Source organism: Homo sapiens, chromosome 12, assembly GCF_000001405.40.
Source record: "Homo sapiens chromosome 12, GRCh38.p14 Primary Assembly".
Classification (NCBI taxonomy): Eukaryota; Metazoa; Chordata; class Mammalia; order Primates; family Hominidae; genus Homo; species Homo sapiens.
The window spans coordinates 734,562-1,563,354 of record NC_000012.12 but is presented as its reverse complement, the minus strand read 5'-3'; the positions used below and the strand labels follow the sequence as shown (position 1 = coordinate 1,563,354).

The 828,793-nt window shown below is 40.6% G+C and overlaps 3 protein-coding genes, 7 long non-coding RNA genes and 2 pseudogenes across 136 annotated transcripts, besides 57 other annotated features; 4 read left to right on the top strand and 8 right to left on the bottom strand.

Annotated features, from left to right (window-relative positions):
• Positions 8,518 to 8,617: an enhancer, noted in NCBI's record as "active region_5802". NCBI's record gives its function as "activates an Ori minimal core promoter by ATAC-STARR-seq in GM12878 lymphoblastoid cells {active_cell/tissue: GM12878}" and the evidence as "EXISTENCE:reporter gene assay evidence [ECO:0000049][PMID:35858748]".
• Positions 8,898 to 8,957: an enhancer, noted in NCBI's record as "active region_5801". NCBI's record gives its function as "activates an Ori minimal core promoter by ATAC-STARR-seq in GM12878 lymphoblastoid cells {active_cell/tissue: GM12878}" and the evidence as "EXISTENCE:reporter gene assay evidence [ECO:0000049][PMID:35858748]".
• Positions 9,018 to 9,087: an enhancer, noted in NCBI's record as "active region_5800". NCBI's record gives its function as "activates an Ori minimal core promoter by ATAC-STARR-seq in GM12878 lymphoblastoid cells {active_cell/tissue: GM12878}" and the evidence as "EXISTENCE:reporter gene assay evidence [ECO:0000049][PMID:35858748]".
• Positions 29,298 to 29,447: an enhancer, noted in NCBI's record as "active region_5799". NCBI's record gives its function as "activates an Ori minimal core promoter by ATAC-STARR-seq in GM12878 lymphoblastoid cells {active_cell/tissue: GM12878}" and the evidence as "EXISTENCE:reporter gene assay evidence [ECO:0000049][PMID:35858748]".
• Positions 29,598 to 29,797: an enhancer, noted in NCBI's record as "active region_5798". NCBI's record gives its function as "activates an Ori minimal core promoter by ATAC-STARR-seq in GM12878 lymphoblastoid cells {active_cell/tissue: GM12878}" and the evidence as "EXISTENCE:reporter gene assay evidence [ECO:0000049][PMID:35858748]".
• LOC107984507 (uncharacterized) lies at positions 31,163 to 35,632 on the top strand. The gene is made up of 2 exons (NR_160736.1): positions 31,163 to 31,249; positions 31,584 to 35,632. It is a non-coding gene; the product is annotated as an uncharacterized LOC107984507 (long non-coding RNA).
• Positions 32,811 to 32,920: a silencer, noted in NCBI's record as "silent region_4113". NCBI's record gives its function as "represses an Ori minimal core promoter by ATAC-STARR-seq in GM12878 lymphoblastoid cells {active_cell/tissue: GM12878}" and the evidence as "EXISTENCE:reporter gene assay evidence [ECO:0000049][PMID:35858748]".
• Positions 33,011 to 33,260: a silencer, noted in NCBI's record as "silent region_4112". NCBI's record gives its function as "represses an Ori minimal core promoter by ATAC-STARR-seq in GM12878 lymphoblastoid cells {active_cell/tissue: GM12878}" and the evidence as "EXISTENCE:reporter gene assay evidence [ECO:0000049][PMID:35858748]".
• Positions 35,633 to 58,930: 23,298 nt separating the features above from the next.
• Positions 58,931 to 62,864, bottom strand: LINC00942 (long intergenic non-protein coding RNA 942). Its single transcript, NR_028415.1, has 2 exons — positions 62,579 to 62,864; positions 58,931 to 60,888 (listed from the first exon to the last, which is right to left on the bottom strand). It is a non-coding gene; the product is annotated as a long intergenic non-protein coding RNA 942 (long non-coding RNA).
• Positions 60,409 to 60,607: a silencer, noted in NCBI's record as "fragment chr12:1611914-1612112 (GRCh37/hg19 assembly coordinates)". NCBI's record gives its function as "represses an EF-1alpha promoter that drives an FKBP-Casp9 reporter gene in an ReSE screen in HepG2 liver carcinoma cells {active_cell/tissue: HepG2}" and the evidence as "EXISTENCE:reporter gene assay evidence [ECO:0000049][PMID:32094911]".
• Positions 62,160 to 62,871: an enhancer, noted in NCBI's record as "H3K27ac-H3K4me1 hESC enhancer chr12:1609650-1610361 (GRCh37/hg19 assembly coordinates)". NCBI's record gives its function as "activates a minimal SCP1, AML or CMV promoter by ChIP-STARR-seq in primed H9 embryonic stem cells {active_cell/tissue: H9 hESC(primed)}" and the evidence as "EXISTENCE:reporter gene assay evidence [ECO:0000049][PMID:30033119]".
• Positions 62,160 to 63,567: a biological region, named in NCBI's record as "MED14-independent group 3 enhancer GRCh37_chr12:1608954-1610153".
• Positions 62,368 to 63,567: an enhancer, noted in NCBI's record as "MED14-independent group 3 enhancer chr12:1608954-1610153 (GRCh37/hg19 assembly coordinates)". NCBI's record gives its function as "activates an origin of replication core promoter dependent on BRD2, BRD4, P300/CBP and CDK7 cofactors, and independent of MED14, by STARR-seq in HCT116 cells {active_cell/tissue: HCT116}" and the evidence as "EXISTENCE:reporter gene assay evidence [ECO:0000049][PMID:35650434]".
• On the bottom strand, positions 67,422 to 573,396 carry ERC1 (ELKS/RAB6-interacting/CAST family member 1). Of its 54 annotated transcripts, XR_001748631.3 has the most exons (22): positions 571,868 to 572,132; positions 534,783 to 535,607; positions 479,775 to 480,191; positions 458,531 to 458,605; positions 453,008 to 453,163; positions 451,048 to 451,140; positions 447,322 to 447,489; positions 421,568 to 421,735; positions 382,678 to 382,815; positions 381,290 to 381,430; positions 379,934 to 380,074; positions 373,303 to 373,496; positions 358,843 to 358,854; positions 326,451 to 326,586; positions 300,190 to 300,321; positions 297,068 to 297,121; positions 273,343 to 273,503; positions 191,378 to 191,522; positions 155,108 to 155,206; positions 152,902 to 152,966; positions 150,817 to 151,027; positions 118,735 to 118,793 (listed from the first exon to the last, which is right to left on the bottom strand). XR_001748631.3 is itself a non-coding variant. In XM_017019055.3 (21 exons), exons 2-21 carry the CDS (start codon positions 535,449 to 535,451, stop codon positions 73,125 to 73,127), a joined length of 3,426 nt encoding a protein of 1,141 aa, XP_016874544.1. In that variant the 5' UTR covers positions 535,452 to 535,607; positions 573,265 to 573,338; the 3' UTR covers positions 67,424 to 73,124. The 54 variants fall into 54 exon arrangements, 50 of the variants coding, with proteins under 50 accessions (NP_001288177.1, XP_016874544.1, XP_047284514.1 ...); XM_017019055.3 differs by lacking the exons at positions 150,817 to 151,027; positions 152,902 to 152,966; positions 571,868 to 572,132 and adding exons at positions 67,424 to 73,262; positions 573,265 to 573,338 and having other exon boundaries at positions 118,605 to 118,793; XM_047428558.1 differs by lacking the exons at positions 150,817 to 151,027; positions 152,902 to 152,966; positions 571,868 to 572,132 and adding exons at positions 67,424 to 73,262; positions 573,265 to 573,338 and having other exon boundaries at positions 118,605 to 118,793; positions 451,057 to 451,140.
• Positions 73,396 to 74,595: an enhancer, noted in NCBI's record as "BRD4-independent group 4 enhancer chr12:1597926-1599125 (GRCh37/hg19 assembly coordinates)". NCBI's record gives its function as "activates an origin of replication core promoter dependent on BRD2, P300/CBP, MED14 and CDK7 cofactors, and independent of BRD4, by STARR-seq in HCT116 cells {active_cell/tissue: HCT116}" and the evidence as "EXISTENCE:reporter gene assay evidence [ECO:0000049][PMID:35650434]".
• Positions 89,844 to 89,913: an enhancer, noted in NCBI's record as "active region_5797". NCBI's record gives its function as "activates an Ori minimal core promoter by ATAC-STARR-seq in GM12878 lymphoblastoid cells {active_cell/tissue: GM12878}" and the evidence as "EXISTENCE:reporter gene assay evidence [ECO:0000049][PMID:35858748]".
• On the bottom strand, positions 96,615 to 118,152 carry LOC124902856 (uncharacterized). The gene is made up of 2 exons (XR_007063156.1): positions 116,689 to 118,152; positions 96,615 to 115,063 (listed from the first exon to the last, which is right to left on the bottom strand). It is a non-coding gene; the product is annotated as an uncharacterized LOC124902856 (long non-coding RNA).
• Positions 117,124 to 117,625: an enhancer, noted in NCBI's record as "OCT4-NANOG hESC enhancer chr12:1554896-1555397 (GRCh37/hg19 assembly coordinates)". NCBI's record gives its function as "activates a minimal SCP1, AML or CMV promoter by ChIP-STARR-seq in naive and primed H9 embryonic stem cells {active_cell/tissue: H9 hESC(naive and primed)}" and the evidence as "EXISTENCE:reporter gene assay evidence [ECO:0000049][PMID:30033119]".
• Positions 120,765 to 121,264: an enhancer, noted in NCBI's record as "H3K4me1 hESC enhancer chr12:1551257-1551756 (GRCh37/hg19 assembly coordinates)". NCBI's record gives its function as "activates a minimal SCP1, AML or CMV promoter by ChIP-STARR-seq in naive H9 embryonic stem cells {active_cell/tissue: H9 hESC(naive)}" and the evidence as "EXISTENCE:reporter gene assay evidence [ECO:0000049][PMID:30033119]".
• Positions 140,109 to 140,158: an enhancer, noted in NCBI's record as "active region_5796". NCBI's record gives its function as "activates an Ori minimal core promoter by ATAC-STARR-seq in GM12878 lymphoblastoid cells {active_cell/tissue: GM12878}" and the evidence as "EXISTENCE:reporter gene assay evidence [ECO:0000049][PMID:35858748]".
• LOC107987182 (uncharacterized) lies at positions 223,372 to 226,003 on the bottom strand. Its single transcript, XR_001749430.1, has 2 exons — positions 223,845 to 226,003; positions 223,372 to 223,760 (listed from the first exon to the last, which is right to left on the bottom strand). It is a non-coding gene; the product is annotated as an uncharacterized LOC107987182 (long non-coding RNA).
• Positions 259,242 to 259,784: an enhancer, noted in NCBI's record as "H3K4me1 hESC enhancer chr12:1412737-1413279 (GRCh37/hg19 assembly coordinates)". NCBI's record gives its function as "activates a minimal SCP1, AML or CMV promoter by ChIP-STARR-seq in naive H9 embryonic stem cells {active_cell/tissue: H9 hESC(naive)}" and the evidence as "EXISTENCE:reporter gene assay evidence [ECO:0000049][PMID:30033119]".
• Positions 294,085 to 294,285: a silencer, noted in NCBI's record as "peak1534 fragment used in MPRA reporter construct". NCBI's record gives its function as "represses an SCP1 promoter by STARR-seq MPRAs in K562 erythroleukemia cells {active_cell/tissue: K562}" and the evidence as "EXISTENCE:reporter gene assay evidence [ECO:0000049][PMID:32103011]".
• Positions 312,198 to 312,797: an enhancer, noted in NCBI's record as "NANOG hESC enhancer chr12:1359724-1360323 (GRCh37/hg19 assembly coordinates)". NCBI's record gives its function as "activates a minimal SCP1, AML or CMV promoter by ChIP-STARR-seq in primed H9 embryonic stem cells {active_cell/tissue: H9 hESC(primed)}" and the evidence as "EXISTENCE:reporter gene assay evidence [ECO:0000049][PMID:30033119]".
• Positions 317,985 to 326,444, bottom strand: LOC124902854 (uncharacterized). The gene is made up of 2 exons (XR_007063154.1): positions 319,992 to 326,444; positions 317,985 to 319,951 (listed from the first exon to the last, which is right to left on the bottom strand). It is a non-coding gene; the product is annotated as an uncharacterized LOC124902854 (long non-coding RNA).
• On the top strand, positions 410,318 to 411,098 carry HTR1DP1 (5-hydroxytryptamine receptor 1D pseudogene 1; annotated as a pseudogene).
• Positions 433,880 to 447,941, top strand: LOC124902857 (uncharacterized). The gene is made up of 3 exons (XR_007063157.1): positions 433,880 to 433,975; positions 445,733 to 445,789; positions 447,856 to 447,941. It is a non-coding gene; the product is annotated as an uncharacterized LOC124902857 (long non-coding RNA).
• Positions 446,756 to 447,955: an enhancer, noted in NCBI's record as "CDK7 strongly-dependent group 2 enhancer chr12:1224566-1225765 (GRCh37/hg19 assembly coordinates)". NCBI's record gives its function as "activates an origin of replication core promoter dependent on BRD2, BRD4, P300/CBP, MED14 and CDK7 cofactors, with strong dependence on CDK7, by STARR-seq in HCT116 cells {active_cell/tissue: HCT116}" and the evidence as "EXISTENCE:reporter gene assay evidence [ECO:0000049][PMID:35650434]".
• Positions 468,260 to 468,409: an enhancer, noted in NCBI's record as "active region_5795". NCBI's record gives its function as "activates an Ori minimal core promoter by ATAC-STARR-seq in GM12878 lymphoblastoid cells {active_cell/tissue: GM12878}" and the evidence as "EXISTENCE:reporter gene assay evidence [ECO:0000049][PMID:35858748]".
• Positions 490,954 to 491,454: an enhancer, noted in NCBI's record as "H3K4me1 hESC enhancer chr12:1181067-1181567 (GRCh37/hg19 assembly coordinates)". NCBI's record gives its function as "activates a minimal SCP1, AML or CMV promoter by ChIP-STARR-seq in primed H9 embryonic stem cells {active_cell/tissue: H9 hESC(primed)}" and the evidence as "EXISTENCE:reporter gene assay evidence [ECO:0000049][PMID:30033119]".
• Positions 556,304 to 556,804: an enhancer, noted in NCBI's record as "H3K4me1 hESC enhancer chr12:1115717-1116217 (GRCh37/hg19 assembly coordinates)". NCBI's record gives its function as "activates a minimal SCP1, AML or CMV promoter by ChIP-STARR-seq in primed H9 embryonic stem cells {active_cell/tissue: H9 hESC(primed)}" and the evidence as "EXISTENCE:reporter gene assay evidence [ECO:0000049][PMID:30033119]".
• Positions 556,805 to 557,305: an enhancer, noted in NCBI's record as "H3K4me1 hESC enhancer chr12:1115216-1115716 (GRCh37/hg19 assembly coordinates)". NCBI's record gives its function as "activates a minimal SCP1, AML or CMV promoter by ChIP-STARR-seq in primed H9 embryonic stem cells {active_cell/tissue: H9 hESC(primed)}" and the evidence as "EXISTENCE:reporter gene assay evidence [ECO:0000049][PMID:30033119]".
• Positions 571,318 to 571,612: a silencer, noted in NCBI's record as "tiled region #6010; HepG2 Repressive non-DNase unmatched - State 1:Tss". NCBI's record gives its function as "represses a minimal TATA promoter and a strong SV40 promoter by Sharpr-MPRA in HepG2 cells {active_cell/tissue: HepG2}" and the evidence as "EXISTENCE:reporter gene assay evidence [ECO:0000049][PMID:27701403]".
• Positions 571,616 to 572,177: an enhancer, noted in NCBI's record as "H3K27ac hESC enhancer chr12:1100344-1100905 (GRCh37/hg19 assembly coordinates)". NCBI's record gives its function as "activates a minimal SCP1, AML or CMV promoter by ChIP-STARR-seq in primed H9 embryonic stem cells {active_cell/tissue: H9 hESC(primed)}" and the evidence as "EXISTENCE:reporter gene assay evidence [ECO:0000049][PMID:30033119]".
• Positions 571,616 to 572,327: a biological region, named in NCBI's record as "H3K27ac hESC enhancer GRCh37_chr12:1100344-1100905".
• Positions 571,818 to 572,327: a silencer, noted in NCBI's record as "silent region_4111". NCBI's record gives its function as "represses an Ori minimal core promoter by ATAC-STARR-seq in GM12878 lymphoblastoid cells {active_cell/tissue: GM12878}" and the evidence as "EXISTENCE:reporter gene assay evidence [ECO:0000049][PMID:35858748]".
• On the top strand, positions 572,233 to 651,619 carry RAD52 (RAD52 DNA repair protein). Of its 24 annotated transcripts, NR_123713.2 has the most exons (14): positions 613,661 to 613,753; positions 626,473 to 626,548; positions 630,279 to 630,380; positions 632,034 to 632,135; positions 633,211 to 633,304; positions 633,469 to 633,591; positions 636,092 to 636,210; positions 636,409 to 636,559; positions 637,830 to 637,905; positions 646,535 to 646,716; positions 646,872 to 647,011; positions 648,823 to 648,924; positions 649,234 to 649,461; positions 649,903 to 651,619. NR_123713.2 is itself a non-coding variant. In XM_017019769.2 (13 exons), the coding sequence occupies exons 3-13, from the start codon at positions 630,297 to 630,299 to the stop codon at positions 649,962 to 649,964; spliced, it is 1,257 nt and encodes a 418-aa protein (XP_016875258.1). In that variant the 5' UTR covers positions 572,233 to 572,304; positions 573,314 to 573,546; positions 630,279 to 630,296; the 3' UTR covers positions 649,965 to 651,619. The 24 variants fall into 24 exon arrangements, 23 of the variants coding, with proteins under 23 accessions (XP_016875258.1, XP_005253777.1, NP_001284348.1 ...); XM_017019769.2 differs by lacking the exons at positions 613,661 to 613,753; positions 626,473 to 626,548; positions 636,409 to 636,559 and adding exons at positions 572,233 to 572,304; positions 573,314 to 573,546 and having other exon boundaries at positions 633,469 to 633,536; XM_005253720.6 differs by lacking the exons at positions 613,661 to 613,753; positions 626,473 to 626,548; positions 636,409 to 636,559 and adding exons at positions 572,233 to 573,068; positions 573,314 to 573,546 and having other exon boundaries at positions 633,469 to 633,536.
• Positions 572,348 to 572,457: a silencer, noted in NCBI's record as "silent region_4110". NCBI's record gives its function as "represses an Ori minimal core promoter by ATAC-STARR-seq in GM12878 lymphoblastoid cells {active_cell/tissue: GM12878}" and the evidence as "EXISTENCE:reporter gene assay evidence [ECO:0000049][PMID:35858748]".
• Positions 572,739 to 573,301: an enhancer, noted in NCBI's record as "H3K27ac hESC enhancer chr12:1099220-1099782 (GRCh37/hg19 assembly coordinates)". NCBI's record gives its function as "activates a minimal SCP1, AML or CMV promoter by ChIP-STARR-seq in primed H9 embryonic stem cells {active_cell/tissue: H9 hESC(primed)}" and the evidence as "EXISTENCE:reporter gene assay evidence [ECO:0000049][PMID:30033119]".
• Positions 572,868 to 572,917: a silencer, noted in NCBI's record as "silent region_4109". NCBI's record gives its function as "represses an Ori minimal core promoter by ATAC-STARR-seq in GM12878 lymphoblastoid cells {active_cell/tissue: GM12878}" and the evidence as "EXISTENCE:reporter gene assay evidence [ECO:0000049][PMID:35858748]".
• Positions 579,702 to 579,903: a silencer, noted in NCBI's record as "fragment chr12:1092618-1092819 (GRCh37/hg19 assembly coordinates)". NCBI's record gives its function as "represses an EF-1alpha promoter that drives an FKBP-Casp9 reporter gene in an ReSE screen in K562 erythroleukemia cells {active_cell/tissue: K562}" and the evidence as "EXISTENCE:reporter gene assay evidence [ECO:0000049][PMID:32094911]".
• Positions 588,643 to 589,190: an enhancer, noted in NCBI's record as "NANOG-H3K4me1 hESC enhancer chr12:1083331-1083878 (GRCh37/hg19 assembly coordinates)". NCBI's record gives its function as "activates a minimal SCP1, AML or CMV promoter by ChIP-STARR-seq in primed H9 embryonic stem cells {active_cell/tissue: H9 hESC(primed)}" and the evidence as "EXISTENCE:reporter gene assay evidence [ECO:0000049][PMID:30033119]".
• Positions 604,091 to 604,590: an enhancer, noted in NCBI's record as "H3K4me1 hESC enhancer chr12:1067931-1068430 (GRCh37/hg19 assembly coordinates)". NCBI's record gives its function as "activates a minimal SCP1, AML or CMV promoter by ChIP-STARR-seq in naive H9 embryonic stem cells {active_cell/tissue: H9 hESC(naive)}" and the evidence as "EXISTENCE:reporter gene assay evidence [ECO:0000049][PMID:30033119]".
• Positions 604,591 to 605,092: an enhancer, noted in NCBI's record as "H3K4me1 hESC enhancer chr12:1067429-1067930 (GRCh37/hg19 assembly coordinates)". NCBI's record gives its function as "activates a minimal SCP1, AML or CMV promoter by ChIP-STARR-seq in naive H9 embryonic stem cells {active_cell/tissue: H9 hESC(naive)}" and the evidence as "EXISTENCE:reporter gene assay evidence [ECO:0000049][PMID:30033119]".
• Positions 604,650 to 604,849: a silencer, noted in NCBI's record as "fragment chr12:1067672-1067871 (GRCh37/hg19 assembly coordinates)". NCBI's record gives its function as "represses an EF-1alpha promoter that drives an FKBP-Casp9 reporter gene in an ReSE screen in phorbol 12-myristate 13-acetate-treated (for megakaryocytic differentiation) K562 erythroleukemia cells {active_cell/tissue: K562(+PMA)}" and the evidence as "EXISTENCE:reporter gene assay evidence [ECO:0000049][PMID:32094911]".
• Positions 613,172 to 613,830: an enhancer, noted in NCBI's record as "NANOG-H3K27ac-H3K4me1 hESC enhancer chr12:1058691-1059349 (GRCh37/hg19 assembly coordinates)". NCBI's record gives its function as "activates a minimal SCP1, AML or CMV promoter by ChIP-STARR-seq in naive H9 embryonic stem cells {active_cell/tissue: H9 hESC(naive)}" and the evidence as "EXISTENCE:reporter gene assay evidence [ECO:0000049][PMID:30033119]".
• Positions 613,439 to 613,708: an enhancer, noted in NCBI's record as "active region_5794". NCBI's record gives its function as "activates an Ori minimal core promoter by ATAC-STARR-seq in GM12878 lymphoblastoid cells {active_cell/tissue: GM12878}" and the evidence as "EXISTENCE:reporter gene assay evidence [ECO:0000049][PMID:35858748]".
• Positions 613,831 to 614,489: an enhancer, noted in NCBI's record as "NANOG-H3K27ac-H3K4me1 hESC enhancer chr12:1058032-1058690 (GRCh37/hg19 assembly coordinates)". NCBI's record gives its function as "activates a minimal SCP1, AML or CMV promoter by ChIP-STARR-seq in naive H9 embryonic stem cells {active_cell/tissue: H9 hESC(naive)}" and the evidence as "EXISTENCE:reporter gene assay evidence [ECO:0000049][PMID:30033119]".
• Positions 614,259 to 614,338: an enhancer, noted in NCBI's record as "active region_5793". NCBI's record gives its function as "activates an Ori minimal core promoter by ATAC-STARR-seq in GM12878 lymphoblastoid cells {active_cell/tissue: GM12878}" and the evidence as "EXISTENCE:reporter gene assay evidence [ECO:0000049][PMID:35858748]".
• Positions 627,487 to 632,042, bottom strand: LOC124902855 (uncharacterized). Its single transcript, XR_007063155.1, has 2 exons — positions 630,550 to 632,042; positions 627,487 to 630,514 (listed from the first exon to the last, which is right to left on the bottom strand). It is a non-coding gene; the product is annotated as an uncharacterized LOC124902855 (long non-coding RNA).
• Positions 647,902 to 648,402: an enhancer, noted in NCBI's record as "H3K27ac hESC enhancer chr12:1024119-1024619 (GRCh37/hg19 assembly coordinates)". NCBI's record gives its function as "activates a minimal SCP1, AML or CMV promoter by ChIP-STARR-seq in primed H9 embryonic stem cells {active_cell/tissue: H9 hESC(primed)}" and the evidence as "EXISTENCE:reporter gene assay evidence [ECO:0000049][PMID:30033119]".
• Positions 647,902 to 649,509: a biological region, named in NCBI's record as "P300/CBP strongly-dependent group 1 enhancer GRCh37_chr12:1023012-1024211".
• Positions 648,310 to 649,509: an enhancer, noted in NCBI's record as "P300/CBP strongly-dependent group 1 enhancer chr12:1023012-1024211 (GRCh37/hg19 assembly coordinates)". NCBI's record gives its function as "activates an origin of replication core promoter dependent on BRD2, BRD4, P300/CBP, MED14 and CDK7 cofactors, with strong dependence on P300/CBP, by STARR-seq in HCT116 cells {active_cell/tissue: HCT116}" and the evidence as "EXISTENCE:reporter gene assay evidence [ECO:0000049][PMID:35650434]".
• Positions 648,403 to 648,903: an enhancer, noted in NCBI's record as "H3K27ac hESC enhancer chr12:1023618-1024118 (GRCh37/hg19 assembly coordinates)". NCBI's record gives its function as "activates a minimal SCP1, AML or CMV promoter by ChIP-STARR-seq in primed H9 embryonic stem cells {active_cell/tissue: H9 hESC(primed)}" and the evidence as "EXISTENCE:reporter gene assay evidence [ECO:0000049][PMID:30033119]".
• On the bottom strand, positions 651,903 to 810,776 carry WNK1 (WNK lysine deficient protein kinase 1). 51 transcript variants are annotated; one of them, XM_011520997.4, is made up of 29 exons: positions 809,031 to 810,776; positions 749,541 to 749,713; positions 736,093 to 736,313; positions 733,195 to 733,352; positions 706,106 to 706,194; positions 703,891 to 704,110; positions 702,012 to 702,342; positions 701,085 to 701,272; positions 694,251 to 695,489; positions 692,007 to 692,090; positions 684,994 to 685,143; positions 683,324 to 683,782; positions 682,356 to 682,634; positions 681,566 to 681,663; positions 681,282 to 681,444; positions 680,296 to 680,412; positions 679,787 to 679,960; positions 679,524 to 679,581; positions 679,112 to 679,234; positions 677,271 to 678,706; positions 676,051 to 676,134; positions 674,132 to 674,215; positions 672,842 to 672,902; positions 668,720 to 668,793; positions 666,623 to 667,284; positions 665,674 to 665,876; positions 662,685 to 662,879; positions 655,321 to 655,508; positions 651,903 to 654,880 (listed from the first exon to the last, which is right to left on the bottom strand). In XM_011520997.4, the coding sequence occupies exons 1-29, from the start codon at positions 809,787 to 809,789 to the stop codon at positions 654,563 to 654,565; spliced, it is 8,388 nt and encodes a 2,795-aa protein (XP_011519299.1). In that variant the 5' UTR covers positions 809,790 to 810,776; the 3' UTR covers positions 651,903 to 654,562. The 51 variants fall into 51 exon arrangements, with proteins under 51 accessions (XP_011519299.1, XP_011519301.1, XP_011519300.1 ...); XM_011520999.3 differs by having other exon boundaries at positions 672,845 to 672,902; XM_011520998.3 differs by having other exon boundaries at positions 684,994 to 685,140.
• Positions 657,592 to 657,691: an enhancer, noted in NCBI's record as "active region_5792". NCBI's record gives its function as "activates an Ori minimal core promoter by ATAC-STARR-seq in GM12878 lymphoblastoid cells {active_cell/tissue: GM12878}" and the evidence as "EXISTENCE:reporter gene assay evidence [ECO:0000049][PMID:35858748]".
• Positions 753,874 to 754,374: an enhancer, noted in NCBI's record as "OCT4-H3K27ac hESC enhancer chr12:918147-918647 (GRCh37/hg19 assembly coordinates)". NCBI's record gives its function as "activates a minimal SCP1, AML or CMV promoter by ChIP-STARR-seq in naive H9 embryonic stem cells {active_cell/tissue: H9 hESC(naive)}" and the evidence as "EXISTENCE:reporter gene assay evidence [ECO:0000049][PMID:30033119]".
• Positions 754,375 to 754,875: an enhancer, noted in NCBI's record as "OCT4-H3K27ac hESC enhancer chr12:917646-918146 (GRCh37/hg19 assembly coordinates)". NCBI's record gives its function as "activates a minimal SCP1, AML or CMV promoter by ChIP-STARR-seq in naive H9 embryonic stem cells {active_cell/tissue: H9 hESC(naive)}" and the evidence as "EXISTENCE:reporter gene assay evidence [ECO:0000049][PMID:30033119]".
• Positions 761,698 to 761,747: an enhancer, noted in NCBI's record as "active region_5791". NCBI's record gives its function as "activates an Ori minimal core promoter by ATAC-STARR-seq in GM12878 lymphoblastoid cells {active_cell/tissue: GM12878}" and the evidence as "EXISTENCE:reporter gene assay evidence [ECO:0000049][PMID:35858748]".
• On the bottom strand, positions 782,099 to 782,223 carry RNU4ATAC16P (RNA, U4atac small nuclear 16, pseudogene; annotated as a pseudogene).
• Positions 809,326 to 810,044: an enhancer, noted in NCBI's record as "H3K27ac hESC enhancer chr12:862477-863195 (GRCh37/hg19 assembly coordinates)". NCBI's record gives its function as "activates a minimal SCP1, AML or CMV promoter by ChIP-STARR-seq in primed H9 embryonic stem cells {active_cell/tissue: H9 hESC(primed)}" and the evidence as "EXISTENCE:reporter gene assay evidence [ECO:0000049][PMID:30033119]".
• Positions 809,326 to 810,880: a biological region, named in NCBI's record as "H3K27ac hESC enhancers GRCh37_chr12:861758-862476 and GRCh37_chr12:862477-863195".
• Positions 809,881 to 810,260: a silencer, noted in NCBI's record as "silent region_4108". NCBI's record gives its function as "represses an Ori minimal core promoter by ATAC-STARR-seq in GM12878 lymphoblastoid cells {active_cell/tissue: GM12878}" and the evidence as "EXISTENCE:reporter gene assay evidence [ECO:0000049][PMID:35858748]".
• Positions 810,045 to 810,763: an enhancer, noted in NCBI's record as "H3K27ac hESC enhancer chr12:861758-862476 (GRCh37/hg19 assembly coordinates)". NCBI's record gives its function as "activates a minimal SCP1, AML or CMV promoter by ChIP-STARR-seq in primed H9 embryonic stem cells {active_cell/tissue: H9 hESC(primed)}" and the evidence as "EXISTENCE:reporter gene assay evidence [ECO:0000049][PMID:30033119]".
• Positions 810,271 to 810,650: a silencer, noted in NCBI's record as "silent region_4107". NCBI's record gives its function as "represses an Ori minimal core promoter by ATAC-STARR-seq in GM12878 lymphoblastoid cells {active_cell/tissue: GM12878}" and the evidence as "EXISTENCE:reporter gene assay evidence [ECO:0000049][PMID:35858748]".
• Positions 810,731 to 810,880: a silencer, noted in NCBI's record as "silent region_4106". NCBI's record gives its function as "represses an Ori minimal core promoter by ATAC-STARR-seq in GM12878 lymphoblastoid cells {active_cell/tissue: GM12878}" and the evidence as "EXISTENCE:reporter gene assay evidence [ECO:0000049][PMID:35858748]".
• Positions 811,521 to 811,570: an enhancer, noted in NCBI's record as "active region_5790". NCBI's record gives its function as "activates an Ori minimal core promoter by ATAC-STARR-seq in GM12878 lymphoblastoid cells {active_cell/tissue: GM12878}" and the evidence as "EXISTENCE:reporter gene assay evidence [ECO:0000049][PMID:35858748]".
• Positions 811,621 to 811,720: an enhancer, noted in NCBI's record as "active region_5789". NCBI's record gives its function as "activates an Ori minimal core promoter by ATAC-STARR-seq in GM12878 lymphoblastoid cells {active_cell/tissue: GM12878}" and the evidence as "EXISTENCE:reporter gene assay evidence [ECO:0000049][PMID:35858748]".
• Positions 819,880 to 819,999: an enhancer, noted in NCBI's record as "active region_5788". NCBI's record gives its function as "activates an Ori minimal core promoter by ATAC-STARR-seq in GM12878 lymphoblastoid cells {active_cell/tissue: GM12878}" and the evidence as "EXISTENCE:reporter gene assay evidence [ECO:0000049][PMID:35858748]".

The window sequence follows — 828,793 nt, the reverse complement described above, 5'->3', positions numbered from 1 at the left end:
TCAGCTTGTGGGGCCGGAAGTTCCGTGCGAGCACCTAGAGCGAGGTCTCTCATACTCGTTCCCACACCACTGAGATTGGCGTTTCACTAAGGACCGATTGAGGAAGCAACAGCAATGAAAAGGAGGCCACGAGGAATGAGGAAACTGTCTACATGGAGTATAAACTCAAGGCCAGCATCCAAGGAAAACATCAAATTGGAAAGAAAAAAACAGAAACATTTCAGATGGCGGAGCTGAAACTCAGTCTCTGGGATGTGGCGACTTCGGTCTCCCTCTCATGCCTGACAGTGGAGTCAGAACCCTGTCATTTTTAGAGGCTGGGTCCCTGGCACGCGATTCCTCTGGTACAAAAGAACCCACTCACTGCGCAAGTGGTCTGGGCAGGGGACTAGGTGTGTGGGGCCAACTCACATCCCTGACTCCTGTTTCTCAGCCATTAGCTCATATCTGAAACCTGGTATTAGAATAGTTCATGCCGGGACACTCTTTGAACTCTGTTTGCCCTAGTCCTGGCACTGCTGCCCTACAAAGGGAGGAGAATTTTAATAGCATTAAACACACACACACACACACACACACACACACACACACACACACACACACACACAAGGGAAAGAGGATGAAATACTTGTAAAGCTTTTGATAGTATCGAGTCATACACATATAAGCATGCAAGTGGTAGGAGTACTGAATGTTCTAGAACATACACAATACAAGTTGCAGTAGAACTACCTTTTACATTACCTCATGGAGCAGCAAGGCTATGTTAGAGCTGAGAACAAAACTGAGGCTTCTAAACATTTGGGGCTTTTGAATACCTCTCCCCATATATTGTTTTGGAATGACCCCCAGCTTTCTGAAGAGCACGGAGGGTGGAGCATGGCCATCCTGCAGCACTGTAGAAAGAGCAATGGGCTTTAGAGCTCAGTTATGCTGATTGTTTCCTGCGTGACATAGAGCAGACGACCTAGCCTCTGGTCCTGTTTCCTCATCTTTATTTATTTATTTATTTATTTATTTATTTATATTTTTTTGAGACAGAGTCTCACTCTGTCGCCTAGGCTGGAGTGCAGTGGCGTAATCTCGGCTCACTGCAACCTGCACCTACCAGGTTCAAGCAATTCTCCTGCCTCAGCCTCCTGAGTAGCTGGAATTACAGGTGCATGCTACCGCGCCTGGCTAATTTTTCTATTTTTAGGAGAGATGGGGTTTCACCACGTTGGCCAGGCTGGTCTCGAACTCCTGACCTCAGGTGATCCACCCACCTTGGCCTGCCAAAGTGCTGGGATTACAGGTGTGACCGTGCCCGGCCCTGTTTCTTCGTCTTTAAAATGAGAATATGAAAGCCTTCTTCACAGGGTTGTAGTTGGAATACACGAAATGAGATGATGTATGTAAAGCTTCTACTATAGTGCCTGGCGTATAGCAGATGCTTTGTTCATTTGATCAATATTAATTAAGCACCTTACTACATGTCAGGCACTGTGTGAGGTGCTGGAAATAAACGTTAGTAGGAACAGACCTGGCATCTGTCTCCTTGGAGCGTGCAGTGTAGCCACCTATTGTGTCACTAATAGTGGCACTTACTGTGAATGGCCTGTCTTGACTGAGGTGCACAGGTGGTACTTACACAGGTCACAAAGATGAGCAAAGTACAGGCACTGCTTCTGAACTGCTTAAATCTGATTAAAAAGCTAGGACAACCATAACCACATAATTGGATGCCTCTGCCACTAATTAAGTGATCTTGGGGAAATAATTTAACAATTTTGGACCTCAGTTTCCCCATAAATAAAATGAGGAGGTTGGACTGGATTAATGGTTCCCAAACGTGGCTGAGTATCACAATTGCCTGGGGAAGCTTTTAGAAGTACATATTCCAGGGACCCACCCCAGACTTGCTCATCGGAATCTTAAGTGTGGGGTTCAGGGATCTGTAGTAATTTTAAAAATGTCCCCAAGTGATCCAACACAGATATTTTGGTCTTAGTCCATATGTCAGATCCCTTTTAACGAAAGAGTTCTGGGATAAATTACTATAATCCAAAGCCGAAGCAAAGAGTGCCACAGAAAAGGCACCAATACAATATTGTGAGAGTTAGGAAAAGGCAAACATCTCAGGGGAGGCAGCAGCACTGAAGCGGAACTTGAGCTGGGCCTTGGATGAGGGCTGGAACCTGAACTTGAGGGGAGAAAGAAAGGGAAGAGTATGGAGAACTGAACCCAAACATTTGGTGAAGGACAGACTGCTTGAATGGGAATGATGGGATCTAAGGTTGGCAAGGTAAATCAAGACAAACTCCCTTAGTTATTCCATCCATCCATCCATCTGTCCATCCATCCGCCCATCCATTCATTCATTTCAATGACCGTCCATCCAGGCATTCAGGAATGCCTGGCAGTGTGAAATATGTACTATTCTAGGCCCTGAGGGTGGAAAGATAAAGACATAGTTCTGGCTGACCTAGCACGGCTACAGACACCCAGTGACAGAAGCTAATGGTGCTAAAAGAAGTGCAGGGCAGGCTGGGCACGGTGGCTCACGCCTTTAATCCCAGCACTTTGGGAGGCTGAGGCAGGCAGATCATGAGGTCAGGAGTTCAAGCCCAGCCTGGCCAACATGGTGAAACGCTGTCTCTACTAAAAATACAAAAACCCGCTGTGTGTGGTGGTGCCCGCCTGTAATCCTAGCTACTCTGGAGGCTGAGGCAGGAGCATTACTTAAATGCAGGAGGCGGAGGTTGCAGTGAGCCAAGATCACCCCACTGTACTCCAGCCTGGGTGATAAGAGTGAAACTCCGTCTTGGGGGAAAAAAAAAAGTGCAGGGCAAAGGCAGCCCAGAGGACTAACTGTGCCCAGAAAAGACAGACATCTGAAAGTAAAGGAGAGATAACTGGGTGTTACAGGTTCAACTGTGTCTCCCCAAAATGATATGTTGATGTCCTAACTTCCGGTTCCTCTGAAAATGACCTTAGGGGATATCTGAACACAGAGACAGACATGCACTGTCTTTCTGAAGACAGTGCGAAAACAGAGAGAGAAGGCCCCAGGAAGGTTGGGGACTGAGTGATGTTCTGCAGTCTAGGAATGCCAAAGACGGTCAGCAAATCACCACATGTGGGGAGAGAGGCCTGGAGCAGCTTCTCTTCACAGCCTCAGAAGGAACCAATCCTGCCAACACCTTGATCTTGGACTTTGGGCCCCCAGAACTGTGAGAAAGTAAATTTCTGTTGTTTGAAGCTCCCCAGCTTGGTGGTACTTTGTTCCCGCAGCTCTGGGAAACCATACATAAAGTAGACGCAAAAGGAGAGCCGTTAAAGACTGCATATTGTAGGCTTGGCAGCTGATTTTTGAATTGTTGGGTTAGCCAGCTAATTAAGCAGCTAGAGTGGTGCCTAGCACACAGCGAGAGCTCAGTAAACACTTGTGAGTAACCAATGGGAGGCTGGGGAGAAGGAGTAAAAATGGGTTCCCAGGGAGAATGCTGAGATGTGGAGGAAATGCAGTCCCAGTCTCAGGCACGTTGAACCTCTCCAGAGAGAGAGATCCAGAGGCAGCTGGAGCACAGCCGTGAAGCTTGGGAGCCAGAGATTAAGTTTTGGAAATCATCCATATAGAGACAATAGCTTAGATGCAGTTAAACATTATATAGAAAAAAGAAAAGAACACTACAGGCAGACATACTGTAATTTAGGGTCTCAGAAAAGGACGGAGAAAAAGTAGAGGAAAGACACAAGTCCGGCATCAGAGAAGACAGGAGTGGAGGCTTCAGGGAGGAGGACCCGGCTACAAGAAAACAGAAAAGGAAGACCTGTTTCAAGTGATCTGCTTTCCATGGCACAACTGCTGTGTTGTTTTGTTTTGTTTTGTTTTGTTTTTAACCTAAACCCATGACAATTCCTGAATGGTTTCCAATGGAGCAGCTTTCGAATTTCGTAAATTCAAGAAAGATTCTGGAGGAAAACATGAAGATGTTAGTATTTTAATCCTGAGTGTTTCAATAGCAGTCTCAGCCTGAGGAGCTCAAAGACTGTGGGATCAGGCAAAAAATCTAGGAGTGAATATTATGTCCCTAATAAAAAGGCTCGGCCGGACGCGGTGGCTCACGCCTGTAATCCCAGCACTTTGGGAGGCCGAGGCAGGTGGATCGCAAGGTCAGGAGATCGAGACCATCCTGGCTAACACGGTGAAACCCTGTCTCTACTAAAAATACAAAAAATTAGCCAGGCGTGGTGGCGGGCGCCTGTAGTCCCAGCTACTTGGGAGGCTGAGGCAGGAGAATGGCATGAACCCGGGAGGCGGAGCTTGCAGTGAGCCAAGAACGTGCCACTGCACTCCAGCCTGGGTGACAGAGCAAGACTCCATCTCAAAAAAAAAAGTGGGGGTGGGGCCAGAGAAGTAAAAATTCGTGACTTGGTTTTAGGTAGAAGATCAGGTTCCAGTGAAGAGCTCGGTTCTGATTCTTGGGCAAATATTCAAATCAGAGCACCAGCCATTTATTCATTTAACACACATTATTGACCACCTGGCACTGAGCTAGAGGCACAAAGGTGAATAAACTCATCAAGGAGCTTACAGTTTAATGGGGAAGACAGAGACATTATCAGGTACTTAAAAAATATGCTGAAGACCTTAGCTAAAGAAACTTTAGAAATCAATAATATGGAGTTTTCCCCAAAACTAAAAATACTCTGCCCCCACTGTGTTCACAAGATCAGCATCAAGCAAAGATTAATCTCAAGACTTGTTGTTTTTCTTGTTGGGTTTTGGACTTACTTGCAACCCCTTTCTTCTTATTTCTCCCTTTTGGAATGGGAACATCTATCCTATACATGTCCCACCATTGTATTTTGGAAGCACATTAACTTGTTTGATTTCATGGGTTCACAGCTGGAGAGCAGTTTGCCTCAGGATGAAACAAACCTTTGAGTCTCATCTGTGTCTGGTTTAGATGAGATTCTGGTTTTTGGACTTTTGAGTTGGTGCTGGAAGAAGTTAAGACTCTTGGAGGGGCGCGGTGGCTCAGGCCGGGCGTAGTGGCTCACGCCTGTAATCCCGGCACTTTGGGAGGCTGAGGCGGGCGGATCACCTGAGGTCGGGAGTTCGAAACCAGCCTGACCAACCTGGAGAAACCCCGTCTCTACTAAATATACAAAATTAGCCGGGCGTGGTGGCACATGCATGTAATCCCCGCTTGGGAGGCTGAGCCAGGAGAATTGCTTGAACCCAGGAGGCGGAGTTTGCAGTGAGCTGAGATCACACCATCGCACTCCAGCCTAGGCAACAAGAGCAAAACTCTGTCTCAAAAAAAAAAAAAAAAAAAAAAAAAGGCCAGGCGTGGTGGCTCATGACTGTAATCCCAGCACTTTGGGAGGCCGAGGTGGGCAGATCACCTGAGGTCGGGAGTTTGAGACCAGTCTGACCAACATGGAGAAACCCCATCTCTACTAAAAATACAAAATTAGCCAGGCATGGTGGCACATGCCTGTAATCCCAGCTACTCGGGAGGCTGAGGAGGGAGAATCGGTTGAACCTGGGAGGTGGAGGTTGAGGTGAGCTCAGATTGCACCATTGCACTCCAGCCTGCGCAACAAGAGCGAAACTTCGTCAAAAAAAAAAAAAAAAAAAAAAAACTCTTAAGGCTACTGAGATAGAACGAAGAACGAATGTATTTTTTGTGTAAGAAGGACATGAGTTTAAGGGGGCCACAGCTGGAATGCTATGGTCTGAATGTATGTCTATACCCCCCAAATTAATATGTTGGAGCTTAACCCCCAAGGTGATAGTACTAAGAGGTAGGGCCTTTTGGGAAGTGATTCAGCCCCTTATAAGAATGGCTGAGAGGAGTGCTCTTGCTCCTTCCCTCTTCCACCCCTTCTGCCATGTGAGGACACAGCAAGAAGGCACCATCTTGGAAGTGGAGAACAAGCCGTCACCAGAGGCCAAACCTGCTGGTGCCTGTCTTTTGAACTTCCCAGCCTCCAGAACTGAGAAATGAATTTCTGTTGTTCATAAATTTTTTAAAGCCTAAAAATGGAATTACCATATGATCTAGTGATCCCACTTATGGATATAGATCCAAAATCATTGGAATCAGTATGTTGACTAGGTATCTGCACTCCCATGTTCATTTCAGCATTATTCATAATAACCAAGATATGGAATCAACCTAAGTGTCCATCAATGGATGAATGGATAAAGAAAATGTGGCATATATACAATGGATTACTAACAGCCTTTAAAAAGGAGGAAATCCTGTCATTTCTGACAACATGAATGAACCTGGAGGATACTATGCTGAGTGAAATAAGCCAGGCAAGAGAGATAAATACCATATAATATCACTTATGTGTGGTATCTTAAAAAGTCAAACTTATAGAATTACAGTGTAGAATGGTGGTTACCAGATACTGGGGGTGAGGGGTGGGGAATGCACAGATGTTGACCAAAGGGTAGAAAGTTCCAGTTAGACAGGAGGAATAATTCTTCAAGATCTATTACCCAGCATGGCAACCACAGTTAATAATAATGTATTATATATCTCAAAATTGCTAAAACAATAGATTTTAAATGCACTCACTACAAAAAAGGATAAGTATGTGAGGTGATAGATGTGTCAGCTTGATATAATCATTCCACAAGGTATACATATATCGAAACATCACATTGTACCCTGTAAATTTACAATTGTTATTTGTCAACTACAAATAAAAATTGAAGTTAAAAAATAAAAAAGTAATATTCTATTGGGGGATAAACAAAATGTTGTATACACATGCAATGGAATATTATTCAGCCTTAAAAAAGGAAGGAAATTCTGATGCATGCTACGACATGGATGAAATATTGCTAAGTTTCATCCATGGGCCAGGCGAGGTGGCTCACGCCTGTAATCCCAGCACTTTGGGAGGCTGAGGCGGGTGGATCACAAGGTCAGGAGATCGAGACCATCCTGACTAACACGGTGAAACCCCGTCTCTACTAAAAATACAAAAAATTAGCCAGGCGTGGGGGCAGGCACCTGTAGTCCCAGCTACTTGGGAGGCTGAGGCAGGAGAATGACGTGAACCCGGGAAGCAGAGCTTGCAGTGAGCCGAGATTGCGCCACTGGACTCCAGCCTGGGCGACAGAGCAAGATTCCGTCTCAAAAAAAAAAAAGTTTCATCCATGGATGAAACATAGATGCTAAGCAAAATAAGCCAGACACAAAAGGACATATTTTATAATTCCACTTCTAAGAGGTATTTATAATAGATAAACTCATAGATAGAAAGTAGGTCCCGATGTGGTGGCTCGCGCCTGTAATCCAGCACTTCGGGAGGCTGAGGTGGGAGGATCACTTGAGCCCAGGAGTTTGAGACCAGCCTGGTCAACATGGTGAGACCCTGTCTATACAAAAAATAAAAACTAAAAAATTAGCAGAGTGTGGTGGCACACACCTGTAGTCCCAGCTACTTAGGAGGCTGAGGTGGGAGGACTGCTTAAGCCCAGAAGTTTGAGCCTGCAGTGAGCTGTGGTTGCACCACTGCACTCCAACTTGGGTAACAGAGCAAGACCCTGTCTCAAAAATAAATACATACATACATACGCAGGAAAGTAGAAGCAGACAGAAAGAAGTGGTTGTCAGGGGCTGGAAGGCAGGAAGGATGGGAAGTTATTGTTTTATGTTAATTAAACAATAGTGTTAATTCTGAACAGAATTTCAGTTGGGGAAGATGGAAAAGTTTTGGAGATGGACGTGGTGATGATTACACAGCAGTGTGAATGTGCCCAATGCCACAGAACTGTACACTTAAAAATGGTTGAAATGGAAAATTTTGTTAAGTACATTTTACCATAAATTTTTAAAAAACAATAATGTTTGTGAACCTATCTGATAATTGAAAAAACTGGTCTTTGTCCGTGAGTCCCTGTTGGAGCATAAAGCTTCTTCTGCTCAGTGAATGAGCAGATACGAGGCAGCATTGAAAGGAATGCATCCCACATTTGACTGCCCAGTTTGATAGCTAGCAGCACCCCAGGGGTCAAAAGACATATGAGGCCGGGTGTGGTGGCTCATGCCTGTAATCCCAGCACTTTGGGAGGCCAAGGCAGGTGGATCACCTGAGGTCAGAAGTTCAAGACCAGCCTGGCCAGCATGGTGAAACCCCATATCTAGTAAAAATACAAAACTTAGCCAGGCGTGATGGTAGGTGCCTGTAATCCCAGCTACTCAGGAGTCTGAAGCAGGAGAATCGCTTGAACCAGAGAGGCGGAGGTTGCAGTGAGCTGAGATCGCACCACTGCATTCCAGCCTGGGTGACAAGAGAGAGACTCCGTCTCAAAAAAAAAAAAAAAAAAAGACATGGGTCCTTTTTGGACTGTGACCTTGTGTAGCAGGTTTTACCCTGAACCATTAGGGATCAATGAAGCTGATAAATTGTTCCCGTGGGTTAAGAACCAATGCCCATCATCAAGGAGAAATAAGGATTCTCCCAACCGGCCCCTTCCCTCCCATTGCCACATAAGGGAAACTTCTACCATTGCCCCCTCAGAAAGAGACCAAACTCAGACTGCAACCCCTGCCCCCCCACCACTCAGGCAGGTGATCTGGAAGGATCGAGGGGCTTTCCCAGCATCTCAGCCTGTCAGAGGCAAGTCAGAATGAGAATCCAACGCCTACTCAGACACCAGAGCCTCCCTGCCACTCTAGTAGCCAGGACGACTGGAACTATTGCCTACCACAGCCCCTGGCTAAAAATACAACCTCCTCTGAGATGGTTTCAGTTATTCAAATGTTTGAGAGCCAGGCAGCACCTGGCCTGGGTACTATACAAACATCTGGCTGAGGGACTGCCAGAAAACCACTGGGCAGCTGGAGGTCGTATGGGAACTGTGCCCCTGCAGCTGCATGGCCCTGTCCACCTCCTGGCACTTCTCCTTCAAGACCTTCCTTCCACTCTTTCTCCTGCCCGATCGCTGGTCTCCTTCGCTCCTCTGCCCCACCTGGCTTCTCTGCTCTGCCCAGGATGGAATCTCTCCTACCATCTCTGTTCCTTTATTCCCTGCCACACCTCTATCTACCTTTCCACTCGACCTTCACCTGGAAGGGTTTTTCCCTCTCTCGCTTGCCAGTTCAGGGGTTTCCTCCAAGTCCTTCTCAAATGCCATTTGTCTCTGAAAGGCTTCCAGGAACCTCCCACATGGGTAGCTCTCCTGCAGCATCTGCTGGCCAGTCAGCCTCACCAGGGAGGACTCATTCATCGCACAAAATTTGCCCACACCTGCTCCAGGCCGAGCCCTTCATGAGGGCAGGGCCACGGGCACAGTGGTGTATGGAAGGGGGTTTCTGCCCTCAAAGATGGGGGTCCACTGAGGAGGACAAACTAAAACCAAATAGTTAAAGGAACGCACTAGGTTTTAAATCGGAATTTTTGTGTAGAGGTGTCTTTGGGAGCTCTGAGGAGAAAGCAGCCTGCTTGGAGAGGCTGGGAGGTGTGAATCTTGAGTAAACGTGGTCGTCCCCCAGGCTTGTAGCTGCAAAAGGGCACTGCCAACAGCAGCAAGGCATCACGAGGACCACAAGTGTGGCTCTTCGGACGTCATGCTCAGGAAAACAGCAGGCGGCTCTGACCGGCCGTGATGCCGGGCTCATCCAGGAGAGATGTGGGAAATGGAATTGAATCGGAAGGGCTTGGAACTCCCGGCTCAGGAGTGAGAGTCCAGCTTCCTCCTGGGGCCACAGTGCGCTGCTCGGTGTTCCTTAGTAAAAGGCGTGTCACTGGCTATGGTCTCACCAGATTGCCTGTCTAATTCTTATTTTTCATTTGGGAAAGTTCAGAGCAGTTTTCCCTTGGCACCAGTTCACAGCAGAGCCAAAACTTTTGCTAAACGCATGGTTAAAGATTCACAAACATCACAGCAACTGGCACTGTCACAATGGCTCCTGCTGGAGCTACAAAACAGTCCCCAGAGCCTATCTAAGATGAGCAACCTCAGTGACTGACATCAGACGCTCAGGGTGTGCGAGTGTGCTCGTCCACTAAACGTGGCAGAGGACAGATCGATGGTGCCCTCTGACGAAGGGTTCCACAAATAAGCATGGGATACACTCCCTCCTGCTCCTGAGGGAGTCACACGGCATATGAACACATTAAACCTCTGTGGTTTTAAAAAAATGTGTTTAATTTGGTGGAAACCAGCATTTCTCAAACTTACTTGATCACACAACCTTTTTTTCCTCCAAGTGCCTATTAACCTCTCAGGAAGAACAGATGTTGGGAAGCGCAGGATTAGATGATTTCCAGCTGACCTTTCAGCCATTAAAATCCACTGCTTTATGGCTTGAGTATAAGTCACTGGGCTGGAACGTGAGTAACCAAAACATAATTGAGTTTTAGATATACTAACATTTATTCCGAGAAGTCCTCAAAACTGGAAATGGGCATGACTTTACGAAGGGATGTGATGATGACGAAGGGTCCACAGGGGGCCGGAGGGCCACGAATGGGAGAAGAACACAGAAAGCAGGAGAAAGAAAAGGCCTGAGAGGAAGGCAGACTGGTTGAAAGATTCTGATTGGAAGAAGAAAAGGATCTAGTTAAGTTAAGAAAGTTTGGAAAGCATGAGACAGCTTCACAGAAATTCTTTGGGCACCGAGAAAGGCTGAGACAGGGATCAGGAGGCCGTAAGGAGAATGGCCTCTGCTTCACGGCAGAGGAAACCGTTCCCTTGGGGGACACTGGAATGGAGAGGAGGAACCATGGCAGAGCACGATGTGCAAGCCAGGATGGCCTAGCAGGAAAGCACACTCAGATGCAAGGAGAGAGGGACCAGACAACTGGGGGGTGAAAAGGACGGAGAATGGAAGGGCTAATGAGCACCTCAGCCTACATGAAGAGCAAGGGGCTGGCTACCTGTCATCTACCCACATAGCATGAGTAATTCCAGGCTAACTCTGTCACCTTACTCTCAATCCCTTCCCCTCTTGCAACTGCTGGGATCTTGCCCCATGAATCACCCTCCTCTCTCGCACATCTTAGGCCCTTGCCAACCTGTCTCCATGTTTCCTTTGACACTGCTGCTCCCTCCAATTACTGCCCAATTTCTATTCTTTGCCAAACTTCTTGAAAGAAGTTCCAGTGCCACATTTATAACTGCTTGGATAGACTAGCCACCTCAAAGTCAGCAGGTCCAAAAATGGCTCCATCCACCCTCCCCTCCATCCAGCCCCTAACTTAGTTGTTTACACAACTGCTACAGCTATGTGCTGCCAGTCAGCCAGACTCAAAGCCACAGTCACCTCCCAGGTCTAATTCAGTGACAAGTCTTACATCTTCCTCTGCAATAATCTTTTACATCCGTGACACTCTGCCGTCTCACTGCACCGCCCTGACCTCAATTACAGTGGCCTTCTGAATGTTCTCTAAGGCTGGGAGGGCAAATCCTCATCCTCACACACATGCCCCACCTCTTCCTCACCTGGAGACCAACTGGAGGACATGAGTGATGAGGCAATGGAGCTCTTTCCCATGGATGGTCTCACAATCCTCTCAAACGAAGTGTACGGTCCTGGGAGGCCACCACCAGTCAGCTAAAGTGGGCATTCAAGATGACACAAGCACACATCTCATCCCAGCTAATGACTCCAAAATCCAAATAGGAATCTCAATGCTGGCAGCCAAACCACAGTCACGATACAGTTGTTACAGTCTCCAAATGGCAGAACTTCGTCCTAGTTGTCCTGTTCTTGTCACTCCAACTGAGTAATGTGCTTTGGTGGTATATACACGCTGAGTTTAACTGCCATGTCACCAAAAAGATGACAGCACGATTCAGCATTGAAACACAGTTTCAACTGTACACAGAAAGGCATGAATCTACATTTTACATTACTGAATCAAATGTTTTGATTGAAGAAGTGACCAAAATTCCATTATTTCACTTCAAATCAGCAACAAAAAGCTTCTTGAGACATAAGAAAGGAGGATACCCATGGGTAGAGAAGCCTGGTTACCTCTCACCAAGATCTGCTTATCACAGGCTGTGGCTCATGGTTCTGCGGGCTGCCCAGGCTTCTGCTTCTGGGAAGGCCTCAGGAAACCTACAATCATGGCGGAAGGTGAAGAGGAAGAAGGCTCATCTTCACATGGCCAGCAGGAGAGTGGGGGAAGAGGAAGGTGCTACACACTTTCAAATAACCAGATCTCAAGAGAACTCTATCACAAGACAGCACTAGGGGGATGGTGCCAAACCATGAGAAACCACCCTCATTGATCCAATCACCTCACACCAGGAACCACCTCCAACATTGGGAATTACTATTCAATGTGAGATTTTGGTGGGGACACAGAGCCAAACCATATAATTCTGTCCCTGGCCCCTCCCAAATCTCACGTCATTTTCACATTCTAAAACGCAATCATGACTAACAGTCCCCCAAAGTCATTCCAGCATTAACTCAAAAGTGCAAGTCCAGAGTCTCAACCAAGACAAGGCAAGTCCCTTTCACCTATGAGCCTGTAAAATCAAAAGCAAGTTAGTTACTTCCAAGATACAATGGGGGTACAGGCATTGGGTAAATGCTCACATTCCAAAAGGGAGAAACTGGCCAAAACAAAGGGGCTATGGGCCCCACGGAAGTCTGAAACCCAGTAGGTCAGTCATTAAATCTTAAAGCTCCAAAATAATCTCCTTTGACTCCATGTCTCACATCCAGGCCACATTGATGCAAGCAGTGGGCTCCCAAGGCCTTGGGCAGCTCTACCCTTGTAACACTCTGCAGGGTACAGCCCCCATGGCTGCTTTCATGGGCTGGTGTTGAGTACCTGCAGCTTTTCCAGGCACACAGTACAAGCTGTCAATGGATCTACCATTCTGGGGTCTGGAGGATGGTGGCTCTCCCCTCAGAGCTCTACTAGGCAGTACCCAGTGGGGACTCTGTGTGGGGTCTCCAACCCCGCATTTTCCCATCACACTGCCTCAGTAGAGGTTCTCCATGAGGGCACTGCCCCTGCAGCAGACTTCTGCCTGGACATCCAGGTGTTTCCATACATCCTCTGAAATCTAAGCTGAGACTCCCAAGCCTCAACTCTTGCCCTTTCCACACCTGCAGGCCTAACACCACATAGAAGCTGCCAAGGCTTGTGGCTTGCACCCTCTGGAGCAGCAGCCTGAGACATATCTGGGGCCCTTTGAGCCACAGCTGGAGCTGGAGCAGCCACAATGCAGGGTGCCATGTCCTCAGGCTGCACAGAGCAGCAAGGCCCTGGGTCTGGTCCGTGAAGCCATTTTTTTCCTCCTAGGCCTCCAGGTCTGTGATGGGAGGGGCTGCCACAAAGGACTCTGAAATGCCTTAGAGCCATTTTCCCCATTGTCTTGACTATTAGCATTTGGCTCCTCTTTACTTATGAAAATTTCTGCCGCTGGGTAGGCTGCAAATTTTCCAAACTTTTATGCTATGCTTTCTTTTTTTTTTTTTTTTTTTTTTTTGAGACAGAGTCTCACTCTGTCACCCAGGCTGGAGTGCAATGGTGTGATCTTGGCTCACTGGAACCTCTGCCTCCTGGGTTCAAGCAGTTATTGTGCCTCAGCCTCCCAAGTAACTGGAATTATAGTCATGCACCACCAGGCCTAGCTAACTTTTTGTGTTTTTGGTAGAGACAGGGTTTCACCATATTGGCCAGCTGGTCTCAAACTCCTGACCTCAAGTGATCCACCCGCCTCAGCCTACCAAAGTGCTGGGATTACAGGTGTGAACCACTGCGCCTGGCCTGCTTCCCTTTTAAATTTAAGCTCCAGTTTCAGATAATGTCTTTGCTCATGAATAAGAGCATATGCTGGTAGAAGCCAGGTCACATCTTGAATGCTTCGCTGCTTAGAAATTTCTTCTGCCAGATACCCTAAATCATCTCTCTCAAGTTCAAAGTTCTGCAGATCCCCAGAGAAGGGGCACAATGCTGCCAGTCTCTTTGCTAAAGCGTAGCAAGAGTGACCTTTACTCCAGTGCCCAATGAATTCCTAATCTCCATCTGAGACCACCTCAGCCTGGACTTCACTGTCCATATCACTATCAGCATTTTGGTCACAACCATTCAACAAGTCTCTAGGAAGTTCCAAACTTTCCCTCATCTTCCTATCTTCTTCTGAGCCCTCCAAACTATTCCAGCCTCTACCCGTTACCCCGTTACCCAGTTCCAAAGTTGCTTCCACATTTTCAGGTAACTTTATAGCAATACCCCATTCCTGGTACCAATTTTCTGTATTAGTCTGTTCTCACACTGGTATAAAGATACACCTGAGACTGGGTAATTTATTTATTTATTTATTTTTAAATTTTTATTATTATTTTTTGAGACGGAGTCTTGCTGTGTCACCCAGGCTGGATGCAGTGGTGTGATCTCCGCTCACGCAAGCTCCGCCTCCTGGGTTCACGCCATTCTCCTGCCTCAGCCTCCCGAGTAGCTGGGACTACAGGCACCCACACCATGCCTGGCTAATTTTTTGTATTTTTAGTAGAGATGGGGTTTCACCATGTTAGGCAGGATGGTCTCAATCTCCTGACCTCGTGATCCGCCCACCTCAGCCTCTCAAAGTGCTGGGATTACAGGCGTGAGCCACCATGCCCGGCTGAGACTGGGTAATTTATAAAGAAAAGAGGTTTAACTGGCTCACAGTTCTGCGGGCTGTACAGGCTTATGCTTCTGGGAAGGCCTCAGGAAACTTACAATCATGGCAGAAGGCAAAGGGGAAGCGAGCACATCTTCACATGGCAAGCAGGAGAGGGGGTGGAGAGGTGACACGCACTTCCAAACAATCAGATCTTGTGAGAACTCTATCACGAGACAGCACTAGAGGGATGGTGCCAAACCATTAGAAACCACCCCTATTGATCTAATCACCTCCCACCAGGTCCCACCTCCAACATTGGGAATTACAATTCAGTGTGAGTTATGGGTGGGGATGCAGAGCCAAACCATATCACAGGCCAAACAATATGTCTGGAGGCAAGAGAAATGGACAAGTCCTCCAGCACAGACGAAAGAAAGTGCAGACCAGGAGAGGCTGGCATGGCTAACTCACATGTTTGAAAGTACTCTCTTAAAGGCATTAATTTATAGGGAATTGGCACTGTTATTCTTTCTTCGTGATATAGAAAATAAAAGTAAAGTATAGACTAAAGGCATCTTACAGTCAATGAACTTGGTTCATGTTGTCTTTAGCATTGTGGTAACTTTCACATAGTCTCTAGGCCAAAAGAAATACCTAGTAGTCTCATTTATTAAGCAGTGAAATACAAACAACTTAATAAGTACTTATGTCCCAATAACATAGTGGCCATCTGAAAAGACGATACACATCAGTTGAAAGAAAAACATTCTTATTCCATCTTAAGCAACTTCATAATAATGCTTTGAGGTGAATTTTCATGGCCCCTTTAAGGATGAGGAAGTTGAAACTCAGAGAAGTTCAGCAACTTTCCCAGGGTCTTAGAGTTCCAAAATGGTTCTGCCTTGTAATATAGTACTGTGTGTAATTTTAAACTTTCCTCTTAGAATATAAACTCCTGAAAGGCAAAGACCGTGCCTCAGTCATGTTTTAGAATCTTGCCACAGAATAAAGAGTAAGAAAATCTTTCTTGGATTAAATCCTCTCTACCAAAAGCGCCCTTCTTCTTACGGCACCTTTTGCATTTTTAGTAGCTAACTTTGTGCCTGCCACATTGAAGAGGATAGACAAAAAGGTAAAAGGAAGTGGAAAGAAGAATGACTGCAGTACCCTGGATAGAGGTGGCTAACAGTCACCCCAGTGGGTGGCCCCTCATTGCTAGCAGCAAGCACACCTGGGAAGCCTTAAACTCACGAGCCACCCCTGGGCTGCACGGCCTCCTCACATCCCCACCCGTGGTGCCTCAGCCAGCTCTGCAGCACCAACATGAACAGAAGGACATGAGTCTTCAGCCCCCCACGCATGAACACCCTCACGGTAAAACCACATCGGTGTGACCGCCAAGGAGTTAACCACATGGATGCTTAAAGCAAGGTGCACCAGAGGACAGAGGGCGGACGGCAGAGGCTCAGATCCAGTGTCGGACACCCGAGTCTCCTCTCCACCGCAGTGTTCAGGGTCTCTGTGAGGGAGACTGGAGAATTTACTGGTTTGTGGAAACAAAAGCTTCCATCACGACTGTAACAGGTAAGCACCGTTGCTGCAGGACCCTGACAAGGCGATGCATTGCTGAGCGGCACCAGCTGCATTTCAGGAGACCGATTTGACTTCTGCTGTAACAAGCAAACACAGTACAAGCTCAATCTTACACACTAAGCTGTGGCATGGGTGTGAGCCACATTGCCCAGTTATCTGTCCTAAAAAGGGCTTTTCTTTCTCCCCTGAAGAAAGATCGCCTCTGAAGAAAGTGCAGAGTACGTTGGAGGGCAAACAGCTCTCCACAGGAATTCGTTTAATTCACTTCACCTCACGTACCCTCCTACATCCTGAACCTGAGGTCTGTATGCATGTTTAATACAGGGTGGCTGACAGAAAATCTGTCCCCAGGGACACAGCCAAGGAGAAACTCCGTGAGGATTAAATGGATCCACCATGCCGAAACACTGACAAGCCCCCGCAGTTCTGAAATGACAGCAAGTTAAGAACACGGGATTCATAGAGCTCCTGAGGCCACGGAAGCCATCCAGTGGAAGCTGCATGTGAGGCAGAATGCTCAGTCAACAGCACTGGACAGAAACAAGCTGGGGGCTACACAGCCCATCAGTTTGGAGACCTTGCGAACGTCCCGAAGTGGGACGCTCCCTTGTCCTTCTCTCAGGCCTCCCGCTTCTCCAGCTGCCCGTCCCAGTAGGGGCAGTCAGGGCGGGTGACCCGGTGGAAAATAAACCTAGCAGCATGTCCGTGACGCTTCAGGTTTGTGGGAATGGGTGCAGCGTTCAAGACACTCTCACGCGTATCCCTTCGTTTGATCCTCACAGCGCCTCAGTGAGACGGCAGAGCACACATTAGCCCCCAAAGAAACTGCTACTCACAAAAGCCAAGTGTGAACCTCAGGTCAGACCACTGGATCTCAAATCCACATCTTCTCAAGTCAAGACCTGTCTACCTCATCTTAAATCCAAGCTCAAAGCATTCTTACCGCCACGCCAGCGGGCAAATGGCAGGAGAAAGCGATTTGCTCGAGTCATGCACACACACAAAGCATTATCATCTTATTACCTGCTCTTGCAAAATTCTTCCCATAGACTCCAAGGTTGCTGGCTGATTGAAAGGGCAGCCAGGGCCAAGTGCAGTGGCTCATGCCTGTAATCCCAGCACTTTGGGAGGCCGAGTCGGGCGGATCATGAGGTCAGGAGATCAAGACCATCCTGGCTAACAAGATGAAACCCCGTCTCTACTAAAAATACAAAAAATTAGTCGGGCGTGGTGGCGTGCGCCTGTAGTCCCAGCTACTTGGGAGGCTGAGGCAGGAGAATTCCTTGAATCTGGGAGGCAGAGGTTGCAGTGAGCCAAGATTGCGCCACTGCACTCCAGCCTGGAGGACAGGGCGAGAATCCGTCTCAAAAAAAAAAAAAAAAAAAAGGGCAGCCATGCATGGAGATGGAGCCCTCAACAGGTGTGCCGTTGACATGTGACTCCTAGAAATGCGTTTCAGGTTGTTTAACAAAATAGTAATGTTCAATTAGAAGTTTGTATTATTCCTGATTAGCTCCAATTATTTTATGAGGTATCATGAAATACAAAACTAAATTAATTTCCATTCTTCTCTATTTATTTATAAGATGGTCTTGCTCTGTCACGTAGGCTGGAGTGCAGTGGCACAATCATAGCTCCCTGCAGCCTCGACCTCCTGGCTTCAAGCCATCCTCTTGCCTCAGCCTCTGAAAGTGCTGGAATTACATGTGTGAGCCACTGCACCCGGTTAATTTTTTTTTAACTTTCTTGTGGAGATGGGGTCTTGCTAATCACATTTCCTTAAAAGACACACACCATGCAGTATTTTGGGAGGACAGCAGAGCTGTCACAACGTATAATGATAAATATTTCCTTCCATTCCAAAAAGTTTGCTTTTATTTTTGGAGGACTTTCACTTCCCCCTAAACTTCTAAAATTGTGAAACGATACTATGGGCATAAACTCAAATTACCATGGAATTTGAATATCCCTAAAATCCCTGAGGTCTAACCAGTAGGTGTCTCACTTAGCCAGTGCTCAGATTCAACAAGCCAATTGTCAGACGGGGCTTTGATACACAAGTCATCTGTCCCAAAGGAAAGTCCTCAGGTTTGTGAGCTCCTGAAACCCCAGTGATATCAGTTAGTGATGATTTATAGTATTTTCTACCTTTTTCTTTTTTGAGATGGAGTTTCGCTTTGTCGCCCAGGCTGGAGTGCAGTGGCGACATCTCAGCTCACTGCAAGCTCCACCTCCTGGGTTCACGCCATTCTCCTGCCTCAGCCTCCCAAGTAGCTGGGACTACAGGCGCCCGCCACCGCGCCCGGCTAATTTTTTGCATTTTTAGTAGAGACGAGGTTTCACCATAGCCAGGATGTTCTTGATCTCTTGACCTCGTAATCCGCCCGCCTCAGCCTCCCAAAGTGCTGGGATTACAGGCGTGAGCCACTGTGCCCAGCCTAATTTTTTTTTTTTTTAAATAGAGATGAGATTTCACCATGTTACCCAGGCTGATCTCAAACTCCTGGGCTCACACGAGCCACCCACCTCAGCTTCCCAAAGTGCTGGGATTACAGGCATGAGCCACCGTGCCCAGCCCAAAAACTAGAGTTTTGAAATAACACTTTTAAAGTGCTGAAAGAAAAAAGAAAGTTTATATCCTGCAAAAATAGCTTTCAAAAACAAGGAGGAAATAAAGACGTTCTCAGATAAATGAAAGTTGAGATAATTAGTTATCAGCAGATGTGCACTACCAGAAATGCTACATATAGAATCCCCATCAGGCTGGAAACTTGGATCCACAGAAGAGAATAACAAGCACCTGAAATGGCAAATAAGCAGGTAAATATAAAATACTTTCCAGTCCTTTCATAATTTACTAAGAGACAACAGACTAAAGCAAAAGTAAGCATTTGGTAGATTGTCAGACATATCTTTTAAAATATGACAATCAGCTAAGTGGGGGGAGGTAAACGGAATATACTAAGTTTATTACATCAGTGACGTGTGGCCTGGGAAAAGGTACAATGTTGATTCTAAATAAACGCTGAAAGTTAAGGATGCATGTAGTTAGCCCTGGAACCACCACCATAAAAAAGGTGTGGTGGGGAGGGGCATGAATGGAAATCAAACAGCCACATGGTAGACAAAACCATATCAAAAATTACATTAAATGATCAAAAGTTAATATCACCAGTAATCTCAACATCACGCACTCCTTGATATGATGCACTGAGAAGGATACAATATCCACTCATGTGAGATTCTTGCCAGAACTGTATAAATACATTCTAATCATGAAAAAACATCAGACAAGCCCAAATTGAGGGAGGAACATCTTATAAATGTATCTGCAAAAATGTCAGCTGGGCACGGTAGATCACCCGAGGTCAGGAGCTCAAGGCCAGCCTGGCCAACATGGTGAAACCCAGTCTCTACTAAAAATAACAAAAATTAGCTTGGTGTGGTGGCGCACACCTGTAGTCCCAGCTACTCGGGAGGCCGAGGCAGGAGAATCGCTTGAATCCGGGAGGCGGAGGTTGCAGTGAGCCAAGATCACGCCACTGCACTTCTGCCTGGGCGACAGAGGGAGACTCTGTCTTGAAAAAAAAAAAAACAGTCAAGGTAATAAAAGACAAAAGTAACACTAAGGCATTGTCACACTGGAGGAGATTAAGAAGACATGATGATTAAATTTAATGTGAGATACTGGATTGAATTTGGGGCCAGAAAAAGACATTAGGGAAAAACTGATGAAATTGGATGAAGGTCTGTAAATTAATTAACAATACTGTAACAATGTTAATTTCCTGTTGTTGATCATTGTACTATGGTTATGTAAAATGTTAGCATAAGAAAAAACTAAGTTGGAGCGAGACTCCAACTCAAAATAATAATAATAATAATAATAAAGAAATAAAAATTAGCCAGGCATGGTGGCGTACACCTATAGTCCCAGCTGCTCAGAAGGCTGAGAGCAGAGGATCGCTTGAGGTCCAGAGTTTTGAGGCTGCAGTGAGCCATGACTGCACCAATGCACTATGGCCTGGGTGACAGAGCAAGATCCTGTCTCAAAAAAAAAAAAAAAAAAAAAAGAATGAACTACTGATACCTGCAACAACCTAGATAAATCCCACAGATATTATGCTGAGCAAAAGAAGCCAAATACCAAAAAGCTGAAAAATAAACCATAATTCTGGTATAAATCTATTCGTGTGAAATTCTAGAACAGACTAAAGTGATCTCGAATGACACAAATCAGGTCAGTGGGTGCCTGAGTTGGGGTGGTGGTGGGGTGTGGCTACAGGGAAGGGAGACAAGGAGATTTCTGCAAAAGCAGAAGTATCTTGATTGGGGTGGTGTTGCATGGGTGTGTATATTCGTCCAAATTTATTGACCTGTACACGTACAACGTGCGAATTTTACTGTATGTAAGTTATACTTCAATAAAGTTGATGAAGAAGAAAAAGTCAATAGTACCTCCACCATTCAGCTGTGGCAACACAGGGTGGGGAGTGGAGAAAGAAATACAGAGAGGGCAGAGTGTGTGAAGCTAATGAATTTCACACAGCGCATGAGGCTAATGAATTTCACACTATAAGACTTTCCCTAGCCCTCAACTGTGAAAGTAGGTTCATGGTAACTTCTCAGAAGTCTGTATGCCATATTGAATGAGAGAGATCAGCAGGACACCATCTCCCCACAGCATATTTTTTGAGGGCAGGTCTCCTAGGCTATTTTTTTTTTTTTTTTGAGACATACTCTTGCTCTGTCGTCCAGGCTGGAGTGCAATGGTGCGATCTCTGCTCACTGCAACCTCCACCTCCTGGGTTCGAATGATTCTCCTGCCTCAGTCTCCCAAGTAGCTGGGATTGCAGGCACCCGCCACCATGCCCGGCTAGGCTAATTTTTGTATTTTTAGTAGAGACAGGGTTTCACTATGTTGGCCAGGCTGGTCTCGAACTCCTGACCCCAGGTGATCCACCCACCTTGGCCTCTCAAAGTGCTAGGATTGCAAGTGTGAGCCACCATGCCCGGCCATGTCTCCTAGGCTTTTAAGCATAAAAGTAGGATGCTGCTTAAGACTTCAGCACATGGAGTGGGTAACAGTGAACTTCAAGAATCTCATTTGAAAGGAAATATTTTAAAGCTGTTTGGTAAGGTTTCGACCAGGATTCTTGATTTGGTTACTGTATAACATGCTGTATGTGTCGAAAATGCAATATTATTTAGGTCAGACTACTGTTAAATTGACATGTGTGTGTAGCTTATTAACGCCAGCATTAAGTATGAAAATAACACCACTTCATTCCTTCCTCCCAGACACAACCAAGCTTTTGATTCTGTCGGCAGAACCAGTCACTGGCAATTGCACAATAGCGCGTTTTGTGGTTGTTCAGAAGCATAATTAGAGCCAACATTTTCTGGTGCTTTCTAAGTGCAAGGCTCTGCATGCATTTATAACGTAAGTGCTTTCTATTCATTTCATGTCATCCTCACAACAGCTTTTTAAGATTTTAGCAGGTGAGGAAACTGAGGTCAAGCAAGTTTGGCTGACTTGCCTCAAGGTCACCTGTGTGTGCTGGTCACACTGCCATGAGGTTTTGGGGCGAGGGTTGAGCCAGCACCTGTTGCACTGCAGAACTTAATTTTTTGTTTTTTTTTTTTGAGACGGAGTCTCGCTCTGTCGCTAGGCCGGAGTGCACTGGCGCGATCTTGGCTCACTGCAACCTCCGCCTCCCGGGTTTCAGCGATTCTTCTGCCTCAGCCTCACAAGTAGCTGGGACTACAGGCACGCGCCACCACACCCAGCTAATTTTGTATTTTTAGTAGAGACGGGGTTTCACCATGTTAGCCAGAATGGTCTCGATCTCTTGACCTCCTGATCCGCCCACCTCGGCCTCCCAAAGTGCTGGGATTACAGGCGTGAAACACTGCGCCTGGCCAGAACTTGATTTTTTTAAAACACTGTACATAAGAGATTAGATTTACTCTTCATGATAAATATATTTGTGTTAATGTTAACAACATTTTACCCCATATTTTCCAGTGCCAAGGCAGTGAAACAGGAAAGCATAAAATGAAAAAAGAAAAAAAAAAGCTTGCATTCTACTTCTAGGATGTAACTTCTTTTTGATCCTTTGGGATACTATTTCATCTCACCAGACAAGTTTCTATAATTTCAAAGTCTCTCTCCTAGAAATAGACAAATAAGAAGACAAGTGCCAGGTATGAATCAACACTGAGTCACCTGGAGCTGTGCTTTGTCAGTGAATTTAAACAAGTCTTTGGGTCACAGTTCCCTTCTGCGTATCAGGTAGGAACAGCACTTCGTTGTTCTTACCGTTGGGTATAAAGCACTTCCCTACACGCCATGTCGCTTGACCCTAGCGGTTCTATGAGATAGGAAGGGGTTACACTGTGACTCCATGTACCAATGAGAAGAGGGAGACTGGCAGTGATGAGCACATTTGCTCAAGATTCTCAGCAATGCAAGGGCAGAAATCCTGGACTGCTGATTCCCAGGTGGCCACGAGCAGCCCAGCAGGCTCAAGCATCAGGGTCCAGGGTCCATGGGACGTCCAGTTTTTGCCTAGAATTTCCTCTCTCAATTTTAACATGGTTAATAGATGTTCAACTTGAAGGTGACAGGAAACAAATATTCTGTTTGGCAAAATACAAAAGTGCATTTCCAAGTGAACACCAAGTTAGGCACCAGGAAATGACAACAGGTCCCCTTAGTAAACAGTGATCAATTACCTTATTTCACCAAACCTAAGATGCTACTGATTCTAGAATGCACCATTATTTTGTACCACCAAGAAAGAAAAGTACTTGTCATCAAACTGTCATACAATATTGATTCTGAGATGCATTCTGACCTCAGATATGTTGAAATGCATCTTAATATCGATGAAACATGGTAATTATGGCTGGATTTCTTGAACCGGGGAGGATAACCTGTTTAGAAGTCACTAGCTCATTAACGTGTCAATATGGCTGAGCAGCAGCAACGCCGAGTGGTGGGATTATCAGTGAGGAGAGAGGAGCCCAGACAAGGAGGACATCACTCCTGCCATCCAGGAACCCACCTCTTGGTTGGGAGGACTGTCCAGGAAAAGTCCAAGAGCCTGGAGCTGCAGACCTCTCAACAGGTCTTCGGTAAAAGCAGCTGTCATGGAAGTGAATTCTCAGGTCTCCTTTGTCTCCTCAATCATCAAAATAAACCAAATTATAAAACACTCTGATCTTCTGCCTAAATTCCGACAAGGTATTTCAGAATCTAGGTGTCAATTTCTTGACACTTTTACTTTTTTTCAATGAAGTGTTAAAGTGGGACCTAACATTGACTAAGTACATGATACATGTTAGGCATTGCCCTAATTCACAAAATTATCACATTTCATTCTCAAAAATGACCTTAGGAGTTGGGCATTATTATCCCTGTTTAAACAGTGAAGAAACTGGAGTTCAGAAAACCTAAATGGGCAAGGCAAGCCAATTAGGCTTGAACAGCTGAGTTAGTTTAAACCGAAGTCCCCCTGAGCCTCAAGGCCATGCGCTTTCCACCGGACAGGACGGAAAGCACGGGCTCGCAAAGACTTGTAAAAGCTTGAAAATCACCGCCAGACTAGCCAAGGAAGGCTGATACCCCAACTACACAGTAAATACCAAAACCTCTTCTGCTACAGGACACCTCGTTCAACTTGAGGACCTGTTTAATCAGCAGGGTGGCCGTTCATGGGTGAAGAGGGTAGCGGCATGGTCCACCTGGGAGCAGCGGGAGAGATGGCCTTGTGAGGGTGGGCCCAGGGACAAACAGCTAGTGAGAAAGCTGCTGCCATAATTCACATCAGCTCCCCAACGGCCTGCCCTCGGCAGTAGCATGGAAATAGGATGTAAAACGGATAATAAATCCACAGGATTTAGGAGAAACAAAAACAAGGGAAGACTGTCAGGAAAAAAACAGAGGCATTTTGGAACAGCGGTCGTCTCCCAGGGTGACTCTGCTCCCTCCCGCTCTCCCCACGGGACATTTGGCAATGTCCAGAGACATTTTTGGTTGTCATCCTTCGGAGTGGGGTGCTACTGGCATCGTGTGGGTAGGGGCCAGGTGTGTTCTCAGACATCCTACAATACATGGAGCAGCCCTCTTCAACAAAGAATTATTGGGTCCAAAATATCCATGGTGTCGGGGCTGAGAAACCTGACTCTTGAACAACCTTAAGGAAACAAAAGTGGTGAAGACATTGCCCTTACCCAGCAGCTCATCAACCAAAAAGGCAAAGAAATCACAGGGACTGGCTCTGCATGGACTCCAGGTGCTCACCAGGAAACAGATCACGCACTTGTCCAGCCATCCCTGTGATCTACCACTGTGTGCACCCGATCCACGCCAGGCTCAAGAGAGGAGCTGGAGAGGAGGAGAACAGGCACGGTGCTGGCCCTCAAGGTGTCACCACCTGTCCGGAGGAGACGCGCATGTGTGGAAACACACACCTGAGCCTGTAAATACATGTGTGCTTGTACACACAGGCAGAAAAAACCGAAAAGGAATGCACCAAAATCCTACCAATGATAACTCAAAATCATCATTTTCTTCATATTTTCAATGAAAATATGAATGAATTAAAAAATGAAAAAAAGTCAATGTTTTTCAGTGAACATGTTATACTTTCATCAGTTCTGATAAAACAGGCATATCCCAGGGCCACATGTTCTCGCCAGCTGCCCCACCTCTATGGTATGGCAAAGGAGGCCAAGATGGGGAGGGAGCAACGGAGCAGAGGAAGAACCTACGATTTTGTTTGCTTGTTTTCAGACAAGGTCTCCCTCTGTCACCCAGGCTGGAGTGCAGCAGCACAGTCATAGCTCACTGCAGCCTCAACCTCCCAGGGTCAAGGGATGCTCCCACCTCAGCCTCCCAAGTAGCTGGGACTACAGGTGTTCACCACCACACCCAGATACTTTTTAAAATTTTTTGTAGAGATGGGTGTCTTGTTATGTTGCTCAGGCTGGTCTAGAACTCCTGGCCTCAAGCCATCCCTCCCAAAGCACTGAGATTACAGGAATGAGCCACCACGCTCAGCCTGTTCCCACTGTTAACACTCTTCCCTGCCAACAGGTGAAACCGCTGTCTTTCATCCACTTAAGTCCTTCAGCAAATGTTCACTGAACACCCACTGCGTGTCAGGCACTGTCCCATGTACTCTTTAAGATACAACAGTGGACAAAACAGACAACAACCCCTGCCCTTGTGGTGTTTCTGTTTTAGCAAGGGGAAGCAGACAGAGGACCAATAAGGGAAATATAAAATACCTGTATGTTCCATGGGTATAACAGAGAGAAATAAAGCAGAGAAGAGGGCTAGAGAATGATGAAAGGGTTATGATCTATATAGGAAAGTCACAGAAGTCCTCGCTAGGGTGAGGTCGCAGAGGTAAGTGGGGGCTGCCCACCAAGGGCTTGCAAGCCAGTGTGAGAACTTGGCTTTCTCCTGCATGAGATGGAAGGCCACTGGAAGGTTTTGAAGAGAAAAGTGACAAGATCTGACATATCACACAGGATTGCTGCCCTAACTAACTCAGAAAGACCAATTAGGAGGTGCCTCCTAATGAGCCGGGATGAGAAGGGTAGAGGAGGTGAGAAGTCATCAGGGTGCTGAGAACGTTCTGAATTTGGATTTGGCAAGAATCACTGATGGATTCGATGTCAGAAGGGAGAGAAGGGAAAAGTCAAGACTGACTCCAGGGTTTACAGCATGAGCAACAAGGAGGATGAGATGGAGAGGGCTATGGGAAGGCAGGGACGAGCTCAGAGGCATGTAATTCTGTAGAGGAGGTGCTGCTTCAGCAACACCGGTCTGGAGTTCAAGAGAGAGGAGCAGGCAAGACACAAAACCATGAGGTTCCTAAGGGTAGAGACAGTACTTACAACCATCAGAGTGTACAGTACAGTCACACGTCGCCTAACAACAGGGATACATCCTGAGAAACGTGTCATTAGGCAATGTCATTACTGTGTGAGTGTCACAGAGTGAACTTACACAAACCTAGATGGTAGAGCCTACTATACACCCAAGTGAGATGCTCTAGCTGATTGCTCCTGGGCTGCAAACCTGCACAGCATGTGACTGTACTGGATACTCTAGGCAGCTGGAACACAGTGGTAAGTATTTGTGTATCTAAACAAATCTAAACATAGAAAAGGCACAGTGAAATATCTTATGCAACCACTGTGGTCTATGCAGTCCATCATTAACCGAAACATCTTTATGCAGCGTATAACTGTACATAGAGAAGACAAGAGGTCCAAAGAGATAACCAGGTGAGCTGCTGCCGATGAGCAAGAAGAGAAACTGGAAGAGTGAGATGCTCTGGAAGCCAAGTGAAGGTCGTACAGCAAAGGGGAGGCAATGGGCCAGCAGTGGTGGCTCACACCTGCAATCCCAGAGCTTTGAGAGGCCAAGGTGGGAGGATCACTTGAAGTGGAGTTCAAGACCAGCCTGGACAACATAATGAGACCCTATCTCTACAAAAAATTTAAAAATTAGTCGGACACGGTCGTGCGTGCCTGTAGTCTCAGCTACTCACGAGGCTGAGGCAGGAGGATCACCCGAGCTTAGGATGAGCTTTGGTCAGGCTGGTCTCGAACTCCTGACCTCAAATGATCCTCGGCCTCCCAAAGTGCTGGGATTACAGGCGTGAGCCACCTTGCCCAGCCTAAAGCTGATTTTAGATATGACTTCACAGAGGTTACCTTTTTAAGAATAACAAAATGCAACAAGTTAAGATTTTGGGTGACTTCCAAATCCAGGGAACATATCAGCATTTGCTTAGTTAAAACGACAGATGCCTCTGAGATGGGGTCAGCAGGACCCCCTCCTTTTCAGCCAGGGACTCGCCGGATTCTCAACTGCGCAGGACCACGTCAGCATTGAGCTCTCCTCTCCCATCGACCTGCCTCCCTCTTCCTTCCCTTCATCAATATCACCACAAAAGCTGTCGCATCTAGAGCCCCACAAGGCTCCAGGCATGGTCCAGATGCTTTATGTACACTAGTCCTAACCACCACATACCACATAGAGATAGGTATAAAGTTACGGTTTCCAGTACACAAGTAAGAAAACAGAGACACAGAGAAGTCAGGTAACCTGCCCTACCTCAGGTGACGCAGCTGTGCTGGGGTTTGCACCCAGAAGTCTGCCTCAAAAGCCCTCCTCGTCCCAGCATATACCCTATCAATGCAACTGAAAATGCCCCCTCTTCCTTCACTCACCAGCCCCCGCTCCCAAGGGTGATATTCTAGTTCTCAATTTATATACACAATCTCTTTAAAAGTTTAATTGCTTTGATTGCAGGTCTCATACCCCCAAACAAGATTTCTAAGAAAATTCAGTAATTCTTTACTCAAAATTTCTCAGGAGAAACTTCTCAACAAATACTGGTGAAATCTATAACCTTAGGGAGGAGTCTATGACAGGCACTCAACTTTGCCCCAACCTCCCAGAGCAAGACAAGCCTCCTGTCATCTGGGGGATATTCACCGGTAAGAAAAATGGGTGCGGGGCCACTGGCCTCTTGCCCATGTCCATCCACTGGTTAAGTTCAGGAAGTGTCACCAGTGAAGGCACGACACCAGCAAGAGCCCAGGAGCTCAGGGCTGCTCTGTGGCTGCGCACCTTCGGTTCTGGGCTTGACCTCTTTAAGAGGAGCCACACTGAGAGCAGCAAACAGGATGACCACGAGCTGGCCTCAGAAAAGCTTTGTTACTTTAGATTTTTCATAACATTATATTTTTATGTTACAGTTTTTGCTTCCACAACAGGACTCAGAGCAAATCCAACAATTAATCATTTGCAGATAACTCTAAAGTGACTTTTGGGGGCTAAAGTGTGTAAACCAAGAACTTTTGAGTTCACTGCCTTTTCTAAGCCAAGGCCAGCTATCGTTTCCCAGGCCTCAGTAAATCCACTGTATAAATCAGACAGGAGTAACCTTTTAGGAGTTAGCATTTCTGGGGCTCTAGGAGGCTACAGAGGAGACTGTATACCCCTTTAAGAAAGGTTGGGGTGCCTCCCCCTAGAACTCAGGCACCAGCCCCAAAGTCACCCAAAGCTGGAGACAGAGGCTTGTCATAATCTCCCAGATGCCAGCGAACCACAGAGGCCCCTGGCAGGCCCAAGCCCAAAGCCAGGAGCACAACCTGAGCCTCCAGCTTGACCACAAACCCTGCCTCTGAGACCACGGCTGGTGAAACAGTAACTCTGTGAAAGCAGCAGGCCCAGAGCACCCCCCACCCCTCTGGTGGGGACACTCCAGGCCTGTCCACAGCAGAGGGATTCCCAAACCTGAAAGAGCTCGAGCTGTTCAGAGTGACAGGATGTTAGAGCTGGAAGGGGCCCCTGGGACCAACTAACCCAATGCTCTCACTTTATAGAAAAGACAAGCAAGGCTGGGCAAGGTGGCTCATGTCTATAATCCCAGCACTTTGGGAGGCTGAGGCAGGAGAATCACTTAAGCCCAGGAATTCAAGACCAGCCTGGGCAACATAGTGAAACCCAATTTATACAAAAAATTAAAAAAGAACAAAATTAGCCAGGCATGGTGGTGCACGGCTCCTACAATCCCAGCCACTGGGGAGACTGAGGTGAGAGGATCACTTGAGCCCAGGAGGTCGAGGCTGCAGTGAGCCATTATCATACCACTGCACTCTAGCCTGAGCAGCAGAGAAAGACCCTGTTAAAAAAAAAAAAAAAAAAAAAAAAAAGGAAAGAAAAGAAAATATTACTGAGATCCAGAGAGAAGCTACCGTGTGCACCCCAACCCACTCAAACACCCTCCCCAGCAAAACCTCAAGAAAAGACAGTGATGCAAAGGACAGGACATCCAGGTGGGTTGGTTTCTTAGGGGAGCTGGAGGTTTGGGGTGCCAAAGACCTTAGAGAATGCCCCTGTCCCTTTAAGGGCTGCACTGCTGCCAGCACCCTACGTGCTTACTCAAAGGGGATCCGACAGCCCGGCAGCCAGGCTGGGTAATGATTACAGTCAGCACAGCCCCCTGAGGACCTTAAATGACAGCTTGAGTCTAGGCTTCCTGTGATCTCCGTGCACAGTATCTGGAAGGGTTAGGGGAGAGCATCTTCCCCCAGTACCGAACCAGGTTCCAACTCACCCAGGAGGAAAGAGATGGGAAGAAAGCCACATGGGTGGAGAAGCAGCGGGGAGAGAGACCAACTTTAGAAAGCCTAGAAGAGGACTCATGCAGCACAAAGAGACCACACTGCAACCACAGGGGCGAAGAAGTCAGGAAATGCTGCCGCAGCAGCCAGCCCAGTGGCGAGACCGCAAGCCAGTGGCTCAAACTGGGATGGAGGGGGCGGAGGTTTAAATTTAGCCAGGTAAACAGAGCCGGGCCAGGGGTGGAGAGGGCCTGGTAGGGGCTGTGCAGTCACCTGCTCTCCAGAGTTGGGGCATTTCTCGCTGAAGGGAACAGTCCAGCCAGAACTGTACCAAACAGCGGATCCGTTTTCAGGGTTCCTCCAGCATGCTGCTTGGGGGAGCACACAGGCTGCGCCCCAGAGATGGACAGAAGGTTAGTTTTACTTTAAAGGGTGGCTCAGATTTAAAATGAGCATGTCTTTTCATCTTGATGGCAATATCGATGCACAATCCCTCTGCTGGATGTTTCTGGACTCGTAGATAACGGTGAAGACGCTCAACAGAAACCAGCCAAGGCTGCCCGTAAGTGGAGCTCCCACATGCTCTCATTGCCCAGAGGGCTTTTACATCTACTGCTGTTGTGTGTCTTCAGAGACCTGATGGAGTTACCCAACAACCAGTAACTACCACCACGACCACACACTCTGAGGACTGCATCCAGGACTAGCGCTGGAGCAAAGATGGGCTCTGAAGACCTGGTTAGAAGATGAAGGAGATAAATGGCAGGCGGTTTGAAAAGGAGCCAGAGAGAAAAAGCTCTCGCTGACACGAGAGCTTTTTTGGACTGACTGGTTTCTATTTCAGAGAAGACAAGGACTATCACCACACGTAAAAACTTCCCTCCATGCTAGAGAAGCCAGGCTGCGGCAATCCAGAAAGCAGCAGAACCATCCTAGAATTAAAAATTAGAACAGACCAGCCTAGTCCTCTGCCTTTCTTGACCTTGAAGAAGAGCAAACAAAAAATCTTTCAGCTGCCCCTAGAGTCAGAGGGTGAAATACACAAGGGAAGAAGAATTCCAGATTTTTTCTTTTCGCAGCATATGGCTCCCAGCAATTTTGGCAATATCCCTTTAACTTATGCTTTTTGGACAGAAAAAATTTTAGAAAAGGGTAGTTTCAAGTCAATAAGAAACCCCTGGTGATATTACAATCACCAAATGAACTAAAGAGGGGACCGGTTTCAGATACCTTGGAGAAACACACAGACACACACGCTCAATCACCTATTCATATTCAAATACATAAGATATCAGAGCCTGGGAAAGTATGAAATCCATGGGTGGAAAAAGACCAGCCAGCTCCTCCGAGCCTGGCTCCTGCTCCCCTGGCAGGCAGATCCCACAGAGTGTCACACGCCCTTGGCCTGACTGTCTTTAAGAAGAGAAAGAAAGGGAAGGGGAGATGTCTCTCCTGACTGCCTTTGGGTATTGACCCATCCATTGTCACTTTAGGTTCCTTTACTCCCTTCACGTCCTGCCCTGTTGTCCGCGCCACCTGCATCTGTTAGTAAAAAGCCCTGGTTTTAATTGTGACCCTTCCCTTGGACTGCTGGACTTGTCATCACCATGAAGACGCCAGCTCCATCACTCCTCTCACAAGGGTGCCTAAGAGGTCTCTTTCAGCACTGCCATCCTTCCAAGGAGACACACCTCCTCCTTCTTGCTATTTATAACCACGAATCTTGTGTGTCAAAGCGAGAACAGACACTATTTTGAGATGGAGGAAAACCACCCCTCAGTCTTCCACCTCTAATAGGTCGGTGTGTTTGCCAGGACCTGTGTGTGTGAGCCTAGGCAGGGGTGCGGCTGCAAGCTCCAGGTCTGGCATCCGCTCGTCTGTGCCTGAGATGGGGAGTCTTGCCTTTGCGTAAGTGAATTCTGCCGGTTAATCGGATGGCAGGAGAGGCTGGGTGCAGGAAAGGGTCCTTAGGCCTTCTGAGGGCGTGCCCGCTGCTGCCTGGGCTCTCCGTTGCCTTAGGGGCCAGCCACAGGAGGGGGCTCCCTAGGCTTCCCCCGTGTGCCTGGACGAGTGCTGGTGGCTGGCTAGCGGCTGCCCCTGCCCTGCCGAGCCAGGGTTTTCGGCTCCACACTGACGGCACGGGCACAGACGTCCCATCGCAGCTCTGGTGACTGGGCACATTCCGGGGCCCCTGGAGCAGTCTGGGGGGTTGATTCCACGATCCCTAGTTTTTCTCCTCCAGGTACCAGGCTGAACCTCTGCCCAGGGGAGTAGCAACTGGAAGCTGTTGCCAACGTGGCCAGGTGGCAAAAGCAGTGAAGAAGGGCCCGGGTGAAGTGGAGGGGACACCGGACACACACACACCCCTTCAGCTGAGTAACCAACGCAGGGCCGGGGCCACCTCAGTTTCCCTCCCTGTAAAACAGGGCCGGGCAGGCTCCCCGCAAACCGAACTGCCTCTCCCAGCGGTCTGCAGCAAATACCCGGGGGTTCGGCTCCGACTGGAGCGCGGGCTACGCGTCCACCGAGGCTCCAAGAAAGTGAAGGAGGAGGTCTCGTCCCGCCTCTCCCACGGCGGGGACGTGGAGCGCCGGAGCGACCGGAGAAGCACAAAGCCGAGCGGCGCTCGGGCTCTACCTGCGCGGTCCGGGCAGAAACGCAGGCTCCCACCCGCGTCCGGCGGGTAAAGTAACCCAGATGGGGTCCTCGATGCCGGCGCAGACCTCGGCGGAGGGTCGGGGCTGGGCCCGACCAGACCCGGGAGAGTGAGCGCGAAGCTCAGAGGCCGCCCCGCCTGCGCCGCCGACCCCGGAGCCTCCTATGCCTGCCCGCGCGAGGGCCCGGCGGTCCCCAGCTTTGTTCGCCGCCCCGGCCCGGGGCGACTCCCTTCCCCCGACCTGACCCCGGCCCGCCCCGACCCGACGCCCGCGGCGCGCAGACCCACCCGGCGGACACCCAGCGCGGCCGCGGGGCCGGGAAGGCGGAGGAGCCGCGCGAGGTTCGGCAGCCGGGGCGGCGGCGGCGGCGGCGGGGCCGTCCCCGGGGGCGAGGGCCGGCGCTTACCTGCATGTCCCGCCGCGTGTCAGGCCCGCGGGCTCCGGGCGCCGCTCGGCCCGGCCCGGCTCTTCCTGCGCCCGGCTGCGCTGGGTCGGCGGGCGAGGCGCGGCCCGCGGGGGCGCAGGGGGCGGCCGGCGGGGCCCGGGGCAGACCCTGCCCGCTCCTCTCAGCGCGCGGGCCGCTCGGGCCGCCGCCTCCGACTCTTCATCCGCGGCCGGGGCGCGGGGCTGGCGGCGCGGGCGGGCGTGCTCGGCTCCCGGGGTCCCGCCGAGGCGTCTCGGGCCCCCCCCCCGATGCTGGGGCAGCCTCCGAGGTGTCCACCGGAGCCCGGCCAGGCAGCCCCGGCGCTCGGAGTCTGCGCGCCCTCCTGCCGCCCGGAGGGCTCCCTGCTCCGCGCCGGGGACCCCCGAACTCAGCGGGCGGGGACGGTCGGGGGCGCGCAGCCTGCGGCCGATCCGGAGGGAGGCCCTGGGCCCGAGGCGCGGGCTCGGGAGGCCGCCGTCGATCTCGCCGGGCTGCGCGCCCTGCTCCGGAGCGCGGGACCCGGGGAAGTTTCGGCCCAAGTTGGCTGCGGGGCGGGTGGCGGCCGCGGCTCGGAGTGCAGGGCCCGGCGCTGGGCGAGTGGATCCTGGGGGCGCCGCCGCCTCCGCCCCGCCTCCCGCGCCTCCTCCCCGCCCCCGACAGCCGCGCCGGCCCCGGCTCGCTCCTGCCCACCAGCCGGGCCGCGACACCCTCCCGAGGGCTCCTCCCAGGCGCTGGGACCGCGACCTCCGCACCTGCCTCCCGCCCGGCTCCCTCGGCCCCTAAGCAGAGCGGCCCGGGGGCCTCGCCGCGGGGGTGCGGACGGGGAGTCTCCGCCGCCCGGCCCCCTTCTCCCGGCGCCGCACGCCTGCTGCCCCCTTCTCCTGGAACTCGACCCGATCCTCCGAAGAAACCGCGGCTCTTACCCCGGCCAGCAGCCCCCTCGGGGCGCCCAAGGAGCCCGTACCCGCGCCCCGCGATCCTGGCACGAGCGCCCACCTCGGCGTCTGCGGGGCCCGAGGCTCTGAGAGGGGAAGAGAGTTATGTCCTCCGCTTTCTTGCTACGCGTCCTCCTTTGAATCCCCCAAGGAAGTAGAGTGACCCGGGAACTACTTTGCCGCTTCGCAAACCCAGGTCATCCCCCTCGCAGTCCTGGGCCCTTCCCTACAGAGCCCAGCTCAGAAAGATCCCTGGGTTTGGGAAAAATGAGGCAGAAAGGTTTCAAGGAGCAAACGTGTTCTCTCAATACTTTCGTCATGGATATAGGACTAAATAATTCTCCTGATGTTTTATGGAGAAAATGAGGCACAGGAAAGTCTGACGACCAACCCATAGTCACTGCAGGGGCTAATAGCTTGAGAAGGTCACTAGAGTCCAGGGCTCGGCCTTAGTTCAGATCCAAGTTTAAATGCTTTTCTGGAAGTCCCATGTCCTTTTGTAGGTAACCTCATAGCACCTCTGGGTGAGCTGCCCAAGAGGGTGTCCAAGGAGGTGAAGTGGGTGAGCTAAGGTCCCAGTGGAGGCAGGAGCTGCTGGTCCCTGCTCCAGACCCAGGTAACAGGGACCAACCGAGAGCAGCCAGTAGGATCCCAGGCCTGCCCTCCAGCCCCTTTGCTTTTACATTCTGAAAAACCCAGTCTCTTCCCTGAGGAGGAGGTCGCCCTGCTAAAGAAATTGCCTTCGAATGCAGTACAGTGAGGGGAGGGAAAATACAATAGTAATAATCAAAGGCTTTGCCTTTTTAAAATTAGTAACCAAACAAGGTGACAGCCTCCCCCTTTCAGTGGGGGAAGGGGCAGCAGGGAGGGTCAGGGAATGGATGGGACCAGGAACCCACCACACTGGGCAGGCAATAAGGAGCTATTGTCCTCTGGATTTTACAACAGGTAAGAGCTGTTGTAGCAAATACCCCACTAATTAGAGGGCAAGGTTTCCTTGGAACTGTGCTGGCTTGGGCCGGAGGTGCACCGTGACTTTTCTCACCTCAGGTGCACTGTGACTTTTCTCACCTCGGAGTGAATGAATGGGGTTTATGAGACCAGGTCCAGCAACCATAAATGCATGGCCTATAATTGTTGTGGGGAGCCTGCCTGCTGCTGGAGGGAAGCTAGTTCAAGGCTTTATCTTGGGGACAGATGATATGAGGAGAGTTGGCCTAAAGCAAGCAAAAAAGCTTTGAATCCGCTTTGCCAAATTTCAAGCAGGCTCAGTTTCTCTCTTCCTCAGAATAAAACATCAGTTCTAGTGTTAGGGTCTTTTTTTTTTTTTTTTTTTTTTGAGACAGAGTTTTGCTCTTGTTGACCAGGCCGGAGTGTGGTGGCACAATCTCGTCTCACTGCAACCTCCTTCTCCCGGGTTCAACTGATTCTCCTGCCTCAACCTCCCAAGCAGCTGGGATTACAGGTGTGCGCCACCGTAGTAGAGACGGGGTTTCACCATGTTGGCCAGGCTGATCTCGAACTCCTGACCTCAAGCGATTCACCTGCCTCGGCCTCCCAAAGTGCTGGGATTACAGGCGTGAGCCACTGTGCCCGGCCATGGAGTTAGGGTCTTCGTGGGAGGTCGGGGGGAAGTCTTGTTCCCCAGACCCTGATTACTCCAGAATGCAACATGGGAGAAACTGAAGATTCGCTTCATTTGTTGAGCCCTAAACACCCAGAGATGAATGAGACCAGTTCCCACCTTCAGGAAGTTTACAGTCTGAAGAATGAGGTGTGGAGAGGCCGACCTCTAATTTGAAGCCTAGAAGAAGCAACAAGGGATGACTTTGCTTGGCCCTGAGCTGACAGTCTAGGATGAGAGCAAGTGACAGACGACAGCAACCCCAGCTGAATGCTCTGTAAGTCCCCTACCCCCACCATCTCTGTCCAAGATGAGTCAAAACTTGTGGCACAGGGAGGGAAGCTGCAGTGCCCCCGGGAAAGGAGCTTGTGGCTGAGTAGCTGGGAAAACGTTTGAATGAGGAGACAGCAGAGACGTGGGCCAGATTCCCCAAGGGAAGTGGTAAGCACCCCATAGCTTGAGTCACTGGACTGCTGGGGCAGCTACCTCCAGCTCTGAAGGCAGGCACTGATGGGAATGCAGACAAATCTCACCCATGTTTTGTCTGTGACTGTTGGGTGGGGTCTCTTGCCTTCTCTGCCAAACAAGGCATATTCCAATTTGGCATTTGTGATTAAAAAGAAAGGACACAAGAAAGTAAGGAAGGAAATAGAAGAAAAAAAGAGAAAAGAAAGAATATTTGGCCCTATGCAAATATGTAATGATCACTGCTCTTTTTATTGAGGACACTGCTCCCCACTCCTGGTCATGCCCTCGCAGGCCCCCATCCACACTCAGAGGTCCCTTCCCAGCCAGAAAGTCTAACGAAAACCCTATCAGAACTAGTCAGAGAGGAGGCTGAGACTCCTGCGTGGCTGGGATCTCAGTGGCTTTCCTGCCAGGTGCATGTGGGGCTGAGTGCTGGTCCTCAGGCATGCTCTTCGGTGGACTGCTCCGTTTCACCACCCCCAGTGCCAGGGGGAGGAGCTTCAGAACACTGCTGTCCAGCCGCCTCTGGGTGCAGGAAGAAAGTACCCCTGTTGCAGGGCAACCCTCTACTCCATCCCAGTCTGCTTCTCTGGCACCTTTCAAAGGTGTTCTTTAAGATGCACAGAAGGCCTGGCGCGGTGGCTCACGCCTGCGATCCCAGCACTTTGGGAGGCCGAGGCGGGCGGATCATGAGGTCAGGAGATTGAGACCATCCTGCCTAACACGGTGAAACCCCGTCTCTAGTAAAAAGTATAAAAAATTAGCCGGGCGTGGTGGAGGGCACCTGTAGTCCCAGCTACTCGGGAGGCTGAGGCGGGAAAATGGTGTGAACCCGAGAGGCGGAGGTTGCAGTGAGCCGAGATCGGGCCACTGCACTCCAGCCTGGGCGACAGAGCCAGACTCCGTCTCAAAAAAAAAAAAAAAAAAAAGGACGCACAGAAAATTTCTTGGGGGAACTGATGAGCCTTCAAAGCCCAGAACAAGAGCGAGAGGCAGAGCTAATAATAACCTTTTATCCCGACAGCTATTTCACAGGCACTTGACCCCATTGCCTGTGGTACTGTGTTGTTCAGTGCTCAGTTTCTGCTCGTTGTCTGGACGTAACATAGAAGTCACGGTTTTGCTAAGAAAGAGGGCTTTTTAAAAACTGGCAGAATCTGACCCAAATATCCAGACACTATCCATAGATTACCGCCACAGACTCACAATAGCCAAGACAATTTGGGACAGCTGGATCGGGGGATTTCTAAGTGCTGAAGGCAGCAGGGTTGGTAAGAAGGAAGCTGCTATCATGAGTTCTAATCTGGCTCTGCAGTGGACCTGTAGAGGAAAAAGTTCATACCAGGATGTCAGCAGCATAAAGGAATTTTTATAAAAGCAGAAGACCGTTCTTAATACCTCATATGTGCATAGAGCTTACCAGTTTATAAACTGCTTTTCTTTTTTTTTTTTTTTTTTTTTTTTGAGACAGAGTCTTACTCTGTCACCCAGGCTGGAGTGCCGTGGCATGATCATGGCTGACTGCAGCCTCAACCTCCCATGCTCAAGCGATCCTCCCACCTCAGCCTCCTGAGTAGCTGGGACTACAGGCACATGCCACCATAGCTGGCTAATGTTCATATTTTTTGTAGAGACAGGGTTTTGCTATGTTTCCCAGGCTGGTCTCAAACCCCTGAGCTCAAGCGATTCTCTCACTTCGACCTCCCAAAGTGCTGGGATTACAGGTGTGCACCACTGTGAGTGGCTGATATGGTTTGGCTGTGTCCCAACCAAATTTCGTCTTGAATTCGCACGTGTTGTGGGAGGGACCCGGTGGGAGGTAATTAAATCATGGGGCAGGTCTTTCCGGTGCTGTTCTCCTGATAGTAAGTCCCATGAGATCTGATGGTTATTATAAGGGGAAGTTTTTCGGCACAAGCTCTCTTTTTGCCTGCTGCCAACCACGAAATATGTGACTTTGCTCCTCTGTGCCTTCTGCCATGACAGTGAGGCCTCCCTAGCCATGTGGAAGCGTAAGTCCAATTAAACCTCTTTCTTTTGTAAATTGCCCAGGCTCAGGTATGTCTTTATCAGCAGTGTGAAAACGGACAAATACAGTGGCCCTCTAGTTTTATCTTAATGAAGATTCATCAGAATGATGACAGCCTTACTCATCTCACTTGGAAGGCTCTCCTCTAGCCACCTCTCCCCAAAAGAGAAGTTAGTGCCCCTCCAGGGAGAAGACAGCATGGTTGCTGAGCAGGGCGCCAGGTCAGTCCTCAGAGGTGAACTTCAGACTCAACACCTGTGTGATCTTGAGCAAGACACTCATCTCTCTAAGCCTCGGTTTTCTCATCTAAAAGGTAGCAGTGGTAAGATCACCTATCTATGGCAATGTGAGAAGTCGAAGAACACACATAAAGAATCCAAGTACTGGCTGGGCATGGTGGTTCACGCCTGTAATCCCAGCACTTTGGGAGGCTGAGGCGGGCAGATCACTTGACCTCAGGAGTTCCAGAACAACCTAGGCAACATGGCAAAACCCTGACTCTACAAAAAACACAAAAATTAGGTGGGTGTTTTGGTGTGCACCTGTAGTCCCAGCTGCTCAGGAGGGTGAGGCAAGCGGATTACTTGAGCTCGGGAGGTCGAGGCTGCAGCGAGCCGTGATTATACACCACTGCACTCCAGCAGCCTGGGCGATAGAGTGAGACCCTGTCTAAAACAGACAGAAAAAAGGAATCCAGTACTATTTATTACACGTAGTATATGTTCAATCAGTATTAATAATTGCATTATTATGATTGAATAGACGTGACCTCATTTTCTGTTGTCCACTCTAATGGGATGCTCTATCCTTGAACTCCTCCCAAGAGAAGACAGAATCCTAAATTGTCCCTTTAATGAATTACTGCTTTACTAATACCTAGAATGAAGCAGTTGAAGGTGTCACTAAAAACTGGCAAAATCTGGAGACTCTAGCCAATTGCAATGGGAAGAGTTTCATCATTTCATCAGTACCACTCGTCAAGGTCCCATAAAGAGAAAATGGGGGCCGGGTGCGGTGGCTCACGCCTGTAATCCCAGCACTTTGAGAAACTGAGGTGGGAGGATTGCTTGAGGCCAGGAGTTCGAGACCAGCCTGGGCAACAAAGTGAGACCCCCCCCCCCCATCTCTTAAAAACAAGCAAACAAACAAAAGAATGGCGAGCAAATGGGAAAAACTAATGAATGTGATCCTGTTAATGAACTACTCAAATGCTTGACCAAAAAACAAGGCACTCTTTGGAATTATGATTGACAAGAAATACCATTTTCCCTTTGGAGACTCTAACATCCCCATATGCCTCCTTTTTCCCTCATCTCAACTTTGACTGAAGCCCTTTAATGCTTTCTATACTGAGGGACATTTCAGAGGAAACGGAGACAGGGTGCCTGCCCTCAAGGAGCTTTGTTCTTATAGTGGGGCCAGGACACAAGCAAATGGAAATGAAATGAACATCAGATGCCCAGGCCACATGCGTCTGGTGCCAGAGCCCCTGGCGGCTCAAGGCCATCAGGACTAAGGGTGGTGGCCGAGCTTCTCCTTCCCTCTCTCTTACTAAGGAGCTGGTTTCCCCTGGGGAAGGTCACTCCCCTTCTTGGATCCTCACCTGTAAAAAGCATGGGTCTAAATACTCCCCAAGAGTAAACAAAGCTATGATGGAGTCAAAGGGGAAATGGAGAAAGATGGAGGTTTGAGAGGAAGACAGTGAATCTGACTCCAAGACACTTACTTTTAAGGTCAAGGGGGCATTCAAGTGTTGACGGCAAGAAACAGGGAATGTAAGGAGCGTTAGAGGTCAGGGTGGCTGGAGGTGCAGTTTCAAAAAGTGAACTGATAAATACGAAGGCCAGAGGGCAAGGCGAGAGAGATGGCGGAGTGAGCAACCTGTGTAGACAGGGCCCACAAGTTTAGGAAGAGGAGAGCGCAGACTGGAGGGTGCAGCAGGGAGCCCTCGGGTCGAGTGATGTGTGCTCCACAATAAGAGAGCCACAGTAAGACACGCACAAAGGCAGAGAGAGGCAAAGCCAGGAGCATTGGCCGTTCCTGTTGGTAGAGGGGGCTGGGAGCAAGGAAGAGAGGGCGGCAGGAACTCAGCAGGGGGCTGGCATTCCAGAGCGAGAGCAGCCCCTTCTTCCTTCCTCTCCAGAGACTGTTAGGACGACAGAAAATGCAGATACCGAAGGAGAGGCCAGCCAGGAAAGGGAGAAAGGATGGCCACAAGCTCCCACAAGGACACTAAAGTGGCCTCTCCAGCTGTCAGGGGAGGCTGACCCCTCCCACGTGGCTGCCCAGGGTGGGAGGCACACCTGTGCCAGGTGACCAGAGGGTGTCTCAAAGTTGTTCACTCACAGACAGCTCCTGGAGGGGCTTCCTAGTGCAGTGAGGGTTGAGTCCCTGGTTTATCGGAATCTCCTGGGAAAGAATGTTTAAAGTCCAGTTTCCAAGGCTGTGCCTCTGGTCTGTGACTTCTAAGGCTCCACAGGTCATTCTGATCCTGAACTCAGCCAGGGATCCCAAAGGCCCAGCGTCCAGTGAGCTTTCGGGAGGAGAGAGGCTTGCTGACAGGTACAGGGTAGCCCAGAAGAGCCGTGGCACCCCCTGCCCCAGGCCCAGGAAACACATCACTTAAGTTCCCTGGGACCGCATTGCAGTGGAGGGCGGCAGAGGGGCTGGCGAGAACTGGAGTCTTTGAGGTCTTCCGCCATCCTGGCTTCTTCCTGCTTGGTCTTGCCAGGGACCAGGTGTGCACACCCTGAGCTGAGACTGGGTCCTAGGTTCCGCCATCATGTTAGCTTTTGCTAAATGGTACTAACAAGGATGATAAAGGAAACCCACAGGTAATCCAGACATCTCAAGGAAGTAATGGTTTGTCTCCTGACCCACGATTATTATCAAAAGCATTTATAGGCCGGGCGCAGTGGCTCACACCTGTAATCCCAGCACTTTGAGAGGCCGAGGCTGGCGGATCACCTGAGGTCAGGAGTTCGAGACCAGCCTGACCAACATGGAGAAACCCTGCCTCTACTAAAAATACAAAATTAGCCGGGCGTGGTGGCGCCTTCCTGTAATCCCAGCTACTCGAGAGGCTGAGGCAGGAGAATCACTTGAACTGGGGGGCAGAGGTTGTGGTGAGCTGAGATAGCACCACTGCACTCCAGCCTGGGCAACAAGAGTGAAACTCTGTCTTGAAAAAAAAAAAGCATTTATAAACTATTGAATTCCACCCTATGAGCTGTGATCTTTGCTAGAATGTCTTATCTGAAGCACTTGTTTGGCTTCAGGAAAAAATGATTGTATCACCAGAGACAAACAGTAATAAGTGAAAATGCATCATTGTAATGGACAATTGTTTAACAATTGAAGTTTTTAAATATTCAAATGTTAAGCTTAAAGCATTTAGCCTGGCACTCTTCCTTTCTCTCTGATATTTTTCACTCTATGTATTTAAACAATTGGCCCTCCCTATTTGTGGGTCCCACGTTCACAGAGTCAACCAACCTCAGATTGACAATATTTTTATTTTTTTAATTTATTTTTTTGAGACACAATCTCGCTCTGTTGCCCAGGCTGGAGTGCAGTGGCACAATCTTTGCTCACTGCAGCCTCCACCTCCTGGGTTCAAGTGATTCTCTTGCCTCAGCCTCCTGAGTAGCTATGATCACAGGTGTGCGCCACCACAACCAGCTAATTTTCGTGGTTTTTTTTTTTTTTTTTTGAGACAGAGTCTCACTCTGTTGCGCAGGCTGGACTGCAATCTTGGCACAACCTCCGCCTCCTGGGTTCAAGCAATTCTCCCGCCTCAGCCTCCCAAGTAGCTGGGACTACAAGCGCACACCACAACGCCCGACTAATTTTTTGTATTTTCAGCAGAGACGGGGTTTCACTGTGTTGCCCAGGCTGGTCTCTAACTCCTGAGCTGAGGCAATCTGCCCGCCTTGGCCTCCCAAAGTGCTGGGATTACAGGCGTGAGCCACCACGCCCAGCCTAAGTTTTGTATTTTTTTAGTAGGGATGGGATTTCACCATGTTGACCAGGCTGGTCGTGAACTCCTGAGCTCAAGTGATCCACCTGCCTCGGCCTCCCAAAGTGCTAGGATTATAGGCATGAGCCACTGCACCCAGCCTGAAAATGTTTTTAAGAAATAAAAAATAATAATGCAACAACAAAAAATAATATAAACAAAAAGCAATACAGTGTAACAACTACTTATATCACATTTACATTGTATTGGGTATTATAAGTAATCTAGAGATGATTTAAAGTATTTGGGAGGATGTGTGTAGGTTATATGCAAATACTATCCCATTTTATATTAGGGACTTGAGCATTCATAGATTTTGATAGATTTTGATATCATGAGGGTCCTGGAACCAATCCCCCAGGGGGTACCCAGAGACAACTGTACAAGCATCTGGGTCCTAATACATAACTAACATTAGCATCCTTTGTTAATTGTTGAGGTTCCTGAGTATGTTGGTCAATGAAATGGTTCATAGAAAATAGCAGTCACTGCCAGGCTTGGTGACTCACGCCTGTAATCCCAGCACTTTGGGAGGCCAAGGTGGGTGGATCATGGGGTCAAGAGATCGAGACCATCCTCACCAACATGGTGAAACTTCATCTCTACTAAAAATAAAAAAAAAAAATTAGCCGGGCCTGACGGTGCACGCCTGTAGTCCCAGCTACTCCGGAGGCTGAGGCAGGAGGCAGAGGTTGCAGTGAGCTGAGATCGCGCCACTGCACTCCAGCCTGGCGACAGAGCGAGACTCCATTTAAAAATAAAATAATAATAATAAAAAAGCAGTCAGCTTTAATGCTAATTAGACCCTAACATTCCTCCATTCCTAGAAGTCCTCTCCAAGACTTCATGCATTGGCCATAATAAAGAAGGTGAGGGCCAGCCATGGTGGCTCATGCTTTTAGTCCCAGCTACTTAGGAGGCTGAGGCAGGAGGATCACTTGAGCCCGGGAGATGAAGGCTGCAGTGAGCTATGATCATGCCACTGCACTGCAGCCAGGTGACAGAGCGAGACTCTATCTCTAAAAAGACGTAATAAATAAATAAAGAGGATGATATAGACAAAGGTGATTACCGAAGAGATGGAAATTATATCCAGTGACTTTTTGCATTTCATGTTTCAAATTATGAGCCTTGAACGCCTTTGTGTTCTGACAGAAGAATGAACAGATAAATACCGTAGGTCTGTATAGGCTTAGAAAGGTATTGGAGGTGCTGATTTTCGTGCCCCAAACCTGAGTCGATAGGAGAGTAACAGATAAGGAGAGAACAGGGCAAGAAGGAACTAGCCTGGGAGAGAGAAGCACCATCTAGTCACTTTGTCCTCCTGCAAAGTACTGATGATCTCTTGTACACGCATACTCCTATGTCCCCCTCCCCTCAGCTTTTTTTTTTTTTTTTTTTTTTTTTGAGGCAGGGTCTCACTCTGTTACAGCCCAGGCTGGAGTGCAGTGGCATGATCTTGGCTCACTGCAACCTCTGTCTCCTGGGTTCAAGTGATTCTCGTGCCTCAGCCTCCCAAACTGCTGGGATTACAAATATGCACCACCACACCTGGCTAATTTTTTGTGTTTTTAGTAGAGACTGGGTTTCACCATGTTTCACCATGTTGGCTAGGCTGGTCTCGAACTCTTGGCCTCAACTGATCTGCCTGCCCTCAACCTCCCAAAGTGTTGGGATTACAGGTGTGAGCCACTGTGCCCAGGCCCTCTTCCCCCACTTTTAATTTTCCTTTTGCCTTTCTTGTAGCTTGATAACATGACCTGTATCCCCACCTGCCTGTTTTATTCTTGGGCTGACATTTGTGGTGCATTTTAAGCTGGAATTTCTGGAAACAGAAAGCTACAAGATCCACAGCAAAAGCTACAAAATGCAGTGGTGGAATTTCAGGCACCAGGGCATCGCACGGAGGAGACATTCCAGGGCCCCAGAGTGGGTGGGGAAGCTGCTGAGATCCTGAGAGCCTTCCAGTACCTTCAGACCCCACCACCCTGGCAGCAGCCTGCCCAGAGTCCACTCCCTTGGGCGACTCTGCTTAGGGCTCCCCCATCATCTAGCCGGTGGCAGGCAGCCAGGAGCTACTCGCCTTCTTTAATTTAAATGTACATCTGGGTTTGCAGTAAGTTACAGGGACAAGGGTCTCCAGGAGTGGACCAGGGAAGGCCCTGCCCAGGTAACCAAGCCCATGTCAAGCAATCCACAGTCCTCAGGATTCTTCCTCCATGGGTGGGGTTTTGATTGTGTGTTTTAAAGATGCCTTCATTGTAACAATTAAAGGATCAGAATAAATCTGACCACAATCAGTACTTTAAAACCTTCTTGCTTTGCACTTAGAGAACCCTTGGCATGGCCCTGCTTGCCACAGTGACTGACAACAGTGACCCAGACAGACAGAGGACACTCACTCGCTACAAATGCTGAGCACATAAATATTTACTTAGGCACAAGCAATGGCCTGAGTGCCTTTTATGCGGTGGGGAGACAGGAATGAATCATGCAGGTTGGCAGCTGGAACAAGACGGGGAGAGGAAGGGGAGTCTCTTCTCTGGGGAGCAGCTGTCTTAAGAGCTGCCAGAAATAGGAGAGGGAGGACTGGAGCTGGGGGAACTTGAACATGGAGAGCCCTGAGAGGATGCGAGAGAGGACGACCGGTGGGCAGCCCTGGGAGGACCCCACCTCTGCCTGGGAGGAGCCTCAGGCTGTTGTCTGCCAGCCAGTGCCAAGGGCTGGAGGGGCCCCGGCGGAGTCTCACCACTGTTTGGAACGAAGAGTAGTAGAATCCCAGCCCTGCTCCCAGAGGGCGGAGGACGGGAGGCAGGGACGAGCACACCTGGTGAGGCGGGGTTCACCACGGGGCCCCACGGAACTGCCAGGGGCCTGCAGTTCTGCCCTACCCAGTCCTGGGCTCCAGAAGCCATCTGCCAAGACGGTGGGCTGGGTGTGCACCGTGCTGCAGGGGTGTGTCTTCTCCCACGCCAGGAGCACCGTCACCCCTGTTCACACCCCGCCCCCAGCCTAGACCTGGTTTTTCCTACAAATCCCCACCGAGACGTTATCTTCCATCTCACTGGGGTCAAGGAGTGGCTGACTGCCCGGTAGCAACAAAGGACGTTTTGAGCCGCGGAATCCACAGGTATCAACTTGGATCCTGGGGCTGGGAACGGAAGTCCCAACACCAGGTAGGGGGTAGCCCGTGGACATGCAGGAGGCAGCCCCAGAACCAGGGAGGGGGCGGCACCAGGACAAGGTGGGGGCAGCCCAGTGTGCATCCCTTCCTGTCTAACCCTTCGTCACTCGGCTGGTCCACCAACAAGAACTGCTTAACCTGGGGCTGATTCTGTGACTCCCCATTTGACCACTTCTCTGCCCTAGAGGGCAGCTGAGAGAGAAGGAAGGAAGGAAGTAGATTCTCTTTGGTCCTTGTTCCCGGCTTGGGTAAGAGAAAGGAGGTGTTCGCTCCTCCTGAGCCAGGCCCTGGCCACCCCCTTTCTGCTGTCCCTCAGTAGACACCTGCACTGTGATCCTAGGCATGGTGGCTGTGGTGGAGGTGGAGGTGACGGGGTCATGGGAGGGAACATCTCCAGCACAATGCAGCTTTAAAACCACTGCCTCTGCAGCACGGACTCTGGAGTCCAGCTCCCAGGAAAAGCTTCAGATTAGGATATTTCTATTGTTACTACATGTAGGCACTTTGTCAGTTGCACTGTAGCTTTTCTATACTGTACTGGCATGGGGTGTGAGGAAGTTACGTGCAGGGACAGCAGCTCCCACCCAGGACTAACTTCTGCAGGAGAATTATGATAGCATCAGGAAAACAACAGTCATAATCCATTCTAATTGAGAGGTTATGGTGTACTAAGGAATTTAATCCTTACAGCAACACGATGAGGTTGACTCTGTTATCCCATTTCACAGATGAGAAAACTGAGGCTTAAAGAGGCCAAATTACCTCCCACAATCACACAACTAGCAGGAGTCCAGGTCAGGCTTCACACCCAGTTGTAGAAAAGCCTGTCGGGAGAGAAATCGGGAGACCCTTGCTGCTGTTTAGGCCAAATTCTGCCTCCACCTACCACAAACTGGGAATTGGTTCTTTATTCCTACTTTTCAGAGCCTACCTTCCTACAATTACTCAGGACAGGAAATCTACCATGCTGGCCCTAATTCTATAAATAGTGGAAGAGGATGCATTGGCTGGAAAGCTTGAGAGAAATGTATAAGACGAAGTGCTTTTTATTTAATCTGTTCAAGTTCACAGTGAGGCAGGAAACCAATTTTCCCCAAACTGAGAACTGAGGAAAGGGCCATCCTTTGATTCTTACCTCCCTTTCTCACCCCTGTGGCCAGAGAGGTGTTGCTTTTAATAAAGCAATTTCCAGGTGGTGCTTGGAACTCCACAGAACAAAAACCCACGAGAAATGGCTTGGGGGGTGGGGGCTGCCATTTCCTTCATTTTTCTCTGTTTTCCTTTACTTCCACCAAGCTAGAGATCACAAAACAAGCCAGAGACCCCACCAAATCCCAGGGTGGGGAGCTCCCCCTAGTGGCCCAGTGGGTCCCCCTGTAGACCCCCCTGGGGTCTTGACGAAAGAAGGGAAAGGAGCAGATGTTTGAACAAGTCTAGAGTCTTGTATAAGAGAGAATGATCCACTCCTGGGCATACACCCAAAGAATAGGGCAGGGACTCAAAGAGATATTTGTACAGCCATCCATAACAACGTTATTCACAGTGGCCAAACAATCCAAGTGTCCATCAGTGGATGAGTGCATAAACAAAAATGTGGTATAACCACACAATGAAATATTATTCAGTCTTAAAAAGGAATGAAATTCTGCCACAGGCCACAACATGGATGATCCTGAGACATTATGCTAAGTGAAGTAGTCAGACACCCAAGGACAAAAACTGCATAATTCTACTTATATGAGGTACTCAGAGTAGTCAAACTCAGAGATACAGAAAGTAGAATGGTGGTGGCCGAAGACCTGGGGGAGAAGGGAATGGAGAGTTATGGTTTAATAGATACAGAATTCCAGTTGGGGATGATTAAAAATTTGGGAGCTGGTGGTTGCACAACAATATGTGTATACTTAATGCCACTGAATTATACACTTAAAAATTGCTAACATGCTAATTTTATGTTATGTATCTTTTATCAAACACAAAAAATAAAAATAAAAAAGAGAAAATAGTTCCACCAATTTTTGTGGAAAAAGCACATCTTTTTCCAGGTTTCTAGAAATTTTGCCAAATCACTCAATTTAGGTTGAAATTCTGTGTATTTAGTCTCAGCCTAGAATGAAATCTAGGGTAAATATTGTATTGAAATTTATTTCATTTAGGAGAATAAAATGTGGTCTTAGACTGGGCGTGGTGGCTAACACCTGTAATTCCAGCAATTTGGGAAATTTGGGAGGCAAAGGTGGGTGCATCACTTGAGAGCAGGAGTTCGAGACCAGCCTGGCCAACATGGTGAAACCCTGTCTCTACTAAAAATACAAAAAAAAAAAAAAAAAAAAAAAATTTAGCCTGGTATGGTGGCATGCACCTGTAGTCCCAGCTAGCTACTTGGAGGGTGAGGCAGGAGAATTGCTTAAAACTGGAAGTCAGAGGCTGCAGTGAGCCAAGGTCACACCACTGCACTCTAGCCTGGGCAAGAGAGCAAGACTCTGTCTCAAAAAAAAAAAAAAAAAAAAGAGTCTTAGGGAAGGATAGACAGGTCAATGGAACAGAATAGAAAACCCAGAAACAGGCCTACACAAATAATGCCCAACTGATTTTTGTCAAAGGTGCAAAAGAAAATCAATGGAGGAAAAATTGTCTTTTCAACAAATGATGCTGAAGCAATTATACATCCATAGATTAAAAATATGAATCTCAATCTAAACCTCACATTTTATACAAAAATTAATTTAAAATGCATCATAGATTTAAATGTAAAATATGAAACTATAAACTTTTAGAAAACCAGGGGAAAATCTTTAGGACCCAGGGCTAAATAAAGAGTTCTTAGACTTAATACCAAAAGTATGATCCATAAAAGGAAAAAAATCAATAAAGAAAAAAGCCCTGTTAAGAGGATGAAAAGACAGGTTACAGACTAGGAGAAAATGTTTTCAAACTATATCTGACAAAAGTTTATATCTAGAAAATAAGAACTCTCAAGACACAACAGTAAAAAAAAAAAAAAAAAAAAGAAAAAAAGAAAATGGGCAAAAAACATGAATAGGTATTTCACTAAAGAGGATATATGGATTGCAAATAGGCACACAAAAGGACATTCATTGTTAACCACTGGAGAAATGGAAATTTGAAATCACAGTGAGATATCATTACACATCTATTAGAACAACTCAAATAAAAATAGTGACAACACCAAATGCTGGCGAGGATGTGAGGAAACTGTATCTTTCATATATTGCTAGTGGAAATGTAAAATGGTTCAGCCACTGAGGAAAACAATTTGGCAGTTTCTTAAAAAACAGTTTCTAAACATAGACTTACTATATGATCAATTAATTGCACACCTGGGCATTTACCCCAGAGAAATGACAACTTATGCTTACACAAAAATCTATACTTAAAAGTTCATAGCAGTTCTATTTGTAATAAGTGAAAACTGGAAAAAGCCCAGATGTCCTTCAGTGGGTGAATGGTTAAACAAACTCTGGTACATCCATATCATGGAATACTACTGAGCACAAAAAAGAAAGAAAGAAAGAAAAAAACTATTGATACACGCAACAATTTGGATGGATCTCAAGGGCATTATGCTGAGAAAAGCCAGTCTCCAAAGGTTACTGGATGAAAGATACTCTGTATGATTTTTGTAACTTCCTGTGAATCTATAAGCATTTCAGAAACAACAAAGACTGGGATAAAACCCACTGCAACTCTGCAAGACAAGGAAGAGAAGGGAAGTAAGCTTATGAAGAATTTGCCCTGTGCCAGGAGGTCCAGGATGTCCAGGACACGGGCCAGGCAGTCTGCATGGGTCATCTCATTTGATTCCTTCAGAGCCCTGTGAAGTTATGCAGCATCCCATATTACAGACAAGGAGATCAAGGCCTCAAGTGTTATAATTGTGTTTCAAACCAAGTCTGTCTGACCCTAAAGCCTCCTCTCTTTTAGGGAGTCGAAGTGTATATGAACTTTTGAAGCTAAGTAGTCACGTCAAAGAAAAATAAGTTTTGCGTTGTCTGCCAAAGTTACCACCATCTCAGAAGTGAGCCTGTGCACTTTATTTCGATCAGTCATCATTGATTGAATGGTTCATCTCCAGTTTATTCTGTTTGATATCATCCACACAAGCTAATCACAACAAAGCCCTGCCTTCTGATAGTTTATGTCTTTCCTTAAATGCCACTTTTGTTATGTCACTCTCTAGCCAAAAAATCTAGGTAACTATTTTTTCTTTTATTGATACATAGTATTTTATATGTTTATGGAGTATATGTGAGTGTTTGTTACATGGACAGAATGTGTAACGATCAAGTCAGGGTGTTTGGGGTATTTATCCCCTTGAGTATATATCATTTCTATGTGTTGGTGTCATTTCAAGTCCTTTCTTCTACTTCGAAATATATATAATATTGTTGCTAGTCACCCTATTCTGCATCAAACATGAGAACTTATTTCTTCTCTTTTTTTTTTTTTTTGAGACAGAGTCTCGCTCTGTTGCCCAGGCCGGACTGCAGTGGCGCCATCTCGGCTCACTGCAAGCTCCGCCTCCTGGGTTCACACCATTCTCCTGCCTCAGCCTCCCAAGTAGCTGGGACTACAGGCACCCACCACCACGCCCGGCTAATTTTTTGTATTTGTTTTAGTAGAGACGGGGTTTCACCGTGTTAGCCAGGATGGTCTCGATCTCCTGACCTCTGGTGATCCACCCACATCAGCCTCTCAAAGTCCTGGGATTACAGGTGTGAGCCACCGCGCCCGGCCTTATTTCTTCTATCTAACTATATGTTAGTACCTATTAAACAACCTCTCTTCATCTCCACTTCCACCGACCCACCCTGCCCATTCTCTGGTACCTATCAATTCTACTCTGTATGTCCATGAGATCAAGTTTGCTAGCTCCCACAAATGAGTGAAAACATGCGTTACTTATCTTTCTATACCTGGCACATTTCACTTAACATAATGACCTCCAGTTCCATCCATATGGCTGCAAATGACACGATTTCATTCTCTTTTTATGTCCAAATAGTATTCCATCGTGTGTATATATGACATTTTTTAATTCATTCATCTGTTAATGGACATATAGCTTGTTTCCTTACCTTTGCTATTGTGACTAGTGCTGCAATAAACATGTGAGTGAAGGTATCCCTTTGATATACTGATTTCTTTTCCTTTGGCTAAATACCCAGTAGTGGCATTGCTGAATCGAATGGTAAATCTATTTTTAGTTGAGAAATCTCCATACTACTTTCCGTAGTGGTTGTACTAATTTACATTCCCTCCAGCAATGTTTAAGAGTTCACTTTTTTTCCACATCCTCCTTAGCATCTGTTATTTTTTTACTTTTTGATAATAGCCATTCTAACTGGGGTGAGATGATATCTCTTTGTAGTTTTGGTTTACATTTCCCTGATTGTTGGTGATATTAAGCATTTTTTCATATACCTGTTGGCCATTGTATGTCTTTTGAGAAATGTCTATTCACCTCCTTTGCCCATTTTTTAAAATTATTTTATTTTATTATTATTACTTTTTAAGACAGAGTCTCGCTCTTGTCGCCCAGGCTGGAGTGCAGTGGCACGATCTCGGCTCACTGCAACCTCCGCCTCCCGGGTTCAAGCGATTTTCCTGCCTCAGCCTCCTACGTAGCTGGGATTACAGGCGTGGTGTGCCATATGGTCTATCCTGGAAAATGTTCCACTTACCGATGAGAAGAAGGTGTATTCTGCAGTTATTGCATAAATGTTCTGTAAATATCTTTAGGTCTATTTAGCCAAAAGTCCAGCTTAAATCTGATGTTTCTTTTTAAATTTTCTCTCTAGATGATCTGTCAAGTGCTGAGAGTGGGGTATCAAAGTCCCCCACTATTATTGCATTGGAGTCTATCTCTCTCATTAGATCTAGTAATATTTGCTTTATGACTCTGGGTGCTCTAGTGTCAGATGCATATATATTTAGAATTGTTATATCCTCTTGCTGGATTGATCCCTTTATCATTATATAATGACTTTCTTTGCCTTTTTTTTTTACTGTTTTTGACTTAATGTCTGTCTTATCTGATATAAGTGTAGCTACTTCAGCTTGCTTTTGGTTTCCATTTGCATAGAATATCTTTTTCCATCCCCTTACTTGCAGTCTTTATGTGTCTTTACAGGTAAAGTGTGTTTTTTGTAGGCAGCATACAGTTGGATCATTTAAAAAATCCATTCAGCCAATCTATACCTTTAAGCAGAGAATTTAATGTATTTACCTTCAAGGTTATTATTGATATGTGAGGTTTTGTTCCTGTCATATTGTTAGTTGTTTTCTGGTTGTTTTATATGTTCTTTGTTCCTTTTTCTTTTATTGTTTGTCCTTATCGTTGATGGTTTTCTGCAGTGACACCCACCACTTGAGTCTTTTCTCTTTCTCATTTGTGTGTTTGTTTACCGGTGAGTTTTATATTTTTATGTGTTTTCATGATGGTAACTGTTGTCCTTTGCTTCCAAGTGTAGTGCTCCTTTGAGCATTTCTTGTAAGGTTGACCTAGTGGTGATGAATTCCCTCAGTTATTGTTTGTCTGAAAAAGACTTTATTTATCTTTCATTTATGAAGGGTAATTTTGCTAGATATAGTATCCTCTGGTGGCATTACTTTCCTTTTTTCTTTTTCTTTTTTTTTTTTGAGACAGGGTCTCACTACGTCGCCCAGGCTGGAGTGCAGTGGTGCGATCTCGGCTCACTGAAACCTTCACCTCCCGGGTTCAAGCCATTCTCCTGCCTCAGCCTCCTGAGCAGCGGGGATTACAGGTGTGCACCACCATGCCCTTCTAATTTTTTTATATTTTTAGTAGCGACAGGGTTTCACCATATTGGCCAGGCTGGTTTTGAACTCCTGACCTCAAGTGATCCGCCTGCCTCAGCCTCCCAGAGTGCATGCTCAACATCTCTAATCATCGGGGAAATGCAAATTGAAAACACAATGAGACATCACCTCACACCTGTGAGAATGGCTATTATCAAAAAGACAAATGATAATTATTAGTGAGGCTGTGGAGAAAAGGGAACCCTTGTACACTGTCGATGGGAATGTAGGTTAGTACAGCCATTCTGGAAAACAGTATGAAGGTTCCTCAAAAAGATAAAAATGGAATTACCATATGATCTAGCCATCCCATTTCTGGGTATATATCCAGAGGAATTGATATGTTGCAGAGATATCTGCACTCCCACATTCATTTCAGCATTATTCACAATTGCCAAAATATAGAAGTCATCTAAGTGTCCATCAGTGGATGACTGGATAAAGAAAATGTGGTATATACACAATGGAGTACTACTCAGCCTTTAAAAAGAAGGAAATTCTGTCATTTGTGACAACATGGATGGAACCAGAGGGCATTATGCTAACTGAAATAAGCCAGGGACAGAACGACAATACTGTGTCATCTCACTTACATATGGAATCTAAAGAATTGATCTCATAGAAACAGAGAGTCGCAGGGCTGGGAATATGAGGGGGAGGGATGGGGAAAGGGAAGAGGTTGATTAAAGGATATGAAGTTTCAGTTAGACTGGAGGAACAAGTATTGGTGACTGTTCTGCACAGTGACCTCAGTTAATAATAATGCATTGTATATTTCAAATTGCTAAAAATAGATATTTAATGTTCTAACCACACAAAAAATGATGTTAGTGAGGTGAGGGAGTGTTATTCAGATTGATTGAATCTTTCTATAATGTACAGATAGATCAAAATATCTCATTGCACCCCATAAATATGTACAATTATTATTTGTCAATTAAAAATAAGTAAAAACAATCTTAAAAAGGAACTGAAGTCTCTAGCACACAGTAGGCACTCAATACAGGCTTGTCGAATAAGTTCATTATGAACCTATCACATATGGCCTTTTATTCGCATTCAATGTGTATTTATGAATTAGTTTTACCTTTCTAACCAGAGGCTAAGTTCCTTGGCTCACACTGTTTTATATTCTCAACAGCCCTTAGCCCAAATTGTTAAATGATTTTAAAACAGCCGCTAATAATGAGAGCTCATTCTCGCTCTGCAGCTGAGTATCCATTCTCACTGCAGTCATCTACGTGGATGACCTTGCTTTAGACACAGTCACTGCTGGGGTGCTGGTGGCCTTGGGGTCCAGCTGCCACTGACTTTCTCCTTGTTCCTTCTCTGCTTTTGTGGAGAAGTTTGAGTTGCCAAGGTCCCAAGACACACAATCTCTCAGCCATAGCGCATCCATCCACCTCCCTCCTCAGTATTTCCTTTAGCAATTATAACCTTCCTTAGGGGGCTGACTTGGCTCCTTCAGTTTCAAGCCTGCATCTGGAATGAACTCTGACACCAGAGCTCACAGCCCTGGTCATCCGTCTCTGGGGATGAGCAAATCAGGAAGGAGCATGGAAAGCGTAACTGAAGAAGAATGGGTTAGAGGCCGGGGAAGGGGCTGAGGCTGTTGCCATGGGTGGGCCTGACCTCACGGCCTTTCATAAATCACATTCACTGGACTGAGGCTTGAGAGAGACACGCCAGAGGGAGGAAGGTGTTTGGGAAACTCACATGACTGTGGAGAATGAGCTTGTGTCAGAGACAGTGAGTGGGAAAAGCTGCCTCTCCTTTCCGTTACCCAGGTTCTCTGAGCCAGCATCACCGAGCTCTGGGGACCCTCCTGAGCCGGTTAGACCTTGAGGGCATCTGCTCAAGGGGGGTCTTCAGAGGGGTGTTCTGAGTGTTCTTGAGCCTTGGAGCACAGGAGTCGGGCTGGGTTTCTGGCATCCAGCCTCATTCCCCAGGAAAGCACCATGGGGTCCATGCAAAGGGGCTCTGGTGAAGGACTCGGCCATGTGTGTCTTGCTGCTGAGTCTCCGCTCAGGCGGAGGAGGAGAACCAGGATCGTAACCTTGGAGACCACAGTGACTCTGTGTAGTGAGAGAGGAATGGGAAGGGAGTAAATGGCTGGACTTCCGTCTCTACTGTGATCATGTGGGTCAGGTCCAGGGTGTCAAAGGAACAGGTGCTGCCGCAGGTACATTTCCCTCCTCTCACAACAGTGTAGACACAAGCAACTCTTGGTTACTGCTAACACCTCATTCCTGCGCCCCAGTGGGGCAGCACGTTAGCATCAACTGTGCAGAGCAGGCTTGGTAGGTCCCCAGGGGTCTGAGCCACCACGCAGAATTGCAACAAGAGGAAAGTTACGGTATGCCCAAATGTTTCTTTAAGGCAGGGGTTGGCAAGCTACGCCTCCCCATCCAAATCCAGCTCAGTATCTATTTTTCTACAGGCTGCAAGCTAAAATGACTTATATTTTGAAGTGGTTGGAAAAAAATTTTTTTAAGAATAATATTTCATGACGTGAAAATTATATGAAATTCAAATTTCAGTGTGCACAGTTTTATTGCAACATGTGCAATCTTTTATACGTTGCTTTAGCGCTCTGATAATGGCATCGGAGACCGTATGGGCTTCATATGCTAAAATCAAGACTGGCCACGTAATTCGAGATACAATATGCAAATGTAGAGCCCCTTGTTTAAAAAAAAATTAAGAATTCCATGATGGCAATAGTTGAGGACTAAACCAAGTGTGGTCCCTGAACCCAGAGTCCTGGGTGACTGCCTATGAATCCAGCCCTGACTAAAATATTTACTCTCTCTCTGGTCCTTTACAGAAAAAAATTGCCAACCTTTGCTGTAGGGGCTAAAATACCAACAAATGTTTTCTCTTTTCTCTTTTTTGAGATGGAGTCTCGCTCTGTCGCCCAGGCTGGAGTGCAGTGGCGCAATCTCGGCTCACTGCAAGCTCCGCTTCCCGGGTTCACGCCATTCTCCTGCCTCAGCCTCCCGAGTAGCTGGGACTACAGGCGCCCGCTACCACGCCCGGCTAATTTTTTTGTGTTTTTAGTAGAGACGGGGTTTCACCGTATTAGCCAGGATGGTCTCGATCTCCTGACCTCGTGATCCGCCCGCCTGGGCCTCCCAAGGTGCTGGGATTACAGGCGTGAGCCACCGTGCCCGGCCATGTTTTCTCTTTTTTTCGTACTATTAATGTTAATCTCCAGCAAAAAATCCGGGGGAAATTATTAAGGTATTTCTAGATACTTTGAAAAGGAGTTATTACATACTAGGACCCAATACGGGTTGAGTAAAAATAAATAATTCCGAATTAGAGTCATTTTCTTTTCTGACAAAATGACCTATTGGGATGGGAGGGTGTGTAAGGCTGAGCAGGCGAGTGCCATATACCCGTGTATATGCTAGTGTGCTAGCGGGTGTCCAGGTCACCCGGGGCCAGGGTGCCCCAGCTCCGAGATCTTTTGCGTGCTACTGGCGGGAGCTTGGGGCCGAGGAGCAGGGTCTGGGTGCTGCCATGCATGGCCATGTGACCTTGAACACAGGGCCACATATTTTGAGGCCTCCTTGTGTTTAGAATGAAGAGACTGGACAGGATTATTTCTAACATCCTTTACTGCTCTAACCATCCATGAGTCTCTAAGGAAGACTTTTTTACATAAAAAATCTGTTCAAAAACAGAACTGGGCTGGGCATGGTGGCTCATGCCTATAATCCCAGTACTTTGGGAGGTCAAGGTAGGAGGGTCACTTGAGGCCAGGAGTTTGAGACCAGCCTGGGCAACATGGTGAAACCCCGTCTCTACAAAAAACACAAAACAAATTATCCATGTGTGGTGGCATGTGCTTGTCATCTCAGCTACTAGGGAGGCTGAGGCAAGACGATTGCTTGAGTCCAGGAGGTCAAGGTAGGATCGTGTCACTGCACTCCAGCCTGGGTGAAAGAATAAGACTCTGTCTAAAAAGAAAAAAAAAAAAAAGACTGGCTGCCTTCATGAGGTAGAGAGGATGGATGCACGGAGGGGATTTTTTCAATCAGAGGGAAGTTGGGGTGACCCCCACTGCCCTCCTGCCGTACCCTTAATAGAAAGCAGACTTTTCTTTATTCTTATATAAAATGAGTTTCTCAGGAGGTTTGTGCTCTAAGTCAAACAAATAGAATAAAAAGTCCTTTACTCAACCTCCTTGTGCCCTATTCCCCATTCAGAAAACAGAAGATATGTTCAGAGATGCTTGTTGACTAGGCGAGAGGGAGCCAACGCAGTGGCTCGACAGCCTGGGTCTGCAGGGCTGGGGAGGTGCTGCCTCCGGACTGCGGGAAGGGCTGGGCGGGGCATGGGGGCCAGGAGCCTCTCAACAGCCCAGGGACACCACCCTCAACCCAGCCCAGGGTGGGTACCAGTGCTGGCAGGCCCAGGGGTGCAGGGCCAGAGGTCTGTCGGGGGAGAGGCCTTGGTGCTGGGCTAGCAAATTGGCTTTTAAAATTAATTAATTTTTTTTTTTTTTGAGATGCTGTAACCCAGGTTGGAGTGCAGTGGTACAATCTTGGCTCACTGCAACCTGCACCTCCCGGGTTCATGCGATTCTCCTGCCTCAGTCTCCCAAATAGCAGAGATTACAGGTATGCGCCACCACGCCTGGCTATATTTTTAGTAGAGATGGGGTTTTGCCATGTTGGCTGGGCTGGTCTTGAATTCCTGACCTCAAGTGATCAGCCTGCCTTAGCCTCCCAAAGTGCTGGGATTACAGGGGTGAGCCACTGTACCTGGCCAGAATTCATTACTTTTTTATTGTGGTAAAATGTACATAATATTTATCATCTTAGCCATTCATAAGTACACAAGTACACCATGAATACATTTAATGCTGTGGCACTAAACTCATTCACGATGTTGTGGAAACATGACCACAGTCTGTACCCAAAACTTCGCCCGTCATCCCTAACAAAAACTCTACCCTTCAACCAATAACTCGCCCTTCCTCGCTTCCCCTCACTTGCTGTCTCTAGCTACCTTTCATTAAGTTTTTATTGTGAAAATTTGCACAACACGGAAGTTATCACTGTAGCCATTTTTAACTGTACAGGTCAGTGGCATCAAACACATTTACACTGTTTGCAACCATCACCACCCTTCATCTCAGAACTCTTTCATCTTCCCAGATTGAAACTCTGTATACTTTCAACCCTAACTGCCCGTTCTGACCTCCCCCAGACCCTGCAGGCAGGGGTTAGATGAGGCGAACATGGGCAGAAAGACTCCTTTGCGTCTCTGAATTTGCCTGTTCTAGGTCGCTCGTCTAAGTGGGATCATACAATATTTGTCCTTTTGTGTCTGACCTGTTTCACTCAGCATGTCTTCGAGGTTCATTTTTGTGTGGCGTGTGTCGGAACTTCAACCCTCTCTGGAGATGGAATAGCATTTGTATGTCTATGCCGTAATTCACAAGTCCGTTCATCTGTAGCTGGACACTTGGGTTGTTCCACCTTCTGGCTGCTGTGAATGAGGCTGCTATGGACAGGGGTGTAAGGATCTCTCTGAGACCCTGCTGTCAATAATTTTGCATATGTGCCCAGAAGTGGGATTGCTGGACCACAGGGTAATTCTATGTTTGATTTTTTTTTTTTTTTTTTGAGATGGAGTTTCGCTCTTGGTGCCCAGGCTGGAGTGCGATGGCACAATCTCGGCTCACCGCAACCTTCACCTCCCGAATTCAAGCAGTTCTCCTGCCTCAGCCTCCCGTATAGCTGGGACTACAGGTATGCACCACCATGCCCAGCTAATTTTGTAGCTTTAGTACAGACGGGGTTTCTTCATGTTGGTCAAGCTGGTCTCAGACGACGCCCGACCTCAGGTGATCCGCACACCTCGGCCTCCTAAAGTGCTGGGATCACAGGCGTGAGCCACTGTGCCCAGGCTGTTTGATTTTTTTTTTTAAGGAACCACCATATCATTTGGGGGTGGTCTTTGAAAGAGCACCACAAGCTACACCCAGAGAAGCTACCGCAGATGCTCGGAAGGTGGCGAGGAGGAGCTCTGGCTTGGGGGCAGGAGGCCTGGGCTTCAGTCAGCCTGGCCACTGCTGGGCTGCCTGACTCTGTGTAAGTGGCGTCGCTGCTCCGGGCCTCAGCTTCCCTCATGTTCATTTATGGAAAGCATTTTTATTGAACACCTAGAATGCTCCAGACACTCTCCTAAGCACAGGGATGTACTGATGATAAAGCAGATGTGAGCCACGTTCTCATTCAGCTTTGCATGGAAGGTGGTAACGGATGGAAAGGGCAAGCTCAGCCCTGACCCATCATCAGACCTTCAAGAACTCGGAAGCTGGGAGGGCGTGTTGGTTGATCAAAGATGCTGTATGTTCTCATATGAACAACCTCCTGTCGTGGTTTTCATATCAATAACTCCCTTCTAATTCCCAGTTTTAAAACTCAGAGAGGGCCACTGTGAAAAAACACAAACAAATCTATGGGGTGCTTGGTATGGAGCGAGGAGTCGTCTGTGTGAAGGCGCTGGGTGAAGACCACAGCACCTCAGGCACAGCCTGCCGATGCTGGCCGCCTCCGTCCACACGGGTGCGAGTGGCGGGAGGTGGCAAGGTGGGGGCCGGCTGGCCCGGGCTTGTTTGGTCACTAGAGTCCCTGACAGTGCAGTGACTGATGCAAACCTGGGACAAACACACACCAGCAAACCTCAAAGGGCATCTCAACAAAAGCTAGGGAGGGACACAGAACGTAAATCATGGGGCTTGGGTCAGGAAACTGCCACCAACCCAGCCCAGCTGCAGACAGCTGCGATTTTTGTGTCCTGGAGACCCAGGAGAAATTCCTTCCAATCTTGAGACCCGTCCTGATCAGCACCCGAATAAGGAGAACTCTGGGCTACAGGCCCCCACAATTTCCACCCTGCGGTTTCCTGATCCCAGTCGCTACAAGTGGAGGAAGAGAAGAAAACATTTTTGTGGTGAGATCTTTTTGCGCATAGGAAAAAATAGAAGAGAAAGAAAACAAGGGCAGCTCTGGGCAAGGGCCTGACAGATTTGGGGTTGGAGATGCATCCCTCGGAGCCCAAATGGCAATTAGCGGGCAAGGGTGGGTGCAGGTGAGGCAGGCACGGGCGAGGTCATGCAGGTGAGGCAGGTGCAGGTGAGGCGGGTGCGGGTGACGGGGGTGTGGGTGACGGGGGCCAGGGTGCCGAGGGAGGGCAGGCGGAGCATTTCTTTCCTTGCTGCCACCTCAGGAAGGGGCGTATTCTGCCAGGGTCAAATGCAAGTACGAGCAGCCACTCCAGCCTGTGTGAGCTGTCTCGAGTCTCTTGCTATTAAGGAAGAGGAATTAAGAGGAACTCAGGAAGAGGTAGTTCACTGAATAGAAGCCTGTTTTGCAGATGGTGATATCCAGTCAGGAGTATTTTTAATCACTGTCTACAGAGACACCTACATACACACACGGGTGGGGAATGAACCCAAAGTTTTTAGGTGAAGTCTCTCAGGGCCCACCCCGTGCCACAGACCTTCCTCGGTTGCAGAGATTCTGGGCAAAGCATCCGTGCTCTCATGAGATTATCCTGGGGAGATTTAGAAGAATTTTGTGGCCAGTCCCAAGCTGTGCTGATAATTTTTAACACCTAATGCTACTACCAATACTTTTGTTAATACAGGAAAGACTGGCTGGGCGCGGTGGCTCATCCCTATCTCTACTAAAAAAAAAAAAAAAATACAAAAAATTAGCCAGGCGTGGTGGTGCATGGCTGTAATCTCAGCTACTTGGGAGGCTGAGGCAGGAGAATTGCTTGAACCTGGGAGGCAGAGGTTGCGGTGAGCTGAGATGGCACCATTGCACTTCAGCCTGGGCACCAAGAGCGAAACTCTGTCTCAAAAAATAAAAATAAAAAAAAAGTAAAAAATAAAATAAAACAGGAAAGACCAGTGGGTCTCCTGAAGCCATTTGGCCACTGAAGTCTAGGTGGCCAGAGAAAGACCAGCACAGAGCTGCACCCACCACCAAGGCGCCCTCCCTCCTTCCTTCATCTTCACTGCCTCCCTCAGGCCGAGGAAATCAGAGACGCCAGCTCCACGGAGGGACAGCTTTGTCACATGTAGGATGGGGTGGCCCCTGTCCCGGGTGCCACGAGGTCCTGTCCTTGGCAAGCTTATGTCGGATCGTGGGGATGAGATGCAAGTTCAGTGACGCAGAATCGCAAAAGCCCCTCGTGGTGCGGAAACGTCATCAATTCCAAGCCTTCTGGAGATGAACCGCCGAGGGGGTGACGCTGAGTGGGCGTGGGGGCAGGTGCCTGAGGTGGCAGGGCACTTGCGGGGAGTCGTGGAGCCCAGTCGGGGTGTAGGTGGAGCGGGCTGTTTGCAGTGTGAAAGCTTCTCTGGCTGGTCTGCCACGCTGGGTCCTGTCCTGAGCCCCGTGCTCACTGTGGAGTCGTGTCTTCATTCTGATTCCTGCCCTGGGTGTGGCGCCCTCACAAGCAGGGCTTTCCCGTGTGTGTCTTGTGGGAGGCTGACATGGTCCCTGCCCCTGCTGGAGCAGCATCTTGTGTTTGGAGGAGGAAGGGTGCCTCTGGGTGGGGGGTAAGGAACGGGTGTCCTTCGTCGGGGGTACCCACTGGGACTTCGCTCTCTTGCTAGTCTAGCAAGTGGGCAATTCTGGCCAGTTCTCAGTCTTGCAGGGGTCGGCCCTCCTCCCCCTGCCTTGCTCTGGGCCCTTTAGGCGTGAAGGAGGCTCCATTTGCTAAGGAAACAGTGTGAGGAGAGCAGAAGCAGGAACAGCTTAGAGGTCTTGCCAGCTCCTGCGCCACCCTGCTCTGGCCACGGGGTGGGTGGCTGTGTCGGGGCTGTGCCTCCCTCTGCCTCTCCTGGCTGGACGCGTGGGCTCACCCCCACCCTGCTGTCTTCCTCCACTCGATTCCTTCTGGATTAGCTCCGTGTAGCATTACCCCAAAGACTCTGTCCAAGTTGGCAAGAATCGCACATTGGGCTGTTTGGCTTTTAATAAAGTTTATGATTTAAATCTTGTGCTCTTAACACCTTCTTTGCAAGCCTCAGAGGGAAACAACAATGTTGAAGTTGTTTACTCATTTCCTTCGTCACGTGGAGACCCTCACACTTGGCCAGGGCCCGTGTGTGTGAACAAAGAGTCAGGTTGTGTGGCTGTACACACACACACACACACACACACGTGCACTCAGAGGAGCGGAGGAATCTTTGGGAAGACTGGCTGTATTTCAGTACCTGGCAAATTTCCAGAACATCAAATGAGCCCTTAAGCAGGAAGACTCCTCTGCAGAACTAACACCTGCAGTAGATTCTGAGCGTTTGCCTCCTCACCAGACTCAGTACTGTTTCCCTGGAAGTAAAGAAGGAGACTTATCAGGCCTCTTGTGTGCCCCTGGGAGGAAATACAAGTTCGAAGCGCACCAGAGGACCTGTGTGGAGATTTCAGCATAGGGGAGCGAGGAGAGGAGAGGAGGCCGTGGTCGGATCCTCACACAGCTGCTTCCCTCCCTCCTGGCTGCTTGCACTGGAGATGCAGTCAGGCCCGGCACCAAGGCAGCTAAGGCTGCGGCAGACCCTGCTGTCCTGGACCCTGGCCTGGAAACAAGGAATTCCGCAGAGGCAGCAAGTGGGATTCCCCTTGACATCAGGTAGCCACCGCGCAGGCTTGCTCTGACCTGTCCCGCCCACAGGGAAAGCTGGGGTCGTAACGGATGTCCAGGCTAATATTTTCAGGCCCGACACATCTCCAATGACGTGGGCTAGAACTGTGCCAGCTGCAGAAAAGAAGGTCCTGGAAGACGAAGCCCTGGGAAGCCTGCAAGTCATCAGATCAGCGCTGATCACTTGGCAAGGTCAGTGTGTGCACAGGCATGCTTGACTGGGTCTGCAGGGGACCCAAAAGCAGGAACAGACACATGCCCTGCCCTCAAGGGGCTTGCAGTCAGTGAGGGGACAGGAGAAGGAAAGCAGGCTCCTGTTTTGGGTGGGAGGCAATGGAGATCTAAGTGCTCTCTCACCGCGGAGGTTGCCTGGGGACTCTTCAAGGGGCTTTTGTGACATTTAGTCCATGTAGGAGAGTTCAGAGATACCGGAGCCAGGGATGGCTTGCATGCTGCGGCTTGAACCCCATGACGTGACATCCTGGCAAAGGATCCAATGTTGGGCTCCAGTCTGCCTGGGTCCCCTTTGTCACAGTGACTGACAGGCAGGGCAGACAAAGCTCTCATTCAAGAGAACATCCCAGCCAGGTGCTGTTGCTCACGCCTGTAATCCCAGCACTTTGGGAGGCCGAAGTGGATGGATCACCTGAAGTCAGGAGCTCGACATCAGCCTGACCAACATGGTGAAACCCCGTCTCTACTAAAAATACAAAAAATTAGCTGGGCGTGGCCGCAGGCACCTGTAATCCCAGCTACTCGGGAGGCTGGAGCAGGAGAATAGCTTGAACCCGGAAGGCGGAGGTTGCAGTGAGCTGAGGTTGTGCCACTGCACTCCAGCCTGGGTGACAGAACGAGACTCCATCTCAAAAAAAAAAAAGATTAAAAATAAATAAAAAATAAAAAAGAAAATAAAAAGAGACCATCCCTGCAGGAGGATGACGCGGCCCCAGATGATGAGGCTGGTGGATTGGCATCTGGGCTTTTTTTCCCTCCTCAAGCAGAAACAATCTGATTGTTGGTATCTGACCTCTTGGGGATGGGGTGGGCACCACAGCCCTGCCCGGAGTGGTCTCTCAGGAGGGCAGGCCCAGAGGCCTCTGTGAGGGCTGGAGGTGGTCTTGGAGCAGGGGTAGCGTGAAGAGGCCGGCAACGCCCTCACGTCTCCAGGAGAGCTCCCATTGCAGGCCTCAGTGCTCCCATCTCTAGCTGGTTTCTACACCCACGGAGGATTTTAGACGCAGGAAATGGCCTTGGAATAGGGTCTGGTCAGAGGGGGATGACCTCTATAAGGGTGATGGTCCTGTTTCCAAGATCCTAGGCTTTAGGACAAACGATATGAGGGTTTCCTCACAGCCCCTGGGAATAATGCCACCGACTTACCGCAGACACCACCCAGCAAGTTTCCAAGCAGGAGCCAGCCGGCCAAGGCCGACCGAACGCAACCATGGGTGCCGGGCCCTGCCGTGTGCACGTCGGGCCTCACGCGGTCCCCTAGTCCCTCGCCCACCTGCCTTCATGTTCAAGGCCCACAATCCAGGCCCCACTTTGCCCTGAAATGGAGAGCTGATTCCTTGCCATTCCGCAGGACAAGCGTCCTGTCTCCTACTGCCCCGTAGGCCCCACAAAGGCTGTGCTCGGGGAGGAGCGGTGAAGCCGGAGGCAGCCTCCCCTGAGAAGGTCAGTCCCCCTGCAGCCAGCCCCATGGGAGTGCCCAGGCGGGACAGTGGGAGGAGGAAGGCCAACTGGCTTCCTGCCTAAAGGGCCAGATGGCTCGTCAAAGCTGCCGAGTCATCCTGACATCAGTACTTAGGATAAAAACCAAGAAGAACTTCGGGATGGAGAAACGTGGCACGCCTCCCGTCACCTGGACCTGCCCTGCTCGTCTAGGGTCACTGCCTGTGTCCTGGGGTTTACTGCTGACCTCAAGGCCCGGGCCTGGCTGCTGCGGGAGGCGTGGTGGTGGCCGGGGCACCGTCGCACGGAAGTCCTTGTTCCTGGGTTGTGTTCCCGGCACGGGAGCACTGCACAAATGCAGAGGGAGGAGTCCAGGCACATCAGCCCATTACATCCTGCACACGGGCCAGGTCCAAGTCAAGATGCAGATTCCCACAACCCTGAAGAATAAAATCATAGTAATAAAAAAGTGTAAGCCCAAGACAAACCAAGCAGGAACCATCTTTCGAGCGTGAATTCTTTCAGATGCCAGAGATGGCTTTTTGTTATGGAAGTTTCTCAGACATTCGATGCACTTTTTTTGCCCACATCTGACTCTCCCTCTTCAGAGCAGCGCGGCTCAAGTTCTTGACTCGCACGAACAAGGCTGAGCCGACCAAGTGCTGTGGAGACCGAGACTGAGGGGCCGGGAAGGTGCCAAGGCGGCCAAGACAGAACTGAGCGTTAACTTGGGAAGGGAAAGATGAATGTCGCACGCTGGGAGCAGCAGGAGGAGTTGGGAAGAAGAGTGCTTCACGGCTGAACCCAGCCGAAGGCACGGATGTCCCAGGTCACCCTGTAAGCCATTGCCTATGGCAGGGGATGGCTTCTTCCCCAGACGACACGGCAAAGGAATGGTCCCTGTGGACAGGGAGGGCTGGAGTGGCACTACCAAGCTGCAAACCTCATTCCTGTCCCATTGAGGGCCTGGAGGAGAGAACATTCATAGGGCTTCATCGCCTCATTCCCAGGAAATCAACTGCCCAGAGCCAAACGGAGCCTGAAATCCTGACGTGACTCACATCCACCGTAATGGTGACCAAGCCACGCATGTTATTTTCTCTTTCCTCTGAAACCCCCAGCCACAGTGTGGCCCTGATGCCTCAACCCCTCTGAGGCTGTCAGGGAGTCTGGGGCCAGAGAAAGGTTTGGCAGCGATGGACCCATTCTGAACCCAGGTCCAGTTAAGTTGCTGTATAACTCAGGGCAACTTAATCTTTCATTTCTAGTTTCTCTGCCAGAAAAGCAGGTGAAGGGAGGCAAAATACAGACCTCATGTTGAGTAACTGAAGATTGAGTGATGCCCTTTCTAAAGGGCCCACCTGCCTGGATGCGGTAAAAACAATGTCCCATGTCAGCTGGTGCTTTGGCTAACACCTATATCCCAGCACTTAGGGAGGCTGAGGAGGGAAGATTGCCTGAGCTCAGGATTCAAGACCAGTCTGGGCAACATAGTGAGACCTCATCTCTACAAGAGTTTAAAAAATTAGTTGGGCATGGTGGCACACACCTGTTATCCCAGCTCCTCAGGAGGCTGAGGCAGGAGGATCACTTGAGCCCAGGAGGTCGAGGCTGCAGTGAGCTATGATTGCAGTGCTACACTCCAGCCTGGGTGACAGAGCCAGATGTGTCTCTCAATGTATCAATAAGAACATCCTCCTTCCCTTAGGAAAGCAGAGTCCCCTCATGTAGCTTCTCTGCACGTGGCCTGGGGAGCCTCCCTCAGGTCACACGCTGGCAGCTCCAGAATGCATGTGCCCAGGGGTGTTTCCTTTGCTTTTTTATATCAGCCCCTGGGGAGGCTTTTCTTCGTCGGTAGCTGGGGAGGGGTCGGGACCACTGGGGCTGTGAGATCGTGTCTCCCAAGCTGGCCTCCTTCCTAGGGCACTGGGGATCCCCTTTCATGCTGCACCTGCGGCCACGGCCGCGCCTCGTCGCTCTGAAGCCAGGCAGTACGCATGTCCTCTGTCCACACTGGCCACTTGCTGTCCCAAGTGCCCTCCTCGTACTTTCCTACCTCCCTGGTCTTGCTCATCTGTCTTTTTGGCTTCCCTTCACCCCCTTTTCCGGCAAAATCCACCTGTTGAAGTTGTGTGACGAGCACTGCCTGCTCTCGTGCCCCACTGCACTTCACTGGGCTTAGCTGTCCCCAGCAGACTGTCCTCCCCGGGAGGTGGCCACAGCAGTGGGCTGAAGAACACACACTCTGGAGACAGAGTCGGGTGTGAATTCCAGTCTCACCACTAACATGCTGTGTGGCGCTGGGAAGGTCGTGCGTCCACTTTGTGCCTCTCCTGTAAAGTGGGATAACAGTACCCACCTTGTAGGACTGCTGTGAAGGTGAACCGACACCAAACCTGTGCAGTGCTCAGAACTGAAGCTGGCAGGTGGTCCACATGTCACTAGCTTTTATTATTTGTAGCCTGGAGTCTAGAACACAGGGAAGTACAAATTCTGAACGGAGCGCTACGGTGGCCCTTTGTGAATGCAGAGTGCTTGGATCTTCGGAGGAAGAGGCCTGTATGGGCAAGTACAGTTGAAGGATGTGAATATTTAACTGATTCAGGAAACATTCAAACACAAGAATAAGGAGAATGGACTTACAAACCCCATGCACGCAGTTCCCCAGCTTCATAATTACCGACCTCTGGCCCATCTTTTGTCTCCACGCCCTTGCTCCTCCCCGACAGACATGCTTGATTATTTTTAAGTGAATCGCAGATGTTAAGAAAGCAATTTATGCTCTGTAAAGAAAATTTCAAAAAGGAAAAAGATTATCCTACGGCACCTTCATTATGACCTAGGCTGGGGACAGGGATGAAGGAGGCATTCTTTCAGAGGTGAAGAAGAGGCTGGGAGGTCAAGCGGCAGCCCAGGGCTGCAGTCTGCGAGTCTGGGCCCTTTCCAGGACACCTGGGAAGGCTCACAAACCTCACACCAGCTTCCCCCCAGCCCCAGAGCCTATTTATTTTTTTTGAGACAGGGTTTCTCTCTGCACCTCTAGGCTGGAGTGCAGTGGTGTGATCACTGCAGCTCACTGCAGCCTCCATCTCCTGGGCTCAAGTCATCCTCTTGCCTCAGCCTCCAAAGCAGCTGGGACTATAGGCACATGCCACCATGCCCTGCTAAATTTTTAATTTATTGTAACGAGAGAGGTCTCACTATGTTGTCCAGGCTGGTCTCGAACTCCTCGCCTCAAGTGATCTTCCCACCTTGGCCTCCCAAAGTGTTGGGATTAAAGGTTTCAGCTACAGCACCCAGTCCCTAAGTAGCTCCTAATCATTTTTGAGCCAGCCTGAGATATTCCACCTCAAAAATAAAGTACTAGTTATCTTCTCTCAGTTCCGAAAAAAAATTAATGGATGGAATTCTTAAAAGTTTTCACATATTTTCTTTAAATCTATTGTCGGTGTCCACTTGCCTGCAACTGGGCACTGGTAGAATGCAGGGTGAATAAATAGTAAAAAAGATGAATGGGAAACCTTGGAAACAGCTGACCAGTGTAATCTGACAGCTTTCTGTGGACACATTTGCTTGTGGTTGTGATTTTATATTGTGCAGAATAATACATGCTCGGCTAGTAAAATTGTTCCTGCTTCATATGATGAAAGTACAAGCAACCTCAGCCCTGCAGCCGTGTCCACAGCGCCCTGTCTCCCGGGCACGTCTCCCCTGGCAGAGCTTCCCAACAGCTGCTGTGGCTGCAGAGAGCGAGGCCAGGGTGGGACCTGGGCACTGGGAGGGCCGACCGGGAAGAACGAGTTTGGACTCTCTTGCTACAATTCCCAAGAGCCAACACCCAGCGTGTGGCAGAATTTACACGGGAGAGGGAAGGAATGCAGCAAGCTGGCTTGATTCCTCTCTCGGGCAGACACAGAAGTGTGGCTAAGCAGAAAAGTAATTCTCATAAAAGAAATCCTCCAGAATAATTTCTTATTGAGCATAAAGCCCAAGACAAATCCCAAAGCTGGAAATGACAGCCGCGTCCAAGCACAGGGTTTCTCGGCTCCTTTTACTCTTGGCACACACACTTTCTGTTGACCCAGCCTGCACGCCCCAGAGTCAGTGCATCAGAACGCGCCCTGCTGAAGCTTGAGTCCCAGTCCTGGGCAAAGCCCTCCCTTGGTGGCCGCCCTTCTGGCTCTTCTACCTTGGTACAACAGCAGCACCATCCCTCAGCGCTGGGCACCTACTCTAAGCTCTGGAACAGTGAGACCTGATACGGATAACCTGGCCCGGGGCTGAGGGTAGAAAGAAGGAAAAAGGGAACCGGGAATTGACTTTAAAAGCTGCAAACCCGGAGATCAGGCGGGAAGGGAAAGGAGGCTCATGCCCGTCAGGGCTGTGATGACTCCCACACCCACCGTAAATCCTGGGACCCCTGGCCCTCGGGCTGCCTGCCATTGGAGTTGGCCTCTTGGGCACTGCAGACCTTGTCCATCTTTTCTAGCATTTGGGGACACACCTTGCCTGGATGATCAGCTGGGTGACACTCAAAGAAGGACACAGCACGGTTTTTAAATAACTTTATAATTTCCTGGTGGATTTAGTTTGTGAATAAAAAAGAAAAAATGAACAAAGTGTTTACAATAATTATCAAGGCAAAGTTGAATATAACACAATTTCTTTGTAATGTCATTATCCTGTCAGTAACACAACTCCAGCAGGAACACACACATACAGCTGAAGGCAGCGGGTGCACGTGCATCCCAGACACCACCATGGAGGCTGCTACTGTTACCAAAAGGAACTCAAGCTACAAGGGGGCAGGTGCTCCTCAGCTCCTCCACTAAAGTGCAACACTTCTCTTCTGACGCATCAGGGAGCAGTCACAGGCCCCACTGGATATCCTGCAATGCCCGGCAGGTGCCTGGGCTAGTCCTGCGATGGGCCAGCAGGCCAGAGTGGGTGGTGCTGCCCTCAGGATGTGTAGCTGCAGTAGATGGATGCAATACTGGCGTGGTGTGGAATGAGGGGCTGGACCCAGAGGGCCTGCTTTGGCCGGGGTGAATTCTCTGGCTTCAGTAGGGTTCACTTCCTTTCCTGACAGTGGCTTCTCTGGGGTCAAGAGAGAGCCTGGGCCTAGGAGATCTAGGGTCTAAAAAAGCTCAAAGGGAAATAATTGAGGGCCTGAAGCCAGAAGGAACTGACATGGAGGACAGTCTGTTCCACCTGGATTGCAGGCTCCAGGCTGGCCAGTGCTCACCCGTGCTGGGTGGTCACTGGAAGAGATAGCACCAAGTGGGCAGGAGAGGTCCTGTGGCCTGCCAGGCAGGGGCTTCAGGGTCAAGCCCAGGTTACCATGCAGTATTAGGCACACTGAGCTAGAACCCACGTCGGGTGAGGGTGGTTATGGGGTCACAAACTGTGAAACCTCTACCCAGAGGTCCTGAACATGTATAGGAAAATCCTGGCACAACTGCGAGGCTCTGAGCCCCAGATTCTCGTTCCTTTTGCTCGGCAGGTGTCTCTTGCCCAGGCAGGCACTACCCTAAGTGTGCTCCATGCTTCCTAAGCCGCCAGCCCAGGGCCACCTATGCCAGCCTGGGAGGAGGGGAGTGTGGCTGCCCCATAGCTTGAATTCCTTTATTAACAAGATATTGGTTTGCATTTTTAAAACACAGCTGTTTAATTTTTCATTTCTACAACTACGTTTTAATCTTTTAATAATCTCAACAACAGACACAATGTAACTGCCCCAATTCTCTGAATCACACAGACAATATCGACAAGCAGAGAAAGAAGAGAGGAGGTGGGATGGGACAAAAACCCGCTCCCCCAAATCAATCCCTAAAACCACTTCTCCCCCAAGAGTCAGGAGAAGTACCTACAACAGGGCCACAGCACTTGCCAAACACATTGGAAAAAATCAGGAGACAGTTGGTTACATTTTTGACACTAAAAAGTCTGGAGACGGTTTTTGCTGAAGAGTAGGTGAAGATAGCCATTTTGTTCAGAAGGATTTCCCTGTAATGTATGTCTTTTCTTGCAAGAAGAGTAGGTGAAGACAGCCATTTTGTTCAGAAGGATTTCCCTGTAATGTATGTCTTTTCTTGCCTAATTCTTCCCTAATTTGCATGGGGGAAACTCCAGATCCTCTTTAAGACATTCCTTTGAGTGGTTCACGTCCCCTCCTGAGCAGCCCAGGGCTGGCAGTGATGGACGGGCGGCCTCACTCTGCAGAGGGTGCCTGCTGCATTGCAGTCTCTTCTCATCCTTCCTCCTCAGTTCCGAACCCAGGCAGGTGAAGAGGAGGCCAGGAGCAGATGTTAAATTACTGGTATTTGCTGACACAGGGTCCGCTGGGCTTGAGAAATGCCATGTGGTGTCACACTCCACGCAGCGGTCTTCTCTGCTTGGCTCTTTCCTCAAAGACTCTGAGGGTCTTGACACCGGGCCTACACTCAAGTAACATGGTCAACAGGAGGGCGGGATGGTTCTGGGAGGAACAGGACTCTGGCAGCAAATCCAAATGCCAGTGGATGGGCGGCTCAGAAACATTTATATTTTGGGGTGACACATGATGGTTGCCTCACAACCCTGACCCTCAATAGCGGAGGGATTAGTTCAGCAGGTGGCTAAGACCGTGTCTGTGATGACTTCGCCTTCCTCTTCTCTCACTCTGGGGGTGGGTGAGCCCGCAAGTTCCTCATGGAAAACCAGACTTCAATGGACAGAAATTGAGGGGCAAGTCACAATGCCCTTCTTGACACTGAAGGCGGCCTTGGGTCCAGTCTGCTTTACAAGTTATTTCTAAAACCCAAGTGTGAGGAAGTCTGAGAGCCACAGGTAGATCTTTAGATTGTAAAGTGCAAGGACAAAGGTTAAAAGGTTAGAGCTGAGATGAATTTGGTGATTCCCATCCATATATATATATATATATATATATATATATTTTTTTTTTTTTTTTTTAAATGGAGTCTCTGTCACCCAGGCTGGAGTGCAGTGACACGATCTCGGCTCACCGCAGCCTCTGCCTCCCAGGCTCAAGCGATTCTCCTGCCTCCTGAGTAGCTGGGATTACAGGCGTACGCCACCACGCCTGGCTAATTTTGTATTTTTAGTAGAGTCGGGGTTTTTGCCATCTTGGCCAGGCTGGCCTCGAACTCCTGATCTCAGGTGATCCGCCTGCCTCAGCCTTCCAGAGTTCTGGGATTACAGGCGTGAGCCACTGTGGCCGGCCCCATCCATATTTCTTAAACATGTTAAAGCCCGTTCAAAATTTTTCCATTTCAAATGGTATCAAAGTCCTTGCAAATCTCAATTGAGATACCTCATCAATGATTCAATGAGTACCGGGGGTTAGAGGTATATGAAAAGATGAGAAGCTCACACTGGGCTTCTTCAGTTACAAAACCCCGTTGGGATCACACCCACTCTTCTTCGTGCCCTCTTTATGGTGACATTGGTTTGGGGTGCAGATCTTTAGGTGCTAAAGGGCAACTAGACTTGCCGATGGAGGGGTTTGGGGAAAATTAAGGGCAACCTGCACTGAGTTTTCAAGGCTATATAACTTCAGTAGCAGTTGTATGCCCATATGAAACCATGACCACTAGGAGAGGGGCATGGAATGACAAGTCCTAGTGTGATGGGAGTGGGACATTTGGTTAAGTGTTGGTTCAATGATCTAGACTCAATGAGACACTCTGAAAGCTACAAACTGCATCCACTCTGCCCTACAGCACGAAGGCCACGTTTATTACTGAACTCCTAGCCAGCCTCCAGTGCCCAAGAACGGTCAAGAAGATTCCTTGCTGTTCACAGAGACCAGACAGATGATATCGGTCCCGGAAATGCTTCTTCTCAGAAGCAGTGTCACAGAGGGCTTCCTTCCATCCGTTTTTCTGGAGGGGAAGTGATGGAGAATGCTGAGATGAAGAGGAGAGTGACACACCCAGTGGCTGAGAGTGGCAGGCGCTGCACCTGATGAGAAAGTCCACGTGGGTGGGATCTGGGCCACCTGCTTGGAGAGAGCAGCTGGCCAGTGCCCGTGCCAGACCACTTGTTTAGGCATGGCCTCGCCTGCTGTCTTGGTTCCACCGTGGCCCCGTGAAGGCTGTTATCACACCGCAGTTCTTTACGTTATGGTGGATAAAGCGAGATGCTAACACTCCTGCCTTTCAGTGCTGGGAGCTTTCTACATGGTTTACGGGCACTGCAATGAACAGAATTGAGGTAACTGACCACAAACGACCACCACTTACTATCTAACCCCTGCACCCCTCTCTGGCCAGCCTGGCTATCAGGAAGCATCTCAGTAAGAGGTTTATGAGCAGAGTCCATTTAACCTTCGATAAGAAACGCTCCACAGTTTCCTCTCACAGGGAGAGGGATTGTTTCACAGCAGGGAGTAGGGGGAGCTGGAAATCTGACCATGTCAGTTAATGGGACAGTCAAGGGCTGGTGGTGGGAAGTTCCTGGACTGATGGGGCTGTGCTGACTCTACAGACTTTAAATTCTCTGAGTAAGTGGGGAAGGAGAGGAGAAAATGCAAAACAAAAACATCGAGTCCAGCAACTCTTATCAGGAGATGTGAGTGTCTGCTGGGTTCTGGTGGTAGAGGTGGTCAAAGAACTAGATTTGGGTTAAGTTCCTGCCTAATTATTTATGACTGCTGTTGTCTACGCTACGTCCTTAACAATGCCAATACCTTCATTGATTTGCAGTCTTGGGGTCAGCTTTCTGATTTGCAACATGAAGCTGGCTGAATTCCACGAGGTACATGCAGATGTCAGGAAATGGCCACCCACAAGTAGATACTCAGAGCCCCTCTAAGGGCAATAACAAACAGCAAAAATCCAGAATCATCAAATGGAATCCTACAGGCAAGCGGGTGACTGAGACCCCCAAACTCATGAATTCCATTAGGGAACTTTTCTAGAAAACACACCTTAAGATCGGGGAGGGGAAGGACATGCTATTTACTGCTTCAACTCCAGCAGGTATGTCTCACAGAATCCACTACATCTCTCCCTCACTGAGAAGTGGCCTTTTCAAGGATGGATGACTTGCACACAGTAGGCATTTCATAAATATTCTCTGAATGAAATAACCGAGGAAGGAATGTGTGTAGGAGGAAAAACCTTCATTTATGCTAGAAGAAGGTTCCAGGCAATGCACGAGGCTGAGGTTCAGAGAAGACGAGTCAAGGGCAAAGCTAGCAGGGTGAGTGAGGGATCACAACTTCAGCAGCCACTGGGCTGCAGGAGCTCAGGACACGGGTGCTGGCAAGGCAGGCAGCCTCTTGGAGGTGTTCAGGGGAAACCAGCCCAAGAGCAACGGGCATCTGTTACTGGGGCAAAGCTGCAGGCGGGGACAACAGGGTCTCATATGTCAACTTTGTATGTTCTCTTTTTAATTTTTTGTAGAGACAGGGTCACGCTATGTTGCCCTGGCTGGTGCTCTTTCAACCTCACATGTTCTTCAATTAGAGATATTTGATCTAACACCTCAGTATGATAACGTCAACAGTCTCAAACAGGAGAGACTGGTGGAGAACACCTCACACCATCTTCTTGTTAACTGGCCGAGGAACAGAGTGAGGAAGGCTGCGACAGACAGGCAGGGCTGGATGAAGACTCAGACCTTGGGAGAACGAGTGCTCCCAAGCCATCGTGAGGCCTGCTCACAGCTCCCCGGTACAAAGCATCTCATGTGGAAAGTAAGCAGAAGAGACAGTAAAAAGAAGAGTCGATTTTCTCTTCCCTTCCCCCCTTCTCTTTTTCTAATCTTTTTGAGATTGTTTTTTGCCCTTTTAGGAGAAAGCACCTATTGTGATATTAGAACACTCAGCTCTCTGGTCCATTGGAGGCATCCTCTCAGCCTGTTGAACTCCAAGTCCATTCCTGGTTTCATTCTCATGTCAGAGGACAGGAGGTGAGAGGCTCCTCTGCTCCATGGCTCTCTGTCAGGGCAGAGCCACCAGCTCCCACAGTTCTCCACTGCTGATGACCAGGTGGCAGTTCTTCAGAGAGATTCGACCCTTTATCTACCCTGGACATCAAGAAGGTTAGTGTAGAGACCACATCCAAAGCAGAAAGGCAGAGTAAGATGGCAGATGTAGAAACGGTGCTGGAATCACACTTCTTCAAGTGAGCAAGTTGGGATGAAGTTTGTAGTGTTTGGTGCCAAGAAGGTTCCGGGCACCTGTTCCTCGTAGTTCTCTTTTCTTGGCTCCTGGGTTGACTACCTCAGGCTTCCCCATAAAGCAGGGTCAAGAGGACTCTTCCAGGGCGTTGACCACTTGCTCTAGGATGTCGGGACAATGGTCTGCTATCTGCTGAAGAATGGCGTTGGCAAACTCCTGCAGTTCTGCATTGTCCCGTTCACCTTTCTCTAACTCATCCTGAAGCTGAAAGGGAAAGGAGAGATGGATTTCAGATACAACAATCCCATTTGCACTGAGCTAAGAATTATTTTTCATCAATAAATGACAAAGGCACTCTGTATGTGAAGTCTCTCTGCATCAAAATTAACCATAAGAAAAGTGTAAAAGCAAATATCAAATGCGTCTTCATGAAAGTGAGGCCCAAAAAGTTAGTCACTGGTTCTAGGCCGAAAGCTGATCATTTTTGCAGAGCTGTGACTTCAGTCCTGGCCTCTCACTGTAAACAGAATGTTCTCTCCACCAAGTCACAGGCTCATGAACGTGCATGAGAGCAGGAGAGAGGGGCATGGTGATCTCAGAGAGGATCCTAACCTTGTGGAGCGACCCTCGCCCTAAGGGAACTTAGAATTTAAAGGACTTCTCCATTTGCCGTGTATCGCTTTCATCCGGTACATTAGCCTACCCACCTGAGGCCTGCTAATTTAGCTGAAGAGATTACTTTGAGAAACACAAGATAATCCCTTTGCTTAGAAGTAAGTATATTTCTAACTTCCTGTTGTTTTTAACAGCCTCTTTCACATTCCTTCAAGCATTTTAACCAACCTTTATTGAGCGCTACTCTGTGCTGGGTGGTGAAAGCTGATGGGATTTGGTCCTTGTCCTGAAGACACATTTAGGTTAATGGAGACAAGCATGTAAACAGATAAACGACCACCCAGCAGAGTGAGGCCGCAGCTGAGGCTTGAGCATGTGCTGTGGCAGCCCTAAGAGTGTCTGCTCACCCTGAGGAGTCTGAGGAAATGCTACTAAAGAGGCGTGGGGTCTGGATCTTCAGAGCTGACTAGAGTCCGTCTGGGAGACCAAAGACAAAGGAGGCTTAGCGCAGAAGAACAAAGGCTGATGCGTGGGGCTGGGACAGGCCTGGCCCAGATCTTGCGAAAAGGGAAGCCTCAGGATGGCAGGAATGTAAGGCACAGGGAGTGGGTGGAGAATGACAGGAAATGGAGCTGAAAACACACGCGAGGGCCAGACTGAGCACGTGAAGTGAGGACGTTCCAGCGTGATCTGCCTAGAAACCAAACCACAACCACAAAAAAGGAGTCCACGCAGTTTTAAATGGTACAGTGACATGAGCATCGCCACTTTCTCAGACTGAGCAGAAGGAAGAGTCCACCAAGGGCAGCTCCTGCTCGCAGCCCAGGTGGGGGTTAGGCAAGGCTGATGCAAGGGAGGGCCAGGGACGTGGAAAGGAACACACAGGTCTGAGCCTCTTCAAAAGGCAGGACTAAAAGGAGGAGGTGTCAAGTGAGGGAGAACTGGAGAATCATTTCTGACAATTCTAGCTGGGGATATTGGACAAATAAGACCAAGAACGAAGGAGACAGCAGGTTTTAGGAAAGAAAGGAGGAAAATTAAAAATGGAATATAAAGTCTAGTTAAGAACATAGGCTCTGGAGTTAGGCTGCCTGGGTTTCAAGGTCAGTTCTGCCGATCAGTTCATCTGACCTTGACTTGTCTGAGTCTCAGTTTCCTCATCTGTAAAATGAGGCAATAATAACCATGTCAGGCCAATGTTTTAAATTTTAATTTTTTGGAGAGATGGGAGTCTATATTGCCTACGCTTGTCTTGAACGCCCAGGCTCAAGTAATCCCGCCTCTGCCTCGGCCTCCCAAAGTGCTTACAGTCGTGAGCTCCTGTGCCCTACCTTATAGGGCTGTTTTAAGGATTTAATGAGATAGTCATATAAAGTGCTTGACAAATATTAGGTGTTCTAACTGTTACTAAATGGGTAAGATCACCCAGCAAGAGCATACAGATTAAAAAGCAAAAAGGGAGCTGCGTACAGTGGTGCATGCCTGTAATCCCAGCTACTTGGGAGGCTGAGGGTGGGGGAATCGCTTGAGCCCAGGAGTTTGAGTCCAGCCTGGGCAAGGTAGTGAGACCCCATCTATCTTTTTTTTTTTTTTTTTTTTTTCTGAGACGTGAGTCTCGCTCTGTCACCCAGGCTGGAGTGCAGTGGCGCGATCTCAGCTCACTGCAACCTCCGCCTCCCAGGTTCGTGCCATTCTCCTGCCTCAGCCTTCCGAGTACCTGGGACTACAGGCGCCTGCTACCACGCCCAGCTAATTTTTTATATTTTTAGTAGAGACAGGGCTTCACCGTGTTAGCCAGAATGGTCTAGATCTCCTGACCTTGTGATCCGCCCGCCTCGGCCTCCCAAAGTGTTGGGATTACAGGCCTGAGTCACCGCGCCTGGCCTTTTTCTCTCTTTCCTTTCTTTTCTTTTCTTTCTCTCTCTCTCTCTCGTTTCTTTTCTTTCCTTCTTTTCTTCCTTCCTCCCTCCCTCCCTCCCTCCTTGCCTCCTACCCTTCTCCTCTCTCTCTCTTTCTATTAATTTGAGACAGGGTCTCCCTCTATTGTCTGGGGGGAGTGCAATGGTTTGATCAGGCTCACTGTGGCCTCGACCTCCTGACCTCATGTGATCTTCCTGCTGCAGCCTCTTAAGTAGCTGGGATTACAGATGTGTACCACCATGCCTGGCTAATTTTTGTATTTCTCTTTTCTTTTTCTTTTTTAGAGGTGCGGTCTAACTATGTTGCCCAGGCTGGTCTTGAACTCCTGGCCTCAAGGGATCCTCCTGCCTCGGCCTCCTAAAATGTTGAGATTACAGGTGTGAGCCACCACACCCAGCTGAGATTCCATCTTAAAACAGGCAAAAAAAAAAAAAAAAAAAAAAAAAAAATCTAGATGCTTGGCACCATAAGACAGGGCAAGAAAAAGAAAAGAAAGAATCTAGATGCTCTGAGTCAAGAATGAGCACAGTGCTTCTTAAATATATCAAAGAGTTAAGAATAGACCTAGCAATCTTCCTTCTGCTAAATGCTGACTAAAAGACCAGGACACTGAGGGGCCCGATTTAGACCACGCGGCCTTGGTGCACCCCAAACTCTGGCTGTGTCACATGAGTAAGAATCTCTTCAACGGGGAAAGCTAGGAGGCTGGGTACCTTGTAAATACAGCTGCAGAGAAAACAACCCAGGAATGCTGCTAAGTGAAAAGGCTACAGACCCTAAAGTCTCAGCAGAACTGACATCAACCAAGCTACAGAAAAGGTTATGGGGTGGTGTTGCTTCAGTATCTTGATTCCAGCTGGATCCTTCCCAGGAATATTCCAGACAATTCTAGTTTATATTCTGAGCCAGGTAACTCTTCTTCAGTCTCTACAAGTCACTTATTTATTTCCCATGAAATAGTCTTTATTCTAATTGGGCTTCTGTTATGTTAAGTAGATAATCATGAAGTTACTGAAGGATATAATTTAGTTTAAGAACATTTTTTTCAGGAGTTTTCCGCAATTTAAAAAGTGCTTCACAGCCGGGAGTGATTTCACAGCCGGGTGCGGTGGCTCACGCCTGTAAACCCAGCACTTTGGGAGGCCGAGGTGGGCGGATCCCTTGAGGCCAGGAGTTCAAAACCAGCCTGGCCAACACGGCAAAACCCCGTCTCTACTAAAAATACAAAAAATAGCTGGGCATGCTGGCACGTGCCTGTAGTCCCAGCTACTCGGGAGGCTGAGGCATGAGAACTGCATGAAACTGGGAGGCGGAGGTTGCAGTGAGCCGAGATCGTGCCACTGTACTCCAGCCTGGGTGACAGAGCAAGACTCTTATCTCAAAAATAAAATAAAATAAAATAAAGTAAAAAGTGCTTCACAAATATTGTAAAAACTTTCGAAAATAAAGAAAAAAAAACAAGAAAAAAATCACCTAGAATATTACCATCATCTAGAGATAACCACTGCTATATATTTTATCATGCATTACTTGAGGCTTTATGTATGTGTGTATTTGTGTGTATAACACATTTCCAAACAAATCCTAAAGGTTCTTTTTGGAATTTGATAATGGAGTCTAACATTTATACTGAAGTATAAATATAGAGAAGAGTCAAGAAAATATTTTAAAGAAAGAAGAGTGATGTTAAGACTTGCTTTACCAAACAAAACATGCCATAAAAGTACAATAATTAGAAGAGTGTTGGGTTGATACCATTAAATGACTGGGATTTAGGATATGACCAGGAAGCATATGAAGTCAATGAACTGTACGGGGTCAACTAGGCCCATTTATGGTTGTATTCTTGCTTATACCATACAGCAACATAAATTCCAAACTGGTTAAAGATGTATATTTAAAACCTATGCTGTGAAAACACTGAAAGTAAATTTAAGAGCATATTTTTTATAATCTTGGGATGGGAGACAGAAAAGTATTTTTAGCTTTATTTTGGAGAGGAGGGTAAGTGCTTTTAAATTCAGAAGTCATAAAGGAATAAAAGGGTAAGTTGGGCTATTTAGAAATTTAAAATGTCTGTATAGAGACAGAAGAGCTATACATTTAATTGAAGTACAAATGACGGCTTGAAAGACATAATAAACACAAAACAAAAAGACAAAGGATTGACATTACTGTATTATGAAGTGGTACCATAAGCCTAAAAACCTATAACCTAATAGAAAAACAGGCAGAGAATATGAACAAAAAACTCACAGAAGAAATACAAATGGCTAACAAACACAAAAATAATACCCAATTTCATTAATAATTAAATATGGCCAGATGCAGTGGCTCACGCCTGTAATCCCAGCACTTTAGGAGGCCAAGGTGGGCAGATCACAAGGTCAGGAGTTCAAGACCAGCCTGGCCAATGTGGTGAAACTCTGTCTCTACTAAAAATACAAAAACTAGCCAGGCGTGGTGGCGGGCGCCTATAATCCCAGCTACTTGGGTGGCTGAGGCAGAAGAATTGCTTGAATCCAGGAGGTGGAGGTTGCAGTGGGCTAAGATCACGCCACTGCACTCCAGCCTGGGTGACAGAGCGAGACTCTGTCTCAAAAAAAAAAAAAAAAAAAAAGAAATATAAACTTGACCAGGTTTGGGGACTCACACCTGTAATCCCAGCACTTTGGGAGGCTGAGGCAGGCAGATCACTTGAGCCTAGGAGTTCAAGACCAGCCTGCGCAACACAGCGAGACCCCATCTCTACAAAAAACTAAAACAAAAAAATTAGTCAGGTGTGGTTGTGCGTGCCTCTAGTTCTAGCCGCTCTGGAAGCTAAGGTGGGAGGAACTCTTGAGCCCAGGAGGTTGAGGCTGCAATGAGCTATGTGATTGTATTGCTGCACTCTAGCCTGCGCAACACAGCGAGACCCTGTCTCAAAAAAAGAAAAACAAGACCCAGCACGGTGGCTCACGCCTGTAATCCCAGCACTTTGGGAGGCTGAGGTGGCAGGCGCATCACGAGGTCAAGAGTTCGAGACCAGCCTGACTAGCATGGTGAAACCCCATCTCTACTAAAAAAAATACAAAAAATTAGCCGGGCATGGTGGCGTGCACCTGTAGTCCCAGCTACTCAGGAGGCTGAGGCAGGAGAATTGCTTGAGCCCGGGAGGCGGAGCTTACAGTGAGCCGAGATCACGCCACTGCACTCCAGCCTGGGCGAGAGCAAGACTCCATCTCAAAAAAAAAAAAAAGGAAAAGAAAAACTCAAAACAAACAAACGAACAAGAAATATAAACTACAGAGTTGGCTAGGGCATGGGAAGTGGGAACAGCAGAGCAACGACCTGTGGGACAATTGTAGGGAGGTGAGCAATTTGGTCTCATCAGCCAAATTTAATTGTATATGTCCTTTGACCAAATAATTCTACTTTTAGAGTATGTTCAACAGAAACACCAGTAAGAAATTTAAGAACGTATGTACAAGTATGTTTACTAAGGCAATTTGTAGGAACAAAGAATTTTTTTTTTTTTTGAGACGGAGTCTCGCTCTGTCACCAGGCTGGAGTGCAGTGGTGCGATCTCGGCTCACTGCAAGCTCCACATCCCAGGTTCACACCATCCTCCTGCCTCAGCCTCCCGAGTAGCTGGGACTACAGGTGCCCGCTACCACGCTCGGCTAATTTTTTGTATTTTTAGTAGAGATGGGGTTTCACCATGTTAGCCAGGAAGGTCTTGATCTCCTGACCTCGTGATCCGCCCGCCTCAGCCTCCCAAAGTGCTGGGATTACAGGCGTGAGCCACCACGCCCGGCTGGAACAAAGATTTTTTAAAGACCTCATTGAAGCTGGGCGCAGCGGCTCACGCCTATAATCCCAGCACTCAGGGAGGCCGAGGCAGGTGGATCACGTGAGGTCAGGAGTTTGAGGCCAGCCTGGCCAAAATGGTGAAACCCCGTCTCTACTAAACATACAAAAAAAATCGGTCACATGTGGTGGTGAGTGCCTGTAGTTCCCAGGTACTCGGGAGGCTAAGGCACAAGAAAAGCTTGAACCCCAGAGGCGGAGGTTGCAGTAAGGCGAGATCGCGCCACTGCACTCCAGCCTGGGTGACAGAGCAAGACTCTGTCTCCAAAAAAAAAAAAAAAAAAAAAAAAAAAAAAAAAAAAAAGCTCTCAGTGGCTGGAAGGAGTTTTGATTTTACTTTTACTTTACATACTTCTGTACTGTTTATAGCACAAGCAACATCAATTTTGCAATAAGAAATATACCAAAATATATAACATAAATACCTTTTAAAACTGTATATACTTTTAAAGGCATAATTCTGATACTCTACGACCTTAAGAAGGGAAAAATTGAAGTGTATAAAATATCCACTCAAAAAGTATTAACCAACTGGCCAATAAAAAGGAACGAAGTTCTGACACGTGACATTATGTAAAGCTACACTATGTAAAGTATATAAAAACATTACATTAAATGAAAGAAGCCGGTCTCAACAGACCACGTCTTGTATGATTCTATTCTTTTTTTATTTTTGAGACAGGGTCTCATTCTGTTGCTCAGGCTGGAGTGCAGTGTCAGGATCTCAGCTCACTGCAACCTCCACCTCCCAGACTCAAGTGATCCTCCTGCCTTAGCCTCCCAAGTAGCTGGGACTATATGCACATGCCACTACACCTGGCTAATTTTTGTATTTTTTTGTAGAGATGGGGTTTTGCCATGTTGCCCAGGCTGGTCTCGAACTCCTGGGCTCAAGCGATCTGCCCACCTTGGTCTCCCAAAGTGCTGGGATTACAGGCGTGAGCCACCATGCCCAGCCTGATTCCATTCTTGATGAAATTCCAGAGTAGCCAAATCCAGAGTTGGGAAGTAAGAGTGGCAGCTGCTTGGGGCTGGGGTAGGATGGGGTGATTGGCAGTGACTGCTAATAGGTGGGGGCTTCCCTTTGGGGTGACAAAAATGTTCAAAAATTGACTATGGTGATGGCTGCACAACTCTGAGAACACACTAAATCTACTGAATTATGTACTTGCAATGGGTGAGTTGTATGTATGTAAATTATATCTCAGTAAAACTATAAAAAAATTGGCCAGGTGCAGTGGCTCACGCCTGTAATCCCAGAACTTTGGGAGGCCGAGGCAGGTGGATCACTTGAGATCAGGAGTTCGAGACCAGCCTACCCAACATGGTGAAACCCCGTCTATCAAAAATACAAAAAAATTAGCCGGGCGTGGTGGCAGGTGCCTGTAATCCCAGCTACTCAGGAGGCTGAGGCAGGAGAATCACTTGGACCCAAGAGGTGGGTGTTGCAGTGAGCCGAGATCGCGCCAGTGCACTCCAGCCTGGGAGACAAGAGCGAAACTCCATCTCAAACAAACAAAAAAAACACAAACAAAAAAACTCTTTAAAAAATTGACTGAGTGCTCTATGCAAAACACTGTGTAGTAACTGCCACAAATAGGTAGAGATAAAATGCTACTGCCTTCAGTAGTCTGGACAGAAAGGAAGGCAGGGTTGGGGGGGTGGGTATTTTCTTGACAGCAGGGGACAGAAAATGGTCAGTTCAAATGGAAACACAGTATGAGGTGAGGCACAAAGGAGGAAAGGCACTGGGCTGCTCACTGCAATTCTGGAGCACAGGAATCGCCGGATCTTGATGGAAGCGATTCCAGCTCTTCAAGAGAGACAAAGGCCCCCGGGCTGGCCAGACATGGGCATCACTCCTCAGCAGACCGCCATTCCATTACACAGTTTCAGCGAGGCCACACCTAAGGGCACTGTGTTCCGTTTCAGACACCTCATTACCAGAAAAATTGAGACAAACTGGAGTAAGTTCAAAGAAAAATGGCAGCATGACTAAGAAGCTGAAAGAATCATTTTATGGGCAGGATTAGAAAACCTAAACATGGAGACCCGAACTAAGTAAAAACAAAGGGCAGGGAAATGTGATTATTACCTACACATGCCAGGAGGGTGTAAACAAGAAGGGGGACAGTGATTTAGCGCTGGAGGAGGAAGTATAACAAGAAATGGTGGAATAAGATTAAGGAGAAAAAAAAACCAGAGGCAGACTACAAGGCTACGCTTTTCCAGGGTCTAACGTATGCTATGCCTGGGAAAAGGTGTTTAAAAATAGAGGGAATCACAGAATCGAAAAGTTTAGAGAAGGAAGTGTTCCTTCACTAGCTGGAGTTGCTTTCCATCTGGGAGGCCTTTCTCTGTTCTCCAGGGATTAGGCATGGTTCAAATTTTATCTGAAAGCAGTATTACATGTGGGCACAGCTGAGCAGGGACAGATTTCATTGGCGCTTGATCCATTCTATTTTTTCTTGGCTTGAAAGAATCTCAAGGATCAACTTCTCTTGTGTAACCGTGATTACTTTTAAAATGCGACTTTTATTTTGTTGACTTTGATTGTAAAGCTTTAGTCATTCTGAAGTCAAAGGAGTACAGGCATGTGTTGTTAAAACTTTTAGATTGCTTAGGAAAGAGAGGCGATGTGAAGAAAGCAAACTAAAAACTTAGATCAATGTGTTATACAGCACAGGTGCGAAAGCACAACCTGAAATGGATTATTCACAACCTCCTTATACTAAAATACGGCGGCGCCCCCTTGTCCATGGTTTCCCTTTCCACGGTTTCAATTACCCTCAGTCAACTGCGATCTGGAAATATTAAATGGAAAATTCCAGAAATAAACAATTCATAAGTTTTACAGTGCATGCTGTTCCGAGTATTGTTATAACTGTCCTATTTTATTATTAATCTCTTACTGTGCCTAATTTATAAACTAGACTTTATCTCAGGTATATATGTATAGAAGAAAACAGCATCTATAGGCTTCAGTACCATCCACAGTTTCAGCATCCACTGGGGAGCTTGCAACAGACTGCCCAGAGTAAGGGGGACGTCTGGGGGCGTCTGCATTTCCTTACCATGAGCATCACATGAAAAAAGGCAGTTTTTCCATGGCTTTGGGATGCAACGGATTCTGTGGATAAGTTGGGAAAGATGTATTTTAGTGTCTGAAACTTCCCCTAAAAGGTATTACTCGAGATATTCTTGCTCTCTTCAACCCCCTGCCCACTACCCACACCCCCTCCCACACCTGCTTATCTTCCTCACCTCCTCAAGGCAGGCCCCTTTAGGCTTAAAACCAGAAAAGAATTTCCGAAAGAATACAAATTAAATTGTGACTTAATGAAAGTGCTCATTACATTCTAGTTACCATGAATTGATTCCTTCTTTCCCCTTCCATTTATTGCCTTGTTAAGACTACAAATCCAAACGCAGTAATGTAAGGAGGAGTAATCCAATGAGATTTTCCATTTCCCATTCTCCATTTTCTAATACTGGCAAGTAATCCCACCACTGCAACTATTACAGTGAAAAATACTGGCTTCTTGGTTACTTTCTTAGAAACACCATAATTACGGGCAGCACTGAAGTTTACCCAATCAGCTCCCTAGATGTGCAGATGCCATCTTCTGTGCGTGTGCTGAAAACCTTGTATCTAAAAACAAACAATAACAAAACATCGAAAAACACTTCCAGAGTAAACCGATTTTCACTAAACTGCAAAACAAGTTTGCTCCCATGAATTCTGCCAGCCCTTTCTATAACTTAAGCACGAAGTCTCATATCTCAGCACCTTAGTTTCCTCCATATATAGTATTTCTACTACAAAATATTCCTCAAGCCTCCTGGGCACTGCAAGATTTTATTTAAAAAAAAAAAAAAAGCCCCTTTCCACCAAACCTTACTTTAACCAAGATACTCTGGAGGAAAGGACTGTTGGAATGACACATGTACAAGTATACACCTTCGGTAGAGAAAATGGAACATGCTTTGTTAAAATAACATGTGCTGTATTCCAGGGGCTTAGAGGTGTGGATGAGGACAGGCGTGAGGGCAGCAGGGCTTGCTGCTGCTCTCAGTGCAAAGGGCACGGCTCACGACAGCTCCGTGCTGTTGACTACGTGGGCACCCGGGGAGTCTGGATCCGTCCTGCCTCAGAGTGACCCCACCTGGCTTCTCCAGGCGAGCAGGGTTCCACACGCCTCAGGAGCACCCACACTCCTGAGCTAACTCTCCATGTCTCTGTCCCTTCAGTGAACTCTGTTTCCAACCCCTCCCTTGGTTTTTCACTATGGCTTCTGAGGGCACTGAATCCTGCCCGTCCTGAAAAGACTTTTGGAATCTGCATCTCACAAGCTAGTAGCAACTTTTCTCTTCCTGTAACCAAATTTCTCAAAAGAATAGTCTACATGTGTTACCTGCATTTCTGAGTTCTCTCCTTAATAACTGAGAATTTAGTTTCTGCTATTTCACTGAAATTGCCCTCTCGAAAGATTACAGAAGCCTCTATATTGAAACCATAAAATATTTGGAGAAGTTAAAATGTCTTAAATGGAGGAATAAACATGATTAAGGATTGGAAGCCTCATTTCTGTAAAGGTGTGAATTCTGCCTCAACTAATCTATACAGTCGATGCAAGCCATATCAAAACTGGCAGGTGTGTATGTGAATAGACGAGCTGATTCCAAAGAGTAAGTGGAAATGCAGAGAGCCCAGAACAGCCAAGACGGCCACCAAGAACAAAGCTATACAAATGCTCCTCTCTGGAAGAAGGCTGTCACTGCAAGGCGGCAGCAATGCACACACATAGCACTGGCACGAGAGCAGACACACAGACCAATGGGACGAAAAGAGAACACGGAAAAACCCTACACGTATATGGCCACTTGACTGTGCACTGGGAAAAGATGGTCTTTCTGATAAATGGTGGGGCTATATGCAAAACACATTTGGATTTCTACCTCATGCCATTAACAAAAATCAATTCATGATGAATACATATATAAATGTGAAGGGTAAAACAATAAAGCATTTACAAGAAAATGTAAGAGACCATCTTTAGGGAATGTAAAGATTTCTTAAACAGAACACAAAAAGCAATAATCACAAAGAGAAAAAATTGATAAACTGGATCTACATTAAAATTAAGGATTTCTGTCTCTCTCTCTCTCTCTCTTTTTTTTATTGAGACAGAGTCTCACTCTGTCGCTCAGGCTGGAGTGCAGTGGTGCGATCTTGGCTCACTGCAAGCTCCACATCCCGGGTTCACACCATCCTCCTGCCTCAGCCAAGTAGCTGGGACTACAGGCGCTCGCCACCACGCCCGGCTAGTTTTTTGTATTTTTAGTAGAGACGGGGTTTCACCGTGTTAGCCAGGATGGTCTCGATCTCCTGACCTCGTGATCCACCCGCCTCGGCCTCCCAAAGTGCTGGGATTACAGGCGTGAGCCACCGCGCCCGGCCGGATTTCTGTCTCTTAAAAGACACCATTAAGAGAGTGAAAGGGCAGTCCACAGGAGAAGATACATATCTGATGTATGCATATCCATAATATATAAAGAACTCCTATAAAGCAGTAACAACAGTTAATAATGAAAAATAGGCAAGACACTTGAATGACCACAAGAGTATACTGAAATGGTTAACAGACATATAAAAAGGTGGATAACTCATTAGTCATCAGGAAAATACAAGTTAAAATCACAAGGAGATACCACTAAATGACCACCAGAATGGCTAAAATTTAAAAAGACAGACAGTATCAAGTGCTGACAAGGACGTGGAACCACTTGGCCTCTCCTACACTCCCGGTGGGAGTGTAAATGGCCATAACCACTTTAGAAAAACATCTGGCAGTATCTACTAAAGTTGAATGCCAAGCTGAACAAGTGGACTTGTAGGTACATGTAAATTCACCTGAAGACACTGATAAGAGTATTAAAACCTGGGAACAACCCAAATGTCCATACTGAATGATAAACAGACGATAAACAATTTGTGGCACATTCATACAATGGAATATCATAGAGCAATGAGAATGAATGAACTATATGTATAACAAAACAGATACAATTCGTAAACATGATGTTGAATGACAGAATCCAGACACAATAGAGTATGGTATGATTCCAGGCATAGAAAGTTTAAAAACAGGCAGAACTAATCTGTGGTGTTTGAGGTCAGGTTATCCTTGGAGGATGAGGAGTGACTGGAAGGAGGATGACAAGGGGCTTCGGCACTGGTAACATTCTGCTGCTTGTTCCAAGAATTTGCTATATGAGTGTGTAATTCAGCTATATACATAGGATTTGTTTACTTTTCTGTATGCAAGTTATAATTTCAAAACTTCAGAAAAAAACCCATCAAGGACCCCCAAGGATTATCTAACTGTACGATCCAATCTGACCCTGAAAACACCTGCTAGGCTGTCTGCCCTAGAGGCCCCCAACACCCACATGTTTCTGGCTCTCCTCTGCCTGCCCCAACATTTCTTCCCTGTCCTGGTGTTGTTCTTCTTTCTGCTCAGTCTCACACGTGCAGGGGTTTCCTGAGGTCTAAGGAGACTGTCCACTGTTCTCTCTTAGATCCTCTGCTTAGCGAAATGTGTTTACCTTTAGCTTTAAAAGGGGGGAGGGTGATAATAACAGCAACTAACTTACTGGGCATTTATTATGGGCCAAGTATTATTCTAAGTGCTTTAGTGATTAACACATTTAATCCACTTTCTTTCAAATTTATTTCTTTTGAGGTAGGTGTTCTTTAAATTTTTTTTTAATCACAGAAAATATCACATGTATAATAACTAGCATAATAACTCTTCTATGTCCCTCATCTAAACATAACCATTATGAAGGTGGATCTACACAATTATAACTCTAGCTTCTTTTTCTACTGAGTTTCAGACTCACATCTTTCCAGTGCCTGATAAACATCTCTTGGTGAATGTTCCCTTTACACATCAAATCATACTGTTCATACTATTTACTGAATTGTTCTTTTCACCCAATAATTAAACAGCTTTTCATGTGATAAAATATTCTTCTAAAATAATTTATAATGGGCTGCATTGTAATCCATTTTATTAATATATTGTAATTTATTTAACTCCAATAGACATTTAGTTTGTTCTCGTTTTCATTACTATAAATATTAATGTATTACATTTTCCCATACATAAATCTTTGCATGTCTATGATTTTCTACTTAAAATTCCCGAGTCAAAGGGTATAGACCTGTGTAAAGCTTTTGACAAGTAACCAGACCATTCTAGAATAGCTGTACTGATATTCAGCCCATAAGCAAGAAATAAGGGTGCCATTTTCCCACTCTCTGAACATACTGGGGACTCCAACAAACCAACCAATCCCAACCTTCCCAGTATGACAGCACTGTTTTCATTCGTAGTTCTTCCCATCTGTAGTGAAGCCAAAAACTGGGGTAAAACATTAAAAAATATATATTTATTGGCCACTTCTTCTGTGAGTTTCCTATTAATGCTCTTTCCAGATCATGTTTCTTCTAATTTAGTTTTTTCTTTCTTTTTTTTCTTTTGAAGAGAAAGAGTCTTGCTCTGTTGCCCAGGCTGGAGTTCAGTGGAGTGATCATAGCTCACTGTAACCTCTAACTCCTGGCCTCAAGTGATCCTCCTGCATCAGCTTCCCGAGTAGCTAGGGCTACAGGAGAGTGCCACCACGCCTGGCTAAGTTTTTTTTTTTTTTTGAGATGGAGTCTTGCTCCGTCGCCCTGGCTGGAGTGTAGTGGCGTGATCTCAGCTCATTGCAATCTCTGCCTCCCGGGTTCATGCCATTCTCCTGCCTCAGCCTCCTGAGTAGCTGGGACCACAGGTGGCCCCAGGCTAATTTTTAAAATATTTTTAGTAGAGACGGGGTTTCACTGTGTTAGCCAGGATGGTCTCGATCTCCTGACCGTGTGATCCACCCACCTCGGCCTCCCAAAGTGCTGGGATTACAGGCATGAGTCACCTTGCCCAGCCTTTTTTTTTTTTTTAAAGAGATGACATCTCACTATGTTGCCCAGGCTGCTCTTCAACTCCTGGCCTTAAGCAATCCTCCCACTTCAGCCTCCCATAATGTTGAAATTACAGGTGTGAGCCACCACATCTAGCCTAGTTTTTTCATTTCCGATATCCTTGTTAACAATCCTAATTCAAGCTCTCATGTTCTACCATCTTGCAATAGCTTCATAACTACTTCAACCCTGGTGTAAGAGTAATCTTTCTAAAATAGGCTGGAACAGTTCCCTCCTCCTCTTCCAACATCTTAAATGATTTCCTTCCTACAAAATAAAAGACTAAGCTTTTTGGCATGGGAGCTACTGCTTCAATTTCATCTCCTGGTACATACCTGCCATTCCCTGTCTTTGCTTTTCCTTTCCTCTCATTCTAGAATGTGGACAATCTTACTTCCTACACATCTTTCTTCTCTATCTTTCTTATCCTTCACGGTTGAGCCCCTTTTCTCTGTAATGCCATCCCTGGTTAGAAGTGTAAACTGCTACAGTATTCATTTTGTCCCCTTTCAATAGTTGGTTTTATGTTTAATTCCCCAACTGTTCTTCAAGCTCCTTGGTGAATTCTTTTTTGTATACCAATATTGCCTCGTAACAAAAGGCCTGCACGTAGCAGACAATCTGAAAATGGTGAATGAAATAAAGGAATAGATATTAATTCTGGGGAAAGGCCTCGATAATGTTCTAAAGAGCTATTTAAGTTCAAATTTGAAGCATGTCCAAACCAAAACAATCTGATGATACAGGCCCTTTGGTAGACAGCAGGGCACATAAACCATACAGTGTAGCACTCCACTGTGTTTAAAGTTCTTAAGGGATGGAATACGGGACAAGTATAGGATACGAAGGTGGCCTCTGGCAGAAATTCTCTGGCTTTTTTGTGTGTTGAATGTTATTAAAATGCATTCTGTTCTTAGTAGCTGTTCCAGCCCTCCCTGAACTCAGAGTAGTAATATGATTTCTAGAGGGACTTGAGCCAAGAATCACAAATGCAAGAGCAACTCAATCTGAATGCTCAAAGCAACACAGGCTGGAAGCGTATGCAGCAGAGGGAAGGGGAGAATGCCTCACCCTACCACTGTGCAGGGAAGAAACGAACGGAGGAAGCTCAGCAGAGCGGGAACATTTCAGAGATGAGGCTCTCCAAGCATATGGCAGACAAAAGCATGGTTACGACTGGCTACAGGGAAAACCACTCAGGCCCCCTTCCCTCTTTGAGTGTTAGGATAACTGCCAGAGAACAAGCTGACAGTCTAAAGAATAAGGAATGCGAGGGGGCTGAATGGAGAAAGAGAAGCAGAGCTGAGGGGCGGGCTGCTTGATTCAGGGAGACTGCCCCAAACATTTACCGCTCAGCACAAGTCATGATTTTAGAACAGAAACAACATTTTCTCTCTAGTAAAGATGTTAGAGAGAGCTACCAGAACTCCGTGAAATAAATTTGTAAAAGAGAAAATACAGTTAAAAGTTCTGTGGACTTGGCCTGATTTCAAGGTAAACAACTCTATTCATAGTCACAAAGCATGAGGTGAAAGGGAGGATGTATTGATGGGTATAAAGAAGGGACGGTTACAAGAGGGGTCAGTGAATGAATTCCTCTGTGGTTGGCAGTGACTCAGATTAATTCCTTTCTGCAGATGGTTTGGTGGAGGGCAGGAAATTATTCAGAAATGCCTAGTTTGGTTTAAGCAGACAAGAATCTAAACTTGAGGTTCTAACAGCTAAGTCCCAGGATGTGTCACAGGCCATGAGGTCTGAGCTGTAATCTGGCATGATGTTCGGAGCCTTTTGGAGCTGACAGATCAAGTGGAAATGGTGCTCGTCCTGGCCAGGTCTGGCCCACAAGCCCCTAACTTGAATCTGCAGGCTTCTTAGGAGATACGAAGACATAAAATAACTTCCTAGTTTGGAATTTCACACAACTGGAATAAATGGAAATGTATTTTGCCGTAAGAGCATCTATTGAATAAGACATAAAACTTACACAGTCAGAGGGATCTGGAATCCCTCTAACCCTCTACAATCCCTCTAAACCTCAATCTTTTTTGCCCAGGGATCTATTTTTCTACAGGCATCTGGTCACTTCTTGACTCTACAGAATCCCTTTAGCACTTAGTACCAGGGAAAACTAAAATTGCTCTTGAAGAATTTATCCTATGTTTATTTCCCACTCATTAAAGTTAACTCCAAAGTCCTCTTTCCTTTCAAGTCTGCACTTGCAGAGACTGTGCAAGTGGGCCGGAAGTGGTAATGGCTGTGAGGCTGCTGTGGGGACTTCTCCTTCTCCCTCCCTGTCCTTTTTTTTTTTTTTTTTTTTGAGATAGAGTCTCACTCTGTCCCCCAGGCTGGAGTGCGGTGGCGAGATCACAGCTCACTGCAGCCTGGAACTCCTGGGCTCAAGTGATCTTCCTGCCTTAGACCGCTGAGTAGCCGGGACTACGGGTGCGCACCATCACACCCAGCTCCCCTTCCTACTTTGTGATGAACTCCCTTGCCAGGCAATGTATGAATTTGTTTTTACAGGAAGGAAAGGCTGTTGCTTAGACCAAAAGTAAATAAGATGTTACTGCTCTCCCATAACTAACTTTGAACAAAATGGCATAATAAAAACGAGAGTTTGGGCCGGGCGCAGTGGCTCACACCTGTAATCCCAGCACTTTGGGAGGCCAAGGTGGGTGGATCACGAGGTCAGGAGTTCAAGACCAGCCTGATCAACATGGTGAAACCCTGTCTCTACTTAAAAAAATACAAAAATTAGCTGGGCATGGTGGTGCGTGCCTGTAATCCTAGCTACTCAGGAAGCTGAGGCAGGAGAACTGCTTGAACCCAGGAGGCGGAGGTTGCAGTGAGCTGAGATCGCACCACTGCACTCCAGCCTGGGCAACAGAGTGAGACTCCTTCTCAGAAAAACAAACAAAAAACAACAAGAGTTTGGCTCCATTCGGGTCTGTCTATCCAAAGTCAAAATTCCACTGCTTAACAATTTGATAGTTCACAGTCATCTCCTCCAGATTCAAGTGGTGATATAAAGGGACTTCCTCCTTTCTTTCCCTCATGATAGAAGATGAGATTCCCTGGATGGGAGGGAAACTCAAGTATGTAATTACTTTCTTGTATTATCAACAACACTTTATGCCTGGCATGTAATAAGTGTTCATTAAGTATTTACTGAGTGAATGCTAGCCATATGCCTTAGGGTAGCTAGATTTATCTTCCTTCCTCCCTCCTTCCCTTCCTTCCTTTTTTCCTTTTCTTTCTCCCTTCCTTCCTTTTCTCTTCTCTTTTTTTTTTTCTTTTGAGACAGGGTTACACTCTGTTGCCCAGGCTGGAGTGCAGTGGTGTGATCACGGCTCACTGCAATCTCTACCTCTTGGGCTGAAGTGATTCTCTCACCTCAGCTTCCCGAGTGGCTGGGACTACAGCGAAATGCCAGCACACCCCACTAATTTTAAATTTTTTTTGTAGAGAGGAGGTCTCACTATGTTGCCCAGACTGGTCTTGAACTCCTGGCCTCAAGCAATCCTCCCACCTTGGCTTCCCAAAGTGCTGGGATTATAGTGGGGAGCCACTGTGCTTGGCCTAGATTTTTTAATGTTAGGTCATCACATATTTCTGCCATTCATTTTCAAAGGTTAAAAACAAAACAAAAACAAATCAAGAGCTTCTCTGCTTCCCAGCTATGGCACTGAAAACTCTGCAACTGCACTGGCAGCCCCCAGCCCTAAAAGAAATAAAACAGTTAAGATTTCTAGTGAATCTATATAAAAACATAAATTATCATTTAGTTTTCTACCCTGTCCCCTATCCCCGACCTGCAGCTCAGGCAAATACCCAACAATGGAACAACGAGACCTACAAATGCTACACCCAAAACAGGCCAATTCTGAAATTTAGACTCATCAGCCCGGAAGGGAGCTACAGGAACTACTAGTCCCATTCTCTAACCTTACAAGTAAGACAGCTGAGGTCTCAAGAGGTACAGGGCCAGGTACACAGGTTAGACTGATAGATCTATCTGTTGTAGGAAAACTTAATATGTATCTATCACGCCTGGCCAGTGGTTAGTGGATCAGGCTCTACTGCATCCAGGTGCACAAGCTCTCCATGGAGAAAAAGAGGAAGTCTCCCCTACCTGAGAGGAAAGCTTTACAAGGAATCTGGTCTTGCTAGCTGTCAGACCTCTTCCAGCTGTCACCACTCACAGTTGTTTATTATTCTTTGCAAGGTTAGAGTCAACCATTATTTTGTGAAAGTCAACAACTGAGAGACCAAGTAACCCCAGCAAAGGTGGACAAATGAATTGGGTCAGTGGCAATCTACAGGACCAAGAAACACGTGTTGCTAACACCTGTCACTCCAAATTAACCTCCTCATGTACAGCAGGAGCTGGAACCACGCACTACAATAGATACAACACTTCAGTTTTAAACCGTTATCTGGACAAAATCCAGAACAAATGTTTGCTTTCTGATGATTATATTTTGTATTCGCAGATGTCACCAACATACTCATATCTTAATTTCTAACTTACTTATGTCTAGACACTTCTAAAATTCTGGCTGTCTTCCTGCCTAAAGCATTCTTCCCTAGCTGAGATAATTTCAGTTTTTTCTACGTGATAGTCTGTGCCTACAGCAACTTTCCAGATTATCCTCTTTCCTGAAAAGTTATACCTCTCTAATTTTTTAGAGAAAGGGTCTCGCTGTGTTGCTCAGGTGGGTCTTGAACTCTTGGCCTTAAACGATCCTCCTGCCTCAGCCTCCTGAGCAGCTGGGACTACGGGTGTGTGCCACCATGCTCAGCAGGTTTTATCTTGATGTGGGTGTTATACCTTTTCTGAACAAGCTGGGAAGGGAGCTGAATAGCACGGGAGTTTGGCAAGAGAACAGAAAACATGACTATAAAAGACAAAAATGGGAATTAAAAAAATAAAACTCAACAGGAGATTTACATTGGTCTGATGAGCCTCTATACACTAAGAAAACAGGGGACCATCTCTTGTATAGAAATGTCCCTGGAACACCAAAGGAACTGTGACGTGGTATCCCACTCAAAGAACAAGCCAGTTACCCTTCTGTGTGGAATGCTTGGACGAAGTACAGTCCTGAAGCAAGAGATGGACGGATGGACTCTGGAAGTCTTTATCAGGCCAAAGATTTGCAGATGCAGGCTTGAGAAAGTGTGGAGTATTCTAAACAAAGAAGCAGATTTCCCAGTGAGGCAGATTTTTAATCTGGTTGTCTAAGCTGATTTGGTAATATCTCACATTATTTCTTACAAATCTATTAACTGAAGTGAACAGAGACGTTCAAATTAAGGGCTCGTCGTTATAAAAATGGAGAAAAATTTCCCTCCTTACCAAAGGGACCCATCAGAGCAGCAGCAGGGCTCTGGGAATCGCAGACACAGCCAGGTTAGCTAGTCCGCCTAGCGTATTTGGTTTGGCTCTCAGAAATGAAAAGTGTCAAAAGGGAGAAGATGAAGAAAAAAAAAAAACAAAAAAAACCCCAAACCCAAACAACTAATAAGAAACCTAATGCTGAAACTGTCAGGGTGGTAAGAACAAGGCTTTGTTGCAGTTAAGATTTAAGTGCTAAACCAGCACAAAGCCTGATCCACGTCCAGGCAATCTCTCAGGCCAGGCAGGAAGAGAGAAGGAAGTTTCCCCCCAGCCACAGTGGCACGTGCTCAATGCACCCTCTACGTCCAGGGTTGCACTCTGCTATTTCCAGTGCGTGGTATCTGATTCTAGGGCCACTGTGACAGGGAGAAACTGGAATGGCTCCCACAGAGAGCTATGGATCTTGCTGGATTTTTTTTTTTTTTAGTATAAATCTGATACATTCTCTGGGTGGTATCTCCTGACTCCCTTGTGAGATGACGAAATGACCCTTTGATGTGATACAAACTCCTGGCCCCGTAACTCACAAGGGCCATGGAAGGGGTTCCACGACTGCCAGAGCTCTAGGGTCCCGTGGGCTGCTCTGAGTGACCCCGGGGCATACCTGCCCAGTTCATGGCACACCACAGGGACATGGCAAGTTGTGTCTGACTTGGCTGGCATTGAGGAGGATGGGGGTGGGGTGGGGTGGGGCCTGGAGTTGCATGTTACTAGTTTTGGATTGCTAAAGGGAAAACAGTACTTTATGTGATTTGAAAGCTCTTGGGGAAGGTTGGGGTTGAAAGAAAAATATTCCCACAGCCCCCTAAAGCTCAGAGAATTTTGTTGTGTGTTTACTTAGGTGAAGAAGGGTGAGAATGAGGGACTCCCGGGACGTTTCCAGTCCAGTCTGGCTCAACGAATGCTTAAGGCTCTCCATACTTGTGAGTGCAGTTCCCCCAGAAAGTGTGGGTGAAGCCACGGAGCTCCAGGACCCACATGGCTTCACACAGTTTATTCCCACACGGAGGGGAGGCGAAGCCCACACCACAGCAAGCACTCTGGAAGGACCGCCAGGTCCTTCTTCTTTGCCTCTCTTTCTGAGAAAACAGCTGGAGAGGGCGGTGGGCCCACCCCTCCGAAGGAGCCAAGGGAGAGAGTGAGCTCCACACAGACCAAAGGCATGGAATCACCCACTGAACACAGCCCGTGGAGGCTGCTCCCAATCAACAGCTGCCCCAGCTACTCCCATGTTGCAGCACTTTCCAACGATCCCAATGCCCGTATGACAGCTGCTGGCAGCCTGCAGGGTGCCACACCAGACAGTGCTCAAGAGCTGGGCTCAAGGCTCCCACCAGCAGGACAGGGAGAAGAGAGCTGCGTGGAGTCACAGCCCTGCAGGAGACTCTTAATAAGATATTGTTAGTTATCTACTCTTCCTTTTTCTCCCTGCAAGAAATCCATAGTGCTTGGTTAGTGCACAACACCTAGCACAGACATGTATCTATCTGCTGTTATGCATTCCTGAAACACTCTGCTTGCACTAGAAGGCAAATGTCCCTGTGGCATCCTGCAGAGGAGTTAACATTCGTGAAGGAGAACAGTTACAGACAGAGATGCCTCTGACAGGCTAAGAGGACTTTCTTCCCAAGGTTGCACAGGGAAGTAGTGGGAAAAGGTCTGAAATGGAAGAAATGTCTAGTTCTAACTCTGCCACTTAGCTTTACCATCTTGAGCCTCTCTGTCCTCAGCTTCATTATGTGTATAAAGGGGAGATTAGATGATTTCTAAATTCTTTCCAGATTTAATAATCTGTGGCTAAATACAGCTCATCCCTGGTTTGCCTTATAAAATAACAGTAGAACAGTGATCCCTGAGAGCCTGCAGGCTCTTTCTTTCCTTTCTTTTCTCCTTTCTTTCTTCCTCCTTTCCTTTCCTCTCTCTCTCTTTTTCTGTCTTTCTTTTTTGATGGGGTCTTGCTCTGTTGCCCAGGCTGGAGTGCAGTGGCATGATCTCAGCTCACTGCAACCTCCACCTCCCGGGTTCTAGCGATTCTCCTGCCTCAGCCTTCCAAGTAGCTGGGACTACAGGTGTGCAACACAATGCTGGGCTAATTTTTGTATTTTTAGTAGAGATGGGTTTCACCATGTTGGCCAGGCTGACCTTGAACTCCTGACCTCAAGTGATCCACCCACCTTGGCCTCCCAAAGTGCTGGGATTACAGGCGTGAGTCGCTGCACCTGGCCCCTGCAGGCTATTTCTAGTTGGAGTTTTTTGCTTTCGTGAAGCCTTCCCCCTGCAGCTTTTCTGTCGTATCATACAGTGCTAAGAAAACTCATTACTCCATCTTTTCCATGAGTCTTTACCTTCTTGCTAGTTGTATTCTGACATCTATCTGTGGCTTACTTACTTTTAGAAGTAAGTATTTTTTGGTTCAAATTTAGGCTCAATCCTTGTAAAAGGTTGATGTGATTTCTCACATACTGTAGATCGGGAGTCTCCAACTCCCAGTACTGGGTCCGTGTACTGGTCCAGGCCCTGTTAGGAACTGGGCCACACAGCAGGAGGTGAAGGGCTAGCCAGGAAGCAAAGCTTCATCTATATTTACAGCCGCTCTCCATTGCGTGCATTACTGCCTGAGTTCCGTCTCTTGTCAGATCAGCTGAGGCATTAGATTCTCATATGAGCGCAAACCCTATTGTGAACCACGCACGCGAGGGATCTAGGCCGCGTGCTCCTTATGAGAATCTAATGCCTGATAATCTATCACTGTCTCCCATCACTCCCAAATGGGACAGTCTAGTTGCAGGAAAACAAGCTCTGGGCTCCCATGGATTCTACATTATGGTGAATTGTATAATTATTTCATTATATATTACAATGGAATAATAACAGAAATAAAGTGCACAATAAATGTAATGTGCTTCAATTATCCTGAAACCATCCCTTCCCTGCCACTCCCCTGTCTGTGGAAAAACTGCCTTCTGTGAAACCAGTCCCCGGTGCCGAAAACGTTGGGGACCGCTGCTCTAGATGTATCAGGTAGCCTAAAGTTGGAGAATCCTAAGAATAAAGATGCTCAATCATCAGGCCTGGGATACAATGAAGAGGTTAAGCTGGTTTTTAATCTGGCCATTGGGTCCCTCCCTTTTTTGAACCCTCCTTTTCCCAGTCTCTTCCTGTTTGTATCATCCTAGATACACTGGGCACGCTAAGGAGAAACTGACAACACACTGCCCTTCCTAGAAAACTTGCACTTAGAAAGGCAGTGCCTCAGAGAGATGCCTCATTCAAAGGAACAAACCGAACCACTGAAATTTCAGGCACGCAGGTCGGAGCCTTATCCAATATCCCATCACACTTTTCTGTTAAGTTGGCAATAAGATGTTAGTGTCCGAAGTTTGCTTTAGAGCTTACATTAGAAAAGAGTAAGATGTTTCCAGTCTGATAACATTAAAAACTACTATTTATCTTTAACAAGAACACCATGAGAAATCCCATCAATCACAACCTGATCTTTAGGGCTATTAAGCATCATTGCACTTTACAGCAAGATCTGTTATCTTTAGTGTTAAAATTAAAGACTCTCTTTCACTCGTTCAGACTATGCTAGGTAGGGGCACTTCCTTTTGTGCCTAGGTGGTCTTTTGTATAAAAAGAGGTAAACAAAGCAGGAAGATAGCATTTATACAGTGTAGAAGAATACCATAATCTTATCTCCGGAAAATTCCTGATTTCATTCAGTCGCTAAACAAGCACCTACTTCATATTTTATGGCTTTATGTCTCTTACACAACTCTTTTAGAAAGGGCCAGAGACTCAGTGCTTTTCTTACAGCATTCTTTATTGAAGTAACCAGCAGACCCTGAATGGCCCCTAAGGGAGTATTCAGTAATTACTGGACATAACAGATTCGCCAGGACCTCCTACCTTTTAACAGGCAGAGCCCCACAGTTTATTTGGAATGCAGTTTCCAGAGCTTGTTTGACAGTCAGTTATTTTGAAACCCTTAACAATTACCCAAGCAGTAGTTAGGTTCGGAAGTTGTTGCCATGAGCCTATTTTACCCATAATGTCTGTGGTGGGCTGAGCTGTGTCCCCACCAAATTCATAGGTGGAAGCCTAAATCACCAGAACCTCAGAATGATGTGACTGCATTTGGAGACAGGGCCTTTAAAGAGGCGATTAAGTTAAAATGAGGCAGGCAGGGTGGTTCCAAATCCAGTATGACTGGTATCTTTGTAACAGGAGGAAATCTGGACATACAGAAAGACACTGGGGAGCACAGGGAGAGAGGATAGACCACGTGAGGACACAGCGAGCAGGCAGCCATGTATACACCAAGGAGAGGGGGCCTCAGGAGAAACCAACCCTGCCGACCCCTTGATCTCGGACTTCCAGCCTCCAGAACTGTGAGGAAATCAATTTACGTTGCTTAAGCCACGCGGTCTGTGGTATTTTGTTACGGTGTCCCGAGCAAGGTAATACAGTGTTGGTGTGCAGTGCCACAGGACCTAACCACCATTTCATATCAGTTTATACACTGGAAGGCGCCTTCTGAGATCCAACTCCAGACATCAGGATATGTCTTCACTTGTCTCAGTGGCAACAGAATTAGCCTGGTCCCATCTTTCCTACTTGGCACCAGAAGGGGGTCTGGGAGAAAACCCGCGACTGTGGCAGTGGCCCCAGCATCAGCACATTCTCACAGGGCATGCAGGAGATTCTCTAGAAGGCTCAGGGAGTAACAGCAGCAACAGCAAGGAGGCCTCACTAGTGCTGCCGTGGAGGGCTGGGACTTTTGGGACCAGGTGGTACTGCGGGGAGAGAGGCTGTGGCCACACTGCCCCCACCTCTCTAGGGGAAGCGGGGCTTTCAGGCATGGGCACAGGGGAGTCAAGTGGAGAATGGCAGCAATGTCTGTCTGCAAACTGGAGATGGTTCATATTTCAGGGTTCCTGTCTGATTTTACACCTGGGCAGTTATGCCCCACTGGAAGAAGGGTGTGTGGTCTCACACCTTTTTGTTTAAATTTACGTTGGTTGTCTAGAGATTACTGTTGTACAGAGCTACTGTTCCTACAGGAGCTTCACATCCTTCAGGTGTGCTGAGTGCCTCTGGCATGCAGCATTGTAGACACTCTGTAAGAAATTTACGTTACTTGTATTTCTAGGCCGTCTCAGTAAGATTGGTACCACCAAACCTTTTGTAAACAATTTAAAAGTTTGGAAGAAAACTGTGGGCAATTTATTTCAGATGCTCTGACCGGACCGGAAGACTGTCATTTCCACAGTTTCTAGTCCCACTGGCTTTAGGTTTGCAGCATTGGTGCAGGTCACATTCATGTCTCTTTGGCATTCACAAGGACTCATTTTCTTCTCAGCTTAGTTGGGGGAGCATCATCTCTGGAAGATGACACTGGCGATGACAGACCCGCGTTCAATGACCTGGATTACAGTAATTGTCAAGACTCATTAAAATTCCAGGATGGTAAATAATTCTTCCTGCAGGAGCTCAGGGACTCAGGAGGGTGAACTTTCTTCTCCCATGGGAATACGTTCAACACAAAGGAAAAAAGCAATTAGGGCAGCTAAAATACACTAAGATCTCCATAAATGCTGAGCTTTTTATAAAATATTTTTATAAAATATTTCATATAATATTCCATATTCATATTTTAGGACTCTTTTTTAAAGAGTCCAGTGTGAGGCCAAGCTAATAAAAACTAGATTAAAAAAGGCTTTTGTGGCCATGCACCGTGGCTCACGCCTGTAATCCCAGCACTTTGGGAGGCTGAGGTGGGCAGATCGTGAGGTCAAGAGATCGAGACCACCCTGGCTAACACGGTGAAACCCTGTCTCTTACTAAAAATACAAAAATTAGCTGGGCGTCATGGTGCACACCTGTAGTCCCAGCTACTCGGGAGGGTGAGGGCAGGAGAATTGCTTGAACTCGGGAGGGGGAGGTTGCAGTGAGCTGAGATCGCTCCACTGAACTCCAGCCTGGGCAACGGAGCGAAACTCTGTCTCAAAAAAAAAAAAAAAAAAAAAAAAAAGGCTTTTGCATTCTTTGCTGCAAAGCTGAAGGTACATGAGAACTGAATTCACAACAGGATGTTTTTATGTTCAGTTTTATTTAGACCTGGTGAGTTTGGGGTAGGTACCAGTAATAAGGATCAAGAGCTGCCGTAGTTTAGAGGTGAGGGGAAGACCTGATAGGCGAGCCACGAACACCAGAACTCCCCTTCTCTGAGATAAGCTATGGAAGGAAATGACTGGAACAATCTTTTGTATCATAATGTTTTGGTCTACAGAGGTCTCCTAATATTTTCTCTTTCCTTCTCTTTCTGCACAAACAAGATTATTCTACATTTAGCACAAGGTCCCACATATACACCAAAACTCCATGAGGAGTTCTCACATCCATCGGGAGTGAATTGCAAATAATACTTAATATCTGTGTCATTGCAACTGCGTAAAAGAGTTCCTTATCTCCCTTACACTCACACTCCCATTTCCTCTTTCTTTTCCCAACTTCATTTGAGGGGATTTTATCAGAAGCAGGGCAGCCATTCTGCATTGTAAGGTCCAACTTAGTACCCTGTCTTCCCCCGGACCTTTGGTATGTCTGCCCAACCTTCCCCATATTCCCTGCCTCTTTTTTTTTTAAAGCAAGCTTTTCCTTGCCAGAGATTTCAACATCCAATTGGCAAGATACCCTTGTCTTCGCATTAAAAAGTTAATGGCAGCTGTCACAGAAGAAGAAAGTGCCAGACTGTGTGTGAGAGCAGAGAGGAGAAAACTACTCAATAGTGTTTCTCATCAGTTTGTCAAGACACACACACACACACACACACACACACACACACAGTCTTAGCACCCCAACCCCTCTCTTCCCGTTCTCCAGCGCAGTCCTGATACGGACACACATTTATCTTCACAGTTCTGCAATTCTTTTTGCTGGATTGCTGGACTTGCCTCCCACAGTCTCTCACACTATGCTGCCCTTAGGTTTTTTGGACAAGAGTTCAGCATCTGAGTTGAGGAAACAAGTTCAAACATCACAAAAAGAAGAAAACCAGATCAGAAACATTCAGGCTGGGAACCAGAAGAAAGTTTGCTGCCCCACAAAGAACCATTCTTCTTTCTTTCTTTGTTCTTTTCTCTCCCTGCTGCCCCTCAGGCCCTGTCCCCCAACAGCTACATCCATTTGGCTACTTGAGCGATACACCCATCTGTGCAGGCGCGTTCAGGAGGGAAAAATGAACTGTCATGTCTGTGACTGATGATTGATGCGGTCCCGGAGTGAGGGAGATGACTCCTAGGTTCTGTGCCTAACACTGCCCCAGCATTAACACCCCCTAATCCACCACCTTGGAAAAAGAGGGGTGCAAGTTAAAGAGTAAGTGAGCAAAACCGAGAAAACAAATGGAGAAAGGAATCCAAGGAGAGGATAAGTCTGAGCCAAGTTTTGGAACAATACTTCCTGAAAATTAAAAATGGGACTAAGTGCTGGGAAAGGGACCTGGAATCCAAAGCTCAGTGAGCCACAGAGGGGCTGGCTGATGAAAGTTGATTCCACTGTGGTTCAGCCTCTGATGGGAGGCTGGCATTTACGGTGGAAAAAAAAAAGAAATTTGTACTCTAGAGAAAAATTATATTTTTAGCTTTTTAGCAGAATCTGCCTATCAGTTGTACTACTTCAAACAGTTCAAAAGGAGACTGGAGGCGGAGTATTTTTTTTAAACGTTGCCATATAACAAAATGTACAGATCTTTAGGTGTACAACTGAATGAATTTTGATGAATTTATCTACCCACATGGCCATCTCCCCAGTCAAAATATAGGACATTTTCATTACCCCAGAAGGTTCTGTTTTATCCTCTTTCAGTCAATTCCTATAAGTAATCACTGTTCTAATTTTTACCACCATAATTTATTCTGTTCCTGAATGTCATATAAATGGAATAATACATTTAGTACATAATTTTTTGTGTGTGTCTGGCTTCTTTTGCTTAACACAGTGTTTCTGAAGATTCAGTTGTTTGTATTAGTAGTTCATTCTTTTCTATTGCTGAGTAGTATTCCATTAATGATATATGATCATTTAAAAATACCTATTCTCCTGTTAATGGACATTTGGGTTGTTTCCACTTTTGGACTTTTTCCAGTAAAGCTGCTATGAACACTCTTGTACAAGTCTTTTTGTGGACATATGCTTTCATTTCTTTTGAGTAAGAATAGGATCCCTGGGTTACAGGATAGATGTACATCTATAAGAAACTGCTTCTCAGTTTTCTAAAATATTATGCCATTTTACCCTCTCATCACAGTGTATCAGAGTTCCAGTTGCTCCATATCTTCACGAGCATTTGGTACTGTCAGTTTTGTTAATTTTAGCTATTTTAGTGATACTGTAGTACTATCTCTTTGTGGCTTTCATTTGCATAAACACTTATTCATGTGCTTACTTTGTATATTTGGAGAGTCTGTTCAAGTCTTCTGCCCATTTAAAAACTTATGTTGTTTTAAGTATCTAATAGATACTAAATATCTATTAAATATCTTTTGTTACTGACTTTTAAAATATCTTCTCAATACAAGTACTTTGTCATGTGTGTATGTGTTTTTGTGTGTGTATGTATGTATTTAGTGAATATTTTTTCCCAGTGTTGATGAATAGAAGTTTAAAGTTTGATAAAGTCCTATTTACCATTTTGTTCTCTTAAGTTTAGTGTTTTATGTCTCTATGCCTGCTGAATTGGGGGTAGTTTTAGCAATATATGTTAGGTGCCTTTTGGTTAATATCTGGAATTAAAACACATTTCTTTATTAAGGCTTAAAACAACCACCCATTGCTACAAAGGCTCAGTTTTATTTTATTATTATTATTATTTTTTGAGACAGAGTTTCGCTCTTGTCTCCCAGGCTGGAGTGCAATGGTGCAATCTCAGCTCACGCAACCTCTGCCTCCTGGGTTCAAGCTATTCTCCTGCCTCAGCCTCCCAAGTAGCTGAGATTACAGGTGCCCACCACCACGCCAGGTTAATTTTTGTACTTTTAGTAGAGACAGGATTTTCCCACATTGGCCAGGCTGGTCTCGAAATCCTGACCTCAGGTGATCTGCCTGCCTCAGCCTCCCAAAGTGCTGGGATTACAAGTGTGAGCCACTGTGCCCGGCTCAAAGTTCAATTTTAGAGCCAAAAACGTTGGCTTTATCTAAAATTCCTGGGCGACAAAGGTTTTAAAAACGAAAGCTGCACTTTCAAAAATATTCAATCATTCAACATACAGGTTATACATGTCTCATATTCATATATAATCCATATGGCTAATTGTATGAGATGATCTGTATCAAATGGGTACAATATTGACAAGTATGGTGAGGTTGGGATGGGCACTAAGTGATGGGGAGTCAACCTTAGTTTTTAAAACTCTCCAGAAGGAAATTCTACAACATTCTTTTGAATTTTTTCCATGTTGCTTAGTTTTATAGTCAGACAGCTGTTCCCTATGTTTAACTAAAATATTTCTTTTGTAATTTAATATATTATCTTGGTCTATCCTAAGTGGAACTAGAAAAATGAAAAAAAAAAAAAAAAAAAAAAAGGGCCTCCTCATCGTTTAGGCAAGTCTTTATCCTATGAAAACTGCCTTTTCAAAACAATTGTTCATTTTTCATTCCTCCTTTCTTCCCCTTTTCAACTATTTTACCTAATTTATTTTTTATGGAGTTCAAGTTAGGATGTCACATTCAAATACTGTCCTAAAACTGGGAGGAGGGGGCTATTATACATCCCTGTTATACTAGATAATAGACAATCAGGGTTAGAAAAACACCACCACCACCACCTTAGAAACAAGCTGACTCAAATCATCTTGCAATCCTGAATCCTTTTTATAACCCAACTGAGTAGCTTCTCTCCAGTCAAAAGGACTTATTTCAAATATGGCTGCCCATTCTTTTTGTGGAGAGATCTAGGAAGTTTCACTTTCTGTTAAACTTAAACCTGCCTTCTTGTAATGTTTACAATTAAACACTGTAATGGTAATGAAATGGATGTCGCATTCAAACGTATTTACCTCTTGTAATGGTGCAGCGATGGGTGGAGCTTGGTGTAACTGGCAGCACTGCTCATGGGGTAACACCGACTCAGCCCACACAAAGCTCCACCTGCCACGGCACCATTTTGCGGCTGCCTGTGGGTGTTACCTTGGGGTTGGCTATTTAGGCTAATACTTGTATTTTCAATACTCCTGTGCCTCTCAATTTTCACAAGAGGATTAAAATCTTAATCCTAGTTTACTGATTTAAGTTTTTAAAAACTTTTTATTTTAAAATAATTTCAAAAGAACATCTTATACCAGAAAGTAAGGAAGTTTTCCAAGAGTAGTGGGCATATATTAGAAGGATGCGGGAAACATCTTGGAGAATTTGAGCATTGAAATAAATGATTATAAAATATTATAACTCACTGAATAAAACAGAAATCTTTAAGTCTATTCTGGTATAAATTTCACCTGGATTCCTTAACTGCTAACATTTTACATTTGTCATATCATTCATTAATTAATTCTCTATCTTGATAAATATACATGTGTATACACATCTGTCTCTATCTGTATCGTTATCTGTATCTCTATCTATATCACTCTATGTATGTTTCCTGGTGTTAAATTCAGGTGATTGTTTGGCAAGAGTACCACCTGTGTTCTTCTCTGTGCCTATGATGAAGAGGCACACATTGACGTGTCCCACTACTGGAGATGCTAACCTTAATCACTTGGTTTAGATGGTATGTGTCAGATTTTTCCAATGTAAATTAACTATAAATACTTTGTGCTAATTAACTGACATACATTTTTGTGTGTTTGACGAGATACTTTCAGTCTATGCAAATAGTCTGTTCTTAGTCAACCTTCACCTGGTGTTTTCACATTCATTGATGATACCTGCCTAAATCAGTCACTACTATAATGGTGCCAAATGCAGATTCTCTAATTCCATAATTCCGTCTACATTATGCTGGCATTCAACCACAGGGTGGAGTTTTCCTTTCTCCCCCATTTACTTGTTCATTCATTCATTCATTCATTCATTCACTTCTTTATACCATCACAGACTCAAAGATTTCTATTTTATTCAATAGAATATTGATTATTTCTAGTCCAGAGATCTGAAAGAAATTTCTCCCCCTGGGTCCTCATAAAAAGTCTAATTGTAAGCAACATCTTCAGCATCCTTTCATATATATAGCCATGAGGTTCAGAGATTTCTTTTTTAAAAAAAATCTCAGCAATATCATAATGTCAAAGTTCATTTCATAGAAACCATTTTCTAGGAGACCCTAAATTAAATATTGCTGCCCAAGTACTCAGAAACCTAATGTATTATTTGATATAGGAAATAAATTTTCAAGTCTTTGGAAAGATTTAGGCAATACTCTCTCTATATTAGTTGTTATAATCTGTTACTATCTTTACTTATTTTGATGCTCGAATTCCTCAAGATTTTCCCCATGTTGTTTTGATACATCCCCACCACTCTTGGAATGCTTCCTTACTTTCTGGTATAAAACTGTTCTGGGATTATCACGTGCTTTCCCACACACAGCCCTAGACTCAGTCATTTCCCCAAAGAGCTCTGGTTCCTTCTGGTGGGAAAAGGCATCTAGACCAACATTTGAGTAGTAAGTGAGCTCTCTGTTACTGGGTGTCACTGCTTCCAGGTCCCTTCAGCAGATAAGGTTAGAAAATACATACATGCTTTGGGAAGCCAAGGTGGGTGGGTCACCTGAGGTCAGGAGCTCAAGACCAGCCTGACCAACATGGAGGAACCCTGTCTCTACTAAAAATACAAAATTAGCCGGGCATGGTGGCGCATGCCTGTAATCCGATTCAGTTACTCGGGAGGCTGAGGCAGGAGAATCACTTGAACCTGGGAGGTGGAGGTTGTGGTGAGCCAAGATCGTGCCATTGCACTTCAGCCTGGGCAACAAGAGCGAAACTCCATCTCAAAAAAAAAAAAAAAAGAAAATACATACATGTGTATATGTGTATACATACACATATACACATATATAAACACACATACACACAGAGAAATCTAAATCTATTTATCTGTTAAAAACCATGAATTCATATCAATACCTCTAAAAACAATCCAATACGATAGGATTTGTCTTTACTCTTTCTATATCTGGTACTCTTATCTCCTATAATAACAAACACACTATCCTCAATATATTAGCTCCAATATATTTACTCATTTGCTTGATCTCCTGGTATGTAACCAGTCTCTCAACCATGTGGGCCACTTTCTTGGCCCTGGCCTGCTATTTCCACTCATGCTAGCTGAATCCTCAGCCCTCGCCTCCCAAAAATGTTGGCCATGTGGGCTGGCTTCTTGGTCTCAGCATGACAAACACACCAGCTATGCTAGCAGAATCCATGGTCCTGCCAAATGCCCAGGGCATGATCCTGAGGACCAGCTCCACTACCAAATATGCCAACCATGCTGGTCAAACCCAGTGCCTTTGTCCTGCCAGTCATTTTGGCTATATCAGTTGAACACTTGGCACCAGCCTCACTGACCATGCCAGCTGATTCCTCAGCCACCATTAAGGGGAAGGGGCAGATTGACTAACTTTTTTTTCTTTTTCTTTTTCTTTTTTTGAGACAGGGTCTCGCTCTGTGGCTCAGGCTGGAGGGCAGTGGTGCTATCTTGGCTCACTGCAGCCTCAACCTGCTGGGCTCAAGTGACCCTCCCACTTCAGCCACCCAAGTAGCTAGGACCACAGGCATGCACCACCATACTTGGCTAATTTTTTTTTTCCTTTTTCGATTAACTTTTAAAGTGTATGACTCTATACTTGAACACTGAATAGCTGCATTCTGGTATCTGTCAAAGACTAGATCCTAAACATATTGCTGCTTAATGTATAAAAAAATGGTTGAGACAACTAATATTTAGAGAGTACTGCCTAAATCTTTCCAAAGACTTGAAAATTTATTCCCAATATTAAATAATATATTAGATATTTGAGTAGCAATATTTACGGTCTCCTAGAAAACGGTTTTTATGAGATGAACTTTGGCCTTATTATATTGCTGAGATGTTTCTTAAAAAAAGAAGTCTTCTGAACCTCACGGCTGTACATATGGAAGGATGCTGAAGATGTTGCTTACGATCAGATTCTTTATGAGGACCCATGAGGGAGGAATTTCTTTTTCTGTTTCTGTTTTAATATCGTGGGGTACTATAAACTGCATACTACAGACATGTCACTTAATGGTGGGGATACATTCTGAGAAATGCATCGTCAGGAGGTCTTGTTGTGGGAACATCACAGACTGACTTACACAGACCTAGGTGGTATAGCTGCTACACACCGAGGGTGTCTGGTACAGCCTATTGCTCCTAGGCTACAAACCTGTACAGCATGTGACTGTACTACGTACTGTAGGCAACTGGAACACAGTGGTATTTCTGGATCCAAACATATCTAAACATAGACAAGGTACAGTAAAAATATGGTCTTATCATCTTACGGGAGCACTGTGGAACATGGGGTCCGTCATCGACTGAAATATTGTTATGTAGCACATGACAATAATTAAATCTCTGACAATGCCTGCGAGCTCACTCCTGGCTTCACCTTATTTTTTCTCTCTTCATTTTCTCTAGATTATTAGAATTATGGGGATGGGAATGCAAGAGAACACAGTTCTTCTGGTGATTCTGAGGGCCCCACCCTCTCTGAGAGCTGCCACCCTCTTTGAGAAGTACAGCTCCAGAACCACTCACTGCATCTGGAGTACTGTGAGACTCAGATCCGAGCTTCTGCTTGCTTATTCCATCTTCTGATGTGTGCTCCCCCTTGGCCTCACATTACAACAATATTATAAATATAACTTCCAATTTTATATAATTCAAAAGAAGTAAAAAACATAACATGAACTAGATAAGAAAATTACCTTGAAGAGATAAAATAATGGCTGTTCTTCAATGTATACAAGATATTTAGAAATAATATCTTCTTGGTCATAGGGTGTCTCAAATCTGACCTGACCCAAGTTTACTCAGCTGCTGGAACTTGACAAGATTGCAGCTAGGGGTAAGGTGGCCCTGAATTCATTATTTCAACAACATACGCTTGGTAGAATCTACAGACAGGAAACCCAAAGAAACAGAAACCAAATACTTAAGCCTTCAAAAAATACCTGCAAACCAAAATATTTAAAGTGTGTAGAATTAACTACATATAGTTAGCCAAAACCAAATCTATTTAATCAGACTATCTGACTTTGGCCAGTTGGTGTAAAATCACGATACATAAAATTTCTTCAAATTAGGATACTTTGACTGCAGAACAATATTACGCCCCAAATTGGTCACCACGTTCACTTTATAACTACATGAGCCATTGCACTGGTGACAAATTGCAAAGTTGAAGTTTATTGTTGCAGGGAAATTGTGTTACACAGCACAGTGGTGAATGAATAAGAGAGCCATAGGAGGCCCATAAATGTTTCCTCACCTCATTGGAAAGCTGAACACAGTCACTTGCAGCTATGAGAAAGATCATACACCTGAGTGTGGTCTTTCCAATATCTGCACCTGTGGATATCGAACTTTCCCACTCCGTCGCATCTTTCGAAACTAAGGAATTAATGTGTAGCACATGTTCAGTACTGCCTTTTAAAATCATACACAGTGTTTATGTAAAACTCACTGTTACCCCTCTCAAAGGAAGCAGGACTCAAATCCTTGAGTTCTATGAAAAAGTTTGAAATTTTGAAAATGAAAAACGGTTCGCATTTATATACAAGGGAAAGGCGACTTGTCAAAAACGTTCTCATTGAAGTTTTCTCACAATTTTCATGGAGTTTCTTAAGAGCCACTAACGCAACTCCCTGAGTAGATGTTAGTTCTACGTGAGCTAATGTCAGTGCTGGATTCATGGAGGCACTAACAAGGCTTCCTGTCCCACAGACGGCAACAGGGCTTGGCGGTGCAACCAGCACATCTTATACATGAGGAGAAATTCTAAGCGCAGTGCAGAACCCCTGGACCTGGAATTTCAGTGATCGGCGATTCTGAAAGCTAAGTAACAGTGGTCAGATACGGGAGCATCCTAAAGTAAACAGAGAAGATGCTGAAATCTAAAACTGAACTTGAGAGGCCAGGAAGGGGGTTGGGGCGTGCTGAAGAGAGGCTGATTAGTGGGTTAAAATATAGTTAGATAGAAGTAAGACCTAGTGTTCCACAGATCAATAGGGTGACTACAGTTAATGTTAATCTGTTGTACATTGTATGAAGATTAGAAGAGAATTTCAAGGTTCCTAGCATTAAGAAAGGAAAGTATTTAGGGTGACAGATATCCCAATTATTCTTATTTATATTTACACAGCATATGAATGTATCAAATTATCCACACTCCAAAAATAAGTATTTCTATTGCGCAGCAATTTAAAAAACTCCTGAATTTAATAAAACCTTTTTCTTAGTGCTGGGTCAAGACACTTCGTACCATAATTGTGTTCCACCTTGACATTACCTCAATCTATTTCCTTTAAAGAAGGCTTCTTTAGGGCTTAGGCCCCTAAAAAAATGGTCTAAGAATCACCCTCTCTGAAAAATGTCAAGAATATGTTTTCTTCTATTATCAAATGACTAGAGGGCCTGAGTTCAGTAAGTAATAATGAACTGACAGCCTAAGTAGTATGAGACGATATATTTTAAATTTATATCACACTCAACAGTATTGTACATTGTTTATGGAAACATATATGTATTAAAACGCTAAAAATATGGACTGTAAAAATGCACACCAATTTAGGATGGTGGCTGTGCCACTGTAGTTGAAAAAAGAAAAATACAGCTGAGAAGAGATACAAAGAAGACTTTAATTATTATTAGAGGCAGGAAAAAACAAAGTGTTTTTCCTAATCTCACAGAGTCGGCACAACTCTCCTGACCCAGATTCTCCAGCAGACGCCAACCGGGTGTCCTAGAATTTAATTCTGACACTAGTTACCTGGAGACAGTGTCGGACTTCACAGATTAAGGGCTCAGTCCCACAGTATCCACCCTCCAGCTTCAGATGCCAATCACAGGTTGTGACCTGTGCTTCTGACTGACCAGCTATAAACCGGAGTTCTCAGGATCTCTTCCTCGGATTAGGTTAATTTGATAGAATGGCTTATGGGACTTGGGGAAACACTTTACTCATGTTTACCCATTTATTACAAAGGATATTTCAAAGGATAACACAAATGAACCGGCAGATGAAGAGATGCACAGGGCAAGGCACATGGAGAGGGGTGTGGAGCTTCCGTGACCTCTCTGGGCACCTCCAGCACCTCCGTGTGTTCGGCTGGCTATCTGGAACCCATCTGGACACTATCCTTTAGAGTGTTACGGAAGATTCATTAAGTAGGCATGATTAATTACATCATTGGCCACGGGCAATCAACTCAACCTGCAGCTCCCCTCCTCTCTCTAGAGGCTGGGGTGTGGGCTGGAGAGTCCCAACCATCTATCACAGGGTTGGTTCCCTTGGTAACCAGTCTCCATCCAGAGCTCCCAGCCACCAGTCATCTATTAGCATTAAAAAAACAAACACGCATCACTCAGGGGATTCCAAGAGTTTCAGGAGCTGTGTATAAGGAACTAGGGACCGAGACCAAATGTGTATTTCTTATTATATCACAATATCATACTATATTTAGCATTAAAAAGGATCTGAAGAAGATAAGACAAAGTAATATTTGTTAATTCTGGGTATAAAGGTAATGTTATATTAATCTCCATATTTTTCCAAATGTTTGAAATATTTCATTAAAATTAATTTGATACAATCACACACAATAAAGAAAAAAGCCTGGGGACAAAAATAGAAATTATATATAATGTAAAAAATGGTAAGAGAAGGTTTTCACAGAGGAAACTTTCTTCTGGAATCCTCTGCAAATAATTTTTTGTGACTCCTAAAATATGCATGTTTAAGATTGCTTTCTTCAATCACAACATGGACACAGAATGACAGGGAGCTTGACATCAAGAAAGCCCGGAAGTGAGAAGACATAAGGCCAAATTTTCCATGCTCAACATTTTAGAACAAGGGAAAAGCTGTGTGCTTCTGGGGGTAGGGCAGCAACCTTCATGGCCTCTATTCCTAGGCTAGAGAATTGGTACAAAATCTACCCTACCTCTTGTGCTGACATTAGGCAAAAGCAAACTGTTGCCAGGAAGGAGACAGGGAGTCCAGTAGGACCCCAAATTATGAATGGATTCAAACTAGAAGTCTGCTGCTACTGGGGAAGGGGTAGGAAATCAGCCGACAGTCTAGACCTGTGCTGAGTAGGGGGGAGATGTTGTCTGTCACTGGGGGTGGGACAGAAGTACCAAGACCAAGACTGGAGCAGGAAAATGAAGAAGCCACTCCTGCCCGACCCTGAGTCTTCACTGAGTAACAAGAACAGTCTACTGCTTAGAGAAGAACAAGAGCATGGAGAGAGGCCCTCTGCGGTGCAGGCATGAAGGACATGCTGAAAGCTGAGAGAGAAGCATGAAACAGAAACATCGGCACCACAGAGCTCACATTAAACGTATGAAAGTGGCAATCCACCACTGAAAAGCTCAAGGCCTGTGGCACCATGAAGGTAACTAGAGTGGAAAGAAGCCCAAACCCAGCTCAATTAGTGAGTTATTTGATTCAGTCCCCAATGCTAATGGCCTGACAGAAGAAGAGGAAAGTATATTTCCAGACATAAGTTTTATTTACCTTGGTTTCCACTGTTCTTTTTACTTAGACTATTTAACATTTAATAAAAAATTATGACACACACACAAAAAGAAAGTGAACTTAAGTATAGATCAATATAAATTATCCAAACTAATAACAGAAAACTTCAAGTATAATAAGAAAATATAGAAAACAAAACAAAACAGAAATCCAAGAGATATGGGACAATATCAAATGATCTAACAAATACATAATGGTAGTTACAAAGGAGAAGAGAGAAGTGGGCAGAAGATATATCTGAAGAGATAATGGCCAAGAATTTTCCAAAATTAATGAAAGACAACAAAACACAGATCCAGAGCAGGGGCTCAGAGAATTCCAAACAAGATAGATATACAGAAAAACACAACTAGGTACATTATCATCAAATGGTTGAAAACTAAAGATAAAGAGAATATTTTGAAAGCCTCAGGAGAAAAAAGAACATGGTATATCAACCAACCAACCAACCCACTCACCCCAAAACAAAGCTACATGAATATAGCAGACCTCAACAGAAACTATACAAGCCAAAAGAAAATGGAACCACATCTTAAAAGTATTAAAAGAAAGAGGAAAAAAAAAATCCCTGTCAACCAAGAAATCTGTGCCCAGAGAACATCTCAAAAACAAGGTGTACAGTTTTCTAGGGCTGCCATAACAAAATACCAGTCTGGGTGGCTTAAACAACAGAAGTTAATTTTCTCACAGTTCTGGAAGCCAGAAATCCAACATCAAAGTATTAGCAGGTTTCATTTCTTCTGAGGCCTCTCTCTCCTTGGCTTACAGATGGCCACCTTCTTGCTTTGCCCTTATGTGGTATTTTCCTGTGTGTGTGTACCCTGGTGTGTCTCTTAAAAGGATATCAGTTACAATGGATTAGGGTTCACCCTAATGGCCTCATTTTAACTTAATTATCTCTTTAAAGGTCTTATCTCTAAATATAGTCGTCACACTTTGAGGTACTGAGGGTTAAGACTTCAACATAGGAATTTTGGGAGGGGGGACACAATTCTGGCCATAACGGAAGTTGATAAAAATACACTCCCTCATACAAATAAAACATAGAATTAATTACCAGCAGATGTGTACTACAAGACATTTAAAAGGAAGTTCTTTTTTAAAATTTATTTTTAATTTATTTTTAATTTTCTGAGACAGGGTCTCATTCTGCAGCCCAGGTTGGAGTGCAGTGGCGTGATCATAGCTCACTGCAATCTTGAACTGCTGAGCTAAAGTGATCCTCCCACCTGGGCCTCCCGAGTAGGTGGGACTGCAGGCACACACCACTGTATCCAGCTAAATTTTTTAAATTTAAATTTAAATTTTTGTAGAGATAAGGGCTTCACCGTTGTCCAGGCTAGTCTTGAACTCCTGGCCTCAAGCAATCCTCCTGCTTTGGCCTCCAAAAGTGCTGGGATTACAGGCATGAGCCACTGCTCTCAGCCTCAGTAAGTTCTTTAGAGAGAAGGAATATGATGACAGATGGAAATTCAGACATACACAGATAAAAAACAAAGATTTTTGAAAATGGTAAACATATGAGAAAAATATTATTTTATAATCTTAATCTCTATAAAATATAAATGATTAAAATAGACAAATGGGACTTCCTGAAAATAAAAAAATGTGTGCATCGAAAGACACTATTACCACAGTAACAGTGAGAAGATAACCACAGAACGGGAGAAAATATTTGCAAATCGTATATCTGATTAGGGATAACTATCTAACTATGTAGAGAACTTCTAAAACTCAGTAACAACAACAACAGAAAACCTGATTTAAAAATAGGCTGAGAACTTGAATAGATATTTCTCCAAAGAAAAAACAGAAATGGCCAATAAGCACATGAAGAGATGCTCAACATCATGAATCATTAGGGAAATGCAAATCAAAACTATGTGATGCCACCTTACACCCATTAGGGTGGCTACTATTTAAAAAACACACGAAAGACTACAAAATAACAAGTGTTGGCCGGGATATGGAGAAACTGGAACGCTTGTGTACCGCTGGTGGGAATGTCAGTTGGTACAGCCGCTGTGGAAAACAGTACGGTGGTTCCTCAAAAAATTGAAAATAGGGTTAACTCATAGTCCAGCAATTTCTCTTCTTTTGATTTTATACCAAAAGAACGGAAAGCACAGTCTCGAAAAGGTATTTATACACCCGTGTTCACGGTAGCACTATTCATGAGAGCTAAAATGTGGAAGCAACCCGAGTGTTCATCAATGGAGGAATGAATAAGGAAAATGTGGTATATAAAACAGTAGCCTTAAAAAGGAACGAAATTCTGACACAGCATTTCCTTAAACAAGGTGCAACACAGACGAACCTTGCTACATGAAATACGTCAGTCACAAAACGACAAATACTGCCTGATTCCATTTATACGAAACCCTTACAGGAGTAAAATCAGAAGGCAGATGGAATATGGGGCAAGGGAGAATGGGGAGTTACTGTTTAACAGGTATGGCGTTTCAGTTCTGCAAGATGAAAAGAGCTACAGAGATAGATGGTGGTGATAGTTTACGTTATGAATATAACACTGAACTGTGCACGTAAAAATTTTTAAGATGGTAAAATTTATGTTGTGTATGTTTTAGCACAATAAACAATAAAAAAAGATAACTGATTTAAAGCAAAAACAGTAACAATGTACTATGGCTTTTATAATATATGGAGGAATAAAATGTATGCCAATGATAGCATAAAGTTTGAGACAAAGGAAATAGAAGTATACTATTGGCAGATTCCAATACTATACCTGAAGTGGTATACTATATTTTCAAAATTTGACTATGATAAGGTAAAACTGTACACTGTAAACCACAGAGTAATCACTTAAAAGGGGTGGGGAGTTGAGCTTTAAGCCACTAGTGGAAATAAAATAAAATAACAAAAAAAAATTACTTTAAAAGAAAACAAAAACAGAGGAAAAAAATAGATGAAACAAATAAATATAAAGATGATAGGTTTAACTTTACTGTGTCAATAATTATATCAGGTGCAAATATTCTAAACACTTCAATCAGAAGACAATTACTGATTTGATATATGTTCTCTACAAGAAACCCACCTTAAATAGAAAGACATAGTGTGTCAGCCCATTCTCACGCTGCTATGAAGAAATACCCGAGACTGGGTAATTATTAAAGAGGTTTAATTGACTCACACTTCTGCATGGCTGGGGAGGCCTCAGGAAACTTACAATCATGGTGGCAGGAGACAGAAGTGCCAGGCAAAGGCGGAAAGGACCCTTATAAAGCCATCAAATCTCATGAGAAGCCACCCACTATCATGAGAACAGCATGGTGGGTAACAACCTCCATGATTCTATTACCTCCCACTGGGTGCCTCCCATGACACGTGGGGATGATGGGAACTACAATTTAAGATGAGATTTGGGTGGGGACACAGCCAAACCATACCATTCTGCCCCGGCCCCTCCCAAATCTCATGTCCTCACATTTCAAAACACAATCATGCCTTCCCAACAGGCCCCCAGCATTAACCCAAAAGTCCAAGTCCAAAGTCTCATATAAGGCGAGGCAAGTCCCTTCTGCCTATAAGCCTGTAAAATCAAAAGCAAGTTAGTTACTTCCTAGATACAATGAGGGTACAGGCATTGGGTAAATACACCTACTCCAAATGGGAGAAATTGGCCAAAACGAAGAGACTACAGGCCCCAGGCAAGTCTGAAATCCAATAGGGCAGTCATTAAACCTTAAAGTTCCAGAATGATCTCCTTTAACTCCACGTCTCACATCCAGGTCACGCTGATGCAAGAGGTGGGCTCTCAGGGCCGTGGGCAGCTCTGCCCCTGTGGCTCTGCAGGGCACAGGCCCCTTCCAGCTGCTTTCATGGGCTGACAACTGAGTGCCTACAGCTTTTCCCGGCGCAAGGTGCAAACCAGCGGTGGATCTACTGTTCTGGGGTCTGGAGGATGGTGGCCTTCTTCTCAGAGCTCCACTAGGCAGTGCCCCAGTGGGGACTGTGTAGGGGCTCTGACCCTGCATTTCCCTTCTGCACTGCCCTAGCATTGAAAAAGACAAAGTTCTTGTCCTGTCCTCATGGCGGTGGTGTTGGTGGCAGCATGGTGGCAGTGAAATGCATTGGAGATATGAGGTGAAAAATGCAAATGTCAGGAGCAGAAGGCTCTGCATCACAAAAACAAAACTACAAAACTATAAACAAAACACGCACACAAAATAAACCAATATGCATATTTGGCAGTGACTCACATCTTCTGTTTCTTGGCCGTTAAAGCTGAAGTCAAACTCTGATCACAATACTTTCATAGGCAAGTCATTTTGTATTGTTAGACAGCCTACATTACTTCCTTAAATTCTTACTTGGGGTAAGGAAGCACGAAATGGGTTGGTTTCTCCACCAACCTTTAGAAGCTATGAAGAAGCTTATAGTAGGGGTTGTTAGTTACTGTATTCCTCTGTAGATGACCCAGGTCTCTCGTTTCGCAGGGACTGTTGGGGAGAATACAATTTCACACACCTCAAACAGTAACTTCAGTAACTGAAGTACATTCTCAATTAAAGGGAAACATGACAATATTAACGGAAGTCATGTGTGTGAGCACAATTGTTTGGATGAGTGCAGTAGCTTGACTGTAACACAATCTGCAATGGGAAGTCTATTAATCAGGTTTCATTCACTCAAAACTTGCTGAAAAATCAGTTTGAAATTTTCTATCTTGGTATCACTCTGAAGATTTTTTTTTCCCCTTGGTAAGACTGAGTTAAGTCCATCTAGGCATATTGAAAATACAGGACTGAGCAAAAATATCTTTTCCATTTCAAAGACAAGCTGGGCAGGCATGGTCACTCATTCCTGTAATCCTAGCACTTTGGGAGGCCAAGGCAGGCCGTCTGCCTGAGCTCAGGAGTTCGAGACCAGACTGGGCAACATGGTGAAACCCCATCTCTACTAAAATACAAAAAATCAGCTGGGCACGGTGGCGCGCGCCTGTAGTTCCAACTGTTCGGGAGGCTGAGGCACGAGAATTGCTTGAACCTGAGAGGTGGAGCTTGCAGTGAGCTGAGATCGTGCCACTGCACTCCAGCCTGGGTGACAGAGCGAGACTCTGTCTCCAAAACAAAAACAAAAACAAAAACAAAAACAAAAACAAAACAAAGACAAACTGTTTTACAAAGGAATAATTTAATGCCAGTTAAACTTTAATACATTAATAAGCACTGGGTTTTTTTTTTTTTGTTGTTGTTGTTGCTGTTTGTTTGTTTTTGAGACGGGGTCTCACTCTGCCACCCAGGCTGGAGTACAGTGGCACGATCTCAGCTCATTGTAGCCACGACTGCCCGGGATCAAGCCATCCTCCCACCTTAACTACCTGAGCAGCTGGGACTACAGGCGTGTGACACCATGTCTGGATAATTTTAATTATTTTTAAAGACGAGGTCTCTCTATGTTGCCCAGGCTGGTTTTGAACTCCTGGGCTCAAGGGATTCTCCCACCTCAGCCTCCCAAAATGCCGGGATTACAGGTGGGAGCCACTGTGCCCAGTAGCACTGCTTTTAAGAAGCATCGTTTTTCTGCAAAATTCTGAAGCAAAAGTCTCTAAAATGAATAGCCATGTGCCTTGTTTCCAATGGGCTTTTGGTTGCACTGTAGTTGTGTATGTATTTATTTCCATTACATTTTTAGTATATGGTTATCAATATCAAAAAGAGCTATTAGGAATTGAATTTAATACTGTCCTTTTTTTTTTTTTCGTTTTAGAGACAGGGTCTCACTTTGTCACCACCCAGGCTGGAGCACAGTGGCACAATCATAGCTTACTGTAACCTTGAACTCCTGGGCTCAAGCAATCCTCCTGCCTCAGCCTCCTGAGTAGCTGGGACTACAGGTGTGAGCCACAGCACCTCGCTGAATTTAATACTGTTCGTTACATTTTTTTCCTCTTTCAAGAAAGAAAGAGATTAAAATTCCTATGTCAACACGCTAAATTTGAGAAGTTGGCCTTGTCTTCACACATCAAATAAATGATGGGTAACTAGTTAGGCTGTGAAATATGTCCGTGTATTATTAGGCAACATCCACATCACGGGAAAGTAAGTACAGCTCTAAGGCTCACCAGTTTGCATTTCTTGACTTGCGGGTTTTCACTGTCATCTTTAATATCACACCACAGGAAGTTCTGTATTAAATACAATTTACCTTCACACACGAGTAAACAAACAATATTTAAGAAATAGAAAGTATTTAGCTAGAAATAGTAAGTAGCTTCAAAGTTCTGATGAAGAGTTTTAGTAAGTTTACACCACCTGTGCCTTTCTTTAGCCTTCTGTTGGTATGATTGAATCTATAGGGGGTAAGGAATATCACTGACTTCTATCAGTAAACTAGGAGCAAAAGGAGCTTTAAGTTAATATTTCAAAAACTGACCTATTTTTCTCTTTTTCTGTTTCTATGTCTCAATGTTTATTCACTTTTTCTTTCCTTCACTTTCCATGTCTGTACTGTATGCCTGTTCTCATCCTGTCTTCTGTTTCTTTTATTCCTGATTTTTTGTCTCCAGGCTAGCCTTACCCTGTCTTTTACTGCATTAAAAATCACAACATGTAAAAAAGAGAATCACTGGATTTTTACAAGTGACAGTAAACAGAAAATGTCGTCTAGGGAGTACTATAGATGGAATGTTTACCCTCCTCCCCTCAATTCATATGGTGAAATCCCAACCCCCAACGTGATGGTATTAGGAGGTGGGCCTTTGGGAGGTGATTAGGTCATGAGGTCAGCAGCATGCGACAGGACACAAGGAACCAGAAACCAACCATGCTGGGGCCCTGATCTGGGACTTCCAGCCTCCAGAACAGAAAGCAATAAATGTCTGCTGCTTATAAGCCACCCTGTCTGTGTTACTTTGTTTTAGCTACCTGAATGGTCTAAGACATGGGATTAACCTAAACTACTCAGACTTTCCTTCAGTGGCTACCGCTTCATGGAATAACCGATGGCAATGTTAACAGATCGTCCTTAGCCTTCTCCCTTATAAATCAGCCCTTTCGGATACTTGAGTAAGTTACACTGAGCCAAGAATCGTACTTCCTTCAAAAGGTAATTCCAAATATCTGTTCAAGACTATTCATTGCCAAGAAACTTGAATCGAAGAGGAAAATGGTGGTTACCAGGGGCTGGAAAGATGTTGCTGAAAGTTACAAAATATCAACTAGACAGGAGGATTACCTTCAGGAGATCTAGCGTACAACTGGCCGGGCGCGGTGAATCACGCCTGTAATCCCAGCACCTTGGGAGGCCAAGGTGGGAGGATCACTTGAGGTCAGGAGTTCGAGACCAGCCTCGCCAGCTTGGTGAAACCCCATCTCTACTGAAAACACAAAAAACTAGCCGGGCATGTTGGCACGCGCCTGTAGTCCCAGCTACCCGGAAGGCTGAGGCAGGAGAATGGCTTGAACCTGGGAGGTGGAAGTTGCAGTGAGCTGAGATCATACCATTGCACTCCAGCCTGGGCAACAGAGCAAGACTTCATCTCAAAAAAAAAAAAAAAAAAAAAAAAATCTACTGTACAACATGCTGACTATACTTAATAATAATGTATTGCTGAGAGTAGATTTTAAAGTGTTTTCACCACACACACACAAAAATGGAAAGTATGTGAGGGAATGTATATGTTAGCTCTATTTAGCCATTCCACAATGTATACATATTTCAAAATTACATGTTGTACATGAGAAACATACATTTTTAATTGGTGAATTAAAAAAATAAAACAGTAAAAAATCAATTAAAAATCAGTTTAAAAATTATATCTGGAAACCCCTCCCCACCCCCCAAATCTTGAATCTAAACATGGAATTCCCCAAGGTAGCTCCCACTGCATGAACCTACACAGCAACGGGATTCCCCAAGGTAGCCCCCACTGCATCAACTACACGGCAACTGGATTCCCCAAGGTAGCCCCCACTGCATCAACCTACACAGCAACTGGATTTTCACAGGCTCTTTTCAAAGTTTGAGTGAGAGGCTCACCTGCCCCCGGGTCATCTTCTGCAGCTCATTCTCCCAAGCCGCCTGGTCATCGTCCAAGTTATAGGAAGCTGGTGGAGTGAGTCCACGGAGGATCAGGGGGTCTCGGTCATGGCAGAGGGTTGTCAGGTGTCCAATGTACAACTTTAATTTACTTCTATTTTGGTCAAGTTCTAAGAGGGGCTGGATGATCTAAGGCAAAAAAATAAAATAAAATAAAATAAAATGAGGAAAGTCAAGGTCAGTCTGAAATGAGAGGTTCAAATATTCTTTATGCTTTCCAAGTCAAAGAAAATTGACCAAAGACTAAAGCTCTTCTAATCACTACTGAAATCTTCAGGATTACAGAAACATTTTCACATACTGTCACACATTTACGCTGTCACACGCAGCCGCCCTTCTGGGAGACAGGAAGAGAACGCTGGCTTCATATATTCACACCAGACGGACAGCTCTGTATCGAGGCAGGAATTAAGCACAGGACTAACTTGTTTTTACAGAGATGCTATTCCTGATACAGAAAGACTCCAGTTACCTCACAGTTTCTCTTTTCACTTATTTATGAGTAGATTACAAAAAACTGCTAGTGAAACTGCTCATCTGAAAGCCTGGACTACATATACTCCAAGTGTTCCTCCACCTCCTAGAATGGAAGAAAAATTCTGCCTCTGGAGAAAGTGCATGTTTTTCTTGGCCAAGAGATGTGATGAGGGAACTCATTACGAATTCTGTCTCATCCTGGCTTATGCTCTTCTCATTTATTTCACAGAGGTTATCCGATATTCTTCTGAACCAGTGACTGATAAATCCCTATATAACACCAAACACCTGACTCACAGCCAAGGACTCTGAAATTCTTAGTTGTAACATTGGTTCTGTGTTTTTCTTAAGTAACAGACTTGCTCTACGTTTTTTCTTTTCTCATTCCTTTCCCCTGCTTGAACAGCTACTCCTTTGATTCCTTCTGGAAGCACACTAAATGACTGATGACTCCTGCCCCAGGATTTCATTTGGCAGCTCTCGTGACAATAGTCTGGCCAGGTATTTGGTAGCTGGTCAAAGCCTGGAGTGCTGAGGAAGAGAGTGGGGCCAGACCTCACCATCACAGAACACTGAAGCATTAGAGCAGCCCCTGCTTGACACACAGCAGCTGTGAGCACTGCGAAGCACCGCCAAAACGCTGGCAGATCTCAGTGTGTTCCCAGGGCTCACACAGCAGGTCTGCACCTGTTGCATGTCACCGGCCTGGCAATTTTCATGAACAGGACACCTCTGGCCTAACTAATGAATTGGGAGCTCAATAATCTTCAAGTCAACAGAAGCAAGGCCTGGTATTACTTTCCACAGTAACACTGATTCCTCCTTGGACCCCCTCAGAGGACTGCTCCTGCCACGTTCCTTTATTTCTTTTTCAACAAGAGTTTTTTTAAGAAATAAAGTTTTATGTTTTTATTATGAAAACAATATATATTTTACTCCAAAAAATTGGGGGAAAAAAGAAAAATATAAAGGAAATAAGACTTTTGCATACACTTCCATCAAGAAGTAATTATTTGGCCGGGTGTGGTGGCTCACGCCTGTAATACCAGCACTTTGGGAGGCTGAGGAGGGCAGATCATGAGATCAGGAGATCGAGACCATCCTGGCTAACATGGTGAAACCCCGTTTCCACTAAAAATACAAAAAATTAACTGGGCGGGTGCCTGTAGTCCCAGCTACTCGGGAGGCAGAGGCAGGAGAATGGTGTGAACCCGGGAGGTGGAGCTTGCAGTGAGCCGAGATCACACCACTGCACTCCAGCCTGAGCGATAGAGCGAGACTGTCTCAAAAAAATAAAAAAAAATAAAAAAGAAGTAATCATTTGTAACATTTTGGAAATTTTCCTGCCAAGTCTTTTAATAAATTTATATAAATCAGCTTCTAACAGTATCACACCTCACATTTTGCTTGATACATTATCTATTTAACATTATATTGTCAGTACTGTTCACTACATTATATATGACCGAAACTATGTTTTTCATGGCTGCATAATACATATAGCACATTTCCTTTGTTTCTAATACTATTTCCAGGAAATAATTAAAAGAGAATAAAGAGCAAGGGCTTAGTGGCTAAAACAATCTTCAGCTTGCTAAAAAGATCAGAGTTCAGTTTAGGCCTATACAGTATATTACACAGAAGCTGGAGCCTGGCTAGACAAACCAGAGAAAATTAATCAATTTAGCATTACTTTTGTTTTTAAAATTCTCTCTCTCTCTCTAAGGATAAACGATAAACACCAAAGTTCTGCTGTGGAAGGCTGCTGGGCTCTGTAAGAGACTCCTAATCAGCAGGTTTACGGTACCAGTTCTGGGCTGGAATTTCCTACCTATGACAGGCATGTCAACACAGCCAGTCACAGAAGGAAGACAGTGTTTCAATCAAGTAGAGAATTTAGAGTGGGGGAGCTGGATAGTTTTTTGCAAACAATACCAACTTTTCAAAAATATTGTATTTTATTTCTGGGCATACATGTATACTTGTGGTCGGGCATGGTGGATCATGCCTGTAAACTCAGCACTTTGGGAGGCCAAGGTGGGCAGATGACGTGAGGTCAGGATTTTGAGAGCAGCCTGGCCAACATGGTGAAACCCTGTCTCTACTAAAAATACAAAAATTAGTCGGGCATGGTGGCGTGCGCCTGTAATCCCAGCTATGTGGGAGGCTGAGGCCGGAGAATCGCTTGAACCCGGGAAGCGGAGGCTGCAGTGAGCAGAGATCACACCACTGCACTCCAGCCAGGGCGACAGAGTGAGACTCTGTCTCAAAACAACAACAACAACAAAAAGTATACTCATTGTGGAAAATTTACAAAGGATTCCAGGTGCAGTCTTCAAAGGTAAAATTACTTTAAATGCAAGCACACTCTGTGCGCCAATGACGAAACCGTCTCATCACGGTTCTGTTACTACACCCCCATGATGCCAAGTAACATATCCCTATTTCATTCCTCATTTTTTAAAAGCTTGGTTTTCTCTATCTTCTTTCATGAATACATTGATTTAAAAAAATCACCTTTGGGATTTTCACTGGATTTGTGCAATTTATTCCCATTCTTTTGGTGCACACGCGCATGTTTGTGGGTATAGAGCTGCCATCACAAATGCCACATCTGGGCTGCAAAGGCTGAAAGAGCTGCTTATCTTAGGTAATTACTTTTGACTGACAAAACTGGCAGAAAAAAGTATGACCACGAAGAAAGGGGGCAATGTGATAAATGGTCATATTGAGAAGGTCAAATTCCTTATAGTAAAACAGAATTTAAAAAGATATTATTAGCTCACTCCTACAACCACTATGACTGCGGATGCTGACTTTTTAGATCCTTATTCTTAATAAACAATCAATTTCAGCCGGGCACGGTGGCTCATGCCTGTAATCCCAGCACTTTGGGAGGCTGAGGCGGGTAGATCACTTAAGGTCAGGAGTTCGAGACCAGCCTGGCCAATACGGTGAAACCCCATCTCTACTAAAAAAATACAAAAATCAGCCAGGCATGGTGGCGCATGCCTGTAATCCCAGCTACTTGGGAGGCTGGGGCAGGAGAATTGCTTGAACCTGAAAAGGGGAGGTTGCAGTGAGCCGAGATCGCACCATTGCACTCCAGGCTGGGCATTGCAGCAAGATCTGTCTCAAAAAAAAAAAAAATTTTCAAACAGATTTAAATGCATTTTATGCTGATGGCTAATTGATTAAATAAACATGATGGCATCTGGTATTCTGAAAAATTTCAGAGTCCAATCGAAAACTTAAAAAATAAGGCTGAGGTCAGGTGTGGTGGCTCATGCCTGTAATTCCAGCACTTTGGGAGGGCAAGGTGGGTGGATCACTTGGGGACAGGAGTTCGAGAGCAGTCTGGCCAACACAGTGAAACCTTGTCTCTACTAAAAATATGAAAAGTAGCTGGGTGTGGTGCGCACCTGTAGTCTCAGCTACTCAGTAGGCTGAGGCATTAAGAATTGCTTGAACCTGGGAGGTGGAGGTTGCAGTGAGCTGAGATCACACCACTGCACTCCAGCCTGGGCGACAGAGTGAGACTCCATCACACACACACACACACACACACACACACACACACACACACACACACACACACACACACACACACACAAAAGGCTGAGGCAGGGGGATTGCTTAAGGCCAGGAGTTTGAGACCAGCCTGAGCAACATAGCAAGACTCTGTCTCTATTAAAAAAAAAAAAAAAAGGCCGGGCGCGGTGGCTCACACCTGTAATCGCAGCACTTTGGGAGGCCAAGGAGGGCAGATCACGAGGTCAGGAGATCGAGACCATCCTGGCTAACACGGTGAAACCCCGTCTCTACTAAAAATACAAAAAAAATTAGCCGGGCGTGGTGGCGGGCGTCTGTAGTCCCAGCTACTCGGGAGGCTGAGGCAGGAGAATGGCGTGAACCCAGGAGGCGGAGCTTGCAGTGAGCCGAGATGGCACCACTGCACTCCAGCCTGGGCGACAGAGCAAGACTCTGTCTCAAGGAAAAAAAAAAAAAAAAAAAGAGAAAGAAAGAAAACTTAAAAAAGAATGAAATTCTAAATTGTTTATCCGGGATAAAAACTCATTTTACAAAGAAAAGATAAATGTTTGAAGTGATGGATTACTCTGATTTGATCATTTACATTGTATAGAGGTATCAAAATACCACAAATACTCCCAAAATATGTATCATTGTGAAAGCATATGAAACTGCCCAACTAGTATAGTCCCCAAATCTATCTGTAAAAAAACTACTTAAGCCTCTCGGAACACATGAACCATGTCAATCATGTGGGAAATGCCCTTATCTCTTCCCTTTTCTCCCTATCTAATTTGAGCAGTCCACTTAGAAAAGAAACTGTGTTTCCCACAAGGTAGAACTGCCACTGCCTAATCTCAAGAGGGAAGAGGGACATTTGCCAAGTAGAAAGAGAATGCCTTACAGGACCCGTAAGTTATAACTTTTTTCCACATGCGACCTCAATACATTGGCAAGGGGTCCTACTAAAAATCATCAGATATGTGGTCAGGCCAAATTGGTTGTACAGCTATAATGAACTGTACTTAAATATACTTTTCTGCACTAGGAAAAAAGAAGTTAAAAAATGAACTCGTCATGATATTTGCTTGTACCAAATATGATGCCAAAACGTCATTATGGCCCCAATGCTACATTTACAAAATTGTTGAGGAAATTTAAATTATAAAAAGGGATGAGACATTTTTGGTTAAGTACTAAGAGCTTTGTTTCTTCTTGTAAGAATTTATTTGTTTATGTATTAGATTCTCAAACAGGCTTCAGAGGCCAGCATTTCATGGCATAGTGACAAGACCAGTAATCTTCCAAAGGTGTTTGTTTTAACCTAGTTTCCACTTCAGTGAGGTTGGATAACTGATGGTCTTTAGGAAGACAGGTAAGTTGTTCCTGTATCATTCAATACAAATAGTAACAGAAGATTCTACAGCATTCCACTTCTGCAACTCACTCATCTATGAGATCCAAACACACTTTCTTGGGCCATGTGACTTCAATACCTGGAAGAAATGTGCAGAGTGAAGCGTCTGTCCAGTAGGCTCTTCTCTTCCCACTCTACTGCCTCTGTGCCAGATAGTTACTCTAAGAACCATTCCGAGAGGCATAACACAGCCTCCTCATAAAGCCTAGATGAACAGGTACTGAATATTATTTGGGGCTTAAGGTATTTTCTCATGGGGTACTAATCTTTTGTCCGTTGAAAGATGTCATTTTTTATATATATATATATATTTTTTTTTAAATTGAGACAAGGTCTCGCTTTGTCACCCAGACTGGAGTGCAGTGATGCAATCACAGCTCACTGAAGCCTCAGCCACCTGGGCTCAGCGATTCTCCTACCTTAGCCCCCAAAGTAGCTGGGACTATAGGCATGCACCACCATACCCGGCTAATTTTTTAAATTTATTGTAGAGAAAGGGTCTCACAATATTGCCTAGGCTGGTCTTTAACTCCTGGGCTCATGTGATCCTCCTGTCTCAGCTTCCCAAAGTGCTAGGATAACAGGCCTGAGCCACTGCACCCAGCCCGAAAGATGCCATTTTTTTAAAGCTAACATTTATTGATGACTTATTGTCTTCCTGGCAAATTATTTTTATATCTACTACGATTCTTCTGTGGCTAGCTCAGAGCCCTGAAGTGGCTACAAAATCTTTTTGTTCTTTTTACCTGCTGAAGTCTTCAGAGGCAGGTTCAACTGTCCATATATTAACTGCATAAATGTTAGTGGTAGTTTTGATTTCTTATTGGACTGTCATTGTACTGCTGTCTCTCAACATAGACTACATTAAGAAAATCCCAGAATAACAGATTAACTTTCCATAAATATTATCATCTTAGAATGGCATTCTTATCCAGAGGCCCCAGCGGAGAGCTAAACTCTGAAAAGTAAAAGATGCGAGAAAATAAAATTCATTAATTCTGCCTCAAAGTCTTTACCCTCAATAACTAAGATATCTTCTTAGTCAATAATGTACTTCAGGGTCAGGAAAATGAAGGATAGTGTGTCAAGCCTTGTCACAAAGGTTTGGAGCAATGTGTTATGTTCTTATTTAAACACAGCTATTTTGTGAAAGAATGGAGTTCACAAAATCATATAATTCAGTTACCACTAGGAGTTCAGGTCCAGGGACCACTAGTCACTGAGATGAATAAACGTTAATCAGAAATCTCACTACTAATAGAAATATCTGGTTCTAAAAGTAGAAACTCTCTCCAAAGGTTTCAGATTGAAAGGGTTTTATGGTCTGTCAAAGTGTAAATGTGCCTATGAAAACCACAAAAGACTATAGGTTTTGAAATGCAAAGAAACATGAGAATCATTTTTGAAAATAACAAATGATCATTTCTTCTTAGTTTTACAGCTCACAAATCTGTTGCCAATTTTTCTTTAAGGATGCATTACCACTCTAGCAAACAAAACAAAACAAAACATCCTTTATTTCTGGATTCAGGTATGAAGAGAAAACATTATGTCCTCAAAGCTGTAAGGAGATATGGAACAGCGTTCAGAATAAAATAAATCTTGAAATCTCAACTACAGAGCTGCTAACTGCATTCTGCCTATTCAATCTTCATTCAGTTAACATCTCTTTTACCTTATGCATTATAAAAAATGCTACTCAAACGAAATCTAAGGGAGTGCATAGGGAACAGACTGTTAGGGGCTTGCCTACTAGTAAGGGAAGGACATCTCTGGCTGAGCATATCTATGTGTCTCTCCATGTGCTACAAAAGGATGTCAAGACTGTAGGCATCTCTATACTTGCTTTAGTACTCGGAAATTTGTAAGATACATTAAAACCAGGTCATTCACCACCAGGTGGGTGAACATGTATATACAGATGAGGACAGCACATAGAAATGGGGTGAAAAGTGAAGAGAATGCTACTAGGAGGCACAGAAGCTATTATTACAGGCCAGCCAATCAAGGGTACATACAGTATGCGCCCTGAAAGGATGGCTGCTGAAAGTCGATGAGATAACCAGAATCAAGAAGTCAAGAAAGCCACTCAGAAAGCCACTTACTGCTGCACTCAGAAATTCCAGGAGCAGAAATGTGTTCCAAAATTCTTTCTTGCTGTTAAGAGTTAACAAAGACGAGAAAACACTTTGAATTCAGTTCTTGGCTTGAGGCTTGGCTCCCCACACAAATCACTCATTGTGTTTTAGTGAAAAATGGAAGAGTTAAGTATAAGTACATATATATATATATATCTGAATGGCTTCCCTACTGTACAGTACAGTTCCAGGGCTACAGATTTATGAATGAGACATTAGGGGCAAAAATCTAGGCATGTGGAAGAAACATGAGGCAAAAGAGGGAGAAGAGACAGTCATACTTTTTGAGCAGGCCAGCCCTACAAGGACTGACGCTGGATTTCAAAGGAAAAGCTAGGCGGGCAGTTGGTCACAGGGAAAAATGGTGGCTTTTAACTCCCTGCATGCCCGTGTGAACACATAAACATTGAAATTGATAACTCACACTCTCTTCTGACCCTCTGAGGCCTGGTGCCTCACGTGCTGTAACTGCTGCAGTCAAGCACGACACCACCTTTTGGCATTATCACATGTCTGCTAGACGGATGGATCTGAAAAACAACAATACGCTTGTTGCCTAGGGGGCAAAAGAGTATAATAACCTCATAATCACATTTTATCTTCTCCTTTCTCACCTATGGCATTGGGAGTGGAGGGGAAAGGCAAGCGGAGTTACCCAGGGTCAACAAAAGGGACCTCCTGACCTTGATAGCATCTCAACAAACAAGGAACAACATAATAAAGATGTGAACATGTCAAAGATGTGACCTGAACTGAAGAGGAACACATTTACCGGCTCCTTCTCAGTCCATAGGACTACAAAAAAGAGCCAAGTATGACTGTCTAGTCACTATGAGATTTGATAGTTTATCTGTACAAAGGCTCCCAAAGACAGGCCAGTCTCTGGAGGAGACTCTTCTGTGAGTGGTAGCTATTTCAAGGTCAGGATAAGAGGGCGTGCGTGCACGTGTGTGTGTGTGTGTGTGTGTGTGTCCGTCTGTCTGTACATGGAAGGGCTGGGGGAGCAGGCAGAGGCAGTTTGCAGTTAGTCACCTTATTATTTGAACTCTAGCGTCAAACCAAACACAACAGACTATGCAGATATAAGTCTACTGCTGAGTGCTCACAGCTAGGCTATAGCCACTGAGGGTCTCATCATGTGTCTAGAGCCTGTGGTAGACGTAGCTTCTCATTAGAGTGCTTAATAAGAACATGGCCTGAGAGGGTACAGGTGGCAGGGAAGAAGAGTTAGCTATTACCCGAAATCCAAGAGAAACTATAAATATATCTGTAGCTGTGTGTAAATATCAGAAATGGGCACCTTTCCATTGGAGAAAGGCAAGTCACATACAGAAATCTGATCTTTAATGCTAACATCGGAAACAGCCAGAAAACTGTTTCTCACTTCAGCAGGTGAGAAATGGTTGTGATTTGGTGTTTAAGAATGCACGGGGGCACGAAGTCCAGATGGGAGGAGAGATCTGAGCAAAATGGCCCTCAGCCAATATTTCCAGCTTAGTACAGCTTAGTTTTCTCTGAAAATAGTGGCCCAAGAACTTTGTATCACCAAGAGGATGAGGAAATGTTTCTGTATATCATAAAAGAGCACTTCAAGAATGAAAACAGTACCAGGACAGAAGGCACTAAAAGGGTGCCTCCCTAGCTTCTTCCTCTCAGTACTATAAACTAAAATAAAGCTGGTTTTTCAGGGGGACAGCAGCTAATTCCAGGAAAGCCAGGGGTATATACCTGCCTCCCCGACCCTAGCAGCTTTGGTTTGTTTCTATGTCCTATTATTCTCTTCCTTTCTTCTCCTAACTCCCCTCTCTCCTTCTGACCTGCCCACGGGAAGAATCTTTACTTCCACTCCACACACGCACTAAAAAATCTCATACATCTGAGAAGCTAAGAAGGATCCTGGCTGCTCTGACAGAGTTGTACTTCCTGGATTTATGTTTGCTATAGTCAATCAGGAAATCATATTTAAAAGGCAAATTCTTTCTGAAAATTTTATATACCATGAATAGATCCCATGGATTAACAATTTCCAGACATCAACCCTCTCACCTTGGGAGTAATCCAGACTTTGGGTGGAAAAAAAGATTTGGGAAAAACAAACATGAGGAAGACGGCTTTCTCTACCAACTTCCTTTATTTGAGAATAAAACCTCCCATGCAGTGATTGAATTATTCTCTCTCTCTCGAAACGTTAAGCCGTGTAGCACAACACAAACTCTGACGGTCATCACCACTTCAATATTCATAGTTGTGGACGCTTAAGCAAAGCTTTATTATTTGAAAATATACAATTGACTATGACGAAAGAGGCTCAGCATGGTAAACACCAGAGATACTACAAATGGTGGCTGATGTTTCAAGATTACACAACCTGGACCATGACTAGCCTAAGGATCTCCAGTCAGACGACCCTTTGGGTGTATGTAACACCCATCTCTGGAAGAAGGACCCACGTGCTCTGTTTCCCTCTGCTCCGAACACAGGATCATTAAGCAGGGACTGGAGATCAATTCTGAAGGGTAGTGGCAAAGGGGGGCAGCCCCACTGGGAAGTGGGAAATGGAATGAGCGCAAAGAACAAACCCTAGCATTTGACAGAACGGACTGATACTCATGGGGGAACAGCAGAGCGCCAGCAAGCGGCCACAGAAGGAAGTTCCAAGGGGTACATGGTGTACACATCTAGACTGAAGCACAGGTAACTACACGAGTCAATAAAGAGTAAGTAGGCTCCTAGTTTAGCTGTAAAGTGACTGATAGTAAAAAAGAGAAAGGAAAAAGTTAAGCTTATATAGAATCTTCATATATCTATTTTTTAATCTCCCAGGCTCTCATACCAGTGCCACCTTTTAGTACTCACAAAAAAGCTACTGCACAAAGGAAGCCACGTCCAGTTTTAGTGAGGAAATCCAGAGGATGGAGACCACGTTTTTGATATAATCAGAGAATCTAATATATTACGGGTGTTTAGAAAATAAGAAACAGATTAAAGAGTGAAATGATAAAATCTAACTCTAGAAATCAAGCAAAGAAAAGGGACAAGAGGAAGCAGAACATGCCTTTTCTGCACCATGTTAATCTGCTCTTGTTTGTAGCTGCTTTTCCCTGGTTCTCCTACCAGGGAGTACACCTTTTTTTTTTTTTTTTTTTTTTGAGACAGGGTCTCACTCTGTCGCCTAGGCTGGAGTGCAGTGGTGTGATCACAGCTCACTGCATTGCAGCCTCAGCCTCAGGGAGTATACTTTTGATAGCACAGACACATACTTTAACAGTAGCAATAGCTCTCTTCATGCTTTAACCAGTCTGCCCAAATATACACAACATACAATTTTGAGGAATTCTCCATACTCAGTTGCCTTGTGGGCTTCAGCAACTGTAATCTTCTTGCATGAGATGCTACTGCTGACAGGAAATAGCCTTTGCTGGACCATTCAAAGGGAGTAAAGTCTCCGCCATCTTGTTCGTTTAAGCAATAAGATCTCATGCCATTGGTCAGATACACTTCTAATTAACAAACCAGCCTCCAGCTAGCAAACCATCCACACATCATTTCCCAGATGCAGCATTTCAAGGAATACTGCAAAGCCATTCTAAGGCAGGTGTGTGTGCCTCCGACAACCTGTGAGTTCAGTGCTCTACATTCTATGTATGTGAAGGTTTTCAGCTCCCCGACTTCATTAGCGCATTCTGTCTCAATGATCATATATTTCTGTACACCAGAAGAAAGCATCAGGTTAACACGCTACTTAAAACATACACGTGCATAGAGCTATGAAATGTCTGATTGGCTGGAGCCAGGCTCCTCTGAACTAGGACTCCTACCTCTGCCATCTCTTGGAGCAATTACAACTTATACCTTCCAGGAAAGCATGCTGTGTGCCTGCATGCTTGCCCTTATCTGCTCTCACGTCAGTTACTTCCCTCAGGAAATTTTTTAATTAGCCTGGAATTAAATTAATTTAGGCGATCCTCTGCATCTTATAATCTTAACTAAGAATTGCATCTACCTAAACATTTCTTTGGCAACGGCTGCTGTGGCATCACAGCACCTTACAGTACTACACTGGATGCAGACACAGTAGTCCATCCTTTAGTACCAGGGCAGGCAATGTAGCTCCCGTGGCTATGGCCATTCAAACACCGCACAGCCAGGAGGATGCAGGCGGTTGGCTGGTGACATCACGTTAATGACTGGGTATTCAGTTTCAGAGACTGTGGTGAAAAAAGTTTTTTTTGGTTTTTGTTTTTTAACCCAGAGGCTACGCTCACTAGAGACAGATGTGTATCACTTATGTGCTATGACATCTTTGCACTGTATTGATAGTTCTGTGCCACAGAGCAGAATTACACACAGAGTGATACAGTGGTGAAGAGCATGGGCTCTGGAGACACACTGTACGGCTTGATTCCAGGGTCTGTTACATTCTAGGTAGGAGACCTGGAACAAGTTGCTTTGGTAACAGTGTATTAATGGGTTTGTGATAATCTATGTGCCTGCCACATAGTTAAGTTCTTCAATAATTATTAACTACTATTATTTCCAATAACCTGTTTTGTCATCTGTAAACTGGGAATAATTATGCCCATCCTTGTGAAGATCACGGTACATGTAAAGACAAGTTATCCTTGGTAACTACCTGACATCCTCACCCTGAGGACATTTTAATGCCACCACATGCTTGGCCTCACCAAGGCCTGTGGATGGCTAGTGAAGGCATGTAAAATGACAAGAAGCACAACAAGAACCAGATAAGCAACACAGCACTACAGTCCATGAACCAAATTCAGCTCCGCCTTCTTCGTACAGCCCATCAGCTAAAAATGGTTTTATATGAACATGAGATTTCAGTGTCTAAAGTTTGTTAGTTCATAGCCACAGTCATTCATTCACATATTGCCTATGGCTGCTTTCACACTACAACAGCAGAGGTGGATTGTTTTGGCAGGAAGTACACAGTTTGCAAAGCCTAAGTATATGCTATCCCAGCACTTTGGGAGGTCGAGGTGGGAGGACTGCTTGAGCTCAGGAGTTCGAGACCAACCTGGGCAAAACACAGAGACTCAACTCTACAAAAAGTTTAAAAAGTCAGCAGGGTAAGGTGGTGCATGCCAATAGTCCCAGTTACTCAGGAGGCTGAGGTAAGAGGACTGCTTGAGCCTGGGAAGGAGGTTGAGGCTGCAGGGAACTGCGATTGCACCACTGCACTCCCTGTCTCAAAAACAAACAAAAACCAAAAGTGTAACTATACACTATTTACTATCTGGACCATTAAAAAATGTTTGCCAATTTCCATAACAGACCAATCTCAGATAACAGGGTAAATATAATATTAAAGAGGAAATTCTTATAATTTTCCAACAGATTATTGTAAAAAGGAATAATAATTACTATCTTAAAAAATCCATTCACAATGAAAAGTACTTGTATCAAGAATAATATTAACACAAAATAAAACATTGGCTAAATGGAAAATTGGATTTGGCAATAGGCATAAAATGAAAACTGACAGTTACAGGAAGTGATAATTAGTAAAATCTATGTAAAAACTGATAAATAAAATCGTTATGCAATTTAAATATGAAAAAGTGATACTAATTAAAATGATTCCATAAGATAATTTAAAAATCTGAACATTTTCAACTACATGTATAAATTGATCAAGATACTAAGTTAACTTAGTTTCAGCTCCAGAAAACGCTCAGTTAAAAATTCCTTGATACTGATACAACCTGAATTAAATATCTGTGAATAGGTTAAATGTTTCTATTGGGTCCAATGTTTTCAAGGTTAGACAAGTCTAAAACACTAATTGGTTCAAAACAGCATCCTGTACTCATTTTGAGTACAGAATACAAAAGATGGAAGGAATTTTAGAGATATCTGCCCCTGTCCCCTGCCTAACTTTCTGAATGAAAAATTCAAAATCCTGAGGGGTGACTTGATCTGTAAAGATGACCAGCAGCTAAGTTCTCAGTCGGCATCAGCGCATCACAGCTCGTGGTTCTCCCCGGAGCGGTTATAGAACTTTCAGGCTTTATTTCATTGCTTTTCCCTGAGTAGTTCCTACGGGCAAGTTAACTTTCTGAATTATAACTGGGCATTCAGACGGTGTTCTCTATTTTCTCAACCAAGAGAGACTAGAAACCATTTGGGACATTTCCTATAAGAACCAGAGCTTCTTGATAATAAACATATTCTCACTTATAAACTCTTCTATCACTGCACCCCTTCAGCCCCTCAGCATCACTCTCCAGGACAAAGTAGCAAGCTCTGAACTGGCTGTCCTGTTTCCAGTACTCTGCCCCGTATACCTCCCTCTCCACCTGTCCAACCTCTACAGATTGCAATGGCATGCTGAGGTCTTCACGATCCACCTGCTGCTGACTGCAACCACCTAATGGCTTGTTTTTCCCTCTCTGACATCCCATAGTAATTGAAAAAATAAACCTGAGGCTGGGTGCAGTGGCTCATGCCTGTAATTCCAGCACTTTGGGAGGCCAAGGCAGGTGAATCTCTTGAGGTCAGGAGTTTGAGACTAGCCTGGCCAACATGGTGAAACCCTGTCTCTACTAAAAATACAAAAAAATTAGCCAAGTGTGGTGGTGCATGCCTGTAATCCCAGATACTCGGGAGGCTGAGGCAGGAGAATCGCTTGAACCCGGGAGGCAGAGGTTGCAGAGAGCCGAGATCAAGCCACTGCACTCCAGCCTGGGCAACAGAGCGAGACTCTGCTGCCAAAAAAAAAAAAAGCCTGAAAATTATTTAGCATTCCTCCTTTCAAAAAGTGGTGCCTAAGCCCTAATACCCCACTCAGTGTGGGATGGTCTTAGTGACTCACTTCTAAGGAACAGAATGTGGCCGAAGGGATGTTGTGTAACTTATGATTCTAGGTCATAAAAGGCATTGTGGCTTCCTTCTGGCTCTCATCTCTTGGATCACTCATTTTGGGTGAAGCTGGACTCCATGTCACCACATCCAGGAGCCCAATGGAGAGGTTCCATATGGCAAGGAACGGAAGGTTCCTTCCAATAGGTGGCACAAACTGTGGGTGAGCAATCCTGGAATTGGCTGTTCTATCCCCAGGGAAGGTTTTAGATAATTGCGGTCCCATGAGAGACCCCAAGTAAGAACTGCCCAGCTAAGACGCTGCTGAATTCCTGGCACATAGAAACCACTGAGATGAAAATCATTTATTGTTGTTTTATGCTGCCACACTTTGGGGTAATGTGTAATGCTGCAACAGATAATTGACATACACCCGAACTACTATGTATAATGAGCTGCCAAGAATATACTAAATTTGTTATGCTGCTTATGCTTCTATATCTTTGCAAATGTCCTTATCTAAAATTGTATCTGCCTGGCAAATGCCTACTGCTCCTTCAAGAGTTAGCTCAAGTGTCACCTTCTTTGTGAACCCCTAAATCTCTCTGGAGACCTGGGTTTTTCTATTGCATCTTGTATAATTTTTCTCTGTTGGAGAAAATCCATCATTTAGCAGTTGTTTCAATGTCTTGAAACATGTATTTTTTACCACGTACCTAATGCAGTGTTAGGCACATGGCAGACGTCCCAAAAATATTTTTGAATTAATCTTATTTCTCATTTCAGTTTTAAACCAAAATAATAAAAGTTTCACATCACATAGAATTATTCTACATGAACTTGAGGATTCAGATGTAAATGATAAAGGAGTGTGGAGAATGTACTTTTCAGTTAAAACATGAAATCAGAGATAAACATCCTGGTTCAATTCTTAGAAGACAAAACAATATGAGTACTAGATTTTTAAATAGTGACCCAACAACAAAATGATTATGTGACCAAATGTAAGATGTTTTCATTTGATTCTAGAATACCAACAGCAAAATCTTAATAACTTATTTCATATTCACATGAAGACACAGACAATCTAATACCTTTCTAGGCTTGCCAAATCCCTCCTCCTGCAAAAAGTTTGTGATCCTAGTCTTGAAATACAGGAAGAAACAGTGCTATGTGTTCAGTAGTGACTATCTATCAATGAAAAGAAATGAAGTTTTGCTAACAAGTGTTTTGCCTTAAAACCTGAATTTTCACCAAAAAAAAGCCATCTGTTTTGAATATTGTATAGAGCAAGCCTCTATTTGTGCTCTGCTTTGATCTCCTAGCATAATAGGAAGCCAGGGATACAGTGCAGCTACCCCTCAATCAAGTGTGCTCATTTAATTTATCCCAGAAATGCCGAGCCAGATCCAGCTGGAAACTTTAGCCTCATCATCCTAGGATCAGGAAGAAGAAGGAAGGCACATCAGGGAGAATAGCTCTTTTATTTTGGTTGATAATGCAGTTCTGTGTCTAAGAACTGCAAAACAGTTAACCCAAAACAGATAGTAATCCTGAAGAACAAATCAGCGCGGAGCTGAGGACAAGTGAATGAAAGCAGTACTGCGGGGTCCTATCGTAAAGGGTCTGCTGTTTAATATTTCAGATAAAATGTGAGTTGAACCATATCCTCCACAACGTAACTCTATGAAATCAAGATGTGATGGAATACACAAGTGTTAGGCCTGTCTTCCAAAACTGGTATTAAAAAAAGGTCAAGTCGTAGGCTAACTGAGGGGGGTGAGTAACGAACTTCATGATATAACATTCTAGAAGGCACACTAGGTATTTACTGGAGCTAAGATCAGCCTGGGACACTAATACACATGAACGGAACCCAATTATAGGATAACCTATTAGGGTGCAGGGAGAAACCAAAAGATTAAAAATAGCTACTACACTGCAGAAAACTGTAAATAACATACATGCAACTTTTCTTTAGGGTAAAACTCATCCACGTTTTATTTAAATAAATATTTGTTGAGCCCTGTCGGGTGCCCACATTTTCAGATGACTGTGTGGGAAACAAGTAATACGTGAAGAGTTTTATTTTGTACAAAGTACAAAGATACTTTGTTGTCCAGGAAGAATGTCTAAATCACAAATAATACCACAAATAGGGGAAGATAGCTCTTCCTCATTAGTAAAATGCCCATAATCATTAAGATATGAACCCACGGATCTGAGTGCATATGTTCCAGAGATGCTTCAAATGCTATATAATTTTCAGTCTAATAAATAAATCAAGTGAGTCCCAGGACAAATGCCACCTTAAATCACTCAACAGAAACCACAGAAAAGCAGGATCTACCTGTGAAACACTATAAATGATGTCTTAAAATACATTAAGTAAAAGGTTCTACCCCAAATTACTTACAATGCACTCATGTAGCCTAAGAGGTCTCTGCCTCAATGTCACCCTCACTGCCATTTATTGAGCACGTCCTATATGTCAGGCAAAGGGCTGAGTGCACTGACTACATTATTACATTTAATTCCCACCTTAACCTTTGGCATAGGTTTTATGATTGCCATTTAACAAATGAGGGACCTGATGCTTAGAGAAGAAGTGACGTGACTTGTGGGCAGTTACACGACCACCACGCTGGATTCAAATTAGGTCTTAGGGCAAAGACACTCTTTATCACCAAGTTAAAAGGCCCTCAAAATAATACAAACGCCCTGTAGGGGAAGCAAAAGAAAATATATCTTGCCAGTTTTACAGGTGGGATGCAATATATTAAAAAAAAGAAAATACGAAATTTATAGTTGCACTACTGTCATGTATCACAATTATGACAACAGCACATAAGAGAAACAGTAATGCTGATCTGTGATATTCACTGAGATTGCATCGGGGTGATGGGATTATGGACGATTCTTTTTCTTTTCTGTTTTCCAAGTTAAGTGGTTACTGTTGACTATAAATCTCTCCTCCAATCCAACTTCCTCATGTAAAAGTTCTGATAGGCATCGAGGCACCCAGGTTTCACACAAAGAAGGCCCCCAGCAGTGCTTTACACAGTATGTGTAGTGTCTGCCAGGTAGAGAGCACACATTATAAATCTAGGAGATATGGTGAGACCTACTCCTTTCTTGTCTGCTTGAGTATGCTTTTGTCTTGATGGTCATCTGGTTCTGGAAGGGTCTGTCTGGGATTTAAGAACACAAAGAGCAGATGAAAGCAGGTCTGAGACACTTCTAGGCTGGTGTCCAGTTATCAGAGAAATTCTAGTTAAGAATAAAGTATATATATCTGCCTGTAGTGTCCCAGGCACTGCAGCTCTCCAGACATATATGTTCTAGTGGGCCACTAGAAGGAGGGCAGACACAGCTGTTTTGAAGGAATTCCAAAGGTTTTGATACTTCTATGGAGAAAAAATGGTTTTTACGAAAAAGGTGGAAGATGGAATGTGGCCCAGTCACAAACCACTCTAAATTATGAAGAAAAAAAGAACGACACATTGAATTTAGAGGTACAAAGACAGAATGGTAAGACAACCTGGGGTAGAATTAAGAAATAAAAGCAGCATTCCAGTGATATGATAATGTTGACAGAGCTTTCAAATCTGCAATAGTATGCATTACTATACCACACTAGACGAACTACTGTAGTCCACAAAACGTACAATATAGTTGTAGTCTAAATTTGGCAAAAGCTGTATAGTCTAGAGCAAAGATCCTAGAATTCTGGGAATTTCTGCAAGTTATTCAAAAGTAATTGAGTTCTAGAGAATATTAATGTTTAACAAAAGAGACTAACCCTAAAAATCCAGAAATCTGGTATCTTCCAATATTAGTAAACGACTACACCCTGCTCCTATTGACATTCCTCTAACTTACTTGTAAAGAATGTTCTAAAGGCCGGGCAAAGTGGCTCATACCTGTAATGCCAGCATTTTGGGAGGTTGAGGCGGGTGGATCACCTGAGGTCAGGAGTTCGAGACCAGCCTGGCCAACACGGTGAAAACCTGTCTCTACTAAGAATACAAAACTAGACGGGTGTGGTGGTGCACGCACTTGTAATCCCAGCTACCTGGGAGGCTGAGGCAGGAGAATCACTTGAACCCAGGAGGTGGAGGTTGCAGTGAGCAGAGATCGCACCATTGCACTCCAGCCTGGGCAATAAGAGCGAAGCTCCATCTCAAAAAAAAAAAAAAAAAATCTAAAAACTCCCTGTGTTAGACTTCAGATACTATGCAAAAGCTATATAGAAGTACATGGTGGCTACCTACAGGTTAGTAAACAACAGCTATTAATTGTATGGCAAATTATGGATTTACAAACTACTTTCACATTCATTACATCGGTGCCTCAAGAAAAGTAGGATAGTTATCATCACTTCCATTTCAGAGATGAATAAACTGAGGTACCAAGAGGTTAATGGATTACTTTGAAGTCTCTGACCCTGATTCAATGCTTTTTCTATTACTTTAAGTAGGTGTCTACATTTTTCTTGGATAATTCATGTTACGCAGAAAAACAGACATATCTGAACCTTGAGGAATTTAATAGCTCTGTGCATTAGGGCCAGAAAAATGATAGTTGATCCTAATACTAAGTCTGTCAGAAAAAAAGTAAGTTTGGCCATTAAAAGGATGTGCTGAAAGCTCTAAGTGACGTAAACAGATCAACATTGTCTCACAGTCATTCTGTGAAGCCGAAAACACACTGAGGAGAAATGACTGCGTGAGACCTTTGTTCACAGGGGAATGATGATTACTGTAACCAGTTCCTCCTCTGTTCCAGTCCTTGCTATGAGGAAAGGCTGCACAGGTACAGACAACTGGCATGTCTTAGGACAGTCAGAGATTCAGGAATTTGGGCTGGTGAGAATGCTGGTACTTAAGTTTGTTTCTCTGCTCTGTTTGTCAAGAGCTTCTACAAGTCTGTGGGGAAGGGGAAGAAAGCAGAATGCAGAAGAGGTCACCATCCACTCTAACAGGAAAATATTCCTGTCCCCACAAGAGATGTGGCTATGCCATCACACTAAAAAGTGCTCTCACTGCCAACTACCAAGCACAATCCAGCATAAGTGCCTACTAAAATTATGTATGTGCTTTATGTTCCAGGAAGCAGATAGTTTTGTTTACACAACAGAAACACAAATTTAAAGGAAATAATACTCCTGGCAGCAAAGAATTCTAACCCTGTTCTACTCTAAGCAGTAGCATGCTATTCCAACCCCTACTCCCCACAAAAAATTAACAGGCAACTGAACAATAAGAAAAGAAAAAAAAAGGTTCTTAGGTTTTAAGGATTTAAGAAAAAGCTTCTTGAGGTCTCAAGCCACTCTGACATCTCCCTGGCTATGCGTTAGTGAGCTATTATCGACCTGTGGAGTAGAGACAGATTATCTATCTATCTATCTATCTATCTATCTATCTATCTATCTATCTATCGATCTATCTATCTATCTATCATCTATCTATCTATCTATCTATCTATCTATCTATCTATCTATCTATCTATCATCTCAAGCTCTTCTCAAGACACACTTTCAGCAGACGGCTGGGTAGAGAGAATCACAGGCAATTACTTCAGTGTTTATTTCTTTTTCAAAGGTCAAAACCATTTTTAGTTTGTTTACTTCTAGGGATGAAGAAACAAGAGGAAAAGGGAGGATGACAGTGAGCTTCCTAAGGCTGCCTGGGTCTCTCCTGTCTTCCTGGTTAAGACACCACTGCCTTGAGGATCTTTAGAATTAAGAAAAACTACTCTTTTTTGCTTTTTTCCCAATGGTTCTTTTAGAGACATAAGAGACTACTCTTTTTAAATCGTGATATGAAGAAACCACTTTGTTTTAAACAGCTAAAGAACAGAATAGAATTGTACTTGTGTTGGTATACAGAGAATGAGCTTTGGTTCAAGCAAATATCAGGAAAGCAGTAAAACTGTAGCCAAAGGTCATAAGGTGTCGTATTTATGAAGCTGTCCTTCCTGACCTGCTCTAATTCTTCTATTACCCCTCTATTGAAAACACCTGACATTGTATGTTCAATCATTAGTTTTTTCTCTAAAGATTTAAGGTAGATTGCCTACTCATTCATTATGTCATTATGAGCTGCTTCTTCCTTCAATATTAGTTATTAGAAGGCTAGGACCAACGCTCAGTCAACCTTGGAGGTAACTAACTTCCTGAAGTGAGTACTATTTTATCCACAGCATCTCATCCACACTGAGACTTAGAAAATAGATTATTAAAAAAGAAACATACACACACACACACACGTACATACACACACGAAACCATATTATCTGGCAATCTGCCACCCAGAAAATACTAAAATTCAATATTCAACAAGTATTCATTGAATACCTATTACTTGTTTAACAATATTTACATCTACCTTTACTGTTACTTTGTAGTGCCCCTTGCTGATTTAAGACAGATAAAGTAGATTTCAAGACAAATGATATTTCTGAAAATCAAAAGGGATGTTTCACAGTGGTAAGAAGGCCAGTTTATCAGGAGTATATAACAATCATAAATGAGTCTGCAAACACAGCCAGAGCTTCAAAATACAATGTAAAACCTGAAATAATTCAAAGGACAAGCAGAAAAATCTCCGATTTTTGTTGGAGATTTGAATGCTTCTTTCTCTGCAATTAACAGACCTCTCCCTCTACAAAAATTCAGTGAAGACAGGGAGGATCTGACAGACTCTATCAACCACCTGACCCAGTTGATACTTACAGAACACTGTATGTGACAATTAAAGAATACCATTCCTTTAAGAGCACAAGTTATGTTCACTAAGATGGATCATGTTTTGGGCCATAAAACAACAGTCTCAAAAATGTAAAATAATTAAGACAATACAATGTATGGTTTGTGATCACAGTGAGATTAAACAGCTGTTAAAAGATAAACAAAGGCACGTTAAAATTTTAAAGAGTTTATTTGAGCAGACAACAATTCGTTAATCAGGCAGCCTTAGGCCATAAGTGGTGGGGGGTTCTGATGAAGAGACTGGTAGAAGACTTTTGTAAGGTGAAAGCAGAAGCAAGGTAAAGAAAATCTCTTATTGGTTAAAGTGGGGCAGTAATGTTTTTTGGATCATTCCAGTGGAAAGTCCCTGGTTAGAGGTTGGCCAGGCAGTTCCTGATCGGTTAAACTTGAGTATTGGAAAGCCCCTAGGTAGGGGGTTAGTTGGTGGTTTCTGATTGGCCTAGAATATGACTGTTTACAAAGAGTTGGGTTTCAGTTTGTTTATGTAGGAACTCAGGGCATTGGAGCTGCCTTAGCCTAACGGCCTCCCAACCAAAATTACGCTGAGTTTGAAATAGGTACATGAAAAAATGCTGAGCATCACTAATCATTTGCATGCAAATGCAAACCATGAGATACCATCACACACCAATCAAAATCGCTATTATTTAAAAACCCCAAAAAACAAAAAATAACAAATGCTGGAGAGGATGTGGAGAAAAGGGAACTCTTACACAGTGTTTGTGGCAATGTAAATTAGAACAGCCATTACAGAAAACAGCATGGAGGGTTTTCAGCAAACTAAAATAGAACTATCATACAATCCAGCTATGATACCACTAGGTATATATCCAAAGGAAAGGAAATCAGTAATCAAAGAGATCACTGTACTCCCATGTTTAGTGCAGCACTATTTACAACTGCCAAGATATGGAACTAACCTAAGTATCCATCAACAGACGAATGGATAAATGTGGCAAATATCTATACAATGCAATGCTATTTAGTGATTAAAAAAAAAAAGAATGAAATTCTGTCATTTTAGCAACACAGATGAGCTGGGAGGACAATATGTTAAGTGAAAAAGTCAGGCACAGAGAGATAAATACCATACTTTCTCATTCATGTATGGAAGCTTAAAAGGTTGATCTCATACAAACAGAGAGTAGAATAGTGATTACTAGAGGCCAGGAAGGGTAGGGGGAAGGGGAAAGCCAGGGGTGGGTTAATGAATATAAAATTGCTTTTGCAAGAATTATAAAAGTGAGAAAAATCTAACCTGACTCCATCTTGCTTCTAACGTCACAAGCTCACTCCCCTGCTCATTCCTGGGCATAGGCCAAGCTAACTATGGGAGGAATTTAGCTTATAGTTTAACTTTGAAGCAAAAATGATAATAGTCCCTCTGCAAGCTGACCCCCACGGGGGACTGAAACCATCTCTGTAAGACAAATGAAAGGCCACAAGGTTAGGATTATGGGAAAAGACTGAATTCTGCTAAGATGTAGGTGTAGTTAAATGATAACCAGCCATTGTTCCCTAGCTTATTTTGCCAGGCTGGAGTGCAATGGCATGATCTCGGCTTACTACAACCTCTGCCTCCCTGGTTCAAGCAATTCTCCTGCCTCAGCTTCCCAAGTAGCTGGGACTACAGGCACGCACCACCATACCCAGCTAATTTTTTTTTTTTTTTGTATTTTTAGTAGAGATGGGGTTTCACCATGTTGGCCAGGATGGTCTCGATCTCCTGACCTCATGATCCACCTGCCTCAGCCTCCCAAAGTGTTGGGATTACAGGCGTGAGCCACTGTGCGCAGCCCGTTCCCTAGCTTACTTTTCTAAAATTGCTTACTCATCAAGAGTCATGTAGCTGGAGGTTACAAAATTTGTAACTTCCCCAATTACTCCTATAGATAACATCACTGTTGTAAAACCTAAGATTGGTCTTTAAGATATTTTTCAGACTTTTGCATTCTGGCAACCAACTGACTCCACTCGGACCTGTTACTCATACCAAGGAACTGACTCAACCGGTCTTGTGACCCCCACCTAGAAACTGATTTAGTGTATGAAGATAGCTTTTGACACCTCTATGATCGCAACCCCAACCAATCAGCAGTACCCGTTCCTTAGCCCTCAGCCTGCTAAATTATCCTGGAAGACCCTAGCCTCTGAGTTCTTGGGGAGGAAGATTTGAGAAATATCTCTCGTCCTCTGATCAGCTGCCTTGAGATAATTAAACCCTTTCTCTACTGCAATGCTGCTGTCTCAGTGTATTGGCTTTTCTGTGCAGTGGGTGAGAAGAATCCGCTGAGCGAGTAAAAGCACAGGTAGATGGGAGGAACAAGTTCTAATGTTCCATAGCACTATAAGGTGACTATAATTAACAACAATTTGTTATGTATTTTTCAATAGCTAGAAGAGTGAATATTAAATGTTCCCAACACAAAGAAATGATGTCTGAGGTGACAGATATGCTAATTACTGATTTGAGTATTATACATTATACACATTTATCAAAATATCACTGTACCCTATAAACATAAAATTATTAGATGTCAATTTAAAAATAATAATAAAGGAAAAGATTTAAATACAATAATAGAATGCTTTATAATTAACCCCCCCCCCCCCCAAACCAAAACCAAACAAACAAACAAAAATACTGGGCTTGGGGAAGTAAACCAATAAATGCACACCCTTGCACTCCACACACTGTTCTTCTCACAAAGAAATACACTCATTTTGTAAAGAGTTCCAGATAACTCTCCTGTAGGGTTTTGCTTAAAAGTTTAACCTCGGCCAGGCATGGTGGCTCATGCCTGTAATCCCAGCACTTTGGGGGGCCGAGGTGGGTGGATCATGAGGTCAAGAGATCAAGACCATCCTGGCTAACATGGTGAAGCCCCATCTCTACTAAAAATACAAAACATCAGCCAGGCGTGGTGGCAGGTGCCTGTAGTCCCAGCTACTCGGGAGGCTAAGGCAGGAGAACAGTGTGAACTCGGGAGGCAGAGCTTGTAGCGAGCCGAGATTGTGCCACTGCACTACAGCCTGGGTGACAGAGCGAGACTCCGTCTCAAAATAAATAAACAAATAAATAAATAAAATAAAAAAAAGTTTAACCTCACAAAGCAAAACAACTTTTTTTTTAAAGGAAAAATCTCATTTAATTGATGTTGGGAAATTATTTAAGTCAGTCCCTGGTTCAGAGTATTTTTCTGGATCCAATTTCTAAAAGATGGTCTCCAAATTTGTATCTCTATTGAATGAAAAGTGCTTCAATTCATTAAAAAGTTAAGTTTGTAGCTGTTAAGTTGCCTAAATATTCAGTCTTTGTAAAAGGTATAGGTGTGTATCTTTGTTAAAGGAAATGCTGAATGTGAACACATTTAAAAATAATAAATTATGCAAATGATTCTTTTAAAGACTTCTAAGCAGTTCAAATCAAGGAAGAACAGTGTCATGCTTTATTATGCTAATAAAGCAACCAGTTAAATAAACAAACAAATAAGCCCGGTTCCCAAGCAGAGAACAAAAGGCTAAACCAAAGCCTCAAGGGTAGTTCTTTTCCATTTCAAAACCTTGAAATGTTTACCTGGGAAAGAGGAAGGTGCCTCTTTTCACTAAGAAAAATTTTCAAAATAATATTCAGTGCATGTTTTGAATGTATCTTTTTTTTTTTTTTTTGCCAGAAAATCACCATTACTTCTTTTTTAATTAGGAAAGTTTTAAAATTGTAGCAAAATACACATAACATAAAATTCACCATCTTAACCATTTGAAGTGCACAGTTTAGGAGTGCTAAATACTTTCACACTGTTGTGCAACCATTCTCCAGAACTTTTTCATCTTGCAAAACTAAAACTCTATATCCACTAAACGACAATTCCTCATTTCCTCCATTACTTTGGTTTTTCACAAGGTTTTATGTCTTGAATGAAATGATGAAAAACATGGCTTCCATTTTGATATGAAACATTAAGGGAAAAATAAATTTAAATGTAGAAATTTTGTCAGCTTTTTTTTTTCTTCTCAAGAATGAGACCTGAGAGATGGCTTACTAGATAGAATAAAGGATGTGAGTTCCAGCTTTAAAAAGACCACACTCTTGGAGGCTTCTTACACTACATGTTATTGATATTTGAAGCAAGAAAGGTATGTCATATCTACATAAAGAAATGTATCCAGGACGTATAATTTTGGAGAAAAAGTACATTTGTAGTATACTAATCCTAAAATGCATTACCAGAAAGATTAAGGTCAACACTTAGGAGAATAGTTACAAATTAGTCCAACATACATACATTGCTACCATGGGGTCCTTTTCTACTCAGATTTTAAAAGGAGTTTATTGTTAGTCTTATTTATAATTGGATATTCTTATGGGAATATTCTTAGGGGAGAAGAGATTTTCTTTTTTCATCCACTGCTAGGTTAATGGGGGAGAACCCTATAACAGAGACTAGCAAGAGAAAAACATACACATTTATTTACTGTAAGTTTTATGTAATGTGGGAGCCTTCAGAAACGAAGACCTCAGCCGGTCTCTGTGGCTCAGGCCTGTAATCACAGAACTTTGGGAGGCGTAGGTGGGAGGATTGCTTGAACCCAGGAGTTTGAGACCAGCCTGGGCAACACAGTGAGACCCTGCTTCTACCAAAAAATACAAAATTTAGCAGGGCATGGTGGTACACGCGTGTAGTCCCTGCTACTCAGGTGTCTGAGGCAAGAGGATCCCTTGAGCCCATGAGTCCGAGGCTACGGTAAGCTATGATCATGCCACTACACTCCAGTCTGAGCGACAGAGAGAGAGATCCTGTCTCCAAAAAGAAAGAAAGAAAGAAAGAAAGAAAGAAAGAAAGAAAGAAAGAAAGAAAGAAAGAAAAGAAAGAGAGAGAGAGAGAGAGAGAAAGAAAGAAAGAAAGAAAGAAAGAAAGAAAGAAAGAAAGAAAGAAAGAAAGAGAAAGAAAGAAAGAAAGAAAGAAAATGAAGACTTCAGAAAAGAAGGAAATCTGTGTATGATGAAGAGGAGACAGTCATGGAGAAATTGATTTGAGGACAATTGGGTCTAATCTAATAACAGTAATAAACTGGGAGGAATTAACAAGGCCTGTTGTTCTTTGTGTTCCTCTGTCTTCAGAGATAAGGACATTCTTTTCCTTCAGCTATGGGGTGGGTACCTCTGCAATGAAGGTTTTATGACTTACTTTAGAGGCAGGTCAGAAAATTCTTTATAGCTTGCTTCAGGCAAGAAGGGTGAGGAGAAGGTCAGAGAGACCTTCCTGCTTCTGTTGTTGTATCCAATGCCAACGTGCCATATTTTGGGGTAGCATGTCCTGAATTCCATCATTTACTCTCTTCTCTCTTGTAATCAGCATGAACACAAAGGCATAATAACGTCTTTAAAAAATCCTTCTAGCTATGTATCCTTCAGAGGTAGGTCAAGTTTTGATATAATTAGACATATCTGGCTTCAAATCTGGCTTCTACTGTGTACCAGGTATGTGAACTTGGATAAGTTAGCTAACTTCTCCATGGTTCAGTTTCCTCAGCAGTAAAATAATGAAAATGGTATCTATCTCTTAGGATTGTTATATTGGTTTCAATGAAAACATGCTTACAATGTGATTATAAACTTACAACTTAGTGTTTGGCACTTAGTAGGTATTCTTTAAATGGTAACTACTAGCATCATCCATCATTTACTCTTTATTTCCCAATGCCTTTGTCAAAAATAACTCTTTTCCAAAATCTTTTTTTTTTTTTTTTTTGAGATGGAGTCTTGCTCTGTTGCCCAGGCTGAAGTACAATGGCACAATCTTGGCTCACTGCAACCTTTGTCTCCTGCGTTAAAGTGATTCTCCTGCCTCAGCCTTCCGAGTAGCTGGGATTACAGGCACGCGCCACCACACCCAGCTAATTTTTATATTTTTAGTAGAGACAGGATTTTGCCATGTTGGCCACGCTGCTCTCAAACTCCTGACCTTAGGGTGATCTGCCCGCCTGGGTCTCCCAAAGTGCTGGGATTACAGGTATGAGCCACCGCGCTCGGCCTCCAAAATCTTTTTTGATTTGACATAGGTTCAAGTTGCTTGGGAGAAGGAAAAAAAAAAAAAGCAGCAGCAGTAGCAAAACTGTTTATGTGTTTCAGTACATGCTCATGAGATGAGATGGTGACTTAGAGAAGATAGAGGCACACAGAAGGGACCTGCTGAGTATGGTATGCAAAAAGGGCTGGCAGAAAGCTTGGCTTTTAATAGCAGACGGCAGAGTTCTGAGACAGCTAGTGAGAATCCAGGACAGAAGGATGAGGTGTAAAGGGAGTGAACCCTCTGGAAAACAGTGAAAAGCAGAAATGAAGATTTTAAATTTCTTTGTGGAGAGGAGGGAAGAAGAGAAACCTGAAAAGCAGAAAACAGGTGGTGTGCCGAGGTCAAACAGTAAACTAAAGACATTTCTGAGCATATAGAGGAAACACTATTAAACTGGAGTTCAGGTTGTGCAAGAATAGTTTGAATCCAGAGTTGAAGAGTAAGGAACTCTTATTCAATACTCCCATTAAATGAGAGCCAAGAGGAAGACAGAGAAAGTGAAGAAGGGAGGGGAACGATAAAAGCAGGAAGGGTATTAATGCTATAAGTGGTCAGCTTGTGCCTTCAGGTTAAAGCCAGCTAATAGCTAACATTAACTGAGCAACTACTGATATGTAAAAGCATTGTTCTGTTTTAAGGGCTTTATGTTACTTCATTTAATCATCAAACAGCCCTCTGAGGCAGGTGTATTATTATCCTGATTTTACAAATGAAGAAAGTGAGGTACACAGGAGTTTGAAACCAAGTAATCTGGTTCCAAAGCCCACCTTCTGACTAGGACCTGAAAGCAACAGAACTAGATAAAGGGACAATCAACTTAGAAGACAGTGATTCAGACAACGTCCAAAGGCAGCTGATTACTACTTTAATTCTCTGTAAAGCTTAATATGTAACTGTTCTTGTGAGCTCCTCACATCTGTAGTTTGTCTCTTTGAATTATGGGTGTCCAATATTAAAACAGAAGTGTGGGTGGGGATAGCCATGGAACCAATGGAAGGACAGACACCCTCTGTTTCACTTGGGCTGGTTTCCTCACCAGCCCCTACACATCATATTCTCATTCTTAGGTTGGAACCTCCTTGAAGTTAGTTCCTATCTGAAAACTTTTCTTTTCCTGTTTCATCTTCCCAAACTTTACTCAACCTCCAAGACCTCCTTTTTCTCCCTTCTATAGTTCCAAATTCCTCACTAGATTCCTGGTTAGTCACATTTATCAGTGAACTCAGAAACCACTTAGTTTCTTTTCAGTGAGGGTCTGTCTTGGGTAACCTACAGATATTCCTTACCAGCAAAGACCATTTTGTTATTTCCCCAGTTAGGAATTCAATTCAATTCAACACCCTTCCATGGAGTTGTCTACTATGTCCAAGGAACTAGACTGGAAAATGGAAGACTCCTCTTTGGGTATGGTGTAATGGAGACAGCAGGGGGTCTGGAGTCTGTCCTGGGTTTAAATATCTGCCGCTTGTTAGCTGTGTAATCTTGGAAAATTATTTAACGTCTATGAGCCCTGTATGAGATAAGATACATGAAAGTGCTGGACCTATAGTAAATGCTTAATAAATGTTCATTTTCTCCCTCCTATTTCTCAGCAGCTAGATCCTTGTGCTTCTTTAATTCCATTGGCTTTGTTCTAAGCTTTCCAGGAAAGAAGTTTCTTGCTAAAATCTCTGATCCACTTCTGAAAATAGAGGATCGAATTCTTCCTTGTCTGTCATATCAAAAGTCAGTCCTGATATTGGCCCAAATTGGTTTTTGGACCATTTTCTCCATACCAAGAAAGCAGTGCAATTCACTGCACCATTTAATTCTGCAAGATAATTTAACACCTCCCTTCTATGGATGTATTCTCTAGAAATTTAAGGCTTCCATTGTTGCACTGTTGCAATGAGAATAATTTTAGGATGTTTCCAACTGATAAGTACACTGACAACTCCACTAAGATGGACAAAAAGGAAATGCCAAAAGAGAAGGAGATGCTTGTTTTACAACACTTGTCTTAAAAGTTTGTGTTAATATTTACATCATCTCTAATGAAAAAGAAAAGTCTAGCATACTGGTCCAAATCCTGTTTTGAGATGCTACAGTGCTGATCTAATAGGCAGGCCATTTCCAGATTGTAGTAAGTGGCATGTTCTTATACCAAGACCAACTTTTAAGCCCCTTGGTAGGTCCATCCTTTACTGAAGGGACCTAGCACCAGTTCACACAAACTGCTCCACGGGGTGAAGTCCAGAAAGAGCATATGCTGTTCTTCTTGATGGCTAAGAACCACAGGTTACTGGAAGGAAAGTTTCTACCCGAAGGATTTTCAGTTGGTAAATGAAAAAGATTTCAGAATTACATTCAACTCCATTATATTCAGTGTAAAATTTCAGGAGGCAGACTCTAGGACTTCATTATGATTTTCCTTTAAATTCTCAACATTTCTCTAAAATTCTTTTGTTTCCATTCATCTTTCTTATCTTCCCTTTCTAGTAATAGCAGTGCTGACAATAAAGCTAACAACCAATTTCTATGCTCCTGGTTTCAATGTAAACTTTACTTTTACTTTTCTGGATTTTTGTGAATTCAGTAGTTAAATAAATACACACACACACAGACACACACACACATATATATTTACTGAGGACCTACTATATCCTGGGCATTTATTTAAATGATGGGAATACATAAGTAAATATATTAAAGTCCCTGTCCTCATGGGGCCTACATTCTACAGTAAGGAGGGAGGAGGAGGAGGGAGGGTAAAAGGAGGTGGGGAGGAGGGGAAGAAAGGAGAAAGAAAAAAGAAGAAAACTTACAGTAAACGGATAGAGAGTGGCATGGATAAACTAACTTACATAGGAAATCTTTGCTCTGGAACTCCCTGTTGGGCGGAGACTAAGTCACATGTGCACCACTGAGATCTATGAGTCAGCAACGTCATTGCTATCAATCGAATGTTTGTGTCCCCTCAAAATTCATATGTTGAAACCCTAATCTGCAAAATGATGGTATCTGGATGGCTTTGGGAAGATTATTAGGTCCTGAGGGTGGAGCCCTCATGATAGAATTAGTGCCTTTATAAAAAGAAACACCACGAGACAGCTTGCTTCCTCTCTCTCTCAGCCCTGTGAAGACACAGTGAGAAGCCAGCCATCTGCAAAGTAGGAAGAGGGTCCTCACCAAACATCTGACCACGCTGGGATCCTGACCTCAGACTTTCAGCCCCTAGAACAGTAAAAAATAAATGTTTGTTTTTTAAGCCAGGGGTCTCCAACCCCAGGGCCCTGAACCAGCACCTGTCCGTGGCCTGTTGGGAACTGTCCAGCACAGCAGGAGAGGAGTGGCGGGCAAGCGAGCATTACAGCCTGAGCTCCGCCTCCTGGATCAGCGGCGGCATTAGATTCTCACGGGAGCGCAAACCCTACTGCGAACTGGGCATGGGAGGGATCTAGGTTGCACGCTCCTGATGAGAATCTAACTGATGCCTGATGATGTGAGGAAGAACAGTTTCATTGTGAAGCCATCTTCCCCAAGCCCCCGTTGTGGAAAAACTGTCTTCCACGAAACCGGTTCCTGGTGCCAGAAAGGTTGGGGACTGCTGGTTTAAGCCATCCAGTCTATGATATTTTCAATAGCAGCCTGAGCTGACTGAGATAGTCATATAAGACTTCATGGCTATTGGACCCAGTGCAATTTAAACACATTACAATATAGACATTTATTCAAGTGATTTACTGAATAGTTACATAACTTATCAAATCATGCTCAAATTCTACTTAGTTATTGAACTTAGAACACCTAACATGAATGCCTGAGCAGAATGACATGTGAGAGAGAGAACCAATTTCTTTTTCTTTTTTTTTACCTTTTCTTTTTTTTGGAGACTGTCTTGCTCTTTCACCCAGGCTGCAGTGCAGTGGTGCGATCTTGGTTCACTGCAACCTCTGCCCCCCAGGTTCAAGTGATTCTTGTGCCTCAGCCTCCTGAGTAGCTGGGACTACAGGTGCCTGCCATGACACCCAGCTAATTTTTGTATTTTTAGTAGAGATGGGGTTTTGTCATGCTGGCCAGCCTGGTCTCAAACTCCTGGCTTCAACCAATCTGCCTGCCTCGGCCTCCCAAAGTGCTGGGATTACAGGCTTGAGCCACCGAGTCTGGCCCTCACATGGATTTTCTATAGGCCAAGAGGAGAGTGAAGGAACTGTTATTTTTTTTTATGAGTGGAGGCAGTCCTTGCTTCAGTCCGTGTGTCTTAGGAGGGCTGCTTGACAGCTAATTCTTTCAAAGATTTCACTGACTAAATGTCATACAATAGGGAATTTCTTTATAAAATTCAAGGTGTTTTCCCAAAGGAAAAAATTCCTCAACATATAGGAGATGAAACTTGTGGTGATGGAAGACAGCTATCACCATCAATATGTCTTCACTACCTCTTTTACTGTCAGATACTAGTTCTTCCTTCCAGACCACAGAAATGCCTGGGGACCTTAAGTCACAACTTTTCAATCTTTGTTTTGCATCCTGACCTATAAAATGAGGGCACTGGATTAGACGATGATGTTAGTAACAACAGGAACTAACATTTATTGAAAGCTTACTATTTCCTGGAGACGGATCTAAGTTAATGATGACAACGGCAACAGCATAACAAAGGCATGTACAGTACTGCTCAAAGCATTCTACAGCTATCAACTTATTAATCTATCCAATAATCCTAGGAAGTAGGCATTATTCATAAACCCATTTTTTGGATAAAGGAACTGGGGCTCAGGGAGTTTAAGTGACTTTCCCAAGGTCACAGGGCAGGTGGAGAGGTCTAGATTCAAAGCTGTGCAGTCTGGCTCTGGAGTCCACGTGTCTCACAACTTATCTACTCCCCACAACAACCTCCATCCTAAAGATGAAGAAATTGAAGTACAGCGCAATGACGTACCTTGTCCAAATCAGAAGCTAGTACATGGTGGTGGTAGAATCTGAACATAGGCATCCCGCTCCAAAGCCTACACTCTTAAGCGTTACGTTTTACCACCTCTCCTGAAATGGCCTAACTCCAGAATCCTTTTCAGCTCAGTACATCTGTGATTCTCTTCCCATCTATGGATACATCAAGTAAGGCTCACACTTGATCAGTATGTATTGGTGTCCTAGAAAATGTTTCAGATGCAAAACACACGTTTTTAAGTTTGATAAGGTAAATCGTCAATTTCAAAAGTTTGAATTTCTAAAGAAAATCTATCTTCTGTAAAATTAGTGAGGAAACAGGAGAAGGAAAGTGGATAGCCAGTCAAAACTTCTGCAGTGTTTTAGGGGTCACTCATGCATTTCTTTAGGTAAAATCCTTATGATATAATGAGGTTTACAGCACATTTTATAAAATTGGAAACACCATATCATAGAAACGCCAGTTATGGCTGGCTAATTGCAATTGCATGGTGTTAAACCAATGAAAGTTAATATATTAGTGCAATATGCTCAATAGTGCGATAATTGGAAAAAGCTAAGTTATCCTATTTTGGTAGAGAAAGGAAAATGAAGATTTCAGGAACAAGTTTATATACTGATTTGCTTACTTTCTAGTCTCCTGGTGAAGTTACCTATAGGCCTGTTTCCTAGAATACCAACAGGCTTCCTCTGATTGGCCAGAAAAAGGATTTGCGACAAAAATATAATCATGTCCACATATGTGGTGCTTCCAGCTGAAGGAAGCTAAGAAGCTCCTATGTTCTGCCAAAATAGACAAGGTAGGGGCATGCTCATTTCTAAGAGACCAGTAAACTACATCCAGCTACTGCACGGTCTCACATGCTTGATGATGACAAATACCTACCCTTGTCCAGTGCAGATAATTAGCACATTGACTGCTCTCAGCTTTAGCTTTCTCTGACATGCAGCATCCTAACCTGAAGAGCTTTCTGGTTGACCCAGTGCGTTTCAACTTCATTCATGCCCTCAGGATAAAGCCATCTGGACAGCTTCCCACCTCACAGCGCATGGCCCCTTTCCACAACTTACCTCTCCATCCTTCTTGGTTGTGCTCAACGTTAAGAGATCTACACATGTCCTCATCATTTTAAGAAGTTTAACACCAAGACAAAGACATTTCAGGGAGAACTGACTCCAGGGGAGTGAGATCACTGATAGGCATGGGCAGTGAATCCAGGGAGTGCAAGGCCACCAAATATGTGTGAACTTATTAATCATAATTATTACTTTTTCTAAGAAAAGGATTTCCTTAGTCAAACCTCAAGGGCATCAGATCAAAGGGAGATACTGCCACGGCTGGACTATACTTTCCAGCCAATTGTCCTGAAAAGGAGAATCTAGACAGTGTCCTGGCAACTGTTGAACACTGCAGCAATCCATGAAAAGGGAGGGAAAAGAATTTTTAGAATGACTTCTAAAAAAAGTTTTCCTTTACTTTGCTCCTCAATATTTTTAGGGATAGTTTGAGGGTAATGCCAAAGCCCCAGGGGATGTGTCCGAGGTGCTGACTGTGAGAGCTCATTCTTCTACAGAAACAAACAAAAGGAGGTTTTAGTTCACAGTACAGTTTTTTTTTTAAACACCATGTATTTATAATTAATCATCATAAAAAGTATACCTCAAACTTAGGCCAATGAGCAAAGTACTTGATCAATTTTCTATTGCCAATTTCATATAAAATTACTATAAACCTTGCCAGGACACTGTAAAATCACCCTAGAAAGGGTAATTAATAAAATCACAACTGGAGAAATTTAGTTACACGTCCTAGAAGTTCTCCCAAAAATGTATAAAAAGAAATTACAGAAGTGACTATTAACACACAACGAGAAAAAAAAAAAAAAGCCACAAAATCCAAACCCCACTATGTCAGCAGCACAGCAACACACACAAGAATCACGTGAAAATAAAAAAACAGAAAGCACACCAGGGATTTCATGAATTACAGAGAAATGAGATGTGAGAGTTACTGTGTAAAAAGAAAAATGAAAACAAACAAAAACCATTTCTATAGTTAAGGAAAGCTGTTTCTCACCGTTCTGAACAAAATGGCTGAACTAAGCCTCTGATTGGCTATGCCCATATACCCTCCTCCTCATCCTACAGGGAGAGAGATGACAAGGGGGCAATGCCCCAGGGCAGCATGGAATGAAAAAGAGGTGGTTAGTATTTAAAACAAAGACATAAGCATAATGTAGCAGAAGAGAATTTCTTGACTCTCTCATACAGATTCTAATTCCCTAAACTATCAAAATTAGTAGTTAATGTTGGTCCTCTGTATCTGCAGGTTCCACATCTGTGGATTCAACCAACCGTGGATGAAATATATACATATACATACATATATATATATAAATCAATAAAAAATAACAATGCATTGATAATAAAATTTTAAAAATACAGTATAACAACTATTTACACAGTATTTACATTGTATTAGGTTACAAGTAATCTAGAGATGATTTAAAGTATATGGGAGGGGCCAGGTATGGTGGCTCATACCTGTAATCCTAGCACTTCGGGAGGCCAAGGCGGGCAGATCACCTGAGGTCAGGAGTTTGAGACCAGCCTGGCCAACACGGTGAAACCCTGTCTCTAACTAAAATACAAACATTAGCCAGGCATGGTGGCAGGTGCCTGTAATCCCAGCTACTCAGAAGGGTGAGGCAGGAGAATCACTTGAACCCAGGAGGTGTAGGTTGCAGTGAGCTGAGATCATGCCACTGCACTCCAGCCTGGGCAACGCAGCAAGACTCCATCTCAAAAACAAAACAAAACAAAACACAGTATATGGGAGGATGTGTGTAGCTTATATGCAAATACTATGCCATTTTATATAAGGGACTTGAGCAACCATGGATTTTGGCATTTGTGGGTGGGTTTGTCCTGAAACCAATCCCCTGAGGATACTCAGGAACAACTGTAGTTTGTCATTATACTTCTTTTCTTCCTACTTTCCAAGATGCTATCTCTATCTCAGGGCTGGATCTGGGCAAAATTACCAAGTTGGAGGTTTTTCTTTATGTTTTGCTTTTCCTTCAACCTTTCTCTGTTTGTCTCTTCCTACTCCAGGCATCCAGTTCTATTATCAAAAACCTGTTTTCATGAGGAATCAAACATGCATCTTATATACCCTGGCATAAATTCAGTTCCAGGTATCAGGAAGCAGGCAGAAAAGGTAAAATGATCTCTTGGCAGGGAAAGACTGCTGACACCAGGCAGATAGCTCTCCATTTTGCCCACATTAAATATTTACATTGTTTTCCTTCTAAAATACAAGGCTTGCCTCAACTGGCTTAGGAAACGTCATCATAATAGGACTATACCTTCCGAATCTTGGAAGCAACAGCAATTTGAATACCATTGCTGCTTTCATCTGCACTATTTCTCCTGCTTCTGCTAAGATAACGCCATAGCTGTTATTTAGTGGAGACGTTTAGCAGGAAAGTTTTCCTTGATGCTTTAGTCATATGGATGTGATTACCTGACTGGTTTTTTTTTTCCCTTAGCTACATATTTTAAGACTGGGTGTGATAGAGATGTTAAAATTTGATTTTTGGTAATGGGATATGAGGTAATCTGTTCACCATTCTCTCCCATCCATCATTTTCAAGATTTGGGGAGAGTTCCCTTCTTCCAAGAAACTAGAATGGAATATGGTTCCCTTCAGATTCATCAATATCTCTTTTGCATTGATGAGAAGTTGAAGGCAACAATTTTCCTTAAGCATGACATGCTGGAGGGATCCACAAGGACAGGGAGTGAAGAACTAAGTTTCAATCTTCACTTTTAATAGGTAATGAGCAGAGAGTTCATAATTTGCAACTAAACAGAAATAACCTCCAAACTGTGCCTCACTAGGCTTGTAAGGAAAGAGTCTTGTTTTTCTAATAAGGCACTATTTCTTTAAAAAGAAAACCAAGACAGTTAAAAATTAGTAAAGACAGTTAAAAATTACATATTATTAGTGTGTATCTCTGAGGTTAATTTTTTTCTCAACCCAATTCAAGCATTCTTTATTGTTCAAATCTTTCAAGTATCTGCTCTTAAAATATCCAGTTCTTCCTATAAAGAAACTGAATCTGTGATTTTTTTGAAAAGAGTAGAGTTTTCAGAACTGAATTAGCTATTTATTTTTATTCTTCTAACTTATATCTCAGAATTTGCAACATGCTAGTACAAAAACATTTCAAAATTTAAGTGTGTGGGTTTTTTAATAAAACATTCCAGAGCCATCTTACCTGGTCTGGGGAGGGCTTGTGATTTGTTTGATTGGAATGGGAGGATTTGAAGTGGTCATCCTCGTAGTTGTCGGCCATTAGCTTCATTCGATTTTGCGTCTAGGAAGAAATTATTCATAAGGTTAAATTTAAGTAAAGTTTCTATGACACACTGTAAAGTAACGAGTATTTTAAGAGTTCCATAAGAAAGGATAAAACTAATCCTGTCTGCAATAAAATAAACTAAATATGGGATTTCTGAGGATACTGGAAAGAGTTTAGCCAATACTACGGGCTGAATTGTGCCTCCCCCAAATTCATATGTAGAACCCCTAAACCCCAACGTTACCATACCCAGAGACAGGGTCTTCAGGAGGTAATTAAGGTTAAATGAAGTCATAAGGGTGGGGCCTTAATCTGATAGGACTGGGCTTCGTAAGAAGAAGAAGAGAAAAATAGAGGGATTTCTCTTTATATCTCTGTCATATGAGGATCCAGTAATTAGGCAGCCTCTGCAAGCCAGGAAGAACCTTCACTAGGAACTGAATCAAACACTACCTTGATTTCTCCAAACTGTGAGAAAATAAATTTCTGTTTGATTAAGCTATCCAGTTAATGGCATTTTATTATGGCAGCTTGGGCTAAGACTGGCAATTAAATTGATACAGAAATTTTTGGGGAAGAGGCAATATCCCCAAATCAAGCACTTCATGAACTGTCTTTTTAAAAAAATAAAAAATAAAATAAAGAGACAGGGTCTCACTATGTTGCCCAGGCTTGTCTCAAGCTCCTGGCCTCAAGCCATCCTCTGGCCTCAGTTTCCCGAGCAGCTGGGACTACAGGTGCACGCCACCATGCTTAATTTTAAAATTTTCTTTGTAGAGACAGGGTCTCAATAAAAAAATCAATTGAACAACTATTACAATTTACTACAGAGTTCAGTGAGGTGTTCAGACAGAAGTGCTCTCTCTCTCTCATATATATATATATAAATAGCTTTTCTTTATACCATCAATAAACAATTCGAGTCTTAAAAATAAGTTAAAAGTTCTGAAATCCTTCTCCTCAACCCTAAGCCAGAAAAGGACTATAATCCCATTGTCTTTTCTCCATCTTTATCAAAAAGGAAGACTGGATTAGTGATTCTGTGTGAGTGGTTAATTTAGGCCTTGAATAAATGAATAATATATTGAACATTTTAGAAAAATTAACTCTGCAGAGTAAGCAGCTTAGAAAATGCCAGGGTACATGATGCATAAAATCAAACAGCAATATGTTACACTAGTAAAATATTGTTAAAACTTGAAGTTTTAAAGCATTAAAAATAAACTTGCTAATACTGTATGATTTAAAAATACTCACTAAAGATAATTTGGGTTTTCTTTGTTATATTTTAGAGAGAGTCTCATTCTGTCACCCAGGCTGTACAGTACAGTGGCATCATCACTGCTCACTGCAACCTCAGACTCCTGGGCTCAAGTGATCCTCCCAACTCAGCCTCCTGAGTAGCTGGGACTATAGGTAGGCACCACCACACCCAGCTAATTAAAAAATTTTCTTTTGTAGAGACAGGGTCTCACTATGTTGTCTAGGGTGGTCTTGAACTCCTGGCATTATAGATAATTTAAAAAATAAAGTACAAACAAAAAAGAGAAAAGAAAGAAAAATCATCTATAATTCCTCTATCAGTGATTGTCACTCTTAATATTTAGGTGTATCCATTTAGTCCCCTCCCTGTGAACATAAAAAGTGGCATGCTCTTCTGATTTATTCTACTTTTTCTCTATTTCAGCTACACTAGGATATTTTAAAAATTACTATATCTTATAGCATATTTTCATACCTGGTAGAATATGTCCACCAATTCTACTCTGTCAAAATTTGACAGGTTATTTTTAACACATTTTAGTTTCTAGATGAATTAAAAATAGTTTGTCTAGTTTCATAAAAAAAATTTACAGAGATATGTAATATGTCTGAGCAAGGGATTTAAAAGAGCCAAATTGCCTGAGTTTAAACTCTAGCTCTGTCTCTCACCAGCTGACTTCAGGCAAGCTATGTAAATGCTGTTGAGTCTCAGTTTCCTCACCTTTAAAATGGGGATAACAACAGTTTTCTCCTACATAAGACTGCTGTGAGGATTAACCTGTTGAATTAACACAAGGAGAGCACTTAAAAAGGTGTCTGGCGTAAAACTGACACCCAATACATTTTAGCTATCATCATTATCATGACCATTTTTTCATGTCATTAAATAGTATTCTAAAATACTGTTTTAAAAAATTACACATATATGTATACGTGTATATGTGTGTATATATACATATGTATATATATTTATTTGTTGGTTTTAGAAAGTTTATGTATTTTTTTTAGAAACTTTAGAAATGGGGTCTCACTATGTTGCCCAGGCTGGTCTTAAACTCCTGGCCTTAAGTGATCCCCCCGTCTTGGCTTCTCAGAGAGTTGGGATTACAGGCGTGAGCCACGGTGACCAGCCCAAAATCTACTTTTAACTGGCTACACAGCATTTGGCTGAATAGATATCCATTTATTTAATTTTTTTGAGATGGAGTCTTGCTCTGTCACCCAGACTGGAGTGCAATGGCGTGATCCTGGCTCACTGCAACCTCTGCCTCCTGGGTTCAAGTGATTCTCCTGCCTCAGCCTCCCGAGTAGCTGGGATTACAGGCGCCTGCCACCACGCCCGGCTATTTTTTGTATTTTTAACAGAGATGGGTTTCACTATGTTGGCCTTGCTGGTCTCGAACTCCTGACCTCATATAATCCGCCTGCTTTGGCCTCCCAAAGTGCTGGGATTACAGGCGTGAGCAACTGTGCCTGGTCCCCTGAATGGATATTTAGTGAGTCCCATACTGTTGAAGATTTAGGTTCTTTACATTTTCACCTAATAATGTAAGCACATTTTAAAGTCAATTCCTCCCTCCAGTACATAACGATAGAAAAAAAAAAAACCGATTAATAAATTATCTGTGAATCAAATTTCTCTTTTCTGGGAGGACCCCCAGAGACCTTTGCTATGGTCTGAATGTTTGTGTTCCCCCCAATTTTATATTATTTTATTTATATTTATTTATTTATTTATTTATTTATTTATTTATATTTTTTGAGCCGGAGTCTCGTTCTCTTGCCCAGGCTGGAATGCAGTGGCGAGATCTCAGCTCGCTGCAACTTTTGCCTCCTGGGCTCAAGCAATTCTCTTGCCTCAGACTCCCAAGTAGCTCGGATTAGAGGCACACACCACCACGCTGGCTATTTTTTTTGTATTTTTAGTAGAGACAGGGTTTTGCTATGCTGGCCTGGCTGGTCTCAAACTCCTGACCCCAAGTGATCAGCCTGCCTCAGCCTCCCAAAGTGCTGGGATTACAGGCATGAGCCACTGCGCCCGGCTCTCCCCACATTTAGATGTTGAAACTTAACCTTTGATTTGGTGGTATTATGAAATGGGCCTTTTGGAGATGATTAGGTCAGAGGGTGGAACCCTCATGAATGAGATTAGCATCCCTGTAAAAAAGGCCTGAGGGTACTATGCAATATACCCAGGGAACAAACCTGTGTATGCATCCCCCGAATCTAAAATAAAAGTTGAAAATAAAAAGAAAATAACGAGGAACAAGGTTCTATGGCCAAAGTTTGTACTTTGATTTGGGAGATGTAAATATCTAGTTCTATCACTGGTAGGAAACTGAACTCCTAAAGAGGACAGTGTCTCACTCAAAAGAGAAAATATGAAAATAATGTTTTTCTTCTGTTTTTGCTCTCCCAGCACACTTTGCTTGTGAGACCAACTATCGATTTTTTCATATAGAACTGTTATCTCCATTATCAAACTGGTGGCAAATAACATACTTTTTTTTTTTTTTGCAAACAGTAGTTGTTCAAAGGATTATTGCAAATGAATGAATAAGTAAATGGATGAGTAAATAAATGAATGAATAAATAAATGGATGAGTAAATAAATAAATGTATCCATTATACTTGGAAAAAGGCCCGAGGGAGCCCGTTTGCCCTTCTGCAGTGTGAAGATGCAGTGAAGCAGCATTATCTACGAAGCCGAGAGCAAGCCCTCATCAGACACCGAATCTGCTGCTGCCTTGATCTTGCACTTCTGGTCTCCAAAATGGTGAGCAATAAATTTCTATTGTTTATAAATTACTCAGTCTGAGTTATTTTGTTATAGCAGTCTGAATGGACTAAGACAATCTTGAAAAGATGTAGGCTAATTTTTCTTATGGCATGTGGTATTTCATGACAAAGTCTTCTGCAAAGCAGCTCTCAGAAAAAAGGAAAATAGAAGAAAGGAAAGAGGCATATACAGAAAGTGAGCGAAACATCTGTATCATGTCATTCAATTGGTTAAGAAACCTTTCCATGTTGACTTTAACAGGAATGTGGGTGAAAGTAGACTTGGCTAGTTATTTTCTTAGAACATGAGACAATCTTTAATATCTGATATCTAGCATAAGTTTAAAAACTTAAAAAGAAATCCTAATAAAGTACACACAAATCCATTTTCAAGGCAGAACGCATTTAAAGTACTTCTTAGGAGTGAGTACGTATGCCTGCCTGAAAAAAACTGATCCAAGTGGACAGATAAGACCAAAGATTCCTTATTTGATCCACGTCAGAGAATGAAAAAAACAGTTGTAAGAACTTACTTCTCCATTTCCAAAAAGACACGAAGATGATCAAAGTTTAGTGTTCCTAGGTCTAGTATGAAGAAACTTGGTGTGAAGTCTGTTCCCTGCATAGTTATGATGTTGAGCACTAAATATCTGACAGCTCACAGAGCATTAGATGTTACACAGATCATATAAATGACTCTGTGCTCTTAAGGGGCTCTCATAGTATGCTCTTCTCAAGATAAGACCAAAAAGCAAAAGGAGTAATTCCTTCATGTTTTACTGACATGAAAGATATTTTATATCCAAATGTTTTTCCTCTTGAACCGTGCCAGGTGCATGTGCAGGGAGATGAAACCCCTGGTCCCAACGACATAAAGAATAACGTTGTCTGAAGGAAGGAAGGGGGAAAAAAAAGGAAGAAGGGAAGAAGGAAGAAACTTGCTGAAATAGACTTCTTTGCTATCAATGTATATCTCCAGGTATACATACCCTCCCAGAGGAAAAAGGAGTTAGTTGTCTATTCTGTTAATTTTTTCTTCTACGACAAAAATGTCAATGTCCAAAATGTTAAAATAACTTGTTACAGAAACTACATTTCATAGAAGAATACATAAGCTAAGAGACAGGATAGGTTATCCAAACGCAGCTATTAAAAGAAAAAGTTTAAATTCTAATTAGATTTGTGTTTTAGTATTGATAAAAAAAATCTGAGAGTTCAGTTGCAGGTTCTATTAACCAGAATAAAAGCAGACTAATTAATTCTTTAGTAATAGAAGTCTGAAGGGACATCAGATTAAGTCACTGTTAAAATTATTATAATATCTGGTCTTTTCTTCATGAACAATCTGTCTCACTATGTATTTCACATCTAATTAAGTCATTAAATCCTCTCTAAGAGCTAGCTTTTAGTTTCACTGATCTTCTCTTACAGCTTGTTTTCTATTTCATTTAATTTGTTTTTATTTTCTTTGTTCTTTTGTGTGTGTGTGTGTGTGTGTGTGTGTGTGTTGGGGGTTACACAGATATTCTTTTTCTATTTCTTGATTTGGATGCTTAGCTCATTACTGTTCTTTCTTTTTTTCTTTCTCTTTCTTTTTTTTGAGACAGTCTCTCTCTCTGTCACCCAGGCTGGAGTGCAGTGGTGTGATCTCGGCTCACTACAACCTCCGGGTTCAAGCGATTCTCCTTTCTCAGCCTCCTGAGTAGCTGAGATTACAGATGCCCGCCACCATGCCCAGCTAACTTTTGTATTTTTAGTAGAGACGGGGTTTCATCATGTTGGCCAGGCTGGTTTTGAACTCCTGACCTCAAGTGATCCACCTGCCTTGGCCTCCCAAAGTGCTGGGATTACGGCGTGAGCCACCGTGCCCAGCCTTTTCATTTTCAATTTTATATATGTGTTAAGAGTATAAATTTTCCTCCAAGAACTGCTTTAGCAGCATCTCACAAATTTTGATATAAAGTGTTTTTCCCTGTTCTAAATATTTTGCAATTTCTCTTTTTTACAATATTTGCAATTTCCTTATTTTCTAATTTGCAAAATCTGTAATTTCCAGTTTTTTAAATGTATACTTTCCTATTTTGCAATATTGGTCCTTCTGAATTTCCCCTATGGTCTTTCTCAAAACTCCTATCAGATGAATGTACCTTCTCAGTCTGTTTTCCATGTCTCCTAATCTCTCTTTGATATTTTCAATTTTGTTTTATCCTTCTGCACTGCATTTTGGATAATTTCGGCAGAATCTTCAAGTTCATTAATTCTCCTTTCATATACGTTAACTTGCCACTAAGTTTTTAATTGAATAACTAGATTTATTGATTATTTGGTAAATCTACGTGTACTTTTAAAAATACTCTTTTTTTTTTTTTTTTTTACCGCCCTCCCTTCAAAAATAGTCAATTTCCAAGCCAACATTTACTGAATACTTACTAAGTGCCAAGTATTCTGAGAGCTTTAGGTAATTTAATCCTCATAGCAACAATATGAAGTTGGTACAATTTGCATGTCAATTTTATTGAGGTACAGAGAGCCTAAATAACTTAGCGACATTCATATGATGAATAAGTCACAGGGCTAGAGCTCTAATACAAACAGTCTAGCTTCAGAGCCTGTTCTCCTTTTAAAACTAAAATAATTATATTTTATATGGAGAATTTCCAAACATACACCAGAGGAAAGAACAGAAAAAACCCATACATCCATGTCCTCCTTCAGAAACGATTCTACTGCTCTACCTGCTTCCTTTATCCTCCCTCCCCTTTATTTGCTACAGCATTTCTTCTTCTACTACTATGACTACTGCTACTATTAGTGCTACTTCTATTACTGCTTCTTCAATTTTTGAGAGAACTGTAAATTCACATGGTGTTTTAAAAAATACAAAAATAGGGCTGGGCGCGGTGGCTCACGCCTGTAATCCCAGCACTTTGGAAGGCTGAGACGGGCGGATCACAAGGTCAGGAGATGGAGACCATCCTGGCTAACACGTGAAACCCCGTCTCTACTAAAAATACAAAAAATTAGCCGGGCGCAGCGGTGGGCGTCTGTAGTCCCAGCTACTCGGGAGGCTGAGGCAGGAGAATGGCGTGAACCCGGGAGGTGGAGCTTGCAGTGAGCCCAGATCACGCCACTGCACTCCAGCCTGGGCGATAGAGCAAGACTCCGTCACAAAAAAAAAAAAAAAAAAAAAAAAAAAAAAAAAAAAATACAAAAATAGCCAAAACAATATTGAATGAGAAGAATAAAGTTAGGAAGACTCATACTTTCTGATTTCAGATCCTACAGTAAATAGTAGGTTTACCTACAGTGTGTTATCAGCATAAAGATGGACAAAGAAATCAATGAAACAAAATTGAGAGTCCAGAAACAAATCATCATTTTTTTATGGTCAACTGATTTCCAGTAAGGGTACCAAGACAATCTAATGGAGAAAGAATACTCTTTTCATCCCATGGTGTGGGACAAATAGAAATAGACATGCAAAGAAAATGATGTCAAACTCATTAAGTCTCAGTCTCAGAACATATAAAAGAATAAACTCAAAATGGGCCAAAGAGCTAAATGGAAGAGCTAAAACTATAAAACTCTTAGAACAAAACATAAGAGTAAATCTTTGAGGCCTGGGTTAGGCAGTGATTTCTTGGATAATATACCCAAAGAGCGAAAGCGGCAAAAGAAAAAAAAATAAATCGGAGCACATCAAAATTTATAAAATTTTATGCTGTAAACAGTATCAACAAGAAAGTGAAAAGAGAACGACAGGATGGGAGAACATATTTATAAATCATATATATGATAAAGGACTTGTGTCTAGAACTCTTACAACTCAATAATAAAAATACAAATACCCCAATTAAAAATGAGCAAGGGATTTGAATCTTTTCAATCAACAAAGAAGATTCACAAATAGGCAGTAAGCACAAGAAAAGATGTGCAACACCAATAGGGAAATGCGTATCAAAGCCACAGTGATCTACAGGAACAACGGAGAAGCAATACAATATAAAACAAAACAAACAAAACCCCATAATGAGATACCACATCACATCCACCAGGGTGGCTATTAAAAGTCAATAACAAGTGTTGGTGAGAATGTGTAGGGACGGTCATATATTGCTGGTGGGATTGTAGAGTGGTAAGGTCTCTTTGCAAAACATTTTGGTAGTTCCTTAAAATGGCAAACATACAATTACCATATGACTTAGCAATTCCAATCCTAGGTATATACTCAAGATAACTGAAAACGTGTTTCCATGCAAAAAAGCACCCACAAATGTTCACGGCATCATTATTTATTATAGTCAAAAAAGAGGAACAACCCAAATATCCAACAACTTATGAATGGATACATAAAATCTGGCATATCCATATAATGAGCTATTAGCCATAAAAAGGAATGAAGTACTGATACATGCTACAAGTATCAATGAACCTTGAAAACATGATGCCAAGTTAAAGAAGTCCTGCAAAAGGCAACATAGTATATTATTTCACTTATATGAAATCTCCAGAATAGGCAAATCTATATATAGAGAAAGTAGATCAGTGGTTGCCAGGCCTGGGGGAAAGGGACAATGGCTACATTTAACAATTTGAGCAGCAAAATCAATAATGCTTTCAATTTGTGAAAATGTATTTAATATATAAAAAGCGATGACACTGAAATAATACTAGAAAAAGATACTTTAAAAAATAGGGTATTGTAGTGATGGTTACACATTTCTGTGATTTACTAAACAATATGGAATGGCATATTTTAAACGGGTAAATTGCATGGGATGTGAATCATATCTCAATAAAGGTATATAAAATAAGCCAATGTGCAGCCATGTAAGTAAATAATGCTTTTGCTCTTAAAAAATATTAAGAGAGGGCAGGCGTGATGGCTCACACGTGTAATCCCAGCACTTTGGAATGCTGAGGTGGGAGGACTGCTTGAGCCTATAAGTTTGAGACCAGCCTGGGCAACATAACCAGACCCTGTATCTACAAAAAAATAAAAAAAAATTGCTGGGCATGATGTCACATGCCTGTGTGTAGTCCCAGGTACTTTGGAGGCTGAGGTGGGAGGATTGCTTGAGCCCAGAAGGTCAAGGCTGCCTTGGGTCATGATCGCACCATTGCTCTCCAGCCTGGTTGACAGAGTGAGACCTTGTTTCAACAAAAAAAAAAAAAAAAAAAAAAAAAAAAAAGTAGGAGAAAAGAAAATAAACTCATTTGTCAGCACTGAAGTTTACTAGGGAACTCATTACATAAACAAATGAGTAAATGAATAGATGTGTGCAAGGACAAAGCGTCCCTGCCCTCTGGAGGATACAGCAACAAGGTACCATCTTAAAAGTCAAAAGCGGCCCTTACCAGACAACCAAACCTGCTGGTGCCTTGATCTTAGACTTCCCAGTTCCAGAACTGTGAAAAAATAAATTTCTGTTCTTTATAATCTACCTACCTACCGACTTTGTTATAGCAGCATACCATACACAGACTAAGTGGGAAACCACAATCCGGCTGTGGGGTGTTTATTATTTATCATTTCTTCTAGTCTGGTTCAGTCAGAGATAGGAAATAAATATTTTTTTAAAAGGGAGAAAATTATTGGTTAACAGTAATGTTTTAAATTCAGATTTAAGATTACAGATCTCAGTCTTGAAGACTGGGTTTACTAAACTACTTTGATTTTATACTTTATATTTTTTTCTCTTATGCTGAAAAATTTTGGTTCCTAACAATAACATAATTACTTGTTATTTGTTTTCTCTAACAATATAATGCTTTTAAAATTCAAAACCAATACAATTACTATCAATATGCCTTCAGGATGAACTCTAAAATCTATTTGGGCTGGGCACGGTGGCTCACGTCTACAATTCCAGCACTTTGGGAGGCTGAGGAGGGAGGATCACTTGAGCCCAGGAGTTTGAGACCAGCCTGGGCAACATGGTGAAACCCCATCTCTACAAAAAATACAAAAACTAGCCAGACACGGTGGCATGTGCCCGCAGTCCCAGCTACTTGGGAGGCTGAGGTGGGAGGATCGATTGAGCCTGGGAGGTTGAGGCTGCAGTGAGTGGTGACTGTGCCCCTGCGCTCCAGCCTGGGAGAGAGTGAGACCACTAAAAAAAACTTCGCATTTTTGTTCTTTTACTTGGAGTTTATCCTACTGAGATGTACAGAGAAAAATCTGTATTATAAAGTTAGCTGAAATAATTATTTGCTCAATGTGAATGTCAACAATTTAATATATAATTAGATTCATTTGTTTCTGTTTGTTTTTAAATTTCAAGGACTGCTTTTTTCCTTTTTTCAGATCTAATTTTATTTTTGATTATGTAATACATTCATTTGATTCTAGAGTCAAAACTATATAACTAGGTATAATCACAGAAGGCTTGCTTCCACCCCTGTCTCCTCTATCCTGTTCCCTCCTTTTTAGAGGTAACTTTTTTGGGTAAATTTTTGATTTGTCTTTCAATTGTTTCTTCTTGCAATTATTAGCAATCATATACTCATATAATTGCACATGTTCCCCCTTTTCTTACATAAAAAGTAATATGTTAAATACATTATTCTGCATCTTGCTTTTTCATTTAACAGTATGTTCTGGGAATCGCTCCATATCAATAGAGATCTTTCTCATCCCTTTCTACAGCTGCACAGTATTCCACTCTGATGGATATACTATAATTGACAACAAATATCCCACTGTGGCACAACTGGGTTATTTTGAATCTGTTGCTATTATAAATATTATAGCAATGAATTTCCTTGTGTATATGTTATTTTGTATTTTTGAAGATGTGTCTGTGGGACCAATTTCTAGAAGTAAAGCTTCTGGGTCACAAAGTCAACGCACAGATAAGCAATGTTACTACATATTGCCAAACTGCCTCTATAAGAGGTCTACATTTTGCATTCCCACCAGGAGAGTATCAGAGTTCCCAATGTGCACAGCCTGCTTAATTGAGTGTGTTGTTAAATTCTCGATTTTGGTCACAAAGCACCTCAGCTTGCCATTATCTTACTATGAATGGGTAAGGACCATGTACATTTCTTTCTTTGTGATCTTCAGGTAGGAACTTCCCAGACAAGTAGTGACATAAATTTTTAGTCTAAACCTGGGGAAGGTACAGGCTTGATAACTTTGGTTTCTTAGAGCTGACTCTGGGCTCCTTCCCAGAGTCAGGGCAGAGAAAAGCTTCTTTGTCATCTGTCACTGGTAGGCGTTTGACTGAACGAGTCTTGCTTTTCTGCACAGCGAGCCTCTAATGGACCCATCTTCAGCAGAGGTTCGGTTCCAACTCCCCACCTCTTGTGAGCTCAATGCCTCACCTCCATTCTCTGTATAGGCATTTTGTAAACCCAAGTCCTTCTAGTCATAACTACGTCTGCTAGCCCCTGGGCAGCTGCTGCATAGGCTCACACACCTCATCTTTATCTTTCAGCCCCCTCTTTGATTCTGACACCATTCTCTCACATGAGCTCAACCACACATGACAAATTTTTAGAGGTGGTAAAAGCTTATGCAGCTTCTTGAGGTTTGGAACAAAAGGCTTTCCGCGCTATCTGAAACAGATTCTAATCATCTGTTTACATATCTTTTCTTCCAATAGATTTGAGTTTATGAGGGCTGCGACAGAGTCTCATTCATCTTTCTATCAACTCAGTACCTAGTAAAATTGCCAGCTTAGATAAAATCCTTTATATGTTTGTTGAATTCAAGAATCAATTTTCCATGATTGGTGCAAAAAAATGATAGGTTTGTAGCTCCCACCTTTCCTACGATTAAGGACGACATATATTTTTTGGCAATGAGTCTAACATTTTGAATGCTTTTTCTATAAAAATTCCTTTATTAAATAATTCATTTTCCTCTTTGTATTAAACAAAAATAGATATATAGTTACCAATCAGAATTTAAAACCCAGTGTTACCACAGTGAGTTATCTCAGTCAAAAGCAAAGAAAATAGACATCTCAACTAGCACAGTTTTTTCTCAGATAAAAAGACAATTTCTGTTCCTTACACTAGTTTCACAAAAGAACTCTAGAATCCAGGGACTCCAGTTTACACATATTTATAAAGTTTTCTCCTTCATTTCCTTCCACGCAAATAGATTTAATATGAAAAGGAAAATTGTTGATTATGGATATTCACTTATTTACTTTAGGACTCAGTGATTTTTTTTTTTAAGACTCCATGTAGTTTTTCTTCTTATCTCAGGGTATTCTTGGGCACATCACCATTTATGGAATTAAGCTCACAAGACATCTGTTCTTTCAACATATTTCCCATGAAAACTACTTTTTTCCCCCTCTTGGTAGAAAGCAAATAAAAAAAATTTTTTTTGGTCTATCTGCTCGTTCTTAAGAAACTGTTCTCTTCCATCTCATCATGACCGTTTTTGTAATCCTTAGAAACGCTTGCATGGGATTCCTGGCTTCTATAACCCAGACACATAACCCAGCTGGGTGGACTTACAAACATAGCTTATAGTTTTCCCTGAGCTGAAGATATCCCTTCTTAGCTGCCAGAATGAGTATGTTCATCTTAATGGTTAATTCCAATTACCATGTATATTTAGCACTTTCCCATATGCTGTGCAGACTTTAACTTCGAACTCTGGAGAAGAGCAGCCTATATTTTCTCTCTTCAAACATATATTAACACAAGGATAAAAACACATTCAACATTTTAAAACTGAAAAAAAAAAAAAAACTACAAAATTTCTATTCCACTCCTAATTTTTGAAAGATTTCCTGTTTTCTGGCAAGGCCATGGTATATAATTATGGTACATTCTGGTGAAAAAGTAACAGTCAGATCTAAAAAGCCATTCCTAAAAGTTGGTCATGAACTTAAGTTCCAGGAGTGAAATACCTTTTGGGCCAATTTGCCTATAATGGCCCAGTGCAGTACCTAAAATGAAACTGTTCAAAAACAAAGAGTGGTTGAGCCTTTGCTCCTGGTCACTGCCCCACTTTGGAGTACAGATCTCACATCCTTGCAATAAACCTAATGCAATCCAATTCTAGTTTTAATGTCATAGGATCATTTCTCCCAGCTGTATCTGTTCTCAAAGAACAGAATGTTTAAAGGGAATTATTAGCTGGATTCAGTGAGACTCAACACCATATCTAAAGAAAAGAAGAAAATGCAGGCAAGTGCATTCTGTTATTCTAAAAATCAGTGAACAATGGCCAGGATCCAAGAACATTTACCACAGTTTGTCTGTAATTTAGGTTATCTGAGTGGCTGAGTGTATTAGTCTGCTCTCACACTGCTGTAAAGAACTACCCGAGACTGGGTAAATTTATGAAGAAAATTGGTTCAATTGACTCAGTCCCTCAGGCTTCACAGGAAACATGACTGGAAGGCCTCAGGAAACTTACAATCATGGCGGAAGGTGAAAGGGAAGCAAGCACCTTTTCTACATGGTGGCAGGAGAGAGTGAGAGCACAGGTGAGGGGGGAAGTATCGCACACTTTTAAACCATCAGATCTCAAGAGAACTCACTCACTATCATGAGAACAACAGGGAGGAATGCTGCCCCCATCCAATCACCTCTCATCAGGCCCCTTCTTCAACACTGTGAATAACAATCAACATGAGATTTGGTTGGGGACACAAAGCCAAACCATATCACTGAGTGTACAGTTGTATTTTACAGATACAGAGGCCACGAAAACAAGAAGTAATACTAAATTTCTTTTTTCTTTTTTTGTTTTTAGAGGAGTCTTGCTCTGTCACCCAGGCTAGAGTGCAGTGGCGCAATCTCGGCTCACTGCAAGCTCCGCCTCCCAGGTTCACACCATTCTCCTGCCTCAGCCTCCCCAGTAGCTGGGACTACAGGAGCCCGCCACCACGCCTGGCTAATTTTTTGTATTTTTAGTAGAGATGGGGTTTCACCGTGTTAGCCAGGATGGTCTCGATCTCCTGACCTCGTGATCTGCCCGCCTTGGCCTCCCAAAGTGCTGGGATTACAGGTGTGAGCCACTGTGCCCGGCCTAAAAAGTTTTTTTTTAAAGTATGATCACTTCCTTACTAAATATACAGAAATTAAATTGCTTAATGCTTTGTGGTTTTTTTTTTGTTTTTTTTTTTTTTTTTTGAGACGGAGTCTCACTCTGTCACCCAGGCTGGAGTGCAGTGGCGAAATCTCAGCTCACTGCAACCTCCGCCTCCCGGGTTCACGCCATTCTCCTGCCTCAGCCTCCGGAGTAGCTGGGACTACAGGCGCCCGCCACCACACTTGGCTAATTTTTTTGTCGTTTTAGTAGAGACGGGGTTTCACCGTGGTCTCAATCTCCTGACCTCGTGATCTGCCCGCCCCGGCCTCCCAAAGTGCTGGGATTACAGGCATGAGCCACCATGCCTGGCAATGCTTTTTATAATCACATAAATACAGCATATTTTCTCCTGCTTGAAGAACAGCTAAGCAAGCAGAGAAAGTGATCTTCAAGAATCCAAGCACTTTACACACACACACACACACACACACACACACACACACACACACGTGTGTTCTCTCTAAAGGAAAAAAAAAAAAGAACTTTAGATCACAAGAATAAAAGTTCTTTTTGATATTTAAATTGAGACAGGGTCTCCTCTGTCGCCCAGGCTGGAGTGCAGTAGCACAATCATAGCTCACTGCAGCCTTGACCACCTGGGCTCAAGCGATCTTCCCATCTCAGCTTCCTAAGGCCTGGGACTACAGATGTGCACCACCACGCCCAGCTAATTTTTAAAATTTTTGTTGTGTAGAGATGAGGTTTCCCCACGTTGCTCAGGCTCGTCACTAACTCCTGGGCTCAAGTGATCCTCTTGCCTTTCAGTTTCCCAAAGTGTTGGGATTACAGGCGTAAGCCACCACACCCAGCCAAAGTTCTTAAAGCTAGATGTTCTGAGGGAATTTTATCTTTTCTTTTTACAAAATCATGGTCCATACATGGTAAGAAAAGAATATAACTGAGTCAAAACATAAACCAACTATACACCTGTGTGTACATACAGTGAAGTATCTTTAAATAAACCCAGAGGATATAAAGGCATTTTTAGATTCTTACTGAACCATTCAGATTGAAAGCAAATGATATAAGGCCAAACTCTCCAATACCATTTTTTTCTCCTATACTCTGACTATTCATTATAAAAGGATTTCTCTGTATATATGTATCTGTACAAACATACGTGGTTACATTGTTAAAATTTTCCCACAGCTACTATTGCACTCTTGATTTTCTCTATTCTCTAAAGTTTCTTTTTTGTACAACTGAGCTAAATGGCTTTCAGTCTTTTCTGTAGAAGAAAAAAACAGAAAACCACCATTTATTAAAATCAGGCTTTTCTAAAAAAAGTTGTTAATTATAGAAAAGTATCTTAAATTATCTATCTCTTCATAGTTGTTGAAATATTTCCACTTATAATTTTATAAATCCAAATATTTGAAAAACTTTGATTTCCAGAAATATACAAGTATCAGGTATAGATTGATTCTGATAAGAAATGAATACCCATTAAGGACCACTTAAAATGAATTGGAAGCTGAATAAAGTAATGATACTAGACATCAAAGCTCAACTGCTGCCAGAGGTATGGTTTTCCAAAACAGGTAAATATGTGACTTGGGCTAAGGGATGAGGTAGTAATGAAAATTATAACTTAAAAAAATCGGTTATCTGCATGTAAGCATTAAAATTCAACCTACTGATTACTTAGATATCTAAGCCCAGAACATACATTTTATTTTCCTAAAGAGAAAAGGTAGTTTGCTTAAGTCTTCCTTCAAAAATAAATCCCCACCCTTGAGGCCTGATCACTCATGAGATCTGATCAAATTCCTCATCTCCCACTATCAATATGTCATCTCTCTGGCTTGTCTTCAGCAACTCCTGTTGAGTAGGTCTGGCAAGAATCCCCCAGCCATGACGTTTCTTCTTAGTAATTTTCCATCACTGACCCCCACCCTGCTCCTTCGCTACACATCTCCATTGGTCCTTGTGTATTCTGAGTTGAGCCCAATCTCTGCCCTCTAACACAAATCCTCATCTCAGTGGTCCCCTGAATAGTCTGCCTTACTGTCTTTAAGAAGTATCAGGAATATTTTTTTTTCTCCAGCACACTAAGTATAAAAGTACAACAAGAACTATACACACAGACAAACACTAAAAAGGCAGAGAGAAGGCAGACCAGTCAGGAGTGCTGTGACCTGCAGCTCCCTGGATCTTTCTGCCTTATATATCCAGAGGTAGAGCTGAAGAAGCCAACAACCAGGAAATGCCAACAGGCACAGACCAAAAAAGCTTCAACAGGAGCCCACTCTCTCTAGCCAAAGAAGCCTCCAAAGGAAAGGGACAGCCTAGCAACATAGAAACCTGTGGGACAACAATCACTCTATTCCAAAGACCATGTGGTCCCACTGTCACTCATGTCAGTAAAGACCAAGCGGCGGGCCCCATGCTCACCAGGTTGTGAGGAGGTGCTTCAGCCTCTCCTTGCTCCACTGGAAGGTGTCAGGGAAAGCCGAGGGAGGCAGGGCTATAATCTCCAACCATCAGCAATGAAGTCTCCCCTCCACAGTGTCACTAGAGACTAGGTGAGGATTCTAGAATTCCACCTCCATGGAGCAGTAACAGCCGTGTCTCCTGGTGGAGTCGGACCTTCACTACCGCACAGCAGTAACCAGGCCCCCCTTCCTTCACCCCCACTGTGTTAGTGGAGGCCTTCCTACCCTAACCAGGCAGGGATACACCAGTGAAGCCTAGTGGGGACATGAATACCCATCTCCACCTAGGAGTAACAAGAAGCCTCCACCCCTTGAGTGTCAGCAGGGTCCAAGTGGGAGAAACTGGACTTCTACCTCCACTGGGCAATACTGAGGCAGCACCCCATTCTTCCCCTGCTGGAGTGGTGTCAAAGAAAACCAGCTAAAACAGAAGTCTAAGTAAGACCCAGAGTCATATCGCATAACATCCAACATGTCCAGGTTTCAACTGAGAATCACTCAACATCCCAAGAACCAGGAAGACCTCAAACTGAATGAATAAAAGACAATTATGATTAAAGGCACAGCAGCGAACTGAAACATTCATCTTGCCAATAGGATTAGGTAATTAGGCAGCAACTGATCAGCTACCATAGCTGGACTACTGCTGGGCACCAGAAGTCAGAAACAGCTCTTAGAAGACATGCCAACATAGCTGCTCCCTCCCTCATCAAACTTGTCAGTAAGGCTTCATTAATTTCCTCTCCATTCCTGGAGTGGGATGGTTGAATCAGAGTGCGACTGTGTGTGTCTGGAAGTGACCTCAACTTAATCAGACCTCAACTCAATCAACTAGGAAACTTCTAGGGCAGGGCAACCTATTCCAGTCCCAGTTCTTGTAGTAATTTGACCATAGTGAATCCACAACTGGGTTCATTTAATACTCCAAAATTCATGGTTTGACCACAGTTTTATTTTGGTGGTGACTAAACTAACCCCACCTCCGGGAGATGAACTGACAGTACCTTTGGGCATCCTAAGCATGCTCTGGTAAGTACTTTTGACTTTCCTTCCAGTTTTTAGGTTCAGAAAAATTCATTCTTTGTCCCATGTTTCACCTTCCCATTTAGATTAATAGTAGTAAATGTTAATTTTATTAACTCAGTAATGTATCAATTTAGTAATTTTTACTTTTATCAATTTGAAAAATTAAACTTTATTATTTTTTAAATGTATTGATTTATTAATCAATATTAATAGACAGTTGGTATTTACTGTATCCTTGATTTTTTTAAAATTTTAATTTATGTCACTGTGGGTTACACTGTCCTAGAAATATATGGAGCCATACTGGCTAGTGATCAGTTCTAAATATATCAAGAGACAGGTTTATCGCTAAACAGGCTGACTTATCCCTGTTTAGATGTTTGTTATAAGCTAATCACTAATCATAACATACCAGTGTTTACTACTATAATTAGAAGGAAATAATCTACCAAAGAAAATAAAAATTTTAATAAAATGTCTACTGGTATTTTGAAGTATAATTTACCACCCAAATATACAAAGGTCACTTCCAGACACACACAGCCCCGCTATGATTCAACCATCCCACCCCATGAGTGGAGAGGAAATTAATGAAGCCTTAACGACAAGTTTGATTAGTTCATGAAATAAGTGTGTAACTTAAAATGGAGAGATTAACCTACTCAAGGGTTTTTTTGTTGTTGTTTCTTTAAAGGCACTACATATTTTTGCTTAGAGACTGAATGCAAAACAGATTTTTTAATGTAAGGTGCTTTTAAGGAAAATAGGCAAAATACCCGGGAATTAATAGGATTTGGACAGAATTCTTTTCTTGAGGGAGTGCTTTTCAAGACTACATTTATGTTAACTCTTTGGAGTATTCATGTAGCATTATCCTCATTTCCAGGAACAGAGCTTTATTAATTTATATATCAAATCAGCAAAATGGCTATGGGGTATATAAGATCACAATCACCTGTGATATATTGTGCCATAAATGCTTAAAGCATTTTCAACACATGTAAGACATGAAAAAAAGGTCTTAAAAACCCTAGAACTGCATAAAAACTCCTAGCAATGCATATCCAGTAGAGCCAATTCTGAAATCCATTACCAACAGGCTTACAGAGGGCATATGCTCATTGAACTATAATCTGTAAGGATGAAAAGAATGGCCTGTGTTAATATTTTAGTATGTGTCAGAAAACAGTAAAAAGTAAGTATAACTTGCCTATATTCTCTCTTAAGCAAGCTATTCCATTTTCATGGGTTTAAGTAGTATTTCTGTTCTGATGACTCCAAAATTATCATTTCTAGCTCTCATCTTTACCTGGAGCATCTCCAGCCAACGGCTTTCTTGATGTATCTATTTGGGTATAAATAACCTCGAATTCAACTCTACTAAAAATAAGCATGTTATATTCTCTTCCATATATGGCCTTTCTTCTTGATTACTCATTTTAATTAGGGAGACCACTTCCACTTACTTGGCCAGACCAGACATCTGACTGGCCAGTGGTCTGTGGGTAGTGACCGTGGGACCCAAGCATAGAAGAAACAGCACGGGAACCACCAATTACTTGTTCCTTTGCCACAGTGACCAAGAAGGCCTCATACTGAAAGAGCTAAAGGAGGAAATTTTTAGTAGAATTGGATTACTGAATTGCTGCATGGAGGGCAGCTTCCTCATAGAGCCGGCAAGATCTGCGGTGGACTTTGTGTAACCAAGAAATAAGCGTTTACTGTGTTAAGGCACTAAGATTAGGTGGTGTTTGATACACAGAATGGCCTAGTGAATACATTACTCCATCTCAACTACCCTATATTCTTGTCCTCATCATTTCATATTTGGGCAACTGGAATAGATTCTTAAACAGTCTCCCTGTTTTTAATCTTACCATCTTCTTACTCCAGGCTCCCCTTAACTTCCTCCATTAGCTGCCAGAGTGATTGATTTATCTATAAAAGAAAACTCTGAAAACATCGGTGAGACTAAAAGCCTCTCCATGGCTTGGCATCCCCTACAGGAGCAAGTCCAAGCTACTCTCAGCATTGTCAATCCAGGGCTCTCCGTGACCTGTCTCCTCCTGGCTCTGGAGTCTCACGTCACTGCCCAGGAGTAGTGCAGACTTGGTAATAAGAAGCCTTCTATGGCTCCCTGATCTCAGGATGCTTCATGCTTCAGCAACCCTGGCCACAATGATCCCTCTGCCTAAGAGCTCCTTTTCTAGCTCATTCATGAGGCTAATTTTTTTTTTTTTTTTTTTTTTTGAGACAGAGTCTCTGTCACCCAGGCTGGAGTGCGGTGGCGCAATCTCAGTTCACTGCAAGCTCCGCCTCCCGGGTTCACACCATTCTCCTGCCTCAGCCTCTCCGAGTAGCTGGGACTACAGGTGCCCACCACCACGCCTGGCTAATTTTTTGTATTTTTAACAGAGACAGGGTTTCACCGTGGTCTCGATCTTCTGACCTCCTGATCCGCCCGCCTCGGCCTCCCAAAGTGCTGGGATTACAAGCGTGAGCCACCACGCCCGGCCGAGGCTAACTCTTATTAGTCTCTTAGTATTCTCCTTTCTCCAAAAATATTATTTGACCTCTTCTGCCCCGAGGCTGTCTTAAGAATGTCTTCTTTGCATATATCAACAAATGCTAGTGATTAAGCAGAGATAATGTATTCACCTTTCTCCTTCAAATAAAGGGGAACCCTAATACCTTCAGGGGCAACAAGCTTGTCATACATGAAGGACTCGAGAAGCTGTGTTACCTACTCCATGTGTTAGTTTCCTGGAGCTGCCGTAAGAAATGATCACAAACAACATAAACACAACATAAATTTACTCTCTCACAGTTCTAGCGGCCCCAAGTCCAAAAGTATGGTGTTGGCAGGGCCATGTTCCCTGTGGAGATGCTAAGGGAGCATCCTTCCTTGCCTCTTTTGGCTTCAGTGACTGTGGACATTTCTTGGTTCATAGCCACCCAGTCTAATCTCTGCCTCTGCCTTTATATCACCTTATCTTCTGTATCTGTCTTCTCTCTGTCTCTCACAAGGACTTGTCATTAGGGTTAGGGCCCCACCTGGATAATCAAGAATGATCTCTTCTTGAAATCCTTAATTTAATCCCATCTGCAAAGACCCTTTATCCAAATATGGTTTCATTTACAGGTTATAGAAACTGGACGTGGACATAATGTTTTTTGGGGGCTATAAGTTTGGGGAGGGCATATGTTTTGGGGGGCATTCCATCTACTACAGCCTGCCTTCTAGTCCCACCAAATTCTTATCTGTCCCATACACAACATAGGTTCACCCCATTCCAGTATCCCCAAAAATCTTAACCCACTATGGCACAACTCTAAATCCAAAATTCCATCTAAACAGCATCACTTGAAAGTCCCAAATCTCCTCATCTAATTAATCTGAGTTGGGTATGAGGGAGACTAAGTATGATCCATCTTCTCCATCTGTCAATATGCGAAACAGAAAACAAGTTATCAGGTTCCAAAATACAACGGTGGGACCAGTATATGATAGACATTCTCATTCCAAAAGGGAAAAACTGGAAGAAAAAAAGGGCTCATCAGCCCCAAGCAAGTCTGAAATCCAGCAGAGAAAATTCCATTAGGTTTCAAGGTCTGAGAACAATCCTCTGACTCAAGGCTGTGCCCTCTGCCTGTGGTGGCTCCCCTGGCTTCTGCCTCTGGGTCCCTGGTTGCTCTGTTGACAGAAAATCTTTAAGTTTTGATTTTTTAAGATACAATTAATCAATACTGTCAGAATTCAGTAGAGCAGTTACTCCTGCAGGAATAGGCAGGGGATGGTACCTGAAAACGGAGTGTGAGAACTGGTTGCTGGGGTGTCGGCAATCATCTGCTTCCTGGATGTAGATGCTGGTTACATAAGTGTGTAAAATTTCACTGACATGTATACTTAGACATGTGTACTTTTTAATGTTTTTTTTTTTTTTGAGACGAAGTCTTGCTCTGTTGCCCAGGCTGGATGGAGTGCAGTGGTGCAATCTTGGCTCACTGCAACCTCTGCCTCCTGGATCCAAGCGATCCTCCCACCTCAGCCTCTGGAGTAGCTGGGATTACAGGTGTGCACCACCATGGCTGGCTAATTTTTGTATTTTTAGTAGAGACGGGGTTTCACCATGTTGGCCAGGCTGGTCTCAAACTCTTGACCTCAAGTGATCTGCCTGCCTTGGCGTCCCAAAGTGCTGGGATTACAGGTATAAGCCACCATGCCTGGCTGCATGCATTTCAATTAAAATTTTTTTTGTGACCGGGCACAGTGGTTTGCGCCTGTAATCCCAACACTTTGGGAGGCTGAGGTGGGCAGATCACAATGTCAGGAGTTCGAGACCAGCCTGGCCAATATGGTGAAACCCTGTCTCTACTAAAAATACAAAAATAGCTGGGCATGGTGGCAGGCACCTATAGTCCCAGCTACTCGGGAGGCTGAGGCAGGAGAATCGCTTGAACCCAGGAAGCGGAGGTTGCAGTGAGCTAAGCTCGTGCCACTGCACTCCAGCTTGGTCGAAAGAGCAAGACTCTGTCTCAAAAAAAAAAAAAAAAAAAAAAAAAAGGGCTGCATTGCAAGAAGCTTTAAGCAACAGAGGAAATGATCTCTGACAAGGAGAGTAATTTCTGTCAATCATGGCTCATGTTTTTTCTTTTCCTATAGTTATATCATTATGGTAATAAAAAGGAGGATATTTCAGTTATGGCTCCTTACTAGACGACACAAAAGTAAGAGACCCACTTAGTCTCATCTGAGATTGTTAAAATATGTATTAAGAGAAATAGTTACTTCAGTGCACAGCCATAAGAAGAGCTGCAAGTCAGGTGCTGGTAATTTCATCTACCATTCAGGAGGACAATGCGGGCTTAGGGAACATTGCTGTGACTGTTGTCTTGATGTCTAAATACAAAGAGAGCTCTAGATAGCAATTAGCTCAACTAGAACCAGCCTTAAAAACAGGTTTCCTTCTGTTCTTCCTGGCTATTGTTTCTCAATAATAAGATAGATAGGGGCCGGGCGCGGTGGCTCACGCCTGGAATCCCAGCACTTTGGGAGGCTGAGGCGGGCGTTATCACGAGGTCAGGAGATCGAGACCATCCTGGCTAACACGGTGAAACCCCCGTCTCTACTAAAAATACAAGAAAATTAGCAGGGCGTGGTGGCGGGCGCCTGTAGTCCCAGCTACTCGGGAGGCTGAGGCAGGAGAATGGCGTGAACCCGGGAGGCGGAGCTTGCAGTGAGCCGTGATCACACCACTGCACTCCAGCCTGGGCGACAGAGCGAGACTCCGTCTCAAAAAAAGAAAAAAAAAAGATAGGAAGGTAATTGCGAGGAAACTTGTTAGGAAAAGAAAACTTGATTTATAAGAATCTTTCATTTAGCAGAAATTGAAATTAAGAAATGTTAAACACTGTAGACTAGGGGAATATGATGCAACTGTGTCCTTTCACTGGCTTCAGGCCAATGACTGAGAACCAACCAGGCTTCTCTAAGCGTGTTTTATAACCTGGGTCTCAGGAGACAGTTTGGTGTTTGTTTCCAGGTGTGCACTTTGGGTGTACTCGTAAAGTGCATATGTAGATTTAAACACAGTAATATCCATTCAATCTCTTTGTATATTTCTAATGAATCAGCTTGTTAAAAGTTAGGTAGGCCCAGACTGTACATGTTCCAAATTATTTTCTGAGAACCCATAATTTTAGATTTAACCATTAGTAGGTTGTAATTTTCTGGGAGACCAAGAAAAACATCATATCCAATTCTAAATGCTCCATTCAGGAACAAGGCTGGCAATACCATAAACTTTAAGCATCTCTACCCTGAAAACCAACTACCACAAATACTGTTTTAGTATTAAAGCTCAACAATTTATTTATTTAAATTCTTATATTTCATAAAACTTTTGAAATATAGGGGGAAAATACTGAACTTCAGGTATGATAGATGTTCTTTCTTCAACAGTCACTATTTTCTATGAACTTTTCAGCAGCTTTCCAATCACTCATCTCTATGAGCTGTTAAGTATGCAAATTAATTGATTCTTAAAATTAAAAAAAATGCTGGTGGCTAAACACTATCTTAATAAATGCTGTGCAATACTTTGGAACCAGATTTGCATACATCTTGTCTATGTATACATGACAGTAATAGTATTTTAATAACAAAATTATTTCCAATGGTAATTTAGGGTTATGAGCACACAGATTTTCGAACTTAGCTGCTTAAAAATCAGCTTATCATTTTACCCTCTCCTCTGCTGTACAGCTGTTCATTAATCCAGTCAACTATTTATAAGGTAATTGTTAAAATTAGAAGACATCTTTTTAATACAAGATTTAGAAAGCAGTTTGACCTGTCAGGATTCTGAATTAATTTTTTAAAATTGGGGGCAGTCCTTTACAGTAATGTATATATTTTCACTGTAATTTATAAGGGTAGATTAAAGTACTATTTATTACAACAGAGTATGATGGGGTTATTAATAATATGGCTGAAGGCTATTGAAATCTCTCACCAAAAGCACATGCTGTAATGATGGTAACACATTTTGGTGTAGTGATCAGGAGTGTCAGCTCTGGAGTGATATGATCGGCTCTGAATCCTGCCCTGGCTCAGCCACTTATGAGCTACGGGACTTAGGGCAAGTTACTTAACCTCTTTCCCTCTCTGTAAAATGAGGATAACTCCACTTCTGAGGGCTGTAGTGATGATTAAATGAATTAATTCACATAAAGAACTCAAAATAGGGCTCAGCTGCCTAAACGTTAAACAGTATTTTCTTGAGATGACTAATGGCGTGAATACTGTTTTCCAGAAAGTCATGTGATAATACATTTGGTCATGTAAATTACAGCTTCTGAAAACGGCACTCAGTGACAGCTAATATTCTAGTTTAACACCACTCCTATTATCCTTGAATGCAAATATCATTTAATTCCACATTCGCTTTTTTTGTGTGTGTGTGACAGAGTCTTGTTTTGTCACCCAGGCTGGAGTGCAGTGGTGTGATCTTGCCTCACTGCAACCTCCGCCTCCCAGGTTCAAGTGATTCTCCTGCCTCAGCCTCCTGAGTAGCTGAGATTACAGGCGCATGCCACCACACTTGTCTAATTCACATTTGCTTTTAATGAGTATCTACATTAGTTCAAAAGAGACCAAAAGAGGCAGCAGGAACAGATTTTTGGAATATATTGGTCTGACTGGTTCCCACCAAGAGAAGTTTAACGGAGGAGGGAACGACCCTCAAACTAATCTTTCTAGTTTTACATATGCTTAATGAGATCCTCAGACCAAGGTCAATGAGCATAGGAAAGGCAGCTATAAATCACACCACCTGATGGACACAGAAGAAACAGGGAGAGGAGGGCACCAGCGTATGGGCAGGAAACCTAGGTTGATTTATCTGCGTTGAGACAATTCAAGAGGGATCAGGAAACACAGAAGATTTATAAATTAATTCCCTGTGGCATCATAAAAGGCAGCAGTTTGACGATAGGAAAGGCAAGTTAGATTTGATGCTGGAAATGAAGGGAAGAGTCTTATCAAATTGTTGTGAGGGATTTTCCTACATCTGGAAATGACGACAAAAAAATGCAACAGATGGATGAAAGGAGCCTGGGATGAGTCCAGGTTTCCCCACATTCCCAGCCTCTGGACTTTCTACTTATTAGTAACTCCAATCAAGCAGAATTCATCAAAATATGATCTATTTCTTTGAAGGATTCAAAAAAACCAAGATTTTTTCATCTTCATAATGCAATATTTTTTAATAAAATAATACTTTCATAAAAAAAGCAAATTTCTATAGACAGAGTTAAACAATCTTTACACACGTTTTCTTATGCTTTTTGATTTGCTTCTTTTTAAACTCTTAATGTCAGCCTTTAGCAGACGATACAGCTACAGGTAAATATGTTGATTTATCAAAATACAGAAAATAATGAATTTTAGACTTTAAAATCATTTGATCTATCCACCCAATATTATAGGTGAGGAAGATAAAGCCCGAAGAGGCAAGTCAGGCAGCCTGTGGCCTTATTTGTGTTAAAACAAACACAATTAAATCAGCCTTGTGGACTGATTTATATAAAAATAAAAAACACATTAGCTGCCAACACTTAGACATAAAGAGATTTGTATAAAAATCTGAATTCTCCAGGGAAACATGGATGCCTGAATAACACAGGGCTCGCATCTGACATGGTCACGAGAGCTGGAGTTAGAAGTGCCTGCCTCTGTAGACAACACCATGTGGCCCCTACTTTCTCACAGTTCTTTTTCTGCTGTGGCTTTAAACCACTCACTCCTTTTATTTATGAGATCTGCTTCGCCCATACAGCCCTAGGGTTAGGCGCTATTAAGTATCTGAATAGTACTTTGTAAAATGTGAAGTGTTTGATATTCGTTGATGGTGTTATTACGTTCAAGATTATATACTTATTTATCAACAGAGTTGGATCTAGAGCTCAGGTCTCCTGACACTCAGTTACTATTTCTATTGTACCACGCTATACATACAAACAGGAAAACAAGACAGGAATGGTTATAGAACGGGAATTCTTAGATTTGAACAAATAATCACACCAACAAGAATAACCTGGCTTAACATAAAGAATAAATACAATTAACAACTCTAGTCCAAGTGAAAAGTTTCTTTCTCTTTCTCTCTGCTCCCTCCCTCCCTCCTTTCTTCTCATTTGTTCAACTTAAGCCAAGGGAAAATGAATACGTGAATGAAAAAAAGCACAGAATGGCTTTGCTAACGATAAGGAAAAATAGTGACTTCAGGCTAGGAAATTCCGACCTATCATGATGAGTCTTGAAGAGAAGTTTAAAGTGGAGATTGAGCTGAGGAAGTGCAAGGCAATTCCAGAAGTGAGGACAGTGAATGAAAAAGGGTTTGCATCTAGTTTCTTTCAAAACAATCTGGATACCATCAGTAGGAACAATCTAGTTGATCTTAGTGTTTGTAATGGTTCAGAGGAAGAAGTATATATATTTGAGTACTTAATATACACAAATTTAGGGTTGAAAGGAGGTAAAATAATTTTTAAAAGATTAACATTTTTATCTTAACTAGTCAATAGAGGCCATTGAGGACGGCTGTGGTGGCTCACGTGTGTAATCTCAGCACTTTGGGAGGTCAAGGTGGGAGGATGGCTTGAGGCCAGGAGCTATGACTGCACACCGCACTCCAGCCTGGGCACCAGAGTGAGTCTCTGTCTTTATTAAAAATAAATCAGTAAATAAAAAAATAAGGGCCGTTGAATTATTATAGACTGAACTGTAATCTTCTGTTTTTCTCGGAATTGCATTCTTCTGTCAAATTCTGAATATTCTAACCAAAGTTTTCATTTTCTAGGATAAAACAACAGTCACCATCAAGGAGATAACATCATGCAGGACAGCTGGGAGGCTGATGCTGATGTGCACAGCAGATATGAAGTAGGCACCGTCAAGGGCAAGGTGAAGGGGCCCTGGCAGTGCCTAACACAGATGTGTTTTGAGGAATGTCTTCTCAGTCATAAAACAGGCACCTGGCATTATAGATGACAGATTCATATATAAAACAAATGGGTACATAAATGCTCTCTGAGGCTGGCCTCATTATCGAGGATTTAAACTAAGTGAGATGAACAGATGTTTACAACATTTTACTTTCCACAGTTTCCGCAGCACTTAAGCTGCTGCGATACTTGCTATTTAATTTTCCCTTTATTCACTAACAACTCAGGAGCTCTCTGCTGTTTTATCCTACCATTGTTATCTTCTTTTAGAATGTAAAACAGTTTTAATAGTATGATGAATGGGCTTTTCCAGTTGTTATAGAATTGGTGACCAAGGCCCAAAGCAGGTGACAAAAAAGAGCTAAGCAACCAAGATGTATAAAGGCAGCTTAGTGGCCAGTGGCTGAAAAGGCACTACTGTCAGCAGTCCACTGCCTCAGCAGGTGCCCTTCATCCATCTGTCTAAGACTGTTGTGAGCGTAGTGCTACTGCCGGAAGGACTTGCCACATGGAGAGTTACGTGTTCATTCACAAGAGTCCCCTTTGCCTTAGCTAAGACAGAGAGGGCTCAAAGAGAACCACTCCTAAAGACTGAGTGTGAGTACACGTCAAGGAGACTGGCATCTCATTCCATCAGACTTGTTGATTTGCCTTGTGCTTATCTGAGAAGGAGACAGATGGCAGACGGAAACAGAAGTATCGGAGGCGGCCTATTTCTCACCGTTTGGCACGGCGAGGATGCATGCGCTTTCTGTGGGTCAAGTGATATTACAGAAAGCTGTCAGGTTTGCGTCTTTTGGCTGCTGCTCCACCCCAAAGGAAACAATGTTGGCCAGAGAAGCAGCATCAGAAGATGAAGAAGGCAGAGGAGTGAAAGAGAATGGAACTTGTCCCTTTCCCCCTGCAGGCCTCTCAAGTGAGCTGACGAGGGGAAGAAACGATGAATAAGTTCTGCTTTGTTGTCTGATCTGCTTTCTTACACTGTATAGTATGGTGGAATCATACAGTATGTACTTTTCTGTGTCTCCATTTTTGCTCGGTGTGTCTTTGCGATTCATCCAACCTGTTGTGTGTATTTGTAGTTCATTTCTGTCTACTGCTGAGCAGCATTTCACTGCATGGACATACCAAATTTGTTTATTCATGCACTTGCTGTGGTAGTCAGCCTTCAGGATGGCTTGCAAGGATCTCTGTCTCCAGGTATTCGCATCACTGTGCTGTCCCCTCCTATACTATATAAGGGTTGGTCTGTGTGAACAGAATAAGGCAGAAGTGATGGTATGTCACTTCTGAGATTCAGTTATGGAAGACACTGCAAATTCCATTTTGGTTGCTCTCTTCCTCTCTCGGGTCACTTCTGGAGAAGCTGGCTCTCGTGTCCTAAGTAACCCTACAGAGGACCCCGGGTCAGAACCACCTGCTAAGCTGCCTGCAAATTCCTGACCCTCAGTCACTGTGTGAGACAATAATTACTACTTTAAGCCACTCAGTTAAGGGTAATTTTTATGCAGTAGTAGATAACTAATAGATTTTGGCATAACTGGGAATGGGGTAACACTGTAACAAAAACTTCAAACGCCGGTGTGGCTTTGGAGCTGGGTAGTGGGCGGAAACTGGAAGACCTGGAAAGATTCTGAGGAGAGACTAGTGCAAACCTCAAGTGCCCTGAATTGGCTGTTCACTGAAATAGGGGCTTTTAGGAGGCTGCCACTGGATCTTCAAGGGAAGCAAGGAACTTGTTACTGGGATCCTTGATATGCAGTACCAGAACTTTAGCAACAATGTCACCTACAGTTGTGTAGAAAGTGGAGAATGTACTGAATGAACTCAGAGATCTAGCTAAGTAGATTTCCAGTTAAAGTGCTGAAGGTGGGGGCCTGGTTTCTTCTTGCTGCTTATGGTAAAACGTGAGAGGAAAATACACTAGTGTGGCCACCCCAAAGACAGCTTAGCACGGTCCTTTTATGTATTTATGGGAATTTACAAATACAGCATAAATCTAAAATACATATATTTTAAAAATTCCCTATGTGTATTACAGCAACAAACTGAAAGTGAAAAATTAGACCAAAATATCACACAATATATTCCCTAAATTCGTCAATATTTGACCTGCAAGTAGTGTTCTTTGTGATGTGCTTCCCTTTGATAGTGTATTTGTCAAAACCATGAAGTCCCTAATGGGAATCATAGGTATAAAATACCCTAACTATGCAATTTATTTCAGGATGTCATCTGAAGGTTCAGATGCAATAATGTAAGTCAACAAGGTACACTCTACCCTCATATTCCTTAAATTTTAAGTCTTAACTTCCTGACTCCGTAAGAAAATTTAGTCCTCTGTTGGTTCAGAAAATAGGACAGAGAAAAGGAAGGGAGGACTGCTGTAGAAAGTAGTTAATAAAACTGACTAGACACATGTCTCTCTGGCTGACCATTACAATACAGAATAATGGCAACTTGAAATTCTACATCATGTATGTGGCTTTAAAGGTTGATTCTCCATTATTCTTATTGGCAACAAGCTTCCATCATGGATTTCATGTCTAAGGAAAAGGCTTTAAATCACTAAGTAGACTACAGACAGGTCTATTTTCTTGGCTAGTTAGGAGAATTTTTCGTATAATTTTTTTCTCATAGAACAGAATAAGTCCCAAAAGGTGATTTTCATCTAACTGGGTTCATATTAGATTATTAGTACGTCTTCACAAGATTTTAGCTTCGTTCAAAAACAACTCATGTATACTGCAGAGAGCCGACAATCAGTCTGACATGTAAGAATCAATTATTTACTGTCTCCAACTTGGCGGTCCTAAATATTGCTCCAACGGGGAGCGGTCAGGGCCCTGGGCTAAGAATTTGAAAATCAAATTTGAGCCTTTTCTTAAAAAAGTATCTGACCCCTACATTCTTCAGATCAATGTTAAGCCAGTTCTTCCCAAATTTTAGTAAATGAGAACAAATCACATTTTTCATATACAAAACAATATATTTATATTCTTTACTCAAAACTTTGAGATAGGTAAAGACGACACATTTCAAACCAGTAAAATGATTTGAGTTTGGCTAGAGAAGAATTAATAATAAAACTGCATTTTCTCTCATAAAAGCTGTGATCAAAGAACATGTCCACCAAAACTGAAAGCTGAAACAGATATTTTATTGTTGTCATAACCCTCAGTTCCTAACAAAGAGAGTTTACTGAACCTTCAAAAAGGTATTCACCTTTGTACTATAAACAAGACTGGGAAATTTTAGTCCAAATAATGATTTATTTGGAAAGTTCCAAGTGGCTAGAGTGATGATAAAGTGTCTTTTCAACCGCAACTTCATAATTAGTACACCATGCTTCTATAATAGACAGTAGCCTTTTCCACGAGGAGGAAAAGATAGATGATATACAGCCATTTAAAGGTGGGCCAATGGCCAGCTCTACATCATGTGAGAAAAAAGGTTAAAGTCAAAATAAGAAAGGCATTAACCTATATACATTTTCTTTTCGCTAACAACAAAGGAGTAAAATAACCCTAAATAAATGAATTGAAAGATAGCAAGTCCATATTATAGGACAAATTGTTTCTGAGTGGGATATGTGGACAGAGCATTGAATCGTGTTATCATGGTAACTGGCATTCTAATAGGGATGGGGAAGTGTGAAAGCATGTACAAATGCAGGTTCACAGATGAGTGAATGTGTGCTAGAATGTCTGCTAGATTGCAGAAACGGCCAATTCAAAGCATAGGCTGGTTTTCCCAACCTAATCAGTGAATGTCAAAGTACTCAGCTTTACCGATGAAACAACAAGAGCAAAGGTATCATAGGCAGTGCCACAAGAGAGACTGAAAACTGTTCACTAGAGAGTGGACGGAAGTTAATAAAAGACAGTTACTCAAAATATTATTCACTTGATTCAGGTATTTTTTCATACCACACCTACTGAAAGTACTTGGGGCAACGGTGAAATACTCTTCCCATCAAGAACTTAGTGATTAGGGAAATAAAGCGGTCTTTGGAGGATTAAGCAAGTAAAATACACATAACACAGTAGAAAACTACTGTATGAAAATGCTTGACTGAAGAATATGGGATCATTCTCAAGACCAACGGGATCACCTGATGTCATCTCATCTCAAGGAAGTAGTGCTGGGATGACGGGAGAAAGACCGCGTGTACCGAAAGGTGATGCTCAGCCTGGAACAGTGAAAAGGGAAACAAATCGCACCGTTTCTTTTTTGTTTCTGGTTCTTTACGGATGGAGAGGGGAAGGGCTGGCGTATAAATAGATCCCCTTTTCTGTGTCTCAGGGAACAAATGAGTATCATAAAAACATAAAATAGCATTGTTTGTATTATTCTAATTCTAATACAATCTGATTACCAACCATCTGGAATCTTCACAAAAGATGGTGACAGTGAGAAGAGAATCAGTTCTAATTCTAGCTCCACCGCTTAGTCTTCTTCATGGAAATTTAGCCACAGTTTTATCCTTTTTGGGTCTGAAGCGCTTCCCCAAATAATGAAGACACTCTCCAGAGCTGTGGGGAAGACCCGGTGATGTAAAGCCCCTGTGCCCTGCGCACGACAGTCAAGTGGCACGTGGTGGCCATTATTGTCACTGCTCTATTTTCACAGAATTCTGAAAAGTTATACTAGTCGGGGATACCCAGAACGGGAGGTAACATGTGGAAAATCACAGAACTCGAAGGCGAGTGAGATGGGATGTAGCTTGGGAGTTGACATTTTCCTAATGTTGAGGACTTCAGCCAGACGGGCATTTAAATGTTCTTCAGTGACGAAAATGTAAGATTTAAGAAAGACATATTAGAATTTAGAATTATTTTTTAAAAATTCTATATGAGAGTCATATCATTAAAAAGAACAGGTGGAAAAAAGAAAGGATAAAAAGTACCTCTACCTCTTTTTCCTAACTGCCCTGAGAAATACGTTCTTCCTCAGAGGAGTGGAACGCCATGTGCTGGTTGTGTAATTCTGAACACTGCGTGAGTCTGCACATTTAAATAAAGTGGCTAGAGACAACCAAGAAGTAGAGCCAGGCCGGGCACGGTGGCTCACGCCTGTAATCCCAGCACTTTGGGAGGCAAACACAGGTGGATCACGAGGTCTGGAGCTCAAGATCAGCCTGGCCAAGCTGGTGAAACCCCGTCTCTACTAAAAATACAAAAAATTAGCCGGGCGCGGTGGCGGGCACCCATAATCCCAGCTACTCGGGAGGCTGAGGCAGAGAATTGCTTCAACCTAGGAGGTGGAGGTTGCAGTGAGCCGAGATCGCACCACTGCACTCCAGCCTGGGGAACAGAGCAAAACTCCACCTCAAAAAAAAAAAAAAAAAAAAAAGGAACAAGAGCCATGCTTACTGAGACTACCCCTCCCTCAATGTACTGTGTGTCACCTATGGCACAGTTCTGACCACGAACAGGGCTATCAGTGACAGGGAATGGAAGGGGGGACTCTAAGCGCTTCAGGTGTGCTATCTTATTGAATTTCACACCAACTCTGTGAGGTAAATCTGAAGTGAATGGGTAAATAAGTTACATAATGTTTGGATGACCTGCTAAAGCTGTCAGCAGAAAAAGTTGGCAAGGCCAGGATTACCTTCTACAGAACGTGATACGATTTGGCTCTGCGTCCCCACCCAAATCTCACCTCGAATTGTAATCCCCATGTGTCAGGGGAGGGGCCTGGTGGGAGGTGATTGGATCATGGGGGCAGACCTCCCCTTTGCTGTTAAGATAGTGAGTTCTCACAAGATCTGATGGTTGAAAAGTGTGTGGCAGTTCCTCGCTTGATCGCTCTCTCTCCTGCCACCATGTAAGATGTGCCTTGCTTCCCCTTCACCTTCCGCCATGATTGTAAGTTTCCCGAGGCCTCCCCAGCCATGTGGATCTGTGAGTCAGCTAAACCTCTTGTCTTTACATTACCCAGTCTCAGGTAGTACTTTACAGCAGTGTGGAAGCGGACTAACACACAGAATGTCTGCCAGATGACTAGAACAACCAGGGTTTGATGCATTAGCCTGTGAGTTCCCTTAAGACGAGCACTGTGCTTTTGTATCCCTCACGCCTACAAAACACTGGAATCAAAGAATATATGGTGTGACAATTAATTCTAATGCACAGGATTACAAAATTGTAGTTGTAAATGAGATTATCTAGATTCAAACCAAATCTGTTTAAGTTTGTAGCCTTTACTTTTATACTGTTATAGTTGACTCTTAAAAACAGAAAAAAAAAAAAAAAAAAAAAATCCCAGCCTGTCCTGAAAAGCCCAGCCTGCCTATAACACATCTGTGTAGAGCACACAGGGGCAGAGCCAGATTTCACACCAGCAACCAACACAATACGGAGGTTGTAAAATTCTGGAGGTGAAAAGAAGAAAACAATGCTGAGAGAAAGGCCATCTTGTGACAACTGCTGTGACTAAACAGATTGTATTAATGCTTTCCAGGGTTCTATCGGAGTTTACATTAAATCTCGTGCGGGGGCCTGACAATCACAGTGGGGCTTCTTCATGACTTAAGGTCTGAACACACTGGCTGGCACCCACCACAGAACATCTGGAGTTTGTTAGACAGCCTTAGTTTATTTTTTTCACTGGCCCTGGCCCCTTCCTCTGATGCAGCCTCTCCAAGTGCTGCTTTGCCATGAATGAGTCAAGGAGACAAGTTACCCTGTAGGGGGTGGGGGGGCGGTGGTTAGAGGGGGTAAGTAAATTGGGACCATATTAGAAGGTGACCCCCAAATCTATATATCCCTCATTGCTTCACCTCTTTCTGACAATAGGAATCACATGTGAACGCCAAGAGCCTATCAGGCAGTGGCAGCTCCATTTGCTGGAAAGCCTGGTCAATGCTGACTGCTTCCCTGTTAGGAAATAGCCTTTAGACTGAGGCACATTCCAGCAATTCATGGACTAGAAGCTTTAAATTAAAACAACATTGATGCCATATCCTCTTTCCAAAAGGCCTCTCCCTTGTCCAAAAGTTAGTACACACTCTTGGAGGAATTAAAGAATCAAATGCCTTTGGCAAGACTCCTTCCTTCTTGCTCACAGCATCCAGATACGCTTTGAAAGGGCAGGAATGTAAAAGGGAGGCAGGAGATGACTGTAGGAAGGACTCCTGAGAACTGTTATTATTTTTCTCTTCATACAGGACACATCGCTACAGAAAATTCAAGGCATGTGGTTTGATATAAAGACACTGAGAATTGTTTAGCTACTTCCTTCTAAGGTTATAAGCTCAGAGATTAATTAATTTCCTTTTCTTTTCTTTCTTTTCTTCTTTTTCTTTTGAGACGGACTCTCGTCCTCTTGTCAGGCTAGAGTGCTGTGGCGTGATCTCAGCTCACTGCAAGCTCCACCTCCTGGATTCAAGTGATTCTCCTGCCTCAGCCTCCCAAGTATCTGGGACTACAGAGGTGCACCACCACATCCAGCTAATTTTTGTATTTTTAGTGGAGACGGGGTTTCACCATGTTGGCCAGGATGGTCTCGATTTCCTGACCTCATGATCCACCCGCCTTGGCCTCCCAAAGTGCTGGGATTACAGGCGTGAGCCACCGTGCCCGGCCAATTTCCTTAATTTTCACATAATGAAAACATATGTTCTTTGGAGGCCACTAATCAAAAACCACTGTAAATGAGGTATGGTATTCTGGTCTGCTAGATATTCAATTCTATTTGGTGTCTTAAGTGAAGAGATCAAGAACTGCTTAAATCATAGGCCTATGTATTCAAGCCTAACTACTTAAGATAAGTGATATTGCTGAATATATAAACTCCCACAGCAGTGAACTCCTTTCTCCAATAATATCCTCCAATTTGCTATTATCAGCTTTGATGAGCCAAATTTCAGTTTTCAACTACTGGACGGATGTCTTTCATAATAAGCACATTCTTCCTATCTTACATAACAGGTAGTCAAAATATTAGATGATGTCCTCTTCTTGCTAAAAAGTATTTTAGGACCCTGGAAAAGTTTTATTTCACTTGTGAATAAGCAATGGGTTACTTTTTGCTGGTCAACTATCCATCCTGCAGAAAAAAGACATCTTTTGGTATTTTCTCAGCAAAGTGTGCAACATAAATACATATAAAGACTATTTCTAAGCAGTTTTAATTTGATCCACAGAGAAAATAACTTTGTTGTTTAAATATTGATTCTTGTTAATATAAACATTATGCCAAAATACCATCAATTGATGACTGACCTCCAAAAATAGAAGAAAATAAATTTCTTTACTTGAAAAGCTCTTTCTCGGTCTCATTACTTGAGGGCAAAGAGCACACCTGGGCAGCCAAAATGTACAGACAACGTGACTGGGAATGCAGGAGACAGCCACGGAGGCTGGGACGCGGATGCTGCGCCCAGCCAGGAGCACTCAACGAGGAGCACTGCCGTTCAAGCAGGGCTCCGATGTAAACATCCAGCACTCTCCTTATCTTCCAAGGGAAATGTTTTTCTCCATTTCTTTATTGTGGTAAAATATGTCTAACATAAAAGTTACCATTTTAACGATTTTTAAGTTGATGGTTTTGTGTATTAGGTACATTCATACTGTTGTGCAACCATCATCAAAGGGGAAACTTTTAGCTTTTATTTTCACAAACAAAAGGTGTTACATGAATATTAAGTATTAAATTTTGAGAGCATTTAGGCTGGAAAAGAAAAGGGCCAACCTTTGTTCTTATCTTCAGAGCTTACCCAATCCTGAATAACTGGAAATCTTTTCATGAAAATATCCTTAGTGGCTGCTGTCATAGAAATCTTGCTGGATGTTTAAAAAAAAAAGCCTTTTCATGTCAAATGGGCTAATTTCAATAATTTCTACAATCCATTGTACAAAGTTAAAAAACATTCTCATAGAAGACCTGTGACATTGTCCAAAACAGCCCTCTTACCACGAATGCTCTGCATTTCCTAGACACAGATTTGCGGAGATAAAAAGTCTCTAATGATGGAAACTAACTAGCTCCAATGATCAGATGTCTAATATGAAACATGAGACCTTAAAGTACAAGCTGGCAAAGACCTGTGTGGAGAATGGTGTGAAAGCTGGCCCCACTGACCCTCCTGCTGGCATTTAATAATACCTGCTGCTTAAGCTGCTGTACCAGACGATCCTTCTCCCGCTTCAGGGCAGCCACTTCCTCTTGGGTCTTCTTCTTAGAGGACGAAAGCTCCAAGAGAGCTATATTGGCGTCTTTTTCACTAATGGCAGCCAGAAGAGCTTCTTGCCTGCAAAAGAAAGCAAATGCCAACAGCGCCATTCACCCCTTCCAACAATTCTTTGGAGTTACTATTACCAGTACCCCCATTTTGAGGGTAATAAAACCAAGAAAGCAAACGCCAACAGCGCCATTCACCCCTTCCAACAATTCTTTGAAGTTACTATTATCAGTACCCCCATTTTGAGGGTAATAAAACCAAGAAAGCAAACGCCAACAGCATCATTCACCCCTTCCAACAATTCTTTGAAGTTACTATTATCAGTACCGCCATTTTGAGGGTAATAAAACCAAGAAAGCAAACGCCAACAGCATCATTCACCCCTTCCAACAATTCTTTGAAGTTACTATTATCAGTACCCCCATTTTGAGGGTAATAAAACCAAGACTTTCAGAGTTTACACAGCTTGCCCAAGTTCACACCTGGAGTAAATGGTACAGCCAGGAATCCCATTCAGGCGAATGTGACTCTAAATTGTCTTTATCATGTTGTTATCTTAATAAGTTCCCCTATATTAGGCTAAGTGAAATAAGCCAGTCACAGAAGGACAAATACTGCACGATTCCATTTACATGAGGGATCTAAAACAGTCAAACTCACGCAAACAGAGAGTAGAATGGTGGTTGCAAGGCAGAGGAGAGAGGGGGAAATGGGGAGTTCCCATCAGTGGGCATAAAGCCTAAGTTACGTAAGATGAGTAAGTTCTAGAGATCTGCTGTATGACATTCTCTCTACAATTAATGATACTACATTGTACACTTAAGTGATTAAGAGGGTAGATCCCGTGTTGTCTTCTTACTACAATAAAATAAAGTTTAAAAAATATTCAGGCCAGGCGTGGTGGCTCGCGCCTGTAATCCCAGCACTTTGGGAGGCTGAGGTGGGTGGATCACTTGAGGCCAGGAATTTGAGACCAGCCTGGGCAACATGGCAAAACCATACAAAAATTAGCTGGGTGCGGTGGCACACGCTTCTGGTCCCAGCTACTCACTACTCGGGAGACTAAGGTAGGAGGATCTCTTGAGCCTGGGAGGTGGGGTTGCAGTGAGCTGAGATGGTGCCACTGCACTCCAGCATGGGTGACAAAGTGAGACCCTATCTCAAAAAGAATAAATAAAAATTGTTAACCTTTTAAAAAAAACTATATTAGTAAGAACTTAGTATTTCATTTTATATTTTAAAAAGAGTTCCTATAGTTGTAGTTGAATTTGAAAAGTAAACAGTTACTTTAAGAATAATCCTGTAACTTACATACTTTATCCATTTAATTTATTCCTTTGATAATTATTCTGTAGCTTCCAGATGATCTGAGGCATTACTGACACTGAAGACATTTTCATGCATACAGTGTACAACAAACTGCAGACTTTAATAACGTGGATATAGAAACACAGCCATCTATTCCTGGTGCATTATGAACATCAATCATTCTTTTCATCTCATGAATGCAAATAAGTTTGCAGTTGTGGCTTTACTGGCAATGATCTGCACACTTTGAAACAGTAATTTAAACTTTACAGATTCCTTGTGGTTTAGCTAATAATTACTTTATGGTTTGTGTCCAAAGGAAAAAAAGGTGGATTTAGTGGGGAAGCTGATGTAAGAAATTTACAAAATAATCACAATGGAGTTGGTGAACAATTAGTTTCATAATCCAAAATGCATTTCTCAGTAGCTCATCTTTTATGAAAGAAGACATATTTGATTTATAGGAACTATATAAGTGGCCTGAGCTTTTGACCTGAGGAAATGCTGAATCTGAGAATGCATTGCCCAAGTTTAACCTTGCTTCTGTCTTTTGTTAAGATAATTGAGCTTCAACAGCAGTCATATGGAAGAGTTTTAGTTTAGCCACAGACTGGAAGACTATCTGTCTACTGAATATTCTAATGGATATTTTTTATTCTGGATGTGTAGGTCTACTCAACTCTGAAAGCAATACTAACAAATAGAAGATGTGTACTCGGTTTACATCATGGAAATAAAGATTTGTTTCACTAGTTTTGCTGCTGGAAGAGGAGAGAAGATTCTCATCGCACTGTCCCCACACTACGTAATTCTAAGAAATGGCAGGCAACTTATACCACGAGGATCCAGTCAACACTAAAGGGATAATGACAGTCTAAATATATCCACTGACCACTTGAAAAAAATATGTTAAGTGGTGAAATGAGCTTAAAGGTGAAAGAGTTCAAGAAGGTCTAACTATGCAGTTTCCTGTTGACTGCGGTCATCTGTTCCCTTTCGGGAAGCTCAAAGACTGACCAAGCTGGAAGAGGCAGCATGCTTTCCCAATAAGGGTGCTACATTTCTGTGCACCAATAGTCAGAATCACATATTTAGTAGCAGGCAAGCAGCAGCAGGTGAATGACAGATAAGTTACTCTACCTAATTAGATTGAAATACCAGCACCTTTGCTGAATGCAAAATACAAAGGCGATCAGACTTGAGGCCTATTTTGTGCTTAAGGAAAATATTGTAATATGACATAGTAAAAATAATTCCATATTGTTGAAGCTTCTTGACTGAATTCCAAACTCTTTCATAAATGGTATGCTTGGACAGCTAGTGTGGTACAGTTCACCTCTGGGGTAAAATGTCAACTTTGCAAATCACAATATGAAATAACAGATGACAACTTAGATTTCTAATTTCAAAGTTTTGAGGAATGTGGCATTGGAGTCTGAGCCATTGGAATAGTGTCTTTTTAACAAGATATATAATTTGAAGTATTTTTTATGCAATTCAAATAGAGATTTTATTTCATTGATGCTATTTTTTTTACTAAGCAATGATAATATGCTATGGACTATACAGAATCAAACTTTCTCTCCTATGACCATGGCTCTCATCCTCTAAAAATCCCCTAACAGATCATCATGTCTTTCTGCTTTCCATTTACAACGTATACTCCTGACACTGATTTCTACATGTATAGGTGCCTAAGAAGGGCAATTCATAGTCAAGAGAATAAAATGTTTTGATTATATATTGCACATATAATCATATGAATTCTGAGTAATGTCTATCTTTGATAGGTATACTAGCTTTTAGGTTTTTCTTTTATTTTCCAAAAGGGACAAAGACAGTATTGTTCTCTTGGTTACAATTCTGGTAAATTTGAAGTGGATAGTATGAGGGAGAACAACCTCTTGAAAAAAATTTGGAGGATAGGGAAGAATGTGAAAGCTAGTAGACAGTAACAGCAAAGACTTTTAGGGAATACGAAAATTGCTGTTCCTCTAATCCATCTCTTAGAAAGGACCATATGGTATAGTCGGACTTACCTGATTAAGTTTTACATGGCACACTTGAGAGTGTCTAAACTCAGAAATGTTGTTAAAAACACTCAGCTTTTCAGAGGGAATGGAATTCACAGTGGAAAAAAAAGCAAATTGAAAAAATTTTATTTTAATAGCTGTCTACTCAATATAATTGCTTCTTTGAAAAAAAGTATTTTCTGATAAAAGTAGTACACAGTCATTGAAGAAAAACTGAAAGATACAGAAAAGTATAAAGAAAATAAAAATTACCAGAAGTAATTCTTTTTTATAACTTCTTTTAATCTGAGTCAATGGTTTGAGATCACCTATTCTAATACTGATATAAATATTTTAAAGAAATTGAACCTCAAAGGAATTAATCATCGACTTTAAGAGCTTTACGAACTAAAGACTATCCACAGAAAGGGGAGGCTTGCTAGTGTAGCACATTCTGACTTCATTCCCATGAGTCCCTAGGGAGTAATACAAGCACATAAAATGTGAACGGTAATATATGTATGCCACAAGCCCAGGGCAAAATAAGAACTGCAATGCTTTTCCTGTCAAATTACTCTCCTTGTTCTGTTCCCTTCTTTTCCAGAGTTAAAAAAAAAAAAAAAAAAAAAAGGAAAATGTGGACACGAAACCTTTCAAAGTATTAGTAATCCCCCCGCCCACATGACCAACATGCACATTATTAGCATAATGAGTAGGTAGCAGCAGAAATCCAACTTTAAGTCATTACAGTAGTCTATTCACTCTATCCCTGGTGCTTTAAACTACCAGGCCAGTTGAACCTGCCCTTTGACCTGCAAATTCTAATAGAATCAAGATGTCCCTAAAAGGGCTCTGCTGCGGCATTTGTGCTTCAGGAAATAGTAAGACCACCCCCTCTATCCCCTTCCCCCATCTGGGCAAATTTCAGAAACTGGAGGCAAACATCAAAGGCAAATGGAGCTCAAAATGCTTTTGAATAACATTCCTGAATCCTTGAGAACGCCACAACATTAGACTTCTATTGCTAGTAAATAAGAGACCGTAATTAGCGTTGTGATATGGTGGTTAAAAATCTGAATGAGTCCTAAGTATGTGTGTGTGTTTAACAGAAATGCAAGACAAAAAGAGGAGTATGAATGAAGGGCTGTTACCAAGGTTTATTATTCGCTCCTCCTCCAACTGAGTATGTCAAATTGAATGACTGTGTAATCATGTTCTATACATTCTATCATACTGAAAACATCTGGAAAAATACCAGATTAAAACTAGAACAAGATAAGTAGCTTTGGACATTTTAATGTCATGGACATGTAGGAATAGTTTAATTTACTCTAATTTTAAGATAAATCTGAAATCTAGATTAACTTACTGATGGACTAAATAAACCTTTGATTCTGCTACCTTCCTAGTTATTTAACCAATTAACTATCCAGAGTGAGTAGTAAACTACCAATATATCTCTTCTACTCTTCTATCTCTTTTCCTGAAGAAATCCTCTAATGACTAGATTCTTCAACTTCCCTTGCAGAGGTTTCAGAGACTATGGTAGATACACTACTTAAATAAACTCTGTGAAAACCATAGTCCATGGGAGAGCCTCTGTGGGTGGACCTCACTGAAATACCTGCCCTCGCAAACTTTGGTCCCTGTATATCTTATGTCCTCTGCAGGTCATGTTTATTTAGGTACCCAGAAATATCTCTTTAATGTAAAATGTCAACACTAACATTTTACATGTTAGTAACATAACAAATTACCCTTTTAATGTTAATAGAGCCATCATATTCCTGGATCCACAGGCTGACAACATTTAGTTTTTAATGTACCCACTGTTTTGTCTGTGCACGTCACTCCCACCCTTTTATCTTGGGCCTGCATTATTCTTAAAGCCTCTTCTCTGATTTCTCCATCATTCTATACTGTCCTACTTTTCCAAGGTCATCGTCATTAGGTCTCTTGCCATAGCAAATATTTTTGCCTAATATTCAGGATCACCTACAATTTTTTAACCCATTTCTTCCTTACTGTCTTCCAAGGACTCTCTGTCATAGAGCTGCTATGTGTTTTCACTTAGGTTTATGTTATGTCCTCTGCCTGAAATGCCTGTAGCTTTCTCTCCTTCAAAATCTGGCTACTCACTTAACTGCTAATTTCTCTCCATTCAGCATCTCCTTTCAGCACTTACATAGTTTGGATGATATTAACAGGCATTTGCTCTGTAAATGTTTTTTGATTCTTCTACATGGGTAGGGTCTGTTTCTCTGATTATAGTATGTTTATGATTTACCTCTTCAAAATTGATTAATGTTTCTGGTTTATTGGTCTGTTTATTAGCTCATTAACTTTTATCTTTTAGGTTTTTTTTAGTTGTGATAAAACACACATAAAATTTACCATAACCATTTATAAATGAACAGTTCAGTAAAGTACATTTAGATTGTTCTGCGACCAACCTCCAGAACTCTCTTCATCTTACAAAGGTGAAACTATACCAATAACAGTAACTCCTCTTTTCCCCTCCCCCAGCCTCTGGCAGTCATCATTTACTTTCTATCTCTATGAATGTGACTTCTGTAGGTGCCTCACATAAGTGAAATCAAACAGTATTTGTCTTTTTGTGACTGGCTTATTTCACTTAACATGATGTTTTCAAGGTTCATCCATGTAGCATGTGGCTGAATCTCCTTTTTCAAGGCTGAGTAATATTCCACCACACCCACATACCACATTTTGTTTATCCATTTATCCAACATGGACACTTGGGTTGTGTCTATCTTTCAGGTATTATGCTGCTATTTTTACATTTTAAAAAATGTCTTCCTTCGAGAGTCTTGGTTCCTAAACTTGAAAACTAAAAGCTTTCAAGTATTGTTCATGTTCTGCATTGCATTAGCCTAAACTGCTTAAGCTTTCTTGTTTTATTTTATTTAGGGCTGCAGTTACTCTATATACTCTATACTCAATACGCTGATATACTTTGCTAGTCTTCAATGTTTGCCCAAAGCCTGTGCTTAGGAATAGTTGGAATACAAACTCCACAAAGACAGGATCTTTGTCTGTTTTATTCTGTAATGAATTCCAAATGCTAAGAATAGTTCCCAGCACAGAGTAGGCTCATAATGAATGTATCTTGAACCAACTGCACCTCTGATTCTGACTTCACTTCTATCTGTTGTGGTGGTTCCCCCGCTGTTCAGTGTTTTCACCTATCCTGAAGCTGTATTTCACTGCACTTTTAAGGCATTTTTTTTTTTCCAGGCCAGTAGCGTCTAGGCAAGTGAGCAGAGCACGTAAGGAAGATAAACATAAACCACAACTAGAAAGAAACCATGAGCTTTGGGCAACTTACATTTCATTTAAAGAAAGAAAGAGCTGTGTTTTTCTCTAACTGAACACCTAGGTTCACTAGGTTCAATTCTATATGTCATAATTTAAGAGGGGGTGCACAAGTAGAAGGTATCAAAGGAAGATGACATAGTGGGATTATATAAGGCTATGTTAATCTAAAAAGATTTACTAACATAGCACAATCATTTCTACCAAAATTTTTAAGGTAGGTTTTGCAAAAACAGAACATTGAATCTGTGTTTGTCCAGAGGGCACAATTGTTACTAAAGCAGGGGAAGTCGCAAAAGAGAGAGATTTTGGTTTATAAAAGGAACATCTAGTGTATTAATATTTGTTAGTAAGTAGAGTTGGAAAGCTAAAAAATTATAGATCTTCCCATGACTAGGTGTTTAAACAGATTATCAGAGATATTGTGTAAGTAATTTTGTTTTCAGTGGTGAGACTGTCCTTTTCAACTCTAAGATTTTAATATAACTAATGAGATGAAACAATAAATGCTAAGTGCCAAATATACTGTATGGGCAGTAAATGCTGAGGTAGTACAGCAGAGAGAAATCACCTCAGGCTAAGGACGTGGGAACTGACATGGGCCCTATTTTGACAGAGAAATAAGAAAGACAGAGTGGCAAGTGTGAAAGCACCAGTCACATGTGAGGACACATCGTAGAACTGGATTAGAGAGTGTCTACAGGGACAGGAAATGGCAGAGAAGCTGAAGAGGCAGCTCTAAATCAGAGTAGAGATGGTCTGGAATGGTGGCCTAAGGAATAAACAGAATGTGAAATCCTTGAGGGTTTTAACCAGAACCCAGCAGGCAGAGGGTACACAAAAATGCTGAATGAGAAGTGATTTGATTTTGTACGTAATATAGAAATACCAAAAGTTTTAGAGAAGTAAAGCAAGGTCTTAGAAAGACTGAGTTGAAGGTAATGAGGAGAGATTAGAAGATTCTGCAAGGGGAAAGGCCAGGATGCTACTGCTAGAGATGTGTTAGAAGTAAAAATCTTATATTACAAAAACAGTTCCTAAAGAATGAAGAATAAAACGCTGCTGTCTGACTCTTGGATTCAAGAATTGCAGGTAGGACTCTAAATGAAAGACTGCTATGCTAGTCAATGAATATGCAACACAAAATAACTATCACATTTACGCTTAAATGCTACAAAGAAACTTTCAAAGGTCACCAAATACAGACTATTTCAGGGCATAGTTCCAACAGTGCACGCTGGGGTCCTGCCTAGCACAGCCCTCCTGCAGCACAATGGCAAGTCCTGTGCAAAGCACAATGTCCAAGATTTCTCACTTGCTGCTCATCTCATGTTTCTCTATCTCCTGAAACAAGGGAAAGGAACTGACCTACAGTGAGAAATACACTCATGGTTGGGCTTGGTGGCTCACACCTGTAATGGCAACAATTTGGGAGGCTGAGGCGGGTGGATCACTTGAGCCCAGGAGTTCGAGCCCAGCCTGCGCAACATGGTGGAACCTCATCTCTGCAAAAAATAAAAAAAACTAGCTGGGCCTGGTGGTGCATGCCTATAGTCCCAGCTACCTGGGGGACTGAGGTGGGAGCATCCTTTGAGCCCAGGAGGTCGAGGCTGCAGTGAGCCGTGATGGCACCACATTGCATTCCAGTCTAGGTGGCAGAGCAAGACCCTGTCTCTAGAAAAAAAAAAAAAAAAAAAAAAAAGGAAAGAAATACACTTACAAGGGAATGGGTAGAGAAGTTATCCCAATATGGACTGACTTCCATTTTTCACAAGTTCTTGAAAAAGATCAAAATTAACATTATAAAGGCAGAAACTGCTGGTGATTATAGCTCAGTAAATGACATTGATTGAACAAAATTGTAGGTGGAAAACTTGCGTTCAGTTTTTTCCTTCACCTTTTCTGAAAAATGAGCATGTTCATAAGATTATGGCAAGTTTAGAAGACTTAGTTTTACTGTGCTATTGAGACCTCTGCTATAAAGCCTCTACCTGCTTCTCAGATGGGCAAAAAACTCGACATCTGTATCTCTACTTGTCAAAAAACAAAAGTTTGTACATTCCAAATTTGTTTAAAAAATATAAAAATGAACTGTATTCTAATCCACAAGGATCGGAGGCAGATCAGTCGTTGCCAGGGACTGCAGTGGGAAATGGCGAGTGACCAGAAAGGGCAGACAGAAGCTCCTGGAAATGACTGTAGCTTGACAAACTCACCAAAATGTATGTCTAAAATGTTCGCACTTTATTGTATTTATATTATTCCTTAATCAAGTTACTTTAAGAACCATAAAATCTTCTGAATGAGGAATGTTCTCATATAGCAAACATGATAAGTATAAGCACGTTTTTTAACCTATAGTCAAATACAGATAACATAAAATTGACCATTTTAAACCATTTTAAAGTGTGTATTTCTGTGGCATTAAGCACACTGATACTGCTGTGCAACTGTCACCGCCATCCATATCCAAAGATTTTTCATTTTCCTGAAAAGAAACTCTACACCTATGAAAGGCTAACACCCTCCTCTGCCCCTTCCAGCCCTTGGCAGCCACGATTCTACTTTCTGTGTTTGAATCTGACTACTCCAGGTACCTCATATAAGTAGGATCACACAGCATTTGGCCTTTTGTATCTGGCTTATTTCACCCAGCATGATTCAAGCACAATGTATTTTTATGCTTCCAAATTTAAATAATGTGGAAGATACAAATTACCCTATGAATATTTTTTCCTCGAGTCCTCTTTTCCAGCTCTTCGAGAGAGAGAGAGACAGAGAGAGAGAGAGAGAGAGACAGAGAGAGAGAGACAGAGCTCTGAAGATCAACGGTTCTTATCGAGCCACTGCTGGACTAAGAAGGCAGAGCTGGCGAGTGCCAAGATCGGATGGACAGAGCAGATGAGAAAAGGTCTAGGGCAGAAGAACTCATAAGACCTGGTGAATGCTGGCAACTTTGCTGGAGTCCTGATGTCCTTTTTCATTAAGTGTAGTTAAAAATACACAACCACAGCTTCAGTGCTGTCAGACTGAATATGATGCAGAATCTCTGTGAATGACTTGTTTTTGGCCACTTAGTGTTAAATATCATTTATGGTGATACTGAAAATTTGTTCAAGAATGAGATATTTATAGGAATTCTAATTTCACATGCACACAATAGTGTGTCTTATCTTCTAGAGGGATGCAAGATAATGACACCTGAAGAAATACTAGCAACTAAATAAAACAACTTGGAGATAAAAGGTCTAAAAGCAAATAACGAACTGCATGGAAAAACAGAATGACTTTAAGAAGCATTGGAATCCAGGTGCTTTTCCAATGAATATTTTAAATAAAATTCAGCCCCATGGCTCTAAAGAAGGTCCCAGTGAACTCTGACATTCTTTCCACTCTTTCCCCCATACTTCATACAGAAAGTCAAGCTGCTAGTTTCATCCCATACTGTTGATGAGTTGATAGTAAGTAAAGGCCTTCCAAATATTACATCCTCAGTTTTTTAATGAATAATCACGGTCTTATAAATGTGGCCCAATGTTCCAGAGTTTTGCTTTCCTGGAGGCACTTTCATGAAAACCAACTTCATGAGAGATTTTCATTCCATATTCATGACGGTGGAATGCGAATTTAGGCTAAGTTTTTAGATATAGGTCTTAGTTTTAGTGCTCAAGATTAAGAAGGTAGCAGGGCTCCTGGTATTTAAGCACAGTTCTAGCTTCCCTTATGAAGGTGGCACCCAAAACTCATTTAATCAAATCATGCATTTCTACAAATTGTTTACTAGTTTAATAAAAACAGGCAATTTTTAATTTAATTTTTATTTTTTTATGTTTAATTATTATACTTTAAGTTTTAGGGTACATGTGCACAATGTGCATGTTTGTTACATATGTATACATGTGCCCTGTTGGTGTGCTGCACCCATTAACTCATCATTTAGCATTAGGTATATCTCCTAATGCTATCCCTCCTCCCTCCCCCCACCCCACAACAGTCCCCGGTGTGTGATGTTCCCCTTCCTGTGTCCATGAAAACAGGCAATTTTTTTTAGTCCAGAGACTGAAATAGCATATCCTCAGTTTCGTGGGTCTATCTTTGAGTATCTTCCATTCATCTTCCATGCCCACCTTTTTTTTTTTTTTTTTTTGAGACAGAGCCTCACTCCCATCACCCAGGCTGGAGTGCAGTGGTGAGATCATAGCCAACAACTGCAGCCTAGATTTCCCAGACTCTGGTGATTCTCCCACATCAGCATCCCAAGTAGCTGGGACTACATACCAAGTAGCTGGCATCACCATACCTAGCTTATTCTATTCTATTTATTTATTTTTATTAGAGAGGGGGTTTCACCATGTGGCCCAGGCTGCTCTCCTGGGCTCAAGTGATCCTCTCACTTTGGCCTCCCAAAGTGCTGGAATTACAGGTGTAAGCCACTGTACCCAGCCCTGTATTTCCTTAAACGTTACTTTAGCAAAAGTTATCTAGCTGCTTCCTTTATAAAATATACTTGTACTTATATTTGAAATGAAAGATATATTCTTCAGGGAATTAATTTTGGGAAGTTACACAAAAATTTATTCCAGTGATGCTGCCAAATTTCTCTTTAAGCTTCACAGTTTTATTGCATTATTTAAATATTTGGAATTATGACAAATACCCTTTTTATTAACTGAATTTTAATTTTGACACCAAGTCTTGTGCACAATGAATCAGAGTGATAGGTTTTGGATTACAGTGAAGTGTAAGTGCATATTTATTTTTAGGGGCATCCTGCAAACTGGCTCTGAAAGCAATTTCCAAGAAAAGGATCACAAATATATTTGAGCCATGACAGCCCCAATGAAGTAAGTGTAAAATCACCTATATGACTATTGTGCGACTCTATTGGATCCTAAGTTCCAACGTTCTTATTTTTTGATAGAAAGATTCTTCTACTTCATAGCCAAGCTTCATTTTCTTCATGACTAGAGAGCACTTCTGCTGAATGACATCCAGATCCCTGTTTATATTCTAAGCTTCTTTACTTTTGAATTATACTTAACAATGTCTGTCAATAGTAAAACAGACAACATAACTGAAATTTAAAAATCAGAAGAGAAATTAAGAAATTACAATAAGCCTCAGAATGTCTTCTTAAACAAACAAACAAAAAAGATGCCAGAGGAGAAGGGAGTACCTAGTTACGACAATGTCTGCTCATTTGGTATTTACTGTTTAGAATAAAATCCACTAAAAATTTTTAAGATTTACATTAATTTGCAAAATAATGGCACATAGTATCTTTCTTTAAAAAAAAAAGCCTGCATCTATAGAATTAGTTAACTATCAAATTGTATATAAAATGTATCTATATATTCTCCATGTTAGAAGACTCTAAAGATGACGTAACTCTTTTGTGATACACAAATATATACAGACCAATAGTCCTTTCAATATAATATGTAGGGAACTACAGTTTACGGTGAAACATTATAACAGAAAGGAAAACAACATCAATTCAGTGAGTGGGCCAAGGTTTGACTATTCCCTCCCAAACTCATGTTGAAATTTAACTGCCTTTGTAACAGTATTAATAGGTAGAACGCTTAGGGTATGCTAGGCCATGACCGCTGTGTCTTCATGAATGGATTAATGCCATTATTGTAAGGGTAGGTCTGTTAACGAGGAAGCGGGGTGTGGCCTCCTTTTACCTGCCTTCCGCCTTTCTCTTACCCTCTTTGCCCTTCCACCGTGGGATGACACAGCAAAAAGACCCTTGCCAGGTGTCGGTTCCTTGCTTTTGGACTTACCAGCTTCCAGAACCATAAGCCAAAATTTCTGTTCATTATAAATTACTCAGTCTGTGGTACTTTATTATTACAGCAATAAAATGAACTAAGACCATCTTAGACTGTTCCTTACAGTCTTAGTTCTAGTGAGTTGTCTCTATTTCTGTTGAGTGTAGAAGTGACTCCTGGATTCTACCTCATGTCTACCTATTTTGACAGAACTCGTAAAGAAAATATGTTTAATTTGACCTAAAATGATTGATTATCCAACCCCTCACCATGCTACAATTACTGATCCTCAGGGAGAAAGCCTCGACTGAGCCTACTTTTCCCTGAAGCTGTTATGCTTTTTCTTTCCCCACCTTGGTCAAAGTTTTGAGGGCTCCAATATAGTACTAATGACAATTTTGGATTCCTGACTTCAAGGCAGCAGAGCAAAGACCTATCAGTGACATTTTCCTCCAGAAAATTACTCCCAAACACCAGAATGAAAAAATGAAGCAAACTCTTATCTTTGTCGATGTAAGAAGATTTATGTCATGCCAAACTATAACGGTTGAAGTGAAAATGGATATGGAAATTCTAAATGATTTAGCATATGAAAATCAATCCAGAGTGCGAACCTACTACTTAGCTTCATCTCTTGAGGCTCAAGCTCAGCTTCCCCTCCTCCAACTTCATCCCCACATCTCCAGCACAGATCAGTGGATTTAAGACATAATTCAGTCTATGAGCGGGAAGCAGCTTTCCCCTGCAGAACCCAAGAAGGGCTCACAAATAGGTCAGCGGCTGTGGAGAGTTGTATAGCTTATTACATGGTATCAGATTTGCTTTACAATGGTGGCTCTCAAACATGAAAGAAATTATTCAAAATGGAAGTCTGTGCTCTACTCCAGACCTACTGAGTTTCTGGAATGGACATCTATACTTGAGATCCACTGTTTTAGAGGAAGACGAGCTGATTTAAAAGACCAACATTAAGGTATTACATACCTCTGATTCCCTACATCCTTGCCAAGACTGGATTTTTAGCATTTGTATGTACTTTCCTAATCCAATAAGTATATAAAAAGAATCTTTCAATTCCATAGTGAAAATGATCAAAGTAACTTTTGACTCTTAAATTCTCATGATATTGCAGGCACTCATAATGTTGATCATTATTGGACTTAGAAATATTATGCAGAGATGACTTCTATGGGTTGGTTCTATCTAATGTATTATTTGAAAAAAAAAAAAGTTTAGTGTTTTTTTTTTTTTTGAACAGACAAGGCCTTGCTATGTTGTCCGGGTTGGGGTGCAATGTTTTTTCACAGGCATGATCGCAGCTCACTGTAGCCTCAAACTGCTGGGCTCAAGCCATCCTCCCAAGAAGCTGGGACTACAGGCATGTACCACAAGAACATCCTATAATATATTCTTGGGCAAATCTCCTATTTTCCTGGCAAGGGCTATCACAAGACAGATAGGTGAATTTAGGATCTTCTGCTTTCTACATATCTGCCTTTAAAAATAGCTGGCAAGCCAAGGGAGTTTCTGTTAGGGATTTACTCAAATCCTATCAAAATCTCTACTGAATTATGTCTTAAACCCACTGATCTGCGCTGGAGATCTGGGGATGAAGTTGGAGGAGGGGAAGCTGAGCTTGAGCCTCAAGAGATGAAGCTAAGTAGTAGGTTCACAGTAACATCTGGAGATGGTCTGATAAAAAGATTTATATTGGCCTTTTCTCTCATTTTGTCTTTATTATTTTACAACAGTATGTCCTTTACGCTTCATGTTTTATAGTGTATGTAATATGAACAGAAAATTTCAGAATACAATCTTCCCATATGAAGATGTAGTCCCTTCAAACTAAGGTACACCTGTTGTTATATATGTCTACTTTTGGACTACACCATTTATCTTGTCTTCTTTCCTTAGGAAGTCTCTGTCTCCAAAAGTAAATAAAGTCTTCTTACATTGTCTCTCAGAACTCAAACTCCAGAATGCTTCTGCTTATTTAGATGTCTGTTTTAAGAATTATTGAATGCTTTCGGCAATTAATCTCTGCACTTTGTCACTGTCCCACTGTTTATTTAACCTTTCCCAGTTTTAGATGGATAGCATGTCCATACCAGCTGTCCACACTGTGCTACCGAGGGGGCTTGCTCGCCTTTCTTTAGCCTGTGCTGCATTCCACGTCTGTTTGTCATGACGTTTGCTAGAAGAATGCCAGCAGTGTCAGGGCACTCAGGTCTCCACCTCCAGCAAAATCAAGATCCAACTGTGTCTTGATCTCATAAAATAGCCAGCGTTACATAGAACATCTAATTTTGGGATTTGTGGTACACTTACAAAAAAAGTAGGAGCTGCTCCAATGCGTAAGTATCCGAGATATACTCCTATAGCTGTATAGGAAGCTTATGAAAGCTGTCAGGGATATATATGAGTGCATGCTGGGATGCTGAGAGAGTACTGAAGACATTGGGGCTACTGAGATCTTGGAGGTCACCAAAAACATTTGTTGGCCAAATGGATGAAAACAAACCCGGTAATTTATTACCTTCTTGCATTAATGATTCAACAATTTTATTATTCATCAGCTATCAATCTGTTGGCAAAAACTATAAGAGTCCCTTTTCTCCTACACAGGTTTGGAATGAGACACCTGGTATGTAAATTCTGTGGGAATGGGCAATGACTATGCCTGCATCAGGTAGATAAATTCTCATCAGCTGGGATGGTCCCATCTTTTCTGCATCCTCCTATAGGTTCTAGCTGCTTGCCAAATGCCAGACAGAATTTAAAAACAATGCTTACTACACCAATTTTTCCTTTTAATAAGGGGCATACGGTTAAAGTAGACATAAAAAGATGGGAAGCGTAGACTTTTAAAATGAAAGTGTTTTTGTTTTTAATTTGAAGGTTCTCTCCTTAGCTATGGCATTATTTTTATTAGGGAAAAATATGCTCAAAATAGTAAAGCAATAACCTTTACTCCCTACTGAGTCACACATCCTACTTCTCAAAGACACACACACACAAAAACAGCAACTGAAAATATTATTTCAAAGCAAGTTTTAGAATTTTATTATATATAAACTCAATTTTTTAAGTTTTAAACTTTTGCATATTTTAAAACAACAGCAGTAAAGATTTCAAAACTATAGAAATTGATACCTATTACTGTTTATATTTTGCATATGACCTCTGGATCTCTTCTTCCTCAACGGAATATAAATATATAAACACACACACACACACACACACACACACACACACTTTTTTTTTTTTTTGACAGTCTCACTTTGTCACCTAGGCAGGAGTGCAGTGGTGTGATCTCAGCTCACTGCAGCCTTGACCTCCTAGGCTCAAGCGATCCTCCCATCTCAGCCCTGCAAGTAGCTGGGACCACAGGCATGTGCCACCAGGCCTGGCTAATTTTTTGTGTGTGTAGAGACAGGGTTTCATCACGTTGCCCAGGCTGGTCTTGAATTCCTGAGCTCAAGCAATCCACCCACCTTGGCCTCCCAAAGTGCTAGGACTACAGGTGTAAGCCACCGCACCCAGCCAGGACCGAGTATTTTATCTCACTTAGAGCACCTCTATTTTACCTTACGTTAAAGCCATTTTTCCCATTTCTGAAGCTGGTTGACGGAATTAACTTCATCATGTCCACCCTCAATTCAGCTAATCTTTGACTCAGCTTTAGTGGTTCACTGGTGCCCACCTCGTAGAGTGAATTCAGTTTCCCAAAATACCATTCTGTCTGTGACCAGTTGGAGCTGACGATCAGAGCAAGAGGAATAAAGACAAGACGCTTTCTCTTGTTATTTACAGTCTGCTCCACAGGCCAAACTTTACCTCTGGCATACATAGCTATTCTCTAGGTCAGTATTTCTCAAAAGCACATTCCACAGAAGTACAGCAAGAGACAGTAACAAATAAGCATGACAAAAGATTTCCACGGTCAAATATGTTTGAGGAACACTGGTCATAACAGCACTGCTGCAGAACTTAGAAAAGCTTTTTATGGTGTAGGTTGCATATCTTTAATAGGGGGCTATATTTTAAAGCAGGAATCAGCAAGCTACTGCCACTCATGGTCAAAGCCAGCCCATGGCCCATGAGCAAAGAATGGCTTTTCCATTTTTAAATGGTTGAAAAAAAAGAAAATAATAATACTTTTGTAACCCCAAATAATATAGCATATAACATATAATAATTACATTTTGTGAAAATTATATGAAATTCAAAGTTTAGTGTCCACAAATAAAATTTTAGTGAACAAAACCTTGCTCATTTGCTTATATATTTTCTATGGCTACGCTGGTGCTACAAGAGATTTGAGTAGTGTGACAGAGACCAAATGGCCCACAGAGCCCAGTAAGTTTACAATCTGGCCCCTGAAAAAGTTCCAACCCTACCTATAAAGTATTTTCCAAACTTAACTGATCATGGAACCCCACCTTCTCTCTTTTCTGGGTGGAACATCACTTACCACCTTGAGGGATACTAGTACAAGAGAAAACAGTTTGGGAAGTGGTGATTTAAAGATAAATCAGTGGGCGGACTGCTGTAATCCCAGGATTTTGGGAGGCTGAGGTGGGCGGATCACCTGAGGTCAGTAGTTCCAGACCAGCATGGCCAACTTGGTGACACCCCGTCTCTACAAAAACACAAAAACTAGCCGGGCGCACTCCTGTAGTCTCAGCTACTTGGGAGGCTGAGGCAGGAAAATCAACTGAACCTAGAACGCGGAGGTTGCAGTGAGCCGACACTGCGCTTCGGCACTCCAGCCTGGATGACAGAGCAAGGCTCTGTTGCGCCCTGACCCAAGAAAAGGATAAATAAATGATTCTTCAAGAGTATGAATGAACTGGGTAAACACTCACTATAATTAGCATTGCCAGCATGATTACTATAGAGCCAGATATTCTACTAGGCACCTTCAACTAAGTTTTTTTTTTTTAAGATGGAGTTTCACTCTTGTCGCCCAGGCTGGAATGCAACGGGGCAATCTCGGCTCACTGAAACCCCTGCCTCCCAGGTTCAAATGATTCTCCTGCCTCAGCCTCCTGAGTAGCTGGTGTTACAGGTGCCTGCCACCATGCCCAGCTGGTTTTTCTAATTTTAGTAGACAGGGGTTTCACCGTGTCGGCTAGGCTGGTCTCGAACTCCTGACCTCAAGTGATTGGCCCACCTCGGCCTCCCAAAGTGCTGGGATTGCAGGCATGAGCCACCACACCTGGCCTTAACTAAGTAATTTAATCTTTACATCAACCTTATGAATCTGGGGAGATACCTGGTAGGCAGTTGTACTGACAGTCCTGCAATCAGGACCCGATTAAAGACTACGTGGGAATGATCAGCACTGAAAGTAATTAAAATCACAGGAGTACATGAGACCACCAAGATAAGACACGAGACCACCAAGATAAGAGGCGGGGCACACAGCACTGGTGGAAGAAGTCTATGAAGAACTGAGGGGGAATGGTCTTAGAGGAAAAAGAAAACAAAAAGAAGGTGGTCCCCTGGAAGCCAAAGATAAAGAAAGTTTCCAGAAATAAGAAGAGATAAAACATGTTAAAGATTCACAGGCAGGTCAAGATAAAGAATACAAAATTTCCATCGGATTTAGTTTTTCGAAAGTTACTACTTTGGAGGGTAGTTTCAGGGCTGGAGGCAGAAGCTATATTGCAATGGGCTGAGCAGTAAACAGCAGTAAACAAGTGGAAAGAGATCATAAATCAGTCTTTCAAGATCACACAAAACAAAACCAGAATCACAAACTCTTAGCATAACAAGAGACCTCACAGAACAGATCCATTCATGAAAATCACGGCTTGCTTGTGTTCCACACCACATGGCTGCCAAGTGGCCCCCCAGCCTATGTTTAAACACATTGAATGAGCTGGTGCCTATACCAGCTTTGACAACCTCTTAGGAAATTACTTATAGAACTGATCCCAAAAGCTCTCTGTTTTTAAGTTTTATTTATATTTTTTATTATCCTGCATAATTATTAAGACTGAAAGAGCTGTCTCTTTGTAACCCTAGTTCTATTCCTTTAAGCTCCATAAAAGAAATTCATTCTTTCAAATAACTGTCCTTAAAATATTTGAAAATGTTCTCCTGTCTCTTTAGCGTTAAAGCATTATTTGTAGGCCGGGCGCGGTGGCTCACGCCTGTAATCCCAGTACTTTGGGAGGCCGAGGCAGGCGGATCACGAGGTCAGGAGATCGAGACCATCCTGGCTAACACGGTGAAACCCCATCTCTACTACAAATACAAAAAATTAGCTGGGTGTGGTGGCGGGCGCCTGTAGTCCCAGCTACTCGGGAGGCTGAGGCAGGAGAATGGTGTGAACCCGGGAGGCGGAGCTTGCAGTGAGCAGAGATCACACCACTGCACTCCAGCCTGAGTGATAAAGCGAGACTCCATCTCAGAAAAAAAAAAAAAAAAAAGAAAAGAAAAGAAGACTTGATTGCTTCTCGTACCCAATAATTTTATCAAGGTGAGAGCTAAAAGATCTGACTGAATATACATGCCTAAATCACACTCATCTATATTTTTAAAAGCAAAAAGCCATCTCAAACTTAAAGTAGTCCTATTCTAGAGTAAATACACATTCCCTTACATAGGATATAATGAATATGTATTTGTATGTACTTTGAAAGAAACAAAAAGAGAAAAAGCAATAGAAAGAATAAAGTAAAACAAGTGCTACAGTCTCCGATAACAATCTCTCATTAAACACATGATTTTCATTCTCTCAAATGTCTGCGACCACTATGTGCATGGACAAGTGTAGTAGAGAAAACTGCATTAAGAGCTCAGACCGAAGGTCAATGAGGACAAGAAATTATTTGTGTGTGTGGGGGGTTTACTGACAGATCTCAATGTGATGTTTTCTGAATTAAGAAGATAAATTCTAAGAACATTCTAGCTATTATAATATAAAAATTCACCCTTCTATGAGAAAGGTAAGTATATATAAATACATAAACTATACATGATGACATTCAAACCATTTGCAGTTTGGCTCCAACCTAAATTTTCCAGCCTGATGGTCCAGTGATTTGGAAATTTCTCATATTCCCCCAATACATGCTGCCTTTCCCAGTGTCTTTTTACTCCTTTTCAATTAAAACGGCAGTCTCTTAAATCCCTTTTGCCCTTGCTGGTTCAGCTCAGTTCAGCACACATTTATTAAATGCCTTCTATGTGACACGGCTCACAAGGAACACTGAGAAAACTAGGATGGGTACTCAATCTTGAAATGCTATCCTGAGAAAGCTCCCTAAGCAACAGGAACAGGGTGATATGATGAAGGCTTGTGGTAGGAGGAGCCTGGTGAGCTCTAAGAGTCCTTGAGGCAATAAGAAGGTTAAGGCCTGGTGACTCTTGAAACTCTGGGGAGAATTGGGTATTTCAGAATGCTGTGCTGGGTTAAAGCTGGAGGCCTAATGGATCCTTGGGCCCTTCAAAGCAGTATATACTCAGCAGTGATTTACTTACCAACCGTTTAACCATTATTATAAATAATGTACCATTAATTTATAAATAATATGTGTTTAAATATTCAAATATTAAGAGAATGAGAAAATAAGACACAGAATGGGAGAAAATACTTGCAAAAGATACATTTGATAAAGGACTGTTATCCAAAATAATACAAAAGATACTTAAAATTCAACACTAAGAAAATAAATGATCTGATTAAAAAATGGGCCTTATGATACACTGCATGTATTAAAACATCACTATGTACCCCATAAATATGTACAATTATGTTGTATCAATTAAAAATTGAAAATATTATAAAAAACAAAAATAAAACAAGATAAAAGGAAGAAAATGCACCAGAGACCTTAACAGACACCTCACCAAGGAATATATACAGATGGCACATAAGCATACAAAAAGATGCTCCACATCATACGTAATCAGGAAATGCATATGAGAACAATGAGATACCACTACACACTTACCACAATGGACAAAATCCAGAACACACACTACCAGATGATGGCAAGAATGCTGAGCAACAGGAATTCTCATTCACCGCTGGTGGGAACGCAAAATGGTACAGCACTTTGGAAGACAGTTTGGCAGTTCTGTACACAACTAAACATACTCTTAAGATCTGGCCATCGCACTCCTTAGTATTTACTCAAAACATAGAAATTATTTGAAAAACATGGGCAACACTTTATAGAAATAAATCGAAGAGAAAATATCAGTGACAATAGGACTAGACTATATTTCAGAGCTATTCTTTAGATTTGTAAGCAGTAAATCAAAGACTGGATAAACACAGCACACAAAAAGTCCAAGGATATCACTATGGTGTGGATATGGTTTGTCTGTCCCCACGAAAACTCATGTTGAAATTTGATTCCCAGTATGATGGTGTTGGGAGGTGGGGCCTGATGGGAGGTGTTCAGGTCACAGGGGCATGAATCCTTCAGGAATGGCTTGGTGCTGATCTTGTGGTAGTGAGTGAGTTCCCACTCTGACAAGACTGCATTAGGTATTGCAGGGAACAGATTAGTTCCCAGGAGAGTGGGTTGTGATAAAGCCAGGATGGACCCTCAGGTTCTCCTGTTTGCATGTGTCCCCTTCCCCTTTGACCTTCTCTGCTGTTTTGTGACGCAGCATGAAAGCCCTTGCCAGAAGCCAGGGCCATGCCCTTGAACTTCTTAGCCCACAGAACCATGAGCTAAATAAACCTTGTTACATTATAAATTATCCAGGCGCAGATATTCTTTTATAACAACACACAACAGACTAAGACAGATACACTCTAAGGAGGATGAACTTAATTAGCTCTAGAACTGTAAGTCCCTATAAAACAGGAAGAAATCTTGTACACGACATGAGCTCCTGCTGGCTCTGTCCTACCTGACTTCACGGATTTATGGCAGTTTCCCAGTTAAAGGCCCATCCCATAGACCATGTGTGGCTTACATATTTGCCATTCCTACTGTGGTATGGCATAAATAAATCATGAGGCTTGGGTCAGTACAGCCAGCCTGTAAAGTGATTCATGGAGCCAGAAGTACCATCCCCTAGGACTGTGTACTTTATTACAGTAAACCTCAGAACAAGATACAATTTCCTGACTTAAGAAGCAGGCTTTAAATCAGGACACCTGGACAGCCTTGGAACAACTTAAAAAATACAATAGGTCTCAACCCACCACTGTGTCTCAGTGCTGGCCTCCGCCTGCCCCAGGCCTGTTCTTTTAACACTAGATACTAAATTCAGAATGAGTCCCTTCTGAGTCAATTACTGTGGTGAGAACAACAGAATAAACTGAACGCATCCCATCCTCTTATCTCCATTGTTTTCTGTTTTTCCCTGACTTCACTTACCCACTGAGGAAAATAACATCCCCCATGATGAATTTTTCCCTCATCCTTTAAAACTCATAAACCAGGAGGAGCCCCTTTTGGTGCCAAAAGAAGAAAGCACAACACTGTGAACCTGGTTTCCCTCCTCAATAAGGAACAGTAGAGTGGACCTGGAGACAAAGTTGTCAGAGCATTCTCTGCTTAGAGACCTAGGCTGCAGTCAGTGCTATTTTATGTAAATTACATGTACTTTAAACCAACACTGGCAAGAGTGCCATACTCTTGTTTAGGAAAGCTGGAAGTCTAACCAGTTGTAAAGGTTATGTGTTTGATGAACTCCTAAAAGTTTTTTAAGGTCTAAGTATAATCAAGCTATCCTTTTATGTTCTCAACTCTTTGAATAAAATGCTGGAAGCACCTAAAACGGCCAACACATTCCAAGGTATCAAAAATAACTTTTTTTTTTTTTTTTTTTTAGACGGTCTCACTCTGTCGTCCAGGTTGGAGTGCAGTGGCATGATCTCGGCTCACTGCAACCTCTGCCTCCCGGGTTCAAGCGATTCACCTGCCTCAGCCTCCCGAGTAGCTGGGACTACAGACGTATGGCACTATGCCTGGCTAATTTTTGTATTTTTTAGTAGAGAGGGTTTCACCATATTGGACAGGCTGGTGGTCTTGGACTCCTGATCTCATGATCTGCCCGCCTCGGCCTCCCAAAGTGCTGGGATTACAGGCGTGAGCCACTGTGCCCGGCCAAAAAGAACTCTTTTTAAGCCAAGATCTCGAACACTTTTTAGCTAGGACAAAAAGCTATTAATCCTAATCAATCTCACTTTACGGATTTACTGAAGCCTTGAAGCCAAAGGTCAGTCACATACTAACACTGTTTTATGCTTCTTCTTGTAGAAACCCTGGAGAAAAACAAGTGTTGGGACTCTGTTATAAACACGGAACTGACTCCAGTGTCGTCGTTTTCTTGGGGACAACTTAGGAAAATTTCTTTTCAATAGACGTCTACTTGTTGAATATGTTTTGAGGACATGTAGCCAACAACAGACACAAAAAAGACACAGTGCATTACTACATTCCTTTACAATAAGAACACGGGACAGGAGAAAATATGAAGTCTAGCTCAGCCTCTTCACACCTCCCCAAGTCATCAAAATGATTGGACTGTATAAGCACATGAGGTGTGCAGAAATACGAGCATGGCAATGGGAAGAAAAAGTATATTGCAAAAATCAAATCAGAAATATTTCAAGGCTTGAAGCTTTCCAGTGAATCATAAAACAGAGGAAGGAAATGAATATAGGAATGCTCAGCACTTACCAAAAAACCTACATTCCGGTGACCCGTGTATTTTAAGAGACACAGGTCTTTGTAAGTCCTGAGTAGGAAATCTTGTTGCATTATATTGTGAGACATTATACTTTTTTTTTTTTTTAGATGGAGTCTTCACTCTGTTGCCTGGGCTGGAGTGCAGTGGCACAATCTCGGCTCGCTGCAAGCTCTGCCTCCGAGGTTCAAGCAAATCTCCTGCCTCAGCCTCCCGAGTAATTGGGACTATGGGCGCCTGCCACCACGCCCAGCTAATTTTTGTATTTTTGGTAGAGACGGGGTTTCACCATGTTGGTTTTGGCCAGGATGGTCTCGAACTCCTGACCTCAAGTGATCTGCCCGCCTCGGCCTCCCAAAGTGCTGAGATGACAGGCGTGAGCCACTGCGCCTGGCTGGACATTATACATTTTTTCCCCTTAAGCTGATTCTTCATCATTGGCCATACAGGCAGTGTATGGTTCACTAAGTTTCCTAAAAAGAATTCAGTAACAAAAGTTCTTTAATGAATAAATATAAACACTTTTGGAAACAAGAGTAGCAGACATACTCTTTCTTAAAGACGTCTGGTTCACTTCTTATACCCGTATTTTGCTAGGAAAGAAATCGAAACCAGGAAGAGGCACTGGTAGATCATTTACACTGGTCACATAGTGGTTCCTTATTAGCAAATGCTACCAACCTTTGTAGCATGCCAGACAATGTAAATAAACACTGCAGACAACACATTGTAAAATGTACCACACTCTAGAGAATCAACTAAGTGGAGAGACATACAAGAAACCTGTGTTCATTTTCAATTATAATTTTTTTTTTCTTGAGACCGAGTCTAACTCTGTTGACCAGATTGGAGTGCAGTGGCGCCATCTCTGCTCACTGCAACCTCTGCCTCCCGGCTTCAAGCAATTCTCATGCTTCAGCCTCCTGAGTAGCTGGGACTATAGGCATGCGCCACCACCCCTGGCTAATTTTTGTATTTTTAGTAGAGACGGGGTTGCACCATGTTGGCCAGGCTGGTCTTAAACTCCTGACCTCAGGTGATCTGCCCGTCTCGGTCTCCCAAGTGCTGGGATTACAGGCTTGAGCAACTGTGCCCAGCCTTGTGTTCATTTTTGTAAGCCTTGAATTCTTAACCTGGGAGCAAAAAGGACAATTTATGTGGCTAGCATGAAAAGTGGTATCAATCACAAAATTTATACTGTATTTTCTTGGAAATACATCTTAAGAACCTTCAAAATAGACAATCCTGAGTTCTACAGATTTTCTCTATATAGAAATTACTACATCTTGAAAATTGCTGAGTATAGATTTTAAGTGTTATCACCATGAAAAATGACAAGCATGTGAGATAATGATATGTTAATTAGCTTGATTTAACAATTCCACAAAATATACATATTTCAAAACATCATGTTGTACATGATGGACATACACAATTTTTATTTGTCAGTTTAAAAAAACTAATTGTTTTAAAAATAAATTGCTGTACCATATTATCTCTACTTCCCTTTTCAGTTGATCTTAGCCAAATGGCCAAGAAGCGATCAACTTCCCTTTTCAAAGTAGTTAATTTTGATTAGGATGCATTTTACACTGACTAATAAGCATACCGTGAAACAGTAAAATACCTAAAATGTACGCTAGTATTTCAATGATGCATTTCAACGAAGGTCCATGTGAAAATTGCCAGGAGTGACTCTCGACAAAGATAAATAATCGTGTTTGTCTCAATTTTATTACCTTGTCACAATTCTAAATACCTTCTCTGGACTACAACATACCATCCTCAAAGGATCAAAACAAACAAAACCCAAAAAACCTGAAAACCATCATCTCTCTCTTTTTTTTTTTTTGAGACGGAGTCTCGCTCTGTCGCCCAGGCCGGACTGCGGACTGCAGTGGCGCAATCTCGGCTCACTGCAAGCTCCGCTTCCCGGGTTCACACCATTCTCCTGCCTCAGCCTCCCCAGTAGCTGGGACTACAGGCGCCCGCCACCGCGCCCGGCTAATTTTTTGTATTTTTAGTAGAGACGGGGTTTCACCTTGTTAGCCAGGATGGTCTCGATCTCCTGACCTCATGATCCACCCGCCTCGGCCTCCCAAAGTGCTGGGATTACAGGCGTGAGCCACCGCGCCCGGCCGAAAACCATCATCTCTTAAATAAACAAATGTCACAACACGCTGTTTCCTATACACTGGAATACCTGACTGATAGAGTCTATTTTTTCTATTAGGGTCAATCAGTTGTTCTCCTAGAAATGAAAGGTTTGTCAGTATTTTTGTGTTGGGCTGCAGGTAATAAAATCAACAAAAATTTTGGTGAAAAATAGTGTTGCTCTTTACCCTATTCTAAGCCCAGAAGCAATTCAGAAGTGAGGTGATAAAACTGTGAGAATTCCCAGTAATATCCCCAAATGTGGAGAAAAACAGATGGAAAAGGGTGGACTGGTGGTTTAAGAGATGAGTCAGGACAAAACATTTAACTATGGCAACCTCATAAAGGCAAGAAAAATTACTAGGATATGCTGTTTTCTAGCAATCTCTAAAGAATTTCACAGACGATCTGAACCTTCTCATGCTTACCAGGATGAATACAGGATATTTATCAAAATTTCAGGAAAAACAAACAAACAAACAAACAACAAAAACTTGAGTCCAGGCCTTCCACAAAGACAGTGGAGATCCAGCTGAGAATAGTCCTAGCTCCTCACATTTCCCAGGTTATAGAAAAGCAGGCTGAAGTCAATTCCTGGCCCTTCTGTTCTAACTCAGAGGGGCAACATCAGATGCAGTGATGGCAGGAAGAGAGCATCCGGGAACATTCATCCACTCTGCATTAGAAGAACACACCTAAGAATTTCGTAACTAGCTAAGTAATACTTCAAGTAGAATGGCAAATAAACACTATCAAGCATGCAAACATAAAACAAGAAAACCAGAATTCAGCATCAGTCTTTCCTGAAATAGTCAAGTGAAGATAAAATTAAATAAGCAAAACGATACAGCAAAAAATTCAGGGATAGGGAAAATGTGGCAAAAGGTGTTAAGTGCTGAATTTAACTCCCAGACTAAGTAGCCTGGGAGTTATAAAATAAGATGTAAATATTATAAACCTTGGTAAAGCTGATATAAAACTATATCATTAAAAACTGGTGAGAAGAAGTGATAATTTCTTCATCTTTTAGAGCATGGCATGAATTAATACTGATTAAAATAAAAATAAAAGATGCTGTTGTAAAACATAACCCCAATCTCTATCTCTTTTCTTAAACTTGGAAGGATGGCTTAGGAATTCTCCTTTATAGTAAAGAAATATTCTGGCCAGGCGTGGTGGCTCACGCCTGTAATCCCAGCACTTTGGGAGGCCGAGGCGGGCAGATCACGAGATCAGGAGATTGAGACCATCCTGGCTAACACGGTGAAATCCCATTTCTACTAAAAAATAGAACAAAAATTAGCCGGGTGTGGTGGTGGGCACCTGTAGTCCCAGCTACTCGGGAGGCTGAGGCAGGAGAATGGCGTGAACCCAGGAGGTGGAGCTTGCAGTGAGCCCAGATCACGCCACTGCACTCCAGCCTGGGCGACAGAGTGAGACTCCGTCTCAAAAAAAAAAAGAAGAAATATTCTACTGAAATTCTCTTTATTCTGCTAATGTCAAGTAAAATTAAATTCAATTTTTATTTAAAATGGCATGTTATATGTTAATTTTTTTCTATATGTGCATAGGAATATGACAGGAATCCTGCTTACCTACTACAAATAATGATTATTTTCTAGGCAATTGACTTGGGGGCTGTTTTTTTCTTTATTCTTTCTACTTTGTACTACTGCTTAAATTTATAAAAGAATAACAAATAAGTAAATCATATAAGTGACTGAAGGAGCACTAAAATACACAAGAAAAAGCATGTGTTCTGGAGCTGGACAGTGCCGCTTACTAGTTGTATGACCCTAGACAAGCAGCTTCCTGAACTTCCTTGATTTTAACTGTCAAATGGAAATATAAATGTGTAAACTTAACGGAGTTGTTATTAAGATTGAGATAGTGTAAAATAATAATTATACCTCTCTTACAGACAGGAATCTGGCACATGGCAGGCCCTTAACAAATGTTAGTTTTCCTAGAGAGCTCAGGTTCCAACAACAGAAAGAGAAAGAAAAAGTGGAATTACCACTCTGGGTTTTAGATTTCTTTTTAACTGTATCTTTTAACCTTTAGTCAAGAGTTAAATGAATACTTATTTTAGTTCCCAAGATTTGTGTGGCTGAGGATTGTCAGCTTTGTTAAAACACAGTGATCAAAAGGCACCGTCAGGGTTTCAGGGTTTCACAGCACAAGCCTTCATGTGGTTCCAGTCTCTCCTTTCCTCCTTCAGAGATCAACAGCTTCTTCACTCAATGCAAAGAGAACACTGTGTTAAAACCCCTCTTTCCCCCCTTTCTCCCACTGAGATGCTGACGGAATCTACTGCATACTCAAAGTACAGCTCATGATTAGCGAAGAAAAGCCACCGCCACAGAACCAGGCCAGGTATCTTTTAAAAATAAGTAAATAAATGACAGACCCCACCCCAACCCTGACTCCCCTCTTTGAGTCCCATAAAAGTATTGTTGTATAATCAGATGTTTTATTTATAAACAAAGATGAAAATGTTTTTACAGGCTGGGCGCGGTGGCTCACGCCTGTAATCCCAGCACTTTGGGAGGCCGAAGTGGGGGGATCACGAGGTCAGGAGATCGAGACCATCCTGGCTAACACGGTGAAACCCCGTCTCTACTAAAAATACAAAAAATTAGCCGGGTGCAGTGGTGGGTGCCTGTAGTCCCAGCTACACGGGACACTGAGGCAGGAGAATGGTGTGAACCTGAAAGGCGGAGCTTACAGTGAGCGGAGATCGCGCCACTGCACTCCAGCCTGGGTGACAGAGCAAGACTGTCTTAAAAAAAAAAAATGTTTTTACATATGAAATCTACAATTTAAACGATAAGCTTCAGAATATACCTTATTTCAGCATACTGGCAGGTAGTTTAGAAGCTTTAAAGGAAAGTCCTGCAGTCACTGGCATTATATGATGTGTTTAATCTTTCCTAGTAATATGAAGAATGAAAAAGCATCTAAGACTTGGGTGAGAAGTGAGACAGCGTAAGTGGCACAGATGTTCCGAAAGGATAGTTAAGTGAACGACTGATGAAAACACCGAGCCACTAACCACCACAGAACTCTCTAAAAATAACTCAATATCAATACTAAGATAACTAAACTCAAGTTACAAGAGAATCTGCTTCAGGGAAGAACAGACATACAGTTTTTGTACTAGATACGATATTCCTGGTGCAGCTCATAGGAATCTTTTGAATTAAAAGCAGCATGATGACTGTATGGGATAGTTTCATGCCAAAATAATCAGCGGAGCACTGGAACTGAAATATAAAGACTAACACCAAAGCTGCTAGAATTTGAATGACCCATGAACTAATTTAGCATTAGTGACACAGATAAAAGGGGGGAAAATACTAGTTGGGACGAATGGCACTCCCTTTTGAAGGATGAAGTCTATAATGGAAAAGAAATGGTCATTTGCTTATGATGCCTGTTTGCACAGGGCTCTGCTGGCCTCATGTTGCCTACATGAGAGATCCCCAGTAGAGCTGTAAAGCCTGCTTTAAGTCCAGGTGCTCTAACTCCTGTCTGTCAAAACAGGACTGTTTTCTTAATAAACATTTCAAAGCTCTCTAATGCCCGGACTGATTAGTTTAGGGGCTGGAAGGAGTTGTGAGGACCGCATGAGTGACAGGCAAAAAAGGCAGATAACATAGATACTGGTATTTATTTCATTAAGTGTGTTTAATAAATTTTGAGAGTGTTACTGTCTGCATTCATGTAATGGATTACAGGGTCAGCACGATCTTCCTGAAATATGGATTGGATCACATCACTTCCTTGCTATAGAATAGCAATTTAAATTAGTGGCATGGCATAGAAAGCCCTTCTAGCCTTTTCCTCAAAATTCTCCTCAAACATTCTTTGCTCTAGCAATACTAAATTTCTTATAGTTCCTCAAATACACATTAATATTAATATTTCATACCTCTGTGACTTTTCATCTGCTATTTTATCAACTAAGAATACGCGCAACGCTCTCTTCTCTGATTTATCCTTTAAGAGCTAGCTAAAAGACTAGGAGGGTCTGTACAATACCAGGCAGACATGGGATGATGTCCTCTCAGATTGAGTCTAGGTTCTACACTTAAATTCAGCACTTAGCACCTTTTGCCATGGTTTCTCTATCCCTGCATTTTTTGCTTTATCTTTTTTTTGTTTTTTTTTTTTTTGAGACAGAGTTTCGCTCTTTGTCGCCCAGGCTGGAGTGCGATGGCGCAATCTTGGCTCACTGCAACCTCTGCCTCCCAGGTTCAAGCGATTCTCCTGCCTCAGTTTCCCAAGTAGCTGGGATTACAGGCGTGTGCCACCATGCCCAGCTAATTTTTGTATTTTTTTAGTAGAGACGGGGTTTCACCATATTGGCCAGGCTGGTCTCAAACTCCTGACCTCAGGTGATCCACCAGCCTCGGCCTCCCAAAGTGCTGGGATTACAGGCGTGAGCCACCGCACCCGGCCCGCATTAACTTTTTGCTTACTGAATTTTATCTTTACTTGACTTTTTCAGGAAAAACTCTCTCTACAAGCTCCCACTGAAAGCTGTTCATACTTCCTTTATATTATTATAGTATATTATTAATATAATCTCCTGTTTTGTGTATTTCTCCATAGATTTGGACAGGTAAAAACCATCCCCTTTCATCTATGAATTCCCAGAAGAGAGTAGAAACTGTTTACCATTCAGTGAAATACAAAAAGAAATTCTTATTTTTCTTAAGTTCAAACGAAGTTTTGAATATCCATTCAAAGTGATTCAGCAAGAAACTGTCAACAGAATTTATGAAAAATATTCCAGGCTGATCCCAAAGCTTCAAGTTTCTTTTTTTAAAAATTATACTTTAAGTTCTAGGGTATGTGTACACAACAGGCAGGTTTCATACACAGGTATACATGTGCCATGTTGGTTTGCTGCACCCATCAACTCTTCATTTACATTAGTTATTTCTCCTAATGCTATCCCTCCCCCAACCCCCCACCCCATGACAGGCCCCAGTGTGTGATATTCCCCTCCCTGTGTCCATGTGTTCTCATTGTTCAATTCCCACCTATGAGTGAGAACATGCAGTGTTCGGTTTTCTGTCCTTGTGATAATTTGCTGAGAATGATGGTTCCAGCTTCATCCATGTGCCTGCAAAGGACATGAACTCATCCTTTTTTATGGCTGCATAGTATTCCATGATGTATATGTGCCACATTTTCTTAATCCAGTCTATCGTTGATGGACATTTGGGTTGGTTCCAAGTCTTTGCTATCGTGAATAGTGCCGAAATAAACATATGTGTGCATGTCTTTATAGTAGCATGATTTATAATCCTCAGGAGATCGAGACCATCTTGGTGAACATGGCGAAACCCTGTCTCTATTGAAAATACAAAACAGATTAGCCGGGCTTGGTGGCGTGCGCCTGTAGTCCCAGCTACTCAGGAGGCTGAGGCAGGAGAACTGCTTGAACCCAGGAGTCGGAGGCTGCAGTGAGCCGAGATTGCGCCACTGCACTCCAGCCTGGGCGACAGAGTAAGACTCTGCCTCAAAAAAAAAAAAAAAAAAAAAAAAAAAAAAAAAAAAAAAAAAGAAAAAGAAAAGAATAAGTGGACATTCAAGGAAAAATAGAAATGTTAATATTCTATGTTTTAAACCAATCTGTATTTATTCCTTTGGAAGAAGGTAGAATATACTGGCAATGTACCCCTTAGAATGAAAATAACAAGAACTGGAAAACACATCCTTAAAAGAGAGTACTAGGCTGGACACAGTGGCTCATGCCTGTAATCTCAGCACTTTGGGAGGCCAAGGGAGGAGGACTGCTTGAGCCCAGGAATTGGAAACGAGCCTCGGCAATATGGAGAGACTCTGTCTCTATATTAAAAAAGAGGGGAAGGGCACTAAAGCCTACTAAAAGCAGCCAGGTGGAACAGCTGCCAGCGAGAAACCGAGCTGACTGGCACAACAGACCTTCAGAGGGAAGGCAGTGAGAGTGGATGGAGGGAACACACAGAAGCAGGCTGAAAGGGGAGGATGCTGGGAACGCTGCACCGGGCTACTGCACACAGGGACTCGTTCCTAGCCCCCAACGACCCTGAGGGAATGAGCGAGTTGTACTCACGAAGAGTAATCTGTTCTTGCTACGGGCCTCTGGAATTCCAGCAGAAGATGACCCCTCATCTACCACAGACACCGATTTGGCAGGGAGAGCTGCTTAGAGAAGCAAGGGCAGCGCGTCAGCTGAGGTGGAACCCAGAGGGTTTGGTGTGGTAGAGTCTGTAGTGGAGCATGGCTAGGGAAGCCCATCTCCCTAGGCTTGACTTGCTCCCATAGGAGACTTTAGCCCCAGGGGAACAACTGGACCTAACCTCTGCAAGACCTGAACTCTGGAGGTCTTGCCCATCAGATGGGGCTGGTCCAACCTGAGCACCTCTTGGTCTGCTGGACTCTCTAGGGACCACAGCCTAGCTGTGCCTGCTTGCAGGATAGCCTTGGGTACCCCGGAGGCTGTCATTATAGCTCCTGTGCTGGGGAACTATGCCTGACTGGCAGAGAACTCAAGCAGGCTGGCCCCCACGGTCACACGCTGGCCACGCACCAGGCCTGCCTGCTTTCTCCACACATTACAGCTTCCCCCAGGCCTACAGCAAGCCTCCACATCTCTTTGCCAGCACATGTGTACGTGGACAGATTTTGCTTTCCTTGCCCTGCCAGTGTGCATGTGTGTGTGCACCCTACCACCTGTTCCCCTTCTGCTGGACCGTCACTGCAGTTGGAGCCTTGGTGAGCACAGAACCAGCCAGCCCTGCCCTTGTGCCAACACTGCCACAGGAGTGAAACCAGGCACAGAGGACAGCAGACCCTCCCCAACCCTGAGCAACCACCCCTGCCTGGGGCACACAGAGACCTGTCCCCACCAGTAACCCACATCCGTATTAACACAACCACCAGTGATATCACATGCACAGTCACCAGCAAGGGCTCTCTGGCCCCCCAGGCTGAGCTGCCTCTGCCACTGCAGTGAATGCCTACATGGGGGCAGGCACCCTGGCACCCCCTGGCACCTGCTAGCACCCTGTCACAGTTGTCCAGCTGAGCTGCCTCTGCCACTGCAGTGAATGCCTACATGGGGGCGGGCACCCGGGCACCTGCTAGCACCCTGTCACAGTTGTCCAGCTGAGCTGCCTCTGCCACTGCAGTGAATGCCTACATGGGGGCGGGCACCCTGGCACCTGCTAGCACCCCGTCACAGTTGTCCAGCTGAGCTGCCTCTGCCACTGCAGTGAATGCCTACATGGGGGCGGGCACCCTGGCACCTGCTAGCACCCTGTCACAGTCGTCCAGCTGAGCTGCCTCTGCCACTGCAGTGAATGCCTACATGGGGGCAGGCACCCTGGCACCTGCTAGCACCCTGTCACAGTCGTCCAGCTGAGCTGCCTCTGCCACTGCAGTGAATGCCTACATGGGGGCGGGCACCCTGGTACCTGCTAGCACCCTGTCACAGTCGTCCAGCTGAGCTGCCTCTGCCACTGCGGTGAATGCCTACATGGGGGCAGGCACCCTGGCACCTGCTAGCACCCTGTCACAGTTGTCCAGCGTGCACTCTGCTGCGCTGCTGCTGTTGCTGGCATGTGCAAATGAGGACGGATCCTGCTGCCGCCACACTATGAAGCACTTTGGCAGACACCACCCATTAGAGTGTAGTGACCAGTGATCGTGGAGCACTTCGGCCCCACCAGCACAGTGGACTCCTAACCTCAGAGGAGCCAGAGAACAAAGTCATTGCCCAATATAAGTCCCCCAAAGTTAGAGCACACAGTCTAGAAGATCAGAGCTGAGTGTTGGCCCCCTAAAGTCTTCCAGAAACAGTCAGTTGGCTGAATCCACCTTATACCACAATCAAACACTGAAGGTCATCAAATAGTGTAAAAGAAGAAGAAGAAAAAAAAAACTATCCAAAGGTCAGCAAGTTCAAAGATTGAACAAACATTACCCCAGAAAGATAAGAAAGAACCAATCCAAGAACTCTTGACAACTCAAAAAGCCAGAGTGCCTTCTTTCCTCAAAATGACTGCACCACCACTCCAGCAAGGGTTCTGAACCGGGTTGAGATGGCAGAAATGACAGAAACAGAAGGCAGAATATGGATAGGAATGCAGATCGTTGAGATGCAGGAGTATGCTGAAACAAAATCAAGGAAGCGAAGAATCACAGTACAACAATATAGGAGCTGACAGACAAAATAGCCAGCAAAGAAAAAACATGTAATCAACCTGACAGAGCTGAAAAACACACTATAAGAATTTCATAATGCAGTCACAAGTATTAACAGCAGAATAGACCAAGGTGAGGATAGTGTCTCAGAGCTTGAAGACTGACGTTTTGAAATAAGGAAGTCAGACAATAATAGAGAAAAGAGAGTATAAAGGAATAAACAAAACCTCCAAGAAATGTGGTATTATATAAAGAGACCAAATCTATGAATGACTGGTATCCCTGAAAGAGATGGGGAGAGCGTAAGCAACTGAAAACGTATTTCAGGATATCATCCATGAGAGCTTCCCAACCCTAGCTAGAGAGACTAATATGCAAATTCAAGAAATGCAGAGAACCCCAATGAGATCCTTCATGAGAAGAACATCCTCAAGACATAATCATAAGGTTCTTGAAAGTTAAGATGAAAGAAAAAAATGTTAAAGGCAGCTAGAGGGTAAGGTAAGGTCACCTACAAAGGCAAGTCCATCAGACTAACAGCGGACCTCTCAGCAGAAACCCTACAAGCCAGAAGAGATTGGGCACCAATAATCAACATTCTTAAAGAAATTCCAAGCCAGAATTTCATATCTGGACAAAATAACCTTCATAAGTGAGGGAAAAATCAGATCCTTTTCACACCAGCAAATGCTGAGGAAATTCATTACTATCAAACCTGCCTTACAAGAGCTCCTTAAGGAAGCACTAAATATGGAAAGGAAAGACCATTACCAGCCACTTCAAAAACGCATTTAAGTAAACACACTAGTGACACTATAAAGCAACCACACAAACAAGTCTGCATAATAACCAGCTAACATCATGATGACAGGTTCAGATCCACACATATCAGTACAAACCTTGAATGTAAATGGGCTAAATACCCCTATTAAAAGGCACCAAGCAACAAGCTAGATAAAGAACCAAGACCCACCAGTGTGCTATCTTCAAGAGGCCCATTTCGTATGCAATGACACCCACAGACTCAAAATAAATAAAGAAAAATCTACGAAGCAAACAGAAAAAAGCAGGATTACATCCTAATTTCAGAAAAAATAGACTTTAAACCAACAAAGATTAAAAAAAAAAAAGAAAAAGAAGAGCATTACTAAATAGTAAGGGGTTCAATGCAACAAGAAGAGCTAACTATCCTAAATATATATGCACCTGACACAGGAGCACCCGGATTCAGGAAGCAAGTTCTTAGAGACCTTCAGAGAGACTTAGACTCCCACACAATAACAGTGGGAGACTTCAATACCCCACTAACAGTATTAGATCAAAGATTAAGGCCAGGAGCAGTGGCTCATGCCTGTAATCCCAGCACTTTGGAAGGCTGAGGTGGGCAGATCACTTGAGGTTAGGAGTTTGAGATCAGCCTGGCCAACATGGCAAAACCCTGTTTCTACCAAAAATACAAAAACAAAACAAAACAGAACAAAATAGCCAGCATGCTCGTGCATGCCTGTAGTCCCAGCTACTGAGGAAGCTGAGGCAGGAGAATTGCTTGAACCCGTGAGGCGGAGGTTGCAGTGAGCCGAGACTGTATCACTGCACTCCAGCCTGGGCAATGGAGCAAGACTGTCTCAAAAAAAAAAAAAATTAATAAAGATATTCAGGACCTGAACTCAGCATAGGATCAAAGGGACTTGACAGGAATCTACAGAATTCTCCACCCAAAAGCAACAGAACATACATTCTCACCTTCGCATGGCACATACTCTAAAACTGACCACATAATTGGACAGAAAATACTCCTCAGTAAATGCAAAAGAACTGAAATAATAAACACTCTCTCAGACCGCAGCATGATCAAATTAGAAATCAAGACTAAGAATTTTGCTCGAAACCATACCATTATATGGAAATTGATCAACCTACTCCTGAATGACTTTTGCATAAATAATGAAACTAAGGCAGAAATCAAGAAGTTCTTTGAAACTAATGAGAACAAAGATACAACATACCAGAATCTCTGGGACACAGCTAAGACAATGTTAACAGGGACGTTCATATCATTAAATGTCCACATCAAAGAGTTAGAAAGATCTCAATATAACAACTTTACATCACAACTAAAAGAACTAGAGAACCGAGAGCAAACCAACCTCAAAGCCAGCAGAAGACAAGAAATAAAAATTAGAGGTGAACTGAGGGACACTGAGACATGAAAACCCATATAAAGGATCAATGAGTCCAGGAGTTTATTTTTTAAAAAAAAATTAATAAAATAAACTGCTAAATAGGCTAGTAAGAGAGAAAATCCAAACAAACACGATTAGAAATAACAAAAAGGATATTATTACCGAACCCACAGAAATACAAACAACCACTAGAGAATATATGAACAACTTTATGCATGTAAACTAGGAAATCTAGAAGAAAGGGATAAATTCCTGGACACATACACCCTCCCAAGACTGAACCAGGAAGAAACTGAATCCCTGAACAGGCCCATAATGAACTCTGAAATTGAGGAAGCCACAAATAGCCAACCAACCAACCAACCAACCAACCAACCAAATAAATAAACAGTAAATAAATAAGCCCAGTACCAGATAGAGTCACAGCTAAATTCTACCAGATGTACAAAGAAGGGCTGGTACCATTACCCCTGAAACTATTTCAAATAAATTGAGGAGGAGGGACTCCTCCCCAACTAATTCTACGAGGTCGGCATCATCCTGATATCAAAACCTGGCAGAGATAAAACAAAAAAAGAAAACTTCAGACCAATATCCTTGAGGAACGTCAATGCAAAATCCTCAACAAAATCCTGACAAACTGAATCCAGAAGCACATGAAAAGGCTTATCCACCAAGATCAAGTAGGCTTTGTCTCTACGATGCAAGGTTGGTTCAACATGCAAAAATCAATGTGATTCAGCACATAAACAGAACTAAAGACAAAAACTACAGGATTATCACAACAGATGCAGAAAGGGCTTTCGATAAAATTCAACATTGCTTCATGTTAAAAACTCTCAATAAACTACGTATTGAAGGAACATACCTCAAAATAATAAGAGCCACCTATGACAAATCCACAGCCAATATCATACTGAATAAACAAAAGCTGGAGGCATTCCCCTTGAAAAACTGGTGTAAGACAAGGATGCCCTCTCTCACCACTCCTATTCAACATAGTATTGAAGGTCCTGGACAGGGCAATCAGGCAAAAGAAAGAAATAAAGGGTATCCAAATGGGAAGAGAGGAAATTAAACTATCCCTGTTTGCAGATGACACAATCCTGTATCTAGAAAACCCCATCGTCTTGGTCCAAAATCTTCGTAAGGTGATAAAAAAACTTCAGCAAACTTTCAGGATACGAAATCAATATACAGATATCACTAGCATTCCTCTACACCAACAGTCAAGCCAAGAGCCAAATCAGGAATGTAATTCCATTTACACGTGCCTGAAAAAGTATAAAATACCTACGAATACAGCTAACCAAGCAGGTGAAAGATCTCTACAAGAAGAACTACAAAACACTGCTCAAAGAAATCAGAAATGACACAAACAAATGGAAAAACATTCCATGCTCATGGATAGGAAGAATCAATATCGTTTAATGGCCACACTGAACAAAGCAATTTATAGATTTAATGCTGTTCCTATCAAACTACCAATGACATTCTTCACAGAACTAGAAAACTATCTTAAAATTCATATGAAAACCAAAAAAGATCCCCAACAGCCAAGGCAATCCTACCCAAAAAGAATAAACCTGGAGGCATCACGCTACCTGACTTCAAACTATACTACAGGGCTACAGTAACCAAAACAGCCTGGTAACTGGTACAAAGACACATAGACCAATGGAACAGAAGAGAGAGCCCCAAAATAAGGTTGCACATCTAGAACTATCTGATCTTCAACAAACCTGACAAAAGCAAGCAATGAAGGAAAGGACTCCCTATTCACTAAATGATGCTGTGGTAACTGGCTAGCCATATGCAGAAGATTGAAACTGGATCCCTTCCTTACACCCTATACAAAAATTAATTCAAGATGGATTAAACACTTAAATGTAAAACCCAAAACTATAAAAAACCTGGAAGACAACCTAGTCAATACCAATCAGGACACAGGAATGGGCAAAGATTTTATAATGAGGATGCCAAAAGCAACTGCAACAAAAGCAAAAATTGATGAACAGGATCTATGTAAACTAGAGAGTTTCTGTACAGCAAAAGAAACTTTCAACAGTATACAACCTACAGAATGGGAGGAAATTTTTGCAAGGTATGCATGTGACAAAGGTCTAATATCCAGGATCCATAAAGAGCTTAAACAAGAAAAAAACAACCCCATTAAAAAGTGGGCAAAATACATAAACAGACGCTTTTCAAAAGAAGACATAACACGTGGCCAAGAAGCACATGAAAAAAGCTCAACATCAGGGATCATTAGAGAAAAAATTGAAACCACAATATTATCTCACACCAGTCAGAATGGCTATTATTAAAAAGTAAAAAAATAACAGATGCTGGCGAGGTTGTGGGAAAAGGAACCTGAACACTTATACATTGTTGGCGGGAGTGTAAATTAGTTCAACCATTGTGGAAGACAGCATGATGATTCCTCAAAGAACTAAAGACAGAAATACCATTTGACCCAGCAATCCCATTATTGTGTACATAATAAAAGGAATATAAATTGTTCTATTATAAAGACACATGCACGTGTATGTTCACTGCAGTGCTATTAACAATAGCAAAGATACAGAATCAACCTACATGCTCATCAATGATAGACTAAAGAAAATGTGGGGCCGGGTGCGGTGGCTCACGCCTGTAATCCCAGCACTTTGGGAGGCTGAGATGGGTGGATCATGAGGTCAGGAGATCGAGACCACCGTGGCCAACATGGTGAAACCCCGTCTCTACTAAAAATACAAAAATTAGCCAGGCATGGTGGCACGTGCCTGTAATCTGAGCTACTCGGGAGGCTGAGGCAGGAGAATCGCTTGAACCTGGGAGGCAGAGATTGCAGTGAGCCGACGTCGCGCCACTGCACTCCAGCCTGGCGACAGAGTGAGACTCCATCTCAAAAAAAAAAAAAAAAAAAAATGCGGTACATATACACCACGGAATACTATGCGGCCATAAATAAAGAATGAGATCATGTCCTTTGCAGGCACATGGATGGAGCTGGAGACCACTACCCTTAACAAACAACACAGGAACAGAAAACCAAATACCACATGTTCGCACTTGTAAGTGGTAGCTAAATGATGAGAACACGCGGACACATAGAGGGGAACAACAGCCACTGGCGCCTAATGGAGGAGGGGGGGTGAGAGGAGGACGAGGATCAGGACGAGGATCAGGACGAGGATCAGGACGAGGATCAGGACGAGGATCAGGACGAGGATCAGGACGAATTATAAAGTAACTAAAGGGTACCAGGCTTAATACCCGGGCGAGGAAATAATCTGTACAACAAACCTCCATGACCTAAGTTTACCTACATAACAAACCTGCACATGTACCCCTGTACTTAAAATAAAAGCTTTAAAACAAGTCTATTTTGAATAGCTGCAATGGTTTCCCCTCCTCACCTCCCTATGCTCTTACATAGGACATGCAGTTTATTATTTTCCCCACCTGTAACAAGTAAGCAGAGAAACCTGAAATGATCTTTTCTATGATACTAAATAAACTACTGAAATGATCCAGGACTGCTTATATCACAGTTGGTGCCCAGAATAAATCCTTTTTCTTCTTAAATTTGGGGGGTGCCTCCAACCTGACAGTGGATCCACACCATCCATCCTAAAGAGACGGCTACCAGTGGACAGGTTCTGCCGGTTATACAAAGCTGCTAGTCAGCTGTATCACCCAGAGCAGAGGCCTAGCAGGGAAGCAAACCTGCAAACACCACCAAAGGAATTTCAGTTTGGCCATGTGCCACAATCAATCTAGTTCTCCTTAAACATGAAGGGACAATGAAGAATTGACTAATACGTGAAAAACCTCTGAAATAAAAGAGAAGATACATGAGTTTAACAACTAAGGCTGTAGGAAACACAAATAATTCAGGAAGTAGAAGAACATTTTTTTAAAAGGTCTAATCAATTTCTTAAGAGAAATCCAAGAAGACGCTAAAGCTACAAAACAGATACAGCAGGCTATGAAAAAGAACATTCCAATTGTAAGAAAGTTAAAATGCTCTTTAGCAAAATAAAAAAATTCAAAAGTACTGTAAGATAAAGTCAAGGATATTTTGTTCCCCCAACCAAGAACTAAATGAAGAAAAGGAGATAAAAAATACAGAGTAAAAAATTTAAGAGAAATCTAAATCCAACAACTAGAAGTTTTAGAAGGTGAGAATAGTGAAAATGAAGGAAAGGAAATGACCAAAGAAGTAATACAAGAAGTTTTCTGAGCTTAAACAAAGGAAGAAAAAAAGAAGTCATAAATATATCCTGAAATCCAGGAGTCTTCAGATTCAAAGAAATACTTCTGGTTAAGATGGTTTGGTAAAGTCATGCTCTGAGATATAAAATACATAGCAATGACTATAAGGAGAGATCTAGAAAGCTACAGCTGGGCTCAAATACAACTTAAACGTATGTGTGGTGCATAAATGGAACAGAGCTGCAAAATACACCATGGCCTGCCAGGAATATGGATCCGAAAGCAGCCTCGGGGAGCTAGAACTCTCACTCCTCCTGGATGAGGGGGACTAACAACACTTTATAGAAGATACAGGCTCATCGCTTAACACCAGGAACTGCAATCGTGTACTCACCTCCTGTCCCAATGACTAATTATTTGTTAGGATCAGGGCATAACGAATCAAGCAGATGGATTCAAGAACAGAAACAGAACCAAGGTATCTACCGGCTCTGTGAGTGGGTCTCTGTGACAGCCCCACTATCTCCCTGGGTCAAGAACCACTACTTCACTGGAAATGCTCATGGTACCACTATCTGTAAGAGCCCCAAACTAAATGGGCTCTGTCTCCATCAACAGTGAATAAGTAAGTAGATGGATAACTGCTAGACAAATAAATATTGTATAGTCACCCAATATGATACCTTATGGGATAAGATTGAAAGAACTATTGGCTACATGTAAAAACATGAGTAAAACTCACAACACAGAGTGAAAGAACCCAGACACAAAAGAGTACTTATTTGATAACTCCATTTATATATAACACAAAACAGGTAAAATTAAAATATGCATTCAGAAGTCAGAATAGTGATTACTCAAGGGAGGTGTTACTCACTGGAGGGAAGCACAAAGAGGGCTTCTGGAGTATTGGGAATATTCTGTTTCTTGATTTGGGTGTCAGGTTACATAAATTTTTCAGACTGCAAAAATATAGTGAACTAAACTGACAGTACACATATTCTTTCAGAGGTATAGTATACACTCCAATAAAAAATTTAACAAATATGTGAGTAAAGTTACAGACAAAAACTAAATAAGCAGGGGACAGTACATTGAATGTAGCTGAAGACAGAATCAGTGAATTGAAAGACAGTACTAGCAATTTAGTCAAAACATGGAACATAAAGGATAAAAGACATAAAGAGATAAAAAAGAGAAGATAAATTAAGAGACATGTAAAAAAGACAAAGAGACTCTAAGTCTACTAGGAGTTGCAGAACAAAATATTAGAGAAAACAGTATTTGGGAGAATTGTTCATAATTTTCCAAAATAGAAGGACAAGATGAGTCTTCAACTTTAAGATATGGCTGCATGTCCTGTGTAAATGAATAAAAATAAAAATTCAACTGTCAGAAGTTAGGGAAGGGGAAGAGAGAAGAAGGGAGGGGAAGAAAAGTGGAAGGAAGAGTAGAGGTACTGATAACCTTATTTTACATGTCACTAGGCAGAGAGCCTGTGGGAAGATGATAAAGAGAAATTAAGAGTTTTAAGTGTATGATTTAAAGTTACAAAGGTAACGAAGAGGATTCATAAAATAATAATAATAATAATAATACAAAAACTGGGAGAAGGAGTGAGGGAAAACAGGCAGCAATTTAAGTAAGCTAAATACTGACTGTTGCAAGGAGTCAATAAAAAATAACATTATGAGTCTAAAGTTCTGAGTGATGATTGCTTCTCAGCCTTAGCTAAGAGCAAGTGCAAAGTTTTGAGTGAAGAAAGCTGAAAGGATCACTCACTCGAGGATGTGGAAAGGGGGACAGAAAAGGTAGATGTGTTGTTGCTTTTCCTTATAGGCCTTTCTGTGCTATCTGACTTTTCCCATTGTCGTGTATTATGTTGTTTATGCATTTCACAGAAGAAAATAAAATGTTGGTCCTGTAAAGGTGAACTTGTACTTCCTAGTTAAATAACAGATGATACTGGTTCTTAGCCATAAAACAAAGGATACTGCTTGAAACTTCAGGGTTGAATCCACTGCTGCTGGCTCTAGGGTTTAAATATTGCCATCTCAGCTTTTATAATTTACTTCCATTGGGAACTGTTAAACTATTCTCCAGAATCTTTTTAAAGGAGAAACCAAGCACACTAGAAAAGTGGGGTCAAAAGTCCTGGGAGCTTTTAGCTTAAATCATCTTTAACTCCTCCCTTTCCTTCAAATTCCACATATCCCTTTGTCATTAAATCTTCTGTTCATTCTACCTCCTCAATATTTCTTCATGGTCCACCTCTGACATAACCCTAATTCATAATTTCTTGCCTGAATTACTTTAACATCCACTTATTTTGGTATCTTATTCACATTTTCCCCTTCCCCAGCTAGGTAAGATCTAGAAGAGCAACATTAGATAGCAAAAGGAAACCAAAGTTACGGATCTGTTCCTTCTCATTTATTAGTATAATTGGGAAAATTACTCACTTTCCTCAACTATAAAACGAGTATAATGAAAGCAGCTTTCTCACAGGCTGCTCGTGAGGCTTTCAGAATATATACATGGAAAACGTAAAACAATATATTATTATTGTTGTAGTTATTGCCTCACTTTGCATCCCAAATAGGGATAGAAGGTCATTATTAATACGTGTGTAGTTGATTTTATTTAGGCTATTATAAAATTATTTTGAGATTATTAGATGAATCTATATTGAAAAATTTAGAAAAAAAAAACCTTTTCTAAGACTTTTCTTTCTTTTTTTTTTTTTTGATTCAGAGTCTTGCTCTGTCGCCCAAGCTGAAGTGCAGTGGCGTGATCTTGGCTCACTCCAACCTCCGCCTCTGGGGTTCAAGTGATTCTCCTGCCTCAGCCTCCCAAGTAGCTGGGATTACAGGCATGTGCCACCACGCCTGGCTAATTTTGTATTTTTTAGTAGAGATGGGGTTTCACTATGTTGGCCAGGTTGGTCTCAAAATCCTGACCTCAAGTGATCTGCCCGCCTCAGCCTCCCAAAGTGCTGGGATTACAGGCGTGAGCCACCGTGCCTGGTCGCTAAGGCTTTTTTTTTTTTTTTTTTAGTAACTTTTAAATAGACATTTATTTATTTGTCAAATCACCTCTAAAAAGTTCCAAGAATGAAAAAGACAAGGACCCTCCCTCCCCAAGAACAGAGGCTGTCTTATTCCAGATGATACTGCTAACACGTAGAACCGTGTCTAACACTGAATTAGATGCTCCTAATTCAACAGAAAACATGTACACAGATATTTTAATCCATGGTAAGAAAAAAAAGACAAAGCAATAGGAGAGGTTCAAAGCAAACGCAGAGAAAGAAATGACTTCCTCCTATAGCATCATTTGTCATGGAAGAAGTAGCATCTTAACTGAGGGAGAAAAGGGGAGGGGGGAGAAAGGAAAAAGGCAAGAGGGGGAAGCGAAAGAGAGAGAAAGGAGAAACGTGAGGTCACATGGGCGTGGCGTACAACAGGAGAAGTCAGATTATGGGGAACCTTCAACGTCAGGCTTCGGAGTCTGCATTTTATCCTGAAAGGATAAGAAGCCTTTGGAAAATTTTAAGAGGAAATAACATGACCATACACGTGTTTTCAAAAGTATTAAGGGCAGGTGCAGTGGCTCATGTCTGTAATCCCAGCACTTTGGGAGGCCATGGTAGGAGAACTACTTGAGCTCAGGGGTTTGAGACCAGCCTGGGCAACGAAGTGAGGCTTCACTTCTAACAAAAAAAAATTAAGCTGGACATCATGGCATGCATCTGTGGTCTCAGCTACTTGGGAGGCTGAGGCAGGAGGATTCCTTGAGCCTGGGAGGTTGAGGTTACAGTGACCAGTGATTATGCCAATGCACTCCAGCCTGGGTGACAGAATGAGACACCATCTCCAAAGGAAAAACAAACAAACAAACACAAACAAACAACCAAGTATTAACCTGGAAGAAGCAGAAGAAAAGGACTGGCAAAGGGTAAAATTAGTTACAAATTAGCTAAGATGCTGTTGCAAAAACAAAGTGATAAAATAGAATAATTCCTGTGAAGAGAGAAGCAAAATGATGTGGAGATATGTCTCAAAGGTTGAAAAAGCTATGAGAGGCAAGGGAAAAAAAGTTGTTAGGAACAATTTAATTAGTTTCTGGCTTGAACAACTGAGTAAACGACATTTCTTGATGATGAAGATACTGAGGAGCATATTTGTAAAAAAAAAAAATGATGAGATGATTTTAGGTATGTTGAGGTCGTTTATGGAATGTTCAAGCTGTCAGGTGCAGTTGGCAGTTGATAGGGGCCCAAAGTTGGGAACAGAGATATGGGCTAGAGTAAACCACTTGTGTATTTATTTGTACTTGGACGTCATGAGCATATATTAATAGCGGCTGATGCCACTGAACAGATAACATTACTTTGGAAAAAATATAGGGGAAGAAAGTATAGAAGAAGAGAAGGGAGCTAAAAGTGGACTCATAGAGACCATCAGTTGTAAGGGAGAGAAAAAGGGGACTTCTAGGGAATGGCTAAAGACACAGGAGGAAAACCAAGGAAAGTACTGAAACAACCCAAGATCAACTGTCATGTGCAGACAACGTGAAGAAGTTCCCACAGAAAAATTTATTTGGGGGCTACATATTGTTTAATGTTATATAATCATGGGAATAAAAGACCTCTAAATCCTACTGTAGGTAACTCTAAAATACTTGTGTAAATATATGTATATTTTGCTAAAAGTACGTTAAAAAAACTTCATTGTTAGAACATAAAGATATAAGACAAGACTCTGGGGGATGGATCCACAAGACACATAAAAATCACTCATGACTTTAATAGAAATGTCTAGTATTTTTCTTTTCCAGAGTGGGCCTCAAATCATAAAGAGGTTATACATTTGAATTAATTTGGTAATTTGTAAATTAGGACATGAGATTTAGAATCAAAACAAGGCCAGTAATGTGGTAGATGAAATAATGTTAAATTGGGTTAATTTTTAATATTAGGTATAAAAAGAGTTAAATTTAAAATCCCCAGCATTTATGAACCAATGACTATTAACGAGGTAACATGTTAAGACATAATTTGTCACAAACTGAAATACCTCAGTTCTAGTAGGATGTACATCAGCTTATTATACATTATCCACAGATTTTTGGCATTATTAAAAAAAAAACCCACAAACTGTCTATAATTGAGCCTGGAGTAATGTGACTACGTCACACACTATTTCAGAGAAAAACACGCAGAAACAGGGAGTTCTACTTTCTGTTGGCAATCTATAACCTTTCCAAGAGGGAGAAATAATAAGTTTAAAATGACTGACAACATTACCCTGTGAACTATTCATAAACAGGGAAACTAAAAAATATCAACTTTTCAACCTAAAACATTTGCCCTTACAAGCAATTTCTTTCAAAAACTCAAGGGAGACTTTTTGTCTCTACGTCTAAAATATCACCTTTCAAACACAAAGAATTATAGTACCTAGTCTGTTCTAAATTCTTCTTGCATATAGTCTTTCTGGCTTTGATAAAGAATGCTGGACAAGGTATAGCTGGAAAATGGTACTATCAGGCAGGATCAAAACTTAGTTTGCATCCTTTTTTGACACAGATGAATTGCTTTTCTGCTTCAAAGGGTGAGCTTTGTCATGAATGCCTTCGGCACTGTAGATTCATGATTATCCCAGTCTGACTAGAAGTTATCACTTGATAAGCAAAATAGGAGAAATAATGGGACTTAATGCAGTTCATAATTAAATCTAATTTGAGAGGTCAAGGTCTTGGGCCAGATTCTGACTTACCTTTTTAAATTAGTGGTCTTTGAGTAAAATGTCTTGATTCTAACACCTTGTTCACTTTACCAGTCTGCAAATCAGTAAAACGGTGAGGATTTTTCTACCTTACTTTTGGAAAATAAAGATTCAAAGATAAACTGGTGAAAGTTCCTGGCATTCTTTCATAAAAAGAAATCAAAACTTATTTCCAGGATGACGACTAACTTAGGCTCATTTTCTCCAAAGGAACAAGAAGTTTTTGAATCATGAACATCAAAGTAGAAGATTGGCAGTTTCATACCACAATCATATCCCTGAAACCAGTAAGGTTTATCTGACTTCAGCAAATATCCAACTAAAGAGACTGTATACAATGGTAACAATTGATCAAATAAAGAAATGAGTCACAACCAAAGATGCAAACAGGTTTGGAGAAGCAAAAAGGAATGAATAGACAAACGGGTGCATATCTTATATTATAAAAGAGAAAAGAGAAACTATACTCATGAAAGAAATGAGTCAAAACTATAGTCCTTAGATTACTCTTTAGATGTCTACAAATTTTTGTTTATTCTATTTGTCTTTCAAGAAAGAGGAATAAATGGCATGGTCAATTCTAAGAATTACAATCTGAAATATCTAATTTGAAAAGTGAATGGAATCAAAGAAAGTTAAAATATATATAAAATTGTCTTTATTGAACTGTCTGGTCAAACTTCTGTCCTTCTAATATTAAATTTATAAAGTTTTATGAAACATGCCTCATTCATATGTTTACCAATAAAATCAGTTGTCGTGGCTCCTAAGGACTGTTTTCTTACAGCAGAGAAAATGCCAGTTAAACAGGATAAAGAATAAAGCCAAACTCAATGGATACTTGGCACAATTAACAATGTTATCCAAACCTCTGGACACAAACTCTTAGCATTTTTTCAACCTCGAAACTGGTTAAAAATAGTGCACTATGGGTTCCTTGAAATTTATCATCAAGCGAAACTAAGCAAGAAAGGCCCTGACAATTCAGCAATACAGACTCCCAGAACATTGATACGTTTTATTACAGCTTAAAGACAGAGGGAAACATGGGTGGGAATAATAGAATTTTTAAAACTTCTCAAAGTCCATGTTCTGCCTAAAACCGAAAAAGGGAAGCTGAAGAGCTTCTTGAAGACTAAAGCCAAGTCTTTACATAAGGAACGCTGAGTCATCAACAATAATTCATTTTTTTTCTACAAACAGTTGATTATTTTTAAAGTTCAGAGACTTTAAAAACTCACTAATATTCTATGTTTAACACACTTCCAGTAATTAACTTAAAACATTTTGTACATTAAGTTGCCTCCTGTGTGGGCTACAAAATATATGTGTATGAGGGGCGACTGCCCATGTGAGGTGGGGATGAATGGACTTGAAAATACTTCATTCACTTTCATGATACCTGAAGAAAAACAGGCAGTGGAGGCCTAAACTGAATTTGGAAAAGGAAAGATTCACCAACATTCATAACTGGAAACAAAATTGGAAGATTTACCTTAGGTATACTCATTATCTCCAATTAAGTTTGAGACCGCTAAGCAACATTCTAGGAATCAAATAAACAGGAGTAGCAAATAATTCTGGAAGGTCTAATCTGTCATACCATATGTATTGGATAATAATTTTAATGGAAAGAAGGAAGAGTTATTTTAAAAAATGAACTTTATATTCAAGCCTTGTTTCGGATGCTCCCTCTCTGACTGGATTACCCCAGTGACCGTCTCTGAGACTGAGGCCTCTGGCTTGTTACGTTGAGAGAAATAAAATATATATTTGTCTTTGGTGTCCATGAATGATAAGTTACACTTCTGACATGCATCCAGCAAAGTCTACCTGTTAACCTCCTCGAAATGAATTCTATGAAAAAGCAAAAATCTTGGCAGGCTCCAAAGTGAGACATGCCTTCTGTCTGGGTTCTTTTCCCTCCCAGTTGCTCCTAGGGTAGACTTTGGAGTTCATTATCACCTCATCAGTAGGTCTGTCAGCTGCCAATGACGAGAGAAGACTAAGTCACTCACTAATTCCTGGCCTTTTTGCCTTCTCCAGAGCAAAAGCAAATCCAGAATAGACGGATACGTTTTAAACCCACTATATTCACTTGCTCATTGTAATTTATCAGATCAATTAACTTAACTCAGAATAGGAAATGACTGACATTAGATATTCCTCTAAAGGGGCACTGTTCAAATACTGTTCAAGAACATCAAGATATGAATTAGCAGGGAGACAAGACCAATGACCAATCTTTGATGTACTGCTAATAACAGGGAGGTGGGAGGGCAGGGGGTGGTTCAAATAGGATGACAAGGGTTCACAGCTTAGAAGGTAAAATAGCAGAGGCGAAATTCCGGTAAAACGGGTGAAGATGTTGGGAAGCAGCAACAATCAGCCATACAGCTTTCAAGGTAAGGAGTAGTTTCATGTTGCACATTTAAAAGAAAAAATTGAAAAGACAAGAACAATCATTCCTTCTAAGCAAAATATTTTCCTAATGCCTTTTCTATTTTGGAGTGTGGTTTCAAGTCTTTAATGTGGTCACAGTTAATTTTCTGCAACAAATTTGCTATACTTTACCTACCCATACTCAGAGAAAAAAACTTAAAAGAACAATGAGAAAACGAACTCTAGGTGTAATATGTAAGTGAATGTATTCTAGTTACGATTTGTGATTTCCTTGTACAAACATAGCATTTGAGTCTCAATATTCACAAAACTCATGGAGTAATAAATCTCTGTGGCCTGTTTCAAATGGTGTGGCAGTGTAAGAATTATAGACAGTGACCATTTCTTTATTCTGAAATATAATTTATATAGATACCACATGTGTACAGAAGTGCCCTGAAAAACTGCAATATGTAAATGTAAGAAGTTATTTTCCATGTTAACTAATATCTTACATTGGCTGTCAGGAAAGCTAATATTCAAAGTGAAGGCACAACAAATCACATGTAATTTTATATAACACAATACTTTTGGTTGTAGCCTTTTTTTTTCCCCATTACCAGCAAGCACCATACTTCAACTCATCAAGTGCGTTGACATTAAAATTAGAATTATTCGGGCTTTAGACATTGCACACTTACGTCCAAAATTATTTGTCAAATGTTGAATAGTCACATAATTAATTCCCCACAAAATATACAGTCTATACCAATTTGAGCCCTCTTTTATAAGACATAAGATTACAACATAATTTTTCCCATCATAGTGAGGAAACAGCTTGGCAATAAGAAGAGAGATGAAACAGAAAGTAGGTTTCCTAATTCCTAGACCAGTTTTCTTTTGTATCATCCACTGTCAGGGCATACAAACTCATATTAATCTTTAATCAACAAAACTAAGGAAAATCAGGTGTGAAAAAGGAAGTCAGAGATAATTTGAGATAACTGAATTAATCCAGCAAAATCAAGGATATTTTGGCTGTTCTAAAATGGACAAATTAAGGTCGCCAGGCTGGAGAACCAAGTTAAAAGTTTAGAAAATATAAGCAAGCTCAGAATGGAAAAATGATGACTGAGACAAGTTATGTCAGATTTCAATCAGAATAAAGAGCTTAGAATTGGAAAATTTTATCAGGTGAGAAAAGGTCAATCTAAAAGAAACAGCTGAGAATTATGGAATTATCATTATTAAAGATGTTTAGACTAGAACTCAACATACCCCTCTCTGGCATGGGTTTGTGTAATAAATGTTTACTTCTTAGCAATTTCTGTAAGTGCTAGATTTTATCAGGATTGAAGACAAACTGATAGTTGTTGCTCATTTTTTCTCATAGAAAATTGTACAAATGAAAGTAAATTACTATGGATGCTGCTTGGTATAATGGAAAGAATCTAGCTGTAATCAAAGTGATGGATCCAGTCTCAGTTCTATCACTAAATTGGCCTTTTGACTATGCACAGATCACTTAGCCATTCTGAGTATCAGTTTTCCTAAGAGAATGGAAAGGAAGAAGGAAAACCAGCATGTAGTGAGAGCCTACTATCTACTGTACATTCTCAGTTAGTAATACTCATTTTATGTTTACAGCATTCTTATGAATTAGTTATTATTATGCTCATTTTAAGTGATAAAACTTGGTTCAAAAAGACAAATTTGCCTAAGTATATAATAAGTATATAATCCTGCGTGAGCACGAGGACACTTATTCAATCTACTATCACAAACTTAAAAGCAGATGACTACTTATCAAAGCATCAAAACACAGAGGATGCCTTGATTAGTGGGTATAAAACATATTACCACTGCCGAACGTGGTATGGAAAGATGGAAAGCTTTTCATCTCTATTTCCTTATTTTTAAAATGAAGTAGTAAAAACTCCTTCCTGTATTCTAAAGATGTAATGCATTGATCCCCGTTTGTTCTTATAATCATTCCTTTCAAGGAATATGCTATGAACTTGGGAGTAACTTTGTCTTTTGCTTAATTTTATTAGCACAAAAGGAGATAAATGCTTCTCACAGTGTAGATGTGTACTGTGAATTCAATAAACTTATAGAAGAGATGTAGGAAATGGTTACGAAAGCCAAACATTGGTTTTATATTGAACACTCAAGTATTATTTATAAAGGCTTCTAAAGCAACTGCATGCTTTCCCAGTATATCACCTAAAGCCATGAGTAAGATACTCTATTTGAAGTGCCCAAAGAGAACATTCATCAGGAAGAGAACAAGCTTTAGAGGTCTCGAGTTTCTAGGAGTGAAGCCATTTTGCCTTTAAATTATACTCAGAAGTAAAACATAATTCAAAACAGAAGCTGCATTTTCCATGCTGACAACTCTATGTATAATTGATTAAATAAAAGCATCATTGACAAGTAGGCTCCGCATTGTATGAATACAACAGGCAATTGCTACCTTTACAAGAAATATCTGTGCCACATATGGCACAATATAGAGCAAAATATACACACACACACACACACGTATCATATGCTGGCCACAGTGTCACATAATTTCACATACAATTTTGCATTTAATTCTCATAATACTATCAAACAGGCATTTACTAGCTTCATTTACATACATGTGGAAACTGAGGCTCAGAGTAAATTAAATGTTTATGTCCTGTTGTGACCTAAGTCACAGTGTACCCTTAATTTTAGTTCTAACTTGAAACCTCATTTTCCCCCGCACTCGCCATGTTACCATGTGTGCCTGCACATGGATATTCTTATACCCTTCCCCTTGTAAACAAATGGTAGCATACTGTTTTACATCTTCCTTTTCCATTTAACACTATCAACTAGAGGCTGGGAGTGGTGGCTCATGCCTGTAATCCCAGTACTTTGGGAAGCTGAGGCAGGCGGATCACGAGGTCAGGAGATCAAGACCATCCTGGCTAACACGGTGAAACCCCGTCTCTACTAAAAATACAAAAAATTAGCTGGGCGTGGTGGCGGGCGCCTGTAGTCCCAGCTACTCGGGAGGCTGAGGCAGGAGAATGACGTGAACCCGGGAGGCAGAGCTTGCAGTGAGCCCAGATCGTGCCACTGCACTCCAGCCTGGGCGACAGAGTGAGATTCCGTCTCAAAAAAACAACAAAAACCAAAAAAACACTATCAACTAGAATTACAAATACATACTCCCTTTGTTACATTTTGGAATTTATCCTGCAGATATACTTGCATACATGTGAAATGACTTTTGTAATAAGGTTATTCTTATACTTATGAAAATTCTGCATTACAAATTTGTTAAAATTCTGTAGCATTGAATGTAATGGCAAACTGTTAGAAGTAACTTAAATGTTCATTAATGGAGGACTAATTAAATATAATACTATGGAATACTACTCTGCTGGAAAGAAAAGGGTGAGTAATGGTGTAGAAAGATATCTCAAATATAAAAGTCAGCAAAAATGTAAAAGATGGATAGTATCCACTACACCTAACAATTAAGGAGATGCACACTTTCATACACATTTGGGTGAGAGCACATGTGGGGTAGAGCCTTTTATAAGAGTGCTTGAGCAACAGTTTTCAAAATAAAATACGCCATTATGTTTTGACCCAGCAACTCCATTATCTATCCTAGAAAAATATGCTTACATATGTGAAAAGATGCAAGTATAATGATTTTCTTTACAGTATTATCTGCAATATTACACAACTGGAAATAACCTAAACAATCTTCAACCAAGAAAGGATGAAATAAATAATGCAGTATCTATACACTGGAACACAAAGCACTTGTTAAACAGAATGCAACAGATCTTTATGCTGACTTTAAAAAATAACCATGAATATTCTTCCACTGAAATATAAATTGCAGAACAATATATCTAACATTGTATATATAAAATCAGAAAAAAGGTAAAAATAAGAAGCCGCCCCCCTGCATACAAACACACACACAAGTATTCTATATGCTATTCCATTTCTATCATAGCTTTAGGTACTTTGAAAAGTTATTACAGGTAAGGGAAAAAAATACAGAATTTAAATATGCCAAGCACATTTTTGTGATGGTCCAAAACAATTACCAAAATTCTGAGGCTTTCATTTTCTAATGATGAACTCAATTCATGAATTTGTTTCAATAATGATACCAAAATGTAACATATATGAGCCTAAATGGAAAGACAAAATCTGAAATACATCATTACAATAAAGTCTTGCTAATAAAATAATCCAAGTGATATTTTAGTACTAAAATTTATGGGACTGACCAGCTATGCATGGATAATGGTTGTTTATTTACTTGAAAGAAAATAATAAATATCTCATATCATACCTAACAGTATCCTGCATATACAGAGAGCTTAGTACATAAATAGGAAAAAGCAATGTAAGAAACAGAAATTGTGTAATATAGAAACTCAAACTGAATCATGTGATAACAGGCACATGCTTTGGGGGTGAGTGAATGAGAATTTTTCTATTTGGTATACGAAGGAAAGCAGAAAGCTAACAAACAGAGGTAAATACTATCCTTAAAGCGAATATAAAAAATATACTCACATATAATAAGGGATGAATTAAAATCAAATTTTATTCTTAAAGTTTCACTCTTAGCAGAACTGGATAGTATCACTGTTGACTTTTAAAGCAATAAAACTGACGCTGACTTGAGATGAAGGGATGAAAAATGAAGAAAGTATCACTATAGAACATAAAATAGCAGAAAGCAAGCATCAGTTCAGAAGTCAGGAACATGGAATAAATAGGACAAAGTTCTGTGCTTTGTGAACCTTCCCCCTTTATTGAGGAATGGCATTTTCTGACACATAATTACTCCCACAGAGGAAATGCTTTTCCATAACCTCTTCTTCAAAATTACAAAGAGCTGAGAATTACACAGTAAATTTCTGGCAGTTAACTTGGAGAGACTGTTGCTTGGAGCTGCTGCACCCAAACACTGAGCTTCTCAGCAAACGGCCTGCTGCAGCCCGTAAACTGATCTCTGTGGAGGCCTCACCGAGAGACCCACACGCTCTGCAGCTCAGTGCCAACAGCCTTTCAATGCTCCAAAGCTTCACTTGCAACTCTGCATAAATTGCCAGTTTCTCTTGGCTCCAGAGACAGCTTCACCTGCAGGGTTTCACTTTTCTGTCTGACACCTTAATGTTGATTTTCCTACGCACTACAAAAGAGCCCTCTCCAGTGCTTCTCACACAATTACACAATCACTCTATTGTAAGTCAGAAGAGGATTAATGATTGAGTTTTATTTGATTATAGTCTTGATTAATCCTGACTTTGTTTAATTTGTGACCTTTGCTGGAATCCCAAGGGCTGGGAATTAGAAAATGCACACTGTACCACTGTACTCCGAACAGTTTGAGCTTGCCAATTTATTTCATGCCTCATTAGCCACAAAAGCTATAAAATTTTAGTCCAAAAACAGTTCCACATTTTTTCAGAGTACGGGTACAAAATTTTGTATGAGCTTTTCATTTTGATTTAAATACAGTAAGCCAATAATTAAGTCTACCCTAGTTATACCCATAGGGTTCTAATTCCAACTGGCAGGTATCTCAGCAAAATACCAAACCCCAGGCAAGTCACATCATGATGCAGCTGCCCTGATTTCCCAAGGCTCAGATTTAGTTTTTGTGAAGGGCAGAAAAAATAAAATCTGCTTTTAAAAAATCCTCCCAAATTACAATATTCCTTGATAAACAAATCTTAAAATAGATATCACATCATGGAAATTTTAGTTCTAACTTGAAAGCTCATATATACTTATTTACTATTTGAGAATAGTATTTGTAAATTTTTAGTTATTTACTATTTCAGGATTAGGTCTTTTAAAACATTTTTATAAATAATTTACAATATACACATGCTACATAAAATATTTACCTTTTAGAGTTCCCAGAATCAGCAAATTATTTATGAGAAACTATAGAAGAAGCCCCTTTATGTGACACTCAAGTCTGCTAGGTGATTAACTAAAATATTTCTTAAAGAATAAAGAAAGTATATAGAGAGTGTTTTGCTGCTTTGAAGCTGCTTTGCTGGTTTTTCATTTAGACGAGATCCAAAGATCACCATATAATCTGATGACTTAGGTTCAGTATTGTCTTTTTCACATCCTTTTCAGCTCTGGTTGTGTGAAAGTGGGGCTAGTCAGTATGCAGACATTTGAAATACAATGCCAATTTCAAACTGTGAGGTTTCAAAAAGTCTCCCAATATTCAGTAACTGTTAACCTAATTCAACAGCAGCAATTTTTTTTTGGATTTACTTTTTTTAAAATTATACTTTAAGTTCTGGGATACACGTGCAGAACGTGCAGGTTTGTTACATAGGTATACATGTGCCATGGTGGTTTGCTGCACCCATCAACCCATCATCTACATTAGGTATTTCTCCTAATGCTATCCCTTTCCTAGCCCCTGATCCCCCGACAGGCCGTGTGTGATGTTCCCCTCCCTGTGTCCATGTGTTCTCACGGTTCAGCTCCCACTTATGAGTGAGAACATGCGGTGTTTGGTTTTCTGTTCCTGTGTTAGTTTGCTGAGAATGATGGTTTCCAGCTTCATCCATGTCCCTGCAAAGGACATGAACTCATCCTTTTTTATGGCTGCATAGTATTCCATGGTGTATATGTTACACATTTTCTTTTTTTTTTTTTTTCGTTTTTGAGACAGAGTTTCTCTCTTGTTGCCCAGGGTGGAGTGCAATGGCATGACCTCGGCTCACTGCAACCTCTGCCTCCTGGATTCAAGCGATTCTCCTGTCTCAGCCTCCTGAGTAGCTGGGATTACAGGTGCCTGCCACTACACCCAGCTAATTTTTGGTATTTTTAGTAGAGATGGGGTTTCACCATGTTGGCCAGGCTGGTCTTGAACTCCTGACCTCAGGTGATCCACCCGCCTCGGCCTCCCAAAGTGCTGGGATTACAGGCATGAGCCGCCATGCCTGGCCACGTGCCACATTTTCTTTATCCAGTCTATCATTGATGGGCATTTGGTTTGGTTCCAAGTCTTTGCTATTGTGAACAGTGCTGCAATAAACATACGTGTGCATGTGTCTTTATAGCAGCATGATTTATAATCCTTTGGGTATATATCCAGTAATGGGATTGCTGGGTCAAATGGTATTTCTGGTTCTAGATCCTTGAGGAATCGCCACAGTGTCTTCCACAATGGTTGAACTAATTTACACTCCCACCAACAGTATAAAAGCGTTCCTATTTTTCCAAATCCTCTCCCGCATTAACAACAGCAATTTTGAAATGACTTACCTGCATCCCTTTTCCAAAACATTTTGCTTTATTTCACAGAGATATTTTTTCATATGAGTATGTCATTGGTTTCTTATAATAATAAAAATATATAATTAAAATATCAAGAATAGCTGGAATAAATAACTTTTCAGCAATAATACAACTAAACAGGTTAACAGAGCCATGCCTGGTATATGTGACAGTAATCTAGTAGCTTTTTCAGCATGCTCTGAGCAAAAATTGGCATGGTTAACAGAGAAAAGAAAGTCTCAACCTGACAAGTAGTTATGAATTAAGTGGAAGGTGGTTTAAAAAGCTTCTCATATATTTAATAGTGTTCACTGCTCAGTTAGCCTAAAAGTGCCCATTAGCTATAAAAAGATGTTTACCAGCCGGGCGCGGTGGCTCAAGCCAGTAATCCCAGCACTTTGGGAGGCCGAGGCGGGTGGATCACGAGGTCAGGAGATCAAGACCATCTGCCTAACACGGTGAAACCCCATTTCTACTAAAAATACAAAAAATTAGTCGGGCGTGATGGCATGCACCTGTAGTCCCAGCTGCTGGGGGAGGCTGAGGCAGGGGAATGGCTCACTGGAGGTGGAGCTTGCAGTGAGCCAAGGCTGCACCACTGCACTCCAGCCTGGGCGACAGAGTGAGACTCCGTCTCAAAAAAAAAAAATGTTTACCATTTCATACTGTAAATTCACGTTTCTAGAAATGATATTATTGTTATCAGTTTTGTAAAGTGATGAAACACCCATGATTCACTTCACTGTCTTTCTATGAACTCAATTATACCATCGGTCCCACCTTGTCTCTTCTTTCCTCTCTCTCGCTCTCTCTCTCTCTGGCTTTCTCTCTCTCTAATGTGCCATTCAGAAATAAAACTAGTAAAAAAATAAGTCTGAGAATAAATTTGGGAAGAGGCACAACTTCATGTTTTAAAATCCTGTAGATCCGCCCACCTCGGCCTCCAAAAGTGCGGATCCCCTGAGGTCAGGAGTTCGAGACCAGCCTGGCCAACATGGTGAAACCCCGTCTCTACTAAAAATACAAAAATTAGCTAGGCGTTGTGGCGGGCACCTGTAATCCCAGATACTTGGGAGGCTGAGGCAGGAGAATAGCTTGAACCTGGGAGGTGGAGGTTGCAGTGAGCCAAGATCACACCACTGCACTCTAGCCTGGGTGACAGAGCAAGGCTTCATCTCAAAAAAACAAAACAAAACAAAACAAAAAAACTGTAGAAAACTTCTGAATATGGGCTGGGCGCAGTGGCTCACTTCTATAATCCCAGCACTTTGGAAGGCCGAGGTGGGTGGATCACCTGACGTCAGGAGTTCAAGATCAGCCTGGACAACATGGTGAAATCCCACCTGTACTAAAAATACAATTAGCCAAATGTGGTGGTGCACACCTGTAGTCCCAGCTACTTGGCAGGCTGAGGAAGGAAAATTGCTTGAACCCGGGAGGCAGAGGTTGCAGTGAGCAGAGAGAGTGAGACTCCATTCTCAATAAATAAATAAACAAATAAATAAAAAAGAAAGAAAATTTACTGACTAAAATCCAATGAAGACAGAAGCAGAAGTCTTTATGGCATTAGACCATTTGGCAAGTTTCATTTGGAAATACTTCATTGACATAGTTAGAAAACTACTTCTGAAAGTTGGGAGAAGAGTTAGGAAGACTGGTTGTAGTAAAGATAGAGCCCAGAGGTAAAATAGACAAGACCAAAATGGACAGACAGATTGAAACAAAAATTAAGATATGAACAAAGAAATAATTTTTATTTTTAAAAGATTGCCATTATCTTCCTAATATAAGGTAAAACGAAAACATATTAAATGTTCATGGCTTAGATTTTCTAAAAGAAAAAAGCTTTGACAGTAAATTACATATTTACTTCTTAGAAAGCTTCACACAAATTACTACAGTAAAGAAAAAAACTGGCTGGAGTTAAAAATACCTTATGTCAATTTACCAGGGTCAATCATTGTGTGCTTGTCAAAAATTCAGGTAGGAAAGTTCCTCAAAGTAGAATTGCAGGGTCAAAAGTTTTTGCGCATTTTTTAAAACCTTTGATAAATACACCTAGTTGCCCTCGTTTACTACTTCAGACTATCTTTACACTCAAATACTTGTTTCTTTATATTCTTATTGCCACTGGGTATTACATCTCTGCTACTATGTTACATTTTTAGAAAGGAACTTTTTATTTAAATTTAATCTTCTTTTGTCATAAGTGAGGCTTAATATTTTCTTATAATTTTATTAGTCATCTGCGTGTATAGTTTTGTGAATTGCTTGATTATATTCTTTGCCTACTTTTCTATTATGATCAATGTTCTCATTTCATGGATGGAGAAACAGAGGCCCAGATAGGGTAAGTATTTTTCTTAAGGCTTTATAGTAAATGAATCACCTCTATGGAGTTAAAAATTTAAGGAACCTTCTCATCTTTCTAATACAATAGGAAATACTGATGAAGTAGACAGGATGTGGGTTAGCATGTCAGCAACATAGACTCACCATACCCTCCAGCCCATTATCACTACCACACACTTTAATTTAATTTAATTTATTATTATTATGTTTTTAGACAGAGTCTCACTCTGTTGCCCAGGCTGAAGTGCAATGGTGTGATCTGGGCTCACAGCAAACTCCGCCTTCCAGGTTCAAGCAATTCTCCTGCCTCAGCCTCCCGAGTAGCTGGGATTATAGGCACCTACCACCATGCCCGGCTGATTTTTGTATTATAGTAGAGACAGGGTTTCACCATGTTGGCCAGGCTGGTCTCGAACTCCCGACCTCAGGGGATCCGCCCAGCTTGGCCTCCAAAGTGTTGGGATTACAGGCATGAGCCACCGTACCCGGGCAAAAAAAAAAATTTTAGAATATTTAATACTTCCAGAAAAATACTGAAACGTCATAGGATAAATCAAAATGTTTTCGGTCTTTACATGTATTTTTTTCAATTTTTTGTACAATTTGATTTACATATGGGAGGTGATTAGCCTCTTTTTGGTGGTTGGTTAGTGCCTCTAAAGGTCTTATTCTAGCCTTGTAAGTCTATCTAGGATAGATAGAATTAAAGCAATATATGGAGTTATAACACGTTTCTGAACAGGAAAGTTGAATCTCTGTTTAATATCCATCCACTCCATCAACATCCTTTACTAACGGAATCTGGATTTTGCACTGGATAGTCACTGCCCAACTAAAACGTGATATTCCAGCCTCCTTTGCAGCCTGTTGTGTATAGAGGGTGGGCACGCTACAAAGTTCTGGCCAGTAAGAAGAAGAAATCTAGTGGGTGGGTCTTTGATATGGTGATTGTTGTTTAACCAGTTGGCACGTCCCTTTTCCCCCTTGTCTTTCTTCATATTCTGGAATATGTAGGAAAGGCTTCTGTATGCCACCATTTTGCAAGCAGGAGGAAGAAGGCCATATACTAAGGATAGCGGAAAAGAAAGAGCCCAGAACCATTGGTATCATGGAGCCACTGTAGCAGCCCCAAATTGCCTATTAATAGAATAAACCCTTATTCTATTAATCTTTTCTTATGGTTTTATTGCAATAGGAGCATCTTTTGGATGTTCATTAAAAATGAACTAAGAGAACCCTAAGTGATACTGCTGTAACCTGCCAAAAGTAATGATGGAGAGTTAAGAAGACTGGCTGCCAGGAATAACATGATAAATGTTACAGTGAAAGTGGCTGCAGGAGAGACAGAAGGGGACTTTAAAAGTAGAACTTTTAAAAACAAGCTCAACTCATGAAAGAAATGACCAACTCATAAATATAGTGGATGACTCAAGCCTAAAAATACATGTAATTTAACAGAAACAATTATCTTGGAAGTGAGGTAAGAATCAACCAAAGTCAATATATTAAATGTCTATATGTAAAAAAAACTGCTTTGGCCGGGTGTGGTGGTTCACGCCTGTGATACCAGCACTTTGGGAGGGCAAACTGGGCAGATCACTTGAGGTCAGGAGTTTGAGACGAGCCTGACCCACATGGTGAAACCTCGTCTCTACTAAAAATACACAAATTAGTCAGGCATGGTGGCAGGCACCTATAATCCCAACTACTCGGGAAACTGAGGCATGAGAATCACTCAAACCCGGGAGGTGGTTGCAGTGAGCCGAGATCCCGCCACTGCATTCCAGCCTGGGTGACAGAGGAAAAAAAAAATTGCTTTACTTCTCTGAGAAACAAATAATACAATGTCAAGGAGTCAGAGGTGCCATCAGTGGGTTAGGAGGACACAAGCAAACAGACTGACTCTGGCAACTGATTTTCTTTGATACCTTTACTGCTTAAAGCTAGAGGTCAAGCTCAAGGTACTGAAGAGACAGCAGCATAAACTTCAAAAGAAAAAGTCAATATGGGGTATGTGATCATACCACTGATTACACAGAGATGTCAGGAACTCCACTTACTCCTGTAGCTGTTGATGAAAAAATAGAAATAGTAGCTACAAGCAGCAGAAAATGTGTTTCTAGGAGAAGAAATTATGCTGTCCAACCCCTGCACTGAGATGCAAAAGACAAAATCATGTTCTTGAGGAAAAATGGGGACATAGTTTTCAAATAATAAACTATATATTGGGTAGCATAAGAAATAATTAGTTTAATTTTACATAGTGGAAATTCAATCATATAAAGTCAATGGGAAAGTTTTTATACTGCTCAAATTTTATCAAATTTCCTATCATCCAGCTGGTGAAAAGACTTAGTTTTGGCCACGTATCTCCATAGAAAAAAAGACAAAGCATGGCTACTTCAAGTGAAATAGCCAGAAAAATAACTGATAACTCTATGAGTAAAGCAATTGCATCTTTTTGAGGAATCAATAGAATAGTGCTTGCACATTTTATGCCAACTGGATCGGTACCATTTCCAAGAATTTCTGGTCTAAAATAAGTTGGTAGTTGCCTGATACACGAGAAAAACTATTACCACTTCACATACATAGAAAAAAAAGACTGTTTCAGATGCTCACGGGAAAAAAAGGTCCCCATTAATAGGACAACTATGTATTTAGGTTAGAAGTGACAATAAAAATTAGGTTAATAAATTATTTTCCTATAAATAAGAAAGATCAAAGGCATATCTCTCTTGCTATCTTAGGCATATAAAATCCTTTTTACTAATCAACTAAGGCTGATCTCATACCTCTAATCAACTAAGGCTGATCTCATACCTCTAACACTACTGAAGTTTGACAAAAACAAACATTGATAAATTTAATGTTGTATCAACAGAACAGGGGAGAGAAGTCAGTGGTCAATTTTTCTTGCCAAGTAGTTTTGTCTGTTTTACGGCTCTTAGAAATTCTAGGATGCCTAAGCCAGTGCAATTAAGTGACACAGGCAGAATTCAAACCCTGGTGTATCTGTTTTTAAAGTTTGTGCCAGAAAGGATACCTAACTACTAAAAGTTACAAAACATGAACTTGATTATGGACCTCCTGTATCCTTATAAAATGTTTCCTTTGTTAAGGTGATATTCTCATTCTTCACATTTCTGTGCCTATGTTTCTTGTCTCCCTCCCTTGTGAGTTATATCATTGGCAGATTTTGAAGAAAGAGGTGAACACACTCAGTTCAGCCCCTTCTGCTCTCCCCTCTTCAGACCTGGCTGCTTATGCAGAAGGTCCATCCTGTTCTACTCTCTGCCACGCAGTAAGAAGCCTGCAGTTATGCAGCTGTGCTGGTGGCAGGAGTGATATACTAGTGAAGCTACTTGGCTGCAAATATAAAGTCATGTTCTCTAATCAGCTTTGTCAGTAATGACGATAGTATTTTCATCTCCCTTATTTTGACTCCCGTTTACTACTCAACTGGATCCAGATTCAAGAGGATAAATACGGAAAATCTTTGGCAAGGGATACACAATCTATCTGCCCAAGAGCAGAAATTCAGAAAAGCCTTTTGACTGTATGCAGTACCCTTTAGAGCACAGAACTACTGCATCTCCCTAATTTCCCAAATGTTTTAGCCTCTGATTATTCATTGAGATTCTAGTAATAAAGCAGTAATTACTGATCAAGAACTGTTTAAATGGCCAGGCGCGGTGTGGCTCCTGCCTGTAATTCCAGCACTTTGGGAGGCCAAGGCAGGCAGATCACCTGAGGTCAGGAGTTCGAGACGAGCCTGGCCAACATGGTAAAACACCATCTCTACTAAAAATACAAAAAAATTAGATGGGCCTGTTGGCGCGCACCTGTATTCCCAGCTACTTGGGAGGCTGAGGAAGAGGCAGAGGTTGCAGTGAGCCGAGATCGTCCCATTGCACTCCAGTCTGGGAGATTAGAGCAAAACTGTTCCTCAAAATAAAATAAAATAAAATAAAATAAAATAAAAAAGAACTGTTTAAAGTGTTTTACATGTATTAACTTCCTTAAAATCCCCTCAGCACTAACACGGTGAAACCCCTTCTCTATTAAAAATACAAAAAATTAGCCAGGCATGGTGGCGGGTGCCTGTAGTCCCAGCTACTCAGGAGTCTGAGGCAGGAGAATGGCGTGAACCCGGGAGGCAGAGCTTGCAGCGAGCCAAGATCGCACCATTGCATTCCAGCCTGGGCGACAGCACGAGACTCTGTCTCAAAACAAAACAAAACAAAACAAAACAAAACAAAAGAAAACAAATCCCCTCAGCACTAGGTACTATTACAAATTACCACTCTATAGACGAGGAAACTGAGTAACTGAGAGGTTACATAACTTGCTTACAGTCACACAGACAGGAAATGGTGAAGGCCATTTTAAAGTCGTCAGTCTCTCGAGTCTGTGACCTTAACTAGTTTCCGTCAGTTCAGTAGGTCTTAAGGAGACATTAAAAAAAAAAAAAAAAAAAGTCAGAGTGCACATAATGAGAATACTGTTTTGTTAAATACTTATTTCACTATGTGTGTGTCTGTTAGAGCAAGAGTGAGAGATAACGAAGAGACAAAAAGGGAGAGAGAAGGGGGAAGGTACAGAATACTTTTCTTATTGGGGTCAGAGTAAAAAAATAGGCCATGCTGTCTCTCCACAGGTGGGTGAAGAAATTCATAATCATTCTGATAACAACCTAGTATATGATTTACTCACTTCCCCTATAGTCTGACATACTAATAATTATTCCTAAACTAAGATGTCATCAATACTTATTATTAGATAATCTTACTATCTACAATACTACCACAGTTCCCAAATTGTGCACTGCAGCACCCCAGGGAACTCACAGGGGTACTGCAGAGCATTTTAAATTTTGAGAAACACAGTGCTGTCAGACAGTGTGCAAATTACTAGCTTGTGGTATTTCACAGTTCAATACGACATCATGCAAAATTATTGTTCATGATATTCCATCTCTTCGAAATTGAGTTTTTGATGGTTGCGGTGTATCTTAGTCTATTCAAGCCGCTGTAACAAAATATCATAAACTAGGTAGCTTATAAACAACAAAAAATTACTTCTCACAGTTCCAGAGGCTGGAAAGCCTAAAATCAAAGTGCTGTAAGATTCAGTATCTGGTGACAGTCCGCTTTCTGGTTCACAGATGGCATCTACTCACAGCTTTTCTCACACAGTGGAAGGGGCAAATGAGTTCTCTGGGGTCTCTCCTACAAGGACACGAATCCCATTCATAAGAACTCCACCTTCAAGACCTAATCACTCCCAAAGGCTCCACACCTCCTAATATGATCACCTTGGGGTCAGAATCTCAACACATGAATTTTGGGGGGACATAACCATTCAGACCGCAGCACTGTGACTAAAAGCACAGCACAGTTCTGCACAGAAATTAGCGTGGAACAAGAAATGAAGTTGGCAGTGGCCAATCTGATTCCAAGGTTTAAAAAACTGTGCCATGCCCAACAATCACACATTTGATGAGTAAGTAATAAGAAATTAAAATATTTTCTTTCAATTTATTATTACTAATATGTCTATTATTTTTTGACATGATTACAAACTGTTGGAACACAACAAACTGTTAGGAACTGTTAAGTATTTATTTTGGTCTAAAAGTCACGAAAAATTTAGTGATTGTGCTAGAACCAAGTAATGTTGGGAACCTCTGTCCTACTGCCAAGAAACTGACTTCCTTTAAGAAAGCTGTAAGATAATGTCTACCATCAAGTTTGAAGAATTTTCAAGTATTCTTTCAATTTATGCATGCAGAACAACATAAGCTGCTTTAGTTTTTTATTGAAATGTCCTAATTTTAATATAACTGAATAAAAGCATTTTTTTTTTCTTTATCTCAGGTCTTTATTTGCTGCTAATCTGTTGCAATACTCTGGGATTCATAGGAAATTTGCCTGTGAAGTAACTGCTACCATTCATGCAAATAATAATAATAATAATAATAACAATAGTAACAGCTAAAGAAGAAACAGAACCTCACCTATGAACACATGACTGTTTGGCAGCCCACTGATTCTCCTCTCGCCTCTATCCCTGTCAGAGGTTAGGACACTGCCCTGTCTTAAGAGCTACACTACTAGTTTTCAAATAATAAAATGATGTCTTATATGCACAATGACCATTCACACAAATGTGACCTTTGAGGTTTATCTCCTGATGTTTTGAACTGTTGTCAGTATTCAGATGGGATTTACAATGAATCAAAGCTACTGCTGGTCACACTACATTACATCTACAATGGAGTGCAATGAGATACCATAATATTTTCATTTGGTACTTTTTATTAGCCTACAGTTCAGTTCAGTTCTAGTCAATGAAATACACAGTACTTTTTAGGTTGAAAGCCTCTATTTATAATACTGCTTTAAGAAGCTTAGATGGAGGAGGAATACCACAGAGGACATTGATCCTCTGACCTAAAAAGCAAGTTAAAAATGCTCAATTTTAAATAAAAAAATCTTGGGTAGCAAAAAGGAATCATCAACTTACCTAAACAGTGATTGGTGACTAACTAAAGGGGCGCTCGGGCATTAGTTTAAAGCAAAAACCAAACACAGCTCTGGAACCGTCTTAGGTTTTAAAAGTGAAAACAAGAATATAATTTTTAGCAGGACGCAGAAAGGATGCACCCACAGCTAAAAGTAGTAGGACAAGCAGCTGCAACAGAAAAACTCCTTCAAACCAATGACATCCAAGTTAACTGCAGAAAAGTCACTTCACTCAATTTCAGTGTGCAACTTCTATTTAATCCCAACTACTAATAAACAACAAACACCTCACCTAACATGTTTACAGGGCCTGTGGACTCATTATTCATACAACACCACAAAGTGGGCAGCAGGGAGTTGAAAAGAAAGAAAATTCATGCCAAGTCAACCCAGGGTCAAATCACCAAGAACTTATTTTACGCAATACTCATTAAACTCAGTTATTCTTTTACTTATTGGTCCAAAATTAAATGACCTGATTAGCTATCTTCAGGAAAAAAACAAAGTTGATTTATCTTTCCCTTTAAGACAATCAATCCAAAGAAACTGACAACAGCTGAGCTTTAGTAAAACAGGTATCTTCTTAGCGATCAAAGAGATGAGACACAAATGAACACTGACGTGTCATAAACAGTCTCTAGGGCCTCACTTGCTCCGGAGCCCGTCAGCACTTCCCAGGATGCCAGCTGGGAAGAAGAGGGCATGTGCCCACAGTATCTCCATCTGAAACCTCCCAACTACAACCATGCCAAAGATCACCTATTGTTTGCCTGTGATATATCCATAAAAGTTTATATACATAAACTTTGCAATTATTTGGGTACTTTCTAACAGATGAAATTACAATAAAATGAGTAATTAACTCACTGAAACATGTATAGATGTCTGGTCAAAAAACTGTCTGGGCCTGTCTAAAAAAAACAAAAAACAAAAAACAAAAAAAACCCAACTTTCTGATTAGGCCTCTTCTACAATTGGAAATTACTGACAGCTTCACACTATATTATTTCATAAAATAGGATTTCATCCCTAGCAAGCAGAGCTGCAGCATCTACTTAATAACATAACAATTTCATTCATCTCCCGATGTCTTAAATTGAAGCACTGAGGGGTTTAGCTACATGAACTCTGCCAATAAAATAAAACTACAACAAAAAAATCAGACCTAGAAATAAAAAGAAATGTTTTCCAATACAGTTTTACATGGAGAGATGGAAATACACAAGCACAGTGTGTCTGTCTTATCTCCACAGGAAATTAGCAACTGAACGTGGTTTACTCCTCCAATTTTCTACTTCAGTATTAACGGGTGGAGCAATTGCCACATGGAACAAGCCCCTTTAATACCACCTGGTCTACTTCCCAGCAGTAAGTTCCACTCCCAGGCCTGTCATGGCTCATTTAAATAGTACAGTATGCTCCCTCTGTAAGTCTGCTCCTAGAGCTTAGAGAATTTAAGATATAATGAGATACGAAGGTGTTTATCATGAGGTAGAATGGAACTCTGAGCCAAAGCAACAGGAGCTGGATGTCATGAGCAGGCTGAGAACCGAAGGTTTTTTTTTCTTTAAAGTATACTGGAAAAATAAACTATTCCAGAAGACACCATAAAGTTTGGGTAAAGGCAGAAGTTTTAAGCAGAAGTAACTCTTACAGAAACTCAGGAAACAAAATAAGATTTCAGAAATAGAGATGAAGAGCAGGAAGTACATCTTTCATCATTGCCTTCTGCTGCCTTTCCACAGAAAACTGTTGTTTAAGAGAGCTGTAATTCATCCCATCCCATAAGCAATGGCAAAAACTTTGCAACAGATATATATCTAAAAAGCAACAATCAAATCCATCTGATGGATTTTGAAGACTTCAGGAAGAAAAAGAATGATTACAAAAATAACAGTTGACAAAAATTAGGAGAGAAGGAGAAAAAAATCCTAACAGACTGAAAATAAATTAGCTTAAATTGGAACTTGTACTTGTGATAAATATTGTGAAGGAACCCAACATGACCCTCCCCTCTTGCTCCAAACTCATAAAAATAGTGCATAAAAAGAAAATAATAATTAGGTATTGAGCTTTAGCCAAAGCAGGAGAAGTGCTAATAACAAAGAATTCAGTTATAGCTGATGAGTTTAAGTGGAAATAACTTACGGGGGTGGGGCGAGGGAGCGGTAGGTTAAAAACTGGGTTATAAGCCTTAGGGAGGAGATCCCAGGACTGGGGCTCAGGAGGAGATGGAACTAACCTTTCTGCATAAAGTTAAAGAAAGTCACAAAGGTTGACTATCCCTGTAAAAATAGAGACCTTTAGAAAAACTTTACTTACTAGCCCAATGAAGCAACAAAGACTCTTAGGCTATGGGTAGGAAAAGAATTACTCATTAGAAATCACTGATGCATGAGAGACACACAGAATCCCAAGCACAGAAATTAACATAAAAACTGGTCCAGAAAGAGTGAGTGTACTAAGTCCCCAGAGAGAGAACCTGGACGCTGCTCTGAAGGAACAGGACTCCCAAGGAAAGTAGCTCCACAGAAGCACAGCTACCAAAGATTAGAAAACAAGTCCTCGTTTAAGAGTTACAACAAACAGGCCGGGAGCAGTGGCTCACGCCTGTAATCCCAGCACTTTGGGAGGCCAAGGTGGGTGGATCCGGAGATCGAGACCATCCTGGCCAACACGGTGAAACCCGTCTCTACTAAAAATACAAAAAATTAGCCGGGCGTGGGGGCGGGCGCCTGTAGTCCCAGCTACTCGGGAGGCTGAGGTAGGAGAATGGCGTCAACCCGGGAGGCGGAGCTTGCAGTGAGCCGAGATCACGCCACTGTACTCCAGCCCGGGCAGCAGAGCGAGACTCCGTCTCAAAAAAAAAAAAAAAAAAAAAAAAAAAAGAGTTACAACAAACAGAAGACTTCACATTGTAAAAACTCGAAATAATAGAACTGTGTTAAAGGGCCTTTAAATAAGCATAACAGAGGTTCTCCTAACAGAATGCCAATTATCAGACTCTCCAGATCAACCAATATTCTTTCTCCCTTCCAATAAATTGGCTGACACCCAGGCATATTGAAAGATAGCAACTCAGAGACAACCGAAGACTCTTTTGGCTGCTTAACCAGTTGTGCTTCCAACTGTTTTTCATGTATCTTGCCTTCGCAGAGTGCCTTAAAGACTATCTCTAAACCTCAGAGGTAGGTGCTGATTAGATTAGGCCAAGAACGATAATCCCACTTTCCCTCCTCAATGACTTGGCACGGGACTCTGTCTAGCCTAACAGATGTGAGTAAAAGTCTACTGTTGGGGGAGGCTGGATATCAGGACTTCTGAGAAACATTTTCATATATCTAAGGAAGAGACCTAGGAACACTCAAAAGGATGGCATCACTTGACACCAGCCTGAGGACAAAAATCAACAGTTCAATGCCAGTACATCTGGTCAGTGGATAGTTTTAAAATCTTGACTGTAGTGGTATTTACACCTCCTGTGTTTTCCTTTTATAGACTATGTTTTTTCACCACAATACAATAATACTGTGAACTCCACAACAAATACCTCTCTCCCAACTCCCAATTTTATGAAATGAAACCACCACACCCTAAATAGGTTAAAAAGAAACACTCAGGAATCCAGAGACTTCATCATACATGAGAAAAAAAAATCTAGATATATATCAAACCTTGGATATAGCTAATGGAATTCTTTTTTTTTTTTTTTCTGAGATGGAGTTTTGCTCTTGTTGCCCAGGCTGGAGTGCAATGGCGTGATCTTGGCTCACCATAACCTCTGCCCCCGGGTTCCAGCAATTCTCCTGCCTCAGCCTCTTGAGTAGCTGGGATTACAGGCATGCGCCACCACACCCAGCTAATTTTGTATTTTTAGTAGAGACAAGGTTTCTCCATGTTGGTCAGGCTGGTCTCAAACTCCCGACCTCAGGTGATGCCCCGCCTTGGCCTCCCAAAGTGCTGGGATTACAGACGTGAGCCACCACGCCTGGCCGATAGAATTATTTTTATTTATTTATTTTTTTTTTTGAGATGGACTCTTGCTCTGTCATGCAGGCTGGAGTGCAGTGGCGAGATCTCAGCTCACTGCACGCTCCGCCTCCTGGGTTCATGCCATTCTCCTGCCTCAGTCTCCCCAGCAGCTGGGACTACAGGTGCACGCCGCCACACCCAGCTAATTTTTTTTTGTATTTTTAGTAGAGACGGGGTTTCACCATGTTAGCCAGGATGGTCTCGATCTCCTGACCTTGTGATCCGCCTGCCTCGGCCTCCCAAAGTGCTGGGATTACAGGCGTGAGCCACGGCGCCCGGCCGGTAAAGCAGCATCAAGATTGAGAGGATTGACTCCAATTTTGAAAGAAGTTCTACTGTGGGTAAAATGCTTATCAAACAGCATCCCATGCTTCAGAAAAATCTTTTGTGAAAGGAAGAGTCCATTGATGTGGCAACTTTATTACTGTCTTATTTTAAGAAATTGCTACAGCTACCCGAACCTTCAGCAACCACCACTCTGCTCAGTCAGCAGCCATCAAGATAGAGGCAGGACCCTCCACCAGCAAAAAGATCATGACTCCCTGAAGGCTCAAGATGATCAGGAGAATTTTTTTTAAATAAAGCATTTTTAAAGTATGCACATTTTTTAAGACACAACGCTACTGCACATTTAACAGACTATAGCATAGTGTACATATAACTTTTTCTTTTCGAGACAAGATCTCACTTTATCACCCAGGCTGGAGTGCAGTGATGCGATTACAGCTCACTGCAGCCTTGACTTTCTGGGCTCAAGCAATCCTCCTGCCTCAGCCTCCCGAGTAGCTGGGACCACTGGTGTGTGCCACCATGCCCCGCTATTTATTTTCTTTTTTTGTAGCGACAGGTTCTATGTTGCCCAGGCTGGTCCTGAACTCCTGGGCTCAAGCAATCCACCTTCCATGGCCCCAAAGTGCTGGGATTACAGGCGTGACCCATTCCACCCTGCTTACATATAACTTTTATAAGCACTGGGAAACCAATAAATTTGCGTGACTCGCCTTATTACAATATGCACTTTATTTCAGTAGTCTGGAACAAAACTTGCAGTATCCCCAAACTATGCCTAAAATGCCCTAAACAACCATGTTTATGAATACATACGTTTTAGAATTTTCTTTTGAATTTTATGCTTTTTCCCTCCTTCTTTTCTTGCATTACTAGGATCTCCAATATAGTATTGAATAGGGGGATATAGACATTGTTATCTCTTTTGCAATCTCAGGGTTCAGCTTACATCATTAGGTATGATGTCAGCTGTAAATTTTTCATGATGCTCTTTACTAAGCTGAATTACCTTCTATCTCTAGTCAGCTAAGATATTTTATCATAAATGGGTGTTGCCTTTTATTAAAAGCCTTTCTGAATGTTCTCAGGTGACTAAATGATTTTTTTCTGTATTTTGTTCAGGTAGTGAGTTTAATTAATTCATTTTTGAATACTGAACAAACCTTACATTCTAGAAATAAGGCCAACCTGGTTGTGATATATTAGCTTTCTTATTTATATTGAATTCAAATTGCTAAGGTTTTGTTAGGGACTTTTATGTCAATGTTCATGAGTGACACTGATGTGTAATTTATTCTTTTGCAATGTCTTTGTCAAGTTTAGGCAGGAGGGTCACAATTCTAAGCTGACTTGGTAAGTATTTCTATAATACCTTCTTTATTTTGTGAATGAGTTTCTCTAAGACTGGTATTACATCTTGCTTAAACATTTGGTAGAATTCAACAGTAAAGCCATTGGGGCCTGGAGTTTTCTTTGTAGGAATGTTTTTGATTATAAATTCTATTTCTTTTTCTTTCTTTTTCTTAATTTTTAAGTTCAGGGGCACATGTGAAGGTTTGTTAAATAGGTAAACTTGTGTCACGAAGTCTTGTTGTACAGACTATTTCATCGCTCAGGTATTAGGTCTAGTACTCATTAGTCATTTTTCCTGATCCTCTCCCTTCTCCCACCCTCCACTCTCCACCCTCCAATAGACCTCAGAGTCTGTTGTTCCCCTCTATGGGTCCATGTGTTGCCATCATTTAGCTCCCCTTGTAAGAACATGTGGTATTTGGTTTTCTGTTCCTGCGTTAGTTTGCTAAGGATAATGACCTCTAGCTCCATCCATGTTCCTATAAAAGACATGATCCTGTTCGTTTTTATGGCTGCACAATATTCCATGGTGTATGGGCACTACATTTTCTTTATCCAGTCCACCACTGATGAGCATTTAGGTTGATTCCATGTCTTTGTTATTGAGAACAGTGCTGCAATGAACATATGTGTACATGTGTCTTGTTTTATTTCAAATAGCTTTTGGGGTTTAAGTGTTTTTTTGTTACAAGACTGAGTTATACAGTGGTGAATTCTAAGATTTTAGTGCACCCATCAACTGAGTACTATATACACGTGGTACCTAATATATAGATTTTTATCCATATCTTCCCTCCCCCACCCCCTCGGAGTCTCTAAAGTCGATTATATCACTCTGTATGCCTTTACATACTCATAGCTTAGCTCCCACTTATAAGTGAGAACATAAGGCTTTTGGTTTTTAACTCCTGTGTTACTTCACTTAGAATAATGGCCTCCAGCTCCATCCAAGTTGCTGCAAAAAACATTATTTCGTTACTTTTAACGGCTGAGTAATATTTCATGATGTATATATGATAGAACAATTGATATTCCTTTGGGTACATACCTAGTGATGGGATTGCTGGATCAAACTGTATTTGTTTTTAGGTCTTTGAGGAATCGCCACATCATCTTCCACAATGGTTGAACTAATTTATACTCCCACCGACAGTGTGTAAGAGTTCCTTTTTCTCTGCAACCTCACCAGCATCTGTTATTTGACTTTGTAATAACAGCCATTCCAACTAGCATGAGATGGTATCTCATTGTGGTTTTGATTTGCATTTTATCTAATAATCAGTGACTTTGAGCTTTTATTCATATGCTCATTAGCCACATGTATGTCTTCTTTTGAGAAGTGTCTGTTCACGCCCTTTGCCCATTTTTTAATGGGGTTGTTTTTTTCTTGTAAATTTGTTTAAATTCCCTACAGATGCTGGATATTAAACCTTTGTCACACAATTTGGAAAAATTATCTCCCATTCTGTAGGGTGTCTGTTTACTCTCTTGGTAGTTTCTTTTGCTGTCCAGAATCTCTATAGTTTAATTAGATCCCATTTGTCATTGTTTGTTTTTGTTGCAACAGCTTTTGGCGTCTTTGTCATGAAATCCTTGCCCGCGCCCATGGTATTGCCTAGGTTGTCTTCCAGGGTTTTTATAGTTTTGGGTTTTACATTTAAGTCTTTAATCCATTTTGAGTTGATTTTTGTATATGGTGTAAGGAAAGAGTCCAGTTTTAATCTTCTGCATATGGCTAGGCAGTTATCCCAGGACCATTTATTGAATAAGGAATCCTTTCCCCCATTGCTTGTTTTTGTCAGGTTGGTGGAAGAGCAGATAGTTGTAGGTGTACAGCCTTATTTCTGGGTTCTCTATTCTGTTCCTTTGCTCTGTGTGTCTGCTTTACTACCACTACCATGCTGTTTTGGTTACTGTAGTCCTGTAGTATAGTTTGAAGTTGGGTAGCATAATGCCTCCAGCTTTGTTCTTTTTGCTTAGGATTTCCTTGGCTATTTGGGCTCTTTTTTGGTTCCATATGACAAATTCAATTTCTTTAATAGATAAAGGCCTGCTCACTTTTCTATTCCTTCTTGAGCCAGTTTTAATAAATTGTATTTTTCAAAGACTTTGTCTATTAAATTTATTGGTATAAGTTTGCTCAAAATATTGTCTTATCTTTTTACGTGTCTTTAGAAACTGGAGTGATAACCCCTCTCTCGTTCCAGGTATTGGCAATTCATGTGCCTTCCTGTTTCCCTTGATCCATTTGGTAGGGACCTATCAATTTTTTTTTAATTCTTTAAAGAACCCGGTTATGAATTTTGTGAATTTTCTGTTGATTCTCTGTCTTCTATGTGTTTGATTTCTGTTATCTTTAATATTTCCGTTATCCTACTTACTGTGGTTTACTCTGCTTCTTTTTCTGGTACCTTAGTGTAGAAACTAAGATCAATGAATTTCAACTTTTCTTCTTTTCTAATACAGGTATATAAGGGTAAAAATTTCATTCTAACCACTTTTTCAACTGTGAAACACAAAACTTCACATTTGAATTTTCATTCAGTTCAAAACGAGTCCTAACATTCCTTCTTCTCTAAGCCATGGTATTTAGAATTATGTTATCTAATTTCCAAACATTTTCTAAGTATCTTATTAACTTCTAACTGAATTCTACTGTGGTTAGAGAACAACTTTAGCATATCTCAGTCTTCTGAAATTTACTGAGACTTACTTTTAAGGCCCAGCATATGGTCTGTATCTGTGAAACTTCCATATGCACTTAAAAAACATATATTTTCTTCAGTTGTTAGATGTAGTATTCTATAAATGTTAAATAAGTCAAGTTAATAGTCTTTAGATCTTCTATATTTCTGATTGCTTTTGTTTGTTTAGTAATTCTATCAGTTTCTAAGGAATAGAGGTCAAAATCCCCAGTAATGACTGGTGACCACAGATTTGTTTTACCTTTAGTTCTGTCGGTCTGTCCTTCATGAATTTTGAAGCTCTATTAGATATATATTTATTAGGATTATTATGTCATTTGGATGTGTTGTCCCCTTTATCTTTATTATATGGTCTTTTCTTATCTCTGGGAATACTCTTTGTCTGATATTAATATAGCTATGCCAGGTTTCTTAGGATTACTATTTCCAAGAAGTACCTTTTTCCGTTAATTCCAGCCAGTGTTTATGATAGTACAGGTCTTATGTACAGCATACAGTTGAGCCTTGCTTTTTTTTTTCTAATCTAGTATCTCTGTCCTTTACTTGGTGTGTTTACTATATTTCATTTTGCCATAAATATTGATATGGTTGAATTTATGTCATTCATTTGTTGTTTCTGTTCTTTATTTGTTGTTCCTTTTCTGCCTTTATTGGTTGGATAAATGAAACAATTTTTAGCATTGCATTTTATTTCCTCTGTTAGCTCTTCAGGTGCTTTTTCTTTGTTTGTTTGTTTTTTTTTTTTTTGTGACAGAGTCTCGTTCTGTCGTCCAGGCTGGAGTGCAGTGGCGCCATCTTGGCTCACTGCAACCTCTGCCTCCCAGGTTCAAGCAATTCTCCTGCCTCAGAATCCCGAGTAGCTGGGATAACAGACACCCGCCACCACACCCGGCTAGTTTTTGTATTTTTAGTAGAGATGGGGGTTTCACCACGTTGGCCAAGCTGGTCTCAAACTCCTGACCTCAAGTGATCCGTGCGCCTTGGGCTCCCAAAGTGCTGGGATTACAGGCCTGAGCCATGGTGCCTGGCCGCTCTTCAGGGTTTTTAAAATTTTTGTTGTTATTATTTTGGTAGTTGCTCTACAGCTAACAACATGCACCTTATCAAAGTCTATTTAGATTAGAAATTGTACTACTTCACATCGAACACTTCGTAATCTATCTTTCTTTCTCTCTTTCCTTTCTTCTTTTTTTTGTTAGAGACCAGGTTTTACTCTGTCAACCATGCTAGTGTGCAGTGGCACAAACAGAACTCAGTGTAAACTCAAAATCCTGGGCTCAAGTGATCCTCCAGTCTCAGCTTCCCAAAGCACTGGGATCACAGGCATGAGTCACCATGCCCAGCCAACAGTTCATATTTTCTACTTCACGAACGTAAGAACCTTACAATTCTACCTCCTAATATTTTGGGATACTGTTGTCCCATCTTTCACTTTTACACATATTATAAATGCCAACTCATCATGTTATTTTTGCTTTAAATGGTTAGTTGTCTTTTAAGGGAATTCTGAGAAGAAAAAATACATTTTCTATATGTATCAACTGATTTACCATGTCTGTGTTTTTTTTTTTTTTTTTGGCAGGGGGACAGAGTCTCACTCTATCACCCAGGCTGGAGTGCAGTGGTGTGATCTTGGCTTACTACAGCCTCCGTGTCCTGGGCCCAGGAATCCTCAGTCTCAGCCTCCCAAGTAATTGGAACAAGAGTATGAGCCACCATCCTCAGCTAATTTTTTTTTTTTTTTTTTTTTTGTAGAAACAGGGTTTCGTCATGTTGTCTAGGCTGGTCTCAGACTCCTGGACTCAAGTGATCCTCCCACCTTGGCCTCTCAAAGCGTTGAGATTACAGGCATGAGCCACAGTGCCCGGCCCATGTCTGGTGTTCTTCATTCCTTCCTGTAGATTCATGCTCCCATCTGGATTCATTTCCCTTCAGCTTGAAGAACACTCATTAGCATTTCTTCTAGAGTGCTTTCTAGAGATGAATTCTTTTCATATTTGTTTATATGAAATTGTCTTTATTTAATCCTAGTTTTTAAAGGATCTTTTTCTTTGCTTACAGAATTTTAGGCTAATTTTTTTTTTTTTTTTTAGTACCCTGAAAGAAGTTCCATTGTCTTCAGGTCCTCACTGTTTCTGATAAGGACTCAGCTATCATAGTTTCCCTTTATGCACTGTGCCTTTTTTCTTAGGCTGCTTTTATTTTTCTCTGCATATTTTGTTTCCAGCAACTGGACTATGGTATTTCTAGTTGTGATTTTTTTATTTTTTGTATTTATCCTGCTTGGTTTCACTTAGTTTCTGGGATTTGTAAATCAAAGATTCATGGTTTCAAATTAAATTATAGAAATATGTTGGCCATTTTTAAAAACTGTCTTTCATCTGCTTCATTCTCACTCTTTTATCCTTCTAGTGTTCCACATGTATGTTAACCCATTTGAAATTGTCCTACATGTCACTGAGGCTCTGTTCATTCGGTAAAAATCCTTTCACTCCCTGTTCTACAGATTGAATAATTTCAATTGATCTATTTTGAAGTTCACTGACTCTTTCTTTTGACAGCTCTAATTTTCCATTAAGACTATCCAATAGGCTGGGCACGGTGGCTGACGCCTGTAATCCCAGCACTTTGGGAGGCCAACCTGAGGTTGGGAGTTTGAGACCAGCCTGACCAACATGGAAAAACCTCGCCTCTACTAAAAATACAAAATTAGCTGGCTGTGATGGCGCATGCCTGTAATCCCAGCTACTCGGGAGGCTGAGGCAGGAGGATCGCCTGAACCCAGGAGGCGGAGGTTGCAGTGAGCCGAGATGGCGCCACTGCACTCCAGCCTGGGGGACAAGAGCGACACTCCATCTCAAAAAAAAAAAAAAAAAAAAAAAAAAAAAGACTATCCAATAAATGTTTCATTTCTATTTCAATTATCAAATTTCCATTTTCATTTTATGATTATTACTTTTTTGAGATAGGGTCTCATTTTGTTGCCCAGGCCGGAGTATGCTGGCACAATCAAAGTTCACTGCAGCCTCAATCTCCCAGGCTCAAGCAATCCTCTCACCTCACCCTCCCAAGTAGTTGGGACTATAGGTGTGCACCACCACACCTGGCTGGTATTTAAAAACATTTTTGTAGAGACAGGTTCTCACTATGTCAAATTTCCATTTTAAAATACTTTTCCTTTCTCTGTTGAGATTTCCTATCTATTCCATCATCAACATGACATTTTTCTTTAATTCTTTAATGTATAAGGGTGAATTTAGTTGTTTTTTTTTTTTTTTTCTGTTAAACCAAATAGGACTCCTCAGAGGTGATTTCTACTGCATGCTCTTTTCTGCTCTATAGATCATATGTTCCTGATTCTTTGCATGTCTGGTAATTAAAAGTTCAACATGGGATATATTGCAAATATGGTTCTGTTAATTTCTTCTGAGGAGCAGTGATTTTTATTCTAGTACATATAAGTCAGTTAATAGTTGACTCCTTGAACTTGTATAGGTTTGGATTTAACCTTTGGTATGCTGATCTGCTGAAAGCTCAGGATATTTCCCAGGCTTCTCTATCTCGGTGAGACTCATTGTCCAAATTTGGTCTACCCTGTAAGAATTAATTGGGGCCTTCTTTTACTAGTCTTAGCCTGGGTCTAGAGTAGGCCTTATATTAGAGCATGGTCCTTGTTCCTCAAACCTATCTTTTGTGTTATCTCAGCTAGATAACTGAAGTTAACAAGGATTTCTCCATGTTGACTGGGTTGGAACTCCAGATTCCCCACGGCTCTATCTCTAATATTACAATTCCACTCTCATTCTGTAGCATCTAATCTCTGGTAAGCCTTGGGCAGTCTCATTCAGTGAACACGTAGCCTAGTCCTCAGCCAGGAATCATGATACCTGGCTTCCAACTTCTCCTCAGTATACTGTGCTTGTATATGAATTACTTCCCTGATTTACACAGGACATTTACAACTACAGAATCAGGGGACCTCAGGAGGTCATCTGGCCAAAGTCCACAATTTTTAAATCGATGGGGGACCTTTCGAATCTGAGTGAGAAAACTGCAGACCTGAAAAGCTAAGTGATTTCTCCAGGTACGAACACAAAAGCACAAATTGGATTTTCAGTTGTAAATGTCATGCTTTGCAAGCACATTCAGCTTTACCAACTTCAACGTGCTTTTTTAAAATCTCATTTGATCCGTACAACAACTTCATGAGGTGGGTCTAAGTCTTACTATGCCTGCTTCACGGGTAAGCAAACTGGCCCAAAATGTAAGCAAATCCTTTGCTACACAGACCATCTTCTAATCCTCTTTCATTCAGTAACTTCTGGAAGAAAAGCTTATGATTAAATGGATAGATTACTATCTTTGACATCCATAGCTTGAGGGGAGTTTTACCTATTTGGAGAGTGAGTAGCTACCTATAAGGTACACTCTGGAGAACAATGAAAAAGATGGTCCTGAAAGGAAAATTAAAAAACAAAAAACATCAAAAATCCAAACAAAACCAAAAAAACCTGCCATACTGGTAAATTATATATCAGATTTTCTTCAACTGGGTATTGCAATTAGGTTAACGCATCAGGTTACCTACCTACAATAATTAACCTTTTAAATGATTCATTTATATTTAACAAAAGGGATGAGGGTTGATCCTATACCTCCAACAGAGAAAAAAAGAAAAGATAAGGAAAAAGTAGGACAATAATCTCACTTCCTTCCTTTTGTGAGGAGTAGATGACAGACAGTCTTAATTTCATCCCTACACAGGTAAGCACATTTTTACACGTGAACCATATATTGATAGAGAGAGAGAAAGAATTTTGAAAGCTGAAAACAAGAGGGACTTTCGGAGCCTTTATCTGAAAAGTTTAGTTCTTTATTTGTTACTTAGACCTTATTCCAGCCACTTGAGGCTTTTTACATAAGAAAATGATTAAAAAGCATGGATTTTTTTTTAAACATGGTTTCTTCTATTTGGAAGTTATGTCTGATCTTAAAAAGCTAAAATGTGGAATAAGTTTAAAATTTAAAGAAGGAGAAAGGCAAAGAACATTTAGGGTTATTTGTAATTTATTCCAATTCATGTCACAAGAAAGTAAAGAAATGTCTATAGGGTGGGCCGTATAAAAGCACTGAATATCAGGGCAGAAAAAAGGGAAGCAGAATGAGAGAGTTAAGCAAAACTGAGGAGGAGTCCCAAGGGATAGTTGATTGTAGATATAAACTTTGCTTCATAATTTTAACTAGTCCCAGACCCACCAATGCTATTTGTTTATAGCTATACTGTACAACATATTGTTTTCTTTTTCAAGTGTAAAATAATTTTATATTATGTGGGTTTCCTACATAACATTCAACCTCAGTATTCTAGCCCATTGTGAAAAATGCTTCCAAGTCCACTAAAAGTCCTTTATCATATGTCTACAGACTTAAAAAAAATGGCTTTTGGTGGAAGTATAAATAAATATGGCTTTGTGAAGAGTAAACATGCTCTTATGTAACTCAGAATGCATTTTCATTTTTATTTTCCCCCCTAAATTGTTACTAGGATATAATTTGGTTAACTATTTACAATTTTGTGGTTAATTTGGAACACCATGTCATAAATCCCTAATGAGATTTTTTTAGAATGTGAACAACCCCACAATTTTTTTTTTTTTTTTGAGACAGAGTTTCACTCTTGTTGCCCAGGCGGGAGTGCAATGGCACGATCTCGGCTCACTGCAACCTCCGCCTCCTGGGTTCAAGTGATTCTCCTGCCTCGGCCTCCTGAGTAGCTGGGATTACAGGCGCACGCCACCACGCCTGGCTAATTGTTGTTGTTGTTGTTGTTGTTGTTTGAGATGGAGTTTTGCTCTGTCGCCCAGGCTGGAGTGCAGTGGCACGATCTCAGCTCACTGCAAGCTCCGCCTCCTGGGTTGATGCTATTCTCCCGCCTCAGCCTCCCGAGTAGCTGGGACTACAGGCGCCCGCCACCACGCCTGGCTAATGTTTTGTATTTTTAGTAGAGACGGGGTTCACCGTGTTAGCCAGGATGGTCTCAATCTTCTGACCTCGTGATCTGCCCGCCTCAGCCTCCCAAAGTGCTGGGATTATAGGCATGAGCCACCGTGCCCAGCCATGCCTGGTTAATTTTTTTTTTTTTTTTTGAGATGGAGTCTTGCTCTGTCACCCAGGCTGGAGTGCAATGGTGCAATCTCAGCTCACTGCAACCTCCGCCTTCCAGGTTCAAGTGATTCTCCTGCCTCAGCCTCCAGAGTAGCTGGGATTACAGTGTGCGCCACCACACCCAGCTAATTTTTGTACTTTTAGTAGAGACGAGGGTTCACCATGTTGGCCAGGATGGTCTCAAACTCCTGACCTTGTGATCCACCAGCCTCGGCCTCCCAAAGTGCTGGGATTACAGGCGTGAGCCACCACGTCCAGCCAATTTTTTATATTTTCAGTAGAGACGGGGTTTCACCATGTTGGCCAGGCTGGTCTAGAACTCCTGACCTCAGGTGATCCACCCGCCTCGGCCTCCCAAAGTGTTGGGATTACAGGTGTGAACCACCGTGCCCGGCCTGTTAACAGCTCTCTTAATCACAATTGTACTCTACTTTTCTCTCCTAACAGTCAATAATTTTTTAAATGTCAGAATTTAGTACTGGACTCTTCTTAGGTACATATGAAAATTTATTCTCTGTTTGTGGGAGACCTTTTTTTGGCCAGAAAGCATCTCATGAGTATATAATTTAACACAGAGATATTTGGATTTCTCTGCCAGCTTTACTTGTTTCCAGAGAAGACCAGTCTTCTAAACATGTCTGTCTAGTCAGTTCAGGAGATTCTAATATTTTTCCTTTTTCACCTGTGTTGACATCATCTTTTAAATCATATTTATTTATTTTTTAAGCTCCCAATGAGTATAGTGATTTAACTTCTACTCGTTGGTTTCATTCTTTGAATGACTTACAACTAACTGCCTGCATATAGGAGGCTACCTATTGAATAGCTCTAAACTCTCAATGAAACCAAAGAGCTCTGCCACCCCTTCCCTGAACAAACCAGTTGTCAGGGCAGTCAAATTCACAGCTTAATAAAAATTTTATTAAAAATAAAAAATGGACTTGTAAAATTTATTCTGAATGCTAATGTAGGGTGGGCCTGCAGGAGGAGTTTGAATGCAGGGCAGTGTCGAATGAACTAGTTCATCTAGAATTCTTAACAGTGAACCTCATGACCTCAACTGATACTTAAAATTTATTACAGTTATTACAGTTGTTATTTTATTATTTTTCCCCTGCTCCCTTTTATCCTTTCTTTCTTAAGGGAAAAACGCTAACATAAAAGTGGAATAAAAAAGTAATGGTTAACAAAACCACAGCATAAGGAAGAGAAGACCCATTGTGGGATCTGCCAATTAAAACGTTCCTCCTCTCCAGGGCTGGCTATAACCAACGCAAATGTTTCCAATGCACCACTGGCAGGCTACCAAGTGAACCGTTTTACGTCTCCCCAAACTTACGGTCACCATTTATCTGTAACAGACGCTCAAAAATTACATTAATATATGCTAGGAATGGAAAATAGCTATTAAATCATTTCTCTTGGCTTGATGAAGTCAGGATTATTCCAGAAAACAAAGCTATTCTAGTGCTTTGCTGAAGAATTTTCTATGCAAATGGGCCAACTACCTTTTCCTGAGGGAAGACTCTGTCTTATTCTAGCTCCAGAGTCACACATACGCATGTTTCAGTCTCCCTGCACACTTCATTCCCCTCATATTTCTGCCTCTCAAGTTCTCTAGGTAGACTAAATCTTTTCACTTGTTCAATGATCAATAATTGAATAATTTAAACCTTTAAAATATGGTGGGTCCTGCAGTGACTACAGAGTGAAGAATCTAGTGTCATTGCCAACAGTCACAGGGAGGACTTTCCTTTCTCTACTTAAACCTGCAAGCTTTTTTCTGATGATGCTACTCGGAACTCTAACCTCTCTTAATTCTCCCCCTATGCCAATCCACTTCCGGCTTCACTTACACATTACTTCCAAGACATATCACTCATAATGCTTTTCTAAAAGGACAGAATCTCGTAGCCTTGCACTATAGCCCAAGAACGTGAAAGCACAGAGGACACCTCAACATTCTTGGGTTGCAGTCACAATATCACAATCATCATGTCCCATGAGAATTCATGCTAAGGTATTATGGCAAGATTCTGTACAGCTCTATTATTCAGGTATTCAAAGTTTACTGATAGTTCAAAGTAGCAGAAAAGTAAACTGATGTCAGTTTAAAGCACTAGTTGGAGTGAAAAAATTTTATTTTAGGCCAAAGACAGACTGTGCATTTATGCAGAGAAGAAGTGAGCAAGGGTCACGTGAGAAAGAACTGACAGTGAAAGGCTGCTGAGGCGGGGACTTGAAATCTGTGACAGAAAGAAGAATCTGGCCTTATGAAGGAGAAAAAAACCTATTCTCTGAGACAGAAAAGAAGACAACAAAAATAAAGATAACTGCTCACAGAACGAGGGTAACTGAGGGTAACTGAGGGATCCCAGGATAGACCTGGTTTCAGTAAAATAGCAGTAGGGTCTTTAGGTAAGGGGAAGGATTAGGAATGGTAAATGAGAGGGTACAACTGGATTTTCAAAAGACACATGTTTGTTTTAAACAGAAGGTCACTGAGAAGTAAAAGAAACATCTACTATGTATTAGCAGATGTATACATGCTTCACAACAGATTATGGTCTCAGCAACCTACAAAATGTGGGGGAAGCAGGAAAATGTGTATAGCAAAGCTCTGCTAAAAGTGACAATTTTCTAAAAATTGGCTTCCAGTGTGGCAAAATGGTAACTACTGAATCTTGGAGACAGGTATATGGGGGTTCATTCTCTCTACCTGTGTGTACCTTTGGAAATGTTTACAATAAAAAATGTGTTTAAAAATTGCCTAGTCTTCATACAACCTCAGAACCAACAGCCCTCTTCCCCAGTAAGCTCGCCATTTTGCCTGAACTTTCCAGAAGATTTTAGGAATTTCAGAGAGGTAATTACACACAGATATGTATAAGCCAGAGGATTTAAAAATCATTAAAGAGGAACCAAAAATATTTCTATTTGATCAGGATTTGTTCCACCTTTGACCAAATTTATTCTAGAGAGTGAGAAATACAAGTTAGCACTAAAATTAAGTAAGTGTATTGGGGTAAAACACAGAGCCAGAAGATGAATGCAGGGAGAAAAAGTATTTCCACTAAGCATATGCTTGAAGAATAAGACTACAAACACTTACTTCATCTCCAGAACTTCCTCTAAGTGTTTCCTTCTCTCTGCCCGAAGATTAGTCAAGTGAGTTTCCTTTTCTGCCAGAGACTGCTGGGTGGAGGACAGCTTTGCTTTCATGGATTCTAGTTCCTGCTTTACCTTCTCCATGGCCATCAGTAACTCCTCCACCTATCATAAATATGGGAAAGAGAACAACAGAGTGTCTTGATCAATCAGAGTCAGAGGACCTGGGTAACACGCAACTCCTGGGTCCAGAAAATTGAAGAGACGCAGGAACACATTGAAAATTCTGTACTCTTTCTGGATCAGTTATGTGTGTGTATATATCAAGAATCAATATAGCAGATAATAACATCCCTACAGTATAATTCTTTTCAGCTTAGGTCAGAAAGAACTTAATACATGCAAGGGCATACAAGTTATCAGTTTAAGAAGTCGCACGCTGCCACAGACAATACCTTTTAAGGAAGTTCTTTGGAAATGACCCAGAAATTTCCATGGAAATAATACAATACAAATATAAAAAAATATACAGAACGATTTTAGGAAATAAAAGACATAAACTTGGCAAATAACAGATTTCCTGTATACATAGACGAATAATTTTTAGTCCTCTAAACTAAAATTTTCCTATTTACATCATTAAGAAGAATTTCTTTTTAAAGAAACTGCTAGAATTCAATCAGACAATTTCTTGCTCTAAATCCAGGTAGGTAGGGTTTCTTTTTTAAGGAAGGCAGGAAGGAAATATAACCCTATATACCTATATAACTATACAGGCATATATATACCTATATACTACATAGGCAGTGTATATATATATATTATATATATACTATATATTATATAGGCAGGAAGGAAATATATCCCTATATACCTATATAGTTATGTGTGTGTGTGTGTGTGTGTGTGTGTGTGTGTGTGTGTGTGTGTGTACATACCAGATAGAAAGGAGACAGAATGCTTTAAAAATGACATGGGGAAAAAAAAAAAGCCTTGACAGCAACAGACCTGAAAAACAACAAACAAAAAGCCACCAGAGAAGACAGACAAAATGCTAAAACATAAGGAAAAGAAACTAAGAGAGCAAGGTAAGTACTTTATCAGTAATTTCCACTTATTCCAGGTGGCTACCAAATCAGAATTATTTAAATAAACTTGTTCATTTTAATTCAGAAGCAAATGTAATCAAACAGCCAACTGCATCAATTACAAGACTTTATGTTAGGTTGTTAATTGCCAAGAAATAATCTTGGTAATAACCAGTCTTTTCAGAAGTAGAAGGTAGGGCAGGTAGAGGTGGGGCATTTGCCATTCATTGACTCCTACATAAACCCCATTTGTGTGATACTAAAACAGAGAAACCTAGAGTCAAAAATCAGCATGACAAATCAAAGTTGTTTCACTGACCCTTGGAAATTAGTGCTTCCTACCTAAACAAAGTTTCCACGTTGATTGGTAACAGCTGTTAAACAATGATAGTAAGCAAATGCATTTAGTTTTTTTGGCACCTGAATTTTTTTATCCTTCCAGAAGTGAGCAAGTTAAATGTCTTCAGCTAACAGCATCCTCACAGTCCCAGTTGCCATAAGAATATATTGTTACGGCCGGGCGCTGTGGCTCGTGCCTGTAATCTCAGCACTTTGGGAGGCCAAGGCCGGTGGATCACCTGAGGTCAGGAGTTCGAGACTAGCCTGGCCAACATGGCAAAACCCTGTCTCTACTAAACAAACAAACAAACAAAAAAGAGAATATATTGCTATGTAATATACTGGGATATGTATTTGCATATCTGCAAGCTTTACATGAACATATACCATTGATTCCATTTTATCAGTTTAATTCATGTAAAATTTTATCTAAAACTGGGTACAAATAATACACCAAGCTATGTTTTTATAACATAAAATCAGTAATGGATAAGAACCATAATCTATACTGATCTACAGGTTCAACATAATCTCTATGAAAATCTGAGCTGTTGTCTTTTTCAAGATGTTTTTGGCTATTCTGGCTCCTTTTTATTTCCATGTGAATTTGAGAATCAGCTTGTCAATTTCTGCAAAAAAACTCAGAGCCAACCATGCTCACCCTCCATGTATGTGAACGAGAAATAAATGCTTGGTATTGTCTGTACCTTAGTCAGAATTCTCCAGAGAAACAGAGTGTATATGTGTAAATAAAGACTTATTATAAGAAACTGGCTCATGAATCACAAGATCTATAGGGTGAACTGGCAAGCTGGAGACCCAGGAAAGCCAGTGGCATAGTTCCAACCCAAATCCAAAGGCTTGAAAAGCCAGGAGAGCCAATGGTATAGCTCCAGTCTGAAGGCGAGCAGGCTCCAGACCCAGGAAGAGCCAGGGTTTCAGTCTGAGTCTGAATGAATGCAAGGAAAAGCTAATGTCCCAGTTCGAAGGCAGTCAGGCAGAGGGAATTCTCTCTCACTTGGGAAAGATCAGAGTTTTGTTCTACTCAGGCCTTTAACTGACTGGATAAGGCCCACCCACATCAGGGAGGGCAATCCACTATACTCAATTTTGCTGACTTAAATGTTAGTCTCATCCCCAAATACCCTCACAGAAACACCCAGAATACTGTCGGAGCAAGTATCCGGGCACCCCGTAGCCAGTCAAGTCAACATATAAAGTTAACCATCACAATATGCTACTGATATTTTGTGGTTGTTCGTTATACAATATCTGATTGATAAACTTTGTAAGAGTTTTAAAGTATTGCTTTTCATGTTTAGTCCTTAATCCATCTGGAATTCATTTTTGTATATGGTATGAGGCAGGGGTCTGATTTCATTTTTCCCCATATGGATAGCCAATGTGCAGTACCATTTATTTAAAAATCTATTCTATCTTAACCTTTGATATATATCAAGTATACTCACAAGCATGGATATTTCTGCACTTTCTATTATGATCCACTCTTTTGCCTAGTCCTGTACCAATACTACATTCATTATCTTAATTATTATCACTTTATAAGGCTTGATATCTAATAAGTCTCAGCTTGTTCTCTTCAAGAGCATCTTAGCTATTCTTGAACTTCTGCAAAAATATTTAGATTTTATCATATGCCAGGTACTGTTCTAGAACACGTAATGAACTAGATATATTTTTAGAACTTTAATATCTTTCATAAAGTTTAATAATTTTTCTCATTAAAATGTTAAACATCCTAATAATATTTATTCCTAGGTACTTTATATGCTTAATTTTCTAGTAAACAGTATCGTTTTTACAAAAAATGTAAATTTTCTGTTCAGTGCAGATTACGGAAATTGAATCTGTATCTAGCAGTCTTCTTAAATGCTCTTACTGACAGATTTTGAAGTTTACTATATAGACAAATATGGTAGTTTTCTTTCTTTTCTTGTAATTCTTATAATATTCACTTCTTTCACTTGCCATGCTGCATAATCTAGAATGACTACTACAACGCTGTACAGACATGGTGATAGCATGCATTCTATTTTATTCCTATCTTTAAAAAGAATCCTTTATAAGTTTTATCTACAAGTAGTGTAATTTTTAATAGATACCCTTTATTAAGTTAAGGAAATTCCCTTGTATTGCTAGGTAGTTAAGAATTTTTGAAAATTATAAATGAATGTTAAATTTTCTGCATTTCTTGAGATGAACACTTAACTTTTCTTCTATCATCTTTTACTGTGATGGATTATAGTAATTAGTTTTCTTTTTTTTTTTTTTTTTTGAGATGGAGTCTTGCCCTGTTGCCCAGGCTGGAGTGCAGTGGAGTGATCTCAGCTCACTGCAACCTCCATCTCCCCAGTTCAAGCAATTCTCCTGCCTCAGCTTCCCAAGTAGCTGAGATTACAGGTATGCACCACCACGTCTGGTTAATTTTTGTGTTTTTAGTAGAGACGGGGTTTTGCCACGTTGGCCAGGCTGGTCTTGAACTCCTGACTTCAAGTGATCCACCTGCCTTGGCCTCCCAAAGTGCTGGGACTCCATCTCTACAAAAAATTAACCACGCCTAGCCAGGATTACAGTAGTTTTCTACTGTTAAGCCAACCTTGAACTCTTGGAATAAAACTTGCTCATGCACATTTTTCTTTTTTGTGTACACTAATTTTGGATTGGTCTGATTATGTTTAGGAATTTTTCTACATGTTCAGGATTGAGACAGGCCTAAGCTTTTCTTTTCCTGTATTAACTTGTAAAGTTTTGATATAAAGTTATGTGAACCTTATTAAATATGTTGTTGAGTGATTGTTCCCTCTCTTTTATATTTCCAAATTGTGTCTGTAAGATTGAAATTATTTGCTCCTTGTATATTTGCCAAAAGTTACCAATATAAATCTCTGGGCTTGAAATTTGTAGGAAAAATTTTTATTACTGCCTCATTTTTCTCAGGTTTTCTTTTTCATATTTAGCTGGCTTTGCTAAGTTCAATTTTTCCTGGCATTTGGTCATTTAGTCTAAATTTTCAAATGTGCTGGCAAAGATATCTTTATATCTTTCTAGCACCTACAAGACTAGTAGTTGTGAACCCTCTATCATTCTAAAATAAATATTGTTCATTGTGCCATTTTTCTTTTTTCTTTTAGTCTCACCAAAGACCAGCTGACTTTCTTGGTGTTTTCAAAGAATGAATTTTGGGCTTTGTGGATTTGTTTTATAAAAGAGTGACAGGGATTTGGTTTCCCACTTGACTATCTTGGGCTGCCTTGATCTTTTCTTTTATCCTATGAAGATATAAAACCCAATGTTCAATAATTATCAAGTACTTATTTTTGAATTCCCTACCTGTTCATCCCCTGACCTGAGAATTTCTTACCTTTTTGCCAAGATATAAATGCAATTTTATTGACTATCTTCAATTGTTTCTGTGAAAGTTACTTCCCCAGCATCAAGTCTGTCATGTTTAAGGACACATTTTACCCTTCATTCAAAACTCTTACTTCCAAAGCAAACAAAAAAAAATTCGATTAAAATATGAGCAAAAGATCTCTATAGACATTTCTCAAAAGAAGACATAAAAATAAAGCCAAAAGTTATATGAAAAATGTTTGACATCACTAATCATCAAAGAAACGCAAACCAAAACCACAGTGAAGCTGGGAGTGGTGGCTCATGCCTGTAATTCCAGGAGGCCAAGGCAGGAGGAAGGGGTTTGAGGCCAGCCTAGGCCACAGAGTGAGACTTCATCTCTACAAAAAATTAGCCAGGCACGATAGTGCACACCTGTAGTCTCGGCCATTCTGGAGGGTTGCTTGAGCCCAGGAGTTTGCAGCTGCAGTGAGCTATGATCACACCACTGCGCTCCAGCCTGGGTAACAGAACAAGACACTGTCTCTCCCTCAAACCACTCCTAAAAAAACCCCACAATGAGATACTATCTCATCCCAGTTAAAATGGCTATTACCAAGAAAGCAGAAAATAACAAATGCTGGCAAGGATGCAGAGAAGGGAGAGCACTCATACACTGTTAGTGAGAATGTAAATTAGTACAGCAACTATGGAAAATAGTATGGTGTTTCCTTAAACAACTAAAAATAGAACTCTCTCATGATCCAGCAATCCCACTACTAGGTATATATCCAAAAGAAAGGAAATCAGTATATCAAATAGATATTTGCACTCCCATGTTTACTGTGGCACTGTTCACAATAGCCAAAATACGGAATCAACCTAAGTGTCCATCAGTGGATGAATGGATAAAATGTGGTATGTATACACACACACACACACACACACACACACACACACACACACACACGAATACTATTCAGCCATAAAAAGAATGAAATCCTGTCATTTGCAGCAACATGAATGGAACTGGAGAACATTATGTTAAGTGAAACAAGCCAGGCACGGAAAGACAGATGTTGCTTGTTCTCACTCACACGTGGGAGCTAGAAGAAATTTGATTTCATGGAGATAGTGAACAGAATGGTGGTTACCAGAGGCTGGGAAGGGTAGGAGGGAGAGGGGGATGAAGGGAGGTTGGTTAATGGGTACAAAAATACAGTTAGATAGAAGGAGTAAGTTGTAGTGTTCAATAGCACAGTAGGGAGACTATAGTTAAATCATTTATTGTGAATTTCAAAATAGCTAGAAGATTTGGAATGTTGCAACACAAGGAAATAATAGATGTTAGAAGTGATGGATACCCCAGTTACCCAGATTTGATCATTACACATTGTACACATATATCAAAATATCACATGTACCCCATAAATACGTACAACTATTACATATTGTTAAAAAATTTAAAAATCTCTACCTTTCAGATTTTTATCTGTTAGTAAAATCATTTTCTTAAAGATTGCTTAATTTTCCCATCCATTTGAGTGTGAGACCCTCAAAGTATTTCTGCCTCAGATTATACATATATCCAAGTAAGTTCTAAAGCATTTTAGTATTCAAGGCAAGAATGGTACCATACATTCCTGGTATTTCCAATCAATCATCTGATTTGCTCTCTGGCTCTAAGCCAGGGAAACAGTTTCAAAGTCAAATTTAATTACTTCATTTTCTGCTATGTTTCCACAATCCAGGAGAACACTTCCAGCTAGAATCACTTGGTTCCATTTCATGCCTACCACTGAGCAGTTGTACAGTATTGGGTACAGCCAGAGAAACGAGGGTAAAGACCGATGAGTAGAAGAAAAGAAGAGATAAATCCTATACTAAACAATGAAGAATTTATCCACACTTTAAAAATATACTCCAGGTCACAGCACAATTTTCAAAAGCAGACGTTTTAAAACACAGAAAAGCTCAGGCCAGAGCTGGGACTCAAATATGTAACTGCCTTCAGTAACATAATAAGCAGAAAGCACGGGGCCTGACAGTGTGCAGTGCCAGCAGGACCAGATGGTTTGCTTAAATCACAAGCTAATAAACTTTTGCTCAGAATAAGAAGGGAACAAATTATGACTTTACCACAGACCTATTTTCCTTAAGAAAGCAGCACAACAGGGGGCTTCAGAGGCTGGCAAAGCCCGCTTCTTCAAGTTTCCCACCTTCTTCTGTTCCACAACCAGGAGAAAAACACTTTTTGTAGTTTCCAAGATGCGTATGGAAAATCTTGTTATACTCTCTTGGGAGAGTAAAAGGCGTAAGTCTCCACAAGAAGAAAACAATTAGAAGAAAAAGGGAGTGGTACAAAAAGATTATCCAGAGGTTCAGCAGTCACCATGCAAGCCAGATTGTCACTTGAGAAGTCCACTGGTTTCCCTGACTAGAACAAAGTTCCAGATTAAAACCTACTGTTTTATAATTATGAAGAAAAAAAGGTAACAAGCTCTTGAGTGGAGGAGCATTTTTGAAGTATTAGTGAAAACATATATACACATATACCTACATACATAAATTCTATCATCCTTTCCTAGGAAATTCCTTTAGAGGATCTCACAACTATTGCTAATGAAAATTTGAATTTACATTTCCCAAGAGAGCTTTAGGCTATCATTTACACTAGAAATCTCTTTTTTCCAATACGTTCTTTTTGCCAACTCATGGTAATTCTTTGACAAGATATATACCGGCAGTACAGTATTTTATAACTATGGAATAACTATAGTTATTGCAATAATAATTACTTACATTATTTGTCTACTTTGAAGTACACTGTTCTAAGTGCTTTAGATGTATTGTCTCATTAAAGCCTCAAAATGATCCTATATGGTGGGTATAAAGTATTATTATCCTCATTTTTATGGCAAAAGAAACAGGGTTAGTGGGTTTAAGTGCCTTGTCCGAGGTCATACAGAGAAAGCAAAGCTAGGATTCCAAGCTGAGTAGTCCGACTCCATCCTGCTGTACACACTGAGCGCTGCTTTGCTACCATGTATCAGTGTTTACCAAAATCACCCACAATGGTATCTCATGAGTCACTCTGGGGAGTGTTCCCATTCCCACTCTTTTTAAAAGAGAGTGGAAACGTATCAGTGTGAAAGAAATGCTTCTTTTTCAAGCCATCTCAATTTTCCTTTTATTTAAAAAAAAAATCAACTCAGAAGGCTTAGGAAGATAAATCCCGTAATAAGCACTCATCACTCCTAAGTAGGGTTTGAAAAATAAGACACAATAAAATGTGGATGCACATTTTCAAAGCAAACATCCCCCTGCTGCTATGACCCTCAGTATCTTGCGTCACTGATGTTAGAAAGAGGCTAAGACGGGCCAGTGTTTCATCACTGCCAATTCTATTTAGGTGACTTTGACAGCACAGCATCAAAACTAAAAAATAAATACCTGAATTAATGCCCTGAAAACAAACTATCTTTTCAGCAGAATATTATTTCATTTTTTCTATTTTTAAGTCAGCCTACATCATGCTTTGACAGCAAAATATTATTTATCTCCCAAGATTTGCTTATTTCAGCAACAGATTGTAATGGAATCAATTAACACAAAAAATTAATGATCTACTGGGTACACATAAGCTCCTGGAAGAAGGGAGGACAGAAATAATCTAAGTAATAGATTGCATTTTCTTCCTCCAGCAGTAGTAACAAAGAAGATGTGGCAACCACCATTTTATGCTTTCTTCTGCATCTGGGTCTGAGAGCTCTTAATATTTCATTAGGGTTTGTGACAAATGTCTAATTTAGGAAATGAAATATGAATAGAGGTGGAATGACAAAGACCATCCCTAGAACTCTGAGCTCTGATAATTTCTCTTCTGAAAAGGCATTTTTTTTTTGCTTTGCTAGGGAGTTAACACAATAGAATAAAGCAAGTGTTGAATGGCTATATAATTTGTCCAGGTTTTGGAAAGAAATTTCCTTCTTAGTTTAAATAATCTGATCATCTCAAATGGAGAAAATATTTATTGCATTTTATTCGGAAAACAGCAAACAAAACAGACCATGTAGGGATTCAGCCCTTCTTCTAAGATCAAATGAAATAATGTGAGTAAAACAGACTCAAACACTTTCCTTAAGTTTTTAACAAAAATAAAAGTTCACTGCCATTTTAACTGGAAATTTTAATTCTTCTCATTTGCAATGGTGAAAAAAACCAAACTGCCACCTAGAAATAAATAAAGTTGACATTTCATTAATTAGACACACATTTTGTGGAGAAAATTTATTTCAACACAACCCTGGACAGTTGTTAGAAACACAATGTTGGCAAATAAAATGACACTTACTTGACCTTATCAAAAGTATACTATTAGCCAAGGGAGAAAAGTAAAAGGATGGGATTTTATGTCTGGTAACCCTAGGACACCAAGAGGGAAACTCATAAACATCACGTAAGTGCGTGTATAATATGTGTATGTATGTGCATATATGATACGTGTATGTTTGCGCATGTCTGGTGTGTGTGTGTGATTTTGGCCATAATAAGGCTCAACACTTGTATGCTGCCTTTGTAAGCGACTAAAACCCTTGCAAATACTTATCTCAATGTGAGGTGGTGAGTGGATACTTGTGGGGATAATAATTTCTTCCATCTAGGTGAGATTACAGATACTTGGAGAGATTACAAAACTTATGCCAAATCACTGTTAGTACACAGAACAAGGATTAGAATCCACGTCACTTGACTTCTAATCCGAAGCACTTTACATTAATTTTAATGCATCTTTATTCATTTATTAAAGAGGGTAGAGACAAGAGGAAGGGACAATTGAATGTCCAAATAGGGCTTGGGACATGACACACACAAAAACTATCTGTTGAATAGGATAAATCCCACCGTGCACATTTCTCCAGAAAAAAATATCTTTCATTGAAACATCCAGGAAGACACAGCCAAGGAGAATATAAACTGCATATAAAAATCAGCGGGAAGCCATCTGGCTCCCAAGGCTTTACTTTCAGCCGTATCTTGGATGACTGCTTCTATGATCAATAACTTGGTTTATCAAACTTCTCAGTAGGAGAAAAGAAATAAGAGCCAAACACCCCAAGAACTCATTACAAGCGAACGATATATCCCTTGGTATAGATCCACCACATAGACTCCAAGAGTGCTTCCTGCTACAGAAGTTGCTCTGCAGTTTAGATAGAGTATAGGGTATAAAAACATGTCTGGTCGGGCACGGTGGCTCACATCTGTCATCCCAGGACTTTGGGAGGCTGAGGAGGGTGGATCATGAGGTCAGGAGTTCGAGACCAGCCTGGCCAACATGGTGAAACCTCGTCTTTACTAAAAATACAAAAATTAGCTGGGCATGGTGGCGCACGCCTGTAGTCCCAGCTACTTGGGAAGCTGAGGCAGAAGAATTGCTTGAACCCGGGACGCGGAGGTTGCAGTGAGCCGAGATTGCACCACTGCAGTCCGCAGTCCGGCCTGGGCGACAGAGCGAGACTCCGTCTCAAAAAAAAATAAATAAATAAAATAAAATAAAATTAAAAAAAAAAAAAAGTCTGCTTTGAAAACCAGTATCCATAGACTTCTGGCAGTCATTTCTGGGGTTTAATTTTGGATGTGCCAAAGGTTTGTTTCCACTGGACTTAATTTTTTCACATCGCTCTAACTTTTGAAAACACAGATACAGTCCTTTTGCTGAATAAAATGAAAACTCGAGCCTAAATTTAAAGGCATAGATATTTCCTGGACTTCCAGGACAGTAATATCATGTACTACTTTGTCAAAAAAATTTTCTGGAGGTTTTTCTAGAGGAAGAAACTAAGATAACAACAACAAAAAAAGACAAATCCAAATGCATTACTTGAAGAGCGACTACTCATGTTTCTAGAGAATTTTTTGGTCATACTATGTCATGGGGTTATTTCCTGGGGGCTTCAGTTCTGCTTCAGAATTTCTTTAGTAGTTATCTACTGACCCCATCTGGTAAAATTATAGAGGAAGTTACAGTCGTTAAAGCTTCTGTCAACTCGATTTCTAAAAATTTTATGTAAAGAGATATTTTAAGAGAAATAAGAAAATAGGAGATCAGGGCAAATGAATCTAAAGATCTTTAGCTTTATCTTCCTATACACATAGGATGAGAGAGAAAACATACAATTAGGAAAAGGTCATGCCATTCACTTAGAAGGATTTTAAATTCCAACTAATTTACACTCCAAGTTCATGTTGAGTATAAAATCTCCACTTTTTTTTTACTGTTATATTATTTATAAAGTTTTCTGCTTTCTTTTTCAAGTATACTAAACATTACTCCATCTTTTAGGGCTATCCGTATTCTAAAAGAAAGAGTTCATGTTGCTGCCTTTTCCCTTGATTGTTAGCACTCTGACCTTTTATTAAGGGTTCTATTAAAACTCTAAGGCTTTTTTTATTGTTTAAGATAAACACAAGGTAATTATTTTAAAATTGTATTCAGCAGAAAGGGATGAATATAACTTTAAATATAGTACAAGGTAGCTTCAAACTTTAAGTACAGAGTTACTAAAAGTGGAGAAATGTCCGTTTTAACCATGAAATTTAATCTTATGATTAAAGATTTGTGTTGTTTTCTAATCTATCAATATTCAGAATCTGATTCCATTAAAAGGGCTAAAAATTACACGAAGAAATGGAAGGTTTTAAAAACACACTGAGTTTCATTTTCTTCCCTACTATTTCCAGATTTTTTAAGGTGGCTACAACAATACTATGAAATTTCAACTCTTTTTTTGGACATTCATTCTCTGAGACATTGAGTTTTTAAACCTCCTGTCATTAGAACATATCTGGGTAATTTCCATTAATAAATGGATCAAAATGCAGAGTGCTGGGTTGCCATTACTAGAGACTTTATCATTCCTCTAACTTAAGTCATTTCATACATCTTTCAAAGATCAAAAGAAGGAGAAGTCTAAACATGGAGATTTCTGGTAGGGCAGGGTACAGCCATTTAACAACTTCTTTCAACAAGCCAGAGATGGCAGAATTCTCTTTGAAGTGGCAGCCCTGTTGGCTTTTGAAGTCCCTTGTCAATTGCAGAATGGCTGTGGTGGGGTTTGTTTTGTAACCAGCTGTCACCATGAAGGCAGACATGACGTATTTCCAGCAGTCTCACTTCAGGGTCTGTCAAGTGACTGATTTCATAACCAGCCACCATAACAAAGGGGATTCAAACTCCTTGACAGCAGAGCGAGAGTCTACAGTGAAACCTACGAGGTTCCTCTTGACAGAATTTGATTGAAAGACTGAACTGATTACACAACGGCAAAGAGAAGATGATCGTGAACTGTCATATCTCTTAGGTACCTGAAACATTAAAAATATACTTTCTATATGCTTATCAATATCATGTTCCATAATAACATCTTACATTTTAAAAATGAAGTATCTTTGAACAACAGTATCTACAATCTGTGCATTGACCAAACATGATGAACTTCTGCAGAAACCAGTAAACTGCTTTACAAGCACCGTTTATGTTACCAACGTAACACTCTATTTTTTTTGTAAGACAGAATGATTCTACATAGTTCTGAATAACGTTTGTATCTGTAACACTTTTGGACTGCTTAGCTACTCATTTCAAGAATGTCTCACAGAAATCAGTTAAGACTTATAAGAGCAAGCAAAGAAAATGAATTTAGGATATGTTAAGAAGAGATTTCTGTAAACTATTAAATGTAACCCATTACAGCACTATATGAAATGAATCAGTCTTAATAATATTATGAACCTATTTCCAAGTCCGGGAAAGATGAGGCAAATCTTGAAAAACCTAATGTCAAATTTACCAGTGATGATCAGAAGCATCAGTCCCACTAAAAGGAAATAAAGTAGGATCAAAAAGATTTTCAAATGATTCTAATCAGTTTATACCTGCTCTGCAGAATGTTTTGAATTATTACATGTTTTCATAAACATGGTGGCCTGGTACTTCCGAGTGGAAGGCTCACTGCTACATAAGACTTTCAGCTAGTTCCCACTAGCTAAGAGGTCAACAACAGTGGGCCTACAATTTTGCACATTCACTTTTTGAGACATATAAGCCCTCTGTTTTGCCACTGAAGGACAGGTCAGGGATAATAATGATTTCTAAATTGTATTTTTCCACTCTGGCTACCATTCTTTAAAATCAAGCACAAAAATGTAAATAACTTTCACATAAATATCTATTCTAATTCTTTAAATCTACAATTCTGACACCTTTAAGTTCTTCTGTTCAGATGAAAAAGTAGTTTATCAAATCCAGTGGAAACGCAATTGCAACAAAGAAAACATTTCAAAACACTGTTTAGATAAGTATAAAAATATGATAAAATTACCATTAAATCCTAAATTGTTTAGTAAGTACAGTGATGCTGCAAACATTAAGTCAGGACAAAATTTCATTTATTCGCTCATAATTTAATTACTTAGTAAATATTCATTGAATGCCATTGTGTACCAGGTGCAATGGTAGACGCTGAGGATACAACAGTAAATAAGACACAGCTCCTGCCCTCAAGGAGCTTTCATTCTAGGAGACAAAATGGAGACAGTCTCTTAAAGCAATAGGTAGTAAATACGTAATAATAATGCAGTGTTATTAAAAAAAAAAAACAGGACTAAGTACAAGTGCAGTTGAAAAACATGAGAGGCTGGGCACAGTGGCTCACGCCAGTAATCCCAGCATTTGGGAGGCTGAGGTGGGCAGATCACCTGAGGTCAGGAGTTCGAGACCAGCCTGGTCAACATAGCGAAACCCCGTCTCTACTAAAAATAACAAAAAATTAGCTGGGCATGGTGGCGGGCGCCTGTAATCCCAGCTACTTGGGAGGCTGAGGCAGGGATAATTGCTTGAACCTGGGAGGCGGAGGTTGCAGTGAGCCGAGATCACGCCACTGCACTCCAGCCTGGGCAACAGAGAGAGACTCCATCTCAAAAAAAAAAAAAGAAAAAGAAAAAGAAAAACAAAAACATGAGAGAGACATGTAACTCAGACTTGGAAGGTCAGAAAAGGTTTTATGGAAGAAGTAGGATTTTTCCAGACAAGGGAATAAGGTAAGGTTGAAGAGATTGCTTCACTCAGAAGGAACATGTAGTTTAAGACATGTAAGCCCTTCTTTACTCTTCTGAAAAAGGACCCAACAAGAACTGGCACTTGTTTTCGACCTAGAAAACATTACATATATCTGAGAATCTGTTGTTTAACAACTGAATAATATTATAAAGAAAGAATGTACCAGAGTGACTGGCAGACAGTAGGTAATCAGTAAGTGTCAGTAAATCTACAAGAATTGTAGTTTGTATTAAGAATAAAAGGTACTCTGCCTTCTGACACAAGTGGAAGCCTGAGACCCTCACCAGAAGCAGATGCGGGCATCATGCTCCTTGTACAGTTTGTAGAACCATGGCCAAATAAACTCCTTTTCTTTATAAATTACCCAGCCTTAGGTAATTCCTTTATAGCAACACTAAATGGAATAAGACAACCATCCACTTAAAGATCCTCGTGATAAGAAGCGTAGAAATCAACCTTGCCACTTCCCTCTCCTCTCCCTCATCATCAACATGCAATTGACCAGCAAATCTTGCTGAGTTTATCTCCAAATAGACCTCTCCATCTCCTTTGCCATCACCCTACATGTCCTTGGATTATATGTTTTCCTAACATGTCCTCAGCCCTTTCTACCCTTACTCTCCTATTTATTCTTCATATAATTGCTGGAATACTCTATTTTTGAGATGGCGCAATCTGGACTCACTGCAACCTCTGCCTCCTGGGCTCAAGTGATTCTCCTGCCTCAGCCTCCTGAGTAGCTGGGACTACAGGCGTGCACCACCACGCCCAGCTAAATTTGGTATTTTTAGTAGAGACAAGGTTTCACCATGTTGGCCAGGCTGGTCTCAAACTCCTGACCTCAGGTGATCGACCTGCCTCAGCCTCCCAAAGTGCTGGCATTACAGGTATGAGCCACTGTGCCCAGCCTGGAATACTCTTTTTAAAACAGGAAATAAGTCTTACCGCTCTTCTGCTTAAAATTACTTAAAAGATAACCACTGTGGTTGAGATAAAACCTAAAATCATTAACATGACTATCCTATATATTCTGGTTTCTGCCTACCTCTCCAGTTTCATGCCACACCATCCATTCATTCACTCATTTATTCAATCACTCACCTACTATCCATAGAGCTACCGGCTCACTTTGACTTAGTACACTCCACGAACTCTGGTTTTCTTTTGATTTCCGAACTATGCCAAACTATTTCCATCATTAGGGTCTCCACACACGTGGTTCCTGCTGAAGTAAACTACCTGCCATTCTTAATTTCACTAATTCCTACTTACTTTTCATTTTCATTTCTCAATTTAAGTATCAATGTGTTAAGAGATGCCCTCCAGCTAGGCACGGTGGCTCATGCCTGTAATCCTAGCACCTTGGGAGGTCAAGGTGTGCGGATCACAAGTTCAGAAGTTCGAGACCAGCCTGAAAAACATGCTGGAATCCCATCTCTACTAAAAATACAAACATTAGCCGGGTGTGGTGATGCATGCCTGTAATCCCAGCTACCTGGGAGGCTGAAGCAGAAGAATTGCTTGAACCTGGGAGATGGAGGTTGCAGCAAGCCAAGACCGCACCACTGCACTCCAGCCTGGGCAACAGAGCAAGACTCTGTCTCAATAAATAAATAAATAAATAAATAAATAAAATAAAATAAAATAAAATAGACGAGATGCTTTCCCTGACCATTCACTCTAAATAAGGTCCCCTGTTACACACTTTTATAAAATACTATACTTTTTTTATTTGCATGGATCAAATTTTAAAGTATATGTTTATTTCTGTGATCAATCTCCCCTACTAACATATAAGCTCCATGAGGAAAAGGACCATACTCATTTGGTTCAGTAAAGTATTCTCAGTTTCTAGCACATAGGAGGATCTAGATAAACAATGAATGAACAGCGAAATGAATGGATGATACATAAACTTTTAACAATGCTGGGGTGGCATGTTCTCACTATGGACATCTAATGTAGATGACTCTCATTTCTGTAACTATTCCACTCCTTTTTCCTCCACTAATTCCATCACTCACGTCATAACTTTAAGCATCTACATGATGCTACCACACGAATGTGGAAGAAAACACTCACATGCAATTATAATATCCCTTGAAAGTGATCTAGTCTTCCACCATTATTTCTTAAAGGAAAAATTACTTTTGACAAACATGGTTTTATGTCACAAATGTTTTTCCAAAAACAAAAATTTAAAAAATGACCAACTATATCAGAAAATGCTTGTATTTGAATATCCTAGTGTCACAACTCTGTCAGGCTTAGGAGGAAAAACTAACTAGTATCTACTAACTATGTATATGTAGATAGATAGATATCCATGTATCTATCTGTCTGTCCATCTGACTGACCGACCATCCATCCATCCATCCACCCACCCATCTGTCCAACATACTATAGAGTTGAACTGTCCAATATAGTAGCCACTAGGCAGATATGGCCATTAAAATTTACTTAAAATTAAATAAAAGCAAAATATCAGTTTTTCAGGTGCTCTAGCCAAATTTTAAGTGTTCAACAGAAACGTGGCTAGAGGCTACCATCTTGGTAGAACAGACATAAAACATTACCACTGTTTTAGCAAGTTCTATTTGACAGTGCTGCTATAAAGACTACAGAGGTTTCAGAAGCCAATAAGCACTTGTGAAGAAAAATGTATACTTATAATATTCACTTTATGCCAAAAAAGTAACTTTTGTTTAGATTTCAAGTCCTTCTAATATTGAATAGTATTTAGAAACCGTATCTGACCACTACGAGTGAGCATTGCTACTAAGAAGATGATTTGTTTTCTAGGTATTTGCAGTACATAGGAAATGCATGTGTGACTGTTTAAGAGAAAAAAGTCATAAATTTAAACAAATGTTTCAAATTCCAATTTAAGATTACAAAGACTAAACCCTTAAAATATTTTTACGGTTTTAAAATTTCCGTATCTTCCTGCTTCTAGGAATAACATCTAAGGATAACGTTCTAAAACCAATGCTTAGTTTCAAATAATGCTAAGAAAGTATTTTTCCCCTCCCTCCCTTCCTTCTGGAAACTATAGAACATCTGGCTTAGTAAAACTGAAAGACAGCATTAGAACTGGATTTTATAGCATATATTTCTAGCAGTTTACTAAAGCTACTCAAGGTTTTTTTTTTTTTTTTTTTTTTTTTTAGACGGAGTCTCACTCTATCACTGAGGCTAGAGTGCAGTGGCATGATCTCAGCTCACTGCAACCTCTGCTGCCCGGGTTCAAGCAATTCTCCTGCTTCAGCCTCCCAAGTAGCTGGGATTATGGGCACCTAGCACTGCGCCCAGCTAATTTTTGTATTTTTAGTAGAGATGGGGCTTCACCATCTTGGCCAGGCTGGTCTTGAACTCTTGACCTCGTCATCCACCTGCCTCAGCCTCCCAAAGTGCTGGGATTACAGGTATAAGCCACAGCGCCCGGCCTACTCAAACTCTTTTTATGAGAAGACCATGGATGTAAAATAGGAAATAATGTACAGATTAAGAACCTGTATTGATCTAAGACAGACTCTCAGAGAATAAATAATCTGGTGATAAGAATAATGTCCATCTGATCAACATATTAGGTGACTGTGTTATTCTCAGTTGATGCAAATCTACAACTTCTAGAATATGAGACCAGATTGGGGAGAGGACAAGAATTTCCTTGAGTCACAGTATTAACACTTGACATATGTAAATTAGAATTTAACAGTAAGTTTGTCACTGCTGGTGCTGAATCAACCAGACAGGGTCTATAAATACGACATTTCTCTGGGGCCTTCAGCCAACCAGTGAGAGCAGTGCCTCCCCTTGGAACCACAGAGGGCAGTGGTGGTGACAACAGAAGTACCAATAGTGGTAGATGTTTACTATGGCTTTACCACGTGTCAGAATCTGTTAAAGGTGCTTTATACAGATACCATCTCTTTAATGTGGCAGATGTAGTAACTATTTCTTTTACAGCTCGGGGAACTGACCCACAAGTAACTTGCCCAAGGTCATAATTTCTAAGTGATGGGAGCCTAATTCCAACCAAGGTTTCTAACTCCAGAGTCCACCTTCTTCGCCATTATGGAATACAGCTTCCCTAAGGTTCTGGAACGACCTTTTGAACTGGAAAGCCACAGTGTAAAAATTTCTGTACCTAACCTATCACTTCTGCCTCTCTCAGACTCGACTTCCCTCACATTCAGTAAGCCTACTTTCAGCTTTGTAAGATTACAAAGAAGTCCTCTCAGATGAGATGAGCAAGCCTGGGGGAAAAACTGGTTGGAAGGTGAGAATCAAAAGATTGAACTTAGTTTCTGGTTGAGATATCAAGGAAATATTGGTGTAAAGATATGAAATGGGTTGTTGTCTATTTCATAACTTTGGATCTCAGAAGAGAAAACTTGGCTAAAAATATAAATTGTGCACGCATACAGTGCCAGCTATGTGGAAAGGTAGCTTGAGCCCAGGAGTTCGAGGCCATAGTGTGCTATAATCATGCCTGTAAATAGCTACTACAGTCCAGCCTGAACAACATATCGAGAACTCATCTCTAAATCAATAATAAAAATATCTGATAACAATTCTAAAACTGACGATAATGTAGCTAACATTTCTTTAATACCATGTCTTGCTTCTTATCCTCAAATTTTTCCCTCAGGCTTTCTCATCTCAAAAAATTATACCACTATTCTCCCAGTTGGCCAACCAGAAATCCAATGGCCATCTTTGTTTTCTCTTCTATCCTTTATCCATACATGTAATTCACCAAATCCTTTTAGCTCTATTTCCAAAAGACGTTTTAAATCTATCTATTTCTCTTTATCTCCACTGTCACTGTGGAATCTCTTCAGCTATTGCCTGATCTGCCCAACCTCTTGCATAGACCAAAAGTCTCTCTACACATTTTTGCTTCTATACCTCCTAAAAGAGTTTATACAACTATGATTTTTAAAATGTATCTTTTTATACTTCTTTTTTTCTGCTCACAAACATACTGAGACAGAATGATTTTAACTTGATATATAAATGTTTTACGTCGAAAATTTAAAGAGTTGCAAAGATCTAATTTCTTGGGTATTAAAGACTGTTTTTTAAAAAAGCATCACTTTTTTAAAGAAAAGGAAGTATCCAATAAAATACAAATACCATACTTGATATCCATCATCATCTATTCAAAAACCGTTAAGGACAAATTATTATTTACATTTTCCTTTTTCTCTTTGACCTTGTTTCCATTCTACTTCTCCTTAGAATTTTATACTAATGTAATTTACTTTGTGCTAGATGGCTTGCACAGATCCTGTCTTGTACTTTTCTCAATAAAAATATTTATATAAATTTAAATTTGATATTTTAATATTTTCCTGTGGTCATAACCCTTAAGAATTCTTGTGCACTGAGTTATGATTAGAATCACTAGTTATATAGTATCAATCAAAACCAATAGATATATTAAATATTATAAGAAAATTATTATTAAACATGAATACATTTTAATTAAAATGTATCTTATTAAACATATTATCTTAATGAGATTAATGGGACTTTTATACTTTTATTAGTTTAGATACCCCTTGTTAATATTACTATTAATAGAAAGATAAAGGTTCAGACCGGGCACAGTGGCTCACGCCTGTAATCCCAGCACTTTGGGAGGCAGAGGCGGGTGGGTCACCTGAGGTCAGGATTGAGACCAGCCTGGCCAACATGACGAAACCTCGTCTCTAATAAAAATGCAAAAAAATTAGCCAGGCGTGGTGGTGGGCACCTTTAGTCCCAGCTACTTGGGAGGCTGAGGCCCAAGAATCGCTTGAACCCGGGAGGTGGAGGTTGCAGTGAGCCAAGATCCCACCGCTGCACTCCAGTGTGGGTGAAGAAGTGAGACTCCATCTCAAAAAAAAAGGAAGATAAGGGTTCAGCATCAATTCTATCGGTATGTTTCACTTCTATAGATGTAAGCACTAAGAAACCTTCATCATATAAATGGATAGGAATGGAAGGAGTTTTGTTGTAGCAATATAACTCAACTCTTTGCATTCCTTCAGAATTACATACCCCAAACCAGATAGTAACGTGTCATCGAAAATTATTTATCATAATCTACCAACTGGCAACTTAATTAGGTTTTATTTCAATTCTGTTGAAAACAACCTGACGGACTCATCCATTATCTTAACACCAATATGCTGAATTGTCCCTTTGTTAACATTCCAAAGTTTTTTCACCTCTGAGGAATAGAGGATAGTAAGAGTCAGGAGAGTTGTCAAGTGAGGGGTGCAGAACCGTGAAGGGGAAAATGAAAAAGGAGAATCTGCACACCTTAGGTGCCTTTTGAGCAGATCAATTTCAGGGATACGTATGTTTAGAGGCTGAGAGCCTGTGCCCATGTGCCTTTTGGGAAAGTGTTCATGCACTTTCAGGTGTGTGCATACCTCAGTTAGAAGACATCCAGCCTAGGCTACTTTAATAGTCCATCTGATCCTCCCGCTTTCAATCTTACCCCCCTCTAATTCATCCTCCACCCAACACCCAGAATGATCTTTTAAAAACATCAATCAGATGATGTCACGCCCTCTTTAAAACTCTTTAATGGCTTCCATTCCTCTTATGGAATGGCCTTATATAAAAGGCCCTGCATAGCTTGCACTGTTCTTGCCCGCCAGTCATATTAGTCTTCCTTAGACACGTTCAGCTCTTCTCCACCTTATTACCATTATGATTGCTGCTTCTGTCCCACTTGTCACATGGTAAGCTTCTTAGCCTTCAAGGCCCAGGACAAAGCCGCTTTCACAGAGGACCCTCTCTGAGCACTTAATCTAAAATAGCTGCTAACCCTCCAACTTTCAAGAAATTATTGTGTATTTCTGAAAACCTGTTCCTTTGTCATAACTAGCAATTAAATGTTATCTGTTGGGTTAGTGTCTGTGTCCCTATCTGAACTGTAAGGTCTCAGGCATGAAATTACAGCTACTTTGTTTATCAGTATGTATTGTCCAGGACTACAACAGCACCCACTGAATAAGTTATAAAGATCTGTTGAATGAATAAATGAGCAAGTAAACTAATAATAACTATTGTTCTTTGTTCAAAGGTTCTCTACTTCCTTGAACATAAGCTTGAACATGCTTCATTCAGCATGATCTGACTGTGCACACCTGTACAAAGGATCTCCCTTACTCTCTCATCTTTTTCTCTTCTTTACATAGTTCTTGCCATTCCTATTTACACTCAACTGTAGCTACTAACCACAACTTGGTTTCCTAGACGCTTCTAGCTTTCACTTCTGCTCCCTCTACATGGAACATGTTGAACATCTTCCATTTCTTTGCCTAGTTCTTTCTTTCTTTCTTTTTTATATGGAGTCTCGCTCTGTCGCCCAGGCTGGAGTGCAGTGGCACGATCTCAGCTCACTGCAAACTCTGCCTCCCAGATTCACGCCATTCTCCTGCCTCAGCCTCCCGAGTAGCTGTGACTACAGGTACCCGCCACCACACCTGGCTAATTTTTTAATTCACACATAGAATCTCCTCCGGGAAGCCTTCTGCAGACCTCCCAAATCTGGATTTCAGGCTTGCCCCTCTTCCTCTGTTCCTAAAGCTCTGTATTAAGACCTCTACCATGGTAGTTGTCAAACAGAACCATAATTGTAAGTTCATCCTTCAGTCTTTCCCAATAAACTACAAGCTTCTTGAAGACAGAGGCTGTATCTATTACCTTTTCATTTTCAGTGCTTAATGTGGCATTTGGAAAAGCACAAGATTTTTTTAAATGTTAGCAGGGAAAAAGGTACAAGTGAAAGTATAATTTTATTTTCAGAGCAACACTGCCATTTAATAAACAATGAGGGAAATATAACTTAATATTCAGACCAGTAAAGAATTATGTTTATAAAAGTAAAGAATAAATTGCTAAAAGTAAAAAAGGCAATAAGAAAGACGAAGGAATACAATTATAGTTCTATTAGTGTACATTATCTTCTACAGACATACCCCTCTACCAGTTTTGCTTCTGTAGTGGCAACTGTTCATTCTGAAAATGAACTTGGGTATTCTGGTGATAACTGTTGCATAAATGACAGAGGAGATTTTCAGCCAATGAAGAACTTTATACATTAACAACAACAAAAAAATATGTAATCCTTAAAAATGCTCATTAATGTATCATTACCTAGCAAACCACAGATATAATCCTATAACCTTGAACATCAAGAATTTATACTTTATAAGCCAAATAATGTCAAAATGGCAATTTGAAAAAATATTACTGTTTATCACTGAATATCACTGTTAAAAATGGGGCTTTTAAAAGAACAACCAAATTCATATGTGCAAATATGTTGTTATTATTATTATTTTTAAAGACAGGGTCTCACTCTGTTGCCCAGACTGGGATGCAGTGGTACAATCATGGCTCACTGCAGCCTCAAACTCCTAGGCTCAGGTGATCCTCTCACCTCAGTCCCTCAAGTAGCTGGGAATATAGGCATACCCCCTCATGCCCGGCTAATTAATTTTTATTTTCTTGTAGAGACGAGGCCTCGCATTGTCGTACAGGTTGGTCTCTAACTCTTGGCTTCAAGCAATCCTCCAGCGTCTGCCTCCCAAAGTGCTGGGATCACAGGCATGAGCCACTGTATCCCGGCCCAGTGAAGATATTTAAATCACTCTTTTAAAATGTTAAAATTCAAAAATTTAAATTTCATAACATCATAGCTGAACTAAGCATACTGCTCCTTAGCCCCTGGCAATTCTGAGACTTGTTTAGGAGACCTTGTTTAAGAAAAGTGACACTCACATTCAATAAAGCACAAAACCCACCAAAAGTTAAACAGAGAAAGCTTCCAGAAATAGAATCCCCACGTGGAAAGGGACAAAGCAAAAGTAAAGGAGCTGTTGGGTTCTCCCCTGTGGGGATCATTCACTTCCATCTTCCAATTTGCTCACACAGGTTAGGGGGCACCTTCCTTCATTAGGTCATTACACAACTTCTCTAAATTTCTAGCATGGGCTCAGCGTGGGGCAGCATGTATTAGGAATAAATAAACTGTAAGGGGATCCCGTGAGAATAAAGAAAAGGCATCAAGAGATGTTTTCTTATGGGAGTTCTTCCTTGCTCGAACTTTGGAAGGTTCTACATCTTATTTTAATAAGAGCTATGGCTCCCATACAATTTTACTTTGCTCTTGGAGGAATTAAGAGATGTAGATATCCTACCTTTATCAGAAAAAGTCATTCTTTCCCAGAAGCTAAATTTAAGTGAGAAACAGGTAACTTTTGAATCTGAGAAAGATAATGTTCCTAAACAAAAAAGCCTCATTTAAGGCATTTCAAAAGAACATTTGTAGATTATCTCAGTACATATAATTAACGTACATAAGTAAAATTAATAGTAGAGCTAAAAGACAGGAAAAGATGGGCCAGGCACGGTGACTTACACCTGTAATCCCAGCACTTTCAGAGGCCGAGGCGGGCGGATCACTTGAGGTCAGGAGTTCGAGACCAGCCTGGCCAACATGGTGAAACCCCGTCTCTACTAAAAATACAAAAATTAGCTGGGCGTGGTGGCACATGCTTGTAGCCCCAGCTACTTGGGAGGCTGAGGCAGGAGAATGGCTTGAACCCTGGAGGCAGAGGTTGCAGTGAGCTGAGATCATGCCATTACACTCCAGCCCGGGCGACAGAGCAAGACTCCATCTCAAAAAAAAAAAAAAAAAAAAAAAAAAAAAAAGACAGGAAACGATAAAAATAATAATAAAAAATGGGAGAGGAGAGGACAGTAGATGAAGGTTGTAAGGCTTCAGAAGTATAAACATAAAAGCAATTTCTTCATACCTTGAACCACTTAAAGTTCAAATAACTGGTCTCATGCAATATTTCACGCAACAGCTTCAGATAGGCAGTGAGTAGCAGAAAGGTGGACAAGAAAACAGAAAAGGAAAAAAGCATACAATTAAAAGCAAAATACATACAGCCACTTTGGGAGACTGTTTGGCAGCTTTTTCCAAAACTCCTACCATATGATCTTACCACAGAATCCAGCAATCACACTCACAGTTATTTACCCAAATGAGCTGAAAACTTATATCCACACCAAAGTCTGCATGTGAATGTTTACAGCAGCTTTGTTCCTAAGTGCCAAAAACTGAATGGTACCAAGACGTCCTTCAACAGCTGAAGGAATGAACAAACTGCGGCATATCCATACAATGGAATATCATTCAGAGATAAAGAGAAATGAGCTATCAAGCCACAAAAAGAAGAACCTTAAATGCAGATGCTGAGTGAAAGAAGCCAATCTGAACATGCTACATACTATATGACTCCAACTACCAATAAAGAAAACGGCAAAACTACAGAGGCAGTAAAAAGATCACGGACTGGGGAGACGGGGAAGGAATAAATCGGTGGGGCATGATACTTTAAGGGCAGTGCAACTACTCTGTATAATACTGTAATGGCAGATGCATGTCATTATACATTTGGCAAAACTCACGGGACTGTGCGTCACGAAAAGTGAACCCTCAACTATGGACCACACAGTTAATAACAATGTATTAAAACTGGTTCATTAATTTTAACAAATACTACACTGGCGCAACATGTTAATAATAGGGGAAACTGAGGCAGAGAAAGGCGTAAATGGAAGCTCTTTGCACTTTCTGCTCAATTTTTCTGCAAACCTAAAAACTGCGAAGTCTATTAACCATAAATAAAACATACCCCTAAAGCATATTATAATCAGTTCACACAATAGCCTCAAAAAGGAAAATACATAACAGAAGTCTGTATCCCATAATGACATGATTATTAATTGCCAAAATCTCTGCATGATCTCTGATGTTTAATACTTGTCAATAAATAATGAGGCCAAAGCAGAAGAAAAATCTTTCTTTGAAAAATAAAGGAGAGAATATAAAAAGGGTAAAATCAAGATTAAAGGAAATTACTCTCCACCCTTGGGTGACACAATGGCTGTCACCATCCCTTCTCTGAAGCTCTCCACTAACCAAGCTCTATGTGACTGTGCATTAGGAATGTATTTGAAGAAAGAGTAGACAAGGTATTTATCTAGGAACAGGGCACTGAAAGGCACTCATTCTGCAAAAAGTTCATTCTCTCTCAGCTTTGCCAATGAGGTTGGTCTTTTTTTCTATACTTGACACAAAAGAAACCATATCTTTCTATCTCACACAGCTATGAAGGGACTCCCTGGGGCACATACTATGTCTGCCTTGGAAACATACCCTTCTTTACTATAGCTACCTTAACTCAAAATAACACCTTGGTCTGACCAAGGGGTTCCTAGAAAGATTCCTGCCACCCTCTCATTGAGTATTTTTTTCCTGTTTAACATTTATATTTCTCCCACAAAGAAATGGAAAGGAAACAACTACTGCAAAATTAAGTGTTATGAACCTCTGTGTCAGATAGATTTGAAATCTTTTTTTTTTTGTTTGAGACAGAGTCTCGCTCTGTCGCCCAGGCTGGAGTGCAGTGGTGCGATCTCGGCTCACTGCAAGCTCCGCCTCCCAGGTTCACGCCATTCTCCTGCCTCAGCCTCCCGAGTAGCTGGGACTACAGGCGCCCGCCACCACGCCCAGCTAATTTTTTGTATTTTTAGTAGAGACGGGGTTTCACCGTGTTAGCCAGGATGGTCTCGATCTCCTGACCTCAAGTGATCCGCCCGCCTCGGCCTCCCAAAGTGCTGGGATTACAGGCGTGAACCACCGCGCTCGGCCTAGGTTTGAAATCTTAAATCACATTCTCATAATGGGAGCTGGGATTATAACCTTCACTTGTTAAAACTATTTCTTCCATTCACTTTTCCCATCTGTAGTTATTCTTCCTAATGAAAAGTCAAAAGCAAGAGTCTGGAGATCTTAAAAGATGCAGGATATATGTAAAACAAGCATCACAAACTGCCACAGCAGAACTCTTCAGCAAGTCCCTCCGAGGCTGCTTATCTGGGACTCAAGTGCATGGTTTCTATGTCCTTCATACTCACTGTTAACCTTAACTTGTTACAACCTTAACTCTTCTCTTCAATGAGGCAGGGTATGAAATGAATAAAATATTAGCTATTTGAAATTAACGTTTTTCAGTCAGAAATGTTTGTATCTTTTTTTTTTTGGCCGGGCACAGTGGCTCACGCCTGTAATCCCAGCACTTTGGGAAGCCGGGGCAGGTGGATCACCTGAGGTCAGGAGTTCGAGACCAGCCTGGCCAACATGGTGAAACCCCAACTTTACTAAAAATACAAAAATTAGCTGGGCGTGCTGGCAGGCACCTGTAATCCCAGCTACTCGGGAGGTTGAGGCAGGAGAATCACTTGAACCCGGGAGGCAGAGGTTGCAGTGAGCTGAGATCACACCATCGCACTCCAGCCTGGGGGACAAGAGCAAGATTTTGTCTCAAAAAAATTAATAATAATAAAAGAAAAAAAAGAGAAACGTTCATGTTTTTTCTTTCCGTTTAAAAGCCAGGGTTGTGCCCAGTCTTGTAGCAGACAGACAAGCTCCATTTCATCTCGTCCAATACATTAGCACATGCTACATAAATATATATGGGATCAGACCTAAGTTATTAATGCAGGGACTTCTGTGTTAACATGAGTCAATTCTCATACAACTTTATTTCAATTCTTATTTAAGAAAGAGTAGACAAGGCATTTATCTAGGAACAGGGCACTGAAAGGCACTCATTCTGCAAAATGTTCATCAATTCTCTCTCAGCTTTGCTAATAAAGTTGGTCTTTCTTTCTATACTTGACACAAAAGAAACCACATCCTTGTATCTAATACCGCTATGAAGGAACTCCTTGGGACTTCTCCTCTATGAAGTGTTTTTGAAACCCTATAAACATACAATATGTATAGTTTACCTAAACTATACTGGTTGTGTGTTACCTTTTGGTTAACCAGCAGCATTGCTTGGAACTGTATAAAATAGCAGACCTGTTTTTCAGCATTGGTCCTGGCTGATTCCTCTTGTGCTAGCACCATTTCCCGCTCTGCAGTTATCTGTACACTTTCTCTTAGTGCTTCTTCCAGCTCTTCAATCCTGTCATCCTTCTTACGGAGACTGTCCTAGAAAATGATGGAAGACTAGGTGAAGTGGATTAATTACTTAACCCAGGGAGAGCCTATTTATTAAGAAAGGGCTGTTTGCTTATTAAATGTTCTTTCCATCAGAAGCAAATCCAGGTCAACAAGATATCGTCACAGAGGACACAATAAAGAAAGCAAGGAAAGGAAAGAAGGAGGCTGAAGAAGTATATCATTAACAGCAAAGGCTCAAGTTAGTTAAGCAAGACAAATGTGAGAAATTTGCTCTCTGTAACAGAGAGAACAAAACTGTGTTAGACAGCAGAGGTGGCAAGGGCTTGATTACTTAAAAGCACAAAGTTGTTTTTGAACTACTCTCTAAGCATAAAGCCAGCTTTGATGAGATAGTAATTCGACCGAATATCAAAACACTCTTTCCCTGCAGTTAAGCCTACATGAAAAAGTGCAGTAAGCAGCATCATCTTTCAGATGATATTCTTCATAGACAATTGTCAGCAAACGATTTCTTAAAAGACATTGAAAAGCAAGTGATGCATCCTAGTATTTCAAGAATGTATGGTTTTCTCATAATCTCATAGGAGAAAACCAAAAATGACAACTGGATATAAGTGACCGGTCTGGCTAAGAATGAGCAATTTTATCAGCCAACTAAGCAATTCCCAGCCCTGATGTTCTACACAAGTTTAAAACACAGCTTCCGGAGAGGTGAATGTTGATCTATCAGAAAGTCAAACAAAACCCTACAGAACGCTGAGTTCATGTAAGATAGGAGAGATCTTAAGAAGACAACATGAAGAAGAGTTCAAGTGGGATGGAGAACTGCAGTCATCAGGTTATTATAGGCACTTCCTTCTTTAACTTCTTATGAAACTAGAGGATTAAGAATAAAGTGCTTCCTTTTAAAAATACATAAAACAAAAGAGCAAGATTTGCTAAACCATTCTCCAATTTTCAGAGTACTCATATCAGGAAAAGATATCCAAGAATTTTTTATTTTATCTAAGAAACTCAATTATACCACAGCCCACTTTTGTAAGTCCTTTTTGACAACTGTACCTTCAAAAATCTAGAACTTGAAATCTGTCAAAGTTAAGTCAGATTTTTCTCCCCACTTTGGAAGAACAGCATCTATTATTTAACATTCTTCTTAATGAACAGTTGATAAATCTTTTCCTCTCTCGTTTTTCTAAATTTTAAAAAATGAGATTTAGAAAAAAATTCACATTTTGGTGCTGTACGTGATGTTCATGTTACAAGTTTTCATTCTTCTCAGAGAACTGTGTTTCTCCACAGTTATAAAATACTGTGATCTATTCCCATAAGTGAGGTTCTGTTTTATGTAGGGCAGTTTATCTGTATCAAACAAAACAAAACAAAACAAAACAAAAGAAAACAAACGTTGTTTGTTGAGCTCTTCCTTCCCTCTGTTGACTTGCCATGAGCAGCACAGTACAGTGGAGGGTTTTAAAGGGACGCCGCGCGCAGAGACAAGGAACGATGCCCGTCAAAACAAAGGCCAAGGTGGTTTCTTCAGAATCAAAGAAAACTAAACATAAAAGAAGGATTACGAACTAAGAGATGGATGCAATGATTAGTTCAGTCTTCTCAAACCCTCTAATGAATGAGAATGACTATTTTGGAGTAATGTGGGATTCTAAAATACAGATTGCTGTAAGTATAAAGAAGCATAAAGAAACATTATTAATACATAAAGTTGATAACGTTTCTCATTAGCAACTTACGGAAAACTCAGTATTATGTCTTTGTGCGGTCTATCCTATCCCACTCTTAAACTGTTTTTTGCAAGTCTCCTGAGAGGCTTCTATTATCTAAAATTGAGGCTCAAACAGTTAATTCCAAATAACTTCCCAGGAATCTATTTCAAGCAAACAACTTCACTTGTACATCTGCGTGGGGCAAAAATAGCTTTGTGGCTGTATCAATAAAAAACTTTTAGGGAGAAAATGATTAGTAATCTGTCACAATGCAGAGAATCAAGTTTCATAGTGTTTCATTATAAAACTCATGTCATGACTTTACCTGAAGCCGGCAGTGAAACCAGAGTGTACTCCATGAGCTCAGTGTTCACAGCCTTATTTAAAAAAGATTTCTGGAATTAATGACAAAGCCTGGTTCAAAATCTTTCTCGATAATAAGGATGAAAAACAAAAGCCAAGTGAAACTACAAATAAAAGGAAATGGCTGATAAGTAATATTTACGTGATATTATAAGTCACATAACATTTCGATGTAAAGCTAAGTATGGAAGCATTTGCTCTAACGCAACTGTATCAAACTAGGATAGTAAAATACAAGAGAAAGAAGACGGCAAATATCTCTCTCACCTTCATTTACAAAGTCCAGAATTACTTAATCTATCGAGTGGGTAAAATCTGGCACTAGTTTTAGTTTTGGAATTTTGAGAGCTCTGCTAAAATAAACCAAGAAGTTTCTCTTGTGTTGAACCACAGCTTGAATCTCCTATTTAATTTAATAAAATGTTGAGCCACTGTAAGAAATAAACAGGAAAGCCCTTGAGTCCTACAAATACCAGAGTATCAACAGCACTGCTAGGTAATATTTATAATCACTCTTTCTTGTCCTCGCTCTTGCAAAAAGATTAAATCCATCATTTGGTGCTTAGATGATAATATGAATACTCTTTCTGTAAAGTTTAGAACACTAGAGGAAAGAAAACATCTTGAAAACTTTTAGAAAGGCCAAAAATGATCACTTGTCAGATCAACAAATCAGAAGACACTGGAGTTTTTAAAGGCAACACAGGAAAGTAGAAGACAATTTGAGTAATGGTTTCAAAACTCTAAGGGAAAACAAATGATTACCAATCTAGAATTCTGTATCTAAACTACCAATCAAATATGGGAGTTGAATGCAAAATCCCCCCAAAAAAGTATCTCACTCAACGACTCTCTCAGGAAGCTACTACGGTATACTCTATGAAAATGAAGAGGTAAACCTGGAAAGAAGATGTGGGATCCAGAAAAAAGAGCTCTACCATAGGTGAGTGGTGAAGGGAACCACAAGCATGACACAACCTAGAGACTAACTACACACTACAGCAGAGAAAGGAAATGAATGTTTCCAAGAAAAACAGCAGATGTATGGATTATCCAAGGGCAATTAGTAAGGGATGATGTGTTTTTATAGTAGCAATGATATCAGGAGGAATTTTATGGGTGTAGAAAGGAATCTGGGAATAGATACCCAAGAAAGCAGGGCGTGGTGGCTCACGCCTGCAATCCCAGCACTTTGGGAGGCCAAGGCGGGTGGATCACGAGGTCAGGAGTTTGAGACCAGCCTGACCAACATGGTGAAACCCCGTCTCTACTGAAAATACAAAAAAATTAGCTGGGCGTTGTGGCGGGCGCCTGTAATCCCAGCTACTCAGGAGGTTGAGGCAGGAGAATCACTTGAACCAGGAGGTGGAGGTTGCAGTGAGCCAAGATCATGCCATTGCACTCCAGCCTGGGTAACAGAGTGAGACTCCGTCTCAAAAAAAAAAAAAAAAAAAAAGAAAGAAAGAAAGAGATACCCAAGACAGGAAAAACAAAAAGGAAAACTAAGGTACCCTAGGAAAGACCAAAATGTAAATCATAATATACTACGTGCCTCAGTTTTAAAAATGTAGACCTAGATATAATTATATTGGAAGGACAGAAAGAAGTAAGTGTGTGTGTTGGTTTGTGTAAAAACACTAATTCCTCATCATCTATGATAAGATGTCAACAGACAACGCCCAAATAAGAAAAATAATACAACAATAATATAAGAATGTCATTTGGAAAGATAAAAATAAACAACAGTAGAAACAACCAAAAGAGATGAAAGTGGTCATCTCAGAGGAAGAGGAATCAGAGTTAGAAAAGAATAAGAGAAGTGACTATTATTCTAAGACATGTAAGTATTATTTGTGTAAATAATATAAAATACATAGTTCTGATATAAAATCAAAAGAAAATTGAAAAATATGTTAAAAGAGTATCTTGCACTATGAAGAAATCAATAGGGATCTAAAGACCTTCTGGAAATAGTTACAAGTGTCATTGTTTAGATAACTGATATCTAAATATGTAAGTTAACTGTTTACTGTGAAAAGAGAAAAGCAGACCAGGCAAACACATCTTCAGGCAGTGCTCATGATCAGAAAAAAGAAAGGTAAAGAGAACAAAACATGTATGGATTATACATCATTGTGCTCTTCAGCTTTTTATTCAAAAGTCCTATGAATTTCTTCACGGCAATATTTTACAGAAGTGGGTCAGAATTATGATAAGAAATTCCTTTCAAGTCTTTTGATAACCATGGGATGTTCTAAATAACAACATTTTTTAAAAGGGACAATATTATCACAGTAAGTTCTTCCATAAATCCTGAAGATTCTGAAGATTTAAAAATCTCTAATCTGTCAATGCCAGACTTTGAGTTGAAGAAGTGACAGTTGTCACCAGCTTCCTTGAAAGTGAGTGAGCCAATAAGATGTCATATTAGACTTGAGAATCATGAAATGCAACAGACTTCACATACTTCTGCTCTGAGGACCACATCGATGAAGTAAGGGGATGTGCTAAAACCCCTGGAAAGTGCTTCCTGGTGGCCCAAGTGTAAGAGTGATTCTACCATGTGTAGCCTGAGGCTTGGAATACATGCTTTACATGCTAAAGTACATTTTCTCCTTCAAAAAGTCCATATTCACCAACCTTCATGATAAACTATGAGACAGTAAGAGCCATTCTGAGTCTGTAATGCTGAAGAAATCTACATATACTATGTACTATCCCTAATTCCTCCTATCCCTATATTCCTTAGGTTTGAAGGATCTGAAGCATCTGGAAATTAGGAAGTTGACTTACTGGAACTAAATGTAGCTAGAGATTAAGATAGGACATGCCACACTTAATTTGAGAAAATCATACCTGTTGTTTATAGGCATTCTTAATCTGCCGCTAGCTTAGAAGAAAATATTCTTCTTTAGCTAATATACTATTTGTACTGTCCAATGCAGAAGCCACTAGCAACAACTAGCTACTGGGTGATTAAACGTGGCTAGTCCAAACTGAGATGTGCTATAAACACACCTAAATTTCAAAAACTTAGTCTTAAAAAAAGGAGGTACAACACTTCTTTAATAATTTTCATATTGATTATATGTTGAAATAATATTTTGGATATATTTGATTAAAGAAAACATTATTAAAATTAATGTTTCCTTTTAGTTTTTTTAATGAGACTATTAGAAAATTCAAAATTATACGTGTGGCTCACATTGTATTTCTACTGGAGAATGTGGCACTAGTTAGAGCAGTTTTTTACATAGGAAATAAATCTATAAAAGGCTATATGACACATCATGTTTTACATACATTTGTAACTCTTTTCCCAGCTTACAGGCTGTCAGCAGACAAATATGAGTTATATAGGTAATAAACACCAACAAAAGCTCCAATGTTACCCAACCCTGATAATTACCATGGTGATAATATGAATAAAACAATTTAAAATAGCATTTATTACTCTAACAGAGAAAACCAAACTGTGGATTTAGAGGGGAAAAATCAGACTATGGTAGATCACCTTAATACTAAAAATATAAAATATCTGTAATCATTGTTCATTGTTGTATTAATGAGTTACTTCGAAACTTAGCAGCTTAAGAAAACAGTGAATACTGATTATCTCACACAGTTTGTGTGGGTCAAGAACTCAAAAGCAGCTTAGCTAAACAGTTCTGGTGCCAGGGTCTCTTATGAGGTGGTAGTCAAGATGTCAACCAGGATTCAGTCCTTTGCTTCCACTTACATGGCTGGCAAGGTGGTGCAGCTAGTGGCAAGAGGCCTCTGTTCCTCTCCACCGGGCTGCTTGAGTGTCATTACAACACGGAGGCTGGCTCTCACCAGGGCAAGTGATTCAGGAGTGCAAGGCAGTTGCATCAGTATCTTTTGTGATGTAGCTTCAGAAGCCGGCGCCATCACTTCTGCCTTCTTGTACGGTTCATACAGACCAATCCTGACAGGGTGCGGGAGAGGACTACACAAGGGCATGAACGCCAGGAGGTAAGGATGACTTGGAGTCAAACTGAAGGATGGGTATTATAGAACCTGAGGATGTAGCTCCAGTATAACAAAACTGGATTATCAATGAAGACAAAATTTCTTCTCCAAGAAAAATGCCTTTTAGGCTAACAGGACCTCAATTATAAAAACACAGCTGTTGGTATGAGACTATATTAAAATGGAACCCAAACATACCTAAAATATAAAGGCAGATATTATGGAGACTACAGAATTGAGATATGGCTCAGCATTTCACTGAATGTGAAACCAGCAAGATATGCATTATGTCAGGAATTATTCAGAATAAACTCTGCAAGTGATTTGAACTCTAATAAAATATTTTCTTGTGACTATGATTATAAATTAGAGTAATCCAACGTATTCATAAATAGTTCAACACCAAGAATACTCAGTGATAGGCCAATCATCAAAGTTCAGCTGAAAAAAAATTGGGCAAATGTTTTAAGAGATATACAATGGAGGTTTATCAATAAGCTTAGTCATCACATTTGAGTGAATCCTCACATTTGACTGTTTGGGGAATCAACTTTTTTTTTTTTTTTTTAGTCTGAGAACGAAATACTCAGAGTCTATTGGCCCCCACTGAATAAAGACCCTCTTTAAACTCCTGTTTCCTCATGAATTTTCATTATAACTGCTTCTAGTCTTAAAGTAGACAAGGGAAAAAGTTATAAAAAAAAAAAAAGGCAAAAACAGAGTCTAATTTTAAATTACAACTGTGTATTTCAAAATTGTTTTTAAAGAAGTAGATTTCATCAGAGTGAACAGGCAACCTACAGAATGGGAGAAAATTTTTGCAATCTATCCATCTGACAAAGGGCTAATATCCAGAATCTACAAAGAACTTAAACAAATTTACAAGAAAAAAGCAAACCCCATCAAAAAATGGGCAAAGGATATGAACAGACACTTCTCAAAAGGAGACATTTATGTAGCCAACAGACTTGAAAAATGCTCATCATCACTGGTCATTAGAGAAATGCAAATCAAAACCACAATGAGATACCATCTCACACCTGTTAGAATGGCGATCATTAAACTCACGCCTGTAATCCCAGCACTTTGGGAGGTTGAGGTGGGCGGATCACGAGGTCAGGAGATTGAGACCATCCTGGCTAACATGGTGAAACCCCGTCTCTACTAAAAAAAAATACAAAAAAAAATTAGCCAGGAGTGGTGGTGGGTGCCTGTAGTCCCAGCTACTCGGGAGGCTGAGGCAGGAGAATGGCGTGAACCCGGGAGGCAGAACTTGCAGTGAGCCGAGATCACGCCACTGCACTCCAGCCTGGGCAACAGAATGAGACTCCGTCTCAAAAAAAAAAAAAAAAAAAAAAAAAAAAAGGCCAGGAAGCAACAGATGCTGAAGAGGTTGTGGAAAAACAGGAATGCTTTTATACTGTTGGTGGGAGTGTAAATTAGTTCAACCATTGTGGAAGACAGTGTGGTGATTCCTCAAGGATCTAGAACTAGAAATACCATTTGACCCGGCAATCCCATTACTGGGTATATACCCCAAAGGATTATAAATCATTCTATAATAAAGATACATGCACACGAATGTTTATTGTGGCACGGTTCACAATAGCAACGACTTGGAACCAACCTAAATGTCCATCAGCGATAGACTGGATTAAGCAAATGTGGCACATATATACCATGGAATACTATGCAGCCATAAAGAAGGATAAGCTCATGTCCTTTGCAGGGACATGGATGAAGCTGGAAACCCTAATTCTCAGCAAACTAACACAAGAACAGAAAACCAAACACCGCATGTTCTCACTCATAAGTGGGAGTTGAACAATCAGAACACATGGACACAGGGAGGAGAACATCACACACTGGGGCCTGTTGGGGGGGTTTGGGGCTGGGGGAGGGATAACATTAGGAGAAAATAGCTAATGTAGGTGACAGGTTGATGGGTGCAGCAACTCACCATGGCACATGTATACCTATGTAACAAAACTGCACATTCTGCACATGAAACCCAGAACTTAAAGTATTAAAAAAAAAAAAAAAGTGGATTTGAGATGTTCTCACCACAAAGAAATGACAAGTATGTGAGGTGATGGATATGTTAATTAGCCTGATTTGATCATTCCACAATGTATACATGTATTCAAACATCACCATACATACGTACGATTATTATTTGTCAATTAAAAATTAAGCTTGTAATCCCAGCACTTTGGGAAGCCAAGGTGGGTGGATCACCTGAGGTCAGGAGTTCAAGACCAGCCTGGCCAACATGGTGAAACCACATCTCTACTAAAAATACAAAAATTATCCTGGGTGGTGATGCACACCGGTAATCCCAGCCACTCGGGAGGCTGAGGCAGGGAGAATTGCCTGAACCGGGGAGGCGGTGGTTGCAGTGAGCCAAGACTATGCCACCACACTCCAGCCTGGGAGAGGGAGTAAGACTTTGGCTCAAAAAAATATATAAAATAAAATAAAAATAAAATTTAAAAAAATTACAAAGGGGAATTATTAGGTTGGTGCCAAAGTAATTGTGGTTTTTGCCATTAACACAGGTACTGTTTGGAGATAAGCCATTTTATAGCACTCACTAATTAGAAAAAAGCATTAAATTGGCAGCCTAGGGGAATAAGACTAAGTAGAGAGAGAGTTTTATTCCATGCACCTGCCCTAACTTGGCTATTTTACTCTGCTTAAACAATTCAGGCAACCCAAAATTTAGAAATGTACTGTGTGTCACAGACATCTCACTTAATAGCTATCTAGAGATAGCAAAGGAACATGCTTTATCATTTTAAATAGTTCATATCACCTAAAATGAAAGCAGTATCTTTAGAGTTTTACTTCAACTGCTATTAACCACATTTGCACTCACCAAAACGAACCCAGACCATTTTTCCTACCATTGGATTATGTAACTGAAGCCTACTTTTGCCAGCCTCACATATTTGCTGAAATCAAATACGAATACTTCACTCACAGAGTACAGGGTTCACGGCAGGAGGTTTGTGTGACTACTTTGAGGGGTCTGGTAGAGGGAGAAGAAGGAAGACCTTTCAAAGAATCCCTCATCTCCTTAAAGAAGAAGACTCCTATATTCAAAGAGACTAGGGCAGAAGTTGGGACAGCCTAACTATAGCTTCACTCAGGCAGATTAACAGGGAGAGACTGGACTCTATAGCAACTCCCATGATACCACTCCCAATACATCTCTCAGAACTTTACTTCTTGATGTCAGCTCTGTCAACACCAAGCTACACATCACTGAGCTGTAAGACTCTACCCTCCACTGCCTTTTTTTTTCTTTGAGATGCAGTTTCCCTCTTGTTGCCCAGGCTGGAGTGCAATGGCGTGATCTCGGCTCACCACAACCTCCACCTCCTGGGTTCAAGCAATTCTCCTGCCTCGGCCTCCAGAGTAGCTGGGATTACAGGCATGCACCACCACGCCTGGCGAATTTTGTATTTTTCATAGAGATAAGGTTTCTACATGTTGGTCAGGCTAGTCTCGAACTCCTGACCTCAGGTGATCTGCCCGCCTCGGCTTCCCAAAGTGCTGGGATTACAGGTGTGAGCCACCACACCCAGCTAGCTGCCTTTCTTTCCAATCAAACATTCAATCAGAAAAGCAAAGGCAGAGGAGAAACTGCAATTAAAATTTAATTTGTTGTTCCCTCAAACATCTCCCTCAAAAATTGTTAACAAGGCCCTACAGTATAGTCACATAAAAAAGAGCTACTTGATGATGGTAGATCTCCCTAAGCTTTTGCCTTTTTCTGCAGCAGAAAGAAGGCCAATTCAGATTTCACAAAGATTATCCAAAGTAACAATCTCCCACATTCTCTCCTCCCTCTCCCAGCTCTCATTCTGACACGGTAATGGAAGTCATTTATTTGAATTAATAATAAGAGCTGCTTCCTTGGAAGTAAACACCACTTACCAGACAGACTTTAACCTGTTCTGAAAGATATTAATGTTAACTGTTATCCATTATCCTTAACGTAAAGAGACAGTAATTCTTTGTTACCTTCAACCCCACTGCTTATTCTGCCTCCCTCTTCCCCATCCCCTAAGCATATATACACATCCAGAAGATTTCATTAAAATCATTCAACATGTCAGAATTCATTTACCAACTTCTCAGATGCTTTGTGGGGAAAAAAATTGAAGCCAGATGCACTGATGAAGTGAAAGCTAGCACAACACAGAGACAGAATTTGGTTACACACCAACTACTTTAAGGCAATACTGTGGGTTAAAATTTAAAAATATTCTCTCCCTCCTTCTCCTTAAAACACCTCAAATGTCTCCCCTCAGTTAAGAGTGGTGCTCTGTTATAACCCCAATTGTTAAAAACCAAAGTCAAAACAAAAGCAGATGTATTTCATTAAATAAACAGAAAAGTACACATATAAAAATGATGCTTTATATCAATAAATTTTACAGAGCATAGAGTACAAATATCCCATACAGACTGGGAAGGGTCTCATCTTGAAAATCATGGTAGCTGAGTATGAGAAACTTGGGCAAGGACATGGAGTTTACCTAATCCTAGGACACTATAAATCTTTGATCTGTAATGCTTATAAAAAGAACAAGCATACCTTTTCAAAGTCTTTACCAAAAAATCCCAAAAATATCTTTTCCTTAAAATAACAGACAACTGATGTGGCCCATAAGAGGCTGACCTTTGCTTCTGAGGTCTTAGAAAATGGACTATTTGCATACCTGCTTCTGTTCTCTTAAAAAATAACAGGATTAGCATTCAGTGGCATAATAAGGCAACTATAACTAACAACACTTTGTTGTACATGTTAAAATACCTAAAAGAATAGAATTATAACGTTCCTAACACAGAGAAATGATAAATGCTTGAGGGGATGAGTACCCTAATTACCCAGATCTGATCATTACACATTACATGCTTGTATCAAAACATCATGTGTACCTCGTAAATATGTATAACTATTATGTATCCATTATAATTAAAAATAAAATTTAAGAAAAAAAAGAATCTCATTGGAGACTTTTCCTTCCAAATGCAAACCAAGAAGAGCTCACACAACACAAAGGAAAGGAGTAAACCATTCATTTCACTAAAGTGAGAACTTAGTAGTCCAGTTTTTAATAATTTTAGTGCCTAATGTAATTTTATTCATCATTTTATGGAGAGCACATTAGTCCTATCAATAAAGTCTTTCAATAAATTTCACTGCTATTAAATTGAACTGACATGTGGCCAGAGGGAAAAGTACTACAGAGTCCATTTCAAACACTGCAGAATTTTAAAAAGTAATGTTAAGCCGTGTTTTTGCTTTCTTTCTAAATGGTAAAAAGTGGCCCAGTTTGAGATAGGAGTTTTTAAAAGCTGCACACATAACCAACAATTTGTGTAGGTGCTTCACCTGCAGTAAAAGAGAATTTTCATGCGTAATTTCAGCAACTATCCACAGGGATGTAAAAACAGATGCTGATTTATATGCACACTTTTCCATTGTGATCCGTTACTCTAATATTCATTAAGAACACCATAAAAACTCACCTACGACAATATTCTATATAGAAAAAGCCCTGTTTTACTAAGAAAAAATTTTTATTAAAAAGGAAGAAATGATACAGGATTAAACATTTAAATAGGTGAAGGAAAAGTTCTAGAAACAGGAAATCAAAATTTATTTTTGCAAAAACAGGAACATTAATATATTAGATGTATCCAGCATGTGACAAATCACATACTATTTCTAGAAATAGTATTCCTAAAAAGATGTCAATCTTAATGTTTATAAAAGGCTTTCTTAAATAATTATCCCCCTGGCAAATCTAAAAATGAAGGATAAGTAGTGTTCATTCTCAGAAAGGAAAAAAAATCTCTTATCAAAATGAAGAAACTGTTTTTGTAGACAGAGTTAAATCAAATTACAGAGAAAAACACAAATGTTTCATTGACTATATATCTAAGAAGAGAATATGCTTAAATATATGTAAAGCTGATTTTCCCCGGCTCTATTTCCATTGTTTTCACTTTCTTTGAACTTTATTCTTAATATTCATTGGTTTCGGGAGAGCTGTCTCACAGCACCACAGCATTCCATTAATCTCTCTCACAACAACCTCTTTCAAGGTTAAATTCAGATACTTATCTTTGTTATAAAGGAAAACAAAGCCCCAAACCACTATTGATAGGAGCCTCCTTTCAGTCCACTCTACTTTGCATTATTAGGACGTGACTAAAACTTACAGCCTTGCTGAAAGGTGTATCTGAGTGTCACTGCTCAAAGAATTAATATTCTCAACTAAGGGAAGATGGCATTTCCTGTGTTAAAACATACAAGGCTCTTAAAGGATAGCCTACAGAATTTTAGAGAATATTTATTAGGATGCTGAATGGAATATCATTCAGTTCCAAAAAAATTATAACTAAATTAAATTTTATTATTTATAACTCAATAAGTACAGCTATAATTAATGAACCTATGCAAAACAGTGTTTAAGAAAAACTAAAAAGAAATTTTAAAGTAATTCTTCACTTATGGCAGATATAAACTAGCTGAGAAGGGAAAATTAAATGGGTTAAATCACACAGGGGCAATTATAAAACAATGTATTGAAAAGTATGTAAACAATAAAGCATGATTAAACATTCAGGCTAAGGAACAATGGATAAGGCAATAACAAGTCCAGGCAGAGTTCATCAACAAAAGTTAATTTGAAGGCAGAATCTTTATGTAGTAAAACTGGAAATCCACAGGAAAAAGATTCTGCAGAAGTAGAAGAGCATACATTAGGAAAACAACGTGTTATATTCAAAGAAACCAACACTGTCAGCTTGTGTAAAACAGAGAAGCCAAGCATCTGACCTCAAGATGAGGTTAAAACAGAGCTTGCTTTAATAGGAGGCTCCAAATGCCAGGTGCAATGATCTGAATCAGATCAGATCAGAATCAGAATCTGAATTTTGTGTGCTCCCAAAATTCAAACGTTGAAATCTAATCACCAATGTGATGGTATTAGGAGGTGGAGCTTTTGGGAGGTCATTAGGTCATGAGAGCAGAGCCCTCATGAATGGCATTAAATGCCCTTATAAAAGAGGCTGCAGAGAGCTGCCTTGCCCCTTCCACCATGTGAGGACACAACAAGAAGGTGCTACCTATGAACCAGAAAGTGGACCTGTACCAGACACCAAATCTGCTGGTTCCTTGATCTTGGACTTTCCAGGCACAGAACTGTGAGAAATAAATTTCTGTTGTTTATAAGCTAGCCAGTTTACAGTATTTCGCTATAGCAGCCCAAATAGACTAAGAGACCAGGCTAAGATGCATGTGACAGAACGTTCTTGACATCTATAGATACAATTAAAATCAATAAGCATTTATGAAGTACCAACTATATGTAAAATACCAAGACATGGTCCCCAAGCTCAAGTATGCAGAAGAACCAGCACACAATTAGCATATAATACAAAGTAATATAAAATAATCCCCAAATCAATGCAGAAACAAACTAATGAAATTACAACAGAAGGTATGATTAATTCCAACTGCGAGGATTTAGGCAGCTTCGCAAGAAAAAGCATCTGACCCTTAAAAGATGGGTAGGCTTTCAAGAGAAAGCTTTTTTTAATCCCCAATTCACCAACAGCCAAATCAGCTAAGACTATGCTTCTATATGTTTTATTTGAAAGGTTCTTGCTGTTGCTGGAATTTACCTAATTTCAGTTCTGCGTATAGCAATTACTATAATTGAAATTATTGTACTTGTATTATAACACATCTTTTGACAGCCAGCAGAAATAAAAAGTTATAATAAGTAATGTAAAGTATAATCCATGCATTTTGGAGGCTAAGGCAGAAGGACTGCTTGAGGCCAGGAGTTCAAGTCCAGACTGGGCAACACAGCAAGACTCAGTCTCTACTTAAAATAAGAAGAAAAAAAAAATTAGCCAGGTGTGGTGGCACACCCCTATAGTCCCAGATACTCCAGAGGCTGAGGCAGGAGAATCGCTTAAGTCCAGGAGTTTGAGGCTGCAGTGAACTATGATCATGCCACTGCACTGCAGCCTGAGTGACAGAGCGAGTCTGTCTCCAAAAATTTTTTTTTAAATATAAATAAAAACCTCTCTCCTCAATTCTCACAGAGCCCTTACCAGAATGTGAGCTTCTTAAGAGAAAGAAGCTTGTTTGTCTCGTGCAACATTACTGTTTCTAGCATAGAAAACTGCACAGCACACAAAGGTATGAAACAGTGAGCAAACACTTTTGTATGACTCTTGTCCCACTCCAATCATCCTCCAGATATTGCAAAAAACAGTATCCTGAAAATGCGAATCAGATCCTGTCAACTTTTCACGTAGACTGTTTCACTACTTGTAAAATCTAAACTTCTTTTCATGGCCTATAAGGTCCCTTTTGACCTGACCCTTACCTATTCTCTACTTTGAAAATGCCAAGCTTTTCACTGCCATATGGGTAACCTCAATTTTTTGTCTTCTCCACTTTTTATAAGGCTTTTTCAGATCTCAATATCCTTTGGGAGGACTCCTCTGATGTCACTACCTAAATTTGTTGCCCAAAATATTTCCCTCCCCCATCATCTATCACAGTGTCCTGTTTATTTCTTTGTAGTACTTACCCTGATTGATATTTACTTATTTGTTTAGTTTTATTGTTTTTCCATGAGACAATGTTCCAGAAGGGCGGAGAACATGTCTTTTCACTGCTGTATAACCAAAGATTAGCAACAGTGCCTGACACTTAGAAAGCATTCGATAAATTTATATTGAAAAAATGAAAGACATCTCAAGTATGTTTAAAAATGAGTAAAATTAAACCTTCTATACTTGAAGGATACAGACAGGTCAAGGTTCATCTCTAGGTCTAGGTATAACTCTACTGATAATAGCCATATTACATCATCATGGCTTGAGGATTTGAGTCTAATCTTTAGAACGATCAACTTGATTAGCTACATCCTTTTTATTTTTATTTTTTTGAGATGCAGTTTTGCTGTTGTTGCCCAGGCTAGAGTGCAGTTGCATGATCTCGGCTCACCGCAACCTCCACCTCCCAGGTTCAAGCGATTCTCCTGCCTCAGCCTCCTGAGTAGCTGGGATTACAGGCATGTGCCACCACACCCGGCTACTTTTCTATTTTTAGTGGAGATGGGGTTTCTCCATGTTGGTCATGCTGGTCTTGAACTCCTGACCTCAGGTGATCCACCCACCTCAGCCTCCCAAAGTACTGGGATTACAGGCATGAGCCACCGTGCCCGGCCTGATCAGCTACATTCCTAATTAAACTACGGGTTTACGAAGTCAACAATATGAGAACATAATATCTGCATTCCTAAATTCAGGAAAAATGCCTGAGCTAACTAACCTGTTATGTTAATTTTGGTAGTAAGACATTTTTAAATTCCAAAGCATACTTATTTCAAAGAGATGGCAAAGTGAACTGGGTGATTAAAAGTGCTGAGAAATATAGTGTCAATACATTTGTTAAATAAAACTTTTATTCTGAATTAATTATGAACATACAGAAAAGCTGCAAAAACAGAACAGTGCCCATCTGCTCCTTATACAGGCTCCTGTAATGTTTATGGTTTACATAACCATAGTAAGATGATCAAAACTGGGAAATTAACACTGGTACAATGCTATTTACCAACCTGAGAACCTTACTTTCATTGTTTTTCCACCAATGTCCTTTCATTGTTTTTCCACCAATGTCCTTTCTTTCCGGATTTTTTTTTTCTTTTTTTGAGACAGGGTCTCACTCTGTCTTGCAGGCTGAAGCGCAGTGGCGCAAACAGGGCTTACTGCAACCTCAAACTCCTGGGCTCACTGCAACCTCAAACTCCTGGGCTCACTGCAACCTCAAACTCCTGGGCTCACTGCAACCTCAAACTCCTGGGCTCACTGCAACCTCAAACTCCTGGGCTCAAGTGATCCTCCCTCTTCAGCCTCCCAAGTAGCTGGGACTATAGGTATGCACCACTATACCCAGCTAATTTTCTGTTCCTTTTCCTGAAATCTGCTTTAATCCAAGATCCCACAATTCATTTAGCTGACATTTCCCCTCGAATACATCTGTAACTGCTCAGTCTTTCCTTGTCTTTCATCATCTTGACATATTTAAAGTGTACTGCTCAGTTATGTCGTAAAATGTCCCAGAATTTGCATTTGTCTGGCATTTTCTCATTACTGGAATGAGGCTACACATTTTTGGAAAGAATAACACAGAAATGATATTGTGTCCCTCTCAGTGCCTTGTATCAAGGGGTTCATGAGGTCAATGTCTCTTTATTACTGGTAATGTTAACTCTAAACACTTTGTTAAGGTGTCCTGGTAGGTTTCTTCACTGAAAAGTTAGTCTTCTGTTAAAATAAATAAACACCTTAGAGAAAACATTTTGAGACTATGAAAGCCATGTTTAACCTCAAACTTTCACACACTAACTTTCACAACCATCAGTTTGTCTCATGGTGATTTTCTTTTGGTCTATTTCCATCTATACTTATTAACTGAAATTCTTCTATGAGAAAGAGCCGTCTGTCCATATGCCATTTATTTATGTATTTGATTACTTATTTATATCAGCATAAACTCATGGATATGTATTTCATTCACGATTAAAATACTATCTTTTTTTTTTCTTTTGCTCACGTTTCATTTCTTTTTTAAAACTGCCAGTCTCCTTTGTGTAGATTCACCATGGTGAATTTAAGCACTCTCCCACCTATAGGCAATTAGGTTTTCAAAATTTTGCAATTACGAATAATGTTATAAGTCACCTTGTACATATGTATTTTTATATTTTTGGACATGTATATGCATATAAATCTACGACATGGGATAGCTGGGTCAAAAGATCTGCACATGTATATCATATATAACCCATATAAAAAAATCACTTTGAGGCCTGGTGCAGTGGCTCACGCCTATAATCCCAGCACCCTGGGAGGCCAAGGTGAGAGCATCACTTGAGGCCAGGAGTTCGAGACCAGCCTGGGCAACATAGTTAAGACTCAGTCTCTATTTAAAAAAAGAAAAAAAAATCACTTTGGGAACTTTAATAATGTTTAAATGCAAAGAGGCTTCTGAGACCAAAAAGTATGAGATAAGTTACTATAAATCACAGTAATTAACTGTCCAAAACACAAAGGTAGAAATAGGATACAACTGAGTGGCACCATGACATCGTAAGGAAGAGTATTCATATCTAAGGCCATGATAAATGACAAAAAAGTGTTTAGAATCTCTGGGATCCTCAGATTCTCTTAGTTTTTCAGGTATCATTTTCATTTCACATGTAAGACAGTGTTTAATCCAATCAGAACATTTTTAATGTGTTGAACCAAAAACAAAAAGCAAAGTAACCACTTACTTCTAAACTCACTTTCTGCCAAAAGGAATTACTTTTGGTACTATCTGAAGTATTCAAAGAATGGAAAATTGAAAAGAAATGAATCATCTTTTCAGAGCACTTTCAATATAAATGTGGAATTCTGAATTAAATAAACACAGTACAAGGACAATAAAGGAATGGATGCTACATATAACTAATACAAATGAATCTCACAAATAATGATCAACAAAAGAAGTGACAAAAGAATAAATACAGTAATTCCATTTATTGAAGTACAAAATATACAAAACTAAATTATACTTTTTGATATATGTGCAGGTCATAAAGAAAAGCAAAGAAGAAGAAAAGTCAGAATAGTAATCTCTAGAGGAACAGAAGAGAAAAATGATAGCAAAGAAATACACATATGATTTCTGGGATGCCAACAATACTCCAATTTCTCGAGATGATCATGTTATAAGTATTCTTTACACGGCACATCTACATGTGCATGTGCATACTTTAAAAATGTATTTTATTTTTCAGAGTTAAAAAAGAGAAAAAATAGAAAAGTAGTACTACTGCTCTCTGGCAAACTGTAACTTCTACCTGGAACAGTGAAGCCAGTGATGAACTTAACATCACAAGTGGCAGTCGCTGAATAACAAAAAGTGAAAATGAACCCTGCAGGTCAAGTGTTAATCTTCACAAATAAAATAAATTTACTACGTGCTTTTTAACGTAACTAGCAAAACTGACCTTTGAATATCAAAACGGCATCTGATAAAGATTAAACATAAACTATTCAAAACATTAAGTATAAGGCCAGGTGTGCTGGTTCACACCTGTAATCCCAGCACTTGTAGAGGCCGAGGCAGGCAGATCACATGATGCTAGGACCAGCCTGGCCAACATGGTGAAACCCCGTCTCTAATAAAAACAGACACACAAAATTAGCCAGGCATGGTGGCACACGCCTGGAATCCCAGCTACTCGGGTGGCTGAGGCATGAGAATCACTTGAATCCGGTAGAAGGAGGCTGCAGTGAGCTGAGATCACACCACTGCACTCCTGCCTGGGTCATAGAGCAAGACCCTGTCTTAAAAACAAACAAACAAACAAACAAACAAACAAACAAACAAACCATTAAGTACAAAACACTTAATGAATATTTTAATACTAGAATTATTATACTTAACGTAGAAATACTAAAATAATTCCTTCAAAAAACAGAAATAAGGTAGTAGTGTTTCCCTTTACTTCTCCTATTTCATGAAAACATCAAGAGATCACCTAAATAGCCAGAAATTTAAAACACAAAACATTGTGATAAAAATGATTAAAATAAGAAGACATAATTAATTGCTATTCTACTATTCTATGACACACCAAAAATATAACCAGTCATTCGATTACGATTGTGTGACAATTATTAAATACTTCTAGAGTACCAAGTCTTCATTAACAATAATACAGAATACTTCAATCACGTGGTATATTAACTTCAATCTGGAATTATGTGCCCGAGAATGATGGTTATTGTGTATGTTATGTAAATTACTCACTCACCACAACTCTCCTAGCATTATTTCACATCAAATTAGAGTACGGTACCAGAAAACTATGTACCTAGGCGATATTACTGGGTACTGTGGCACTGCCACTACAGAGTTTTAACTTAACAGCTTTGGTCTTAGCTCTACATAGAAAAAAATATAAATATGGCCATACGTATTAGGTTTCCAAAGCTATTCATGAAAACTTCATCCACAGTAACACTTCGGATAAAGAACTGGCATTCAAAGTGTTTCTAAACGTGGTTTCAAACTTCAGCACTATTTGCAGTGTGGGCCGAGAAATTCTTTGCCGTGGGGGCTATCCGGAGAACTACAGGACGTTTAGCAGCACCCAGCACTCTACTCACTAGATGCCGGTAGCACCCCTCAAGTTGCAAATGTCCCCAGACAGTGCCAAAGATTCCTTAGCGCCAAAACTGAGCCTTACTTGAGAACCACTGCTCTAAATGAAGTAACACGAGGCAAATTTCTCACAAAATCCTACCGGAAAAATTAAAAGTTCTCTCCTAATGAAGTGAGTGCCTCCTTTTACAAGAAAATTATAGCATCTCTCACGTTTCATTACATCCCTACAGTAGGACCTCAGTATCTCTCACGTTTCATTACATCCCTACATAGCACCTCAGTATCTCTCACGTTTCATTACATCCCTACATAGCACCTCAGTATCTCTCACGTTTCATTACATCCCTACATAGCACCTCAGTATCTTCTGGGGATTGGTTCTAACACTCCCCTGGAATATGAAAATCCACAGATGCGCAAGTCCCTGATATAAAATGCTGTCGTATTTGCAGATAATCTATGCACATCTTCGCATATATTTTAAATCATCTCTCGATTTCTTTTTTTTTTTTCTTTTTTTTTTTTTGAGACGGAGTCTCGCTCTGTCGCCCAGGCCGGACTGCGGACTGCAGTGGCGCAATCTCAGCTCACTGCAAGCTCCGCTTCCCGGGTTCACGCCATTCTCCTGCCTCAGCCTCCCGAGTAGCTGGGACTACAGGCGCCCGCCACCGCGCCTGGCTAATTTTTTGTATTTTTAGTAGAGACGGGGTTTCACCTTGTTAGCCAGGATGGTCTCGATCTCCTGACCTCATGATCCACCCGCCTCGGCCTCCCAAAGTGCTGGGATTACAGGCGTGAGCCACCGCGCCCGGCCTCGATTTCTTCTAATACCCAATACAATGTAAACACTATGTAAATAGCTGTTACACTATATTATTTTCTATTTATTTTTTATTGTTGTATTATTCTGTTTTATTGGTGTTTTTTTCCATAATATTGTCAATCCACCGTTGGCTGAATCCAAAAATGCAGAACCTATGGATATGGAGGACCCACTGTACCTGTTATGTTACTACTACCTAGTCCAATCCTGTTAACATTTGCTCTTATAGAAGCTTTTACATGTATCATCTCATTAATGCTCACAACCTTTAGAGACAGGAGCTCTGTAAGGAATTTGACTCCGTTTTCATAAGAAGAAAGGTTATTTTATAGGTGAATACAATAAAGAGCATTTGCTAATACTTTTTTCATCTTTTTATGGCTTGAAGTTTCATTTGCCTTTTTCTTCTCTATTATCTACCACAAATCTTTAATAATTTGGTTGTAATCTGGATATTAGCTTTCTTTAGAAAATATTTTATATTCCTTAAATCTTTTTTAACATGATAAATAATAAACATAAATAGGAATAAAGAGGAATGAATTTAGTTCCTGGCTGGAGATGACTAAATAAATTACAAGTGATAATATTCTTTAAGTTATTAGTATAATTTAACAAACTAAAGACACTCAAATGATGTTTCAAAGGTTGTTGAAAAAACTGATAAATTTACCTAGAAAAAAAGTTTTGAGATAAAGTTAATGACGTTGAAGATGACCTACTGACTTTGTAAACAAAGGGCAAAAGAAATGCAAAAAGGCTGGGCTTACGCCTATAATCCCAGCACTTTGGGAGGCCGAGGTGGCTGAATCACCTGAGGTCAGGAGTTCCAGACCAGCCTGGCCAAAATGGTGAAACCCCGACTCTACTAAAAATTCAAAAAAATTAGCCAGGTGTGTAATCCCAGCTTCTCGGGAGGCTGAGGCAGGAGAATCACTTGAACCCAGGAGGTGAAGGTTGCAGCAAACCGAGATCACACCACTGCACTCCAGCCTTGGGGACAGGGCAAGAGACTCCATCACAAAAAAAAAAAAAAAAAAAAAAAAAAAGAAGAAGAAGAAATGCAAAAAATTGGATTAAAGACAAAACAATGAATCTAGAATGAAATGGAAACTTCTGTGTGATTATGTAGCATATGATTAGGTAGATTTAAAATTTTTTTAAAGAATACCTATTTACTAAGTGCTACCAGGAGAACTGGGTATCAGGGTAAAGAAAGAGTACTTTAAATCTATGTTTTGTAAGTTAAGTTAAATAAATTCCACATGCATTAAAGCAATGAACATTTACAAGAAACAAACACATACACACAGCTAAAGAACTAAAAGAAACTAGTATGCTTGACTCTGTTGCAAATGGATATTAAGTGAAAAAATTGCCTTGAAAGGACAAGATAAGCAATTTAAAAGATTTTTTTGAAAAGATGTTTAAACAACAAAATCTAATAAATTTCAAAAGAAAAATGACTGAAAAAGAAAAAATATGTAACAATCATCATTCCTCAATGTAATTCATAACATATCAATTCAAAGGAGGTGATATGAAAAGATTTTCATGATAGGTAGCAAATGTAATTAAAATTTGACACGGAAATTTCAGATAATAGATCATTACATGTGAAAAACGGACAGTGTCACTGAAGAAATGAAATATAACAACTTGAAGACGCCATTATATGTAAAATGAGCAAAAAATTAAATAGAACCAAAGTGGCTATAGGGAAAACAGAATGCCTGCAAACTGCTGGAAGTACTATAAATTAGTTCATCTTTGGTAACAAAAATTTAAGAAAAGCTACAACACTTCATATACTTTGAGTAAGTTTGCTCTGAGGAATAGCCAAAGGAAATCACCAAATTGGGTACAATTTATCTGTACAAATTTGCTCTGTGAAAATTGAAAATTAAGAAATGTCCAGAAAAAGAGGAACGTGTATAAAGCTACTGAACTCTGGATTCAACTGAAAATAGTAAGTACAAGCATCATTATGAAACACATAACTCATGGAAATGTTTAAATGATATAAAGTTTTTAAAAAGCAAAATACGGAAGAGTGTATATATATTAGTATTACAAATAAGTAAAATTAAAGTTTAAAAGAAAATGTAGAGGGATATAAACAAATATATATTATGGATTAATTTTTCTAGTATGTTAATTAAAATTTATAATTTTTAGACAAAAGCAAAGGTATACGACCAAAGCTATATGACCTTCAGTTTAAAAACAGAAGAAACCAACTCCATGAAATTCAAGCAAAGATATGAAAAAAGAGTTACTTGGAAAATACGGAAAATATTTCTCAAGTAAAGGGAAAACACAAATAAGGAGCTTGGCTAAGAAATGAACCCAGAGTCACAGGCTCCACTCCAGGGCTACGCAAATATGGTTAAAAAGCTAGTTTAGAACTGAAAGACACACTAAAGTCTAAGAGTGAAGTCTTATCTGTCTTAAGACTCATTTTACAGATACGAAAGTTTCAAGTGGTTAAGTGATATCTTTCTTTTCCAGCATTTTATTAGGGACAATTTCAAACATGCAAAAGTATAGGAAAGATAATATCATACACCCCATGTCACCACCACTCAGCTTCAATAAACTATCAAAAAATGGCCAATGTTTCCCCTACTACCATTGGAATTTTAAAAAGTAAATCCCAGTGTTAGGGCACTGGTGTCCCAGCAATCTCCAAATTATTTTTATAGTCTCACAATGAAGTTTCCGGATTTAAAAATACTTTGTTTTAAACAACTGTGCTCATTAGTCTTTCTTATGCTCAAACTGTCTATCCTAGGCCAGTGATAGCCCCTTCATTCTTGCTCCTCTGTCCATCCTTATATGACCCCAGTAGTCTTTGATAGGTTCTTAATTTTTCATATCGCATGATGCTATAGCGCAGTGATTTTTCAAAATGTGGTTCCTGGTCCAGGAATTTTATCATCACCCAGGAACTTATTAGAATGCAAATTCATGGGGCTTTCCCCAAACTTACTGAATCAAAACCCCTAGGGACAGGAGACAGCAATCTACTTTTCTAATAGCCCTCCATGTAACTCCAACGCACACAAGTTTGAGAACCACTAATTTAGGTTTGTCTTGTACATTTCTTGCTCTAATCCTGGAATGAGTAACTTCTCCAAGAATTCCTAACTTCTTTTATTTTCATTTAATTTATTTTAGAGACAGGGCCTTGCCCTGTCACATACGCTGGAGTATAGTGGCACAATCACAGCTCACTGCAACCCTGAACTCCTGGGATAAAGCAATTCTCCAGTCTCAGCCTCTACAGTAGCTGGGACCGTACGTGTACACCATCCTGCCAGGCTAATTTCTTAAATTTTTTTAGAGGCAGGGTCTATGTTGCTCAGGCTGGTCTTGAACTCTGGTCTCAAGTGATCCTTCATCTCACCTCCCGAGTCGCTAGGATTAGCATAAGCCACGATGGCCGGCTGTATTTCTTCATTATGTTGTTGTAAATGACAACGCAGTGGTGGGGAGTACCCCTAACACCCAGATTGCAATCTCTAAATATGATCCATAGGGCCAGGCACAGTGGCTCACGCCTATAGTCCTAGCACTTTGGGAGGCTGATGCAGGAGGTTCGTGTGGAGCCAGGAGTTCGAGAACAGCCTAAGGCAACATAGTGAGACTTTGTCTCTACAAAAAATTAAAAAATTACAAGCCTGCAGTCCCAGCTACTTGGGAGGCTGAGACAGGAGGATCACACAACTGCACTCCGGCCTAGGTGACAGAGTAAGACTGTCTGTCAAATAAGTAAATAAATAAATAAACAAACAGAAATATACTTAAGTAACTGAGTAGTTAGTAAAAGAACTGAGATCAGATCCTAAGTATCCTAACTTGTAGTCCAGTGCTCTTTTCACGGTATTTGAATGAATTACATCTCTGTGTAATTTGCACATGGCCATCAGCTATCTTTTTCATAACTTTGGTATCTATCATTTACTTAGACACCTTGGGGAAGCCAGTCATCCACTCTAAATTAGTTTTCCCTATAGGTAAAATATAAATAATATAATCTATCTTATTTATCTTTTAGTTTATATAAAAAGGAAATAAGAGATTACATATGAAAGCACTTTTGGTGTTATAACAACTGAGAGAAGATTAGAAGAGTATCTTTGGTTTATAGAGAGAGACTGCTAATAGAAAACATTAAATGATGAGCAGGGTAAGAAAGACAAATGAAACAGTTAAAGTGCTAACATAAAGAGAGGCTTGCCTTATCATAAAATAAATACTTTCTAGAATTAAACAACAATGTGGCCATAGTTCAAGAAGGGAGGTTAAACTGAAATCCTAGAAACAGACTCATCATTAATTTCATGAAATATAAAGACATCAATTCAAGTTTGTGAGCAATGAAATAATTCCCTATAAACATTCTTGTGAAGTTGTTAGCAATAAAGAAAAAATATCCTCACCACACAAATACCACAAAATGAATTAAAAAGTAAAGGCAAAAATATGAAAGCACAGAACAACTTAAAAGTATTTATGTGTAAATATATACTCTCAAAATGTGGATAAACTAAGCAAAAAATCCATGGGAGGAAAACCTAACAATGGAAGAGAGATTTAAATTACATTAACAAGCAAAAGAAAATTCAAGACTTGAAAAAACAATGTCATTGGTAATCAGAGAAATATAAATTAACACAGAATGAAATATTTACCACTCATCAGATTTGTATTTTGTTAAAAAAAAAAAAAAGGAGGAAGAACAGAAAGATGAGAAAACTGCCAATATTAACTGTTATTGGCAAGGATGAGGAAAAACGGGCATGCTGCTTTTTGCAAAATTTGGTGCATTTGAGGAAATTTATACTTTTTCTATAAACATAATCAGTAAAAGTTACATAAAAGAGGAATGAGAAAAAGAAGTAAAAAGTAGAGTCTTCTTCATATGTTAAAAGAATTTGTTGTAAAGCCTCAGAATGGCTTCTACATAGTAAACCCTCCAAATCTCTCCAGTAAAGATTGTAATTGCGGCATATACACAGTATCAGACCCAATTAGAAATTGTTAACTAGAGAAAAACAATCTGGCAGTGGCTTAGTCTTAGCATGGCTTTCAGAGACTCCAGCACATTTATGGTATTCTTCCCTATAATCTACACCTTCATTCTGAAGCATTATGATCAAGACAAAGAGGACAGTCTACAGATTCAGGAAGTCCCAGTTAAAATCATGGCTGAGCCATTTAGAAGCTGTGTGCATTTACGTAAGTAACACAATGTCTCTGAATCTATTTCCCCCGGTGCAAAATGTATACAATACCACCTGCTCCACTTGGATTACTGTGAAGGTTAGAACAAAATGAATGACCAGAGCCTAGTTTCAAATACTGAGGACCTAACTGGCACTTATAATATGGTAGCTGCTACTGCTGTTGTTGAGCCTGGTTTAATTAATCTGTGAATAATTAGGTTTAGGCATCAATTATCACTCCACTGAAGTGAAAAAATACAGTTTATATGTCACATTCTGTATGACTGTAAAATATTCTTACTAAACTGAATATTTAAAAAGAGGAAAGGAAGGAAAGATAGAGGGAGGTTAGAGAGGTAGAAGGAAAAGAGAAAGGAAGAATAGAAAAAAGGAAGAAAGACACAAACCAAGATTAGCAATCCATTTTAATGAATGGAACTGGCAAAGAGGTATACTGACAACCCTGAAGCCTAATATAACCCACTCATTAAACTGTCATTGAACTTACCAATTAAGTGTGATCAACTTGAAGCAAGATGAACTTTCTCCTATGCTGAGGTGTCCTCATAAAGCTGTGGAATAAAACTTGCATTTTCTACTTAAAGCCATTCCTTCATTGCTAAACAGTTGGTCTGAGAGGAAGGCAGCAAGCAGGGTTAGAAAGAGAAAAAAGAGGAGGATAAAGATGAAGAGAAAAACAACATGCGATTACGGATCAAATGTCTTCACCCGATCCTTTCAGATTCTCCTTGTGTTCTAACCTGTAGCTGCTGAGAGCTGTCGTTGAGATTGTCCTCCCGTCGTCGCGCCTCCTCTAACATTTGTGCACTCTTCTTTTTTTCCACCTGTTCCTTGTGCTTCAGATTTGCTACCTTCTTATTCTGGTCTTTCACTTGCCTAATGACAGAAGGAGAAAAATCAAGCTTTGCATATGTATGTATAGAAACAAATATGTTTATCTAGAGACTTACACCAGTGACAATAAGGAATGGCTGAAAACCAACGAATAAATACATGCTGCGAAATTTTTCAACAATTCCAAATTCGTTCCTCTCAATGGTAGCACATTCGTTTACAAAAATAAGTTTTCCCATAAAGAACATGTATTTCAGCATGTATTCTACGAAGAACAATGAAATCATAAAACAAAAGAAAGGCACGGGATCATTTGAAATGACTAAAAAGAAACCAAGTCAGAGATTTTGGAAATACGGAAGCAGTATTTTTGACATCGACGCACTGAAATATTAGAATGGCTGATAGAAAAAGAAAGCTTTGTAAAACAACTCTAATTTTACCATTATTAAATATTTCAAACATTCAATACACTGTATATAATGTAGATGTATATGAAAATAATGACATAAAAATCCATAAACCTAGCTTAAGAAATGGAACATCATATTTACTTCTGAAGCTCCCTATTGTGTCTCTCTCTACTATTGGTCTATCCTCCATTAATAAGAACAACCTATATCTCAAAATTTATGTTTAAAATCCCTTTGCTTTTATTATTGTTTTGCTACATATATATATATGAACTGTTCATTTATAGTTTACATGTTTTTGAGCTTTATAAAGATAAATAATTATTCATTTTTCTTTTTAGTACAGAATGATATTCAATATTATTCCCTTTCAATAGGTTTCGAGACTTAGACCATTCAGAGTGTAATGTATCTTTTAATCTTCTCCACTTTCACTGAGGTATGAAATAATATATGGCAATTACTTTAATCTACTCCCCAGAAGATGACAATTGCATTGTTTCCATCTTCTTGCCATTTTAAATAATGCTGCTAGGTGCACTCTGATATACCTGGGCAGGAATATCTCTAAGGTATAGGCCTAGGAACTGAATTGCTAGGAAATACAGTAGGTACACCTTATTTTATTTTATTTTCCAAGAAGCTATATTAATTTATACTCTTGCTAGCTGTGCACAACTGTTGGCCATTATACCTCTCCACATCCATTAATACATGGTACTGACTTTCTAAATGTTTCCAATAGGGTAGAAAAAAAATAGTACCTCATTATAGTTTTACAATGCATGTTTCTAACCACCTAGGCTGAATATCTTATCATACAGTATTTGGCCATTCCTGTTTCCACTTCTGTGAAATAGCTATTTGTGTCTTTCTCCACTTTTTAAATTAACATATCTTTTTCTTAATGACTTATAGGTATTCTTTATACATTATAGATAATAATACTTTATCCGTTATATGTTATGTAAGTATTTTCTTCTAGTCTATGATTTCTTTACATCTTTTCATCGATAGAATTCAATTTTATTTTTCTTCCGAGATGGGATCTCACTCAGTCGCCAAGGCTAGTGTGCAGTGGCACAATCTCCGCTCACTGCAGCCTTGACCCCCCAGGCTCAGGTGATTCTCCCACCTCAGCCTCCTGAACAGCTGGAATTACAGGCACATGCCACCACACCCAGCTAATTTGTAGTAGAGATGAGGTTTCACTATGTTGCCTATGCTGGTCTTGAACTCCTGGACTCAAGCAATCCACTGGCCTCTGCCTCCCAGTGTTGGGATTACAGGCATGAGTCACCATGTCCAGCCTAAAACTTTTAATTGTTTCAAATGTATCAATCTTCTCCTTTATAATATACAATTTTGTGACATTTCCACAAAATCTTGTCCATCAAAGTTCATAAAGATATTCCCCTAAAACGACGTTAACTTTGTCTTTCACGTTGCAGTCATTAATCCATCTGAAACCGAGGTTGCATATGTTATGAGGTAAAAACATACTTCCATTTTGGGGGGTTTGGTATAACATAATAATATTTCATTTTTTACATGTATTTATAATGAATTTTCCCAGGAATATTTACATGCATTGCCACTTCTGGTGTGTACAAAGTTTCTATATGCATGTGTACCTGTTTTGTGGCTATGTTTGTATATTTCTGTGCCAGATCTATACCACCTTAATTACTATACCTTTACAAAAAGTAATTAGCAAGGCAAGGCTCCCTACCTTTTTCTTCTTCAAAACTCTCTTGGCTGTTCTTGGCGCTTTACGCTTCTCATAGAAATTTCAGAACTAGCCCGTCAAGTTCCACCAAACCAACCAACCAACTACAGCAACAAAAAACCCAACAGCAGCCTCTGGGATTTTGATTCCAATCACATTGAAGCAATGTCAGTTTGGGAAAAACTTCATGCTTTTGGATCTTTCAATTCATTAACATACTACAGATGCTCCTCAACTTACCATTGGGCTATATCCCAATAAACCCACCATAAGTTGAAAATATCCTAAGTCCAAAATGCATTTAAAACACCTAATCTGGAAAGTAGCAGTTGTTTACTCTCCTGGTTGTGTGGCTAACTGGGATCTGTGGCTCACTGCCACTGTCCAGCATCACAAGAGAGTATCATATTACATACCAATAGCACAGGAAAAGATCAAAATTCAAAGTGTGGTTTTACTGAACGTGTATCACTTTTGCACTATCGTTAGGTTGAAAACTGGTCAGTGTGTTTATCTATTTGTTTAGGTCTCCTTAAAAGGCTAACAAAGCATTATATTTTCCTCCATAAAAAATGTGTATATATTTTATTTCTATGTACATTATACGTTTTGCCATCATTTAAAATTCCAGATATCATGTCATTATACCCTTATACATGCTTCCTGATGCATCTCCAAAAAAGAGCATGTTTAACAACGTAAATTGTAACAAAATTAACAATTCCTCAATATCAGTATAATATATAGTCCATATTCAAATTTCCCCATTTGAATCAAAGTTTATTTCTTACGGCTACTTTATTTGAATCAAAATACAAAAAACGCCCATACATTGTGCTTATTGTCAGATCCTTCAAATCCCTACTAATCTAGAGAAAAGTCTCTTACCTCCTCCAATGTACCCTTTTTGAATGCCAGTGATTTTTTTAAAAAGGAAATCAATTATTCCATACAACGACTCACATTCTGGATTGTATGTTTGCTTCTTCATGATGAAATTCAACTTGTTTCTCTATATCTCTTGCTTTTTGTTTGTTTTGATACTGAATATTAGCTTTAAAGACTTGAATATATTCAATTTTCATTTTTAGGTAAAAATAATAATTAATGGTGTTGTATAACTGACATTGCCTCACATCTGACAGCATATAATATAATGTCTGGTTTTCTTACTCTTTTTTTTTTTTTTTTTTTTTTTGAGACAGGGTCTCACTCTGTTGCCCAGGCTGGAGTGCAGTGGCGCAATGTTGGCTGACTGCAACCTCCACCTCTTGGGTTCAAGCCATTCTGGTGTCTCAGCCTCCCAAGTAGCTAGGATTACAGGCATGCAACACCACACCTGGCTAATTTTTGTATTTTTAGTAGAGAAGGGGTTTCACCATGTGGGCCAAGCTGGTCTCAAACTCCTGGCCTCAAGTGACCCACCCGCCTCAGCCTCCCAAAGTGCTGGGATTACAGGCATGAGCCACTGTGCCTGGTCCTTGGTTTTCTCACTCTTAAAGAGGCTAAGATTAACTAGTGCATCAAGGCAGTGACAGCCTGGTCTCTTCTGTGTGTAGAGTTCACCTTTTATCAACCTTTCACCTAATGGCTCCATGCACTAATGAACTTTTCCTGAATAAATTATTTTAGTAACTTTTTAAAATTACATTTTCTAGTGGCTATTTGCTGGCATATAAACAGGAACATGATTCCCCTATATGGGTATTCTATCTAGAAAACCTGTTAAACGCTCTTGCTAATTCTAATTATTTTTCTATTGTTTTTTTTTTATTTTTCCATGTATTCGGTTTACAGTTATATAACACATCACCGAAGTAAACCAATAAAGCCCTTATGACTGATCACAAAGGAATGGAGATACATGAAATGACTGATGGCATTAAAGATAATCATCCTAAAGAAGCTCAATGAGACTCAAGAGAACCCAGAAACAAAAATCAGGAAACTCAACAAAAATTAGGAAAACAATACATGAACAAAACAAACAGTTTAATAAAGGAATAGAAACTCTAAAGAACCAAACAGAAATCTTGAAACTGAAGAATACACTGACAACTGAAAAAAAAAATTAATAGCTTCAATAGGAAACTCAGTTATGCAGAAGAAAGCATCAGGGAACTCAAACACACATCGTTTAAAATTATCCAGTTAGAGAAACTAAAGAGAAAAGTGAATTAAAAACGACAAAAGCATACAGAAGCTCCGATGCAGCATTAAATGAATGAGCATGTGCATTACCAAGGTCCCAACAGGAGAATAGAAGAAATACCTAGCTCACGTAAATGAATGTCTGTTGCCTGAGAATCTCTCAAATCTTGAAAGAAATACAGACATCTAGATTCATGAAGCTCAAAAGCTCAAGTCAAAGAAAATTACACTGAAACACATTATAATTGAATTCTGAAAAATCAAAGGCAAAGAGGAAATTTTGAAAGCAGCAGGAGAAAAGCAACCTATAATACAAGGAAACCCGCAACACACATACACACCACCATTACCACCACCACCAAGGCAATCAGTGGATTTCTCAGCAGAAACCTTGCAGATCAGGAGGGAATGAGATGATATAGTCAAAGTGCTAATAGACAAAAACTGCCAGCCAAGAATATTATACATAAGAAAGTTGTTGCTGGGCACAGTGGTTCATGCCTGTAATCCCAGCACTTTAGGAGGCTGAGGTGGGTGGATCATGAGGTCAGGAGATCGAAGACTATCCTGGCTAACACAGTGAAACCCCATCTCTACTAAAAATACAAAAATTAGCTGGGCGTGGTGGCGGGCGCCTGTAGTCCCAGCTACTTGGGAGGCGGAGGCAGGAGAATCGCTAGAACCCGGGAGGCAGAGATTGCAGTGAGCCAAGAACATGCCACTGCACTCCTGCCTGGGCAACAGAGCGAGACTCCGTCTCAAAAAAAAAATTGCTTTACTTCTCTGAGAAACAAATAATACAATATCAAGGAGTCAGAGGTGCCATCAGAGGGAAAAAAAAAAAAAGTTGTTCTTCAGAAATAAAGATGAGATAAAGACATTTCCAGACAAACAAAAGCTGACAGAGTTCATCGCACTAGACCTGCCTTATAAGAAATGCTAAAGGGAGCTGAGTTGAAACTAAAGGACACTAAATAAAAACATGAAAACACATTAAAGTATAAAACTCACTGGTAAAAATAAATATACAGTCAAATTCAGAATACTGCAATGCTGTAATCGTGGTACATAAATCAATTTTAACTAGCATAAAAGTTAAAAGACAAAAGTATAAAAATAACTATAGCTACAATAATTTGTCAATGGGTACACAAATATAAAAAGATGTAAAGTGTGACATCAATAGCATAAACTGTGAAGGAGGGAGACATAAAATTGCAGAATTTTTGTAGGTAATTAAAGTTTAGTTATTACAACCTTAAAACAGCCTAAGATATCTTATGTAACCCTCATAGTAACCACAAAGAAAACTAACCTCCAGTAACATATAAAAGATAGAAAGGAATTAAGCATACAATTACAAAAAAAAAAATCAAATCAGAAAGGAAGGCAGCAAGAGAGAAAGGAACAAAGGACCTACAAAACAGAGAACAACAAAATGGCCTTAACTATCAATAATTACTTTAAATGGATTAAATTCTCCAATCAAAAGATACAGAGTGGCTAACAGACTTTTTTAAGTATCCAACAATATGTTGGCTACAAGAGACTCACTTTAGCTGTAAGGACACACACAGGCTGAAAACAAAAGGATAGAAAAAGATATTCCATGGAAATGGTAACCAAAAAAGAATAGAAATGGGCTTACTTATATCAGACACAATAGACTTTCAGTCACAAGAGACAAGGTTATTATACAACAATAAATGGGTCAATTCATCAAGAGAATATTACAATTGTAAATGTATTAATATATATGCATCCAACCTTAGAGCACCTAAAAATATAAAGCAAATACTAACAGAACTGAAGGGAGAAACAGACAGCAATACAATAACAAGAGAGGACTTTACTACCCCACTTTTAACAATGGATAGGTCAAACAGTCTGTCAATAAGAAAACATTAGACCTGAATAAGAGTATAGAGCAAATAACAGACTATATGAAACATCCATCCAACAGCAGCAGAAAACATATCCTTCTCAAGTACACATAGAGCATTCCCCAGAATATAACATATGTTAGGCCACAAAATTAAGTGTTAAATCCAACTATGTTAAAATCATATCAAGCATGTTTTTCAACTACAATGGTATAAAATTAGAAATCAATAATAGGAGGGAAATTTAAAAATTCACAAATACATGGAAAGTAAACAATATACTCCTGACAAAACCAATGGGTCAAAGAAGAAATCAAAAGGAGAGTCAAAAAGTCAGGCCAAGCGCGGTGGCTCACGCCTTTAATCCCAGCACTTTGGGAGACTGAGGTGGGCGGATCACTTGAGGTCAGGGGTTTGAGACTAGCCTGGCCAACATGGTGAAACCCCATCTGTATTAAGAATTAGCCAGGCGTGGTGGCACATGCCTGTAATCCCAGCTACTCAGGAGGCTGAGGCAGGAGAATCGCTTGAACCCGGGAGGCGGTGGTTGCAGTGAGCCAAGATTGTGCCATTGCACTCTAGCCTGGGTGACACAGTGAGACTCCAACTCAAAAAAAAAAAAAAAAAAAAGAGTCAAAAAGTATCTTCAGGCAAATAAAATGAAAACACAGCATTCTAAAACCTACAGAATACAGCAAAGCAGTTCAAAGAGACAAGTTTATGGCAATAAACTTTAAGAAAATAAAGATCTCAAACAACTTAACCTTACACCTCAAAAAAATAGAAAAAAGAACAACCTAAGCCCAAAGTTAGCTAAAGTAAGGAAATAATAAAGAAATAAATGGGAGACCAGAAAGAAAATTCTAAAAAATCAACATAATAGTTGTTTGTCAAAAGATAATCAAAATTGACAAGCTTTGAGCTAGAATAACTGAGAAAGAGAATTCAAATAAAGAAAATCAGACATGAAAGAGAAGACATTACAACTGATCCACAGGAGTACAAGGAGAATATTATGAAAATTAATACACCAACAACTTGGATAACCTAGAAGAAATGAATAAATTTCTAGAAACATATACCCTAAAGACTGAATCATTAAAACAACAACAACAACAAAATTGAAGACTTTTTTTTTAAAAGAGATTCATTCTTGCTTTGTTGTCCAGGCTGGGGCACAGTGACACCATCATAGTTCATCAAAATTCTGGGGTCAAAGGATCCTCCTGCCTCAGCCTCTCAAGTTGCTGCAACCACAGGCATGCACCGCTGCAACTAGTTAATTTTTTATTTTTTTGTAGAGACCAGTCTTGCTATGTTACCCAGTTTGGTCTCCAACTCCTGGTCTCAAGTGATCCTCCCACCTTGGCCTCCCAAAATGCTGGGATTACACACTGTACCTGGACAAGTGAAGACATATTAATAGCTGAACAGACCAATAACAAGAAAGAAGACTAAAGCAGTAGTCAAAAACCTCCCAACAAAGAAAAGCTGAGGACCAGATGGCTTCATAGCTGATTTCCACCAAACACTTAAGCACAAGCTAGTACCAATTCTTCTCAAATTCATCCAAAGAATTAAAGAGGCAGGAACACTTCCAAACTCATTTTAAAAGGCCAGTATTGCCCTTATACCAAGGCCAGATAAGGATACTATAAGAAAAGAAAATTACAGGTCAATAGTACTGATGAAACTAGACGCAAAACTTTCAACAAAATACTAGGAAACTGAATTCAACAGCACATTAAAAGGACCATTCACTATAATCAAGTGGTTATTTGCAAGGATAGTTCAAAATACACAAATTAATAAACGTCATACACCACACTAACAGAATGAACGATAAAAATCACACAATCATCTGAAAAAGTATTTGACAAAATTAAATATCCTTTCATGATAAAGACTCTCAATAAATTAGGTAAAGAAGGAATGTACCTCAACACAACAATAAAGGCCATATATGATTAGCCCACAGCCGATAAATCTAACGGTGAAAAGTTGAAAGCTTTTCCCCTAACATCAGGAACAAGAAAAGGGAGTCCACTCTCACCACCTCTTCAACAGAATATTCGAAGTCCTAGTCAATTAGGCAAGAAAAAGAACTAAATGGCACACAAACTGGAAAATACAAGATAAACTGTCTCTATTTGCAAATGACATGACCTCATACATAGAAAACCCTAAAGCCTGCATAAAAAAATTGTTAAAAACTATTATAGTAAGTTCAGTAAAGTTGCAGAATATAAAATATACAAAAATTAGTTGTATATTTTTGTATACAACTGGCTGAAAGATTTGTACACTAAAAACTAGAAGACAAAGGAATTGAAAAAGATACATACAAATGGAAAGATAATCTGTTCATGAATTGAAACAATTAATGTTGTTAAAATGTCCATACTACTCAAAGCAATCTATGGATTCAATGCAGCCTCTATCAAAATACCAATGGCATTGTTTCACAAAAACAGAAAAAAGAATCCTAAACTTCGTATGGAACCATAAAAGACCGTGAATAGCCAATTGTGAGTAAGAAGAACAAAGCTGGAGTCATCACACTTTCGGATTTCAAACTATGTTACAAATCTAAACACTATGGTACCAGCATGAAAACAGACATCTATACCAATGGAACAGAATAGAAAACCCAGAAATAAATGCATGCATTTACAGTTAATTGGTCTTTGATAAAGATGCCAAGAACACACATTGGGGAAAGTATAATCTCTTCAATAAATGGTGTTGGGGAAACTGGATATCTACATGCAGGAGAATGAAATTGGACCCTTATCCCTGACCATACACAGAAATTGACTCAAAATGGATTAGACTTAAACATAAGACCTAAAACTTTAAAACTAGTAGAAGAAAACACTGGGGAAAGAAAACTTCCTGATGTGGGTCTGCACAATGATTTTTTGGACATGACCCCAAAAGCACAGGCAACAAAAGCAAGAATAGACAAATGGGACTGCGTCAAACTAAAAGGCTTCTGCACAGCAATGCAAGCAATCAACAGAGTAAAGAGACAACTTAAAGAATGGGAAAAAATGCTTGCAAACCTATCTGATAAGGAGTTAATATTCAAAATGTCTAGATAACTCAATAGCAAGAAAACAACCTGATTTTAAAATGGGCAAAGGATCTGAATAGACATTTCTCGAAAGAAGACTTTAAATGGCCAAATGGTCACCAGGTATATGGAAAAATGCTCAACAGGCCAAAGGATAGCTAAATGTGAAAATACGCTCAACATCACAGGAAGATGCAAATCAAAACCACAATGAGATATCACCTCATACCAGTTAGAATGGATACTATGAAAAAGACAAAAGATAACAAGTATTGGCAAGGATGTGGAGAAAAGAGAATCCTGGTACACTGTTGGTGGGAGTGTAAACTGGCACAGCCATTATGGAAAACGGTAAGAAGGTTCCTCTAAACATTAGAAACAGAACTACCATATGACTCAGCAATGTCACTTCTGCTACACATCAAAAACAACTGAAATCAGGATCTGCACTCCCATATCACTGCAGTATTAGTCACGATAGCCAAAATGTGAAACAACATAAGTGTGCATCAGATGAATGGATAAAGAAAATGTGGCATATATAATCAAATGGAATATTTATCAGCCATAAAACAAAAAGGAGGCCAGGCACAGTGGCTCACGCCTGTAATCCCAACACTTTGGGAGGCCGAGGCAGGTGGATCACTTGAGGCCAGAAGTTTGAGGCCAGCCTGGCCAACATGGCGCAACCCCATCTCTACTAAAAACAGAAAAATTAGCCAGGCCTGGTGGTACACACCTGTAATCCCAGCTACTCAAGAGGCTGAGGCAGAAAAATTGCTTGAGCTCAGGAGGTGGAGGCTGCAGTGAGCCGAGACTACGCCACTGCACTCCAGCCTGGGTGACAGAGTGAGACTGTTTCGAAACAAGAACAAAAGGGAAATACTGCCACTTGTGATATGAATGAACCTAAAAACATCAAATTCACAGAACTCAGAGAAAGTAGAACGGTGGTTTCTAGAGGGTTGGGAAAGGGGGAGATCGTGGAAGATGTTTGTCAAAGGGCATAAACTTTCAGTTACAGAAGATGAGTAAGTTCTGAAGATCCAGTGTACAGCATGGTAGACTATAATTAATAATACTGTTCGGCGCACTTGAAATTTGCTAAGAGCAGATCTTAAGGGTTCTAACAACACACACAACAAGTGGTAACTATGTGAGGTGATAAAGGTGTTAATTAGCTTGATTGTGCTAATCCTTCACAATGTATACATGTATCAGATCATGTGGTACACCGTACTTAAATGCATGCTATTTTATCAATTTATAGCTCAATAAAGCTGGGAAAAATTATTCAAGATAAAATCATGAATTAATGACACAGATGATGAGATAATTCATTCTCCATTGAAAATGCACACTAAGAAGTTACATTTTAGATCTCCATTTTTGGCCATCTTCAATATCTACAGAAGAATTCAGCCACAGACAATATAATAAAATCAGTTATCACTAGAGGAAATAAAAAGAAAAATAATGTTTATATTTATTCTCCTTACTCTATAATTTTTTATTTCTCATTTTAACAATCTGATATCAATTATATTAACTAATGGAAAAAGCAGACTGGCTCCTGGCATTAGAGAAGACAAACAAATGGAGAAAAATTCTGTTTTTATGAATCAAATTGCTTTTTCTCAAAATTAAGTTCCTCCTAACATTCATTTACTAGATGCAAAAATTTTGCTCTGTTTTAAGAGAGAGAAAAAAATTTAAATGGTGCAGAAATTCCTTTCACCTTGCATTTGTGAATTATTCCAGATGGTGCTGGCAACCTTTAATGCCAATAGCAGTAGCCTGGTTATTTGGGGCATTATGACATGTGGAATAAATAACTGAATTAAAACTACTAGACTATGTTTTGGTTAGAAGGTAGATATTTAATCCAATCAAAGCCAATTTCATTCCTCAGCACTTTCCATCACAATTATATCGAAGAGTAAGTGATTTTAAAAATCCTACTTTACCTACAAATCATAAAACTAGGTTATGGTGTTTTTAGTCGTGTTTCAGAAAAAACAATTCAAGAAATTCATTACCCTCATCCTATCCAATCAACCACTCCGTGTGTGTGTGTGTGTGTGTGTGTGTGTGTGTGTGTGTGTGTGTAAGAGACAGCCTCATTTTGTTGTCCTGGCTGTAGTAGAGTGGCGTGATCATAGCTCACTACAGCCTTGAACTCCTGGGCTCAATTGATCCTCCTGCCTCAGCCTCCCAAGTAGCTGGGACTATAGGCACACATCACCATGCTCAGCTAATTTTTGTAGAGACAGCACCTTGCTATGTTGCCCAGGCTGGTCTTGAACTCCTGGCCCCAAGTGATCCTCTCGTCTCAGACTCCTGAGTTGCTGAGATTACAGGTGTGAGCATTCCACCTGGCTCACAGACATACTAATGACTACCTCCATCAACTCCAAAAAGACATAATAAAATGCTAACTAAGGAATACAGAGCATGATCCCAAATGTATGTATATACACACATATAATGAAGAATATTAAGATGGACAAATTAAGCATGTTTTTTTCTTTTTGTTTTTTGAAAATTCATTTTCTTTTCTTTTCTTTCTTTCTTTCTTTTTAGACAAGGTCTCACTTACTCACCTAGGCTAAACTGCAGTGGCACAATCATAGCTCATTTCCCAGGCTCAAATGATCGTCCTATGTCAGCCTCCCAAGTAGCCGGGACTATAGACGTATGCCACCATGCCTGGCTAATTTTGTTATTGCTGTTTATTTTTTGTAGAGATGAGGTCTCACTATGTTGCCCAGGCTGGTCTCAAACTCCTGGGCTTAAGCAATCCTCCAGCCTCAGCCTCCCAAAGTGCTGGGATCACAGGAGTGAGCTACAGCGCCCAGCCTATTTTTTTTTCTTTTTTATCATTTTTTTACAGTTTCTAAATTTTCTACTTCAGACATAAAATATTTTAAAATTTTCTTTAAAAGTTGTTTCTAAAAAGAGATATGGTTGTATCTCAAAATAGGTTGTTTGCCTATATCAGACTAGATATACAAAGTAGTACAGTATGGCACATTTTTTTGGTCTTTGATTCTTTTAAGTTTTTGGTCTTTGATTTTCTTAATCCATTTTCTTTTCATATTTTAAATCTCCTATCTTTAGTTTCACCACTATTATTTCTTCACCTTCACTCTATAGGCTAAAGGATGACTATCAAGATAAAATGGTTTTATCTATGATAGGCAACCAAGAAAAGTATAGAAAATTGTGAGACAATTAAATCAATCTCTTGCCTACCCCCACCTTCTCGTCCTGTGTATGCGTGTCTGTCTGTGTACGTGTGTGTGTGCATGCACATGGTTTTATGAATGTATGCATAGTTCTGAATTCATGAATTAACTGGAAAAGATGAAAACACACAATGATTTTCTTGCCTCATTATTATCCTTTTCAATACTGTTTCTCTGGGAAGAGATATAAGAGGGAGTATCATCTAAATATAAGTTAAAAGAGTAAAAGGAGGGTATTTCTGGAATGTATATTTAGGAAAAAACATTCTGAGACATAACAGAACTTGTGAAATGAGGAATTTCCTTCTTTTTCCTTATAAGTAGATTAACATCTAGTTTGATTTGAATCTAAATTCTCAAGAAAACCCAGATGTTAGTAAATTCCTATCGTGAGGTGCCATGGATTTAATGGTTTAGTAAATTTATTAAAACTCTCTCAACTGCTGTTTTGCCTGAACTAATCTGAATTTAATTCATAGTGAACATAGATGTTTTACCATTCTTCAAGCAGGAAGAGGACAAATTAGAGCAATTCATAAATAAATTAATGCTTTAAAATTAGATTCACAATTGCTAAGCTCCCAACTATTATAATAAACAGTGAAATGATGAATAAAAGATTTAACTCTCTCCACCAGCACACAGATGTAAGCAAACAAAAGTGTAAGAAGACAGAAAAACGAAGATGGGAAAGAAAATAGTAGTTGAATTTTTACTTGTCTCTGCCACCAGAAGTTTTACAAAATGTGGTCCACCATCTTGCTATCTAAAGTGTGATCCATGAACTTATATCATGAATATCACCTTAGTGTTTGGTAGAAACACCCAATCTCAGGTTGACGCCAGACCTATTAAATCAGAATCTGCACTTTAACGAGGTTCCCAGGGGATATGAATACACACTAAATGCACAATGTTAAGAAACAACAGTCAATGCAGACTATGCCAGGCAGGCTTTGCCCATATTTACTTTGTTATTGCTGCTCTAAGCCTCTGTCTCTTAAAATCCAAACTCAAATTTAGGTAAATCTATTAGATCACAACTATTATGGATGCTCCTAACTCCCATACCACTTTAACTGAATCTATCTTATGACATGTTGACTTGTTCTCCACATTAGGGAGGGAGTCTACATACCTGTTTTACTGTACTTTATGAACATGCCTTCCTAGAGGTTAAAGTCCTCCTCTGATATATTTTCAAAATCCACAATTCCTAGTACAGTTCCTTGTGGTTTATAGGTGCTCATTAAACATTTGTTGAACAAATGCGTAAAAAGGAAACTAATCATACCCTACTGACAAATCCACCCAAAACAAAACTCTGAGGGAAAATACAGTTTGTTTGAAGCTCTAAAACAATGGAATTACTAAAAAATAAATATCTTCCTTGTATCTTAAACACCTAGCAAAATTAATTGGTAAAGGAATTTTTATTATCTGTCTTTAACTTACTCCTTCCTATTAAGAAACTAACAACATTTGCCAGAGGCTACAATTCTACTGGCTGTTTTGCTTTACCAAAAAGGAAGTTACATATAGTTAGTGTTATACGTTACTATACCATAAAATCTCCCACACAAATTTAAGAAAAAATAGGATGCTTCTATTGTCAAATTAAAAAAAATATTATCAATCAAATTTCACTAAGGTATTTGTGTTTTCACTCAAGAAGAGAAGCTTAAGCTAGGGCTTAAATAGACAATAATTAAAAATAAAATGACATTGCTAAAGCACTGTGTATATTACATATAAACATCTATAATATTTATAAAATGTTACATATAGAGAATATGGGCCAGGTGTGGTGGCTCACGCCTGTAATCCCAGCACTTTGGGGGGACAAGATGGGTGGATCACTTGAGATCAGGAGTTTGAGACCAGCCTCAAAACCCCGTATCTGCCAAAAATACAAAAATTAGCTGGGCATGGTGGCACCTGTAATCCCAGCTACTCAGGAGTCTGAGGCACAAGAATTGCTTGAACCCAGGAAACGGAGGTTGCAGTGAGCCAAGATCGCGCCACTGCTCTCCAGTCTGGGTGACAGAGCGAGACCCTGTCTCCTCAAAAAAGAAAAAAAAAAAAAGAGAATATGTACACTCATAATAGTCCTACAGCACATGATGATAATGCTTTGGTCAATAATAGACTGCATCTTGTATGCAGATGCATATAAGATTATAATACTGGATTGTTACTGATGTTTACATGTTTAGGTACACAAATGCCACTGTGTAATGCTGCCTACAGTATTCAGTACGGTAACATGCTGTACAGGATTATAGCCTAGGAGCAACAGTCTATACCTTACAGCCTGGCTGTGCAGTAGGCTAGACCATCTATGTTTGTGTTAGTATACGCTATGATATTTGTACAATGATACCACATAGTGATGTTTCTCAGAACCTATCATCCCAATTATTCAATGACTCATGACTATATATATTGCACACGTGCACACACATACACACACTCTCTCTCATTTTACCTTCTTCCAAAGAGCTCCACTCACAGTTAACATAAAAATTAAGACATAAAATTTTATAATACTACTTAAATATCTAATTGTGCTTTAAAAAATACCTGCCCAAAGAGTAACCAAAAAACTAAAAATAAAATGCTAATAGTTTCACTTGTTATTTATCTAATTAAAATGCTTTTGACTATTTAAAAGCCATTTTAAATATGGGTTTTATTTTCACGGAACCATATTCCTAACTGTCTAAAGAAAACAAGTCATGATGAAAAGGAGAAAAGATATCAATACAGAACGTAAAAGTGTTAATTACTTGGAGTTTTACATAAACACTTTTAACTTCTGCAAAAATACTTTAAATGATCAATTCAACATTTTTTTAATCAGCAAGGAAACTGCAGGATAATTAGTCTCATCTTACATTTAGTGTCTTTTATTTCTATGCTTATTCTCACTACTACACTAATTTCTTTGAAGACAAGGACCCGATTTTATACAACTCCATAGATCTGAGATGAGGACTGTTTTATGGCAATTAATCAATGTTTACTGAAGTGTTTTGACTTTTTTTAATGCTGGTTCTCAAGATAACTTTAATCTATGACCATTAATTCAACAAATATTTAATAAAAGCTTCTATGGGCCAGGTGCTATCTTCGAAAATATGGCCGTGAACAAAACGGACAAAAATCTCAGCCCTCACTGAGTTTACTGTCCACTGGAAAGAAAGAGAACATAAGAAAAATACATGGTATGTCAGACAGTGATAAGTCCAATGGGAAAAATAAAAGAAGAAAGGAGATAAGGTGTGTAGGAATGGGTGGCGGGATTGGAATTTAAATTAAGTGCTCAGGAAAGGCTCCACTGCAAAGGCAACAGCTAAGCAAAGATGTGAAGGAAGTAAGGGAGTGAGCCTGAGTGTTCCTCACGAAGGAAACAGCAAATGCGAATGGGCACGAGGCCCAGGTGAAGCAGACAGATGCAGCAGGCCACTAATGAGGAAGGCAGGTAATGAGGGCCACCGCCTCCAGCAAGGGTTAGCAAACTTCCCTTGTAAAGGATCAGAGAGCAAATATTTCACATTTTGTGAATCATGTAAAATCTGTCTCATATATTTTTCTTTTTTGTTACCCTTGAAAAATGTAAAACCCATTCTTAGCTTGCAGGTTTTACAAAAATAGGTGCCAGATGAGCTGTAGTTTGCCAATCCCTGCTGAAGAGCTTTGCAGGTCACTGGAAAAGTCTTTTTCATTTGGAAGCAATTACTTGTTATCACAAAGTACAAAAGAATTGCTCAAAAACACAAATAAAAATAACAGTAACCTAATAAACATTCAAGTTTCTCTCAACTGATGTAAAGCCACATATTTGTCCATAATTTAAAACTAGCATGCATTCTCAACTGTCAACTTTTTCAGAAAAGAGCCAGCCCTCGCACATCTATTCAGCAAATATTTACTGAATGCCTGCCAAGAGTTAAATACAGCTAAGGAAGAAAAAAGAATACAATGTCCCCACCCTCAACAAACATATTGAACTTATTTTTAAAAGGGGGAGGCGGGAACATAAACTAACAAAAAAGTATGTCATAGCACAGTGACATGTGCTAAGAAAAAAATTAAAACAAGCAATGTAATGGAGACACTGGATGTGACAAACAGTGTATTTCAGCTACAATGGTCAGGGAAGAGACATATAATGATCTAGGAGAAGAGGCACAGAGAATCATAACTACAAAGGCTTTGAGGATAGAAAATGCTTAGCTTGTTTTAACAACAACAAAAAAGCTGATAGGTGGAGTATATGGAAGGGGAGGTTGTGGTGGGGTTACAGGGGTGGCAAGAAGCCATAGGATACAGAGCCTAAGCTGTGGAAGGAGCTTGGGTTTCACTGTGTATGATGGGAGAACACAGGAAGGTTTTAACCCAAGGGGTGACAATGTCTAAGAGTTCAGTTCAGGCCAGGTGCGGTGGCTCATGCCTGTACTCCCTGCTCTTTGGCAAAACCCTGTCTCTACAAAAAACACAAAAATTAGCCAGGCATGGTTGGTGTGCACCTGTAGTCCCAGCTACTTGGGAGGCTGAGGTGGGAGGATGGCTTGAGCCTGGGAGGCAGAGGTTGCAGTGAGCCGAGATTACGCCAGGCTACTCTAGCCCGGGTAACAGTGAGACCCTGTCTCAAAAAAGAAAAAAAAAAAAAGAGAGTTCAGTCTGATTGCTACAGAGATGGGACTAGTACAGAAGTGATATAGAAGCAGATAGCCATTGGAAAACAGCTGCAGTAATTTGAGCAACGGATAATGGTTCATAGAGAGAATCGAATGGAATCATTGAATTAAAGATACATTTTTGAGGTGTGATCGGGCTTACTAATAGATTTAACGTAGGGAGTAAGAAAAATCAAGGATTGCTTGGTGATTTATTGCCTGCACAATGAGTGAATGGTAGTACCATTTATTGAGGGTGGGAAACTGGGGAAGAAGAGGTTTTGAAAAAGGTGGGCCAGATCAAGAGATCTGTTCTGAGTAAAACTAAATTTGATATTTAACTAAAGACATTGTGTAGGTAATAAGTAGAGTATTCTGGAGCACCTTGTATATTATTAATTTGGTAGCTATTGCTGTGTTTTTGATAATGAATGCCTTAGACTTGAAGAAGTCTGAGGCCAGGCATGGTGGCTCATGCCTGTAATTCCAGCACTTTGGGAGGCCAAGGCGGGTGGATCACCTGAGGTCAGTAGTTCAAGACCAGCCTGGCCAATATGGTGAAATCCTGTCTCCACTAAAAATATAAAAATTAGCCAGGCGTGGTGGTGCATGCCTGTAATCCCAGCTACTCAGGAGGCTGAGGCAGGAGAATTGCTTGAACCTGGGAGGCAGAGGTTGCAGTGAGCTGAGATGGCACCATTACCCTCCAGCCTGGGCGACAGAGTGAGACTCCATCTCAAAAAAAAGAAAAGTCTGAGAATATATATATATATGTGTGTGTGTGTGTGTGTGTGTATATATATATATATGAGAATAGGACTGAGAGTGGAGCCTTTTAGAGGTCTAGAGGAAAGTGGCAGAATCAGAAACACCACAAAAGGAATGACAGGTGAAAGAGGGAGAAAATAAGGAGACACTGGTATCAGAGATACCAGAAGAAAACAGTGTTTCAAGGAAGGAAATGTGTAGAATGATGCTGAAAGGTAAAGTTAAGATGGGGCCATGGAAGTGATTTCTGTATTTGGTAACATGGATATTTATGATAACTTGACAAGAGCAGTTTCGTAAGACTACTAAAAATAGGAGCCTGATTAAACAAACTTGAAGAAAGGTAAGGAAAGGCAGATAGCAACTACAGTCAATTTTTTAAATAAGATTTGCTGAGAAGGGAAGAGAGAAACAGGGTGGCAACTAGAATAAGACATCACATCAAGAGAACGATTTTTTTTAAGACATTAAGTGGAACTCTAAAGGCAGGTTAGTACACTTGTGAACAAGGAGAAAGCAAAAATTTGAAAGGAGGGAGAAGGATAATGAGGGAGAAGCATCTTTAGGTTGGGCAACTGGGATAGGATTAACAGAAAAGGCAGCAGAGGTGAATTCAGGAATAGTGGCACTATTCAGGCAAAGGCTCCAGGTATAGATGCAAGTAGGCTGGTAGATTTGATGAGGAGACAAACTGGGTAGCATCCAATTATTTTAATTTTCTCAAAGAAATATCAAGTGAAGCCAGAAACTTTGAGTGGAGGCGAAGGATTTGCAGATTTGATAAGAGAACAGAATGATACAGTCACCTCTGAGGATGGGAAATCAAATCTAATAGTCCTCTTAATTAGGACTGCCTGCAGAATTAGGAGCAATTTGAGATCTGTGGCCATAAATTCAATGTGAGACCAGTCTGCAAAGCTTTGTGACTCTTCTTGCCCGGTAACATAAAGCTGCTCAGGGCAGAGGCAGTGTAGGAAGACACTTGCTTTAAATCAGGATTGAGGTTTTGCAAGCAAGTGTGACAAAAGAGAAAAGCAAGTAAGTCAAGGGGATTTAGAAGGGAGTAATTATACTGCTGGACCATGAAATCTGACCCGGGTAAGGAAGGAAGTGTGAGGCCATACGAGGTTCAAAACAAACAAAAAAAAGTAGTAGGTTGTTGTTTCAAGGTCCTAATTAGATGCAATAATTGGAGTGGAGACGAGAGTAAGTGAACTGGGAAGACAGGAGGTGTTGGCCAGAGCTGAATTGTATCTTTCAGTGTCACCATTCCAAGGTGGAGAATTCTGACGGGTAACAATCTGTTCCACATTTAGAGGCAGGTTTACTCTACCCAGAACAGCTACACAATGCCCTAAATCAGAGAAATGACACTGTCTAGGAATGGCAGCAGGCTAGAGGAAAAGCAAAGCAGAGAACCCATTCTCACATACCACAGCACAATTTATAGAGCTGTTTTTCCAAAAGAGTCATTGTCCATTTCCCAAACTGTGTAAAGATAAGAATCTAGTACTGCTGGTACAGTCAGAATCAATTTATAAAGTCTGATAAAACAGACCAAGGATATGACACAATGCTATGACTGTACTGTGCCAAGAAATCTGAAGGTGTGGCTGAGAAATAGAAAACCAAAGAAAACCCTGCCTTAAAACGCAGGCTTGGCTTTTTGGATCTATGACAGAATAAATATATTGTCAACTTTTTTCACTGTTTAAAAAAAGGAGGAGAGGGAATACTTTTATGTTGTTCACTTCTGGATTTCTTGCTGATTAATTCATAATGACAGAGGAAAGCACGGAGCACTTTTATGGAGCAAAGCACCCATTTCTGTTAAGCATTATCATAATTTTTATCACTGTATCAAACAAGACATACAACCTTACACTTCTAAGTAAAATGTTCATAGTAAGAGAAATAAGTGTATATAACCTCTTCCTCTACCTCTATTATTTTCTCCCTTAATTGTATTATTATTCTGCAACACTCCCACTTCATTTAATTTTCCTCTCCCTTTCATGTTTCTTGTTTATATGCCTCAGGCCTCACAGGATCAACCAGGGATTCAACCCTTCTTGGTAGAAGTCAGACATATAGTGGTTGCTAGCCCCATGACTCTGGAAAAGTAACGTACTAGTCTGAATAGACAATATGGCCTTTTATTTCCTATTAACTTGTTTCACTCTTCCCAGCTGAAAAGTGTTTTTGTACATATCATTCCATTTACTCCCCCCGCCCCCCACCCCCCATCCCTCCTCCCCGACCCCACCAAGGCTATGTCAATGATGAAAGTTGTGAATGCTACAGTTGAATTACACTGCACCAATAGCATATGAAAATGCATATGCAGGAATAATATGCCATCCGTATTTCTCCACCTGGTGATTTCACAGGGCTCAGCTTAAAAACTAATTTAATTTGGACATTTCACTCTAACATGCATAATACAGAAGTAACAGCTGGAGGCTAACTGTGGGAAATCAAGGCATAAAATCATTAATAAAAGCAGATCTATTAAGTAAATGATAGTAACACCTTTTTCTGTGCAAATAAATATTAGTGATCAGAAAATCTCATATGTAGTTTTCTCAATAAATGTTAGTTAAAATAAAATAAAAATCATTAAATCAAATGGGTAGAATACTATTAATCGCTAAAATATCCCAGTGAGATGGGAGAGAAGAATAAAGTTACGAGTTTCTGATTTCATTATTAAAGGATGCGCCTAGAGGAAAAGAACGGAAAGAAGGAAGGAGAGGGGGAGACCAAAAAAAAGGTAACTTGTAAATCTGAAAATTTGGGGACAATTTATTTTCATACAAAAACATTTACATTCCATTTCCAAATAGTCTTTAACCAATAAGATTCTGGTTTTATGTAAAACATGACTTAATTTACAAAGATTCCATATGCACACAATTGAATTATAAAAGTTGTTTATATTCCCACACTTTTTGCTTTTTTTGGATTCACACTAATTACGTAATAAAATCCATATTCCCTTAATTAGCACTAAAGGTCTTTAACAATAACCTATATTTTTAATATTCCCTCATGCAGTAAGCATGAGGAAAAGATTCTTTTGTTTTTTTGCCTTTTCAGATGTCTTCATGTCCCTGCCCTTTCCCTTACCCTGTCTTTGCCGAGCATAAGAGCATACATGCACTCATTCTGCAAGAAGAAGCTTAAATGGCAGTATCTTGGCAAAGCTTTCCAGCACTCCCCTAAACAGAACTGATTCCTTCATCTCCATGAGCTAAAGGGTCTGTATCTAGATGATAGTATAATATAGTATAATTATAAAAGAAAATATTTTCTAGATCCACTGATAAATTGTAATACTGTAAAAAATGCAAATATTAGATCTAGAGTTCCCAAATTGAATGCAATTCAAACCAAAAGACATAGTGCAAAGTACCAGTATTAATTGAATATGCTGTTAAATTGCTGCTCACAGTGCACTCATGGTACTTATTACTATTGTCCAAGTTGTTTTGTTTTGAGCTGTAAGATGATCCAACTGTCTCAGAAATTTTGTCAAATTACTTTTTAAAAAAAGTTTGCTGCTTATAGTACATTATGACATCATTTGAACTCTGCTTGGATAAAAAGCAACAGTATGGATTAGGCCCACCACTGTTCTTTTCTCATTGGCCCATGACAATTATAACAGTAATACCTGAAGACAATGAGATGATATCCATAAATATAAATGAAACTACATAGGGTATTTCATTGTAAGACAGTCACCCAGGTGATCCAGAATATGTATATAAACTTTTTTATTGTCATTGAAATGAAAATACAAAATCATAAAATTAACATGGTAACTTGTAAATCTCAGAATATGTTCAAGGTCTCCCAAGGGATGTGAGGAGACTCCTAACAGGAATACAAATGGTAGAGTGGTTAAAAGCAAAAGTTTTAAGGGCTAAAGAGCTCTAGGTTAAATGCTGGTTCACTATTCATTATCTATATGATCTTTAGCCTCTCTAAGCTTCAGAGTGTTCTTATCTTTTTTATTTATGACATGGGAATAATGCCCATCTCTTATAGAACTGTGAGAAGTAAATAAAATAATGCATGGAAAATGCTTAGCGTAAGATTTGGCACACTGCAAGAGGTTACTAACATATCCTTTTTCTCCTCACCCCAAACATATGTGTGTGTGTGTGTGTGTGTGTGTGTGTGTGTGTGTATGTATACACACACGCATATTTATGTTTTATATGTTAATATATAAATTTAAATATCTAAATTTGCCCTTTCATTAAGATCCAAACAAACATGGAATATGCTTCTTCTTCACTCTTTGAGGGGAGGCCGGGAGGCGGGGAGTGGAGGGAAGGAGGATACTATTGAAGTTATGTGTTATATGTTTATATCTAACTCTAGCGCTATGCTAAATATAATACCATAATAACCCTTACAAGTACTTATTATATACCAAGGACCTTAATGTTTATCACAGCATATTTATCATCTTATTCAAAATGTTTTATGAGGTTTTATTAACTCCACACTAAAAATGAAAAGAGCAAACCTTCAATAAAATTAAATCATTACCCAAAATCAGTTTTAAACATCCTAGAACTAGTACTCAAACTCAGGTCTGTCTGACTGTAACTACGATACTTTTAACCTCTCTACTATAGAAATTATAAGCAAATACTGTTTACCTGGGAGATCTCTGATACCAAATATGAAATGAAGATGGTGTACATAGTACATAAATCAGAAGGCAGAAACCCACTGCTCTACAGAGTTGTTACCTTACCAGGATTCTATTACCATGGTTAACAGCATGTATTCCTCTGTTCTTAGGAAATTTCATCTTTCAGTGTCTTTTTTCTTTCCAAAAGTGCAGCATATCCAATGATGTAAGTACCCTGGCATTCTCATATGGATTCATTTCCTTTTTTAAAAACTCAACTTTTCCTTATTTTTTTTCTTTTTTTTTGGAGACAGAGTCTCATTCTGTCACCAAGGCTGAGTGCAGTGGCGTGATCTCGGCTCACTGCAACCTCCGCCTCCTGGGTTCAAGTGACTCTTGTGCCTCTGCCTCCCGAGTAGCTGGGATTATAGGCATGCACCACCATGCGTGGCAATTTTTTTTTTTTTTTTTTGAGATGGAGTCTTGCTATGTCGCCTAGGGTGGAGTGCAGTGGCAGTGATCTCGGCTCACTGCAACCTCTGCCTCCTGGGTTCATGAGATTCTCCTGCCTCAGCCTCCCAAGTAGCTAAGACCACAGGTGCCCACCACCACAACCAGGCAGTTTCTGTATTTTTAGTAGAGATGGGGTTTCACCATGTTGGCCCTGCTAGTCTCAAACTCCTAAGCTTGAGTGATCCGCCCACCTCGACCTCCCAAAGTGCTGGCATTACAGGCATGAGCCACCGCACCCGGTCTTAAAACTCAACTCCTCTGAAAGCAAGTTTCGACTCTACAACAGTATTTCTACGCACTCTTCCTTTTCAAAGCTACCACTTTCTTCCCACTTGAAATGATGAGTATGACCAGATGAGTTTAGTTCTTCCACAGAATCTGTCTCTTCACTCACATTAGATGGTGAATGTGAAAGTGCACTTTAAGCTACTAGGTACTAAATAAATGTAAGACACTATGGGGTTTTTCCCTCTTTATGTGAATAGTCAAAATGGAAGCCAAAAGATTTAGGCAGAAAGAGTCAGGAAATAATTTTACATCTAGAAAAAAAATACCGGTAGGTCAGAAAACTAGACTAAATGCTAGGTTACAGGTAAAGGTGAAGAAGACTAACCTCACAAAGGGCAGAATCGGGATTACTAGACAACTAAAAAATAAGCTTTAGGCATTGCCCAGGAGAAAATAGGCTCTGGGATGTAAGAGGATCACATTTATCTAAGCTTTGACAGCCTGCTAAGTTTTTTACATATTCACTACTCATTAAATAGACAAATATTTCATTAAATACTACCATTATATATCAAACACTGAGGATACAATTTTGAGAAAGCCAGGTAGGAAGGGGTCCCCAGAGAAACTCCAGCCAGCGGTGCCCTGGGAGGAGAGCACACTGGGATGGAGCTACAGAAATCTGCACCTTGTGCAGCAGGGAGGAGCCTGGCCCCTCCTTTTCACGGGTGTAACCTGGGAGTCAATCTGCAAGGCGGGAAGCACTCTAGCAAGGAATCTGGCCTGCAGAGAGGCCCTGTTTCCCCCTTTTCCTTTTCACCCAATAAAACCCTGTCCTACTCAACGTTCGAATCGTACACAAGCCTAAATTTTCGTGGCTGTGTGACAAGGACCCCGTCTTTAGCTGAACTAAGAAAAATTCCTGCAACAATTTCATGAATAAAAATTGTTCGTGCTCTCAAATACTTCCCAGGCATCTAAGGAAATACAGTATATAACAAGTGCTATTAGAGTGGACAGGAAAGAGCCCTAAGCTAGTCTGGAGGTGGAGGTGGTGGTGATGATCAGGAAAGGCTTCCTGGAAAAACAGTATCTGAACTTTCCTAAGGGATTAAGTCCAAGTTACTAGGCAGGTGATCCAGTACTAGGCAGAGAAGAACTACGAACAAAAACCTGAGGAAAAGGAGAATGTGTTATCTTGGGGAAAACCTCATGGTTCAGAATGACTATAGCTTAAAGTTGGAGGAGAGAGTAGAGAAAAAGAAAGCTAAAGGTAAGCAAAGCCAAACAATTATATGCTAAGCAAGGAATGCGTAGCTTACCCAAAGTATATAGGACTTATATAAGGAAGTGATATAATCAGATTTCCCAAAATTTGGAACAAGCTGAAAGGGAAACATAATGAGAGTGGACAGGAGGAAGCATTAGATAGCTTTTGCAGTAATGTAGGAAAGAATCAACTTACTCTACTGTTGCATCAATAAACTAATAATGACAATAAGCAAGCTACTATGGTTTATATTTAATTGACCTCCTTAAATAAGGTAAAGAGCCTGTGGTGAATTTTCCTCTCACAACACATTGTATAGAACTGATTATGGCCGGACACAGAGGCTCACACCTGTAATCCCAGCACTTTGGGAGGCCAAGGATGGTGGATCACCTCAGATCAGGAGTTTAAGACCAGCCTGGCCAACATGACGAAACCATGTCTCTACTGAAAATACAAAAAAAAAAAAAAATTAGCTGGGCGTGGTGGTGAGTGCCTGTAATCCCAGCTACTAGAGAGGCTGAGGCAAAAGAATCACTTGAACCCTGGAGGCAGAGGTTGCAGTGAGCCAAGATTGCGCCATTGCACTCCAGCCTGGGTGACAAAAGCGAAACTCCATCTCAGAAAAAAGACAAAAAGTTCTGATTATATCCAAGTTATATCATTATGATCACTTCCCCAAGCCAATTGTTCCTTCTAGTTTTCTTGGAAAGTCATCTGCAAAGTACTTTCCTTTTAACATCTCAACTTAGGCCGGGCACGGTGGCTCACGCCTGTAATCCCAGCACTTTGGGAGGCCGAGGCGGGTGGATCACCTGAGATGGGAATTCGAGACCAGCCTGACCAACAATGGAGAAACCCTGTCTCTCCTAAAAATACAAAATTAGCCGGGCATGGGGGTGCACGCCTGTAATCCTAGCTACTCCAGAGGCTGAGGCAGGAGAATCGCTTGAAAACAGGAGGCGGAGGTTGCGGTAAGCCGAGATTGTGCCATTGCACTCCAGTCTGGGCAATAAGAGCGAAACTCTGTCTCAAAATATATATATATATATCAATTTAAAAGATTGCATTTGAAGGGGATTATTTTTCACTAACAGTTTCAAAATAGTTGTGTAACATACTTAAGTGATTTTTGAATATAGAAACTTACAATAACAAACATTGAAATTTGTAATACCTAGGCCAAACAGCTAGCTACATTTTTTTTTTTTTTTGAGACACAGTCTCACTCTGTTGCTAGGCATGGCACAATCTCAGCTCACTGCAACCTCTACCTCCCGGGTTCAAGAGACTCTCCTGCCTCAGCCTCCTGAGTAGCTGGGACTACAGGCGCATGCCACCACACCCAACTAATTTTTGTATTTTTTAGTAGAGACGGGGTTTCACCATGTTGGCCAGGCTGGTCTTTACCTCTTGACCTCGTGATCCATCTGCCTCGGCCTCCCAAAATGCTGGGATTACAGGCGTGAGCCACCATGCCCAGCCCTAGCTAAAGAATCTTAAAACTGTCTTTTGTAGCCATTGACAGCAACTATCCCAAACACACCAGAAAATAATAATAACAATCCCATATTAATGAAGGAAAGCGAAGTAAAGAAAAATTAAACACACATTTCCCTCCTGCCTATGACAGGAGTCAAGTTTCTGAATCCCATTACACTACACCTTAAAGATGAGATCTGCTTGCAAAAAGAACTAGTTTTGAGATCTTTGCTATCATGCTCAAACATTTGACAACCCAGACAAGAGCTGGAAGATTAAAACAAAAGAATACAACTTCACCAACAAAGAAAATGCCAACAGTGGATAAACACTGCAGCTTAAAAAGACCGTCTTAAAGACAGAGCAATCCTGACGTACACACAATTAAACCACATCACTTACAGGTCTGCCAGCTGCCAGTGAAGGCCACTGATTTCCTTGTCTGTTTCTCCCAAAGCACAATCTCAAATTCTGAGACCTCAAAGCCACATACATGGACAACAGAAACTAGAGGTTGGAAGGAAGGTTTCTGTGAAAGCATAAGCCATACCCAAGAAGCCAACTCAATAGTTCTGAAGTTTGTGACTCTTTTCTCCAGTTGCCTCACCCTAAATTTCTTGTCACTTTGTTCCACTGTTCAATATGCTTTTATACATTTAAAGCAACAAGGCAACAGGTGCCAGTGAAAACAGTGCTTTTGCTCTAACATCCTGAAATCTTAACCTGACTCTTGTACCCATGCCAATAGAAAACCTCAGACGTCCTTTAACAAAGGCAAAACGGTCACCTTGATATCCTAAACCCAAGGAAAGGTCGATTTTTATAACAAGTTCAAATATGAGCTAGTATAAATAAATCAACAGAGATATTGTTAAATGTTTGTGAATTTTTTAAAAAAGGAGAAAAATCTATTTGAAAAACGTTAACTCACTAAAATCTTGTGAGTCAAAGCACGCTCAACAGACCAACAGTATCAGTACCAACTGGGAGCTTTTCGAAAGGTAGAAAAATTCAGGCCCCAACCAAATCCATCAAATAAGAACTCTATTTTAACAAGCTCCCATCCAATTTGTATGACACTTAAGTTTGAGAAGCACTGTTCTAAAGGATCTTATAAAATAATCAAATTACCCAATATCTGAAATACAAGTTGCGTTATAGAGCATTTCTTGAGCAAGGCAGAAAATGTTGATAAATAGGACAACACAAATGAATGAACTAGTCCATACTATAGGAACATCTCATACAACAGGCTACAAATGGTGACAGACTAGCCAATCTCACCTAAGAATTAGAGCAAAAAAAAAAAAAAATGCTATGAAGAAATCCCAAACATTGCTACATGAAACCATAAGTTTGTTTAACTATGTGAATTCCAAATGTATTGATAATCATAGGGAACAATACATACCAATAGCCCCCTTGCAAATAAAGCCATCATGAGACTGCTTTAAAAACAGTTTATCACGCCTGTAATCCCAGCACTTTGGGAGGCCGAGGCGGGTGGATCATCTGAGGTCAGGAGTTCAAGACCAGCCTGAGCAACGTGGCGAAACCCTGTCTCTACTAAAAATACAAAAATTAGCTGGGCATGGTGGCACACCCCTGTAATCCCAGCTACTCAGAAGGCTGAGACAGGGGAATTGCCTGAACCTGGGAGGTAGAGGTTGCAGTGAGCTGAGATCACATCACTGCACTCCAGCCTGGGAGACAGGGCAAGACTCCACCTCAAAAAAAAAAAAAAAAAAAAAAAAAAAAATCAGCTGGGCGTGGTGGCAAGTGCCTGTAATCCCAGCTACTCGGGAGGCTAAGGCAGGAGAATCACTTGAACCCGAGAGGCGGAGGTTGCTTGAAAGCAGTGAGCTGAGATTGCGCCACTGCACTCCAGCCTGGGTAACAAGAGAAAGACTCATCTCAAAACAAAACAAAAAAACAATTTAATTGCTGATTGCAATATCATTATTTTATTCAGAATTAATCAATTTCCCATACAAGACAGGCTTAGTATAATCAAAAGAAGACACAACTGGAACACGCCAACAGCTGCCAAATAAGAGATAGAGCTGCATGCAGTTTCCACTCCAAGACCACACATTCTGCTTCTCTGGACACTGTGCAAACCAAATAATACAAGTAATCCAACCCTTCACCCCCATGCTCCAAGGATCTAAAAAGCATAAATTTAAAAAGGTATTACAACCTGCATGTCATCTCTAGATGTCACAAACACATAACAGAACAAGATATAGAGCAGGGGTGTCTAATCTTTTTACTTCCCTGGGCCACACTGGAAGAGTAAGAATTATCGGCCTACACATAAAATACACTAACACTAATAATAGTTGATGAGCTTAAAAACATGAAAAAAAGCTGATAATGTTTTAAGTAAGTTTACAAATTTGTGTTGGGCCATATTCAAAGCTGACCTGAGCTGCATGCAGGCCATGGGCTGTGGGCCATGGGTTGGACAAGCTTGATACAGAGGAAAGGAAAGTGTGAAGTAAACTTGAAATGAGACAAACTAGATTTGTACCCTAGATTCTGCCACTTAGTAGCTATGACCCGAAGTAAATCATCTCATCTCTGTAAAGTCAATTTTCTGATCTGTGAAACGGGAAAATGTCATCCAATTCATATAGTTGTTATGAGGTGAAGTGAGATAAAGAAGGTGATAGCATTTTTAACAGTGTCAAACTGTAATCAGAAATCAGACGTGTTTCTGTCGTTTTACTGAGATGGGGGGGTGGGTGCCAGAGTAAGTATGGCCCAATAGTTATTATAAGACATACTAAAAGATGATTTGTGGTTTATATGAAATTTAACTGGGCATCCATATTTTTATTTGCTAAATCTGGCAACTCTATAAAAACTCAAATTTTGGCCAACTTTAAAATTATTCTTTCTTCCCTTCTCTGTTGAATTTGCCATCTTCAGCTGATTTACAGAATTTGTGGTGATCTACAACCGTGGTGATCTACAATTGCTATCTAAAAAAACATTTACCATTTATCAATGCATGATAGCATAAAACTATCATTTTCAGTAGAAGAGTTAGGAAGATCAGCACAAGTCTGCATTCACGTATTTTTTTTCCCACCAATGAGTTATTCAAAAGAGTACACTACTACACCAGCAGATGTTATTTAACAGAGAAGATGTTACACTTGCTTGTGCAGACTATTACAAAAACACTAGGCACTATTATTTGAAAGAAAAATAATAAGAAATACGCTCTTGAACAATAGAGTTGCTTAAAAAAGCGAAAGGAATGAAAAGTGGAAGCTAAAAATGCAAATAATAACGATCATTCTCCTGGGTTATAAACTCTTGCCCATAAGTCAAACTCCTTGTAAATAGATTTTATGGGGTCAGAAATTTTCTAGGGCCTATAAAAAAAAGCTTTAGCTAAAAAAATAAGAAACTAACCCTTTCAAAAATACAATTACATCTATTTTTGTGAGTGATATATCTTATGATGAGGTTTTAGCAACTAGTATAGTGCCTTTTCTTAATGAAATCAGACAATAATGTAAAAAATCTTTTTAAAGTGTGTAATCAGAGAAATAACTATTTGAATTAGATTTTAGAAATTAATGTGAAATGTTTCCATCAAACTATATAAAAGAGACTATAACAATGGGATTTTTTGGGGGGCAAAGTATAAAAGTATTTTAACTTTTAACAACATAGGGACTCTGGTCTTAACCCTTTTATGCCTAGTGTTCTATTACTGGAATGCTAAGCTTGTGGTAGTTATTTATATCCTACTGCTCAAGGTCATCACGAAGCTCTGATTCTTCACACACAAAAAATGTGCAACCTCTGGTATAAATGGGTTAATGAAGTTGTTAGGAACTATCACACATATTCTAAACATTTGTTTTAAAAACAAGTCTACAGTGGTAACTGATAATTAAAACATAGATATTAATAATATTGAGCTCAATTTTAGACCTAAGTGTTAATGAGAATAGAGATGACATTTATAGCTCTCATCTCTGAATGACCGTTAGCCAAAAGAAGAATTCTGAACCAAATCATATATTTTCATCTATACATGGAATAATTTCTTTGTATTCACTCTCTGGTGCTAATGTCATTGAACAGGAAATAAAAAGATGTGTATGTCTGAAGATAGAAAATGTGAGTCTTCAGTCAGTATCACTCTAAATAAAATCTCACTACTCTGTACTGAATGCAAAGGAAGACAGAGGAGAGCAGGGCAGGGGAAGAAGACAAGGGAGAAGAGAGGAATAAAAATAAACCTCTGCAAAATAGAAATGTTTAGTGGAGACACTAAAATACAAATACTACAGCTAAGCATCACTATTAACACAAAACAAGTGGTTAAAATAAACATGGAAAGGTTAAGTATCTTGCCCAAGGTCATATAATGAAGTCACCCAAACAATCCAGTATCAAAGCAGTAATAAATTATACTCTCTTTATGACCTATTCAACTGGACTTGGCAAAACCACAATTAAAATGGTAAAATGTTTCTATCTAGAAAAAAAATACTGCACTAAATCATAATCTGGAATGAAGAGAGACTTTAAACTTTTGCATACTACAGCTAAGATGATCTTTGCCACTGAAAAAACAATGACTATTTTATTTTGTATTCCTTGGAAAATAAACTTATTTAGAAATAAGTATGATTTAATGGCATTTGCTGCTGGGTAAAAGTTAACTAAAATAAACCAGCTAACAATATTACAATTAATATAACCTGTAACTCAGTGAATTATGTATATACCAATGGCTTCACGGTCAAATTCTTCTGAAGCTTTTCCCAGGGTTTCATTTAGAGAGACTGAGAGCAAAACCAGTCGTGCAAAGGACTAACTATGGGACAAATGATAAAACTTCCCACTAAAATGAGTCAGCTTGAAGCTTAAGTTAGAGATGAAAGTTCTCTAAACACAAGGCAAAACACTTCATGAAATTTTTATACTAAAACTCAACTGCTTTCAGATTTTGCCACCTAATTGGAATTACTTAAGTGGTACCCATACTGTTCTACTACAATATGTGGAGAAAATGTTTAGATTAGAAACGGGAAAATCTATTTTTTAAATGCAGTATTTGTGTTTGCTATTTTTATTACAAACACTTTAAGATTCCTTCTGTAATGAATACAGCTTACTCAAAATGGGCAGGGGGCATAAATTTTTTTCAATTTATTTTCTTTTTTGGCGGGCTAACTCTTTTAACACTTATCCCAGTGTAACCCATATGCTAGCTGTTGAGTCAAAGAGGTGCTTTTATAAACAGCAAATATATATCTATATATATATATATACACACACACACACACAGATATATATATATATATACACACACACACATATATATAATCGCTATTATTATTAGGCAGCTGCTAGGTAAAACACATATGATATTAACAGGCTCATTTCTGAATCCTATCAGAAATCCTCACACTTTATATTGTCATGGCTCATATGCAAAATAAGTAACTTTTTAAATGCAGATTTTTGTTTTGTGCCGCTTCTCTCACTATTTACTTACTAATGAAGATGGGCAAGTTACTTAATGGTCTCTGCACTTGTGCTTTTTCAACTAAAAAATCAAAATAATAAATCTCTCTTCATAGTTGCTAAGATCAACTGAAACAAAATATGTTCCGCTACAGTGCCTCTGGCACATATAAATAGCAGTAATCGTTGCTGTTTTTGTTATCACTAGTTCTACCACCCAGCAGAGTCACAAAATGAAACCAAAATTTAAAGGATGTGGGTGTGTGTGTGTCTGAAAGTTCGTCTCAGTAAATAATTCAAGGTTTCTTCTATAAAGCTATAGGCAGTTGTGACTTTCCCTCCATCATTTTTGCGGCACTTTACCCCGTTTAATAGCCAGAATGTCTCCACTGAATGTTCAATTACATTAACACAATTCTTTTTCCCCTCCTCTTTCCTCGTAATGCTCTTTTCATCTCCACTTCTCTCTCAGTCAAAACCTGGCCATCTGGTTCTTGCTCTCTGACTACTCACACTACCTTTTCAAAGCACAAAAATCTGAACACACTCTTCTGATAAACCCAATACCCTTGACATTTTATCCTCACAGCTAGATTTCTAGATATCCCTCTCCTGAAATATGTTCAGTTCCCTGTAAGAATTCAAGACAATATTCGCAAACAACGCTCAATCACATCATCTTTGTTTTAGTGCAAGCATACTGACCTTGAGGTGAGACTGAAGGAAACAGGAAATCCAGGAAGAAAATGTGAAAAAGAAAGTTAGAAAGAATTAATAAGGACAATATTCAGAAATATTATTCATGGACATCATAAAATGCAGGATTAGAGAAGGGAAGGAGTCACAAATTCTATACAGTCACTAAAAAAGAATTATTTCAGATTTTCAACTCTCAACAAATTTACTTTCTTATTAGATTACACCATTGTATTTTAATGAAAGTTTCTCAAAAAAAAAAAAGTTGTCTAAAATTTACCATTTCCTGGGGCAGGAAAAAAAAAACAATTTCTTAAACACTAAGAAAAATAGAGAAGGTTAGCCATCTCATTCTCATTTAAGTAGTCAGAGTTGGCTTTAAGTAACTGCACAATTTTAGTCTGCTTAGTTTTATAGACACCCACCTTATAACTAACTACGCCTTAACCACCCCATTCCATTAAGAGAATCCAAGTTATCTAAAAGCAAAAGCAGAAAAACACAGCTTCTGTAGAATACAGAACTTTAATGTACTTGAAATAATTTTCTCAAATGTTAAAACATAATTTTCTCCTAATAACAACTAGTACTTCTCACTCCAAATCTACCACAATCCTCAAATGGTGCAATCTAAAAGCAATAATGAACAAGAATACACAGGCTTGTTTACATCAATTCAGTTCCAATGCTGCTTAGCAGTAGGAGATATAAAGCAGTCATGCTTAATATTCCTGCACAGCATGTAGCCCTTACAGTTCATTACTGTCTTTTACAACAACAAGCAGTTTTTCTCTTTTCAAAAAGTAATCAGTTTCACTGTAATTAGTATGATCCTCCAAATAGTTAGGGCTTCTAACGACCAGTATCATCTGGATTAGCTTCATGGTCTAAATTGTACCTTAAGAATCTGAAACAAAATATCTATTTCTTGAATGCAAGCACCATTTCCATTTATACTTTAATGTTTTCTAAGACTTAGTGATGTCTTGCAAAAGTATAATTCAGTACTTACAAGTTTTAAAAAGTCATTGTGAGAATAAAAACAGATAAGAAGGACAAGATTTGTTACCTTGTAACATGAAGAGATGAAAAACAGAAACAAAACGACTTGCTGGCAATCACATGGTGCCTGAGTGGCAGATACAGAATAAGAATGTAGCAGCCGGGCAGGCGCAGTGGCTCACGCCTGTAATCCCAGCACTTTGGGAGGCCGAGGCAAGCAGATCACCTGAGGTCAGGAGTTTGAGACCAGCCTAGCCAACACGGTGAAACCCCATCTCTACTAAAAATACAAAAATTAGCCAGGCGTGGTGGCACACGCCTGTAGTCCCAGGTACTCAGGAGGCTGAGGCACAAGAATCGGTTGAACCAGGGAGGTGGAGGCTGCAGTGAGCCGAGATTGTGCCACTGCACTCCAGCCTGGGCAACAGAGCAAGACTCCGTCTCAAAAAGAGTAAGAATGTAGGTCTGCTGACATCTCACCTGGGCATAATTTATCTGTTTTATGATGCTTCCTTAGGAGTCTATAAAACTCCATGAACGTTTAGCATCTATAACGCTGTGTAAAATGCAGACAATGTTCAAAGGCAGAAAGAAGCCGATCTCTAAATGATTGTTCCCAATGATCCTTCTATCTCATTGGTTGTGACACAGGAAGTCAAAATAATTTTAGATGAACAAGGACATTAACTGAGTCTTCTTTGTATGCAAGTTTTTACATAACACACGGGTAAATCCATGGGAAAAAATGGAATGCATTCCTGCCAGAGAGCAACTTTAATTATTAATTTAATTTTTACCTACTTTATTATTCATGAATCATATTTCACTTTAGCATCAAATTACAACTCTTTTTTTTTCCTTTTTGAGACAGGGTTTCACCTGTCACCTAGGCTAGAGTGCAGTGGCGCAATCTTGGCTCACTGCAAACTCTACTTCCCAGACTCAAGTGATCCTCCCACCTCAGCCTCCCAAATAGCTGGGACTATAGACAAACACCACCACAACTGGCTAATATTTGTATTTTTTGTAGAGACGAGGTTTCGCCACTTGCCTAAGCTGGTCTCGAACTCCTGGACTCAAGCAATCCACCCACTTTCACCTCCCAAAGTGCTAGGATTACAAGCATGAGCCACCACGTCCGGCTAAACTGTAACTCTTGGGAAATAACTTCAGGAGAAAAAATCTGTACATCGAATTATATGTAATCCTAATCTTTATACTTTTAGGTGAAACACTACAGTAGCCATTAAACACAGATTCCTGTAAGACCACAGTAACAAACTATAAGGTGCTGTGCCCACAGGAAACTTTGGGAAGATAACCTAACAGAACTGACTACAAAAAGCTTTGTAACTTACTCTCCTTTTAAAGGAAGTCTATGATATTCATCAAGGAGGAAGAAGAAAGAAACAAGCAGCTTCCCCAGAAAGCAAGCTGAAGCAAGCAGGATCAGATAAAGAACCAGTCATCTTCAGTTGTAATATGCTGGTATCTTTCTTTTCCTTTTCAGTTTTTTCATTTTTTAAACACAGACCATTCTCCCTCAAGCAAGAACACATATTATATAATTACTCTGAGCCACCATCCGCAGCCCCAGTCATCTCTCTTCCACTCTAACCACATTAAGAGCATATTCTCTGACACTATACTTCATGGATTGAAGATGCATATCCATAAATTTAAAAGTAAGAATATTTTTCTCTAAAGAGACACTTTCCTCATGAATTATATAGCAGTTTATGTCAATCTTGCATACGGCTTAATTTCTATATGGTAGATCTTTGAAGACACAGTAAATGACTATCAATTCAAAATTTAAGGAAAAATATTTACCAGAATAAAGACTAAATACCTAGGTTTACATTTCCGGGTTACACTATGCAACAGATGCCTGAATATAATGGGATACTAACATAAAGTAATATCATAAAGCCCATTTTGCCAAGGAGATGGTCCAAAAGAAACCGTTTTTGGTCAACCTAAATAAACAAACTCAGCATATAGGTAAACCCGTCAAATATCTAATTTACAATTTATACTAGTAAATACATTCACTTGGTTACTACACGTACATTTAAAATGAAATATATGACAAAATAATATTAATTTAGAAATACTACTTTCTCCTACTCCCACATTCAACAAAACAATTTTATTCACTCTTTGAATGCATTCTTAACATCAATTCACCAAGGATAGAAGACACATCATAGTAAAAAGTATTTTATATTACTGAGAAAGAAAAAAAGTTATACCAATTAGATTATACCATGCCATTTACTTGTACGTGTATCCCAATTTCAGAGATGTTAAAATACAAAAACAAGGTCAGAAATGGCATTTCATTGTGACAAAAAGGAGAAAGGGAAAGTTATCTACACTTTTGTTTAATCTACAAATCTAAAAGTAATTCAACTGAATTATATTAAATTGTATAAGAATATAGGCAGATGAATGTACTTACATTTTTACAGAAGGAAAAACGTGCAAATATATATGTATGCATATATAAACATGTACATGTGTAAACATACTATGTACATATAAAAGAAATATAAAAATATTTTCAATATAATATCAAGGTATGGGAGACTACTGAATCTCTCTTTTTAACTCCTAAAGGGTCTGAATATTATGGGCAATGGTAAGAAAAGGAAATGTGGGCCGGGTGCAGTGGCTCACGCCTGAAATCCCAGCACTTTGGGAGGCCGAGGCGGGCGGATCACGAGGTCAGGAGATCGAGACCATCCTGGCTAACACGGTGAAACCCCATCTCTACTAAAAATACAAAAAACTAGCCGGCTGTGGTGGCGGGCGCCTGTAGTCCCAGCTACTCAGGAGGGTGAGGCAGGAGAATGGTGTGAACCCGGGAGGCGGAGCTTGCAGTGAGCCGAGATCGTGCCACTGCACTCCAGCCTGGGCGACAGAGAGAGACTCCGCCTCAGAAAAAAAAAAAGAAAAGGAAATGTGAGATGATTAGATAGCAGAATGAGAAAAGAGTGCTACTTCTCTTTTATAACATATATACATTGGTCTCTCTAATGTACAGTCACAGGACAGAATGTGATAGTTACTACTGGAAAAGCACAAGTAAAGGAAAGAGAGATTACTAGCGAAAGGAGGTCAGTAAAGTTTTCTTTTTCAAAAAAAGTAACATTTAAAATAGGTCAGATTCCCACAAACAAATAAAGGGAACAAAACTTTCAGTCAAAGAGAAAAGAATAAGAAAAGACAGATAAGAAAAAAAGCATTCATCTTCAAAATTTGACTGCTATCAAGCCAAAAATTGGTAATATCATCCTATAAACTAGTTCAAGTTTGCCAACACATTTTAGAAGATTTATGAAAAATAAAAACCTCCATTTTCATTGTATAAAAATTTTAGAAACTAGTTGTGAAATCTTTAAAAGAAAATTTAAAAACTCAAAAGGCAATAATCTTTAGGCATTAAGTTGAAGCCTGGCAGCTATTTTCCCAAATGCCATCAGAAAAGTTCTCTTTCTCTTACACATACACATGTGCAAATAACACTCCCAGATTAAAAATCACTACTGGCATGATAGGAAAATGACCTCATTCATTCTTTGTGTTCCAAAAAAAAAAAAAGTTATGTAATCTGTTCATAGGATTTGGGCTAATCTTGTTGATTTTTGTTTTTAATCAAGGGTGTTCTTAGTATGCTCAGAATTTAGCCCAAATCCTATGAACAGATCACATAACTTTTTTTTTTTTTCTTTTCTGAGATGGGAGTTTCACTCTTGTTGCCCAGGCTGAAGTGCAATGGCACAGTATCAGCTCACTGCAACCTCTGCCTCCCAGGTTCAAGCAATTCTTGTGCCTCAGCCTACCAAATAGCTGGGATTACAGGTGCCTGCCACCATGCCCGGCTAATTTTTTTTTTCCTATTTTTTAGTAGAGACAGGGTTTCACCATGTTGGTCAGGCTGGTCTCGAACTCCTGACCTCAGGTGATCCACCCGCCTCAGCCTCCCAAAGTGCTGGGATTACAGGCGTGAACCACCGTGCCTGGCCATAACATTTTTTTTTTAACAAAGTCAGTTGTTTATAAATCAAAATATAACTCCCTTAAAAACAATACTATAAATACACACTAGGTTGTCTTGGTAGTCCACAAAATTAAAGTTTAATCATGATGTAAAAGCCAAGAGCTAATAGTTCCAGATGAGTGACATGGTTTGGCTCTATGTCCCCACCCAAATCTCATGTTGAACTGTGATCCCCAGTGTTGGAGGTGGGGCCTGGTGGGAAGTGACTGGATCATGACGGTGGTTTGTCCCCACCCAACTCTCATGTTGAATTGTGATCCCCAGTGTTGGAGGTGGGGCCTGGTGGGAAGTGACTGGATCATGACGGTGGTTTGTCCCCACCCAAATCTCATGTTGAATTGTGATCCCCAGTGTTGGAGGTGGGGCCTGGTGGGAAGTGACTGGGTCATGACGGTGGTTTGTCCCCACCCAAATCTCATGTTGAACTGTGATCCCCAGTGTTGGAGGTAGGGCCTGGTGGGAAGTGACTGGGTCATGACGGTGGTTTGTCCCCACCCAAATCTCATGTTGAACTGTGATCCCCAGTGTTGGAGGTGGGGCCTGGTGGGAAGTGACTGGATCATGACGGTGGTTTGTCATGGTTTAGCACCATCCCCCTAGTGCTGTCTTGTGACAGAGTTCTCACAAGATCTGGTTGTTTGAAAGTGTGTGGCACCTCCCCCTTTGCTGGCTCTCTCTCTCCTGCCGGCCATGTAAATGTGCCTGCTTCCCCTTCACCTTCTGCTATGACTGTAAGTTTCCTGAGGCTACTCCAGAAGCAGAAGCCTGTACAGCCCGCAGAAACATGAGCCAATTAAAACTATTTTCTTTATAAATTACCCAGTCTCAAGTATGTCTTTATAGCAGCATGAGAACGAACTAATACAATGAGGTATGGAAAAGATGGTTAGCAAAGAAGATAAAATTAACCACCACAAAATAGAAAAACAAAGTTACCTCCATCATAACTACTCACAAGGCTAGCCCTAAGAATTTTATGTATATACGAACAACAAAACTGATCTCCAGTTCTATCTTTCTCAGAATAATTGTAGCAGTGCAATATTTTGGTTTTCCCTCTGTATTCTGTATCTCTCTACTAGAGTTGGAGGACCTGAAATTAGTATTAATAGTTTAGGATCCAAAATTACTTATTAGCCTTCCAACCAAATAACCTCCCAAGCTACTATCATTTAATATTGGCTTCGAACATGGAAAGACCAAAGACTTAAGAGTCCAAATTTCAGGGCTGGCTGCAGTGGCTCACCTCTGTAATCGTATCACTTTGGGATGCAGAGGCAGATGGATCACTTGAGCCCAGGAGTTCGAGACCAGCCTAGGCTATCTGGCAAAAACCCATCTCTACAAAAAAAATACAAAAATTAGTTGGGCATGGTGGCATGCACCTCTAGTCTCAGCTACCCAGGAGGTTGAGGTGGGCGGATCACCTGAGCCCAAGAGGTTAAGGCTGCAGTGAGCCGTGATAGTGCCACTGCACTCCACCCTGGATGAGAGAGACCCTGCCTCAAAAAAAAAAAGCAACAAAAACAAAACAAAACAAAACAAAAAAAATAGTCCAAAGTTCAACAAGTCCTTTCTTTCTGATACTACTACATTCTGGGCACATGATAACTGGGATGACCAGCCTCTGTGGTATGTTAAGTGATACCTTCCAGTAGAGCTCAACCAGACCTTAAGGAACTAAAATTTCATCACTGGAATTTCTAGCTATTAGACAAGCTATAGATAAACGCCAATGCTAGCATAATCTATAAATGAAATGACAATAGCTTCTGTATTGATGGAGTCTTAGTCTCTTTGAGCCAGACGTATCCCTTAACTGAGTCCAGACTGAGAGAAGCATTAAAAAGCACATGTGTAGAAAAACTGGCCCCTAGCAGCAAAACAACCCACATGCCAGTTATGCAGTACCTGTCCTGTAAGTGGGCATTCCAGCATGTGGGAAAGACTCTGGCCTCAGTAAGATCCTCAAGTGAACAGACTCTGAATCATCTAGCTGTCTACAGCCTCCTCTTCTAGGAGGTGAGGTCATTAATGAAAACTGAACACCTGAAAAGGATTTCTTTTCAGGAAGGAGAGACAGACACTGGAATTGTTAGGCATGACTCTGCTACCTACTTATGTAATGCAGGACCAGTTGTTTAACCTCAAACATCTGTATAACAAAAATCTAGGCCAGGCACAATGGTTCATCCCTGTAACCCCAGCACTTTGGGAGGCCAAGGCAGGCGGATCACTTGAGGCCAGGAGTTCGAGACCATCCTGGTTAAGATGGTGAAACCCCATCTCTACTGAAAATACAAAAATTAGCTGGGCATGGTGGTGTATGCCTGTATTCCCAGCTACTCGGAAGGCTGACGCACAAGAATCGCTTGAGCCCGGGAGGTGGAGGTTGCAGTGAGCTGAGATCATACCATTGCACTCCAGCCTGGGTGACAGAGGGAAAATCTGTCTTAAAAAAAAAAAAAAAAAAAAAATATATATATATATATGTGTGTGTGTGTGTGTGTGTGTGTGTGTGTGTGTGTGTGTGTGTGTGTGTGTGTGTAGAGAGACAGAGAGAGACAGACAGACAGAGAGAGAGAGAGAGAGAGTGAGAGAGAGACAGACAGAGAGACAGACAGAGAGAGAGAGAGAGAGAGAGAGAAATAGCGTGCGCACATGCACCAGGTGTGGTGGCTCATGCCTGTAATCCCAGCACTTTGGGAGGCCAAGGGGATCACTTGAGCCCAGGAGTTCAAGACCAGCCTAGACAGCATAGTGAGGCACCAGCCCTACAAAAAAATTAAGCAGTTAGCTGGGCATGGTGGTGTGTGCCTGTGGTCCCACCTACTCAAGACACGGAGGTGGGAGGATCGCTTGAGGCTGGGAGGTCTAGGCTATAGTGAGCTGTCATCACGCCACTACACTCCAGCCTGAGCAACAGAGTGAGATTCTGTCAAAAAAAAAAAAAAAACCTACATAAGAAACCTTTCCAACACATACCCCCCCAACCCAAAAAGTCATGATGTAGACAGGGCAGCTAAAATGAACAAATATAACTAAACAAACTGCATTAAAATTTTTGGGTATCTTCCTTAGATTCAAAATACATCCCCCTTTAAAGTAGCTGCCTAGTCGGAGGCAAAAATCTGCTATATGTATTCCTCTCAAAAGACGAAAGGGTGAGATCTGTTCCAGGCATTTGGGTGGGGGATGAGGTGGAGGCAGAAACAAAGGAGAATAAAGAGGACTACAACAAAAGAAAAGTAGGACTGACACCTGAGTGGGCTGATTTGAAAAGAATGGCATAGAATAATCTATGACTGGTTTAACTATTACCTTCAAATTACCACCTTATTTTAAAAGAACCAAAATCAGCACAGTGAGGAAGTTATTCCTGATTTGGGGGAGTAATTAAAATACTAGGGAAATTATTTTTTGATTTGGAAGGTATGAGGTAGACAAAGAAACCCCAATTTGGTCAGGGCCCGTGTGTTGTCCCAGCTTTCAGCAGCATTGATCCTTATTTGACTTACCAAAAAACTTTAACTCTTTTCAAAATGATTGCTTCCATTACAAAAAAAGGGGGGGGGGGGCGGAAATAAGTACATAATTATATCCATTTGAATGCACTGGGTTGGAAGTAACGGAGAATCCTCATTCAAACTGGCTTAAACAATCAGAAATTGTCCTATCTCACATAACAAGCAGCACAGAGGCAGTTTCAGGAATAGTCCATTTCAGTTCCAACTCTGCTTTGCTGAGGTTTTGTTAACTGTCACTCTCTGGACGCTGGCTTCATCTTAGGTTGGCAGAAGTAGCTGCAGCAATTATGGGTATCACATCCCGACAAGATAATGTTCAGGAGAAAGGGGTCATCTTTCTTCTTGCAAGTCTGTCTTATAAGAAAATCATTCCCAGAAGCCTCCCTGTGGTTTTTCCTTCCAATCACTAATGCATATGTGCTCAATGCGAAACTAGTCACTAAGAAAGAGAATGCTATTATCCTGATTGGCTTTAAAAAATCTGAATCTACTTCTGGAGCTGAGGAAATAGGGAATTACACATACTTGTGGTTGTGTTAGAATGGGAAAGTAGAAAATTAAATGTTAAGGCAAAAGGGAGAAACTGAAGTTTAATGTATAAAATTAATTTTAAAAGTAGGTCTCAGATCTGCAGAGGCTGGGACTAGGGTTGGGAAGAGATTTGCTGTAAAGGGGCAAAAGGGAACTTTTGGGGATGAGGAAATGTTCTATATATCTTGATCATGGTGGTAGTCACATAAGTGTATAGATTTGTCAAAGCTCAAACAATCAGCTTAAAATGGGTGCATTTTATTGTATGTAAATTATGCCTCAAAGTTGTTGTGGTTTTTTTAGGGGCTTCTGCGGACTTCTTATAGAGCCCCTCCTTCAAATCGCTGCTCATATATCAATAACTTTATCAGACAGGTCTTTCTCGACTATCCCATAAATAATCACTTGGCTGAATTTCAAAACACACCCTGCCCCCCGCCCCCAAAAAATCTATATCCATTAAAATCCCGGTTCTTATATTCCCTCAAATCAGGAAATATAGTAAATCCACAATTCCTATTAATCTTTAGATCACACAATAATAGACTCTATTATTCTTTGGATCACTGAAAATTTCTAACTTTGATAAACCAAAGGCAACCTCTGTTATCTAAATTATATGAAAATCAGATGGTTGTCATTCTCTGAATACAAGTTTTGAATGGCATATTGAATCTAACAATCTCATACTAGAGTAAAATTGAGTATTTCTGCTGCAAACACTAAACTCTGTGAATCCATTAGTCATGGTATTAGAAAAAAGGTAACAAAGCACATTAAAAAGCAAAATTATAAGGCACAATACAATATACGGCACAGGGGACAATGTTCCCAGGGTGGTGCTATAACATGGGAACATTCAGCTAAGATGGACAGCGTGAGTGAAAAAGCAGACAGCAAGCAATCCTGTATCAGCCTCCAGTACGCTTCTAAGTACTTTATTTAATTTATTTTATTTTATTTTATTCATTTTTTGAGACAGAGTCTCGCTCTGTCACCCAGGCTGGAGGGCGATGGCATGATCTTGGCTCACTGCAACCTCCACCTCCTGAGTTCAAGCGATTCTCCTGCCTCAGCCTCCTGAGTAGCTGGGACTACAGGCATGTGCCATCATGCCTGGCTAATTTTTGTGTTTTTAGTAGAGACGGGGTTTCACCATGTTGGCCAGGCTGGTCTCAAACTCCTGACCTCAGGTGATCCGCCTGCCTCAGGCCTCTCAAAGTGCTGGGATTACAGGCGTGAGCCACTGCACCCAGCCACTCTAAGTATTTTAAACATGATAGCAAAGAAAAGCCTACTCACTATTAATCTAAATAGAAACTCTAATATGCTCATTTTAGGAGAGAAATTTGCAGTTACATTCAGGGTTCCTGAGGCTACTCTAAATTTATTTACTTATCTAACGACTTTTCAAGCTCTGGTTTGTTTGTTTATTTGTATACTATCCAGAACCATCAGATGATGACTTTTTTGAAATATTAACTTGTCTATGTTACAGTGCCCAGTTATTCCATCAAATATTAATCTAGATGGTGCTTGTGAAGGTAGTTTGCTGACATAATTAAAGCCTCTAATCAAATTAAGTAAAAAAGACTAACCTAGATAATCCCAATGGACATAAATGAATCCTTTGGAAAGATTTTAAAACAGGGCTGAGGTTTCCCAGGAGAGAAAAGGAATTCTGCCTGTGGACCACAGCTTTGGCTTGTGCCTGCAACAGGTTCCATCCTGCTCACGATCTTCTCTTCCTGATAGCCTGCCACAGGGATTTCAGTCTTGCTTAGCCAGCCCCACGATTTTACAAGACTATTCTCTGTAATAAATCTCTTAATATATGTAGGCATATATTAATATATATAAATATACGTATAAATCTCATAATATATGTATGCTTGTGTGTGTTTATATATGTGTGTATATATGTATTTATCTATCTCTATGTGTGTGTGTGTGTGTGTGTGTGTATCCTACTAATTCTGCTTCTCACTGAATTCCAACTAATATGCACCACAGTATGGAACATGAATTTAGAAGTACTACTTCTTAAGATTTAATTGGGGAAAATATTTTATATTTATAGATGTATTAATGGGCTTATCCAATCTTCTTTTTAAAATTGCAGTGGGTCAAGAGAGTAGGACAACACTAAATCATCTTCTGACAAGAACTCTTATTTTCTGTAACAGCCAACATGGGAAGGACCTATTTATTTATTTCTTTAGATCACAAAGAACAGGCCTGGGAATCCTTCATAATACAATCTGAACCATTTAATATTGGAGATCCTTTTATAAGAAGCACTATAAAATGCAAAGAATACTAAGGATTTTCTTGAGTTCAATTATTGTAACAGTCTCCTTTCATTTTTGCACTTAGTGGGTTGCTGAACACCCTTAAGAAATTAATTCTACATGCTGAATCTACAGTGTGGCACTACAGTTACATTAGTTGAGGAACTATTTAAAGAGTAAAACAAAGACTAAAGCAATCACAACTAGCAATATCAGAAGTTTACCAGAACGAACACAGACTGATTATATCAAAAAGTAGGGTACCTAAAGAGGTACAGTTCAACTTGACATATAATCAGCTGTTCTTTAACTCTGATCAAGCAAAATTCCAAACAAGCCCCAGCAGTAGCAAAAGCAGCAGTAGCAATTCACTCTAGTATAAGACTGTAACCTTACTTAATGCTCACTTTCCCAGGAAGTCCCAAACAAAACCCCCTGATGGTACAGGGACAGAAACCTGGCATGAAGGGTACAATTTGCACGAGACTGGCTTTCTGAGAAACAGCCATGGCCAAGGGGCAGAAGGAGCATATACATATAAACACACAGACGCCAAAAACCCCAATGGAACAGGACCATGGTAAGACAAAAAGAAAAATGAAGAATCTCAAATGATAAACTATAGGGAGACAGACACAGGCATAGGAAATAGTGGAATGGCAACATAGGAAGCAAATGATTAGTAAGAAACACAGCAGCCACACATATGCAAACGAGTACTAAATCTGGGAACAAGAGGTATAACATAATCCCAACTGTCTTTGACAAAGAATGCACTGATTATCTCCTAAAATAAGCAGAGCTCAGTTTATAAAAATGGCATTCAAGGGCATAAGTGAAACTAAAATCTACCTTAGTTTGTAAGCAAGTCATAATACTAAATATAACCACTTCTACTTAAGACATTGGGTCCAAATGGGGTAAAAGAATAAATCACCTAAGGGTAAGGAGTCTTCAAATAACAGTTGCCAGGAAGTCCAAAAGGAACATAACTAGCCTTGGCAGAACAGAAAGAAAATTGATCTGGAATTTACAAACCACATTCTACTAGCTCTGGCTCAACCACCACGTCACTTCAGCAATGACTTCTCTGGGCCTCAGTTTCCTCTTCCATAAAATGCCATGCTCGATCACTTTCACAAATTCCATGATTCTACTGTTTATTCAGCATCTTAAACTATGTTACCAAGTAGCAAACTACAAACCTGGTAGCAAAAGCTGAGTTATGAAAGCTGTTCCTTTTTTTTTTTTTTCCAGTAGCCAAGAAACTGTGCTGAATCCTAAAACGAAATTATAATGCAATAGGGCCAGAGGACAGAACTCTACAGTGCTTTTTCCAACTTTTATAAGAGTTACATTCTGTGGAAAGAGTAGATCATTTACAACTCTTTCTCAAAATGTGAGAAATACAGTGGCTAATAAAAGCTGCTATTTGGTGTGCTTTGGATATCAAGTACAGACTTAGTCCTATTTCTTACTCTCCTTCAGTTCACATCCATCTCCCAAAATCAATATTGGTGACAAAAATGAGTCAAAAACATTTTCAAGCAAGCTGCCTGAAATAGCAAGCAATAATTTCAAATGTAGATTTCTAATAAGAAATCAAACCATAAAATAAAACTTATTCAAGGAATTTCTTTTCTGAAATATATTTAGTGGGAAGTCACTAATCAATCAAAAGCACCGCATTTTTGTATCTATGCAGTACTGTTGCAGATTTCAAGCCTTTCCAAAAGCAAAGAGAGGCATGTATTCACGTAAGCACGTAATGGGTGAGGGGGTATATACACATGTGTACATGTGTGTGTTGTGGGGAAGGGTGCAGTGCAAAAATGAAGACATAAAAAATGTACATAATCTAATCTTGAGGCTATGGTAATTTTAAAATTCTGACTTAAAGAATTTTATCCATATATCTTATTCAGAACTGAACAAAATGAGTAGAGTTAATACCAAAATAAGAGGAAATAAGTGAGCAGGTAATCAGCCCGTGTTATTTACACTTTCAGTACAGTGAAGGAGAACTGTGAAGGTTAGACTTTATAGTTTTGGTTTCTTGAAAATTAAAATTCTATGACTATAGAATAGGAAAAAATAATACCTTCAGAGGACAGTATCAAGTCTACCACTAACCCCAAAACTTTAAAACTTAGTAAAAAATTTATGGAAGTACTCTAATACTTCTCAGCCTTCAAGATCATAAAAAAAAAAAAATTATTCTTAAGGATCAGTCCTCAAAAGGCCAAGTAGATTAGTGACCCCTTTCTGTCACTGTCAGTCTTTCTGGCTGTTCAGAATACAGGTAATTAACAAAGTTCTACCGGCAGAGTTGTTTCTGCACAGTTTTACATTTATGTTAAATATGTGGTGTAAAAGAAGAGGTCAAGAGGCACATGCTTGACCTTTAGCATAAAATAATAAGAAAACACACCAAAAAAATTATAGGAGACCTGTCTGCCTAGATCTGTTCAAACACAGAATATTTTGAAGAATTCCAAGTCAGAGACAGCTTCATAAAAAAACATATCCGTGGCTCCTAAATTGTCCTCAAAGTGTCTCTCCTCCTAATTTTGATCTAATGCACTGAAGTAACAGCGTGCTTTTCAACAATAAAAACTGTGAAAAGTCTAAAAATTTATAGCCCAACAGAGCATTAGCTCAACAACAAAGGTCTAAACTAGTGATAAAAGATTAACTCCTTTGCTTGAGGATCATTTGATCATTATATAGAGAAATTAAAAAGTAGACATTTGTCCTCTCTTGATTTGCCAGTAAAAAAAACTTTAATTTTAAATTAATGAATACTCTCTTTTTTGCCAATCAATTATGTTACAGCCCATAGCTTCCCAATTTATTCCCATTCTATGTTGCCTTTCAGACACCTCAACAAAGAACGTACAACTGACCTAGAAAAAAGGCAGCTAATACAGTAATAGCAAGAATTCGAGAACCTAAATTCAGAGTTAGATACACTGAAAAAGTATGTCCCCAAAAGCATACTTTTAAAACCATACTTTAACCTCATAAGCCCCAATCAGCTTCACTTTCTTACCTTTCCAACTCAGCTATCTTCTTATCTTTGTCATTCTTCTCATTTTCCACCTCCTTCAAGATTTCTAAGAGTCGATCAACTTCTGCCTGGGCCTTGCTAGATTCATCTTTGTACCTGGTGATCTCTCTCTCCAAGTGCTGTATTCGGTCACTCATCTCTGGACTGGCTCTGGCTTCCAATGCTGCCTCATGTGCCTACAAAGAAAAGCATTTCAATCCTATCAGATACACACAGGTGGCAATGGGCAAACCATGTCCCAAACAATGATTTATATTCCAATTTAAGTACAGAATTATCAAATATCTACCAGTTAGTTTGTAATTTATAAGGTTTTTATCTGCTTAAGTATTATATAGACAAATATTAGTAATAAATGGAGAATTATCTTAGGTTCCAAGTAGATTAGTTGTTTTAAATAACACATCTCTGAATATTATTAAATCAAACACCATCATAAGGCAAAAGATGCTTCAGAGTTTAGTGAGACAAACTAACAGTCATTGAACTGTTGTTATTGATCTCTCCAAGAGAATATCAAAAGGCAACACCAGGGACTCACTGCTGATCGTATAGCCGGACCAGTGCAGAGACCTAACTCCCACTAGACCCTAACTTCCATTTCCATTTCCTATATGCTGCTTTACCTAACACGTGTGACTCACATGGCCTTGGGCATCTAGAATCAAACAGATACTGGGAGTGTGATGCCATAAAAATGTGAGTCAGGTTAAGAAAACAGCTGCTACCATCACACAGGTACCTCCCTCATGCAAGGATTAGAGAATTTACAAAATAATATGGGACAAACAAATGAATTCAGAAATCGAGAACCACACTTAAGGATGGGCTCAGTGGCTTGAGCCTGTAATCCCAGCACTATAGGAGGCCCAAGCAGGGGGACTGCTTGCAGCCATAAGTTGAAGACCAGCCTGGGCAACACAGCAAGGCCCCATCTCTATTGGAAAAAAAAATTGTTTAAGAAAAATTTTTTTGAAAGAACCACACTAAGATCTGAGAAAAAAATTTTTATTCAGGATCCTACAAAAGTCAACTAATATTGTTAATGCATTTTGGAATACAAAACAGTTTCAATAATTAAAAACTAATTTTCAAGTCCCTAGCTGTCTTCTGGAATCTCTAAAGCCATGTATGTATAATGTGTTTAATGAGAAGACAAAAGCTTAGACGTTTTATTTTTTCTTATTCAATAGACAACAGAATATATTTAGTCCCTTAAAATGGTTTGAAAAAATATTAAAGGAGAAAATATATATTCTTAGGAAATATTTCAGAAAGCTCTGAAGCAAAGTACCTTGAGTAAATGAGAAATGTTTATATAATTGTATTAAACGCTTGGTGAAAGTAACAGCTATACTTTTAAGATAAGTCCTTTCCCAAGTTCATTTGTTTAAGGCTTCACATGTGTAGAAAAAAATCTTTTATGTCTTAAATATAGGCTTCCCTAACCCTTAACCTTGATACACATATGAAGTATATTTTAAGAAACAAAAATCATATAAGTTTGGAAGGTAAGATGAGAGCACTGTTCTGCACTGAATGTTGTCCAATGTCTAAAATCAGTTGTTTCACGTGGTTTCCCAGTTTTTGAGTTGTTAATTGTAGGAGGGAAATTCCTGTAGCAGTCAATCCTTCATGGGCAGGAGAAGGCTATAAATATATCTAATAGAAAAGGAGAGAGGGAAGAAGACCATAAGGAGTACCAAGATCAGGAGATATTTCAATAGAAAGCTGATCATATTACACATAAAGAGAGGGGACAACAAAGGCGAAGAGATTGAAGATGCAAACAAAAGCAGAAGTAACTGAGAAAATTCTTAGTATCTACGAAGAAAGAAGGTGACGAAATAGGCAATAGGAGGCAGCTTGATGTAGGGGCACAAAAGATGATTGTGTAAACAAAAGTGAAGGCCAGCTGGCATTTAACGTCACTGAGATAATTCTGATTTCTAATAATTTATTATAAATTATTTATTATAACTCCACAAATATAAATATAACTACTGCATATCAGCATTCTGGGCCTTCATACACGCTGGTGAGTCCTTACTTTGAGGTCTCAGCTTAGAAAGTGTCGCTTTTGTTAGGAGGTTCTCCATGACCTTGACCTAAGTTAGTTCTCCTTGATATAAGCTTCCCTCACACCATGTGATTTACTACAATTACCTTTTTAAGTGTCTATCTTCTTAATAGAGGCTATAAATTATATAAGTCAAGGGACAGGTCTGTCTTGTCCACCACTATATATCCTCAGTGCACAGTGTGGTAACTGACAGAGTAAAAACTCAATTATTTGTAGAAAAAATGAATATGCAAAAGCAGTGTGCTAGTTTCCATTTGATTTAAAACAGCCCATAGGCCTAAACGGTAGGAAAAGAAAAATGATTGGGAAGAAGAGAAATTAATCAGTAATTAAATATAAGTGCAAGATTAAATGTAGCTGGAATATTATTAAGAATATCAAATGAGGCCAGGTGCAGTGGTTCACGTCTCTAATCCCAGCACTTTGGGAGGCTAAGCTGGGAGAATTCCTTGAGCCCAGGAGTTCAAGACCTGCCAGGGAAACACAATGGGACCTCGCCTCTACAAAAAAAAATAAAATAATAATGATAAAGATAATAAAAGAATACTAAATGACAATCTTTAAAGACAAAATAAATCAAGCTAGGAAAAAAAAAATCAAAGATACTATAAACCTTCCCTTCCCTTATGACAACAAATTCTGTATCAGAGTAGTTTACATCTAAATTCTTGCTGAGTTAATTTGTACTTTAAAATAAAATTCCAAGAATTTTAAACCCCTTAAAGACCTTTACAACTTTATAAATTATAATACAAACTCAAAAAAAGGCATATTTTTCAAATCAGTGTTATAAACATCCCTTTAAAAGGGATTTCTAAGCCAGGTGCAGTGACTGGCTCACGCCTGTCACCCCATCACTTTGGGAGGCCGAGGTGGGTGGATCACCTGAGGCAAGGAGTTTAAGACCAGCCTGGCCAACATGGCAAAACCCCATCTCCACTAAGAGTACAAAAATTAGCCAGGGGTGGTGGTGCACACCTGTAATCCCAGCTACTTGGGAGGCTGTGGCACAAGAATTGCTTGAACCTGGGAGGTAGAGGCTGCAGTGAGTCGAGATTGTGCCACTGCACTCCAGCCTGGGCAACAGAGTGAGACTCTGTCACAAAAAAATAAATGAAGATAAAATGGATTTCTAAATTGTGGAATATGACATTTAATTCAAGATGTAAGCATTTCTTCTGTCCATAGTCACTTATCATGGTATCAATATGAAAGGTATTTTCTGGATGAAGGTGTTTAATTTCATGCCTTCATTTTCTTCTCCCCTTTCTTACCCATTAAGTTCTAACTATACGTTAACCTATGCTTTAAAAATGCAGATACTCCATACACCTTGCTTTTAGAATGTGAAAAGGTCAAGAACATTCAGAAGCAAAAGCTGCAAACTTTAGTGAAATAACAGTATTTGTATAAAATATCACCTTTGGACAAGAGAGGCTGACGTAACAGTGAATAATCCTCCTTAAAATACTGAGTTAAAGGTTAAGCTCTCCATCCACAGGCCTTGTTCTACTGAAAAACACCTACCTTTAACATTATTAAAACCTCAGTACTCATACACTGGAGGCAAAGATTTTGTTCCTTTGTATTTCATACATGTCATAGTAAAACACGTAAGATTACAAAACCATGCAGATAATCATATTCCCATAGAAATCAACATTTTCACCACATAACCTATTTAATGAGAGAGTAAAGACTAACACACGTTTTTTTCCTTATTCAATAAGCAACAAAACATATTTAGTCCCTTAAAATGGTTTCAAAAAATATTAAAGGGGAAAACACACATACTTAGGAAAGCTCTGATTCAAAGTACTTTGAGCAAAAGAGAAACATTTATGTAAATTTTGTTAAATGCTTTGTGGAAGCAATAGAGGTACTTTCGAGATTAAGTCCTCTACCAATTTCTTTTGTTTCAGGTTTCATCAGTTGTCAAAATTCAGTTACTAAGCATGGCCTTTACAAAAGACTCTATTGGCAGAAACATATTTTAATGTGTTAGCGAAACTGTACCCTAAACTGGTGTGGCTAAAAGCCACAACATGGTGGAAATAAAAGCAAAGAGAAGCAGTCCTGAATGAATTAACTCACTAGGAACAAAACAAGGTAAAAGCAGCAGAAATGCAAACAGTTTCCAAAGTCTCAGGAAAAATTTTGGTCTTAGAGAAGCCTTTCTATTTTGTAGTCACCTCAATATAAATTAAAAAAAAAAAAAAACAACCTAGAGTTCCTATTTCGGGAAGGGAGAGGTGAGAAGGTTAAGTATATTCATTTATCTATAGGGTGATAAAAATGTCATTCACACAAAAGTCAGAAAAGAAACTATCAACTGGGACTTTCTGGCAACACTTGGCTAGGTCACTCACTGGCTTGGATGAGTGGCTCCACACTATTCCAGGATGCCAAAGACAGTAAGAAGCATCAGGGAGAAAAGAAAGAAAGAAAAGTACAGAAAATGGTTTTAAGAGTAAGATAATCAAGGGAAACAAAATTAACGGTTTAAAAAAATGGTGAAAAAAAAACCTTCAATAAAAAAATCAGAGTATAGAAATAAATATTTCACTCTACAAGGGAAAAAAAAAAGCATTAAGCATTTTTAAAATTCTGATAACTCAAGGCTGAGCATAGTGGCCTTGCTCCCAGCAGTTTGGGAGGCCATGGCAGAAGGATCTCTTGAGGCAGGGGTTTGAGACCAGCCTAGGCAACATGGCAAGACCCCTCTATTTAAAAAAAAACAAAAGGCCAGGTGTGGTGGCTCATGCCTGTAATCCCAGCACTTTGGGAGGCTGAGGCGGGTGGATCATGAGGTCAGGAGTTTGAGACCAGCCTGGTCAAAATAGTGAAACCCCATCTCTACTAAAAATACAAAAATTAGCCGGGCACAGCGGCATGCGCCTATAAACCCAGCTACTCTGGAGGCTGAGGCAGGAGAATCACCTGAGACCGGGAGGCGGAGGTTGCAGTGAGCCGAGGTTGTGCCACTGCACTCCAACCTGGGCGACAGAGTGAGACTCTGTCTCAAAATTAACTTAGCCAGGTGTTGTGGCATGGGTCTGTAGTCCCAGCTCTTCAAGAGGATGAGGCAGGAAGATCACTTATACCTAGAAGTTTGAAGTCACAGTAAACTATGATTACGCCACTGCACTCCAGCCTGGACGACAGAGCAAGACCCTGTCTCTAAAAAACAAAGAAAAAAAGACAAAAAAATCTGATATCTCAAAAGTTGAGTTTCAATCCTTTCCTCAATAAATTCTGAGGATATTATCTCATGCTGAAGACATGGAATGCCAATATTCAGATACAGGATATACATTCTTAAGCTATAAATAGGTCAAAAATGACTCCAATTATCATTACCTCAAGACCAGTCATTTCCTACTCCAAACAAAACAGAGAAGAAATCTACTTTTAAAATTTCAATGATAAGCACAGGCTTTTGAAAAAATGTAAATTAGAACACTAATAATACAGTAATAGTTTCCAAGAAGAAAATACGCCAAATAGTCCTTCATGTAAATCTACACATAAGCTATAAACCAAAAAATAGACCCTAATGTAGAAGGTGAAGATAATAAAATTCTAGGCCCAATAAGTTGCTAAGAGAAATTAAAAATATAACAAATAAAAAAAACTTTCTGACAATATGTGCCCTGTCTTTAAAAAAAAAGCTAGGAAATTAACATTCTCCAAAATGAGATAAAATCTGAAACAGGATATTTAACAATTATTCTGAGTCTCAGACCTTACTACATATGTTAAATTAGAAAATATGCTCCCACTTATTCTTTTTTTTTTCTTTTTTTTTTTTTTTGTGAGATGGAGTCTTGCTCTGTCGCCCAGGCTGGAGTGCAGTGGCACGATCTTGGCTCAATGCAACCTCTGCCTCCTGGGTTCAAGTGATTCTCCTGCCTCAGCCTCCTGAGTAGCTAGGATTACAGGCCTGCGCCACCAAGCCTGGCTAATTTTTTTGTGTTTTTAGTAGAGATGGGGTTTCGCCATGTTGGTCAAGCTGGTCTCGAACTCCTGACCTCGTCATCTGCCCGCCTCGGCCTCCCAAAGTGCTGGGATTACAGGCATGAGCCACCGTTTTTTCTTTTTTTAAGAGATGGGGTCTCACTCTGTGGCACAGGCTGGTGTCCAACTCCTGATCAAGTAATCCTCCCACCTCAACCTCCCAAGGAGCTGGAATTACAGGCATGAGTTACCACACCTGGCAGAAGTCTGATTCTAATGGGAGAAAAATATCAGGTAACAGAGATTTTTACACTCTGGTCTCATATTTTACCCACAAGAGAGTTGCATATTTTAATCTTTCTCTGAACTGTCAATTTTTAAAGATTTGGGGATTATCTTGAATAAAATAAAGTAGGATAAGAATGCTAAGATAATTAATTCAGATATACATGGTATTTTAAAGTTTGGCGGATTATTATTCCATTGGTAAATTATTCCATATAAACATGCTAAGGTTATCTACTATGTTCTTATTTAAGGCAAAGCAAAAAAATGTGAAATTTTTTCTTTAACCTTTTTCAATTGTGATTCCATTTTCAGACACTCCTCCTTCTTCTGCTCCAAAGCAATCTCTAGTGTCTTAAGCCGTGAGTCCTTTTTCAGTCCTGAGGATGCCAGAGAAGAAGCATGCTCTTTCAGATCCAAAAGTGAAGCCTAAAAGAAGGAACACACATCTAGAATAAATAATTTTAAAAAAAATAGAGGTTTAAATTTTTAAATTTATCATGGTAGCTGTAATTTCCTTTCTATTACCAAATGCTGACATACTCCCATTACAAGGAAACTCATTCATGAAATATAAAACAATATTAGCTCTAGCTTTCAACTCTTAACAAATAAGATGGATTCTCAAGAAATACCCATTGAACAGTGATGTAAAGAGTTCTGTCAATACAAAATAAACCAAAGTAGATCAAGCTTTGTGAATGTAAGTAGTCAAACCTCAGTAGCTACGTTAACTTAAACAGAAAACATTTTTCGGCCAGATACCTGTAAACCCAGCATTTTGGGAGGCTGAGACAGGGGGATCACTTGAGGCCAGGAGTTCAAGACCAGCCTGGGCAACATAGCAAGACCCTGTCTTCACAAAAAAAAATTTTTTTAACTTAGCTGGGCATGGTAGTGCACACGTATAGTCCTAGCTACATGGAAGACTGAAATAGGAAGATCCCTTGGGCCCAGGAGTTCAAGACTGCAGTGAGCTATGATAATGCCACTGCACTCCAGCCTGGGCAACAGAGTGAGACACAGTCTCTTAAAAGAAAAAAAAAAAATCACATTTTTCCCTATTAAAAGAAAAATTCTATTAGGAATTTAAACTTCCATAACATTGCCTAAAGATATTAGAAAGAAAATCCACAGAAAGATGCTAAAGCTCATGCATTATCATCATCTGATTACATAGCATGAGGCATCTTTGCTATTTAGGTCATATTAACAGGATTCTCCAAAAACAAGACCAAAGTATATTAAGTCACCTAATTTAATAGCTGTTGTGTTCTTTGATAGTTGCTATACATAAAATTTCCTCCTTTTGCATATTCCTTTTATCTGTCAACTTTCTTATCTTTAGCACACTATTTCTCCAAATGTATCTGAGCTTCAGTTACTTTAGGTCTATAAAAATATTAGTAAGTAAAAAACCAACATAAAACAAAGTGAGTAATACTTAGAAAATGAATGAACCAATCCGCTATGTCTCTGCAAAGCTTTCTGAAATATTCCTTAAGGTATTCAACAAAAGCCTGCTAAAAGAATATTAAGAAAATTTTCCATCGAATACTTTTTTATATGCATTATGTAAACACCAACATACAGACACATGCAATGATTAAGCAAACAAACTAATTCCATTTTGGGGAGCTTAACCTCTTTCTCTGAAAGGTCGCCTTGCAACAGGCTGACTTTTTCCTTCAAGTCTTTAAGATCTTTTTTGTAGTTATCAATTTCCTCTTGCTTCTCTCGCTCATCTCTGTCCCTCTGCTCCTTTAAGCGTTCAATTGTCCGCTCCTGATGAGAGAATATATCAACATGTGAAGAAATTCCCTTTTGCACTTATATGACTGTAATTCTGCTTTTAGCAGAATTTCAAACTTCTATATTCAAAAGACAATGGTAAGTTTTTAAAGAATCCACTTTTTTTTTTTTTTTGAGACAGAGTTTCGCTCTTGTTGCCTAGGCTCGAGTGTAATGGCGTGATCTCGGCTCACCATAACCTCTGCCTCTCGGGTTCAAGCGATTCTCCTGCCTCAGCCTCCCAAGTAGCATGCCACCACGCCTGGCTAATTTTGTATTTTTAGTAGAGACAGGGTTTCTCCACGTTGGTCAGGCTGGTCTTGAACTCCTGACCTCAGATGATCCACCCGCCTCGGCCTCCCAAAGTGCTAAGACTACAGGTGTGAGTCATTGTGCCTGGCCAGAATACATTTTTTAAATAATTCATCCTTCTTATTCATCTTGCCATAACAAGGATGTAGGTTTATTCATTTGAATCCCAAGGTTTCTTTTCTTATAATCTCAACTAGTATTTGATATCACTAAAGTATTCTTTTGCAATATTTCCATTTATTCAATTTCCAGGTAACTAAAAGCTTATATATACACCCTAAGGACAATAACTAACAAATATTTCTTCTCTATATATTATTCACATGTTGCCCACAAGGCAATGGAAACAACTCACAACTCACACACCAAAAAAGGGGGGAATGGGAAAGATTTTGATATATTGAGCTTAAAATATAAAGGAAGGTAAAGAAAAGAGAAATCATCAAAACTTTCTGTCAACAGATACTCAAGAAGTTTGAAAATCAGAGCAATTTGGCCAGGTGCAGGGGCTCATGCCTGTAATCCCAACACTTTGGGAGGCCGAGGTGGGTGGATCACTTGAGGTCAGGAGTTCAAAACCAGTCTGGCCAACATGGCAAAACCCCGTCTCTACAAAAAATACAAAAAATTACTTGGGCATGGTGGCTCATGCTTGTAATCTCAGCTACTCGGGAGGCTGAGGCAGGAGAATCGCTTGAACCTGGGAGGTGGAATTTAGTGAGACAAGATCACGCCACTGCACTCCAGCCTGGGCACAGAGTGAGACTCCATCTAAAAAAAATGTTTCCCTTCACACTACGTATGTCAGCAATAGCACACAGCAGCTCTTTTCCCTTGTGCCCACAGGGATTTCTTTTGTATTCTATATCCAGTCTTAGATTAATGAGAAAGCAGAAAACGTGTGTGGAGAGTTGGGGCCAGCCACTCACTTTCTCTGCAAGGGCCTCCTCCAAAGTTGTCAAGGCAGTGTCAGTGTTGGTGGTGTCAGCCTGCAAGGATTTGACCCGTTCTTTCAAGCTGCTCATCTGCTTTTCCTTGTCTCTAAGCTGCTCTTGAAGATTTTCAATCTAAATGTACATAAATATTTAAGGGAAAAGAGAGGACATGTATAAAAAAACAATAGCACAATCAAAATCATTTCAATTTGAAAACAGATAGCTCAGGGTTGTCTGTGTGTGTGCATTCTGTAGAAATCATTTAATCCTAAGAGTTTCAGAATTACATGCAAAACCTTAAATTTGTAGGCAAATTAAATTTGTAGGAACTTGTAGGCAAAACAAAAAAAAGTACACATGTGTATGCGCGCGCGCACACGCGTGCGCGCACACACACACACACACACACACACACACATCCCTAACAAAATAAGAAAAGTAGCTAGCAGAAAAGATCCAGTATAGAGATGGCCATGTAGAGAGGAAAGCCATGAGGACTAGGATTACTTCTAAAATGACATTGTAAATGCCAAGAGGGATTTCTTCACAAAGAATAAAGGGAGGACAGAGGATAGAGCAGCTAAACAGTGAAAAAGACAAATCAGCTATATAAAGAAAAGACTGTGTTCTTAAAGGCTAGTGTTAGGTTAGTTTTACACCATCTTTTATCTAAGCAGCAAACATTTTCTTAGCCATTCATTCATACATACTTATATGCATTCATTTACTTATATCATCTTTTATCTAAGCAGCAAACATTTTTGTGGCCATTCATTCATATACACTTACATGCATTCATTTACTCAAAAAACGTTTGTTGAATTCTGTATTACATGCCAGACACTATGGATATGAAGAAAAATGAGGCCGGGCGCGGTGGCTCACGCCTGTAATCCCAGCACTTTGGGAGGCCGAGGCGGGCAGATCACGAGGTCAGGAGATCAAGACCATCCCAGCTAAAACGGTGAAACCCCGTCTCTACTAAAAATACAAAAAATTAGCCGGGCGTAGTGGCGGGCGCCTGTAGTCCCAGCTACTTGGGAGGCTGAGGCAGGAGAATGGCGTGAACCCGGGAGGCGGAGCCTGCAGTGAGCCGAGATCCCGCCACTGCACTCCAGCCTGGGCGACAGAGCGAGACTCCGTCTCAAAAAAAAAAAAAAAAAAAAAAAAAGAAAAATGAATAGACTCATTTTTATTCTACCATGAGATGGTAAGAAAATGCATCATTATACAGCTGAAGCCAAGCTATAAAACAGTTTGTGTGCCAACCTAAGGAGCACAGATTTTATTATAGAGAGATGGAAGCCCTTAGAGATTTTTAAGCACAGAAGTGGTCTGGCCAGTTCTGTACTTTAAATAAATAACAGTACCAGTGTTGGCAGTGTCAGCATGCAAGGATCTGATCTTTCAATGAAAACTTAAGAGGACTCGCATATAGACATGGAAAACCATTAGAGTTTGTATCAGTTCAGGTAAGATGATGGGGACTCAACATACTATGAGATAACACTGTGGAAATAGCATGTTATCACTCAAGTACAGCAAGCGGCATGTTATCACTCAAGTACAAGGAGACTCAAGTACAATAAAAATTATTATTCAAGTATAATTAAAAAATCAAGCAAACTATGAGGAAATTCTAAGGAGCTATCCTTAATAAGCTAAAGGAAAATTATAAATAAACCAACTACTCACAAAGTTTATTCATTCACTATATACACAGGAGTTCAAATTCCCACCATAGATCAGGCACTTTTCCAGTTGCTGAGGAAACAGAGTAATGAAAACAGACCAAATCCCTGCCTTCATGGAGCTTACATTCTAGTAAGGTAGACAAATGAATGATGGAGGGAGGGAATGAGTGACTGAACAAATGAATGAATCAACATAGTGTAGGGCAGAGATAAGTTCTATGGAGAGAAATGAAGCAGGAGAATATAATCACCATCTCCTCTTGAGCTGATACTAGAACTACCTGATTTTTCTACGTGGTTTTCAAAATGCAAGATAAACATTATCTCCTCTAGGAACAGTCTGTTGCCCTCACCCCCAAGAGAAAAACCTGATCATTGTCTGTACCCCAGTAATGATACATATACATGTATATATTATGTATAAATACACACTCCTCCATTCTTCCATGTATCTATATATTGATCACATATCTCCATTCCTCTATCTATCAATCATTATAGCACTGATTAGTGTATGAAACCATATGTAATCTTTGTTTTATACATGTCTCAAGTAGACATGGATCCTGCCCCTCCAGCTGTTTTGTACCTTCCTATACAGTACATCTCAGATCATAGTAAACATTAATCAATAAATGAATAAAATATAAGTTTGGACTTCCATAAACTATATTCAGGGATTCACAAAAACTCCTGCCAATAACGGAATTACAAAACAATCCTGGATCCAATTGTCAGGTAGTTTCTTACATTAATAAATTTAGTACAAGCTCTTTAAGGTACCTCTCTAGAGTCAAGAAGAACTCGACAGGCAGAACAAAAAAGCTAAGAAAGAGATTTGGTAAGTTTAGAATAGGGTATGTGAATATGCTGAAGCTTACATTTTCACTTGTTAACAAAGAGATAATCGTATGGGTGAACCACTGAATTGCCCAGTAAGAGACCAAAGCCTATTGTAAGAACTGAGTTCATCCGAGATGGAAAGCATTAGTCTTCCCTTGATTTAATCAGACACTACTATTGAAATCTCATACGGATCAACACTTAGGTCAACTCATAACCAGTAAAGAGAATTTTGCCACTCAAAAATTCAGTACTCCATATACGGGTATACCTGGATTTCTTACGCTTTGCTTTATTGCTCTTCACAGATACGGGTTTTTTACTAACTGAAGGTTTGTGGGAACCCTGCGTCGAGCAAGTCTATCGGCACTACTTTCCAAGAGCTTTCTAACTTGGTGTCTCTGTCACATTTTGGTAATTCCTGCAACATTTCTTTTTCACTATTATTGTATCAGTTACAGTGATCCGTGATCAGTGATCTCTGATGATACTATTGTAATTTATCTGGGGTGCCATGAACTCTGCCCGTATGAGATGGTGAACTTAAGAAATGTTGCATGTGTTCTGACTGTTCCACTGATCAATCATTCCCTCTTCTCTCTCCCTCTGTGTCAGCCTTCCTATTCCTTGAAACACAACTACATTGAAATTAGGCCAATTCATAACCCAACAATGGCCTCTAAATAGTCAGGGAGAAGGAAAAGTTGCACATCTCTCACTTTTAGTCAAAATTTAGAAATGATTAAGTCAAATGCTACATGCAGAGTTTGAAAAGTAAAAAAGATTAAGCTTAGTGAGGAAGGCATGTCAAAAGCCAAGACAGGCTGAAAGCTAGGCCTCTGGAACCAAACAGTCAAGTTACTGAAGGAAATCAAAAGTGCCACTCCGATGAACACACAAAAAAGAAATCAACCTTATTGCTGATATGGAAAAAGTTTGCTGGTTTGGATACAGGATCAAACCAGCCACAGCATGCCTCAAGCCAAAGCCTAATCCAGAACAAGGCCCTAACTCTCTTCATTTCAATGAAGATTGAGAGAGGTGAAGAAGCTAAAGGAGAAAAGTTTCAAGCTAGCAGAGGTTGGTCATGAGGTTTAAGGAAAGAAGCCGTCTCCATAATATAAAAGTGTAAAGTAAAGCAGCAAGTGCTGACGGAGAAGCTGCAGCATGTTATCCAGGTCTAGCTAAGACAATCAATGAAGATGGCTACAACAAACAATGAATTTTCAATGTATTTGGTTGGTGCAAAAGTAATGGCAGTTTTGCCATTGAAGTTACTTCTACACCAACCTAATAGATGAAACAGCCTTTTATTGGCAAAAGATGCCATCTAGTACTTTCATAGCTAGAGAGGATAAGTCAATGTCTGGCTTCAAAGCTTCAAACATTAGCCAGGTGTGGTGGTCCATGCCTGTAATCCCAGTTATTCACGAGGCTGAGATGGGAGAACTGCTTGAACCCAAAAGGCAGAGGTTGCAGTGAGCCAAGTTCATGTCACTGCACTCCAGCCTGGGCAACGAAGCGAGACTCTGTCTCAAAAAGGAAAAAAAAAGAAAAGAAAAAAAAAACAAAGAAAACAAAGCTTCAAAGAAGAGGATGACTCTCTTGTTAGGGGATAATGCAGCTGGTGACTGAAAGTTGAGGCCAGTGTTCATTTATCATTCTGAAAATCCTAGGGCCTGTGGAATTATGGTAAATCTACTCTGCCTATGCTTTATAAATGGAACAATGAAGCCTCTATCACAGCCCATCTGTTTACAACATGGTGTACTTGGTGTATTAAACCCACTGTGGAGACCTACTGCTCAGAAAAAAAGATTCCTTTCAAAATATTACTGCTCACTGACAATGCATCTGGTCACCCTAGAGCTCTGATAGAGAGGTACAAGGAGATTCATGTTTTTCTTATGCCTGCTAATATAACATCCATTCTGCACCTCATGGATCAAGGAGTCATTTTGATTTCTAGTCTTACTAGTTAAGAAATACATCTTGTAAGGCCATAGTTGGTGATTCCTCTGATGGATCTGGGCAAAGTAAATTGAAAACTTTTTGGAAAGGATTCACCATTCCTGATGTCATTAAAAACATTTGTGATTCACAATAGGAGGTCAAAATATCAACATTAACAGGAGATTGGGAGAAGTTGATTCCAATCCTCACGGATAACTTTGACAGGCTCAAGACTTCAGCAGAAGTAGTCACTAAAGATGTGGAAATAGCAAGAGAAACAGAATTAGAAGTGGAGCCTGACGCTGTGACTGAACTGCTGCAACTTCATGATAAAATCTGAACAGATGGGCCAGGCGCAGTGGCTCACACCTGTAATCGCAGCACTTTGGGAGGCCGAGGCAGGCAGATCACTTGAGGTCAGGAGTTCAAGACCAGCCTGGCCAACATGGAGAAACGCTGTCTCTACTGAAAATACAAAAAGTTAGCCAGGCGTGGTGGTGGGCACCTGTAACCCCAGCTACTCGGGAGGCTCAGGCAGAAGAATCACTTGAACCCAGGAGGCAGAGGTTGCAGTGAACCAAGATCACGCCATTGCACTCCAGCCCGGGCAACAATAGCAAAACTCCGTCTCAAAAAAAAAAAAAAATTGAACAGATGTGGAGCTGCTTCTTCTGAATGAGTAATAAGAGTGTTTTTTGTTGTTGCTTTTTTTTTTTGAGACAGAATCTACTCTTGGTGAAGATGATGTGAACATTGCTGAAATGACAACAAAATATGTAGAATATTAATAAACTTAGTTGATGAAGCAGTGCCACGGGTTGAGAGGATTGACTCTAATTTTGAAAGAAATTCTACTGTGGGTAAAATGCTATCAAATAGCACTGCAGGATTCAGAGAAATCTTTTTTGAAACGACGAGTCAATTGATGCAGCAAACTTCACTGATGTCTTACTTTAAGAAACTGCCACAGCCACCCCAACCTTCAGCAACTACCACCCTGATCAGTCAGCAGCCACCAACACAGAGGCAAGACACTCCACTAGCAAGAATATTACGAGTTGCTGAAGGCTCAGAAAATCATTAGCATATTTTGCAATAAAGTATTTTTAAATTAAATTATGTACATTTTTAGATATAATGCTATTGCATACTTAATAAACTACAATATAGTATAAACATAACTTTTTATATGCTCTGGGAAGCCAAAAAATTTGTGTGACTCGTTTTACTGTGGTGGTCTGGAACTGAATCTGCAATATCTCCGAGGTATACCTGTATATACAGAACACAATGCCTTGGTGTTTACATGTTTAACCAGCTGTGCAGGTCATTCCAGTTGCTAACATATAGGTCTTATACAAAGAAAAGCTATGGTCATGCTGTTGATTAGACTTTCCTGTCAAGAAAGGGCAATACAAGAAACATTATTTAAAATGAAATTTCACAGAACCAACCAAGTTTTACATACAAGAAGACAGATTTGTTTTATGAGCCTACCTAATATACAAACACCCCTTACATGCATAATAAGGATAATACCCTTCTTTCTACTCCATCATCTGCATCTAGGGAGAAATTCAGGAATTAAAATGTTAACAATTTCACTTTTATACCTGATATGTAGTTAAACTATTAAAGGAATCCATTATTCTTTGCTAGTAAACACTTCTGCTGATATACTCAGGTGCAGAAGCTGCTGAAACAGGTAAAATGCCGTCAGCAAGTTCTTGGCAAGTTACTTTCTTTTTCAATTACCCACTCTAGAGAGACTGACTGTTGAGTCGGAGTGAAAAGGGATGGCTATTCTCAGACTCTTATTTACTTCTAAAAGAGGAGAAACAAACATTTCATAGTGAAAGGATCTCACAAAATAAAAAAAGAACAGTGGACACTAAGATTACCTCCTCTGGGCAAGCTGCCATCAGTGAGGAAGACCTGAAATAGACACAGATAGGTGCAAACCAGCTGTGTAAGCACTGAACAAACCCGAAACACGCAGGGGGTGGGAGGTGGGTGTGTCGGGTGAAATGTGTGCCCATAAAAATACTTCTCTTTCCGTTTATCCAGCATCATGATGGCTAACAGCTGAGCCCCACTGAATGCAGCATCACAATGGATAACAGCTGAGCCCCCACTGAATCCAGCATCATGATGGGTAACAGCTGAGCCCCACTGAATGCAGCATCACAATGGATAACAGGTGAGTCCCACTGAATCCAGCATCATGATGGGTAACAGCTGAGCCCCACTGACTGCAGCATCACGATGGATAACAGCTGAGCCCTCACTCACTGAATTCAGCATCATGATGGGTAACAGCTGAGCCCCACTGAAGGCTCCCATGACATATCCTCACTTTCGTTGTGATCAAGGACCTCAGTTTATATGTGTCACTGACCAGCTGAAGAATGAATGTTACCACATTATTCTTGTCATTATTCTCTTCTTTTTCACCAAGCTAATGTTGAGGTTATAAATGCTGTTTACTCTGATAGTCCCATATCATATTATTTCAGTATGTATTATGCCATTTTTATAAAATATTCAGCAGAGAGTCTATTCTATACTAATTCAAGTACCCATAGGATCTGAAATATAAGATTTATAAGAAGCTTTGAACAGCCAAGAGAAAAACTGGATCCATTATGCACATACTAGAACATAAAGATAAAAATGATTGTTCAGAATCACGTTTAGCAGAAAAATACCCTTTTAAATATGCTCGGAATATCCAGTTTTTAAAAACTCTCCATTGTTTAGGACTATAAACCACAGAACCCCTAAAATAAAATAACAAGAACGACGATTCTAACAGTGGTGGTGGGGAGGTAGATTACAGAAGCAGCCAACACTTAAAAACATGCCAGGTACTGATGCAAGGACTTTATATGGAACAATGATTTAAGCATCACTACAGGCCTATGGGAAAATCACTAGGTAGTGTAGCTCCAGAATCTACTCTTAATTACCACCCTATAAATAATATGTTCTATGGTGAAAAACTGAAAAAGTAATCACATAAAGCATCTTTCCATAAATGATTTCTTATGATTATAGTGTTTATTAATATAGTATACCATTGCTACGATCATGTACTTAAAATGTACCCCCTACTGAAGCAAAGAATAAAACGAACCCCCAAAGAATGAGGTACCAAACCACTGCAAATGGAAAAGTACATCCTTCATGGATGAAACATACATCTAATCACCATACACTAAAGCTGCTGGGCAGAGCCAAAGATGCTTGACGTTAAGGATTTCAGGACCACGACGTTATTCAAATAATCTGTTTAGCCTAACTTTCAAGGTTAAAGGAAGCTAGTTTATTTACAGACAGACGGACCAAGGAGGACCTGACAATAAAACATTTAAAAGGTTTTTCTTCTGTTACATAAATTAGTTTTAAAATTGAAAATTAATAAAATAATTGTTACAGAAAAGGATACATTTTATAATCCCATGGGTTTTTTTTTTGTATAAACTCTCCCTGACATAGAAAGAAATCACTACCTATTAGCATATATTCAATTTCTGTACAAGCAAAATTTTGTAGTGATCAAAGGAACTGGCATTTATTCTACACATCTGTGCCGTCAATGATAATAGAAGGGGGGTGATACCCAACAGGTTTATATATACAGTTTACTATCATATATAATTATCATTATTGAGTAGTAAACTCAAGAAATACATATTTGTTTGTTCTGTTTTTGAGACAGGGTCTTGCTCTGTCACCAAGGCTGAAGTGTGACAGTGTAATCACTGCTCACTGCATCCTTGAACTCCTGAGCACGAGTAATCCTCCAGCCTCAGCCTCCGGAGTAGCTGAGACTACAAATGCATGCCACCACACCCAGCCGATTTTTAATTTTTGTAGAGATGAAGTACTGCAACATTGCCCAGGCTGGTCTCAAACTCCTGGCCTCAAGTGATCCTCCCACCTTGGCCTCTCAAAGCATTGGGATTACAGATGTGAGTCACTGTACCCAGCCCAAGGAAGAAACATTTTTAAATTAACTGTTTGGAGAAAGACGACGTTATTCCTTAAAATGACCTCTGTAATCATGGTACAGTTCTGTTTACTAGGGTGGAAAGAAACAGAAATAAAATGGTTATTTTATATAGAGGCTTTCTTGTCCTCATACAATTTTTATTTCAACAAGAAAGAAAAACTGATAAAATCAGAGGAAGTCTAATGCTGACTGCAAAGCTACAGAGTGAATTCATCAAATCTGCATACTAATTCCACATTGGCACAGATTTATTGACATCTTTTGTTTTGGCTTTTATCAGCCCTGCCCAGTTGTCAGGAGCTATCATGTTTCAGTCTGGGTGATTTATTTCCAGTCAAGTGGAACTGATTACTCTGCCTTTGAGGCCCAAATCACTGGGCAAACGCAGAAGAGACTTCCTCTAGGACACAGTTCTGAGGACAAGACAGCTCAAAACACTTCTTGCAGTCCCCTGGCTCACTTTAAATATCATTTAAGGGAAAGGAACATTTTTGAGGGTGCCTCCACAGCTCTTTTAAATAGCCATCAGCATCAAATTTATTGTATGAAATCAGTTATTCAAAAAGGCTCTGACCTTTACTTTCTTGGTTAATAATACCTTTCAGTATTGATGGCAGAAATACAGTCTGGATGAACTGGTCATAATCAGTTGGCAAAGAGGGATCTATAGTAATTAATAGTGAATTTTTCCTTTTCAGGTTCTAAGTCCCCTGATTTCTGGTCAACAGTTTGTCCACCATCAGACACTCGGACAAAATGTACAAACAAGGCAAAACTATAATTTACCAAAAAAAAAAAAAAAAAAAAAAAGAATGTTTTGCCCAGACTATTGCTGACATCTAAATTTTGCTTCTCCACTTGTTTCCAGCGATGAGAAGCTGCAAGACTGACAAAACCATAAGAAACTCTAAGCAATGTTTTAAATTCAATTTGGGTTTTTAAAAGTTTTCATATCAGTATTCTCAATTACTGCTTATGGTCCTCAATAAGCCCAGCAAAGATGTCGGGTAGCAAGTAACACTTCCTTGGTTGGGTTTCCCTGTCAGTTGTGTTGTTCTCTCATAGTACAGATCATGGAGTGAATTATTGCAATGAATGACTAGTTACGTGGCATTGAGCAAATTGCTTAATCTTTCTCATCACTTTAACTGTAAAACAAAAGACTAGTAACATCTCTTTCAATTATAAAATATAACAATATTCTTCTAAGGAAGATGAGAACATTTAAAAAGTAATAAACTTCACCAGAATACTACTATATTTTATCTTTAAAACTGTTCAAATTTAATTATACAGGAATGGTATAGCCCTTAAGAAAATATATTTTCAGAGTCCACTGCTCCAGGTAGATTTTATTAATTGCTGGTAGGAAAGAAAGTTCCTTGACAGATTTGCTCATGGTACAGATCATGGAACTAGGGGCCTCTCGCATTAGAACAACTGGATACAATGACACAAAAGCTGGTAAGACCAAAGGTCACTGCCAGTCAAGATCTGCCTGGTAGATAATTATGGAAAATAGCTCAAACCCTTCTTTTTCTATCTAGTCAGCATATATAAAAAATTGACAGACCTCCCTGTGCTAAAATTGCTCAAAAGACAAAGAGGGCACATAAATCCACAACGGCAATCCTTCTGTGGCAGTAGCAATGATGAGATTTCACTGAGGCCCTCAATTCACATCATCGATGTGAATGGCTTCCCTTGAAGTTGTTCAGTTACAGTGGCTGTCTAGGTAGCCTAGTCTCAGTTCACTACATTTTAGTGATGAGAGATCCAATATTTTTTTAAAAACTAAAGCAGGCACAAGAGGCTTAATTTTTTAAAAAAATCCATTGTATTGTAATAATTTAAAAATTGGGAATAATTAAACACTTAACAATAAAAGGCTAGCCAAATTAAATATGGTCTATCCACTGGATGGAAAGAATATTATACCATTACAATTCATATTCTTGAGAATTAAGGATACAAAAACTTGTTTATTATACACTATTACATGAATAAGACAGGTCACCAAAAAGTAAGTGTAATATTATACCAATTTCAAGTGAGGAGAAGTTTATTTTTACACAGATTTTTTTCTTTTTATAGCTTTTCCATACTTTTCATATATTTAGAATGGACATCTACAATTTTAATGATAATGCCAAAACCAAATATTTTCTAAATACAGTCCAAGAAATCTTAGCAAAAGGAGATTCTCTTATCATATTCACCTGCCAACATAGAAAACCTCTAGGGGTTTCTTTGGGGCATGTAAGCAACTGTATTATTTAACCCACACCTTTCACAAGTTCATAATGTGTAACCAAACAAACCAAGCTTTCAGAGATTTGGGGAGTCTTTCTTCAAAGAAAGACTGAGAGACACAAATAAATTCAAAGAAACCAAGACTCTGAAAAACTACTTGAATATAAGGTGTGAAGGAAATATGATGAGATGTTTCACTTATTTTTAATTTAAATTCAAGTTCATCTCATTGAATTTTTATTTTCGCCAGGTCTACTTTTATGGGTTGAAAGATGCTGACTTGCACTCATATCCTACCCTGTATTCTACCCAAGACTGGGTTTCCCGGAAAGCAGACCCTGAGACAGACATTATTATGCAAGAAGTTTATTAGACGGTGCTCTTTGGGATCGGAGTCAGTAGATAGGAGGAGAAAAATGAGGATTGTACAGAGGGAGCGATTCAGCTGCCACGAAGTCCCAAAGGATTCTGACAACCCCACGAGGAGCTCTGAAGCTGTTGTCCCAAGTAGGGGGAAGGAATTCAAACCATGGCACCTCATAAGGATCAATCACTGGATGTCCATGGGAGGGGGCTTGCCCTCGGGCAAGGTGGTGTCTTTAGCTAAGACAATCTCTAGGGAAAGTGGAGGGCTTTCTGTTGATAACACTTCCAGCGATCTGGGGAAATAAGTCCTTCAACAATCAGGAGAGACCTAGGTTGCATCGATCATCGCAGCATCCACCATACCCAACAGCTACACTCTTTCTAGTTAAATTATAATTAACATGAAATTGTAGTTGCCATGAATTTCTGTTGTATTTGAACCATACACATATTTTATGATTTTGTAAAACCTAGAAACCAGTGTATATCACCAACTTGGTTGTTCCATAGATGGTGAGTGTTTCTGATTATTTTTTTCTTCACCATGTCATGGTGAAAGGTGGGTGTTTTTAATCAGAAGTTCATGGATAAACTTTAAGGTGTATATTATATCTCAGTTCACACAAATGAACTATGCACACTTTTACCTGGAGAAAGCCCATAGCTTTCATCAGACTGTCAAAAGCATAAGAGAAGTTACAAATTATTAATCGGTGGCATTCTTTTCAAGAATCCAGAATGTTGTTTAAAATGACCCGTCACAGCCGGCACGATGGCTCACGCCTATAATCTCAGCACTTTGGGAGGCCGAGGCGGGCAGATCATCTGAGGTTAGGAGTTCAAGACCAGCCTGACCAACATGGCAAAACCCCATCTCTACTAAAAATACAAAAAAATTAGCCGGGTGTGGTGGTGGGCACCTGTAATCCCAGCTACTCGGGAGGCTGAGGCAGGAGAATTGCTTGAACCTGGGAGGCGATGGTTGCAGTGAGCTAAGATTGCGCCATTGCACTCCAGCCTAGGCGACAAAAGCAAGACTCCTCCTCCAAAAAAAAAAAAAAAAAAAAAGACCAGTCACTTCATTTAAAGTTGTTTGCTTAGCTGCTTTATAGAAGTGCCAAATTTGGCCAGTGCAGTGGCTCACACCTGTAATCCCAGCACTTCATAAGGCTGACGCGGGTAGATCACTTGATCCCAGGAGTTTGAGACTAGCCTAAGCAACATGGCGAAACCCATCTCTACTACAAAAACTATTAACAGTCAGCCAGGCATGGTGCTGTACAACTGTAGTCTTAGTTCCTTGCAGCACTGAGGTAGGAGGATCACCTGAGCCCAGGAAGTTGAGGCTGCAGTGAGCCACGATCGCACCACTACACGGCAGCCTGGGTGACAGAATGAGACCCTGTCTCAAAAAAAATAAAAATACCAAATTTGCTGTGTATAAGGCAGAGTTCAGCCTGAATGGGATGCAATGAAACAAATCCAAATGTCAGTTTCTTACCTATATGCACTGTATATAAGAAGCCCAAAGGCTGACGGGGCGCGGTGACTCACGCCTGCAATCCCAGCACTTGGGGAGGCCAAGGTGGGTGGATCACAAGGTCAGGAGATCGAGAGCATCCTGGCCAACATGCTGAAACCCCGTCTGCAGTAAAAATAAAAAATTAGCAGGGTGTGGTGGCGCGCGCCTGTAGTCCCGAGTACTAAGGAGGCTGAGGCAGGGGAACTGCTGGAACCCAGGAGGCGGAGGTTGCAGTGAGCTGAGATCACGCCACTGCACTCCAGCCTGGGCAACAGAGCGAGACTCCATCTCGGAAAAAAAAAAAAAAAGAAAAGAAAAAAGAAGCCCAAAGATCTTATAGAATTTTGCAAATTTTTCTCTGTAAAATTACATGATTTTTCTAATCTGAAAAACTCCTTTAGGAAAAAAAAATCATTAGGAGAAAAAATTGAGGAAGTCTGACAATTACAGGAAGATAAAACAGATAAAGAACAAAATAGATGTCTGATTCTTGAAGCTATTTTCTGGTTAGGATATACATACTGGTGTAGCAGGAAAAAGGAAGAGCATAAAAGGCTGCTTCATCAGAGTCTGATTTAATAACTTCTTCACGTGGTTAGTTACTTCAATTTCTCAACTAGAGTTGACAGATACCTGGGCATCTAACCAAACAGCCATTCCCACAGATGAGAATGCAATGTAAGAGAATTTATGTCAAGTTATAAGCAGTTTTTAAGCAGAAGAAAATATTGACTCTGCTTTAAAACTGCGACCAGGCACTTTTCCCTAAATCTTTTGTCTTTTTCTAGATATGTGTCTGTGTATTTACTACTCTGACAAGTTCCTGCTACAGGATCTCCTGAGAAACAACTAAGAACAATCTTTGTCAGAAGAGGGATCTGACCCTTCCTTATTGACTTGATAATTATCAATTTTCAAGTTTAAAATGTGTGCTCGGTCAAAACACTCAACTAGAACTTGCAAGACTCTGAGAACATTAATGTGGCGTATTAACAACAGATGAGAAACGACACAGATAAGCACAGATCCTCAAATTATTCACTAAGTTACTTAAAAGCCCAAAGAAATAATGTTTAATGAGTCAAAATTATTTCCATGATGTAAAAATATTACAATATAAGCCTTTGCATATGTCCATTTATATTACACCTTAGCACTTGAAAATTAAGCATTTATCCAAAGGCTATATTCTCTCAGGTCCACTTCTATTGTCTCCATAATAATGCTGATAGAACAAGTTTCTACATTCATCCAGCTGAAAAACACAAAGCTATTTAAAAACAAATCTATCTTTACCCAGGAATGCAAGGTTAGTTTCAAAATACAAAAATCAATCAATATAATGTACCACATTAACAGAATACAGGAGAAAAACCAAATGATCATCTCAATAGATACAGAAAAAGAATTTTATAAAATCCAACATCTTTTTATGATAAAAACATGCAACAAGCTAGGAATGGAAGGGAATTCTCAACCTGATAAACAGCATCTATGAAAAACCCACAGTCAACATCATACTTCAAGGTGAAGACTGAAAGCCTTCTGTATTTGTCCATTTTCATGCTGCTGATAAAGACATATCTGAGACTGGGAAGAAAAAGAGGTTTAATGGACTTACAGTTGCACATGAATAGGGAGGCCTCACAATCATGTTGGAAGGCAAGCCACCATGTGACTTGCTTGGAAGGCACAAGGCAAAGACAGAGAGAGCTTGTGCAGGGGAGCTTCTCTTTATAAAACCATCAGATCTCGTGAGACTTATTCACTATTGCAAGAACAGCACGAGAAAGACCCATCCCATGATGCAATTGCCTCCCACTGGGTCCCTCGCACAATACATGGGAACTGTGGTTATTACAATTCAAGATGAGATATGGGTGGGGACACAGCCAAACCACATCATTTCGACCCAGCCCCTCCCAAATCTCATGTCTTCACATTTCAAAACCAATATCCCCCAAAGCCTTAACTCATTTCAGCATTAGCTCAAAAGTTCACAGTCGAAGGTCTCATCCAGTATAGGCAAATCCATAGAGACAAAAAGGAGGTTACTGGTTGTCAGAGGATGAGGGGTTGTAATTGCCAGCAGGTGTGAGTTTCTTTCTGAAGTGATGAAAATTGGACAGTGATGATGGTTGCACAACATTGTAAATATTCTGAAAACCACTGAATCATATAGTTTAAAATGGTAAATTTTATGATCTGTGAATTCTAGCTCGATTGGAAAAAAAATTCCATCCAAATTAACCCCTCAGTGCTAGGTCAAAGCAATATCCATCAACGAATTGTGAAAACACTCTAAGTTCTGAGATGTATCTTGCTTTATCCCCCTCAAATAACACAAAACAGTTTAGCCATGTTTATTTCTTCTTAATGTTCTTAAAAATTCTCGCCAGGCGCGGTGGCTCATACCTGTAATCCCAGCACTTTGGGAGGCCGAGGTAATCCCAGCACTTTGGGAGGCCGAGGCGGGTGGATCATGAGGTCAGGAGATCAAGACCATCTTGGCTAACACGGTGAAACCCCGTCTCTACTAAAAATACAAAAAAATTCGCCGGGCATGGTGGCAGGCGCCTGTAGTCCCAGCTACTCGGGAGGCTGAGGCAGGAGAATGGCGTGAACCCGGGAGGCGGAACTTGCAGTGAGCCAAGATCGCGCCACTGCACTCCAGCCGGGGCAACAGAGCGAGACTCCATCTCAAAAAAAAAAAAAAATTCTCCTGCATTCTGTGTATCATCTATACACACCTCTATCTTCTAAAAGGCAGTCTTGTAGCAAGCACACTGGTTCTTGTTAGATCACTAATACACAAGAGTTTCCATCTAGACAGTCGTGCTTCTCACCCAAGGTGAATTGCCAAAATCAGTAAGTAGCATTAATTCACCTTCTGTTAGTCCTCTTCCTTTCCACATACCTTATTCTTCTGTACTTTCTTCCTATGAATTACATTTATACTCTGTGGTAATTCCTGAATTAGGTAAAACAACTCTTAAGTTGTTCAGAATTCTTTCTGGTTTGGAGTAGCTTGTTTGAAAGCAACAGATAACAGTAGAAACCCTAAAAATAACAGATTAAAACACTGAGCAGAACATGGAAATAGAAACATTCCACTTCCATTCTGGTTAATAAGGCTGCAATATCATAAGACAACAGAAAAGGGAGTAAGAATTTTATTGCCATACCGCACAAAAAAAACTCACTCTTTGATTTCCAACCCCTTATCCAATGTTTTATTCTACTGAAGTAGATATTTTCCAAAAATGGTCACAACAATGTCTTCCATCTCACATACTCTTCTGCCATGAACTCTACCCCTTCTCAGGAAGAAGGTGGAGCCCCATTCTTGACACCACCACCACCCTGCTTTAATAAGGACAGGTTCTGGCCAGGCACAGTGGCTCACGCCTGTAATCCCAGCACTTTGGGAGGCTGAGGTGGGCGGATCACGAGGTCAGGAGATCGAGACCATCCTGGCTAACACGGTGAAACCCTTCTCTACTAAAAATACAAAAAATTATCTGGGTGCGGTGGCGGGCGCCTGTAGTCAAGCTACTTGGGAGGCTGAGGCAGGAGAATGGTGTGAACCCGGGAGGCAGAGCTTGCAGTGAGCTGAGATAGCGCCACTGCACTCCAGGCTGGGCAACAGAGCGAGACTCCGTCTCAAAAATAAAATAACATAAAATAACATAAAATAAAATAACAAAATAAAATAACATAAAATAAAATAACAAAATAAAATAACATAAAATAACAACATAAAATAAAATAAAATAAAATAAAATAAAATAAAAAGGGCAGGTTCTGTGACTACTATGACCAACAGAATACAACAGAAGTGACCTGCCACTTCCAAGCCACTTTCAAGAATAACCCTTAACTGACCAAGCAGCTTCTGCTTCTAACATCTATAAATCTGGAAGCAGCTTCCACATTAGAAGTGTGACTACTTTCCCCATGCCACGAGGAACCCAAGGCACCTGCAGAAGCTGGGGCAAAAGACACCATGTAGGTCAGACATGGTGGCTGAGGCCCGTAATCCAGCACTTCAGGAGGCCATGACAGGCGGATCACTTGAAGCCAGGAGTTTGAGACTAGCCTGGCCAACATGGCAAAACCCCGTCTCTACTAAAAATAAAAAAATTAGCCAGGTGTGGTGCTGCATGCCTGTAATCCCAGCTACTAGGGAGGCTGAGGCATGAGAATTGCTTGAACCCAGGAGGTAGAGGTTGCAGTGAGCTGAGACTGTGCCACTGCACTCCAGCCTGGGTGACAGAGTGAGACTCTATCTCAAAAAATAAAAATAAAGAAAATAAAAATAAAAACCACCATGTAGACAGAGGCTAAGGAGCAAAGAGAATATATGCAAGTGAATAAGCCATCTTGGTAGGAGATCATCCAATCATAGACACTTCCAGGTGAAAATACACAAATCAAGAACAAACTACCTATGTGAGCCCTTCTGGAATTCCTGATTCACAAATAAATAAGCAAAATAAAATGGTTGTTTATGCCACTGCGTTTTAGGGCAGTTATCATGCAGCAATAGAGTTTGCTAGATCTATCACAATACATCCATTTTATTGTTGTTTTAATCACTTATATCTGAAGTTTATTATTTCTAGATTATCACAATGTAGGGATGAGGGGGTATTTTGTTATTTTGTAGTATTTTTTGGAGAGGAGTGTTCTGGAAGTGGAAGGAATACTGCTAAGGAACATATCATAATTAAAAGATTTACACTATAACAAGGTAAAAAAAATAACCTCCCTTTCTAAGAGAATAATTCTTCAATAATTATAAAATATCACTTGTATAGGATCAGCATCATTTAAAACCAGAAACCTGTTGACATACAGAAGTTAAATAATACTTTGCAAGTTAAACTCTCCACTTCCTTAAGGTTTACTTTTAAAAAGGGAGGGGAAAAAAAGTTGTATGAAGCAAATAAATTTACACAGAGTATATTTCCTTAGCTACCAGTAAAAATATAATCATCAAATCAAACTTCATTTACTGCGCATTGTTTTTGCAATAAAATGATATTTCAAGAGTTTAACTATACATATTCTCCATCAACAAAGAACTGCAAAGTGAGTTCTATTAGACAATTATAAGTAAAGGAAAGAAAACGAAAAAATTCTAATATCTAACTAAATTATGTTTCAGACGTAAAGTTCAATTAGGCCTGACACAGTCTTCTCTAAACTTAGCTTGCTTCACAGCTGGGTTAAGATTTAAAATAATAACATTCAGAAAATACAGGAATTGATCCTTATTAAAAATAAAAAGGCACAATTTTAAAAATAAAATATTTTCTCAGAATATATTAGTAAATATTGTCTTTAATTAAAAAAACAACAACCTTACTCTCCTGTCCGATTTTATGATATGGAAAAAGTGAACAAACTAACAACTGTCTTATCCAAGACTTCACAGAAAACAAACGGAACATACAAAGGACCTATTCTTTCTGACCTCCTACCCAAAACAAAATAGAAGAGACTTAAAGAACCAACTAGGACAAAAAAAAAAAACAAACCTAGGAAACTGGAGATGCAAGCAAAACGAAATAAACAGAAGTTACAGAAGCATGGAAGGGAATGTTGATAGCATCTGTGTAAGCAAATTAAACTCCAAGCTACATTATCATTTATAATCAATCAAGCAAGAAGCTGTACAATTTTAACACAGATTTTGAATGCAGCTCAGATTCAAATGCTCAATTACATTTTCCAGGTCAGTGATTTATTATAAAGATAAGAAATTTACTGTAACACAGAACTACTTTAAACCATAGGGGAGAACCCTGGGAAGGAGGAGCCCAATACTAATCCCATTGTACAGCACGCTTGGCCATCTGCTATTGTCTCGTTTCATTCTCTAAGCACTGGGTTACCCTAGTGCATACAAATATGTATACTACTTAGAAAGCAAGGAAGACTATGGGTGGACAGTGGTGGCCCAGACAGAACCAGAGACAGTCCACAGTATGTGACTAACTTATAACCCAGCGATTACCATAACTGCCATTGTGCTCAGAAGAAAAAATTTCTTTTAAGTATATCTAGATAAATGCCAAAATAACATAGTTTCTCAGTACTGCTCCCTAAATATTACAATATTTAAATATTACTTAAATATACAGTTATAATATTCATGAAAGAAATGATTAGAGAATGTAGACACCAAAGAACAAGAAAAGGATAAATGTAGTGTTACCATATTCTTCTTCCTTAGGGAACAAGTGTCTGAATCAAGAAGCAAAGTACAGAATTTAAGGCTTTTTTGTACAGAATTAAGGCATCTCTACAGGGATACCTAAAGTTCTACCTTAAAAGTTATACCACAATATCCCACTGAAGATAAATTTCTACAGTTTTTGATTGAAAATCTTCTGGGACAGAGGAGAAAAAAACTCAACTCAACTGCTTCCTAAATTAACAGGTCAATAAAGATGACTACATTCACTGTAATTTTTCTCATTAGGTAAAAATTGGGTATAATTTTGCCAGGGAGCAAGTGATTTCAGAGTTCGTAATGAGACAGAAACGGCATTCATATGCAGAGCTCTACCAGAAATTTTTAAGAGCGTATATTACGAATGTTTAAAAGCAGAAGTGAAATGCCAGGGCATGACACGGTGGAAAGGAACACCCCTCCTCGTTTTTATTGACACCACTCTCCAGGCTTAGATGCCCCCTTCTCCATCTACCTTGCAAACTTTCAAGACTCAGCTCCTAAGACTTCCTCAGACTCCTTTCATACAGGGCTAAATCTAAAATTCCTCGTTTTTTTGCCCCACCGTATACCATTCGTATCATAACCTTCTAACCTCCCATAATTCTGGGACTCCTGAGAGCAGAGACCACATCTATATGTCTTTGCCTAGCACATAGTGGAAAACACTATGCGGAATGAGGACGGTTTAGAAAGACTGGGAAGACTGGGAGACCCACAAGAACATAATTTTGACTGTACAACTACAAATGTACTCATTAAGGAAAAAGAAGAAGAAACAGCAAAGACTATTCCAGTGCATACATTGCTTAGAACGCTAGGAAAATATGTGTAGGTGGTGGTCCTGAGGTGGTTCACTATCAAGGTATCATCATTAGAAGGAATTTCAGGCTGGGCACAGTGGCTCATGCCTGTAATCTCAGCACTTTGGGAGGCCAAGGCAGGAGCATTGCTTAAGACCAGGAGTTTGGATACCAGCCTGGGCAACACAGTGAGACCTTGTCTCTACAAAAAGAAAAAGAAAATTTAAAGAAGAAGGAATTTTACAGGCTGATCTTAGATTTGATTTTTTTTTTGGCAGAGTCTTGTTCTTTCGCCCAGGCTGGAGTGCAGTGGTGTGATCTCAGCTAACTGCAACCTCCACCTCCTGGGTTCCAGAAATTCTACAGCCTCAGCCTCCCCAGTAGCTGGGATTACAGGTGGGCACCACCACGCCCAGCTAATTTTTTGTATTTTTAGTAGAGACAGGGTCAAGCTCCTGACCTCAGGTGATCCACCCTCCTCAGCCTCCCAAAACGCTGGGATTACAGGTGTAAGCCACCATGCTCACCTTGATCTTAGATTTTTAAGGGTCTTATTGAAGAACATACATGAAGGACAAATAGGAATATAGATTTATAAAAGTCTGGACCTGCAAACAAAGTGAGCTTACAAAAAAAAATTCTACAGGCAACAAAAAAAGCTTTTAGAATTGTTGTGATGGATATATCAATCTGATCAGCAGTTTCTTACAATGTATCACCTAAATCTTTTGGGGGCTTGTTCAACATTTTATTGTCTATACGAAAGTATACAGAGCACGTTTATAAATGGGTAGAAGGCATGAAATTGAAGGATTGACAATCCTTCAATCAAATCAAGGCTAAACAATTTGTTAGTCTAAACGATTTGTTAGTCAAATCAAGACTTGTCAGACTAAATTACTGTTAGACTAAACAATCAAATCAAGAGTCAAAAGATTCTCCATGATTCTAAATTCAGAGTAATTGGCTGAATGAAATTTAATGAGAATAAATTATGTTGATACCTCATATCCTGAGTATATACCACTTTACAGGTTCCAAGGTGCATGATTTCATACACATTACATCGTTAAACAAGAACATCCTTAAGTAGCTATTATATCCACTCTACAGATGAAGAAACTGAACGTTAGTGAGTTTCACTGAGTAGCCCACATTTCAGCTAAGGGCCGTGAACGGAACATGAATCCCATTTTAATCATCTCTCTTGCAATTAGATCCAAAATCCTAACTAAACAAGTCAAGATGGAAGAAAAATCAGTTTAGACACATAAAAGTCATCAGAAAAAATAACCAAAGCAAATAAGAACAATGAGGGGAATAAAAATACTTCACGTAGGATATTGAGATTTGGGGGCTGCCAAAGAGTAAGCTCCAAATATCTAAATATCATGCAGAAAAAAGATCTGACTTATTCACTATGGCCCCAAGTTAATCTCAATCAGCAAATACTCTAAGGCAGGGGTCCCCAACTCCTGGGCCATGGACCAGTGCCGGTCTGTGGCCTGTTAGGAACTGGGCCGCACAGCAGGAAGTAAGCGGTGAGACAAGTGAGCGTGACCACCTGAGCTCCACCTCCTGTCAGATCAGTGGCAGCATTAGATTCTCACAAGAGCGTGAATCCTACTGTCAAGTGTGCATTCGAGGGATCTAGGTGGCATGTTTCTTATGAGATCCTAATGCCTGATGATCTGACGTGGGACAGTTTCATCCCAAAACTGTCCCCTGCAGCATGGCCTGTGGAAAAATTGTATTCCACAAAATTGGTCCCTGGTGCCAAAGGCTCTAAGGAATCAATTCTGGTTAAACAAAATAGGGTCAAAACTGTCCAAAACTGATACATGCTACCTGAGAGGAAATCAATTCATTCATTATAGTTGAACATTTTTCTCATATTTATTTGCCATATGTACTTCCTCTTATTGAACATGTATAAATACTAAAATCAAGTATTAATCTCTGGGATAGAATAAAAAGGAGTACTATCAAGGAGAGATATGCCAATGAACTTCAACAATATTTGAAATGTTTACTTAACTTGAGTGATTATACTCAGTATATTATTCTCTATACATTTTTGTATCTCTGAAATGGTTTTTAAAATATAAAAAGATAACATAAACACATGGTCAACAAACAAGGAATTGGGATAGCACCCATAACCCTTCATACAAAACAATTCAAAGAAGTTCCTGGGCAACCAAAAATTAAAGTTTAAAACTTGGGAACAGCCAGGCGCGGTGGCTCACACCTGTAATCCCAGGACATTGGGAGGCCAAGGCAGGCAAATCACCTGAGGACGGGAGTTCGAGACCAGCCTGACCAACATGGAGAAACCCCATCTCTACTAAAACTATAAAAAAAAAAAAAAAAAGAAAAGAAAAATTAGCTGGGCATGGTGGCGCATGCCTGTAATCCCAGCTACCTGGGAGGCTGAGGCAGGAGAATCGCTTGAACCCAGGAGGCGAGGTTGCGGTGAGCCGAGATCATGCCACTGCACTCCAGCCTGGGCAACAAGAGCAAAACTCCTTCTCAAAAAAAAAATAAATAAAACAAAAAAACTGGGAACAGTTAAGCTGTTTTTAACGACTAGTTATGAGCATTAAATATACTGAAATTCAGAAATAAAAGCTAAATATGAATCATAATTACAGTAAGCAATGTTTCTCCTTTACAAAAAACAACACAATATAAAACTGAAAAGTACTATGAACTCAGCAAAATATAACAAAAGTTTACCAACTAAAATCAAGAAGGGGGATTGGTAATATAAATAAACTATTTTTAATAAAAAGTAGTCAATAAACATGGCTTCATTTTTAAACGTGTTAAATCAAGACACAGAAAGTTTTAAAATATTGTTTAAAGTAACAGATAATCACAGGAGAAACTAGGCACAAACTATAAACTCTGCCCACTCTACTGGACATATAGCAAAATTAGATAAAGTGACGGATTACACTTTAATTTTGCTATATGTCCACTTATAATGAATGAATTGATTTCCTCCCAGGTAGTGTGTTATCAGTTTTGGACAGTTTGACTCTCTTTAGAATTGACTCCTTAGAGTATCTGCTGATTGAGTTAATGTGGGGCCATATTGAACAAGTCTAATCTTTCTTCTGCATGATGGTTTTTTAGATATTTGGATCTTCACTTTATTAAAGCCAATGGTCAATTTTCATTTTTTGTAACTCATCAGCAGTATTTGAAAAATCTGATCATCCTCTCCTCTTTGAAACCCTTTCTTCACTTGACTTCTGAGATACCACATTCAATAAAAAAAGTAACAAGTTCATTTTTTGGAAGAGGAAAATTTGACAAAATCATACTAAAGTTCATCTGAAAAAGTAAATGAGTGAGAAGAGTGAGAAATTCCTGCAAAAATAAAATTAATATAGCAAAACAATCTACTAATCTGATAATTTATTTGTGGCATTTCAAATCAGAAGAGAAGGGGTGGATTATTTAACAAATACTATAATGACAACTGGCCAGCCACATGTAAAAACATAAAACTGAATCATTACGGCAATATATAAATTTTATAAACCAATTTTTAGATGTATAAAAAGAAACTTTAAAAGTACCAGAGAAAAGCATGTATGAATTATTTAATAACCTTGGCAAGGGCAGACTGCTTGAGCCCGGCAGTTCAAGGCCAGCCTGGGCCACATGGCAAAACCCTGTCTCTACAGAAAGCTAAAAAATTAGCTGGACATGGTGGTGTGTGCGGCTGTAGCCCAGCTACTCGAGAGTCTGAGGTGGAAGGTTGGCTTGGAGCCTGGGAGGTAGAGGTTGCAGTGGGCTGAGACTGAGACACTGCACTCCAGCCTGGGTGACAGAGTGAGTGAGAGCCTTTCTCAAAAAAATATAAAAATGAAAATGACTTTGGCATGTATAAGGACTTTCAAAGTGTGACCTAAAACTGAGAGGACATAAAGAAAAGTACTATTAAATTTGGTGACATAAACCCCCAAATAAATACATAAATGAAGTTAAAAACAAAAAACAAAAAACAGGAAAATGTATTTGTAAAACATAAAAGGAAATAGACCAATGTATTTACTAGAGGAAAAACTTCCTATAAATCAACAAGAAAAAATACATCATCAAACAGAAAAATATGGAAAAGAAATTAACATATACCTCCCAATTAAAACAAAACAAAAACCTATGAAAAAATGCTCAATGAGAACTCAACTTTAAATAAATACTAAGCAAGAAAAGAGACACTTCAGAATTGCCTACCAAGTCAGTGGAAATTTAAAAAGGTTTGATAACAAATGTTTAATGAAACTGTGCAAAAAAACATTCTCCGTGTAAATCAGTGGAAAACTCTTGGTGGATAATTAAACAGCTATCGACATTTTACACGCATACAATATCAACTCATGAATGAGACGGTTATGTCATTATGCGTTATACTACTATAATCAACAAGAGGTCAGGCGTGGTGGCTCACAAATGTAATCCCTGCACTTTGGGAGGCTGAGGTGAACAGATCATGAGGTCAGGAGTTCGAGACCAGGCTGGCCAACATGGTAAAATCCTCTCTACTAATAATACAAAAATTAGCCAGGTGTGGTGGTGCGCGCCTGTAATCCCAGCTACTCAGGGGGCTGAGGCAGGAGAGAACTGTTTGAACCTGGGAGGCAGAGGCCGTAGTGAGCTAAGATTGCACCACTGCACTCCAGCCTGGGCGACAGAGTGAGACTCTGTCTCAAAAAAATAAAATAAATAAAATAAAATAAGAAAAACCCCTATCTTCATCTACCTGTAAATCTTAGGTTAAATTTAGTTAAATTATGGTAGAAGTATGATTCAGAAAACCATGTAGATATTTTTTAAGATGAGATAAAGCTGTATATAAGATGATATTAAAATGTTTATTTTTAAATTAATAAAAAGTATGATTCCAGTTGTTTTTTAAAAGGTATATAACACATAAATGCTTGATATGCATAGAAACTTTATGAAACGGCACACAAAGAACTGTTAACAACAGTTAATAACCCTAAAGAACTGCACTGAGAGGAGCAAAGGATGGGAGAAGGAACTTTAATTTCACTCCATATGTTTTGGTAATTTTTATTTTTATTTATTTATTTTTTTTTTACCTTGAACACATATTACTCTCATACTGTTAATACAAGTCATTTTTTAAATCCTACATTGTCATTTCTCAGGGCTTTTAAAAAAATACTTATCAGCAGGGCGCGGTGGCTCACGCCTGTAATCCCAGCACTTTGGGAGGCTGAGGCAGGCAGATCACGAGGTCAGGAAATCGAGACCACCTAACATGGTGAAACCCCGTCTCTACTAAAAATACAAAAAATTAGCCGGGCGTGGTGGCACGTGCCTGTGGTCCCAGCTACTCAGGAAGCTGAGGCAGGAGAATGGTGTGAACCCAGGGAGGTGGAGCTTGCAGTGAGCCGAGATGGCGCCACTGCAATCCAGCCTGGGCGACAGAGCGAGACTCCGTCTCAAAAAAAAAAAAGGAAAGTTTAATTTTCTTTATCCATTCATTGGTTGATGGGCACTTAGGTTGATTCCATATCATAGATGTCTTTTTTTTCAGAATGACTTCTTTTCCTTTGGGTAGACTCCTAGTAGTGGGACTGCTGGATGAAATGATAAATCTTTTTTTTTTTTTTTTTTTTTTTTGAGATGAAGTCTCGCCCTGTGAGTGCAGTGGCACGATCCAGGCTCACTGCAACCTCTGCCTCCCAGGTCCAAGCAATTCTCGTGTCTCAGCCTCCCAAGTAGCTGAGACTACAGGCACGTACCAATATGCCCATCAGATTTTTTTATTTTTAGTAGATATGGGGTTTCGCCACGTTGGCCATGTTGCCAGGTTTGTCTTGAACTCCTGACCACAGGTGATCCATCTGCCTCGGCCTCCCTAAGTGCTGGGACTACAGGTGTGAGCCACTACGCCCAGCCTGAAATGATAAATGTACTTTTAGTTCTTTGAAAAATATCCATACAGTTTTCCATAAAGGTTGTACTAATTTACGTTTGCTCCAACAGTGTGTAAGAGTTCTCTTTTCACCACATCCATGATACCAGCTATTATTTTTTAACTTTTTAATAATAGCCCTTCTGGATGGGGTAGGGTGGTATCTCACTGTCATTTTAATTTGCATTTCCCTGATGATTAGTGATGCTGAGCATTTTTTCATACATTTTTGGGCATTTGTATATCTTCTTTTGAGAAATGTCTATTCATGCTATTTGCCCATTTTTTATGGGATTATTTTTTTTTCTTGTTGATTTAAGTTCCTTGTAGACTGTGGATATTAATATTTTGTTGAATATGATGCAAATATTTTCTCCCATTCTGTAGGTGGTCTATTTACTCTTTTGATTATTTATTTTGCTGTACAGAAGCTTTTTAGTTTAATTAAGTCCATTAAGTCCCATTTATTCATTTTTATTTTGTTGTGCTTTTGAGATCCTTGTCATAAATCCTTCGCCTGAGCCAATGTTCAGAGGAGTTTTCCCTGTGTTATCTTCCAGAATTTTTATGGTTTCGGGTCTTAGATTAAGTCTTTAATCCACCTAGGTTAATTTTTGTATATGGCAAGAGACAGAAAGTGTGTGTGTGTGTGTGTGTGTGTGTGTATAAACACACATGGGTATGTGTGTATATATATATACACACACACATATATATGCACGTGTGTGTGTATATATACATGTATATGTGTATATATACACATATACATATACATATACATATACATATACATATACATATACATACACACACACACCATGGAATACTACTCGGCCATGAAAAAAAGAATGAAATCATGTCTTTTGCAGCAACCTGGATGGAACTGGAGGCCATCATCCTAAGTGAAGTAACTCAGGAATGGAAAACCAAATACTGCATGTTCTCACTCATAAGAGGGAGGCAGTGCTGAGTACCCAAAGGCATACAGAGTGGTATAACGGACACTAGAGACTCAGAGCAGGGGGAGGCAGGCAGGGGAGAAATGAAAAATTACCTATTGAATACAATGTACATTATTCAGGTACACTTGGGAACTTCCCAAACTACTCCAAACGAATAAAGTTATTAATTAACAAAAAAAGAAATGGAGTATCCCAAAAGTGCAGGAAGGGAAAGGGCCAGGGGAAGGCGCAGGGCTGGGGCCTGTGATTATGTAGGCCAAAATCCGACCATGTGAAGAAAGGAGGGCCCAGGAGGGCAAGCCCAGCATTCCACACGCACGGCCAGGGAGGGGCTTCGAACACCTGCCCCGCTTGGCAAACTCACAGTGATCCGTTTGTTTTCCCTTCTCCGAGTTCATGCATTCTTCAAGCTTTGGTAACTGGAATGTTTGTCTTTTCAGGCTCAAAAACAGTCAGTAGAAAAGGAACCAAAATTAAGTACCAATCATATGTCAGGATTCACCTAGGAAAACTGTGAGCTGTTGACTGGACTGCTTCTCTGAATAAGCTGGTATTCCCTTTTGTCTCTAATTTTAAAAGCTCCCAGGCAGCAACCTGAAATCCACAATCTCTTTGGAATAGGATGGGAAATATTCTGAAGGCACAGTTAAACACGTATAAGTCTCAAGCCTTAAAAAGAGTCAAAATACCAAAGGCAAGAAATTGTGGAGCTTTGCCCACAGTGCTGTGATAACCTGCAATTGTCTAACATATTCAGCATGTGCCTATCAGAGTTCTAGAACAGAGAGACATCTTGGGATTAATCTGATTTGGGAAAAGCCTTTAACTGTAGCTAGGAGTCACCTCAGTGTTCTTCATGTAATCAAGCCTTGGAGATTTTCTGTTGTGGTTTGCTCTTCTGATGTACGGTTCCCAGAAGTAGGAAATGGAAAGATGACCTTTTACAGACAACTGTGAAAAGAGAAGCTATGACTGTGGAAGAGAAAGCTCCCTAGAATGTCCTCACAAAACCATCCAATGGAAGACATCCTCCAGGAGGCCTCCAACGGATCCCTCGATACTACAAAAATACCGGAGGCTTAGGAGCTGGGAACTTCCAGGGGCTAGAGATCTCTTGCTGTGGTCCTTTCCATCATCGCACTGACAACAGCTCTCTCCAACACCTTTCTGCTTACCACCATCTTCCTCACCAGGAAGCTATATACACCAGCCAACTATCTCACTGGCTCCTTGTTCATATCCATGAGCATCACATAGACCATCACACACACCTGGAAATTTGGCCAACTCCTGTGCAACATCTGGCTGTCTTCTAGCATCACGTGCTACATGGCCTCCAACCGATATTTCTGTCTGTTGCTCTGACCAGGTACTGGGCCATCACCAATGCCCTGTAGTATAGTAAATGGGCCATCTCAAATTGTATCTCTATCCCAGTGCTCTTCTCCTAGACCTCTTGCACCACCTACTCCACATGTAAGACCTTCTACATTTTGGTTGTGTTGTTCATCATCTTCACACATTGCCCAACAAGAACATCCAGAAGCCATCATCACAGCACCACTGCCCAGGTCATCACAGCTCACTCTTCTTCCTCAACCCCAGCCTCCATGAGAGGCAAAGGCGCTTAACTGGCTCTCCTCTGCTTGTTAATCACATGAAAATCAAGCATGCTTATAGTGTCCTAGTACAACAGGAAATTTACTTTCAAACAAGGAAAGCCACAGAAACCCTGGGGATCATTTTAGGGGCTTTTATCATCTGCTGGCTGCCTCTCTTTATTGTTTCTCTGCCAGCCAAGATACCACCATATTAAGACATCTTCATCTTGCTGAGCTTTTTTTTTTTTTTCTTTTTGATACCAAGTCTCACTCTTGTCTCCCAGGCTAGAATGCAATGGTACAATCTCAGCTCACTGCAACCTCCGCCTCCCAGGTTCAAGCAATTCTCCTGCCTCAGCCTCCCGAGTAGCTGGGATTACAGGCACCTGCCACTACTCCCAGCTAATTTTTTGTATTTTCAGTAGAGACAGGGTTTCACCATGTTGGCCACGCTGGTCTCGAACTCCTGACCTCACGTGATCCACCTGCCTCGGTCTCCCAAAGTGCTGGGATTACAGGCGTGGGCCACCGCGCCCAGCCTTGCTGAGCTATTTTTAAACTCCATCATCAATCCAGTGATGTACATTCTGTCTAATGAACAGTTTCACCAAGCATTTCAGAAAGTTGTCTTTTTTGCGGAAAGCCTCCTAGTCTTACTTGGTGGCTACTTGGTTATCTTTACCTGTTGTCTTCTGATCCACCAAGTTGGGCAGTTGTGTGAAATGAAACAGGACTGAAATTTGTCAACAGCGTTAGGTAGAAACATGGTTCACAGGGTTACCTGTTGATATAATTCACATAGAAAAGTGCCTGGCACTGAGAAAGAACCCTGGCTCAAAGGATGGTTTCCTGGTGTACCTAAGATTTGTATAAACCTCCAAGGAAAGCAGAGGAGAATAATGACCTGAATTGAAACAGAATTTAAGAGTTCAAATGGAGGGGTCCATTCCACATAACACTCTCCACTGGAATATAACAGGGATTTCTTGCATTGAGTCTTTCTTAGATCAAATCTGTCCTGGTTGTTCATGAGATATTCAATATTGGGGTGCACATGGTCTATGGTGACTTGGAGAGAGATCTGGAAGCCAGGGGCAAAGAAGACAAATAGAATTAGGTTGACTACTTTGTAGCCTTCCCTCTTCCCCAATAAATTCATACAACCTTAATGTTCCGAAGGTAAAATCCCTGATCTCCCCCACTGAAGTATTTATAGGTTTTGGGTCCACCAAGCTTTGAAAAGAATGCCATTCCAAATTTTTTATTTTTGAGCTCTCTCAAAATCACTGTTACTTTATTATTCTTAACCCTAATACACTGCCAAATTTGAATTGATTTTTTAAATGCACTTTTTGTTTAGAATAGTTTTGGATTTGCAGAGAGGTGAGGATGGTACAGAGAAGGTGATACAGAGAGTTCCTGGGAACCCAGAGGCCAGATTTCACACTGTTAACATCTTACATTAGTATGACACATTTGTCATAATTAATCAACACGGATACATTATTCTTAACAAGAGTCCGTGCTTTATTCGCATTTCCTTAGTTTCTGTCTGCTGCCATTTTTCTGTTCCAAGATATTGCCTGGGATATGTCATTACGTTTGGATGGCATGTCTCCTTGGCTCTTCTTGGCTGTGACAGTTTCTTGGACTTTCCTAGTTTTTGGAGGCTTGGCAGTTTTGAATACTACTAGTCAGTTGTTTGGTGGAATGTTTCTTAACTAGGATTTGTCTACTGTTTTGTTCATAATTGGACTGGGGTTGTGCATTTTGGGGAAGAGAACCACAGAGCTGAAGTATCATTGATCATATCAAGTACACATACTGTCAAAATGACTTATCATTGTTAACAATGACCCAATTATTTTTCATATTCCATTCTCATTAGGAATCTTAAGATGTTGACTCATCAAATAAAAAGCCTGAAATATCATGATTCAAAAATAAGCAATATAAATAATAAATAAAAATGGTAATACCTGCTCAAAACACATTAGACTAGCTATTTTTATTTGATCAATTTATATGTAATGGTTTGAAGATAAAAGAGTTGTAAATAACTTTGAATTCATCCTTTCCCTATGAATATGTTCTGCTTCTGGAAAATATTTTAGTTCTACTGTTCTATTTTTACTGCCATGGCTATCAGGAGAAGCCTCTGACTGCGGGAGAGAGGGTAGGGGGTTGTTGCTACCAGCTAATTCAGGGTTCAGTAGTAAACTATGAGATGGATAGTTTCCACATATAAGTATGCCTAAACTGCATCTGAGTTCCTTCAGTAGGAAAATGTCCTGTGCTGTCTGAGGGAACTGCTTCAAAGACTCTGTTTAAAGACAACACACAGAGTTATGAACATCTTATCCCATGCCAGAATGCTTTGCAATGTAAGCTACAGGAGAGTGCACTGTAAATCCCCCTAAGATATTCAAAACAACCTTCCCCTAAAGCAAAATCTTGATTCGATTCTTCTCAGTCTTGGTGATGGCCAAGGGACTATGGTCCCAGAGATTAGTTCAAGTAATATTAAGCAAGTGAAATTTTTCTATGTTGTATCCACCACCACCCATGTCATTCCTAATACCTCACAAAGCGGGCAAATGAATGAAAACTAAAGAATAATAATATTCAATCTGAAGTCTTGTTCAAGTAATACACTTTATCTCCATGACTTTTTGCCAGTCAATATCTATGTATTTGTCTCTATACATCATATTGGCTGAGTTTCAGAAATAAATGATAACAAAAAATGAAAAAAAGATGTCTGGCATGGTGGCTCATGCCTGTAATCGTAGCACTTTGGGAGGCCGAGGTGGGCAGATCACTTCAGTCCAGGAGTTCGAGACCAGCCTGGCCAACATGGTGAAACCCCATCTCTACAAAAAATACAAAAAATTAGCTGGGCATGGTGGCATGTGTCTGTAGTCCCAGCTACTCAAGAAGTGAGGTAGGAGGACTGCTTGAGCTCCAGACACAAGGGTTGCAGTGAGCCATAATTGCACCACTGCATTCCAGCCTGGGCAACACAGTGAGACCCTGTCTCAAAAACAAATCAACCAATATATATGTATATATGATACTGTATTAAAACTAAGTTTCAGCTGTAAGCACTAATCTTCTCTCAATGGTGCTACACAAAATTTCAAAAGTTTAAACAGTAAAACTATAGCTAGAATAATAAATGCTGTTTTGACCTTTGTTCTCTGGATGGAAATGTGGAAAAAGTTGTTACTCCTGCCTAAAAATACATAAAACTGCACGTTTTACCAAGAAAAAAAGATTACTTTAAAGTTATTTTTATATAATTTTTAAAAAATACATAGATCCCTTGAGAACTTTAAACTTCTCTAAACCTACGGTATTCATTTTATTTTTTATGGATACTAAATTTAAAGCTATCTCTATTTTATCAGCCAACAATGGTGCTGGAAATACATCACAAATGTTGATTCTGACCACCTTAATACAGTAACGTCAACAAAAAAAGTACACAGAATGGGAAGGATCTAAGCACTGAAAATAACAGGCATAAAGGTAATTGTCTACAAAGCAGTACTAGGCCAAACTTGGTGGCTCATGCCTGTGATCCCTGCACTTTGGGAGGCCGAGGCGGGAGGATCATCTGAGGTCAGAAGTTTGAGACCAGCCTGACCAACATGGCGAAATCCCGTCTCTACTAAAAATACAAAAATTAGCTGGGCGAGGTGGCAGGTGCCTGTAATCCCAGCTGCTCAGGAGGCTGAGGCAGGAGAATCACTTGAACCCGGGAGGCGGAGGTTGCAGGGAGCCAATATCACGCCACTGCACTCCGGCCTGGGTAACAGAGTGAGACTCAGTCTCAAAAAATAATTAATTAAATAAAATAAAAAAGAAGCACTAATAACATAAACCAATTTTGAAAACAGTTGTACTATCTGGTAAGTTTTAAGACACATAAAAGTTTGTAACATGATGAATTACTGGGGCAGTGTGGTGTACTAAGACAGCACAATTACTGATCCTCTGCTGCCTTCTGTGAAGGATGAAGAGGAAGGACAAAGAAAAAATATACAAGATTTGCATGATATGTGTGTGTGTGTGTCTGTCTCTCTCCTGTTGCCATGTAAGACGTGCCTTGCTTCCCCTTCACCTTCTGCCATGATTATAAGATTCCCAAAGCCTCCCTAGCGACTCAGATATGGAAATGTGAGTCAATTAAACCTCTTTTCTTCATAAATTACTTAGTCTCAGGTAGTATCTTTATAGCAGTGTGAAAATGGACTAATACAAAAACTTTTCTAAAAATTTTTACCTAGTTAAAAATAAGCAATGCGTTACTTCCAAACAACCTTTGAATTCTAACCAGTATATCTTTTCTTCCAGTAACATTAATCATCTAAGGCTTTTTTAGTAGCTTGCTGTCATGTTCTCATGATCTGAAAGGCAAAGTTTAATGACTGAAGACCCACGCAATCTTTCAACACTTTGGTTTTAAATGAAGTAATCCTTATAGAATGAGAGCAAAGAAAATAGGAGCTGAAAAACAAATGTTATAAAAGTAAAATATATGCCCCTAACACTTATGACCTAATGAAAGTGATAATCCATCATGTCACCAACATTTTGGGTATAATCAGCCTAGAGCAACAAACAGGCTGCTGGCACAGTGGTGAATCGAGTCTTTGTGCATCCAGATGCCTTCAGAAACTTGCACTGTATGAAATCAAATAATTAAATCACTCCCCTCCTCACAAACTCCACAACTGCAATAACCAGCGAAATTTTAAAAATTCGTATTTTACTAATAATATCCTACACTTAAAGAAAAGTTTAATAGGAAATGGAATCAAAAGGCTTACGCATTATTAATCATAGTAAAAATTACAAGTAACTTCTAATCCACTAAAAGTTGTCTGGTCATATTTCTTACCAACATGTTATTGTGCCTAATAAGAAGTAAATGTATGAGAAGCACAATGGGAGAAAAATATACAATGATCAAGTGCATGAGAAGTGAAAAATGTTTTGAAACTATTAAGTCTATTACTTGAAAATATTACTATTGAAAGATCAAAACTAATACCAATAAAATAAAATAAAAATCAGATGATCATCTCAATAGACCCCAAAAAAGCAGTTAACAAAATCCAGCATCCCTTTATGATTAAAACCCTCAGCAAAATTGGCATACAAGGGACATACCTTAAGCCATCTATGACAAAGCCACAGCCAACATTATGCTGAACGGGGGAAAGTTGAAAGCATTTCCCCTGAGAACTGGAACAAGATAAGGATGCCCACTTTCACCACTTCTATTCAACAGACCCAGCCATCCCATTACTGGGTATATACCCAAAGCATTATAAATCATGCTGCTGTAAAGACACATGCACACGTATGTTTATTGCGGCACTATTCACAATAGCAAAGACTTGGAATCAACCCAAATGTCCAACAACGATAGACTGGATTAAGAAAATGTGGCACATATACACCATGGAATACTATGCAGCCATAAAAAATGATGAGTTTGTGTCCTTTGTAAGGACATGGATGAAACTGGAAACCATCATTGTCAGCAAACTATCACAAGGACAAAAAACCAAACACTGCATGTTCTCACTCATAGGTGGGAATTCAACAATGAGAACATATGGACACAGGAAGGGGAACATCACACTCCGGGGACTGTTGTGGGGTGGGGGTTGGGGGAGGGATAGCATTAGGAGATATACCTAATGCTAAATGACGAGTTAATGGGTGCAGCACACCAACATGGCACATGCATACGTATGTAACAAACCTGCACATTGTGCACATGTACCCTAGAACTTACAGTATAATAATAAAATTTAAAAAAAAAAAAAACAGTACTGGAAGTCCTTGTCAGAGCAATCAAACAGGAGAAAGAAATCACGGACATCCAAATCAGTAAAGAGGAAGTCAAACTATCATTGTTTGCTGATGATAAGGTCATATAACTACAAAGCCCTAAAGACTCATCCAAAAGCTCCTAGATCTGATAAATGAATTCAGTAAAGTTTCAGGATACAAAATTAATGTACACAAATCAGCAGCACTACTACACATCAATAGTTACCAAGCTGAGAATCAAATCAAGAACTCAACCCCTTTTACAATAACTGCAAAAAAAAAAAAAAAAAAAAAAAAACCAGTAAAATACCTAAACAAGGAAATGAAAGACCTCTACAAGGAAAACTACAAAACTGCTGAAAGAAATCACAGATGACACAAACAAATGGAAACACATCCCATGCTCATGGATGGGTAGAATCAATATTGTGAAAATTACCACACTGCCAAAAGCAATCTACACACTCAATGAAATTGCCATCAAAATACCATCATCATTCTTCACAGAACTAGAAAAAACAATCCTAAAATTCATATGGAACCAAAAAAGAGCCTGCATAGCCAAGGCAAGACTAAGCAATAAGAACAAATGTGGAGGCATCACATTACTCAACTTCAAACTATACAAGGCTATAGTCGCCAAAACCAATCATGGTACTGGTATAAAAACAGGCACACAGACCAATGGAACAGAATAGAGAACCCAGAAATGAAGCCAGACACTTACTGCCAACTGATCTTTGACAAAGTAAACAAAAACATAAAGCAGGGAAATGACACCCTATTCAACAAATGGTGCTGGGATAACTGGCAAGCCACATGTGAAAAATGAAACCGGATCTTCATCTCTCACCTTATACAAAAATCAACTCAAGATGGCTCAAAGACTTAAATCTAAGACTTGAAACCATAAAAATTCTAGAAGATAACACTGGAAAAACTCTTCTAGATGTCAGCTTAGGCAAAGACTTCATGAACAAGAACCCAAAAGCAAATGCAACAAAAAGATAAATAGATGAGACTTAATTAAACTAAAAAGTTTCTGCACAGCAAAAGAAATAGTCAGAAGAGTAAACAGACAACCTACAGAATTGGAGAAAATATTCACAAACTATGCAACTGACAAAGGACTAATATCCAGAATCTACAAAGAATTCAAATCATCAAGTAAAAAACAAATAATCCCATCAAAAAGTGGGCTAAGGACATGAATAGACAATTCTCAAAAGAATAGACAGTTCTCAAAAGAAGATATACAAATGGCCAACAAACATACTAAAGCTCAACAAGGGCTGGGTGCGGTGGCTCACACCTGTAATCCCAGCACTTTGGGAGGCCGAGGCGGGTGGATCACCTGAGATCAGGAGTTCAAGACCAGCCTGGCCAACATGGTGAAACCCCGTCTCGACTAAAAATGCAAAAATTAGTGGGGCGTGGTGGCGAGCACCCGTAATCCCAGCTACTCAGGAGGCTGAGGTAGGAGAATTGCTTGAACCCGGGAGACGGAGGTTGCAGTGAGCCGAGATTGCACCACTTCACTCCAGCCTGGGCGGCAGAACAAGATTCCATCTCAAAAAAAAAAAGCTCTGCATCACTAATTATCAGTGAAATGCAAATCAAAACCACAATGCGATATAATTTAAAAATAAAAAAATAGATATTTGCATGGATGTGGTGAAAAGGGAACATTTTTACACTGCTGGTGGGAATGCAAACTAGCACAACCACTGTGGAAAACAGTATAGAGATTCCTTAACTAAAAGTGGACCTACCATTTGATCCAGCAATCCCACTACTGGTATCTACCCAGAGGAAAGGAAGGCATTATACGAAAAAGACACTTGCACAGGCATGTTTATAATAGCACATTCGCAATTCCAAAAAATATGGAACCAGCCCAAATGCCCACCAATCAACAAGTGGATAAAGAAAATGTGGTGTGTATATATATATATACGTATATATATACACGTATATATATATATATATATACCACAAAATTCTACTCAGCCATAAAAAGGAACGAAATAATGGCATTCGCAACAAGCTGGATGGAGTTGGAGACCATTATTCTAAGTGAAGTAACTCAGGAATGGAAAACCAAACATTGCATGTTCTCACTTACAAGTGGGAGCTAAGCTATGAGGATGCAAAGGCATAAGAAAGATACAGTGAACTTTGGGGAGTCAAGGGGAAGTGGGAATGGGTGAGGGATAAAAAGACTACACATTGGGTACAGTGTCCACTGTTCAGGTGATGGGTGCACCAACATCTCAAAAACCACCTCTCAAGAACTTATCCATGTCACCAAACACCACCTGTTCTCCAAAAACTACTGAAACAAAAAATAATAAAAAAAAGTTTAAGTTTTAATTCACTTTATTTAGATGGATACTTTCTTAATGTAGCTATCAATTCTAACACAAAAGCAAGCACTGTACTTTAGTGGGAGAGAGCTAAAAGCATTCTCATTCAGATCAGGTATAATGTGGAGATGTCCAGTATCATGTAGTGTGGTACACAGAAGTAGAAGGAGAAGGAAATGGGGCACATACATTAAAACTGAACACAGGAAGATAATTATTATTTAGAAATGATAACACTACATATTTGGAAAAGCCAAAAGAATAAACTAAAAAAAAATCCAAACCTTTAAGAGAATTCAGTATGATGACTAAGTACAAAACTGATATAGAGAAATCACAAGCCTTCATGTGCACAAAAAAAACAAGCAGTTAGAAGATGTAATGAAAAATATAACACTTTATAACAAAAAGAAAACCTAGGAAGAAGCTTAATAAATGTATAAAATCTATTATGAAGGAAACATTAAAACATTTCTGAGAAACAAAAAATGAATTCATGGAAAGATATACCCCATTCTTGTCAATTCTCTATAAATTAATAACTACAAATTTTATGTACTCCCAATAAAAAATGCAACAGAAAGAATTAAAGGCAGGAGATGATAAAAGCTGATTCTAAATTTCAAATGGAAAAATAGCCAAGAAAAAAAAAAAAGCTAGGGCACTTCTGAAAAAGAAACGTACCTTAGAAGGAATTAGCTATTAACATATATCACAAAAACACAAAAATTTAAACAATGTTACTGGATACAGACAGATCAATATCACTAGAAAATAAGAAATATTCTAAAATACAACTTTTGTAATATGTCACAAAATCCAGAAGCCTTAAAACATTCACTTTATTTAAGAAGTCTGAACACACACACACACACACACACACACACACACACACACACACACACACACACGAGTCAAAAGCCAAACAGAGCTAGGAGCAGTGGCCTTGGGAGGCTGAGATGGGAAGATGGCTTAGGGCCAGGAGTTTGAGACCAGCCTGGACAACATCTTTTTTATTTTTATTTTTTAAAAAAGGTGGGCTGGTGCAGTGGCTCACGCCTGTAATCCCAGTACTTCGGGAGGCCCAGGTGGGTGGCTCGCTTGAGGCCATGGACTTCAAAACCGGCCTGGCCAACATGGTGGTAAAACCCCGTTTCTACTAAAAATACAAAAAATTAACCAGATGTGGGGGCAGGCACCTGTAGTCCCAGCTACTTGGGAGGCTGAGACAGGGGAATCACTCGAACCCAGGAGGCAGAGGTTGCACTGAGCCGAGATCGTGCCTCTGCACTCCAGTCTGGGCGACAAAGTGAGACTCCATCTCAATAAATAAGCCAAACAAGAAGAAATGTTTAGAACTCACATCGGACAAAAGAACTAATTTTTAAATTGGGAAGAGATTTCTACAAATCAACTTTTAAAAAAGCAGGAAAGAACTCAAAACAAAAATGGGTAAAGCATATAAACAAATAATAGAAAATACAAAGGATGTTAAATATAAAAGTCTGTTCGACTTTACTTACAATGAAAGAACTCCAACTACACTGACATTGTTTGCTCACCTATCAGATTGCCAAAAAGTGAAAAAGCCTATTAACACACTCTGCAGACAAGTATGTGGGAATATAACACTTTCATCACGGATAGTAGAAATGAAACTTGGTACAGTCTCTTTAAGGTTACTTGGCAAAATCCATCAAAATTATAAATGCACATCCTTTCACTCAGCAGTTCAACTTTAAGGACTTTATCCTAGAAATATACTTGACTTGACATATGTATAAACTAAACATGTACAACATTTTTTACTATTAATCATTTTATGTAAAGGAAGAAATTTTTAGCAAAATTAATGTCCATCAGTAGAAATTTTGCTATAGTATATCCATACAATGCTGTTAGTAACAACAATGAAGAAACCCTTGGAAAGAATACCAAAATATATTAACTGAAAAAAGGGGAAATAACAAGCACTAAGGAACAGTAAGATTTGTATTGAAATAGACACACACACATTTTTTTTGCTCATATATGAATTATGTGTTGGTCTGGATGCTACTGGTCTCGGCTTAAAATTGTCATCTTATTAAACACATAAATGAAGTTGTACCATCCCAAGTCCATGTACTAAACCAATTTGGTACAGTTTCAATAAAAGACAGAAGGGGCAAAAGAATGTCAGTTCAAACACTTTGGCAATTTACAAGGCACTTTTGAGAAACAGCATGAAAAGCACTACTGGAAGATACTAACAGTGTTTAAATTTTTAAAAACTGAATATATAGAGCAGTCTTAACAATCTACCTACCGCAACAAGAGTTCCAAATTACTAATCACAAAAATATAAACTGAAAAATGAGCAAGAAACTCTGACAGCATTTAGAAATAACTTAGTGGTAGGAGTGAAGATGTATGAGGAATGGGCCACTGAACTCGAAACACCTGTACCTTACCTTCTTCTGAAGAACATTAACCTTCCGCTCCTTCACATCCAACATGTCCTTGAGGTCATGTATCTCTCCAGCTTGTGTCCCCTTCTCTTCAGCCATATCCTGAATTTGTTTTGTCTTTTTATTCAACATGGTTTCCTTCTCTTCCAAACGCAATCGGAGAGCATCCACCTAAGAATGTAGGAGTTTTACAAGTGATGAATTAAAAAGAAAAGAATGTAATTCCTTTCAAATAGATATGTTATAAAGGTTATAAAGAGGTTGAGTTTTGTTATTCTATAAAAGTAGTATTATCTACATCTATGTTTCTCTGGATTCAGAGTCCAGTGTGCTCACCGTTACACAATGGAATCTCTACAACTATGTTTCTCAAACTTCATGCACATCAGAATCATCTGGAGGGCTAAATCAAGCCCTTAGTCTCTGATTCAACAGGGTTGGGGTTCAAAATCAGTATTTCTAACAAGTTTCCAAGTGAAGCTACATTGCTTTAGAAAATCTAAAATGAGGAAAAGGGAAAAAAAGCATCACCAAGCATAACACTGGCTATATCAGATAATACAGTCTAGTCATAGGCTATGAGGCTTTTATGAAAAACAACCCCATAATGCACTTAGATATCCATACAAAGCAAAAGCAAAGGTCTACTTTTTAGACAGCAAGACTAACCAGCTAAAAAGTTTGGTAACTAGTTACCTTTATCCCTGAAGTTTAATGCCTTTCATTAGATATAACTTTAAAATAACAAGAAATCTAATGATACTTATTTTAAAATCCATTCAGAGAAAATTTTATTAAGCTTTTAGCACCCCACACATAGATTCAGTGCTGTTCAACAGGAAAATAATAAGTCATATTTTCAAGCCGAAAATTGTTAATAAGCTTTTTTACATTCTTTTTTCATTGTCATTTCAAACATATAACCCATATAAAAAACTATTAATGAGCTATTTTATATTTTTTCATACTAACTCTTTGATATCTAATGTATATTTCACCTTTATATCACATCTCAATTTGGGCTAGCCACATTGCAAGTACTTAATAGCCACAAATGGCTGGTGGCTACCAGACTGAACAGTGCAAATCTAAGAAATCAAGTATGGTTCTATGGTCTCTCATCTTTAACTTGTCTTATTTTTCCTATCTGAACGTGGATTAAACCACAAAGAAAATATGAATAATGTTTCACATTTAGGGTACATCAAAGCACTCAGGAAGATCTAATACAGGTTGACCATCCCCAAATCTGAAAATCCAAAATCCAAAATGCTCCAAACTCCAGAACTTTTTGAGCACTGACACGACACTTAAAGGAAATGCTCAATGGAACATTTTGGATTTTCGGATTAGGAATGCTCAACCAGTAAGCATAAGTATAATGCAAATATTCCCAAACTCAAACTCTGAAACACTTCTAGTCCCGTGCATTTTAGGTAAGGGATATCCAATGTGTAGTGTATCTAAACTACAAGGTATCTGAGAAGCAATACTGTGTGTGCGGTGGTACTTCCTGCTCAGTTAAGTAGTATGGAAAATTTCTTAACAAGACTAGTCTCATTGGAGACTGCTATAATAAGTACTTGCTACTACTGTAAGTACTTACAAATTATGTTGGACCATACTGGAAAGGAAAAACATGTAGATAAACCATAGTTCACTCTGCTAAACTACATTTCTACCAACTACTTCTACGCGACCAGTCTCACCAAGCCAGAAAGTAGGGAATAATCATTTGAGCTCCCATTTGTCATTATTCACCACAAGTTCTACCATGCTCCTTCAAGAGTCTTTCATCTGTAATTTACCTCTATTCTACTTTAATATACATAGTTAACCTAATTATAATCTGGAAAGATCTACCTGAGAACTTTCAAACTCTAAATTTTTTTTTCTGAATCACAAATACTGTTCTTTTCTTCCTCCTACACCTACTAAATCTACCCTTTGTCCATAGCATGACCTCTGATCTATCGTCCTTCTTTTTTTATCATTCGTCTCTATTCTGGTTTTTGTTTTGTTTTGTTTTCCTCCCAGCTTAAGCAATGATTTCAGTCTCATATCAACTCCTCAAAAAAAAAAAAATCATACCTGTTTTACTTTACTACTTTATTTCTGAATTAAACAGTTTTCTGGGCCTTCCTGCATGTGTTCATGTATATTTTTGTCACCATATACAGTAATCCCCCCTTGTCGTCGAAGAATATAATCCAAGACCCCCAGTGGATGCCTGAAACCACAGACAGTATCAAACCCTATACACACTATGCTTTTCCTCTATATACATACCTATTACATAATAACATTTAATTTACAAATTAGTCACAGTAAGAGATTAACAACAATAACTAGTAACAAAATAGAACAATTGTAACAATATGCCAGCATCATTACTCTTATGCTTTGGGGCCATTATTAAATAAAATAAGGGTTATGTGAACACAAGCACTGACACTGCAACAGTCGATCTAATAACGAGACAGCTACTAGTGACTAAGGGGCAGGTAGTGTGGGTACGTGGATACACTGGACAGAAGGAAGATTCACCTCCAGGGTGGAATACAGCAGAATGGCATAAGATTTCATCACACTACCTAAAAAAAAGCTTAACTTAAAATCTGGGAGCTGTTCTTTTCTGGAATTTTCCATTTAATATTTTCAGACCACAGGTGACCACAGGTAACAGAAACCAAGGAAAGCAAAAAAGCAGTTAAGGGAGGACTACTGTATATACATTAAAATCCTCACACTTCTGTTCTCAGGTATCGTATTTTCTTCCCTTGCATTCTCCCTGCAGGAAACTTCACACTCTCTCACGGCAATGTGGGAAACTGGGCCTCAGAGGAGATAGCAGGCCCAAGATCTCACAGCTACAAATAAGCAGAGATCTAAGATTACGTGGTCTTGCCTCCAGACCCCACACTCTTAACCACTAATTCTCTAACACCACCCTAACCCACAGGATCACAGCAGGGAATTCAAGGTCCTCCATGGTCAGACGGTCCCAATGTACCAGCACTGCCTAACCTTTGCCATATGCCTCCTTGCCCCACTTCCAGTGGCTCTCCATTGCAGCAGTACTGCCATTCTCTGAATAAATACTATACTTTCCTTCTTTCTTGTCATTGTTCACATTTTGTCCTATGCCTGTAATATCCTTAACCCTCTACCACTTAAAAAAAATCTGCCTACTGAACACATCTTTCAAGGTCCTTTTCCTATGCCACCATTTTAATAAATATTTTCCAAACCCCCAACAGACAAATACTATCTCCCTCATCCTTTCTCAGGGTATTTTGTAATAGAATTTAACACTTTTTTTTCTACTTATAGAACTTAATAACATCATTATACAGAACTTACCAATATTTCTATATATATTATATATAACATATATTATGTATTACATATTATATACAACTTACATATAACATATATTATATATTATATAACATATATTATATACAACATATGTATTATATACAACATATATTATATAATATATATCATATATTGTAATTATATTATATAATATATATCATATATTGTAATTATATTATACATGATATATATTATATAATATATATCATATATAATTATATATGATATATATTATATACAATTATATATATTATGTAAATAAATATAATTATATTATATATAATATGTATTAAATATAATTATATTATAATATGGATTATATATTATATATAATATAAAACAATATATAATTATATATAATTGTATTTTATATATAATTATATAATATATACATTTACACATTTATATATTAATATATATTATATATACTATATATGATAATATTATATCTAATTTATATAAATATATTATATATTATATAATATGTATTATATAATACATATAAATAATATACATAATATGTAACATATTATAAATTATATATATTTTTTGTTTTTTTGAGACAGTCTTGCTCTGTCGCCCAGGCTGGAGTGCAGTGGCGCAATCTCGGCTCACTGTAACCTCTGCCTCCTGGGTTCAAGAGATTCTCCTGCCTCAGCCTCCCTGGTAGCTGGGATTACAGGTGCATGCCACCATGCCCAGCTAATTTTTTTTGTATTTTTAGTAGAGACGGGGTTTCGCCATGTTGGCCAGGCTGGTCTCGAACTCCTGACCTCAGGTGATCTGCCTGCCTCGGCCTCCCAAAGTGCTGGGGTTACAGGCGTGAGCCACCGCTCCTGGCCCCTATTTTGCCCACCCTTTTATCCTCAGTAATCCTATCTCACTTAAAACATTTAGCACTGTAAAGTAGCTAACATTATCTCCCTATTTTAAAAGATGATAAAACTGTGACTCAGCGTAGTTAAATAGTTTACCTCATATTATATTAAAGAACTGGTAAGTAGAAGGACTATGGCCGGGCGTGGTGGCTCACACCTGTAATCCCAGCACTTTGGGAGGCCAGGATGGGCAGATCACAAGGTCAGGAGATAGAGACCATCCTGGCCAACATGGTGAAACCCCATCTCTACTAAAAATACAAAAATTAGCTTGGCGTGGTGGCGCTTGCCTATAATCCCAGCTACTCGGGAGGCTGAGGCAGGAGAATTGCTTGAACCAGGGATTCGGAGGTTGCAGCGAGCCGAGATGGTGCCACTGCACTCCAGCCTGCCAACAGAGTGAGACTCTGTCTCAAAAAAAAAAAAAAAAAGAAAAGAAAAAAAGAAAGAAAAAGAAAAAGAAAAAAGAACTGGTGAGTAGAAGGACTGGAACTCAAAGACTAGATATGACATCAAAGATTATAATCTGTTATCACATACCAAAGAATACCAGCATAAAGGAACACAGGTGAACACAGGCAGGCAGGGAAATCTCTCCTATGAACAGTATGTCAGAAGAGTCAGAAAAGTTTTCTAAAAGAATAAATGTCTGAATTGGTTTTTGAATAATGAAGAGAACATCACTAGATACAAAAGGGAAGGCAGAGAGAAATGCATGGATATCTAGGAAGAGGAAATAGAATACTTTAAAATCTAGAAACATGAAACAGCATGATATACTTGTAAATTCATTTGGTATTGCTTGGCATAAAGTAACAGAAGAAGGACAAGAGACAAGCCTGAAAAGATAGTAGATCATAAATCCTTGCCTGCTAAAATAAGAGGCTTAAATTTTATCCTACTTGCAAATGGAAGTCAGTGAAGATTTTTAAGCAGGAGAAAGTCATGGTATTTGTATATCGGAAAAGTTACACTGGGCTGGTTACTGGAGACACAAAGATAACTAAGATATTTCCTGTCTTCTGCTGAAGTTACAACCTAATGGAGAAGAATGTTGCCAAAATAGATCACATAAATATATTATAGAAAGTGCTGCAACAGAAGTGTAGAGAATATTTTCTAAAAGTACAGAAAAGAAGCACTCAGATTGCTTGGAGATACCTCAAAGCATGTAAAGATGAGCAGAAGATGGCTGGTGAGGAAGATAATGGAAGAACCTTTGAGCAGAGATACCACAAATAATGAAGATTAGAAAGGATGTTAACTTCTCAGAGAGCTATGAATAGAGAATTGCTAAAGCATAGAATAGGTGGTAAGTTATGTGAGGTGCAGCAGAAGACAAGGCCTTAGCCACGGAAAGCATCAGTGTCATGTCTAGGAGCTTGACTTTTATTGGTTGTATATAAGGGATAAAAGAGAGATAAGTCAAACATGGGTTCCCAGGTTTCTGATGAAGAAGACTAAATGGGTTTTAGCTTCGAGAGAGAATAAGAACCTTATTTTTGGTGTGTTATTTCTGACATGACATTATATCTTAACAGTCTCCCTGATAATACCTGAAATGCTTTGATAAAAACCTGAAAATACCTGATAATGACCTGAATATGAGCTAGAAATCCAGAAAAACCTAACTGTTTTACTCTCTTAGGACTGCCCTAACAAAGGACCACAAACCAGGTGGCTTTAAACAATAGATTTATTTTCCTCTCTCCAAGTTCTGGAGTTTAGAAGTCTGACATAAAGGTGTAGCAGGACCTTGCTCTCTATGAGGGCTCTGAGAAAGAGCCTTCCTTGCCTCTTGCTGTCTCCTGGCTCCTCGTCTTGTAGACGATGCATCACTCCAATCTCTGTTTCCACCTTCACTTCACCCTCTTCTTTGTATCTTTATATGTCCTCTCTCTTCTATAAGGACTCCAGTCATTGCATTTAGAGCCCACTCCATCATGATCTTATCTCAAACCTTAACTAATAATAGCTTCAAAGACCCTATTTCCAAATATGGTCACATTCTGAGTACCAGGTAGACACAGATTTATGGAGGATACTATTCAGCCCACCACACCTACTGCTACAAAACACCCAGAAATGCTAGGTAAAGCACAACAAACTTCTTTTCAAATTCATAGATCAGCATGCATATAAGCATATACAGAAGTGTACACATAGAGAAAGAGACAACATCACTAAAATGTTGAAAACAGAGACTAGAAGCCCGAAGTGGTAAGCTTATAACAGAAGTGACACCTGTCCTGCTTTTTCATTGACTTGTTTCCGTGACCTGGAGAACTGAGTTTGGAAGATGCCTCCAGTAACAGAAAATAAGATATCAGGGCAACACAAAGGTTAGGTTGGAACAGGAAGCAAAATCCCAAGCCCCCTTTGGGCAAGTACCCTGCTCTAGAGAAGCCTCAGGCACCCAAATGTTCTGAATGTTCCCTTCCATTACCATTCTCAGACCCTTTGGTCTCAGGACTCCTCAGCACTCTTAAAGATTACTGAGGACCGGCAGGGCACAGTGGCTTAGGCCTGTAATCCCAGCACTTTGGAAGACCAAGGTGGCCAGATCACCAGAGGTCGGGAGTTCAAGACCAGCCTGACCAACAGGGAGAAACCTTGTCTCTACTAAAAATACAAAATTAGTCAGGCATGGTAGCGCATGCCTGTAATCCCAGCTACTCAGGAGGCTGAGGCAGGAGAATCACTTGAACCCGGGAGGCGGAGGTTGCAGTGAGCTGAGATCACGCCATTGCACTCCAGCCTGGGCAACAAGAGCAAAACTATGTCTCAAAAAAAAAAAAAAAAAGTTACTGAGGACCCCCAATTATTGAGTTTTTATTTATGTGAGTTATATCTATCAATATTTGCTACACTCAAAATTAGGGCCAGGTGCGGTGGCTCACACCTGTAATCCCAACACTTTGGGAGGCTGAGGCAGAAGGATCACTTGAGGCCAAAAGTTCAAGACCTCCCTGGGCAACATAGCAAGACACTATCTCTACAAAAAAAAATTTTTTTTAATTAGCCAAGTGTGGTGGCACACACCTATAGTTCTAGCTACTCAGGGGGCTGAAGCAGGAAGATCGCTTGAGCCCAGGAGTTCAAGGCTGCAGTGAGCTATGATCACACCACTGTACTCCAGCCTTGGTAGCAAAGCAAGACACTGTATCTTTAAAAAAAAAAAAAAAATTAGAACAGCTTTTAAATAACAATAAACCCATTATGTTAATCAAAGTAACATTTTAATTTCAAAAACCTGTATTTTCCCCCTAAAATAGTAAGAAGAATATAATTGTTTTAAATTTTTGCAAATCTCTTTAATATAATCAAGGGGGAGGGGGTGCACGAGGAGACTAGCTTTAGAATAAATGCAATTTTGGTACCATCTAACAAAGCTTAAATGAAAGACCCAAAAGAATGAAACTATTTCCAAGTATTTTACCAGCATCACAAAACAAAGTTCAGTAATATTTACAGGAATACAAAATGCCTAGCACCCAACAAGGTAAAACTCACAATGCTTGGCATCCAACCCAAACTCACCAGACAAGCAAAGAAGCAGAAAAACACAACTCATAATACAAGGACAAAAAGCATTCAGTGAAAACTGAGATCAGAAATAACACAGATTACGGTATGATCTCACTTACATATGGAATCTGAATAAAGTTGAACTCAAAGAAACAGAGAAGAGAATGGTGGTTACCAGGGGCTGGGGATAGGAACAGGGAGAGGCATGGGGAGATGCTGATCAAAGGGTACAAACCCTCAGTTATAAAACGAGTAAGTTCTGGGGATCTAATATACAGCAGCGTGTAATTAATAATGCTGTATTATATACCTGAAATTTGCCAAGAGAGTAAAAATCACAACACTCCGCCATGCAAACAAAAAAAGGTCCAAAAGGGAAGTGTCAGAACAGACTGAATATTGATTCAGTTAAAAGAAAAGGATTGCAACCACAGAGTAAAGACCTTAGTGGAATATGAAATTCAACAACCAGGCTGCTCAAGATGCCAAAGAACCCACTGACCCTTATCCACTGGCATTCAGGCACAGCTCAAGCCAGCCAGTGTTGCTACTAATCCTATTTGACAGTGTCAGGTTTGGTTCCTATTAGCTGAACCCATTACAAGGCATCAGTCATGGCGAAGGTGCTTACTGAATCTGGTGACCCTTCTACACAGTTAAGGAGGTCAAAGCCTTAGAAAAGTATACATGTCAGAAATTTGAAAAATAAATAAATCACATAATCATTTGCATCTAATTACTACATGCTAATCTGTATTTTGTATACTATATATTAATCTACCACTACCTCTAACCAAAAGCAAAAAACAAAGCACCTCATTAAAAACAAACAAACAAAAAAAAACCGGCCAGGTGTGGTGGCTCACACCTGTAATCCCAGCACTTTGGGAGGCCGAGGTGGGTGGATCACTTGAGGTGAGGAGTTCAAGACCAGCCTGGCCAACAATGTGAAATCCCGTCTCTACTAAAAATACAGAAAAATTAGTCAGGCGTGGTGGTGCATGCCTGTAATCCCAGCTACTCGGGAGGCTGAAGCAGGAGAATCACTTGAACCTAGGAGGCGGAGGTTGCAGTGAGCCAAGATTGTGCCACTGCACTCCAGCCTGGGTGACAAGAGCGAAACTCCGTCTCAATTAAAAAAAAAAAAACCCACATTATTTTATCCTGTATGTCCTAAATACACAAATTCTTACTACAAAGGCAAAAAGCTTAGGCATTCAAACCTGAAGTCTCAACTGCCTAATTTTCTTGTCTCTCAGTTCTTCTAAGCATTAATTTCAGAAAAAAGCCTTTCCATCTGCGGGACATGGATCTGTATGTAGGAACACATCCCTCATCACTTCTAAGTGTTTTTCATTCTGATGGCACCACCATCACACAGGACAACATTTGTGAGACCCCACATTGCTGCCTCTTTATGAAAGGCACCCAGATGCCCAAGCTGCACTTTATATTGGATCCATGATTCAGTTAAGTGACCTGGAAACATGTCAATGCTGACCGGACATAAATACCCGCACGGCACTGAGAGAGTGTCAAGTATGAATTGGTGACCGAAAAAGGTGACTGAAAAGGGAAAGAATAAGAACTCTTGTTATAAACATACAAACCTTTAGTATAAGTGTGGCTGGAAACACAGGCTTTGATACAAAAAATATTTCATATAATAAATATTAGGAACAGAAACTGCCCGTCCATACCCCTAATTATTAAATGATCTTTTATTGACTAAGTATTCAATTCACATCACCTGTGTACACTTTGTCTTAGTCTGCTTTTTTGTGCAGTACAGAATTCAAATATGCTAGTCTGGAGATTTGAGATAAAAACCACCACAAAAACCACTTTGCTACTACCAGATTAATTGCTCTGAATTCTACACTGATCTTTTGGTTTGGAGTGAACTAAATTTGTAGTATAATTTTGCGTGAGGTCCATATTTTACAAACCACAAAAAACATATTCAGGAAAACCCCTCAAAGACCAGCAGGACACACACAGTCATTGCCCTGACACCAGTCCTGGCAGGAGGAATAAAACCTTGTTTATTCACACCAGCAGAGCTGCAGGAACAGCATTCGCCCAACTTGCCAAGTTTGTCTGTAGCAAACAGGTCATGCCAACTTCAATAAAAACAGAAGGCTTTTGTCTACAAGGTTTTCTCTACCAATGGAAGTGAACAGAAAATGGCTACCCTACTGTTTTGGCCTCTCACTTCTGATCAAAAAACAATTAATTCTGGCTGGGCGCGGTGGCTCACACCTGTAATCCCAGCACTTTGGGAGGCCAAGGGGGCGGATCACAAGGTCAGGAGATCGAGACCATCCTGGCTAACAGGGTGAAACCCCATCTCTACTAAAAAAAATACAAAAAAATTAGCTGGGTGTGGTGGTGGGCACCTGTAATCCCAGCTACTCGGGAGGCTAAGGCAGGAGAATGGTGCGAACCCGGGAGGTGGAGCTTGCAGTGTGCCAAGATTGTGCCACTGCACTCCAGCCTGGGTGACAGAGAGAGACTCTGCCTCAATTAAAAAAAACCAATTCTCTCAACGTACCTTAACTTTCCTTTGTTTTAAATCAATAAACAGATCTATCTAAAGGCAAATTAGTAGTAATAATTAGTTGCATGGATATGTGGCTTGTTTCCTATCATTCCCCTCTTGGCTTTGCCAACATGACACTTTTCCTTTCTAACTCTGTGATCACACCTTTTCAGTGTTCTCCATCCTCTGTCATTTCCTCCTCCTCACATCTCACTGCATGGAACCTCCTCTGGAGAAACTAATCCAATTCTAAGGCTTTCACCACCACCTCCACAGCTTCCAAATCTTTATTCCTGGCCCCAACTAGTTCTAAAAACCTAAAATTCTAATAACTTTTATTTAAACCACATCTTCCATTGATTAGTTTAGAATGAGACATTTTTAAGAATTCTTTATTTTAATGTATGTTAAATCTGACTGGTATCTATTATATTTTCTACAATTTTCCTGTATTCCACAGTACTTCATAAATTTTTTTAACAGTTAAATAACTGAATTTAAACTCCCAACTTTAAAGCTGAGAAAAATCAAGGCCCAAACTAATTAAGTAACTTGCTCAAGTCCACTCTAAATGATATATCCTATGACTGCATTTCCCATTGTTCCCACCTAGATGGGAGGCTGAATGCTACGTGAAGGGCACTGAGCCATGGGACTGACAGCATTACAGACCACACGGAAGTAAACTGTTTTAGAGTACTGTTTCAACAAACTGCAATTGTGCTCTGTTTGATACCCCATACTTGACAAAAAGATGAAAAGCTCAGATATCAAAATAGTCAAGGTAGAAATGAGTCATTCCACAGTACATAGTTTAAAAAAAAAAAAAGACTATACGTTTCGCAAATTTATATTCTGAAAAATTAATGTTGATACCTTCACTCATTTTCCCTTGAAAACTCATAGCAGACAAAGAAGACACAGTATTGGCTACACAAAGTATACTGCAATAAGTGCTATTCAGGTATGCAGCCCCAAGGAACTCTTGGCCTCTGCAAACCTGATAAAGCATGGCAGTCAGCCAACCTACTTTGACCCCTTAAGCCAACACATAACATAACACTTCCTCGTTCTGGTATCAGAACTAAGATCAACAAAGCCTTATAACTCTATGTGAAAACCCTCACAGAAAGGGAGAATTCCTTATAGCTTTCTCTATGTGAAAACCCTCCTGGGCTCAAGTGATCCTCCTGTCTCGGCCTTCCAAAGTGCTGGAATTATAGGCATGAGTCACTCTGCCTGGCCATTGCAGAGGTCTTTACGCTTTCTTACAATTTCTGTCTTCACACACCTTGAGCTTCATTTTCATTTTGCCACTGTAGAAATATATATTCCATTTATTTCATTCCTATGCTCTTGACAGGGAAGATAGAAACAATCTAGATGCAGAATTCCACCTGCTGTATTATTTAGCAACATTATACCAACAAGGAGAAGCAACAGACAAGCTCTTCCTTTTGTGATCTTTCTCTGAAATTCCTCACCTTTACTGAATAAACCTCAATTGATTTGCGAGTTTTGGCTGTAACGGCACTATTACTGTAAGGTCTATGCCATACTATTATATTGATATTAGATTAGTTTCTCCTGTTACATTAATGCCTTTTCATCTCCTGTTTTTTTTTCTTGCATCTCATTCTTTTCTTCTTTCTAACATACATCTTTTAACAGTTGTTTCCATAGGGATCCTGGGTAGTAAACTCTCATTTGTATTAATCTGAAAGTAAAAGTCTTTCTTCTATCTTTACTGAAGAATGATGAGAGTTCAGCTTGGTACAGAATTCTGAGTTGCCAATGTTTTTCACTAAACTTTGAAGATTTTACGCTACCATATTCTCACTACTGTTGTGGCAACTGAAAAGTCTGATGTTGGCCTAATTGTTAATCCTTTACACGTAATGTATTTTTTCTCCCCAGCAGGTTGTTTTCTTTTTTAGAGACAGGGTCTCGCTCTATTGCCCAAGCTGGAGTGCAGTGGCACAATCATAGCTCACTACTGCCCTGAAGCCCTTAGCTAAGGTCAAGGGATACTCTCGCCTTCGACTTCTGAGTAGCCAGGACTACATGTACACACCACACCTGGTAAGTTTTTTTTCTTGTTGTTGCCTGGTTAGTTTTTTGTTGTTGTTGTTAGTTTTGTTGTTGTTGTTGTTTGTGGAGACGCAGTCTCACTGTTGCCCCGGCTGGTCTCAAACTCCTGGTCTCAAGTGATCCTCCTACCTTGACCTCCACTAGGATTACAGGCGTGAGCCATCATGCCCAGTCTACCTGGCAGTATTTAAGATTAGTTTATCTATGGTTCCACTATGCTGTATGTAGGTGTAGATATTTTCCTGCTCAAGAATAATTTGTTCCTGAATTGAAGAATCCATTCCTATCATCAAAATCAGAAAAATTCTCAGCAATTCTCTCTTAAGATTGCCTCCCATTCTCTTTATCCACTCCTGAAACTCCTACATATAAGTTGGGCTCAATTTACATAGAGTTCTTTTTAATAATTTCTATCTTCCTATCTTTCCTATTGCTTGCTGGGTAATAGCTCATCAGATCTATGTTCCAATTCACTAACTGTTCCTGCAGCTCTCTATAATCTGCAACTACACTAATATACTGAGTTTTCCATTTTAGTTACTATATATTTCATGTCTAAAATCCTGTTTTGATCTTTTATAACCCGGTTGGTTTTATTTACAGTACCTTTGTTTTTTTCCTCGCGTTTTAAATCATTTCTTTATGCATTTATTAATTATAATAGCTAATATTTACTGAGTGTTACTACATAGATAATTAACATTTAATTCTCACAACATTATGGGGTAAGGCTATTATTCTTCTCACAGATGAGAAAACTGAGGCAAAAAAGTATACACTCATACAGCAAGTGGCAGACCCAAGATTCAAACACACTGTACTAAACAGCTAGTGCTAGCTGGGCACGGTGCCTCACGCCTGTAATCCTAACACTACGAGAGGCTGAGTTGGGAGGATCACTTGAGTCCAGGAGCTGAAGACCAGCATGGGCAACATAAGGAGGTTCTGTCTCTATAAAAATTAAAAATTAAGAAAATAAAAATTAAAAACCTAGTGCTACTTCAGCTTTTGCTCTCAATAGTCATGAAACAACATCCTAACAAGTCATATCTGATCATCCATTCTGGAGAGTGTGCCCATGCCTCTCAGTCCGTCCTTTAATCATTTAGTTTATACTCTCGTTCTATTATCCAGCGTTCCTAAGGGTCTGATCACTCCATTTGTTCTTACTCCCATTATTGGTTCAGGGGAGATTACAATCCACAAGTGATTAACTAATGTGGAATTGTAAATTCATTCTAAGCAATGCTTTTACCTGTGGGAATCTACACGTACTAGGTTGAGAGAATGTCCCTTCAGAGCAGTTATGTCTATTCAAACTCAAACCTGCATGATGAGAGACCTTTCTCCACAAAATCAAAGCCAAGGAGAATAAGTCAGTCTCTCATATTGCCATTAATACTGGTAGGAGGAATTTTTTTCTCGTCCGACCTTTCTCAGGATAGTACTAGATTTATGCGGAGGTCTTGGCTTCAGATCCCTATCTCACTTAGGACCAAGGTCTATCCGCTGTCCAAGTGTTATCGTTGATTCATGTGAAGTTCTACTCTTGTTTTGTTTTCCTCTTTTTCCATTTATGTCCAATACCCATCCCTCCTTCAATATGCAGCTATTCTAATATGTTTTAATATGTTCCTGAATATGTATCTTAGAAACACAGAGGGTGATTTTTATATTCATACATGTTTTCAATTTATATTAATGTTACATACCTCAACCTGTTTTTTACTTTTAAAAAACGGGATGGATGCTGTTTTTTAAACAACACACTACTTGTAACAAGTACTGTAAAGTGAGCCGAGACTGCGCCATCGCACTCAAGCCTGGGCAACAAGAGTAAAACTCCGTCTCAAAAAAAAAAAAAAGTAAACATAGATAGTACTTATATCTATCCCTGCTTCTGCATCACTGCTTTTGACTTTTGTACAGTATTCCATGGTACATATCCACAATACTTTATTTATCCAACCCCCTAGTAATAAACACTTATGCTGCTTTTAATTCCTTCTTCCCACAAATAATACTGTGGTGAACATCCTTATACATGTCCTTTTGTGGACCAGCAGGAAAGTTTTTCTGGGAAATATACCAAGGAATGGGATTACTGAAACCACCTACGTCATTTGTGTTACTGTTTGCCCAAATCCTCACAAGCACTGAATGTTATCTCACATTCTAATTTTTATCAATTTGATGAACAAAATATAGTATTTCATCATCTTTGAAATTTGCATTTCTTTATTTACTAGTAAGATTGATGATATCATGGCATAGTTGTTAACCACTTAGGTTTCTTTATCTGTTAATTGTCTATTCAAATCCTTCCCTCTCCCTATAGTCTCTATTGATTTTTGAGGTTTTTTTTTTTTTTTTTTTTTTTTTTTGAGACAGAATCTCACTCTGTCGCCAGGCTGGAGTGCAGTGGCATGATCTCAGCTCACTGCAACCTCCGCCTCCTGGGTTCAAGCAATTCTCCTGCCTCAGCCTCCTGAGTAGCTGGGACTACAGGCACGTGCCACCACGCCCAGCTAATTTTTTTATTTTTAGTAGAGACGGGGTTTCACCATGTTGGCCAGAATGGTGTCGATCTCTTGACCTCATGATCCGCCCGCTTCAGCCTCCCAAAGGGCTGGGATTACAGGCGTGAGCCACCACACCTAGCCTCAAGCATCTCTTTTTTATTCTTTATCTGAATCCTTACTATTTTAAGAGGCTCTAAAAAAACTCTTCTCCCAATCTCATCTGTTAGCTTTGCCAATGGTTTTCTTTCTTGAACAGAAATGCTTAAATTTGATGGAGACATTTAAGTTATCTTACCCAATATATTCCTACTAAACATTTTTATTGATTAGCTTTATAGTTTCTCTTTAACACTGAGGTCTTTAATCCATCTAGAGTTCACTGTTTCATCTAGCATGAAGTAGGTGGCCAACTTTATTCTCCATATGGTATGTCAGTTTTCTCATACTTGCTTAATTTTGCACTAGTTTATGACTGACTATCTCTCCACATAAATGTTTCTGATTTCACACTCCCTGTTCTTTTCATATCTGCTCCTTCCTGTGCTAGTTACCGCACTGTTCTGAGGTGCACTGTTTGGTTTCGTTTGGTTTATGACTCTGTATTTTCATGTCTCACAGGGCAGGGTTCTCCCATCTTCTCTTCTCTTTTTGTTTAATGTTAGAATAGCTTTATTCATCCATATACATTTTTAAAAATTTAATAGAGGTAAGATATACAGACATAAAATTTGCTATCTCAATCATTTTAAGTCTACAGTTCAGTAGTGTTGAGTATATTCACACTGTTGTGCAACCAATCTCCAGAACTCATTTCACCTTACAAAACTAAAATTCTATACCCATTAAACTCCACATTCTCTCCTTCCCAGCCGCTGGTAACCACCTTTCTACTTTCTGTCTCCATGAATTTGACTCTAGGTATGACAAGTGGAATCATATGTAGTATTTGTCTTTTTGTAACTCCTCCTTACAAAATTTAAAATAAAATGAATTCCTAAAAAATACTGTTTGTTTTTTTTGTTTGTTTTGTTTTGAGACGGAGTCTCGCTCTTGTCACCCAGACTGGAGTGCAGTGGTGCGATCTCAGCTCACTGTAACCTCCGCCTCCTGGGTTCAAGTGATTCTCCTGCCTCAGCCTTCCGAGTAGCTGAGATTACAGGTGCGCACCACCGTGCCCAGCTAATTTTGTATTTTTAGTAGAGACGGGTTTTCACTATGTTGGCCAGGCTGGTCTTGAACTCCTGACCTCAGATAATCCACCTGCCTCAGCCTCCCAAAGTGCTGGGATTATAGGCGTGAGCCACCGTGCCCGGCCGACTGCTTGGTGTTTTAATTGGAAATGCAGAAGAATATATACATTAACTTCAGGAAAACTGATATCCCTGCAGGATTAAATTATACCATCTATTGACATGGAGTATCTTTTAATTTATTTATTTTTCCTCATATCCTTGGGTAGAGTATTAGGCTTTCTTGTTTTTTCTTGGGGAGTGGGGAACAACTTGAGGATGAAAATGACTATTTTTAAATATTTGATAGAAAATATCAAATATTGGGCTGGGCGCGGTGGCTCATGCCTGTAATCCCAGCACTCTGGGAGGCCAAGGTGGGCAGATCATAAGGTCAGGAGATTGAGACCAGCCTGGCTAACACAGTGAAACCCCATTTCTACTAAAAATACAAAAAATTAGCTGGGCGTGGTGGCATGCACCTGTAGTCCCAGCTAGTTGGGAGGCTGGGACAGGAGAATCACATGAACTTGAGAGGTGGAGGTTGCAGTGAGCCAAGATTGTGCCACTGCACTCCGGCCTAGGCGAAAGAGCAAGAATCTGTCTCCAAAAAAAAAAAGAAAGAAAATATCAAATATTTTCTCCTCGAAAGCCATCTGGGCCTTAGGATTTGGGAGGGAAAAAGGGATGAGGTTGATTACCATTTCAATTTCTATAACGACTGTTGTTCATGTTTTCTCTTATCTCTTGAACTTCTTCTGTCATTTTATATTTTTCCAGAAACTTATTTCTTCTTGTTTTTCAAGCTTATTCGAATATAATTGTTTAGAGTTGTCTTATATTATTTTTAAACTCTGTAGTACTAGTAGTTACTTCTCCTTTATCATCTGTAAGAGCTGTTCCTGTCCTATTAACCTTTTTCAAATAACTACCTCTTGGTGTTGTTTTATTCTCTATTAATTTCTCACCTTATATTTATTATTCTTTATTGTTTTTGGATTAACTGTTTTTTCTAAGTTTCCTGATTTGAACACCTAGATTACTTGCTTTTCTTTCTTATTTTCTGATAAATATGTTAAAAACTAGCTATTTCCCTCTAAATACTGCTTTAGTTACACCCCACAGATTTTTTTCTAATTATGTTCCACAAATTTTTATATAGAGAGCTTTCACTGCCACTCATTTTTAAATGTTTATATTTTTCCTTTAACCCACAGGTCATTTTGGTAGTATGTTTCAAGATTATATACTTATTTTGGTTTTCTGCTGCTGTTCTTTACTACCTTTATTACTACTTTACTATCTTTACTCCTGATTTCTAATTTTGCTGCATTAGGAGTGCAAAGTCATGTGACTTTGACTCTTGGGAATTTTAAAGTTTCCTTTATGACCCAGTACATGGTTAGTTTTTACGACTGTTCAGTAAGTTCTTGAAAATATTGTTTATTCTCTATGTTAGGACAAAATTCTATATACACATCTATGAACTTGAGCTTGTTAATGTTATTAAAACTTTATGTTGATGCTTCTTTATTTGATCAAATTCTGACAGGAGCACATCCAAATGACCAACTACAATTGTTGATTTATCTGTTTCACCTCATTGCTGCTATATATACATTTATTTGTTTACTTATAGACAGAATCTTGCGCTGTCACCCAGGGGTATGATCTTAGCTCACTGCAACCTCTACCTCCTGGGTTCAAGCAATTCTCCTGCCTCAGGCTCTCAAGTAGCTGAAAACTACAGGTGCGTGCCACCACGCCCAGCTCATTTTTGTATTTTCAGTAGAGACAGGGTTTCACTATGTTGGCCAGGCTGGTCTCGAACTCCTGAACTCAGGTGATCCACCCGCCTCAGCCTCCCAAAGTGCTGGGATTACAGGCGTGGGCTGCCGCGCCCGGCCCGCTTTATGTATTTAAATGCCATGCTGTTAGGTGCATCGATCGGCACGGTTATATTTTCTTGATCTACTGTTTCTTTTATCAGCATATAACATTGCTCTGTGTGCCTTAAAAGATAATTTAATCAATATTAAAATAAATCATATTTGGGAAGGCCTATTTTCCTGATATAACTTTTATTTTTAAATTTTTTTCTATCTCTGTATTTTTAACTTTGCTGTTACTTTTTGTCTGTTTAACTCTTGTTGACAGTATCTTTCTGTATCTTTTTAGCCCAACTGAGATTTATATTTTCATTTTGATCTAAGTACTTATTTGTATTTATTGACTTTCCCATGATTTGTACTTATCTCAGCCTTCTTTTTCATGGTGTCCACATGCTATCACATTTCTTTCTCTCCCCTCCCCATTCTTCTCTATTCTCCACTGGGTAAACTGGGTTTTACTCTGACGGTTTGAAACTTATACATTCCATTTTGATTTTTCTAGCGTATTAAGAGCCATACTTATGCTTGTATTTTCTTAAGCTTATCATTATCTTCTTAAGTAACTGTATTTTCTTAAGCTTATCATTATCTTCTTAAGTAACTTAATGTAACTTCTTAAGCTTATCAGTATCTACATCTTCCCACAAACAAGACATTACCCCATCACCACCGTAAGCAGTGCCATCTCACCAGCTGGAGCTGGGGGAGTGGTTGTGGCAGGAAGCAAGCCTCCCAGATCAGAACGCCTCTGGCATGATCATCTGTACCGCTGCTAGAACAAATGCTCTGCCCCAGGTATAGAGAGGATGCTGAAAGGGGAAGGAGCACTCCAAAGCCAGTCTACCTTCACAAGCAGACTTGAATATCATACCAGTGTCACCCTGCAGCACCCACCCCCAACCCCTACCCCATAACTCAACAACCCACATACAACAGTGAGAGAAACACACTCATCTGAAAAAGATTCTAAGCCCTATCTCTTTTCATAGCACCCAGTCCTCTTTTACTCTGAGCAGCTGTTTCAGAGATTTAGATAGATATATACAGATATATCAATAGGCAGAGATAGAGATAGAGATAGAGATAGAGATAGAGATAGAGACACAGATAGAGATAGAGATAGAGACACAGATAGAGATAGAGATAGAGATAGAGACACAGATAGAGATAGAGATAGAGACACAGATAGAGATAGAGATAGAGATAGAGACACAGATAGAGATAGAGATAGAGATAGAGATAGAGATAGAGACACAGATAGAGATAGAGATAGAGATAGAGATAGAGACACAGATAGAGATAGAGATAGAGATAGAGACACAGATAGAGATAGAGATAGAGATAGAGATAGAGACACAGATAGAGATAGAGATAGAGATAGAGACACAGATAGAGATAGAGATAGAGATAGAGATAGAGACACAGATAGAGATAGAGATAGAGATAGAGACACAGATAGAGATAGAGATAGAGATAGAGATAGAGACACAGATAGAGATAGAGATAGAGATAGAGATAGAGACACAGATAGAGATAGAGATAGAGATAGAGATAGAGACACAGATAGAGATAGAGATAGAGATAGAGATAGAGATAGAGACACAGATAGAGATAGAGATAGAGATAGAGATAGAGACACAGATAGAGATAGAGATATAGAGATAGAGATAGAGATAGATAGATAGAGATAGAGATAGATAGAGATAGAGATAGAGATAGATAGAGATAGAGATAGAGATAGAGATAGAGACACAGATAGAGATAGAGATAGAGATAGAGATAGAGATAGATAGAGACACAGATAGAGATAGAGATAGAGATAGAGATAGAGATAGAGATAGAGACACAGATAGAGATAGAGATAGAGATAGAGATAGAGATAGAGATAGATAGAGATAGAGACACAGATAGAGATAGAGATAGAGATAGAGATAGAGATAGAGATAGATAGAGATAGAGATAGATAGAGATAGAGATAGAGATAGATAGAGATAGAGATAGAGATAGAGATAGAGACACAGATAGAGATAGAGATAGAGATAGAGATAGATAGAGATAGAGATAGAGATAGAGATAGAGATAGAGATCATCAGCCTTTGTTTCATTTGCCACTGTATCCCCAGTGCTCAGAAGGGTTCTCAGCAGGTACTCCCAAAACCGTGTTGAATGAAGAGATCAATCAATACATCTTTCTCTTCTTTCACAATCTCGTCACAAAAGATGCCTATCTCTTTCTGAGGCTATGTAATTCCATCAACCTAAATCCTTTTCTCCTCTCTACCAACATGAATTGTTTCTTCTTCTCCCCATCTTTCTTTGTGGCTAGTCCTCAACCTACCAATCAAACAAGAGTCATGGTCGTCTATGCACATCATAATTAGCGAAGTCAGAAATGATGAATTCCAGTCCCAAAACTAATACCAAGTAGTTGTATAGGCCTTCAGCATGTCACTATATTCTCTCTGCACAGGGAGGAATTGCAGCGTTATGATCAAGAACGCAAGTTTGCGGGTTTGAATCGATCGGGCACTAGGTCATGTAACCTCAGTCTCTCTAAGTTTTAACTCCCCATCTGTAAAATGTTACAACAATTCTTATTTCTTAGAAGGTTACTCTAAGAATTAACTGGGAAAATGAAAGTATACAAACCCTCCATGGTACAAGACTCAGGTTAGATATTATCATACATATTCTTTAAATTACGGAAAGACTGGATGATCTCTAAAAATGCCCTCTAGTTCTAAGAATGTATTACTAACTCTTAGTATGCTGAAGAAGTCAGAACTGGGCTGGGACTGCAAGCAGAGGGTGCACGTCAAACAACAGCATCCTAGCTCTAGTGCCTAGTGCCAAAACATCCTAGAGCAAGGGCAGGTCCTCACCTTGTGCTAGATGCTGATCTCCTGAGCACCTCCGAAAAAAAGAACCACTTCCTCTTACTATTACTAAGATATAGATTATATTCCTTACCTATAATAAACAGAATTCCAAAACACAATTTCCTGGAGAAGGGGAAAAACCTGTACTACTTTGAAGCAGTAAGGTGTACATTATTTTGGCTTATTGATACAATCAGCTCTGCTCTGCACATTGAGAATTCATCCTGAAAATACATTTAATGGTAGGTCCCTAGTATAGCATCACAATTTTGGAACAAGAAAAGAACTTTAATTCTTGAGAATACTGTAAATGATATATCAAAAGTCCCAGTGTTACTAGTGAGAGTAGCCTCAAGTGCCAGTCAAAAGTGGTATGCTAATAAGCAGTTCACAAAATTCTCAATTATAAAAGCAAAACAACAATAATTATCTTGTCTAACCCATGCCATTACTATGAAGAGCAAATAAAACAATAAAGATCAAATCAAATCAAAGTGCTATAAACTGTAAGGTGTTTCGAAATTTTTTAACCCACTGAATTTAAATTTCCCTCCATGGCTGGACACAGTGGCTCCTGCCTATAATTCTTGTGCTTTGGGGGCTGAGGCAGGAGGACTGCTTGAAGCCAGGAGTTCAAGAACATCCTGGGCAACATAGTGAGACCCTGTCTCTACAAAAAATACAAATTAAAAAATCAGCCAGGAGAGGTGGCCTGCATCTGTAGTCCTAGCTACTCAAGATGCTGAAGTGGGAGGATCACCTGAGCCCAGAAGTTCAAGGTTACAGTGAGCTATGATCAAGGCACTGCACTACAGCCTGAATGACAAAGTGAAACCTTGTCGCAAAAAAAAAATAATAAATTAATAAAAAAATGTCCCTCCATATTCAGATGAGAACAGAATTAAACACCTAGTCATAAAAACCTTAGGAAGTTGTTATTATCATTATCCTCATTTTATAGATGAGGAAATGGAGGCTTAAAGAAGTAAAGTAACTCCTGAATGGATGCGGTGGCTCACACCTGTAATCCCAGCACTTTGGGTGGCTGAGGAGGACAGATCACCTGAGGTCGGGAGTTCGAGACCAGCCTGACCAACAGGGAGAAACCCCATCTCTACTAAAAATACAGAATTAGCCAGGTGTGGTGGCACATGCCTATAATCCCAGCTACTCGGGAGGCTGTGGCAGGAGAATCGCTTGAACCCAGGAGGCGAGGTTGTGGTGAGCCAAGATTGTGCTATTGCACTCCAGCCTGGGCAACAAGAGCAAAACTCCATCTCACACACACACACACACACACACACACACACACACACACACACACACACACACACACAAAGAAGAAGTAAAGTAACTCCTCTAAGGTCACACAACTAGTAAAGGTAGAGGGCTGGTTTTCAAGCCTATGTCTGACACCAAAGACCATGCTTTTAACCACTATATTACTAAATCCAGACCACCTCTGTGAAAGTCATCAGATTAAAAGAGATGGTTACAAAACGGGAGCGATTCCATATATACTGTACCTTGTATAACACCAGAGGGCCTTAGTCCATGTACCCTGAATAGGGAAAAAAAAAACAAAAAAAACAAAACAAAACAAAAAACAAACAGATCTTTTCACATGTAACTGTTTTCCTTAAAGGATTTTTAAAATTTTTTAAACTCCAGGCTAGGCACAGTGGCTCACGCCTGTAATCCGAGCACTTTGGGAGGCAGAGGCAGGAGGATTGCTTGAGCTCAGGAGTCCCAGACCAGCCTAGGCAACACAGTGAGACTCTGTCTCTGCAAAAAGTTTTAAAAATTAGCCAGGTGTGGTGGCACATGCCTATAAGTCTTGGCTACTCAGGAGGCTGAGGCAGGAGAAGCGTTTGATCCCAGGAGTTCCAGGCTGCAATGAGCTATTAATATAATCATGCCACTGCACTCCAGCTTGGGTGACAGAGTAAGATTCTATCTCTAAAAATAAAAATGAAAGAAAAACTCCATGCTCCATGTTCTTTTTTCATATATACTTAATTTAGTAATCCGAGTGTTAGATCGAAGTCTGGGATAGCTGCAGAAAAGATGAAATCAACTAAGAGCAAATTATAGAAACACATGAAAACTTTCAAAGAGCTGGTATAAACTGCCTTTTACTGGGCTCTAACACTGGCAAGTTACATTGGAAAAGGTGACTCTTGTCAAGTGCCACCAGAGTAATTTTTTAAGCAATGCTAATAAATAGACATATTACATTCTTAAAATCATCCCAAATTCCAAAGAAAGTTAGCTTTCATTCTTTTATCTTTTATGATGAGATGGTTCTATTTGCGCAGTGGCCCTAGTAACTTACAGAAATAATCACTGAGACTCAGCTACTCCTGCAATGGCTAAAAACTAAAAACCATTCATGAATGACAATAAATACAATCTATTCTCTATGGTACAAGAAACCAATCACAAGCCCATCTGGGTGAGACCTGGCTAATAAGAATATTATTTGAGGGGGGTACAAAGAGAAGCATGGATTGCCAAGGGGGAAAAGTCATTTATTAGACTGTGACAAGCTTTTAAATGTTTGCATTATCATTAACCAACTGCTTGGTTCTCTGGTTTGTACACCTGCCACCTCCATCCAAAGCTATTACAGTAGCAAACTTGGAAGTGCGGCTGACCTCTAGAACACTGGCACCCTCTTCTGACCCTTTTGCTGTATTGCATGCACTCAAGCTACTGAAGTGAAAAACGATTAATAAAGCTATTACATTTTAAAATAACTTAAAGAGTGTAATTGGATTGTTTGTAACTCAAAGGATACACGATTGAGGGGATGGATACCGCCATTCTCCATAATTTATTTTCACATTGTATGCCTGTATTAAATATCTCACATACCCCATAAATATATATACCTACTATGCACCCACAAAAAATTTTTAAAATAAAGCTATAAATGAATAACTTTGCAGGTAACATTATCTAGATGATTTCATATTTATAATTCCCTGAATAAACCTAAGTTTAGCTTAATAAAAGTAAGAAAATGCAGATCATCTAAATACTATGTTCTCTTAACATCTCAACAGTATATGCATTAGTTGATTTTATTAGAAGAATTATAAAATGATAACAATGACGAATGTACAAAGACTTTACTATGTGCCAGACACTGGCAGTAAATAAACGAGTTTAATTCTAACAACAAACTTATGAGTTAAGCACTACTATTCTCTTCACCTTACAGACGTGAAAAGTGAAGTGTAAGGAAGTTGAATACGTTCCCAGGATCACGCGACTCATAGTAAGTGGTAAAGATGGAAGTCCAAACTCAGTAAACATGACTCTAGAGCCAAAGCCTTAGCCACTACTGCATCTCATGATTTTATACCCAAATATCTCTGTGAGGTAGAATGGAGCTGACATCATAACAAAATGAAACATAACTAAAATAGAAAAAGTGTAAGTTATAAGAAAAATGACAAACATGTCAGCTAAAATCTCCCATTTTTAACAAAGCCCCAAATTGTACAGATAAAAATATTACATGAAACAGTTTAGGTTCCTTCTTCATTCTTCCTTATTGGAAGATTCTTGTCTTCTAAGACTATGAGGTTTTTATTCTTTCTTTTCCTCCTCATTCCTTTTTTCCACCAAATTATGTTCTTATTTTTCTTTAAAGAAAAAAAGCTAATCTACATCATATGCTTTATGTTTCTTCTATAAAGCAAAACTACTTATCTATTCTTAAATTATCTATTTCACTGCAACCTTTAAAAAATATTTATATTAAGACAGTAAATCCACATGGTATCATCAACTCTTTCTCTTCGATCATTGAAAGTAAGATAGATAAGAATCGATCTGGGATTATTTAGCAAATACACTAAATATCTATCTGAAGTCATATACCTATCTGAAGATGGTGGATACCTAACTGAAGTCATAGCCAATAGTCTAGATCATCTTCCAAGATTTTGAAAAACACTGCCCGGGCATGGTGGCTCATGCCTGTAATCCCAGCACTTTGGGAGGCAGAGGCGGGCGGATCAAGAGGTCAGGAGTTCGAGACCAGCCTGGCCAATATGGTGAAACCCCATCTCCACTAAAAATACAAAAATTAGCCAGGCTTGGTGGCATGCGCCTATAATCCCAGCTACTCAGGAGGCTGAGGCAGGAGAATCACCTGAATCCAGGAGGCGGAGGTAGTGGTGAGCCAAGATCACGCCAAGCCAAGATCACACCACTGCACTCCAGCCTGGGCAACAGAGCGAGAGGCCATCTCAAAAAAAAAAAAAAAATTCTAAAAACACTAACTTTATTTTCAAACAGGATATGAAGACACATTGTCTAATAATCTGTGGTTTAAAATTAGACTATCTAGAACTTTAACAGATTCCAGTTTCCTATATACAGTTATTCATAATATCACAACTTAAAGACACTTAAATGTACTCCAAACACAGTGTAACCAAGCTCATTGTCATTCATGACTAGAAAATTCACCAGGGGTTGAACTGAAGCTTCTAAATCAATGATTTCTCTTTTACAATTATCCTTTTATTTTTAATACTGTCAGAGTATACTTTGAAGTACAGACTTGGCAAAAGTTTAAAGAATTAAAAACATAAACTGCACCTGTTTTAACTTGTTAGATCTAAGAACAACTGAAATAAGATGGTTACATTTTAGCACAGTGACTGATCACGCTGCTGAAGAATTAATCATAACATTACTCATATTTCCCAATTCTAAACATAACAAAAACAGCACAGGTAACGCTTATGAAAAGGTGCCAAGAAACCAACTCCCCACAAATCCCAGAATTGTTTCTACCTCAGTCTGCAGGATGGCAGCCCTCTGCTCCTTAGCAGTCAAGGACTCCTTCAACACTTCAATGTGCTGTTTACTATCTGAGAACTGGTTTGTGAGTGTTTCTAGCTTTGTCTGCAGGGCGAGTAGTTCTGTGTCCTTTCTGGACAGCTCCTGTTTCACCTGGCCAATCTAGAAAAGAAGTAAAACACTTTAAGGAAAAAAGAAATAAAACAAACACCTCTTATCTGTATCTTTCACAGATCTGAGTCACAAAATATGAAACTAAATGCAGCACGAACTGTGTGATAGGTCATATTCATCTTTTTGCATGACATAACCTTGGATCTCCCCAACCCTGAGCCAAAAAAAACCACTAAACTTATTCAACCAATAGGGAAATGTCCAGTTTTCATTTATTGTGTCTTCTAAATATTCTTTGAAACCTCTTAGAAAGGGAATGGAGGGAAAGGAAATTCCAATTCAATTAGATGACTATGAGACAGCAGTAAGCAACTGAACACCACTGTACTGATGAAATGGTTTTCATTTTTCTAGGTGAGACCTCTTCAGAACATGATGGATCAAATGCAGGATGAGTGCAGATATAACAAAAAAGGTTTTAGAAACCTCCTAGTACTATTTAAAATTCAAAATCTGCTGCTGTTGTGCTAATTTTTCACTGTTATCTTTTTCATTCTCAAAAGTTTGCATAAAATTCTTATCTTAAAAAGCCACTTTTAATGTTATACATAACATGGTTTTGTAAAATCCTATAATTTGATGTTATGTGTATTGATTAATTTCTCTCTTAACATTGAAAGTATTTTCTTTCTAACACCTTCTTTACATTCCTGTTTTCTAAGAATTTTAAAAATAGTTTTTTACCCTAAATGGAAGCCATGTAAACAGAAATTACATCTCCTTTTAAATTATGTCTACCACCTAACAAGGAACTAAAAAAGATACTAATTATTGGAAGTATACATTTGACAAGTCAGTAATTTCGGTGTCACTGATGAAACAAAAAGTTATCTTTTCATTTTCAAAAACTTGAATGTATCTAAAGTATTGTAATTGTAATAATCTTAGGTATAAGGGATAAAGCTTTTGAGAACAATTTCCCATGAAGAAATAAATTTCACATTAATTAAAATTAGACCTTTGAGGAACACCAAAAATAAATTTCCAATTTAGCCTTCTGTTTCAAAAAAGATTAAGTATTTTTCTCATATGCATAAAATCTCTTTTTAGAGATATAGTTATTCATTCATTCAACAAATATTTCTGTATGCTTATTGTATACAAAGTACCTGAGGATACTAAAAACATCAGTGGAAGATAATTTTAAACGGTGGCTATATTCATCCTGCAAAATAGTATGTACCCAAGAGTTAGCACACACTGTAACAACGTGGAGTCTTTTATGATATCCCTTCACCAATAAAAACAACCCATTAACACTATTCCATTCCCTAACACACTGATTGTAACAAAAACACATTTGTTGTATGAATGAATATTTTGGGGGATGTTCAAAGTGTTACCATTTTCTCAGCTAAAGAACTATGACTAAGATTATTCAAATTTCCAGCTACCTCCAATCACGTGGTCAAAAATAAATATAAAAATCTGTTTCGTCATCATCTGCATTATTAAGTAAGCTTCAAATAATGCTATATTGACCTTAAAGACTAAGAAAGAAAAGAAAATATTTTAAATGAAAAGCAGGGTTTAGGCCGGGTGCAGTGGCTCACGCCTGTAATCATTGCACTTTGGAAGGCCGAGGCGGGTGGATCACAAGGTCAGGAGATCAAGACCATCCTGGCCAACATAGTGAAACCCATCTCTACTAAAAATACAAAAATCAGCTGGGCATGGTGGCGCATGCCTGTAATCCCAGCTACTCAGGAGGCTGAGGCAGGAGAATCGCTTGAACCAGGGAGTCAGAGGTTGCAGTGAGCCGAGATCTCGCCACTGCACTCCAGCCTGGCGACAGAGAAAGACTCTGTCTCAAAAAAATAAAGAAAAAGAAAAAAAGAAAAGAAAAGCAGAGTTTAGAAGCACAAATTTTCCTTAAAGACTGAGAAGGGAAGACATTATAAAGGGGAAGCAAATATAATACAAAGCTTAGGAGCACAAGGCTTTGCAGACATTCACCTATCAGAACTAAGCTAGCTATGTGTCCCTGAATAATTACTTTCCTAATCAGTTTCCTAATTAGTAATAAGGAGAAATTATACGAATGCCACTGTACTGTTTATGGATTCAGTAAAATAAAGCGTGAAATGTGCTTAGCCTGTTGTCTGACTCAATGCAGAAATTACTAATAGTAGCTATTTTAAAAAGGAAGTTATTGATCAACCTTCCCTCTAGCCAATATATGGTTTCCATAAACCAAATTAGACCCTTTCCACCAAAATATTTCCCTTTTTAATATATACTATAAAGTGGACCATAAATAGCAAATCTACAAAAGTAGCCCAAGTTTGGTTTTTTAAATGCTGTATTTTTTTATTCCAGTCTTAGCCACAATTATTTTCAGAAGCAGTTTTTGCTGACACTTTGACAAATGTGTGCACAGCCTAGTATAGGTCAGTAAAGAACTTGTAAGCAGTATGTGGAAGAAGACTGCCTGTATAAAACCAAATCCTGCCTCTTACTAGCTGTGTTTTCCTAGGCACCATTCTGTTACCTCAGTTTCCTCGTCTATAATTTGGAGTTGATAATATGTCTAACTCAGCACGTTATAAAATGTTTACAGTAAGTGTGCAAGTGTTAGCTACTTTATTATTCAGCCATCCCTCGGTATCCATGGGTCCATGGGGGACTGGTTCCAAGACACACCTTGGATACCAAAATTAATGAAGGCTGAAGTCCCTGATATAAAATGATGTAGAATTTGCATATAACCTATGCACATCCTCCAGTATAGTTTAAATCATCTCTAGATTACTTGTAATACGTAATACAATGTAAATATTTACAATGTAAATAGTTGTCATACTGTATTGCTTAGGGAATAATGACATGGGAAAAAAGCCTGTACATGTTCAGCACAGACACAACATCCATTTTTTTACCCTGAAAATAAAAAACAGTTGGTTAAACACACAGATGCAAATCCACAGATATGGAGGGCCAACTGTATTTATTTTATTATTATGTTCTGAATTGAAATTTTAAGTTCATTAGAATATTGAACTAGATTTAGATACCTGAAATAAGTCTCTTAGTAATTTCAATTTACTAGATAAATACTTTCTATACATCTGTCCTAAAGAAAGTAACATTTGTGGCAAAATCACTCACTGGAGACTTAAAGATAATGTCTACATAAGGTAAAGCACTTTGCTCAAGAGTTTCAAATTCAAATAAACTCTAGGTGATAGGCCTAGAACAACTGCATATATTCTTGTACCTAGGAAGAAAAGAAGGCCGCCATTCATATAAACCAACAATAAAGGGTTGAGAAAGAAACAGGCTTTGAAATACCATCCACAGAGTGACAAAAGCAACAATAAAGTACCAGGTACAAGGCTTCCAGAACACGTGAAGGCTCACTGCACACAAAGTGACATGTGGGTCAAACTAGTGAACAGGAGTCAGTTAAAGAGCAGAGCAGGCTGGTTAGTGCTAGTAATGGGCAAAGCTGCCAACCATAGAGAATGAAAGGGTAAGCCACCCAGAAGCCATAGAGCTAGCAGGGTCCCACTGTGGGACCACTGCACACAAAGAGGTAAATCTTACGGCAAAGACCTCAGCCTGAAGACCAGCCGCTTTCTTTTTCAGCTCCTCCCATTGAGCCTCTTTCGAACTTAGTTCCTCCTTCAGTTGTTCTACCTGTCACGACATTATTATTCTTTTTCACTTATGTGTCAACTTAGGTCTTCTTCTTGTCTACTTTTGAGGCAGAATGGTAACTAGAAATAACAATAACTTATATAATACAATCAAATCTGTTCCCCTCATTCCCTCTTCAAAGAGCCATAGGTAGTTTCTAAGTTCACAGGTTTTTTCCCCCCACAGTGGACTGGAATGTGCTAATCAACAAATGAAAAACATAAACACAGAGATCATACGGCACTATGTCTTGTTCTCAAATCAGGGTGAAAAATCCAAACTAATAGAAAGTTGGTTATGTGAGGCCAGGCGCAGCAGCTCACACCTATGATTATATCCCAGCACCGTGGGAGGCCAAGGCAGGAGGATCACTTGAGGTCAGGAGTTCGAGACCTGCCTGGCCATCATAGTGAAACCCGTCTCTACTAAAACTACAAAAATTAACTGGGCATGGTGGTGGGCGCCTGTAATCCCAGCTACTCAGCAGACTGAAGCTTGAACCCTGGAGACGGAGGCTGCAGTGAACCGAGATCACGCCACTGCACTCCAGCCTGGTCGACAAAGCATACCTCCGACTCAAAAAAAAAGAAAAAGAAAAAAAAAAAAAGTTGGGTATGTGAGTTTTTAATTTCTAAAACTGAAATGAAAGTAGTAGAAATAATTAATAATAGAGTCTGGAGGTAGCAGAGGAATATTCTGTAGACTTATATGCCAGGTATGGGCACCATGGCAAGAAGCCAGAAACTGGAGGGGAAGTGATGTTATCATTCCTTCACACTACTGGGATGTTGCGGGTTTCATTTCTAAGAACCTGGAGAATACAACTGGGAAATAAAGGGGGAAAACACTTATTTTCTGGCTTAAACTTTATAATTACAATCATAATGTTTAATGAAACCACAACAAAACTGGTAAATTGATAATTGTGATAAACTAAATCCTCCAACTTGCCTAAATAGTTTACAGAATCAAACTAAATGACTTTGGATACAAGGAAGGAACATTGTGACTGATGATAAACACAGACTGATAGGTCTTGGTGGTATCAATCTTTGTCATATTACGCCTGAAGTGCACATGGGAAGCAATAAACCTGACAGCAAGTGGATCTTCCCCACAGGATAGGGCAAAGAAAGGGCTTTCCGTTACAGAACTGTATTTGGAGGGGAAACGTAACTTCATTTCACCCATTTCATTAAAAAGCCTCTTAGGGCTGGGCACGGTGGCTCACGTCTGTAATCCCAGCACTTTGGGAGATTGAAGTGGGTGGATCACCTGAGGTCAGGAGTTCAAGACCAGCCAGGCCAACAAGGTGAAACCCCATCTCTACAAAAAATACAAAAAATTAGCCAGGTGTGGTGGTACGCACCTGTAATCCCAGCTACTTGGGAGGCTGAGGCAGGAAAATCACTTGAACATGGAGGCAGAGGCTGCAGTGAGCTGAGATCACACCACTGCACTCCAGCCTGGGTGACAAGAGCGAAACTCCATCTCAAGCCTCTTAGGGTTTTGACTTTTTAAATAATTCACAAGAGGTAAAGAACCTGATGTTTCATATAGTGAGAAAAACTCATCTGGAAGTTTTTCGGAAGTACTAATAGATATGAAAACTTAAACCATGACAATACATATGTAGCCTCATACAGAGAATTGTCTTTATAAGTAAAAACTTGTAGTAACTATCTATGTCAGTAATTCTGACTTTAATTCTGGAGAAGTTTCATTTGAAAGAACTATGCTAAAAGTATTCTTCCCTGAAACCTGATAAAAGAGTGTAAAATACGGCTTTATCATCACTAGAGAAGTAAAAAATATGCATCAATTTTTCAAACTCCTTTTAAGAATCAAAAGTCTCACATGCCATTACCTTATTTTTCATAAATTTAGAATGGCTCCGATACACTTCCATTTGCTTCATTTCTTCTTCCCTTTCCTCAGTACTCAAAGCACCATTCGATTTCAGCATCTGAATTTCCTCTTCCAGGTCTCGAAGCCCACGCTCCATAGAGGAAATTTTTGAATCCTGAAGACAATGGAAGATTTAGTGATTGAAGTATTCACAAAAACCCAGAAAAGCTGAATAACATGATATTTAAAGAAGTTACATTTAATAAAGATAGACAAATATACAGAAAAAATGCTGTCTGGCAATTGGTGCCTTGCTTCCTTTTTTTGAGACAGAGTCTGTCGCCCAGGCTCTAGTGCAGTGACGCAATCTTAGCTCACTGCAACCTCTGCCTCTGGGTTCAAGCAGTTCTCCTGCCTCAGCCTCCCAAGTAGCTGGGATTACAAGTGTACGCTACCATGCCCAGCTAATTTTTGTATTTTTAGTAGAGACAGGGTTTTGCCATGTTGGCCAGGCTGGTCTCGAACTCCTGACCTCACGTGATACACCTGTCTTGGCCTCCAAAAGTGGTGGGCTTATGGGCGTGAGCCACCATGCCCAGCCAGTGCCTTCCTTCTAAAATACGTCCTTTACAGCCATTTGAGTGGGAGGAGAAGCACTCATATCCACAGTATGATTTTTCTTCTATGGCTGCCTCCAGCTCTGCACCCTTTAAATTAAAGTTGAAAATAATTACTAAATTACTGAAGAAGTAAATGCAATGAAAAACTGGTTAAAATTTCTTTGCATCAGAAATTACAAATTTCTGGTGAAAAAAATTTCCAATATTAATAGTAAAGCCTTTTCTAGTTCTAGTATTTTATCATTTTACTTGGTGACCCCTAAAAAACATATTATGCCCCAAAGGAGGGGAAAAAAGTAAGAGGGTTTCAAAGATTTATACAGTAACGTGTACAGCTATATGTGCAATAATAAAAATTACATAACATCCCACTGCAGAAAAATGGGGGAATAATTAAGTTATTTATCATGTTAGCAATCCTTATTGTCTGTACTTCATACATTTAAAATAATTCTTAATTTTTAAAAATCACTGTCCTTATAAACCATCATCTCTACCACAAATATCACCTTCCAACAGAACATTATTTCATATTCGATCTCTTGATTTTGTTTGTCGCAGTACCTAGTTTCTCCCCAGGCTACTTTACATGTCATGAATTACAGAAAGACTCCTACATGGAATGAATAGTTTTATGTATCTGTAGCTGCAGGTGCTTACTCACCAAAGAAATAGAGACCTTAAAGAGCATAAATTAAGTATAGCTTAGCTTTATTTCACTTGGAGTTTTAGATAAACCATTCCTTTGGAAGCTATTTTGAAATTAACTCCTTTTCTACTTTACCTCAATAATTTCTTGATTAAGTCTCCTTTATTCTCAGAGCATAAAGATGAGAGAGATTAAGGCTTTATATCGAGAAAACTACACCTAGCTATTTTCAGGTTCAAGGGAGGGGAGGAGAGGATGTATTCCTCTGTCTTGCTCATCACGTGACCTTTAAAAATATCACAATGAAAACTGTCTTTTATAAATTCATTCAAATTAAACTTAAAATGTACCTGTTCAAAATCCATTGTACTGAATTAATACAATCAGAGTCATTCTATACCTAAACCAGGATTTTTATTTACTCATGTGGAATGACTGACCCATAAAAAGTACTACTTCAATTGCACTACCTGAAAATTCACTTTTAAGATTGCTATAAAATTTCTCTGGAAATATCAGAACACAGCACCTTAAAAAAGACTAAAATACTAGGCATAAGCATATGACTAGCCTACAAATGAAAGAAAGTGAAAGTTAAAGGTAAGTTCTCCTCTGTCATCAGCCTGAGTGGTAATGAAACTGGACCAGCTGAAAGAGGGAAGTGTATCTCCAGCAGCACTGGGGCTCCACTCAAGACAATTTAGTCCCAGGTAAGAACTCCAACTCTGTACATCACATGGCAGCCGGAACCTGTACAGAGCCTCTAGAAAGTCTCTACAAGGCCCTTAAAAATATAATCTAACTTCTCCCCTACCCTAAACACAGACAAAGGCAGCTTTTGACAAATTAGCACCCTCACTACCAAATCATGAGCCATAAAACCTTCTTCCCAAAAAGGGATCATGACTCCAGCTCTGAAAACCAGGAGGCAGGTACTGACTGACCAGAAGAAGAACCTACCAAGGAAATCAGGCCAGAAAATTAAGGCCTGATACTCTCAACTAGTTCTAGCACCAACCCAACGGGTACCAATGCTGGGTTTAAGGAAAGTCATTCCAACCAGGTTTCTTATTCCTAGAATGTGTAATATTTAAATAAAAAAATTCCTTTTCACTTTACTACTCTGTACTTCCCCAGCCCCAGCCCTTCCATCATTAACCAACCAATCCCACTGGACTTACTGAAATCCTCTGCTCTTTGTCAAATTCCCCAAATTCTCAACCTTTTTCCCATGAACTCTCTCCAGTGAAGGTCAATAACACCCCAACACCACAAAGGAGCAGGGGAAAGGGTTGACATTCTCCCAGTTCTTCAAGGCTGTTTCCCTTTATGGAAAGCTCATACTCCTTTTCACCCTACCCTCCCCATTGCTGCCATCCAGGGACTTCTCCATCACTCCTGCCCATTTTTGGAAGTCTTTGGCACCTGGCTTACAATATCCCCTTCAATCACCACTCTTGCCATAATCCGAGGATTGCAATGTCAGAATTCTTTGACGCCCTTAATTGCAATGATCTCATCCTCCAGTCCATTTGGGTGATCCAGTTTATAGGACTGATGGATCCTATCATCATCCAGAACTCTCTTCCCCTGGCCTGTCATACCCTCACTCTGATTATTTCCTGTTCAACCTCACAGAGAATTCCACTTTCCTAACTTTTACATTTTCTCCCAACCTGTCAGTCCACCTGAATTTTACTCTTTCCAGATCCAGGGTACAGTCCAGGACCAACGTCCAAACTACTCTGTCATCATCACCCTCAATTCATTTGCATCCCAATCACTCGCTCTGCTTTATCTATCCCAGCAAAACTCTAACCCTAGAGCAGTACAGTCATTCTTCCCTGTTCCTCCACTGGTAAAGGAAAAACAAACAAACAAACAAACAAAAAAATAGTAGAGAAAGGGGAGGAAGAGAAAGAGAAGAAGAGGAACAAAGAAGGAAAGGCTGGAATGAGGGAAAATGGTGGGAGAAGGGATAAGAAGAGGAAAGAGAGGAAGAAGAGGCGAAAGAGGAGAGGGCAAAGAAAATTGCATCACCTTCAAGATTACTGGGCTCTTTTACTTCAATCACCTTTCTTCCCTATTTTCCCTAAAGACTACACTAGATTTTCATAATTCTCTGAAGCTCATTCCACATTCTCAGCAACACAGCTATTTCTGTTGTGATTTCAGCATCACATCCTCTTGACCCCACTGGGCCACCAGAATCTTTCTCCTTCTTAGCAGAATGGCTGAAGGTTCACACAACTTAAAATGCATCCATTGCCACCAAGTAATACTATTACTCGTCCTCATTCTGTCAAAAGGCAGTTAAACAAATCATTTTGTGGACATAGGTACATTCATGTGTTTTATTCTTAGGTGTTAACAAGGGATCAGGAAATAACACAACAAACTTGTGGTGAATGTGGAAAGGGTAAAACCATGCAACTGAACGATTCTAAAGGCCCTTTACAAGATTATACTCAAGACTACCAATTAACTACAAAGAACCCAGAATCCACTAATTCGGAATTTGTTTGGTAAATCCTTTCCCCACCGAGAATAAAGATGTATACGATATAAAGTTTTAAGAGGAAATCATCCAAATTAAGACAACAGTTCCCATAACTACTTCAGAAGTATCTATTTACATAAAATTATTTATATACCATTGACTAAATATTCTTGTCATATCAACAAATATTAAATGAAGGCCCACAATGCAAAACACAGTATTGAGCTTTCTAGAGGATATGAAGAAGTAGTTGTGGGGGGAGGTCCCTAACTACATGAACTTTTATGAGAAAGAACAGATTGTGAACAAAAATAACAGCTGCAACAGCTAGTATGGATTGAATGTTTACTATGCGCTAGGTCCTGTTCAAAGTGTTTTTACATGTTTTAACTAATTTAAACCTCAAAACGACCCACTGGATGAGTACTATTACTATCACCATTTGTTGATAAAGAAACTGAGGCATAGGTAATTTGCTCCATATCTTACAGTTGGTTAAGTGAAGCGAGATTTTGAATCCAGGGAGTTTAACTTAGAAAGCAAGCTCTTAATCACTATACTGAACAGCCTAAAGATTTCTAAATATTCATTAACTTAAGGCAGAGGTTTTCAAAGGATGGTCTATGGAACTCTCAGGGTACCCTCAACCCTTTCACAAAGTATGCATGATCAAAACTATTTTCACAATAATACCATGATGTCACTTGACTTTTCCACTGTCTGCACTAAAGATATACAGCAATGATGGGCAAAACTGCTAGTGCCTTAGCACAAATCAAGGCAATGGCATCAAACCATACTTGTAGTCATTATATTAATATTTGTCACGTCAAGTACTTGTAGGAAAAAAATGAAAAATAAGAAATAAAATTTTTAAAAGACTACTTCATTTAATACCGCCCTTGAAGAAGCAGTAAAAAGTATTACTTTTAATAAATCTTGGCCAGGTGCGGTGGCTCACACCTGTAATCCCAGCACTTTGGGAGGCCGAGGCGGGCGGATAACGAGGTCAGGAGATGGAGACCATCCTGGCTAACACGGTGAAACCCCATCTCTACTAAAAATACAAAAAATTAGCTGGGCGTGGTGGCAGGCGCCTGTGGTCCCAGCTACTTGGGAGGCTGAGGCAGGAGAATGGCGTGAACCCGGGAGACGGAGCTTGCAGTGAGCCAAGATCACGCCACTGCACTCCAGCCTAGGCGACAGAGCGAGACTCCATCTCAAAAAATAAAAATAAAAAATAATAAAAAAAAATCTCAACTCTGGAGTACACATACTTTTAATATTGTGTGTGACAAATGGAATGAAGCTGCGTACTGAAATACGATGGCTGTCCCTAAGCACAGGACTCGTGTTGCTTTGAGTTGTAAACTGAATTCAGTATTTTCTTCACGGAACACTATTTTTACTTGAAAGAAAACTGACAAGCTATGGTTACCCAGACTTGGTATCTGGCAGACATTTTCTTAAAATGAAGGAAGTGAGTCTGTCATTTTAAGAGAATAAAGGGGTCCTGAGACCAAGACATCTGCGAATAGCTGATTTAAAGAAATTCTGTTCAACTCTTTTTGGTCCAATTTGAATTATGGTCTACAAGTAAAAGGAAATAAAACTGAAATTCTTTTAAGATGTCATTTTCATTGATTCTCACTCTTAATCTCCAAATAAGTGAAATACTATTACATGCCATTTCCTAACACTCACACATGGAAGTTTTTGATCACTTAAAAGTATAAGGTAATTCATAAGATTCTTTACTAGATTCTCACTTACCTTCATCTCAATAACAGTTTGCAGAGCTTTTGTTTTGGCAGAATCAGGAGCATTCTCAAACCTTCGATGCATCTCCTGTAGAAAAGAGGCAGAAAGAGATTCAGTGCTCTCCTGTTCACCCTCATTTTTTTCAAAGAGGAGTGAGAGCCGATGTATGCAAAAGATCACTACAGCCTTATGAGACAATGACCCCTTCTGTGTTACCAACCTTTCCCTGTGAATCAGGGAATCCACAGACTGCATTCAGGCTCACTCAACCATGCAGGCATAGGAGGATCCCTATCTCTGAACACCTAGTTATTTAAAATCAGTCACACAGACACGAGCTACCATAACAGCTGAAACTACGATTTCACATCCTCAGGTTGTGTGTCAATCTTCCACATAACTCCGGGAAATATAATCAGAATTCCAAATGATCCAAAATGGGGATTAGAAATGCTCCCTTTTAAAAGGAGAAATAAATACCATCACAATCAGTCTGCATTGCTGACTGCAGCTGTGGAAAGCAATCTGTGTTGACAACATCCTTTCCACGGCATCCACCCCCAGAATAACCACCACCTGGTTACCTACGATGAAGCTCGCTCTCTAGTGGTGCTACAGTTAGGAAGAAAAACATGACACTGTTGAACAAGTTTCCTAAGTAGTTCAGGTTCAGAAAATGTCAGAAAAACATAGCTTTTTTTTTTTTTTTTACCCAAATTTTACTGAGTTCAGGATAGAAAAGGAAGGAAGGGATATCAGAGCCTTCCAGGTTACCAAACCACTTCAGTGATTTTCTTGTCAGACTCTGTGAATGTCTCTAAATAAATCAGTCAGTACTTCCAAGTACCCTGGGGACAGGCTCTTGGGAATCCAGGGAATACAGAGATGAATGCTTTCTGCTGCCTCTCTCCCTACTTCCAGCTTTAACTATCCACCTAGTCATCTCACTTTCATGTCCAACAAACATTTCAAACTCTACATGCTCAAAACTCAACTCCTGACCAAGCGTGATGACTCATACCTGTAATCCCAGCACTTTGGGAGGCCAAGGCAGGAGGGTCACTTTGGCCCAGGGGTTCGAGACCAGCCTGGGCAACATGGCAAGATGTCATCTCTACTCCTGATGGTGCCCCCAAACCTGCTCCATCCTTCCTGTTACTCAGGCCACAAACCTATGAGTCTTCTTAATGCCTTCCTTTCGCTCTCAAGCCGCAGTCAGGAAATCCAGTTAGCTCTAGCTTCAAAACATACCCAAAATCCAAGCACTTCTTGCCATCTCCACGGCCACCACCTGGAATGAACCACTAAACAAAAATATACCTTTTAATCCATAACAACCTTCTAACTGAGCTCTGCTTTATCTTGCTCCACTACAGTGTTTTCTTAATGGAGCACTTCAAGTGACCCTTGTAAACATAAAGTTGTCCTTGTCAGTCCTCTGCTGAAAACCCTGTCATGGCTCCCCATTCGACTCCAACTAGAGCCCAAGTCCTCTCGGCAGCCTGCAAAGGCCTCATCTCATCGCTCTTCCCTGGGTCTCCATGCTTTAGCCACTATGGACTCCTTGCTGCTCCTCAAATATGCTAAGCATGCTCCTGATCCTTAAGCCCTTTGCACAAGCTGCTAGGGGAAGACTTCACTTCTTTCCAGTCTTGGCTCAAATGCCTCTTTTGTGTTAGTATTAGGTTTAGTTGTTGTGATAATGCCATTGTCGCTATGCAAGAAAATGTCCATATATTTTAGAGACGCATATTAAAGTCTGCAGAGGAAAATGACGTCATGCCAGGGATTGGCTTTAAAATCTTTGGTAAAGAAAAGAGGAAAAAGAAAAAAGAATACATGGAGGAAGTGTGGCAAAATTTTCGAAACTGGTGTATCTGAGTGATGAGCATGTGGAGATTCATCATGCAGTTCTTACTGCTTTTGTGTAGGCTTGAAATTTTTCATAACAAAATGAATGTTCAACGTTTTCAGTATAATCTACACCTTATTTTAAAATTTAACACAGCCAAAAAAGAACGCATGTGTCCTTCCCCTTTACTTCGCTCTACTTTTTCCTGTGTATAGCACTTACCCTCTAACATATTTTATGATTTATTATGTTTACTTATTATTCTCTACGAGAATGTACGCTCCACAAAAGCTAAGATCTTTGTTTCATTCATTCACTGATGGATCCAAAGCACCTACAACAGTAGCTGCCACACTGGTAAGCGCTTAATAGACATTTAAGGAATGAATACTGAATGAATGAAATGGCTACCAAACGTTCAAGAATTAGCTAGAAAGGAAATATTTTAGTCCCTTCCTACTCCTGTGCTGAATTTTGTACACCTCCTATTTCTCATACAGCATGCTACACAGCTTACATAGCTCCATGAGCACTTACCCCATTGTATTAGCAATAGTTTTTCTTCTCTAACATACCATACTGTGAACTCTTTTAGAAACTGTCTTCTGTATTCCTCAGGCACTGTCTGATATGTAAGCAGTCGTTAAAAATTACTTCTCCTCTCTATCTGTTCCTCTTTTGTTAGATGAAGGAATGAATGATGAATGAATGATCAGCCAGTTTCTATCCTCACCTCTCCACTGAACCATACGATCTAAAATAGCAAATAAAAAACCTCCTTGTTTCTAAACCTAATAGTTATTGTCAGTTCACCTCCTTTGCAAACTCTAGCTGGTACCAGAAAAAAAAAAATTTAAGTTAAAGAAGGAACGTCTTTAAAATTTTCAACCGGCTTCCATTAAAGAATTATCCTAGCTCTAAACTCCACCCTTTTCCTTTCCTACCTGCAGACATTTTCTAAATTCCTGTCCTTGGAACATCTGGATTCTATAGCCTGAATCCAAAGCCTTCACTAATCCACAGAGTAACTTTATGCGAATTAGAAAAAAAGCAACCCTTCTTGGGTAGATGCAACATCACCATGAAGCACAGGCTGAATTTTAGGGCCTACGGGCTCCATCAGCAGGAAGCTCTTGTTTGGTGAACAACCCGTACAAATAACCATCCAAAATAGCCCTTCCCTAATCCTATGGTTTCAACTATTACCTTTACACGTATACCCCACAAAATCTATTTATCTCGCACCGTGGCAGGCATTCATCACTCTTCCTCGCCGTGTGATATCTGAATTCCTTAGCATGTGTGGGAACTCCACATTTAAAGGCAGAGTCTACCTCCCACAACAGAAATTGAAAATGCCACATACTTGTTGCCCAGCCTTTCTTGTGATTAAAGCCCAGGTACATGACCTAATCACCTCAATCAGACACATTCGTCATGTACTTTGAAACAGAATCTTGTGACATGAAGAAGCCGGGACATGAATATTTACAGACAATTCCAGCAGTGGGTGGCAGAGGCAGCAGCTACCTCAGGCTTCCAGACACACCAACAGCAGAGGCTCCAGTGGTGGTGAGCAGTGTCAGTGATGTCGGCGTAACACACTCACATGCCTGTGCCACGCAGCACTGTCATCACTAAAGCAATATAGAAGTGTGATTGATTCGAGGCATTATTCTTGTCTATATAACTTCGGAGCCCAGTTCTCTAGTCCTCCCAGAGGCTCTGGGACCTATGTATTTATCCCATTTATGCACTCCAGGAACTAAGTTTTGGAGATATAATAATGAGAAATAACATATTTGGTCCCTTTTATCATGGAAGCTTTAATAGGAAAAATAGAGTTTAATCAAATAATCATCTATGCAATTCATCAGGGTCACTGACGACCTCCACATTGCTAGCACCCATGATGCATCCTTAGTCACTGTACCTGACCAGCAGCATTTTACCCAACTGCTCAATCCCTCTTCCTTATTCTACTCTCTTTCCTTGGCTTTCAAGGTATGGCACCCTAAGCTTTTCCTCCTATCTTACCCTAAGCTTTTCTTCCCAACTCCTCAGGAGTGTCCCAAGCATCAGTCCTTTGTAGGCTTCTCTTTTCCACCTATACTCATTCCCTTGGTATTTACCGTTCAGTATCATGCACATACTGATAACTCCCAAATGTTTACCTCCTACTGAAATCCATACTCGTATGTACCTTTACTTTCCTGGAGTATCAAATATCTGCCCCACTGTTAACACATCTGCAAGTGACCTCCTGGCCTTCCCCTCTAAACTTGCTTCACTCATCCTGCCTTGATTCATGGTATGCATCCAGCCAGTTGTTCAAGCCAAAAACATAGGAGTCTCTTTTTTTCTTACACCTATATCCAACTCATCAGGAAATCCTGCTCTTCCCATTTTCAAAATATATCCTGAAACTTACCACCTCCACCATCACACTGCTCTAAGCCACCATTATCTTTTGCCTGGATTACACCAACAGTCTCCCAAATCTATCTCACCATTCACAATAGAGCATCTAGAGTGATCTTTTTAAAGCAGAAGTCAAAATATGCTTGCAATTATCAAAAGCTTCTCGTTTTACTCACAGTAAAAGTCACAGTCCTTATGCTGACCTAGAAGGCTCTACATGATCCGGCCCTGTTACCTCTCTGGCCTCATCTCTTATACTCCTCTCTCTCATCCAGTCGGCTCCAGCCAGACTCACCTCTTTGCTTTTCCTCAACATGTCAGTCACCCTCTTGACTTAAGGCCTTTCACTCACTGCTCCCTTTGACAGGCTCTCTCCTTCCCTTAACTGTTGAAGTCTGTTCAAAAGTCAAAGTCTCGGCTGGGAGCGGTGGTTCATGCCTGTAATCCCAGCACTTTGGGAGGCCGAGGCGGGTGGATCACGAGGTCAGGAGTTCAAGACCAGCCTGGCCAACATGGTAAAATCTTATCTCTACTAAAAATACAAAAAAATTAGCTGGGCCTGGTGGTGCGCACCTGCAATCCCAGCTACTGGGGAGGCTGAGGCAGGAGAATGGCTTGAACCCAGGAGGTGGAGGTTGCAGTGAGCCGAGATGGTGCCACTGCAGTCCAGCCTGGGTGACAGAGCAAGACTCTGTCAAAAAAAAAAAAAAAAAAAAAAAAAAAAAAAATCAAAGTCTCAAGCAGGCTCATCCTTATTACCCCATTTTCACTTATGATTTGACTCTAATATACATCCCCAATCTCCCTAACCAAGATCTACTTTTTTCTTGGTATTTATAACTGTTTGTTTATTGTTTGTCTCTCCTATCCCAGGAATTTTTCTTTTTTATTCTCTGATGTATATCAGCACCCAGAACAATACACAGTACAATGATAGTACTCAAATATTTGTCAAATGAATGAAAATACTTTTTAAGTAACTGTATAATTCATATGTAAAAAGTGTTATAAAGAAAATATCCACAATACTGTAAGAGAGTAATTAGGAGATCCTGACGTAGTCTTGGGATCTTGTAAAGTTTCCTAAGGAACACCTGAGAGCTGAAGGATGAACAGGAGTTAGAGTGGGCAAAGTGCAACCATAAAAAGGGAGGGGAAAGATGATCTCACAGGTATGTTTTCGGCCAACTAAAATCCAGAGAATGACACATGGGAGTTGAGAATCTGAAACTGCCCACACACCACTGCAGAGTCTCTGTGAACTCCAAGGTGTTCAAATGCCTGCCCTGAAGACAGCTGGTCCACACCTGCTATCTCTCCTTCTTCCTCTCCCTCTCCCATTCACTCTTTTTATTTTAATTAATTTTAAAATATTTCAGACATACAAGATTCCCTTTACCTCATAAAAGCAGCCTAATCTGGCTTGTTTCTCTACCCCTCCATTGAAACAACTCATCAAGACCACCAACGAATTCTAAGTTACCAACTCTAACAAACACATTTCTGTCCTCATCTCCCTGGAACTCTCAGAAGCATTCAAAGCAACGGCCCAATCCCTCCTAGACACTTGTTTTCTCTTGACTATTAGGACATCACACTCTCCTGTTTTTAGTTCTCACTCTCCAGTTGCACTTTCTCTGTTTCCTTCACAGGTTCTTCCTTCTAAATCAGACCTCCAGGTCTAAATTAGACCAGTGACCAGGTGATCAGTTCTAACCTTTTTCTCTTTTCCATCTAAACTCTTTAATCTACTACATGGTTTAAAATACAACGGAAATGCTGATGAATTTCTAGGCCTGCCCTCTGCTCTGATTTCAGGACTCATACATCCAACTGCCCATTTGGCATCTCTATTTAGATGTCTAACAGGCAACTCACACTTATTTTATCAAAAAAAATTCTTGATTTCCTCTTCTTCAATCTCACCCATCATCTGGTGACTCTGATGAGAGATGAGTCTTCTCTGTCTCATTAAATGGCACTGCCATTCCAGTGGCTCAAGCCAAACACCAAAGCTCTCCTTTTTCTCCTCCTGATATTCATTTCCCACAACCAAGTCAACAGCAGGTCCTAACTGTTCTAGTGCGGAAGTATTTCTTGAGTCTAACCATTTCACCCCATTTCCAGTCTAGTTTGCAACAGCCTCTAGTTAGCTTTCTTCCACCTCCTTTGTCTATTTTCAAGAGAGCACCAGGGTGATCTTGATAAAATATCCACAAATCATGGCATTAATCTGCTTTAAATCTTTCAATAAATTTACCATTATACTTCTCACTTTGACCATAAGGTGAGATGGGCCTTCCTGTCATAAACTATCATAAAATTAAACAAAATGCATGAAATAACTGTTTTCAGACCCTGGATAACAAGCAATACAGGACTATGATCCTTGAGAGAAAATAAACAAGGTGATGGCCCAGATATGTCTAGTATGGGGCGTAGGGAGGGAAAGCCCAAACAAAGAACAGCAGTCTTGCAAAGCTCCAAAGACAGTTTAATGAGTAAGGTTCCCATTAATCTGCAAAACTTTGCGGAGCAAAATACCAGAGGTCCGGGCACCATGGCTCACGCCTGTAATCCCAGCACTTTGGGAGGCCAAGGCGGGCAGATCACTTGAGGCCAGGAGTTCAAGACCAGCCTGGCAAACATGGCAAAACCCCGTCTCTTCCAAAAATACAAAAAGTAGCTGAGCATGGTGGGGGGCACCTGCAATCCCAGCTACTCGGGAGGCTGAGGAAGGAGAATCGCTTGAACCTGGGGGGCAGAGGTTACAGTCAGCCGAGATCGCGACATTGCACTCCAGCTTGGGCAACAGAGTGAGACTCTGTCTCAAAAAAAAAAAAAAAAATTAAAAATTAAAAACAAAACACAGAGAAGGGAGCTTACCAGAAAAGCAGCACTGTCTAACCTGACAAGGGTCCCCTTGAGTCTTTGGCCAAATACTAAGCTGTGCATGTATAGGGCAAGCTGCCACAAAATAAGATCAAGAGCTACTGGAGAAAGAGCAACTATCAGAGAGCCATGAGTTGAGTAACTACCTGAACCCCATAGGGCTGGGAAAAATTCAAGTTCCAAATAGTGGGGAGAACAGCAGAGGCATTTAGTAGAGACACTAAAAGGTCAAGCTTAGGAGTAGAGCTGATGTAGCCTAGAGAAAAGGCTATTCTAAACCAGGCCTAACAGAGTTTAAAAGCAAGTCTTGAAAGGATCAAGTTAATCCCCAAGTAAATTAACTCTTGCCAGACAAAACAACCCTTCATTAAGGAAGGTACCAAAATCCAGATACTCAATCACCTTGTGTCCAAAATGTCCATCATACCACAAATTCTATACACACGAAGTAGGAAAATATGACCTACAACCAGGAGAGAAGTCATTCCACTGAAATAAACATGGATATTACAAAGATGATGGAATTGTCATTCCAGCTAATAAGCCAAGAAATGCTCCAACTGCACGAGAAAAAAAAGGAGGAATTAAGGGCAAATCGGTAATTAAGAGATTTAAAGCATATTTTTGAAAAACAGACAAAACAAAGACATAATTCTTAGGGATGATACCTAGGAATGATATTAATTTAACATATAATACAAGATAACAATACTATGATAGTAAGGATCAGATGTGATAAGTATAATAAGCAAAGGCATGATAACTATAAAACCCAGAACACTGGTTACTTTTAGAGGGAAGGGAGAGTTCTGGCTGGGTTGGTTCACGTACAGGACTTCTGGGTGGCTGTGAAAGTTCTATTTCTAGACCTAGGTAGTGGTTATGAGGGTGCTTACTTTATAATTTACTTAACTATACACCTGTTTTATTCTATTTCTTACATGCATTCCATATTGTATCAAAAAAGAGTTTTTAAAATCTCTTAAAATTATTTGTTTTCTTCCATCCCAACACCTAACACATTAATTAGTTTAGGCCATAATAATCTCTCACCTGCCTTAAAACGACAAACTCGTCAGCCTCCTCCCAGCCTAGTTTGTCCATGTTGAATCTGTTCTGCACACTACAAGGTGATTGACTGGGCACACGGTAGATATTTAACAGTATTTGTTCAATAAATGAGTGTCGAACTTTAAATTGTCTGAGTAAAAATAAAATGAACTCTGCTAACTGTAAACAATCTTCATTTATTAACAAAATTTTATAACCTATACTTTACAACATTTTTATTTGGTATTTCTGTATCTACTTGAAAATATTAAAACTGCATTTTTTAAAAAATAACACACAATTTAGATTTTCAACTTATTTCATCTGATTTCTCCTCTTGAGCATCACCTAATTCCTAAAGAAAACCGAAAAATCCATTTGAATAAAAAGTCCTGACTGGGTGCAGTGGCTCATGCCTGTAATCCAAACACTTTGGGAAACCAAGGCAGGCAGATCACTTGAGCTCAGTAGTTCGAGACCAGCCTGGGCAACACGGTGAATCCCCATCTCTATGAAAAACACATAAAACTAGCTGGGTGTGGTGGTGCTCATGTGTAGTCCCAGCCACTTGCGGGGGCTGAGGCAGGAGGACTGCTTGAGCCTGGGAGGTGGAGGCCGCAATGAGCCAAGATCACGCCACTGCACTCTAGGTGACAAAGTCAGACCCTATCTCAAAAAAAAAAAAAAAAAATCCTTCCCTGCGTACAATAAAGAATTGGGGTGTATTTTAAACCATCCATAGGCATAAAGCTTTTCTACAAAGACGTTTTAAAACCCATTGCTCAAAACAAACTCCCATTCAGAAGCCTGCACCTTACAGTTCACTATGAACACATCTTCCAGTCAGTGAGCTCATAAGCTCCCCTTTCCCACCAAGCACATCAAGCCTATGCCTCCCGCATTGTCAATAGAGAGAGAAGACTGGAAATAGAAGTACTATTCAAAGAAGTGTAAGAAGTAGAATATGCTATTTGGTCACTTTATTTCACTCCTTTTTGGCTGAAAATTTTCATTTGAAAAAATTAGAGGTAGAAGTATCTGAATCTTGTTATATAGTCTATTTGTCTTTTTTTGTCTTAGTCCATTTAATGTTGCTATAATATACTTTCAAATGTGGTAGACCATAAAAAATATGTTCATTTTCTCTCCTTAAATAACTAAAGAATAATGACTAATTTATATTTAGAAAATAAACAAGTTAGAAACAATTTTTTTTTTTTTTTTGGTGCAGTGGCACAATCTCGGCTCACTGCAACCTCCACCTCCCGAGTTCAAGCGATTCTCCTGCCTCAGCCTCCCAAATAGCTAGGACCGCAGGCATGCACCACCATGCCTGGCTAATATTTGTATTTTTAGTAGAGACGGCATTTCAGCATGTTGGCCAGGCTGATCTTGAACTCCTGACCTCAAGTGATCTGCCCACCTAAGCCTCCCAAAGTGCTGGGATTACAGGTATGAGCCACCACGCCTGAGAAACAAAATTTAATAATTCTCCTTTTCCCTAGTTGTTTCTTTGTAAAAGTAAGTCAACTTTTACTTGCACACCTGAGAGAAAGAAGTATGTGTGACTAAAAAGTAAAACTTAGGTCTGAAAATTTTTTTTCAAGTTTCAAGTCTTAGCCCTCAGCACCCTTGGTTCAAGGATAGAAGCTCCACATTGTTCGGGAAGTCCCTTCACAGATTCAATTTCTGAATTTATCATACTGACAACACAGCGGAGACAGAAATAAAAAAGAAGGGAGGGTAAATGGAAAGAACTGTTACCACTTTTTCGTATCTTAACTTGCCCAGTGTCACACACCATTGTACCTGAACCCATTACCATCTCTGGTAATAGTAGTGTGCTCAGAAAATGTCACCTTGTCAAAATGGAAATGAAGGACAAATGATGTAATTTAAAAAGGAGAGGAAGGGCCAGGCACGGTGGCTCACGTCCGTAATCCTAGCATTTGGGAAGCCAAGACCAGCGAATCACTTGAGGTCAGGAGTTCGAGACCAGCCTGACCAATACAGTGAAACCCCATTTCTACTAAAAATACAAAATTAGCCCAGGTGTGGTGGCACACGTCTGTAATCCCAGCTATTTGGGAGGCTGAGGCAGGAGAATCACTTGAACCCAGGTGGCGGAGGTTGAGGTGAGCTGAGATCGCACCACTGCACTCCAGCCTGGGCGATAGAGCGAGACTCTGTTGCCAAAAAAAAAAAAGAGAGAGAAGGAATAACTTAAATAAATAAGGTATGCAACTGTTCTCATCTTCCAAAATTGCTACAAAAGACAAACTAAGAATTTCTTTTTCTTTTTTGGCCGGGTGTGGTGGCTCATGCCTGTTGTCCCAGCACTTTGGGAGGCCGAGCCGGGAGGATCACTTGAGGTCAAGAGTTTGAGACCAGCCTGGCCAACAAGGTGAAACCTCATCTCTATTAAAAATACAAAAATTAGCCAGGCATGGTGGCAGGCACCTGTAGTCCCAGCTACTCAGGAGGCCGAGGCAGAAGAATTGCTTGAACCCGGGACGCGGAGGTTGCGGTGAGCTGAGATTGCACCACTGCACCCCAGCCTGGGCGACAGAGCCACACTATGTCTCAAAAAAAAAAAAAATTTCTTTTTAAATTCCTATTCATTTTCTATGTTTTTCTATATATATATATATATATATATATATAGAAAAATATATATATTTATATAGAAAAATATACATTTATATATAGAAAAATATATATTTATATATAAATAAATACACATAAACATATATATATGTTTCTTTTTTTCTTTAATCTCCTCTGCTTATACCTTCTATCTGCCAGTAATACTGACAAACTGACAAGCAGTCCTCAGATATGCTAGTTAGATTCAGAATTCCCTAGCCTAGAACATATTCAAATATTAGCACTTTTAACCTCAAAGATTTTTGCAAACCTAACACGATAGCAGTTGTACTAATACGGTTTGTTGATTAAAATACAGACAAAAAACTAGTAGGCTGCAATAATGTTTTAAAACAAAGTTGTATTTTATTAATCACAATAGCATACCAGCATTTAAGTAAGTAGGAGCACATACTGAAATATATTATTTAGTTGGCCTATAGACAATGTTTGGTATGCATATGGATTGAAGACCCAAAAATTCCACAGCCAACTTAGGTATCCTCTGCTAGCGGACTGAAAACCAAAGTTGGGGCCTCAAATGTTGGTGTATAACAGAATCACCTGTCAAGCCCTCAGCACTAACCAAGTCTTGCCTGTAATTCAGCATTTGTCCAAGAGATGTCCCCACTCTTCTAACAGTCAAATGAAAGGAGCTACAGCGAAATAATACAAAAGCTAAGAATAAGCGGTCAAACAACAATGTGATTTGAGTACAAACAGAAAATACAATGCTTCATTGAAATCTTACTTTTTACCTCTCGGCTTTTGGGGGGGAGAATTATTTACCTGCCAGCTACAAAATCATGTTAATAAAGAAAACGTAAAACTAATTACAAATGTTACTACTAATAGCTACAAATGCCATTTTAATGCTATCTTATTTCATCAAATCTAAGATGCCACTGATTATAAGACACACCACTGTTGTACATGCTGAAAAGAAATAGTGGAAATGCCTCCAAATAAATCATGACACAAAACTTTATCATAAATTTAGGGTTTTGTTTGTTTGTTTTTGAGGCAGAGTGTCACTCTGCACGCTGGAGTGCAGTGGTGCAATCCTGGCTCACTGCAACCTCCGCCTCCTGGGTTGAAGCAATTACCATGTGCCAGCCTCACAAAGAGCTGGGATTACAGGCGTGCACCACCACACTCAGCTAATTTTTGTATTTTTAGTAGAGACAGGGTTTTGCCATATTGCCCAGGCTGGTCTCGAACTCCTGGCCTCAGGCGATCCGCCCGCCTTGGCCTCCCAAAGTGCTGGGATTACAGACGTGAGCCATTGCACCCGCCCTAGAATTTTTACTTAATACTGATTGCAAGAGTTAGTTTTTTTAAACTTATTTAAACAGAGTTTAATCACATACCATCATAAACTGTTTTCATAACTTTCTCCATACCGGGTAATTTTGTTTCAATGCTGATTCACAGAATATTTATGCAGAAACACTGAACAACAAAGTTAACATGGGAAATGCCAACAATGCTCATACCTCAGCTGAAATGATGACAAAATGAATGGACATGATTATATTTGTGAATACACGGGCAAACAAATATACCAGGACTGCTGCTTTGCTGATATAGACTGTTAACATGACACCAAGTGTTAACACTTAACTCAATTTCATTGTTAAAACAGGGAAAGTTGTGACTTTTAGAATTGATTAAATGTGGGCCGGGCGCGGTGGCTCACGCCTATAATCCCAGCATATTAGGAGGCCGAGGCGGGCGGATCACGAGGTCAGGAGTTCAAGACCAGCCTGACCAACATGGTGAAACCTCGTCTCTACTAAAAACAGAAAAATTAGCTGGGCCTGGTGATGGGTGCCTGTAATCCCAGCTACTCGGGAGGCTGAAGCAGGAGAATCGCTTGAACCCAGGGGGCGCAGGTTGCAGTGAGCCGAGATCGCACCATTGCACTCCAGCCTGGGCAACAGAGCGAGACTCCGTCTCAAAAAAAAAAAAAAAGAATTGATTAAATGCCACTTTTTTTTAAAAGATGGACAATAATTCAATAACTAATGAAATTTCTGGATACCCTAGCATTGCCAGCCCATAATTCTTTGTGCTGCTTCCTGATACGCTAGTGATATTCTGTACATCTCCAGCAATCATTTCAAGTCCCCATTCCCCTAATCTAGATTACAGCAGTTAAATTCCTTACTATACTCCCTTGTTCACTCTTCTCTCCTTCCTCCATTTATTCTCAGCACAACCAGAGTAAATTTTAAAAGCAAATCAGATTGTGTCACTCCCTTGATTCAACGGTGGAATGGTTTTCTCTCCCATTTTGAATAAAATGGTTGCATTATCTGCAAGGATCATAAAGGCAGGTACTTTTTCTCAAAGACAGCATGGATTTGTTTGCTGCTATATCCTTAGTGCTGTGCGCATGGTTGGTGTCCAGTAAATACGTGATAAGTGAATCTGACTCTGGCCACCTCTCCAATTTCGCATCTCATTAAGTCTTCCCCTTATACAGTATATTCTTGCCCTCCAGCCTCCCTCCTGTTTCCTCAAAACTCCTTCCTATGAGGTCTTTAAAACTGTTAATGCTTCTTCATGAAATTATTTTACTTGGCAAAGCTGGCTTCTTCTCTTCAGATCTCCACTGAAAGGGTACCTACTAAAGGACACTTACCCTGTTATAAAATCCCCTTCCCAACTTAATTAGCACTCCACCCAGAAAGTCTTTCTGAACAGTGCTGATGCACAGCATTCCATCCTTGTAAGATAAAAAAAGAAACAAATAATGAAGGAATCTATAAATAATAAAAATGGGGCTGGGTGCAGTAGCTTACGCCTGTAATCCCAGCACTCTGGGAGGCCGAGTCAGGCAGATCACCTGAGGTCAGGAGTTTGAGACCAGCCTGGCCAACATGGCGAAACCCCATCTCTACTAAAAATACAAAAATTAGCTTGTGCACGCCTGTTGTCCCAGCTACTCAGGAAGCTGAGGCAGGAGAATAGCTTGAACCCGGGAGGTGGAGGTTACAATGAGCCAAGATTGCGCCACTGCACTCCAGCCTGGGACAGAGCAAAGCTCTGTCACAAATGATAATAATAATAATAATAATAATAATAATAATAATAATAATAATAACAACAACAACAACAACAACAATAATAATAATAATGGGCCAGGCATAGGCATATTGCCTGTAATCTCAGCACTTTCAACAACAACAATAATAATAATAATGGGCCAGGCACAGGCATATTGCCTGTAATCTCAGCACTTTCAACAACAACAATAATAATAATAATGGGCCAGGCATAGGCATATTGCCTGTAATCTCAGCACTTTCAACAACAACAATAATAATAATAATGGGCCAGGCATAGGCATATTGCCTGTAATCTCAGCACTTTCAACAACAACAATAATAATAATAATGGGCCAGGCATAGGCATATTGCCTGTAATCTCAGCACTTTCAACAACAACAATAATAATAATAATGGGCCAGGCATAGGCATATTGCCTGTAATCTCAGCACTTTCAACAACAACAATAATAATAATAACGGGCCAGGCATAGGCATATTGCCTGTAATCTCAGCACTTTCAACAACAACAACAATAATAATAATGGGCCAGGCATAGGCATATTGCCTGTAATCTCAGCACTTTCAACAACAACAATAATAATAATAACGGGCCAGGCATAGGCATATTGCCTGTAATCTCAGCACTTTCAACAACAACAATAATAATAATAACGGGCCAGGCATAGGCATATTGCCTGTAATCTCAGCACTTTCAACAACAACAATAATAATAATAATGGGCCAGGCATAGGCATATTGCCTGTAATCTCAGCACTTTCAACAACAACAATAATAATAATAATGGGCCAGGCATAGGCATATTGCCTGTAATCTCAGCACTTTCAACAACAACAATAATAATAATAATGGGCCAGGCATAGGCATATTGCCTGTAATCTCAGCACTTTCAACAACAACAATAATAATAATAATGGGCCAGGCATAGGCATATTGCCTGTAATCTCAGCACTTTCAACAACAACAATAATAATAATAATGGGCCAGGCATAGGCATATTGCCTGTAATCTCAGCACTTTCAACAACAACAATAATAATAATAATGGGCCAGGCATAGGCATATTGCCTGTAATCTCAGCACTTTCAACAACAACAATAATAATAATAACGGGCCAGGCATAGGCATATTGCCTGTAATCTCAGCACTTTCAACAACAACAACAATAATAATAATGGGCCAGGCATAGGCATATTGCCTGTAATCTCAGCACTTTCAACAACAACAATAATAATAATAATGGGCCAGGCATAGGCATATTGCCTGTAATCTCAGCACTTTCAACAACAACAATAATAATAATAACGGGCCAGGCATAGGCATATTGCCTGTAATCTCAGCACTTTCAACAACAACAATAATAATAATAACGGGCCAGGCATAGGCATATTGCCTGTAATCTCAGCACTTTCAACAACAACAATAATAATAATAACGGGCCAGGCATAGGCATATTGCCTGTAATCTCAGCACTTTCAACAACAACAATAATAATAATAATGGGCCAGGCATAGGCATATTGCCTGTAATCTCAGCACTTTCAACAACAACAATAATAATAATAATGGGCCAGGCATAGGCATATTGCCTGTAATCTCAGCACTTTCAACAACAACAATAATAATAATAATGGGCCAGGCATAGGCATATTGCCTGTAATCTCAGCACTTTCAACAACAACAATAATAATAATAATGGGCCAGGCATAGGCATATTGCCTGTAATCTCAGCACTTTCAACAACAACAATAATAATAATAATGGGCCAGGCATAGGCATATTGCCTGTAATCTCAGCACTTTCAACAACAACAATAATAATAATAATAATGGGCCAGGCATAGGCATATTGCCTGTAATCTCAGCACTTTCAACAACAACAATAATAATAATAATGGGCCAGGCATAGGCATATTGCCTGTAATCTCAGCACTTTCAACAACAACAATAATAATAATAATGGGCCAGGCATAGGCATATTGCCTGTAATCTCAGCACTTTCAACAACAACAATAATAATAATAACGGGCCAGGCATAGGCATATTGCCTGTAATCTCAGCACTTTCAACAACAACAATAATAATAATAACGGGCCAGGCATAGGCATATTGCCTGTAATCTCAGCACTTTCAACAACAACAATAATAATAATAACGGGCCAGGCATAGGCATATTGCCTGTAATCTCAGCACTTTCAACAACAACAATAATAATAATAACGGGCCAGGCATAGGCATATTGCCTGTAATCTCAGCACTTTCAACAACAACAATAATAATAATAACGGGCCAGGCATAGGCATATTGCCTGTAATCTCAGCACTTTCAACAACAACAATAATAATAATAACGGGCCAGGCATAGGCATATTGCCTGTAATCTCAGCACTTTCAACAACAACAATAATAATAATAACGGGCCAGGCATAGGCATATTGCCTGTAATCTCAGCACTTTCAACAACAACAATAATAATAATAATGGGCCAGGCATAGGCATATTGCCTGTAATCTCAGCACTTTCAACAACAACAATAATAATAATAATGGGCCAGGCATAGGCATATTGCCTGTAATCTCAGCACTTTCAACAACAACAATAATAATAATAATGGGCCAGGCATAGGCATATTGCCTGTAATCTCAGCACTTTCAACAACAACAATAATAATAATAATGGGCCAGGCATAGGCATATTGCCTGTAATCTCAGCACTTTCAACAACAACAATAATAATAATAATGGGCCAGGCATAGGCATATTGCCTGTAATCTCAGCACTTTCAACAACAACAATAATAATAATAATGGGCCAGGCATAGGCATATTGCCTGTAATCTCAGCACTTTCAACAACAACAACAATAATAATAACGGGCCAGGCATAGGCATATTGCCTGTAATCTCAGCACTTTCAACAACAACAACAATAATAATAATGGGCCAGGCATAGGCATATTGCCTGTAATCTCAGCACTTTCAACAACAACAATAATAATAATAACGGGCCAGGCATAGGCATATTGCCTGTAATCTCAGCACTTTCAACAACAACAATAATAATAATAACGGGCCAGGCATAGGCATATTGCCTGTAATCTCAGCACTTTCAACAACAACAACAATAATAATAATAATGGGCCAGGCATAGGCATATTGCCTGTAATCTCAGCACTTTCAACAACAACAATAATAATAATAATGGGCCAGGCATAGGCATATTGCCTGTAATCTCAGCACTTTCAACAACAACAATAATAATAATAATGGGCCAGGCATAGGCATATTGCCTGTAATCTCAGCACTTTCAACAACAACAATAATAATAATAATGGGCCAGGCATAGGCATATTGCCTGTAATCTCAGCACTTTCAACAACAACAATAATAATAATAACGGGCCAGGCATAGGCATATTGCCTGTAATCTCAGCACTTTCAACAACAACAACAATAATAATAATGGGCCAGGCATAGGCATATTGCCTGTAATCTCAGCACTTTCAACAACAACAATAATAATAATAACGGGCCAGGCATAGGCATATTGCCTGTAATCTCAGCACTTTCAACAACAACAATAATAATAATAACGGGCCAGGCATAGGCATATTGCCTGTAATCTCAGCACTTTCAACAACAACAATAATAATAATAATGGGCCAGGCATAGGCATATTGCCTGTAATCTCAGCACTTTCAACAACAACAATAATAATAATAATGGGCCAGGCATAGGCATATTGCCTGTAATCTCAGCACTTTCAACAACAACAATAATAATAATAATGGGCCAGGCATAGGCATATTGCCTGTAATCTCAGCACTTTCAACAACAACAATAATAATAATAATGGGCCAGGCATAGGCATATTGCCTGTAATCTCAGCACTTTCAACAACAACAATAATAATAATAATGGGCCAGGCATAGGCATATTGCCTGTAATCTCAGCACTTTCAACAACAACAATAATAATAATAATAATGGGCCAGGCATAGGCATATTGCCTGTAATCTCAGCACTTTCAACAACAACAATAATAATAATAATGGGCCAGGCATAGGCATATTGCCTGTAATCTCAGCACTTTCAACAACAACAATAATAATAATAATGGGCCAGGCATAGGCATATTGCCTGTAATCTCAGCACTTTCAACAACAACAATAATAATAATAATGGGCCAGGCATAGGCATATTGCCTGTAATCTCAGCACTTTCAACAACAACAATAATAATAATAATGGGCCAGGCATAGGCATATTGCCTGTAATCTCAGCACTTTCAACAACAACAATAATAATAATAATGGGCCAGGCATAGGCATATTGCCTGTAATCTCAGCACTTTCAACAACAACAATAATAATAATAACGGGCCAGGCATAGGCATATTGCCTGTAATCTCAGCACTTTCAACAACAACAATAATAATAATAATGGGCCAGGCATAGGCATATTGCCTGTAATCTCAGCACTTTCAACAACAACAATAATAATAATAACGGGCCAGGCATAGGCATATTGCCTGTAATCTCAGCACTTTCAACAACAACAATAATAATAATAACGGGCCAGGCATAGGCATATTGCCTGTAATCTCAGCACTTTCAACAACAACAATAATAATAATAACGGGCCAGGCATAGGCATATTGCCTGTAATCTCAGCACTTTCAACAACAACAATAATAATAATAATGGGCCAGGCATAGGCATATTGCCTGTAATCTCAGCACTTTCAACAACAACAATAATAATAATAATGGGCCAGGCATAGGCATATTGCCTGTAATCTCAGCACTTTCAACAACAACAATAATAATAATAATGGGCCAGGCATAGGCATATTGCCTGTAATCTCAGCACTTTCAACAACAACAATAATAATAATAATGGGCCAGGCATAGGCATATTGCCTGTAATCTCAGCACTTTCAACAACAACAATAATAATAATAATGGGCCAGGCATAGGCATATTGCCTGTAATCTCAGCACTTTCAACAACAACAATAATAATAATAATGGGCCAGGCATAGGCATATTGCCTGTAATCTCAGCACTTTCAACAACAACAACAATAATAATAATAATGGGCCAGGCATAGGCATATTGCCTGTAATCTCAGCACTTTCAACAACAACAACAATAATAATAATAATGGGCCAGGCATAGGCATATTGCCTGTAATCTCAGCACTTTCAACAACAACAAACAACAATAATAATAATGGGCCAGGCATAGGCATATTGCCTGTAATCTCAGCACTTTCAACAACAACAACAATAATAATAATAATGGGCCAGGCATAGGCATATTGCCTGTAATCTCAGCACTTTCAACAACAACAACAATAATAATAATAACGGGCCAGGCATAGGCATATTGCCTGTAATCTCAGCACTTTCAACAACAACAACAATAATAATAATAATAATGGGCCAGGCATAGGCATATTGCCTGTAATCTCAGCACTTTCAACAACAACAATAATAATAATAATGGGCCAGGCATAGGCATATTGCCTGTAATCTCAGCACTTTCAACAACAACAACAATAATAATAATAATGGGCCAGGCATAGGCATATTGCCTGTAATCTCAGCACTTTCAACAACAACAACAATAATAATAATAACGGGCCAGGCATAGGCATATTGCCTGTAATCGCAGCACTTTCAACAACAACAATAATAATAATAATGGGCCAGGCATAGGCATATTGCCTGTAATCTCAGCACTTTCAACAACAACAACAATAATAATAATAATGGGCCAGGCATAGGCATATTGCCTGTAATCTCAGCACTTTCAACAACAACAACAATAATAATAATAATGGGCCAGGCATAGGCATATTGCCTGTAATCTCAGCACTTTCAACAACAACAACAACAATAATAATAATGGGCCAGGCATAGGCATATTGCCTGTAATGTCAGCACTTTCAGAAGCCAAGGAGGGAGGATTGCTTGAGGCCAGGAGTTCAAGACCAGCCTAGGCAACATAGGGAGACTCTGTCTCTACAAAATTTTTTTTTTAATTTAAAAATTAACAATGCATGGTGGCATGCACCTGTAGACCTACCTACTAGGGAGGCTAAGGCAGAAGGCTCACCTAAGCCCAGGATTTCAAGGCTGCAGTGAGCCATGATCATGCCACTGCACTCCAGCCTGAGTGACAGAGTGAGACCCTATCTCTAAAAATAAAAACAATAAAAATTTAAAATAAAAAAAAAATGACTGGAAGCATATACATAAGTTAATAATTACTACTAGGTAACAATACTTTGAGTTATAAGTTTTTGTTAATCTATTTCCCAATTTTACTACAATGGATTTCCAGTGTAATAACATCATGTTTTTAAAAAACAATGATGTTCTACTTCAAAAATAAAAATGCCCTCACTGTTAAAAAAGATTTCAGACTTTTTACAAAAGGAAAAATTATAGAACAACCTACAAATTTAGAAGTATTTTTAAAAATTATTATTTTGCTGCTTTGGGAATACGCCATTTTTTAAACCTCCTTCCTCACATTTTATTTAAAAAGGAATTATTCAGACTCATACTAACACAGATTAGGGATTTATTTTCCCCTGCCCAAAAGTGAAAATTACCTGAAGTCCAACTATATATAGAAAAGTTATTATGGCTATTAATTTTTTAATTCAATATAAGATGGTTTCTTCCTTTACGCCTTCTTAAAATGATACATTATTTAGAAAAGTAAAAAATTATCAGTAGTCACCTAGGTCAGCTAAAAATAAGTAACACTGTGTCTCTACATCACTCTCTCCAGCTATGCCTCCATGGCAGCCAATGATTTTTATCACGTATCTTTTACAGCAAGGCAACAGTTTCCATGGAAACCACAGGGCAAATATCCATTATTGCTGCCAAGGACTTTTATAAGCACACATAAGCTGAGATAACCGCTTACTCTCTTTTACTAATATTTTTAAATTAAGCAATGGTTAGCTATTCTGATTCTGGTTTTGTTGTGTTTGTTGTCTCTATGAACAGATCTAGAGATGAGTGAAAAATCAAGGAATTTTTTACCCCTTTAGCAACAAATGAACTCTCAAAATCAGGGGAGCAGGAGAGAAAAGACCCAGAAAGTCACTGAGCCAGCATACATACCAGACAATGTCATCCCATACAACAGGGCAAATCAGAACAGAAATCAGTGACGCACTTAAATACAAAGGATGAAATTCTCTTCCACCAGCACGGCAGAGCACGTAGATTCACTGGGGCCAAGATGCTGATTAATCAGTGAAAAAAAAGATAACCAACAAATCATAAAACTAAAAAAGTAGTCACATACCTCTCTCAACATACTGTTCTCTTTTTCCTTCTGCTCCAAAAGGCTTTCTAGGTGATGAACGTGCATCTCTGCCTCTGCCAGTCGTCTTGTTCTCTCATGGTCTTCCTCGGTAGCCTTGGCAGAAAGTCCTTTGCTCTGCAACATTTCCAGAAGCTTCTTAATGGATTCATCCCGAGCATTTAGGGTCTGCTTTTGAGTCTCAATACGCAGCTCCATTTCCTCCAATGTCTTTCGAAGAAGAAACAGCTCTTTGGCCTGCCGCTCATGCTCAGCATGAAGCCTCTGAAAGTTCTCCTCTGTCAGCTCTGCTACACAAGGTTCGCCAGTCCTGCTGCTACTATCCTGCTGAAACAGCTGATTCAGGTCCCTCTGGATCCGCAATTCATCCTGGAGAGCCTGGATTGTCATCTGCATGTGCTAGAACCAAGACAAAAAGAAAACCCCCAAATCAGCTTTCCTCCTCAAGTAGCAAATCAGAGCAGCCTGCAGGAATCAAAAATAGCTACAAGAAATCTGCATCTAGCAAATTAGGATTCACCTTATTCTGTTTTACAGGTCCTTAAAAAATGATTGAGATAATATGCAAAATGTCAGTAATTTAACTTCAGTTTATTCTCAACAGGAAGCAAAATAAGTATGGCACTCACTCCTCACTTTGCATAAACTACAATAAAGACACTGTTCAAAATTAATAGAAGATATTAACACGGAAACTAAATTTGAGGGAATGTGGGAAATGGGAAATCTACAGGAATATGAATACATTCTTTCAAAAAATTTCATCAAAACAGCCGGGCGTGGTGGCTCACACCTGTGTAATTCCAGCACTTTGGGAGGCCAAGGTGGGCAAATCAGCTGAGGTCAGGAGTTCAAGACCAGTCTGACCAATATGATGAAACCCTGTCTCTACTAAAATACAAAAGTTAGCCGGGCGTGGTGGCGTGTGCCTGTAATCTGAGCTACTCGGGAGGCTGAGACAGGAGAATCGCTTGAACTTGAGAGGTGGGAATTGCAGTGAGCCAAGACTGCACTCATTGCACTCCAGCCTGGGCAACAAGAGTGAAACTCTGTCTTAAAAAAAAAAAAAAAAAAAAAATTTTTTTTTTTCATCAAAAAATACAAAGGATGGCCAGGCGCGGGGGCTCACACCTATAATCCCAGCACTTTGGGAGGCCGAGGCAGGCGGATCACCAGGAGTTCAAGACCAGCCTGGCCAACATGATAAAACCCCATCTCTACTAAAAATACAAAAATTGGCCAGGCACGGTGGTTCACGCCTGTAATCCTAGCACTTTGGGAGGCCGAGTCGGGCACATCACGAGGTCAGGAGTTCAAGACCAGCCTGGCCAACGTGGTAAAACCCCGTCTCCACTAAAAATAGAAAAATTAGCCAGGCATGGTGGCACGAACCTGTAATCCCAGCTACTCAGGAGGCTGAGGCAGAAGAATTGCTTGAACTGGGAGGTGGAGTTTGCAGTAAGCCAAGATCACACCACTGCACTCCAGCCTGGGTGACAGAGCAAGGCTCCGTGTCAAAACAAACAAACAAACAAGCAAAACCGAAGGACAGCGAAATACAAAATGACTTTTAAGTATTATAAACATTAAATAATAAATATTAACATTTAACAAGTAGTTTGTATATGCCAGATTGTACCACACATTTTTTATGTTATTTAATCTTCATTATGACACATGGACTCTTTTTTTATTTTACTGTAGTAAAAACCCTTAACATGACATCTACTTTCCTAACAACTTTTAAGTGTACAATGCATTACTGCTGACTACAGGTACAATGTTATACATCAAATCTGTAGAGTTTATTCATCTCAACCAAAAGTTTATATTCCTGTTGATTAGTAACTCTCCATTTCCCCCTACCCCCGGCAACTACCATTACACACTTTGATTCTGTGAATTTGACTATTTTAGATACCCAACACATGTACTATTATTTAATTTTATAAATGAGGGCACGAGGCTTAGAGAGGTTTAAGCACTTGTCCAAGATCACAGAGTAAGTGATAGAGCTGGCATTCAAAGCAATCCTTGCAGCCCACTAAAACTAGAACCAAGAAAAAAAGAAAACTCCAAATCAGCTTTCCTCCTCTAGTAGCAAAAACAGAGCAGATTGCAGAAATCAAAACTGGTAATACCCAAAGATAATAATATAGCAAAGTTTTTTTAAGTTAGAATATGCAAAGCTTTTTATACAGGGGACGGTAACAACATGGGTGGCTAATTAAATAAAGGTGTTAATGCAGATGAACTACTAAAATGTTTGAGAGGGTAGATCTTTAGCTTCTATCCCTAAAGAAGGTACACGAACCTTTAATCTGAATGGTTATGTAAATTCCAGCACATTATACAATGAATTCCAAAAGGCTGTGACATCAAAAATCTTATTTTTAGGAATGAAGAAGCAACAATAAAAGATCATTCCTTGTATTCAAGGCCTAAGCAGTGTACCATACTGGGAAGAACACGAAACTGTGATGAGAAAACATGAGTTTCAGTTCTGACTCTCACGCTGACTAGTTATGACATTTAGACATGTCACCATCTTTCTGGGTTTCAGATCCCTCATACTTTAAATAAGGGTATAAATACCTGCATTATCCATTGAAAAAATCTTTTTTTTTTTTTGGAAATAAGGTGGCTGCTCTATTAGTTCGTTTTCACGCTGCTGATAAAGACATACCCAAAACTGGAAACAAAAAGAGGTTTAATTGGACTTACAGATCCACGTGGCTAAGGAAGCCTCAGAATCACGGTATGAGGCAAAAGGCACTTGTTTAATTGGACTTACAGTTCCACATGGCTGAGGAAGCCTCAGAATCACGGTATGAGGCAAAAGGCACTTCTTACATGGCGGCAGCAAGAGAAAATCAGGAAGAAGCAAAAGCGGAACCCCCTGATAAACCCATCAGATCTCGTGAGACTTACTCACTATCACGAGAATAGCATGGGAAAGACTGGCCCCCATGATTCAATTACCTCCTCCTATGGCCCTCCCACAACATGTGGGAATTCTGAGAGATACAATTCCAGTTGAGATTTGAATGGAGACACAGCCAAACCATATCACCTGCTAATGATTTTCAGCCTTAAAAAGGAAAGAAATTCTTACACATGCTACAACACAGATGAACCTTCAAGACGTTGTGCTAAGTGAAATAAGCCAATCACAAAAAGACAAACACTATATGTATCCATTGACATGAGGTATCTAGAGCAGTCGAATTGATAAAGAAGGAACTAGAACAGTGGTTGCCAGGACATAGGAGTGGGACAGAACGAGGAGTTATTGTTTAATGGGTATACAGTTTCAGTCTGTCAAGATGAAAAGAGTTCTGGAGATAGATGGGATATACTGAATGCCACTAAACTGTACACTTCGAAATGGTTAAGATGGTAAATTTTATGTTATATATATTTTACCATAATAAAAAAATTGGTTGGAGAGAAGATGTTGGTCATAAAATTCCACTTACGGATATTTTAGGTTAGTTCTCATTTTTCACTATTGTAAGATGCACCTTCACATATGTATCTTTACACATGAATCCACATTTTTCTTGGGAACTCTCAAAGATGGAATTGCTGGATCACAAAGTATGTACAATTGTAATTCTGATACATATTACAAATCATTTCTATATGTATCTTTGTATATCAACTTTTGTCATATTACAAATCATTTCTATCTGTATCTCTGTATATCGACTTTTGTCATATTACAAATCATTTCTATCTGTATCTCTGTATATCGACTTTTGTCATATTACAAATCATTTCTATCTGTATCTCTGTATATCGACTTTTGTCATATTACAAATCATTTCTGTCTATATCTCTGTATATCGACTTTTGTCATATTACAAATCATTTCTATCTGTATCTCTGTATATCGACTTTTGTCATATTACAAATCATTTCTATCTGTATCTCTGTATATCGACTTTTGTCATATTACAAATCATTTCTATCTGTATCTCTGTATATCGACTTTTGTCATATTACAAATCATTTCTATCTGTATCTCTGTATATCGACTTTTGTCATATTACAAATCATTTCTATCTGTATCTCTGTATATCGACTTTTGTCATATTACAAATCATTTCTATCTGTATCTCTGTATATCGACTTTTGTCATATTACAAATCATTTCTATCTGTATCTCTGTATATCGACTTTTGTCATATTACAAATCATTTCTATCTGTATCTCTGTATATCGACTTTTGTCATATTACAAATCATTTCTATCTGTATCTCTGTATATCGACTTGTCGTATTACAAATCATTTCTATCTGTATCTCTGTATATCGACTTTTGTCTTATTACAAATCATTTCTATCTGTATCTCTGTATATCGACTTTTGTCATATTACAAATCATTTCTATCTGTATCTCTGTATATCGACTTGTCATATTACAAATCATTTCTATATGTATCTCTGTATATCGACTTTTGTCATATTACAAATCATTTCTATATGTATCTCTGTATATCGACTTTTGTCATATTACAAATCATTTCTATCTGTATCTCTGTATATCGACTTGTCATATTACAAATCATTTCTATCTGTATCTTTGTATATTGACTTTTGTCATATTACAAATCATTTCTATCTGTATCTTTGTATATCGACTTTTATCATATTACAAATCATTTCTATCTGTATCTTTGTATATCGACTTTTGTCATATTACAAATCATTTCTATATGTATCTTTGTATATCGACTTTTGTCATATTACAAATCATTTCTATCTGTGTCTTTGTATATCAACTTTTGTGACTCCTCTCTCCTTGTTCTTTGCCCATTTTGTTATTGAACATTTTTTCTTAATCCATTTTAAGAGCTCTTCATATTAGGAAAATAACCTTTCACCTGCTGTGTATGTTACAAATATTTTTCCAAGTCTGCCATTTTTCTTTTAACATTGTTTATGATGACTTTTAATAGATATTTTCTTTTTTAATACAAAGACAATGACATTTTCCTTTATCATTTCCGGTTTGGGTATTATGCTTTTAGCAAGCAGTGAGCTTTCAATTCTGGTAGTCTTCAAACACTTGAAAAGCACTGCTATTTCTTTCGAAGAATAAACTCACCAAAAAAAAAAAAATCAGGAATTTAAATTCATGAATATAAATTTTAAAATGCATTTCACTACCAGCATCATCTTTTAAAGATTAACAGTTGCTGGAGTTCAAAAGACCTTCAATAAAAAGATGTATCAAAATGCTAATTCTCTGAAGCCTAGTTTCTTTCCCTTGGAAGTCAAAAAAAATCCTGACACTCCTGAGTGAATATATCCCAAAGGGAAATACCAGAAGTGAAATTCAACAGGGAAGCTGATTTCTAGGTATGACTGTTCCTCCTTTTCTGACCATTCGTCATCAATTCATTCAAGTCAGGAGAAATATATGTTGGCTACAGTTAACAGTTTCACATACGCTTTGGCACATATGGCTAAATGTAGCATGGCAATTACTATTTTGGTAAAGAAAGAAAACATTAACTACTAGTGTGTCTGGTTCTTCAGCTCCGCCTGCACCCATTTTACTATAGTATAAAAATAAAACAATGCTCTGACTTGGTAGCCTAGAAGTCTATACAGCAGTTTTCTCCACTAAAATATAAACCAACATTTCCTCTTTTGGCTACAATCAGGCTAGCTTTATTTTATAAAAATTCCTGCCAACTCCTTTAGAAGAAGGAAAAAAGCAGACTACAAGCAAGGCTACTCTTTCTCCAGCATATTCATACAGAAGATAAAATGGGCATATTCACACATCACAGACATCTATAATGATCAACCAAAAACAGATACATTGAGTTTAAGGAAAGATCGAGTTGTAAGATAATACTAGAATGTCTATTTGGGAAGTCTGTTCCCGACACACTGCAAAATGATCTCACACTCCAAATTTTATAGCAACACTCACTAGTCTACTTCTCACTCTAACACTCAGCTTGATTTTGAAAGGCTGGGAAAGTATTTGTCTAAAATTTACTCCAGGGACTGTACTATTATTACACCAAGCTATATCTCAATGAAATGGTAGGATATTGTGAACAACAATAATGAAAATTCTTAACTATCTGACAGGGCCTATGACTTTTATTACAACAATTAGATATCTGCAAAAACAATGACAGATCACAACTACTATTCATATATTTTAGATAAATATCAGAAGCTCTTCTGAGGCAGAACTTCCAACAAATAAACTGTCATTAGTTTCTTAGAACAAGAGTACACTTTGATCCCGTTTATTCTCATTCCTAAAATAACAGAACTATGTAGTCTAGAGATATTTTTAGAGAAAAAAAATTATGGACACGTGAAATGGTCATGATTACAAACAAAATATATCACAGAGAACTCAGTACACTGTTTATCAAGAAGATCAGAGTCAGAGAAAACACCAGTATTGTACCCTTTTACAAATGTTAAATTAAGAACATTTTTTTCTGAAACATATAAATACATGTATTAAATAAACTTTATTAATGTAACACGCAAAAGAGTTTTAAAGAATTCTTAAGTCAACCAAGTCAAGCTTCCGGTTTGGTTGGGCTATCTGATGTTCCCGTCTGTGCTGCCCAGGGCTGTATGCTTATCCACAGAATAGCACTTCTAAGACTGATCTGCAATTTAATTCTTTGTATTTATCATCAATAAACTTTCTAGGACTTAGGAATGTCATCTTTTTACCCTGTCATAAATTTTTTATGAAAAACTGACAAAAATTAAATGTTGAGAAATTATGTTGAAAGTAAATGGCTACTGTATATTAGCCGCATTGCAAGTATCTGGGAAGTTATACCTCTTCCTTAAAAAAATAATGCAGCCAATTACTCTTATTCTAAAAAAATCACTCATGCCTATAATCCCAGCACTTTGGGAAGCCAAGGCAGGCGGATCACAAGGTCAGGAGTTCAAGATCAGCCTGACCACCATGGTGAAACCCCGTTTCTACCAAAAATACAGGAATTAGCCAGGCATGGTGGTGCGCGCCTGTAAACCCAGCTACTCAGGGGGCTGAGGCAGGAGAATTGCTAGAACCGGGGAGGCAGAGGTTGCAGTGAGCTGAGATCCTGCCACTGCACTCCAGCCTGGGCGACAGAGTGAGACTCCATCTCCAAAAAAAAAAAAAAGAAAAAGAAAAAAAAAATCAGTTCTACACCAACCAATACAAGTAATTCTTAAATCCCAACTGGCCAAAATACAAACCACAGTCCTAATAAAAATGTTAATTATATGCTCTAGGTTTATTCAATATTTGACCTGAAGCAAAAAGAAGCATTTTCAGATAATCAACAGTCAACAAGAATCTTTCATAGTTGTACTATACGAAGCACAGCAAAAGTACAGGATAAAGTTCTTATCCAAAAATAAAGCTCACAAATGGGTAAAACATAAGAGTTATAACCTATTACAAATTTTAAATTAACAACAATATTCAAGAAAGACAAAAGGAACACAGATAAAGCATTTATTTTACATGCAATATATTCAAATGAAGCTTAGAACCTATAAGATCACTATGAGCTAAACTCATAAAACTTTAATATATCTCTATGAAAACAAAGTACAGTTGACCCTTGTACCACACAGGTTTGAACTTTGAGGGTCTGCTGACACATGGATTTTCTTCTGCCTCTGCCAAATCTGAGACAGCAATACCAATCCCTTTTCTTCTTCCTCTTCCTCAGCCTACTCAAAACAAAAATGATGAGGATGAAGATCTTCGTGATGGTCCACTTCTACTTAATGAATAGTAAGTGTATTTTCTCTTCCTTGTGATTTTCTTTTTTTTTCTTTTCCCCCGAGACAGTCTTGCTCTGTTTCCAAGAGATGGAGTGCAATGGAGTGCACTTTTGTTGCCCAGGCTGGAGTGCAATGGCACAATCTCAGCTCACTGCAACCTCCGCCTCCCAGGTTCAAACGATTCTCCTGCCTCTGCCTCCAGAGTAGCAGGGATTACAGGTGAGCACCACCACGCCTGGCTAATGTTTGTATTTTTAGTAGAGACGGGGTTTCACCATATTGGCCGGGATGGTCTTGATCTCTTAACCGTGTGATCCACCAGCCTCGGCCTCCCAAAGAGCTGGGATTACAGGCATGAGGCACCACACCCAGACAATTTTCTTAATAACATTTTCTTTTCTCTAGCTTGCTTTAAAGAATGCAGTATATACATAAAATACATGTTAACATATAACATACAAAATATGTGTTAATCAACTATGTTATCAGGCCCCTGGTCAACAGTAGGCTATTAATAGTTAAATTTGGGGGGTGTCAAAACTTATACACAGATATAACCCCACTTTGTACAAACGTCAACTGAATTCTAATTTCCATAATTTTAAAAGAAGAAACATTTTAAAAGAAGAAACTAATTTAATGAGTCTGAACCACAGAGAATGAGACAGGGGAAGAGCCTCCAAGGTAATTTACTCCTCCTTATTGTTAGTTTAGTATTCTTTGAGTTAATGACAGAGATTTATTTCCTGTACAGCAAAGCACACTGAAAGCCCTCAAATATTAAACCAAATCAAAGTTTTCAGACTAATCTAAACACAAGCAGGAGACTCACCAAAATGCAAAAAAGACCCGCACTAGAACTCAAAGGGATGGATTAAATTGTTTAACATTCTCACCCATTATTTGGAGCTTACTAACCAAAGTTATTTTCCTCTAAAAAAAGATGTCAGAGTCAAGAAAATGAATGAGCAATTACACTAGAATTCTAACAACTACTCTCTGCCTCTGAATCCAGGAAAAATAAGATCATCTATCTTTTTGCTCTGCGAATGCTGTACATAAATCTAAGTAGCAAGATAATGGCTGGAAAACATCAAAATTTGGACAACAGGTTTATTTCAGCAATAAACATAATCCATCTTTATGCTACCACAACCCAGAATAGAAGTTAAAGAATAAATGAAAATGTGGTCGGGTGCAGTGGCTCATGCCTGTAATCCCAGCACTCTGGGAGGCCAAAGTGGGTAGATCACTTGGGGTGGGGGAGTTTGAGACCAGTTTGACCAACATGGTGAAACCCCATCTCTAAAACTACGAACCTTAGCTGGACATGGTGGCATCCTATAATCCCAGCTATTCGGGAGGCTGAGGCAGGAAAATCGCTTGCACCCAGGAGTTGGAGGATGCCAAGATCACGCCACTGCACTCCAGCCTGGGTGACAGAGCAAAGCTCTGTCTCGGAAAAAAAAGAAAAAGGAATAAATGAAAACACTATCAAAATGGGTAAGTCCTACTGTCATAAATGCATTCTATATACACCACATGACGTTTCAGTCAACAAGAGACTGCATGTATCATGGTGGTCCCATAACATTACAATGGAGCTAAAAAATTCCTATCACAGGCCAGGCATGGTGGCTCACACCTGTAATCCCAGCACTTTGGAAGGCAGAGGCGGGCAGATCACGAGGTCAAGAGATCAAGACCATCCTGGCCATCATGGTGAAAGCCGTCTCTACTAAAAATGCAAAAATTAGCTGGGTGTAGTGGTGCGTGCCTGTAATCCCAGCTACTCAGGAGGCTAAGGCAGGAGAATCGCTTATCCGGGAGGCGGAGGTTGCAGTGAGTGGAGATCATGCCACTGCACTCCAGCCTAGCGACACAGCAAGACTCCGTCTCGGGTGGGAGGGTGGGGAATTCCTATCACATTGGTCATAGCCATCATAATGTTGTAACACATGCCTTACCCATGTGTTTGCAATGATGTTAGTGTAAATAAACCTAATGCGTTGACAGTCATATAAAAGTGTGGTACATACAATTATATACAGTACATAATACTTGATAATGATAATAAATGACTATGTTACGGGTTTTTGTTGTTAGCTGTTTTTATTTCCAAGTCCCTTCTGTTTTGAGACAGAGTCTCGCTCTGTCGCCCAGGCTGGAATGCAGTGGTGTGATCTCGGCTCACTGCAACCTCCGCCTTCAGAGTTCAAGCCATTCTCGTGCCTCAGCCTCCCAAGTGGCTGGGATTACAGGTGTACGCCACCACCCCCTAATTTTTGTATTTTTAGTAGAGATGGAGTTTTGCCATGCTGGCCAGGCTGGTCTCAAACTCCTGACCTCAGGTTATCCGCCCACCTTGGTGCTGGATTCAGGTATGAGGCACCTCATCTCCTAGACAGTAGCATTTTATTGGTCTTATATCTTGTGTATATTTTCCACACATTGCTGAAAAAAACATTTTTTTAAATTTTTTTTTGAGAAGGAGTCTTGCTCTGTCGCTAGGCTGGAGTGCAGTGGCGTGATCTCAGCTCACTGCAACCTCCGTCTTCTGGGTTCAAGCCATTCTCCTGCCTCAGCCTCCCAAGTAGCTGGGACTACAAGTGCACAGCCACCATGCCTAGCTAATTTTTGTATTTTTAGTAGAGACGAGGTTTCACCATATTGGCCAGGATGGTCTCGATCTCTTGACCTCATGATCTACCCGCTTCAGCCTCCCAAAGTGCTGGGATTACAGGCATGAGCCACCGCACCTGGCCTGAAAATTTATTTTTAAAGTATTTATTGGCTGGACACAGTGGCTCACGCCTGTAATCCCAGCACTTAGGGAGGGCAAGGCACGCAGATCATGTGAGGTCAGGAGTTAGAGACCAGCATAGCCAACATGGTAAAACCCCATCTCTACTAAAAATACAAAAATTAGCTGGGCATGGTGGTGCATGCCTGTAATCCCAGCTACTAGGGAAGCTGAGGCACGAGAACTGCTTGAACCCAGGAAGCAGAGCTTGCAGTGAGCCGAGATCGCACCACTGCACTCCAGCCAGGGTGACAGTGCGAGACTCTGTCTCAAAAATAAAAGTAAAAATTAAAATTAAAACACAGAAAGGACTTGGAAATAAAAACAACAACAAAAATGATAAAACTTGCATAGAGAAGACCATACATTTTTCTTGAAGCAAAACACTGCAGTATAAACATTTGTACACAAACCCTTAATATTTTCCATGACAATCATCAAATAAGATGCGTCTGAGACTCTTTTGCACATGTGTTTGTAAAGACATTAAGCAGATAAAAGAGCTCCTCAAGAAAATTAATGAAGAAAATTTTTGAGAAATTAATGCAGAGAAAGGCAATCAATGTAGGTAGTAAACATTACAAAAGATTACTTCATGTTTTCGTATTTGAAAGGAAAATAAATTTGCTCTTCCTTCATAAATTTTCCTTCATATTTAAAAGGAAAATAAATTTGCTTCCTTGGTTATCTGCCAATTCTATCACACAAACCCCAATAAATATATTTGTTGGCATTATTTCCAGACAGACATTTAATTCCTGCATGCATACTGCAGAGCTTTCACACACCAAGTTATATTTGCAATTCAAATGCTTAGGTCTATGATCACAAAAGCTTTCATATCACTTCAGCTGACTTTACACTTTTTTGTTTTTTTTTTTGAGACAGAGTCTTGCTCTGCTGCCCAGGCTGGAGTGTAGTGGCGCAATCTTGGCTCATTGCAACCTCCACCTCCCAGGTTCAAGCGATTCTCATACCTCAGCCTCCCAAGTAGCCGAGATTACAGGTGCCCGCCACCAAGCCTAGCTAGTTTTTGTATTTTTAGTAGAGACAGGGTTTCTCCATGTTGGCCAGGCTGGTCTCAAACTCCTGACCTCAGGTGATCTGCCAGCCTCGGCCTCCCAAAGTGCTGGGATTAAAGGTGTGAGCCACTGTGCCCAGCCTCAGACTTTATACTTTTAAGGGAAAGATATTTGGATGGTTATCTTAGGAAGTACTAATGATAAAACTTTAAATTCACAAATTAGACTTCAAAATTTTTAATTTCTGCTTATCAAAAGAGAACATTGTATCATATGGAAAGAGTGATGAGGAAAAATTTTAAAAAGAAAGAGACCACTATAAAAATAAAATTGGCATGCCACATATAACTGTTAAAGGACTTGTATCCAGAATATATAAACTACTTCTACAACTCAATTAAAAAAAAAAAACTTTTTAAAAGTGGGTAGAAGACTTAGATACTTCAAAAAGAAAAATACATTCCTGGGGAAGATGAACGTTCTTCTAAGGACAATAAGCAATTGAACTAACTAACCAATAAGCAAACGAAAAAGTGACTAGTATCTTTAGTAACTGGGGAAATGCAAATCAAAACCACAATAAGATATCACTACACACCCACTAGAATGGCTAAAATTTAGACAATTAACAATACCAAATGCTGGCAAGGATGGAAGCAGCCAGAAGCAACACTGAAAACTGCTCTGGTAGTTTCTCACGAAGTGAAGTATGCACCACCCTAGGACCCAGGAATTCCACCCTTAGGTATCACCCCAAGAGAAATGAAAACATGTACCAATAAACACAACCATATAAAAATGTTTACAGTGGTTTTATCTATAAGAGCCAAAAACTGGAAACAACACAAATGTCCATCAACAGAAGATTGGATAAACTGATAGTACCACATTCACACAATGGAGTGTTACTCAGTATATAAAAGGATAACTATGGATACATGCAACAACATGGATAAATGTAAAAAACAACACACTGAGCAACAAAAGCCAGACACAACAGGGTACAGACTGTATGATTCCATTTAAATGAAGTTCGAGAACACGTAAAATTAAAGTGAAAGGAATCAGAACACTACCTGTGCTGCGGGGCAGGGATGATGCGAACTGGGGAGAGATGCAAGGGAACTTTGTGGGATGATGGAAATGTTCTGTATCTTGACAGAATTGTGGATTACACGGGTGTTGGCATTTGTCAAAACTCATGGAAACAAGATACTTAAGGTGTGTGCATTTCACTGTATGGAAACTATATCTCAACCAAAATATGTTTTGAAAAGAAGTAAAAGGTCTAAGGTTTAAAAAGGGAAAATAAATAAATATTCAAGAGAATCTCTTAACAAGTAGGAATGACTTGGATTAGAAGAAGGAAGAGTAGACCAGGCACAGTGGCTCACACCTATAATCCCAGCACTTTGAGAAGCCGAGGAGGAAGGACTGCTTGAGCCCAGGAGTTCAAGACCAGCCTGGGCAACACAGACACTGTCTCTACAAAAAAATTAAAAAAATTAGCTGGGCACAGTGGCATGCATCTATAGTCCCAGATACTCAGGAGGTTTCCCTGAGCCCAGGAGTCTGAGGCTGCAGTGAACCATGATCATGCCACTATACTCCAGCCTGGGCGGCAGAGTGAGACCCTGCCTCCAAAAAAAAAAGAAAAGAAAAAAAGAAAGTAAGAAAAAAAGAAGGGATGATAATTTAAATGATTTTAAAGAACACTTCCAGTTCTGACATGCTTTGTAGCATACTCTTATTGCCTAACTCAATGTAACCTTACATTCTTAAGGTAAAACAGAAGGTTTAAAAGCTGAAGTTTGAGGTTATAAAGACACATTCAAACATACAACAAAGTAAGAAAACCACTACCAATAATTTGCCTTATTTGCTTCAGAGCTCTCTCTCTCTCTCTCACTGTTGCTTATTTAACAATTCACATAAATGATGTCATTTGCACAAGGTTATCTCTGCAACTTCCTTTTGTTACTTAACATAATATGCTTCAGATTTATCCACATCGATACATGTAGCTCGATTTCATTCATTTTATGAACTTTATAATATGGGTTCACAATTCTTTTTCCAAAAATCTAAAATCCAAAAAGCTCTTAAGTTTTCCCATAACCTAATTAAAAAATGTAATTAACCCAAATAGTATGAAGCCATTTAAAATCTATTTATCCCACTTAATATGAATATTCATAAATTTTGCTACAGAAAAATTAGTATGTTTGATTATGAGGTGTTTCCCAAATCCCAATGGGAGTGTTATACAATAAATGGTATACATACCGAATTACCTTTAAAGTTTAAAAATTTCTAAATTCCAAAATACATCTGCCCTAAGTATTCTGGAGATAAGGATTGTTTACTTGAATTCCACTATACGAATAATATCAATGTATCCATTCACTTACTGAGGAACAGTTAAGTATTTTTGTACTTATTCACTATTATAATAAATACACCTCCATCTATCTAGATCCTATCTAGATCACCATTATAATAAATTACACCTCCATCTATATAGATCCTTGAGCACATGGGTAAAAGTTTCTCTCAAGAAGACACAGAAATAGAACCGCTGGGTAGCAGAGTGTGCCTCCAACTTTACCAGTCATTTAAACTTGCTACTTTTCCATTTTATATACAGCTAAGTACACCATGCAGATGATAAAAGGAGTCAGATATCCAGCCTGGAATGCTTCTATCTAAGGAACCTTGATATCTAATCATATAGCACTAACTTTTGGTATAAATGATCAAACTGCTATTTCATAAAAACAAAACAAAAAAACCCCACAAATGATTGTGCATTCAAGTCCATCAATAAGGAATAGAGGTACAGCATTTTCAAAGAAAGCTGTGAATTACAAAGCTGTCTTAGCAGAACCCTCACTTCATTCTGAGACAGGAGAAATATTTTTAAAATTACATCTATGGAATATTAAATAAATCTACCTCTCAATATAAGACCTTATGTTTCTCCATTTAAACAAACAACCATTCGCCAAAAAAGAAATAACCTTTTGTGTCTTAATGTGCCACTTACTGCCATTTTCAAGACAGTTTAGCTTACTTAAGAAGGTATACATAAAGACACCATCTTCACGCTCTACGTATGCAGAGACTATGCAATGCTCCAATGAGAACACAGTGTAAGAAGGCGAAAGTTCCCTGTTGAAAAAAAATTAGTCTGCTAATTGGATCATTCTTAGACAAAAGAACCAAATTGATAAGCAATCGGGCATAAGAGGAGAAATCAATAAATTTACCTTGCTAGTATATTTTGAGGTTTTGTTCACTTAAAAAACAAAATTATCAATAAAATCAGAGCTTCAAGGGTATGAAATGCAATTAATTTTCATTTTTTCAAGGGCTTTTAACATCATTTTACTGTTAGAGGGATAAAAATTATTCACAAAAAAATGCTAAGCATCAGTAAAGAATCAGGTATCCCTGAGTGACTACTTTTTTTTTTAATTCCTAAAGGGAAAAGTAATTATTTTTGTATGTAATAAATAAGAAAGGGCCAGAAGAGAAACTTGATTCTTGTGTCTTTTAAGCCTTCAGGTTCCTTATCTCCAAGATAATTTCATACGGATCTTTGAGATCAAAATTTTGGCACCTTAGTGTACAATTACAGTATTTGGCATTTTGTAGGGATTCTCAGGTAAAGATGAAAAACTTGAACATCTCTCTCCAAAACTTAGAGTCTTAATTAAGATCTCAGCATCGCCGGGCGCGGTGGCTCACGCCTGTAATCCCAGTACTTTGGGAGGCCGAGGTGGGCAGATCACAAAGTCAGGAGTTCGAGACCAGCCTGGCCAAGATGGAGAAAACCCATCTCTACTAAAAATACAAAAATTAGCTGGGCTTGGTGGTGGGCGCCTATAGTCCCAGCTACTTGGGAGGCTGAGGCAGGAGAATCACTTGAACTCGGGAGGTGGATGCTGCAGTGAGCTGAGATCGCGCCACTGCACTCCAGCCTGGGCGACAGAGCGACTCTGTCTCAGAAGGAAAAAAAAAAAAAAAAAAAGCAGTGGCTAAAATGAAATACAGTAAAATTGGCAAACTACACTGGACACACACACAGTTTTGTTCTAAATATATTTTTTACAATATAAATTAGCTCATACATGATCATGATAAATAGAGAACTATCATTATAACAAAGCTGTGCTGATTCATATGTACCTTTTCCTAGGCAAGAGAACTACAAAGACAGGCAGAATTGCAGCCTTCAGCAGGAAAGGAAAATGCCCTCTGCTTGGCTGCTGAATAAATAGTGATCCTTTCAGCTCTATTTTGAGAAAACTAAAACAGAGCACCTGTATCCAGGGCTCCCTTCCTACAGGGGCACACCCCTGAGCACTCATGGCCCTCTGCTCAAGACAGGCTGCACTTTTTCCTGCGCTCAGAGATCCACTTCCATCAGCAATTTCTCAGCACTGTAAGCAAGCATTTCTACTAAATTACTTCGGTGAGTTTTGAATATATGTTGAAGCATTCTCTGGCTACTATCACCTGGCATCCTAGTGCTATCCAAGTAATCTCCTGAGGTACCATTTATTAACATTACTTCTGTTTGTGTTATGATTACAAAGTTACATATATTTAGAATACTCTTCCCCAAACCCTAACTTTCCAATAGTAAAATTTTATAGAACCTGATGCTTTTCATCGGATAGCAGAAACACTGGCATTTTACACTAAAAACTTTTCAAACTGGCTTGTTAAAAAATGAGTTGTAAAAACAATTTAGTGGTTGCCAATCTTTTTTCATTAAAAGAAAATAAAACTTAAAACATCTAACATCGTCCATAGAGCAAGTATTATATCATAAAACTTATGTTTTGGCCGGGCACAGAGGCTCACACCTGTAATTCCAACACTTTGGGAGGTGGAGGCAGGCAGATTGCTTGAGCCCAAGAGTTCGAGACCAGTCTGCGCAACATGGCAAAACCCCGTCTCTATAAAAAATACAAAAACTAGCTGGGTGTGGTGGCACATGCCTATAGTTCCATATTTTCAACTACAAAACTTAAAACTGAAAGATAAAATACCAAACTCAAATAAACATAAGTTCGTAATAAGATCCTTCTTGCTAATTTTTTTTTTTTTTTTTTGAGACAGAGTCTCGCTCTGTTGCCCAGGCTGGACTACAATGGCGCAATCTCAGCTCACTGCAACTTCCACCTCCCAGCGTCAAGCAATTCTCCTGCCTCAGCCTCCTGAATAGTTGGGATTACAGGCACCTACCACCACACCCGGATAATTTTTCTATTTTTAGTAGAGATGAGGTTTCACCATGTTGGCCAGGCTGGTCTCAAACTCCTGACCTCACGTGATCCACCTGCCTCAGTCTCCCAAAGTGCTGGGATTACAGGCGTGAGCCACCGCACCCAGCCTCTAGGTGATAATTTTCAAAGTATCAAACTCATTCAACAAATCTGTGTTTATGACTTAAGACGCTCTCAACATAGCCAGAGCAACATAAGTACCATGGGTGCCCCCTACCGTCCAGTCCCTGATTAAATTTCAAGGGCTCACTTGATTTGATAAACAAGGTGTAAAGCAGTTTAAAGCCATTATTTTAAACTACTAATATAGTTCTTTGTTCTTCCTAATCTATCTTGCAATGCTGACATAAGGCTTAGAATCAATATATGTGAAGGCTCCAGCTCCCGGTAAATCCTCAACACAGGGCAATTATATTAATCGCCATAGCGAATATTTGTTTTAATTTATGACTGTTCATAAAACTTTTAAAAAATAATGTATTGAGGTGTAGTTCATATAACATAAAATTAACCATTTTAAAGTGAACAATTCAGTAACATTTAGTACGTTCACAGTGTTCCGCAATGACTGCCTCTACCTAGTTCCATAATATTTCCATCACTCCAAAGTTAAAACTCCTTACCCAGCAGTTTCTTCCCATTCCTCATTCTTCCCAGCCTCTGGCAACCACCAATTAGCATTCTACATCTGTAGATTTATCTACAAAATATATTACATATACACGGAACCATACAATAAGTGATCTTTTGTATCTGGCTCCTTTCAGTCAGGATAAAGTTTTGGAGGTATATCCACACTGCAGCATGTATCAGAACTTCATTCCTTTTCATGGCTGAATACTACTCTATTGTACGGCCAAAGCACGTTATCCAGCCAATACTGTAGATATACCTGCAGGAAAAAGTATTTCTGCACAAAAGCTGCTCCATAAAATTGGAAGGAGCAGCTGCTGCACCAGATGCACAGATGCCAAAGTAGACACAAGAAACATAAAAAAGCAAGGGAAATACAACACCTCAAAAGAAACTCAATTAATTCTCTAGGAAGAAATCCGTCCCCCCCCGCCCCAAAAAAAGAAATCTCTGAAATGCCTGAAAAAAATGAAAAATAATGATCTTAAGGAAACTCAGCAATATACAAACACACACACACACACACACACACACACACACACACACACAAACGGTACAAAGAAATAGGAAAACAATTCATCAGTGAAAAATTCAACAAGGAGATATATATCAAACAAACAAACAAATTGTGAAATTAAAGAATTCAATGAGTGAAATAAAAAATAGAATAGACTACATCAAGCGGATTTTCTGAACTTGAAGACAGGTCTTTTGCAAAATCTCAGACAGGGCTGGGCGCGGTGGCTCACACCTGTAATCCCAGCACTTTGGGAGGCCGAGGTGAGCAGATTACCTGAGGTCAGGAGTTTGAGACCAGCCTGGCCATCATGGTGAAACCCTCCCTCTACTAAAAATACAAAAATTAGTTGGGTGTGATGGTGCACACCTGTAATCCCAGCTACTCAGGAGGCTGAGGCAGCAGAATCACTTGAACCCAGGAGGCGGAGGTTGCAGTAAGCCAAGATCGTGCCACTGCACTCCAGCCTGGGCAACAGAGCGAGACTCTGCCTCAAAAAAAGAAAAAGAAAAAAAAAGAAAAAACTCAGAAGAAAAAGAAGAGAGGATAAAAAAGAATAAAGCCCACATGGCATATGGGACACCATTAAGTGAACAACTACTTGCACTTTGGGAATTTCAGAAGAGATGGTAAATGGCATAGACAACCTGTTTAATGAAATAATAGCGGAAAACTTCCGAAGTCTCAGCAGAGATACAGGCATATATCCCTCGAATCTTTGGTATTCACAGATCCCAAAACATATTCAGCCCAAAGAAAGTCCTCTCTAAGGTACATTATTGCCAAGTTGTCAAAAGTAAATGATAAAAACAGAATTCTACACTGAACACGGTGGCTAACTCCTGCAATCCCAATGCTTTGGGAGGCCAGGCGGGAGGATTCTTTGAGGCCAGGAGTTTGACACAAGCCTGGGCAACATAGCAAGACCCTATCTATACAAAAAATGTAAAAAGTAGCCAGGGATGGCCAATCTTTTAGCTGTAGTCCTAGCTATTCAAGAAGCTGAGGCAAGATCACTTGAACACAGGAGTTCAAGGCTGCAGTGAGCTATGACTGAACCATCACACACCAGCCTGGGCAATGGAGCAAGACCCTATCTCTAAAAATAATAATAATCACAGTAATAAAAAAGAATATTCTGAAAACAGCAAGAGAATACTCAGGAGGCTGAGTGGGTAGGATTGCTTGAGGCCAAGAGTTGGAGGGCTGTCGTGAGACATGATTGTGCCTGTGACTAGCCACTGCAATCCAGCCTGGGAAACAGAATAATGTCTCTCAAAAAAAAAAAAAAAGTTTTTTAAACAGCAAGAGAAAATCCTCAAGTCACATGTATGGGAATCTCCATCAGACTAATGGCAGATTTCTCAGCAGAAACTTTACAAGTCAGGAGAGAATGAAATGATATATTCAAACTGCTGAATGAAGGGGGTGGGGAGCAAAAAAATTGTTAGCCAAGAATACTATACCCAGCAAAGCTATCTTTCAGAAATGAAGGAGAAATAAAGTCTTTCACAGACAAATGAAAACTGAAAAAATTCACCACTAAACCAGCCATACAAAATGCTGAAGAGAGTCTTACATCTGGAAGGGAAAGAATAATATGTATCATCACGAAAACACATAAAAGTATAAAATTCACTGGCAAAGCAAATATACAAATGAGAAAGAGAAACTAGTCAAATGTTATCACTACAGAATACCACCAAACAGCAAGGATAAACAATGAGAGGAAAAAAGGAACATAGGATATACAAAGCAATCAGAAAACAACAAAATGACAGGAGTAAGCCTTCACATATCAAGAACAATCTTGAATGTACATGGTTTAAATTCCCCAATTAAAAGATATAGGCTGAATGAGTGGATTTTTTTTTAAAAAAAGACTCAACTATATGCTGTCTACAAGAAACTCACTTCACATGTAAAAACACACATAGAAAATGAAGGAATAAGCCAGGTGCGGTGGCTCACACCTGTAATCCCAGCACTTTGGGAGGCCAAGGCAGGTAGATCACCTGAAGTCAGCAGTTCGAGACCAGCCTAGCCAAAATGGTGAAAACCCCGTCTCTACTAAAAATACAAAAATTAGCCAGGCGTGGTGGCACATGCCTGTAATCCCAGATACCCAGGAGGCTGAGGCAGGGGCATCACTGGAACCCAGGAGGTGGAGGATGCAGTGAAGCAAGATCATGCCACCACACTACAGCCTGGGCGACAGAGCAATATTCCATCTCAAAAACTAAATAAATAAATACATACATACATACATGCAAAAAATCAGCCAGGCGTGGTGGCACATGCTTGTAATCCCCAGCTACTTGGGAGGCTAAGGCAGGAGAACTGCTTGAACCCGGGAGGCAGAGATTGCAGTGAGCCAAGATCATGCTACTACAGTCACTCCAGCCTGGGCAACAAGGGTGAAACTCCGTCTCAAAAAAAAAGAAAATGAAGGAATGGAAAAAGATACTCCACATAAATGGAAACCAGACGCATGAAGGAGTAGCTATATTTATATCAAACAAAATAGACTTTCAAGTCAAAAAACATAAAAAGGGACATTATATAATGATAAAGGGATCAATTCAGCAAAAGGACGTAACAACTATAAACACATATGCACCTAACACCAAAGCACCCAGCTATAAAGCAAATATTATTAGAGCTAGAGACATAGATCCCAATATAAGAATAATTGCGGACTTCACCACCCCACTTTCACCACTGAACAGATCATCTAGACAGAAAATCAACAAAGAAACACTGGTCTTCAGTGGAACTATGGACCAAATGGAACTAACAGGCATTCATAGAACATTCCATGCAACAGCTACAGAATATACATTCTCCTCATCAGCACATGGAACATTCTCTAGGATAAACCATATGTTAGGCCACGAAACAAGTCTCAACAAATTTTGTAAAACTAAAATCATATCAAGTATCTTCCCAGACCACAGTGGGATAAAACTAGACATCAAAAACAAGAACTTTGGAAACTAAACACCTGAAAAACCACTGGGTCTATGGAGAAATTTAAAAGGAATTCAAAAGATTTGTTGGAAAAAAAACCGAAATAGAAACACAACATAATGACAAGGTGTGGTGGCTCATGCCTGAAATCCCAGCACTTTGGGAGACTGAGGCACGCAGATGGCTTGAGCTCAGGAGTTCGACACCAGCCTGGGCAACATGGCAAAACCCCGTCTTCATTTTCAAAAAAAGAAAAGAAAAGGCCGGGCGCATTGGCTCACACCTGTAATCCCAGCACTTCGGGGGCCGAGGCGGGCAGATCACGAGGTCTGGAGATCAAGACCATCCTGGCTAACACGGTGAAACCCTGTCTCTACTAAAAATATAAAAAATTAGCCAGGCGTGCTGGTGGGTGCCTGTAGTCCCAGCTACTAGGGAGGCTGAGGTGGGAGTGAACCCGGGAGGCAGAGCTTGCAGTGAGCCGAGATCATGCCACTGCACTCCAGCCTGGGTGACAGAGCAAGACTCCGTCTCAAAAAAAAAAAAAAAAAAAGAAGAAAAGAAGAAAAAAAAACACAACATACCAAAACCTCTGGGAAACAGCAAAAGCAGTACAAAGAGGGGGGTTTACAGCAATAAATACTTATATCAAAAAAGAAGACAGATTTTAAATAAACAACCTAGCAATGCATCTCAAGGAACCTGAAAGGCAAGAACAAACCAAACTCAAAATTAGTGTAAGAAATAAAGACCAGAGCAGAAATAAGCAAAATAGAAACCAGAGAGAGAGAAAGAGAAAGCAAGAGATGGAGATATGGAGATATGGGGGGGGAGAGAGAGATTCAATTAGATTAGATAATTAGAGAGAGACACATATAAAACATCAATGAAACAAGAACTTGTTTTGGGGATTGTTCTTGTTGTTGTTGCTGCTGTTTCTGAGACAGGGTCTTGCTCTGTCACCCCGGCTGGAGTGCAGTGGTGCAATCTCAACTCACTGCAACCTATGCCTCCCAGGTTCAAGTGATTCTCATGCCTCAGCCTCCCAAGTAACTGTGATTACTGGCATACACCACCACGCCCAGCAACTTTTTTTTTTTTTTTTTTATAGTAGAGACAGGGTTTCACCATCTTGCCCAGGCTGATCTCGAACTCCTGGGCTCAAGTGATCTGCGGACTCAGCCTACCAGTGTGCTGGGATTACAGGCATGGCCCACTACGCCCAGCCAGAAACTTGGTTTTTTGAAAAGATAAGCAAAATCCACAAACCATTAGCTAGACTAAGAAGAGAGAAGACTCAAACAAAATCTGAAATGAAAAAGGAAACCACAGAAATACAAAGAATCATTAGACGCCATTATGAACAACTATACACCAACAAATTGGAAAACCTAGAAGGAATGGATAAATTCCTGGATATATAGAACTTGCCAAGATCGGACCAGGAAGAAGCAGTGATATAGTGTACTATACCCAAATCTCAACATGAATTGTATCTCCAAGAATTCCCACATGTGGCCAGGCGTGGTGGCTCACGCCTGTAATCCCAGCACTTTGGGGGGCCCGAGGCAGGTGGATCACGCGGTCAGGAGATCGAGATCATCCTGGCTAACACGGTGAAACCTCGTTCTACTAAAAATGCAAAAAAAATTAGCCAGGCGTGGTGGTGGGCACCTGTAGTCCCAGCTACTCAGGAGGCTGAGGCAGGAGAATGGCGTGAACCCAGGAGGCAGAGCTTGCAGTGAGCCGAGATCGCACCACTGCACTCCAGCCTGGGCAACAAAGCGAGACTCCGTCTCAAAAAAAAAAAAAAAAAAATTTCCCACGTTATGTGAAGGACCCAAGGGAAGGTAACTGAATCATGGGGCCAGTCTTTCCCATGCTATTCTTGTGATAGTGAATAAGTCTCATGAGATCTGATGGGTTTATCAGGGGTTTCCGCTTTTGCTTCTTCCTCATTTTTCTCTTGCCGCCTCAATGTAAGAAGTGCCTTTTCATATACACCATGGAATACTATGCAGCCGTAAAAAATGATGAGTTCATGTCCTTTGTAGGGACATGGATGCAACTGGAAACCATCATTCTCAGTAAACTATCACAAGGACAAAAAACCAAACACCGCATGTTCTCACTCATAGATGGGAATTGAACAATGAGAACACATGGACACAGGAAGGGGAACATCACACTCTGGGGACTGTTGTGGGGTGGGGGAAGGGGGGAGGGTTAGCATTAGGAGATATACCTAATGCTAAATGACGAGTTAATGGGTGCAGCACACCAGCATGGCACATGTATACATATGTAACTAACCTGCACATTGTGCACATGTACCCTAAAACTTAAAGTATAATAGTAAAAAAAAAAGAAGTGGCCTTTGCCTCCCACCATGATTCTGAGGCCTCCCCAGCCATGTGGAACTATAAGTCCAATTAAACCTCTTTTTCTCTCCAGTCTCAGTATGTCTTCATCAGCCAGCATGAAAACAGACTAATACAAGTAGTAAACCTGAACAGAACAACACCAAGTAACAAGACTGAATCAATTTTAATAAAAAGTCTCTCAACAAAGGAAACCCTGGATCAGATAGCTTTAATGCTAAATTCTACAAAACTTTTAAAGAACTAACACCAATTCTTCTCAAACTATTCCCAAAAGCTGAAGAGGGGTAATTCTTTGTAACTTACTCTATAGGGCCAGCCAGCATTACCTTGATGCGAAAACCAGACAAGGGTACAGAAACAACAAAAACTATGGTCAATATCCCTGATGAACACAGATGCAAAAATCCTCAACAACATACTAGCAAACAAAATCCAACAGCACATTCAAAAGACAATACACCAAGACAAAGTGGGATTTATCCCAGGGATGCAAGGATGGTTCAACATACACAAAACGATAAATGTAATATAGCACATCAACAGCATGAATGACAAAATCCATATGATTATCTCAATAGATGCAGAAAAAAACATTGGATAAAATTCAACATACCTTCCTGATAAAAACTCTCAATAAACTAGGCAATAAAGGAACATACCTCAACATAATCAAGGCCACATATGACAAAGTGACAGCTAACATCACACTTAATAGGGAAAAGCTGAATGCATTTCCTCTAAGAACTAGAACCAGACAAGTATGCCAACTTTTCACCATTCTTACTCAACATAGTACTGGAAGTCCCAGCCAGAGCACTTAGGCTAGAGAAAAAAATAAAGGGCATCCAGATTGCAAAAGAGGCAGTCAAATGTCCCTGTTTGCAGACAACATGTTCTTATATCTAGAAAAACCTAAAGACTCCATCAAAACAATCTTAGAACTTATAAACAAATTCACTAAAGTTGCAGGATAAAAAATCAACATATAAAAATCAGTAGCATTTCCATACACCAATAACAAACCAGCTAAAAAAGTAACCAAGAATGCAATCCCATTTACAATAAGCTACAACAACAAACTCTAAGAATAAATTGAACCAAGAAGGTGAAAGAGCTCTACAATGAAAATTACAAAATACTGATAAAAGAAATTGAAGAGGACACAAAAAAAATTGGAAAGACATCCCATGTTCATGGATAGGAAGAATGCTGTTAAAATGACCACTGTCATCCCAGCTACATGGGAGGCTGATGTGGGAGAATCATTTGAGCCCAAGAGTTTGAGGTTTCAGTGAGCTATGATCATACTACTACACTGTAGCTGGGATGAGAGAGCAAGACCTCGTCTCTTAAAAAAAAAAAAAAAAAACATACTTTCCAAAGCAAACTATAGATTCAATGCAATCCATATCAAAATATCAATGATATTCTTCAGAGAAATAAAAAAACAATTCTCAAGTTTATATGGAACCAGAAAGACCCTGAATAGCCAAAGCAATAATGAACAAAAAAGAACAAAGCAGAAGACATCACACTATGTGACTTCAAAATACACTACAAAGCTATAGTAACCAAAACAGCATGGTGCTGGTATAAAAACAGACACATAGACCAATAGGACAGAACAGAGAACCTAGAAATAAATCCACATATTTACAGCCAACTGATTTTCAACAAAAGAGCCAAAACCATACTTTGGGAAAAGGACGCCCTCTTCAATAGATAGTACTGGGAAAACTGGATATCCACATGCAGAAAAATTAAATTAGACCCCTACCTTTTACCAAACGCAATAGTCAACTCAAAACTGATTAAAGACTTAAATGTAAGACCTGAAACTATTCATATAAAACTATTAGAAAAAAAAATGTAGGGGAAACACTTGAGGACACTGGTCTAGGAAAAGACTTTCTTGGTAAGGTTTCAAAAGCACTGGTGAGAAAACCAAAATAGACAAATGGGACTATAACAAACTTAAAAAGCTTCTGCACAGCAAAGGAAACAATCAACAGAGTGAAGAGACAATCTGCAGAATGAGAGAAAACATCTGCAAACTATGCATCCGAGAAGGGACTAATATCCAGAATATAAAATGAATTCAAACAACTCAACAGCAAAAACAAACAAAAAAACAAAAACAAAACAAAACAAAAAAAACCTAATCTGATTTTAAAATGGGCAAAGGATCTAAATAGTCTAGATCTAAGGATCTAAATAATCTAATAATCCTACACACCTGAGAAAAATCACTAAAAAAAAATTTTAGGCCGGGTGCGGTGGCTCACGCTTGTAATCCCAGTACTTTGGGAGGCCGAGGCAGGTGGATCACGAGGTCAGAATATCGAGAGCATCCTGGCAAATATGGTGAAACCCCACCTCTACTAAAAATACCAAAATTAGCTGGGCGTGGTGGCAAGTGCCTGTAATCCCAGCTACTAAGGAGGCTGAGGCAGGGGAATCGCTTGAACCCGGGAAGCAGAGGTTGCAGTGAGCCGAAATCAAGCCACTGCACTTCAGCCTGGCAACGTAGCAAGACTCCACCTCAAGGAAAAAAAAAAAAAAAAAAAAAAAAACCATGCGCATCCTTCAAAACAGTTTTGCTATGCTGATATTCACCTTTTTAAAAAAAAAGTACAATAAAAGTCATAATTAATGCTTACTGCAGGCCAGCCCCTGTTCTATTTTTATTTTCATTTATATTTTAAACAGACAGTTCTCAAAAGAAGATATACAGGCTGGGCGCAGTGGCTCATGCCTGTAAGCCCAGCGCTTTCCAGGAGGCCAAGGAAGATGGACTGCTTGAGGCCAGGAGTTTGAGACCACCCTGGCCAACAGGGCGAAACCCAGTCTCTACTAAAAACACAAAAATTAGCTAGGTGTGGTGATGTACGCCTGTAATCCCAGCTACTCAGGAGGCTGAGGCAGGAGAATCACTTGAGCCCTGGAGGCGGTGGTTGCAGTGAGCCGAGAGATCGCGCTGACAAAGTGAGAGACTGTCTCAAAAAAAACAAAACAAACAAACAAAAAAACACTAAAAATAAAACAAGCATATGATCCATGGTATTTCTGCCATGTTTGCCATGTTTCCTATGCTAAATTATGAACAGCTTCAAGATAAAATAACATCACCTATGTAGACCATTCAATATCATTCAAATATTTACTAATTTCCTGGCAACAAATTCTAGATTTTGTTGTATCATTGATACAGGAGGTAGAAAGAAATTATTTACGCAGATAATAAGGGCAATAGAGTCCTCGGCGTAATTTCCCCTTTTAACAAAAAGCAGCCCCAAAAGAATTTCTTTTCTAACAAAGAGCAGCCTGAAAAATCATGCTGCAAACATAAAAAAGCAAGCTGGAAGCTTGCATGGGTGAATGTCAGCAGCTATGCTAACAGAAAACGGCTACCTGGGGGCCAGGTATGTTCAACATGGAGGCTTCACCTTCCCTTTTCTTTGTCACCACATGTATAGTAAAGAAACAGACACTGCGCTGGGCAGACAGAGAAGCCATCTGCATAATAAAAGATTAGGGTGGGGGTGGCCAGATTTTTGCACCCTAGGCAAATGGAACACCTAGCCCTAACCAGTTTTCCAGAATGGCACACCTGGTCCAACCAATCTTTCATGCCCTATGTAAATCATGACACCACCTCCTCAAGCTTATCTATAAAACCCCTTGCATTCCACCGCAGAACCAGGACCAGCCTCTCCAGGACCCATCTCTGTCGCAGAGAGCTCTTCTCTTTCTTTTGCCTATTAAACTTCCACTCTGAACCTCACTCTTTGTGTGTCTGCGTCCTAGTTTTCCATGGCCGTGAGACAACAAATCTTGGGTATCAATGACAGACAACGACACTTCTTCATAAGGATTCATATAAATATTCAGACTAAATCTTATTCTTCATTATCTTCTACTTTATTACACTAGAAACGTGTTCATTACGGGGGAAAAAGGAATTACAGATAAAAAGAAAAATTAATAATCCTATGAATCTGAGAAAAATCACAAAAAAAATTTTATGGATATCCTTTAAAACAGTTTTTCTCTGCTGACATTCACCTTTTTTTTAAAAAAAAAAAAAGGCTACAATAAAAGTAACAATTAATGTTTTCCACAGGCCAGACCATGTTCTATTTTTATTTTTATTTTCATTTATTTTATTTTATTTTTTAGAGACAGGGGTCTCATTATGTTGCCCAGGCTGGTCTCAAATTCCTGGGCTCAAGCAATTCTCCCGCCATGGGCCTCCCAAAGTGCTGGGATTACAGACATGAGCCACCCACGCCCAGCCAGCTCCTTTTCTGAATGCTTTATGCATTCTAACTCATTTAAAGTTTACATCTCACCCATGATGTACCATTATTTTCATTTTACAAAAAAGGAAACAAATAATAAAATCTACCTGTCCCTAGGTCAGTTGAAGTGGCAGAACCATCCAGCAGTCTGACTCCGTAGCTTGCGCTTTTTACACTATGCTGCTCCAAAGATTGATCATTGTATACATACATATATACACTATATATACATGTATTTCCCCTAAAATATTATGAGCATCTTCCTATTCCAAACATTTTTTTAAATGCTGAGATTGTGGGAAATTCATTACATAATTTAAGATATACTAATTGTGTAAGCCTATATATCAAATACCACATTTAAAGAAATCCTTAACAGGCCAAGTATGGTGGTTCACGCCTGTAATCCCAGCACCTTGGGAGGCTGAGGTGGGCAGATCATTTGAGGTCAGGAGTTCGAGACCAGCCTGGGCAACATGGCAAAACCCCATCTCTACTAAAAATACAAAAATTAGCCGGGTGTAGTGGCACATGACTGTAGTCCCAGCTACTGGGGAGGCTGAGGCACAAGAATTGCTTGAAGCCGGGAAGCAGAGGTTGCAGTGAACAGAGATCGCGCCACTGCACTCCAGCCTGGGTGATAGAGTGAGACTCTGTCAAAGAAAAGAAAGGAAAGAAGAAAGAAAAAGGAAAGAAAAAAGGAAAGGAAAGGAAATCCTTAACATTAAACATCTCTCTTACATGAATAAGTTGCACCTTAATGAGGAAACAGTTCATTCTTTTTTTGTTTTGTTTTGTTTTGTTTTAGGTAGGGGTCTCCTGTCACCAAGGCTGGAGTGTAGAGGCACTGCTCACAGCAGCCTGGAACTTCTAGCTTAAGTGATTTTACTCTTAAGAATAATTCCATTCTTGAAGCTAATGTGGGCCAGAATACTCTAGAATTCTGCTCCTCCAGAAATTCATGTTTATAAAATCACACACGGTATACATATTTCATGTTAACATTATTCTAAACTCAAATGCATATTTCTCTTTCTTTCTACCCTGCCCCCTTTTGAAAAAAATCTCTCAAAGTACACAGCATACTACTGGGCATTCACAGTAGGCACTCAATAAATATGTATTGACAGACTGATTAGACAATGCTTTGTTAAAGCAGAGAATGTGTAGAAACAAAGGTCACCTTGTGCGAGTGAATGCAGCCAGACCTCCCTTCTCTCATTGGGAAACCATACAGATACTCACAAAGCATGCCATCCCAGATAATGCACAGTGACATGCCAGGAGAAAAACAGCTAACACTGCCATCCGTTTTGCCTAAATGCTGAACTCTGCCTGCAGCACTGTCTAAGGTCAGTTAAATATATCTAGTAGCCAAACAGGCAAGGGACAAACTAGGTAAATTTTTTAAAAAGAGCCGGGGGTGCGGTAGGGAAGAATCCTAGTGAAATGTAAGTATGTTAAAACAAAAATCTTAAAGGAATCCCAATACACAGTTCCTAAACAAGGGCAATTGCTCTGTGATATTCATCATACTACATAATATACCCAGGCCCTGGGAAAGCACTGGCCTTAGAATGGCCCTCTACGAAGAAGAAAGTTATTGATTAGGCTTTAATTTGAATGTCTGGCAAATCCTCATGAATCCAGAATTGTGATAGTACAAACTTTGAATACATGATTTTTACAGCACGTAACAGTCAAGATGATTTTCTCTTTGTTAGTTTTGGAATTCTTATCCACAAATATAGGAAATCCAGTTATAAAAATAATAACCTCTCTTTTTTTCTGAATCTAGAAGATCAGGACAATACAAATAACATAGGTAGCATGCTTTTTTTGATATACTGGTCCTAATTACTGCAAACACTTGAAAGATAAGCACAGACCACCCAAAAGGTCAAGGCTAGCTTAAAGATCACACTCTCATCTGCAAGACAAAACAGAGGTGGTTTCCAGGGAAAAGAGACCAAGCTCCCAGACTTTTTGAAAACTGAAGCAAACATACCATAATTTGCAAAGTATTTGCTTTCATCTGTCTTCTACTACCTGCATATATTATATGAGCTGTAAAAACAAGCTGGCCTCCCTGTTAAAGGAAACATGGGAAGGACTCTTTTCTTAAAGTTTAGTTAATGAGTGAAGATAAAGAGTTCTAGCAAGAGGGAACAAATAGTCCAAGAAGGAAGCAAATAGAAGAGTCTAGAAAGACTAAATAGAAAATAAACAAGTGTGTCAAGAGAATAATTTCATGAAAAATAAATAGGAGGGAGGACAATTGAAGCTATACAAGGATTTTCATGAGACAGTTAAGTCCATACTTTCCAAAGCCCTTGCTTCGAAGAATGGTGAGGAGGATTTATAGAAGCTAGCAAGTTCAGGGAATCCTAGCATTAGCTCCACGATGAAAAAATACATACACTCTTCATGAGAATATAAAAACAGCATTATTTCTACCTGACAAAACTAACCTGGCTGGGGTGGGGTGATCTCCTCCTGAATGAAGCACATATTTAATGCATAACGAAAAGCTAGGCAAGACTAACGAAAGCTACTTGAATTGTTCCATAGTCAAGTTGACAGTCCTGAATGTAAACTCAATGTTTGCTGAATAAATAATACCCATTAATACTTTTTCCCTCTTGATCTATATCAAGCATAGGGGAAACAAGTCATTTTAGAATTGAACAAGCGTTTTAGAATTGAAAATAGTATTTTCACAACACTTTTAAATTTTTTATACCATACATAACAGTTTACCCTTCCCCTCCCAAGTTTCTAGATATAGAAATAAATTCAACTTATTAATTCCATGAACTATTCAAATAAACTATTCAAACAGAAAAACAGGATAAAATGATTGCAGCTGACAATTTTTTTTTTTTTCGAGACATAGTTTCACTCTTGTTGCCCAGACTGGAGTGCAACGGCACCATCTTGGCTCACGGCAACCTCCACCTCCTGGGTTCAAGAAATTCTCCTGCCTCAGCCTCCTGAGTAGCTGGGATTGCAGGCGCCTGCCACCATGTCCGGCTAATTTTTGTATTTTTAGTGGAGACGGGGTTTCACCATGTTGGCCAGGCTGATCTTGAACTCCCGACCTCAGGTGATCCGCCCTCCTCCGCCTCCCAAAATGCTGGGACTATAGGCATGAGCCACCGCGCCTGTCCGACAATTTCATTTTCAGATACGTAATACTTTTTAATGTTTTTTCTCAGATGGAGTATACAATCTAGACTGTACTGTTTTTCTTTGCTTTTCTCATTTGGTTGCCTAAAAGACTGATGAAACAAGTTAATGGAGCACTATTTTCTCTTCGGTGTTATAGCTTAACCTAAAGAGCACTTATCTCAAGCCCAGAAAAGTTGTATTTTTTTATTCCTTGTACTCAAAAGTGTGAAATAAAACACAGCGGTTTATTATCACCAAAAAGGCAATATTTATTCATAATTAATATTTATCCACACACCCATTAACATTTACTAATTCTAGGTGATGGAAACACAGGTTTGTGTTTACGTAATTATTTTTAAAGTTCACTGGATATATATAAAATACACAGAGACAATAAATGTCAGGCTAATGTCCTAAAGTTTTCAGCTTGGTTAACTAGATGAGTGTTTCAAGTGTTGTTCCCTGACCAGCAGCAGAAGCATCACCTGGGAAATTAAATCTTGTGCCCCACCCCAGACCTACTCGATCAGAAATTCTGAGGATGAGTCCCAGCAATCTGTGTTTTAACAAACCCTCCAGTTAATTCTGATGCACACTTACGTTTGGGGACTAGCTGACAATTTAAAAGCTCTTGCTATTCATCAAGAACAGAAAACAAGAGAAGCAGGCAGGAGCAGAGGCGATCATAAGGACACGGTGCCTTAGTGCTTTATTAATTCACACTATTCATCAAGAACAGAAAACAAGAGAAGCAGGCAGGAGCAGAGGCGATCATAAGGACACGGTGCCTTAGTGCTTTATTAATTCACGCTATTCATCAAGAACAGAAAACAAGAGAAGCAGGCAGGAGCAGAGGCGATCATAAGGACACGGTGCCTTAGTGCTTTATTAATTCACCTTCTTTTCCTCTCCCCCTGCCCACATCCCCCAGGTGGTCACTGTGGTGTTTTTCATTCTTGTTATAAGAGACAGGGTCTCGCTCTGTCACCCAGGCTGGAGTGCAGTGACAGGATCAGGACTCACTGCAGCCTCAACCTCCTGGACTCCAGCAATCCTCCCACCTTAGCCTCCTGAGTAGCTGGGATTTGCAGGCACCTACCACTGTACCTGTCTAATTTTTCTTCTGCCCTTTTTTTTTTTTTTTTTTTTTTTTTGGGGTAGAGACGAGGCCTTGCTATGTAGCCCTTGCTGGTCTCAAACTCCTCGCCTCAAGTGATCCTCCTGCCTCGGCCTCCCAAACCACTGGGATTACAGGCATGAGCCACCATGCCCAGCCAGTCTTCTTTATTTCTAATTATACCGAGATAAGTGTATTTTAGTATTCATGAATTTATGCTTCTTAGTCTAACTGCATTATATGCTTTTTAACCTCTAAATCCTCAACCCAGAATATACATTACGATTACCTTAGGAGAGTGTTTTAAAAATCCTGATGTCCAGGTTGTAGCCCACACCAATTAAATCGGGGGATGGGGGCTGACCAAAAGTATTTTAAAAATGCCCCAGATTCCAAGTGTGCAACAGTAGCTGAAAATCATGCAATCTAAGTGAAACTTTTTGTCTCTAGTTCAATATTTCTCCAAGTATGATGACAAAACTATCTGTATCAGAATCGCTAGTAGTTCCCAAAATGATATTAAAAATAATCTTCAGAGTGGTACATATATGACTTTTTTTTTTGAGACTGAGTCTCACTCTGTTGCCAGGCTGGAGTGCAGTGGCACAATCTCGGCTCACTGCAACTTCCGCCTCCCGGGTTCAAGCGATTCTCCTGCCTCAGCCTCTCTAGTAGCTGGGACTACAGGAACGCGCCACCACGCTCAGCTAATTTTTGCATTTTTTTGTAGAGATGGGGTTTCACCATGTTGGCCAGGATGGTCTCGATTCCTTCACCTCGTGATCAACCCGCCTCGGCCTCCCAAAGTGCTCGGCCTGACCTTTTTCTTAATAGTTATGTATTTACACTTTCATTTTTTATTTTTTGGCAAATGTTTTCCACGTGTAGTAGTGACAGTTTCATTTTAAAATAAGATTCAGTTTTTTAAAATGAGTCAATTTTTTAAATTACTAAATAAATAGAACAAAGAATAGGGAAAACACTGAATAGATGGTAAGCAAACAAAAAAGGTTCAGTTAACCTTCACAAATACAGATTCCTGAGCCTTCCCCCAGCAGTCCTAAACCAGAAACTTTGGGAGGGATCCAGAAATTTTAACAAGTGCTCACAGGTGATTCACATATAGTAAAGCTCATAGTGCTGTAATAAAGAAAATGCTCTAATAAAGAAAAATTGAGCCTTCTGCCACTAAGCAAAGAACAAGTTTGGGTGTAAAAGGGAACCTCTCATTCTATCCTGTTTGCTACCACCACTTCCCTGTCTCACACCTCCTGGGTCAGGAAGAAGTACAGTTTCTGCTTCAAGTCTTAGATCTTATCCTGACGTCCTGTTCCATCCTTTCTTTTTTGGCCAAGTCCCAAAATCCAGGGCTGATCATTTTGCTCTCTTCTCAGCCCTCTCGTTCTCCTTAATGCCATCACAGAACGGGTATCCCCACCCCAGGAGGTTGTGGAACAACCTCTTGTCCCACATCCATTTGCTTTTCCAGCTACCCTCTGAAGGCAATTCTTTTAAAATGTCATTGGCCGGGCGCAGTGGCTCACGCCTGTAATCCCAGCACTTTGGGAGGCCGAGGCGGGCGGATCACCTGAGGTCAGGAGTTTGAGACCAGCCTGGCCAACATGGTAAAACCCTGTCTCTACTAAAAATACAAAATTAGCCGGGCATGGTGGCACATGCCTGTAAATCAGGAGGCTGAGACAGGAGAATCGCTTGAACCCGGGAGGTGGAGGTTGCAGTGAGCTGAGATCGTACCATTGCACTCCAGCCTGGGCAACAAGAGTGAGACTCCATCTTAAAAAAAAAAAAAAAAAAAAAAGATCACAAAACACTGGTAAATCATCCGATGTTACTTGTCATTTGTCCTTTCAAATTCCAATGATAACCAACCTCTATCCATTCAAACTGCAAATTGTTTATATATTGTGGCATGGTTAGAAAATCCCCTCACTAGACTGAGGATGGCAAATACATTTCAGTTCACACTACCAACTCTTATCCATTTGTAGTAGCCAGTGGTTCTCAACCAACCTTGACTTCACATTAGAATGACCTGGGGAGATTTTTTAAATCTCCACAGCAAGACCACCCCCAAGCCCAATCAAATCAAATTATCTGAGGGTTTGGGTGAGACTCAGGCATCAGGTTTTGGTTTGTTTGTTTTTTAAGTTTCTCAGTGATACCAATATGCAGCCAAGGTTGAGAATCACTGATCTGGGTTCAGCTAGAGATGTTGTCAAGAGAGATTTAGAGATGATCTGCCATGAGCAGGCAACGTTTTTGCCAATCCTGCACTATTCACTCAGGCAAGTACAGCAGACTCTGACAGAACAGTGACTTCTGAGGACAGAAATGTCAAATTCCAGTATCAATGACGGTAATGCGCAAATATTTGTTTACATTTATCTTGGGGTGTTTCTTGACAAAAACATAAAAAAACAATTTGCTTACTCTGGCCTGCCAGGTTTTTTTAAAAAACCAAACACCATACTTCCAAATATGCACAGTAGCTTTATGAAATTAAGCTGTCTCAGATACTTATAATTTTCAAGAAGGCCTAAGATGGTGAAATTTATAACTTATTTAGCTGAATCTACTCAAGGGGAGATCCGAAGCAAGAGAGTTAAAATAGACAAACACTACTGTCTATAGGTACCACAAAGCATATGCAATCACAAGTTCAATACCACACATCACAAACAATTCCAACTGTTTCTGTGATCAGAAGTCTCTGTGATACAGATCCCTTTCGTAATTATATTATACTAGTGCAATTAGAGCTACTCATTCAATGTCTTGCACAGACTATAAATCTTTGAGTATGTGAAATTCAGATTTAAAAATCTATTTTGTAATAAATTTGCCACCAAAAAATTTTTATAATACAACATTAAGGGAAAAGCATATTCTAAAAAGTAATAAAATTTAGCTTTACTCTTGATGTGACAGAGAAATAATGTTTAATTTTAGGAAGCACAATTTTTCTAATAAATGAACACTTGGCACAAAGTATCGCAATTGTATCCACTTCCTGCCATAAATGCCAGCAGCAAGTACCTCCTGTTTCAAGATCCTCTGAAGCCAATGAGTGGGCAGAACACAACCAGAGCCAAAATGGGGAACACATGGTATTCGCTCTTTGAAAAAAATCAGCAGTGGATTACAACCAGGAGGGGAAGCCATCTGTCACAAGAAAAAGAGGTGGCAGGAGCTGTAACATGCCATCTCAACCTGCACAGTCACATTTTAGATTTTAACCCTTGTAATGAACGATAGGTTTCAAAATTATGAGTGTCAAGGTTATGGATGGAATGGGAAGAGGAAGAAAAACCACTAACACTGTAATTCTACTAATACCATAACCCTATCCCATACTGGGAAGAGCAACAACATAGCAGCAAACAGAAACCAAACAAATGCAAAAACATCACAAACGAGTCAACACTTTGAGAAAGTCAACGCCCTCTAGTATGGGAAGTGCTGGCCGCTGTTACCTGCATTACCTGCATCTAGCCTGAGAACATTTTGCCCAAAACTTCAAAATGAACAAAGGAAGGCGACTTCCACAATTTAAAGATGAAAGCGAACTACAAGTCAAAAATCAACCTTAACCACTGTCTCAATTCCCCCTACCCTTTACCCACCCTAATTCACCCTCCATCACCTTGAATAAGGTAAAATCATAGAACAATTAAATAGATTGAAAAAAAGAATCTTACTAAAGTGTCAGTCCTATCTTCTCTGTGGTCTTAAACCCATTAAAACCCGTTTTAGACACATATAACAGGTTTCTAACCTTCAGAGGAGCACAAAACTAACATTAGTTACTGTCATTTTTAAATCCAGAATATAGTGAGGTTTAACTAAGAAAAAGTGTAGCCACTAAACTTCTATTTATTTAAATCAGCATTTTATACTGCCATTACAATGTAGGAACACTGTTTGTAAACACATTATTTGAGAAATCAGAAGTGGTCACACTAATTCTAGTTTATTCACTTACTTGTCAATATTCTTTCATTCAACCAGTTCTTGAAACCTTACCTCCTCCACCCAAAGCCATCTCTAAAACGAAAATAGTGATTTCCCCTTGAATAGATTCAGCCAAAAATCCAACTACTGGTAATGTAATTCTTCTTTCGGGCTTTGGCATACAATGGCTTTTTTTGGGGGGTGGGGGGTAGAATATATATAGACATTAAAAAAGCCATTTAACAATTTTTAATTAAAATATTTCTGTATGTGTCAATAAATGTTTTATTTTTAAATTAAATCAATGACGGGGGGCTTATGCCTTATGCTCCTTAAGAACAACACGATAAATATTTATGATAGAGAAACAGTTACCCTCCACCAAGTTAATAGTGTAATTTATTATTCTAATTATACCAAAAATGAACTCAATAGTTCAGAAATAACAGATTTATTTGTTCAAAAGTTCAATAAGTAGGACATCAATAAGTAGGACATTTCAATCAACAGACCTCTGGGGAAAATCCACTGGGTCACATAAAAATACACCAAATGTTCATGCATCATGAAGTAATTAATGCTGAATTCTTCATTCAACTACTCAGTGATAACACTTCAGGCAACTATAGAATAAGGCTACTTTCCTCTTTTCCTAAAACAACTACGGCAAATGTGAAGGGTGCGTCACATCCTGAAGTCTCTGATTTCCTTCTCTGCTAGCCAAGTGCAGTGATGAAGCATGTACCGTGGAGTGGCACCATCTAGGCAGAAGGCTGCCTCTGCCACCTAACAGCCATGTGACCTTGGGCAACTTACTCTCAGCCTCAGTTTCCACTTCAATAAACAGTACCTACCTCATAAAATTGTTATGATGGTTAATAACATAGAGCACATAAAACAGGGCCTGTTTCTTAGTAAACACTACACAAGTGTTAGCTATTATTATTTACTCTGTTATCCAAACAAAGTATTGAAAAACTTTGTAAAAGGCCAGAGAGTAGACACTGTATTTCAGGTCTAGTAAGTCATATAGACTCTATCACAACTACTCTATCTACCACTGGTGTGAAAGCAGCCATATATAATACAAAAATAAACATAGCTGTGTCCCAATAAAACTTTATTTATGCACACTGAATTTTGAATTTCATATAATTTTCACATATCACAATATATTAATTTTTTAATCATTTAAAAATGTAAAAGCCATTCTTTGCTTATAGGATGTACAACTCCTGTAGGAAGGATTTGGCTATAATGTGGTGTTCCCTATTATAAACTAATGTTTCTCAAAGCCAGTCCATGACCAAGTTGCCTTAATAAAACTGTCACTACAAAGTTAAAATCTGTATTTTCTTGAAAGAACTGTCTCTTATTGTGGAATGATGCACAATTCCTTTGGTGTTAGATTGACCTTCCCCTTATAAAACAACAGTAATACTATGTAGTCATGTATCACTTTTTAATTGTTTTTATTTGACAATCCTATGCCAGTCTCCCCCACTTTTTTTCTGTTATTTATATTTTATTTTGCTAGTGTGCAAAATGCAAGTCTGGGAATCATTACTCTACTGCTTCCTGCCTAATCAAAACAAGAAAAGTACTGATGTATGTCATTTACACCTGCTGATGTTGACTGATTATTTAAAGTAATCAAATTATATTTATCATCTTCTCAACTGATCACCTATTATCTCTTTTCTCTACCCCTTCTCTCAATGTTAACCCCTTCTCAGGAGCCTTTGGATCCTATGATACACCTATTCTTGTATTTCCTCCTCCAACAAAACACAGAGGAATTTTAATGCCATCTTTTACATTTAATAAATGACTGAATATTAATTTTTCAATAAATATTTTAAACTAGTATGTACACTTCATTCATTTGTCCTTAGTCAAAAACACAATGACATTTGGCTTTGTAGCCAGACGGACCAATATCTGTCACTTGCTAGATGTGAAACCTGAACAAATTCCTCTCTTAATTTTCAATTTCCTCACCTATAAATGAGGACAACATTGCTTACCTACAGAACTGTTAGTAAGGATTAGAAGCAATGTATATGAAAGCATCTAGGATGGTATCTATAAATGTTCTATAATAATTACTAGCATCTATAAGAGTCTAGATATATTAGCATCTATATCTACAATAGATATTAACCCCTTCACTAGTTCTCTATCATAGGTACTCAGAGATGCCTTTGATAACAGCATCACAGTAAGACATCATTTTCACTGACAAATCTATTACACTATTTTTTAAAGGATACAACAGCAAATGATACATAAAAACCAAAGGGAACCTCAGATGTAATGCTACAATTTTAATGTCAGTGGAGTAAATAATAGGGAAATTGTGAGCAAAGTATACCTTTTAGTGACATACACTTATCATGTAAGAATTTAAAAAGCACAGTACAGGACCACAGTACAAAAATTAATAATTTAAAATAAGCAGAATAAGAAAATTTAAGCATTCTATGTTGCCCATTCAAGAGAAATCTCCACTGCCTTGTTAAGTCATCTTCATACAAAAGCACGTATTTTAAATTATTTGTGGAGAGTTTTGGGCCCAACTAACCAACAAGGAACCCCTTACCAAAGAAAGAAAATAGAGCAATAAAAAATTCATTTCCAGCAATACTACATTCCTTTTGGGAAAGCACTCCATAATTCATGGATGAGTCATTGTGGAAATAAAAATGTTAAATAATGAATATGACTGTAACTGAAAATCCTGAGAGCTAATTACTCTACTCAAAGTTCCTGATAACTCCTACAGGAATATTAAGGCTGGGCTGGTAGTGATTAGTTATCCAAATGAAACTTATTATCCACTGTGACCCACTTTCTAAAAAAATTTTATAGGTCCCATGCTACTGTTTGCCTCTGGTAGCAGATCATGAAAGGTATATTTCATACTTCAAAATATATTATAAAATGTATTTGTATTTAAGAAATGTTTGACTTAATTTTAATTCAACTTTTATCTGCATACCTATTATGTCAGGTAGTCTTGTCCATAATTTATAAATATTATCTTCTTTAATCTCACTTAAATATTCCAACAACAATACAAGTATTATGATCCCCATTTGTCAACTGATGAAATTCACATGAAGGCTCTTTGCCCTTTAGATGTAAACACTGATTTTCTCCCATCTACCTTGAAAAGAACTTCATTAGTCATGTATTTCTCCTTCCCAGAAGCACTCAACTTGGTCATATGAATCAGTTTTGAATTTGGGCATTATGATCAAAGTGAACAGACTCTTAGAGAATTCCACTAGGATAACTGACAAAAACAAAATCAAGTAATTTCAGAAGAAAGACTCTAAAGATCACCTAGTCCAACTCTATGGGTTTTAAAGATGAGGAAACTGGCATTCAAAACGCTTAAATACTGCCATGGCTACACACCTGGCAAAGCCAGGATCAGAACTAGAATGCAGCTCTCCTGATTCAGTGTTCCATCTATGACACCAGTGAATTTCAGGCTTATCAGACTTAATACTCTCCCATTTTATAACAAACATTTTGTAAATATGCCCTTCACTATCCTGAAATGCACAGATAATAAGCCCACTCCCACATACGGTTTCAAAAAAAAATTATATAATGCTGTATGAAGGAAAAATGAAAAGAAAGAATTTATAATAAAATAGTATGTATGTTAACATGTAAATGCCAGGGCACAACTACACCAAAAGACTATGCAAACAGAAGCTAAAGAGACAGTAGCATTAGCAACAATGCAATGTTGCTGTTGAAGTGCTTTTCCAAAATGGCAAAAGTTCTAGGTAAAGTTACAAACAAAACGAAGTATAATCTTCTATCAACTTCGTCCTCAGTCAAACAATGCTAATGCACTTACACACATTTATTTAGTTATAGGATCTTGGCTCAAATGACTATAAGCAGATTTTTTTCACCTATCAAATTCCTAGCAAGACATATGAAAATCATATGGTATGAGGGAAAGCTTTTCAGTATGCAGACCTGTCCTAAGCAGTGAGGGGAATGTGGTAACTTTAAGACCTCTCCACCCTAAATCCTAGAAACACCTTCTGCCCCCAGTTATTCTAACAGCCAGTGTTCCCACAACTTTCCAACAATTGAGACCCAATACACTATCCCTTTAAAATAAGTATCTTTCATCAGAAATACCAAGAGAAATCCAAAAATTTATCTGCTACCATTTAAGTAAATAACCTTTTACCTGCTTCATCTCTTGAAAATACTCTGTACAGGCCGGGCGCAGTGGCTCATGCCTGTAATCTCAGCACTTTGGGAGGCCAAGGCAGGCAGATCACAAGGTCAGGAGTTCGAGACCAGCCTGACCAATATGGTGAAACCCTGTCTCTACTAAAAAATACAAAAATTAGCCAGGCGTGGTAGCAGGCGTCTGTAGTCCCTGCTACTTGGGAGACTGAGGTAGGAGAATCGCTTAGACCCGGGAGGCAAAGGTTGCAATCAGCCAAGATCGCGCCACTGCACTCCAGCCTGGGCGAGAGAGCAAGGCTCTGTCTAAAAAAAAAAAAAAGAAAAGAAAAGAAAAGAAAAAGAAAGAAAAAGAAGATACTCTGTACCATAGATAACATGTTTTCATAGAAAAATAAGAAATAGACCCTCCTAAAATTACAAGACAGGAAAGACTGGAAACACTCATTACAATATGCTTCTCTCCTAAGAATGTAGTACCTACTTTAAGTTCCTATGCCCAGGAAGAGGAGTCATGTGAAAAGAAGAAATTACTTATTATGCAGGCTATCAAATCCATGAAAGATAATCAAAAGAACATTTTTTGAATGTATTCTCCCAATTTTTCAAATTTTAAGTCCTATAAAACAAACTTAGTTCCCAAAAATGCTTCTTTGAAATACAACAAATGCTGTAGGTTTATCACATAAATACAATGCAACTGGGTTTAAAAAAAAAAAAATTAAAAATACTAGGCCGAGTGCGGTGGCTCACACCTGTAATCCCAGCACTTTGGGAGGCCAAGGTGGGTGGATCACTTGGGTTCAGGAGTTTGAGACCTGGCATAGTGAAACCCTGTCTCTACTAAAAATTCCAAAATTAGGTGAGCATAGTGGCAGGTGCCTGTAATCCCAGCTACTCTGGAGGCTGAAGCAAGAGAACCGGTTGAACCCGGGAGGTGGAGGTTACAGTGAGCCAAGATCGTGTCACTGCACTCCATCTGGGCAACAGAGCTAAACTCCATTTCAAAAAAAGAAAAAAAAAAAAAAAAAACAGGCCGGGCGCAATGGCTCACATCTGTAATCCCAGCACTTCGGGAAGCTGAGGCGGGCAGATCACCAGGTCTGGAGGTTAAGACCATCCTAGCTAACACGGTGAAACCCCGTCTCTACTAAAAATACAAAAAAATAGCTGGGCGCGGTGGTAGGTGCCTGTAGTCCCAGCTACTCGGGAGGCTGAGGCAGGAGAATGGCGTGAACCTGGGAAGCGGAGCGTGCAATGAGCGGAGATCACACCACTGCACACTCCAGCCTGGGCAACAGAGCCAGACTCTAGTACTGGTAGGCCAGATGCAGTGGCTCACACCTGTAATGCCAGCACTTTGGGAGGCCAAGGCGGGTGGATCATCTGAGGTCTGGAGATTGAGACCAGCCTGGCCACCATGGCAACACCCCGTCTCTACTAAAAATACAAAAATTAGCTGGGTGTGATGGCGCAGGCCTGTTGGTTAGCCAACTACAATATAAGGGCTTCCTTAAGACAGCCCACCCAAAGAACCTCTCTAAGGGTCAAGAAATACATGCTATCAACAACAAATCAACAAAGTTACCATTCCTCACCATTACTCACAGCATTTTCCCATTGCTCACTGTTACTAAAGAACAGTGTAACTTCCTAACCCTTGACCAAGAAGCCAGATACTTGTTAATCCATGTTGATGTCACAGGTCATAATATTTTATTACAATACTGAACAAGTAACAGAGATCTCAGCTAAAGAGTGACCTAGTGAGCACTCTAGTGGCAGCCTCTTACAAGAGGCAGAAGACCCACATAAGGCCTTTAGATTTGTAGTCCTCCTTTCCTTAGAGAGACATGCAAAACTAGGCTGGGTACGGTGGCTCACGCCTGTAATCCCAGCACTTTGGGAGGCTGAGGCAGGTGGATCACCTGAGGTCAGGAGTTCCAGACCAGCCTGGCCAACATGGCAAAACCCTGTCTCTACTAAAAATACAAAAGTAGCCAGGCATGGTGGCAGATGCCTGTAGTCCCACCTACTTGGGAGGCTGAGGCAGGAGAATCACTTGAACCCGGGAGGCGGAGGCTGCAGTGAGCCAAGATCATGCCACTGCACTCCAGTCTAGGAAACAGTGCAAAGGCTCTGTCTCAAAAAAAAAAAAAAAGAAAGAGAGACTTGCAAAACTGTTTTTCATTTTAAAACGTTACTTATGATAACATTTATTAGGTTTATTGTTTCTAAATGTACTAATAAATATTATTTTTTTATTTTAGTATCTAATATGACAAATATTGGTAGATATAACCTACATAAACAAAAGCTGCTTGGGGTCCTTAATAATTTTTACAATATACAGAGGTCCTGTGGCCAACAAGTTTAAGAATTACTGCTACAGAGGACTCTTCAAGTATCTGAGGATCATTTAAGATCAGAGCAGTTATCTCAGGATGACTTCAAAGCTACACAGATCTTTGCATACCACATTCTCTGAAAGTACATAAGCTACCAGCCACCGGTAAGAGATGGTACACTGTGTACATTAAGGCTGAACTATCTCACTTTCTCGGCCTATACAGTCACCACATATGAAATTAAGCAAGTGTCACTGCAATCCAGTATTAGGAAGGAAAGCCTATTACGTAGAAAAGACTGGCAAAATAAAGGGGGAAAGGGTTCAGTAAGTATTGTTAATATATGGAAAAATCAAAGGAAAAGATCTACGTTAAAGACTAACTTTCCAAATCTGGAAAGAAAAATGAGTATTTTTAGGCCGGGCACGGTGGCTCACGCCTGTAAACCCAGCACTTTGGGAGGCCTAGGTGGGCGGATCACGAGGTCAGGAGATGGAGACCATCCCGGCTAACACGGTGAAATCCCGTCTCCACTAAAAATACAAAAAATTAGCCGGGCATGGTGGTGGGTGCCTGTAGTCTCAGCTACTCGGGAGGCTGAGGCAGGAGAATGACATGAACTCGGGAGGCGGAGTATTGCGCCACTGCACTCCAGCCTGGTTGACAGAGCGAGACTCCGTCTCAAAAAAAAAAAAAAAGAAAAAAGAAAAAAAGAAAAAGAAAAATGAGTATTTTTAGAAATGTGTATGGTAGCACAAAAACAGTTCATAAAAGCATTTCTAATCTTGTCCATAAGGGAAGAAAAGAACATTTTCAAAAACAAAATTTATCATTTCCTCACTGAAAGCACATTTTTTGTAATATTTCTCTTTTTCCCAAAGTCACTCCTAATTTATCACAACAGAGGTAGGTACATGATCTCCAATAAACTTGTTGTTAACTAAAACAAAATAAGGGACATCTAATAGTAGAAGTTTGTAAAAAAATCATAAATCAGTATTAACTTTAATAAATAATAACTTTCAGGAATTGAGAGAATCACTCAAGGTATCTGCTGTCAAACAAAAATACCACAATAAAGACAGAGAACCAAAACACAAATCGAGCTGGATGAGAACATATATATAAAACTGTATCTTCTAATGGCTTCTCCCTCTCCACTTCTTACTCCCATAAGCAGAGGCATGTAGCTGATACTGAATTAACTAGAAAAGTGAGTTCCCCAACATTAACAAGCACACCTTTATAACATCTATATGCATGTACCTGAGGTCACAGTCATTAGTCTCTTATCTCCAAATTCTTATGAAAAACTTTTATTCAAATAATTAAAACCAAATTCATCATTCCTTACTCTAAATTTAGTTCCACTTTCTAATCCATTTCCGTTGTTAATCGTAGGGAAAAGAGTTCCCCAATCTCAATACCATGGTTCACTGTATTCTTCTCTCTTGCCGTCTATATCCAAATATTTCTTTTCTTTCTTTTTTTTTTTGACAGACTCTTGCTCTGTCACCCAGGTGGAAGTGCAGTAGTGCACTCACAGCTCACTGCAGCTTCCACCTCCTGCGGTCAAACTATCCTCCTGCCCTAGCCTCCCAAGTAGCTGGGGCTACAGGCACATACCACCATGCCAGCTAATTTTTTATTTATTTATTTATTTATTTTTATTTTTTTTTTTTTTTGAGACAACGTCTCGCTCTGTCACCCAGGGCTGGAGTGCAGTGGTGCGATTTCGGCTGACTGCAAACTCCGCCTCCCGGGTTCACGCCATTCTCCTGCCTCAGCCTCCCGAGTAGCTGGGACTACAGGCGCCCACCACCACGCCCAGCTAATTTTTTTGTATTTTTAGTAGAGACAGGGTTTCACCATGTTAGCCAGGATGGTCTCGATCTCCTGACCTCGTGATCCGCCAGCCTCGGCCTCCCAAAGTGCTGGGATTACAGGCGTGAGCCACCGTGCCTGGCCCTAATTTTGTTTTTTAAGAGATGGGGTCTCACTATTTTGCCGAGGCTGGTCTTGAACTCCTGGGCTCAAGTAACCTGCCCACCTTGGCCTCCCAAAGTGCTGGGACTACAGGCACGAGCCATCGTTCCCTGCCTATATCCAAATATTTCTTTGAAAATCTCATGGATGTGCACCTTCTTCTCCATTCCTATTACCCTGTTTAATCCAGGTCTTCTACAAGAAACTCATTTCCTTTCCCCACCTTTTCTTCAATCCACTCTGCTGACAGCAGTAAAAGCTGCTCCTGAACAGTATTTTTTATTACATCATTTATGCCCTCGTTCAAGAACTCCCTAGGGCAACTTACTATTACTTTCTTCAAAATCTTCATTGAGTAAATCAGATTAGGAAAGAAAAGGCTGGGCACAGTGGCTCACGCCTGTAATCTTAGCACTTTGGGAGGCCGAAGCAGGTAGATCACCAGGTCAGGAATTCAAGACCAGTCTGGCCAAGATGGTGAAACCCTGTCTCTACTAAAAATACAAAAATTAGCAGGGCATGGTGGCGTGTGCCTGTAATCCCAGCTGCTTGGGAGGCTGAGGCAGAGAACTGCTTGAACCTGGGAGGCGGAGGTTGCAGTGAGCCGAGATCCCACCACTGCACTCCAGCCTGGGCAACAGAGCGAGACTCCGTCTCAAAAAAAAAAAGAAAAAACTATACTTTAAAGGGTGAATTCAATTATATCTCAACAAAATTGTCATAAAAGAAGGAAAGGAGATGGGGAGGGAGAAAAAGGACAAAAGGACCTGGGAGGATGGGGTAAACTCCCTAAATGTTTCTCCACAAAGTACCACTTGATGCCATACCCCCTTGGGCGTTGTGAAGAGTTCAATGACTTAGGGCACCCACGCAGCTGTCAGAAGGCAATCTGACCTCCCAGTGACCACTTCTAGTGATGATGAAGCATTACTTTGTGAAACTGTTCTTTCATCAAATGGAAATAGTTTTTTTCTTTTTCTTTTTTTTTTTTTGAGACGGAGTCTTGCTCTGTCGCCCAGGCTGGAGTGCAGTGGCGCAATCTCGGGCTCACTGCAAGAGCCGCCTCCCGGGTTCACGCTATTCTCCTGCCTCAGCCTCCCGAGTAGCTGGGACTATAGGTGCCCGCCACCAAGCCCAGCTAATTTTTTGCATTTTTAGTAGAGACAGGGTTTCACCATGTTAGCCAGGATGCTCTGGATCTCCTGACCTCATGATCTGCCCGCCTCGGCCTCCCAAAGTGCTGGGCTTACAAACGTGAGCCACTGCGCCAGGCCGGATATAGCTTTTTTCAAAAATCCATTCCTCCTTGCAGCCAAAATTTAAAACCTTAATATTTGTGCTCATTTTTCCAGTGTTTGTTCTCCAAAAACAATACTAACAAAGAAAGAAAAAAGGAAAAATCTCCTTCAACATGGCTGTCCACCAAATACTTAAGAGTATAATTAAAATGTTGCAAGTCTTCTCTTCTTGAGTTCCTTCAGCCATTTCTTATAAAGTATGGTTTCTAAGCACCTCCTATACTCTTCTGGGCATAACAGTGCACTCATAACAGATGGCAAGTTCCAGAGGGTGGTACGGTTTTAAATGTTAAAAAATGAAACTATGACCTCCACTGATTAACATTAATGTAACTAAAAACTAAACCCATTTTCTGATTTCTTTTGCACAATAAAGAGGACCCCCAAATTATATTTAAGATGCTATCTGCAAATTTGCTGTAAATTAGCAAATCTCTAAAAACAATTTTATTTCACTGAGATGAGATCACACACTACACTGCACTATGAGATCCAAAAAGACAGAGGAAAATAAAAAGTGAGAGAGAAACTGCAATTATCTGGCAAACTCTGCCCTTATTTCTTCATATAAGCCCTATCTCATATTTGTGCAACATTTTTATTAGCTCTGCTTAATTATTTTTCATACTTCACTACATTCCAGATAAGCAAACTTACCAACTGTAAAAGAAGCAAATTTCCCACACTGATTTAAATACCTTCACCTATGATCAAGACCTGATAAATGCATAGTTCAAATTTCTGTAAGCCATACATGTACAAATTTTGCTTCTCGAAATGATTGTTAACTCCCCAAAAGGAACATTATCCATTTTACATTTGATTTCATTTTCTCATGGCACTCTGCATAGTGCCTTTAACACATTCCCCTTCTGAAACAACAAAAAAGATTAAACTTATCTGGGCAATAAACAAGGATACCAATTTATCTACATCTCCTTGTTAAAACAGAATTATCAAAAAGAAAATTAAAACAATAATCTAAGACATAGATCCCAAATTTTAAGATCAGACTTTAAATGACAGTGAAACAACTAGCAACCTCATGACAAAGTTTATTTAAGGCCAGGAGCAGTGGCTCACACCTGTAATCCCAACACTTTGGGAGGCCGAGGTTGACAGATCACCTGAGGCCAGGAGTTTGAGACCAGCCTGCCCAACATGGCGAAACACCATCTCTACTAAAAATACAAAAAATTAGCCGGGCGTGGTGGCGTGCACCTGCAGTTCCAGCTACTCAGGAGGCTGAGGCAGGAGAATCACTTGAACCTGGGAGGTGGAGGCTGCACTGAGCCGAGATCGCACCATTGCACTCCAGGCTGGGCAACAAGAGCAAAACTCTGTCTCAAAAAAAAAAAAAAAAAGTTTATTTAATGGCAAATAATAATGGCTTTTATCATGCGGCAAATCAAGATACAACCTAAAATTATATAAATGTTAATAGTCAAAAGTCTCCAAATAATGAGAAAAAAAAATGACAAAGAATTACACAAGGTTATCTTTTTGCAGTTCTGAACTAGAAATTCTCGATTCCTAAGTAAATGAGCAACATAAAAATCAGACTCCAAAAAGAGAAGAAACACAACACACAAGGCAAAAAACATTAAATTCACCTGCCGTCCTATAATATTAAACAGTATTTTGTTCATGAAATATTTCAATGACAGTGCTTTAAATAAACATTTTTAAAATAAGCTTCCAACTAAATTTAACATACAGAATTATTTCAAGGCATAATTTAAAAAGTATGATGATAATCTGGTTAAATGCTGTTTAGAATTTAAAAAAAAAATCATCCAAAGTATTTTTTTTTTTCTGAGACGGAGTCATGCTCTGTCTCCCAGGCTGGAGTGCAGTGGTGCGATCTCAGCTCACTGCAAGCTCCGCCTCTCGGGTTCACGCCATTCTCCTGCCTCAGCCTCCCGAGTAGCTGGGACTACAGGTGCCCGCCACCACACTCAGCTAATTTTTTGTATTTTTAGTAGAGACGGGGTTTCACCGTGTTAGCCAGGATGGTCTCGATCTCCTGACCTCGTGATCCGCCCACCTCAGCCTCCCAAAGTGCTGGGATTATAGGCATGAGCCACTGAGCCCGGCCCCATCCAAAGTCTTAGTAGCTCTGCAGTTCCACCAAGCTCACAGCTAGATTTTCATTCTTTGTCAAACATACACCAAAAACCTTCCTGACTCCCAATTTTAAAAAAGAAAAAGAAAAAGCCTTCCCTGTTACATACTATTCTAACTCTCCAACCAGCAGTATTTGAAAGTTCAGTAACAAAAGGATGAGACATAAAAATTGCTGAGTATTTATATCAGAAACATCTTCTAAAAGAACTCCATAATAAAGAACCACACATATCAAGTAATTCTAAGCAAATGCGTCTTTACATCTAATAGGATCCTAGAACAAGATCTCTATGGTCCAATCAGATCCAATATTTAGAATGGACCTAAATCCCCAGTCTCAAACTGAAATGGGGAAACCATTTAATTACTGTAAATCCTATTAAACCAATCTTCTTTATCAAGTGGAAGATGCCTGACCTCTGAGGGCTATGGAGGGTATAATGAATGCAGAGTTTAATTAGGCCCCACTGCTGGCTGACTATAATCTATTAATTAGCATTCTCTGTCTCTGTATCTCATTGCAGTGTTTCACTTTACTTTAAAATTGCACCCTTCGTTTTTTGGACCAAAGTTATACAATTTTAGGATTGTGTAGTAATTACAGTGGGTATACGGAGAATGCATCGCTGCCAGCACTGGTGTTTAATTAGGGCAAGGGGTGGAATCTAGATAAGGCGGTGTTCACCATTCTTCAGCACATATGGGTTTTTTGGCATGAAAATCCTGTGGACTGTTTCACTGGAACTGAAGTATTCAGAAGATTCAAATATTTTGTCTTTGAATGCAGACTGATACTTAGAAAGGATATTACGTATTTTCCACACAGCTTCTGAAGTACAGGCATAAACAATTGCTTCAATTATTCCAAAATGAACAAGTACGCCAATAACTTTTTTCATTAAAATTGACATTTCTGAGTCACTTCATAATAAAAACTATCTTAGTGAGGGGCATAGTTTCAGCATCATCAACAAGGTATAACGGTGACTAGCTAATTCCAGGTATAATGGTGATAAATCCAGTAACTTCAAATCTACTCTAAATTTGATACACACACACACGTATAATCTGACACACACATATACTGTCAATCCATTCTTGAAAAGTAGAGCCTTTAAAAAGAAGTGTTTATTCACATGCAATTTTTCCACAATATTTCTTAATTATTTTAAATTTTTATTTATTTTTTTATTTATTTTTAAGAGACAAGGTCTCACTATGTTGCCCAGGCTGGACTCAAACTCCTGGACTCGAGGGATTCTCCTGCCTCAGCCTCCTGAGTAGCTAAGACTACATGCATATATTACCATACCCAGCTCACAATATTTCTTATAATAAAAAATTATGTCTCAGCCACTTTTCAATTAAATCAAACTGTGATTTTTTATTAACAATACATTTGAAATTGTATAATATTCAAATATGATACACTATGATAATTATCTAAATACATATAAAGAATCTCATATTTGGGCACTAGTATACACCATTACATACTCCAAATTTACCAATCTCATTTTTACCAAGAAAAAGAAAAAGAACCCAATACAACCCCTAAAAATACAGATACAGTTTCCAAGACCTAGGTTATATTGATACTTAACCACAAAACTAAAGAAAGCAAACTCATTTTTTTCTCCTGATATTTACAATTCAATACCAAACTATAAAAACAGAATTTAAGCTGGGCATGGTGACTCATGCCTGTAATCCCAACACTTTGGGAGGTTGAGGCGGGCAGATCACCTGAGGTCAGGAGTTCGAGACCAGCCTGGCCAAAATGGCAAAATCCCGTCTCTACTAAAATACAAAAAATTAGCCAGGCGTGGTGGCACATGCCTGAAATCCCAGCTACTTGGGAGGCTGAGGCAGGAGAATCGCTTGAACTCAGGAGGCGGAGGTTGCAGTGAGCTGAGATCGTGTCACTGCACTCCAGCTGGCGACAGAGCAAGACTCCGTCTCAAAAAAAAAAATACAAAAATTAGCCGGGCATGGTGGCACACGCCTGTAATCCTGGCCACTCGGGAGGGTGAGGCAGAAGAATCGCTTGAACCCGGGAGGCAGAGCTTCCAGTAAGCCGAGATTGTGCCATTGCGCTCCAGCCTGGGCAACACTGAGACTCCAGCTCAAAAAAAAAAAAAGGCTGGGTGCGGTGGCTCATGACTGTGATCCCAACACTTTGGGAGGCCAAGGCAGGTGGATTACCTGAGGTTGAGAGTTCAAGACCAGTCTGGTCAATGTGGTGAAACTCGTCTCTACTAAAAATACAAAAAATTGGCCAGGCACGGTGGCTCATACCTATAATCCCAGCACTTTGGGAGGCTGAGGTGGGCGGATCATGAGGTCAGGAAATTGAGACCATCCTGGCTAACACAGTGAAACTCCATCTCTACTGAAAATACAAAAAATTAGCTGGGCGTGGTGGCAGGCGCCTGTAGTCCCAGCTACTCAGGAGGCTGAGGCAGGAGAATGGCATTAACCCGGGAGGTGGAGCTTGCAGTGAGCCGAGATCACGCCACCACACTCCAGCCTGAGCAACAGAGCGAGACTCTTGTTTCAAAAAAAAAAAAAATTAGCCAGGCATGGTGGCACACACCTGTAATCCCAGCTACTCCAGAGGCTGAGACAGGAGAGTCACTTGAACCCTGGAGATGGAGGTTGCAGTGAGCCAAGGTTACGCCACTGCACTCCAGCCTGGGTGACATAGAGAGGCTCTGTCTCAAAACAACAACAATTAAAAAAAAAAACCTGAGAATGTACTATCATTTTATATTTAGGAATTATTCTTTTTGGTGTTGTACTTCAACTGACAAATTCAACTAATTTACTTGGTAGTGCAATGCAAATTAAAAACTAAAGTCAGTATTGTACTGACAACTCAAAAATGTCAACTGAAGAAAATGTACTTCTCTGCTCTGCTGTCATATATCATTTGAACATTTATCTGGTGCATCAATGATTCACAAGGTGAAGAGACATCAAAATCACCTGGAGGGCTCTTTGTAACTAAACATATCTAAAATTTTAAACACCCTTTTCCCCTACACATGCCCCATCCACTGAGGGTCCCTGTCACAGTTAATGATCATTACGAACAAGAGTAGGTCACATCCCTGAGATATAAAGTGGTAGAATAAAGGATGAGACACACTGAGCAAATGGTCCCTTGTTTCTTTTCCTTTCATGGTTGAGCTCAAAAGTGCCACAACAGAACCATCACAAATTGACAAACAGGCAACAGACAAGTTTAAGACTTAGATTTACACCCGGCGCAGTGGCTCCTGCCTATAATCCCAGCACTTTGGGAGGCCAAGGCAGGCGGATCACGAGGTCAGGAGTTCAAGACCAGCCTGGCCAACATGGTGAAACCTCATCTTTACTAAAATACAAAAATTAGCCAGGTGTGGTGGGGGGCACCTGTAATCCCAGCTACTAAGGAGGCTGAGGCAGGAGAACTGCTTGAACCAGGACCCAGGAGGCAGAGGTTGCAGTGAGCCAAGATCGCATCGCTGCACTCCAGCCTGGGCTACAGAGCGAGACTCCATCTCAAAAAAAAAAAAAAAAGAATTAGATTAGATTTACTAAATTCTAAAGATCCCAAGAGTGGTTTCTCATCAGAACCACCAGAGAAGCTTGTTCGAAACATAAGTTCCTGGACCCCATCTCCAGAGATTGTACTTAGCTGGTATGAAGGGAGGCCTGGCAATCTATGTTTTAACCAAATATGCCTGTTGATGCTGATGTTTCTGAGCCAGCATTTAAGAACCCTGTCCTTAATTTTAGACCCCATCAGTGGGGTCTATTTTAGCTTTTTTTCTTTCTTTACACATTCTTAAAGTCTTAATGACTCAAACTCAAAGAACTTTCTAAGGAATATTTTTTAAAGGACAATTTCTCTTCTTTAAAGAAGCTAAGTCTCTAAGAAAGAGATTTAAGTATATTAAAACATTCAAATTTTGAGTAGTGACAACTTAATAATTGATTAAAAAGTAAAAGCAAAGTAGTTTGAAGTTATAATGTATCTGAGAAAGAATAAAATTATCATAATTTCTAATTACTTAGAAATCTGATTCAAATGAATTCAAGGTTTTTAATTTGCGTTGTACTACCAAGTAAATCTGAAGAATTTTGGCCCTGTGATATTAACTAGAATAGATACAATAGAATGGTAGGAGGCATTAAAAATAACGATTTAGATATATATTAGAGGCCTCTAATATACAGTAGAAATGTTGTTAGCTAAAAGAAGGTCACAGCATAATACCAACAGTATTCCATTCAGGTAAATCCGTTACGTGTATATGCATAGAGATATTTCAGTAAAGAGAAATGTCAAAATGTTAACAGTGGAATAGCAAAGTTGTCAGTAGATGGGAGGATCTGGAATATATTTTGCTTTCATATCTATGCTTTTCTGTTTTATATTTATGAACAGAAAAATTGAGCTATTTTTATAGCTGAAAATGTGTCTGGAGCTTTAACATACAAAATGTAATGTAACTAGAGATCTTCAAGTAGCCAAAACAGTAGATCTGAATATCTGGACTGCATAATAGTAAGAATGGTAAGACAATCAACCGAAATCTTAAATTAGATTTACAGTCATATGTTGCTTAATGACAGAGATATGTTCTGAGAAAGGCGATTTCATCACTGTGCAAAGATCATCAAGTGGACTTATACAAATCCACCTGGTACGGCCTACCACACACCTAGGATATAGGATATAGCCTACTGCTTCTAGGCTACAAACCTGTACAGCATGTTACTGTATTGAATACTGTAGGCAACTGTAACACAATGGTAAATATCTGTGTATCTAAACACATCTAAGCATAGAAAAGATACAGTGAAAACACTGTATTATAATCTTTGTTTTTTGTTTTGTTTTTAGAGACAGGGTCTCACTCTCACCCAGGCTGGAGTACAGTGGCCCAATCTCGGCTGACTGTGGCCTCGACCTCCCAGGCTCAGGTGATCCTCCTGCCTCAGTCTCCCAAGTAGTACAGGCGTCCATCACAAAACCCTGCTAATTTTTTTTCTATTTTTTTGCAAAGACAGGGTTTCACCATTTTGCCCAGGCTAGTCTCAAACTCCTGGCCTTAACCAATCCGCACCCTCTCAGCCTCACAAAGTGCTGGGAGTACAGGTGCGAGCTACCACACCTGGCTAACACTATATTGTAATCTTATGGGACCACAGTGATACATGAGGTCCATCATTGACCTAAACATCTTTGTGTGGCAGATGACTTCTTCATCAGAGACACAGATCATTTCTGATTGCTTCTTTACTTCTTAGTATCATTTAAGAACACTGCAGAAATTGATATCAGTTGCTTTCTTTATAATTTTTATTAACCTAATCCAAAAATAAAGTGTAATACCAACAATGAGGTAGCTAATTACATATTCTCCTTTAAGAGTATAAGACAGCTTTTTTAAGGAGGAAAAAAACTCAAGCTTGCAAGTTTAAGAAAACTTCTAAAAGTACAGACAACTTGGGCCATGGGGGAAAAAAATGTGAAAAGAGAAAAATTCTAAAAGTCTTTTAAACAAAAAGTATGGGCCTGGCGGTGGCTCGCGCCTATAATCCCAGCACTTCGGGAGGCCAAGGCAGGTGGACCACCTGAGGTCAGGAGTTTGAGACCAGCCTGGCCAACACGGTGAAACCCCGTCTCTACTAAAAATACAAATATTAGCCAGGCGTGGTGGCGGGCACCTGTAATCCCAGCTACTCAGGAGGCTGAGACAGGAGAATCACTTGAACCTGGGAGGTGGAGGTTGCAGCGAACTGAGATTGCGTCACTGTACTTCAGCCTGGGAGACAGAGCAAGACTCCGTCTCAAAAAAAAAAAAAAAAAAAAAGTATGTTTAACATTTTAACTAGTAGAGCCTGAATATGATTTGTTCACATCTTTGGAGTCATCAGCTTCCTCACTGAATGTGGCATGGCTATCATCAAACATCAACTATAACCTGGAGGAGCACAGAAAAATAAGTGAATATTTCCTGTAGCTAATGTGACAGCACTTAGCTCTCAAATTGCAAAGCCCATAATTATAATGCCCAGTCATCTCATTTATTTTCTACAAGTAAACAATCACACCAAGTTGCCTTTCCTCCACCTTAAATGTAAAGAATTACAGAACGAAAAGCTACAAAAGCATCCTGAAGTTAAACTTCCATGAATGGCAACAAAAAGAACAGGTACTTATTGTTTGTACTTAATAAATACATCATCAACATTAACTTTTTTTTCTTTTTTGAGACAGAGTCTCACTCCAGACTGGAGTGCAGTGGCGGGATCTCAGCTCACTGCAACCTCCGCCTCCCAGGTTTACGTGATTCTCCTGCCTCAGCCTCCTTAGAAGCTGGGATTACAGGCACACGCCATCACACCTGGCTAATTTTTGTATTTTTAGTAGAGTCAGGGTTTCACCACGTCGCCAGGCTGGTCTCGAACTCCTGACCTCAATGATCCGCCCACCTCGGCCTCCCAAGTGCTGGGATTACAGGTGTGAGCCATTGCACCCGGCCAACATTAACTTTTTAAAAGTAATTTCTGTTCTCAGCTGACAACACTGACTTATCCTGTGATAGTCATTTTGTTTTGTTTTTAAGAATGACTTTTTGACATTATGACAAATCTTAATGGTATACCTTACATTTAAGTTACCTACTCTAAAATACATTTGGTAATAGATATTAGAGAGTGTGGCAAAATTATACTCTCAGAAGAATTGGAAAAAAAAAAAAAAGATAACATATGCTGAAAGGAAAGACACGAAGAGAAAGAGAAACCAGAGAAAAGAACCAAGCAAGAATGGGAGCAAGGAGACATGGGCAGCTAGAAGAAAACAGGGTACAGGACCAAATTTGGAAAGGGCTGAGAAATGGAGGACACAAAACAGTAAAATCAATAGGAAAAAGGAAGATACATATACTACGAAGGGAAAAATCTAGGAAAGGGGAAAAAAAGGCTATTTCATTTATATACATGAATTCAGCCAATAAAGGTAAACACACGTAGAACTTACCTGGTTTTCCTCCTGTACAACTCTGTACTGTTCCTTCCAAATGGTGATTTTGGAAGCTTCATCTTTTCTCAGGGCTCGTTCCTTCTTCAGCTCTGGGCTCCAGAAGGTCTTGATGCTATTCATTGAAGAACTCAATTTGCTCTCCTTTACTTCCACATCCTTCCGCAAGAGATCATTTTCTCTTAATACTTCCTTCAGCTGTGTCTGCAGATCCATGATTGTGTTATCTCTCGCCTGACGAAGGGAGTGAGGTACAGTGGATGCCATACTCACAGGAGGGAGGTGATGCTCTCCAAATGCTATGGTGTCACTAGCAACCCCACTGCTAGCTATATTGGGGCTACTACCCATAGCAGTCATCCGAACACCGTAAGGCAGACGTCCCCCAGAACGGCCAAGTGTCATGGTGCTTTTAGGTGTTTCTGAACCCACATTTTCATGGTCACTTAGATACATAGGGCCAGAGGTGGCATAGGCAGCATTTAAAGATTGTATATTTTCCATTGAAAGGGTTTTCCCACTGCCACCTCCAACACTGCTTCCCGAACTCCCTCCCGTACTGTTGGTTCGACGGTGACCCAAGCGAGGGGAACGTGGAAGCCTGGGTGAACGCCCAGGGCTCTGGCTGCTCGGCTCCACCTTCCCAACAGAGCGGGCACTTCCATACATGGTTGCAAGGTCAGGAAAGGTGTGAGCAGAAAATCAACAACAACAACAACAAAAATGGGAACCTTGTGAGGTGTCTCTATGGCTACAAGTTGGTTTAAGGTTAATCAGAAGAAGGTCCCCAGCTGTCCAATCTTGAAGAAGTATCTTACACCATATCTGTAATGAAAAGATCACACATTAAATCCTCCAATAATAAATATTTCCCTTCTCAGAGACTTTCCATTACCCCCACTTAAAGAAGATCTAGCCCTTCTACCATGTATGTACTCACGCATTCAGAATGTGATTACAGCATAATGTACTCATAGTAAACAATATTTTAGAGATATTTTAGATGTCTCAAAACTGAACGCTGAAAACATACCATGCAACTGGAAAACAAACAAAAAAAGTGCCAAGTGCAATGGCTCATGCCTATAATCCCAGCGCTCTGGGAGGCCAAGGTAGGAAGATCGCTTGAGGCCAGGAGTTCAAGACCAACCTGGGATACATAGCAAGACCCTGTCTACAAAAAAGAAAAAGAAAAAAAAACAAGAAGTATAAAGATTGACAAGGAAAAGATTAAACTCAATGTCTGAATATCTGACTTGCTAACTGAAAACCCAAGATAATCAACTGACAAGTTATTAGAATAACAGAACTCAACAAACTGGTCAAACTCAATATCAATATATAAGTATCAATGTATACATCAGTAGTAACAACTAGAAAATGCAGTTTTTAATTTAAAGGAAATTTTAAATCCCATTCACAACAGCAACAAAACCATAAAAGTACTTTGATGTAAATCAACAGAAATGTGCAAGAATTTTGGGGGAAAAAAACTATAACATTTTACTGAAAGACATGAAAGAACACCTAAACAAAGTTATCTGTGTTCATGGATGAGAAGACAAACACTGCTAAGATTTAGTTCTTCCCCAACTACTTAGCACAATCCCAGTGAAAAATCTCTACAGGATTTTGCTAACCAGCTATAGATCCCTTCCTTTCACAGGTGTTGAAGGATTTTTCAAGTAACTCAACAAGCTGACTCTAAAATTCAAATGGAGAGTAAAGATACAAGAGTAACCAAACAATTTAAAATAGATGAACAAGGAAGGAAGACAGCCCTCAACAGCAACATAAATTACAAATCCATAATTCTTCATTTGTACTGCAAAAATCCAAAAACCTCTGAAAATAAGATTTTCCTTTTAACTCATCTAGCAGCAAACCTTGACCTGATCTGAGCTTACTTACTGTTTATATGTATCCCACATAGTGTGACTTCATATATTTCATTAAGAAAACAATGTGTGTGATTACTGGATACTACATAATGTCCACTAAGTATTACTGGAAAAAATTCCTGACAACAAAACCACATCTGACCTGCAAGGTTTCTTACAAAGTATTGTAGCCTTGTAAAACTATAATAACGAAAACTGTATAGTACTAGCCCAAGAACAGGGTCTAAATTATATATGGGAATTTAATATATGTTAAAAGTAACGTTTCCAAACAGTGAGTGATATGGTTTGGCTGTGTCCCCACTCAAATCTCACCTTGAATTGCAATCATCTTCATGTATCAAGGGTGGGGCCAGGTGTACTTAACTGAATCATGGGCGCAGTTTCCCCTCTACTGTTCTGGTGGTAGTGAGTGCGTCTCATGGGATCTGATAGTTTTATAAATTGGAGTTCCCCTGCACAAGTTCTCTTGCCTGTCGCCATGTAAGACATAATTTTGCTCCTCATTCGCCTTCTGCCATGATTGTGAGGTCTCCCCAGCCATGTGGAACTGAGAGTCCATTAAACCTCTTTCCTGGCAGGGTGCAGTGGCTTACATCTGTAATTCCAGCAATTTGGGAGACCAAGGCGGGTGGATCACCTGACATCAAGAGTTCGAGACCAGCCTGACCAACACGGCAAAACCCAATCTCACTAAAAGTACAAAAATTAACCAAGCATGGTGGCAGGTGCCTGTAATCCCAGCCACTCAGGAGGCTGAGGCATAAGAAGCTTGAACCCAGGCGGCAGACATTGCAGTGAGCCGAGATCGCGCCACTGCACTCCAGCCTGGGTGACAAGAGCGAGACTCCGTCTCAAAAAAAAAAAAAAAAAAAAACTTTCCTTTTTAAATTACCTAGTCTCGGGTATGTCTGTATTAGCAACATGAGAACAGACTAATACAGTGAGGAAATGAAAAATCACTCAATAAATGAAGTTTAAATACTTGTTGCTCTTTGAGAAACATAACGTATACTCGTCTTCACATAGTACACCAAAATAAATTCCATATACATTAAAGATATAAATTTTTTAAGCCATTAAAAGTACTAGAAGAAAATTTTGAAGAATATCCTTGTGAACTTGAGTTAGGAAAAGGCTTCTTAAATAAAAAACCAGAAGCAAAAACCATAAAGAAAAACAACCAACACACTTAATTATGTCAAAATGACAAAGTATTATACCAAAAAATGCTGTAAATAAAATTAAAAGATAAACCAAAAGCTAGGTGAAAAATACAGTGAACATAAGTATAATGATCTGTAAACAGAGTATGTAAAGAATTCCTACACGGGAAATGCCAATTTTGAAACAGCGATAATTAGAGGGAAGGAAACTTGTGTTATAAAGGGGAAAAATGTTTGTGGAGGCTTTAGCTCAACTTAGAAAGCTTTACACTCAAACTACCATAAAGCACCTGAATTTTTTTTTCAAAAAAGAAAACATGTTCATACTCTACAAGTATAACTAAAACAAATTTTAAAACCACAGGCAGTTGTCCCTTGGTATCTGCTGGGGACTGGCTCCAGTAGAACGTATCCAGATATCCAAGACTGCCCCAGACAACAAAAATCCCAGGATGCTCAAGTCCCTGATTCAAAATGACACAGTAATTGCATAAAACCTATGGATATCCTCCAGCATACTTTAAATCATCTCTAAATTACTTATAATACTTAATAAAATGTAGATGCTATGTAAATCGTTGTTATACTTATTGTGTTTTTTATTTGTATTATTTTTCCATGTTGTATTATTTTTTCCCAAGTATTTTCTTTTTTTTTTTTTTTCCACTTTTTTTTTCAAGGTGACTTTAAGATTCTTTCCCAAATATTTTTGGTCCACAGGTGGTTTGAGCTGTGGATGCAGAACCCACTAAACTATAGCTATCAACTTTATAGACTTCTTTCAAAGACAATATAGATCTAAACTAGATCTCTCTGATTTCCTAGCATCATTTCAAAGCATTGGCTTAGGTCAAGTAACAACAGGCTTCAGCATATTAAACAATATTTTCCCAAAATCCATTGTTATGTAAATTGATTCTTATAAGTGTTTCTTCATTGAAAACAGTACCAAGTAAATCATATTGTCAAAAATGAGATTCTAAAGACAGTATCTATTCTGGTCAAACAGGTTAAAAGTCCTCAAAAATGTGAACACACAGGTGGTTTGAAATAACAGGCAGGTGGTTTCAAACCTGTGGGGGGAGCGGGGTGGAGAGGCGGGAGATGTTTTGTGTTTTTGTTTGTTGAGACAAGGTCTCCTCTGTCACCCAGGCTGGAGTGCAGTGGTACAATCACAGCTCACCGTGGCCTCAACCTCCCAGGCTCAAGCACTTCTCCCACCTCAGCCACCCGAGTAGCTGAGACTACAGGCGAGCATCAGCACACCCAGCTAATTTTTGTATTTTTGGTAGAGGTGGGGTTTCACCATGTTGCCCAGTCTGGTCTCGAACTCCTGGGCCCAACGGATTCGCCTGCCTCAGCCTCCCAAAGTACTGGGATTACAGGCGTGAGCCACCGTGCCCAGCTGATGGTACTTTCTTACAGCAGCCCTATCAAATTTACGTATCTCATCTCCTACATAAGAGAGAAACAAAGAAATCAAACAGGAACTATCTCAACTTTCTCTCTCCACATGTTCATTGACAGCAACAACCATCCTTAACTTCCTCTATTCTGATGGAAGTGGGCTACAGCTAATCCTTCCACAGGGTACTTTAGTCCCCATTCCCTCTGGCTTCTCCAGAGAAACCTTAGTTAATGAACACTTTTCCTCTCTAATGCCTTTTTAACTTCTGTCTATAATACATCTTGTTTCTTAAGCACTCCCAATTTTTTGACACTCTCCTCTCTTGGTTTCTTTATATCATATGCTCTTTTCTTCTAACCCTCCTCCTTCTTTGTTCGTTCCTCCCTTAAATGTTTCTGATCTTCATCCCTATGTTATTCTCACACTACAATATCATCCTTAAGAAATCCTTTCTCCCTGCCTCCACCAGCTTAAAATAACATATGTACAACAAAGACTCCAAATTCACTACTTCTCCAGTACTTTTTTACTTCTCCTTTGAGAATCAAAACTATGTATCCCACTTCTGGACATCTTCACTTATACTCCTCACATGCACCTCAAATACACCATGCCCCCAAACTGAACTCCGTATCAAGGTCTCCCCATTCCAAAACCAAACCTGCTGCTGCAGGGGAAAAAAAAAAAATCAAAAAAAGAACATGGTAGTGGACAACATCTATTCACATGAATAACATCAGCTGCTCAAGCCAGAGCCTGAGAGTCCTCCCAAAATCTTCATACTCCATATACACACATATTATCAAAACAATACAATTCCTGTTGCTTTGATTTCTAGGTACCTCTTAAATTGATCCTCTTCCTCCATTCCCACAATTATTACCTTGGTTTATGCCATCCTATCCTACCTGAATTAAAACAACTTTCTAACCTGACTGCCTGCCTCTAGCCTCAGAGTCCTGTATTAGTCCATTCTCAAGCTCTATGTAGAACTACCCATAAGACTGGGTAATTTATAAAAGAAAGAGGTTTAATTGACTCACAGTTCTGCAGGGCTGGGGAGGCCTCAAGAAGCTTACAATCATGGCAGAAGGGGAAGCAAACACATCCTTCTTCACATGGCGGCAGGAAGAAGTGCCAAGCAAAGGGGGAAGAGCCCCTTACAAAACCATCAGATCTAGGCTGGGCGCGGTGGCTAACGCCTGTAATCCCAACACTTTGGGAGGCCAAGGTCAGTGGATCACTTGAGGTCAGGAGTTCAAGACCAGCCTGGCCAACATGGTGAAACCCTATCTCTACTAAAAATACAAATATTACCCAGACGTGCTCACTTGAACCCAGGAGGCAAAGGTTTCAGTGACCCAAGATTATGCCACTGCACTCAAGCCTGGGTGACAGAGCAAGACTCTGTCTCAAAAAAGAAAAAATAAAATCGATCTCGTGAGCACTCACTATCAGAACAGCATGGGGTAACCGACCCCACGATTCAGCTACCACCAGGTCCCTCCACAACATGTAGGGATTATGGGAACTACAATTCAAGATGAGATTGCTGGGGACACAGCCAAACGGTAACAGTCCCCAGTCAGTGTTTTTCAAACTTAGAATTATGACCCAATAGTAGGTTGTGAAATCAGCTTGATAAGCTGCAACCAAGCTTGTTTTCTTGTTTGTTTTAAATGAAATAAAATCACTACATACCCTGAGCCAGAATCACCCAACACACTCTTCATGAAATCTGAGATGTTTGTTTTTCAAATCCAGTAAGTTCTGAAGTAATTGTAATGCAACAAGAGATAACAGTATTGTTTTCTGCAATGTTTCAGGTGTGCATATGCATGCACATGTGCATACTGGATCACAATATAAAATGTACTTCTTGGCCAGGCACAATAGCCTGTGCCTGTAATCCCAGCACTTTGGGAGACCAAGGAAGTAGGATTGCTTGAGTCCAGGAATTCAAGACCAGCCTGGACAACATAGCAAGATCCTATCTATAGGAGAATAGAGATAGGATCTCTAAAATAAACAGATAAATAGAACAGAAAATAAAATGTATAGCTTATTTTCACAGTGTATCACACTAAAGTAAACATAAGTAATGTTGAGAACTGTGAAGGAACTAGGATTTTATTTAACCCTACTTACAGGTTAATACATTAGCCTATGACCATTTCATGGATACTGACAGAATACATGAGTCTCCTGGGTCAAACACAAAGAACTTTTATTACTCACAGCGCAGCAAGCATGAACATGTTTGCACTGTCTCCCTGTTATCCCCAAGTCCCATAAGGTGACATGGAGGGGCTCAGATGGATGCTACACAGGCAGTGGGTTTGCATCACAGCTAAGGAACATTGGGCTTAGGGAATCCACCACTTTTTTTTTTTTTTTTTGAGACGGAGTCTTGTTCTGTCGCCCAGGCTGGAGTGCAGTGGTGCGATCTGGGCTCACTGCAAGCTCCGCCTCCCGGGTTCATGCCATTCTTCTGCCTCAGCCTCCCGAGTAGCTGGGACTACAGGTGCGTGCCACCACGCCCGGCTAATTTTTTGTATTTTTAGTAGATACGGGGTTTCACCATGTTAGCCAGGATGGTCTCGATCTCCTGACCGCCCACCTCGGCCTCCCAAAGTGCTGGGATTACAGGCATGAGCCACCGCGCCCGGCCGGAATCCACCACTTTTATAGTAAGTAGTAAGTAGGCCTGCTCTTTGTCCCAATGGAAGACATTACCTCCTCCCGCAAAGTGGCCCGCTGCAAACACAATCCTGAAAAATGGCCTGGCCTAGGAACAGTCAAGGCCTTGCTTGCATTCCTGGCACACTCAACAGGGTGTATATGAAATAAGAGTCTCGGCTGGATGCAGTGGCTCATGCCTGTAACCCCAGCACTTTGGGAGGCTGAGACAGGCAGATCACTTGAGGTCAGGAGTTTGAGACCAGTTTGGCCAACATGGTGAAACCCCGTCTCTACTAAAAATACAAAAATTAGCCAGGCATGGTGGCCATGTGCCTGTAATCCCAGCTACTCAGGAGGCTGAGGCAGAAGAATCGCTTGAACCCGGGAGGTGGAGGCTGCAGTGAGCCCAGACTGCGCCACTGCACTCCTGCCTGGGTGAAAGAGCAGGACTCCATCTCAAACAAAAGAAATAAGAAGCTCATGGAAGATTCATTCTCCTGACAATTATTTGTGGTAGTTTTAAAGTATGTTCATAAATTATTTAATGCTCCTCCCTTCAAGAGGGAGACTAAATTTCCTCTCCTTGAGTGTGGACTGGACTTAATGACTTGCTTCCAATGATGTACTTTCATGACTAACTCTTAAAAGACACTGGGGCTTCTGTCTTCGTCACTCTCTCAAATCACTCTCTCTCAGGAATCCAGCTGCCATGTCGTGAGGATACTCAAACTTCAAACTACCCTGTGAAGAGAGTCACATATTCAGAAACTGAGGTCTCCTGCCAACAGCCACGTGAGATAGCTTCAAAGATCCTCCAATCCCAGTCAAGAATTGAAATGAGTGTAAACTCAGCAGTCAACATCTTGACTGCAACCTCACTAGATACCCTGAGTCAGAATCACCCAATACATACTCTTCATAAAATCTGAGATGTTTGTTTCTTTTTGTTTTGTTTTGTTGAGAAGGAGTCTCACTCTGTTGCCCAAGCTGGAGTGCAGTAGCACAATCTTGGCTCACTGCAACCTCCGTCTCCCAGGTTCAAGCGATTCTCCTGCCTCAGCCTCCCAAGTAGCTGGGATTACAGGCATGTGCCACCAGGCCCTGCTAATTTCTGTATTTTTAGTAGAGATGGGGTTTCGCCATATTGGCCAGGCTGGTCTCAAACTCCTGATATCAGGCGATCCATCTGCCTTGGTCTCTCAAAGTGCTGGGGTTACAAGCATGAGCCACTGTGTCCAGCCAGATGTTCTTTAAATCCAGTAAGTTTTGAAGTAATTTGTAAAGCAGCAAGAGATAATACAGTCTTGTTTTCTGCGATGTTTAAAGTGCGCATATTGGATCACAATATGAAATGTCCTTCTTGGCCTGACACAGTGGCCCATGCCTGTAATCCTAGCACTTTGGGAGACAAGGCAGGAGAATTGCTTGAGTCTAGGAGTTCAAGACCAGCCTGGACAACACGGCAAGATCCTATCTCTGCAAAAAAAATTTAAAAATAAAAAAAAAAATAGCCCAGCATAGTGGCTCATGCCTGCAGTCCCAGCTACTCAGGAAGCTGAGGCAGGAAGATTGCTTGAACCCAAGAGTTCATGGCTACAGTGAGCCATGATAGTGCCACTGCACTACAGCGAGCCACGATAGTTCCACTGCACTACAGCGTGGATGACATGGCAAGACCCTGTCTCAAAAAAGCAAAAATAAATGTGATTCTTTTTATAGGTTCTAAACAATTCTCAACACCAGTGCCATAATGATCTTCTAATATGATTCTCCAGATGGGTAAGGGATTCCAGGGGTGCTCAAGACCCCCTTGCAGGAGGTCCATGAGGGCAAAACTATTTCCATAAAAGGATGATGTCATTGGCCTTTTTCACCGTGATTCTCTCACAAGTGCATGATAGTGTTTTCCAGAGCTACATGACATGTGATAATATCCCACTGACAGCTAATGGAATGTGTGCTTGTGTATTCTCACATTTTAAAAATGTCTTGGCTGGGCACGGTGGCTCATACCTATAACCCCAGCACTTCGGGAACCCGAGGCAGGATGATCACTTGAGCTAAGGAGTTCAAGACTGGCCTGGGCAACATGGCAAAATCCCGTTTCTACTAAAAATACAAAAAATTAGCTGGGCCAGGTGGTATACACCTGTAATCCCAACTACTTGGGAGGCTGAGGTGGGAAGGTAACTTCAGCCCAAGAGGCGGAGGTTGCAGTGAGCAGAGATCATGCCACTGCACTCCAGCCTGGGAGACAGAGCCAGACGTTGTCTCAAAAAATATTTTTTTTTAATCTGAATTCCTTGGTAGTGCATATGAGATTTTTCATCATTTGGCCCTGCCTATCTCTCTGAAACTACTACTTATCCACTGTCCTTCTCCACGTGACAACCATAATCAGGTCTATGCAATTCCCTGAAATACCAAGCTGTCTCTGGTTTCCATGACCTTCTTCTGCCCCATCAACTGGCTAACTACTGCTCATTTTTCCAAACTAAGTTCAACAGTCACAATCCTACACAAACCTTCATGCCCCTCAGTCTAATTTAGGTGCTCCTCTGAGGTAACCAGGGGCTTTTAAAATAATGTAATTATTGTTTTAGTTAATCACCTCCTTAAAAGTAAAGGAATGTCTTACTCCATCTCCAAAACCTAGCACAGTGTCTAATACAAATCAAGCAGGCAGTAAGTGTTTGCCAACGCCACAATTAACCTAAATCCACGTAAAAACCATTAGATAGTTCATATACATTTAAAAAGCAGTACTAATCTTGAATGTAGTTTATGGAACCTGCAACTAAATGTAATCTAAAACAAATATAATGAAAGCAATTTTTAACATTTTCCTCAAGTTAAGAAAGTTTTCTCTATCTTTAAACAGTATCCAAATTTTATGAATTAGGCTGGGTGTGGTGGCTCACGCCTGTAACCCCAGCACTTTGGGAGGCCGAGGCAGGCGGATCACTTGAGGTCAGGAGTTCGAGACCAGCCTGGCCAACATGGCGAAACCCCGTCTCTACTAAAAATACAAAAATTAGCCAGGCATGGTGGCGCACACCTGTACTCCCAGCAGCTCCACAGGCTGAGGGAGGAGAATCAACTTGGAGAATCGCTTGAAGCCGGGAGGTGGAAGTTGCAGTGAGCTGAGACCATGCCACTGCACTCCAGCCTGGGCAACAGAGTGAGACTCTGAATAAAAATAAATAAATAAAACAAATTCCATGAACTGACAACCTCCTTCTGTACATGTCTTGCAATTTACTTTTGTCATCTATCCCCTGAAAATAATTAACTAAATGGGCAAGATTTCAATTTTTTAAAAAACTGTTCTTCCTGCATTAATAAGAATACAAACTTCTGTAGCTAAATCTTAATTCCAAGAAGATGGCATAAGCTCAAAAACAGACTAATGCCTCTCATCTAAGAAAGAAATTAAAAATTCACATACACACAGAGCAATCACACGCAGAAAATATGTCTGTGGGGACAAATGGGTTCTCAATACTAAAAAAATCTCTATTAAACTCTATGTCAGAGACCTACCAAGCTAAAGATGTACCAAGCACTTAAGATGAATTTTGTACCCTATATTTTGAGTTTTTTAAAAATACCAGATGGGCTGGGCATGGTGGCTCACGCCTGTAATCCTAGCACTTTGGGAGGCTGAGGCGGGCAGATCACCTGAGACCAGGAGCTCGAGGCCAGCCTGGCCAATATGGTGAAACTCCATCTCTACGAAAAATACAAAAATTAGCGGGGTGTGATAGCGCACGCCTCTAGTCCCAGCTACTTGGGAGGCTGAGGCATGAGAATCGCTTGAACCCGGGAGGTGGAGGTTGCAGTGAGCAGATACTGTGCCACTGTACTCCAAGCCTAGGTGACAGAGCAAGACACCGTCTCAAAAAAAAAAAAAAAAAAAATACCAGAACAACATTTAAATCTCTGCAAGCTTTCCAGGATTTACATTTAGAGAAATTTCCTAAAATCTAATTCTGAGAAGAATATTACCAGAAATCTGGCTTATCTTAAATTATGTGTTTATTAACAATACAGTTTCACTATCAATTCACTACTATTCACATCACAAAGCCTGTCAGAAAAAAACACAAAGAATATTCAGGACGAGCATGGTGGGTCATGCCTGTAATCCCAGCACTTTGGGAGGCTGAGGCGGGTGGATCACCTGAGGTCAGGAGTTTGAGATCAGCCTGACCAGCATGGTGAAACCCCGTCTCTACTAAAAATACAAAAATTAGCTGGGCGTGGTGGCACATACCTGTAACCCCAGCTACTCAGGAGGCTGAGGCAGGAGAATCACTTGAACCCAGGATGTGGAGGCTGCAGTGAGCCGAGATCATGCCACTGCACTCCAGCCTGGGTGACAGAGCAAGATTCCATCTCAAAAAAATAATAAATAAAAATATTCAAAAATTCCAGAATCATTTTTCCCTAAGAAAAGCACTGAAGCCGGGCACGGTGGCTCACGCCTATAATCCCAATAATTTGGGAGGCCAAGGCAGGCAGATCACTTGAGGTCAGGAGTTTGAGACCAGCCTGGCTAACATGGTGAAGCCCCATCTCTACTAATAATACAAAACTTAGCCAGGCATGGTGGTACACGCCTGTAAACCCAGCTACTTGGGAGGCTGAGGCAGGAGAATTGCCTGAACCCAGGAGGCGGAGGTTGCAGTGAGCCGAGATCGAGATCGCACCACTGCACTCCAGCCTGGGTGACAGAGTGAAACAGTGTATCCAAAAAAATCAAAAAAAAAAAAAAAAAGAAAAGAAAAGCACTGATCCCAATGGTTATATACATACTGTGAGAGAAAAACAGCCCCAGTCTCGCCTCACCCCACAGAAATCCATTATACTCAGAAGTCTAAAAATAAAAATACTTCTACCCACAATGATTATATGTTAGCCTTTAATTCTCACTCTTCCCACAAATAGCTACGAGCATAACATGCAACTGCAGACAGCAATCTCTCACTCTCCTCATAGATTAGAAAAATAATAATAGCTCTTTATGAACTGAGTCTCCAAAGGAACACCAAATATCATTAAGACAAATGAAAGCAAAAAAATTCTTTAATAGCAACACAGCAGTTTACTTCAAACTAACTATAATGGACTAGGCTAACACAGATGTGCTATATTTGTAAGTTGAACCAGAAAATGTAATATACCACCCATTAGCTATTTAAATAATTATATGTGAAATTCTGACATAAATCTCAAAATCACTAGTCCAACCTGATGTAATATACCACCCATTAGCTATTTAAATAATTATATGTGAAATTCTGACATAAATCTCAAAATTACTAGTCCAACCTGATGTAATATACCACCCATTAGCTATTTAAATAATTATATGTGAAATTCTGACATAAATCTCAAAATTACTAGTCCAACCTGATGTAATATACCACCCATTAGCTATTTAAATATTATATGTGAAATTCTGACATAAATCTCAAAATTACTAGTCCAACCTGATGTAACCTGATGTAATATACCACCCATTAGCTATTTAAATAATTATATGTGAAATTCTCACATAAATCTCAAAATTACTAGTACAACCTGATGTAATGGGGTTATGCTCATCAACGAGTCAAATATTTTTAATACTGTATTTCAACATGTTTAAAGATCCTGTTCATTTTCTTAAAGGGTTATAAATATTACTAGGGACGAGAAATATGCTGCTATCCTAGGCTCCCTGTGAAAAGATGAACAATAAACCAAAAATTTAAAATCCCACTGAGGTACAATTTGGCACAATCTATCAAAATTTAAAATGTGCACATTGTTGAACTAGAAGTTTCACTTTAAAAAATATTCTCCATAAAATATATTTTCACAGGTTCAAGGACATAATGTGCAATGATATTCAATTATTGCATTGTTTGTACCAGCAAGGAGACCGCTTAAATTTCCAAAGAGATTAGTTGAATAAATTTATGTATCTCTCAACTACAAAAGACAATGCTGCTGTTTAAAAAAAATTTCTTTCAGGCAATCCTAATTTAAAAAAAAGAAAAGAAAAACAATGGCCAGGCATGGTGGCTCATACTTGTAATCCCAGCACTTTAAAAGGCTGAGGTGGGCAGATCACTTGAGGTCAGGAGTTCAAGACCAGCCTGGACAACATGGTGAATTCCTGTCTCTACCAAAATACAAAACTTACCTGGGCAAGGTGGTGTGTGCCTGTAGTACCAGTTACTCAGGTGAGAGGATTGCCTGAACTCCGGAGGCAGAGGTTGCAGTGAGCCAAGATCATGCCACTGCACTCCAGCCTGGGCAACAGAGCAAGACTGTCTCAAAAAAAAAAAAAGAAAGAAAAAGAGGCAGGGCACAGTAGGTCATGCCTGTAATCCCAACACTTTGGGAGGCCAAGGAGGGCAGATCACTTGAGATCAGGAGTTCGGGACCAGCCTAGCCAACATGGTGAAACCCCATCTCTACTAAAAATACAAAAATTAGCCAGGCATGGTGGCGCACACCTGTGATCCCAGCTACTTGGGAGGCTGAGGCAGGAGAATCACTTCAACCTGGGAGACGGAGGTTGCAGTGAGCTGAGATTGCACCACTGCACTCCAGCCTGGGTGACAGTGAGATTTCATTTCAAAAAAAGGAAAAAGAAACAAAAACAAAAAAAAATTAAGTAAATATCTATATCTAAGATATAGATCTGACATGCAAAAACATATTGTGAAGTGGGAAAAAAACCAGGTTACAGAAGAATGCTTACGAGGCAATCTCATTTGTGTACAAAGGATATATACACGTATGTTTGTATATACACAGAAATGATTTGTACGGTAAAAGCCTATTTCTGAAAGACCAGATGGAATCACCTTTTTCCTTACTTACATACTTTTCTTCTCTGTTCCATTTTCTTTTTATAGTGAGTGTGTATTACTTTACTTTTTTTGGCCTGGTGTGGTGGCTCAGGCCTGTAATCCCAACACTTTGAGAGGCCAAGATGGGTGGATCTCCTGAGCTCAGGAGTTCGAGACCAGCCTGGGCAACATGGTGAAACCCCGTCTCTACCAAAAATACCAACATTAGCCAGGCATGATGGCACACGCCTATGATCTCAGCTACTCAGGAGGCTGAGTCATAAGAATTGCTTGAACTCCAGAGGCAGAGGCTACAGTGAGCCAAGAACACACCACTGCATCCCAGCATGGGAAACAGAGTGAAACCCTGTCTCAAAAACAAACAAAAAAAAAAACTTACATTTTTTTAAGTCTCATTATAAACTACAGGTTTAAATAAAGACCTCCACAACCATTCGGCACTAATTTACACAGCAATTAATGGGCTAGGCATAGACAGATTGCTAATATCTCTGTAAGTAGCAGGAAGTTTAAAAAAAAAAAAAATCACCAGGCACATGGCTTATGCCTATAATCCCAACACTTCGGGAAGCCAAGGCGAAAGGATCACTTCAGATCAGCCTGGGCAACACGGCAAGACCTCGTCTCCACAAAAAACTTTTTTTTTAATTAGCCAGGTGTGGTGGCACACATCTTTAGCCCTAGCTACTTGGGAGGCTGTAGCAGTAAGACAGCTTGAGCCCAGGAGTTCAAGGCTGCAGCGACCTATGATCACATCACTATACTCCAGCCTGGGTGACAAAGGAAGACAGACAGACCCAAAGACAGACAGACAGAAAGACAGAAAGAAAATAAATCTACAAGTTAATGAAGGCACAGATTTCTCTGCCTCTACACTCAGCATGTAACTAAAATGTATTAAGTCTGCTAACACTACGCATCTAGTTGTATAACCTTAATCTGATTCTCCAATACTGACTAGAGACTAAAACTACACGACAGTGTGGCTAAAGCAGCACTGTTTCAGAGCATACCTATCTGAAAGGCCACCTCTGCTTGGAGCAGCAATGACACATCAATTGTAAACGAGCAATCTTAACACTTGTCAGTTACTATTTCGCCTTTTTTTAATGGAAGGGTAACTCAGTTTACAATCAAGTTAACTGCAGTTTTTAATAATTCTTATCAATTAATCAAGTTAATTATAAGTTCTCTCAAAGTTCTCATCATGACAAATATTTTGTCAAGCTAGATACTTAGAAATAAACACAAGGTTGTTAATCATAGTTGTTCTCCAGTTGTAACAGCAATCTGCGCCACTTAGTTGAAACAAGTCAAGTTCTAGGTTGTGTAGCCTTCCCCAACGACTCTAGTGCTCACTGATAACCTGATTTCATAAAATCCTAAAATATTAAATTGTTTGGACATAAAATTATGTTACCTTGCATTTTATACATCTCATACTACATCGTGATCAGCTCAACACAAAGTTCAACAAATTCTACCAGTGATTAAGCTGAACAAAGTAAAACAGATGTACCTGTTCACAAACGTCTATTCACAAGACTGAATAACAAAAATGTCTAAAAATCCAAAAATTTATAACTAATATGATAGTAAAACCAGACCTGGACTGGGTCAGTAATCCCAAAGTGTTTAATGAAGAAATTAGGGACCATTCCCAAAACATACTTGAAAAGTTAGCTTATATATAATATATGCATGTCATCTCTCTAAAAATCTGAAAAAAATTCTGAATTCTGGTCCAAAAGATCTTGGACGCAGACCTGAATTAATGGTTAAGATTAAATATCAGCCGGGAGCAGTGGCTCACGCCTGTAATCCCAACACTTCAGGAGGCCAAGGCAGGCAGACCACGAGGTCAGGAGATCGAGACCATCCTTGCCAACATGGTGAAACCCCGTCTCTACTAAAAATACAATTAGCTGGGCCTGTAGTCCCAGCTACTTGGGAGGCTGAGGCAGAAGAATAGCTTGAACCCAGGAGGTGGAGGTTGCAGGGAGCCAAGATCACGCCACAACACTCCAGCCTGTTGACAGAGCAAGACTCTGTCTCAAAAAAAAAAAAAAAAAAAAGATTAAATATCCACATCACTGTTGGTAAATACAGACATTTATAATCAGGAAGAGCTGCACAGGAATTTTAAGTCTGTGACTGTTTATTTCTTAAGCTAGGTGGTAGATACACAGATATTAATTACATCATTCTCTGTATCTTTTTGCATGTCTGAAGCATATCATAAGTTTAAAAGGGTTTAAGTGAAAAATTATAGGAACCCAGTAAGTATTTGTTTCTTCCCAAAAATAATAAAAGTATCTGAGAAGCAGCAAGTTTGAAAATGGTTACAGTAAGGGTCTTAAAAACATATCTTTTGATCCAGTAATTCTATGAACAGGAAAAACCAATCTACTCAAATGATCCAAAATGTAGAGAAAAGTTTATAAAGATACACCAGCTTTATTAGTACTCACTTCATTGAGAAATGTTTAAGTGAAATCTTTATGACTTAACATGAAGCCTACAAAAACCATTTACAAACCAATGTCTGCCATTTAAAAAACGTTTATAACACAATAATGAAAAAGGATATGCTTTTTTTTTTTTCAGAGTCTCACTCTGTCACCCATGCTGGAGTGCAGTGGGGTGATCTCCGCTCATTGCAACCTCTGCCTCTTGGGTTCAAGCAATTCTCATGCCTCAGCCTCCCAAGCAGCTGGGACTACAGGCATTTGCAACCATATCCAGTTAATTTTTGCATTTTTAGGGGAGACAGGGTTTCACCATGTTAGCTAGGCTAACCAGCCAGGCTGGTCTTGAACTACTGACCTCAGGTGATCCGCCCAACTTGACCTTCCAAACTGCTAGGATTACAGGCATGAGCCACTGTGCCCAGCCTTCAAGAATATATTTTAATCTACAGTATACTCTCAATTTTGCAAATATAAGCACAGCCAAAAGATGAGCTGAAACCTAGTTTTTTCCTAATAGTTGTCAAAATTTTCCAAACAGGTAAACACTACTTATTTAAAAAGGAAAATGTTGGCCAAACAAGGTGGCTCACACCTGTAATCCTGGCACTTTGGGAGGCCAAGGTAGACAGATCGCTTGAGCCTAGGAGTTTGAGACCAATCTGGGCAATACGGAGAGACCCTGTCTCTACAAAAAAATTTTTTTAATTAGCCGGGCATGGTGGTGCATGCCTGTAGTCCCAGCTACTTGGGAGCTGAGGTAGGAGGATAGCTTGAGCCCAAAAGGTCAAGGCTGCTGTGAGAGTGAGCGGTGATGGCAACACTGCACTCCAGCCTGGGTGACGGAGTGAGACCTTGTCTCAAAAAACAAAAAAAGGAAAAATGTTAAGAAGACTTAAACAGAAACAAAAGGAGAGCCACTGTAATTCCAGGGTGAACACTTCATCCTTTTGTACCTAGTCTCAAAGTCATTTTCAACACAGCACTTGCAGTTGCTATCACCAAATGCAGTTGGCACATATAAAATTTTTCATTATTTCCAATAATACGGATGTAAAATGCCTAATATTATTTCAGACCTGAGTGGGTCTACTGAAACTACCACAAATAAGGCAGTAAGGTTTCCTAGTACACACTGTGTATATAACGCATGGGTACGCATTATAAACATGTTTCTGGTCTTCTCCAAGAAACGGGTGGAATGGCACACTGCCAGAAGATGAGACTTAAGAAAAAGACCTCAGAAAAGAATTTGCAGAGCATCAAAAATCATATAGCCAGCCGGGTTCGGTAATCCCAGCACTTTCGGAGGCCAAGAAGGACGGATCACCTGAGGTCAGGAGTTCAAGGCCAGCCTGGCCAACATGGTAAAAACCCATTTCTAATAATAATAAAAAAAAATTAGCCAGGTGTGCTGGTACACACCTGTAATGCCAGCTACTCAGGAGGCTGAGGCAGGAGAATCACTTGAACCTGGGAGGTGGAGGTTGCAGTGAGATGAGATCATGCCATTGCACTACAGCCTGGGCAACAAGAATGAAACTCTCTGTCAAAAAAAAAAAAAAAAATCATATTTCCTTTCTCTTTTTTTTTTTTTTGGAGACAGAGTCTTCCTCTGTCACCCAGGCTGGAATGCAGTGGCATGATCTCGGCTCACTGCAACCTCTCCTCCCGGGTTCAAGCGATTCTCCTGCCTCAGCTTCCCAAATAGCTGGGATTACAGGCACCCGCCACCACGCCCAGCTAATTTTTGTATTTTTAGTAGAGATGAGTTTTTACCATGTTGGCCAGGCTGGTCTCGAACTCCTGACCTCAAGTGATCTGCCCACCTCAGCCTCCCAAATTGCTGGGATTACAGGCATGAGCCATGGCACCCAGCCAATATTTCCTTTCTCTTCGACCTGGAAAAGTCCATTTTCCTCCCCTCGGTTACCACGCTTCTCTGAATAAACTCTACCAAGGCAGTTTTTTAAATAGTAATTCTTTATATGTGTACTCACTAAGGTAGAATTACAGACTCAAATTCTGCAGATTTAGCCTGGAGAAATCATAAATTTAGAAGTATCCAAAGAGATTCAAGCAGAATTCAGTGGTTCCTGAAATAACTGAAAAAAGGAGTTATACCATCATGCATTTTAAAGTTTCCAGAAGAGATTTGTATTGCAGAATCTACTTAAATGAAACTTTATAACAAAAATATCATATTACATTGCATATTTATAAAAATCAAACCTTTTACATCACCATATAAAGCATTTAACACAGTATCTAGTTTATAATGAACACTCATCAATATTAATATTTTAAGATAAACAGTTTTTCATATTTTAAAGTTTCTGAATTGGGATGCAGCTTATAATTAACATGTATAACTAAATTATGTTTCTTTTTTTCTAAAAAGAATGAATTATTAAGTTGATAGTACACCTCACCAAAAAGAAATGGCAACTTAAAAGTAAAGAAATACGTATTATATGCAGTGAACACTTGTCACAATATTTCATTTAATCCCAACAGCAAACCCCTTTCAAGGAGAAAGATTGTATTAGGCCCAGTAAGTTGCCCAAGATCACACAGCTCTATCAAACTCTAAAGTCAAAATCTTGGCTGGGCGCGGTGGCTCACGCCTGTAATCCCAGCACTTTGGGAGGCCGAGGTGGGCGGATCACGAGGTCAGGAGATCAAGACCATCCTGGCTAACACGGTGAAACCCTGTCTCTACTAAAAATACAAAAAATTAGCCGGGCGTGGTGGCGGGCACCTGTAGTCCCAGCTACTCGGGAGGCTGAGGCAGGAGAATGGCGTGAACCCGGGAGGCGGAGCTTGCAGTGAGCCGAGATAGTGCCGCTGCACTCCAGCCTGGGCGACAGAGAGAGACTCTGTCTCAAAAAAAAAAAAAAATCTTTACCACCACAAGATACTGCATATTCATCTACTATTATACTCTCACCAAGATGCTTTTATCGATTTTGTTTTAAATGGAGCACCAAGGTTAAAATTAGTTTGCTCAAAGTCACAAACTTCTTTTTTTAAATCCCCATGTTCCTCACAGCTCCTCCCTTCTAACTTCTGTCTTGCTACCTCTTTCCTAAACTCCAGACCTGAATTTCCAACCATCCAGTGAGCAGTTATTCCAGAGCTGTGTTGTCCAATATGGTAGCCACTAGCCATATGCAGCTGCTGAGTGCTGAGCACTTGAAAGGTGGCTAGTGAGACCGAGGAACTGAATTTTTATTCTTATTTCACGGGAATTGAAACTTTAAAAACCGATACTTAATTCCATTACTGGAAAAGTTTTAAGCATGTTTGGAATAACCTGGGCATATAAATCTACTTTTTCAACTGTAAATTTTATGATTTACAGATATAAATACAGATGAAATATTTCTGATAAAACTAAGCATTTGAAAATAACGAAAGAACAAAAAAATTAGTATTTCAATTAAGATATACTATGAAAGTATACAATTGATTTCAAAGAGCTAGTATTAAAAAATAATGTGGCCGGGCATGGTGGCTCACACCTGTAATCCCAGCACTTTGGGAGGCTGAAGCGGATGGATCACTTGAGCCCAGGAGTTCGAGACCAGCCTGGGCAACATAGCAAGAGCCTGTCTCAAAAAAATTAAAAAAAATTATGTAAATAGATCAATAATTTTTAAATGTTTTAATGTGTTGTAAATCATATTTTGGACATACTGTGTTAAATAAGTTATAAAATCCAATTGTTTCTTTTTACTCTTTAATGTGGCTACTAAAAATTTTTTAATTACATATGTGGCTCATATTTCTAATAAACAGCGCTTTCTGGCAGCTACTGTTGTCCCACCACAACCATCAATAGCTCGATGAATGACATCACCATCTCTCTAGCTCAGTGCCGTCCAAAAGAACCTTCTCTGATTACAGAAACGTCCTATACCTGATGACTGGGTGATGGTGGTTGACAGTAGTGAACGGTATCTAGCAGAATCCCTGGGTAACAATATCACACAACAGAATACTGTGGAACCAAAGTTCTTAGGAGACGAGAGAAAACCACCTGTTATTCTGACTCTCCTCTGGCGGGGAAAAGAAAGTAGAAACCAAAAACTGCAGACCACTGCTGTCCCACTGAACCTTCTGTAACAGAAATGTTCTATATCTGCACTGTCCAATACAGAGGCCACCAGTCCCATACTGCTGTTAAACACATGTAGCCAGATATTATTTTCTGCTTGAATCTCTGTGCATACTCTTGAATTTATAACTTCATAGTACTCTGGATGAAATTTACAGAATTTAAGAGTCTGTAATTCTATATTTGTGTGGCTAGTGCAACTGAATAACTGCATTTTAAATCTTATTTTATTTAAATTAGTTTAGACATACCTTAATGGCCATACATGGCTAGTGGCTACTGTACCCAATAGCACTGTTCCTAGCCTAGGGGTTCCATCTGAAAGTCTGGGAGTCACTTTAGTCTTCTTCCTCCCCATCAACTAACTGTCCTTTCCCCACAAAGTGTGTACACACACACACACACACACACACACACAGAGAGAGAGAGAGAGAGAGAGAGAATTACCCAGTGAGAGAGAGAGAAAGAGAGAGAGAGAGAGAGAGAGAGAGAGAGAGAATGAATTACCCAGTCCTGTTAAAGCTTTTAACTCTGTACGCGTCTCTATCCCCACTGTCACTACTTTAGTTTTTAGGCTTTAGTGGGAACAGGTCCACAGCCTCCTAGTTGGCTTCCTCACATAGCCTCCTCTTAACCATTTGTTGTAAAATACAAATATACTCCTGTTATTTCCTTTACTCAAAAGTCTCCAAAGTCTTGCCATTGCTCCAAGGTAAAAGTCAGATTTTAACAGGGTTTACAAAGCCCTTCATGATCCAAACCCAATTTCAAGCCTCTTTGGCCACTCCTTAAACCTTCTAGTTCTTGCACGTATCAATAACACTTATCACACTCTACTGTAATTGCCTGTTTACTGTCTCCCTCCCTGGTCACCAGCATCCTGAGGGCGGAGACAGTGCCTCAAACACTGTACTGCCAAGATGGAACACAATACAGAGTCATATATATACACACTATACTATATATACACTATATACTATACACCATATATATACTATATTATATATACTATATACACATATATATTGTATATTAGATTTTCCATATTTTTTGAATGAGGAACGAGAAAAAGAAAAAAGGAAATACATATGTACTCTTGAACAACTATAAAAATGAAAAATTTATAAAGCAGACATTTTTGCTATACTATTTACAAGAATTGTTTCCTAGGGCTTTCGGAGGCCAAGACAGAAGATCACTTGAGGCCAAAGAGTTCAAGACCAGCCTGGACTGCAAGACCCTGTCTCTAATAAAAAAAGAAAAGGCCAGATACAGTGATACATGCCTGCAATACCAACACTTTGGGAGGCCAAGGTGAGGGGATCACTTGAGCCCAGGGTTTTGAGACCAACTTGGGCAACACGGCAAAACCCCATCTCTTAAAAACAAAACAAAAAAAATTACAAAAATGAGCTGGGCATGGTGGCACGCCCCTGTAGTCCCAGCTATGCAGGAGGCAAGGTGGGTAGATCACTTAGGAGTGGAAGGTCAAGACTACAGTGAGCTGAAATTGCGCCTAGGTGACAGAGTAACACTCTGTCTCAAAAACAAAAAAAAATTTGCCAGGCATGCTGGCGCATGCCTACAGTCCCAGCTACTTGGAAGGTTGAAGCAGAAGGATTGATTAAGCCTAAGAATTCGAGGCTGCAATGAGCTCCAGCCTGAGCGAGAAAAATCTGTCTCAAAAAATAGTAATAATACTGGCCAGGTGCAGTGGTTCATGCCTGTAATCCCAGCACTTTGGGAGGCCGAGGCGGGTGGATCACCTGAGGTCAGGAGTTCAAGACCAGCCTGGCCAAGATGGTGAAACCCCGTCTCTACTAAAAATACAAAAATGAGCCAGGTGTGGTGGCAGGCGCCTGTATTCCCAGCTACTTGGGAGGCTGAGGCAGAGAATTGCTTGAACCCGGGAAGCAGAGGTTGCAGTGAGCCAAGATCATGCCACTGCACTCCAGCCTGGGCGATAGAGCGAGACTCTGTCTCAAAAAAAAAAAAAAGTAATAAGAATTTTAATATAAACTGTTAAGAATCTCAAAAAAAAAGTAATAATAATAAGAATTTTAATATAAACTGTTAAGAATCAAAACCTAATTCTGAACTTTGGAAGGAAATCCTGATTGATGATTTAAAATATACATGTATATACTTGCTGTACAGAAGAAATATAATATCATTATACTTTACCTGCATTTGTCAAGTTCAAACTTAACAAATAATTTATGCCCATTTTCAATTAATTTATTTTAAAAATAACAGGAAACCAGATAAGAACTGCTGCTCTACAAAAATTATCAGGCCCAAAGCATAAGAATAAACAATCACATTATTCAGAATGGATTCAGAAACTTGGCAATACTATAAAATTGACTACAGTAACCACCAGAAAAATCACATGAAATAGCCAATAATTATCTACCTTCAGTAACTTTTTCTGTTTAATAACTTTATATCTAAATGCAAGGGAGAATAACGTCAAGCAAAGGTTCAGCCTAAATTTCATATAAAAGTTTAGAAAAGGGGCCAGGTATGGTGTCTCATGCCTGTAATCCCAACACTCGGAGGCCAAGGTGGGTAGATGACTTAAGCTCAGGAATTTGAGACCAGCCTGGGCAACATGGCAAAACCCCATCTCTACAAAAAATTAGCTGGGTGTGGTGGTGCACTCCTGCAGTCCCAGCTACTCGAAGGCTGATGCAAGAGGATCGCTTGAGCCTGGGAGGTCGAGGCTGTAGTAAGCCATGATAGCACTGCCGCACTCCAGCCTGGGTGACAGAGTGAAACCCCAGGTGAAAATAAATAAAGATTTCTTTAAAAATGTTTAAAGTTTAGAAAAGGGATGGGAACTAATTTGAAGTACTCAAAATTACTTGCCTTTAATGAAAGTAAAGTGAATACTACCATGAAGGTAGAAAAGTCACCTACGTGGCATCTGAAGATGTAAAACATGGCTTCTTCTTACTTCAGAAGAAACCCCTATGAGTCTCTGGGACCATTAATAACTTCTTAATGATGAATCAGAAGTTAAATACGGTCTTTCTTCCTTGAAAAGTTCAGCAACCTGAATTCTATACCTGAATTCTATATGAACAATGAGAAAAAAAAAATTTATACACACACACACACACACACACACACACACACACACACACACAGAAAAAGGCAGGCAGCCAGAGAAAAGAAAGTCATCAACAGCAATTTTTTTTCAAGTAAGTAAAATCTTTCAAAGGAAAAAAATGCTTAGAAATGTGTTAACCAGCTGAGCATGGTGGCTCACACCTGTAATCCCAGCACTTTGGGGGGCCAAGGCGGTTGGATCACAAGGTCAGGAGTTTGAGACCAGCCTGGCCAACACGGTGAAACCCCATCTCTGCTAAAAATACAAAAATCAGCTGGGTGTGGTGGTGGGCACCTGTAATCCCAGCTACTTGGGAGGCTGAGGCAGGAGAATTGTCTGAACCCAGGAGGCGGAGGTTGCAGTGAGCCGAGATCACGTCACTGCACTCCAGCCTGGGCGAGAGGGCAAGACTCCGTCTCAAAAAAAAAAAAAAAAAAAAAAAGAGAAAGAAAAAAAGAAAGAAATTTATTAACCAGCAGAAATGAATTTTTAAATCCATGTAACTGGCCATAATAATGGGTTGAAAGGGGGGGAAGCATCCAATAGATACGAAACACACTGGACACATTTTAACATTTACTAATGAATAAAAATCTAGGTATAGGAGGAAACTTTCTTAATCTAATAAAGGACATGTGCAAAAGCAACTATAACAAACATCTGTAGGGAAACAGTTCCACCATGGTGTTCTGGTGACCTGCAGCTTATCTGAGTCTTGGAGGAATGCCCTGTGATCCTCCCATAACAGGAGATGGTGGAAGGCCTATATGGAGCTCTCCCAGGTCACCTCTTCCCTATCTTCCTTAGAAGCTGCCATGAGACAGTTTCTCATGGCATCCTGGGTTCTGACAAGGCATTGAACCTTCAGCCCTGCCTAACTTAGAACAGCGCTGTAGAATACAAAACCACTTAGCAGCAGCCTAGAATAGGCTCCTCATCAACAGAGTATCCCCCAGCTCACACTGCAGGCATCAGCCCCTTTTGTTGTGGTGTTATCCTTTTTGGTATGTGGGACAAAGATCACAGGGAGCAGGAACCTTTGGCTTATTCTTCTTTCTGCCGACTATGTAACAGATAAACTGTCTGAGTCTAAAGAGGCTCTCTGTGTCTTTGCCAGTCAAATCAGACAGGCAAGGTCTTAGCCTTGCCTTGTCTTGTGTAAGTGTGCTTGACAACATCATGCCTAACAATGAAAAGTTGAAAGATTTCCCTTTGAGATGGGAAAAGACAATGACGTCTCCTATCTCTATTCAACAACATGCCAGAAATCCCAGCCAGTGAAGAAAAGAAAAAGGTGTAAGAATTGCGAAGAAAAACAGAAAACAGTAATTATTCACAAATGATATGGTTATGTAAGTTGGAAAGCCAAAAGAATCTACAGATAAAATTATTATAAGGCTTGATTAGCAAAATACAGAGTCAGCACTCAAAATTCAGTTTTATTTCAATATACCAACAAGTAATGGAAAATAACATTGATCTTAGAATTCTATTTATAATACCATCAGATACTAGGACTAAATTTAACAAAAGATGTGTAATACTGCACAGAAAACTATAAAACATTACTGAGATATATGAAATACAACATAAATAACAGGGATATCATATTGAATTAGTCAAAGATTCCTCATTACAAAAAAGTAATTCTACCCAAATTAATCTACAAATCCAATTAAAGTCCAATTAGGGTCCTAACACATTTCTTTTCTCTTTTTTTTTTTGAGTCTTTTTTTTTTTTTTTTTTGCATTTTTCATAGAGATAGGGTTTCACTATGTTGCCCAGGCTGGTCTCGAACTCCTGGACTCAAGCAATCCACCCTCCTCAGCATCCCAAAGTGTTGGGATTACAGGCATGAGCCACGGTGCCTGGCCTCCTTAAGAAGTCTTAAATGGCAAGCCACAGAGTAAGGTGGAAATATTTGCAACACAAATAACCAAAGAAGGGGTCATATCCAAAATATATAAGGAACTCCTATAATAAGAAAAAAAAGATAAAATTGGGCAAGACATGTGAATAAGCATTTCACAAAAGGTTTCCTAAGTAACCAACATAAAATTATTCAACCTCATTAGTAATAAGTGAAATGCAGATTAAAACCAAGAGATACTACTACAAATCCACCAGAACGGCTAAAGTTAATAATAGTGACAATACTAAGTATTGGCAAAGATATGGAACAAAATGAACTCTCAAACACTCTTTGGGGCATGTAATTTGTAGAACCACAAAGAAGGAATACTGTTTGGCAATTATCTAAAATTCTACATATGCATATCCTATGACCCAGGACTTTCACTCCTGGCCAAATACACAAAAGAATTACATACACATATGCACTAAAAGACTTGCACAAGGCAAGGTGCAGTGGCTCACACCTGTAGTCCCAGCACTTTGGGAGACCAAGGCAGGCAGATTACTTGAGCTCAGGAGTTCAAGACCAGCCTGAGCAGCATAGTAAAACTCCATCTCTACAAAAAAGTACCAAAAAAAAAAAAAAAATTAGCCAAGCATGGTGGTATGCACCTGTAGTCCCAGTTACTTGGGAGGCCGAGGTGGGAGGATCACTTGAGCCCAGAAGGTCAAGGCTGCAGTGAGCCATGATCACAACACTTCACTCCAGTCTGGGCGACAGAGTGAAACTGTCTCAAAAAAAAAAAAAAAAAAAAAAAAAAAAAAAAAGCCGGGCATGGTGGCTCACACCTGTGATCCCAGCACTTTGAGAGGCTGAGGCAGGTGGATCATTTGAAGCCAGGAGTTCCAGACCAGCCTGGTCAACATGGCAAACACCCATCTCTACTTAAAATACAAAAAAACAGCTGGGTGTGATGGTGGGCACCTGTAATCCCAGCTACTCGGGAGGCTGGGGCAGGAGAATCACTTGAACCCAGGAGACGGTGGTTGCAGTAAGCAGAGATTGCGCCACTGCACTCCAGCCTGGGCAACAGAGCGAGACTCCGTCTCAGGAAAAAAAAAAAAAAAAAAAAAAGACTTTACAAGAATAGTCATAGTGGCATAATCCATAATAGCCCAAAACTAGAAACAACCTAAATATCCATCAATAATACAATAAACTGTAGTATATTTATACAATGGAATACTATTTAGCAATGAAAATGAACGAACAGCTACATACAAATCTAAATCTTACAAACAAAATGTTGAGTCAAAGCCAGACATGAATACATACAATATGATTCCATGCATATAAAGATGCAAAACAATCAAAACTAAGCCAAAACTAAAAAGGTCTACACACACAAAAAAAGAAGGTGATTCTCCTACAATCAGGACAGAGATTACCTTTATGAGAGAAGGACTGGGTTGTGATTGGGAAGCTTCAAGGAAAGCTTGTGGAATGTCAGTAAGGTCCTAGTGCTTGACCTACATCATGGTTATACAAGTGTCTGATTCATAAATTGTAAAGCTTTACTTTTGTTTTACATACTTTTCTACATATGTGTTACATTCAAGACGGGCTTCAAGGCCGGACACAGTGGCTCATGCCTGTAATCCCAGCATTTTGGGAGGCCAAGACAGGAGGATCATTTGAAGCTATGAATTCGATGCCAGCCTAGACAAAAAACCAAAACTCAATATCCACAAAAATAAGTTTTAAAATTAGCCAGGCAAGGTGGCAAGCACCGGCAGTGTGGCTCACGCCTGTAATCCCAGCACTTTGGGAGGCCGAGGTGAGCAGATCACCTGAGGTCAGGAGTTTGAGACCAGCCTAGCCAACATGGTGAAACTCCATCTCTACTAAAAACAAAAATTAGCCAGGCGTGGTTGCCCATACCTGTAATCTCAGCTACTTGGGAGGCTGAGGCAGGAGAATCGCTTGAACCTGGGAGGTGCCGTGAGACGAGATCGCATCACTGCACTCCAGTCTGGGCAAAACTCCATCTCAAAAAAACAAACAAACAAAAAAGTTAATTAAAAATAAATAAATACACAAATAATGGCTTCAAGAAAGAATTCCTTCAAAAGGTAAGTTATATTCCTACAGTAAAATTATGTTTAAGGTCTGAATTTTATTTCTTGAGAAGTTTTTACAATTTCAGACACTTAATTTTTTTTGTTTTAAGACAGAATCTTGCTCTGTCACCAGGCTGGGTGCAATGGCGTGATTTTGGCTCACTGCAACCTGTGCGTCCCAGGTTCAAGCGATTCTCTCACCTCAGCTTCCCAAATAGCTAGGACTACAGGCACACACCACCACACCCAGCTAATTTTTGTATTTTTAGTAGAGACGGGGTTTCACCATGTTGGCCAGGATGGCAGAGACACTTAATTTAAGTTCACACAAATTTTCATCCCAAAATTTTCATCCCATTGGGTTATTTTTTTTTTTTTTTCTGAGACAGGGTCTCGCTCTGTCATCCAGACTGGAGTGCAGTGGTGTAATCCCAGTTCACTGCAACCTCCGCCTCCAGGGTTCAAGGAATTCTCATGCCTCAGCCTCCAGAGTGGCTGTGATTACAGGCGTGCACCACCACACCCAGCTAATTTTTTTATTTTTTAGTAGAGATGGGGTTTCGCCACGTTGCTCAGGCTGGTCTTGAACTCCTGGCCTCAAGTGATCCACCCACCTCAGTCTGCCAAAGTGCTAGGATTACAGGCGTGAGCCACTGTGCCTGGCCTGATTATCTTATTTCCATGCAAAAGGGCTTCCAAACATAAATGCATTAACAATGAGAAAAAATGAAACTAATATATACAAAAGGGCTGTCACATAAAAATTATCTATTCATCACTTAGCACACCATAATAAAGTTAAAAAGAATACAGGTGTTTAGTTTCATTCTTTGGTGAACAACTAAAAATGACTGTTCAAGAGTTGCCACCTTTCTGAAGCACAGCCCTGATCATGCATCTCCTACTCAGAAATCTTCAATAGCTACACACGCAGTATCTCAAGATTGGAAGGAATCTTAAAAATCACCTAGCGGGCTGGGCACAGTGGCTCACGCCTGTAATCCCAGCACTCTGGGAGGCCAAGACAGGCGGATCACCTGAGGTCAGGAGTTTGAGACCAGCCTGACCAACATGGAGAAATCCCGTCTCTACTAAAAATACAAAATTAGCTGGCCGTGGTGGTGCACGCCTATAATCCCATCTACTCGGGAGGCTGAGGCAGGGGAATCGTTTGAACCCGGGAGGCGGAGGTTGCACCATTGCACTCCAGCCTGGCGACAGAGTGAAACTCCATCTCAAAAAAAAAAAAAAAAAAAAATCACCTAGCACCAGGTTCAATGCTTGCAACCTGGCAGAGGATGCACTACCTCATAGAAACATTCACACCATCACTGAACAGCCATGGCTCTAGAAAAATAAAAAGCAATAGTAAAATGGAAGGTGGAGGAGAGGGAGAAATCAAGAACACCACACACATTTCCGGCTTAAGCACCCAGTGGTGTCATTTAACAAATTAAGAAACACCAGAGGAAGTGTAGGAATCATACATTCCGTTCTGGATGTGTTCGGTTTAAGGGGCATCCAAATGGAAACATTCAGTAGCAATTCGATAGAGTGGTCCTCAGACTCAGGAGAGAGGTAAAAACTGAAGACATAAAAATGAATACTCAGCACACAGATGAAAAATGAAATAGAAAGCGATGAGAAAGCCCAAAGAAATTCAAACATTTAATAAATGAGCACAGAAAGACTCAAAAGGTGACTGAGAGGCCAGGCACGGTGGCTCACGCCTATAATCCCAACACTTTGGGAGGCCAAGGCAGACAGATCACCTGAGGCCAGGAGTTCGAGACCAGCCTGGCCAACATGGTGAAACCCCATCTCTACTAAAAATACAAAAATTAGCTGGGTGTGGTGGTGCACACCTGTAATCCCAGCTACTCAAGAGGCTAAGGCAGGAGAATCACTTGAACCCAGGAGGCGGAGGTTGCAGTGAGCCAAGATTGTGCCACTGCACCCCAGCCTGGGCGATAGAGCAAGACTCTGCCTCAAAAAAAAAAAAAAAAAAAAAAAAGTGACAGAGAAAGAGCCCAGAGAACCAGCAAGAAAAACAGAAAAGTGCTCTGAAGACCTCAAGAGAAGAGAGAGCTTTACAAAGGAAGGAGGGGTATCCGCTCTGTCAAATGCTGCTGTGGTAGACAGTCCTGAAATGGCTATGAGTGATCTCTGCCTCCCAGCATTCATGCAATTGTGAAATCCTGCCTTGAGTGCACTGGACCTAGTGACTGGCTGATAACAGAATACAACAAAAGTGATACCACATCACTTCCAAGATAAGGTTACAAAAAGATTCTGGCTAATATCTGTCCTCTTTTGAAGACAGAAGCACTGAGATATCATATTTTAAGTAGTCGTACGCAGAAACCCAAATGGCAAGGGACTCACCTCTCCAGCAAGCAGCCAACAAGGACCTCAGGCCTGCCAATTGCCGCATGAGTGAGCTTGGAAACAGCCTCCCCAAGTAGCGCTTTGAGATGACTGCAGCCTTGTGAGAGACCCTGAATCATAGGTGCCAACTGCACCCACATTCCTGATCTACAAAATCTGTGAAACAATAAATGTTTCTTAAGTTAGGGGGTAATTTGTTATATAGCCAATAGAAACTAGCACAGCTGCTAAGAGGTTAAATAAGAACAGGATAGTAAAATAGACATTGGCTATTTTCATACATATTTTCACTAGCTATTTTCAGTTTCACTGAAATAATGGCGATAGAAACAAGACAGAAATAGGTTGAGAAGTCACAGGTGAAGAAATGGAGATACACAGCAAATGCAGAAAACTCTTAAGTGTGTAAAGCAGAGAGCAACTTAGAGCAATAAAGTATAAATCTGGAGTTTTTTATTAAGATGAAGAGACATTTTAAAGTTTAAATGATGATAACAAGCCAATAGGGTGGAAAAATACACTCTCATGGAACTTCATTCTTTTATCAAGAAACTCCTCTAAAAGTCTTCAACTTCCTTGGGAAATGTTCTTGCTACCTCTCTGCCTTAACTGAAAGCTGACTTTCCAATCAGGACACCTCTTCTCATATAGTCCTTTTAAGTGAAAGCTACTCAGTCTCTTCCACTCCACACCCAATACTGGGAAATGAGGCTGGTACCTTCCTTCCTGCCAGTGCCAGTTCCAGACCACTATTCCCAAACCCTTACGTAAAATCTTAGTCTAATTCTCATGCTATTCAGCAGCACAGTCTTCAACCTCTACCTCTTCACTATCAGCTAATGACCACCTGGACATCCCCCATACTCAGTAAGGATATGCTGGCAACTAGTTCACAGCTGCCATTATCCTCTATGCCACCAGTCTTGCTACCATCCTGTGTCATTTCAATAAATGTATGGATGAGTCTAACACCAAGTTCCTCAAACCCAAGATCCTCAACAAGCACCTCTTTATTTCCTGGGTATTCAACTTGTGAATTCACATTATTATGCTAGCATCCATTCATTCATCAAGTATTTAATAAGTATCTAATAGATAGTTCCTGTCCTCAAGAAATCTAGGACACATATGTTCGTACTTTCCACAAAGACGACATGAAAAAGCCTAGCTGACGTATACATAAATTCCAACTACTGCATTTCCTTTATTTATCAGTCAAGTAACCAAGTCAATTCTAGGCAACTACTGTCTGATGTGACTTAGTGAATCCATGTTTGATCCTAGCAGTCACTATTTCCCTTGACAGGCTTCTAAAACTATCTTTTAAATAAGCTATTCTAAAATAGTGCCTGGGCAACATAATGACGCCTTGTCTCTCTACAAATTTTTTTTAATTAGCCAGGCATGGTGGCACATGGCTACAGTCCCAGCTACTCTGGAGGCTGAGGTGGGAAGATCGCTTGAGCCCAGGAATTCAAGGTTGCAGTAAGCTATAACCGCACCATCGCATTTCAGACTGAGTAACAGACCAAGACCCTTCTCAAAAAGTATAAAATATTGCCAGTGTTCAGTGTCAGAGTGGAAGATAAAATGTTTCTTATATGTATGCAATTTTAGAATAGGTAATGTCCTATTACACAAAATTTCACTGGCTAAAAAGAAAAAACAAGAAACTGCAAACAGTGATTGCCTTCAGAAAGAACTAGATGGGATAGGAGAGACTTTTAACTGTGTATTCTCTTATACCTTCTAATTTAGTACATATATTACCTATTTCTTAAAATAAGTGTACATAAAATTAACAACAACAATAAGAAGTCATGTGCCTTTCCTTAGCACTCCCAGGTTGCCTATTTTGTTCTGAAAAGAATGATTTTTTTTAATTTACAGATGGGGTCTCACTATGTAGCCCAGGCTGGAGTGCAGTGGCTATACACATATGCAATCATAGCACACTACAGCCTTGATCTCCTGGACTCAAGCAATCCTCCTGCCTCAGCCTCCAGAGCAGCTGGAACTACAGGCATGTGACACTGTGCCTGGCTGAAATATTTCTTAAAAATCTACCCGGAGAATGAGGCCAGGTGTGGTCGCTTATGCCTGTAATCCCAGCACTCTGAGAGGCCAAGGCGCGCGGATCATGAGGTCAGGAGATCAAGACCATCCTGGCTAACACAGTGAAACACTGTCTCTACTAAAAATACAAAAAAAAAAAAAAAAAAAAAAAAAAGCCAGGCATGGTGGCGGGCACCTGTAGTCCCAGCTACTCCGGAGGCTGAGGCAGAATGGTGTGAACCCAGGAGGCGGAGATTGCAGTGAGCCGAGATTGCGCCACTGCACTCCAGCCTGGGCAACAAAGAGAGACTCCATCTCAAAAAAAAAAACAAAAAAAACAGAGAAGTAAAAAACTAAAAGACTCTTACATTTGTCTCATCTATCTCACACTAAAACTTATTTAGTCATTTCCCTGTTATTAGACATCATAATCAAGCAGAATTCTCTCTTACTCAACATTCTGACACAACTTTAAACAATGACACCGCTGACCGTTCCCTCCTTCTTGAAAGCTTCCTTTCCTTCACTTCTAGAATATCATACTCCCCTGGTTTCCCTCCTAACTCAATGATTTCTTATCACTCTCCTTTACTGGTTCCTCTTGATTTCCCCTCACGTATCTAGAAGGTAAGTTCCATGAAGGTGAAAACTTTTGTCAGGTTTATATCCCCAATGCCTAAAAAGGTACCTAGAAGAACCATACTCACTAAGTAACTTATGAATGAATAAGTGAATGAATCAGTCCCCTAGGCTCAGATGTTTGGATCTCTTCTCCACCAAAATTCACTCCCCTGATGATCTCACCTATCTCATAATCATAAATACTACAAAGAAGCTGAAAACAGCCACATTTCTCACTCTTCCTGGACATCACCCTGAACTTCTGGTTTCTCCACAAACATGCTCCATGAATTACCATCTCCAATTCAGTTACTGGCAACTTTATTCTTCCAGTTATTCAGGCCAAAAACCTTATTCTTTATTCTTCTGTTTGGCCCACATCCCGCAAACAACCACCAACAAATTCTATAGGTCTACCCTCAAAATACATACAAAATCCAACCCCTCCTCCCCATTTCACCTTGGTCAGAGATACCCTCACCTGGAACAATACAGCATAAGCTCCTGACTACTGCCCGTACTTTTATTTATTTATTATTTATTTGAGATAGCCTTCCCTCACTCTGTCGCCCAGGCTGGAGTGCAACGACGGAATGACAGCTCACTGCAACCTCGAACCCCTAGGTTCAAGTGATCCTCCTGCCTCAGTCTCCTGAGTAGCTGAGACTATAGGCACATACTGCCATGCTAATTTTTTTTTTTTTTTTTGAGACAGAGTCTTGCTCTGTCACCCAGGCTGGAGTGCAATAGCACGATCTCCACTCACTGCAACCTCCGCCTCCTGGGTTCAAGAGATTTTCCTGCCTTAGCCTTGCGAGTAGCCAGGATTCCAGGCACGCGCCACCACCCCCAGCTAATTGTTTGTATTTTCAGTAGAGACGGGGTTTCACCATGCTGGCCAGGCTGGTCTCGAACCCCTGACCTCATGATCCGCCCGCCTTGGCCTCCCAAAGTGCTGGGATTACAGGCGTGAGCCACCGCACCCGGCCTAATTTTTTTATTTTTGTAGAGACATGGTCTCGCTATGTTGCCCAGCCATCCTCCCACCTCGGCCTCCCAAAGTGCTGGGAGAACTGTTCACTACTATGATACCAGCATCTAGAATATGTGGTACATAATATGTATTTAATATATACTTATTAAGTAAAAATAGTATACACAGTTAAACTTCAAATGATGTTAGTGAACCAGCTAATTATGTGCCCAAACTGTTCTAAATACATGAATTAATTCATTTGACCAGCTTAAGAGGTTAGGTACTACTGTTATTATTTCTATTTTGCAGATGAAGAAATTAAGGTACAGGTTAAGGTTAGGAAATAAACAACATTAAGCAGTTTGCCCTACATCATACCATGGCAAAGCCAGGATTTGAACTCAGGCACTCTGACCCCAGAACCCAAACTCTAGTACACTGAAAGACTTGGTGAGCAACAGATTTCAATTACATTCCACACACAAAAAATAAATAAGAAAAAAAAACAAATTATATTCCACATAATCTGTATGCTAAGTTTATTTTACTATATGTCTCTGAAAACTGATAATCAATGTACTACTGATTCTTAAACCAAAATACTTCATTTCTTGATCTTTTTCCATTAATGTTTCTGATGAAATATGTGTAAAATACACATTTAACAACTCTCATACTTCTAAATGTAAACATAGTGTAAAACCGAGCAGCTGTTGCTATGAAAACCTTCACTTTTTTTTTTTTTTTTTTTTTTTTTTTTTGAGACGGAGTTTTGCCGTGACTCAGGCTGGAGTGCAGTGGTGCAATCTCGGCTCACTGCAAGCTCCACCTCCCAGGTTCAAGCAATTCTCCTGCCTCAGCTTCCTGAGTAGCTGGGGTTACAGGTGTGCACCACCACACCCAGCCAATTTTTATTTTTATTTTTTGAGATGGAATCTCGCTCTGTAGCCCAGACTGGAGTGCAGTGGCATGATCTCGGCTCACTGCAGCCTCTGCCTCCCAGGCTCAAGCAATTCTTCTGCCTCAGCCTCCTGAGTAGCTGGGATTACAGGCATGTGCCACCACGCCCAGCTAATTCTTATATTTTTAGTAGAGACAGGGTTTCACCATGTTGGCCAGGCTAGTCTCGAACTCCTGACCTCATGATCCGCCTGCCTCGGCCTCCCAAAGTGCTGGGATTACAGGCATGAGCCACGGCGCCCGGCCAAGAACCTTCACTTTTAAGTTTGCAGTATTAATGTTGAATTAACAGACTGGCATACTTATCTATGACACAGGTAATGAAGGAAAAAAAACACCTCAGTAGACTCAACAAGGATATCACAAGTAATGACTAGCAAGCAACATTTTTTGAAAAATAAAATGTAGGCATAATTTCAGGCACAAGAAATGCTAAACGAAATAGCTTACTTTTACCTTAAGACTTTCCCCAAATTATGTGATTTCATTCCTACAAGGACAAGAATCACAGCTTACTACCAGCCATGCAAATGTCATTTTAGGAGTACACACAAGTTTTACCCAGTATCTTAGTTCACATTTGTCCCAATTAATTAAGTCTATGTATAATTTAAAAGCGAAAACTAGATATGTCAATTTTGTTTTCCTTCTAACTAATCCAAAGTCAAAACTGTTCACTTTACCAAATGAATTAACTGAATACAGTTAATTAAATCTTTTATTTATAATTAAAAATTGGAACACACACTTTCTCACTTAATACCTATTATGTCCTGTTTCCCATACCTCTCTATAAAGTAGAAGTATTTGCTGGAAGACAATAATCTGCTCATTAAGTAGGCACTTAGAAAAAGCAACGATCTGCAACTACTGAAATTCTTATCTGTATATTTCTCTTTTGGGTTACAAGAAAGCACTTCTCTGGCTATTTTCCCAAATAAACTAGGCAAGCCTTGGGAAAGTCACTGCTTAAATCCCACTTTCTGACAGCTTCTCTTCCTCCATAAATGAATTATTGAGAGCCATGTCTACTTCCATCCATTACATAATACATGTCCATCATGGGACCTGTTTTCTGAACAAGAAATAGCTTAAATGACACTAACTGATAAGTAGGGCCAGAGAATACTGTAATCTAACAGGGAGCAAGAATCCAGAAAAGAAGATTCTGATTTACAGTGCTAAGTTGTGAAAGAGTGATGTGAAGAACATTGAACACTGCTTACTCTAATATTTCCATACAAAGTGACACACCTGCCCCCAAAATGTTTTTAAAGCACTTGACTCCAAGAACATTTCTCAGAAATTGAGGAGCCTACCAAAAAAAAAGAGTTCCATTTCATTTTAAAGTGTTTTAATAAAGACTGCAAGAAACATAACTGCAAATGAGAAATAAAATTTCAACAATTTAGCACTGAACACAAAATGTCTAAAAGTCAAGGTGTACTGAGCAAGCAACACGCTATAAAAGACGGTTGTACTTTAAAACATTTAAGCATTTTTCATATAATTAGCTCCAACAGAACTATTCCAATTGTTCACTTTATCCACCCAAAGCAGTCAACCACAACCACCTGCAACTATTATTCAGCAATGTGCCTTCCAAAGCAACCACCTGAGTTTGGGGCCTTCTCTCAAGGGGCCAGGATAAAGCCTGTAAAAGGGTGGTATAAAGAGATCTTTTAGGCATTGGGGGGAAAAAAAACTGGAAGACACCACCTTGAAGGAGCTAAGCGTAATGCGACCCAAATGGTGGCTGCCGGAACGAAGTTGTCTAAACCGAAGATCTCCCTCTTCTTCGGTGTAAAACTTTCAGATACATCCACGCTCACAATTTACCTGAGCCAAAGTAAGGGGATTCTCTTCCCTCTCCGACCCCCCACCCACCCCGCCAGAAGAAAAAGAATCGAACCCTAAAGTAGAAACGTGAGATCTAGTGCAATAAAATAGGTTCTGCAACTGCCTCAAAGGCAACATGCACAGCTCATCGTCCTTTTGAAATACACTTCATCTTTTATCTCACCATTTCATCGAAAAGAAAAGAATCATCTTCAGCATTTTACATCACTCACCTAACCCAAAGATCCACCCTGACCGCACCCCAACCTCATGGCTCCCCAATTTCTCCGTCTCCCCACTACCTCGTCCGCGGCTTCACTAGTCCTAAGCCTCCCCCCCTCCGCTCCCCAAGTGCCCAGAGCCCCAGTCCCCACTCCCCCACCTCCCGCCCCAGGATCCCCACATCTACCGCCTCGGCTCCCGCCCGATCCCGGAGCCCGGCTGGGTGGAGCCCGCGGGTGGGCGCCGGTGGTCTGGGTGGGGCCCGCCCCTCCCCACCCCCCGGGCTGCCGAGGAGGGGGAGGGGGTCGCGAAGCCTCACCTACAGCTCCGCCCCTCCCCGGGGGCGCGTTGCCCTGCCCAGCCCAGCCCGGGCCGTGAGCAAGAAGCTGGGTAGGAAAGGCGAAAGCCTCAGCACTAGCGACAGGGGGGAAGCTCTGGGTCCCGCGCGACTTCCGCGCTGTCGCCGCCGCCGCGGCCGTCTCACCGTCCTCAGGGCTGCCGCTACTGCTGCTGCTGCCGCCCAGGCACCGCCGCCGCCGCCACTACCGCCGCCGCCGCCGCCACAGCACGGCCCAGGCGCCCGCGACGTCACCGCGCCCCGCCCCCTGCGCGAGACACCTAGCCCCGCCCCCAGCCCCGCCGCGGGGCGCAGCGCGCCTCCCCGGGCTCCCGGCTCGGCTGCCTCCCTTTCCCTCAGCCTCCCGGGAGCGTGACGCGGCGGCCCGGGGGCCTCCGGGCGCCTTCCGGGGCACGCGGGTGAGGAACTGGGAAGCGGGGGAAATCGGCGCCACGGCGGTCGATTAGCACCGAAACAGAGTGATGGGCGCGGAGCGTCCCTGCACACACACACACACTCACACACACACACACACGACCCCTGCGGCCACGGGAGGGGAGAGCCGGGGTCGGCTCCGCGAGCGCAGGGTGGCGCTTGTCTCCTCCTGCTTGCCGTAGGAAGTGGACGCTGGAAGCCCGAGGAGCCGCTTCGTGTCTTCCCAAACCTAAGCGGCGCCCCACCCCCTACTTCTCGTGGCCCGTTACGCCCGGGGCAGCCAAGCGCCGCGGGAGCAGCGCCGGGATCGACCCTGGCTGCTGGGGGGACGCTTTGTCCCAAGAAAGCTGGTTTTTTGCCCCTTAGCTTCGTGGAACGCGGCCGCGAAATTAGTGGTCTTCTGACCTGAGACTCGCGGGGCTGCGCACACGGGCATCGCCGAGGACCCCAGCAATGGACGTCGTGTCTGTGGTGATCCCGCCAGGACGCGGGGAGCGTGGGCGGAAATTAGTGTCCACGTTCCGACCCTGCGCTGTGCCAAACGCTGCTTCGGGAGCTGTTTATTTAGCCTCCGACAGCTAAGCGAATCGGCGGGCGGCTGGGGCCTGGTGCAACCCGATTTTCTCGTGCAGACTCGCAGCCGGCTTTGGTTTTGTTTTTTGTTTTTTGTTTTTTTTTTGGAGCCATGCAGAGGGTAGCTACAGCCATTAATTTAAGGATGTAGATAAGCTATCTCTAAACCAAGAAAGTAAGAATGGTGTGAATTATATTTATTCCCAGCCTTCCAGTGTTTATTAAAATAATTTTCGGTGTCCTTGAGAGGAGTTAAAAGCCATCATTTTACTCCTGCTTACCTCCGCCACCGTAATTAACCACTTTATACTGCCTCATAATCCCATTAACAAATTGCAGTCGCTCCTCAGCCTTCACATTCATTCACTCACCAGTTTCTACTGTTTCATCCTGCCCGGACTCTTAACTGTTCCCTCCCAGGATCGACATGCACTTGGATCATTGCAGTTTCTGGGCCTGCTGTCATCTCCCCCTTCAGTACTTCCCACATATGACTACCAACTGTTAGACGATGTGCTGCTGCCAGACCAGCCTTTCATTTCTTGGACATCCGGCTATTTACCCAGGAAAAGTCATCCTTTGACTATTTTTCATGACCTTTCTCATCTGACTCGTGATCTGCCCATCTTGTTACTCCCTAGCAGTGTGGTAAGGTAAGAGAAAATTCAACTAGGAGTCAATAGATATTTCTGTTCTCATTCTCCCACTGTCTACTTGTGTGGCCTCAGGCAATTCATTCTACTTGTGGTCTTACTTAACTGTAAAGTGAGGTTTGAAGTAGGTGTCTGAGATACATCATGTCCTTAAAATATGTGGATCTGGAGAATTAAGTTGCTAAGCGCTATGTTATACACGGAAATACTGTCCTAACACAGATTCAGATTTTTGTTTTTTATTTTTTGCCACCACACTGGCAAAAAATATTATTTCCTGCCCTGCTCCAGTTATCTTTTTTAAAACCTACGTTTAGGATTTTTGATTAAAGCTAGCTAACCGAGCACATGTATTTACTGTCTCTTCTTCCTGAGACCCCATAAAATGATGATAAATAAAAGTGATACAAAATAGAAAATGAGAAGGGGGACATCGGAAGATAATTTTTTTTTATTTGACATGCAAAAAGTAAGTGTGGTCTGACAAAATAAAATGGAGAAAAGCATAATGTAGAATGGGTGTAGAGGGTGCTGTAGAAAGGAAGGGGACCTGTCAGCCCAGAAGTGCTTTAGGGAGACGGAGATTTGGAGATAACTACCAGACAGAGCAAGAGTGAGAAGCAGAGTTGAGACCAGGGAGACTAAATAAAGGTCTATATAAGGAAGAGCAGAACCCTCCCTATATCTCAGATACAATATCTAGGCATTTATCCAGGCTAAAATTAAGCACTCTGATAATCTGGGGAGATTTGGGTTAACTGAGTATTGAAGGGCCTAAGAGTAAAGTATTCTTTATTCTAGCACAATAGCTGGTTTCCTACCCACCCACTTTAAAGTGTAGTTGGGCAAGTTGGCAGGAACTTCCTGCTATGGTTTGGATATGGTTTTTTTGTCTCTACCAAATCTCATGTTGAAATTTGATTCCCAGTGTGATAGTATTGGGAGGTGGGTCCTGATGGGAGGTGTTTGGGTCATGGGGGCAGATTCTTCATGAAGGACGTGGTGTCATTCTTACAGTAGTGAGTTCTCACACTTGCGAAACTATGTTGGTTATCAGGAGAATGGATTTGTTCCTTGGAGAGTGGTTTGTTGTAAAGCCAGGACTCACCTCGGGTTTGATTTCTCTTTGCATGTGCACAGACACTTTTCCTTGACCTTCTCCGCCATGTCTTGATGCAGCACAAAAACCCTCACCAGAACTGAGCAGATGCTAGTGCCTTGCTTCCTGTACAGCCTGCAGAATTGTGAGCTAAACAAACCCGTTTTCTTTATAAATTACCCAGCTGCAGGCATGCCTTTATAGCAACATAAAATAGACTAAGACACCTCCCAAGTTCACAAGACTCCCCATCAGCATTCCAACTGCCTCATACGTATGAACAGACAACTAAGTGTTATTAGGTATTTAAGAAAAGTCTCCAACATGGACTGTGGGGGCAGATAAACAGAAACTTCAGAGAATTTAGAAAGGAAAACCTAATTAGTATACTAGGATACTCAGATGAAGTAACAATCCAAGGTTTAAAAATAGATCTTGAAATTTAAAATAAATTGCCAAATTATAAATTCAATTAAAATATTGAAAGATAAAGTCACTGAACTTTTAAAGAAAATAGAAGAAGCCTGGGCAACATAATGAGACCCCATCTCTTTAAAAATGTTTTAAAACTTAGCCAGGTATGGTGATGCGCACCTGTGTTCCTAGCTATTCAGGAGGCTGAGGTGTAAGTATTACCTCATCCTGGGAGGTCAACGGAGCAGTGAGCCAGGATGGTGGTGCTGCACCCCAGCCTGGGTGACAGAGCAAGATACCTTACTTCAAAAAAGAAAAGAAAATAGGGCTGGGTGCAGTGGCTCGCGCCTGTAATCCCAACACTTTAGGAAGCTGCACCCCAGTCTGGGTGACAGAGCAAGAGACCTTATTTCAAAAAAGAAAAAAGAAAATAGGGCCGGGTGCAGTGGCTTGCGCCTATAATCCCAACACTTTAGGAGGCCAAGGCAGGCAGATCGTTTGAGCCCAGGAGTTTAAGACCAGCCTGGGCAACATGGCAAAACCCTTTTTCTACAAAAAAATACAAAAATAAGTCAAGTATGGTGGCATATGCCTGTAATCCCAGCTACTCAGGTGGCTGAGGTGGGAGGATAGCTTAAGCCCAGGAGGCAGAGGTTGCAGTGAACTGAAATAACACCACTGCACTCCAGCCTGGGCAACAGAGCCAGATCCTGTCTCAGGAAAAAAAAAAAAAAGAAAACAATAAATATACAAAGGGGTGGAAATTGTGAGAGAAAATAAGATAAAGAATTAGTTCAACAGGACTAATATTATGTGAAAAAGAGAAAACAAAGTTAATGAAGGACAGAAAATTATTGAAAAAATAATGCAAGACAATTTCCTAGAACTGAAAGAATCCACTAGTGCAGAACCAAAAGAAAAAAAAAATTCAACCATGTGAAATGTTTGAACTCTAAATATAAAGAAGATTCTAAGTTTCCAAAGAGGAAAAAAAGGAGCCCATAAAAGGACAAAAATCAAACTGGCGGGCTGGGCACGGTGGCTCACACCTGTAATCCCAGCACTTTGAGAGGCTGAGGCGGGTGGATCACGATGTCAGGAGTTTGAGACCAGCCTGGCCAACATGGTGAAACCTCGTCTCTACTAAAAATACAAAAATTAGCCAGGCATGATGGCGGGCACCTGTAATCCCAACTACTCAGGAGGCCGAGGCAGGAGAATTGCTTGAATCCGGGAGGCAGAGGTTGCAGTCAGCCGAGATTGTGCCATTGCGCTCCAGCCTGGGCAGTGAGCAAAACTCCATCTCAAAAAATAAAAATAAATTTTAAAAAAGAGTTACTTAAATGTGTGCTCAAGCAAAATGAGGGAGAAATCAGGGTATCTGACAACATCCAGTAATCACTAGATCCAATTCAGGAAAACAGTAAAGGGAAGTCCCAGGAACTTAGTTAGATTGGAACAGAAGGGTAGGAGTTCTGGGAGAGAAAACGCCCGGAAAAGAGAGAATTAAACAGAATAATCAGTTACTATGATAAAAAAAAAAAAAAAAAGCTTAGAAGATGCTGCTTTTAGGGGTTTCAACTTTTACACCCAACCTATTAATGAAGCATAGTCTTGCTATCGTTAAAACAGTTTAGGCTCAGTAGGTCACATCTGTAATCCCAGCACTTCTGGAGGCTGAGACAAGAAGATCGCTTGAGGACAGGAGTCAGAGACCACCCCAGACAACACAGCGAGACCCTGTCTCTACAAAAAAATTTTAAAAATTAGCCGGGAATGGTGGCACACACCTGCAGTTCTTAGCTACTTGGGAGGCTAAGGCAGGAGGATCCCTTGAGCCCAGGAGTTCAAGGCTGCAGTGCACTATAATGGTACCACTCTCCAGCCTGGGCAACAGGGTGAGACCCTGTCTCAAAAATAAAAACAAAAGCAGGCTGGATGTGGTAGTTCACTCCTGTAATCCCAGCACTTTGGGAAACTGAGGCAGAAGGATTGCTTCAGCCCAGGAGTTCAAAGCCAACCTGGGCAACATAACGAGACCCTGTCTCTATTTTAAAAACAAGGCCAGGTGCGGCGGCTCACACCTGTAATCCCAGCACTTTGGGAGGCCGAGGCAGGTGGATCACCTGAGGTCGGGAGTTCAAGACCAGCCTGACCAACATGGAAAAACCCCATCTCTACTAAAAATACAAAATTAGCCAGACATGGTGGCACATGCCTGTAATTCCAGCTACTCAGGAGGCTGAGGCAGGAGAATCACTTGAACCTGGGAGGCAGAGGTTGCAGTGAGCTGAGATTGCGCCATTGCACTCCATCCTGGGCAACAAGAGTGAAACTCTGTCTCAAAAAAAAAAAAAGGCCAGGTGCGTTAGCTCATACCTATAATCCAGCACTTTGGGAGGCCAAGGCGGGTGGATCACCAGGTTAGGAGTTCGAGACCAGCCTGCGCAAGATGGTGGAATACTAAAATACAAAAATTACAAAAATTAGTTGGGCGTGGTGGTGGGCGCCTGTAATCCCAACTACTCGGGAGGCTGAGGCAGGAGAATCGCTTGAACCTGGGAGCCGGAGGTTGCAATGAGCAAGACTCCGTCTCAAAATAAATAAATAAATAAATGTTTTTTAAAAAAAGTGGTGCTTGAACAATTGAATATCACATGCAAAAGAATGAAGTTGAACCCATACCTCACATATATGAAAATTAGTTCAAAATGAATCAAAGACCTAAGTGTAAAGCTTAAGCTAAAATACTCATAGAAGAAAATATAGGTATAAATCTTCATGGCTTTGGATTAGGCAATAGTTTCTTAGCTGTGAGACCAAAGGACAAGTAACAAAAGAAAAAAATTGAGACCAGGTGCAGTGGCTTTATGCCTGTAATCTCAGCACTTTGGTGGGGCCAAGGCAGGAGGGTCACTTGAGCCAAGGAGTTCAAGACCAGCCTGGGCAACATAAAGAGACCCCCATGTCTGCAAAAAATTTGAAAGATTAGCTGGGTGTGTTGGCATGCACCCATAGTCCCAGCTACTTGTGAGGCTGAGACAGAAGGATTCCTCGAACCCAGGAGATCAAGGCTGTGGTGAACCATGATTGTGCCACTGTACTTTAGCCTAGGTGACAGACCAATATCCTGTCTCCAAAAAAATAAAATTAATTGGACTTCATCAAAATATAAAACTTTTGTATTGGCCAGGCATGGTGGCTCACGCCTGTAATCCCAGCACTTTGGGGGGCCGAGGCAGGCGGATCACAAGGTCAGGAGATCGAGACCATCCTGGCTAATACTGTGAAACCCTGTCTGTACTAAAAATACAAAAAATTAGCCTGGTGTGGACAGGCGCGGTGGCTCACGCCTATAATCCCAGCACTTTGGGAGACTGAGGCGGGCAGATCACAAGGTCAGGAGATTGAGACCATCCTGGCTAACACGGTGAAACTCCATCTCTACTGAAGAATACAAAAAATTAGCCGGGCATGGTGGCGGGCGCCTGTAGTCCTAGCTACTTGGGAGGCTGAGGCAGGAGAATGGCGTGAAGCCGGGAGGCGGAGCTTGCAGTGAGCCGAGATCACGCCACTGCACTCCAGCCTGGGCGACAGAGCAAGACTCCATCTCAAAAAAAAAAAAAAGTCTTTTGTATTATTCAGCCTTAAAAAGGAAGGAAATTCTGACATATGCTACACTGTGGATGAACCTTAAAGACCTTACACTAAGTAAAATAAGCCAATCATAAAAGTATAGATCTTATATGATTACATTCATATGAGGTACCTAAAGTAGTCAAATTTATAGAGACAGGGCCAGGCACGGTGGCTCACATGCATATAATCCTAGCACTTTGGGAGCCTGAGGCAGGTGGATCACCTGAGGTCAGGAGTTCGAGACCAACCTGGCCAATATGGCGAAATCCCATCTCTACTAACAATACAAAAAAATTAGCTGGGTGTGGTGGCAGGCACCTAGAATCCCAGCTATTCGGGAGGATGAGGCAGGAAAATCGCTTGAACCCGGGAGGCGGAGGTTGCAGTGAGCCGAGATTGCATGACTTCACTCCAGCCTGGGCAAAAGGGCGAAACTCTGTCTCAAAAAGAAAAAAATTCATAGAGACAGAAAGCGTAATGGTGGCTGCCAGAGGACAGAGGGAGGGGGAAGAGGGAGTGTTTAATGGGTATAGAGTTTCCGTTTGGGAAGAAGAAACATTTCTGGAGAAGATAAGGGTGATGTCTGCAGATCATTGTGAATGTACTTAATGCCACAGAACTATACACTGAAAAATAGTTAAAATAGTAAAGTGTTATGTTACTTACATTTTACCACAATAAATAAATATTTTAAAACTTATGTGCATCCATTACACTGTTAAAGACTGAAGTATATTCCTCCAAAATTCATATGTTGAAGCCCTAACTCCCAGTGTGACTATATTTGGAGATGAGGCCCTGAAGAGATAATGAAGGTTAAATAAGTCATAAGAATGGTATCTAACCCAGTAGGACTGGTGTCCTTATAAGAAGAGGAAGAGATACCAGTGACAAACATCAGAGAAAAGGTCCTGTGCAGATCCAAGAAGATGCAGCCGGCCGCGTGCGGTGGCTCATGCCTGTAATCCCAGCACTTTGGGAGGCCAAGGCAGGTGGACCACCTGAGGTCAGGAGTTGGAGACCAGCCTGGCCAACATGGAGAAACCCTGTCTCTACTAAAAATACAAAAATTAGCTGGGCATGGTGGCGGGCACCTGTAATCCTAGCTACTTGAGAGGCTGGGGCAGGAGAATCATCACTTGAATCTGGGAGGCAGAGGTTGCAGTGAGCTGAGATCACGCCATTGCTCTCCAGTCTGGGCAACAAGGGATGCTCCGTCTCAAAAAAAAAAAAAAAAAAAAAAAAATCTTCAGGAAAAAACAACCTGCTGACACCTTGATCTTGGACTTCCAGATTCCAAAATTATGGCAAATAAATTTCTGTTGCTTAAACCACCCAAACTGTATTATTTTATTATGGTATCCCTAGCAGAATAATGTAGACTTTTATGCCAAGAAGTGGAGTGCTGCTGTAATAAATACTTTATAAATGTGGAAGTAACTCAGGAACTGGATAATGGGTAGAGAGTGAACGAGTTTTGAGGTGCGTGCTGGAAAAAGCCTGATTGAGCCGTGTGCAGCTGCTCACACCTGTAATCTCAGCACTTCGGGAGGCTGAGGCGGGCGGATCACTTGAGATCAAGAGTTCGAGACCAGCCTGGCCAACGTGGTGAAACCTTGTCTTCACTAAAAATACAAAAATTAGCCAGGCCTGGTGGCACACGCCTGTAACCCCAACTACTGGGGAGGCTGAGGCAAGAGAATCGCTTGAACCCGGGAGGTGGAGGTTGCAGTGAGCCAAGATCATGCTACTGCACTCCAGCCTGCTTGACGGAGTGAGACTCTGTCTCAAAACAGAACAAAAATTAGCAGGCATCGTGGTGCGCACCTGTAGTCCTAGCTACTCAGGGCAGGGGCGGGCGGGGGTGTGGGGCTGAGGTGGGAAGATCACTTGAGCCTGGGAGGTCGAGGCTGCAATGAGCCGTGATCCCACCACTGCGCTCCAGCCTATGTGACAGAACAAGACCCTGTCCCCCCCGCCAAAAAAAAAAAAAAAAAAAAGTCTAGATTGTCTTGAAGAGATTGTTGGTAGGAGTAAGGAATAAAGGTGATTCTGGGGAGGTCTCAGACGGAAATTAGGAACATATTATCGGAAAGTGCGGGAAAGGCCATCCTTTCTTCCACAAAGAATTTGGCCAAATGGTGTTCTAGTGTTTTGTGGAAAGTGCAGGTTCAAAGTGATAAATTTGGTTATTTAGCTGAGGAGATTTCTAACCAAACTGTTGAAGGTATGGCCTAGCTTCTTTTGGTTGCTTTAGTAAAATGTGGGAAGAAAGATAAACTGAGGGAATTATTAAGCAAAAACAAAACTTGAAGATTTGAAAAATTCTCAGTATTTCATAGAGATTATAGGTGCAATTTACAAATTTATTCAGCTTTCTCAGCGCAAGCCAGGAAGAGAGATGAGATTATACCAGCATAAACACTGTCATCTTGGACTAAAGGGGACACAGGACAGAAGGAAAGAAGGCTGTCGTAATTCTGGGATCCTAAAGGATGAGGCAACAGAGTTATCTGGCTGTGAACACATGTTACCCTTTAAGAAAAGGGAAGACTGATCCCAAAGGAGATTCAGTTAGCAACAAGGCTGCCATTCGAACTGCAGGCCCAGAAGATACAGGTCTGGGGAGCTAAGATGTCTCCTCAGTTCCAGAAAGTCAAGCTGCTGCCATCCAGTGCCTCAGAGGCATGGCTGCTACCCAGGACCAATAGGGCCAACGTGGTGATGCTGCCTCCCCCGTGGCCCTAGAAGGCAAGCCTGCTAATCCACTGGGCCAGGAGGGCAGAGCGTCAAGCCAAAGACAATTATTCTTCAGCCTTAAAGTTCAACAGAATTTGCCTTGCTAGGTTTTATTTTATTTTATTTTATTTTATTTTATTTTATTTATTTATTTATTGAGACAGAGTCTCACTCATTCTGTCGCCCAGGCTAGAGTGCAGTGGCTCAGTTTCAGCTCACTTCAACCTTCACCTCCTGGGCTCGAGCGATTATCCTGCCTCAGCCTCCTGAGTAGCTGGGATTACAGGCGCGCACCACCACGCCTGGCTAAAGTCTTACTAGGTTTTGAATTTGCTTGGGACCCATGTCCCCATGTCCCTGTCTTCTTTCCATTTTTTGCCTTTGGAATGGGAATGTCTGTTCTATGCTTGTCCCACTATTATACTCAGGAAGTACATAACTGGCCTGGTTTCATACATTCACAGTCAGAAAGGAACTTTGCCGCAGAATGACTCATATCTCAAGTATCACCCACACCTGATTTGGATAATATTTATTTTGGGTTTTTATTATTGTTGTGGTGGTGGTTGTGGTTGTTGTTGTTTTGAGATAGGGTTGCACTCTGTCACCCAGGCTGGAGTGCAGTGGCACAATCTTGGCTCACTAGAACCTCCGCCTCCCTGGCTCAAGTGATCCTCCCACCTCAGCTTCCCAAGTAGCTGGGACTACAGCCACTTGCCCCCACATCTGGCTAATTTTTTTTTTTTTTTGGTAGAGACGGGGGTTTCACCATGTTGCCCAGGCTGGTCTTGAACTGCTGACCTCAAGCTATCTGCCCACCTCAGCCTCCCAAAATGCTGAGATTACAGGTGTGAGCTACCACACCTGGCTATGATTTAGATGATATTTAAATGAGCCTTTGGACTTAGAGTTGATGCTGAAATGAGGTAAGACTTTTGCGGCTGTTGGGATCAGGATAAATGCATTTTATATGTGAGAAGGACATGAACTTTGGGGGTCCAGAGGACAGAATATTATGGATTGAATTGTATTCCCCCAAAACTCATGTTGAAGTCCTAATCCCCAGTGAGGTCATACCCAGTCTGTGGTATTTTGTTATGGCAGCCCTAGCCAAGTAATACAGACACTGTCAAGAAAGTGAAAAGGCACCCAGGCGCGGTGGCATGGTGGTGCATGCCTGTAATCCTAGCTACTCAAGAGGCTGAGGCAGGAGGCCTGAACCCAGGAGGCGGCGGTTGCAGTGAGCTGAGATCGTGGCACTGCACTCCAGCCTGGGCAACAGAGCAAGACTCTGTCTCAGAAAAAAAAAAAAAAGAAAGAAAGAGGCTGGGTGCAGTGGCTCATGCCTGTAATCCCAGCACTTTGGGAGGCTGAGACAGGCGGATCACTTGAGGTCAGGAGTTCGAGACCAGCCTGGCCAACATGGTGCAACCTCGTCTCTACTAAAAATACAAAAATTAGCCGGGCATGGTGGCAGGCACCTGTAATCCCAGCTACTCGGGAGGCTGAGGCAGGAGAATAGCTTGAACCCGGGAGGCAGAGGTTGCAGTGGGCCAAGATCGCACCATTGTACTCCAGCCTGGGGGACAAGAGTGAGACTTCGTCTCAAAAAAAAAAAAAAAGGAAAGACAACACAATAGGAGACATTTTGCAAATCACATATCCGATATTTTTTTTTCTAGCCTATATAAATAACTCTCTTCCCTCCCCTTCCACCCCCCGCTGGCCAAGATGGAGTCTCACTCTGTCGCCCAGGCTGGAGTGCAGTGGCACAATCTCAGCTCACTGCAACCTCCGCCTCGCAGGTTCAAGCAATTTTCCTGGCCTTAGCCTCCCGAGTAGATGGGATTACAGGTGCCCACCACCACGCCCAGCAAATTTTCGTATTTTTAATAGAGACGGGGTTTCATCGGCACGATCTCGGCCCATTGCAAGCTCTGCCTCCCAGGTTCATGCCATTCTCCTGCCTCGGCCTCCCGAGTAGCTGGGACTACAGGTGCCTGCCACCACGCCTGGCTAATTTTTTGTATTTTTAGTAGAGATGGGGTTTCACCGTGTTAGCCAGGATGGTCTCGATCTGCTGACCTCGTGATCCGCCTGCCTCAGCCTCCCAAAGTGCTGGGATTACAGGCAGGAGCCACCGCACCCGGCCAAGAGCTGCCATAATAAAATACTGCAAAGTGGGTGGCTTAAATAACAGAAATTTATTTTCTCACAGCTTTAGAGGCTAGAAGTCCAAGATCAAGGTGCTGGAAATTTGGTTTATTGTGAGGCCTCTCTTCCTGATTGCAGACAGCCATCTTCTCACTGTGTCCTCACATGGCATATTCTCTGTGTATGCACACACACACACACACGCACAGAGAGAGAGAGAGAGACGGCACATGTGGTCTGGTGTCTCTTCTGACAAGGACACTAGTCTTATCTGTTAAGAGCCCCATTCTTACGTCCTCAATTAACCTTTTTTTTTTCTTTTCGTGAGACAGAGTCTCACTGTTGCCCAGGCTGGAGTGCAGTGGCATGATTTTGGCTCACTGCAACCTCCACCTCCCAGGTTCAAGCGATTCTTATGCCTCAGCCTCCCAAGTAGCTGGGATTAGAGGCGTGTATCACCACGCCATGCTAAATCTTTGTATGTTTAGTAGAGACGGGGTTTCGCCTTGTTGCCCTGGTTGTTCTTGAACTCCTAAGCTCAGACAGTCCACCCACCTCGGCCTCCCACAGTGCTAGGATTACAGGCGTGAGCCACCATGCCTGGCCGCATCATTTAACCTTACTTACCTCTTTAAAGGCCCTTCTCCAAATACAGGCACATTGGGGGTTAGGGCTAAAATCTATAAATTTGGGGTGAGCACAATTTCAGTTCATAACAATTACCTGTGGGGGTGGGTGGAATTGATGGGAATGGTAATGAGATTTCCCTGAGCACACCTTTTTTTTTAAAGTTTTACATTTTGAATCATATACATGGCTTATATCTATATCTATCTGTCTGTCTGTCTATCTATCTATCTATCTATCTATCTACCTATCATCTACTTTTTTTTTAAGAGACGGAGTCTCTGTCACCCAGGCTGGAGTGCAGTGGTGCAATCTCAGCTCACTGCAACCTCTGCCTCCTGGGTTCAAGCAATTCTCCTGCCTCAGCCTCCCGAGTAGTTTGGATTACAGGTGTGCACCACCGCCTCCTGGGTTCCAGTAATTCTCCTGCCTCAGCCTCCCGAGTAGCTGGGACTACAGGTGCACGCCGCCATGCCCAGCTAATTTCTTTTGTATTTTAGTGGAGACGGGGTTTCACTGTGTTGCCCAGACTGGTCTCAAACTCCTGAGCTCAGGCAATCTGTCCACCTTGGACTCCCAAAATGCTAGGATTACGGGCCTGAGCCACCTCACCCGGCCAGTTTATATATTTTTAAGAACTTAATTCAAAAATGATGAAGCAAATGAACCTAGTTATATAAAATTGACACTATAGCCACACTGAAAAAATTTTAATTCAAGTTACATTTGAACATAGTATTCTGACTGCACATCCTTAATTGTATGTAGTTTAAGAACTACAAACGGCCGGGCGTGGTGGCTCACGCCTGTAATCCCAGCACTGTGGGAGGCCAAGGCGGGCAGATCACGAGGTCAGGAGTTCGAGACCAGCCTGACCAACATGGTGAAACCCTGTGTCTACTAAAAATACAAAAAAAAAAGAAAAATTAGCCGGGCATGGTGGCATTATCTAAATGTCTTTGGAAAGATAGTCCAGAACGAAAGGACAGTTGGTGCCTCTACTCAAAGGGATTGAAGAAACATGAGACCATGGAAAACTGTATCTCAGTAGCCAGTCTGTGGGACATTCTATAAGACAACTGGCCTGGAATCATTAAAAATATCAATCAGTGTCAATGTCACTGTCATTGTAGCAAATGTTGTCAGTGTTCTGCCCATATTCACTCAACTTGATCATTTCAATGTCCCATTCACAGCTGATGTCCCACTCATAGGTTTTGCATTTCTTTGCTCAAGGGCTTAAACCCATGTCTAAGGCAGAGAATTAATACCCTCCCAGGGGGCAACCCTCAATTAGTGACTGATAAAAGTCAGTGTATAAATATTCCAGCTCCCTCACCCTCTGAGTGAGATAACTCTGAAATATATGGTTACACTAGTTCCCTGAGCTCCCCAACATTCCCAAAGCAGTGTTCAGTGGTGACTGGCTTGATAACACACGCTATTGTCTGCTTTCTTTCCCTGTCTCACTTCCCCGTTACCTACTGGTGTTGTTAGAGTGGGTAGATAGGCAGATAGGAGCAGGGCAGGATAGGGTCCCAAAGAATGTCAGACAACTATCAGGTGACTGCCAGGCAAATGTCAGGCAGCTGGTCAAAGGGGAGGGGAAATTTTCCTAATAAACAGGAGACATCTTGGGCTTGTGGGCAACAACTTCTTGGTAAGAACTTGAAATGGTGGAGTTTGACCTTCCTCAGGGGACATGGCCAGGCAAGCATGGTAAGGTGCAAAATGGCAGCGTTTGACCCATATGTGACCTTCCTCTGGGGGCACTAGACCAATAAGGGAAAATTGCCCTAAGAGAGCATGCACGTAACTTCAGTATGGCACATGTGCCCCTCCCAGATACTAGCAAGACATTGCACATGCAGCAATTAGCCAACAGCCTGCCAAGGGGGAGGGACAAGAGGAAGAGACGGGAAAAGTCAGAAAATAGCAAATCTGCGAGTCCTGAGCCAGCAATCAGGCAGAGTACTGAATTTTTGAGTTGCCTGCTTGGTTCCTTACATGTGTGCTTTTATTTGCTTCAGTGAATTCTTGTTTCTGCCTTAAATCTACTTCTGTCTCAGCCAAATTCATTCTCCCAAGAAGACAAGGATCGAGGACTGTGGAGCCAACTCAGACTCGCCACGGCTAACAATGTTTCCTGGGATCGCCTCCCAAATAAACTGCTTGTACTTGAACCCTTGTCTCAGAGTTGACTACTGGAAGAACCCCAGATAAGACAATCTGCGAGTAGACATGTCAGATAATGCAGTTAGATATGAATCTGGAATTCAGAGGAGAGGCTCATGCAATTTGCAAGTCATCATCAAAAAGATGTCATTTGTTCTGTTTGTCTACTGCAGGAAGACAGATTACCCTAAAATTTAGTGGCTGAAAACAACTCTATTTTATCGTAGCTTACAATTTTGTGGATTGGGAATTAGAGCCTGTCTCATCTGGGCAACTCTTCTGTTCCCCATGGCATCACCTGAGGTCACTCCATGGTATTCAGCTACCAGACGAACTCATCTGGAGTATCCAAGTATTCATTCACGCTCATATCTGGCACCTTGGCAGGGATGACTGGAAGCCTGGGCTCAGCTGGGACTGCTGACCATAGTACCTACAAATGGCCTCTTCAGCATGGCTTCTTAAATGGCTGCTCGGAGCTACCAAGAGACAGGAAGTAGAAGCTGCTAGTTTCTTAAGACCCAGAAATGGTACAATTTCATTCCTGCCATTGGTCAAAGCAGTCACAGAGCCTTCCAAGAGGAAACACAGACCCTCACTTCTCACTGGGAAGTATGTCAAAGAGTTTGGGGCTTTTTTTTTGAGAAGGAGTCTTGCTCTGTCGCCCAGGCTGGAGTGCAGTGGCAAGATCTCGGCTCACTGCAACCTCTGCCTCCCGAATTCAAGCAATTCTCCTGCTTTGGCCTCCCAAGTAGCTGGGATTACAGGCATGCGCCACCACACCCGGCTAATTTTTTTGTATTTTTAGTGGAGACGGGGTTTCACCATATGGGCCAGGCTGGTCTCGAACTCCTGACCTTGTGATTCACCTGCCTCAGCCTCCCAAAGTGCTGGGATTACAGACGTAAGCCACTGCGCCCAGCCCTGGGGCTGTCTTTAATCCACTACAACATTGCAAAGCTGTGAGCCAGGATGAGAACGCCAGAGGTATGAATGTGGATTAAAAGTCCAAGCACTGAAACTTTCAATGTTTAGAGACCAGTGAGAGAAAGAACCAGCAACAGAGACTCAGAACTATATCATATTCTGCTGATAAGCCAATAAGATGATAATGATAACTAAGAATTGACATTGGCTTTAGTGATGTAGACATAATTGGGGACCTTGACAAGAGCAGTTTACTGGGGGTGGTTGAGTTGAAACTTTGATTGTTTCAAGAGAGAATGGAATGAGTGGAAAGATAGTTTGTGAGTGCTAGCAATTATTCAGAGAATTTCTGCTATAAATGGGAGCAGGAGGATGTATCAGGAGCTAATGGGAGAAATGAGGTCAACATTATTTCCTATGTAGCTTTCTCTTATGCCCAAATTCCACTGGATATCATCCACTTCTGGTTACTTCTGGTTTGGGATGTATAGGTGAAGGAATAGTTTTGGATCCTCCTTTATTACCTGTTTTATTTGCATAATTGGACAATAACTAAACTTGCTTTAAATATCTCTTAAAGCATTTTAAATTCAAATTTGGAGAGAGGAATATGAGAGTGGTTTTTGGTCATTGTTTAGCCATATACAATATTGTCTTACCTTCTGCATTTGAAGTTTTTGATACCTGATAAATGTTTGTATTGTGTAGTTGAACAAGAATTTGCCACATGAAGGTTTACAGTTGTAGTTTTATGTTAAGTTCTTTACAGTAGTCCCCTCTCATCTTTATCCCCCACTTGGAACTATCTACAGTAGTTCCAGGACCCCCCTCCCAGTGGATGATTGAAACCATGGATAGTACCAAACCCTATATACATATTATGTTTTTCCTATACATACATACCTATGATGTTTAATTTCTAAATTAGGCGGAGTAAGAGATGAACAACAACTAATAATGTAATAGAACAGTTGTAACAATATACTATAATAAGAGCTACATGAATGTGGTTTCTCCCTCTCAAAATGTGTTACTGTACTCACCTATCTTTGGTCCATGGTTGTCTGTGGGTGACTGAAACTGCATATAAGGCAGGGGACTACTGTAACCACAGGTGTTGGAAGGCAGCATAGCAGAGTAGTTAGGGTCAGGACTGCGGAGGAAGACTGCCTAGGTTCATATTATGATGTAAACTCTCCATGCCTCACTTTTCTTATCTAATGCGGAGATAATAATAGTAACTCATTTGTAAAGTTATTATAAGTATTAAATGAGAAAATACATGTAAGACACTTAGAGTATCACAGGTCATCACTTACTTAGTATGTAGTAAGTATTTGATGAGGTTAGTTACTATTCTTATTGAGCAGTGAATCAGTTAGGAATGCTTTCGGCTGCAAGGAGGAGAATACTGATTTACAGTGGCCTCAGTGAGAAGCCTGCATTTCTCTCACAGAGCAGGCACTGCAGAGGTAGGCAGCTGCTAAAACAGGTTCCTTTCTACAGCTCCAGGGGTCTGAGTTGGCCACTCTTCAGTTCCCTCGGACCTCCCCTGTTGTTTGCCACACCACCAATCATCACATTCTCAAAGGCATTCAAGGCAGAAAGCTGGGAACAAGGAAGGGCGGAGAGTTTCTCTTCAGGAGCCTCCCTCTTACTAGAGAAGAAAAAAACCTGCCTTTTATGGGTTCTTTTGTCTTGTTTTTCATGACTGTCTTCATTTGAGAAAGTCCTCAGGCCAAGAAATGGAGGTGCTGGCAGTTGGAGATCAGGCTGTCCATAGCACACTGATGTGGCACAGGCAAGGAATATGGCTGAGGCACCAATTTGCTGCTACTGCTGTCTAACAGGCATTGGAAGTCTTATGTGTTCAAAAATAAACTTCTGATTTCTACTCCCAAACCTGCTCTTCCCACATCTTCCCCGTCTCAGTAGGTGGCAGCTCTATTTGTCCGGTTACTGAGACCAAATATTAGAGTCCTCCTTAATTTCCTCTCTCTCATGCTTCACATTCAGTTTATTAATAAATCCTGTTGACAGCCTGGGCAATATGGCAAGAATCCATCTCACAAAATAAATAAATAAGCCAGGTGTGGTGGTACGTGCCTGTGGTCCCCGGTTACTCGAGAAGCTGAGGCTGAGGATCAGTTGAGCCCAGGAGTTGAGGCTACAGATAGCTATGATCACACCACTGCACTCCAGCCTGGGCATCAGTGAGAGCACATTTCTTAAAAAAAAAAAAAAAAAAAAAAGAAGGACTGGGCGTGGTGGCTCATGCCTGTAATCCGAACATTTTGGGAGGCCGAGGCGGGCAGATCACTTGAGCCCAGGAGTTTGAGACCAGTCTGCACAATATGGTGAGACCCCTGTCTCTACAAAAAATACAAAATTTAGCTGGGCATGGTGGCACATGCCTGTAGTCCCAGCTACTCGGGAGGCTGGGGCAGGAGGATCTCTTGAGCCAGGGAGTTGGAGATTGCAGTGAGCCAAGATCACACCACTGCACTCCAGCCTGCGCAACAGAGCCAGACTGTGTTTAAAAAAAAAAAAATCCTGTCAGATCTACCTTTAGATTATGTCCAGAATTCAACCACTTTCATCATCTGTATCATTACTACACTGACCCAATCCACCAACATTTCTTGCCTGTATTATTTAAAATTTCTGGCCAGGTGTGGTGGCTCACACCTGTAATCCCAGCACTTTGGGAGGCCCAGGAGGGTGGATCACGAGGTCAGGAGATCGAGACCATCCTGGCTAACATGATGAAACCCCGTCTCTACTAAAAATACAAAAACTTAGCCGGGTGTGGTGGCGGGCGCCTGTAGTCCCAGCTACTTGGGAGGCTGAGGCAGGAGAATGGTGTCAACCCGGGAGGGGGAGCTTGCAGTGAGCCGAGATCGCGCCACTGCACTCCAGCCTGGGCGACAGAGCGAGACTCCGTCTCAAAAAAAGAAAAGAAAAGTTTCCTAACTGGTTTTTGTGTTTTCTTCCCCTTTCCCCCCATGATTTAAAAGCTAGGTTATATTCTGTCACTTTCTTGCACAAAATTCTCCAATGACTTCCAGTCTCACTCGGAGTAAAATCCAAATTCTTAGGATGGCCTATAATGTCCTACAAAATTTGCCCCCTCATTGACTCTTTGACCTCATCTGCTAGTCTCCTAGCTCATTCTGCTCCAGTTGCCCCAATTTCCCTACTGTTCCCCCAACCATGCCAGGTGTGCCCCCACCTCAAGAGCGGCCCTTTTTTTTTTTTTTTTTTTTTTTGAGACGGAGTCTCGCTCTGTCGCCCAGGCTGGAGTGCAGTGGTGCTATCTCAGCTCACTGCAACCTCGGCCTCCTGGGTTCACGCCATTCTCCTGCCTCAGCCTACCGAGTAGCTGGGACTACAGGCGTCCGCCACCACGCCCGGCTAATTTTTTGTATATTTAGTAGAGACGGGGTTTCACCGTGTTAGCCAGGATGGTCTCGATCTCCTGACCTCGTGATCCGCCCTCCTCGGCCTCCCAAAGTGCTGGGATTACAGGCGTGAGCCACCACGCCTGGCCTAAGAGCGACCCTTCTAATGGGCACAGTTTTCTGCCAGGTTGCCTCAAGGCTTGCTTCCTTACTTCCTTCAGGTCTCACATGTCACCATGCCTGAGCCTTCCCTGGTGCCCCTATGTGAAACAGCCATTTTCTCATGCACTTTCTGTCCCCATATCCTGTTTTATTTTTCTCCACCTGATATACTATATGTGTATTTATATATATATGTGTGTGTGTACTATGCTTGCTTATCTTCAGTCTCCCCCACTGAAATGTAAGTTCCATGAGAGAAGACTTTCTTGTATTACCTGTTTCACCCCTAGTGCTTGGAACGTAATAGGCACTTGAAGAGCATTTCCTGAATGTATACATAAACAAGCAATATTGCATGTTAGCGTTGCCTCAAGATTTGTGCTTATTCCTCCCATATTTTGTGATTAATTCCCCTCTACCTACTCCCAAAATGAGATTATTAAATCAAAAGGTAAAGGTACTTTGGGAGGCCGAGGCGGGCGGATCACGAGGTCAGGAGATCGAGACCATCCTGGCTAACACGGTGAAACCCCGTCTCTACTAAAAATACAAAAAATTAGCCAGCCAAGGCAGCGGGTGCCTGTAGTCCCAGCTACTCGGGAGGCTGAGGCAGGAGAATGGCGTGAACCCCGGGGGGCGGAGCCTGCAGTGAGCCGAGATCGCGCCACTGCACTCCAGCCTGGGCGACAGCGAGACTCCGTCTCAAAAAAAAAAAATTCCAAATAGCTTTCAAAAACAAAGCAATTATGTGGAGAGTATCATACGAGTTATACGTTCTTGTTAGGCATTGTACTTTTAAACTTTTTCACAAATTTTATAGAAAAGACTAGCAAAATTTATTATCTTTCCATATTTATTTACAACCAATAATAGTAGTTTTGAATAAATAATTAATTTTTTAAAGTATTTAAAAAACGGAAATCTTGACCAAAGGCTTTCTCAGGTTTATTCACCTTTTTGGCTGTGATCTGACCATGGCTGCCTGTAACCAAAGGTGAACTTACTAACCCCGCTCTGCACACTGCTGCTTATTTTCCTCCGTTAAGTGCAATACCTGCCTCCCCAGTTCACGATTCTAAGTCCTATATATTAGCTTATCTTTATATCTTAGTTATATAATTCTCACACTAGAGGAAAAGGCAGTCTTTTCTGGCTCAATGACTATGTCTTTAAAAAAAAAAATACCATGCCCTTCCCCACAATGTTTTCAGTATCCTATAATAATATGAAACAAAACAAAAGGTTGATTAAAGGAACGTACATATTGGTTGCATCATAGTCACCCCAAGGGAAATATTAGGCCCCAATGGAAGTAAAGACATATAGGTTCCTTTTCTTCTCCAACCAAAGGAGCTTGCTGCTCAGAGTTCAAAATCTATATTTTGCATATAGATTATCTATATTTTATCTTTGCATATGCAATGATAAAATTCCATGGAAAAAAATGGTGACATATGCACATAAATCCACTTCTATATACATACATTTTGACTCTTAGAAACAGCTACTATATAACACAATCAAGTATCGATTTATTTCCTGTCTCTCTCTCTCTACGTATATATTTGGTTCAAAATATATGTATTTGGTTCAAAGTCTCAGCAAGGGATGTACCTGGCTTTGGTTATTGATGAGAAGAGTAATTAATAGAACATTCCCTTTGCTGTGATACCCTACCCAAAATAGCTCGGTTGTTGGTTCACTTTCTTCAGATACCTCCTTGTCTCATGGACCGCCTACTTACTCCCAAATGCCATTCTGAACAACCATTTGTAACCACCTCCTCCCAAATGCCCTCTCCCAACTGCCTTTCTAAATCAATGTTTCACTGTCCTAATTTCTTACTGTTCTTTGCAGTTGTCATTTTAACCTAAGAGCTAATTATCTTTGCCAAACACCATTCCTAATAGGCCAAACTTTCAAACTGAAAAAAGAATCTTAGGAAGTCTTTTGGTAAAAATAAATGTTCCCTTATTTTTGGTTATTAGTATTTTGTTTTTTATTTTAAACTATGGATAGCTTCTTGACTGCCTAAGATTGTGCTACATAAATATCCAGTAACCACCCTAATCAGCAAAATGAGATAATAAAACAATCCCAAAAGGAATGTGAGTAGGACTAAATTATGACTTTTTTTTTTTTTTTTTTTTTTTGAGATGATGTCTTGTTCTGTTGCCCAGGCTGGAGTGCAGTAGTGCCATCTCAACTTACTGCAGCCTTCACCTCCTGGGTTCAGGTGATTCTCCTGCCTCAGCACCCCCCTGCCCCACCCAGGTAGCTGGGATCACAGGCACCTGCCACCACACCCGGCTAATTTTTGTATTTTTAGTAGAGACAGGGTTTCGCATGTTGGACAGGCTGGTCTCGAACTCCTGACCTCAGGTGATCCACCACCTCCGCCTCCCAAAGTGCTGGGATTATAGGCATGAGTCACCGCGCCCAGCCCTAAATTATATCACCAGAAATGGAGTGGGATATATGAAGACAATGTGTCTCACTTCACACTGACGCAAAGTCTGTCAACAGAACAGAAGCAAGAATTCCTGAATTAAGTTATCACCAGTATATATGGAATGCTGTCTGATAAACCTCTTTACATAGTTTCTTCATTTTACTTTTCCCAGATTTTGTACTTCACTCTTAATATCGTATACACATACTAAAATCTTTTTTTTTTTTTAAGAGTCAGGGTCTTGCTCTGTCACCCAGGCTGGAGTGCAGTGGTGTGATCATAGCTCACTGTAGCCTCAACTCCTGGGCTCAAGATATCCTCCCACCTCAGCCTCCCAAGTAGCTGGGACTACAGGAGCATGACAGCATGCCCGGCTAATTTTTAAATTTTATTTTTGTAGAGACAGGGGCTCCCTGTGTTGCCCAGGCTGGTCTCAAACTTCTGGGCTCAAGTGATCCTCCTGCCTCAGCCTCCCAAGGTGTTGGAATTACAGGCTTGAGCCACCATGCCCAGCTTAAAATTCTTGTAATGAGAACAACTATGGTCAAATGTAATAAATTGTGATTATATATATAATAAAATAAGTAAAATGTCTATTTCATATAATTTATATGACAAATATAATACAATTAGTGCAGCCCCACCAAAGTCTCATCTAAATAAAATTATTGACTATTATACTTTTGGTATGAATCAGTTCTCATTGTGAGAATGTTAAATAATTCTTTGACTGGTGTTCCTGGGATGCAAATATATGTAGTTGTTCCTCAGTATCTGTGGTGGATTGGTTCCAGCACCCCCTTTCAAAACCAAAATCTGCAGATACAGTTGCTGATATGAAATGGCATAGTATTTGCATATAAACTACGTACATCCTCCTGTATACTTTAAATCACCTCTAGATTATTGTAATATCTAATACAAAGTAAATGCTACGTATATTGTTATACTGTATTGTTTAGGGAATAATGCCAAGAAAAAACAGTCTATACATGTTCAGTACAGATGCAGCCATCCATTTTCTTGTCCAAATATTTTTTATCTCCAGTTGGTTGAATCCATTGATGCAGAAACCACGGATACGGAGAGCTGACTCTGTGTGTGTGTGTGTATACTCACCAATTCTTTATTTATTCAACAAATATTTATTGAATTTCTACTATGTGTGAAGCATAGTTCACGATCCTGGGGATATAGTAGACAAGCTCCTTGCCTTATTGAGCTCACATTCTTATGGGGAAGGGCAGGTTCAGGGCCTTCTCAGATCTTTGCTGGGCATGCACACAGCCCTATGCATATGCTGCTTTGTGGATTCCCACAATGAGTTGAAGCTTTTCAAAGCTCCTAGGGACGTACCATTCTCTGGCTTTTCCTTTTGAGCTTTAGGTTAGCCTTTTGTTTGCCCTAATATCACCCACTACTCAGGCAGGAATGAAGTCAAACAATTGTCTTGAAATATTTTCAATAAATGCCTCTGGAGAAAAGGGTTTTTATTTTTTTAGCCCTGGATAAGATCCTGGTTAGGTTAAATAAAGGCAGCCTTGCAAGTGGGGTCTTCCCGGGAAGCACCAGACAGACAAATAACTACAGTACCATGAGAATGAAGCTTTGAAGGTGCTCTAACCCCATTCTGCCTTATCTAGTGGCTGCCAGGTTCCTGGGGTCACCAGGATTGTGGACTGTTGGCTTCCAAGGCTGCCAGGGAGCTGGAGAAAGGGGGATGGAAATAGGATAGTTAAAATGCCACAAACCTCTTTGTTTTTACTAAGATTCAACCATTTGTCTTGATAAATGCCTCCCAGATTGCTGCAAGCAAGCCTTTGGTTAATTTCCAGAGTTCTGATAAACTTAATACTATCAATTTTTGTCAGTTTTGTACTTGCTTTTATGGAGGAAAGAATTGTGGGAGTTTCTTTGTCATTTTCACTGCTAACACTCATAGGGATGAATCTTACAAACTTAATGTCATGGAATGAAATGGGAAAGGCATAAAATAGTACATAGGGCATAATTCCATGAATATAAAGCTCAAAAATAGGCCAGACACAGTGGCTCACACCAGTAATCCCAGCACTTTGGGAGGCCGAGGTGGGAGGACAGCTTGAGCCCAGGCTGGAGAGCAGAGGTGCGATCTCGGCTCACTGCAACCTCCCCCTCCTGGGCTCAGGTGATCCTCCCACCCCAGCCTCTCAAATAGCTGGGACTACAGACGTGTACCACCACACCCAGCCACAAAAAGTTTTTTTAATTAGCTGAGCATGGTGGCCTGCATCTGTAGTCACAGCTACTCAAGAGGTTGAGGAGGGAGGATCGTTGGAGCCAGGGAAGTCGAGGCTTCAGTGAACTTTGGTCGCGCCACTGAACTTCGGCCTGGGTGACAGAGACCCTGTCACACACCCACAAAAGTTCAAAAACAGGTAAAACTAAATGACATAGGCAGGGATGTGCATATAGGTGATAAAATGCTAAAGAAAATGAAGAACACAATAACCGTAAAATCCAGGATGGTGCTTCTTGAGAATTGGGAAGGGGTACCCACTAGCCACCTAGTGAGCTAGGTGATGGTTACGTGGGCAGTAATTTCACACCTATTTGTTAAATTGTACTTATATGTTTTGTGAACTTTTTTTTTTTTTTTGAGACAAGGTCTTGCTCTGTCACCCAGGCTGGATGAGTGCAGTGGTACAATCTCAGCTCACTACAACCTCCGTCTCCTGGGCTCAAGCGATCCTCCCACCTCAGCCTCCCAAATAGCTGTGACTACAGGCAGGCGCCACCATGCCCAGCTAATTTTTATATTTTCAGTAGAAACGGGGTTTCACCATGTTGGCCAGGCTGGTCTGGAACTCCCTACCTTAAATGATCTGCCCACCTCGGCCTTCCAAAGTGCTGGGATTATAGGCATGAGCCACTGTGTCCAGACCACATTTCTTTATGTGTATTATATTTCACAATAAAACATTTTAAAATTAAATAGATACTTCATTTATAATTTGCACCAAGCAGGAAGTGAACACATTCCACCCACACAGAACTCAGTTGTATGCCATCATATTTAACTACAGCACAGGGAAAAATAAGGAAGTGTAGCCAAAATAGATTTTTTTTTTTACCTTGTGACGCAACAGTAAAATAGATGTTATAATATCTACGCGTTCAAAGGAGAGCCTCGCCGGCCTTATTTAAAGGCTATTTATTTTTATTAATGTCTAACATACTTGGTCTTCTGTTTCCTCAGTAGACAGTAAACTCCTCAATATTATTTGAGCTCCTAGGACAGATCCGTGTCTGTTTTGCTTACAATAGCATCTCTAGCACTTAGCCGATTGTAAGTGCTCCATAATCATTAAATCAAGAATGACTGACAGCAAATTAGGAAAAAAGGGAAAAAGTTGATGTAAGCAAGTGCACTGACTGTAAGTCAGGAATGGAAAAAAAAAAGCCAATAGAAGGCGAAAACAAACAGAAAACCATGAGCATTAGAATGGAGTAACGGCTTAAACAAGTTATCTTTTCTCATATAAAAAAATGGAGGTGGCATGGCAGACTTTTGTATTATCAGGAGCCCAGGCTCCCATCTTTCTGCTTGACCATCCTCAGTTCATGGTTTCTAGTCTCGAGGTCACCTCAGGGTCCAAGATGGCCATGAATATTCCATTATTATATCCAGGAATAAGGAAGTCAAGTAAAGGGGAGCACAACATATTAAGGTGATTTCCAGAAGTTCCATACAACACCCCTATTTACATATTGGGCCCATCGCGGTGGCTCACGCATGTAATCCCAGCACTTAGGGAGGCTGGAGTGGGAGGATCTCTTGAGGCCAGGAGTTCAAGACCAGTCTGGACAACATAACAAGACCTCAACTCTACTAAAAAATTTTTAAAAATTAACCAGTTGTGGTGGCACATGCCCGTCCAGAGGCTGAGTTGGGAGGATGGCTTGAGCCCAGGAGGTTGAGGCTGCAGTGAGCCATGATCGTGCCACTGCACTCCAGCCTGGGTGACAGAGGGAGATCCTGACTCAAAAAACAAACAGCCAGGCACAGTGGTTCATGCCTGTAATCCCAGCACTTTGGGAGGCCAAGGCGGGAGGATCATGAGGTCAGCAGTTCGAGATCAGCCTGGCCAACAGGCGAAACCCTGTCTCTACTAAAAATACAAAAATTAGCCAGGTGTGGTGGTGCATATGTGTAATCCCAGCTACTTAGGAGGCTGAGGCATGAAAAATCACTTGAACCTGGAAGGCGGAGGTTGCAGTGTTCTGAGATCGAGACAGTGCACTCCAGCCTAGGCAATAGAGTGAGACTCTGTCTTGAAAAAAAAACCAAGCAAACAAACAACAACTACAAAAATAAAAAAACCCCAAATACATCTTATTGGCCAGAACATAGTCACCTGTTCAAATGTAAATATAAGGAAAGTAGGGAAATACAGTCTCTTATCAGGGCAGCTAATACTGGGGATTCTGTTCACTAGGGAGGAGGACAGATCAGATTTGGTAGGCAGCATTAGCAGGGAGGAGGACAGATGAGATTTGGCGGGCAACATTAGCCTCTGCCACAGGGAGAATTTGATCAGAAGCAAATAGATGAACCTGTACGCATCAAGAGGTTCTGAGTACAGCATAACTCTAATACATAACAATACAAAGCAGTCGTACTTGTTAATAATGCAAATTCTGAGACATCAAGAAAAATATTAAATTACATGTACCAATCTTCTGTAAAGAAAGCAAAGATGTGGCCGGGCACAGTGGCTCACGCCTGTAATCCCAGCACTTTGGGAGTCGAGGTGGGCGGATCACCAAGTCAGGAGATCAAGACCAACCTGGCCAACATGGAGAAACCCCATCTCTACTAAAAATACAAAAATTAGCCGGGCGTGGTGGTGCGCACCTGTACTCCTAGCTACTTGGGAGGCTGAGGCAGGAGAATCGCTTGAACCCAGGAGGCAGAGGTTGCAGTGAGCCAAGATGGCGCCATTGCACTCCAGCCTAGGCAAGAGAGTGAGACTCCGTCTAAAAACAAAACATCAAAAAGGAAGGAAGGAAGGCAGGCAGGCGGGCAGGCAAAGATGAGTATAATACATTTTCTGAAGAAGTGTATCCAAAATATTGAATATTGAAAACTTAGAGCACATAGAGGCTGGGGAGGTAGGCCACATCTGTAGCCCCAGCACGTTGGGAGTCCCAGGCAGGAGGAACACTTGAGCCCAGGAATTTGAGACCAGCCTGGGCAACATAAGGAGACATCATTTCTATAAACATAAAAAAATTAGCTGGGCGTAGTGCATGCGCCTGTGGTTCCAGCTTTTTGGGAAGCTGAGGTGAGAGGATCTCTTGAGTTCAGAAGGTTGAAGCTGCAGTGAGCTGTGACTGTGCCACTGCACTCCAGCCTGGGCAGCAGAGCCGCTATTGTCTGTCATCCAGGTTTTGCAGTAGGAATCTGATTGTTTTTTTTGTGTTGTTGTTGTTTTGAGATGGAGCGCAGTGGCACGATCTCAGATCACCGCCACCTCCACTTCCTGGGTTCAAGTGATTCTCCTACCTCAGCCTCCTGAGTAGCTGGGATTACAGGCACACACCACCACACCTGGCTAATTTTTGTATTTTTAGTAGGGACAGGGTTTCGCCACATTGGCCTGGCTGGTCTCAAACTCCTGACCTCAGGTGATCTGCCTGACTCGGCCTCCCAAAGTGCTGAGATTACAGGCATAAGCCACCACCCCCAGCATAATTAGTCTTCTTGTTTAACATCTTTCCCCCCACCTTTCTTTTCAACATAGCAGCCAGCAAAATCCTCTTAAAACTTACATAGATAAACATCACTCTTCTGCTCAAAACCCCTCAGTGGCCTTCCTTCTCAGAGTAAAACCAAAGTCACATCGCCTAAATGCCTTGTCTGAACCCCAAACCTTCCTGATCTCACCTGTGCTTGCCTCCTGGTGCCTTTGACTCAAGCCATTTCCTACTCATGTTGTACCTCCGACACTCCAGACGTGCTCCATGCTGTTCCCTCTGTCTGGAACACTCTTCCCCCCTTGCACTGTGCCCTTCTCACTCATTTCATTCAGTTATTTGCAAATGTCACCTGATCAGAGAGGCCTTCCCTAAGCAATCGCTCCATTTGAAAGAGTACCGCTGCCCTCGTCACTCTAGTTCTGCTGCATTTTTCTTTTCTTTCTTTTTTTTTTTACTTGCCGATAATTTTATTGCTTACGTAGAACATCCAAGAGTATTTAATGATAAATAGAACCCCCAAAGTTTCAGACAATTATTTGGTACATAATCCATACATAAAAATGAGTTGCCTTCCTCTATGCCAGAAGCCAACAGTTAGAATATATAATTTTATAAAAATTCTATTTATAGTATCAACAAAAATTTTTAAATTCCTGATAGAAAATATAAAGACATGTAAAGTATTCATAAAGAAAATTATAAATCCTTATTGAAAGGAATCAGTGGAAAGCTATACCATATTTATGGATGGGATAATTAAAAATCATTAATTTGATATCCTGCATTTTTCTTTATAGCATTTACTTCTACCAGCCACACTCTAAATTTGTTTACTTGCTTATCATGTCTATCATGTCTCTGTCTCCTGGAATATAAGCTCCAAGCCGGGAACTTGTTTTGTTTCTTGCTCTATTCTCAGTTCCTAGATCAGTACCTTTCACATGGGAGTGGATTAATAAATATTTATTTAATGAAGGATGAATGAACGAATGAATGAGAGGTATTAACACTGTTTACTCTGCTACAGGAGTCCTTGGCTAAAAAGATTGAGAATCAGTAAGCTATAGAACACTCTATGCAAAACGAAAACCACCCATACTTTTCACATGGAAGCATAAGACAGTTTTAACTAAATAAATGAAAACTTTTCTTCAAAAAAAAAAATTACTCTTCTACTTTTGTTTCAGTATTTCATTTACACTCCTTAAATCTAGTAAGAATTAGGCAGCCAGGCACAGTGGCTCATACCTGTAATCCCACCACTCTGGGAGACCAAGGCAGAAGGATTGTTTGAAGCCAAGAGTTCAAGACTATCCTGGGCAACATGGCAAAACGTCATCTCTATAAAAAGTGTAAAAAATTCCAACAGAGTTAAAATGTAAAAGTGAAAAGTATAAAAAAATTAGGCATGGTGGCACATGCCTGTGATCCCAGCTACTCAGGAGGCTGAGGTGGGAGGATGGCTAGAGCCAGGGAGGTAGAAGTTGCAGGAAACTGAGTCATGCCACTGCACTCCAGCCTGGGTGACAGAGCCAGACCCTGCCTCAGGAAAATAAATAAATAGATAGATAAATAAATAAATAAGGCATGCAAACATACTCAAATATCTGTCTTAAAAAATGTCTTCCTTGGGCCAGGTGCAGTGGCTCACGCCTGTAATCCCAGCACTTTGGGAGGCCGAGGCGGGTGGATCACAAGGTCAGGAGATCGAGACCATCCTGCCTAACAAGATGAAACCCTATCTCTACTAAAAATACAAAAAAAAAAAAAATTAGCCAGGCGTGGTGGCGGGCACCTGTAGTCCCAGCTACTCGGGAGGCTGAGGCAGGAGAATGGTGTGAACCTGGGAGCGGAGCTTGCAGTGAGCCGAGATCAGGCCACTGCACTCCAGCCTGGGCGACAGAGCAAGACTCCGTCTCAAAAAAAAAAAAAAAGGAAAGAAAGCGTGGCAGATGGGGCCACCTCTAACTCCTCATTGTGCATTCTCTCGATTCTACTCATGCTTCCAGGAAACTGCTCTTATTAGAATTGGTAAGATAATCTTGTTCCTTACTGGTGGTCACTTCTCCATCTTTATTTTCCCTGCCTCTTGTCAATGTCCTACACAGTAGACCATTTATCTTACTTGAAACATTTTCTTCTCTCTGCTTCTGGAGTAAAATACTGTAGTAGTTTGCTAGGGCTGCCATAACTAAATACTACAGACTGGGTGGCTTTAAGAACAGAAATTTGTTCTAAAGGCTAGAGTCTAAGATCAAGGTGTCAGCAGGTTTGGTTTCTCCTGAGGCATCTCTCCTTGGCTTACAGATGGCCACCTTCTCACATGGCTTCTCACGTGGCTTCTCACATGGCTTTTCCACTGTGTGAGCACATCCCTCTAGTGTCTCTCTCTCTCTCTTTTTTCTTTCTTTTTTAGATACAGGGTCTCACTCTGTCATCCAGGCTGCAGTGCAGTGGATTGATCTTGGCTTACTGCAACCTCTGCCTCCTAGGCTCAACCGAGTCTACTGCTCCAACCTCCCGAGTAGCTGGGATTACAGGTGCATGCCACCAAACCCTGCTAATTTTTTTGTATTTTTAGTAAAGACAGAGTTTCGCTATGTGGGCCATGCTGGTCTCGAACTCCTGGCAACAAGTAATCTACCCACCTCAGCCTCCCAAAGTGCTGGGAATACAGGCATGAGCCACCACCGTGCCCAGCCATAGTGTCTCTCTTTGTGACAAAATTTCCTCCTCCTTTAAGGACACCAGTCAGGTTAGATTAGGGCCCACCCTAATGCTTCATTTCAACATTTCAACTTAATTATGGCTTCAAATGCTCTATTTCCAAATATGGTCACATTCTGAGGTATTGGACATTAGGGGTTCAACACATGAATTTGGGAGGAACATAATTCAGCCCATAACAAGTAACTTCCTGGCTTTCTTCTTTACCTCACTGGCCCTTTTTTTTTTTTTTTTTTTTTTTGAGATGGAGTCTCACTCTGTCACCCAGGCTGGAGTGCAATGGCACTATCTCGGCTCACTGCAACCTCTGCCTCCCAGGTTCAAGCGATTCTCCTGCCTCAGCCTCCCAAGTAGCTGGGATTACAGGCGCCTGCCACCACGCCCAGCTAATTTTTGTACTTTTAGTACGGGGTTTCACCATATTGGCCAGGCTGGTCACTCCTGACCTCAGGTGATCGGCCCGCCTCTGCCTCCCAAAGTGCTGGGATTACAGGTGTGAGCCACTGCACCCGGCCCCTCTTTTTCAATTTTCTTTGCTTATTTCTTCTCTGTCTTGCCTCTATGTGTTGGAGTGCTCAGGACTCAGTGTTGGGGCTCCTTCTCTTTATACTTTACTCTTACCTACTCCCATGGCTTCAGATAGTATCTGTGTACCAATGACTTCTTTATGTATATTTCTAGCTCTGCTCTGCTCTATGTCCTGACTTCTGATTCACATATTAAGTTGACATTTTCATCTGGATGCCTAACAGGTAACATATTAACATATTTGAAACAGAACTTTGGTTGGGTAAGGTGGCTCACATCTATAATCCCAACACTTTGGGAGGCTAAGAAGGGGGGCATCGCTTGAGGTCAAGAGTTCAAGACCAGCCTGGGCAACATAGCAAGACCCTGTCTTTACAAACAACAACAACAACAAAAATAGGGTGTGGTGGCATGTGCCTATAGTCCCAGCTACTCAGAAGGCTGAGGTAGGAGGATTGCTTGAGCCCAGGAGTTTGAGGCTGCAGTTTGCTATGATCGAGTGCAGCTCCAGCCTGGGTGTCAGAACAAGCAAACAAATCCAAGAAAATCAGACCTCTCCATTTCTTCTAAACCTGCTCCTGCCTCTGTCTTTCCTACTTCAGTAAATAACACCAACATTTACTCGGTTACTCAAGTGAAAAACCCAGGTATTATCCTTGATTCCTTTCTTTACCACCATTATCCAAACTATGGTCAAGTCCAACAGTTTGGATCCTCTATAGATTCTCTGTGAACACATTTTCCATATCTGTTATTTTCTTTCCAACTTCACTAAGCTACCATCTCTCAGCTCCTAGCTGGTGCCCCTGCATCCACACATTTCCCTACAATCCATTCTCCGTACAACAACCAGAGTGATGTTTCTATTCAGATCAGGGCATTTCCCTGCTTGAAATCTCGAAAGTGCCCTTGGTCCTTTATGGATGGTCCACCTTATAGGGGTCCCATAAACTTAAACCCCCAAATCTTTACCCTGGCTTATAAGGCCTGTGCCCTCCCTCCCTACATCTTGTACAAATCTCCCTTTGACCCATTACCGAAACTCCTTCCCACCTCTGGACCTTTGTATTTGCTGTGCCCAGTGTTAAAATAATTGAATTTGGAGAACATCAGGCTGAAACAGCTTCAGGGCCATGGGTTTCTCAGTAAGCAAACTAAAGCCCATGTAAAGGGTGAAACTTCAGCTTAACCACCCAGAAGCCAGCAACCAACCCTAACTAGGGACTTTACTGATCAGAAACTTCCAACTCACCTTTAACTAGAGACTTTCCAATGTAACCAATCAAATATGTTGTCTTTGTCTTGCTTCTGAGAACACCTTATGAAGGTTTTGCTCTTGCACATTTCCCTAGTGGAGCACTGGACTTCTTGGATTCTGGTGCCCCCTGATTCATGAACCACTGTCTGCTGAAATACACTTTTGAAAATTTAAATGTACGAAGTTTATCTCAACATCCGCCAGAACTGCTCTTCCCCCAGCCTTAGCCATGATTGGCTTTTTCTTGTCACGCAGTTATCGACATAAAGTCATTGTCGAACATCTCATTTAACGTCACCATAACCTGTGACCTGCTATTTTATTGTAAGCTCCGTGACAGTATAGACTTTATCTCCTTCATTCACAAATGTATTCTTAGTGCTTAGAACAATGCTCACTCCTGATAGGGGCTAATAAATATGCATTAAGTGAATAAAATTATAGATTTAACCATAATAAGGTAGTATAGCTAAGAGGCACTGCAATCAGCCTTGGATTTGAGAGTCCCTAACCTTGCCAATTACTTCACATCTCTAAAATGCAGTTTTCTAACTGTGAAATAGAGATGATACTAGTGCCGGTTCTTAGAATCCTTTTGAGAACTAAATGAGATAATGCATAGGAAGCCCTCAGCACTCGGTTGAGTAAACAGTTAATCTTAGCATTATTCTTACTTTTTTAGAACTCTCCTGTGAAAGTATTAAGTCATATGCCTAAATGCACCTTTCTCTGGTGGGCGGAGTGACAGCGCCTGGATCAGTAGTACAGCTGCTATCACACAATAGCCAAGGACAGGAAACAGAAAGAATACTTTATCCCCTGAGGATCGCAGGGGAATTCAAAGACACACAATGTTATGACTAAATTTGGAAGCTGGCCGAGTTACTAATACCACCATAGGGTGCTTGAGGAAAATGCCCCCAACCTCCTCAAGCCAGCCTCCATCCTAGCTGAGTGCCCCACCCACCGCCACTTGTAGAAGGGCCTCTGAATCGCCACACGCACCCTGCAGGACCCAGATCCTTCCCATTTCAGCCTGTGTTCCACGTGAAGCACACCATAGGCTGCCAGACACTTCATTGCCTGGCCCAGACCATCAGTATTCTGTGGCCAGCAGCATTTTCCAAAAATGGCTGTAACAACAGCACTGGTTCTGCATGTTCTTCTTTCACATGACTTCAACAGTCTCCCAGTGAGAGGTGAGGCTATGTTTTCTTCTCAGGCTAGGTCATAAAAGGCAATGCAGGCTGGGTGGGCACAGTGGCTCATGCCTGTAATCCCAGCACAATGGAAGGCCAAGGCGGGTGGATCACTTGAGGTCAGGAGTTCGAGACCAGCCTGGCCAACATGGTGAAACCCCGTCTCTACTAAAAATACAAAAATTAACCGGGTATGGTGGCGAGCGCTTATAATCCCAGCTACTTGGGAGGCTGAGGCAGGAGAATGGCTTGAACCCAGGAGGCCGAGTTTGCAGTGAGCCAAGATCTGGCCATTGCACTCCAGCCTGGGCGACAAAAGCGAAACCCTGTCTCAAAAAATAAAATAAAATAGAAGGCAATACAGCTTTCTGACATTCTCCCGGAATGCTCACTCTTAGAACTCAGTCATGCACCCTGAGAAATCCCGTCTGCGGAGAGGCCCACATGGAGAGGAGCCCCATGTTCCTCCCAGCCCCGGAGCCCCCTTACCTCTGGGCTGGGAGCAGCACCTCCTTGCTGGCCACGCGAGTGAGCCATCCTGAAGAACAGATCCTGCAGCCCCCAGTCAAGCCACTGGCTCTTGCCACAGGTGCAGGGGCGAGACCGCCCTGGTGAGCACTGCCCACAACGAGATTCAGCAAAACAAATGATGATTCCATCTCCAGAAAAATATTCCTGGTAACAAAGTAGGAAATTAATATGCGTAAAGCCCATTTTGGCTAATGCCTAAGCCAAATGGCAATTCTTTTTTTGTTTTTTATTATTTATTTATTTTTGAGATAGGGCCTCACTCTATTGCCCAGGCTGGAGTGCAGTGGCGCGATCTCCACTCACTGCAACCTCCGCCTCCTGGGCTCAAGTGATTCTTGTGCTTCAGCCTCCAAAGTAGCTGGGACCACAGGTGTGTGCCACCACAGCCAGCTAAAATTGTTTTGTATTTTTAGCAGAGATGGGTTCTCACTATGTTGCCCAGGATGATCTCGAACTCCTGGACTCAAGTGATTGACCCGCCTTGGCCTCCCAAACTGCTGAGATTACAGGCATGAGCCACCGTGCCCATACAAAATGACAATTCTTTTTTTTTTTTTTTTTTTTTTTTGAGACGAAGTTTTACTCTTGTTGCCTAGGCTGGAGCGCAATGGCATGATCTTGGGTCACTGCAACCTCCTCCGCCTCCCGGGCTTAAGCGATTCTCCTGCCTCAGCCTCCCGAGTAGTTGGGATTACAGGCGCCCACCACCACGCCCAGCTAATTGTTTTTTTGTATTTTTAGTAGAGACGGGGTTTCACCATGTTGGCCAGGCTAGTCTCGAACTCCTGACCTCAGATGATCCACCTGCCTCGGCCTCCCAAAGTGCTGGGAATATAGGCATGAGCCACTGCACCCAGCCTCAAAATGGTAATTCTTAATAAGTGAAAATTTTATTTCCTTCTTTTCTTATTTGGCTTTTTTAAACAACTGAAATCTGAAGGTAGTTGGCCCAGATAAGGACTTTTGTCTGCATGGAATTTTTATGCTTCTCTCCTTTTATCAGGTGGGTTCATTGTAAGGTGTGGAAGTGAAAAAGAATGCAATTAACATTACAGAAACATCTATTAAATGTCAGATATTGTGTGCTTTATATCTCATCTAATAACTATAATCTTATAACTCATCTAATCTTCCCACAACTCTAACTAGTAGATGTTATTTATTCTCACTTTAAGAATATGGAAATGGGGCCAGGCGCGGTGGCTCACGCCTGTAATCCCAGCACTTTGGGAGGCCGAGGTAGGCAGATAACCTGAGGTCAGGAGTTCAAGACCAGCCTGGCCAACATGGTGAAACCCTGTCTCTACTAAAAATACAAAAATTAGCCAGGTGTGGTGGCGGGTGCCTATAATCCCAGCTACTTGGGAGGCTGAGGCAGGAAGATCGCTTGAGCCCGGGAGACGGAGGTTGCAGTGAGCCAATATCACACCACTGCACTCCAGCCTGAGTCAAGCAGCAAGATTCTGTCTCAAAACAAAACAAAACAGAATGTGTTTAGCTATAAGTAACAGAAAACCCAATCAACAGTGTTTTCATCCATAAGGATATTTACTGTTAACAAAAGGATTAGAAATAAGAGATTCCAGAATTTGCACTGTGGTTCCTATCAGGAGTAGCTATACAATTTGTGGGGCCCAATGCAAAATAATAAAACAGGGCCCCTTGTTAAAAATGATTAATAACTTATAGCAGCATAGAACATTGAACCAAGCACAGGGTTGTTCTAAGTGCTGAGGCCTATACGACAGGTTCAGAGGCTGAACCTGGTTCTAACGACGTCAGAATTATGGGTTGGCTTCTGAAATTTTCTTGTCCCTGCTTATTGCGTTGGAAGATGGCTGTCGTAGTGCTAAACAGAAGAGGATGAACAAAAAAGTTCCCAGAAGACTTCCACTTGCATTCTATTGGCCAGAGCTGAGTCATGTGGCTGCCCCTTGTTCAAGGGAGTATAGGAAGGGGAGTAGCAGGCAAAGGGAAGTAAATTGCTACAATGAACTTAGATCAATCCAGATTTAAGCTCTACAGAAGAGTACATTGGGCTGGGCAGCCAACATGGTGAAACCCTCTCTCTACTAAAAATGCAAAAATTAGCCGGGCATGGTGGCGCATGCCTGTAATCCCAGCTACTAGGGAGGCTAAGGCAGGAGAATTGCTTGAACCTGGGAGGTGGTGGTTGCAGTGAGCCGAGATGGTGCCACTGCACTCCAGCCTGGGCGCAACAGAGCAAGACTCCATCTCAAAAAAAAACAAAAAAAACAAAAATGCCCAGGTGCAGTGGCTCACACCTGTAACCCCAGCACTTTGGGAGACCGAGGCAGGCGGATCACAAGGTCAGGAGCTCGAGACCAGCCTGGCCAATATGGTGAACCCCGTCTCTAACAAAAATACAAAAAATTAGCTGGGCGTGGTGGCGTGTGCCTGTAGTCCCAGTTACTCGGGAGGCTGAGGCTGGAGAACTGCTTGAACCTGGGAGGCAGAGGTTGCAGTGAGTTGAGATTGCGCCACTGCACTATGGCCTGGGCGACAGAGTGAGACTCCGTCTCAAAAAAAAAAAAAGAAAGAAGAAGAAGAACAGTACGTTGCTGTCCCAAATCAGGGTTCTGTTAGCAAGATAATGGGTTGGGGTCATGGCCATTGACTAAGCATCACTGTATCTTCTACAGATATCTTTACACAGTCGGCACACACTAAACCTTCCTATATCCTGTGGTTCATTCAAATTGGATTATACTGTAAACATACTCTTAATTTCTTGCCCTTGCATTCTTACTTATGCTTTGTCCTCTATTTAGAAGTCATCATACATAGGATTTTGTATGCATATAAATCTTACCCATACTTGGCAGTCTATTGAAAATGTCATTTCTGTCATGAAGAATTATGTGGTTCCCCCAATAGGGTGCAATTGTCCCACCTCTTAAATCCTTAAGAATACTTACCTTTAAATTCTAATTAATGTGTTTATTTACCTTATCACCCCTGTAGTGAATATTGTTTTGTCTGCCTAGCACTTAGTAAGGCATCTTGCTAATTGGGCCATAATAATGGGCATGCAACCCAATCCAGTGAGTCAGAGTCTTTCTCTGTAATTTTTCAAATTGGATCTAGGGAAAAGAATCCCCTTTCCTCACTGGTCACAGAATTAAAAAGTTGCATAACTGGAATGCTTTAGATATGTCCCTAATGTATCCCTAACCAATGCCATGTATCAAGGAAAATTCTAAATGAAAGATCCAATTAAAAAGAGTACTCTATCAAGGCTTAATTTAGAATTTTGATAGAAAAATGTAAGTCAGTATTTTTGCAACCTACAACCAGAAAGAGATTTTAAATACAATTTTAAAAGGATTAATCAATAAGGAAAAATATCTATGACTGTTATTACATTTTTTGGGGGGTGGGGGATGAAGTCTTGCTCTGTCGCCCAAGCTGTAGTGCAGCAGCACGATCTCAGCTCAATGCAACCTCCACCACCCGGGTTCAAGCAAGTCTCATGCCTCTCAGCCTCCCGAGTAGCTGGGATTACAGGTGCGTGTCACCACACCTGGCTAATTTTTGTATTTTTTGTAGAGACAGGGTTTTGTCATGTTGGCCAGGCTGGTCTCAAACTCCTGACCTCAAGTGATCCACCCACCTCGGCCTCCCAAAGTGCTGGGATTACAGGCGTGAGCCACCGCGCCCAGCCTGTTATTGTAAAAAATTTAAGGATTTCTGTTTAGGAAATGACACTATGGACAAAGTTAATAAGCAGCTAACAGAGTAAGAGAAGATATTTACAAAGTCAAAATCTGACAAGAGATTAATATCTAGAATTTCAAAGAATACCTTCACATCAACAAGAAAAAGGTAATGACTACATACAGAAATGGGTGAATGATATGAACAGCCAATTAAAAAACCAGAAAACCAAAAACTGAGCATGCACAGGAAGTGCTTAAAATCATTAGTAATCAGAAATATAATTTTTTTAAAAAAGATAACATTTCACACTCATTACACTGCCGAAAGTTGTGAATCAGCATGATGTCAAGAATTGGCAGGGGTGTGGACATACAGGAACCCTCATGCAAGGGCGGTGGAGAGCAAGCTGTCATTACTCAGGCAAATAAAATAGACGTCTGTCACCCAACGGTTCCACTGCTGTGTGTACGGAACGCTCTCACACAGTTTATAAAGGAACATGTAGGAATATGTTCACTGTAGTATTATTTATGATGTTCACAGTGGGGAAGGTAGATGGGCGAAATATGGTGGATGTACACCATGGGAAATGCTGTGGCAGGCAGGCACGATGGATTAGAAATCACATTGTGTTAGTTTCCTAAAGCCATTGTAACAAATTACCACAACTGGGTGGCTTAAAACATCAGAAATTTAGCTTCTCTCAGTTCTTGAGGCTCTAAGTCCCAGATTAAAGAACTTGGCACGGCCATGTTATGAAGTAAATAATACTACAGTGGATATGTTCATGTATGTCCCTTCGTAAATTGTATGAGGACTTTTTGTACACAGGAGTGGAATCACTGGGTCGTAGACATACACTTTATTTGACTAAGTAATGACAGCTTGCTCTCACAGCAGGGGAGGATACTTCCTTGCCTCTTCCAGTTTCCGGTGGCCTCATGTTCTTTGGCTTCTGGCATAATGACTGCAATCTCTGCCTCCATCTTCAGAGGGCTGCCTTCCTTCTGTCTTTGTCTCTGTTTTCTTATTTTTATTTTTATTTTTTTTGAGACTGAGTCTCACTCTGTCGCTCAGGCTGGAGTGCAATGGCACAATCTTGGCTCACTGCAACCTCCACTTCCGGGTTCAAACAATTCTCTTGCCTCAGCCTCCCGAGTAGCTGAGATTAAAGGTATGTGCCACCATCCCCAGCTAATGTTTGTATTTTTAGTAAAGACGGGGTTTCAACATGCTGGCCAGGGTGGTCTCAAACTCCTGACCTCAAGTGATCCGCCCCCCTCCCAAAGTGCTGGGATTACAGGTGTGAGCCACCTGGCCCGGGCGTCTCCCTTCCCTCCCTCCCCCTCCCCTCCCCCTCTCCCCCCTCCCCTCCCTTCCCCTTCCCCTTTTCCCTTCCCCCTTCCCCTCCCCTCCCCTCCCCTTCCCCTCCCTTCCCTTCTCTTCCGTTCCCTTTCTTTTGAGACAGAGTTTTGTTCTTGTCGCCCAGGCTCAAGTGCAATGACTATATCTCGGCTCACTGCAAACTCCACCTTCCAGGTTCAAGCAATTCTCCTGCCTCAGCCTCCCAAGTAGCTGGGATTACAGGCACCCACCACCATGCCCAGCTAATTTTTGTATTTTTAGTAGAGACGGGGTTTTACCGTGTTGGCCAGGCTGATCTCGAACTGGCCAGGCTGGTCAAGGCGATCCTCTCGTCTTGACCTCCCAAAGTGTTGGGAGGTGTGAGGCACCGAACCCAGCCTGTTTTCTTATAACAGCAATTATATTGAAGAGGGTCTATCCTGAATTGAGTATGACCTCATCCTACTTGATTACATCTACAAAGACCCCTCTCTAATTAAGGTCACATTCACAAGTACTGGAGGTTATAATTTCTACCTGTCTTTTTGAGGAACACAATTCAACCCACAACAAAGAATAGCAGGAACTATTTTTAAAATGTAGTTTTTAGAGCTGAGCATGGTGGTGAGCACCTGTAGTCCCAGCTACTCAGGAGGCTGAGGCAGGAGGATTGCTTGAGCCCTGGAGTTTAAGACAAGCCTGAGAAACATAGTAAGAACCCCTCTCTAAAAAAAATTTTTTTAATTAGCCAGGCATAGTGTCATGCACCTGCAGTTCCAGCACTTTGGGAGGCCAAGGTGGGAGAATTGCTTGAGGCTAGGAGTTCAAGACCAGCCTGAGCAACATAGCAAGACCCTGCCTCCACCAAAAAAATGTTTTTTTACTTAGCTGGGCATGTAGCCTCTGTAATCCTAGCTACTTAGGAGACTGAAGCAGGAGGATCACTTGAGCCCAGGCATTTGAGGTTATAGCGAGCTATGACCGTGCCACTGCACCATAGCCTGGGCAGCAGAGTGAGGTGCTGTCTCTTAGAAAAAAAAGTTTTTCATAAAAAAAAAGAAAACAATATAATATATACAATAACATGCAGGTAGGTAACTTTAAAATACATTTACCCCAAAAATTATGTTTCAGAATTTATAAAATTCAGCTAAAGGAGTTCTTAGAGGAAAATTTATAGTTTAATAGTTTAAATGCCTTTACTTAAAACAAAAAAAGGTTAAAATCATAAGAAACAAAAAGAAAGAAAAGTAAAGTAAACCTAAAGTGAGCAGAAGAAAGGAAGTGATGAAGATAACAATGAAAATCAGTGAAACAAACAAATGGAAAAACAATTGTAGTAATTAATAAAACCATGAGCTGGTTCTTTGAAAAGACAGGTAAAATTAATAAACATCTAGCTGGACTAGTGAAAAAAGGAGAGGACACAAATTACCAAAATCAGAAATGAAAGGACACAACAAAGAAAACAACAGAGTGAGAGAAAATATTTGCAAACCATATATCCAATAAGGGGTTACTATCCTATTCTAAATATGTGAAGAAAGCAAACAACTCATAGCAAAATCAGATCACACGACTAAAAAGGGGGCAAAGGGCACCAGGTGCACTGGTTTACACCTGTAATCCCAGTGCTTTGGAAGGCTGAGACAGGAGAATTGCTTGAGGCCAGGAGTTGTGAAAAGCCTGGACAACATAGAAAGACCTTGTCTCTACAAAAAAATTTTAGATTAGCCAGGTGTGGTGACATATGCTTGTAGTCCCAGCTACCTGGGAAGCTGAGGTGGGAGGATCACTTGAGCCCAGGAGTTAGAGGTTGCAGTGAGCCATGATTGCAGCACTGCAGTACAGTCTGGGCAACAGCTTGATAGCTTGAGACCCTGACTCTTTAAAAAAAAAATCATTTATCAAAAGATGACATACAAATGATCAACAGGTTCATAAAAATGCTCAATATTGGCTGGGCACAGTGGCTCACACCTGTAATCCCAGCACTTTGGGAGGCTGAGGTGAGCAGATCACCTGAGGTTGGGAGTTCGAGACCAGCCTGACCAACATGGAGAAACCCTGTCTCTACTAAAAATTCCCCAGAGGCTGGGGAATAAGGGGCTGGGGGAGATAATGGGGAGATGAAGATGTTGGTCTCAGGGTACAAAGTTAACAGTTAAACAGGAGGAATACAATTTTGAGATTTATTGCACAGCATAGTGACTATAGTTAATAATAATTTATTGTATATTTCAAAATTTCTAAGAGAGTAAGTTGAAAATATCTCGCCACAAAAAGAATGATAAGTGGGCTAGGTGCAGTGGCTCATACCTGTAATCCTAGCACTTTGGGAGGCTGAGGCAAGAGGATCACTTGAGGCGAGGAGTTCAAGACCAGCCTGGGCAACATAGCAAGACCCTGTCGCTACAAAAACTTTTTTTTTTTTTTTTGAGACGGAGCCTCGCTCTGTCGCCCAGGCTGGAGTGCAGTGGGGCGATCTCGGCTCACTGCAGGCTCCGTCCCCCGGGGTTCACGCCATTCTCCTACCTCAGCCTCCCGAGTAGCTGGGACTACAGGCGCCCGCCACCACGCCCGGCTAATTTTTTGTATTTTTAGTAGAGACAGGGTTTCGCCATGTTGCCCAGGCTGGTCTCGAACTCCTGACCTCGTGATCAGCCCGCCTCGGCGTCCCAAAGTGGTGGGATTACAGGCCTGAGCCACCACGCCCGGCCCCAGGGGACATTCTAGAGGGGACTTCGCCCCCCAAGCCGCACTTCTCCATTTCCCTGCGGTCGTCGCTAACCGAAGGCGCCATCCGGTGACGACTGGATGTGCGCGGCGGTGGTGAGAGGCCGCGAGAACCACCAGGTCCACCGCTGCCTCGGCCCGGGCGGAATCTGGGAAGGTCTCTGACAACCATTCATCCTCAGATTTTCCCAATTGTGCATGGGTGGGCGGGCCCCGCATCCTAATGGGCACTGGGCATGTGAAGTGTGAACCACCCGGGCCTAACTAGCCGCTGAAGGCCTGACGAAACCGCCAGGCCCACCAGGGGGCAGCAGAGATCCGACGGCCGCGGACCGAGGGAAGCTGGCGGGAAGTAGGAGGCAGAGGGCGCGCAGGGAAGCGGCAGGGCGAGCGGCTCAGAACGTAAAAGCCAGCACCGCGCCTCCAGGTTGCTTTACGGCTGCCGCAGAAGGCTTTGCGGCTCTTTTCCCCTCCGACTTGATTTACGGTTCCTTCTCTGGTCTGTGTTTTTTTTTTTCCCCCTCCGGCGCTGGGCGTGGGTTCGGACCTTCTTCCCAGAGACGCTCGCGCACCCTTCCCATTCTCCTCTGCGCGGCCTCCATCTAAGATCTCTTCCCCTTGTCCATAGCCTAGATCGAGCTCCCTGTGTGCACCGCGCGCTGCCCGAGGCGCGTAAGTGGGGGAGGAGAGCGGCTTCCCCCGGGGTGGTTCTAGCCGTGGGTGTGGAGCGTGGGAAGGCTCAGCTTCCGGGTCGAGAACCTGGGGCTGCGGTGGACCTGATCCTGAGGTCTCAGCGTAGAGATGCTGAGTCCAGAGGCCTGTTCTAGTTCACCAGTGCAGTGAGGGGCTCAGTATCCGGGCCTCCCGAGAGGTGGGTAGGAAGGCGGGGTACAGGAAACTTGGCACCAACGCGCCGGGACCCCACCGCGGTGCGGACAGCCAGGTGTCCGTGGTGGCGCTTCCTTGGAGATGCTGCCTGCAGACAGGCGTGGGGAATCTGAAGTTTGTGTTAATAGCTAAACGAAGTTGAGTTGCAGGGAGCGGGGGACGCTGGGAAGAAATGATTGATTTAAAAGGAATTTGACGCCGGGCATGGTGGCGGCATGCCCCCATGTTCCCTGGAGGTCAAGCCTGCAGTGAGCCGAGATCGCACCCGTACCACGACACTCCGTCCCGGGCGACAGAGCGAGACCCTGTCACGGGGGAAAAAATAAAAATAAAAATTTGACGCTCACTTTAGCTGAGTATTGAGCCTTGTTATAACATTGAGATAGAGGTCTGGCGCGGCGTCTCACACCTGTAATCCCAGAACTTTGGAAGGCCGATGCGGGAGGATCGCTTGAGGCCAGGAGTTCTACGCCAGCCTGGCTAACATAGCGAAACCCCGTCTCTACTAAAAATACAAAACTAGGCAGGCCTGGTGGCGGGCGCCTGTAATCCCCGCTACTCGGGAGGCGGAGGCATGAGAATCGCTTGAACCCAGTAGGCAGGTGTGCCGGTAAGCCGACATCGCACCACTGCACTCCAGCCTGGGGGACAGAGCGAGAATCCATCCAAAAAAAAAAAAGTTATAATTCACGTACAATTAAATTCACTCCCTTTTTTAAAAAAAAGTGGAGACATAGTCTCGCTCTGTTGCCCAGGCTGGAGTACAGTGGCGCCGTCTCGGCTCACTGCAACGTCCGCCTCCTGGGTTCAAGCGATTCTTTGCTTCAGCCTCTCAAGTAGCTGGAATTACAGGCGCATACCACCACACCCAGCTACTTTGTATTTTTCACCATGTTGGTTAGGCTGGTCTCGAACTCCTCGCCCTTCCAAAGTTCAGGGATTACAGGTGTGAGCCACCACACCCAGTCTAAATTCACCCTTTTAAAGTGTGCAATTCAGTGGTTTTAATATATTCACAAGGTTGTGCAATCACCACTATTATCTAATTCCAGAACATTTTTATCATCCCTAAAAGAAACCTTAAAACCATTAGCAGACACCCATTATTTCCTCCTACTCCCAGCAGCACTAATCTATGAATTTACCCATTCTCAGTACTGTATTATACAATATTTGTTCTTTTGTGTTTGGTTTATTTCACTTCATGATTCAAAGTCCATCTATGTTGTATGTAGCATGTATCAACTTCATTTTTTAAATAACTGAATTATTTATTGTGTGGATATACCACATTTTGTTTCTCCATTTTTGATGGATACTGGTGATTTTCTAGGCTTTCTAGGTCTAGTCCTCCACAGAACTCGCAGTCTGAGGCACAGACATTTAAAACTTAAGTTTTTGGAAACTAGCATTTAACTCTTGGGTTGGGTCAGGTAATTCAGTGGCCTCAGGTCTGGTATCGTTTAGGGCAGTTTTTTTTTTGTTTTTTTTTTTTTTTTGAGATGAAGTTTCACTCTTGTTGCCCAGGGTGGAGTGCAATGGCGTATCTGGGCTCACTGCAACCTCACCTCCTGGGTTCAAGCGCTTCTCCTATCTCAGCCTCCTCGGTAACTGGGCTTACAGGCGCATGCCACTATGCCCGGCTAATTTTTGGTATTTTTAGTAGAGACAGGGTTTCACCATGTTGGCCATGCTGGTCTCGAACTCCTGACCTCAGGTGATCCACCCATCTCGGCCTCCCAAAGTGCTGGGATTACAGGTGTGAGCCACCGCGCCTGGGTGGGAGTTTTGTTTTTTTGTTTGTCTGTTGTTTTTTGGGGGGACAGAGTTTCTCTCAGCCTCCTCGGTAACTGGGCTTACAGGCGCATGCCACTATGCCAGGCTAATTTTTGGTATTTTTAGTAGAGACAGGGTTTCACCGTGTTGGCAATGCTGGTCTCAAACTCCTGACCTCAGGTGATCCACCCGCCTCGGCCTCCCAAAGTGCTGGGATTACAGGTGTGAGCCACCACACCTGGGCGGGAGTTTTGTTTTTTTGTTTGTCTGTTGTTTTTTTGGGGGGACAGAGTTTCGCTCTTGTTGCCCAGGCTGGACTGCAGTGGCGAGATCTTGACTCACTGCCACTTCTGCCTCCTGGATTCAAGCGATTCTCCTGCCTCAGCCTCCCGAGTAGCTGGGATTACAGGTGTGCACCACCACACCCGGCTAATTTTGTATTTTTAGTAGAGAAGGGGTTTCTCCATGTTGGTTACGCTGGTCTCGAACTCCCTACCTCAGGTGATCCTCCCGCCTTGGCCTCCCAAAGTGTTGGGATTACAGGCGTGAGCCACTGCGCCCCTCTGGGAGTGTTTTTTAAAGTGTTCTATTCTCAGTTCACCACTTACCAGGCCGTTAATTATCGTGGTATCAAGCAGAGAAATGTTTGTGTGCTGGTCTTCTCAGGGAGGCAGAAACCGTCAGAGATTGCTGTTGTGTAATGTACACCAAAACGTGTTATCTTGTAGTATAAACGGTGTAGTTGGAGATGAGTGTATGAAAAATGTAACTGAGCTAGCTGTGGGAGAGACTAGTTGTGAAAAATTTTGAGTCACCCACTGTATGCTTTCCCAGCTATGTTCAAATAAGGTGACACTCTGCCTTCCTGTTTCAGCTCTAAAACTGTTCATAAGTGTTATTTTGGCTGTATACGTAGTGCCATGTTTTTTTGTATTTTTGTGCTTTTGGTGATTTTGCTGTTTATAGGGGCCTCCAAGAATAGAAGTGCTGTCTAGCATTTCCAAGTTGAAGGCTGTGATATATCTTATAGAGAAAAGATAAGCTTTTAGATTAGCTTTGTTCAGGCATCACTTTTGTTGTTGGCTGTGAGTTCATGTTACTGCATCAACAATATATATTAAATAAGATATCTTTAAACAGAAGCACACATAAAACAAGGTTATGTATTGGCCTGTTGAGTAACCCTGTATTTCCCCTGGGAGCAGTGGCTCAGTATTTGCTAGTTCAGTGTTCATGATGGCTTTACAGGACATAACTACCCTGAATAATGAGAACTGACTGTCTCAGTAGTGCTTCAAGGGCAGAAAGCCTAGTGGATATTTTTCCATCTCTGCAGCTTTTAGCATTTCTTCACTCAAGGCACTCATTTTTAATATTGAACTGGCAGTTTTGATGTGGAGAGAAGCTAAAATAAGGCTAAAATGCTCTTCATACTATGTGCTGAGTGGGGACTGTGCTGAGTGTTGGGGATTCAGTGATTAGTGTATGGCCCCGCAGTTCTCTAATGGCTGAGTGTGGGAGTGCAGAGAAATGATCAGTGTGAGGGAATTAATCCTATGTTCCCACCGTGTTTTTTTGTTTTTTTTGAGACGGAGTTTCACTCTTGTCGCCCAGGCTGGAGTGCGGTGGCGTGATCTCGGCTCACTGCAACCTCCGTCTCCCAGGTTCAAGCGATTCTCCTGCCTCAACCTCCCGAGTAGCTGGGATTACAGGTACCCGCCACCGTGCCCAGCTAATTTTTGTATTTTTAGTAGAGACGGAGTTTCACCATGTTGGCCGGGCTGGTCTCGAACTCCTGACCTCATGATCTGCCTGCCTCGGCCTCCCAAAGTGCTGGGATTACTGGGTTCCCACAAATTTTAAGACTTACTTCAGGCCAGGTGTGGTGGCTTATGCCTGTAATCCCAGCATTTTGGGAGGCCGAGGTGGGCAGATCACCTGAGGTCAGGAGTTCGAGACCAGCCTGGCCAACATGGTGAAACCCCTGCCTCTACTAAAAGTACAGAAAATTAGCTGGGTGTGGTCGCGCATGCCTGTAGTTCCAGCTACTCAGGAGGCTGAGGCACCAGAATCACTTGAACCTGGGAGGTGGAGGTTGCAGTGAGCTGAGATTGCGCCACTGTACTCCAGCCTGGGCAACAGAGTGTCTCCCCCTCAAAAAAAAAAAGACATACTTCAGAGTGTGGTGAGCTGCATAAGGCTTTAGAGGTAATGACATTTTGAGATTTCAATTAAAAATTTTTTTTCTACTTTTTTTTTTTGAGACAGAGTCTCACTCTTGCTCAGGCTAGAGTGCAGTGGTGCGATCTTGGCTCACTGCAACCTTCGCCTCCTGGATTCAAGCGATTCTTGTGCCTTAGCCTCCTGAGGAGCTGAGATTACAGGCACCTGCCACCATGCCCAGCTAATTTTTGTATCTTTAGTAGAGAAGAGGTTTCATCATGTTAGCCGGGCTGGTCTTGAACTCCTGACCTCAGGTGATCTGTCTGCATTGGCCTTCCAAAGTGCTGAGATTACAGATGTGAGCCACCGTGCCTGGCCACTTTTTTTCTACTTTTGCTAATTTTTTTAAAGTTTCATGAACATTATAGTACTGTGTTCATAAATGAAAATAAAAGAAACTTGCTCCAGTCTTGTTCATCAAGCCGTTCTTGACCTTCACAGTCAGAATCTCACCCATCACCTTGTCACATCTCCCTCTTGATCTGTATATCCAGAGTCCACCTGACATGCTTCTTCAGCCCTCCACATATAATAAGAAATGGTTTTGTGAGCCGAGATTGTGCCATTGCACTGCAGCTTGGGCAACAGTGTGAGACTCCTCAAAAAAAAAAAAAAAGAAAGAAAAATGCTTTTAGGTGATAAGGAAATGGAGAAGAATAAAACATCTTTGCCAGTCTTTACCTTTTTAATATCTTGAATTCATGATTTCTTGCCATAGCCACTATCCTAGTCCAGGCTCTCTCCCTTCTACCCCTGAGTTTTTTTTTTTTTTTTTTTTACCATGTTTTTATTTCCTCTGGGAAAACACCTATCAGAATTTTGGGATCATATGACAGATACATATTTAATTTCTTTCTTTCTTTTTTGAGACAGGGTCTTCCTCTGTTGCCCAGGCTGGAGTGTAGTGGTATGATCATGGCTCACTGCAGCCTTGACCCCTTCCTCGCCCCCGCTCAAGTGATCCTCCCACCACAGCTTCCTGAGTAGCTGGGACTGCCGGCATGCTCCACCATGCCCGACTAACGTTTTGCTGCTTGTAGAGACAGCCATGTTCCCTAGGCTTGTCTTGAACTCCTGAGCCTCAAGCGATCCTTCCACTTCAGCCTCAAGTGCTGGGATTACAGGCGTGAGCCACCACTCCTGGCTACTTAATTTCTTTCTTTCTTTTTTTTTGAGACAGTCTCGTTCTGTCACCCAGGCTGGAGTGCAGTGGGGTGATCTCTTCTCACTGCAGCCTCTACCTTCCAGGCTGAAGCAAGCCTTCCACCTCAGCCCCCTGAGTAGCTAGGACTACGGGAACATTCCACCAGGCCCAGCTAATTTTTGTATTTTTTGTAGAGATGGAGTTTCATGATGTTGGCCAGGCTGGTCTTGAACTCCTCACCTCATGCAATCCGCCTGCCTCAGCCTCCCAAAGTGCTGGGATTACAGGTGTGAGCAACTGCACCCAGCGGGCCCCGCCCAGACCTATTTTCAAAATTAGAAAACCGTGAGGCTTCTGGAAGAAGATGAGAAGAATATCTTCATGACCTGAGTGTGTGCAAAGGTTTCTTAGGGCTCAGGATGCCAGAGTCACTTAAAAAAGCAAAAAAAACCCAAAAAAAAAACCACACACACAAAGATAAATATGATTGATTACATCAAAATGTAATCACAGACTACTCTAAGAAAATGAATGGGGAAACACAGGGACCTATTTGACAAAAGACTGATATTCAAGATAAATAAAGAACTAATAGGCCAGGCGCGGTGGCTCACGTCTGTAATCCTGGCACTTTGGGAGGCCGAGGCGGGGGGATCACTTGAGCTCAGGAGTTCGAGACCAGCCTGAGCAATATAGTGAAACCCCATCTCTACTAAAAATACAAGAATTAGAATTAGCTGGGCGTGATGGCACGTGCCTGTAGTCCCAGTTACTCGGGAGGCTGAGGCTGGAGAATTGCTTCAGTCAGGAAGATGGAGGTTGCAGTGAGCCGAGATTGTGCCACTGCACTCCAGCCTGGGCGACTGAACAAGACTTCGTCTCAAAAAACCAGTAGGGCTCCAGGCCTGGGATTGGGCCTCTGCTGCTCTACTCCCTGGACGTGTGGCTCCGTCCTTGGAGTCGGCCTTTGGTTTTCATGAAGAGTAGTGTGCATTAACAGCTGAGTGGTTTTATCAGCCTGTTTCCTGCCAACAGTGTATGAGAGTTCCAGTTGCTTTACATCCTTGCCAGCATTTGGTGTTGTCAGTCTTTTGAGTTATTCTGATGGGTGTGGTGTGTCATGGTCTTAATTTTAGTCCTCAGTCACTAATGGTGTTTAGCACTTTTTCCTGTGCCCATGACAATGTGCATCTTCCTTTGTGAAGTGCCTGCTCAAATCTTTTGCCCATTTTACATTGGGTTGTGTGTCTTTTTATTATTGAGTTGTAGCAGTTATTTATATAACCTTTATATCCTGGTTACCTGTCCTCTGTCTGGTTGCCTATTCATTTTCTTAGAGTTGTCTGATGAACAGAAGTTTTACATTTTGATGTAATCAGTTTTCTCTTATATTTTCTTTTATAGTTACTGCTTTCTGAGTCCTAGGAAATCTTGGCTACCTTCAGGCTGTGAAGATAATCTTTCATGTTTTCTTCTGTAAGTTTTTTTTTTTTTTGAGACAGAGTCTTGCTCTGTCGTCCAGGCTGGAGTGCGGTGATGGCGATCTCCGCTCACTGCAACCTCTGCCTCCCAGGTTCAAGCGATTCTCCTGCCCCAGCCTCCCGAGTAGCTGGGATTACAGACATGCGCCACCATGCCCAACTAATTTTTGTATTTTTATTAGAGACAGGGTTTCACCAGGTTGGCCAGGTTGGTCTTGAACTCTTGACCTTGTGATCCACCCGCCTCGGTCTCCCAACATGCTGGGATTATAGGCGTGAGCCACCGTGCCCGGCCTATAAATTTTATAGTTTTAGTTTTATGTTTAAGCCTATCACCCATTTCTAGTTTAGGTGAATGGTGTGAGATATAATTAAATATTAATTTCTTTTCCATATAGATATCCAGTCATTCCAGCACCATTTGTTGAAAATGCTATTGTATTGCGTTTTGGAAATTAAGATGACTGTACAAATGGTAATTGATGTCTGCACTCCCTTTTCTGTTCCATTGTTCAATCCTTGTGTTAGTACCACACTTTTAATTACTGTAGCTTTTTAGTAAGTCTTGAAGTCATGTAGTTGTAGGTCTTCCAATTTTGTTGTTTTCAAGCTTGATGTGAATATTCTAAATCCTCTGCATTTCCATATAAATATCAGAATTATCTTTACCAGTTTTACAGAAAAGTCTGGTAAAGTTGTGATTGGGATTGCATTGAATCTATGGATCAATTTGGAAAGAAATGACACCTAAACAGTATTGAGTCTTCAAATATATGAACTTGGTGCATTTTCCTTCTTATTTAAGCCTTTTAAAATTTCTTTTTAGGCCGGGTGCAGTGGCTTATGCCTGTAATCCCAGCACTTTGGGAGTCTGCAGCGGGCAGATCAGCTGAGGTCAGGAGTTCGAGACCAGCCTGGCCAACATGGTGAAACCCCGTCTCTACTAAAAATACAAAAATTAGCCAGGTGTGGTGGCAGGTGCCTGTAGTCTCAGCTACTTGGGAGGCTGAGGCAGGAGAACTGCTTGAACTTGCTCAGGAGGTGGAGGTTGCAGTGAGCTGAGATAGTGCCATTGCACTCCAGCCTGGGCAACAAGAGCAAAACTCTGTCTCAAAAAATAATAATAATAAAAATAAAAATTTTGGGCCAGGTGTGGCGGCTCACACCTGTAATCCCAGCAATTTGGGAGGCTGAGCCGGGTGGATCACCTGAGGTCAGGAGTTTGAGACCAGCCTGACCAACATGGAGAAACCCTGTCTCTACGAAAAATACAAAATTTGCCAGGCATGGTGGCGCATGCCTGTAATCCCAGCTACTCTGGAGGCTGAGGCAGGAGAATCACTTGAACCTGGGAGGCAGAGGTTGCAGTGAGCCGAGATGGTGCCATTGCACTCCAGCCTGGGCAACAAGAGTGAAACTCTGTCTCAAAAAAAAAAAATTCTTTTAGTTCTGTTTTATGGTTTTCAGTTCAGAAGTCTTATACATATTTTGTTAAATTGATTTCTAGATATGTTTCTTACCTTTATTGTAAAATGGAGCCATCATTTGCATCATTCATTACTCTGTATGTAATGTGTTATCATTCTCTACCTGCTTTCAAGATTTTCTCTTTATTTTTGTTTTTTAGCAGTTTGTCTGTGGTGTATCTAGGTGTCATTTTATTTGTATTTATCCGGAGATTTATTCTTGAGATTTGCAGAGCTTCTTAAATCTGTAAATTTATGTCTGTCGGCCAATTTGGGAAATTTGGAGCTATTAGTTTTAAAAATATTTCTTCTGTTCCATTCTCTTTCACTTCTTCTGTATGTGAGTTCAATTTCACTTCAATTGTATGTGAGTTAGACATTTTGATATTAGCCCACAGGATCCTGAGGTTCTTTCATTCTTTTCAATCTTTTTTTTTTCTCGAAGTTTGCATTTCGTGAGCAGGAGTGACAGTCATTCAGGATGATTTTTGAGATTCCTAGTTCAAGAGTAGTTCCTATTCTTTTCTAGGTGTAGTCAAGTATGGCTTCTAATTCTACTAGAAGGCTTTTTTGTCGGGGAGGTGGTTCTATGTCCTTTGGCTCTTACATTTTCTTTGTGTCTTTCACAGCACAGTTTTCAGAGGGTACCCTTTCTCTTTGGTTTTGTTTTGTTTTGTTTTGTTTTAGACGGAGTCTTGCTCTGTCTCCAGGCTGGAGTGCAGTGGCGCAATCTTGGCTCACTGCAACCTCTGCTCACTGCTACCTCTGCCTCCCGGGTTCAAGCAATTCTCCTGCCTCAGCTTCCTGAGTAGCTGGGACTACAGGCACGCGCCACCACACCCAACTAATTTTTGTATTTTTAGTAGAGACTGGGTTTCATCATGTTGGCAAGGCTGTTCTCCATCTCTTGACCTCGTGATCCGCCCGCCTTGGCCTCCCAAAGTGCTAGGATTACAGGCGTGAGCCACCGCGCCCGGCCAACAGAGGGTACCCTTTCATTCTTTTTCTCCTTCTTCCCAGAAGGCTTGCGTTTTCAAGACTACCTCATCAAGTTCTGCATGTGTTTAAAAGTGTCTCTACCCGACCTTCCCTTCCTCCCTCCCGATTTAACGGAATTCTTTGTTGGTGTTTTCATACTTACCGTGAGTTTTCTTTTTCAGGGTGATATTTTAGTTCCATCTTAGGCTCTCCATTGTCCTCTTCTCTCTTCTTTTTTTTTTTGAGACAGAGTCTCATTCTGTCACCCAGGCTGGAGTGCAGTGGTGTGATCTCTGCTCACTGCAACCTCTGCCTCCCAGGTTCAAGTGATTCTCCTGCCTCAGCCTCCCGAATAGCTGGGATTACAGGCGCACACAACCACGCCCACCTAATTTTTGTATTTTCAGTAGAGACGGGGTTTCACCATCTTGGCCAGGCTGGTCTCAAACTCCTGACCTCGTGATCCGCCTGCCTCAGCTTCCCAGAGTGCTGGGATTACAGGCATGAGCCACCGCGCCCGGTGCGCCCAGCCCTCTTCTCTCTTCTTTGCATCTCTCTTCCTATCTGGATCCCTCTTTGCTGTCCTTAAAGAGCTGAGATGAGAGATTGAGAAACATCTCTACAAGAAATTGACGTTTTTCTACTTATGGGTAATTAGAAGCTTGTAGTATTTTCAGTCTTCTAAGTATGTTGAAGATATGAGACGTTGGTGATTTTCTTTGTTTCTCCGGTTGGTTGGTCTGTGTAGTTTTTGGACATGTGTTTGGATATTTGGATTTATATAGCTGCCATAATCTTGGCTATGCAGGTAGTCTTTCCTGACACTTCATCCTGAAAGATTTGAAGCCTTTGGACAAATTTTACAGTGGGCTGGGTGCAGTGGCTCACGTCTGTAATCCCAGTGCTTTGGGAGGCTGGGCAGGAAGATTGCTTGAGCCCAGGAGTTTGAGACCAGCCTGGACAACATAGTGAGACCCGTGTCTCTACAAAAAATAAAAAATATGCCGTGTGTGGCGTTATACAACTGTAGTCCCAGCTACTTAGGAGGCTGAGGTGGGAAGATCACGAGCCAAGGAGTTTGAGGGTACGGTGAGCCATGATCGCCTCACTGCACTGGGTGGCACAGCGAGACTGTCTCAAAAAAAAAATTTACAATTAATGTCTGCATATCCTTCACCTAGGTTCATAAATTTGTACTTTTGCTTTATCTACTTGCCTTTTTCTCTCTCTCTACACACACACACACACACACACACACACACACAATTAGTTGAATGAATTGAGAGTAAGTTGCAGAAAACATGACACTTTACTCCAATATTGCATCATACAAAATCATACATCTAGTGATAGGCCATTGTCCTACAGAATCACGATATAATTATCACACTAACCAGCTGTGGTGGTGCACACCTGTAGTCTAAGCTACTCGGGAGGCTGAGGCAGAAGGATCACCTGAGCCCAGGAGGTTGTGGCTGCAGTCTCATATTCATCCCATCATCAGATTTCTCCCATTGTCCTAATAATATTCTTTATAGCTTTTCTTTATCCCTGATCCGAAATTTCATTGAAGATCACACAGTGCATTTAGTTGTCATGCCTCTTAAGTCTTTATTTATTTATTATTTATTTTTTGAGATGGAGTCTTGCTCTGTTACCCAAACTGGAGTGCAGTGGCATGATCTTGGCTCATGCAACCTCCACCCGCTGGGTTCAAGTGATTATCCTGCTTCAGCCTCCCGTGTTGCTGGGACTACAGGTGTGTGCCACCATGCCCAGCTACTTTTTATATTTTTAGTAGAGACGGGAATTGTACCATGTTGGCCAGGCTGGTCTTGAACTCCTGAGCTCAGATGATCCACCCGCCTTGGCCTCCCAAAGTGCTGGGATTACAGGCGTGGGCCACCACACCCAGCCTTAAGCCTCTTTTAACATAAAAGAGTTCACCAGCCATTCTATTTTGTTTTGCTTTTTGAGACACTGATGCTTTGGAGAGTCCAGGCCAGTTGCTTTGTAGATTTCAACTTGTTTGATTGTTTCCTGATGATTAGGTTGGTAGAAATACTACCTCAATGATGGGACCTTCTTAGTGCGTCCATCAGGAAGCACATGATGTGACTGTAATTGGTGACATTAAGTTTGATTCCTTAATAATTAAGGTGGTAACTCCCAGGTTTCTACATTGTAAAGGCATCTTTTGCCGCCCTCCTTTTTATTCCCAAGTAGTTTATTTGGAGATTAGTCCTTTACACAGTAGAGGAGCGGGGAAGGGAGACAGGAAAGGAAAGTTTGACAACAAAGGGTGAGTTTTCAAGCCTGTTGCCACGGGGGAACCTAATTCCACTGGAGAAGCTCATGGCTTGGTGATGTTCCACAGAGGGGTCAGAAATTTAGCGTATTTCAACACCAGCTCCTGTCAGGCACCATTTGAGGGCTGCTGCCAGGGTGGTTCAATTTTCTGGTGCTTACAGCTTGCCATAAACAGGTGCAAAGTAGTCTGGATACCAAAGAAAGCTCTCAGGTAACAAGATGCAGATGTTGGCATTTGGAAGTCAGAATAGGGTGCACTATTGTGGTAAGAGCTGAAGGGATGGCTGGGCGCGGTGGCTCACACCTGTAGTCCCAGCACTTTGGGAGGATGAGGCAGGCGGATCACCTGAGGTCAGAAGTTCGAGAGCAGCCTGGCCAACATGACGAAACCCCGTCTCTACTAAAAATACAAAAATTAGCCAGGCGTGGTGGTGGATGCCTGTAATCCCAGCTATTCAGTAGGCTGAGGCAGGAGAATTGCTTGAATCTGGGAGGTGTAGGTTGCAGTGAGCTGAGATCACACCACTCTGCACTCCAGCCTGGGTGACAGAGCGAGACTCTGTCTCAGAAAAAAAAAAAAGCTGAAGGGATGCTGAGTAGAGCATCCGTAGTGTCTGCTATACCTGGGTACCCTAGAACCTGGAGAACCTACAGCTTGAGGCAAGAGCGTATGTGCTATTATTTTTTCAAGAAGTGTGCTCTCAGGAAGCAGAGGTAGGGGAAAGGTGAGTGAAGGGAGAAGGAAGATTAAGTCAGTTCAAGGGTGCATTTTGAAGTTGGTTGCCCTTGGTGCAAGTACAGTTGGTTGCTTGTTCTCCTAAAGCTGTCTCCCAGGAGGATGTATACATAACTGCATTCCAGGGCAATCCATCTAAAGGAAGGGTGGACGGACCCCTCAGCTTCTGTATCTCACTGGAAAAAGGTTTGCTTCATGGCACATTAATTCCCATAGACTTCTAGGTTGTGCATGTGTGGGTACCAGGTGGGTCCCACAGACCCTTACACCTCCAAGGCAAGCAGCAAGCCACGGGTGGGAAGTGATAGGTACCCAGTATGAGCAGGAGGTAAGGGACCGTGGGGTTGTGCCTGTGGGCAGTTGGTTATAACCCAGACGTGTTTGATCAGCCCAGTGACAGCTGGAGTGGACAAAGTGACCAAGGGCCTCAAGGACACACAAGGCCAAGAAGATTTGAAGTGCTGTGTAAGATATGCCTAATGCATTTGGATTCTACCTTTGTTTAACGAATATGCACACATAAAAAACACTTGAACTCCTTGAGCCCAGGAGTTCAAGACCAACCTGGGCAACATAGTGAGACACTCATCTCTAAAAAAATTTTAAAAAAAATTAACCTGGCATGATAGCACTCACCTGTAGTCCTGTCTACTCTGGAGGCCGCAGTGGGAGGATCACCTGAGCCCTGGAGGTCAAGGTTACAGTATGCTATGATTGCACCACTGCATTCCAGCCTGGGTAACAGAGCAAGACGCTGTCTCTTAAATTTTTTTTTTTTTTTTTTTTACTTTTATAATGGAAAAACCATTGTAGACAGTTTTAGGAAGGAAAGCAGAATAGTAAGACATCTTTTTCAAAGTAAAAGAGCAAAAAAGGCAAAAAATATTTCACATTTACTTTATGGACAAAGATAAGATTGTCCTTCAATAAAAGACTGAATTTTTTTTGTTTGTTTTGTTTTGTTTTTTGAGAAAGAGTCTTGCTCCATTGCCCAGGCTGGAATGCAGTGGTGTGGTCTCGGCTCACTGCAACCTCCGCCTCCCGGGTACAAGCAATTCTCCAGCCTCAGCCCCCCGAGTAGCTGGGACTACAGGCACGCGCCACTGCATCTGGCTAAGTTTTGTATTTTTAGTAGAGATGGGGTTTCACCATGTTGACCAGGCTCGTCTTGAACTCCTGACCTCAGGTTATCCACCTGCCTGGGCCTCCCAAAGTGCTGGGATTACAAGTGTGAGCCACCGTGCCCGGCCACAAGTTGCTCTTTAAATGTGAGAAGTGTTCTGGCATGGTGGCTCACACCTGAGGCGGGTGGATCACTTGAGGTCAGGAGTTCGAGATCAGGCTGGCCAACATGGTGAAACCCCGTCTCTAGTTATTTATTTATTTATTTATTTATTTATTTATTTATTTATTTTTTTGAGACGGAGTTTCACTCTTGTTTCCCAGGCGGGAGTGCAATGGCGCAATCTCGGCTCACTGCAACCTCCGCCTTCCGGGTTCAAGCGATTCTCTTGCCTCAGCCTCCTGAGTAGCTGGGATTACAGGCATGCACCACCACACCCGGCTAATTTTGTATTTTTAGTAGAGACGGGGTTTTTCCATGTTGGTCAGGCTGGTCTCGAATTCCTGACCTCAGGTGATCTGCCCTCCTCAGCCTCCCGAAGTGTTGGGATTACAGGCGTGAGCCACCACGCCCGGCCCTGTCTCTACTAAAAATGCAAAATTTAGCCGGGCATGGTGGCGCACACCTGTAATCTCAGCTACTCAGGAGACTGAAGCAGCAGATTCGCTTGAACCCAGGAGGTGAAGGTTGCAGTGAGCTGAGACCACACCACTGCAGGGCAGCCTAGGCGACAAGAGCGAAACGCTTACAAAAAAAAAAAAAAAAAAAGATTCACAGGTGATGGTGATGCTGCTGGTTAAGGAAGTGAAGTGGCTTTTTGCTCTGTAGCCTTCCTGAATGTTGGGGCCTCCTGCTCTTCATTTGTTTCATTTCTATTAAGTCTCCTCCCTCCAGCTATCTTGTTAGCTCCTGGAAAGCATTTCAGTGATTGTGGCTTCTATTTCTTTTTGACCCCACAGTGTCCAGGGTCATGCTGCCTATATAGTAGTGAGCAGTAAGTTGAGGTTTTTAAAAACTTTATTATTATTATTTTTGAGATGGAGTCTTGTTCTGTCACCCAGGCTGGAGTGCAGTGGCACAATCTCAGTTCACTGCAACCTCTGCCTCCCAAGTTCAAGTGATTCTCCTGCCTCAGCCTCCCGAGTAGCTGGGACTACAGGCGCCTGCCACCACATCCGGCTAATTTTTTTGTATTTTTAGTACAGATGGGGTTTCACTATGTTGGTCAGGCTGATCTCGAACTCCTGACCTCAGGTGATCCGCCTGCTTTGGCCTCCCAAAGTGTTAGGGTTACAGGTGTGAGCCACCACACCTGGCCGGTTTTTTTAAACTTTAAAACAGATTCACTTGATTTTTCTTCCCTACCCCCCAGCTTTTTTGAGGTATGACTGACAAAAATTGTATATATTTAGGGTGTACAATGTGATGATTTGATATGTGAATGCACTGTGAAATGATTACCACAGTCAAGGTAATTCACATATCCACCACCTCCCAGTTACCCTCTTAGCTAGTACAGGTTGGGTATTGCTTCTCTGAAATGCTTTGGGACCAGAAGTGTTTTGGACTTCAGATTTTGGAATATTTGAATATATATAATCAGATATCTTGGGAAGGGGACCCAAGTCTAAACATGAAATTCATTTGTTTTCAGAGCCTAAAGATGATTTTTTTTTTTTTTTTTTTTTGAGATGGAGTCTCACTCTCGCCCAGGCTGGAGTGCCGTGGCACAATCTCAGCTCACTGCAACCTCTGCCTCCCAGGTTCAAGCGATTCTCCTACCTCAGCCTCCCAAGTAGCTGGAATTACAGGCTCGCACTACCACACCCGGCTAATTTTTGTATTTTTATAAAGACATTTCACCATGTTGGCCAGGCTGGTCTCAAACTCCTGACCTCAGGTGATCCGCCCGCCTCAGCCTCCCAAAGTGCTGGGATTATAGGTGTCAGTGACTGCGTCTGGCTGATAATTGAATTTTTCTCTTGGAGAAGCTGAATAAACTGTGTGTTGTGTGCCTGCCTTTTTTTTTGTTTTTTTTTTTTTTTGAGACAGAGTCAGACACTCTGTCACCCAGGCTGGAGTGCGATGGGGTGGTCATAGCTCACTGCAGCCTCAAACTCCTGAGCTCAAGCGATCCTCCCACATCAGCCTCCTAAGTAGCATAGCACCACGCCTGGCTAATTTTTAAATTTTTTGTAGTGATGGGGTTTTGTTGTCTAGGCTAGTCTCAAACTCCTGGGCTCAAGCAGTCCTTCTGCCTTGGCCTCCCAAGGTGGTAGGATTATAGGTTTGAGCCACCATGCCTGGCCATTACCTGTGTTTTGACTATAACACATCATGTTGGCACTCAAAACGTTTTGGATTTTGGAGCATTTTGAATTTTGGATTTTTGGATTAGCAATGTTCCACCTATAGTACATTTTTTGTTTGCTTTCCCATAAAGAATTTTTTGTAATTTTGATTTTATAGTTCTAAATGTAATATATTCTTATTGTAAAAATCACCTTTAATAGCACCGCCAGAATAGCAAACATGTTAACAGAAAGGTAGAAGTAGACCTTAAAGAATCTTCAGCAGCTTGAGAGACCACAGCTAACCACTGAGGAACTCTGTTCTGGATTGGAGCAGTGCTTAGAAGCTTATAAATAACTCTTAGGGTATTGCATAGGGATTCTTTTTTTTTTTTTTTCCTGAAATGGAGTCTCGCTCTGTCGCCCAGGCTGGAGTGCAGGGTGTGATCTCAGATCACTGCAACCTCCGCCTCCTGGGTTCAAGCAATTCTTTGCCTCAGCCTCCCGAGTAGCTGGGATTACAGGCGCCTGCCACCATGCCCAGCTAATTTTTTTGGATTTTTAGTAGAGAGGGGGTTTCACCATGTTAGCCAGGATGGTCTCCATCTCCTGACCTTGTGATCCACCCACCTCGGCCTCCCAAAGTGCTGGGATTACAGGCATGAGCCACTGTGCCTGGCCGCATAAGGATTCTTTATGTGATTTTTCAGTAGAGGCTCTTGCCTTTTACTTTAAACATTCTTTGAGGGTTGTTTTTTTTTTCCGCTTTTTATTTATATAGAGGTCAACCAGAATCAAGATGTCTGGGACTGAGGAAGCAATTCTTGGAGGACGTGACAGCCATCCTGCTGCTGGCGGCGGCTCAGTGTTATGCTTTGGACAGGTAACTGTGGTTCCTTCATGCCGGGAAAGAATGAGGTGAAGTGAGTAAAGTTAGGGCAAGGCAGTTTGTAGAGCATCGTAGTACATGTGTGAGCAGTACCTAGTACGTTTACCTAGTACGTGTGTGAGCAGTACCTAGTACGTTTACCTAGTACGTGTGTGAGCAGTACCTAGTACGTTGACGCGGTGCGTGCGGGGGCAGTACCTAGTACGTTTACATAGTACATGTGTGAGCTATTTGTTATTGGTTTTTCCTTTAGATGCATTTTTTGGGAGTCTTGTGAACTCTGGAGGGCATTTTGGAATGTTAGCTATCAAAAGACTGATAGTACTGGGGATTAGATTTAGATTTTAAATTTTTTGTGGGGGGGGATAGATAACATATTTGTATGACATCAAATTCAAAATGAAACTGTGAAAATCTCCCTATTTCCTATTGCCCCTGTGTGCATGCCACCCAGTTCTATTTCTTTTTTTTTTCGAGACTGAGTCTTGCTTTGTCACCCAGGCTGCAGTGCAGTGGTGCGATCTCAGCTCACTGCAACTTCCACCCTCTGGATTCAAGCAATTCTCCTGCCTCAGCCTCCCAAGTAGCTGGGATAACAGGCATGCACCACCATGGCCAGCTAATTTTTATATTTTTAGTAGAGATGGGGTTTAACCATGTTGGCCAGGCTGGTCTCGAACTCCTGACCTCAGGTGATCCGCCTGCCTCGGCCTCCCAAAGTGTTTGGATTACAGGCGTGAGCCACCACGCCCGGGCTTAATTTTTTTGTATTTTTAGTAGAGATGTGGTTTCACCATGTTGGCCAGGGTAGTCTTGAACTCCTGACCTCGTGATCTGCCTGCCTCGGCCTCCTAAATGCTGGAATTACAGGCATGAGCCACCGCGCCTGGCTCCAGTTGTCTTTCTTGGAGGCATGGAAAGTTACTGGGGGTCCTATTCCTTGTAGGGACATTGTGTGCACAGAAAAGAGTTTCTTGCTTTGTCCACCCAAACTCCATCTTTGTCTTTAGCAGAGAGTTGTGAGTATTCATCTCATCTGAGCAGGGCAAGGGGGACAAAACCCAAATCAGCAAGCAGTAGTGTGTTTCTGTTTGTGCAGGATGGGAAATTGTTGTATTGGAGAAGGCGTCAATCTCTGGAAAGGACAAATGGAAGCAAGGCTTCCTACCCCCGTGCTCTTTCCGTACTTGCTTCCTGTGCTGACGTCATTTACAGATCTGGAGGCAGAACATTTTAGCTTCCTAAGCTTCAGAAACATTTATAAGGATGGTAGCAGCAGCTAAGGCAGCAGTTCTCAAAATGCAGTTCTCAAAAACCCTGGGGTTTCTGAAGATCTTTCAGAGTCCAGAAGGTCAAAATTATCTTCATAATAATACTATTTGCCTCTTTCACACTCATTGTCTCATGAGTGAATGGTAGAGTTTTCAGAGAGTGCATGATATGTGGTGATGTCACTGCTATGATGCCTAATGGCATGCATGCCTTAAAAGTTTCTCAGTTTTGATTCCTAATAGGATACATAGAACCCACATAAACAAAGGTTCTGGGGGGTCTTTTTAAGAGTATAAAGTCTCCATAAAGGATGGAGACTCAATGATGTGAGGAATGGTGGAAGTGTGAATTTAATTTTCTTTTTTGGGGTTGCAGTGCCAGTACACAGCAGAAGAGTACCAGGCCATCCAGAAGGCCCTGAGGCAGAGGCTGGGCCCAGAATACATAAGTAGCCGCATGGCTGGCGGAGGCCAGAAGGTAGGAGAATTCATGTGCCTGGAAAGCAGGCATCCATACCGCAGACTCCGATGGTCTTGCCAGTTCCCTCTCTGGGTCCTCAGGGATTCGGAAGTCTGCTGTTAACTGTTCCTGGAGGTCTCCCAGTGCCCCTGGGAGGGGATGGGTTCCAGACTTCATTCTCATCCGAAGGGGCCTGGGCATGGTCTTGACACTCGCATAACCGCCGTCTTAAGATTTTTACATCATCTTTTTTTTTTTTTATTTTTAAAGACAGGGTCTTGCTCTGTCACCTAGGCTGGAGTCCGACCAGTGGTGTCATCTCAGCTCACTGCAGCCTCCACCTCCCAGGCTCAAGCGATCCTCCTGCCTCAGCTTCCTGACTAGCTGGGACTACAGGCACACGCCACCACACCTGGTTAATTTTTTAATGTTCTGTAGAGACGACATCTCGCCATGTTGCCCAGGCTGATCTCGAACTGCTGGGCTCAAGTGATCCTCCCACCTCGGCCTCCCAAAGTGCTGGGATTACAGGTGTGGGCCACCATGCCCAGCCTTTACACCATTAAAAAAAAAATGTTCCTTTTGCCATTTGCTTTTTTTTTTTAATTAAACACTTTTTAAAGAACTTATGATTGACACATAATAATTGCATATCATTTGCTTCTAATTTTAACTTCTGTGTATATTTTTGGTCTTCCATAAAATATGTCAAACAGATTTGTACTTTTTGCAAACTGAATTTTAGCAACTGCTGGGTGAGTTCCTCCTCCCAACAGACCATTCGTTCTCGCGGGCTCCATCTAGAAGATTTTTGAAATAAATTCATTGAGAATTTTCTTGAAAAAAAAATTTTTTTTAACAGACTGGTTCTCACTCTGTCACTTAGGCTGGAGTGCAGTGGCACGATCCTAGCTTACTGCAGCCTTGAGCTCCTGGGCTCAAGTGATCCTCCCACCTCAGCCTCCCGAGAAGAATGTTTAAGGACAGTTTATCGAAAAAAGTAGATGAGGAATAAATTATGTCAATTTTGATTCACATTTAAGTGTGGTAAGGAATTAACACAGCTTTTCCTTAAAAACATTTGTTTTTCTAGGTGTGCTACATTGAGGGTCATCGGGTAATTAATCTGGCCAATGAGATGTTTGGTTACAATGGCTGGGCACACTCCATCACGCAGCAGAATGTGGGTGAGTATGCTCTCCAGCAGTGGGGACTTCTGCACTGTCCAGCTCCTGCTGAAAGTCTGCTGTGGGTGAGGAGGTAAGGTAGGTGGACTCAGCTGCCAGCAGGAGGAATGGTTGTGGCCCAGCGGTCAGTGTCCTCTTCAACTTGCTCTCTTTCCCACTCCTAGATTTTGTTGACCTCAACAATGGCAAGTTCTACGTGGGAGTCTGTGCATTTGTGAGGGTCCAGCTGAAGGTGAGGGGATGGAGTAGACCTGCTGCCCGGAAGGATCAGTGGGTGGTAGGAGAAGGTGAGCAGGTAGGGAAGTAGGTAGCTGGACGGGGACCCAGGCTCCAGAGTTGTGTCTCAGCCAGCGTTCCCTAGAGTGGTGGAATTCAAATACTCTTGCTCATGTGCTCCCTAAAAGAATGGAAAAACTGTTCTCTTGCACATGTTCAAGCTGACACCTAAAAGTTTTCACCATATATAAAAATTGTTGCAAAGGATGTATTTTTTGGCATATGGTAAAATCTGACATTTTAAAATACAATAATTTTACCATCACTGATAAGTGTTTGGAAACTCAACTTTAGGCAAAGCAGGTCCTTTTGTTATAACATTGATGAAAACAAAAATATGTTTTGTTAATAAGTTGTTTCACTTCAAGTCACAGTTATTTAAGGTGTTAAGTGAGCACTTACCGTAAATCTGTTGAATCTTGTTAAATATTCCAGTGGACTCTAAATACTATAGAGGATAAGATCTATCATTTATTTGAAGAAATACAATGAACAAGCTTTTTTTTAATCATTAGAAATTTTACATTGTTCTTTCTTTATCTGAACTCATATTTCTATTCTATTTCCCCACTGGTTTTAATCCTAATACATATTTATGGTTGAAAGTTTGGCTAGGCGGGGTGGCTCATTCGTGTAACCCCAGCACTTTGGGAGGCCCAGGTGGAAGGACTGCTTGAGCCCAGGGATTTGAGACCAGCCTGGGCAACATAGCGAAAGCCCGTCTCTACTAAAAATACAAAAAATTAGCTGGGCATGGTGGTGTATGCTTGTAGTCCTAGCTACTCAAGAGGCTGAGGTGGGAGGATCACCTGAGCCCAGGAAGTCGAGGCTGTGGTGAGCTGTGATTGCGCCACTGAACTCCTGGGTGGAAAAAAAGAAAAGTTTTATCGGTAGCCTTACTGTGCTTCTCTGCCTTTGCCTGTGTATAAAAATAAAAATTTTTGGTAAATTTTCAGTGCACTTAAGGCTCTAAATATTAAAATATTTCTTTTGGATTTAGTTATATTATAGCTACTGTTAACACACAATTGACCAGACAATTGTGTTTATGGTGAAGAGAAAACATAAATACAGCAAAATTTTGATACTTAGAAAAATTAAAGATATGAAATCTTGCCACAAAAATAAAAAATTTAAAATATAAAATTTATGGAAAATGTATATCTTAATGAGATGGATGGTGCTGTTTTTTCTTTTCAGTTAGTTTATATATCCATATATCCATAACTGAATATTACTTACTTCTTTTTTTTTTTTGAGATGGAGTTTTGCTCTTGTTGCCCAGGCTGGAGGGCAATGGTTCAATCTCAGCTCACCGCAACCTCCACCTCCTGGGTTCAAGCGATTCTCCTGCCTCAGCCTCCCAAGTAGCTGGGATTACAGGCATGCGCCACCCCGCCCGCCTAATTTTTTGTGTGTGTTTTCAGTAGAGACGCGGTTTCTCCATGTTGGTCAGGCTGGTCTGGAACTCACAACCTCAGGTGATCCACCCGCCTTGGCCTCCAAAAGTGCTGGGATTACAGGCGTGAGCCACCGCACCCGGCCTACTTATTTCTTGAATGAACAATTCAGCATTAATTCTATTCTGACTTATTTTTCTAAATAGTACTAAAAAATCTTGTATCTATGAGTGAGTAGCTGAGAATGGAAAGAATTGTGTTATAGTGTCACTCATTTATTTGAGTGCTTTCTGAGTTATTTTTTAAAAATCACAGAGCGCTGTCATCAAACATTGTATTTAATTCTCAATCAGCGAATGATGTGCTCAGGTCCACCTTCTCTTTTGGTGAGAGGCAGGAGCTGGACGCCACCTGATTTACAAAGGGTTTGCTCTCCCGTCCTTACAGACCATTAGATCCAGTGTTCAAATCATCCCTTTGTTTCATATCCCAGAGGTTTTTTTTTTTCCAAGACGTAGTCTCACTCTATCACCCAGGCTGGAGTGCAGTGGTGCAATCTCGGCTCACTGCAACCTCTGCCTCCCAGGTTCAAGTGATTCTCCTGCCTCAGTCTCCTGAGTAGCTGGGATTACAGGTGCCCACCACCACACCCGGCTAATTTTTGTATTTTTAGTAGAGATAGGGTTTCACCATGTTGACCAGGCTGGTCTTGAACTCCTGACCTCAAGTGATCCACCTCCCTTGACCTCCCAAAGGGCTGGGATTACAGCGTGAGCCACCACGCCCGGCCCGGCCATCCCAGAGGTTTTTTTTACCTTAGGGTGATGCACACTGATAGGATTTGGGGTGAGTTTCTAATGTGCCCTTTGTGTGTTGGGAAGTTGGGAAGGGAGGATCGTCTTGACACCTTGACCGCAGGCACATGTCCAGGCAGCCCAGGTCTAGGAAGCAGCACTCGCGATGGATTCTCACCCAGCCTTCTGCCCGTGCCCCTGTAGCAAGGCCGCCAGGTGGGAGAGTCCGGCTTTGAACCCTGCTGCTTGAGGAACAGGGGAGTTGTGGCACGCCTGCCGCTCTCGTGTTTGAGTTCAAACTCCTTTTCTGCCCCCAGGATGGTTCATATCATGAAGATGTTGGTTATGGTGTTAGTGAGGGCCTCAAGTCCAAGGCTTTATCTTTGGAGAAGGCAAGGAAGGAGGCGGTGACAGACGGGCTGAAGCGAGCCCTCAGGTGAGCGCGGGGCTGGGAGTCTAACCTGCGTCATTTCAGCTCTTGCTTCAGAGCAGATTTCGATTTTTTTTGGAAGAGGTAACACATCCACATGGTTCAAAAATCCAAGCAGCGTGGAAGGTAATTCTCACCCCTGCCCTGGTTCCTGTCTGCCGTTTTCCCACTTTCGTTAGTATTTTTTCAATGTTTCTGTTTCAGGCTTCCCTTGCTGGGAGTAAGTGGTAGAATCCTGTACTCTCTCTTCTCCGTGCACTCAGTCATGTGTGCCGGAGGCCTTCCCACTCCTACTGCGAGTGCACAGACAGCACCCTCCTCTCCGTGCTCCTCAGCAGTCCTCCGCTACGCACAGGTAGCATAGTTAACGTAGTTACACAGTCACGCAGATGTCCGTGTTAGTCCATTTATGTTGCTATACAGGAATACCAGAGGCTGGGTAATTTATAAATAAAGGAGGTTTGATTGGCTTATGATTCTGTGGACTGTACTGGAAGCCTGGTGCCAGCATCCACTTCTGCTGAGGCCTCAGGAAGCTTCTAATCATGGCAGAAGGTGAAGAGGGAACGTGGAGAGAGAGGGAGCAAGAGAGAGAAGGAAGGAGTCCCAGGCTTATTTATTTATTTTATTGTTGTTTTTCATTTTTTGAGACAGGGTCTTGCTCTGTTGCACAGGCTGGGGTGCAGTGGTGCCGTCATCGCTCAGTGCAGCCTTGAACTCCTGGGCTGAAGTGATCTTCCCGCCTCAGCCTCCCGAGTAGCTGGGATCACAGGCACATAACACCACCCCCAGTTAATTAAAAAAAAATTTTTTTTTTTTTGGAGAGACAGGGTCTCCCTTTGTTGCCTAGGCTGGTCTCAAACTCCTGGGCTCAAGTCATCCTCCTGCCTTGTGCCTCCCAAAGTGCCGGGATCACAGGCATGAGCCATCATGCCCAGCCCCCACACTCAAAACCACCAGATCTCTCATGAGCTGAGTGAGAACTCACTCAACACCAAGGGGATGGCACTAAGCTGTTTATGAGGAATCCAGCCCCAGGATCCAGTACCTCCCACCAGGCCGCACCCCCCGGCATTGGAGGTCACGTTTCAACATGAAATTTGGAGGGGATAAACATCCAAACCATATCCGTGTCTTTGAGAATTGAAGTGAATTGAACCAGAAAAACCTATGAGTTCTGTGGGGGAGTCCGTAGATCCCAAGTTAAGAACTCTGGTCATGGGAGGTTGTGCCCTTGAGCCCCCGGTCCCCAAGTGTGTGTTGCCTACTCCTGCTGGGAAATTGGAGCAGCCTTTGGGGGGAAAAAAAAGAAAAACTCTCTGCAGTTTGTTCTCCATGTCAGGAGGTGGCTGGTGGGTTTTGTGAATGGCGCCGTAATCTTTTCATACTCATCTTCTCTGTGAGGGCAGGGACTTGTGTCTTGTCCTCACTGCAGTATTCTCAGAAACTAACACAGTGCAGGAACATGCTAGATGCTTACCAGACATCAATGGGGAATGCATGTTAGGGTCCACTTCCTCTGCTGCTCCTGAGAAGCAACCTGTACAAAAGTTGTAATTCTATTCTCTGATATTCATGTGTAACAATTCTTAACCCTGTTTCACCTTTTTTTCTCTTGCCCTTAGGAGTTTTGGGAATGCACTTGGAAACTGTATTCTGGACAAAGACTACCTGAGATCACTAAATAAGCTTCCACGCCAGGTATATCAGACATGGATGAGTGGAGTGAAGATAATGCGGCAAACTCTTGTGTGTCATGGGTTGAGTATTTGGAGGATGCAAGGAGAAAAAGTGAGGACTCAGCTCTTTAGAGGGTCGGGAATGTTGATTTCAGATTTCGAATGTTAGAGACAGCAGGAACTAATCCCAACATTTTCCTTTTTTCTAAAGTACATCATGTGGGCCGGGGACCGTGGCTCACGCCTGGAATCCCAGCACTTTGGGAGGTGGAGGCAGGTGGATCACAAGGTCAGGAGATCGAGACCATCCTGGCTAACACGGTGAAACCCTGTCTCTACTAAAAATACAAAAAATTAGCCGGGCGAGGTGGTGGGCGCCTGTAGTCCCAGCTACTCGGGAGGCTGAGGCAGGAGAATGGCGTGAACCCGGGAGGCAGAGCTTGCAGTGAGCCGAGATGGCACCACTGCACTCCAACCTGGGCGACAGAGCCAGACTCCGTCTCCAAAAAAAAAAAAAAAAAAAATCACACCATTTGACAAGAATGTGAGGTCTAGAGAATTTGTGTACGTGTAGGTAGTGAACTGTGGTTGGGGGTAGTCTGTGAAGCCTCAAAGCAAGCACACAGCCCTCTGCAGCACCACTGTCCTTCCCAGACACTCCCAGCCTCGCTGTTGAGCCTTCTTTCTTTTCCTTAGTTCTGGTGTCATTACATGTCTGATGTCATTACAATGTCATTTACATGTCCATTATTTCTGTCAATACCTATAACGTGATCTGAGCCTTTGCCTTTGGAGAATGGGGTCTGTGGTGGGGCAGCCCTGGAGTCACACTGCCTTGCCATGAGTGGCTTCTGGAGTGTTCCTCCTGCCTCATCTGCTCTCCGAGGTCCCTGCCATGTCGCTCCCCAGGGCAGCATTCCCATCCTGTGCCTGAGGGATTCTTGTCCTCATGGAGCCCCACAAGGTGTGTGTCACTGGGCATCTGTAAAAACTCCTTTAAAAAAATCATTTTTAAACATTATTGGATTCAGTTTGCTAATATTTTGTTAGACTTTTTTTTTTGAGACGGAGTCTCGCTCTGTCGCCCAGGCTGAAGTGCAGTGGTGTGATCTTGGCTCACTGCAACCTCTGCCTCCTGGGTTCCAGCGATGCTCCTGCCTCAGCCTCCTGAGTAGCTGGGATTACAGGTGTGTACCACCACGCCTGGCTAATTTTTGTATTTTTTTAGTAGAGACGGGGTTTCACCATCTTGGTCAGGCTGGTCTCGAATTCCTGACCTCATGATTCGCCTGCCTCGGCCTCCCAAAGTGCTGAGATTACAGGCGTGAGCCCCCGCGCCCGGCCTTTGTTAGGCATTTTTGCATCTATGTTTATGAGAGATATTAGTCAAGTTTTCTTTTTCTTTTTTTTTTTTTGAGATAGTCTCACTCTGTCGCCCAGGCTGGAGTGCAGTAGTGTGATCTCAGCTCACTGCAACCTCTGCCTCCCGGGTTCATGCCATTCTCCTGCCTCAGCCTCCCAAGTCGCTGGGACTACAGGTGCCAGCCACCACCATGCCCAGCTAATTTTTTTATTTTTAGTAGATGGGGTTTCGTCCTGTTGGCCAGGCTGGTCTTGAACTCCTGACCTCAAGTAATCCGCCTGCCTCGGCCTCCGAAAGTTTTGGGATGACAGGCGTGAGCCACCGCACCCGGCCTTTTCTTTTTTTAAATTGTAGTAAAACACATCACATTTTAACTATTTTTAGTGTGTGGTCGAGTAGTGTTAAGTGTATTCCCATTGTTGTGAAATTGATCTGCAGAACTAAGACCCTGCACCCGTAAAACAAGAACTCCGCATTTCCCCCTTTCCCAGACCCTTGTAACTACTTCCACTTTCTTTCCTTTTTTTTTTTTTTTAATTTATTTTATGAAAGATGAGGTCTTGCTCTGTCAGCCAGGCTGGAATGCAGGAGTGCCATCATAATTCACTGCATCCTTGCACTCCTGGGCCCAAGGGATCCTCCTGGATCCTCCTGCCTCAGCCTCTCAGGTGGCTGGGACTACAGGTATGTGCCAGTGCACCTAGCTAATTTATTTTTTAAACAATTATTACTATTTTTTTTGTAGAGACAGAATTTCTCAGGGCTGGTCATGAACTGCTGGGCTCATGTGATCCTCCTGCCTCGGCCTCCCAAAGCGCTGGGATTGCAGCGTGGGCCACTGTACCTGGAGCCAGCTAATTAACTTTTTTTGGGGGCTTTTTTTTTTAAGAGGTGAGTTCTTGCTATGTTGCTGAGGCTGGTCTTGATCTTTTTTTCTTTTTTAAAAAATTAGGTTAGGCGCTGTGGCTCCTGCCTATAATCCTAGCACTTTGGGAGGCCGAGGTGGTTAGATCACTTGAGCCTAGGAGTTTGAGACCACCCTGGCCAACATGGTGAAACCCTGTCTCTACTAAAAAATACAAAAATCAGCTGGGCATGGTGGTCAGCCTGCCTGTAATCCCGGTGGTCAGCCTGCCTGTAATCCCAGCTCTTCTGGAGGCTGAGGCATGAGAATCGCTTGAACCTGGGAGGTGGAGGCTGCAGTGAGCCAAGATTGCACTACTGCACTCCAGCCTGGGAGACAGAGTGAGATTCTGTCTCAAAATAATAATAATAAAATATAAAAATAAAATACTTTTTTGTGTGTGGTCATGGAGTTTTGCTATTGCCCAGGCTAGTCTCAAACTCCTGGCTACAAGCGATCCTCCCACTCAGCCTCCTTAAGTGCTGAGATTATAGGTATATGTGTCTACTTTCTGTTTCTGTGAATTTGTCTACTCTGGATACCTCATATAAATGGAATCACATAATTTTTGCTTTTTGTGACTGGCTTATTTCACTTAGCTAGCATTAATGCCTTTAAGATTCATCCATGTAGTAGTGTGTATCAGAATTCCCTTCTTTTTGTGGCTGAATATTCTGTTGTATATATAGACCACATTTTGTTTATGCATTCATTTGGTGATGGGGATTTGGGTTGCTTTCAACCTCTTGGCTATTGTGAATAATGCTGCTATGAACGAGGGTGTGTAACTCTCTTTGAGATCTTGCTTTCAATTCTTTTAGACATATTCTGAAGGGGATTGCTGGGTCATGGTAATCCTATTTTTAATTTTTCGAGGAGCTGCCACACTGATTTTCATACAGTTGCCCCATTTTACCATTCCACCAACAGGGCACATGAGTTCAGATTTTTCTAAATCCTAACCAGCACTTGTTATTTTCTGAGTTTTTGGTTTTTTTTTTTTTTTTTTTTTTAAGCCAACCTAATGGGCGTGATATTTTATTGGGGTTATGATTTGCATACCCCTGATGATTAGTGATGTTGACCATATTTTCTTTTTTGAGACAGAATCTCACTCTGTTACCCAGGCTGGAGTGCAGTGGCACAATCTTGGTTCACTGCAACCTCTGCCTCTGGGTTCAAACAATTCTCCTGTCTCAGCCTCCCAAGTAGCTGGGACTATAGGCGCCTGCCACCATGCCGGGCTAATTTTTGTATTTTTAGTAGAGATGGGGTTTCACCATGTTGGTCAGGCTGGTCTCGAACTCCTGACCTCAGGTGATCCGCCCGCCTTGGCCTCCCAAAGTGATGGGATTACAGGTGTGAGCCCCCGCACCCAGCCAACCATATTTTCATATGCTTGTTGGCCATCTGTTTATCGTCTTTGGAGAGATGTCTATTCAAGTCCTTTGTCATTTTATTTTGTTTTATTATTTTAATTTAATTTCTTTTATTCATCTCATCTCATCTCATCTCATGACAAGATCTCGCCCTGTCACCCAGGCTGGAATGCAGTGGTCTGATCATGGCTTGGCTCCCTGGAGCCTCGACATCCTGGGCTTGAGTGATCCTCCCACGCAGGCTGGAGGGCAGTCGTGTGATCTCGGCTCACTGCAGCCTCTATATCCCAGACTCAAATGATCCTCCTGCCTTAGCCTCCCAAGTAGCTGGGACTACAGGCATTTGCCACCATGCCAGGCTAATTTTTTTATTTTTTGTACAGAATACAAAAAATTTTACCGTGTTGCCCAGGCTGGTCTCAAACTCCTGGCCTCAAGTGATCCACCTGCCTTGGCCTCCCAAAATGCTGGGATAACAGGCGTGAGAAACCCATATGGCCCAACTCCTACTTTTATTGAGCTTTTTCGTATTGTTTTTGTATTCTCTCTTTCACTTATGTTTGCTGTCATCTTTTTAGAATTTCCTTTCTTCTAGCTTTGGGTGTAACTTTTTTTTTCTAGTTCTTTGAGGTATAGCGTAGATTTGAGATCTTTTTTTTTTAACTATGTGTGTAACTTCCCTCTTACGACTTCTTTCCCTGCACCCCAGAAGTTTGGTAGGTTGTGTTGTAGTATCATTTGTCTCTGGGAATTCTTCTAAGTTGGCTTGTTACATTTCCTTTGACTTTAAGAGTGTGGTGTTTAATTTCTACTGATTTGTGGATTTTCCAGTTTTCTTTTTGCTGTTGATTTCTAGTTTCATTCCATTGTGATTGAAAAGATACTTTATATGATTTCAATCTTGAATTTGTTAGGACTTGTTTTGTGGCCTAACATGTAGTCTGTCTTGGAGAATGTTCCATGTGTACTTGAGAAGAATGTATTTTCTGCTATTGGTGGGTGGAATGTTATGTATATGACTGTTAGGTCCAGTTGGCCTATAGTATTGTTCAAATACTCTATCGCCTTATTCATCTTTTGTTTGGTTGTTTTATCTATTATTGAAAGTTGAGTAGTGAAGTCTCCTACTATTATTGTGTTGCTTTTATTTCACCTTACAATCCTCTCAAAGTTTGCTTCATATATTTAGGACCTCTGGTGTTTGGTGCATAAATATTTATAATTGTTATATCTTCTTGGTGAATTGACATTCTTTTTTTTTTTTTTGAGACGGAGTCTCACTCTGTCGCCCAGGCTGGAGTGCAGTGGCGGTGCGATCTCAGCTCACTGCAGGCTCTGCCTCCTGGGTTCACACCATTCTCCTGCCTCAGCCTCCTGAGTAGCTGGGACTACAGGCGCCCGCCACCTACGCCCGGCTAATTTTTTGTATTTTTAGTAGAGACGGGGTTTCACCATGTTAGCCAGGATGGTCTCGATATCCTGACCTCGTGATCTGCCCACCTCGGCCTCCCAAAATGCTGGGATTATAGGTGTGAGCCACTGCACCTGGCTGACATTCTTATCATTATATAATACTCTCGTCTCCTATAACAATTTTTTTTTTTTTTTTGAGACGGAGTCTTGCTCTGCCGCCCAGGCTAGAGTGCAGTGGTGCGATCTTGGCTCACTGCATCCTTTGCCTCCTGGGTTCAAGCAGTTCTCCTGCCTCAGCCTCCTGAGTAGCTGGAACTACAGGTGCGTGCTACCATGCCCGGCTAATTTTTTTTTTTTTTGAGACAGAGTTTTTGCTCTTGTTGCCCAGGCTGGGGTGCAATTGTGTGATCTCGGCTCACTGCCATCTCTGCCTCCCAGGTTCAGGCAATTCTTCTACCTCAGCCTCCCAACTAGCTAGGACTACAGGTGTGTGCCACCACACCCAGCTAATTTTTTGTATTTTGTAGAGAGGGGGTTTCACCATGTTGGTCAGGCTGATCTTGGACTCTTAACCTCAGATGATCCGCCCACCTCGGCCTCCCAAGGTGTTGGGATTACAGGCGTGAGCCACCACGCTGAGCCCAGATTTTTTTTTTTTTTTTTAGACAGAGTCTTGCTCTGTCGCCCAGGCTGGAGTGCAGTGGCGCTATCTTGGCTCACTGCAACCTCCGCCTCCCGGGTTCAAGCGATTCTCGTGCCTCAGCCTCCTGAGTAGCTGGGACTACAGGCGCCCACCACCACACCCAACTAATGTTTCGTATTTTTTAGTAGAGCGGGGTTTTGCTGTGTTGGCCAGGCTGGTCTCAAACTCCTGGGCTCAAGTGATCAATCCACCTGCCTTGGCCTCCCAAAGTTCTGGGATTACAGGTGTGAGCCACTGAGCCTGGCCCCAAATTTCTCTTTTTTTGTTGTTGAGACGGAATTTCACTCTTGTCACCGAGGCTGGAGTGCAATGTTGTGATCACTGCAACCTCTGCCTCGTGGGTTCAAGCGATTCTCCAGCCTCAGCCTCCCAAGTAACTGGGATTACAGGCGCCCGCCACCATGCCCGGCTAATTTTTATACTTTTAGTAGAAATGGGGTTTCGCCATGTTGGCCAGGGTGATCTCAAACTCCTGACCTCAAGTGATCCACCTGCCTCAGCCTCCCAAAGTGTTGGGATTACAGGCATGAGCCACCATTTCCTAAGTGAGCACAGCTGTTCACCTCCCAGATAGAGAATCAGACCTTTACCAGCAGCCCAGAAGCCCCATTTTGCCCTCTTCCAGTCACTGCCTTGCTTTCCTTTTTTCAAAAGTAACTACTATCCTGTCTTCTATTCTGACTTCCATGGATTATTTTTTCCTGTTTTTGAACTTTATATATGTAAAGTTCACAAATGGAATTGTACTGTAAGTGGAATTGTACAGTTCATATTTTAAGAAAATTGACCGAAGTATGAAAAAGAACATATAGACAGGTTAGACGAGTGCACGTATCATCCATGCTCAGCTTGATGAATTTTCCAACCAAACACATCCACACAGCCAACATCTGAATCAAGACACTGCCAGTACCGAGAAGGCCCAGCTGTGTTCCTTGCAGTCACTGCCATCCCCTGCCCTCCTTCCCACTCTGAGCAAACCGCTTTTAACAACACAGATTGGCCGGGTGTGGTGGCTCACTCCTGTAATCCCACCACTTGAGAGGCCAAGGAAGAAGGATTGCTTGAGCCCAAGAGTTGGAGACCAGCCAGGACAACATAGTGGGACCCTGTCTGTACGAAATAAAAATAAAAATAAAAATAAAAATTAGCTGGGCCTGGTGGTGGCGCCTGTAGTCCCAGCTGCTTGGGAGGCTGGGCTGGGAGAATCATTTGAGCCTAGGAGGCCCAGGCTGCAGTGAGCTGTGATTACGCCACTGCACTCCAGCCTGGGCCACAGAGCGAGACCCTCTCTCAAAAAACAAAACAAAAAACAAAGAAAGCCACCAATTTGTTTTTATTGTTATGTACTTTTTTGGAATCCTACAGTTTGAACTCTTTGTATCTTACTTGAATTCAGCATGGTTGTGAGATTCATTCATGGTACGAGCAGCAGTTTCATTGCTGTATAATTTTCTTTTGCATGAGTATGTGGCAATTTATTTTTCTAGTCTTTTCTTAGTAGACATTTTGGTTTTTGTAGCTTGTGGCTGTTTCGATTAGAGATGCTGTTAGCATTCTTTTGCTGTACAGTTGCACTCATTTTTGTTGGGAATTATTGGGGGAGAAGATAGGTACGTGTTTAGTTTTAGTAGGTTCTTCCCGTTTTCCTGTATGGTTGTATTAATTCACACCCCACGTGGCATTGCGTAAGTTCCAATTGTTCTGTATCTTTGACAGCACTTGGTATCGCCAGTCTTTCATATTTTTCAAAGCTCGTTTCTTTTTTTTGAGACACAGTCTTGCTCTGTCGCCCAGGCTGGAGTGCGGTGGTGCGATCTCCGCCCACTGCAACCTCTGTCTCCCAGGTTTAAGTGATTCTCCCTGCCTCAGCCTCCCGAGTAGCTGGGATTGTTGGTGTGTGCCACCATGCCCAGCTAATTTTTTTTTTTTTTTTTTTGTATTTTTAGTAGAGACAGGCTGTTACTCAGGAGTTCCTTCGATTTTTTTTTTTTGTATTTTTGTATTTTTGCCATTTTGGCCAGGCTGGTCTTGAACCCCTGGACTCAAGTGATCTGCTTCGGCTTGCCAAAGTGCTGGGATTACAGGCATGAGTCAACGTGCCTGGCCAAAGCTCATTTCTTTTTAAACTACTCATTTATCTTTCAATGTAGACATGAAATCTGCACTATAATTTTCATTTTCAGGTCAAAATGTAATCATCTTAATCCCTCATATTCAAACAATTATTCCATCAGCATCAGTTTTATGAATTGAGAGATGTTTTCCCAAGTAAAAATGTTCTGGATTTCTGTAGGAATCCGTGTGGAAATGAAACCATTTGCCCTGTGCCACGCAGCACAGGACTGTCCCTTCTCATGTTGATGAGATGCAGAGCAGCCCCGTTCTGGAAGATTCCTTGCAGCCTTGGCTGGCAGCCGGCGTCCGTGCCTCCCAAGGGTTCTTCCCTCTGTCGTTTGAAGGGTTCTTCGTGATGCCACAGCGTGCCCGAGGCTCCCTCAGTGACGAGCGCGATTTGCAGGGGTGGCCCTGGCAGAAAGGGTTGGGAAGGTACAGACCTCCACAGAGACTGTGTGTGCTCATTTCCGTGGAAAAAGGACAAGGAGGCAGCAAAGACAGACCCAGCAGCCCAGGAAAGATTCAAATGCGATTTTACAGAACATCTGCCCTAAGTCAAAACCAAAGAAGGATTCCTTTTTATCAAAACTTCACTAACACAGAACATGAAATTGTTTGGCTCCTCCTGCTCATGGAGTTACAGGACCTAGAAGGCGTGATGGATGGAGGATGTCAAATGCGATTTTCCAGGAATCGCAATCTGTGAGTCAGGGAGAAGCAGCGGAGGGCAAGAGCCAGTTGAAGGAATTTGTTTTTCTTCTTTCCTTCTAGTTGCCTCTTGAAGTGGATTTAACTAAAGCGAAGAGACAAGATCTTGAACCGTCTGTGGAGGAGGCAAGATACAACAGCTGCCGACCGAACATGGCCCTGGGACACCCACAGCTGCAGCAGGTGACCTCCCCTTCCAGACCCAGCCATGCTGTGATACCGGCGGACCAGGACTGCAGCTCCCGGTATGCGGCCTAAGTCCCCTCCTTTCCTCTGCGGCCCCTCCTGTGTCACGGGGCTGCCTCCACTCAGGCCTCCAGAGCCAGCCAGCCGTGCGTGTCCTCCCAGCAGCCGCGGCTGTTGCTCAGGAGCCCGTCCTCGCCGCCGCCCTCTCATGCAGAAGCCTGAGCTCATCCGCCGTGGAGAGCGAGGCCACGCACCAGCGGAAGCTCCGGCAGAAGCAGCTGCAGCAGCAGTTCCGGGAGCGGATGGAGAAGCAGCAGGTTCGAGTCTCCACGCCGTCAGCTGAGAAGAGTGAGGGTGAGCGAGGGGTGGGAGCAGGGCCCTGGGAGGCGTCTGCAGGAGGAAGTGTAGCCGCAGGGTCTTCTGATTCTCTGCGGTAACCCTGGGCCGGCTCCAAACCAGGCCTCGCTGGGACTTCTCTCAAGCTACACGCAGGAGAGATGAGCCCAGGAAATTCAGATATTTAAATCTGCTGTACATTTTCCCGTTTCTAAAGACAATGATTTCTTTTTTCCCCCGTGGAACTAAGTGGGCCTTGATAAAATCTTCTAGAATTAGAAATTTCAGGGTAAAGAACTTTTTTTTGCTTCGAATGCTTTGGCCATCTCTACATTAGAAAGCCTTGGCCGGGCACGGTGGCTCATGTCCGTAATCCCAGCACTTTGGGAGGCCAAGGTGGGCGGATCACGTGAGGTCAGGAGTTTGAGACCAGCCTGGCCATCATGGCGAAACCCCGTCTCTATTAAAAATACATAAAAATTAGCCAGGTGTGGTGGTGCATGCCTGTGGTCCCCCCTACTCGGGAGGCTGAGGCAGAATTGCTTGAATCCAGAAGGCAGAGGTTGCAGTGAACCAAGATCGTGCCACTGCACTCCAGCCTGGGCAACAGAGTGAGACCCTGTCTCAAAACAAAAACAAAACAAAAAAAAAACAAGCCTTGTGTTTCTGAGATATCTTCGAATACAAGGCAAAATTGGGATTGAGAATAACGGGAACTTTTGGCAGATTATTTATCAACTTTAGTTTATTTCAGAGTCCAGATTGAGTGGGAATAGTGATACAGATGCCTTCTTTCTTTCTTCTCTGTCTCCCCACCTGTTCTCTCCTGCCCATCCAGCGGTAGGTAGTCCTTACTCAGAGAGTGGAAACAGAGAAAGGGCTTGTCTCAGACCCATCGAGCTTTTGCCCAGTTTTTCCCTACAAATTGTGAAGCAGATTCACAGAGGACTTGCTTCATGGTTGGTTCATTCATATGCCCCTCAGCACCGACAGGCTGAAATTAACATAAAAACCAAAACAGAACCACTTCCTGTCCTGTGGATATCCTTACTGTTGAGTTATTGCAGGTGTTTAGCTTCTTAACCATTGCAGAAGCTCCCGGGTAGATTGTGGAGGAAGCTGCCCTCCAGGCCTTTCCTGCCCCTTGGCAGACAACCCGAGCCATTGTTATTTTAATCCATTTCACACATCAGATTTTGGCTGAAGATTTTGTTTGTTGGTTTGTTTTCAGACAGGGTCTTGCTCTGTCACCCAGCCTGGAGTGCAGTGGCGGGATCAGGGTTCACTGCAGCTTTGACCTTCCTGAGCTCAAGTGATCCTCCTTCCTCAGCCTCCTGAGTGGCTGGGACTACAAGTGCATGCTACCACACCCGCTGATATTTTATTTTTTGTAGAGGTGGCGTCTCGAATTCCTGGTTTCAAGCGATCCTCCCACCTTGGCCTCCCAAAGTGCTGGGGTTACAGGTGTGAGCCACTGTGCCTGGTCAGATTTTAGTTTAAGATTTTGTTTGAGCAAGGGTTATGGCTGTTAACAAGCGAGCCAGACACTGGATTAGATGGCCTGTGAGAAACCTTTTACTTTTGCTGTGAAAGGAGAAAGAAACTTGTTTTTCCCACTGGTGAGAAGAATTCAAACCACAGACAGATCTGTAGGTAGGACTGGGACTCGGGAAGCTGAAGTTCTTTTTACTGGCAGAAGCAGCGCAGCCCTAAGCGGTGTTGTGCTTCGGAGAGTGTTCCCTCTAACAAGAGGGGAGTGGACCCACGCTCTGAAATCCCATGCAGTGATGTGATGATGACTTGTCCTTTCTCTCCTCTGTGAACCGTAGCAGCGCCTCCGGCCCCTCCTGTGACGCACAGCACTCCTGTAACTGTCTCAGAACCACTCCTGGAGAAAGACTTCCTTGCAGGAGTGACTCAAGAATTAATCAGTAAATACCTTGAAATGCTTGTAAGCTACTGTGCTGTATGTTTCTAGTAGCCACAGAATACCTTTTAGGCGACATAAAAATCCTCATTTTCGTGTGGTTTTGTTGAGGGGGTTCTGGCTGATAGCATATGTCCAGTTCCTCTTTGGTCCTAACCAAAGGGAAGTGTACTTTTAGGGGGAGGGGAGAGAAATTCCAAAAACTTTCAGAAGGTACTGAAGACATGGAATTTCTGAGGGCCAGTTTTTCCAGTGCTTTCTGTGAGAATACTTCATTATTTGCTGATGACGCACTTTTCCTTGACCTCTGTAGAGACTCTTGAAGACAACTCTGAAAAGTGGGCTGTGACTCCCGATGCAGGGGATGGTGTGGTCAAGCCCTCGTCTAGAGCAGACCCAGCCCAGACCTCTGACACATTAGCCTTGAACAACCAGATGGTGACCCAGAACAGGACTCCACACAGCGTTTGCCACCAGAAACCACAAGCAAAATCTGGATCTTGGGACCTCCAAACTTATAGCGCTGACCAACGCACAACAGGTAGCAGAGAGGTGTTTAGGCACAAAAATTAAGGGGAGATCCTAGCTTTAATTCTGGGAATTTTTGAGGAAGGATGACATTTCATTTAAAGTTTGATAGAATCGGGAACTTCTATTAGGGAATGGTACTGCAAGTAGAACAGAATTGATTTAAGAGCCAGAACGTTTCCTTTGGGCTCCTGACTTCAGGTGCAGCCCTTTTCAGCTCCTGATAATAGCAGGAAGCGGAAACGACTGCATGGAGAGCTGTCCCTCCCAGCAGCAGGTCTGTCATGAGCACGAGGCCACTTGGTCTAGGAGAATCATCTGCCTTCCTCCTAACAGTAATTCTCATTCTTGGGCTTAGTCTAAATTAGGATCATTAATATAATCCAGAAATCATTAGCTGTCAGTTTATTTTAAAATTATGGCAGCTACATTTAAGCCATTTTGTCTTCCATAGGAAACTGGGAATCTCATAGGAAGAGCCAGGACATGAAGAAAAGGAAATATGATCCATCTTAACTGAGGCTCAGGCCACATAATTGGACTCTGTCACAAAGGGACTTTGGAAAACTACTTTTTGGTCATGAAATTGTTCATCGCTGCTGGAGAATGAACGTCATTGCGATTTATCTTGCTTCATTCTGAACCTTATCAAGAGGATCTGACTGAGAGCCCACTGCAGTTAGAGCTGAGCACTTTTGAAAAGCTTGTCCATCACTCTAGTAGGGAGAGGCTCTGGACAGATGAATACCTTTTCTTCGGCTTGTGAGGCTTCCCACTATTTATTACTGAACTATTATGTTAATGAAGATGGACATTTTAGGAATCACCAATGGCTCCTTGCCCTCAAGCAATATAGGCCAGACTTGGTCCTAAGCACCTGCCTCAGCAATTGTCTACATTCAGTTGTTTTGCATAACGTCTGCCTTCTTTCCTTTACGGTCCATGCCTTTAATGTTGCCCACATTAAGCACTGTGGATCACGACAGGAAAAAGGTTGGAGCAGTGCTTTTCACTACTTTGTATCAATCCAGGCTACAATCTTCATTTAATATAAATAATTTATGGATTTATGACATTACAATCCTGCATTGTTTCAAGACTGACATTTTTTCCTAAGGAAGGAAATAATCATCTAAGACCACGAAAAAAGGCTGTTTTTTGTTTTTTTTTTTTTTTTTTTTTTTGAGACGGGGTCTGGCTGTGTTGCCCTGACTGGAGTTCAGTGGTGCAAACACAGCTCTCTCCACAACCTCTTGGGCCCAAGTGATACTCCCACCTCTGCCTTACAAAATACAGGGATTACTGGTGTGAGCCACTGTGTCTGGCCAGAAAAGGCATTTTTGAGAAAGCAAATCGTATACCTTATTAACAAAATAGAATATATATATATTGCTTATCTGAAATGCTTGAAACCAGAATTGTTTTGCATTTTTTGAATATTTGTATACACATAATGAGACCTTGGGGATGGGACCCAAGTCTGAACGTGGAATTCACCTGTGTTTCGTGTATATGCCTCATACACATAATTTTGTGCATGAAACAGAGTTTTTGTATAAGAAGATACACTGCAGCTGAAGAGGGCTGGGTTTTTTTTTCTCTTAGGGTCGCTGCATAAACTGTTGTATGCCTGGTGCTTTGCGACTTGTCACACGAGGTCACGTGTGGAATTTTCCACTTCTGGCATCACGTCAGTGCTCAGAAATTTTCTGATCTCAGAGCATTTCAATTAGGGATGCTCAAACGCAACTGTTTCTACTTCCCCATTTCAGGTGTGAGATGTAACCCACCTTGACCATAAATTGGCTTTTCATAGTGCTCAGATGTTTCATAATTCTTCCCCCAAAATAATGAAGTTTGCAGTTTAACAACTTTTTTTTTGAGAGGGGGGGTCTGGCTCTGTAGCGCAGGCTGGAGTGCAGCGGTGCCATCTTGACTCATTGCAGCCTCCGCCTGCCAGGATTCAAGCAATTCTCCTGCCTCAGGCTCCCGAGTAGCTGGGATTACAGACACCCACCACGACGCCCGACTAATTTTTGTATTTTTAGTAGAGGAGACGGGGTTTCTCCATGTTGGCCAGGCTGGTCTCAAACTGACCTCAAGTGATCTGCCCACCTCGGCCTCCCAAAGTAAAAAGTACTAGAATTATAGGCATGAGCCATTGCGCCCAGCCAATTTAATAATTTTTTTAGACGTATTATTTTGGGCTGGGCTGTGGCTAATCTTGAAGCAGTGACTTCCTATTTTTTGGCTCAGACCCATTTGGGAAGCTGTGAACCTGAGATAAGGAAGTCTGAAAGTACTAGCCGGCAGCCGACCGTTTCTATTCCTTTCGAAGTTAAGGAGACAGCAAAGGAGCTCCCAGGAATTAGGGATCCAGTTATAAATTGCACTTAACTCAAAATAGTGCCAGTGAGAATGTGAAGGAATCTTCTGGAAATGAAACCCCACAGCTCAACAAAAGCAAGTTTGGTTTATTTGAATGGTTTCATTAAATAAGTCTACAAAGGTAACAAACTGAAGCACAAAGCGCAATCTTACAAGAAGCGCAACACCCAGAGTTAGTGCAAAATGTACAATTAACGGCTGCTGAGAAACCCCCAAAGTTTGAATTTTTATTTTTATTTTTAACAGTGTACATTGTTAAATAATGTAAGGAAAACATTTATAATTCAGAAAGTTTTTAATGTGGAAAAAGATACTCAAAGTGTACTATTAACACAAAAATAATTTAAACAGTTCAGTAGCACTAGTTCATTCCTCTAGGCTTGTTATTTCATACACAGGAGGATGAAATCAACAGTAAATAACACCAGTTCTGACTTTTTTTGTGTATGAGTGAAAAGATGTCAAAATTATTATTAAACCCAAATAACAAATGATAATGTGCTGCATGAGGCTCCACTGCTCCTCTGGTATAAAGTATGTTTCACTCTTGGGTGGCCCCTTTCTCAGCTACTCAGCCCCTTGTTGGTTCTATCCTTACTCTCTCCACAAGAAATACAAGCAGAGAATAAATAAATCATTTTAAAGCAGGGGTGGAAGCCCTTGCCCTTTTCCTTTCTACCTTTTAAAAACCTTCAGCTCTCATTTGCATATTTAGGGCCGTAGACCAACTTACTTACTTACTAAGGGAAGCAGGGCCCTTAAGGAATGAACAGGGTACAGGAGCCTCCAGCCTCTTTCTGTGGTAGTGGTGGTGGTGGTGGTGATTCCCAGAATATGCCATTGACGTGGGTAAAAGGTTGGAAATATTTTCAGTTTCCCAACTAAGAGTCAAGAAGCACCCCAAAATTAAGAGTCCTAGCTTCTTTCTTTGTCTTCAGAGATAACAAAGATCCTAAACATAGCCAGTTAGGACAGTATTTCCGGAAAGCTCTGAAAATAATTAATAACTACCCATTACAAGGAGGCATAGCACTGAATAACACTGATTGGTTGCAGTTATTACTTACGGGGAGTATTATTTATTTGAAAATGTGAACATATTAGTTGTACTTCTAGAAATAAAGGTGGCACAATAGATTATGATCCTGCAACCATTTGGACATCATAAAGGAAATGAGTAGGAATAAGTATTCTTTCCTAGAATGATTAATTCAGATGTGGAAAGATAGATAGATTAACTTTCCACAAAATGTAGTACCCCAAGCTGAGAAATGCATGGTACATGTGCAACAAGAGGAAAGCAATCCAAACAGTTTTTCTGAGAGCAATTTTCTCCATCTGTGACTTTTCACTATCAGGTTCCCCAACTTGAAAACTAGCCCCCCACCCCCTTCTCTTTATGTTCAGTTTCTTCTAGGTCACGTCTGTTCAAGCCTAGCTCAAATAAGAAAGGTTTATATGACAGTCACTGGCCAGGCATCACGTTTGTTTCCTCATTCTTTAGTCTTTGTCTTTCACCCAGCACACACCATTCTTTTAAGTTGTCCAATTTTGTTACAACACCCCCTCCTCACTATTCCCGAAACAGAACTTTCTGTTTTTAACCACTGATGCCAACCTAACTTCCCACCCTACTCATCTTACACCTGCTCTAGACAAAGTTGTTGAATGACTTAAAAAAATACTTTTTCAATTTCCCTTTGGCATAACCACTGCTGGACTGCTGGGGTCACATGGACCTACGATTTCCTTCCACATGCCCTTTATTGATCTGGGGTCTGGTAAGTTGATGCTAATGGCAGAAGCAATAGAAGTCCAAGGCACTAAAATGTCCAGCAAGCAACACTGGGAAACAGAAGTATTCAAGTACAGTAATTTATACAATTTTACATTCACATTTATTTATCTAATACAATGGAAATACAAAGGAAAAAGTTAAAGTGTCTCAATAAGTAAAGGACAGAGCTAGCTTTTTTTGGAACTTTTTAAACGTTTCATATTTTACTCTTAAAACTACTGTTGTCCAACAACATTTTATATATCACAGTGTTTCCACATCAAAACTGATGGCAAAGTTACATGTCCGCAGGGAACTTAATTTTTTTTTTTTCCTAATTGCTAATGCTGCAGTCAAAGCTGCTAATATCTTTTGCTTAAAGCACTAATGACCTATCATAAGAAAGAGTTGCACCCCAGTACCCTGGTATTTTTCACTGGGTTCTAAAGAGCAAAGAAAAAATAAAAAAGAGAGGGGTAAAAAAAAGGGAGGAGGGCAGGGTAGGAGAGAGCCCAGTAGGTGGTTTTTGTCCTGTGGTTCGGATTCTTGAGGGAGTGAGGGATTCAGGGCATGTACCAAAAGCAAGAGCTCCACCCACTCGAAATTACAGATGGGTTTGATTTTACATTGAGTTCTCCAGCTTCCTTATGAACAAGACTTTCCTAGCCCTCATCCTCATTACTGAGTATAGATAAACAGGAAAGCATGGTCTGAAGCTGCCCCTTGACAAAAAAGCTGTTCTTTCCTTCCTCTCCCATTCCAATAACTGGAGCGGGGGAGACTCTCCATTCTGAGGGCTCAATGCAGTATTAAAAACATTCCCCTCTGGCAAGAAATAACCAGTTAAATGCAGCACTAGTAGTTAGTATATAGGCTACTTCCCACCCCCACCCACCCCCTCAGCATTCCATCTCCTGCCCCCAGATCTATTCAGTTAATGTCTCTAGGTCTAAGTGGTCCGCAGGTTGGAGCCTGGGGGGTTGCTGATGGATTTCTGCAAATTGCTGATGTTGAAATTCTGCAAGGAGGCAGTTCCCACAGGTTGGAACTGGCCAAGTGGCTGTGGTGCTGGGCCACCCGTCCCACTCCATTGAGCGCCAAATGGGGTAGCTGGAAAGCCATACTGCTGTGGGGGGCACATAGACTTGGTGAAGTGACCTAGAGAGGTAGCTGATGCTGCAGAGATGGGGGCAGAGCCACCCAGGTTCGAGGTCATGGAGATGCACAGTTGCCCAGGTGCAGAGAACTTCCTTGCCATTCCAGGGCCCTGAAAACAAAACCACCACGTGTCAAGTCTGGTGTGGGCCATGGTATAAAATGTGTGGCGCTAACATATACTTCTAGTATAATCCTGTAAGATACAGCAGAACAGTCTTCTGTAGTATTTATTGGCTCTTTATATTTACCAAGTAAGGGTGAAAATAATCCTCATGAGAGGGAGGGATGTCATGTGCGTGTGTGTCTGTGTGTGTGTAGTTGAGGATGACGAAGGAAAAACGAAGAAGAAAAAGTTGAGCTGACCAACAAGAGGTTAGGAATTCAGGGAAGGAAAAATAAAAGGGTACCTGGGGGATTTTTGCCTTGTTTTTCTAAAGTATTAAAATTGAAGAAGGTCGTGGCGTAAGACGTTAAGCAGCAGCTTAGTTGTTTCTATCACCTTGACTCAGATGTGTGTTACGGATTCTCTGCGGCAAAAGAGAGACTTACCTCGTAATTCATGTGCCCTTTGCTTCCTCTCCTGCCTGAGAGATTCATGGCATCTCGGGCCCAATTGTCTACCAACTTGTGCAAGTCATCTGTGAATGTGCCCTTCCTGCTGGACGTCATGGCAGGAGGCTGAGCTTGGGCGGCTTGGCTGTTCACTGTTGCCCCAACAGTGTTTGTGCTGCTGGTTCCTATTATAAGCAACAGAATACGAGCATTAAAAGAAGCCTAGGTTACAATTTCAGGAAGAGGGAAAACTTCACGGGATGATGAATGGCAAGCCACAGAATGAGAAGAGGATGAACTGGGAAGCCATGCAAGAGGGAAGATTCCAAGGTTTTGTTTAGCCATTTGTTTTGGTATAATAGGGTGATGAAAACAGTTTCTCTTCAGTAGCTGCTGCTAAGGCTGAACAACTCAGGATGACGGTAGGTACACAGGCAGGGGCCTCTTTCAGTCCATTCACAAAGCACCTAAGAGTATTGGAACTGCTCGCCAGTACGCTATTCCCAGCATCACGTTGCTGATGGAGGTGTGATACAATCAGCAAGGCTAGTTGCTCTGGAATTTTGCAGAATGCAGGGAAAAAGAGGTTTTCTTGTGCATTGGGCACGGTTAAAGTAGGAGTAGGAAAAGATGCTTGGCTAAGGATAAGGAGAAGGTGGGTTTCCAAACCATTGGACACTGCCACATTCTTTAGCCTTTTTTTTTTTTTTTGAGATGGAGTCTCACTCTATTACTCAGGCTGGAGTGCAGTGGTACGATCCTACCTAACTGCAACCCCTGCCTCCTGGGTTCAAGCGATTCTCCTGTCTCAGCCTCCAGAGTAGCTGGGATTGTAGGTGTGCACCACCATGCCCAGTTAATTTTTGTATTTTAGTAGAGACAGGGTTTTGCCGTGTTGGCCAGGCTGGTCTCAAGAACTCCTGACCTCAGGTGATCCGCCCGCCTTGGCCTCCCAAAGTGCTGGGATTACAGACGTGAGCCACCACGCCCGGCTTTTTTTTTTTTTTAAAGGAAGGGTCTCTTCTTTTTCTGTCACCCAGGCTGGATACAGCGGCACAATCACGTCTCACTGCAGCCTCCAACTCCTCCTGCCTCAGCCTCCCAAGTAGCTTGGGACTAGACGTATGCACTTCCACACCCAGTTAATTTTTTACTTTTTTATATAGACAGAATCTCCATATGTTGCTTAGTCATGAACTGCTGGGCTCAGGCAATCCTGCCATGTCAGCCTCCCAAAGTGCTGGGATTACAGGTGTGAGCCACCATGCTCAGCCTAGCCATTCTTTAAATAGAGAGAGGTAATAAGAGAAGTAGCATGCTGTGTTCAGAAAAGTTTTTCACCTGGACCCATAAACATGAATTTGCAAACATAAACTTGGGAGGGGTTAACCTCTCCCAATTTCCCATGAGTAAAGAACAAGATTATTCATGAGGAAAGGACTGTATGGTGTGCCTGAATCTTTCAACTTCAGGAAGACATGGTTTTCCTGAAGATGACCTCAGTTTCAATTGGCTCAAGGATTCCCACCGCTTCTCCCCACTCTTCCCAGAACAGCAAGCACTCCCATGTAGAAGCGACAAGAAAATGCAGCTGAGGCAGGGTGCAAAGGGGAGGAGGAAGCTTTGCGGTTATGATGAAGGAACTCTATTTCTGCGGTTTGATGAGAGAGGAGGGAGTCTATGCCTGCCTGATTTCGGCTCTGCTGGAGGGCACACTGAAGATTATTCCAAGAGGCACGTTTTGGGGAAGAGGGAAAGAAGAGTCATGGTCTTGTCTGTTTTCCTTACCCCCCACTGTCTTACCAGATCTCACGTGTTACAGAATAAATAAAAGCTCCTAAAGTAAGTTGTGAACCACTAGTCCTTAAGGTACCCAAGTAATGCGGGGGTAAGTAAGTGCATGCGTTATCCTGCTTTCAAGGTCAAAGCAGCACCAGATCACAGCAGCACACCTAACGCAATCCTGCCACTTCAAAGCCTGTTACTGACCATCGCTGGTCTCAAGTCAAGCTTATATCCTACCACCTGGGGAATGGCACACACAAGCAGGTCTGTGCTGCAGTAACAGCTAATTCTGAGGTGAAGCTGCAGTGAGGAAGGTCACATGCTTCTTACCGCTATGGCAAGACACGGAACTACTGCAGTGTGAGTGTCAGCTCATTTCTTGGTGTCTGCTGGAGCCACAAGGGGATTGCTATTGCACATACAGTGTGAAGGGAAGAGTAAGCTCCCTACAGTACAGGAAACGCGAGGGGAGAAGCATGAGAGCACAGAAAACAGCCTTCCATGAACAGCCAATGTGAGAGAGTGGTGAAGTGGGAAGCACAGGCAATGAGGATGGGCAGTCATGACAGTGAGTGACTCAATCTAGAAAGCAAGCATATCACATGCATGGGGATTGTCATCCTGTTTGAACAATTATTGCTTGGTGAGCTTGATGTGAGAGACAATCAAAACAAAAAACAGAAATAATCACAGGGGAGCAGAGCTGTCAAAAGCTAAATACAAGAAGCTCAGGAGGCGTGACCATTGCTTATCCACAGAGCTCATGCTGGGAGACACACCTCTCTAGTCTGTCGCCCCTGATGCTGCGAGGCCCCTTTAGAACGAAATTTCACTTTTCATTTTACCCTACATTACCTAATACAGGATTCTCTATGAGGAAAGAGAAACCATGAGGAAGAGTCAACCATACAGCTAAACCTTCACGTTCTGGCTTCTGTATACAGGCCTCCCATTAAAGAATGAAACAAACCTATCATTTTCTGACCAGAAATTAACTCCTAAGAAAAGGAGACTTGACTATAAAAGATGTAGAAAGGCCTTTGAGAGAATATGCTAACTTCTTAACCTTTTTTAGTTCTTCTGAAAAGCCCTAATAAGTAGTATAGACTTACCCCCAAGATTCATTTTTAAATTTCCTCCTGCCATTATAATACATTTCCCCTATTCCCACATCACCAGATCCTACTAACAATAACCTATTATGAACCATAACTTACAGCCCAACATCCCAAGTACAGAATTTCCCTGTTGACCCTACCTACAACACTGTAAGTGGCCTTCTCATTAAAGTATGAGAAGCCACAGTCTAAGAAGACAAACTCTAGAAAGTGGTGTTTTTCTCCTCGTCAATCTAGCACACATCTCCCACTTCAGTGTGAACGTGGGAGGGCATGGACTTTTGTATGCTTTCGTCACTGCTGAGTTTCCAGTTGGGGTAATAACACTGCCCGGCACATATTTGCTGACCAAAGGATCGCTCTCCCATAGGAACTAGGCATCCCTGACCTCCCTATATATACCCATGGCCATTACCAATCCATGTCTGTCACAAGCTAGGCTCACATGGGGTTATCACTGAGGGCACCGACTAGGAGATGATTTCTCAATTAAGCATGTTAAATATTTATTAGAATAGGATACAGAGATAGATGGAAGTTAGGAATCAGGGAGCTATGAGACTGCAGAGTTGAAAGAACTCATGGTTAACAGGCTTTGCAATCAAGGACCAAAAATAACAGAAAAGATAATTACTACAGAGCTGGTTGCAAGGACAGACTTTTTTCACCATCTTCCCTGAAGCACAAAGAGAGAAGCAATGTGTTAAAGATAAAGAAACATCAGTGTAAAATATTTAGAATCTCCAAACAGCACACAAACGCCCAGCAAGAGAAAGCAGGAGGTGAGACAGATAGGTAGGACCTGGTAGCCCTTGAACAGATATAGTTCTACAGAATGTTTCGAACTGGCTGTTAGCCTTAACATGATTATCTGATGGGCTGTGTTACGTGGCTGACAGATGTGGAGTTTCTACACCCAATCTTTGTATCTAAAAGAGTAATGCCCTGCACTGAGGTTCTGGAATTGGCGAGGAACTCCAGTCTCTCAGGTCTCACTGCTTGAATTTCAAATACCCAAGCAGCGTTTCCACTGATCCTGTCCCACTTCCTGTTTCTCCAGCTGGGCTGTTAAAAAGCACTCAGTTAAATGCATTAGCAACCCCACCACAGTAGACTGATAGTATCACTGTTACAGCTTTAAGTTCATTTAAATTGGCTATTATATTTCCACATCCCACATATATATACTAACCCCTTCCCTTCCAGAATAGTTTTTAAAAGTACGTGGAAAACAAGCAACCTCTGAACATAAATATAGCAGTAAGCCAAGCCGTGCTTCCAAACCATTATCTATTTTGAGAGCATAGAATAATACATCTCAAGCTAGTAAGGTGCCCTACTCTTTCAAGTACCTGTTTCCTTTCCATATTTCAAGTATGTCTCTTGGGATTTGTTTACCAGGCTTACATGATGTATCCTGATGTGACTTCTAAGGATGTAGGGCCTTTCATTTTGCACCCAAAGGGAAGTGACAAGATTCAATATTTCTGACCACTTTCATTTGAACAACAGGGGTAATACCACCTACCTTTAAAAGTGGGATGAGAATTTATGGAATTTAATTAAAGTGGTATTTGTCACATTATATTTCAGAAACAGAAGCTTTGGTTCTCTTTCTTCCCTCTCAGACACTTCAGGCTGTAGACCATAGGCCTGACATGTCACATTCTACTTCAAAAACACCCCCCTTGCAACTTTCTAGGTGGACATGCAAATTAAATGCTTATTCAACTGTCAAAGTGCTAATATGCACAGTCCAGGAAAGTCTGACCAGAAAAATTATTGATCTGAGTCCTCAAAAAAAAAATCACACAAGCCTGGAAAACGATCGAATTGGGTAATGCCTTCCACCCGCTTCTTTGTTAAACAGCCTGGGACTAGTGCATGTGGGGAAAGTCAGTAAAGACTGCCTCTCAAGTACAGCTAACTCATTACTAATACAGGTACAAATAATAGGGGTGCTGGAAGGAGCCAATCCATTTCTAATGCAGGTAAAAATAACAGGGGTATGTGTGAGGGAAATGGCAGTTAAACGTGTCATATGCTTCGCTTTAAATCTAGTCACTACAGAGAACAAAGGGAGGTTGTAAATTCTTCCCACCGTGAAGAGGCCCAAGGGCCTCTGACCCATACTCAGAAACAGTGATGGCCTGAGCACATGCATGTAAAAAGCACTTCAATAATCACATCAGAAGTTTGAGGCCTTAACAGAGAAGATCTTTATTCAAATTATAACAAAGGTTTTTCTACTTGAACTATGTTTTTGTTTGTTTTAAACTGTTCTTCCACGAACAGTTATTGACTACCTGTTCTGTGCCAGGTAGGCACTGACTCATCAGAGAGAAACCATGAGTGCTTTTCAAGCGCTACCTGTTTCTCTGTACATGATCTTAGCTTGATTTGTACGATGGCCCTAGGACACTGGCATCATCTCCATTTCACATATGGGGAAGATGGGGTGACTTGCTATTGTGCCTTGTTTTTAAGTAGAAAGCTGCAAAATCCCAGAAATCATGTTAGAAGGAGAATTTTCACTTGCAGATGCTGGGCTTTGATCTTTATTAGACTAAGTGCTTTATCAGAATAACCAAACTAAAAACCGCTTTTGATTTTATGGGGTTAGAGGACAGTAGTGGTGGAATGATCCAATGAAGAGATCCTAGCATCTTTTCAACTGGTAGCTGCTTAGGCTTAATAGAGAAGAAAAATAAGATTTCAATCTACTCTGACAAAGAATGGAAAAAAATGGTACATAATTTTTACCTGCTGCCAGGATCTAAGAGCATCATTGGTCAAAATGCTTTCTTCATTTCGTTTCTTTTTTTTGAGATAGAGTCTCACTCTGTCGCTCAGGCTGGGGTGCAGTGGTGCAATCATGGCTCACTGCAGTCTCAACCTCCTGGTCTTAAGGTGGTAATCCTCCCGCCTCAGCCTCCTGGGCAGCTGGGACTATAGGTGCACACCACCATGCCAGGCTAACTTTTTTTTTTTTTTTAGAGATGGGGTATCACCATGTTGCCCAGGGTTGGTCTCGAGCTCCTGGCCTCAAGCAATCTTCCCGCCTCGGCCTCCCAAAGTGCTGGGATTACAGGTGTACGCCACCGTGTCTGGCTGATTTCTCTCATTTCTAATGCTAGGGCAGACAGACAGCACTGACTACGACTGTGGAGTTCAGTCTTCATTATTCTAAATGACCCAGCAATCTATTGCCTAGATACCATATCCACTCTCTGTCACAGATCCATGAAGAAGCACTTCTACCAGAAAGTTACATTGAAATTTGTAGATAACTTGTTATTTTGACATTTTTTATCATAATTAATGTGGGGGCCCAAACTTCTGAGGGTAACAGTAATTCAGCCAAGCCACTGAGTAGATGATATACAAAAAGAGACAAATGAAAATGGACTGCGTGAAACATCAGATCCAAGCAGCAGAAACACAAGGACAAGGAAGGAGTAAAGGTGTTACACACAAAGAGCCAAGCAGGGCGTACTCAGAAATCGGGTCCTCCTGCCACCAGGTTTGAATGTCACCTGTTCAGATGCACAGTTAAACTTCGCACAGCCTGTGAGAGGGGAAAAACAGGGTAGAACAGAGAGAGGAGAAGAGACAGAACACAACTACAAGATGTTAGAAACTTGAGGCTGGAGTGGTGAAATGCACTAAGATGGCACACAGAAGAACAAGCTTCTGGGGGGAAGGTCAGATATGTAAGAGATGAAATATTAGGTCTTAATTCTACCCATCTGCAAAATGCGGAAGCTTTTCTTAGTTCGAATAATGCTAGCTAGTTTGCCCTCCTTACCAATCAAGTGCATTCTTCCTGTGAAGAGACTGATCTCTAATTTCTGTGAAACTGTGGCAAAGGCACATAAGCCAGTACCTATATTTTTTTCATTCTTCTCACCCAGATGCCCAAGTCTTTTCAATTCTTGTTCTAATATGACTAAAAGCTCTTTCCTCTGTGGGAATTTTTTCAGCAATCACTAATAAACAGAGCTATATTTGGAAAGTAGATTATGGATAAAAAACTGAATTGTAAGGTTATTCATTTTAGTATGCCACTCCCATACTTAAAAGTAACAAAATTCTACAATGGCTAAGAAAATGTATTAGCTTCAGAAACTGCTAAAACACCTTAGAATTTCATCCAGGAAATCTCAGCCTAATATTAAAGCCTAAGTTCCAAATCCCAAATGAGCAAGTCATATAGGCCACACAGATGTAACTTTTCACTGTAATTCCTTGAAAAAAAGTAATTTCACCTAATGGGAGCAGTGAGCCCACCGATTCTCATTATCACTCCACTTCCCTTTTCACCCAGATTCTTCAGTGTACAACACACAGGCTGTGTTCTGGTCAGCTAGTCTCCCAACCCGCCTTAACAGGCTTTTGTCCCAGGTATGGCAACATCTCCATTTTATTGTTTTTGGACGATGATGGTTGCTTTATTACCTTGACCTGGAGCAGAAAGGCTTGGTACTGAAATGGCACCATCACTGGTGAAGGCTGAATAGAGGTTGTCACTGGAGGGAGATGGCTTAAGGGGCTGTAACAGCTGATTCTGCCCGGACTCTGGGATGTTGCCAGGAGGGTGGAGGGTCTGCTGGGGGTGCAAGACTGAAGCTGCACTCTGACCAGACAGGTTACCTGCCAAAAGATAAAGTGGCATGAGGAAACATGTCCAGCTCTTCCCATGCACTCATCAGGCACTGTTCTTATACATTTGGTTTGTTCCACTGAGTGATGAATGATGGGTCAAAAGCTACAAACTGATGAGAAGAACAAAGTCCTCACTAACGGGAGAAGTGAGGAATGACACTAAGACTCAATAGATAGGCTGGGTGTTGTGGCTCACGCCTATAATATCCCAGCACTTTGGGAGGCCAAGGTGGGCGGATCACCTGAGGTCAGGAGTTCGAGACCAGCCTGGCCAACATGATGAAACCCTGTCTCTACTAAAAATATAAAAATTAGCCAGGCGTGGTGGAGGGTGCCTATAATCCCAGCTACTCAGGAGGCTGAGGAAGGAGAATTGCTTGAACCCAGAGGCAGAGGCTGCAGTGAGCCGACATCATGCCACTGCACTCAAAAAAAAAAAAAAAAAAAGAAAAGAATCCATAGGTAATAGGGCCATATGTACTATTCCAGAGCTTTTTAGCTTTAGAAAACCTAGATGGGCCACATGTCTGAGCAGCGTAAGAAGACCAGAGTACCTAGTGGATACCCAGATTCCATTCTGCAATTCCATGATTGCTTTTTTTTTTACCCTATTAGAAAATGTGTTGAATCATTATACAAAAAGGTTTGCTAGGCAGTCTCTGCTTAGACTTTCCTATAAACGTGCATCAGAGCAAATACAAAAGAGGTGTTCAAAAATGATGGAGGTCACTACAGAGCAATGGGTGTTTAAAATTATTTTTGGTAGGTTGCTTTCAATAGGTCGGTTGTCCTAAAATTGACTCTCTGCTCCCCGGTTCCCAGTTGAATTCAAGTCCACTCAAAAAGTATGTCAAAATTAGGATTAGAATTTGATTAGGATCATAGCTGGGCATAGTGGCTCATGCCTGTAATCCGCACTTTGGGAGGCTGAGGCGGGCGGATCACCTGAGGCCAGAAGTTTCAGACCAGTCTGGCCAACATAGTGCAACTAAAAATACAAAAATACAAAAATTAGCCAGGTGTTCTTATACATTTGGTTTGGGATTACATGCTTGTAATCCCAGCTACTTGGGAGGCTGGGGCATGAGAATTGCTTGAACCTGGGAGTTGGAGGTTGAGCCACTGCCGACTCTGCCTCAAAAAAACAAAAACAAAAACAAAAAAGATCTGATTGGGATCAGATCAGAAATTAGCTGATTTCTCTTACAATCACATCTCTACTAATGGGCTGCATGAACTGGCCCTAATGTGCTACATTTGGATATCTGTGAACCTTTCCAGAGAATGGAACTGCTAAGAAGTTTGCAACTGCTTTTTAACATATTTTAACCTTCTTTTACTTTTCAACTAATTGTGTTAACACTACCATAATTTCACCAAAGGATTAGAAACTCTCTATCTATCCCAATTAAAATATAGTCCAGGGCCGGGCACGGTGGCTCACGCCTGTAATCCCAGCACTTTGGGAGGCCAAGGTGGGTGGATCACCTGAGCCAGGAGTTTGAGACCAGCCTGGCCAACATAGTGAAACCCCATCTCTACTAAAAATACAAAAATTAGCCAGGCATGGTGACATGTGCCTGTAATCCCAGCTACTATGCGGGGCTGAGGCAGGAGGATCACTTGAAACTGGGAGGCGGAGAATGCAGTGAGCCGAGATCGTGCCACTGCACTCCAGCCTGGGCAACAGAGCGGGATTCTGTCTCAAAAAAAAAATTCAAAGTTAGCAGGGCATGGTAGTGTGTGCCTGTAATCCCAGCTACCCAGGAAGCTAAGGTAGGAGGACCACCTGAGCCTAGGAGTTTGAGGCTGTTGTGTTGTGTGCTATGATCACACCACTGCACTCCAGTCTGGGCAACAGAGTGAGGCCCTGTCTCTTAAAATAAATAAATATATATATATACTACATTACAAAAGAGTATCACTTAACTATTTCTTTGATTTTAATGACTAGCAAGTTCTTCTTTTTTTTTTTTTTTTTGAGACAGAGTCTTGCTCTGTCACCGAGGCTGGAGTGCAGTGGTGCAATCTCAGCTCACTGCAAGCTCCGCCTCCCGGGCTCATGCCATTCTCCTGCCTCAGCCTCCTGAGTAGCTGGGACTATAGGCGCCTGCCACCATGCCCACCTAATTTTTTTATTTTTAGTAGAGACAGGGTTTCACCGTGTTAGTCAGGATGGTCTTGATCTCCTGACCTCGTGATCTGCCTGCCTCAGCCTCCCAAAGTTCTGGGATTACAGGCGTGAGCCACCGTGCCTAACCAATGACTAGCAAGTTCTTTAACCCAATATAAATGAAATAAAAACCTTAATCAAGAAGTTACCACTTAGACATACACACAAATATCTATATGACGATTACATTCATCTAAGTTGCAATTATGACTAAGTCATCCATTAAAACAAAGAATCTACCCAAGTTTTACTAAACAGAGAATAATGTATTTTCTTCCAACTGCCCAAGAGTTTGGTTAAATGTGAGTTATACGAGTTAACAGGCAAAGCTAAATGTCTATCCTTAAGAATAACTATAAATAAAGATTACCAGTAGATAGCAATATGGATTACAATGGAATAAGCCATTGTATTCACTAAGTCTACTTCTATAGACTCAAAAAGAGGTACAATAAATGTAAGTACAGCAGTCAAGGAAGCAAAAATATCAGGAGAGCCAAATTCCTTTGAAATTTAACAAAAACAACAAATGTTCAGCAGGTCACATACAGCTGGAGACAGAAACAAAAGATAGGACAGCTGTGGCTGACCTAGTCCAGGGCTTTTTACCTGAAAGCTGGGGGCTTTTATTCCCCAAGGAACTGCTTCGACTAGATTTGCTGCCTTTGCTTTTAGTGGGTCGTCGTCTTCTCCCTGAAAGGGGAGCAGCTGGGGGAATAATAACAGCAGGGGGCACCTTGCCCAGTTTGGTATACAAAGATTCAATTTCATGCTTCTGGCGACTCTGCAGGTCCTGAATCTCTTTGAGATGTCTGTGAAAGATAACCAAACATAATTCAAAATACCATAATCCTCTTCATTCAGACAAGAATTAACAGCATATTCCTAAACCTGCTTTCAAGTATGTAGTAGTTACTAATGAACCTTTTCCCCAAATGTACTACCACGAGATTCTAGTTTGTCAACTCACCTTGCTGGCCTGCATTACCCAAGCCATGTTCCAACAAGCTCCTAGCCAACAACAAATGGTTGATAATGTTTTAGGAGAAAAACATTTCCTGACTTTTGAGGCCACGCACACAATAGCTGAATTTGCTACTCTGACCCAATCTGCCAAACAAAACGTGCCAAATAATCATACATCCCAGTGCCAGATTCATTTAGTGGACTAATAAATAAAGAGCAGTTAATAGTGATACAATATGCTATTAATAAAAATAATAATACAATACAGTAACAATAATACAGTAATAATATAGTAACAATGAAGAAGTTCTAGAACTAGAAATGCTATGGGTCTGTATGAGTGCAAGAGAAGCTGCCTGTGCCTGTGAGTCAGTGGTTGGGAATCGTGTGTGTGTGTGTGTGTGTGTGTGTGTGTGTGTGTGTGTGTGTGTGTGTGTGGTGGGGAGGTATGGGGTGGGGCTTCTGTGGCACTGTCTCTTTAAAAGAAATGAGACATTAGCATATTGTGGCGAAAAATATTATTAATCTTGGCCCTGGGATCTAGGTCTGAAAACCTTATCTGACATTCTTTCACAAGAGAAAATATACTTACTTATCTCGTAGTCGTCGCAGCTCTAACTTTAAGTCTTCATCTTCGATATCTGACTCATTGTCGCTACTCATGTAAGAGGAGTTAAATGAATTACTAAGGCTTTGACTTAGATTCTGGCTAGGAAGGCTCTTTGAGCTCAGCTGATGGGGCGAGTGTGGACTACCGGAACCATCATCCACATCCCTACTTAAAAAAGCGGCCTCCGGGTCAGAAGACGGCCCATTTAGATGTGAAGGCTCTGACAGTTCAGGCTTCTCTTTCTTTGGTATCACAGCAGGAAGAACAGCTTGTTCCAAATCCATAAAAGGAGGAGATGCCACTGGTCCTTCTTTCTTTGTGTCAGTGATCTTGTCCTCAGTTTTTGATACAGAGAAACGACCCACTTTGTTTGCTGTAGTTGTCACCTGAAAACGTCCAACCTTGGTAGGCTGCCCAGTGTCTGACTTTGCCTCTGAGGCAGTAGTTTTGTGGGCACTCTCTGGCACATCTGAAGAGATACCAGGGATGGTTATGCCATTCGGCTCTGGTTTCACCAAGGTACTCTCTGGACTACTACTTGATAGCACTGAGGACTCTGAGGTGCTGGATTCAAAATGAACAGACTTTGCATCTTCTGACTTATTTTTACCCTCTTTCTGGGCACCGTCTGCTGCAACAGAAACCTGATAAAAAAGGACAAAGATTAAAAACTTAAGTTCTCAATATCCAATTTCTATCACAGACAATTTAAAAAAGGAAAAAAAGAATCACTTTATTTCCCTGTCAAAGAGTAGGCTGATTGTCTCTTTACATAGCGCCTCCACTTTTGACTAGGAAGAAAAATTGAATACCATCATAGAGAACACATGGGTACTGAGATGCAGATTCTGTGTGGCTGGCTACGCTTATAAAGTAAATAATTTACTTTCGTATTTGATGTCATACACAGAATTCAGATTTATGTCTTAGTCAACATATACATAACAAAAGGTCAGGGCCAGGCATAGTGGCTCATGCCTGTAAGCCCACCATTTTGGGAGGCTGAAGCAGGTGGATCACTTGAGGTCAGGAGTTTCAGATCAGCCTGGCCAACGTGGTGAAACCCTGTCTCTACTAAAAATACAAAAATTAGCCAGGCATGGTAGCGTGTGCCTGTAATCCCAGCTACTTGGGAGGCTGAGGCAGGAGAATCACTTAAACCCGGGAGGCAGAGGCTGCAGTGGGCTGAGATCATGCCACTGCATTCCAGCCTGGGTGACAGAGTGAGACTCCGTCTCAAAAATAAATAAATAGATAAAAATAAAAAAATAAAATAAAAGTAAATAAATAAAATAAATTAGCAAGGCATTGTAGAATTTTTAGGGTTGCCTGTGAATAAGAAAAACTACAAGGTAAATGTTAAATGCCTGGTATGCCTCAAGAATCAACACAACTAACTGGTAACTAAAAAAGAGGATCCAGATCCTTGTTCTGGTTTGTCCATGTATTTACAAATACAAACTCAGCCCACCTATAAAGGTTCAGGACCTGTTTACAAATGAGAAAAATATCACCTACTCTCCCCAGCCAGAAAATGCTCACATGTTGGACAACCTGGTAAAATAAAGTGATATGGTATCATGTGTTTTAATTTAAAGAATTAATCTTAGGACAATTATTTTAAACGTGGAAAACATTTTTATACACAAAGATGTTTGCTGTTACTTAACTTATTATGTTGGAAAAATGAGAAATGATGATAGAGACTGGTTAGGTAAACCAATTACTGGATGGGAAAAAAAGCTGTAACATTTGGAACAGGAGAAATGGTAGTTAATTTTAGATAAACACTTGTACAGAAAACAAGGAGTGGAAGGAAATACACCCCAAAAAGTAATCTTGGGAGGTGGGTGGATAGATAGTACGACTATCTACCGTGTCTCTACTGTTCTAAGTATTTCTATATTTTATTTAGTATATATTACTTTTATTAGGAAAATGCTAAAAAGAGCTATAAAGTACTATGTGACAGAAATCACTAGACTGGCAATTGTGTCCCAAATAGGTAGGCAGTAATTTTATTATATAGACAACTCCTCCAAAGGAAGGAATCAAGGCAACACAAAGTGACTGTCTTACCTGAAATCGTCCCATCTTAAAAACACCAGCTCCTGAACTAGTTGCTAGGACAGGGCCTTCTTTGACTTGAGAAACTGAAACAAATACATGGATGAGGAAAACATAAGTGTCTCCTTCCAGTTAACTTCTTTTCCCTTTAGCTAGAAATACAGCAAAATCAAACTACACATGAGGAAAGCTGTTAGAGGCAAAGAGAACTTCCTTATCTCCTCCCTCCATGAGGCTCTGTCCAACAGGGGAAAAGAGTTATTGTTTGCTCTACTACTAGATACCAACTACAACATTAACATATACTATAAAAACAAAGGTTAACAGGCTTTAAAAACTCAATTACTCATTCTTTAATTCAGATATATAAGTAAGTGAAATGAAGGATGAGATTTTACTGAGGACATTAAGGACCCATCTTTATTTTATTGAGATGGAGTTTCGCTCTGTTGGCCAGGCTGGAGTGCAGTGGTGCGATCTCAGCTCATTGCAACCTCCACCTACTGGGTTCAGGTGATCCTCCTGCCTCAGCCTCCTGAGTAGCTGGGATTACAGGCGTGTGCCACCACACCCGGCTAATTTTTATATTTTTAGTAGAGACGGAGTTTCACCACGTTGTCCAGGCTGGTCTTGAACTCCTGACCTCAGGTAATATGCCTGCCTCAGCCTCCCAAAGTGCTGGGATTACAGGTGTGAATCACCATGTCCAGCCAAGATCCATTGTTAAATGAAAACCAGCTAATTTTATTTTCTCAATGTAACACTGGCAAATTCTAGAATAGGATAGTACAGTTCTCAGAATTATTATTATTATTATTATTATTTGAGATGGAGTCTCACTCTGTTGCCCAGGTTGCAGTGCAGTGGTGCGATCTTGGCTCACTGCAAGCTACACCTCCCAGGTTCATGCCATTCTCCTGCCTCAGCCTCTCGAGTAGCTGGGACCACAGGCGCCCACCACCACACCCGACTAATTTTTTGTATTTTTAGTAGAGACGGGGTTTCACCGTCTTAGTCAGGATGGTCTCGATCTCCTGACCTCGTGATCTGCCCGCCTCAGCCTCCCAAAGTGCTGGGATTACAGGCGTGAGCCACTGCACCCAGCCCTCAGAATTATTTAGTTTTGGGCAATTTAAAAACCTTTCCGGGGAACAATGCTTTGAGTTTCTTTCTAGAGATATATTTATTTTATACAGCTAGTAGAACATTGAGCGATTTTTATGTTTTCATGTAATTCTATATCTTTGAGATCATTCCATATCAATGCCTCATTCTTTTTAATGATTGCATAGTGTCATACCCTATGTATATACCATATATATATTTCATATTTAATCAGGCTTCTACTGATGGGCATTTAAATTATTCAGAATTTCTTTTCTTTTTTCCCTGAGACAGGGTCTCACTCTGTCACCCAGGCTGGAGTACAGTGATGCCATCACAGCTCACCACAATCTCAACCTCCCAGGCTCAGGTGATCCTTCCTCCTCAGCCTCCTGAGAAGCTAGAACAACAGGTGCACACCACCACATCCGGCTAATTTTTAAAATTTCTTGCAGAGATGGGGGTCTCACTATATTGCCCAGGCTGGTCTCGAAATCCTGGGCTCAAGCAATCCACCTGCTTTGGCCTCCCAAAGTGCTGGGATTAGAGGTGTGAGCCACCATGCCCGGCCCAGAATTTCTTGCTATTTTAGAAATAAATATTCTCTTATAGATCTGTACAATAAATATACCACAATGAAAGTGCTGAATTATTTCCATTTAAGACTGTAGTAGACATCACTATTATAAACTGATCCCCCCAGAGGCTGTACCAAGTCACTGGTGGCTATTAGACCCCTGAATTTACCAATGAGAGGTGGGAATTGCTATCACTTGTAGCCTTACTTTGTGTTTCTATCATTACGGACATTAAATATTTTCATGTCTAAGTTTCCTTTTCTGTTATCTTTTGATTGTTTTTTGGTTCATGTTGAATTTTAGGAACTCTTTGTATTAGCAAAACGAGTTCTTTTTGTGATATGACTACACATACCCCTCCCCCTCCCACAAATATATATATTTCCCCAGTTTTTCATTTATATTTGCAATCGGTGGCACTTTTCTTCCATGAAGAAAATTTTATATCTATTACTACTTGCTTCTGGATTAGACATTGAACTTAACACCTCTATTAAACTTATCTGAGAACTCCAAACTGATCCATGGACCAAATTCAGCCTACTGCCTGTTTTTGTAAATAAATTCTATTGAAACACAAACTCATTTATTTATGTATTGTCCATTGCTACTTGTGAGATCTGAGTAAGTTGCAAGAGACTATATGGTCTAGAAAGCCTAAAATTTGTACCATCTCGCCCTTTACAGAAAAAGAGTTTGTGAACCCTGCTCTAGATAGTTGAAAAAAATCCCCTTGGGACGGGGGAGGGATGGCATTAGGAGATATACCTAATGCTAAATGACGAGTTAATGGGTGCAGCACACCAACATGGCACATGTATACATATGTAACAAACCTGCACGTTGTGCACATGTACCCTAAAACTTAAAAGTATAATAATAATAAAATTAAAAAAAAAAAAGATTTCCAAGCCACAAAAAAAAAAAAAAGTTAGTTATAATGTGGGATCTGAAATAATAGTAATAAGATATTCATAACTGTGGCCATTAAAATCCATTGACCTATACATTTTTTTGTTCATGCATGATTTTTTTTTTGAGACAGGGTCTCACTCTGCCACCTAGGATGGAGTGCAGTGGCAAAACCATAGCTCACTGTAGCCTGGAACTCCTGGGCTCAGGCAATCCTCGTCTCAGCCTCCCGATTAGCTAGGACTACAGGCATACACCACCACAGCTGGCTAAATTTTTGTCTATAGTGAAAAAGGAAAATAATGTCTTAGTTTTACTGTAAAATAGTGTTGCCCTCATAGGCACCCCAAAAGGGTCCTCAGCCCACACTCCAAGAACTGATGCCTTAATACTATGCAATTCTCAAGTTGTTATTACTAATAAATTAAAAAACTAAAAAAAAAAAAAAAAAGAAAAAAAATCCCCTTATGATTTCATATAGTACTATTTTATGATATAATATTTCATCTTTGGTCCACTTGGACTTTACTTATGTCTAGGCTAGTGATCCACCTTTGCTTTTTTCCAGATGGCTTTCAAGTTGTTCTAAACCACTTATAAAAATATTCCATCTTTCAGCCAGGCGCGGTGGCTCACGCCTGTAATCCCAGCACTCTGGGAGGCCGAGGCGGGCAGATCACCTGAGGTCAGGAGTTTGCGACCAGCCTGACCAACAGGGAGAAACCCTGTCTCTACTAAAAATACAAAATTATCCAGGTGTGGTGGTGCATGCCTGTAATCCCAGATACTTGGGAGGCTGAGGCAGGAAAATCGCTTGAACCTGGGAGGTGGAGGTTGCAATGAGTCGAGATGATGCCACTGCACTCCAGCCTGGGCAACAAGAGCAAACTCCACTTCAAAAAAAAAGAAATATTCCATCTTCCAATGATTTGAAAAGCTACCTTTTTCATATTCTACATTCTCTTTTTATTGGTAGTAATCTTTATTATTTTCATTGTACATACTTGATACTCTACATATTTTGATAATCTACATTCCCCTTTCATTTTTCCATTTCTAGACCATTCTAATGATTTGCAAATCACTTTTAAAATGAGAGCCAATTGAGAATATAATTGCCTTGAAAATAAAAATGTTTAAATTGATTAACTGAAATCTTACATTTGTATTTCAATACAAATATATGTCCAGACTATTCAAGCTTCTATCCCTATATATCCAGTGTCACAAAAGCTAAGAGGTTATCAGTAAATTTACTTTTCTAAATACAGTATGCTTTAATTTCCTAATCTCTAATAGCAAGGATCTGGCATAGCTAATAATGAAGGGTCTTATCATTACCTCCTGTATAACCTTTCCTCTGACAAATAATAACGGAACAGATTTATTAATTTGCTAATCTTTCAAGCTTTAGATATTACTACCAATGCTCCTCAGTTATCAAATACGTGGAAATGTGTCTTTGAAACGGTAAACCTCCTGAATCAACTACGGGTAGGGCTGGAATTAGTAATATAAAAGGAGGAAGGATGTTTCTCACCACCCTTCTGAGGCTGTGTTCCTGCTTCTGTGATTGCTGTTGGAGCCGCCATGGACACAGGCTGTAAAACACACACAGACAGACACCACAAATCTTTAGCTTCAGTCACTCAAACTTTTGCCTCGTTGCCTTTCCTATGGTCTTTGTAAAAGGGCAGAAAGACAGTATATGTGATGAAACACTTATGTCTGAGAACATTTTATCTTCTTTCCTTTTTCTTTTAAAGTCTAAAAGTCTGATGTAAAGAAAGGCACCTTTTAGGGCCAGGCATGGTGGCTCACACCTGTAATCCCAGCATTTTGGGAGGTCAAGGTGGGCAGATCATTTGAGGTCAGGAGTTCGAGACCGGCCTGGCCAACATGGCGAAACCCCGCCTCTAATAAAAACACAAAAATTAGCCGGGTGTGGTGGCGGGCACCTGTAATCCCAGCTACTCGGGAGGCTGAGGTAGAAGAATCACTTGAACCTGGGAGGTGATGGTTGCAGTGAGCCAAGATCGTGCCACTGCACTACAGCCTGGGTAACAGCGCAAGACTCCTGTCTCAAAAAAAAAAAAAAAAAAGGTACATTTTAAAAGAATGAATTTCTACTCTTAATTCTTGATTGCTTTCTTAATTTTTCTCATAGGATGCTTAAGGGTATAACTTGGATATTCACAGAAAAACAGTTTCAATCAAAACATTATTATTATTTTTGAGATGGAGTCTCGCTCTGTCACACAGGCTGGACTGCAGTGGTGCAATCTCGGCTCACTGCAAGCTCTGCCTCCTGGGTTTTACGCCATTGTCCTGCCTCAGCCTCCCGAGTAGCTGGGACTACAGGCGTGCACCACCACACCTGGATAATTTTTTGTATTTTTACTAGAGATGGGGTTTCACCGTGTTAGCCAGGACGGTCTCGATCTCCTGACCTTGTGATCCGCCCGCCTCGGCCTCCCAAAGTGCTGGGATTACAGGCGTGAGCCACTGCACCTAGCCCAAAACATTATTTTATCTGACAAAATTTAGCCTCCTCTGAAACAAAAATACGAAATCCATAGAATTGATCTATGGCACAATCTGACCAGACGTACAACTAAAAAAGCACCTTTCAAATAAAATCTTTTCCATAGTGATACTCCTGAGTCAGCATGAATCTTTCATTAATCAGTCTCATTTCTTTTGGCTAGAATAAGCAGGAACTCTGAATACATGTTAAAGGTATTAATAATGGTTTAGGTTACAGTTTGTGTCCCAGGCATATAATATATTAGGGTTATGAGGAGATTTTATCAAGATTTTCAAAACTTACACCAACCGCAGAAGTCACTGTGATCATCTCTGGACTAAGTGTTCTTCTCAATTGAGCATCAAGATCCTCTAGAGGTTGCTGGGACTGAATGAAAACAATCACAGTAAATACAGTTCCGTGGCACCTTCAGAGTCACGATATATAGCCAATTTAGATAGGACACACTGTTTTATGCTTTATATTGGCACAACATAACATTTGTCTTTATGGAACATACAAAACTATACTCAAATTTAGTGTACTGCTTTGATTATTTTGCCAGTTTCTCAAGATTGTATGTCAGACTCTCAAGGCTCAGAGTAGTTCATGTTTTTGCAGTTTAAGAGAAGTCTTATTACATTCTATGTTTGATGTTACTCAAAACGGTAGAAAGAGTTATTTATTTGTGCGACCTTTAAAATATATTGTGAAAAATGTACAAAGATCTACTGGTAGATTCACTGTATCTCATGTTCCCTCTTTTCTTTCTCAGTTTTATACATCTTTCTGGGAAGGTGCCCCTATGAATAAAAGATGGCATTAACATATTCTGTCACTATCACAGGGTATTATTTTCCTCTTTCTTACATGTATACTTCTTCCCTACAGATGGTGGCAAGGAGGTCTGGGTATTCCATCCTGTTAACCATTCCATCCACCGCAAGCACACAGCTTCCTTCTACCCTTCCACAGTCTAATCCTACATCTGTCTTGGCTTCTATCAATCTATTCTTGCACAGTCTTTGCTTAGGCCTTTCCCTCTATCTAGGCACTAGCTATTTACCCTTACCCCTCCACATGTCTCACTTGCTATTTTTTGTCACACTTTATACTCCCTTAGAAATCTGAATCCATGTTTTTAAATGAGAAAATAAGTTTAAAACTAATTTTCTAACTCCTGATTTACGGACTTTCACAATGCACTTTCCCCCAAATGTGGTGGCTGATGGAGTGCTTTCTCTGTTGGGGTTTTTACTTCATTGTGGCAAGTTCCTCAAATAGTGTTCCCCTGTACATTGGGACCAAAGAAATAGGGATAAATTCCAACTCAGCTTCTCAAGTAAGCAATTTACCATGTTTTTCTTATTTCTTATATATGATTCAAAAATAAATTCCTAATTTAGTTTAAAAGTTTACTGGCTTGTCTCATGTCAGAAGATTTTTCCTGGTCACAACAGATTCACAATTAGTACTTTTCTTATGGAAATTCAACAAATGTGTTGGCGGTGGACTGCGGTGGGAAAGAGAAATAATAAATATTACAGGTAATTCTGTCCACCACTGCACTCAAGTGAGCAGAACTGTGTGAGATGGGAATCTCAAGTTCATGAGGCTGGTCTCAGTTCCTCCATGAGTGATCTCATAATGTTAGCATCTCACTGAGCTCGGTGGCTTTTATTTTAAAAGAGACAGCACACATAGTTTTCATGAAACATCACCCCTATACCTACCTATAAGTAAGCTAATTCCTTCATTAGGTGGCTAGTGAAAGAAATGATCAACATTCAAGAAGAGACTGGTTGCTCTGGACTCGCGGAAAAAGTTTCTCAGTTGCCATATTGTGCTTCTCCTTTCTAGGGCACTCTCAAAGTTAATTTTGATTATATACGCAATTTCGCTATTCTACAGAAGTGTGAGTGATAAAGGGAGCTATATGGGTCTGACAAAATGTTTGCTTTGCTGTTTTCTTCCTTCATAAGATATAAAAAAAAAATTAGTATCAAGTGTTTTTGGATAACCGGAAGCAACATTACAAACAAAAGAGCTATGAAGCTTCTTACTTAAGTAGGAACTGGGTCATTGGTTATAACATTTTAAAAGAAAGGTGTTACTAAGTCAAAGACAAATAGGCAAAAGCCAAGACCACGTAGTGGAGAACTTCAGCAAGCTTTGTCAAAGAAAGTAGGGCACAGGAAGAAATTTGTCAAGTCTTGAGGCACCTGGGTTAGAGAAGGTCCTGGAAAAGGTGGCAGCTGCTCGCTGGGTAGAGTACCTGCTGGAAGTTCAGTACCCACTGGCAGCACCTACAGACAACAAAGGGAAAATCAAGTCCGTGAGACGCTAAATATAAAGACTGCGTACTGAAGAGCAAATCAACTAATTTGAATGCACAAACATAAGAATAAAATATATATAGTTAAGACATGTTTATCACTGAGGTTACTCTCTGGTATCTGTCTTAAAAAAACGGTGTGACAACTAATGTTGTTATTATAGGGGTTACTACGATATACCTATAAAATGAATAGTAAAATACAGTAAAAAGTTGTCCCCTAGGGAGAACAGAACAAAGGCTATATGTACATAAGTGGCAGTGTCCAGATATTCTTGAGCTACTTATTTGGTACAGTATGTATCAGACTTTCGCCATGTAAAACAAGATTTTCTGAGAAAAGAAAACAGTAACTGGTTAAGAAATAACCAATGGGCAGGTCTGATAACAAAAGGCATCAGAAATCTAATACTATTATCAAGAATTTCTATTTTATCTGAGTGAAGATTCTGCATTATCCTACTATAAAAAGAACCTCACATCAATGGCAATGCAGAAAGAGGCTGAAGCATACAATACAGTAGACGTAACACAGCCTTGTTATTTGGAGAAGGTGGCAGAACAAGAGGAAATCCACCACAGCATAATTAGATAATAAATTTTAGTTACTTCAGTCCTAGGATTAGATTATTTATTTCTCCTCTGTATCAATTTCCTTACTAACTTCCAATTTTTTATAACCCCCAAACTGTACAACTGTGGAATCTACAACAAAACCAAAAATTTGCTTCATTCTCACTGAAACAAAGACTATGAACTGCTATTATTTACGTACATTTTGCTGACAGATGCATTTAGCTCCCTTTTGGGATACAGACTTCTTCAGTTTGTACCAATTCAGAAGAAATACCTGTATTTTACCCGATAATTATACCATCTTGGAAAACTGTGCAGCATAATTAACCCTAAAATCCTGCCACACTTGAAAAAAAAATCTCATGTTCATTGTAGATATACCCTCAAACTGCTGTCAATTTAATAAATACTATAAGCCAGGTACCTTTATAAATATGTTTCTAACTTACAAGGCTGAAGTGAAAAATGTACTCATTAGGGAGAAAAAAAACTGATCATATTTATCTAATTATTTTATAACAATAATTTTACCGGAGCCTTAGTTAGAGGTGGCTTGGAGGGAGCAGTTCCAGGTTTCACTCCTGATGTAGTAGTGCTGACTGGGGTAGAAACTTGCCCAGGTGTGACCACTGGTGTAACTGGCAAAGCAACTGTTCCTAGTGGTAAATTGGTTGGTGGTAAGCAAGTACTTGTGGTAGAAGTCAGGAGTTTGCTTGGTGCAACAGCAGTAGTTGGGATGCCTGGTGTGACAGTGCTCTCTATGACTAGTGAGGTCTCCAGTGAGACAGAGGCATGCTGAGCTCCAGATGAGCTGTGTTCACTGAACAGAGACCGCAGCTTTTCTTCTAGAGTCTTTATGTCATCAATTCCAGGAGCTTTGGGTTGTGTATCAGAATCTACTTCAGGACAATGAGTATGGGGCTGGTTGGGAAGCAAAGCTGGTTGAGGCTGACTATGAATTAGTGTCTGCTGTACAGCAGGCACATTGGCAACAGGCTGTACCAAGGGTGGGATACTAGGTACTTGGGGTAATAAAGGTGTAGAAGTAGGTCCTGCTGCTTGGGGAAGAATAGGAGTAGAAGCTATCACTGATGGAATGACCAAAGGATGCAGCCCACCAGGCTGAGAAATATAACTAGACACTCCTGCTCCAGGAGAGGAAGAGGAAGATGGTGCAGAGAGGGAGAAAGCCAATCCAGTTGTACTGCTATGAGATGTCTTATCTAGTGAGTGTGCGCTAACTACCACGGTTTCAGCTAAAGTAGGAGTAGAAGTACTGCTGCTAAGCTGAATGCACAGCTGTGAAGCTGTGCTTGGGAATGAAGTGGTGGTAGAAACTGATGTTAATGTGGCTCCCACAGTAGTGCTGCCTGCTGCCTGCTGAGATACTACAGCTGGAGGCTTAGGACCTGGGGTAGCAGTACTGCCCCCTGCAGAGGCTGAAGTTGCTGAAACTGTTACTGAAGGATACAGTGCTGTACTAGAAACAACGATCTCAGATGTGGATGTGGGGACTTGAAGTGACGGGGATGTAGTAGATATTGAGACAACTGCAGGTATTGTGATACTTGAAACTACGCTGGAAAGTACTGGTGATTCAGACACAGGTGGTATGGGGAGACCACCTGAAGTTACCACACCTGTGCTGGTGGCAACTCCAGCAATCCCCTCTTCAGTGGGCACTGTAACCTCAGACTGAATTACTGATGTGGAAATGTCATTAGGAGGGCTGCTTGTTGCAGGGACTGGTGCTGTGGCTGCTGCTGTGGTTGGGACTCCAGCAATGCTACTTAAGAAAGGAGGTACTACTGGAAATGTTGGTCCTGTATGACTAAAGTTTGGAGGTGCTGTGTTGGGTCCTTCTGTCATTTGGGCACGTCTAAGTTCAGAAAAGGCCTGTTGTAGACTAAGGGATGATGCAGAGTGAGACAAGTTCATTCCAGGGCTCTGAGCTGTAGAGGCAGCAACTGCAAAGGAATACAAAAAGATAAGAATCAGCTGATTTTAAAAGGATGGATTCAAAAGATTGTCTGCTAGCCTAAGTCAGCTCCTATAAATATCTGTTTTTGATAAAAAATATGGAGTAATCTTAAAACATAGACAACAGTACTAAGTGCAGAAATAAACACATACTACAATATCTATTATACAGACTATATCTTGGTATGGCCGTGCTTCTTGGCTTTTTCTGTAATTCTCTGTATTCTTCATCTATTTCCCTCTCCCATATGTTTATCTGTTGGTTATAACTTCAGTTTTCTATTCTTTTTTATTATCTGTGTCATCATAAATTACTGCTTTATGATTAAGCTTTCAACATAGCAGAGGCACTGTAGAATTTACATAACAATGTGGCAGAATCAATCCCTTACCTGTATCTGTTATTTCACTGGGGAAAACTTTTGATTCTCGTAATCGGCTTTCTGGCACAGGACTCACTATAAACCGCCTTCCCGCAGAATGAACAACTTGAGTTAAAGAACTGGTAGGAATGCCTGGTCAAAAACAAACAAACAAACGTAACTTAATAGCATTATTATTATAAATATTGTTAGACTTCATTATTGGCACATACAACTGCTTTTTTTGAGGCACGGTCTCATTCTCTCACCCAGGCTGGAGTGCAGTGGCGCGATCTCAGCTCACTGCAACCTCCGCCTCCTGGGTTCAAGCGATTCTCGTGCCTCGGCCTCCTGAGTAGCTGGGACTACAGAAGCCTGCCACCACCCTCGGCTAATGGCTTCTTAAGTCAAAGGTAAAAACAAGGAAAGAAAATAAATTCACCTATTTGCTGTGGCATGGAAGACGCAGGAATTGGTTGTTTGAACTCTCCTTCCAATTTCTACAACAAACAAAAGTGATTAAATACATTCTCAAATGCAATCTCAATGACTAGGCAAAGCAAACTGCCACATGTGAAGAGAACATAAAAGTTTGTTGTCGGTCATGGGTGTCAGGTGATATCACTGGACATTTTGCATAGCAAATTTAGAACTATGAAAATATTTTAAATCAACAAAGTTTCACTATGGGAGTGGTGAACCTACCTGAGAACCTGAAAAGCCATAGTCATCCTTTCCTTGTAGACTCTCCAATCCCTGATCACCCTCTGGTTCCACACTGACATCCTCACTGAGCATTTCATCAGCTTTTTCAATAATTTCTCGCACTTGATCCACAAACGACTCTCTCTCTATTGCTAGAATAAAGTCATTGTTCACCTGTAAAAGAAATGTGATGTCAGTCTAATTAGTGTCATTTCTCAAACTTTATGTCACTTTTATGACTTCTGTCCTATCTGCATACTTACCTATATTTTTATTTATTTTGTACTCAAGTTAGCTCTTCTCTTTTTAAGAACTTCAATATCTAGTTAGACATAGCCTAGACAAAAACATCACTAAATCACAGGTTGGGTGTGATAGTTTTATTCACATTGAAGTAAATGCATAACTTTAAAAAAACATGGATTATAAAATATGGCATATTTGCCTAGAGCAATGGCTATTAAGATCAAGTACTAAGGAAAAACCTAGAACTCCAAATGCAGACGTACCATAATTGTTGCTATCTCCTCGGGGTTGTCACCATCTAGGTCAAATTTGAATGTAACCATTTTCCTATTATGAGTCTCTAATTGACATTCTACTACTCGGTCTCCTTTATTTGAAACCTAAAAAGAAAAAAGGTACATCATCTCCAAAGACCATATTCAGCTTTATTACTGAATTTCAGAAAAGCAATGCAGATTAGCACTTGACTTTATGTCTAAGGAAGCATAGTGTTATCGCTGTTCCTTGGAGCACTAGTACTTTGTCTCTTAAACTGGTAGCAAGAAAAATCTTTGAGAAGACGTTAGCCTTTGAGCTACTTACTAAAACTCTCTATTCTTTTTCTAAAAGATAAGTAGTGCTTTATCATAGAAATATGGAATGTAAGAATATCATTTGGCTAATTATAAGATCCTATACATTCATCAATTCATCTAAGCCTTAAGAAATATTTAAATGATATTAACTGCTGGCCCTATCATAGCTTTATGAACTACCTTTTCATTTTTCTAAAAATGTGATATTTAAGTCAAAGAGACTGTGGGCATGAAATGAGAAGAGTACTATATAAATTATCTGGCTGGGTGCCTGTAATCCCAGTGGTTTGGGAGGCTGAGGCAGGTGAGTCACCTGAGGTCAGGAGTTTGAAACCAGCCTGACCAATATGGTGAAACCCTGTCTCTACTAAAAATACAAAAACTAGCCGTGCGTGGTGGCACGTGTCTGTAGTCCCAGCTACTTGGGAGGCTGAGGCAGGAGAATCGCTTGAACCCAGGAGGCACTGCAATCACAGTGAGAAGAGATCATGCCACTGCACTCCAGCCTGGGCGACAGAGCGAGACTCCGTCTAAAAAAAAAAAAAATTATCTGTCACACACAGATAGTTATCTTTATTTTATGAAGTGAGTGGTTTGGATTTGATGACCTCTAAAATCTTTTTCAGTGTCAAATTCCTTTAACAACATGAAACTCACAAATTAGGAATACTTACATTCAAAATTCTTAATTTTGGGCGTGAAGTTTTTTCATGTCGAGAGCGACTCCTTACAGATTTTCGGTAATGCCGTTTTGTAGTTCTTCCTTCATGCCTTCCACTGGAAGATGGGACGTTCTCATTGCCATCACTCATACCTGAAGCAACATCTGAATGTGCACTTTGAAATTTAAAAAGAAAAAAAAGTGCAGTTTATAATATGAGATTTAAAGGTCTGACAGTTTGGCGTTTCATACCGTCTTATTTACCAGTCAAGGAAGGAGAATTCTAGTTTTACGTACCTGTCTACAGAGGAAGCCAAAGTGGTCGGCTGGGTAGCTTGGGTCTGTGCTACTGCAACTGGCTCTGCAGGAGCAACCTGAGAGACTCCCTGAGTACTCTGTGAATCGAAAAGATAACTCAAATCTCGGTAGTAATAGATTTATCATTCACTATCCCCAATAATCTACTTATTTTTTTCCTTATCCCTCCCCACTACGTCCTAGAAGCACTAAATTTACTAGTAAATTCTCAATATTCAGCATCTAGAGATAATGGTCTTAAAATTCCAAAGGAAGTTGCTAAAGCTAGTCTCTGGTATAGACTGCATGGTATGAGGTCAGCCAACATATCTGCTAGGCAGTGTGAACCTACAACTTGCCATGCAGCCAGCATCTTACCAAGAGTGTGCAATAGCGCAGACAGAGCATAGTACAAAGATGAATTCAGATCTTCTCCTAGCAGGGCAAAAATGATTGCTGAGAGCACAGGAGGGTAAGATACTCTTATGACTGCCAATGGAAAAAGTTTGTGAAAGGACAAGAATAATGGCTAAAGTACTAGCTAGAGAAGTGAAGTGCTAATAGGGTTCATCTTCTCCAAGGCACACTCACTTCCCAACAGAACAGCCAGTGGAAACAAGGACCCCACATTGGCATTTCATTCTGCTGTAAGAAAAAGTCATGCAGAAGTTAGTTTGACATGGTCTCCAAATAAGTTCTAAACCAGGGGAGCCTGTTTCTTTCTCCTTTATCATTGTTGTCCAATTACATATATACGTTTTACATATAAACATGCAGTAATTCTATTTACCTCCAAAACTGCTTGCTGGGAGGATGTAGTGGGGGCTTGTGCTAAACTCCCTCCTGGCTGGGACACTTGAACCTGTCCTCCTACACCACCCATAGGAACTAAAAGATTTGATTCCACATAAGGCTGCACCACTGTGGGAAAGTACCCAGGTGTAGCCAGTACTTCTGTCGGCATGGGAGGGGATAGGACTGTAGAATGGATGCAAACAGAAGCCACGTTGGAAGAGGGAGCAATATTTGAATCTCCTGGGTACTGTGGTGGCAGTCGAGGTGGGAAGCCCTGTGACAGAAATGAGGAAGGTGAGTTAGAGCAGGTTGGGGGTCAATAAATTAGCAAAACAGCAAGACATGCAAAAAAAAAAAAAAGAAGCACACAGCAAAGAAGAATAGTAGCCAATCTCTTTCTAATAATCTAAAGGGCATATAAAGACCACATTCTTGAAATGAAGTAGTAGACTGGTTCCAACAGAAGAGACAGGACTCTACAATACTACTTTATTGTCGGTTATCTTCACCTAGAGATGATTTAAATAGGAGGAACACAATTTCTTCCTAGCCAATCTTAAATGGAAAAATGCAAAAATTCTTCCACATAACAGTCATATCATGAAATGCTAATTTTCCCAGTCTAAACCCCGAAGCTTTTTGTTGATACCATGTTGGCTATTCTATTTATTCTACCCATATATGTAAAAGTTGCCAGGTGTACTATTAACCACATCTAGCATTCAATCAGCTTACAGTGAATACTGAGAGAACCATTTTTCTCTGAAGAAGTGTCTTGAGAAAAATGGATCAGGAATCACTGAACATCATTATCCAATCCTTTCTCAGAATTTTACTATTTTGCTTCTCTAGTTGACATGTTATTGCTAGTTATTCTGACACTCAACTATTAGATTTCCATGTTCCTGATGATCTACTAGGATCAAACTCTGTGGTGCCCTCTTTTGCTAACTAACACAATACCTGGTACAGAACATCTCCAGAGGAAAGTGGAACCTCAGCAGCTTGTCCAAGGTTAGCTGGTATTCCCATGGACTGAACTGCTGGTTGTAGGAGCTGTGGGTGAACCTGACTTGGCAGCTGAGTCACAGGCTGCAGAAGGGTTGGAAGCTGACTAGGAACCACAGTTGATACCCCCGGGATCGCAGCTGTTGTAGCAGATGAAGCCAACGTGAGCAGAGGCTGAGTAATGCCAGCTGCCATTGTGATGGGAAGGGATGAGAAACCTGTCTGAGCCGTAGACACATGAGGAGTTGATATGGGAATCTGAGAGACAGGGTACTGAGGGAGCAAGGGAGTAGGGAGCGGCTGTCCCACTGGAAGGAAATGAGCACCAGAGTGGACTGGAACAACCGAGGGTTGTGTCGCAACTGGGATCTGAGGTTCGCCTTGGATAGTTGGTACTGGCTGGGAAACTGGAAGCTGGGAAGGTAAAGAAAAACAAAACAGACAGGCTTAAAAAAAAAAAAAAAAAAAAAAAAGCAAGGCTGCCAAAAGCAAGATTTATGTATTAGCCAAAAAGAAGGAAAAAACAAACAAAAAAAAAAACACCAAACCAACAAAACCCTGCATACATTAGTGTTAAGTTAATATGCCACATAAGAATATGGAAAGGAGAGCAGGAGAGAAAGAGGCTAAATAGACTATTACTGTTCTACACCTTTTGTCATAGAAATATTTGCTAATGCTTCAGCATTTGGCAATAGAAGAGGACCCTTCCATAGACAAGGGGTTGGCTTTTTTTTTTAACAGCTTTATTGGAATATATTTTATATACCATAATGCTATCACTAAAGTTACGACTGCTGTTACAGTAGTTACTGAAATTCAAATGAATTCCTTCCCAGTGGAATTAAGATTTCATTCGTATTATTTCTAAAATTCTTAAGTCCAACATGGCTCAATAAAAATTGGTATAATTCACATATTTCACTCATTCTAGGATGCAATCATCCCTCTCCACTACCTGATCATTTTAACATGTGAGAAATTGGGATCTACTTTATAACTGATAATGTGGTACATAAAATATGGTACATTTTAAAGTTGATAGCATCTCAGATGTGATGAAATATTAGGGTAACAATACACTGTGCACATACATGCACAACAGTACTCAAAAATAAAGTTGAAAAAAGGTCATTCAGAAAAGCATACCTTCTACAGGGTACTTCTCAAGTGATTAGGAGGACTACTTAAGAAAAAAAAACATTCCACACAGTAAACAGTGCAGAAATCTACATGAAAATAAAGCATAGTTTCAAACCTAGAATATCAGACATAGCTGACACAATTCTAGGGAATGTCATAGGTTCAGTTACCAGAGCACCTTTATTTAACCTGTTATTTCTAATACCTGTTACATCAATTTTGGACTGGTAAGACTAGAAGTGAAACTTTGGATTGTCACTGCTGTCAGTAACGTACCCATTTACATTAAATAATGCATATGCACCAATGAGGTGATCTTCACTTCATTTCTGCAATGAGATTAACCTACTTCAAGGGTTGGTTACCCTTAGAAGAAAAGGTAGAAGTCTATCCACATGAAAGGACAAGTTACATGGAAATCCCTTTTAGCACCCTTTCAGAAATTAAGAGTTTACCTGTTTAAAAAAAAAAAAAAAGTTTACCTGTTTTCCAGCTGATACTTGAGGCAAGACTTGTGGAGCTTGAGGCTGACTCACTGGCTGTGCAGTAGTGGCCTCACTGGAGGTTGATGTCTGTGAAAGTGAATACTGCACTGTCTGTTGAGGAGGGGCTGTCTGCTGTATTCCCTGCTGCTAAGAATAAAATACAATGATTCAGTTTTATTTCAAATCAATAACAGCATGTTTCTAAGGAAGCATGTTTACCTAAAGCCTTCAGTGTCTGTAAATAATGATGATTTTAGTAATCAAGACATGCACAAACCCAAATTCATCAATTTCCATTATATATTTGTTTTCCCTCTGATGTTCTTTGTGATGGTGCCACCAGGAAAAATTAACCAATCTTTTAATACTCAAGTTACCATTGGCTCTTCACCCAATTATCTCCCTCACCCCAACAATAGGTCTTTACAAAGACATTTACATAACATATCCAGACAGTTCCTTTCCCCATCCCATCCCTGCCATTCCCTTTTCCCTATCTCTTGGCATCAGCTCTCTCTTTGGCACCTATATCAGATAGATCCAATAGCTTCCTTTAATCTTTTTTCCTTACCCTATTTTATCAACTGTATAATTAATATGCTTGAAGAATAGCTTTGATTATAGCTACAAAATAGGGAGGAAAGCACTGGATTTGGAATAACAGACATTTTCAAATTTTAGCTTTAATATTTACTAGCTGTTAATGCCTTAGATTGCTTATTTTATTAAAAAAATGAAGTTTCTCTTTTTGAAACAAGGACATTATTTTTTAACTCAAAGTGGGGCAAAGGGAATGACACCTGGGAATCTACTATGTACTAGGGACTCAAGTATAATTTAATGCATGGTGCGTAATTATACACCTAATTTAATGCATGGAACATAACTGTACTCGAATACTAAATTCTGTAATAAATCAAGCAAACAAAACCAAACAAAACAGGACTATGACCCCTAGAGTACTGCCCCTTCTGTCTAACAAATAAAAACTTGAGGCTGGGCGCGGTGGCTCACGCCTGTAATCCCAGCACTTTGGGAGGCTGAGGTGGGCAGATCACCTGCGGTCCAGAGTTCAAGACCAGCCTGACCAACATGGAGAAACCCCATCGCTACTAAAATTGCAAAAAATTAGCCGGGCGTGGTGGCACATATCTATAATCCCAGCTACTCAGGAGGCTGAGGCAGGAAAATTGCTTGAACCTGGGAGGCGGAGGTTGCAGTGAGCCGAGATTGCACCATTGCACTCCAGCATGGGCAACAAGATCGAAACTCTGTCTCCAAAAAAAAAAAAAAAAAAAAAAAAAAATGAAGTTTAGGGCTGACTTTCAAGATCTTCTAATACCTAATTTATATTTTTTCTTTAATACAACATCTGCTTGTAATAAAAATTTTAACTAGTACATCATATTATAAAGTTAATGAAAATACCCCTAATCCTATTCTCCAGAGGTAACCACTATTAGTCGTTTGGTGCATAACCTTCATGGATTTTTTTCTATGCGTAAGTGGCCATTTTCACATAGTTTTCTTTTTTTGTTAAAATAAACAAAACAAAAACATGCCTTTCCTATACATAGTGTTCTATAGCATACTACTTTAATTTCTAAATGGCATCAGTCTCCTAATGATAAACACTTTGGTTGTTTCATTTTTGCTACTTAAAATAATGCTGCAACCAACAGCCTTTTACGTATGTGCTGGTATACCCATACGACTAATTGGTTACTGCTGGTATAAAGATAAGCTATTTATTTGTACATTTATTATGTATCTTGCCACCTTGATAAGTGTCTTAGATTTTGTTAGGTGATAATCTACAAATAATATTTTTGCTCTTCTTATATTTATGTCAATTAAAATCACCAAAAGAATGCTAAAATATAATGGCAACAGCAGTCATGTTTGGTTTATTCCTATTTAATTATTTCTGATAATGTATTCTTTTTTTTTGACACGGAGTCTCGCTCCGTTGCCCAGGCTGGAGTGCAGTGGCGCGATCTTGGCTCACTGCAAGTTCCGCCTCCCAGGTTCATGCCATTCTCCTGCCTCAGCCTCCTGAGCAGCTGGGACTACAGGCGCCTGCCACCACGCCCGGCTAATTTTTTGTGTTTTTAGTAGAGACGGGTTTTCACCATGTTAGCCAGGATGGTCTTGATCTCCTGACCTTGTGATCCGTGCACCTCGGCCTCCCAAAGTGCTAGGATTACAGGCGTGAGCCACCGCGCCCCGGCCTCTGATAATGTATTCTTATTTTAACTTTTAAAGAAGCAGAAATGGCTGCTGAATTACATGAAATTTATTTTCTGCAAACTAAGATAAACCACATGTAGCCAATTCTAAAGGTGCTCTGAATATAAGACAAATTTGTTAATTTCCCACCTGAGAAAAAGGAACTAAAAAACCAGAAAACCTTTTTTATTTGCCAACTTGAACAAATTTAAACTTTAAGGAATGTGAATGAGATATCTATAATTATCTAACTCATTAATTTACACACGTAAATAAGATTGCATATTAAATATATTAATTCAGAAATACTGCTCCCTCTCCCCCAAACTCTACATAGGTAAAGACACCAGCATCTTTACCTTCACTGAAGCTAAATTATGAACGCTCCTGCAGTTTTCTGGCATAACATAACACATTCCATCTAAGTTGTATCTTCAGGTAAAATGTGCAGTGAAAAGCACCTATTTACATAACATTAAAATAAAACTAGATTTTTTTTTCCTTTCTCTTATAGGTTTTTATTCATGTAACCCTTATATTGACATCTTAAAGAGATCTTTAAGCCAGTTGTTTAAAATCACATACAGTCCTCAGAATAGTGAAGTCATATTGCTGAGAATAAGGACTAAATTTATGTTTATTCCTTAAAAATATTCTGTCTGATGTTCTCAATGAACATTTCTAACTACATGAGCTGAAGTCTTTGCAGGCACATTTGTTCTCACCTGTTTCATTTTATTTCATTAACCTTTTTTGGTTTGTTGTTGTTCAAAGTAAAGGACAGTGAAAACCCTGTAATATGAGAGTACGATAAAGGTCTGAATACATGGTTATTCCCCTCTTTTCTAACGGATAAATTTGAGGAAGAATTCCCATGTTATCTTTGGGCATATGGTAATCATATGCTCCCAGCCCCCAATACATCCTCCTTAATTCAAAATTATGCTCATATCAAAATTTAGACTCTATCAACTCTTTCCTGAACTTATACCTTCACATATCTATGCTCTAGTTAAACCAAACTAAAGGCACATTTGTTTTTGTACCCTATTTTTCTATCTTAGGGCCTTTCACATTGCTCACAGTATAATTTTTTTATCTTCTGGCCTGGAATATTCTTTATTTCTACATCTGAGTCTAACTTATAATCAAAGTCCATTTCAAATGCCTCCTTTTTCCTAAAGTCTTCCTGATATTCCCTTTCCTGCTTGGGAGAGATGTTAATTTCTTCCCTTTTTTTGGACATAATTGGGTAGTAGTCAAATGGTGAGCTGTGGAATTAGATTATTTGGATTTAAATTCTGTTTTTACCTCTTATAAGCTGTAAGTTTGGGTAAACTACTCACCTTCTCCAGATCTCAGCTTTCCCATCAGTAAAATGGAAATAATTATAGCATCTATACTTATAGGGTTCTTAAAACGATTAAATGAGAATGTAGGTACAATGTACAAAGCACTTTAATATTAGCTATTATCCTTATTTGTTTTTTAGAAATTTACATATATATTTACTATATTATTTAGACTCTTTCAAAGTAGTCATACCTGGTCCAGCTCGGTAGACCTTCAGTATCTGAACTCAATTAGGAAAAAAAGCTGAAAGGACTGTCAAAAATGAGCAGTTTTATGGACAAATTATTTCTTTGCTTAAGACAACTGAGAGGCATCTATGACAGTGACCCTTGTATTAACATCTTAAAGAGATCTCTAAACCAGTTGTTTACAATGGCTAACGGTTAATGTTACATCTTAGAGCATCTGGGGAGAAGTGTCACCTCTGGATATGCCAGAAGTACATGATGATCTGCTGTGCGCAGTCCCACTGACTAATAATCAGCACTTCAGCCAGGCAGGGGTGGTCTAGCTTAACAGTTTAGCATCATGCTCTGCCCAAGCTTGCCTCATGAAACCAGTTCAAACAGACTTTATGGATAGTAGGGTAGGTAGTTCACAACTTCGGTGCTTTTTTTTTTTTGAGATGAGTCATGCTCTGTTGCCCAGGCTGGAGTATGGTGGCAATATCATAGTTCACTGTAGCCTTGAACTCCTGGGCTCAAGTGATCTTCCTGCCTCAGCCTTCCAAGTAGCTGGCACTGTGTCTGACAAAGTTCACAACTTTGTTTGTGGTCACAAAGCTTTTCAGCAGGAGGCAGCTATTTTTGGTACCTTGCTAAGATCTAGTATATCACTATACGAGACCCTACAAAAACACACAAAAAAGCAATTCCTCATTTACTATGTTCAAGAAACGCATGAAATAAAGTAAATTTTAGCAAAAGTATATTTCTTTCCTCACTAAAATAAAACAAGAGATATGGTTCTCTAAGGTGGGATTGGGACCTGAAAGTACGTAAAACAAAAATCATGTCTAAAAATAGACTATCCATATAGTACAAAAAGTTTTCAACCTTTCTTTTTTCAAACGTGGAACTCCAATAATTAAAACAAATAAAGACAGCTTCTGAGGTACATTTGCAGAATCATTAAGTCCCTGCAGAACTTTATTTAAAATGGAAGAAACAATACTATTCTAGGAATCTTGAATTCTGGGTTATAATTTGTAGCTCCCTTATTATCTAAGTGACTTTGGAGAAGTTAATTATTCTAGACCGAATACACTTCCTATATATATCGAGGGCTCAATTTTGTGATTCTACAACACATGCTATAAAAGTATCTAAAACAAAAACATCACTGAAACAAAAATTAATTTTTGTTTCTGCTGTAGAGATAGCATTTAGCCATATTTTTTTCTCCTGGAGAGGTAGCTACCTAATTCTTTTAATCTGACATTTATGGTACTGCTCTCTTCTTTTCTCACACTCTTTCTTAACATGAAACTCAATGAATTATTTTATTATCTTCTTCATTTGATAGTAAGTATACATACATATCCCCAAATACAAGACAGATAACCAATTCCTTTGGAAAAGAAAAAACAGAGCACATACAATTTGCTCAGTTCATTGGTGTTCGTCTACATCCAAAGATAAGCAAGTTAGGAGATTAGTACTCAGTACTTCCATTCTCAACCAGCTTTATGTGACTTGTAATTTGCATTCTAATTAGGAACTGTTAATAGAATAAAACAGATTTTGTTAAGGTTGGCAAAAATATGTTTACTTGAATTTAACCAGTCTTGTTTGGAAGAAAGGACAGGTGCAAAACAAAGCATATAAGTCCCAGTCCTTCAGTTCACGGAGTGAATGCATGTATAAACAAACTAATCAACTGTTTCTGTAGAAAGTGCCTTTAAGTGATTTTCATCTTGTACAAGCAACTCCTGATCTTAAACCAGTATCGAATGACTACATGACCATATGTTGGACTGAAAAAGGGCCATTTGTAATTAAGAACCGAAAACTTTGTTTCAAAACCAAAAACTAATAGAAACAGAAGCCAGTTTAGAGTTTGCTGATTAAAAAACCCACATGGGGAACTAACATTAGGAAGTTTGCATTACATACATAGTGGCTACAAATTTTATGTAGAATAGCTAATAAGTATTCAATTATGCCAAAAATGCATTATTCCCTTGCAAATAATTACTATTAACTAATATCAGTGATGCACTATAAATATTTAATTTTAGAATTACCAGTTTTACTGTTGGATGTATCAGGATGACACTAATCTCTTGAATTCCTTGAACTTTCTGGAACAAGCCCCCCAAAACAAAAGTTAAAATATTTTGGCTGGGCACAGTGGCTCCCAGCACTTTGGGAGGCCAAAGCGGGTGGATCACTTGAGGTCAGGAGTTCAAGACCAGCCTGGCCAACATGGTGAAACGCCATCTCTACTAAATTAGCCAGGCATAAGTAGAACGTAATACAAAAATTAGCTGGGCATAGTGGCACGCGCCTGTAGTCCCAGCTACTCGGGCGGCTGAGGCGTGAGAATAGCTTGAACCTGGGAGATGGAAGTTGCAGTGAGCCAAGATTGCACCACTGCACTCCAGCCTGGGCAACAGAGCAAGGCTGTCTCAAAATAAATAAAAATAAATAAATAAATAAATGTTCTTGAAGTAATTGTTCTTAGGTTTTCATTAGATGCTTCTTAGCGTAAAATCTGACACATCATTCTACAGATTAGAAATAATTAAAAAGAAGTGCAGGATTAGTAGAGGCAAGCACAATGAAGGTAATGACAAATCACTGCTGCAAGCAGTGGAAAAAAAGAGAAAAGGAATGACATACTCTTTGTACCGTAAATTATGTGTAGAATCCAGGCTGGGTGAGGTGGCGCATGCCTGTAATCCCAGCACTTTGGGAAGCCGAGGAGGGTGGATTACCTGAGGTCAGGAGTTTGAGACCAGCCTGGCCAGCATGGTGAAACCCCGTCTCTACTAAAAATACAAAAATTAGCTGAGTGTGGTGGCAGGCACCTGTAGTCCCAGCTACGTGGAAAGCTGAGGCAGGAGGACTGCTTGAACCTGGGAGGCGGTGGTTGCAGTGAGCTAAGATTGCACCACTGCACTCCAGCCTGGGTGACAGAGTGAGACTTTGTCTCAAAAAAAAGGTGTAGAATCCTCTTTTAAAAAGATAATTATATCAGTAATAATGTATGTCTACTAAATTGTTCAAAAGTATATTAAACAAAAGAGATTTTTCTGAAACACAGAAAAGTCTCTTTTTTTTCTTTGTTACTGAACACAAGACATGGTATGCCTCTTAATTTTCCTTTCAAAAACTTAGCAGGCCATTTATATAACAAATCACAAAAGTTAAAATAGTGTTCTGGCCACTGCTAATTCATAAAATGTTGCAATGCATTGTTCTCACCTGCTGAGGATGTTGTATGGGTTGGGAAGATGAAACCCCTGTTAAGCTACTTGAGGATGGCTGACCCTGGCTCTGCCCCTGTGCCTGAAGGAAAGAAGTGAACACAACAAATTAGAGAAGGCCTAAAGTAAGTGTATAGAGGTCAGGCTTTTGCAATGAATATTTAATCTCCTCAGAGTTTGCTTGATCAAAATGAAACATTAACCTGATTATGTATGGGAGAGGCCTCTGGGTCAACTTTTGTAAGAAAAATTTAGAAAAGGATCATACCACACAACATGTTCTGATCCCAACCCATGCAAAACCCACTGACAGTGAAAACCTAAGCTGTCAATGCTGCTCAGGCTGTAATTTTAGCTGGCTAGAATCGTCAGATTCATAATAAAATTTGTTATTAGAAATACAATAATCAGGAACAAAGTATTAATACTATCAATCTGAAATTTATCTGAAGAATTAAAGAAAGGTATTTGGTAATGCTAATTTGGTAATACTTCTTGTAGTGCCACAATGACTTTTATCAAAAGTATCAAAAAATCTGTTATCATCAACTGCCAAGTACCTAGGGCGATCATTGCTATCCAGGAGCAATCCTGCCACCCCCAGGGGGGCACTTGGCAATATGTGGAGACATTTCTGGTTGTCACAACTGAGGGAGATTGCTGCTACTAGTATTTAGGAGGTATAAACCAAGGATGTTCTAAATAGCCTACAATACATAGAACAGCCCACCACAACAAAGAATTATCCAACCTCAGATGTCAACAGTGTTGAGTCTGAGAAACCCCAACTACAGTGTTTCTCACTAGAAAGTGAGAAATGATGCAGGACTATATATAGGTATGTTAACGAAATGAAAAGGCTACCACTTTTGTCATTCCATTTCAGTTTACAAGGGGTTCCTTAAAGCTTACATGGATATAATATCACATTCCACTGCAGCTTAACTATTATAAATATTGATTCCTTCTGTAGTATGTCTATAAATTAACTACCTGGTATTTTTTACTTTGGAAAGTCTAAAGGATAATTACTGGCAATACATTAATATTTATAATAGGGGCTGCAACTTGAATACTGATGTGAATATACTGCATGCCCATGTATAGCTGTCAAGCTTCTGGATCTTTTTGTGTCTTAGTACAGCACTAAATAATTGATAATTTGTGCACATTTTGGGAGTTGTTTATGCTCCTGATGAGGGAAGAACATAGGAAGAAAGTAGGAAGAACAACACATAGTACTTTATGTAGGATATCCAAATGTCTTCAATATATAACTGCATAGTCTTCTATGTAGATTTTATAAGATGTACACATTTGATAAAATATACCAAATGAATATATGAAACAGTAAACACTGACTGTACTTTTGAATTCTATTACATTCATTACATTGTCTTTATTTGCTAAGTGTGTATATGCTCATACACATAAATAACTAAAATTAAATTTGTTGAGGAAAATACAAGGCCTAAGATGTCTACTGTTCCTTAGCTTGCAACATATCACAAATTCTTATAACAAAAAAAAAAAGCCCACCACTCACTAGATTGTTAGTTGCTAAAAATTAGAATCAGTCCTTAATTTTATGAATTAGCATTTTATTTGGACATATAATAATGCACAGCAACTTGCTTGACTGATGCCATTTTAAAAAGGCATTTTCATTTGTTAAGGCAAATTCCTAAACTGTTTCCTTTTCTATCTTTTTTTATTCCCATGATATACTTTGTCTTTTTAGATCCTTCGACACTAATGAAAATTCTGTGTATTATTAATATTACCTCAAAAACAGCATTCCCTATTTTCCATGTTTTATATTTTATAGAAAAAAAATTTATCCTATTTTTTAAAAACTTGTTTGGAGGAAGAAAGTAATACTTAAGATTTGTATTCCTAAATAATGCTGGGTCAACCATACATTACATACACTTGCATTTTCACTACTGGTTGAAAATAACGTGCATAGAAGTCGTGATTGTGAAGAATGACTAAAATTCTAGTTTTTGTGTTTTTTCCACTGGTTTTCACATATAATAGGTAAATCAGGTAGCTTCTCTCACATTTTGTTTTTAAATGCATATATGTAGTTCACAACCCCCCAAAGATGGGGAAACTCTACTGATAAAATTAAACAATATTTCTCCAAAATCCATGATTCAGGGAAATAAGGAATAGAAAATTTAAATGTTATGGTGCAAAGTAGGGTAGTTTAAAATAATTGTGGAAGTTTTCCTATAACCTGTGGATGAAGTGCAGATCCTCCTGAAGAAAATGAGGCAGTTAAGACCTGCTGAGATGTGGTTCCTTGGGGGAAACAGAAGAAAAGTGGGGATTCTTGTAACACTGTCTGAGGCAGATGGATAAAGGGCATTGAGACGTCAGAGCCAAAAGGTGCAGCTGCTCCCCCTGTAGGGGGAGGTGACTGAAAATCACTGGGGTCTGAAGAAGTGATTTGTGAGGAATCACTGGAATATTCTGGGCTTCCTATTGGCCAGTTCTGTCCGATAGGCTCTACCACAGAAACGGTCAATTCTGGGGCATGGTAATTATGCTTTTCTTCAGTCACAGGCTGCAAGTAGCCATGTAATCCAACTGATTGAGGAGGCAGTTCTTCTTGATTCAAGTCCACTGCAACCTGCCGATTTCGGTAAACACGCTGAGGTAAAATTCCACCTCCTTCTCCTGAAGAGGAGCTTGGTGTGTGAACATGAAATTCAAATACACAGTTGCTTCTGCTCTCATTGTTATGAGTTAACACAGCAGGCGCAGAATGAGGAACAAAGACAGGGTGAAATTTCAAACGTGTAGCATCTGTACTGATAGGTGCAGAAATACTAGAGAGGGGAGATCCCGGACCCAATCCAGAATCTAATCTTAGATTCTGAAGGTGTCCTACCAGGAAAGCCTGTCCAGATGGAAATTCAAAGACAGAACTTGAAGTAGGGCCCCCTTGTACTGGCTTCTGTTCAGGTATCTGTTTCATAGGACTTGACAGTACTGATGAGTTGTATGGAATGCCCTCATACTGTTCTGCCACCCGGGCCTGGTAATGTACCCCAGCTACATACACTGCTTCCTGAGGAATAAAATAGTGAGCTTCTTCTGGAAGTACTAGTCCAGGTCTATAGTCACTGTAAACTTGAGATGGTTCAAACATAGGATGGACCTGTATCTCACATGACTCTCCAGTTACTCTACTGGCTGTAGTACCCAACATAACTACGGCCTCTGGTGTCCAGTTAGTTGGGCTGCCACCAGGTGGAAGAAGACTTTGGCCAACAGTCCTCAGCAGGGGTTGGAAGTGGTGAGTTTGGGCTTCCAGGAAGGAGGTGCTCTTACGCCGCTGGGAAATGGCTACTTTCGGTGGGCAGGTGGGAGGTGGTGAAAAAGAAACTGGACGTTCATGAATAGTTGGGAAAAATATCTGTGATTCTGGGTATGTTGGGGTCCCCCCACACGGATGCGCCATGGACTGAGGCTGTATCAACATGAATAAGACAAGTAATTCATACATTCATATGTGAAATTACATCAGACATGCACAACTGGGTAGTTCTGTGTAACCCTATGAAATGGTTACACTAAATTTATAATTAATAAATAAATAACAATGCTTCTGGAAATTATGTGCATAGTAAAAATCCATTAAATACATCCAGGGCCAATGAAATCAATCTGTGGGCTCTTTGCTTTAGATAAGAGCTGCTTTTCCATAACTTTCCTCTCTCAAAGGAAATGGAAGAATTAAACTTTGTAAGTAATTATTTCGTTTTTACCCACACTTAAAAAGTTCACTCTTAAGCATTAATGTAAATTACATCAACAGAAAAAGAGTTAAAGGAAGAGTAAGAACTAAAACAAGGCATAAAAGCCCGACTAGTTCTATACTGTAAGAAGTGTGCTTTAATTTAAACTATTGAACTAACTTTCCCTATATTCTTATTACCCTGTGATATGTTAGAGGCCTTCAGTTTTATTTTCTTATCAATTAATAGTATGCCTTCTAACCAGAAATCAGAAGAGATTTTTGGTGGATAGTAAAAGATATATAATTTGACTAGTGACAGTAATGTCTTTCTCCTATCTCTCCCAAGCTAGATGATTAATAGTTTTATTATATTTTTACTACATGAAACATGTTACAGAGTTAAATCACAAAATGTCCATTTTTCTGATCATAAATAAGAGTTGCATAACCATGAAATTTCTTTTTTCTTTTTTTTGAGATGGAGTCTTCCTCTTTCGCCCAGGCTGGAGTGCAGTGACAATCTTGGCTTACTGCAACCTCCGCCTCCTGGGTTCAAGGGATTCTTCTGCCTCAGCCTCCCAAGTAGCTGGGACTACACGCGTGCGCCACCACGCCCAGCTAATTTTTGTATTTTTAGTAGAGACACATTTCGCCATGTTGGCCAGGCTGGTCTCGAACTCCTGACCTCAGGTGATCTGCTCACTTCGGCCTCCCAAAGTGCTAGGATTACAGGCGTGAGCCACTGAGCCCGGCCGTAACCATGAATTTTCTGATTCTGACATCCTGGTGTTCTAATCAACTGAAAAGGGTAATATAAATGACAGCCAATTTTATTTGATAGCACTTTTTATTCTAGAAGCAGTTCTAGATTTAAGACTAAATTTAGAAACACAGCTTGCCAAATGCAAACAATATACACTATAATAATTCATTACCCGCTGGGCGCGGTGGCTCACGCCTGTAATCCCAGCACTGTGGGAGGCTGAAGGGGGTGGATCACAATGTCAGGAGATCAAGACCATCCTGGCCAAACATGGTGAAACCCATCTCTACTAAAATACAAAAATTAGCTGGGTGTGGTGGCATGCGCCTGTAGTCCTAGCTACTCGGGAGGCTGAGGCAGGAGAATCACTTGAACCCAGGAGGCAGAGGTTGCCGTGAGTCGAGATCGTGCCACTGCACTCCAGCCTGGCGACAGAGCGAGATTCCATCTCCAAAACATAAATAAATAAGTAAATAATAGTAAGAATTCACTATCACAGCCTCCCCCGCTTTTTAAAAGAATTCAGTTTCATTCTTCCATAGGGAAGATCCTTATCGAGCTGGCAAAGTAGATCAACTGTTCACAATAGCTAAATAAGGATTTCTATTTTCAGTCAGAATGCTCATTTTATTGTTATTTACTCATGGTATGTCTCAAAGCCATAATAACACTGTATAGTTCTTCATTCTCCTAAGTAAAAATCTGAAAATTCTGGGGTTGCTAGTTCAGAAAGTTAACTATATTCTTTATTTGGAAAAGCAGCAAGGACCCACATGCTTAAAATAATTTTATAAGATAGATCTTTTATAAACATTAATGGAGCCAAAGAAAGTCATACATACTATATATGCATCTAATGCATTCATTAGAGCTACAGTCCCACCTTAGGTTGAAACCTAAGGAAAAAATACTTCCATGGGGGAACATTATGTAGTTCTTTGGTTTGCTGATACATCATCTTACATAAATGATTAAATTAAAATAAATGTTCACTCCAAGGTTATTCTTTGCTGACTAAGGTTATTAAAAAAAAAAAGGACTCATCCAGTTTTATTAGTGTCTCCTTAGAATAAAGTGAGGAGAAAAAATGTTTGGGTAATGTTTGATAAAATTTGCTTTTGATTAAGGCAATAACTTTAAAATTAATCCTTTTAAAACTAGAATATGAAAATGAAAGAATTTTATGTCGATAGGAAACAGGAAGATATAATGAAAGGTAAATTTTATTGGACACATGCTGGTATGTGCCAAGGACATTATAGGTATTCTCTCTCATTACCTCCTTGCTTTTTATTCCCCCTTAAAGCCTTATTACAAAAAAGTTTCCTACAGGAATAACTGGTATCCTAGAAGCATAATATAACCAAGTTTAGTCCTGTTCTTTATTCAATTTTAATTAAAATTCTTGTTGCCTGGATGTATTCATTGGTAATAATTGTTCATTTGTCAGAAGTTTACAGTTACATACAGTACTGACAAAGAGGGAAGGCAGGCTGGAGCGTCGGTGCTTGCGCTGAGAGGCAGAGTGCATAGGCAGGACACTCTCCAATGCTTTAGAAAGCTTTTCGGCAAAAGTTTCCTCGGGGCAGTCCGGAGGAGGGAAGGAGAAAGAGGTGCAGACAGTACTGGCGGTGGGGTGGAAGAGCACTGGGAGAGATGCGGGACACAGAGGCAACAGCAGAAAGATGGGAACACAAACCGACATGCTACGGCCACGACGAGGCTCAACACAAAACAAACACACACATGAAAAACACAGTACTGTGAAAACAAAATAAACAAAAGTACAATGATAACAGGGCATAGTTGCATGAAGAAATGTTCCATCCTCTCCCAATTCCACAAAGTCAGTTTTTTTTTTGAGGAGAGCTATAACTCAACATAGCACATCTGACAGATCACAACTATTCACAACTATTCTGCGTTGTCAGTCAAGGACAGGTTTAATGAATGATCATGATAATGATCAGTTATCATGCTAAATATTCTGAAATAACACCAAGTGTTACAAGTGTATGAATTTAAGAATGACCAACTGACTGAAGGGTGCAGACAGGGAAAACAATGAATATTAGCTTGCAACTTTGGCAAACTTAAGATTCAACAAGAATGAATTCTATTAGTTTAAAGTACATTAAAAGATACAGAGAATTTTAAGATTGGATTATTTTGCAAGAGCTCTGGAAACCTCAGAAAAAGATTCTCATTTCTATTTTAGAAGACATGAGATGGAAAGTTGTTGGCTCACAGTATTTCTTATACTTGCCACTCTTTATTTGTAAAGGTAAAAAAGTCATGATCTACTAGGAAAAAGTTTAGCTTTCTAGAAGAAATTCACAACTGGATATAGGAAATATTTTGTACTTTTACAAAGTAATCAATGGGAGAATATCTTCAATCTGAATCTCTAAATAATAATTTAGGCCGGGCATGGTGGCTCACACCTGTAATCCTGGCACTTTGGGAGGCCGAGGCAGGTGGATCACTTGAGGTCAAGAGTTCAAGACCAGCCTAGCCAACACGGTGAAACTGTGTCTCTACTAAAAAAAATACAAAAATTAGCTGGGCGTGGTGATGGGTGCCTGTAATCTTAGCTACTGGGGAGGCTGAGGCAGGAGAATCACTTGAACCCAGGAGGTGAAAGTTGCAGTGAGCCAAGATCACGCCACTGTATTCCCACCTGGGAGACAGAGTGAGACGCTGTCAAAAAAAAAAAAAAAAACTTAAAAAAATGTTCAGGCACAGGGTTTAATATGGCTATAAGGCAGTATGATCAATACCATAAAGGTTGTCTTGAATAAGACTGTTATTTTCCTTTTAGATGTTGTGAACTATGAAACTATGTTTTCATTTCCAAAACTTGGCTGTGTAGAATGCTTTGGGCCAAATCTGTGGCCCACCAATACCAAGTATTTACATATCATCATATGATTGTTTAGTTTCATTCCTGTTTTGATTTCTCTCTAGCCTTATTTCTTTTATTCTAATTTCTAAAATTTCACTTATAATTTGTCCATATTATTGTAAGCCACATTCCTGAAATGAGACAAGAATAGAATTAGACAAATTTTTAAATTCTCAATATTTAATAATTCTTCATAATACCTCCATAGAATACTGTCATTAAAAAGCAAGAACGTCTGCTTTTAGAGCATCAATAAATATAGCTAGATTAATGGCTCAAATAATATCTTCATGTCATTCTACTTGCTTTCTAAAATAGAGACCTAATGCTCCCCCATGATGAGTATAGACAAGAGAAAATTTTAAAAAAAAAGTCTTAGCAAAATCTAGTTATAATAATCCAGAAAAAAAACAATTAAAGGTAGAAACTGACAAGAAATGCTGACAAGTAATATTTGTCAGAACACAGAAATATATTTTCTGTGCAGTCTTTATAAAGTTCTTCTATTCTACCCTCAATTATTTTAAAGACAGAAAGTAGATTGTTTTAAAAAGTTAGTATATTAGTTTTTTATTTGTGTTACTGTGGCCATTCATTTTGAGACCTAGCCAAAGCAGGATTAAACGGACTCTGAAACAAATGAACATCTTTTATTCCAAGCTGTAGGATAAAAAATCGAACAAGCAGAAGTATTTTCTTAACAGAGAAAGATTTTCATTTAAAGAAGAGCAAGAATTCCACAAAGTTTAGATTAAAAGCTTTCTGAGAAGGGGAAAATCTGTCTGCTTAAAGATCTCACTAAACAAGTGCTGTACAGTGACAAGTTACTTATTTTCTAATACCTTTCAGAGGCAGATGACGTATTTTATTTTCCTCTGAGGTCAACAAAAGAAATGGGGTATTATCTGATGATCTACTTTAACATTCTCTATATGAGAAACAAGAGTGTCTAATGTAAAACACAGGATAATTGTGTGTGTGTATGTGTATACAAGCATAAAATGTTTCAGGAAATAATTTCTATAAGTTGATTCTGAAAATAAATCAGTAATAAAACAGTTACCAACTAAAGGGAAAAAGCAAAAGAACATATACTGGGGAAGGAACTTGTGTCCAACACAGACTTTAAAAGGCAGGAACACACACAGCAACTGATGATTAACTCAACACAAGCGCTAAATTAAACAGTCATTCAAATAAAGGATTCCCTCAATCTAGAGTACTCACATGCAGCATTCTATAATGGTTTGAAGGTCTTACCTGTGTTTTGTACAATAGGGAATCTTACAGGAAATACTTAGTAATCATTTTAACAAGCTTTTGAAAAACTCTTCTCGCCCCACCCGCAAAACATTTGTATGTCCAGCTTTTGTTGCTGTGAATAGTTTCAACATCTTAAGTGCTAAAGAGAGCGTTCCCTTTAGTAAAAATGCAGACTAATCTAAATCTTGCACATAGCTGCTTCATGTAGGCAGTTCAGCTAATGCCCACACATTAATGTCTATATCCTACTCTATAATAAGGCTTTAGAGACACAGCATTTTATATTTTCTACTTCAGACTCATACTGTTACTTGGTTTGTACAAAGAATTTTAATTTAGCAGACTATCCATTGGCTCTCATTGTAGTATTACATGCTCTTAAGCATTTACTTACCACACTTGAGGGTGGATATACCCCATGGGGCTGAGACTGTGCTTGGACAGTAGAAGGTATATGCCCTGGGACTGTGCCTGTAGAATGTGCCTGTTCATGTTGGGAACCATATGAAACTGTCTGTTGGCTGCTCACTCGAGATTCTGTGAAGACAGAGGATCCCTGACCACTGTCAACCGTCCCATCAGCTGAAGGAAAAATGAATCGCCAAAAAAAAGAGAGAGAGAAAGACAAATCACAAAATGGAGGTTCACATTTTCTCATATTTAGACCCATTATATTAGGGGTAACTAGTTATTCCTTGCACAGATTTGAACTAAATAAAAAATGAATTGTAGCCATATTCAGTAGATTTCTATATTTAAATGAGGAATCCATATGGCTATCACAGAATCTTACCACCTGAGGAGTAAGGGAAACAGCATGAAACACTATAAGCCTTAAATTTGACACAGCTTTCAAAGTCTTAATTATGGAGGCCAGGAGGTTCTCAGTATTAAACAAGTAATTAAATTAATAACCAGTGTTCTCATTAGTTTTTAGTCTATATACCATTCAGCTTTGCTAAAAGAGCTCAACCAGACTGATGGGTTCAATTTTAGTAGCCAAGCTTGTTCATTCTTCATTATTAAATCTGTTTTATTTAAATAAATTGTGAAAAGTAGAAATCTACAAATTGAAACCTCCAAGATGTTGAAGCTTATAAAATTATTTTGTATCCTAATCACATTTCCTTACCACCCCATCCTTCTATTCTCCTAGTCACAGATATAAGAATAAAGAGAAGCTAGACGACAACCATTTCAAATTTTGTATAATAGTAGGATTCATAATTCAAAACCAAAAAGCCAGTGCAAAATAACAAGAAGCTAAAAAAACCAATTAGGAGAATCATTAGCCTATCTGTCCACTTCCCAAGATACGTACATAACACAGATATACTGGGTTGCTGGTACTGTAGTTGTTGATGTTGATCTGCCTCAGGTTCTTCAGGTTCTACTTGTGTAGAAACTGAAGCTGAAGTGGTAGAAGCAGTAGGTATGCCGGTGCTAGCAGAAGGGAGCTGCTTGATTCCTGTCTGGGAAGCACTGGATTGTTCTACCTGCTGTTTGAGACTGCTCTCTTCCTGCTTTTTTTTTTCTTGCTCCTCCCGTACCAACTGCCGCTGCTCTCGTTTCCTCTTAATTAATGATACTCTGTCTTTGATAGCTTTAGCCATGGTCTTGTGATCACCTTCACAGACATACCCAGACTCTACCTACAGAATAAAAGGGTAAATTAAGCAGTAGTATATTGAAAGAAAACAACACCCCCCACCACCACCCCCCGCCAAAAAAAAAAAAGGCATTGTAAAAAAAGTAGAGAAGAGGAGGAAGAAAGAATTCTCTCAGGACTGGCCTTAACCGAACTGTAAAATCTGCATTATGCATTTCCCTACCATCTTTGTAGATACTTGAGGGGTGGGTACCACCATTTTTGCAGAAACTCGAAGGGTAGGTATACCTTCACTCCTTATAACAAACAACGAAACAATAGGGCAACTAAAACCTCAGTTCCTAAACCAAGTAAGGTACTCTGTTCTATTCACTGTATTTCCCCCTCACACGTAACCACTAACATTAACCTGTGTTGATTTCACTTTCTTTTACAAGGCAACTACTTAATCTGCTAAAACAACTGTGGTACGAATATGAAGATTTAACACTGCTCCTCCCCTCCAAAAAAGCAAAAAAGCTCAGACAATACAAACAGCTAACAATTAAACATAAGTAACTCATACCTGATCTCCTCTCAGAGGCAACTACCACTTTTGAATGGTTCTGATAAATCCGAGTAGAGATATTCTGAGTTATCTTTCCATAATAATCAGCTATTTTGGGCACTATGGCAAGCATAAATTTGGGGAAGGGTTTCCTTATGGAAGAGTGATCTTTTAGACATACTTCAAATAATAATACATCAAAGGCTTCCTACTAGTATTTGATCAGGAAAACTCTCTTCAAAGTAAAAACAATTCATGGTCCTATGTCTGTTTATAGAGTTCATCCAGATAACTGATCAAAGGCTAATGTACCAATATGTAGAAACATAACTTGTCATTCTTAATGAATGATGCTTATACAAACTGGGAGTCACTCAATCTTACAGACTTTTCAAAATGACTTCGGAATGCATTCTACTAGTTCTACCTATCTATCTCATCTATCTATCCCTATGTATATATATATCTACATATTTTCTCAAAAATAACTTTTGGCCGGGCGAAGTGGCTCACACCTGTACTCCCAGCACTTTGGGAGGCTGAGGTGGGATGATCACTTGACATAAGGAGTTCGAGACAAGCCTGGCCAACATGGTGAAACCCTGTCTATACTAAAAATACAAAAATTAGTCAGGTGTGGTGGCACGTCCCTATGGTCCCAGCTTCTCGGCAGGCTAAGGCAGAAGGATTGCTTGAGTTCAGGAGTTTAAGGCTGCAGTAAGCTATGATTATCAGGCCACTGCACTCCAGCCTGGTGACAGAGCAAGACCCTGTCTCTCTCTCCATCAAAAAAAAAAAAAATTTACTTTTAAAAAGGACTATAAAATCTAACACCCATTATAAAAGCAATACAAAGAAGTTTAAAAAAAAAAAAAACACACACACACGAAAATCCCACTAATCAAAGATAACTTTTAGGGCCATCACAATTTTATGTCAATGGGATATGCCACACACGGCACTTCATCAACTGCTTTTTTGCTTAATGATAGTATTGATATATATAAGTCTAAATCAATTTTAAAATGGCTAATGTCAATTTACCATTTCTTGTGCAACATCTTCTGGGACATCTCTCTCTAAATCAAAAGAAAACTCAATAGCTTCATTATCTTTGTATTTTCCCTTTAATTTCTTAATATCTTCAATACGTAGCCATAATTTTATGGCTATTTTTTCTCCATCATCTTCTTCTGCTAATTCTACCCGTACTCCTGTTTCCTCTTGGAAGAAGGCATGGTTCAAAAGGTCTTTGATGGAATATCTTCCAAACAGAGGGAAAAGAAAAGGAACAAAAATAAAACACCATTAGTTTGAAAAAATAATTTTCAAATGTGGCCAATTATTGTTATTCGCAGAAGAAAAAAATGGGAAAAAATACAGGGGAAAGTATAACTCATTTTTACATTGCTGAATTTGAAGGGTGCCTACAGAGGTTTACTCTGAAGTTATAAAACATCATAACAATCTCATTCATGAATAAGAGCTGACAGTGATAATTTTTAAATCCAATGATCTCATTAGTAATAGTATACTAGTAATGGCGAGCTAACACAATTGTAACATAATTTTTAAATCCAATGATCTTATTAGTAATAGTATACTAGTAATGGTGGGCTAACACAATTGGCTCTATTAAAGCTTCAAAATACCACATGATCATTTATATAGCATTTTATAAGTAACACAAATCTTCATATTTATGATCTTGTCTGACCAACACCCAATTTGATATCATCTCCTGATTATTAGGAAATGGAGGCCCAGAAAGGTTGAGAATCTTGCTCACAGTTATAAAAGCTGTAAATGCTGAAATAGAAACTAGAAAATAAATATTTTTGTTTCTAGTTTGGTACTTTCTACCACAGCAAGCTTTATTTACACCAGTAAGTTCTCTTAATTCCTTGTTCAATAATTTGTGTACTGGGCAAGCAGAAGTCTGATTGTGAAACAATCTTAAGATAAAATGGTTTCAATATGCCAATCATCTAATAAACTGCTCCAACAAGAGTTGAAACAGGCTGGGCCCAGTGGCTCACACCTGTAATCCCAGTACTTTGGGAGGCCAAGGTGGGTGGTTCACCTCAGGTCAGGAGTCTGCAACCCGCCTGACCAATATGGTGAAACCCTGTCTCTACTAAAAATACAAAAATTAGCCAGGTGCGGTGATGTGCGTCTGTAGTCCCAGCTACTCAGGAGGCTGAGACAGGAGAATTGCTTGAACCTGGAAGGCAGAGGTTGCAGTAAGCTGAGACTATGCCACTGTACTCCAGCCTAGGCGACGTGACAAGACTGTGTCCAAAAAAAAAAAAAAGAGTTGAAACAAACATTCCTTTGTTTATAGTAAAAAGTTCTTAAAGAGATTTAAGTACCCAGCATATATAAAAATGAAAACTCAAACTAAATTTTTACTTAATAAAGGCTTAAAAACCATGAAGTTAAGCTCTTCTAAATAACGATGTTATAAAAAGAACGAGACTGGAGAGGTGAAAAGATGGAATTCTTTAATTCGGTTGATACATCTGATAGCTCTCATTCTTCAAGTGGTAGATTATGCTCAATTTGCAATTTGTATTTGTACTAGCTGGTCTCCTTTTTCTTTTTTGGAGGATGGAAGGGGGTGGCAAAGATAGACTGTTTTTCAGAAACAGACACTGGACCTTCGCCATGCCTGACGGGTGATGAATCAGCTACATGGCAGATCAGATACTTGCCACTCCTCTAAGAGAAGCCCTCTGTTAGTACAAATGACTAAGCCACATCTCCTTCCAACCCCTGGGCCAAGTCTTCTCTTTTTACTCAAGGAATTTTGATGTTTTGCTCTTCTTCAATTCTGGCGTAAGGACGGCAAATCAGACCTGTAATAGCTGAGCTGACTTTAAAGAGCCAAAGTTTTATTTCACCACTTAGAATTCAATGGTAAAGGACTAAGAAAAGATTTCCTGTGTTAGATATTAAACTCTTTTTTGAGTTTTATAAATCATGCTGATGTTTTAAGTAAGCAGTTCTCATGGAATGTAGCTATGTTTATGGTGGTTCTGGTTTACTGAAACTCTACCAAACCATATTTTTACAGTGTTCCAGTATATCAAATCTGAATAACCACAATGAACAAAACCCTACCTTTAAAAATGTTACAGGCACAAATAGAGAAACCAATCACAAATATTAAATACACCGTAGAATGTGTGTTGTACTCAAAGCACATTACTTTTTAGGTTTTGTTCAAGTATCACCCAGATCAAAAGAGGCAACTTACCTTTCATCTTTGTTTTGTCGTATGCATCCTTCAATAATTTCCTTCACTTCAGGAATTGCTACTTTGTCAAAACTGGCTGGCTTCACCCCCTGAAAACCATAAACAGAAATACATTAATAAAAGCAGGGCCTTTGAACTTTGTTTTTTAAATTTCCAATTAAGGTTCTTTTAGGTTCCTTTCTTACTATCCCGGCTTTTTTTCTGACTCGCCTGCAGGAGTTGGTCCATGCAGTGTCACAGTTGGGTAGTGACAACTTAGCTCTTCACAAGAAAACATGGAACAGTGACAGCAGGGTCACTTACTTCCATATGTGACAATGAAAAAATTTAGGCAGATGTTAATATCTTCTGCTGTGTTTCAAGTAAAGGAATTTATTGCCTAAAAAAGAAAGCTAAATGTTCTAATTGGTTAGAAGATCTTTTGTTCAACCTTGTTCCCTAAACACATAAATCAATACAGCATTTAACTATTTTGAACACTGAACCCATGTGTGGGCATGAATTCACATGCTTAGTTTGGCAGGGATTATATTATTATAGTAATCTTTAACAAACTCAAAGGAGTTGAGGATTTATATTGTTTTGGTATGATAACTGAAGAGCAAATTGTCCTGCACAAATAAAACACAATGAAAAGTAATATATTGGACCCATACGAAAGACAAGCTCTGCAATTAATCTCAGAAGAAAACTCATTACCACTATCACATGTGATACTACATAGTAGTCATCACAGTAATAGTTTAAAATCTTTATAAAGTATAAATAAATTCTTTCTTATTTTTTTTTTTCCCTCGAGATGGAGTCTTGCTCTGTTGCCCAGTATGGAGTGCAGTGGTGTGACCTTGGCTCACTACAACCTCTGCCTCCTGGGTTCACGTGATTCTCCTGCCTCAGCCTCCTGAGTAGCCGGGAATACAGGTATACGCCACCATGCCCAGCTAATTTTTGTATTTTTAGTACAGATGGGATGGGGGTTTCTCCATGTTGGCCAGGCTGGTCTCGAACACCTGACCTCAGGTGATCCGCCCTCCTCGGCCTCCCAAAGTGCCGGGATTACAGGCGTGAGCCACCATACCCAGCCAATAAATTCTTTAAAAATAAATTTTCAGGTTGGGCGCCGTGGCTCACACCTGTAATCCCAGCACTTTGGGGAGGCTGAGGTGGGCAGATCACGAGGTCAAGAGATCGAGACCATCCTGGCCAACATGGTGAAACCCCGTCTCTACTAAAAATACAAAAATTAGATGGGCGTGGTGGCGCATGCCTGTAGTCCCAGCTACTCGGGAGGCTGAGGCAGGAGAATCTCTTGAACCCGGGAGGCAGAGGTTGCAGTGAGCTGAGATCAAGCCACTGCACTCCAGCCTGGTGACAGAGCAAGACTCCATCTTTAAAAAAAACAAAAACAAAAACAAAAACAAAACAGCAATGTGTGGAAAATATACATAAGATGTAAGAACAAAATGCTACTGTCTAAGAGGTGGGGTGAAAGAGAAAAAGATCTCATCTATTCTGACCTCATCTAAGTCACCACACGGATCAAGAGTTGAAGCACTGATATGCTGTTCAAGTGGCACTGTAAGTCAACAGACACATAAAACAAAGGGAATGGAGTTGGGGTGGGGTGGTCAGAAAAGTTAAGTTATTAAATATACATAAATTCTGATTATCTATAGTGTCAATGACAGATATGGTAAAACAAAATTAGTGACTAATAAATCACAGAAATGCATGTAATCTCTCATAGATCTAAATGAAATAAATGAAATACATAAAATGATAAGCTCTAAAGTCTTTTAAGTACAAGAGTTATATCCAAAGCTGGATAATGCTCAATTACTCATTGTATTATTCCGAAGACCCAATTTGGAGAATTCTACTCGCAGGGCTAACTTTTCACAGCAAGGAACTGTGTAGCAGGGCTGACCCTAAAGTTAAATTCATGTATTTAAAAGCTTCATTTATGAGAATGACTACAAAGATCACTATCTGTATTTTCCTCAATCTTATTTTTCCAACTCCACCTAAGTTTTTCCCAGCTTGTTTTTATCTTCATATAATTCTAGTGAAGACAAAATAATGCTGCTGAAGCAAAAGCCTGCTTTAATTGAGCAAGCTGGTATTTCAAACTTAAGACTTATGAAAATAGGAAATGCAAGAAAAAAATGAATGCCACACACTAAAAATTCTCTGATAGTAAAAAACTGAGCACAGTTGGCCCTCCTTATTCATGGTTTCCACGTCTGTGGATTCAACGAACTGTATATTGAAAATTCAAAAGAGAAAACTGTATCACAGTACTGAACACATACAGGCTTTTCCCTGTCATTATTATCTAAACAATACAGTATAACAACTGCTTACATAGCACTCACGGTGTATTAGCTATTGTAAATAATTTTTACATGTAAATACTATGGGTCATTTTATATTTCTGGAACTTGAGCATCTTCAAATTTTGGTATCCACAGGAGTGTGGGGTCCTGGAACCAACTCCCCAGACAGGGAGGAACAACTGTATTCTGGTTTACATTTGGTTTTAGTTTTCTACAATAAACATATAAAAACTGCATAAACTTTCTTTTTGTAAAGATAAGTTCTTGGCCAGGCATGGTGGCTCACACCTATAATCCCAGCACTTTGGGAGGCCGAGGCAGGTGGATCACCTGAGGTCAGGAGTGCAAGACAGCCTGGCCAACATGGTGAAACCCCGTCTCTACAAAAATTAGCTGGGCATGATGGCGGGTGCCTGTAATCCCAGCTACTTGGGAGGCTGAGGCAGGAGAATCGCTTGAACCCAGGAGGCAGAGGTTGCAGTGAGCCCAGATAGTGCCACTGCACTCCAGCCTGGGTGACTGAGCAAACCTCTGTCTCAAAAAAAACAAAAAAAAAAAGATAATGATAAGTTCTTGCTCTGTTGCCCAGGCTGGAGTGCAGTGGTGGGATTGTGGCTTACTGCAGCCTCAAACTCCTCCTGCCTCAGCCTCCCAAGTAGCTGGGACTACAGGTGTGTGCCACCATGCCCAGCTAATTTTTTGTCTTTTTGGAGAAACAAAGTCTTGCTATGTTCCCCAGGCTAATCTTGAACTGCTGGGTTCAACCGATCCTCCTACCTTGGCCTCCCAAAGTGCTGGGATTACTGGCATGAGCTAACACAATTGGCCCTTCTGATTATTTTGATAGCATTTTAAAAGTCTAGGGCCAGGTGTGGTGGCTCAAAGCTGTAGTCCCAGCACTTTGGGAGGCTGAGGCAGGAGGATCGTTTGAGCCCAGCTGTTTGAGACCAGCATGGGCACAAAGCAAGACCCTGTCTCTCCAAAGAGACAAAAAACTAGTGGGGTGTGGCGGCACATACGCCTGTAGGTCCACCTACTCAGGAGGCTGGGCCAGAGGATCATTTCAGCCCGGGAGGTAAAGGCTGCAGTGAGCCATGATTGTGCCACTGCACTCTCGCCTGGGTGACACAGTGAGACCCTGTCTCAAAAAAAAAAGTTCCTTCTTCCATAAGCACATACATTTCAAGGGAATGTATGTAGCCTACTGGCAATAAAACTATGTATTAATTTAACAAAGCAAATGTATACTGATTCTTCTGTTTTAATCTAGCATAGGCACATTGAAAGGACAAAAACATTTAACAATAAAAGACATTCAGTGTGAACTGGACAAGTAGAAGTAGTTCTGAGCTTCAGGTTTCCTGTCTAGCCAATAATGATAACACCTGTCCAACTGAATTCAAATGTCGTATCTGGGTTCAAAGCTCCTTGAAGTATTAAGTTTGCTGACCCAAGGCTACCTCTGAGTATAAAGGCAATCACCAAAGATAATAAAGGAAGGAAAATCTTTTCTTGAACCTGCTTTCATCCTTGATTATCCTTAATAATAATCCTCTTGTTAATCCTATCCCTGCAAACATATATGAATTCATGACTTTACAAATAGGAATACTCACTGCGCAAAAGATATTAAGATATAGCAAAACCAATAACTGTGCATAATACAACCTTAAATTTGGTAGGTTATGCTGCTTTTTCAACCTACAGCCAAGAGTTTTGTATAGAAAATTCCATACCAATGCTATACCACATATTTAGATACTACTACTGCCTTAAAAAATGTACCATAGGTGCCAAGTTAGCCAATAAAACTGAGACACACCTTACCAGTCCAGTAGCTGGTATTAAAAGATTAAGACTGCTTAATGCTACCCACTTAAATACTGAAAAATATAACAAGGAATTTTACCAGTCAGCAACCATCAATAAGCCAGGATTATTAAAATACCTAGCTGAGGTATTCTGAATCATTTAAGAAGCAAGCATATACAGGTATTGTATATTAAAAGTAAATGTGTACATGGAATGATTATGAAACCTCACTGATCCTAAAAGTGACCCACAGAAAAGTCATCTGGGACATGTAATAGAAAGCTGTTTAAAATAAATACAAAGTTACAGTTTTTAAAATGTACTCATAGGTTTCTCGTTCTTAAGACATGAGAACTCAATGTAATTTTTATAACTGATAATTTTTGAAAGGTGAACTAGATTATTCTTAAACACGATTTTAAGCACCAGACAGAACAAAGTAATGATAACAAGATGTTTTCATGATAAAAGAAGAAAAAAGAACTAAGCTAGATAAATTGGGTTACTATCTTACACAGAACAAAACTAGAGTTTGTTAAGGACATACAGCCCTCTCATTCCACTCCTCCAGAGCCAACAACTCACTGGCTCTACAGATATTTTTCTCTTACTTTTCTAATTCACAAGAGTTATCTTTAGGCAGTAGTGTCATATGTTTTTTGACATGGGACAGTAGCTTATTTTTCTTCATTAAATATAAGTATTTCTTGAATATCTATTGTACACTCATTACAAAACACAAAGGCCACTTCTGCACAATTTTAAATGGGGTACAAAAAAATGAACAACTGTAACTCTATAATAGCACATTGAGAGTCCGATATAAGACAAATGTTTATCAAATTTTATGTTGTATTATTTGAACTAAAAAAACCCCACAAAAACATATGCACATTTTATAGGCTGACTTCTCATTTGAATTCTATATACTGTGTTTTGCCAACTAATCTGCTAGAAAAATAAAAGTGAGTCACAACACAGAATTCTCTGACGCAATCTTTCAGATCCTAAGAATTGCCAGCACTTGCTTCTTAAAAGCTGATGCTTCAAATGTCGTAGGGTAACATTAACATTAACTCTTAATAAAGGTAAACTTTTCCCTAACCATTCAGAATTTACAAAAGCCTACCCCCTCCTCACACAGAATACACCATAAATTCACTAAATTACAGAACTCTAAATATTTTTAAAGCATTCTCAAGTTAACAATTTCAATACTTTAACTGAAAGTTAACAATTTCAATATTGGAAACTTTCTACCAATATCACCAAAAAGGCTACAATATAAACTGTTACATATACTGGAAATTCTTACCTACCTCATTTATACAATCCTTTTGAGGGCAGCAGCAGCAATGAGAATTTATGATGACAAATACTGAGCAAAAATCTTTCTTTTTAATATCCATCAGAAAAGGCAAAACAGATTTCTTATTGGAGGAAAATGAAGGAAAAAATGTCTCTGATGTACATCAGCCCACAGCATAAGGAAGGCAGACATCAAAGTCAGACTGAAACACAGTTTCTTGTTTAACACTAGCCATGCTTCCCCAACTCTCAGACAGGAATTTGCTCTACTCAGCCAACAACAGATTTATTCTAGATGGACAAAACTGCATGCCCAACAGCAGGAAAACTATTCTGTTAATATTCCTTCTGCTTCTCTGCCAACAGTAATAGATCCTAGACAAGCAAAATGGGATTTTTACTTGCTCAATGCTCCACCTACTTTGCGCACAGTTTCTATCTCCTGGACCTATCAAAACCTTTCTTGGATGCTTAACTCTATGTACACTAGAAACCCATTTACCAAAAACACTCCCTTCCTCCAATCATTTTGAAAGTGTACTTTAAAAGAAAAAAGGGATTGAGTTCAATGAACAAAGTGTAAACTCAGAATATGTAGCCAAACGAACACTGGACAGGGAATCACAATACTGGGGCTGGGTTCTCAGTTCAATCCATCACATACTATGTTTGCATGACCTGGACCATATCCCTTAAATTCGTTTTTAAAGTGGAGATAATAGTTCCTCTGTTCACCTAATTTAAAAGGCAGTGATATTAAGGTAGACTACTTTACTACTCTTTCACAGAACATTTTTTAAAAATCAACAGTATTACTACAAGGCTAGTAACCAAAACAGCATGGTACTGGTACCAAAACAGAGATATAGACCAATGGAACAGAACAGAGCCCTCAGAAGTAACACCACATATCTACAACCATCTGATCTTTGACAAACCTGACAAAAACAAGAAATAGGGAAAGGATTCCCTATCTAATAAATGGTGCTGGGAAAACTGGCTAGCCATATGTAGAAAGCTGAAACTGGATCCCTTCCTTACACCTCATACAAAAATTAATTCAAGATGGATTAAAGACTTAAATGTTAGACCTAAAACCATAAAAACCCTAGAAGAAAACCTAGGCAGTACCATTCAGGACATAGGCATGGGTAAGGACTTCATGTCTAAAACACCAAAAGCAATGGCAAAAAAAGCCAAAATTGACAAATGGGATCTAATTAAACTAAAGAGCTTCTGCACAGCAAAAGAAACTACCATCAGAGTGAACAGGCAACCTACAGAATGGGAGAAAATTTTTGCAATCTACTCATCTGACAAAGGGCTAATATCCAGAATCTACAATGAACTCAAACAAATTTACAAGAAAAAAATCAAACAACCCCATCAAAAAGTGGGCAAAGGTTATGAACAGACACTTCTCAAAAGAAGACATTTATGCAGCCAAAAGACACATGAAAAAATGCTCATCATCACTGGCCATCAGAGAAATGCAAATCAAAACCACAATGAGATACCATCTCACACCAGTTAGAATGGCGATCATTAAAAAGTCAGGAAACAACAGGTGCTGGACAGGATGTGGAGAAATAGGAACACTTTTACACTGTTGGAGGGACTGTAAACTAGTTCAACCATTGTGGAAGTCAGTGTGGCGATTCCTCAGGGATCTAGAACTAGAAATACCATTTGACCCAGCCATCCCATTACTGGGTATATACCCAAAGGATTATAAATCATGCTGCTATAAAGACACATGCACATGTATGTTTATTGTGGCAGTATTCACAATAGCAAAGACTTGGAACTAATCCAAATGTCCAACAATGATAGACTGGATTAAGAAAATGTGGCACATATACACCATGGAATACTATGCAGCCATAAAAAAGGATGAGTTCATGTCCTTTGTAGGGACATGGATGAAGCTGGAAACCATCATTCTCAGCAAACTATCGCAAGGACAAAAAACCAAACACCACATGTTCTCACTCATAGGTGGGAATTGAACAATGAGAACACATGGACACAGGAAGAGGAACATCACACACCGGGGCCTGTTGTGGGGTGGGGGTAGGGGGGAGGGATAGCATTAGGAGATATACCTAATGTTAAATGATGAGTTAATGGGTGCAGCACACCAACATGGCACATGTATACATATGTAACTAACCTGCATGTTGTGCACATGTACCCTAAAACTTAAGGTATAATAAAAAAAAATCAACAGTATTTATGTACACAAGTGGTACAAATTTTTTGCCTCTTCTTCTCCCTCCTATAAAAGTCTCAAAATTAAGACATTCCATTTGCCAGGAAGATCTCATAGACCCAAATAAAAACTACTTTAATTTTAGTGATTAAGGGAAAGTTTTTCTTCAGGGCATTAACAAAGATTGTAGAAACAGCATTGCTCATTGCTTTGTTGTAATGGGTAACAGATTAAAGTCCTCTCTCCCTTGTAATTTTGTAAGCTTGAATCCTGATCAAGACAGTGAATGCTAAGGCTTCAATTACCAACAGTACATAAGATAATGGCTTGGAAGCTGTTTGGAAGTAATACATCTAAAGGTTAGAAATGCTACTAATTCTAACAAGCTATCTCAAAGCAACTACCACTAATCTCTGGCTCAACACAATTTGTTACTACTAAGTAGTCTAGGATGTCAGGTATTGCTCAGAAATGCAGCAATGTGTGCTGCAAAAGTGCAGCCTACCTCTAACTTAACTGTATGAGCAAGCCTGTGTAGGACCATGCTTGGCTAAATGAAAGAGCTAGAAAACAAGTGCCACGTGTCCTGCCTCAAAGGTCCATCAGATATAAAGATGTGGGTAGTTTTAAAACTCTATTAGGCAACAAATAAACCAAACTGAGGGGGCTTTGGGGGGCTTGAGGAGACAAAGGTACGATGTAGGCACAAATATCTAGATTCTATAAAGAGCAACCTTTTCTATAAATCAAAATAAGAGTTTTCAATATATTACAACAAAAGTACCATTCACAGATAACAGTTTACATATCTAAACTTATTCCTCTTTCTCTCAAAGTCAGTGCCTTTCTCTGGATTTCCCCTATTTCTTTCAATCGTGTCATTATTTCCATAGTCCAGAGAAGAAACCTTAGTCATCATTGGATGCTTCTTCCCCCACAATATTTAAGTACTACTATTATTCTCTATGGGCTCTTAACACAAAGATAAAGTTAAAAACAACTGGGAAATGGTTTTGTGACTAGTATTCTTACTCTTCTCCAACAGCCAAAGATCTCTGACCAAGCAAAAAAAAAAAAAAAAAAAAGTTTTTACTGGCTTCTTTGCTGCCTCACAAGTCATTGTTTTTGTATTACAAAAGTAACCATCAAAGTTCTGATTTCTAATACCTCATCTCTTTAAGCCTAGACCAGTTTAAGATGGGCCTCATATTTCCATTCTCTTCATCTCCAATTTGTGTTTTACATTGTGGCTAGCTCCTACCATCTGACTCCATTTAAGCATCTGACATTTAACCATTTCCAATCATCTGGTATCATTTAACTCATAATCACACTGCTCAAAAACGGTTAATAGTTCTCCACACCTACTAAATGACCACAGGATCACAGATCTAGAATAAACCAGATTAAGAGTCCTTCCTTGTTCAAATAACAGAAATGTTAATTCTATGTCAAAGTTAGAATTAATCCATTAGCCAGCCAGGCGCGGTGGCTCACGCCTGTAATCCCAACACTTTGGAGGGCCGAAGCGGGCAGATCACGAGGAGGTCAAGAAAGACCATCCTAGCCAACATGGTGAAACCCCGTCTCTACTAAAAACACAAACATTAGCTGGGCATGTTGGCACATGCCTGTAGTCCCAGCTACTCGGGAGGCTGAGTCAGGAGTTATCACTTAAACCTGGGAGGCGGAGGTTGCAGTGAGCCAAGATCATGCCACTGCACTCCAGCCTAACGACAGAGTGAGACTATATCTCAAAAAAAAAAAAAAAAAAAAAAAAGAGAATTAATCCATTAATTCAACTAGTTGACTATGGAGTGTCTCATCTAGTCTAACAGCTATCAGGCAATCTGCTAGATACACTGCACCACCTTCACCACCTAGAAGATAAATATAATTTATACTCCAGTTAAGTACGGGCCGAATCAATGGTAAAACAAAAACTAGAATCCAGATTTTCCAGCATCTAGTTTAATGTTATTTCTGGTCCATGTTATTGTGCTTTTAAAAGTGGTGTGAAAATCATAATTTAACTTCCACCCACATCTTTACCCAATCTCCCCAAAGTAAGTTCAGTCAAACTGGTTACTTGTTCACTGAATACTTTAGTGAACACTTCTACCAACAAGAATACTTTTCCTATTCTGCCCCCTTTTTTCAGTCAACTGAGTCTTATGCTTCTTTCAGGGTATACCTCAAATCATATATACATACAATCCATTAGAGAAAGTAGCAATTACAAAGTATCTATATGAATCCTTTAGCATTTAGGTTATTTACAGTATATCAGAAAACTCAGTACTGCTGTATTTAAATATGGAAAACAATCTTTCTATATCCTTTGTTTTTATTCTGTAGTCTACCGCCTTGTGAATTACAGATCAATATTCAGGGTAGGTAAGTAAGGTCAGCTTTTTTGAGGAATTCTGAAATAATGATTTAATAATTATTATTTAGTACCTAAAACACTGGGAATGCTACCACCTTTAATCTTAATTAAATCACAGCAGAATAATGAAATGCTTCTGAAAATCATGCAAAATGTTCCTAAGATATAGCCCCCTAGTACTGGAACTTTTCTTTTACAATTATAACCTAAATTTGCTGGATAGACATAGAAACAAAATTTATTAAGGAACCAGTTCAGCTAATTCCAATAGATTTTCACTGATAGCACAACAAATTCTAGCTGCTAAAGAAATAAATACAAAGTTTCCTTCAACTTTTTAAACACCATCTAATCAGGAATCAGTCTCACTTGTTTCAGTAAAAAGGTAGGGTGAATTGCAATCTGTTATATAAAAACTAAAAGGAATTTTACCCTAATGGCTTTAGTTCTGTTTTTTCCCAGACAAAATGTTCAAACCTTGCAATCCAAAAGCTAATGGAATCAGTGACAAAGTCAAATTACACAAACAAAGTAATTAAAAATCCCCATTATTTCTAACTTGGTTGTTATAGGGCTGGATTCAGCCAGATTCTTACAGTTATGAACCATTAGTTTACAGGAATTTGAACATACCCTATGATCCCATTGGAAAACAAGCCTCTTTGAACTCCCTACCAAATCAAGCTAGCTCTATCAAAGAAATTAACTTACTCACGATTCCCCAAGGCTCGTTACTCTCTGAATACATGAAAGCTTGTGTACTGCTCCAGTTCAAACGCACTATCCTTCATATAAAAAGTTGATATCATTGCCTGCTACGGTTTTTATTATTTTAAAAGCACACCAAAGTGGTGCTAAATATATTCCTACTTTTACTTGGATCTTCTCATTATCAGTGGCATAGACTTTCATGACAACTGGGTCAAGACTACAAGTATAGCATACAATTAATAAGTTTTTCTCTGTTAAATAGGGGGAATGAACCTTTACTCAGAGCTCAAAACTGCAGTACCAGACTTTTGTTACTCACATCTCCTAAACTTTTTACCCTCAGTTTTCCTTGCGGTCTAGAAAACAGGTTAAAAACAAAACAAAAAAGAGGTAAAGGAAAATAATGTTAATGTTTGTATTAGTATCATGTTAACAGAACCTTGGTTTCTGACTACTATTATTTCTCCTGCATGTCCTTAGGCAAAATGCTTAAACTCTGAGTCTATTTTCTTACCTGTGAAATGAAGACATTATCTACTTATCATGATATAAAAGATTAAAACAGTATATGTAAAGCACTTTGCAAGGTGATCGACAAGATTACAAATAAATGTTAGCTTGTTCTCCCATTTAAAGCTTGATTTTATGTGACACTTAGGAAGCACATTTAAATTAATGCAATTTGCTGAATGTCACTGGTTAACATAAAAAGAGACACCTTATTTCACTACTAAATATGTATTAATAATAATGATGTTGATGATAATGGTGATACCTATTAGGTACTGATTGATAACTGTATGCCAGGCACTTTGCCTTTCTCATTTAATCTTCACAAATACTTTAGGCTCAGAGAAGTAAATAATTTGCTCAAGGTCTCACAGCTAGGCAATGACATTGCCGGAATTTGAAAGGAAGCAGATCCAACTCCAGAGCCTATTTCTTCCACCTGAAAAGGCAATCCTGAGCTGTTAAATACAAACTCTTCTTTGTATCCTTTTTCTAAGTTAGTACTAAATCTACAGAAGGGGGAGAGTGGTTTACTGGTTACTAATAGCCAGGGTATACACAATAGACCTGGGATGAAAACCAGAAATCTAGAGTGGCTGGGGTCTGTGGGTGTGTTTGTATCAGGAAGCCCTAGGATCGATCTCTTCCAATGGATAACCACGCATGTTTCTTTAATAAGTATGCAATAGTTAAGCAGACAGACACTAACATATTTTAAAATTAGTTAAATTTACTAACTAAAAATTTAAATTGCAAGCTGACTTAAGAGAAGGTACAGGCCGGGCGCGGTGGCTCACGCCTGTAATCCCAGCACTTTGGGAGGCTGAGGCGGGCGGATCACGAGGTCAGGAGATCGAGACCATCCCGGCTAAAACGGTGAAACCCCGTCTCTACTAAAAATACAAAAAATTAGCCGGGCGTAGTGGCGGGCGCCTGTAGTCCCAGCTACTTGGGAGGCTGAGGCAGGAGAATGGCGTGAACCCGGGAGGCGGAGCTTGCAGTGAGCCGAGATCCCGCCACTGCACTCCAGCCTGGGTGACAGAGCGAGACTCCGTCTCAAAAAAAAAAAAAAAAAAAAAAAGAGAAGGTACAATATTTCAAGGCCTATTTCAACACAGAATCATCATGATTGCTTATATAATTATATAAATTATATTATCTAAGAACTTATTTAAACCCTCCACATTTATCTCAGCACCCAAAACATAAGAAAACTTTTAGGAAAGTAACAAAGACCACAGCCCTTTTTATTCTTTACTAGAAGCCAGAAGATGGGAATGGAGATTGGTAAAATCTAGACAGTATTTCCTAGGCAAGAAGTATGGTAATGGACAGTGCAGAATTAAGGACTGTAGAGCATACACAACTAAATTTTCATAGCTTAGAGGAAAAATAAAGCACAAATGCATGCCACCTGCGGCATCCTTAGAAACTAAGGATTCTAGCACAGTTCCAATGGACTTACTCTTCAAGTTTTTTATTCCACATTTTCTACAGCTTGATTTACCGGTTTTCCTTTTTAAAAAGCAACAACCAGGCCTGGCGTGGTCGTTCACGCCTGTAATCCCAGAACTTTGGGAGGCCGGGGCTGGTGGATTGCTAGAGGTCAGGAGTTTGAGACCAGCCTGGCCAACATGGTGAAACCCCCATCTCTACCAGAAAATACATGTTAGCCGGCTGTGGTGGCCCATGCCTATTGTCCCTCCCAGTTACTTGGGAGGTTGAAGCGGGAGAATCACTTGAACCCAGGAGGCGTAGGTTGCAGGGAGCCAAGATCGCACCACTGCACTCCAGCCTGGGCGACAGAGCAAGACCCCGTCTCAAAAAAAAATAAAATAAAATAAAGAAAATTTTTAAAAAGCAACAACCAAAAAGGCAGAAAAAATGCAAAATTGCATATAAATGCTATAATAATATAATTTTTAAGTCAAATTGGTTACTTATAATGCTACTTAAAAGTTTACATGAATGACTGAACAATAGTTTATTTAAATAACATTTTGGTATTATACTATATAGCCTACTTTTTATTTAATTAACCAAATAAAGGTACATGGAACTGAAAAAGACCTTAAGGGATTACTGACCCAGCTCATACTTCTCAAACTTTAATGTACATATGAATCACCCTTGGACTATGTAAAATGCAGATTTTAACAGGCCTGGAATGGGGCCAAAATTTTACACTAAATACAAGCACCCTGAGATGCTGATTCTGTTGGTCTGAGGACTGCACTTTGCATGGTTGGTTTGCTAAAACTGTGGTTCTCAAAGGTGTGGTATAAAGACCCTTCAGGGTCCTCAATATCCTTTCTTGTGGTCTATAAAGTATTTCCTTTTGCAACTACATATCTGCATGAGGCCAGATTTTCTTCATATACTTCAACCCAAACAGCATATTGTAACAGACTGAACAGAAAAGCAGATATGAGAATTTAGCAATCTTCTTTTAGACTAGACATTAGATTTGCAAAAATGTGGAAATGCCCCTCTTCTCAGTAAGTTTTTAAATTTTGTTTTGGAAAATAGTTATTTGTCATAAAAATGTTATTGATACCAACATATACAGGGCTTATGTTATTTATCATTTTTAAATGCTTTTGCAAATTCTATTTTAATTTATAATACGGTAAAGTAGATAGAACACAAGTAAATAAAAGCTCTTTGGGGTCCTCAATAACTTTAAAGAGTGTAAAGGATTACTGATACCATGCTGAACTAATCACTCAAGCCTGGGCCAGGCGTGGTCGCTCACACCTGTAATCCCAGCACTTTGGGAGGCCAAGGTGGGTGGATCACTTGACCTCAGGAGTTCCAGAACAGCCTGACTAACACGGTAAAACCCCCGTTTTAACTAAAAATACAAAAATTAGTTGGGCATGGTGGCGGGTGCCTGTAATCCCAGCTACCTGGGAGGCTGAGGCAGGAGAATTGCTTGAATCCAGGAGGCAGAGGTTGCAGTGAGCTGGGATCATGCCACTACATTCCAACCTGGGCGACAGCGAGAGACTCCGTCTCCAAAAATAAATAAATAAATAAATAAATAAAATCACTTGAGTCTGTTAGCTGTCTTGGTCCCTTCTCAAAAATTCTCAGATGACAGAATCTCAAACCTTTACCACCAAGGCCTCTGCAATATTATACAATGTTGCCAAGTTCTTATGTTCAATTACAGTTTCTCTTCCTTCTTATGTAACCTCCTGAAGATCAAGAAAACAGTTGCTGAGCATCTCCCTCTTCCAATAATGCATATAAGCCCCTTCCCTCAAGAAATTCAAAGGAACAAGTTTTACAAATTGACAATGATGGGTCTTGACAAAAAAGGACTCCTAACATTAGAAAAACTGTCTTGAAACATTTTACGGACTACACCAAGGGAAATTACAATTTGGTCTGCCCTATGAAGTCTCAGGGAAGAAAGAACAAAGTGAGAGTAGTAATTATAGGGTAAAAATTAAGGGGAAATACCTAAAAAAATAAAATAAAATAAAATACAGACCTAGCCCCATAATGGAAAGAGTTAAACTAGTTGTTCAGAAATTACAACTGAGATTTGAGAACCTACAGAAGAGCCTTTCTAGTCCTGGGATAGCCTTTCTACCTATTATTGTTTTCTGCTTTATTTGCACCAAATAGTTTTTCCTATTCTATTAGGTTCATGCAAAAGTAATTGTGTTTTTTGCCATTAATATAAAATATATTGCTTTTATAGGTACATCAGTTTCTACTTGCTGCTATTCAACTTCATTTTAGTAGGATAATTCTGAAGGTCACCTCAAATTTCACTTCTCTTTCACAGAGTAAATACAACTCTCCCAAATATACATAATGTCTGATTTTGACTATATTTGACATTACTTTGAATCATTTATTCTTCAAAATATTAATGAGTGCCTACGGTGTGCTGTGCACAATGAATACAAACAACGATATAATAAACCTAGCTCTAGGACAATACCTTTTAAGACACTCTATATTTCCTCCTTCATGTATGCTATAGTCTGAATGTTTGTGTCCCCCTAAAATTTTTATGTTGAAATCTAACGTCCAATGAGACAGTATTAAGAGGTGAAGGTCTTTGGGAGGTGATCAGGTCATGAGAGCAGATCAGGTCATGAGGGCAGAACCGTGAAATGGATTACTGCCCTTATAATATGAGTCCGGAGGGAGCTTTTTGACTCTTTCACCATGTGAAAATGACACGAGAAAGTCCGGTCTATGAGGAACAGAACCTCACTAGATACCAAATCTGATGGCACCTGATCTTGGGCTTTCCAGCCTTCAGAACTGTGAGAAATAAATGGTTGTTGTTTATATGCCACCTAGTTTATGGCATTTTTGATATAGCAGCCCAAATGGACTAAAACATTGTTCTCAATCTCTCTCCAGATTAAGAGGCAGCTATAGAGTCAAGCAGTTTAACATTGAGAAAAAGAGGAAGAAACTAAAGAACTAAAGGGAAATAAAACCTGCTGAATAGAACAAAATGTAGTATATATATGCAATAGAATATTATTTAACTATTAAAAAGTACTGATACATGCTACCACATGGATGTACCTTGCAAACATTTTGCTAAGTGAAAGAAGCCAGACACAAAATGCCACTTATTGTATAATTCCATTTACATGAAATACCTAGAATAGGAAAATCAAATCCAGAGACAGAAAGCAGATTAGTGGTCGCTAGGGGATGGGTTGGAGAGGAGAATGGGAAATGACTGCTAACTGGTATGGGGCTTCATTTTGGGGATGATGGGAAGGTTCTGGAATTAGTAGTGATAACTGCATTAACATTGTGGATATACTAAAAACCAGTGAACAGTATACTTAAAAATGGTTAAAATGGTTAATTTTATGATATATGATTTTTGTCTCAGTTTAATAAAAAACAAAAGCTGCTGAACAACTGAAAACAGGTTAAACACTATACTGAGAATACAGAAACAGTGACACCAGTCTTTCCAGGTTCTGTTAAACTTACTATCAAAGACATCTTTCATTTAAGAAGATTTTCTTCTCAACTGAGCTTTTGAGTTTGCATTTGGCAAATAAAAATGTTAAAGTTTTAGTTCTACTCTTAACAGAGAGAAAAGACTGCCTACACATTTTCTGACCTGTTAAGTAGCTACTTGTTTGCACCAAGATTCTCATGTCTTTACAAATACAGAGGCTAACGCATTCTTATAGAAGAACATCACCACTACTTTCGTAGATCAGTAATTTCTTACAGGACTCTACAGGGGAACATGTTTTACAAAGTTCTGGTGACATATGTTTAACACAGGAGTAAGTAAATTTTCCTGTTAAGGGCCTAATAGTAAATATTGTAGGCTGTATGTATCATACAGTCTGTTGCAATTATTCAACTCTGCCATTATAGTGTGAAAACAGCCATAAATAATATGGAAGCAAGTGAGTGTGGCTGTATGCCAGAAAAACTTATTTATGGACACTGAAATTTGAATTTCATGTAGTTTTCGTATCATACAAAATACTCTTCTTTTGACATTTTCCCCAAACATTAAAAAATATAAAAACCAGCCAGTCATGGTACTCGTAAATGTAATCCCAGCATTTTGGGAGGCTAAAGTAGGAGGATCACTTGAGGCCAGGAGTTTGAGACCAGCATGGGCAACATAGTGAGACCCCACCTCTACAAAAAAAAAAAAAAAAAAAAAGCTGGACATGGTGGCACATGTCTGTAGTCCTAGCGATTCAGAAGGCTGAGGCAAGAGGATCACTTGAGCCCAGAAGTTCAAGGCTACAGAGAGCTATGATTGTACCACTGCACTCAAGCCTCGGTGACAGAGTGAGACTTTCTCTCAAAAAATTAAAAACAAAACCAAAAACCATACTTATGTCATGGGCTGTACAAAAATGGGCACCAGGCTGAATTTGGCCAAGAAGCATAGTTTGCTACTCCATTTAGAATACGACAGAATGGGCCAGGTGTGGTGGCTCACACCTGTAATCCCAGCACTTTGGGGGCCGAGGTGGGCGGATCACTTGAGGTCAGGAGTTCGAGAGCAGCATGGCCAACATGGTGAAACTCCATCTCTACTTAAAAAAAAAAAAAAAAAAAAAATTAGCCAGGCATGGTGGTGGGAGCCTGCAATCCCAGCTACTCAGGAAGCTTGAGGCAGGAAAATCACTTGAACCTGGGAGGCGGAGGTTGCAGTGAGACAAGACTGAACCATGCACTCCTGCCTGAAAGACAGAGTAAGACTCTGTCTCAAAAAAAGTAATGATTGGTAAGTTAGTAAATAAAATATATAAAACATTTCATATACAAATTATAAATTTTATAGTCCCCAAATCTAAAGTTATATATTTAACCTCACAATCAGGTTTGATATTGTTTGATCTTAAGTATATATATGTACATGAGCATTTATTTTCATAAATGTTAAGTGGAAAAAAACAAATGAGGTTAGCTCAAATCTAATTCACAAACAAAATCTCTCTAATCCATCCACTTTGGCCTTCTCTCTTACAACTCCTTATTTCAGACTATTAGTCATTTCCCTTAGATTACTTCAATACCTTTTTAACTGAGTTTTCAACATTTAGTCTTTCCTCAGAAATCCATTCTCCACTCTGCAGTCAGAAATAATCTTTCTAAAATTTAAGTCTGTAGGTGTTGACATACATGATAGCTACCCACTTTTAAAACAGTCCCCTCAGTGCTCTACATTAAAGTCTAAGCTTTCCTTTTGTCCCTTATCCCTTGCCTTGTCCTTTTCCTACTTCCAAACTTGACAAGATACTCAAAATCATGCATCTTCATATATAACACTATCTTAGTCTTTCCCTAATTCTTTAACACCATATCCCTAACCTGTCCAAACTTGATTAGGTACCACTCTTACATGCTTTCATTAAGTACCTATCCCTAAAATAAGTGTTTTCTATTGTATTGTAACTGTTTGCTTTATTTGTTTGTTCCCCTTCCCTTGGTAAGTTCTTTAGAGACAGGGACTGTGTTTGACATAACAATAATATTCAATATCTAGGATCTAGAAAACAGTCTGGAACATAGAAGAGACTTGAATATTTGCTGAATGAACCCATGAATTGTTATGGGGTTGAACTGTGTCCCTCAAAAAGATATGTTGTGGTTCCAATCTCTAGTACCTTACAATATGAATTTTTTTGGAAAAAAAATTAGTTAAGTAATTAGTTAAGATGAAGTCATCCAGGAGCAGTGTGGGTCCTTAACCCAATGACTGCTGTCCTTTTAAGAACAGAAGACACAGGCTGGCACAGTGGCTCACACCTGTAATCCCAGCACTTTGGAAGGCCAAAGCAGGCAGACCGCTTGATCTGAGGAGTTCTAGACCAGCCTGGGCAACATGACAAAACCTCGTCTCTACAAAAAATACAAAAAAATTAGCCAGCATGGTGGTGTGTGTCCATGGTCCCAGATACTCAGGAGGCTGAGGCGGGAGAATCACTTGAGCCCAGGAGATGGAAACTGCAGTGAGCCGAGATTGTGCCACTGCACTCCAGTCTGGGTGACAGAGTGAGATTCTGTCTCAAAATAATAATAATAATAATAACAACAAGGATTGGCAAGAATATGAAGAGATCACAATTCTCTTACACTGATGGTGGGAATGTAATATGGTACAGCTATTGGAAAATAGGCTGGCAGTTCTTCAAATGGTTAAACATAGGATTAGCATATACACATGGTAATTTCACTTCTAGGTATATATCTAAAGGAAGTAAAAACAGATATTCAAACAAAAACTTGTACATGAATATTCTTCGTAGCAGCTCTATTCACAACAGCCAATGGTAGGAACAGTCCAAATGTCTACCAATCGATAAATGGCTAAACAATTGTGTTTATACATACACACACACACACACACACACACACACACACTGGAATATTACTCAGACTTAAAGAGGAATGAAGCATGAACATTTGCTACAACATGGACGAACCTTGAGAACACTATACAAAGTGAAAGAAGCTAGTAATAAAAGACCACATATTAAATGACTCTATTTAGATGAAATGTCCAGAATAGAAAAACCTATAGTGACATAAACAGATTAGGGGTTGCACAGGAGTGGGGGGAATGTTTGTATAGAAAAGTGATTGCTACAGGGTGCAGAATATCTTTATCATGTGATAAAATTATTCTAAAGTTGACTGTGGTGATGGCTGCACATACCTGTTGTTAAAGCAAACTAAATATGGCCCGAGAAGGACTTTGTACTTCTAATTTGAGTCTGTGTGGACTAATTGCAACCTAACTTAACAGGTAGACAAGACTGAAAACCTAACTTAGGAGTATGCCCGTAACAACTGCTGAGTCTTGGCCAATCCCAACAGCCAAATTTCTATCTTTTTTCTTTTCTTTTCTTTTTTTTTTTTTTTTTTTTAGACAGGGTCTCACTCTGTCACCCAGGCAGGAGTGCAATGGCGTGATCTCGGCTCACTGCAACCTCTGCCTCCCGGGTTCAAGTGACTCTCCTGCCTCAGCCTCCCTAGTAGCTGGGATTACAGGCGCCCGCCACCGCGCATGGCTAATTTTTGTATTTTTAGTAGAGACGGGGTTTCACCATGTCGGCCAGGCTGGTCTCAAACTCCTGGCCTCAGGTAATCTGCCTGCCTCAGCCTCCCAAAGTGCTGGAATTACAGGCGTGAGCCACTGCGCCCAGCCCTCACGGCTGTATTTCAACCACTCATACATTGCTGAGTGTTCAAATAAGGCAAACAGCAAGCTGTAACCAATCCAGTTGTTTCTGTACCTCACATCTGGTTTCTGTATGTCACATCCCTTTTTCTTATCTATAAATCTGTTCTGACCATGAGGCATCCCTGGAGTCTCTCTGAATCTGCTGTGATTCTGGGGACTGCTCAATTCACGAATCGTTCATTGCTCAATTAAACGCCTTTAAATTTAATTTGGCTGAAGTTTTTCTTTTAACACTGTGAAGATGCTAAAACCAGTGAATTATACACTTTAGATGGGTAGGTATATAATATATTCAGTAACACTGATAGAAAAAAACCTAAATGTACATTTTTAGTATGCACATACAAAAAAAAAATATTTCTGATTAATACTCTGACTTGGCACGTTATGCCATGCAGAGAATCAATCAAGTCCCCAAAGGTCTTCTAATATTTAATATGATAAGCACAAAATATTCTATAAACAAACTTCAAAAATTCACTGAAGGATAGAAAGCAGACTTTAAGGACTACTGAAAGCCTATGACTTGATTATGTAATCAGAATCATACTTTTAAGTTTTAATATCTAGATATTCATCTCTACACAGAATAATTTGCCATCTATTTACTTTTTTATTGAAAAGTTGGAGGCATTTTTAAAAATAAAATTCCTTGAATATATCACAATCACAGATTTTGTAACTTCTGTGCAAATATGAGCCTCATTACACTTAAGAAAGCCAGTTAGTGCTACTATCCTCCCAATCTTTTGTAGCAGAAAGCCTAAGTCAAACCCTTCTGAAACATCAAGAATCTATTGAGATAGAAGACATTTCAGAGTCAATCTAGTTATATGTCAAATACAACAAATATATTTCTCAACTTTTTCAAATGTACTTTCTTATATAATTTCAACAGATTTGTTTTTCGCAACCTTAGTAGGCCTGGCAGTTATGACTACCATAATCATATGAGGAAATTAAGGCTCAGGAGTCACATAACAGAAACACCTGTTACTGTTTAGCAGTATCACTCATATAGCATGTTGATCTACAAATCTACTTTGATCCACTACAACTTTTGTTATTTTTCCCCTCAGTTTTGAATCTACTGGCTTATATTTCCTCCCTAATTACTTCATTACATGTTTTAATAAAAAAGTCAGATTGTATTAGTACCTAGTCATACATTTCGGGCAAAAAGAAATGATTGAATTTGCTGTGCTGTAACAATAAACCTAGTTCAGCTTCTCACCCTTTATCTCCCATCTATTCTAGACACAAACCTTATCACTCTAATAGAGTTATCAATTTTTTTTTTTTTTTAGACCAAGTCTTGCTGTCACCCAGGCTGGAGTGCAATGGCGCTATCTCAGCTCACTGCAATTTCTGTCTCCTGGGTTCAAGTGATTCTCCTACCTCAGCCTCCCAAGTAGCTGCAACTACAGGCACATGCCATCATGCCCAGCTAATTTTTGTATTTTTAGTAGAGACTGGGGTTTCACCATGTTGGCCAGGCTGGTCTCAAACTCCTGACCTCAAGTGATCCCCCAGTCTTGGCCTCCCAAAGTTCTGGGATTACAGGCGTGAGCTATCACGCCCAGCCAACTTACTGACTTCTATCAACATTTTTTTTTTTTTAACAAAACTGAATGTAAACTCCAGGTGAGGCACAACTTTTTGACTTGGTATATCCCCAATACCTAGTATAGTGCTTGGTCACAGTTTATAATTAATAAATATTCACAAATACACAGATGAAACTTATTCAGTAGAAAATACACCAAGTAAAATTAACTTTTCTCCTATGAAACCTAACTCATTTATGTCAATAACTTCTATTCTATTCTTCAAACCCTGATACACAGAATTCAGAATATAGAAAACTGAGGACTACTTTAGCAATCTAAGCTATTGTGGGTTTTTTTGTTGTTTTTTTAAGACAGGCTTTCACTCTATTGTCCAGGCTCGAGTGCAATGGCACAATCTAGGCTCACTGCAACCTCCACCTCCCCGGCTCAGGCGATCCTTCTACCTCAGCCTCCCAGTGGCTGGGACTACAGGCATGCATCACCACAGCCAACTATGCACCACCACGGCCAACTAATTTTTGTATTTTTTGTAGAGATAATGTTTCATCATGTTGCCCAGGCTAGTCTTGAACTCCTGAGCTCAAGCAATCTGCCTACCTCGGCTTCCCAAAGTGCTGGGATTACAGGCGTGAGCCTACAGGCCCAGCCTATTATTGGTTATTCACAAGAAAGAAGTATGTAATAGGTAAAAATTTGCCCTTTTCCACTTGCATACACATAGACACGCGTACAAACAATATATTCATTGTTTACATAATAGTGTTTATCAATACTAAAAAGGAAGATTCTGGATGCCTGGTGCTGCTTCACAATTATTATTTCCTAATCAGTTCAAAGTTTCATAGATGTTATTTTAAGCCTTTATCATCCTTAAAGGCCATCTTTCATTCTACACACCCCCCCAAGAAGATGACAACTCATATTTCATAGACAATAACCACAGCCTACTATCAGTACCAGTACTATCTACTGTGCTAAGCAATCTGTAAGAGGGTAATAGTATCTCTTTTACAGAGAACAAAATAATTGAAGTACAGAGAAATTAAGTGAATTGCTCAAGATCGTATGGCAATAACTAGGGCAAGGATGTGAACCCAAGACTTTGCTTCCAAAACCCATCTTGCTTCCCTTACCTCAGGAGAAAACCTTCCCTATCAAGACTTACCATTATACCATGTCACAAGCCCATTGAATCCTGGATATTACTCTACCCTATCCACCACCACCCACCATGATTTCTACTTCTCTCTCTCTTCCTCTTGCTCCTTCCAAAAGCCTATAAACAGATAAAGTCTCTTTCACCATTAAAATACAACAATATAATAGCAGTAAAAACACATATCAGCAGTCAGAAGTTTGCCTCTTAATTACCAACCGGAAACTCTCTGCTCTGAGATGAGACAGGATTTGGGAGCAGGAGAAACTAAGTAGCAATTGATTTGTCCTTGGATCAAAAATTGATTTGTCCAAGACAACAGCTTCACTCTATTTGATCAATTTGCCTTTCCTTCCATTGTACTACGGTGTTTGGCATCTCAGCATTCATGTAAATCCTATTCCTGCTTCTTAGAATGGCCTCTCACCATTCTTCTACCTTCTCTTTTTGACAGTTCATACAACAGCTCTTTTTGTGAAATCTTCCCTAATCCATAGCAGGGTTATCCATTGTTCCTCCACTCTCCTTAGTGCTTGTCTCCATTACAATACTCACCATAATGTAATTATAATTCTTTGTTTACATATTAATCTTCTATATTAGAGGTAGTTTTCTGAAGACAGGGAATATGATTATTCACCTTTACTTAGTATCAAGCTCTGGGCATGGGACATAGCAGGGATTCAGAAAATGTTGCATTTACTGGCACTGAGATTTATTTTGTATTTAGGATAGTGCTACAGATAAGGATGAAATTATACAGATGTACTAGATTAAAATATTTTAAGGAATATAAAGCAATAAAAATAATAAGCAAGTACATTAATTGAATTTATGAATTTATAAGTAGAATAACCACTAATAAACAAAATTTTATCATTCATATCAATTGAGAAGAATCAGCTCAGAAAAGGCAAAGATCATTATACAGTGAAACCAATCAGATAAAATGTCATGGAGGAAGACCGTTAAGTATATGGATTGACTGGATAGCAGAAAAGCTTATAGTGGAGGTACAGTATTATATAACATTTACAAATGGATAGGAATACAGGAAAGGATGTGGCATATGTGCGAGATAATGAAGAGAACTGATTTAACTAAAATAGAGTGCTTGGATGAAGATGAAGAATAGCAAAGATTAAGAATTTGTACTTGCTCTGATATCAGCAAACTGGTATCTTAAGTTCCTTATACCAAGAAAGGATAGCAAGAAAGCTCAACAAGTTTAAGTGAAATAAAAAAATAAATTCACAATGTAAATTACTTCTGGAATATAATGCAAGGTGTGCAGTAAGGAAGATGTGAAATCAGAGTTGTGGCAATGGGAATGAAGAAGGCTTGCATCTAAGAGGTATTCTGAAGCAAGAACCTTATAAACTGGAAGTAGTGGAAGCAGCGAGTAAAAAACAAGAAATCAAATATACCTCTTAAGTTTTCTACAATTTTAAACAAAATAAAGGAGGAAATTACCCAATAAACAGTCGACCCTATGCTCAAAGGAAAAAAAAAAAGAGAGAATGTAAATTACAACGCATCAGGGGAAGAAAGGGGAATAATAAGAGACATGAACTGGGAATGATGATACAGAACTCTGAAAGGCAAAGCAGATGAGCTTTCTAAGGGCATAAATGTAGAATAATGATTAGGGTACTTATCAGAATCATCTGAAGGCATAAAAAAATTTCTCCTGCCCCCATTCAGCCCAAATTGAGAGTCAGTGCTTCAGGGATTACAATTATATTGTGTATTAGAATCTGGGTGAGTATTAAGAAGAGGTTAATAAATTTAACAGTAAGGCCTCAGGCCAGACACTTGTAGACATACACCTAATAATAATAACTGACAAAATACCATCCCAATTACAAAGCCAGAAGTAACTTGAGAGTTACACACTTTCTCCATAAACAATAGCTGTCATTTTTACTGGGTATGAAACCTCAAACTTCATATGAAATTAAACTAATTGTCCAAAGTAGCTCCATATCCATCAACAACAGAATCACATACAAATATACAACAAGGATATTGAAGGAATATTCACAGCAATAAATAATTATAATTAATCTTTGACTCCAAAGATTTCTCCCAAGCCTTTATGAAGAGGTAAAATTTGGTCTACCTAAAGCAAAATGTTTCCTATCAGTTTTTAATAATAAACATTTCTGGCTCATGCCTGTAATTCCAGCACTTTGGGAGGCAGAGGTGGGCAGATCACAAGGTCAGGAGATCGAGACCATCCTGGCTAACACAGTGAAACCCCATCTCTACTAAAAATACAAAAAATTAGCCAGGTGTGGTGGCGGGCACCTGTAGTCCCAGCTACTTGGGAGGCTGAGGCAGGAGAATAGCGTGAACCCAGGAGGCAGAGCTTGCAGTGAGCCGAGATGGCGCCACTGCACTCCAGCCTGGGCGACAGAGCGAGACGCCGTCTCAAAAAATAAATAAATAAATAAAAAATTAAAAATAAACATTTCCATTCTGTTCAGCTATCAAAATCTAAATAAGCAATTGATAATTACATCTTCTATATCAAAATTCAATTAAATTACATCACTAAAAATGAAATAATGAGATACTATGAGCTTCTCGGTGCAATATAACATATACAGCACCACATATTAAGTATCCTTGCAAAAAATGTTTAGCCTAAATTTTATCAAGACTTTTGAACAGTGGTTCTCAAACTTTTGTCTCAGGACCCCTTTATACTCTTAAAATTAACATTATTGGGGACCTCAGAGGGATTTTGTCTATGTGTGTTACATCTATTAATATTTACCGTGGCAGATGGTAAACCTGAGAAAGTTTAAAAATGTTAATTCATTAAAAATTATAACTCATTATGTTACAAATATATATTTAAAATTAAAAAGTCAGTATTTTCCAAAACAAGAAAAATTTAGTGATAAGACTGGTATTGTTTTACATTTTTGTAATCTTTTTAAATATATGGTTTAATGGAAGACAAAGGAATTTTTTTTTTTTTTTGAGACAGAGTCTTACTCTGTCACCCAGGCTGGAGTGCAGTGGCACAATCTTGGCTCACTGCAACCTCCATCTCCCGGGTTCCAGAGATTCTCGGGCCTCAGCCTCCAAAGTAGCTAGGATTACAGGGGTGCACCACCACGCCTGGCTAATTTTTGTATTTTTAGTAGAGATGGGGTTTCACCATGTTGGCCAGTCTAGTCTCATACTCCTGACCTCAAGGGATCCACCTGCCTCGGCCTCCCAAAGTGCTGAGATTACAGGCATAAGCCACCACGCCCGGCCCTACAAATGAATTCTTTTATATGCTTCTGTATGTACTCTGCTGCAATATCATATGTGCAGTATCATATAGCCTCTGGAAAACAACAACGTACACTCTTGGGTGAATGCGAGTAAAAAAGACAAAATTATTTTTACATTGTTAACCTACCCCAACCATTTTAAGGTAAACTTCTCCTTACAGAAATATAGAAGAATAAACTAGTTAAATGACACCACGAGGAAAATTCAGAATGTGGAACATTCCTCGAAATAATCTAATTTTCTCAATAAATCTCTGACATGCATGCAGAAAAAGAAAGTAAAAGCAATAGTTCTAGATTAAGAACTACAACAATAAAATATATTTTGTGGACCTTGATGGAGCCTATTTTGAACACTGTCAACGGACATTTTTGAAACAATGGAGAGAATATCTGAACAGGTTCAGGGTATTGGATGATGCAGAAATGATTGTTAATTTTTTCAGGCATAATATGGTTATGTAAGAAAATGTATTTTAGAGTAGCATAATGAAGCATGTAGTGATAAAGTAAAATGAATCATAACAACTACCTTTCAGGTTTCAATTAGACAGCTGTAGAAAATATCTCTGTCAGCAGACATGAACTACCATGAGTAATTTAAACTACAATAAGGTATTTATTTATGCCTTAAATATGGTAGGTACTAATATATAAGATTTAATAAATCAACTCAAGTCATTCAGAGAAAAGTCAGTGAACAAATTAATTTGACAAAGCATCTTGAATTAAAAACATTACTTTTAACTCTGACCTATGTGGTGGGAGACAACAGGAGTTTAGCTGAATTAATAGGGGGTTAAAAAGTAGGTAATGAGGGTGTGTTTTTAAACATAATAAAGATTTAAATGAATGCAAGGTGGGTACAGGATAAACTAGTGGTTCTTTGATCTTTATCTTTCACTGTATCATGAGCAATAGCCTTACACATACCTCAACACCACCCCCCCAACCCCAACAGTTCACTCAGTATGCCTTCCACTATTGTCCTCTTTTACATGGTTTGATGTCATCCACCTTGGGATTCTTTGTTAGATATGCCCCAAGTTCAACAATCAGTTAGGGGAAGACTTACACTGGTCACGCGACGGTAGATCTGTGCAGCATTTTGGCACTCCGAGTAAGGATATTCAGATGTAGCCATCTCAAGCATGCACATCCCAAAAGCATAAACGTCAACGGATTCATCATATTTCTCCTCATACATCTCAGGGGCCATGAACTCTGGGGTACCTTAAATTAAAAGAACGATTCAGACTCAATGCGAGCAGAAGCTTCAGACGTTACTCACCGGGGTGAGAAGCAGAGGGGTTGACCTGTGAGAGAGAAGAAATTGGAATGGGGAGAAAAAAGGAAAGGGGGAGAAAAGAGGAAGGAAATCTTCTCAGTCAGTCTGTTCCATCAAATATCTCATAAAAGATCTTCCACTGCAAGGCCTTTATATGAAACTGGAATAAGGTCAAGGATCTATTTATTGATTTACTGTGTAAAATGAATTTCTTTATACAATATGCCAAAATAAAACCTTGGCTAAGATAATAAACTAATATAATTCATATTGAAAACAAATAGAAGGAAAAGGAAAGACACTATGCAAGGAACAAAGCAAATATAATGGTACATCTGTAAGATAAGATGATGGGTTTAAAAAGATCAAAATACTTGTGTGCCCACTAATGTATGGTAGCTGTAGGGTTAATATTTACAGCTACACTCTTGGCATTAACACTCAATCTAATTAGTTTCACTTTTTAAGAAGGCCTTGCAGTGAAAAACCCGATATTCAATACATTTTTTAAAAAATGAAATAAAACGTAATTGTCTCCAAAGGCCACTCACCAGAGCCCTTTTCTTCACATACTTACCATCCCACCTGCAGTACACAAATAAGCCTACTACAGACACAAGAAATGTAGTGAGGGACATCCTACAGGCAAAAAGACAAACACACACACACAAATATAGAACCCAAATACAGACTGATTTATGAGCACAGTGTGTGATCCCACAAGACTAGGTTTTGTAATGCTTCCAGAAAATTAGGTCTGCATACCTCAAATTATTAGGCATTTCCAAGAAACAGGCATGCACACTATCATTTAATCAACAAAGAAAATAAAAACTCTATTGGGCCAGAGATTTCAGGATGCCAAAGACAATCAAAGAAATGTTTCCTGTGAAGAAGGCAAAAAAAGAAATTCAGCTTTAAATGACACTTTTCCCATTCTTCTTGTGAATGTATTATAAGAAAATGTGAAAGCATTCCTAACCCTAGTTACATAATATTCCAAGGAGAACACTGTTTTTGAAAGATGTACAAATAACTGGTGTTCTGTGTTTTTCCTAGTAATACTCAGTATCCAAGTTCACTTAAAAATTAATGGGTTTCTTTTGTTATTGTCACCTTTTGGAGGGAGTAAATAGAATGTTTATGAAGACCTCAAGTTTTTAAATTGTGATATCCTCTTCATAGAGTGAAAGCTTATCAAAATAGGCATTAAATTATTTTTCCAGCTTTGAGTTTCTAACATATAAAGTCTGAAAGGGACAGCCTTGTTCTTTAGATAAGTGATTCTCAACAGGGGGCAATTTTGTCTTCTAGGGGCCATATATAGCAATGTCTGGACACACTTTTGGTTATAACAACTAGAAGGCAGGTACAGAGGGAGCGTGCTACTGGTATCTAGTGGGTAGAGGCTGGGAATGCTGCCCCAGAGTCTTACAACGTACAAGACAGCCCCTTGCAACAAAGAATTGTCCAACCCCAAATCTCAGTAGTATTGAGGTTGAGAAACACTCTTTTAGATAGATCATAAATTCTGAAGAGTGAGACTAAGAAAAAAGTTGATAAAACCAACTTTTCAGAATGAATTGTCATATTTATTTTCACAAAATGTTAGGAGGTTATTCTTTTTATTTTTTTTATTTTGGAGATGGAGTCTTGCTCTGTTGCCCAGGCTAGAGTGCAGTGGCGCAATCTCAGCTCACTGCAACCTCCACCTCCCGGGTTCAAGTGATTCTCCTGCCTCAGCCTCCTGAGTAGCTGGGACTACAGGCACCCGCCACCACACCCGGCTAATTTTTTTTTTTTTGTATTTTTAATAGAGATGGGGTTTCTCCATCTTAGCCAGACTGGTCTCAAACTCCTGACCTCAAGTGACCCTCCCACCTCAGCCTCCCAAAGTGCTGGGATTACAGGCATGAGCCATTGTGCTTGGCCAATATTCTTGAATATACATATATATCCAACAGACATTTTATATGTTTAAAAATTTAATTTTTATCTTTTAATTTTAGAAAGTAAAACTAAATATAAATTCCATTTCTTTCATGAAGTGACATACTGTATGTATTAAATAAATAGTGTATAATGTTAAGTATCAACAGTGTGTAATGAAAAGATGGCTGGCTGGGCGGGGTGGCTCACGCCTGTAATCCCAACACTTTAGGAGGCCAAGGCAGGTGGATCACTTGAGGCCAGGAGTTCGAGACCAGCCTGGCCAACACGGTGAAACCCCATTTCTACTAAAAATACAAAAATTAGCCAGGCATGGTGATGCATGCCTGTAATCCCAGCTACTCGGGAGGCTGAGGCACAAGAATCGCTTGAACCCGGTGGGTGGAGGTTGCAGTGAGCTGAGATTGTGCCACTGCACTCTAGCCTGGGTGACAGAGAGAGACTCCATCTCAACAACAACAACAACAACAACAACAAAAAAGGCTATTACATTAGGTTTTATCAACAAAGTTCACTTTATTTCTTGTAACGTAATGTTACCAATAGTCTCTAAGATGATTCCAAGAAGCACAAATATAGAGAATCCTATATCTCATAAGTACAATGGATCACCTCCTGAGTTCAAGCTATGAATTTCTTAAGGTTTATATCACTTAAAACTCTGACAGAGCCAGGATTCTAAATAAAAGGAATGTGAGAAAGCCAGTCAGGCTCCAAGGTACACCTGAAACATACCTATCACACTCTTGGCAAAAGAAGCCCGCTTCAGGGTTGCCAGACCGAGGTCTCCAATCTTGACTGAGCCAGTAGGGCCGGTGATAAAGATGTTGTCACATTTAAGATCGCGGTGAATGATAGGTGGAGTTCGAGTATGAAGAAACTGAAGACCTTTAAGGATCTGACGGCACCAGCTTCTTAGAACTTTGATCTTCATCACTTTAAACCTTTTCAGATACCTAGAAAAAGCAAAGTATACCAAACAAGTTATCAATGATAGGAGTTTGTTGCTTTGAAGAATTCCATTAAATTCTAACATGACTGGAGATGGGAATATCAAATTTAGCATACTAAGATTCAGTAACACTAAAGGTTAATAATACTTTTAGTAAGCAGGGCTATGATAGTTTAAAATAAAAATTCTATTAAGAGACCCAGAAAAATAAGTCTTCCAAATGCTTTTTCATCTAAACAATGATAGTATTAGGTAACTAGTTTTTTCTTAAAGAAATGGGAGATCAAGTTGGCTATATCAGCTAAATATTTCAGAGCCAAAAATATTTAATTAGTGATTGGTAAGAGAATTATGGTAACAAAGCACCAAATATGAATTCCTTAACATTAGGTCACCATTTAAATGATTAAGAGGTAGAGTTCTGCTTCTGTTAAATAGTGGAGTAGTTCTATCAGACACAGATGTATTTATAAACTCTAGTCAAAAATATACAAAACAACTATTACTTGAAGGCTCTGGAGAGCAATCAAAATCAGTCATAGTTGGAAGGGAAAAAGGGAAAGCACTACTTGAGTTTCCTTCTTTATAATACATTTTTACCTAAGGAAAGGGCCTGTTCTGATTCTGCAGGTCTGCTAAACCCCAGACAGAAATGGCGACTGAGTTTGGAATGACCACAGCATCAAGAACAGTGCTGTCTAACAGACCTTTCTGCAAGGATGGTCTGTCCAATAAAGTTGCCACTAGCCAAATGTGACTACTCAAATGTAGATTAACTAAAATAAAAAATTTCATTTCTCAGTTGCACTAGCCACATTTCACGTGCTGAACAGCCACATGAGGCAAATGGCTACCATTCTGGATGGTGTACGTTATACAACATTTCCATAATGGCAGAAAGTTCTACTGGACAGCACAGATCTAGAAAGGAAAGGAGGAAATCTCAGAAAGCAGGCACCAAAGGAGAGCCCTAAATTCTGTGTATCCACTCTGCCCAAATCTCTAGTTGACCTCTGAAATACATGAATGTAGGAAAGATTCCAAGCAGCCCAAGTATGCTAAAAGAACTGAACAGAGACCTCTGGTGCTACCCACTGTAGAAAAGATACATCTGGGGATTGAGTTCCAATGCCTATTTTATCTGGAAATATTCAGGAAAAAAAGAGCACTAAAAATGTTAAATAGAAAAGACTACATTTTCCTTTCAGTATCTTTAAAATACACACATGATTGGTTAAAGGAAAATCTATAATACTGTGATATATATGATATGCTTACATATTCTATTAATTATTGTTTTTCAGTTCCTGAATTTGTTTAATTTTTGTAATTTCTATGTCTTTACTGATATTCTCTATTTGTTGAGGTAAAATTTTCTATACTGTTAACATTTGGCTGTCACTGTTTCCTGCATTTAGTATTCCAATTTTGTTGAATAGGTACTATAATTACTCCCATTTAATAATGACTTATCTATGTACTTGTATAAGATATGAAATTACTTATGTAATCTTGTACTTGTATAAGATATGAAAATTACAGCATACAGAACAAGCGGTAGAGGGGTTATATGAAAACCTTATTTGTGCAAAGGTCTTGTATTTTACATGAAATTGTACAGTATTAGTCCTAAATAAATTGTGAAAAGTAACAACGTAAATGTAATCTTCAGGGCAACTACTTAAAATGAAAAACATGCAGAGATCCAGATCTAACTAAAAATCAAATAGCAGAACTAAAATAAAATTTTACTTCATTTGGGTGGGCTAATTGAAGAAAACTAATAGCAAAAGTGGGTTTTATGGTTTAAAAAATATATCAAAACAGTCATGCTGGATGGAGGGTAAGGAAAAGGCTGCCTGGAAAGCGGCATAAGGGCATTTTCCGATATGATGGAAATGTTCTCTATCTTGAGAGTTTTGGTTACACGAATGAATGCCTTGTCAAAACTCATTCAATCGTACAATAATAATTTATTCTATCCTGATGCTGTTTGGAGGTAAAAGAAAAATAAAGTACACAAATACTGGAACTCTAACGAAATGCATACTGAAGGGTTTACGGGTGAAGCATATTGAATTATTTTATTTTACAATTTATTTTATTATGGAATGAATAAGATGGATGGAGGATGAATAAATGGACATATTAATAATATGGTAAGGCAAGTGATGCAAAAAGTTAGTAACAACAGAATCTTGGTGCTGAGTGTGTGCTCACTGTATGTTTCTTTTGCCTTTTCTATATAATTTTTAGAATTTTATAATAAAATATTGGAAATTTTATTTGTCGTTAGTCCTCCTTATAAACATCCTATTTTTAAACAAAAGGGTATCTTATCCTACTATGAACTTTATATTACTTCTCTCTTTTTTTTAACTATTCCCATAGCACCTCCCTAATTACAGAAAACCTGTTTATCCTTTAAGATCTACTTAAATTATATCTATCATTTTAGTAAAGACCTTCAAGATTATCCCAGCTAGCAGGAGGGAATCATATCTTTGTCTAAATTGCTATTCAAGTGAAAATTACACATATATTATGATTCACATTTCATTTTAAGAACCTATTCTTTGGGAATTGTGTACAAACATGATTATTATAGCAATGTTTATAAGGAAAGTATAAGGACAAGAAGGAATCCAATCTGCTCCATATTACAAATGGAACATTTCTAAACTCAGAGAAGCTAAGTTTGGTGAGAATGAAAAGTGGTTATAAAAATACGAATATTAATTAAAATCACCATAACCAACCACATCTTGAGAAAGAAAAGTGACAATTAGGCACCATCAGTGCAGATAGGACAAAAAAAAAAAAAAAAAAGATGTCTCTGCCAGGTGCAGTGGCTGACGCTGGCTCACTCCCAGCACTTTGGGAGGCTGAGGTGGATGGATCACCTGAGGTCAGGAGTTCAAGACCAGCCTGACCAATATGGCGAAACATGGTGTCTACTAAAAACATAAAAACTAGCTGGGCATGGTGGCATGTGCCTATAGCCCCAGCTACTCGGGAGGCTGAGGTTGGAGAATCGCTTGAACCCGGGAGGCAGAGGTTGCAGTTAGCCGAGATCACGCCACTGCACTCCGCCCTGGGCAACACAGAGCGAGACTCCATCTCCAAAAAAAAAAAAAAAAAAAAAGATGTCTCTGATATATCAAGCACTTCAGGTTCTTCCATTGTGACTGATTTTTGCCCAACCACATTGAAGACAAAGCCCAGTTGCTGAAAAGCTCCACTCTCATAAGCAGAGCTCTTAATCAGTTCTTCAGTACTAAGATATTTACTAAAAACAATCAACTCATGGTTAAATAGGGATAATTATAGTACCTATGCCAAAACTTTGCAGACTAAATGCTGAGAACAATGGCTGCTAAATATTAAGAGTACAAAGAATATTCTATTGAAGTAGAGAATATCAACAGAGACAGAAACTTTAAAAAGGAACCAAGTAGAAATTGAGGTGCTGAAAAATACTGTGAAGATTCACTAACAGATTTCAACAGCATATGCGAACACACAGAAGAAAAAGGCAATAAACTTGAAAATAGGAAGTGAAACTGTACAGTCTGAGGAGCAGAAATGAGCAGAGTCTAAGAGATCTGTGGGACACCATCAAGTTGAGCAAAATATACACAATGGGAGTCCTAGATAAAGAAGACAGAAAAGAGCAGAAAGAATATTTAAGAAAATAATGGCCACAAATTTCCCAAACTTAGTAAAAGACATGAATCTACACATCCAAAAAGTTCAACAAACTCTAAGGATAAATGCAAATAGATCCACAATGAGAAACACTATATTCAAACTGTTAAAAGGCAAAGACAAAGAGAGAATCTTGAAAGTAGCAAGGGAGAAGTGACTTATGACCATGGGATCCTCAATAAGATTATGAGCTGATTTTTCAGCAAAAACCATAGAGGGCAGAAAGCAGTGGGATGACATATTTAAAGTGCTAAAAGAAACAAAAGCAAAACCCCAAAAAAAACCTGAAGACTGCCAACCACGAATTATATATCAGCAAAATTATACTGCAGAAATGAAAGAGAAATTAAGATATTCCCAGGTAAATAAAAGCTGGAAGAGTTTGACAGTAGTACACTTTCCCTAAAAGAAATGCTAAAGAGAATCCTTAGAGGAAATAAAAGAACACTAGACAATAACTTGAAGCCATAAAACCAAATCAAATCTCTGGTAAAGTCCATCACACATCTAAATATTAAAACCAGTATTAATGTATTTTTGGTTTATAATTCCTTTTATTTCCTACATGATTTAAAAGACAAATGCATGTAAAATAATTATTATAAAACTATGCTAATGGGTACACAATGTATAAACATAAAATTTGAGACAATGAAAACATAAAATGGGAAGGAGGAGTGAGGCTGTATAGGATCAGAGATTTGTATGCTGTATTAAAGCTAAGTTGGTATCAATTCAGGGTAGACTGTTGGAGGTTTATGATGTTAATTGTGATCCTCAAGGTAACCACTGAAAAAATATCTAAATATATACACAAAAGGAAATGAGAAAGGAATGAAAATGGTATACTACAAAAGAAAAATAAATACATTTAAAAAGGTAGTAATGAAGGAGATAAGGAGCAAAAAACAGTACAAGACTGTCTCTAGGAATGTGATATATTACGGCTGCGGGCGGTGGCTTACGCCTGTAATCCCAGCACTTTGGGAGGCTGAGGTGGGCAGGACCACAAGGTCAGGAGTTTGAGACCAGCCTGACCAACGTGGTGAAACCCTGTCTCTACTAAAAATACAAAAATTAGCTGGGCGTGGTGGTGAGTACCTATAATCCCAGCTACTCAGGAGGCTGAGGCAGGAGAATCGCTTGAACCCGGGAGGCGGGGGTTGCAGTGAGCTGAGACTGTGCCACTGCACTCCAGTCTGGGCAACAGAGCGAGGCTCCGTCTCAAAAAAAAAAAAAAAAAAAAAAAAGGTATAAGACATACAGAAAACAAACAGCAAAATAGCAAATCATTCATTTTGACTAATTAAATGTAAATAAACTCTCCTACCAAAAACAGAGATGGGCAGAATGGATTTTTTAAAAAGAAAGAAAAAAAGCCAACTATATACTGTCTACAAGAGACTCATTATAGATCCAAGGACAGAAATAGGTTGAAATTCAAAGGATGAAAGAAAAATGATATTCTATGCTAATAGTAAATAAAAGAGGGTGAGGTAGCAAAACTAATATCAGGCAAAATAAGTAAAAATACTGATGCAAGAGATAAAGAAGAGCATGATGTATTGATAAAAGGGCCAATCCATAAAAAATAACAATTATATACATCAAACAATAAAGCCACCAAATAATGAAGCAAACATTCACAGAATTAAAGGGAGGAAATTAGTAGACACTACAGTAATAGTTGGAGACTTCAGTATTCCACTTTCAATAACGGATAAAACATCTAGACAAAAGATGAGTAAGAAAACAGAAGACTTGAACAATATTATAAACCACCAAAAGGTAACAGACATATTTAGAACACACTGCCCAACAACAAGTGAATATATATTCTCAACTGTACATGGAACATTCCTTCAAGAAATCTCCAAAGAAAAGTCTAGGACTGGATGGCTTCATTGATGAGTTCTACCAAACATTTACAGGAGAATTAACACAAATCCTACTCTTCCAAAAAGCAAAAGTGGAGGAAACACTTTCTAAATCATTCTGTGAGGCCAGTATTGCCCTGATACTGAAGATACCAAAAGAAAACTATAGACTAACACCGTTATTAATGTAGATGTAAAAACTCTCAACAAAATATTGGCAAGCCAAACCCAACTGCATAGTAAAAGGATTATACACTATTTATCTATGAAATGCAAGGGTGATTCAACATAAGAAAATTAATCAGTATAATATATCACACTAATAGAACGAAGTGGTTTCATGATTATCTAACTTGATGCAGAAGAGCATTTGACAAAATCTAACACCTTTCCAAAAAAAAAAAAAAAAAAAAAAAAACTCAAGAAACTAGGATAGGAATAGCAGAGAACTTCCTCAACATGATAAAGAACATTTATGAAAAACTCACAGCTAACATATACTCAATGGTGAAAGACCAAAAGCTTTCTCCTTAAAATCAGTAATATGACAAGGATAATCAATGCTAATCATAATTCAAGCTCTAGCCAAAACAGTTAGACAAGAAAAAGAAATAAAGGCATTCAAATCTGAAAGAACTATCTATTCACATATGACTTGATCCAATATATAAAAATCCCAAAGAATGGCTAGGTGTGGTGGCACACACCTGTAATCTCAGCACTTTGGGAGCCAGAGGCAAGGGAGATCACTTGAGGCCAGGAATTTGTGACTACCATAAGCAATATATTGAGACCCTATCTTTATGAAAAATTTAAAAATTAGCCAGGCATGGTGGTACACACCTGGAGTCCCAGCTACTCAGGAGGCTGAGGTGGGAGGATCCTTTAAGCCTAGAGTTCAAGTCTGTAGTGAGCTATGACTGCACCACTGCACTCCAGCCTCGGTGACAGAGTGAAACCCCATCTGTTTAAAAAAAAAAAAAAAAAAAAAAAACCCCAAAGAATGAACACACACACAGATGAGCTAATACAAGAATTCAGTAAAGTTACAAAAGTACAAGACTGACACACAAAAATCAGTTGTATTTATATATACCAGCAATTAACAATCTGAAAAGGAAATTAAGAAAACAATTTCATTTGCAATAGCATATAAAGGATCTAGGAATAAATTTAACCAAGGATGTGAAAGACTTGTATAATGAAACTACAAAACATTGCTGAAAGAAATTAAAAAAGACATAAATAAATGGACAGACACCCTGTGTTCACGGATTAGAAGACAATATAGTTAAAGATGGTGATACTATACAAAATGATCTACAGATTCAACACAATTTCTGTCAAAATTCCAACAGCCTTTTCTTGTAGAAATGGAAATCTAATCCTCAAATTCACATGGAATTTCAAGAAGACCCCAACTGTCAAAAACAATAGTGAAAAAGAAGAACAAAATTGGAGAAGTCACTTCTAATTTTCAAAATTTACAAAAATTACTATAGTAATCAGAGCAATGCGGTACTGGCATAAGAACAGACATGTAGGCCAATGAAATAGAATTGAGAGTCCAGAAATAAACCTATACATATGATTAAATAATTTTTGAGAAGAGTACCAAGACCATTCAATAGGTAAAAGTCTCTTCAACAAATGATGCTGGGATAACTGGACATCAACATGTAAAAGAATGAAATCAGACCCTACCTCACGGCATACACAAAAGTTAACTTAAAAATGGAACAATAACCTAAATAGAAAAGTTAAATTGATAGAACTCTTAGAAGAAAACTTAGGGATACATCTGTATGCCCTTGGTTATTTATGACAATGGACTCTTACATGACACCAAAAGCCCAACCATCAAAAGACAAAGCAGATACATTGGATTTTATCAAAATTTAAAACTTGGCACAGGCTTGAGCATCCAAATCAGAAAATCCAAGATCCAAAATGCTCCAATAGAAAATCTGAACTTGAGCACCAACATGACACACAACAAAAATGCTCATTTGAACATTTTGGAGTTCAGATTTGGGAGGCTTAACTGGTAAGTATAATTCAAAGTTCCAATATCTGAAAAAATTCAAAGCCCTTCTGGTCCCAAGCATTTCGGATAAGAGATACTATACTCAATCTGTACATCATAGAACATTATCAAGGAGCAAAAAAGGCAACCTATAGGAGAAAATATCTGCATATCATGGATCTGGACAAGGGTCTAATTTCTAAAATATATAAAGAACTCTAATAAATCAACAAAAAAACAAGCAATCCAATAAAAAATGAGCAAAGAACTTGAATAAACATTTCTCCAAAGATACACAAATAGCCAATAAGCATATGAAAAGATGTTCCACATTATTAATCATTAGGGAAATGCAAATGTAATCCATAATGAGGTATCATGTCACTCCCGGTAGGATGCCTCCTCAAAAAGTTAAACAAAGATTTCCACATGACTCAGCAATTCCATTCCTAGTATACAGCCAAAAGAAATGAAAACAGGTACTCAAAAAAATACTTCTGCACAAATATTCATAGCAGCAGTACTCATAATAGCCAAAAGGTGGATACAGCCCAAATGTTCATCAATGGATAAATAAACAAACTGTGATATTTCCATGCAATGGAATGTTATTCAGTCATAAAAGGGGATGAAGTACTGATGCGTGCAATCACGATGATCCTCGAAAACACCATGCTAAGTGAAAGACGCCAAACACAAGGATCCATAACATACTTTGAGTCTATTTATAGGACATATCCTGATTAGATAAATCCATAGAGATGGTAAAAAGTTGGTAGTTGTCAGGAGCTGAGGGTTGGGAGAAATGGGAAATTGTTCCACGGGCATAGAGTTTGTGACATGAAAAGCATTCTAGAAATTGCACAGAAATGTGTTTGTATTAACACTACTGAACTATACACTTAAAAATGGTTAAGATGGTAAATTTTGTTATGTTTTTTACAATAAAAAAATCCCATCCACGAATGGCTGGTCCCAGAGATCAGGCAGTCCAACCACTTGTTTTACATACACATGGGGAACTGAAGCCCAAATAAGGTTAGCTATTTGCCCAAAATCACAGTTGGTCAGAGGCAGCGGTGGGAGCAGTCACAACTTCTACTGCAAGTCTAATGCTCTTTCTACTTAATAAACCCTCCTGTTGGCATAAGCCTCTGAAGCTCAGAAACTGAAAATTTCTTTTTAATTGTAAAAAGAAAAAGAACTTAGATAATGTGCAATTAAAGAAAAAATACGCTGCCTGGCTGGAGGAAGGGAAATGCAGAGTAACTGCTTAATGGGCACAGAGTGTTCTGAGGTGATTAAAATGTTGAGTAACTTGATAGATGTGGTACTTACAAAACATTGTGAATGTACTAAGTGCCACTGAATTGTACTTTCTAAAATGTTAATTGTATGATATTTGAATTTCATGTCTATTTAAAAAAATACATCTAAATTTATCTCAACTTTTAATCCAAATTTTTTTTCTTTTTCTTTTTTTGAGATGGAGTCTCACTCTGTCACCCAGGCTAGAGTGCAGTGGCACAATCTCGGCTCACTGCAACCTCCACTTCCGGGGTCAAGCGATTCTCTTGCCTCAGCCTCCCGGGTAGCTGGGATTACAGGCGCCCGCCATCATGCCCAGCTAATTTTTCGTATTTTTAGTAGAGATGGGGTTTCACCATGTTGGACAGGCTGGTTTCGAACTGACCTCAGGTGATCCTGACCTCAGGTGATCCATCCGCCTCAGCCTCTCAAAGTGCTGGGATTACAGGTGTGAACTACCACGCCTGGCCTTAATCCAAATTTTCTGACTCATACATTCCCATCTTATTTTTCAGCTATGGGTGTTTTATCTGTTTCAATGTAAATATACATAGAGAACAAAGGTAGAAACTCGAAAGGTCCAAAAAGCACGCATTTTGGAATTAATTCCCATTCCTTCCCAATCTGCCTCTCCAAATGCTGCCAATGGTCCTAGTTATCCATTCTTCCAGAAATGAATATGAATGTTTTCAATCTACTTGCTTAGGAATCTGTATACATTCTCAATCAGAATTCTTAAATTCTGAAATTTTTCTTTTTCTCATTCTCTCTACTTTTTCATTTTTATTTTTGAGATGGAGTCTCGCTCTGTCACCCAGGCTGGAGTGCAGAGGCACGATCTCGGCTCATTGCAACCTCCACCTCCTGGGCTCAAGTGATTCTCTGCCTCAGCCTCCAGAGTAGCTAGGACTACAGGGAAACCCCTTTTAGATAATTAAATCTATCTGGGTCTTCTCACTACTATGTCATCCTCTTTAAATATTTTCTGTCTTTTTTGTGTGTTCTGTTGCTCATTTCTTCGTAGTTAATATTCCTGTCAATTCAATTCAGTCTGCTGTTTAACCGTTAGACCATTTATGTTTGAATTTTAATGTTCTTATTTCTAGAAGTTCTTCAGAAGCTTTTAAATTATGCCTGTCTTTTTTTTCTTTGGTGTCTTTTTCCTTCAATTCCTTCTTTTCTCTTTATACACTTCATATACACTTACAAATATCTTTACTGACATCATTATGTAAATAATTGTTTGTAATCACTTTCAGACTTGTCCATGATATCCTTAATTGTTGCAGTGCTATTTTCTGGTTGTGTCTATTCACCTTCATTGGTGTGATTTGTAATTTAATTGTGAGGTCATCTTCTTTGGAAACAGTTTTGCCTCTGGACACTGACCAAGGAACTGTGAAAATGTCCCCGGGAGTTTTCTTTCCGTTCCTGATCAATTATCATGTATGTTCTTCGGTTTGGGATTCCTGTACCAAGTAGATGGTACAAATTTATGTTATAGCGCCATCTACATATGAGATGGAAGAATACCAAACAGGCTGGGCACCGTGGCTCATGCTTGTAATCCCAGCAGTTTGGGAGGTCAAATCGGGATGAGGCCAAATCAGGATGAGCTCAGGAGTTTGAGAGCAGCCTGGGCAACAAAATAGACACTGTCTCTACTAAAAAAAAAAAAATTGTTTTTTTATTAGACAGGTATGGTGGTGAGCAACTATAGTCCCAGGTAGTGGGGAGGCTGAGGTGGAAGGATTCCCTGAGCCCAGGAGTTTGAGGCTGCAGTGAGCTATGATTGTGCTGCTGCACTCTGTCCTGGGCAACCGAGTGAGACCCTGTCTCCAAAAAAAGAAAAAGAAAAGATTAGTTTACAGAATAATTAAGAACACTGGTAGCATTTGATGTGAATTTCTATTTTTCATAGGTCTCCCCTCTTATCCACAGTCTTCTGCACACAGGTAAAATTCCTTGCAGCTTTCACTGGCTAGAGCACTGAGGTCTCTCTTTTCACGGATAGTTCAGTTTTTTGACACAGGCTAAGTTCTAGCTCCCCTCTCTACCTAGTTCTAAGGCTTTCTGTCCTTGCATGGACATTAAAACTAGCATCAACTCCTCAACCAATATGTGGTCTAAAATCCCAGAGTATAAGTTCCTGTTTTGGCTTTGAGTTATCTCTGCTTATTATCTGGAGGTTAACCTTTCTTTCCTTAAAGCTTAGACACGTATTGGAAAAAACTTTTATTATATTCCACATTTCAGTTTGTTGGTGTGGGACAGCCATTCCACAGGGGCTTATTACCCCACTATGTTACCCAAAGCTCCTCAATATAGTTTTTAAAACAAGTAAACCATTGTATTTTAGAGTAATCTTAGGCATGCCAGACAAACTGTTGACAACCAAGTAAGTATCCAAACCAGTGGAAAGAATCTCAAGATGTACACATAATTATTACCACATAATTCTCCTTAATTCATTCAAACACTTATTATTCAGTATTAGACACTTCCAGTAGAATGTGATATCTAGCACTTGTTCATAGTACTAGGTATATAGTGCTAGTTAGCACATTCTAATGGAAGAAAAGAGAGTATCAAGAAGCCTGACTAACTAGGATAAAGGTATTGCCATAAACAAGAGTGGAAGTTGGATAAAGAAATTAGAATTTGCAGGACAGAAATGATCTGTTCATGTTTCAACATGCTAACCGTAAGCATTTCAGAAAACATGCAAGTGACTATATCCAGGTGCTGTAACACTGTATTCCAATGATCTGGAATTAATCAGCTCAGCAGTATTAACTTTAACAATTAATAAAGAATATATGCCACAGTGATAATTTAAAAATATCCAATTTCACCAAATAAAAAATTTATACAAGGTAACTTACTACAGGTTCTTCTCTGAGTAAAAACAGATCCTCTAAGATACCAGGGGTCCCCAACCACTGAGCCACAGATCAATATCAGTCCATGGCCTTTTAGGAACCTGGCCACACAGCAGGAGGTGAGTGGCAGGCGAGCAAGCAAAGCTTCATCTGTATTTACAGCCGCTCCCTCACTGCTCGCATTACCACCTGAGCTCTGGCTCCTGTCAGCAGCATTAGATTTCTCACAGGGCCATGAACCCTACTGTGAACTGTGCATGCAAGGGATCTAGGTTGAGCGTTCGTTATGAGAATCTAATGCCTGATGATCTGCCCTGTCTCCCATCACCCCCAGATGGGACAGTTGAGTTGCAGGAAAACAAGCTCAGGGCTCCCACTGATTCTACATTATGGTGAGTTGTATAACTATTTCATTATATATTTTAATGTAATAATAATAGAAATAGAGTGCACAATAAATGTAATGTGCTTGAATCATTCCAAACTTCCCCAGCCCCACCCCCGCACCAGTTCATGGAAAAACTGTCTTCCATGAAACCAATCCCTGATGCCAAAAAGGTTGGGGACTGCTGCTCTAAGAAACCTGGGATTACAAAGGCATACTCCAACACTTACCAAAAGCTCTTTACAATAAGTAACGGGAAATTTCTGCATTAAACCTATTTCTGTGAAAGGAATGATAGATCTAGCTATTTGGGGATTAATTTCTGATGTTATGGGAAATGGAACTAAAAGTATTTTTTAAGTGATAACTGTCACAATATAATCTGCATCTGATATAAAAGTTGCAGGGATATAGCAAAGCACAATACAAATGAAAAAAATAGGTAGTTTCTCAATAAACCTTAATCTCATTTTAACCACTAGAGGGCTACCTTGACATTTGATTTCTGATTCCTTAGCCACTCTTTTTTTTTTTTTTTGGAGACAGAGTCTCACCTAGGCTGGAATGAAGTGAGGTGATCTCAGCTCACTGCAACCTCCGCCTCCTAGGTTCAAGCGATTCTCCTGCCTCAGCCTCCCAAGTAGCTGGGGTTACAGGTGCACGCCACCATGCCCGGCTAATTTTTGTACTTTTAGTAGAGACGGGGTTTCACCACGTTGGCCAGGCTGGTCTCGAACTCCTGACCTCAGGTGATCCAACCTCAGGTGATCCGCCTGCCCCGGCCTCCCAAAGTGCTGGGATTACAGGCATGAGCCACCACACTCGGCCATAACTTCTCATTTCAATACTTACCAAGAAATAATTATCAAATCACTTTATATACTAGAGGACTTTGTGGGCAAGGAAATATGCTAATACAGTAACAGTTGGAAGGACTGTTCCCTTCTTAGGCTGAACAACCAAAGTGAAACTGGTAGACCTGAAATTTAAAAAATCAAATTCTCTCATACTTCTTGGTCAGCTTTTGTAATACTGATGAACTTACGTTTTAAGTGTTCCAGACGTCATAAGTTCAGTCACCAAAACAATGCACTTCTTTCCTTTTACTGTGGATTCCCAGGAATCATAAAATCTAACAATATTGGGATGCTGAAGACCTTTTAACATTTCAGCTTCTTCTTTAAATCTCTGCCTCTCAGACTTTGTTAATTTTCGATCCTAAAATCAAAAACCAAAACAGAATGTGGTTTAAAATGATAAAACACCAAATCAGACAGTTAATCTTAGACACTTAAACATTACTAAATCATGATCGATGGTGTTTAAAAAATGCAAATGCTGAAGTTATAAATGATAGATTTGGATTATATACATTCATGCTTGAGATCATTTTAGTATCTTTACTGTTAATGTGTAACTCAGATATAGTCTCATTTTTGTAAGGTGCAGTTAACTTTCCATATCCAACATAAGTCATCAATTGCTAGACATGCAATTTAATGTCAGGAAATGAACATAGGCTTTGGAGGCAAAGACCTAAATATAAATTCCAGTTCTATCTTTGCCTTGATTAAAATCAATCTATCTTTAACCAAAACATTGTTTTTATTTTTGTTTGTTTGTTTAAAAGACAGGAAGTCACTCTGTGACCAAGGCTGGAATGCAGCGGTGCTATCATAGCTCACTGCAGCCTCAAATCCTGGGCTCAAGGGATCCTCCCACCTCAGCCTCCAGAGTAGCTAGGACTACAGGCATGTGCCACCTTGCCCGGCTAATTTTTTAATTTTTTGTAGAGATGAGGTCTTGCTATGATGCACTGGCTGGTCTTGAACTTCTGGTGATCCTCCTACTTTGGCATCCCAAAGCCTGGGATTACAGGTGTGAGCCACTGCATGAAGCCTAATTTTTTTTTTCTTTTAAGCAATAACTTAAATACTCAAGTATTTGTCTTCAAGTCAGGAAAATTCTCAGTATCTCTCTAAACACTGTCTCCTCTCATTCTCTTTTTTTCCCCTTCCAACTCTTCTTTTCTTTTTAAACAATTTTTAAATGTGTGTGAGTATGTGTATAACTTTAGTTTATCCTTAATATCCTTTAATTTCTCTCTCATTTTCCATTTCCTTCTGTATGCTACTTTCTGGGCAATGTTTTCTGATCTACCTTCCTGTTCATTAATTTTTCTCTTCAGTTATTACATCAATTATTAATTGAACTTTAAGGTTCTCACTCTGTCGCCAAAAGTACCCAATAAGGAATGTAATAAAAGGAAACCAAGTTACTACTCCTGTTTCTACTCTGCCCAATAGCATTAAAACCAATGGATACTATGTACATGCCTCTTACATAACACTTAATCACAGGCAACATTATATTGACTCTTATCCCCCATAGAATAAGCCCTCAGAGGCTTTTTGTCATGAAAAGGCAGTGACAAGATACCTTTTTGTGTTCTATCTTTAGCACCTGACAACCTAGCATAGTGACTTGTTCAACAGCCATTTGTTGAATGAATTCCATAAATGTCTTTTCCCCTCAATACCCCTTTAAAAGTGTGTGTGTGTGTCCTTAATAAGCAGTTAGCATTTCCCCAAGGATAAAAAATTCCTGTGACTTAAAAGAAAAATGAGAATTGAAATTGGGCCTCTGAGTCTCAGTTAAGTCCAACACAACCCATACAGAATGATCAACTTGCAAAGGTCCCAGCTTTTGATTTTTAAAAATGGTTTGTAAAAGCTTATTGTAAAAAAGCTGCCAACTACTTATTTATAGCAAAGCATAGAGGGAAAAAAACGGGGGACTTCTTTGCCATCAAAAATCCGTATTTAATTTTCCTTGAGAATACACTGAATGACAATCTAAAAATTCCATAGAAATATTTAGAATATTTTATCTCTAATTTGCCCAGAAGACATCTATACTATAAATACAGGCTACTTTATATAGCTAAGTGTTTTTATCCTTTCTGAAAAGTATTATTTATTTTAAGGGATCTGAGAACCCCTGCTTAATGTTTGAAGTTAGAAATACAGATGCATGACAACAGATTATCATCAACAAAGCAGGAAATGGGGGAAACCTAAACAAATAATTTGGGGCTTCTTTCAATAGTTTGTCTACTTGTTCCATCTATAACTGAATATTGTTTTTTTTTTAATCTAGGAACATTTCATAAAATATCTTAGAGAAGTACATAATTTTAGCACCCAAAAGACTTTAAGACAATAATAAAGTAGATCAAAACTAACATAAGACACAGATCAGAAGGAACACCTGGGGTTTTAAAAATAATTTTTGCCAAGTATTTGCCATTTACTAGTTGGCTGCTTCACTTCATTTAATCCTCAGAAAAATGTTGTGAGACGAACTGACTCACAAAATTTTATTATCTCCCTCAAATTCACATGAAAAACAGAACTAAGAGACAAATGAAGATTTGGTTCAAAGCTCATGTTTCAATGACAACAAACAAACCCTAAATATTTTGCAAAACTTCTAAAATAATTTTCTTCTCAGAAGATCCACGTTTGTTATTATATAATAATTATTGAAAAGAAATAGGAACTTTATACTAAATTACAGCTGAAGGTAAAATAAGAGGAACCATATATTGTTTAAATATTACCAACTGTCAATCAAATTATCATGAATACAATGATAAAATTTTAAAAGACCGTATCAAAAAGTAGCATTAAAACATCAAGTGAGACTTAGAATGGATTAGCCACTGTTGCTTTTTAGAACCTTCTCTTCACCATTATGGAGCTGGATATTCCTGGGGCCTTAATATACTATACTATCCCAATTGCAGCATTCATTACCTTCAATATAAACTAAAGCTGATACAGCTAACCCATTCTATTCATTTCGTTCATTTCTTTCCATCTACATTAAGTTGTTTTGACAGGATAAATGAGCAAAACCAAGGATCCGTGTCACATGACCTCTTCATAACATGCACAGTTCCAGGCTGCTGGGGGTGGGGTGGGGGTCAGGCAACAACTAAAACAATTGCTCATCTCAGTACTACCCAAATTACAGTGCTCAGTAGATTATCCACTGATGTAATTTCTTCTGGAGTGAGAAGCACAATGCTAATGTTTAGTACAATGACCTCATAACCATTTGCACATCTTCCGTCCCTTGCTTTTAAGAAGCTGTTTCATTTTAAACATCCTCTGACAGACATCTCTCTTTACCCTCATATTTTAGTATTTTTAAAGTAGCAATCCCATCCTTTGCTATTGTTCACTTTATTCGCCCAGAAGCAAACCTTCCAAACCAATTGTGCTAATGGAGCAGTGAGACTAGTTTTCATTCATTAAACTTGAAATTTTTACTTTACAGCTAACAACTGTATCCCCAAAATTATCTGGTCCTCAAGTCTTATTAACATTTAAATTTCTCTAGTATTATATATGTGCAATATTCAAAATTTTACTGCTAAATTAAGACCACACATGATAACTCTACATATCAAAATATGGGTGGAGAAAAGTGTCTGGAATTCTTGATTAAAATATTTTAGGTCAATATTGGAATACTCCCTCCTTATCATTTTCTGCACCACACTGACTTAGCAAGACATGGGCATCTATTTCACCTTTTTTTTTTTTGAGACGGAGTCTTGCTCTGTCGCACAGGCTGGAGTGCAGTGACACAATCTCTGCTCACTGCAACCTCCACCTCCCGGGTTCAGGCAATTCTGCCTCAGCCTCCTGAATAGCTGGGATTACAGGCGTGTGCCACCACACCTGGCTAATTTTTGTATTTTTAGTAGAGACAGGGTTTCGCCATGTTGGTCAGGCTGGTCTGGGACTCCTGACCTTGTGATCTGCCCATCTCAGCCACCCAAAGTGCTGGGATTACAGACGTGAGCCACCGTGCCCGGCCTCTATTTTATCTTTTAAAGTGATACTAATTGTTGTTGGGTATTAGGATAAAGAAATAAAAACTTGTCTTCAGGCAGAGGGTACAGCAGTTTGTAACATTGCTTTCCAGGGCAGCATGGGTTTCAGTTACAGTTTACAGAGAAAACAATTTTTTAAAGAATTATTCTATGTGTTAAAAGAAATTAAGCATATAAATAATTATTTAAGTCTGGCAACTCTCTCATAGGCCTATATGGTATAACAGCAATTCAAAGATGACAGAAGTATTAACTGTAGGTAACTAACTCTTCTTAAAAACTTCAGAATTAGAGATTGAAGGCCTGGGAAAGGTTGGAAAAACTACAACTAGAAACAAAATAATAATTCTCATGCAAAAATTCTTAACTGTTAAAGATAGCAAAAAGACTAACATGGCTTTCAAGGTGTTTTGAAGTATAATATAAAAATTACACCTGCATTTTATGTGGCCAAATCTACAGATTAAATTCCTACTGCAGATTTCTTTATGACCTTCCAGTCTGGTACTCTTACGAGATGAAATTTGGGGTCTATCGCATAAAGAAGAGAGTCTATGTGAGCCCAACTTTCCTCAATGGGTGAAAAGATATCATAATTATGGGGGGGAGGGGCAGGTAAACATGGCATCACATCCCCTGCTTCTCCATGGAGACTTTTACCTATCATTCTGAAATAGCACCAGTTTCAGAAAGACCAAAAAAAAAAAAAATTTTTTTTTTTTTTTTTTCCTCAAAAGAATAGGAAAAAAAAATCTGGTTACCTGGTTGTTCTAACTCCTCTATCAGCCCCTTCTTCCCAATATGGCTCACCTTTATACACTTTATTTATTTACAAAAAGTTTCTGTTTCAAAGAAGCAAGAAGAAAAGTCTACTTATAAGAGAGATAGGAGGCCAGGTGCGGTGGCTCACGCCTGTAATCCCAGCACTTTGGGAGGCCAAGGTGGGCAGATCACCTGAGGTCAGGAGTTCAAGACCAGACTGGCCAAGATGGTGAAACCCCATTTCTACTAAAAATACAAAAATTAGCCGGGCGTGGTGGCAGGCGCCTGTAATCCGAGGTACTTGGGAGGCTGAGGCCAGAGAATCGCTTGAACCTGGGAAGCGGAGATTGCAGTGAGTCGAGATCTCGCCATTGCATTCCAGCCTAGGCAACAAGAGTGGAACTCCTTCTCAAAAAAAAAAAAAAAAAAAGAGAGAGATACAGTTTTCTCAAGCCAGATGTATACGAATGCATAGGTTCTATTCATTAGGCACCCTTCACTTAATCCCCAAATCTGGGCCAAGAGTATGTAAAAGTTGGAGTCTAAGAGGTTCTCTCCACCTCTCTTTGGAGGGCACAAAAGCCACATGGGATTCCAAAATACCTGGGACTTGGCATATACAGGAAGCTTTAGGTTAATGCTAAAAGTAGCAGATACATATAATAGCTGAACCACAAAAAGAAAAAAAAAACACATTTAGTTCTATTAGAAAATGGCTTAGAACATGTGGACAAAGGCAACAAATAAAAATACATTAATAAATAAAACAGAAAATGGCAAACTAGGGCTGGGCATGGCGGCTCACACTTTGGGAGGCTAGGGCAGAAGAACTGCTTGAGGCCAGGAGCTTGAGACCAGCCTACAACATAGCAAAACCCCGTCTCCAAAAGAAAAAAGAAAAAAAAAGGCAAACTACTTTCACTAAGTGACTTACAGTATCTATTGCATAGCAAAACTTAGAACCATACCTAGTCATTCACATAAATTTTTAAAGTTTTTTATTAAAGTAGATTAAATTGATTTGAATGTGAAAGCAGCTAACAGGGTTAAACTCAAACTACTATAGGTGAGGTCTTGCAGGAGGTCTTCCTGAAGAAAGCAAGAAGGCTGAGAAGGGGAGAAAAAGGAAAGATAAATGTGAATGAGAATAATAATAGAAGAATTATTGCTCCCGGCCGGGCGCGGTGGCTCACGCCTGGAATCCCAGCACTTTGGGAGGCCGAGGCGGGCGGATCACGAGGTCAGGAGATCGAGACCATCCTGGCTAACACGGTGAAACCCCGTCTCTACTAAAAATACAAAAAATTAGCCAGGCGTAGTGGCGCGCGCCTGTAGTCCCAGCTACTCGGGAGGCTGAGGCCGGAGAATGGCGTGAACCCGGGAGGCGGAGCTTGCAGTGAGCCGAGATTGCGCCACTGCACTCCAGCCTGGGCCACAGAGCCAGATTCCGTCTCAAAAAAAAAAAAAAAAAAAAAAAAAAGAATTATTGCTCCCTACTGGAAGGAAATCTTACACTTCAGAGACAAATGTTACTCTGCAGCAAATGGGGAAGAAACAGTTCCCAAAGTTTTTTGAATAGGGTAATGAGGGTTTGCCAAAGGGGAAACCAACAAAACAGAACTGAAAAGCTCAAATGGAGTTATTAGCACTGAAACTTAGTGGGTCATCCTGTAAGAATCTGCCACCACAGGAAAGCAAAAGTGGTTGTGCACATCACAAAGACAAGCATCTCAAAGAATTGTTTCATTTTGTTCAGGAAAGAAATCAAGAAAAAAAATAAGCCCAGTACATAAAAACAAAGAGTTAGGTTTTCAGTGTGCCTGATGTGGCTTTCACTTAAAGAAATAAAAGCAAAAGAGGGAGGACTCATTAATCTCCGGAAAAAAAAAAAAAAAAAACAGAGACAGGGTCTCACTCTGTTGCCCAGGCTGGTCTAGAATTCCTGGCCTCAAGTGATTCTCTGCCTTGGCCTCCCAAAGTGCTGGGATTACAGGCATTAACCACCACACCCAGCTCTTGTTAACTTTAAATACTGTGTACTACCTTCCCACCCACTCCCCACACCAACCCCCCACCCCGCCACAAGGGTCTTCTTATCAGCTCAATCTTAACCTTTCTATCCCTCTTTCCCTCTTTTCCATACTTACTTGGGGAATAAGGAATAACTATTTCAAATTTATAGGGAGATCTAGCCCAGAAGCCCAGCGAGAAGATTTGAAGAGTCAGGAAAAACAAAACCTGAAAGCAGAATTTCTACAACAAATGCAACCTGCAACTGAGTTTTATATTGAGAATATACGATATTGAGCATGTACATAAAAATATACAATATCTTTATGCCTGGCAAGGTCTGACTTAAGTGTAATGTTTTACTAATTCTGGAATTCAAATTAGATTTCCAAATATCTACGACATTTTATGAGCAAAGACTCAATATATGTCCAAGCCTATAAAGTCTCTCCACAAATCACTCATTCCCTATTTCCCTTTGTCTTCCCAGGCAATCTCTATAATTCCATGATTCCCCATATCTCATTTCCATGGTCACAAACTAATAAAAGCCACAACTACGTCATATCAAAATAAACATTGCCTGATGACTCTCTTTACCCTTCAACCTACCCTTTAGATAAAGATATTCCCCCAGACACTATTTTTATGACACCAAGCTCCTTGCTCAAAAATAGTAAATGCATAATTAACCAACTTTGCTGAAGTACAAGAATCTTCAGGGGCACTTGTTACGAAAGGATTCTAGGACCCTGGCCCCAGTCTCCAAGGAAGGGATTTCTTATGACCAGCAAGTTTGGAAAATGCTCCATTACATCAAATCCAAATTCCAAAGTCCCTTGGATCCAGCTTATTTCTCAATACTTTCCAAAAACAACCCACTACAGATAAGGACTCTTGTTATTCTCACATGCCATGCTTATTTCTTCTTTTGCACTCCTATTTCTAAAGTAACTGCCATGAGTTTTAGTTTCCTTGCCTGTAAAATGAAAACACCATCTTTCCTGAATAGCTAAGAATTATTCTGAGGGCTCGACATATTGTAAGTGTGCTTTGAAAACTGAAAATAATTACACAAATTAAGAACATTATTTTTATGGCAGCTACCCCATTCACATTGATTTATTCTCCCATATGTATTCCTGAATATGTTTCACAGGCTGAAATAGGCTGTTGAAGAAGTCATCAGGAGAAGTTAGCATTTTCTTAATTTTGGACTATCGATATTATCAGAGGTGGCGAAAAGAATTTTTTTTTCTTCTTTAAATTTCAGAAAAAAGAATTTTGGGTTCTAACTTAGACAATTAATTAAAAATAAATATATGTATATTGTGGCTCATGTAGGTGACCACAAGATTTCATTAGGCAGTTTGTTTTTTGAATCATATTACCAACCAAATGATAACCTAAATGACAATTTATAAGTTTGACACATTAATCATTAATTTTGTTAATTAATTTTGACTATAGGTAGTTTGGCACGTCCTAATGTCAGCAAACTTTCCTAACTATATACTCTGAATTCTTTTACCAGTTAAAGTTTCTGCAGTTATAATTTGTAACTGAAATAGATACTCTCACATAAGACTAAGTTATTTATAAAGGAAGACAGCCACAATTTGGTTTGCACTGTCAAAAACATTAATTTTAGTAGGTTTTAATTAGCACTTACACTAAAAATTGGTTTTGCTGTTATAGCTGTGTAAGATCATTAAGTCACAAGGAGTGTATATGTATTTTTTCCATTTACACATACAATGTTTTAACAATTTAAGTCACATTAAAGAACTGTCCTTTTTTCCTTTAAAACATGTCTAGCAGTAAGATACCACTTCACACCAATCAGGATGGCTATTACCCGCCCCTCCCCAAAAAAAGGGCCAGTAGGGAAGCAAAAAAGTGTTGGCAAGGATGTGGACAAAGTGAAATCCTCGTGCACTGCTGTGATTGTAAAATGGTATAGACAATGTGGAAAAGAGCACGATAGTTCCTCAAAAAGTTGAACACAGAATTACCATACAATTCAGCAACTTCACTTCTAAGTATATGCCCCAAGAAACTGAAAGCAGGCACTCCAACAGATACATGAACACCAATGTTAACAGCAGCATTTTTTACAATAGTCAAAGGGTACAATGACCCAAGTGTCCATCAACAAATGAACAGAAAACAAAATATATAAATATAAAGGAATATTATTTAATATTAAAATATTAATTATATTTTATATTATATATATATAATATTTATAAAATATTAATTATATATATAAAATATAAAAATATGTACCAAATTTTGACACATGGTACAACTCAAATGAACCTTGAGAACATTAAGCTAGGTAAAATAAGCCAGACACAAAAGGATAAATAATGTCTGAGTCTACTTACATGAGGTACATCTAGCATATGCAAATTCACAGAGACAGAAAGTAGAAAAAAGGTTGCCAGGGACCAGGGAAAGGGGACAATGGGGACTCAGTTTTTAAGAGCTAAGAGTTTCGGTTTGGGGCCAGGCACGGTGGCTCACGCCTGTAATCCCAACACTTTGGGAGGCCAAGGCAGGTGGATCACCTGAGGTAAGGAGTTTGAGACCAGCATGGTCAACATGGTGAAACCCCACCTCTACTAAAAATACAAAAATTAGCTGGGCGTGGCAGCGGGAGCCTGTAATCTCAGCTACTCGGGAGGGTGAGGCAGGAGAATCGCTTGAACCTGGGACGCATAGGTTGCAGTGAGCTGAGATCGCGCCAAAAAAAAAAAAAACTTTCAGTTTGGGATGCTGAAAAAGTTCTAGATATGGATGATAGTAATTGCACAACATTGTAAATGTGCTTAATGCCACAAAACTGTATACTTCTAAGTTACTTGTAAATGGTTACAATGGTAAATTTATGTTATGTATATTTCACTACCAAAAAGGCTGAACATTACTTGATTTTGACAAACCTTGCCCTTGGCACTTAAGACAATAAAATGAAATGTAAAATTCAGGACAGGGGAGGCAGGGAGATGTTACTAGGGAGAAGTACACTGAGAGCTTCGAAGATACAGATACTGTTCTGCTTCTTATACTTGGTAAGGACTTGAGGTACATGAGAAAAAGTGTCTATTGGTCATCTTAGGTCTTTAAATAAGAGAAAAGTTTAAAATTTTACATTTTCTTATTTGCAAAGCAAGTAAATAATTCAATACTAATCTCTTGATAAGTGTAACTAGAAAATAGAGTTGTCTGCATTAATATTGTTGTTATAATTTAATCCAATTGTCATTTCACTCAATGGATTGGTTTTAGCATATTACTTTTAAAAAGTCACTGTACACATTAGAAAAATTTACATAAATGTTTTCAAGCATACAGAAATGTGGAATATATATATGTCCCTCTGATATTTGTCACTTCTTAATGTTTTGCCATATTTCTTTTTTTATTATTTTTATTTTTTGAGATGGAGTCTCACTCTGTCACACAGGCTGGAGTGCAGTGGCACAATCTCGGCTCACTGCAACATCTGCTTCCTGGGTTCAAGCGATTCTCCTGCCTCAGTCTCCTGAGTAGCTGGGAGTAGACAGGGTTTCACTATGTTGGCCAGGCTAGTCTCGAACTCCTGACCTCAGGTGATCCACCCGCCTCAGCCTCCCAAAGTGCTGGGATTACAGGCGTGAGCCACTGTGCCCAGCCGCCATATTTCTTTTAGATTATTTTCTATGAAATAATACCACTATTCTTCTCTCCACATCCCCAGAGCCACTATCTGGAATATGGTATTTATCACGCTATTGTATATTTTTATAGTTTTACAACATATTACTTATTCATGAATGATATACTATACTGTTTTGCACTTTGATTTTTATATAAATGTTATTTCTGTACTTACATTGCTCAATTCTGCTATTTTGTTTATGATCTTTAAAAATGAACTAATTTTGTACCCCAACAAAGAAGGCCATCCTTAGAGTACAACTAAACACATTTCCTTGTCAAATCAGCAGCATTTACTGTGGATTTTCAAAGTAACCATTATTTATCTAACTACAGTTTACAATACATAAAACTAACCTTTGAATTAGCATACTTTTAGAAGCTGCTTATCAATCCAGGGAAAAAAGAATACACACATTAATTTCTTCAATTTTATTCTTTTTTCTTTTTTGTGTGATGTCCCTGAGTCATAAGAATATGCACATATTTTTTGGCTAAATCTTGTTCATCATGTTCAAAATATGAATACTATGGAAAATGTCTCTTATTTATTGAACATATCCATCTAACTTTATGAAACTAGTTCTGACTACATTTATTTGTGGCCTCAGGCTGGCTGCAGAGTCTGACAAAAAGAAAATCAGTTGCTGCTTCAAAAATATCTATCTCATTTACTGTCCATCTTCACACTGTAGTTTCATTTATGTAAATCATAACATTTTCATTTAGAAACAAATAAAATTCCCCAGTCTTAACCTTTAAACTCTGTGACAAGAGATCAGTTCCAACCCCCTATACTTCCAAACTTTGTTATTCAAAGAAGAAACTGAAAATTAAGTAAAGGATTTTTTTTTTAATTGTCCTTTTTTACTTCTAGAGGGAAAAAAAGATTCAAACGAAATCAGATTTGTTTAGTATCAGGGCTTCAACAATAAGTCAAAGTCATTTCCATATCAATCATAATAGAACTTCTATACTGAACAAGGATAGATCCTCCAAACCTACTGTTTATGACCCCGCTGTCTGACACACAAGTGGAAGTCAAACTCCCTTCTCATATTTACAACTGTGATACGTGTAAAAAGCAGTACTGTTGCCAGTTTCTAGCAAGCTTTTTTATCTAGAGGAAATGTTTCTCAAGTTTCTGTCATTAATGTTATGCCAAAACTAATAACCAGCTATAATATTTACTTGATATTTTTAACATCATAAAACAGGTACTTACTACCTATTTTAGCATCCTCGTAACTAATTAGTATTGCTGTTAGTTATTAAAAGAAATTTTGGGGCTTTAAAACGTTCATTCACGTACAACCTAAAATATCTACTATTTCTAGAAGTATATGTACCATATTTTGGATAATAATGCCCAATTATACTACATGTACATTATCAGTTTCCCATTTCCACAGCCCTCTTCCCCATCACCCTAATTTTACTAATATTCTTACATGCAGAAAAACTGTGAGGGGAAGTTGATGACTGCTCAATTTTCTGGTTAGCAGGGGCTCCAGGTCTGACTTTTGAACAAACAATGGGGACAGACAAGGATTTTTCCTCCTGGTGGTCATCACTCAAAAAACAAAGTAAATACACATTGTACAAATTGAAATGTATAAGTATTTCTCTGATTCAATCTGCCTCATCATTAGTACCACTTACTCCCAGAGTTCTGTCTTTATATCTGTCAATTTTCATTTGTAGTAATGATTGGAGCTTTCATTCATTCCTGATTTTATGATAATTTTAGTGGGAAAATAGGAATGGTTTGCTGGGCACAATGGTTGACACCTATAATCCCAGCACTTTGGGAGGCCGAGGCAGGAGGACCACTTGAGGCCAGGAGATCAAGACCAGCCTGGGCAACAGAGCAAGACCTTGTCTCTTAAAAAAAAAAAAAAATGGTCAGGCATGGTGGCACATGGCTGTAGTCCCAGCTACTGGGTAGGCTGAGGTGGGAGGATCCCTTAAGCCCAGGAGGTTGAGGCTGCAATGAGTGTGATCGTGCCACTACACACACACACACACACACACACACACACACACACACACAAAGAAAAAAAGGTTATATTGGGAGTTGCTAGTGAGATACTATCCTGAACCAAATACATACATACACCTCTGCCTCCTCAATTTTCAACGCTGCTAAGCAAACAACCAAAGAGCGATACACGTGACACCAAAGAACAGGCTTGTCCCTCCATATTGAAAGGTGACTCAACATTCATTAATATCATTCAAGAAGTCTGCAGGGGCTTACAATTCAGAATGACAGTATAAACAGCTTACTTTACTGTTACCCACTTTCCCTCCAGATTCCATTAACATAACTCAAGAAAGTTACAGAAATAAAATATTAAATGCAAACAATAAAGAGGATGAGAGAGGAGCCATCAGCAGATACAAATGGCGAAATTCTGGCCCAAGAAGTAACAGCCTAAAATATAGTTGGAGGGTACCTGAGAAAGGAACCAATACCTTTCCTCCAAAAACCAATGAGATCCAGTAAAGCAGAAATGAGACATGAGATTTTTAAAAACGAAGAATCTGTAGGACAGACAAATCAATGCCTCTCACCTTCTGTGCGCACAGCAAAATGATCACCCAATGCTTACCCTTGGGTAGGCAGGAAATTAAGGTTCTACTCTAAAGATATCAAAACAACTAGTAGGGCCATTAGAGTGCAAATTAACATCCCAGAACAAAACCAGTTACCATCTGTTATTTTGGGGGTTCCCTGACCATTCACTTGAGAATGAAGTCTGACCATTAACAAGTAATGAGGCTTACTATGAGCTCTAAATACAGACAAACTCTAAATACAGAGTTTGCCTAATGGTAAGCCTCATTCTTAAATATCAGCAGGCCCACAGATCATCACACTTGAGAACTCACAAAGATAAAACACTCTTCCCATCAAAAAGGGGAAATTGCCTCAGAGAAACAAAAAATTCAGGAAATAGAATATACTTTTTAAAATGGTAAATTTTAAGTTATATATTTTACCAAAATAAAAAATAATTATAGCAGGCAATTAAAATAAAAATTATTAACACCCATATAGCAAAAAAACCTGAATGCTAGAGGAAAGCTATATGATCTTTTTATTTTCTATATATAAAGTATTATAAACTCACTGCCAAATAAAAAGGTGATCAAAGAAGATGAAGCCAAAAAATGAAGGAAAAGCAAAAGTAGGATGTGTCTGGTACTTAATAAATGTTTTTTTCTGGATTTTGTGATTTTTTGATATGACTTCTTTTAACTTTATAATTTGTTGTCATTTCTTCTTTCAGTCCAAATAAATATTCAGTTTAAAAAAAATTTTTTTTTGACAGAGGGTCTTACTCTGTTGCCCAGACTGGAGTGCAGTAGTCCAGTCCTAGACCATTGCAGCCTTAACCTCCCAGGCTCAAGCAATCCTACCGTCTCAGCCTCCCAAGTAGCTGGGACTATGGGTGCGCACCACTGTGCCTAATTAACTTTCTTTAAAAATTTTTGTAGGACAAGCGCGGTGTAATCCCAGCACTTTGGGAGGCCGAGGCAGGTGGATCACTTGAGGTCAGGAGCTTGAGAACAGCCTGGCCAACATGGTGAAACCCCGTCTCTACTAAAAATACAAAAAGTAGGCACGTGTGGTGGCATGCACCTGTAATCCCAGCTACTTGGGAGGCTAAAGCAGGAGAATCATTTGAACCCGGGAGGCAGAGGTTGCAACAAGCCGAGATTGTGCCACTGCACTCCAGCCTGGGCAACAGCAAGATTCCGTCTCAAAAAATAAATAAATAAAAACTTTTTGTAATGTCAGGGTCTCACTATGTTGCCCAGGTTGGCCCTGAATTCTTGGTCTCAAGCTATCCTCCTGTTTCAGCCTCCTAAAATGCTGCGATTACAAGGTGTAAGCCACCCTGCCCAATCTACTTTTATAATTTTAAAAGAAATCTTTTACTTTAGAGAAGGCATAAAAATACTGTAATATAAAGCAAGAAGAGAAAATGATTAGGGGTGAGAAAATCAGAAGAAACTCTTAAAATGACAGACATGCAGGCCGGGTGCGGTGGCTCATGCCTGTAATCCCAGCACTTTGGGAGGCCAAGGCAGCCAGATTGCTTGAGCTCAGGAGTTCATGGGCAGCCTGGGAAACAGGGTAAAACCCCATCTCTACAAAAAAAAAAAAAATACAAAAATTAGACAGACATGGTGGTGCACGCCTGAGGTCTCAGCTACTCAGGAGGTGAGGTGGGAGGATTGCTTGAGCCCAGGAGGTTGAGGCTGCTGTAAGCTGAAATTGCGCCACTGCACTCCAGCCTGGGCAACAGAGCAAGACTCTGTCTCAAAAAAGACATGCTCACCAAAACAGAAATTCAATGAAAGCTTGCAAAATAATGTCAACCTAAAATATCAGGCAAGTAGTTGGGGACGGGGGGAAGGTTGTTACAAGAATTCCAACATATAAATATATGCCCCCCCAAAAAAGAGAATAGGGAAAAATGAAGGAGTGAAAATTATCCAAGAATTAGAACACTTCCCAAAACAGAAAAACATATTTACAAGGGTCTATTTAACATCCCCGTACAATAGATGGTAGAGAAAAAGTAAAAATTAAGAGAAGTTTCCAAAACCAAAAAAATATCTAGGAGATGGGGAGAAATACCACGAGTGTCAAGGAGGAAAATGAAATAAACAGAATCCTAAACAAAACCAGATTTTTTTAAAAAGGAAAAGTATGTTCATATGTGGAGGCAAAGTTTATTATACATGCATATTTTCTTACTAGCAAGACACTTAAATATGTATTCATAGATTTTTAAATAATTTATTAAAAAGAGGAACACAATTAAAGGAAAAAAAAGACAGTTGTGCAGCATACTCAGAAAGCAGTAAGTTCAGATCAGCAGGATAGAAAAGTCTGAAGAATTCCCTAGGAAGGCAGAAGACTCGATATACTGGATGGGAAAATGAAAACTTTGAAAATGCAATAGTAAGGCTGGGCTTGGTGGCTCACGCCTGTCATCCCAGCACTTTGGGAGGCCGAGGCGGGCAGATCACGAGGTCAGGAGATCGAGACCATCCTGGCTAACACAGTGAAACTCCGTCTCTACTAAAAAATATAAAAAATTAGCCGGGCGTGGTGGAGGGTGCCTGTAGTCCCAGCTATTCAGGAGGCTGAGGTGGGAGAATGGCGTGAACCCGGGAGGCGGAGGTTGCAGTGAGCCGAGATCGGGCCACTGCACTCCAGCCTGGGCGACAGAGCCAGACTCCGTCTCAAAAACAAAAAAAAAAAGAAAATGCAATAAGAAAAAAACCAAGGCAATTTGAAATGACAGGAAAACCAGGAAGCAGAACAAGGAAGTATAAAAAGGAGCTCTATCCATAACTAGTTACCTTAGAGAAATGTCAGCCAGACACAATTGATTTTCACTTTTAGACATTTTTAAAAGACAGAAGGCAGATATTAATATTACTCATCTTCACAATGTAAAATACATAGAATAGAGGTTAGACAGTGATTTTTTTTTTTTTTTTTTGAGACAGAGTCTCACTCTGTCACCCAGGCTGGAGTGCAGTGGTGCGATCTCGGCTCACTGCAACCTCCACTTCCCGGGTTCAAGCGATTATCCTGTCTCAGCCTCCTGAGTAGCTGAGATTACAGGCGCCCGCCACCATGCCCGGCTAATTTTTTTGTATTTTCAGTAAAGATGGGGGTTTCACGGTGTTGGCCAGGCTCGTCTCGAACTCTTGACCTCCAGTGATCCACCTGCCTCGGCCTCCGAAAGTGCTGGGATTACAGGTGTGAGCCACAGCCGCCTGGCCAGATAGTGATTTTAAGAGAGTGAGAGTATTATGGTCATCTTACAAAGTAGAGAGTAGAACCTGTCTGCATTTGATGCAATAATAAATAAAAGTATGGCATAGGTAGAATACCTAAAGTTGAAATTGACACCAACTGAACGCCGATAATTTGCATACTATCATTAGGATTGCTGCTGTATTATTACGATCATTTGAAAATCTAACATTCCCCCAAAATCTACCTTTTTATAAAACTTAAATTTATTGGTATAAAGAAATTTTACATTACAATACTGATTCAAAACCACTAATCTGATGTTTCTCTTATATAGAAGGTAATCATAAAAATGTTACTAAACTCTAGCTAAATTCTGCCAATCTTTATTGAACACAATATCCATCCAACAATTATAGCTACAGCCTTAAAGAACACAGTAATCACAGTAAGAATGACACAATCATTATGAGAAGAGCGTATAAGTACAACAAGGAGACAAAAAAGAGATTAATTTCTGAGAGGATTCTTTAAAGAAACATTTATTTATTTTCATGAATATGAATTTAATAGGAATGCAAAAAGAAGAACGTGGGTGTGGAAATGAAAATCAGCATATGTATAGTAACTTAAAATAAAGTCTGGGAATTGTTTATATAATTTTAGAAGAGATGGTAGGAGAGAAGATTGGATAAACACTAAAATCTTGAGAACTTCACATAACAATAAGGAGATTAAAATTTATACTGTGGAGAATAGGGCACCACCGAAAATTTTAAAAGATGTGATCAGATTTGCATCTTCATAAGATTGATCATGCTTGCATTGGTGTGGAACAGAGAGAAGTGTAATTAGACTTAGGAAGATCATTTTTGGTTGATATATTGGTACAGATGAGGGAGAATCAAGATGACAAGGTGGCTGATTAGAAATGGAAAATGAAGATATAAAGGAGGAAGAGAAGTCTAGGATGATTCTCAGAACTTTCTGGTTTTGTTTTTTAGGGGCAGGAAAAATGGTTAGGTAGGGAGACTTCTTGAAATAGATCTGTCTATAGCCACAAAGAAATTTAAGTTATCCCAAATTGATCATTCAACTTCAATTTGAGATTTCAGCTGGGCGCAGTGGCTCATGCCTGTAATCCCAGCACTTTGGGAGGCCAAGGTGGGTGGATCACCTGAGGTTTCAAATTTCATTAAGAATTCTGATTATATTCTTTCTGAATTTCTCATATATTCATTTCCCTTTCCCTTTCCAATTATCAAGCTCCTTATTGCGTAATACAGGAAAGTATGTGTTTCCTACTCCTCTGCCTTATAATTTCTCTGGTTCCTATACTTCAGAAAAATACATGACAAGTAGCACAACAGATGGAATAAAGGAATTAAGAATATACTGTTACAAGGTCCTTATACTAATCTTGAAGGGTAGAATATTATTTGAAGGCAGATTAATTTAAAATGTATATTATAAGCACAAGAGCAACCACTAAAAAAAATTAAAAATAAGATACATGGTCAGGAGTGGTGGCTCACGTCTGTAATCCCAACACTTTGGGAGGCCAGGAAGGGCAGATCACCTGAGCTCAGGAATTCAAGACCAGCCTGGACAACATGGTGAAACCCTGTCTCTACAAACGCATACAAAAATTAGCTGGGCATGGTGGAGGGCTACTCAAGAGGCTGCGGTGGGAAGGTCACTTGAACCCGGGAGGCAGAGGTTGCAGTCAGCTGAGATTTGCACCAGTGCACTCTGGCCTGGGTGACAGAGTGTGACTCTGTCTCAAAAAGAAGAAGGAGAAAAGAAGATACTTGTTAAGCCAATGGATAAAAAGAGAAATGTTAAATGACCCCCAAAGCATAAAAATTTTTTTCTTTAAAGGAACAAAGAGAAAACAGTAAGCAACAGTATCAATATTATAATGGGCAAACTTCAAGAAACTGTATAGCAAGAGAGTAGATGATCTAGATAAAATGGAAAGAAATTCCTAGAAAGACACGAACTATAGAAACTGTATTAGTCAGTTTTCATGCTGCTGATAAAGACATATCCAAGACTGGGTTTAACTGTACTCACAGTTCTATGTGGCTGGGGAGGCCTCAGAATCGTGGCAGAAGGCAAGGAGGAGCAAGTCATGTCTTACATCAATGGTGGCAGACAGAGAATGAGAACCAACCAAGCAAAACAGTTTCCCCTTATCAAACCATCAGATCTCTGAGACTTATTCACTATCATGAGAACAGTATGGAGGAAACGGCCCCCATGATTCAATTACCTCCAGCTGGCCCCGCCACTGACACATGAAGATTATTACATTTCAAAGTGAGACTTGGGTGGGGGGATACAGAGCCAAACCATATCAGAAACTGACTCAAGAAAAAAAAAAAAAAAACAACGGAAAATCTGAATAGACCTATAACAAGAAAGGAGACTGAATTAGTAATTTAACAAACTTTCCACAATGAAAAGCCCAGGCCCAGATCACTTCACTGATGAGTTCTATAAAACACTTAAATAATTGACATCAATTATTCACAAATTCTTCCAAAAAATATAAGAGGAATTCTATGAGGCCAGTATTAACCTAACACCAATGCCAGATAGAAACATCACAAGGAAACTAAAGGACAGTATCTTGGCCAGGCATGGTAGCTCATGACTGTAATCCTAGCTCTTCAGGAGGCCAAGGCAGGAGGATCACTTGAGGTTAGAACAAGACCAGCTTGGGCAACACAGCAAGACCACATCTCTACACAATTTTTTAAAAAAATTAGCCAGGCACGATGATACGCACCCATAGTCTTAGCTACTTGGGAGACAGAGGTGGGAGAACTGCTTGAGCTCAGGAGTTTGAGGTTACAGTGAGCCATGATTGTGCCTCTGCACTCCAGCCAAGATGACAGAGCAAGACTGTCTCTAATAAATGAATACATAAATATTTTAAAAGAAGAATATTCCTTATTAATACAAACACAAAAATCCTCACCAAAATACAAACAAACCAAATCCAGCAACTAAAAAGGATTATTTCCCATGGCCACATGGGATTTATCCCAGGAATCCAAGGTTTAGCATCCAAAAATTAGTGTAGTACACCCCATACAGTACAAAGCCCATACGATTATCTCCATAGACACAGAAAAAGCACCGAAGTCCAACACCCTTTCATTTAAAAAAAAAAAAAAATTCAACCAACTAGGAAAAAGGAACATCTTCAGTTGGATAAAGGGCATCTAGGAAAACCCCACAGCTAACATTATGCTTAACCTTATTAGCGCAGATGAAGATGTAAAGAAATTGGAACCCTCATTCGCTGCTGTAGAGAATGTAAAATGGTAGTCACCTTGAAAAACAGGTTTGCAGTTCCTTAAAAGGTTCAACAGAATTACCATATAACCCAGCAATTTCACTCTTTACTATCTGCTCAAGAGAAATTCAAGTATATGTTAATATAAAACCTTATAAATGAACGTTTATAGCAGCATTATTCATAATAACCCAAAACGGGAAACAACACAAATGTCAATCAACTGATGAATAAACACAATGGTATCTCCATACAATCAAATATTAATTACTCAACCATAAAAATGAAGTGCTGATCCATGCTATAACATGGATGAACATTAAAAACATTACACTGAGTGAAAAAAGCCAGTCACAAGAGATCACATATTATATGGTTCCACTTATATAAAATGTCCAGAATAGGCAAATCTAGAGACATAGTAGGTTAGTGGTTATCCACACAACTGGAAGAGTTGAGGGGAAATGGAGTTTTCTTTTTTTTTGGAGGAAGTGATTAAAATGTTCTAAAACTTAGTACTGTGATGGTTGCACAATTCTGAATATACTTTAAAAACCACTGAATTGTATATTTTAACCAAGTGAATTGTATAGTATGTGAATTATCTCAATAAAGCTGTTTATAAAAATGCAAATGGTAAGTTAACAATAAAATAATGCAAACTATCATCATATAGATTTAAGAACTGCCATATTTAGTCAACCTATAGTGCTTCTAATCCAGTGTTCTGTCTCAGGGCCAGACAAGAATATACATATAGTGAGAAGAAATGGCCCACTTCATTTAGGAAGAATAGGGAAGACAGTTCTAAAACCATACCGTCACCCAATATGAATCTCTATTATCCTGATCCTTTTGAAAACTGTTATCAACCTGTCTTTTCATTTGGAATAATTATTTCCAATGTTTTACTACCAATTGAAAAAAGAAATACTATCATTATTTTTGACCGAAATTTACTATTTAGCTCTTGTGGGCAGTCTCCTTGTTTTAATTTACATTAATTAGGAGAACCAACACGTTTTCTCCTTTTTAACTTTATAGGCTTTTCTAGTCACCCAACTTCAGTAAACTCTACTTTATAAAGTTCTTCCATAAAACAGCTAAGAATTTGGTATCTCAATGATTCTAAAAACTACAGAGAAAACATCTGACTCATTCATTCATCATAAAAAGCCTATTATTTGGTAACAGTCATTTTTACTAGGCCACATGAAGATGTTATTCTCTAAAATTAAATGGCTGGCTGATTGTGCTCTATTGCTATAAGTTTATTTCTTAGGTACAGGAGGATCATATAGAAGCATGTTAGCCTTGTTTATTAATAATAGCAGCTACCGTGACTTAGTTACCAGGCTAAGGTGTCCACATGTAGTCTCATTTAAACCTTGTAATAACACTAAAACATTACCCTCATTTTACACATGAAGAAAACAGAGGCTTAAAGGTATTTATATCCAAGTTGTGTCTCTTGTCCTGAGTTCACTAGACCTGATTAAGAACTCTATGAATTAAAGAAAAAAAAAGTCATAGAATAATATGTTTATATATATTTTTTTTAATGTGAGTACATATTTGTGTAAAAGCATGAAGAATTGGAAATACATACAAATATATGGTTGCCTCTGGGCAAAGGAGTAAAGGAGGTTAGGGTCAAGAAAGAACTTCCAGGTTCTGCTGTAAATTTTTTATATGGCTTTAATCTTAAGCAAAACAATATAAATGTATTCCTCATTGTAAGCTTTTTTGTTACAAGAATAACAGTATCAGCCGGGCGTGGTGACTCATACCTGTAATCCCAGCACTTTGGGAGGCTGAGGTGGGCGGATCACGAGGTCAGGAGTTCTAGACCAGGCTGGCCAACATGGTGAAACCCCACATCTACTAAAAGTACAAAAAAATTAGCTGGGCGTGGTGGCGGGTGCCTGTAGTCCCAGCTACTCAGGAGGCTGAGGCAGGGAGAATCACTTGAGGCTGGGAAGCGGAGGCTGCAGTGAGCCGAGATTGCACCACTGCGCTCCAGCCTGGGTGACACAGTGAGACTCCGCCTCAAAAAAAAAAAAAAAAAAAAAAGAATAACAGTATCATAAAAATTGAAACATTTATTAATCAGAACTAATACATATACTACTGTAGTTCTGTGCCAATCTCTCTATCACCTTTATACCTTTGCTCTTCCTAAGCTCACAGTATACATTATTTCCCTCTCTCATTTCATGTGGCTTCTTCCTTCAAAAAACTTTGCCTTGACAAGCTCTCTCACTTTTGCGGGGCTAGCGTAGGGGAGTAGCAATGTTTAGGTATAACCAAGATAATTAAAAAGTTTCTGTATTTAGGTCTACATGGGGAATAAAGGCAGGAAGGCTGACCAACAGTTTGGTGTACTGGGAAATCCTGCAATTCCCCTCATCTGTTGTGCACCCTCTGATAGGACCTGGGTAGAATAAAGCTGCTATTCCCTATTGGAGTCTGGGAAGTGGAGGCAGTGACATTATGATGTGTTCTAAACCTGGGTTAATACATGACTCTTGGACAACCATATGTATAAAAATAAAAAGGCTAAAAAGAAACATCATCCCCCAATTTAAGATTAGAGATAAAAAAAATTATCAAGAAAGGGCATCATTTATATTAATGTCATATATTTTAAGCACAATGTACTATGCTAAGTAAGCTGTAAATGACAATTTTATCTGCCCTCTTCAATATCTTTCACAAAGTGAAACCATTAATAAATACCTGATGAACTAAAATGGATTTCCATCTTAGGGTGGCAGGCTAGATATAAAATGTAATAGGAAATGTAGTTTTTTTTTTTTTAAAAAAGAAGCTCTCTCAAAGAACCTCTTGCGTCAAGTATAAGCTGAAACCTAGAAGAGAATGTTATTATAGAAAAGCAAAGATCTACGTTTTAGATAAAGAACCATACTGTACAAAAAATAATTTTCACATACATGATATAATTTATAACCGCACTTTACGATCATTATTTATAACAGCCACTCTGTTATCACTGAAATGTTGTGCATATACATGAAAATTTCCAGATAGGCCTCTCTATTCATGTATTATCTTTTTCTTAGTTATAAGGAAGTCCTTTATTATGTGTTCATAATTTTGTGTATGTGTGTGTGTGTGTGTGTGTGTGTGTGTGTGGTGAGAGAAATAGTAAAATTCTGTTACTGACATTTCTAGATTTCTATTCTAAGTATGTTACTTAATTATTATATATTGTGGTACTATGACATCCACAATATTTACTACGATCTGCCAATCCTTAAAAAAAGGTTTTATACCCCCTTTTTCAAATATCAAGCTGTCTTGGGTTTAGAAGATTTTCTATTCTAGAGAACTGTCTCTAGAATCCAAACATAGCACATTTCCCTTATTTTTTCACTACAGCTATAATTCATTTCCATAGAAGACCTGGTTAAACCTAGCTTTTCTAGTCAAATCATCAAGTAAATCCTCTTTGGACTTCTACATCTTCATTTCTAAAATTAAGAGGAAGAGATCAGGCAGAAAGAACCAGAAGATGTACTTAAGTTCCCTTCCAAAAGAAAAGAAAGAAAAGGAAAGGAAGGAAGGAAAAAAGAAAGGCAAGACAGAGTAAACACTAAACAAAATAACAGGCTATAAACTCATAGTAACACTAAGATATGAGACATCAAAAGATTGTCTTTTTAAAACTGTGATTAGCAGTTTCTTGTGAGCCCTTAATCTCACAGAGCACGTTGCATTCAACTGAACTGGTTATTATATGTTCTTTTTCAAAAAGTCCACAATGCAGCTTTTACACACACATACACAGGTCAAGACAGATTCCTTGGGAAATGTTAAGTATGTTTACTATCCTTAAAAATGAAAACAAGCAACAGTACCCATAGACAACCAAGGGCTCAGAAGGATAAGGAAAAGTCTTTCTCCCTAATAATCTCCATTTGTCCACAAAACTTAGTTTACAGACCACTTTCTCCAGATGTGGCACGGTGACTCATGCCTGTAATCCCACCATTTTGGGAGGCCGAGATGACAGGATGGCTTGAGGCCAGGAGTTTGAGATCAGCTTGGTCAACATAGCAAGACCCCATCCCTAAGTAAAAAACAAAATGTAATAAAAAATAAAAACATGAAAAGATAAAAAGAAATCACTTTCTCCAAAAAGTCATTTCCTTCTATTCTACTATAGCCCCAACCCTCAAGACTATCTTACTTCCCCATCTCGCAAGAGTGAGTTAAGTAGCAGGCACTGTTGGCAGTCTACTACTGGGTCATTCCCAAACCCCCTCCTCCTTGCTAACCATAATCCTTTATTTGGTTTAAGTATCTATCTTGTACTAGAGGAAAAGCAAGCCCCATCTCCTGTCAAGACAGTCATAACTGGCCTAACCCAATCATGGAAGTTCCATTTTCAGTATTTGATCTAGACAAAGCCATGTGACCCACAACTCTGACCAGTAAGATATGAAGCATTGTTAAAGAAATTGCTGCTTCTGCTGCTGAATGCTATCCAGGATGCATGTGATGGCTGAAAATAGGGCCATAAGGGGCATTAGCCTGAAATACATGCTGAGAATGGCAGAGAGACATTTGATGACATAACTGAATCAATCTGACACTGCCTTACCATCTATGAAATATTATAAAAACATCCTGAAAACTCTATGCTTTCAGAAGTTCTTTAAAAAACTTAGCCTGGCGTTTGGTGGCATACACCTGTAGTCTCAGCTACTCAGTGGGAGGACTGCTTGAGCCCAGGAGTTTGAGGCTGCAGTGAGTATTGAATCACTGCATTCCAGTCTGAGTGACAGAGCGAGACTCTGTCTCAAAAAAAAAAAAAAAAAAAAGGAGTATAACCACACAGTTTCTACTAGGACACTGAACAGAGAACAAAGGACTAATAATACAGGTATACAGGTAGAACTGGGGACAAAATCTAAATTTTATGACTAGCAGTGTGTACCATTTATTAGTATACTACCATACTATGCTAAGTAAAAGTTATTCTTTCATTTTAACAGCAAAGAATTCTGTCTTTTACTTTATTCTTATCTACCTATACATAGTACACTGTTAAGCTTCTCACTGAAGCACTAGAATGGAAAATCATTGGGGTTTTGTACTTCAGACTGTAACTTTTACCAAATGTATGATTCTTTATCATAAATCAGGAGCCCTGTTTGGTGCCATCAACAAACAACTACTTTCTCTGAAAATTATGGGCTAAGAATCTTACCTCTCCACTTCCCAATCTGTATCTGTTCTAGTTTCTACCCTTTCCTCTACTCCTGATTTCACCAACAAAGATGTAATGTAGCCTCAGTATGTCCTTTCATTATTATGCCTTAATTGAAGGAAGCATGTGGCCTTCACATTTGAGAACCAACTAATAAACCTTCCCACAAAAACTGTTATAAGCAAAGGTTAAAGTCTAAACTATTAATATTACTGGCACCAAACAGATGTTTGCTCACTTACCTTTCTTTTTCCCCCCCGAGACAGAGTCTTGCTCTGTCACCCAGACTGGAGTGTAGTGGCACGATCTCGGCTCACTGCAACCTCCGCCTCCTGGGTTCAAGCAATTCTCCTCCCTCAGCCTCCTGGGTAGCTGGGATTACAGGCAACTGCCACCACGCCCGGCTAATTTTTATATTCTTAGTAGAGACGGGGTTTCACCATTTTGGCCAGGCTTGTCTCAAACACCTGACTTTGTGATCCACTTGCCTCGGCCTCCCAAAGTGCTAGGATTACAGGCGTGAGCCACCTCACCCGGTCCTCTCACTTTCATTTTTAAATATATTTTTCATATGTAACATATTTCAGATATACTGTCTGGGTATCAGCTTTTGCTGGTTATTCTGGGAACAATCATTTCCGGTACTGGCATTACAGGCCTTTCTCACTTAAGTCAACAAACAACTCACAAACTTTTAGAAATATGGTCCATTAGTGCATAAGTTGATCTCATGTTAGCAGAGTATAACTATGAATTATTATTTTACTAAAAATATGGACAATGTTTAATTTCCATATAGTATTACACACAGTAGCTTTTTTTTTAATTTCAAGAAGCTGATATGAAGGACAATCTATTGTGAAATAATATACTCATCTGTGATGGTTAGTTTTATGTTACAATTTTGCCACAGTATTCAATTATTCTATCAAATACTAACTAGGTGTTGCTATAAAGGTATTTTTGTAGATATGGTTAAACCTACAATCAGCTGACTTTATGTAAAGGAGACTACCCTCAATTATGTGGTTGGGTCTCATCTAATCACTTACAAGGCAGTAAACTGGGATTTCCTGAGAAATCCTGGCTAAAGGTGCAGCATCAGCTCCTGTGCTAGAGTTCCCAACCCAATGGCCAGCTCAACCAGAAGACAGATTTCAGACTTGCCAGCCCCAACAACCAAGTAAACTAATTCCTTGAAATTACATATAATATCTATCTGTTATATACAAAATCTCCTAATGGTTTTGTTGCCTTGGAGAAACCTGATACCATTTTTCACACTAAAATTACACACACACGCACACACACACAATGTAAAGCATCCACATATCCATGACAACATCTAAGTTTTTAACATTTTTTTGTTGTGCCTGTCCTGAGATGGTCAAAGAGTGGAAATGCACAGAGGTCCTCAGCCCAGCAGAAGACAGATGGTCTTTACAACAGAGCAGCCTACATACATTAAAGTGTGTAAGAATAAGGAAAACCGACTTACACAAAAGATAAAGATTTTTTTTAAACACACAGAAAGCTAATATAGGTTAAGAACCAGGCAAGCATTAAACACAGGAACCCACAAGAACTACGCTAATAATGTAGTTTCAAGCTTTTGTTAATAACTGACACCTAATAATAGCTAACATTTATTGACTTCCAGACCCTGTTCTGGTGCTTTACATATATTAACATATTTAAACTCAACAACACCTCTGTGAAGTAGGTACCTACGTGGGCTTGGTGGCTCACGCCTGAAATCCTAGCACTTTGGGAGGCTGAGGCAGGAGGATCACTTGAGCCCAGAGTTTCAGATCAGCAACAGTGAGACCCCATCTCTACTTTAACCAAAAAAGAAATGGATGCACAAGAGGATTACAATAAAAAAGTGGCAAAGCCAAGCCAAGGTGTAAACAGAAGCTGCCTTGTTCTAGAGTCTGTGCTTTGCCATTCCACAATACCACCTATAAAAGTAGAGAAATAATTTTATTTTTATAAAGTAGATTTATAGTCTAATATGTAGGTGTTTTAAAAATTAACAATGAAAAATACATAATTTCATTTAAGTCACTTAAATAATGAAAATTACATAAAAGATAGACTACTAGGTGTAAAATGCAAAGAAAATAAATCTATCTAAGAAAGGCAAGGCAGAAATAAAACACATAGAAGGCAGGAAGAAGACCAACTCCAAACATACCAATTAAAACACATAGAAGGCAGGAAGAAGACCAACTCCAAACATACCAATTATTACTATAAATGTACGTTAAAGTTCTCTATTACAAAAAACCTGTGGAACAGGCTTTAAAAAAAAGTCTAAACACTGTTTATTTATAAGAAACACATCAAAATTAAAATGACATAAAAAAGAAGATAAAGGGCCAGGCACAGTGGCTCACACTGGTAATCCCAGCACTTTGGGAGGCCAAGGTGGGTGGATCACCTGAGGTAAGGAGTTCGACACCAGCCTGACCAACATGATGAAACCCTGTCGCTACTAAAATGCAAAAATTAGCCAGGCCTGGTGGCAGGAGCCTATAATCTCAGTTACTCAGGAAACTGAGGCAGGAGAATCACTTAAACCCATGAGGCAGAAGTTGCAGTGAGCCAAGATTGTGCCACTGCACTCCAGCCTGGGCAACAAGAGTGAAATTCTGTCTCAAAAAAAAAAAAAAAGGGAAGATAGAGGAACAAATAAAACAAATGTGAAAAAAGAATGACAATATAAAAAGGGAATGTGTTAAGCAAAGAGAATTATTTGAGAAAATGCTGCATATTTTATATTGATAAAAAGTACAATTATTTACGTATATAACATTCATGCTTAACCCAGCCTAAATATAAAGCTATGAATATATAACATAAAAACTGTTAGAAATACAAACGGAAATTGACAAATCCACAATTATTTTGTAGGGCTGACACGTTTATCAAATATCAGCTAATCAAGTAGTCTAAGGCAACAAAAATACATGGAATTTAAGCAATACAATTAACAAATACAGATTTTTTCCCTTAATAAATACTATTTTCAAATAAACATAGAACTTCAATTTTTACAACAGCATACATTAGACTATAAATAAAAAGTTTTAATAAAATCTCTAAAGTGGAAATCACATAAAGCATAAGTTATACTTTGGCATATAAAACTAGGGATCTGAGTAGCATAAATGAACAGCTCTAAAGATCCCAACATCTGCATTTCATAAGATGCCAGAACAGTACAGTCAGATTATACTGGGGCCCACAATCAGCAAACCGCATTTATTTATCAGTTTTCAGTGCCCAACTCAAATGCGACAACCAAGGCTCATGGGATTACTTGAAAAAAGTCTTTAAAGAGCATCCAATCTACATGGGAAGCAAAAAAATAAATAAATAAAATTAAAGAGCAACTAAAATCAGTAACAAATAACAACAACCAAAAAAAGGAACCTGGAAAAGGCAGGGTCATGTGGTGGCTCACGCTTGTAATCCCAGCACTTTGGGAGGCTGAGGCGGGTGGATCACGAGGTCAGGAGATCCAGATCACCCTGGCGAACACGGTGAAACCCCGTCTCTACTAAAAATACAAAAAATTAGCTGGGCGTGGTGGCGGGTGCCTGTAATCCCAGCTACTCGGGAGGCTGAGGCAGAACTGCTTGAACCTGGGAGGTGGAGGCTGCAGTGAGCCAAGATCACACCATTGCACTCCAGCTCTGGGTGACAGAGCAAGACTCCACTTCGAGGGGGTGGGGGGGGGGGAGAAAATGATATGGACGTTAGACCATTGGTCTAGGAGAACCAACATATATGTAACAGGAGTTCTGGAAGGGGCAACATAAAAAACAGAGGGCAAGAAATGAAATGAGTAGAAGGTAAATTTTCAGAATTGATGGCCAGTGAGTTTCCAGACAAAAAGCCACAATGGAAAAAAGAGACCCATACCAAGGCACATTGCTGAAATTTCAAAACGCTGAGGACAAGACAAAAAACCTGAAAACTTCCAGAGGAAAAAAACAATAGGTTACAGGGAACAGAGAATCCTACTAGCCTCAGACTTTAACAGCAATACTGGAAGCTAGAAGAAAATAGAATAAATGTCTTTAAAATTCTGAAATAAATTATTTCCAATCTAGAATTTGTTATCCGAACTACCTATTAAAGAGGAAAGGGAAAGGAAGATGAAGGAAAATATTTTCAGACATGTAAGTTCTCAAAAATACATTTATCTCCCAAATGACCTTTCTCAAAGAGTTATGAAGTTATTCTTTCACAAATGAGGAGACCAAGAAAGAGAAAGAAATGGGATTCTGGAAGCAGGATCAAAAACCAGCTAGATATAAGAAGAATCTCCAAAATGAGAATGAATGAAGATCCCCAACCTAAGCATCAACCTAGAATGCAACCAGTACAAATGGTGAAGTTTAGAAGTTTAAGAGAGGTTATCTCCAAAAAAGAAGAATATCTAAAAGTTTTAATGTAGTGACAGGAGATTTGCACAGCTAGGAGGGAAGACTTCAGGAAAATAGTAATAAATATCTTGACTGTGGTGATGGTTTCATGGATGTGGACAACTTATTAAATTTGTACCTTTTAAATATGTACATTTTATTATGTCAACTATACTTCAATAATGCTATTTTTAAAAATAAAAAATAAATGTCAACAAAAATATTCATATTAAATGCTAACATATTATAAAATAAGACAATCACATCAAAGGCAAAAATTAAAAAACTGTAATTCATTATTGATAATTTTTATCACCAACTTCTTGAGATGGTAGGGAAAGGCTGTTGAACAGTTTAACAAGAGGTACTTGGCATTCAGAAATTGAGCTGTCCAGTAATAGTAGCCATTAGCCAATTAAAAAAAAATTCCTTCAAGATTCACACATCTGGGTTGTAAAAATAAAATAAATAAAATACAATTTCTTTAGAGATGGGAGTCTTGCTCTGATACCCAGGTTGGAGCACAGGGGCACAATCATGGCTCACTGTGGTCTCAAAACTCCTGGGCTCAAGCAATCCTCCCACCTCAGCCTCCCAGGTAGCTGGGACTACAGGCACATGCCACTGTGCCTGGATACTTTTTTTTTTTTTTGGTGGAGACAGCATCTTGGTTTGTTGCCTAGCCTGGTCTCAAACTCCTGGGCTCAAGCAATCCTCCCACCTCAGCCTCCCCAGTAGCTGGGACTACAGGCACATGCCGCTGTGCCTGGATAATTTTTTTTTTTTTTTTTTTTTTTTTTTGGTGGAGACAGCATCTTGGTTTGTTGCCTAGCCTGGTCTCAAACTCCTGGGCTCAAGCAATCCTCCCACCTCAGCCTCCCAGGTAGCTGGGACTACAGGCACATGCCGCTGTGCCTGGATAATTTTTTTTTTTTTTTTGGTGGAGACAGCATCTTGGTTTGTTGCCTAGCCTGGTCTCAAACTCCTGGGCTCAAGCAATCCTCCCACCTCAGCCTCCCAGGTAGCTGGGACTACAGGCACATGCCGCTGTGCCTGGATAATTTTTTTTTTTTTTTGGTGGAGACAGCATCTTGGTTTGTTGCCTAGCCTGGTCTCAAACTCCTGGGCTCAAGCAATCCTCCCACCTCAGCCTCCGAGGTAGCTGGGACTACAGGCACATGCCACTGTGCCTGGATAATTTTTGTTTTGTTTTTTTTTTGGTGGAGACAGCATCTTGGTTTGTTGCCTAGCCTGGTCTCAAACTCCTGGGCTCAAGCAATCCTCCCACCTCAGCCTCCCAAAGTGCTGGGATTCAGGCATGTATGTGTCACCACGCCCAGCCCCAAGTATGGTTATTGAGTACTTCACTGAAATGTTGCTGGTGTGAACCGAGATATGTTAAGTGTAAAACACACAGCAGATTTTGAAGATGTAATAGAAAAGAATATATACTATCTTTATAATTTTTATACTGATTATATGCTGAAAGATATTTAGGCCAGGATGGTGGCTCACACTTATAATCTCAGCACTTTGGGAGGCTGAGGCAGGAGGTTCACTTGAGGCCAGGAGTTCGAGACCAGTGTGGGTAACATAGTGAGACCCACCCTACCCCCGTCTCTACAAAAAAATTTAAACATTAGCAGGGTGTGGTGGCACGTGCTTGTAGTCCCAGCTACTTGGAAAGCTAAGGCTGGAGGATCGCTTAAGCCCAGGAGTTCGAAGCTGCAGTGAGCCATAATCGTGCACCACTCACTGCACTCCAGCCTGGGTGACAGGGCAAGACCCTGTCTCAGAAAAAAAAAAAGAAACTATGTTTGGATATATATTGGGTTATATGAAACATATTCATGAAATTAATTCCACCTGTTTTTTTTTAAATGTGGCTACTAGAAAATTTAAACTAGGTTGGGCGCAGTGGCTCATGTCTGTAATCCCAGCACTTTGGGAGGCTGAGGCAGGTGGATCACTTCAGGTCAGGAGTTCGAGATCAGCCTGGCCAACATGGTAAAACCCCGTCTCTATAAAAATATAAAAATTAGCTGGGCGTGGTGGTGCATGCCTGTAATCCTAGCTGCTCGGAAGGCCAAGGCAGGAGAATCGCTTAAACCTGGGAGGTGGAGGTTGCAGTGAGCCGACATCGCTCACTACAATTTTATTTCTATCACTTTCTCCTTGGATTTCAATTAGATTTCAAAATTCCCATTAATTCATAGACTTAGGAACCGCAGAGTAATATATCCAATGTTATTCAACTAAGCCTTCTAAGATTAGATCTCTGATTTTGGAAACATTATTCTATCAAATTGTTCCCTTGGTTTTCTCATCTATAAAATAGGACTGACAACATACTATGTAGTTATTGAGAGAACTAAATAAGATGTACTACAGGACAGCTTAATGGCACTGTTAGGGACTTGCTAGATCAGTCACCCAGCAATGTAACTACTTCTATACTATTTCCTCTCAAAGTGCAACATTCACATTCAGACCTAATAAAATGATAATTAGGTCATAAACTTTCAGGGTCACTTCAGACCAAAAATCTCAGAAGTTACTTTCCAAAGTCAGTCGATGACAATGATTTAAAATTATATGAAACTTCAAACTCAAATGTTAGTCTACCACAGTGTTTGTTACTTGTTACTTAAAATAATCCAGCCAAGTATACAAAATTGTCATTTTCAGATGAAGAAAAAGCCTTAGAAGTTAAGTGAGGAGGATATCCAGATTCACACAAATATTAATATTGCCAGAAAACTTCATTTTAATCATTGGATTTTAAAAATAAGCCACAAATCCCATAAGAACTCAACCACTGGGAGGGGGAACAAAGAAATCTGACAGAACTAGAGAAGACTGGGAATTTTAATTTAAGTTCTCAAAAAAAAAAGTTATCTCAATCATTAGAACACAAAGTATAAACCCCATTTATTTAAAATAAGAGCATATTTATACTTTAAAATTAAATCTGTAGTCTCCACAAAATATCTTTCAAAAACTCAAATCCAAAAAGGTTCTGAAGATTTTTAGTGCCATTGGTTTGTGTTATAGCTAATGCCAGTATTGTGCCTATTAATAAGAGACCAAATAAAAAGCAAAAATAAAACAGATCATTTAATTATAATTTAATTTATCTAATGAAGACCAGCAATTATAAAACTTCACACACACCTAACTTCAGTTGTTATACAAAATCATAATCATTTGTACCTTTCTAAGAAGAAACACTGTGTTCAGAGCTTATGTTATGATTAATGAACAGTGACAGCAGCTAAAATTCATATAGCCACTATATTTTCATTTTGTGGCAAATAGCTATCAACAACTTACTGTATGATTTAATTAAGTGGTTAAAAGGATCTAGCTTCAAGTTTATGCTCTAAGTAAAATGTTTTTCAAAGATGGGCAGTAAACAGTATTTTCCCCCTGTGGAAAAGCAGTTTTTCATTCTTCCAAAAATTGTACCAAGGTAAAGCAAAGCTCTAGATGATGCAGGCATGTTATGTAGGCGTTAGCAGTACTGCCCTCACTATGTGCTCATTGGACAGTAGTGCAACCCCAAGAAAAAGATGGTTAGCAGTTTTTGTTGTTGTTGTTGTTGTTGTTAACGAAATAAAACAAAAAACAGCTCATTGCTAGTAAGGAAACTATTTTGTGAAACTTTCTTCTTTTTATGTGTGCATATACTAAGTCACAATGTAAATGTATTTCTTAGAATGAGTCTCAGAAAGGTTTGATAGCCACTGCAAAGTAGTCTGTCTATAGCAAACTACTATACATTCAATAACTAGAGAGGTGTTGCAGGAATCAGACTGTACCAAGGTAAAAATCCTTTTTGACTGTGAGAGGATAAGAAGCATATTTAAGGCATGGGCCTAAAGCTGACAGGATTATCCAACTCTACCACTCAGTTTACTAATTAGACAACAAACTTACCCAAGGTCATTCTTCTATAGTTTGCATTAGAACTAAGTCTCCCACTCTAACGCTCAAAATAAGCTCCACAAAGATACTTCAGCATGTAAGTATTAATTCAGAATTTCCTATTTGGTTTTCAATAACCAAAAGAAACTGCAGCTTAACACATGCAACTGTTTCCTCAAATACTATTCTACCAGATTAATGACCATGCCAGCTCTCCCATTAAAAGCTTTTTCTAGCTAGTTACTTGGTACTTAGGTTTTTATAGCACTTTTCTTTTCCCATTATGCTCAGTAGTGCATGCAACACACTACACTTAGGAATGCAACACACTTCCTTTGGGAATGCCTAACTGTGGCCATAACTATGACTGAAATTTTTGTGAATTTCTATCATCTGTCTAAACTTAGAAGAAAAGTACCACAAAATAAAGTTAAATCAGACCATATTTTTGTGATCAGTGTATCTCACTATTAAAACATTGTATGTATTTTAACGGTTATCATTCAAAACTTGAAGTATATCCAAAATACTCCATTCCCATCTCCTGATAAATAAATCTTCACTGACAACTGATTAAGAAGAGAAACATGTTAAGGACAGAAGTTAAAACGGAATTAGACAAAGATGGGGCAGATTATCACAGCTTCATACTACAAACAAAGGTTTATTTCTACATCCTCTTTCCTAAATATCCATAATAAACTCATATTTCTTGCCAAGAACCCCAGAAAAGGTGCCTCAAATTATTTCCATAAAGAAAACAACATTACCCATTAAGCAACTCTGTTAATGATTATCCACAAAATTCCAAATTTTAAAAAATTGCTTAACATTGGGAATGGCAGAGGTACTGAGCCTTATTATGACTAATCAAGCCAGTGAAGTAAACAAAAAATGCAGGCAAGAGAAAAAGGAAGCTGAGTCAAGTACAGAGTTCTTCGCATCCACAGAGAAAATGCTTTGTTCTTTATTTCTCAAACTTGCAGTATAAAGACCAAAAAAATCCATTATTTTAATTTCACAGTCCAGTCAATTCACACGGCTGTATGTGAATTTTTCTTTCAGAAAATTAAGGGAAAGGAGCCAGGCGCGGTGGCTCACGCCTGTAATCCCAGCACTTTGGGAGGGTGAGGCAGGTGGATCACTTGAGGTCAAGAATTCAAGACCAGCCTGGCCAACATGGCGAAACCCTGTCTCTACTAAAAATACAAAGATTAGCCAGGTGCGGCGCGCACCTGTAATTCCAGCTACTCAGGAGGCTGAGACAGGAGAATCACTTGAACTCAGGAGGCAGAGGTTGCAGTGAGCCCAGATCGTGCCACTGCACTCCAGCCCGGGCTACAAAGTGAAACTATGTCTCAAAAAAAAAAAAGAAAAAAAAAAAACAGAAAAGAAAAGAAAGAAAAGAAAGGCAAAGAAAATTAAGGGAAAGGGAATTTATAGTGTGTCTGTGCATTTTAATATTATAGTCACAGCAACATAACCATATTACTTTCCCAACAGGGAATTCGAAATCTGAAGGCAAATACCACTCACATGTCAAATAAAATAACTGCCAAAAATTTACTCACTAATTTTTCTAAAATTTTATGAAAATGAGTACATTATTCAACTGTTTTGGAGAAAAGCAGACAATATGATTTAGAAAAAACACATAATTAGTGGCAATTTTAACAGAAGAGAATGCTCTCCCACTGAACTTCATAAAAACAAAAGAAAATCCAGACTTCACCTGTTTTACTTTTACATTTTAGAGCAGTAAAATTCTTAATTTCTTATTTCTCAAACAATACTCCCCATTATTGTTTGCTCCCCCTGTAATGTTTATTCCTCCCTGAGTTCTGAGATTCCCAGGTATGGAATTTGAATTTCCTGGTAGTACCAGCTTTTGCTCATATTTTTAGAACCTTACTGTGACCCTGTGGTGGTGTTCACCAGAAACAGCACGAGAGAGAAGTCATACCTGTATTAATAACTATTACCAGTATTACTAAGAATTTAAAATTCGTTCTAGAGTTTACATGTACTGTCCTTATCATTTTATATTTTAATAAGTCATTCATAATCTTAAACTCTAATGAATGTTAGCACGATAGATATTTCCTTCCAATTTCTACGAATGACTTTAAAAAAAAAAAAAAAAAAGATCATTGGCCGGGCACGGTGGCTCACACCTGTAATCCCAGCACTTTGGCAGGCTGAGGCAGGTGGATCAGTTGAGGTCAGGAGTTTGAGGCCAGCCTGGCCAACATGGTGAAAGCCTGTCTCTACTGAAAATATAAAAATTAGCCAGGCGTGATGGCATGCCTGTAATCCCAGCTACTCGGAAGGCTGAGGCAGGAGAACTGCTTGAACCCGGGAGGTGGAGGTTGCAGTGAGCCAAGATGGCGCCACTGCACTCTAGCCTGGGTGACAGGGTGAGACTCCGTCTCAGAAAAAAAGAAAGAAAAAGGAAAAGACGAAAAAAAAATTAATAATAAAAAATTTAAAAAGAGAATTTTACATAAATTTCAAGATTTTCAATGCCTTTTAAAACTAAAACATCAAACCACAATCACAGGTATTAAAATTCTAAACATTCAGTAGTATAAGGGAGTAGCCTTCTTCTGGTTTCCCACAGGTCAAGTAAACAGTTTAAGCACAATTTAACCCTAATTATAAGCAAAAAGGTGAAATTGCTTAGGTTGGTAAATGAGCCCTTTTAGGTGAGAATATCATCATTTAAATCATTTAAGTAACCAGGACTCAGCTACTACTTATAGATTTGATAGCTAGAGCACTAAATACAAAGTGAGGTTTAAAGTCTTTCTAAAGTAACAAGGCATCCACTGCCAAAGTTTTGGATTATGTTTTAGAGTCACATTTACCGCATGAAGCTTGTGTTTAATATGACGAATCTACCATATCTGAACAGCAAACAAACACAGATGATAAATACTGTAAACTGTTGGAAGTCAAACACTGTAAAGTTTCCTGAGTCTGTGGTAAGTTATTTTTCTTAAATAGCTACCATGTAGCTATTGATGTGTTTCACTGAGCAACTACAGTGAATTTTAATAGATACTATTTACCACTTGTCATTTCATGAAAAATACCAGGAGCTTTGCTTTCACTGTTTCTCTTCAAATGCTTCCCAGTTCATAATATACTAGTACTTAAGAAATTACATAGCTGAATTATGTTCCATGGTAGATCATATCTAGCTCTATCTCAAAATTCTAGCAGACTACGTTTGGTCCAAAGTAACACAAGTGCCTAACTCTATGACAAAATCATATCTTTCACATAAAAACAAATCTAATTCTTTAGCTACTTAAAAATTCCAGGCTGGGCGCGGTGGCTCACACCTGTAATCCCAGCACTTTGGGAGGCCGAGGCAGGCACATCACTACCTCAGGAGAATGAGACCATCCTGGCCAACATGGTGAAACCCTGTCTCTACTAAGAATACAAAAATTAGCTGGGCGTGGTGGCGTGCACCTGTAGTCCCAGCTACTGAGGAGGCTGAGGCAGAATTCCTTGAACCCAGGAGGCGGAGGCTGCAGTGGGCCAAGATCGCACCACTGCACTCCAGCCTGGTGACAGAGCGAGACTCCATCTCAAAAAAAAAAACAAAAAAAAAAACAAAAAAAATCCCTCCAAATGAAAAAAAGCACAGATGCTGACTAATTTTATCCAATAAGAAAAGTAACTAAAAAGTTAACACTGCACATCATGGAATGAGTTTAAATATACACATAATTCTCAATAAATCACAGAATAGTAACAATAAAGGGACCAAGAGGTCATTTAGTACAGTCTTTTTATCTTCAACACTTCTGAATGAATAGCTACTCTGTGTGAATAAGTCTTTGTAAACACTAGTCAGTTATTATGACTCAAACATAGCACTATGGGTCAATTCTCTATAGTTCACATTCTAATTTATAATAAATCTTAATTTTCTTTTACTGTCTTCTTGGAAGTCCTTGGACAACCATACAATGCAACTTCTCTCCCAAAGCACCAGCCCAGGTACAAACACCACGCAGAGCAAGAACACATTAAGATCTGGGCCAGGCGCGGTAGCTCACACCTGTAATCCCAGCGCTTTGGGAGGCCAAGGCGGGCAGATCACGAGGTCAAGAGAGCAAGACCATCCTGGCCAACATGGTGAAACCCTGTCTCTCCTAAAAATACAAAAAATTAGCCAGGCACGGTGGCACGCACCTGTAGTCCCAGCTACTCGGGAGGCTGAAGCAGAAGAATCGCTTGAACCTGGGAGGTGGAGGTTGCAGTGAGCCAAGATTGCGCCACTGCACTCAGCCTGGGGATAAAGCGAGACTCCATCTCAAGAAACACACACACACACACACACACACACACACACAAACACACAAACACACACAGAGATCTGACTTTAACTTCACATTTTTAAAATGTAACAACAAACAGCAGCTTGAAAACTGAAAAAGGCCACAGTGTCTCACACCTGTAATCCCAGCACGTTGGGAGGCTGAGGCAAAGGATCACTTGTGGCCAAGAGTTGGAGACCAGCCTGAGCAACATAGCTTGACCCCATCTCTACAAAAACTTTTAAAAATTAGCCAGGCATGGTGGTACATGCCTGTAGTCCCAGCTACTCGGGAGGCTAAAGGGGAAGGACTGCTTGAGCCCAGGAGTTCAAAGCTGCAGTAAGCCATGATCCTGCCACTTCACTCCAGTCTGGGCCACAGAATGAGATCCTGTCTTTATTGTCTTTGGGGTCACAGACAACCTGAGCTATTAGTTTTAACGTGCACTACAAGGTAATCATAAAGTTTGAAGAGAAGCATGCTCAGCTTTTAAAACAAAAATGAAAAACAAACAAACAAGAATGATCTAGGCTCCACTGCCACTTCTACGTTTGTTGAACACAAGCTTGGCAAATTACTTCATTTCAGTCTCTTCACCCTGTAAAATGGGACTGATACCTCATTCAGGTGACATAAGAATATATGACACAAGAATAAAAGAGAATATATATAAAACACAGTGTCTGGTTCATAAATAGTATCAAATCGCCACCCTTTTCTCACCAATTTGAGAACACAAGCCCTTCAAACATACATAGCTCAAACTTTTTTTTGAGACAAGGTGTTGCTCTATTGCCCAGGCTAGAGTAGAGTGGCACGACCATAGCTCACTGCAGCCTTGAACTATAGCTAGGACTCCAGGCATGTACCACCTCACTCAGCTAATATGTTAATTTTTTTTTGCAGAGATGAGGTCTTGCTATGTTGCTCAGGCTGGTCTCAAATTCTTGGCCTTAAGTGATCCTCTCTGGCTTTGGCCTCCCAAAGTGCTGGGATTACACGTCAAACTTCTGATCAAACTTTACGTTAGGCCCTAAAAAAAGTTGCCACTGAAAACACAACTTGCCATAACAAGACAAATTTAAAGACAACTGATCTAAGAACTCATTTGTGTTACAAGAAAGACTATTACTTGATAAGCCATTTATCTCATTGTATTCAGTAATGTCTTAATTTACTCTCTACTAGTAAATACAGAAATAAGGGAATAACCATTATTGTAACTGCAAAAGCAAAATTTTAAACATTGATAAGGAGCTAGTATAAACATTTTAAAAATCTATTTTTTGTATACTAAGTTCAATTTCAGATTTTAATACTATAACATAAATATATCCATGAAGATAAATCCATTTTAAACACCAATATCAAGAAGATAAAAAACCAGAAATTCACCTATCAAGTTCAAAGATTCACTATACTTAAATGAAAAAAAGAAAAACAGAATTAAGATGACTAACCAATTTGATGGTATAAACAGTGATATACTATTGACATTAAATTCTCGGCATTGAAAAATATTTGCAGAAAATATAAAAGGATTCATTCTGATATAAGGAACTTATGAAAACTGGTTAGGGGAGAAAAGCACCTGAAGGCAAAAATATAACAAAAGACAAAAGAGGAAATACAATTAGTTATTATTATCAAAGCATATGGGGGAAGTTCTGCAGACATAAACTATAGTTTATGAAATATTTAACAGTATTGATAAATGGGGTTAATAAAATAAGAACTCTCACTTGGGACACTGAAAATCTATATAACTCTTCTGGAAAACAATCTTACAATGAATAGAAAGTATTTAAATGTTCATGCCCTTATCATGCCCTTAGAACCAGTAATTCCATTTCTGAAATTTAATCCTAAGAAAATAGTTCTAAACAGTGAAATCTGAGGTACTGATCAGTGTTTTGTTCACAAGGCTAAGTAGGCAAATTCCCTTCTCCTATTCCAAGCCCTTGTGGGCCTCTAGCCTCAAGACTGTTATTTTAGAACCAGCAATTAGAAGACAGTCTCCTCAGCTGGCTTCTGTCTGAGAAAGTCCAGGCCCAAAGGAAGGAGTCTGGTTGGATTATACTCAAGAGGGAGGGGATGAGAATGGAGTTTGAGAGGTAGATGCTGGAGGAAAGGAAGGGATTAGAGGATTCATCCAGAAAAGATCAATACACTCACCCTCCTTGGGAGCTGCAGGGAGAAGGGAGAGACAATAATGGTAAAAACTTTCCTTCGGAAAATTGTGCAAAGATCCTATTACCCAATATTCTCTGTAACGAGGCCTTAAAGAAACCTTCCAGACTTACATAAATGGGCATGTCAATGACAAGCGGTGTAGGTGAAAGACTGGAGGAAAGCCCTTTCCTGATAAAGTTCTGGAATGTAAGAAGCTCACCAAGGATTAGAGGGAGGGGGATTTGTGCAGGGAAATAATGGCCATCTCAATTAGGTAAGGATACAACACAGATTAAATTTGGTTTTCATAAAACAGAAATATTATTTCATGGTTACAACCTTGTGGAGTAAGACCCTCGCCCACTATATTTACAATAGCAAAAATAACATACTTAACACTGTGGGGAAATGAAGGAAATTATGGCATATGCACATAAGGAACTGTCAAGCAGCTATTAAAAATATTTATACTAATTCTTATGTTATACTGAATTATAAAATTTTCAGGATATAAAATTGCAAACATACACCTATGATCCCACTGAAACATAAGTTTCACAAGGGCAGAATTTTTTTCTCTATTTGCTACCTGAGACAGCCTCAAGCACATAGGAGTACAATAAACATTTGGTGAATAAATATTAAAATCCATCATGAGAGGGAGGAACAGGCAAACATTCTAAATGCTATATCGACATTGTCTTTTAGTGATGAAACTTCAGTGGGGTTATTTTGGTTTTTATTTTTCCTTGTTTTTTAAGATATCTCTGAGTATACATTACTTCTATGATGGGAAAAAAACTGATTGGGAAGTAGTTCCTTTTAAATGCATTAAGAATTTCCTATATTTTCAAAATATCTTTGGTATGCTCTAGAGTAGATTTAACACTTTAAATAAAGGAAGCCAACTTAGGTTATCTTGAGTGGGTAGGAAGTGGAAAAGGCACAGTAAGGCTTTTCCCCCTATAGCTTAGTCAATATACGAAACTAAACTTCTTTAAAGAACTTTTTTTTTTTTGAGATGGAGTTTTGCTCTTATTGCCCAGGCTGGAATGCAATGGCGCAATCTCAGCTCACCGCAACCTCCGCCTCCCGGGTTCAAGCGATTCTCCTGCCTCAGCCTCCCAAGTAGCTGGGATAACAGGCATGCGTCACCACACCCGGCTAATTTTGTATTTTTAGTAGAGATGGGGTTTCTCCATGTTGGTCAGGCTGGTCTCGAACTCCTGACCTCAGGTGATCTGCCCGCCTTGGCCTCCCAAAGTGCTGGATTACAGGTGTGAGCCACCGTGCCCAGCTCCTCAAAGAACTTACAATGTACTGTTATTAAACACCCTAACACTTGGCTTTTACAAATTTCTGAACCACACAGTACCACTGTTCTAAAAACAAACTACTGATAATACCCCAAATTATATGCGAAGCAGTGAATGGACTTTCTTGCAAATCTCTGAACAAAGACTGGAAGTGAAAAAAATAATTTAGCTTTGTAATATATCAACCATGACTTCTAAACTTCTGTTCAGAGCAATCAAATGTATCAATGATCAATTTACTAGATTTAGTTCTAACTAAATGTTTGCATCTGTGGGACAAACATTCTAATTTTCTCTTACTGAGAATTAAAAAAATAATATATACTCAAGAATTCAAGTGTTTTTTATATATAACTTCAAAATTTTAATGTGGGAAATGGTTTTTCTATAAGGTAAATCAGGCAAATGATGCCACCATACAGCAACATAACCGTGTGTGCATACGTATGTATACACATAATTACGCTGCTGTATGGTGGCATACATACATACATACACATACACACACCCCTATACATACACACACACACATACATACACACACACACACACACACCCCAATTATGATTACTGTGTACAAATATTTTGCTGCTTTTTAATCTAAAAACCTCAAGATCTTAAATGGGAAAATGCTTTTGCTATGTGGTAAAACAGGCAAACTGTACAACCATACAATATAACGATAACTATAAAAACAGAGTTCAAACACACAGAAACCAGTGTGTCATACACAGTAACAATGCTTATCTCTGGATAAAGATACTGACTGCAGGTGATTTTTTATTTCCTTTTTCCTCCTCTAATTTCCTAATTTTTATAACGAGAGTGTTTTACTAATTTTTTAAAGCATCTTTTTTGTGTATGAATTAAGGATGGTTACAATAACTAAGGTGGAAATAAATGAAGTTTATAACTCAGATAATTTAGTCAAAATCAAATTAGTTTGTAGCCATAAACAATGACTATCAAAGGCCCTTATGCAAAAAAAAAAAGTAAGCTTCTGCAGTCCTTAAATTAAGAGGGTTTCTCAAGCCTGTAATCCCAATACTTTGGGAGGCTGAAACAGGAGGATTGCTTGAAGCTAGAAGTTCAAGACCAGCCTAGGTGACAGTGTGCAACCCAGTCTAAAAATAAAAAATAATTTTAAAAAATTACCATTAACAGTCTGAAGAGAATGGTCTTGCCATCTCAAATATATTACAACTTTATTAAAATAAAGCAGTTAAGGCTGGGTGCAGAGGCTCATGCCTGTAATCCCAACACTTTGGGAGGCCGAGGCGGGCAGATCACCTGAGGTCAGGAGTTCGAGATCAACCGGGCCAATATGGTGAAACCGTGTCTCTACTAAAAATACAAAAATTAGCTGGACGTGGTGGCATACCCCTGTAATCCCAGCTACTCAGGAGGCTGGGTCAGGAGAATCGCTTGAACCCAGGGGGCAGAATAAGACCCTGTCTCAAAAACAAACAAAAAAATTTAACTATTCTAGAAAAACTCAATGCTAATAAATAGCTGAACTACAGTTTATCTTTCATAAGCAAGAGACAGACACCAAAAACCAATTTAACCAATTTCTCAGTATCATTAAGATATGAATATGGACACTAAATTAATTAACAAGCTTAAGGAGCCACAATGGCCAGAAATTACTAAAGAATATAAAGCGCCGGGCATAGTAGCTCACACCTGTCATCCCAGCACTTTGGGAGGCAGAGGCGGGCGGATCACGAGGTCAGGAGATGGAGACCATCCTGGCTAACACGGTGAAACCCCATCTCTACTAAAAATACAAAAAATTAGCCGGGCGTGGTGGCATGCACCTGTAGTCCCAGCTAATCAGGAGGCAGAGGCAGGAGAGTCGCTTGAACCCAGGAGGCAGAGGTTGCAGTGAGCTGAGATCACACCACTGCACTCCAGCCTGGGCGAGACAAAGCGAAGACTCCGTCTCCAAAAAAAAAGAAAATATAAAGCAGTAAGTTTATGCATTTAACGTATTCCAAACATACACTAGCAGTTTATCTGAAATAAACCAAAATATTTCCCAAATATTTCAAGATATTTATAGTAAACACTTCTAATATTCTCTTAACAACAATTAAAGTTCTCAAAGAACAAAGCCATAAAGAAATGCCATTTCTGATTACCGGACATGCTGGCAAATAACAAAAGATAATATTTTAAAGGATGAGGATTCCAATTTTCTTAACAATCTGGTATGAAAAGCATCACAAACCACTAAGAGTTTAAAACCCCAAATTTCTGTGTTCAGCAACAGCAAAGAATTATGGCCTGTAGAGGATGCTAATGCAAGAAACCACAAAAAGGAAGGTATTAAGATATTTTTTAAAAGGAAGTAGTAAATTTGCTGTAGCATCAACTTTCACAGCATTTTAATAGAATAGTCTAAATTAGCGATGGTTAACAGAAACATAATGTGAGCTAAATGAAATTTAATTTTCTAGTAGTCACATTAAAAATGTAAAAAGAAACAGATTAATATATTTAACAAATATATCTAAACATCATCATTTCAATATGTAATCCAATTTTTTGAAAACAAATGCTTTTCTTTTTCATACTAAATTTTCAAAATCCAAAACACACATGCTTACTTATAAATATTTCCTAACTGCTATGGTCTAAATGCTTCCTCCCCACCAAATTCATGTATCAGAAACTTAATTCCTGGCCGGGCGCAGTGGCTCACGCCTATAATCCCAGCACTTTGGGAGGCCGAGGCAGGTGGATCACCTGAGGTCAGGAGTTTGAGACCAGCCTGACCAACATAGAGAAACCATGTCTCTACTAAAAATAAAAAATTAGCCAGACATGGTGGCGCATGCCTGTAATCCCAGCTACTCAGGGAGGCTGAGGCAGGAGAATCGCTTGAACCTGGGAGGCGGAGGTTGTGGTGGGCTGAGATCACGCCATTGCACTCCAGCCTGGGCAACAAGAGTGAAACTCCGTCTCAAAAAAAAAAAAAAGAAACTTATGCAATGTAACAGTGTTTTGGGAAGTGGGGCTCTGCCTCCATGAATGAATTAATGCAGCTATAAAAAAGGCTTTTGAGAGTGGGTTCACACTCTCTTGCCCTGAAGCCCTCTGCCATGTGAGCACGTGGCAAGAAAGACCTCAACAGATGCCTCTGTCTTGCCTGGACTTCTAGGCCTACAGAACTGCGAGGAAATAAACTTCTGTTCTTTATATATTATGTTATAGTAGCGCAAATGAACTAAGACACTAATTCTTCACCGAAAACAGGCCCAGTAGCCGAGCACACCTGGCACCCAGATTTTTCTGAATACCTTTCTACAATAAAAAGAACCAGGGCTCCAGGAGAAATTGCTGCTGCAGGACTGGGGTGGGGAAATAATAAAATGAACTGAGAACATCTTCTACAGAAAGTAAGGATGTCATAAAAAAATGATAGGGACATGTTAATAACAAGGATGCAGAAGGGGCTAGGCATTGTGGCCCACACCTGTAATCCCAGCACTTTGGGAGGCTGAGACGGGAAGATCACTTGAGGTCAGTCAGGAGTTTGAGACCAGCCTGGCCAACATGGCAAAACCTGTCTCTACTAAAAATACAAAAACTAGCCGGTCGTGGTGGCATGCGCCTGTAATCCCAGCAATTTGGGAGGCTGAGGCATGAGAATCACTTGAACCCAGGAGGCGGAGGTTGCAGTGAGCAGAGATGGTGCCACTGCACTCCAGCCTGGGTAACAGAGTGAGAATCTGTCAAAAAAAAAAGGAAACGGAAGGTAGCTTCTAGCCAAATCTGGGACAACTGTTATGTTTGAAAGTATTTCACAGTAAAGAGTTTTTTGTTTTTTCTTTAAATACTACATCCAGGCTGGGCACAGTGGCTCACGCCTACAATCCCAGCAGTTTGGGAGGCTGAGGCGGGTGGATCATGAGGTCAGGAGTTTGAGACCAGCCTGGTCAACATGGTGAAACCCCATCTCTACTAAAATACAAAAAATTAGCCGGGTGTGGTGGTGCGTGCCTGTAATCCCAGCTACTCGGGAGGCTGAGGCAGAAGAATCGCTTGAACCTGGGAAGCGGAGGTTGCAGTGAGCTGAGATTGCACCACTGCACTCCAGTTTGGTGACAGAGCAAGACTCCGTCTCAAAAAAAAAACAAAAAAACTTCATCCATTACATGAAGAAAGGGAAAAATTATATTGTGTAATATTTAGCTAAGTACTGGTTGTTGAAGAAGTTAACTTTACTCATTAAGAGAATAAGAATGGCAGATGTTTAAAACATTAATGAGGTATTCACACCAAGTACACACTCAGTAAATACAGATTTGTGAAAGCCTATAATAGTGGTATTTATGGGTAATATGGCAGTTTCACTTCTGCCCTTCTAAGAGGGATAGAATATGGTCAAGATTCTTATCACAGAAATCAAACTATGCTTTAGCCAGAGGATGATCACTAGCAAAATATCTCTATGCTCCCCACTTATGTCCATGAAAACAAAAAAATCTGTGGAGACATAAAGAAACCGATACAAGCAGGCCGGGCATGGTAGCTCACGCCTGTAATCCCAGCACTTTGGGAGGCCGAGGCGGGCAGATCACTTGAAGTCAGGAGTTCTAGGCCAGCCTGGCCAACATGATGAAATCCCGTCTCTACTAAAAATATAAAAATTAGCTGGTCATGGTTGCAAGCGCCTGTAACCCCAGCTACTTGGGAGGTTGAGGAACGATAATTGCCTGAACCCGGGAGATGGAGGTTGCAGTGAGCCAATATATCTCTCTACTGCACTACAGCCTGGGCCTGGACAGAGAGAGACTCTGCCTCAAAAACAAACGAACAAAAAAAACCTGATACAATGCAACACAAACAATTTGTCACCAAACTAAAACCTAAACTAGCCCCTCTATGTAGTAGGGTGCCTGGGTAGGCAGAACAAATATTTAAGTTGATAGTTTACCATTTATTAATGGCTGGTGGCTTTTTTTGTCTAGGTAGAAAAGAGCATGTCTAGGTAGAAAGGAGCCATCTAGAGTGGTCCTTCTCAGTTACGTCGTTGAAGCAAACAGACCTGAATTCAAAGGGAGTAGCAGATTCCATGTGTGACCTGATAAAAATCTGTCTCTATCAATTAGGAAGGGAGGTAAGAGGTGTGTAGAAGTATGCAGAAAAAGCCAAAAACTCTTCTGGTAAACAACTACAACTCCAAGGCCTTCCATTTTAAGTTTACTATTATTAGAAATTCCCTGATAAACTTCAATGTACTTCAATGACATAAACTGGCTGAAAAGTTTCCCTCACCCTGAACCCACACAGAGTAAGGCAACTCCCCTTGAAAGACAGGAGAATTAAAGTCTAAATTTGGGGATTACAGAGGGAAAGGAGATTTGCATGTGTAGGTAAGGCTGAAAACCCCTATCAACCCGGCCAGGCGTGGTGGGTCATGCCTGTTATCCCAGCACTTTGGGAGGCCAAGGAGGGTGGATCACGGGGTCAGGAGTTTGAGACCAGCCCGACCAATATGGTGAAACCCCGTCTCTACTAAAAATACAAAAATTAGCCAGGCATGGTGGCGCGCGCCTGTAATCCCAGCTACTCAGCAGGCTGAGGCAGGAGAATTGCTTGAATCCGGGAGGCGTAGGTTGCAGTGAGCCAAGACTGCACCACTGCGCTCCAGCGTGAGCGACAGAGCAAGACTCTGTCTCCAAAAAAAAAAAAAAAAAAAAAAAAAAAAAAAAAAACCTATCAACCCAGAAAGTCTGCCACAACAGGAATATTTTAAGAAATCTGCCATATTTTGACATAAGCTCTTGTGTGTCCAAGTATGGATTACCCCTGGTGTAAGAGAGCATGAACCTGTTTGACCACAATGAACTATTTTAATCTAAAGAACATCTAGGGCCGGGCACGGTGGCTCACGCCTGTAATCCCAACACTTTGGGAGGCCCAGGTGGGCAGACCGCTTGAGGTCAGGAGTTCAAGATCAGCCTGGCCAACATGTTGAAACCCTGTCTCTACTAAAAACACAAAAATTAGCCAGGTGGGGTGGCAGACACCTGTAATCCCAGCTGCTTGGGAGGCTGAGGCAGGAGAATCACTTGAACCTGGGAGGCGGAGGCTGCAGTGAACTGAGATCATGCCACTGCACTCCAGCCTGGGCGACAGAGCAAGACTCCATCTCAAAAATAATAATAAAATAAGCCGGGTGTGGTGGCTCACACCTGTCATCCCAGCACTTTGGGAGGCCAAGGCAGGCGGATCATGAGGTCAGGAGTTCAATACCAGCCCAACCAACATGGTGAAACCTCGTCTCTACTAAAAAAACAAAAATTAGCTGGGCATGGTGGTGCGCGCCTGTAGTCCCAGCTACTCGGGAGGCTAAGGCAGAAGAATCACTTGAACCCAGGAGGCGGAGGTTGCAGTGAGCCAAGATCATGCCACTGCACTCCAGCCTGGGTGACAGAGCGAGACTGTCTCAAAAAAAAAAAGAATAATCAAAGCTAAAGCAGTAATTGGCTTGGAACAGACTTATGATAGATACCAAAGCAGACAAAACATGACAGTTCAATGTTTCAACTTTTAAAGACCTTTTCCAGCTCATCTATCCATCTCATCCTTGTACCCAACCTTCCCTGAACTTATTCATTTAAAATTACCAGAATAAACAGCCTACACTTATTTTGTTCATGGTTTTATTTTTTAATTTTTATTTACATACATATATTTTATTATGGATTCAGGGGTACATGTGCAAGTTTGTTACATGGATATACTGCATAATGGTGAGGTTAGGGTTTCTAGTTACCTAACCTTATCGCCTTATCACCCAAATAGTGAACATTGTATCCAATATGTAATTTTTCAACCCTCACCCCAGCCTACACTTATTGTCTCTACTTTCTAAACTTCCTCTCATCCACTCATTAAACCCACTGCAAATTTTCCCTTCTTCTGAAACTGTAAGGTCACCAAATATTTTGAGTAACTATGACATATTGTTAACCTTTATTAATTCTGCATGTATGTGATAACATCCTTTGTACAGTTTCCCAAAAAATAACTATTTTTTCTTTATTAATAGAGTATACATATTTAAATGTGTAACTTCAGTTCTAAAAACAACACTCTATATACTTTAAAAGGATGAACTTTATGGTTAAAGTTGAACTTTTTGGATAAAGTTATTATTTTTATTTTTAAAATTTTTTGGAGACCCAGATCTTGCTACATTGCCCAGCCTAGTCTTAAACTCCTGGCCTCAAGCAATGCTCTCACCTCGGCCTCCCAGAAGTGCTGAGATTAGAAGTATGAGCCACCATGCACAGTCCTCATATCGTTATATTTTTTAAAAGCACAACTTGACCCAAGATCTGGATATAGCACATTCCAAAAGAATTTTCTGCAATGATTAAAAAAAAATTGTTTTTGAGACAGGGTCATAGCTCTGTCACCTAGGCTGAAGTGCAAGTGGCATGATCAAGCCTCACTGCAGCCCTGACCTCCCCAGCTCAAGCAATCCACCCAGTTCAGTCTCTTAAAGTAGCTGGGGTTACAGATGCACACCACCAGGCCCAGCTAATTTTTTAATTTTTTGTAGACAGGGTCTTGCTATGTTGCCCAGGCTGGTCTTGAACTCCTGGGCCCAAGCAATCCTCCTGCCTCAGCCTTCCAAAGTATTGAGATTACAGGTATAAGCCACCATGCCCAGCCTGAAAATGTTCTTTATCTGTGCAATCCAATATCGTAGCCACATGTTGTCACTGAGCACTTGAAATGTGGCTAGTACAAGACAATGAAGTTCTAAAAATTTCATTTTAATTTATTTAAATTTAAATAGCCACATAAAGGCTGGACGCAGTGGCTCACACCTGTACTCCCAGCACTTTGGAAGACTGAGATGGGTGGATCACCTGAGGAGTTCCAGACCAGCCTGGCCAACATGGCAAAACCCTGTCTCTACTAAAAATACAAAATTAGCTGGGTGTGGTGGCACGTGCCTGTAATCCCAGCTACTCAGGAGGCTGAGGCAGAATTGCTTGAACCTGGCAGGCAGAGGTTACAGTGAGCCAAGATCACGCCACTGCACTCCAGCCTGGGTGGCAAGAGCGAAATAGCCACGTGAGGCTGGTGGATATTGTATTAGATAGTGAACAGTGCAGAAATCTAGGGCATTACCAGTGACTTACATGTATTTATGTGCTTCTCTCTTATTCAACCTCCCCCTTACTGAGGCAACCTTAAATTTAATTGTTACTGACTTTTTTTTTAATTTCTTTTTGTCAGGGCTGTTTCTCAGTGGGAATGTTAATGATTTTTCTTTCTTTTTTTTTTTTTTTTTTTTGAGACGGAGTTTCGCTCGTTGCCCAGGCTGGAGTGCAATGCTGTGATCTCGGCTCACCACAACCTCCACCTCCCCGGTTCAAGCGATTCTTCTGCCTCAGCCTGCCGAGTAGTTGGGAATATAGGCATGTGCCACCAGGCCCAGCTAATTTTTGTATTTTTAGTAGAGACGGGGTTTCTCCATGTTGGTCAGGCTGGTCTCTAACTCCTGACCTCAGGTGATCCGCCCACTTCAGCCTCCCAAAGTGCTGGGATTACAGGCGTGAGCCACCGTGCTGTGTTAATGATTTGTTAATAGCCAAGTGCAACAATTTCAACAGCCTAACTACTACATTTCTTTACTACTTGTTAAATTCATTCTCCACAATTACTACTATGAAAATAGAACTTCTCTGATGTATTATTTTCTTGAAATTTTATTCCCTTGGTAATTGTTACTATTTTGCCTGAGGACCATTACTCTTCCCTCTCCCTCTCTCTAATTTTTCTATCTCTTCATATCCTCTCCCTAGCGTATCTCATTTACTTCCATTATTTCAGCTACAACTAATATAGACATTTTTGGGAATCATCAGCTTTTATCTTCATCTCAGACCTAGTCTTCAAGTTTTAGTAATATATCCAACTGCCTATTGAACTTCTTACTGGAGATTACATAAGAATCTCAAACTCAACATGTCCAATTGAATACATCTCCATACCTCCTCCCATCTAAAAAACAAAAAACCTTAAAACTTAAAAAAAACCTTTGATTTTTCTCTCTCAGTTGACAGCACTATCATCCCCTAACCTCTTATCCATGCTTCATTTTTCCTCCAAACACCAATTAATCACTAAATTATCCACTAAACCCTAAATATTTTATCTCCTAAATATCTAAATGTTCTATTCCTTCTATTATCTCCCTAGTTTAGGTCCTAAAAATCTCACACTCATATCCTAACTAGAGTAGCCCTCCCTTACTTGAGGCTTCACTTCCCACTGTCCAAAAATATTAAATGGAAAATTCCAGAAATAAACAATTCATAACTTTTTCTTTTTTTTTTGAGACAGAGTTTCCCTCTTGTCGCCCAGGCTGGAGTGCAATGGCGCAATCTTGGCTCACTGCAACCTCCACCTCCCGGGTTCAAGTGATTCTCCTGCCTCAACCTCCCAAGTAGCTGGGATTACAGGCATGCACCACCACACCCGGCTAGTTTTTTTTTTGTATTTTTAGTAGAGACAGGGTTTCACCATGTTGACTAGGCTGGTCTCCAACTTCTGACCTCAGGTTATCCACTAACCTCGGCCTCCCAAAGTGTTGGGATTACAAGCGTGAGCCACCACGCCTAGCCAACAATTCACGACTTTTAAATTGTGTGCCATTCTGACTAGTGTGATGAAATCTCGAATGGGACATGTCATCCCTTTGTTCAGCATATTCACACTGTTAATGCCACCCACCCATCTCGTCCTTTAGTCACTTAGTCTAATGGGTTATGGGATGGAAAAAGCAAAGTATGCATAGGGTTCAGTAGTGTCTGTAGCTTCAGGTATCCACGGGAGGTCTTGCAAACCTCAAAGTAAACAGAACCAAAAGATAAAAATACGGACCAGGAGTGGTGGCTCACACCTGTAATTCCAGCACTTTGGGAGGCCGAGGCTGGCGGATCGCCTGAGGTCGGGAGTTGGAGACCAGCCTGACCAACATGGAGAAACCCCACCTCTACTAAAAATACAAAATTAGCTGGGCATGGTGGCGCCTTCCTGTAATCCCAGCTACTCGGGAGGCTGAGGCAGGAGAATCCCTTGAACTCAGGAGGCAAATGTTGTGGTGAGCCGAGATCGCGCCATTGCACTCCAGCTGGGCAACAAGAGTGAAACTCTGTCTCAAAAAAAAAATGAAAAGCAGGAGAAAAAAATAACCATTATCCCCTAAGAAGAAGAGTGGGGACTACTGGAATCTCTACACTTCCCCCTGTATGCCTTTAATCTATTTTTGGGCAATTACTGCTATGCAAATCTAACCAATTAACTTCTCTGTTTAAAACTCAACTCTTCAGTTACTCTCTACTTTCTACACATAAGAACAGTCCGCCCTCCACATCCTCAGGTTCCATATCCACATGTTCTGCATCCATGGATTCAACTAACTGCAGATGAAAATATTGGGGGAAAAAACAATAACAAAACACAATAATAAAAAACAACATGAATTTTAAAACACTACAGTATAAAAACTATTTACATAGCACTTACATTGTATTAGGTATTATAAGTAATTTAGTGATGACTTAAACTATACGTGAGGAGCCACACCTGTAATCCCAGCGTTTTGGGAGGCAGAGGCAGATGGATCACTTGAGGTCAGGAGTTCGAGACCAGCCTGGCCAACGTGATGAAACCCCATCTCTACTAAAAATACAAAAATTAGTTGGGCATGGTAGCATGTGCCTGTAATCCCAGCTACTCGGGAGGCTGAGGCATGACAATCGCTTGAACCCAGGAGGCAGAGGTAGCAGTGAGCTGAGATTGTGCCACTGTACTCCAGCCTGGGCAACAGAGCAAGACTCAGCCTCAAAAAAAAAAAAAAATTAAATTAAAAAATAAACTATACAGGAGGATGTACTACTGTAGGTTATATGAAAATACACCATTTTATTTAAGAGACTTGTGCATTTGTGAATTTTGGTACCCTGGGGTGGGGGCTGTCTGGAACCAATCTCCTGTGTATACTGACGGATGACTGTGTGTGAGAGGGGCAATATGGAGAGTTCAAAGAACATTTTAATATGACAATGATATCTAGTAACTCTTTAGCATGTTAAAGAGATAAATCTGTTGCATTTCCCGATTTACCTTAATCCACAATAATCTACCAGTCCATGGAAGGAGATGATCCACATAAAGATAGATATATCAGGTTATGTAGCTCAAAACTCTTAGCCATGAAAATGATCTTATCCCAAGAAATCTGTTAATCTCTATCTAGTAACAGAGAATGTGCACATTAATCATTTGATTCACTAATTAATTTCATCTCTCACTGTTTGGTTTATACATTAGTGTGTGTTTGGTTAACTAGACCATCTACCACGTATCTACTGACAAAAATAATATTGTCTCTGAGAAGCTGAACCTCAGCTGCACAAAAGGTATCTGCAGGAATGACTGTGGTTTTTCTTAACTAACCTGAGTATGATGATTACAACAAGCAAATTTCCAAACACTCTTAAATTCAAACTGTTAAAATTCTTAAGAATTCTTACATTCCTGAGAAAATTATTTGCTTGTTATGACTAACAGCTTATCTGAGGACTCTTCTAAAAAATCATTCCAACATATTCATTTAGCATAATGTATTTAATATGGTAATTTGGCAAAGCCAAGATTCAAGTCACAACACTAAAAAGTAAATTATTTATGAAACCCCACCTGAAAAATCTAAATTAATGTAAGTGAAGGTGGAGATATTATATGATCAATTAAGTTGGCCACAAAACCACAGCTTACTGATGCTTTTCCTCTTATGTAAAAATCACAAATAACCAATCTTTTAAAAACTACATATAGACCAGGAACGGCGGCTCATGCCTGTAATCCCAGCACTTTAAGAGGCCAAGGCAGGTGGATCACCTGAGGTCAGGAGTTTGAGACCAGCCTGTCCAACACGGTGAAACTCTGTCTCTATTAAAAATACAAAAAAAAAAAAAAAATTAGCCGGGTGTGGTTGTGGGTGCCTGTAATCCCAGCTACTCTGGAGGCTGAGGCAGGAGAATCGCTTGAACACAGGAGGTGGAGGTTTCAGTGAGCCAAGATCCCAAGATCACGCCACTGCACTCCAGCCTGGGCGACAGAGCAAGACCCCATCAAAAACAACAACAATAAAAAAAAAACTACATATAAAATTAAGCCTGCTACCTGTCAAAGGCATAATCATCTTCCAAATAAAATATTAAGAGCTTCTGACAATGTTTCTTCAAACTGAAAAGCTCCCCTGTTAAGATTTGAGAAATTAAGTTGACAAAGCAAAAAGCTCCTAAAATCCAACTAAGTTTAATATATTCCATTTGTAATAGGTGACAATTTATAGCCTTCTAAATGAATATTTAAGTATTCTGTTATATTTTATATAACACTTAACATTTTTCAAAGTACATTCACATAGTATTTCAGTGGATCTTCAACAATCCTAAATCAGTAAGACATATTGCTAATAAATGAGCATTATAGATTAAGTTCCTTACTCAAAGCTCAGAAAATTGGGTAATCTAGAACTCAAGGGTTCTGCCTTGGTGCTCCTTTTCATTGTATAGTATTCTATTACACCATAGTGAACTTTCCAAAGACTAATGGATTAGACAAAATATATAAACAATTTCAATATGATAAATAAATACTATAAGAATTATATATGAGATCCACCAAAAGAAAATATGCTTTCTAGATACATGCAAAGATGAGACAAGGATCTTAGCAGATTCTGAAAATAAGCAGTTCAGAAAGATTGGCATTTGGGTGATGGGTCACAAAATTAAAATGTTAGGCAAAGGCCAGGTAGAGCTAAGGAATTTAAAAGCACCAGTAACATAAAGATCAATACCTGCTTTCCTCCTCCTCCAAGAACAGTAGTTAAGTTTTGCTATATGATTTTTCAAGCATAAATATAAACAAACAAAATCTTCACAGATTCCCTCAAAAGGACAACCTAAAAAAGATGCTGCATCATCACAGTTAATATTTATGTGGCAGGCCCTATCCTACATGTTTTATATATGTTCATTCATTTAATCAGCACAACTCTATAAAATGGGTACTCTTTTTTACACCCATTTTACAGACAGGAAACTGTAGCACAAAACTTGCTCAAGGTGACACAATTATGTAGCTGAGCCTTGATTTGAGCCCAGGCAATCTAGTTCTTAACTACTATGTTACAAGGCAGAAAAATGGCCTCTTCAAACATAAACTGAGGTCATGCTAAGTCTCACCTATTCCTGCAGACCAGGTTTTAAAACAAAACAAAACGGCTGAGCATGGTGGCTCAAGCCTGTAATCCCAGGACTTTGGGAGGCCAAGGCGGGCAGATCACGAGGTCAGGTGTTCAAGACCAGCCTGGCCAACATGGTGAAACCCCATCTCTACTAAAAATACAAAAATTAGCCGGGCGTGGTGGCGCTCGCCTGTAATCCCAGCTACTCAGGGGGCTGAGGCAGGAGCATTGCTGGAACCCGGGAGGTGGAGGTTGCAGTGAGCCGAGATCGCGCCACTGTACTCCAGCCTGGGCGACAGAGTGAGACTCTGTCTCAAAAACAAAAAAACAAAAAACTCAAACAAAATGCAAGTTACTAAATATATAATTTAAATTATCAATATAATTTAAAGAACTGGTATAGCAAAGGTGTACTAACGGTAATTATGAATTATTTCATAGTATGCTAAATATTTTCAGAAATGATAATTGAGTACAGCTACTCTTGCTGCTTTTACAGCTTTATCTAAAAAAATGTAAAAACTACCAGAAAACCCAAATAACAGGTTTAGGATGATTTCTGAAAATGAGAGCCCAGTTTTAGTTGAATGTTTCCATAGGGATGAACTAAGATGAATTTTATTTATATTTATATACATATATTTTTTATTTTTTGAAATTCTTTGATAAGCTGCTGGTGGAATAAGATAAATTTTAAATGACTAGGCTCTTGCATCAGAATTTGAATGTCAAGAAATGAATTGTCACAAAGCAACAATAGATTCCTGGTTTGTTTTACACAAAAACAACCTCTTTCCAGGTTTTTAGATTACTTCTCAGACTGTGTTACTACGGGTCAGAAAAAAGGTAAGAGAAAAAAATTTGCCAATACTCCTAATCGGTGACTTTGAGGATTTAAGAACAAACTCCAAAAACTATTCCCTGAGACGGAAAGTTACGCTGATTCTCATCCTAAAAAATAAGGAATGTGGCACAAATTTAAAAGATAAGAGGGAAAAAATCACCAACATTCAAATAGAGAGATTCAGTTCAATTAGATATTTTAAGAACTATAGCAGACCATCCTGGCTAACAAGGTGAAACCCCGTCTCTACTAAAAATACAAAAAATTAGCCGGGCACGGTGGCGGGCGCCTGTAGTCCCAGCTACTCGGGAGGCTGAGGCAGGAGAATGGCGTGAACCCAGGAAGTGGAGCTTGCAGTGAGCCGAGATTGCGCCACTGCAGTCCGCAGTCCGGCCTGGGCGACAGAGCGAGACTCCGTCTCAAAAAAAAAAAAAAAAAAAAAAAAAGAACTATAGCAAAGAAATAAATGATGGTTTCTTAATCACAGAACCACATCCCATTTCTGTAACACTGCTATACTATTCACAAAATATTAATGTCATGTACTCATGACACACAGTCTTAATAAAAGACAGAGAAAAATAAGCAGTTAAGTATATTGGAGCTTCAACAAAAATATGATTTAACCTCTCTTTTCAGGTAGATGTGGAAACAATCTCATCAACATATAACGCATCATGTGAACTCTTCAGAGGCAACTTGGGAAGGTGCTTAAAATAAATCATTCTTAAATCTGTGCATCAATGTTTTCTTTTTCTTTCTTTCTTTTTTTTTTTTTTTTTTTAGAGACAGAGTCTCACCCTGTCACCCAGGCTGGAGTGCAGTGGTGCGATCTCGACTCACTGCAACCTCTGCCTCCCGGGTTCAAACAATTCTCCTGCCTCAGCCTCTCGAGTAGCTGGGATTACAGGCGTGCGGACCACGCCCAGCTAATTTTTGTATTTTTAGTAGAGATGGGGTTTCGCCATGTTGGCCAGGCTGTTCTCGAACTCCTGACCGCGTGATCCACCCGCCTCGGCCTCCCAAAGTGCTGGGATTACAGGCGTGAGCCACCGCACCCGGCTCCATCAATGTTTTCTTAAAGGAAATTATGCTATCTTTTTTGAAAAACCAGATCCCTTTCTAGAAAAGCAATGTAAACTCTGCAGATAGAGCCCAACAGTAATATTTTCTGACCAAGACAACCAAATATTAAAATTAAGGTGCACTACTTGTCTAATAAAACCAGTTAAAGAAATCTGCATCTTAAACATCTCGGTAATTACTGAAGGTCCTGTGGTATCAAAATATTACCTAGGCATTATTTACTAAGAATTGATGCTTGTAATTAGCTGGGTGTGGTGGGGTGCGCCTGTACTCCCAGCTACTTGGGAGGCTGAGGCAGGAGAATCGCTTGAACCCAGGAGGCGGAGGTTGCAGTGAGCTCAGATTGCGCCACTGCACTCTAGCCTGGAGATAGAGCAAGACTCCGTCTCTTTTTTTTTTTAAAAAAAAAAAAAAAAAAAAAAAAGAATTGATGCTTGTTTTACTAAAGAGCAATGCATAGCATGACTCTAAAAAAATTAGCATGACAGAAAATAGCTTGATTTGTATACCATATTGACCCATCCACAAAAGCCTATTTATATCTCAATTTGAAGTGATAAAAATCAACACCCAAAACAGAAGCCTGAAATTTGCCATGGGTATAAGGACCGGGTTTCTCCAGAAATCCAACAGCCACTTCCACACCAACACAATATTGCTTCATTTGAAATGACTTATTAGCCATCTACTGGACTACAAATGCTTTGTCATCTCCCAAATTATTAGATCCTAACTAGCTTTTGTTCTTCATCTACCTAATCAAGTTATTTACCTGCTCTATGATTTCAGGTTCCTTATTTGTCAAATAAATAGCTGGGCAGAATAACCTAAGATTTCTCCCAGTTTCAATACACTAAGATTTTTAACTCAACAACTTAACTCAATATTCTCCTGTCTTGCTTCAGAAATATATGTATATTAAAAGGATAGATTTAGCGAAAAAGTTTCTATCTTTCCAGTGCTTTAGTAATCCCTTGGCTTGTCCTTTAATTTGGCTCCAAAGATAAAAGTTCAAACACTGACCCACTGAATATTTTATTAGGCATGTAGTGCAAGTGTCCTGGTCAAAAAACCAAAAATACTGCCTAACTACTGCTATAAAGGATTTTTCAGGTAAGATAATCTTTTCAAAATCAAAACAAAAAATTACAGAAGCACAGACAAATAACATGGAAGTTTCTAAACCAGGTACCACTTAATAAGCTAGGATTCATCTAGTTCTGCAGCCAAATCCTGAAATGACTCAAAAATAATATGCGATGTAAGATTTTCTTTAGTTTGGTAATGCCCATGCCTAGATAGAGAATTAAAAATCCAAAAAGTTACGAGTTCTAAGAAAACCTGAGAAGCTTGGACAAAGTTTTTATCGTGACATTAGACAAATTAAGTTTTTTTCACTGTATTATCAGTTCCAAGATAATAAAGTATCAGAAAATTCCAGGTGATAAAAGGAAAACACACATCACATGCTAAGAAGTCTCAGAAGTGAAATAATTAAAACTAACAAAATTAATTCATAAAGTGCTCAACAAGTAATTGGGTCCAGTCTTAAAAAAGTAAGGTAACCGGTTAAGGAAAACAAAATTGTTAAAAAGCACCTATTCAAATATAAAACTATAATGGAAGAATAAAATTCCAGCATCAGTATCAATAAGCATCGATAGTACAAGAAAGAAATGTGTCTACCTGTAAATTTCTGCCTGTAAACCAAAAGGAATCGGACATAAGTTTTTTTGTTGTTGTTGTTTTTGTTTGTTTTTGAGACGGAGTCTCGCTCTGTCACCACGCTGCAGTGCGATGGTGCGATCTCCGCTCACTGCAACCTCCACCTGCTGGGTTCAAGATATTCTCCTGCCTCAGCCTCCCGAGTAGTTGGAATTACAGGCGCGCGCCACCATACCCGGCTAATTTTTGTATTTTTAGTAGAGTCGGGGTTTCCCCATGTTGGTCAGGCTGGTCTCGAACTCCTAACCCCGTGATCCACCCGCCTTGGCCTCCCAAAGTGCTGGGATTACAGGCGTGAGCCACCGTGCCTGGCCCAGACTAAGTTTTTTGAATATGACTGACCAAAATGAACAGTTTTCGTTTGACGAGGTTTTTTTTTTTTAAAGATCTGTCACCTTTTCAATTCTAAAATACTATAAAATTAATGAGTAGTTTTAATTTCACACTACCTTAGAAGTTCTACATCATTAACTGTAAAAGTTAAGAAATGATTATGTTTGTAAAGAACTTCTTAGTTTTTAAGTTTACTTCCACATGCTGTGTTAATTTCACATTTGATATGGCCTTAGTTATTTGGAACCTGACATTCAAAGGGTTACGTGTTAACATATTAGTTCATGGATAAAATAAGTTCCAAGATCATTCAGTTATTTTCATATCCTGTATCAGGCTGGTCTATATTCTTGGCAAGATTACTATATCAATAATGGCAATTTTTATGCATGCATAATGTGGCTGACTTCCTTCAGCATAAACCTGCTCCTACTAATAACCTATGTTCACCTATGCCCAATCAGGGCAATATTTAAGCAAGCTGCTTCAGTAAGTCAAGCAACAAGTAGCCCAAACTCAGCTGTTTAAACCTAGAATGTACTAGTCAACCGGAATGACACACCATTATTTACACCACTAGAGGTTAAAAAAGGAAGTGCTGCGACTCCTTCGGACTCTTGGGAAAGTTCAGCTTAAAGATATTTTATAAGATTAAAACAATGATGATGACATTACGACTCTCAAAGCACTTACACAATTTTGCATGGGCTCCTATACTATTCGCTGTATAGTGAATGGGCTGAAAGACATTAGTTTAATGAACGTCAGAGCAATGCTGCTACTGTAAGGCTTAAGCATCATTAGGTAGAACAACATCAAACATCCAAAAGGGGCAGAGAAGAGTCTTTTTTTAATAATTATTTTATACTAAATGCCTGTGCAACCATCAAGCAAAATACATCCAAAGGTACAAGGTTGTTCTCATTTAAAAAGAACAGCCTGATCTCAGGAATGAAAACACGCTTCTACACCCAGACGCAGCTCATCACTGCAGAGCCTTTGATGAGATTGAAATGCACAGAAGAAGAAGCATCTGTACTTTCAACTTCCCCACTCATTCCAAGTTTCCTGCCAGACTCTAAACCAGGAGACAATTCGTTTGTACTAAGATGACCTTCACCACCGCTGCCCGGTAGCAAATCCCTCTGGCTACCAATAATTCTTATCCTATCCCAACACCTAGGCACATGCTCCACATTCTCCTAATTTCAGCCCCTTTCAAAAGTTGGCCTCCCCGTCCCACTCGGAGTCCAACAGAGAATGCCAAGTGAAGGGTGAACTCGATCAACTGGCTTCGCCGAGCCAAATTTGGGATCCAAAGGACCGTCAAATAAAGTAGGTGGGGCTTTACCTGCAGTTCACACCAGGCGACTTCCACGGTGGTTTCAGTGTCCAGACCTTTGTAGACCGTCTTAAAGGAGCCTCTGCCGATTTCGATGTCAAACTTGAGAAAGCGGCCATCGTTAGACATTCCCACGGCCTTGGTCTCCAGCTCTTCGATATCATCCTGCTGCTGGCTCCGTTCCTCCTGTGGCTCCTTGGCGCTGCCGCCGCCGCTGCCACTTCTCGCCGGCGGCGGCTCCTCTTTGCTCCCCACAAGGCTAGGCTGGGACACTGGGCGGTCTTTGCTGGTACTGCTGGGGACAGTCGAGGGGGCAGGGCCCGCGACGGCCTGTTCCCCAGGGGCGGCAGCGGCTGGAGGCTGCTGGGCTACCTGGGAAGTGGCGGTGGCGGTCACGGTCTCTTCCCGGTGGGGCTCCGGTGGAGCACTCTGCGGGACAGCCGCGGGGATGCTGGGCTGGGGCAGGGAAAGAGGAAGGCCGGGAAGCTCCAGTGCAGTGGCATTGGAGTCACAGATGACGCTCCGGCGGAAGAAGCGGTGCTCAGTGGTGGTAGTGGTCGCGGCCGCCCCACGGCTGTCCTTGTCCATAGTGTGGCGGCGGCGCCTGTACTCCTCGGTCCTGCCGGTCACAGCGTCGGCGGCCGCGGCTCCCAGTTTCTCCCCCACGGAGGAATCGGAGCTGGAGCCATTCTTGGGGGCAGGAGCCGGCGGCGAGAGGAACAGGGAACCGGGAGTGCTGCTCTGCTTCTCTGCGGCGCCGCCAGACATGGTCGGTTCGCTGGAGAGAGGCGAGCGGGCTCGGATTCGTGAACGAAAAGGGCGTGAAGGGCCGAGCCGCCCGCGCAGAGGTCTGCAGGGAACCGCGGCCGGGCGGGTTCGCGCCGACCCGGACGACGCCTCACTCAGCACCGACAAGCCGCAACGAGGGACAGGCGGACCGCTGGGCCCAGCTGCGGCGGGGGCTGGCACCGAGGCTGCTGCGGCTCACGAGGAGGGCTCGAAGGCGGGCGATTCGGGAGCTGAGCCACGGGGGTTAGCGCCGCACGGTCCGCATCCATCCTGCGGCGAGCGGCGGCCGGGCGGGCGGTGGCAGCAGAGGCGCCGCAGTCATGAGGGGAGGGCCAGGGGCCGGCACCGAGTCGAGGCGGATGCGGCGGACGCGGCTCCCACTGCCGCCGCTCGCCGAGCTGGGCGGGCTAGGCCCAGAGGGCGGCGGCACCGCGAGCACGGGACCAGGTCCGACGCCCGGGCGGTGGCGGCCCCGGGGCAGAGGAGTGGGAGGGGCCGAGGCGGGCGAGGGAAGGCCGCGGCCCGGCTCCCGGTCACTCGGGCGGCCGCCTCCTCCCACACGCGCCCCCAGCGATGGGGACCGGCCTCACAGGTCGCCCATCGCCCAGAGGCGAAGGGCCGGAGCCTCGGAGCCTCGGCGCCTGAGGAGCGGGCCCCCCCTTCCCCGAGGCCTCCCCGCCCGCCCCAGGCCTGGCAAACCCGTCTCCTCCCGGGCCGGTGCCGGGGGCTGACGGAGGAGGGAACGGCGGGGAGGGGAGGGCCGCTCACCGCGGGGCCCGAGCTCCGCTGCTTCTCTGAGGCAAGAGGAGAGGAGACCTAGAGGACTGGGTGAGGGGGAACAGGGAGAGAAAAGAGCAGCCACCCCCACCAGGCGCCTTCTGTCACCGAAGATGGGGGTGCGGAGTGGCCGAGAGAGGAGCCGCGTCCACCCGGGAAACTCTCCGCGCTAAATGGCGCCGGGAGTCTGAAGCCTCCACACAGCCCGCTCGGATCCCGCCCCCCGCCGCCCGGAGCAGCCCCACCCCCCAACTCGCTCCGGGGCTTTTGCGCAGGCGTGCTAGCCCCGAGGCACCCTGGGACTTATAGTTTACGGGTTGGCGGGGATGAACGGGACCTAGAAGAAAAGTGCCTACGACTTCCGTGATGCCTTGCGGTTGCTGTAGCCTAATGCCTCGTGGGAGTTGTAGTTTTCTTTGGAAACCGTCCCTTCTGAAAGGCTGATGGGAGCGTCATCACGGGTCGCTCAACCCCATCCCGAAGTCCGCGCGAGCTTAGGAAAATCATTATTTAGGGATTAATTGTGGAAGAAGGAAAGGAAGGAAAAAAAAAAAAAAAAGAAGAGGAACGAGCGGGCGGGGGGTGGGGGGGGGGATGGAAAGACTCCCATCATGCTCTGCTAAGCTAGAGAGCTCTTAGGGTTGCCATGCAATGAAAAATGATCTGTTGTTCATCTTTAATGGAGAGAGCCTCAGTAGTGTTGAGTGACTGCAGGGCTGTGAGGGTGGAAGGGAAGGGCAAAGCAGGATAACCGGAGCCTGAGCTCTGAGTCGGAGGAGGGGAAAAGAAACTTTGTGAAGATTGTGCATGAAATTAATATTGATTAAACGGATTGGAGGAGGAGACACGGAGGATTACCTTCCATCCTCCTCCCCTCATCAATTAAGGCCACATTCTCAGCTCCCGGCCGAGACGGATATTCTGGCTCTCAAAAAAGGGCTGCCTTACTGAAATCGGGGATCCTAGTGAACTCTATCTTTGCTTTGTCTGAAAAATAATAAAAGGGGGGTTGGGGGAGCGGTGGATTCAAGAAAAGATAAGGTCTACGGATCTATGGGTCTTTGACCACACTTGGGGGGCTGGGCTGACTTCTGCCTTTGTAGTTGGTTGAAACTTATTTTCCACCTTTCTTCTGCTGGTGGCTTCGTGAAACAACACCCCCTCTTTCTCTAGAGCTCCTGAATGTCCACATGCAATGTCTACAAAGGCTCTGGGCCCGGGAAATGTGGATCCATGCGGCTTGCCGCCATGGAATGTTTTTCTTGAAAGCATCCTTGTCTGCCTGGACCCCTGTGCTCTTCGCAACTACTCAAGATGTGGAGGGGACGAGCACCAGGGGGCACCAGACCGAGTAGGAAGCCGGACTCGGGAGCAGACTGCAGTTTAAAAGCCTCAGTCCAACCGGTGGAGAGCGGGAAGCGCTGAAAACGTACGCAACCGCATCAGAGCGTCCGGACGCGGCCGCCTCTCTTCAGCGCCCGCTGCGGAACAAGCTCGAAAGCGCGCGTCGGGGCCGAGGACCACGCTGCGAGCGAGCAGCTAGCAAGGAACTCGGCAGGAGGTTCCTTAGCACAGTTATCGGATGAGCTCCACCTACAGAAGTCTTGCCCTGCAGTTCATGTTAATTCATCTGATACGTAAAATACTTAACCCTATTTTTCTTTTCTTTCTTTTTTTGTTGTTTATCACAAGCTACACTTTCAAGTTTACAAAAATGTTTTAAACCAATGATCGTTAGGTTTCATGAAGCTGACAGGTTACGAACATTTTAAAATGCCGATTCAGCAGGGACAACTAGAGTACTAAAATATTAGTGTTCCATTGCTTTAGAAAATGTATCTTTCATTCGTTTGCTATTGGTAATGGTAAATAATCTCATTATGGCAAATGGAATTAAGAGTGTTTTTCTAACCGTAAACCTAATGTAAGCAAGGGAAGAAATGGCTGTAAAATACATTTTTATTGTACTTTTGAGTAAAATAAAACTTACCCAATTGTTGCTTCACTAGGAAAAATAGTCTGATTTTAAACATAAGGCAGCTAATTACAAATTGGCAAGTTAAAAGAAGATCAGTAAATCACAATGTTCCCTTTTGGCACCATGAAAAAATTAGGATATTTTTGTGTGAGTGGTTGTTAAAGGATTTTATTATTGCCTGTTCCTGTTTACTGAGCCCTGAAACTTTGGCCACACTGCATTGGACACAAGTCCCTTGATAATCACCATGCCCTATCAACATGTCTTTTCAACCAGGAACAACTAAATTCATTGTAAGTAATTTAATTAACTGTTGACTTAAAACCACACTTGCCTAGGAGACAGCTTTTCCCACTTGTGTAATATTAGCTTTACAATGAAAACAGATACAATTTTAAGTTGAATATAATCTTATTATGTACAATGATTAGATTTAAAGGTTATATTATTTAGTGTGCGTATTTTACTAACAAACACTTTTTTGCTCAGTTTTTGTTTTGTTTTGTTTTGTTTTGAGAGAGGCTCACTCTGTCGCCCAGGCTGCAGTACAGTGGCTTGATCCCAGCTCACTCAGTTCTTTTTAATGCTTACCAACCTACCTCCAAGTAAATGGTATTTTCTGTTACTCATTACTATAATTCCTAATAGTACTTTTCCTTTCTCTGTCACTTCAATTATCCAGTAAAGAATCAACCTCTCTATGTTCCATATAAAACATCAAGTGACTGTAAACAGAGATAACAAAGAACCCAGGATACAATGAATGCACTAAGCTCAGAGGTTTGACTTCCTTACATTTGGTTCCACAAGAAGAATACAAGTATGTTATTCTGTCTCACCATGTCTCTATTCTCTCTAGTTCTTGTTCATGTTCTCACATTGATTGATTCATGTTTCTTTCTATTCCCTTCCATTCACATTTTTTTGTTTACATGGTTTCTGCCATTGGTAACTAGCTAGCAATGAAAGTCAGAGACACCTTTGATTTAGACAGTGGCTGAAATATCCTAAACACACAAAATCTACCTTACTTTGAATGTGGCAAAATATTGATACATAAAGTTGCTTCTTGAAGTGTAGGGGAAAAATTGTCCCACCTTAAGAGCATTTCTCTTTTTTTTTTTTTGTCTCCTTTCCCTCATTTTCCCATGCTCCTTTGTCTTGCCTATGGGTAATTTTTATTTTACCTCTTTGTCGTCTGGAACCCTGTCATCTGGAAGTAGGAAGTGAGAATCAGGCAGATAAACAATGAAGAATAGTTTTTTAAGAACTTTATATTATAAATGAAATAAAGGGGGTGGGATTTTCCCTATATCAAAGTATATTATAAAACCATAAAATTAAATCTATATGGTATTGAGATAAGCATAGGCAATGGAACAGAAGAGAGAGTACAGAAACAGTCTCATGTATGTATGGGAATTTCATATAGAAAATGGCATTTGAAGTCAGTAGGGCAAAATAATAAACAGTGCTTGGACAATTAGTTATTCATTTGAAAAATAAATGAGGTCAGTGTTTACTTCAGACTGTTCACAAAATTAATTTCCACATAAATTGAAGAACCAAACTTTTAAAAAATATCTCTAAATAATTTTTTAAATGTAGGAGAACATAGGGTACTAAAGGGCTTCAAAGAGCAATCCAAGAGCCACAAAGGAAAATATTTGACAATATCAAAATTGATAATCTATTCAACAAAACACAAGTGACAAACTGCCAGAAAAACTCTGGAGACTGTATAACAAAAGATTAATATCCAAAAGATATGGGGGGAAAAAAACCCTCTTAAATCACTGAGAAAAAGGCAAACCACTGTATAGAAAAGGAGGATATGAAAAGATAATTTACAAAGCAGTAAATGCCATGGTGGCTTACACCTGTAATCCCAGCACTTTGGGAGCCTAAGTGGGAGGATCACTTGAGGTCAGGAGCTCGAGACCAGCCTGGCCAACATGGTGAAACCCCGTCTTTACTAAAAATACAAAAATTAGCCGGGCATGGTGGTGCGCGCCTATAGTCCCAGCTACCCGGGAGGCTGAGGCACGAGAATCGCTTCAACTCAGGAGGTGGAAGTTGCAGTGAGCCGAGATTGAACCATTGCACTGCAGCCTGGGCAACAAAGCGAGACTGTGTCTCAGAAAAAAAAATAAAATAAAATAAAGCAGTAAATGCAAATAACAAAAATAGACATGAAAAAGATGCTGAAACTCAGTAACTAGCAAAATGCAGATTAAAATATAATATTTTCTCTCATAAAATTGAAAAATTATCTTTTTTTGAGACAGAGTCTCATTCTGTTGTCCAGGCTGGAGTGCAGTGGTGCAATCACAGCTCACTGTAGCCTCATACTTCTAGGCTCAAGCCTGCCGAGTAGCTGGGACCACAGGTGTGCACCACCATGTCCAGCTAATTTTTAAATTTTTTGTAGAGATGAAGTCTCACTATGTTACCTTGGCTGGTCTGAACTCCCTGGACTTAAGCAGTTCTCCTATTTCAGCCTCCCAACGTGCTAGGATTGCAGGCGTGAACCACCACGCCTGGTCTAAATTGAGCAAAAAAAAAAAAAAAAAAAAATTTTTTTTTTTTTTTTTTAGTGTCCCCATCATGGCAATTTGCAAAATTTTTAGGGATTCATAATATCAAGTGTTGGCGAGGATGTGGAGAAACGTGCTGTTAATGATACGGTAAATTGGTACAAGCTTTTTTGAGGGCAATTTGTTAGCAATTATTAAAACGTACAATGTGCATCGTCTTTTTCTTTCTTTTTGGTACCTACCTTGGAAAAATACTTGCACGTGTTTCCTAAGAAATATCTATAAGAGGGTGGGTGCTCACGCCTGTAATCCCAACACTTTGGGAGGCCGAGGCGGGTGGATCACAAGGTCAGGAGTTCGAGACCAGTCTGGCCAACATGGTGAAACCCCGTCTCTACTAAAAATACAAAAAATTAGCCGGGTGTGGTGGTGTGTGCCTGTAACCTCAGCTACTCGGGAGGCTAAGGCAGGAGGATCACGTGAACCGGGAGGTGGAGGTTGCAATGAGCCGAGATTGTGCCACTACACTCCAGCCCAGGCAACAGTGCAAGACTCCATCTCAAAAAAAAAAAAAAAGGAAAGAAATATCTATAAGAATATTCACTATAGCCAGGTGCAGTGGTGTGTGCTTGTAGTCCTAGCTACTTGGGAGGTTGAGGTGGGAGGATTACTTGAGCCCAGGAGGTCGAGGCTGCAGTGAGCTATGATCACGCCACTGCACTCCAATCTGAGTGACAGAGCAAGACCCTGTCTCTAAAAAACAAAAACAAAACATAAAACCTTTCACTATGGCTTTATTTGTAACAAAAAATCCAAATGATCTGCATGTTCATCAATAAGAAAATAGCTAAACTATGGTATTTCCAGTTTGGGGTACACCATGCAACAGTAGGAAAAAAGGAGGGAAATATGTATGTGGTGCCATAACTATTAAGTGAAAGGCTCAAGTTTCAGAATAATATGCACTATATCACATCTTGTATTTTTTTAAAAAATTCTGTTTCTGTGTGTATTTAAAGGCATGCAGAAAAAGTCTAGGTAGTACACACCAAAATGAAAAGGAGAATTACTTCTGGGGAATACTCAGATCTTTTTTGTTGTTTCTTTTTTGAGACGGAGTCTCACTCTGTCGCCCAGGCTGGAGTGCAGTGGTGCAATCTTGGCTCACTGCAACCTCTGCCTCCCGGGTTCAAGTGATTCTCCTGCCTCAGCCTCCCAAGAAGCTGGGACTCCAGGCACACGCCACCATGCCCGGCTTATTTTTCTTTTTAGTAGTGGTGGGGTTTCACCATGTTGGCCAGCCGTGAGCCACGGTGCCCAGCTGAATACTCATCTCTTTATTTTGTGAATTTCTTAACACATTGTCACTCGTTGCAGATAATTTGAACGTTACAGAATAAAGTATGGAAGAAAGTGAAAATTACCAGAAAATCTACCCAGCCATAGATAGCAACCTTTAATATGTAGGCGTATTTCTTTCCAGACAGATAAAAATTTTATAATTATGTCGTAAGCTTTTCCAGTGTATTACATACTCTCTGGAAACATCGTTCTTTAATAGCTGCACAGTATGTCACCATAAGACATTACCAAGTATAAGTTTTTCACATTATCTGGAAAGAACATAGGGGGAAATATTTAAAATGTCCCAGGCTTTAACATGCTCTCACAGGAAAAGATTTATCAGAATCACCTAGGAAGCTTTTACAAAATACACCTGTTGGACTGTTTCACCACTACTCCTCATCCAACCTAGATATATTTTTTGGTGAGAGAATTCATTGCAAGCAGACCTGCATTGCAATAATTTTTTTAAAGGAAAGTATTAGTATATTAGTAAAAGGAGTAGTAAATTAGGATTTAAACAAGGAATGAAAATACCAGAAAAAAAATATGTTGGAAAATATAAAAGCCCAGAAAATAAAAAAGAAAATAAATAAAAGAAAACATAAAAGGCACTTTATTAGTCATGTTAAAAGGTAAATGATGGTTTCAAGCAAACGTAAAAACAAGGTATAATATGCATTATAATATATGAAGAAGTAAGCGGGACATGGAGGCTCATGCCTGTAATCCTAACACTTTGGGAGGCCGAGGTGTGAGCATCACTTGATGCCAGGAGTTTAAGACCAGCCTGGGCAACATAGTGAGACCCTGTCTCTAAAAAACAAAAAATATTTTTAAAGTAAATAAAATTTTAAAAAAATAATATATATAGAAGTAAATGTATAATGGTTATAGCATAAGGGACAGGAGGAGGAAATGGAAGAATAATGTTATTAGGGTCTTATACTATATATGAAATGTCATAATATTATTTGAAGGTAAACTATAATAATTTCAAGTTACATATTGGAAAGACTGAAGCAATCACTAAAATTATCAAATACAGAGGTATAGGTAATAAACCAGTAGTAGGGGTAAAATTGAACCATTAAAAAATGCTTAAATAAGGGGCCAGGCGTGGTGGCTCACGCCTGTAATCCCAGCACTTTGGGAGGCCAAGGTGGGTGGATCACAAGGTCAGGAGTTTGAGACCATCCTGCCGAACATGGTGAAACCCCGTCTCTACTAAAAATACAAAAAAATTAGCTGGGCGTAGTGGTGGGCGCCTGTAGCCCCAGCTACTCGGAAGGCTGAGGCAGGAGAATGGCGTGAACCCGGGCCGGGAGGCGGAGCTTGCAGTGAGCGGAGATGGCGCCACTGCATTCCAGCCTGGGCGACAGAGCGGGACTCTGTCTCAAAAAACAAAAAAAAAAAAAACTTAAATAATTCAGAAGAAGGCAGAAAAAGAACAAAAAGAGAGCGAATGAAATGACTAGAAAACAGACCAACAAGAGGATTTTAGTTCAACCACACTGACAATTATGTTAAAATTATATGGTTTAATCTCTTTTAAACTCTCCAATTCAAAGGAAGACATTAAAAGATTGGATAAAAAACAACACCATACTACATGCTGCCTATGAAAAAAAACTTTAAAGATTAAGACACAGATTAAAAGGATGAAAAAATATATACCAAGAAAACACCAATCAAAATAAAACAAGAGTGGCTATATTAATACAAAACAAGGACTATTAACAGAGATAGAAAGGGATCTCTCATAATTACGAAGAGGTCAATTCCTCAAGAAGACATTTCAATTCTAAATAAGGGTTAAAACTATAACACTTCTAGAAGAAAACAGGTGAAAATCTTTGTGATTCTGGGTTAAGCAAAGAATTTTTTTTTCTTTTTTTTTTTGAGACGGAGTCTCACTCTGTCACCAGGCTGGAGTGCAGTGGCACAATCTTGGCTCGCTGCAACCTCCACGTCCCAGGTTCAAGTGATTCTCCTGCCTCAGCCTCCCAAGTAGCTGGGACTACAGATGCGTGCCACCACGCCCAGCTAATTTTTGTATTTTTAGTAGAGACAGGGTTTCACCCTGTTGGCCAGGATGGTCTTGATCTCTTGACCTCGTGATCTGCCACCTCCGCCTCCCAAAGTGTTGGGATTACAGGTGTGAGCCACCACACCTGGCCTAAGCAAAGAATTTTTAGGTCTGGCTGCAGCGGCTCACATCTGTGATCCCAACACTTTAGGAGCCTAGGAAGATTACTTGAGACCGGGAGTTCAAGACCAGCTTGGGCAAAATAGCAAAACCCTGTCTCTACAGAAAATAAAAATAAAAGACTTTTTAGGACACAAAAAGCACAAACCATAAAAGAAAAAATTGTTAAACTGGACTTCATCAAAATTGGAAGTTCGTGTTCTTTTTTGTTTGGTTTGTTTTTTACAGAGTAGAGACAAGGTCTTCCTGTGTTACCTAGGCTGGTCTCAAACTCCTGGGCTCAAGGAATCTTCCTGCCTCAGCCTCCCAAAGTGCTGGGATTACAGGTGTGAACCACCGTGCCCAGCCAGAAATGTTTGTTCTTTAAAGATGATATTACAAAAATGAAAGGGCCACAGACTGGGAGTCAATATTGCAAAACAAATATCTGAAAAAATATTTGTAAACAGAATATATAGGAAACTCTTACAATTCAACCTTAAGATAATAGTACAGTAAAAATGTGTGCAAAAGATTTGAACAGATACTTCACCAAACAATATAAATGAAAGGATAAATAGGCACATGAAAAGATGTACATCATTAGTCATTAAGGAAGTGAAAATTAAAATTACCATGAAATATCACCACATACCCACGAAAATGACTAAAATTAAAAATGGTTGGTGAGGATGTAGAGCAACTAGTTTCTCATACGTTGCTACCGGGAGTACAGTGGTTCAGCCAGTTTGGGAAATAGCTTGACTCTCTAATAATTAAAGTTGAACATATACTTACCACATGATCTAGCAATTCCACTGCCAGATATTTAACCCAAGAGAAATGGAAACATGTCCACACAAAGACTTGCATGGAAAATTTCATAACAATTTTACTCATGATAGCCAAAAACTAGAAACAAACCGAATATCTATCAACTGGTGAACAGGCAAGTAAATTGTGTTGTGCCCTTATGATGGAATGCTACTCAGCAATAAAAATAAACGAAGTGGTATGTGCAATCATATGGATAACTCCCAAAGCATGATGCTAAATGAAAGAAGCCAGACACAGAAGTCTACTGATTTCATTTATGTGGCCATGTAGAAAACCCAAAACTGGCGGCAGAATGATCAGTTCTGGGGTTAGAGGGGGAGGAAATGAACTGCAGAGGAGCGCAGAGAACTTTTTGAGTCACGAGAATGTTTTCTGTCTTAATTTTGGTGATGGTTACATGACTGTATTCATTCAAAACTCATTAAGTGGGTGATTATACTTTTTTTTTTAAGGACAGGGTCTTGCTCTGTTGCCCAGGCTAGAGTGCTGTGGTGCAATCATAGCTCATCACAGCCTCAAATTCCTGGGCTCAAGGGATCCTCAGGCCTCAGCCTCCTGAGTAGCTGGGACTACAGATGCACACCACCATGCCAAGCTAATTTTTTTTTTTTCGTAGAGACGGGGATCTTGCTATGTTAATGATTATCCCAACTTGGTCTCCCAAAGTGCTGGGATTACAGGTGTGAGCCACCGCACCTGGCCCTGACTATACTTTAAATGGGCAATTTTTTATTGTATATAAGTTATTCTTCAAGAAATCAGATTTTTAAAATGATATTTAGTTGTGCCAAAATTATTGAAACATAATATTGAATTATTGAATACTCTATAAAGCATCCTATTCTGCTTACAAACTATTTGTCTCAATACCCAAGAGATATGAAACCTACCTGAAAAGTCTACATACACTCTATGGTAAAAATGAAAAAATGATATTACTAATTCAGTTTGAAAAACCTTTAAGCAATGGTCATTTTCATCCATTTCGATGGTTGGGAGGGATAGGGATAGCTATCAAGACAGATATTGAAAAGATTCTGAACATAATGTTCACCTGAGTACCTCCTTACCAGTAAATAGAAGGACAAGCTTCCCAACTCCTTATGATCTCTAAGAGTTTGCTTACATTATTTAGTCATTTATGATCAAGGCACATTCTGTATGCTACTTATATATTCATAATTTGACATTCAGTGATAATTTTTTGAATCTTTTTTTTTTTGAGACGGAGTCTTGCCCTGTCGCCCAGCCTAGAGTGCAATGGCGCAATCTCAGCTCACTGCAACCTCCGCCACCCAGGTTCAAGCAACTCTCCTGCCTCAGCTTCCCGAGTAGCTGGGATTACAGGCACCTACCACCACGCCTGGCCGATTTTTGTATTTTTAGTAGAAATGGGGTTTCACCATGCTGGCCAGTCTGGTCTCGAACTCCCGACCTCAGGTGATCTGCCCACCTCGGCCTTCCAAAGTGCTGGGATTACAGGCGTTAGCCACCGCGCCCAGCCAATTTTCTGAATCTTAAGATAATTTTACTGAACATACTTTGCTTAATTAACCTCTACAGTCAGGTTAATTCTGTAACCAAAAAGAGTATTTAGCAAATTCAACAACAGCAATAATATTATCATCTTCCAGCGTCTGCCTGTGTTTGGACCAATTGAAGATATGGTAAATTGACTCCCTTAGAATAGCTGGGAATTAGGAAAAGAGTGCCAAACTCTATAGCAGGTAATACTTCTCAGTAGATAGAAGTATACATTCTCTTAAGACAGTAATAATACTCTTTAAATAGTAGTCTCGGCCAGGTGCAGTGGCTCACACCTGTAATCCCAGCACTTTGGGAGGCCAAGGTGAGTGAATCACCTGAGCTCAGGAGTTCGAGACCAGCCTGGCCAACATGGCAAAACCCTGTCTCTACTAAAAATACAAAAATTTGCTGGGCGTGGTGGCATGCACCTGTAATCCCAGCTACTTGGGAGGCTGAGGCGGGAGAAGTGCTTGAACCCGGGAGGCGGAGTTTGCAGTGAGCTGAGATTGTGACACTGCACTCCAGTCTGGGCGACAGAGCAAGACTCCTTCTAAATAATAATAATAATAATAATAATAATCACAAAGCTCATGAAATTATACCAGGAAACAATAGGGGAAGAAGATGAAGAAAAGGAACCTGGGCCACTGAAGTCCGTAGTGAATGAGATCTTAGCAAGCTGACCTTCCCAGAGCTGAGCCCTTCGTTGAACTGAATTAATAAGTTGGCATTCTATTTCAGAGTGGCAAGTTACCTCAACCTACTCCCTTTGGAACCCACTTCCTGTGAAGTTTCTTACTTGGAAAATCCTGAAATGATTATTTATTTCACCCTCCTGTGTTTTCCCTTCCCCACCCTTCCTAAGATACTTTGAAATGTCTTTTGCATGCGTATCTAGATGAGGTTCCCACTGGAGAAGAAGCATGTTGAATTTCACATCTTGTAGGCTATGCAATTCTCACTCTTCAATAAGGGTGCTAAGCAATAATTATAGTCATGATGATAAAGGGGCCAGGCTATGGGTATGCATGTGTACAAGGAAACTAGATATGAATGTGGGGCTTCCTAGAGAAAAACAAGGTAGTGTGGCCTCATAGTTTAGTACAGGTAGGGAGTAGCTTCTCAAATTAGACCCTGTCAGCTGCCAGGCTGATTTCAGCTCTCTATCTATGCATCTCTACAGCTCTCACCACGGAGCTTTGACAGAGGTATTACCTTATGACAGGATAGGACTGGGGGATCTTATCACTTGTCTCTGCCTATAACAAGCCAAGACAGGTTGGAGTGTGGATTGGCTTCCAAAAAGAATCAGGACACCAGGGCTAGGTCTTGATTAGAAAAATAAAGTCTGTCGGGCTGTCTTTGCCCACAGGTAGTCATTAGAAGGACGCCTCGAGGGCGGAACACCAGCTGGAAGAGCAATGTGAAGCCCCGTAAAGACTTAGCCCTTATTGCCACATCTATTCTGATTCAGTTTTTGAAATGGAAAAAACAGTGTTACCTCTGTAGACACCTGTGATACATGGCCACCCCCTAAAGATAGATGACATTCCAAAATAGATTTCCTAAGAGATTTTCAAGTGCACAGATCCTCTCAAGAAGCATCTTCTAATCATCGAGTTACATGAATGAAAATCTGTGTAGCAGCTTGTTGAAAAACTTGTCAGCTAACCGGGAGGATCATTGTTGACATTCCTACATATTTCCACAATCAGATGTAAGCTGGCTGAGAATAAGGTCTATGCCTCACACTTACTTGTGTCCTCTCTAAGAAGGCCTTGGGCACAGCAGGTGTTGATTAACTACGTGATTGACTTAAAATGTTTAATTTTGTGCAGCCGGGCGCGGTGGCTCACGCCTGTAATCCCAGCACTTTGGGAGGCCGAGGTGGGCAGATCACAAGGTCAGGAGATCGAGACCATCCTGGCTAACACGGTGAAACACTGTCTCCACTTAAAAAAATACAAAAAATTAGCCGGGCATGGTGGCGGGCGCCTGTAGTCCCAGCTACTCGGGAGGCTGAGGCAGGAGAATGGTGTGAACCCGGGAGGCGGAGCTTGCGGTGAGCCAAGATCGAGCCACTGCACTCCAGCCTGGTGACAGAGCGAGATGCTGTCTCAAAAAATAAAATTTAATTTTGTGTATCCAAGCCCACCCTCACACACATTCATGCACACTTACACACACACACACACACACACACACACACACACACAGAACAAACTAGGTTTTTTAATGAAATGTGTTCATCATAACAGTAAAAGATATACTTTTATTTATTTTTATTGAGATGGAGTTTCGCTCTTGTTGCCCAGGCTGGAGTGCAATGGCCTGATCTCGGCTCACCACAACCTCCGCTTCCCGGGTTCAATCGATTCTCCTGCCTCAGACTCCCGAGTAGCTGGGATTACAGGCATGTGCCACCACACCTGGCTAATTTTTGTATTTTTAGTAGAGACGAGGTTTCCCCCATGTTGGTCAGGTTCGTCTCGAACTCCTGACCTCAGGTGATCCACCCACCTCGGCCTCCCAAAGTGCTGGGATTACAGGTGTGAGCCACCATGTCTGGCCAAAGACACACACTTAAAAATTATATTATCTCTTCAAAGGCCAGAAAATCATGATGTTTCACTTTTTAAAGGCCAGGTGTGGTGGCTCATGCCTGTAATCCCAGAACTTTGGGAGGCTGAGGTGGGTGGATCATTTGAGGCCAGGAATTCGAGACCAGCCTGGCCAACACAGTGACACCACTTCTCTATTGAAAATACAAAAATCAGCCGATGTGGTTGCGCGCCTGTAGTCAGTTACTCAGTAACGGAGGGAGGAGAGTCGCTTGAACCCTGAACCCGGGAGGCAGAGGTAGCAGTGAGTCGAGATTGTGCCACTGTGGTCCAGCCTGGGCAACAGAGCTAGACTCTGTCTCAAAACAAAAGAAGAAAAAATAAAGGTTTTAAAAAATTATTACTATAATTATTTAAATACTAAATATAAGATATAGAGCTTCGTATTCATTACTTCTCCATCCCAGCTTGACTAACCCATTCATCCAATCTCCTCTAGCTCAATCTCGCATTCATTCCTTCTTTGCAAAATTCGGTTTCTCTCTCCACTCTAATATTAATGATACTCTGTTTTATAAGAAGACCATTTCAAAGCTTATGCAATCTGATCATCTTGTACATTTTAATTACATGTAGAACATACATAATTGGACTGAATATAATCACTAGAGCATTGTGGTGAGGAGTGAGGGGAAGACCAAAATGAATTCCTTAACGAGCTTTGTGTTCGAGGCTTTTCACTCTCACTGTTTAGAGGCTCTGTAATGAGCCCAGTTAGAAATAGTCCAGTAAGGAGGAGGGATGACCTGCCAGTCTGTGTTGTTTTCAATCACATTAAGGCCCTCAAAGTAATTTTTTTTTTCCATGACCACTGAGAATAACAAGAGTTGACAATGGGGAAAAGGTGGGGAAGGAAATAAGTAGGAAATTGTGACAAATGGACATGAGAGCCAAGCTCCATTTTAAAGGTCAACAGATCCATTTAGATATTATGATAGCTTGTCAGCTTCTAACACACTATAAGCTTTTAGTATTTCTATGATATTAACTGGGGTTTTAAAGGGCCTTCCCAGTCAGTTTTTATATTTTTTTAGGTAAAAATAGAGGCACAAGGGACATGCAATATTGTGTCAAATAAAGTCTGACCTGCTTCCTGATCCTGACAACAGTCCACTTCACAGTTAAAATCCCTCATTAACAATAGTCCCTGAAGTTATAGCCGGCAATTTATGTGACTCTTAATTTAAATGAGGACGGCAGGCCTAATCCTCATGTTAAATTTAGGATTAGTTTTCTAGCTGGGCTTGCATATCTGTATTTTTAAAAGGTGATGCAATGGCCCACTCAAGTTCGTTATTTTACAGTAGTTTTAATTCCAAAACGGTGTTTATTGGTCTTTTAAAATTTTTTTCTTTTCTTTTCTTTTCTTTTTGGCAGGGGCGGGCAGGGTCTCACCCTGTCGCCCAGGCTGGAGTGCAGTGGCATGATCTCGGCTCACTGCAGCCTTTAACTCCTGGGCTCAAATGATCCTCCCACCTCAGCCTCCCCAGTAGCTAGGACTACAGGTGCATGACACCGTGCCTGGCCTGTTTATTGGTCTGTAATGGCTTATTGTTCAGGACAGATAACTTCTAATGGCACCTTGTATTTTTCTGCTATCTTTTTCTCAAACTCATACACTTATCCTCTTTCTCCCACAGTCCCTTTGAGGAAGGGTGCAAACTGGAATAAAATATATGGGGAAACTGAGACACAGAAAGGGGATGAGTTCGGCCGTAGAGTCACCTACACAGTGACTAACTTTACTAGCAGGTAATTGTATGTCCAAATATAACCTCCATCTAAACCCAAGACACTGAATCTTAGTGAGTCTTAGGATTTTCCCCCTCTCGTATTTACTGATTAGAAAGAAACTTGCCTACCTGAAAACATATTTTTCTGGGCAAATAGCAAGCGCTAAGGATGCTCTATTCATTCTCTTTGACAGGTAAACAGCGTGGAACCAGGATAGACATCCTGAGGGAGGAAACCAAATTTGCAGATAATTATTAAAAGCTCAGTGTTCCTCTAAGTCTGAGATTTTAAAATTACCAGGCTGTATTTGCACATGAATTCTCTAGACAAACCCTGGGTTCAAACCCTGGCTCTGTCACTTAGTAGCTACTTAACTTGTCCGAGCTCCTTAATCTCCCTCTGCCTTTTCCCTCATCTATAAAACGTGGATAATAGCAGCACCCGCTGCATCGGTTGTTAGATTAAATTCGCAAGTGGGTGTAACCCCTTTGGAACAGCGCCTATCAGTAAGTTCTATATATGTTGGTTATTATTAGTATATTATTTGCACAAATCTCGGAAGCACGACTGTTGCATAACATGATAAATATGGCATCAACTCTAAAACTAATGCCTTGTCATAATGCCCATTTCCTTTTCTGATAAGAACACTAACCTGCTGAATCAAGGAAATGCTATAAGACATGGTGTCCTTTTATTTTTATCAAGGCTTATTACGAAGTCTATTAGGATATTTTCATGGGCACAATGGAGAAATGTGAGCTGGAAGATATCAAGAGCACAGCTGTACAGAGGGAGGACCTCAGGCACATGCCAAATTTTGTCCCTGATCTGTACTATTCAACATCGTAATGACTCAGTAAACACTAAAAGAAACACCAACTAAATCTTCCGAGACACAGCCTTGGTTGGTTTGTTGATTAATATTAACACCATGCCTCAGCAAATAAAGAATTTTGTGTCTATATTCTTTTATAGGAAGGGTACATAGTTTTCACCTGACTCCCAAAGGTGTGTTTGACCCCCACCTCCTCAAAAAAAAAAAAAAAAAAAAAAGCTTAAGAACCATTAATAGATAGTATGATGCTCAGTTCTGGCCACTATATATTTTTTTTAATTTTAGAGATGGGATCTCACTATGTTGTCCAGGCTGGTCTTGAACTCCTGGGGTCAAGTGATCCTTCTGCCTCAGCCTCCCAAAGTACTGGAATTACAGGTGTGAACCACTGTGCCCAGCCCTGACCACTACTTTAAAAAGTTTTTTTTTGGAAACAGGGTCTCGCTCTGTCACAGTGGTGTGATCACGGCTCACTGCAGCCTCAAACTCCCAGGCTGAAGTGATCTGAAGTGATCCTCCCACTTCAGCCTCCCAAGTAGCTGAGACTACAGGCACACACCACCACACCCAGCTAATTTTTTAATTTTTTGTAGAGACAGAGTCTCGCCATGTTGTTCAGGCCAGGATTCCTGGGCTCAAGAAATCCTCCCACCCTGGCTTCCAAAAATGCTGGGATTATAGGTATGAGGCACTGCACTCAGTCTGACTACTATTTTTAAAGAAGAAATTGACAAAACAAGTGCCAAATATTGGAGCCTGGGGTGGCAAAAGGTTTGGAAATCACGTCCTATGAAAGTTGTTGAAGAAACCTGGGAAACATAGCGTGGATAAGATAATTTGCGTTGGGGACAAGATGACATTCTTCAACTATCCGAAGGACTTGTGTGTGTAAAATGGATGAGATTTATTCTGTATGGTTCCAACAGGCAGAAGGGTGAAAGTCACAAGGAGGCAGATTTCAGCTTTAATATAAGCAACAATTTGCTAATGATTAAAGCTTCCCTAAACTGGAATCGACTGTTGTGTGAGCCAATGAACTCCTTGCTACAGAAAATGTTCAAGCAGGAAGGAGCTGGATCATCAGTCAGCGATACCAAGGGCAATTTCCACATTGGACCTTAGGCTGGAATGAATGGCCTCTAAGGACACTTTCAACTCCAGGAGTCTGTCATTTCCTAATCCTTGTCTTTGTTAGACAGATTCCTTAGCACCCCTTCCCATCATCCCAAAATAAGAACAAAAAGTGTTTTTTATCTACCTTGTATTTTTTCAGTTACATTGAATGGAGCGTATAAAATAGTACCTTCCTGGAGAAAAAAAGTGACTTAAACGGAATCATAAAACAGGGTCTTAGAAGAAGCTTGAAAGGCACTTAGAGTTCAATCCAGTCCTATCTGGGGCCCACAACCACTTTTCAAAAATAGGTAAGGAAACTGTGGCTTAAGGAAACAGAGTTATTTGCTCAAGATCCTGACATTTACTGTATTGTAGTTCCATTTATTTGTTTATTTATTTACTTATTTCTTTGAGACAGAGTCTCTCTCTCTGGAGTGCAGTGGCGTGATCTTGGCTCACTGCAACCCCCGCCTCCCAGGTTCTGGTAATTCTCAAGCCTCGACCTCCCTAGTAGCTGGGACTCAGGAATGCGTCACCACATCCAGCTAATTTTTGTATTTTTAGTAGAGACAGGGTTTCACCATATTGGCCAGGCTGGTCTCAAACTCCTGGCCTCAAGTGATACACCTGCCTCAGCCTCCCAAAGTGCTGGGGTTACAGGCGTGAGCCACCGTGCCTGGCCCCTGTAATTCCACTTACAAAAGCATAAAAAGGAATAAAACACTTAGAAATAAGTTTAACAAAAGAAGTACAAAACTTGTACTCTAAACTTATTCTCAAAACTTATACTCTAAAAATTACAAAACTTGACAGATCTTGTAAACTCCCTAGTCTATTCTTTCCCCTTCTCACTACTGGACTAGACTAGTCTTAAAAAAAATTACAAAACATTGTGAAAAGAAGTTAAATGCCTAAATAAGTATTAATAAAAAGACATCTCATGTTCTGTTTAGAAGACTTAATATTGTTAAGATGGAAATACTTCCGAATTAAACTACAGATTCAGTGTGATCCCTATTAAAATTCCACTTGGCTTCTTTGCAAAAATTGACAAGCTAATACTAAAATTTGTGTAAAATTTCAAGAGAATCATCAACACAATTGCGAAAAAGAACAAAGTTAAAGCACACTTCTTGATTTCAAAACATTCTACAAAACTACAGTAATCAAGACAGTGTGGCATTAGGATAGAATAAATGTAGAGATCAATGAAATAGAATTGAGCATTCAGAAATAATTCCTCACATTTATGACAAATTAATTTTCAAGAAGCTTGGCCGGGCGTGGTGGCTTATGCCTGTAATCCCAGCACTTTGGGAGGCCAAGGCAGACGGATCACGAGGTCAGGAGATCGAGACCATCCTGGCTAACACAGTGAAACCCCGTCTCTACTAAAAACACAAAAAAATTAGCCGGGCATGGTGGCAGGCGTCTGTAGTCCCAGCTACTCTGGAGGCTGAGGCAGGAGACTGGTGTGAACCCAGGA

Excerpts from the sequence above, each read along its gene's own strand:
- ERC1 (XM_017019055.3), bottom strand. The coding sequence starts at position 535,451 with ATGTATGGAAGTGCCCGCTCTGTTGGGAAGGTGGAGCCGAGCAGCCAG. Across the intron at positions 421,736-447,321 it reads CTGCCATCCTGCAGACTGAG|GTGGATGCTCTCCGATTGCG; the intron begins GTAGAAACAATT and ends CTACATTCTTAG. Across the intron at positions 73,263-118,604 it reads AGAAGATGACCCGGGGGCAG|CTTCAGGATGAGTTAGAGAA; the intron begins GTGAGCCTCTCA and ends TTTCCCTTTCAG.
- RAD52 (XM_017019769.2), top strand. The coding sequence starts at position 630,297 with ATGTCTGGGACTGAGGAAGCAATTCTTGGAGGACGTGACAGCCATCCT. Across the intron at positions 646,717-646,871 it reads GACCAGGACTGCAGCTCCCG|AAGCCTGAGCTCATCCGCCG; the intron begins GTATGCGGCCTA and ends CCTCTCATGCAG. Across the intron at positions 647,012-648,822 it reads GTCAGCTGAGAAGAGTGAGG|CAGCGCCTCCGGCCCCTCCT; the intron begins GTGAGCGAGGGG and ends TGTGAACCGTAG.
- WNK1 (XM_011520997.4), bottom strand. The coding sequence starts at position 809,789 with ATGTCTGGCGGCGCCGCAGAGAAGCAGAGCAGCACTCCCGGTTCCCTG. Across the intron at positions 695,490-701,084 it reads TATATCCACCCTCAAGTGTG|CCTCAGTCCATGGCGCATCC; the intron begins GTAAGTAAATGC and ends ATGTTGATACAG. Across the intron at positions 662,880-665,673 it reads TAAAAGCCCCCAGCTTTCAG|GTAACCTGTCTGGTCAGAGT; the intron begins GTAAAAAGCCCT and ends ATCTTTTGGCAG.